Source organism: Ixodes scapularis, unplaced genomic scaffold (genome assembly GCF_016920785.2).
Source record: "Ixodes scapularis isolate PalLabHiFi unplaced genomic scaffold, ASM1692078v2 PGA_scaffold0__279_contigs__length_252992795, whole genome shotgun sequence".
Classification (NCBI taxonomy): domain Eukaryota; kingdom Metazoa; phylum Arthropoda; class Arachnida; order Ixodida; family Ixodidae; genus Ixodes; species Ixodes scapularis.
The window spans coordinates 209377753-210452752 of record NW_024609835.1 but is presented as its reverse complement, the minus strand read 5'-3'; the positions used below and the strand labels follow the sequence as shown (position 1 = coordinate 210452752).

General features: G+C 47.5%; 8 protein-coding genes, 1 non-coding gene and 1 pseudogene across 10 annotated transcripts; 6 read left to right on the top strand and 4 right to left on the bottom strand.

Moving 5' to 3' along the window:
* The first annotated feature begins 7773 nt into the window (after nt 1-7773).
* LOC8026611 lies at nt 7774-57734 on the top strand. Of its 2 annotated transcripts, XM_029981902.3 has the most exons (6): nt 7785-7881; nt 7969-8087; nt 12818-12923; nt 14925-14997; nt 47862-48010; nt 53224-57734. In XM_029981902.3, exons 1-6 carry the CDS (start codon nt 7798-7800, stop codon nt 53380-53382), a joined length of 690 nt encoding a protein of 229 aa, XP_029837762.2. In that variant the 5' UTR covers nt 7785-7797; the 3' UTR covers nt 53383-57734. The 2 variants fall into 2 exon arrangements, with proteins under 2 accessions (XP_029837761.2, XP_029837762.2); XM_029981901.3 differs by having other exon boundaries at nt 7774-8087.
* A 26900-nt stretch (nt 57735-84634) lies between these two features.
* On the bottom strand, nt 84635-98094 carry LOC8038589 (cAMP-responsive element-binding protein-like 2). Its single transcript, XM_002412729.3, has 3 exons — nt 97938-98094; nt 96423-96686; nt 84635-84808 (listed from the first exon to the last, which is right to left on the bottom strand). The coding sequence occupies exons 1-3, from the start codon at nt 97980-97982 to the stop codon at nt 84704-84706; spliced, it is 414 nt and encodes a 137-aa protein (XP_002412774.1). The 5' UTR covers nt 97983-98094; the 3' UTR covers nt 84635-84703.
* Nucleotides 98095-100274: 2180 nt separating this feature from the next.
* LOC8038579 (protein timeless homolog) lies at nt 100275-722283 on the top strand. The gene is made up of 34 exons (XM_040213064.2): nt 100275-100496; nt 100579-100732; nt 106363-106543; nt 116634-116776; nt 118449-118563; nt 119677-119741; nt 119821-119889; nt 125756-126020; nt 129910-130127; nt 132251-132354; nt 142987-143065; nt 146164-146309; nt 150908-151058; nt 157548-157738; nt 238016-238072; nt 329562-329670; nt 501663-501885; nt 506786-506925; nt 522863-522957; nt 546073-546199; nt 558303-558376; nt 574771-575004; nt 576980-577123; nt 660563-660712; nt 660974-661042; nt 662242-662357; nt 663479-663696; nt 674319-675027; nt 675688-675813; nt 676342-677269; nt 677455-677514; nt 677700-677775; nt 705444-706093; nt 721942-722283. Exons 1-34 carry the CDS (start codon nt 100391-100393, stop codon nt 722013-722015), a joined length of 6366 nt encoding a protein of 2121 aa, XP_040068998.1. The 5' UTR covers nt 100275-100390; the 3' UTR covers nt 722016-722283.
* On the bottom strand, nt 168225-173841 carry LOC8038587 (leucine-rich repeat-containing protein 15). The gene is made up of 2 exons (XM_029981903.4): nt 173011-173841; nt 168225-170820 (listed from the first exon to the last, which is right to left on the bottom strand). Exons 1-2 carry the CDS (start codon nt 173461-173463, stop codon nt 168622-168624), a joined length of 2652 nt encoding a protein of 883 aa, XP_029837763.2. The 5' UTR covers nt 173464-173841; the 3' UTR covers nt 168225-168621.
* Nucleotides 722284-735777: 13494 nt separating the features above from the next.
* Nucleotides 735778-738395, top strand: LOC120842042 (salivary glue protein Sgs-3-like; the record flags this gene model as incomplete). Its single annotated transcript, XM_042294004.1, has 3 exons — nt 735778-735834; nt 737463-737513; nt 738288-738395. Coding segments are annotated over 3 exons (216 nt in total), but the record flags the coding sequence as incomplete, so codon positions are not given.
* A 39574-nt stretch (nt 738396-777969) lies between these two features.
* Nucleotides 777970-778042, bottom strand: Trnat-ggu. Its single transcript has one exon. It is a non-coding gene; the product is annotated as a tRNA-Thr (tRNA).
* Nucleotides 778043-807222: 29180 nt separating this feature from the next.
* Nucleotides 807223-808683, bottom strand: LOC115329115. Its single transcript, XM_029990596.4, has one exon. It carries the CDS (start codon nt 808681-808683, stop codon nt 807223-807225), a length of 1461 nt encoding a protein of 486 aa, XP_029846456.2.
* Nucleotides 808684-930133: 121450 nt separating this feature from the next.
* Nucleotides 930134-934228, top strand: LOC120842041. The gene has a single exon (XM_040213062.1). The coding sequence runs from the start codon at nt 930134-930136 to the stop codon at nt 934226-934228; it is 4095 nt and encodes a 1364-aa protein (XP_040068996.1).
* A 112816-nt stretch (nt 934229-1047044) lies between these two features.
* On the top strand, nt 1047045-1051160 carry LOC115319651 (uncharacterized protein K02A2.6-like). Its single transcript, XM_040213050.2, has 2 exons — nt 1047045-1048516; nt 1050743-1051160. The coding sequence occupies exons 1-2, from the start codon at nt 1047077-1047079 to the stop codon at nt 1051082-1051084; spliced, it is 1782 nt and encodes a 593-aa protein (XP_040068984.1). The 5' UTR covers nt 1047045-1047076; the 3' UTR covers nt 1051085-1051160.
* Nucleotides 1051161-1071462: 20302 nt separating this feature from the next.
* Nucleotides 1071463-1075000, top strand: part of LOC8036282 — a 14554-nt pseudogene continuing 11016 nt past the window's right edge.

The window sequence follows — 1075000 nt, the reverse complement described above, 5'->3', positions numbered from 1 at the left end:
GTGACTGCTTTTTTCGGGGGACCGAGGGCCCTAGGGGCACTGAAGTAATTGAAAACCCAACGAAGTCACGAGAGGCACCCAGGGTTAAAAAGAGGAGAAAACGTAAGAACAGGTATAAAAAAACAGCACAATCAGACATTGGATATATTAACATGCAGGGTGCCAGAAATAGGTTAAAATGGGAAGAGGTAGAGGAGCAACTAAGAAAGGAGGATTTAATGGTGTATGGGTTTGTGGAAACACATCTCCGAGACATGGAGCAGCCACCTTGCAACCCTGACTATGTGTGGGAAGAATGCAACAGAATGGAGGGAACGAGGAAGGGAGGTGGAATTGGAGCATTTATTAAGAAGAATATGAACTTTCAAAGGATCAGAAAGGAGTGCGCCGAACATTTGTGGCTGAAAGGAAAAGTCGCTGGGGAATCAACAGTCCTTGGTGTTGTTTACTTATGGACAGGGACAGGTGCTAAAGAGTAAAACAGAAAAATGATTGATTGCATATCGAGAGACATTAGTGAACTAGGGGAAGGCTCCGAAAGAATTATTATGGGAGATATGAATGCCCATATTGAGGGTCTGGATGGGTATACGGACTCAACTGGAAGCATATTACTAGAACTGGTGGAAAAACATGACTTAGTTTTATGTAATACCAGTCAGAAGTGTGACGGGCACATAACTTGGGAAACTGGCAATCTGCATTCAACTATAGATTACGTACTCATGTCACACAAAATATATGGTAATTTACAAGTAATGAAAATAGATGAAGAAGGTTCCAAAAGTCTTGGTAGTGATCACAAACGTATTAAGCTGAATTTTGCCAGAGAAGTAAATGCTGAAACTAGACAACATAATTCAAAGCAAACTTTCTGCAGCGACAAAGAGTTGGAAATAGTTGTTGAAAGAATCGAGGCAGCAGTTTCAGGGCAACGGTATACAGATTGGACCTATGAGAGCCTAACTAGGCTTTTTGCTCTAGAACTAGACAAAGTTAAGAGTAAACGAAAGGGGAAGCAAGGACATAGACCAAAAAGCTGGTGGGACAAAGAAGTGAAGCAAGCGATACAAAAACGTCAGGAAGCCTCTAGAGAACACAGGTATTCCAAGCGTAGTGGGGAGTCCGAAACGGAAGTAAAAAGAAAATGGGACAATTTTATAACATGTCGCCGAGAGGCATCCAGTTTGATCAATGCGAAAATTCAGAGAAAGGGTGAGGAATGGATGAGTAATGTAAGTAAGAAAGATAGAAACGCTGCCAAGAAGTTTTGGGAGCACTTGAACTCACTCGGTGAAACAACGCAAGCTAGACAGAGGTTCATACTCTCGCATCAGGGAGGTCAATTAGAGGGAGATGATGCAATACAATATATAGGAGCAGTGATGGAGGAGAAATTTCGGGAACGGGTACATGTGGAAGATAGGAGAACCGAAGGAAGTAGCAGTCCAGTTTGTGACATCGCGGATTTTGGACAAAGAGAATGGGAAAAGGCGGAACGAAGAGTCCCTAGTGGCACGTCGACAGGCACAAATGGTATCCCTATCAAGCTGGTGAAGAATTTGGGTCCTAAATCTAAGGCAAAACTAAGGGAGGTAGTGAGTACCATGATAACAAAAGGAAATATTCCAGATGAATGGAGGCTTAGTAGGATTAGTATGATATATAAGGGAAAGGGAGATAAGTCTGATATTAGGAATTATCGTCCTATAACCGTGACACCGGTTATTTACAGGTTGGTAATGCAGATTATAAAGAACAGACTGGAGGAATGGGTAGATTGCGAGGGCATACTGGGCGAGTTACAGAACGGGTTTCGGAAACAAAGAAGGTTGGAGGACAATTTATTTTCTCTAACACAGTGTATAGAAATGGCGCAAAAAGAAAACAGACAGCTCTGGCTGGCATTTCTGGATATCAAGGGTGCCTATGACAATGTGAACCAAAGAAACCTGTGGGACATAATGGAGAACTTGAATCTAGATGAAGGACCAACAGCACTATTAAAGGGACACTCAAGCGGTTTTTGGAGAAGCTACTTTTTGGTGCGATGGTGTTAAAGGGACCATGAAATGATTTTAAAATCGAGTTTCATCCACCGCACGTCGTAAAAGGTGTGAAAAGAAACACAAAAACACAAAAATAGGGAGCCAAAAGAAAATTATTTGCTATAGAACTTTTAAAAGAAAACTGGACTCTTTTGCGCCTTCCTTCCTTCGCCTGTTCACTACGATGCATCCGCGGAAATGGAGCACGTCAGCCAAATCCAGGTCGCCTATTGGGTAAGAGCCTACCTCACCAGCACCGCGATCGTAAACAATAAATAGCCGGCGAATGTTTCCTAAAAGTTTTGTTAAATAATATTCAGATCCACATTTTGTAGCATAATTAGAGATGTGTGGCGAAAATTGCCAAATTTGATAATGCTGAGAGCCAGGCGCCATCTATCGTGTGGTAAACGAAGCAACTACTGCGCGTGCGCAGTAGGGCAGGGCCGATAGTTACTTGGGTGGCGGCCAGCGACGAACGTTTATTTTCTTTGTTTTCCTTTCTCTCAAAACTCTGACTGACTGAACGTTTATTTTTCTACGTGTTCTTCCCGCGCGTGCCGACTTCAAGCAGCAAGAAAACAGTACTTAAAACAGACCGCGACGAACAAGAACGCTGGATCCACCGACTCCGACGAAGCGTATAGGCCTAGCAGGCATTCCGACTCGGCGCTGCGTTGCTTCGTCGCAAGACCATCTGCCTACGATCGGCTGGCGTGCTAAATGGAATATGCCCGCGCGACCCTTGTGGACCCTTCCCGTATTATAGTTTGATCACTGACCTCAATTCTAGATTAAGAGGTGAGGTCAATCTCTTCCCCTTGTTTTCCGAGGCAGTGTTGACGAACACTCGTCGAAAAGGGACTCTCGTCGATTCTATCTTCTTGTTTTGTGTGATATAGAGCTGAAATAAACGCCACATGGATTACCTTCGTAACACGGTATGTACACTTTGTTATTGGTATGCCATTTTTATTCTGACAGACTGCACGTCACTGTCGAGCTATAACAGTTCGTGGGAGGTATACGTACAACCCCGGTCCAACCTTTCTTTGCTGAGTGTCGCGTCAGTATCGAGTTGCAATCGTAAAAGAACGGTCCCGAAGCGCTTACAAACAGCGCGAATACAAGACTTCCATCAAGCGCGCGCGTCCGCTCCGAGTGTAAACAGGTATTTACGTGGCTCTTGCTGACACTCGTAGTTCAAACGTATCTTTTTTAACGTCGGCTCGCTCCTGCATCTCCGAAGCCGCGAAAAACGCCATCTACGTCGCTTTGCAAACGACTGACACGGGCCGGCCCTTCTGCCAACAATGACGGGGTGGTTGACTTCTGGAGTCTTCACCGGAAGACTCGCTGCACTTCCCAACGGGCATACCGGCGTATGGGACTAGTCCCATGCTGTCGCTGTAGCGCAACATATCTCATTGAATTTCGCTCAGCTGCGATGCGGCGATGAGAGGCGCCGATTCAGGAAATACGTCGGTGACATCAGCGCAGTAAAACCTACCGGCGCACCCCAACTCGTTGCCGCTAACACTCCCATTCTCCTACTGCCGAGAGAACTTCCGGTTCCGGAAACGGCCTACGTCACGGCTTCTTTTGCGGTCAGTTGGAGAGAATGAAAAAGTCGATATTTCAAAAAATTTTTGTGTAGAAGTTAATAAACCGAGACGAAAACGGATGCCTGTTCGGCATTCAGTGAACAGTGACGGTTTAATGTAAAAGTTATCTGGAAAAAGTAAAAAGGTCATTTCATGGTCCCTTTAAGGAAGTGTCAGTGAATGAGTATCTTCAGTTTTAGAAGGCAGAAACGCCTATTAATCACGCAGGAATAAAATACGTGCGGACTCTTTTCTGTACTTGCGAGGACCAATGAAATTATCGTATGTTTGAAAATTTTGGCGGTCTTTTTAAAGTTTCGCTAAAAAAACAATTTTCAGTTCATTTAAATATGTTGTGCATGATAATTTCACAAGACGTAAAATATTTCTAGTTTAGAATACGCGATAGCGCAATTATCGTTTCACAAACAAGGGACTACGTTTTCTATTTGCCTTCCTCCGCGGGGGGTGAATTTCCCGTTCCCCAGGGATGCGCGGAAGCGCACGTATCTCCGCGCGTTGCAGGCCGGTCGTGCCGGTCGCGGGCCGGCCGGCTCCTTCTATCCGCAAACGTGGCGTCGGTGGTGATCGTCGGAATGGACGGCCAGGTGAAAGCTCATCGTTCCGCGTAAAAGCGCTATCCTTGACTGTGAATTTTCGTCGTGTTTCGCTATGATAACCCAGCACGTACTAGAAGGGAACATCCACCTACTCGTGCGGCGATGTCGTGGCGGCACTCTCAAGACAGCAGAAACGCCCGTGCCGTCGTGTTTGTTTACTTCGACTACAGTGGTGCTTTCTAAGCATTTGTGTCCTCGAACATCGCCCGGATTTCTGATTTGGCGCATTTCATGCGTGTGCTCAAGTTCAAGGTATTACTGGCGCGTACCGTATAAAGGATACGAATTATCACGCGTTTTCATCACCGGAGAAAAGTGATTAGTGTTAGCAATCCTGAACGCTCGCAACGTCTATCTGATCACGAAATCATATTTCTACGTTGCTATATCGCTGCTAAGATTACATTGTCTTTTATAATCGTAGAAAAGGCGTGTGGCGATATTTGTACTATTGCAATGTCGTGTATTAGAGTCGTGATCGCCCAAGACGGCGCTGCATCTTTTTATTTTATTTTTTTCATTCGCTGTACCCTGCAAGCCTATCAAGAAAAAATAATAAAGCTTTAGACTAGAAAACTGTCTGTCTGTATTCTGTTACGGCTTTGAGTAGCAGTGCGTCCCCTTTTTTAGAGGGGCCGCTGACACAGCTGACGGCGGCGTACAGAAGCGGTCGCCGTGCTGACGACCCGCTGCGCTTGTTGTAGTGGTTACAGGTGTGTGTACGCGCGGCGCAGTGCGGTCGTTCCGGTCGCAACGGACGCAGTCGTAGGTACGCGCTCGTTGCACATGTCTAAACCAGCCTTCCCCCCGTTCTCCCGAGGCGAAAGTCAACGTGGCGACATCGTTTGACATCACGTACCAGAGGTAACGCTGCGATGTCAAACGTTGGTTTGGTTACGACTTGCCCCAACCGCAAATCGAAGAACGCCCGAAAAGGTCTGCGTTTCGTCGTCCTCGGAACCCGAACATGACTCCGAAGCGCTGCTATCGTCCACATCGCGCGTCGGAGTGGCGTCATAGGAAATCATCCCCAGGTCGGCTGTCCGCCGAAGAACTTCAACCTCTAACGGCGTCAGGTCCTCGAGCGTAGAGAACTCCGCCATGATCGAAGCTCGAATGACAAAGAGGTTCGGCCGATGCGGCTACCTCGGGATCACTGCGCGACGGAACGTCGTCCAACGCCATTGGCCCGAGATCCTTTTGATAAGCGTGCGACGACCAATGAGAGTGGTTTCGTTTTCGGATGGATCCGAGGTTTGGCGGCCTTCAATTACATTTTTATTAAAGAAATAATCACCGTATGACTATACTTTTTGGTTTTTAGGGATACTTAAGGCGTCTAAATTCAGCTGTCATTATCAAAACACGAACTCAAAAAAAGGTAACAAGGTGATTATAACATTGGAAGGAAAGGCGACAGGGAAAATAGAGATAAGATGAGGCCTTATGCAGGGGTGCCCGTTATCGCCTTTGCTGTTTATGTTGTATCTGAGAGGATTGGAGGATAGACTAGAGAAGAGCGGGCTTGGATTCAACCTTTCTTACAGTAAGCTAGGCCAAAAAATTCAGCAATCCTTACCGGGATTGATGTATGCGGATGATATTCTACTAAGGGCTAACAACAGGACAGAGTTGCAGGAATTAATGAGCATCTGTGGTAGGGAAGGAGAGGAATTAGGTTTAGAATTCAGTAGCGAAAAATCAGCAGTCATGATTTTTAACGAGGATGAAGTTGAAAGGCTGAAGATACAGAATATTACAGTTGAGAGAGCTAGTAAATACAAGTATCTAGGAGTATGGATATGTGATGGTGCAGAATATCTCAGAGACCATGAAAAGTATATAATAGGTAAGTGCAACAGAAATGCAGCTGTAATGAAAAATAGAGCACTTTGGAATTACAACAGGTATGAGGTGGTGAGAGAGATTTGGAAAGGGGTCATGGTGCCTGGCTTGACTTTTGGAAACGCAGTGCTATGCATGAAATCCGAAGTGCATGCGAGACTAGAAATAAAACAGCGCGGAGTAGGTAGACTGGCTTTGGGGGCACATGGCAAAACGCCAAACCAGGGAGTACAAGGAGACATGGGATGGGCATCATTTGAGAGCAGGGAAGCGGTGAGCAAGGTAGAATTTGAGGATAGGTTGAGGCAAATGGACGGGGAGCAATGGGCACGAAAGGTTTTCAGCTATTTATACATGAGGAGTGTAGACACAAAGTGGAGACAGCGCACTAGGAAATTAAGAGGAAAGTTTTTGGGCTATAGCGAAGACACGGAAGAGCAAGTCTCAATTAAGAAGAAAGTTAAGGCCACAGAAAGAGATCGGTGGCTAGAGGGAATGCAGACAAAGACGGCTCTGGAAAGTTATAGATTAAGCAAAAGAGTTATTGCCAAAGAAAGCATTTATGACAATTCTAGGGGAAGCTCATTGCTGTTTGAGGCGGGGACGGGTGTTCTGCGAACCAGAACATACAAAGTGAAGTACCAGGAAATGGACCTTTTCCATATACCGACGGCACCAGGCGGTGGCTGCGCGAACTAAAAAATCGAGGAAGTGACCTGCGCTACCAATCAATAATGGGAGCTACGTTACCAGTTGCTTCGCTCTCTGAGCAGCGTCGCGTGCCCAATGCAACGAGGTAGGCCTAGCGCGACTTTAAAGAAGGAAATCCATAGCGTCCACCCAAACGTCGTGTTTTTCTTTCCGTCCACTTTCTTTTTTTGTGTAACACAATTATATATATGCTGCAATTACGTGTTCTACTCGTCGATTTACAGCCTCATTCCGAATTTCCTCGATTTTTTCGTGCCGACTTCCACCGCTTGGCATCGGGCGCTCGCGCGTGCGCAGAACGCTTCTCGGAAAAGGTCCATTGATACAGTGTGCACTGCTTGTGGAGAGGAGGACGAGACGGCTGAGCACTTGATACTCTACTGTAAAGGGCTTCACCCTATGCCTACCGAAGACAACATAGATTTAATAAAGTCATTGGCTTTTAGAGACAGCGAAGGGAGAGTGGATTTCAAGACTGTAGAGATTACCAAGCAAAGATTAAGTGAATGGTGGCAAAAATCGAGAGAAAACTAGGTATTTTCTTATTCACTGATGGCAAGGGGGTTTCATAGCCTCACTTTCTTTGCACTGCGGAGTGAATATAGATTTCACATTAAATATTCTAAGCTTAAATCGTAAAACAAAATGGCTAGGTGGCGTAAGCTACCGCCCAATCCAAAGGGCGCAGTCGTATTCATTCATCCATCCATCTCTTGCGCGATCCTCAGTAATCTAGCCTAAAGCATTTACATAGTTTACATATCATTTTTTTTTTAATTCGGCCCTGTTAGATCATTTACTCGATCGAATTTGTGCACTACCACATTTTGTAGACATTTTTCATAAATCTCATGACTTCTAATTTGCTGATGTCAAGCGCGACGAGCGCGACAGCGCGACCCAGCCGACGCTGGCTGCGATGATCCAATTTAGTCCAATCCCAATCCAATCCAAAGGTGGCGGGGAAAAATGGATGGCGGCAGCCGCGGCAAGAAGCGCAAGTTGCAAGAGATGGCTGAGCGGCAGGGGAACCTGCGTGCTTCGCCGGCCCAGGTCGAAGCTTTATTGGGCTTCATGGAGGAGCTTCCGGAGCTCGGGCGGCGAGGCAGTGTTCCCTTCAAAAACGCTCTCTTCTACCAGTTGGTCCGAGAGCTGAACGCCGCCGGCCCCGCCGTCAAGACGACGAAGCGATGGCAGCGCTTCTGGGCCAGCCTGGTTTCCACTGCCAAGCGGAAGGCCGCCGACTTCAGCAGTAGCGGGTGAGTGAGTTGCCTGACCTCATTCCGCGGTGTGGCTGGTGACTCCTCACTGCGTGACTAGAAGTACTGTAGTCTAGCTGGCCACATAGGCACATATGTGTACGGGCGGAAACGCCTTCTATGCGACCTGTACTTAAATGTACAAATAAATATCTATCTATCTATCTATCTATCTACACTCAGTAGCAGTTCTCCGGCGCCCGATCTGCAATGCATACCATAGTAACTGACAAGGTAAAAACGACAGGAAGGAGCTTCAGTTGTCCTGCCTTCAGCGCGAGTTTCCTACCTTCGACAACGCTTCAGCGTCTCGTGCGTCTCGAGCGCGCTCGCGCACCCAAAGCATGACGGAAGGCGAGGAGCGCGTGCCGGAGGCCGGGTGCTTGGAAGACACGCCCTGCTGTTTTCTTTCTGCTTACTTTTGTGGTTAGACGTCCAAACTCGAGGTTTGCCTCGTTCGGTGAACTTTCGGCCAAGTTCAATTTATTCTTGCGAAAATCTTCTCCACCTAAAAGACAGTTTGAATCATTAGTATATCTAATCATTAAACGACTGTTCTCACCCTTCTGGTGGTTACGATTAAGACTGGTGGCAACTGTTAACATTTGTTAGCTTTACTGACAGCTAGCTCCTGGTCAGCTCAGTTGGTAGAGCACTCTGCTAGTCTCCCTTGAGCAGAGAAGCGGTGCAGCTGATAGGGGCCACTATCTCTGTCGCTATGGCTTACTTCACCATGGAACACAACTAACAGAAAAGCCTCGATTTATCTTGAACCGAAGCCGGAGATCTTTTTTTGTCATGTTGACAATTGCTTTTACGTCATTAAAGGGGTAGGGAAACGAAATTTCAGCGCTCATTTTTTAGCTTTAATGTGTTGCATGTTGCACCCTAACCTCAAAAACACCAGTCTTCCATTGGAAAGCACAAGAAAACTAATTTTAAAGCTAAATAAACGATCTTTCAATGTGCACCTGGTGGATGCATGCAGAGCCTATTTGGGAGGTAGTTTAGCAATGTTGTGGAATCTGCTACGTAGTCGTGATGTAGCAGATTCCTTCGGAGGAGCGCTGCCCTTTGGAATTTCAACATTTTCCTTCTTAGCTTTCCTCCTAGCTCTACTCACAAATCGCGCATTGTATTATACGGTCCAAGAAGACGGAAAGGAAGGACTCCCCTCTTTTTCGGACCCTCGATCGTGCAACCGGACACAGCCATTCTGCCCCTGGAAGATTAGCCCGTCCCTCAAAACTCGGAACAAAAGTTGCTTTCCCCAACCGTTCAGCCCTAAGCTGACAGTGTTGTGGAAGCTATGTGCTCCTCAGGCCAGCCACACGCTGGTCACCCCACGGGCACTTCGAACGGCTCAGCTGTAACGCGTTGACGCTATTGACATCACCACAACGCTGACAACGCCACCAAGGGCAAAGCTCATAACCACGCCTGCCTTGCTACTCCACGAACGCGGGAAATCTTTTCTTTCTGTTTTTGTTTGCGCCGGATATCCCATGACGCATCGCGCTCTCCGTTTGCTTCTCTTCGAGCGCTTGCTCGAGTGCACCGCTTGGAACGAAAAATATAGCCAATCGTTCAAAATACAAACATGTGATTATCATTTACGGTTATTATCCTTCATGCTTGACTCATTTCCGAACGAAATTTGAATATTTAGATTTTTGTTTCCGTACCCCTTTAAGACAATTAAAGTTGGCCATCTTTGTCAACACCTAAATGTATACCCACGCTCATTATTCAGTTCATGGTGGAATTTGAGAAAGACGGCATGCTCCTTTTCTTGGACGTCATTGGAAGAAAATTCTCTACAAGCTGACCTTTTTAGTGGATAGAATAGCCATGCATACTGGAAGATACTTAACTTTGACTCTTATCACCCTAGAGCCCACAAGGTTTCAGTGGTCACTGTACTATTCAGATCTGCCATGTCTGTGCACTCGAAAGAGCAGTCCCTCCAAGCGGAGGTCCGCAAGATCAAAGCTAATCTTCAAAAACGATGGCTACACCGAACATTTCCTCAACATAATCTGAAAGTAGCTATGGTGTCCTCATCTGTCCATGATTCTAGCTTCTTCCAGCCGTCCCTGCTTGCACTACGTGAAGAATGTCAGCAAGACCATCGGATACATCAGTCACAATCTGGTGTCCACCATTTGTCATTGACTTCCACTTGGGCACAGGGGTTGCCCTGCTGCCGAAGTGGGGTAAACCGAAAGCTTCTCCCGATGCCTCCAGCGCCACAAATATGATGCAAAGAAAAACAATGTTCAAACAAATTCCCTTGCTGAACATGTAGCAAAATCGGGTCGCAGTGTGTCCTTTGACAGAAGCAAAATCCTGGTAACAGAGCAGTGTTGTCCGAAACGTCTGCACCTCTTCTTTGTTTCACCTTAAGTCCAGACTCAGCCAATGCTACAAGTGCTAGCATGTGGCCCTGAACAGTGCTTGCACTGCACAAGCGCGCATGCTTGGCAGGGACTCTGAAAGCCCGGAACTTGCTCTTGAAGCTTCTGCTACGGACATCCAAACAATTAATGAACAAATACCAACAGGTTGTCGGACACTCTTCGAAGTGTGTACGTCTCAGGACTTCGCCGTGTTGCAGAAAAACCCGCGTGCAACCACCACGACAAACCGAACCTACATAAACAGCGTTCACCTCCGTCCAACCCCCCACAGTCCTCCGTAACCAACACACCTGACTGGTCCAAAAACATAAATTGGCTGAGATTTGAACCTCTAACCAGAGCTTTAATAAAAAAAACTCGAGGTACACCTAAGCACTTCTTATGAGTTGTGAATGTGAAAGCATGCAAGCCGCTCACCCGCTTCCTTTTTTGTTTGCTGCGTACTTTTCGTCGCGGGTCAGCGCGTGTGCTCCCCTGGAAACGCTGACATTAGACGTAGCGGTGCGCTGATGGACATGCAGTGCCATGGGGTGAGCTGTCGTGGAAATTGACAAGCACAGCGGCCAATGGGAGCCCCATTGATGCGCATCCGCCAATCGCGGAATCTAGGTGCCGTTTTCGCGCTTCAAACTGGTGGCGTCGGCTCGCCCGATGGAACAGTTAAGGCTTTGGCATTAAAACAACATTTCAACATTTGGTTCTGAAATGTTGGAGATTTTGTTTTTATGGAAACTTTGGTTAGAGTTTTAAATCTCAGTCAGTCTATGCCTGACTTCTACCGAAAATGTTTACATTTAAGTCTTGAAGGTGGAGCTTTTTAGTGCCACCTGTTGCCTGGAAGGGTGCAATTTGTCCTTGATTTCAGGTGGAAATCAATTTATGCTCGCGTAAATCTTCTCCCACTTAACGACTTCTCCTAAATCCTCAAAAACCTTATATCTAAGTTTGACACAGTTTCAATTTCTGGAAAGTTGCCCAACTTCTAGACAAAAATCTCAAATATTTTTTAAGAATAATTTACACAGTAGTTTGTTATAAATTTTACAGATCTCAAAGGCAAACACACAAGCCTTTAATAGTATGGTTAGTTTGTTCATCCGATGCAATGCACCCGATAAACATTGCATCCCCTCTCCGCTAGGCGCCTTCAGCTTGTTTTCAATTTCTGCACATGCACGGAGTAGTCAAATTTCAGTTGAATAAATCGGTAATCGACACTTGTGAATTTCAACGTTGGTAGGTATCCTAAACACCCTTGGCAGTGGGGCATCTGTATTCACAGTCCGCAGGGGCAGACTTAGCATTTAGCTGCTTTAGGCAGCCTTTAATGGTGCCGCCTCCACCCACCCAACCCCTGCTCCCCATGCTCGGTGACCATTTTGGTGCGGGGTTAAGTAGCTAAGTTTGGAGTTAAAATTTTAAAAAGTAGCTAGATTTGGGAATAGAATTTCATAAATAACTAAATTCAAAACTGAAAAAGAAAAAGAAGACATTTACAACACTTTTTAACGCCGAATTAGAGCGCAGCTCTTGAGAAAGAGGGGGCAAGGGTACTGAGGGGAGGGTATACCCCTCTTTCCTCCTCCTCACCTCCTCATCCTCCCTGCTACCACCTCCCCTCCTCTTCCTCCTCCTTCCCCCTCCTCCTCCTTCAAGCTCCTCCTCTCATCCTCCTCCCCCTTGTCCTACACCTCCCCCTCCCCCTCCCCTCCTCCTCCCCCTGCACTCCCCCTCGTCCTTCTCCTTCTCCCCATGCAGTGCATCATGGGAAATGCCCCATAATACACCTCACGGGGCCCTCGTGACGTCACACGTGACGTCACAAGGGTCTCGTGCGGTGCATTATGGGACATTCCCCACAATGCACCGCGAGGTTACACTGACAGCTACGGCGACGCCGCTCAAGCCGGAAACGGGTGCCTAAAAGCTGCGCTCTAAAACAAGTATTTAATTTTGGGGCGGCCACAGATTGCCAGTTCCCAAAAATCTGCCGCCCTAGGCAGCTGCCTACACTGCCCATTTGTAAGTTCGCCCCTGGTGGTCGGACTGCCTTCCCCCGCAATGTTGATAAGTTGGGTATGTCCTGTCAACTGACAGGAAGTTGAAACTGTAGCCGCTAGGATGGCACCCCTTGGCTAAGGTTGGGTACTCGCAGAGCAGTGTAATGGTTGGGAAGCACTGTGCCACATTCACAGTGGAAAATAAGCATTGCAGATAAACCACTCGCATAGAGGACTAATTTACATTGGTGCAACCTAGCTATATTTGTGAATCCAATACAACTTGTGTGGCGGTGTAATTTGTCTCCAGTGGGACAGGCGGGAATGCCGTGCCTGGGGATGTGGGCCGCATTGTCAGCATTATTGGCCGTGACGCAGTGGAAGGCTGTGGGGCTCCCATGCTGCCGGGGCCACAGGTAAGGATGTAACCTTCTCCAGAGCCAAATGTGCAAAAACACAAAAAAGTTGGCACGCAAAACAAAAACCTATAGCTTTTGTTTTGCTGTGTTCATTAACATGTTTTGCCTCCCTCCTCTATCCCCCCTGCATGAATATGAGCATTTTGATGTTTGGTTCGCACGAAGTGCAGTGCAGTCTTGGCTCTTGGCCAAGTTATGGATATCCTGTTTTTGTCTATTTCTAGGTTTACTTTGATGAATGCCAATGTGTAGCTTGATAAGGAACATTAATTCAGATTCATACCTACCTTAGTATCTTGAGAGATGCCTCAGCCTTGAAAGTAACCTACCAGGGTTTTAGGCATAATTTTCTGTTCACAAAAGCAAAAAAATTGGGGGACGATCACATGGCGTGATACGTTGAGACAGTGGAAGCTTTTTTGTTTATTTTTGTATATGCTCACGCCGCAACGACAGAGGGGAATGCACCAACAGCTGCTGCTGTAATTGTATTCCTTTATGCTCATGCCGTCACCAAATTTTCCTACCAAATTTAACGGGAAAACTGAATTCGTGCATAGGTCATGTGACATCAATTTTTTTGCTAAATTGAGCAGGGAAACTTAATTCGTTTATGCTCATGCTGTCGCGAAACTTGGGGGGACGGGCTAGTAGCAGCTGCTGCTGTAAAAGATAGCCCACCTTTAGAAATTGCACTGCCGAGGTAACATCAGCAGTACTGGGGCACCCTTTTCCACCAATGTCGTTTTGCTGTATTTGCAGCATCTGTCGAGGCCTTCGTTGGCACCACCTGGATCTGCTTAAGAACAGTATTCAGCCAATGTTATTAGGCCTATTGGCAGAAGGCCTTTGCACTTAAAGCACATGAAAAGTACAGCATGTGTGGCATGGCTGTCGTGAGAACAAATGGCGACCATAGCAAAGCTGAAACATTTGCCTCTAGCCTCAGTCCAGCTTTATTGCAAAATGCAGCAACCTGATTCACAAAGCTAGTTTTGCGGCGGACAATACAAATGAAGCCCAAAAGATTAAGCACCGAGTTGGATGGCATCTGAAATTTTTGTTGCTCTTATATTAAATCTGTTGGGTTAGCGATGGGCGGTTCCGCGAAGACGTCCAAAACGTCAGTCGGTGATTCGAAACCAGCCTTCACTTTCTGACAGTGTGCATGATGAGCTGTGTGATGGGACCTGAAGAAACCGACTTTTTATAATCGACCAGGCTACATATTTTTTCAAAACATTTTTGGCTTCAGTTTGAAAGTTAAGTCACCCCCTATTTTTACCCACTTTGCTCCCGGTTTCAAGGGGTCTATATCTCGGGATATTATGGCTGATCTATTTGATTTAATGGAGAGAACGTTCCTGTTGTAACATGCTACTAATAGGTGCTACGTAGAACAGATAAGCATAAGCTAGCTGTCCGGTGTGAGGGTGACAACATGAATACCGAAGATTAGGAGACTGACTCGGAACCTGCCTCGGAACAGTGATGTCCATATCTATTATTCTGACTATTGATGTAGTGATCTGGAATATTCATCCTTGGTCATGGGACAAAGTGTGCATTGCATACAGCCTGCACATTGTGCTCGACTTGTGCTCCAGATGGAACACGTCTATCTACAGAACAACAACACAGGGTCGCACAACTCTCCCTGGTGTTGCCTTATTACTGCTGTGTTGAAAGTGGTGAATGTTGAGACTCAGCCTATGGTGGTAAAACTTAAATTACAAAACAAACCACAAAAGGAAATCAGCGTTATTGTGCTGGATGTGCTAGGAACCTGCGATTTATCCGAAAGATGTCCACGGGGGACGACTTTAGCCATTTTATGTAAAGTATGCGAAAGTTTCATATGACTACTACACATTCCTGTCTCACCTAAATAAAATGTACCTCATACCTGATTTTTTATTTATTACTCTCTCATTCTTTTACATTCTTTGATTGTCTCTTGACGGTGATTATTGACAGTGAACCTCGCGTCACTTTCAGGATGCACCGTCACCCGCCAAGGCAGCAAGGAGCACGTTGGTTTGTGAGGTGGCCGGAACAAGTAACACATCCGGTAAGTGTTTTGTCGGGAAGTATTAATTTACCAGGTACATTTCAGTTCCTACATGTCCTCCTAGAAGAGAAAGCCCCGAAAGGAGGCGAGGATACGACTTTAGGTAATCCATCCAAACTTGGCACGTTGGGTTTGATCTAGGGGCGAACTTACCATAGGCAGAGTTGTGCAGCTGTGCAGGGCTGCAGAATTTTGGGGAATTTGTGGCTGCCCCCAAATTAAATGACTCTTTTCAAATCTAGCTCCGAATTTAGCAACTTTTAAAATTCTAGCTCCAACACTACCTACTTTTTAAAGTATTTTAACCTTAAACTTAGTTACCTTTCCCCCCTCCACCCGTGTCCATGGGGAAAGGGGGGTGGGGGCAGCATTGTGAAAGGCTGCCTAGGCGGCAAGGCGCTAAGTCGGGCACAGGGTCTGACGTGGGTTATATCTAGGCTGTATACTTTTCGATTTTATTTAGATAACACCTATAAGCATCCGCTGGTGTCGAAAATAAAAAAATAGTTAAAGGGCAACTTCACTCAATTCCAAATATTGAGGCTTACATGTGATTCCCTTTTCCAAATCACTACTAAACAGCCCTACATCCTCGGATTGGAGAGATGAGGAATATTATTTGGTAATCCTAGTTTAAACATCAGCAGATACCGAAACTTTGGTTGTGATAGGCAACATTGGTCTTGTGTCGTCAAAGTCATGTTCACGTCACCTCGAACCACATGGTCCGAAAGGTCGCGTGATCCTCTACGCGACGGCGGGCGAACGCAGAGCAAAGAGCCAGTGTCGTCTGCTCCGCATTTTTGCCAATATAGTTTGCTACAACATCCAACAATGTATGCACCACTGCTGCCCTTGCTCGCGCTTCTTTAAAAAAAAAAAAAAAAAAAAGGTTTTCTGAAACGCACATTTTGGAGCCATTTGTAGAAACTGAGGAATGCTAAGCAACACAAGTATATGCACGAGCGTGCCACAGCCAATTTCCGAAGAAACAAATTAACTGTAGCAGAGTCAACAGCGTAGGGCATTCTCTTGTCCTCACAATAGCATTGCAGCAATAGAGCTTAGTTACAACAACCATCGCACAGTACACGAAGCTTTGCTGTGTAAGGTGACGTGTCAAATTATCGTTCCTCCTACACGTCACAATAATGTGTCGCCGAAAGTTTGGCGATAGCAGAGCTTCCGGCAGGAATGGACTATCCACGTTCGAGACTGCCGCTGGAAAGGTCTATATGGCCTAATTATATCTGCAGGAACACAGTTAGTGCAAACAGGCAATCATCAGTTTTCCCCTATTTCTTTTTTCAGAATTAAAAGGCTGTGAGAAAAAAACTACTGGTGTGGTGGAAAGTGATCTAGAAGGGCTGAAAACTGGGCTAGTTGACAAAGTATTAATTCTGGACAAGAAATGCACAAAAGACGAGGACAGAATAGAGGACAAAGACGACATTCAACTGCTTGTCTGTCAAGCTTGTTCTCTACTTTGTCCTCGTCTTTTGTGCACTTTTTAACCAGAACAGAATGGAAGGTGCTCATTTGGAGACACTAACCTAAGTGGTAAAATGTGATGCCGCTCAATGACATGTTTGAGTAAAATGCAGAAAAGAAAACTTTGTTGCATTTGTGCTAACGGTGCTTTGCAGTGTACATAGGTAGTAGCCGTAAAAAAAAAACCATTAATTCATCACTATTTTTTTAATAGAAATTTATTTCGACAGAGCCAGTGTGGGGCTGTGCAAACACTCAAATTTTTTAATAAGAGTTTCGGATTGTACGCCATTCGATGCTCTTTTCGGGATGAACTGCAATATTCACAAACTCCGCAAAGGTGCAGTTGCGACGGGTTAGTTAGCGCCGTTAGTGTGCCTCCCACCGAGCTCCGGGGCACTGCGGAGAAGCGATACCTGCAAACCTTGCATCGCCGCAACAGAGCCGCATGCTTGGAGAAATGCACGCCTTTAAAGCAGGATGGCGCGTGGGCATGCCTGGTGCATCTAGGAATATACTGGAACTTGGTGGAGTAGTGGGTATTGATAGACACTTGCAGTATGATTTTAAAAATATATCTATGGCTGTCGTGTCAGAATACCTGTAGGGTTTGACATTTTCCTGAAAAGGATATTTTGTTTTGTTTTGGTGAATGTTCACATACATATTAACTTTTACCTGCTTTTCTTTTTTTCTCTGCGACATGTGCGGTATTTTTATTCAAACCAAGACTGTTTATGGTTGTTTTCTTTTTTTGTACACACTGGGCAGATATTAAGAAAATGGTTGTGTTTAGCTTGGTGTTGCGATGGAGAGCGTGCAACTGCCATACAAAAGCGTGACAATCTGGAAACAATCTGATTTGGTTAAAATGTAAAAAAACATAAATTCATAAAAGAGATTTTTTAGGTTGTCACTGTAGTGTCTGCAGCTTTTTTAGGTTGTCACTGTAGTGTCTACAGCTTTAAAGTAATGAAGAAACATGCATGGGCAAGTACATACACAGCAGATTATGTCAGGCTCTACCCAGTGTAAACATAACTCTTAGAGGACATATGCAAAGGGAAAAACCTTTTATTTTTTTAACAGCTGGGTGGGAAAAGGATTTTATAAAATGAATTTACAACTAACAAAAGCATTTTTAAAGGTATATTTACGGTGCAAAACTAATTTGTAATTGGTGCGCTGCCGGTCACATGGTAGACCTGTGCGGCGCCGCGCTGCGCTGCCGCCGTCGCAAGTTATGCCAGAGCCAGTCAGCACCGCTGCTGAGGTCCCCGGAACCCCCATGCCGCCGCCGCACGCTGAGCATTGCCTACCGCCGGTTGGATGCGCTTCTCCATGCCACCGCTGTTGGAAGGGAACACTCCATCGTGGCGCCGCCATAAATTTCTGACCGGAGCGCAGGTTTATCATGTGGTGCTTGCACCTTTATGGGAGCTTCCTTCGGGCTCTAAAAGTTACTTATTTATCTTTATTTTTTTTTCACTTCAAGCGAAGATGAAAAAGTAACTCTAAGAGACCATAAAAAGCTTGTGAAAGAGTGCAAGCACCACGTGACCGTAGCAACCAGTCACGTGACCATCTTTTCCGCAGGTGCCAACTACAAATTCGTTTTGCTTCGTAAAGATAATCTAAAAATATTTTTCTTCGTTGTAAATTTCTTCTACGACATTCCTTTCCCATCAAGGCTGTTTAAAAAAAATTTAATTTTCCTTTTCTATATCTTTTAACGTAACAAGGAACCTTGAAATTCACAGGTCATCTAAAGTCGGTGACAGGATAAGAATGCAGTAGAAGCTCTGTTTCCAGCCTGTGCTCATTGCTTTCACCGACCTTTGTGTGCTTTTTTACCAAGGTATTATTAAAGCCACACAGCTTGCACTAGAGGCAGAGCATCTTTTACATTCTTGATCTGCCACCGACTATAGATCGCGTATATTTTATGTGATAGTAATACCTGCGTAGTTTTTTAAGTTCTCTATTGACCCTCCGACAATGGTCGCCATACATGTATAGCGGTGATGACACATTTGAAGTGTCTGCCTTAACACAAAAAGGCCCGCACTGTGTGAGGTGTTGCTATTTGTTGTCTTTTGCGAACTATAGAAGTCATATATTTTCCCCACAGTGTGTGAGAAAACAAAAGCGATAGCTGTAGGACAGTCGCGCAATGCGGGTGGAATGGTGCTGTCACGTACTCGAGAACGGAAGCGCGATGTGGTTAATTCTCAAAGTCGTCGTGTTTGGCATTGGCGATGCCACTGACGGCCGCCACCAGTACTCGGTGATCCGTAAAGCAAGTGGGTAAGCGAGGTGGAAGTTTCTAAAACCATCCAGCATTACATCTAGCAACTGGATACTGCCAAAGTGGAATTTCGCATAACACGAGGAATGTTTGAAAACAAGTTTTTCAAACAGATGACACAATGATTCTCTTTTTGTCGTGCAATTCTTGGTGGGACGCTGCGCTGCGCGGCCTACAGGGAATGTTGATTACCTTGGCCTCGTGCTGTTAAGGGTTGGGGGACAGACAGGCTGGAAATCGGGTTTGGGCTACTATATGGATGACAATGTTTTAATGCGACAAGATCAGACGATGGTGGCGTCCGAAGCTCTTTTGTCTCCGCCACGCGAGTCCGCAGCTCCCTTCTTATATAACAGTGTGTCACCAGCGGGATGCTGACGTGATTGGTGGTGGCTGTTTGTTGGCTTCGATGAAGACGAGGTCCAACAGCCGCGGTCACTGGCCCTGAGGCCTGTGTCACCGCAGCAGCAGCTTCTCTTGATGTTGGAGAAAGATGAAGACGAAGAACTCGTTGATGTTGGTTACTTCCGCCGATGTTCGAAAGTCTTGGTTTCGAGGCTTCGAGACGATCGTTGCCGAGTAATGGCATTGTGGGGTAGAAACATAACAGCGCCAAGAGCAGAGAGCGGGTTTTTTTGTAGCGGCAACAACAAGGGACAAGGTTAAAACCTCTGCAAAGCATCGCCTGTAAAGCTGTCGCTTTAGAACATTATATTCGCACAATGTTTCGCTTTGCTGGGCTATTTATATGTTTAAAATTAGACGCTCCGCTAGTGATGCAAAACTATAGATAAATTGACTATCGATACTATCGATAGTTTTTCCCAAAACTATCGATAGTGCCGCAGAGCTATCGATAGTACTATCGATAGTACTATCAATAGTTTTTCTATAGTACTATCAATAGTTTTTTTACTATCGATAGTCAAATTTCTGGCGACTATCGATACCATCGATAGTACTATCAATAGTTTTGAACCACTATGGTAAGTGCTTCGGCTAGTTGGTGTCCCATCTGAAAAAAATAATAAAGCGAGAAAAAGAGTGGAGGGAGCGACGCAAGCTACTAGTGTCGCAAAACTATCGATAGTAAACCGTCGACAGTACTATCGATAGGTTCACGATAGTCGGCTATCGATAGTACAATCGATAGTTTTTCGATAGTCGACTATCGAAAGTATCGATAGTTTTTCGATAGTCGAGTTTCGATAGCACTATCGATAGTTTTTTTACTGTCGATAGTCGAGTTTCTGGTGAAATTTGACTATCGCACATGATGCTCACTTCGCATACCAACCGTTCTGGCAGTTCCGCCAGTGGGAGCACTGGCTCTTCCGATTCAGACTTCCAATTTTTCTTTTAATTAAATGTTTTATTTATTTATTTATTTCCAGGACTACTAATTCCATTCGGGATTGTTGTGGGGTGGTACATTATACAGAAAGATATTTTTTTAATACTTATTTGAAGATAATGTTATGCAAGCCTATGTCAACAGGTGCGCTTCCAAGTTAATGAGAAAATGTTCTACACTAGTGGAATGTACAATGTTTCGCGGCAAGTGATTCCATTCGTTGATAGCTCGGGGAAAAAAAGAAATATTTGAAGCAATTATTGTGGGTTCGAAGTTCTTCGTAAAGTTTACCATGGTTATATTTTGTTAGCCGTTTACTAGTAGGAGGTTAGATATTTTTCTGTGGGAATATTGAAGGTGCTGTTAGCTAGTTCATATAGAATCTTGAGTCTTGCAATTTTCGCCCTTTTTTTACTGACAACAGTTCCAATTGCTTACATAGCTCGGAGGTGGAGTCATGCCAACTATATTTGTTACATATAAAGCTTGCAGCCAATCTTTGTATTCTTTCAACCTTGCTAACACCAGAGGTCGTGTATGGGAACCAGACGACGTTGGCATAGTCAAGCAAAGGGCGGACTAGTGTTTTGTAGGCTAATAATTTTGTCTCACTTGATCCCCTTTTTAAGGTTCTTTCTAGAAAATTGTTTGTTTAGCGCTTTTTGAGTTATAGTGTCAATGTGTAAGTCCCAACGGAGGTTACGGCTTATATGTAAGCCGAGGTGCTTGTACTCTGACTTTCTCCAGGGGTTTATTGTTTATGTGATAGGAAAACTATTTGGTTTGGTTTTTGTAAGTTATGGCAGGGGTGGAACGGCTGCGCCATTTGCGCCATTTTGCACCAGACGCATGTGTCTGCGCCATCCTGCGCCATGTTGCAGAAACCGCGCCATATTCAATACCTCGCGCCATTCTGCTCCAAATCACAAAACGTGCGCCAAACACCTTTTTATTTTTTGGGGGTTTCGGTTTTATTGACTCGATTGGCAACAATGACCACGTTTGGCCTGGTCGGCCTTGCAATCCTTTGTTCTGTTTATTCTCCCTGTGTATCCCGAGTCGGAAGCGCGCGAAAAAACTCGGATTCTAAGCGCTACACCACCTGCGACTGAATTGTGTTTTTTCAACCAAAAGCGGTCAGCAAGAAGCGGCTGAGGTGTGGTCGAGTTGTTAAGCGTCAGATTGCCTGAGGCTCTGCGGCCCGGTATCCGGACATCAGCCAGTTGAAAACAAATGAGCAAAATATTCCTTCTAGTACTTCATCGTTAGAAGTTAGAACCGCATTCTCGCAAGATAAATTGTGATTTGATAGAACTGTAACGCGGTCCAATCCGAAACCTTGCCGGCCAGCAGCTCTTACGCGAGTGGTAGATCTACTCGGCCTACATTAACCTTGCTCCTGCTTATCGCTTCAAATACGATAACTTCGTTAATTGTAGTCTGCTGCTTCGATATCGAGTTTCACAATAGGATAAACAAGAAATGTGTTGCCCTGTTCCTCCGTGCAACTGCACGTCCGTTGCTTACGCACGCCACGTGGTTCGCACATATAATTACTATGTCAAGCACGTGTGGGTTGTGCGATAAGCAGTGCTGGTTTGCATTTTGAGCAGCTGAAAGCCACTCAAAAAATATCAAGGACGCTATCTTCAGGAACATGGGGTATTTCCTTTTTGATTCTCATTAAGGCTAAAAAAGTTTCAAGTTTTCGCATCTGTTACACTGTTATCCCATCTACCTAGGTTTCTATCCACTCATGTTCATCTGTGCTGCTAAGCACGATTGAAATAGCTCCCATGCTTGTCTAATGGCAAATTCCACTGGGCGTTTTGGAGCGTGCCGGAATGGAGCTCACGATCCGAACGGGGTCGCGCCACCTACGGATCCCCAGTGGATCATGACCACTGCTCCGGGAATCCCCTTTCCCGTGCGCTGCGGTCGTTTCGAAGACGTTTTCGCTATCGCAGCTGTTCGACGCACGAGCGGGAGAAATGGCTCAGGAGCTTCTAGCAAAGATTGCCGGAATGCCCGTAGCGCGGCAAAACCTTCTCCTTCTTGGAAAACGAACCGGCTGTCGAGCCAAGGGGTAAGCAAGCGGCCATTATGAATTCTTCTGAGGTGAGGTGGGCGAGATGCCCCGCGAGAAAGGAAATCTAGTGTGTGCCCCGAGGGCTGGCTCGGCTGGCCTCCGGTTGAATCCGCCCAAAATCGTCGGAGCGACTTTTCTCAGATCCAGATCGAGATATGGAGCGGGAGCTAATCCTAAACGACCTGTGGAACACATTCATATCGATCCCTATCGCCCAGTAAAATAGGCTCGCTCCCGAAAAGTCTATCCCGGCTCGCTCCAAAACGACCTGTGGAATTCGCCCCAAGACACAAGCCGAAGTGCAGTGAAAACTGATCTGAGCTGCTCCTAGCCTGCTCCAGAACGTAGTTTTAGCTGCTCCCAACCTGCTCCAAAACAGCTGTTTCAGGTGCTCCCTAGGCTGCTTCCAAGTACATTTCATGAGTTCAACCCCTGTTATGGTCATAGATATAGTTTTATCTAAATTCAATAACACCTGTCAGTCGTGGCACCATTGTACAGTATGTTGAAGTGCATTGTTAAGGTTGATTTGATCCTGTTCGCTGTTGATTTGTGAGTAGACTATACAATCGTCAGCAAAGAGACGCATTTTTACATTAACGTTTTGAACTATGTCATTTGTGTAAGTCAGAAGGAGGAAAGGTGCCAGTACTGATCCCTGGGGCTCAGCAGATGAAACTTTTCCCTTTGGCGATGAATGAGTGTCGATTGTCAAAAACTGATAGTGATCAGGAAGGTAATTTTTTATTAAGTATTTTACATGCTCCCAGAATAGTTTCTAGCTTAAATAGTAATTTTGTTTGAGATACTCTATGAAATGCTTTCGATAGATCTATGAATATAATGTCAGCCTGACCCCTGTTGTTAATTACAGTAGAAAAGTCATGAATGCTTTCGGTTCGCTGAGTAAGTGTCGATAACGGGCGCCTGAAGCCGTGCTGGAATCGGGTTATTACCGTAAAATACCGGACAAGCGCCCACTCAAAATTTAGAGATAATCGCGAAAAAATGGGGGATGGGCGCTTGGCCGGTCATCAATTTTACATATCAATGTACTGTGCATATTTTCTCAGATCTTACAAATTTGTGAATGGGCGCTTAAAGTGGAATGGGTCGATGCCCGGTATTCTACGGTATATTATTGTGCTCGACGAAGGTTGAAATGTGTTTTAGGATAATGTGCTCGAGTATTTTGCAGCATGTTGAGGTGAGAAATATAGGCCTGTAATTAGTAAAGTCGTTTTTGTACCCAGATTTATATATGGAGATTACTTTAGCCAATTTCCAGTCCTTAGGAATTTCTCCTGTGTTGAGGGAGGGTCTAAAGATGAGTTTGAGATACTTTGCTATCTATTCCGCATACCTTTTTAAAAATTCATTGGGTATATTGGATATTGGCAGGACCAGCACCTGCAAGATACCTTGTTCAGTAACTAGTACATCGCCCAATGTGGCCAGAGCTGAACAAGAGACAAACAAAGGTATATTACCATTATCCATAGTAAATACAGAAAGAAAATACTCGTTAAACATGTTTGCTAGATTGGTTTTATCATTTGACAGTGAATATACAGGGTGAAACAAGGAGACACCAGGCTCTTTAAATCGACCAGAAAATTTGGTTTCTTAACCTATCGCGCTATGACTTTGTGCAGCATTGCCCACAGATGGTGCATTTTTTTTTGTAAAATTTGCAAAGAGCGAACTTACCTGAGGAAAAAGTAAAAAAAGGAAAAGGCTTAGCTCCTATGGAAACGCAGCGACGCCACCGGTCTGCAAACAACACGGCGCCGTTTCGCACGGGAGACAAGAGATGGCGCAAGCGGCTGCGGCGCCAACCGCCGCCAACGAACGAGCAGACGACGCCGAGAGCCGGCCCTTTAGCAGACAAGGAACTGCAGTTAGTTGCTGTTATTGCGCCTGTCTTTTTTGTTCCTGCGACTGTCGCCGCCTGCGGAACGCGCCGCTTTCGAGTCGAGAAGATTGTCTGCTAGAAAGGCCTGCTCTCGGCGCCGTATGCTCGTTCGTTGGCGGCGTTTGTGGCGCCATCTCTTGTCTCCCGTGCGAAACGGCGCCGTGTTGTTTGCAGACCAGTGGCGTCGCTGTGTTTCCATAGGAGCTAAGCCTTTTTCTTTCTTTACTTTTTCCTCAGGTAAGTTGGCTCTTCGCAAATTTTACCAAAAAAATGCACCATCTGTGGGCAACGCTGCACAAAGTCGTAGCGCGGTAGGTTAGGAAACCGAATTTTCCGGTCGATTTAAAGAGCCTGGCGTCTCCTTGTTTCACCCTGTAGGTGTGACTTAGTTTTAGGGTTAACGTGACTCCAGAATTTGGGAGGTGACGATTTAATAAACGACTGAAGTGTTACATTGAAAAATGTATGCTTAGCTGATCTAACTTTGAGGCCAAGTTCAGTATTCAGCTGTGCCAACTTAATTTCATTAAGAGGTGTTTTGGTTTTCTTTGCACTTTTGCGAAGCCTAATTATTTTACGTTTCACGGGAATTTCTCGCATTAACCAAGGGTTTTTCCTCACAATTATTTTCGTCTTAGTTGGGAAAAAATTTGAAATGCAGAACTGAGTGGCTACTTTAAATTCATTCCAAAGGGTATCCAGTAGTGCTAAGAGCATTTGGAAGTTATCAAAATGCATATCAAAGTAATAGAGAACGTCAAGATTGTCTTCTTTGCTATGGTCCAGTACTGTAGAAACCTGTGGCGTAGCAGAAACTAGTTTGTTTTAAAAGAGCACAAAACCATTTCATGGTCAAATATACCATCTAACACGTTGATGCTGTACTTGTGGCTCAGAAAATGATCACTAACAAAAACCAAATCAAGCACTGTTTGTGTCGAGCCTTGAATACAAGTGTTTTCGGTAACAATTTGAGTTAGGTTACAATGAAGACATACCGTAAAATACCGGGCAAGCGCCCACTCAAACTTTGGAGATAATCGCAAAAAAAATGGGGGTGGGCACTTGTCCAGTCTTCAATTTTACATATAAATGTACTGTGCGTATTTTCTCAGATCTCATAAATTTGGTAATGGGCTCTTAATGTGGAATGGGCGGATGCGCGGTATTCTACGGTAGTTCTGAAAGAATGTCCACACCGTGACATAAATTTTGGGGCTTAGAAAAGGACCAATCAACTAGGTGTAAATTAAAGTCGCCTGCTATTATGATCTTGTTACTCATGTTAAGATTCTTATGCATATAATCATACATATTACGAAAGAACTCTGGGGCTGTGTTTTGGGGCCCATAAGCAACAGCAGTGAAGCAGCAACTGTTCTCATAGCCGATTTTACACCATAAGCATTCAATTCCCTGGGAATCAGGCAGCAGTGTACATTAAGTCCCGTTTCGAACAAGAATTGCGACTCCGCTGCTACGTGATCCCCTAGCTTTGCGCAGGTTTTTGTAGTTGGGAGGCGTGATTTCGCTATCTTGTGTACTGTTTGGCAGCCACGTTTCGGTGATTATAACAATATCGGGTTTGGCATTCAGAATAGCAGTTTCGAGTTTATTAGTTTTATTCACGATACCCCTCGCGTTTAAGTTGAGTAGGCAAAATTCATAATCATAATTGATATGGCTAGGCTTTAGTCATGGACTTGAAGCCTGTGCAACACCAGCTATCAAAGTCTTATCGTTTTTTACATCGTCCCAAATATACACGTTTCCGTTTATTTTAACTTTGTCGTACATCAACGTAACCTTTCCACCGGCAAGCTTATTCAATTTCGAGCTTTCGAGCAGATTTTTTTCTGATTACCTGAACTCATTTTGAGTAGTCCTCACTGATAGATAATGGTTCATTTTTCAATTTATTATAGTTCCGTAGAATTTTCATCTTGTCTCTGAAGTCAAGTAGTTTGAGAATCACTGGACGAGTTTTACCTTCAATTGGTTTTACCAGGCGATGTATATGTTGAATTCCATTGGTTTTTATGGATAGTTTGTCCTCAAGGACCTCCTTTGTTACTCGCTTTTCGAGTCTGTGCTGCTGTCTTCATTTGGAAGCTCAGGAAGACAGAAAACAATTAGATTATTTCTTCGACTGCGATTTTCCAAGTCATCATATACACAAGTGATGCAATAGTAGATTCAAGTTGTTTTGTCTTAATTCTGGTTCACAGTGAACCTCAGACCTTCAAGGCTTTTGATTTGCAACTCTATGGTCTCTGGTCTGGATTTTGTTTCCGCTTGGCTCAGTTTGATTTCCTTGACGTCAGCGGAGATAATATCTAGTTTTTCCAGTATTGTTTCTAGTTCGATTGGTCGGGGATTGCTTCTAAGTCGCCGCACAACAAAAATAGGTTTTTCGGCATCATTCCCAGTTCATACAGTACACTCAAACAGCTCCGTGGGCACGGTAGCAGGAAGAGAAATATTGTTGCTGTGGAGGCAACAAGGATATTGTGTTCCTACCTGTGCAATAAACACGAGGTGGTTTACAAGCGTCATTTTGACGATGGCACCGTGCCCACGGAGAAGTGCAGGTTGCAGCCAGTCTTCTAATAGTGCCGAGCGGTGCTGGAGTAGCTGCTGCCACTGTCGATACTGGCCGCGGATAGTCCAAAGGTCTGTGGAAGCTCCACAGAAAAAAGCTGTCCCGATCCGTCGCACTTGGTTCTGCATTATCGGCTGGAACGGCGAAGCCGCCGCGATGATCAGCCACTGGATACTGCTCGGAGACGCCCATATCCTGGTGCAGCGGCAGAAGCAGCATCTGTGCAATAAACACGAAATGGTTTAGAAGCGTCATCTTGACGATGCCTCTGTGCCCACCTCTCATCAAGCTCTCATCAAGGGATGAGAGCTCACGCTCCGACAGAGAAGATCTGTGAAGTACCTCCGGCTGCTAATCTGAAGCCGCTGGAATGTTGCGGAAGTGGACGTGTTCAAATGTAACCGAATGGAAGAAAGGTGAACACTTTTCTTATTCAATATTTTTATTTGATGCTTCCAGGGTTGGGCAGTACAGTATTTCAGAAATACATTTCATATCTGTATTTCTGTATCGCAATGCATTTTTCCACCAGTATCTGTATTCCTATATCGAAATACATTTTGCATATTCTTTTGTATCGCGATACAATCAGGGTGAAATGTATTTCGTTACATTTCTTGAATAATACTCCCCCCCCCAAAAAAAAAACAGTCGGAACACGTTTTTTTTTTTCTTTTTTTACTTCTGAGGTTACCAGGGTCAAGGAGATGCTGGGGCATTGTTACTATGCTGACCTAGTTTCCTTCTGAATTTCCAGACTGTTTTTCTTTGCATTCTTGTCTTTATTATGAGAAGTGTTGCGTAGTCGAGGACCCGAACCAGGTGGTGTGCCAGGAGTGGAGTCGGAGCATCTTCTGCCGCAGGTCCTTAGGGATTTCTTGAGTCATTGTTTGCTGGCATCCAATGCCCGTGGCTGACCGTCTCCCTTGCCTTAGCGTATACACCCAACCGGCAAAGCTGAGTTACAGTCCCTTGCAGTACGAGCCTGGCGGTGGTTTTCTTGAAACAGTAGGACCACTCACGCAGTAAAGTTCAACACATATTCAAATGCATCTGTGGCTACACCCGTTATATAGCACGGCTCAAGGGTACGTCATCAGCTGACGCGAACGTTACCTGCTGTTCTGGTGATCCGACCCAGACTTCACACACCTGTGACTCGTCTTGAGCGCGCTGCTTTTTGGAGAGCTCGCACCTGTGCCGGCCATATCAGGTCGCAATTTACGCGGCCTCTGTTTGGATGATGCTAGGCCAAACTTAAGGACTGCAATCCATGCATCGGTGGCGGAGGGTCAACAGGAAGGACCTTCACTACAGGGATGCCACTGTATTGTGTTTTTAAACTGTAACAGAAGATAAGACGTGTTCCAGAATGCTTCAGGTGGTCGACTATTCTCGAAAATATTAAATAACACTGCCTGTATGATCTTCAACGAGGTAACCTACAGGCTACAACGAAAGTATGTATTGTCCTTTCATACAGCAGCATGGTAAAGACTCATGCTCAAGGCCACACCTACAGATCAAGAATACCAGTTCACTCCACTGTGATGTCATATGATCCATGTTGACAGGGGCGTCCTTATTGGACAGGGACGTGGTTACGTTTTGATGGGATTTAGGATGACATAGAATTTATTTAGAGGTCAAAGTCTTTTCGCATCCTTCGTCAGACAGACAGGATGTCAGGGAAGGGACCACGGTCAGTCCTTGATGAAACGTTTTTTTGAGCCCATTGAAGACCCCTCGTCGTCTGAAACCACTATCTTAAAGGCAAATACGAGTAAGTAATTTCGGGATCAAAAACTTCCGCTTCCAACTTCAAGCTTCATCTCATTTGGCATCTCAAGCAAATTCGAGAAATGTATTGCATATCAGTATTTCTGTATTTGTATTTCTGCCCTTCCTAAAATGCATTCCTGTATCTGTATTTCCAAATACTTATTGCCTCTATATAAAATGTATTTCAGATACGTATTGCGATACACTTTTACAGATATATTTCAGTATCAGTATTTTAGCCACTATTTTAATGTATCCCAGTATTTGTATTTCCAAATACATTTTTGAGTATTTCTGCCCAACCCTGGATGCTTCTAAACTTAAACAGTTGGCAATCACTGCACAAGCTCCTGCTTGATAATTTAAAAAAAAAAAAATTTCATTGATTTTTTTCTTTATACTATTTTCTTGATACTATTCCTTTGGAAACAAAACCCGACGTATGGGAATCATCCTTTGTGGAAAAAACGTTCACCCTTTCCACTCTCGTGAAGAAGGAAGACCAGCGGAGCTGTACTCGATACACTAACGCAACGCGCCCGATTTCCGCTTCTCGTCCGACTTGCCGCCATCGTGGATACGTCTCCAGAGAACCACAGTCGGTCGCACACGGCGCACGTGATGCCAAACGGGGTCTCCACGAACTCGCTCCGGAACCTCGCCGTCGCACCCAGGAACTGTTCAGCCGGTGTGGAGTGCAGTCGTCACCGGGCCTCGCACTTGCGCTTGGCCTCCGTGGCACGATTGTTGTCCGTGGCGTTGGCCCGCCGGCACCCTTTACATCACTGGTTCTGTTCTCGGCGGCGGCTTTCGAGGCGAGCAATGTGCTCTTTGGCAAGGGAATCTGAAGCGCTGGGCGCAGTGGAAGTCAAGGCGACAGCGTCTTTGCGGCGGTTGCAGACCCGTTCGCGCTGCTGCGTACATCACCGCTCCTTCCGCAGCCTGTTTCCTTTCCCCGAAAGGGCGTGCGGCGTACCCATTGTGAGTCGAAACCGAAACTGATAAGAGCGTAGGAAACAGCGCACAAAACAGACGAGGACAAAGAAACAAACACGACGAGCGCTGCGCTCGTTACGTGTGCTTCTTCTTCATTGTCACCTGTTTTTCGCGCTATTTCCTATGATGAATTCCCACCAACGGTGCCCAACTGTCACTTCTTCTATGATAGCTGTAGAGTTCCTGTATAGGCTCCCTACGGGAGCCAGGGTTGCGCGTCTGTATTCCACGTGCCGCCGTGCCTCTATTTGCCGAGATCCGATCACGTGAGGAGCCGGATCAAGTGCCGTGCAGGAAAGTAGACATTGCACGCGCCCCGGCGTACATTCCCCTGCTTTTGAGCGCACCACGCGCCTCGAACACGCGGCGCCGCTATTCGCCGAATTCAGTCACGTGACAAGCGGGATCAACATGCTGTGCAGGAAAGACTGCGCCACGGAGATGAATGCGAAACTAGGGAGCCTATACAGGAACTCTAGATTGCTGGAAAAGTTGCCGCCATCTACAAGCGATGGCGGAAACCATACTGGTTGTGTGCTTGCCGCCGTCGCCTATAGATGGCAGCAGCTGTCCAGGTAGGTTTGTGTCGACATACCAGACACGATCCTGGGGAACTTAGCCCTTAACAGCTCCGCTGTAAAAAGACATCACCGACATGCCACTACTGCAAGGATCCCCAACATGTCGATCTAGTTCACCTGTTATGGGGCTGCAAAGGCCTTGAGACAACAAGGAAGAAGTACCTAGAGGACGGGGTGACATCCTTGGAGGACTGGGTTCTCCCCCCAGGCCCTGCAGATAAACAATACCTAACTCTACACACGCTTCTGGATTATGTCCATGAAGCTGGTATAGAAGTACACATATAACTCCCTTCCCCCTATACCGCGAGTCTAGGCCGCAATGCCTTTGACTGATTCCTCTCCCCCTCTTTCTTAAAGCGGTTCAAATAAACATTTTGTACTACTACTCCTGTGGAGAAAACTTGACCGTCAAAGAGTCAAAGGGATGGTGCAACAATTTTCGTTCTTTGCATAAATTCCACTTGGAACAAATCCCTAACATGTATAGCCTATGAAACAAGCATTAGTTTTCCTCCTCATGCATTGATAACTAGAAAAATTTAAAAAAAAACAAGCAATGTTTTTTTCCTCAATTTGCAGTCAGAACTGGTGGCCACGTGATCTGAAGTCAATCCTATTTCCCAATGTTTATTACAGCCAAAGGGATGGTGCTGGAGTTGTCAAAGCACAGGACATGCGCCGAGTTCGTTACGGTTCGGCTATTTTCGTCATTGCAGTGATTGGACATGGGCCTCTACCCAAATGCTTGTCGAGCTATTGATTATCACGAGCCCAAATTGAGTTCTCACACAATGCTCGAGTTCAGTCTATGAGCCGCATTCAAATATTGTTGCTGGGGGACTATGCCAGCACTGCAGCCTTTAATCTGTGTTATCAAGTTTTGCAAAGAAGAGATTGAAAGAAAACGCTCACTTTTATTCTTGAAATTACACATCAACAAGGAGGTTTATTGGTCAATGTCGTTGCATGCGAATTTACGTGGGTCCCACTAGTGCCAGTAAGCTTGTGTATAGTGAAAAACATTCCAACAAAAAACATTTCAATAATGTTGCACTGCCCTTTTAATGTGTGCACGTTCTGTTCTGTTCATAACTCTCAGTTTCGAAAACACTTCAGCCACAGAATATTTCCCTTCTGTACAAGTGGCCATGCATTTACACTTGAAACTGGCAGTCTGCAGAGGTGAAAGGCCACAGTAGCTAAAGCTGGCCGATCAGACAGATGCAGGCATGGGCACGTTGCTGCTAAAATTCAACAGTGTTAAAGCTATACTTATTCAGGCGAAAAAAGTAACCCTGCTACAGTTAGTTACAAAATTGATGGTAACTTGTTACAGCTACTTCGCTAAAGTAACACCGTTACTTTGTCGTTACTTTACAAGACATATTAGAAAACATTAAAACGAAACCTTTCTTAAGGGGTACGTAAACGAAATGACGTGGCCGCAAGCTGTTTACATCTCGCTTCAAGATCGGCCGGTGAGAAGCGTAATGCGTATCGTGTTCGTGACATCAATAGTTCCTGCATCGCCAAGGATACTGTAGTTGCAAGCGTTGCCGCTTGCTGCCATCAACACTTTACAGTCTCGCCTAGTAGTAATATCTGAGGACTGTACGCCTTAGGGCCTATACACAAACTCAACTCTGTGACGTCATGGCGCGGTGATGGCTGTGGGCAGAATTCCCCATGCCAGACGTGTATTCCTGCGTTGTTTTGAAAGGAGCCAGACAAAAACCTGCCTTCTCATCAAAACGCCGCAACTGGGGCCGTACCAAAAGAGTCGAGAAAGGTTTGAAGGTCACTTTTCACGTGCTCGGTTCGTCTGAGAATCTGGATATGTGCCATGAAAAGGGAAAAGCAGACGCCGTCGGACACTGATTGCTTGGGCGGGAAGCACTTTTGGGTTGAATTCACGGATACTTGTGGTCATCAGATTTGTTGTTTTTTTTTGTTCCAACATGAATGCCAGAAAACCGTCAAGTTGTGCGCACCACCTGCAGGCTACGTTAAGTGCGTCTCCAAGTTCAAACGACCGCCTGATCGTTCGAACTGTTGTCTGCTCTTTCAAACGTTTCTGCTTGTCGTCTGCTCTCTTGGCCCGGTACTTGTGATAAGAAGTAAGTGCAGGCCTCAAAAGACTAAAGTTTGAAGGTTGGTAAGCAGGCTCGGTGTGAACAGTAGATACAAGGAAATGTTGATCATTGTTACCATTGATCATCACCGACTTGTTATGCCTAATTCACTTGGTCCGATTCTGCTTGCGATTTTCAGTATCGACGTCGACCATCTCAGCTACGGTTCATGCTTTTGCAGCCCGAGCGGCGTCGCGACTGAAAATTGCGAGTGAAATCTCATCATGCGATTCAGGCTTTAGCGTAGATACTGTGGCGTCCACGCGGAATGAATCGCCATATGTCACAATATTCACGCGAAGTTTTGCGGTGTAACGAGCCTCGGTAATTTCACTGACGCCGCTCAAGTAGTCAGACATCGCAAGGAAGACATCGTGAGGAAGAGAACAATTTGAATGCGAAAAATAGCAGGGGGACTCACCCCGACGCCGATTAACATCGCATTTCAATGGTTTGTTTTATAAGCGATGGCGAGCTTCTTGCCGACACCCCCATCGTGCATGCACGGTGCCGGTGGCGTCCACTAGGGGCGCTCCGGTTTGTTTGTAAACATGATTTGGTGTATGCACAGCTTGCCCGTAACGTCATTCGTGGCCATGCCAGTATTTTATGTGCCACAAGTGTTCCGTTCACCGTGGTAGTTTCACACCACAGCTCGAGAGAACCAGTAACTAGTGAGAACTGTCAGTACATTGTAATGGCGGCACCTGCAAACTATGTATACCATATTTACTCGAGCAATAGCCGCACTGTTTATGAAGAAAACCTGAGGGCTCGCTTTTCCACGGAGGATGCAGATTGCCACTCACCGCGATCGACAGCATGATTCGTGCTCTTTACAGGACAGAGATAACATCTTCATGCGAAGATACTATCTGTGAAGAGTGCACCTCTATGGAGAATCGTCTTCTCGAACTGGTTATTCGCTACCTCATTTATGCGCAATGCAATGATTGGCTGTATATGTGTTCTGTGGGAAAGTAGGCAGAAGGGCCATGTTCATAAATAGTGCGGCTATTACTCGAGTAAACACGGTATAAGGTATTCACTTGGTGCCATATTTGTGGGGTGGGCGGGGAGTGGTGGAGCGGTATGGTTTACCTGGCGGAGGTCCTTGCATCCTCAGACCAAGCTCCTACCTAACGTCCACAAAGAATGGCGATCTTGATGGTGTGGAGTGCACATTGCAGAAGAATTGTGGAAGTCATAAGACATTGTGTTGTTCACAGTGGTTCTTGCTATAAAAATTTTAAAGCGGTAGCTTTACAGGCAACACTTTGCAGAGATTTCGACCTCGTACGTCGTCGCTGCTATAAAAAACCTTTCTCCGCTCTTGGCGAGAATCCAGGCAAGTTGTGTTTTCCCGTCGGCCGCCCAGCATGGAGATGGGCCGGCATTTTGTCAGTAACGACGCGACGAAAGAATTCTTCCTTGTCGTCGGCTTGACAGACCTGTTTCCAAACATTACCCACGTTATGCGAAATCCTCCTTTCACTCTATCCAGTTGCTACGCATAATGTTGGATGATTTAGAAACTATTACCATGCTTACCCACTCACTTTATGGATCACCGAGCACTGGTGGCGGCCATCGGTGGCATCCACGGAGCCTATCACGACAGCTATGAGGTTTAACCACGTTGCACCTCTGTCCTCAACCATGTGACGGCACCATTCCACTGCATTGCGCAGCCATGCGATATACAGCTATCACTTTCGTTTCTTTACACATTGTGGGTGAAAAATATGACTTCCCTCGACGAACTTGTCTTCCAAGGAACTTCTGTGTTTCTATGTGGTACACCTCTCCCCTCCCCCCCCTTCTAGGTGGAGGAAGGAGGGGGGGGGGGGGGCCAAATAGAAACACAGTAGGTTCCTTGGAAGACTTGTTTGTTGAGGGAATGCTGACACGTTCACCCGAAGGCCAACAAAGTACAAGATGACGCCACTGCCTCTATTGGCGGGATCACTACTCGGAGTCCGCGATGCCACAATAGGCAGAATCACGGAAGGGGGAGGGTAACGAAAGGAAAGCGGGGCTCTGTCGAGCAGAGCCTCTTCCGGCGAGAGTCCCTGGCCGTTGTCTTGGGCCGGCTTACGTGACCTGCAGGAATGGACCTTCCCGTGTTGTCGGATGTGGGTTCTTCCTCGGGAGGGGCGGATGCGTCCATGTGGTCCCGGAGTGGGGTGCCAGTGGCAAGTAGCCTGAGAAAGACGAGTGATCAACATCTGGAAAGAATACGGGCTCAGCTCACGTCCTGGTCGCGCCCCGACATGGCGATGATTCTTGGCCTGCCTGAGGTAGGCCTAGATAGAGATACGGGGAACACATGGTTCTCGAAGCCTACTTCACAGGTTTTCGTCGAGAGCATCTAAGAAGCAAGGAGCATGACTGCTTCGTTCAAGGAACAAAGCAGTCATGCTTCGTTCCTCGAAGCATGACTTCGAGGAACGAAGCATGCTTCAAGGTTTAGAGAACACAAAACACGAACTGCTTTCTGTCAAAATGGTTCATTAGTCGAGGCTTCTGAGTGCAGGCTTGTTTTAGATCTAACAAGAACCTGTGAGGACTATTTCAGATTATGAAGAAGGTTCCTGAATAATCCTAAAATTTTGTCGGCAGTACTGATACAGTAATCCCTGGTTAGCTTGAACTCAACCATCTCAAAATGTCGGTTAAGTTGAAAGATTTCCACGTCATGGAATGAACTCCCATTGGCACAATAAATTTGTTCATCGCTTATCTCAAAAATTTTTCAGGACTCACCTCGGGTATCTCAAAATCTCCCCAACAAACAAAAAATAAAATAAAAAAAACAAAAAACAGGAAGGTCACAGCAAACAATGAACTGGGGGCCTAAAAATTGATAGAGGAAGAAACAATACAAAAAGAAATACATAAAAAAAGATGGATTATCGCACGTGCAACAACATGCAAAAAGGAAAAAAAATTCCCGTGTCACGAGCGCGGCCACGCACACAGAGTTGCACCCCCCCCCCCCCCCTCAGCATGTTTCTCAAGGACGTTTGTTGTCTTCCTTATTTTTTCTCCACCTGGTAGGGCTTGGCGGTCGGTGCCCCTCTTTCTCCTCCCCCTCAAAGTTATCTTGCACTCTTTTTTTAATATTTTTTTAAGGCTTTTTTTTTTTTTTTTGTTCTTTGTTTTGCTTTTAAGGCAATTGGTGCCATTGTTAGAAAGGTTTAATTCGCATGATCGGGGATCAGTGCAATGAAAATTCGGTACTCTGCTTATCTCGAAACTCCGCTTATCTAGAATTTTTTTCTAGTTTCTATGACTTCGAGTTAATGAGGGTTTGCTGTATTTCATGCATCGAATTATTCAAAAACTCGAATGCTCGGAATCCGAAAGTCGTATAGAATTATTCAAACAATCATTATTCGATTTGAATTCAAAACTCAAACATTCGCACAGCCACACTTAATTGATGTCAGTCAGTAATAGATCAAAATTACCGAGCTTAGCAGTGGACAAATCAAGGCTTGAGAAGAACCCTAACAAGTTCCACTCGATTTTTGTCTTGAGGCAACCACTTGATGTTCAGTTAGAAAATTGTTGGCCAAAACATCTATTTGCTTCAGGCTGAAATTTAACTAACCAGACTGGTGTCTTCTGTGAATGCACTGCCATTGTGGCACATTTGATTGTCTATTTCTGTCGTGGTCTGTCTAAGAATGTTAGAGACTGCCCACATAGTTCCTGCATAGTACAGCATTTATGGTCATGTCTCATTAATATGGACACTTTTATTTCCTCCTAAAATTTCCCATAATTATTTGAATCGTCCATAATAATAAATCACGGTCAAGATCATGAATCATAAACGAGCATGGGCACAAAAGACACTGTTTATTCTTAGAGACAACTGTTTCCTACTAACTGGTGAAGGAAGTGTCCTCCTTTTACTTTTATGTGCAAGGGTCGCACATGACCTAGAAATATTCTTTAGATTTGTCATTTGTAGCTGTGAAACATAGGGAGAGAAGGTCGGGGCACATGTTTGGTTGGAAAACTCAGAAAGAGTGAACCATTGTTCAGAGCCCAGGCTTTATTTCTTTCTCAAGAAGGACAACCAACCCCCGTAGGGGGCACCTGTGAAGGCAGGTGTTTGGAGAGTGGCGTCTCCACGGACCCCGAGCCCTGCAGGGGCGCCTGCACCTTAGGTGCTAGGTGCTTGGTGAGTAGTGTCACCACAGACCCCAGCCATGTGGGCCACCGTACCCGCACGCAGGGGGCACCTACTTTAGTAGGTGCTTGGTGAGTGGCGTCACTACGAACCCCGAGCCATGTGGGTTCACCCACCCACGTCTGGCTGTGCGTGGCGTACCCGTGTTTGGGGAAAAGTGGACCCTGGTAGTTGAGCTGAGCCCGGGGTATGTTTGGACCCTTCGGGGCCCCCCGGGCGAGGCAATACACCGCTTTGGCCCCTGCTTCTCGTAGACGGGTGTCCTGGCTTGGCCCGACCAGGATGATTCAGTCAGTCGCCACTTCTACTATCCCCTCCCTTTTTTCATCTTTGTCTTCTCCTTCTTTTCACTCTTCTCATTTCTCTTCTTTCCTTTTTCAACTCCTTTGGCGGCAAGGGCTAACCTTGGGTGGCGACGGACCCCTTGTCCAAAACGACACTTGGTTATAGTACCTGGGCAGTGCTAATAGTGTAACGGTTCCAGCAAAGCCCTTTTTGTTATGGTCCATTAACTATTCCCTTGTTGGGCTCCATGGTGGGCGGCACACCACAGGTTCTGAAGACTTTCCGCCTCTTATGGCTGCCTCCTCTTCTAAACCCAACACGGTGTGTCCCCCTAAAAGGGGTTGCTCCGTACTTACTTTTGAAAATGCACCAGAACCACCGAAGTATCCAAGATTTTTTGTCCTCCAAGCCCTAGATGAGGAAAAGCCACTGGCTAAACTCTCGCCTTTCCTAGTGTCAAAATGCCTTGATGCCATCATTGGCAAAGCTTTCAAGGCAAAAAAGCTTTCTGGTAACCTCCTTGTCGAGGTGTTTTTTTTTTTTTTTTTTTTTTTCTTTATTTGTGTCTGCGGATACATGTTCCGCAGAGGGGGTTTAAGGCTAAAGGCACAAAGTGCCTGACGAGGCCTTAACCCCCTCTTGGCATGCGGCGAGCAACAACATCCATATGCAATACACCATACAGATATAATACACCATACACATATAATACATAGTACATATATAATACATCATACATATTAAGTACAGATTCATTAAATTCATATCAGTTCAATAGCCAAATCTTCATACTGTCAGATATACAGTTTTTTTAGTTTAGACATACTAAAACAGATAAGTATTAGATATATATACGTGGTAGATCCAAAAGTCTAGATCACGACAGTTTTACACGAGTCTAAACGAGATATACATTGACAAACTGAAGTAGAAAAAAAAAAACAAAAAAAAACATGAAGCTACAAAAGAAAGAATTTCAAAATACAAATAACATTCTTATACAATAACTTGTATAGACTTGTGATAAGACCTATCAAAAAACGAAGTAACGAGAAAGGTAAGGTCATTGCTAACAAAATATGATTGCAGTTTTAAGAAAGACAAGCAGTACCTAACAAAATGTGAGAGCACTGCACAGTAAATTTGTTTTACAATCTCTTTTAAATTTTAATATTGATACATCAAAGTTTAGTTCGAGTAAATCACGATTCAAAATTGAAGCAGTCTGGAAGGCTAAAGTTTGTCGTCCATAATTTGTGCGTATTATAGGTACTTTACGTTTCGGTCGTCGAATATCGTACACTGGTGTTAGTTCACTTTCTAGCGCTAAGTAGGTTCTATTCCTGTGGATTAATTGAAGCAATTTAAAGTAATATATTTGATTTGCCCTAAGCATGTGATGTTTTAAAAACAAAGGTTCCGTACGTAGATTCCTGTAATCCCCCTTGTAGTCCTCGAGCATACGTAAAATTCTTTTTTGGAGGACCATTAATTTATTATAGTTTGAGGCTGTTGTTGTCCCCCAGACCAAAATTGCGTAGCTTAATTTTGAAAGAACCAATGAGTGATACATATTTTTAAGCAGCCAACATGGGATAAAATTTCTGATTTTATACAAATTGCCTATAATTCTGGACAGGTCAGCTTTTAACTTGTTTATATGAGTACTCCATGACAATTCCTCACTAAACCAAACACCAAGAAATTTTTGCTCGCGTACTTGCTCCAGTTCTAAACCTTCAAATTTGATACTTATACTATCGGCGTCCCGTTTATTTACTGGTTTAAAAATTACGTATTTTGTTTTGTTTGAGTTTAATTGCAGTCTATTTCCTTGAAGCCATTCTGACAGTTTTAAGAGGTATGAGTTTGCGGCTAGCTCAATACTTTGTTTTGTTTTTCCACTAAAGAATATATTAGAATCATCAGCATACATGATTACTTCCTGCGGTCCAGATATTTTTGTCAGATCATTTATATATATTAAAAATAATAAGGGGCCTAAGATTGATCCCTGGGGAACACCATGTTGTATATTTAAGTGGGAGGAGGATATCTTATTAATTGTAACATATTGATATCGATCGGTTAAATAACTTTTTACTAGTTTTTGTGCGATTCCACGTATACCGTACCTACCTAGTTTACGCAATAATATTTCGTGCTGCACAGTGTCAAATGCTTTTCTTAGGTCCAGGAAAAGCCCGAGAGTATATAATTTACTTTCAATATTCGCAATTATTTTGTCTTTGATATCTAGAAGAGCTTGCTCCGTAGATTTATGCTTTTGGAATCCATATTGTGAAGACGTTATAACTTTGTGCTTATTAAAAAAACATTCCAACCTATTCTTTATAGTAGTTTCGAAAATTTTTGAAAATATAGATAAAATAGAAATTGGTCTATAGTTGTTTATGTTGTTTACTCCCCCTCCTTTGTAGACAGGACGAATTCTGGCAATTTTAAGTTTGTTTGGAAAAATTCCGCTTTGTAACATTTTATTTGCTAAGTTAGACAGGACCGGAGTTATTATCGAGGCTACATATTTTATAGGTCGGGGCTTAATGTCATCTTCACCGGCCGCCGAATCATTTTTTAGATTTTTTATGATTTCATCAATTTCTGAAGTTGATACCGGGACCAACATTATAGAATCCATAAGGCTATCTATATTCACATTTTCGACAACACTGTTTATCTGTACTAGTGGGTACGCCCCTACATTTATAAAATGCTGATTCATCTTATCTGCGGCTTCTTTGCCGGTTACAATCTTATCTTGCAACAAAAATTCTTCTATAAGGCTGTCTTTTTGCTTTCTGTTTGACATGTCGTTTATTGTTTCCCATATCTTACGTTGGTCGTCATATATACACTCGAATTTGCTCTGATAGTACACACGTTTGGCTTTTTTTAACTCGGAGTTCAGCTTGTTTCTTTTCTTTTTGAATTCATGTAGCAGTTTTATATCACGAGTCTGAATGAATGCATGATACGTTTTGTTCTTATCACTTATTCGTTTATACATATCAGAAGTGACCCATGGCTTCCTCTGTTTTTTTTTCCTGGGGTTTGCTGTTTTAAGGGGAAACGCTTCATCATAACACTTTTTGAACTTATTAAAGAAAATAGAGTAGGCTAAATCAGCACTGCCCTCTGAACATGCGGCATTCCAGTCTGCTCTTTCTATGAGACTATAGAACTTCTCTAAAGATTCCGAGTTTATTTCCCTAAAAAGGTATGGCTCGTTTGTGTTGTTTTGTTTCCTTTTAGAAACGGAGCTTAAACAATAAATAGGCAGATGGTCACTAATATTCTCAGTGAAGACACCTGACGTAGTATCCTTTTCTTCTAAATTAGTTAGACAGATATCAAGCGTAGTCGCAGTTTCAGCAGTCACTCTAGTAGGTATCGTGATCAGATTTACACAAGCATATTGGGTTAAAAGGTCACTAAAGTCTCTCGCGTCTGAATCTTGAGAAGTTATGTTTATGTTAACGTCTCCAAGTATCATAAGTGAGGCACCGGTTGAACCCACATAACGTAGTAGTTCTTCTATGAATTCAAAAAAAGCTAACATGCTGCCCGAAGGTGGGCGGTACACTACGGCAATAACTGTGTTCTTGATTATAATTGTCATGCATTCTATGTTTATATCAAGTTTGCAGAAATCGTCAACAACTTCGTACGATATACTTTGTTTCGTGTAAATGGCCACACCTCCGCCTTTCCGTTTATCCCTGACAAGTCCGTCATACTTGTAATCTTGAATATTTGGGGCTGCGTCATTTGCTGATAGCCATGTTTCTGTGAACAAGAGAACATCGAATTTTACGCAAAGGGAAGAAACAAAGTCGTTAAGATTATCTTCCTTATTTTTTATGCTTCTCGCATTTAGATGCATCGCAGAAAAGTTTGGTTCAGAGCATTGGAATTCCTCGTTAAAAGATGAGCGATCGACATATTTGCATGTAGGCGAAGTATCAGCCATTAAAACTTCATGGTTACTATTTCAGATGACTGCTCAACTTTTTTCTTTTTTAGTTTGCGATTTTCGCAACATCATCAAGGCACACGATTCAAACTGCTTCATCATTTTGATTTTTGCGCGCAAAAATCTTTCCGCCGGCCGACCACACGAAACGCCATCCCACTCTGCGCTTTTGTGCGATGGCCGCTCCAAGTAATTTTTTGTTAAGACTCGTGAGGTGCTCGTTGACATATATGGGGCAGGCAGTACCCCCATAATCAAGCGACGAGGTGGTTAATTTATGCTTTTTGGCCTTTTCCAGGACCATGTTCCTCTTTGTGCGGTGGACAAAACGCACGATAATGTTTTTTGTGTCCTGCCTAAACGTTGGCACGCGATGGCAGACGTCGATGTCAGAGTCATTTACTGGTACATCAATAATACTGCAGATTCGTTTAACAACGTCAGTAGGGTCCCCCTCTAATGGTACTCCTTTGATTTCTATGTTATTAGATCTTTGATATTGCTCCAGTTCCTCGACCCTTGCGTTGAGTCTGCAGTTTTCTGCATCGAGTTCTTGGTTGCGCGCTGTTAGTTGCTGTATTTCTTTCCTCAGTTCTTTCATTTCATTTTTGATGTCCTTGACACCATCACATGTATCGTTACAGAATTTCACACTCTCCTTCAGTCCTCGCATATCTGCCCGGATTTCACGGCGGAACTCGTCTAGCGCCTTTACCAGGTCTTTTTGGTCGTCCTTTCCCATTTTAGGTTTCAGAAACCACGATCACTAAACACAAAAGGCACAAATAACAGTGGCAGCAGCTGCGGCAAAAATATCTGGCAAGGATTCACATGGAAAGATCTTGCAAACCTGTAAGATGGCGTAGCAGGGGTTAGGCACGTTGCTTCAATGCCGCGCTGCTGCCAAGTGACCGGATGGTGAAAGGTGTCGCTTCCAGCAAGGGTTGGTCCCCTGGTGTCAGACAGTGGTCCGCCAATCGCAGTTCCGTTGGCCCTTGTTGATAGCGGTGTGACACGGCACGGCTCGTTTCGCTGACTCAGTAGAGTAGGGTTTGATGATACGTATCCTGTAAGATGGCGTAGCAGGGGTTAGGCACGTTGCTTCAATGCCGCGCTGCTGCCAAGTGACCGGATGGTGAAAGGTGTCGCTTCCAGCAAGGCTTGGTCCCCTGGTGTCAGACAGTGGTCCGCCAATCGCAGTTCCGTTGGCCCTTGTTGATAGCGGTGTGACACGGCACGGCTCGTTTCGCTGACTCAGTAGAGTAGGGTTTGATGATACGTATCCTGTAAGATGGCGTAGCAGGGGTTAGGCACGTTGCTTCAATGCCGCGCTGCTGCCAAGTCAAGTTGAAACAGAAGTTCAAAGCAGAACGCTTCTAAAACAAACATGTCTAGGCGAACACCAGATAAAAGTCCACATCAGACACTGAATAGTGTGCGAGGTGTTATCTCTGAGGCTGATCTGATAGATTGCACTGAGGATGAAATTCTGGCTGGACTCCAGAAACAGGCAGTGGTGGCCATCAAGCGGATCACCATCCATAAAGACGGGCAGGAGCAGCCAACCAAGCATTTGATCCTGACCTTTGAACTGCATACGCTTCCTACTACCATTAAAGCTGGGTACCTACACTGTAAAGTCCGGCCTTTTATTCCCAATACACAAAAATGTTTCCGATGTCAGCGCTTCGGGCACGGCTCGCGAAACTGTCGGGGCCGTGAAAGTTTTGCAAAGTGTGGCAGCAATGACCGTGTTGCTGACATTTGTGAGAATACTCTCAAATGTGTCAATTGCCAAGGCAACCATGCTGCTTATGCCAGAACATGCCCACAATGGAAACAGGAAAAAGGAATCTTAACCCTTAAAGCACAAAAGAACATTACCTACCAGGAGGCAAAACAACAGTTCCTTTTTTGCAAAAGGAACGTTTGCCCAGGCGGTGCAAAGGGGACCAACACCGCGAACAGAATTGAAGGCCACCCAGGTCTCGCCTGAGGTCCTGGCAGTGGCTCTTCAGTCCCCAACCCCCCCCAGCGGCAGCAGCTTCCTCCGGTTTCTGGAAGGAGCGCACCGGCTGCTTCTCGACCATGGGACAGGCAAGGAGCCCCTCTGTCTGTCCCCACTGTGAGGTCTCCCCCAGGGAGGAGCGAGAGTCTCGCCCCAATTCACTGGAGAGGGCCTCGTCCAAGGAGCGGCATCGCGCCGCTCCTTTAACAGCTGAGGGGCGGGGACGGATGGAGTTGGGCGACGCTCAGCTAGGCACCTCCACTGCTGCTCCTTTGAGTGAGGGCGGTCGTGGCCAAGGAGTTTGGCCCCGTGCCTCGACATTGCCCAGACCAATACAACAAGCCTCGTCTCAAGAGATGGAGGCGAGGGACGAGGCCAGCGAGGCTTCCGCTCTTTCGTCCGACCAGGACGACATGGAGTGGGAGACAATTAAATCTAAGGAAAAAACAAAAAAGCCAGTGATTCCACCAAAGTAGTTTTTTTGTGGGAACTACATTCCTGGATTGGATTAATTGACTGTGTTCCGTGTACCTTCATCTACTTCTGATATTAATGCCTCCTCTTCTCCTTCAATGGAATTGTCGAGGCTTACTTGCAAATTATGATGATGTTACTGACCTGCTAGAGGAACACAGTCCTATCGCCTTCTGTTTGCAAGAGACTCACCTGAAGGAAAGTCACTCGAATATCCTGAAGCATTTCCAGCTGTTTCGCAAGGATCGTCAACATTTGAGCCATTCGTCTGGAGGTTCTGCTGTTATGCTACAACGCTCAGTCCCTTGCACTGAGGTTTTCTTAAACGCATCACTAGAGGCTGCTGCTGCTCGTATACTGATTGACCATTTAATAACCATTTGTTCTGTATACATACGTCCAAATTATCACCTAGAGTATAAAGAGCTTGAAGCTTTTTGTGATCAGCTACCTCCTCCTTTTGTGCTCGTAGGCGATTTTAATGCTCATAACCCTCTGTGGGGAAGTGCACGAAGGGATACACGAGGAACACTTATTGAATGTTTTCTGCTTTCAACAGGATTGTGTTTGCTCAACTCTAAAGAGGCTACACACTTTTCCACAGCAACATATACATTCACATCAGTCGACCTTTCACTTGTGCATCCGACATTACTTCCACTGTTGTCATGGAAAGTCATTCCTAATCCCTACGGCAGAGATCATTTTCCCATTACTATTTTAGATTTCCAGAATCATCCTGTCACACTTCCAACACGGTCACCTAAATGGAGGTTTGACAAAGCCAACTGGACACTTTTTAAGCAGTCATCTCTTTTAGCTATTACATCCCTTCATCAGCTTTCTGTCGATGAGGCAACAGGTCACGTCACAAAACACATACTAGAGGCTGCTATGCTTGCAATACCAATGACGTCCACTCACCTCCCCAAACGGCCTAATTTGTGGTGGAATCAGGACTGCAAAGAGGCCAAGAAGAAAGAGAATAAAGCATGGGTCATATTTAGGCGATATCCTACGCCAAGTAACCTTATTTCATTCAAGAAAATGAAAGCGCGTGCACGATTTGTCCGCATGCAGTCAAAGAGAAATTGTTGGGAGAGGTATGCATCTTCTGTAAACAGTCAGGCAACGCCAAAGGAGGTTTGGGATCGAGTTCATAAAATTAACGGCTCGTATCATGCTTTTTCTGTTCCTCTTTTGACAAAAAACGGAATATGCCCTGAAAGCCTCGAGGAACAGGCAGATATCCTTGGAGAGCATTTCGAGTTTGTTTCTAGCTCAAGAAACTACACACCTACATTTCTTAGACACAAAGCACAGATGGAAAAGAAAGCTGTGAACATTTCGGGTGGTTTTCAAGATCCCTACGATGTCCCATTTACATTGTGTGAACTTGAAATGGTTCTCCACTGTACTAAACAGACTGCACCTGGTCCATATTGGAATTCATTACATTATGCTCCAACATCTTCATCCTTCAACTCTTCAGCTTATCCTATGCCTTTTTAATAAAATCTGGTCTGAAAGCCATTTTCCGCTCGCTTGGAAGGTCGCCTTCGTGGTTCCCTTGCTGAAGCCAGGAAAGAATCCTTCATGTGCATCTAGCTACAGGCCTATAGCTTTGACAAGTTGTTTATCAAAGACTCTTGAAAGAGTGATTAACAGAAGGCTTGTGCATTTTCTTGAAAATAACATTCTAGACAGATACCAGTGCGGCTTTCGATCTTCCCGATCGACAGTAGATCACTTGGTTTGTTTCGAGACAGCCGTGAGAGAGGCGTTTGTGAACAAACAGCACTGTCTTTCCGTCTTTTTTGATCTGGAGAAGACGTATGATACTGCCTGGCGATTTGGAATACTGCAAGACCTAATCGACATTGGTATCCGTGGGCACATGCTCGGCGCAGTTAAAAGTTATCTAGAGTTTCGTTCATTTCGTGTAAAGCTGGGTACCACCTTCTCTCGAGATTTCTTGCAGGAGAATGGGATTCCCCAGGGTGGTGTACTTAGCATCACTCTTTTTATTATAAAAATGAACTCCATTGCCCGTGTAATACCTCATTCAGTTCAGTATTCTTTCTACGTTGATGACCTCCAGGTTTCAGTATCATCATCAATCTTTCAATCTGTGAGAGGAGGGTTCAAGTGGTAATCAATAATTTGACAAGCTGGGCTAACACAAATGGTTTTAAGTTTTCTACAGAAAATACTGTCTGTGTGTGCTTTTCTCGTCATCCAGGATTTTTTCAAGAACCCTCTTTAACCATCTATGGACTTCCTATCATGGTGAAAAGTGAGCACAAGTTTCTAGGTCTTCTTTTAGATTCAAAGTTAACGTTTGTTCCACGCATTAAGCAATTAAAGTCAAAATGCATCAAATCACTGAGCATTCTCAAAGTGTTGTCCCATCAATCTTGGGGTTCTGATCAACTCTGTCTCCTGCGCATTTATTGTGCAGTAATTCGCTCCCGACTCGATTATGGCAGTTTTGTTTATGGTTCAGCCAAAGCTTCAGCATTGAAGATGTTGGACCCCATTCATAATCAGGGGCTACGGCTAGCCACCGGTGCTTTCCGCACTTCTCCGATTGCCAGCCTCTATGTTGAGGCCAATGAATATTCTCTGGAGAAAAGACGTTTCGCTTTGGGGTTTATGTATTCACTCCTAGTAAGATCAGTCCCTCTCCATCCAGCTCTTGAATCTGTTGAAAAAATCAAGCTTGAGAGGACTTTTCAAAATAAGCCAAGTATCATCCTTCCTTTTGCACTGAGGCATGCTAAGGCAGCAGAGCACTATGACCTTGACCCAAAGCCCCCTGTGACAAAGCACATAAGCTCTGCAGCTCCGTGGGAATATTCGTTCATTCACTGTAACTTCGCTTTGACAAAACACAGAAAGAAAGATACTCTGGATGAAGTGCTGAGGCAAGAATTTTCTGAAATACAAAACCAGTTCCAACATCACTTCAGCATTTACACATATGGCACTAGAACAGATTCTTTTGTTGGTTGTGCAATGGTTGGACCATCTATTCGCCATGTAAAGAAACTTAGCCCTTCTGCCACAATTTTAACAGCAGAGTTGCAGGATTTGTTGCTTGCTGTGGAGTATACACTTAAGAAAAGGCTTCGTCGCTCTGTAGTGTACGCGGACTCTTTAAGTGCTTTAAAAGCCCTTGTTTCACTAAATTTAGTCAAAAATTCTTTGGTTGCTCAGCTGCAAGATAAGATAATATCAGCCACCAAAACTAGGTACGAAATTATTTTCTGCTGAGTGCCAAGTCACGTTGGCATCCCGGGTAACGAGGAGGCAGATCAGGCTGCTCGCTCTGCCGTCGCACACTTTGTAGACACAAGAGAAATCCCCCCAAAAGATTACTGTAAGAAGGTGAAACATTTGATAATGCAGAAATGGCAACGTGAATGGGACCGCGAAGTAAACAACAAGTTACATGCGGTGAAGCACTTACTGAAGGAATGGGAGAGTGCCCGGCACCGTGAACGATTCTACGAGGTGGTACTCTGTCGTCTAAGGATTGGCCGTACACGGCTCACACATGGGCACCTTTTGCGGAGTGAGGATGCCCCACAGTGCGAACATTGCCATTGCACTTTGACTATACTTCATATTCTAGTTGAATGCAATGCGTATGGCCTAGAACGCCGTAACCACTTTTCACAGCTTTACAAAGAGCATACTCCCCTACATCTGATGATTTTACTTGGCGATGAACCCCTCATACCACACTTTTGTGTTTCTGACTTTCTCAAAGCAATTGGCCTTGTACACCGACTGTGATTTTACTGTTTTGAACTCATGTCCATACCTTTTACACTTATACACAGGTCATGTTTATTGTTTTATCCTATCATCTGCTACTAAAGCTCTTTCTTCTCTTTAACCCTCTCCCAGCAATAGTTTATGTACTTGGCACATTATAGCCTTAGATGCTTTTGCGCCGCTAAAACCCAATCAATCAATCAATCAATCAAGGACAACCAACAACAGATGGTAGAGAAGCTTTTGGGTGTACTTCACGACCCAAGAGATTTACTAATCTTTTCCTTCTTTTTTAATGTTTTTGGACTCCTTTTAGACGGCTTGTGTCTTTCCCAGTTTGTTCCCAAAGTTGCCGTCCACAATCCGGACTGTGGGTTACTCTATTAACAAGGCAGAATTGTGCGGGGAAGGATCGGTTCCCAGAAATTTTCTCTTTGTAGTGGGGTATCCATATGGACGGGGTCCATATTGCCGCCCATGTGGCAGAGTTGCCAGCGCATGTGGCTCTCACGGGGAGGAACGGTGTCCAAACCCTGCTGGCCCATTTTTTGCATTTTACCAATTGCTGATATTCTGGAAAGTTGCAGTTTATTCTGGGCTGTAATCTTGTTTTTTTGTTTAAAACCTTCCTGAATGTGCCGTCTGTATAAAAACAGCAGTAACACACTGCTTCGAGTCAGTCAATCTCCCGTACCCGATGCAGGACACGCAGCACCATTTTCGTTTAGCGTTTACCTTTAGCATCCACGTGAGTTTACAATTCTGTTTGTGACAAGAAGGATACATGACTGTGCTCGTTCCTGCCAGCTGTGTGGGGTCCCTCGCCTTCTGCTAGTTTGTCTCACGGTTACCTTGCTTCTCAGTTCAGGGCCAGCCAGCCAGTCGCCCTTGGTGTCCCCCCGCAGCACCGGGTCTGCCGTGTGGGGTGCCTGACGAGATGGCAGAGCAGTATGTGAGGGACCAGCGGCGCCTGGTGGAGCTCTTGGAGACTGGGTTTGCTGCCTCGGAGCAGGTACTGGACTGAATTCTTTTGAAAGTGCCACATTGTTTTAAGAGCAGCATCAGCGTATCAGTTGCTACTTGTACTTCTCTCAAATACTTCACCGACAGTTTTTTAGTACCTTGGCAATTAAGGCCGAGAGAAGCCACACCCCAGTGTTTATGGTGTATCTGAGCCGAATGAACAGTACACACTGGCTTCCAAAAGAAAAGTGCTATAAATACACCAAAGCCTTTGAGACAAAGCAATTTCAGTGTTCAAATTCGGCACAGAGATAAGTAAGATTTACCATATTTGCACAATCCTAATCCACACTTTTTCTTTTTCTCGAGAAAATATGTTTTTAAAATTATACATGCATGTTGCAATTAAGCCTATAAACTGAAATTAAGAAGACAATAAAAGTAGAAAATACTGCAGAAGACGGTTAGTCTCATTGCCACGAACTTGGTGTGCTTCCGCTCACACAGTCGCACGTTTTTCCCATTTTGGCATTTGCCTTTCTGATATCCAACTCATTTGCACGTCGAATTTGTTCGTATGGATTCGTTACATCTGTACTCGTTTTCGCCTCAAAAACAAAAAGGAAATTTCACGCATTGTACATATGCCACACAAAGTAGTTCTCACGAGATTTGGTTGTCGGAGAAAAAAGCGATGCTTCTGGCGTTTGAAACGTGTACGTCTTGATAAGATAGCACATATTTAATCTAAAAGGCACCTACATACATTTTAATTCTCCACAAAAAGGGGGAGATCAGTAATGCTCCACAAGGAGCCGGAAACTTTTTACTACGAATCTTGAGGCGAAAATGAGTGTAGTTTAACTTTAGCCGCAGTTTCAGAATGGAGAAGCGGAAGAGCTATCACTATGAAACTTCATTTAAACAAAAATTATTGTAGGCTGGCAGAAAAAAAAGGCGATCAAGCCGTGTCCTTTCCCTCATGGCTACCAGAGCCGTGCATGCATGATGGGAGAAGACAAAGGGACCCAATTTTCACTCGTAAATCTACAATAAGTGCTTCAGCGGCTTTCAGTGGTTGGCATATTCCGTAGTTAAAGAGCTTGCTTGCGGATGAAGTGCAGTTCAAACCGGCGGATATTTCAGATGTGCACCGGAACACGTATGCATTCCCGCTTCTGGTCCCGATGTCACCGCTCCGTTTTTTCGTGTTGTGGCTCACGTATTTAGAGTTTAAATATCTCAACTTTTCTGGGTCAGTGTATCGTGATGTAGGTGCCCGTAATGAAAGACACAAACGAACGCTACCTCCGATGCCGGCAACAGCAAATGTCATTAAACATTAGTAAGTGTACTTTAGCTTCCTTTCATCGGCGCTCTAACCCACTAGCCTACAACTATTCTATCAATGAGACCATAATTCCATCAGAACTAAGTTATAAATACCTAGGTGTGCACTTCTCTAGTAACCTATCTTGGGCACTACATGTGAACCATGTCATCTCTGATCTAACTGATCATTTGGACAAAAAACGTCACCTCAAATTCGCACCATTAAACTTAAGACTTGCCGCCTATAAAGCACTGATTTGCCCAAAGTTAGAGTATGTTGCCGCTATATGGGACCCATTCCAAAATTACCTCAGTTATCAATTAGAAGCAATTCAAAATTGTGCAATCAGGTTCATGTTTTCTAACTATTCATATGAAATAAGTGTCACCGGCCTGAAGGAACGTGCTGAACTAGATAACCTATCACTGTGCCGAAAATATTTTACACAAACACTCTTTTTCAAATTCTATTATGATTTCCAGCCAAATTCACCGTACATCATGCCATCAGGGCCGGTTCTCGAAGCGATGGTAAACCCATTTTGGTAAACCACGGTGCCTAGGAAGGAAAAAGTGCCTAGGCACTGTAATAAATGGCTGGATATAGAACAACAATATTTATTTTTGAATGGGCAATAAGATGTGCCATCTATCGGTGAAACAAGCCAGTCATTTTGTTTATCCTCTTTCTCCGCTGGTTGTCATCGATCTAGTATGGTATTTTAAGTCAAAATATAGTACTGTTGTACTTGAAGACCAATTTATTTGCTTCCGATGGTACGAAGAAATTTTAGCAACTATGCTACAGTTTGCCGACGAATATTCGAAAATGTAAGAAACATTTCCTTCAATGTGTTTCGCCATGAACAACGCATAACTTTCCCTTGTTCCTCCCAGTCTGGCAACGCCGGTGCTGTAGTCTCGTTTTTGTTCTTTGCAAAACACGTTTCTGCGATTCCTGCTGATCTCAACTGTTTGCCCTCTCTTCCGTTTGCCCAACCGATCCACCGGTGACGAGAAGCTAAGCTTCTCGTCACCGTTGAATTGCTGGCCACCGGGGATATGTAGAAACCTCAATGCTGTCGGCATACTGTCGGCGCACCGTGAACAAAAAAAACAGTACAATGTCTCAGCTGTTCACCCGGAACGAAGACTTTATTGAGGATAACCCCCTTTCTCTGCAAAGTAATCACTGCTCACAAGTTGGCGTGCATAGTGTAACAAACTGAACGTGTTAGTATAAATATATACCAACATTCGTTCGCAAAACATTTTTTTACTCACCATAAAAACACTTGCAAGGCTTATGTACCATCATATGTCTTGGATCCCGGACTGCTGAAGAGTGATGCGTTCGCGGAATGTTGCTGTCGGTTAGTTTAGTAGTCCCTCTGAACTATCGCTTTGCTTGACGTGCTAATAGGTTGATGGCGCGTCATTAATATAACAGCCGGATCGAAATGAATGTTCAGCAGAACCAAGCAGAACTATTAGCCCTCATTAAGCGACGCCGCGGCCATTTTGCTTCTAGGTACTGCTCCTCCCTCGGCGCCCCTGCTCTCCCAGTCACGTGACCTAGAATTCCCCCTTCTAGGGACAATAGTTAACTTTAAACCACGGTTCGCGTTCAAGAAAACGGGCCCTGGTCGAACTCCTTATTGTACCGGTCATCCACTCAACGTGATGCACACCAAAACTAGAACAGTGACCTTCTTTTTCCTGCTTCACTTTTCCCACGCTCAGCGAAGAAAATGGAATCATCTTCCCCACAGCATCGTTTCCATGTCTTATCCTCTTCATTTCAGAGAAATTGAGCAAGGTCATTCTCACCGCTGCCTCATAGTTGAAAAAGAGAAGGGAAAGAAAACAAAAGTGCCTTTGCAATGTTTTGTTTTTGACTGATTTCAGTTTAACCATGTATACTTTCTCGTGTCATTTTATTCCTATTATTTTCGTTTTCTTTATTAATTTTACAAATACGAGTGTTAAAACCTTCTGTAATACCCTTCCTTAGGGGTCTTGAAGGTGAACTGAAATAAAGAAATAAATAAACGCCGGTGTCACCGTCGCCGAGCGCAGGGTGGGCCAGGTGTATTGCTGCTGGCTTCTCGTCTCCACGTTTGGTCGAGCGTGTAGACGAATTGCCCGTTGGGGAACGCAGGAAGGTTTATCGACGCCGCATTTTTGTCAAGTTGCGTCGCAAACTAGCGGTGGTGCGAGTTTTCCTTGTGGTGGTTTCTGTGGGGCAGCGTGAACATACTGTGCTCACAAATGCTTAAGCGATGCCACCACCGTGCTGCATCGCCGGACTCTGTCGACTCGTCTGAAGGCGTTGTTAAATGTAAGATGCTTACTAAATTGACACCTTTGAAGCAATATCTATTTATCCGTGAAACGTGGTGTATGTGCCTATTCTCTTAGTTTGCAATTGATCGCACGGTAAATCGGGTAAGCAACGACTGCCTCGTCCTACCATCGTTGCACATCGGGGCTACGTGGGACAAAGTTACAATCCTGCCTTGCTGTCGCCCTCTTCGTTTTGCCGACACAAAGTAGAGACTTTTTCGTCCCTCTTCTCTGTTTCGTGCGAAGTAGTGAAGGTACTTTTGCCGCCTCACAACGATGTCATTCTGCTCTATCGTCACCGAGCTTTGCGCCTGGCACCGATCGATGCTACTGATGTCGCCATGTCTTGGAGCAGACGATGCAATATTTTCTCCAGAGTGTAGGCACCTGTAGTGGCCGCATTACACCCGTGGCTGCGATGTACCTCCGCCAGCATCCGTTGTGCTACGCATCCTCTCTCTCCTTCATCCGTATTCTAAATACACTCATGTTTTATGGATGGCCGTCCATACTAAAACGTAAAATTTTGCTCCGTATACTTGCACCAAAACTCATATTTTTTACTCGTTCCGGCACATGTATTTCAAATACACGTCGGTTTGGACTGCGCTTTATATGAAGAAGCTGCAGCTCAATCCGTCTGCCTGCTTCCTCCGACGTTGTGAAGTCAAAGCCCACCAGCTGACTAAATGCTTCAAGATCCCCCAGAACAGATCTTCACTCGGGCGAAGGATGAACATCTGCCAAAAGCTCCCGGAAGCATGCGAAGAAAAGCTGGTGGTGTTCTGGCAATTCATGATAAAACTCTGCCGTTTGAACGACTATATTGTTGGATGGTAAGCAGTGTAAGCACTTTGGTGCCGTTTGCACCAGGGTGCTTGCTTTGTCACATTTTTCCGAAATGTGAGGAATTGGTGCCAACATTGCACCAAAAATTAATTTTGCTTTTACAATACAGTCATGTCCCGTTAATATGGATGCTTCTATAGCCCCCAAAATTCGTCCATAATGTGAGTTTTCCAGAATTACAAGACATAAGTGGATGTATTTACCCAGTTTGTCCCCGAAAAAGTTTTTTTGCAAAGCGGGGTTTATAATCATGATACATGACTGTACTCAAACTAGTAGATGAGGCCCTGCCACACTGCCGGATTATTACAGTAGGCTTGTGCGAATTTTCGAAAGTACTTGGAAAATCCACCACACTTCTGATTATTCACGATTTGTTTGAGCGGGTAGGTTAACTTCGCCGAGTGTTCTTCTCACCGTGCACTGGTGCACTATGAAGAAGCAACATCCATGAAATAGACATAGACATTGCCATTTTGCATCTCTTTTTATGGCAGTGCAGTTATGTGCTAAAACCAACTGCCCCTGCAAGTGGTACAGTACATATGCATCTGTAAAATACTTAAGAAAAAAAATGAAATCTGGGAAATGTGGATATGACAAAGCAGCCTTGCAATAAAAATTAGCATATATTTAAAAAGCAGCTGGTCCATTGGAGCTTGTTAAACGAAAAAGATTACTTTTGTCATAACATCATTGTTGCCATGTCATCTCATGGGGGTTTCATCCTTCCAGGTCATGGAAGGGCTGCACAGCGACCTGAGGCAGCAGACCATGGCCATCAGGGAGCTGTCCACGGGCCTACTTCAGATGCTGCGGGTTTTGGCCGCCTCCGCCACACAGCAGCACGGCTCGTCTGCACGATTCAGGCCCTCCACCCCACCTCCAGATTGAGTGACCCAGGCCGGTTTACATATGCAGCATTGACTGCTGTCAGCACTAACTCAACACTGAGTTAGTGCTGCATTTCCTGTGAGCAGGAAAAAGCCAGGTCTCGTGCATCAGAGTGCCGATACATCACTAATGTCATACAAGGTCACCGCTGCGCTTTCCATGTGAACAGGCCTTAAAGGCTCTTGTGGTTTTAAAGCGGCAGCCTTATAAGGCCAACCAACCTCCGGAACCACGTAAGCACGAAATGTGTAGGTCGGTGAGTCCTTAACTAACTGCTAATCGATCTTGAAAAGACAGCAATCACTGCCAGGTATTGAACCTTGGGTCAGCGGCGTGGAAGCTGAGTGCTCTGCTAAAAAGGAACAGGAGGAGGAAGAGCAGGTGGTGTGAGAAAGCCCACAGAGCGGAGAGGAGTAGAAAGGGCAAGAAACAAAGGAGCATATAGAGACGGTGTAGAAAGAGCGCACAGAACAAGGAGTGGGAAGGGCAGGAAAGCGCGCTTCCCCTTTCTTGGTGACCCAGAAAATTCAATGCAAAGGCTTTGTATGCGGGTGGTACTGAAGGGAAGTGCACGCAGCGTCACAAAGAGACAGTGGTGCAATGTAATCTTCTTCTATACAGATCCCCGCCCTAGGCACCGCCTTAACTAGGAGCATTGCCCTCCCCAGGCACTGAAAATACAAGGGTCATCCTGCCCTGGCACCACCCGAACTGAGAGCAACACCCACCCCCTAAAGCTACCGCCTTTGAACGCATTCGGCAAAATGACCAAACATGCAAACAATTTTTCCGAGCTACCCAAACTAACTACATTTCTGGAACCCCAGTTTTGCTCTTCTTGGTGCGCTATTTATGATATTTGAATTCAGAATTGGTATAGAGATAATGGCAAAGGAAAGTGATGCCAAAACCAGCATTCCAATTTCCTCGCGCTTTCCACTGGAGTGACGTCGCATCTTCTAAAGCTTGCAGGTCAAGAAAGCAGTCTGAAATACACAGTGTGTCACACAGTGTGTCACACAGTTTTTTTTTTGTTCTGCTTGAGCAATCTTCCAGAGCATTTGTTTCACAGCATCATACTTGTAACCTGTCAAAACGGGTTGTACTGCTTAAATTACATCTGCCGTGACATTTTCAGTGTTGCCAATAGAGACTTTCAGTTCGAGAAAAAAAACAAAAAAAAAAAACAATGAGAACCAAATTTGAGAATTCGATGACTTCGCAGAAAAATATAATTTGACCTATAATTAGGGTTACCAGTTCAGCTGTGTCAGTTGATGTGTTGAAACAATTTTGAGGCAAATCAGTGGCCATCGAAGTTTTGCCAGAGCTTCCTTGTGGCACTCCATAGATTTTTTGTTTAAATTTTAGCATAAAAATTAAAAAAAAAAAAAAAAAAACTTAGCTTTTTTTTTTAATTTTTATGCTTTGCTCTTTCCTTCTTGCTTCTTAATATCTTCATATTCAGAGTAGCTGTTGAAAAATCTGTAGGCAAATGCGGCGGAAATGTCGATATTCAAATTTCCTCACACTTTCCGGTGGCAACACATCAGTGCCAGGCAGGCTTGAAGGTCGAGCAGGCACTTTAAACGGTCTGTGAAATTCGGTTTCTTGGCGATTTGTGCTGTGACTTGCGGCAGGGGTGCAGCTAGGCAGTGGAAGCTTGGAGTAAAAATATTAACGAATGAACTTGTCTCATTAGAAAAAAATAAGAGAAGAACCTGTTTTGAGCAGTCTATGATTGCATCTGCAGACGGTGCCATAACAGTGCTTGCCAACTAGTAAGTGTTGCGGAAAGATGGCACTATCTGAGGTATGAGAGGATGTGGAACCTCGTTCGATCATCTCTGCACGAGAAATTAGGGGCTCTGAGTGAAATACCTCTCTTCGTATTTAGTTTCTTCAAAAGAAAGTTCCCTCACTTTTCAAATCGTACATTACGGAGATGCACGCCACATTGAGAGAGCTTAGTCAATTGGGGTGTGTGTATGTTTATACAGCCTGAACTTAGTCTGCCTCAACGGACGACTTGTCTCTCAAATTAGTCTGTGCAGTACAACCGCTAGCCTGGGGTCTTTAACGTGCATCACGCAGTAGTGATACACAACCGCACGCCGGTACGATGAGGGCGTAGTCAAAACTTTCGGAAGACTGTCTGCCAAGTTTAATGCCGAGGCATCATCGACACTTTCGACATCTGTCAACAGCATTGCACAGACGGTATGCATTGTCTGCAAGTGCTGCCATAAATTGCTCAAAACTAGGGGTGTGCAAATATTCAAAACCTTGAATACTTTGCGAATAATGCTTGGTATTCGATTCGATTTGCTTCACACTTTTGCTGTTAGAAGTATTCGAGTTCTTCGAATACTTCGAAAAATACAAATAACGCGGAACACGCTGATTAGTGTCAACCCGTTGTCGAGTTTCCTCTTTTGTTTTTGGACTGCGCAGTATGGTTTCGAGTATAGCAAACCCCAAAAAAACCGACCTAAGTTCCTTTTTCTTTTGTATGAAGCACTGGAAAGTCATCTGCACGCTGTAGCGTGATCTGTCCTTTGCTTGCCATGATATCTGGATTGCGGAGTTGGCGAAGTGGTCGTGGCGCAAACGATGCGATAGATATGATGAAGGACTACGATTTGCAATGGCACGGGCATCGTCGTGAGCACGAATGTGACGGACCACACTTACTACAGTCCTTCCTACAGTCAACAGTAGCCAATGTGCTATGGATTCGGATATGGATTTACGGCTGACCTCGGCTATCGGCAATATCTGGCTCGTCTTACGATCCGCTTGATTTTCCGTTTCCTCAGTTTGCCAGTTTTCCTTTTGTTATTTATTTCTACTCGTTTTCACTGGTAAAAGTGACAGACTGTCTTACTCCACCAAGTAAAAGCCATATTCTTAATTTATTGTTTCTTTGTGGCGCCCTCTCTCGGCAGAACTATTGCATACGGAAAGAGATTGCGCAAAGTATGTGTGGCTGCGCGGCGCAGTTGCACTATCTCCTACTCTATTGTGGCCTTTTGACCTGCCACTGCTTGTGTACTTCTGTTTACGTTCACATGGTAGCGTTCACACGCATAAAAAGAGATTGCACATAGTCAATGCAGCTGCGTGACGTGATCTTCGACTTAGTATTGTGGCCTGCCCACTTGCCAAATCTTGTGTACTTTTGTTTACGTTCACGTGGTTGCGTTCACCTGCGATGCGATCTCCGACTGCGTTGTGGTTTGCCGACCCGCCTCCATTGTGTACTTCCATTTACATTCTGTAACTTCACTCCTTCAATGGTGTTTTACTGACTGATCTTTTCTTTCATCCATTTTTTTTCAGTCACATGTGTGACATTTTTCTTATTGCAATAAAAGTAACCTTTTCATATATGTTTGTCGAAAAAAAAAATTCCAGTTGTGTTTTGATTGGGCATTCTTGTTTAATTCACATCAGACAGAAAACATTTGTTTTAAAAAATGTTCTCATTTGAAACTACTACATTCGAATCTCATTATTCGAACTCGAGGGGGACCGAAAATTTGTTTGAATTAAACAGAGTTTGAATTAAAGAAAGCTCATTAAATGAAGTGCTTATGTGCAGCGCTGTGTTTGGCGGCACATGTGCACTGGGCTAACACATTAGTGGCGAGTTCCTGGACATTTATTTACACCGATCGCCAACGGAAGTAATCCGTGATGCATGCCTATGCGTGGTTCCTCAGTCGTGAATCAACAAACATCGCTTGGAGCTTGGGGACTAGCTCTAACGCGGCATCAGCATTCTTTTGGCACGAGAAGTAGTGCGTGGTTGTGTCCAGCGCTGACGTTACGTCAGTTGCACTGGGGGGGGGGGTGCATTTCTTCGCTGACATCAGAATCTTCGCCACATAGGGCTGAAGGGTCTTCAGATGTGGCCTGTTGAAGCCACGTAGCCTGAATGATCTCGGTGTCAGTTATCCATGACGCTTGGAATCCAGATAACGTCAGTCGCACGCCCACCGAAAACATTCTGAAGCTCAGCAACGGACAAGTGCAAGGCAAGGAACGTAACTGTCGCGCTCCCACTGAAAACATGCCGAAGCGCAGCAACGCGCGAGTGCAAGGCAAGAAACGTAACTGTCCGTGCCCACCTAAAACAGGCCGAACTGCAACACAGTCGCCGTACGAAAGGCAACAGCCGCTGCCACCACCGCACTGCTCATCGCAGCATTCAAAGTCGCAGGTCACTATGTCATCGGTTGTCATGGTTACTTGGAGCTGAAGTCAAGAAGCGCTGCCGCATGAGTTAGCCCGCTCCTGAGAGCATGGTGGGCAGCACAGGATGTTAGAATTAACCGGCGGCGAACGCTTAAGCGTTTGAATTACCGGGCGTTTTCGCACATTGAAATACATATAGTGTGGACCGGACCATGGCATCAGTTTGAATAAACCGAAAGTTTGAATTAAGCGTGTTCGAATTAACGAGATTCGACTGTTTTCATATTTGAAAATATTCAATTCAATTTGTAAACTTTATTATTCAATTCGATTTGCTTCAAAAGATTTTGATATTCACACACCTCTACTCAAAACAAATTTTTGTTAATTTTTTTAATGAGGGTTATTTTTATTTGTTGCATTGGTATCTGCTCCAAGAATTTTCAAGTCCACTGAGAACACTTGTCAATCCGATACCTTCCGGATAAGTTGTCCCATGGTACAAGTGCAGTGTCCATTCACAAAATATGTGCATCTGCAAAAGCATGGCTTTTTGAACTCATGCCGCCGTTTTGTTTACACGTGATGTGGACTTTCCGTTGACCTTTCGCCGTCACTATCTCTGTACGAGATATGGAATGTAAATTCCAGATGTACTATATGTAAAAAAATGTGAAGATATTTTCTAAAATCAATGATTGTACAAATAAAGGTTTATTTTACATGCGAGGTCATTTTATTTGTGTTCTGCCACGCATGCTGTTGGTTTACGTGGAGTTCCTGTAAACCCTAAAATATTTGCACAAGGCGCCCTTCAATTATGAGGGGGCTGCACGGACTTTTTGGGCTGAAGCTAGTGCCGCATAATCCGGCGTCGGAGCTAAGGACATTGGAAACACATAAACAAAGTACCCTTTAATTTTGACATAGCCAACAGCACAGGTGCCTGGATCTGCACTCCCAACAATGTGAGAAAAGTGACAAGAAAACGTCCTCTTTATTCATACAGAAAGTAATACAGTCAAACACCTTCATAACGTACAGCTGTACATAACCCGGAAATTCACGTTCAACGAAGTGGAACTATGTGCTGGTTCATTTCCCATGAGTTCAGTGTGTTACATATGATCGCCACAACAAATTCCTGGTTTAACGAATGGAATGTACAGCCCCACAAGGGCATAAATTTCTGCTCTTACGAGTTTTTGAGGTAAAAAGTAACAGACTAGGTCCAGGCACGTAGCCAGGAGCTTGTTTAGGGGGGGGGGGGGGGGGCCACGCCCATGACAAAATCCTGTATGAGGGGGAGGGGGGAGAGGGTGTCCCAGCAAAATGGAAGATTTTGGGGGGGGGGGCCCGGGCTTCATGCCCCCCCCCCCCCCCCGGCTACGTGTTTCTTAGGTACAGACGCATCGACACACTTGAATGATGTGCATGGCGTGGTATGCAGCAAATCTGTGGGGCACTGGCAGTTGTTACATGTAATTAATTATTTAGAAAGCAAACAAAGTTTTAGAAGTATTTTTTAAAGAATTTTCTTTTAATGTGAAACCATTAACTGTCCCATTGAGCGAACCGGCGTTATCAGCATTTGAAGCCACGCCAAACAGCACGTAAATACCCTTGTCCCATGGAGCGAAGCATGTAGTCTGTAGCAGGGAATTGATGGATAAACTCCCATTGGGCGCGTTCAGTAGCGGCCCCGGAGTCAAGGAGTCACTGACTCCTTCCACTGGACGGCCAAAAGTCACTTCCGGTGCACGTAACTCCGGGGCTTCGGTGTCAAGCTCCGAAGCACCGAGTCCGGAGACGGTGCACGTAGAGTCAAAGGAGCTAAAATGACGTCATTTCCTAACTGGTGACGATTTCCGGCGCTAAAAGAGGAAAAAAACAAACAATATGGCGGGATAAGCTGCTTCGGTTCTGTCGCGGGTGCGCGGTTTGCTCGCTTTTGTTAATGAAAAGTGCTAAAGTTAAAGGAGCTGTGCAACAATTTCAGGGCTTTGCTTAAATAATTGTGGAAGTTGATGCCTGACACTTCTGCAGTGAACTACAGAAAACAGATTTTGCCTGGATACCCTAGTTTTTACTTAAAAAAATGAAAAAGATCCAGGTTTTTGCCGCCTCTCAACTCGTGCATCGTCTTCCGGGTCACGTGCACAGTGACGTCACTAGAGTAGGCGCGGAGTTTCGGAAAAGTTCTCTCTTTAGAGCCATCAGCGAGCAGCGAGAACTCATCCGCTCGCGACCGCGTGACCACCCGTCCTTGCCCGTCCGGCGCTGTCCCCCTCCTCCTCCGGCTTCTGGCGGCTGTTCACGGTTTTGTAAACCTAGGATAGATGGCGCCACTAAAACTCCGTATAATAAAAGTTTTGTCGATGATACCAGGGTTTTGACGCATTTATATATATGTTGGAACGACAAGATTTATAAAAAAAAGTTACCTTTTATCGAGCAGGTATTCGCACAACTTGCTATCTTTCTTACAACGACCCAAGTGACGTCACGCCGCTTGTTTCTCATGGCCGCCGCTCGTGGCTGCAGGTCGGGAAGTATTCCAAGTTTTGCCTCGCTATTACGCGGTGGAATCGCAACATTGCGATGAAAGGAGGTGTGTTTTCTGCCATTTGTGACACAGTGAACAATATCAAAAGCAGAAAATGCCAATTCTTTCAACGTTAAAATCGTTGCACAGCTCCTTTAAGACGAGTAACGCGTTCGAATATCTTTTTCAGGTAAGGCTCTTTCGGAAAATGCATTGGACCGTATTTTGTTTGGTTTGAATATGCTAATAAACAACGTAAACGTTCATTTGACGCCGTGTCTTGATCGCCATTGCACGGAAACTCGGTGATTATCGACGATAGTCCTGTCCGCGCTGAACGAGCAAGGCAGGGTATGAACGCGACTTCGGTAGCTGGTCGGACACTCACGCAGAGCATGCTCCCGATTGATGTTGTGTTTGCGTAGCTAAATCGGGGTGCACGTTGGCTGACGCTCGCTTCGGCCGGCAAAACCTTGATCGCTGAGCGTATACGTGTGTATACGAATACATTTTATAGGAAGTTCGTTACGAAGGGCAGAACAAACGTATGGCCGTATAAAGGTATCGCAACCGGCGGGGTAGATTCGCCGAGTTCTGTATTTTCTGTGTCTGACGACGTTTTTTGTCGGCTTTTATAACAGTGCCTTTGCACCGCCAAGCGAAGGGCTCGATGGGCTCGATCGCGTTGCATCGCTTCGAACAGCAGCGCTGATGTGTACAATCACCCGCTTTTTCTTCAACGACCTCGTCAAGACTTCTTCAATACCGGCGTCAAATAAAAGCGATCGTGCTCGCCATCGTCTGCTTCCAGTTTATTCGGAGACCGTCTGGCACAGGGGAGGAAGCGGAAGTTGCGTAGAAGCAGGTTTGGAGCCGCGGGGTTTTTTGCCGTTCAGTAGGCGCTCCGATGACTCCGACTCGAGGCACTCCATTCGGAGGCAAGGGAGGCGCTACTGAACTGGCTGGCGCACGGAATAGTTCCAAGGAACGCCACCCCACAGAGAAGCCCTCTCCATGGCATAGCAGCCCAGCCGGCGGTAAGAGGGAGAGGGTGGCAGGGTTCTGCAGAGCAGCTGGCCGCAGAGCCCGCCCAAGCAGCCTACACAGGTCATACGGCCAGGCTCAGCGCGGCGCACAGCTTGTAGGAGTATGCTGCGTATACCAGTGCTTTCGCATTCCTACATGTTAGTAGTCTTAAGCGTCTTTCAGTTCTTTATTTCAGTTTATTGCAAGCATAAAATAAATTGCAAAAAACTTGGTTGAAAAATACAAACAAAGGGGTTCGGTCTTAGTTTCGAATTTAAACAAAAAACGAGCAAAATTATAACAATAGTAACTCTTAAAATTGAGAAGATATCTTTAGAGCACAGCTCTATACTCCGTTTCAAACATCGCGTGCAACGCTGGGAAAGCTACTGAAGTAGTGCGCATGAAAAAACACAAAAAAATGTGTTACTCCGCGAGATTTCGTGGACGAGCGGTATAAGGCGCAGCTCTGGCGATGCCGACGTCTCGGTGGCGGTGGTTCGAATCCACTTAGGGCGCAAAGGTTTTTTTTTTTTTTTTAATTTTTTTTCCTCGACCTATTTTTTGTGCAAGATTGTGCGTATTGCGGAAGTGCATATTTCAATTCCTTTTTTTTTTGTCGATTTTTATTGATAAGAAGGTAGGCTAGGGGCTGGTGTTCCGCTTGAACTTGCGCCGGCCTCATCAAAACGGAAGAACGGTCGAGATCCAGGGCGTCTCTATTTAAAGCCGTTTATTTACATGGTAGCGTGAAAATCAGAGAGTACCTTGAGAGTGTGGTGGACGGTCCTTTATATCACGAATACTGTGATTAGGGGACCGCACTGCCATTGGTCAGACGGCTTGGCATTCCCTCACGTGATGTGACTTCATGGAAGTTTCCTTCAGAATCGGAATACTCGCCGGTGTATGGAAGAAGTCATCCAGACGGCAGTATCTCGGTGCTCTGGTGCCGGCGCCCCCATGAACCGGGAGTGATTCACAATAGACGCGTACACAACACACGGCACTCGAGATCAGGATCGAATGTTGTTTCCTTTTCGAGGAAAGCAGGGGCCTCGGAATACAGGCACGGGCATGTGCGTCGTTTACTTAGCCGACCAAGGTTAAGGTGCCTCAGGCAGACGGAGCCGACCAAGGTTACGGTCCCGCAGGCAGAAGAACCCAGACGCTTCGGAATGCAATCACGGGCACCGCCTGCTGTAAGGTCCCGCAAGCAGACGGAGCCGTAGGCACGATTCATCACCGACACAGTTCCTTCTTGAGGCTTGTTTCACTTTGAAGCCATAAGGCCGATTTCAACACCAGAAATAACAGGTGGCAGTTCACAACACTGTCCGCGTGCTCGGAACTTTCACGTTGCGAGGTCTTCGCTTCGGGGACGCCACCTTGCCAGACACTCCGGTGTCGTTACTGACCGTCTCCAGGACCTCACGGACCGACGTCTCCGGGAAACACGTTCTTGAACTCGCGTACACGTTGGCGATCACCTGTTTGCACTTTTGCGAGATCTTCACGCAACGAATCTTCGAAAATATCCGAGCAGGAAAAGAAAGCATTCCCGCGTAAGACGCCATCTTCTCGAAACCGGCGAGGCAGGGGCAGCCGCACAACCCGAAAACCCGAAGCGAGTGCGAGTGCCGCACGAACGAAAACGGAAAATAATTTGGAGTAGTTTACATTATCTTTTCCTTTTTATTGAAAAAGAATGGTGTTCCCTCGAAATCATAAAGCCACTATTAGTTACTAGCTACAAAGACGTACACTTTTCGACTTTTTTTTTTTTTCAGGGGCCGCACTATTTTGTGGAGCGAACGTAGTCGCGGTCGGCTGTGCAAACCGGCGCGCTAGCTTTGACTACGTTGCACGCTATGTTTGAAACGGAGTATAGGTGGTCTGTTTCCGGCTTGAGCGGCGTCGGCGTAACCGTGAGTTCACGTGACCCTGATGACATCACGTGACCCCCGTGAGGTCACGAGGGTCACATGACCTCACAGTTATGCTGATGGCAATGCCGCTGGGGGGGAGGAGTGGCAGACAGGATGAGGAGGAGGGGTATGCCCTCCCCCCAGTACCCTTCCCTCTTCCTCCTCAAGAGCTGTGCTCTAATTCGGTGTTACAGGGCATTGTAAAAGGCTTTCATTTGTTTGTCCATTTGGTTCGTCGTCTTCTGCGCCTCCACCCTGAGGCAGAGAGCACATTATTACGCAACTTAACAAACTATGCTACTGAACTCCAAAGCAGACGAGGCCAGTTGTAGTAACCGATGGAACAAAAACAGTAAGGTGCGTCCCTCAAACACCCAACCTCCAGCACACACTCCGTGCTTTCCGCCGTGCTTCAAATGCACACGCGTGCTGGGGGTACTTGTGATGCTCAAGCATACCAAAGGTAGGAATCTCGCGCCAGAGGTGGGACACCCAAAGCTCCTCCCTGCTGTTACAGACCAGTATCCGAAGTCCTAGTCCCCACCGATAAAAATCGAAAATAATAATCTCAGACACAAGCTCTTGTTAGTGCTTTTTTGACTGCTTTTTTTTATTTTTGCGATTGCAACTCGATGCTGGCGTGACACTCGGCAGACGACGGTTGGACCGGTGTCGCGTACCTTGCACAAGCTGCTCTAGCTCGACTGTCGACATACCGTCGTGTCGGAATAAAAAGGACATACTAATAACAAACTGTACGTCCCATGTGTTGCTAAGGTAATCAATCCATATTACGCTTATTTGAGCTCCATATCGCACAAAACAAAAGAGATAGAATCGATGAGAGTGCCCCTTTTCGATGAGAGCGTTTGCCACCACTGCCTCTGAAGACAAGGCGATGACAAGGGGAAGAGATTGACCTGTTAACAGAAAATTGAGGGCAGCGATCGAACTATTCATACGGGAAAGCTCCAAAAGGGTTGCGCGGGCATATCCCATTCAGCAAGCCATCCGGTTGTGGGTAGACGGTCTCGATTAGGGACCGTCGGAGCAATGCTACGTCGGAATGTCTCGTCAGCCCTAGTGTCAAGCAAGCCCTTAGTGGTCACTTGGTCGGCGGGATTGTTGCCGTAGTAGTTTTTTCCGGATATCTGTGGATCTATTGTTCATGCTCGTCGTGGTCGGTTTCGAGTACTTTTCTTTTTTCTTGTTGCTTGATGTAGGGGCCTGCGTGAAGAGCAAGCAAAAAAATAAATGTCCATTGGTCGTTGCGACGAGTAAATGAGCAACGCTGTCGGTCATTTTCCGGAAAAAGGCGTCCCCACCAAATGAGAGACTCTGTTGCCCGGTTTTCTTGTAAGCATTGCCGTCTTGGTGTTTAGTGCAAAGCAGACGCAACTGTCAACCGTCACAATTAAAATAAGACTTTCTCGACTTTAGATACAGTGTTTAGAAGCTCGGGTAACATTGTTTCATTCTCTCCCGAACTGTTTTGCCATTTCTGGAGGATGGAAAAGCATTTCCTGCGACTTCACGTAAAGCTCCAGATAACTGGCAACCATGATTTTTAGCATGAAGATGGCCAAATTGTCGTTACTGTGAAGCGTAGCTTACTTAATGGTTCCACCGTTGACGAACAGACTGTTACTGCAACGTTTGACGAACCGATCGTCGTCATGAGAATATGTTCAAACATGTTTCTAGATTGCGTAGCATATTTATTAATGGTGTTCGGGTACATAAAGTATTGCTGTATTCTTTGTCAAGAAGTAGCCACTTTTCAATTAAGTCTTCATATTCTACCTACCGTAATACCCGCAAAACAGCCCACCCTAAAAAACCAAGGCAAATCGGGTGAAAATAAGGAGTAAACTAACTTTCGGTGTGCGATGAAAAAAAGTTTATAAAAATGCTAGTTGTAGATGTTGTGACCTGGGAAACTTGTAATCGCAGGGAGGGGCAAAAAAAAACAACCAGACTACTGTCCTTCCAAGTCGGCAACGTTCGCGTATCTCCCGCTGTGGCTAAGTAACACTATTTCTGTTAAGGTCACCATTGGCCAGGGCCTTTGCAGTTACTAGAAGTGGGCTATCTTTCAATATTTGTGAAGAACTAGCAAATCAGGCCAAAAATAGGGCTGAGTTATCTTTCGAGGGTGGGGCGTGTCTGGGGATATTACGGTACATATTTTTCCCATTGCTCGGAGAGGGGCTAGATGCAAGCCGTGTAAAAGTCGGTGCTTCGACATCGAGGACCGCCTCATACGTACTATTTCGGCTAGTCGTCCACCAACTATAGCATCCTCCGAGTGATTTTTTTTTGGGGGGGCCAAACTGTTTACCGTAAAATCCCGAGCAAGTGCATACTCAAAATTTGGAGATAATCACATACAACTGTGGGATGAGCACCTCTTTCGGTCAGCAATATGTAAAGATATGTCCTTTGTAGGTGTTCCGAATGTTACAAAATTAAAGAGTGGACGCTTATCGTAGAATAGGCGGATTCTCTGTATTTTACGGTACAGTAGGCTGCCGATAATTCAAACTCCATTATTTTGTACTTCTGGTTAATTCAAACAAATTTCAAAATTTGGGCTTAATTTGAATGGCGTTTTCGTGTAATATACTTTTTGTTCTCGCGGCCCCGTTGAGTGCGCTTCTTTCCGAGCACCGATGCACTACAGAAAGGCAACACCCGCGGAGCTTGCTTCCATGGGTGTTGCTTTTCTGCTGTGCACTGGCGCGTGGTGAGAAGCGCACTCTATGGGGCTTAAGCAAGCACATAAGCGATGAAGACGGGCTATGAACATATGAGCTAAATTTCTATAGCAACTTGCGAGGATGCCGTGACGTTACGGCATGGCATAGGTCCACGCCACAGAGTCCGCGCGAGTTGCCATGAAAATTGCCGCACGGTGCACCTTTTCATCACTCGTGTGCCTCCTGCTTAATAGTCCACTTTATAACTTTTGACCTGCATGATGAGCAAACTTTGTTTTGACTTGTCATGTGCTGAGTCCATGATAAACAACATTTTTGAACAACTTGTGTCATACATTTCACAAATGTTTCATGTGTGGCATACCTGCTTATGATCAGTAGGCCCATGTAGAGGAAATCATAAAAAGAAATTGCTTTGTATGTGTAGCCATTCGCATGGAAAATCATAATTTTAGCTTGGATCATATCCAAATGCATTTATTATAATTCAAACAAAATTCGTGCCTTCCTGAAGTTTGAACTGAGAGTATCTGAACTTCATTTCAGGATCACTTGACAATGGATAATGATACGACCCACATGTGCCAGCTAGTCAGTCACGTGAAAGCTCTCTACAAGAGGAGTACCTTTTGACATGAAGCTGTCACGTGCATCGCTCCACTACTGCGATTGTCCATGCGGCCGTAACATTTGCCATGTGCTAAGTTGGTGGACTTGCCGACATGTTACGTGATTGGATTGCCATCCGGTCTCGTGCTCCATTGCCTCTAGCGAGGCAGTTCTGAAATCTGTTATCATCCATGTTTTTCGTCAGTAATTAGGTTGTCAGCTGGTCGGTCGTCGGTCCTGTAGCCGAAAGTGTAGGCTGTCCTCGTCTCATCCAGTGCAGCTGTGGCCATCGTGTTTGGGGGAGAGTAATTGGTGGCAGGGTATGCTGCGGGGCGGCCAAAACAATTTATGAAAACAAATCGTATTTATTTAACGCTCATCTGCTGTAACTGCCATTGTGACCCTTGCTTGTCTCCAGTGGCCATTTCAGCTTCTTGAAAGGCTGCGCCAGCAATTAGCCATACTGATATCAACAGTATATATGTAAATGATGCACGTGAATTTCAACTGACATTGTGTGTTCTGCAACAAGAAATTCATTTTCCACATTCTGCTTTGTCTGTTTGTCAATCACATTCACTATAATGTTCTGGGGTACCGCTGAAACTGACAAGCACGTGAAAATCAAAAATAAAGTGTAGCAGCTAGTGACATTAATTTTTGGCAACAGCAGAGTTTGTAGAACAGGTGGAGGAGCTGTTTGACAAGCTAGATCTTCTATATGTTTCCACAACGAAAATAAGACTTCATCTCATAGTCACGGGAGCACACTGACAGGGAAGCATGTACCATTATTACTCCAGCTGTTCCGTTCGAATTGCACAATGTTGTACTTGTAGTCTCCCAGTGTGAATTGCCAGTCGCTGCAACACCTTGAGAAGTACAGTCAAACCCGTTTATATCGAACTCGCAAAAAAAAAAAGTCTACCAGTTCGATATAGCGAGTAATTCGATATAAAGTTTAAATGAATTTGACTCTCAAAAACCCACTTTCTGCTGACATATTACACAATGAAATAATCTAGCATCTTCTGCTGCTTTTTCTTCATTGCATCCGCAATAACAATAGTTTTCTACGCTATCGACGGACTTCAAAATGCTGAGGCCGCTGCCTTCGATATTCGCGCAATTGGGCAGGAGATCGAACTATAGGGGGCGCTCTGACCCGTTTGTTTTCCCCACGCTCGGTGTTTACTCAACACAGGGCCTGTGCACATGCCGACAGGCCTTATGGGCATGTCCATGCCATCTTCTACAATAGAGCGCGGGGCACAATTTAATGTAAAAAAAATACTTACAATCGACGAAGCGACGTAAAGTGCCGGATCTATCCTCAGCGAATGCGAGCTTGACCCACTTCGGCTTTTGTGCGGAGCTGGGACCGTGCATGCTACATTGTTCATGCAGGCCGTAGGGGAAACAAAGGGGCCCCTCCTCCCCCTCACCGGAGAACACGAACTCCAGTCGAACGCTGACGCCGCGTTCGGTTATGTCGGCCGAGCGCTGAGTCATTGTATTTGTTGTCCCCATCCGTGTAGTTGTTAAGTTAACCGCTTGGGGCGTCACGGTCTGTCCTCCTCCCCAATAGCGCCGAACTACGCCGAGAGAACGGAGCACGTACTCCGTGCTCCGCCGTTTTGCTCTGCAAGTTGGCTTTCCCCTAAGGCAGGCGGCTGCGTTGGGGGGAAGCCAGCCAGCAGAGCAAGCTGTTTTTTTTTTTTTTTCTTCCGGGTGGCCGCGTCGACTGCCCGGCAGAAAAAAAATATTCTCCAGATCAGGAGCACTCCTCGCTCTCACCCTTCTCAAGAAAATGTACCCACAAAGTCCTTTGGAACCAGAGTTCACCCTCTGCCACACACCCGCTACGCTCTCGCATCTTTTGTGGGACTGCCCCTTTCACTCCACAGCCCGCTCTCGCGCTCTCTCAACCCTCTCTCCTCCCCCCTCGACTTTCACTGAGTGGCTTATCCCGGCCAAGGTCGGGAGGGGTCCCGATTTTGGCCGGGTTCTCGCAGCAGCAGGCGTTCCTTACGTATCTGGAAGACCCCGAGGCACCTCCACTTGGATCTAGACTACTGAAGCCCCATGAGTTCCTCATCGCTGCCACTCGTCGTTTCGTTCTTCCTGGAAGCTCCCAAGCCAACTAAAATATTCTTTTTTTTTTTTGGACCAAGCAGCAGGGCGCGTTTTTGGTGCCCACTCCTTTGGTCGTTAAATAAATATGTTTCAACTCGCACACTCAACTCTTTTGCGGACAATGGAGGGAGAGGAAGCACGGAGCACCCTCCGGAAAATAGATTTTTATTTTCTTCTAAACGGTCAACGCGGCTGCCCGAAAAAAAATAAAAAGCTCGAGGTACACCTATAAGCACTTCTTATGAGTTGTGGATGCGAACGCATGCAATCCGCTCGTCTCTTCCTTTTTTCGTCTGCTGCGTACTTTTGTCGCCGGTCAGAGCGCGTGCTTCCGGGTGCGCTGACCTTGGACGCTCGCGGCGGCGGTGATGGACACGCAGCGTTATGGGGCGAGCGGTCGTGGAAACTGACGAGCGCAGCGGCCAATGGGAGCCCCATCGACGCGCGCCAGCCAAAAACCGAAGGCGAAATTCATCAGCTTTACTTCGCTCCTTTAGGATCGGGGGAAACTAGGTGCCGTTTTCGCGCTTCAAACTGATGACGTCAGCTCGCTAGCAAGCTGGCTTTCCCCCAATGCAGCCACTGTCGTTGGGGGAAAGCCATCTTGCAGAGCAAAACGGTCGAATGTCTGTTTGCACACCGGCCAAGACAAATTCACGACTTTCCTCCTCGCTTCCTCCACTTTTCTTTGACGTCGGTGCTCGTCAGACGACGTCACACACCAACTGCCAATGGTGTGCCTGATGCCTGTCTATCTCCTGCGGCTCACGTAGTCCCCTACCTTGCTACCGCAGTCACCTCGGCAGGAAGGCCAAAGAGGTCCGGCTTCGAGTGGATTTGGGAGACTCCTGCGTCGAAACGCGCGTTTCGGCCGCCCCGGCTCAGCTTTCCTTGTCAAGGTCCACGTTCGTAGCTTGAAAAAAAAAAAAAGTACGCAACAGTCAGACTTTTAGTTGTATGTAGAAACACTGAGAACTTAAGAATATATAATTTATTTTATTAAACTCCAAACCAACCAGGTTTGACCTTGAACACGACGCGCGCTCGCCTGGCCAATTGCCCCTTCACACTTGAACCTTCCCTTTCCGGTTTTCGGGATTTCCAAAGTGGCAGAGGCCTTGAGCGATTAACCGACAGCCAACAGAGCGTGTGAGTGGCACTCCGGACCACGTGATGATCAGAGCAAGGCCGCCGTGGAGGTAGCGAGGGGTAGATTAGACGGGAGGCACTTCCACCCCCCCCCCCCTCCCCTCCCCCCCCCCCCCTCCCCAGGTAACATCAATTTTAATTACATACTCTGTCGCCAAAGTTGTACAAGCCCCTACCGGTACCTTGTGTTCGTTGATTTTCGACGTATGCTACCTGCAATAGTGTCACTCTATCCTCAGGCCCCTTTCAAAAAATCTGGCAACAGCGAAAATCCGCTGAACGAGTCCAACAACATTGGGCGGCCGGCGCCATTGAGAAGGACTCCGTTGCGGCCGGCATAGTTGTTTTGACTGTAGCGTTCTTGTTTCGTCGATCCCTTCGCTTCTGTATGGCTGCAGGTAGCGTCTTCCCGATCACGGGTTGGGTGAACGACCTTTCCCAGCTCCCAGCCGTTAAAGATGATGAGGTATATCGCTTCTTCAAGAGCCGATCGGACTCGGAACGACAATTCGACAGAAGTTACAACTTCCTCGTTGAGGGGTTCGTGGTCGCCGTATCTATAAAGGCCAACTACGCAAGAAAAATGTAATTACTAAGATCTTTGTAGTTACGACATCAAACATCTGTTAGTATGCATCAGAAAACGATAGGAGCCGATTATAATTTACGGGCTGTAGTTAGAAGTCGCCAGTACTCTCCGGATGTGCGACGGAACAGGGGCAGGGGTACCGCTTCGCTGTCGCTCGGACAGTCGCGCGATGAAGTACACCGCATAAAAGCGACGAGCGAGCGACCAAGGCGATGAGCGTCGTTTTCTAGAAATCCCAAACCAAGCGACGTGACAAGCGACAGTGAAACATTTTCGTCGCTCGTAGCTGACTTTCGTCGCTTGTGCCGTCGCTCAACTCGTCGCTCGTAAAATCGCGGTTTTTACTTGGAATTAAGACTTAAAATTTCAATGCGCAAATTAACCAGTAAAGGACGTATTCGACGCAAGTTCCTACTTGATACGTCGAGTCCCTTTTTCTTGAGGGGGATTTTAGAGTTGAAATGTAGAGCAGCAAATTTTGCAGTGAAGCAGAAGTTGCAAGCGCGCGCATGTTGCTTTGCATAAAGCGCGCGCTGCACAGATGTCTGCGCTACAGGCAGGTTAAAGCGTCAGGTCGTATGGCTTCATGCGTACCTAACATATAATTTACACGCGCAAGTTTGAAGCACCGCGAGCTCACGTGCATACCTGAAGCTAGGTGCTCGTGAAGCTGTCACGTCCACAAGCGATACCACGAGCAACATTATATTTGTATTTGACGCTTTAATTTCTTCAAACTAGCTGAAACTTGAAAACTCTACCTCCAAATGCAACAAAGTGAGATTAAAAACACTTGACTCAAACACCCAAGGAGCGTAGCGTGGGAACGGTTCGTGTTCCGTTTTTGCACTTCAGCTGCAGAGAAACGTTTGCGCGGCTACGCCGCCGTCAACCGATAACGAGTACATTTACGAATACGCAACTTAATGCCAGACTTCTCCAGATACCCACTCTGCTTACAGAGGGGTGCGCAGCAGTACGTTGGCATCGTGGGCAGGAATTGACTAGCGTCTACGGCCAACGCAGCGTATGGAGCGGCGTGCACTATCCTGCAGCATGGCGGCTGCCACTAGTTGCTGTTGCGTACGACAGGTGGCGCGTTTTTCTCTGATGGGTCTGAATCTGCTTTATTAAGCGCGAAACACATGTACGACGAAACCGTCCGATCCGACGTCCGACCGCGCAATACGACGGTCGGAGGCGAGGGTTTTCAACGCTCTCCGATGCTACGAAAACCCTCTCCACCCCAAGGTCATTCCGGCAGTCCGCACGTCGGATCGGACGGTTTCGTCGTACATGTGTTTCGCGCTTTAGCTTGTGTTGCAGAAAAGCCAGCATAGGCGTCGTCGTCATGGGACGGGAAACTCGCGATTGGTCGATAAGCTCATGACGTCACAGCCACATGACCTCAAGCGGGAATTTCGAACAACCCACAACGCTAGCGTGAAATGTGACGTCACGCGTGGAATGAAAGTGATTGAAACATGACATGTACAGTCTCGGCTCATTACAACAGATCTGGTTACAACAGACATTTGGATATAACATACCTATTTGTGAAGTTCGGTTGGTTTTCCTCTTTGTACCATCGACTCAACTTCATATCTGCATACAACATACTACTGTTTTACAACAGACCGAAATCTTGGGCAATATCAAGGTAGACTATAATGCGAATGAAAGATCGCCGCACGTCTGAAATGATCTCACCTTATAAATTAATTTGACTAAAAGAAAAATATGGAATTTTAGGCGGAGGCGGGATTCGAACCTAAATCCCTTTGGTTACGAGCCAGACACGCTACCGACTGAATCACGCAGACCCCTTTCAAAAGTGTGACAATTGATTGATTGATTGATTGATTTGGTGTTTATGGCGCAAAAGCTACTAAGGCCATAGAGCGCCAAAAACGGGACTATTGCTGGAAAGGGTTTGGAGAGAAAAAAGAGGCTTTAGTAGCCAGTGATCAGATAAAAGATGGTAATGGGGTACCAAAAGGTAAAAGGGTGATGGGCATGATTTGTAAATTAAGAAAGCTACAATCGGTGTAGAAGGCCGATACTATCTAAAAATTTGAAAACGAGCTGGGTGTAGTGGGACTTGTTCTTCATACAGTTGCGAAAAATACAAAAGCCGTTCTTCATGATAAGCAGGACATTCAACTAGAATATGAAGAATGCTTAAGGCATTGTCACACTGCTCACAAGTGAAGGCATCTTCCCCACGAAGGAGGTAGCCATGAGTCAGATGAGTGTGACCAATCCTGAGCCGGCAAAGTACAACCTCAAAAAAGCGTTCCTGGTGGCGTGCACTCTGCCATTCGCTCAAAAGAGGTTTGATCATGTGCAACTTGTTGCTGATTTCTTGGTCCCATTCAGCCTGCCATTTGCACTTAATGCGACGCCTGAGAAGGCCTTTGTAGTCTGCATAAGGAATGTTCTGGAGGTCAACGGTTCGCTTTACGCAAGTACTTGCTGCACGATCTGCGGCCTCATTTCCTGGAATGCCCACATGGCTGGGAATCCAGCAAAAAATAATTTCGTATCCTTGTCTTGAGGCAGCAACAACCTTATTTCGCAGTTCAAAAAGCAAGAAGTGCTTGAGGGGTGTTAATGAGGACAGTGCATGCAATGCACTGAGGGAGTCATGTATACGATGGAGCGAGAGAGTTTTTTTTATCAAGTATGAAGCCTATAGTAAGAAGCAGACCATAGAGCTCTGCAGTAAAAATAGAAGCAGAGGAGTTGATTCGCCTAACAAGTTGAACTGTTGGGCCAATCATGGAACACCCAGCAGCAGATTCCGTCTTTGTATCATCTGTGTAGAAGCTTACATATTCGGAATACTGACTTTGCAGTGCTAAGAATTCCTGAAGAAACACACCATTAGGAGTGTCACCTTTCTTGTATCGCGTGAGTGAAAGGTCACACTTAATGACAGGGTGCTCCCAAGGTGCTCCCGCAACAGCAGACTGTACTACTGGGGGCCTCCAATCGAGTCCCATGTTCTCACTGGCCCTTTTCAATCTCAAAGAGAAGGGAGGCACAATTGTGGCTTTGTTTTGAAACACCCTTTCAGAGCGCATGTCTTCCACGGCCATTCGCGCAGGGTGATCAGAGATGGACCTGACTCTCAGGGAATACATAAAGCCCAGTGAAAATCTTCTCAAGAGACAGCTCGTTGGCCTCTGCATACAGACTTGGCACAGGAGACGTGCGAAAGGCACCCGTCGCCAATCGCAACCCAAGATGATGAATAGGGTCGAGCATTTTTAGAATGGAAGGCCTAGCTAAACCGTAAACAATACTGCCATAGTCCAGTCGTGATCGCACTATCGAGCGATATATCCTCAAAAGGCACGTCCGGTCAGAACCCCAAGATCGGTGGGACAGGACTTTAAGAATATTAAGTGATTTGTGAGCTTTTAATCTTAGATTCTTAATATGGGCACCAAAGGTTAGTTTGCTGTCAAATGTAAGACCCAGAAACTTGTGCTCAGGCTTCACAGAAACTGTGGAATTGTTTAGTGTAAGAACAGGTTCTGGAAGTAGTCCGCGTTTCCGAGAAAAGCATACACAAACTGTTTTATCTGAGGAAAACTTAAACCCATTTTGATCGGCCCAGGTTGATAGCTTATTGATAGTTAGCTGAATTCGTCGCTCACACAGTGACAGATTGCAAGACGACACAGAGATCTGAAGGTCGTCTACGTAGAGTGAATATTGCACCGATGGGGGGATAGCCAATGCAAGGGAGTTAATTTTGACAATAAACAAAGTGACAGAAGAACGCCTCCCTGAGGAACACCATTTTCCTGGACAAACGCTTTAGATAAAGCTGTTCCTATATCTGAACACGAAAGGTGCGCCTGCTGAGGTAGCTCTCAATGGTACGAAGCATTCGACCACGGATACCCATATCATACAAGTCCCTCAGTGTACCAAAACGCCAGGCTGTATCGTAGGCTTTTTCGAGGTCAAAAAATACAGATAGGCAATGTTGTCTATGAACGAAGGCCTCACGCACGACTGTCTCCAGCCTTACTAAATGGTCAAGAGTGGACCGAGACGAACGATCGCCGCACTGGTTCACATCTAGATGTCTATTTAATTCAAGGAAATACATCAATCTTCTATTAATTATTCGTTCAAGAGTCTTTCCAAAACAGCTAGTCAAAGCGATAGGCCTATAACTAGCCGCACAGGATGGATCCTTACCGGGCTTGAGTATGGGTATGATTGTTGCCATTCTCCAGTCCAATGGAAAGTAGCCCTCAAACCAAATACGATTAAAAAGGTATAAAACAATATCAAGTGTGGAAGGATGGAGATGTTGAAGCATATAATAATGAATACCATCTGGACCAGGAGCCGATGACCTAGAGTTTTGGAGCACTATGTTCAGTTCGTGTAAAGTAAAGGGGGCATTATAAGCTTGACGAAAATAATCCCTGGAGAAGGGGACAAGAGGGACAAAGGACAAACACAAAAATGTTTGTGTTTGTCCTTTGTCCCTCTTGTTCCCCTTCTCCAGGGATTATTTTCGTCATTCTTGTCCAGCTCGCTTGCACCTTTGCATTTAATTGCATTATAATTATAAGCTTCGCGTTCACCACCGGATGTTTTCAGTACCATACTTTCAGCTTTCCTTTTATGTTGCAGAAAAGCAGGCGAGTAATGCTGCGAGCTGGAAATGAATTCAAAATGCTCGCCAAGGATGTTGCCCTGCTCTTCAAGATTGCTTGGGCATTTCCCATTTCTGGAAAGAAGTGGAATAGTGAAAGCATGATATGAGCCATTTACTTTATGAATCCTGTCCCATACTTCCTTGGAAGAAGTACTACTATTGATAGAGGACGCATATTTTTGCCAGCTCTCGCGTTTCGCTTTCCGACGAATGTACCTAGCACGAGCTTTCATTTTTCGGAAAGATATCAGGTTATCCCGAGTTGGATAACGTCTTAGAACACTCCAAGCTTTGTTTTGCTGTTTGCGACTCTCTTTACAGTCTTCATTCCACCATGGCTTCGGTCGTCTAGGGAGCTGTCCAGATGACCGAGGGATTTAGAGTGACGCCACCATAGCTGCAGTGAGGATATGGGATGTTAAAAGATGGCTCAGCTCATCAACCGAAAGCTGATCGAGGCGAGAACAGGCAAGGAGTGACGACTGCTTAAAAAGGCTCCAGTCTGCTTTTTCAAACTTCCAGCGTGGATGGCGCGTAGGTGAGGACTGCGGAGTGTCGTTACATTTTAAAATAATGGGGAAGTGGTCACTTCCATGGGGATTCTGATCAACAGTCCATGAAAAATCGGGTAGCAGATTGGCACTGCCAATAGAAAGATCGATGCATGTAGATAACAAGGATGAAGGACTAAAATATGTAGGATGGCCAGTATTAAAAATGCATAATGACTGTGAAAATAATATAGATTCCATTATCTTTCCACGTGTATCTGTATGATCACTTCCCCAGAGGGTACTATGTGCGTTAAAATCACCGAGTAAAAGAAAGGGCTCTGGAAGCTGGCTTAAAAGAGAGTCGAGATCTTGTCGCTTCAGAGAAAGAGAAGGTGGAAAATACACTGAACATACAGTTATGGCTTTATGCAACAAGAGACGAACAGCGATAGCTTCGAGTGGCGTTTGAAGCGGAACCTCTGCACATGGAATATGTTTTGGAAGTACCACCGCAACGCCGCCACAAGAAATGGACGTGCTAGGGCGGTCTTTACGAAACACACTGTAGCGTCTCAGAAAGTTAGTATGAGATGTATTCAAGTGTGTTTCCTGCAAGCATAAGGCAGATGCCTTATACTCTTCTAAAAGGAACTCAACATCTGTAAGGTTAGCGAATAAGCCTTGGCAGTTCCACTGAAGAATTACAGAGCCCATTTTAAAGGATAAAAGATTTCATAAATGAATTAAAGCAGTTCTACATTTGCTACACCCTAAGGAGGAACCACCGGCTTTTTTCCTTTTTGTTTTGATTTAGCGGTTTGCCATTCCATGTCCTCCTGATCCGAGGAGGGACCTGAAAGTCGGCAATGTCAACAGTTCCCACTGCATCCTGAACCTTGGATGCAGGTTTGCCAGTTCCGACGTGGTCGGAGACCTGAGCCACGAGTTTCCGGCCGCGGCCAGATCCCGCCGAAGAAGGCTTCGACGTACCAGGCCGGGACCCTCCCACATTCACGCTTTCAACATCTTTTGACGTTGATGGAGCAGCAGGTGGGCCCTGCTGCTCCCTAACAAGGCGGGCCGCCTCCGAGGAATTGGAACGACGGCCTCGCTCTCTATCTTGAGAAGAGCCACTGGCACGAGGCTGCCGGTCAGCCGGAGCTCGTGCCTGAATCGACTGGGGAGTCTGTGTGCTCCCAGCGTTACCTGGGGCACCCTGCTTCCCCGCAGATTGTTTCGGGGCCTGAAAGGGGCCTGCCAAGTCCTCAAGAGAGAACTGAGTGGGTGGCCCTGGATTCCGTACGCGGTGCAGGGCCCCTGCGCACCGCATCGGAGTAGGTACCCGTACGAAAATGTCAGATTCAGGCCGGAATGAAAAATGCCAGTTCCGTCTAGACCCAAAATTGGGGCACCAGTTTGTATCCAGCCTGGAACCGCGCAGTTCCAGCCCCAGTTTTAAACCCATGACCGTTGCACCACCGGAATTCCCGCTGCGCTCACCACTGGACTCTACAAAAGAATTTCGTGTTATGCCCTTAGCCGTTACAACCGAGAGAACGTCGCGATTTCAGACCCAGGCGGACTGGGTCTGAAATCGCGACGATCTCTCGCTTTTGTAACAGCTCAGGGCATCGCACGAAAGACTTTTGTAGAGTCCAGTGGTGAGCGCAGCGGTAATTATGGCGGCGCACACGGTCGTCCAGGCGTCGTCGCGTCGTCATTAAACAGTGCACGGAACACACACACAGCACGCACAAGCACAGTATCCAGTGTTGAGTGCGTCGGGAAGTTCCGGCGGGCAAGCGGTATCCGAGTTGCCCAAGTATTGTCACCAAGCACACCAGCGCATCCAGATGCCGAGCCAAAGTGCAATGGGTCGGCAGCTTCACACTATATAAAGATTCAAAGCCGTGGTCAGTGGGTATCCATCCAGGGCAACGATGGGCGCGTCAGTATCCGTGCGCCCGCAGCGCGAACGTCGCCGCCGGCCGGCAGTCCGACGGGAGCGGAGAAGAACCGAAACTGTCGAAGCGCTGCCGCTGACTGCAACAGACAATGAATGCAAGGCGCGCGTCGTCGCCAAACACGGTGCACGGAACACACACACAGCACGCACAAGCACAGTATACAATGTTGGAGTGCATCCATCCAGGGCAACGATGGGCGCGTCAGTATCCGTGCGCCCGCAGCGCGAACGTCGCCGCCAGTCGAGCACCGACCGACCGCGCGGCAAGCGCGAAGAACAAAACTAAACTGACTCGGAGACAAAGCCAGGCGCGCGCGCGGAGAACGCCCGCTCGCAGCGCCCGCGTAGGGGATGCAGCGGAGGTGGCGGAGGCGCCTGTCCCTAACACGTGACACGCGAGAGACCGCGAAAGTTCTCCGCCATCCCCCCCCCCCCCCCCCCCCCCCCCCCCCCGGGCACACACCCCTCCCTCCCCTCCTCCAGTCACGGTTTGCGCGCCCGCTGGCTGGGAGCCGCTAGCTGGGTGCGGACCCTACTGGAACAAGGGGAGCGGATCAGATTCACCGATCACCGTGCGATTCCAGTGCGTTGCGTCTCCCTGGATTCGACTGGTTAGACCCAGAATCGCGCTGATCGGAACTGTCCAGAAGTTTAGAACCCCGCGGACCCAAACTGGGACCGCTCCCATCTGACATTTTCGTACGGGTACCTTTGGAAATGAAAGAAAACCTTTGTTTTGCTTCAGGGTACGATAAGTTCTCTTTGGCTCGTAAGGCAAGTATTTCCTTTTCTTGTCGCCACAGCGGGCAGGACCGAGAGTAAGCAGGGTGAGGACCCCTGCAGTTAGCGCAGGCAACTGAACCTTCACAGATGTCGGCCACATGGTCGTGGCTCCCACACTTTGCACACGTCTCCCTCCCCCGACAGCTTCGCGATCCGTGACCAAAACGCTGGCAACGGAAGCATCGCTGTGGGTTCGGGACGTTAGGTCTGACACGGCAGTTCAGGTAGCCAGCTTTGACGAGTGCAGGAAGCGTGTGACGTTCAAACGTCAGGATAAGGTGCTTAGTTTTCACCTCTGCACCATCACGCCTCGTCATAATGCGTTTGACCGCCACTACTTGAGATGCCCGCAGGCCTTCCAAGATCTCGTCTTCACTGCTGGAAAGTAGATCATCTTCTGAAATCACTCCTCGAATGGTGTTGAGGGTTCTGTGTGTGCTCACTGTTACCTATATCACCTAGAGATGTCAATTTTAGAAGAGTAATGCTCTGGGACTTTTTTGCAACTTCAACAAGGAGGTCACCAGAATGCAGTTTCTTTGCTTTATAATCACAACCAATCTGACTGTCGAGAACCTTCGCTACCAGAAACGGTGATATCTTAGATAGAGGTTTGTCAGGGACCTCAGAGTGAATCACCATAAATCTTGAAAATGTTTCATCCTCCTTATCTTTTTCTTTGACTATGACTGTTCGTTCGGGACGATGCCTCTTAGCGGCACGTCCAGAACTGGGGGTTTTGGTTTGGGGGGTTGCCATAAGAGGCGAAGTTTGTTCGGAACCTGTGGTGTGCCGCCCACCACAGAGCCCTACATGGGAATAGATAACGCACCATAACAAAGAGGGCTTTGCTGGAAACGTTATGCTATTAGCACTGCCCAGGAACTATACCCAAGTGTGGTTCTGGACAAGGGGTCTGTCGCCACCCAAGGTTAGCCCTTGCCGCCAAAGAAGTTGAAAAAGGAAAGAAGAGAAATGAGAAGAGTAAAAAGGAGGGGAAGACAAGGGTGAAAGTAGAGAGGGGATAGTAGAAGTGGCGACTATTACCAGGACTCCCGTCTATGAGAAGCGGGGGCCGAAGTGGTGTATTGCCTCGCCCGGGGGGCCCCGAAGGGTCCAAACCTACCCCAGGCTCGACTCAACCACCAGGATGCCCTTTTCCCCAGACACGGGAAAGCCACGCACAGCCAGACGTGGGCGGGCGAACCCGCATGGCTCGGGGTCCGTGGAGACGCCACTCTCCAAACACCTGCTTTCACAGGTGCCCCCTGCGGGGAAAAGTGTGACAACTCTGCGCGCCTCGGGCAACAGTGTGCGCGCTCTCCATGGTGAAGAAATGTTTTTTCTTCGGCCCGCTGGCTCTGCGTGAAAAAGTGGCATGGCAAATGAAGTAACGCGGCTGTTTCCCACCGCCGGATGGGAAAATAACCTTGCTAGCTAGCTTGCTAGGTATGAAACCTGAAAACAAAGATGGTGAGATGACAAATCATGACAAATATAATTAAATCATGATGTGTCTGCAAGTCCCCACTAAACTTGCATAAAAAGATGCCCTCAAGGGGAACCTAGAGCACTATATAGCTCCTTCGGAGCAGAGTAGCGCAATCTAGAACGCCGCCTCTCGGCGACTAGCGGCGAACGCCCGGAGGTTCCAACTGTGGTCAGAAATGCATGGAGAACGTGAGAAAATCGTTGTTTCTTCAGTATTGTGGGGTTGTACGGAATGGCAATTGTTTTTGACATAATAATGGAAAATTTTAGAATAATTTGCGCTAAGTTTTGTGCCCCGCAAGGACGTGACTTTTTTTTAAAAATTGTCTGAGCGGCATCATGCAGCAGACGACACGGCGACGTCACACCATTCACGTGACCCGCTCCGGCCAACCCGAAAGGCCCATCTCCGCTGCGAGCAAAAATCGTCTGCTTCAAACGCCATTGCCTTGGAAATTGCCTTCTCAAAATTTGCACATGCATCCGATATTATTAAAACTTTGATAAATGGTTTAGTGCTTTACTACCTTCACGACAGACTAGTTTTGAAAAGTGTGAACTCGCCGTTCATTTTTTAATTAGCCGTGTTGTATCGATCTCCATGTATTCTCCCATAGGGCGGGCCGCCTCTTGGAACCCTGAGTACCACGTGACTCGCGCCGAGCCGCTCTGTCGGCCATCTTGTCGGCAAAACACGAGGTTCAAAGGATTGCGCTACTCTGCTCCGTAGGAGCTATATAGTGCTCTAGGGGAACCTAATGCGTTGCTGTCCCAATTCTGCATGGAAGCATAAAATAAAATGGTGTTAGTGGATGCCCCAGTAACATAAAAGATAAAAAAAAATACGCCTGCAATTAAGATAAAGCCTTTTTTTTTTTTTTGCGCGTTTATTGTTAAAGTGTGGAAAATGTTGCAGGACTGATACGGGAATTCGACTGCTCGGTTAGCCTCGCCAATGCAATCTGTCTACCGAGCAACACCAAATAAATGTGCGATGAAATAACAACGTAGTGTATAAAGCAACTGCATGCAAAATTGTGAGGCTGGCCGAAAGGCAACGGATCCGTTGGGTAAAACCGACGCTCGTTTATCCCCGTCAAACATATACCTGGCTAACAGCAATAGTGATGAAAACTATCTTCATTAAGCAAATGTTTGCGAATTCGTAAGGTTAGCCAAATGGTCGCACAGCGGACGGTCCAATAGGTACTCCCTTCCGTCCGAATTTGTCAGTGTATCCATACTGCGTGCAGACCGGGACACAGCACTGTGTTGGCATCTTCACTGATACTCTGGAGTGCGTAAGCTGTCCTTAAAGCAACACATGAAGCGCCTAAAGCGCAGTTGGCGCACAGCAAGGTTGCGCCGTGCTTTCCTTCACCATGTCACGCAGCTGCTGACCGCTTCGGTGTTATTCTTTTGCAAAAGGCCACAAGAGCTTATAGCCACTGTTGTCTAGTTTATGTAGTTGTCGTTTTAATGTCTACATTTTTCTACATGCTGCCCAAAGCCTCTTGCATGCTGTCTTCTGCATCAGTAGTGGTACACCCTACAATGGTGTTTTAAGAGTTCGCAATGTTGTTGTGAATACTTCGCAATTTAGGTAGCTACGTGAATTGTATGTCTACGGATTCTTCAGACTCTTGCCATTAAATACTATGCGACTGAGCTGGAATGCTTGAACGTTGGCTTCTTGACAAGTGTCAGATTGCTTGTGCTTTTCGATGTGCCCAATTGGACATAACTCTCAATAGAATTTTAGGTCATCGATTTCGGTATCCACTTACATGTCCCTTTGTACGCTGCATTTGTATCCCTTGTTGCGATTAGAACCTGCAGAGTAACAATAAACTCTTTACTATGTCATGAAGGCCTCGTGTTTGTGCTCGCAAACTAGGGTGAAAGCACGATAAGCGCCATTTTGAAATCGAAAACAATACAGACAAAAAGTGATTAGTGCCATAACCTAGATGGGATGGTGCTAAAACGGGGTAAAAAAATATAAATCGAAAAAACAAGTTTTTTTTAAGCTTATTTAAGAAGATATATAATTAGTATTGTTCAAATAATTTCAGCCTGGTCACTTCAATAGCTATCATCACCTAAGTGTGTATCATCTGTACATGCTAATTGCAGACTTTTAATTGCTGGAGAAGAAATAATTTGAAGACAGAAACCAATGCGGATGGGCATCGAGACGTTGGTTCGCTGTATTGTTGTTTGATGTCACCGCGGTACAGACTTAAAGCTTGCATGCGCTACACATTTGAGGGTGTCACGCAAGTCCTTGGAAAGCTTGGTTTCAGCACGCCCCAGGCAGCTCATAACAATAAAATGTTAGTGCTATCAAGAAGTTTACTCAACTCTAAGGGCGTTGTACTGAGTGGTATAGTTTCTTGACACCATCGAAACTGAAGCATATAAAGAAATAACTGTTCCGCAAAAAACACAGTAGCTTTCGTATGTCTACCGCTGATGAATAGGTACCAGATTTTATCTACTATTAGCATACAACAATTTGGACCAATATTTCAGCCACTAGATGGCACTGAATTTGTGAAGGGGTCAATCGCATTAAATGATATTGACAAAATGGCTCCACCACCAAGTTTTTCCATTACCACAGGCTTGTTCTGAAATGGGCAAACCATATTACAAACTGGCAGCAACCACGCGCCACTGGTAGATAAAGATAAATAAACGTCATGTGACACAAACAGATGAACAACCGCTGTTACAGCACCTGAAAATGGGAAAAAAGGATGCCAATGTTTTGTGCGTAGATACTAGAGAGCAACTCTCAAGCAAAAATTTATATCGCTTAGACTTTTGTGGCTATACAGAACCACCATATTCATCGAAGTGCAGGTCAGCGTTTTTTTCATGCGAAATTCGTTTAAAATTATGGATCAACCTACAATCGTCATTCAAGGGTGTCTAGTTACAATAGTGAAAACAATTACCGACCCGGTCAATGGCAAAGGTTCTGGTGCTAGTACGAAGTGGTGAAGTTTGACGCCAGTGTGTGCACAACAAGACTGCCACAGTTTGGAGTCGCGCGATTCTGGAAGTTTGGGCAATGACGTGACTAGTACGATCGACAAGTGCATTTTAACCATCTCGACTCGGTACCGTGCAACTATAGTGACTATCAATTCTCTTCTCTTCCACTTTAAAAAGGCGGGGTTGACCTGTGTTCTAATTTTTTATTTTCTAGGCAGGGTCAACCTATATTTATAATGAACTGGTGATGTCACTTGCATGCGCCGTTTTTGCGTTTTGTTTTATACAGATATTCGCTTACAGTCTCCTTTTTATTCATGAACACTGCCTATATCTGCACTTTTCCAGATAACTTCCATTCGAAGTGATTAAACACGTCAACATCGTCAGTTTTGTCGAGATCGCGTGCATGAACAGCCACTGTTGAAAACGCCAGCAGTGAAACGACACTGCAAGTCGTAGAGACCACTAGACCACGGTCCAATATACCACCCTCGCGTACGAACGCAACATAGCCGTACAAACCTCTATCGATAAAGATAAGGTCGAGTTCGTCGGTACTCCATAGTAATTTTTTTAAATTTTTTCTCTGCTGCTTTTATAAGTCAGACCAATCTGCAAACCTAAAAAGATTGTTAAAAAAAAAAAAAAGTACCCCCTATATTTTTTTGAGAGCAGCCATGCATATTGAAAAGGACTGAAAAAATGGCAAGCCAAACCACGTGCCAAAGTTACAAAGGAACGGAAACGTCACACGACGGGTTCAGACAAAAAGAAAAAAGCAAAGTTCTAGTGTTGACACCCGCTGTATGCAAAATAAAATACTGCCGTTTTTTGCACAAGTCTGGGAGAAAGTGCTTGGGAGAGGCACCCATAAGGGGAACCTGTTCACCCTTACTGGGGATGCACGCACTCGTACATACAAATGGTGTACGCCAGCGAGAGTAAGTATTGTGTAAGTGCACGTGTTGCAGGCGACGAAAATGAACGCCCCGGCGCTCTGGAAGAGCATTCGGTGTATGCACCGAACCCTACATACACAGACATGCTTTCAGCATTTGCATCTTTCCCACTGTGGTCCCTCGCCAAACCATCCAATAAAACATCGCTGCAATAACAAACAAAGTAATGAGTGGCTTTGCCGGTTTTGGCCTGCCTTGTAGACTCGAATGCAAGGCCCGTGCTTAGATCGGGCCCTTGATGAATGTAGCCGTGAAGCCCGAGCATGGCCCGCGACCGGCCTGTACTTGTGGAGACCTCTACTTTGTCCAACATACCACCGACCATGGCACATGGAGACTACATACACCGCCCGATGCTCCTAACGAGTCTCCAGACGCAGAAACCTGATCCTGCCCCAATGCGTCTTCCTTCCATGAGAAGGCAGGCCCTTTTGAAGGACTGGAGAGACCTTTGTGTCGACACCCAGAAGGCATTGTGCGTGTATGGCGAGGGTGCAGCACCCTTCTCTCATACCGCATCTAAGGACGACGAACGTATCACGGGTCACTTCATCGTTGCGTCGTCGTCTCTAAAGAGGAAATAGTCGGAACATGTGGACGAATGAACCATAATCGTCGCATGGGAATGAAAGCCAATAGACAAAATTTGGTGGAGCCGGGTTCAAACTCCGGCTCTTGTCACTGCCAGTGAGGTATGGTAACAAGGAAACCCAAAGTTTCAATCCAAATTGCGCCAATATACGGTTCATTCACCCGCACATTTGGACCAAGAATAAGTAATATACGCACAAAAAGAAAACACGGTCGACGAACGCGGTCGTAAGACTCTAATGGAAGTCTTGCGCAACTGCTAGTATTTTCATGTGCCACACATTTTAGCCACATCCCAGCTGGGAACGCTCTCGGCCCAAACCGGACTGTAGCAGACGGCGGCGCACCGGCTCGGAAATTCGAAAACGAGGAGTTGGAACATGGCCGGCCCAGTGGGCCCGCGTTGCAGTGGGCGCTCTTTATTTGCACGAGAACGGCGGCCTCACTCCGACTGGGGCGACGACGTGCCGGCCTTGTCTTCCTCCAGGATGCGCAGCACGGCCTCCGGAATGTGGCCCTCGTCAATCTCCTGGAAGTACTGCCGATACTGCAAGGAACAAGGAAAGGCCCGTCAACCACACTTTCGGCAACCAAACTCCCGACACGCGCCTCGCGGTGGGGACTGCCTGCTTCCGCTCGTCGCATTTGACCAATCAAAATGGTCGAATAGCTTCGCAAACTAGCGACGCAGTCTGTGCATGCCGAGACCGCTCTGGGTGACCTCGACTTAACTGTCTAGTTTGGGTTTCCCAGACGGTTAAGCTATGAACGCATTATGCTCATTGCATAGTTTGCTCTCTGTATGCTGTTTAATATTGCTCAATGATATAAGTGTAATAGAATGGATTACCCAATATAAACAACGATGGGTAACGGGCAGATTTTGGGTTTTCACAGCGAGATTGGGCATAAAGGCAAGAATCTCACAAGCTAAGCTGGACTGAAAATGTCCTTTAGCACCTGCTGTCCTTCTTTTAAAGTTGCTCTATTGACTTACAAAAAAAAAAAAAAAAAAAGTGAAAAAATAAAAATTAAAGGGACACATTTTTGTTTTTGTAAATTTTACCACAGAGTTCTTTTTTTTTTTTTTAATATTTACTTTGTTAGACCCATTTTAGGTGGGGGTAGCCCTGCTCTGGGCCCCGGCCCATCCAGTGCTTAGCTAGCTAAGCATCTCTTATTGGCTCTCATTGGAGGAGAGATGATTGACGTGTGAAATGTTTCTTGTAAAATTACTTCTGCGTGCTGTAATGGCATTCTTCTTGACAATACTTTTACGTTTGAGAAACAAAGAATCTGGTAGTCATTATTGTTTTCAAAAATATCCCGAGATTGCCTTATCCGCTTTAAACGATAACAAACATGGCTGTGGATGTTTGCAGCATGCTCCTGTTCAACTCATTTATTTTTATGAGTGCGAGCCGTGCGTTCACCGAGGTGTTTGAGGTCCGCTTAACCAACCTAGTTTGCAGCGAACACCTGTCGGAAGTGCAATTGGACGCGCTCTGTGGGTGCTTGTTTTCGTGGCGGGACTGGCCCAAGCCTAGCATCCCATGTCAACTATGTTGCTTAATCTGGCTTGATTTGGTCCTTTTGCCTTTGCTGCTCTGTGAATAATGCAACCGTCGTGATTGCAACAATGGTTTAATACCGAGAAGATACTTACACAGGTTCTTAACTACACAGGCAAAAATTAAATAAGAACAGAAAAGCTGGAAGGATTACATATGTGTTTTGTTGATTCTAGTCCTCCTGGTCTCTTTTTACCGCACATTGACAGACAGTGAGAGACACTTGTATTGAACCATGGATCGTGCATGATGGAATGCTAGAATGCTGCTTTCATGGTTGCGTCTTGTGAGCGTTGCGGAAGTTTTTAGACAGGGGCGAAATAGCAACGAACGAGGGTGAAAACGGACACCGATGTGCAGTTTTCATTTATGCCTTACAGGCATCACATGACTATAGATGGTAGTGAAATAGCAGGTGATGCGGCAGGCTGCTGTGCGTCTGCTCGCGTGGCTAGCGTCAGATGCCAGACTAAACACCTGATGTCGCGAAAGGGAGATGCTAGGCTCCCAAACATGTTAGGTTGAGCAGCCAAGCCAGTCCAGTAGTAATGGGTGGGGCTTAGAATGAGCTGTGACCTCCATCTAAATTGCGTCTAATGGCGTAAATATTGGACGAAAACCTTTTTCTTTTGTGGAAGAATTATAAAAAAAAAAAAATCCGATTTATGCAGTATTTATTTATTTATTTACCCTCAAGGTACAGAGTACATTTTAGAGGGGAGTGAGCAAACAATAAATAAACATAATTAATCAACCAAGGGTGCTGTTAATAAGTGATTGCTTAAAGAGTGAAATATCATTAATATCTGCAATAGAAGCGGGAAGGTGGTTCCAGTCAGTCGATGTGCGAGGTATGAACGAGGTGCTGAATTTGAAGGTGTTAAAATTAGGTATGCCTACCTTGTGAATATGGTCGAGACGGGATGAACGGTAAGAGGGCTCGAGCATTAGTTTCAAATGGAGAGATGGGATGTGATGATAAATTTTGTGAAACAGGCATAAACGAGCTGTTTTGCGCCGAGACGACAAACTGGGAAGTGACAAAGTTAATTTCATTGATGTTACACTGGCTGTACGATGATAGTTAGATAAGATGAAACGAACGGCTCGGTTTTGTGTAGCTTCTAATCTGCTGATAAGACCTTGGTGACCAGGGTCCCATATGGATGACGCATATTCTAATTTAGGACGGACTAAGGACTTGTATAAGATTAGTTTAAGAGAAGAAGGGGCTTGAAAAAAGTTTCGTTTTATGTAACCCAATGTGCGGTTAGCATTACTTACAACATATTCGACGTGTGTATTCCAGGTAAGGTCAGAGGTTATATGGACTCCAAGGTATTTATAACATGTAACAGACTCAAGGGATTTATTGTTAATGCTATAAGTAGGACATAAACTGTTAGAGCGGGATACTCTCATTGACTTACATTTATTAGTGTTAAGTTCCATTTGCCAAGAGTTGCACCAGAGAGCTATGACGTCAAGATCAGATTGCAAATGAATTACATCAGAATGGTCAGTTATATTGCGGAAAAGGACACAGTCATCAGCGAACAAGCAGATCGGCGAGGAAATATTAGTTACAAGATCATTAATATAAATTAGAAACAACAGGGGACCAATTACAGAACCTTGCGGTACACCGGAATCGACAGGCACCAAATGAGAATTATTATTATTTACGTTGACGAACTGGACCCGATGAGATAGAAAGGCGATAATCCAATCAAGCACATAAGGATCAATGTTTAGAGTGCGAAGCTTATGGATTAGTAGCTTATGGGATACTTTATCGAAGGCTTTTGAAAAATCTAAGAAAACACAGTCAGTGCTAGAGCCGTTATCAAGGAAGGAGTGGAGCTCATGAGTGAAAGACAATAATTGAGTATCGCATGAAAATGGCCTTCTGAAGCCATGTTGAGCGGACGAGAAGAAACTATTTGATTCAAGGAAAGACACTAAATGGGAGCAGATGATATGTTCGAGGACTTTACAAGGAACACTCGTTAGAGAGATGGGACGGTAGTTGAATGGGTCATGGCTGTCACCTGATTTATGCAACGGTACCACCTTCCCTGTCTTCCAATCATCAGGTATGGACCCTGACTCAAGTGATTGGGAGAATAGCTTAGAAAGAATGATGGCCGAATACATTTTAGTGCTTTTTAGAAATTTAGAGTTAATACCGTCAACACCTGCGGCTGATGAACACTTCAACACATCTATTACCTTAGATACTCCTATGACATCAATGAAGATAGGGTCCATTGGTAAAAAATTCCGAGAAGTTAGAGGAGGCACATAAGTATTACTAAGAGCTGAGAATGATCTAACAAAGACATCATTCAACACAGAAGCACACTGGGCAGGTTCCACAATTATCCCATCAGAAGAAGTAAGAGATATATTTTTGGTTACGCTATTGTGACAATATTCCAAAATCGTTTAGGGTTATTAAGAAGCATGGATGGAAGCGTATGGTTAAAGAAAATTTGTTTTGCATTTTTTACTGTTTTGGCATACTCGTCAGCAATATCGTGATAGGCCTGCCAACGCAATTCAGATGAAACGTGTTTAGCGGCACGGAACAATCTTCTCTTTTTGTTGGACAGTCTTTTCAGCTTTCTATTGTACCAGGGTGCGTCAGCATGGTGGCGAATATTAACAGATGGAATATAGTTTACAGTCAAAGAATCTACAATAGTTTTAAACAGACTCCAATTCGTCTCGAGAGAGCGATTCTGAAACCCTTCTAAATATTCATCAAGAAATTTACACAGCTTTTGGTTAATTGTAGTGAAATCTGCCGCCTTGTAATCTCGAATAGATTTGAATATTGGTAGTGATGGCCCTTTAGGTATGTTAAGAATAAAGTGAAGTACGTGATGGTCACTGATACAAAGCATGCATGATATTGAAGAAACAACGTCTGGGTGAGTGGCAAGGATCAGATCTAAAACGGATGACGATGTTGCTGTAACTCTGGTAGGAGCTTTGACAAGTTGAACCAAGTTATAATCAGAACATAATGTAACAAACTCCTTAGCATCAGTGCTAAAGGGGTATAAAGAAATGCCGTCATCAGACCATTTAATATTTGGATAATTAAAATCACCCATTAGGATTATGGGTGAACCTGGGAAAGTATGGTTGACATTTAAAGGGGTACTCCACCGTTTTTTTGAGCTACCTCAACTAACTATATTTTCTGACTCCCCGGCCTTTAGCCTTTCCGGTATGCTATTTAGCATCGCGAAATTCATAATAGGTATTGTGAAATCGGCAAATGAAAATGGTGCAAAAACCAATATTCAAATATTCGCGCACTTTTCAGTGCCGTGACGTCAGTGGCAGGCAGGCTTGCCAGTCGAGCAAGGAGTCTAAAAATAGAATATGCCAATCATTTGTTCCGTGCTGGAGCGCGGATACGGGAGCGAGCTTCCAAAGCACTCATTTGACACCAAGAAACTGCTTCAAATCCGTTGGGAACAACTCCTGTAGTCCAAAAAGTTAACCCCTGCCTTCCACTGATGTCACTTTGTTGTTGTTGCCAGTAGAGACTTTTTTTTTTTCAGTTTGAAAAACATGGTGAAGACCAAAACTGTAAATTCAATAACTTCGCGAAAAAACAATATTTTGACCTAATATTTGGGGTACTATTTTAGCAATGTTTGTTGGTTAGTTTAGCAAAATTTCAAGCAAATCGGAGACAATGAAAAAACCAGTGGAGTACCCCTTTAAGATAGTTGGTAGCCTAACATATTGAGGTATTTAGCGCACAAACTAGACAGGAAGAACAGGACAGAAAAGAGCACCACTCACAACTATGTTGCAAGTGGCGTTGAATATAAGATATATACGACATATTCGGGCGTCGTATATAAGATACCACTTTCATGTGGCAAGAGCTACACATGCAAACGGGCAAATGCCTCAGTGATTAACTCTAAAAGCATCATTACTCCTTGAAGGCTACAGTGGGTGGACATCTTCCAATCCACTCTAGGGAGTGCATGTGCAGACTGTTATTTGGCGAGACAAGCATCTTGGGGAGGAACGATGACAAAGTGATCCGTGAGGTGCTGGAGGCCTTCCACGTTCTCTGTGAGGTCAGGATGTATTAGTGTAGAATCCGTGACGCCGTCAAACAAGGAAAGCAAATTCCTTCAACAGACAATGAAGGCCCTACACGAGCCTGGATGAACGAGCCACTATCATACGGGGCTGGTGAAAGATGCCCGTGTCCACGGTGGATCATTGCATCTTCTTTTCCAGTCAGTAAACATAGCTGCAAAAGACGGCCTTTTCTGTCCTGTTCTTCCTCTTTCTACTTTGAGTGCTAAATACCTCAATATGTCTCGTCCCATTTATGCCATTAAAAAGAAATCTTTTTAAAAACTTTATTGGCGGCTTGCACGAACTGACTATAATCATCATCATTTGTGATGTCACAGATAAGACAGACTGGGACAGACCGCACAGGTCTTGGATCTCTCGGCTCATTAGCTTGCTTCATGCACTGTTTGGGGAACGTGCGGCAAAACCTGTTTCAGGCGTTGTGTTTATTTAGTAAGGTGATATTTGTAGTAGGACATTTTAACAAAGCTTGAAACCGTGGCACGCGTATTCGTACTGACAAACACTTTTGGTGCTGAGGTGTCGAAGCACTGGGGTGCTGAGGTGCTGCCAGTACAAAAAGCTGGATGATAAAAAAAGAATATCCAGTGCTTTACCCCACTACGACATTTACCATGACAAATAGGCTGCATTATTTATTATGATTCGGACAAAATAAAACTGAGAAAGGAATGTCTCATCAAATGTAAAATAGGAAAGCGAAATTCGAGGACCTCTCGCATGTGTAGTAAACGCTTCAGTGAAAGCGACTCTTGTGTATCCTATTGGTTCCAATGTGTTTTGTGAGTGCTGGTTTCCTTTTAGTTCCAAGTTGGTTCCTTGCTGATTTTTTTTTATTCCAGTAAACAAACACTTTTTTCAAAGTAACTAGCAGGAAGAAGCGTTGACTGGCTTCCGGAATCATTTCAATTAAATCCCTGCTTATTCAGCCGGTCGAAGCAAAACGTGCGAGACCCCCTCGCGATCAAAGTCTTAAATCAAGTCGGTAACACTTCAGCGTCCCAAAAAATGAGGTAAACAGCTGCTATGAATAAGTAACGTTTGTACGTTTAATTTTATGGACCCAAATACGCGCAATGCGTGATCCACTTCTCAGCAAGCAATTTTAAGCTGAGTAAAAATTAGATAGAACAAATTAATCAATCGACTGAATTTGCATGGACATGTCCAACAATTTAAGAATTTATAAAAATTTCTGCTTGCTTGTCAGCAACTGTCGAGTCACACTTGGATAGAAGTGTCGGTATCTGCAAGTTCAACGTAGTTAGAACAAGTGTGCGGCACTTTGCATCACAGCTGTGCAAGTGGGCACAGGTAAAACAGCAGATTATTTACCCTGGTGAATGCCAAACCTTTTTCTACAGCAGCCTCCACAGATCCGAAAAGAAACAAGAATCGGTCTTTTTCATCATGAAAACATCCATGGATTTCTTTAAGAACTGAAAATCTTGATGGAATCGCTGCAGACCCAGACGGCGGCCTTCTTTGAGGACGGAAGGTAGAAGCCGAGCTAGTTGGTGGTACATATTACAATGGTTAAACCAGCTGAACTACGAAAATAGGGAGAAAGGAGTAAAGACAAGCGATCGCTGGACTACCAACTATTTAATAATAATCCTTCGTTTTCCTCTCTTTGTCTACTGGCGTTGTGGCTACCTTCTCGGAACTTATTCCTTCATTTAATGTTGTTGCTCCTCTATTAATGTCTTCATTTTCTTCCTACTTGATCTTTCTGTGCCATCTCGGATACTGGTTTTCCGAAGGAATCTTTTTTCGTTTTCCTGTAGGGCAATAGATGGTGAACTAACGCAGTTTTCTTCTTTATCTTCTATGGCCAAGGCCTCAAGTATTTCGCGGGCGAGGTCTTTGTGGTGAGCTAAGATGGTTCCCGGTTCGAGCCTGGCCTCGCACGTGCATGCTCGACAATGAGCAGCTAAATGCCCCGGCCCTGTTAGGGCTCTTATGTTTGCTACATGCTCACGTGCTCGATTGTTCACGCACCTTCCCGTTTGTCCAATATACACACGCCCACATGACAGCGGTATGTTGTAAACTACTCCCCTTTCGCATTGGACATATGTATTCTTATGTTTGGTGTTGCAAGTGCCGGTGTTGTTTGCCTCCGCTAGATTAACCTTCCGGCACATGGCATACCCCTTGTTGAGTGCCGAGCACACTACTATGACGCCCTGCCTTGTGGCGATCTTTTTCAACCTATGGGTGACACCATGAATATACGGAACCACCGCGAAAAGTGATCTAGGAACCTTCTTTCGTGTGTTAGAGTCATTCTTTCGGCTGGATTTCTTGATGCTTTGGCAGAGTTTTTCACAGATGGAAGCTAAGAAGGGTCTCGGATATCCGGCCTCATGCCGTCTGGAGATTTGGGTCTCGAAGCTTCGTCCCATCCGATGTGAACATGTTTTTCTGAGGCTAGCTGTGAGATCTGTGAGAGCTGTGGTGGCGACCCCTTGCTTTACATTTTTCGAATGTTGGGAGTCAAAGGGAAGGAACCCTTTCCCCGATTGCGTTTCGTATCTCCAACAAACGTGTTCATTTTGGAAGTCTAAGGCCAAATCCAGAAACCTGATAGACTTATCAGCGGGAAGCTCGTATGTAAAGGTGAGGCCCATGCAATTTGTTTGAAAATCCCTAAGAGTGGTGTTAAGGCATCCGTCTGATGTTTCATCAACTTCGGTGGTACATGAAATAAGAAAGTCATCAACATACCGAAAAATAACTGCAACCCGTGGATTTTCCAAAGCTTGTTGTATAGCAACCCCACACGCGCCTAAAAAGACGTCGCACAAATATGGTGCCACTTTTGATTCGATACACATTCCACTCTTCTGGACAAAGTGCTGATCTTGGTAAGTCACTACCGTTGCGAAGAGGTAAACCCTTAAAACCTCCAAGAAGGTATCTACGCTAACACCTGCTCCATTTTGGAACTTTGCAAGGCCTTGATTTTCAATGGTATTTCTGAGGACGTGCAACAGCCTTGCTTAAGGGATGGAGTAGTACATGTCCTATACGTCCAAGGAAAACCCCGAGACTATACTATTTCCTTTTTCTTCAAGGTAAGTTATTACTTGTTCTGAGTTGGGAATCTGGAATGGATCCTCAATGTGTATTTTTGAGAGATGTTGTGCCAAAAACCTTGAAACACATGCTTGCCACGTTGTCCTCTCGGAGACTATGGCCCGAAAAGGAATACCCTCTTTGTGAGTTTTGGCGGAGAAAAACTCTGAAAGCTGGCCATTTGCCGCTCCTTTGATCTCGGTGCAAAGGCTCGCTTGATTTTGGTCGAACAGGTCAATGATGGTTCTTTGTGCTGATTTTGCCCGTTTATCGTCTACTTTCATGAAATTCTTATTGATTGCTTGTTGGGCCTTTTCTTCATATATGTTTGAATTCAGAACCACAAAACCTCCTCCTTTGTCAGATACGCAAAGTTTATGAATTCAGAACCACAAAACCTCCTCCTTTGTCAGAGACGCAAAGTTTAAGGTCTTTCCTTCGTAACTCTTGAATGGTAGATCTGAAGCTCACCTTTGCCTTGACCTGGTGTTTGAGGTTTTCAAAGGCTTGGATGCCCTCATCTATGATTTGAGGGCCTTTCTCTTGGGGGGCCCTGGCGGCTATCTTCCTTACGAGAGCAACGTTGTCCACCCTCTCGAGCTTGGGAGCTATGGCGAACTTAGGCCCTTTTTCCAGCACCTGTCTTGCTGTTGTGAAAATCTCTACATTGCCGATCACCTGGATCGGATGCTTCTTCTCAGGTTCTTTGGCTAGTCGATGTGCTGCCAAGAGGCGACGCCAAATCGGGAGGAAACTTTGAATCCATAGGTTCTCCGTCGTATACCTTGTCATTGCGATGTGGTTGGAAAAAAAGTTGTAGGTAGGACACTTAGCTCGCACAACATCGGCGAGGAGGCGGACTTGCCGCCATTTTTCGGACCTGAGGATCTTGGACACTCGTTGAGCGTGCCCCTGGGATGGCTTTACCGCTCCAAAGGATTGCACTTCAACCAGGAGGATCTTCTTTTGTATGCTCCGAGAGAGCAGTCTTGCTTGGCAGATGGAAGTTGCAATACAGAGGCATAGGGCTTCTGGTTTCAGAAGGTTGAAATTAAGAATAGGCGTGCTCAGATAACTAGAAAGATAACTAACAGGGGGTAGAAGCTGAGCTAGTTGGCGGTACATGTTACAACGGTTAAACCAGCTGAACCTTCTTGGAACTTATTCCTTCATTTAATGTTGTTGCTCCTCTATTAATGTCTTCATTTTCTTCCTACTTGATCTTTCTGTGCCATCTTGGATACTGGTTTTCCGAAGGAATCTTTTTTCGCTTTCCTGTAGGGCAATAGACGGTAAACTAATGCAGTTTTCTTCTTTATCTTCGACGAACGGAGTATCTTTTAAACTCCGTTCATCGGATCTTGACGCAAAAGAAAGAAAAGCAACCTTCTCAGTAAATTGCAAACACTACTAGTTTCTGGAATTCCAGCACGCGCTTCACGCCTTCCAATGCGCCTTGGCTGCATGCGTATGCGCGCTCAAAGTGCACGACGTCACCAAGCGTCGCTAAAGGCAGGAAGCTCGTGCAGGAGACTGGGCAACTGAAGCTCCTCCCCGCTGTCCTTGACTTGTCAGTGACTCTAGTGCTTAATGTCTCAACTGCCCATAACGTGAAAGAACATGCCCATCCTCGAATCGAGGTGGAAGGTGGTAGTCAAGTGGCTCGGGCGGCTATCTCACTGCTGAGCGTGGTTTGGGAACTATCTCGGTGGCAAGAAACACAACGTGAATTGACGATTTATTTTGTTGCAGTCATACGTTGTGTTGTCGCAAACGAGAGCAAATCGGGGGAAAATGAGGGGTGGACTAACTTTGGGGTTGCAACGTGGATAGCAAGTCGTCTGCTTCTTGCGCACGAGTTGCGGTGACATCAGCAAGACACCGAGCTCAGATTGGCTCTGATTAAAGGATAGTGGGTGGACTCAAAGCAAGCTGCCTTGAGGCCTACCCACTATCCTTCATTCAGAACCAATCAGAGCTCGGTATTCTGACGTCACCACGACCCCTGCAAAAGAAGCAGACAAACTGGTACTCAGCTCAGAGAAAAATTCAAATAATGCTAATTTTGTATTTTATAACCCGCCAAACTTGTTTTCACACTGAGGGGCGATGGAGAACATAGACCCTTCCCAGTCAGCAATGTTTGCCTATCTCCCACCGTAGCTAACTAACCCCATTTTGGCCAAAATCGCCATTAGCTAGGGCACTAACAACAGGATATCTTAGGTGATTTTGAAGAAATAAAATAAAACAAAAGAAGCAGATCATGTCAAAACTAGGGGAGGGTTATCTTTCGGAGAATGGGGCATATCTTTCGGGATATTACAGCCAGTCAGGAATCTCCAGCATGGTCCTTGATATTGGTAAAGTCAAAACACGCTCAACAATCGGACAGCCATCCGAGCACTGTACCCAAAACAGTTTGCAATCGCTTTTCAAACACTTTTCGAAATACTTCTCCCCAGTCCAATTGAAGCTTTTTTTTAATTTTAGAACCATTTGTGCGCATCACAATGGCTTCGTGCAAATTCAAGAGAACGGTGGCAACTGAGGCACAGGCCAGGTCCAGCAAGGATCAGCTAGTATAGTCCAGGGGCAGATCCAGAACTCCGTTCCAGAACTCTGTTTTGGGGGAGGGGGGGGGGGGGAATTTGTAAAGATACTATTCTTCCATTCTTGTGCACCGGGGGGGGGGGGGGGGGGGGGGTCCACCCATGTCAAATTGCCCTCCGAGAAGGGGAGAGGGGAGGAGAGCGACTGTTTGGGGGAAGGAAGGGGGGATTTGCTCCTGGTATAGTTCTCAGAGTGCAAGTCAGCACAGTAACCTCTTTGTGGGTAAAACCGTCCCGGTGCAGGGGCTTTTTGAAAACGGCACCCAAAAGCTTGTGCCATACGATCGACATGGAACCGGACAGAAATCAGGAGACGACAAGTCCACTGCTTTGAGACAAAGGAAAGACTGTTCACACTTGTCTGGGGCAGCTAGCTACTCTGAAGGGGGCGGGAGGGAGGGGGGATTTCCGCCCCTTCACTCGAACATTTGCATGTACAAGGTGCAAGTTCGTCTGCTTTTTGCGCACCTCGTGCGTTTGTTTCCCTCCAAATGCGTCCATGTGCCTTTGTTCCCCTCCCTCCCTCCCCTTCTCCCGACCTCAACGAAGGACGTCGCGCGCTCGGCAGCTTTGATTTGCGTTGGCCTCCTTGCGTTCGAATGCGCGAAAGACGCATTTTGGTAAACAATTGCTCGCCGTACAGATGTCTGGAAGGGAGCGGGGAGCGATTCCCCCCGATGCCATTGCACACTGGGTACGGACGAGAGAGGGGGAAGGCCTACGAGGACGCCGGCGGGCCCCGAGCGCGAACACTCACCACGTCGAGCTCCTGCCTGAGCACGAGCACGGCCTTCTCGCGGTCGGCGACCAGCTCCTCGAGGTACTGGTAGCGCAGCTTCTTGCGTGCCCGGCATTCGCGGGCGCTCTGGCGGCTCCGCTCCAGCTTGGCCTTCATGTCGCCCCGCTTGCGCGCCGACGCCGGGACTGCTGTCGCCCCAGGGGAAGTGCCGGACCCGACCGAGCCCACCGAGCTGCCGGAGCACCTGCGGCTCTTCCTCGCCCTGCTCCACGGCTCGTCCTCCTGCGACCGAGACGCACGGCGCTGCTCAACCGCTCAACTGCGCACTCGCGGCCGAGGTCGATGACGCAGTTGCCGCCGCCCGCGTTCGCTGCTGCCCACGGGACTGACCGCACGTGCGCGTGTCCGTCGCTGCTGACCGCTACGCCGGCGATCGGCTCTCCGTCGGACGGCCAAAGATCGGACGACGACACCCAGTAGCGACTCGGCTAGGCCAGCGCATCAACGCAGCCACGGGGTCGTTGCCGTGAACCGTCGTCGGAGAAGACTCGACGAGCGTCGGCGTCGCCTGCCAGCCCACACGCACGTCGCACGTTGCGCACGCACAGCCGCTCGGCGGGGGAGAGAAAAGCATCCTCCTTTCACGCCGGAGCGCGCGATGAAAGCAAAGAAAGGACGAAATCAATGCTTCGTCCCTAGCTGGCGGCTTTGCAGTCTACTGCATCGCTTACAGCAGCGACCAGTCGGCCTTCTCCAAGAACTGACGCATCGACCACCGTCGCCTGTCAGAGCGCTCCAGCGATCGGCACAGCCGAGGCATTTCATTCACTTCGTTTTCACAACAATTCACGACGACCTTGGATGTTTGTTTTGTTTTTGTGCGACTGCCTGGGGAACCAAGGTCCCTAGTGGCACCACTATCGCGCGACGTCTAGGGAATGTCGACGGGGAAAATTCTGCGCTTTCGGCGAAAAACAAACCAGACTTTAGAATGCCACTCATATAACCCGGTCGATTGTTTGGAATAAAAACACCGCAGATCACGTAAAAAGACCCCGTATGTGCACATACGCTGGCGTTGAGGCATAGCGTATCCGCGAAATCGGAGGGACTCTTTTTTTTTTTTTTGATTGTTGAGGAAATTATTTTATTATGGCAGTCTCGAGATACTTATTATAAATAAATAAAAAAAAAAATCTGTATTGAAATAAAATGAAGACACCGGTATTTTTATTAAAAGAAAATAATTAATCAGTCAGACTGATTATGCATGTTTCAATGGACTCTTTGGGATAACACAGCCCTGTGGCTGTTCGGAAAATACAACTGAACACAAAACACGCACGCATATATGTATAAATCGCGGAATAATAATAATAAAGCAGAGAAGCCTGGAGCCCAGCGTGTTTGTAACCTGCTTCCTCTCCGAGCACGCCGAGCTCTCACTGCATCGAAGCAGCCCCCATCTTGGACGAGCGAGGAAAGTAAATGCTCGCGAGCAGCACGCAAAATCGGACGCTCCAACAACCTTACCTTTTTCACATAGTTGAAATCGTACTCGTCAGTTTCCATCTGCATTATGTCGGTGACATTATCGCAGTTTTTCCTGCGCCCAGGATGTCTCACATAGTTACAAGTCAGCAGCGTGGATCTGTTTACCTCGTCAGATGATTTGTTGCGGAAGTCGGTCGCTACCGTATTGGCGAGGGGCGACCGTAGTTTCGTAAGACATTTGACAAATGTTGAGAATGATGTTATATTCTAAATTTATAAAATTTCAAGATACAAAAAATCGTTTCAATAAAATAAATGATTATATTTGTTACTGCCTATAAAGAATAAGATGTTTTCTGTTTACTCCACAGAATGCAAATATGACGTCAGAAAATCGACCGAATTCGACACATAGGCTGTGTTCCAAAATTTACTCGATCCGACTCCGGAGTAAAAGTTTCGTACCGTGGCGTTCCAAAACTTACTCGAGCTTACTCGATGACGTCAGAACTCGCGTTCCAGAAGCGGGTCGTTTACTCCGGAGTAATTACTCGCGCTACCCTCCTCGATCGGGGGGTAAAGTCGGATCAAATCGAGTAAATACGTCACGTGATCTGTTCGTCGTCTGCTTTCTGCGCCGACAGCCGTCAAAGCTCGCTTGCACCGTTGGTTTTGATGGCGGACGTTCGAAATTACAAAGAATTAGGTGCAGCATGTCTGGTTATTGCGATTTGCTGTTGTCAACGCAGGAATTGACTGCATTACATCCAGACCGTCCACCTTCCCCGGGAACGTGTACTTGTTATTATCTGAGTGCGAGCGTAAACAGGAGCTTCTCCGCATCCTCGTCCTCGGCGTTGGGGGAATGCCGCAATCTCACGTTCAAGGCCGAAAATGTTTGAACTCGGTATATGATAATGTAATATTTTTGTTTCCTCCAGAGTGTGTGTAATGAGAGGATAACGTTTGTAAAGCAGTGAAGGCTTCAAAAATTTCACTGTAATCACATTCGCGTCAAAGCGAACGTGAGTTTTATATCATTCTGGAGAAAACACCCTCGCGCTGTACCGCTACACCGTGTGGAATATATTTCTGCAAAACATAATCGGTGCAAATTACAATGCGTGGAATATATGCGTTTAGGGCACCGTGACTAGAATTGCAGCGATCGCGCTGATTAATAAAAACACATTTTTTTATGTCTAGCTGTAAGGAGTAAGTAATTTTGATCTCAATATACAACTCAAAACGAAGGTGAGTAAAAGGAGCTGGTGGATCCACCTCAAAATACACCGCGTCGTCATTAACATTACCGTTCTTCGGCTGCTTTCTCCATGAGCAAAAGGATCGTCTGCTATTTTCTGCCATCGCTGCTGTGCTTTCTTTTTGCCGTCGCCCAAGACGAAGCCAATCCGCGTACTATCCAGGTGATTATCCTGGCCGTTCCAAAATCGAGTCGCGGATCGTTTACTCGCGATGTCACGTGGTATTACCCGCTGACGTAGGAGGCAGGTTACTCGGGTAAGATTTGGAACATAGCCATAGAGATCATACATACTAACTCTAGAGAAAAAGGTCCGCCATTTTCCCATACATTCTGGCTGCCGCAAGCGGCGGATCATGCAGGCAGACCCTCGGGGTCCCAAACACGGTTACATCATCAGAGCAGTTTCGTGAACTTCAACAATTCACGAACTTACCGGTGAAAGATATTCACGTTCCTTTCGAAGCTTTCTTTTTGAAAAGCGCGCAGATGTACGGCCTCGCATTAACGCTAAACCATATGCGCTAAACTAAACCATATACCCGGCTTCGCCGGTGGGACGCGGCTGGGCGCGGTTGAGGAATACGAAACTGCGCAACCACCAGATTTCCGAGATTTCGACAGAAAAGAAGTTTATGCAGCGTAATGAGTTTATTGCTTTTTATAAGCGTTAGAATAGCTCATAATTTAGTTTACAACGTTAAATTATTACTGTTTATATTGCTGAGAGTTTTCACTCTTCGCGTTACCATGGCAAAGTTGCTTTCTTTCTCTCGTGTTCTGTCGCTCTCTTTTGCGTTCGTTCACTCGGGACCCAGGATGTCGGCGCACGGGATTTGCCACTCCTCCTCACCCACCTTTACCCCCCTGGCTGTGTTCCAAATCCTACCCAAATGGACCATCAGTTACTCCGGCGGGTCGTGTCACGTGACAACACAAACTGAAAGGCGCTGAACGCGGGTAAGTTTTGGAACGCCAAGGTACCAAACTGTTACCCAGGAGTAAAATCGACTAAATTTTGGAACACGGCCCCTGATTCGACACGTCCGTAGCGTCCGTAGCCTCAGGAACCGCATAGGAACGTGCCGCATTTCGACACTTCCGGCGCCTGGCGTTCGGCGTTTCCGGGTTTTCAGCTGTTTCCCGCCAAGTTTGTCCGTCACGTTGCAACTCGCTCGACGGTTCACGCGGCAACTTCGTGAGCATCGACGGTCCCTCGCAATTCAGCATGAGCAACTCGGTGTCGTCATTGATCCACTCGGACATCCAGGCGGCTTGCAGTACACTCGGCGGTTGGGACGAAGGGAAATACTTCAAAGAGCCGGAATGTATCGGTAAGTTCCCAAATGCCGTTAAGGTAGGATAACTCGCCCGAGCGCTTTGGTTACAAGTCACGACGCTGCGGGCAACTTGCAGAAAGCCTCAAGGACCTACTGAGGTACCTGAGGCGCGACGACGAATCTCACGAGATACGGCGGATCCTCGGCCGTATCCAGGTCCTCAAGACGGACCTGCTCCCGCTGTTGAAGTTCTACTCGGACGACTCCACGCTCTTCGACATCGTGCTCAGGTGAGGCGCGTTTTGCAAAGATGCTCCGGCTCTGCATTGGAGCCGAAACACCGTTAGTACCTCTAATTTGGGCTTTTCTCCGCTCGAAAGTTCTCCACAATTCTACAATTGTTTTTTTCGACCTTGACTGAGAACTCCTGTCACGTGTGGTGAAGCTGTCTGAGGCAAGTATGGGCTAATCAAGATAATAGAACCGATGCAACATAGTTTTTTTGACCTCCGATACACCGAAAATATGTTGCTTTAAAGAAAGTGCGAACACTTGCATGGCTTGCATTGAAATCACACTGGCTGCCATGGTTTTGTCGCTGAGGGCGTTCTTCTACAGCATACATTTCGCGTCCACAAATTTTTTCTCGTCGGCAAGAACAAGTAAAAGTATTCACTGGTGGCCGTAGCCATGGCCGAGTCTATGGCCGCCGAGCACTCGCTCACGGCGAGATTTCACGGTTCTTTTGCTACGTGCATTACACACCATCGAGATTGCAGATCTTGGCAACCTGTAAATGTGAGCTCGTTTTGAGCGTGCGCAGCGAACAGCACACTCAAATATGGCGTCCACCGAATACCTGCTGTAGGAACGGTCACCAGCTTACAGTGATGACATTGCAAGCATGCCATGTTTCAAGGGACACTGACAAGGTATTTATGCTTGTCAAGGTTTTTATTTGTACATGACATACGAGAGCCTAACTACCCAGAATACATTTTGCAGCTCGAAATTCGTTTTCTTGCTGCCCAGACACCGCCAATCAAAAACCGGCCGTTTTGAGTTGCGCTCACTCTCTTCTCCGTGGTCATGCGCCGTTTTCTAAAGTTTAGACGCAACCACCAAAGATAATTAAAGTCGTGGGCCATTGAAGGCACACACCCAATACTAGAAATGGACAGAAAATATGATACTCATTTTTTTTGTGGCTCCTAAAAAGCTGCAAATATGTTGAATAAGAAAGAAAAAAAAAGGTGCACAGCCACGTGACTTTCGGTATCTTTCTTCTCCTCTATATTTCTTCTTCCTCTCCAGTCCAGTTTCGGTTTTGAGCAGTTGCATTTTTTTACTTTATTAAAAATATACGTGACACTGTAGCAAAATGTTGCTTTGTCTTCTGACACCGTAATAAATTGACGAAAATAATCCCCGAAGAAGGGGAACAAGAGGGACAAACACAAATCTTCAAAAACAGCTAGGTGACTGGTGCGCGGCCGCCTGTAATGGAGAGGTCCCGGGTTCAATACCCGGACCAGGCGGATTTTTTCAGTTGTGCACCAGTCACCTTGCTGTTTTTGGAGATTTGTGTTTGTCCCTCTTGTTCCCCTTCTCCAGGAATTATTTTTCGTCATTCTTGTCCAGCTCACTTGCACCTTTGCATTTGATTGCATTATAATAATAAATCGCCTCGCAAAAAATTAAAAAAAAATTTGGGGGGGTGTCAGTGTCCCTTTAATGGTGAGATTTAAAACGGCCCCTGCTGCAGTGTCCGCCGCCACCTTCCTTGGCATCGATTCTCCGGTGTAGGCTTCACATTGTTTTTCTCAGAGAATACGCGACTCTGTGTCAAAGTATAGCTGGAAAATGTCTTGATATATTTTTTCGCAAAGTAATCCTTACATTTTTGGTGCGTCGGGGTCTTTTCAATTATGGCAGGAGGTACCTGGCACCCTAGTCCGTTTACTGCTACAGCCATTGACAATGTTTTTGAGAGGGCCAACGTCTGGCATGCACTCGTTGTCTTTTGACATGCTTTGGCTGCGCGTGCTCGCTTGAAGCCGCCGAGATGCTGTCGTGTCATCGAGGAAATGACGCTCGTACTGGGGGCCGGATGCCTAACGCTCTTCTCTATGGCTGTCACTCTGTCATTGATGTAGTGCTATAGCCCCAGGGCAGTGAACAGGAGGCGCCTCAATCGGCTGCTAGTTAGTGCGGCTGGTGGCCAGAAAGGGCAACTTTGGTAAGGCCAAGTCACCGAGCGATTGGACACGGGCTCTACGTCACAGTTTGGGGTGGCGCTCGGAGATTCGAGATCGGGTCAGATGATTGCGGCCCGGGCTGTCTCGGGTTGCTCAAATTCTCCTTAGGATGGCGCCACTCGTCCAACCAAATTTCATTGCCCGGTGGGTATTCGCACATGAGTGCAGGCAGGGTAGGGAAGGAAAGGATCAGGTTCGTTTACTGTTTGGCGTCTTGAATATGGGTTTGTAATAAAGGTGTTTGTGGCTTCAAAACTTCAACTAGGGGAAATAGTCGTGAAGGAGGCAGGTAGCCATGCTTTTTTGACAGCATGGCCATGATCGTTACGTGGGCATTTAAACTGGCGCACTCGAGTCACATTATTTTTGTCTCTCGATAATTTGACACTCTGTCGTTACGGTAAAGCTTTAGGGGCAACAAATTGTCTCGGGTAAGAATTGTTGGTGAATGCGACATAGTCACTCTCCGACTCCTTTCGGTGGAGACGGAATTCAAGCTCGAAATATTTAGACCAGTAATTTTTTTGCGTCAGAATACACTGGCTGCTCTCGCATACTGATGAGCACTGCCACCAGTCAGCCTTGGGACCATATCGTCTTAGCAAACTGTGGTTTTGCACTTGGTAGTCACTTCGCTGAACCCCCCAAAAAGTTTTTTCTTGAGTGCCTGGTATGACGCGTATGCTACAAAGTAATGGAACACCCCCCCCCCAGCCCTCCCCGAGAAGTTTTTCTTTAGTTCAATATTTATTCCGGGAGATGCATTCTGAATTCGGAGCAATTACAAAATTAAGTTTTGTCGATGCTTCGCCCTCATAAGTGAAATTTGTTTTGGAACCGCTTCGAACCCGAAATGTGTCTCGCGGCGTAAAATATATGTTGCGCTAAAAAAATGTTTCTTTATGAAAATTTATTTTGCGACGTACATTCCTAATTTGAGCACTTAAAATACAATTGTTTTTAGTGTCCCTTGAAGGGAATGACCCTGTTTCAGGCCCCAGTGGAACCCTTCTAGACTGGTTAATACCATTTCTGCCCAAGGTCCCAGGGTATCTAGCAACCTAAAATTTTCAGGTAGTTGTCAAGAAAATCTGCCGAAAGTTGGATAAGGCGGGGAAAATGACAGACGAGAAAGGCGTGGTGATGCACTGTGAAGCATGAGGATGTGGCATGCATTGAGGCATGCTGCGCTAGGTGGCACAGGCCACCCTGATTAACTAGATTAAATGTGAATAGCACATGTAACTCTATCTTCTGGCAAGCACAACACACGCACCTATTCATTTGCCATTGGTTCGTCAGACCCATTTTGATATCTTTAGGCCATTCATTCATGTGATGTGTGCTCGTTTTCGTGCTCGGTATTGTTTGGTTGTATTTTAGAAGCGGAAGTATGCGAAGGTGACGACGTCATCGCCGAAGAAGTGCTCCTGCGCTGGACCAATCAGGATTTCTTTCTAGATTCTCCTTTTGTGTAAGGCTCATAGACTGTGTTCAAAATAGTTGGGGAATTTTTGAAGAAGTAGTTTGACAGACAACCTGCTCCTGCCTGTATCATTGGGGCGAGAGAGCGCTCGCTTCGCCTTCCGACAACATGTTCCTCCTGACCCTTAGCCCCACAGTCAAGAAACAACCGTTTTTGCCGTCTCACCGTCATTTCGCTTCAACTGCGTCGGTTCTTGTGGGAGGCTGAACATAATCCCAAACAAAAGTGAAATGGTTGTGGGGTCTCTGCACTTACATCATATACATACCCCACATGCCGGCGGTTCCTCTATTTTTTTTTCATGCCATCACGGTTATGGTAGAGTCGCAATCCATATGGAGGTGAACACATCGTCACCGACGGCTCTGTACTGGCAGTGTCACAAAGCAGTGGTGCTTGTGCTTTCTGAACCAAATGTGGCGAGGCACGCAAACAGCCACAGCCGCCATTCCATAATGGTACGGAGCGGCCGACAATCGTGCTGTCACCTTCATATTGTCGCGGGTAAAAAGGAAAAGACGTATTTAGAACTGATAAAAAAACTTTTAATTAAGGCTGTTTTAGTCCGTGGGCACAAGCCCACGGACTAATACGGAAGGTATTGAGCATAATGCGTCGGCAACGGAGGGGGGTCTGTCAAAAAGCAGCGCGTTACCATTGCTTCTATACACGCAGTATGCTTGGGAATGTCCCTAACTAGAACGCTCAACAACAGCCGATATTGGGCTGGAACATTCCAGCAGAGTACAGATTAATAAGAGGGATTCGGGCCGAGCGGGGTTTGAACTCCACTCCTCTGCATGGCAACTGTGCATGTTGCCAACTCTGCCAAACAGGCGGCAATATAGAACGGGACTGTGCATAAACACTCTTCGCTAGACTGTCACTTAAAACTGTCTAAGGCGGACCTTTATTTGACGAGACGTCATTCGCCAAGATATAGACGTCACCTGTCGCTCGTGTGAAATGTGCGTTTGGGTTCTTCACTGCAGGTGTCACAGGTTTGGAAAATTAAAGAAAGATCCAAATGATCCCATGCAAACAAAATTTATAATTTTGTTAGGACCGCTGACCGGACGATAGGTCCACGCCCTGGTGGACGGACTCGCTGTGAGGGGCGAGGAACGAGACGGAGAGGTTGCGTTTAAATAATTAACAATTTACTTGACTCACGCTCAAAACTGCAACACCAAACGCAAAAAGTAACAAACACCAACCAACTCCTGCCCTTCTCGTGCGCGACGCTTTTACACACAATCAAATTCAAGGAAAAACACTGCTTTCTTTAGCGCGCAAGCGTGCTCACACATAAAAAAAATAAATTAATTGGCACACCAACGGTTAAAGGTGTTGTCCACACTGGACACTAGACACAAACAAACAAACAAAAAGAAAGGTATAACACAATAATAGCTATAAATGTTATACAATTCTAAGAGGGTGAGTGAAGCGAACCTGTGTCCGGGGAGGGGTGTGGGTGACGAGGGCTGGTTGCGGCGCTGGTCAAAACGGGGAAGTCTGTGTGTGCTTGGATGCTCCGTGCAATGCTCCTTGGCACCACGCTCATCCACGAGCACACACACAGTTGGGGGCCTGCAGAGCCGCTCGGAGGTCTTCCCGCGTTCCGCCTTCCACCGCACCCGCTGTCGCTCTCAACTTTCGCATCGTGTCCACCCACCGGTCCAGTCTCGGCAAACACTGCCTCGACTTGGCTCGAAACCAAGCCGAGGTCCTCACTTTCCCATTTCTTTTCTTGTCGAAACAACAACAACAAAAAAAGGAAGAAAGCGCCCGAGCTGGGGACAGAACATGATGCCGCACCCTCCTCGAGAGGGGACCTCTCCCGCGGTTCCCAATTATCGGGGGCCGCCAAACAGCACAAGCCGATGGCTCCTGCTCAAACCCGTGGGGCAAGGGCCAACCAACGACTGAATGCGCTTCCTCGCGAAAGCTCCAAAATAGAGAAAAATAGTCAAATTCTGTGACAGCAGGCCAAGCCACTCTTGCATTATCGACCGAGTTTGCTGGGCCTTCGTCGATCCCTCTGCCCCAGCTTATTATTGGTAGCAGCGGGGGCGTTGGCAAATTCTTCGTGCATCTTTGTTTTGAAGGGGGTTCTCGTTGACGCTGGCAGCACAACAGGCTTGCCGAAACTCTGTTGCTTTCTCTTTCTCAGGCTGCTGGTAGACCTGACCAACCCGGCCATCCTGCTCTATAAGGAGGAGGTTCCCATCGAGAAGTTCTCGAGGAACAACTACCTAGAGATCATATCCCACTTGCAGTCCTACAAGCTGGCCTTCACGGATTCCAAAGTGTGGATTGCCATCACAAAGAAGCTGGAAACTCTTCTGCACCGGGTAGGCACAGTTCCTATCTCTGTGATTTCAAAGTGCTTCCTTTGGGGTCCAGTTTTTAGAAAATCTAGTTTGCACCAAACATTTCCTTCAATGCAAAGGTCTTTCCGTAAGGGAAAAAAACACAGTCTATCTTAGGATGTCCACCATGCCTTAAATGTAAAAGGAGCTCCTTGGACAACCAGGAAGTTCCATTTAAAGGTATCAGCAGGTGACTTTATGAAACATAGTTTGTTTGTAAATATTCTATAAGCTTAACAAAATAGAATACTTAGTGACTTGGTATGTATTCATATTGAAAAAGTGCGACTGCATTTGTAAGCCGGTAGTGGAGAAGGCTGTCGTGTTTTGTTAACACGGGGGTCAACAAGCTCAAGAGATATTCGAGGCACACAGAATGAAAATGGAGGGACCAATTAGCGTGAGTCAGGCTTTCTTGACATTAGATAGTGAGGTTGAATTCATAGATTGGGAGATGATATGTTGGCTGTGTATAACTGATAGCACTGAGTTATTTGTTGTGCAGGCGCAATCCCAACATGGGTAGAGGGTCATGTATGTTTTTTTTCGGTTCCTTGAGTAATAAAAGCAGTCACTTCTCAGTCAGCATCAGTGATGGAAGTGCTCCACCGAATTGCACCATGAACAAAATTCTACATGTTGCGCCAAAATGCCGTTTTTGCTAAGAATTGTGCCAAACCTGCACCGAGATAAGCTTAAGCAGAGCAAAACAAAAATATTTTACTCTTGGTTGACTTTATTATTGAGAGAAGTAGAGAGGAAGAAAAATGTTACAGATATACATTTCATGGCGTCTCTACTCACCTACTCACAGTATAGTTTGTTTCATCTTACTTAGGTCAGAGCATATTTGAAGACTCTAAAACGTACAACTACGAACATGTAAACTGAATTAGTCTCATGGTGCATTTTCTTTACTCGACTGCTTTAGTCGTTGAAATATCACACGCAGGAAGATGGACGAATGCTTTGATTTCACGCTTTGACGCTGTTTGGTTGGTCCCATTGGCTCATAGCGTCGGCTGCGCTTTAAATTCAGCTCAAAAAACGTTTAGAGATTGCTCGTCAACCGTGCTGACTGGTTGATCCGCTGGCAAGTTGATCGCTGACATGGTCTAAATTTTCGGATGATGTTGGCTATGTGAGGAGCGAAAAGTAGCGAGAAAGCATTGCGAAATAGTAGGATGGCGGCTACTCTGATAAGACAGAACCATGGTCTTGTACTCCGGACAAGATCACTTTATTATCATGTGTGCCACATGGCATGCCTCACACCGTGCCTCACCAGCGCAGCATTGAACTTTACCGCTTTGCACCTGAGTGCTAGGAGTAAGGGCCGACATGGGTGAGCACCTGGATTAATGCGATAGGCTCGAAAAGTATGCTCAGAACTGTTTTAGGTCTACCTTTATTGGCCTTGGTTTCAAATAGATCTCTAAATTAAAAACAAAAAAAAAAAAACTACTACAAAATGCAAAAAAAAAAATATTTTGTGTCTTCTTTTTTGTTTTTAATAAATGAGGTAGTCAAGGTAGTCTCCGCTTAGCTGTCATTAACAAAAGCAGCAAACTTTGACTTTACTCTGGTTCTGAAGTGCTAATTTTAAAGCACAAGTGTAGGTTTTCCTATTATTTGGGGGGGGGGGGGGGGATTGTTTTTGCACTTTATAATACTAGAGTATTGAGTTGGATAGGTTTTTAAAACTTGGAGGTGGGAGGGGGGCACACTTTTATTGATAGACATAATTAGGTAAGCTCGTATGCTTATTTTTGCCGTTGTTTTACAGAAATTATACTACCGGATGTAAAAATGGGAGGAGAAAGGCTTTATCCCAACTGAAGTGTTACACTGCAATTCATTTTGCAACAATTTTTTGAGTACCCATTTTATGTGGGTACTCAAAAAGTTGTTCTGGTCAGAGTACCTTTTTAAATGGGCACTCTGACCACAACCTTATTTCTAAAAATAAGGTTCTCCATTTCTTTTGCACCCTATCTATTTTTATTATAGTATCAAAGAGAAACCTTCAGTCATTATCATAGCTGGACTTATTTAGCGATCCAGTCACTTTATCTCTGTGCAGTCAAGCTGTTTGAATAGGAATTTTATGGGCAAAATGCTTATTATTTTGGTAGTTTGGTTGGCAACCTTTCTTACGACCCCATTTACTCTTTTAAAAAAATAGCCAATAGTCAAAGCCATCCGTTTACCACCCTCCCCAGCGTTATGAATTATTTCAACTATTACCGGAGCTTAGGCTGGCAAAGAGCAAATTGTGGGCACGACTTTCTGAATGCTGCAATGTATGTCAAAGTATTTTGGCCTTTCAACTTCAATGTATATTCTCTTCTCAAATGGTGATTGTACGGATTAGCACACCCTTTTTTTTCGGCAGAGTTGTTTGTCTAGCTGCCCTTCGGCGTTGCCGAGAAATGCCTCGCCAGGGGAGTGGGGACAGCGTGGAGAGGGTGCGCTGGGAAAATGCGAAGGCACCCCTGTTAGAAGTGTCTCCCTTTTGGGACAGAAAGGAACCTTTTGAAGGGTGTGCGTAGGAGTTCCCAAGGGTCGGTTGCGGGCATTTCTAAATAAATGCAATTGAATTATTTCCTCAAGTCGTAGTCGTTGCCACCGCCTCGCCGTCAGTCACCAGCTGCAATCTACGAGAGGACATTTCGACTTCAGATGCCTCTTCCTATTCCCCACAACTTATTTTAGGAGTAGGGAGGCATCACGTGTTTGCATGCCTTCGAAGACTGTAGCAGCCTTCTGTTATTTGGTACCGTGAAATTACGATTAAACAGCTAGCCATAGTGAACAGATAAATGGAAAAAAGTATTGGATAAACAATTTTTAGAAATGCAACAAAAAAATTTTGTTTCAAGTGAGCGATGAACTTTGTGGGCATTCGTTATGAGAAGGCTGTATATGTACTTTCGAAAGTTTATTTATGTAAAAAATCGGCGGATGTTTTTCGGTGTTTATTTATTTCCAAAGTGCCGCTGCATTTCGATGAATCGTCTCGTGCAGACGCTTGAAACGGCTTTTATCGACGGAGAAAATCGCGAATAAAAACAAACAATCAATACCAGAAACGGTTAAATTTTCAACTACATCTGACGCACAATATTCTTTACACTTCATTTACTCTAAGGCACACATTCTAAGGCTCGCACCTATCATTCCCGCCCACTCCTTCCTGCTGACTGCGCAAAATTTTGAGAGCGCGTGCTCTACATTTGCACTAGACGTAGGAAGTCCCAAAATGTCCGAAGAGGCTTGGGACAGTACTGGCCAGTCTAGCGAATGCAGCTTCCGGACACCCTTCGACCCACACAATATGAAAGATGCTTCGAACCCTTCATCTAGGGTCCAGAGGAAGGCAATCTTCAACGGGGCCATCTACAAAAGGGCACAATGAGGACAAATTTTTGGGGACATAAACTCATGGTCAAAGTAATGAGCACTGACAGAAAAAACACATCTCGATTACTAAGGCCCCGCAGGGGGCACCTGTGAAAGCAGGTGTTTGGAGAGCGGCGTCTCCACGGACCCCGAGCCCCGCAGGGGGCGCCTGCGCCTTAGGTGCTAGGTGCTTGGTGAGTAGCGACACCACGGACCCCAGCCACATTGGCTACATTACAGACCCCGAGTAAAAAGTGGGTAAGACCCACCCATGCCTGGCTGTGCGTGGCGAGCCCGTGTCCAGGGAAAAGGGCATCCTGGTGGTTGAGCTGAGCCCGGGGTAGGTTTGGACCCTTCGGGGCCCCCCGGGCGAGGCAACACACCACTTTGGCCCCTGCTTCCTGTAGACGGGTGTCCTGGTAAGGCCCGGCCAGGATGATCCAGTCAGTCGCCTTTTCTCCTACTATCCCCTCTCTTCTTTTACTTATAAATCTCTCTCTTTTCTTCACTCCACCTTCCTTACGCCCTTTTCATCTCCTTTGGCGGCAAGGGCCAACCTTGTGTGGTAATGAATTACCTAAATTCTAACCACGCTTGGGTATAGCACCCGGGCAAGTGCTAATGGCTCAACGGTACCAGCAAAGCCCTATTTGTTATGGGCTGTTGACCATTCCCTTTGTTGGACTCGGTGGTGGGTGGCACACCATGGGTGCTGAATTTTTGTTTCCCATTCGTATGGGTTCCAAAGCAAAATCTTTTCTAGATCGGCCCTTGAAAAGGGGTCGGACCGAAGAAACATCAAAAAAAGCAAGCCCTACAATGCCAGTTATTACCTTTCCTAAGTTTCTGGTAATGCACTCGGAGAACGACAACCAACCACTCTCAAAGCTTTCACCTTTTTTTAGTTGCAAAGACCCTAGAGAACGTGATAGGAAAGGACTTCAAAGCGAAAAAACTTCCCTCTGGCGACCTCCTTGTAGAAGTCACTACTGCGAAGCAGGGTACGGCACTTCTGGCTCTCAACGAAGTAAGAGAATACAAAGTATCTGTGACCCCACACCGTTCACTCAACAGCACGCAGGGCGTCATCTCCGAAGATGACCTTCTCGAAATTCCCACCGACGAGATCGTTGAGGGACTTTCAGGTCAGGGTGTCGTTTCTGTGCGACGTATTACCCTCCGGCGTGATGGTGAAGAGCGACCCACAAAACATTTAGTATTAACCTTCGACTCGACTACGCTTCCTCAAACAGTCAAGGCCGGGTATTTAAACTGTAGGGTTCGGCCCTACATCCCAAATGCAAGGCGTTGCTTCCGTTGCCAACGCTTTGGACACGGAACAGCCTCTTGCAGGGGAAAGGCTACCTGTGCCAAGTGTGAAAGTACTGACCACCCCACCGATAACTGTGGCAACAACACTACTATTTGTGTCAACTGTCAGGGACCTCACCCGGCATACTCTTGCAGCTGTCCTGTGTGGAAAAGAGAGAAGGAAATTCTTTCCCTGAAAATCAAAGACAATATTTCGTACACAGAAGCAAGAAAACGACACTCATTTTTATCTCGAGGTTCGTTCGCCGAGGCCGTGCGCAGGGGACCTGCGCGGTCAACGGTGTCAGCAGGAACACAGACGTCGACGGACGACCTGTGTGTCCTCCCCAAGTCCCCCTCAACCTCACCTGAAGTGGTACAAGCCACTCCCCTCACTGACTGAAGGGAGGATCCTGGTCCGCCAGGGTCCACCCAAGCGCAGAAGTGTGGACCCCCTGCGCCCGCTAAAACCCAGCTGCCGTGAGGTCGGGGAATTCCCCCTCGTACCTCCGAAGGCGCCCGGAAACTCGGTGAGCCGTCGGTGTCGCAGGTTCGTAAGGATCAGCCTACGGCAACCCCCGGTGAACCAATGGATGAGAGTGGGTCGAAGTCCGACGAGGACAGACTCCACTCAAGTTCAGAGTCGCTACTTTCGGCCTCCGGTGGTACCACTGGCAGGCCGAAAGATACGGCTAAAAAGAAAAATTCTCCCCGCGTCAAAATAGATTTTAAGGTCTAGTGAAACATATACTTTTAAGATATATATATATATATATTTTTTCTTGTTTGTGAGATGGCAGAAACAGTTCTCCAGTGGAACTGCAAAGGCTTACTCCGGAACTATGACGACGTTTACTCTCTACTAGATCTTCATCACCCACTAGCGTTTTGCCTTCAGGAAACTCATTTGAACAATAATCATACTAACATCCTAACGCGCTTCCAGGTTTTTCGTAGGGACCGTCTTCATTCATCCCACACCTCTGGCGGTGTAGCTATAGTTGTTGCAAGGTCTACCCCTTGTGTCAAGGTACCACTTAATACCACATTAGAGGCTGTGGCAGTTCGCATCTTATCTGATCGACTGATAACTGTTTGTTCTGTGTATATTCCTCCAAGCTACACCTTATCTCGCAGAGAGCTAGAATCTCTTTATGACGAACTCCCCCAACCAGCTCTAATCCTAGGAGATTTCGATGCTCATAACCCTATGTGGGGCAGTGGACGACGTGACACACGTGGCTCGATGATTGAGTGTTTTCTTTCTTCTACTGCTTTATGCCTGTTAAACAAACTAGAGCCTACATATTTCAGTGCTCCAACTCGTTCGTTCACATCCATTGATCTGTCATTAAGTGACCCAACATTATTCCCCCTTTTTTCATGGGCTGTTGATCCCAACCCATATGGAAGCGACCATTTTCCCATAATTTTAAACCGCATCAATCCACCCGCTACACTATCCACACAAACACCCCGTTGGAAGTTTGAAGAGGCAAACTGGGGTACTTTTAGTGAGGCCACTCAGCTCGCTTGCACATCATTTGACAATCTGTCTGTCAATCAAATCACCAGTCTGCTTAGTAGTCATATTCTTCATGCTGCATTGATAGCTATCCCCATGACTTCGTCTCACCTACCCCGTCGTCCTAAACCATGGTGGAATGCCGACTGTGAAAAATCGAAAAGAAAGCAAAACAGAGCCTGGGGGATTTTCAGACGTTACCCAACGCAAACTAACCTAATCAAATTTAAACAAATGAAGGCCCGTGCGAGATACATACGCCGCCAGTCTAAACGTAAAAGTTTCCAAGGATATGCATCCTCAATTAACAGCACTGCATTAACAGCAAAGAAGTGTGGGACAAAATTCATAAAGTCAATGGGAACTACCGTGCTTTTTCAGTACCGCTTCTTTCTGCAAATGGACTTTGCCCCGAGAGCCTTGAACAGCAGGCAGATCTCCTTGGGGAACACTTTCAACGTGTTTCTAGTTCCGAGCACTCTTCAGCTGCTTTTCTGAAACACAAGACTCGGGCAGAGCGGCAGTCTGTTCGAACATCCGGTGGTGTTCGAGAAGCTTACAACTCGCACCTTACGCTGAGTGAGCTAGAACGGGTGCTGCATGAAGTTAAACCTACGGCTGCCGGACCGGATGGAATTCATTATTACATGCTTACACATCTCCACCCCTCTACACTTGACATAGTCCTGTATTTGTTTAATCGCATTTGGCACGAGAGCAAATTTCCGTCCTCATGGAGAGTGGCCACTGTTACCCCTTTGCTAAAGCCTGGAAAAGATGCATCATGCGCGACCAGTTATCGCCCAATAGCGCTAACAAGCTGTCTTAGTAAGACTCTGGAGAGAATACTTAACAAACGACTCATGTATTTTTTGGAAAAAGAAAATATCCTAGACAAATACCAGTGTGGGTTTCGTTTGTCACGGTCTACAATGGATCATTTAGTTCGTCTGGAGACTACTATTCGTGAGGCTTTTGTAAATAAGCAGCACTGCCTGTCTGTTTTCTTCGACTTGGAAAAGGCGTACGACACGGCATGGCGTCATGGCATCCTGCAAGACCTGTATTGTTTTGGCATTCGTGGTAGAATGCTAGCATTCATCAAGAGCTATCTGGGGATGCGAACCTTTCGTGTTAAATTGGGCACTACTTACTCTAGAGAGTTCTGCCAGGAAAATGGCGTTCCTCAGGGAGGCGTTTTGAGTGTGACCCTTTTTATAGTTAAATTGAACTCAATAGCTCGGGCCATTCCACCATCTGTACAGTATTCACTCTATGTTGACGACCTTCAGATATCCGTCTCATCCTGCAACCTTGCTTTGTGCGAACGTAGGGTTCAACTAGCAATTAACAATTTGCTCAAGTGGGCAGACCAGAACGGCTTCAGCTTTTCACCTGAAAAAACAGTGTCTGTTTGTTTTTCTCGCCTACGGGGAACTTCAGTGAAGCCCTCGTTGACCATGCGATCCGCTTCAATTCCAACGAAACCTAAACATAAATTCCTAGGGCTTATTTTTGACAATAAATTGACTTTTCTTTCGCATATCAGATATCTCAAAGTAAAATGCCAAAAAGCACTAGGGATCCTTAAGGTGCTTTCCCACACCTCCTGGGGCTCTGATCGCCTCTGCCTCCTCCGAATTTACAGATCGGTGATTCGCTCGCGCCTTGATTATGGTTGTAGTGTGTATGGATCGGCAAGGCCTTCAGCCCTACGAATGCTTGACCCTATTCATCACCAGGGACTGCGGCTGTCTACAGGTGCATTTCGCACGTCGCCTATCCCCAGCCTTTACGCAGAGTCAAATGAATGGTCTCTGGAGAAGCGAAGGTTTGCTTTAGGGTTTATGTATTCGCTTAGAATTCGTTCGGTTCCCTTGCACCCTTCCCGAGAAGCTGTTGAAGAAATGAGATATAAACATACTTTTGACAACAAGCCCACTGTAATACCACCTTTTAGTATGAGAAATGCATCCAAAGCAGATTCAATTGGTCTGAGTAGTACAATGCCCGTCACTCCTGTTCCACAAACTGTAGCTCCGTGGGACCACTGCCTCATTTCCTGTTACCTTTCACTAACAAAAATTAAAAAGGAAGAAACTCCATCAGAATACATAAAACAGAAATTTTTTGAGCTTCAGAGTAGATATTCTGGACACAACTCATACTACACGGATGGTACTAAGACAGAATCGTTCGTTGGATGTGCTATGGTCGGCCCCTCTGTTCGCTGTGTAAAACGGATTGCGTGTACAGCCACTATTTTAAGAGCAGAGTTATGCGGTCTCCGTCTTGCAGTTGATCATATTGTAAAAACAAAGAGCAAGCAGTCAGTCGTGTACACTGATTCACTGAGTTCTCTGCGCTCACTCTTATCATTAAAGACTTCGAAAAACCCAATAATCATGGAGTTACAGAATAAAATTGTTGATGCTTCAAAAAGGAATATTAAAATAATTTTATGTTGGGTTCCTAGCCATGTTGGTATACCCGGAAATGAAGAAGCGGACCTTGCTGCAAGTTCTGCTGGTGAGCAAGAAGTGGACCTGCATGACATTCCATACAAAGACTATAGCACACTTTTAAAGCATTGTATTAGAAGGAAGTGGCAACAAGAATGGGATGAAGAAGTTAATAACAAGCTCCATTCTGTAAAACCATTGATCAGTGAGTGGGAGAGTGCTCGACACCGTGAACGTTTCTATGAGGTTGTCTTGTGTCGACTGAGGATAGGTCATACACACCTTACTCATGGCCACCTCCTGCGCGGGGAAGAGGCCCCAGAGTGTGAGAACTGTTTTAGTCCTCTAACAGTTTTACACATTTTACTTGAATGCCCAGCGTATGACCAAGAACGTCGAAAACATTTTTCTCAATTATATAACGAGCATACGCCTTTACACCTTAGTATTCTACTTGGCAACGACCCACTTGTACCACACAGTTGTGTTTTTAACTTTTTGAGAGCTATCGATCTTTTACACCGGCTATAATTTTATATTCAACTTCATCTCCATCACTATTTACAAGTCATATACATAGTTTTAATCCACCACAGCTACTAAAGCTCTTTCTCCTCTGAAACCTCTGCAATAGTCTGTATCTGGCGCATCATAGCCTAAGATGCTTTTGCGCCATAAAGCCCTAATCAATCAATCAATCGATTACTAAGGGACCTTAGAAAACCTAAACGACTACCGTAAAGAAAAAATTTGAATGAGTTTGAGGAACAATTACACAAGACTTTTTCTATGAAAAAAACTGCCGCTTGTGCGAAAATATCCAAAAAACCGGTGTTTTCTGGTTTTAACCGCTTTTTCTTTTCGACACTGGTGGATGTTTATCGGTATTTTTCAGTGAAAACCGAAAAGTATACAGCCTAGTTACGAGCCATGTGACACAGCAACCGATACTGCAGGTAGCAGACGCTGCAGACTCTTGCTTCGTGGTGCGATAAACACGCAGGAACTCGCTACAAACTCAAAATGTGACTCATACAGATACCACAGATTGTGCGGTTGATGGGATTTTTGCTGCATGATGTTCAATGGGAAGCAGAGGGGGGCGGGTGATGTTTCGGAATATTCATCCTGTGGGTATCCAGCTCGAAAAACAAAATAAGGGGTTGACGACGACGCTCGTACAAGTTTTTACGATAGATTTTAGAAAAAGAGAAGTCTCAAGTTTTTTTGCAGTGCCTCATTGACATGTCGTGCGTGGGTGTTGCACCTGCATCACCGTGCCATGGGAGCGAAGGCAGTTTTGGCTTTGATTTGTGGATGGCGGTGAGTGAGACGGTGCTGCATTTCCTCACTTTCTCCGCCTGCACTTCAGAACTGGGAGACTCGGCAGGAAGAGGACAAGGACACGATTGAACGAATCCTGGTCCTCATCCGGAACATTGTCCACGTGCCTGCCAACCTGTCGGAGGAGAAGCGGACCGACGACGACGTCAGCATCCACGACCAGGTGTTGTGGTACGTGCACCTCTGCTCCCTGCCGCCCTCTGAGGTGTGGATTCTGTCCACTACATGATGCGACTTTCTCTTCATAATTGGTGAATCGTTAGACGAGAAAAAGGTGGATATGCCTAGTTGGTTTGGCTAAGTCGAAGTGCTACTGATCTGTAGAGGCTAGTCTCGAATTTGAGAGCAAAGGTGACACATATAACAACAAGCAGAGTACTTAGTACCATTTTCTTCGGACTATACAGTAGAACCTCGTTATTTTGAGGTCAGTCGGACGGCAAAAAATGTGCGAATTAAGTGAATTATAAAAAAAAGAAACAAAAGAAAACGACAAAAAAATTTGCGCAAAGCCTTGAATGTTGAAGGAAACATTTTATTCCAAACAAGTATTCAAAACGAAAGAGAGCATCACCCAAAGAAGGCACAATATGGGACTGCCGCATTCTGTAATTAGCAGCGCCGACCGTCATATTTCCAAGAAGGCTAACAAGGCGCAACATCTCAGAATCACTACCGTTACATTCCACAAAGCCGCGGACGACATTCAGTGCCTGTATAACTTTCCCTAGAGGGGGGCCCGAGGCAGCTCATTGTTGTCATCAACAGTGAGCTTTGGCGCCAAACAACCAGACCGTCTGAAAAAAAAAAAAAAAAAAAAAAAGAGTTAGAAGGCATCTAAGCAGTTTTTATGAGTTGTGAATGCAAAAGCATGAATGTCCAATGGAACACTGTGGAGTGATCCGCGGAGTTTTGTGGCGCGAGTAATGTCTAAGAGTTGTGGTAGGAGCACCGGCGACGGTGTGGATGCTAGAGGCGGCGCCATGTTGGTCAGCGGCGAGACGAGCAGACGCCTCTGAGCTCGCTAGCGTGTCCGTTTTAACCGGCGCGGAGCCCGTAGTGGCACGGGGTTGCAGCGGTTAGTTTTATCGGCGCGCTGGCGGCACGGACACGCAGCACCATCTGGCGGTGGTCGTTGAAACAGACGCGCGCAGCGGTCAATGGGACTCCTCATCACTGCGCGCCAGCCAATGGGATCAGAGAGACTAGGTGCCATGGGACAGTTAATGCTTTCACATTAAAAAGCAAAAGAGAACCTGCACTTTTCGGCTCGCAAGATGGACCACACACGATGCTACAAAAAAGCACTTTGAGAGTGTGTGCTCTCTCCGTGCCCGACCACATGCTACGTTTTCCGCGCTGCTCCATGCCGGATTGGTTGTGCTGGCTCGTGTCATTTGCTGCGGTCCATCCTAACGGCGTAGAGGAGCAGGCGCATATTTGCACACATTCAACTTTGCAGCAAAGGGCCCCTTGTTTTGCCATACGTTGGTGGTTTTTCTGATGTTAAACCCATGTTTTCTGTATTTACTGTAGGGTGTGGGGTTCTCCGACCCCCGGAAAACATACCCAAGAACCAAACGCTCAAAAAATGTCCTTGTACAAATACAAAAGAAAAAAAAAAAAAACACGAAAAAAGGTGCGTGGTTTTGAAGCACGAAGAAGCCTCGCAGACAGTGGCACCAGTGTGGTCTTTCGTCGCGAGAGATTGTGGAAGCCCGAGGCTGCACAACGTGGTTGGTTGCACCCAGACGCGGGTGTGCGAACGAGCCTTTAGACATTTCGAGCCAGTTGCGAAAACTGGACTCTCGAATGCCTTTCTGGTCTGTGGTCTATCTTCCAGGGCCATGCACTTGGCTCACCTCGAGGACCTGCTCCTTTACATCAGCAGCAGCGAAGACGAAACCGACTACTGTTTTCACTCCCTGGAGATCCTCTCTCTGATGCTCAGAGAACAGGTGAGAAAGGCTCTCATCTCTTTCTTTCTCTATCACATGGAGTGGCCATCGATTGCTACGACGGTCTCTGCACGTTGCCACGTGGGGCGTAAACACCCAACGCGAGGTTGGACTGGCTACTGTTTCGTTTGCCAGAGGTGGGAACGAGCTTTTTCCAATTCCTTTCGTGGTCGGATGGCACCTTGTGCTGACTTATGTTCCGGTCTTATGCGAGGACTTAGTACAGCGACCTTGCAAGTGGAAACAACCCAAGCACATCCCATTTCAGCTGCATTTGTGGGTTCTTGACTCATACCTTATAATATCCCAACAGTTAATCCCTCTTTATCTTGTGCCCAAGAATCGGTTGCTGAAAGGACACAGTTTTTACACTGTTCTTTTTAAGAGAAGAGTGAGCATGCTCCATTTTTTGTTTTTTGTACCATCTGTTTTTAAGTTACGGTTAAAGGGAATATTATGGTATGTGGGTGAGGTGATGTTATTTGAATTACTTCTCATTAGCTCTATCATTCTCTCATGCCTGTTTTCATTTCGTAAAAGTTAACGTGCATCACTCCGAGCTGAATGAAGTCTGTTTCAATGTGCAGTTATATTGCTCGAGGGGCTGCCCAGCAGCGTCTTCTTTTTCTACATTCTTGCAGTGTGAGTCGAGAAGAATCAGTCGCACACACTGTAAGGAGCAAACTGGGGGCTTTTAGCTTGTATGTTTATGCATCAGTACTACATGGCTCACACATCCTGAGATTTTGTTCGTCATCTGAAATAATATTTTATAGAAGGTGGATAATTTTGGGTCCTGAAGAGACCTTTGGGAGCATCTTGGAAAAAAAACTAGGCAGTTGGTGGAAAATTGGGGGATTCTTCGGAGAAATTCTGAGGGTACTACTGTAGAGAAATTTCGGTTGTACTTTGGGAAAATAAAGGGGCTACTTTTGGAGAAACCCCGGGATCCTATGAACCTAATTTGAAAGTGCATGTTTAAATGCATGCATGTGCACATGCACATTCTTCTTTTTGGAAGGAACCAGAAAACATTGTGAAATGATAGACTGCCCACTGGAGGGTTTTGCACTAGATTGCTTATGGGGTTTTCTCTTGCCCGGCTTCTTGCAGTCCCCACAAGTTTTAGCCAGCGCCGCGCAAGCCCGCAGCACCAGCGAGAAGGAGCAAGATGTGAAGTGGGTGTAGAAATTGGTTTCTATCTTTTTTGGCATAGGTTATCTCGCCTCTGTCTCACGTGATTTCTCTACTTTCCAGAGCCCTTCTCAGAGCTCGGGAATTGGAACTCAGCAGGAAGAAAGCACAGATGCAGTCAAAGCCAAGCAGGTAATTGCTTATAACCTCGCACAATCGTCTGCACTGCTTGTTATTGAAGCGCCTGCAAGAATGTCTTGTGCAATGTGTGCTGTAGGTAGTGATAACAAGGCTGGAAAAAAGCAAAAAATATTGGGGAAAGAAGCTTTTTCTTGTTTCTTTTCTTGACATATAAAGTGGAAGAAAAACAAAGAAAACTGAGACCCAATTTCTTTCACTTCCTAACAAGTAGGGGTGTGCGAATACCGAATAGTAGTTATCAAATCGAATACCGAATCGGGTTAAGAAAAAAAAAAGGTTGAATATCGAATCAAATATTCAATAGTGATTTTATTTGTAGAAATTTTTCAAAGTGGGCTGTGAATGAGATTATTATATGCGCAGAGTATGCACCTGGTGAAGAATATGCATCTCGTACAAAACAGAAGCTCAAATGTACAGAAGGTCTGGAGAAAAAAAAAAAAACAGATGTTGTGAGCGTTGGGCACTAAAGATCCAATTTCATGGCGCAAACATAATCTATCTATCCTAAGTGTCACAAAAAACCCAAAGTTACAGCCACGCCTGCCTTTTTTTCTCGTTAAAAGCACAACCTAACACCGCGACATGTTCTTTCTTTTTTTCTTTGTGTATCTCAGAAAAGGCGCATTTTGCGATATTTGGTCTCAATTTTAAGGGGGGACACTACCTGGGAATGTCAACTTTTGAACCGTTCACTCAATCGGCGTGATATTTGCTGGTGGTGTTTGTAGCCATATAGAAGGTGGGCATGCAATGTTTCAACCCTGTGAACCAATTTTATAAGGTACTGTACCCCCAAAACGAAGTAAAGCATAGCTTTGCATGGAATCTGCTCAATGGATCTATCATTGAGAAATGGTGTTGATAACCACATATCTTTCTTGTGAAATGCATACTGGAATGCCTGTTTCCAGTTACTGTGGAAAGAAATTTCAGAAATTATGCATTTTTCAAGCAAAACACAATTTATATAAAAAAAAAAAGTAAAGGAACATGAAAATGCAAAATCTAAGTTCCATAGTAACGGGCTCCATAAACTTTCGGCATATAAGCCGCCAATATTAAGTCTCAATAGTTTCATACTGAAACAATAGTTTTATCAAGGTGCGATTTGCTGCCAAAAAGCTGAACTGAGAAAAACGCGTTCAAAGTGCTCCACCCTTTACCTTTTCTTTAGCATCGGTGGACCGAAAATAATTTATTCAAAAATAACTATGCAGTGTAAACTATTGAAACTTTCTGGGAATACTCTCTAGATGTTGGCAGAGGTCGGCATTTTAGGTCGCCCTCACCCTCAAAGCCACACTGACCTAAGCCCCTCACTCTCCCTCACCCTCACAACCACACTCACCTTCAGCCCCTCACTCACCATCACTGAACCTCACGGCTCTCACGCCCCTCACGCACTCATGGCCCTCACACACTCACGGCCCTCACGCCACTCATGGCCTTCACGCACTCATGGCCCTCACGCCACTCACCGCCCCTCACTCACTCAAGGCCCTCACGCACTCACCACCCTCACGGCCCTCACCTACTCATAGCCCTCACGCACTAATGGCCCTCACGCCACTCAGGCCCGCTTCAGATGGAACAATTTCGCCCAGAAACTTGACGTCGCAACACCAGCAACACGGGCCGCCCGCTTTCAGACGCAGCAACTAGAGTCACTAAATAAGCTACGGTTTATTTTGTGACACTAGCAGCAACCATCTGCTGCAATTTGCCATCATCATCATGAAATTTTATTTTTCTTACAATATTTAGACACAATTACCGCTATAAACATGTTTTTAAGCTTTTAAATCTCGTTGACCATACTAAGGCATATTTCTCAAACAGTTTGTTCCCAAAATTGATCAATTTCAAACCAGAACCAAGTCATCGGCACGAGGTATCACTTGAAAATATCGCGTCTCTGATTGGATGCAGCCGCTTCAAATGTCTTCGAATTGCTCCGAGTTGCTCCCTTGTTTCGAGCTGGACCCGATGTCAGCAATTAGTGTCGATCTAGGGAAAGCTAGGGAACAACCCGCCAGCAACACCAAAATTACGGAGAAAGTTGCTCCATCTGAAGGGGGCCTCATGTCCCTTACACTCCTCACGCCCCTCATGCACTCATGCCACTCATCGCCTTCACGCCCCTCACGCACTCATGGCCCTCACACCCCTCACGCACTCACCGCCCTCATACCCCTCACGCACTCATGGCCCTCACGCCACTCACCGCCCTCACGCCCCTCACGCACTCATGGCCCTCACGCAGTCAAGCCCTCACGGCCATCACAGCCCTCACGGCCATCACTCACCCTCACACTCATGAATTTTCCTGGTTCGGAAATTCACTCACCCTCACCTCACCTGTGAAGATGAGGGTGAGTGAGGGCCCTCATGAGTGAGGTTTGCCGAGGTATGGATGTTGGCGGATGTAAACATGGTATTTTTCAAAACCAAAATTTTTTGCAGAAATTGTTTTTTATGGGTAGTGTGTCCCCCCTTAAGGAAGAAAAAGGGCACCCGGGATTTTATTTTATATAAATAAACAGGTGGCTGTTAAATCTGAGTAAACAGGCCTCAGCAATATAATCTGAAGTAAGAAACAAAACATGTGGTTAGGTGGCGTAAATCACCGTTGAACTGCTGCTATGCATCCATTTTTCCGTCCATCTATCCTGTTGTAGATAACCTAGATTTAAAAGACGGAGCAAGCGAAACTGAAACCACGGAGACTGCTCCTGCGCAGATTGGTCGTAAGTGCGCACGTGTTGTGTTGTCGCGTGGAAAGAAGGCGAGCAAACGGAAGAGCGTCGACGCCTGCCCGATCAACGCTTTCGTCTTTTCGTCACCTTCTTGCAGTTCGTAATTCAAGCGCGGCTATCGAACGGTTGGAAACCCTCTCAAATCTAGGCTGACTATTTTTTCATTCCGTTTCATTCCGAATCGGAATTTGTGGCTAGTTTCATTGGCGTGGTTAAGATGGTTTTTTTGCAGATCTTGCAGTCGTTGATTTCTGTGAGTGTGGCAAAGTGTGTTCTACATCGGTGCTTCAGTTTGAAACAAGGGGCTTTACTCGTGAAGAGAATTAGGTAGGCATGGTGTGGAATTCTGGCCTCTCAATAATTCCTCTCTAGAAGCGGTGCAAACAGGATGTTTCGGTTGTGATTCAATGGTAGCTTTGTCAACATCATGGCGCTAATATCGGGAGAAAAAAATGGCTCTTTTGCCAACTCTGTGCCGACTGTGCGTCTTTGGCCGAATACATTGAATGTTCAAGTGACCGAATACTACGGATTCGATTTGCGGGGAATCAAATTATTGGGGAACTTGCTATTCGATTCAAATTCGTATATTCAAGTATTTGCACACCCCTACCAATAAGCCCAGCCACAAGCTGGACTCGTGTTTCAGTCTCGAAGCTTGTTTTGTGCCTCCGCTGGCGGATGACAGTGATTTCCGATTCCTGTTTACTTTGCTATAACCGGTCTAGACAGTACCAAAAAAACTTCCCCGAAACTCTTGCTGTCGTTGATCTATGTCGGTATTTTTCAAAAGATTGCATTACTCTCGCTGAGAAAAGTTTTCATATGTTTCCAAATGTAAAATTTTTTTTTTTTAGATGTTTTCTTTTATATTGTTTATATATATATAGCTGTATGCCTGTCGGTTACCTGACCATCTCAAATATCTACATTTTGCTACACACTCAGTCTGAACATGACATTGGTGCTTTGTCACAATTCATTCACATGTTAATGATGAACTCCCAACTTTGTGACTTATGTTGGAGCTTTATGTGAAACTACCACACTGGTCCTTTTAGCGATAAAGGACCAGTGTGGCAATGAAAAGCGCAGGTACTTGGTTCATGGCAATGAAAAGCGCAGGTATATTTGAATCTTGGTTTTGACATCATTTTCATTTGCCGATTTCACAATAAGTACTTTGAATTTTGCGATACTAAATAGCATACCGGAAGGAGTAATAGATGGCTATTTTGATAATAGAGTTAGGTGGGGTTGTTAAAAAAAATCGCCGAAGTACTCCTTTAACAAAAAAAAAAAGGCACTAACTTTGGGTTTTTTGTGATGCTTAAGTTAGATAGATTAGTATGTTTGCGCCATAAAATTGGATCTCTAGTGCCCAATAACCATCAGCAGGTGTTTCTCTTTTTTTTTTCTCCAGACCCGCTGTACATTTGAGCTTTTGTTCCGCAAAGATACAGCAGTGTAAACTACTGAAAATTTCTGGGAATTGTCTCTAGATTGGTAGATGTAAATATGTAATTTTTTTAAATCAATGCTTTTTGCAGAATTTTTTTTTCCTGGGTAGTGTCCCCCCTTAAACATTGCAAAACCGCAGTCTCGACGTTCCACGGAAAGAAGCAAGTTTGCGGCGACCTTACTTCGGCAAAGACAAACTTTGGCCTTACACTCCGCAGTTACATTCTAGAATATGGGGCGTTCGCTTACCTCGCGATCCCTGAATGAGTTACTGCTTAAATTATCTTTCAGCTTTTTTTTCTTTTTTTTTTTGTTGGTACATTTTTTATGTAAGCAAGACAAACTTTTATTTAGTTATCTCCATTGTTCCTTTTTTTCATGGAAACACTACGACTTGCTCACAGAGGAAATGCGTAAACTAAGGGAAGTGTCTTTCTTGCCTTCTTTTTACTTTGTCATGGACGTCCTCCAACATTAAGTTCTGCAGAGTCAGCATTGGGGTATTTGAAGGGGTGGGTGATGACTCGGGATGTTATGGTAATCTTTTTGCAAAGATTCAGCCATTTTAGTATTTGATGCAATTGCTGGAACAGTAAAATGCCATATTTTATTCTTGAAATGTAAAAGGGCTAGCAAATAAGAGACTGAGATATTTAAAATAGAAAACCTCGAGCGAAAAAATAAGTTATAGTTTAGAAACAAAGGTATCGTCAACGTTCTCTTGGCGGTAAGATGCGTTCTAGAGGGTCGTTCAAACAAACTAATTACGATAGGAATCCAGTGTCGCTAGCAGATGCAGCATACAAAAAGAATAGTGACTCGGCTTTTTTGAGTTTGTTTATACTTTGTTGAGCCGAAAGCTGATGGTGCGGTGGGAGCTATATGTTGCCACCGCTTTCCCTTAATCGTCTGACTCCGCCGTCTGCGCGTCGGTACGGGCGGGAGCGTAATCCCGTGGGGAAAGATAGACGTACGGCTGGTCCGACGAGCACGTAGCTTCCCCCGCTATGTCGGCTTAGGATTGAAAAGTGTATACAGTGCTCTTCAAGTCCGAGGGTAGCGAAGGGGTAGCTTCAAGGAGGGGGCTGCGGGGAAGAAATAAAGTGCGGCTTCTGCATCTCTGATATTTTTGTAATCTTCTCCAATCCTTTCTGCTTATTGGTCGGCCTTTAAGGGCTGGCATGCCGGAGAAAAGTGTGGCGTGGCACCACGAGAAACTGTCGCATGCCACAGTCACACTGATGACGACTTACACGACGCCATCAGTGTGACTGGTCGTGGGACCTGACATCACGTGATGTTACGTGGGGTCGCAGGACATCACGGTGCCACATTGCGGTGTCGCATGACATTACCCGACGGTGTATTAAATAATGCCAAGGTGTCTCGCATTGTCACGGTCATGTGACGCCGCGACATGATGTCACATTACACATTGTATCATATGACACGATGTAGCGACATTACGTCGTATGAGACAGTGCAATGTCGTGCCATGTGACACCATGTGGTGGGCGATACATCGGCCGTCAAATTTTCTGTTAACTATGAGTCGAGGAAAACTCGTGAATAAACACCCGGTGCTCTCCTGACCATATGCGTAGGGTAGAGACAGGTTTATTTTTTCCGGATTGCAGGCACCCGCGCTTTGGCGGGACGTTCACGGTGAAGAACATGAAGTCGATCAGCGACAACGCCCTGATAGTGCGCGACCGGGTGCGGCTGTCCCAAGTGGACTTCGACCGGGACAAGAACTTCCGGGCCAAGCCCAAGAACAAGCGGCCCCCGTTGGAAGAGACCACATCCACCCGGAGGTCCACCCTCAACATCCGGCTCTTCCTCAAGGGCCTCTGCGTCGACTTCCTGAAGTGGTCGTACAACCCCATGATGCGCACCGTCAAGGTGGGGAACCCCGGCAAAAGTGTTGCGATCTTGTCCAATCAACTCGGAGACCAAATTGCCATAAACAAGTCTTTTACATCTAGCGCCGAAGTGCCACTTTGCTTGGAATTGTGCCACATCTGCAACAAGATTAACTTGAACGAAGCAAAAAAATATAAATTTTTTATTATTAGTTGATTCTAATATTCAGAAATGTAGAAAACAAATATGGTACAAAAAATTTGGAGGATTCTTAAGGTTAGCCTTTAAGAGTGGAACACAATAGCTAAACACATAAAATCCCGCTCATTCTTAAGCCGTGCAAGCATCTCTGAGTGGCTTAGTCAGTAGCGTGTCTGACTTGCAATCGAAGGGTCGTGGGTTCGAATCCAGCCTGAAATTCTTCAAACTTTCCTTTAAGGCAAAAGAGTTACATTATAAAGTGAAATCATTTGAGACATGCGGCACCCTTTAATTCGCATTACATCTTATGTTTTTTAATCACATTACCCTATCGACCGATCAGGATTTTCCTGTCAGAATGGCACCAATGCCGTCTCCACTGCAACACGAGCTCCTTAACGCCATCGCATTAATTTGCATTTTACAGCGTCTACCCTGCCCACCGTATAGTTTTGTTTAATTTTATGTCGGAGCACAGTCAAAGGCTCAAACACTTACTTTTAAGAAGGCACACTAAAATCGTGAGTCTAGAATTTGCTGCGCTTGGTTGGTTTAGCCGATGAAACTGCATGCCCAGGTATATGTTGAATGCCATGATGGCTTTTGACGCTGTTTGATTTGTTCTGTTGGCTCGTGGCATTGCCTGTGCTTTCACTTAAAGGAGCTGCGCAACAATTTTAGTGCTTTGCTTAAATTATTTGGGAGCTGGTGTTTTTACCTTTTTGAAGTAAAGAACAAAAAAAAAAGATTTGCCTGCATGTCCTAGTTTTTATATTAAAAATTGACAAAGATTGAGGTTTTCAGCACCTCTCAACTCCTCCTCCATCTTCCGAGTCACGTGAGCTGTGATGGGAAAGGCGCATGCACGGGGTTCCGGTGAAGCTCTCTCTCTAGAGCCATCAGTGAGCAGCGAGAACTCACCCTCTCGCGACCACGTGACCACGTGCTTGCACAGCGCGATCGACATGGCGAAAGGAAAGTGCCACATTACCCAACGTGCTCGTCCGGGTCCAGCCATCCCTGTTCGGCTCTGCCCCTGTCCCCGTCCGGCTTCTGGTGGCCGTTCGTGGTAGCAGTTAGAGCTGACAGTTTTCTTGACCTGGGATAGATGGTGCCACTACAACTCCGCAAAATAGAAGTTTTGTCGGTGATACCAGGTTTTTGACACATTTATATTTATGTCGGAAGGACAGGATTTATAGAAAAATTACCTTTTATCGAGCAGGTATTTGCCAAACTTGCAATCTTTTTACAAGTCTCTCTTTGACGTCACTTTGCACGGTTCTCATGGTCACCACTGGCACCTGCAGGTCGGGAGGTATTTTAATTTTTGCCTCCCGATTACGCGGCAGAAACGTAACATTTCGAAGCAAGGAGATGTGTTTTCTGTCCTTTGTGACAAGATGAACAGTGTCAAAAGTAGAGGACGCAAATCCTTTCAACGTTGAAAGCATTGCACAGCTCCTTTAAGATGAAACGAAGTGTAGATATTGCCCGTCATCGTCTGACTTTCCAGACAATGTCGGTAATCTCGGGAGCTAAGAGTCGTGAGAGAAATGTGCAATATAGTGGATTAGCGTCTACTTTAACAAGACAGAATCAAGGTGTTTTACTCCCAATGATATCACATGCCCGGGCTACTTTGTACCGTGGCACTTGCACCGCTTGCAGCGGCTGACTTGGGGGAGCGCATGGGTTAGCGTGAGTGGCTCGGAAATTATGCTGAGCACTACTATTACAGATATACCTTCTTTGGGCTTGACTGTAGTTCTTGTGCAGCGGTCAATCGAAAGGTCAGCAGACTTTGACTTAACTCTGGAGATAACCCCGTTGAAGCGCAATGCAAAATTTAAAGCACATATGTAGGTTTTCATATTATATGTGGGTGGTTGTTTTTGCAGTTTATGAAATTAGAATCTTGAGTTGCAAGTTCATAAACCTTGCCGCCCCCCCCCCCCCCCCCCCCCCCCCCCCCCCCCCTCAATCGAAAGGGAAACAAACTATTTTTGTTGATTGAGGTTTTGGTGGATATGCTGATAGTTGCATGAATTTGACAGGATATATATTTACAGGCTGATGTAACTACTGAGGGAGAAAGAGAGAGGCTTCATCTCAGTTGAAGTGTTCTGCTATGCTTCATGTTTTAATCATTTTTACATGCCCATTGTAAATTTAACCTACTCTGACCTAAGCCTCATTTCTAAAGAAGGCTCTATGTTCTTTTTGCATCCTATCTACTCTTACTACAAAAGGTAATTAGTAATATGCTTCAGTATCAAAAAGGAACCCTCATTCATATCAAATATGAACTCACTTATCGATGCAATCAGATTTTCACTTTGAAGTGACAGGAGTCAACTAAAACGTAAAAGGTTGTGACCACATATGCAACAAAGCTCTGCCCCAGCAGACGCTCTTCTCTTTGATGGGTTGCAAGGAACATTTTGGCCGTGTGTTCTTTGTTCGTTGTAGTGCATCTACCGTGTTTACTCGCATAATGAAAGCACTTTTTTTCCCGAAAAATTGACACATATTTGGGGGGTTGGGCGTTCATTACACGTTGTAAAATTTTTGCATTTACACACTTCGTGCAAATGTCATATTAGGTGTCAATATGACACGGCAAGGTACTGTGGCACATCTCCAGTGACCGAGGCACACCCACGGCTGGTCGGGGTTGCGTCACAATAACCATACTTTATAAATTGCAAACCTTTTTAGGGCGCTTTCAGGGTGCCTTTTACCGAAGGAAAAGCGCCCTACGAAGCTCACTCGGCACAAAAAGCAACACGACCATTCTTAGCCGATATATATTGCTACTATCCAGAAGGCACGCTCAGGTATAATCCGTGACTACGCGTATAAGAACTCGTACGAAGTCCAACCCTTGACCACCGAAGCCCGCTTGCATAAATCAAGTTTCCTTCACGGAGACAAGAACTCTGATCAAGTTTCGTTCATGGAGAGGCTACCAGACACTCTCAGCCTACAACAGAGCGTCCACCTCGCTGTGCCGTTCTGTTGCAGATTAAATAAACGCATTTACCAGGAGTATCTGAAATTAAGCCTAACCACTTTCACGATTTCACTGTCCGAAAGCGGACCATAGACAATGTCTTGTTTGTTGACATTAATGCATCTGATAGGCGAAGGATGTCCGGGGCTCGGCAATTCCTTGACCCAAGCTTCGTCAAGTGTGCGTGACACTCTGTTTCACGGTTGATCACTTCCGTAACTACCGCAACTACACACTTGCGGCCATTATGAGAGCAGCCTGGCTTAGGTTGACTTGGCTTGACTTGGCCTGACCGCTTGGCGGCAAGAGAAAGCTGGCTTGGTGGCTTACTAAATTGGACGCGATTCGAGACTCGCGGATCCGAAAATTGGAGGTGCGTTGATTGAGGGAGGGGAAAAATTGAGGGGTGCGTTTATTATGCGAGTAAATATGGTAGTAGTTGCTAGTGGATTCCCATAAGCTGTAGAAAGGACGGGGCCGCAATTGCCACGACTGGCAGACAATGCCAGAATACGGCACCCCGATGCCACGCTCCGCCGCACCCTCTGTGCGAGCAGTGGACAAACTTCCTCGCTGTGAGTGGGGGATGCAGTGGGTAGACACGAAGAGGGAAACCCTCGTGTCTGTCTGCTATGTCCTCCAGTCGAAGCTTGGTACAGCCGCATAAACGTAGATGCAGTAAACTTGACTCTTTTGAATATCCATGCCCAGAGCTTCCTGCAGCGCGAGCGTGCCCAATCGCACGACGAGAGCTACTACTTCTGGGCGATGCGCTTCTTCATGGAGTTCAACCGGTGCAACGGCTTCGAGGTGGGCCTGGTGAGCGAGACCATCGCCAAGGAGAGCTTCCACTACGTGCAGACGCAGCTCGAGCAGTACTACGAGATGATGGTGACAGACAAGCGCCTCATCCACGTCTGGGCCAAGAGGTGCGTCCAAATAAGAAATTCTTTACTTTTCTTCGTTTGGAGACGTGTCTTGCATCCAGGGGGCCAGTCCACAATCTAAGTTGAGCCTTAGCAAGACACGTGTTACAGTCGTGCCTCGTTGATGAAAACCTCCATTCCCCAAAAACATGTCCATAATGTGGGTCTATAATAGTGAGACAAAAAGGCATGTATTTACCCAATTTGTCCCCAGAAAAGTTTGTCTGTATAGCAGTGTATCTATATTAGAGAGACGTGACTACGATGAATCCTGGTAAAGAGAGTTGCAGAAAAGAATAGTCACTATCGTGTCCCAAGCACGAGCAGTCCAAGCTTCTAGATGCTTCTTTTTCTATTGTCACACCAGAGAAGCATGGCTCAAATAGCATTGTCATCGTAACCCTCCCAACGCTAAAAGAACTTGACTACCAACTTCCTTAGAAGTGGCAGGATCTACATTCACAAAGCAGGCTTAAACGTTATGTTCTCTCTTTGGACGAGCAAAACTTATTTTGCAACTCCCCGATTATTGAGAGAGCGGGCTGTTGCTATGGGGGTGGCGTCTTCGACAAGTTCAGCAGCCAGTTGGAGAGTTCAGCTTCTTTTAACAGATGTGCATTTCAACCACAATGGCATGCAGAGGCAGCGGCAATTGTTCTTGCTTCTGGCCACGCTTGTTTTTCTGACCGCACCCTTTCATTAGGGTTTCGTCGTTGCCGCCAAAAAACCCAATCGGCCCGAATGTCCAACTTTCCCGATGTCCAGATAATCAATCGTCTTGGTCAATGGCTTCAGAGCTGACAGGATTACCATCAATGCATAAGTACCCCATTAGACCCACATAAATGTCCTGCAAAAAGGCTAACATTTGACCGAATCGCCACATAGTCTTGCACACAGCTTATTACGCAGAAGATGTCACTAATTACAGCTACAATTATGCTTAAAGGCCGATGTACACTTCGCACCTTCCACTTTTGCCTGCCTCCTCCTTTCCACTCTCCTCTCCACTTTTTAGCTTGCCCCACCGACCTTGCAGTGTAGGAAAGGAGGCGCTACGAGGATTATCTTCCCTGTAGAAAACCGAGGTTGGTACGTCGGCCTAACTGAATAACGTAGTTCATGACAGTAATCAATTACCGCATCTTAAAAGCAATGCCAAAATTACTCGAAAGTAATCAGTTACATCTCGCATTACGTTTAATTTGGCGTTGTGATCCGATTGCAAAAGTATATTATGTAACATTAACAGAAACATGTGTTATGTAGGCAGAAAATGATAAAATCAAGCTTTATTACATTTTTGTTGATTTGCTGTTCTTAGTAATGAACTTTGTTCCAGAATTTTTTTATTTAACGATTGAAATTTAGATTTTTTGATTATATTCATATTTTACTGAAAATTTTAATAATTATAATTTATTTGTTTTTTTATTAACCTTACTTGAGAATTTCATTTTTTTTCTATGTTTAGCATCAAGGTAAGGTGGTGTAATTGATATTGAATTAGGAATTGCATTTTTTGTTGCTGACCCCCTCTAAAATTTGGGTTCTAATGGCACATCGGCAGCTAAGGCTGTAGCATTGTATTAAAAAGAAAAAAAAACACTTGGCATATATTTTTTCAATTTTGCGTTGTAGAATTGCAATGCAATAGTACATATTTTCTTGGTATATTTTTTTTTGCATCTGCCACCATACCGTGACCGATGGGTTGCTCTGGAGGGGTTCTCAAACTGGGTTCCGGGGAACACAGGGGTTCCACGAGCTGGCCTCATGGGTTCCGCGAACACCCAAATTGCAACCCCCCCCCCTCCCCCGCTGCAGGCTGCACGGCAGGACCATGCAAAGCGCCTTCATCTCACTTTGTATTGACATTGCGATTGATATGGTGGGGATATAAGGGAAGCAACACAAGCAAAATTGCCTACAATTGTGCATCTGTTGCTTCTCGGTCGGAAAATATGGAAGGGGGGGGGGGAGGGGTTTCGCGGCAGTTTTTGAGGCTTCCTGGGGTTCCATGAGGCCAAAAAGTTTGAGAACCCCTGCTCTGGACCATAAGAGAAGTAAAGCATTATCATTCTTATGCTGACATCCGGTAACAGATATTTCGTGCTGTTTTCCAGGCTTCACATTGCACTGAAAGCTTACCACGAGCTGCTCAGGACGCTCGCTGCCATGGACGGCTGTCCCGACGAGCAGGTCAAAGAAGCAGCCAGGGCCCTCAAAGGTCTGTCGTCCAACTGCAAGCCTGGTTCCTCGAGGAATTTTTTCGGATTCTAATTTTAACTTCAAGATAGTCGTGAGCGTCACAGCTGATAGATGGCGGCATCAGGTTGGCAAGACGTCAGAGCAGTAACCGGGTGTATCTCAAAACGTCCCATTCGCGTTTGAACCTTGCGCATTTCGTCCCATTCTCATTTGGTCCTTCTCGTTTGAACCTTCTCATAAGATCCGAATCGTGTTTTTCGCAAGTGGGCCCATTCTCATTTTGCCCGTTATTTGAAAACGTCCCATTCGCATTTTGGCCGTGCGCACTTCGTCCCATTCTGATTTGGTCCTTTTCGTTCGAACCTTCTCATAAAATCCGAATCAGGTTTTTCTCAAGTGGGCCCAGTCTCATTTTGCCCGTTATCTGAAAACGGACCATTCGCATTTGGACGTTGCGCATTTCGTCCTATTCTCACTTGGTCCGCCTCGGTGGAACATTCTCATTAAATCCGAATCGTTTTTTTTTTTTTCTTTTGCAAAGGGCTTATATTGCCTGTTCGCGCAACGACCGAATGGGACTAGCTCTACAGGGTTCTGCCGTCATTATGCCTTCCCGGCTTTGTACGTGAGTCTTACCTTGCTTGGGCACCCAACATACCATCAGATATAGAGTCGAAGTATAGCTACCCCCACCCCTTGGCTTGGTCGAATCCATTTTTCTGCATTCGAAGAAAGGCCGGGATACTATCTTTTATCAACGAAAATCTCTCGTAACTTCCCCCCCCCCCCCCACCCCACGCACACACACACACACACACTTCTCACCCCCCAAAAATACAAATACTACAAGATAACGTAATACGTTTGTACAATGATGCCTAGCTGCTTCCCTTTCTCGAAACGAACGCAAAGAAAAGAAAGAACGATGCACATCTAACTTGAAAACTCTGTTTGAACAGAAACAGCATATGCATGTTCAATATAGAAGTGGTTGCATTGTCACAAGTTGAGCCACCTCAAACAAGATGACATTTCGGAATGTGATCTGTCTGCGATAAGTAGTTGGTCAGTTGTTTTGTCAGACACTATCTTTTCTTGGGGTGTAGGACCGTTCGTCGAATGACAATTCATCGCACGACAGCTGGTAGCAGGGCTATTCGTCACATAGGGCAATTCGTCATAGGGTGGTTGGTCACTATGACAATTCGTGAAACATTTATTTTTGATAATTTTGTTATGGGTTTAGGTGAGTGCAATTACTAGTGACCCTTTTCCTTTCTTTTCTTATTTTTTCCCGCACCTATGAAATTAGTTTTTGTGCTTCCAAGGTTAACTAAGCTGTTTATCAACTTAGAACCAAACAGGAGACTAATCTTTCTAAACAGGATACTACACACAAGCTGAATAACAAAGCTACCGAACACCTTAAAATAGGTCAATGCTTATAATACCTTCGGCGACGCTTTTCGTTCGACAAAGCGCTATTTCAAAACTCGCGTTTTTCGACAAGTTGTCCTAGTGACGAATCGCCCTATGACGAATTGCCCTTTGCGACGAATGGCCCTGCGACGAGTTGCCCTATAGGGCTGTGCGGCTGAAGTTTCGCCGCGCGTACGCAGCGCCACTCCTCCCCCTGGCGAGGCGCGCCGATACTTGTTAGAAGTACGAGGAGCAGACGACGCGGGAGGCTGGTGCGCTTGTCGTGCTGACCTCGCGACTCGTAAAGTAATGTACCAAATGCAAAAGGTACCCAAATGTCACAGCATCATATGAAACAGATAGGTATCCGCCTCCCGAAAAGTTTTGTTTGGTTCCTGGGAGGTTATTTAAGAAAGATTGCCAGAAGCATGAATCGCCAGCTGTGCGGAGGACAGGTTTAATTATTGTTTCTCTATCTTGTCGCGTGATTCAGTAATGCAGCTACGCTTGCTTGTCACATTAATAGGGACTTTTTGTAGGTCACACGCGAGAGCATGCAGAGGTTTTGCGTTGCTTGGGGGCGGTACGAGCTGGCGCCTGTGGGGCCCGCAATCCGACACTGACGTTCTACGATAAGTCCCTAATGTAATAGCTACGATGGTTCCCCATGGCTGTCTACAAACAAAACTCAAATATGCAGTTACCATTTTTTTTTATCAAGGACTTTAAATTTGAGAACCAATCTCACTTTGCTTACCCGCCCATTTTGTTCCCCGATGTTAACAACAGAAAGAGGGTAAGCGGCAACAGACCTGGGGAAAAACTAGGCAGATAATCGTAGCCCCTATTGCGTACCGACTTGAACGCATAATTGAAAATAAATCGACGCCTGTATTCAATTTGTTTTTATATATTATTAAAATGATGTAGTTAGCCCACAACAGGTATAATTACTTTCCAAGGGCCTCTCAAAATTAGATTCTAGAACATCCCGGGGTCGACCAATTTGAGCGGGTTGGCAATGTTAGACGTTCCTAATGTAATAGCTAGGACGCTTCCCCATGGATGCCGACAAAATAAACCCGATTATGCAGTTACTATTTCTTAAACAAGTTTACATTTGAAAACCCAGCTCCCCTTGCTTACTAGCCAATTTTCCATTTTGGTAAATTAGTGGAGACTGGGTCGAGAAAACTTGAAACATCAACCGTGGACAGAAAGAAGTATCTCTCATACGCGGTTGATATTTTTAGTTTTTTCGCCCCAGTCTCGGGTAATTCATCCAAATTGTTAATATACACACCGGCTCGCCTGCGCTCTCACAGTAATTTTTATCAATTTTGTTCCCCGATGCTTACAACAGAAGGCGAGGAAGCAGCGAAAGACATGAGGGCCAATGAGGCAGATAATCATAGACCGTATTGAGCACAGACTTGAGCGCATAGTTGAAAAGTGATTTACACTGACGACCGTACTCTAGTTCTTTTTTTATATTATTAAAATGATGTAGTTAACCTCCAACAGGCATAATTACTTCCCAAGTAACTCTAAAAAATCAACCCCGGACATTCCTCGGTCCACCAATAAGAGTGTGTTGGCGATGTTAGATGTATAAATTGAAAGCAAAATAAAGAGGACGAGGACAGGGCACGTCACAAAGGCCAGTAACTATGCATTCATGACTGAAATTTAAAATTAAGTAATCTTTTCTTGCAGAGAGAGAGAGAGAGAAAGTGAAGAAATATTGACGATGCTCTCCTGGCACACAGACTCAAGATATATCAAGTTTAATTGTACCTACACAGCAAACAAAACAAATAGTGACGACAATTTTTTTATTTGTTGTGAACCGGAACAGTCTGCAAAATTATCATTCTGCGGTCACATAAAAATAAGTCAAAAAAGGGACGCTTTACGACGCAAATGCAAGTCGATTGGAGATCCCTCTCTTCATTAATAAAATTAAAAGTGGGTTACTGACGCACGTACATGAATTGCAATTCTACCGCTTTGACGGCAGCGACAGATGCGCGCAAACACAGCAAGGTGTCGCGGCGTATAGTAATATATATATATATATATATATTTTGTTGGACCCGTTCAAGATAAAAGCGGAGGCCTTATTGACGTACCGTTTCGTTTTTTTTATTAGAACTTGACCCAGTGTTGCGATTAGGCTGTGCGTGCCTCGTCATTAACTTCATCCGGATGAATTAGAACAGGCGCGGCATGCTTCCATCAGCCGGTAACTCCGAGAACTGACCTGAGTTCAAGCTGTGTATGAGACAGCGCAGCTGTGCGCGAAAAGACAATTTATACAATATTCCATCCTCATCTTTCTCCAAATAGCCCTGACTTTGAAGAGCTAGCGAAACCATAAAGAAAAAGAGCATTTATCTCGAGGCGGATGTTACAGTACGCTGTCTTGCACTTGCGGGACACACTTCGCAAACGACAAATATTCCTATGCCTGGATCATTTGCTCCACCCCGGAGACCTGACACACAGGCAACCTTTCTTTGCGGAGGTTCGCCTCCCTAAAAAATTATTAGTTTTTTAACGGACAGAAAGCTTCAGCGCGGTGCCCGCCATTGCAACTGGCAGCGCGATGGGACGAGCATACGGCTAAGTAGGGCGAATTTGGGCCACGGCGCGGAGCCACCGGTATCGCTCCAGCGCGCCCCCTGGCCCAGCCGAACGGTCCCATTACGAATTGTCTTTCGACGAACGGCCCGTGCCCCCTTTTCTCGACGACCACGACGCAAGGCTAAAATCATTGTCAGAGAGAGTAGGCCGGTAGCGTGGCACACATACAAAAGAAAATATTAGTGAGTTTATGAATATATATATTCCTCGAAAAAACCCAAATTTGGAGTAGAAAGACTCAAATGTGCTGGGTTGAAGCGAGATATTTATGAGAATGGCTGTTTTGAGAAGGGCGAAGTGAGAAGGGCGAAAAGAGAACGGGCTCAAATGAGGGGGGTTGAAATACGAAGGACGAAACGCGAAAGGGCCAAATGCGACAGGTCAAAGTGAGAAGGCCTTTTTGAGAATGGTTGTTTTGAGAAGGACCAAGTGAGAAGGGCGAAACGAGAACGGGCTCAAATGATAACCACCCGCAGTAACCCTTGTCGCGGGAGTCTTCTGGCCTGGGTACTTGACCCGACAAGATGTCGGAACTTGCGCTCTTTGCTTTATTAAGCCCTTTATATCGTTTGTGAACGCAACATGGTGGCAGCGGCGGGATACGGCAACGAAAAGAAGACGACTTGCAACGATGGCAACCGCTCTGGGTGCTCCGGCTAGGCTTTAACAAGTGTTTATGCCAAAGCGCGGGTTTAGAAATTGAATGGTCGGATTCCTAAACTTTACAACGCCGGCCCAAGGTGCTTCAAGCAAGGGCTTTTCCAACCGGCACGCAACTAAGGATGTTGACCTCTCAGCAACCAGCATCGTTAATCCTGTTCGTCATCGAGCTGCCTGAAAAGCTCTACTTTCAGCACCCACACTATTAGAAACATTGGTACACAACATGGGAGCACTACCGGATCATTTCAGGCATGAAAAAACAATATGGAGAGACCCAAGTCGATGCCTTGGCCTATGCCAGGGGTGGCCAAGCAGCGGCTTGCGAGCTGCATGCGGCTTTTCGCATGTCAAAGTGCGGCTCGCGGCTCCCTCCCCCCCATTCCCCCACTTCCCTCCCGGTCACTCGAGCACTTCCCCAAAAAAGGAAATGGAACGCTTTTCAAATTGAGAGAGAGGTTGCAGTTTGGTAGTCTTGTGCTGCTGCTACCTTACGTACAGTTCGACTGCTTATGACTCGGATAGATTGAAAATAGTTCGAGTTTCAATTAATGGTCTAAACAAATTCGCCCCCCACCCCCCCTCCCTGTGGCTCTTGGAAGTTTGGTGTTTTTTTTGCGGCTCTTAGGCCTGGTCAGCCTGGCCACCCCTGGTCTATGCCATGGGCCGTTAAGCGGAGGACGGGTTAGCCTCGCTGAAACTCGCAGACGTTAAGAAACAGGACTACGACGCCGTGATGCGAGCGTTTGCGAAACACTTCATGCTGTGCACGAACATGGTCTACGAAAGGACAAGGTTCAACAGCTGCAAGATGAGACCGTTCAAGCCTTTGTGACGTATATACGCAAGATGGTCGAAACTTGCGAGTACGGCGATTTGAAAGATCAACTAATCGGAGATTGACTCGTGGTGGGGCTGATCAATGTGAAGTTGAGTGACAAGTTTCAGCTCAACGCGGAACTAGCATTAGGGACTGTCACCTCCACGGCGCGCAATCTTGAGACGGTTAAGCAGCAGCTAAAGGAACTGTGGCCTCTTGCGCAGCCAAGCGCAACCGTTGACGAGGTCCACACCTCTTCGCGTCGAGCCAAAAGCAAAAAGAAGCAACCGTTTCGCAACAACCGATGAGACCGAGGAGTCTCCTGGTCATGCAAGTGGTGCAGCTCCACTGCGTGTCCACATTCTTGCGTGAACTGCCCAGCAACCGACAAGACATGCGACGCGTGTGGCAAGAAAGGACACTTTGTGTCAGTGTGCCTGTCTGCAAAGAACCAGACGCAAAGGGTACTCAACAGGCTACATTAGAGCTCTTCTTGGGGGAAATAAGACACCAGCCCAGACCTGAACCATGGAGGATTACAGCATCGGTCAACAGCAGCTATCCAATAGTCTTCAAGGTAGACACTGGAGCGTATGTGACGGCCATTCTTTCCTGTGCCTACAACAAAGCATTTACGGGGCCGCTAACCAGATTCACAAAAGCACCGCTGGGACCCGGTCAAGTCGAGGTTTTCGCTGTAAGGCAGTTCATGGCGACCTTGCAGTGGAAAGGAAGATCATGCCAGGAACAAGTGTTCGTGGTGGACTTCCTGCACGACACCCTTCTGGGGTGTCCTACGATCGAGAATCTGCAAGTCCTGGGCAGCCTGTTGGAGGGCACAGAATCAGCGGGCGAGGTCAACGACAAAACAAACATCTCGAGTGGCTACCGAAAGCTGACCTCGGGTCTCGGGATTCGAAGCACTGAGTACAAATGGACCTTTTTCGAGTAACGAGCGCCGTCTGGGGGGTTGTTTGCGAACTACAAACGAAGATTGTACTAAGATATTGAGGTGGGCTAGTTGGATATGCATGATGTAAAAATTAAATAGCGCAAAGGTTAGACAAAGGACAAAGGACAGAACATGTAGACAGGACAAGCGCTAGACAGGTAGCGCTTGTCCTGTCTACATGTTCTGTCCTTTGTCCTTTGTCTAACCTTTGCGCTATTTAATTTTTACATCATACAAACGAAGAGTAGCCCAACATGCCTCCGCCCGTCAAAACACATTGGTATTGTGCCGTTGTATCAGTTTTCAGTTCTTTTTATACCCCATACTACTAATACCAAAAAACGAAGTGTTAAAATAGTCTAAATAGGCGCGAAAATAGGATGTTGCTGTCGCCATTTTTGCAGGGCAACGTGCTGGTGCCCTGCGAAAATGGCGACAGCGGGAGTGTACGCATGCGCAGAAGCTTACTGAAAAAAGGTTCATTATCCCTGCTGCCTGACGCCAAGCCTTGTGCAGTAACGTACCCCAGGCGGGTATCTCTTCCTATGCTGCCAAGTGTCAAAGAAGAACTGGAGTGCATGAAGAGCCTCGACAAAGCAACAGAATGGTGCGCACCTATGGTCGTAGCCAAAAGTAAAGATGGACAACCACGCATCTGCGTCAACTGCGCCGGCCTGAGCAGCTGCTTCCTTGGGGAACAAGTCCCAATATCAACAGTCGACGAATGCCTGGGAAAGCTTGCTGGAGCAACGTGGCTTAGCCAGCTTGATCCCAGAGCGGGCTACTGGCAAGCTGCACTGGCAACAGTACACCACCTTTTTGACACCATTTGGTCGGGTTCGGTTTCTTCGACTGCTGTTCGAGGTTTCTAGGGCATCTGAATTCTTTCAGCATGAAATGCTGAGAGTGCTCGAGGGTCTTGAGGGCCAAGCCTCTTTTCAGTATGATATTATTGTGTTCGAAAGAATGAGGGAAGAATGCAACTCGCACTTGCACCAAGTACTGAAACGCCTGCAAGATGGCGGCGTAACCCTGAGGACAAGTGCATGGTCCGAAAGCAGCTGGTGAAGTTTCTCAGGCATGTTGTCTCGGCCAGTGGTGTTAGTGCAAACCCTGTGAAGATAACTGTACTCGCTCAACTGGTGCCGCCCAGTGATGTGTCCAAGGTCAGGTCGTTCCTGGGAATGGCAAACCATTTGGTCAAGTTTCTTCCAGGACTCTCACAACCCGCAAAGCCTCTCTGTGATTTGCTTCACCATGACGCTGACTGGTGCTGGGACAAGCCACAGCAAGAAAGATTAAACTCTGTCCAAGAAGCATTGACGACAACACCGGGACTTGCGCACTACGATCCTCAGGATCATCTCACAATCTCGGCAGATGCATCGTTGTAAGGCCTGGGGACAGTCTTTCTTTAGGAGACGTCTGGACGATGACTCTCTGTCGCCTATGCGTCACGGTTGCTCTCGGATATCAAACAACGGTATGCACAGACCGAAGAGGAGGCACTTGGAATCACGTGGGCATGCGAGCATTTCCGCTCGTATCTTCTCAGTGTGCAATTCCACATAGAGGCCGATCACAAATCGCTCGTACTACTGCTCTCTTCAAAACACCTGGACGAGCTTAGTCCACGTCTGCAGCGTCTGCGGATGAGGCTGCTAAAGTTTGATTGCACAATCTCCCACATTTCGGGGGAGGAGATACAGACGGCAGATGTACTCTGAAGGAAGCCACAAGCGGCACAGCGTTGCAACCTACTCAAAATCTCCACGTTCATATGTGGTGGACACGACCAGCGGCATCGCGCATTGCACCAGCTGTCATCTACAGCCTGGAGTAGTCAGCACAAGAAGTGGACGACAAACAAGACCTCCCAGTCGCCTCGACCTATAGAAGGAAGACAGCGAGACGACTTGATAGAAAGGGGAATGTCGTGAGGTCCGCAACTCATAGATGGTGCCACCAGGTCGATGAGACGTCGGAGCAGCAATTCTCACCGCTGGGTTCTTCTGGCCTGGGCACGACCCAACAAGATGTCGGAACTTGTAATCGTTGCCTTATTAAACCCTTTATATCACTCGTGAATGCGACAAAGATGGTCTTTGCCGATTGAGAAATCATGGTCGAAATTTGACTCGAAGTAGTGCTTGGATGTGAACAGGCATGCAAGTTATGCAAGTGAAATATTTATGAAGCCTCTTCTTGTGCACCCTGTGATTAACATAGCAATTAGAGGTGTGCGAATATCAAAATTTTGTCTGTGGATGGAATACAAATATTGAAGATTGATTGGGAAATAGATCAAATACTGCTAAAACAACTTAATTTTTTTGAAGACCTAGTTTTTATGAATTTCGCTATTAGAAAATATAGCGAAAAATACCGGTCACACGGATATATTACACTATGGGGACAAATACATAGAATACCATGCTGAATTGCAAAATTTTGTGCCTGCAAAGTATTCTCAAAGCACACAGATTGCAAAATTTGTGAAATATTGAGTTGCAAAAATCAAGTAGTTTACGATACTAGTATTTTATGTTTATTGTGAATTGGGCATGAATAATTTTATTATGAATTGTTGCTGAAACTTTTTTTAGCAAACATGCCTGTGAAAAGAAAGTGAAAAGACGGGTGAATGAAAGAGAAACTTGCGTTACACGGCAAGCATAGTGATTCCCGACTTGTTTATTTGAATATACTAGGTTGACTGCTTATTTTACGAGACTTCTATTTATTTTAGGGGCCGACCTATAATCGTAGCCAAAAATGGTTGACCTAAAATGGAGCAAAATGTGAGAGCCCATCTAACCGACTAAAACACTTTGCTATGTTAGCTGCTTCTTCGAGCATACCAGCGAAATGCAGCGACGCTTTACATGAAATGGTTGGCATGACGAGGTGAAACTTGATTCAAGAATTAGAATTTTGAAGGCATTCATAATTTTTGAACTTTTGAAAAATTCCCATATCGTGAAATACCGAGTGTGCCTGCTCAAAATGTGGAGATGATTGTGCAAACTGGAGGATGGTCAACAATATGAAAAGATATGTCCTTTGTGTATTTTCCAAATGTTATAAAATACAGGAGTGGGCACCTATTGTAGGATGAGGGGTGCTGAGTATTTTACGGTTTACTCTGTTTTTTCGTGTATATGTCGCAGCCCGCACGTAAACGTGGGTTTTTGCGAAAATTTGATATGTGTGACAGCTTTGTGCAAGTCACACTTACGACGAAGCCGCATTGGTAAGCATGCATATTGTAAGATACAAAGCATTTGCCCATTTTCCAATCAGCGCTTGCCCCTTAATTTTGTAACATTCAGAAAATACACAAAGGACACATCTTTGTGTATTTTATACATAACGTGTATTTTATACACAACATGTATTTTATACACAATGTGTCTACATATTGTGGACCTAAGGAGTACCCATCTCCCAGTTATACACTATTCTCTCCAAATATTTAGTGGGTGCTTGCTTGGGATTTTACGGTATGCTTCTCATGATTGTGATGAATGCGTGTGCGGGAGCCAGTTTCAAGATTCTCGTTGGCCAATCGAATAAAAATATAACCCTCGTGGCAGATTTGCACAGTTATGGTCCATACTTAAAGACAAAAATGCACGTAATTTGCGCCATTGTATAGAAAAACACCGAAAGAAAAAAAAAAGAATGACTTATACATTGGAAAATATGATACTTTCCGCAAATTGAATTGAAAAGCAAAAACTGCTTCCAAATTATTCTATGTTTTAAATATTCACACTCCCAAATAAAGGATGTTTCTCCCAATGCATGCAATATAAACCTGAAAAGAGGCCTTGCTTGTGTAAACAATTAAAAGGCAGCGAAATGTTTTGAATTAGTCGGTTAGTCGGTATGAACATTAATTATTTTTATATAAAATGTAGGCGTGATAACTGATCGTAGCTGCACCAAGTGACTGGCATCGTGACAGAACAGCATGTGGGAAAATATCCTGTGACAAAACAGAGTGCAACAATGCAGCACGTGACACAGCAACACAATCAACGCAGTGGGTTATCAGTTGCATCTCTTTACGGCAGTGTTGATGCTTGTAGTTCTTACAATGGGAATGGAAGCAGTAAAGGGAGCTATCTGGTGTCTGCTGTCTCTTTCAGGGACCCTGTTCTACCTTCCCGAGTACAGGGAAATTGTGCTTCACCTGCTCCTAAATTTCAACGACTCTGTCCAAACAAAGTAAGTGCATCTTTGCCGGCCTCTTTTCTAAATCCTTGGAATGGCTTGCCCAAGGAAACGTCCGACTGTTAAAGCACCTGTCTGTTGGGACCCAGAATGCCCGTTGGGGTAGCTCTGTCCCCTCTTGAGGTCTTCCTTTGGATTCCTCCAGTACCGCATTTGATTTCTATTGAGGCAGAATTCTCTTTTTGCAGCGCAATTTCCGTGCTTCTCTGCATTCTTATTAATTTGGTCTGAAACAGCGAGTAATTAGTGCGTTTACCTGCTGGAGAAATGTTTCTAAATATGACCAAATGGGCCAAACAATACAGAAAAAAATTGGGAAAGCATTAATACGGAATTTCTACGGTACTACTAAAAAGGTCACAGTTTACCAACGCCAAGCATCAACCCAAATCTTCAAACGTTTTGTGCGCCGCACAACGCGTGAAGAATATATGAGTAATTGTATTGTTTACATCGGTCAGACCGGCGCGCCACGACCTAGAGATGGCGTTGGACGGAAAAGATCAGGAAGAAGCCCGCTTCCATTGATCAATCTCCATTTTACTTGGCTGTTTATTTTTGCACTGCCCTCGAGCATCCACTGAGTAAGGGACGTATGTTAAGCACAACCTATCTTGACCGCTTCACTGCTGCTGCCCCATTTCCTCCCTCCACACATCCCGGGTGCGTCAGATTCGTGAAAAGACGCTTTTCGTTGCATCTAAGCATTCGGAATGATAGAAAGGTGCCAATGAAGAGAGCAAGCTCTCCGTGAAAACGGTCAGCTTTGCTCACGGTTTCCGCAGTAGTTTTGTTTTGCGACATCAGAAACTCTGACCAACTTGCTTGCATAATTACCGTTTTGTCAACTCTTGGTTCCTCTTACAAGTTGGTTATCCTAATTGCATCTCATTTTCTGGAAACAAGTTTGCTCGTGAGTGACAGGCCCAAGATTTGAAGGGTCACTTCATGGATTACCGTAAGATGCGTGTCCTCCCTCAGCAGTCACATCAGAACTTGGCCATTAATGTGCCTGGTTAGTGATCATTCCCGGAGTGGAGCCGTTCATCAAGAAGGCTATCATGGGGAAGAACAGATAACACTCTATCACTTGTCAAGCAGCAAGTATTTTTTTTTTTTTTTAATTTATGAACTCATCTTCTGGAGAGAAACTAATAAAGTGTAAGTTTTATAGTCGGTGGTTGCTGTTTGTTGGTTCCCCAGAAGTGCTATTTCGAAGATGAACCAAATAAAAATGCCTATCGTATTTATTTAAATATAAGTCAACTTTTTGTTGTTTTTTTTCGTAAATGTCAAAAATTTAGGGTCGACCTATAATCGTAATCAGAGAATTTCGACCTAGGTACATTCGTGAGCAAATTTCGCGACCTTACCGAGCGCATAGACCTATCGAGTCACTGAGTCGCTTCTTGTTGCAGAAAGCTTTAAGTATGCATGTCTTTGCGAGGCAAGGGGGAATGGGAAGGAGGAGGATGCAACGCACCTTGTCCCCTTTCCCGGTCGCTTTGTATTTGGTCTCCTGGCTTTGCCCGTCCCCACCTTCTTTTGTTTCTTGTTGTCGCCATTTTGCACCGATGTCAGTGAGGCCCAGTGAAATATTGTTGCGAATTTGTGAGGATGTCGACGAAGCTGACAAAGCTTCCGACGACAACGTCATGTCCGGAAGTTCTGACAATGACAAAATTTTTGGCGCTGTGCCGTGATTTAGCTGAGAGCACCGTAAAAAAAGGTTTCTTTCTTTTGCCCAAACTTTCTTCTGTTCTTTAAAAAAAAGAAAAAAGGCAAACCTATATTAACATTTTTTTTTTTTTTTTTCGGCGAGTTTAATATAAAGGCATCGACCTACATTCATGGTTGACTTATATTTGAGTAAATAGGGCAATAGTTCCTGCTTCTCCCAGTTTATTGTAAAATCCCTTACTAAGGATAGTAATTTTCTCATCGATATTCATAAACTATTTCTTTTTAACTTTGGTCTAATTTTTGCTTAGGGCATTTTTTGGGGCTATGTCATTTTGGGGTGACCTTCGACTGTAGCTGTCATACAGTATTAGCTCCAAAAGATGTCAAAACTTCAGAATGGTCTCTTGAAAATTTTACGTGCTTTTTTTATGATGCACATATTCAATAGTCCAATGCTTTCCAAATTCTGCTACCCTGCGACCCACCAAAATATAAAATATTGTGTCGTAAACCCTTCCCCCCAGCTTTTTGTGATGCTAAAAGCTTTTCTATTTTAGTGCATGAATACCGTAGTAATACACAAAACTGATACTGAAGTTTCATTTGGCAATGTGAATAAACTAAACCAAAAACCACTGCAAAAAAAAAGGATGCTAGGAGGAACGATTGTTTCTATAATAACTAATGTTTGATGTTTATTGAACCAACACTTGTTTGCAAGTTTTGTCATGGGACAGTTACCTAGTATTGCCAATGGCAAGTGTACCAATGCCACATCCAGTCAAAGAATTACCATTCAATGCAGGCGAGTTTTTACAAATATATGGTATGTTTCTTTCTATGCATTATTGATCTTTATTTTACATTTTGAAAAATTCACAATGCAGTGGAATTAAACTCTAAATTTTGGAGAATTTGAAATCTAACAAAAACGTCTTTCCACTCTTGTGAAGAAGGAAGACCAGCGGGGTTGTACTCGATACACTGTGTTCTTCTTCTTCGTCATCATCTGTTTTTCACGCTGTTTCCTACGATGAATTCCCACCAACGCGCCCAACTATTGATTCTTCTATTATAGGTGGAAAGGTTGCCGCCATCTACGAGCGACGGCGGAAACCGTACTGGTTGTGTGCTTGTCGCTTATAGATGGTGGTAGCTGTCCAGGTAGGTTTGTGTCGACATACCGGACACGATCCTGGGAAACCTAGCCCTTAACAGCTCCGCTGTTAAGGGCTAGGTTTAATCAACTCTCATAATCTCTGAATTCTTGGTAAGAAGTAAACTAAAAAAATTCCTTCTAAATTTTACGAAAAATTAGTTCCAAAAATACAAAGCCCTATTTATACTTAAAGTTGCTTTCACTTAGTGCCATCTGAATTCATCATTCTAAGAGTATTTTATACTTTCAGCTCCTACCTGAGGGACCTGGTTGCAATGGTGCACGTCTACGTCAAGATGCTGGAGCAGTTTACAAAGAAGCACAGCCACGTGGTCGTCAAGTCGAAGAAGAAGCCCCGCAGCAAGCCCAAGCCTAAAGCCAGACCACCGGCTGGAGGCAAGCCAGAGTTCGGGCTGACCCTTGCCTGTGCTCGATACTTCAAGCCCTCTCCCTACGTGGCTTGACCTGTTTCGCATCCGTTATGTCGAAGCATTGAAAAAAAGAACGAGATCCCGTTCCAAAGAATGGCGCACGAAGAACATTTATATTGAGACACGAGTATTTAGGAAACTTGGTGGCACCCGTCAATGGCAGGAGTGCAACTAGTCACAACATTTAATACACATAAAACAGTCCAAGTTAGGATTCTGTTCAACAAACTTAATGTATGCTTTCCTGAAACGCAATGTGTTGAAGGAAAGATGAGAAGACGCATACATCGTCCTTGCACGGTGGTAGCATGGAGAGTGGCATCAAGAAGAGGAAAAGAAAGGGACGCCGTTCGGGTCGAGGCATTGGTCATCGGGAAATGCGACTGGTTATGGCAAGTTCCGTGTTCTCGGATAAATCTGAAAAACTCTGAAAAGCACTCGCCGGTAAAATTTTCGCCATTTCAGATTTGTCCAAAAAGTTCTAGATTTCAATCACAATGTCAAAAAAAAGAAGAAAGAAAAATGGTGTTTTATGAATAAGATTTGCGAGAGCACAGGGTCAGTGGTCCTGAGAACTGGCCACTTCAGTTTCCATTAAAATCTATTGGCATTGGACTATTGGCAAAAGGGCACTGTTTATCTGGTCAATGTTTGTTCAGGGCACTCTGTCATTGAACTTCTGGGTCATGACAAAAACCACTGTCCCGGTTTTTAGTTTGGAGCATAATATTTCTGCTTCTTAGAAGGAGGAGGGTTCTGTATTTGTAACAGTGAAAGCTGCGAACCTTTTGATTTCATTGGAGGGGGCAGGGCAACTGGAGCTTCTATGCTTCACATCAACTACGTCCACCGGTGTTTAGTTATTTAAAGGTATTGATGTTAATTGAAGCAAAACTTTTTGCAAGATGTCTCACAAGGCAGTTAGTATTGTGAATGGCAAAGACGTCAATGCCAAGTGCAGCCGCGAAAATATCGTTCAATTCAGGCGACCTCTTAAAGGGATACTTCAATGAAATTTGAAATATTCCTGTCGTGTTCAAAAATAGGTTGAATATGATCCACAATATCCGTAAATGACAATCGCACGTTTGTATTTTGAGCCTGGTGACTGTATTTTTCATTATAAACGGCCCACTCTGGCAAGCGCTCGGAGAAGGCCCAGCGGAGACCACGTGACATCCAACGCAATCGTGACGTAGGTCGTCTCAAGACGAGCAAAGCTACGGCGAGGCTGACGTCGAGAGGATGGCCTAGTCGTTCCAGCCACCGAAGCGGCTGCTTTTGTACGAATTTTGAGTGACTGGTTAATCTTCTATAATCTTGTAGGGGGACAATAGCGACTTCTGCGACACACAAAAGGCATTCTCGGGAAGAGTGGAGTTCCTCCTGCCCCTCTTCTCTCGTCGTGGCCGGAGACGAGACAACCTCCGTCACTAGCTGTCAAGGTTCCTAGACGGGCATTAAAAGCGAGGCGTTAGCGACATCCACCAGGTGCTCTTTGCTAATCGTTTACCTAATTCGTTTTAAAATTCCTTTTCGTGACTTTTTTAACAAGGTATTGGTATGATCGATGTGATGCTGCTTTTCTGAACACATATAGACCAAAAAATGAGCGCCAAAATTTCGTTGTAGTATCCCTTTAAGATTTAAAGTTATGTTTGTAATCAGATATTTAAAAAAAAAATTTGTTTTTAGTGAAAAAGGTTGGGAACACAGTAAAATAAAACTCAGAATTCTGCAGAATCGAAAGTATAAATAAAAGATAACTGACATGAACCCTGAATTTTCGAAAACCCTCTGAATTTTACGAAAAGTAAACTCCAAGAACACTGAATTTTAGTTATGATCTGGTTGGCAAACAGTAATGACAAGAGTGGTGTCCAGGAGAGGCGTTTGGGGAAAAAGTGCTCTCTGGATGCTTTGCAGTATTCGCGACTCCAACTAACTATAGGTGGCGCCACTCATTTTCCAAGATGGCGGGTTTAGTGAGGGTCAGAGATGCCTGCCGCTGTTGAGCCTGTCTCGTGTGCTGGCTTCACTGAGCGACACAAATTATTTCTGGTAATACGAGGAAGTTAATGTTTTATGAGCGTAGGTCACCTCTTTAGCCTGAAAACAAGAACGGTGTTTAGCGTATTGATTACGGAAGGATGCGCGTTTTAATTCTGGAGCGAAACCGAAACTTACCTCTATTTTGGATTTAATTTCTCGACAGAGGTCTTAATTTCGGTTTCTTTCATGACTCAAGATGTGTCTCACATCGTAATTACTTACTTGGAAAAGTTGTTTGCGGAAACTTTATTTTGTGACATACTGTTCGATCCAGGCTGATATTCGTAGTTGTTGAAAAAATCAGTGCTGATATCTGTGCGTTCTCGCTGCCGTTTTCTCGCTCGGATAATTGTCATGGGAAATAATGACAATTATCCTAGCACAAGAATGAGAGAATAATTCCAATTTTTACAATATGTCCACGAAACGCATAAACTAATAAAGCTGCTCTCACTGCAACAACCCAAGACGAAATCCGAGTTAGACAGCTAAAGTGTGTGTGTGTGTGTTTTTATAGCACCGCGTGACGCGTAGGACTCCATATTACATCCAGCGTTTAACTGTTATCTTGATAAATATGTCAGAGTTTTTCATATGCTAAAAAGAAAACAGATTTATACCTTTCTGGAAAGACTATTATGGTTAAATTGAGTATTCTCGTGATCTTGGCGTTAATTAGAGGCATACATTGCCGCGATTTGTATTATAATAATAATATTAAAATTCACGTATATGAATAAGTAATTATTCACGCTCTAATATAATTTTTTTGCTTATGATCTAATTTTAAACACGCGAAGAAATATGACAATGAAAAATGTGCTAATTATCATCACTGGTTCCAATTGCTGCATTTTAATTACAAATAATATAAAAATAGTCTAACATCAATGAAATCATTCTAGCTCATGTGAGAAATCCATGTAAAATTACATTAATTGTGGGTAAAGTATATTGTGCTATCAAAGTCGCGACTTTTGACAATCGGCGAAACGTCCAAAGTCGCCGCCAATATACTTCCAGACCAAATGCCCAAAAGTTAAAAAAAAGCCTTTCTTTAATTATTAGTTTTTTTCATAACATTTATTTACTTTTGTATTTGCTCGCCGTCGTTTTTCCCATCTCAGTCTTTCCAGTTCGAAGGAACGCCTGCCTGCTTGCACGTCTTCTCACTGCAGCACGTTTCGTTGGCGTTGGAAGCCGGTGAAACAGTAGTGAATTTTAATATTGCGTATACGAGCGAACTCAAGCCCTGTGTGTTTGCGTTAGCTTTGCGCGTTCCACACTGCGCGTGCGCGGAGCCTGAAATTACGGTCTTGGATGGCGCATGGCGATGAGGCACACGAACAACGTGGGGCACGCAACTCTACGCGAACGCACACCACTTGCGTTTGCTTCTATGCGCAATACTAAATCTCTCCAGTAAGGTACAATCCCATACCGGCTGCAGCACTACGTTGGGACAGTGAAGAGTGTTGTTTGCATTCGGAAACGACATTTCGCGAGCCATGATCGTGAGCAGTTCCGCCATGCCCGCCGAGCAGGAGAATCGGGGGACCCTCACTAGAGCGCTTCCCGTTTCCGCCGCGGGAGGGCGAGCGTCGAGCTGGAGACGCGAATAGGGTCCTCGTTCGCATCTTCGAGAGGCACCTCGGAACTTCGTTAACACTTCGGCCCCTTTAAAAAATGACCGCATCTCCCTGTGGTGAATGATGTTGATTGAGGCGAAGCTCTGGTGGTGCTGATACGCTGAGCCAGAGCATGCCGAGCTTTTTGTTCGTTTTCATCCATGTCAGAAAGAGATTGTGTGGTATGGAACGTGTTTATATACGGATTTGAGCGTTTGACCACAGCATCCTCTCGTCTAGAAACGTTGAGCCAATGCATGCAAAGTTTAACGTGATTATATACGCATTTGACCGCAGTGCCCTCTCCTGTATAGACATTGAGCGGCTACATGCAACGTTTCATCTATGACATCCCCAGCTCTTGAGTTACTACCAGATCTCGCCCCCTATTCGTCCCGCAGTCGTGGCCGAGTGGTTAAAGCGATGGACTAGAAATCCATTGGGGTCTCCCCGCACAGGTTCGAATCCTGTCGACTGCGCAAACATATTTTTTTTTTTTTAAGAAGACAGATGGGATGGCAATTGATGTGAGCACGGATGCCGGACAAGGCTAGACCCTAAGGAGCTTCGCCCCTAAAATAAAATACATCACTCAGTCACTAAATGCCCCTGTCATTCCGACCCCTTCTTGAAATTTTGTCACCAGCAAGGCCTTTAATACTTTAACGAATTGAAGTTGTTATAATAACTCTTTTGTGGCTTGGCCTCTGCAATGTCGCATGCCAGTTTACAGTTAAACTGGGCAAGTTTAGAAATGGTAGTTGGAAACATTTTGCAGGATTTCTTTTATCCTGACCCGCACGGCAGTGTATTCAGCCGACGGGAAATGTTTCTCTGTTGAGTCACCCTTTTTGGTTTCCTCATCTTTGATTTTGCCGTCTAGGAGCCGCTGGTCAGGGAGGCCAAGAAGACCAAGAGAAGCTGTGGCTAGAAGTTGCCAGCGGGCTGTCCCTGGCACTGCGGGGAGAAGAGGAACTTCCAGGAGATGTTGTGCCTTACGACTCCACCCTGGACAACACCGAGGAAGAGAAGAAGTAGGTTTCTTTGAGGCACCATCTTTTAAAGTGCTAGCTTTGCCAGTGACACTTCGAAGGGATTTTGGTGTTGGTTTCCCATCTGCGCTGCGCCAAGTGTGGCGCAGTGTAGATGGAAAGACCCTTCTCTCCCCTCATAGCACGAGGACAGAGAAACCAAGCATTCCCATTGACCACACTGTGCGAAGAGGGAAAAGAGGAGAACCCCAAGCACCCACCAATAACGAGGTTGACAATGAGGAACTGTCTTTCCTGTTGTCTGCTAACAATAACTTCAAGACGGGCATTTTTAATGCGAAAGCATTAATTCTTTCATGGAGCGAGCTGACATCATCAGCTTTGAAACCGCGCCAAACGGCACCTTAAATCCTTTCTCCAAGTGAAGCCAGTTCCCAGCCACACGAACCGCGCGAAAAGCCTAGACAATGGCACCTAGTTTCCCTGATGCCGAAGGAGCGGAGTAAAGCTGATGGATTTCGGCTTCGGTCCCATTGGCTGGCGCGTCGACAAGGCTCCCATTGGTCGCTGTGCGTCTGTTTCAACAACCGCTCACCCCATGGCGCTGCTTGTCTGTCAGCGCGCCGCCAACACAAAGCATCCAAGGTCACTGTGGCGAGGAGAGGAGCCCTTTCCTCGCCGGCAGAGCGCGCTGCTCTGTCGTAGACGCAAATACGCTGCAGACGAAATAAGGGAGTGTAAGAATGATGTACATGCTTTTGCATTCACAAGTCCTAAGAAGTGCTTAGGCGTACCTCAAGCTTTTTTAAACATAACTCGCGTTATACAAAATCCCACTTTGGCAGTACCCAGTTGCTACGTGTAACATTGGAGTTTTAGAAACTTTCACCGCGTTCGACTTCGCTGAAACAACTCAACTGCTCAAACCGAACTCGAAACATGAAATATGTTCTGCGAAAACTCGTTGCCTTGGACCCGCGTCTCCTGTAGAGCCCCTCCCTTCACCGCTCAACAACACCGGGAAAACCTGCACCTTCGCTTGAGTCGTCACTGCCGCAGACTCTGCCTAATGGAGCCGCCGCGCCAAAGCTGTACTCCGTCCCAGGAGCAAGCGCAGACGGAACGGCCGGCTTCCGCGGCTCGCGGCCTGTGTTGCGCTTACACCGACCACCTACGAGAGGCCGCCCTTGCCGCGCGTACACTGCGATGTTGAGGTCCTGAGGTGTGCGAGCATGCTATAGCTATTGGCTTTTACTTCTTTGCACATTGCGGGCGAAAAAGACACCCTTCTTTGTTGGCACTTCTTCTGCTGAGAACTACTTGGATCACATTTTGAGGATCTGTGCTTTCTGCCATGCTACAGAAATTAAAGGTTTAGACTCTAGCTTGCAAATTGCAAGAAGTAACTTTCAACTTGAAGTGGTTTGATGGCAGTGCAGCCCTCCTGTAAATATCAGTCGGTCCCTAGTGTGCAGAAAGACTAAATTAGCCAATTTTTCGAGGTGAAATGCCATTTTTTTTCTTGGGGTCCTTTCACTATGTTTTGAGTTCCCCCTTTAAAGCAGTTGTCAAAATCTTGCTATTTTGGGGAATTACTAATTGCTTTAAGGGACATTTAAAGGGATGCTGAACCGAAATTAGCAGCTCGCAAAACAAGGCTGGCGTGGTAGGCGGGTCACTGCAAAAGCCAAAAACATCACTTGTACGGCGATATCTCTAAAAGATGGCCGTATTTTCGGAAAAGAAGTGCACGATAAAACATGGCCGATGAGTCTGACGAGACATGTGACGTCACGATTCTCATTCCCTCTCCTCTTTGCTTCGTCCCCTCGAGCAGGTGAACCGAAGCGAGGAGGAGAAAAGTGAGGCTGCTTCCCCTCATTTTCAGCTGTTCCAGAAGGATCCTGATGTCATAGCCCTTGCTTGACTGTGCCCTTCTTTTCCAAAACTATGGCCATCCATTTGAAATATCGATGTATGAGTGATGTTTGTGAGTTCGTAGCATACCGTTCAACGTTTCTGCTGCCTTATTTTGTGAAATCCAAATTTCGGTTCTGCATCCCTGTAAGAAGAAGCCGACATGGCATTTAGCAGCATCACAGTCTACCATCTTAGACATTCTGTCATTAATCCTGCAAACACTATAGGTACATAGATTCATAGATTAATTCGAGTGCCTCTTTGAGTAGTTGAGCAGCTGTGTACTGTTCTGTACAAGCATAAATGCAGCAGATACAGAGCAGTAAAATCGAGCAAGAATGTTTTTGTTAATAAACATGGCATTATAGGTCTGTTGCAAGTGTGTCACTGGGGAAGTGGCTCGCACATCGGGATAAAAAGTTCCATCATTTAGAGTTCCTCTCGGATTGTACACTAGGCCTCAGTTCCCTCAGCAACTCTGCGAAATCAAGAGAAGCAACTACAGTTTGGCGCAAGAGTTGTATTTCTCTTAGAATTCTTTCGTGCAGAGACAACAGACGTATCGTATTTACACGATTGTAAGTCGACCCCCCCATATTGCACATCAGCAAAAAAAAAAAGAAAAAAATCTTTAGATATGCATTTTACTGCGAACACATGGGAACGGCAGAGTATCCATTTCGAAAGCCGAGCCCCCAACACGTGATAGATGCCTTCTGGGGTGCTTTGGCTGCGCATGCACGCGCGAGGTGCATGAGATGCCCAGGCATCATCGAAACTAGGAAGTTCACGCTGGAGGCCGGACAGCAGAAGCTGCTCCCTGTCGTTCTCACTCCATCTGCAACTATAACTACGACTCGTCTGCACTGGTGATGTCAGTCCCGTCGTCATCACTGCTGCATTCTCAAAGCACGTCGTCGGTGTCGTCTAATGAAATCTCGCACTTCGCAAATGACAGCATCAACCGCATCTTCCATGCTTGCTCAGCGACCGCGTTGCACGTCACGGGTAGGGACCGATTGCACGCTTTTGCGGCGTACGTTGCGAGCCTGACCTCCAGCTCCGGAAGGCATCCCACCTATCCAGACTTTGGTCTGTTGGAACTTCCGTCCAACAACGCAGTTGTTTGTTGCTTCTGGGTGAAGAATGGCCATAAACGAGCACCGAAAACCCAAACTGCTCGAATCACGCGTATCAATTAAAAAAAAAAAAAAAAAAAAAAAAAAAAAAAAAAAAAAAAAAAAAAAAGTAGTCAGCGCAATCTTGCATGTAATCTAGCATGATCTTGACACTCGATCGAATGACGTGCGACCATGAATCGAGCGAAAAACTGCGAAAAGAAGCCGCGGGGTGTAAGCCGTGAGGCTGTTCCAGCGGCCTCCGGAGTGGCTTCTACAAGAAGTGCCACTATGAATGTAAGTCGACCTCCCCCCCCCCCCCCCTTCAGATTTTCAAAAATTGAAAAATGAGTCGATCTACTTTCGTGTAAATACGGTAGGTCCACCAAGAGAGAATCGAAGAATCATTGACTGTCTATCGTAAAAAATTTGTATAACGATGTGTAAAACGGTTTTAATTAAATTACTACGTGACATCACATAAGAACAGACACGAATTCTAGACGCAATCTTACAGGGCTATGGTAGTGCAGGCTTGGAAGACACGCAGAACAGTTGACATCTGCTAAATTACCCGAGCACCAAGGAACATGCAGCAAGTGTAGTTTCACGCGTTTCGCCTGCTGGCGTCTGCAACATTAACTGTTCTAAAGCAAATGCCTAAAACAAATGGCATCTTGCATGTGCGTTTGTCAACACTTTATTTTGGTTATTTACTTCTAATCTTTTATACAGGGAAGGTATGTCCGTGTACCGCGTGTACATACATTCCAGCATTCTCCTTGGTGCTTGGGTAATTTAGCACTACATCTATTAAATTTTCACGGTGGATGGAGATGGAGTTGATTCATAGTAAGGCACTAAATGATGTACTGCACTGCGCTCCCTTCACCCCTCTTGGATCCCCCCAAAATGCAAGTAGGCTTTCTAGAAACCTGCTTTATTCTTATTCCAAACAAATAAAAGAAAGAAGAAAATCGACTTGCAATTGAACCTTTCACCCCTGTTTGAGGAATGACCTGTGGGTACCTCAGGTTTTGGTGCTTGCTGAGGTTGCCTCAGTGCAAGTGAGCATTGAAATATGTAATTAATTTATAGAGTCGCACCTCTTAATACCGCAAAAAAAATACTTTGCGCTCTAAATTAAAACAATGAGCGCACCACAGAACCGAGCACAGCGAGCGCGAGTTGTTCATGCAGACTCTTGCTCTGGCTTGCTCGAGTGGATCTCGGGCAACTTTGAACACTGCCGGCAAATTAATGTATTCATTCGTTAGTTGTATATGCCCATGAATCCCAATTTACCTTTCTGTCTCCACAGATGTCCCTTTGTTTCTTTGACTCTCCACTTTTTGTCCATGATGGGACACGATGCCATCATGGTTCTTTGGTGTGTCTGGTCTGGAACGACTGCCAACTTTTTACAGTGGTGCTGTTAAGGGCTAGTTTACCCCGTCTTGTGTCCACGGACAAATAAATCTCGACACAAACCTCTGGACAGCTACTGGCATCTGTGAGCGACGGCGACGACCAGACAACCAGCTGCCGTTGCTCATAGATGGCGGCATATAGTGCAGCTTCGCTGCTCCTCCTTCTTCACCAGAGTGGAAAGGCTGGAAGGTTTTATCTGACAACTTTCCTCGAACCCCAGTTCAGCAGTCCCGCTGCAATGGCTAAATTGCTCATCTACATTGCCAACCAGTTTCCTAAGGACACACCGACCTCTTGCTGAATAAAACATTCAACCTCTGATTTGCTTTTTAATGCAGAATGCGTTGCATGCCTGGCTGCTATCAGTTTCCTGAGACACTCTCTCGTAACAAAGGTGCGTCACATGCACACCGCGTTGACGTTCGACTAGAGCTCGGGTCCTCGCCAGTTGGATGTGGAGCCGAGCCAACACCTATGCGGCAGTGATGTCGCATTTATGCCCGGACTGGCCCGCAGTAGATGACATAGAAATATGAACACAATGGCCATATTCCTCATACTCCCGCAAGGGTCTGGAGCAGGAGTCTCCAAACTTTTTGAGCTGGGGGCCGGATTGGGGATTTGTTGGCGTCGAGTTCTGCAAAATTAACAAGTAAATATAAATGTTGAAAAAATATATGAGTAATCCTAGATGAGCATTTAAATACAAAATTAAAAGTTAGAGCTGGTCCTGCTCCTTCACCATTTTGGTGAAGAAGGAGGACCAGCGAAGCTGTACTATAATGGGAATGAAGTAATGGCCGGCCACAAGTCAGGAAGGTAGAGTAGAAACACTGAACAGCAGAGTTTTGTGTCATCATTTGTTTGCTGACGGGCACGATGCTATGTAAACTGGCCTTTAACAGCTCCTTCTGTAAAATTAAAAAAAGTAGAATATGAGGTGGATGCATGCATCTACTTTAAAATAAAGTTCAATATTTAGCTAATAATGACATTAAGCAATAATTGGGACCCAGAAACCTCACCAGGCATAAATCAAAGTGCATAAGAGCTTTGGCATGCTCCAACAGGGCAGAAGACCAAAGAGAATCGTACAACTGATGCTAACAATGTGCATTAGATACGACACAGGACACTATGTACAATATACATGGGAATGCGAAAGACTTCTAACATGAATAGTTACACAGATTCAAAACAGGGGACTAAGAATGGTGATGCTGGTGATGACAAAGTGCAATGAATGTGACCAGAGGACACACCTTAGACGGGTAGTCTTATCTCGTTTTTTCTGGTATATCTTCACACACCCAAATGGTCTGCATTGCTTTGCCATTTTTTTATGCATTCTTATTATTGCGCCAATAGCAGCGAACCTGCTTTAAGCGGGCGGTGGGTTGGGATTCATTGGAAGAACTGCAGTCAGCTGCGAACCAGTTGGAAGAACTACGGGGGCCGGGTGTGGCTTGCAAGCAGGGGTTTGGAGACCCTTTGTCTAGAGTACAAATATGGGCACAGGTATGTGGGGTTAGTTCAGCAGAATTTGTTGTTTGCACAAGAGGTCTTATGTAGAGGGCCCTTTCCTAAACCATCTGCTCGCGCCTGTGACTTTGTCAGCACAGCAGAAGTTTGCGAGACGAGGTGCAGGAAGTGGGAAGCGAGCACATAGGTGGGGGAGGCGAGCAGGGAGAGGACAAGCACATGCTTTGGAGGAAACGGGAAGTTGCGAAGCACCGATAGGGTGCAACTGCGAGAGGCTCACACTTCTCGTTCCACTCCCGCCGGAGCACTAGCTTTGGCAGGGCTTTCTCTCGGAGACGCCTGCAGACGATGACCTTCGCGCCATCGAGGCGTAAAATGCTTACCGAGTTCTTCCGGGCAACGTTGCTACGAAGCAACGCGCGGTACATGCTATGTCACCACTGCCTTTGCCACGACTGTCCTGCAAGAAAGAGGCGAATTTTGCTGGGACGTCCGTCTTCTATTTTCTGCTTCACTTACAAAACGGTTCGGGGGGTCTGTTTGAACATCTGATTACCCATTGCACCCTCGTTTTCCCCAGGCTGGACGCCCTCTCCCGCATCCAGACGGCGCTCAAGGCTAACCTTCCGGCCAGGGCCGTCGCCCTGCTGCGTGCTTCCAGGGAGGTGTGGCCAGACCAGGACATGTTCGGTGCCGAGGACTCCGGCAACGTGCCTGAGGGAGGACCGGAGTTCCGAGCGCTGCGGGAGATCTTCTGCGCCGACATCCAGCGTGAGTGTTCTGCATGCCTCGGATCGGACCTTGCTTCTGCTGAGGTTCCGTGCCGTGCTTCGTCCGTGAAGCGTGTAGACCCTGTATTAGCCCGGTCGATCGTGGAAGCAATTGAGGACGGCGTCGGGGCATTCTTCGTGATTCGAAGGGGTGGTAGAGTACTAGAAGGAGGCATTTCAGAAAGGGGGGGCGGGGGGAGTAGCTTGCTCTAGTTAGAAGCGACAGAATTGTCCGTCCGTGACGAAGAGAAGGATGGTGAAAGAGGCACCTTTCCATGTGTGGCAGCAGAAATCGATAGAAAAATTAGTACAGTGTGGACTGTTACGAGTATATCTTGGGAGCCACAAAACGTTGCGAAAAGCCACACTCTGATCGGTACAATTATGTTTAAAACATTGACTTTGCAAGCCATTCCTCATGCCAGAAAGACTGCCTACTATAAAGAAGCACCTTATTGGGCGTTAACCTAAAAATAAAGCTCTAAGCCTACAGAAAACGCTCGCACGTGCAGCGAGAGCACGTGTCGGAAAGCAATGAGCATGCGCATGGCCGTCCCAGCAGACGAACTTGCCTGTCTTACAGCTAGACCTCGGAAATTATGGAGCCAGTCCAAAGGACGTGACGTTCAGTTACGGCGCGCCGAGAAGGATCGCCATAGACAGAGTGCTGTTCGGGTACGGGAGTGGGATCGGAAGCGGAAGTGGTAATGCCACGAAAATTCCGAGATCTGCGCCCTGGTGGATGCCTTTGCATTGCCGGGACTCGACCCAGGTAGCTTACCCGGAGTGAAGTCGGAGCGCCTTCAGCTGCGAGTATATACTGGTTTATTTATACGACTATATACAAGTAACTGTCGGCGTGACGTGATTTAAGCGAGTCGATCGAAAGTGCATGCGTCGGAGCAGTACTCTGCTCTTTTTGAAGGGTCCATCTTCTCCAGGTCCCTAATAGGGACTTCACGAGTCATTGGTGGCAGTCAGTGCCTGTTGCCCGAACCGTTGCTCTATCCCTCTCGTGCACAGCACACCCGGGCGGCAAAGCTGACTCACTGTCCGTCTTACACGAGCCTGGCTGCTGTCAACTTGAAATACTAGGACAACTCGCGCGGTGGAGCTCACCCTGTTTTTGGATGCGTCTGTGCCAGTAGTCTTCCACGGCTCGAGGGTACGTTGTTGGTCGGCAATAACGCGGCCTGCTGCGCTTGTGATCCGGCACCCAGGAGTGAGGCCAAGAACTTCGTATACCTCCGCTTCATCCGGAGCGCGCCGTTTCTTGCGGAGAGCTCGCACCTGTGCCGGCAATCCCAGGTCACAGTTTATGAGGGCGTATGTTTGGACGAGGTTAGGCACAACTTGCGGGATGCAATCCATGCATCGTTGACCCGGCGGGTTGACGGGAAAGACGGGCATGACAGGGATGTCGCCGTCGCCGCATTGTTGATCTCAGCAATGTGCAGAGACAACAGCGGTGCCACAATGATCGCAAGTTACATGAGCGCCGAGCTGCCGTCTATGCCACTCACATTATGCGACGGCGTAAGTGCAATCGGATTTTTGTTGCGGCAGACCTTGGTCGTCTTCCGTCTAGATCACTTTTTTTTTTTAACTTGCATTCCTGCTGGCCGTTTGCTGCACCAAGGATGCAGCTGCCTTTCTTACTTCAGATGGTATTTGGTGTCGGGTCATACTTGTTTTCCTGTGGGCATGGGCCTACGTTATCTGATGTTTGCGGCTTGTGTGCGATAAAAATATAGCCTCTTCAGTTTTCGTCCGCTTTATGCCTTTTAGCGTTTTCAATAAGGAGCCTGTTTTGGAAAATCCACTAGATCTGTTTAGTGTTTCTCTGACGTTAGATGAGTTAAAATATCCCTACACCTGGGGGGGAAGGGGGTTTTGTCAGTTGTCATATCAGTTCTAATGCTGCACGTCTTAAGGTCCTGACACATTAACCATCTGCCACCATCAATTTTTTTGCTCGATTCCTACTTACGGCACAAAAGCCGGAACAATGATACAGTTCCTTAATTTACGTTTTCTTTTATTTTGATTGTTAGTTGTCGAAGGTTTGTTCCTTTGGAATCTCGCATAAATGCAACAAACCCTGCGTTTGACGAGGCGCTTTCCCCACGCGCACCGCTGCAAAGAAAGGTGCACCCTCTACAGGAGATACCGTTAATTTTGGGATGCTGGCGTGTTTTAAATGCTAAAACATTTCTTTTAATAGCCCCCCCCTGCCTTACTCCCCCCTGCCTTACTCCCCGTCCTCCAGAAAAATGATATTTTGTAACACGAAACTTATGCGTATGCATGGGAAAGTGGAAAGTGGATAAATTGAGAGAAAAGAACTAAATTCCCGACGTCCCCAAGTAGAATCAAATGCATGATTCCACGCTTGCAAGCCTGACTCTCGGCCACTGCACCGAGAAGGAGACTAACGTAGCCACGGTTATTTAATGCCATTACATTTCTTTTCCCGTCCGGCACCACGAAACGTGTAAGTAGTGGGAGTGGGGGAGTGGGTAAGTATTTGGGATCTGATAAAGCGGACTGCGGACATGGAGCAAATGGCATTCCACACTGCTGTTTTTCACTTTTTAAAATTTAGCTTGAGGGATTTTATCAGTCAATGGGGCAGATAATTTTTGATCGGTCTATAGCTGAGGTCTCCAAACTTTGGCCCGCGGAAATCTTCCGACAGGCCCGCGGCTGGCCGAAGTCCTTCTAACGAGGTGCAAACCGCGGACCGTTTCCAGCAGGCCCGCTGCTACCGGCACAAAAAAAAAAGTGAGCGTAAAAAAATGCTACAAACGTGCAAACGAAGGTACCAAAAAGAATGAGATAAACAGCATCGTAATGCGGGTCCTTTTGACATACTATTCATCATCATCACTAGCATCACCATTGTTAAGCCTGAACTCTGCAGATCAAATTATGCAATGAATAACTGACAAACTTCGCTCGACGACACGTTAGCTTTGTGTTTGACATAGCAGCCACTGTGCTGATGCCACGTGCAGAACGAAAGCCGCCGGGCGAAATTCGTCGGTTTTTCGCAGCATAATCGCCCCAGGGGCCGGCCTTTAGTCCCCCGCTTCGTGTCTTTGTCACTATGTTAAAATTCCTTTGCTTTCTCGCGTGCATTGTGCTTAGTGTTCTCTGTCACAACTATTACATATTGGCAACCTTAGTTTTATCATTCTTATTTCTCTTTTGCACTGCGTGAATATGCCAAAGTTTCTCGGCGCTTCAGTTTCCCGGCGCTTCGAAAGCCCGGTGAGCTTTCTCGGTCACCGTGGTTATGTAATTTCAAAATTAGCTAAATCTTGAATTTCAAATTGAAATATACGTTTTCATCCACCTTACGTTTTAGAGCACAGCTCTTAGACGCCCATTTCCGGCTTGAGCGGCGTCGGCGTAACTGCACGGTGCATTATTGGTAAGTTTACCCGCTAAATTTAACGGAAAAATTTTCCCACTACATCTAGCGGAATTATTTCCCCACTAAATTTAGTGGAAAAATTTCCCCGCTGAAGCTAGCGAAAAAACTTCCCCGCTAAATCTAGCGAAAATAAATTTCCCTGCTAAATTTCGCAGAAAAATTTTCCCTGCTAAATCTAGTGGAAAAATTTCCCCGCTAAATCTAGCGTTCCCCGCTAAATTTAGCGGAAAAAATTTCCCCGCTAAGTTTAGCGGAAAAATTTCCCGCTAAATTTAGCGGAAAAATTTGCACGCTAAATTCAGCGGAAAAATTTTTCCGCTAAATCTAGCGAGGAAACTTTTCCGCAAAATTTTGTGGAAAAATTCCCCTGTTAAATCTAGCAAAAAAAAACTAGCGAAAAAATTTCCCGGCTAAATCAGGCGGGAAAAATTTCCCCGCTAAATTTAGAGGAAAATTTTCCCCTAAATGGGAGGCGAGGAAAACGGGCGTAGCCTCCTCTCCGTACCTTCCCCTCCTCCTCCTCAAGAGCTCCGCTCTAATTCGGCGTTACAGAGAGTTGTAAACGGCTTTAATTTTTTTTTAATACTTCTATATTCAGTTTTGCTTTTAAATACTCATCTTGGTATATTTATTTAGTTTTTACTTTTTTATAAATACTATTATTTTTTTTTCCGGCCCTTAGGGCTCTGACGGACCTCTGATCCGGTCCCTTAGCCAAAAAGACTTGTTCTCACATTTGTGTTTGGCGGTGATGCACTCAGTCGCGGCAAGTTGGACGCAGAATCCCGTGGCGCACGTTTGTGCAAAGTTAGTGTGCATGGTTCCATTGAAACCATGAAATGCAGTTGGCCGAAGTCAAAAGTTGATGGTTACTCAATATCGGCACTTGCGACTGCGCTGCGCCAATGGCGGCGCCATTGTGCGCCAATCCACTTTTGCTGCACCATCCTGCTCACAAGCGCACATATTGCGCCAAAACTAGCCAAACAAGTGTTTTTTGTCTTAAGGCTATATTGGAGTTTTCTTTTTTATTGGCCACAGTGGTTTACCGTGTTGCATTTGTTTAGGTAATTCTGAAAAAATAGGGACTTTTAGCAAACCGTTGCCGCGTACTGCACACTACCGGAGCCTTTGAAGCATGCACACACACAATTTACCTTTTCATTTTGGGTGGGCATCCTTTCAGGACCTTATGGTATATAAATGTACATAAGAGCTTGCTGGCATTTGTTCACCTATCATCTAATTTCTGGGGAAAGCAATACCTACTCTATAAAAAATAAACATTTGGCATAATATATATTTATTTTTGCGTGTTTGGGGTGCTTTTGCTGAGACTGCTTCCGCGTTCCTCATTCATGTAGTAAACGTAACATATAAAGGCGATAATTGGTTGCCTCAATCATCTGTAGAGTTTCTTGTAAATGATGTACGTGGCGAATACACCTGCTGGCACTCAAACAGCAAGCCGGCGGGAGGACGAGGAGAACAATGGGAATGTCCTGCTGAGCGAAGCAAATTCTAAACCGTTGTGCTAGAACGCATCCAAGCAATGCGGAGAGCAAGTCGTCTGCTTCTTGCACAGGAGATGCGATGACCTCAGAACGACGCCGAGCTCCAATTGGTTTTGATTGAAATGATAGCGGGTAGACCTCAATGCTAGATGCCTCGAGATATACCCACTTTTTTTTAGTCAGCCAATAAGAGCTTGGCGTTTTGACGTCACGCAACCCCTCTGCAAGAAGCAGACAAACTTGCACTTTGCATTGACTTAAGGAAAACCTTCAGTTTTTATGGTCTTACTTGCTAGTTTTGTCAGTCAATTTTTTTTTATTAAACTCCTAATCAAGCTTTCTTGTTTCTATTTAGTCAGTGATGCCTCTTTTAGTAAGGGTTAATTAAGTGTGTATGTATGAGCAGGAATGGTATAGCTGGTATTATGAAAATTTTCAATATTTTGCATTTGCACTTCTATCATATAGAGTAGATTTGTACTCTGTTGAGTATTGGAATACTTTTGATTTGTACTCTGTTCAGAGTATTTGATTACTTTTGTTTGCTAAACAGGGACTTGAAACGTTTTTATTTCCTAATGAGTCAGTATTGGACTTTATTTTATATCATACTATTGCAGCTTGAAATGGTATTTGTTTCTAACTTATGGAACGTGCGATTTACGTTGTTAAACAGAGAAAATGTCTTGTTTTCATGAGGCTTAACTTGTTTTTCTTTAGTTGCCCATGCCTGCTATTGTAAATCCATGAGAAGAACGAACCCGCTACCACCAGGACAGTTCTCAATGGCAGCCATTCAAATATATTTTGTGCTATGGGCTGGAATATATTTAAGGAAAGGTCATGTTTGGAAATGGTTGTGGAACGTCACATGGAGATGCTTTTTTATTTATATTTCCTTTTGTATTTCGAAAAACACATCTGTGCTTATAGCACCAAGCAGCTACAAGATTTGCTTATACTGCTACGAAACTCAATATCTGTTGCTCTTGAGCTGCTCCAAATCCCAACTTTTACTGCTCCAAAGCTGCTCCAAAGGGGCATCTTTGCTGCCCCAGACCTGCTGTAAAAGTCTGAAGCTTGCTTCCACCCCTGGATGTGATAAACACGAGAGAAATCAGTACAAACTCCTGTGTCATGGGAAAGGATACCGCAGCTTACAGACACAGCAGATTCGCATTTACTGGTGCAAAGGACCCGCAGAAATCCGCCGAGAACTCGCATCTCACGGGAACGAATGCCGCAAATCGCGGACGCAGCAGATGCAAGTTTTATGGTGCAATAAACACATAGGAATCCGCTACAAACTTGCCTGTCACGGGAACTGATATCGCGTGTGCAGATTTGCGGACAAAAAGGCAGGAATTCGCTACAAAGTCGTTTGTTACGGGAAGAAATACCGCAGATCGCGAACGCAGCAGAATTGTATTTCACGATGCAATATACACGCGGGACCCACTCGCGTGGAATGGAGATCGCACACGCAAATCGCGGAAAAAAACACGGGAATCTGCTAAAAGCTTTATGTCTTGGGAACGGATACCGCAGATTGCGGACGCAGCAGATTCGTATCTCACAGTGCAACATACACGTGGGAACAACTCGCGTGTTAAGGGAGCAGATGACGCGTGCGCGGATCGTGGACAAAAACGCGGGAACCCCCTGTAAACTCGCCTGTTAGACATGCCGGTAAAGCAAATTGCGTGGTTGATGCGATTCCCGTCGGACATTGCGTGACAACCGACGGAAATCGGGGGGTGGGCGGTGTTTCGGAATTTTTATGTTACAGATATTTAGCCAGAAAAACGGGATGGGCGATCTCTCGGGGGCGGGTGTTCTCACGGAACTTTGCGGTAGTAAAGTTCCGAGGTGAGAGAAATGAAATCGCATAATAGCCAACCCAAATTTCTGCATAAGACCGACCAAGTTGATTACGCCTGCCAGGTGGATATCTTTGTCATAAGTAAAGCTTTACTTCAGGCCATCAGTCAGTTGTTGACCCAGCCTGAGGGTAAAGTGGAGGCAACGCTTGCTTGACGTCCTGTCTTTCAAAACTTTGGGTGAAAGCATAAAAATCTGCCAAGGAGGCGTTGCTGCATTTTACGTCTCCATGAACTTCCGAGCAGTTGAAAGGAGGAACATACCCCACCATAACAGCGCTCTTTGGAACGTCCATAAAATATTTCCCCACCAATTCCACTCTGCTTGGCTAAAGGATCAGTTATCAGCGAGTGATTAGTTGGATATTTACGGATACTCCTATGAGACGAGTGATCACTTGGAATGTGTATAATAATGCATCAGAAGGACCTCCAATTTCGACAAAGTCTGCAAGTTTGTCAAACAAAATATTTGAAAGCAGTCTTGCTCGTTGCTATAGGGTGTCAGAGCAAGGGGAAGTGAAAGCTATTAGTAACAATAAAGTGGGCTTTTTTAATTCAGTTGAGTGGACCTGTGGCCTCTGTATATCAGCAGGGGAGAAATGTTATTGGTCGAGAAGCCTGCTAGGAAAACCGGACAGACGTCTCCCTTTAACTTCCCCCTTTCTCCCCAAAAGCTGGTTTTGGACTTCCTGTCCCCCCTTCCCGGTCCTCTTTCCCAGCTACGAACTTGGCGGTTCGCTGCCTGCAGAAATTAAAATGTGCGTGTTAAAAGTCGAAAGATGCGCTGTCTGTGTTCTGTCCTTCTATGTTTAATTATTTTGTAAGAATTTTCACCATACCAATGCACTTGCCTCAAAACAGTGTCTCAATAAGGCTGTGCAGATTTTTATTGCTTCAAAAGACAGCATTGATTGCCATTGCCAGCATTTATGCAGCAGAGACGTGTTTAAGGCTACCAAAGCGCACGAGACGCTGTTGCCTAATGCTGCAACATGGAAAAGGCAATGCTTAGCTGTGTGTGCAAGCAGACGCCGAAAGCGAAAGAAAGACGCCGAAAGGACTGGCGGCGTCATCTATTGCAGCATTTTGTAACTATTTACCGGTAGTATCGAAATGCTCTCCATTCATATGCACAAGCTTATGGGTTCATTTAGTTCGACGTGAGCGCGTTGGTGAAGTTAAATAAAAAACAGAAAGAATAAACATAGGGATGGACTGTCCATCCCTATGTTTATTCTTTCTTTTTTTTTTTTTTTTTTATGGGTTCAGTTTGGAATAAATCTGGAAAAGACCACAAAGTCTGGCCTTTGAGACGAGGCTTCCTTAAAACTTTCTTACCCCATTGATGATTGGTGGAACCTGCTTCTGCAGAAAAATGCTACTAAGGTGCCAACTGGGATGTGTAGAGCCCTGCATGGTCACGGCCTTATACCAAATACTTAGCTCAGCTCCAGGCTGGGCTCAGGGCAGTGGTGCGGCATGCTTTCTAAAGCGTTGAGTTACCACATTGATCCTTTAGGTTTGATGGAAATGAAAAAAACGAAGAATGCAAACTCTATTTAAAACAGAAAGTCTATAAAGAAGATGTCGTCTTTTACTCAGTAAGCCCAAAAGAGGATAAAAAGTGGTCCCTTTGCCATACTAGCATGGCAAAGGCATTGGTAATGCAGGATCTGATGTGTTAGTGCAGAGCAACCGTGTACTCGTGGAGAGACTGGATGGCGCAAAGCGGCTCTGTCGTGCAAGGTAAGCGCGTGAGCGCTCCTTGGATATGTTACTTGTGAATGCCATCCCTGGTTGCAGCGTAAATGCGATTTTACCGGAGCTTGTTGGAGTGTGGGACGCAGTAGATGGAGCGTGCGGAAAACAGAAGAATCGGATTGCGGCAGTGTCGAGCAAAGCTCTGGCAGCAGCTCGCGGCAAAAGAGAACCATACACTTGGAACTGCTTGAAGCCGTTGCAGAAAATGAGTCTGCTTTTTTCTTTTTCTGTCATTTTTTTTTTTCTCCAGGGAAGCTTAGGCTGCACTCATTTTGCGAAGCAGAGCGCCGCTGTATGTCTGAACACGGCATGTTTTACCCCCGCTATGGTGCCTGGAACGCGTCTCCGACTGGTCTGTTTACCGCGCCCAAAAAAGTGGTCCCTCGATTTTCGCCTGATGACGTCATAGAAGTGTCATGCTGACACCGGTCGCGACCCTGGTGGTGTTTCAGCAGCTGTGGTGGATATGGCAGATGCCTGTTCTGCTGCAGATCGCTCCCCACTGGGACAGTCCACGGAAGCTACGGCAGCCGAAAGTTGGGACGCCGTGACGACAGCGACACTCGCATTCGCTCGCGCTTTTCGCCAGCATTTCTACGGCCAACTGCCAGGATTGCGACAGTCAACAGCATGACACTCAGGCTTCTGTGACGTCATTTCTTGCCACTTGGGGACCACTTTTGATGTATGGGCAGCATGGGACGCTAAACACGCCAGTCGGAGACGCGTTCCAGGCACCATACTCCCGCTGGAGGTAACACGAAGGCACTCGAGGAAGAGGTTCGGCTGGCGCTGTTGTACAACCAGCGAATAGTCGAGTGCTGACTCGACTCCTCGCTCGTTTACTCGACTCCTCGCTTGTCGCTGGCACATGACCAGATGTGGTTAGGTGCCAGCCATATAACACATTCTGCGTTAAAGGAAAATCCAGAGCTGTAACACACAATTTTGTAACAAGCAAAATGTTGTTCCATTAACTTTCTTTATTCATCATATAAACCTTTATGCAGTCAGGGTGTGGATAGACAAGAACAGTGGTACGCTGCGATACTTACTGTAGTTTTACAAAAATATTCGTATTTGTGCTTTAATTCTTTTCTTCGTTTTTCTCTACACATTGCGTTCGAATGTGGATGACCAAGGCGACCTTTTCTTTCTGACTCGATGAGGCTTCATTTCTTGCAAAGAATATGGTACAATGAAGCCCAACTAGTCATATGTTCAATTCACAGCTGGCAGCATGGTACTGTTGAGAGTTTCAAAATTTTCATGAATAGCTCACTGAAATTGCTTTTGATTTTCTCTTTGTTATCCTTTTGTGACCCCGGAGCATTTATAGGCTATAAATAAATTGCATAAATCAGCTGTCTAATGGTAGCCCCATGTACTAAAAGTATCTCTAGCTCTGCTGCATTTAGTACACTAAGGCAATGGAAGTTTATGTTGCCCTCGGTAGGGGGTGTTTTAAAAGAGGAAGTGTTTTTGCTCCAAGTCATGTGTATCTGTATACATAGCATTGTAGTCGGTGGCACTGCCAGATTGTTTTAGGTACTTCAGTTCGAGAGTGATCTGTTTGCTTCCCTAAAATAATACAGTTATCCTATTACTGTGATCTGGAATGGCAGGCTAAGAAATGTTGATATTGGGAAAATATTATGACCCACAGGTGCTGTCTTTGCTGAAACTGAATGTGTCGGAAACAATTTTTTATCTCACTGCAGATTGTATTTTTGGGCTAACGTTATGTTTGTTGGACGTCACCATAGATATCGCTCACACATGAGGTTTTTCTTTCAAGATTTGCTAGATATTGACATTGTGAATACTCTTGCTGGTAATAATGTAAGGTCAAGAGGTGCTCCTGAGCCAATATCTGCTTCCCTCTGCTGGACTGCTGGATACTTTATGCAATTTATTTTATGCGTGCAACATCGTCCGGGTACCAGAATATTACTGCCTGGAAAAAGATAGAACATAAAAATCAAACACCCGTCAGAAATTCAACACCAATTTTCCGGACGTTGCACTTCCACATTAAAGGGAGATTGCTAGTGTTGTCTCGCAGCACTCTTCCTTCACATGCAACAACTTAGAAGCACAGTTTCAAAGCTTCACAGCCACACAAATGGCCGAATGGCAGGTTCTGTCCACACCCCTGAAATCGTCTTTGGCACGAAAATGGGCACTCCAACTCGACACAGTCACTGGAGTGGACACTAGTCGGTTCCACTGGTCCGCCGAACACTTTGTACAGCCAACACGTAACCATGCACTGTCCTGCCGTCGCCTAAATCGACGCGTGGCCGCTAGACCAGGCACCATCACTTAGGGAGCGAGGAATGAGCTCCTGCAGGTGCGGCTCAAGAGTAGCCTCACGAGGTCCATTCCTGTTCCGCTCCATGGCGTAGTAAAGTTTGTTTCGGATGCCCTGGTGGCCGCTAGTCCTTACGCCGAGGGTAGCCTCGGACACGGTCAGTATGCTCACTTCGTCGCGCTGCGGACGGTATGAGATGCTGCTGCTCCTCCGCATTCGAGAGTAGGGCTCACGCAGGCAGTGGTGCCGTGTCTGCAACACAAACACCGCTGCCAAGAAGGCAACCAGGACGAGGAATCCGCAGCCGACGACCACTGTTGACGTGATCGTTGCCTTGCTCAGGGTGACTGGACCCTGCTGTTGCTTCTCCGCAACGGCTGATGCAAAGAGCAGGTTCCTGGGAGCACCGAGGGGCATGGAAGATGCGTTCTCCGAAGTTGAATCTTGGGGCAGCAGGATCGTGGGCGAGGGTGGCTGCTGAGTGTGGTTCGCCTGCAATAATGTCGGCTCATCAGTCACTGCCGTTGAGTCAACTATTCCAGGCGTGCTATGCATTTCCGGCGCGCTCAGGTTTTGCCTGGAAGATAGGGTGATCGAGGTTGTGCTTGACATATTTAATATTGTTGGATTGTGCGTGAGGTGCTGCATGAGCGGTGTGCTTGCTGTGCTGATATCAGCACTTGCAGCACTTCCTTTGGTATGTGTGGTTCCTGAGGCCTCGGAGGCACTTGTTTCTGGCCTCGCACCCGTAATTTGCAGACTAGAGGGAACATGTTGTTCTGACGGGAGTGCCAAGGTCGTCGTGCTTCGATTTGTGTTTTCTGCCATCGTCAGCTCGAGTGCTGACGTTTCAGATGTGTCGTTTTGCGTAGCTGGTTCGTCAGTGAGCTGAATATTTTCGACTGCTGCCGTTGCCAGAGGTGTCGCTGTAGGTGCGATAGATCTTTCGGTAACGTTTGCAGGCTCTTGGGTACTGCTCTCCCGAAAGTCATCTTCTCCGAGCAGCATGATTGGTTTGAACTGAAGTGCAGGAGGTGATGCACAGCGGATGCTGTAGCTGCTGTAGAACTGGATGCTGGAGGTCTTGATCCACTGCGAGAACCATTGCACCTCGGGGCCACAGTCAAAGTTGTTTCCCCCCACCTTCAACACTCTTAACTTTGGAAAGAAGGACGGGAAATCGGGTCGTAGGCTGGAGAGTTTGTTGTGCATGAGATTGAGCTCCTGGATGTTTCTGAGACCATGTAGGGCCCTGGATGAGTTGATGACTTTTGCTACCAATTCAGCACTGTCATACATCTCAAGCTTAGTCAGATTCTTGAGGTCGTCGAAGACTGGTTCCTCAAAGTCTATACTTCGGGTTAGTCGGGACATCTGGAGTGTTTGCAATCTCTCGAGCCCCCGGAAGCACTGGGGCTCAAGCATCCTTATTGGATTTTGGGAAACATCAAGCAGCATGAGGCTGCTCAGGTTCCTGAGGGCTTCGCTGGAAAGAATCTCGATCTGGTTCGCTTGCAAGTCCAGTGTCTTGAGCTTGCTAAGGTCGCAGAAGGCGCAGTCTGCAATGGTCCTGATTTGGTTTCGTTGTAAGAACAACTGCTCCAGATTGGAGAGCCCTGGAAAGCTGTTAGGCGGCAGTTCCTCTATGGAGTTCTCCTCAATGTAGAGGGCAACCAGCATAGGCGGCAAGTTGAGCGGGATCCTTGTGAGCCGGTTCCCATTGAGCCACAGCCTCGCCAGATATTCCTGGCGCCCCAGCGCGTCATCTTCTACGTCCTCAATGGCGTTGTCGTCCAGTACGAGCAGCCCCAGGTGGGGGTAGCTGTCCAGGTCCCCCAAGTTGATACGGGTGATGTTATTCCGGCTCAGCCGGAGGTCGCGCACGTAGCGGGTGAGGCTCTGGGGCACTCGCTCCAGGCCGACGTGGGACGCGTCGATGTACTGGAGCCGGGAGCTGAAGAAGTCGAGGCGCGACAGGGACGTGAGCGGGTTGTTGCTGAGGATGAGGTGTGCCAGGTTAGCCAGGTACTGGAAGGCGCCCACCTCGAGGCTGGAGATGAGGTTGGAGTCCAGGTTGAGGTACTGAATGCGGTGCAGGCCCGTGAAGGTGTAGGTGCTCAACTGGGTGAGCAGGTTGCCCCGCAGGTTGAGCTGCTCCAGGTTTCCCAGGTCCTTTAGGGGGAAGGAGGGAGGCAGGGAAGGTTTCAGAGTGAGCCGCTCTTGGCGAGCAGACTTCATGCGCTAAACTAGTTTAAGTCAGTCAAATTAGTTGTGTGGATGTTTGGACATTGTAAGGCCTGTCTGGCTGAAAGGTTGTTTTTGCCACTCAGAGGCAGTTTTAATGCAGAGGATATGTGTACCTTATATTAATAGTCATTCCAGATGCCCAAATCTCCACAAGGCGATCTCGTGTGTTACAAACATTGTAAGGAATATGTTGTATATCAGTACACAGGGATGGTACCGCCGAATACTTGAGGTTTATTCTGGTCCGGCAATCAGCGACCACCTGGCTCTCGTGACACTAAAGAGAGTCTACACGCTCGTATCCCGTAGCCCGTGTGCCCCGATCGTCGTCTTTGTGCATTATGCGATCCAGACCGAAACCAGACAACACTTCTGCCCCTTAAAGGGGCGGTGCAACGATTTTTAGTGGCCAATTAACTGCGGAAATTAATCTGTGTCACTCATGGAACGAAGAACAGAAAGCCATATCATTTTGCTAGCGCTAGTTTTAATGTAAAAATGATGGAACAAATCGAAGGTCAAAGGGCCTCTCAACTCCACGTCGCCTTTCAAGTGACATTCTGGGGGATCACGTGGTTTCCCTTCCTTCCTCCGCGATTATCGACTTTTAAAGGATTAGCATCGTCGAAGGTCGCGACGAACGATCGACACAAAAGACTTTTCGCCACAGGGTGACGGTGAATGTAGCTGCGGAGAGGGACAGGTGTTTTTCACTTATGTGTATCCCCCAGAGTACGTCACACATCAGTTTCGTTAACATCCACAAGTGGCTGTGGATTGGCAAATATTTTATTTTCTTCATTGCAATTACGCGCTGGAATAGCAGTTTTTCGGGGCAAGGAAACGCGTTTTCAATCACTTGTGCTTAGATAAACAATATAAAAAATACAAATTGACAATTCTTTCAACACAAAAATCATTGCACGACCCCTTTGAAGGCCAACGTACAACCTCGGTTTTAGTGCTGGGAAGGTTATCCTCTTTTGCTCACCTCTCCTAAGCTGAGGGAAGCGAAATTGGGGCAAGGTAAAAAGTGGAGAGGATCTAGGAAAGAAGGAGGCGGGAAAAAGTGGAAAGCGCGAAGTGTTCGTCGGCTTTTAAGAAACTGCACTATTGGTGGTTCCCAATACTCTCGTTCTTCGCACAGTGTCTGAATCGCAGCGTGGTCAAAACAGACCTGTGTCCAGTGGAAATTAGCTCATCGAACAACGTTTTATCGACAGGTCGTTTCGCTGACTCTGTGATGTTTCATCTACGATTCGTTTCATCGAATGGCGCTCGTGTGGGTTTTTAGACGTTTGTCCACAGCTTAATTTGGCGCTAATCGTCCCGACCGCCGGTACGATAACCTAACTTGCCGAATCCTTGTCGGTTCCGACGAGGCTCGGTGTGAGCTCGATCCTGAGATTTAAGCTTCTAATCAGTACCCTCTGTGCAGAGCGGAACGAAGCAAGGGGTGAATGCGCATTGCACGGTCTGTTTGGAAGCTTAGCTTGCTAACCCCGTTTGTTTTAGAGCACGCAGATTTGTTTTTGCTGCGATGAAGCTACCTCAGCTGGTATACTTCCGAGCAAAATGAAGCGAGTAATCCAATGAAATCAACAGACGAAAAAGATTATTTTAGTGACGAAAGGTCACAAGGAGCTTGTTGTTGACAAGAAGTAGATTCGACGAAACATCTGACGCTGAAACCTTCTTCACGATAAGTTCAAGTTGTTGATAGTTGAAAAAAATAAACTAATGAATACATCTCCGGATGGGTTAATTTGAGAAAAGGCCAGAAAAATTAATAGCATACTCTGCTGTCTCGTTTACCTGGGATGAGGACAAGCATTATGTTTTGTTTTGTTTTTTTAAAAGAAAGGGATACAGTAGCTTTAAGCATCAGTGACATTTTCATATCACTGACGCTGTTGATTGCCTTTTCAGTTTAGCTACTTCGTGTCACAATTAATCTACCATAAATTAAAAGAAAAAAAGTCATTTGGGGCGGCACGGGCACGAGTATGTGACTTCATGAAGTGCCTTTCTGGCACGAATGTTCGTGAAAGCATTTGCGCTCTCGCGTGTGCGCCCTTTGTGCGGAACTTGTGAGATATAATGAACAACTCTTACCGCAAAGGCGCCGTCGACGTGCACCAGCCGGTTGGAGGACAGGTCGAGGTACTTGAGCTGCTGCAGTCCCCGGAAGCTGCCCGAAGTCAGGTTCTCGAGCAAGTTCTGGCTCAGGTCGAGCCTCTGCAGCAGCGCCAGGGTGCTCAGAGCGCCGTCCTCGACCCGCCTGGTCTGGCTCTGCTGTAACTTGAGCTCCCGGAGGGCCGCCACCCCCTCGAGGATGCGCGGCGCCAGCACGTCCACGGCGAAGTTGCGCAGCTCGAGGCGCTCGCTGGACCCGGGCAGGTCCTGGGGCACCCTCCACGTCCCGTCGCCCACGCAGCTCACGTACTGGCCCTCCGCGTCACAGAAGCAGGCGCTCGGGCAGTCGTTTCTCGTCGCGCCCCTCGACAGCTCCAGGGAGCAGAGCACCAGGACCAGCTGGGGCACGAGCAGTTCCGCCATCGGGACCATCGCAACAGACTGCTTCGTTGTTTTTGAGGCGGCTAGAAGGTCTTGCGAAAGGGACGGTGAGCGACTCGTGGTTTCTGGGCTCGAGTTGCGGGGTGCTTGGTCATGTTTTTCTTTTCACGCGAGGTCCTGGTCGCAGAGCGTGGCGTGGCACTTCGAGGGCTAGGTAGGAATTTGGTAGGGAATGGGTGTGCTCTGTATTCTACGGAGGAGGCTTCGACATGGCTTTGGGGTTGCGGCAACGGTTGCTCCCCTATCACGTTGTGCCTCGCATGGTGCGACGGAGGTCGCCTGAGGTGTGCCTACCCGTCGGGCGAAAAGTCCTGTCCTGGCGACGGCCTTGGTCTCTGGTACGCTCGTTATGCCGTTGATATTCCTACCCTGAAAAGTGAAGTACGAGGCAACGTTAACGACAAAGCAGGCTAGGAACCCGTGAGGGTAATTACGTACAAATAATGTACGACGTTGTGAAATATGACTACTCTGTTTTTGGAAGCACGAAACAAAAGTTTTCTGGGACAGCTAGACGTCAATGGAGCTACGTATTGGGGGTTTATAACCGCACCGCAGCTCGGAGCGCGTGGAGGGAAAACTGGTGCTGATAAACCCAGGGATCATGGGTTGAGTCAGCACCCCTGCCCGTTTTGATATGGATGAGCATCGTGGTGGCATGCTGTTTTGTATCACTACTGCATGGTGCACATTAACTCTTTCACGGTCGAGATTTTTTGTCTCAAAATATGTTTATTTAGGGAACATTTGTTCCCAAATATGTTTCCCAGTGATCAGGTAGTATAAAGAAAGGGTCAATGCACAGGTTTTTTTTCTTAGCCATCTTGCGAGCGCACTTGCAGTGCTTTCAGCTGTTCAGGCTTAGAATAATTGAATAGGAATATTTAAGGTGAAAAGCTGTCACATTTCTTCCTTTCGGTTTCATTTTGGCGCATCCGCTCTCCCAACGTTCCGGCCAATCCAGATTCTGAGTTTGAGGTAATTTATAAAACTTATTCATACGATGGTGACCTTTCATCCATTGAATTCAATTCTAACAAGCCTTAAAAGTCTTAACTGAAAGAGCCGGCACTCCAGTTGCCACTATCGCCAGAGCAGCCGATACGGGAAGCATACATCTCACGCGCATCACATGCTCATCATAGCCCCCTCAAAGCATGTGATGCGCGTGAGATGTATGCTTCCCGTATCGGCTGCTCTGGCGATAGTGGCAACTGCAGTGCCGGCTCTTTCAATTAAGACTTTTAAGGCTTGTTCGAATTGAAACACAATGCAAACATTACGTTCGCAGTTAGCCAAAGTCATAATAAATAGCAACACATTGTGCGGTGCACGCGGTTTTGTGATCAGACGGGCAGTTTCGCCTCCGTACATGTATGGCGGCGACCATCAAATGTGTAAAGACCACAGACTTGTGGTTGTACTGCACTGACTAAATTTCTCATCCACAGCTGAGACACCCAAGTGCTTAGTAAAACTAAAAACACACACACACACACACACACACACACACACACACACACACGCACGCACGCACACACGCACGCACGCACAGCACAGCTTTAAATAAAAAGCTACATATTTATTATTACAGGATCAAATGTCGCCACCAAGGGGTCGCTTGAGTGTCAGCATTATTGAGAATAATAAAGCGTGGAATTACCTGTAATAAATTAGTCCCTACGTTTTTAGAATTACAAGAAATTTGTGATTTCAACCTTCCAGTCATGATGAATACCGATGAGATCAATTATAGCGAGAGAGTTTACTTTGAATGTGAGTGACTTTGACAGATATATAGGGTACCGATTTTTCGGGGAATTTCTTGTGTATTTGAAAAACTTGTATTAGAAAACATGCAACGTTAACTTTAATACCACCAGTAGTGCGACGTGGAAAGCTCGGTGCTCTTCTCACATTGATCTACTGTGGAGATTTAATAGACTAACAATAAACTATAGTTGAAGAGGGCGGAGAAGACGGTCTCAAAACTCGGCTGCAATTTATGATAGATAATTCAATGTGAATAACTCCAAAACACAAATTCCGTAGTTAAAGCCGGGCAAAAGCCTTGTTCCAGCCTAAAAGCAACATTGACGTCGCCACTGGTATGAAGAAAGAACACTTGTCGCTTCATCAAATTGCAATATTTCTGCCTTGCTTTTTGAGCACACTATTTTGTGGCAAAGTGTTTGATGATTAAATTTCCTGGACGCCTCTGCGAGAGGTTCCTGGTGCAGATTATGGAATCGCAAGTCCACAAATCGCACTGTTCCTGCTAATCTTTCTTTTATTGTCGCTAACTTTCGAAGTATCTTATCTAAACAAGATGAACTTGAAAACATCACTTCCAGTAGCGAGCCTGACACCATTCTTGGCACCGAAACGTGGTTAACACCTGATATAACAATTGATGAACTCATCTTAAATCGATCAAATACTATTTTTTGGAAAGACGGAACCCTCGTGGGGGGTGTCGTTGTTGTTATCATTGCGGTCAAAAGAGCTATATCATGCTTCCAAATGGAATGTTTATCTGACCTCGAAGTGCTGTGGATTCGTGTCAAGTTTGATTACTGGAATGTCGTATTCAGTGTCTGTTACCGCCCGCCTCATGTCAGTCGAACTGAATTCAATATATCATTATATCATGTCATTGGATTTGTAACCGAAAATTTTCCCAATGATCACTGTTTCTTTGCTGGCGATTTTAACTATCCTGAAACAAACTGGTCTACATTACTGCCCCTTCCCAAGTATGCAAATTCTCGTCAGTGTACAGAGTTCCTTTCGATAATCAGTGTGTTTGAACTTCACCAGATGATAACCACAGCAACCCGTAATGATGCTATACTAGATTTATTTGTTACTACTAATCCAGAATGTGTAACGTCTATCAGTACTATGGAAAGTAAAAGTGACCATGCTCTGATTCATATTCAAACTTCACAAAAAGTTAACCGCTCCGCAAATATTCCTAAGCAAATATTTGTGTTTTCGCGTGCTAATATCGATGGAATGACGGCAGTCGTACTAAACTTCGAAAGATATTACATGTCATCTCATGACGAAAGAACCGCAAGTGAAAACTGGCTCCCTATTAAAAACATGTTCATAGAATTACTCCACACTTTTGTGCCCAAAACTGCTGTTCCATCTGACATCTCCTTGGTTTACCAACAGTCTAAAAGTTGTGTTAAACAGAAAGAGAAGACTATTCTTAAAAGCAAAAAGACTGGACGACTTCGCTGCCTTGGTCATCATGTCGCTACCATTCAAAGTTGTGTAAATCCGAAGTAAAAAAAGCAAACATTTTTTTCCCGTCGCCCTACCTAACATTCTTTCCACAGACCCCAAGGAGTTTTGGAAAATAGTTAATTCAAAAGAAACTACGACTAGCCCTTTGTTTGTAAACAATCAGAAGGGAAGCACTTAGTGATGACCAAACGGCCAATTCATTAAATTCATTCTTTTCCAGCGTCTTTACACATGAAATATTTCCACTGACATCTTACTGTCTATCTTATCAGAAATATGCTTGCCTCCACTCTTATTCATCCCGGAAGGAAATCCGCAAGGCAATTCGAAATCTGTCTTCTGATAGCGCCCCTGAAAACGATGGTATGTCGACCAAACTAGTAAAAATGACAGCACTCAGCATCAAAAATACTCAGCGCTCTTTTTCAACAAAGTCAAAATTCTGCTGATATACCAGCTGACTGGCGATTCACCCGAGTTCAACCCATTTTCAAGTCGGGCAACAAATCGAATCCATCAAACTACAGACCTACCTCACTCACCAGTGTGCCGTGTAAGCTCATGGAACACATTATTTATTCTAATATCTCATACCTGGATCATCAACACAACTTTTTTTCCCCCAACTAGCACGGTTTTAGAAAGCGCCACTCATGTACTAGTCAACTGTTTGAGTTTGTCACTGGATCTTCATTTTAATAGTCATTCCTCACTACAAACAGACGTTATATTTATAGACTTTGCCAAAGCACTCGATACTGTCCCCCACCAATGACTACTTGTAAAACTCTTACCTCCAGACAGTGTTGCACGGAACGGCGTTCCTGGAACGCGTTCCTTTTAAGAGGAACGAAGTAACGCCACCGTTCCATTTTGCATCGGTGGAACTGGAACGGGAACTCGTTACATTTTTACAGGAACAGAAAAAGGAACGGCGTTCCTTTTTTTTTTTGGTCCAGGTTTTTTTTAAAATTTCAATGAGGGAAGTTTTAAAAGTATAAAAACAGTATCTTTACCAAGAGCAGAATCTCGTTAGCTTCTTGGTTAATTATCTTAGGGTTTATTTTGTGTCGTCCTCGTTTAGTAACACTCGGGTGCAGAAAAGCTAGTGTATAATGCTTCTTTTTTTCAGTACCCAAGACTGCGGTACAAAAAAGCAAAACTTTTAGCAAAAGAAGATACACAAAAAATATGTTTCAAACTGGGCAAATTTCTTTGCTTCCACGATTCCTCATATACCTAGAAATATAGACAGACTATAGCTATCATTGAATTTTCACAGAGACCTAGAGTTACAACAAAATAATACTTTACCAGACATCGAACATACCTTTGAATCCCGAACATTGGTCACTTAAAAGATACACAAAAATTAACCTTTATTTGTTTTCCCCTAGTCTTCCACCTTCAAACTGCACGACTAATCCAACCTTCATGAAGAAGGAGTTGTAGTTTTCAAGACTGACCTTCTGAAGTCGTATCCCCTTCTTCCATTGATCGTTTTGCGGACATCAACATCGAGAAGCAACTGTTTTCAAGTTCGCACAAAAGATTTTGTTAGATCAAAACGCGTGAGGTTGTTGTAAAACGCTCGCGCAATATTGGGTAACAGTGTGTTTTGCTCGTTTGATTATGCCCACCACAAACATAAATACGGTTAAAAGCTAAGATTTTTAAAGGTGATTATATTAACAAATAAAACCCTGCTTTGCTTGCTTTCTTCTCCTGGTGCCTTTCCATCACGGCATTCAAATTCGTATGTTGCCATTTGATGGGATAGATTAAAAGACCACAACAAAAACTTTGTTCTATGTAACTAAATATAGTAATAAGCAAAATACAAATGTAATGTATATGTAACCATACGTTCCATTTTTTGAACAGTAACGGGAACGAGTTCCTTCTTCACATATGGAACTTGTAACGGGAACGCGTTCCAGAAATCAGAAGGAGCGAGGAACGAGCTTTTGTTCCTTTTTTTGAGGAACGTGTACAACACTGCCTCCAGATTAACCCTGTAGTAATAAAATGGATAGCTTCGTTTCTAACACAGTCAGTTTCGGTGAATGGTTCTTCATCTAACTCAGTCCTAGTATCTTCAGACATCCCTCAAGGTAGCGTTTTCAGCCCCCTTCTTTTTCTCATTTATATTAATGATCTTCCGTCTTCGATTACCTTAACTATCCGCCTATTTGCAGATGATTGTGTTATTTATAAAAACAATCTTAGACCCGATCGGACCATCACATCCTCCAAAATGACCGTGATGCTATATCTTCCTGGTGCTCAGAAGGGCAGATGACCGTTAACCCCGAGAAGTGTAAACAAATGACCTCTACTACGAATTCAAACGAATCGTACAGCCAATATACATTATTCATGCAGCAACTTGAATGTGTATGTTACGAATACTTAGGAGTACGCATCTCTGAAACTCTCTCATGGAAACAACACATAGACAACTTAGTCACCAACCCATTTAAATCTCTAGGTTTCTTAAGGCGCACCCTACACCTGTCCCCCAGTTCAACAAAACTGCTAGCATATAAAACAATTATTCTCCCAAAACTAGAGTATGCAAGTATCATATGGCATCCAAATCAAAATGATCTTTCTTTTAAATTAGAATCTGTCCAAAGTAAAGCAGCCCGGTTCATATCAAACGACTTTTCGCCTCAAACTAGCAGTGATGTGATTGCTGCTCCAATTGCGCCAAACTGCGCCAAGGGGCTAACCCTGCTACATCCTGCCACATTTTGCCAAAATAAGGGTAATCTGCGCCAAGCCTGCGCCAAAGGACCAATTTCGGTCGCCTTTGAAAACCGAAACTAAACTGAGTACCGTAATTGAGCACGTGCAATTGTGCAATTGAGCCCGACACTAAGTACCCTGCATTAATCGTCCACCGGTCTTGCATGGTTTTCCCACCGTCTCGCGTTCCGCACTCTCGTCTCGTAAATCTCGTCTTGCGCCTTTTCTTTTCTATGGTAGACGCGGTTGTGTGCGGATGCTGCGACACTAGCGTGCTAGGTACCAGCCATGCCGTCGTGCTGTGAAGCAAAACCACGTTTTTGCGCGGCGGGAGTTACTATGTGAGCTGAAGCATTCTCTCCTGAAAGCAACGGCCGTGGGAAAACTATATTTGTTCACTCCCTTCCAGTCACCATGGTCGCGCGACGTTGGGTGTTGCCGTCCCCACGAAGCTGCGGATGTGGCGCTTTCTGAACTGAAACTAAGTACCGCCGCATGTTCATCAACATTCCTGTTCTTGTTTAAATCATATACGTTACTACAAAAATCCCTCTTTAACTCAAAGACTGCCCTGTCGAAGTATTGATTACTTAGGTTTCTTTGGGTGGGCTTTCTTTCGAGAGGGACTCCGGTTGGTGAAAAATCTGCCGCGAAAGAAGGTTGATGAAAAGAAGTGAGCTAAAGCAAAGAAGGCAATGTCTGCACGCTCAACCCTCACAGCGCGCTTGTTTGTCTCGAGTTCAGTCGTTGCACAAAACGCTCCAAGAACTTTTTGACCCTGGCTCGCGATGTCTTGGATCGATAGTTCAGGTACTTTTTTCCTTTTATTTTTGTACGTTTAGCTTGTATCTTGTTTGTCGGCCTGGCGAGCACACGCCGACAGTTGGCGACGGAGCGGAGTGACATGGTTTCGGTTTCGATAGAACAGCCGTTGTCTCGGCTTACGCGACGAAGCACGCGCAACTACAAACCTGCCGAAGTTGGCCTCACGTGCATGCGAACATGATTGCATGACAGAAGCACCAGCCGGGACGCTTGTAATCTATTCTTTTTTTTTACGTTTGCTTACTTGGGACGAAAATCTGACACGTCGGGGACCAGTCAAACGGTGGCAAGAGTTTTTCGAATTTGCTCGGCAATGCTTACAGCACTTAACACTTGTGGGATGTCTCAGCAGCAAAAACACAAGCAGCGAGTTCCGTCACAACACGCCACATCAGAACACAACGCATCACAAAGTGCCCTTCGTATGTACAGCACAAAAAAACAAATATTTTTATTTTTCTAAAAATATTTGCTCCAAAAGCCACTTTTGCTGTTCCAAAACACTGTTTTGGCTGCTCCAAAAGCCACGCTTACTGCTCCAAAACACTGTATTGGTTGCTCCAAAGGCCACATTTGCTGTTCCAAAACACTGTTTTGGCTGCTCCGATAGGTGCTCCAAAATGGCTTAGGCCAATCACATCACTGCTAGTGTCTCAGCTTTAAAAACAAATTTGGGTCTCACTTCATTGTCTACCTGGGGCAATATTAACTGCATATGTTTCTTTCATGACTTATACCACAGTAACTCGTACTTTAAAAGCACCTATTGTCATTCCGCAGATTATATTTCTCCTCGAACCGATAATTCTTGTAAGGTACAGCAATACCAGTCACACACTAATTCCTTTCTGTTTTCACCCTTAATATTATTGATTACATAATGGAATAACTTGCCAGACGAGATGGTTACTAACACAAATTCCGTTAAATTTAAAGCAATGTGCGAGCGCCTATGATATGAATAGTACATGTACATGCTTATTTGTGATTTTCATAGTTCCTTTCTGTTTCCCCATATTGAAATTATTGTTTTCTACATAGTTACGTCCAGTTGAAAATTGCAATTGTGTACATACAATGTCACTTCCTTTTTGTAAACTGTGTTGGGCTGATTGCGATTATTTCGTTGTATCAATGACTGTTTGGAAAATTGTGTGATTATGTTGGTACAAATGCATGCATCACCTACCCCCCTCTTGTAATGCGTCCTCAAAGATGCCCTTGAGGTAAATAAATAAAAATAAAATAAAAGGGGAAGCTTTTTTTTTTTACCAATGTGTTTTTATGAGGTTAACGAACCGCATATTGTGCGTTGGGACACAAGCATAGTAGAAAACAAAGAAATGATGTCCATAACGCAATTTTAAAGTAAAAATTAACAATAAATATATTTTTCATCGTTTTATTTTAATTTTATTAGGATGTATCTACTGTCCCAGACGATGCCACCGCCGGTTCCGAAGCATGTCAGGACTCAGTCGAAGGCAGCTCACGGATTGGACGCGAGCACCGTGCAGTATAGCTCGGCTTCTGGGGTCGGCGGGTGTTCACGTTCGTGCCCAGTCACTGCATGGCGGAAAGCGCTAAGTTCTAAGAATTCCCGGAACGCAGCACTTTTTTTGTGCATCGCCATTAGGCGGGGAAAGCTAACTCTGCCAACCCTGAAACGGAAGCACCCGAAAACACGTGATTGGAGTTGCAGGTTCTTACTCGTGAAGATATAGTTGCACTGCACTGGTTGGTCCAAGGGTGATGGGGCGGTTAGCTTATGGCGTTTCTGCGGATCTCCTAGGATGATCCTCTTGGGGGTTACATGCGGCCTCTGTGCAGGCGGGCCCCTCTTGATGTCACCAGGCGACCTGCGAGGAAAAGTAAAAAGAGAGGTTTTGGCACTACAACGGGTTCGGCCGGCGTCCGAACGGCTCTGTTAAGACTCCAGAAGGGAAGAAGCACCAATCGGTAAATTTCAGAGACATGGTACGGGCGTACCTAGCTGGACTGCCGTCCGGTTCGAGTCCCCGCAATTTCCCTTTGAACATTTGAGACTAGCTGAGGACCACTGGTGCAAAAGCGGTACGGTGAAGGATCCGTGATGAACTCTCTCGATCCGCGTTCAAGCGACGAATGCACTAAATCAATATTGTAACCTATTTTGAGCTGCGCTAGTTCTCGTGCCAATGAAACTTTGTTGTGGTACAACTGCCGTGTAATCGACAAAGCTTGAACCCATGCGCAGAATGACGGCGAACTGCCGATGTCGGTTTTCACTTCTTTGGGGTCTGCTACCTTCGTGAACAACTTCCTTCTGGCATTCGTTATGGGGCTTTCCCCACTGGACCTACAGCCAACGAACACACATGTCCCAGACACCTTAGTAGCAACGTTTCTTACGCTTGAGCATCACCCGCTGGCGACAAATATGTTTGCGAAAAAACGCCAGTGCCGACTAAAGTATTCTGGTTGACCCTGAGCTGGTGCGGATTTTTCGACGGAGGTTACGTGTCGGTTGGCCCGCAAATTATCCGCGAAAGTGAGACCCAAGCCACATGGCGGAATTCCGTCTTTTGATTGCATGGTCCGGTACCGGACCAATCAAACGGGCGTACCTTCTAATGGATGCCAGTTAGGAGCGAAATCGAACGTCCTTGCACGCAGCAGTGCTGGAAGAGACGGACGGAACATACCGAACGAGCGCACGCGGTCCGAAGACGCTCACAATGTTGCATCTGCCGAAGTCAATCGTCTCCCGAAGCACAATCCACGCTGTTCTCCGGAGTTTTTTCCGCGGCGCGTTTCACCGCTAATTGTACCGTATTTTCGAGACTATAGTCCCCAGCCGGTGTATAATCAACAAAAACCAATTAAAATAAGAATTGGATGGTTTGTTTTTGGTGTATAGTCAGCAGGCGCCAATTTCGGCTGAGGGCGAGGGAAACACAGTGTCAGTATGACGTTGTTTAATTTTTCCGTTGAAACAGAAAACGAAAGTTTGGAACCAATGGCATTGTGTATAGATGCAGTCCTCACGGCATAAAATGCAAACATTTAAGAAAAAACAAGCCGTGTGTAATCCTCACGTCAAAAAAAAAAAAAAAAAAAAAAAAAAGTATAAAGTTTGCACAGCACAAAATATTATCTTTTAAACATGTATAGTCCGCTGACTATGCACCAGAAAATAGGGCAGTTCCGAAAAAAAAAAAAGTCTAATTAGCTAAGTGCTACTTTAAGCTGCCTTTTCTGATATCTGATCTGTTAGGAAACTATGAGCCGGTGCGTCGAGGGGAATGAGGGCGCCTTTCTTTTGTAATAGATTTTACTTCATTGTTTGACACTAATGAGATTTGGGCATCGTTTATCGCGCCCTCGGCACGAGATCGGTGTATCGCAGCAGGTAATTGAACATAATTAGGATTAGAGCTGTGAAATCAATCCATTAACCTTCCGATAACCGATTGACCGATTTAACCGATTAATCGGTCAAAGTTGTACCCTTCTGTCGGATCGTTATTTGCATCATGTTCATCAGGCCTGCGCGCACTGTGGTTTTATTATGATGGTCACGAGGGATCATTGAAATGTAACTAATTTTATCTTGATACAAATGATGGCTGTAGAACCTTATATTCAAGAAATATCAGTGTTTCACGGATAGTTCGTAGTTAATGTATTCAATAAACCCACTCTAAATTGGCCTCTTTATTTTCTGTTTAGCACCCCGCTGGAGAATAACCTTTATTTTATGATGTTGTTTTATTTCTCACGCTACTACTACCTTCGGTATGAGGAATCAGTGAAGCACCGCACTGTTGCTTCATGTACTGATCTACGTTTGATTTAAATTGAAATTTTCTAGGTAAATAAGACGCACCTTTTAATTACTGATTTAGTTCTTACCAGCTGGCAAGCTTACGTCAGTTCAAGGTATACGCATTTTTTCTGGCTTTTTCTCGGCCGTCTGTCATCCCGTAGTATTGCATGCAAAACAAACCAATGAAGGAAATGAAATGGCTTCGTTTAAACATTCCGTTCCTGCACCGTCAATGCTATACTAATCTCAGCACTTGTATTCCCCAAGTCCATACTCTTACATTTATAATTTCGCACTGTTTTAACAATTACATCAATCTTTAGATCAAACTGGTGAATATGTATATAATGGATAGGTCCCCGCTTCATCAGTTAAGGTTTCTTAACCCATGTGGTGCACAGCCCTACTTAGCAGTCGACCTTTCGGGTTCTTTTTCACGGGGGGGTGAAAAATACTTTCTGTAGACTTTGGTGAAGTCGGCTTGACGTATGAACCCGCGCAAGAAACAATTATGCCGATCTATACGAGAGCGTCCTCACCGCGTGCAGCTGCTTGGGAATAATAGACGCTCCACACTTTGGGAGCGGCTCTGCCCCTTACCTTTTACTTGGTATGTGCGGCTCGTGCCGGGGTGGCAATATTAGGGACTTTTAGCAAACAGTTACTGTGTTCCGCGTACCGCAGTACCGGAGCCTTTGAAGCATACTTTTAATTTTAAGCGCGCGCACCGTGGTCACGGTATCACCTGGGCGCTCGTTTAAAAGCATGCTTCAAAGGCTCCGGTAGTTGTACGGTATGCGGAACACGGTAGCGGTTTGCTATAAAAGTCCCAATATACGCAGAAAGTCGGACGGAATGTGCTACCGCTATCGAGGGACTTTAGCCGATAAATATAACAGTTAAGTTACGGTTACCGTTTCTTTTTTTTTTTTTTTAATATGTTTTGTTTATTGTTTTTTAGGATTTCGGTCGTCACCATCTCGGTTACCGGTTAGCCGCCCCTGAAAACCGTATTTTTCTCGGTTCGATATCTCTTTTAATAAACCAACTTCTTTTTGTCATTTCAGTTTGGTCCCACAGCACGTTCACGAAGGCGCCTTCTAAGCGATTAATACTGGAAATTGGGGCTGTATTATTGGGACCAGTTTCGTGCTCTGCCAGTTTTGCCTCTCAATACTCACGTCTTCCCTAAACAAACAACTCTAACAAAAACGTTTTTTTTTTTTTTTTATTTTTTTTAGCATTGTTACCAAAGTAATCCTAAACGCTGGTCTTTCCACCGGGGTCACAATGAACCTATTCTGATCGCGAGCAGACTGCGCGTGTCTCATGCCTAAAATAAATATTTTTAAACGTTTAACGTTCTGTTGGTTTCAAATAAAGTTTAGAATAACGTACATTCGCAGGGGATAATACTACGAAAAATTATTTAAATCTTATGATCTGGGAGTCAACCGTTTAAACCGAGTTTATTGAAATGAACTAATGTCACCTGGCCGACCGGGCAACCGCATTCGCTCAAATGAACTCCGTGATTCGACGGAACATCGTGGACGGGGGTTCGCTCCCTAAAGCGTCGTTCACTCAAGGGGCTGCCTCCCCACCAAAACGCCCGCAATTTCCACATGGTCGAGTATTGTCTCTCAATAAAATATATCGGCAATAATAAAGGCACATACCACGGGAGAGTTGAACAACCGAGAGCCAACTTAGCTTGGACTCGCCAGTCGCATTCACAACTGAAACGAACTTTGGCGCCCACCGACGTCCGGCTAACCGTTTTGTTAGCTCTCTGTTGTAGACATCAGGACGGCGTCAATGGCATCAACGGCATCCCTCCCAAGAGTCACATGTAGGGAGCAGTTTTTTGTTCTCGTTTCGTTGAAATCGTCGCTGCCACAGATCTCTGGCCGGCAGAGCCGTCTCCGTGAGCCTCAGCACGGCAAACTCTTACATCTATGGTTCTGTGTAAGCCAATAAGATTATCGAAGCGAAATAGGTGACGGCGCCCCGCGCGAGTTTCTGATCCCGGAGTGCGTTGTCACGTGCCTCGCTCCGGCTCTCTTATTGGTCCACCAGCCCTGTAGGATCCAGCGTTTTGCCAGGTTAAAGGCCCACGACCAGTTCGCGCTTTCCACTTTTCCTTCGCTTCCTCCCCCTTTCTACTCTGTTCACCGTTGCCTGTTTCCTCCTTCCCCATGGTGAGGAGGGTCTTCTGCCTTGCAGTATCTCGAGTCTGGTCGTCGGCCTTTAAGCTGGAACGAAGCGTAGCAAAGGAAGCATGCCGCCGGCGCCTCCGTCAGCGGCGCCGTCCCGCCGTCCGTGTTGTACCGTCCGGAACAGGGACTCGCCGCCAGCTCCGCGCGCCGACGCTTTCGTTTTCGTTCCCCCGCTCCTTTCGCGAAGAAAGTAAGCAAGGTGGAGGCGGTGTAGTAGTCGAGGGCTTTGTTTCCTTACAAAGCTGACTATTTATTTAGATATATACGAGGTTGCTTAAGATGAGGCCCAGTCCATGGAGCGCCGAGCCACAGCTGCTGTTGGCAGCTTGTCGTATTTGTTCCGTTCGCGTGTCGCGCCGCCGGTTTATCGTGGCTCCTGTCCCGCTCCGCGATGCACGAGAAACTATGCGGTCGGCGCCCCTATATGCAACAATGTGGAGTTTTTGTAGATCGTTTTCAGAGGCCCGCTACCGCCATGGGCGCGCGCTTCATAGCATGCATCGAAGTGGCAGCGCGAGCTCCCGCTTCAAATAGCGTGGCCTGAAAACACAATCTACTAGACCTCTCTATTGCCGGTCACTACAATGGTGCGCCGTCTGCAAATGGCGATGGCATTTCGGCATCATAGTTATTGTTCTGCTGTATTATTGTTGAAAACCGATATAATATATCGGTTACCGGTTAAGAGGTCACGGTTAACATTGAATTAAAATATCGGTTTCGTTCCGGTTCCGGTTACCGAAAATATTTCGATCCTAAGCGGTTTTTGGTTTGGGTTACGGTTACGGTTTCAGTCTCTGCCGCGAACCTCGGGACTGCAACTTCGAATCTGCCCCACTCCAAAAGCCCCTATGTCGCACATAGACCACTAAGTATGCTTCACAGTATCGACACTCCACTCCCCGACTGTTTCATGGGCGCCGCTATTTCGTTACCTAATGCTGACCGCGTGCAATTTGTTGCGATTAAAAAAACTGCGACTTCTGAAACTTTCGATACGGTGCGCTGAACCGTGGGCAATATAATCTTTCTCTGCCGTAGACTGTTTTAATGTTTCTGTGGGATGGAAAAAGCGCTTCCTGCAATTTCGGATCAAGAGCCTTCAGATAACTGGCAACAATGGTCTTAAGTCACAAGATGTCACAAGATGGCGCAAGCTACCACCCGTCAAAAAGGGCACAGCCGTTAGTATCCACCCATCCATCCATGGCTCAAGTTTCATTCCTCTGAAGCGTAGCTTGTTTAGCGGCGCAGGGTTGACATAGGAGCTTCCAGCGACTTGTCAAACCAGCTTTGCGGCTGGGCAGTCGTTTTCGAGCAAATTGGCCCGCGTTGGTCGGTGACGGAGGAAAAGAGTGCGACGAACGGCATACCATAGTCCCGAGGAAGAAAACAAAAATGAACGAGGAACCATAGTCAACCCCTCATTCGCCCGACTGACGGACGTGTGCCGCCCCTAGCTATGACGGGAGTTAAGTGGATGTCCGCCGTCCTTTTCGCGTTCCGTGCGCGGCACCACTTGATTACTTCGTAAAGCGATCGAAGGAAACAAGCAAAAAAAGAAAAGATAAAATAAGCGCGTATACATTGTCTCCTATCCACATCTGTCGGTCGCCCACAAAGGCGGAGAAATCGATAGACAGACACAAATACGATCGTCGGCTTTAAGCGTCGGTTGTCAGTCCGAAAGAACGGTGTACCGAGAGAAGTGTGTCTATGGCTTAACACCTTTATTCGGACGTTCCAAGACCAATGTAGATCGATATAAACACACCCATCAGCATATCACGTGACCTGCAAAGACTTAAAGGGCAACTCCACTCAATTTTGAAAATTTTGAGTTAGTGGATGATGTTACCTTGCAAAGCACTCATAAACGACTCTGCATACTCTTTTCCCCGAAAAGTAAATTAATTTCCGAGTAATCTTGAAAGAAGCAAAATCGCAAAACGAAACCGAAACTTCGGCAAGGATGGGCAACACTATCGTCAGCGTCTACGGTCGACGTCGAGAGCATGCACACACCACGTGGGATAGAAAGGGTCACGTGGCCTTCCGCACGGACAGGCGCTGCACACGCGTCGTCTGCATCGCATCGGCTGCACAGGACGGCTCCCGCTTCATTTCCGTTGTGAACCGTAACACACAACGAGGTAAGTTCTTGCCAAGGTATATTTTGTACGCAATTGTAGTAGATGCAAGCTGGGCCTGTAGCCGCCGTCATATCTTATTTTATGCGGGGAAGCCAATGCAATCACAAGCTTGTCAACGCTACGTTCTCGTGCACGCTGCACGCGCTTGCACGCTGGGAGAGCTGTATTTCTAACCTGAACGGGCCTGAGGAAGGACTGTTGCAACGAAGTCAGCATGTGTGGCTTTTGTTCGTTGTTCTAATAACTTGTGTGGTGCGACCGTTCGTTGTTCTAAATTCCGATTACGTAGTTCCAATAGCCCCCGTGTATATGAACCCATGCAACTCTCCGGTAGAAACGACTGAGTTGTTGCGTATGAGCGACTGCCAGTCTGTCAGGAGACAGTGAACGTACGCACCGTGCATCGTGTTAACATTGCCCCGCGAGAAAGATACATCTCGAAAGCCCGCGATCGCGTAGTGAAAACGTGTTTTGGTTGCATGAGCAATCGCTCAACACTTGTCTATGCCAAAGCAATGTGCTGGAGTAATATTTGATTGCATATGTTGCCGACGTAAAATCGCGTTAGCCACTCAATTTCCTGGCTGTCGAGATCTGAACATGATGGAGCCACCGCTGAGCAGTCTGCTGTCGGGGAAGCTGTGCCGCGTGCGAAGATCGACGGCACGGCGTCCGGCTTCAGCTTCGCGTACTTCGTCGAGAAGCCACAGTCAGCTAACACGCGCATATTTCGCTCGTAACATTCGGGCAAGAAGTGATCGGAACAGATCAATATCCTGGCAGTTGGCGACAAGGACTTCTCGGGGTCCCATAGGTACAGGGCGTCCGTCCAAAGTTTCCGCCGTTCAATGTCGCCAGGAAACCTGTGGAAGAGAGGACTCCTGGGCTGTTTAGCTGGTAGTTCGGGCAGCCAGCGACACAACAACGTGAGTCTCTGCCTTTGCGCTTTCTGCCAGCCATTGCAAAGGCACACCAGGAACAAATCTACGCGCCTCTTGCCTAAATAAAACACGAAGCAACGAAAGGTGAACACGGCACAACCAGCACAACAGCAAAGACGCAACCGGAGCCTCCGCGTTCGCTCGCAGATCACGTGGACACCGCCTCCGAGGTAGAGTAGGCGGAGTCACAACAGTTGGTAGAGTCAGAGGGCAGAGTGACCGCCGGAGGCGGCGAGCGTGGCGCCGCCTGTGGGATGTGTACCTCGAAACGAAAAAACGAAGAAAACACCTGCGCATGCTATAGACGTCACTGACGGTGGAAGCGGCGGAAGCAGATCGACGGAAGTGCAGTGTTGGCTGCGCCGCACGTTCCCGCTATAGTTAGCCGATATTGTTACTTTCGCGCTTTTACAACTTTTTTAGACGGAATTCAATTCCAATATTTGACGTGTAGCCTTTCTAGATTATACTGAATAGAATTACAATGTTTTTTCAGTAGAAAAAATTGAGCGGAGTTGCCCTTTAAGCGCAGACCGCATGGCGCGTTTTTCTACACGCGAAAACGCGACGCGCAATGAACGCTCGCGCGGAAGCTGACGCGGGGGCACCCGCATTGCAGACAAAGCCAAGCACCGCCGGCCGCGCGTTATCAGCGTTGCCAGATAAAGCATTCTCAACACGCGATGTGAATGTTGACGCAAATACTACAAAATGAGAATTAAATGAACAAATAAGTAAATAAAACGGGTTTGTGTGTCAAAAGGAACATCTTTTCAATTTTTATATGAAAAAATAAAAAGGCTTTTGAACACTTTGAAATGCGCTGAATACGAAACAGCGTACCGCGCAGGATCACGTGATAGTTCGACCGATCCTCATTGCGCGAGAGCCGCTTCGACGCCTCGGCGCGCGCGTCTTGTTCTGGGTCGGCTAGAAAGCAACGCTCCCGCGAAAACGCGCGGCCGCGCGCAGGAAATGACGTCAGTTTGACGCCGACGCGCCTGAATCGCGAGCAAAAACGCTCCATGCGGTCTGCGCTTTACAGGTAAAATAAATTTTGTTTTTCAAGGGGGGGGGGGGGGGGGGGGAGCCGAATTTTTATATATATATATATATATATATATAAGTTCACTTTTACATTGATAGATAAACAAGTTCCTTCTACAAAGAATGAAATATCGAATGCTTTCATCTTTAATTTTTGAGAAAATATTTGTCATTCTAAAGAAAGAAAAGTATTAGGATTATTTCTTAGCGAAACACACGATAACGATATCTCCAGTGCAACAACTTTGAAGGGATCATATCATATTGTTTGTACGGAAGTTATTGAACGTTAGAATTTCCTATTAAGAAAGCTGCTAATATATTCTGTCGAGCTTTAACAGCGGAGGATAAAACGACTGAGAATGTATACGCGGCCAGCGTCGCTGCATCGTTTCACGTGTCCTTTGTTTATTGGGACCCCGAACGTGCGAAGACGAACGACAAAAAGAAAAAAAAAAGAAAATAGTTTTGGCATAAAACGTCGTGTCTCGGACACAGATAATCGGGCCCAGAACTCTGCTCAAGCATTAGCTACAAGCGCCTTCGCGCCCATTTCCTCGCGCCCGTCACCCGGCGCCCATCAGTCTACGTCCAGTACTTTGTACGACGCAGAGATATTGGGCGCCAGGCATCAATGAAATTCCTGGCGCGCAACACCTGGCGCGCCAGGCTAGCGGTACTGCACTGGCTAAATTGCTCATCTACAGCTGAGACACCAGACGCCCGTTGAGGCTGACGAACTTTCGGCTGTTTGTAACGTATACGCTCGACATTTATTATTATTACCTGACGCGAAATACCTGGTGACGATACTGGGCGCGCTGACTTGCACGCACGTGCACGCGTTTTGTGAGGCTGCCTTGGAGTCGAGAACAAGCAGCGCGTGTACATTTGCTCGGGAGTCGACTGGACGGCGGCGCGCGGCTACTAACGGGGGCTGCCTCATCAGGACGCGGGGGCGGCCTTGTTTAATCAAGATGGACCCCGGCCGGCGCCTTGTCTGCCTCCGCAAATTTGCTGCCGCGGCGCTCAGGGCCGGTCTTTTCTTCCGCGGGAGCGCTTGGCGTGCACTCGCCCATATTGGGCTCCGAAAGACAATCTGCCTGTTTTTCTTTTTCTTTTTTTTTAGCGTACGGGTGGTTCTTACTCTATAACTTGATTACTCGGGATTGTTAAAGAGGAGGCCTATCTAAACTAAAAAAGAGAATACAGAAAAAAAAAAAAAAGGGTATGAGTCGCGCTCGCTCGTTGTTATCTAGGCTCAATTTGCTTAACTTGTTCACTCCCCCGTGTTCTCCCGTACTTACTCTTTATTTTCCATCGGCGTCTTCTTCCTTTTCTTTTCTTTAGCGATTCTTCCGTAAATTATAACGAGACCCGAGCTAGTTCATAAGAATGTACCATAGTGAAAAACCGCGATAAAAAAGACGGAGGAAAAAAAAATAAAGGGGGGTGGGGGAGGGAACGCACCTGGTGTATCTTGGATTTTTTTCTTCTTTGTCCTAGTTTCCCCGCGTGCTCTTTTTTTTTTTCTTTCTTTTCTAATTATTTCTAGAAGTTCGTTTACTCGAGAGTTCCTCGATATGCTCCCCCGAAGGGAAAGCAGAGTTGCGCATTTGTTTTCCCCGCGCCGCCACGCCGCTATTCGCCCAGATCCATCACGTGAGGAGCAAAGCATCCATGCCGTGCAAGAAAGCCACCTTTACGGTCGCCCCGCCGACGTTTGTCGCGCCCCGGCGTATGTTCCCCTGCTTTCGCCCTCCTTCTCCTCCTCTCCTTTTTTCCATGCGCGGCGGCGAGCGCGGCGCCGCTATTCGCCAAATTATGTCACGTGAGGAACAAAGCATCCAGTGCGTGCGGGAAAGCCGCCGCTACGGCCACTCGCCGAGGCTGAATGCGCAACTCTGCTACCGTAGGTAGCTATATACAGGAACTCTAGTTTACTCCATCCCGGCTAAGATAATCTGCAAAGTAGCTTAAAAGGCGGCTGACTGTTTGGAACGCTTGGTAGGATGTGTTTATGCTGCTGGGATCTTACCCGCGAATTCTCCTGATAAGGGATACTAGTGTGGCCTAAGTTTTATTTCTCCAGAGCGGGAATCTGCCAATAACGGCTATTATCCCGTTTTTCCCCCTTTTTTAAGGTGCATCGATCTGCGCGAATTTGTAGTGACTTTGGAGGCTTTCGCTGTACCCGATTGCACTTTGTTCCACAAACTGGCCACTGTCAGCTGCCGTCGTAGTTACCACTGCGTTTGGCGCGTAATATCCAGAAGGGTTTCTGTACCCTTTATATCGAGAGCACCTAGCCTCTAAACTTTCCGGCTCCTCCTTTAAAAATGTGTACTCAAAATTGCCTCGCACGCTTTACATGCCAGTGTGCCCAGCTCTCGCCGCTGAACCAGGGAGCCTTCATGTGCGCTTTGCTTGGGTGATGCCACCCTTTGTAATACCACTCGCCGACAAACCAGCAGCCATTTTGTTCCTCGGCGATAATCCGTGGGGCTTATAACCGTCCCGGAAACAAGCACCTTATCACAGAAGTTCGGAGCAGCGTTGTGGAACCCACGGAGGGAGGATTAGCATTTTCCCCCTCGGATGGGATTACCGATGGACACAAAGGCCACTTTCCGGCGCACGGGGAAATAATGAGAGAAACAAAATGGCGGTGGAAGAGGGTGTGGGAAAGGGAAATAGGCAGTTGGCATCACTCTATGCGCAGCGCACATGAAGGCACTCTACGCTGAACCGTTTTCGTGGCACGCTAGGCTGTTACGTTTTGTCAACAATAGTTAAGGTTTTTGTTTTTTTGGCAGATGGAAATAATTTACGGGCGTCACAAAGCCATTTTGTTGACAACTAAACGCTTTTGTCGTTTACAGTTGTAAATTGAATGTCCGCCTTGTGGCGCAACTGGCTGTATAAACTCTCGTGGACGTTTTCGAACACTATGGTCAACAAGGGACTCACATACAACGCGGCAGTCACGGACGGCGTTTACGCTTGTCGTGTTTTGTCTTTGTCACTTGTTCGAAGTCGCTTTTAGAAAACTCGGCAAAAAGTTACACACGAACACGCTCTCTTGACTCCGTCTGCCGGCCGAGCTCTTTCACGCACGGCTGCGCGCGCTCCTTGATGCCGGGCTCTAAAACGTTGCGCCAGAAACATCGCGCCTCCTGAACATTTCTTGCAAGGAACACCAAAAAAAAAATTTTCAAAGTGTTTTTTTTTTTTTTTGTGTAATTAACTCGTTCAGCAGTGGCAAGAAGAATCGGAAAGCTAAGAAAGTATATTTTTTTCTTCCGACACTGATGTGATTGCTGTGCCAATGGCGCCTAACTGCGCCAAGGCGCTAACCCTGCTACATCCTGCTACATTTTGCCGAAATATGGGTAATCTGCGCCGAACCTGCGCCAAAGGACCAATTTGGGTCGCCTTTCAAAACCGAAACTAAGCTGAGTACCGTAAATGAGCATGCGTGGGTTATTTGGCGCAAGCTGCCACCCGACGCGAAGTACCCTGTATCAATTCTCCATCCGGTCTTGCATGGTTTTCCCGCCGTCTCGCGTTCTCCTCGAGTCGGGAGTATCGTCTCGAGTTTTCTTTTTTTTTTTTTTTTTTTTTTAATATTTTCAACGATAGGCGTGGGTGTGTGCAGACGTGCGACGCTAGCATGCCGGGTACCAGCCATGCCATCATGCTGTGAAACGAAACCACATTTTTGCGCGGCGGGAGTTGCTTTGTGAGCACTCGCTCCTGAATTCAACAACCGTGGGAAAACTAGATTTGGTCCTTGCCTTCGAGTCACTGTGGTCGCGCGATGTCGGGTCTTGCCGTCCCCACATCGCTGCAGATATGGCGCTTTCTAAAATGAAGCTAAGTACCTCCGCATGTTCATCAAGTCCTTTTCTTGTCTTCATAAGACGTTACTAAAATATCACTCTTTAAAGACTGTTGTGTCGAAGTATTGATTACTTAGGTTTCTCTCGGTGGGTTTTCTTTCGAGAGGTACCCTGGTACGTGAAAAATCTGCCGCGAAAGAAAGTTGGTGAAGAGAAGTGAGCTAAAGCAAAGAAGGCGATGTCTGCACGCTGAACCCGCACAGCCCGCTTGTTTGTCTCGAGTTCAGTCGTTGCACAAAGCGGTCCAAGAACATTTTGACTGGCTCGCGATGTCTAGGATCGATGCGCTCAGGTTCTTTTTTCCTGTGTGTTTAGCTTGTGCTACCTTGTTTGCCGGCCTGGCAAGCACGCGCCGCTAGACTTTTTTTTTTTTTTTCTTTTTGATATATGCTCGACAGTTACGTTTGGCATACAATTTTGGGAATGAGTTGGCGACGGAGCGGAGTGGCATGGTTTTTTGGTTTCAATCAAATCGTCGTTGTCTCCGCTTGCGCGACGAAGCGCGCGTAACTGTAAGCCTACCAGAATTGCCCTCACGTGCATGCGAACATGATTGCATGACAGAGGTACCAGCCGGGACGCTTGCGATGCATTGCATTATGTTTGCTTACGTGTTACGAAAATCTGGCACGTCAGGAACCAGTAAAACGGTGACAAGCGGTTTTTCGGAACTGCTCGGCAATGCCTAGAGCACTGTACTGCAGTTGTGGGATGTCTCAGCAGTAAAAACACAAGCAGCGAGTTCCGTGGTCACATCAGAACACAACACAAAGTGCAATTTGTTTGTACAGCACTAAAAACAAATATTTTTATTTTCTTGAGAATATCTTCTCCAAAAGCCACTTTTGCTGCTCCGAAACACCTCTTGGTTGCTCCGAAAGCCATTTTTACCGCTCAAAAACACTGTTTTGGTGGCTCCAAAAGCCAAATTTGCTGCTCGAAAACACTCTTTTGGCTGCTCCGAAAGGTGCTCCAAAATGGCTGAGGCCAATCACATCACTGTTCCGATCTTTTCAAGAGGTGTGTTCTTGTTTGCCTCATTTTCTTCATAATTCGTCGGGCGGTTCTTAAGTGTGACTGCGGTTTAACGACGCTTGCGTATCCTGTGGCACTATCTTTAATATCCTTTCTCAATGTAAAAAAAAAGCAGAAAAAAGAGTGCGTATATGTTTGGGTTGGGCTTCCCCGCAAGCTCACCGTATGTGCGGTGCAGCATCCGAAGGGAGCAGGCGCGCCGCCCAATTCCTCCGACTCCAGCGGACTGCCCAAGCGGCGGGCTCGAGCTCGTAGCTTCCGCTGCGTCATCGCTCGCGCGGATGTACGAGCCTCCTGATGTGTTGGCTCGCGCTCGTAGATCCAGCGGGAGTAGCCTAGCGCTCAGAGACGGTACTCTCGTTGCTTGGCAAGCATTCCTCCATGGCCGTGTTGTAGGAGAGTGCACGTTTCAATACTCGGAAATAAACAGTGTGCACGCCGAAAATACAGGCAGGGACAAGAGGGAAGATGCGAACGACACAAGCGCTGAACGCACAACTAAACATTTACTGGAAAAAAAAAAGAGAAAAAACACTAACGAAGTAAACTGCTCGTGTCAAGATAAGCTCGTGTCAAGATAAGCAATTTCTTTTCTTTTTTTTTTTTTGTAGAAAAAGCCGATGCTTGGTTGACACGTGCATGTTTGCCCCTCTTTTGTTATTGCGTACGCTTCCAATAATTCTCTGGTGGTTTTATCTGTGCCCCCCTCGATGATGGCGATGTTGGTGAATTCGGACTGACGTTTAGAAGCGGCACAATACAGAGGCAAGTGACCCCCTCGCGGTCGACCGGAATGACCAGTCACGTTCACGGGCTCTGTCATTAATCCATCGGCCAGTTTGGCTGATGTGCACCGTTTGGCGGCTCTTCTACTCACGGGGGCTCTGCGTCGCTGCGTGAATGTACTGATGAAAACGGTGTCAGTCAGTTTCATAATGAGAGTGACGCAGGAGTCGATAGTTTTATGGAACTACTCAAGTTTTATTTGCAGTCCTTGTCTGTATTTTTGCTCGCCGTTTATTTCCGATTACCATGAACCAACCCGCCTACGTCACGACTCTGTTCCAGTATTATAGACCTTTCTACTCTTTAGGAATATGAACCGCTGTTTGGGCGTTTCAAGCGACCTCCGGTCACTTCGTCTTTGCTAGCCTGTCGAGCTTGCTTATGTTACCAGTGCTAGAATGCACACATGATATTCGGACAACAGAGTTGGAGAATCAGCGAGGGCCTTCGGCTGTACGACCTAACGTTTTAGAGGAGACAAGTTGGTTTATAGAAATACCCGAAAAATTAAAAAAAAAAAAAAAGATCTCGCGCTTTTTTTTTTTTTTTTTTTTGCGTTTATTTGGAGAATAAGCGGCGATTTTTTTGACTATACCCCAACTAACTGTCTTTTCGAAATCACCGGCGTTTACCTATTGCGGTGTGCTGTTTGTATCGCGAAATTTAGAATAGTTAGTGTAAAATCGGCGGGTGTAAATGGTGCTAAAACCAACACTCAAATATAGCGTCGCTTTTCAGTGCCATGACGTCAGTGGTAGGCAGGCTTGCAGGTCGAGTGGGCATTCTAAAAATGCACTATGCCGAGCATTGGTTTGGCGCCGCGGCGCGGGGGACCGGAGCGAGCTTCCAAAGCATTTATCTGACACCATGAATCTGTTTGTAATCGGTTGGGAACAAAATCTGCAGTCCAAAGGGTCAGCCCCTGCCTTCCGCTAACGTCGTTTTTTCATTGTTGCCGGTAGACTGAAAATGAAAAACACGGTGAGGACCAAAATTGTAAATTCAAAAACTTGGCGAAAACAATTATTTTGGCCCATTATTTGGGTTACTTTTTCAGCGATGTCTGTTGGTGTGTTTAGCCATAGCCTCCTGTATACTGACGAAGCCTGGCAGATAATCACGTAATGCGGCCGCCGGAAATGAACAAAATAGAGCGACAGACAATAGTCATGTAGCGGGCGCCCCGCTGCGGCGAGACGCCGAAACACACTTGTCCCGAACGTTGGAATGTCCGCTCGTGCTTCTCGCGTTCCTCCCGCTACCGCTTCTTTTCTCGTCGGGTTTGAAAGCCGCGTTTCGGGTCCTCGCCGCTGCAAAAGCTGTGCGCTGAATACGGGCCTCCCTGAGAAAGGCCTTGTGCTACCAGATCCTGGCGCTGCAAAACTGCGACCGGGCACTTTATGGCTCCATCATCGAACTGCCAGGCTTTGTGAGTATAGAGGAGGCTGTGCTTTAGCAAATTTTCAAGCAAATCGGGGTTTAGGAAGGAAACGTCGGAGTACCCCTTTAAATGTTTCATTGACGTGTCAGGCACCGTTGTTAAGGTTGGCTTTGCTCATTTTTTCTATGAACCGGAACTTTGCTGGGACTTCAAAGACTGAGGCACCGGCGCTGGTGGCGTTAGCAAAGAAAAAGGCCTCTAGCCTCGGCAAACTGTATCCGAGTTTGTCTTCAAATAATAAACTCGGTTTTATATTTTTATTTTGAAAAAATGCGATATGAATTTTAAGGTTATTAAACCGTGAGATTGCGTGCTTCCGCCCCTCGTGCCTCGTTTGCTAAATTCCCCCTGGGAAACCTGCGTCGATGTGTAGTTCTCGCATCAGTGATGTACACCAATTGAAGTTTAACCGCTAAATAGGGTAGCCGGGGAATTGAATTGGGTGTATGTAACGAACGAGATCTAACGCGGTCGCATTAAATCTCCTTTGGCAGCAGCCAGTCGTAGTCTTTTCTCGCGAAAATTCCGTCTCTACTTATTGGACATACGGGCCTTCACAAAGTTCGTTGTCACCAGTATATATAGATTCACCAATGAAACTCCGGTAAGAGTTTAGTTGTTTTTTTTTTCTACATAATCGCCACCCAAAATTCACGCACTTTTGCCAGCGTTGAACAACCTGCCAGAGGCCATTGTTATAAAACTCCTAGTTTTGGGTGTTAAGGAATCGCTCTACTTTAGCAATCACTTAGTCGTTATCCTTGAGATGCTTTCCACGCACTGGAGTCTTCGTGCGAGGGCAGAGGATAGGTGCGAGGTCGAGTGAAGATGAGGGGTTACACAAAATTTTGTAACGTAAAGGGTTCGCGTGTGACAGCGTCGCCTGTGCCGATTGAGCCGGGGCATTGTCATGAAGCAGACGTACGCCTTTCGTTAGCTTATTTCTGGGCTTTGCCTCGATAGCTTCTCGAAACTGTCAGAAGCTCACGAAAAAAGTTTCCCGTGATCGTTGGACCTTTGTGAGCGTAATCTGTTAAGAGAACACCACGGCAGTCCCAAAACAGCGCTCAGCCTGACCTTTCCCGACGACGACGCAGTCTTGACCTTCTTTGGCGCTGGTGAGTTCACATGCGACCACCGTTTGCTTTCTTAGTTTGTCTCTGGATCATAGTGGTGAACCCAAACACTCGTCCACAGTGAGAAGGGGGTCGAAAGAGTTATTAAGGTCGCTTTCGCACAGCTGCAGCATTTCCGCGGCTGCTTCCTTCCGGAGGTCTTTTTGCATGAGGGTCGGCAGCCGTGGAACACAGCGCGCGGAAAGCTTCGTCATATTCAGGTTGTTGCGAAGACCGTTGTGCACTGATCCTGTGCCGAAACTAGAGGGACGTGCTCTCGTGTTGATGCCCGTTTTGTTCCACCCTTCTTTAAAAGAATTTCGACACCCGTACTACGAACTTTTTTGAACGCCGAGTGGTCTGTTCGAGACGCACCTCTGACGCGGAACTATCGCTCAAGTCAAGATAACCGCTGTGGCGCGAATCAACCGCGTTGTTATAGACCAGACGAGGCCAAGATGACCCAGCCTAAGAGCCGCAAACATAACCACGAAAATACGAAGAGCCGCGAGGGAGGGGGGGGGGGGGTGAAACTTGTTGAGAAAAATAAACGAAACTTAAACTATTTCAATCTATCCGAGTCAAAAGCACTCCAACTGTACGTAAGGCAGCAGTAGGACAAGACTACCAAACCGCAATTTGCGGCTTACAAAGCGTTCCATTTTTCTTTTTGGAGAAGTGCTCGTGTGATCGGGAGAGGGGGGGGGGGGGGGGGGGGAGGGGGGAGCCGCGAGCCACACTTTAACACTCGAAGAGCCACATACGGCTCGCGAGCCGCAGTTTGGCCACCCCTGTTATAGACCATTCCAGTCAGCGCCTTCCGCACCCCGCCATCTTTGTCCACTGCGGGATATCAGGCGACCACATGCGTCCACAGCCAAGTGACTCAGCTCTTTCCCCCCGGTGATAAGCGCTGGAAGGGTGTGTGTTTACTGCAAGTTCCCCATGGAACACCCGCGTGGCGGCGTCGCCTTGAAGGGAACGGGGAGGAGCCAGGAGCGGGAAGACGGTTCCGAGTCCCGGCCACGGAGAGAAGTGGCTCCAGCCTGCCGTCCATTAAAGCCCGTGGCGAGGCGCGGCACGGTGCCCGGCCATCTATCACCGCCGTCGGATTATATTGCCTGGCGGGCGACGGTGGCACGCGTTGCCCCAAAGGGCCTTGTTTCCTTCTCGGTCGGACTCCGAGCCCCGCTCTTCCGGTCTCCGTTCATCCGGCGCCCCGTTATTAATTTCGCGGCGACGTAACAACAGAGCCCAGCTTCATTCCGCGCGGGTGCGCTAGGCTTCTTTTTAGTGTTCCTTTTCGCCGCCGGATGGCGCTGTATACGGTGTTTCCGCTCCTGCTCGGGCCGAGGCTACTGCATCCATCCGTCTTGGAGGCGTAATTAGCGGAGGTTAATTTTTACCGGCCACAATTTGGCCGCCGTTTTTCGTATCTGGGACGTCGGTGGCGCCGCCGTCGGCAGCGTCTGCGTGACGCGCGCGGACTTTAATTGACGCTTCGCGGTGCCTGAAGGCTCGTAGCTCATCCTCACGAGGGTGTTGGGTGATTGTCTGCGGTTCGGTTTCTTTTTGCCCCTTTGTATGTGCGTGTGCACATACAAAGGGGCAAAACTGTGTGTCTTTGTGTGTGTTGGTGCTTGGGGGGGGGGGATAACTTGAAAAATGTCGGTGGGCCATGGCTGGTTTGGGACGTCGCTACCGTCGGCTGTGCGTGGTCTGATAACGGGCCCCGTGGGACCTTGTGACGCTTCCTCGCGGCTGTTTTCATGGGTGTTCAGAAACCGCACTTCTTTGGTTTTGCGGTATTTGCTTTTGTGCTAGTGGTGTTTTATCCGTAAACACTTCCCTATTTTTCCTAAGTAAGCGTTTTTTTTTTTTCTCCACATAGACACTGTCTCGGACGAAAGGACGAAAAACAGAAAAGTTGTGTTTGACGATGCCTGATTTTTCAGTTGCTTTACTCGGAAGACAAGTCGCAGATACGTCGACGAAAAAGAGACGAAAATTTCGAATGCAGTAATTATGACGCCAGCGGAAACAAATTGGGGGCATACGTTTAGATACGGTTTAAAGCGTCCTATATAATTGGAACGAACCAAGCGCAGGAGTATCTTTGCAACAAAACACATTGAAGACAAGAGGGTGACATTTGCACTTCTGCTGGTGTAATAGAAAATACCTTTTGACTCTGTACGTTTGAAACGAGTGTAAGCCTGCTGTTACCGTTTGAAGTTTGTCTTTGTGAGGTTAAAGCGACGTAACGTTAAAGTAGTCCTGATTTTGCCGACCGCAAATGTCTTTTATTTCTTACAGCATCTGAGGAGGTACCGTACCACATCCAGGCATCACCGGTTTTAATGCGGAAGGGTATGACGGAAGGGCGCGAAAATTGCGTCACGATATTTGTGACACGGATTTCGGAAAATGTATACAAAAGGACAGGTCACTGAAAGCACGCAGCGATGCACCGAGAAGAGGGACGATATTCCGAATCTTATCCAACGGGAATCGACACACAGGTTTTTAAACATTTGAAGGGCTGGTTCACGCGCTCATTTCAAGGCCGAAATTAACGCTGCCGTCATCAACGCTAATTGAGCATTGCATTGTTTCTGTAAGCAAGAAAACATTGGGGGTGACAGGCATCAGATCGTCGAGACAGTGCTCATATACCGCCGAGTCGGCGCGTTTTCTATGACGTGGAGACCTAGCGCTGTGATGCGTGTGTGAACAGGCCTTTGAGACCGACGCTGTGCCACTTTGCCAAAGTTGTTTACTGAGCCAAGGTCGGGAAGCGTGTGGAAATCCGCGGCACCGTATCATGTGACCATATCACGTGATTTGACGTCACAAACGATTCCCAAGAACCGGTGCAAGTGGGGGAGGGAGTGAACCCGACATATTCTCTGCATACCGACTTCATCCGTGTAGGATCAAGATAAGCCCATTGGAGCATTTTATCGCTCTATCGACAACACGTCCTTATATCAGGAAGATTGATCCGGTATCGGCTCTATCAGCCGAGTATTCAATTACGTAAGTAACGGCCTATATTTATTTAAATTTAATCTCCCGTTCACTGGGGGGAGGGGGCGGTGATCCCTCGCAGAATGCTATCTCTACGGCGGCGTGTTTCGAAGGCCCGCAGCACGCGGCTCTTTTTTCCTCTTGGCGGCGTTATTTATTCTTGGGCCCGGCGATGCGCTGCACGCAGCCCGCGACTCTATGCCGTTATCGCGGAAGAACACGCTGCACACCGCCTGCAACAAACTTTTCTTTCCTCGCTTCTTTTGTTTTGTTGTCAATCGCTGGTGTCTGTTGTTGACGCACTTAGCGTTGGCTCCCTTTACTGCTATTTTGCACGCATGCACCGACTACTTTTTTTGAATATATTTTTGTATAAACCACGTGGCGTTTTCTGTTGACCTTCTCTCGCCGCGACGTCCTGTAGGTGTACCCCGTTTCACCTGACGATGGACCGCATGGGACGCCACGATCCACCGAAGCCAATGCAGTGCCATCACACTGCTCACTGGATTGGCTGGGAGGACTCGTAGCTTTCGTTGTGGTCCATTGTGAGGTGAAACGCAGTACAGACGCCGTTGCGTTTCTGCGGCTTTGATGCTCGTGGGTCGTCGCCGCGGGATATTCGGCGTCCCTCTCGAGTTTTAGCCGTTTTTGTTCTCCCATCGTTTATTATGTTGTCTGGTTTCGTTTTGTCGACTTAGCGCGCTTGCATTCGTGTTGGCCCTTTGTCGGGCGTACACGCGGCGGCCTCTTCTTTACGGAACGCTGCGTGTTCGTGGTTCAAGAACGCTTTTCTTTATTCGGGGAGCGCGTTCCGTCGACATGTCGTGGCCACCGCGTCGCTCTTATGTCGCCTTCTTTCTTGGCTCAGGGCCCGCGGCTTCTGCGTCTCGAATTTGTCGGTGTTAAAGACCGCGGTGGTCGCACGCGACGCTGACTTGACACCGCGCCTTAGACAAACCTGTTTTGCGTCTGCGATTTTGCGACGAGGGTCCGCCGAATAAGGAGATCGCAGGTGGTGCTAAAACAGCAGGCTACGCTTAGGTTCTGAGCACAAAGTAATACTCGGTAAAGTGCTCCGCAGGTGGAGCTTCCAGCTTGTGCCGCCGTATAGGCCAACAAACAAAAACTCGTCAACGGTTGCCCACACCAAATATAAGTAGCATTGCGCGTGCGCGGAAATGAGAGTGGCGTGACGTCCCCACATGCGAGCAGAGGTCGGCATTTTAGGTCGCCCTCACTCACCCTCACCCTCACAGCCACACTCACCTAAGCCCCTCACTCACCCTCACCCTCACAGCTGCACTCACCTTCAGCCCTTCACTTACCCTCACTGAACCTCACGGCCCTCACGCCCCTCACTCACTCATGGCCCTCACGCCCCTCACGCACTCACCGCCCTCACGGCCCTCACGCACTCATGGCCCTCACGCCCCTCACCGCCCTCACGGCTCTCACGCGCTCATACCCCTCACGCACTCATGGCCCTCACTCACTCACGGCCCTCACGCCCCTCACTCACTCACGGCCCTCACGCCCCTCACACACTCACGGCCCTCACGCACTCATGGCCCTCACGCCCCTCACGGCCCTCACGCACTCATACCCCTCACGCACTCATGGCCCTCACGCCCCTCACTCACTCATGGCCCTCACGCCCCTCATGCACTCACCACCCTGACGGCCTTGACGCACTCATGGCCCTCACGCCACTCAGGCCCGCTTCAGATGGGGCAATTTCGCCCAGAAACTTGACGTCGCAACAGCAGCAACACGGGCCGCCCGCATTCACACGCAGCAACCAATTGCTGCAATTTGCCGTCATCATCATAACATTTTATTTTTCTTGCACTATGTAGATGTGTTTTTATGCATTTAAATCTCGCTGAGAATACTAATGCATCTTTCTGAAACGGTTTATTTCCAAAAGCAATAAATTGCAAACCAGAACCAAGTCCTTTGTTTTCATCATCAGCGGCATGAGGTATCACGTGAAAATATCGCGCCCCTGATTGGATGCAGCCGCTTCAAATGTCTTTGAATTGCTCCCAGTTGCCCGCTTGTTTTGAGCCGGACCCGATCTCAGCAATTTGTGTCGATCTAGGGTATGTAGATCTAGGGAAAGCTAGAGAACAACTCACCAGCAACACCAAAATTGCTGAGGAAGTTGCTCCGTATGAAGGGGGCCTCACGCACTCACCGCCCTCGCGCCCGTCACTCACTCATGGCCCTCACGCCACTCACACACTCATTGCCCTTACGGCCCTCACGCCCCTAACGCACTCATGACCCTCACACCCCTCACGCACTCACCGCCCTCATGGCCCTCATACCCCTCACGCCACTCACCGCCCCCACGCCACTCACCGCCCTCACGCCACTCACCGCCCTCACGCCACTCACCGCCCTCACGCCACTCACCGCCCTCACGCCACTCACCGCCCTCACGCCACTCACCGCCCTCACGCCACTCACCGCCCTCACGCCACTCACCGCCCTCACCGCCCTCACGGCCCTCACCGCCCTCACGCCCCTCACGCACTCACGCCCCTCACGCACTCATGGCCCTCACACCACTCACGCCCCTCACGCACTCACCGCCCTCACGCCCCTCACGCCCCTCACGCACCCACGCACTCACGGTCCTCACGGCCCTCACTCACCCTCACACTCATGAATTTTCCTGATTCAGAAACTCACTCACCCTCACCTCACCTGTGAAGATGAGGGTGAGTGAGAGCCCTCATGAGTGAGGTTTGCCGAGCTATGCATGCGAGGCGCCGACCTCAGTGCCACCGCAACCGCTGACGTCATCGCCTCGCGTTGGTCTGTACACCGCTTGAATTCTTTCAACCCGTTCAAATGACGAGGTAGACTTTTAGCGAGCGGTTACCGTGCTTCGCGTACCGCACTACCGGAGCCTTTGAAGCACGCTTTTAAGCGCGCTGTCGGGTGGTACCGCGGCCGCGGTGCGCGCGCTCATGCTTCAAAGGCTCTGGTAGTGCCGAACACGGTAACGGTTTGCTAAACATTCCCAATTTTTTTAGCAAACCTTTACCGTGTTCCGCGCTAAAAGTCGCCAATGGGGACTTATAGCACGCCCGGGTGATACCGTAACCGCGGGGCGCGCTTAAAAGCATGCTTCAAGGGCTCCGGTGGTGCGGAGCACGGTAACGGTGTGCCAAAAGTCTCCGATGAATTTAACTCTCGGGAAGACGTAATTGAAGGATTTCTTTTTAGGCACGAAAAGTGGACGGTACATACGGTGGCGACTTAGTCGAAGCGTGAAGACGAAGAAAAGAAATAGCTCGGATGTAATTTTGGCAAGCGCTCGGGTATGCCATGCGAGCTTGCACAAGCCGTGACCGGTTTTAACGCAGCATGTTTTACAGGGCTGGTGACCCTGGGATGAGCCTAAAGCCGGATCTGTGCAGTCCGTTTTGGACCGTACGATCAATCTGAAAGGAGCATTGTATACGAGGAAGAAACACGGTAGTGTGTGCGGACTGTTTCCCTTACGGGGGATGAGCTGTGTTACCGCGGTTTAACGTCACAAAAGGGCACGTGCACGAAAAACCGCCACACGCGTCCGTTCGATTTGGCGCTTGAAACATCGCCCGCCAAATTTAGCCGTCGGCTCCCGAGCTCAAAAAAGCTAATATGCGTGATGTGGTTATAAAAACACCCGGCGCAGATGAGACCATGCTTCACATTCTCGGCCTCTCACCGCTGCCCGTAGTGCTAAGTAAAATTCTGTTTTGTTTTCGAAGCGACCTCGACAATCGATTTTAGCTCTAGGGATTTTCACGGTGTGGGGGTAAATGGATCCCCGCTTCGAAGGTGCCTGTTACGGCGCGGCATGAGTCGATCTTCGAGGGAAGAAGCGCCACTAAACAGGCTCGGTGTAAAGACACCTTGGCCACCCTGGTGCTCTACATTATTGTTGCCAGTCGTCCGAGGCTTTATCTGACAGGAAACGATTTCCGGTCCTTCGGAAACTTTGAAGTAGTCCACGGGACAACAAAACCATCTTGCTGGAGCTCGTCACATACCTTATCTCGAGCTCGGAAGAAATCGCCTTTTCGAATCGTTATACAACAATCGGGCAAGGGAGTGCCGATGCTGTAAGGTCTCTTAATGAACTTCGTTTTAAAGGAGCCATGAAACGATATTTTCACTTTCGCTAAATACTACTCAGAATCACTTTATAACTCTAATTACCAAGTAAACTTGCCTTAGTTTTCCCCGGCTACCCATCATTCGACCACCAAATTATTCAAATTCGGCCGACGTTACCCACCTACCCCTCACAACTCTACTCCTACCACGCCCCCCTCTCACCCACCCAACTTTCTCCCCCAATCCCCATACCTCCCCGAGAGCCAGTGACAAAGCGCCCAGTGCGTATACACTATTGGCTCTCTCCTTCCCCCCCAACCTCTATTACAACGCTTCTCCTCCTCCTGTATAGGCAATAGATGTCGCCAAACAAAATCTAGAAATATGAGCATTATCCTCTCAACTCGGAGCCAGAACAAGCAACCACGCGGCCAGGGGTGCTATGTTGCGCTTTTTGGACTCCCAGGAGACTAGGGAGAGGGAAGTGACGTCAACGACACAGCAAACGCAGATTGGATGTTGACAGAAGAAAACGAAATCAACACCCAATCTGCGTTTGCTGTGTCGTTGACGTCACTTCCCTCTTCCAAGTCTCCTGGGAGTGCAAAAAGCGCAACATAGCCCTCCTGGTGCCTATCCTATAGCCACGCGCTGGGGTTGGCAAAGTAGGAAACGCGCGCTGAGCCCCACGCGTTATTAGAGTTCGGCTGTTCTCTTCACCGCAGTGGTACTACACGAGCCACTACCCGAGTGTCCGCCGAGGCATTGATTGTTACGATCCGAAGTCAAGTGCTCACGCAATTCTCGTGTCCAATCTACGAGCCGCGGTCGACTGTTGTCAGGCGGGTGGTTTCGATCCCCCAATTACGTCATCAAACTTTGCGAAGGCAAGACTGAGAGAAATAGTTTCCTTTTACCATCGCAATTTAACAGCGACAAAGAAGATTCTGAATCAGTGGCGGTACGTGCGGGTATGCTTGGGCTAGATTAGGACCAGTACGCCTCTGCAAAAGTCATGAAGATTCCAACCCGATATCGTTTCATGACCCTTTTAAGGTAAGGCGCAGCCTACGAAAAGGCGTTGTGACTTTCGCTTTTGAGACTGCTTGATTGGTTCCATAACCTCGTAGAGTGGGCTGCGCCTGGATTTCACAAAATAAGGTAGCAGGAGTGTTCAACGGGGCACCACAAACCCCAAAACACCACTGATAAAGCGATATCTCGAACGGATGGCCGTATTATTATAAAGTAAGGATGCGACTGAGTGAGAACAGGGACGTCGCATTTCCTGCAGAAGAGTTAAGGAGGAGGGGAAACAGCCTTGCTTCCCTCCCTGTTCGCGTCCTCGCGGAATGAAAGCGAGAAGAGGGGGAAACCAGAATCGCGACGTCACGGGCCCTTTCGGCCTTGTTCAAGCGCGCTCTTCTTTCGCAAAAATACGGCCATCCTTTGGGATATCGCTTCACGAGTGATGTTGTTTTCTGAAATCAAAATTTCGGTTCTACATCCCTTTAAGCTGTAACGGAGTATAGAGAGGAGTAACGGATTATCAACCAACATACAAATAAAAGTTTTCTTTTTTTTTATTTTAGTTGGGTCTTTGGTTTATCGAGTCTCGAGTTCATGACTGGTGGTTCGGGGGCGCACACTTGCCCCCCGAACCACCATTCCGAACCACCTCCGAACCTTGTGCGAGTGCGGGGTAAGTGGGTCCTTTATCACCGCTTCAGACGGTCATTACGGCCAGTGGGGGACTTTGATCGATCTAGATTGCCCGCGCGTGTGCGCGCCTATTTCTTCCGCGGGGGAGGGTGAGGAGAGAGGAGAGATGAAAGGGAAGGCGCGCGAACATTGCGGGTGAACCTTCTGAGAGCTCCTACAAAGTTGCGACGCGTATATGAGCAAGTTTGTTTCTTGAACGCTTTTCTTGGGTCCGCAGAGGGAGACCCCTATGGTTGTTTTTCGCGACTAGAGTTCTTAGCCTGGGACTGTACTTGCTTGTTGTTTTATTTGTCTTTTTTTTTTTTTATTGCTTCGGTTGTAGGTTTTTATGCTTCGGTGCGAGCCGTTGACCCTTGTCGCCCAAAGGTAGAGCCCGCGGTCCGGGAGCGTATTAATTGTTATATCGAAGTAATTTTAATCGTTTTTGCGCAACGATGTGACTAGGCGAATTAGACTTTTGTGCGGGGAATTTATGAATAGAATGCATTAGTGAAGAGCGTGAAGACAATGCGTAATAATCGTTTTCTTTTTAGAGCGCAGCTCTTAGGGGCCCGTTTCCGGCTTGAGCGGCGTCGCCGTCGGCGTCGCCGTCGCCGTCGCCGTCGGCGTCGGCGTAACCGCGCGGTGCATTATGGGTAAATTTCCCCGCCAAATCTAGCGGAAAAATTTCCCCGCTAGATTTAGCGGAAAAATTTCTCCGCTAAACCTAGCGTAAAAATTTTCCCCGCTAGATTTAGCGGAAAAAATTCCCCGCTAAATCTAGCGGAAATATTTCCCCGCTAAATCTAGCGGAAAAATTTCTCCGCTAAATTTAGCGGAAAAATTTTCCCGCTAAATCTAGCGGAAAAAATTTCCCCGCTAAATCTAGCGGAAAAAATTTCCCCGCTAAATCTAGCGGAAAAATTTCCCCGTCAAATCTAGCGGAAACAATTTTCCCGCTAAATCTAGCGGAAAACTTTCCCCGCTAAATCTAGCGGAAAAAATTTCCCCGCTAAATCTAGCGGAAAAAATTTCCCCGCTAAATCTAGCGGAAAAATTTCCCCGTCGAATGTAGCGGAAAAAATTTTCCCGCTAAATCTAGCGGAAAACTTTCCCCGCTAAATCCTAGCGGAAAAAAATTTCCCCGCTAAATGTAGCGGAAAAAATTTCCCCGCTAAATCTAGCGGAAAACTTTCCCCGCTAAATCTAGCGGAAAAAATTTTCCCGCTAAATCTAGCGGAAAAATTTCCCCGCTAGATTTAGCGGAAAAAAATTCCCCGCTAAATCTAGCGGAAAAAATTTCCCCGCTAAATCTAGCGGAAAACTTTCCCCGCTAAATCTAGCGGAAAACATTTCCCCGCTACATCTAGCGGAAAAATTTTGGTCACGTGACCCGGGGGGTCACGTGACCTGGGGAGTCACGTGACCCCCTCCCGAGGTCACGTGACCTCTGAGGGGGCACGTGTTTGCCCCCACGTGACCCCACCAAGGTCACGTGCCCTCGGGGGGGGTCACGTGACCCCCCCCCCCCCGAGAACACGTGGCCCTCAGTACCCTCCCCTCCTCCTCCTCAAGAGCTGCGCTCCAATTCGGCGTTACAGGGAGTGGTAAACGACTTTCACTTTTTTTTTGTGTTGTTGGAGACTGCTTTTAAGTTCTTATTTATCTTGTTCCTTAATCACCTTAGTAAAACATATAAAATAGCGCAACAGAAAGACAAGGACAAGAAGTATACAGGACAGGCGCTATTCCAAGAAGTATACAGGAATAGCGCCTGTCCTGTATACTTCTTGTCCTTGTCTTTCTGTTGCGCTATTTTATATGTTTTACTAAGATGAACCAACTAGCCCAACAACGTGTCCTTAATCACGTTTATTCCGCCCGCCTATAGTTAGCCTACAAGAGAGAGGGAGATATTGTCTCCTCCTTTTTTTTATTTCTGGCTTTAGTCCCCTGGTTCCTCTATTAGGTTTGCTCATGTGGCCTTTTCACACAAACTGTTTCCACATCGGGTGAGGGAAGACAGTAGAAACATTAACACAATTCCACAGTCCACGCATCTGTATAGTCTCGTCGACGTCTTAATGCTCGAGGAGTTCGCTCGATGCAGTGGAGCCGTCGTGACTGTTCTAGCGTAATTTCAAATTCAACTTCATTTGAATTCATTTATTTTCTATCTCTACATGAAAATGGAGCCCGAGGCCGAAGAAAAAGGGCTGATCGAGCAGCTTGACATGGCCCACGGCACCCCTCTGACGAAGCAGTGGCAGCCGCGAAACGTCAGTGTCGTGAGCCCATACACATTAAAGGGACTAGTACATACAAAGTATGCCATGATGATGTACCAAGAACATCGACACCGAAACAAACAAACCATACACAAAAATCATTCATTGATTAGACATTCGACGATAATAAGTGGAGCGAAATATTTACACCGAAATTCTACGAACAAGCCATAACTGGTACGTCATAATAGACCCTTTCCGGAATTCAGTGCCATCTGGTGACTCAAATGGCAACTTAACTTTTATCGTACTAAAAAAATTGGGTTGTGTGTATGTTTATACAGCCTAGAACTTGGTCTGCCTCACAGGGGCGACGAGTCTCCCAGCTGTAGATGAGAAATTTAGCCAGTGCGGTACAACCGCTAGCCTGGGGTCTTTAACGTGCATCACGCAGTAGTGGTACACGACCGCACGCCGGTACGATGCTCATCCAGATCGAAACGGGCAGGGGTGGGGCTCGAACCCAGGATCCCTGGGTTCTGCAGCGCGAGCTTTCGCTCCACGTGCTCCGAGCTGGTGTGCGCTAGACCACTCGGCCACCGATCCCCCTATCGTACTAATGGCGGCAATGAACCTGTGCTCTGCAGCATTTTATGGGACACCGTCACTTTCGCAAGTCAAGAATAAACGAGAATGCGCGCTTCACTTAACAGTTCTTTTTCAATCTCTTTCAGTGTCGATGGCGAAAAAGATGCCACCGGTCAGAACGAAGCGCCAGCCCACGAGCCCACATAGACGCTTTGATAAAATTTAATCATCAAGGCGCTTTGAAGCCGAGGGGGTGCTCTAACAGATTGGCTGAGGTCGAGTTAGAAATGAACGCTTAAGCAGCTCTTGCATTCCAATTCCTGCTTCACGTCGCGCTAACGTCTAGGATGTATAAGCATCGAATCACCTTTTAGGAGTATCTTCAACTTCTTCATTCATCAGTAAACAGAAGGCCGACATTAGTGTAGCACATCTGTTATTTTTCAGATGATGATAGTGATCAAAGTGGCCAGACTGAATTTCGGAGAGAGTCTATAAGTGCATTTTAATCGATATATATATAAAAAAAAGAAGAGAATGTGATTACATTTTACTTATTTTAAAGAAGGTAAATCGTAACCTAACTGACCCACAACATATTTGCAACTTTTCCTTCTCCTCTCGAACGAACATCTCCCATCTTTTGGTCGGGAACTGGGGACCCTGTGACAGATTGCATGAGTATATCTATAAAAGGCGGACACATAGTGGCACCTATGCTTATGGTCTCGAGAACGATGACACTCAGCGACGCTCTGCGCGATGAATTCCACGAAGCTCGTGTTTGGCTCTTTCGTACGCTCGCCCACGCGGTATCTCAATCTTTTCGCCGAGGAAGAAACGCGCGCTCTCCCGCGCGTGGGGGAATCCGACAACGCCCGGAGCGAGCACACCGCGAGTCCCGGGAAATTGCGAAGATTGCGGGCCTAATTGCGGCTCATACTGCAGCTCATTTTGTGTCGGTCGCCGGAGGATCCGCCAAACTATTTCCTCTCGCTCGCGCGCTTGCGCAACGAAGCCGCGAGGCCGCCTTTGCCTTGCCGCGTATTCGGGACTCCAGTCTCGTATACCGGCCCTTTCCTCGGTTTCGCTTTTCGTGTACGCCAGACCGCGCCAGTCAGTGTTCGCTGCACACTTGGCGTCTTTTACGCCTGATGGCGTCGCTTCCTCCGGAGTTAATTGAGAACAACGGTTCCTCCCCATGCGCGCTCTCCGTGCGAGACGTTTTTTGGACGCTGTTGAGAGCCGACGAGGGTGACGCCTCGTACTATCTTTTTCACGTTAGGTTTACGAGCGTAGCAGAAGCTGCAAAAAAGAGCTCCGGGCTTACGAGCGTTCTCGTGCATTGTAGATAGGCAAATGCGTATCGTCGCTGCCTAACAAGAAAAAAAAAAAAAAAAAGAAAAGAAAAAAGTTGTTTAGCGGATAACCGGTGCTGCCAGCAAGCACCATCGAATGAAGCGAACTCACTGTCCACGATATTCCTGTGACTTATTTCATCAGAAACACAGTTACAACTGCAAAAAGAGATTTTCTCATCATAGCCTCCTCTATACGGAGAAAGCCTGGCACATCGACGACGGAGCCATAGGGCGCGCGGCCGCAGGAAAAAGGAGAGGAGGAGCGCGCCGAACGGTGACCAATATGGTAGCGCAGGGCAGAAAGGGCAGACCTAGACAGCGAGCGCTTGGGTCATGAGCGGCCGCTCCCCGAACCACGCTTGTTTTTGTGTTTTCGTCACCGTCGTTTTCGAACTCCGGGAGAAACGGGCGCGGCGATTCGAAAGGGCGCAGGGAGAACCGGGAAAGGGTGGACGTGAGTTTCTCCTCTCCACGATAGCGACAAGAAAAGAGAGAGAAAAAGAAAAGATTGTTTCTGCGTTTGGCCGCTCGCTCTTTTGTGGCGCTAGCAGCAAAGGTTCTCTCCGCTCCCGTTTCTCCACCCCTCCTTTCCCATTTACGGCGGCCGTCTTTTCACGCGACGCGCCAGGCTTTCTCCGTATTGGGCAGGAGATCGAACTATAGGGGGCGCTCTGACCCTTTTGTTTTCCCCACGCTCGGTGTTTACTCAACACAAGGCCTGTACACATGCCAACAGGCCTTATCGGCATGGCTATGTCATCTTCTACAATAGAGCGCGGGGCACAGTTTAATGTAAAAAATACTAACAATCGACGAAGCGACGTTAAGTGCCGGATCTATCTTCTGAGAATGCGAGCTTGACCCACTTCGGCTTTTGTGCTAAGCTGGGATCGTGCATGCTGCATTGTTCATGCAGGCCGTCGTGGAAACAAAAGAGCCCCTCCTCCCCCTCGCCGGAGAACACGAACTCCAGTCGAACGCTGACGCCGCGTTCGGTTATGTCGGCCGAACGCTGCGTCATCGTGTTTGTTGTCCCCATCCGTGTAGTTGATAAGTTAACCGCTTGGGGCGTAACGGTCTGTCCTCCTCCCCAATAGAGGAGGCTATGTCTGAATCTGTTTAAAAAAAAAACAAAAAACAAAAAAAAAAACACGGAAGCAAGGAAGTTGTTTCGTAGCCGGCTATGAGCTGGAGGGTCCGGATAACTTGGAACCCCCAAAATCAAACGTGGACATCGCGCGTGTGTTTATGCCTTTAGAGAAAAAAAAAAGGGGGGGGGGGGGGGGGGTAGCCGAAGCAAGCGGCTCGTATCTCGCTGAATAGCGCTGATTTGTCCAGTGCGGCACGACTGTTAACCTGGTGGCCTTCAACGTGCATGGCCCACACATCTCGTGTTCAGTCGCTGAGAAAACGCTGGCCGAACGCTTATAGAGTCACGCTAGAAGAGGGAGTGTTTTCCCAGCGCTTGCTCGCCCGTGATCTTCTCGCCGTCCAGCTTCGCCCCGCGCGCCGTTGAACATTCGCCCAAGTCGGAGGAGCGGCCTGTAATGCGGGGCGTGCCGGGACTAATGAAATCAAAACAAGGCTGACAAAGCGACCGCGCCATCGCCCGAGACGGCAGCGTGGTCGGAGGCGCCGCGGGCTCCGATTGTTAATGCGCGCGCACGGTTGGGGCCTCCGTCCTGCGTATGCAGTCGCACGGCCGCGCACGCCGGGCCGACCGGGGAGCCATTAGTTAGACCTGTCCACAGTGTTGTCATTGCTCGGAGGGTCGTTTGTTGGTTATTTAGTTTTCTTTTAAGTTTTTTATTTAGCTTTAGTTAGGGGTATGTCGTCGAAGGGCCGTCCACGTGCTGGCGCTGCCAGTGTGTATAATTAAGTCCTCTTGGATTCCATTTCGGGTTATTCGTTGTACGTTCGGGGTGGCGAGCGGGGCGCACACTCTGTTGTAAATGTACGAGGCGATGACAGAGATAACGGTTAGGCTCTAAGCACTCGACTTCGTCACCTTTTTTTTTTTTTAGAAGAGACAGTTTTAGGCGTTGTTGAAACACTGGGCGGAGTTGTTCTTCGGAGACCAGGTTGTGAGTTCGAAAAGCGTATACGTTTTAACGGCCTAAGATGTAGCACAAGCGCATACGAACATCTTCAATTGCCAGATAAAATAAACAAGGACCGAGGTTAATGCAAGGATGCGGGCGAGCTGTTTAAGAACTGGCATGTTTTAACCCTGGAGAGTGGGGAAACAAGGACAGGACAACAGGTATCTCTAGAAAGAGAGGAGGTTCGTGTTGGTCCCGTCCTCCTGTTTCCCCGCTCTCCAGGGTTAAAAGAGAAATGTCAACAATTACTAACGTTACGCGACCAACCCACTCTTTTGTTTTATTTGGGGTGGTTTCTACCTTGAATTTGAAAGAAATATTTTTTTTCCTTATCTCATGTGCAGTTAAAAAGGTTTACGTCTCAGTTATTTGTTTATTAAGTGTCCTCGGTTATGGTTATTACTGCCGCATATTGAATTAACGCAGAGTAAAACGAGCAAGCAAGCAAGCAACAAAAAACGAACTAACAAACAAAACACTCAATACCGTCATTGGTGAAACATAGAGTATTTCTACATTTCACCACAGTATACCCGTAACAGTCGAACAACACGGCCAATATGGGTTAATGTTCGTAATAAACCACGCCCAAAAAAAGAAAAAAAGAAATTGTTTATATTTAATTTTTCATTTCTTTATTTGATTTGGCGCCGTTGACATCATCGTTTTTTTTGTATTTTTTTACTAGTCATTGTATTTAGTGACATTGAGGAATGACTTTGTACACTCAAGGGAACGTGGTCGTGGTATAAATGTGTCGCGCTTGAAATCATGTGACGTCTGACCAGTCTTGTACACGTTACTAAAAAAAAGTAATCGATTACAATTACTATTACTCTTGGCTAAAAGTATTCGATTAGATTGCTTGATTACTCGACGGCAAAAGTAATTGGACATTACTTAAAGAAGTAATCGTTACTTTTCCGATTACTTTATTATGTGAAGACACATTTTTAGCGCTCATAACAATGAACTACTTCCAACCTATATTTCACATTTGCACAAGTATTGAAGAAGAAAAACTGGCTCCCTCTTCGTGGTGGTTGCACCTTCACAATGCGGACACAAGCATAGAATTCGTTTGAAGACGTTTAATGATTTGGGCGTTCGCCAGTGTGTGTGTGTGAGGGGGGGGGGGGGGGGGGGGCGGAGGGGGTTCTAGATCTTGTTAAGCTTGAGCAAGGGTTGTCGCTCAAAGTTTGCGTCGCTCATTTTATTATTCACATGTGGATGAGCTCGCATGTTATACAAAAGAGCAGCAGCTCCAGGATTTGAAACGGATCATGTGTAGTATCCATTAGCGGAAGAGATCGCCCCGACCAGAGCCTTTTATACTAAGGCTCTGGCCCCGATCACTTCTCAACTCGAAACATTGCCTGTCACAAAGACCACGTAGGGGAAGTGGGGAAATATTTCAACTGCCTTTGTTATATTTTGCATCCGCTTTAGGCATTCTTCGGTTCTGGTTCTCCTATGGGCTGCGAGTAGGTACCGAAAGCAGGATTTTTTTTACTTTTTTTATTTCTGTGTGTGTGTGCGTGAGGGGGCTAGTTTGAACGAAGGACTCACAAAGCTACATTCTGCTTCCTCAAACTTCGCCCTGAATGACCTTTGTCACGCACTGTGGCTTTCCTGGGGCTTCCCACTCCGTCCCAGCTCGAAAAAAAAACAAAACGGACATTTCACAGAAACTGTACATAGAAAAAGATTGACTTCGTTTCCTACAGCTCCGCAAGAACCTTTCTTCTGTCCGTTCGAAAAAAAAAGCAAATTTTATTTTTGTCATTTCATAAGAAAAAGGCGTGTGCCGGGGGGGGGGGGGGGGGGGGTGTCCCGTGGACAAATTGTAATGGTTACAAGTAATTTTATTACTTCAAAAAGTAATCAGATTACTCTTCTGATTACTGTCTAATAAAAGTAATAAACTGATTACAAAATTACTCCAAAAAGTAATCGATTACAAGTAATTTGATTACTTGTAATGCGTACGGTACAAGTCTGCACGCTGACCTTTCGATGGGCGCGGCGCCATCGGAATACGACAAAGCTCGTGTCTCTCTATACGTCCCTAACGGTGACCCGTTATTTATTTATTTATATATTTATTGTACATACCCTTAAGCGTCGAAGTACTGTAGAGGGGAGGGGCAAAGCAAACAAAAATAAAACTGAAAAAAAAACAACTTTGGCAAGAAATTTAAATATCAAAAATACACTGCGATTGGCAAAAGCAGTAAGCAATATCTGTTACGAACAAAATAAACAAAATAAAATGACTCATGTTGACTCGTCAAACAGAAATGTAAACAAAGATTGGCGAAAAGGAAAATAATCGGGTATAGTTGCGATATCTGCTGGAAGGTGGTTCGAAGGTGGTTCCCGGCGTTTGATGTATGCGGGATAAATAAATAAAACAAAAGCGTTTGTTTGGCAATGTGTTAATGCAACTTTATTCAGATAGTCCAGACGGGAAGAGTAATAGTTAGGCAATGTAAAGAAATGGTCTTGCAGCGACTGATGATGATACACTTTATGAAACAGGCAAAGTCGAAAAAACTTTCTGCGCAATGCCAAACAGGGTAACAACGAACTGGACTTCATCGATGATATGCTGGCTGTTCAATTATAATTAGACAGAATGAAACGAACGGCGTTATTTTGAACTAGTTTGAGAGCTTTATGTAGAAAGGCGTGGTTAGGACCCCAAATTGAGGCTGCGTATTCCAATTTTGACCGTACAAGAGTTTTATAAAGAAGTTTTAAGTTAACTGGGGCCGTTCTAAGGTTTCGTCGTAGGTATCCTAACATGCGGTTAGCGTTGGCGATTATTATATCGATATGAGGTTTCCAGGTTAATGTCGACGATATAGTAACACCCAGATAACGGTATGAGTTTACAGATTCAAGCTGGATGTCGGTTAGTGTATATGCTGACGGGCGTGCGCCTTGCCGGGAAACGCGCGTTAGTTTGCATTTCTTAGGGTTTATTTAGTTCCATACGCCATTTTTTGCACCAAAGAGCAATGTTATTTAAATCAGATTGCAAAATGCTTTCATCATCATCATCATAAACTTCCCGATAAATTACACAGTCATCTGCGTATAAATGCCTGGAGGAAGAAACACAACTTGGTGACTCATTAATGAATATTAGAAAAAGAAGCGGGCCTAAAACCGAACCTTGGGGCACGCCCGATACCACATCAGTCGGGGATGAATTAATGCCATTTAGACTTACATATTGTGAGCGGTTGGTAAGAAGGCATTCCAGCCAGGTAAATAAATTGGGATCTAGGTTTAATGAAGAAAGTTTGAGCAATCGTAACTTATGATTAACCTTGTCGAATGCTTTAGAAAAGTTTAGACAAATAGGTGAAATGAAGCAGCTGCGTTTCACAAGAAAATGAGCGGAATTACGAACGTTGTATATAAAACCGTCAGTTGTGAGTTAGCGCCTGTCCTGTCCACTTCTTCGTTTGTCCTCGTCCTTGCGCTATTTGTAATTTAATTATGAAAATGAGCGACGGAAACCATGTTGGGCAGGGGCGAAAAATGAATTTGATTCTAGGTAATTAAAGATATGAGAGTACAGTATGTGCTCCATTATTTTACAAGGAAGGCTCGTTAGTGAAATGGGTCGATAATTTAATTTTACGTTTCTTATATTTACCTTATCTCCCTATTGAAATTGTACCACTCCACTTTCGCCGGCATAAGATTCCCGAGATTCATTTCCGCGACATTGTATAGACGTATTTGCAGTGGCCCGCACGCGGTTTTCTGGAGTGCCGGATTCGCGCCCGACCGTGTTTCGCCTAAACCCGATACAAACTCCGCTGTCTGTATTTGCACACCGACGGAATGCCGGAGAGGAAGGGAGGAGGCGTCGGGGGATCAAACCTTCGAGCTTAGTGTAGTTTCTTGGAGCTTCTCCTATTGTATCGATGCGGCCGGGGCTGTCTCGAAACGAATTACACGAGGTTCCCAAAAAAGCGGCGCGCGGGGGGTGCGGGCGTTGTCTCCCCGCGTGTACATAAACACACACGGCGAACGTGTGGGGTGGATTTTGCCGGGATCATCGCTGGCGTCTGCTTAATCCGCCGGCACCGTGCAGCGCGCGCAGGGAATCGAGAGCGAGGTGTGTCGATGAGGGTTGTGCAACGTTCGCGTTTCGCCGCCTTATCTGGGATTAGTCGACGTCCCTCCGCGGCTTCGTCGGCGGGCGGTAATTAACGGCGCTGAGAAACGGGGCTACGCGCCACCTTTGTTTCGGAAACTTTCTGCCGCCGCCGCTGCCGCTGCCGTGAGCCTCTTCTCGCGCGAGTGTCCTCTCCCCGCGCGGACGCAGCTTTGGACCGTCGCTTCTTATTTGCATGCAAATGAAACGCTCTGCGAGTCGCGTTTTCCTCTGAGAGCGAATATTCCTGCCTTTCCTCTAAGCTCCTAGATTTTTTTTTTTTTTTTTTTAATTTTCCGCTTTTTTTTTTTTTTTTTTTCTTAATTGCTCTTTTTTGGCACATTTACGACAGCTTGTTTGTGGAACGCTGGAGTTTGGGGACAGGGGGGGGGGGGGGGGGGGGGGGGGCTGCGTTTGACACGTGTCGGCTTTCGAATGGCGTGATGAAGCTGAGTCGGCCCGTTCTCGTTGGGATACGAAGCGCGAGAGGGGGGAATAATGTCGGAGCACCGCATCTCACTGCGGGTATAGTCTTCAAAAACAGAGCTCTGCTTCGTTTTCTTTTTTTGGCAGCTGCGCGTCCGGCGTCGTTATTGAAAGCATTTTGCGGAGTGAGTCTTTTTTTTGTCCGTATTTTATTTCGCGATGTTTGGACGTTTGAGGATCATTAGTCATGGGGGGAAGGGGGGGTAAGGATTGCAAACTGGAAGGAGGAGGCCTCTGATACGTCTATCATACGTCGTCTTACTCTTAACACTGTAGACGACTGCGTCATACGTCGTCTTACCCTTAATACTGTAGACGACAAAATGCTGTATGAGGGGGAGGAAGAGAGGAGGTCCCGCGCCCCTGGCGGCGTGCCTGAGCGTAGCTTATTTAGTGGCACTAAATAAGCTACGCTCAGTGAAACGAAGTACAGCTGTCGTCCTCGTGCGTGCGCGCTGTTCAATACAATATGTCCGCGCTTGCAGTTTTCTTCGGCCGTTTTTCGCGCCGAATAAATTAACTGCTCACCGCAGAAATTGAGGCTCCGTTCTATGAAGCAGCCGTGGTATGGCAATCCAGGGGTTCAGCGTAGACTACTTTATTTAAATTCAAGGTTAGAATGGATTTTCAGAAGTTTTAGGGAGCAAAGTATTTAACTCCTTGGTTGGCAGCAGACGCTGTTTCCCAGTTTCCAGGCTTCGTTGCACACTTAATGCACATTCAAAATGTCATTAAAAAATTAAAAAAAAAAAAAAAAAAGAATGAAGGTGGCAGGGGTGGAACGGCTGCGCCATTTGCGCCATTTTGCGCCAGACGCATTTGTCTGCGCCATCCTGCGCCATGTTGCAGAAACTGCGCCATAGCCAATACCTCGCGCCATTTTGCATGCGCTAAATTGCAAAACGTGCCCCCCAAAAATTATATTTTTTTTTTGTCTTGGTTTCGGTTTTTATCGACTCAATTGGCAACAATGAGCGCGTTTAGCTTGGTCGGCCTTGTAATCCTTTGTTCTGTTTATTCTCCCTGTGTATCCCGAGTCGAAAGCGCGTGAAAAAAATCGGATTCTAAGCGCTACACCACCTGCGACTGGATTGTTATTCTTCAACCATAAGCAGTTAAAGGGAAGCTACGGAGCTTCTTGGAAAAAATGAGTTAGAAGTGAATTCTAGTGTATTTTTACCCCGTGAACCCGAATACCCAAACCATTTGCTGCGTAAGTATTGTTAAACGCGAGAAAAACGCGAAAAACAGTCGCTGTCCGTGACGTCATCGACGGCTCTTTTGGCTGCCCAAGGCTAGGGAGGCGGGGCTTCAGTCCTATTTCGAAATTGCTCGTATGGCTCTCCGGCTCGTCGCATTGAAATACAATTTTGATATCTGTTAATCTAAAGTCCAAATGAACGCAATTCAAGCGTTTTTTCTCAAATGTAGAAGTGCCCCATCTTCCCTTTAAGCAAGTCGGCCGAGGTGAGGTCGAGTCGTTGAGCGTCAGATTGCCAGATGCTCTGCGGCCCGGAATCCGAACGTCAGCTAGTTGAAAACAAATGAGCAAAATATTCCTTTTAGTACTTCATCGTTGTTGGAACCGCATTCTCTCAAGATCAATTGTGATTTAATAGAACTGAAACGCGGTCCGATCCGAAACCTTGCCGGCCAGCAGCCCTCACGCGAGCGGTATAGATCTGCTCGGCGTACTTTAACCTTGCTCCTGCTCATCGCTTCAAATACGATAACTCCGTTAACCGTAGTCTGCTGCTTCGATATTGAGCTGCACAATATGATAAACTCGAAATTTGTTTCCCAGTTCCTCCGCGCAACTGCAACTCCGTCGCTTGCGCACGTCACGTGGTTCGCACATATAATTACTATGTCGAGCACGTGTGAGCTGTGCGATAAGCAGTGCTGGTTTGCATTTTGAGCAGCTGAAAGCCACTCAGAAAATATCAAGGACGCTATCTTCAGAAACATATGGTACTTGCTTTTCGGTTCTCATTAAGGCTCACAAAGTTTTAAGTTTTCGCATCTATTACACTGTTATCGCATATACCCAAGTCCCTAACCACTCATGTTCATCCATGCTGCTAAGCACAGTTGAAATTGCTCCCGTGCTTGTCTAAGACACAAGCTGAAGTGCAATGAAAACTGATCTGAGCTGCTCCTGGCCTGCTCCAAAACGTTTTAGCTGCTCCCAACCTTCTCCAAAACAGCGGTTTCAGCTGCTCCCGTGGCAGCTCCCATGTACATTTCATGAGTTCCACCCCTGAGGTGGACACATGGTGCGAAAACAAGAAATCTTCGCGGCACCTGTTGCGACCCACATCCGACATGCTCATTGCCTTGTCAGGTGGCTTTCAGGTGCACGAGCAAAATGCTTGTTTTCGAATTCAAAATACGGGAAACTAAGTTCCTAACTTCTCTTTGGTCAGATTTTATTTACCATAAAGGTACTATTCTCTGGACGCCATATTTAAGCGCGAGGTTTAGTGCGCCTGCTCAGAACGAGCTCACATAAATAGGTTGCCAAGACCGGCTATCTTGATGGCGTGGAATGCACGTCCCAAAAAGAACAGTGGGAGCTCGCCGTCAGCACGCGCTCAGCAGTCGCGCACACGGCTATGGCCGCCTTGTACACTCCCTTTAGAGAGTATTCACTGTGACTACTCCCCGTAGGGAGCGTTCACTGTCGGCCATAGCTGTAAGCGCGGCTGGTTCGCGCGTGCTGACGGCAAGCTTCCACAGTCAACACCACCAAGATTGCCAGTCTTGGCAACGTATTCATGTGTGCTCGTTCTGAGCCTGCGCCCTAAACCCTGCCCTCAAGTGCGGCGTCCAGTGAATAGGCGCTTTAAATACGCGCCAGATTGAGCCGCCATGGCCGACCTTCACTTTTCTGACCGAGGTGCCGAGCCACTGAAGCTGGCGTTGACAAGCCTCCACAAAGGCCTGTTGGGGAAAAGGACACGGTAGCACCTGAGGTGGCCACAACCTGTCCTGCTGTGGCAGAGATGAAGGGAAGCGAACGACGGAATAAGAGGGAGCAAAAAGTGAAGGTTGGTTATGGCGTCACCCATGCACGGCTGCCCGAAAGCGCCTATACCCCGAGTAGGAAACGGAAAACAAGAGTTATGCTTTCTCGCGTTTTTGCTTTGGCGCGTTGCATAAACACTTCCGTCTTGCTTTGGTCGGGCTCTCCGGTCGTGAGACGAGAAATCAGCTTATCTACTTTGTTCTTTACTCACAGGCGAATGTTACGTTTTCATATATAAATACGGGAGGCTAAGCTAGACGCCGCGCGTGTAGATCGCCATTTTCCACCGAGCAGACGTACGGCTAGCAGCTCGCGAAACGGACGGATATTTCGGAGAGATGCGTCCTCGAGTCGAGGAGAAGCGGAGTTTTGAGACCGGAAACGCAATACGGGAGACAGCGCTCGGCGTCCAGGTTGTCTATGACGGGCTTAGGACGAAAATCCTTTCCGATTGGCCGAATGCCATAGCCGCCATCGCCGACCCTCCACGTCCGTTTGTGCGTGCGTGCGCTAATGTGTGGCAACCTTCGAGACTTCCTTTTTTTTTTTTTTTCTGCTCTGTACAGCTTTTGATCGTCCGAACGTCAAGAAAGTTACTTCCGGGTTGTGTACGCCACGAACAACGTATGTCTTCCTTAGGCTCTGATGAACCTGTCGCTATTTTTCGTCGTCGAACCCCCCCCCCCCCCCCCCCCCCCGGCTCAAAAAAAAAAAAAAAAAAAAAAAAAAAAAAAATAAACGGGGAAGTAGATATGTAATGTAGACGGAAAGGATTCTTTTCATTTTTATTTTAGATTTCTTTTTCCGCACTGTATATCGTGGCAGTTGTCTCAGTGAAAGAAACATGGCCATAAAGGGGAATGCGCCACGCTGCAGCCGCTGCGAACTCTGGCCCTCCAAAGCCGTATTTTATTGGCCTCGGATCCCTGTTGCGTTTTTCTTTCTTTTCCGAACGTGTGTGTGTGTATTTTTGGTACGACGTTCCGAAACGGCGGTCGGAGCGATTTCCTGGAGTCGTGGCCGCCTCGCACTGTGAGGGATGGCTGCACTTTTCGTTTCTTCGGGCTTCTTCGGGCGTCGTTTGGAGCCCTCGTGGCGCGCGATGCCGTTTCGGAGCTCTAGCGAGGGCTTGTTGTCGCCAATTTCGAAAGACGACCTCGGTCCGCGACAATTTTTCTTTTTAATTTTTTTTTTTTTTTACTTTTTAATGGTTTCCTTATTTTGGGTGTCTTTTTTATTATTTTTATTTTTATTTTTTGTGGACTTTTGGCGTCCAACTTTGCAGGGTTTCTTTCTTTCTTGGTGGGCGCGTGGTTCCGTTCAAATCCTATTTCGTCGCCCGTTCGCGTCGAATCTCGGGAAGTCGTTTTTGCCTCTGGGTCGGTCGTTCGGTATTCCGGCCGTGTATGCCCACACCGCCCGTGGTTTATAGTTCTCGCGGAAGCGGCGCTCCGAGAGAAAACAAAAATGACAACCCTGGCGTCAGAAACTGCGAGCCTGTGATAAAATCCGAACTTCTTATTTCAGTGCGAGTTTTTTTCATTTTCGTTTTCCCACGGGGCACGTCGAGTGCAGCAACAGTATATCTCATATAAAGATTACAGCGACTTTTTTTTTTTTTTTTTTTTTTTTCTTTTTAGGCTGAAGACGTTTTTCTAGCGCTCTTATGATTTCCCGATGGTTATCCCCGTGCGTTGTTTTATATAATTTGTACGATTTATATAATTTCTGTTCATATATCTTTGAGTCAGACTGAAGCTAGTTTGAATTATCTTTGCATTTTAAGGAATTGCGCTCGCGGCACCTTCGTTCTTTCACGTCCTTAAATGTTGTTTCCACGTCTCCTCTGTGCAAGGGCGAGCTGGTATTGGCGACGCGAGCGATCGATGGCGTCGCTGTGGTCGGCCTGCCACGATTGGCCGAATGCTGACGATGACGTCAGCAAAGGATTTCTCATCGACGGAAATAAGAGGAATCTAAGAACCTTAATTTTGGCGGTGTTTGCAGCGTTCGAGGGAGAGCAATGATTTCGACCTTCCACCATGCTTCTTACTAACACCATCGAACTTGTTGTTCGCGAGGTGATGACGTCACGAGAGGGAACCGCAGGAGGGCTCCACCAAAACATCTCGCCGCCAATTGCTTTGTTCGCTGGTCTCGCAGTTAAGGTGCCATTTGCAGCGTTTGTGCGCCCGGTACGCTTTGCTCGGCTTTGAAGAAGATGGAGACGCCCGTGCTGGACGGCGCATGTCGTACGTCGGCTCCGTGGCATAAGTGCTTCGTCGCCTCGTCGAATTGGAGCCATCGTTACGTCGTGACATCCTATCGCGTCCTGAGTTGTCATTCAGCGCAGGCTGCTATAGCTTCGAGTATCCGAATTAGACTCGAAGGTGGACCCCAGTGCTGGGCACTGGCTGTAACCTCGGTGGTGCTCTCGGTGGCCGAGGTTTCGCGCAGCCGAGGCCGCTCACTCCCTGCCTCGGTCGTCATTCTGAATAAGGCAAAACCGGGGACCTATGTTGCACGTTTTGGACTCCCACGGCGACTATGGAGAAGGAAGTGACGTCAACAACGCAGCAAATGCAGATTGGATGTTGATTTTGTTTTCTTCTGTCAACATCCAAGTGCGTTTGCTGTGTCGTTGACGTCACTTCCTTCTCCATAGTCGCCGTCGGAGCTAAAACGTGCAACATAGGGCCCCTGGCCTTGCCATGCATGTTCTTAGGAATTGGCGATAGAGTCCCGTCAAGTGTTAAACGTAACAGAGAGCGAGATTCCGGCGAACCGGGGACGAATGTCAACCGACAGTGCTCGCTCTGCGCGTGGCGTCAGGACAGGGATTGTTGCGCAAACCGCGAGGTGAACGTACCGCCGGGTGAAATTCGCCAGTCGTTCGCTGTTTAATCGCCCGACTGGGTCCAGCGTTTTATGGCCCCGGGGAAGCGAGCGAACAGGAAACGCCTCCGTCGGCTCTTATGGTGAATTCCGCTCGCATATCTCGAGTGCTCCAAAAGCGCTCCATTTGGAGCGCGCATATTCCGCTCGCGGATCTGGCTCATGTTGGTCATCTTCCGCTCGTAGATCTCTGGCAGCGCCCGCTCCACGGACGCCCCAAACTCCGCCGAACTTGCTCTGCGGGATTTCACGGATCTCTCCGGAAGCTGACAGAGCGGCCCACGTGACTTCCGTCTAAATCGGCGGTGCGCATGCGCGGCGAGGTTGGAGAGATCGGCGGGCCGGTCGGGTCGTGGAGTTGGATCTGTTCGGGTGCGTCGGTTGTTTACTCTGGATTGTGACGGCTCGAACGCTTCTACCTCGCGTAGATCAGGGATAAAAAGCCGGGAATGTGGAGCGTGGCAAATCGTAAGCGCTGTCGTCTGTGATCGTGAGAGGAAGAACGAGAAAAAGAACGACAAAAAAGCCGGATGCAGACGCAAGGTTAGGCCTATTCATTCTGCAGCCAGTGATTGTTTACCTTTTTACACTGCATTCCGTCGGCGTTTTCCCGTGAAATAAAGCAAGAAGTGGTTAGGCAACGACCGCGCAAGTGATGGTTTGTTACCTCTGTGTTTATTAAAGTCGTACTACTAATCTGAACTCCACGCTGGCAATCGCTGTGCGTGCCCCGCCGCTTCGAGGCGGCCGAAAGGTATGTGACGGTGCCGAACGCGGACGTCTTCGTTATTTGTGACATGGGCGCTGCGGTATGTATAATTTCGCCCGGCCTGTGTCGCGTGTTATTTCTGCAGCTAAGCAGTGACAGTCGTCACTGGTCGTTGGAAAGACCAGCCGGCTGAGGCGTTGGTGGGCTGGTCAAGTTCAAGCAGCGGCCATTTTGTACGGCGGAGGGAGAAGGGGTGGGGAGGGGTGTGGGGGTGGTCGCTCCAAAATCCCCTCGTCGATTCGGAGCGGGTCCCACGGAGCGGAATTTTGCCTCCCTCGCGGATTTTGGAAAGTGCTCCAGATCTACGAGTGGAATTCACCATTAGTCAACGCGGCGGGTAACCAAAAAAGGGCCCGTTTGTATGGGCCATGATGCCGCTGAACGATTGGACATGGCGTCAGAATCTTACAGCTCCCTCGGACGTTCGAGTTGGGGACCAATGATCTTGGCAGAGTTGCGGGGAATCCGCATTAAGATGCTGCTACGTGTCGAACCAAAGACCCACGTGCTTGATTTGAGCCACCGTAACCCAAGTTCTGCTGCCCCAGCGCAGCGGTTGAGATGACTAATGACGAATTTATGCGAAAGCTTAACCTTGAAGACGAATGCACTAGCTGTGGCGTTTACAATGTCAAGGACTAGAGCGATGAAGTGAAGCGAAGGTGTTAAGGTGAGCAAACAGTGAAGGTCATATATGGCGGCGCCCACGCACAGAAACAATAACCTCGTTGCCGGAGTGCTCGAGCAAACAAGACAGTTGATGAGATAGTTCTACCCTCTGGGCGCCTTTCTGGCCTTGGATACTGCTGCACGCTACTTGCGGGGCGGAACATTGCGACCCGATAAAAGTCCGGGGAAGGAAGTCTAGGAATTCGGGGAGGTAATTAAGGCAGCCCCTTCCTCCCGCTCGCTGTCGGGAGCCTCGCAGCAGCGACCCGAAGAGTGGCGGCCGATGAAGCCGCCGGCGTTACCCCCCTCGACGTGACGACACCCGATCGGGTCACTCCCACGGCCTGCCGCGTATTGCCGCCGAAGCACCGTCATTTATCGGTCTCGGTGAAGAGCGGGACAGCCCCCTCCCATCCGCAGTTGAGTCACCATGGCGACGCTGTTCTTCGTCCCCGGCGTCGGCGGGAGCTAATAACTGTCGTTCGCTAACAACGGGCGTCCCGTCGCCGTCGTCGCGGTTCTCTTCAAAATTGCCGGTTGCGGACTCTTGTTTGCCTCCCGATCTCCCTCCGGGCCGCCGCGCGAGGAGATGGGGGACTCTTGGGCAACGAACCGACTCTCCCCGGAGTGTCGGTCCTCTGCGGCTCTTGCGGGCTGCTGCGTGTGCGTGTGTCTGTGCGTCACGCCCACTGACAGCTCCTCGATTCCCGATTCCCAGAGATGGGGGTGGGTGGTGCGGTGGTGATGCGGTCTCCCTCCCGGCTCCCCCACCCTTTGGACCATCGCGTAATTAAAGGAAGTCAAGTTTCGGAGGAGGAGTGTCAAGGGGAGAGAACATTGTCCTTCTTTTCCTTTTTTTTTTTCCTTTGTCTTTTCGACGGCGCGTTGCTGGCATTCACTCCTCGGAAAGTGTGGCCTTGCTGCTGCCGTTCCTTTCGTGTCATGATCCGGGACTATTTGTCCTCTGCATCGTCGTTTCGGATATCTGGGAAGGCAGTCTCCCTTATTGCGATAGAATCAGCCGATGGATTGGGGGATTGGAATCTGGCGTTAGACGGCTGATGCTCTCGCGTCTCTTTTTTGTTTACTTCTTTGTGCTTTGTTCACGTTCTGTCTGGAGATATTGCGTCGCTGGGCCGGATTGGTCGCGGAGGATTTCGGTCTGTGTTCGTACTCCGAGCAGGCTCTGAGAAGGGAGCGAAAGGGTTCGGTACACATAGAATTGACCTTTTTCAGAGATCGCTGGGCGCATGCGCCGACCCTGAGAGAGAGGGAGGAAATGGAAAGGCGCCATTTTTGGTGGCTCTCTCGTCCGCTTGGTCGCACAGACAGTGCTGGTTCGGCTTGACTCCTCCGCTATTCTCGCGGCTTGGCTTCATAGTCGTCGCGCCTCACCACCGCGCAGCTGTAGGTTGCACAAATAAAAGCAAAAATGGTTCAAATGGAAGCCTTTATGGAGTTTCAGCAGCCTTTGCGGGTGGTGCACAAAAAGACTCGATGTCAAACACCCCGCCATTTTGCCCTGGTTTCAAAAGCCTAGGACGCAATTCGCCCGTGCCAGCCGGCTGGATCATCAATGTGACGGCGCTACATTCTGATTTTAACTAAAATACAGTAAATCGGAACATGATGGTAAGCCGGAAAGTGGTAGGAAAACGAAAACGCAAAAGGAGACTGAAAATGAACAGGCAACGTCTCTTGAGACGATGCCTATTCTTTTTTTGCGTTTTCCTTTTCCTACACCAGTCTCAGGTTTAATGCTTAAAAATGAGCTTATTGGTGAATAGATACGAATACATGAAAGGATAAAAGATCAAGGACACAGGACTTCTTAAAAGAAGTCCTGTTTCCGTCCCTTTCCTCAATGCATATTCGTATATCAAGTTTACCACCATGTTCAACTTACACCAGCTCGCCTACACTCTCGATTATTTTCCCGTTAATAGTAAATGTGCACGCGAGGTTGTGCGACGTAATCACGCCATACATGGTAGTCAACTAAAGAATAACACAATAAAGCTTTCCGTCCTTCAGGCGTGCGCTATAGACATTCGCGTCTTGCCATGTGAAAAGAGAAGAAAAAACAGATAAAAATATCAGTCGCTGGCAAAACATTTAAAGCGTGCGAAACGAATTTAAGCTTCACGGAGACAGAACCCTGATGGAATGCCTTGGCAACCAACCGTGAACTCCTTTGTTTGCTGGGCTCACTTTGTCGAAGGTTCGTAAACGTGCTGAACTTACAGAGAGATTTTTTCTAACGTACCTTTCCTTACTTTTTGTTGGTGCAGGCAAGCCTTCGCGATATCAAGACCGCCCAGATTTCAAACCGCCCTAGTTTGTTTACAAATTCCCGAATACGGTGATGCTCGTGCGTTCGCGCGGTACACAGGACGGCTAAGTGACGGACGCAATAAGCTCGAATAACTTAAGCGATCAAGGGGAGAAAAATCAGCTGTTTGTAGTGGCCGGGCGTTATAAACGGGGCTCACGAGCTCCGTACAGGGTAGATGGTTGGGTCGGTATCGAAACTCGTCACCAATGCTTTCCTTACATAACACTCTCCGACTCTGCCTTGAAGGCGGACCCCTCTTTTAGTAGTCAATTGCAAGACGCGATACCGAAGTGACGATTAAGTGGCTCCGAGTCGATGGTAGAAACTGACGCAGCGTCGGATGTCTATGCACCCTTGAAGGTATAAAAACGAACGAGGTCCTCTGTATCGTAGACAGTAGCTTTTGTTAATCCTCCAGGTCGTCCTCAGCCATATTGAAGAAAATATGCACGCCAAACGAAGACAGAAAGACGCGTTCAGAATGGGGAAAGACGGAACAACGCCACCAGAGAAGATACGTAAACACATGGACCGGGAGGCACGCCGGGCCTGGCGCGGACGACGGAGAGACGGTGCCAGAGCCACCAAAAGTGTTTCGAGCGATTCCCGCGAGGGCGCGCCACGATCGTGGCCGAACTATGAAAAAGGTCAATTGAGAATCTTATTCCCCGAGGAATTTTTTTTTTTTTTAGAATTGTTTTATTACGTTTTCTGGCTCTGACAGTCGCAACATTCACCCAGGCAATCAGTAACTCTGACGCCTGTCGTGAAGAGATTACTTTAGCATCTCGTGAAACTTTTGTGGGACGCTGAAGTGAGGTTTGAGAGTGATTCCCATAAAATGTTAATTGACGTAGCCCGTAACGGGACCCAGGTAATCGAGACACACGATCCAACTTTTTGCATTGTTAATTCTTTTTTCTTATGCGCGTGACAAAGCAAGGACTAGCTATCATGAATAACCGCTACAAATTCTGCGCGCGCGTGCACGCTACCGTCTCGTCTGGCATGTTGGAGGAACGCAACGTAAGCGATTGATGGCTTTGAGGACCGTATTGGCTAGGTAATTTACAACGATATGCAGTAACTGCATATTGCGATGCAAAAATCGTACACTGACTCGTGCTAGAGCCTATTGTTCGTAGAGACCATACGTCTCCGGGTAGGCTGTTGGCTCCCGTGCTCCTGCAGCAGGCTCTCAATAGAATCGAGGGATGATATTTTGTCGTTCATGCTGATATAATCGCTGACAGTGCGAGAACGGGCTGGGCGTGTCTTTCGAGCGTCCGGCCTCCAGCACGCGTGCCTTCCGCCGTGCTTTGACTGCGTTTGCCCGCTCGAGGGGCACAGGACGCCGACGCCCTGTCGAAGGTCGAAAGCTCGTGCAGAAGGCGGGACAAGTGAAGCTTCTCCCTGGCGTTCTCACACCTTGTCAGTGACTACTATGGTTCATCAGGTGGACGCCTTTCCTCTGCTCCCTTAAAGGGACAATGAAGGCAATTTCGGATATATTTTTGGCGATTGAACTGGGTTCCGGGCATGTCTCAGGCCACGTTGCCCAAATTTCAGCCGAAACCGGCGCTTGTGTGCCGCGCAAATCAATTAAACAGTCGCGGTGATAATCGTACCGGGATTGACTGGGGCGACGCCCCGGGAGTTGCGGGAGAAGCCAGGAGAAGCGGAGCTCACGTGACCGATGCCGGGCCAAGAAGTGCGACGTCACAAGAGACGCGTCAACGATTGGTCGAAAGGAGAAACGTGCCCCCGGTCACGTTTTGGTTCGCAATATTTAAGAATACTACATTTGAAAACGAGCGTGTTGGTTAATAGATACAAAACTTGAAAGTATAAAACAGAGAGGACGAGGACGGGAACAGGACATCTTTCATGTGAAAGATGTCCTGTTCCCGTCCTCGTCCTCTCTGTCCTATACTTTCAAGTTTTGTATTAAGAATACTGTTCTTATTTCCACTTGAATAACCATGAAAAGTATAAATCGGACCGGAAATGATTACTCAACCGTAAATGAAGCAGCATAATTGTTTTTTTCTTCGCTGCGCTCGACGCAAAACAGGCAACGAGCAACTATGGGCAAACAAAATAAAATAAAAAAAGAACACGGTACTCGAAGGATTCTGCAAAATGGTAGCTGTAGGTGGCTGTTCTAACGGTCGACTGAAGACTAGTATTCGTTCGGGCGACGCTAGCTTTCACGTGTCGGTTGCTGTTCGTGTTCTTTGACGACGAACAGAGGACGTCCGCAGAGGAACCGGATCCCGGAACGGCCGGATCGGTGCCGCTTTCCCCTCGGCCTCTCCCCCGCGTCCGTCCTTCGGCATGCGGGCCGCTCGTTGCCGGCTGGTCGGTCTCCGTCGGGTGATGGCAGTGGCCGCCACACACGTACTCCCCTTCCGTTTGTGTTGGGTCACTGAACGGAAGCTCGAACTCGCTCGCGAGAGCGGCATTGCCGTCCATGTTGACAGATTGGACGAAATGACCGCGCCACCGCGCTGCTATAACCCACCGCGGTAACGCAGTCTCGATCTCCTAAATACTACCGATAGCGACTATTCACACTTGGTTGTCCCTCCCTACGTCACCTCTGTTTTCGGAGGCCCAGAAACGAGAATGGAGATTGTTCAGTTTCGGTTTCTTTACTTCTTTCGTAGGCACAAAAATACGCGTCACAAATGTCTACAAAAAATTGGGCAGCATGTTGTGTTCCCAAGAAGCATAAAAACACCATTTAAAAAAATTAAATAGAATTGTATTCATTGTCCCTTTTAAAGGGGAACTCCGCCGATTTTTTTGGTAGACTTCGTTTGACTGGAAATTCGCAGACCGCAGCAATAACCCTTTATCAACTGATAACCAGAATATTTAAAACGAAATAATTTTTTTTCCGTGAAGTTATTGAATTTTGAAGTTACGCCGGCCTCGAGGGTTCCAGGAGGCGATTCGCTTCTGGCAACAATGAAACATCCCTACTTTTCCCTACTCGTGTACGTCACGGATGTGCAGGCGGACGAGTGACTCGGACAGCCGCGAAGTGGCTTTCCGGACGCCAGTGATCGAGATACTTTTTTCGCAGCTTCAAGGTTGAAAGTTCCTTTGCAATGGTTAGCAATCTGCTCCGCGATAAATTGTAAAAACAGTGCAAAAAAAAGCTTTTTTTTTTTTTTTTTTTTTTTTTTTTACTCGTTTTTGTGGGAGAAAACAAAAAAGCGTTCCCCGGCAGCAATGGAGGCCAGCCACGTCAAGGTGCTTTTGCGCGAGCTGTGTGCCGAGAGAACTAGATAGTGTCGCGTGAAACATTTTCACTTTTGCTCGGAATACTTTATAGCCGTGTGCTGCGAGTTGAGTATCCTTCAGCAGCTGGGACAGCTTCAAGAGCGGCAAGCGCAAACTCGAGCCGGCTGTGACCATTTACGACGCCCGTCCCAAGAAGAGCGGCAATAATATCGAGAAATATAGTACACAATCTAGCACTGTAGTGGACATTTTGCACAGTCACATTTGTTGTCCATAATTAATTCAATGTTTTTTTTTTGTTACAAAACACTATTTGTTTCGGACGTCGAATCTAGCTCGGGCTACTTTCAGGGTTCCACTCACGCGGCCGATATGTTGAAGACGAAAAGTAAAACGTCTAAACAAAGTTCAAGTCTGAATTTAGACATGCCATTCAACATATTGCTATTCCTGTCTGCTATTAAAGAGGTTTATGGAGCAGGTGTTCAGCTCCATTAATATACGATATAGAGCCTTGCCTGGTTTGTCAAATGGTTGGCGTACAATAATCTCTGCAGAAGAAGTGATAAAAACGTCTTTAATTTATTCTATTGCGGAGAAACTTTATATAGGACTGAAAAGTTTTTTTTTTTTTTTTTTTTAAACCACGAAAGATTGATGTTTTTGAGGGGAGGCATGTAACCTTACAGCTGATGGAAACTGCTAAACCAGCTTAAAAAAACACGTTATATAGAATTACCCCCTTGCCATGTGCTCTCGTGATGGGTATTTGAACGCGTTGCATTCTACTCCAAAAGTAAAAAAAAAAAAAAAAAAAAAAGGTGTACATTTTTTTAGTAACTTTTGTTAACTTAATTTGAATTAAAAGATTTATGGTGTCTTTCTGTAGCTCACGCACTATTGTATCTTCAAGCAAATATTTTTTATTCGGAGATGAACAGTGTATTTGTGCATTTTATACACATTCCATTGCAAATTGATGTTTGGCTTGGTGATTGCAAAGTTCTCTTAATCGTCATTTTAACACGATCTTCATGACCAGTAACCTGCCATCTGATGTCTACACGAATGCAGTTCATTCCATTCTATACATTTCACTGTTTACGAGAATCACAGTCTACGTGTCTTAGGTCCCAGCCCAGCACGCACATGTTCATCGCTTTGGAAGGCGAGCAATGTGCGCGCCACACGCACGAACGCTAGAAACGGCATCGACCAGAAGCGCTTTTCAGAAATGGTCTACAGATCTTTTGCTAAATTACTTAAGCAGCGAGGAGCATATTCATGCCACAAGAGTAGTTACACGTGCTGACGCCTGCAACAGTAACTTTTCAAAAAGAAAATCTAAAACAAATGACACGTTCCTTCAGGTCATACGAGCGTGTGGGGCAACTGTACCTACATTCCGAGCATTTTCCGCGGTGCTTTGGCAATTCGTAAAAAATATGTATTGCGTGACTCTTCGGCGTTTCTTCGCCAGCCATCTTCTAATAAAAAGAGAACGGATTTACTAGCGATATCACGAAACTAGGGAGCCGCGGCTTGAGTGTAGCGAGTTGCAAAAACGGTTTTATGAAAATTCCAATTGCTCCCGTTTTTACTTTTACTTTCTTATTGTTATGCACGTAGGCGAAGGCCATACTTAGTGCAAATATATATAATTATCAACTTCAAACAGCACGAACGGCCACGTTCTTTTGCTGTTAGACGCGAGAAAGGCGGGCGCGAGCGTATAGCCGATTGCCGGCCGCGCGCCTCGCTGCACGCAAGTGAAATCACGCTTGGGCGGCGGGGAAAACTGGGGAAAATCTAAGGAGAGCGATGTTTCGGTTTCGGCTGCAAACTATCACTTTTTTTTTTTTTTTTTTTTTAATTAACTAGAGTGAATCTGGGGTAACGAGATAGCATTTCGGAATCGGGAATCCATCCGCATTGAGATTATGCCTATTGATTAGGTAGCTCGAAAAGTCGGCGGAGTTCCCCTTTAAGCCGGGGTCACGCTGCCTAGAGACCAGTGCTTCGCAGGCTCTCGTAAAAAAAGAAACTGCGCCTAAAACAATTATTTTTTTTGTTTGTTTTTTACAGCACTCTTGACATCGGTGTTGTTCTTGGAATTTTGTTGCTATGCATTTCTGGCGGACTTCTTTGCACTACGATATGTGCGAAGGTTTCTAAAAAAACGGTGTTTCGCGAAAAACGCAGACCTCCTACTGTGTCACGGCGTCAGCATAAACAAACATGGCGGTGTGCATGGAACAGAGCAGAGACTGATCTATACATCCTATACAAAAGAGTCTGTAAACTGATTCGAACGGGAGTCACCGCGAGATCCGTGATTCGAATGCCGCATGGCAAGGAGGTCAAGGACAAACTTTGGCCCACGGAATTCGTCAAACATGTCTTTTAACGCAACGCACTGCGGCCCTTCGCCGAGCTCCTATTGAATGACGTCGAGCTCCTATTGGCTTTGATCGAAAGGATTGTGGGTAGACCTTAACGCGCCTCGAATTCTACCCACTATTTTCTTTTTTTCAATCGGCCAATAAGCACTCGGCGTTCTGACGTCATCGCAACCCCTGCGCAAAAAGCAGACGAACTCTCTCTCCGCGTAGCCCTCACAGCATAGAGGGTACGTATGCCCCGTAACGTCAGGTCACGTGGCATCAATTTTCCCGCTAAACTTAGCTAGAAACTGAATTCATGCATAGGTCTCGTGACATTTTATTTCCTCTAAATTTAGCGGGGAGTGCACGGACGGACGGACGAACAAAATCTTGGGATTGGGGAGTAGCGGTAAAAAGCATTTCATACTTTAAAATGAGAAATGAGGATGGCAGGCCTGCTGGAGACCGAATACACGCATGATCCCCGTGAACTGCGGCCGATGCATTTGATGTATGATGCACGCACAAAACTCCCGCTCACCCAGACTGTCTGTACACTTAGCGTTCGGGCACGCGGTTTGACAAGGCGTTCGATTTTCGTGCACACGAATACCGCGTTCTTGGGCATCTTTATCTCTTGCGGGTAAACGTGCGCGAGAAGGCGGTATTTTCTGCACCCAAGCGTCGAACGACTCGTCGAAAGGCCGGCAGGAACGCCAGACGCGCGCCGTCCGTGTGGTCAGCGGCGGTTCTGCGCGATGCCAGGTCGGGTTCGGCGCTCATTTGCCCCTGGCGGTGGTGTGTTTGTACGTCGCCTTAGTGTCGGCGTCGGCAGCGCCTCGTTCGTACACGAGTCACGCAACCCGTCGTATTGGGGCGGGACACGGACCGACGCGCACGACCAAATCCCTTTTCGCCAGAAGGTGTCCTCTTCTTGTTCGGGATGGCCCGTCGCCGCGTAACGACCGTGTTTGTCTCCCTGTGCACCCCCGCTGTTCCTTCGAGCCTCGGGAGGCCCTCATCGACATTCCAGGTTGACGACGGCCGAAGGGATCACGTCCCTTTTCGGGAGGGAGGCGTTTTTCAGGGGGTAACTTCCATCGCGGACCAATCGGCGGGCTCGCTTTCCTTTTCCTCGCACTCGCTGCCTTCTTGCGTTCTTTTGGCGTGATCGGGAAAGTTCGTTTGGGGGGGAGTGTGGCCAGGGTGCCTGCACTCCGACGAGGGTCGGTTGCCGCGCGAGACAATTGGGTTTATCTAATCAGCCGGGAATGCCGAGCGTGATTTGATCGACTCGCTCTCTTCGCGCCTTTTGTTTCTGCTGGTGAGAGAGAGTTGTTTGGACGGGGACCGTTGGCGCAAGATTGAAGCGACAATTTGCGCCGCGGTGGTCAGGCGCATCGTCCCCGTCCCTTTCGACTTTTTGTTTCGTCGGTTTGTTCCTTTTTGCTTTCTCGCTCGGTGGATGGAGGGACGCGTTTCGCACTTCGTTGACGTCTCATTTGCGCCGCCTACGAATGCGTTTCCTTCGCCGCCGTATTTTTTTATTCTCGTTTATTTGATTGTCTTGCCCGCGTTGTCTATATTTCTACTTCGTTCGCCCCCTACGCTGGCAGTGCGACGTAGGCCGCGCGTTTGTGTTGGACTCATCGTACCTTTCGCCGCCCGATCACGCTCGCGCCGACGCGCAGAGAGCGAGGTCGGAGAATTGAAGACCGTGCGGACTCGTGCGCTACTCTTCACGAGTAATCGAGCCATCGATTACTTCTTGGAGTAATTTGGTAATCGTTTGATTACATTTATTAGGAAGCAATCGCCTCAGTAATCGGACTATTTTTCGAAGTACTATAATAGCTCGTAACCTTTACTTTTTTCCTCTCCCGTTTCTAATATTTGTTCGCGCGCGTTTCCCACCGAGGAATCTTCGTACCAAATCTCGTACAGCAGGAGGAGTCGTTACCGAGATTGGTGGATTAAGAAGGTAAATAGTTTATAATTAGGTGGTTCTAACCCAATATTGGACGGTATACGAACGACCCGTTTTCGAACCGGCAGAACACTCGGTCGTTTTAAAAATCTCAAGTAATCGAAAAAATAATTCGGTCGTTTTTTTTTTTTTTTTTACAGCGGAGCTGTTAGGCGCTAGTTTCCCCAGAATCCTGTCGGTCAGCAAACAAATGATAACACAGAACTCTGGACAGCTACCGCCATCTATGAGCGACAGTGGCAAGCAGACAACCGGCTTGTCGGTTGTCTGGTTGCCGCCGTCGCTTATACATGGCGGCAACCGTTCGAGCCTTTCAACCCTGTCTTGCCGACTTGCGGCCGGCCACTACTTCATTCCCACCATAGTACAGCTTCGCTGGTCTTCTTTCTTCACCAAAGTGGAAAGGCTGAAATGTTTTTTTTTTTCTCGTAAGCGGTACATATACGTGGACCGGATTATGCTTCGTTTCCAAGTCGCGTATACTCTGGAATAACACAAATGATGTCTTACCAGGATGTTGGACGGGGACCCGATGTAATGTAGTTTCGAAGTTGATGACGGGGCTTCCTGTAAAACAGAAGAATGTTTGTGTCAGTGTTTTATTTTGTTCGTGGGAGCTGATGAGTCGGAAGGTTCTGTTAGGCTCCGACGTCGAGCGTAGCAAGCGCGGCGCAGCGCAGCGCACGCAACTACTGGTTGGTCGCAGATATCGATTTCTTGCTCGCCGAGCCGCAATGAAAGGCTCGTGTTCTGCGCTACGCTACGTTCGCTGCGCTCAAAGTCGGAGTGAAACGGAGCCTTTAGCCTATTTTGAGATTGTATATGCTCGCCAGCTTTTAAAGTTTAGCTTTGAATGAAAATTTTGTCAGTCCATGACACATTTGGAGAAGACATTTCGAAAACGATGGGTTCGGGTTTCGATATTGTAATACAAAGTCAAAACCAAACACTGTTTTTTTTTTTTATTGTTTTTGTGAATTTCGGCATAACTTTGCGAAAATATTTTAATCGTTGTCGGATGTCGTCTAGTAGAAGTGACCCGGGTAGGGGTGCATATTCTACTCTGCCGCATCGCCACAAAGGCTCTAATCGAAACAAGAGGAGCACGTGCGGTCGACATTGTTAGGCTTAAAGTATGGGCATTTCCTTTCCCCCACTGTTCCACGTTGAGGTTCCGCTTCTTTTCGGGTGTTTTCACTTGCGGCGACAATCGGCCGCTCGGTCGTCAGTGATTCACGAGTTTCGCCCCGTTCGTCCTAATTTCAGCCATTCTGAGCGTCGTCCAGAGAAACGCTTGCTTGTTTCGAGTTTGTTCAATTACGTTGTCCCTTAATTCTACCATCGACGAACTTGTAAAAAGGAATATTCACAGATAATGGGCATGAAATGGTCAGATAGCGCAACTGTTCATTATACGACGCATTTTAAGAGAATCCTGGATATTGCAAACTTTTCCGATGTTGTGAACTGCTTGTTGCGAATTTTTTTTAGAGCGCAGCTCTTAGGCGCTCGTTTCCGGGTTGAACGCGCGTCGGCGTGACCGCGCGTTGCACTATGGGACGTTTCCCCGCTAAAGATAGCGGTGAAATTTTCGCGCTAAATTTAGCAGGGAAATCTTTCCGCTAAATTTAGCTGGACAGTTTAACCACTAAATTTAGCGGAGAATTATACCCGCTATATTAAGTGGGGAAATTGACGTCACGTGACCTCAACACCAATTTAGTTTCCCCGTTAAATTTAGCGGGGAAACTGAATTGGAGGGGGGCAGAGGAGGGGGCAGTGGGGGAGGAAAAAGAGGAGGGGCATATTCTTCCCTCCGTATCCTCCCCTTTTCCTTCTGAAGAGCTGAGCTCTAGTTTTGCATTACAGAGATTTCTAAACGCCTTTCATTTCTTTTTGTTGCATTTTTTCTGCCCTTAATTTTATATCACTACGATTAATTTATGTGCTGACAAACTTGGGATATCTTACATTGGGTAGGGACTTATAAAGCTTCAGGGTGCAACTTTTTTTTCCCTGTCTCCTTTTCTACGTTTGTAAAGCCAATGAAAGTTCGTTGAACTAAACGTCCTTACATGTCTTTTTTGTTTTGTTTTACTACTATGGAAGCGTAAACTCGAAAAAAAAAAATGTTCTTCGATCATTTTTCAGACACTGCACCTCCTCCGGCTGCGGCTGCCGAAGATGTCTCCGCGCCTCCGGACGAAGGTGAGCACTTCCGATTTGTCATTCGTCATCTAACGTTGGAAGGGAATGTTTGTCGTTTCTTCACCCAGGGGCATGTTCTGTATATATGGACGGAAGTGGGCACGGCGACCGAGGTTCATGATGCGTGTATATATTTAATTGATTTTGGAAGCAGCTCTTTCCCCTGGGATTGTGACACCTAAGTGCACAGTCGAAAATTCTCTATAGTTACTATCAAGGTGAAAATGGCTGGGAGGAGCTTCAGTTCTCCCGGCTCCAGCACGAGCTTATACCTGCCTTTGACAGCGCTTCAAAGCCTGGCAGATCGCCACGAGAAGCGGACACCGAAAGGGAAAAGGTGGAGCAGCAAACAACGAATGAGAGGAGAGCCACGTGACTGGCGTCCCGCTGCGGCGCGACGCCGAAACACACTTCTCCCGAGCGAACAAATGTGTTTCGGGTCCTCACCGCTGCCAAAGCTGCGCGCTTGCTACAGGCTCCCCGAGAAATGCTCTGTGCTACCAGATCCTTGCGCTCAAAATCTGCGACCGGGCACTCTATTGCTCCGTCGTCGAACTGCCGGGCTTTTTGAGTATACAGGAGGCGATGCCAAAGCACGACGATGGACAGCGAGCGCATGCTGCACTCTAAGAAAAAAGGGAGGAGAAAGGTAGCAAAAGCGACTGTTCCTCCTTGTTGCGGACAAGTTGCCCAGAGAAGGGAGGAACGGCAGTTCAGATGAAAGGAGGAGCGCGAGTTCCTCCTTGTTCAGTTGGCGCAGGGGTAGAACATCGCGCTACTGACCAAGTGGTCAACGGTTCGATCCCCAGGAAAGTGGTTTTTTGTGTTTTTTTTTTGTTTTTTTTTTGTAAAGTTTTTTTTTTATTTTTGTTTACCAAAACACACATAAACAAACCCAGACCGATGAAAGGAAAATTAAAGTCCTTATTATTCTCCGAGACGTTTTCCTCCTCCAGGCAGACCGGAGAAAGCTTTCGCCCTCCCGACCCATCTTCTTTCGGTTTCGTTTTTCGAGCACATCGCGCACGTTGTTTAATAAATTAATGTTGAGTTGATTGAGCTTCAGCGGCAGCGAAGGCCGCCTGTAATTCCGTCTTCTAGTCCAAACGTGCAGAACATTTCGGTTGCATTGACGTTTTTACCACTAATTTTATCAAATGAGCTAACGAAGCCGCTAGAAACAGCGAAGTTCCGGAGCAGTGCCAGCAGTGCTACATACACTGGGTAAGACGGCCGTCTCCAATTTGCGGGACACACGCGGAACTACAGCAGCGAAACCGGCGAAACCACGAGGAACTGTGTCGACGTTTTCGACGTTATGGAAATCGCGGGAACTGCGTCCAAGGAAGGCAGGTTTTCCTGCCGGCTGCCTGGGTGCCTTCCGTGCCGAGTGCCAACCGGCGTTCAACGTGATTCTTCTGCGTGTCAGCAACATCGTCAACGTGGTTCTGTATTTCTTCGTGTCAGCGACATCGTGATGGCAGTGTTGTGGGTTGTGAACAGAAGACTGGAATTATCGCCGATGTGACCGTGTGTTCGCGTATCAGTGGTGTAACAAGATGAGATGACGTAAACTGTCGGGCATTGATGCCGCTGGTCGGGCCGTTATCGGAGGGGCCGGGGTGTCGCAGGATGACATTCCGCTTTACATTAAAGAGTTTAAAACCACTTGAGGGATTAGGTGCAGTCGATCGACGTGTGGATAGTCATGTATGAACGCTGGTCTGAACGGTAAGCTCCTATCGTAGAGTGGCCAATGTGACTGTCGGTCCCCGAGAGCGATTGCGCTCTGGGGAAAAGACAACACTACGAAAGTATGACGGAAAGTACGTATATTTATAATGGAAGTTTAGCATAAAAAAAAAAGACAGGCAAAATCGAAAAAAAAAAACGCTATCCTTTATTTTACTGTTTAAATATATTACGGTTCCTGTAGAAACTGCCCTCTAAGTGGCGCTGGTGGCGCGCTGGGATGAGCGCTAGAAGTTTTCGAGCTCGCAACGGCGCAGCTCCGTACACTTAACAGTTGTCGGAAGTCGCGGCTTTGACTGCATTCAAGTTGATCGAAAAGCGATTTCTGTGCCCGTGAAGCATCACTTCCAGCTGAGTGGATATCCGCTCTACCGAGATTAATTCAAGACGGCAATTGCAGCTTTGCGCGAACAGCACAAATAGAAAAACGAACACTACAATATAAATACTGGCTACGAAGGGCCATGCGGGAAAACAAACTCATGGCTTGGAACCACATTGGAGCGGCTCGATTTATTGGCTTTCAAATAATTATGGCATGATTGAGCGTCTTCTTTTTAATAAGAGATTCATCCCCTGAGCCATTAAGAATAGCCTCAGATGTATGACATTGCTGGAAAAAAATGAACATGTTCGGAATATTTTTTTTTTGCTTAGGGAGTCACCGAAAAATTCCGCACGTTCAAAACGACCACTATAAAAGACGGAAACGCAGGGCTCGCTAGTAGTGATCGGGGTAGCGTGCTGTTGTATTGATGTTTGTATGTGCTATGCCTGTGTATGCGTTCAATATATGTTGACCTGATGTTTGTAGTGTGCGCAACGTGTCTACATGTGTTAGAGATTCCGAAGAAAAGGAAACGCAATTGTGGCGTAAGAAAATAAAAATATTTTTTTGTAAAACATGAATTGGGCGGTACCTAGCGCCACCTAGCCTAGCTACGTGCGATTACTCTGCTTGACCCTGCCATCTGGTGGCAAGCGATTTAACATCCTTTTACGCTACGCGGCTACGCCATAATTTCGTGTTACCGTGCTGAGCTAAGCCAAGAGGTTGCTTCGGATTTGCTTTTTATTTGAGAGCGGCTTTTGGTTTTGCGGGCGAATGATTTTCACTCCTCCGTGATGTGCGGCTGACGCTACGGTTGACGAAGGAATTGTGGCTCGAGGAATAGCAAAGGTAGGACATAAAGTGCGCGAACTGAGTGCCGGTTGTCTCCGTTGAACATCGCAGTGCTGACGATGAGAAGACTGAGTGACTGCATGCTTTCAAAACGTAAGTTTCTTTACCTGCAGGGGTAAAGAAACTTCGGAAATAAATACAGTTCGCGGAAAGCTCGTGTTACGTTTTTATTTCCTGCTCCTCTCGCTTCGTGCAATAGACTTAGTGTTCTCGTTAAGCCTTACCGAGCTCGATTTGCTCGATTCGTGGCCGCCATAATGAGATGCAGTCGACGGAGGAACTTTTCCTCCCCTGCTTAAGGGACGAAAGTTTCTCCCTTTCTGAAGGAACATATGTGTCAAGAGCGTTCCTCCCTTTAGGGAGGACTATACTGACCCCTTTTTTCTAAGAGTGTGGAGGTCGGGTCTTTCGGAAGAGCCCCCTTGCCGGTCGCACCTGGACAGTCCGTTTTTTGACCTTTTGAATTGGCCGTAATATCCGTGGCAATAATTTGATTTCAATCGGACAGGTTAGTCGATAGGGCGGCGGAGGCAAAATTGCGCGAAACTTGAGTGCCATCGTGGACAAAGGGGTGGAAGGGGGGATCGGTGGCCGAGTGTGCTAGCGCATACCAGCTCGGAGCACTTGAAGCGAAAGCGCGCGCCGCTGAACCCAGGGATCCTGGTTTGAATCCCCACCCCTGCCCGTTTCGATCTGGATGAGTGTCGTACCGGTGTGCGTGCGGTCGTGCACATGTATCGGTACTGCGTGATGCGTGTTAAAGACCCTTAGGCTTGCGGGGGTGCAGCACTGGCTAGACAAAGCGACAGCGCTGTTTGGTTTGGCGCTATCTAGCCACTGAAGCAAGAAGCATTTGGTGTGCCTGAAAATGGCGGCTGCATTGTTCGAACGGGGGTTATTACTCTGGTGGCGCCCCTTAGCTATAGTGTCTTAAGCAAGAAATATTGGGTAGGCGAGAAAGCCGTGATCGCTTAACATGCTAGTACTTCGCAAACCAAGACCCTCCCGGGCCAGTCGGAACGTGACTACGTCTCATCGGAGTGCGCTTTTACTGCGAAGAAGTATCAGGCTTTTCGTTGCGTCATGCTCCAATATGTGTGCGTTGCGCTCGCGTGTACGTAGCGTGTATCGAAGCCGTCGGCACACAATGTGGGGCTTATCGTTCACCCTTTGCCAAGTTACAACGAGACAGTATATAACCGTGAGATCTCGCTCTGCTGGTGCCGCCTGGCCGTTGCCGCGTCCCTATGCAGGCAGAGAGAAGCGATGTGGGCGAGCCCTTTCTTCCTGACTTGCACATGGCCACGAATGATGAATAGCGGAAGTATTCGCGGGTGGCCATAACTTTGTCCATGGGTGCTGAGCACGTGTGGTCAGGCTCAGCGAGCCTTCACGATGCTTCTGCAACGTTTATTCTAAACCTTCATGATCGGCGGCCTTCCAGTCTGGGCCAACGCGCCGTTTATACTTCGTTTCAGCTGCAGTGCACACGCAGGTGACGCTACGTGCTGATGGAACCTAAAGTCCCCAGATAAGAGCCTCGTACAAGTAGTAACATTCTTTAAAGCGCCGACTGCGTGACGGTGCAGGTTTTACGAAGCGACTGGCGGCGCACAGCAGAGGTTTGAACTGGATGCCTGCATTTTGTTCCAGCGGAATGTGCTTTGTCATTTGTGTTGGATGTTTTTCATTGTAAACGAGGTATCGAGGGACTTTTATGGAACCATTGAAGCCGCGTTAAAAGCGCATCACTGGGCCTTTTCTGTTTACGATTCATTCAGCGATGATAGAACACGCGCAGAAACAGGACGAACACCATGATGATGCGTTTTTGGCGCTGTGAGGTGAAAGTATAGAGCTACTAAATGAGCTACGCTAAGGGTATCAGCACTCCGTTCCTCGGTCTGCTAGTGGACACCACCATTTTGCTGCCAGAGCAGACGCATGCTGTCAATCGTCACGATTAACAAAATGCGACTTCGTCGGCTTTAGACAGGCGGTGGGTAGCAAGCTCGGCTGATATCGTCTTGCTCTGTCGCGAACTGTTGTAACATTTCTGGGGGAAACGTTTCCCGCGATTTCAGATAAAGCTTCAGAAAAACTGGCAACCGTGGTTTTGAGCGCCGAGATGGATGAAGTGTCGTCACTCTGAAGCGTAGAGACTATTTAGTGGCTCTAGGTGAAACGAAGTATAAGGAGTATTCACTGGGCGCCATATTTGTGGTTGCTGTCTAGAGCGCATGCTCAGAACGAGCCCACATTAATAGGTTGCTAAGACCGGCACTCTTGATGGTGTGGAATGCACGTTGCAAATGAACCGGGGAAGCTCGCCATCAGCACGCGCTCAGCAGTCGTGCACACAGCTATGGCCGCCAGTGAATACTTCCTATAGAGAAATAAGCCCGCGTTTGCCCACATGCAAGTGTGGCGCGTGCGCAGGAACTGTAGAGTCGCGTAAGGTGAAGCGCATGCGCTGTACCGGCAGCAGCCCCACCGCAGAGGCATAAAGTCAGAGCCGCGTGTTGGTCTATATATGGTCTGTAAACCTTTCGGAGCATGCGCTAGCCTGTGGACACAGCAATCAATTTTGGCGTCCGATGTACACGGGCTTTGTTGGCGGCGTACGGCTAGATCACGTGTCCGCTTGTTTGACTGCAAGTTGAATGAGGCAACGCTGGTCGCTTTGTTTTAATGTATGCTAGTGTTTACTGGAGCTGGGGTGCTCATGCCGCGAAGGAAATAAAAAACAAAAATGACAAATGCCGCATTTGAGTTTTTTTTTTTTTTTTTTTGTTCTAGAGAATCCCTGACGGGATAATACACGGAGCGCGGAGAGTGTTCCGTATGAACACACTGCTCGTTCTATTAATGAACATCATCATTCCGAATAGTATCCAAACGGTATCAGAGAATCTTCTCGTGGCAGACTCCAAGCTATCCAATTTCTTGCTGCTTCGCGGGGAAGCATGCTAAGGGGGCACGGATTGAGGTAGGCGTGTCTCGTGCCGCCATAAACATTTTACTTTCATACTCTAATGCTTCGTTGTTGTTGTGTTATTTGTTTTGCGTACACACCACTGCTCTGATTTTTATATAACCGCTAGGCGGACGCATATCGCGAGTCGTTCATAAACGCCAGAACTTTATTTTTACTTCTCGGAACGGAATTGCATCGTGCTCACAAGATGCGGAGCCAGATGTCGTCTCCCTTTGACGTCACACTTCGGAACTCGATTGCATATATACGAAATTGGCTCGCGAAAAGCGACGTTTGTTGTCTGCGTCGAAAGAAAAAGTCGCAATAAACAGAAAAACAATACAAAACCAATGAGCTGGAGCAGTATATGGCCGAAGGAAGAAACACTTCTCCGGCACATCAATCGCGCTCACGCTAGCGGAATTGCCCGATTCAAAAATAAAACTGTCTGGCGTTATTATTATTGTTTGTTTTTGTTCGTTTTCGAGAGATAAGTGTGCGCGAACGACGATGCGGACCTCAGCTGCGAGCGCAGGCTTCGACGTAACGCAATTTCGAGTCCCTTATCTCCGACTCCTCCTTTTGACGGAATCCCCGAGGGAGGAAGCCCACGCCGCCGCCGATATTGCACGAGGGGCACCGGAGCCCTATTAGACTCGGTACGGGGCCCCTGGGAAACGAGCGATGCCTCGCCTCGGGATGAACGCTTTGTTCTCGGCGCCCTCCGGGACGGAAATCTTGGCGGCTGTTTGCCTGCGTGCGCGCAGTTTAACTCCGGACATCGCCGGTTTCGCCGTCCTTCGCAGTGACGCGATCCGCTTCTCAGTGCGTGATTTGGACGGCGGCGCCCGGCTAAGCAACACATGGGGGATTAAGGATTCCAACGAACCGTTCACTTTCTTTTTGAACACCGCGCTTCTTGTGCCCGTTTTCGCGCAGTAACCAACGATGCAGGCGGCACGCTTCGGTTATATACCTATATACTTCAGTTATGCATACTCTTATGCACCCAACGAATGCGATATATTTGGTTCTGAACGGCAGAGACAACCACCAAGGGTGGTTGTATCTGCCGTTTAGAACTGCCGTTTAGTTTACGTTTACATGCACATCTTGTTTCTTTCTTTCTTCTTTGTTTTTTTTGTTTGTTTTTTTGTTTTTTAATGCGCTAGCATTAGTGTCCTGGTACATGCGTTGACCCTGCACTGGTTTGGAGCGCACGTATAATAACGTTCGCAACGTCGCCACTAGATGGTGCCACAGCCCCACTGCCTGTGGCGCCATCTAGTGTCATGTCAAACGAAGCACCTCTTGTTGAGCAGGAGCGTGCGACGAAGGTGACAGAGAACGAAGCGGCGCTGACACTATACAAGCGTCTGCTGCCCTCTATGAAGGAGGAGGTGCTTCAGTGCAAGGCTGGGGCGCAGGAACGCGTGGACATGCTACAGAAAGCCATTGAGGAGCCCAAAGATGACCTGGAGCAGTGCAAAGCAAGGCAACGTTCGGACGGCTGCACAAAGCTCAAGGCGCAGCTGGACGATGCCGTAAAGGATCTCACCATTCATCTGGAGATGTCAAACAACCAGAAGTGCGGTTTCGAGAGAAGGCAAAGAAGCTGAAGCAAAGAGCACAGGACAACATCGAGGAGTGCAAGATGCAGGACAAGAGAGGATTGAAGGAGTTGAAGAGGCAGTTCCAGACGGAAAGAAGACGGGCAGACAAGCTTCAGGAGAGACTTCACGAAGTTCTCCACGGCACGAGTCTCGGGAGATCTGACGAGCTGTTTCGGCCCATTAACTACGAGGAGCGCCAGTGCGGTGACTCCCGGAGCAACAATACTCCAATTTCTTTTTTTTTCTGGGGGGGGGGGGGGGGGGGGGGAGGAGGAGGAAGAAGGGGGGGGGGGGGGCGTGTCTGTTTTGCAGACGCTCGTTGCATAGAGCAAGCGCCGCATAAATACATACACATACATACATACTGTGGAAGCTGGCTAGGAAACGCCTTCTGCAGGCGCCGACAGGTGGCGGCGGGGTGCAAATTTCGAGAGGCTTGGCGATAGCACGCGTAGCGACGGAAGCCACATCGGATTGGCTGGTTACAGGGAGCGACGCCGTAACGTCGTTCATAGCAACCGGAGATCGCCGGCGACGTCCGCTTTCGTCAATTACGGCTCCTCGTTGTGGGGTGAGGGCGGGTGTATCACTGGGGCGGGTGTCTGCACACTATGACAGCGCATGCTCAGTGATTGCGCGTCAGCTCTTTTTCGACGTATTCGTTGGTCACGGGTCGCTGCCGGATAACGGCGTAGTACTCGAGTCCAGTCCGCACTCGGTCCTAGTGTGGTGGCGTGAACATTCGAGCGCCTCGTGCGCTAGCTTTCACAGCCAAAGTCGATCCGGCAGAGGGCAGCGAGCACGTACTGGAAGCGGAGCATCTGCTTCATGTGGCACCGGCGGTATATAGGGTGCACTGAAATGACGCACGAACTGAATTATGAATTGCTTTCATGTCGACGGAAAAGAGCTGGGGTTGCAATTTTTATTTCTTTTTTATAAAAATAGAGCTGGTATTAAGAGCGGAACACATTTCAAACAGTAACATTATGTTTCTAGGCGCAGTGATCGTGGATTTAAAACTGCGGGAGTACCACGCCAAACCGAAATAATACGCAAATCTGTCAAAACCATTATAAGGTGGAATCGGCTGTCAGAAGAACAAGAGTGTTGTACAAATGATGGCTTTGTTTTTAAATTTTTTTCTGCACTTCCGAACAATGCGGAATAACAGTTAAATAAATAAAAAAATAAAAAGGTGTGAAAATCGGTCATTCCTCCTAGCGGCCAGATATATCCCATGCTTGGCTTCATCTGTCAACATCATCGTGGCATCATATATATATATATATATATATATATATATATATATATATATATAACGGGCATGGTGGCGGGAGGCCGAAGGCGTGGGTATAAAACTGAGAAGAAAAAAACCCTTAGTGAAAAACAGCAACAACGGACGATTTAATCTTCGACGTTTCGGCCGGAGTCCGGCCTTCGTCTTCCTGACGAAGGCCGGACTCCGGCCGAAACGTCGAAGATTAAATCGTCCGTTGTTGCTGTTTTTCACTAAGGGTTTTTTTCTTCTCAGTTTTATATATATATATATATATATATATATATATATATTTACACAGACACACACACACACACACACGTTGACGGCCAACAGTGCCGCAACCGCCTCCAGGTAATATGTTCGAAAATTGCGTTGTAAATAAAAAGGGAGCGGCCAAGAAATATAGCGAGAACATAGGGGCCTGTGTTCCAACGTACGGCTGAACTTGTACGGATTGTAGTAGAACGAATGCCCAGTCGGCTTATTGCTGCTCTTTTTTTTGCCGCGGGGTGGAAAGTGGCGCTGCTGCCTGCCTACAGATTCCGCTCCACTGTGTTGACCCGAATCGCGGAACCGTTGTCATCCGTCACGGCTCGCTTTCGAGCCCATCATACCCGGAGGTAAATCGTAGGAGAACGGCGTGTTTCGATTCTCCTCGACTGGACGTGTCTCGCTCGTCTTTTCATTCGGCGCCGTGTCCAGCAAGACCGAAGCGCAAACTTGTGTCGGCTGACGCATAGATCGTCGTGTCCGTCGCTTCTTACGGCGACACGGCCGGACCCGGCGCAAGTGCCCCGAAATGGGCACCGAAAGCGGGGGCATTCTCGACCCACGACGCGCACGCGGACATACTTCTTCTCCGAGCGGGGTTGGGAGCGAGGGTAGAATCAGAGCGTAGGGATGGCACATCAAAAGGCACGTGACACCAACGCACCGTAAAAGGAAAGTGTCACTCTGCTCACGGATGCGCGTTTTTGCTTGGAAGAAAAGAAGTTGTCCCGTGCCTTTCCTTCTTCTTTTTTGTCTTTACTCTGGCGCGTCGTCTTGCGCTCTCTGGGCCGTGTTTTATTTCTCGTCCGAGCACTCCTTCTTTCGCTGTCGCGTTGTTTGCGCAGCGCTGCTTTGATTTTCGCGTGCGTCGGGTTTCTTGCAGCCCCTGCGTCTGCGGCCTATAAGACGCACGCGCGAGAAAGACGGGCCTTTTCGACGCTGCTCGAGGACTGAAACGCACGAGACGGACATTTGTAGTTATTTGCCATTTCGTTGGATGGCACGGACAAAACGTGAACGTGCGTCGACGCACAAGCCCCATCACGGGTTCCGCGGTACGACTGTGTTAGATATCTGTTGACTGTCAAATTATAGCTGACATCATTAAGAAAAAAAAAAGATATCTCTCTCTCTCTCTCTCTATATATATATATATATATATATTTGTTTTTGTTTTTTTCGTCTGCACGAGGTCCATGGGCAGCAAAGCTGAACACTTTTATCGAACATCTTGGTAATTGCGAGAATGAATTTATTTCCATCTGAATTGTAGCGCAAACATTGGCGACCAGTGGCCGCCGAGAAAAACCCGCTTGGTCAGGGATTCCATCCCGGACTTCTCCAAAACTAGCCAAGCGCTCTAGCAACTCGGCTAACCAGGAGCTGGTAGTCAGTAGAGTAAACGAATCATGTTAACAGTTGCCACCAGTCTTGATCATACTACCTCAAGGGTGAGATCAGACGTTAATGTAATGATTTTAGGGCATGTCCCCAGTCGCCTTAAGGGCGCGGGTTCGGCTGCATTTAAAATTGAAGTCAATTTATGCTTGCATATATCTTCTCCACCTTGGGGAAGTTTCTCCTGAAACCATTACATCTGTCTTTGTAATTCAGTTGTAAAACTACACGCACGCGACATAAACTCTTTTTTTCCTGTTCGAACATCTGTAGCTTGACGGTTGATATCATGCCATATGGCGCAAGTAATAATAGTAGTAATTATAATAAAAGTGATGTGATTCCAGTATGGCCGGGAACAAATAACACCGTACGAAAGAACCTTTAGTCGGCACGGCATGCGTTAATGGGCTCTAAATGACTGCCACATAACCTCGCCAAGGCATGTGTGCTCTGTGTACCTGCTGACGTGCCTTACCAGCTGTGCATTCGTCAGCTCCTCTAGCTCCTCGCTCTTCTCTGCGAGGCTTCGTCAAAATCCTGTCAGTTTTTGCATTCTCCTCCCTTGTCTTAGTTAAGGAATCGACGAGGAGAGCTGCGTTGCGTTCTGTGTTACTGCCGGTGAAACAGGAACATCGTCGTATGCCTTGCGCCATGCCAGGACTAACTGCGGAACGCAGATTTCGCAATATCAGAGAATTAACTGAATTAGTAGCACACCCGATACAAACCATACACAAGCCTTTACGATATTTATAAAGGAATGCAGAGCACTACTTCTTGGCAGCGATAGCAAATTTCAATAAAATGCGAACCACATTGTATTTGTCGTGCCCTGATATTCGAAATGACGAATGAATATTTTTGTTCTTGGTTCGGCTAGGGGTTTTGCGTTATCTGTTTACCTGCATATATTGTCATTCCTGTATCTTGGGTACCTTGTATTGTTTTCTTCTCTTGTTTGTTAAATATTGCTACGTTTTCGGGAAGATGCCGATTACTTTGTTCGAATTTGTAACTTTCAGCTGAATGCTTTTTTTTTCTGTCCGTTTGTGTAGTTATGTGAACTGTAAGGAACCAGCGCCTAATCAAATATCAGTTTTTTTTTGGCCTCTTTGTTGGAATTTGTGGTAACGAATGAATGAATGATTTCTTTTTTATTTCATACGGAAAATGTTTGAGGAGTTAGGTCAAAAGAAGACGAAATTGTCTTCTGACTGAACCATATCATCTAATAACTATTCTTAAAAACAAAAATCGCTTACCAACACGTTATTTTGGATATCAGGGCACCACCAATACAACGTGGTTCGCATTTTATTGAAATTTGATAGCGCTGTCTACAAGTGGTGCTCTGCATTCTTTTATGAATACCGTAAAGGATTGTGTGTGGTTTATATCGGGTGTGCTATTAATGCAGTTAATTCTTTGATATTGCGAAATCTGCGTTTCGTAATTAGTCATGTCAGTCATAATCTGAAGAATGCGCGTGGACCCAACAAGCTAAGGTGCTAACTGCAGATCATGAGGCATTAATCATATATTGCTAACGGTTTTTTTTTTTAGATGTTTGGAACGAGAGGTAGTTTGAGCCAATCCAGCTATGATAGAGTGCCTGTTTAATACGTCCGCAACGATATGTGCAAGTTGTTGCAGATCATACTTTGCGCTAACTCTGCCTTTTACGTAGTGACTTCACCTTAAATGGTAGTTCCCTGGCGTTTTAGGATAGTTGTTTAAAGAACTGATTGATTCTGTCTAATAGCTTTAAACAACGATGATTGATAACTTAAGCATTATGATTTGTTCTGCAGTTAATATTTTGTACTCTGAGAGCTGCTACCTTTGAAGGTTTTCAATAAATCGAACACCCTTCTTTCGTAAGATAAATATCTTGTTTGTATTAGTTCCCATTGTTGTCCCCATATCATTATAGAATACTGTCAAGCAGAAACGCGGTAAAGGCTCACGACAATGGCGTTGCGGTGACATGGGTCAGGAAAAATGAAAACAGAATTAATACTGTTGCGATAATGAAAACGAACGTGAAAGAAATGTAAATCAGTAGCAAGCACCTGTCCCGTTTAGTGGTTTTCCTTTTATACTCTGTCTGCCAGCGACGCTCGGAGATAACTGCATCCAGTGAAGACGACGCGAAATACTCATCTGGCTATAGCTTTATTGGGTGTATCAATAACGGTATAGCGCCCGTAGCTTAATCTCAAACTCGACTACATTTCCATAGCAAGTTAGCTTGCTAGTTAACTCGCTGTAAAAATGTAGTCGAGTTTCTGTACTCATGGCTAAGTACAGCATTTAATTGGGCTTCTTCGGCGGCCTAGTTAAACTTCCAATCTGGCGGGCTGGCGTACAGAGACCTTCGTTCTCGAAACAAACTGCCGTGCATCTCGTGCAACTACTTCCCAACTAGTCGCGAGTGCCGAATCCGCCCCAAGCATCCGCAGCCGCTCGTTTTGTTGCGGAACCTTTGATCCCGCAAAGCCCGGGTTCCGGAGTTCCTCGGCGAGCCAGCGATTAATTGGCCTTTTCCGCGCATTCGTCATTAGGGCACCGGCGGTTTCGGGAGCGATGCGCGCCACACAAGGCTGTCCGCGATGAAAGCCCGGCGTTCTGAGTGTTGTCAGTCTCGATGATGCGGTGTGACGCTGCCGGCTTGGATGATGTGAAGGCTGCTTCACATGTGAGTGTGACAGAGTGCGTTGTGAAATCTCCCGTAACCGTATACAGAGAGCCTGTATTACAGAGCGTACTCTGACTGCTCGATCGGGGTGCACGTGGTTTGTGGGACGCGCTTGCAACACGGCTGCGAGGCGATGGCGGAAGCGTCGGTCGTCTGCAAACGCCTCCGCCTTTCCTACGGCTCTCCTCCTCGTCACGCGAAAACGCAGCGCATGCGCATTTGCGACCGATCGCCGCAGGAGATGTCCGCCATTACATTGCAAACTCTCCCCGATGCGGCTTTAGATTCCACGGCGAAAGCTGCATGGGGGCGACTGGCAACACAGTTCTTTCGCAATTATTCGGCGGAAAGTGAGCTTATGCCGTGGCTCTTCTATAGTATACGGCCGTTTGGCGCATGCGCAGACATGCATGGTGCGTCTGGGGGCTCCCGGATGCGTGTCGCGGGTCATTCTCGGGCCGTAATTAATTGCGGCCCGGAAATTGTGCGGGCCCGCGAGCTTCCTTCCCTTTCTCTCTCGTCAGCGTGTTCCCGCTCCCGTTTTCCCGACTGGGACAAACGTACGGGGCCGGCTCTTGTCGACACCTTGTCGGGCTCATGCAGCCGCTGGTTGTACGGAGGGTACCAGGAAGACTAGCGGGGCGTGCTGGATAACGGGCGACGAGGCGAAAGGCACGATCAGGAGGGCAAGGAGGGTTGCGAGTCAACCCTCCTGTCGTGTTTTCTTCGACGTATACGTCCTCTTTAAAAACCGATTTTTATTCGACATTAGAAAATTAACACCGGCGAACACCGATTTCGTGGGGGAAATTCCGCCCCCTTCTCTCCTCCCGGCGAATGCTAAGAAAAATCAACCCCGAAATCGCGGAGCCCAGGCGATAATTAAACAATACTCGCCATCGCACCCGTTCCGAAAAAAAGCGAACGAATACAAAGCAAATTGTTTAGGCAGCGTGCGCAGTGGGTCCGCCATAATAGGGAGTTTTCGTAGACCGCGTTGCCCCCTCCGCTAAGCGTTCCGCAACGAAGAAGTTGCTACTGCGCCTGCGCGCCGATAGCCTTGACTGTGGAGTTCCCGCTATCGTAGCGGGTTGCGGAGGGCCTTGCGGGACGGCGGAAACGATCTACGAAAACTCCCTAATGTGGCGAGACCGGTCCGCAATAAAACTTTTATCCAGTATGTGTTCGAATGCTTGTTTGGGCATTGTAACTGGCACCACGCAAACCTTGGTATTAAGCCTAATGACTGCTATTCGGCTTCGCAGCACTTGGTTTCTTCGAGCCTTTCCCTCTCCTCACTGGACTTAAAAAAAAAAAAAGTTTTATTAGCCGATTTCCACGGAGATCTGTAACGTTTAGTTTGTAGCGGCCAGTTGTAGCGACAAACAGACACGAAATAGCGTTACACCGATAAGGAAGCATATAAAAAGACTTCGGTCCCCCGGCAGGATTTGAAGTCACCATCTCGAGATCGTGGGCCAAGTGATTTGCTGACTGACCTACGCAGGGCCAGTGCTCGGATCACACAAAAGCCAAGTCTTTGGGAGCAGGGGAGCGGTCGCGCGCTTCACGGCATTGCCTGTCACGCTGCGCCATCTCACGGCGTGTGTCAGAAATGAGAGCATCATCGGTAGGGCGATGCCGTTCAAACGCCCTTCTCTTCTTCCCTGGAAGGCCTACCACACATGCTGTGCTCGCCAGTCTTTGTCAGCATAATCGACCCTGTATAATTGTATAAAAAAATCATATTCAGGGGGAAAAAAATGCGCGTCCAATGGTCTAAATGGCTGGCGATTCAGCGGGTGTTCATTTAAGCGTAGGCGATTGTGGTCGCGCCCGTTTCGTACGCGGACTTCGCCTTACGTATTGCGTCTGCGTATATGTGTCTTATCCGTACCAATTTTAGCGGCAAACGTCCTTTTGCTAGGTTTTCAGCATTTGGTGAAGTCTGGATAAGAGCGTGACCGCGAAGCTCGACACCTATGGCTTTTGAGTGAGAAAAAAAAAAAAAAAAAAAGGTCGTGCTAGACGGGAATTGAGCCCAGACCATTCATATTATTAAACGAGTGACTTCCAGCATGTCACGACACATCGCCGTGAGATGAGGTGCTATTTGGCAGGAAAGCCCTGCTGGAATTCATCTTTGCGTTCGGTAGATAGCAACTTGATACCCTGTCATACGCTTTTGAAACCCGGGCTAGCGCCGATGTCTCCATTCCAGGAATATCTATCTAGTTGATATGCCACCCGTTAAGCCGTCCGCTAATCGAACGTGTGCATCGTGATATTATTAATCTACGTGGCCAGGTATCACTTCAAAATGATTTTAATGGTGTTCAAACCTGGTGAGATTTGTGGCAAATCTCATTAAACATTAGTAAGTGTACATACATTCCTTTCCTCGGCGCTCTAACTCACTAACCTACAACTATACTATCATTGAGAGCATCATTCCATCAGCACTAAGTTATAAATACCTAGGTGTGCACTTCTCTAGGAACCTATCTTGGGCACAACATGTTACCTATGTCATCTCGGAGTATAACTGATCACTCGGACAACTAAAACGTGGACAACTAAAACATGCCCTGAAATTCGCGCCATTGAACTTAAGACTTGCCGCCTATAAAGCACTAATCCGCCCAAAGCTAGGGTATGTTGCCGCTATATGGGACCTATTCCAAATTACGTCAGTCATCGATTAGACGCAATTCAAAATTGTGCAGTCAGGTTCATTTTTTTTCTAGCTATTCGTATGAAATAAGTGTCACCAGTCTAAAGGAATGTGCTCAACTAGATAACCTAGTACTTCGCCGAAAATATTTTACACTAACCCTCTTTCACAAATTCTATTACGATTTCCAGCCAAATTCACCGTACATGCCATCTGCACGAACTCCTTATCGTACCGGTCATCCACTCAACGTGATGCACACCAAAACTAAATCAGTGACCTCGTCTGCTTCATTTTTATCACGCGCGGCGAAAAAATGGAATGACGACAGCATCTGTTCCATATCTTATCATCTTCATTTCAAAGAGAAATTGAGCGAAGTCAGGCTCACCCCTGCCTCATAGCCGAAAAAAAAAAAAAGGAAGGGAAAGAAAGCAAAAGTGCCTTCACAATGTTTTGATATCGATTGATTTCAGCTTAACCATGTATACTTCCTCGTTGCATTTTATTCCTATTCTTGTTTTCTTTGCACATTTCACATACGAGTGTGTTAAAACCTTCTGTAATACCCTCCCTGAGCGGGATCTTGAAGGTAAATTGAAATAAATAAATATGAAGAGCGCCGATAGCGTAAACGCCACACGTTTAATGTGCGACACAATTTCCCAGCAATTCGCTATGCATGTTTTCTTATTTCATAAGATTTTCACGATGGCAGACTTCTGTCTAATTTTTTTTTACCCCTCCAACTTAAAAAAAAAGAAAGAAAAAAAGTTAGTCGGTTTGACTTTTTTTTTTATAGTGCTTCAGCGATTTTGGGTTTGAGAAAGAAAAAAGAAACAGCAGGGGAAAAACGCAGTGTACTTTGTGTGTGTGTGTGTGCGTCTGAGACAGAGGGGGGGGGGGGGGAGCTAGGATATTCTTCACGGGTGACCCAGCCTGCTCGAAATTTGTCTGCGCCGTAGCACGAGGCGGGCGACGAAGAAATTCATAACCGGGTAAAGATGTGGGCCGTCAGCGGAAAATAATAGGGATCCGTGAGTTCGGCCCGGAGCAGAGACAAAAGCCAGGGCCCGCGCTCGGGAGGACGACGGAGGAATATCTTCCGCCGTCGCCGAGCCCATTATCCAGGCGGCATTCCTCGGAGCCACGTACGCTGCGAGCTTCTCCGGTCCCGTCGTCTTTGTCGTATAGTCTCGCGCGCGCGTCGGCCTTAATTTTAAGCCGGGGGAAAGCGGGACCAATATAGTTTCGTGAAAACGGGTTTTCTTCGCTTGGCGACGTTCTCCAACTGCGGCTATCCAGCGACTGCCTCCTCTCTCTGCCCGTGTTCCGCAAGAATATGCGGTAGCTCTCATTCGCCAGCTGTTTTGTGGCCTCTCTCTGGGAAACTTCAATCTATACTCGCTGCCGCATAAAAAAAAAAAAAAAAAGAAGAAAAAAAGAAAAGTTGCGGATTTTTTGAACGTTGCTTGGCGTAGTTCCTACAAGATTTCCTTGTCGGAGGAGGAATTGATTCTTTTGGCGTTTGAAATGTGTGCTTAAATATGAAATAGCAAATAACTAACGTAAAATACACCTACAATATATATATATATATATGTGAATTTTTACGGAGTTTCGGCTGCGCGTGCGACGAAGCCTTATCACAGGCACAGGCTCGACACGGATCATTTTGTAGGTTCTTCTCCTGTCACCGAATATAGGGGCATTCACTGGACGCCATATTTGAAGACGGTGCTTAAATCGCATGCTCACAACGAGCTCACGTGAATAGGCTGCCAAGACTGGCAATCTTGATGGGGTGGAGTGATCGTTGCAAGTGGACTGTGGAGGCTTCCCATCAGCACGCGCTCAGCACTTGCGCACCTTTCCGTAAAAAAAGGCTCCTGGCCGCCTCCATTTTCAGTGTTTCTGCGTATGGCGCGTTACTTTCTCGCTTTGCTTGTGCTTGTAAATATTCGAATGGTGTATGCACCTTTCCATAAGAGCGTATGAGGGCTCGTTCATTGGTGTCTGTGTGTTATGCACGCGCACTTTCTGGCTGGCCGCCATGGACCTTTCTGGAAACGCCAGTGCCATCAGTGAGCGCTCCGGGGCATTATGGGAACTGTGACCTTGTCGCGCCCTTTGCGCAAGTCTAGCCTAGTCGAGCTTTTGCATGCTAGGTGGCGCACGCACCGCCCGAACTGCAGCACCATTCTTGATCCATTCATGCATCTAGGCGAGCTAACGGTTTTCCAACGTTGTTTGGACGAGTTGCGTTATTATTATTTTTTATATATTGACGAAGGGAAGTAAAATGAACCAATTAGCTCGACTGATTCGCGTGGCAAAATAAGAAACCATTTTGGATGCGTGAGTGGCACCTCGGTGTTTTAGCGCGTGGCCCACGCGCAACGACCCATTAAAAAAAAAAAAAAGCAAAAGAACGATGGCCCATCCAGAAAAGGGCAGTGGACAGACGTTCTGGTTGAGGGTTTGTCTGCTTATGTGGGCAACGCGGTGCAGCACAGGGCGTTGCAAAGATTGCCGTCTACCGTGCGCAGGAACCCAGCGCGAACGTAGGCAACGTGATTCGCGCTAGCGGTACGGCGGTAGCAGCAGACAACGGAGCAGCGACCCTTACTGTTTCCATAATGCCTCGCGCGCGCCGCTTGAGGGCGCGCGCTACTTTCCGCAAAGGTCCATTGCGAGCGAGCGCTAGATGGACTGATTTAGCACGTGTGGGCTGTGACCTGTGCTGGCTTCACGCGGTGAGTGCATAATTAACAGGGTGTCTAGTGACCGGGAATTGTCAGGGAAATTTTAAATACCGGGAAAATCAGGGGGTTGTCAGGACTATTGTCAAAAGACGAGCTCAGTCAGGAAAAATGAACCGGAAACGCCGTTGAGTGCCCTGAGCAAAGACTTCAGGGACTTGGGGGCATAATTTGGGAATAATTTCTGCTTAGAGCGGAGCGCGGGCTCTGCTCACCCGATTTAGCGTGCGCTACCCGATGCAAAGGGAACAGCCGACAAATGCAGTTCAAGCGGAAGATTGGATTGAGAGCGGGACACTCACACTAGGCTAGATCCAGTTAGAGCTACTAGATTTAGTAAAACATTGGAAAGCCGCAAACCCCAATCCATTCGAAGCCTTAAAGGGCAACTCCGCTCCATTCCGAAAAATGTAGGCTTACATGTGATTGAAATTCACAAAGCACTACTAAACAACTCTACGTCTTCGGATTCGCGAAATGTGGAATATTATTTGTGTAATCCTAATTTAAACATCAGCTGATACCGAAACCGAAGCTTTGGTTGCGTCAGGCAACATTGGTCTCGGGTCATCAGAGTCATGGCCACGTCACGTCGAACCACGTGGTCTTGTGACGTTCGGGAGGGAGCGAGGGACAGGACACGCGACGCGGGCAGGTCGCTTCGCATGGCGTGGACGGCGATGTCCCAGGGGAGAGGGGGAAGGGGAGAAGACGAAAGAGGAGAAGGGGAGCGGAGAAACAGACCGATGCGCGCGCAGGGCAGCGCAAACTAGCGCATCCGCGTTACGGTGATCACGTGGACGCCCGGTCAGCCAACACCGGGAGGAGAGACTCATGACGTCATCGTTCAATTTCGCTCTGAGAAGTAAAAACAAACAAAACGTGAGAATGACGTAGTCATGCCTCTGACGTAGTGGCTCAACGTTTGCCGCCCAAACTCCGTCGCATTGACTGCGCTGACGATTGCGCCTCACGTCGCACGCTAGAGTTGGCAGATTTCGGCCACTTGACTCGCTTGGAGGTTTGCTGGCCAGTTTATTAAATATATAGACGGAATTAGATCGTAATATTTTACATGGGCTCTTCCTATATGATACTGAAGAGGGCTTCATAGTTTTCTAAATATCAAAAATGAAGCGGAGTTGCCGTTTAAGCCAAAAATGTGTACCTGGCGGTCGTGTGGCCAGCTGTTATTTGGTTATTGACGTGTGTGGTTGAGCTTCGTCTTTTCATCGTGTTTAGGGAGCTTTTCACTGACGATGTCGGCGGCAAAGAAGTGCTCGTTTAATCCGGACTGGACGAACCCGCAAAATTTCGGAATATGCAAGTTGAATTAAGCCTTATGCAAAATGATGTCACAGTGCTCAATGCTCGATGCCTTGTGTTTTAATGGTCTTATATATTTTGCCTCTACAGTTGTCAGGGATTTTCACCTGAAATTGTCATGGAAAATCTGGAAACGTCAGGGAATTTCAAAATAATAATTTGCTAGACACCCTGGAACGTCGTCCCCGGAAGTTTATTTTTTTCTGTGTTGTGTTTTTCTCCTCGTGGGTTGACCGACAGGTCCACAGTATTTCAAATAAATAAATAAAATAAAATTGTAAACCGTGGAAACGTGCACAGTCCAACCGGCCCATTTTCTCCGACGACGGAGTTTTGACGTCAGGGCCGAGCCAGTCGAAGGTCGAGCGAGGGGGTCACCCGACACCGCCGATGACGTCGCTTCCGCCTGTTTTCCTCCTGCTTGCCTCGTTCTCCTACTCTCGGCAGGGGGCGGAGTGAGGATGGAATTGTAGTTTCCGATTACGTGGCTCGTACTGTAGTTACTGGCAGCTTAAGGCGAGTCTTATCGTGTTTCTGCTTCGTGATTGGTGCTTCAGCATTCTTATGGGCTAACCCTGCATTCTGATTGGCCGCGAAGCGATAATGTGATTGTCGAAACTGGCCTCTCATAAGCTGCTATAAAACAACGACACACACGCGCATTATTTCGAAGTGCCTGCGTCCCTAATTCCAGAAACTTTTTTTTTTTTTTTCGAATTCACACACCGTTTTGGTTTCCCTTTAACAATTTATCGAAGAAAAACGAAAGCTGTAAATAGCGGTGCACCAACCCACGCGACAAGCATCGCACAGCTCATGGGTGACGCGGGCTCGTGTTGCCTGGATAAGCGATTTGCGTACGAGCACTTTTTAATCGTTTTGCGGAGCGTTTCCGCTTGCTTTGCCGCGAGCCCAGAGTGTGGTTTGGGGTGCAGTTTGACAGCGCCACGTTTTGGGAGGCTCTCGAAAGTCCCCTGGACCGTGGTTCGGCGGACGTCGAGGCGCGGCCCTATTTCCCGCCGGTCAATATTTGGCCCGCTTGTCCGGCGCTGAGCGGAATCCCGGGACGGGCAAACAGGGCCGAGGCAGGCCGACAGCCGTACGGAGCGCTGTGCACACACGCCCTGTCGACGGCATGCGGACGGCTGACGGAGCGTCCACTCGAGTGTGGGCCTGGACAATGGCGCCGAGACGGGAAGGGAGCTTTCACTTTGCTCGTCTGCACTTAAGGAACCTGCGTGATAATAGAAGTCTGGCTCCTCGCGCAAGGTTATTAATCGTCCTCTTTATGTGGAGAATTAAGCTATTTGTAGGTGCATTTTAGATGATATATATGTTTTCTTATCAAGGCGTACACGTTTCAGACGTCATCCACCAAATCTTGAAAGAACTACTTCTCACGACGTACAAACAACGCGCAAAACTTTTTTTTTTTTTTTCTTTTAATGTGACAACGAGTGCGGAGATGTCGCAAGCTTCCGTCGAATATCAGGTACCAAGCTGGAGCTAGAGGTTCACTTTTGACGCGTGCAGTTGCAGCTGAACGCATCGGAGTTGTTCTTTTGGCTGCCTTCGCTTTTCGCATGCTCCTGTTTGTACGCCGCTTGCACGTGACGCCATGGTACCGTGCTGGTGGTCGTTGTTATTTTGTTTTTGTGGGAAGAGTTCGGTGGATGGACGCGCTCGGCGGCAAAGCTACCACAAAGTACTCCGATTCCCGACCCCGTCGTTTGGTTTCCTTTCGACTGCAAGGCGTTTGGTGCGCCTCGTCCACGGTCGACCGCCACAGAAGGTATCCCGAGACTCCGATGAATAGATAAATAAAAATGGGGAAACAGTAGGGATCCTACGGTGCCGGAGAAGAAGTGGCAAAGCGACATCTGTCGTCGCGTTTCCACCTTTCCTCGTTCGCCATCCATAGTTGCTTATCATGGGCTAACTGCAATGGCTGTGCAAGCGCGAGCGCCTAGCCTCTACTGGAGCCATAGCCTCATATGCTGACAAAGCCGGGCAGATCGCCACGATAAGCAGCGATATGCCGCTTCTCGTGGCAGAGAAAAACCATATCACATGAGCGAATGACGTTTTAGCGCGACATTTGAGCAAATCGACGTTTCAGCGAATAACACGGGCGCGTGTGCGCTTACGCCGCTTCGCGGCGACAGTCTGCGGCGCTTCATTACAAAAATGTTAACCCACTTGGCCCACCCGTAAATGCCGTTTGGCGGCGGTCGACTGTTCGCTAAAGCGTTATTCGGTGAAACGTGGGCGTTCTCTAAAACTTCGTTCGATCAAGTGAGCGCCTCCCGAGTCCCGACTGACGCTCCGCTGCGGCGAGACGCCGAAACACGCTTTTGCCGAGCGAACAAGTGTGTTTCGGGTTCTCGCTGCTGCAAAAGCTGTACGCTGACGTCCATGTTCCCCGAGAAATGGCTGTTCGATGTTCTGTGCTACCAAATCCTCGCGCTCCAAGTCTGCGACCAAGCACTCTATGGCTCCGTCGTTGAACTGCCGGTCTTTGTGAGTATAGAGGAGGCTATGCCGGAGTACTCGCTGCACGAGCGTTCGTGCAGCCGTCTAGTCATCATCCAAAGCAACTAGCTCGCGCTTTTAATAGCGAGTTTTAGTAGACCGTTTTCCCCACTCCGCTACCCGGAACTCTACAGCCAAGGTCATCGGCACGCGGGCGCAGTGGCGGTTTCTTCGTAGCGGAGGGCCAGCGGAGGGGGAATCACTGTGTACTAAAACTCCCTAATAGGAAGTTTTAGTAGACCAGGTTTCCCCCTCCGCTAAGCCCCTCCGTTACCCGGAACTGTACAGCCAAGGCCGTCGGCACGCCGCGCTGTAGCGGTTTCTTCGTTGCGGAGGTTTTAGCGGAGGGGGAAACACGGTCTACTAAAACTCCTGATATACGTGGGTAACAATAGTCCATGCTAAGGTGAGACGAAGCTTAGTTTTCTTTTCACGTATACTCCGCCGTGTAATCATTTTACAGCTCACTATCCGCAGCTTGTCGCGATATGGAAACGGGGGACATACTGAAGGAGCCCGCGGGAGGTTCTTTGGCTCGCTCATAACCGGCCGTACACCGGGCCAAAGGCGGGCACGCTCGCGTCTCGAGGGACTCTTTCATATTTAAGCGTGCGTGCTCGAGTACCCTCGACGACGCTGTGCGCGAGGTGTGCCGACGGCGCGGCTGCCTCCATTCGTCTTCGTTACGTCGCAGAGTCGTCGCTTCGTGCCCCCCTCCCCGCGAACGCGCTCCTGCCGCTCAGGTCTCCGACTCTCCGGAAGTTCTATTTTATGCCTGTTGCAGCGCTCTTCCCTCCGTTTCCTACCCTCCAATAGACGGCAACAGGAGCTACGAGCCGTCCCAACCAGTCCAGCGCCCTGAACCCATGACGTCACTACGCGCGTCGCTGCGTTCCCCTCAGAAGGGTCACGTGACACTCGCGCGACCCTCGATTGGTCGGGTTGGCTAATAGCGTCCCCTGTGGTCCATCGTGAAGTGGAACGGAGTGCAAGCGACGGACACGCTCTCGTGGTTATGGCGGCCGGGTCGAGCGGAGATTGCTGCTCTGCGCGCGGGGTTATCTTTGCTGGCTCTGATTTAAAGATTTTTCTCCCTTTCCTGTTTTTTTTTTATTGGGATTAGCGAGGGTGAGGGTAGTGGTCGAGTCTCCCGTTTTGGGGAGGTGAGTCAATCCGCCGACTCCCTCGGGGGAAAAGGGGGGGGGGGGGGGGGGAGCAAGTGAATGACGTTGCGGTCGTTTTAGAGAGACACTCTGAAGCGGTTTCTTCTTCTACGGCGCCGCTCCGCCGTATATATTATTGAGGCATCAGGACTCGCTGGGGCGCGCCGCGCGAGATTTAATGGAAGTCGAGCTGGGATGACGATGATTTACGGCGCGGCACGAGCGAATTCTCCTGGCAGTCGTGACGGCGTTGCTCTTCCCCCAGTCAGTTCGCCGACTTTTAATTGATTGCGCGGATCTGGCGAGATCCCGCTCGCTTTGCTGGGCGCCTTCGCGCTCGGCGGCGACACCGTCCAAGTTCCTCGGTGTTCGTGCATTGCTGTCTGTCGGTTGGCTGGTGGTACGGGACGAGCGTCCGAAACACGTTTACGCGTCTTTAGAATGCTCGCAGGAAACCTACTCGTGAATTCCCAAACACGGCTGGATCGTATTTGGTAAAAGGTCAGAACTAGAGACGTTGCGAACCTGTCGACGTCCGTGTTCGATCAGGTTCGACTTTTTCGAACTTTTTACACGGGGTTCTACAAAGGTTCGATTAGACATGTGCACGTTAACCCTAGGAAGTAACGAAATGCGTTACTCGTTGCTGATTCTCAAGAGGAACGCGTTACTTTACCTCCAACGTAACGAGTTGATTTTCTCCTTACTTTGACGACCAAATACACAACTGCTTTTGCTTTGTGCTTTACTTCTTTTCAGTATTCGTTGCACTTAGGTAGTAGCTGGCTCTCCAAGTTTTCATCGGTTATGTTTCCCTGCCCCCTCGAGAATGCACCTCCGGCGGCGACGCTGAACAGTCGTTCTGCCGACCCGCTCGAAGGAACCGCAGTGTTGTGCTTCAGGAACGGCTGGTGAATCTGAGATTCCCCTCTCTCTTTTGTTTTGTCTGCTTTGAAAAGTTTAAAATTGGACAATGGCTTGTGAGTTCCCGTGTTGGCAACCTCCTGGTTTATATTCGGTCCGTACGCGCTTCTAGAAGGTTCAACCAACGAACCTTAATGCGTTCACTGGGTAAAGGACCTTCTCAGCTCTAGAGTTCGGCTGACGTGCTCAGCGATAAATGTTGCGGTACTGTCATACTGTTTAGTTATTTTTCGGGTTGCCCATCTGCCTTTGCCGCAATAGACACATAATTCAGGTTGGACCTAAAACATGGCTGTTTAAACGGTAAAAGTAACGAAATACCGTCACTTGTTACTTGGCTTTAAAAGTGAATAAGTAGTTTACTCGTCCCTTTTCTAAAAAAGTCACTGAATACGTTACTCGTTAGCGAGAGATGTAATTAGGGACAAGTAAGTCGTTACTAGTAACGCGTTTTACGTACATATCTGGGTCCGACTGAAGTTTTGACCTTTAAGCGCATGCGCGGATATTGAGAACGAGCAGACGCCACCTGGCGGAGGAGTCTTCACCCCAATAACCCGAGTAAAAACACAAACAAAGAACTCATGGGGTCCTCGCGGAACATTACTAATTTACCTCCATTATGCTGAGAAGTGAGGTACAGGTAGGTGCATTTTAAATGAGATATAGAGCCGCGCGCTTTCGAACCCGAGTCGGCAGCGTGTTTGGTTCACTCGCAGGTGGCTCGAGTTCTATTCCCGGCGCTGTCTAGAGACGTTTTCTGTTTCCTGTCGTTCTCAGTCGCGTGGGTTCCGTGTCTGGTATGCGGGACGAAAAGAATAAGAAGACGTTTCAACCTGCAATAGCGAGAAAATACAGCTGAGGCAAAACAAGTATATGTAACAATGACGCGTTTTTTTTTTTTTTTTTTTTTTTGTAAACACCTTACTGCGGCGGGGAGATATCAAAAGGGTGTTTTACTCCATACTAGAAGTAAGGACATTCACGATGGCTGTGCCCTTGTGGCTAAAATGTATATAACGTTTTTTTTTTTTTTTTTTTTTTTTATGAAAGTGGAAGATTGGAGAAGGTTGGAGAACCGTCTAGCGCCTATTCATGTTCAGAATGTATAGTTCTAGAAGGATTGACGTAGAATATTCTAGGCTTCTGGAGAAATATATATAAAAAAGAACACCTGAAAACAACTTTTTTTTTTTTTGCAGTCTAATAAAACATGCTTGTCAAAAAAAAAAATGAAGCAATAATAACGGCGCCAGATTTATTAAATTTTGCGCGCAAAGTGCATGACGTCACGGAATGATCATACAGTCTCTCCACCTATGGGCCAGCCGATCCCCCTCTCCTCCACGCGCCCGAAATGCCGAGAAAACAAGCGGAAAGGAGGTGGCTACCGGTGAAATCGCGTCTTGCGCCGTCAATATTGCTCTAAATTTGTTTTTTCGCTTAAAATTATTTTTGTTTACACGCGTGACCTAACCAGACTGATTAAGAAAACATTTTCTTTTCAGGGGCCCTTTAAAAGGAGCTCCGCCGCGCAGCATAAGTCGCTCTTGCGACTTGTGCTGACGCCTGCGACCCTAGCTCTTTATTTTTTTTTTAGGGGGGGGGGGGGGGGAGGGAAATAAGTTGGCCGAATAAATGTCTAGTTTCTCATTTCCATCGCCTCATCATTTCTCATTTGTGACGAGATGTAATTTATCTTATCAAGACGTACACGTTTCAAATGAACGCGACAGGCTGTTACTTGTCGTTGCGTTTTCAGTCGTTTGCGCGAATTTCCGATGTTCGTTTCGAGAAGCGCGGTGTGCGTGTTTTCAGTGCAGGAATGCATTCTCACGGAGCTAATTCGGGTTTCTTGACCGTCCTGGAGGAAGGGGCAGGCTGACGTCGGCGTCCTCATCGTTCCTCAAAAAAAAAGGCGATTGTGCAAAGTAGTTCTGTCTGACGGTTAGGAAGACCTCGTTACCAATCAAAGCATGTTTTCTTTTTGTTAAATTAGAAGCCACGGATGCTGCAAAAGCGTTCCCAAAGGAGATGCTGGAAAAGCATCCCGCTGCGAAGCATCTATCCAGATACGTCATGCTTGAAACGCGTCTAAAGACGGTGTTTTATGACCAATGCGTCAGTACCGCCGTAGAAGGAAGAAACGCGCCCTAGAAAGTCTCCGGCACCTCCTTTGTACGATGCATTGGCGGTGTGATCGCGGCTGTATACGCGGCTGCTCTCCGTTTGTTGTTAGTTCGCTTTTATCGCGACCACAGCGAGGAGTCGTCTAGCAGATGGTTTCGATAACTCCGACGACTATAGACCAACTAACTCTTTGACGTCACGTCACAGCGGTGGCGCTGCTGTCGGCACTGCGCATGCACGGACGCTTCACTTCACCCAGGTCTGGTTTCTGCGCATTGGCAATGCGGTCACCCGGTGTTGAAAAACGTGGGCTTGTTCGTAATGAACGTTTCGGTGTATGTTCTCGATATTTTACCTCGTTGTATCGTTATCGGGCGCCGTTATCGGAGCTCATAAACGATCTGCTCAAGCTCCCTGTATCGCGGGGCCCGGGCCGCGAGCGAGGCCGAGGGGACTCCGCGCGTCCCTGCGGCGGTCTGGCCGACGTCGCTCGGTGCGGAAGCGACTCGGGAATTGCTTTATGAGAACAAATTGATCGCGCGCTGCTTCCCCGCTCCTCTCTGCGCGCCGACGCTGCGTGGGAGGATGCTGCAGCGGCGGCGGCGGCTTTATCGAGGTTTCGGGGGTCGCGAGCCTAGATGGAAGAGAGGGAGCAACTGCAACCTCGGAGGGTGTTTGCAATTTAATGGCGGATGCCCGTCGCGCAGCTTGGTCCTTCGTGCCTGCCTGCGTTTCCTCGTGGCTCTATATTTGGTTTCACATCACGTCCGGACGCAGCCGCGAGCTCATGGGACCAATGAAACGACGGGTTGTTCGTCACGTTTCTGTACGTGTTCCGTCATCGCTCAACCAATCATGTACGGGGAAGGCATAGTGACGTGCGTTTTTAACGGTATGATTGGTTTGCTAACGCGTTGACTGCGTCCCGACGGAAGGTGAAAGGAAGTAGAGCAGGCGGTGTGACGCCATGCTCGAAGGCGCTCGCACACTGTTAACGGTTTCTGCTCCTCTTCGAATTCAATCCCCAGTTCCCCGCTGGGGCGTGTCAAATGCTTTTCGTCGGTTTGGCACGTAAAATTCCGCGCAGGGGTTGCGATGATGCCGGAACGACAAACTCTTATAAACAGATCGGAAAAAAAAGGGTGCATTCTGAGGCATCTAAGCATTGAGGTCTCCCCACTATGGTTTCAAGCAAAGCCAATCAGAGCTCGACGTCGTCCTGACGTCACCACAACTCGTGCGCAAGAAGCGGACGACTCGGTCTCCGCACCGGAGACGCGTCCCAGAAACCGCGTGACCCCCGATCGAGCGCATGGGAACACTCGTATCCGAGCACGCTGCTGAGGGGAAGATGCGCCGCGGGTGGCGGCCGCTCGAGATCGAACGACACGACGTTGCCCGGGCCCGGCTATGCGGGGCGTCGCGGGCGGCGGGGGCCATGTGGTCGGTGTCGCCTCGACACTCCGCTGGGTTCTGGCGAACGTTCACCCAGGGGGCCGGGAGGTTTCTGCAGGCGGCGGGCAGCCCTGGGCGTGCGCCGGTGGGTGACCCGTTTCGCGGCGGCCTGGTTCACCCGCGTACTGTGCGTGTGTTCCGTGCTGGGTAGACCGCAGTTCCGCTTTATCTAGCATGTTTTGATCCGACGCGATCGGCCGCTTAATTGGTTATCAGAGGGGGTTTTGGACGCGGGACAGTCCTGGTCGGAGAAACTGGGCAAAGTACGAGGGGGGACCCAAGAGAAACCGAACTAAATTTTTTTGCACTTATTTATTCCCATTTTAAGTACAAACGTTCAATCTCCTTCAAAGTACTGTCCACTTGCGCCTAATACACCTGTCTAATCTTTTAATCCATGTGTCGAAACATTGTTTAAATTCATCTTTTGTGATGCTTGACAGCGCCTCCGTCGTTTTTTTCTTCACCTCAGCAACGTCAGCAAAACGCTTTCCTTTCATCTCTCTTTTCATTCTAGGAAACAAATAAAAGTCGCACGGGGCAAGGTCGGGTGAGTATGGGGGGTGAGGAACAAGGGTCATACCATTTTTGGTCAAGAATTGTCGTACAGACAAGGCAGTGTGAGCCGGGGCATTGTCATGATGGAAAAACAAGTCACCCGACTTCCACAAATCGGGCCGCTTCCGCCGCACACTGTTGCGCGATCTTTTCAAAACCTCCAAGTAGAAAGCCTGGTTAACTGTCTCACCCTGCGGAACAAACTCTGAATGGACGACTCCTTTCACATCGAAAAAAACTAATCAGCATTGTTTTGATGTTTGATTTCACCTGACGAGGAGAGGAAGAAGAAGCGACAAAGTTAGAGCAGGGGGGCTATGTTGCGCTTTTTGGACTCCCAGGAGACTAGGGAGAGGGAAGTGACGTCAACGACACAGCAAACGCAGATTGGGTGTTGATTTCGTTTTCTTCTGTCAACATCCAATCTGCGTTTGCTCTAGTCGTTGACGTCACTTCCCTCTTCCAAGTCTCCTGGGAGTCCAAAAAGCGCAACATAGCACCCCAGTGCTCCGTATGAGCTCCGTCTCAATTCATCCCGGCTGACTAATAATCCTCGCTATCCATCCCTTCCAACGTTACCAAAAGTTGGGCAAGTGTTTCAGCGCAGTGTGAATTTTCTATTTCATCTGTGTGGGGATTTTTTCGCTTTACGAGACGTGTGTTAGACCACGCCGGTGGAGCTAGGCCTAACACTGGGCGAGGCCGCTCGAAAGGCGAAGACCCAAGCTCCACGACATGGAAGTGACTGTCGAGGGCACTGAAATTACTCCGGAGACGCTCCGAGAACCTGGTTGGCTTCCGGCGCACCGGAAGCACAGGCACAAGAGCCCCGACGCCGAAACTACACCCGCCACGCGGCAACAGTCAACGCCGAGCAGCAAGTTCAGACCCCGAAAGTTACCACCGCTACCTCAACTACCTGCGGAAGACTACAAAGTTGTCATTCGTCTCCAAGGAGGATTCAACGCCAAATCATGGAGCGCTGCACAGATTTCCGACAGCATCCAACATTGCGCCCAGCTTCGAAATGGGGCGGACAAAGATATCATCCGCACCATGCCTGAACAAAATATCGTTATTGCCAGTACGCCTGAGGAAGATAACGCGGTCGCCTACTGCAGCCTTAAGGAAGTTAAGATCGGTGCCAGAACGTACTCCTCGACTACTTACGTTACGGCGCCGGACAACTCGGCAAAAGGGGTCATCCACAACATCCCCTCGTACGATAGCCCGGCGGACATTGAACGAAGCCTAGAACGAAATACGCCCAGGGTACTACAAGCGCGACGTCTCGGAGAGACGGCATCGGTGCTCATCGTCTTCGAAGGAAAATCGGTGCCCTACTACGTAAACTACCGTAACACAACATACAGGTGCTTGCTGTATAGAAGAAAGATTGAAGTCTGTGAAAACTGCTACAAGGTTGGACACAGGAAGGATATCTGCCCCACACCAGACGACAAACGCTGCTCAAAATGCGGAACCCTCGCCCCAGAGGGAAGCCACGAATGTACGCTGCGCTGCGCAATATGCGGTGGGGAGCATATGTCTGGTTCGAAAGCGTGCCAACACCGCTTCCACGCCCCACAGAGGGCCGCACGCAGGCAACAAACTGCAAACGAAGAAGCTACAGCACCCACTTCAAGACCTAGCATCGGAAGGCAAAGCCGCTCCAAGGACCGGCGCTCTGCCGCTGAATCAGCATACGCAAGTCAAGGGACCTCTCGCAGTCGCAGTGCGCGAAGACGTAGTCAGAGTGCGCGTGGCTGCAGTCGCAGTGCCGGCGGTGGGCGAGGACTGATCGGGCAGAAAACTGATCGAGGTGACAGTAACTCCGCCGGCGGCGAGGAAAACCAGAGACCCTCCGGAGGCTCAACAACCACTAAGGTGACCTGGGCATCGGTAACTGATCCCTCTACTGACCAACGAGCTAATAGAGATAATGAAAATCAAATGCTACGCGCAGAAATCATGCAGCTCCGACAAATGTTACAGCGACAAAATGCTCTAATCGAGCAACTTCAACGCGAACGTCAACCATTGGCATCCCCAAATCCTGTACAAGTTAACGCACCGGCAGATACAGAACAGATGGACGTTCCGAGGTCAGCCCCTAAACGCAAAGTGGTAGAGACAGCCGAAGGGCCACATGAAAACCCGAACACTACTGCTCCACACACAGAACTTGCACCTGCTGTGAAACCACAGGACATAGCGAGACTGGAAACTATGATACAAAACATAATGACAGCCATCCAGACTCAGCATCGAGAAAATACTGTCCGGCATCAAGAAACGACAGCGCAGTTGCAAACGCTTACCGGTAACACTCTCGACCTAAAAAAGAACATGAAGAAACTTGAAACGCGTCTCACGCCACTAGAAGGGACTGTGCAGCAGATGCAGCAGCAATGCCGTCCGTCTCGTTTCGAGTCGCCCTCCCGAAGTACAACACCACAAGGCATGGACCCCATGAGGCTATCGGAACCTATGTACTCCATTAGAGGTATATCCCACCAAGATGATCAACGATAAATATACGGTCTGGCAGTGGAATTGCCGAAGCTACCAACGGAAAAGAGGAAACCTGCAACAACACTTAATCTCCCAACAAACTCCACCCGCCATCATCTGCCTACAGGAAACTGGGGGGACACCTAAACTCGCCAGTTACAAAACGTACCAGGGCGCAATGCCAGATAGTTGTACGGCCACCCTCGTACACCGGAACTCTATTGCTCTTCGACATGACATCGCACAATCAGAAATCGATCACGTCTTACTAGAAATTGTCCCACGCAGACCAGCGGAGCCGAGCCTATTTGTGCTTAATATATACAGTAGCCCCAAGTTCAAACAGCATCGGTTTCACTCACTCTTCCATGATACGCTACTCCGGGCTAAGCAGAACCCCTTGCTAATTGTGGGAGATTTTAACGCCGCCCATGCTGCCTGGGGGTATCGCACTGAAACACCCAAAGGAAGGCATCTATGGATAGCGATACAACAGGAAGGGCTTACCCTCCTAACGGATCCACAACACCCCACGAGAATAGGTAACAGTATTAGTGCTGACACATGTCCAGACCTCACTCTTGTTAAAAACATGGCAAATTGCGAGTAGTTTAACACTCAGGCGTGTCTCGGCAGCGACCATTATATATTAAGCACGACAATCCCAACCTCGGGATACAAACATAAGAAAAGAGGCGTGCGGATCACGGAATGGGATCGCTTGCGTAAAATCCGACAGGAAATAGCGCCCACCACCATCGATAATATCGAGGAATGGACGCAGCAACTGCAGGACGACGTTGAAACGTATACACAGGATATCCCAGAGGAAGCGGGTATTACGGAAATTGACAATCGACTGCTACATATGTGGCAGGCAAGACAGAGCCTCCACAACCGATGGCTACTACAAAAGCATAACCGAACGCTCAAACTTAGAATAGCGAGACTAGATCAAGATATTGCGGAGTACGCGACAAACCTCACCCATCCACAATGGCATCAAATATGCGACAACATGCAGGGTAGCTTGGGAATGGCCAAGACCTGGCACCTTCTCAAACACCTGCTTGACCAAGAAAATACGAAGGCAGAACATCGCCGCAACATGAGCCGTCTCATACATCACCATCGCGGTGACATGGACGCATTCCTACAAGAACTGCAAACCCGGTACATAGGGAACCAGATACCCACCACCGTCCCCGATTACTGTGGATCACCTAATGAAGAACTCGACTCCCCGATACTAGAATACGAGGTAAGAGCCGCCCTTCAGAAGCTCAAAACCACCTCGGCACCGGGAGCCGATGGAGTGCGAAACAAGACTCTACGGAACCTCGACGACAACTCGATAGAGGCGTTAACCCAATACTTTAACCAGTGTTGGGAGGAAGGCACTCTTCCTGAGCAATGGAAGCATGGCACAGTGGTGTTCATACCCAAGCCAGGGAAACCTCTGCAACTTGAAAATCTAAGGCCCATATCCCTCACATCGTGCATCGGAAAGTTATTTGAACATATCATACTCGCTCGCCTGCACGCCTATGTCGATGATCAAGACCTCCTCCCACACACCATGATAGGATTCAGGCCGGGGTTATCCACTCAAGACGTCCTCCTTCAAATACATCATCAAGCAATTTGCACGCTCAACCAACAGAACTACCGAGCAGTAGTGGGCCTAGACATTAAAAAAGCCTTCGACAACGTGTCCCATATGGCTATCATGGAAAATCTTGAATATCTCCAAGTCGGACCGAAGACCTATAATTACGTGAAGGCGTTTCTGACAGGTCGTACAGCCACACTAAGGGTCGGAGACACCACCTCTCAGACGATATTCATGGGTGGCCGAGGCACCCCACAGGGGGCAGTCCTCTCCCCCTTCCTGTTTAACGTTGCTCTCTGTCGATTGCCAGAGCAGTTAAATCAAATACCCGGGCTCAAACACAGTCTCTACGCCGATGACGTCACACTTTGGGCGGAGGCAGGCACGGCTGGAAGTCTCGAAGGTATATTGCAAGAAGGCATTGACGCTGTACAAAAGTACGCAGGCATCCGAGACATGGCCTGCTCCACAGAGAAGTCGGAGTACATGGTGCTCAGACCAGTACGGAGAGGCAAAGCGACGCGTGAAGAACCTTGCAGACTGAAGCTGACTCTACAAGGCACAGAAATAAATGAGGTCGACACCATTCGCATTTTGGGTATGTTGTTCCAGGACAACGGTCATAACAGCGAAATGATCCGCAAACTGGATAGTGTCACACATCAAACATCCCGCCTCATCAAGCGAATATCAAACAAGCATCACGGAATGAAGGAAAATGATTTAATTCGGCTCGTACAAACTTTTGTGCTTAGTCGCATCAACTACGTCGCCCCATACATGAAACCCTACGCAGTGGAACGCAACAAATTAAACACGATCATCCGAGGAGCGTACAAGACGGCCTTAGGGCTCCCTATTGGCACATCCACTGACAAACTACGAGCGCTCGGAGTTCATAACACCGTGGAAGAACTCATTGAAGGACACCTTCACTCTCAATATACTCGCCTCACCACCACGGCGACGGGCCGACATATTCTTGCCGCGCTAGGCATTCAACACGAGGGAACGACGCAGCCCAAAATGAACCTCCCAAGGGAAGTCCGGAAGCACCTTCTGGTCTCCCCACTGCCGAAAAACATGCACCCGGAATACCACGATGCACGTCGCCGAGACCGCTGCAAGCATCTTCACGAACGATACCGTCAGGATCTCGGTGCAGTTTATACGGACGCGGCCGACCATGCCACGAATCCAGCAATGACGATGGTCGTCACGAACTCCCAGGGGGTACTTCTCAGCGGTGGATCCATCGCCACCACCAGTACTGAAGATGCGGAAGAGACAGCCATAGCCCTAGCCCTCACGCTACCTAACGCTACCACCATCATTTCGGACTCCAAGCGCGCAGTTCAAAATTACGCCCGGGGCCGCATATCGAGGTTCGCGGCCAGGATCCTCCGAGACATCGTCCCTACTGACACGGTCAGCATTGTCTGGGCACCCGCCCACTCCTCTCTCCCAGGCAACGACTTTGCCCACAACACCGCCCGAGAACTTGCCTACCGGGCACCGGGAGATAGGGAAAGTGGTTTGACCCTCCACAAGGATGTACTGACCACGTATCAGGAAATTACGCAGGCATACCGTCTCGCTCGCAAACGATACCCCGCCGGCCACAAATCCTTAAGCAAGGCCCAGGAACATACCTGGCGCCGATTGCAGACAAACACATATCCTCATCCCACAATATATTCGCACATTTATCCCGATAGGTACACGGGCATATGCAAATTCTGTCCTCAGCCAGCCAACCTCACCCACATGATGTGGGGGTGCTCCAACCTCCCGAAGAGATATGGAAACGTCGAAACTATGGAGCAGTGGGACGCACTGATGTGTAGCTCAGATCCGGTCGTTCAAGCGGCGGCCTGTGAATGGGCTGCGGAGGCCGCCGGGGCCCAAGGGCTCCCGGTCGCCTGATCCCATCATTTTTCCCTTCTGAATGTACGAATAAAGTTTTCAACAACAACAACACCTGACGAGCTTTCTTGGGGCGAGGCGAACCTGAAGTCTTCCACTGGCTTGATTGTTGCTTTGATTCAGAATCATAACCATAGCACGAAGTTTCGTCACCTGTAATAACTTTTGAAAAAAAGTTTGGGTCACTTCGGGACTCTTCTTTCAAAGCACAGCATGCTTCCACGCGACCTTGCTTTTGTTCAGCAGTCAGCAGTCGTGGCACGAATTTGGCAGCCACCCTTTTCATTCCCATATCTTCTGTCAGAATTCGCTGCAATGAACTCCAACTCACTCCCGACAGCTCCACATTTTCGTCAATGGTCCGTCGTCGATCTTCGTTGATGATTGCACGAATTTTTTCAACGTTTTCATGTGCTCGTGCCGTGGAAGGACGACCGGAACGAGGTTTGTCATGAATTGACATGTCGCCATTCTTGAAACGGGAAAGCCACTCAAACACTTAAGTTTTCCCCATGGAATCGTCCTTGTACGTCGTTTTTAACAGTTCAATAGTTTCTGTTCCACTTTTTCCGAGCAAAAAACAGAGTTTAACCGCCGCACGCTGTTCACAGAAATCAGACATTGCAAAAACGACGCCCACACGAAACACTTGTCACTATAAACCCAGCCGCAACTAGTCCTAACCTTCTTCGAGGACGGAATTAGGCCTAATGACTCAGCAACGTTCGCTCTATCAACTCCTGGCGGCAAAACGCGGTACTGCAAAAGCTCTGCTTAAAAAAGAATTAGTTCGGTTTCTTTTGGGTCCCCCCTCGTATATTACGCGGCCGCGGAAGTCGCGCGTATAGCTCGGTCGTTGTGCGCTGGCTTGACCACCCATCGAGACAAGGTCCAAGTATACTTCGCGAAAATACTCCGGAAGCCGAGAGACGTCGAAACTAAAATAAGAATACAAATCTCACGTCACATGCAAAAAAAAAAAAAAAATTGTTTTATATGCGAGAGGCATCATCGGTATACGTGCACGCAGCAAATGCGATGGTTCTTCGTAATACGAGTCTATTTTATGTGGAAAATACGCGCATAAGTTTCGGGGAGATCGAGGGCCACGGTTTTTGTTGCAAGTTGACGCATCCCTGCGGACGAACCGGTATTCCAACAGGTTTCGTGGACCCCGTCTCCCCGCCTTTGTCAACGTCCCGCTGCGGGTCATTCTAGGCGCAAGTTGGCACGAATAACCGCTTAATTCCGTTTGTGTTTTATGTCGTGGCCTCGTCTTGTCTGACTACAGCCTTCTTACCGGAGACGGCTGAGAAGTCGCTCGAAGCCAGGATGAACCGTGGCGTTGATTGTGCCGCCTATAGGCTGCCCAGTATGCCGGGTCACGTTGCTCGTATGCCACACAAGCGACAGTCTGCAAACAGTCTGAGGGGTGACTCCTCGTATGGCGGTCCGGTGATCATATTGGCCATGCAAGCACTGTCCGCAGCTAGTTATTTGTGGGACTGCGGCTCCAGGCAGTTGCAGATTGAGAGTGTCGCGGACGCAGCCGGGACAGCGTGGGCGTATGTATATTGGGCGCGCAGCCTTTCCGACGCGTGGGTGCGGCATTTGCCGCAGTTGATGGCGGTTCGACGAAATTCGGTTGCCCACAACGCGATTGAGTTGGAGCCCACTTGAGCGGTCGCCGCTGGTTGCCTGGTATATGAGAAATCGCAGTCGCTAACCGCGAGGGAATGCTGCGTATGTGTCCGACGATAAACGAATTCCTGATATATCGTCCCCGCGGGTATCTGGTGGTGTTGCACGTGGATTGGGAGATGAAGGATGACTTCCGGGATAGGTCCTAGGCAGCGCAATTCCTCGGGCCAGCATTTGGTCGTTGTCCGAGTATTTAGGAGTCCCGAAAGCTCGAAGAAGTTAAGGTAGAACCTCTTTTGTCGCAACCCTGTCGTTTTTTGCCCAAATCGCAAAAAAAAAAAAAAAAAAAACTGCCAGAGGTAGGTTTTGCTGCCTTACTTCGTAACCTGGCAACCGTGAGGAGCCCCAGCAGAGTGGTCAAGGCCTACGAGAGCTTCTGCATTACGCGCGCTTTGCCTTCCGTCATCTTTTGCTGCGCGCTGGGGGCGGAGCTTCTCCCGTAGATCTTACATTGGAACAGACTATAGTGGAACGCGATTGTAGGAAGGCATTTCAATTTCGATTGAAACGCGGAGGAGCCGCAGCTGGGCCCTGCAGAGCCTCGGAGGTCGTTGCCTGGCTGCTCCGCTCTCGGGTGTGCCCCCGTGCTCCGGGCGGCTCCGGCGTCGGACGATAGGTTGCCGGGAAGGGACGGAGCCGCCCGCGTGGGGGCTGGAGTGGCTGATCAATCAAGCCCGACTTTATCGCTCAGGGACTGCTCCTTATAAACAGGGACCGACGTCCGCTCGCGCACGCACGCACATACACACGGACTCGTGTAGCGTAGCCTTCGTTGATGAGATGAGAAAGAAAACAAACGAAAGAGGAGGAAGAAGAAATTAGGAGAGACCGGGACGAAAATTCGGTTCGTCTCATCAATCATCCGATAGACTCGGGGTCGCCCCGAAAGAACCAACTCCTCGAGTGTGCGGAGAGGAGGTTCTCCTTTTTTCTTCTTTCTCGAGATTTCTCTTTCTTTCGGCCTTGCAGAAAAGTTGGGTGCTGCGCTTGGCTCCTTCTTGGGCGCATCGTCTGGTGGCGCGAGTGGCTTTTGTACGAGAAGAAAGCGCCCCTTGAGGGGTGCGGCAGGCTTCCCTTTTCGGCCCCGGTCTCGACTCCTCCTGGGTGCGCGAACATGTCCGATCCGCGGAGTCCGTCTCGACGGGCATCGGGGCGGGGTAACAAAGAAAGGCCGGCTCTGCCCTGCCCCGGCTGCTGCTTCCGGTATCCGTCCCGCATTCCGGCCGCCAAGGCGTCCTGCACTCCGATGGAGCGCGGCTGGCGGTCACTGGGCGCCGCGGAGGGGCCGTGGCGGGGGTGCGGACGTGTGACGGCTTTGTCGGGCGGCGACCGGGACCCGTGTTGCGGGGTCCCGAGAAATTACTCGCGTGGTCGGTATGCGGTTGCGTGGGCCGTATTGTTTTATCCTCGGGTCGACGTTCGGTAGGCTGTGCGAGCGTTTGAGCGAGCATGCGGGAGTATGGGCTTAGTGTGGACAGAGCGGCTGTCGACATTTCTTTGATGGGGTACTCGAATGCCAAGGGTCGCGCTGCGACTTTAGCTACACGCGCTGCGCGTGCTGGCGTCTGCGGTTATTCCGAAGCGAAAACCTAGAACTAAATAGTATCGTACATTCGTCAACGCCTCATTTTGGTCATTTACTTCCAATCTTTTACGCGGATCAGGTGAGCGCGTGCAGTGCGTGTACTAACGTTTCCAGCATTCTCTTTGGTGCTCGGATAATATGGCGAGAGATCCATCAATGACGAGCGGTACTATTTTATCCGACCGCGCGAGCACTTAACAAAAAACAAAAAAAAAAAACTACTGGAACACACACATACACACGCACACACACACACACGCACACACACACACACTTTATTTATTTTTTAAATATTTTTTGCAACCGTAAGACTTATTTTTTTTTTTTTTTCAGTTGGTTATTTGCGGGACAACTCGGGCACATGACATGCTTGACACAGCTATGCGGGCTCGCGTGTGCGTGTTTCAGGACGTTGTGTTAATCGTTCTACAGTTTACGAAAAAGTAGCTACAGCGTGCTATAAAAACCCTCCAGCCGCGCCGACCTGGGCTCACTTCGGTAAGAGAAGAAAGCGCGCGCCTAATGAACACCGCCTACAGTCGGTGACAGCTAAATGGTAAAGTGGAAGCTCCTCTTTCCACTTAAGAAAACCGAACGCTGGCGAGGACCAATTAACCTCCTCTCCAGCCTTTGCTACGTAAAAGTGTAAAAATGTTAGATTTTCACGCACATCGTTCTTTTTTTTTTTCTTGGCACGAAAAACGTTTAGCAGTGTTATAAGCGACCATTACTCACGAATAGTACGTACATTTTATCTAGGAAATAGCGGACACGATTTCGCCTAGTGAAATACAAGGTCTGTTCGATTCGCCTGAACTGGCTGAACTAGTTCAGCAGTGCAGGAACTGGCGCATTCGATTCAACCGGACGTTGCACGGCCGCTGCACTGGCGCGTTCGATTCATCCCAGTTCTGAACGAGTTCAGACCCAGTTCCTCAAAATCGTGCACCGGCTCCGGAGTCAGTTCAGCGTCCGTGCAGAAGCAGACGACAAGAGCAGACGGCGATAGCAGACGACACTCCTCTGTCTCTGCTCGCGGTGCCATTTTTCGCAGCTCTTCCTCAAATGTCTGCGATGTTTAACAATCACGCCGATACGGAGGTTGCGTTTTCCCTCATTTATGATAATAACGTACCCGCGGTGGACGCAAAATGGAGATCATAACCGAGGGTATGAATTTGCTTGATTATGATATTCTGAAAGCGTTTTAGGCGCCTGCTCGCGTAGGTTTGGCTCCCTGTGGTAAGTGTTCAAATATTGGCTCGCGTAAATTGTTTCTTCTTGATGCTACGTAGAGATCCACAGTGTTGATATTCTTTCTTAAAGACACGGGAAAGGTATTGCACTCTTGATAGTCCCCGCCTTCAGTTGCTCTTGGATGCATACTGACGACTCCGATACATTGCCGGGGTCTAGAATTTAGTACATTGGCCCTCGCATGCCCCCTAGCTGAGCATAATACTGCATGCATTTTCCGCTGGTATCTGTGGACGCCCACTAATGGGCCTGAGAAAAACGCCGAGAATCGGCATTGGCTTGGTATAGTTCCACGCAGGTCTTTCTTGAGAATCAGAATAAACGCTTCAGCTTGACGCCAAAATTGCGGCCGATAACTGTCTTGGCCAAAACGCTATAGTCAGGCCTTCGTCTTCGCGGTGACCACTACCGACCGCACGCTGCCGCCAGTGACTCCCGACGCGAAATCATCCTGATGCCGCGAACCTATCGTCGAAATGCGAAAATCGAGAGACTTGGAATGAATCTACTATTGCTAAATGAATGTGAAGGACACGAACGCCTACGGAAACGACAGGAACCGAACGGCCATTAAAAACGCATTCAGAAACATTTCGTGCAGAAAACGTTTTTAGTACACTCGAATAAAGAAATTTCACAATATAGATTCGGTTATTATACTTCAAAAATAAGGAAACATGAATGGTCTCATCAAACCGCGACTAATTAAATGTAGCATACAACGTGGCGTGGAGAAACAAGAGCCAACAGATGCAGACGACACCCTGCGCTTCCGCTCGGAACGCCGATCACAGCGCCAGTCCTAGCGCGGCGGCTGCACTGGTTTTGCGCCGCCGCTGCACGACTCCTGCACTCGTCTGAACTCGGACAGAACTAGTTCAGAACTTTCTGGCCGAATCGAACAGACCTACAGTGTCAGTGTCGCCTCACAGATGGCTCCAGCGTGTTCTGTCGTCATAAGAGATAGCACCAACTCGGTCGTAAGCAAACGCCAGTCTGTGCTCGGTTCGTGCCACTGGCTTTCAGTGGTTCATTTGGTCTCGAGTCGAGCGACCCAATGATCTGCTAAGGAAGTTTGCGAACCGCGGTGATATTAGCGGCATTATTGAGACGAAACTCTACGGTCTCTGCGGCCTCGGTGTCCATCGGAGTGAAGAGAATGAGCTGGTGGCTCCTTTGCTGGAGCATTCCCCGCCTCTAATGCATGCAGAGCGTGCAGCGGTTGCACGTGCAGCAGGGTCGTCTACCGAAAACCGCGAAACTGGATTTATCAGTAATTTGGAAGAACGTCGCGGTATAAAGTCGGGCAATTTCTACCCAGATCAGCCCCGTTCAGCGAAATTGGGCTTTCTTTTCTCCGAGTGAAAGCAAAAGACGCGCCTGATGCGCGTCACGCATTGCGAGTCACTCGGATGGCGTTCCGGTGAGAACCTGTGCTCAGAAACTAGAGCCTCGGGGAAACGTGCATGTTTAACCCGAGTCACCGTTTCTTGAAACGCGAGCACCTCACGTTTCCCCTGGTCGTCGGCACTTTCACCGAAAGGCTTCACGCATACTTGAATCCACCGACGGATGAAGAAACGGTCAGGATGATCACATCCTTCTCTCACTATCACGTCCATCTGAACGTTTTCACCACAATACTGCCCCATCGTGGACTGCCCGTACACGCAAAATAACCGGCTTACAGAAAGAGAGCTCTCGCTTTCAGTAGGGACTAGAAGTAGATTCGCGTGTTTGTCAGGAGTCCGATGGATCGTCATCTTTATTAGCGACGCCACCCGCGGCCACAATCTATTTTGTGCTCTTTCAAAATTAGTGGAGAGGAAGTTTAGCTCTTTCGTAATGTTTATGGGGAACGTATGTAAGTCGGCAAATATTGACTCGCTGTGTATCCGTCTATGTCGTTTGAAGGATTACGGGGCTTTGGGAACATCCATCGAAAGTTTACATTCAACAGCGGCGACGTATGTGGCGAAATTGCTGTGGCGAAATTGGTAGGATCTCAGTTTTTTTGCCGCCGACACACCAGATTGGCGTGCCCACGTCGCTTCGGCCCGGGGCCCTTTCGCAACGAGCGCTTGGGTGACTTTTGACATTCGCGCTCTTGCGCAAAGGGGCTTATTGCCGCCGGCGTTTTGTCGTCCAGAATAAATCATCTGTCTTTTTTTCGAGGCGGCGCCTTCGGCACGCCGTCGCATTTCGAAAGTGCGTCAACTTTTCCTTCCCCTTTCTGTTTGGAGGCGGCGCTGACGGTTCGCGTGCCGATATCTGTCCAACTCGCTCGGCATTGGGCCGAGATTTCGGTCGTTTAAAGTCTGCTCCAACTCTTGCGGCCTCTCGCGTTCCGTTGGCAGAGTGGCACCCGCCGGAATTCGCGTCGAATTTCCAGGAAAAGGGCCGTCAGAATTGAAGGGCACAAATGACGCCATTCGGTGTTGATGCTTTCGCAAACCCGAAATCCGCGGCGTCGGGAGAAAAGGTTAGGACGTCGTTGAGGCTGCCGGCCGATTCGGCGAGCGATTGAGATTGCTGCCTCAAGATGTTTCCTCTTCGACGACGCGGGCGCGATCAATTTTGAGTTGCTTATCGATTTGAACTATTATTTTTCTCAATATTAAACAAACGAAAAAAAAAAAAAAAAAAGGAAGGTTGTGTTCGTAAATGTATGTTGAGTGTTTTCGAACTGCCTTTCGGGGTAAGATTGCTTCTCATCTTTTTTTATGCATTGCATTGAATTGTTTTTGGAATGTTATTGTTCGAAACGAAGAAAAGGTGCTTTACGAACCTAAAGAAAACAAAATAGAAGCCGCCGGGCGGAGGCTGCCAACGTTCTCGGTGCCAATAACCGTCAAGTTAAGAACGGCTGCTGGGAGGAGCTTCGGTTGTCTCGGCTGCTCCAGCGCGAGCTCCCTACTTCCTATCCCGGCCGGTCTGGATATGCGCTCGCAGTGCGACATCAGAGCATGTAAGGTTGCAATGCAGCACTGCCACAAAGTTGGTTGAAACCGCCACAGGGGCGGCCGGGAGCTGGGCTATGCAGTGAAAGTCCCGTACGTTCTGTGGCTATGCATAGCCGCAGAACGTACGTACGTGCGTTTTGTGACTATGCAGTGAAAGGCGTGTGCTTCGGAGCCGTGGATTCATCTTGCTCGATCTGTTCGCACCCCTGTTCAAAACATTTCTCTTTCGGTTTCTGGTTTTCGGCGCTGATGCGGACTGCTTTAAGACAGGTTCACTTTCGGGCATTCTTCGGTCCTAGCATTCATTCGTAGACACATCGAACGCTCTAGGGACTGTCTTTTGTTATCTAGCCTCTCGACATAATCCCCCGGGTTGAAACGCCCGCTGCACACAACTGTAGATAAAGATTTATCGTTCGGAACGGGGTTCTCCCTCGGTATCTTCTTCTTCTTGCACGCGGTGCTTAGCAATGCATCGTTGGGTTGCTAGCTGGTGAAAAGACACTTCAGACGTGTTCCCCGATGTCGACTTTCAATTCGGGACGCAGCAATAATCCATCGAGACACGCGAAACAAACCCGTTTGAGTAGCAGGGTTCAACAGCGAGAATAGACAAGTCGCAACATCTCCACGCAAAAAAGAAAAAAAAAAAAAAGGTACGGGTGTTTTTTCTCCGACGGAACGTGCTGTATGAAAATGAAGCGCGCGGATTTAGTCCGGCTGTGAGCAGACAACTCCGCTTCAGCGTCTCGTGCACGCCGAGTCATACCTCTATCCTCACAAAGCCTGGCAGTTCGACGACGGAGCCATAGAGTGCCCGGTCGCAGATTTGGAGCGCGAGGATCGGGTAGCACAGAGCATCAAAGAGCCATTTCTCAGGGAACCTGGACGTCAGCGCACAAGTTTTGCAGCGGCGAGGACCCGAAGCACACCTGTTCGCTCGGCAGAAGTGTGTTTCGGCGCCTCGCCGCAGCGGGACGCCAGTCACGTGGCTCTCCCCTCAACCGTTGTCTGCCGCTTCACCTTTTCCATCTCGGCGTCCGCTTCTCGCGGCGATCTGCCAGGCTTTGTTAGTATATAGGACGCTGTGGTCGTGCCGTCCTTACACGGACATGTCCATACACGGACATGTCCATACACTCCGTTAGCAACCTCGTCAGCGCTTTTGCGTCGTCAACTTTTCCCGGAAAAAAAAGAGGCGTTTCTTTGCTTGCATTGATGTCGAAGAATGTTGCTGGGTCGCCCGAAAAGTCGGCGAGCAGCCTGTTGTTTACATGCGCGAACTGCAGTCAGTGGCCCTCAGCTTGGGATTCGCTCCTCATTTTGTCTTCTTCACTCTCGTACCTGGACGAACGTCGTGGGCGACGACGCAGAAGGTTGGCTCTCGTCTCGGATGTCTCAGCGGTGTGCTCACAGCTGCGCGCTAACGAGGGCCTTACCGAAGGAGGCGATTTCGGCGGAAGGCGCTCTCCTCGGCGACGCGTCGCGGTCCTAACGAGGAGCCCTCGTTAGCGGCGTCTGCTCGGACCTCCGCCGACGCGGACAAGAAGATGCAACTGCAGACGATCGTGGGGGAGCGACTGGCCGAGCGCAGACGACGAGTTGATCATTCGGCGTCGGGTTGTTCGTTCGGGCGGGCCTGGTAGGTGACGAGGCCGGAATACTGGGGATGTTCCGCGTCATTTGCCGGAGGCCTGTGCTGGTCACAGATTGAACACGAGTGCCGCGTTAGTGTTCGGCAGGCGCTCGTGTTCATTCGGTGAGGGTATGTGTTCCAGCCGACATTTGTGACACGCGCTGACCTCTGTCTGCTAGCTGACGTAGAAAGTTCCGTTAGGCGGCCTTAGGAGGTGTTGGGGCCAGACTTGTGCCCATTACTCGAAAAAACAAAAATGGGCTATACAACTCTAGAGCGCACGACACAAGAGCGCCGACATTAGACCGCCGACAGTATAGAGCGCCACGACATTAGCGCGCGCGTCTAGAGACAACACCACCTATACTTCGTTTCAGCTTCCGTCCGAGCGCAGCCAAAGGCTGAGGGACGGTTCGCAACTTCGAGAAGAGCATTCCTACGCACCACAAAGTAGTTCACAAAAGTAATTTCTTTTAAAATAACTGCTTTGTGCGTAAAAACTGCACAATGTTCCAGATGTGTACTGCTGAGAATGATTTGCAACTAAAGGAATCCAATCTTTGAAGTTTATATTTCTATTAATATACGTAAATGCATGTGGTTTGGTGAAAACATGTATATCCGCTGGCAACACGGCTGCAGCGCTCGGTTTTTCTGTGTGATTTCGTTCCCGTAATCGCCGAATCATGTGCTTCCCTGCTTTCCTCGCCGAGTCGCTTCAAAACGTCCTTTCGCAAAGGCACCTTTGGGCGTCAGGCGCGAGAAGTCGTGATGAATGTCTACTTTCAAATTCGGCAGGAGACTCCGGCCGCGTCGTACCGACGCGTTGTAAACAAGCAAAACGTCCGGGCTACTGCAATTCAGATACGCGGCAAAATCAGGGAACCCCTTTACCTGCCGATCACAGTGAACGCCGAGAAGCTGGTGAAGAGGACTGCGCCTCGAGCCCTGGTATATCCAGCGACTATGGCTGTAACTGGGTTGTGTCGCCCTCGACAACCACCTCCACGGCTCACTGTTGGCCAAGTGGAGATCCGCAGGGTCTCCTCAAGTGTCATCCTGGGTGTAGAGTTTGATGGGCGCCTGTCATTCTCTCCTCACGTCCAACGCACTCTCGCCAAGTCTCGCCGTATGCTGGGCTTCATTACCCGCACCACGCTCAGCATGCCTCCAAACGCATTCCGTAGCCTCTACACAGCCCTCGTTCTCCCCATACTCGAGTACTGTTCGGAAATCTGGTTCCCCCATTCGGTACGCCTACAGTCGTGCCTCGCCAGTGTCCAGCGACGTGCAGCATACACACTTTATAGCCGCAGCACTCCTAGAGCCCGCCGCCTGCCCTATCGTCAGATTAGGACTGCTGTTCTTCTTCACCATGCGTCCTGGCAACCGCTTGCCTCCCGGATGCATGACGCTTCCGTGCGCCTCCTTTGCAGACTTCTCAGCCCTGGCCACCAGCTGCTTATTGATGCGCCCCGCCTCTGTCACCGCACCGGCCGCCTGCAGCCACCGCATACGCGGACTGAGCGTCACAAGTCTTCATGGCTACCACGTGCTGCTGCTTTGTGGCAACAGTTACCGCCGGACCTCACGCGCCTTTTCCCCCCTGAAGACGACAATATCTTGTCCCTGGTAAAGGCTGCCCAGCGCCTGCACTAGCCTTCAACTTGAACTCTATAACCTTGCGCATGTGTGCGCAGTTCCTGGGTCCCCAGGTTGGGTTGCAAGCCTCCCCGACATGGGCAGCTATGCCTTTTTGCACCCCCAGCATGCCTGGGATACCCTATCCTATCAATGCGAATAAAGTATTATTATTATTATTATTATTATTATAAACATCAACGGCCGGGTCATCGGGGACCTTGCAACGTGTACTTACAACTCGAAACTACGCCGAACAGGTGGAAAGCTCGGACACAGATGCCAGCGGCCAGCCTATGTACTGACATCCCCTGTGACTCAGTTTCAGAACGTGAAAGGGCACTTTTTAAACCTGTAGCAGACGATATCGTTGATACACCCGAAGCAGACGAAATACTCGGCGAGCGCGGGCGGCGCGGCTGACCGGCGCCGCAGCGGAGTGATACAAAAGTGCAGGCGAGATCGCGTGACCTATTGCCGGCATGTGATTGGCTCCGGCCGCACGTAGCTTTGGCTGCGCTCGGACGGAAGCTGAAACGAAGTATAGACAGAAGGCTTCCGCATGGTTTCCTCTTCCTCTATGAAACGTCATCACAGTCGGATCGCGCTCGGTCGGCTATGGGACCCGAGCCCGCCCTTCGACGCGCTGATTGGCCACGAGCCGCAGCCGAACACTGACGCAGCACTCGTGCCCAATCTCTCGCCTCGATCGATCTGACTATGATGACGCGTGTGGAGGCCTTCTGTCTAGGTGGTGTTGCTAGAGAGCGCAGCGACATTAGCTTGCGTGTCCTTAGAGCGCGGGTCACGAGGGCGCACAGCCAGTCCAGCGCGAGTGGCCCGACCGGACCGACCGCTTGTTCGGGCATCGCGTGTTTTATGTAAAATTGGCAGGGATTTATGCCGCGGAATTCAGCAATGACATTGCGAAATTAGCCGACGAAATTTTTGCGTGTGACAAACCAAGAAGTGTTGGAGAAAGCTGACAAAAGATATATATATATATATATATATATATATATATATATATAATAGAATGTAGCGTGCGTTTTGCAGGAAAAAAACATAGCAGCTGACCTAGCTTCAATAGTTCTTTGATTTTGTACATCACAGATTTGCAGGGGAGGTTTTCCTGTATCCGTCAAAAGACTGAAAGATCTGCGTCCGATAAAATATCGCTAAGCAGTCCTTCGATGAGTTTTTTTACTGATACTTTTTAGCGGTGAGCTTTCTTCATTACGGACATTGACGTCAGAACACCATTTAAACGTATGCGAAGGACATCTAAATAGCCATCGAAAAGATCGGAGCCCAAATGCCTCTCAAAAATAGACCGAACATAGAAAAAAAAAAAAAAAAACTATATATAGTATATTCGAGAGGCGCACCGCAGCACTGTGAACAAATCGTATGCTCCATTCGCTGCTCCACTCAACTGCAAAGTTTCCCGGTACCTATATATATGCCCGAGCCCACTCCCCTGCCCCCTTTTCTCTCCGATGTCAGTAAACAATTGGTTAGAAAGAGTCGTACCCGTTTTATTTTTATTATTTTCATTAAAGGCATAATCAATCTATCCAAAATCACCAATGCTTCAATCCGATGAGTCGCACAATTTTGTTCTGTCACAGATTTTGCGGTGTTCGCTCAACTTGTGTGCGCTCTCGTGCCGTGCGCTCTAAAGGCGCTCTCACGAAAAAATGTAATGGATCACAAATTACCGAGTCTTCAATGTAATGGCTTACCGTTACAAATTACTTTCGCTTAAGAGTAACGGATTACTTTACTCGTTACGCTACAAATTACTTTCGCGTTACTTTCCCGTATACTTAACAATAAAACAATAGAAAAAAGCTGATGTTTCAAAAAAATGTTCCGCAACACTACTTTCCATTTTTCATACTTGTGAAAATAAAATATTGTACTTAAGAGAAAGAATGTAGGTGCACTCCGTTTTACCTGCAAGCATACCCGCCATCCCGCTAGCTTACAGCGTCAGGAAATAATTGCCGGAATTCTCCAGATAAAGTTTGCGGTGCGCATGCTCAGTTGCAACGTCGTTGTCTTCCTGATCTTTGTTTATCGTATATTTGTATATGCCTTGCCCGTTTTCTAGCGATTCTAGCGACCGGTCATACAAAAAATCGTGTTTTCTTTTCGGTGATTCTTCTCTTTACGATGTTTTTTTTTTTTTTTTGTTTTTAAACTTGCTATTTTTATGCTGCTGAATTGTCCGCTCATATTGCTCTAGTTTCTGTATTATGTTAATATTTTTAAAAAAGTAACGAGCAATTAAAGTAATTATTTACCAATATTTAGTAACGAAATCACCGTTCAAATTACCGCCGTAAAACTGTGACGTAGCAATTCCAAAATTACTTAAAAAAGTAACATCGCGGCTCAACTGAACGAACCGGTCGCTACATTGGAGATCCGGCTTGTGGGGGTTGGTTGTTTCGATTATTCGGCATAAGGGGGGGGGGGGGGGGGGGGGGGGTTCATAGGTCATTCTGCTCGATGTGGCTGGCCTCGTTAGCTGGAGTTGGGGAAATGGGGATTACGGATTAGCTTCAAGTTTTGTTTGCCGATGGAACGCGTCAATAGAACCGAGAGACGATACGAGACCTGAGTGGACAGCGATTGTTTCACAGGAATGTGACAAGCTATTCCTCTAACGCGCAATTACGTTTAGATTCTTGGTCTGTTGCGGCGTTGTTATTACATCGCCTGTTCCCTGCTGAAAGGGTTCCTTCTGTGTCGTTTGGTAATTTATCCAATGGGAAACTCGCGGAAGCTGTACTCGTTGTTTTTGCTTGTTAAAGCTACAACTCGATGAATTGGCCTAGGTTTTCTTTTGTTTTTGTATTTGCATTTGAGTACAGGCCAGCTTCGAAAATTTCTTTTGTTTTCTTTGTAGTTTCAGTCTCATTAGAAGTTCGCACGCCGCGTGTAAGGGAGAGTGATCTTCTCACCCTGGCCAGCATTCGCCACGGGCCAGGACAGAGCGCTCTAAGCTACGTCTCTTGGCTCTTTCTACATCGATAGTTGGGTATTTTCGATCGTAAATAACTGATATAGAGATTTCAGTTCGATTTTGACCCCTTCGATTACCAAGAAACGCAACGACAACTTCAAGCCGCTCGGCTCCTCGTGGTAGGTGCGGCGCTTTCTTCAGTGAGCGACTCGAAGGATGGGAATCTTGGTGCATCCGATTCGGTGTCGACTACTCCTCAACAAGCGGAAAATACGGATACGAAAACGCGCATATTGGAACCGCGACAAATATCACGTGACTCCGTCCTTCGGAAACTTGTTTTCCGTTTGGATTTCAGTGGCAGAACGTGAGCGCAGAAAGTAACCTTGCTGTGAACGAGGGGAAGTCGGCGTACGTCGAGCGCATAATTTCGTATGCTTCTAATTCTGTCAAAAAAAAAAAAAAAAAAAAGAGAAAAACGTTTTTTAAAGTTTTTTTGTCCATGAAAAACCGGACAAAACCGAAATTCAGTTTATTCAAGTATTAAAAAGCTGTTAGGCTAATTTTCGCAAAGAACGTTGAGACGGAAATTAAGGTCTGTGTCGAAACTAAAAATAGCCATGACAGACACCTTTCCATTTGATTTTGTTGAGAAAGCACGTGGTGTATTGATAATCGTTCTCTACTAAAAGCCAAATTATAAAGAAAAAAACAAAACAAAACGCCCACTATTTGGTTTGCATAAATGCACTACATGTCACGGAAAGCTGAAGATTATTGAGAATGTGGTGCTAGCGCTCGTGATAAAGTGCGTAAGTTGGTGAACATTACGTTATCTGTATCGAAAGCTAAACCAGAGGCGCGAACGCACGACACTTTTTGGACAGACGCTGTATATCGGTCGCGCGAGTGCCCCGCCAGGACTCCTCTGGCGCTTCGGCGTCGTTCTGTCAACAAATTCTTGCATCGAAGTACGCTGGTTGATAGGACTACCAATTTCTCTTCGAGAGTTTGCGCTCTCATTTTCCGGCGGTGGTCGTTCTGGTCGCACAACTTGAACGGAATGCCTTCTTCTTGATTGATACATAATTCCACATTCCGATCGTGTCGATTTGGCCGATTCTGCATCAGGTCGAATGTCCGGAGGTCACTTTGAACATCTTGCGATGTGTGGCCTCGAACGGGTCACGTTTGGAAATTCGTACTGGGCGCAACAAAATCTGCGTACTGCTGGTCCTTTATCATTGTTAAGCACATCGAAGTTCACCGATATATTTGATCAGAGTCTCACCATGGCAGCGGAAGGTTGACGCAGATCCAAGCGAACGCCGCTCTCGAGTTCCGAGAACTTAACCGAGAACTTAGAACTTGGCGCAAACCTAAAGCGATCTACAGGTCGATTGGATTGAAATCTTTTGGGCTTAGCTTTTGGATCGGGTCTTTTCAGCTGACAGTTGCCATATGAGTAGCGACGAATCTGATAAATTGACTAAACTTCGTATTAACGCTAAAACAAATAATATAATATAAGAACATCACAAAATTCGCAAAAAAAAATCTCTTATTGCCCTTTGCTGCTATATTTTATATCATCGCTGGATTATCCCTGCTCAGACAATTTTTTTTCAATTTTGTGATAAACATGCGCTCTCGAATCAAGTACTTTCCACGCACACGCACACGCATGCACACGCAAGTACACACACAAACAAACACACACGTGTGTGTGTGTGTGTGTGTGAACTTGTAAAATAAACATATGATGGCATATAAAATCGTTTAAGAACGTATGCACGCCTTACTGTATTCTGAAAGTTCTGAAGCGTTTATTCGTCAAAACTTGAAGGATTCTTTCCCTTCTCCATAGCCGAATTAGCACAGCATGTCGGCGTTCATCGGCCAGTATTAGGAGCCAGTATCAGGAATTTGACGTCGGAGCCCGGCCACTGGCGGCCAGGCGACGCCGTCCAGTTCCCGGTAATGATCGACCTAGGCCCAGTGTTGGCCGACATGCTGTGCTAGCTGGGAGGTTATGTGTGCCATAGAAACTGGTATTTCCTTTGGACTCTGCGCATATATGTATTGCGACTAAAAAAGGAAAACACGAGGGAGGCGGTTTTCGAGAGCTTTGATTTTGAAACCCTCTCAGATAGCGAGGGAGAAGGAGAAACCCGCTTTTGCTTTTACCGGCCCGCATCGCCGTACGAAATCCTGGAAAGACCAGATAGCGGGCAGAGCGACGCTTACCCGCTAGAAAGTGCCTGCCAAATATATCCTACCCGGCCCGGTGCGGTTCTGCGAAACAAACAAACCACGAGGACAGGTAAACAAACGGGAATGGACGCGAAAACGTGGGGCGCGACGCTCAAACGAGAGACTGCGCGAGTTTGTGCCCCAGTTTTCGAAAAATATTCCGGCACACTCTCCGTTCTCATTTTTTTTTTTTTGCTTTTGTTTTGTCGTTTGTAGTTTAGGCACTGTTTGTTTCTTTTCTTTTCTTTTTTATCGGCCGTCAGTTGTGTGGTTTCACGACCCGGGCTGATGCGTTCCCTTCTTGTTAGCGCACCGCCTTCTCGTTGTCTCGCGCGAGTGGCACTCAAAGGCTGCTGCGGGAGTTCTTTTTCTTTTACTTGTTGTTGATTCGCGGGTATCGAAATGTAAAGTTTCGGGCGAAAAAAAACAATAAAAAAAACGTCAGGGGTCTTAGATTTCGGACGAGAGGCACTTGGGAAAAAAGAACACAATGCTGGAACGCCGGCATATCCGAGCAAAATTGAAGTGTGCGGAACGCGCGCGCGTACGATTCGCTGCGTTTTTTGAATCCTTCAGGCCGTGGGACGAGGTAAGCCACAACGCACTGAACCGTTTTAAGGAGCCTAGGTTTCTTTTAAGGCGCACACAGGTAAAACTAGGGTCGGTGGATGCGCTGTATGTTTACGAAAAGTATAAGAAAGCAGAATCTCGGTGCCGGAAAGAAATAAACCGAGCGAACACGAAATACAATGTGGCAATCGGGTATCTTCGTGATAACGGGGCAGGTTCCTTTCCGCAAAAGAAGATACGAGTCTAAGGTGAAATCGATGCCCATTTGGCTCCCCTCGCTTGCCGGTCTGACGAAGTGGAGGAGCAAAAAAGAGCGCATCGGAAATGGGTTCTGGGGAATTTTCGTGCCGCCACTCGGACGAGACCCAGCGGTGTTTTCTTCGCCCAACGCGACGGGGGCCATTTGTTTCCGGGGATCGCGCGTTTCGGCGGCCCCCTCCGTGGTCGGCCGCTCTCGCCGCATCGAGGCTCCTGTTCCGTGCAACTCGGCGCCTTTTCCTCTCGGATCGGAGGGCGTCTGTGCGTGGCGGACTGGCGCGCTATGATTAGGGGCATTGGCATTGCAAATGAATTTGCGGACGGCGGATGCGCGCGGGCGGCAGCGCTGATGGATGTTCCAATTAGGAGAACCATTTGCACCCTCTGGTCGGTGTTCAGATTTGTCTTCCGCCTTAGGTGCCTGGCTTCGGTAGCATCAGGTCGCCCCTCACCCCCCCCCCCTCCCTCCCTTCCCCTCTTCCCCTCCATGCAGACACAGGTTCTTTGGTTTTCGTTTTTCTCCTGTTCGACATTTCAGTGTGTGTGTTTGGTTTGTTTGTTGCACACACCTTTTGGCGTGCGTGAACGTTTGCTTTTCCGCACGCCAAAATCTATCCTAATTGTTTGATTTTGTTCTTGCTATCCGTGCTTTTCAAGGGCCGGTTTTGCCGATTGCTTTATAGCACGAAGGGGAGGGCATTTAATGGGCCCGGCTCTGCAGTATTGTACGCTCGGTGCGTGGTGTGTTTTGAAGGCCTTTGAACGGGAGGTAGCCGAGCGACGCGGCGAATCATTTGAATCTTTTGGCGCATGCGCTGGTTGACTGAGATTATGTCATTCTTGCAAACAGCGGTCTCGAATGTCGTTAAATGTGACAAAATGACGTAGCAGGGCCCGGTGACCCAGTAACCAACTCACAAGATACAGCGCACGCGGAACGAAACGGGACTGCGCCGTCGTGAAACGTGAGAGTCGGCTTTCCCTCATCGATACCCTGTCCGTGGCAAAGACAGCTTCACAGGGGACGTGCGCCTCGGGACGGGGATAATGCCGAAAAGCGGGTCCTTGGAGCGACGTCTGGATTCGGGGTGGGTAGAACCAACTTGCTCATAAGCGCTGGGCTGCCAAGTGGAAAGAACGCACCAGGCAGAGCCGCCTATCGATGCAAGATATCCGCCGAGGCAACGGACGTTCCAGCGAAGAAACTGAATTGGTGTGTAAAACTGTGTTCCCTCAGAATGCAACCCTGCGCGTTCAGTTTCCCCGCTAAATTTAGCGGCAAAACTGACGTTACATGACCTCATCACCAACTCAGTTTCCCCGCTAAGCTCAGCGGCGAATTGATTTGGTGTTGAGGTCATGTGGCGTGATTTTTCCCGGCAAAGTTCACGGGGAAACCGACTTTGTGCATAAGTCACGTGACAAAATCATGTTTCATGATTCGGCCCTGCCCCAAATTCAGCGGGGTTTTTCCAATTGGTGTTGTGGTCACGTGACGTCAATTTTTTCCCTAAATCTATCGGGGAAGCTGATTTTGTTCATAAGTGACGTGACACGAAGTCATGTGACGTCATTTTCCGCGCTAAATTTAGCGGGGAAGCTAAATTGGTGTTGAGGTCACGTGGCGTCAATTTTTCTGCTAAATTTTGCGGAGGAACTGTGACGTTATGGGGCGTCGCGGCCCACGACTCGCGAAGTGCGGACCAACTAGCCAAAAATGTTTCAGGTTGAAACAAACGCCGCGCGCGTTGCAATATGGGGCTCTTACCGTACCCTCCTCGTCCTCCCTGGCCTACCCTTAAAAAAAAGAAGCAATATATATGTATTACAAAAACCGTGAAAGCTATATTTGAGTGTTCTATTAACTTGTACGTAATAATCCCACCCCGTCTGTAATGCCTTCGAATTCTGAGTGTACCAATAAATGAAATGAAATTAAAAAAAAATGCGGTTTGTGTAGGTGGGTTATACGGCCAGGCGGATATTATGCCGGTAGCTAATCTTTGCGATAAGTTGGCTAATCAATTAAAATTCGTTAATTAACTTTTTAGTTACTGAAAATAGACACGTGGCTTCGAATAGAAACTTGCTGAGCATCATCGAAAACTACTAAATCAAGTCTTTTTAGAAGGGTACAACGCCGCGGCAGCATTTTACGGCGTTCTGTAAAAGCGTGTCATTTGGACGCGTTTCTAAATTTCGGTTTCTTATCGGAGCGCATCACCGCGCCCGCTGTCCTGCTCCCCAGTGGCTGAGACGCGCAACACACGTGCGCCCCACTTCCCTCCATTCTACGAGGGAGGCGAGGAGGTGGCTTCGCGCCGCGACCACGAGGGAGCAGGACCGCGGGCGCAAAGATGCGCTCTGGTAAGAAACCGAAATCTAGAAACGCGCCCAAATGGAGCGTTTTTACAGAACGCCGTAAAATGCTGCCCCGGGGTTATATCCCTCTAGAATGAGTTTTTTAGTGTTTTTCGATGAGTGCTCAGCAAGTTTCTAATTGGAACTACATGTCTATTTTTACTAATTAAAAAGTTAAATAACGTTTTTTAGTTAATTAGCCGGCTTATCGCAAAGATTATCTACCCACATGATGTCCGCCTGACTGCATAACCCACCCGCAAAAACCGCATTAGTGTAGCTTTCACTTTTTTTTTAAACAAATGCGTAAGAACAAAAAAACAAAACAAAAAAAGGTATATAATTTTTCAAATTCTTTACCACTGTATATCACAGAGTCAACATACTTCAAGAGCTGCGCATTAATTTCGCTTTACACAGAAGCGTGAACGTGTGCAATTTTTGTTTTGTCTTGACCCTTAATGGTGCGATATCTAAGTCACGGAGCAGAAATATGCGATAATCATCAGGTTTGTTTGTGGCTGCACCGAACGTTTATGGCACGGGCTGTAAAAACATAAAATGGATTTAAAAGAAAAGTCTCGCTGGACTAGTGCATACTCCATCGCGACAGATGTGCACAGCGTTGAGGCAAGGATGGCAGCGAGCACAGCGCTTAAAAGTGTGTTCCTTTTTTTTTAGGCGGTATTTGCGGACGCAATATCTTAGCTATTCGCTCTTCCCTTTGTACCTTCGATATTGCTGTGCGGATCGCGGCCTCACCGTCACTACAATAGCTCGGGTTCGATATAACAAAGTCCACTCGCGTAGCGCGCTCCAAAACTAAACGAGATCATTTTTTTTTTTCTTCGTCTAGACGCGAAGTAAAAGAAGAGATGAAGCGGACTGGATCGGGAAAGATATGGAGAAAGTTTTTTGTGCCCTTCATATCTGAGCGTGCGTGTACGTGCATGTAGGTGCGGGCCGACAAAGTCCGCGCCGTCCGTCTTGCTTAGGAAGAACGGAGAACTCCGCCGTGGGCGCCTTCCATCTCTGTCGCTCCGATGCGGCCTGCTATCGTTCAGTTTTCGTCTCGTCGAAGACGGATGCTTGTTGGCTCTCTTTGGCTCCGACGGATTCGTGAGAAGAAACCTCCGAAAACATTTCTTCCGTCTTCGATTTTTTTTTTTTCTCCCTTCTTCTATATCATCCAGTTCTTTTCCTTCGGTTCCTGCGCGTATGAGCACCGCGTCCATACCCCCGCGTTCGTTTCCTCGACAATGGATCCTAATGTAGCGTGACTCTTCGCTTACGAGTTCCATTATAAAGTCGTTGCGATGTCAGCCCGGCCCTTTGCGCTTTTGGTTTCCGCTCGTTTTATCGAAGGAGCTAGGTTTCTTCTAAAGTAAAAATAAAAACCAAAGGGGACATTTATTGTAAAAGAAAGAGCAAAAAAAAAAAAAAAAAATCACACATTTTTTAGCTTCTTGAAAAAAAAAAAAAAGATATTCGTATACCGAGGACAACGCTGGACACAGCCCGGCAAGCCCAGATGTTGATTGCGATAGCGACACCCGCAGTCTTTGGCGAAGGGCCGAAGCAAGCTTTAAATATAAAGGACCTATCTTCCTCAACTTGGTGTGCTGCTTGCTTTGGGCTACATGGTCATCCCCGCATCTGTCCGGCGGCGGGCGATCCGACGTTTTCCAAAATATGATGCGTGTTCCCCCCTCCCCGCAGTCCCCTCCCTCCCCCCTCGAAGGAGACATCTGCCGTGGCAACAGGGGGGACTGCGTCACAGAACGACCCAGGAGGATTGCGATGGAATTGGGAGCTCGGGGCCATTGCACGTGGATTGACGCCGGCTGTTGCGGGGAAGGCTGGGACGACTCGGCACGTCGGTCGTCGTGGGCTCGGCGACGGTGCTTCGGTCTCCGATTGTCGTTAGGGTGCATCGGGGAGAAAGCCAACAAGATGGTCGGCGTTTCTGGAGACGAGGCACTTTTCTGGAATGTGTCGCTTAAAAAATTTTGACGCGTCGTCGTCGTCGTCCAAAAGGGACGGAGGAGTAGTCGTGACATCCCTATCGTCTCCTTGCTGTTTGGCAGTCCGAGTCGGGTGCCGACGGGGGATCACGTTTGTGAAACAAACGAAAACAAAAATAGAGTCGTTTGTGAGACGACGCAGTGGCAGCGCGGTAAACGTATATTTGAAGCTATTTCGTGCGTGAGGCTTTTAGGGATCCACGTATACCTGTGGTTCCGGTTAAACTTTTTCCTGTTCTCCTGTTTTTGTTTACGGGTTTGCAATTTCGGACATTTTTGACCCTGCTTTAGTCGCTCATTGCGATGGACAATGCGCATTTCACACGGAGCCGCCTCTAACAGTGCTAGCCATACAATGACCGGGTCTTTCCTGGAAATCAGAACGGTGGTGCGAACAGAGACAATATTTGTTTCTTTTGTTGTTTCTTCTCCCTGTTTCCTCGCTTTCGGGATTTTGACGACATTGTAGTGTCGTTGTGGCGGGCCTGAAGTGCGTGTACATCCTTCCATTCCGCCATCCCGTGAAAAGAGACAAGTTCGCTGCGTTTCTGCGCAATCCTTGTGTCTGATGGCACCGAGCAGCGGAATGAGCACGGGCATTAGAAGGGAGAGACGTCTGAAGCCGCAATAGAGGATGGCGCTCCGTCGGAATGGTGGCGATTCCGGCGTCGAAACCTTATCCTCGAAAACCAAGTTTAAAGAAAGAAAAAAAGAAAAAAAAGCCTCATCTAGGAAGTCATTGGGAATAGTCATCAGATCGCGTTGCAGTTAGGGGCGCTTCTAGCGCGGCCGCGATTTTTCTCCGTCTCTTCGTTGTGGTTTCGGCTGAAGCAAAGAAACGTGACTTTGAAACCGCAGTGTTTTTATTTTTTTTTTTAATTTTGAACGAGAAAAGTAAAAATGTTGAATCGTGGCCCCTCGTTTTTTTTTTTGTTTTGTTTTTTTTTTTCAAGTTTTTTTATGTTTATTTTGAGTTCACATTTCGCTTGCCAGCTCAGGGCTGTGCGAGTATCCTGAAACTGTAGTTTGGGGAACTAATGTTTTAGGAAGTAATCAAGTTACCCGAGTCGCCCCCATTAGTTTTTTTTATATTTTTTGTTTTATGTTTGAGAAGGAAACTTTTTTCCCCCCTGTTTTCGGAGAAATATAAACACCTAAAGAATAATTTGTTCGAGTTTCCTATACGCCTAAAAAGGAAAGGAAAAATGAAAAGAAGCGAACCGTTTATTTTTAATTGAAGGAAGATCCAGGTTCAGCCCCTATTTAAAGTTGAAATTATCGAGTTAAAGGGTCTGGCGCAGCGGCGAGTACTACTCTACTCTAATATTTCGCCGGCGCTTTAATTCTAATGACGGCGCGTGTGCTACGACAGGGCAGGGATCGTCGACATAAACACGGACGAAAAGGCTTCTAAAAGGAAAACCGATAATGTTTTTTTGATATCTTTAAAACCGAAAAAGAAAAAGTAATAGCAAAAGAGAAAAAAAAAAAAGAAGGGGGGGGGGGCGCAGAAATCAGTCGGCACATATCCGGGCACTCATTTCCTAATTGGAAATGTCGAACGCAAGCCGTGATCATTTGGGCCGAGATCCAGGGTTTTAATTCCGGCAGCGACGGCGGTCCCTCCAACTTTTATGACCTCGGCCGCGGCGATGGCTGCCGCCCGAGCGAAGCACGAGGCCGCCAATTTCGCTCGGCTGCGTCGGACTCGGGGCTGAGGGCAGAAGGGGCACGCCGACGGGCCTCGGCCGGGGCTCGAACGATTACGCCGAACCTCTCTGTCGTCCCATCCGCGCGCCGCGTGTTCCCCGCTGGATTGTAGAGCGATCTACAGCGTTGGCTGCGCGTGTGCGTTTTGAATGCACGCGCTCTCACATGCTCCCTTTAGTTCCCGGAATTTGGTGGCTATTTTTTTTTTTTTTTTTTTGCTTCGATGCTGCGTGTGATGTTGTACATCTTCGTACCGCCATCAGACGCAAATGCAGTGCTTGGAGCCATCGAAAAATAAATTTACTGACTTGAAACAAGCAAGAAGAGCAACATCATTGCGAGAGATCTGGGGAAATAAGCATGAGTGATAAGTTTAATGCATGCACAGTGCCAAAAGCGCGCTTATTGGCCGAGGAACGTTTTCTGTACTACGATGGTCCATAGCTATCTTGGTGCGACTGGTTTTATTTCGAAGCTTCAAAGCTTTGAAAGGGTCCAAGATGGCGACCACCATGGCAACCGACAGCGATGAGCCAATCACCTTCAAAGGTCGTCTGTAAGTCGGTGTTTGTTTCTGTGCGCGGCTAGCAGGCGGGAGGGCATTGGCGCCGCTTTCCCCGATCCAGTGGCTTAAATCTCAGCCTGCGCGGTAGCTCGCTTCCTCGAAATATGAAACGGACGCGTCCACAGCTCACTGACTCGGCATTTTTCTTCCGGATGATGAGCCCGGTAAACGTAAATACTTCCTTTTACTTTATTAGTCCAGACGCAGCCGACGCTACGAGGGGAGAGGACGAATCAGGCAGCGTCAAACGTGATGAACGCCATCATGGCGTTCATCACGTTTCTGTACACCCGTGAGCGATATGAAGGTAAATAGCCCTCTTGTTTTTGACGCTCCTGCAACTTTTGGAACAAGCTCTGTTCCAGAAGAGGGCTAGAACGCAAAGTTTAGACCCCCAAGCCACGTACCGTTTGAGACGCTGGGAGTTACTATAGCTTTAGGGAGCCGTAAAACAGGCAAGATACCAGGTAAGGTGCTCACCTTCGTATTGCCGGTGGGTGTACGTGTTCTACCGCCGCTGATGTAATCTTAAACAAAAGAAGGCCCAGCGACTTGCGCTTTTGACGCTGCTTCATTTGTACCATTAACTCATAGTGTCGGTTGCGTCTGCAGCTAAGATGAAATCAAGTATGTGCCCCAATTGATTGATGATTGCACTCATTCCACATACCTTCAAAATGCTGTCAGTTTTTTTCCCAACGTAAAAAGTCCTACTTTAGAAAATCTTAAATGCACGCCCTTTTTCCCAGTGTCAAAAAACGCTGTCTCAAGAAAAAAAAATTACCGTAAATTTATAAATAAAAAGTAACGCGAGAGTAGCTTGCGTTACTTCTTGTCGGTAACGCGTTCCTTTTATTCTCAGATAACGTAGGTCGGTAACGCGTTCCTGTATTTTGCAGGTAACGATGTAATGTATTCCGTCACGTTTTTTTTCGATGACGCCTACGATACTGCTGTTTGGTGAAAGGCAGTATGGGATTTCAAAATAGCGTACACAAAAGCTTTTGCGTACGCAAACAAAAGGCCGTCGCCACTGCGCAGGCGGCGACTCCAAACCGCGTTTTGTATTACCGCGTGTCGACTACCCTTTGTTTGCGTACGCAAAGCAAACCTGACCTCAGACATCGTTCGAAACAGCTTCTGAACCGGACAACGAAACCGGAAGTGCCCCAAATAGTGGTCATCGAACTCGCTACTACCGGCATTCTTTTCTTGATATATATATATATTTTTTACCTTGTCGTTGCGTTTGCAGCGGGTTTAAGTCGCAAGGGCGCACATCGGCCCCTCACCTCTCCTCTGGGAAAGCGGAAGCATTAAGCTGAAGTCGGCCTTATTTTTATTCCCTCCTTATATTTTTTTTTTTCTTCTGTATTTTCTCGTCCGATAACGAAGCTCTTCCTCCCGTGGCTCCTAGGTCTTTATTTTTTATTTTTTTTTATTTCTGAAACGAATCTCCTTTTCTTTTTGTGGGGTTTGAGGGGGGGGGGGGGGACGTGTTTACGGCGCCTATGGACCTGGAATTAGTCGAACCGTTCTGCCTTCTTCTGCCCTCGTTTTTTTCCCGTCCCTGGAGACGCTGCTTTAGCCTTCCCGAGGAGCTTCCCTTGATTGCCCCCCTTGTACGACCGAATATGCAATTTGTCCCTTATCGCGCGCCCGCCTCCCCTTCCTGTGTCCCTCTCTCTCTCTGCCTCACAAAAGGCCCCAGATGTCCCCTTTCATTTCGTTGGCTGGAGTGTTCCCAATCTCTTAAAACGCCCGTCTTGTCATCTATGTGCGCTCGAGCGCCTTTGTGCCATTTTATTTTATATGCGAGTGTGTGCTTGCAAGGGGGGGGGGGGGGGGGGGTACGGATGGGTCGATAAAAACAAAGTTTACGGTATTCGATAAATCAGGAGCCTGATTCCACTGCAGTAAAGGACTATACGCACGACACTGTCGCGGCTGTTCTACTTTTCAGCGTAGCTTTCCTTACCCGGCCACTATCTCTGATGAGTCTGTTCGTCTGGAATGCATAAGGGATGACCCTGGTTTTAAACGTAACGCAACGGATGTTACAATAACCTAGTTAGCCAATGAAACCTAGTTAACACCTCTCTTTTTTTTTTTTTTCTCTGGCAGACTATTTGCTGAAGTTTACGCACTTTCACGGGAGATCATCCCCCCCCCCCCCCCCCCCCCCCCCCCCCCTGAATGTTGCCCATATATTAGCCCCGAGAGCGAACACAAGCGTCGCTGCGGTCGCCGCGCCCTGATTGGGTGAGGTGTGCCGTGACGTCAGGGGGATGACTGCGCTCCGCGATCCCGCTTTCGGCTCTCTACCCAGCACCGGTTTCCTGGTTTGGCGTTGTGTGCCGCAAGCTCTTCGAGGAGCTGGACTTCGTTTACCCGGTGTACAAGACGTTGAGTTAGGCCGATATTGACGTGCCTCCGTACATTTTATATGCCTGCTTGTCCCTTTTACCTTTAAAATTGGGTTACAAATCCCGAAAGCTATCGGCGGAGGCTATTCCGCCGATGAACCTCCCCGTCCGTCCACACGACACGAGGCAATTTTGCGAGGGATCGGTGAAGCGGTGGCGCAAGTTTTTCAGACGCTGGAATTCTGTTCCTTGCATGTTCATGATTTAGGACTACATTACATCCCGCTTTCAAGGAATTTATAGTGGCATTTATATCATGGGCCTTTGGGTGGTCGGCAAATTAGCTCGCGACCTCGACTCTGCGCTGCCACTCTGCATGCGCTGGTTCGCAGATGTTTTAAGGGCCCTGTGTCTGATTATCTTTGAAGTGCTCGTAGATCAGGGTTGTTTTACATAAATGTAGCTTCTTCGTGAATTTATTATATAGTTTATACACGTGTGCAGGCAGATTTCTTAGAAGATGCACAATTGCTGGAAATTAGTTTGTATGGTAGCAGCAAAAACGACCGAGTTGCCCCCAGTTGCCTGTAGGATGTGTATTGAACTGCCCAAAATATGCACAGCAGTAGCGCCGTAATTTGGAACGTTTGTACTCTTTCCTGACATTTTTATTCCAGCCTTGGGTATTCGAATAATACACCGTTTAGTCTGAATTGTCATTTCCAATTAAAAGAGATACTGCTGCGGGTCTCCAAAAGCTTCCTCGGCCTCCAAACTCCCTACAGCTGAACTCTCTGACAACAGAGGAAAACAGGAGTAAAAGCAAGCATTCGAACGTCTGTCCAGTGGGAGATGCAGCACTAGTAGCACAAAATGTGGAACCTGTGAAGGGCTACAGTCTGCGTGAGAAAAGCTTCTGGTACTTTAGGTTCAGGACAATTCGATTTAAGTAAAATCTCAATTTTAGGGCTCAAGGGACTAATAACGAGCTAGACACCTTCGCTTACGTTTGTTATACATTACTTGAGGGTTGGTATAAACAAGTCCACAGATACCACCCGTCTAGTCCGGTGAAATACTATCCGAATGTAGCGAAGGTCAAATGCGAGCAATGTATATAATAAATGTTCCTTGTTTTTTTAATTTGCCACTGCACTTGGGCTGTTTTAATTGTGATTCTGATCCCAAGGCCCAGACTGTATTTAGCATGTTGCTCGAGCAGCATGCAGCTTTTGTGCTTCGGCGATCTTGTTTAAAAACAGCGATACAAAAAAAAAGTATACGTAATCTGCCAATTCATTCAGACCATCAGCAGTATTTATTATGCGAGATGTAAATCTATAGTGATGCTCCTGCAATTGTGGCCATATTTCTTTATTTTCAAATACCAGCTGCGATTCATGCGTTGCCTGCCCTGTTAATCATGCTTAAAATGTTAGTTGAAGATTCGCCTATAGCTACAGGTCATACATCAATAAAGGCACATATAAAAATTTACACTTCCTACGAAAAACACGCCAAAAAAAAAATTAAATAAAAAGGAGCGTGCCGACAGCTAGCGTCGTCACGGCCTCCACAGAGCGAGCAGGGCGAATCGGGGAAAAATCCTCTCCTCGCCTTGACGTCACCCCGTTTTGCCGTAAGGAGGCGCCACGCGAACTTCTCGGGGCTAATAGAGCTGCTGGAACGCACAAGAGGCTTGTACCGATTACATTCGACGTCGTTAGTTTTTACCGTTGCCGTGTGTGAGTGTGTACACATTTCTTGCGGGGGATCTCTAGACACGCGTACTCGCACGTCCATTTTTTTTGCCGCGTTATTGTTTTAGTTTATGCACATCCGTACCGTCACTGGGCGCCGTAAGAAGTAGCGATTCGGCAATCGTCACTCTTGCATAAACGTTTTTTTTTTTTTTTTTTAGTCACGCGGGTTTAGTCTTTGGTATGCGGGACGAAGAAAGAAACAAACGTTTTAAACTGGAATACGCGAAAAAATACATAGGTGAGGTCAGACCTGTACACGTTACTGAAAAATAGCAAGGAATTACATTTACAATTACTCAAGGCTAAATTGTCATTTATTACAATTACAATTACCCTCCCATAAAAGTAAGTGACCGTTACCCCAAAACGTAATCCGTTACTTTCGCGGCGTTACTTTTAACATTACTGTCCTCAAGTAAGAAACAAAGGGAAGATGGTTATTCAAGTTCTTATAGTTGCAGCGTGTTCTATTTAATGACCTTGAGCATTTTGAGCAACAGCTGGCTCTCAAAAGTCTCGTCAGACCTTTTGCGTTATTACTTACTCTTACTATGTCGACTGCTACGCTGAACACCATTTGATCTGAGGCACTGGATGGGAGTGCCATATTGTTCCTCACGAATGCTTCAGGGTCTGCACTGAGCTTTTTCAGCGAAGCAAGTGAAGTACTATTTACCTCAAATGTAGGGCAAAGCTTTGTCGTTGCATCGTTGCCTGTTATTCGAGAGATTTAGTAGATCCTTCCGATACCTCCGATACCCGTGATAACGGTACCCGATAACGATATGAATCATATGATGCATGCGCAAAGACGGCGGCGAAGTATCGGATATCGTTATCGGAGTCATCCGACCGATCTACTAAAATTGTCCATTGTCTAATTCGAGAAGCTGTGGAAGTCCTCAATAGCAAAACATAGTTGTAACTGTTAAGTGATAATTAAATAATAAATAAGGTTTGGCTCGCTATTCTTCTTCCTTTGGTTCTCTACAGTTCGAGCCTCACTTGAGACGTTGGTGAATAAAAAAAAGTTTACAGTATATAAATATAAGTAATAAACGAAAAAGAAGGACACTCATAACAACTAATTAGAACGTCGGTTAAAACAAGGAAATGTAAACGCACGTTTGCCGTGTGTGCCTTTCTTGGTGCCGTTCAAAAATGCACGGAGCACGAACCGACTGCAGTTTACTCCGGTGTTCTCTAGATGTACGTCCGCTGATACCACGGGCAGCGAAGCTGCGCCAAATACTGGGGCCATAGCGCGGCCAAATAGGCCGCGCTATGGCCTCACTCACGAATTTCACTCTCCCAAACAGGAAGAAGAATGCAAGAGTCAAGACTATTAACATTTTCTAAGTGCTCGCAAAAAGCTGACTCACAAAACGGGTAGGGTAGACAAAGTGTTGTCTCGAGTTGTGACATTATGAAAATGGTCGTAGTCACTATAGACCATTTCATTCAGCGCTCTCTGGGCGGTACCATTTTGTTCGACCGCAGCGCCCTCTCCACACATCCGGGAAGTTCAGCGGGTTCGGCGGGGTAAAACGAGAGAGAGGGCACGCGCCCGACTCCGCTAGCAGACGACAAACCGGGAGGTTGCCGTTCTCCATCTTTGGGCTGTATCGGCGGGCTCTACCGAACATCGAACTCTCGCTCGTGGCTGCCGTTGTGAAGTGGTTCGCGTTCTTAGAATAGTTGTGGCTAATCCAAAATCAGCCTATAGCTCTCTGTTGTTCTATTTTGCTAACTGATCAACTAGCATCTTTTTTCCGTTACTTAAATAGCAGTTGAGTCAGCCGGCAGTACTACCCTCAACTACTGCGTGTATTGCGGCAGGAGAGCGCGTTTTATTTATTATTTCAGACTTCCACTCATGGTAGCTAAAGGCCTACACCATTAGGAACTTTGTATAGTTAAAAAGGTACAGCAACCGGATTTACTTTTTGCTAAAGAAACCGGCCAGTCTGACAGTTTTCCCTTTTTTTTTATTTGCACGCAGGTAACTGCGCAATTTGACCCTGTGAGTCTTTTTATCTAGCATAATATTACACGAGAACTGGCATACCAAAATCTGCGCATCTGCGCTTGAAAGTTCCAAAATGAGCCCACTCGTCGGAGCGGACGACATCCGGGGTGAGAGGGGGAGTGCATTTTTTTCTCTTTTACCCTCTCTGCTATAACCCTAATGGAACGGTCTATATCCGAGAAGGACATTGTTAATTCTTTTCAGTGCATTTACCATCTCGAGCTTCTCGAAGAGGCGCGCAATCACTTGGCGTCCTCCTCTCCCCGTCTTCGATTGCAAAGAAAAAAACAGACTAAAAAAAAGCGGGAATAACGTGCCCCCCCCCCCCTTTTTTTTTTCTTTTGTAGAAATCTTTATTTGGATTTTTTGACATTGTTGTTAGGGTGTAAAAAAAATAGATTCAGGGGCTTAGTTTTGCAAAAAAAGGCTTTGCGGAACTGAAGAGTGCCAAGCCTCCCTTGGCGCTGGTCAATTCGCTCGACTTTACAAAAACAGGGGTGGAACGGCTGCGCCATCCTGCGCCATTTTGCGGAAACTGCGCCACTGCCAATAGCTTGCGCCATTATGCGCCAAATCGCACAACGTGCGCCCAAAAAAATTTTATTTTGTCTTGGTTTCGGTTTCTATCGACTCGACTGGCAACAATGAGCACGTTTAGCTTGGTCGGCCCTGCAATCCTTTGTTCTGTTTATTCTCCCTATGTATCTCGAGTCGGAAGCGCGCCTAAAAACTCGGGGATCGGATTCCAAGCGCTACACCACCTGCATGCGACTGGATTGTTATTCTTCAACCATCAGTGATTAAGCAAGCCGGCCGAGGTGAGGTCGAGTCGTTAAGCGTCAGATTGCCTGAGGCTCTGCGGCCCGGGATCCAGAAGTCAACCAGTGGAAAAAAAATGAGCAAAAGATTCCGTTTACTACTTAATCGTTATAAGTTGGAACCGCATTCCCGCCAGATAAATTGTGATTTGATAGAACTGGAAACGCTGTCCGATCCGAAATTTTGCCGTCCAGCAGCTCTCACGCGAGCGGTAGATCTGCTCGGCGTACTTTAACCTTGCTCTTGTTAATCGCTTTGAATACGATAACTCCTTTAATCGTAGTCTGCTGCTTCGATATTGAGTTGCACAATAGGATAAACTCGAAATTTGTTGCCCTGTTCCTCCACGCAGCGGCACGTCCGTTGCTTACGCACGTCACATGGTTCGCACATATAATTACTATGTCGAGCACGTGTGGGTTGCGCGATAAGCGGTGCTGGTTTGCATCTTGAGCAGCTGAAAGCCACTCAGAAAATATCAAGTACATTATCTTCAGAAACGTATGGTACTTGCGTTTTGGCTCTCATTAAAGGAGCGATGCAACAATTTTTGTACTTTGCGCAAATACCGCTTAAAACGGATCCCTAACGTTAATGACCTATGAAACACGCGTTCGTTTTTCACCCCACGCAATAGAAGTTCCAGAAAAAAAATTTCAGAAAAACGAGCAGCGTTCACCTCCTCAACTCGCAGCCAGAACAAGCGGCCACGTGATCTGGAGCCGATTGTATGCCGCCAGTGTTGATCATAGCCACGCGCTGGGGTTGGCAAAGCGCAGTACACGCGCCGAGTTCCGGACATTGTTATGGCCCGGCTGTTGTCGTCGTTGCATCGATTGGACACGGGTCACAACCCGAATGCTTCTCGAGCTAGCAATTGTCACGAGCCCAAGTCGAGTGCCCACGCAATGCTCGGGTCCAATCTATGAACCGAATTCAAATATCGTCACTTGGGTTTACTGCGATCCCCGAGTTACGTCATCAAATTTTGCAAAGGAGAGATTGAATGCAAATGATCGCTTTTGTCCTTGAAATTACACCACAACAAAGGAGTTTTTTGGCCAATGACGTTGCGTGTGAGTATCCTTGAGTCCCAGGTGTGCCAGTAAGCTCGTGTAAAGCGAAAAACATTCCAATTGAATATCGTTGCACCGCTCCTTTAAGGCTCACAAAGTTCCAAGTTTTCGCATCTGTTACACTGTTATGTGTTATCCCATCTACCTAGGTTCCTAACCTCTCATGTTCATCTGTGCTGCTAAGCACTATTGAAATTGCTCCCGTGCTCGTCTAAGACACAAGCTGAAGTGCAATGAAAACTGATCTGAGCTGCTCCTAGCCTGCTCCAGAATGTAGTTTTAGCTGCTCCCAACCTGCTCCAAAACAGCGGTTTCAGCTGCTCCCGTGACTGCTCCCAAATACATTTGATGAGTTCCACCCCTGAAAAATGAAAAAAAAAACAACAACTTTATTTAGAAAAGGGGGTGGGGGTTGGTTCTGACAAAAAAAGAAAAGAAATTAACGTAACGGATTACAAGGAATCCGTTACGTCAAAAATGTAAGGGAATTACCTTAAAATTACTCTATAAAATGTGTAAATATTCCGTTACTAAATTACTGATAAATGTAAGGGATTACAAGTAATTTCGTTACTTGTAACGGATTACGTACAAGTCTGGGTGAGGTGAACCAAGAATGTGTGAGAATCACACATTTTTCGTAAACGCCTTAAGGGGTATCCAAACAGGACACCACAGAACGCACGGCTCCGACAAATCGTGAAAATTGAAGCGGGCGCGTCCGCTTCAATTTTTACGATTTGTCGGAGTCTTGCGTTTTGTTTTGTAGTGTCCTCTTTGGACATTCCTTTACAGCGGCGTAGAGTGACCGAAACGATATTTTAACGCATGCCAGAAGTGACGACATTCAAGATGGCTGCGGCCTTGTGGAAAAAGTGCATAGACCCTTTCCTTTTTTTCTACTCCTGTGCGAGCTTTTAGGAGCCTGTAGTATTGTGAAATAAATAATTAAATAAATAAGACGCCGCTGACAAGCGAGTTCACGTTTGCCCACACACGGTGTGCGCAGAAACCGGAAAAGGCGTTCCAAGGGAACCGTCGTGCGCATGCGCGGAGACGACATCGGCGTCACCGCAGGTGCGTGACGTGAGGACCGCGCGTTGATGGATAGTCAGCCTGACAGGATGACAAGGAACAGGGCGTGTTTCTGGAGCGGCCGGCCTCCAGCACGCGATTCGCGCCTTCCGCCGTGCTTTGACTGCGCGTGCGCGCTCGACCTGCACGAGGCGTCGGAGCGCTGTGGACGGTGGGAACCTCGCGCCGGAGGCGGGAGAACCGAAGCCCATCCCTGCCGTTGTTACCTTGTCTGTGTCTGTAGACCAACACGCGCCTTGCCCTGTGTGTTGGTCTATAGACGTCGCGCCGATGCTGGGCGCGGAGCGTACGTGTCATCGTCGCACCAATCTGGCGTCTTCGCACGCGCAGTACCTATGCTTTGCGTGGGCGAACGCGGTACCTAATGGCAAACGGAAATTCGGTCTGTAGACGTTGATGGGTACGCCCTCTGGGCGCCGCCCTCTCGCTGCTGGTGTGGGTAGATCGTCTGATTGTCGAGGCCCGACTGGCAAACGTCTATAGTTGGACGTATTTCCGTGGTTAGTCGCCCGAGGCTGTACTCTGAACGCTTGGCGACAAATTCCGCGAGGAATTCGGTGGACCGTGGTTCTCCAGCGCCGCGCGTCACCTGGGCGATGGCCAATCAAAGCGCTCACACCTCGTCGCCTTTTTCGCCGAATGTTCAGATTTAGAGCCCCGTGGTGTCGCAGGCACCTTGTGCTTGCTTTCGGGACGTCGTTGAAATGCTTTCACTCGGAACGTTTAGGTAAATGTTTGCCGCAGGTCGACTGCCTGCAAACTTGTCGGCGCCGGTTTATACCTCCGTGTGCAGCGTCTCGGAATGAATGGGCCGGATTCCCTATTTACTCGCGTCCCTGTTTCTTTTATTCTTTCTTTTTCTTTTTTCTCGGGTTGTTTGTCTCGGTTAGACTGCGTTTACATTGGCACTGCTTCGGTGTACTGCCGGCCGGAGTGGCGGAGCTTTTTTTTTTCTCTTTTAAGCTCCGATTTTTGTCTTTCGTTCTTTTCTGCTTGCTCGCCTTGTTCGCCTGAGGTTTTGCGTTGGAAAGAAACGTTTGCCGCCCTTTCCTCCAACGGCGCCGTTTTCTCGCAAACGAGCTCAAGTCTCCCTCGGGGCTTCATGCATGCGCAAACTTCCTTTAAAAAAAAAAAAAAAAAGTGTATTTTAGTTTCGTTGGTTCGTCACCTTCCTGGCGCAAGAACAGACGCATGCGACCTCTCGGCAGGTGTCCTCTTTCCTCTTGAAGGAAGCACAGTCGAAGGCGTTTTTCCCCTTTCGCTCTTTGCTTGCTGCATTTTACACCATTTCTCTTTTTTTTTTTTTTTTTTTTCCTTTTCCCCGTCATCGTTGAAAGCTGTCGCCGTTTTTCTTTTTCGCTTTTTTTTTCGTGCTTAGTTGCGTGAAGCGTGACGCGAAGGACTACTTTATATCGCGAGTTTTAGATGTAAAATGCGTCGGTGCGCCTGCAGTATATATACTACATCCCTCAGTCGCTTTTTCTAAAAAAAAAAAAAAAAAAAAAGACTTGTGTGAGGAGAAGATGGCGGCTTGGGCCTTTGCACCCGCGATAGTGCCGGGCCGCGAAGACAGGCAGGAAGAACGTCGAGTAATGGATCACTTCATGAATTGACAATGTTTAAGAACTTGGCTGCGCCTCAAAAGAGCAACAGCTCCAGCCTGCGTCCCCGCGCAAGTAATTGTATAGATGGGAAGCGACGTCATGAACCGCTTACTCTTTCTTTCTTTTTTCTTTTTCTTTTTTTAAATTTTCGTACAACATTTTTTAAGTCAGCGAAAGTTCCCCCAAGACCGGAAGAAAGTCCGTGACATTTCTTTTTCGGCATTGCTTACCATTTTTTTCTCACCTTCTCCTTACATTCTTTCAACAAGCTTTTTTTTTTTTTTTTCTTTTTCTGCGTGTGTTTTTTGAAGTCTTGCGCCACGTCGAAGTAGGTGTTTTTAAGACTAGCCGTCTCGCTTCCTGATGTTATTGGAGTCAACGAGTAAATAAATATATAAATGAATAAATAGTTTACGTGATGGGGGCTCGTATCTGTTCCGGCAACATTTTTCATCCTGGCCATCGGACCGTGGCACTGACGTTTGGCGTTTGTACATCTAGTCTGTTGTTGTTAACAGGATTAGAAAAAAAAAAGAAAAGAAATGCGTTTAGACTGCCGAGTTTTGCAATAACCGGCGTAATCGCGTGCGTCTGTAGAGGGACACACATGAGCGTTTACATTTACTTAGAGTGCGCGAGCTTTTTCTTGAACGTACTTTGTAGTTAGGACGTTCCATTCCTTTCATCCACACAGTTGAAACCCAGAAGGAAACAAAAACTCGTGTCTTATTACCGTATTTTTAAACAAAAGGTGACGCAAATAATTATGTGCAGACGTTTCATTTCTTATAAACGTTAAAGCAAAAAATTAATTAACTTTTTTTTTGTTCCTAGAGTAAAAAAAAAAAAAATAATCAGAACGAAAATAAAATAGTTGTTACTTGTTTATACAGCGGAAGTTTCGTCTGCCAGAACATGGCAACATTGTTACCCACTGTAGATGAGCAATTTAACAAGTGCACGCCTGGGGTTTTTAACGTGCACCCCTCAGTAGTGATACACGACCGCATGCCGGGACAATGCTCGTCCACGTCGAAACGGGCAGGGTTGGGGATTGTACCCGGGATCCCTGGGTTTTGCTCCGTGAGCTCTCGCTCCATGTGCTCTGCTGCTACGATACTTTCTTAGATAACGCCCCCTATCTCCCGCATTAGTAAGTGCTTCGCTGGCACTGGCCATGGGTGGCGATGCGGTGGATGCCTTCATCTTTAGTTGTCTTAAGGCGAACCCCCATCAGCTCAGTGGCAGTCAATGATCGTTAGCGGCTCAATCACAATGAGCGCCGCCGTGTAACTCCGGCCGATCGCGATTGAGTCAACTGTCGTTGGATTAATGAAAGTTAAGAGCGCTAGTGTAACTAGTGTCAGCGGTGTGACCCCGGCTTTAAGGTCGATGCAGGCATTATATGGTCGCTTCTTGCGGGCGGGCTTGTGCCCCCCTGGGCGGCAGAGACAAATCCACAAGTTTCAAAGTCTCCAAAAATAAAATAAAAAAGTAAATTTTCTAGAGTACAGGCGCGCTAAAAACGTCTATACTTGGTTTCGGCTTAGGTCTAGACGCAACTGACGCTGTCCCGAGCACATGTCTAGGAGGCGCCGCAGACTGGCGATAGTCAGCGCCTCCACCGGCAAAGACGTGCAACGTTGGGCAGTCGCCGGCTGCTTCTTCTGCCCTCTTTCTCGTTGCTAACTTCCAAATGCGGCGCTGACTTGCTTGACTGCCTACGACTGCTCATGTTATGAGTATGAAAACGTAGTGACTTTGGATTGTGTCTGACCTAACTGAGCTGTTCCTTTGGTATTGTCGACATAAGGCTCCGGGAATATCGTGAATAATCAATTAAATGTACCCCGACGCAGAATGCACGCGCGCAACACGGTCTCGGTTTGACATCCATTTCACCGTTTCAGGGTGCTACTCACTGAGATATATATTCACTAGATCGTGTCTCCCCTTGCTTTGTTTTACTTTTATATATATACAGAATGTTTTATTTGGAGGCAACTCGGGAAATGTGTTTGAGGTAAGATTAATTTTAGTCACATTATTTTACTGTTCCTGAATGTATGCAAGAAGCATGTTTTATCTTCATTTACTGTCTTTATATTCATAATAAAAATTATATTAAGGCTGTAAAAGCACTAGTCGAGCTCAACTCGATGGCTTCATATTTCTCGAATTTGCCAATATTGCCACGCGTGTCGCTGAGTGAGCGCGTACGTGGCCGAATGGCGAGCAGAATGTTTGTTTCATTTATTCTTTATACTTGGTGTTCTGGCAAATTCGAGAACTTTCTTGTCTGATCGAGTTGCGAATGTTCTACGTGCCGAACGTTCTAAGCCGAATGTTCCAGAAACCCACGCGACTTCAAAAGGGGCTCCGCGTTACAAGCCGGAGTCAGTCTCGCTCCAGCGTTTGATCCTGCTGTTTCGCCGCCATCGACGGTTGCGACGCTAGTCTTTTTTTTCTATCTTGTTTATGGGCACAAGTTCGCTGCATTGTACGTTTTTTTTGCTTCAGTTTTCGTTGCCCCATCACTTGTCATTCGTGACAATGTCTCGCTTTTCTTAATATCTTACGAATATAAATTTCGTGATCTAGGATAAACTGGTCAGTATTTTCTATTTGTGAATGATTATTTGCATGAATGACCTTTTTGGGATTTTTTTCTATTCGGCGAGCTTAAGTTACCGCAATATATGGCTGCTTTAAAAAGCGTATACACTGGCATGTCCCAACAGAAGTAGAAGCTACTTAAAATGTATTGACTACCAAGTTTGCACATCGCTACGTGACCAGAAAATTAAAGACAACGTTACGAGAAAATCAACATGGTGCCTTAACGGAACCTAAGACTGCATATCAGGAGCTTGTCGTCCGTTTAAAAAAATGCGTTTCGAATTATTCAAAATTAAAAAAAGAAACTTTAATGAATAAATTTTACTTAATTAGCCGAGTGGTCGTTACGATTAGCCCCTTATACCAAGTTCCCCTGGCCATATAAGTCACCTACACAGACCGCATAAATGTAGCTTTTGGAACTTTTTTTTTCTTTAATTAGTGTTACTTTTAGAGAAAAAGTGAAAGCTGTTTACAACTCCCTGTAACGCCGAATTGGAGCGCAGCTCTTGAGGAGGAGGAGGGAAGGGTACTGAGGGGAGGGTAGACCCCTCTTTCTTCTCCTCCTCCTCCCCTCATTCTTTAATATGTTCCGGGGGGGTCACCTGACCTCGGGAGGGGGTGACGTGACCTCGGGGGGGGGGGGGGGGTCACGTGACCTCGGTGAGGGGGCCACGTGACCTGGGGGGCACGTGATCTCGGGGGGTCACGTGACCTCGGGGGTCACGAGACATTGGGGGTCACGTGACCTTGGGAGGGATCATGTGACCTTGAGGGTCACGAGACCTGGGGGTCACGTGACCTGGGAGGTCACGTGACCTTGGGGTGACCTTGGGAGGGGTCACGTGACCTCGGGGGTCTAGTGACCTCGGGGGTCACGTGACCTTGGGGGACACGTGTCCTGGGGGTCACGTGACCTTGGGGTGACCTTGGTTACGGCGACGCCGACGCCGCTCAAGCCGGAAACGGGCGCCTAATAGCTGCGCTTTAAAAAAAAATGTTTAGATGTTTACTTGAACCACGTATTTTACGCACCTTAGATAAATATGCATACTATACTGTCGCAATGTTTGGGCTTCAAATTAGACTAAGTAAAGCAATTCGAATTGCTAAAAAAATTGACAGTCAGCATCGTTCAAACAACAAATAGGAACTGTGCAAATCTGCGAATAACACTCTGGAACTCTTCACCAAATAACATCATCGACCGCCACAATATATCCGAGCCAGAAACGCTATTTTAATATCTCAAATAAATTAAATTAAAAAAAAAAATTGCCCGTTATACTCCCTTCTTCCGCCGGCCGCACGCCAGAACGGCTGGTATGTTCTCTCAAGTCTTGTTCACATAGCTGCATTTGACTGCGTTAAGACTGCATCCATCGAGCTGTTGCTATGGCGACCCTTATGGCGAGTCAATAGGCAGGCGCTGTGCTGCACGACGCAGCTCTATAAACAAGACTTCACTTAAAACACAGCCACAAATGCGGTTCTGACTGAGCGCTACAACAAAACATCAATCGCTGAAACAGTATTAGTTAAGTGATCACCAGAGCTCAGGAAATAGATAAGATAGGTACAAAATGCAGCAGTATATCTCCAAACATCACGGGTACCACATCCCCCCATTATGTACAGAAAGCAAGGACCTCGCGCTTGTAGCCTTCGCTGTTTTACAGGTTAAGATGAGACACAATAATAGTTTTAATCGCAAACTGTAAGACCAAAAAGAAAAAAAAAGATAAAACAATGTTTAATCGTTTGTTTGTGCTGTTGCGCTCTCTGCAACGCAAGTACGGCATCCTCAACGGCGCAATCGACGAAACGGACTTCCCATCGTTGCGGAGGTTGCGCACCAGATGGCGCGACCGGTCAGGGCAAACTCCATTGCGCACGGGTCAAGCTTTGACCCAAGCAATGGGTCAAAGCTTGGCGTCACGGTTCATGATTGGTTCGGCGATGACGTGATCACGTACAGAAACAAGACGAACATCATGACGGTGCGCTTTTGACGCTCCCTGATTGGTCCCATCAGCTCGTAGCGTCGTCTGCGACTGGGACCTATAACGTGAAACGAAGTACAGCAAACTTTTTTTCCCGTCAAGTATATCCTTTTCATCGCATCACTTGGGCGAAAAACGCTGATTCACTGGGCTACGGACCCAACACGTAGTCCCATATTCCGCGGAAGGGAGCTGTACTGGGCGTGTTCAGGACACGTTCCACGCAGCACACTAGACAGATGACCGCTCTCAGAAAGTATTGGAATGTTCTTCGTGTGCAGCTCGTTTCCGAAGCACGCGCACGGAAGCCGCGTGCCGTGATGCGTACGGACCGACACTCTGCCTGCGGCCGAACGTTATAGTAGTATCTGGTTCCGATAGCTCCCGTGGCTGCTCTTTCCGGGCCGGCTTTATCGGAGGCTAGCCGGGCGTACCCCACGAGCGGATCTCCGGCCGGGCGCCGCGGTGCTTCCCCCGTTTGCGGGTGCCTCCTCCCCCACCATCCGTCCGGCCGTTCGGACTGCGGACGGGAACCCGGCCGCATCCCCTGCTGGCCTGCTCGTTTATTAGCGGCCATCGCCGAGTCGACCCAAACTTGATTATCGGCTCGGCCGTTCCCGCCACAGACATCATCTGCTCGCTCCCCAGTCGTCCGCGCCGACGGGGTGATGCGAGGCTTCTTGGATTACGAGGCCGCAGTGCTTGTTGTTTGACGTCATTCGCTGGGGGCCAGCGTGGTGAGCACATTGGACGCGAGTGCTGGGTCGACGTTGGGCTCGCGTTCAGTCAGTGTGTAGAAGGACGCTTGGCGTCGGGCCATCCTACGTGATCACCTCACATGGGTGTAGAGGAGGCCGGGCTTTGATTATTCTAGACCTGGCGTAGACAGTTGAGTACTACGGCTATAGTGGCTATCTAAGGGCTGTTCGGCGATGCCTGGCGCTGTTCCACGCTGGCTGGCTTTTTCGCGCACTGCGGTCAACGATTGCGAAAAAGCAAGCGGGTGTTTTTGTATCTGAACGAGGCGTGGGATATCTGCACCTCCGTCACCTTCGATTACTTCCTTCTTTTTGTTTCTCTCGCAGCCTGTCAGGTCGTACTCTAATAGGTATAACCGACACGGTTGTGTTTTAGGATCATAATGTTGCCTAGCTACGCTTAACAGAGGCACCCAAGAACCGGGGGCGAAAAAAGGCATCGTTTTGTGTTGTCACGTTCAGGACGTTCGCTTAATGATGAGGCGGGGCGCTAAAGAAAGACCGTAAAAGATTCGTCCCTAAATGTCCCCAGGAACTGTGGAATCAGTTAATCACGTCTTTGCTTATTCACCGACAGTCATCTGCTACACGCGCGCATTTGTGCCGCATTCCTTGTTGCGATTAGAGGAGTATATTGGATAATTTGGGTAAGAAAGCACTTCAAAAAGCTGCTGCAAAGTATGGCTATAAATAATATACTCGCAATTTACGAATAATGTAGAGAAGTTACTCTTTCTAGCGGCACATGCTTTTCAGGCATGATATCAAAGGGAAAATCGGTTAGCTGGCCTAGTATGCTATTCCCAACCGAACGTGTGCTATAGCGTTTCGCACGATACAAGCCGCTGGACACGAACTGCTAGTGACCGTAATAGAGGTGTAACTCTGCTCCCTTCAGAGGACCATCGATTCGTGGACGAGCTCCTCAGGAGCACATTAAATAGCTGCTAGAGCTTCGTAGTGCCCTGGCGTCAGCCCTGACTGGAAAGAAGCCCACGTTGTGCCGAATGGGCACTACTACTCCGACTTCGGAAGCCCTGGGCGTAGGCAACGACTGTCACATAAATAGGGTTCCGTGTTTTCACCCAGCTTTTAGGCGAGTGCGCGTCAACAGCGGCGCGTCATGGGAAGCGTGCAAGAAGACTCCTTCTTACGCAAGAGGGAAAGTGGACGTAAGCAGCGATCGGAGTGAAAGAGCACGGAATTTATCGGATAAATTCCAATTGACCAAAGTTTTCCGGCGGGTGTTCTTCGAGTTTTTCGAATTTATCCGAAAACACGGAGCCTTCCGTTCTGGGATAGCCGAGCTAAGCCACCGCAATTTTTTCTTTGTTCATTCTATATTTTAGATTTATTTATTATATTTGTTTGTCCTTTTAGATGGCGAAAGCTATGGTGTTCTTTGCTTTTAAAAAAAGTATGAGTGCTTTTTTTTATTGACAACGATGGGAATAAAGTCAATAATTCTGGTTTATGCGCAATTCCACATATCCACGAAAAAGAGCAAATCATCTCCCGCTTATTATACTCTAGTCTTCCGTCAACAGGCTAGGCATAGCGTACGGGCAAGTCATTGCATCATCCACGCATCGCTACAGACGCCCGGTTTGTATAACCAAAACATGCGATTGTGCATAATGTAATCGGCAATTACCGTCATGCACAAGACGTCTCGTCATGAAGTTGCGCACGAAGTGAACAAAGAGGAGCAGAAAAAGTGCACTCCCGGCCTGCCTGAGGGGGTTACAGGGAGGAAAGTGGATGCACTCATTAGTGCCTAGTTTCACGTTTCCTCTCCTGCTATGCATGGCGTGTTCCTCTCAAGGCCCTTTTCTTCCCCTCTATTGAGTGGCGAAATCTAAGATGTGCGCGGCCCGCGCACATCTTAGTTTTGCCAGTTTTGCCAGACTGTTCTGCCAGTTTTCGCAAGAACGCAGGCCCCATCGATCTCCGTCAATCAACTAACCCAAAGGATGAACGTAACGGGGGCTGGCGTGCGTGTCTTCCCGGCCGCATATAGTATGTCCGAACGCTGAAGTAACTTTGTTTGGTACTCGAATAATTTACAGTTCGTGTCGGCGAGAAAGATAGTAGGAGTACTTCCTGGTTTTGGTTTTCCTTATCCGTCTTTCTTTCCGAAAGACGTCAGCTGTCAATGAAGGTGTACTGTTGGTTGTCACGATGGGATGTACGGACAATGCCGATATGGATAGGTGGAAAAGTTGCCCGTAATTAAAGAAAAATAATAATAGCGGAGGCCAACAGAGTTTGATGGATTTTAAGGACTGCAGTAAAGTGATTATAATGCGATTAAATGCAAAGGTGCAAGCGAGCTGGACAAGAGTGACGAAAATAATCTCCGGAGGATGGGAGCAAGAGGGACAAAGGACAAACAAGTCTCCAAACACAGCTTGGTTAGTGGTCCGGGTATATCGAACCCACGACCTCTCCGTTTCCAGTGGAGCGCTCTACCAACTGAGCTAACCAGGGGTTAGACGTCAGTAAAGCAAACGGGTTTTATCAGCTGCCGCCAGTCTTACACCAACAAGGGTAAAATGCTTGCACTTTACGGTTATGATTATAATGCAATTAAATGCTAGTAGAAGAACGCGTTCGCTTTCTTTTATACTCTTTAGGAGATACTCTTGGGATGAATATTTATTTTTTCGTTCACTGTGCGGGATATCAGTAAGGAGTGAGCAGGAGCAAACTACCTCGATTGTGCAGAAAGTCGCTGGGTCTCAGAAAGTAAATTTTATCGCATGGATATTTAGACAATGGGGCATCACACTTACAGGGGTAGAACGGCGGCGCCATTTGCGCCATTTTTCGCCAGACGCATTTGTCTGCGCCGTCCTGCGCCATGTTGCAGAAACTGCGCCACAGCCAATACCTCGCGCCATTATGCACCAAATCGCAAAGCATGCGCCAAAACAAATTGCATTTTGTCTTGGTTTCGGTTTTTATCGACTCGATTGGCAACAATGAGCGCGTTTAGCTAGGTTGTCCTTGCAATCCTTTTTTTTTATTCTTCCCGTGTATTCCGAGTCAAAAGCGGGCGAAAAAACTCGGGGGTCGGATTCCAAACGGTGCACCACCTGCGACTAGATTGTTATTCTTCAACCATAAGCGGTTAAGCAAGTCGGCCGACGTGAGGTCGAGTCGTTAATCGTCAGGTTGCCTGAGGCTGTGCGGCCCAGGATCCGGACGCCAGTCAGTTGAAAACAAATGAGCAAAACATTCCTTTTAGTACTTCATCGTTAGAAGTTGGAACCGCATTCCCGCAAGATAAATCGTGAATCGATAGAACAGAAACGCGGTCCCATCCCAAAGCTTTGCCAGCCAGCAGCTTTCAGGCGAGCGGTAGATCTGCTCGGCGTATTTTAACCTTGCTCCCGCTTATCGTTTGAATACGATAACTCCTTTAATCGTAGTCTGCTGCTTCGATATGGAGTTGCACAATAGGATAAACTCGAAATTTGTTTCCCTGTTCGTCCACGCAAGCGCACGTCCGTTGCTTACGCACGTTACGTGGTTCGCACATATAATTACTATGTCGAGCACGTGCGGGTTGCGCGATAAGCGGTGCTGGTTTCCATTTTGAGCAACTGAAAGCCACTCAGAAAATGTCAGGGACACTCTCTTCAGAAACATATGGTACTTTCTTTTTGGTTCTCATTAAGGCTCACAAAGTTTCAAGTTTTCGCATCTGTTACACTGTTATCGCATCTACCTAAGGTCCCTAACCACTCATGTTCATCTGTGCTGCTAAGCACAATTGAAATTGCCCCCGTGCTTGTCTAAGACACAAGCTGAAGTGCAATGAAAACTGATCTGGGCTGCTCCTAGCCGGCTCGAGAATGTAGTTTTAGCTGCTCCCAATCTGCTGCAAAACAGCTGTTTCAGTGGCTCCCGTGGCTGCTCCCAAGTTCATTTCATGAGTTCCACTCCTGACTTGACGTCAACTATTTTGTGCTACGTTGTGATGGCTACTCTTAAAAAAAAATCTAGTAGTATTTATTAGGTAAAAGGCGGTAACCGCTTGTCACATATCTTACTAGGTACGTAGTAACTGTAGTAGGTAGTAACGGTCAAGCAGAAAGTCAGCGAGTCAGGTGATTCCCGGTGGGGAAAAAGGCGTGTGGTTATACCACTTACTACCGGATGGCAAGCGCAACAAAAATCAAAACGAAATGAGTAATCCAGGTGGCGCTTGTCACCACCCAACTAAAACGAAAAAAAAAGAAAAAAAGATTGAGCATAGTTTAGTTTAGCGCTTCCACATTTGCAACTATATACACGTCTTGCACACAAACATATTCAGCGCACAATTGATCTACACAGATCACATACAAATACGACGAACACACGTGACTTGTTTCCTCTAATCCCTCTAATCGCTAACTTCATTGACTGCCCATAAGTCTTTTATACTGACCATTTCAGTGCGCAAACTTGTCGTCGTGTATCACCACGTCAGTAAATAATGTTGTAAGTATAGTGCTCTTTGTGCACCAATATCTTTGCTCAAGAAAGTTATCAAACGATTCAAGGCCCCGCCCCTATTTCGTAGTAGAAAACAAAGGCAAACGCGGAAACAATTTGCGATAGTCGATAAAACAGCCTTCCCCAACGGCTCTCAGCATTCATGTATTTGCTTCCCCGCATAGCCAGCAGCGAACAACTTTCTTGGCGCTTACTCTAATCGAGAATTAAAAAGGAATGCGGTCGCTGTCGGCGAGAGATTGCTTCCTTTTCACCCGCGGCAAACGAAGGTTGTAATTGACGGAGAGTACGACGGCAGTTGCATTCCTTTCGCGTTGCGCGATAAAAATGCATGCAAAATTAATAATGCATGCAACTCGCATCTTAATTTGTGTGTAGTCCAATTTCTGGAGAAGATATGAGCAAATTCAAAAAGACTCGTAGAAGTCCAAAACAGTTTTTCTCACTAGTCCTAATGCTATACACACTATTTACGACGCACATCAACGGTCGTGACAGTGCACTGTCACGACCGAAGACGGCTTATTCAGAATCATTCAACCACCGAGCGCACACGGCTCGCGAAGAAAGACGTTCTCTGTGTCAAGTAGGAGCGAAGCAGTAAGGCTTCTTTGACGGCGAAAGCCATGTTACTGAACCGGCCAAACAATCGCCGTCGAGTGGCGGATCCTCGGAGGGGTCCACGTCCACATTCGTCTAGTCGAGCGCACAAACGTTAACCATCCACACCAACACGGGAACACGAGAACAGCACACGACACACTGCGAAAATGGCAGGTCAAACGCAGAAATTAGCGTCACGCAAGCAAACTTCGACTGGACCCAACCTGCTTGTCGTACAACTTTGCCAAGCTTTCCTTGCGAGAAAGTAACATATATATTAAAGAATACAAGAATGACGAACAACGAACTTTTCTTTGTCTTTGGAAATGTTTTTAGCACGTGCTACGTGGCCATTTTCATCCCAGTTAAGACCAAAATGAAAATATAAACGCTTCCAAAAGAATGCAAACGCGAAGGGAAGTCAGAAGCCGCATGCCCATCGCACAATAATGGCTGCCGCCTGCCAGCGCGCGCGGGAGCGCTGACTTCCACGACGTTCTGGAACGGAGGTTGCGATCATTATAATGTCAGCTCCAACCACTGTTATTAGATTAGCTCAGCTACGGAACCGCTCACACACGCTGCTTGCACAAGCAGTTCCCCCCTCACTCACCACGACTCGCCTGCCGCCGCTCGACGCGCCGGACGGCTGCGATTTATAACTCAGTGCATTCTATGGAATACGCACATTTCTAAGCTCAGCGTTTTTTATGGATGGCGTCCCACCATATTCTATGGAACACACAGTTATGAAACGAAAATCTAATGGCGCTTCAAACGATGGAAGGCGTACTGAAGTGAGTGAGGGGTATACACCCTTCCGCGCGAGTTCCACAACTGAGGTGATCTAGTAACGTTCGCTCCAACTACAGGGGCTTAAAGGGGGTAGTGTAACGAACGAAACCGGAGAAGCGGCACAGCGTTGGAAGACGGCCGCGAGTGGTGCTGGCGCTTGCAGCACCGTCGTTCCGGCTATGGCTCCGGCTTGGCCGCTTGGTCAGCTTGGCTCCGGCCAGCTCCGGCCGATACGCAGCTGTCGACTACATTGTCGTCTGCTAGTTTTACATTTTTTATTCATATTCAAACACCAATCATGTCGTTGGAAGTTCGCTGGAAACAAATAATGGTTTTTGAGGTATTTATATTGGTTATGAAGCCTGTTAGGGTGCCTCTATCTGCCGACTGATTGAGGCACTCAACGGAGCTTCGGATCGAAGCGCCAGCTACATCGTCTTCCGAGGAGCGGCCGTTCCCGATGCATGGTGGAGGCTACGCGATAACCAGACTACCCCCTTTAAGCCACTGTACTCCAACCCTCAAATTTGATGCTGCGATTGTTTGTGGATACCTCGCCCTGCGTTCCGAAACGGTAAGTGCGTCGCTAGCGCCGGCCATTGGCGATGCTGCAGACGCCGCCATCTTTAAAAAGGCAGTGACGGTCAGAAAAGGGTAGTAACGGCTGCAGTTACTAACTTTTTACTAGCTTTAAAAGAAATATTGTAGCGTTCTCAAGAGACGCCGAGGTAGCTACGCGTTGGCGGGCGTGATATCCGCAGCGTTGAAGCACTGCCGATGCTACGCTAGCCTTGACAGCGTAACGCAAGCTAGTTCTCAACTATCATCTAGTTCAACAGGGCATCTTATGTCTGTACAGCAGCTCCAAAATTCACTCCGGTCAATTGATCTCAATTGGTATCGTGGGGTCTTCGACGTGTATCGTGATTGCAGGAAGGCACGCCGGTACAATGTCTGTCTGCAACAAGTCTGCGACCGGAGTTCTTTCTACGGAGCCTTGAATTGGGTAGTTGTTCGGGAATTCGAGTCGAGGAGAGTCGAATGTTTAGAAATATCGGAAACTGGATTCATTTGATGTCGTTCGCCATTTTGAAGGCGTTCGGAAGACCAAACGCTCCACCTCTTTAGACAAAGATGACCCGGCACGAACTCTCGCACTACTGGAGCTAATGCGGGCTTCTGGCTTTCCCTCCCTTGCATCGCGAGGGGAAAGGGAGTTTCCAAAGGAGAGTGGATTCATTGGAAATCCAGGTACCGTTCAGGTTGCGTGCTGTCCCTACACAAACGACACGATGGGGTGTACTTGAAGTTGAGACAGGCCGCCCGACCCCTGAATCCGCTCGCTGGAAGCAGTCTTAGCTAAGACTGAAAGAAAGCACTGCCTAAGCTAGCGCATTAATGGAGTGGCACTTTAAGTTGCATCTCAAGCACTCGGCGCCATCAGGCTTGCAGGATTCTTCTTAATTTTTTTTATTTACGTTTTTAATGTTGTAGTGCAATACCGGAGAGGGGGGGGGGGGGGGGGGGAATTCGGCATGCCATTTTTTCCCCAGCTGGACTGGACAGGAGGGAGTTTTTCCTGCTGGACGAGGAAAGATTGCAAATGTGGAAGCGGGTTCGCTTCACGGACGTAGTCCACGAATCTACGATAGTTGCTGGGCTTCTTGTCAGGAGAGCCTGGAGGCGTCAATGCATTCTTTCTTCGTTGATACACCGCGTGAAATGTGTTTTCTGCCGATATCTCGTGGTGCCGAGCATCCCCAGAGGTGCTTTTGGATAGCAGCTTCAGGGTCTTAGCCAAGAGGCTTCTAGCAACCTGGCCCGATCCGAGGCTTGGTTGGTTCGATTGGATTGGATCGGCCGAAGCGTCACGAGGCGACTGCATTGATGAGCGCTTCGATGGCGCTTTTTCCCCCGAGGATAAGTCCGAGGATGGCCGTGCCTCGTGAGCCATTCGGGGCATCGATCTTGGACGGCTGGATCGGCATCCCTCGTCGGCGCTTCCGGTGCCTCTTGTTTCCGCTTCTTCGTTCTGGCCGCCACTTCCGGCCGCCGCTCTCTCGAACGCCGTGCGACTCTTTGGACTCGAATACCGCAGCCCGTGGAAGTCGGCGCTAGATCGATCCGAGGCGCCGCCGCCGCTCGAAGCTCGCCTCTGTCGTCGAGCTCGGGGCGCCCCGGGGGGCTGTCCCCCGCCTCCCTTCTCCGGCCGCGCTCTGTGCTTGGAGCCTGCACTTGCGAGCTTTGTTTGGCCGCTTCTCCCGGATTTACCTTTTTCTCTTTTCCCTCGGTTCCTCTTAGTTTCCCCGTCCCTTTTCATTTTGCCGTCTTCCTTCCTTTTTTTTCTTTCTTTTTGCTTGTCAAGGAGAGTGCGAGGAGTTTTACACGGCACGGTCTTCAAATTCACGTTGCAGATAGTGTTCCTTCGTATCACACACGTAGATTTTTTCTTGGGGAGGGGGTTCGGGAGGGGGGAAATAACGCTTTGCGAGGGCACACTCCTCACAATGCTGAAGTGTGCCTTTGATGTCGCCCTCCACCGGGCAACCTCGGTAATAATAATAATAATAATAATAATAATAATAATAATAATAAGAAGAATTTTATTCAGATCACAAACATGTGGCATATGCAGGCCCGCGAAAGCACTGGTGTGCTTGTATGCGGGACCTCGTCCAGCGGGCTGCTCACACTGAAGTCCCCTTATTGTGTGCATTACTAACACAAAAAGAACAAAAAAAAAACGTGCGCAGTGCGCGAGTTAAGCGTCGCGTGCAACCACCATTGTTGCTCGGCACAGAAGAAATATATCCAAATTTGCCGTTAACGATGGATACTCTTGATAGGGTCATACAAGAAATCCTTATACAAATATGACAAAAAAGAAAAACGCGATTTCACGTAAACATTTTTTTTTCGGCGTGACACGAGGGATTGTTTTCGGCGAGAAATGTGCGTGACGTCAGTAACCAGCGGGACTCTCCCTTTCCAACTAAAGCATTCACATGTACAATCAGCACGAAATGAAACCCGAACGCCGGAACGCGAGGCCGCTGATACAGGCTGCTCCACCTGGAGGGCCCCTGAGGACTAATGGAAATGCACCGGGGTTCGAGAGTGCGGGTCCTACTAAGATGAGCTCGACCATCGCGCGGCGCGTCTGGGAGTTCCGCGCTTCGCCGGTGGCGCGCTGTAAGCGCCGTCACATTCGATACAAAAAGCACTGTCACTCGCTTTGTGTATCGGATTCCCAGCGATGTCTCTTCAGCGCTGTCATTCATTATCACTTTGCGTATCGCAAGGGCGAAATTAAAGTTAAAACATTTCGTGCACAGAAGACCCGTAGTGCTCGATGACGTGTCACCGGAAACAACGTGCCACGCGCGGTTTCTGAGAAATAGTGAAACGTCATAAACGCGAAATAATTTTCGTTTATTCGCACATCCATATTCTTTATGAAAAAAGAAAAAAAAAATGCTGCAACAGATCGACGCGGATGCCTCGGTTTTATGAGCAATCCGCAATTTTTCGTGCGAGGTTATCAGTCGATTCTTAAAAAAATCGAGAAATTGCTCGCTGAGGTTTTCTTCGGTAACCACCGATATGCCAGGCGTATAAATTCCGGAGTGGAATAAATTCATTACCCTGTCTGAGCAAGGCCTATCGCAAACAGCTATAGCCAGGTTAAGCGGCCGCCCGGTGTCGACCGGGCGACAGTGCGGCGACAGAAGAGCACCCCGAGTGACGAGGGTTACAGCGCGCCACCGGCGAAACGCGAAAGTCCCAGACGCCCAGCGTGAGGGTTGAGGATATCTTAGTGGGACTCGCACCCTCGCACCCAGGTGCATTTTCATTAGTTCTCAGGGGCCCTCCAGGTGGAGCAGCCTCTATCGATGGCCACGCGTTCCGGCGTTCGGGTTTCATTCCGTGCTGATTGTACATTCTTCTAGCCTACGCTCGTTCGCGATGAGGGCAGGCTAGCGAGTGATAGAACAACGGACTTAGCGGCCGTCAAATTGTGAAGCGAGCATTGTTTTATTCTCAAAATCGCGAGCATGGCTTACCCCAGCATGGTTCGAAACGAAACACAATACCAAACGTGGGATAAAAACAATTCCTTGTTTTTTGGTGTATTCAAAAGCTCTCTAGATGCGTGTAGCATTCATAGATCCTCTGGGACAACGTTTCGTTACCTGATGTCGCGTTACTTTACGTCACATGACCACGGTAGGTCATTGTCATGTGTCATCAGGAAAGCTCGTAGTCACGCGGCCTAACATCACGTGGTGTCACGTAATGTGACGCCGTGACGTCACTGTCACGTGACGCCATCACGTAATGTCAGTGGCACGTGACGTCATGCTATCAGGCTACGACGATTGCGGTGCTGACGTCACAGCGAACCTTTTTGTAATGCTGACCACCGTAACGTCATCGGCGTGACGTCATCGTCGAGGTTACTATACCTGACGCGGACGGGAACGCGCTAAGGGCTCACCCTTTATAAAGTCGACGCTTTTGAAGTAAGGTTCCGCGTCGAGGTCACGAAATCGCTATTTGGGTTTACGGAAGCACGATTCCCTGCGCGGATAGACACCTTACATTATGCCCATTCTCTCGGCGGCTTTGCTTCTGTGTCCTGAAATGTAATCCCACTCGTTGCGTCGAGATGGGGTGAACTCGCGTCGAAGAGGACCATCCCCGAACCGCGCGAGACAAGACCTAGCGTCGTTATAGGAGCGAACGCTGCTGTTCCGAGAAATCGGGGATAACACCGGAGGGGAGGACGTTGTCGCCAGGGGGGGTTTTAAGCGGTCTCCGCGTGGGGTTAACCCCAGGGCTGTATGCCTCGCCGCAGCGGGAGAGCCGTGGTGCCAGAGTCTGGGATACATAATGTGAATTAATGAGAAGGGCCACGAGCAGGTTTTACCTCGTTTCACGTTCCGTCTTTTGTTACCGCGCTTAACGTCGACGCGCTTAGCTCCTGCTCCGAACAGTGGTCTACGCCCGGGAGCTTCTTCCTCTTTCTTTTTTTATGGGGTTTTTCGGGGGCGGTCTTTACGCGGTAACGAGCTTTTAACGATGCACCTTTTTTGTTCCTCAGGTGGACGGCCGCCTTTATTTATTCGCTCGCCCTGTTCCGGACCCTCCAGTTTCATCTATCATTTCGCTTTTATTCGTCTAGTTCTTCTCTTTCTGCTGCTTGCTCTATTCTTTTTTTTTCTCTCGTTCTTTTGTTTTTTTGGTGGCTCTTGAGTGTTTTGCGAGTGAAGCGCGCTGTCTGCCGTTGGCGTGCTTTTTGGGAGTCCGCCTTTTGCGTCTCGCAGCAAACACGACGCGCGCTGCTCGTGACAGCTCGCTTTGTCAAACCCGTCAGTGTTTCCTCGTTTTATTCGCGTCTCCCCTCTACAGTTACGGGTTTGTATGGTTGTTCCGAACATTCGCATGAAAAAATTTCCCGCATCCATTCGGCGTCGTCCTTTCTTTTTTTTTTTTTTAGGTTTGGACGGGGGTTTGGTTTTAACGTCGGCACGCTTCGCGGAGCGTGACATTTCTATGCCGCGGGGATTTTGTGGAACTGTGATCGCGTGCACGACACTTACGGCTTCTCCCCAGACCAGTGGCCGTATTGGAACCGCGAGGGAACGTCAACATCATCCGAAAATTTCACTGTACTAATGAAAAATGTGGGGGAGGAGTACGCGAGCGGACTCCGGATCGCCGAGCTCTGGTAGGAATGATTGCTCGGCGCTCTCTTAGGAATTTACCGTAGAACTAGAATGCGTAAGACCAAATCCTCCTCTAAACTCACAAGGCCTGGCAGTTGGACGACGGAGCCACGGAGGACCGGGTCGCAGATTTGGAGCGCGAGGATCTGGTAGCACAGAGCATCGAAGAGCTATTTATCGGGGAACCTGGACGTCAGCGCACAGCTTTTGCAGCGGCGAGGACCCGAAACACACTTGTTCGCTCGGAAGAAGGGTGTTTCGGCGTCTAGCCACAGCGGGGCGCCAGCGGCGTGGCTTTCCTCTCATCCGTTGTCTGCCGCTCCTTTTTTTCCATTTCGGTGGCCGCTTCTCGTGGCGATCTGCCAGGCTTTGTCAGTATATAGGAGGCTATAGTAACACCCCCCCCCCCCCCCCTCCCCCACTCCCGGAAGCAAACAAGGCGCGGCAGAGCAGTGCCGGCGGAAACGGCCCATAACAACAATGTAACATTCTGCTCGAATTACCTATACATTCGGGAGAGGCGGCAGGATCGAGGACAGTCTAGCTGACGCAGGAGGCCCGCTTTTTTCCCAGCTCCTCCCGCGCGCGCGTCGGGCCCTTTGTTGTCGGCCAGTGGTTACTGCGGTCACGCTAATGAGTTTTGCTAATTAGCGGCACGGCCCCTCGGCACGCTGGCGGCCGCCATGTTGTCTGCGGGGTCCTGCGTACGTGCGCGTTGAACGCGTCTCTGCGTCGAGGTGCCTGAGCAAAAACCGAAAGTATTCCGGGCGCCGCGAGCGGGTGTCGGGCGCGGGTTCCCCCTCGATTTGCGCGCTTTTGGAACCGGGCGCGTGGTTGCCCTTTCTCTCCTCGTTATTTCTCAGTTTGGGAGTGAACATAATTAAGCGAATGCTCTTGCTTCGATTACGGCTCGTGAGGGAGATTGAGTCTCTTTGTGTTCTCGAAATTGATTTCATTATTCGCGAAAAGTGATGCCGAAACGGCCGAGAAAAGGAGGTGGGGAGTCGTAATTTCGTCTTTTTTTTTTTTTATTGCTTATGCGTCTTTTTTTTTTTCCGGGTTACGGTGCGGCGTGATTAATCGGTGTATTTCCGAAGAAACGCAAAACGGGAATTTTATGAGCACGTAGAGCGCACTTGCCGACGCAGGGCGTCGGCAAATTTTCGGTTGTGCCGCCCCTTTTTGTACGACTTCTCACTATGTGTTCGCGAATATTGATTTTAATATTTTTTTCTGAGTGTTTTTTTTCTTCTTTTCTTTCGAGGTGCGCGAGTAGGGAAATTTTAACTCAATTTGAATTCGAATTGAATAGTGCCGAATAACGGCCAAAAGTGGAATATCGAATCGAATACGAATAGCCAACCGTTTCTCCCAGTATTAACTTAACTAAAAAGTAGTTAATATTGCAAATACTAAAAAAAAAAAAAAAAAAGAAGAAAAGCGGCATGGGTTAGGAAAAAAAAAAATGCAATTGTCTTTCAATATATTGATCAAACCGTCATATGCAGAATAGTGTTCTACGGGGATCGCACCGGACGGGAACCTCCGTCTCAGCCTTTCAGGAACGAAACGCCGTGTTCAGCGTCGCTGCGTCTCCGTTATACCGTTTCCTTTCCTTTTTTCTTTTTTCCCTGGTTCTTTTCAAAGTTTACTCTACTGGCGAATTCCCCTCGCTTTAATGTTCTTCTTCTTTTTTTTTGTTGGGGGGGAGGAAGGGGTGTAGTCGGCCCATTCTCTTTGACCGTATGTCGTCGTAGCGTTGTTCTCTTTCCAAAGGCTAAACAGGAATGTCATTTCGCTTTAAAACGCTTAGTTTCGTGTTAATTCCCCTACTGGGCTCGTAGAACGAAGAGAAGATTCCACGAATGAACGCAGAGTTAATGATCAGATTGAAACGATAAACTTAAGACGTAGCGGACGGACGTGTCCACCCATTTACGCGCGGATGGGCAGCGGGCCCGATGAATGGACGGATATGACAAGTCCGTTGGAACCGGGTCACGCCTTGCGTCACTTAAACCTGGCACGTCGGTCGACGCCCCAGGGAGCGATGGGTTAGGGGAAGAGAGCGACTAAATTATCGCTGTTATTTGCAGTTAGGTAATAATTTGTCATATTATGGACTCAGCCATCGAGAACAAGGCTTATGGTGCACAGAACGGGCTGCAGGTTGCTGAAAACCTTTAAATTCCAAAGGGCGACGTGCTTGCTTTTCGGAGTTTCGTCGAGCGCCTCGAAGAAGCTTCCGGCTTCACTTCTCCGTTCGAGAAACACAGGCAGGAAACTACTTTCCGTCGTAATGGTTCGTTAGTCAAAGCTGCTGAATGCATGTTTGATTTAGATCCATTACAGCCTTGTAAGGACTATTTCACCATGTCAACAGCGTTCTTAAAGGAACCTGTATTTTTTGCGAACATTATACTAATATTTCAGAAACCAGAATATTCGAAAACTCGAATACTGGGAATCCGAAAATCAAATCGGGTTATTCGGATTAGATTCGAAGTCGAAACTCGAATATTCACACGCCCCCAGCTTTCTTGTTTGTTTTGTTCACCGATAAAGTATAGCTGTTGCTACTATGTTACTGAAGAGCGCTTGAATGCTGTAGCTCGTTCTTACCGCTTGGGGTCGGGGCTCTCGTCCGGGTTGTTCACGGCAGCGCCTGCACCTGCAACAGAAGGGGAGCGCTCATTTGTTCTGCTTCTTCGTTCTCTTAAAACAAAACTCAAATTAAAAACAAATTAATTGAGCTACCAATGTATGCACGTATCAGAGGGATATATTCCCGAGGCCTTTCTTTCATTTCACACAAAGGGTTCAACTGGCGAACCAGCCCGGAGAGCCATGACCCCGATGGCCAAGTGACATTTGATATGATGGCATAATACCTGGATATGCATGGAGGGATGTGCCACGAAACGCTTTTCAAAAGCACTTTTTGGTGACTATTATCACTCTCCTAGCGTCTATGGGGGAGCGCTCTGATCGAGAGTGTGCCTCATAAGTTCTTAAGTACCTGTAAAAATGTAATAATAAGTCATTGGCATTGTTGAAACCGTCCTAATTGTCATAGAGCTGTTCTAATCATAGCACGGGTCGCGGGTGATTTTGGCCCTAAGGCAGGGCCCATAACCTAGTGCGTAGAAGAAGGGCGAACCTGCGTTTCACGTAGCATATTTCATTATCTGGGCGTGCTTGTATTAAACCGCTAATGTTACCCCCCCCCCCCCCCCCCTTTGTTTTGATTGTACGGGGTCACTGGAGAATGAATAGAAAATACACTTCGTTCGTTCAGTCCCAAAAATAGACAGCTAATACGAAGAACAGAATGGCGTAAAATCGATTGTAACGAGCTTTAAAGTATGGAATTACACTGCTTTGTTTGCATCATAACACCCAAACTGTTTTCGCCGACCTCTACAGGCGGACGTTGACGCGGCTTTAAGGTCTAAAGTGATACTTTTTTGTTTTGTTTGAAATCTGTTTTAGCTTGTCGAGCCATAAATGGCCCTGTCTGCTCTCGGTAACACCTGCGGGCGACAGCCAATTACAAGATCGCAGGACGTCGGCTAAATCCTTGTTCGTCGCACGCCTCGGAAAATCAATTCTCGTCATCAGGATTGACTTGAGAAAAACGAAATAATGGTAAAACCATTAAACAGTGCTATTTCGAAGATCCTGCTTGTTTTGTCAGACGTGTCACCATTTTTGTCTTCGCTGTTTTAAAACGAGTTTCGTAACGACAACGAGCCGATGGACTCTGGGTTCAAACACCAACCCCGCCTGTTTCGATTTGGACGAGCATCGTACCGGTGTGCGTACGTGTATCCCTACTGCGAGCTGTAAACCTGTGAAAACTGTACAGAGAGGACGTGCGGGTTGGTGTTATGGGCATACCTACTGCATGGGCGCCAGCCTTTCCGTAACACCTGCACACCCTGCACGTCCCTACCCACCCAAAGTTCAATAAAATATCAAATATCAAACGACCCCGAGCTAGCAGTTGTACTGCGCAGGCTAAATTTTCTTATCTACACACCAGACGTCCATTAAGGCTGACTGACTTTCGGCTGTATAAAATTACATACAACACACCCATTGTTATTATTTTCGTAACGAGTTCGGCGTTGGTGAACGTGGACACGCGCATGTCTAAAAGCCTAGTTCTGGTTGGAGCATGATTAGTGGGTCGTCCTAAACTGCCGTTCTCTCCAGTGCATCCGTCCAACACGTTCGCATCCGAGAGCCAGACGCCGTCGTTCCGCGTTCTAGCGTGTTCGACGAGTGCAGTGGAAACAAATGCAGCTGTGCGGAATGCAAGTCCGTCAGCTTGTGGCACAGGGGTTCCGATAATGTGGGGACGCTTTCTTTTTCGTAACACCGGTTTCTGTCGCACTATTGACCATTTGTCGGCTTCCTGACCTTTCGCGGAGTAAACAAATTACGGCGTTCAAAAGCAAGAAAAAAACAACAAAAACAACTTATGATTAAAGCGATTGTTGTCGGGTCGTGGGTCGCTGCGGTGTGAAACGACCGGCCCGTCGATTGCGGCGCATGTCGAGTGGCGACTAGACGATGAAGCGGAGTGTGTTATCGGTCGATCGAGTTGCCTGCATTGCTCGTAGGTCGCGCGAAGGACCCGATGACAGAATTATGTGCGGTCACGCCTCAAAGACGTTCGAGGCATGTTTGCATCATCCATGCTCGCAACACGCCCGCGGGCGGTAGAGCATTTTAGGAAACAGTATTTGCGCATCCGATACGGTGCGATGGGCCCTCCGGTACGAACTGCGCATGCGCCGTAGCAGAAGACTCGCACATGCGCAGTTCGTACCGTAGTGCCCATCGCACGGTATCGGATGTGCAAACACGGTTCCCTAAAACTCCCTAGTGTCTGCGCACGGTACTGTATGATGCAAGCACGTACCAAGATTTTTTTTTTTTTATAGGGGGGGGGGGGCACCCATGACAAATCGCTGTATGAGAGGGAGGGAGGAGAGGAGGCCCCAGCAAAATGGACGATCTTGGGGGGGGGGGGGGGGGGGGGGAAGGGGTCGGGCCCCATGCCCCCCCCCCCCTTTCCCCCTTGCTACGTGCCTGGTATGATGTCTTAACAGCGGGACCGCGGCCTTTCAATCGTTGCAACTAAACTCTGTTTCATACTTAGCGTGCAACGCTGTCAAAGCTACTGGCGCGAGCATGGGGCTTGATCTCGTTGATCATTTGCGCGCGTTCTCGCGCAAACAAAACCATAGATGAAGCCACGCGCTCGCGTCAGTAGCTTTGACAGCGTTGCACGCTAAGTATGAAACAGAGATTAGGGTACAAGTTGCGCCACCTGAACCCTCCCCCCTCGTTCGTGCGGAGTTCGTGGCGGTGTTGCGGGGTCGTGTGCTCGACCTCGGGCCCCTTGGGTGGTGTATTCTGTAACGGTTTTAATCTTTCTCTCTGTCTTTCGTGGCCTTTTACAGAGAACGCGAGCGAGGACCGTGGAGACGAGGAAAGGGAGGATGATGATGAGGAGGAAGAAGAGAGGGCCCCCATGGAGCAGGAATTCAACTTCCAGGATTTCATCTCACGGTAGGACGTCGAGCTTCGGCTTTTCTTAGTATTTCGGGCGATTTTACGACGGCGTCCGGAGTTCCGGGTGCGACGTCCCAGCGACGTAGCTGCTATTCTCGAAAGATGCGAGTTCGATTCATGCGGAAACGGTATCCTCCGCGTCAGAGCGTCAAACGCTGCCGTTTCCTGGCCGTCTGTGGTTCCCTTTTGTGCATCTAAGTCCTCCGGTATTATGACGAAGCTGGCGCCGGAGGCAGAGCTTCTATATTTTTATCCTCTTATTCACTTTTTTTTTTAATAGTGACGTTTTTCGTTTTTTTTTATTTTTTTTTCTATACACTTCTGGAACACAGCGCTTGTTTTGGTACGAGCGAGAAATACGTTTTTCTCGAGCGTTGGTGGCGGCCGGGCACAGGCCACCTTCTAAGAGGTAAGGCCGCATTGCCGAATTTTCCGGGTCATGGAAAGAAGGCCGACGCGGGACAGAGATTGGACACGAATGCAGCGTCAGCATTTTACTCTGTCTCGTATCCAATCAGGAAGAAGACGTGTGTCAGCCGAACTCTGACGTAACAGTCGTGTCCAATCGGCGCCCCGCGTTGGCCTTCTTTGAATGACGTCCACGATTGAGCAGTACGGCCTTGCCATCTTGGAGGTGTCGGCACGGCCCCCCGCCGCGCCTTACTTCAACGTGAAGAAAGCCTTTTCGCGTAAGTCGGCGCATCAGGGGGGAAGCTGTCCGCGGATTTGTCCGCACGGCAGTTTCCGAATGTCGTTTTGTCTCTCTGTCTTGGTGCGTTCGGGACGCGCACTCCGTGTGCTGGAGCCGATCGTGGAGCCCCGCGCAGTACGTGTTGGGCGGGAACGCCGATATTGAATTCTTCTGGGTAGAAGCGATCGGCGCTTCTTTGGGAATGCTCTCCGGAATTTAGATATCGAATTCTGAGTCGGAGGGACAGAAAAGGAAGGCCGGCGGATGAAGACGGCACGCCACAAGTCGAGAGCACTTTCTCGTACGAACCGGGCGGAAATGTCACTCGTTCTTGTGTCCTCCATTTGTTTTTCTTCAGGTTTGTTGTGTTTTGTTTTTGTTGTTTTTCTTGAAGAAATAGCGTAGAAACTTCTGCCACGCGCCTGACACAAAGAGTGACACTCGTGCTTTAGTATAGGGTTGTTTTGTTTTGGCATGCACGCCGCATGAAAATGAAAGTTTGAAGCGCTCTCGAAGGAAATTGAAAGATTTTTTCTTTTCTTTTTGCCATGCCCCAGTTTGGGGTTTAGGTATTGTCGATGTCGGTGAATTGGTTCAAGTAGACGATGCTCGATAAACGCTCCAGTTTCTCGAGAGGCACATGCGGCCTGCGTCCCGATCCAAAATGGAAACTGTGCCGACGTAACCCAGTTCCCGCTGTGGCTCCTGAAGCGTCCTTAAGAGCGATGAAAACCTTTTTTATCTTCCCGGCAATTCGTCGGGATTGTGCTGGTTTGGTAGAGAAGCTGTTGTATTTTACGTTTTATAAAATGACATTTTCTGATGTTATGACGACACTCACATTAGTTCCCTTTGCGGTCCCAATCTTTCAGCAAAAAAAGGATGACTTGAGGCCCCTAAATTTGGCATAGCTTGCGCCTCGGCGACACTAGTGTGCGAGTTCGGAGCCATGACAGTAGCTTCAGCAGTACGCTCTTTCTTTGGGCGACGCAGTTCAAGGTCCCAAGTGCAAGTCCAGGTGAAAGTTCACCAGCTCGCCCGCCTTTTCTCTCTCTCTTCTGTTGTGATCCTTTCCTCTTCTTGTCCGACTGTGACCCTCGCCGCTCTCAATGCCCCAGGACTGAGCGACTACCCTGTACCCCCTCAGTCAACTCCACCGACTACGTGCGTGCTCACGCCTGTTTGCTTCTGCAAGGGCGGAGCGGTTAAGCGCTCTGTCGTATAGCCGTGAAGAGACAGGCGCCACTCACCGCACTCGAAAGTTCCTTCAGACCTGTACGCCAAGTGAGAACTTATAATCATTTAGTCTGTTTGTTTCGCTGAAAGGTTAATGTTTCGGGCGCGGTACTATATTGCGTATTGTGTATAATAGGCCGTGTTTCAGCAAAGAACGGAGTACAGTTATCTCTAGTTTGATTCATTAAAGTCTTACCGCGCTGTACCGCTTGTTACTGCACGTTATTCCCGTCGTTTCGTTGCGCTTAAACGGTCGCTTGTACTTTCGTCTGGACATGGTCGAACATCGGCGTATGCCGCGTCTTCTTTTTTACGCCATCTTTAAGTTACAAACCCTTCGAGAGCTTTCAAGGAAGGCCGCGATGGATTACGAACATAGTCGGGTGTTTTCGGGCGGACACTTATCGGACCGCAATGACCGAGCAGTATTCGGCTCCCAGGATTTGAGCGACGGTGAGCGCTTTTTTTTTTTCGAGGATGGATGTCAGCGTAAAAGGACTCTGGGGGAGTTTCTGAGCGAGTCGTTTGCGGCCAACGGGGCGAAGTGCCAGCGGTTGGAGATTACATTTGGGATTCGGAGTATCTGGGGGACGCTTTGGAAGCACTCCGAATGGATTGGACGCAAGAGCACCGGCAGGGTGGCCCTCAGAGATATCGCGAATTTAAAATCAGAGCGAGCCTTTCATCTCTGAAGTTCTCTCTTTCTGCATTGCCCCCCCCCCCCCCCCCCCCCTTTCCTCCTCTTCTTCTTCGGCAATCGTTCGCTGCCATCCTTTTTTTTTTTTTTCTTTTTTTGGGTGGAAGGGCGGCAATGAGCATGGGCATTAAATGGGGATCTTGCCTTTCTGAGACGAAAAGGAGGGTCCAGATGCGTCAAAGTCCGGCTCCGGTCGCTTTATCTACCCACCGGGATAAGCGGCCTGACTAGTTAAAACCGGCATGTGTGTTCCCTCACGCGCTGTCGTGTTTACGACCTCACGTGCACCTATGCCTCACGAGTCCGGTTTTCCTTCGACGGAGAGGCGCTGCTGCTGCGTTCGCTCCTAAGCTGCCAAAGCGGTGGGATGCACCCGCTCGCCTGACCAATGAGCAGCCTCCCTACTCGTCACCTGACTCGCCTCTCTGCGACCGGGTTAGCGGTCGTAGCGTGATCACGTGGCTCGAGATCGACGTGTGATTGGTCCGACCAGCACGTCGCTCGCACCCGCCCTTTCGGCTTAGCGCCGGACGCAAGTTCCAGGGAGAGCAGGGGTCGTCTCGTTCCGGGCCGCTCGCTCTTGAATAAGTGAAGGGCGGCCGCAGGCTGGGCAGCGGCGGCCGCGAGTCCAACGGGTTTGGCAGCGCCCTGGAAGACGCCGGGCTCCTGGATAATAAACTGGGGCCGCCGGCGACGCTTCGCGAAGCGGCCAGCCTGCGCCATGAATTCGGGATCAGCCGACGGCGCACGACGCGGGACTCGAGCCGCGGGCCTCCTTTGTCGGTTCGGGCCGGCGGGATGGGTTCTAAAATGGCGCCCGAGGAGCAGACGCGAACGCGGAGGACCCCAAACGGATGGGCGAGTTCTTCGGGACGCGAGGGGAGAGGGAACGGCTTTTGCCAGAAGGCGCGGGACGTCTAATAAATATTTACTGCGGAAGGGAGCGATGTTGGCCGCGCTGCACTATGCGTCACGAGTCTCCCTCCCTTGCTTTTTTCTTTCTTGGTTGCCTTATCTCTTTTGTAGTTTGTTTGTTTGCGTGTGTGCTTGGAAAGAGAGGGGGGGGGGGGGGGGAGGAGTGAGTGTGTTGGTCGGATACCTTGTTTGTGGCCGAAAGCAAGACGTATGGGATACGGGAAGGGCGCGTTAGGAATGCCGAGTCCCCGGCGTGCTTGCTTGCCTGCATATTCGGTAGGCCGCGCGGATGCCCGCCTTGCCAAGCTGTCCCTGAGCCTTTTGTCGTGCGCTTTATCCTCCTCTTTTATTGTCGCGCGGTTAAGATTTTCTTGGTTTTGTCGCGTTCCGCTTACCTCTGGCTTTTTTTTGCACTTACTGTGTAAAGGTGCCATGTCTTTTGGGACTCGATATTCCGAAAAGTTGGCGAAGTGCACATTTCGGGAATATTTCTGGAGCAACAAAGTTTGCGATTCGTAGTGATGTGCCACGAATTGGTTATCACGTAATACAATCGGGTAATCAATATTTCGCGATATTCGTCGAGTCGCGAAGTTCGATCAAATTAGCGCTCACTTAAATTAAATTGCCGATATGAAAGAGGTGATAGATGGAAGGCTGGAAGAAATGCGGATGTATTCCCCGAAATCACGGAAAAGAGCTGGGTAGATCGTGATTTTATATATTTGGTGCATAGAAAGCCAATTATTTCAGGGAACCTATGACGAGATAAATTTATTTATTTAGACACACCTGCGCATTGTCCGGACCTGCCTCGTAAAACATAGCTTATGCGAATGAGAAATAAACAAAACGAATGCGATCGTCATCCCTGTCCACCATTACGCTGGGTCCGCTCCTGCTTAAAGTGAAATGTGTCCTGTCACCTATCTCTACATGTTATATGAATGCTTCTGAATATGGCATATGGCATTGCTATATGGCGTCTATTCTCGACGCAAGTGAGCTAGTTTGTGTGCTCTAGCATTGCGTGACGTCTGCAAAACTCTGGCGAAGCATCTGGGGCTGCATTTTACGTACAGTGGCCTCCAGTGGCGCGGTTACTGTCGCATGGCCTTGGGTTTTCTTAGCCTCTAACAGCTCCGGGCACTTCCTCAGCTCTCGCTCCCACCGTTATATCGATGTTTGGACTGGTGTTCTTCGGAGTCCGAATGTATGGTGTATATCGAACTCAACCCAGCAAAGAGAAAAAGAAAACGAGAAAAAAAAAAAAAAAAGTAACGAAAAAGGAAATAAATGGTTCGGGATTGAGAACTTGAGGGCATTTTGCTCGGGAGGTGTCAGAATTGTCGCCTCTGCTCCAGGCACAAAGATTGGGTAAGATTTTTCAAGTTTCTTGCCGACTTGCCGACTTGAGAAGCGGGCAATGGAATAATTTATATTTGAACGGGGATCTATACACGCCAAGTTGATGAGATGACGGAGACGAAATAAGAGCACTCCAGTGGGCGAAAGTTTGTCTTTTTTTTTTTTTTTCGTTTATTACGCAACACGATCCCTTTCATAAATCTAGTGTAGCGGCAAAATGACAATTGCTCCAAACTCTCCCCGGGCAAGTGCTTCCTTGTTTTGACAAGGCTTCGGCAACTGGCGCTCCTCGAGCACGTGCGCGCAGCAACAAGGCACGTAGAGCCTGCTGGAAGCGGGTCGTTCGATCGAGACGCTCTGCCCTTCTCACACTGTTTCTGGCTATTCCTGACACGATGCCTTACATTGATTCGTCACGTATCACCAAGCCAAGCATTGACGGGTTTCGTGGGGAATCGATCGAAGTGGTTAAAGGTCACATACCTAACGCGTGGTTAATAGAAAAAGACCTAAGATCTCTCCTGCTACGTGATTAGTACGCCGCATCATGCAGGTTTAAGCGACGGGCTTTTCCGATTATGTCTTCGTTGCGGGAAGAGGCTGCGAAGAAAAGAAAAGCGACAAAAATGACGAAGCCGGAATAAAACACGAATACTTCGAATCTGTCGAAGCTGGACGTTCGATGTTTTGTCGTTCGGGTACGTTTTCCACCTTCGCAGCTTACGCGCCTGCTCTACATGCCCTGGTTCAAGAACGCCAGCCCAACGTGGTCGCGCCCTAAGGAAGGCGAGGGGCCGGGATACGATATTCGGTTTGCTGCGACGGAAGTGCTGTGCCGTTTGCCACGAACGAAAGTCTGCTACGTCTTGCGCCGAAGTACCACTTTTTGCTAAGAATGGCGCTACACCTGCGCCAAAATGGGCTTAAGGGAAAGAAAAAAAAAAGATATATTTTATTATTGCCCGTCCTAATTATTCGGAGAAGGGGGAGGAAAGCAAAATGGTACAAATTCGCATTTCACGACGTCCTTAATTAGCATATTGTTAGTTTCATCTTAGGAGAGAGCACAGTCGAAGACTGGAACACATAGAACCACTAAAGGCATACTAAAAGCGCGGAACCGCGCGGAAGCGCCTCTCCCCGACGCGCGGGCGTCGAGCTTCCCCGCTTTGCACCGGAGTGCTAGGAGCAGCGGCTGACACGGGGGAGCGACTGCAGGGTTAGACCGATGGGCACGGATGTGATGCTCAGGATTATTGCGGGTCGACCTTCTTGGCTCTTAATGGTCTCGACTAATAGTAATGATTAAACAAAGAACAGAAAATACACTGCGTTAAAAACGAAGAAAAGAAAAAGGAACATAAATCTTTACAGAAATTGGAACCCTTCCTCTGCATTTCGGGAAAACTAGGTAAATGAAAGTATTTACCGCACGTAATTTGCAGATGCAGTTTTGTTGGGATCATATTCTCGTTTTCACTAATGTAGATACCCACGTGAGGTTCGTTTTGCGAAAAATAGTGGGGCGGCATTTTCGCGTGTGCTCCGATCTCCGTTCTATTCTGGGGTCATGTTTCGAGATAAGCGACCCCCTGTTTCGGCTTGAGATCGACCGGGCTGCTGTCGCAAGTGGTGTCCGTTTTTGTGTTCCGTCGTATCGCTTGCGCGGTATTCTCTTTATGGCAGAGCTATCGCGTTTCTGTGCGTGTGTCTTTGTTTCGATGTGTTTTGTTTTAGAGTTTCGTAAACGCAGAGCGGGAGCTGGTTTTCTAAGCATTCGAGTTCACTGCCCCAAAGCCAAGTATGGGACTACGTGCCATACTCGTGACAGTCGTAATTCCCTCCGTCAGTGCCGGTGTATATCCAAATGAAGAAACATCAATAAAAAGGGGCGGAAACAAGCATTTGGTATGTAGTACAGCGAACTCTGGTGGTGACAGTACTTTCACCCTATGATCGGTCTTTCACATCAACCGGTTCTTTTTCATTTTTTTTTTTTCATTTTTCTTTATGTGGCTTGTCGAAGCCTTTTTGGATGCAGCCCTCGCCGCGTATATTCACGTCGGCGCAGCCGCGGACTCCGGGAAGCCGGCTTTTATCGTCGGGTTTGGCGGTCGTTAGCGGCGTTCCCCTCCCGCACTCCCTGACTGATTACGGCCATCCAGTGCGGCAGACCCCCGACGCCGACGGAAATGCACCGTGCTCTCCGGGCTGGCCGCAGGATTAGGGCCGCAGCCAGGCCACCAGACGGTCACTAGAGGCCTGCGCCAGTCTCTCGAGGGGAAGAGGTTTTTGCAAGTTAGCGAGCAGCCACGCTTCAAAGGCTAGTCTGGCGTCGGTGGGTGGAAAACAGTTTGTTGGCCCGCCAGTCTGGGAACCGTGGGCAGGCAAGCTGCATATACGAGTCGAGAATGGCACCAGAAGCTCCTCCTCCACACCCTTATGGCTGCCGACCGCTGCTCCGCCGCGATGTGCTAATAGTTCGCACCGAGGCACACGTTCGCGCCGACTTTACTCGTCGTGGCTACTGCCGTTCCCGTGGTTCATCCGCGGAACCTCTTCGACGCCGCGACGTTCTGGTGCTCGTGTGTAACTTGCATTCGACTCTTGGGAAGGAAACCCAACCGTCGCGCCTCTAGTGGATACATTGAGAACTACACCGATAGAGACGCCGACAACAATGGATGATTTGTTCGTGTTTTGACGCAACGCTCGGCTTACATAGCCGAACGTTACGTCCGTATTCGGCTGAAGCTCGTGTTCAATCGGTAAACCCGATTTTTTTTTTTTACGTCTTTTGATTGAGCCCGGGAAAAGAAAAAAATGCCCGAATCGTGGCCGATCGTTGCCCCGCCCGCAATCGAAAAAGACGAAGTAAAGAATCCAGTGCACGTGCCTTGTGTTGGTAAACGCGGAACTCTGGGGTAAACAAGCTGGACATAGCGTCCCGTGTAGTTCGATCTCCTCGCCCGTAGACCGTTGGAATAATTGCCTTCTGCGTGCTGGCCATCTTAGTTCTATCGCAGCCGACGCTACGATGGCCTGAAACGAGTGACGGCCGCAAATGACGCTGCCCGTTGTCTTCGTGTTTTTGCTGTCACCGGGTACACCGATCGCTCAACGACTTTTAGCCTCAAAGTCCTATAATGTGTCAGTCATTACAGGGAACGGTGAGGGAATCGGTGCGTCACGTAACGTCGATTTCCCCGCTAAATTTGGAGGGGAACTGGATTGGTGTCTAGGTTGTAAGAACGTGAATTTTCCCGCTAACTTTAGCGCTTAAAGGCGGGCACTCAAAATTTTCTTCAGCGTGGCAGAAAATTCCCTCTCTTTTCTTTTTTTCCTCCTCCCCTTTCCTCCTCCATTTTCCTCCTCGCTTTTTACGGCCTTCTCGCACGAGTGCTAATGGGCTTACCGGCCCCCCGACAAAATCTCTGTCACCCTTCAAGGTTCTCTGCTTCAAACCCAAACATCGGGGATTAGTTCGGCAGGCTCGATATGAGCTCGGAAGGGTTCGGGCTGGCTCGCTTTTCTCCTTTTTTTTCTTCTTTTTTTTCTGCAGCTTTAAAACATGCTCAGACACTTCCGCATGCGGCCACATACGCTACAATACCGCATATTTATCTCGAGTGAACGGAACATGAACATCACAGCAGAAGAAAAAAAAAAAGGTGGGTATTTTTATACCCAGGGAGTTGAAAATTGGTCGTTCTAACAACGGCACGCTGAAGAGTGATTGTATCAGTATTTTGTGTTTTTTTTTGTTCAAAATAATAATCGCGAGTAAATAAATACAAGTCAAAAATATTGCAGTAAGAGGGCGAAGTATGTAAAATTAGTAACACGATTCGCGTCCAAATTTGTTTTTTAGGACGCCGTGAACTACTTCACGTGCGTTACATCTCTCTAAGAATGAATGATTGGGTGTTTTTGATGACTACAGATAAGGCACAAACCGCAATTGCGTAACTTTGACATTTTTTTTTTGAAAAATGTCTAGTTGTTAAAAAAATCACCCTCTATAAACACGATTGTAAGGCAGGTTTTTACGGCCGGCGACATCATTACGGCACGTAAGGAGACGTTGACCATGGATTATCCACAGCCACTTTTTTTTTCCGTACGAGAATGAGCAAACATTTGACACCAAATAAAATAGATTTAGCATTCACCAAATTCGGCGTGTTTACTTGTTTCAAATCGATATTTGATTTTATTACACTTATTTTGTACCCGCCACACGTCTACTTCATTCCCTATTGAGTTACAAGTGATAACCTACATTGTTTTTCGTCGTGTAAGGTTATTAACAATTTATTATTAACAAATTATTAACGATCGGAGCTATACAATTACGCGAGGCGCATTTGAAGATATTCAAAATTGTTCTGAATACACAAACAACTTCTCAAGCTTCTTGCTGTTCCGGGTCTTTCCTACACGCAGTACCAATAATAAAGCCAAAACCTTATAGAGGAGACCATCTCTGTCGACTCAACGCGCAAACACGATGTGAAGCGTGTAGTGCGTACGTTGGAAAAGAGATACCGGCGAGCGAACGATAGCGTCGAATGTCCAGGCATCAAAATGTCCGTGCACCGAAATATCCGTGCAACGAAAAGTCCCACACCGAAAAGTCTTTGCAGCAAAAAGTCCGTACACTGAAATGTCTGTGCACCAAAACGTCCGCACCGAAATTCTCTACAGCAAAACGCTCTACACCGAAAAGTGCTAGATCCACCACGGATGGAATCCTCCGTCATATATATGGAGCGCCATCCCTGAGACACCGAAAAACGCCGCTCGTACTTCTCGTTGTCGCCATGAATTCGCCTAAACAACGAAAGATGCCAAACTATATATTTATATTAAAATTGATACTTCAATGACTACTTATTTGAACAGAAGAAGTTATTTGTGCTCTCACAACAGCGAGAATCGTCCTCCAAGCTAATGCTGAAAAAAGTCAATCCAACTGGTTGGGAAGAGCAAGTTCCAAGTTCGCTCAAAAGTCAAAACCAGCTCCTCGGTTGGTTCAGCCCCTTGTCGCAGGTGTGCCGGCTGGCTTCTGGATAATCTTTTCAAATCTTTCAAGCTTTCATTTTCCCCACCCCAAACTTGCCCCAAAAAAATCAGGCAGCCGGCAAAAAAACAAAAACAAAAAAATCGAAAATGGCAAGGAGGAAGCGAGAGGCGATTTCCTCCTTTCCCAGTGGCGAGAAGGAAAGTGGGGGTCAAGTTCCTTCTCTCTGCTTGCTGGCCGGCCTTTAACTGAATCGGTGTATCGGTCGCGTAACGTCAAGTTCCTGTGCTACATTTAGCGGGGACGCGAATTTTCCCGCTAAATTTAGAGCGGAAACTGAGTTGACGCTTAGGTCACGTGCCGTCAGTTTCCCCAAGGTGTACAGGTCACGTGATGCCGATTTCCTTCACTAAATTTAGCCGGGAAACTGAATCACGAATGACGAAAATAATCCCTGGAGAGGGGGAACAAGGGGGACAAAGAACAAACACAGGGTGCATAGGTCGCGTACCATAAAATTTTCCGATTTCGCGGAGCTCGAACTCGATTGGTCCTTACGTCCCGTGACGTCGGGTCAGGACGTAAATTTTCCCTCTGAATTTAGACGAGGAACTGATTTCGTGTATGTAGGCGTCGCGGTATCGATTTCCCCGCAGCGGAAAAAGGCATCGACGGGTGGACAAACAAAATTTTGGGATTCGAAAAAAAAAGAAGGGGGGGGGGGGGATGTTCAGAAGCATTTTGTCCTTGAATAGCGCAAGATGGCGGCGCAATGTCTGAGTGTCATGGGCTTAATCGGCGATAGCGCAGGCACAAAAAAAGAATACGAGCCCCGTGACGCTGCGCTTTTTGCGTTGCTTGATTTGCTACATCGGATGATGGCGTCGACTGCGGCTGGAAACAAACTGAAGCGGAGTATGCTCGTCTACGCGTTCTGAGGGGAAGGCGAGGGGAAGCGGCCTCCGTTTGGGGAAGGGCCCTCGCCGACGAAGCGCGGACAGCAGCGTTGTAAACATGTGTCCGTTTCACAGCCGGGGATTAGGGCCTGTCAGGCGCGCACGCTTCCATAAAGCTGCCGCCATCGAAGCGGGCCGGCGTCTTACGGCGCCGGCGGATGGTCGATGGGGCCCTTTCCGCTGGCGGAATTAGGCCGCTGCTAAGACGCGCTCCACGCGTCGGTTCCGGGCTGTTAACGGCCGCTGTGGCAGCTGCGAGCACTCGCGCCCTAACATCCCACCGGGCGCGGGATGTAGTTCGGGATACACTTTGCGGACTTACGAACCATGTCGACCACGTGTTGTTTACTCTACTTTCGGACGTTCGTGTCAGCGGGTCTCCCGCGGTAAGTGCTGGGCACCCGGGCTTGGTCGGGTCGGATAGCCTTCGATGGTGCTTCACTCGCCGAGTTCCGCGGCTTTGAAACGTCTCGGTTGCTTTTGCGGGGCGGGCTTAGCGACGGGGGGATATCGCTGTGTGCGGTGCAGTGTGGCACTTGTCGCTTCAGATTAAAGTTGTTCGCTGAAGTTAATAGGTTGTTTAAAAAAAGAAAACTTGGGGCTCGCTTAAAGGGGCACTGACACATCAAAATCATATTTTTTTTTATTATCCGAAACGGTCGAAAACGATGCCGGGACATTACCCTCAAAATTTGAAATTTGGGAATTCAGTATTCGTGAAGTAAAAAAACAATTTCCAAATGCCGAATTCGAAGTTCCCGCGCGATCGGCGCCGGTGCCTTGACGTCAAAAATTGAGGAGACCTGAGAGTCCACTTTCCTGTCACCACTCCCTGCTGTTGCCATGGCGACCCAAAGCGAGGAGGATAGGAGCGAGCGCCGGCTAGCGCCGGCGTTGCGGCGGACCGGTTTTGAGCGGTGTCGCCTGTTTTCCGTTGGAGGATACAAATCCAGGAGACGGCACCACAACGAACTCCCGATTTTTGGTATTTCAAAAAGAAGGGCCGTAGTGCGTTCGCAATTGCGTTAAAAAACATGTTTTAGGATTGCCGTCATTAAATGTTATAAAGATGCCGCCTACAAAGCTTCTAAATTTCCTGATTTTTTACGTCACCGATCAAAAGAAGCGAGGAGGCGAGAGGCGGGAAAATCAAACACCAAAAATAAAAAGGCGCGCGTGCGCGCAAGAAAATTTTTTTTCGCGATGCAGTTTTTTTTTTGCGTGTCTATGGCTGCAACTTGCATCGTTTTAGACAATAAAAATAAATACGACCTTTGGGGTGTCAGTGCCCCTTTAAGCTTCGCCTTTAAGGGTGGAAGGTGAAAGCGTTTGCCGTTCGCGGAGCCATTCTCGTATAAACGCGTGCTCTTTGCGAAGCCCTGCAAGCGTGTGTGCGTGGTCTTGTCGGTGGCGTCACGTGTCACGTGACGTCACGCGTGACTGTGACGTCATGACCGTACCGACCCGCTAAATTTTGCGGGAAAATTTTCCCCTAAATTCGGTGGTAAACTTTTTCGTTAGATTTGACGCGAATCATTTCCGCTAAATTTGGCGGGTACATTTTTCCGCAGAATTTATCGGATAAATCTCAATGCAGCACGCGCGGCCACGTGTGGCGTTACATGTGACACACGTCGACGCCGACGTCGGATTTTCTGCGACACGCCCTCAACTCTATTGCGTTAAAAGCTAGAAGCTTATGATATGAGTGTCATGTGCTCCGTCATACACATTGCCACTGTTTTTTCGTCAGATAGGGCGTTTTGTTTTCGGACCTTATAGCCGGTTAGACATGAGTGGAACTATTGAATGGGTTAAAACAGCGCAAAAAAGACGGAGGACCAGTAAAAGGAAACACACAGACACAGCGCTGACTTACAACTGAAATATTTACTGCTGCGCCATTCAGCAAGTAAACTATTGAAATTAGGAATTAAGGAGGGAGGGGCGTCTCGTTTACAGTTGACAGGCAGTGTTTCTTGGGTCTGCATTGTTTCAGGTAACCACGGGGTGCGTTCGTAGTAATTTGTTTCGGCGCCGACGAGTTGATAACCTGATCCCTCGCCGACTTGATGCGTATCGACCGTGGCGAGAGTCTTTGAGAAGCTCCCTAAAGGTTTGTTTAGGCTTGTCGGTGGATTAACATTTCTGGGTTAAAACAACGCGACACGAACCAACCTCCCTGTATACTGTCTTGTGTTTACTTCGTCCGCGTCCCGTTGCGCTGTTTTACCCCAAAATAATCGAGAGTGCCACGCGCGTGTTCTTAAACGCCGAGCGCTCTTTCGTAAGAACGAGACAATGCAAACGAAACATTCGCACTGTGTACGTTACTCTTCGACCGCATGGTTGCGATACATTGGTCGTACGTGATGTTGTGGTGCCATGCTGGTGGTAATCTCTAGTCGTCCGTGCCGAGAAGAGTGAATCTGATGCATGCAGAATGTACGCCGCAGGAGGTGCGCGCTCAACGGGAAGGCTGCCCCGATGGCAGCTGGTATGTGTCGTCGGAGCGAGTCTATAAATCATGGTCACGTCTGCGTAACACGCTTAGTGTAAATCCTGGGTCCTCAAAGCCCGTTTTCTTCTAAACCCGGAAGCTAATTGGTATCGAAAGGCGGCGTCCTCTAAAGCAGCGTGGACATCGATCCCGAAACCTTATCCGTTCCGCCCGGTTACCGCGGGGCGTGCCAAGTGCGCGGTCGTCCGCGCAGCCGCTTCCCCCCGCCCCTCTCGGGCGAGGTCGGCTTGGGCCCGGGCGAAGGTGACCGCGCCATCCGTCTTTCACGCGCTACGGTGCCCTGCCTCTCGAAGAGCTGAGGGGGTCCAGGTCTTGTGGAACGCGAGGGCCCGGCGTTTGTCGGAAACCGTCGACCATTCGCCCTTGCGGGCTCCTCCGCTCCCAAGGCGTCTCTTGCGAGCACACTGCAAAGTGCGTGCAACTCACTGTGCGGACACTTGCGCGTCTAGGGTAGTTACGTCTGCTGTGGTTTGCGAGTGACATCCAAGTTTTTGAAACATCAGGAACATCGGCAGGTGTGCTATTAAAGCAAGAATGAAATGGCGAACAGCGAGCGTGCGGCCTTCGATACATGTTGCGCTATCTAGAGGCAGCCGTGGAAATGGATAAAACTACGCTATTATGCGGCATTATGCGTGAAATCACAGACCCAGTCGAATTTAGAGACCTGGCAGAATGAAGGAGTGAAGGGAGACATGGGCTGGATATCTTTCGAAGCTAGAAGGGGCGCGATTAGTAAGTTGAAATTTGAACAAAGGCTAGACAAGGTGAAGGATACACGATGGGCGAGAAGGGTATATAAACATTTATACATAAAAATGTGAACACTTAAGCGGACAAAGCGAACCCGAAAACTGAAATTCAAATACCAGCAGTCAAGTGCTGGGCACTGCTTTTTTGGGATAAAAAGTAAAAGAAGACTTTGCTTGTTTTACTTCCTTTTTATTCGGCCGTGTTTAAGCGCAATTTATCCCCAACTTTCTTGGACATCCACGCCCTGGGCGCTTCCACTAATAGGAGAATTTGAACTGAACATCGACAAACATCGCAATATTTTCCGGGAATGTTTAAGATGACGGTCTTAAGGTATTAATAAGCGTTAATTAAAGGTTTTGGATGCGTACAGTTTTTATTCCACAGCGCTGCAAAGCTTTTTTTTCTTTATTTCCCGAATATATCATAAAACGCGAGCCAATTAGAAGTTTGATATTTCCTCGAAAACCTTTTATTCCACAGAATGTCCTAGCATATATCCTCCTCTATACTAACAAAGCCTGGCAGTTCGATGACGGAGCCATAGAGTTTCCGGTCGCAGATTTGGAGCGCGAGGATCTGGTAGCACAGAGCGATTCTCGAGGAACCTGGGCGTGAGCGCACAGCTTTTGCAGCGGCGAGAACCCGAAACACGGTTTTCAAACCCGACGAGAAAAGAGGCGTTAGCGTGAGGAACGCAAGGAGCACGAGCGGACATTCCATCGCTCGGAAGAAGTGTGTTTCGGCGTCTCGCCGCAGCGGGGCGCCCGTTACATGACTGTTGCCTGCCACTCTACCTTCTCATTTTCGGCGGCCGCGTCTCGTGGTGATCTGCCAGGATCTGTCAGTAAAAAGGAGGCTATGGTCCTAGAAAGTTGGCCGCGTGCACACTGGCGTCACCACGTTTCAACTCGCGCGCGAAAAAGCGGCACCACGCCTTTTCAGATTCCCTCTCCGGCAACGCGACTCATTTCGCTGCGCGTGCTGCGGAAACGCCGCGCGAAGTGCGCCCCGACTTTATCGCCGGGGAAGGAACTCCGCGCGAGTTATCGTTTTATGGGGATTGCTTTTTTTTTTTTTTATTAATATTTTTTAATGCGTATACACGGGCCAAGGGTCATCAGTTTGATTCGAGGCGTCGACGACGCTGCGCCGGCGGCGATATCGACGGGAAACACCCCTTGGGTACATTCCTCTCAATTCAGCGCCCGGAATCGGAACGGAGGCCGAGGGAGTCGTTCTCGGTTATGGAGGGTCATTTGGGACGGCCCTTCCACGCGCCGAGTGCGCGGCGCTGATTGCGCAGGCGTTAATTTCTTGTCTCGTAGATCGAATGCGGGGCAGACGGGAAGTGTCTTCACTTTTACGGCCTTTATTTTTTCTACTTCATTTTTTTTTTGGGGGGGGGGGGGGAAAGGGGGGGGGGGGTTTAGGCTTGATGGCTGCGTCGCAACGAAGGGAATAAAAAAAAAACGGAAGTTAAAGCCATGATATTCCTTTTTTAAGATTCCTTAATGTAAAAGTTTAAAAAGCTGCGCCCCCCCCCCCCCCTCCCCCCCACACACACGGACACTTTTTTTTTGCGTGCTTGGAATACTTAAGAATGGATGGAATTGCTGGAGGTATTGTGCGGGGTATTTGGTGTCTGGGGTGTGATGCCTTAGATAAGAGGCGGCGGGTGCCTCTATTTCTGGAGTCGATGCGTCTTTGGGGAAGCTATTGGCCTCGAGAAGCTTTGGAGACGACGCCTGGGGAAGGTTTACGGAGGCCCTCTGAATGAGGGTAGTTGAGCATCTATTCGTTAAGAGGAAGAAGACATTTCCACGTGAAACTTTCACAAAGATCCGGATGAGATCGCTGAATGGCCCTGAGGTGACTTGGGTCGGTAGTTATGGTTCCCCTATGTCTTCGAAGCATGTTCGTAACGCGGAGTTGGTCTACCTCGGAGAAAAAGAAGGTACGCAAAAAGACTGACAACTCGGCATCTTTATAGTTAGAATTCTGGCGCCCACGAAACGTCACGCGGTCGCCGTGGTGCCTATTTTATTATTCGGAGGCAACGAACCTCTAGGTATTTGTGTGTGTGCTCTGCGAAATTCTGTTGTTCAGGAGGCGTTGACGCCTCGTGAAAGCTTAGGCCATTGAATTCTCTTCGTCCGATTCTCGGGAAAGTAATTGAATGCGACATTGCTATTAAGTTTGCTGGCGTCTCCGGTGCACGCGCAATAGGAGCATATGTTAAGCGTTATTATTCAGCTCAGCCCTCGTGTAAAGTATCTAAACGGCCGCGCTGTATTATTCTAGAAAATGGACGACTTATTCGTGTTTTTGTTTTCGCCGCCTCCGTTTGAGATTTGAGACATCCCGCTTTTTGTTTATGTGGTGCGCGGTCTGCGCCCCTTTTGCGCGTGCTTTCGCGGCTTTATGGGCAGCTCTAAGTGCCGACTCTGTAGCTTTTGCCTACAGAATCGGCGCTCGGGCACAGCCTCGGGGATTCCGAAATCCCGGCGATCAGGCAGAAGGACACGAAAAGAGAGGCCCGCCGCGTTTTGTCTTGTCAGCGACTGTCCAGAGCATTTCGTTCATCGCCTTCTGCGTGCTGTCATTTTTGTCTGCCGGGCCGTGGATCGCGTTCTGGGCATGCGCAGCGGCCCTCCATTGCAGAACATTAGCGTCCGTAGCCCAGTGACTCGGCGCTTTTCACCTGGGTGATAAGTGATGGAAAGGTGTGTGGAACTGAGTCCCAGCGCGAGAAGACGATAAGGAGTACGCGTAATTTCCATTAAGGTTCCGCAGGTGGAGGCGCTAGAAGGAGGTAATCTTCTATTAGGTGGACTGAAACATAATTTGCATTGGCCGAAAAATTACTGGAACGGACGACCCGATTATAGTCATTCAGTTACTTATTCAATTGCTAAATCGGTGAAGGTTCGGGTGCTGGATTTACGCATTCACCACTTGTTAGTACGGCAAAGCTACCCCGGGTTTTCCTTTTCCACAATATATTCCACCGGTGTCGATCTTGTTTTCGTTCGAAGTGAAAGTCTCACGAAGTCGGGCGTGTGAGGTTCGGATCATCTTCGCTGTTTCTAGACTGCGGCTGTGGTACTGGAGTCGGACGCGGATAGAATGAACACGGCAGGGTTTCGAATGCCCCACCTCCAGCCCGCACTTGTTGCCTCTACCGTGCTTCATTGCATTGTACCGTGCCCACTGCTCATGACCGAGTCCCACTGGAGCGACAAACAGAGACGCCCGACACCGACGAGGCTTAAACACGCGCAGAGTACGCGCGAAGGTGCCCTTGGCAGGCTTGCCGTCTCTCGCTGCTCGTGAAGTCAGCCCGTGGGACTACGGTCCTGCCAGGGATACCTTCTTTGCCTGCATGCTGAACCCCTTCGAGGCTCGTCGGTGTCGGCCGTTTTTGTTTGTCGCTCTAGTGGGACTCGGGCGTAATGCATCGTACAAAAACTGTTCGCAGACGCGTTTGTGGAAGCAGGCGTGTGTATGAAACAAAGATGCCTGACGCGTGCGCGCAGATAATTCTGTTGTCAAGTCTGCAGGAACATTCAGCTTTAGACACGCATCTGCCCCGCACCCTGAATACGAGGCCTATATATTTCGGAATGCATCAACTGGACAGTCGGGAAGCTCGGTAACGAACTGGGGCGAAAGAGCTGTAAACTCGCGTGATAGCGTTCATTGCTACGGCGCGCGCTGCGGAGGGGGAACCTGGATACAAACGACGCAGTGTCTGGAATGGTGTACAAATCGGCCGCGCTCCGATAGGTGCACGCCTAACAAATGTAGGGGTGCCAGCGCGCGAACGAGGGATCATTCGTCACGCGTTCCTAGAGGGCGGGCGCGTGTGTGGAACCGCGCTATCCGTGTGCACAGTCGGCTCGGGGTCGCTTGGGTTGCGATTAATCGAGAACTAATGGTGGGATTCTGCCTACGTGACTGCTCACAGCCGAGCGCGATCGGCGTTTCTTGCGCGTGGCGCCAGTGTCGGAGGACGCGCGCCTGTGTGGACTTTCTCTGGAGATACGGTTAAGTTGCTTCCTTGGTTTGTTTGTTTGTTCGTCGTTCTCGTGCAGTGAGGATTATAGTTGAGGAGGAGTGCGACGACGGATGGCGAATTAGGAAATACACGTGGAGAAACAGGCGCAGGTTGGTTGTATGAGTTGCTCTAGAAAAAAAAAGTTAACTGTAATCGAAACACTAAAAAGTAAACAAACAGTACACCTAAATTGAAAAGAAAGGCCTTGCGCGTGTTTGGAAAGGTAGGTAGTAAACGACAGGCTAAGAACGCAACAAAGAGGAAAAAAGGGCACAACAATTCGAGTGAACGGTCTAAGCGAGACTCGCGTGTTTTCCTAAATGGTACTTGCTGTCAAATTAAAATTAGTCTTTGACAAGCAAAAGGCAAGGATGCAGAATGGGCGTCTAATTAGCGAGTTATTCTCTCTGTATTACGGGGGGGGGGGGGGGGGCAAATGTAAACGATTCCAGTTCATTTATACGGTTCCAGTTCATTGAAGACCGCCTTCTGCAGGGTTGGCTTTCCCTCAGTAGGAGTATCCGTGCGGAGAAACCGCTTTACAGCCCTTCGCCTGCTCTTTTAGCCTAGCAAATCGCATCAAGTGCCCAAAATGGGAAGCGCCTCTGTAGTCCTATTCCGTTTAACCTTACGATGGAACCTGGAGGATGTTACGAGACATCCCAGCCAATCCAAAGTCACGTACGCATTGCGTGACCGGGCGGCTAGCGCGTCGGTGCGCCCCTTTCCTAAGGTTAGGTGACACTCGCACGGCATATGGATTGGCCCCGGTGGCTTGTAGCCTCCTCCACGTTCCATCCTAAAGTCAAATGGAGTGTGCTGACGCGATCGTTCTAGTTTTCACTTCACATTATTAATATTATTATTAATATTATTATTATTATTATTATTATTATTTCTTTTCATGGATGGAGCTTGAAACGTTTTGCTGAAAACTCGGGAATACGCAGTTGGAGAAGCGATGTGAGCGAAGTCAGAACTAGGAGGACGTGCTTGTAGCTTTGGCCCTTTTGGTGTACCTGACGTAAATAGGCGCTATACTCCGTTTCCCTTTAAGTGTGAGTGCAGCAGAAGCTAAAGACCGATCTCCGGGTTCTCAGCGGACCTTGCAAGCACGCGCGCTCGTGCAGTGCAAGCGCTGTTCGGGGCCACATGCTCATGCTCGTAGCATCGGCTGCGTCCGGAGTTGAGCTAGAACGAAGCATATAGTGCAGCGCAAGTAGTTTATTTGTTTTTGTTCTTTTAGCTTCGTGTGTATCGGAGTACAGACCCTCCTGATTTCTAATTTCTCTTTAGAAAAAAAGAATCTATTACGTCTCGAAATTTCGATAATGTTGATGTGCATTCCATCTTTTGCAGGGCTACACCTTTTCAGTATCGAGGAGTGTGTGCACGCAAGTGCTATCGTCTGTACTTTGTTTTAACATGAAGTAAAGAAACAGGCTACAAGCGCGAGCGGATAACTCTATCCGGTGCTTTCGCTGCACAGGCGTTTGTGGTGCCGAGAATCGACCCAAGTCTTGTTTGTCGACTTTTAGCGCACTCGAAAAACTGTCATTCAAGCATTCACACACCCAAAGAACACTCCTTTCACACAGCGCTCACTAACAACTTTGTATTTCGTCTTTTACTTCGGCTTCTACTTCTTTAGATTTTTGATGATTTGTAAATAGAAAAAGACGACATAAGAGTAAAAATTCCTGTCTAACGCTTCGGCTAATTCGCGGCTAAATAATTAATCTCTTTTTGTGATAATGTTATCGACGGCGTACTAACACATTTGTCCTCTAGTCGTATGATATTGTTGGCTTCGATGATTTCCCTTGTTAATTGGTTAACACGTTTGCCCAACACGGGGCTGTTGTTGAAGTGCGCGACACACCCACAATCCCGACAGTGTATCCCCAAGTGGCCAGAGTTAGCGTTTACAATGTTGTTGGAGTGTTCTCGAAGGCGGTCATTTAAACATCGCCCAGTTTGTCCAACGTATTGTCTTCCACAGGAAAGGGGGAATGAATAAACAACCCCCTCGACGCAAGGCACAAAGTTGGTCCTATGCTTCTTGGAGCAGCAGATTGCGGGATTTGAGGGTGTGGTGACGTTCTTGCAAAGGCTGGACAGTTTGGTGGGTGCTGAAAACACGATGTCAACATTGACTCTGTTCGCTGTTTTCTTGAGGCCGTGGGAAAATTGTGGATGTAAGGGACGATGACTGGTCTTCTTGTCCTGTCTCTGTGTGTTTGTTCGACACAGTTCTTTTGCTTCATTTCTTTCAGTCTTGCAATTTGCCCGTAGAAACTCTTTTGTATGGAATGCGAGCACGGCTTTGCGATTGAGCTCTTAAGGCATGACCGCACTATGCCTCTTTTCACGAGTTCACGAGACCCAAGTCAGGCAGCTCGCGCTTGTAGCCTTCGCGGTTAGTCCATGCTAAGGTGAAACGGAGAATGGCGAACGCGTTCGCGTGGCTTGCGCACACTTCCGAATCGCACCGCTGACGCGTGCGAGCGCTTGCTGTCTTCCTCAGCTATGTTCAGCACTTTTCCATCTGCAGCCTCAAACACGACGCTGGCACGAACGTCGAGTGGAATTCCTGATCCTGGTGTCAGCACCGTTAATCTGCCGAACAGAAATCTAGTGAGCAGAAACGCCCCTCAGCGAAATATCTCACTGATGAACGCCTTCGCAACTGCAAACGTGGCAATGACTTTTCCATTTTTATTTTTAATTTACAGAGGGGAATTTGGCTACGGTCGCGCGACAACGGTCGTACTCCATGGTTCGTCAGAAAAGAGAAGCTTCCAAATTTCCTGGTCAGAGTTAGTATCCCTTGACTATATACTGCGTTTCACTGTAAGTGGGAGCGTATGACTCCAGCTGAAAGAAGGAGCTTACGATTGTTGGGCGTCCGTGGCGAGGGAGGTCTTCCATGCGCTGCAAGCATCGTTCGGGTTAACAGGCTCGGTGCATCTCGTTTCCGCTTGGCTCGCGCACAAAGCGAAAGAAACCGTAGTTTCGCTGGGCGATGACGGAACGGACCCTGGAGACTCGATACGGTGTCTGAGGCGATCAGCGTTGGACCCGAGACGCGCATATATGTATACACGGCTCGCATCAAAAAGGCCCCGCGTCTCGATCGATAGTTGTTCGCGTTCGACGTCTCGGCCAGACGCGCAAGCCCGCCGAACACCGGAGGGGCCGGGCGTGGCGCACGGCCGTACTCCTCGTGCGGATATACATTCGTCGCGGCCCCGGGGAGAGCCCGTTGAAGCGACGTCGGCGCCGGCGTGATTGTTACGATCGCGCAGTGCTCCATCTCCATCGCCGCGAGTAGCTTTATCGAGAAGTTCCCCTCGCCCATGGCGGAAGCAGCGACCACAATGGTCGGGGTATATCGCTGGCAATTGCCGGTAACTGAGACGGAGTTCGCGCTGGGAGGGGGGGGGGGGGGGGGGGGGGGCGTGTTTCCGTTTAGCGTCGGTTGGTTTCTTGTCGGTTTGCTTTTTTTGAACACCATGTTTTAGGGTTATGGTCAATGGTAAGACGACAAGGATAGGGCTTCTCTTTCGAATGCTTCCAACACGCGCTCAGTTAAAGAGAAAGCTAGAGAGAGAGAGAGAGAGAGAGAGGGAGAGAGAGGGAGAGAGAGAGAGGGAGAGGGAGAGGGAGAGAGAGAGAGAGAGAGAGAGAGAGAGACCTCTTCTGGAACAGAGCTTGTTCCAGAACTTGCAGGAGCGTCAGAAACAAGAGGGCTGTTCACCTTCATATCGCTCACGGGTGTACGTACGGATGGACGTGCGTATTGTTTCTGCGCTTTGGGACGGTGTGGAGTGAGGTTGGATTCGATACCCGTTTCCCGTCTAAATGGAATCGCGGACACGCCAGGCTCTGGAGCGCGTGGCTGTGTATTACTATTCACGGCAGCTGTCCCAGCACCAACTTGGTTAGTGGCGGCGGGAGAGGGGGTGGCGAGAGCATCGGCGGTGTCGGGGAGGTCTTTCTGGAAAAAGGGCCCCGCGCAAAATGACTCGTCTCCAATTTACTTTCTCCTTCGATCGTTTTATTCTTGAATTTCGCGAAGACAAAAAGAGGCTGCCTTGGGACGGAGAAAAGATTTCGTCGCTACGTTTCGCCCGCTTCATTGTTCCCGGGAGATAGACGAAAAAAAGAAAAGAAAAAAAAAAGATGAAGGCGGGAAACGACAGGACTGAGAAGCGAAATCGATATTTGAACACGGGAAATCGCGCGCGACTCCAGGGAAGGCCCCGTTTTGCACCGCGACTACGGAGTGAGCTGAAATTTGCGGCATTGTTTGTTTCGAACTAGGAAAAAGAGCCCAAGTTGCGCCGTATTTATATAGACGCAGATAACAAAAAAGCGAAACGAACAAACAAAGGAAAACATCGCGAGTGAAGCCTTACGGAAGAGGCGAAACCCAAAACCAGGATCCCGCGCTGCTCGTGAGTCTCGGCGTCGCTGGCATAATGTCGAGACGCCACCTCGGTGAGGGAGGCGAAGCAACGAGACAAAGAACGCCGAACGTGAAAATAAACGACAGAAATAGACCAAGAAAAGCGTATGCAAATTTCCGGGATGCTCGAAACGGGTGTGCGCTCCTTTTCTGCCCGACGAAGCGTACACGATGCCTGCCTCTGGCGGTGTCTCCCATCTCCCCGAAACTGCGATGGTTTTGCACGCAGCTGCGGCGCTGCGGTGGGATCGTGCTTTGTCGGCGGCGCGTTGCGGAGGGGTCGTCGCCTGCAGCGGCTGGCTGCAGAGTGCTCGCACGGATGCTCGGGCATATATGCGCAGTGCACGATGTCGAGTGGGTACTGTGTGCTCGCTGGCGTTGTGCGCGCACATATCCCTCGCGCCAGAGGCGGTGAAGCCGGCGCCAGGGCTGGATGCTTCGGAGAGGCGAAGCCGGCGGTTGTGTCTGGACGGTTTTTGCCAGCCATTTCTTCCCGATCAGGGGCTGTCCAAAAAGGACACAGCAGACGCCGTTTTTTTTTTTTTTTTCTTCTAAATTCACGACATTTCCCTCACTCCGTTCCGCCTTCGTACGTCTTTCTTGTGGAAGCTTTACCCATTTGGACAGAGGCGTTCTCATCACGTGGGCGCGAACGGTCCCTCACACGCTCGGCTGGCTGTCGTCGAGGCCTCCGCCGTTGTTATCGGTCCCCTGTTTCCCGAAAACAAGGAAGGGAAAGAGGCGACAGCGAGGAGGCAAGCCGCCCTGTTTGCGTGGTTCATGTCCAAGCTGAGAACGGACACGCGCGCGCCTCAGATTCACGGTGTATGCCGTGAATTTCGATAACTCGAAAACTGCTGTGTCCGGTTTGAACAGCCTTTTGGTAGGCGCGATGACGGTGGGTAGTTTCTTAACATCAGTTTGTATCGATGATTATTATTTTTTTAACTTTCAAGTAGGAATAAGCGAAGAGCTCTTCGAATCGAATAGAGGGACGCCATTCCTAGCTGCAATACTGCAAAGAGAGCCGCTTTATCAGGACATTGAAGGAAGCAGCGCTATTCGATTCTTCGAAACCATATCGAAAATATCGTGTTTTTTTTTTTCAACGTAGACGTTCCGTAAAGCCGGAGTAAGCATGCTTAGATATGAAATTAAATTTGCTATGTAGAATGGGCGAACAAGTAATTGGGCGTCGGTTTTTTTGCCGTCTTTCTATTTAATTACGGGGCATTGGCCTAATATTTTTCTTCTTCTTTCTTTCTACCGCGGTCAATGCCTTGGGGGAAAACTTCGACCGACTCTCGAAAGCTATATGATGCCAACTCCGGTGCTCCATCGTGCTTGCTTCGGTAATGCCGAGGCGTTCGAAGAAAGCGACCGCTCCTCCATCACGGGGCAGCTTCACTCCGCGCCTCGAAGATTTTCACGCACACCGCTGCGTGGCGGTAGGATGGACTGCGTTCGACATCGTGGCAGCTTGTAACCGCGTTTTGAAGTTGGTCGATAACCCGACTTGCAGGAAAGCGGCGACTGCTCATTCTTTTAGCTAGAGGCTGCCACGGGGGACTCTTCGTGACTAGCCATTGACTGCTCGAGAAGCGAATGCCGTGGCTTATTCAGTATCTTGAATCTTCGTCATTGGTTCGTTCTGTGCATCAATCTGATTGGCTCTCAGACTGGTAATTAATTACGTGCCCAGCCACGCCGTGCGCTTGTTAAGGTGTCATTTATGGAACGGTTATATGTTATATTGACCGGCATTTTCTGGGTTCCGTGGTACGTTCCACCTTCTTTCGCATGTATGGATATCACTTATCTGCTTTTAGTTCCGTCCAATCGTGTTCTAGTTTGTCGATGCGATGTAAATATATATTTACGCCTTCATTCGTGTCATGCTTACGTTATGTGGGAAATACGCGGAGAAGGGAAAGCTGCTTCAGAATTGCTTTTTTTTTCTAACGCGATATAACCAGAGGTCGGCATTTTAGGTCACCCTCACTCACCCTTACCCTCACAGCCACACTCACCCAAGCCCCTCACTCACCCTCACCCTCACAGCTACACTCACCTTCAACCCCTCACTCACCCTCACCCTCACAGTCACACTCACCTTCAGCCCTTCATTCACCCTCACTGAACCTCACGCCCCTCACCGCCCTCACGGCCCTCACGCCCCTCACTCACTCATGGCCCTCACGCCACTCATGGCCCTCACGCCACTCACCGCCCTCACGCCACTCACCGCCCTCACGCCACTCACCGCCCTCACGCCACTCACCGCCCTCACGCCACTCACCGCCACTCACCGCCCTCACCGCCCTCACGGCCCTCACCGCCCTCACCGCCCTCACCGCCCTCACGGCCCTCACGCACTCATAGCCCTCACCGTCCTCACGGCCCCCACGGCACTCACGGCCCTCACGCACTCATAGCCCTCACGCCACTCACGGCCCTCACCGCCCTCACGGCCCTCACCGCCCTCACGGCCCTCACCGCCCTCACCGCCCTCATGGCCCTCACCGCCCTCACGGCCGTCACCGCCCTCACCGCCCTCACGCCACTCACCGCTTTCACGCCACTCACGCACTCATGGCCCTCACGCCACTCAGGCCAGGTTCAGATGGGGCAATTTCGCCCAGAAACTTTACGTCGCAACACCAGCAACACGCGCCGCCCGCGATCACACGCAGCAACCAATTGCTGCAATTTGCCATCGTCATCATAAAATTTTATTTTTCTTGCACTATTTAGACACAATTACGCGTTATAAACGTGTTTTTATGCATTTAAATCTCGTTAAGAATACTAATGCACCTTTCTGAAACAGTTTATTTCCAAAAAACGATCGATTTCAAACGAGAACCAAGTCTTTCGGTGTCATCAATACCGGCACGAGGTATCACGTAAAAATTTTGCGTCCGTGATTAGATGCAGCCGCTTCAAACGTATTGGAATTGCTCCGAGTTGCTTGCTTATTTCGAGCCGGACCCGATCTCAGCAATTCGTGTCGATCTAGGGAAAGCTTGAGAACAACCCGCCATTAACACCAAAATTTCTGAGAAAGATGCTCGATGTGAAGGGGGCCTCACGCACTCACCGCCCTCACGGCCCTCACACCACCTCATGCACTCACTGCCCTCACGGCCCTCACGCCTCTCATGCCACTCACTGCCCTCACGCACTCATGGCCCTCACACCCCTCACGCACTCACCGCCCTCACACCACTCACGCACTCATGGCCCTCACGCCACTCACCGCCCTCACGCCCCTCTCGCACTCATGGCCCTCATACCTCTTACCGCCCTCACCGCCCTCGTGGCCCTCATGTCCCTCACCGCCCTCACCGCCCTCACCGCCCTCACGGCCCTCACGGCCCTCACAGCCCTCACGGCCCTCACAGCCCTCACAGCCCTCACGGCCCTCACGGCCCTCACTCACCCTCACACTCGTGAATTTTCCTGGTTCAGAAACTCACCCACCCTCACCTCACCTGTGAAGATGAGGGTGAGTGAGGGTGAGTGAGGGCCCTCATGAGTGAGGTTTGCCGAGGTATGGATATAACATCTTAGTAACGGTTATAATTACTAATTAGTCCGAAACCCCTTCCGAGATTCCTTTCCCGGTTGTAAATGTGCGTTAATATGGTAGTACGAGCTAAAGTGACTGGATCCTGAAAAAGTAGCGCCATTGCCTTCCCTGCCTGCTAGCCTGACACAAACGAATACTAACATACAAACGACCAAAACCTTGCAAGGTGATTGGCTGATCGGTGTTCGTCGCCGTGGTACTCGTCGTTTTGGCCCCTTCGTATCTTCGAAGCTTCAAAAGGACCGTTCCAACCCAGTCGCTCCAAGATCGCCATGGAGCATCATCGTATTAAAGGCGTTCCTCGCCAATATAAGCGCCTTCGGAACTTTGTATGCAGTCAACTTATCAATCTTGCCCATCTCCACGGACCTCTTAAAAATGTTATGAATCCCAAAGCATTAATATAATTGTAATATTTTTATATAGGTCAAAGCGGACGCGCTTCAGAAATAAAGCAGTAAGAAAATAGCAACGCAGTGCTTTGTCCCGGAAGCCGTCGTGAAGCCGGCGGGGTTCCCTGCGCCTGCGCAGTGCATGGTAGAGTGTGATGTCACCGCCGGAGCGCCGTGTGACAAAGGAAGACGTGGCGCGCTGCCTGTAAAAATGCGCTGCGTGTAGGAGTGCTTTCGCATTCCTACACGCAGCGCATTCGACACACACTTAAAGCTGCTTACGTGTAGGAATACTTTCGCATACCTACACGTAAGCAGTTTTAAGTGTCTCTGCCGAGTTTTTCTTCATCTTGCGTATTTCAAGACAGGGAAATTATTCTTCAGTGCCGCCAAGCACCGACGCCGCATGGGGCGGTGGTACGGAGATGTACGCTTTTTAATGCGAAAGCATTAACTGGGGTCCCATGGAACGAAGCCGGCGTTGTCTGTAGCAGCGAAACGGCACCTTAATTCCCATTGGCTGCGATTCGTCATCGTTGCTTAGGTGCCGATCTGCTGGTGGCGCAGCGGGGGGGGGGGGGGGGGGGGGGGGAGGGGGGGAGGGGGGGAGGGGGGGGAGGGGGGAGGGGGGGAGGGGAGGGGGGAGGAGACGCGGGTATGCGCTGGCGTTCGGCCTAATGTTACGCTTTGAGGTCTAACTTCGTCGACCAGTATATACCCGCAGCTGGGGCGATGTTGATGACGAGAGGACACGTGATTTCAGCACGCAACAAAATGTTTAGCTGGGCTTGTTGGTTCATGACTGGAAATGAGCGCCAAAGGAACGGGGACAGGTGAAGAAGTAGACGACGACACGGCCCCATGTTATCATCTACTTCTTCACCTGTCCCCGTTCCTTTCGCACTCATTTTCAGCACGCCCCGCGCCGAACTTCGGCGCAGCAGTCACCAGCGAGCCGGGGCGGTCTGCGCCGCGCACCGCTGAACTCCCTGCCGGCGCTGCGGCCGCTTCTCCTTGTCTCGGCGCTGAGAATGCTTTCACATTCACAACTCATAAGAAGTGCTTAGGTGCCCTCGGAATTTTCTTTTTTGCCACTGTGTGGATACCAAAATCGCGGCATACAAGAAACGTCTGTATAAAGCTACCCGTCACCAGCGAATTTCGGTCGGTTCACCAAGAATGAAGAGGTCAAGGAGAAATAGCTCATTTTATAAACAAAAATGGCGACAATACTGGAAGCTTGGCGCTATTTTCCCAGAATCCAGTTACGTTAATACGAGCGAGGCGTCGTGCTTAGTACAAAAAGCTTTCACAGCTTGCGAAAGTAGTCCCCGAGAGCATACCTTCATTAAGAACACTAATGTAGCAGCGTAATGCTTTATCGGATAAAATGTAAATTGCTACGCTGCCCGCCTTCCAGTGTGCCCCAGGAAGCAACAGGAAGTGCACAAAACGACTCTCGTGTTTGTACGCTCGCCAATGCACGAAAATTCTTTGATGTTGCGTACCGCAGCAACGGAGCCCGCTCTCGTAACATACCTTTTTTCTTTGCTCTCTTTTTATTGGAAACTCCAGGGTGTAGTTTTCAACGGGGCTCCGACTGCTGGTTGAGTCCGTGCCGCTCCCGCCGTGGGCTTTGAGAAGCGGAGCACGCTGTTCCCACGTGTAACGGAACCCAAGCCAACATCGGGATGTCGGTGGCATTGGGGCAGCCCAAAGCAGGGATGTCGCCAATTTTCATCGAACCAGGCGTTTGACGTCGAACTTTGGGTTCCGACTGGTTGGGCAAACTTTCGAACTTTCGTGAAAATCGACGTAGTTCGACCAACTTTTACAAAAAAAAAAAAAAAAAAAAAAAAAAAAATTGTTTGTTTTAAACTTTCCAAAAAATAAAAGCAGATAGAGAATGTTTAGTTGATTCAGTTAGTTTGTTATAGTTGTGAGGTCTTGGGGTCGGGCGTACCCACCTTGGCGTACGATGCAATCCAGAACACTCAAGCTGACCGGAGGCACCGGGCGAGCACCGGAGGAATGGCTCGAGCCGCGGGTCCCTTGCTAGTGGCCAGGCTTGGTCATTAGGGCAAAGATGCGGGCTGGCGGTGTTAGCGGTGAACCCGCGCTCACACAATAGACCCGATAAATATTTCGCTCCCGTTTCCGCCAGGTAGCGTAGGCTTGTTTTCAGTTTCCGCGCATGCGCACAATAATCAAAAAAATTATCCAACTTAAAAAAAAAAAAAAAGAAAAAAAAGTTGAGCGTGTGTGCTTTGGGAGTTTGGGACATCTGTCACAACCCTGCTTTTGTTTCTTCTAGAACGGTGGCTACCCTCCCCTAAGCGCTGAACAAGTCTCTCTCTCTCTCTCTTTTCTCTCCCTACCTCTGCTAGTCTTTAAATACCGAAGCCTAAGTAAACGAGGCGCTCGCCCAGATCCGAAAGACACAACAGAAAAGAAAAAAAAAAATGACGCAGCGGATTTGGGTTTGGCGGGCAGAAATCAAAGAGGGACGTCGAGGCACGGCGCCGAATTCCGACGGACGTGACTGGACTGCGTCCAAGGGGCTCCCCTCTAACTTGGACCGCAAATGCCGCTACGAGCCACCTCAACGTATCCAAGACTGTGAACTTGTAGCGTGGCTGCGCCCCTTCCAGAGGGTCCCGTTACAATCACACGCTATGTGATTGGCTGGAATGGCCGGTAGCGTCCTCTGCGCTTTATCGTACAACGTGGAACGGAATGTAGCTGCCGTCTGCTGGGGCCCTAAGCTCCCATTCTGATTTTTGGCCGATGCGACGCCGCCGTGTCCTGCCGTCTCGCGGGTGTGTGGTGTGCGCTGGTAGGGAGGGTGCCCTTACCGCCTCATGTGCGCTGTACAGCGTTGCACACGTAGGTCTCGGATTTATTGGCGTTTATCTTTAGCAATTTAATAGCCTCCTATCTTGGGTGAACGTTACGCGCGCGCGACAAGCGCCGTGTCTGTCAACACGCTGGAGGGAAACTGGATAAGGGATTTGTTTGGCTCTCGCGTGAAGAGGAGCACAGCGGGCTGAAAGGCAGAAACGCTTGCAGACGGCCAACGTCACTAGAACAGCGCAGTTGAGACACTGCCATAGAGCCTGCTCCGAAAACGTGGCACCGATCCGTACTCGAGAACTGAGCTAAAGTTTATCGCAACGCCGCCATTTCTCCGGTAGCGGCCACTCGGAGAAATGCTCGTGATTTTTATTTTGGCTTTAATCGGCCATTTTGGCGCCGAAACATATACGGTGCAAAGATTTTCAGGGATGCCAACCCCGTCTCCCAAGCGGGACGCGCCCAGGTCTGGACGCTCTACCGGAAACCACCGGTTGGACGTGGTGCTATAAAAAACATTTTTCATTGTGCCGCAAAGCCTTGTAAACTAAAGATTTGAGAAAACATCACGCGCCTGTTATTCTGTAGTAATCTCCAATAAAAGTTGATACAAAACTATTTTTTTTATCGTTTGTATTTACATAAAAACACGCTTTCTAAAAGCTCATGGTGACGAGATTAAAGAGAAAAAAAAAAAAAAAGATTGATCCGCCATGTTTGCACCTCGATCCTGGGAGTTTCGGTACTCTGGGAACATTCAGTAACTCTAGCGGTAGCCATCTAAAGCAACTTTCATGTTTCAACTCGTCGCTAAAGGGTGGCGATGTTGTCGCATTTAGCTCGGTCTGGGTGTTTCAGGGGTGAGTTTCCCAACTGAGTGTTCTGTAGTAACGTTGCAGACGACCAACGCTTTGGTCCCCTGTTGGCAGCTGGTATTGCAAGCGTGGCCCATGAACCACGTGAGCTCGATCAGCTGTTGGAAACACTCTATAACCTAGGGACACTACAGAGTTGCCGATGCCGTGGCACGAAGCGGCTCTCGGCAGCTGCCGTTCTATGTGTTGGTGCGTTTTGCGCTCGCTTTTCCTTGTCTCCTTGTCCGAGCTGTCGGCACGAAACGTTGGACTGTTTCCAGCCAACCGTAGTGATAAGGAGAGTATAGAACTTGAAAACCTTTATTTTCTTACGAAGAAAGAGCATCCTGCAACTGCATTACACTATAGAAGGCACGCTGGATATGCTCGCTGCCAGCCCCGTTTACAGACGGCTCATTTTTGCACTCGGGCGGAGTCGTTTGAGCGGAGTTTTGACGCGAGCCGTTCACTCACAATGGACTCGCCGTTCCCTTGTTCTTTCGAATCGAATCTCCTTCGCTGCGTCCGTATAGGTGCGTCTTTTCTGACGGGATGCGTTCGCCGGCACGGAAGTAATTCGACGCCGTCGGCGGCGCACAATGGGGATCTGGAGAAAGACGGGTTGCTTAGGGCAGGCGGCGGCTGTCTGTCTGCCAGGCGCCCGAGTTGTCGGCCCGGGGGAGCGAGACCCTATTCGGTGCCGGATGCGGAATACGAAGGGACGTGGCGCGTCTTCGTTGACGAGATATGCGGAAGAAGGGACAGCGTCCGTCTTGTTTCTCATCGTGGCGCGTCTCTTGAGGACGGCTGCGACGAAAGCCGGCGTCTACGACGAACGATGGGGCGGGGCTTGGAAAAGAGTGCGGGCGTATACAGGGCTCGCACCTACGTCACCAGGTGACGTCGAACACCCGCCACCACCCTGCTGGTGGTTATATCGACTTCAGTTTGTAGTGAGAGGCTTAGTTAACTGCGCCCGGTTTGGCTGTAGCAATTGCTATGCGCACCCCTGGACAGACGAGCCGTCAAGGAAGAGGGTGTATAAAAGTGGCAGAGAAGGGATGGGACCGCAATTAGGGAGGTTAAAACGTACGCAATTCGTAGCGGCGAATGGCGTCACTTTTCTAACCTTTTTGAAGTTCGTGCGAGCCTTTTTTTTTTTTTTTTTTCTGGCTCTGCCCGTTTGTGGTGTGGCTGCCATTTCCTTGCCTTTCGCTATATCGAGCCGTTTCCACACTTCGAGCGCGCGGGCGATGCTCCCCCGCGAGCCCGGCCTGGACGGGCGGCGATCGGTCAGCAGCTTTTGAGTGCACGCTTGCCGAGATGACGCTACATAGACTTGTGCCGTTCACGAGGTAACCAGTCCTTCGCGAAATCGTGGCAACTTCGCTATCTGGAAGAACTTACAATCGCGGCTCCGAGAGCCGCTCATCATAATAAATGAGGGATTCCAGTTTGTTATACGTTTGGACCGCGTAATGCGGTTGGTTTTGCCGAACCGGCAGCCCTTCGCGTCAAAACCTTCCGTAGCGCGATCGCACCGACGCCGAAAAAATCGGCAGGTACCGGCTGAGCGTCATCGTCGTATGCTCCGCACGTTGGGTCGAGTTCGTATTAAAAAAGAAAAGAGCACGGGTACTTTTCTTGAAAATACTTGGCATGTCAGCTTATCACTGAGTCGTTAGCGGCCTCTTACGCCTTGGGAGGGGCATTTTTAGCGGCTCAAAAGTGCGCCTACGAAAAGTCCGAAATCGATATCCCATCGTGTGAGTTCGTCGCCGTGCCACGAAATTCGCCTCGACGACCTGGGAAGGAGAACCAGGACGCCCTCGACTCGAATAGCTTCTCGAGAATGCTAGGGGATTGGGACCGGACTGGACTCGCCTTCGGCAGTAGGACACCAAAATGATGTCACTCGACGGCACGAAAATCGCATCCTCTTCCGTCGAAGTGGTGCACCATGTGACCCGTAGTACTCCGTGCACTAGCTATCACGAGGGGAAGCATATGGCTGCGGAGTTGCTTTTTCGGGGATTTTGCGGAAGTCTCGGGGAACCAAGTTTTCATTGGCGGAATTTCCTGGGCGAGCGGCTGGAGACTTTGCCAAGACGTAACGCTTCTTTTGACTTTGCCCGATGCGGTAGTGAGGAATTACAGACAAAACGCGATTCCTGACTTTCGTCGTCAAGTTTGTTTTTAATTTACCTGATGCTGTAGTTAGGAATTGCAGCGAAAGTCAACGGAAAAAAAAAAAGGAGGTTTGTTTTTGTTCCTTTGCGTAATCTATTTCTAGTTTGTAATTAAGATACTTTTTAGATTTTTCGAAAAAAAAATCATCGTACTTTTATAACTCGGTTTGGTAATCTAACACGAATTAAATTCGACGAGAGTGCTCGCACAGTGTATGTCTTCGACGTCTAATTCTAGTGTTTTCTGTGTACATATATTTTTGTTTATTCGTTCAAAATGGCCGGTTTACACCGCCCCGTTTTCTTACGTTACACTACGCGAGCTTACATCTCCTTTCGCCACAAGTCGCCGGGAGCTCTTTGTTTCCCATTAAGCGTGCCTAACACTTCAAGGAAATAGCCTGGGACGTGACATCCGAGACAAAAAGGTTTCGGTGGCTTATACGTAACGGAAGAAAACGCTGCCTCGTGAACGAGCCTTAATTCCGTCATGCTTATTCGGTATTTTCATAATTCTATTTCCCTTCTCCCGTGGGAACCAATAATTGCTCAGTGTCGAATTAAAGTTTCGCTTCACTCACTGTAGGGATGGTTAGATATAACCGCTCTGGCGCCTAACTTCCTGAGATGCCGATAGTTATTGACACCTTATACACAACGATAAATACAGTTTTCTGGAAGATCCCTCCGCCGAGACATTTGTTGACGTTTTTCGGTTCACTTCAAATAATGTGTTTCGAGGCTCCTTAGTCGTTTTCTCATCGCATCTCATTTTCTTTCGTTTGTTTTTGCATGTTTTTGTGGAATCGTCATCCCCCAGCGGAAGGAGGACGAAAGGAAAATGGCCTTTTTTTTTTTCATTTTTCTCGACCTTTTCTCGGGCATTTCGGGCTCTCTCGCATCTATCCACAGCCCGTCTCTATCCCCCCTCGTTTTACCGTTATTATTTTGAATTCTGCGCCCTTTTTTTTTTTTTCTGTCGTCCTTTTGGTTCCATTCCTCAGCGTCACTGTCCCTTATATTTATGGTATTTTGTTCCCTCGCCCGTCTGCCCCGTTCAGTTCGACGCAGCTATCGGCCGCGGCAGCTGGACGGCCCGGCCTGCATTTATAACTCCTTCCCGGCCTCTTTGTCGCTCTGGGACGCCATCATTCTCTCGTTGGCGCCTTCAAACTCGCTTTTTAATGCGACCAAAGTTTTTTTTTGTTTGTTTGTTTATACGCGTTTTTGTTGAATTTGGCGCTACGTGAGCGAGACCCCCGTGTGCTTATGTGTGCCTGACACAGACGTCCAGCTTCTCCTTCGCGGTTCGCTGCCTAGCGTCCCGGAGGTCTAAGGCGAACCGCAGTCTGTTGCAGGTTTAGAATAGCGAGACACACACACCCCTCTCCCACAAAGGTCGCTGCTCGCCGTGATTGGAGGTTTCCTCCTCTTCCTTGGCCTTCTCCCCAGCGTTCGCTCCGCTAAATTTGGAAGAGAGGAGGGCTTTCTGGTAAGAGCGTGTCCCGCTCTTCTTAGCCTTCAACGGACGATAGGGCGGTTTCACGACGCCCCTTTCCCCTTCCGCGTTGTGCCGTGTTGATGACAGGCGTTGTGCACTCTCCCTATGAGTTTGCGACGTGTAGATGTTTAGTTTTGGCGTCGGGTTTGGGTGTTGGTCAGTGGTTTTGTCGATGGCAGAACTCAGTCAGTACTACCGCATGATGGCAAGCATACTCCGACATGTTTAATTGTGGAGTTACCCCGGCGGCTCCGGCAGCCTCGATCGCCGGCTCGTCTTCAAGACCGATAGGTAAAAGAGTACCCGACAATGCTTCTTTTTGTCCCCGACTATACTACGGCAGACGCAGGCGATCACGCCAGAAACGAACTCCGCTGAGCTGGATAGCACTGCCTCCGAGCACGGAAAAACATACGGCTAAAGTTAACCAACATGGCGTCCGACGTGGTTTTTAGCCGAAAGTACGTCGCATCAAACCGCCCTATAAAGTTAATGTCGATGTCCTGCAGTCGCTCCTCGTCTCTTTTCACTCCTTTAAATAAACTGGTCACGATTGAGCCGACGCTTCGTTTCCGTGCAGTCTCTTCTTTGGAACGTCCCGTTGTGCGAGTCTAGCCGCACTGCCGTAATTCTTATCGGAATTGTTTTTTTTTTGTTTTTTTTGCCCATTATCGTTTCGTTTTAGGCGCGCGCGCTGCGAGGCCCGACGAGGATCTTCCGCGGTCGGTTTCGCGTAGTACAATGGACTCTCGCTTTGCCCATATCCGGGCGATTCGTGTTCATTGGAGCGGGCCGCGTTTGCCGGCGAAGTTGTCGATTTACTATTGTCTCTAAATCTGCGCGGGCAGATTTGCGGGCCAAAGTTGCTGCCCGATGGCGTAACTCGCTGTGCTAAAAAAGTCATCAAATAAGCATTTTTTTAAGAGTTTAAGAAGAGGTTGGACGACAGCTTCTTTTTCAACGGAACTTGTTACTGGGTACACCGACGCTGCGATTGCGCACTCCGACATCTTTTTTTTTTCGCAAGTTCGGTTGTAAATTGCGGCAAAGACGTGCGTTTTAGAAGGGCAACATTTCTGGGATGAATGAAAAGTGAATACATACTGCTTGCGCAAAGAGCAAAAACACCCCAAGAGGGGGTCAGTGTCGTGACCGCCTACCGAATTTCGCCTATCCTATCAAATAGCAACACGAAGAACTTTACGCGAGCCGCTTTAGTTTTTGGCGAACCGGAGTGTCGACAGTTGGAAATTGCTACCGTTCGTTGATAGGACTTGAACCTTAAAACGGATTATGGGGAGGATGTTTCCAACCTTCGCGCCCCTAACGAATTCACGAATAAAACAATGGGAACAACAACTTGAATTATGCGTTATTGTGCCTCCTGCCCAATGTGTGTCCCGCGTTCGGTCCATGACGGTCAATCTCCTCGCCAATTGCCGAAGCGGTTCGAACGCGCGGTCCTCGCAAACACCGATTGATAAAGACGCTCTTGTCGTGACGCGCGCGGCCGCTGCATCGAGAATTACGAATGGGGTATGCGTTCCCACACGTCCGACGTGGCCGAATTAAAAGAACCGCGCAAGAAGCGAGAGAGACTGGGGCGTGGAAAGCGAGCCATGACGGGAGGGAATCGGAGAGCGGCTTAAACCCCGGTCGGACATGCGGAAGGAACCTAAAAGGATCCGTGCGTGCGTGCAGGACGGGGACGACGATAAAGTCGGCGGCGCGGGACTGGACGCGAGGGGAGGTGCGGGGCTCCTTGCCCATAAAAGATGTACGAGCCGGTGGGGGATACCCCGCAATGTCTTCCGCGCCTGCTGCGTTTTCCCGTCACGTCCGCGCGGCGCTTAGCGCAGCGGGGAAAAAAACACGGGAGTCCGCTCGCCTCTTCCTCCCCTTCTTCTACTTGCTTACATCGGCCCACGCGCGTAGGTGTATATACTGTATCACGATGTCTCCCTTCTCGCTCTCTTTCTCTCTAATGGACAACGAGAGGGAGAGAGAGATTTGGGCTCTTTGCTGGGGAGCCTTTGTCGCCGGCCACTGCGGTTGTTTACACTCGATGCGATCGGCGCAGCTTCAAATCTTCGGCCCTGGTTTTAGATCCTCGCGGCATTTTTCGCTTTTACGAGAGAGCCGCGGGGCTGGGCGCATCGAGCTTCGCTCTTTGTTCGACTTTGCCGCAGGTGACGCTCTCGGGATGCCTCGCCGTTAGCCGACCGCGCGAACGGGCCTTGTTGCGTCGCTCCGGCTGTTCTTTCGCAAAAAGCTTTATAAACGATTTCTTTTTTTGTGAAAGCGCGTTTGTGTTTGTGTCAGTCTTCCGCGCTGCGTGGCGTAGTTTTGTATGTTTTTCGGGGGTGGACTCTTCGATCGTTCTATCCGCGGTTTAATTTAGCGGTTCAGACTCAACGAGGGAAGATTGAGTTACTGTTACATGGTTCTCAACGTGTAGCGCTACGCGTGTTTTTTTTTTTTGTTTTTTTTTGTCTACTGTCGTGAACTTTGATGGAAACCTTACTGTTATGGTTGTCGATGTGAGAATTCTCAAGTACTTAAAACACTTTATTTCCGTCTACAGTGCGTCGCGACCTAGAAGCTGCGGTAGAAGCTCCCCATCCCGCGCGAGCTTCCTTAAAGAGCTCCGACGTATTCGATGTTCCCACAATCTAAAGGTGCACTCGTACCAGGTTTTGCGTTGGGCTTACATTGCACTGCACGCGAAGCAAATGGATCAAAAGTTGTCTTAGGAGCCCACCGCGGTACCTTTCTCGGGAATACATCGAAGTCGAGTAAGTTTTCAAAAAGTATACGCTGACTGACACCGGATGGTCGAGGAAGCGCTGTTCCACGGTAAGTCGTAATTAGAGAGTTTTAAAGAACCGTTTTTTCACATCTCATACGGTACGCGTCATCGGTATCGCAGGCGAATAGCGCAGTGATATGGTGCGCCGTGACAAAAGGCAATGGCATACCTGACACGGGATGTCATTATCTTTTGCCCCTTCGCACCTTTCAGCAGTCCACTTTCTGTCCTCGAGCACGTCGTCATGTTATGCCTTTGCAACAAAAAAAAAAAAAAAAAAAAAAAAAAAAAAAACGCGAAACACAGGAAGATACAAAATTTTTATTTTTCTCGCTGCTGTCTATTTGTGCCGTTATAGGCTCGTGTAAAGTGCGTACACTTCCAGCCTGCTATAATTCCACGGTCCGGAAGGACAAAGGGAGACAGAGGCGGAGTCCAGCAGACGGAGAAAGAACGGGGCGGGAGGCGACGGCACTACAGCCCAGACGTCCGCGGTCGCCGATGTCGGGGATTAGAGGAAGCGGAAGGGCCGTGCTCTGGACCGGACGCCCGGCGGCGGCGGCACCTTCCCGCTCCTGCTCGTCCGAACCGTTTCTGTCTCCGTCCGCCCGGGCGCTCCTCATCCACCTTCCGGAATTCGCCCGCATGTTCCGTTCCTCGGACATTCCTTCGGCTCTTTCGTTTTCCCCCTCGAGTGTAGATGTGCTTTTCTTTGTTCTTTTTTTTTTTAAGAATTTCCCTTTCTTCGTTTTATTTCATCTCATAATGATTTCTACATCTGGTTTGGGTAGCTTCGTTTTCCCACACTTGTTTTACGCGCTGCTCGGCTCTCAAAACCTCCCAACCGTGCGCCGCATTAAAAGAAAAAAGAAAAAAGAAAAAAAAAAAAAGAGAAACGTGAGCAAGATGAGATTCAGAACAGAAAGGGCGATTTATCTCGCGTTTCAGAAAACTCCCTTTTTCTCTTTTTTCTTCTCTTTTTTTTTTTTCTGTCTCCCTCTCTCTTTTTTTGTTCTCCTTTTGCTTTGCTCGGTGTTTTAACTTTTGTCCACAGATAGCGTTAGTGCCTATTTTTGTTCCTTTGTATTTTGTTTTCGCGATATACTCGTTGGAGTGTTTTGCCATTTCATTTCTCTTCTACACGATTCACGTCTTTTTTTTTAGTTTTATCTTTCTTTTTTTTTTTTTGTTCTGTTGTCTCGTGCACGCTTCCCATCGCAGCCTTGAACGGGAAGTTCGAGGGACGACCGCCTTTGTCTCAATCACGTTTCGTTCGACCTGTGGGTTTTATTCTAGACCGGCCCCCGTGTTGTCCCTCAGCCTTTACGTGTATTCTGGTTTTTCAGTATCTTTTTTTGTCCCATCTCCTTTCGTCCTTAGACGTGACTTAAGCTCAGGAAGTAAGCGGGAGGCCTTGCCTCGTGATCTCTTGACATCCAAAGGAGCCGAATCAAATTAAGATCGCGTCTAGACCATCGGTGTTGTCGGCTTTGACCGTAGGGGACTTTTCGAGGGTTTGGTGCCCCGAAGGAACGAGAAGCGATAAGCCAACCTCCGCTCGGCGTGCGCTTTCTTCGCGCAGAAAGAAAAGCTCCAGGCTAAGAAGCGGGGAAGGTACACGAAGGAGTAGGTTAAAAAAAAAATCACTTTGTTCGGTCCTGGAGGACTTATTAGCATGTGAATGCGGTCTGGTAAGGAAAGACGGAAATACCATTTCCGCAGATTTCTTTTTAAACTGAGAGATATTTCTCCAGATAGCAGAAAGTGTTTGCGCGAGCGGAATTGGTTCCCAAGACGTGTAAATTTTTTTTGTTTTTGTTTTTTTTGTTTGTTTTTGTTTTGAGCTTGGTGCGGCACTCCGTGCCCTAGGGGCGGTTTAGGTTCGTTCGAGCAGCAGCGAATGTCTTTGTAGGAAATTGTACATTCGTAGTTTCCTTCCTTTCTAATTTTATTTTTTTCTGTCGTTCGGTTTTGGTGCGAACCCAGGAGGAGTGCGATCACGGCGTGGAGTCATGCCGTGCTGCGTGGTCGTACGTATGAATATGATGAGGTCGCTCGTTGCGCGCGCGCTTCGCCTCGGGGCTACTAGTGGCTTGCCGACGACAGTCACTGAGACAGATGTTACAGGACCTCCCAGCATTGCGATAGTGTTGTTTCGATATTCGGAAAGGATGCCCGTGTATTTGCGACGGTGGCATACAACCCGCCCGAATGGAGCGCTGTTCTCTTCAACGTGCTCTTTTTATGGTTTGGAAAAGGGGCTATTTCGAATTAGAGCTTTGACTAGCACGTTTTTTTGCGGTCTAAACTCTCGGGTTTGTGCTTGATTCTGTTTCTTTTATAAATAGGACGGAAGCAAAGTTAAGGGGCAATGGTAGTGCCGACCGCCGTTACGGGGAACGACGTTGGGACCGTGCAACTCTCTTTGGCCCGTTTGTGCGAGACTAGGTTCAGAGGTTCGACTTTGACGATGTAAAAACGTGTAGGCTGCGAGCGAGTGTCACTTTCTCCTACGTAGCGATCTGTTTAGCAGGCAGCACCGCGGTCTTATCGACGCCCTCTTTATGAGAGTCGTGTAGCTGCGGCTTACTACGGCAAATCTGGCCGTTTCATCGAGCTCTTGGTTGCACGTCAGAAGATCCCCGGGAGGTCGACATGACTCCTCGGTGCTCCTCCGGTGGTGCGTGCCAGCTGCCTTTCCGTTGCTGGGACACATACTACTCCCACATTTTTTCATGAGACTCGCGCGTTTTCGCTCTTTTGATTTTCGTTCGGGTTGTTGCAGTCATTTGTGGATTCCGGACGTGTTGAATGTAAGCTCAAACTAAATATCCTGTCCTGGTACGGCGTTCGTGAAACCAGCGTGGATTAACGCCTCTCGAGCGCACGTCATTACGATGTGTTTCGGATCTTATCTGACCGCTGCCTTTCGCCGCATCGATAATATAAAAAAAAAAGCGTTGCGTTTGATAACCTGTTTTACCAGCCTGCGTTATTGGTATCACACTAAAACAAGCTGCTCCCGAAACGCTGAAGAATTCACACGCTCGGGAAGTTTTTTTGTTTTTTTTTTCATTGTGCCGCAGCCAGAAAGGGGCTTCTGAACGTGTTAAATCGCACTCAGGCTTTTAATACATCGTGCAAAACACACTCGCCGCAGTCAGGATGGCATAGTTAGCCGTGGACACAGCTCAGTGATGTTTGAAGGAGGCTTGCTAGCTTTAACATTGGTACGTTTCCAGCACGTGTGCAGACACTTTTTCGACGTGGCCATTGTGACGGCAGTCGTACCAGTCAGAAGCACGCCTCAGACAGTATTTGCGGGCTGCCTTTCGTATGACGCAGTGAGACAGCGGCTCGCGTGACGGAGGAATTTAAAACCACCGAAACATTAATGTAACGATCCCGACTGCTTGCAAAGCGCACAAGGGACCCACCAGATATCGGTGTTTTAAACGAAAACGGCGGACAACGCAAAAAAAAAAAAAAAAAAAAAAAAAAAAAAAAAAAAAAAAAAAAAAACGCATTTTGGTATGAGTACAACGCGCACCGACCGTGTGAACGCTCCAACTGATGCCTCGCTTCGTCGAAGTGACGCGCGTCTCATTTTGTAGGCGGGCTTCCCCGAAATGCTGTCCGGGTCTACGCGACAACTTTGACACGGACATCACCGCTCGTCGATAGCTTCGCGCGTACATATTGATGCGCGCTTCGCGCGTAATTTGTGGACCGCACGCGAATCCTCGCTAACCTAAGGCGCGCGCCCCGTCCTCTCGGTGGAGTCCTCGCTGCTTGCGGTTTTCCGAAGTCGCCGAAACTGAAATGGTGCGTGACGACGCACTCTGGGTCCGCTCGACCTGGTTCCGGATCGGCTTTGAGGCGGCAGCGCTACAACGGGCTACTCCTCTCCGAGGAGCCCGAGGGAGCGGCGCCACTCTTTGGGCCGTCCCCTCGGGCGTTAAATTGCCTCTGTTCCGTCGGTGGTACGAGACCCTCCTCTAACAACTCCTCCTTCTCCACGAGGCCCGTACACCCTTCGAGCGATCTTTGCAGAGCCACCCTTGCACCGTTGTTGTTGTTCTTACAGTTATCTTCTTTGGCGACGTTACGGCCAAACCGCGTTGCAATGTCCTTTGTTGCTTCGTCGAACGTCGTTGTTTTTTGTCTGCGTGTCTCGTCATCTCCCTCGTTGTAGGGTGTGCGTGTTCCAACTTTTTTTTTTCGTCGGTTTCTTTTTCGTGCTGAGTTCCCCGTTGTTGTACTCTTTTGTTGTCTTCGTTGCCGCCTTCTCTTACCCGGCGTGTTCGATAAGACCGTTTATTTTGCCGCGCCTGTTCCCGGTTAATGTGTTTATCTCGGGGGATCCAGGCCGCCCGCAGCTGCCTCTGCTTCGATTTATCGGGGCAGAAGGGGGAACGCACGGGAAGGTTTCGGGGCAAGCTGCGCGATTTTTGCCTAATGGCGCCTCGTTTAGGTTCCCGAATCTGAGCCTCCGCGTTTCCTCGTCCTGCGTCGGCTTCCGCTCCGGCTGGGCGTCTGTTTGGGCGGCGGCGTAATTTGCGTTTTGCGCTCGCAAATGTTTAGGAGGAGAAGCTCCGATCGGTCGAAGCGGATTCCGCCGCGAAAAATTTATGGCGCGGTGCGCGGGGCGCTCTTTTTTCGTGCCGCGGCTTTCCCGTACCGTAAGCTTTTTTTCTTTGTCTTGATTTGCTCCTGGGTTTTCCAAGTGTGCGATGCTTGTGGGCCCTTCACTCGCGCGCTTGTTGTCTTTAGCGTTATTTTTGGGCCGAAGAAAAATCACGAGTGGTTGTTAGCTTAAAGGCCGACGACACATTTCGCTATTTCCGCGGTTCTTTCCTTTTGACCCACACTCGTCTCTGTACAACCGGTGTCCGGCGTGTGCCACTTTTGATGACGTTAGAAATACTGCACTACGGCCTTGTTCTGTCAGGATGGCGTTGGTACCGCGCCGTCTTTGGTCCCCCACTTTCCCTGCTTCTTCCTTGAGGGAGATTGCGTTCGTGCTTTCGTTCTTCAGAGAAAACGGCAATGAAAACCCTCACAAATAAAGAAAAAAAGAGAAAAAACGGGGGGGGGGGGGGGGGGGGGCTTGTAAGCAAAAATACGACAGAAACTATATCGGCTGGTAGACTGTATTGGACTACGAGAACTGGAGTATTCTGCATGGCATGACCGATGTCCACTTTACTGTAGGGGGTACCGTAACATTTGATGGAAATGGATGTGCTGGTATGGCAGCCCGAGCGTGGCGTCGACGATTGAAATGTTGACGATGCTGATCCACAAAAGCAATGGCGTCGTTTAGGAGATCTGTGAGGGAACCATTGTCAGGATTGCTAAGGAGGAACCTGCGTTTTTGCGACAAAAACGTAAAAAATAGAAAAAAAAAATCTATTTGTACAATGTTAAAAGGCATTATCCCTCATGACATGTTCCGAGGGCGCTTTTGGATCGAAAGGGTGTGCAGATGGCGTCGTCTCTAGCCCAGGTGAGGCCCTAGTTCCGTGATTTCTTTCCTTCCCCTTAAAATTTGACAGCCACGGTATCAACCATTAGCGGGACGTCCTTATTTGGGTCACTAGCTTGGGCGATGTGCGTTGGAGCACGTCAGCACACTATGCCTGAGCAAAATGACGAGGGACCACCGATGGCATGTCCGTGTTAACGGTTTTCCGCAGTGTACTCTTTTATATATAGTGTTTACAAAAAAAAAAAAAAATCTATATCTACTCAGTAAAACATACGGCTGCACTGGTCTGGCAACCTCTTTAGGTGGTGCATTTAGGTGCACGGAGAGCCATTTCCGTTCCTTGTTAAAGCAAATTGGTGACGCAGGCAGAAATCGCATCGCTCCGCGTGCTGAAGTCACTGGAATTCTGGGCCGACGTTTCAACTAGGGAACGTTTGAAGACTGATCCCGCAATCTTACAAAGGGTTTCCCGAATATTACTTCCGCGCACGCCTCACATTATTCATAAGATACGGCATCTCAACTTAGACCTTACATTTGCCTCAACTCGTATTTCAGGACACTCAGTTTCGCCGTTTCGTGCATAACTGTTTCAATCGCGCAAATGCCTCGCTTTTTTAAACGGTATCCAGCCGATTCAAGGCGGAGAGCGTTGTTGCCTATATCTTGCTATAAAGCTCTACGTGTCACGTCACAACTTTTTATATTACAAGGTGAGAAATGTCTCTTGGACGCGTTGTACGCAAGAACGCTGTTTCTGGCCAGTTCGCTAAAACCAACGTCTTAGCTGAAGACCGAAAGGAAGCAAGTTTTCGAAGCCTGGGGCGCTTTAGGGCTCGAGGCTCGACTTCACTTGTCACTCCACGCTTGCGCTAGCACTGGTAGTGCTTTCTGCAGATTTGTACTTGTACCTAGTTATTTTTTTTTTTTCAGAGAAGGATAGGAGTAACGTAATGGGGAACGTGTACAATGCAAGTACCCAAGCCAGTTCTCAGCCCAGCTCGTGCCTGGAGTTTGCGCGAGGAGAAAACGCTAGGCAGACAGTAAAAAGAGGTGCACAAGGTATGTCAGTATAGCCACGTGTCCTCGAATGACCGCGCTAAAAAGCGAAGAATTATTAGCGACGACAAATATCTAAAGCAGCTGCTGCTCCACAGATCAACAGATCCAGAATGAGGCGAAGCGAACGCGTTACCTTCAATCTGAGGTAACGCATTCTTTGTGAATCGTGGTAGCGAGGAACGTAGTTAGTTACTTTTTGAATGAGTAACGGTATTTGGTTATTCTATTTCTGTAACACGCGCACATCTGGCTGTCTGGGTTACAAGTTTAGCTGAGGCCGGATTCACACTGCTCATACACTTCATGCAAAAGACAGTTTGCAGACAGGAGTCACCGGAATGTCCCTGGTTCGAATGCCGCGTGCCAAGTTTCTCCTTGATTTCATTGACTCGCGGCATTCAAAGCACGAATATCGCGGCGACTCGTATTCGAATTTATACGCATACTGTCTTTTGCATCGGGTTCAATTTTGAGCAAGCCAACCCTGTTCGTGGGAACATGTTTACACGACAGTTCCCAAACGGCAGCTCATAGTGGAGTACACTACGGCTAGGTGGCGTTCAAGTTCGTCTGCTCCTTTGCGCCCCACGTGTGTTTGTCTACCCGCCAAACGCACCCAGGTGTCTTCGTTCTCCCCGTACCTCCACCAGTAACAGCCCGCACTTGGCTGCCTCGTCATACCCTGGGCGTTTCTTATGTTGCCCTTTGATTGACGCGCTCCTCCGTGCATTCTGATGCTCCAAGGACGCAGTTTCGAACACTTGCTCGCCCACCCGTCAAAGAATAGTGCTTCACGTGGCGCCTCCCCAAGAAATCTGATCGTACTTTGAATTTAAATAGGTCTCCATTATAATATGCAATCGCTGTGTTTTAGTACTGATCCTTCGATATCTCTGAGAGGACGCCGCCGATCCGCCGTATTCTCATCACGGCCTTGTTTCGCCATCATCTCTTTTGCAAGAGTTTCACGGACGACGACGACGGGCGCTGATATCCTCGAACTTTGCTATTGCCTTTTTTTTTTCGTTCGCAAGCCTCAATTTTTTTTTTGATTTTTTTTTTGTGTGTTTTGTTGCATTTTGGTTTCGGTTGGCTCCTTCGAAAAGCTTGTCAAAAAGTTGATTGAACTTTTTTTTTTTCTTTCAGAGATTTAGTTTTGCCGAGTACATCCGCGCCAGCTGTGCGCACTTCACATTTGTGTGTTCATTTTTTTCTCCTTTTTGACGTCGGAGTGTGGCATATTTCTGTCGCAAACTCGGTGTAATACGACGACTACTTTTTCGTTGCAAATTCAACTGTACTTGGATGTTTTCCTTTTGTCTTTTTTTTTTAAACACAGGTTCTGTGACTGATATGATTCCTTTATCGCCGTTTTGGCGGCGAAAAGAGGAAACAAAAAAAATTTCGCGCCGAGTATGCTGAACTTGGTCGCTGCGTGTCTAAGCTTCTTTTTTGTTTCGCGACTAACAAATGCCTCCTCCACATTTTGGTTCTATCCGTCATGGATTCTTCATTTGTCGTTTTCGGTTTTGTTTTGCTTCTTTATTCCCTTTCTGCGTTCCCTCCTGACTTCGAAAGCGTTCCTTTCCGACATTTGAGTCGTTTCTGGTACACTTGTTATAATGGCTTAGATTCAATACTTACTTTTAACCCGCTGAAAACCTTTCACAATGTTCCGTTTCACGATTGCCTCTTTTTTGCTTTTGTTTTTTCAGATCTCTTTGAATTCTCGAGTTTTTCCTCGTGCCGTACGTTAGTCGTATTTCGTCTAGAGCATATCTTTATCGAACGTACATTCCTGCTGTCGCTTTACCGCACAAAAGCATGCAGCTGCCTTTTTTTTTTACTTCGGTTTGTGTTTTATGTCAGATCGTACTAGTTTTTGCTTGTCTGATATTTTCTGCATCGTGTGTGACGAAAATGGTGTTTTTGCTTTTGTACTGTTCTGTGTCTTTTAGTGTTGTCGAAAGGGAGGATATTTTGTGTCATCCGGTGCATTTGTCTTTTGTTCCTAGTGCATACAATTGAGTTTAAATATATCTGCTGATGGCCAGGTTTCGTGGGCTCTAATTTCGGATATTTTAGCGTCCCGAGAAATTTTAATTACCTTTTATGTTATTAATTTTTATTTCTTATCATGCCATAAAAGCAGGAACAATAAAAGAAAACAATATTTCATGTACGTTTTATGTTGCGAAGGTATTGTTTTGGGGATGTCAGTGATGTGATTGCTGCGCCAATTGCGCCAAACTGCGCCAAGGGGCTAACCCTGCTACATCCTGCTACATTTTGCCAAAATGAGCGTAAACTGCGCCAAGCCTACGCCAAAAACCCAATTTCGGTCGCCTTTCAATACCGAAACTAAACTTAGAACCGTAATTGAGCATGCGTGAGCTATAGCAAGCGGCCGCCCGACACAAAGTACCCGGCATCAATTGTCCATCCCGTCTTCCATGGTTTCCCCGGCGTCCCGCGTTTCGCGCTTTCGTCGTCTTACGGGTCTCGTCTCGCGTCTTTTTTAAAAATATTTTGAACGATAGACGCGGGTGTGTGCGGTGGCTCCGACGCTAGCGTGCCGGGTACCAGCCACGCGGTCATGCTGTGAAAGGAGACCACGTTCTTGCGCGGCGGGAGTTAGTTTGTGAGCTGAAGCACTCACTCATGAAAGCAACGGCGTGGGGAAACTATATTTGGTCCCTGCCTTCCAGTCACCATGGTCGCGCGACGTCGGGTGTTGCTGTCCCAACGTCGCTGCAGATATGGCGCTTTCTAAAATGAAACTACCGCCGCCGCATGTTCATCAACATTCCTGTTCTTGTTTAAATCATGCGTTACTACTAAAATCCCTCCTTAACTCTGACTGCTGTGTCGAACTATTGATTACCTAGGTTTCTCTCGGTGGGCTTTATTTCGAGAGGGACGCCGATACATGGAAACTCTACCGCGAAAGAAAGTTGATGAAGAGAAGTGAGCTCAAGCAAAGAAGGCAATGTCTGCACGCTGAGCCCGCCCAGCGCGCTCGTTTATCTCGAGTTCAGTCGTTGCACAAAGCGCTCCAAGAACTTTTTAACCTTAGCTTGCATTGTCTTGCGACGATGCGCTGAGGGTCTCTTTTTTCTTTTTTTGCGTGTGCGTGTGTGTGTGTGTGTGTTTGTACCTTGTTCGCCGGCCTGGCAAGCCCGCGCCGTTGGACTGTTTTTTGTCGTATGCTCGACAGTTACATTTTGCATGCAATTTTGGGAATCAGTTGGCGACGGCGCGGAGTGTCATGATTTCGGTTTCGATCCAACAGCCGTCGTCTCAGCTCGCGCAACGAAGCACACGCAATTGCAAGACTGCCGAAGTTTCTCTTAAGGCCGGTTCAGACACTTGCGTTTGAGTGCGGTTGACTGCGTTGCGTCGAGAACCGAAAGCGAGTCACCGACACATCTGTGCTTCGTATGAAGCGTGGAATCCAATTCAAGGAATCATCTTGGCGCGCGATATAAGCAGCAGGGATGTCCTGGTTTCTCGCTGCCGCAACGCAGTCAAACGCAGTCAAACGCAACTGTCTGAACCAGGCTTCACTGTGCATGCGAACATGATTGAATGACAGAGGCACCAGTCGGGACGCTTGCTATCCTTTGTTGTGCTTTTGCTTACCTTTGACGAAAATCTGGCATGTCGGGAACCAGTAAAACGCTGGCAAGCAGTTTTTCGGAATTGCTCGGCATCGCCTACAGCACTCTACACTTATGGGATGTCTCAGCAGTAAAAACACCAGCAGCAGGTTCCGTCACAACACGTCACATCAGAACGCAACACAGCGCAAAGTGCCCTTCGTTTGTACAGCACTTATAATGAATATTTTTAATTTTCTAAGAATATATGCTCCAAAAGCACTTTTGCTGCTCCGAAACACTGTTTTGGTTGCTCCAAAGGCCACTTTTGCTGCTCCAAAACACTGTTTTGGCTGCTCCAAAAGCCACTTTTGCTGCTCCAAAACACTGTTTTGGCTGCTCCGAAAGGTGCTCCAAAATGGCTTAGGCGAATCACATCACTGGGATGTTCATTCCTTCAGAAACCGCTATAGACAAGACGACCGTTCAGTTTTGCGAGTGGCTTTCCCTGCGAGCACCGCAGCTAAGAAGGGTGCACCCTTTACAGGAGACGTCGGTGGATTTCGGATGCTGCGTGCGCGTGTAATTTTCGTTTTTACAGCGGTAGCTGGTAGTATCTCTCTCGGGCGAAACCCTAGCGGGATCCGTAGACAAAAAACTGCGTCATCACGGGGAGGGAGCGACAACTCCATCAGAATTTCCCTTTACGCATCGCCGTCTCCCCCTCGCGTTGCCCTCGTTCGTTCGATGGCGTCGTTGGCGCTAAAAACGTTTTCGATGGCGACGGCGTTGTTTTCGCGTAACCACGTAATCTACGGCATACTCCCTCTCTCTCTCTCTCGCCTCCCCCCCCCCCTCTCACCCCCAAACGCAGACACAGACAGATTTGACTGGGCCGTTTAAAATTTGCCTTCTGTGCAAGGAGCGTCAATGAGAAGTTGACCGCGCCGAGCAGAGTAGACGGAAGGCCGTAGCGACACAAGATAAGTATAAAAGCCCCCATGACTCCGACTCTTACGCGCGAGGGGCAGCGCGTAAGCGCCTTTCAGACGTCCCTTAAAGCTCATCTCCGACAACTGTGGTGTTACTGGCAAAGCTCATAAAGTAAAAATTCGCAGTTACAGACCTTTTGACGACGCAACAGCCTCCGCTGTGAATCGCAGCACACTTTGTCTGATCGTTTGCGATTTCTTTTTACCTGGAGAATAGGGATAAGAGGCCACACCCGGTGCCCAATCATTCGCCGGTTTCAGTATTTAGACGACGAGAGTTCTAAATGTGATAGTGCTCAGCTGTGTGCTGCCAGCAAGACCTCCCGTGTAATACACTGCACAGGGAGCTCATTCCACGTAGTCTAGACAATGGCGTGGAGTGATTGGTCAAGTCAGAACAGAAAAAGAAAGAGATATTTGGCTGCTTTTTGCGTTATGGCGTTACTAGAACCATTGTCTCCTTCCGAATGAAGCGCGCTCTTCGGGATGAAGGACCGTGCTTGTGTTCACCCTCCGCGCACTTCCCTACTCCCTTATCTACTCGCCCAATCTTCGGAGTTAGGGATACACTCTACCACCGGCCCCGCCCCGCGTTCGACGGCATAACAAGCTTCCGGCACAGCCATGTAGTATCCTCTCCAAGGCGTGGCCATCCCTCTATCGGTCGCTCGGATTCCCGAACACGGGGTGATCTGTCTCGGAAAGCTATTCTAAACTTTTATTTTTTATTTTTATGATTTTGGTGCTTTACTCTGGATGGATGGATGGTGTTCCCTTCATCTCTAGGACCCGTTTCCGCCGCTATCCGGTAGACTCTGGTTCCAGTGTGCGTACGTCACTGAGACTGTAATGCTGGGATGCGGTTACCTTTTTTTTTATTTGTTCTTTTGAAACGTTGTCTTGAGCGAATATAGTTCTCGGTATTACAAAGACGACACGGGAATGACTTAACGAAGGCCTGTCATCAATCACGCGAGTGACGCTGATAAACTGTTCCGGGCCGCCGACTCTCTGAATACGTTGCGCGCGTGTACTTTCTTACTCCGACGCAATAGTTGTTCACCTAATGTACGATGGCTTTTGTTAGCGTTTTTTTCGCAACTGGTACTGGGCCATCCTTCCTAGATATGTATTATGCGCCTTTACCGATATTGGTACAAATACATCGAGGCTACCGCCGCTGCTTTATTCATAGGCCTCTGTTTATGCGAACAGAACGCAGAGCGTTTGCCAATCTACCGTTGAGTTTGTAGCTCCGGACAAATGAATGCGCGCACGAAGGGAGGACACGAAGAAGAAGTTGAGAGCGCAACATATCTTGACCATCGTAACCTCCTTAATAAAGACACCCTTTTACTAAGGCAGTTAGGATTATCCAGCTATGGCGGGCTCTGTGCGTGTTTTCTGTCGTTTCTTGACAATATATCTGTTCTTCTTCTTCTTCACCATCTTCCTCCTTTGTCCTCTCGTGCTCGTCTTACATTTGCGATGGTGTAGCGATTCCTGGCGGCAGCAAAGCGGACTCTTGACTGTATGGAGATATACCGCGGTAATGCGGTATATTTTATCGCGCGACCGGATGGGGCCGGCAAAGACGGCGGGAACTGAAGAGACCCCGGACCGCCAATGGCAGCGGCCGCTTCGGCCCAGGACGTCGGCAGTGTGCGCTGTGGATGGCCGCCCCTAGATATGTCTCAATAATTCTGCTTCACCCAGGGGGCCGACTCGCGCTCCCGTAACGATCGAGCTTCCCGAGTGCCGATAAGCGAGTGCCCGCTCGCATTTGGGAAGCGAAGACAGATTCTTTCGCGAAGGAAGGAGAGGGGCAGCGAACGAAACCCTTTGATGCCGCCGCTCGGAGGAGCAGCGACCCTGGTATGACCAGATTTCATGCGGGTTTTGTCGTCGACATGTTGAGCGTGGATGTGGGCGCCGGAAGATGGCCCGCTTGATCGTAGCGCCGCCGAGGCGTGCCAGTAGCGGTGCGCCCAAGCGTCTCTTTTTCGTAGAGAGTAAAGTACGTTGCTGGGCTAGTCAGTAAATCATTTAGGTACAAAATGAATTAGTTCGGAAGAGACATTGACAGAAGTGTGGGGAGGATAGCGTCTGTCATGTTTACTCCCTTGCTTTCGCCCGTTTTGCGCTATTTAATTTTGTAGCTACGGAAAGGAATTAGCCAATTTCACGGAATATAGACCGCGGTTGATGCATGTTTAAGAGTTGAAATTTTACCCGGACTATCTAGATGTGCGGAATGTACGAGGATTTGTTTTATAGAATGTTCACTATGATAAGACACGAATGATTTTATTAAGAACAAAGTATATTAATGGCCGTTTATGTACGTTAGATAGAAGCTTTTGTCATCTAATACAGCAAACGTATGCCAAAGTGCGCCCTGTATATGTTTTTTTTTTACGTTTGGATTAGGCTTTACGTACGGACTATGCACGACGTGCGGACTTTTCGCGACTCCAGCAAAAGGGACCGGATGGCACCTAGCGGGAAAACACTGAACTGGCCGGAACAGGTCCCTTCGCGATTTCTGCTCGTCTCTTCTGGCTTCCGTGATTGCATGTTGTCGGTGGTTGGCGCGATGGAACAGTTTTCCCGGTGACTCTGTCGTAATTTTAGTATCAGCTTGTGACCCAGGTTCCTGTGAACGCTACCTACGTAACCGCGTGAACCTGACATTCTTTGTTTATCAATGTTCTTCAGCACCGTAGAAGGACAGTACGCAGTCCTTTCATCGCTTTCTCGGAAAAAGTCAAGCGTCGGGAACTTCACTTACGCCAACACATCGCCGCATGTTCGCAAGGTGGGGGTTAAAAATCTTGGCCAAGCATTTTGAGTTCAATGCTTACTAGCTGATGCCACAGCGTTCTCCGTTGAGCTGGCACATGACACGGCACGACCTGTATTAGACCGCATATTTGCCCGATAGTGGCGTTCTCTGTTGGTTTACCCTGTGCGTGTATCTCTGAACGGAAAGTGACACGACCGTTTGGGCGAGTGTTTTCCCGAAACATTCCGAGCTGCACTACTAGATCTGGCCTTTCCGCGCGCTTGTGGTCTCGGTGTTTTCTGTCACTTTGTCACAAAGTTCACAGACAGGGGACCTGCACTCGGCAGTGCAGATTTAGTCCGCAACGGATGCAAAGAAGCGTGGTGGCCTGTTCGGGCTTACATGGTCCGCGTTAGACATTATCGCCTGTTTAGTACCGTCGAATACTGGCGAAAGGCATCCTGGACGGTGTGTGGCACAGAAAAACAGACCGAACGACGAATTGAACTCCATGTTTTGTAACTTTCAGCGAGAAATTATCGAGCGTGGCACTACCTTATTTTAACCTTTTCGTCTGGAAACAATGAGAAAAGAGCGACGTTGCGACGACGCCGTCGCTCGCCTTCGCGACCCGTATACCTCCTTGGACGCCACGACAGTGGCTTAGGCCGGTCGGGGTGTCTTCCGCTTCCTTAATTGCTTCCTGACCGGAAGTCTCGCGGATGGCCGCACCGCCCTGGAGGGCTGCAGCGGGGCGCGCGAGGGGTGAAGTCTGGCCAATCTCCGCTGTCAGCCGCGGCGCCCTCCGTGCCAGGGTCGTGGCTCCCTTCTTCCCGCGTGTTCCCTGATCGGGGTTGCTGGGGCTTTGGGGATCGGCGGACTTTCGGCGGAGCTGAGGGTGGGCTGCTGCGTTGCGCGGTGCCAGGGGTGCGGGACGCCGCCTTTGCGGGCTCTCCACACGCGATGGTCATTGATCTGTCTGGCTGCTGTCTGCTCGCGTCCTGCTCGCTCTCGTGCGATGCAGCCGCTGTTGTTGGAGGCAATCTGGAGCTGCCCGAAAGGGACTTCGCGCAATATTGTTGTCGAAACAGAAGTTTGTGGTGGCGACAAATGAAGTCCCTAGTACGTATTTGAAGAAAGATGGCGACGTCTGTTTGAACGTCGCCATTTTTACCGTGAAAAAGAAACCACGGTTGCTGGTTACAGGGACCTTAATGGAGCTGTTTCGGTCTATAGCCGCAGAGTACGGCCAGGCACAGTTTGTGCGTCTATTTATTTTTTGCAACACGATATGTAATTACTAATCAGCCACCTTTTGTTTTTGTTGCGTATTTGAGATTGAGTGTCGCAATGTTTCTTCGACAGTTAGAAAAAGTTTCGAGTATTTTTTTTTTTTTTTTGTGTTTCGTGAAACTATTTGGATGTTTTTGGCTTTCTTCCCCTTCTCTGGGGATGCAGTTTCAACAGTCGAATCTTGTGGAAATTGTCTTTGGTTAGTTCATCGAAGCTACGCTCTAAATAGTTTCTTCATACTGATTCGGTTGCAAGTTAAACACGGACAAAGCAAGGGTGGTTCACCTTCCTTTGTCCGTGTCTAGTTTGCCCTTTGTGTAGGTCCTCTCAATTCTTCGCCACGGGCAAATGCTTGGTACAAGACGAATTGAGACAGTGCCTTCAGTTAGCGTTTTTGTGGTTTTCTTAAAATTGCTTTTCCGCCGTTTTCCTTCGGCCTTCGCGAGGCTGCATATCGCGAAGCGTCGTTCACGCCCCGTTCACGCGTCGATCCTTCTTTGGAGCCACTCGGAGTAGCGCCGCAACAAAGCGCCGACCATTCGCGTTGTACACGGAGTCGAGCGACACGGCTCCTTCCTTCGAGGCGCTCGAGGCGCCAAGGACCGCTTCTTGATGCGAGCCTCAATTCAGCCTCGGAGCGTGGCCGTCTCGCTATTGTGGCTTCGGTCACCGAACGAGAGCCTCCGAAAGGATTTTGAAAACATCTCGATTAATCACGGTCCTCCGTATATGCTTTGTCCCGCGAGCGACTAGATAGGCGCCGTTTCTGTAATCGCATTTCCGTATCTCGAAATCCTCCTACGCGCCTAATGAACCGGAGCTCTCAATCAGTCAGCGGAAAGATTTGCGCAGTCTTTCACGGGGGAAAGGTCATTTCTGAAAGGGATGACCGCCGAGTCATAAACGTGCTTTCTAATCAACAAACGAAAGAAGCGAGACGCGTGCATGAGTTGATTTAGCGGAGTTTGACCGATGTGCGTCCTTCGAAACTACTTCTCTGGTCAGAAAGGGAGCTACCCGCTCATTGAATTAGTCGACCTCCTCTCTTTCGTTATAAGGCCCCGATCTCGGCGCGTTTCTACGACCGGAAGAGTGATCACATCGCTCTCCCAGATAGGGAGAGTGATCGCAGGGAGATCGTGATCACTCATGAGCGGTCGAACGATTACGTATATTCCACCGCCCTGTGAGATTGGCGGTGGACTGTCGGTTGGGAGGCTAGCCAGAGTTCGCCTCACGCTGCGAGTGCGAGGTAACGCTGGATGGCAGCGAGTGGAATCCACGCGTTCTCGTACCGCGCGAATTCGGAAAATGGTCCATTAAACATCTTTCGGCGGCATACCGAGTTGTTCTCGCGTTTTTGTCCCTTTGCACACGCTCTTGTCAGTGTGGTAGGGACACCTCGTGTTGTGATGTTCCGGCGATGTAGGAAGGCGATAAAACGTGGCAATGGGATCCATTTCTGCTTCTTAAATACGCACTCGGGGACCTGGGTGCGAGCGAGCGGTTGGAGTGAGCCGAAGCGGTCGTCGCATTGTCGTATGAAGAATTTTCGTCTTCGTACGACACGGCCGACACTGCATGTGATTCAAAATGTACGAAACTCCTATCTTGCCATCTCGTATGGGGTCGCCAGCATTCGAATATAGAGCGTAACTGTATCCTACGAAAAAAAAAAAAGTCATTTATCTACTCAATAAATCGGAACTTATATAAATTAAATAAGGACTATTCAATTTCTTATGGGATGTGTTTTAATGTTTATTGCACACATTCAGGTGTTTTTTTTTTTCACCAATGTCGTTAGCATGTTTCAAGGATACCTTAGTGCTTGTGACCATTTTAACACACAAATAGCGTCACCTTAAAGTTTGTGTTTATGACTCGTCTGCTTCATATCATTCGAAATAATGCTACCTTCTATTCCGGAAATTTCCTAGCCTCTCGTTTATGTCTCATGGAAACCGTTGCACAAGCCGACATAAATGACCACCGGGGACACAAATGATAACGGGCTCGATACCCTCGTACCCATACTTCGTGCGCAACGCTGTCAAAGCTGCTGGCGGGAGCGTATGGTCCGATGTTACGGTACGTTTGCACTGTCTCGTGCAGACAAGACTCCGGATGAAGCCACAGGCTCGCACCAGCAGCCCTTTCGCAGCGTGTCCGCTGCGAAAGGCTGCTGGTGCGAACATGTCCGGCAACACTCGGAGACTCACTGAAGGGCGATTTACACACTCGCCTGAGTTCGACCGAGTGGTGCGAGGGTTGCTATGGCAACGGCTGCCTCGACTCTAACAAAACCGTTTTTTTGCCAAAAAAAATTGGGTTGTGTGTGTGTTTATACAGCCTAGAACTTGGTCTGCCTCACAGGGGCGACGAGTCTCCCAGCTGTAGATGAGAAATTTAGCCAGTGCGGTACAGCCGCTAGCCTGGGGTCTTTAACGTGCATCACGCAGTAGTGATACACGACCGCACGCCGGTACGATGCTCATCCAGATCGAAACGGGCAGGGGTGGGGCTCGAACCCAGGATCCCTGGGTTCTGTAGCGCGAGCTTTCGCTCCACGTGCTCCGAGCTGGTGTGCGCTAGACCACTCGGCCACTGATCCCCCCCCGGTTTTTTGCCCCTTGGAGCCGATGCAGCTGTTGCCATAGCAACCCTCGCACCCGGTCGTTCTCAACGCGAGTGTGTGCACCTCCCTTTTGAGTCGCAGGAAATACTTATGTGGGTCTTGGTATCGCGATCTAAATTATCTTCAAGCCGGAATTCACCAAAACATAAGCGAAACATCGAAGCTTGTTGCGCTTTTTTTTGTAAGATTTAGAATAATTTAACAAATATATTTTTGATATCCTAAGAATTTGCGGTGAAACGAACCTCGAAAACATCGCGGCGTTATTAAAAAAAAAAAAAAAAAAAGTTTTTATTTAGTTTATTCGCGATCGTTGGGTTCACCTCACGTTTGACTGGTTCCGGTCTCCGCGTGCTCTTCTGAGAAATTCATATACGCATCTTTGTTCTAAGCGCGAGCGTTCTCGGTACATGAAAAAAGGAAGAAGCAATTCTGCGTCGTAACGATTCCCGGAGGGAACCGACACGAAAGCGGGACGGCGATATGCGGCGCGTGGCTCCATTTGTCTTGTCCGCGCTCCGGGGGAATGCGGCGCCATTTTCTCGACTGAGTCTCCCTCGTCGCTTTGCGCGGGCGGGCAGGAATGTGCCTCGCGCTCTAACCGGCCGCCTTTCCTACCGCAAACCTAAACAACGGCGGCTTCTCTCTCTCTTTTGACGTTCAGACTTTTACTGGGATACGACGCTTGGCATCAAGTAACGTCTCTGTGAGCTAAAAAAAAAAAAAATTCTCTTCATTTTTATTTTTTTTTTATTTGTGACGGTTGTTTCTGTTATGGACAGAAATGCGCCGATTAAGACGTCTCCTCGGTGATTCTATTCCTTAAATGCCCGTTTTTTTATGCGTCGTCTTTTGTGCCGCGTATGCAGGAACTCATCTTTTTTTACGTCGCTTTGACGTTGTTCCAACATTTGACGCGCAAGTTGCGCGCATTTGGCACGCGCCTGTATCACGTGAAGTTCGAGACGGGCGGAAGTTATAAGAGCTTCGAAGGAAACGACGCGAGCGTGTCTTTCTTCCAGGCATCCTTTTGACGATTAAAAATTTAGATTATCGTGTGAAAATTTCGGATGAACGGCCTAGCTTCGGGATCCTTCCCGAAACAAAACGTTAGCAAAACTTACAAAAACGTTCGCCACTGTTTGACTTAAAAAAAAAAAAGAATGAAAGCCGCTTACAACTTCCTGTAACGCCGAATTAGAGCGCAGCTCTAATTCGGCGTTACGTGAGTAGGAGAGGGGGCTATGTTCCTCCTCTCCTAGTCGCCCGCAATTTAGGAGAAAATTTTCCGCTAAATTTAGCTGAAAAAATTGCCAGCTAAATTTAACGGGGAAATTTTTCCGCTAGATTTAGCGTGGAATTTTTTCCGCTTAATTGCGCGGAGAAAATTCCTGGCTAAATTTGGCGGGGAACTTTTTCCGTTCGATCTAGCAGTGAATTGTTTCCGCTAAATTTAGCGGGGAAAATTTCCGCTGACTTTAGCGCGGAAAATGTTATGCTAAATTTAGCGGGGAATTTATTGCGCTAAATTTAGCCGGTAAATTTTTCCGCTCAACTTAGCCGGGAAAGTTTTCCGCTAAATTTAGCGGGGCATTTTACCCGCTAAATTTAGCGGGTATTATTTTCCGCTACATTTAGCGGGGACAATTTTCCGCTAAATTTAGCGGGGACAATTTTCCGCTTGATGTAGCGGGGCAAATTTTCCGCTAGATTTAGCGGGGTCAGCGGGGAAAATTTTCTGCTAAATTTAGCGGGGGACGCCGACGCCGCTCAAGTCAGAAACGGGCGCCTAGGAGCTGCGCTCTAAAAAAAGGTGTTGCGTAAAATCGTACAAATAACGGGAGCTCTCGAGATAACTTTGTACAGTGCATAATGCTAAGTCTCCCAAAAAGATTTTTACAACTGGCGACTAATTGCTTGGAAATAGAAAGAGGTACCAAAGTGCGGTTTGGAGTAGTATGTGAAGGAATACCTTAAGTTTTGTTGTACCGAGTTGAGAAAGTTGAATGTTTGCTCCATCAATAGCACGCAGTAGAACAACTCGATCCTCCACTTCCGCCCAAGTCCGGCGATCACAGAGCTTATGCGAGCACGAAAATCCTGCAAGTGGCTTAAAGGCCGACGTACAACCTTTCTGCAAGGGAGGTTATCATCGTTGCGCTGCCCCTTTCATAAGCTGCAAGAAAGTTCGGGGTAAGGTGAAAAGTGGGTACAAGAAAGAAGGAAGCGAAGAAAAGTGGAAAGCCCTATGTGGATGTCGACCTTTAAACAAAACTTTAGGCGTTCCCTTACCTACTACTGCAAACCGCTCCTTTCCATCGGTGGTCCTTTCCAAAATATTAGTAATCAAAGTTGCGAAGATATGTTTGGTACACCCTGTATGATCGAGCGAATCTCATCAGAAGCCCACATATTCCAAGTACCCGCGCAACATGCGGACTGTATATCCGGCAGTGCTCGGTCATCTATCGTGCTGAGCCGCCTACCTTTCTTTTTCTCACTTTTGAAAAGAATTCGCGTTCCCGTTACCGGAACAAAACTAAAAAAGTCGCAGGATCTTTCATGTTATCCCTAAGACTGACACATGATTTACTCGCGGAGTCACCCCTCTTGATGTGCTGAATCATCCTTCTCCGAGTGATCACGTAAACGTTTTGGTGCCTCTCGTGTAGCCGGCGTATTTTCGCTCAACGACTTTGAAGGTCGACTGAACGACGAGACGTCGGCTTCGCCTTGGTAAATCGGGCAGCCGTAGATACGCGACACAGTGCTATGCCGCCACGACAAACAAAGCGACCCTCTGTGCTCTTCTCGCTTTTAGCCTTCGAATGGCGACCACGTCCAGTTGCTTTCCAACCATGCAGGGGATGCTAGAAATGCGCTCTTTTCACGCAAGCGCAGCATTTGTTTCTTTTCTGCAGGCTGTCAATTGTGCCGCACGCATGCTTAGACCGAAGGATGTTCGTCCGTCTCAAGGTCGCTGCCCATCTGCATAAGAAATATCGCCGATGCAGTACGACTGACGTCGTTGAGGTTAATGCTACGTCTATTTCCTTTTTACCGTTCTGGTAATGTTTCGGAAGGGCCTATGTTGTGGTGGCGCTGCTATTGGCAGAGCGCATGTGCACACGCTCCACTCCAGGCGAATCTGGTTCCTGCCCCCACCTCGTGCAGAAACTGCGCCTTCGCCCAGTCCTCGTGAGGGCTTGTTTGGAAACAGCGCGTTGGCCTCTATACTCTCAAAAATAGACGCCTCTTACACACGGCTTGTTTTCGTTGTTGTTTTTTGTATCGGCTTTCCTTTTTTTCTTAGATGTCAACATCGTGTGTTACCTTTACGGGACCGGCCTGCAAAACTGTCGACTGTGCCTCCTGGCCCGCGGGAAAAAAGGGTTGCGTGCTGCGAAGAGCGCGTCTTCCGAGCGTGGTTTCTTTGCAAGGAAAATAAACGGCGACTCCCGGCCCCTGGCCTCTTTCCAGGACCGATTTAGAGGCCCCGTTGAAGCGGCTGTGCGCTCGCTTCGCCCGCCGCTGCACTGCACGAGCCTCGTGTTCGTTTCAGCGTTAGTGTCACGACGAATCTCCGCATGACATAGACATTTCCGCACACACAAACACACATTCCATTATCTCGTTAATGCTTCGTGTTGAGACGCTGCTGACACAAGCAGTTTAACACCCTCTTTTTTTACTTTTTTGGCCGGTAATTGTTTTAGGTTAGTAGGCTAGGGCACTTGGTTCTTGGGATTTTCTTGGCTGCCGTGTTCTCATGCCCTGTGCCTGCGTTTATTTTGGTAGACGGTTTTTTTCTTCTTCTAACGTTTCGCCTAGTCAAGATTGTCGTTGCGGCTTGGCTGTAGAGCGAGCGTTTAGAGGGTCGCACTCTGCTACCTGGCGCAGCTTGTTGCGGATTTTTGCGACTATCTTCGGAGCTTGGGAAAGTCGTTAGAACGCTCGTGACTCTGGGTATTCAGGTCCCGATATGGCGGTCCGCACAATGAACGCCGGAACCGGGGTCCACCCTTTGGTCAAGTTGTTTTAATTTGTTTTTCTTCAACCTCATCGTGTTTCAGCATGCACGCGGCTACTCTCGCGTGGTTACTAACGCGGCAACGCGTAAAGCGCACAGTGAAGTTGCGCGTGCTGACTGAAAGGCTACGCGAATGATCGCCTCTGATTCAAGGACAGTGGGTAGACCTCAAGCCAGCTTGCTTAGAGCTCTTTCCACTATCCTGCAATCAAAACCAATCAGAACTGGGCGTCGTTTTGACGTCACCGCAACCCCCGGGCAAGAAGCGGACGATTTGCTCTCCGTGTTGTATCTCCGCAAGTAGAACGCGCTGGTTTGGAACCACAAACTGGTTCGCCGCTCGACGCAGCGGCATTTGTCTCAGTGTGGACTTTTGGGAAACCGTTACCGTGTTCCGTGTACCGCAATACCGGAGCCTTCGAAGCGAGCTTTTAAGCGCGCACTCCGCGGTCACGGTGTCACCTTGGCGCGCGCTTAAAAGCAAGCTTCAAAGGCTCCGGTAGGGCGGTAAGCGGAACACGTTAGCGGTTTCCTAAAGGTGCCCAATGCCTTTTGAAAATGCCCCTGTGGTGGGAGTATTATATTCGTGTCTTACCGTCATTTGAATGTGGGTTGTGCAGGCGCAAGGTTTGAAACCTCTTCGCTTTTGACTCAGAGTTCGGCAACCATAGATTGCTTTCTGACAATGTTTGCTTTTCACCGGGAACCCAAACCATTTCTTCTATTTTTTTTAATGCCAAAGATATAATTGTTTTATGGAGCGAACCTGCGTTACGGCTCTTGAAGCCTCGCAAAACGGCACCAAATTCCCCTGTCCCATGAAGCGAAGCCTGTCGGCTTTAGCAACGATTTGATGGATAGGCTCCTATTGCCTAGCGTGCGTCATAGCCTCAAGGAACGAGGCTCCCTTTGGCTGGCGCGCGTCATAGTTTCAAGAAACGCCACACCGTGGCGCTGCGGGCCCCGCGTGGGTAAAAGGAACGCGGTGGCGCGCGCTCGGCCGCTTCTGCTCGTCTTGACGTCGACGAACGGGGCGGCGCCTCAAGCATCTACATCGTCGGCGGCCGCAACCTCGGCAGTAGCGAAACCTGCCCGTCCACGCAAGTACAACTCGGACGAATTAAGGGGGAGGGATAACGCAGCACAACGAGCGAGGGGGCAGGCAGCGAAATCCAGTATCGTTGCCAAGTCTCCGAATACACGGCGGGCGGAAGCGGCGCAACGCGCTAGGGAACAGAATAACGACATTTGAAAGCGTATGGCGCAAGCGGATCGCGATTCAAAGCGTCTCAGGCGGCAAGAGAACGAAGCCCTTAGACATTTATGATTTTGGCATTCACAACTCATAAGACGTGCTTATAGGTGTCGTCGGACTTTTTTTTCATGCGAAAAGGATTAATATATAACTTGCTTTATTAACACAATCACGATTTCACGCACGATTTCACGCATGATATCTCCCCATTGTGTCGTTTTTCCTCGGTTATGGTTGTTCTGGTGTTTCTAAGTGATACTTACATTAAGAATGGGGAAAAATGGAGAAAATTACTTGCGCGCTGCAAAGCACACGATGACGGTGATGATAATTGAATTCCGTCCCCGCGTCGTTGCAGTCTTTTGTCTGCCTCTTTTTTTATTTTCTCTTTTCAAAGCGATTTCTGTCAAGCGCTTTCGTTTAGAGGATTCTCGTTCCGGGTTCGAGTTTCCAACACGGCGCGCGTCCTTCGTTCCTATCCGTCTTTCACCGGCGTCCGTGACTGGAACGAAGACCCTCCATTGCGCGATGAAGTTCCTCGTTTGAAAACGGGCGCGCAAATACGAGAACGGCAGAGGGTCTCTTTCGGGAAGCCTCCTCCAGCATGACCGAAGTGCGGTAGCGCTATTCAGCAAAGGAAGTTCGCGCTGCCGCTCCCATCCCGGCAGTGACCATTGCAGTCTCTGACAGAATGAGAACGGTTGGGAGGAGTTTCCGTTGTTTAGCATCCGGCGAGCGCTTCCCTCCTTCGACGACGTTTCGGAGTTTCCTAGGCCTCGAGCGTGCACGCGCAACCACATCACGGTGAAATGCAGCGAGTGCGTACGGAAGTCCTGGCGTTCCGAGGACACGCCCAGCCGTTTTCACCCTGTCGGTGGCTGCCGTAGTCTCGGGTGACCTTTCCCATCCCCAGCCCGTGAATTCAGTGACCGGACGAGCGAGGCTACGGAGAGTGGCAGCGCGCGGGGACAGTCCGCGACACGCGTCTTCCTCGTTTCGAGGAAAGGGTGAATGCAACCCCGAGTCTCGAGGAACAAGACCAAGAGCCACAGTTACCATCCCGTCTCGTCATCTCCCGAAACGATCGCGGGATCCCCGTTGACTTTGAGGTCGGGGAAATCGGTTACTGCTAAAAGTTTCCGCTTCGCTCGCTCACATGACTGCTTCGTTGTTGTTTGCGCAAAAATTATACTCAGTAAGCCACTTTTTTTTTTCTTTTTCGTGTTATCTATCGATTGTATTTGGTGGGCGTACCGCGCCCCGTCACGTGAACGTATCGTGTTGTAAGTAACGCTGGTCGGGAGCACAGATGACGTGCAGCACACGGCCAGCGCGTGTGGCGTGCTCGGGCTAAGACCCGTGCCGTGCTCCGCTGTAGCCCCGTCGCGGTAGTCCGGCGTGCTCGGGCCTAATACCCCTAATGCGTGCACGAGTTCCGGAAGGCTTGTTGCTGTTTGCCGTACTTCCCGCGCTCGCGTGTATGACGTCCGTGTTGTTTTCCGTCCTCCTGTTGTTTTTTTTTTCTTTTTTTCTCTCTTTTTGTTGGAGCTGTGGTTCATCGCGGCAGCAGTACGATCGATCCTTGTTAGTGGGAGGCCTTCGTTAATGCTCTACCTCTTTCTTCCGGCTTCTTCGTTTGTTCTCTTTTCTGCCTGTTTGTAGCCGCGCACGTGGACAGGAAGAGCACCTCATAATGCATTTATACGCGGTATTGATCGCTCTCTCCATATTTAGGACCTCTTTGTTTCGCTTTTTCTATTTCGGGTACCTGTGTTGTTTTCCTCCTGCCGGCGTACTCTTTGTCTCCTCCGATGGCGTATTCTCTCTCTCTGCTGTCGTGCTGCCTGACGGGTCGGGTCGTCCTTTACAAATGTGCCGGTTATCGTCAGTCGTCGTCGTCGTCGGCGGAACGCTTATTGATATGTAGGCGCGTCGAGGGATCGCACACCGTGCTGTCTTCTTCTTTTCGCAGCTCGACGCTTGGCTCCGATGAGCGATGACCCGTTTTCTCTTGCTTGCGACGATACGCGCGTATTTATGCGCGCGTACGTAACGCATTTGTCCGTGCGCTAGAAAGAGAGTCAGGAAGCTGTAGGATCACTCGCCAAGAAAGAAAACGTGCGTTCGGGGTTTGGGTTTGCGTGTTGATTGATGTTTGTCTTTGTATTGTGAGTTCTTCGACTCTTCTTCGTACCGACTTTTTTATGTCATTATCTTGTAAGTTGTTTATTAACATACACTCTACGTTTCAGTGGGATTTTTTAATTCAATTATCTAACACTGTAATGCTCTTTGGAGGGGGGAGAATACGTCTCCTTGCCAATTGGTCTTGTAACGGAAATCTGAATAGGAACTACGACGTACGTAGAAATCAAACCTGCCACCACCCACCAATATACAAAAAAAAAAAAAAAATATATATATTTTATTTTGTATTATTATAAGTAGGGAAGAGACATCAAGTTGTTTCTGGGGACGTGTATATTTATAAAATAAGAAAACGATGTTTGAATAAGTAAATAAAATTAAAATAAAAACATAAACACACGGTGAGTGCATGATTGAGTTCCTTATTTTCTGTGTGTTGTTTTTTCCACTCCTGTGTAGACCGACAGGTTTAGAGTATTTCAAATAAATAAATAAATTCTGACAGGATGCTTATATAAAATTCTCGTCTTTTATTTTTGTTTTTTGCCTCATCTTTATTGAAAATGTTTGCCATAACAGTGAGTGCTATTATGGTCCATTAGCTGCGCTACAACGTGCATTTCGAAATGGACAAAGAAGCTCCTCGGGGTGACATCTGAGAAAACTCTCCGAGCATGATTTAGCCAAGTGTATGGTTGCATCCACTGACCATTTGTTATGGAGTTCCGCGCACCATTGGGCATAGTGAATTCACGCGAATCGGTGCTAGTTTACAAATGCCGGAAGATTCTCGTTAACCACATCAACCCATCTTCGAGCAGCCGCATGAAGTTTACGTAAGCAAATAGTACACTAACTCTGAAAAAACAAAACAAAGAAACAGCAACAACAAATATAAATAAAAAGCACCAACAAATGACTGTAATTGTGGCGTCGGAGGACGCTGCCGCTAATTGATATTGTAGAGTAATTGGTTTGCCTGTGGTAATAACACAGACACCCGCACAATAAAAATATACGCCGTCAGCAAACAACAAAAAAAGTGTGTTTTGTTGGTTTAAGTGAATTGAACGATATCGGCGTTTTGGCAAATGTACGAAAACGTTAAAAAGGAACTGCTACATAAAATCGATTGTAATTATTTCCTTTTACTTTTTTTTCTACGACATGACTCGACGTTGTGACCTAATTGAGTTTCTATTGGATTTGCACTCTACTCGGCAGCTTCAAACAAATATGGGAACAACGCGCAGAACACCCGGTTCCGGCGGAATACTTAGATGTAAAAGTACCGACTGACAACTCAACATTCATTCGAAAAGGAGAACAAACCAAGCACGCGCACCGCAAACAAAACTAACACAAACAGCGTGAACAAACAATAAGGAAAACCTACTTTAATTGTAATTCAGCGTTTCCCTTTTGTGTTTCCTTTTTTTCGAGGTGGTTGGTTGGGCTATTCGTTTTCCTTGAACATGTTAAGCGGTGAGACGGTGCTTGTTCCGTCTATTTCTTCCGCCTTGCGTCTTTCTCGCGTTGTTGTCATAGTTACTCAGTCAAGCAACAACGCGTCCGCATCGCCACCTCAATTCATAGCTCTCGGCAGCGTTTCGAATCGAGAAATATTTTGGTTTTATCGAGGCTCTCCGCAACACTCCAAAGGTCTTACGGGCATGAACTGCGTTGCGTTACAGGTTATTTTTTTTTTTATCTAAGAGATGTATCGTCCACACTCACGGTGACACGACTCAAATCCTAACTCAAAATACCTTTAAGAACTGGTGTCTGAAAATAGCAAGACTCCTTCAAAATATCGATTGCACCATCGCGGGCATTAAAACTGTTTAAATGCGTAGACTGAAAAGAAGAAAAAAAGAAAAGAAATGTACGGGTTGTTTATAAAGGGTTCTGTGGCTGCGACTGTTGACGTTGAGGCACGACAAGCTACAGCAACAAAGAATGAGGAGAAGACAAGAACGATTAGGAGGGCCCTTTTCAAATCGCGAAATCAACTTGCTCTTCGAGAATCTGCATGTATTGAACTGACGAGCGCGAGGGCGGTTATTTACGACGCGTATCAGTTTCTTCTGAAGGCGTTTCATAGCAAAGTATAAAACTTGTTTCAGAGAGTTTCACGCGACGTAGTGTCGAAAGCTAGTTTTCAAAACCACGATACAAGCGTAAGAGGGACCGGCATGCATCGTGAAGGCTTTTGCCCGAAGTCCCGAGTTTCTAAGGAAACAGACGCAAACCTGACAGAAGTAACTGTTTCACTGAGTAGTTGACTGTAGTCACGCAGGATCTTGACCTCAGCTACTTCTGTGTACATGGTGACCAATCGTTGGCACCGTCGCAGCTCTTTGGATTCCTACCCCTGCCCCTTTCGTTCTGGATGAGCATCCTACCGGAGTGCTGTCGCATATCACTACTGTGCCATGCTCTTTAAAGACCCCAGGCCAGCAGTGGCAGTGCACTGTAAAAAAGTTTTTTTATCTGCAGCACAAGCTAGTTTTGCCCTCAAAGGCAGGTCAACTTTACGCTCTCTAAACGCGAACGTCAAGTAATTTTTTTTCTTTGATCCCGCATTTTATTTATTTATTTTTTCTGGTGCGGCGAGTTATTTTAAACGTGTCTCTGTTTTTTTTTCTTTTTAACCGGTCGTTAAGGTAAAAAAAAAGAAAAGAAATGTAATGGCTGACTTACCTTAGCGTCCGAGCATCCTTTGTCACACCCCCGAGGAATCCGAAAAAACAGTTCGCCGCGTCCGGACCCTCAAAAGTCCGGCGCCCGTGGCACGGACGAAGTCCTCGGTCTGATCGACTCTCTCCTCGGTGCGGACTCCGCTCACGAGACGGACAAAAGAGGGGCACTCTCCCGTTCTGTCCCGACCGACGACGAGGTCACTCAGCGTACACCAGCCGTAGCCGAAAAAGCGACGGAGCCGGAGCGAGGTCAAACACGGGCCGCAGGGTTCGAACACCGAGTCCGCCTGGAGCCGGAGCCCGGAGCGATGTGGGCTTTTATCCGTGGCCGGGAAGCGCCGGAGCGCCTGCGCCGCCGCCGCCGCCGCGCTGGCGGTGGCGCTTTCGTGGCGCAGCCGCTGCTCTGTTTCGCAGTTCGGCGTTTAGCAGGAGTTGGGCTTTCGGCGTTTTGGAGACTGCCACGCGCTTGCTCCTGTCGAGTGAACAGCGTAGAGCGTCCAAACAGGGGAGAGATCCGGCAAGGTGCCAGGCGCATGTACTTGGCCTTCTCTTTCGAAAGTTCATTGCGGAAAAGGCTGCGTGTAAGCGAGCTTTCGGTTGCACGTCAAACAAGCGCGTGCTCGGAGACCAGGTTGTTCCGTTTCACGATGAATCGGTTATTGAACCAGAGGTAAAGGCGCGCGCGGATTGGCTCACCTGTTTGCGCCACCCGCGCTTTAACCTCATGCTCCGCCGTCAATTTCAAACACTTCGACGATATATGTATTTTCTGGAAAGCAGTGCAAGTCCTAATTTAGACACCAACACGCTCAACCATCCACTGTTAGAAGCCCGTAGTTAGTTAAAAAAAAAAAAAAAAAAATAAAAAAGTTTCTTTTTTTTAACGTTCCGTACGTTATAGGACTTTGTAGAAATGACCGATATAAAACTGCGACGCAATAACGCCACCCGGAAGCGATGTCGTCCGCTAAATCTGGCGGGCGATATTTCGTCCCTAGTATTTTTTGCGGACGGTGATCTGGTGTCGTTGCCACGTCACGTCCTCCGATTTTCTTCGAGAACGAATTTGCGCTCCATGTCCCTCTGCAAAGCGTCCGACTCCCTTTGCGCTGGTTTCGGTGCCCCACACACGAGCAATGACATTAAAACCCTTTCCCGCTTTGGCATAAAAGAAAGAAGAAAAAGTGGTTGCAAGAAAAAATAAAATGCGTTCGAAGTAGGGCGACAAGTTCGTTTTCTCATTGTAACTAAAAAAAAAAAAAATATCGGCCCTTATTTTAGAACGGTGGTGCCACGCCTGTCTTTGTTCGAACGAAGCGGCGTAAAGTCCCGTTTGCTGCCGAACATCCCACGTACTCGAAATGACACACTACCCAATATGGGAACAAGGGAAGGAGTACGAAACTCGAAGGAAAAACGAGGCTCTTCCTTCCAGTCGCCGTGCGGGGCCCGCTTGTACGTAGTTGGACTTGTACGTAGACTTGTACGTAGTTCAACTACTCTCCTCACGTTACTCTAGTTTAACAACTTTTCTGAGTAGTTTAGTAACTTTCAGTTACAATTTTATTTCCGTGATTAGTAGTTTGGTTCAATAACTTTTTCCGAGTTACTTCTACTCAATTTACAAATTACTTTCGAAATTTAGTGGTGGGTTTGCCTATCAACCAACATTCTAGCACAAAAAGAGATGTTGGACGATCAGCTGGCATTTGGAAGGAGGGGCAAGCATGTGGCGTAGGCAAGAAGCGGGAGGGGAGGGGGAGAAAGTGGTTTGGAGAGTCCGAAACCCCACAAAACGAGAAACGCTCGTGCCGTAGTGTTTGCTTACCTCGACTACACTGGTCTTTTTTTTTTTTTTAGTTTTTGTGTCGCCGAATATCACCCGGATTTCTTATTTTGCGCGCTCCAGGCATGTGCTCAAGTTCGAGATTACCGGTGCGTACTGTATTTAAAGGCGTATATGAAGGACGCGAATTTTTACGCGTTTTCATCACCAGAGCAAGTGATTTTTGTTAGCATTCCTGAATGCTCGCAAGGTCTACGCGATCACGAAATCATATCTCTAGGTTGTTATATATCGTTGCTAAAATTACATCGTCTTCTGTAATCATTCAAAAAGCGTTTTTAGATTTGTACTTTTGGTAAAGTCGCGTGTTAAAGTCGTGATCGTCGAAGACTGCGTTCTGCATCTTTTAGAGCGCAGCTCCTAGGCGCCCGTTTCCGGCGCCGTCGACTTAACCGCCCGCGTTGCATCATGGGAATAATGCAAGCGGGCTTAACCGCGCGTTGCACTATGGGAAAATTTCCCCGCTAAATTTCGCGGAAAAATTTCCCCGCTTAATTTAGCGGAAAAATTTTCCCGCCAAATTTAACGGTAAAGTTTCCCCGCTAAATTTAGCAAAGAAATTTGCGCTAAATTTAGCGGAAAATTTAGCGAAAATTTTACGCTAAAAGGGAAGGGAGCAGGAGAGGATAAGGGGAGGGTAGGCCCCTCCTCCCCCTCCGTACCCTCCCCTCTTCCTCCTCAGGAGCTGCGCTCTTATTCGACATTAGAAAGAATTCTAAACGTTTTTATTTTTTCCCTTCATTTAGCTTTGTGTGCTTTTCCAGGAAAAAAAAATAAGTAATAAAAAAAAAGTTGGAGGCTATAGAAATCCGTCTGTCCATTTTCTGTTACGCCAGTGAGTGGCAGCGTGTCCCCATCTTCTGAGAGGCACCGCAAAAACAGCTGACGGCGGCGAAGAAGTGGCCGCCGTGATGGCGACCTGCTGCGTTTGTTGCAGTGGTTGCAGGAGTGTGAACGTGCGGCGCAGAGCAGTCTTTTCAGTCACTCCGGTAACAACGGACGCGGTCCTAAGTAACGCGCTCGTTGCAGATGTCTGAACCAGCCTTTACTTAGATAGCGATGCTGTAGTGGAGAATTTTTACGTCACCCACTGAGGACCAGCCCGGGGCACGTGTTGAACGCGACTTCCACGCCAGCGTTCGGCTTGAACTGGCGTTCAGTTAGTCATAACCAACGTTACTACCTTAGTTGTGGAACTCCCGCGGAAGGGTGTACCCTAATCCCTCACTTGAGTTCTCCTCCCGTCGTTTGAAGCGCCATCTAGATTTACGTTTAAAAAAAGCTGTCCGTTAAAGAGAGTAGAGCTGGAACGCCATCTAGACGCTGTGCTTCGAAACGTACGCATTCCGTAGAATACAGTGCAGTTGCCATGGCAGCCGTGCGGAGCGTCGTACCGACGGGAGGCGAGCCGTTGTGAGAGAGAGGGAGGGGGGGGGGGGGGGTTACAGCTCCTGCAAGTAGCGTCTACGAGCAGTTCCGCAACTGAGCTAACTATGTTGCCATTTGATTGGTGTGCCCCTCTTTACGTTTCGGTGCTCCAAAGACGCATTTTGGAACAATGACTCGCCGTATACTCTCCGACAGATTGAGAAATGCGGGGTTTGGTCAGTACCGGACATTTTGTTGTGGCACCGTAGCCGTTCAGATTGCCACATCATAGTTAGTTTTACGTTAAAGGGACCATGAAATGATTTTCCAGCATTTCCCAAATGAAAACCCCAATTGTTTCCTATATGTTCATGAACTCCTGAGCAGGAATCCGCTTTCGTTTTATTGCCTCCAATGTTGCAACAACAGAGAAAAAAAAAAAAGAAGGAAAAAAAAGGATGATGAAAACTCTCTTCTGCTTTCCTCCTCGACTCGACCGGACTCGGCCACCAACATGGGAAATCTCGTGGCCGTGACAGAAACCAGTCCGTGAACTCGGCGTGGTTCGGAGTACGTAGATCTTTAATTACAAAAACGCAGGCGCCTTTTCCCCCAATGCTTCTCGGGGGATGGTGCTTGTGGAGTGAAATGTCGACGCTACCGCCATTTGAACGGACTTAATGCCGACGCCAGGATAACCGCCTTCGTCGACTGCTACGAACTCGATCGCTATATGAAGTCCACAGAACTGGCGTCATTGGCTAAAGGAGACGTCCCGCTCCGCTCGTTCGCAAAGTGGCGTACAGGGAAACAAATCGGCGCGGCTTTTTTTTTTTGTGGCCTCGGGGAGGCATGAGCGAGCCGACGTCCAAGTTGTTCGTGCTGTCGAAGACGCTGTCGCCGTAGCAACAGCCCGCTTTCGGGAAGATCGGAAGCTCGCTGGACACCGGACCTGTTTTCTCGCCCAAGAACGTCGCTTTCCGAACGCTTTCACGAACACCGATTTTCACCACTGCTTACGATGTGCGTAACATACAAACTTCTTAGCTAAGTTGTTGTAGCTTCAATGCCCGGCAGATCGTTCTGGAGCACCGGGACGATCTCCGCGTCTACGCGCACGTTGCCCTCGCCACGGCTGGCTCGTGGGGCTCTCCGGCACGCGCCATCGCGTCGACTCACTACAATCATGGGGGACGGCGGCTCCCGCCGCGTGTCCGTCGTCGCTGTTGTCCGGGCGACCGACGGCGGGCCTAGTGGCCCGGAAGGGCTCCCCCGGACCGCCGCGGCGGCCGCCGTTCGGGAGGGATGACCGCATCCTTACGACCCCCGGCCCCGCGACGGGCTCCGCGGGTGCTTGGCAGAAGGCGTTCGGCGCGGTCCAGTGCAAATCGGGTCTTCTTTCGTTTCCGCTTTTAGCCAACGACGTCGGCGGACCCGGAATATCTCGAGGAGGTCATCCTTGCGCTGTCGTTATTGCGCCATCGTTTTATTTTTCCTCTTTTTTTTTTTTTTTTCTTGGAACGGTTTAGTTTTTTTTCGTCTCGTTAATATTTTTTTTTTTTTTTTTGTTTTTGTTTTTCTGTGGGGAACTATATGGCTGCTCACCCGAAAACGGTCATCCCGATTTGGTGGTCGTTTCGTTCATATTTTCTTCCAACAGGATCGTCCTTTTTTTTTTTTCTTTTTCTAATTACACTGTTATTCTCGGCCATAAAGATGGACACCTGTTCTCTGTCTCGGCGACCAAGCTATGGTGTGTGGCGGATCGGAGCTTGGTGTATTTTCTTGTATTTGGGCCGCCATGTTCGGTTTCCTGCCTCCTGCTGCTTCAATTATTCTCTTTTCTAACCTTGATGCGTCTCTTTTTTTTTTTTCACTGGTCGTGAATTGTGCGTTAAATGACTTGGACAATTCCTCGAATGAGTCGATAGGTGTCCTCACAAAGTCAGTGTAAGTTGCTTAATAATATAGAGTGTCGACTTTGGAGCGCCTCGTACAACTGCCGTCACGTGATTTGAAGCGCCCCGAAACGTGGCCTCAGACTCCCAGTCACAGGCAGCGGAGACCCCTCTCGCCGCTTTTGTACCTTAAAGCTACACATGTCTGGTAAAGTGTCCGTTGTAGCTTTTGTTAAGAAGAACATTCGATATTTTGTTGTTCAAACTAATGACGACACGAAATTGAAATTTCGCTTGTTTGGGCAAGCGAATTTTCAATATCAATTTAAAAAAAAAATCCGAAGTCACTAGCGAAAGGGTTAATATTGTGTACATTCATGAATACAGTTTGGTCCGCGGAAGAGACATTGACACTTTTTTTTCCTGCGTATTGATATGATCTCTACATGTTTCACTTAAGTATCTATCTCCTGTGGATGGAGAACTAAAAATTGTTAACAATTTTTAGTTCTCGGCCGATGTAAAAGGAATCTCTTTGCTCAAACTGACACGCGTGGCGGATTCGCTGTGCGTTTACCACTTTTTTGACGTACGGATTCTACGTACCTCGACCGCATCTGATCACGTTTAACGGTAACTAAGTGCTCGCCATGCGGCGAAATTCGTAAGCACTTTTCAGGGTTAAGCGCGGGTTTCCCCGAAAGCTTGGAAGTTAAAACGAGTCTGGAAACAGTATGGCGCCTAAATTTACGAAAGACCTTGTGGGATGTCAGGCTTCTCCTTATAAACAATAGGAGGACGGACTGAAACTTGGTTGCAGTTTCTCTCATGCCCGTATCTACACGCGCGTAGCTCATCCCCTGCCCGAGAATCTTTGCGGAAGGCATGCACATTGCTGAGCTGTTCTCTCGGTGTAAACAGTTTAGCGCACGGATTATGGGACTGAGAAGCTTGAACCGTGTATACCTCTATTTTAAATCAGTCGACGTGTTGCGCTTGATACTCTAAGGTACGATTCTCTTATTCGGGCGCTGACTTGAGCGAGATTTGCATGATGCGAGTTTTAGAGAAAGAACAAAGAAATTACTCCTCTCTGGCTGCTACCAAGGGAGGCGTGATGCGATAGCCGTTTGTATCATTTGCACATCTCGAGACGTCCGTCGGGTTTTCTCATTGTTTCTGGGGAAGGCACCGTTTCTGCACCAAGGCTCGCTACCTTGAATTGGTGCGTAATTCTACAGCAATGCATACTTGCCCGCTAAAATTTGCGGGGAAACTGAATTGGTGAAGAGTACATGGCAAATCAGCTTTTACCCCTAAATGTAGCGTGCAAATTTAATTTGTGTGCAATTTTATGCCAATTCGGGATTGCACGCTATGTTCAGCTGTCGAACCGCGACGTACAGACGCACAAGATTCCACAGCTTATACTTGCCCTGAAAATGATATTGCATAAAAAAAAGTGTATGTAGTTTTTTTTCAGAAGTTCAACGCTCCCGTGCCACGTGCATTAGCGCGCTTAGTGTTACTCGTAAAAAACGCCACTGAGGTTCAGAGGTTCGACGGGTAAAAAGTAATTTGCCGTGCAATATTGAATCTGACCCTTCGGCACGGTGCCACGCTCTGAGATTTCTGAGGCTCGAAACGTTAATCACACCCAGCACAATATGCAGTTGTTTTGGTGCGCGTAATAAAAAAAATAAAAAAAAAAATAAAAAAAAAAACGAAATTTTTGAGACATGCAGGTCACCAGTGTTGAGAATGGTAGGCCCAACTTTTCCGATAAATGTCACCCGGAATTAAATACCTTCCTTTTTTTATTCGTCAATAGTCGTTCTCTTCTGTGCATCCTAAAAGTCCCACCATCTCTTGGCGAGTCTGGAACGGTGCTCTTGTATCATTCGCCAATTCGTTTGGGTCCATGAATGTTCCGGAATGCATAAAGTGTTTTTTTTTTTTTGTTTTATTTTTTTTTACGCCAGTGTATGGGATAGTGGGAGCCGAACCGGGCTCTTGACCCCCTGTTGACACTGTCTCCAAGGAGGACTTTCCCCTTAAAAAGCGTCGTTAGTAACGGTGGTGGGTTCAGGAGGCCTTTAATAAACCGCTGGAGATCCAAATTTCTCTAATAAGGGTTATGTCTGGAAGGAAGGATTTATAGTGTACGAAGAAAATTCCATTACACATTGGTGGTAACGCATTTCATAAAAAAAAAAAAGAATCCCCAGGGAACACATTTTTTAAATCTATAAAAGTGACATGAAAAAACAAAGAAGAAAAAAAGAAGACGGGAACTTAAGAGGATAAGCGTGCCCCACCCTCAATGCCCTCCCTGTCGGCTGGTCGATTCCATCAACTCTCTTTTTATCGGGTTGTCATTATCCTCGCATAGCCTTTCTTTGTTCCCTGCCTGCTTCTGCGTCGAGCGGACCTCATTCCCGTCCGAATTTACTACCGTTGAATATGTACGACCAAAAGAAGCCTCTGAGGATTATTCGTGATTGTCTGTTGCGCAAGAAGAGCCGGCCCATCCGCTGCCTCGCTCCCTCCTCCGCCTCCCGTTCCCCATCCCCCATCTCGGTTTTGCTTCGAGCTCCAGAATTCCTTTAAACCCACCGTCCTTCTGGTAGATTTCTTAACGCTTGTCCCGCTGTCCCCTTTTTGTGTGTGTGTTTTTTGTTTGTGTTTTGTTTTTATTCGGGAAACGCTTTCGGGAAGAAACTTCCCTCGTGGAACAACAAATTTTAATTTCCGCATCTTCTAGATTAAAATTATTTTTATCGTTTCCTGCTGCACCGCCACAACTTAGTTGCCCATGGTGGATTCATTAGACTGGCTGGACGCAGCGGCAATCTCGAAGCAGTCTCGTGAGCTAACCGGCTGTCTCGTCGCTCTTTGTTTTTCTATTGCACCCCCCCCCCCCTCCCCCTTTTTTTTCCTTACGTGCGGAGACTCGGGTCCTAGCCGTAAAAAAAGACGATGAACCGTAGCGAAGAAAATTGGAAACGTGAGACGATATAAATAAACGAAACAGTGACGTGAGGTACGTCGCTATCGATGGACCTAGCCTCCGCTGCGCAGCACCGAGCAGCAGGAGGGAGCAACGGAGGGGAGGAACGCGCGCTCGCTTCCTCATTTCCCTTTTTCTCTTTTAGGAGCTGTGTGGGTCCCTTCCGCACGATCTTCCCCTGTTTTACAACCTGTTCCTCCCTTTCCCCTCTTCCTCGCCTTCCGCTTCATTCCTTCCCTCCTCCCATGTTGATCTTTACGACGTCCTTCCCTCTCTTTCGCTCGTCCCGTCTTCCTGTTTTCCCGAACGGGAACGAGGGAAGTGTTCCCATTGGCGAATCCCTGATTGGAAAAGTAATTAAGCTTAATTTGTGCTCCTTCTCTCTCTTCTTCCTCCTCTCTTCTCTTGCTCTCGTTGACCGTGTTTCGCGCCCGGAGTCAAGCTTCTTCAATTAGACCATTGCTCGGACCGTGGCCGACGCCGAGAGAGACTCTTCCTTGTATCGCTGACGTCATTAATGATGGTTCTCTTTGGGCTCAGAGTAGAAAGGGGGTGTCACGCGCCGCGGCGGCCACTTGGGACTCGGTTTCAGACGCACAGGAAGTGCTCCTCGGTTTTTATTTATTCTTATGTTTTTTCTTCGTTTTATTTTTGAGGGAAATTTCCGGTGAGGAGAGAGGTGCCCGAATCTCGAGACAAGATGGATGCCTCGATGGAGGGCGTCTTTTGTTTCGGTGTAGTCTGTCTGCACGCGTTTGCTCTGGTTTTTATGGGTTCGGTGTCGTATTCTAACGAATGCGCTTCGGGGAGGTTGATTTTGCTGTCTCTGGAAGTCCGCCGGGTGTCAAGAATGCCAAAGCTGACAGTCCTGACAGGGTAGTTTTTCTGCGTCTGCGTTCGTGTTTCACGATTTTCTTTTCTTTTTTTTTTTTTCGTCCGCGCCGCGTTTGTCGTGTTTTATATGTGGCTTTAAGAGGGAGAACATGAGTCGTCTTGGTAACGGGCGACAGCCGTGCCATTCTCTGAGTAAAAAAAGAAAAAATGGCAAAAAGCAAGAAAAAATAAATATAACACGTGATTCACGGGAGGAATGTAGAAAGTCGGTGACCGAGAAAGATGCAGGTTTTGCTCTTCTTAATGCCAACTTTTCAACCGTTTTTGATAGAAAATAAAGCATTCCCTCTGAACCACATTTGGACCCTTGATTGTATGTAATAGGCGGGCATTTAATAGGTTATATTTGTTCAAGCATGTAGTGCTTAGGCAACCTGATAATCCTCGAAATGTTTTCGTCCTCGGTGTGCTTTTCCGCCAAATTTAGCGGGGAAATTGAGACCACGTGAATGTTATTGAACCACGCCACATCAGGTCCTAACACCGTGTTCGCATGTCACGTGACCAGGTTGCGCGACGTCAAGTACACCGGACGTCATCTCCCATGACGACACAGCACCACCTGACGTCAGGTCACTGGAAAATTATTTTGCTGTTAAATTTAGCGGCGAAATTTTTAAACGTTGTGAGCTTGTTCATACCCCGAAAAGGTTATTTAATGTCTTATTAACAAAATAAACCATTGCTTGTTAACTACTACATTCCGTACATTATAAGCTTTTAAAGATAAAAATCGCTGCCTATTTTCAGTACCAAGAGACCGATCTCACCAAGCGTTCGGCGCATGCGTGACGCCACAATACCTTTAGTTCGCAGGCGACAGGCAACAGCGCGCGAGACGGCTCGTGCCACCTCATGCCCTGTATGCGCAGAGCTCCAGCCAGATTGTCGCACGCGCAGAAAGGGCAAAGTTCCCTCGATGCATTGCGGTAGCGGCGGCGCAACCAAATTGGCTGGTGAGGTCGGTCTATTTCTCGCTGTCTCCTCATTCGCTCACATAATATATGGCTTCTTTGGTTTATCGGCCTCGTAACGCTGCAGGAGCTATTTTATTTTCTGCTGACGCTGCTTCCCAAGGGTTTATTATTATTCTAATTTTGTTGCGTCTACACGTACACTGAGGCAGGGATATTTGGCTATACCTATTTCTGATAGCTTTGCGACGATCACTTGGTACTCTCATAAAGGGCGGAACGAATCAGACTGGCGAGATAGGTCTATTCTTAGAACGCAGTCTTCGTGTGTTGGCTTCCCCACTATGGGACTAAGGTGCAGGAGAAGCATCCTTTACAGGTGAGGATGTTTCGGTGTCAATGAGAAGTTTGTAACGGATACAAAATCCCCCCCCCCCCCTCCCCCCCACCTCCCTCCCTTCGTAAGAGAGTAAGTGTGAGAGAGAAAGAGAGTGGGTGAGTTAGTGAGTGAATAGTAGTGAATACGTGTGTGTGTGAAAGTGAGAGAGCGAGTTAGAAAAAGCTTCAGTTTAACCTTTGTTTTCGTGGTTGAATGCCTTGCGCTGTTTTGACTAATGGCGAATTCGGATGGTGAATCGCCGGCGAGCCCTTGCCGGCAACACCTGCAATCAAAAACGCGCCAGCGGCGCACCATGTGACCGTCTCTACCCGAAGACAAACCTCCGGCAACTGGCGTTTTGTTTGCCTGGGTCGGGCGTGAGCTTTTTTAATAACTTCTTCCTCGATTATTCAATGGTACAATGAGCTCACTGTATGCGTCAACAACATACATGCAGACTCTGTAAGATGTCACAAGTGGCTTCACAATAGTTTTCGGAATATTGTCATTACCGTAGTCCGCGCAGCTTACAGGATATTGCAATATAAAATGTATGGGAGGGCTGATTAACAAACCAGTGTTTTCTTACCAGCGCAAGCGTCAAATTTCAATATAATTTATTTGGGTTTCCGAACAACTGTTGCCATTTCGCAAGCCTCCCAGGAGGCTTGCCAGCGTCGCGTTTTATATTCTACCTTCTCGTTATTATATTTTTATCTTTTTTTTTTTTAATCCTCAGGCTTTATAGCACACCCACCGCATTTGAAATTGTTATACGGGTTAAAGTGCCAAGCTGCATCACTATCACTTCACAATTTTGTTTTTTACGCTGATGTAATAACACGCCCTGTCCCCGAGCGAACGGACCTTGCTCAAGCTGAACATAATTCTTAAAAAACATTTCCGGTCAATTTTTTTTTTATTTTTTTTTATTTGGGATTACAACTGTTTTCACCTAAGACAGTGTCCCTGAATTACAATGTATACTTTTTTTTTCTCTTGATATTGTGTACAGTTTTATAAATATCACGGCTCAAAGTTTGAACTCTCTGCTAGAGGGATGGCAACACTGATCATCTGCGATACGGCCGCGACGTGACGTAAGGGGGTGCTGCGCCAAAGTTGCTTGACTAAAAGCTAACCCGCTTGCCACTCGCTAAAGAGCAGATGGTATCATCTTTACAGTCGGTTTTAGTGGAGTACGCGGCTTCACTTTGACGTAATATTTCGGCTGCGATCATATTTTGATATCCCGCGTAACGCAAATTAAATATGTAGATATCATTCTCTTTCTGCGATGCCCTACGAAATGGACTCAGTGAATACATCAGACAAGCTAGAAATTGCACCGGATGCCAAGGGACTCGCTCTCGCTTCAAGCGTACCGAGAAATCTACCCTTTGCGATCTGTTCTGTCCGATATTCACCGACATTTGCCAGCAAGAAAAGCTCATACTTCACAGCGTGGACATCCGCATTGTGCTGCGACAAAATACCGAAGATTGCAGACTCTTGGCTGCTTCGACGATTCAACAAAAGCACATTGTTCAGCTTTCTCGCATCGTTCTGTACATTCGTCGAGTTCAAGTTGCCCCGACGGTGCTTGTCGGAATCGAAAGGCGACTGCAATCTGCTCCCACATCATACCTGTTGCGTGGAGATCAAAACCAGGACTTGTTTCTCCCGGTGTGTCACATATCGTTCTCGACGACCAATATCCTCATCGGGTTCCATCTAAGCTCGTCGTCGCGTTCGTAAAGAGTGAATCGTTTCAGGGAAGTCGGGAACATGAGCCCTTCAATATCGAACACTTCAACCTGAAAGTGGCCGTACTGGACGGCGGTGGGTTTTAGCAGACGCAAATTTCGATTTTAATCTGGATCTTTAAGGCCTATATGAGCTTCCTGCGTCGACTCCATCGAAAAGACGTTCCGTTCTCTAAAGGCGCCTCCTCAAAAGACTTTTTTTTCTCTGCTGCACTTTGACTCGCGCCAGGGAAGAGCAGAGTTTATGTCCGATCTTCACAGCGACTGTGAGACTCACCGTGACTTTAAAGCAAGACTTACGTAAGGCAGTGACGATCCTACCCATGACAGAAACACCACTCGTTTTGGAAATTGACAAGGAGAGACGGGTCAGGATCGCTAATTGAAGAAATGTAAGCACACGAATTTTATTTGATGTTTGCAGGGAACCAATCTACGCGTCGCTGGTTTCGCGGTACTTTTTCCTGCGACAAGATTGGCCAGGACAGACCAACCCAGGGCCTTTATGTGCTTAAGACGGCACCGAGATCATCTTCCGGCGAACACTGGGTTCTTTTTTTTTTCGTATCTCCACAGGACAACTCGACTAGTTATTTTGACAGTTTTGGCATGACTCCAATACACGAAGAGTTTTACGACTTCATCGGAAATGTTTCCAGCTTCTTCCTCAACAGTAAGAGAGTTCAAGGGTTCAGGTCCAAGACGTGTGGACTTTACTGTCTATACGTCGGCGCTTTCTTGTGTTGCGGTGTACCTCTCCGCGAATGCACCAACACGTTCTCGCCAAGCGATCATCGACACAACGATCGTTTGATATCTGTACTTGTCCAGAAACTATTTCCATCTCCTAAGTTAGGGATATCCTGCTGCGGCGTTTTGTGATTTTTTTTTTTTCAGTTAAGTAAAGGAAACACAAAAAAGTAAAGAGTGAGTAGTTTTATGGCATGCATTCATATCCACTGAAAACGCTCTACATAAAAAAAAAAAAACGCACACAGAGGAATATACACTTTCAATATTATAAATACTAATACACTGACGCAGTCACATTTTAGCGTGGGCAACGTTTTAAAGAGTGATTAAAGAGGCATCAATATACGCTTTCAAAATATTTAATATACAGTGTCGCAGTTTCAGTTTTATCGAGTACGAAGGGTGGGGGTGGCATTTCCAAGATTTTAAAGCCATCAATGGACACTCTCGAAGTAAATACACTGCCGCAATGACACTTTAACCGGACATATCCGGTTGTTTCGGAGGACGACATTTCTCTTAGTCTGAAATGTCCCTAAGGAAGCGTTCAAAGTCCGTTATCTTCGGTAAAACGCTTGTTGTCGAAGGGGTTCAATCCAATCCGACCGTCTGGTGAACGAAACGTCCAACTGTGATGCTACATTGTTGAATGGCGACGGGAGCGAAACCCGACCCACGTTCCTGATACTGCTCTAGGCGGGTATTCTTCTCCAAGCAGGCAAGCTGCAGGGCGCTGGGAATGTTCCCCTTGGCCCACATCGTCTGAACGAATGAGTAAAAGTAATGCACGCTAAAGTCAAATTCCCTTCCTGAGTTGAGTCGTTTCAATTCTGCGGTTAATCGTGAGAAAAACAAAACAGAAAACGCAGCGCCATTTCGTAATCTCTAAACACGCTGGACATTGCACCTGAGTGATGACGGAACAGAGTAGAGACGTCGTAAGTCTCGTCGTCGCACTCATGCCTTTGCATATCACAGCGCACCGTAAAGTATCGAAAAGCGCAGAGGCCCTCGCGAAGTGGAATGTAATTTTGGTAGGGAACATTATGTACTAGAGCCAGATGAACTTGTAATGCCTCTACGTTGAGATAGTGTTGCCTCTCGCGTACGTCGCACAGATGACAGGTTACCATTTCCGAGAAGAACACCTAAATGTCCGACTTCGAGAAGACAATGACAGGTGACTGCCCTTGGCTCTTGCTTTTCTGCAGAACTAATCCCGTCATGCGACGTATACTTTCAAGCTCCTTCACTGAGTTCTGAAAAGTGTTTACGTAAAAACACCTTGACAATGTCGTCTGCCAGCTTGAGAGATACGAAGACGGGCGGCCCTTAATGTGTATCGAAACGTCCCATGTCTGACACAGGCAGCTTGACATCGGTCCGCATGAGATCCATCTTAAAGTTGGACGACGATCGCAGGGATTAAGCTTGTCCAGGAGGTTTTCCATCATTGGGTTGGTGGCGGCAGTGGGCTCCTGTAACAAAAAGGTATGTAAAGAAAAAAAAAAAAAAAAAAACGTGTTTTAAATTTTTTTGTTGTTTTTTCCTCACCTCACCTCACGCGCTGGAAAGACGGCGGACGTCCGTCAGTTTTACAGCAATCTGTTTACGAAACGATGACAACGAGACGTGTCTAAACGTGACAACCTCCACATTGGAGAATTTGACACCATGCATCGGATTAGGTTTTTGTTGCTTCCGCTCTTCGCTTTAAAGTAATCTGTTTACGAGCTGACGAACAGTTGCGCGTGTTAGGCGGGAATTTGACAGCAGCGGTGCAGTCGCTTGGGCGTTCATCGCTATGTTAAGCCAACGCAAGCAAGCTGTCTGATTTTGTAAGGAAAGCCGTAAATGTACCAGGCGTGCAAAAAAACGGGTAGATACACTGCCTTTCCCATTTGCAAAATGCACGCCATGAGGCTCGTTCTCGATAAATTCCAATTCAAGACGCCTGTGTCCGTCAAGATTATTGGTTCCTCGAAATCGGACAAGAGTACGTATATTTGTAACTTGCTGCAATATAGACGGGAAATGTTCGATAAAAGGTTGGGCGACATTTTCCACTTGTACGTTCACGAGCAACCGCTTTTAAAGATCACACGGTCGTTGTGTTCGCTGAGGACATTCCTCAAAATTTTGATCCCGAAACAAACTCGCTGATTATTTTCGATGACTTTCTTTCGAATAGGAGAACACTGGAGGTCATATGCGAGTATTTCGTAGGCACTGCTCACGACTATAACGCCTCTGTCATTATCATTACTCAAAACATGTTTCACCAAGATTCATACTCTCAAATAATCAGCTTAAATTCGACAATTCTAATGATATTCCGGTCGCTGAGGATTGTCCATCAACTGCAAGTGCTATCTCGACAGCTCTTTGGAGGGAAGATATGGCATGTCCTTCCGCGTATACATACGGACGCGTGTAAAACATCATTCTGTTACATCGGGATCGAACTGTCGCAAAATTGTCCCGATATTTTCAACGTGAGAAGAAGGATATGGCCGGGCGAGGGACCACAAGTCGTCTTCGACACATCCTCATGAATCGTTTGAAGGGACATGCATGGTTTTTGCACTCCTTGTCCCAATCTAAATCGTCTAAACAAAGAAAGGTCCTCCTTCGTGACGTCAAAAAGGGATATCTAAACACCGTTTGCGAAATTTGCCTAAACCTTCGCACGGGAAACGTTCTTCTCGCACCAATTATAAATGGGAAGGCAAAGAGGTTTGGTACCCCTCATAAGATCACTGGGAAACCGAAAGAAAGGTCCTGTGATTATAAGAAGGGTATTGATACATCAAAGAAGCTTTTTACCTTTGATTCTTCCGGTTCTCCTGGGTCTGTTATTTACGCTCCGAGGAAGAGCCATTGCCAAAGCCATCGAAGTGTAAAAATGAAAAAAAAAAAAAAAAAAAAAAAAGCATTATCTTGTACCTTACAAAGAAGCGCGTATTCCGGACATTTTAAGACAAGACTGAAAACTAAATAACGTAAAACTGAAAACAAAATCATTCCGGTGTTTTATAAGAGTTTACGTCCGTACAATGCGGATATTATCAACTTCACGCATCACAAATCGTTTCCCTTAACGAGAGAACAGACGTCGCAGACGAACGATGTTGCGGAAGATCGCGACATGGACGCAGCCATCGATTATTTGAGCAAAACATATAGGTGTAAAGGTCGATCGTTTCTAAATTTGTTGAAACCGCTGATTGCATGGGACCCTCACACGTTAGAGATTATAAATGACGAGAAACCTTTCTAAGAGTCAAATATCATTGATATACTTTCTTACCTAATTTCGCGAGCGAAACATGCCAGTTCCCGTTCATTTCGAGCGTGTCGCGGCTCTATTGGTCAGACAAAATCTGCCAACGAGCATCGTAAGCTACGATCTCTTTAAAGGAAGAATGGTCAAAGCTTAATCGACCGCTTGACGAGGATCGTCCTCTCCGACCATTTCACCGAAGCGTTCACCGGAGCAGCAGGTATCACCACCATCGTCGCTCTCGCCGTCGACCTTCGCTGTTGCTGCTCCAGGTGCCGCTGCTGATCCTGCTTCACGGGTATCCAAACGTCTGGGCGAGAAGGCATAGAAGGTGTTTTAGACGAAGATTACTTCAACGACGAGCTCATTTTTTCCAGATTCGCCCGAGTTTAAAGGACGAAGGTTCAGGGGCTCTTGGAGAGCATTTCGTCGGTAATGGCCTACACCCCCTGTCGAAAGAGTGTTATTCATGGAAAAAGGATTGAGGAGTCTAACATAATACATCTACTACGCTACGAGCTCTAGAATAGAAAACCTCCTGCGTGAGAGGTGCAGTTTCTGCCGTAATTAATAACTTCCTGGGCCTGTCAGTCTTTCGAGCTTACTCTTACCGGCAGAAGACGAGATACCGTCGCCAGAAAAGGTAAGCAAAACAGTCTACTACAGAGCAGCCCATCCCGTATCCTTCAATGGAGTCGGCAGACTTGCCGGTCATACGGTACGAAGAACACGGAAGCGTTTTTAGAATGATCCGACGCTTACACCTTGTTGAGGGAAAACCAAACGCCCTCGTCTATACCGCAAAACGTTGTCCCGGGTACTTCAAAACGTGTGTCTCAAAGCTTTAAAAAAAAATAAAAAAATAAAAAAAAGCCAAATGTTTGGGCTAGTCGGTATGTAACTAGCCCAAACATGCCAACTAGCCCATATGCATTTTTGTGTTTTTTCCGATATGCATATTTTCCCTTGATTTTATTGGTTTGCCATGTATGTATTTAATATTGGCCGCTAACATATATAAATCTTTAGCTGAGAGCAGACTTGTACACGTTACTGAAAAAAAGTAACTGATTACAATTACAATTACTACAGTCAAAAAAGTAACCGATTACCGTTACTGATTACTGCCTCCCAGAAGTAATTGAACAATTACTGCAAAGTAATTGATTACTTTTCAAGTTACTTTCACGTTACTTCTTATTGCGATGACAGAAATACACAAATACACAGTAAAATATTGCGTACACAATTTTGTTTGGTTATTGTTCCCTTTTTTGTTTTCAGACCCGGACCTTGTCGTGTAGCTGACGCGTCGACCTAAGGAACAAAGCCCACTAAAAAGTCAATAGCGAGTTCCCGCTTCCCGTCGACTTTATCAGCAATCTGCAACGAGATCCGCAACTCCCCAGCCAAGGCTGGTGGCGCGCTTGTAGAAGAGCGTGGCGTAAAAGAAAAAAGGATTTGCCGACTAATCCTAGTTTTATTTTTTTTAGATGTTAAAATAATGTCAATCATTTTTGCTCCATGGCTGAGTGACTATGCTGATTTTTGTGAGAAAAAAGAATTGTGGGATGAAAAATGTAATTGGTAATTGTGTAATTGATTTTGTAATTGATTACAGAAAAAAAGTAATTGAATTACTCCGAGCGTTACAGCTTGACAAATGTAATTGAAGCGTTACAAAATTACACTTAACTGTAATTGATTACAAGTAATCAGTTACTTGTAACGCGTTACGTACAAGTGTGGCTGAGAGTCAGCGCTGTGGCCTGTCGGTTCCCTTTTACTTTGTCCTCGTCTTTGCGCCGTTTTGTTTGTAATTGAGGAAAAAGATAAATTTCGCTTTTGATCAATACGTTCTCCCGATCTCTCTTCATCGTTCCGATTGCTCGAAAGACGGAAGAAGGGGTCGTGCGAGCGCTTAAAATCGTATTTCGCAGGACGAAGAAAAGTAGGTTTTTATGCACGGACCACGGCCGTGAATTTTGCACGAAAGCGGTCGGGTCATATCTGAATGAGAAGGGTGTTAAATCGTATTCTGTGTTTTCAGAGCAAAATGCTTCCATCGTTAAACGGGTACAAAGAACAATTATGAGGTTGATCTATAAAACTAAATACTTTGAGCATGCAAGAACGAGGCGATTAATAGAGGTCCTTCTCAAAATTGTAAAATCCTACAACTCCAGATACCACAGGACGCTTGGTGCTCGACCCATCGACGTTATCGAGGAGAATCAGACAGAGTGCTTTCTCCATCGTTTCTCTCCTCCGTCGGGACCACACGAGAAACCAAAATTTCGGATCCGGGACCGTATGCGCATGTTCAAACAACGACTTATTTTTATGAAAAAAAAAGTACAAAACCGTCCTTCACAGATAAGGTATTTATCGCCGACAGAAACCGACTAGGTATTCCCATGACATATTACCTCGTCGGCATGGTGAGAAAACAGCTCGTTCTCGTTTCCATCTACGAAGCTTAGTAGCAGCGTGTTCCCATCCCCGAAAACAAGGCCAGAACCATTGAGAAAATTTTGAGAAAACGACGTGCCGCCGATCTCCAGTACCTTGTGAATTGAAGAGGCTACGCGTCTTTCCACAACAGTTTTGTTTGGGCAGGTGATTTTGAAAAATAAACAAAATTAAAAAGAAAAAAGGTATGCGATCGTATTCTTCACACTTCATTGGGTCTTTTCAATAAACTCTGCAGATTTGTATGACACACACACAGATGCGTAGCGTGTCTTATTAGACGACCTTTTTTCAAAAAGGCCAAGAGGCGCAAAGCTGCCTCGTGATCTAAATTTATCCCGTGCATCGAGGCTTTTCCTCCGACCAATCGTCTAATTTGATACATATTGAATGGACACCGACGGAGATACATATCACTTATATTGCGAGTGCCTTCGCAGTGTAGGCCATGCTTCCGCAAGACATGGACGTGTGCCTCGTTAAGACATTGTTTTAGGTTGCGAGTCTGCTTTTTGTCAAAGTTTACGCCGATTTTCTCGGGATAATACAGTTTCATCCAAGCACGTATTGCCAAAACACACTCTGAACATTGACGAACTTTGATGTCTTCCGTCAAGCTCGTCTCAAGTGGGCTGTTGCCGTACGGGTTTGGTTGAGACGTGGCAAGTCCGACGACAATAATGTAGATGATTGGAAGGGAAGCTTGACGGGAGCTATTTGATACCTGGCTATCGTTCGCGTCACTTCCATAACTAATGCGGGGTTATCATTACGGAGAAAATATGTAGAGAGAGAAATTACTCGCGCTGATTCGTGTCGCGGCGCTACACACATAACCCGATTAGTCGCGCTACTTGCCACATCCTGTGGGAATATCACCAAATATTCGAAAATGCATGTAGCGCCATCCAGCGGCGTGCCCCCCACACTTTCCCACGGGTACATCTCATACGCCATCTTGTAGAAATATCAGAAACTATAATCTGTACTTGACATAGCGTCATAGAGCGGCGGGTCCCCGCACTTGCCACGATTGCATACGATGTCTAAGCATGACAGAGGCTGTTGCATCCGTGTTGGGGTGGTACCGGGTCGACTACTCAACGAAACGTCGCTGGTTCGCCGCTAGCCGAGGGACAAGAGTGAAAAGTATTTTCGGAGAAATATTCAAATTCCCAGATGTCCAGATGACATGACGTCACAGACATTGGCGACTAGCAATGAGTCCATTCGTTGGCCGATGATCGATGATCGGCCGATGATGAATTTATTGATGGATTATCAATTATCGATTACTTAATATAAAAAAAGGCTCCGATCCAGGCTTTATGATGGCTGGACGACGAAGCTGTGCTATCACCTGCAACGATCGCCCACTGCACTATAGACCCTTTTCATGGCAAACGCCACCAGGCGGCGCCCTAGTCTTTGACGTCCCAGGGATTTTCCGGTTTATAAAAAGACTGTACAAAAGCCACCTTAACACAGCTTCTTGGTTTAACCAGAAATTCTCCAGGTAAACGCCTAAAGAACGAAGGAGTTCGAGATCTCTTAAGATGTTTCGAGTATTCTTGTAAACTAACTTGCGTCCTGCAAAATGTAATATAATAATACTGCACACCCGAAGGCACTCTTTAAATCTCCAACTTGGTTGTCCGTGCAGCATTTCGGCTTTCTAGCATTGGTGACATAAGCAAACTGAACAGGCTTGCAAAGACGTGCGACCGGAAGTATCTTGGGATGGAAGCGGCAGTTCACGTTTGTAAACTGCAAAAGTGTCGATGCCATATAATTGACGAGAGAAAAGTGAATGCACGGTACCAAAACTTTGTTTTATACACTGAAGACTTCCTACGCTGCCGTTGCCGCGGCAGCTTTTGCAACTGCAATCCTTACCGGGAAACGCATGCAGGAAGCGCTACTTTCTTTGCATTGTTAGCGTGGCTAGTGACGTCACTCCACACTTCGTGCTTTGACGTTGGCGCAGCAGCTGATGCATCCGCAGTCTTTACCGAGAAACGCATGCGGGGAGTGCTACGTGCTTATCATCTCTCACGTGGTTATGACACTTCTTTTGTGGTATTCTTATTGAAACAAGTGTCAAAACCACATGACAAGAGATAAGGCGCGCGAACGGTGATATGGCGCGCGCATTGGGTTTCTGTGGAGTACTGTTCTGTCGGTGAATACGAAAAATCCCGACCAACGAGGCATATATAGCTTCGCTGAAATTTTTTTTTCAGATATCAGGAAGACGGGTTTTTGATATCTGAATAGGTTAGGATAGGATAAGCTAGCGAGGTCACTGCTACGTTACACCTATCAACGCGCAACCAGTTGGATATGTGAATAGATAAGATCGATATCGGAATAATATCGATAACAGAACCGAGACACCCGAATAGGTCGGATATCGGAAACATATCGATATCAGAAACATCTGTTCTTACCGGAAACACAAGTTTTCGTATTGGTTGGTTATTGGGCTGGTCGTGTACACTTTTTACTACTACAAGCAGCCGCCAGCCTTTGTCCACGCGAACGCTCTCGTCGAATATACGGCAACATATTTAGCCGGGAAAGGACCACCCGAATTAGCCATAACAAGGACCGGGCATTTATACCAAATATTAGGTTCCGGTGTAAAAGTACATCATGACGCTCCGTACTGATCTTTTTATTTTTTTTTCCTCTTGATTGTGAATTTTACTGGCTATTTCACCCGCTAATACTTTTAGGAGGCTGTCCAACGATTCGTTTCGATTTAGGCAATCGTGCTGCTCGAATAGAAGCGAAATTACCCGAGATGGGAATGCCCGCGTATATTTCCCGAAATTAGTTTGCACGATAAGAGTGCCGAACAAAACGTGTTAAATATTTATAATGCATTTCGTAACTCGCCATCAGAGTAAAGCCCGACTCACGTGGTGCTCGACGTCGCAGCTGTGAATTCACAGACAAAAATCGCACCATGTGAATCGGGCTTAACCCTGCCTCGCCCGACGAGAGCGTTTCTCTTAAAGACTCCGATTTCGATTCGCAAACGCGTCGTACATATCCTGCAACCCACATATCCTATACGTCCCATCCAATTTTTGCCGTGGATGAAAGGTATCCACGAAGAAAAAGCCCTTCTCGTACTCTCAGAAATATCTGAGCTTAGGAATAAATTACGCGTATGTCGACCATATCTCTTTGCTCGATGCGCAAATACCTTTGCGTTTCCAATCAGGCTCTTACAAGCAATTTCAGCCTTCCTGCCGCCGGTGATAAAGAACGAATTATTCGAAATTTTACTCCGGAGCCGCGCAAGCACGGTGTAACGATTCCCCGCGGAAAAAGCGTACATCTCATTAAGACCCTGCCAAATATTTGGTCCCACTGCAGGGATTACTCCGTTTGCTTTTCTCTCGTTTTCGAGTGTCCTTCGTAATTTTGGTAGCCGGCCGATATATGATATGGACTTGCTCTTGCAGTAGGCGAATAAACAATGTTCCCGATCGCTTTTATTTCTCTTTTTTTTTTCTTTTTGTGCTCCCTTTTTTGCACAAAGAGCCCCAGGATTTGGTATCCGGTGTGCTGCCGTAATTTTTGTCGTTTCTAATTTGTGCACCCCCTTTTTAAATTACTGTAATGAATTCACGGTATTCGTTCGTTCTTTTGTTCTAATTATGTGTTTCAAAATTAGTGTCTGGATGGCCTTTAACCAGACACCCACACCCTTTCGTCCTAGATATGGTATTAGGTTCAACTATCGGACAATAATTGAGATTACCGGTTTGGAAGCATGCGCCCGCGAATAAGCCCGGGTTCTTTACTTGAAATGATTGCGCGATGAAACCCTTATAATTTCGAGACCCTCGTTACAGGGCATGCAGTGACGGTATGCCCACTTCTGGCGTCTTCTACTCCTTTTCATTCGTCACCCACATTAATAATTTATGGCAAATTTCCAGTCAATTGTTTTGCATAAGTTAAACGTTCTACAGGATATCTTAAATAGCGGCCAGGCTTCTTAAATCGACCGAAAAAATCAGTTTCTTAACCTATTGGTCCAAGATTTCGTGCAGCGTTGCCCTCGGGTGGTTCATTTTTTCTATAAAAGTTGCAAAAATCGAACTTGCCTGAGGCAAAAGAAAAAGAAAAGAAAAAAAGAAACGCTTAACTTCTAAGGAAACGCAGCGAATCTACCGGGTTTCAAACAATAGAGCGCCATTTGGCACGATACAAAAGATGGCGCAAGCGGTCGCGACGCCAATCGCCGCCAACGAAGGAGCACACGGCGCCAAGAGCCGGCGTTAAACAGCAGACAACATTTTCAACTCAAAAGAGGCGCGAGTTTTTTCCATGTCATTTGCCGGTGCATGATTTTATCATCGTCACTAATAAAGCACATTGAACGGACACATAATTGATTAAAAAATAGTTTGTCGGGTTATTTTGACTGTTTGTTTCGGGGTACTCATGTCGTCTGCATTGCAGTTTCTTGCTACCGCACCTGTTTTTTTGTTTTTGTTTTGTTTTTCTTTTTTGGTTTTGCGACTGTTCCCGCCTGCGGAACGCGTGCCGCTTTTAAGTCGAAGAGTTCGTCTGCTAATGACGCCGGCTCTCGCCGCCGTATGTTCGTTCGTTGGCGGTAGTTGGCGTCGCGATCGCTTGCGCCATCTCTTGTTTCCCGTGCCAAGCGGCGCGCTATTGTTTGAAGACCGCTGGCTTCGCTGCATTTCCTTAGGAGATGAGGCTTTTTCTTTTTTTTACTTTTTCCTCGGGGAAGTTCGCTCTTTGCAAATCTTATAGAAACAATCCACCACTTGTGGGCAACGCTGCTCAAAATCGTAGCGCGATAGGTTAACAACCCGATTTTTGCGGTATATTTAAAGAGCCCGGCCGCTATTTGAGACACCCGGTATCCCTCGTTTCACCGGAAGTCCAGGCGCAGCCGACGCTACGGGCTCATAGGACCAATTAGACAGCGTCAAAAACGCACCATAGTGGTGTTCTTCATGTTTCTACACGTGTTCTAGCATCGCTGAACCAATCATAAACAGAGAAGGTCCACTGACTTGCGCTTTTGACGCTGCGGATTGGTCCCATTAGCTCGTAGCGTAAGTTGCGAAGTGTAGCATCATAAACGTTTAGCGATACTCTGAATTTCCAGACGCCTACGTTCACGGCGCTTTTCATCGAATAGTTTAACGCGTGGCATGTATACACATGATAGTACACTTGATATTTTTTTTATAGGATGACGCGACACTACCGTTAATCGGGCTGATGAATTTGTAGATATTTCAGAGCCTTCCATACTCGCGAGTTCCCCTCCCTCAGTGCGCACAGGTGGTAGAGCTCCTCCACGCCTACCTCACTCTTCATCGCCGACCCCTCTGGTCACATGACTTCCCCGTTAGCCAATCAGCGTCGAGCACCTCACTGCTCTCCCACCTATCAACCAATCAGCGCCGAGCCTCGCGGCCACGCTTTTATCTGGGCTTCACGAAAAGTTGAATACCTATCCGAAGAACGTTTCACGTTAATGGATCTCAGTGTCATCTGTACTGCAAGTAAAATTTATATTTGGAGCCGCTTATTTGTCGGGCTCGTTGATCTGGAGCGTGTTCGGGCTTTTGTTTTTCCGACCTTGGCGACTGCAACCTGTTTTTGTTTTTTTCTGTAATTGCACGCTTGTGTATGTCCTTAGGTGTGCAATAGTTTAATGAAGATTTCCACGGAGCCGTGCCGTCAAGAGCGTTCATTTTCTCAATTAACCCCGCCCCCCCCCCCCCCCCCCCGCGCTCACCCCCCGCCCTCCGCAAAAAAAAAAAAAAAAAAAGTTATCGTGATTTAGTTGCCGTGCTTGCCTCATTCCAGTGATGCTACCGAGCGAACGTATGAACGGAGATGAGGAAGGACGACCTCGTCGTTCTCACTTTTTCCCCAGCAGCTGAACTTGGATAATGTCTCTGTCCATGCCATCTGCCTGGTGAATGCTACAAATGCACGCGTTTCTAGCCTCATTTCAAACGTCCGCTGTCGCCATTTTACGCCGTGCAGTTACAGACGCGGAAAAGCCTGTGAACGCCGCGGAGCACGCATGTAAATTGTAATTTCGCTCCGGTCTCTTTTGACTGGGACGCGCGTTAGCCGTTGTGCGCTGCTCGTCTAATTACTACCGCTTAATGCGAGTTTCCTATCCGGAAGCAACCAGCGCTCTGAAAGTCAGGCTCGCGGGTTAACAGCACTACCGCTGCATTGCAGTCGTTGTGCGCTGCCCATATTGCCCGTCTATAATGAAGACATTATTGGTCGTTAAGTGGCAGTATTGCTTCGTTCGCGACGTATTTATACGAACCATTCGACTCGAGTGCAACCATGACGAACTATTTTCGTTTCTCGGGAACCATGAATGACTTCAAAAGTGTTACACAGCTTGAAGAAGAGACTTTCACGAGTTAATGTGGATGAGAAATATGGAGAAAAGATCTGTTTAGACGGCAACATCTAATTGCTTCTACAAAGAAAACTTGTTCGAGCGATAGTTAAGCCTACGCGTCAGCTTCAAATGATCAAATCGGGTCCATTTCTTTTCCGTATGCCTCTTAGGATATTGGGCTCGTCCCACGCTTAAAAAGATCAATTAAAAAAGCCGTTTGTTTTTTCAGCTATCGTTATCACTGCCTCGTGCTTAATCGAAGATGTACTCATTATCGCACTTTTTTTTCTTCCTTCCTAAACAGCGTCGTCGGCGCTCTCCGGAACGTGTCTACGTTTATTAATCCCCCGCAGATTGCGGGCCTCTGAGCTTTCGCGCAGCGCTGTTCGGTGTTGAGAAATTTGAGCGAGAGTACGCGAGACAAGCAAAACCCTGGGATCTTTTTTTTCGGGCAGCATTATTTCTAGCGGGAACGCGATTTCGAAATGATGGTGAAATCGCTTTCCTTTGTTGGCGCGCTTATTTCTCTATGTCGTACCATGTTTGCGAAAGGTGTAATCTTTCGTCCTTCCCAATGAGCTCTCGATCCCTAATGAGAATGTAATAATCATCCGGCAATCTGAATTGGGCCTCTGCTTTTTGTGAGCCACTGAAACAAAATTAAAAGAATGGTTGAATGAAGAGTTCCTTTCTTTCTACTCTAACCGGGTAATACCCGCCCCCCCCCCCCCCCCCCCCCCCCCGTGACGTTGTGAAATTAACAAGTATTCTCGCATAACTAAATGAGCATGAAGTGAGACACACTCTTTGAGCGCATACTGTAAACGACTTATTTTTCGCAGGCTCAATATTTCGCGATTTAGGTCAAAGCTCAAGTTTTGGAATAATTCGCGGGTTCTAATTTTTGCGACGTGATGGGATCTCAATATAGATTCCAATGTGTTTACATTTTACGGGAAAATTTCGCGGGACCCATTTTTTTGCGAATTGTAGGCGATTCGCGAAATTCGCGAAAACTGGGTCTTCGCGAAAATGAAGTCGTTTACAGTATTTATTCTGGTGACCGCACACCTGCACTGCTCTTCTGATCGTCGAACGCACGTCGTTCTCCTGCCGGCGCTGTCGCTTCACTTCTTCAGCCGCTGCAGATATTCTCCCTCGGCAGGAATGAAGTTCGTTGAAAAAAAGGAAAGGGGAAAATATTAAAACATAGATACTAATATTTACGTTTGTCAAGTAAGGCTTTGTCACTGAACGCAAATAAACCTATATGTACAAAATATTTAAACTGTACCAGAAGTGAGTTTTTAATGCCAATGCACGTGCAAGCTGCATTTTTCCGAACACGATGAGAGCCGACTTGCTAATTTCCTTTCATTGACGACGGGATTCGAATTGTCAGTGTAAGCTGATAGCAGCCGACTTCTTCAGATATTTTCGTGGCGGACGCCCATGTCAGTGACAAAGTGCTTCAGCTTCGTGTCGTTAGTCTTGAATAAGCCCTGGTAAAGCTGTTGAAGTGAATTTCTTTTTTTTTTTTGTCGCTCTATACTTACAAATAGATGAGTGCACGTCTGAACTTCGTGACCTATAAAAGAAAGTCGATTATTGATCTCTCACGGGGAGCTTGGGCGAAGCCGCCTGAAATGTTCCCTGAGGCGGTAAGTCTAGTTTGTGCAATCCTGGGTCAACGTGGCTGAAGTCCGGTGACGTATTATGAAGAAACTCGCCTGGCAGACGTACTGCAGCGCCATAAGCCAGCTCAGCTGCAGAGACCCCGATGTCCACTTTGAGCGTGGAACGAAATCTTAAAGGATCAACGGGTAGTGACTGAGTCCAGGAAATGGAGTTATCAGTACGGAGTCATGCTTTTAGTTGTCGGTGAAATCGTTCGACCATTCCATTTGCAGCAGGCCGGTCTGCCGTTGCGCCATACGTGCTTGATGTCCAGAGGTCGTATAAGATCCGCGAAGGGGTACGACGCAAACTGCCGACCGTGATTCGTAGTAACTACACTCTTAGCGGGGTAACCTTTAGCAGAGGGTACGTTTTTGCAAATTTGTACCTTTGAATATAGGAGTTACAATGTAACCGCAAAAACTGTACCCTCTATGCAGTGGTCACGTGGAAGCTCCTGCATAAAGGTTACGGTAGCGTCTGACATACACGCGTCTTTTTTCTTTTTTTGTAAGGTTTTAAAATGTGGGCGACCGTTGCGTCGGGGAGTTTTTTTTTCTTTAGAGTTGTTTTTAGAAAAGGTGGTAATACCTACGTGGATGCAGTCTTCACCGTATTTTCGTTTGGTCGGCGGAAATTATATGAGATGATAAACTTCGCATTATGTTCACTAATTAATCAAAATTTGATAACTAACCTTTTAATTAATGGCTTAACTGGTCATGTTGCAATTGAAGTCATAACGTGAGTAATAGTTACTGCCTAACCCAATCGAGGCGATTCGTGACAAGACAACGATCTTTGAGATATTCATGGTTAAAATTTTGCCTTCGGTCAATTCAAGGGCGCAAGCTGAATATAATCAGCAGGAAAGTGACGCAGTTACCTCTGTCCCTCCGTCACTATCACTGAAGTTTGACAACGGCGCGTCCTCCAAAGGCACGCCGTCGAGATAGTTACGAGCAACCGATAAAACTGCGTCACCCTTCTAGGCACCATAATCAGGCGCGCCTTTCTGCGAGCGGTTTTGAATCAAGCAAAGAAAGCAAACTTTGAAACGACAAATATGTCAAAGGTTGTAATTTATTTTTGTGAAGTGTCTAAATTGGGTCAGGCTTTAATAATTGGTCCCGTTATCACTGCAATTGCGGCATGGCCAATTGAGCCATTAATTCAAAAGTCAATCAACATATTTTGATTAATTAGTCAACAAAATGGGACGTCTACCCCCTCATCTAGTGTCCGCCGAGCCCCGCAAAAATGCGGCAAAGACTGCATCCACGTAGCAATACCTCCTTTTCTTAAAAACACCGTAAAGAATAAAAAATACGCTCTTTATATAGTATCTACTTATGTATACTTTTTAGCAAGTCATTTTCGCCAATTTAACCGCTCCTTGAATATAGCTTTTAGCAACAAAATTAAACACGAAGCACATCCCTCGCCCTAAGATCGGCCCTCATTTAAAGTTGACTATAGACAATAGTATTATATTTGTGACGATTGTCATTTTTACGCTCACATAGCCTCGCTGATTGGCGAATATGAACATCCCGCATAAAGATATGCGCTTGGGCAGCTTAAATAATGCAACAAATGTTGAGAACTCCTCCCTTTATTGTCAAAGCCTTAAAGTAATTACAATCAAAAATTAAAACGCCCTGTCCACGACGATGCTCCAAAAAAGAATGAGCTTTTTTTTGCAATGTAATGTTCGACAAAGCTCACCCAGGTCTTCATTGTCCCAGCTTAAGCAGCAACGCTTTCAGCTTTCCGTTCATTAACACTCGGGGTTCAGTATCCTTGGGCAAAAGCAGTTTTTGGAGCAGTATCAACGGCTGCGGAAGTGCGATCCCGAAGGCTTTCACTGAGTGGAACACGTTCTCCTGGTTTTCGGCCGTAAATCACAGTCTTCTCAGCTGTTGCGTATATGTGATGGACCGACGAAGTGGCCTGCCTGGCACCTCTGCCTGCAACATGAACAGACAAAAGAAATTAACTCACCAAGCTTGTGGAATTTTTCATATCATCGGTGTGCTGATCGTTTATCAATACCGGTCTGACAATATGTGGATTTTGTTCCTCGACTTACATAAATCATATACATCAGAAGTATCAAACTTTTAGCGGAAATCTCACACAAGACAATGCACAAAATTAATATTGAAACCTTTCGTACCTGGTTGGTCAAGAGGTACTTCGCTCCAGCTTGCTTCAGGTGTCGCTCAATGTGAGAAGGTACAGCGTTTTCCGTGCATGTCCGAAAAGGTGTCGACTGCATGGATCCCGACGTCCACGAGAGCAGACACTTGCCTTTGCAACCTCAACTCGGACTCAGAACCAAGCTGGATATAAAGAACATTCGGTATAGAAACTCGAACCGAAGCTGCGATGCAGATTCAATCCTGCGTCGAGTATAACATCTTTCTCACTAGCCAAACGTGAAGCATACCTTGTGAAGATTTGTCGTTCTAGAGTAATTGAGATGTAACAGCAGCGACGACGAGTTCCAATCCAAAACCATGCACGACAGCCGCGCGCGCGGCCACAACCGCGATACCTCCAAAAGCGAAGTGTCGGCGGTGAGGGCAGTGATGGCGCCAAGGAGTCTGGTCACGTGAGGTTACGTCTCCATAGTTTCGGAATTCGTTTAACTAAAAAGGTTGGATTCACTCCTCCTCTTATTATGCCTCCTCTCTCACTCGTGTCGGCCCCTCCCTTCCTCTTTCTCTTTCTAAGTTCTCTTTTTGGGAGGAAAAAAAAGTAAACAATCCTTTCGATCGTGTAAAGGTTACCCGTTCTTGTTCAACGTTACATTTGAGAGGTTACAACACAAGAGTCGCAGCGTAACCACTAAACCTGATCCTAGACAAAAAAAGAATCGCCGTTCTAACCTCTAAGGCAACGGAAAATGTATGAAACCTTTAAAAACGACTTCGTAACTCCTAAAATAGAAGTTTCATCCGTCTATAGGTAGCCATAGAGGGTACGCCGTTAAGAGTGTACCTATGGCACTCCAAAACGATCAATCCACTTTTTGACGAAAACTTGAGCATCTATCGCAGCTGTCATGTCGGAGATGGGAATCGCCTCTGGCCACCGTGTGAAACGATCCGCACAAGAGATGTGAAACCATTTGATTAAGGTAGCGGGCCAACTAAATTCGAGTGAACAGAATCGAAGAGCTCTGAGACAAATGGATATTTTGCAGACGGCATTACAGTGTGACGATGGACCTCTGATTTTCGTCAGGCTGTACGTGCTCTTGTCCAAGTCCGGATACCTGTGTTCATCCTTGGTCAGACAAAACGTGTGGTTACAAGTCTTTGTGGAGCTCGTATTCCGGGATGTCACAGTCAGTGTGGGACATCGAAGATTTTCCTGCTGAATGCCGGTCGAATGTATGGTCGTGGTGGTCGTGCTGAATAATCGCAAAGAAGTACGATATCTGAGTGGAAAAGGAAGCTCCTTTGTGATGCAGAGATGTCTTCTGTGTCGAATTTGAGATCCAGAGATGTTGTAGATGTTCGCTTAATGAGCTCTTATTTTATTTTATTGTACGGATAGTCGGTGGGAGGTTGCATAATTATGTCTAGTACTTCACCAGCCTCACTTGGTTGTAGTGTGCTCACATCATAATGGAATTTTTACTTTTGTCGTGATATGGCGCGCGTTGCAAAAAGAGGTTCGATGTAAGCGAACCAGAGGCCTGGATATCTGCTGGACAAAAGGGCGGCGTTTTGACTGCCACGGTAGAAATGGGTGTACTCGGCACACCGGTAGTTTGCATGGTCGCTTGTCCGGGTCACCACTTGAAGTGAGAAACTCTATAAGCACACATTTATTCTCGTGACTGCACCAGCTGCACTGCTCTTCTGATCAGCGGACGCGCGTCGTTCTCTACTCACGCCAGCTGTGCCGCTTCACTTCTTTGGCTGCTACTTCTTCAGCTGCTGCAAGCACTTATGCGGTTTCCCAGGTCGTCCTTTGAGGTTGCAAATTGGTTCTGCGCACGTTAAGAATCCTGGAAATTTAAAAAAAAAGTGAAAGCCGCTTACAACTCCCTGTAACGCCGAATTAGAGCGCAGCTCTTGAGGAGGAGGAGGGAAGGGTACTGGGGGGGGGGGGGTGAAGTGAACCTGGGGGGTCACGTGACCTTGGGGGATCACGTGACCTTGAGGGGTCACGTGACGATGCCGATGATGTCATTAGTGACGTCCCTGATGACGTCATCAGTGACGATGACGATGCGGACTCCGATGACGTCATCAGCGATGACGATGACGATGCGGATGCCGGTGAGGTCATCAGTGACGTCACTGATGACGTCATCAGTGATGATGACGATGCGGATGCCGGTGACGTCATCTGGGAGGTCACGTGACTTCGGGGGGTCACGTGACTTCGGGGGGTCACGTGACCTTGGGGTGTGTCACGTGACCTCAGGGGTCACGTGACCTCTGGGGAGGGGTCACGTGACCTTGGGGTGACCTTGGGGGTCACGTGACCTTTGGATGACCTTGGGGGTCGCGTGACCTTGGGGTGACCTTGGGGGTCGTGTGACCTTGGACTGACCTTGGTTACGCCGACGGCGACGGCGACGCCGCTCAAGCCGGGAACGGGCCCCTAAGAGCTGCGCTCTAAAACTACGATTGTGCATGGCCTTTTCCTCTATAGACTATTTTCCTCTAGACAAACTCGGAACAAAATGTCGCGGCACCCTCATCTTTCCTGGGTACATCTCAGAAATGGGGCGTGTCGCCATGTTTGGTCGCGCTCCTAAAAAAACAACTCAACTGAATTAAAAGAAAAAAAAAATCGGGATTATGGTTGGTTATCTACAGCGCGACGTAGTAACGATGGACTCTACGTCGTCTGTTTCCCTCAAATAGTGAATTATTAATGGAGTTGTCTCTATTTAAAGATAATAATAAATGGAAACCGAAACTTTGCCTGCGGCGGGCAAAAACGGTTTCTCGTTGTCGTCATGACCACGGGAAACTGCTCGTGAAACAACATATTGTGGTATTTAGCGCACAAAGTAGGGAGAAGAGCAGGACAGAAAAGGCGCTCTTTTCTATCCTGTTCTTCTCCTCTCTGCTTTGTGCGCTAAATACCCCAATATTGTGAAGATAGGAATACGGGGATATTTAAAGGGGGATGTTTAAATGCAGCGGATATCATCGGTGATCGAATGCCCGCAGTCTACAGTACGAGCGCGAGCCAGCGCCCTTCAGCGCCCTTGTCGTCGTCCTTTCTCCGGCTTCCTAACATTATGTTAGACTATATCAACTAGCCCCAATGTCAACTACCGCTAGCCCTACAGCGGGTAAGCATCAAATTACAGCTCTTGTTCATAAAAAAAGTACAATATATATATACATCGTTGTTTCATCTTCGGGGTTTATCGGCACGTGGGGCACGGTCATTTTCAGCACATCGCCGCTTCTGTTCAGCCGTCTCCTGTTGCGTCCGCTCCTTCCTCGTGCGAGGAATTGTGAAGAGTGCGGCACAGCCAGTGAGCGCCTCGTCGGGGGCCTCTCACAGAGCCAGCTTCGAGGACGCGATAATCCAGTAATCGTACAGTTCAACGATGTGCAATACCCATTCGGCTAGACAGTTTGTGCGGCGTTGCTAAGCGCACGTAGGCTGTGGGCACTTTATTTTTGGAGCGAGCACGGAACAAACATTTACTTCCTTCCTCATCGCGAGCAACTTGGCCCTGTCCAAAACGAATCCTGTATAGACGCTTTCAGGCAGCTGTGCATGGGCGCCGCCATAACCGACCTTTAGTTTTTGTTTCCTCTTATTCCGTTCGCTCTACTTCATCATTACCACAGCGGGACAGGTCATTGCCATTTTAGATTCTACCGTGTCCTTGTCTCCAGCATAGGCCCTTGTACAGACTCGTCAACGCCCGCTTCAGTGGCTCGGCATGGCGGTAAGACAAAAGAAATCGGCTATGGCGGCTCAATTTGGCGCGCGCTGAAAACGTCTATAGCAGCCTGCAATGGCATAGCCGAATGGGTTTCTTCATATTCTTGGAGACTGTACATTAAGTATGATGACGATGCAGACTCTACGGAAATAGCTTTCGTAGTCAAGCATGCATCGGTTCGGTCGTTTTCTTATTGCACCCGAGGTTAAGGGGCGCACGACCGCAACTAGAGCTACGGAATGTAGACAACGTACCGCTTTTCACAGCATCCGCTTCTGCTGGAGGATCGAGCCAGTCGAATTCTCCGGTTGGCTGATTGGAACTGTTCTGAATTACAGGAGAAAAATACAAAAAAAAAAGAACTTGCGTAAAACTTGGTTTAATTTAGCGTCCCAGCCAACCTATTTATGGCTTCACAGCTAGGCTTTAAATCATTGTTCTGGCAACTCTCGACTGCCACAGGGCCAGGGCGGGTCGTGTCGTATCTGTTACCAATGGTACTTAAATAGGAGGTGCTTTGTGACCGCGACGCTTCAGGCTCAGTGCGCTTCTTTCCAGAACCGCGCGGGTGGCTTCGAAGCAAAGGGCCGCGTGAGAGAAAGGACAATTCATTTGCTGCGAATATTAGCGCCTAATTTTCTTGCGGCCCAAGTATCGAGGTTCGTGCTTTTGTTCTGTCGCCGCGACGGTGAAAGATCAATTCTTACTTCATTCGCGTGGGCTTATTGTGTGCCAATTGCTCTCGTCGTCATTTTAAGCCTGCCCTCAGCCATTGTTCTTTGGAGTCGGGAACTTTCGTTGTCGCGGTAGGCGTTCGGTCGGAAAGCGCGATTTATGAAACAATGGTGCGATTGCACGAGTTCATTTCTGCCCGCCATGAAACTTCGGGTTTCAATAGAACTAGGACCGTTTTCTTTGTGCCGTCCCGGCAATCATCGTCGCCCAAGGTCCGATTGTTGTCGATACCGTATGCACCACACACTCCCTATAAATCAGAGCACGGGGCACAAGCCTAGGACGTTTCGTGGGTGCTTGCTTCCAGTTCATAACGCTTCATTATTTCGGGCCCTTAGACGTACTGCATGAGGCCTAAGGTATTTTTTTTTGTTCTGGGAAGCTTCGCCTGCTTTGTTTCTCGTCCATGGATCAATATGAGACGCTCATATATTCCGCGGGATTTTCTAACAGCCTACGCATTTTCGTTAGGGATGTCTTTGTCGAGGGACATTCAATAACGTCGCCCGTCGCTTGCACACGACGGCTTCGCGCCGTGCCGGTGGTTATCTCTATCAGGTCTTGCCGAGGAGAGCGAATCGATATCTGCCGAACGTACACTGCAGAACGTACGCGCTCAGGGGCGAGTTCACAAGAACGGTGACACTTGATGGGAAATCAACGCAAGCCGTGCAGTAGTGCAGTTGTACGAGATTTAATTTTTTCGATGAATTGTAGTTCGTACACTTTCTTAGTGTAGGCTTGCCCGTACTGAGGTTTTTCGGGAAACTACGCTACCGCGTGTTATTTCAGTCATTAACTGTTCTAGGCCTATTCGAGATGAATACCGTAAAGTTGGAACGCTTTATTTATAATTCGCTTTTGTTGTGGCTTACCAGGTGGTTTACCGTCAGCCTCTTGTATCGGAAAGTGCGAATTGTGCTTGCATTGTAATGTTTCTTGTGGCTGACTCTTTGAAGGGCTGATGTCCGTGTTAATTATACTTAATGTTTTTTTCGGGCGTTTCATAACAGTGCGTCGCTCTATGGTTTCGTCCGTCGCAAAGGACGTTCGGGGAGCGTCCATACCTCCGAGCTTCGTGAAACCATTGCAGCGCTCATATTACTCGAGGGAAGAAGTGTGGCCTCGCACTGGCATATCAGGCCCCAGAGCAGTTGTTTGCAGTCCTATCCAAAACATTTGGGGGGACATTTCAAGAGCCGATTCCTTGACGCAGTAGTTATAAAGAAAGGCGGGTTTCGAGAGGTTCATACCTATTTAATTCTGCTTGTTTTAAACGGAATCGAAATCGGTTCTTTGAAAAAACAAAAAGGAGTTATTGATATTTTCTGGCTTATTTTTATCCTGGAAATCTGAAAATCACGTTCGTTTTTATGAAGACGCAACGAAACGCGAGAAAACTCGAAAAGCCTGCGACCAGTCGCTACGTCAAGAAATGACGTTTAGGCCGTTAAGCGCGTGTCGCTTCAGTGGTCAACGCGTGCAATTGCAAGCTTGCCAGGTATTAGCGGCGAGATAACTTGGTGGCGCCCTCCTGTGGTTCCCTCTCGTGACGTCATTATCTTGCGAACAACCAGTTCGATGGTGTTTTAATGAGAGTGGTGGAAGCTTGAACTTATTGCTCTCTCTCAAAGCAACGCTGCAAACACCGCCAAAGTTAAGGCTCTTGCATTAGTCTCATTTCCGTCGATGAGGCATTAGTCTCATTTCCGTCGATGATCGTGGCAGGCCGACCACAGCGACGCCATCCATCGCTCGCGTCGCCAATAGTCCCCCTGCACTAACAGCAGTCGTGATGTTTTTATTTTTTACCTTTTTGAAAAAGGCAATAGTGCGCGTGCATAGCTTTGATGGGCGCTGAAGATGTGCGAGAGCGGATATTCTGAAAATTCCTTTTATGACGTAACACCCCGGGAATTAGGGACTTCAGCGGTACGAATGATTATCTGCAGCCTCCGTGCACCAAATTGGAAAAAAAAAAAATGATCTCGATATTCGTGACCATGGATGCAAAATGAAGACGGTGTATTTGTTTGTCGTTTTGGTGAAAAATGTTCACTTACAATTACGTTCAAAAGCAAAAAAAAAAAAAAGGAAAAATAGGGTGCAGCGTGCATACTCCTTGTGTAACCTTCAGCAACGGTTACTTGCCTTCCGAGTCCGTAAAGCACGGCAAAAAGGCACCCCTCCCCCTCTCGCGCACACACGCACACCAACACACGCACACACAAATCTTAGCCGTTTTTTTTTATTTGGTTTCAACTAGAACGGAGAGACTTCAACGGGACTTCAATGTAAACTAGAAACTTTCAATGCAAACGTGACCTCTCACACCCCTGCAAGGGCTGTGGGAGGCCACGCTTACATTTTGCTGTTCTAGCGTCTTGTACAATGAGCTCACAAATACCAGCTCGTCTAGAGAAGTGAACTTTATAACATCCCAATGTCCCCGCAAAAAAAAAAAAAAAAAAAAAAAAAAAAAAAAAAGTTAAGGGAACGACGCTAGAAAACCAGACTTCTTTGAGTTTTCTACCTCCTTTTGATATGATATTTTTCTTACTGGATCCGATTAGCATTTTTCTTCAATTTCTGGCGGCTGGCAGCTTGGGTCACGAGGCTACAGTTCTCTTAGCCCGTAGCTTAAGCCGGCCCCATAAGTGGTGCTGTCCGGACCTTGTGTCTATTGTGCAGGGTCAAGCAAAACAGTCGGATTATAATTTTTTTCCTTTTTTTTTCTTTTTCAAAATACACGTTTTCTTTTCGACGAGGGGATTGTCGATATTAAAAGTAGCGAGTACACGTCTCGTACTATAGTGTATATATTGGGCAGCATCCAAATATTGTTCGTAGTTACATCGTTCAGTCTCGTCGGCCCGAGCTTGCTCTCGTTTCGTCGTCATCCAACCATACCCCGGCTTAACCTGGCCGGGCAGCTCCGCTCAGTTGAAGATAAGATGACACCGACAGTGTTCAAAACAGACCGTCTCGCGTCCGTTGTACGGCTAAGCCATCTTCTCCAAACACTCCTCTAATTTTAATTATCGCTCCGCTGGTTTCCCGTTTCCTTTTTCTTCTTTACTCGCTCCTACAACGTGTCTTTTTTCTCTCTCTCGCTGTTTGTTCTCAATTTTAATGCAGCACGAGTGCTTTTGGCTCTGGTTCCTTGAACGCGGCAGAAAGGCACACGTCGTCGGCCGAGTTAATTAAAAGCGCGTCCTTGGAACGCACGCGAAGTTCTCGGAGCGTGAGGCCCTCTCCGCGAATGGCCGCGGCCTCGCCTGTTTGAGTTTGCCCTCTTCGGGAGCGAGAAATTTGGTTCGTAACATAGAGCACACATCTCCACGTTCCTTATTACGCATTGGAGTTTTTGACGTTGTTTCAGCGGCCGTGGAGCTTTAGCGCGCTGGCCAGCTTTGAAGCGGGTGCTCTGAGCGCCATCGGGCGTGCGGGAACGAATTGCACAAGCTCCTCGTAACTGCCTACGCAAAGTGAACTTGCCAACGCAAAAAGGAAAGCAGCCTTCGTCGCTAATATGGGAGGAAACTAATTTCTAGGTTTTTGACGTGCCCGTTCACGAGAGTCTTGCGCATTGGCTCGTGTATAAGAGTTGAAGAAAGAGGATGAAATTGAGCGCGGCCAGGAAAATCTTTAATGTGTTCTTTCGCCATGTCGTGACATCAATGTTCGAGACAGTCGCATGCCTGGGTTCTCAAAGCACGTGCTCTACTCCTGGCGTTCTGAGTGTTAGCCGATTTCTGTGTGCGCGCCGATTGGCCAGGAATGTGAACCCCCAATGTTCGTCCACCGAAGGGCCTATTGTGTTCGAGCGCCGCCCTACCGGTGACTGGATTCTCGCGTCAAGTCCGCGAGCCGCAATCGGCTGTGTCGCTCCCGCGGCACCGTTCACTCTTAGAAAAAGGGGTGTATTCATACACCCTTGGTCCCATACAAGACACTTCAAAACTTCACAATTTTTTTAGACCACCTGAGACTGGGTGGAAGGAACACGACGACGTCTCAAACACAGCTGACCACTTTATTCAGTTCTCCCTCCTTTTATACATCCTCAACCCAAAAACGTCGCCAATAGCGCACGCATGTTGGAAGACCTTTATAATATTTTATTTTTATTGTTTAACGTGTCGTTTCATTTTTTTTTTGTTGTTTTGTGTGTGTGTGTGATCGAGTTTTTGTTTTACGTGGAGCAGTTTTACGTAAGTGCATGGGGTCCCCGCGCGGTCGCTCGTCTTTCAGTGAGCTTGAAGCAGCGCAGAAGCTTCGGATTTGCGTGGACTTCCCAATCCGCGGTCGATAATTTCTTTTTCATATATATATATATATATATTATGGCATATAAATGTATATATATAAAGGAGGAGGCAACGCCTTAATTGAGACGTTGCCTCCTCTTTTACTACCTTCTGTTGTGTTCTCTTTTCTGAACCAGTCTCAGGTTTACAATCATGTTCTACTTACACCAGCTCGCCTGCACTCTGACTATTTAAAAAAAAAGAAAGTTGCTGGGGGAGTGAGTAGGTTCGTAAACTCCAATTCCACGATCGGCCAATGTTTCTAGTCGGATTAATTGTGCTTTCATCGATGCAAATATTGGGCGTGATGTCGGGCTGTTAACTATACGATAGTGCTAGTTCAAGAAGTCCGCGACTTCGAGCATCCTTCGCGATTTTCACGGACATAATAGAACTTGTCTCTCGCAACCGACAAGCTTGAGAGGGCGCCACCGAAACATCTAGTCACCAAGAGAGATCGAAATTTGAAGTACGCAATGGGAATTTCATTTTTCTGATTCTGCTCTGCTCGAATTGTGTTTTCCCGGACAGCCTCGAAGCCATTTCGGAGCATCATTGACTTAAAGTGCAAAGGTCTTCCAACCAGTGAGGTCACGTCTTGGACCATGTCCCCGAGAGCGACACGCTGGAGTCGGCCAGGAGCGACGAGCGAGGTTTTAGAGTCACCCTTGTCTGTCGGTCCCTCTTTCTTTTCGTTTACGTTTCAGTCGAGCCAGTTGACTCTAGGATATTTTGCTTTTTTTATTTCTTTCTTCCTCTTTGAGTGTGTTGTTTCGCTTGCCCGAGCCTGTACAGTCCGGTCACGGCCCATTTGACCTGTCCCACCGTCCTCACTCATTTTAATGCGGCAGCTTTCCTCGCACTTTCAAATCTCCTTCCACCGCGTTGACATGCCCCAGAGTTCCTGCCATGGGTCCGCTATCCCGCAGCGAGAGCAGCGCGTCTCAAAAACGACAAACAAAGCCCCAGGCGCACACGGGCGTTCACTCAAAGACAGGCACAAAGGCGAACAACACAAACACGGTCGAACGAAACAAGTCCCGACCGGAGGTAGTACTAGGGCCCCTACACGACGGATGCGCGCGTGCTTTGCCCCCGGTAAGGCGAGCGAACGGCCCAGGTTGGTCCCTCGCGATTTCCGAACTGTTTGTCCAATTCGGCGCGCACATCGGCGAAACTTGGTTTCGGGCCGCTGTTGCGTCGTTGCCCCGTGTGTACTTTCCCGGTGTTGTGTTTTGGTTCGCTTCTTGGGCGACGGGCTGTGCCAGGCGTGACGTGGTACGTCGCGTTCTCTCCCCCCCCCCCCCCCCCCCCCCCCCCCCCCCCCCTTTCTTTCTTGCTGGCGCGGGCGTAACACGGGGGAGCGAGGCGACTCCCGGGGGAACTGTTGCGTCGGCGGCTGCGTTCCCCTGCCCGCTCGGCCGGCTAACTTGGCCGTTACCGCTTGGGGTCTCCCTGGGTCACTGCCGTCGCCTTTTTTCTGTTTTTATTTTATGGGGGAGGTCAAGTAACATGGTTTTATTGGGCTGCTCTCGTGCCAAAACTGACGCCGGGGCCTTTGCGGCTCGAATTTGGCATGGCCACGTCGTGCGGACTCTCTGAACTTGAAACTCGCAGCAGTGGCCTTGTTGGCATTTAATGCACTCGTCGGATGATTCTGCATAAGCGGAGCTGCTGCGGCGGACCCAACTGCGCTCGTCTGCCTAGGCGATGTGGCACTGGAAGCGGTGTTGGAGATGAATGCGAGTTTTTTCGCCCTCAGTGGTAATGGTTTATCGTGACCCGCGCTACATGGCGGTGTCCGTGTGTTGCCCCGAATGCCAGGCGATCGGTGGTGTGTGTGATTGTCGTCGTCGTCGTGACCGAGTGGGTTTCCCTGGCAACGGCGTTTTAGAGAGTAGCGCGTCGCCGATGGAAAAGACCGCGGGTCCTTTGACGTCATCGCGCTGCAATGCGACGCGGCGCTGATAGTGGCGGCGCGCGCTTCACGTGACCGGCGAGGAATTGGGCCACGCATCCGACGGCTTCCGAGTAAAGTGTTCTGCAAGGTTATAGGAGGTGAATAGCGCATATATCAATGAGCGGCATGCAGCAACAGACGATACATGCCAAGCCGATGTATGGACACGATCTGAGCGAAAGGGGCCCGCTAACGAAGGCGAGCTGAGTGAGTGAAGGAACTGAGTTTAACCAGCGATGGAAGCGCTGCACCATTCGCGCCGAACTGCGCTAACAACGCAACCTTTCTAACGTGTCACGCCAAAATACAATTTGTTCCCATGAATTGCGCCAGTCGTGCGCCATGTGATGCTCTTGGGCGAAGTACGAAAAGGGCAATGAGGGTAGCGCCGCAGTTGTAACAGAAAATGAAAATGGTTCCCCTTCGGCTCAATCGGCAAGTAAGCAGACCGACAATTTGAGCCAGTAGTGCCTGTGGATTTCGAGGACGTTTTGGAAAGACTCGGGCCGCGCAGCTCGTGTCCATCTTTGCTGCTTTGCACCGGCGTGCTAGGAGCATTTGCCGTTGGGGGGAGAATTTGGGTTATTTTCGATCTGCTCGGAAATTCGCTCACTGATAACATAGGTCGGCCGCTAGTTAGAAAAAGAAACCGAGAACACATTTATGCCGATATTCTAATATGTATAATGGTGACAGGTCACTGAACTCTTACTCAACTTGGCTCCAGTGTTGTTAGTTCTGCTGCGTATGCTCGATGTTGGTTTCAAAGCACGTATCTAAATTCTCAAACCTTTAAAAAAGCTTCTTTTTTTTTTTTTGCGGAATTTACATAAATTAGATGAACGTATTTTTATCAGTCGACATTTTTGTTAATATGCTGGTTTTTGCTGAAACTTTACTGGAATGATGTCGGAGGGAGGCGGCAGACGCTCCGTATTACTGGAAACTTTGCACTATGATGCACGTGAAACATATTATTAGGATTATTTGTCCGAGGAGCTGACCATTCATTTTTCTCAACTATTTTGTTTTCCTTTTCCTTAGTACATATTACAGACAGAACCAATCTTGACCTGAGCAAATTTATCTCTAGAAATTTTGTTCTTTTGTCTGTCACTATCTTTATGTATTTTTATTACGAAAAGAAGTAAGCAATATCTTTTAATATTAAAATATGTGCCTTCAGTCATAATCGAAGATGACCTTTCCGTAAACTTTAATATTTCATTTTCACCTATATTGCTGGCATATACGTTGGCACCTGGTTCGGAAGCATGAGCGGCTTCTCGAAACCAACATTTTGCCCGCCACAAGACCCGCTACAAAAGGTCAAACACCGCTTCCATCGTCCAGGACGCCCTTGAGCGAACCGAGGTGGCGCGGCTTCTCTGGGCCATCAAAATAGACCGATCTCACCAAGCGTTCGGGGCATGCGTGTCGCCGCCATAACTTTAGTTCGCAGGAGGCAGGCAGCAATGCACAAGAAGGCTCGTGCCGCCTCATGCTCCACACGCGCAGAGCTCCAGCGAGGTTGTCACACGTGCAGCAAGATTAAAGTTCCCTGGATGCATTGCGGCAGCGGTGGCGTAGTCAAACTGGCTGGTGAGATCGGTCTGTTGGTTCGTGCCTCAAACTCGGGGGTTTGAGACACGAACCTTGCACGGTGCGACTATTTGATGCGTCGGAAAACACATCTACAGCCGCCGCTTCATTTTGCAGGATGCGACAACGGATGTTTTTGTCGCCAACGTGGATTTAGTTTTCCACTTGGCCGCTAAAGACGCGGCGGCTGGATCTCCTTTCCAATAGTATTCTAATTTTCACTGAACACAGCGTAGCTTTTTTATGTTCGCTAAATGCCACAGGGAGCGCCAAAGAGGGAGAGAGCGGAAGGCGAGCACGAACCACGCGTTGGGGTCTCTGCGGAACTTCAACGCGCGTGCGTGGCTCCCTCGTACCGCCTCCATCAGCGAATGTCGGCACTCCCCTAGGTACCGACTCCTCGGGGGCTTGTCTTAGGGGATCCCCATCGAACCCCTGCAGCATAATCAAGCAGCGCTCATGGTTGTCGGAACGTTTCTTTCTCTTTTCGGGTCACATCAAGGTATTCCCTACGGATGCTGTGTTTTCGTTGTGCCTGTGTTTCGTGGGTGCCGATTCTCTGGACGCCCGTTTCTTTGGTCGAAAAGAAACTGGACGGCCCCATGTTGGCCTCGCGTTGTGTCGAGTCTTTTGCAGGACAACTCCCCCTCTGGAGTTCAGATCTGACTAGAACGAACCGTGACGCCAGACTACCAATGGGACAACGAAAAGGCGGGCAAGACTGGCTTTCCATTTCTACTTTGCCCGTTCTTAGGAGGGGGAATGACTGTTAGCTGAAGGTTAAGGTTCGGTCGCATTACAAAGTAATGACTTTGTCTTATACTGGAAGCTATCCGATTCCGTGCTTTTAATAGATTTTTTTTTTTCGGGCACTTTTGTTTGTTAGTTTTATTACTTATGCAGGGGACGCATGAGGGACGAAAGGTGGCCCCGCGCGGCAATTTCTACTCCAGCTTCCGCGGACGCTGTGAGCTGGACCTATGCCATGCTGCCACGTTACAGCGTTTTTGCAAGTTGCTATGGAAACTGCCGCGCGGCACACATTTTTATCGATCATGTGTTCCTTGCTGTACGCTGCTTTCGAGTTCGGATTGAGGGCTTAGATTGCGCGCGTCGTCCCATCCGCATATTGCTCCAGTTTGGGAGGACTGACTTTGGGAGGGAGTAAAAGACTTTGGGAACTGTCAACCTCCTCGCCGTGAGTGCGTTTCATCGTTTGAATTCCGGTGTAGTCCGGTTTTGAAGTGGAACTGTTGCGTACGTTACAGGCTTGTTTTTCATCGTAGTTCCACCTTGCTTACGTCCCGTCGTGTTGTTTTTCAGCTAGAAAACTGGCTTTCGCAAGTTTTTTTTTTTTTTTTTTCTTAAGAAATGAAAGAGATTTTTAAGTAAAACACGTGTTGGTTTTGCATTAGTTCCGAACCATATCGCTGTAGCCAGCATACCCCCCGCTTGAAGACGGTGGTCGTTTTCCTCTAAGGTATCATGACGCGTCTGTCTCCAATATTTTCGCGCTTAATATGTCGGGCCCACTGCTGTTCGCTTCGATATGCATCGGAATCGTATCGACATGCGGTCGTGCATTCCTATTGCAGTGATGTGATTGCTGCGCCGTTTCGCCAAAATCCTCCAAAATCCGCCCTGCCACGCACATGCTACATTTGGACAAAACGCGATGAATTTGCGCCAACGTTGCGCCGAATCGTAATTCTACTTTATTATTACTGAAATATTATAGGGAATTGTATTAGACCGTTTTTCTCCTCCGCTGCGATACCTGTGAAGAAAACACCGCAGCAGAAGAAAACACCGCGCTATCCGGGTGTTTAGCGGGTTGCGAAGGCGGTCTACTACGATTCCCCAGAATGATTGCCGAGGACCCGCTACACGGCCGGATCGCTCCGGAAGGCTTGTCCAAATTTTGAGAACTTTCGTTTATCGCCTTAAATAACGCACTGCTATCGACTTGGATCTCTGTATCAAACACTGACAGTAATCGTAAGTCGCGCAGTATTCTCATGTTGGCGGTCTGTTCTGCTGGGTTAGGTGGCTTCGTTGAGAGCGCTTCTCAACGGGCACTGGTGCAGTGCATTGAAGCGAAAACCGCGGAGTAAGCATCGTGATTCTCTTGTATCTTGCGTTACAAGGTTAAAAAAAAAATAAATTCACACACAACCGTCAAATATATCTTTTTAAAAAAGAAGGTATTGGTAAGTGCTAATATAAAAACTCTCGCCAAATGGAATGTTGGGCTTGTTGGATATACATCGAAAGAAGCATGTGCGCCTCAAAGAGAGGGACAGAGAACGAGACGACACAGAGCTCGGTGTCGTCTTGTTCGTTGTCCCTGTCCTTGAGGCGATTCTTCTTCTTTGGTAACAACTCTACCTTGTAGTAAAAAAAAAAAAAAAAAAAAATCGGAATTAAACTGCGGCTAGTACATATGCTACGAAGCCTAAGCTACGATATTCTGATTTTTTTTTTTTTTTTTCAGTTCAAAATTTGGCGAGGTAACTTTTGTATTGCAGGCAGGTTTATGTGAACTTCTCTATCAGCTTACTTCTTTTTTATGTCAATTTATGTTTATGTCAATAGGTTCCATCTGTACGACGGCACAGGAAACGGAGTAAACTAAAGCTCGCTTAGCTAGAACAGTGGATGGAAACTTGGGAATAACCTTAATGAGTTCGACTCGATGGCTTTATGACTTTATCGTTCAATTGCCGACATTTTTTTTATCATGAAATCCTACATATAAATTATCATTGAAATCAAATGACAAAAACTCTGTTTTTATCTGAATTAATAATTAGTCTTATTCCAACCTTTAGGACTTGAATGAAGCATCAACTTGGCTGCTAATAATATTCCGTTTTAACGTGATTTCCGTGGACTATACTATTGATTTTGCGCTCTGCACGCAATATGACCATTCGCAGCAGTTCGTATACTGTCCATCATGCAGCATATTGTTCTCGTGCCTGCTTCTGCACGCGTTTTGTTTCACGGAGTCAAACCTGCAGTGTCATTGATGCTAAGAAGTGGAAAGGCTGAGAAGAAACTGTATTTTGATGGGCAGGGTAGATTAATCACCGCATAATATTTGCAGTGGTAGGAATGCAAATAAAGTGTAAACTAATGCTCCAAGAGTCTGTTCGCCCTACTTTCCTCTCTATTTTGTGGAAACATTGAAGGCGCCTTTTCGTAACATGGAAATTGTTGCAACAGCTGTCCCCGTAATTACTTTCAACTCTAGCCAGAGTGATTTGAACGCAAGGTTTCAAGCACTGATGTTTCGATGTAACCACGTGATTTGGACATGGAAACTATAGCCGGTGATAGGTGAAGAGGTGTCAAGAAGCTCCTCTTAGATCTTTCTACTTCAGCAGAGCGAACGCTGGAGAGGACGCAACCTCATTCCTGCCTTTCCCTTTGCTGAAGTGAAAAGAGGTGGGAGGAACTTTCCCTGGGCTCTTTAACCCGTCACCGACTGTGGATAGGACTACTTTAGATTCGACCGGCCGTGTCTCTGGAGGGCCTACAGTTGCCACTATCGGGATTCATAAAAGCAGATGGCCGAAACGGCCTCTTTGACGTAATAAAAAAAAAAAAAAAAGTGCTTTTTCTTGTTCGTTGGAGGTTCAAAACTTTCCGCAATATCCGAAATTTCCCACGATTTAGCAACACCGGTTTCAGGGGTCGTTACGGGCCGGCTGCAACGATCTACAAAAAGACCCTGTGGTAACAAAGCAAATGGCGGGCGGCATTAGCGTCTCGCGTCGCGGAGGTGGAAACGAATTGTGCGCTCGACTTCCCGTGATCGCTGTTTCCCGCTTGTCCGGGCGTGCCGTTTGTCTTACGGGCGGGCTTTTTCCGGCAGCGTCGCTGTGTCACCACGTGACAAGAGGGCGGGGAACACTGACCGTGCGACTGCCGCTTCACATTCTGCCGGTGACAAATGCCCCTTCGTCGCTTTGGACGGAGGGAGAGCGAGGTGTCGCGGCTCCGCATCTGCCCTCGTTCTAACGAACAACTGTCGGGGGTCGATTGTCACGCGCGCTCTCGTAAAAGACAGCCACTGCGGTCCCTTTTACTTTGTAACCGGAGCAACATGGAGCGGTACACGCACGAACACTGGGGCGCTCTGGGCACCTGCTCCATCATCGGATGGTCCCCGTTCTGGTGGACCAAGTCCGGTTCTAAGGGGTCTCCTATTCCCGTCTGTGGAAATACATTAAGGACCACTCTCACCGCTTCCACCTTATAGACATTCATTACACACTGGAAAGGCTACGGTCGCGAGTTAAGAGCTTGAAATTACGTCCAGTCTGCATTGGAATCTTGCGCAGTGTAAGTAGTTCACTAACTCGTGTTGATGCGTTTGAACACCGCGAGCTCTGTAATTTCCTTGGCGGATTTAGAGCGATCCAGAAGCGCTCCATGCTCGCACCTTTAGTTAGTTTAAGAGACAATAACAATTTTGAAGTATTTTTTTTTTAGAAGAGGGTGATATTTGACACGGTAGGGACTTAACAATTAGCTCAGTTTTACTTCTTTTTTCATACAATTCTACATAAAATAAGTCGACGAAGGCGAAGCTGTTTTGACGCCTGAAAGCTTTCCTAAAAAGGAGGTGACGTGGACTATCAACTCTCGGTTCTGGTAAAATTCAGGTGACAGGCAGAAGTACGGCCCTGCTCGAGGGGGTTTGGCGTAAAAGCGACGTAGTTCTGGTCTCACGCGGGGCCGTTTACCGACGTTCTCGTTCCGGCGCATTCGCGCGCAGCACTTCAGTAGTACAGCAGAGGCGCCAAAAGGTGTCGTTGGGTGAAAGTCTGGAGGAATGTGCAGAAAAGGTCGCGCTGCGCTGGACGAGGCTTGACAGAAGCTTCCTGACACAAATCCGGACAAGTAGCGGAATCTGCAGTGCGTCAGCCGGGAACAGTTGCTGCTGGTTCCTTCAGGTGTGAAACCGAGAATCGCGCGTCAGAACGAGCAGAAGAGGATATTATGCTACTTCTGTATCGCTCATAAAACAAGAATGGATAGTGTTGCCAGGCTACGCTTTTCAACTCAATTCCCGCGCAGAATGCCAGAGTGAAAGGCGCTCGACTTTTCAGTCTATTTCGTTTTGTTTCGTTTTGTTTTGTTTCGTTTCATTGTTGTGCAGTATTTCGGTTGTCGGTTTCACGGTTTCTGCTCTTTAGTATGTTCGTTGCACTGGCCTTGTCCCATATTGTACGTTTCAGTCATTGTTTAGAAGCCCGTCCTACAACGCCCTCCTTGAGAAGGCAGTAGTATCTGTAAATAAATAAATAAATAAAATAAATAAAAATGTGTTTGTGCCAGTGATATGCTACTTTATATCTATTGCAGTAAATCTGACTGGCAAAAATTAACGATTAAATTTGTTACAAAAAAAAAATACATTTTTAGCAATGTACTATTAAAACGGGAGCGAGTGGACTCCGTTTACCTGGACCAATCGTCTGTCGAGCATAGGTTGATGTTAGGATTTACGTCGCTCAAAAGCTTACATTTTCGCAGTCTCGCGTGTCGTTGCCGACGATCCCAGCGTGATTATTGCTGGTTCTGATAAATTTGTTTGTACGGCACGCAAGCGCAATTTTGGGCTGAAGCTTCTTCAACATGGCCTTTAATACACGCAACATCGAGTATGTCAGCCGTTAAAGTGAACTTTCAAATCGTCTTTATTGCCCCTTTAGATCCGAGGGCACAAACGAAAAGCACTCTGAACCCTTTCCAAATCAACCCAAGAATTTCTAGTAAACTAATCCTAAACTAACGCTGCGTTTTTTTCTTTTGAATATCTCTACAGCAGTATCTCTACAGCCCGCCTGACACACATTTAAACGCTACCAAGACCATGAGGTGCACTCCATCGAAGAATTCGCGATCCATTTGAACCACCTGGTTGCAGCTCTACAGTAAGCAATCGAAGTTCTCTGCCGCGCAGCATTGTGCACACCCTTCGGCTGGGATTCGAATGCACCAGCTCTAGGACTCGTTTGCGAGCACTCGGGTTCACCGACTCGGTTTCAGTCGCAAATCGACGGGGCTGCTCTTTGCGAGTTGGGCAGATGAGAATGTTCTGGGACCGCGTTTGCACGCAACAAAACCGGAGGATGGGCTTCCTTTTCGGAAATTACGCGTTAGCGATTAATCGATCAGAGCCGACGCTTGCCTGTGCATCCTTTGCCGGGGCCCTGATGAGGGACGAGGCACACCGTGAATGGGCGAGGTCAGGCACGTCAGGGCCCTTGATTTATTTTGCTCGACATCCGGAAACTGATAGCCTCGCGGGGATCATGTGCCAGGCGCTTTCGTCGGTGGCTTCGCCTGCACGCTCTGTGCGCTTCAAACGTTGAGATCAAGCTGGACTCGATATATATATATATATATATTACCTTACGCGTATATGTTTGTGCGTTTTGCGCCACTTTTGTTTGCTTTTCTACATTTTATTGTGAATCGCGAAAGGCTGATGCTTAAAGACCTGTTGCTAAATTACCCAAGCATTAAGGAGAATGCTGGGAGTGCAGGTTTACGTACCAAGCATTTGAAGTAAATAACCAAAATTAGGCGTTGTCAAACGCGCGTGTAGGATACCATTTAGTTTTGGTTTTTGTTTTAGAACACTTACTGCTGCAGACGCCGGCACGTGCGACCCGTAGACCGACGTTCCCGGCATCCTCTTTGATGCTCGGGTAAGTCAGCAATGCGGAGCGCAAGTCCGTCTGCTTCTTGCATGGGGGTTGCTACAATGTCAGAACGCCGAGCTCTTATTGGCTTATCGGAAAACAAAATGGTGGGTACACCTCGAGGCATCTAGGATTCAGGTCTACCCACTACCATTTCAGTCAAAGCCAGTCAGAAGTCAGCGTCGTTCTGACGTCACCGCAACCTTTGCGCGAGAAGCAGACGACTTGCTCTCCGGCCGTTAAAAAGCATCTGTGAAGGCTTCCTATTTCCCCTTTCCCTCAGTGATATTGCGGTGGCCACCACTACTTGACTCAGCATGTTCTTTTTCGGCATTCCGGGATGCGCCACTTCCCTGCGCCTCGCCCCCGCGCCCTTTGAACACCTGCGCGTGGCGCTGCTGTCACTCAATGGGCTTTTTTCGCAGGGGCTCGGCGCAGATTGGACTGCGCTTTGGACGAGGCTAAAATGCTATTGAGGCGTTCCGAGTTGAGGCTGAGCAATGGCTAGTACCTGCCGATCCAAGGGAGGCGACATACCCCCAGTGAGAAAGACTCGGAGGACTGGAGCTGGCAGCTACTGGCTGCCTGTCCAAGTGTGCAGTGGAAACGGACGCGACCTGGCGGCCCAGATGGGAAAGAGGGGTTGGAATTTCAATATAGGGACGCGAATCCGGTGCCACTTTGACTCAGCCCGTTTATTTATCGAGTGGCAGTGTGAGCTTCAACGCACCTTGCCTCTGCGATATTATCTACCGTTCTCATCGTGGTAGTTACTACAGGCCTGTTTCTCTGCGCCCGTTTCTCTGAGCTGTTGCCTCCACGAGACACGACCACCAATGAGGCGTCTTCGCTAGGGTCCGCGAGACGCGACCATTTGATGCCGACGTGAAGCAGCGTCCTAGCGTCGCATCACGCACGATCCATGTGCGTTAACTAGCGTCTGTCAGCGTCTCTCGCACAACGAAAACCTGACCTAAAAATAGTGTATTTTTTACGTCAGGTGCGTCGCTTAAGACGTGAGAACTACAGTTCTATAGGCTTCCTGCGATGGTCAGAGAGCGCTGCGAACAGAGACTCGTTAGGACTTGTTGGCAGGTTTTACAAACTTGTGCTTCTCAAACGGTCACACACGTAGACGCGTGCCTGCTCTGGTGTTGAGCGGGAGGTCATGATGAAAGTTTACGAGGAAACAACAAAAATTCGAACGTTGTCGAAGCAAAGGCCAACGTTGTGCGCCGAGAGAGTGAAGGAGAGGAGACGAGAGCGCGCGCGGACGACAGAGCGCCGAACTGTGTTTGGAACGATTAGTGGGTAGACCTAAAGCTAGCAGCCTTTGTCTTCACTGCACTCGCGGAACGCCTTCGAATGCGGAACGCCGGCGTCCGGCATTTGGCTCTCGCATTCCAATACGCTCGACAAGCCCGGTGGAGACAAAGGCTGTTAACTTTAGGTCTCCCCTCTAATTGTTCCAATCAGAGCTCGGCGCTCTGTCGTCCGCGCGAGCTCTCGTCTCCTCGGCGCATTAGATTAGCTCAGTTAGGGAACTGCCGAATGACGCTGCTTGCGCTAGCAATACCCCCCCCCCCCCCCCCCCGCCCCCACACACACAAATATCTCACCACGGCTGCTATGGTAATTGCAGTGTATTCTATAAGCAAGGAGGTTAATCTAGGGACTACGCACGTTTCGAAGCAGAGCGTCTGTATGGCGATCCACCGTACTCTACGAAGCACACAGTTTGGAAACAGAAGTCTAGATGCCGCGGGAAGGGGTCACCCCCCTCCGCGGGAGTTCCTCAACTGAGGTCATCTAGTAACGTTGGCACTGGTTGAACCTAAGACGCTAAAAACGTGAGCCAAAAAACGCCGTTTTAAGCGCGTAAAAAAAAAAATATCTAGATAAAGGCGTCGAGACGTTAGATGTTTGGGCGTCACCACCTAGAGGTAAGAGACGCGTGCTCTAGCGGTGGTATTATGAATCTGGCACTTTTGATTCTCTTGCGGCGTTGAATCTAACCGATCTTGGACGTCGAAAGGTGTTGCTCCGTAAGCACTGCGCAGAAAGAAAAAGGTCGACAAAGGTGTCATAAGTAGTGCAGGGACTCAGTCAGGGGAGCTTGAACCCTCCAAAATGAAGGCTTTACAGTTCGTTCAACTCTTCAGCGTGGGAGGCCTATAGTTGAATTTTGCATCTCGGGGTAAGGCTGCGTCGTATAGCTCCTGCTGGTCGTCGCTGGAACTTTTCGGTTCATCTCACCTGTATGTCTTCACAAGGAGCTCACTGTCGGGAGTTCTTCGGTGGTATTGCTTACGAGGATTCCCGTCCTTCCCCGGTAATTACGCCTCATAATTCTAAACGGCCTCTTTCTTTTATTTTTTTTTTATTTTTAGGGTGACTCGATTTTTAATTACGGACATAATTTGTCACCGGTTGAAGACGAGTGTCCGCTGTGTCGCTACAAAGTCCGGCATCTCCGCGTCCGATATGGATTTTCTCGCTCAAAGTAAACTTTTTGTTGGCGCGATTTGAGTATAAAAACCATCAAATAACGCTTTAGTCCGTTCTTGAATTATTCATTAAAACTCTGAATTTGAATGGATTGAATGCGATATCTTATCGCTCTCTCTCTCTCTCTCCTTCTCTCTTTGCTTTTCTCTACTTTATTATTGGACTTTGATTTAAGCCCTGTGCATTTATACCTTGGCCAGTGTTTTGTCACTGGTTGTTACCCGTGTTTTGCATTCTCGTGTCGTCCGATCGTTTTGGGCTCTTTTATTTCGCATCTGCTCCCGTCTGCCCCAGTAGCTTTCTGCCGTTTCTAGCTCCTTTTATTTCTTTTTTTTTTTGTTCAGTTTAGGGCGCAAACTTAAAATCACTCTTCTCTGTATCCGCGCAATCACCCTTTCGTCTCAAAACGAAAGAGAGAGAGAGAGAAAAAAAAAATACAAGAATTACGCACTCCAGATTATTATTTTTCTTTTGTCATTTAACTTTTCTTCGTCTCACCTTTAAAAAAAAAAAAAGTATTGCATCGGACGCTACGAGCCAGCGGATTCAATCCCGAGTTTGGAGGTAGTCACATGATACTCCCGGGTGGGCGGAGCGATGCCTGGAGCGTCAAGTTGCGTCGTACGCGCTACTCCGAGAATTGGCTGTGCAGCCTCCGCTGCGCTGCGTCTCGAGGGTACAACGGAGCACAGACGGCGTTGATTACTTCTCGGCCGTTCCGGTAGGGGGCTAAAGTTCGCGCGGAGGTAATCTCGCGAAAACCCGGCTGAATCCGCGTAAGTAGGCGCAGTCCGTCTCCAAAACTCCCGGGAAGTTTTCGCTGCTCCACACGCGCATGCCGGAGAATCCGATAAACCCCTGTCTGTTCTTTCTTTTTTCTTTTTTTTTTTAAGACGCGCGGATATCTTTGTTCCATTCGACGCGCCGCAGCGGCAAACACTGCGCCCGCCGCGCTTGGTCGCTGAGAAGAACAAATGAACGCGGCGTTCTTCGGTTTCTTCTTGGAGTGTAGGTGCTCATTACTCATGACTCGTTTTAGGGTGGCGTTCTTGCGCGGCAATTTGCAGCAGCGCGCACTCTATTCTGTTGACGAAGGCTGAGCATGCCGCGTAGACTTTCCCATATACGCCGCTCGAGGCTGAATGGCCATTGATTGGTTGATTGATTGGTCTTTGAGTCGTCCCAGCTGCTTCCTGCCTGCCTTCCATGATACTTCGGGGTCTCGTGAGCCTCGATCGTGGACGCGCGGACGGGGCACGGTGGAAAGCAACTATAGCGCGTGCTCGAGGCCGGGCATCCCAGACGCCCCGTCGTTCTCTTAGCACGACGGTGAGTATGGATGGGAAATCCGTTGTGCCGCATTTTATACGTCACCTAATTCGGGTCGGTGCGGGGCACACATCGAAGAAGAGTGCTACGTCAGCTTTCGTCCGAAACTCGCGTTTCACTCGGTCAGAATACGCGCTCCCGCCGAGCGCTGACACAGTGTTCGTGTCTGATACGTGACCTGCGGTTGTAATAGGAAATATGTCACCCGCGGGGTTTGTAATAGGAAGACTGGAGCGTCTCTGTATGGACGACAGAACATACCGCTCGACTCCAACCCTAGAAAGAAAGTGATCGTCCGTAGGGAAAAACTATCGCACCCGCAGCTTTTCCATCATTCGGGCGAAGAGACGCGTATTCTTTCGTCTGCGGAACACTTCGAATGGTCCTTTGCTTTTTGAAAGTGGACCGTTGCGCTGGTTGGGGTGAAGAACCTGGCCGAGCGTGGAACAGATGTCTATGAAAACCGCTGCGCGTCGCGACGGTGAGCGGCGTAACCGTAGCAACCGTCGCTTTCGCTGGGACGTGGCGGCGCGCCATTCGGCCGCATCATAGCGTTGGCGTCCGTTGTTACGGTTACGCGGGGGTGGGTGGGGGGGGGGGGGGGTGGCAGGACGCGATGCGACACGATATTTCCTTATATGCATTCCACTTTACTGTCTTACCTTGGCGTCTGAAGGCTGGCAATGGGGTATCCACACGGAGGAGAAATCCGCTCCTTTCCTCCGCGGAGCGCGTATCACGTGAGACATACGTCATCCCTTTTTGACGCCTCGCGGCGCCCTTATCCCGTTCTCCTCGAGGCGCGGAGGCCTCGTGCTGTCAGCACGAACGCTCTGCAGGTGCACGCGGCGGAGCCGGGGACGGAGTTTCCCGGGTTGTTGAGGTCACGACATCCGTCCGCGGAGTTCTCCTCCGTGTGGATACCCACACGAAGGAGAAATCTGCCACTTACCTCCGCGGAGCGCGTATCACGTGAGACATACGTCATCCCTTTTTGACGCCTCGCGGCGCCGTTCTCCCATTCTCCTCTGTTGCGGAGGCGCGGAGGCCTCGTGCTGTCAGCACGAACGCTCTGCAGGTGCACGCGGCGGAGCCGGGGACGGAGTTTCCCGGGTTGTTCAGGTCACGACATCCGTCCGCGGAGTTCTCCTCCGCGTGGATACCCACACGAAGGAGAAATCTGCCACTTACCTCCGCAGAGCGCGGATCACGTGAGACATACGTCATCCCTTTTTGACGCCTCGCGGCGCCGTTCTCCCATTCTCCTCTGTGGCGGAGGCGCGGAGGCCTCGTGCTGTCAGCACGAACGCTCTGACGGTGCACGCGGCGTAGCCGGGGACGGAGTTTCCCGGGTTGTTGAGGTCACGACATCCGTCCGCGGAGTTCTCCTCCGTGTGGATACCCACACGAAGGAGAAATCTGCCACTTACCTCCGCGGAGCGCGTATCACGTGAGACATACGTCATCCCTTTTTGACGCCTCGCGGCGCCGTTCTCCCATTCTCCTCTGTTGCGGAGGCGCGGAGGCCTCGTGCTGTCAGCACGAACGCTCTGCAGGTGCACGCGGCGTAGCCGGGGACGGAGTTTCCCGGGTTGTTCAGGTCACGACATCCGTCCGCGGAGTTCTCCTCCGCGTGGATACCCACACGAAGGAGAAATCTGCCACTTACCTCCGCAGAGCGCGGATCACGTGAGACATACGTCATCCCTTTTTGACGCCTCGCGGCGCCGTTCTCCCATTCTCCTCTGTGGCGGAGGCGCGGAGGCCTCGTGCTGTCAGCACGAACGCTCTGCAGGTGCACGCGGCGTAGCCGGGGACGGAGTTTCCCGGGTTGTTGAGGTCACGACATCCGTCCGCGGAGTTCTCCTCCGTGTGGATACCCACACGAAGGAGAAATCTGCCACTTACCTCCGCGGAGCGCGTATCACGTGAGACATACGTCATCCCTTTTTGACGCCTCGCTGCGCCGTTCTCCCATTCTCCTCTGTGGCGGAGGCGCGGAGGCCTCGTGCTGTCAGCACGAACGCTCTGACGGTGCACGCGGCGGAGCCGGGGACGGAGTTTCCCGGGTTGTTGAGGTCACGACATCCGTCCGCGGAGTTCTCCTCCGTGTGGATACCCACACGAAGGAGAAATCTGCCACTTACCTCCGCAGAGCGCGGATCACGTGAGACATACGTCATCCCTTTTTGACGCCTCGCGGCGCCGTTCTCCCATTCTCCTCTGTGGCGGAGGCGCGGAGGCCTCGTGCTGTCAGCACGAACGCTCTGACGGTGCACGCGGCGTAGCCGGGGACGGAGTTTCCCGGGTTGTTGAGGTCACGACATCCGTCCGCGGAGTTCTCCTCCGTGTGGATACCCACACGAAGGAGAAATCTGCCACTTACCTCCGCGGAGCGCGTATCACGTGAGACATACGTCATCCCTTTTTGACGCCTCGCGGCGCCGTTCTCCCATTCTCCTCTGTTGCGGAGGCGCGGAGGCCTCGTGCTGTCAGCACGAACGCTCTGCAGGTGCACGCGGCGTAGCCGGGGACGGAGTTTCCCGGGTTGTTCAGGTCACGACATCCGTCCGCGGAGTTCTCCTCCGCGTGGATACCCACACGAAGGAGAAATCTGCCACTTACCTCCGCAGAGCGCGGATCACGTGAGACATACGTCATCCCTTTTTGACGCCTCGCGGCGCCGTTCTCCCATTCTCCTCTGTGGCGGAGGCGCGGAGGCCTCGTGCTGTCAGCACGAACGCTCTGCAGGTGCACGCGGCGTAGCCGGGGACGGAGTTTCCCGGGTTGTTGAGGTCACGACATCCGTCCGCGGAGTTCTCCTCCGTGTGGATACCCACACGAAGGAGAAATCTGCCACTTACCTCCGCGGAGCGCGTATCACGTGAGACATACGTCATCCCTTTTTGACGCCTCGCTGCGCCGTTCTCCCATTCTCCTCTGTGGCGGAGGCGCGGAGGCCTCGTGCTGTCAGCACGAACGCTCTGACGGTGCACGCGGCGGAGCCGGGGACGGAGTTTCCCGGGTTGTTGAGGTCACGACATCCGTCCGCGGAGTTCTCCTCCGTGTGGATACCCACACGAAGGAGAAATCTGCCACTTACCTCCGCGGAGCGCGGATCACGTGAGACATACGTCATCCCTTTTTGACGCCTCGCTGCGCCGTTCTCCCATTCTCCTCTGTGGCGGAGGCGCGGAGGCCTCGTGCTGTCAGCACGAACGCTCTGCAGGTGCACGCGGCGGAGCCGGGGACGGAGTTTCCCGGGTTGTTGAGGTCACGACATCCGTCCGCGGAGTTCTCCTCCGTGTGGATACCCACACGAAGGAGAAATCTGCCACTTACCTCCGCGGAGCGCGTATCACGTGAGACATACGTCATCCCTTTTTGACGCCTCGCGGCGCCGTTCTCCCATTCTCCTCTGTGGCGGAGGCGCGGAGGCCTCGTGCTGTCAGCACGAACGCTCTGCAGGTGCACGCGGCGGAGCCGGGGACGGAGTTTCCCGGGTTGTTGAGGTCACGACATCCGTCCGCAGAGTTCTCCTCCGTGTGGATACCCACACGAAGGAGAAATCTGCCACTTACCTCCGCGGAGCGCGTATCACGTGAGACATACGTCATCCCTTTTTGACGCCTCGCGGCGCCGTTCTCCCATTCTCCTCTGTTGCGGAGGCGCGGAGGCCTCGTGCTGTCAGCACGAACGCTCTGCAGGTGCACGCGGCGGAGCCGGGGACGGAGTTTCCCGGGTTGTTGAGGTCACGACATCCGTCCGCGGAGTTCTCCTCCGTGTGGATACCCACACGAAGGAGAAATCTGCCACTTACCTCCGCGGAGCGCGGATCACGTGAGACATACGTCATCCCTTTTTGACGCCTCGCTGCGCCGTTCTCCCATTCTCCTCTGTGGCGGAGGCGCGGAGGCCTCGTGCTGTCAGCACGAACGCTCTGCAGGTGCACGCGGCGGAGCCGGGGACGGAGTTTCCCGGGTTGTTGAGGTCACGACATCCGTCCGCGGAGTTCTCCTCCGTGTGGATACCCACACGAAGGAGAAATCTGCCACTTACCTCCGCGGAGCGCGGATCACGTGAGACATACGTCATCCCTTTTTGACGCCTCGCGGCGCCGTTCTCCCATTCTCCTCTGTGGCGGAGGCGCGGAGGCCTCGTGCTGTCAGCACGAACGCTCTGCAGGTGCACGCGGCGTAGCCGGGGACGGAGTTTCCCGGGTTGTTGAGGTCACGACATTCGTCCGCGGAGTTCTCCTCCGTGTGGATACCCACACGAAGGAGAAATCTGCCACTTACCTCCGCGGAGCGCGTATCACGTGAGACATACGTCATCCCTTTTTGACGCCTCGCTGCGCCGTTCTCCCATTCTCCTCTGTGGCGGAGGCGCGGAGGCCTCGTGCTGTCAGCTCGAACGCTCTGCAGGTGCACGCGGCGGAGCCGGGGACGGAGTTTCCCGGGTTGTTGAGGTCACGACATCCGTCCGCGGAGTTCTCCTCCGTGTGGATACCCACACGAAGGAGAAATCTGCCACTTACCTCCGCGGAGCGCGGATCACGTGAGACATACGTCATCCCTTTTTGACGCCTCGCTGCGCCGTTCTCCCATTCTCCTCTGGCGGAGGCGCGGAGGCCTCGTGCTGTCAGCACGAACGCTCTGCAGGTGCACGCGGCGGAGCCGGGGACGGAGTTTCCCGGGTTGTTGAGGTCACGACATCCGTCCGCGGAGTTCTCCTCCGTGTGGATACCCACACGAAGGAGAAATCTGCCACTTACCTCCGCGGAGCGCGGATCACGTGAGACATACGTCATCCCTTCTTGACGCCTCGCGGCGCCGTTCTCCCATTCTCCTCTGTGGCGGAGGCGCGGAGGCCTCGTGCTGTCAGCACGAACGCTCTGCAGGTGCACGCGGCGTAGCCGGGGACGGAGTTTCCCGGGTTGTTGAGGTCACGACATCCGTCCGCGGAGTTCTCCTCCGTGTGGATACCCACACGAAGGAGAAATCTGCCACTTACCTCCGCGGAGCGCGTATCACGTGAGACATACGTCATCCCTTTTTGACGCCTCGCTGCGCCGTTCTCCCATTCTCCTCTGTGGCGGAGGCGCGGAGGCCTCGTGCTGTCAGCTCGAACGCTCTGCAGGTGCACGCGGCGGAGCCGGGGACGGAGTTTCCCGGGTTGTTGAGGTCACGACATCCGTCCGCGGAGTTCTCCTCCGTGTGGATACCCACACGAAGGAGAAACCTGCCACTTACCTCCGCGGAGCGCGGATCACGTGAGACATACGTCATCCCTTTTTGACGCCTCGCTGCGCCGTTCTCCCATTCTCCTCTGTGGCGGAGGCGCGGAGGCCTCGTGCTGTCAGCACGAACGCTCTGCAGGTGCACGCGGCGGAGCCGGGGACGGAGTTTCCCGGGTTGTTGAGGTCACGACATCCGTCCGCGGAGTTCTCCTCCGTGTGGATACCCACACGAAGGAGAAATCTGCCACTTACCTCCGCGGAGCGCGTATCACGTGAGACATACGTCATCCCTTTTTGACGCCTCGCGGCGCCGTTCTCCCATTCTCCTCTGTTGCGGAGGCGCGGAGGCCTCGTGCTGTCAGCACGAACGCTCTGCAGGTGCACGCGGCGGAGCCGGGGACGGAGTTTCCCGGGTTGTTGAGGTCACGACATCCGTCCGCGGAGTTCTCCTCCGTGTGGATACCCACACGAAGGAGAAATCTGCCACTTACCTCCGCGGAGCGCGTATCACGTGAGACATACGTCATCCCTTTTTGACGCCTCGCTGCGCCGTTCTCCCATTCTCCTCTGTGGCGGAGGCGCGGAGGCCTCGTGCTGTCAGCACGAACGCTCTGCAGGTGCACGCGGCGGAGCCGGGGACGGAGTTTCCCGGGTTGTTGAGGTCACGACATCCGTCCGCGGAGTTCTCCTCCGTGTGGATACCCACACGAAGGAGAAATCTGCCACTTACCTCCGCGGAGCGCGGATCACGTGAGACATACGTCATCCCTTTTTGACGCCTCGCTGCGCCGTTCTCCCATTCTCCTCTGTGGCGGAGGCGCGGAGGCCTCGTGCTGTCAGCACGAACGCTCTGCAGGTGCACGCGGCGGAGCCGGGGACGGAGTTTCCCGGGTTGTTGAGGTCACGACATCCGTCCGCGGAGTTCTCCTCCGTGTGGATACCCACACGAAGGAGAAATCTGCCACTTACCTCCGCGGAGCGCGGATCACGTGAGACATACGTCATCCCTTTTTGACGCCTCGCGGCGCCGTTCTCCCATTCTCCTCTGTGGCGGAGGCGCGGAGGCCTCGTGCTGTCAGCACGAACGCTCTGCAGGTGCACGCGGCGTAGCCGGGGACGGAGTTTCCCGGGTTGTTGAGGTCACGACATCCGTCCGCGGAGTTCTCCTCCGTGTGGATACCCACACGAAGGAGAAATCTGCCACTTACCTCCGCGGAGCGCGTATCACGTGAGACATACGTCATCCCTTTTTGACGCCTTGCTGCGCCGTTCTCCCATTCTCCTCTGTGGCGGAGGCGCGGAGGCCTCGTGCTGTCAGCACGAACGCTCTGCAGGTGCACGCGGCGGAGCCGGGGACGGAGTTTCCCGGGTTGTTGAGGTCACGACATCCGTCCGCGGAGTTCTCCGTGTGGATACCCACACGAAGGAGAAATCTGCCACTTACCTCCGCGGAGCGCGTATCACGTGAGACATACGTCATCCCTTTTTGACGCCTCGCGGCGCCGTTCTCCCATTCTCCTCTGTTGCGGAGGCGCGGAGGCCTCGTGCTGTCAGCACGAACGCTCTGCAGGTGCACGCGGCGGAGCCGGGGACGGAGTTTCCCGGGTTGTTGAGGTCACGACATCCGTCCGCGGAGTTCTCCTCCGTGTGGATACCCACACGAAGGAGAAATCTGCCACTTACCTCCGCGGAGCGCGTATCACGTGAGACATACGTCATCCCTTTTTGACGCCTCGCTGCGCCGTTCTCCCATTCTCCTCTGTGGCGGAGGCGCGGAGGCCTCGTGCTGTCAGCACGAACGCTCTGCAGGTGCACGCGGCGGAGCCGGGGACGGAGTTTCCCGGGTTGTTGAGGTCACGACATCCGTCCGCGGAGTTCTCCTCCGTGTGGATACCCACACGAAGGAGAAATCTGCCACTTACCTCCGCGGAGCGCGGATCACGTGAGACATACGTCATCCCTTTTTGACGCCTCGCGGCGCCGTTCTCCCATTCTCCTCTGTGGCGGAGGCGCGGAGGCCTCGTGCTGTCAGCACGAACGCTCTGCAGGTGCACGCGGCGTAGCCGGGGACGGAGTTTCCCGGGTTGTTGAGGTCACGACATCCGTCCGCGGAGTTCTCCTCCGTGTGGATACCCACACGAAGGAGAAATCTGCCACTTACCTCCGCGGAGCGCGTATCACGTGAGACATACGTCATCCCTTTTTGACGCCTCGCTGCGCCGTTCTCCCATTCTCCTCTGTGGCGGAGGCGCGGAGGCCTCGTGCTGTCAGCTCGAACGCTCTGCAGGTGCACGCGGCGGAGCCGGGGACGGAGTTTCCCGGGTTGTTGAGGTCACGACATCCGTCCGCGGAGTTCTCCTCCGTGTGGATACCCACACGAAGGAGAAATCTGCCACTTACCTCCGCGGAGCGCGGATCACGTGAGACATACGTCATCCCTTTTTGACGCCTCGCTGCGCCGTTCTCCCATTCTCCTCTGTGGCGGAGGCGCGGAGGCCTCGTGCTGTCAGCACGAACGCTCTGCAGGTGCACGCGGCGTAGCCGGGGACGGAGTTTCCCGGGTTGTTGAGGTCACGACATCCGTCCGCGGAGTTCTCCTCCGTGTGGATACCCACACGAAGGAGAAATCTGCCACTTACCTCCGCGGAGCGCGTATCACGTGAGACATACGTCATCCCTTTTTGACGCCTCGCTGCGCCGTTCTCCCATTCTCCTCTGTGGCGGAGGCGCGGAGGCCTCGTGCTGTCAGCACGAACGCTCTGCAGGTGCACGCGGCGGAGCCGGGGACGGAGTTTCCCGGGTTGTTGAGGTCACGACATCCGTCCGCGGAGTTCTCCTCCGTGTGGATACCCACACGAAGGAGAAATCTGCCACTTACCTCCGCGGAGCGCGGATCACGTGAGACATACGTCATCCCTTTTTGACGCCTCGCGGCGCCGTTCTCCCATTCTCCTCTGTGGCGGAGGCGCGGAGGCCTCGTGCTGTCAGCACGAACGCTCTGCAGGTGCACGCGGCGTAGCCGGGGACGGAGTTTCCCGGGTTGTTGAGGTCACGACATCCGTCCGCGGAGTTCTCCTCCGTGTGGATACCCACACGAAGGAGAAATCTGCCACTTACCTCCGCGGAGCGCGTATCACGTGAGACATACGTCATCCCTTTTTGACGCCTTGCTGCGCCGTTCTCCCATTCTCCTCTGTGGCGGAGGCGCGGAGGCCTCGTGCTGTCAGCACGAACGCTCTGCAGGTGCACGCGGCGGAGCCGGGGACGGAGTTTCCCGGGTTGTTGAGGTCACGACATCCGTCCGCGGAGTTCTCCGTGTGGATACCCACACGAAGGAGAAATCTGCCACTTACCTCCGCGGAGCGCGTATCACGTGAGACATACGTCATCCCTTTTTGACGCCTCGCGGCGCCGTTCTCCCATTCTCCTCTGTTGCGGAGGCGCGGAGGCCTCGTGCTGTCAGCACGAACGCTCTGCAGGTGCACGCGGCGGAGCCGGGGACGGAGTTTCCCGGGTTGTTGAGGTCACGACATCCGTCCGCGGAGTTCTCCTCCGTGTGGATACCCACACGAAGGAGAAATCTGCCACTTACCTCCGCGGAGCGCGTATCACGTGAGACATACGTCATCCCTTTTTGACGCCTCGCTGCGCCGTTCTCCCATTCTCCTCTGTGGCGGAGGCGCGGAGGCCTCGTGCTGTCAGCACGAACGCTCTGCAGGTGCACGCGGCGGAGCCGGGGACGGAGTTTCCCGGGTTGTTGAGGTCACGACATCCGTCCGCGGAGTTCTCCTCCGTGTGGATACCCACACGAAGGAGAAATCTGCCACTTACCTCCGCGGAGCGCGGATCACGTGAGACATACGTCATCCCTTTTTGACGCCTCGCGGCGCCGTTCTCCCATTCTCCTCTGTGGCGGAGGCGCGGAGGCCTCGTGCTGTCAGCACGAACGCTCTGCAGGTGCACGCGGCGTAGCCGGGGACGGAGTTTCCCGGGTTGTTGAGGTCACGACATCCGTCCGCGGAGTTCTCCTCCGTGTGGATACCCACACGAAGGAGAAATCTGCCACTTACCTCCGCGGAGCGCGTATCACGTGAGACATACGTCATCCCTTTTTGACGCCTCGCTGCGCCGTTCTCCCATTCTCCTCTGTGGCGGAGGCGCGGAGGCCTCGTGCTGTCAGCTCGAACGCTCTGCAGGTGCACGCGGCGGAGCCGGGGACGGAGTTTCCCGGGTTGTTGAGGTCACGACATCCGTCCGCGGAGTTCTCCTCCGTGTGGATACCCACACGAAGGAGAAATCTGCCACTTACCTCCGCGGAGCGCGGATCACGTGAGACATACGTCATCCCTTTTTGACGCCTCGCTGCGCCGTTCTCCCATTCTCCTCTGTGGCGGAGGCGCGGAGGCCTCGTGCTGTCAGCACGAACGCTCTGCAGGTGCACGCGGCGGAGCCGGGGACGGAGTTTCCCGGGTTGTTGAGGTCACGACATCCGTCCGCGGAGTTCTCCTCCGTGTGGATACCCACACGAAGGAGAAATCTGCCACTTACCTCCGCGGAGCGCGGATCACGTGAGACATACGTCATCCCTTTTTGACGCCTCGCGGCGCCGTTCTCCCATTCTCCTCTGTGGCGGAGGCGCGGAGGCCTCGTGCTGTCAGCACGAACGCTCTGCAGGTGCACGCGGCGTAGCCGGGGACGGAGTTTCCCGGGTTGTTGAGGTCACGACATCCGTCCGCGGAGTTCTCCTCCGTGTGGATACCCACACGAAGGAGAAATCTGCCACTTACCTCCGCGGAGCGCGTATCACGTGAGACATACGTCATCCCTTTTTGACGCCTCGCTGCGCCGTTCTCCCATTCTCCTCTGTGGCGGAGGCGCGGAGGCCTCGTGCTGTCAGCACGAACGCTCTGCAGGTGCACGCGGCGGAGCCGGGGACGGAGTTTCCCGGGTTGTTGAGGTCACGACATCCGTCCGCGGAGTTCTCCTCCGTGTGGATACCCACACGAAGGAGAAATCTGCCACTTACCTCCGCGGAGCGCGGATCACGTGAGACATACGTCATCCCTTTTTGACGCCTCGCGGCGCCGTTCTCCCATTCTCCTCTGTGGCGGAGGCCTCGTGCTGTCAGCACGAACGCTCTGCAGGTGCACACGGCGGAGCCGGGGACAGAGTTTCCCGGGATGTTGACGTCATGACATCCGTCCGCGGAGTTCTCCTTCGTGTGGATAAGACCGCTGTTTTATTGAAGGGGTATCCACACGAAGGAGAACTCCGCGGACGGATGTCCTGACGTCAACATCCCGGGAAACTCCGCCCCCGGCTCCGCCGCGTGCACTTGCGGAGCTTTCGTGCTGTCAGCACAAAGCCTCCGCGCCTCCGCCACGGAGGAGAACGCGCCGCGAGGCGTCAAAAAGGGATGACGTATGTCTCACGTGATGCGCGATCCGCGGAGGAACGTGGCGGATTTCTCCTTCGTGTGGATCCCTCTTTAAAGTCCTGTTCACACATGCAGCGGAGCGCTACAAGCATATATCGTTGACCTCGCGCTAAGCACGTGCTGACGTGATGGTTCATCAGCTTTGTAACGCACCGTCAAAACTGTTGCTCATGGCAGACGATAAGTAGCTGACGACACGTGAGCAGCGCTACATCAGCGCTTCGCTGCATGTGAGAACCGGCCTTGACTGTAAAATTGAACCGTGGATGTTGCGCTCCGAGTTTTTGAACCGAACGGAAGTCTGTAACGGTCGAGCTCCAACTTGTATAACGACACCGAGAGCCTCGAACTTTCCGTATTCGAACCTCGACGAGTATCCATACAGTTCGAAATTTTCTTAATCGAACGTTCGCTGCTTTACGACATCACTATACTATCTAGTGCGCGAAGCGGCGTGCGTCTCTGAGCGAGGGCCGAACCCGAACCTCGGCCAATCTTCCGTAGCCGTGCGATGTTGACGACAGTCGTACTCGTGGGTCATTATAGGGCACGATCGTGCACATTTGCTCTCAAAGTTTAGGCGTCACGGACGCAACAAAGGGGCGTTATCGACTGCTGACGGCAGGAAATCGCTAATCCCCCGTATAATATCCCGAAGCATCGAGTCCTTAGCGCGGAAAATTACTCTCCCCGGAAGCTCATTCGACGAGAAAGGAAGAGATAAAAAGTTCACCAAGGAAGGAAAAAAGAAACGGAGGAAAGCACAGACTGTTTTGTGTCGCGCAGTGTTCTCTTTGTGGCTTCTTTTCAGTTTTGTCTCTTTAAATCTCAATATACCCTGGAAGTTGGCTCCGGTGATACTTTTTGGAAAGCTGAAACGACCTCTCCTTTCTGAGATCTTGTCCGCTTCGTTCGCGTTTTGACGGCGCTGGACGTGATTACGGCCTCGTTTTCTCTCTTCATTTTTTCTTCCTCTTTGCGTCGGAGGTTTTGTTAGTTCCATTTTCTGGGGCCACGTAGAGAGATATTATTGCTCTACGGCCTTTAAGTGTTCGTTCTTCTTTGGCCGTTCTTTATTCCGACGGGAGGCTTCCGGCAACATTTGCGCAGTGCGCTCTTGGTTACTTAGCCGCGTCCCAACTTTCCAATTTGAGACGCGAGAGTTGGCGCCATTTTTGAGCCGCCGCCTTTATGATTGCCGGCGCTCTATTCCTTCCTTCTTTCCTTTTTCCCCGGCGTCTGGGCGTTTTTTTTTTATTATTCTCGCAGTCGCTAACGGCGTCGCACTACACTATCACCCGAAACCCGGTACGTGCGACTGATTTCTTTTCTTCGCCCTCTCGGTGGCTTATTCTTTGTTGCTTAGCAAAAGAAATGCACAGTCTGCGAAAGTTTCGCGCGGCCAAGTTTTGTCTCGCTTCCCCGCGCAAACGCTCGCAACCGCCATAAAAAAAAAAAAAAAAAATTAAAAAAAGCTTAGATTGAACAATTTTGGGGAAAAGTAATGGGCTGGGCATCCTCTTGCGCGCGTTCGCAGTTTCTGGTCTCGTTTGGTTGCTGCTGCTGCTGTTTGCATGGCGGCGTCTCTCAGGAAACGCGTCGCGCGTTTTCAAATCCGGTGGTCCTCGGCGATCGGGAGGGGAGCCTCGACCGAAATTTTCGAGCACGCTGTTCGCTGTAAACTCTCCCAAGAAAAAAACAAACAAACAAACAATGGAGTCAGTGTGCGGGCTCTTTGGAAACGACGCTGTTTATATAATTCGCGTCATTTTTTGGCATGCAGTTCAGACTGCACCGCTTGTACGCGAGCCTAGTAAAGGAATCTAAGCAAGCACAGTGTCTTTCTTATCTTCGACTTCAGGCGCTCTGGCGCGACGTCGAGATAGCTGTAAATATCTTTGTCAGTGCGCCATATTACACCTGGTGTCGACACGACTTCGGAGAGAGCGAACGATATACGGCCCGTTCCCGCCAGTCGAAGAAAGAGGGCGTGACAGCCCTCCGCCGGTACACTATACCTGACGACACTGAACAGGTGCTTCGCCTTGACACGCTGATTGGCTCATTGGTGCCACAACTTCGCCTTCTGGCAAATAATGGTGATACGAAGTATGGTTAATCACGTTGTGGAATCGAAACGGCGAGCAACAGTCTCGTGGCTCCTCGTGCTCACTTCAGCGTGTAGGAATTTGAGGTGGCCTGGTTATATATCTACCCTGGAGTGACAAGACGCGAAGAATGGGCGTCGTTCGATTACGTCGTCTGTGCGAGATCGAGCCGTGTCAAGCGCAGTGACGAGCTCCACGCTTTGCAAGCGCTCATGTAAAGCAAGTAGGGGGTACGGATCTCCTACTTACGCAATTTTTAACCCCACGTTTTTGTACGTTTGTGGTCACACGCTTTATTGCTACGAGTCTTTCTAAACGTCCTTTAGAGAATCGTACGCGTCGTCTACCCGGGCTTCTTTATGTAGGAAACGAAAGGATAAACAAGTGGCTCCGGTTTTTCTCATTCATTCGCCACGCGAGGAGTAATAATCTAAACACGCCGCCAACGCGCACACTCAAAAATATTAGTGGCGCTTGGTGAGGCGCTGGGAGCGCTGCGCCGTTCGGGCCGAAGCGCTCACCCTGCTGCATCCGGCTACGATTTGCATAAATATAATGAATTTGCGCCGACGTAGCGCTCAAACTTAATAGCACTTTATGGGTAGTTTAAATATAATAACTCGGGCTCCGCTACATGACGGAATCGTTACTGTAGGCTCTTGCGAATCTCGAAAACTGTCCATTATCGCCTCAGATAAGGTACTATTTGATTGGTTTTCGGCCTCCAACACTAACCGCGATCGGAAGCTTTCCGATACTTCCCATGTTCGTGGTCTGTTCTGACGTGTTAGTTAGTTGGCTCTGTTGAAAACGCTCCTCACAGCGCACTGGCGCATTGCATTTGCAGCGCACTGTGCGCGCCTCGCTTCGCCGCAGCGCATCCTTGTGCTATAGAGAAAGCACTCTTCCAGAGCAGGACGTTATACACGGAGACTTCTGGTATATTTAAAATAACGAAAAAAGAAAATAAAATGTACAACTGTATTTTGTAATTTGTTTTAGACTTTTTGCTTTAGAACAATTACTACTGCAGACGCCCGCACGTGCAGCGCGTGTAACTACACTCGTAGCGTTCACCTTGGTGCTTGGGATATTCAGAAAAAGGTCTTAGGACGCTGTCTCCTTTTGTCGGCTATCAATACCCGGCCGATTGAGTCAAGGCAATCCACTCTCCGAGGACGGTGCCATGCCGATAATTATCGCCTTCATTTAGGCTTAGGAATGGCCGCAGTCAAAAGACTATCTAAAAAATGCGGCGAGGTCATTGCTCATGCTTTGCGACTGAAGTGAGGTAAGGCAAAGCGAAAGCCTCCTGTACCATTCATTGCTGAGTAACGCGCCCAATATTGCAGCTACAACGACGTATTAGTTCCAAAGCGAGCGGCGCTCACTCACCGGGGCACTGCCATCTTTCCCCGCTTCCTTACCGAGCCAGTCACGTGATTTCAAAATCCCTCATATCGGGAGTATTCAATGGCGGCCCTATCCGTGTGCGCTGCTGCTTAGCTTGCGCTGACGGCGAGCTTCCGCAGTCCTTTCGGAGCTTGCATTTAGCACCATCAAGGTTGCCGGTCTTAGCAGGCTATTAATGTGAGCTCTTTCTGAACATGCGCTCTAAACATCGCCCTCACATATGGCGCCCAGTGAATACCTCCTATAGGTGCTACGGCTACCTTTAGCCGCGGTTATTGCTTAAAGGGCAACTCCGCTCAATATCGAAAAATTTAGGCTCACATGTGATTCAAATTCACAAAGCACTACTAAAGAACTCTACGTCTTCGGATTCGCGAAATGTGGAATATTATTTGTGTAATCCTAATTTAAACATCAGCTGATACCGAAACCTAAACTTCGGTTGCGTCAGGCAACATTGGTCTCGGGTCGTCAGAGTCATGGCCACGTCACGTCGAACCACGAGGTCTTCTGACGTTCGGGAGGGAGCGAGAGACAGGACACGCGACGCGGGCAGGTCGCTTCGTATGGCGTGGACGGCGATGGCCCAGGGGAGAGGAGGAAGGGGAGAAGACGAAAGAGGAGAAGGGGAGCGGAGAAACAGACCGATAAGCGCGCAGGGCAGCGCAAACTAGCGCATCCGCGTTACGGTGATCACGTGAACGCCCGGTCAGCCAACACCGGGAGGAGAGACTCATGACGTCATCGTTCAATATCGCTCTGAGAAGTAAAAACAAACAAAACGCGAGAATGACGTAGTCATGCCTCTGACGTAGTGGCTCAACGTTTGCCGCCCAAACTCCGTCGCATTGACTGCGCTGACGATTGCGCCTCACGTCGCACGCTAGAGTTGGCAGATTTCGCCGACTTGGCTCACGTGAAGGTTTGCTGGCCAGTTTATTAAATATATAGACGGAATTAGATCGTAATATTTGACACGGGGTCTTCCTATATGATACTGAAGAGGGCTACATAGTTTTCTAAATATCAAAAATGAAGCGGAGTTGCCCTTTAACCGCGTTTCGAGCAAACGGGCCCAGAGAGTTTTCTCAGCACCAGTCAAAAAGCTCGGAGCCCGAAGCAAATGTGAACAACCCCAGACAGTTGCATAAACAAGAGAGAACAGTTTCCGAACGAAGCTCGCAAGAACAGCTAAAACAATACAAAGCACATCCGAAGTCGGACAAGTTATGCAATCAGTCAAGCCATCTCCGAAGTAAAGATCCCAAAAGCAGACCTGCTCGAGACAAAACATCTACGACGCGGAGCACTATTACCAAGTGTAAGGTTACAGCGTTCACATTTGCCCCCATCGGGGCAACTTCTGCAAAAATCGTGAGCCCTGCCGGAGTAGCGAGCGAACCCTCGGAGAACGTACACACATAAAGTAAAGTTAAGCTAAACACGCGCGCGTGAGCACAACTTGGCGACACTATTTTCAGTATCTTTATACCGTACAGACAGGCATCCCTGTAGCCTCCTGCCCGAGCTACGAGTCTTTTCGCCTCCGCAACCCCCCGCCGTACTTTTACGCGACCACTCGGATATCCATAGCTGTATACATTGGAATCCGGCTCCACCTCGAGAAAAACAATGGAGAAAGAGATAAAGAAAAATGAAAGGACCATCTGAGCACGTCTTCCGCGCCTCTTGAACGCAGTCATGGCATAGACCCACGGAGAAACCTCATCCCGCCTGCACGTCCCAGGGCCATCAAAAGGCGGCTCGGGAGGAGACACGGCCGCTTGTAAACACGATGGGCGCACTGCGGAAGACGGGCCCTTACGCGTCGTCATGAATCTCCCCGCTGGGTGCGTAAACGGCTCCATTTACGTCCCCCCGAATGGCGCGACGCCCCCTCCCGCTCCCCCTTTTGATGGTTGTATACACCGTGTACGTAACGGAGACAGCTCGCCGTCTTAGAGCCGCCCTCGTCGTGATGCGTCGCCAAGAAGCGTCTGGCATCTCACGTCCGCGTGACTCGACTCGACCGCGCGCGGGGTTCCTCGGAATGCGGTGGAATATTGCGTAGCTGAACATAGACGACTCGAGCTAAAAGTCCTTCGCTAAAACGGGATTTTTTTTTTCTTTGTTGCGGGCTTGGTTAGGGCAACGCAGTCACGCGGAGAACGCGTCGTTGGCGTGGTAATCTTCGACATTCGTGTGTGTTTTCGACTGCAACCTGCACAGCGGCCGTCGCAAACCTGCTTCTTCCAATTGCGTCTTTTTTTCATCCATAGATGTCGTCGGTTTAAGTACGAAAATCAAATTATTTGACTGTTTCCATACGAAGCAAGGGTTTTCTATTGCTGTGTTCTTTAAACCGGAGACAAAAAAAACACAAAAAAAAACACATTGTGCTCTCAATTCCTGCGGGCAACACTGCGCGTCTTGCATCCTGGGACCCGATTAGGGAGTGGTGGTTTGGGAGAAGGTTAACTGGTCTGCAGAAGATGCAGGGGGCCAAAATTACAAATGCGTTCTCGACGCAGCTCCTGCGTATGAGACAGTCAGTGTCGTCAGATTTGTTTTTGTCGTAATGCAAGTGCAACAATTTAAAGGTTATCTCGCTCTAATCACTCGATAGTTGGATATCCTGAGGTTATCACCACCTAAGGCTAAGACCTCGAGGAGTCTGCGCTTAGGTGGAACGTTTCGTATACCCAACGATGATGTAGGGGGCAATCACGCGAGAGGCTGGAAGCTCGTTACGCGGTGACAAATTCAAAACACACCTACTGAGGAACTGCCATAGCTTCGAAGCTTTAAACTCGCCAAGACCGCTTTGGTGCCCATATCATGCACCAACGCGTACGGCCACAAACCTCAGCTTCCTGTCCATGGCAGCCATCATGACTGGAGTAGGTACCCTGTAACGGCACATACTACAACGTCAGAAATATCGCAATTACGTGACATTTTAAATGTTAAAAGCAGTATTTAGACTTGCATTCAGCACCTTGCAGTTATAGTAGAGACTTCCAGAGTTGGTAGGGACCTCAATCTGCAAGTGTTTCCCGTCAACTGCGCCCATGCAGTAGGGGAAATTCCATCCTGTTTGGAAACCCTCGGTGATTTACTCCGAGTCTTTGCTGCTTTGCTGAGAGCTAAAAACACGACACAAAGTTCAGGCATGGTTTTTAGTTATTTCTTTGGGGGAAGTTCATGTAGTCTTCCTTGATGTAAATAAATGCGTACATGCTCATATTTTCAAAGATATTGTGATACTTTAAACTTTTTTCATTTCCTCGCGGGCTACTGGTAGCAACCCCATCCGCCTGAGCTAATCATTCATCAGTGGTCCTCCATTATCTTAAGTGACAGTTTCTTATGTGCTTTCTTTTCGATAAGCCATTTTTGGGGGGAAGCTTTTTCGGTTTGTACTAAGTGACTTGTGCATTCAAACCAAAGGCTAATTTTGCAGTAATCACCCTTGGTTATTGAGCTTGTTGGCTTGGCCCAGCTTGTTTGTCTGCTTATTTGTCTTTCCTCGGCGAGATGTGTAATGGATCCTCAATACGTGACTTTTCGCGAGCGTGCGGGGCTTCGGGCCCAGCTTGTTCACGCTTCGCGAGAGCGAGAACTGAACTTTGCTCGTGCCTGCCCGGGAAGGAGGCACCGCTCGTGCTTGCGTCGGAAGAAACCGCTCAAACCAGAACGACCGGAGGCACGCCACGTAACTCACGCCAAAGAGACCTCTCCACGTAATGAGAAGTTAATAGAGTATAATAAACGTTATTTTCTTTTCTCAAATTAACGTCGCATTACTAATTAAGGAAACGTCAGCTCCCGGCCACCGCTGACAAGCTATTAGTGTCGAGGCGCCTTGCTATGGTTCCTATCCTTCACGGGAGGGCCCAGCTTTGCCCCGATGATTTTGACCGTGGCTAGTTATAAACAGTCGCTTGGTAATTTTACAGGCAAAAACCGACCTGTGAAGTACATCTCCGACAAAAAGTTTAGAGTGCTACGTGCAGGCGTCGATTTTCACGGTCTATTTTAGGTCGAGCCTGGTGATTTGGGACACCCTATACATTTCGCTTTATGTGGACTCATATCGGCGCTGTTTCAAGAAGGGACTCAATTTACGCCAGAGTCGTGGCGAGCCGTGCCCGTGGCGGGATGGCCACTCAGACATATCTATCCGATGAGCTTCGCGTCCACAAGCGCGTTGAGTTTTTCGAACGTGCTACGTATCATCCGGTAATATCTCCGGAATAAATCTGGGTCTTTGCGCAACATAATGAGTGTCTGCAGGAAAACACATCTCGAAAAACGTTCTGGTAAAGAACCACTTGAACGTGAATTATTTGAAAGCGACTAGCCACCGAGTAAAACTCCGATTCTGCGCCTGTTTTGCCAGCATGGCCTGACCCACCATCGTCGCGGACTTCCACTTAACAAGAAGCAGCTTTTTCTTCGGTAGAAATAGGTTTGTTTCTTTTTCTTGCTGGGAGCGCGACATTTCGCCTGTGCGCTCCATCGCTGGACCGAATTCGATGTGGAAAATCGCACCACGGGAATCAGGCTTTAGCGAAATTTCGCTGCAGGTCCCGGGTTGTGTTTAGTGTAAGCCTTGGCGTGGCTTCGCAGTATTACCTGAAATCGTGGTGTCGCGTGCTGCCGCGTTACACCGGGAATAACGTCTTCGCTAAGTTATATATATATGCTGCCACTTTTTCGCAGCGTCGTGCGACGCGTGACGCCAGATGACGTTGTTGTGGGTCAGTGCAGCCCAGAGCCGTATATTGGGTCTGGTGCAGCCGAGCCTGCAGCGCCTCGGCTCTCTTCGAATTGCACTTGCAAGACGCTGCAGAACACCGGGATATTTCTATCAGCACATATCCTTATCTTGGACGGCCAACCTTGCACTTTGTTTAGGCTTTTCATGCGGTATTCCGTATCGTGGGTATCGAGTTTTGCGTGCAAGTTGTGTTTCTGTTGTCTTTCTGGAGTTTACCTAAGCATGCTTATTTAGATGCGGTGTTTATATTGTGAGGAATCGCAGGTGACTTGGCAGGAATAACTTAGAAGACTGAAGGCTTAATGTGACGATGATATGCGTAACCAAAACATAATAATGTGCGTTGCTTGCGACGACACTCCTTTTGTGTGCATTCTGTGTGTTTTTGAAGTTTATAAATCAGTACAGAATAACTCTCGAGAATTCACTGGAACCTTCCAGGGACGCAACGAAATGTAAGATGAACAGCAGGGCTAGCGAGATTTGAATCCCAGTCTTTCGCGTGAGATCCGCGTCCGCTGGTAACTCGACCATGCACGCGGCAATATGGCGTCGATAAAAATGCTACATTACTGCGATCCGTATTTATCGAGCTTCGAAAAGAATGTGCGTTTTTTTTTAATTCAAGCAGCAACTACACGAACCCTGTTTCGCGCTCTTTGACGACCTAAAAAATAGGTTGCTCTTTGGCGCGTCTATTTCCGCGCGCCTCATTGCAGGAAACTGCCGCGCATCTTTTGAAATATTTGCCATTTCAGGGAAGCACGCGTTATTTCTTAATGTGCGTTTGCAGCACCTTTACCGCCCCTCCCGCCGCTGCATTCCTCGCTACGGCATTTTCCGGGTAAAGAAAATGGGCGTCTACGTTTGTTTTCAGGCAGTCGTTAGAGTCGCCGTCTACTGCCAACAACAACAACGACCGTTTGCTGCCGCAGCTTTGGGCCGGTACCCAGCTTAGAGTTACGACCTCGGGAGTGTTGACTCGGGGGCTGCGATCCGAACCACGGGGCGTCCGCCCTTTCGGGGGAGGGGGGGAAAAAGGTTATTTGCGAGGTTCTACCCCCTCGGTGCCCCGAGGACATGTCTCGGGTGGACGTGAAATTTATGGCGTCGCCGGGGCTTCGATCTGTTTTAAGGGGCGCGCCGCTGAGGCGCTCGCGGCGCAAAGAGGGCGTATTTCGACACCCCCGGCGCCGGCGAGTAAGATGAAAAAGGGAGTAAGCAGCAGGGAGCAAGCCCTAAATCAAACGTGGGTGAGGGGGATATTGCGGGCTGCCTGTGTGACGGAGGAGAAGGGACTCGTTCGGTGGAGAGTGTGTGTTGGCGATGTAGAAGAGGAAATAGAGGCAATCGTGGGTGTGGGCTCATAATTCTGTGGAGCCTCGGCGTTCTTTGACGCGAATGGGGACGCTTGTTGATTGGGGGCTTTGAATGGAAGCGGGTTTAAAACGCTTTTTCGCCGTGTCCCCGTTCGGTTGAAGGTCCCGGTTGTCGGCTTGTCAGAAGAGGATACCGCGCGCGAGGCAACTCTTTTTTTTTTTTCTGTGCCGGTGAATTTGCGCGGGCTCTGCTGGGTTCGTCTGGCGTTTGGTGATGTTGTAGAAAACGTTAGGAGGGTGGTGTCACGCCTGGTTTGAAGCGAGCTATTCGAATGAGGAGTCCACTTCCGTATGGTACATTTTGGAACGGCTGCATGCTTTCGAGTTTGACGCGACATAGGAAACCTTCCCGAAGCTCAGCGCTTTTACGTGTTCGATCTCGATTCATTTGCGCGTGCGCGCTCTCGCGGGCCCACATGCGCGGGTAAGCAAGTCCGACGTTCCCAAATGTACGGCGTCTCGTCTCTTTCTCTGCACCTCTTTGTCGTTCGTGTTTTTTGTCTTGTTTTGTTTGTTGTTGGCTAATGAATGTGTTGGCGCTCATAGCGTGTGGGGTTTTCTAGGGTGCCTCAACATCCTTTGATTTAGGGTGTCGCCATTCTTTGTAGTACCATGGCCTCCTCTATACTGACAAAGCCTGGCAGATCGCCACTAGACGCAGCCGCCGAAAGTGAAAAGGTAGAGCGACAGACTAGAGTGATATAACTGGCGCCCCCCTGCGCCGAGACTCCGAGACACACTTCTCCCGAACGGTGGAATGTCCGCTCGTGCTCCTCGGGGAATGCCGCTTCCTTTCTCGTCGGGTTTGAAACCCAGGTTTCGGGTCCTCGCCGCTGCACAGGCTGTGCTCTAAATGCCAGGCTCCCCGAGAAATGCTCTGTGCTACCCGATCCTGGCGCTCCAACTCTGCGACCGGGCACTCAATGGCTCCGTCGTCGAATCGCCTGCCTTTGCGAGTATAGAGGAGGCTATGGTGGTACCCAATGACGACTGCACGCACTCTCTGGATTAAAGGAACAGCCGATAACAAAAATTCGTCGCGGCACTGTCAGTGCCAAGGGCTCGTGCCGGGAGACAGGCATTCACGCGCTCCAGAACAAAATCAGGAAACGAAATTGATCACAACAAAATGGTCGTATATGTGTCATCACCCTCTAAAGCGCACATGAAGGCACCCTAGGGTTTCCCACAATCTCCACCAACCGCCTCCAAATGGAATCGACATCGCACACGAACTCTGTTCATTGTTCATCAACCCTCACGTTCTTGGGTCCTGCGCGGGATCGGGTCAGCGGTAGTTGGGCAAGGGTCCGGCGTCGCCGGGGATGGTCCCTTTTTGCCATCATCGCCGGTTGGCTCGCAGCGGCCACGGCCAGCGGTGGGCAGCGCCGGCGCCCACAGAAACGACCCAGTCCCACGTTTCCGAAATTCCCGTATTCCCGCGTCCCTATGTCCTTTATGGCCCAGAGTCCCCTTGAGAGAGCGGCAGCTTCGGTCGCTCGTTCTTGTTGCCACCTCGGATGAATGAATGGAGGGATAGATATGGCGAAACTCTCTTAATCGGGCGACGGCTCGCTCCACCTAGCCAAAGCTTCCTTTGTTTGCAGCGCCCACTGGCCGCGTGACCCTTCCTTTTACGCGACACAAGCTTTGCAGGCAGCCTCGTTCATTTCCTTTTTGTCCGGGACTGATTCTGAAGGCGACGTTACTTGAGGGAACGATGTAAGGTCACTCGCAAAGCCTACATTCTTTTCTTGGTAAATTTAGCGGGGATGTTTATCCAGTCACGTGGTGTTAATGTGTCACGTGACACCGGTGAACCATTATTCTGCTTTCACACGAGTGTGACGAAAACGTTTGAGCAGCTCTTTTTCAACATTTTTGTCCACGTCTCCTATCTCCCAGATAAACCTGGGAGCACCGCCTCTGCGCCTAATCTCTTTGGGCACCTTCCTGGAATTTTACGCGGGGATGCAGGTGGATCAGAAGAGCCGGCCTACGCGCCAAGCCGAGTTCGGGCTCTGTTCAAATCGCGGCCTCCTTTGCCGCTCGCTGTCGACTCCCCCGCCACCTCCTGTTCCGGGATGCGGGCGAGGCTCCGAAGCCAAGTTTCGACAGGCTGGCGGCTCTGGGCCCACTTAATTAGCCGGGGAAAACTTTGACGGCCGATCGCGCTCTCGTGTGTTTGGAGGGCGGTGTTGGAGAGAGTGGATCCTGGGTCTTTGATGAGTGCAGTGGAGCCGAGGCAAAGGTTGGGGCACTTGCCATCCTCTCTGAGACTCGCTGCAGCGCTCCGTTGGCGGGCTTTGCCGCGTGTTAACGCTACGACTGGAGGAATGCGATCCGGTGCTTCGAGGTTGTCGCTAGTTTGGCGTAAGGTACTTTCGTAGCACTCGTGCTTCGGGTTTCTTGCGAGGTACCGACAGTCACTTTTGCGAGACCGGGCGAGACTGTGTCGACGGCGACGTACCGGAAAAACGACGAGGCGTCTTTGACAGCTTAGTTCTTGCAGTGGTGCGGCGCGTTCTCCTTTTAATGGCTGCGAAAAACTTACTCTGCTTTGACGCAACAGTCGAAAAAAAGTGGGTCAAGGGGCCTTTAGATGGTCTTTGTTTTTGTGGCACATCGATAGTTTAGCATCATGTTGCCATAAAAATACCTTATTTTAAATTTCGAGCTAGAAACATGCGGTTCGTGTAAGGCTCGTCAAAATATTAGGTGCTGGAGAAAATGGGTCATCTGCGTTAAGTTCTTTTTTTTTTTTCTTACTATTACAGGGGTAGCTGTTTGTGCCAATTTTGGGTGAAAGGCGGCGATGTTCGTACGCAGAAACCCCCGCGATCGTAGGGAGCTGTCCTCTTTGAACTCGTTCCTGGCACCGCCACCTCGCCCTCGCTTTGCACAGAACACCACAATGGCGACGCTTACGAGAAGATCCGGGAATGAAGTGCCGCTACTCTACGTCCATTTAGCTAAGTTTTTCACCCCTAAAAAAAACTTGTTTTCTTTTCTTTTTTTCACTGAACTGTTTTTTTTTTCTATGCATGTTTTGATTTTATGAAGCGCCGACAGGCATTCGGAACAGGGGTCACCTAATGTGACTGGGTCCTAATAAAGTAGCGCCATTGCGTTTCCTGCCTTCTAGCCGGAGACAATCAAATACCGTTATACAGGCGAGCATACCTCGCAAAGTGATTAGCTGATCTGTCTCAGTTGCCATGGCGAGCGCCATTTCGGTCCATTCAAATCTTCGAAAGTGTCGTTCTGAGTCAGTCGCGCCAAGATCACTATGAAGCTTAACTGTTCTGAAACCGTTCCCCGCCAATTCAAGCGTCTTTGGCACTGTGCCTGCTATCATAATCTCATACATGGTTATCTCCCGAGATCTGGTACAATGATATTGCTATTTCGGCCTACTTCAAAACGGGAAATTTATATCCAAGCACCAACATTGCGTCTGGTGGTGGTACGAAGATATACGCTTGTTTCGCCGGTGTGTCGTTAGCAAAATCTCGTTATACAACAGGCATATTTATAAAGCTACTTCTCACCTCTACATTTGGATCGGCTCACCAAGGATGGAGAGGTGCAACTGCTCATGTCGTGAACCGAAACAGGCGCTATTTTCCTACGAAACGAGCGCCTGCAGTGCTTGGAACGAACACTTTCCCGTTCTGAGAGCTGGTACGACTCGCTCTACTCGGCTGGAGGTTGACCAGTGGTTACCCTCGGCCGAAAAACGTGGGATTCTCGAAAGTTCTGGAGGGTTGTATATAAATGTGTACGCTCTACCAGACCATTGAAAGGAATTATCTTCCACGCGTCGGTCGGACAACTGGGGATTCATCCAGACCCGTTGGAAATCTTTAATGTAGCGATCGGAAGCTCAGTTTGCACTGCGTCTTTACTGGAATAAAACCCCATCGGATTGGGCGCACCTACGCCTGAATTCGACTCTAGCGGCAGGGGATCCTGACACCGGCATTTCGTCACGGGGTCCCTTTGGTCGCTTGCTTGTTGCAAAAAGTAAGTGCAATCTTTGCTTTATGTTTTTTTTCTCTCTCTCTTTTTGCTTTTGTTGCGATCGATCTACGTCGGATCGTATATCTCGGTTCACGAAGATGACATATTAGTCTGCGGTCTTTCTCGTGGGACGGTTTGCGAAAGGCCATCCGTTGTGATCCAGCGGCTCGCTGGAAAGGCGTCTGAAGGTGTCGCAGCAGCGGCGGTGTCGGGTGACGTCCGTTGAAGCCACTTTTCTTCGCAGGCCACGAAGGGCCTGATGCATGTACCCGGTGAAGGCGCCCGGAGTCGGCTTCAGTGCGTGCACCCCAGGGACCGGTCTGCCTCCCGCGGTCAATTTTAAGGTCACCTTGGAATGAACTATGCGTGGGTGCAACACGAGCGCTCAAATAAACAACATTCGGTCGGCGGAGTCGTTTGTCTGAGTAAAAATTTAGATATATTTTTCACTTTTCTTTTTTGTTTTTCTTTGTATTTTTGTGAGGTGATTGGCGAAATTGAAAATCTACAGGAGAGGAGTACGAGGGTTTATTGAAAACTAAAGCGGGAAGGGGGATATCGAAACAAGAGGTTAGTCTCCCAAAGCCCGGTCAGTTTTCTCGTTCCAAAAACAGAGGCATCGGAGGCTATCTTAAGAGACTAACTTCCCGCGACTTATGCACAACAAATTTTAATTTTCTGGACTGGCTAGTCTCGAACTTCGAATTCGGGGAATCGTCCTCGGAGATGACCATCCACGGAGCCGGTGATAATCGTCATAGGCGTAACCTCCACTGGTGGCAATAATGCAAACTTTTCTGCCAAAGAAAATGAAATACGTTTAGAAAGCTTTCTAATGCGACGTTAGAGCGGGGCTCTTGGGTTATTTTCATTTTGCTATATACAGGGCTAAACAATTTGAGAAAGAAATATATATATATATATATATATGGGTGTTTTCATCTCAAATCGTGCAGGCAAAAAAGGTCGAATTTTTGATTTCGATGAAAAAAATATATGTTATGGCGCCGTTTCTAAAAACGCAGTCGCCACAACTCGCAAGTTCGTCGGATTTTTTGTTCTCGACTTGTGAATTTTTAAAGAGGCCGCGGCGAAAAGCAGTGTTTTTCACACCCGTCGTGGGTCGGATGTTTCACTTGATCTCTCGCCGTGGATTTTCAGTCCACATTATACTATCTTTTTTCAAGCACTCTGTGTACACATTTAAAAGGCTCCAATACCATAAAATAATTTTAGACGTTTTGCTTTTTTTCTGTAAAAATGTCAAAAACGCCCCCTCGGTCAATTGTTGACGAACTTTGACAATTAATTACTGGCGATCTACTTGGGTTACATCGATAATCTTTATGTCCACGGAGAGCCCAAAACACGTTCTTTGTATGTATTATAAAATAACTCGGCTGTATAAAATATTCTTTGCGGTACTTTTACGTTCAAAAAGTATCATTTTTGAAAATGATTTTCTCAAAAAACCCATTTTTTATTTTTTTTTTTATTTTTTGTTAAAATGTAGATGTGATAGTTTTCTACGCGAAAATCAAGTCGAGAAAGTGTATATTTTGTTTGTATGTTCTATATTTAAGCATCAATATCGTACAAAAACGTGTTTTTACGGCTTGAAATGGACTTCCGAATTGCGCGTCTTCACAGGCTTGGAAATAGTTTTTTTCTTTTTTTCAACGTTCCCACATAAAAATGAAATACAGTATTTTCACCCTGTTATATTTATTGAATATTTAAATTTTATTACAGGCGGCAAGCTACGTCGGAGGAGTTCCAAAAAGAGAAAGCAACACTTCTTAACAGACCAGCAGGTGTCGTAAATGTTTAACGTGTAGGAGTCGGCAGACGTCGTATTGATTCGGGGCCCTCATTGGCCTGCATGAACGTCCCGCCCTTTCGGAGCCAGCAGATGACCACGACCTTTCACGCTCGTTGTGTTATATAGGACTGCCCGTGACAGTAAAGCGAGCAGCGCACCCTGTGTCACGGGGAGCGAAATAGTGCGATTGTGTCGTTGACGCGGAGAACAGGGACAGCCACCCAGGAGGAGTCAGTCAGAGTATTGCACAAGGGAAAGCAAAGGAATCTTTGGCTGAAAGGATGAGGACACCATGGCCTTACAGTATCGACGGTCAACAACTGTTCTGCCAGCGAAAACAACGCCGCATGCGCGCTAAAACCGGCGGCGCGGGACAGAAATCCCGCAGACGCACACACGAAGATGGGCCGGTTTCGTTAGGGATGTGGGGAAATTTGAAACCAGCCATCCGTGCATGTGTGAAACGATACCGCCTGTTTGCCCTAGCTTCGAGCGCCCTACCCTTACCTTGAAACGGCCGTCCTCTCTCTCTCTCTCCGGGGAGATCCGATAGCACCGAAGTGTTATCTATTAAACTTGAGGAAGAAAACGAGAAGGGACTGTTTAAGTTTAATTATCCCCACCAACCCGCTCGTTCTGTCCTAATAAAAGGTTATCTCTTTTGGAAACAGCAAAAGCCCGGAGACTGACATTAAAACGAGCGTGTTGGTAAATATACTTGTGTTTGTATTCTGCCCGGAGACTAGTTGGGTCGAAGTCAGCCTCCTTGTCAACTATAACCGTTTGTGAAGAGTGGGCTTCTCCCGAGATGAAAAGTTAGCGCCGGCTGACGTGTTCTTTTGAAAAAGGGAAGGGGAAAGAGAAAGTTTGAGTAACTGCAGAAACTACCTCGAAAGCTCCTCTTCCGATATGAAGCTTGAGGCATAGTCTCGGTTACCTTCTCGCGCATCGCTGCTCGAATCTATTCTTCACTTTCTTTCGCACAGCCACTGTTCCGCACAGCTGTCGTGGATGTGCGTAATAAAAGGAGGAACAGATTCGAGCATCATCTGGACGCCGTCATCCCGCCAGACTTCAGTGTCGTGGGACCGACTCGTGTGTGTTTCTTCGCCCCGCTGAACTTTGTTTCTCGGATGCGGTTTTTTCTGAACGTTTTTTTTTTTTCCAATGTTTTCTTATTAAATGTTTGTTAGCACTGTTCAGTTGTTGGGTTTATTTCGTCATGGCGTAGCGGCCTGGCGGTGATGTAGAGAGCGTGTTCGCACGCATTTGGTTGCGTCCCGTTTAGGGAATGCCCGGAGGAGTTGGTTTTTGTTCTTGCCATGTGCGGCTGAGTTTTCCCGTCTTTATTAAATTATTGATTTTTTGTTTGTTTTACCTTTACGTGCCGTCGACTTCGTTGTCTGACTCTCCACCAGGGGTGGACCTATCGCCTTGCCACCGCTCGAACCTAAATACTTCATTTTTTTTAACGCAATTTTCATTAAGATCGGATTTGGGCAATTTAATTCCTATTTATTTATTTTTATTTCCTACCCCTCTCCATGACACACTTTCTGTGTGTTTCGGACCGTTTCTGTGTCACCACTTTTGTGTATTACGGTAGTGAAAGGACATTCCCTGGTGACCTATGCGATGTGCGGTGAACAAACCCCAGTGTTTGGTTTCGGTTTATAAATCGAAACAATAGAACGTCTGTGCCTTTTGCTTATTGAAAGCCTACTAAGCCTGCTGATTTGGTTAGATATGTATCTCGTGGTTCCCGCTCTTATCAAAGCATACATAAATATTCAATACCACAAAATCCGTTTATAATTGATTACAAAATGCAGAAGAAAATTCAAGAAAACTTTTTCACAATTCATTGAGACGCATGGATCGCTATGTCTGACTTAGGCCTTGCAAAACAAAGACGTCTTTTTCCGATATTGAGGCCTAAATATAAAACATACAAACAAAATATACACTTTCTAGGCTTAATTTTCGTGTAGACAACTATCATATCTACATTTGAACAAAAAATAAGAAAAAATAAAAAAATGTGTTTTTTGAGAAAATCAATTTCAAAAATGGTACTTTTTGGTTTTTGCATAAATTAATGTAAACGATATTTTATACAGCCGAGTCATTTTATAATAAATATAAAGAGCGTGGCTTGGGCTCTCCGTGGATATAAAAAATATTATTGTAACCCAAGTAGATCGCGAGTAATTAATTGTCAAAGTTCGTCAACAATTGACCGAGGAGGCGTTTTTGACATTTTTACAGAAAAAAAGCAAAACGCCTAAAATTGTTTCATTGTATTGGAGCCTTTTAAATGCGTCCACAGAATGCTTGAAAAAAGATAGTATAATGTGGACTGAAAATTCATGGCGGGAGATCAAGCGAAACATCCGACCCACGACGGGTGTGAAAAACACTGCTCTTCGCCGCGGCCTCTTTAAAAATTCATAAGTCGAGAACAAAAAATCCGACGAACCTGCGGTTTGTGGCGACTGCGGTTTTAGAAACGGCGCCATAACATATATTTTTTTCATCGAAATCAAAAATTCGACCCTTTTTGCCTGCACGATTTGAGATGAAACCAGCCATATATATATACATATATATATATCTGTACAAATATAGATCACCCTCTTCATATACTGGTTCTGGACCCTCCTCCTCTTCGGTGTCCTCTTCCTACTTGGGACCCTCCTCCTCCGTATCCTCTCCTCCGTAACCACCCCTTGTCCTCCTCGGTACCCTCAACTCCTCCTCCTCTATACCATCCCCACCTCCCACAGCTCCCCCGCTAAAGTTTGCCGGAAAATTGACGCCACGTGGTCTCAGCACCAGTTCAATTTCCCCGCTGAATTTAACGGGGAAAATGACGTCACATCACTTCGTGTCACGTCACCTATGAACCAATTCTGTTTCTCCGCTAGATTTGGCGGTAAAACTCACGTCGTGTGTGCTCAAGCCCATTTAAATTCCCCGCTATATTTAGCGGGGAAATTGAGTTGGTGCGTAGGTCTGTGACGACCCATTATGCAGCACTGCGCATTCAGTCGCCCGGCTAAATTTAGCGGTAAAACTGTCGTCAAATGACCCCAACTTCAATTCAGTTTCCTCGCTAAATTTAGCGGGGAAACTGTGGCGTCCCATAATGCATTCGCGCGCGGTTACGCCGACCGCGACGCCGACGCCGCTGAACGCGGAAACGGGCGCCTAGAAGCTGCGCCCTTAAACAATAATCTCTCGTGTTTGTTCCTTGTATCGAAGGTGGCCCCATCCTATAAGCTGAATTCAACACAACGAGCGTCCTTTTCTTTTCATCTGTATTGACTGAATACAGACGCCTGCTAAATTTGATGTAGCCACTTTATGCGTTCCTTCTCGTTGTTTTTCGTGTTCTCTGTGTCAGAAGTACTATGCCTAGTTTCACTTTACGATAAAGCGTTCAAGACGCTGCTCGCCATCCCAGCCAATGCAGTGTTGTCTGACTGTCACGTGACCTTATGGAGCGATGCAAAGACGGATGTGCTCTTAATCACGTGATATGTTCTCGGTGCTGGATTGGTTGCGGCGTCGCAGCCACTCGTAAAGTGGCGACTTGCGCGACCAAAATATGCGTCTCTTTGGTCAGTTTTCCGTTAGAGTACCTCATGTTGCTATGCTGGCGGCCCTCCTAGTGTCTGCCGTCGGCTAGCGGATCCGCCGTTTTTCCTCTCACTCCATGCAGCTGTTTATGGTATTTGTTTACGCGGGTGTTGAGCATTGCCACTCCTGAGATGTCGCGGAGTAACTTTAAAAATACGCAACGTCACGCGTTCCGTCAAGTAGGCGTTTGTTTTTGGCGCCGGTCAGCAAGCAAAATGGTGACCGCGTTCAGAAGGAAGTGACACTTTCCCTTTCAAAGTATGTCGCCACTATATATTGGCGACGTGAGCGATCGAAAGCGCCGCTGTGATCGGCCCACCACAATTGGCCGCATGCTGACTATGACGTCAGCAAAGGATGTCTCATCGACGGAAATAATGGGAATGTTAGAACTTCAATTTTGACGGTGTGGGCATGTGTTACTTTGAAGGCGCTATGATTCGAGGCTTTCACCATGCTCATTACAGACACCATTGAACTTGTTCTTCGCAAGGTAATGACGTCACGAAAGGTAAACAAACGAGGGCGCCACCGAAACATCTGGCCACTAATAGCGAGGTGCAGCCACTGTGAAAAACATCGAGGTACTCTACTTTGCATGATTGCGCAAACGCTCGTTATGATCTCTTTAGTGGTATTCATTCTGCGTTTATCCATTGAAATAACAGCAACGCCTGACTGTCAACTTTGGTGATGTTGTTCGAAGAATGAAATCACTCCAAGCTTCGACCACGCGTTCTGGGCACACCATCGAACTTGTCGTTTTACAAACCGATGATAACCATGCGTCACGGCGATGCAGATTATGGTCGTGACGTAGGGGAGCGGGACCATAAAGTCCCACGTTTTTTTTCACGCGCTTCGCCCGCGCCAGCGTCGATGCGCGTCAAAGGAAGTCACTCTCAATAATGAGGCGCTCGTGCCGACGCCGAGATCTCGTCTGAACAGATATCGGCACGGAGCGCCGTGCCATCGACGCGAGGTGACGCTGACTCGGGCAAAGCGCGGGATAACGTCTGAAACATCTCGGCACTGATTGGCAGTCGGCGTTGTCACTCACTGTCCCTACAGCCAGACCATGGCCTCGGCCCTTCCGCGAAATTCGAACGGGTTATACCGCTTGCTTTCGTTGCACAAGTTGCTCTTTCCTCCAGCTCTGCCACCACACGCGGCTCTTTCGATCAGGCTGTCCATCTCGGTGTTGCCATCTGGCGATAGTGGTGGGTTGAGAGAGAAAGAGAGAGCGCGGGGTCCCAGTTGGTGGGAAGAAGGGGGCTTGAGCGACGGATTATCGCCCCTTCGCGTACCGCCTGAACTCCCGCCGCCTATCGAGAGGGAATCCCCGGACGCTAGGGCTGTGACGCTGGAGCGTGTTGATCCCCGCTCCAAGTTCACTCATGCGGGCGCTTTCGACCCTCCAACCGCGCCCAGCGCTGCCTTTCTCACATATTTTTTTATTCTTTTTTATTTTGTTGTTGTCGTTAGCTCTTTTGGTTGGGTTGACCCGTCTGGCGGCTCGCTGGCGAGAGGCAAGCTTCTTCCATCGACGGATAATGGCGCTTTATTCCTGCTCGAGAGGGCGTCTGTGGCGTGTTATCTTCCCTGCACTGTATCCTTCTTGCCCGCCCAAGGCAAGACATCGCCCGTCTGGCCCCGGCAGGGTGTCAAGGATGATGATATCTCGGGAAAGGCGACTGACTTCACGCCTGGTACGATCCAGTCTGAACAGTCTATCGTTTTGGCGCAGTGCAGTGGGAAAGTCACGAGAGGCTTCAAATGTCGCGGAGTTATCTGCGTTTATTCTGCTCTTACCGTGGAGTGTTTTGCGCGAGTATATAAAGTAGTAATAGCGGGAGACAAAATGAGAAAACATCAACGTTCTAAAAGGCTGACTGCGGCTGTTGGCTTTGGGGACGCTCTTCTTGGTCTTTTTGTTTTCTCCGCGTAGGCCTAAGATGGCTTGCGTTGGAGCCGAACTTCCAAAGTGTGAATACGTGTTTAGAGAAATTATTCGTACGCGCTCCATGGCTCAGGATGTAGAGCGTCAAGAACGGTGGGGGAAGTTTGCTTGGCCTTTTCGCGTATGCCTTCCCATGTCGGATCGCGATGCATGCCGACGAATTATTTACTGAAATTTGGAGACTCCACCGCGTCTACATTTTTCCAGCATTTTACACGCGGATAAAAGCGAAATTCTGTTTACTGGGGAAAAAAAAAAAATTCTCATTAACTTGAGCCATTTTTTTTTGTTTTTTTCATTGGAGGTTTTTTGTTTTTAGTATGAACGCTTGTTTTTACTACACGAGCGTAGATTCGAATCCGACAGTTTCTTGGATGAAACGCCTCCGCTTGCTGGTTTTTATCTTTGGATGAGTTCGTAAATATCTATGGGAGTTGTTGTGCTTCAAATGTTTAGTATTTTTTGTTCTTCGTTTCGCAATTTGCAAAATGTTATTAAATATCCTTTTTTTTTGCATTTAGTTTGTGGTGTTACATGCATTCGCCTTTTTCATATTTTGATAGAACGAACTCATATAGTATCTGCCAGCAATTGAGGAATCTAGCAAGTTATCTCTGTCTGTGTTGTACCTAGCATTGCGTGAATTTTAGACTTTTTTATACCTGCAGCGTGAAGCGCATGCTTGTGTAACTTGTGCCTGTGAATCTTGCGCATGATTTCTATTTTTATGCGACTTTGTGTTTTGTCGGAGTAAACGAAAAATCGTTTTTGTTATTCAGTTTTATGAAGTCTGCTTTCAAAGTCTGTCTCGTGTCTGCGCTGAAGAGGGGTAATTTGGCCAGCGCGGTACGCCCGCTATCCTGGGCACTTCAATGTGTATCATCCAGCAGTGGTTACACGACCACACGCCGGCAACATTCATGCCAACAAACTGGCTAGACTCTTAGCAGGATCCCCCCACACTCTTCAAAAGTTGCGGTCTATATTCCTCTATTAAGGGACCGCGGTCTTGTGACCCATGTTCCTCCGGAAAGGGAGGAAATCTCGCCCCTGAATGCAGGGCGCAAAGTTCCTCCCTCGTCTGAATCTCATTGTGGCGACCCCGAATTTATAACAATCCAGCTCAATAAGGCTTGACGAGGAAACTGCAGCTATTGTCGCTCTTTACACGGAATGCTGCCGGGATTCAACCGAAAATAGTTGGCATGGTTTTCCAACAGGCAATTTCCTGGGGCTAATGGCTGTCCCTCATTTCCTGCGAGCAGCTGTCGCAAAAAAGAGCAGTCAGCTGCATCGCGCCCATCTAAACGAGTCACTGCTTTTGGGGCTAGAGGAAGAGCAAATCGAAACATTACACGAGCTTTTTACGAACTCTACCTTTTGCCGAAGACAGCTTCCCGCGCAGAAAAGGAAACTTGCGTTTCGAACGCGGTCACTCGGTCTTATGTTAAACGGAGACAGCCGATACCCAGTTACTTCGCGCACTTTGCGCCAGTGGCGTCACTAGAGTCAGCGGCACCATGGGGCGGTGGCCCGCGGCGACACTCGCCCCCCCCCCCCCCCCCCCTCGTTTTGACAGCCCCGGAGCGCTGCACCCGAGGCGGTCCGAACCCGCACCCCCCTTGTGACGCCACTGCATTACGCTTACCTTTGCTATTTCTCGAGCCGCAATGCCTTCGTTAGCATCGCGCGTCACGGGGGAGGGGTAAACTTTTCGCGAAACCAAAAGCCGCTCTCAAAGAGCTATTTCGAAACAGCTTACTTGGCTCGTTGTCACCCGGTAACAAGAAAAAAAGTATCACGAACCCGCTCAACTGCGGTTGCTAGCAGCCATTTGTTCGCTTCCCCTCAAAGCACGTCGTGGAATGTTGCGGTGGACGCCCGTTTTTCTATGGTACTATTTGTTTTTGTTTTCGCGCTGTTTGTACCTGCGCGGCAACGATGGACGTCTTGAGTTAATCACTGTAAACGAGGTATTCACTCAGCCGAAGGTGCTTCTCTTCACGGGCAGAGAAATTTCATTCCGGCCAACTTGAAAGCGACCAAAAACGCGATCTGCGGCACGTGCTGTGTACGGCTAGCTACGCCCTGGCGAGTTTGAAAACGAGCTTCTCGGCCACAAGCCGACTGTCGACTTAAAGCTATCCGGCCATAAAACAAATGAAATTGTCCTACACCAGATCAGTCTTTCTGTTTGATTTCTTTTAATGCTAATGTACCAAACTGTAAATATACGTACATTCCGTCATATTTCGAGCCTGTTTAGCCCCTCCCACAGTGTGCAGTAGCTCTCGAAGAAGGGACAATAGGACATTGGGGACGATAGTGATGTCGGCCCGTACGATAAACAGCCCTTAATGATTTCGCCACGTGCATTCCGCACCATGGAGATTGACGGTCGTAGCAGCCTATTAACGTGAGCTCGTTCCGAGCATGCCTTTGTAAGCATCTCCCTCAAATATGGCGTCGAGTAAATACCCTCTGCTCGCAAACGGCGGCGCGTCACCGTCAGCCACAACAGACCAATAGTCGCGTGCGCGTCTAGATGTGGGATGCACCATGAGCCAAATATGGCGACGTGTCGCCGGCGTTCAAGAGGTGCACCTGCGGCACAATCAAACGATGGCGGTACGTGGATAAGTCAAGATATCCAGCGCTTCACGAGCGGAGTGTGTCGTGCGGCGCCTACTTTCACCGCTCATGTGTTCTATGCTTAATTAGATCATGTGAATGACATCATTACGATAAAAACGTCCGAGAGGAGCTTTCGGAAATCGGAGGCATGCGGTTTAGAGAAGCTCGTTTTAGCGAACGCCGTTTTACCGACTCCCGTTTATCGAATTCCTTTATAGAGAAACCCAGTTTATAGAAAATGGCGATGAGCCTCCTTTTAGAGAATTCGGCCGCCGCGACGCGGCGTGTGCGGATAAGTCTGGTGAGTTAACATTTTTGTAATGAGCCGCCGCAGACTGCCGCCGTGAGGTGGCGGTAGCGCAGCGAGGGGCTTGGGTTAACACGCGCACCAGCACGTGCGAAGTAGAAAACCCTTTTTTAAATAGCGTCCCCTTTTCGATAAACTGCATTTCTCTAAACTGAGGCTCTGCCTTCTCTAAACTGTGCTTCGATAAATCGTGCCCGTTCTCTAAAACGTGCTTCGACGAAATGGCATTCTATAAAACGTGGTAAACCCTTCGGAAATCTCGTTCCGACCGCGATGTGGCTGTCATTTCGAGTGTCACGCGGGTGTGTATTTACTGCGTGAGCACGCTTATACCCTGTGCTTGTTGGTGCTTATTCGTAAATTTTATTTTATATTACAAAAAAAAAAAATCGTTGGCTTCTAAAACAAATTAAAAGTAATCTCTCTCGTGCTTCTGTTCACAACCTAAAATTAACATTCACAGCTTCTTTTTCTGCAAATTGAGCATCTTATAAATGACAAATCTAATGCTGACCGAAAAATACGCGAGTTTGCTATCAGGATGTTTTTTTGTTTTTTTTTTTAACTTGCACATTTTTTAGAAATGTCAATAAAAAAGAAAAACCCGTAAAAGCTATAATAGTGCGGTCTATGTAGGTGCGTTTTTCGGGCAGTGGGACATATTATAGGGGGAATCATCTTTCCGTGGGAGGGGGCCGGTCAGGATAGTGACGACCGATGATGGTGTTCGCCCGATGGAAGTCCCCCGGAAAGTCGAATAAGAAAAAAATAAAAAATAAAACTAAAAGTTGTTTGATTTTGCTGGACACATTACGACGTTGGTTGGTTTATAGTGGCCAGTGTGGGCCACGTTTATTTCAAAACAAAACGTCAACAAGTCAACAGTAAGTTACAATACAAAACTTCAAAAATTAAACCCCATACTTTAGTCCCCAGTCCCAAGAGCCGAATCCCCCTGACCTCAAGAGACGAATCCCCCGAGAATCCTCTCGGCAGCCCTTTTGTAGACTCGTAGGGACCTCCTTTCCCTCCAGAGACGGACCAATCACTTCACATTTGCCCATTGTCACGTGGTACACTCTTACCCAGTGATCAGCGAGCTGGCAACGTGATCCGCTTCCGACACGTCAACGGTCAAAACCAAATTTTTTGTAGAGTCACTACATGCTTTCCTCGCCGCCTGGCTGGCGCCACACAGTTAAGTTATTACGTCGATAAAAGGCGAAGTTTGTACACTAAGCGGCGAAATACACCGGACACAAGCACACCCGCTTAAACGCCACAAGTGCGGACAGAAGTACCTCTGCCAAAGACGCGGGTGTTCCGGCGCCCCAAATTGAAACCCAATCCGTTTGTTAACGACCGGGGTCCGACTCATCTCCACCGAGCCCCGCGCCTCCTCGAGGCCCCCCGCGCGTGGGGGCGGAAGACGACTCGCCGTTCATCCTCTCCCGCGAGCGTACCCCCTGCCGCGGGTCTGCGAGCAAACGCCCCGAAAATGCCGATACAAACATAAGCAGACGAAAAAAAAAAAAAACAATGGCGACGCAACTATAGAAAGATAAGCTTTTCTAAAACAAATCTTACATATTACAAAACAAAAAAAAATCTTGTGGTTGCGATAAGCCGGATAATTAACTAAATTTGTAAATTAACGTTTTAGTTAGTGATAATAAACGTGGTTCCAATTAGAAACTTGTTCAGTGTCATCGAAAACCATAACATCAGTCATTTCTAGGAACACTGAGCGCGTGGAAAACGCCGGCAATGCTCTAAATCTACCGCTCGTGCAACGCGCGTAAGGCTGGCAGTACGAAAATGCGGACAATAAGATACGAAAAATCTGCGCGGGACCGTTTTCGCATTTTCGGGCACCCGCTTCATTGATTCGCGAAGGAGCTCAGGTGGCCGCCCGTTCATGATTAAAAATGTCGGAAAATCTCCACATTTTCTTATCCAGGTGTCTTTAAGGTCTGAGACTAGCCCGTCGTCCCAACCTCTCGGGCAGAGACCGAGCGTTCGGCGACGCGGAGTTTACTTTTGTCGTCAAAAAAAGCGCGATCCCCCCTTGACAAACAGTTTGTATGTTTGTCAAACTGTTCTTGGCAAACAGTTTGTATGTTTCGATGAAGCGGCACAACTGTCGAAGTGATGCGGCAACTATTGAGCCGCCTTGACCGGGGTGCGTCGCCACTGGAGCCCCTTTTGGGCGAAAGCGGCTCGGTCTCCTGTACGAGTGGAAAGGACGTCTGGCAACAATGTGAAGCGCCGTCTCACTGATCTCAATGACAATTGCTGGGTCGCGCATCCCTGCTTGTTCGCCGCAGCGCGAGTGCGGCCACCGGACGGCCATCTGCAGCATGGTAAATTTTTTCGTTTTGCTTGCGTTTTGCTGTGGTTTTTCAGCGTGCTGTAGACACGTTTTCTACTCGTTCGTCGTCATTCGCCGAAGAAGTTCTTGAAGACTCTGTGTAGCGTTGAGACTTGCCGTTGTGAACACGTGGAAAATTTTACGAAAGCGCAGTGTCGCGGGAAAAAGGTACAACTCGTCGAAAGCAGGTTTCGATGGTCCGGCGGCGTGTTCAAAGCTTCCTTGGCACGCCTAAGTAAGGTGTCTCTGTGCCTTCGCACGCTTGGATACCGACCAAGAATCGACGCCGTTTGAATGTGTTTTGCGAGTGCAATGTGCGTGAAGCCGTATGTGCCTCTGGATCAGCGTCTTACTTTACTCTGACGACGGTATACTTGCGGAACTCGCGGTCCAGAAATGAGCTTTATCCAGCGTCCAGTAGCGACGGAAGAGGGGGGAAGGTACGTCTTTTTTTGTCCTTAGACGATTCACAGAATACTGCCCAAAACAGCTCCTCATCACTGATCAGTGCTGGCTCATTATCAACCTACTTAATTGCACTCGACGTTTGAGCGAGGCTCGCCTAATTGTGATTGGTCAACAGATTGCACACGACCATATGGGCCGCGCTTCAAAGATTTTCATTCGCGACGTCTTGTATTTTTGCCTTCGAAAACCCTCCTTGCTCCATAGCTTCGCTTTATTCGTGCTCCCGTGTGATTCATTAGAGTAGACTTGCAACATAGCCGTGGTTAATAGTACATAAGAACACGTATATAGTCCCCCCCTTTATTGATACCAACTCACCGGAACAGCTGGACGATCCAGAACTCCGTGGCCGATATATATATATATATATATATCAGTGTGTCGAACCGAAAAAAATACGGGTTCGGTTACGGTTCAGGTTCAGGTAAATTAATTTTTTTCCGATTCAGTTCCGGTTCAGTTCCTGTTCGATTAATTCGATCCGCGAACCGGAACCGGTTCGGGGCGCTGAACCGGTTCCCGAACCGGTTCGGAAATTATAAATGACAAATTGCAACATCAAAATAAATTACAAATAAAACATCTGAAATCAGCATATACGAAACCGGATACATCGTATTGTAAGGCTCAGGGATTTCTACCAGGAATGGTTTCTTTATGTGCACTCAAAGGTTACCTCACCGACGTTTACGCATTCGGACTTCATCTAATTGGGTCCGACGCAGTAGCTGTAAAATCCGCGATCTCCTTACAAACCCACTTACAAGTAGAACTCGCTAACTATCCCGCCACCTCGGCGTGTAAGCAATTGAAGGAACAGTGGGGAGAAAATACAGCTTTCTTTATTTGAACTAGCCTTCGGTAACTCAAATTAGACCCTTAAAGAAGTTTTCATTAAACAAGATACGGAATATGAAAAACACTTCACCGAACGCAACGCCAGAAGGACGTAATAGGATAAATATTAAAATAGAAGAGTTCGCTGTCTCACAAATATGTTAGCTTCTAAGTGCCTATACGAAACCGGATGCATTATTATCAAACTCCAGAGCCTTTTCTTTTCTCATTCCGATGGAAGCAAGCTTCAAGAACTCGCGCGTTCTAGAAACGTGTTATGAAATGAGCACACATCAGCATTTAGGATTTACGAGATTGTAGGAAAATGAAATCCCGTGACGTGATTTTTTTTTTTTTTGCACAGCTTTCCAATTCTTTTTTTTCCGTGCAAGCCGCGACCAGCGCAATACTGGTTCCTATGTCAAGATTCATGGATGCAGCGTTTATATTCCTAAGACTGAGTGGAGAAGAAAAATATGTAAGCGAGGTCTGTGTCAGTTGACGGCACTTAAAAAAACAAATGGCACTGATAGCGCATTCATTGTCAACAGCGCGTGGCCGAACCGTTTCGACATGAGCCGGTAACCGTTATTTTTTTTCCGCTTCAGTTCCGGTTCGGGTTCATCGCGATAACAATATAACGGTTCGGGTTCAGTTCCGGAAAAAATACCGGTTTGGTTCCGGTTTTCGGTTCGGTTCCGGTCCGACAACCTGATGTGTGTGTGTAATAATGGCCTAAGCCTAAGGGCATCTATGCGCGACACAAGTTCAGAACTTTGGTGCGGCGTCAATTCCTGATCGGTATCCAAGCGTGCGAAGGCACAAATATGCCGCACTCGGCGTGCCAAGGAAGCTTGGATCACGCCGCGAGACCGGCGACACTTGCTTTCGACGAGTTGTACCTTTAGATACGTAAGGCTTCACGGAGTTCACGCACATTGCACTCGCAAAACACATCCCCACGGTGTCGATTCTTGGTCGCTATCCAAGCGTGCGAAGGCACAGAGCTACGGCACTTCGGCGTGCCAAGGAAGCTTTGAACACGCCGCCAGACCGGCGAAACTTGCTTTCGACGAGTTATGCCTTTTTCCTGTGGCACTGCGCTTTCGTAAAAACTTCCACGTGTTCTCAACGGCAAGTATCACGCCTCACCCAAGATCTGTAAGAACGTCTTCGGCGAATGACGACGAACGAGTAGAAAACGTGTCTATAGCACGCTGGAAAACCGCAGCGAAACGCTAGCTAACAAAAAAATATACAATGAAAGATGGCCGTCCGGTAGCCGCACTCGCGGAGCGGGGATGCGCGTTCCAGCAATTGTCATTGAGATCAGTTGCCGCCTCTTTCCGCGCCATTAGCGCGGGGTTACGTGTCGGTCCAAAATTTACTCAGCGTCCGGACGTCAAACACACTCGCGACGTCGTTCTGGGGTCGGTGCCTGTACTCCCTCTATTTCTGTGTGCGCTTACGGGCCGCGGTGCGTCTCCCGCGCTCAACTCGTGTTCACCTAATATATATATATATATATGGGTGGTTTCATCTCAAATCGTGCAGGCAAAAAGGGTCGAATTTTTAATTTCGATGAAAAAAATATATGTTATGGCGCCGTTTTTAAAAACGCAGTCGCCGCAGACCGCAAGTTCGTCGGATTTTTTGTTCGCGACTTAGGAATTTTTAAAGAGGCCGCGGCGAAAAGCAGTGTTTTTCACACCCGTCGTGGGTCGGATGTTTCGCTTGATCTCCCGCCGTGGATTTTCAGTCCACATTATATTATCTTTTTTAAAGCACTCTGTGGACACATTTAAAAGGCTCCAATACCATAAAATAATTTTAGGCGTTTAGCTTTTTTTCTGTAAAAATGTCAAAAACGCCCCCTCGGTCAATTGTTGACGAACTTTGACAATTAATTACTGGCGATCTACTTAGGTTACATCAATACTTTTTATGTCCACGGAGAGCCCAAAACACGTTCTTTATATGTATTATAAAATGACTTGGCTGTATAAAATATTCTTTGCGGTACGTTTACGTTAATGTTATGTGAAAACCAAAAAGTACCACTTTTGAAATTGATTTTCTCAAAAAACCCATTTTTTATTTTTTTTATTTTTTGTTAAAATGTAGATGTGATAGTTTTCTACGCGAAAATCAGGTCTAGAAAGTGTATATTTTGTTTGTATGTTTTATATTTAGGTCTCAATATCGGAAAAAAACGTCTTTGTTTTGCAAGACCCAAGTCAGACATTCCGACCCATGCGTCTCTATGAATTGTGAAAAAGTTTTCTTGAATTTTCTTCTGCATTTTGTAATCAATTATAAACGAATTTTGTGGTATTGAATATTTATGTATGTTTTGATAAGAACGGGAACCACGAGATACATATCCAAATCAGCAGGCCTAGTAGACTTTGAGTAACCAAAAGGCACAGACGTTGTATTGTTTCGATTTATAAACCTTTCACAGTAAACTAGCACGACTAGCTATTAGCTGTCATATTACTAAGACAAAAAAAGTCACCACATCGTCGATATATTATATACAATTCTTTACGAAACCAAACACTGGGGCTTGTTCACCGCACATCGCACAGGTCACCAGGGAATGTCCTTTCACTTCCGTAATACACAAAAGTGGTGACACAGAAACGGTCCGAAACACACAGAGAGTGTGTCATGGGGAGGGGTAGGAAATAAAAATAAATAAATAGGAATTAAATTGCCCAACTGCGATCTTAACGAAAATTGCGTTAAAAAAATAAAGTATTTAGGTTGGAGTGGTGGCAAGACGATAGGTCCACGCCTGGTGGAGAGTCAGACAAAGAAGTCGACGGCACGTAAAGGTAAAACAAAAAAAAAATCAATAATTTAATAAAGACGGGAAAACTCAGCCGCACATGGCAAGAAGATAAACCAACTCCTCCGGGCATTCCCTAAATGGGACGCAACCAAATGCGTGCGAACACGCTCTCTACATCACCGCCTAGGCCGCTACGCCATGACGAAATAAACCCAACAACTGAACAGTGCTAACAAACAGTTAGTAAGAAAACATTAAAAAAAAAAAAACGTTCAAAAACGCACCCGAGAAACTAAGTTCAGCGGGGCGAAGAAACACACACGAGTCGGTCCCACGACACTGAAGTCTGGCAGGATGACGGCGTCCAGATGATGCTCGAATCTGTATTTCCCTCTGTTACGCACATCCACGACGGCTGTGAGGAACAGTGGCTGTGCGAAAGAAAGTGAAGAATAGATTCGAGCAGGCGATGCGCGAGAAGGTAACCGAGACTATGCCTGAAGCTTCATATCGGGAGAGGAGCTTTCGAGGTAGTTTCTGCAGTTACTCAAACTTTCTCTTTCCCCATCCCTTTTTCAGAAGAGCACGTCAGCCGGCGCTGACTTTTCACCTCGGGAGAAGCCCACTCTTCACAAACGGTTATAGTTGACAAGGAGGCTGACTTCGACCCAACTAGTCTCCGGGCAAAATACAAACACAAGTATATTTACCAACACGCTCGTTTTAATGTCAGTCTCCGGGCTTTGCTGTTTCCAAAAGAGATAGCCCTTTATAAGGACAGAATGAGCGGGTTGGTGGGGATAATTAAACTTAAACAGCCCCTTCTCGTTTTCTTCCTCAAGTTTAATAGATAACCCTTCGGTGCTATCGGATCGTCCCGGAGAGAGAGAGACAGCACAGCCGTTTCAAGGTAAGGATAGGGCGCTCGAAGCTGGGCCAAACAGGCGGTATCGTTTCACGCATGCACGGATGGCTGGTTTCAAATTTCCCCACATCCCTAACGAAACCGCCCATCTTCGTGGGTGCGTCTGTGGGATTTCTGTCCCGCGCCGCCGGTTTTAGCGCGCACGCGGCGTTGTTTTGGCTGGCAGAACAGTTGTTGACCGTCGACATTGTAAGGCCATGGTGTCCTCATCCTTTCAGGCAACGATTCCTTTGCTTTCCCTTGTGCAATACTCTGACTGACTCCTCCCGGGGTGGCTGTCACTGTTCGCCGCGTCAACGACACAATCGTACCATTTCACTCCTTGTGACACAGGGTGCGCTGCTCGCTTTACTGTCACGGGCCGTCCCATCTAACACAACGAGCGCGAAAGGTCGTGGTCATCTGCTGGCTCCGAAAGGGCGGGACGTTCATGCAGGCCAATGAGGGCCCCGAGTCAATACGACGTCTGCCGACTCCTACACGTTAAAAATTTACGACACCTGCTGGTCTGTTAAGAAGTGTTGCTTTCTCTTTTTGGAACTCCTCCCAATGTAGCTTGCCGCCTATAATAAAATTTAAATAATCAATAAATATAAGAGGGTGGAAATACTGTATTTCATTTTTATGTGAGAACGTTGAAAAAAATAAAAAAAACTATTTCCAAGCTTGTGAAGACGCGCAATTCGTAAGTCCATTTCGTGCCGTAAAAACATGTTTTTGTACGATATTGATGCTTAAATATAAAACATACAAACAAAATATACACTTTCTAGACTTGATTTTCGCGTAGAAAACTATCACATCTACATTTTAACAAAAAATAAAAAAAATAAAAAATGGGTTTTTTGAGAAAATCAATTTCAAAAATGGTACTTTTTGGTTTTCACATAACATTAACGTAAACGTACCGCAAAGAATATTTTATACAGCCAAGTTATTTTATAATACATATAAAGAACGTGTTTTGGGCTCTCCGTGGACATAAAAAGTATTGATGTAACCCAAGTAGATCGCCAGTAATTAATTGTCAAAGTTCGTCAACAATTGACCAAGGGGGCGTTTTTGACATTTTTACAGAAAAAAAGCAAAACGCCTAAAATTATTTTATGGTATTGGAGCCTTTTAAATGTGTCCACAGAGTGCTTTAAAAAAGATAATATAATGTGGACTGAAAATCCACGGCGGGAGATCAAGCGAAACATCCGACCCACGACGGGTGTGAAAAACACTGCTTTTCGCCGCGGCCTCTTTAAAAATTCCTAAGTCGCGAACAAAAAATCCGACGAACTTGCGGTCTGCGGCGACTGCGTTTTTAAAAACGGCGCCATAACATATATTTTTTTCATCGAAATTAAAAATTCGACCCTTTTTGCCTGCACGATTTGAGATGAAACCACCCATATATATATATATATATATATATATATATATATATATATATATATATATATATATATATATATATATATATATATATATATAAAGACGTTTTGCGCATTGGTTATACGCCGCGCGAAGTAGTTCTTACTGTATTTGGTTGTCAGAGGACGAAGTGATGCTTTTGGCATTTGTAACGTGTACGTCCCAAAAAAAAAAAAAAGTCACAAAAAAAAGTTTATTGCAAAAATAAATTACGCATTGCCGAACGGTCATTCTCCGCTTAAAGGTAGAGCTTGAGGTCACAACCAGATCCCAAAGTTTCAGCCCAGACGAACTCCTTATTCAAAAGTTATAAGTGATTTTCGGAAAATGTCAACGGGGCAATGGCGGTCGACGGAGTTTTCGAATACATGGGACTCTATGGCACCAGAAACCGAAAACGGGCAAAAATGGGCTCATTTCCCATTGAAATATGTGGGGTTCTTTACGGAGGTCGCTCGACTAATAATCGCCGCCCGATCGGTATGCGCTCCGCCTTCACCCAGGGAGTGACATAACACAACGAGAAGACAGCGAATGGGTTTACTGTACCTCCCGGTTGCCCGTCGTCGAGAGCCGGCAGTCCGGGCACGCCGACCCTTGTTGTCGCCCGTCGTTCAGAGCTCGCAGTCGAAGTCCGTGTCCAGGCCTGCGGATCGTCCTTCCCACGCCAGCGCTGCGTAGGCTAGCTGTCGAGAGCTATCACAGCCCGAGTCTCGCTGCGGAACCACCCCGGGATCGTCGTGGCCTAGGCCAGATGGCCAGGGCTCGCCGTTTCCACCGGTCCGGACTTCGAACTTCGCTGGTGGACCCCTGCGGGGTTCGCCGTGGGACAGGCCAGGCAGCCCGACCCCGCCGTTCTTGCCCACCTCCAGCCTCGCTCAGCACACACTGTCTCGCGCCAGCTCGTGTCTTCTCCGTCGACCACCTGTCACGTGTCCTCTGCCTCGTCTTTCAACCTAGGCTCCCACAAATTTTCAGAAAATGACTTTTGATTAAAGGGGCGGGGCCATGAAACTAATTTTGTTCTGGGATTAATGATTTTAAATTGGGACTTTACTAATCGCATATCGTTTAGTTGGTTAAAAGAAAGAGGGTAGAAAGTCAAAAGCCAGCTTTTCGTAACGAACATTTGTAAACATAGCGGACTATTTGGTACCTTCTTTCCTTCGAAAGCTCTCCGCCTTTTCACTATGGTATACATCCGCGGTTCCCAAAGTGCCTCCACGGTGCCAACCTGACGTCAGCAGAGCCCAGCTCACGCATTGGACACGAAAACTGCGTCACCCGGACGTATCCGCTCGTCAACAATCAATCCGTCGGTGATTATTTGGATTCGCGTTCGTGACCAATGAGTGCCCTGACGGGACGTATCGTCACTGGGGAATGACAAATTCTATGGTGTGCATAAAAAGCACGGTGGAAGCTAGGAGTCATCGCTCCGGTGCCGAAGAATGTCACGACGGCGTGATTTCACAATTCGCACTTGAGTGGAGGATTAAAGCTAAGGCGGAAGAAGTAGGAAAATCGTTTCATGGACCCCTTTAAGGTATCGGATTGGGCTGAAATTTTGGCCTCTGGTCGTGACCTCTAGCTTCGAGCGGAGAATGGGCGTTCGGCGATGCCTAGTATGTTTGCGCGGAACAAAAAGAAAACAAAAAAGAACTGTAATTTTTTTTTGCGTGGCACCCTGTACGTGTAATTTAAAATTAACCACGTATGCCTTAATCCTCCAAATAAACAAAGAAATAAGTGTTGCTCCGCAAAAAACCTGACTTTTTTTCTTTTTTAACTGCGATTGGTGGAGGTGAAATGAGTGTAGTCCCTGCCAATAAAGCCGCGAGAGGTCGGTATTTGGTTCTCTCGGGTTGCTCATTGCGATGGTCACACTCTTCGCGTATCTTAATCAAATTCCGGAGGAAAATTGTTCGATTAAAATCACCTAAATGTGAGCGCCCCCTTTTCCCTCCGGTGTTTTCCAGGCGGTTGAATGCCATAAACTCCTCGCGTAGCTGCATGCACTCCCCTTCGCGCTTACGCCCTCCACGGTGGAAGGTGGAACTGCATTTCACAGGATCGAGGGTTTGGCGGTGTTTGCGAGGTCAAATATGCGTACTACTATGAGAAATGTTTGTTTATAACATTCACAAACGCTTCTCGAGCCAAGGAAGAGAAGAATGATGTGCGAAAGAAATTGAAAATATACGGGACCGCCAAGTGTTCCACTGCTTCCCGATAGGTGGCGCCAGTGTGCCCTCTCGCCGTAAGAGATTTTAAGAGGTTTCAAGGCACTCGGTTCTAAGAAGGCGCAAGTGTGTGAACGGGTCTCTAGCTGTGATTTTCTAATGTATAACCACTTCACGCCCATCCCTAATGTGATAATTAAATTGAAAATTACACCGCACCGCTAACTTGCTCGGATTTTTCAATGGGGCAAGAAGCAAGAACACTCTCTTTGCCATGTCGCCCAATTTTCTCGGAATTGATCAAGTGCAACATTTTATGAAAAGAAACAAAAAGGCTTAAGAAGACGTTTTCTGCTTGCCTGAAAATTTTCATAACAGCATTCCAAGCCAATCCTCGTGTTTTAATCTATTTTTTGGACTCCTAGAAACCCAAGCTCATATCTGTATCTTTTGAAGTTTCTCCTACTGCGCAAGAGTTCGTGCAGTCGAGGTGCGTCTCAGAGCTCGCGCTTGCTGCGTAGTGGTGAAATTAAGGCAAAACAATATTGAGTTCAAAGAAAAGAGAATATAGGAAAATACATGTTCACGTTATAAGTGCAGAGCTACGTTTGAAGCGTAAATAAATTACGGCGTGACTTATGACGCGTATATCGCTCGAGACTTGGGAATCGGGGTTTGCACGCGCTTGATGCTTGGGGGCCGCGTCCCATGCGAGTCGCGGGCCGCATGTGACCCGCAGACCGTGTGTTCGAGATCCCTGACCTCAGGAATACGGCCCCCGTTCGCCTCTATCACGCACGCGTCAGCTCTTTGATGAGCACTAAACTCACGAGGCACTTCTATGAGCCTGACCGTTCTTCCTCGACCTGCGCCTGGTCGCCCCGGTTTCAGACATTGCCCCGCTATCGCGGACGGGAAGTGCCGCTTTTAATAACCCATTTCCGACTTCCGTTGCGCACTTCCGTCGACGGGCGCCGAATTGGGGCGGCCCGCCGCCACCGACTCCGGGTTGGACGTGTTGCCCGCCGGTCGTCATGGGCACGGGCCTTTCTTCCCCGACCTGCTTTCTGACACGCAGTGTCACGCGCCAGGGCGGTGCAAGGTTTCTCTCGAAATACTGCCCATAACAAATCTGTGCTGTTGATTGCCTACTCAGACTGGGCATTCTATCGTTTTCCTTTCTCCCCACGTCCGATACTCCGTATGGCACTCAATAGAGAGTTTTAGCAGGTCGTTTTTTCGCCCCGATAACTATACCTCCTCTCCCCTCCGACGGCCTTGGGCATGCATCGTATCGTTATCGGGTGTCGTTATCGAAGCGAAAAAACGATCTCCTGAAACTCTATTGACTGCCATACGAAGTATCGGACGTGGGGAGAAAGGAAAATCGGGGCGAAAAAATGGTCTGCTAAAACTCTCTAATACCACAAGCAAGGGAGCTCGAGGTCGTTCTTTCGAAGCGTTCTTTCGCAGAACGAGCGCTCGCACTAGAAATGCATGTCTCAAAGCCAGGAGCGCGGTCTACCTCATAGCCGCAGGTGGAGGATGGCAATGCACAAGGCGAATGCTGCGCTCTGAACTTTGCTGAAGTTCATTTGTTCCTGTCACCGAAATGATTTTGCGCGAACCCCAACTCGAGTGTACCCTGAAGGCCGAACTCTATGAAACGAATTATGCGACGAATAACTCCAACGTCGCCCGACGGCAGCTTCGCTTTGCGCGCTACGTAGCAGCCACTGCGCTGATTCCACGAGCAGAGCAAAAGCCGCCGGGCTAAATTCGTCAATTTTTCGCAGCATATTCGTCCCATTAAGTTCAGCTTTAAGTCATTGTACCGATAGTAAACGCCCATTCACTTGAGAGCGTTTGATTCCTTGCGTGGAGTTACGATACGGCAGCAGCGAGTCACCGAGACATCCATGCCTCATGTGTCGCGTGTGAAGCTATAGACGGCTTGCGTTGCTTCCCACGCTTCATGCGATGCACCCGCTCACTTGCGGTCGTGAGCCGAGGTAAGCTCTTGTAACGTAATGCAACGTAAGTGAACCGTGCTGCGTGAACGGGCTCGAGTGAAGAGCGCGCCCTGTGCTCGTACCCAATCCACGAGCCGCATTCGACGATCCTCACCTGAAGCCCCTTCATGTTTTAAAAGGAGCGCAACGGGCGTCGATGCACGAGCAACGTGCAGCCCTTGGGAAGGTCATAGCGGCACCGCGTAGCACTGATACTGTAGCACTGAGATAGATTTCAGACGCCATGTTCCTCCCAGATGTGGCGCGGCACGTGTCTCGAGCATTTCCACAACAATGAATGGCGCTATTTTTTCCAGGATAGAGGGGCTTTATTTTTACCGATGGGTTATTCCCGTGACTACGTGAACGTCCAGACGCCCACGACTACGTCAGAAAACGTTGTCAAGGACTGCTAAAAGCTTTAAATATAACTTTAAAAGGCTACTTCGGTCGAAAACGAAACCAAAATAAAGGACTGGTATCGTTTTAGTGGCACGACGTAAGATCGCAGCCGAAATATCACGCCAAAGTGAAGCAGCGTACTCCTCTAAAACCGATTTTGAAGATGCGACCAGCTTCTCTTTAGACGCTGGCAAGCGAGTTTGTTATTTTGTCAAGCAACACTGGGCGACGTGTACCGCAGCATCAGCGTGGCGTCACATCGTGGCTGTACCGCTGATATCAGTGTTGTCGTCCCTCTCCTCCGGATAGTTTCAATTTTGCCGTAGATGCCCGAAACCAAGCTCTGAACCGCGATATTCATAAAACTGCACGCAATATCGAGAAAAAAAACCTCGTTATTCATGAACACTAACTGAGCTCAAAACATTCGTAATCCCCAATTCGAAAATGTTGACCGGAGGTGCCCTTTACCGTCTGTAAGGCCCCCGCCGTGTCACTTGTTCATAACGCTCGCTATGACACTTGCTGCCATGCTCGTTCGTTACGATATATATCTCAAAAACTTGGGATAAAACACATTTCGGGTTCAAAGAACAATTAATGTTCGCTTCCATCCTTGAAATAACGCTTCGTCACCTTTGAAATAACATTCTTGAAATAACACCAAAATCAATAGTTCCGATTTCAATAAATTATTTTCTTTTCTTTTTCCTTTCCCGTTTTCTTTTTCTTTTAGTGAATTGTATTGGTTGTTGCTTGCAACGAGTACGCCAGTCTTAACGATCATGCCTCACGCGCGTCGACTGAAGGGAAAAGTGAAGCAGACGCCCGGAGCTTGTCGTTTTCTCTGTATATAGACGGCGATCCTCATTGGTTGAACGCTAGTCGCAGACGAAGGTGGACGTAGCACCCTCGGGTCCATTGGGTGCCCGGCACTATAGCCTCCCGTAGCTGACGTAGAAAATCCAGCACTATATACCGTTTTGTTGTCGAAGACGCTTGGTACAACGTGTGGGCTCGCTCTCGCGGCTTCCGCCGGGTCCTCACAAAACGCGAACCAAGAGGCAAGTAGAAACCGGGCCTTCCATACCGCGCCAACGCCTGTTCGCCATTGATCGCTCGCGTCCTCTGAGCACCTATTAGTCACGAGCGCGGACGTCAGCGTTCGGCGAGGACTCGGATCCAATCATGTGCTTCGTGTGCGAGCAATGGCGAGAGCAAACGTTGCCTAATGGACTATTGAAAAGAAAGCGTTAATGCCAACAAATGTACAAAAAAAAAGTGTTCTAGTTGGACGGCCAACGTATGACTCTTAACATTGAATATATTAGAAAACAATGAAGTGTGTTCTTACCTTTCAAATTTTTAAGGTAGCTAAGGTTAGGTTTTCGCCAAAATCTACGTCAAATAGCCCTTGTCAAATAGTCAAATAGCGCGTACTTTAAAACGTAAAACATAACTCCTCAAAAAAAAAAAAAAAAATATATATATATATATGCGTGGGTTTGTATTGTGTAGTTATCGGAAATATGTTTTTAATGACACCTTGTTTGAAATTTTAATTCAACAAATACCCTGTCTTTTGTTTTGCTAATAATGGTGTGGTTCTACTTTCTTTCTGTTCCGAATTTCGTCGCGCGTTGCTTGGCGCCGCACGAGTCCTGGCCTTTATACGCTGTCTGTCTGCGATCCGCAGCTGTTCACGACACCCAGTTGAGGGCTCGCACGACTTGTGGCCGACACGTATCCAGCGTTTCTTTTCTACTTTTTGTTTTTCCTTTTTATCGAGAGCAGTATCCTCTTACGGGAGGGATTTAGACGGGCGTTACGGCCTTTCCCTAACAAGGCACGCTTGATCCATTGCGTAAGGCACTCCCACGAGCGCCGCTCTTCCCGCTAGCACGTCTGTCGCCCTGTCGTTGTTGAGCTTTTCTTTTGCTTCGTTTTTTTTTTCTGCGCTTATTTGATGCCCAAGTTTAGCTAGTGTCGCCTTACTTTTGACACGTAGTTCTCTTTTTGTGGTCGTACGACACACGTTTACGTTTTTGTTTATACCGGAAACGCTCTATTCAACTTAGTGTGTCCCGGATTAGGGCCGATGTAAGAGGGGGGTTGTCAAGTGAATCGCGAGCCGGCGTAATTTCGTACTGGCTTCCCCTCTTCTTTTTTTTTTTTTTTTTTTTGTGGACGCTTAGTTTTTTGCTTGTCGCTTCCTTCATAGCTATGCCTACGAATTCATATGTGCTCATTAGTGCTCTGGAGGGAAAAAGTCGCCTAGCTTCGCTTCGACCACCCAGAAAAAGACTGCAAACGAGCAGGTTGATCGTAAAGTTCAGGGAAGTCTATCAAATATACTTGATACGTCTTTTGTTTTTTTGTTTTGTTTTTTTAGTAGAGCGTCATATTTTGGGTGTAAGACTGGAAGTCAACGACAACATTCTTGAACGAATGCTCAGTCTCTCTCTTTTGAAACCGAATACAATTTTCCCAAATATTATAGTTGTTGAGACGACAACCGCCAAGAAGCTTTCGCGCATCTTTGAAGGCTGTCACCCCGAACGAAGCCGATGCCTACGGAGGCGCGACTCCACACCGGACCCAAACATGCAGCTTCGATGACAACGAGACGAACGACGCTGAAACTGACGACACCGCTTGGATAACGCCCGATATGAAACGACGCCACACGTCCGAAAGCTTGGTTTTGAGTCGCTCTATCATCATAAACGCACTTCATCACAGTCTCTCATCGTTAAAGCTCAAGATTCAACCTAACTCATCGCACAAAATTACACATCTAGTTTTATCCTAAAAGCCTGCACATCGTCGCACCTCCTGGCGTTGCGGAAATTCGACCAAACTACGGGTTGAATCGTCTTGCCATTGTGACGCGAGACACCGGCTTTAAAAGAGCCATCATCGCACTAACGAGCTTAGCGAGAATCAAGGTAAAGTTCTATGAACCTCACTTACGAGCTTCCGCTGTTGGTGTCGTCACCCTCAACGTATCGGCTCAAGAAGCGAACGTACTCCGTGCAGACTTTCGGCGTCACAGCTTCGCACGCGAAAAGGCGCCGCAGGCTGCTCAACGCGTCTCAGTGTCGAAGGCCAGCACCACCGCTTGAGGCTCTACGCGCGTTTTTTAAAGCGCCCCGTATAGTTCCCGCACGGAGGAGTACACTTTTGTTCACCTCAGGAACCGAAGTGGAACAGTCCGGTTCCTTGCGAAGCATTACAAATTTCCGCCTTTATGGGGTGAAGCGAGACAAAGGAGGTGTCATCAAAAAGTTCCGGGACTGATTTTGTAGCCTCAAAGGAGAGGACAGCACAATGGTGAGCGCGCAGCAGCCGAAGGAAGGGGCCTCCGTGTTTCGTTGTACCAAAGGGCGTCTGCAAGGCAGAGCGGGAACGAACTCCGATTCTGCGTCGAACTCGGCAAATAAAAAACAGCCAGATATTTGAAAGGATTCAGCAGGCTCGTGTCAAAAATCGGTGAAACTTGCGAACTGCTTTAAGTGGCACTCGACCTCTCCTCGACTTCATTGATGTTCTGCCGTTCTTGAGGCGCGAGTGCAGCTCAAAACATCTCGCGCACCTCACTGGTTTTCGACATAAGCCTTCTAAATAATTTCAGAGGTCTCCGTTTTAGCTTTGCCGAGTTTATGGTAAAACTTCGCTCTCGCTTCTGTTTGGTGTCTATGGAGAGATCACCATTATGCTCGTGCATGTGGTCAAACTAACTCGTGTAGCGCAGCTCGAACTATTCGCAAAGCGACGCCCTTTGGTATACCGAAACACGAAGGTCCCTTGCTTCGAATGCTGCGCGCGCATCACTGTGCTGCCCTTTCTTTTTAGGCTACAGAATCGGTCCCGAAACTTTTTGATCACACCTGGTATGTAGGTGCACTTTATATTAGCTATGTTATTCTATCAAGGCGTACGCTTTTCAAACGCCAAAGGCATCGTTTCTTTAAGCAACAACCAAATATTGCCATCACTATATTGCACAACATATAAACAATGCGCAAAACTTTTTTTTTTATGGTACATTGATTATTGAGTGGCGCCTGGCACGAGTCTCGAGCATTTCCGCAACAAGGAATGGCGCCACTTTCCCCGGATAGTGGGGCTTTAGTAAATTAAGCCCGACAGTGCCACAAGTGGCCGTCTCCAGAAGATATGTATATATATACATATAGCTTGTATATGTAATTTCGCAAATACTGCGAAGCCCCTTCTTGTTCAGAACCGGAACTGCTTGGGGCTATTGGCACACTGGCGCCACCACGTTTCAACTCACGCGAGAAAGAGCAAATAGCAGCGGTATTAAGGTTCCAGACACATTATAACTGGCCATTTTGTTTCGTTTTGCCGGTCGACTGTGTCCTTCCTGTCTTCACTAACGTTGTACCAGAGTAACGTCGCAGCGGAGTTCTTTGACTAGCGACAGATATAAAACAAACTCGTCACGAAATTGTTCTATTCTTTCCGTTGCTAGTCAATGTTACCAATATGCTCTTCAGATAATGTGATCAGATTTTTTATATATATATATATATATATATATATATATCTTTATTTGTGGGCTTGCAGATTACGTGCTATGGGCCTTCGGCCTCTCTCCAAAGTCGAAATGAAATGAAATGAAAATCATATCCTTAAAAGAAAACGATGACGTCTTTGGGGCTCTTGGAAAACGGTTTGCCAAGGTTTCACTTTTTCCTAGCCATTGAGTGCGTTTCTAAAGAATCATCCGTTCTCGGACGAAGAAAAACCGATCCGACTTCTTCGGAATAGACGAAAATCGCGGCTCACCTGACTCTTCTATTCGTTTCCTTTAGACTCGCCTTCGTCGCCGCTGCGAATTGCAGTGGCTGGCGCACATTCTAAAGCCATATCCTGCCAAAGAAAGACCCACGCGATTCCTTGCTGTTCTTTCGTTTTCGTGAGTTCGTTCCTCTAGAAAAATTCTTAGCGCGGGGAAAAGAAGAAAAAGAAATTCTTAGCGCGCCTTACAAAGGGCCGTTTCTTTTCGGGGGCCATCGTGCCGTGAACGGCGAACCTTTTTCCGCGCACCGTCCCGGGTGCCTCGCCGCCAACTCGCGCCAACTCCCGGCTGCAGCTTCAAAGGACAGTTTATCAGGCGCGTTTGGTGAAGAAACCTCTCCCGCCTGTTTGCCGTTGGCGGGACTCGCGACAGCGGAAGAGCAATTTTTCTTGCCGCCGTTCTGCCGCATGTGCCGCCGGCCAAGCCCCACGCGCTGCACACGCGCGCGTCGTCGTGTGTGAAGACGCGCGCTCGGCCGGTAATGTATGTGCACCAGAAGCGGCCGCCTTGTCGCCCGAGAACCGGATGTTGTGCCTGTCGACATGACGCTCTTCCGCGCGTACGGGGCTCGCTGCCGAGCGCGAGAGTTTTCGGCTCGTGTTGCGTGTTCTTTTCGATTTTGCAATACAAAATTGAGCTGGCTGTTGTTGTTTTTTGTCTTGTTTTTGTTGTTATTCAGGACGGCTGTCCAAACTGCGTGCCGTATAATAAATATTCGGCTGCGCCGAGATTTTACGGCGGGCTGACCCCCGGGAAGAGTCTAGATACGCCGTGTCTGTGGCACGTTGAACTCGTTTTATTTTAGGAGAAAGACGAATGGTTGCGCCGAAGTGCAACTTGCCAAGGGTGTACGAAACTTTTTGGGGGGCGCTGTCACTCGCAAGTTGAACTTTTTGGTACTTCGCAATGGCTTGTTAAGGGTGAGCTCCATGCAGTGAGTATATGAAAAACCGACGAACGTTCGCTTATTTGCGTGGGGCGTGGCAGCCACTGTTTTCTCGCCGTGCGCGTACCGACGTCGCCGTAAAAGATTCGTCGCATTTTTCGTTCCATGGGGCCTTCGAGGCTTTGACATGTCAGCGGAAAATTAACCTACAAACGCACGGACATAAGAAACTATATAAAATAGTTCCAGACCATTTTTTTGGAGAGGAAGGGGGGGGGGGGGGGGGGGAATCGAACGATTCGAGTGCTTTTGCAGCGACGAAATCGCAAATAGGCTTCTAACGTGACCTCATCTTCAGTGCGCGCGCGATAAATACGCTGGGTTCTTGAAAATGGCGTAAACCGATTTTTGTGTGTTCCGATTTTCGGCCTTTTTAGTATTTTCTGGTTGTTTTTCGCAGCCGCGTTGGATCCTTTGGGCGAGTATCTTTGTGGCCATCACCGTTGACGTCAGAATCGGGTGGCTCGTGTTGTCCCGGCGTCGCGCGACACGCGCGGCATACAGACGCGTTGCGCAATGTTCCCGCCGCAGCTCAAAGAAACGTAGAACCAGGTGCGGAGCTACAGGACGGAGAGTTTTAGAATAGGTGACTCCAATGTTTTAAGATCCCCCAAGCTCCTCTGGCAGTCGCGCTGCGCATGCGCAGTGCGACGCCCCAGGCGCGGGGAAGCCGAAGCGTTGGAGCCCTGTATTGTAAAACTCTGGGATGTCTAGGGTTAGACGCCGCCCCGGCGTGTTTCGGTCAGGATGAACATCGTACCTGCGTGCGGTCCTGTACTAATTTCCTTGTACTGATAGTTTGCCTTTGGAACACCTTGTTTTTAATGGATATTTAGGAAACGAGTTCTGCATCAAACTGGGAGGCTTGTATTTACTATATACGGTTCGTCTTTCATCCATCTACGCCTGTCGCCATCTTCGATTGTACTTACATTCATCTGCATTTTTGACCATGGTTTATCCGAAACGTCGGACCATTTTGTGCCAGGAATCCACCAACAATGCACTGGACACTACACGCATGGTTTTAATAACAGGTTTGATACGTTCGTGCGTGTAAAAGGCACGTGTGTATCGAGGAATATATTGGGGCGCCTTAATTTTAGTCTGGACGCTGGACGCAATGTTTAAAGGCAGCGCATGCTGCGCAAAGAGACCATCAATCTTGGGGGTGTGGAAGTCACGCTGAAAAAGGAACTGTAGAAGCTCCCCGTCAATACGCGATCACCAGCTGCGCACTCAGATATGGCTGGCGGTGAAGCTCCCTACAGGGCGTCACACTTCTGTAAGGCTATGCTGAATCAGGCGTGTTATTGACATTCTCTTTGTGTGAGAGCATCCCATGGCCGGTACTGATTCGTGCGTGCGGCTTTTCGCGCAGCTTCGCCAAGCCGAAAGTCATCATGGTCTACTGCAAGCTGCTGTCCCACTACCGGACCAACCCAGCGGAGAGCAACCGGCACGTCGTGCGCATGCTTCACCGGCTCAGCTGGGACCTGAAGATGTCTCCGCTCCTGTACCAGGCCAGCGTCTTCAAGTCCTTCCAGGCCATCCTGCGGGACTACCGCTCCCTGGCTGCCACCAGCATAAGCGAAGACCTCAGGGTTAGTACCGAGGCGACGCCGCTTGCTCCAATAGACACTTTTAATGTATATATCGTTCGTATAACTCCGCTGACTATACCCGATAGCGGTACGATAGATGCGCAAAGGGGCCTCTGTGGTATCGGGCATCGTTATCGGAGTTATCAGAAAGATCGATTAAAGCTCTCTATGAAATCATTTTTGTAGATCCTGTAACTCTAATAACCATCGGAGTTCTCGGAGTTCTTTTGACACCTTTAATAGCCTGGATTTTTTTTTTATCTAAGTAGGTTTGTCTTTAATTTAGTCTATTCTGTAACTAGGGCTCTTCCGGTTTACTGCATGGGAGAGCGAAGTCGGAGGCAACGGTGCCCCTTTGTGGTTATGTCTTTTCTGACTAGAATGTCCAAGAACTTCCTGTCAGGCTAAATATTTACAGGGGGACGAAGAAAGGAAAATCGTGGGTTCTTAAAAGGGCACTAAAGTCATTTTTGAAAAAGGTCGTTTTTGATCTTATATTGTTTAAAAGGTGTTAGTTTCCGCATATACCAAGTCCTATATTACAAAACCGCCTATTCATCTCAGGGCAGTAGAAAAACATGTGCACTCTTTTTTCTCGCGGACTACATTGTGTGGACCAATGAAAGCCTTACAATACGCGCAGATTCCGAATGATTTTAAATGATTTTATTATAAGTCGTTTCGAAGAGAGCCTGATAGGTACACATCCGGATAAGACTACTCTTTTTCTCCGCGGGTGGAGCCATCGATTGCAACTCGCCAACAAGCGCCCTTCGTCGACCACTTCACTTTAAAAAAAAATCTTCCCAAAAGGGGCTTGTCACGATCTTTGGACACGCTTTTAACGAGGAAATAAGCTACGCACGATTGTAATTTCGGGTTTATTAGCATGCTGAGAGCGTCTAGATTGAGTTCTCAGCACAAAAGAACGATCTCAGAATTGACATCAGTGCCCCTAATAGCCCGCAATTTCAAGACGGATAAGTCTCTGGGAATTAGCGAGTGATAATCGTTGGGAATCGGGTCGCATGTTTATTCCTGGGCATGATCTCATCGAGAAACCTGTCTTCTTATTTTGTCCCGGCCAATTAACCACGACATCTCGATAGAAAGCCTTTTGCGCGCCCCTCGGCAGTGAAGTCACTTTACTCGTCAAAGTGTTCCTCTCTTTGCTCTACGAATAGCACTGCCAGGAGCTATTTAATAAGCTACGTTTCATACTCGCCACACTTCAGACATTGTTGCTTCGAATGAATGTTTTTAACCGTCACCACCAGGTTCCGCTCACGTGCCCGGCGTAAAATTCGAGATTTGCTTTCAGTCGTTCTTCTCGATAAAACGGTTCACAACGGGGCAGAGCGATACAGCGACTATCTCCTATAACACCACATCTACCGTTCAAACTACAACAGTCGCAAACGGCGCCGCACGGCTATGGCATCATGATGGCTGCGCCCAGGAGCCGCTGTCACGAAAAAAAATAAAAATAAAACACGCGTGCCCAAATGGGCCATTGACCGTCGTGCGGGCGTTGGACAATAGGGAAGGAGCTTTAGTAGATCATTCCGATAGCGATACGACGCATACGCAAAGGCGTCTGCGGAGCGTCGGGTATCGTTATCGGACGTATCGGAACGATCTTCCCAAGGTCCGCATTGGTGAGTTTACGTAGACCGTGTTTCCTTATCCGCCATGCTCTACGCACGGAAGACGCCGCTAGCCTTTGTTTCTGCATAGTTCCGGACACCGTAGTGTTGGCGACTCCAGCGACATCGACGCCGCGTAACTCAAGAGAGGAGGTCGTTTCGACTCTGCCGTCTGCTACCGCTGCTCGGTTCTCGTGGGCAGCATAGAAACAAGCATCGTTTCCAGTAACTCTTTCTATGTTCCGCCATGGCATTCCTACGCACTTACTAGAAGGTTTCTGCCGTCGAAAAATCGCTTTGCTTTCATACGTAACACCGATTTTTCGCTATACAGTGCAAGATGTATGGTGGTCCGCGTGCTGAACGAAGAAAACGACCTCCTTTCGTCCCCGGTTTTGCCTGTCCAGCGCGCCCCCTATAGTTTGCTGGAGTCGCGAATAGGGCTGCCGAGAGCATTGCAAGACAGCGATGACGATCTACGAAAACTTCCCGATAGGAAGTCTTCGTAGATCGTTTTCCTCCGTTCCGCAACCCCGTTCCGCAAACGGACCTCGTACCTTTCCGCAAACGGTACGAGGTCCGGAACTATGCAGACAAGGCTAGCGGCGCGCATGCCCTGAAGCAGCGTCTTCTCTGCGGAGCGCGTTGCCGGTCGGGAGAAGCGATCGGGGGAAAAGTTCCTCGCCATTGAAAGGTCAGCCAAGGTCGTCGGCGTCTTTTTCCCGTCCGTCTCAGAAAAACGTCCGGAGGAAGTGGCAGTTGCGGCTTGCCGTTCAGTCGTTTCCCGTTTGACGTTTCGGTTGTGCCGGTCGATACCGGGCGTCCCAGGCGTCGTGTACAGCTGCAACAGAAAAAGAGTAGCACAAGTGACCGAAGACCGGAGCGGTAAAATCGCGACACGCGGCGCTATTGTTCCCGAGCGCGCCGTTAGCGAGAGTGACAGTCACGTTGTATATCTCAACCTGGGGGTGGCCGGCAGAAAATTGAGGGATAAGATAGGATTTAAAATGCGGGCTTTAAGACGGGCTGCTTTCTGCCGGCCGCCCCCGCGTTGGGGCATGGAACGTGACTGTCACTCTCGCTATCGGCGCGCTCGGGAACAATAGCGCCACGTGTCGCGATTTTGCCGCTCTGGTCATCGGTCACTTGTGCTACTCTTTTTCCGTTGCAGCTGTACCTACGCACTCTTGTTGGTCGTCGCCCCCTCGCCACTCGCAGCCGATAGAATCGTGTTATCAGTCGAGTTCCGCTCAGGGAGAACGACAATGTCCCAAAATAAAATACATGTTTCCTTCTTCTTTTCTTTGTCTTTGCATAAATAAGTTACTCATAGCCGAACCCTCATTGGAGAGTTTTCGTAAACCGCGTCCCCCCCCCCTCCTCCCCTCGCTCCGCTAAGCCCTCCGCAACGAAGTGACTACTGCGCCTGAGCGCCGATAGCCTTGACTGCAGAGTTCCGGGTATCGTAGCGGGTTGCGAAGGGCGTTGCGGGACGGCGAAAGCGATCTACGAAAACTCCCTATTCTCCACCCAAATGTAGCGCGTGCGCGGTCCGAACCAGATATAACAATTCTATAACTAGCGTTATCCAGACATGCAAAAGGTACAAGAAACGCAGTTAGGTTACTGAGTATGGCGTAAAAAGTGATTCGAGCAGAGTAAACATACTCAATTCTAATATACTTGAGTAAATGACTAACGACTGTAAAAAAAAGTATTGAATTACTTACGAAGTAACTCGTTTTGTGTTTTTTTTTATGATAACAATAAAGGACACAAGTTTCTTCTTTGGACGAAATTCAGTTAGCCTAACAGACAGTCTGAAGATTCTGTTCTTGCATTTCTTTCCGTTTTGGTCTCTTTTTTTAATTTTTGTTAGCTGACTTGCGAAGTGATTTTTATTTTTAAGCGTAACTGCGGACGTCTGCCTATTCTCTTTTGAGATTTTTTCTCTGTCCGAGCTTGGTATTGCAAACATTCTATATATATATACACAACGGGCATGGTGGCGGGAGGCCGAAGGCGTTGGTATATAACTGAGAAGAAAAAAACCTTAGTGAAAACAGCAACAACGGACGATTTAATCTTCGACGTTTCGACGAAACCTCGAAGATTCAATCGTCCGTTGGTGCTTTTTTCCCTAAGGGTTCTTTTCTTCTTAGTTATATATATATATATATATATATATATATATATATATATATATATATATATATAGAGAGAGAGAGAGAGAGAGAGAGAGAGAGAGAGAGAGATCAGCGTGGGTTGATTTGCACGTTCTGAGTTCTGCGAGGCAAGGTCAATCCAAATCGGTCGTCTGCGCCTCTAAGCTGTACACTGGGCGAGAAAGTCAGCGACATGTCTGACCGCCGCGATTGGCCTGCGCCAGGGTCAGAAGGCTCGCCGATATTCTTGCCGAGTGTCTCTTAGGGCCCTTGGCGCTCCCGCGCGCCTAACACCTTGTTTCCTCCGGCAGGACCAACCGGGATATGGAGTAGTGGTGCAAAACTATCGATACTGCTATCGATAGTATCGATAGTCGCCAGAAATCTGACAATCGATGACTATCGAAAAACTATCGATAGTACTATCCATAGTCTGTCAAAACTATCGATAGTACTATCCTTGGTCTAATATCGAAAAACTATGGAAAGACTATCGATAATACTATCGATAATAGACTATCGATAGTTTTGCGACACTATCGATAGTTTTTCCAAAACTACCAATAGTCAGTTTATCGATAGTTTTGCATCCCTAATAGGGGAGTCCAAAACATGGCCGTTGTCTGTGCTTGGTCAGCAGCGCGACGCTGACCAATCCCAGATGGTGGCAAAGGAGTCCGGCACTATATTGACAAATTAATAACAAAGACGGACAAGCAGACACAGGGTGTTAAATTTACGCATCTTGGATAAATTATTGACAATTTGTTAGCATATATGGTGTTTTCCGTAGTTCATATAAATTAGGACGGAAACAACGAAAATAGGGCTGTCTCCGGGAGGGCTTGAAACACGTGTTTTTGCATTGAGAGATTCGTCCGTTGGTTCCATAACCGCCGTTTGTCGTACGAGGTTTTGTTCAACACACACACACACACACATCTTTGGCTCGTATGAAGTTCGGAAAGACTGCGTATAGGTCGATCTGGCTTGATGTTGTTGTTGTGCGAATCGTATATTCCAGTAATTAACTCACGCGTGAAAAGATTGCTCTTGACGCGGTGTCGGCCCGTGCGCTTTCTGTTGCAGGAGCTTGCGCGGCTGGCCACCTTCGTGGTGCGCGACTTCGTCGAGACCGCCCGCGACAACAAGCTGGCTTTCGTGGAACTGCTCTTCTGGAAGAGCACCAAGGACGCCTACGAAATCAAGCACGGATACGGATCCTCCGCGTAAGAGAAACTGTTCTCTCCCTCTGTTACACACACTCGCAGAGGCAGACAGACAGACAGTAGTAAGGTGGTAAACTGCGCGAGTTGGTAAACGTTGAACATGATGAAAAATCGCGCACAGAGAGGCATAGACGGAACAGGAAGGAACACAACACACAGACAGGCACGTACTCACAACTCCGATGTAATATAGGCGGAACAGACAGGCAGAACCGGTGCTTTGCCTCGACGCCTTCGACATAACAAAGCCCAAGTGCTGGATCCCCCGCTTCTTCACCTTCCCAAAGCCAGCGAGGGGCGGAGACGCGAGATCTGCCTCAGTCAGCGCTCGGCTGGCTGTTCTCACCGATGGGACCCGCAGCCTTGTCATCTCGTACCTGTCGGATGCCCTCCTTCGCGTTTGGTTGCACTTGCCACGGCCTTGGGGCCTATGCACCTGCGCTTACTTGTTTGTGCGTATGTGCGAGGGAAGGGTGAGTAGGCACTATTTTGGCGTTTGTATTCGGCAGAGAAGATACCCAGAGCACAGAAGTCGAGAAGCTAGAGCTACAACGGCTGTCTAAGAAAGGTTATCATGTGCAGACATTACCACAGCGAATCGCTCGCACGCTCCAACTCTCTATAGCTCGGTTCCAGTGAGTACGACCGTGCAACTACCGTACGTTAGGATAGTTAAGCGTTTGTCTAACCAAAAACTTCATTGCACGGCACCTATAGTGTATAGCAGCCCTGCCGAGGGACAGCCCCAGTTTCCGGTGGAAAGCCGTTTTGACTGGGTACTTATAGAAGAATAGATACAGTTGGCATGAAAAGTGCGGGAGAGGGCGTCCTAGAGGAAGGCTGAACCGGTTGCTTGCGAAAGAAATTGACGAGGAAAGGGAGAGTAGGGCAGGGACACGGAGAGGTGAAAGAAAGAACATATGAATGAAGTTGTGAATTCACCGAGGTCTCAGGCGGCGGTCGACTCCGCGATCCTCGATGAAGGCTGAAGACCTGTGGCTGGCGCTGAATCGCTCATCGAGGGCGAGTTGAACTAAATGTCTGGGGGAATGTGTCAGCTGACCCTTTGTTTCAATTAAGTCGGGAAAATGGTCACTGAGGATTACCCCTCTTATTTTGTATTATTGAAGCTTCCATTCGAATTTAAATGAAGGTACAGCATGTGTGGGTAGGTTTCTGTTTTGCGACTGGTAGACTTGCTCACGACGAGCTTTCTCCCAGCGTTCTAGTAGACCGTGCCCATAACTCCGATAAGGATAGCCGATACTCCGCCGGCGCGTTTGCGGATGCATCGTGTAGTGATCGGAACTATCGGAACGATATTCCAAAACTGCGTGCGTGGACGCATGTCTTCGCTGCCGGTGTATGGGCTACGGCCGGTTGGAGCTCTCTGACCGCCGCTGTCAACGGGTCTACAGCGTGAGCGCGCGCCGGCCACCGCGGCGACGGGGGACGCCTTTGTCACCGAGACAGCTACTTTGAAATCTCATTTTGGAGCTCGGCGGCGGCTGACTGGTGCGTCGGCCCTAATGCATTGTCCCCCCAGCCTCTTTCGCCTTCGACGGGACCCCAAAGCAGCCGTCACTCTTCATCCCTCGGCGTCCTTTGTGGCTGCACCGGCTCCTTCTCCTTTCTTTTTCTTCCGTTTTGTCGCTCTCATTTCCATTTAAATGGAAATCTGTATTAAATAAGCTCCGTTCATCCTCCCTCCCCGCCGTCTACTTTTTGGGGCACCGTCTTAGCAACCTCCTCGCACCCTTTCCCCTTATATATATATATATATTTTAATGGGACCGGGGGAGCGGACGAAGGAAGCGCGCACCGTTTTCATTCCGCCGAAAATCTTCTTTGTGCGCGTTATTAGGAAGAGTGGGAGGCAGCGCAACCGAACTGTTCCATCCAAAGGGAAGAGAAATCGTTAGACTGAGATGTATAATGGAAAGGCAGAAGTTGCAGAAATGGAAAACCGGAGCGGGCGGAGGGAAAAGAAGAACTACGTCTTTCGCCCTTTAGGCACTGCTCTAATATTAACGTTTCGAGAGCCTCCAGCTTAGGGAGGAAAAAGGAGGTTGGGGTGTCCCGTGCGAGTCTGCATTATTTGTTTCTCGGTCCATCGCTTCGCTCGGCGCGTTTTTAAGGTAACTTTGATTTGGTCTTCGGAGAGGAGCGCGAAAATCGTTCCGAAATACTTTTCGATCGCTTTTTCTGGGCGTTTCTCCTCCTTATCTTGGGTCTCCCACTCGTGCTAATGGAATGTTATTATTTATTATTATCGCTATTATTGTTTCGTCATTCCTTACGCCGGGGGCCCAAAGACAAAAACTTTGCGGTTCTCTTCTCTCGTCGTCGTCCTCTTAAAATTAAAATAATAAAACGCAAAAAAAAAGGAATAATTGAACTGGAAGGGCAAAAAAATCTCGATCTTGCATTTAAAAAGATTGGTTCCCTTTTTTGCTTTATTTCTTTCTTTTTTTCCCTTTTTGGAAAAGAGGATCCGAGAAAACGACGGCAAACAGAGATGAAGGCGCTAGAGAACGCACCGACAGCTGAGTCTGACCGGAATTTGCCTGCGTGGGGACATTTGTATTCCGTTTCACTTCGCGATGGACCACATCGGGCGTCACGGGCCATCGGAGCCAACGCCGATGCCGGCTGAGAGTCAGGTGCTCGTTCCGAGGGGCGTTCAGCGACACGCGGAGCTCGGGATCACGTGACATGCTCAGCGCTGGATTGGCCAGGATATGGCTCGTAGCGTTCGCCGTAATCCATCATAAAAAAGAAGGAAGAGGTGAGGGGGAAAGGAAGGGTTGAGGCAAAGAACTGGGAGCGCGAAAATAGGAGATTCGCTTTTGCGAGATTGCGGTTAGGGGACGCCCCCGGCTCGTTTATCTCGGCTCGGGGCTGAGCCGAGGCCCGCCCGGCAGCAGCCGATGCGACGCGCGTCATTTGCCTAAATGGCCCGAGCCCATTTCGAGGCCGGCTTTCCGGCGTCGTCCTTCGCGTCGTGGCATCACGCGGAAGGCTCGTGGCGGTGCAGAACCAGAAGGCTCTTCACGGAAAGCCTCTATTAATCGGCGCCGATTCGTAGTCTCCGCATCGTTGTAGGCAGTACTCACTGGCCTTCGGTTTTTGGTTGCTCCGCCGGAAGCGAAGGCTGGTGCACGCATTTGCCTTTTGAGTGTGCTCGAGTCCAAATTGCGTTCCCTGGTAACGGTTTACGACGAGAACACACACTGGCAATATCTATCGGGTACCACTGGAACTCTTCCAACCTGCGAATACCTCTTGATGCGCTAAAGCAGTGGTTCTCAAATGGGGGGTCCGCGGTCCTTTTAGGGACCGCGAAGGCGTTCTAGGGGTCCGCGAAGGCGTTCTAGGGGTCCGCGAGGTCCTGCCTCATCAGTCTAGCTCGGCAAGAAAGTAGTCTTTTTGCAGGTTGAGAAGAAATGTTTCAGTTTCCGGGCGAGTTTTCTCGTGTGTGTGTCAATAAGAGAGGTCTACTTCACATTAGCCCTTAGTTATGTTAGTTTATTAAATCATTGTTATATTTAACCTTTCCTCTCCTCTCACCACGAACGGGGTCCTCCATCATCTCCGCCGATCCACAAGGGGCCCGCGAAACGTCGATGGTTGAGAACCACTGCGCTAAAGGGATGCTGAACTGGAATTCGGATTTCACAAAATAAGCTTGCAGAAGTGTTGAACACGGCGCCATAAACCACGAAACATCCCTCATATAGCCATATCTCGAGCGGATGGCCGTATTTCTGGAAAATAAAGGAGCAAACGAGGGAGAATGTTGACGTCATCTTACGAAACCTTTTTCCGCAGGGTAGGGAAGTGCTCCCCAACGACCTTCGCTCCCTCCCCTCTCGCACTCCTTCCTCCTCCTCCCCTGAAAAGGGCGGCTCCGGAAGCTAGTCTCCGTGGAAAGGAGAAGGGGTTTCCTCCTTTCTGGGTGGCAAGGAGGAAACCTCTTCTCCCGCGGAAAATGGTTTTGTAGGTCGGCCTTTAAGAGTTGAGAAGGAGCGGAAATGGCGTCGCTCCCTTTCCTCTCCGCGCCCTCGCGGAGTCAAAGCGAAAAGAGGAGGAAATGAGCATTGCGAGGTCACGCGTCTTTTCAGCCTTATGCGAGCGCGCTCTTCTTTTACAAAAATACGACCATACGTTGAGATACCGCTTTATGAGTGACGTTTTGGGATGTGTAGCTTCCCGCCTATCGATTCCGCGTTTTTTTCTGAAATTCTATTTTCGGTTCAGCATTCCTTTAACATTAGTGTCCTGGTACATGCTCTTACCTTGGACGTGGTTGCAGCACAGTTCGCAACGTTGCCACGGAATGGCGCCACAGTCCCAGCCACCGACTATCGCCGGCGACTTCCCCCTTCGCCGATTTCGGAGCCACGCAGTGGGGGGCGGCGGGTGTATAATTGAGGCACGTGTCAACCCCCCCCCCCCTCCTCCGCAGTGACAGTCTGCGGATGGCTCGTTACAATATACTAAATAACCCACCTTTGCGACCCGTTCGCCCTCCTCGCGGCACTCCGCCAGCGGCCCAAGTAACTCCCTAGTCCCGCTGTCCCCTACTGCACCTCGGTGACAAGGTGGTACGTCACGCGGCCGGCGTGCAGATGCACGCTTTGGACGCCCTGCAAGCTCCTGCCATCGGCTTTGGAGACCCGTGGACGCACACTAGGGTGCGGTGCCGTTCTTCGGCCTTCCACGCCCTTCTTGACTCGTGTCACCGGGCCGTAGGCGCACAGTGTCGTCGCCCCTGGTTGCACATGTATGGAGAACAACGAAATGGCTCCGATGTTTTCTGTGCATCATGCGCACGTCGTTCATGCGCACGCTTAATAACATGATTTGCCTGTACAGGAGAGAAGAGGGGTTTCCGAATTTTCACTCCGCGGAAAAGTGCCGAGCGGCTGCATTCACCATGCTTTGTTGTATATAACCGCTGTGCGAAATGCTAACGAATTTTTGAGAATCAGCGTGACAGCTGAAGCAATTTCAGCTTTTTTCTATATATACATGTATATATCTTTTCCCCCCTCAAGTTTGGACTAATTGACAACATTATAAGTAACTATTTATCATTGTGCGTAGATTCAATGTCGAAAGCATTGCAAAACCTTCACTCTAGTTCCAAGTTTATCTACTAGGTGGCGTCAGTTTTCCAATGCGTAACCTGGTGCATTGGAAATCACCGCACCCGAACACACTCAAGCGCAATTGTGCGAATCAACCGATATCAACCTAAGTAATTCAGGCAGGATAGTTTACTTTTTTACTAAGAGATGCATCCCCTGAGCGGTTCAAAATACTCTGAGAGGTATGACATTGCTGAAAAAAAATCAACATGCTGGGAATCTTTTTTATTGCTTAGGCGGTTACCGAGAAATTTCGTACCTTCAACAAGCCGAGTATAAAAGGTGGAACCGCTGAGCTCAGAAGTAGTGGTGGGGTTCGTGGGCTGTCGTATTGATGAATGTATGCCCCGTGTAGGTGGGTGCGCTCAATGTATATATTCAGCTATGTTCAGTGTATAATATGTTCAGTGTATAATAAAGATGCCCAAGGGCCCGAAGCGCAGTGGTAGCGTGAGCAAATAAACATATTTTTGTAGCACATCCTTTGGGCGGTACCTAGCGCCAACTAGCCTAGCTAGTTACAATTACTCTCTTTGACCCTGCCATCTGGTGACAAGCGATTTAACCTTCTTTCACGCTTCGTAAAAATTTCTGGTTCCTGTGCAACAGTGAGCGAATAGGCTGCTTCGAATTTGCTCTTTTGAGAGCGGCTATTCGTTTCCCGAATGGTTTACCATTCCTCCCTGTTGTGCGGTTGACGATGGAATTGTGGCTCGAGGGGTAGCAAAGGTAAGACGTAAAGTGCGCGAAGTAACTGGGTAAGGTTGTCTCCGTTGGACATTGCAGTGCTGACGACGAGGAGACTGAGTAACTGCTTTCTAAACGGAAGTCTCTTCACGTCCGGCGAGAAGCTGCGTTCGGAAATAAATAGTTCGCGGAAAGCTCGTGGTACGCCTTGATTCGCTTCTCCTCTCGCTCCGTACAATAGACTCAGCGTTCTCGTTAAGCCTTATTGATCTCGATTTGCTCGACTCGGGGTCGCCATACTGAGATGCAGGCGACGGTGGAAGTTTGCCCCCCTGTTTTTAGGACAAAAGTTTTTCCCTTTCTGAAGGAACAAAGGCTGCAAGAGCGTTCCCCCCTTTATGCAGGACTGTATAAACCCTTCTTTCTGAAAGTGCAGTGCTTGTCAAGAAAGACGGGTGTGTAGACGCTGCCGAATCGGCGTTTCTCGGGGTTATTCCAACCCGCGTGCGTTGTCATAACTATTGCGGCTGTCCGCCATTTTGGGTGGCGCTTACTTGACGGTATTCTAGCAGTCGGGTAACACTGGGTTTTGCCGGCAGCCCACCCTTTAACTTCCAGCAGGACGTAAGGGGCCTTTTTCCAGTAAAGTTTTGCGCATGCGTACACCCTCTCCTCTAGCCATGCTTCCCGTTGTCGCCATTTTCGGAGGGCTGCGTCAAGCACGACCAACATATTTAGCCCCTACGTTTTCGCGTATTTCCTCTTTTTTTGACGACTGTTTTTGGAGCATCGGTAATAACGGGCATAAGAAGTAATGAAAACCGAAACAACGGCGCCACGCCAGTGCGTTGTGACGGGTGCTGACCTGTTCGCCTGCCCTTTATTTGTAGTTCGCAGACAACTCCCCAGACGGCGCTCGTTGCTCGAGAAAGGTCTAATCTATTCTGTTCAGCTTAGTGAAGAGAACAGCGCACGAAAAGACAAGGACGGAGAGAAGGAATGTGCACAACAACACTATGTCATCATACCACCTCTCCCAACTTGGAACACTTCTGCATTCTGTTCGGCATTTGGCTGCAGTGTGAACACTGGTGTGGTCGCTGGTTAAAGCGTTTTAGGCCACCAAAAACACTTCCTAATTTGACGATAGGTTGCGCGGAACACTTGCGGAAAAGACACTTTGTTAGAAGGAAAACGTGTGAAAAAATATGCCGTCTGCGTCGCTGCGCGAGTGCGTACGTGATGAATGAATGGTTACCGTGCTTGGCTGTCGCGCGGAGGTTCTGGGTTGGATTCTAGGAAGCGAAATGTTCCTTTATTTATATTTTCTACTTGGCGTTCTCGCAAATTCGGGACCTTTCTCGTCTGATCGAGTTGCGAATATTATTCGCGCCGAACGCTCTAGACCGAATGTTCCAGAAACCCACACGGCTACGAAAAGGTGCTCCGCGTTGCAAGCCAGGGTCAGTCTCGCCCCAGCGTTCGATCCTGCTGTTAGGCCGCAATCGACGCCCGCGACACTATTGTTTTCTTCTGTTTCCTTTTTGTTTCGGGCACAAGTTCGCTTCATTAAACGTTTAGTTTTTTTTTCAGTTATCGTCGCCTCTTCAATTGTCATTCGTGACAATAGAAAGAATTTGTAAATTTCCCGACGACGTGTCGCTTAGTATTCTTGCTGTTCTCTTAGTTGCACCTTAATTTAGTTTTTCATTCTATAGTTACATCCCGTTTGCGTGTGCGACACGTTTTACTGGGGCTTTGTGTTGTCGGTTTATTTTTCTCTCTGATCTCCACTTTTGGAGCGGTAACTAAAACCGAGAGCTCTAAAAGATTTAAAAGGACGCAGATTATTTTATGCGCCACGCAGTTCCCTATTCACAATTCGATCAAAAATTCATGTGCCTTCTTTCTTCTGCCCGGATACCGGGCTACTTTTTCGCCGGGAGCGTTTCTTCCTCTTGCTGCCGCAAAAAGTTGCCGTTTGTCACTGGATCAGAAGGCGTGTCAACCGTGCGTTGGGGCAGAGATTTGTGTCAGTTCTGATACTAATCTCGTTTTTTCCAGACTCTTTCACTCCTTTCCTGCGCACTCTGGCTAATCCTCAAGTCCTTTTTTTAATGAAGAGGCGGAAAGCTCACATCGAAATTGCAGGTTTTTCTTGAGACTTCGTGAAACATATAGATAAGTGCGAGCTACACAAAATCACCTAATCAAAGAACGTTTTATGTGGCTTTTGGAGCTTTTCTTTAGCTGGTTACTAATCTGGGATGACATTAAGACGTTTTGCAGGTGTCTTGCAATGCGTTCTAACCAGTCATTTTGTTTTCTTTTCTTTCGGGGAGGGAGGGAGGGAGGGAGGAAGGAAGGAAGGAAGGAAGGAAGGAAGGAAGGAAGGAAGGAAGGAAGGAAGGAAGGAAGGAAGGAAGGAAGGAAGGAAGGAAGGAAGGAAGGAAGGAAGAAAGGAAGAGAGAGAGAAAGAGAGAGAGAGGAAGAGAGAGAGAGAAAGAGAGAGAAAAAGAGAGAAAGAAAGAGAGAGAAAGAAAGGAAGAGAGACAGGGAGAAAGAGAGAGAGAGACAGAGAGAGAGAAAGAAAGAGAGAGAGAAAGAAAGAGAGAAAGAAACAGGGAGAAAGAGAGAGAAAGAGAGAGGAAGAAAGACAGAGAGAGAAAGACAGAGAGAGAGAAAGAAAGAGAAAGAAAAAGAGAGAGAGAGAAAGAGAGAGAAGGAAAGAAACAGGGAGAAAGAAAGAGAGAGACAGAGAGGAAGAAAGACAGAGAGAGAGAGAAAAAGAGAGAGAAAGAAAGAGAGAGAGAAAGAAAGAAACAGGGAGAAAGAAAGAGAGAGACAGAGGAAGAAAGACAGAGAGAGAAAGACAGAGAGAGAGAAAAAGAGAGAGAGAAAGAAAGAAACAGGCAGAAAGAAAGAGAGACAGAGAGAGGAAGAAAGACAGAGACAGAAAGACAGAGAGAGAGAAAGAGAGAGAGAGAAAAAGAGAGAAAGAGAGAGAGAAAAATAGAGAGAAAGAAAGAAACAGGGAGAAAGAAAGAGAGAGACGGAGAGAGGAAGAAAGACAGAGAGAGAGAAAGAGAAAGAGAGAAAGCAAAAGAGAAAGAAAGCAAAAGAGAGAGAAAGAAAGAAAAAGAGAGAGAAAGAAAGAAAAAGAGAGAGGAAGACAGAGAGAGAGAGCGAGAAAGAGAGAGAGAAAGACAGAGAGAGAAAAAGAGAGAAAGGAAAAAGAGAGAAAGGAAAAAGAGAAAGGAGAGAGAAAGAGAAAGAAGGAGAGAGAAAGAGAAAGAAGGAGAGAGAACAAGAGAGAAAGAAAGAGAGACAGGGAGAAAGAGAGATAGAAAAAAGAGAGAGAGAAAGAAAGAAACAGGAAGAAAGAAAGAGAGAGACAGAGAGAGGAAGAAAGACAGAGAGAGAGAAAGAGAGAGAAAGAAATAGAGAGAGAAAGAGAGAGAGAAAAAAGAGAGAGAAAGAAAGAAACAGGGAGAAAGAAAGAGAGAGACAGAGAGAGGAAGAAAGACAGAGAGAGAGAAAGACAGAGAGAGAGAAAAAGAAAGAGAGAGAAAGAGAGAGAGAAAGAAAGAGAGAGAGAAAAAGAAAGAGAGAAAGACAGAGAGAGAGAAAAACAGAAAGAGAGAAAGACAGAGAGAGAGAAAGAGAGAAAGACAGAAAGAGAGAGAGAAAGAGAGAGAGAAAGAGAGAGAGAAAGACAGAGAGAGAGAAAGAAAGAGAGAAAGCAAAAGAGAGAGGAAGAAAAAAAAGAGAGAGAAAGAAAGAAAAAGAGAGAGAAAGAAAGAAAGAAAAAGAGAGAGAAAGGAAGAAAAAGAGAGAGGAAGACAGAGAGAGAGAGCGAGAAAGAGAGAGAAAGAGAGAGAAAGACAGAGAGAGAAAGAGAGAGAGAAAGGAGAAAGAGAAAGGAGAGAGAAAGAGAAAGAAGGAGAGAGAAAGAGAAAGAAGGAGAGAGAACAAGAGAGAAAGAAAGAGAGACAGGGAGAAAGAAAGAGAGAGAGAAAAAAGAGAGAGAGAAAGAAAGAAACAGGGAGAAAGAAAGAGAGAGACAGAGAGAGGAAGAAAGACAGAGAGACAGAAAGACAGAGAGAGAAAGAAAGAGAGAGAGAGAGAAAGAGAGAGAGAGAGAAAAAGAGAGAGAGAGAAAGAGAGAGAGAAAAACGAGAGAGAAAGAAAGAAACAGGGAGAAAGAAAGAGAGAGGAAGAAACAGAGAGAGAAAGACAGAGAGAGAGAAAGAAAGAAAAAGAGAGAGAGAGAAAGAAAGAGAGAGACAGAGAGAAAGAGAGAGAAAGAAAGAGAGAGAGAGAAAAAGAGAGAACGACAGAGAGAGAGAAAAACAGAAAGAGAGAAAGGCAGAGAGAGAGAAAGAAAGAAAGAGAAAGACAGAAAGAGAGAGAAAGAAAGAGAGAAAGACAGAGAGAGAGAGAAAGAAAGAGAGAAAGCAAAAGAGAGAGAAAGAAAGCAAAAGAGAGAGAAAGAAAGAAAAAGAGAGAGAAAGAAAGAAAAAGAGAGAGAAAGAAAGAAAAAGAGAGAGGAAGACAGAGAGAGAGAGAGCGAGAAAGAAAGAGAGAGAGAAAGACAGAGAGAGAGAAAGAGAGAGAGAAAGGAGAGAGAAAGAAGGAGAGAGAAAGAGAAAGAAGGAGAGAACAAGAGAGAAAGAAAGAGAGACAGGGAGAAAGAGAGAAAGAAAGAGAGAAAGAAAGAAACAGGGAGAAAGAAAGAGAGAGACAGAGAGAGGAAGACAAAGACAGAGAGAGAGAAAGAGAGAGAGAGAGAGACAGAGAGAAAAAGAGAGAGAGACAGAGAGAGAAAAAAGAGAGAGAGAAAGAAAGAAACAGAGAGAGGAAGAAGGACAGAGAGAGAAAGAGAGAGAGAGACAGAGAAAGAGAGAGAGAAAGAAAGAGAGAGAGAAAAAAAGAAAGAAAGAGAAAGACAGAGAGAGAGAAAAACAGAAAGAGAGAAAGACAGAGAGAGAGAGAGAAAGAGAAAGAGAAAGACAGAAAGAGAGAGAGAAAGAAAGACAGAGAGAGAGAGAAAGAGAGAAAGCAAAAGAGAGAAAGAAAGCAAAATAGAGAGAGAGAAAAAAAAAGAGAGAGAAAGAAAGAAAGAAAAAGAGAGAGAAAGAAAGAAAAAGAGGGAGGAAGACAGAGAGAGAGAGAGCGAGAAAGAAAGAGAGAGAGAGAGAGAGAGAAAGGAGAGAGAAAGAGAAAGAAGGAGAGAGAGAGAAAGGAGAGAGAACAAGAGAGAAAGAAAGAGAGACAGGGAGAAAGAGAGAGAGAGAAAGAAAGAAACAGGGAGAAAGAAAGAGAGAGACAGAGAGAGGAAGAAAGACAGAGAGAAAGAAAGAGAGAGAGAAAAAAGAGAGAGAGAAAAAAGAGAGAGAGAAAGAAACAGTGAGAAAGAAAGAGACAGAGAGAGGAAGAAAGACAGAGAGAGAGAAAGACAGAGAGAAAGAAAGAAAGAGAGAGAAAAAGAGAGAGAGAGAAAGAAAGAGAGAGAGACAGAGAGAAAGAGAGAGAGAAAGAAAGAGAGAGAGAAAAAGAGAGAAAGACAGAGAGAGAGAGAAAAAGAAAGAGAGAAAGACAAAGAGAGAGAAAGAAAGAGAGAAAGACAGAGAGAGAGAAAGCAAAAGAGAGAAAGAAAGAAAAAGAGAGAGAAAGAAAGAAAAAGAGAGAGAAAGAAAGAAAAAGAGAGAGAGCGAGAAAGAAAGAGAGTGAGAAAGACAGAGAGAGAGAGAAAGGAGAAAGAGAAAGAAGGAGAGAGAAAGAGAAAGAAGGAGAGAGAACAAGAGAGAAAGAAAGATAGAGAGAAAGAGAGACAGGTAGAAAGAGAGAAAGAAAGAGAAAGAGAAAAAAGAGAGAGAAAGAAAGAAACAGGGAGAAAGAAAAAGAGGTACAGAGAGAGGAAGAAAGGCAGAGAGAGAGAAAGAGAGAGAGAGAAAAAGAGAGAGAGAAAGAGAGAGACAGAGAGAAAGAGAGAGAGAGAGAAAAAGAAAGAAAGAGAGAAAGACAGAATGAGAGAGAGAAAGACAGAGAGAGAGAGAAAGAAAGAGAGAAACCAAAAGAGAGAGAAAGAAAGCAAAAGAGAGAGGAAGAAAAAGAGAGAGAAAGAAAGAAAGAAAAAGAGAGAGAAAGAAAGAAAAAGAGAGAGGAAGACAGAGAGAGAGAAAGGAGAGAGAAAGAGAAAGCAGGAGAGAGAACAAGAGAGAAAGAAAGAAAGACAGGAAGAGAGAGAGAAAATAAGAGAGAGAGAGAGAGAGACAGGGAGAAAGCGAGAGAGAAAGAGAGACAGAGAGAAAAAGAAGGAGAGAGAGAGAGAAAGAAGGAGAAAGAGAGAGAAAGAAAGAAGGAAACAGAGAAAGACAGAGAGAGAAAGAAAGACAGAGAGAGAAAGACAGAGAGAAAGAAAGAGAGAGAGACAGAAAGAGAAAGAAAGAGAGAGAGAAAAAGAAAGAAAGAGAGAGAAAGAAAGACAGAGAGAGAAGGAAAGACGGAGAGAGAGAGAAAGAAAGAGAGATAGAGAAAGAGAGAGCGGGACAGAGAAAGAGAGACAGAGAGAAAGAAAGAGAGAGAGAGAAAGAGAGACAGACAGAGAGAAAGAGAGAGAGAGAAAGAAAGAGAGAAAGAAAGAAAGACAGAAGGAAAAAAAAGACAGAAAGAAAGAAAGAAATACAGAAAGGAAGAAAAGGAAAGACAGAAAGAGAGAAAGACAGACAGACAGAAAGAAAGACAGACAGAAAGAAAGAGAGAGAGGAAGAGAGAGAATGAAGGAGAGAGAGAAAGAGAGAGAGAAAGAAAGGAAGAGAGAGGAAGGAGGGAGGAGAAGGAAGGAAGGAGGAAGGAAGGAAGGAAGGAGGGAGGAAGGAAGGGAGGAAGAAAGAGAGGGAGGGAGGAGGGAGGAAGGAAGGGATGGAGGAAGGAAGGGAGGGAGGGGGAAGGAGGGAGGGAAGAAAGGGAGGGAGGGAGGGAAGAAAGGAAGGGAGGAAGGGAGAGAGGAAAAGGAAGGAAGAGAGGAGGAGGGAGGAAGAGAGAGAGTGGAGGAAGAGAGAGAAGGAGAAGGAAGGGAGAGAGAGGAGGAGGAGGAAGGAAGAGAGAGCAGGAGGAAGGAAAGAAGAGAGAGAGAGGAGGAGGGGACGTCAGGACGCCGAGCTCTGGTTGGAAGGATTAGTGGGTAGGTGCAACGCTAGCTGCGTTTGTCTGTACTCTTCGAATGCCTTTGAACGCGAACGCGGAACGCTCAGGGGTGGAACGGCTGCGCCATTTGCGCCATTTTGCGCCAGACGCATGTATCTGCGCCGTCCTGCGCCATGTTGCAGAAACTGCGCCACAGCCAATACCTCGCGCCATTATGCGCCAAATCGCAAAACGTGCGCCAAAAAACTTTTTATTTGATCTTAGTTTTGGTTTCTATCGACTCGATTGGCAACAATGAGGGCGTTTAGCCTGGTCGGCCTTGTAATCCTTTGTTTTGTTTATTCTCCCTGTCTATCCCCAGTCGGAAGCGCGCGAAAAAAACTCGGATTCTAAGCGCTACACCACCTGCGACTGGATTGTTATTCTTCAACCATAAGCGGTAGGGCAAGTCGGCCGAGGTAAGGTCGAGTCGTTAAGCATCAGATTGCATGAGGCTCTGCGGCCCGGAATCCGGACGTCATCCAGTCGAAAGCAAATGAGCAAAAGATTCCTTTTAGTACTTCATCCTTAGGAGTTGGAACCACATTCTCGCAAGATAAATCGTGATTCGATAGAACTGAAACGCGGTCCGATCCGAAACCTTGCCGGCCAGCAGCTCTACTTATCTGCTCGGCGTACTTTAACCTTGCTCCTGCTTCTCGCTTCAAATACGATAACTTCGTTAATCGTAGCCTGCTGCTTCGATATCGAGTTGCACAATAGGATAAACTCGAAATTTGTTGCCCTGCTCCTCCGTGCAACTACACGTCCGTTGTTTACGCTCGTCACGTGGTTCGCACATATAATTACTATGTCAATCACGTGCGGGTTGTGCGATAAGTAGTGCTGGTTTGCATTTTGAGCAGCCGAAAGCCAATAAGAAAATATTAAGGACGCTATCTTCAGAAACATCAGGTACTAGCTTTTTGATTCTCATTAAGGCTCGCAAAGTTTCAAGTTTTCGCATCTATTACACTGTTATCCCATCTACCTGGGTCCCTAACCACTGATGTTCATCTCTGCTCCTAAGCACAATTGAAATTGCTCCCGTGCTTGTCTAAGACACAAGCTGAAGTGCAATGCAAACTGATCTGAGCTGTTCCTAGCCTGCTCCAGAATGTAGTTTTAGCTGCTCCCAACCTGCTCCAAAACAGCTGTTTCAGCTGCTCCCGTGGCTGCTCCCAAGTACATTTCATGAGTTCCACCCCTGAACGCTTGACGCCGGCGTTTGGCAATCTAACGCGTTCCAATTATGAACAGAGACAAAGGCAGTTGGCTTTCCGTCTACCCACAAACAATCTGACGTCCCCTCTCGTCTCCTCCTCTCCCACAGTGTCTTGGCGCATAAGTCACGGACAAGTTGAGAACGGCAGGGACGAGTGTGAGCATAGCCTCTTTTATACTCACAAAGCCTGGCAGTTCGACGACGGAGCCATAAAGTGCAGATTTGAAGCGCGAGGATCTGGTAGCAGAGAGCATCAAAGAGCCATTTCTCGGGGAACCTGTCAGCGCACAGCTTTTTGCAAGCGGCGAGGACCCGAAACACAGTTGTTCGCTCGGGAGAAGTGTGTTTCGGCGTCTCGCCGCAGCGGGGCGCCAGTGACGTGGTTCTCCTGTCATCCGTTGTCCGCCGCTCCACCTGTTCCATTTCGGCGATCTGCCAGGCTTTCTCAGTATATAGGAGGCTATGGTGTGAGTTGTGCCTCCTCCAGCGCGCGCTCGCTAACTTTGATGACGCTTCAGCGTCTAGTCACCTTCGAGCATGCATGTCGCGCAGCCGAAGCACGGCCGAAAGCAACGAGCCCGTGCCGGGCCGGGCGTTCGAAAGGGGCTATAAATTATAGTAACTTTTCGGTGACTATAATGTATAGAAAATTTTTTTCCCTCCAGTTCGGGATTTTGTTGTCCACTTTTTAGGAATAATTAAAGCAAATAATCGTCGTTCGTAACTTTGACGAACGCACACGCGCTGCAAGTCTTAAGCTTATTGCGTTGAGACGCTCTTTTCAGTTCCCACCTGGGGTTCGGGCTAAAGGCACCGGTTGCTTTTAGCTCGTTGCTCCTACTCTTCACAATTCCCGTTTGGCTGTTGCAACGACATTCTTTTGGGTCTTGCGTGAAAAGCCGAACGAATATCGAAATCCTAATATTTTTAAACGTTGAATGTAGATTTTGTCTAAAAACTTTGGAAAACATGTGAATGCAATCTTGCACAAAAAAAAAAAAAAAAAGCTGCGCGGTTATAACAGTGTTAAAGAATGGGAAATCTTACTCTCAATTCGGATCATTTTTTCGATTTTAAATTAGCCAGTGTATTCGGCGAGTTGGCGGAGAGTTCTGCGTTCACATTATTGTGACAGTACTTCATCTTGCGCTTTCCTGCCGCGTGTTGTCTGCTTTCATAGCCTCCTTTATACTGACAAAGCCTGGCACATTGCCACAAGACGCTGCCGCCGAAAGTTAAGAAGTAGAGAAGTAGACAACGGGTGAGAGGAGAGGTATGTAACGGGTGCCTCGCTGCAGCGAAACGCCGAAACACACTTCGCCCGGGCGATGGAATGTCCGCTCGTGCTCCTCGCGTTCCTCCCGCTACCGCTTCTTTTCTCGCCGGGTTTGAAAACCGTGTTTCGGGTCCTTGCCACTGCAAAAGCTGTGCGCTGAATACCGGGTTCCCCGAGAAATGCTCTTTGCTACCAGATGCTCGCGGTCCAAACCTACGACCGGTCACTCTATAGGGCTCCGTCGTCGAACTGCCAGGATTTGGGAGTATAGAGGACGCTATGGTGCTTTCTATTATAACGCTAGACTTGCGTTGTTAATGAATATTGTCCAACTTGTGTTTCGAATGTTTTGCGTTGATTTTCTGTGCTGGGTAAGTTGAGTGAATGGCCTTTTGTCTTTCGTTTCAGAAAATCGGCGCACTCGGGCAAAGTGACGTGGACAGAGGAACAGGAATACGAGCTCAAGGCTCTCTACGACCGCTACAAGGACGAAGTCACACCCGGTAAGAACTGCCGGCCGTTTCTTTCCAAGTTACATCGGGATAACGAGGCACCCGATATTCAAATGAGACGCGTGTCACGTTGCGTACGCAGGGATCACGCGCGCAAAACTTGGGTCATCTCGGGAAAAGTTGATTGAGAAGGGGCAAAGTCACATCTCACAGCCCAGCTCAGAAGTTCGCTGATATCATTCTCGTTTCGTCATCGACCGAATGCCGTGACGTCAGGCGTTCACGATCGCGTGACGCTGTTTGACTTGATTCTATTTGTCGCTGTGGGGAGTGTCGAGAGATAGAACTTGTTCTGAGTGCGCATACTGGAACAGGGCATTACTAGCTCATGTTCTACATCTGTCATGATAACTAGTCACAATTCGGTAATGACATTATTACGTTGTTTAGTGATTAATCATCTCTATACGAGGTTAGCCAGAAATGTTACCTTTTCGCTGTCTCCTCGTCTGGTTTTATTCTGAAAACCTCTCGGCGTGTAAAATACATACTTTTTTTTTTATCTAACTTTGTTCTCGTAGCCAGGATGTTTACTTGACTTTCGTTTTGACCTGCGAAAGCGACGGGTGAAAGCTTGTTGTCGCATCAGCAGCACAATTTCCTTTCGATATGAGACAGGCGCAGGCTCTTCGTGCCGTCTGCCGGTGGATCTTCGCACGCGTTGGGAGTGGCTGGCAAAGCGTGTGTTCATGAGGAGCAGACAGTATCGTTTGCGTGCGCCAATGACGGCGTACCGCCATTTTTGCTTAACATTCTTAAAAATGCCTAGCCGAATTGCAGCCTATGCCACGATAATATCCATGGGCGGCTTCTTGCTGCCCGGAAGTGCTTTTAAGGGGCCTGTGCGGCAATGTTCTCACATCCACTAACCGTGTCCAGACAGAATCCCTCTTATAAATTATAATATACGGAACGCGGGTGTTTTTATATGCGATCACGTTCAGCCGCTGATATCGCAGTCGGAGCAGCGGCCGCGTGAAAGGCTTTATATACGGCCACGTGCTCTCTGATGCCCGTTGTTCACTGGGCACTTAAAGTGTAAGCACAAACGAGCGATGCAGTCACGTAAACACAGCGGGAACGAAATGGTCTGTCGCCTTTGTGGCACGGGGGAAGTCGGCAGCCTGCAGCCGTTCCCGAGCCTCGTGCCTTCGGAATGCCCACGCATTCTCTGCGGCAGTCTTCTGCCGGCCATACATATGACTGATGTGGCCCTAGATAGATAGATAGTTTTATTAAGTGCCCGCCAACAGCCAAGTGGCCTGGGTGGCAGTGCACTGTCCAATGAGTGAATGCATAAGATAAATGCATGTTTTTCAAGTAATAAAATCAAACAAAAATGTCATCGTCTAAAAACAAGGCATTATAGGTTTGTCGCAGTCGCGTCATCGGACAGATTGACCGCACCTTAGGATAAAAGGATTGGCAGCTGGATGACTGCACAGATGAGGGCACACGGAATCTCAAGGCCATCAACAAGTCTGAACAGTCGATGGGACCATGCACACCTTGATGTAAAAAGTTCATACCTTTGGCAATTCTTTTATCGTGCAAAGTTAAAAGATTAAGGTCCACCAAAAGATAGTTGTAACCGTAAGAGCGGCGCCGGTCAATGTGTTTATTATATAAAATTCGTATAAATATACGCTGAACATTTTCAATTAAATTGCTGTGTGACATCGCAGTAGAGTTCCATATTACGGACGCGAACTCAAGACGCGATCTAACAAGTGCACAGTACAAGGTTAACAGACACAGAAGAAAACGAAACTTTTTTATTAACCGCGCAGTGACGCCAAGGTAGCGGGGACCGTGACTAACAATACGAGAAACGTAAGAACGAAAATCTAATCTCCAGTTTTCAATCACACCAAGGTCACGTGCGTGCAACACCCGCTGCTCCTGTGCTTCAAAAAGGGTGTAGTCATGCATTAAGCTCTCTCTCTCTTGCTAGTAAGGGACATACCTAGTGACTTTTTGGGGTTCACTAGAAGTCTATTTGTCAAGCACCATTGTTCAAGAGAGCGGATATCATATTGGAGATATATACGCGTATGCAATCACAAATATTTGCAACCTTGCGGTACAGTTTAAGTCGTCAGCGAAGATGATCACCTTTGCATTTTTAATCCAGGCATGGGCTCCCCTTTTTGCTGGCTCGTTACAAACAGTGATATCTGTCTCTTTTTTTTATTCGTTGTTTTATTGTTATTGGATGTCTTCGGCGCGCTAATGAATATGGATCGTAGATGACAGTATCGATGTAGTAAAAACAATAATAAGATGTCTCGAATATATATATTCTAAGCTTAGAAACGTTCATAGCTTGATGCGAAGTAACTGGGCACATGCTATGTGCATGTCGTGTGACGTCGGGTGACCTCATGTGACATCACGGTGTTACGTGCCGCCTTGACATTACATGACACGTGAACTAGAGATTAATCCCGTGACTTCAAAATGTCACATAACGTCACAGTTTCAAGTGGTCCGCGTGATGGTCGAGCGCACGTTGTTATTCACGTACATAGGTGTGGACACCGCGCGCATCGCAGCTGTTAGCTAAAGCCCTCTCTTCGCCTTGGTTGCAACCGGTGCCACCAGATGGCTCCTCGATAGGCGGCTAATGACAGCCTGTCGTGAGCCCGGTTCCCCACGCTTTTCTATGGGATACACGCTTGTTTTGAAAGTCGTTTTCTGCATGCGCCGAGATATGCAGAACTTGCTACTTGTGCTAATACTTTGGAGTTTTTGGGACTGTCGCAAGGTGACTGACTTTTGAAAAGGGTTTTTCGCAGTAGCTATACCGCAGGAGGCGTTCCAGGGTTCATATGTTTTCAACATGCCTTAATAGAAATACTCCGAAATATTTGTTTTCTGGGACATCCAGCACCCTGTTGTTATTTACAACAATAAATCAGAAATTATGATAGATCCAAGATATGAAAGTTTTACGTCAGTTACACTGATGCTTCACTTTTTAGGAGGCTAACTCGCGTAATCTTTATTTATTTATTATTATTTATTTTTTTTTAGAGAAGAAAGTTTCCGGGAAACCGGTATGAAAACTGTCAACACGTTTCTCGCGAGAACCGGACTATCTTTAGTCTGGAATGACCTTTCCTGTGGCAAGGGCAACTATGGCATTGATTCCGTATAATTTGTTTGCCGTACAAGCCCGACAGTTCATATTGGGGCATTGGTTTTCTGAATACGCACGAGATGATTTTATGTTGCGTCTAAGAAAGGGTTCTTGCGAACATTGTGCATCACATGATCCCTCTCAGCCTGGCTCAGGTGACTACCGAGCGCCGACTGGCGGGACTGTGTCCCCCTTTCATCATGGTGGCGGCCTTCCATCCACAGAACTGGACGTTTCTAGAACAGGGAGAAGAATCTTACGATTAATTTGCGACTTCAGCCCGTAAAGGAAGCCGCCAAGCTTTCCCACAAAACGGAGATCGGTGCTTCGACGCGTCTCTACTTCGGTGGCGATTTTTTCGACTCCAGATTTCATCGTTTCTCGAAAGCAAAATTTCTCTCGTGTAGCCTCAACGGCCGTGCCGTAACCGGCTCGAGACGATATCCGTTCGATGGCAGCCGGGGTAAACGCCACTTAGAATAATCAAAGCCTGCGAACCTCCCCGTGACGTCATCGCTCTCGTGTGGCCCCAAGAACTGCTCCGGATCCCGACGCCTCCTTCGTCTCATTGACTTGACACGATGTCAAAAGCTGACGCTGTTCTCGTATCAGCTGCGCTCGATCTCGCTGTGGTGACGTCAAAATGCTATTGCACGCCACGCGTGCTTCTTTAGGCGGTGTTGGGTAAAGCCTCCAGTCACGGCTCCTGCCTATACGCCTGTGCCCTAACGTTCTTTGTGCAGGCTAAGCCGCGCGGGTAAGTATGCAGCGGAACCCGATCTCTGATTCGGCCGACGTTTGAGAGCAGCCCCCGCCGGCGACGGATTCGTCTTTCACCCGTTGGTGCCGTCCGGATGCACTCCCGAATGCGCATCTCTCGGCGGGGATCTCGGCGCGTCGGCGCCGCCGGCATCATTTGTCCCCGCACCCTGTCGCTTCTGCTTCCCCCGGCGGTCGTCCTCGGGCCCGCGTTCGCGAGGCTGCCACGGGTATCGTAGTCTAAAAGGCGTGCCTTCGGGCCGCCTGCCGAGCTGGCCCGTCTGTTTGGAACGAGTCCAATTCGTTTGTCTCGTTCGGCATACGCTAGACGCTTCCTCCAGTTTCTGCAAACCCACCCCGCAATCCTTTTTTTTTTCTTGGGGAGTGGGGGGGGGGGGGGGGGAGGGGGAAGTGAGGGGGGGTTGGGGGGGGGGGGAGCGTTTATAAGTTTTGCCTGTGCGTTTTGCTGGAGGACTTAGATCTCGGACGAACGTTACGTCTGGATTCCCGTTTTGGCGCCGTGTTGTCGCTTTTGAGCGAGTGGTGGATATCGGTGTTCCAAGATTGATCAAAGTGTGCACGCGGGGATCTTTTCGCGAAACTGAGTCTCTTTTGTCCGGAGTTTGTCTACTTCTCAGCCAGGCTCTGCGCTGAGAGCACCGTTGCAAAGTTTCTAAGCGGTTCCCGGCTACGTGTGATTTCAAGGAGGCTCGTTGCGAATCGGCTGAGGTTATAGACGTATACCGGGTGTTCCAAATAACGGCCAGGCTCTTTAAAGGGCAACTCCGCTCAATTCCGAAAAAACTTAGGCTTACATGTGATTAAAATTCACAAAGCACTACTAAACAACTCTACATCTTCGGATTCGCGAAATGTGGAATATTATTTGTGTAATCCTAATTTAAACATCGACTGATACCGAAACCGAAACTTCGGTTGCGTCAGGCAACATTGGTCTCGGGTCGTCAGAGTCATGGCCACGTCACGTCGAACCACGTGGTCTTGTGACGTTCGGGAGGGAGCGAGGGACAGGACAGGCGACGCCGGCAGGTCGCTTCGCATGGCGTGGACCAGACTTGTACACGTTACTGAAATATAGTAAGGAATTACATTTACAATTACTCAAGGCTAAATTGTAATTTATTACAATTACAATTACTCTCCCATAAAAGTAACTGGCCGTTACCCCAAAAAGTAATCCGTTACTTTCGTGGCGTTACTTTCTACATTATTGTCCTCAAGTAAGAAACAAAGGGAAGAGGGTTATTCAAGCTCTTATTGTTGCAACGTGTTCCATTTAATGACTTTGATTATTTTGAGGAACAGCTGACTCTCGAAAGTCTCGTCAGACATTTTGCGTCATTTCTTACTTAATATGTCGACTGCTACGCTGAACATTCTCTGAACTGAGGCACCGGATGAAAGTACCGTATTGTTCCTCACGAATGCTTCATTCTCTGCACTGAGCTTCTTCAGCGAAGCAAGGGAAGTACTATTTACCTTGAAGATAGAACAAAGCTTCGTCGTTGCAGTCGTTGCCTGATGTATGAGAGTTGTGTAGTAGATGGTTCCCATACCTCCAATGCCCCCGATAACGATGTTATGCATGCGCAAAGGCGGCGGCGGGGTATCGTTATCGGAGTCATCGGACCGATCTACTAAAATTCTTCATTGTCTAAATCGCGAAGCTGTGGAAGTCATCATACATCAACCAAACCAGAATAAGAATTGATTTATGTCCATCTTACTGTACCAACATATATTGCCAGACAATAGCAAAACATAGTTGTAACACTAAGGGAATATTAAATAATAAATAATGTTTTGCTCGATATTCTTCTTCCTTTGGTTCTGAACAGGTCGCGCCTCGGTTGAGACGTTGGTGAATAAAAAAAAAAGTTTCCAGTATATAAATATGAGTAATAAAAAAAGGACACTGATGGGAAAAAATTAATTAGAACGTCGGTTAAGACAAGGAAATGTAAACGCACGTTTGCCATGTGTACCTTTCTTGGTGCCGTTCAAAAACGCACGGAGCACGAATCGACTGCAGTTTACTCCGGTGTTCTCCAGATAGACCTCCGCTGATGCCACGCGCAGCGAAGGGCAGAGTACTAAGTAAGCCGCGCTATGGCCCCACTCACGAATTTCACTCTCCCCTCAAGCCCAGAATATCAAGTCCACGTCAGCCACCATTATGTTTTATTTGTGAAAATATCTGCTTGAGATAAGATGCGTCCTGCTGGGGCAAAACAGGAAGAAGAAAGGAAGACTATTATTATTTTCCAAGTGCTCGCAAAAAGCTGACTCACAAAAAGGGTGACTGGGATGGAGATACCCTGGCTGGTATTCGCAAATAAAGTGGGCCAACCCTAGAAGTTGGACTACAAAGAAGTAAGTAGCTTTTAAAACAGTGTCCAATAATGTGAAAGATGCAGAAAAAATACATCCTATTTCCTAAGAGAAGGTGATAAGTGTGCAGCAACGAACGAGGATGCTTATGGCAATAACACCTTCACATAGAATCAGATCTCTTTTTGTAGATTTTAGGTTAGACGGAGCGTTGTCAAAAAAATGTAACGGATTACAAGTAATCCGTTATGTAAAAAATGTAAGGGAATTACTTTAAAATTACTCCAGAAAATAAATAATTATTCCGTTACTAAATTACTGATAAATGTAAAGAATTACAAGTAATTTCGTTACTTATAACGGATTACGTACAAGTCTGGCGTGGACGATGATGGCCCGGGGGAGAGGGGGAAGGGGAGAAGACGAAAGAGGAGAAGGGGAGCGGAGAAACAGACCGATAAGCGCGCAGGGCAGCGCAAACTAGCGCATCCACGTTACGGTAATCACGTGAACGCCCGGTCAGCCAACACCGGGAGGAGAAACTCATGACGTCATCGTTCAATTTCGCTCTGAGAAGTAAAAACAAACAAAACGTGAGAATGACGTAGTCATGCCTCTGACGTAGTGGCTCAACGTTTGCCGCCCAAACTCCGTCGCATTGACTGCGCTGACGATTGCGCCTCATGTCACACGCTAGAGTTGGCAGATTTCGCCGACTTGGCTCACTTGAAGGTTTGCTGACCAGTTTATTAAATATGTAAACGGAATTAGATCGTAATATTTGACACGGGGTCTTCCTATATGATACTGAAGAGGGCTACATAGTTTTCTAAATATCAAAAATGAAGCGGAGTTGCCCTTTAAATCGACCGCAAAATTCGGTTTCGTAATCTATCGCGCTACGATTTTGTGCAGCGTTGCCCACAGGTGGTGCTTTTTTTTTTGTCAAATTTGCAAAGAGCTAGTTTACCTGAGGCGCCGTGTGCTCGTTCGTTGGCGGCAGTTGGCGTTGCGACCGCTTGTGACATCTCTTGTTTCCCGTGCGGAACGGCGCCTTATTGTTTAAAGAACGGTGGCTTCGCTGCGTTTCCATAGGAGCTAAGGCTTTTTCTTTCTTTACTTTTTCCTCAGGTAAGTTCGCTCTTTGCAATTTTTACAAAACAAATGCACCATCTCTAGGCAACCCTCCACAAAATCGTAGCGCGATAGGTTAAGAAAGCGAATTTTGCGGCCATTTTAAAGAGCCTGACTGCTACTTGGGACGCCCGGTAGTTCTACCAGGATAGACGTTCTCGAACATCCGACACGGCGGGTACTCGCATGCGCGAAATGGACAACGAGCTGACGGCTCCTGGACGAGGAGGGATGAAATATTGATATCTCATTAAAAGTTGGTATGTTTGCTTTTATATTGTGTAACCATCAGTAATTCTCGCAAATGTTAGAAAGACTACTGTAAGCTTATTTTACAAAAAAGAAGAAAAAATACTAATAATGGAAATGTTAGTGTAGAAGTCGGGCCGCAGCTGTTTCTGAAGTCGAGCTTCGTTTAATTTCGCCCGCCGAAAAAAGTTTGCGTCATTCCTGATTTAAAGCATGCACACAATAAAGAATTATGTTTTTCTATCTTATTATTTTTGGAGCAAACGGAAAGAATATGGCAGGAGGGTCGAGTTGAAAGGACAATGAGTTAGACCCCGAGGCAGTGCTAAGTAAAACAAAAAAAAACTTCAAAACATGTACAAAAGACAAAAATCCTTTAGATTGGGAGTGTACACCGCTCGAGGTACTCCTTCAGGTCCACTTGAATCGCTGCCGACTTCTCGTCGAGGCTCTTTACGGAACTCGAAAAGTGAAGTTGGTCCGTCCATTAGAGGAATGTCAACCCGAGGTTTTGCCTCGGGATAGCGCTCCCTCGGAGACGGGCTCCGATTTGTGACAAAGAAAGGGGAGCAGCCGTGACACGAATTGAGCCCGAGAACGCCGAATCTCTGAACGAGCATTGTTGTAGTGGCCTCGTTACACGGGCCCTCTTAATCGCAGTTTGGCAGAAAATTCGTCACTATTCTCTTTCCGGAAACAGTGAAAGCTGCTCAGTGCCCGCCTTCCATGTAAACGGGTTTCCTCATCCGCTTGCTCAACGGGAGAACAGGTTTCACACTCTGCAACGGAGCTCTCTCTTTCTACACAATCTAGAATCAACGCGAGAAATTTCACGCTACGTTGTCGAGGCTACAGCGCCTGTAGCTTTCGTGTCTTGCTCCAACACTCTCAGAACCTTTAATACTAGGGAGTTTTCGTAGACGGCGCCGCCCCCTACGCTAAGCGGTTTGCAACGAAGAAGTTGCTACTGCGCCTGCGTGCCGATAACCTTGACTGTGGAGTTCCCGCTATCGTTGCGGGTTGCGGAGGGCCTTGCGGGACGGCGAAAACGATCTACGAAAACTCCCTAATATACAGAGCTGGCAGTAATGTAATTACTGTAATGAAATTACAGTAATTTAATTACTTGTCCCAGTAATTAGTAATGTAATTCATTACTTTTTGTAGCAGGTAATTTAGTAATGTAATGAATTACTCCAGCGACGGTAATTGTAATTAAATTACTTAATTACTTTTTCGCACCAGGCACATTTTTTGTGTCCACAATACACAAGAGCGCTTTTCTTTTTATTTTAGTTTTTCTTTTTCCTCTACACCTTTCCAAAAAACGCTCTTTGGCCGCCGCTATGTTGCTGATGCTAATGCGGCTGGTGCGACTCTCGCGCCCGCTATCAGCTAGACATTTTCTGCCGCTCTCTTGAACTGTAAAAACCCGCTCAGCGCGATTCTCTACCTATGTTTTGCGGTTTTGCATTCGACGTTTTCTGGCCCCTCTTAAAAGTGTCCGCTTACTTTTCCTGATGCATGCTGCGTACCCTCTCTGTGTTATCTTCCACTGTGAGAAATAGGGCTGGTAAGTTTCTGCCATTCGAGCTTTTCTGCTCGACATTCTCGGGAAACGAAGGAGGGGAAGTAGGTCGAACTAAGGCCCCTGGTGGAACGGCCCTCGACGCGATTTTGCGAACAATGACAATAGTTCTCCCCCCTCCCAGAGATAATCCGCGTAGGGTCCTCAGTCATCTCCAAAAATAGTTGTCCGGGTTGGGGTGGGAAACGGATCAGTCGCGTGCGTTCCTCTGTCTATCGGTAAACATGGTATTTGTGAGCGTGAAAAATGCATGCCTTTCGGCTATCTTCTGTTGTTAATTAATTTCGACAGCTAAACGCTTTGTCGTTTGACACGCGGCTAATCGAACGGCGCCGTAAAAACCTGCCGTAGAAAACAAACAAAAAAAAAACAACAACTAACATTCCAGTCGCATTCGTTCTGTTACGCGCGTACCCAACAAAAATAGTTTACTGCTTTTTTTTTTCAAATGTAGTACAATGCTTCCCAATGTCCTCGGGAAAATACATGCACCATGAAACACAAAATGCACTGGGAAAACACGAGAATTCAGCCGCCAGCAGTGTTTGAAACTGCGCCTACACAGGCTGTGCCTGTGTAGGCGCAGCCTGTAAAAGTATACGAAAGTAATGCGAAAGTAATGTCATTACTTTTAAAAGTAATTTGTAATGGTAATTAATTACTTTCTGGCTGTGGTAATTTGTAATGTAATTTAATTACATTTCAGAAATTTTGATCATAGTAATTAGTAATGTAATTTAATTACAAAATATGAGTAATTTGGCCAACTCTGCTAATATAGAATGAGACGCAAGACGAGACGACTTTCTCACGCAGTGTAGTGCGGTGCCGCGGCTCCGTGGAAGCTGCTCTAGCTTTGACAATGTGGCGCAAGAAATGTTTGACGCCGAGATAGAAACTGTGTCAGCGGAGTGGCACCTGAAGTGTCGGGCGCTCGCGCGCCCCTGGGTCGGCAGGCTTTCTTTTAGGCGGTCTTAGCTAGGACGCTATTTTCAGTAGGGATGCTCCGAACTTCTTTCGAACCGAAGTTTCGATGATAGAATCAAGCAATCCGAAAGGTTCGAAAAATTTCCATTTTTTGAAGTTGTTAAACTAAGAAGTTCGTCGCTTTTCGAAGTTCTGAACTTTGCGCGTTCGGAAATGCAATGTTTCTTGAACCTTCGAACTTATTACGCCAAAAAATTCTATCCTTTTCGAGCTTTGGAACTTGTTACTGTGCAAAATTCGATGCTTGTCGAACTTTCGAACTTGATAGACCAAAGAAGTCGATGATTTTCGAACTTTCGACCTTCTTGCACTAAAAGGTCGAAGTTTTTCGAACTTCCTACGCTAAGGATTTCGATAATTTTCGAACTTTCAAACTTATTTATCCAGAGAAATTGAAAAGTTTCGAACTTTCGAATTCTGAAAAGTCAGACGTTCGACGAACTTTGAACCTCTAGGGCAGTGGTTCGCAAATGGGGGTCCGCGGACCCTTTGGGGTCCTCGAAGGCATCTTAAGGGTCCGCGAAGCCCTGCCTCCCAACGATAAGGGTTCTGTTGTTTTTTTGGTTTCTTTTTCGTTTCTTTTTTTAAGATTGAGAGTAAAAGTTTAAATTTTGGGGTGAGTTTTCTCGTGTATATGTCAATAAGAGATGTCTACTTAGTTATATCCATTTACTAAATCCCTATCATAATCAACTAATAACTTTTTCTTCCCCTCACCACGAATGGGGTCCCCCATCGTCTCCACCAATGTACAAGGCGTCCGCCAAACATCAGTGGTTGAGAACCACTGCTCTAGGGTAAAAGTTTGAAGTTCGTCGAACTTCGAATGACCGGTGGACGGTTTCATTTGAATTCAAGCAGTGAGGTACATTCGTAATTTTTTTTCTCAGATATTTACATGCGGTGCCACGTTCCTTGCGAAAGGCAATGCCGCTTATTTCAAAGTTCTGGCATGCTTAGTTTTAAAGAAATAAATTCCCGAAGGAGCGAGTAAGGACGACGGGTTTTCAACGATTGTCGTTCGTGCCATATTTGAAGCGCGCTATTCGCGACTCCAGCAAAGCGAACGGCACCTGGCGGGAAAACACTGAACTGGCTGGAACAGGTCCCTTCGCGATTTCTGCTCGTCTCTTCTGGCTTCCGTGATTGCAAGTTGTCGGTGGTTTGCGCGACAGAACAGTTCTACCGGTGACTTTGTTGTAACAGTAGTATAGGAAGTATTCACTGGCGGCCGTAGCTGTGTGCGCGACTGCTGAGCGCGTGCTGAGGGCGAGCTTCCAGGGTTCTTTTGCAACGTGCATTCCACACCGTCAAATTGGCCGGTCTTAGCAGCCTGTAGTGGACCGCGTTCACGCTTGCGTGGGTGTGCGACGCGAAGAGCATGGACAAAGAGACGACATCTTTGGGCCAGTACAAAAATATATTAAAGCGTTAAACTCTAGAAAATGAGAAAATTCAAAAAAATTAATTATCGAAAAATCTAACACTTAAAGAATAATTAAAGAGGAGTACTTCACATAATCCGTGAAGCGGGTCTGAGTTCTAATCATGGTTGACATGCCGAAGTCTTGATGCCAGGTAGATTGGCGCATTGGGGCTGGGTAGTGGACGACGGGGTGGCTTGAAGAGTGTGGCCTGAAGTAGCGACAGGGCAGCCTCGGAGACCCGCTGACCAGGCCCGTGTTAGTGGACGACGAACTAAAGCCGTGCCGACCACGCCTATCGTTGCGGGTCGGTTTTTTCGTCCACCAGATCCTGCTCGCTTGTCCTGTTCGGTCACCTCCAGGCTTCCTTCTACTTCTTCTTTTTCCACCACCCGCCACTCGCGCCAAATTTTCTCCGTGCACAAAAACACACAGTCAACCAGCCACATCAGCATTCCTTTTTGTCGTCGTCCTCTTTTTTCTTCTACATTAAAATCCGAAATCACCACACAGCCTATTAATGGGAGCTCGTTCTGAGCATGCGCTCTAGACAGCACCCACAAATATGGCGCCCAGTGAATACTCCTTATAGTCCTGTGACCCAAGTTGCTCTGCACGCGACCTATAACCGCGTGAGCCCCACTCGATCCCCCCTGTTGGTGCGGCCTGCCGATGTTTTTCCAAAAACGAAAGAGCGCGCGTGAGAGGAGAACTCCCATTTTCCGTGGAGGCGCTGCACATCGGTGAGCGACAGAGCCGTTTATTGAGAGAGTTTGGCCATACATTGGTTTGAATAGGCGAGCATCTCGGGGCCAACCACAGGCCTCGAAACAGCCCCTAGCGGTGGTCGCGAGCTCTAGATTTGTGACACGACTAATTTAAGCCGTTTTAGAGTCGCTAGAGTGATAAGGTTTAACTTTCATTGACTGAACACTTTGTGCATGTGAGGTGCTAGTCATGGCAATATTCAAGTGTAGAAAAAACGAACGTGCGCTCCAAACCTGGGCCGACTTGCTAGAAACAGCGTATCAGCTGAGACGGGGAAAGAAAGCACTGCCAAAGCCAGTGCACGAGCCGAGCGGGACTCCGCGTCTCAAGACGCCCGCGCGCCCCACCCTTTGCGCTGTTTTCTTTCAGCCAGTCTCAGGACGCTGTTCTAGCAAGCCCGCCCCAGAGCGAACAAACATCAGCAGTGCAGACAAAGGCAGGGGCACGAGCGCGTGGCTTTGGAAAGTGCCTCCTATGCACGAGTTCTCGTACGAACAAAGGCGTTTTGCTGAGCTAGGCTCACGCACCTGTACCTTTCTCTTCACTGCCGACATTTGTGAGATGAAGTAGAGAAGCCGAGATTGAACGCGTCTATTTCACGCTTTAAATGTCGTTTGCAATATTGTGACGTCGCGGTCTCCTGATTGGTTGACGCTGTGTCACAAATTTAGTTTACACTCTAAGCGTGAGGGGAATATTCGGCGCTGGCGGCAGCCGTTGCTCCGCCTATTGGCCAAACTCTCCCAATACACGGCTCTGGTGAGCGGTCTTGTGAGCTGAAAGTACTCTGTTTCACCTTATGTTGTACCGCAGGAAAGGCTGTAAGCTCGAGCTCCTTGCTCTGGGGCAGATCTCGGCGGCACAAGCTCTCGTGCAGTGAGGGCAGCTGTCAACGCTATGAGCTCGCGCTTCCAGCCTTCGCTGCGGTACAACATAAGGTGAAACGGACTATAGAGAAGGCGCCCAACGAGCTCTTGCTCCGCTACCCAGATAAAATATCTGCCTGTCATTGGCTTCGCCGATACCGAGGCGCTGCCGCTGTTGCAGGAGGCAGCAAAATTCGCTTTTCCCCCACCTATGCACCGCTGTGCTCGACGAAAATATCGTATAGTGTCACTCTGTGCTCGCGTGTGTGGTTTCTGTTGGCATTTTGGAAGCTGCCGGAAATGTAAACACGCGTTTTAGTTTTTAGTGCCAGACGGCGATGAAATGTGCCAACTCCACTCGTGAAACAGGAAATCCTGCAGTTGATGAAGTACAATGAAGTCTCTTCCGAACTTGAGTTCGCACCGCTGACTTACATGGCTGGCTACTTGGCCTTCGTTTGCGAACAAAAGGTGACCATTTTTATTTGTAGAAATTGTCGTAATTTCAAAGTAATTAACTGAAACATTCAACCTAGCAAAGCAATCAGAATTTCTCCGTGAAAGCAAGGAAGGCTAATGTGTAGAACCCACTAAAGTTTGCAGGTGACGTGTCTTGAATGCAAGCGCAACTTAAGGGAAATGCATCACCTGACGGAGCATATCAGTCCATGTTTAGCCTTGACCCAGGAGGACTCAGCTATCCATGACCTGAAGCTGTCTGGCTGTGCAAGCTCGTCTGCACCTTTGTCGAGAGGGCTCTACAGTCGGCAGAGATTCGTGGTTGTGGAAGGATTTGCAAGGTTCTCTCGAGCGCTGTGCTTCCACACCTTATGGACTGCCCGCTGATGCGGTGTGTTAACTGCCGAGACCCCTACCACAGCGAAGAGCTCTGCGAGTTCTTTCTCAGAAAACTCCTCATATCATTTTTGGCAAACTGGGCTGGTGACCTAAACAGCCCACTAGAGAATATGTTTTTTGTGAACAATGAAGTTTATATTGCTGAAGTTATGCTCGCGGAAACTGATTTTATATTGTCCTTCACAGATGAATAAATGGCACAGCTGGCGCGTGCTCGAGCGTCGGTTAAAACCGGAAATCATACGGTCTAGCTATATCCAACTATAACTCCTATATTACAGTGGTAATAGAAACGGGCAACAGTTACGGGAACAAGAAAAGGACAATTCGCTCATACTGTCAGCAGAATGCAGCTTTAACGCGGAGCCTGCAGCTGAGTGAGCTTTTCGCAGAAAGAATCATGTGCTTTTATTCTACACAGATTTGTCACATCATTCATGCAATCTGGCACTCGTTTCAATTGAGACTTGCTGCTTCACGAAAAAAAAAATCTAAATAGCCACACCGGGCCGGGCCGGGCGTACTGCTCCTCTCTCACTATATTTCGTCTTACCTTAGCATGGACTAACCGCGAACGCTGTGCTAGCGCGAGCGGCTAGCTTTTACTGCCTTGACTGGAGCACTCGCTGCACGAGCGCTCTTGCAGCCGCCGAGGCTTCCTTCGAAGCAACTATCTCGCACTTCTAGCACGCGCGACTAACAAGTACATACTAACGTGAAACGAAGTATAGACCTTTCCAATGTTTACAAATCCACAGCTCAGCGTGCGATCTCCACAGCTCAGCACGCGCGTGTGCGTCGGTTCGGAAAGCGAGCAAATCACGCGCGATACGCACGAACACTGAAAATGAAACCGGCCAGCAGCCCTTTTCTGGAAAGTTCCTCGATATGCTGCCCCGAAAGGAACTCTCTCTCTCACCGATAACGAGCGCCACGGCTGGCGCTGCGGGGTAAAGTAGAACTATCGCTCTCACCGGCGGAGTGAGGCATACGGCAGGCCGCTCCCAAGGGGAGTCCTAATCGAGTGGCCGTGGCCATACATTCCGCGTTTATCAACGTTCATCAGCACCGTGGAAGGACAGTGGGCAGTCCTTTCTTTGAAGAACGTCAAGCCTCTGGAAGCTCGCTTACCCGTACACATCGCCGCAGGTTCGAAGCGTGGAAGATAAAACGCGGGGGAACCGATTTTGAGTCCAATGCTTACTTGCTGGTGCCCCAGCATTGTGCGTTGTGCTGGCACATGGCGCGGCACGACCTGGATTCGACCGCCATATTTCCCCGATAGTGGAGTCCCCTATAGGTCGCTGGAGTCGTAAATAGCCGAAGCTATTTATGGTAGACATGTTAATCTTTCTAAGAAGGATCTATGTCTAGCCTAGGTAGGCGTCGTCTTGAGACATGATTATTGTTATTCAAGGTGAGGTTCAAAGAAATGTCCAAACATGTACCTACGGGCAATTATGCCCTTAGATTTGGTAATCTTTTTCGTCTACATTGTTTGAGGGATCACATTTAAACTAACAACACAGACAGTACATATCATTGTCATCTGGAGAATACAAAATAATTCATTTATTCTTTTCACGTTGAGGAATAAATTAACTGATAGGGGAAGATTTCTAATATTGTTCAAGTTCAGCACGTCATCAAAAAAAACAACATATCATTAATTTTTTTTTGTTTTAGATTTTTGTGACGGGTTTTTTTTCTTTTTTTTTTTTTAGCTTGTACACATTTTGTTCGGAGAAACCCGTTTCAAAGTTCTCAGCCTTTGAAAATGCAAGAATACAACACTTCCGGTGGGTTCTTGATCGTTTTTTCTTTCTCCAGCTTTTTATCCCCCCATTTATTGTTATGTTTTTTTTTTTTTTTTTTTTTTTGTCAATGGCACAGTTATTCAGGTCGAAAATACATAGGTTTGAACTTCGGAACCACTAAGCATGTGATGAGTAGGGCCTTCTGACAACGAATTTCTAACAATTACCATCTCCGCGATCTCTTATGCAGTGAAGAGCGACAGTAGCTATACATTTGCATAAATAATTTCAGATTAAAATAAGCTCGACCACGCTCTCTTTCCTCGTATTGTTTTCTCTACGATTCCGAAATATCTGGGGGGGAAGGGGAGGGGAAGGGGAAGGGAGGGGAGGGGAGGGGAGGAGAGGAAGAGGAAAAGCGCTCGAGTCCCCCCCCCCCCCCCCCCCCGCCCTTGTTTTTTTCCCCGACGCCACTGGTATGGTAGAACGCTCCTCGAACTCGAGTTGTGTCGACTTCTGTGCTTTTTACTCGGCGTTTCCTCCTTCCCGGGAAATAAACCTCCAGAACAATTGCAAACTAAACTTATACTATGCGAGCGTCACTCGGGCGGCGTTCGATCGGATTACTACCAGTGTACCAGCGTGCAAGGCAGTAGGGAGGTAGTTTGCCAGATCGCTTCAAGGTCTTTCTGAGCCTCAACCTCCTACCCGCCCCTGGCCCTTTCGAACTGGATGAGCATCGTAAAACGGTCCGTTCGTGTGATTTCTACTGCGTGATGCACGTTAAAACCCCCCCCCCCCCCCCCCTCTCCCCGGGCTGGCGGTCACAATTACTGATCTATGGTCACACGTCACTCTGCACTGTCAAATATTCCAGTACATCCGGGACACTCGTCATCTCATTTGATTGCCTGACCAACGTCGCGCAGTCTAAATATCACATCCGAATTTTTCTAAACCCGATTTCGTAAAAGCCAGTGAGGCATGAAAACGTTATTTGAAACTGAAACTGTGGAGGAACATCAAAACCGGACTTCAAATTTTGAAAACTTGGAGTTGTCAGAAATTGAAATTCTTCGAAGGTTTTTTTTTTTTCGAATTTATTCCTAAAAGAGAATCGAAACCTTCGAACTTTATGTAGAAATAAAATCGAAATCCCCGAATTTTTCGATATCTGTCAGTAAAAATCCAAGCGTTCGAATTTTTCGATTTTAGATACGAAGAAATTCGAAGTCTTCGATTTTTCGAATTTCAAATTTAAGAAAATTCGAAATCTTCGATTTTCAGACTTTAGATCCCAAGAAATTAGGAATTTTCTTATCTCTCGAATTTGAAGTTAGGAAAGTTCGAAATCTTCGAATTTCTCGAACCTCAAGTAAAGGAATATTCAAAATATTGGAACCTGAACTTTTTTGGAAACCGTGAAACCTTGGAACTTTTCGATTCGAAGCTCCACGGTGTTCGAAAGATGCGAATGTCTTTAATTCGAACCTCGGTAGCTACGAAAATATCGAAATCTTTCAAAAGCGAACCTCAGGTCGGTTCGAAAATATCGAAACCTTTCGAATTCGAACCTAGGGTGGTTCGCGGCATCCCTAGTTTCTAATGTGCCTGACCTGGCCTTGTCAAAGCGTACAGTCCGTCCAAAAGGAGAGAGAGATATCGACAGGTTTCCTTTTTGTCGAATCAGCGAATGCCGAGGGTAGACTTGCCCATAGAAAACGACAACACTTGGACTTCAAGCTGTCGGCCGCGATGTTGTTGCGTAAGCATATTCTTGGATTGCGTCTCAATCTTTGTTTACTGTGTAGGGCGAGACGCTACACATAGCGGCCTATCAATGTTTCTAATAGAGTAAAACGATTGCCAGCGATTTTTATCTTCGAAGTCTCGTAATGCCAGGAACGCAGGTGTGAGGAGCCGTAGTTCAAATTTCAACCTAGATTCGGCTTTATTTCTTGTATTTGTATTTAAGATATGAACTTGGGAGAGAATTGAATCGAAGACGGTTGCTGTTTACAAGCCGAGTTTGAAGGAAAGCTCACGGAGTTTATATTCTGCATTTATAAGATACGTTGCCGAACAAAACTCTTATTTTGCTAGATTTTTTGTTTTTGCCTTTTTTTTTTTCAGCAGGAACTTTGGAAATGCCGCGCTCAGGTTCGTCGATATTGCCCCTTTTCTTTTCATTCTGTCTGGCGAAACTTATTTGCGCTCGTTATTATGCAAACACACTGAATTCGGCGAACGAAAAATGGATTGTTTCCGTTTGATTTTTCAATTTCCGCATCAATTTTTTTGTCGCATCCGTCAATGTTTTTTTTTTTTTAATTTTTAACTTTTTTGTGATAATTTTTTTTTATTATGATTATCCTTTGTTTATCTATTTCTGATGCCCGTATACCTCGTTTCTCCGTACGATGGACCAGGTCGGGCGCTTGGAGTCATCCCAGCCTATCCAGCCCCGTGAGCGTGTGACGTGACCACCCAGCCCTCGCGTCGCGGCGCCCTTCCTGATGTCACCACGTGACCCTTACGTAGCATTTTATTGGCTCTGATCGATCGTCCGCCGTGGTTCTTAGTTAGGCGAAACGAGGTGTAGAACGAGCGATCTGGCGCGTGTCTATTTTTTTTTTTTTTTTCGCGGCATTTTTGGTCGCAGTTGTCCCTGTCCGACGATGTTCGCTCATGCAGATCCGATGACTCTCCCGAAACTTCGCGTGAGCAACACTTTGGCCTGGCTGCACAGTTTCAACGACAACTTGTGTATGCGGTGTGCGGAATAAATCCACGAAAGAGAGGAAGATAAGAAGGAAAACAGTTAGCTAAATTTGAAATCAACTTTTCCTGTCACTTCTTTTTCTTTTTAAGAAACACTTTGGTTCTATGATACCCCTAAAAAAGGAGGAGCGGTGAAAAAAAGAAACTACGGCGACATCCGCTTGTTGCTTGTGTCCTTCAGGCCCGGGCTTCGTCGATTTTGCTTTTAATTTAAGGTTACAATCGATCGATTGGGGCTTTACCGGTTTGATAACGAGACTTTTCTGCGTTGGCCTCCATGCTAAGTGAAACGTGTTCCGAAAGGTTGAATTACTTCATTGGCGCTGCATAATGGATTGGGGTCTTTGACAGGGTCCTCAGGATCGTTCAGGGGGCTTCTCAACTTCTTGTCTGTAATTTTTTGCTTTAATTACCGAAATGCAATCTCAGGGGGGGGGGGGGGGGGGGGGGGTGTTTGGGTCGGGTAGGGTCGGTGATGGTGTGTGTGCTTGCACACGGCAGCTCGGAGCACGCCGAGCAAGAGCTCGCGCTGCAGAACCCAGGAATTCAGAATTTCTCGTCCCTGCCTGTTTCGATCTGGATGAGCATCGTACCAGCGTGCGGTCGTACATCACTAACTATAGTGCATGATGCACGTTTGAGACCCCCAGGCTGGCAGTCGTTCTGCACAGGCTATATTTGTCATCTAAAGGGTCATTCCAGTGTCGCCATACCTCTATGGCAGACCGGGCTTACTCTGTCTAAACACGACTGTATTTTTGTTTTTGTTTGTAGCTTCATTATTTGCAGTTTTGCGTTGAACGTGGCCGCTCTCTGCCACCCGTCTGGCAATCTACCACAGAGACGAGCAAACTTCTTGGTCAGTGACGTGTTCGGCTACGGACGGTTCTTTCTCTACCTTTCAACCTTTCTGTGCGCCGTTGTCAAGGTTAGCGTAGTTTTCAAAGCGCTACTCACTCAAGCGGGTGGCCTGAAACCCGCACATATTTGCAAAAACAAGCTTTCACCAGAAGCCCGCTCCCCACGTTGGTTCGTGTGTTCCCTCCCCCTTTTTTTTTTTCTTCTTCTTCTTTTTATAAAGCCTTATATGCTTTTTAACGGTTGCCTCCAATCCCTCATTGTTGCCCGTCTGCCCGTCCGTCGGTCCGTCCCTTTGCCCGCTAAAACTAGCGGAACTAAATGAATGTTTAGGTCACGTGGTCTGTACGCCAATGAAGTGTTTCGCCAAGCTCGGAGGTAAAGTTGAAGCTACTATGCCCTACGTCAGGTGACCTATAAACCAATTCAGTTTTCCCGTCAAAAATAGCGGGGAAATTGACGCCACGCGACCGACGCACCCAGTTTCCCAGCTCAACGTATCAGGAAAGTCGATGAAGATGAGGGTTCTCTTTCACTCCCTGAAACGACGGTTTAATGTCTTGTAAATAATTTCGCATTATAGGACTTTGAGAGATGAAGGCCGCTGCCAATTTTCTTGTTAATGTTATTGCCCGAAGTCGGAAAAGTGCTGGCATGCAATGATGTATCACTCTTGAATCCGAGAAAATAGGATTCAACGAATTTTGCATTGGTTGACGAAGCCTCTTTGATAGGTTGCGGCACCAACGCGGTGAACACTGCCACCTGATCGAGTGTTCTTCCTGCGTGATGAGGCTTCTTTCTTTCTTTTTTTACATACGTTATTTACCGCTTATATATATATATATATATATATATATATATATATATATATATATATATATAGATATATGTGTGTGCAGATGAATGAACCGTACTTAATCCAATGAATCAAAGAATCAAAGTTTTCAGGAACCCGCCGAAAGCCAAAAAACGGCGGAGCCAGGATTTGAACTCTGGGCCTCCCAGTGTCCGGTCGGGTGTGCTAACCACTACACCACTCCACGTTGGCTTTCTGGCGTTTCCTACCTGTCTTATTAATGCACAAGAAGCGAAATGTATCCAATCGGAGGTGTTCTGGAAACACACGCCGCCGCGTGGCGTGTGTTTCCAGAACACACGCCACACGAACACACGTGAATATATATATATATATATATATATATATATATATATATATACATATATATATATATATATATATAGAGAGAGAGAGAGAGAGAGAGAGAGAGAGAAAGATTCGCAATTTACGAATTTTCAGCAAAAAATAGATATAAAACTTTTCGCGCGATGTTCTGATTGATTTGCACTACTTGTGCGTGCAAGAACTTCTAAAACGTACGCATGCGTTGTGCATTTTTAATATTTTTTTCGACTTTATAATCACTATCTCGCAAACATGTGCACTGCTCACAGGCACGGGCGCGAGCAGTTTAGAAAATGCCTCTTATACGCGAGTTTTCGTATAGAAACAAAATGCGCGTGGCTGAGCTACGAGCCTGGCCCTTGCATTTCTTAGCGCGGCAGATGTTTATGAGATGGAGCTTGACTATTTTTACCGAGTTGTTTTGTCTCAATTCGCGACTCTAGCGACCTATGTGGGTTGCCACCCTCTGGCAAATATGGCGATCGAAAACTGCTAGGCGGTTCGTGCCACGTGCCAGCTCAACTCACAGCGCCCGACTAATTCGCACGCAAGCAATGAACCCAAAATAGTTCGCCCCGATACTTATCTACTGCGTTCCAAACCTTGCGGTAACCTGTTGGCGTAAGAGAGCTTCCAGAGGCTTGATCTTAGGGAAAGCGATGAAAAAACTTGTTCTTTTACCGCGCTGCATGAGCCTTGACAAACGCGTAATGTCCGGTTGAAGCGGTTGCATGGGTTGCGTTCCGTGCGATCCGTGCAACACGCGGATACGACAGTAAGGACGGAGTCACCGTGACCACTGTTTTCGCTACGGAACGTGAGACGCAACGCAATTCGTACTAATTCCTTAGTCCATTACGGGCCATTGTTTTTTCGTTGGCCCTGTCATTGCTGCCGTTTTCGTTGCTTTGGACGCAATCGACGCAATTTTCTCCCGCTTTAGTACGGCGGCTATCGGTCCAGTCTCCCACATCAGGCAATCACGGGAGCCACGACGGTGGAGCGGATTGTTTCATTTCAATCACGAAAGCGCCTGTTCCGGCCGGTTCAGTGTTTTCCCGCTAGGTGCCGTCCGGCTTGTTGGAGTCGCGAAAACACTCAATAGCAAGTAACATTGCCTCCTATCTGGGGCTTGAAGGCGCGTGAGGAGCTTTGGCAGGTTTACATTGCACTTGCTTGTCCACACCAGAAGAAACAAAACAGCGTGGCCAGATGTACCGTAATGTAATCGCGGAACTCTTTTTTTTTTTTACATTTTCTAAGAGTCGATTTTTTTCGGAAAATCTCGGGAGACCTTGCAGCGAGGAGAATTGGGCTGTTAAGATGTAGGCTCGTGCTGACTCGAACGCTTCATATATTCTGGAGGTGGCACGATTCATTAACTCTTATTAATTAAAACTCAGAACGCTAAATAAAAAAAAAAGACGAACAGGAAAGGAGTGATTATAATGCAATGAAGTGCAAAGGTGCAAGCGAGCTGGACAAGAATGACGAAAATAATCCATAGAGAAGGGGGACAAAGGACAAACACAATTTGTGTTTGTCCTTAATTCCCCTTGTTCACCTTCTCCAGAGATTATTTTCATAATTCTTGCCCAGCTCGCTTGCACCTTTGCATGTAATTGCCTTATAGTCATAATAACCTTCAAGTGCAAGCCGTTCACCAATGTTGATGTTAGACTGATGGCGGCTGATGAAACCCGTTTGCTCTACTGACGTCTAACTCCTGGTTAGCTCAGTTGATAGAGCGCTCCTCTGGAAATGAAGAGGTTCCTGGTTCGATACTAGGGCCAGGCGTAATTTTACGGTCGCGCGCCAGTCGCCTAGCTGCGTTTGGAGATTCGTGTTTGTCCTTTGTCCCCCTTGTTCCCTTACTCCAGGTATTATTTTCGTCACGAAAGGAGGTTATTACTTATTACATACCCTGTTTTACTTACCTTCTTTCTAATCGGTGTTATGAAATCACAAATTGTGTAACGGACGCCAACTTCGTCTTGGGTTCCTGGATAACCTCACGTGCCGTACATCGGAACGTCACAATACGTCAAGCAGACGGTGGGGGCGCCACCTTTTTCCGGAAAGGTCTATACTCGCGCTATCTTCAGCAGGCTTTATTGCGGGCGCTGGTTGCCTTCCGTCGTGCCCGGCTGCGCGTACATGCTCGAAGCTCACGAGATGCCGAAGCACATGCGCATGACTCGAGGCTCACGCGACGTCAAAGTGTCACGTGATATTGCAGTCCTTCGTGATGGTTTTCTCGTAGCTGAAGCGTAGCGTAGACGCAGAATGGGCTTACAAACCCATTCTGCGTTTATAAATTCGAATGATGGATTGCCTGCCGCACGGGAGTGTACACCACAGGCCCATTGATCGTGTTTGCCCTCGTGTGTTGTGCAGATAAGGACACGGTGGACCTGATCCTGGAGCACATGATGGACGCCTCCAAGACGCGGCGCATGGTCGTGCGCCAACTCAAGAACCTCGGCCTCATTCCGAACACCGCCAAGTTCAGGAAGGGAGCCAGGTGGGTCGCCTTCTACTCCATCCGGCTGACCGGATGTACTGCCAATTCAGCCGGTTCACTGAACCCGCGGTGCGCTGATCATCACAGAGCGGCCGGACTTTGAACCTAAGCTGAAGTTAACAATGAAATCATAGTGTTAGATGTGGCTAAATCCCCACCCTTCAGATTATATTGCACGCGCTTGGTTTCAGCTCCACGCGCTAAAACTGTTAGGGCAGACGACGCAGAAAATCGAGCAGCGTCCATCTCCCGCACTCGGGGCCGGAACGGGCGCACCAATGTTCTTCTGTTTAGGAGGATGCCGCTCTTTGATTACACAGTTTCAGTGTTTGCAAAACCGGAGCCCAGCATGCGATCTCCGCACGAGAAGTGCTTTCGCTCAGGGTTGGGCAGTATCGCGATACAAATGTATCGCGATAGTATTTCAGAAATACATTTCGCATCTGTATTACTGTATCGCGATACATTTTTTCCCCAGTATCTGTATTCCTGTATTAAAATACTATTTGAATGTTCCTTTGTATCGCGATACAACCAGAGTGAAATGTATTTTGTTACATTTCTTAAGAAATACTCCCCCTCCCCAACTCCCCCTTTTTTTTTTACTTCTGAGAAAACTAGGGTCAATGAAATGCCGGGGCATTGTTACCATGCTGACCAAGGTTCCTTCCGATGCTCCAAACTATTTTTCTATCCGTCCTCTTCTCTCTTCTGAGAATTGTTGCGTAGTCGGGGACTCGAACCAGGTGGCGTGCCTGGAGTGGACTGAGAGCATCTTGTGCCGCAGGTCCTTAGGAAGGGGTTCCTTGACTCCTTGTTTGCTAGCATCCAATGCCCACTGCTAACCGTATCTCTTGCCTTAGCGTGCACAGTACACCAAGTCGGCAAAGCTGAGTCACAGCCCGTTGCAGCACGAGCCTGGCGGTGGTTGACTGGAAATAGAAGGATGACTCACGCAGTGAAGTTGAACACATATTGGAATGCGTCTGCGGCTGCGCCTGTAATGTTGCGCGGCTCAAGAGTACGTCATCAGCCGACGTGAAAGTGACCCGCTGCTCTGGTGATACTAAACCCAGGAAGGAGGTCAGACGTGGCCTGGCTGTGCCGACCGAGAATTCGTACACCTGCGACTCGTCTCGAACGCACTGTTTCTCGGAGAGCTTGCACTAGGGTGCCTCAATGTCCTTCTGTTTAGGGTGATGCCACCCTTTGTAGTACCCGATGCCGACAGCACGCGCTCAAGGGCAAAATACAAAGAAATCGACGAAAACAAAATGTCGCCATAGCACAGTCAGCGCCACAAGCGCATGCAGGGACACGCTCTTTCACGCGCTTCTCAACAAAAAATAAAAATAAACGTGTGTGACAAAATGGCGAGATGCCACCACCCTAAGCAAAGCGCGCATGAAGGCACCCTAGCTTGCACCTCTGCCGGCAATATCAGTTCGCAATCCACGAGGTTTCTTTTTGGAGTATGCAAGGACAATCTTGAGGACTGCAATCCATGCGTCGGTGGCGGGGAGTCGGCAGGAAGGACCTTCACAACAGGGACCTCACCGTTTTTTTTTTAAACCGTAACAGAAGATAAGACATGTGTTCCTGGATGCTTCAGGTGGTCCACTATTCTCGAAAATTCCAAATGACACTGCCTGCACGATTTTTAACCACGTAACCTACAACGAAAGTACGTATTGCCCTTTCATACAGCAGCGTGGTAAAGTTTCATGTTTAACGCCACAGCTACAAATAAAGAATACCAGTTCATTCCACCGTCACGTCATGTGAGAAATGTTGACAGGGGCGTCCTTATTGGACAGGGGCGTGGTGACGTTTTGATGGGATTTAGGATGACATAGAATTTATGTAGAGGTCGAAGTCTTTTCGCATCCCTCGTCAGACAGACAGGATGTCTGAGAAGAGACCGCGATCAGTCCTTCATGGAACTTTTTTTTTTTCTTTTTGAGCCCATTGATGACTCTTTATCGTCCGAAATCACTACCTTTAAGGCAAAGTGCAAAGCCTACGGGAAAGTAATTTCAGGATCAAAATCTTCCACTTCCAACTTCAAGCTTCATATCATTTGGCGTCTCAAGCAAATTTGAAAACTGTATTGCAGTATCAGGATTTCTAAATTTGTATTTCTGCCCTCCATAAAATGTATTCCTGTATTTGTATTTCCAAATACTTTTTTCCTCTATTTAAAATGCATTTCCGATAGTCTCGCGATACACTTTTACATTATTATTTCAGCATCAGTATTTTAGTTACTATTGCAATGTATCGCAGTATTTGTATTTCTAAATACATTTTGAGTATTTCTGCCCAACCCTGCTTGCGGCCACCTCCTCCAGAATGACTCGCCCAACTGAGGGTTTATGCACGCAGTTGCGTTTCAGAGCGTGCGAGTGCGTTTGACTGCGTTGTGACTCCGAGTAGTAGCCAGGGCATCCGTGCTTTGTATTCTGCGCGACAGGCATCTGCTCGAATTAGTTGCTACGTTCCGTGCGAAAGCACGTATGACACAAATGCTTTAAAACGCAGCTGTGCGAATAGGCCCCAAAGAAGCCATCGCTCACGCTCGTCAGATGTCCCGCCATCGTCTTCACTCCGTGCAAACAGCACGTCTCGAAGAACGCACTTGTGCTTGTGTTCCTCGCTGCAACAACACCAACTTTTTTTTTCTTTTTTTGGTTTTTCCGTGCTCTCAACCTTCATTTCAGGCTGCGTCCATCCAGCGGCGAGACTTAATGATAGCGGGCTAATGGCGTCCCGTCTGAGCGCACGCCTCTCGCACGGGGTCCTATAAGCCCGCAACGGCGGAGCCCGTCCGCTGCCCTCTTGCACCCAAACCCGATCAATCAGCGGTCGCCGACGACGTGTCTCCCGGCCCCCGTCGGTACACGACAGAAGCGAATGCGAGTCAGCCAGCGCTACTAAATGTCCAGAAATCGCGTCTTCTGCCCGGCGTTGCCCGATGCCTCCCCCGGCCTTACGGCCTCGCCCGTCGTCGGAGAGCGGTGGGCCCCGCTTTTAATGGCCGAGTTAACGGCCCAAATCCCGGTGGCCGCTTGTCCAAGAGTCGTGTTCGCGCCGGCGTTTCTCCTCCGGTCGAGGCTTTTGGGGGGCACCGGGTAGAGATGGACGAGCGCAGGAGAGTCGGTGACGGCGCAGCGGGTTCGAACTCCGCGCGATTCCGTTGGCCTTCCCTCCCGCCCGGCCGCGAAAGAAATGGGCCCCATTCATTAATTGTCTCTCGGATGTGGTGCCGAGAGGAAGGAGAGCGACATTGGGTCATCACTCCTCGGAAACGGCACGGTTTTCCGATTGGCATTCTGCCATTCTGCCCGCTTTTTTCGGTCATTTTTTTTTTTTTTTTTTTTTTTGGGGGGGGGGGGGGGGGGGGGTTGTTTAGCCTCGGCGCCTCGGGAAATAAGTGAGTGGGGTGTGACGGTTGTTCGGGTGGGTCACCCTTGCCGTTTTCTTGGCGAGAGCGGGGGGCGGGCTCCGGTTAAAACGTCCATTTTTGGTTTTTCTACTTCTAACGGGAAAATCGGTAGGGTCTATTTTTGTCTTTCAGGGACAATGAATGCTTTTTGGTTGCTTTGTTTGCTTCTAAAAATGCCCTTTTTCGATTTCTAGAAAGCGCGATATTTCACTTTTGTTTCGGTAATTTTTTTCTGGATAAGATTTTTTTTACAAAGCACCGTACGTGAAAAATTTGTACGCGAAAAAGAAATAGAAACATGTGCCGAGGACTGCCTAACGACGCGCAAGGGAGCAGGCACGTCGTTGGAAACTTTATATAAGGTCATCATCAACGTTTAGGCACCATTGTCTAGATTAGAACCGCATCGTCTTTCTCACATACCTCGCTGTTTGAGGCCTCATGCTCACCATTCCTCCTCATCGCAGGGGTGGAACGGCTGCGCCATTTGCGCCGTTTTGAGCCATTCTGCGCCATGCTGCAGAAACTACGCCACAGCCAATACCTCGCGCCATTATGCGCCAGATCGCAAAACGTGCGCCAAAAACTTTTTATTTCGTCTTGGTTTCGGTTTTATTGACTCGATTGGCTACAATGAGCGCGTTTAGCCTGGTCGGCCTTGCAATCCCTTGTTATGTTTATTCTCCCTGTGCATCCCGAGTCGGAAGCGCGCGAAAAAACTCGGATTCTAAGCGCTACACCACCTGCGACTGGATTGTTATTCTTCAACCACAAGCGGTTAAGCAAGTCGGCTGAGGTGCCTGAGGCTCTGCGGCCCGGGATCCGGGATCCGGACGTCAGCCAGTTGAAAACAAATGACCAAAATATTCCTTTTGGTACTTCATCGTTAGAAGTTAGAACCGCATTCTCGCGAGATAAATCGTGACTTGATAGAACTGCAATGCGGTCCGATTCGAAACCTTACCGGCCAGCAGCTCTTAAGCGAGTGGTAGATCTACTCGGCCTACATTAACCTTGCTCCTGCTTATCGCTTCAAATACGATAACTTCGTTAATCGTAGTCTGCTGCTTCGATATCGAGTTGCACAATAGGATAAACTCGAAATTCGTTGCACTGTTCCTCCTTGCAACTGCACGTCGGTTGCTCACGCACGTCACGTGGTTCGCACAAATAATGCTATGTCGAGCACGCGTGTGAGTTGTGCGATAAGCAGTGCTGGTGTGCATTTTGAGCGGCTGAGAGCCACTCAGAAAATATCAAGGACGCTATCTTCAGAAACATAGGGTACTTGCTTTTTGATTCTCATTAAGGCTCACAAAGTTTCAAGTTTTCGCATCTGTTACACTGTTATCCCATCTACCTAGGTCCCTAACAACCCATGTTCATCCATGCTGCTAAGCTCAATTGAAATTGCTCCCGTGCTTGTCTAAGACACAAGCTGAAGTGCAATGAAAACTGATCTGAGCTGCTCCTAGCCTGCTCCAGAACGTAGTTTTAGCTGCTCCCAATCTGCAGCAAAACAGCAGTTTCAGCTGCTCCCAAGTACATTTCACGAGTTCCACCCCTGTACATCGGTGCCCTGTTCCGCGTAGATAAATTCCAAACACACTGTCCCTTAAAGTACGAGATTTCAAAGGGAACCTATCGCGCCTTGAACGGCATGGTCTGCGCGCCACCCTATAGGGAGTATACACTGGCGCCATAGCTGTGTGCGCAAATGCTGAGCGCGTGCTGATGGCGAGCTTCCACAGTTTGTTTGAAACGTGCATTCCGCACCATCAAGAGTGCCGGTCTTAGCAGCATATTGACTTGAGCTCGTTCTGAGCATGCGCTCTAAACAGCACCCACAAATATGGCATCCAGTGAATACTCCTTATTAATAGGGTGGTTCAGAAAAAAAAAGAAACTCTTTCCGGGAACCAACTGCCAGCCACGGCGGACGTCGAGAATGTATTAAACATACCAATTAGCTAGTAATTAACTGGCATTTACTAATCAACGGTTTAATTTGTGGAAATAAACATATGGTTCCTGTGATAATTGTGCTATACATCATCCAAAACCGATACTCATATTAAAGGCGCATTTCAGGGCGTTCCAAAAAAAGAAAAAAAAAAAGAAAGAAAGAAAACGCTAAATTCGAACACGTTTCTATAGGTTTCGGTTTCCCATCGGAGCGTATCTTTGCGCTCAAGTCCCTGGATAGGTACTTGACGCCAGCGGTCCTGCTTCCCATTGTGGTCGAGGCGCCCAACATACTGGCCTCCATCGTGCGAGGAGGCGAGGCAGTGGCTTCGCGCAGCTGGCAGCGGGGAGCAGGACCGCTGGCGCCAAGATGGGCTCCGAGAGAAAACCGACACCTAGAAACGCGTCCGAATCGAGCGTTTCTACTGAACGCCGCCCCTGGCCTTATATATTCCTGAAAAATATTTGATTTAGTGGTTTTCGATGAGATGCCTAGGAAGTTTTCTTTTTTTTTTCTTTTTTTGACAGCATGTTTAGTCTTTTATTAGAATGTTGATTAGTTCATTTTAGTTGTTTAGCTCCTTAATTAGTTTGTTTTCGTGTGGTCTCTGATGTCCGCCGCGGCTGCCAATTTGTTCCCGGTAAGACTCCTTTTTTTTTTCTACTCCATCATTTTCTTTTTAGGAATTTTGGAAGCCTTCGTTGAAAGTTGAAACACCCATTATAACGTAATGAAGGCGGGCAGTCGGGGAGCTTTTTTTCATAACGTTTCATCCAACGAAGTCTCTCCGCTCCTTCTCGAAATCCCTTCCCGATGCGGGGAATTCACTTCAGGGTCGCCTTACCGAATAAAGCTAAGCTGGGCGCTGTAATCCACCACTCTGGTCTGTTTCTCTTTTTATTTTTAATGAATAGTAGTCGTCCTTAAAGAGCTTATAGCTTTCAAGTAATGCGCTTGAGTCCGCCGGTCTTCTTTTTATTTTTTATATATATATATATACTTATTTTGTCTGTACGAGAAAGCAACGACCGTACGGTCGTTGCCTTCTCGGCGAGTCCGAAATTTACAGCCCGTTCCTAGCCTTCTTGCTTTACACGTGGACACTCGTGACGAAGACGAACAGTCTTCACGTCGACGTACATCGTCTCGGGAACTTGGGCGGCGTCGCAGTTTGGAATTCTTTCCCCTCTTCCACCCCGGGCCTCGCATTGTTGTCCGCTAACAAATCGCGAGAACTCTGGCCAACGACGCGACGACGACGACGCACCTTATTTTTCCCCCCGGCGCAGCCCCCGGGTGGGGTCCGAGCCTCGGGTTCGGGCGGGCTCGGTCAGTGCTCGAGTTGTGAGGGGGGGTTCTGCATGTCTCCGCTGTCCGAGTCTCGCAGTTCTCGACACGACGTCCGCTACACAAAGCCGGGGGGTTGGCCGCTCTTTTGTCTGGAACGGAGATCGTGGTCCCCGGGTGCTTTGTTGCGCGTTGACGGATGTTCCGTCCTACTGTCGGCGCGCTCGGACAAATAGACAGATTAATGCACGCGCGCTCATCGGCCAACGTTGTGGTGCCCAAGCTATATATATAGAGAGAGAGAGATAGATAGATATATATATCCCCCTTTTGTCTTCAAATGAGGTATAAAAAAGAAGAAAAAAAAAAGGCAGCGCGTCATTTTTCATTCTTTCGCGTTGAGCCGGGTAGGCTTTTTGACTCCGGAGGTACACGGGCTGGGTCTCCGAAAATGAGAAAATAGTGTTTTGTTACGATTTATTTTCTACGCTGGCAGATTTGTCTTCGGCGCTTCTACTTTGTTTGGCGTGGTTTGTGTCCCTCCTCTGCGAATTCGCACGAATCTACTCGAAGGCAGAGCGGGCGGGCGTTGTTTCCATTCGGTCGCGTGGTGGCTCTTCAGCTCTCTTTTTGCTAGATGCATCTGCCTCGTACGCTTTATTATGTTGTCGACCCTCCAGGCTAGACTTAAGCCATCCGTCTTTTCTGTGAATGTATATTATACAAAGCAACTGACTTTCTTGCCATATATATATATATATATATATATGTGTGTGTGTGTGTGTGTGTGTGTGTGTGTGTGTGTGTGTGTGTGTGCGTGTGCGTGTGCGTGTGCGTGTGCGTGTGTGTGTGTGTGTGTGTGTGTGTGTGTGTGTGTGTGTGTGTTTTCATGGTTGCATTTTACCTTTTGTTGTGAATAATAGTTTAGTCGAAGTAGCAGTAGCGGGCTATGATTCCGCAGAGCTGGCGTGGCTTCGAAATATACTAAGCACAACTACCCAAGCAGATCTTCCTGTTGTCGGGAGCGATTCTGTGCACTTGCGAAACCCCTAAAGTTAGGTATGAATTCCGTACCGATTAGTTCGGCGGTTGCTGAAACCTAACTTCTTTTCAGCAGGGGTTAAGGAAGAAGTGAACTTCATAAACACGGTTCTTGTCGCATAAATTATTTTGAAGTAATAACAACATATATAGGGTGTCTGAAGTCACCAGACTCGACCTGAAATGGACCGCAAAAATAGACGCCTGCACGAAACAATCGAAACTTATCACCGAAGGTGTATTTGACAGGTCGGTTCTTTCTTGTAAAATTACGAAGATTAGCTCCCTTACTGTAAAAAAATAGGGCCAAGAAGCTAGCAGATTTGATTAAAAACAAAAGCCGTGAAACCTCCACTTAGGCGGTTTGTGCGATTGAGTTCAACGCCCAGGGGACATTATGTGGGTGGCTAACCTTTGCGATAAGTCGGCTAATTATTTAAAATTTACTAATTAACTTTTTAAGTAATGAAATCGACATATGGTTCCAATTAGAAACTTGCTGAGCGTCGTCCAAAACCCTAAATCAGTAATTCTTAGACATACTTTTGTTCGCGTGAGGATCGCAGTAGTGCGCTGAAATCACCACTCGTGGAGCAGGTACAAAGCGGGGGCTAGATAAGAGGCGGAAAAATAGCGCGGGCGCCTTACCGAAACCGCTCGCCTTGTACCTGCTCCAGGAGTGGTAACTTTAGTGCACTATACTACGCTTCTCACGCGCTGAACGTTTTTTTCTGAAAATGGCTCATTTAAGGGTTTTAGATGACGCTCAGCAAGTTTCTAATTGGAACCATATGTCTATTCTGACTAATTAAAAAGTTAATTAGTGAATTTTAATTAATTAGCCGTCTTATCGCAAAGATTCACCACCCACATAATGTCCCCCTGGGCGTGTAACTCACTCGTACACCCTGTATATATTACCAGTGTTCAATAGGGCCACGAGTCGACATCGCGCGCGACCACCGCGCAAGGGCATGACGTTCGAACCCCACCGGCCTAGGTCTTCATTTTATATTTTCGTAACTCTTCTAGAACGTTCTGGTGGGATCTTGTAACGCATCGCTTGTTCCTGTGCGTTCTTCGCCATGGCTCTCCAAATGTTTTGGATAAGGGGACGGATTTGGAGGCACTCGCAGTTTCGAGTGTCGGAATGAAAATTAAAATATGTAATTAAAAAGAAAAGCAAAGTAATTAAATAGTTATCGTTATTTCTGCCATCTTCGTGTGCGCGTATTACGCGAGTCGCAGCGCCGTGTTTTTTTTTTTTTTTTTACATGGGTTGCTGAAAGCGAGCTGCGGGCAGTGCGTCATGGAAGGACTGCGGCCAGCCGCGGGCCGGGGTTTGGAGGCCCCTGTTCTAGACTATACACTCTTTCTAAAAGAAGCCGAGACTGGCTTCTTTTTCTTTCTTTTTCTTTAAGTTTGTAGGCAAACGTTCGCCTCGTTAAATGGTTATGAGCAGTTCCATATTCATCCACTTTTTATACTTGTGAGAATTTAATATACGCCACTGCTTGAGGCCCAAGACTGTTTTCGGCCCGTGCTAAATAAAAGCCATCGAAAAAAAACACACAAAAAAGAATAATTTCTTTGGTTTAACGTCGTATAATCCCCGTCGGAGGAGTAAACGTATTACATACCGTGTATGAAAAAAAAAAAAAAAAAACAGATTGGAATTAGTAGGCGCTGCGGATCAAAGTGATTTCCGCAAATTGCATTTTTTCATGCATATGTTTTTTTGTTGTTGTTTTTTTCCGGCGGCAAATGACATTGCCTAATTATTTTTTATTTATTTTTATGCGGAATAGTTCGTATTTGTGAACACAACTAAAGTTTTATTGAGATGCCTGCTATCAGTCCCACGCTATTGCAGTCTTCGGGAATATTACAGTTGTTTTTTCTAGTTGGCGGATATTCCAAATATCGCAAAAGCGGTTTATTGGACCCAATACACCTAATAATAAGTAGTTAATGTGCCTAACGATGTAATTAGTATATATTGCTGTTGTTTATAGATTTTCAGTCAATACGTAGTTCTCGGCAAAATTCAGATCGGATTTCAGCCGAACAACTGAATTTCGCTGGAAACAGCCGAGAGTTGCGGCAAGAGGGGAATGTTCCGCGATCTTGGCGATAATTGCTCACGTGAAATTGCTGGGGGTTTACATCGTAAGGCAGCGAATGGCATCGCAACCTAACATTAAAAAAACACTAACACCTCCAATTTGTTTTTTTTTTTTTTTTGTTAGAACGTTGTACAAATGATATTTTGCCACAGCGTCAAGGATATTTTTAATAAAGTAAAAGAACGCAGTGATGTGATTGCTGCGCCAATTGCGCCAAACTGCGCCAAGAGGTGAACCCTGCTACATCCTGCTAAATTTTGCCAAAATATGGGTAATCTGCGCCAAGCCTGCGCCGAAGGAGCAATTTCGGTCGCCTTTCAAAACCGAAACTAAACTGAGAACCGTAATTGCGCATGCGTCAGCTAGGTGGCATAAGCGGCCGCCCTACACAAAGTACCCTGCATCAATGTCTGGTCTTGCATATTTTTTCCCGCCGTCTTAACCTCCTTGCCGCCGTCTCTGGTTTCGTGCCCTCATGCCCAACGTTGCTCCTGCCCTCGTCCCTCGTCGTCTGGAAAATCTCGTCTCGCGTCTTTTTTTAATTTTTTTGAACGATAGACGCGGGCGCGTGCGGGTGCCGCGACGCTAGTGTGCCGGGTGCCAGCCGTGCCGTCATGCTGTGAAACAAAACCATGTTTTTGGGCGACGAGAGTTACTTTGTGAGCTGAAGCGCTGGCGCGACCACAGTCACCGTGGTCGCGCGACGTCGAGTGCTGCCGTCCCCACGTCGCTGCAGATATGGCGCTTTCTAAACTTGTTCTTCGACATTCCTAGCCTTCTTTAAATCATACTCTACTACAAAAAGCCCTCTAACTCAAAGACTGCTTGTCGAAATACTGATTACCTAGGTTCCTTTCGGTGGACTTCCTTTCAAGAGGGAGCCCGGTACGTGAAAAATTTGCCGCGAAAGAAAGTTGGTGAAGAGAAGTGAGCTAAAGCAAAGAAGGCAATGTCTGCACGTTGAACCCGCACAGCGCGCTTATTTGCCTCGAGTTTGGTCGTTGCACAAAAGCGCTCCAAAAACGTTTTGACCCTGGCTCGCGATGTCATGCATCGATGCACTTAGGTTCTTTTTTTCTGTGTGTTTAGCTTGTACATCGCCTGCCGCCCTGGCAAGCACAGGCCGCTCGACTGCTTTTTTTTTTTTTTTTGTATGCTGGACAGTTACATTTTGCACTTTATTTTGGGAACCAGTTGGCGACGGAGGAGAGTGGCATTGTTTCGGTTTCGATTGAACAGCCATTGTCTCCGCTCGCACTACGAAGCTTGTGCCACTTCAAGCCTGCTGAAGTTGCCCTCACGTGCATGTGAACATGACTGCATGGCAAAGGCGCCAGCCAGGACGCTTGCCATTCATTGTTTTGCGTTTGCTTACTTTGGACGAAAATCTGGCACGTCGGGAACCAGTTAAACGGTGACAAGCGTTCTTTTCGGAATGGCTCGACAACGCCTATAACACTGTATACTTGTGGGATGTCTCAGCAGTAAAACACAAACAGCGAGTTCTGTCACAATATGTCACAAAGTTGCCTTCGTTTGTCCAACAATTAAAACAAATACTTAATTTTTCTAAGAATATCTGCTCCAAAAGCCACTTTTGCTGCTCCGAAACACTGTTTGGGCTGCTCCAAAAGCCTCCTTTGCTGCCCCAAAACACTGTTCTGACTGCTCCAAAGGCCACTTTTGCTGCTCCAAAACACTGTTTTGGCTGCTCCAAAAGGTGCTCCAAAATGGCTTAGGCCAATCACATCACTGAGAACGCAACTGCTCGAAACCGAAACTGGATTGAGGAGGAAGATGAAGTATAGAGGACGAGAGACAGCTGGTAGAAGTCACGTGACTGTGCAACTTTTCTTTTTTCTTCAATGAACGCATTTGCGGCTTTTTAGAAGCCCCAAAAATGGGTATCATATTTCTTTTTATTTTTCGTATTGAATGTGTGCTCGATGATCCACGACTGATTATATTTGGTGGCTGTCTAAACCATAGAACACAGCACGTGACCACGGAGAAGAGAGTGAGCGCGACTCAAACCGGCCAGTTCTCGATCGGCGGTTCTCGGGCGGAAAGAAACCGAATTTCGATCCGCATATTCCCTTTGAGGCAAATTTCTGTTTGCGTGTTTTCTAATGGTGTCTAGTATATACCGGGCAGTTACAGCGTGCCGACACCGCAATTAGCCTTTATGCGGAAATATGGCTTTGGTCGTGAAGTCTGTTTTGTCTCTTTCTCCTCAAGGGCCCACTGTCCGTGGAGGGCGGAAGAGATCGAGGAGCTTCGGGACCTCTTCACTCAGTACAGGGAGGCCACAGGTGAGGCACCTTCTGCTTCGACGGTTTTTCTTGGAGTCTTATCGACGACTGAGCTCCCGTTAGGGGGATCTTTGGTGGCGTGTGTTAGCGCACCGCAGCTCAAAGCAGGTGGAGCGCAAGCTCGCGCTGCGGAACCCGCGGATCCTGGCCTCAATCGCAAGCCTGGTCCGTTTCGACCATGATGAGCATCGTACCTGCGTATGTTCGTTTCACTACGTGGTGCATGCTAAAGAGCTTAATTACCGTCGTACCTCATCGGCTTCCCGTTCACAACGTGAACCATTCTCTGTATATCTGGGAGGCAGACGACCTCAGGCTGTCGGCACACGCAACGTCTAATCTTGCAACCATTCGCACCACCCAGAGCAACAAACCAGGTTGATGCGTTTTAAAAGGTGTCTGTAGTCTATCACCGAACGAGCAGAGAGCTCGGCCTCAGCTTGTGCACGAAACACAGTATGGCGAAGGTTGCGACGCGATTGACCAGGTAAAGTCCTATTGGCGTGCACGCGCCCGAGTAGCCTATGCCGCAAAGCGTCTACGTTTGCCAGACAGTGCAGCTGAGGAAAAACGAAACAAACAAAAAATGTTTCCTTTTCCATGGCACCGGGGCGCACGCCCTTTCTGCTGGGTGCGTCTGCGCTCACCTTCCGGACGCTGGCTTGAACACCGCGGCACAGATCTTCCGCTTCAACGCGTTCATAAAACTGTCCTTCCCGCCGTTGAGGCATGAAACAAGGCTCAATAACCAAGCAGTGTCTAGACTCTAAAGGCTTGTTCACACGATGCATCTTTTCAATGCGCCTCAGTTTAGCGAAACCGAGATTTCGCGAAATCGGCCTGTTGGACGCGCAAAACCTGTGACTTTTTGACTCACGAGAATTTCACCAAACCTTGTCATCCGCAGCCGGAATGCCGAACGTTTCGCATCAAAATGATACGAAGTACGCACAGTGTGAAGAGACTGTTTTATTCATACCGCTCAATGAACTTCGTCAGATTCGGCTCACTTGGTTTACTAGTCGTGCCAAACTCGGGAAAGACCGCGAACCTCAAAAAACAGGCGGATGATCTCGAAACATTTCGGACATTTTTGCACCGCTAATAATGAAATTATCCTCAGCCATCATGTCTATATGCGGTGCTTGCACCTGTCGCAACCGTGAATCTGCACCGTGCAACCAACCCGTACTGCTAAAGCGCCGTTCACACACCTGCAACCGAGTAGGACCAAGACTCATTGCCCGACGCCCGTACGCACCGCTTCTTCGCTTGTTGCTCGCCATGTTTCCTTTTTTTTTTTCTTTTTTTTTTTTTCGGCTTTGGCTCGGATGCGGAATCGGCCAAAAATCAAACTCCTTCAAAAGCTCGCTTCTCCTCGAAGGTCAGACGTCATAGCGAAGTCGAGCGGCCATTGGCAGCGTCCGCGTTCCTTCTTCGGGTGATTGACAGGCCTCGGTGAGGTTTCAGCGAAAAACGGCTCCCAAAGCGAGGAACACGCGCCATTTTTTTCTAAGAGGCGTGCCACTTTTTCCGTCGTGTTCAGACGGGGAATTTGTTTGCCGAAACCTAGTTTCGCGACACAAGATTCGCCAACAAGATGTGTCGTGTGAATAGACCTTAAGGACCACGCGTAGCGCAAGATCCGAGCTCTACATGACCTAGGGCGACAGAAACCCGCATCGCCCGCATCGGCACCCAGTGCATTTGGGCTGTTGATGCCATAGAGTTATTATATATACGCTAGAGGTTCAAGTTACGCTAGTGTGCTGACGCAAATTGAAGCAGACAGCAAGCAGTCGAAAATTGACTTCCGGTAATGCATTTCTATGGGAAAAAGTGAGTGCATTTTCTCTCGGCGCTCGATCATAAGAGCAAATGTCCCAAATAATTCGTACGTACTAGGTAGCTTGGAACATTTCTCAGTCCGACCGACGAAATAACTGGCCAGTTACGGCGGTTTTCTTTCAAATCCATCGCATTAAAAACGGTGCTTTAATGGCTCCGTACGTGAAGTTATGTGCATTGTCGGCAACTGTCGGACACTGTTAGCGCGAACACGACGTCGGCGCTTTTCAGCATGAGGGATATACGTGCCAAACGAACGAAGTACATTTGGAAATTAAGGGGGACGGCGAGAACTACGCAGTAACAGTGGATCAGTAACTACCCGTGCATGTACGATAAAAATAAATTGAAGGCCACGTAATCTATTCTGATTTTAAATAAGTAATATAACGCTTTATTCTTTCTGCTCTGAGCGAAGCTAGCTGCTTGTTCTCCGTTCAAAATATCACCCGCACGCTCGAGATCTTTGAGAACAAGTGCCCGATAAAAGCTGCCCGGCAGAGAAAACAGTACAAAGAGACACCTTTCATAGCCCACGGACTTTATTCTCTACGTTTTGAATGTTTTAATCTGCTAATGCACGACGGGGTCATTTTCATATAGTGTCAGGACTAGCATATTATCAGTATATAAGCGTCACCGGAATGCTGGCGAGCCTTGAACACACTCTATATTCCTTTCGATTGTAATTTTGCTTTGAATCGTCAATTGTGTTTACACCAGGGTGTTGGAACGAAATGTTTTTCGTTCCGTTTTCATTTTCGTTCCATACAAAAAAGTTCCGTTCCGTTTCCGCTCCGGAACGAAAAAATAATGCTCCGTAACGGTTCGTAACGGTTTCTTTCTATTAAAAAAAAAAAAAAAAAAAAAGAAAAGATCGCAACAAAAATTAAAAGGAACGTAACGTTTATTTTTACACAAAAATAGATAATTCAGGCGCTCTAGAGGAATCCGCGGAAACGACATTGCTTCTGAGATCATGTTCATTGCCTTGAGCATGAGATCATGATCAAGGCACAGAGCATGATCTCAGAAGCAGCACGCCATCAAGTGTGCTCGGTGAAAGGCAAGACCTCTGGTCCGATAAAATAAATTTCAGTGCCGAGAAGGCCCTGAAGGCCCATAGGGATGAAGAAGTACACTTTTGCAACAGAGTCTCAGACTGCCATATCCGTAGAAAAACAAAAGATGGACTTCTACAACGCCGGGTCACAAACTTCCCTCGCTTGCCGTGATCTGTTGTCTGTCTGTGTCGTCCGAAGAAAGCATGGAGGGAGAGGGCGCAAGCAGAGCCGTATATGTAGAGAGTTTGGCCATTCGTTGGGAGGTATAGGAGTCAAATGAGGAGGCGCCATTGGCTGAAAGCTGGCTGGGCGTGTTCCAGGGCGTCTTCAGAAATTCGAATGTGACCAACCAGAAGCCGGAAATAATACCCTGGCGGTGGTCGCGAGAAACAAAGCTGATAACTGCATTGGAGTAACTCTCGATGACTGAAAATATGGTACACGTGATGTTTCAATCACGCTCATCCAAAATGATGTGGAGGAGTGCGACTAGCGGAACGATCGACATAATCCGTACGCCAAGCGCCGAGGGCCGGGAATCCACCGTCCGAGCGGTCACACTCTGTCCGAGCAAACCAGAGTTGAGTGGCGCATTCGTTTCTTACATCTTTCTGCATGATCATGATCAAAACAACACGTGCACCCTATTTTCAAGCATAAAGAGTTACTACACTTCACTCTGACGCGCTTATTAAAACCATATACGAACATAGACCTTTGATCAGAACTGTTTCTCGCTACCACCACTAGGGGATTCTTTTCGGCTTCTGGTTGGTCAAGAGAGCATGCCAAGCCCTCTTTCCGAGTCTGCCGCACGCCCTGGCTCTGCCCGCACCTCCCATTGACCAAACTCTCTACATATACGGCTCTGGGCGCAAGAGCCAAGGAGAGCATTGCGAGCGTGTGGAGGCGTCGCGCCACCGCGCTCTCATTGGTGGGAAGCAATGGCGCCTTGCGTCATGTTTTTTGTTTCTCGTTGTATGTTTGTCTTTGTTTTTGCTATGCTTGTTCGCCCGGAGTTAAGACGTGGGGGCGATGGCTTGCTTGTCTTCTCTTTAATTATGGCACAAACTAACGGCTGTCTCTTCGCTGCGCGAAACGAATTACTGAAATACCTGATATTTTCCCTTGAACCGAAAACCGATAAGAAAATTTTTCGGTTTCACTCCGGAACAAAATAATAAATAACGTTTCGATTACGTTTCCGTTCCGCCCAAAAATATCGTTTTTTTTCGTTTTTCGTTTTTGGTTTTCGTTTTGTTCCGATACCCTGGTTTACACAACTGCCGCGGAACACAGGTTTGGGACTGAAATGTAGCGAAGTTAAACCGTTCACTTATGAAGAAAAATGCGCTAACTAAAGCAATTACACTTTACAGTGTTCATCAAGGTACATACTATTCGGTACGACCCGAAGAACCAAGGTGTTCCGTGTTATTTTCTGGCGAAGAGACAAAATGCACGCGCGTTTTTCCATAGGAGTGCACATGAGCACCGCAAAAGTAAACTGGTTGCTGTCTGCTTCAATTTGCGTCACGGAAGTTGCATAGACACTAGCGCCGGTTGGACCTCTAGCGTACATTATAATAATTCTATGGTTGATGCTCGAGCCTTTCATTCGCGGTTTGTTGCCAGCTGATCCTGCTGCTCGACGGTGGTGAAGCGGCGAGAGTGACCTCTCAGCTAAATGTGAATCCTCGTTCATCCAGTTATCCGCTGTCAAAGTGTGGAAGATGTCCAACGTGTAGTGAGGGCGGGAACTACGAGCGCTTTGCCTTGCTTCTATAACTGAAACCAGAGCAGCGAGATGCGTACTCCCATATGACGGAAGCAATAAGCTTCAACAGGTCGAGTACGTCACCGGGGATGTAGGCGAGGTGGTGCACACTGTTTAAACGCTTGCAGTATCCACGAGTGCTACCGGAAAAATGACGTCAACAGAGAAGGAGCTCGCGATTCAGCATAATGCAGTGCCACGGGCCCGTGAATTTTCAAAGTTCGGGGTAATGGCGGTATAAAAAAAAAACGCACCAGCGCCACTTTAGTGATCACGAATTACACCGGTCACAAACTCCCAAGCTCCACCGCTCCACTCGACACCGACACGACATACGACAACAATCTGCATCAAAACGCCCCAAAAGTGAAGGCGTCTGCTCCCGTACACACTAAACATTTTCACGCCCCTATTGGTGTAAATGGCATGGGTCACAACTCACCCCCTTATTGGTGTACAAAAACGCCCTAGAAAAATGGTGTTATTTCCCACACCCTCAAAAACCGGTGTAATCCCTTACACCCTACACAGAAAGGAGTGATTCTGCTCTACACCTATTTATTAGGGTGTGATGGCAGCAGTACACCCTACCAAAAACGTGTACTGCAGCTAGAAGAGCATGGTGGGTAAACCCCGGGACTAGTGACAAAAAAATTGGGAAAACACAATACTGCCTCAAAATGTCTTGAGACGTGTTGTGTTGTCCCGATTTTTTGTCCTAGTCTTGGGTTTTTTTCACCATGATCCTTCACCAGCTCGCCTGCGCAGTAACTCTCACTTCATTCAGCTACAAGAAGTTATACTAAATGTGTAACACAGCACTTCATCAAAAAGTATTTACGGAGAAATGATTGCTAACAAATTGAAACATGTGGAACACTTTATTTCTTTATTTTTTGAATCCAGAAAAAACGTACATGGACCTCATCTTCTTCTTTCGCGAATTCGCGAGAAACCCATGTCAAACCTCAAATGCTGGCATTTGTGACCTAGTGTTAAGTTTTTGTGACAAAGCTACAAAATTCTTAGAGGATTAAAATAAATGCACTCAAACTTTAAATAAGGCTTTCCTTCGCCTAAACCTACTTTAAAGCTTTCTAGCTCTGCTGACGTAGGCAAAACTCGACAGGCTGGCAGAGACGGAACGACCGGGAGTTGATTGAGGCGTAAGCAGCAGTTCATGCTTGTAAACAGTAAAATGGTCTATTGAGACGGAAACAGGACTACTACCAGAAGCATGCTTGCAGAGTACTTACAAATAAAACACCGATCTCATGTAATCCGTGATAGTTGCATAATCCGGTTCGGGCACCACAGAAAACGCAAACACAACGTCCAGGATGATGGCGGTTGCTCACATTCAACGGAACTCTCGCCGTCGCCGATGAGCAGCTCTCTGTCGTGATAGATGCACAATCCGACTAGGGCAGCACAAAACTACGCAAACACAATGTCGAGGATGAAGGCGGTCGATCACAATCAGCGGAAGTCTCACGAGCGCCGACGAGCAGTTAGTTCTTTGTCGAAACGCGTCCAACAAACACAGCACAATAATTCTATGGACTCCGACGAAATTCACAAATATTACCAAAAAATTAGTATGAACGTATTCCGGCCGTTCAAGACGAAAAACCACGGCTGCGACTGCAACGCACGAAAAACAGAAGAACACTGACGCCTGACGGAAGCTTTTTAGAAACCGGACCTACGTGGCCCCTACACTCACCGTAATTTGGAATACGGCAAAGACTTCGGCCCCAGTGAGCCCATCAGCGCGTCGGAGCGAGTCACGTGACATATTATAGTCCAAGCGTCCCTGTCCCACGGAGAACGGTCACGTGTTACACACCACCCCTCTGATTTGCTAGAAGCGGCCTTCGCACTCGCTCACAGCCACACGAAGACACAAAAGAAGGTGTGGAGGCTTATCAGAAGACGAGGTCAAAGAGGGGTGGACAAAGCAGCTAATCTCCCTCTGCGGCTTTGTATAAGCCACCTGGGCTGCCCAAGGAGGGTCGCAAAATGGGACACGTCAGGACTTGCTTCACGCAGTAGCGTGCGTGCTCTGATGCCGACCGCGAAATCACGAAATAAATAACGCAAAACAAATTCGAACGCATGAAACAAGAGATGCAATTTCACCCGTACGAAAAAAGAAAAAAAAAAGGAAAAAAAAGCGTCGGGAGGCTAGATATTTTGGTGTCAACTAAGGATCCCGTACTATAGCCGGGGTGTCATAAATTCGGCACTTTCGATTGTCTTGCGGAATTGTTTCGTTAGAACTACACACAAAAATAAAATCTCAGTGAAGGTGCTATAAGTAGTGCGAGGGCCAGTCAGGTGAGTTTGTAATACACGAAATGAGGGCGCCACGGCCCATAAATTGTTCAGTGGTTCAGCGCAGGAGGTCTTTCTCTGGTTAAAAGTAAGCACATTCCGTTTTGCTTCATCTTGTTTTTCTTTTCTTTTTTAACGTCGGATTTTAGGCGGTTAAGAAATAGACATACCTCGCCGGCATAGGCCATTCATGCGGGAATCTTGACGCTCAACCAAAAACGGCATCGCTTACGGTATGTCAGGATGGCGTCGCCGCGACCCATCCTTTTTTTCACAGATATTGGCTGGACCAAAATGGTAACGGCGCAATTTTTCATATTTGATCCTATATCGGCGCAATGCTGTGTGCTGTTTGGGTTGTATATTGACACGTCTTCGTTCATCTTTTGCGAGTGGAGATGTTTTGTTTTTAAGTCGAAGTTGAACTGATGAAACTGACGCACACGCGACACGTAATTTTCGGCTCCTCTCGGACGAAGAGTTCGATCGGAGTTGCAAAAACTATACTCCATCACTTCCTAACCATACGCGACTTCGTGTAGCGATTAATTATACTGGATGTTTATACCGCCGTACATCAGCAACCGTTTCAGCAAAGCAATAAGCATTAACGGATATGAAATCATGGGTGTATTAGACTGGCATCACCATAACGCCCCTTTCACACCGTGTTAATACAGGGCGTATAATTCGCCCATACACCCTTTTTACACGATTTCAGACGCCATCGCAATAAGCGAGGTCGTAAAAAGGGTGTGGAAGGGATGAAAAACATCAGCACACCCTTTTTACACCCACCGATATTCAAATATCGTGTAAATGAAGTGTAAGAAGGGTGTTTTTCCTAACTTACACCCTTTTTACACGATTATGGGTGTTATAATGTTTAGTGTGTACTACAACTAGCGGAAGTGAAGTGTTGGGCGGATGTCCTTCACAAGAATGTATTAAAAATGCTTTGCGCAAGGATAATTTCCATTGATTGTTGAACACATAATAAGATCCCAATAATTTGTTTTTCTATCTGATTCAAGCTAGGCGGACTGCTCATAACACTGATCGACCATAAAAATAACAAAATATTTGAACTTTTTCGTGGCCTGTTTAAGATTTACTGTTAATAGATCGTTATTTTTCGCAACGGACTAGCATTATAGATTTTACATCCATACTTTTTAAATGCAAACAGTTTTTACATATGGCTATCCACTGCGCCGTGTTTTGTGTCTTCTATAAAGCTGGAACGGTCAGCGAACAAAGAGCCCAACCGCACATGTCAAGCTCATGTACGCCGCGGGGAGAAAAGGACGTCGAGTAGAAAGTGTCGGGCCCAGGGTCGTTATTGTGTTTGTGTATATGTCGGTGTCAGTACTGTGTAATGCGTGCTACCGTGTTGTTTGCGATGTAGGTTGCAGTGTACTCCTGATCGTTCTCAGCGTATAAACAGACTCCTGTTTTTTTTTTGTCTTTTTTCGCAGGTTGCTAAAAATCTTGTTAGATGGCGCAAGTTACCGCCCGATTCCAAATAGTTTGCTCGAGTTATTTATCCATGTAAGTTTGGCATTCGTTTTTCTGTCTGGCGGTTCCGTCGTAGTTACTGACGCCACCGACCGCCGACGACGCACGTATACGTACCTTTGTACGTAGCTACGTCCGCCGCTTGAAGACTGTTTACTGTGTATAAAAGATATCAAACGAGAACAAACGCGTCCTGTGTGCTTTCAATTCGGCTGAAAGGCGCGCGCCTCGCTGGGCACGTCTCTCGCTGGGCACGTCTCTCGCCTGTTCTCGGCTGCTGGCCGCCATGTTTCGTAACGAACACGCTCAACCGTGTTTCGCGGAAGGCAGACACGGTGTAGCGTGTTAAGTTTACACGGCACCTCGTGTGTACACGAATAACACACATGGCTGCGTGTAAAACGAACAGGTTTTGACATGTCCGCTATGGGACAACGGTTTGCACGTCTGGGCGTGTTATTTTTGCTAACAGTGCACGCCGTCCACGTCGACAACCACCACCGACGCAATGTTTGCAAATAGAAGGAGCCGGCCCTCGACCGGCATGCAACGCGCGCGACCAGTTTTCCTCGACCTGTGATTGGTCTGTCGTTGCGGTTGTTTCGGTTGTTTCCAACGCACCGGAAAAAGTTGGGCTCACTCCCACTCCTTACGACGTGAACGACACATGCATGCGATTCTCCGTCGCTATGGCAACTGACGGTTGCAGACCCTTGCAACGGTCGTTTCGGTTGTTCCAGTCATTGCGGTCGCTACGGACGCATGTGTGTGAACGGGCCTTTAGTCTCAAAGATTTTATAGGCACGGCCCGTTTCACGTTCTTCGTAGACGTTATCCTAACTTTCTTGTTCTATTGGGCAGGAGATCGAACTATAGGGGGCGCTTTGTCGAGGTTGTTGTCCCCACAGCCCGGTGTTTACTAACACAGCATAACAAAGAAATTGAACCTCGTCATGCACGGCTTGGACACGAGCGCTTCGCTCTGACCAATGCTGGCCTTCGAATCGTCATCTTCGATGTCGCTGATCAAAAACAAACAAGAACATTCGGTTTGTTGCCCACAGCTGAAGCGTGCTGCTAGAGGCGTGACTGTTCGATCTCCTCCCCCATAAGGCAGCCAAAAGTTTGTAGTGAGTCATTTATTGGGCGGTGCCAAGACGTTTGTTTTTCGTTGTTGTGTTCCCCAGTTCAATAAGACCGAAAGCAGAATATGGGAAAATGGTCACTAAGGTCGTATAATATACCGCCAGCTGTAATGTGACCACTATCATCTAGATTTGCAATGGAGACGTCAAGAGATGTAGCAGTGTCTGTAGTCACTCTGGTTGGCAGTGTTATCACATTTTTACAGGCATACTGATGGATGATGTCGCGTAATTCTCTCGCATGACGGTCACCCGAAAGCGTGTCTATGTTCACATCTCCGAAACTAGTCAATGACACAGATAACGACCCGAGGATGCATAGTGCGATCTCAAGAAATTGCATGAATTCAAACATATTGCCGGAGGGTGGTCTGTACAAGGCAGCAACTAGAGTATCAGATGTTCTAATGAATAAGCTTCGATATTTTCATCCATTCTTGTTAGGTCTTTCATAACTTGAGACTGTAGGTGATTGTTGAGATAAATGGCTATGCCACCGCCCCTTTCCTTCTTCATTACTCAGATGTTTGCATTTATAACCCTGCAGATACGGTGGCGTGTCTTCTTTAGATAACCAGGTTTCAGTGGGTACTATGGCTTCGAATTTCACACTCAATGAGTGTAAAAATATTTTTAGGTCACCTACCTTACTTTTTATGCTTATTGTATTTAAATGTATAGATTTAAACTGTCTTCCACCTTTTCCATATTTTTTTATTAAATGCCTGACAATCGTAATAGGTACAATCAGGTTGAGTGTTCTCCTTCAGAATGGCTTTGCGTGTAGCCCGTAGGTGTAGTCATCATAGTTAATTTTGTCAACGTCAGCCAGGTTAGAAATCTTTTGAACATTTGCTTACTCATCATTTCTCACAAAGATTTTCTCACCCGAGGACCACACAAACTTCCAGCCAACCGTTTTTTATTGGCTACAGCGGCACCCAAAAATTTTTTGTTTGAACTCGTCAGATGTTCGTTCACGTAAACTGTTCCCACGATAGTCAAGATTTTCAGTTTTCATTCCCCGCTTTTTGGCTTTCCGAAGAATTTTATCTCGTTTCGTGCGTTACACGAACCGAACAATGATGTTGTTTTCAGGGGGCTTGAAGGTGGGGACGCGGTGACATGCGTCAATATCCGAGTCGGATCGGCTCGTTCAGGAGACTCACAATTCTTTGAACAACGTCGCATGCGTCACCTTCCTCTGGTACTCCCTTTATTTCAAGGTTCTGACATCTTTGATATTGCTCAACTTCTTCAATTTTTTTTTTTGGCCTTTGGTTTTTGATGTTTAGTTCTTCGTTTTTTTTTCGTTAGTTTCTTAACATCTTTTCGGAGTCCTTTCATCTGATTTCTGGTTTCGTTGACTCCGTCAGAAGTGTCGTTATAAAACTTCTCAGTGTCTTTTAGAGTTCTGAGTTCAGCCCTCAGTTCGCGTCTTAGATCTTCAATGGCTTTCGCTATATCTTTCGTTTCCTTACTCATTATATATCAGGAATTGAGGAAGCAACACCCTACGACACGACACTCCATCACTCTCACAAACACAGTTTCAATATACTAAAAGTTATTGCTGTGTTCGGCAGCAGTGCACGGACGCTTTGCTGAGTTTATACAAGAACTACGTGGTTCTCACCTGCAGAAATACAGATGATTAGGTGTTGCTTCGGTCCGCACTGCTGCCGAATTGAGGTCTGGATTGTTGGGCAGGTTTCTTTTGTAGAATTCAACCGTCAGTGGCGCGCTAGCTGGTCTTGTCCCGTCCAGGCACGTAGTGTTGTCGGCGTTGAATGATCACGGGCGATGTTATGCTGCAACATTCAATGTGCTGCATGTTGCAGCATAACCTCAAAGATACTAGTCTCTCGTTTAAAGGCACAAGAAAACTAATTTTAAAGCTAATTAAACTATCTTTCGATGTGCACCTGGTGGATGCATGAGGAGCCCATTTGGGGGGTAATCTAGCAAAGTTGGGGAACTTGCTACGTAGTCACGACGTAGCAAGTTCCATCGCAGCAGCGCCGCTCTTTGGAATTCAACGTTTTCCTTCATAGCTTTCCTCAACTCGCAAATCGCGAATTGTACCAAACCCTCGTTCGTGTACCCGGACACAGCCATTCTCCCCCTAGAAGATTAGCCTGTTGCTCAAAATTTGGACAAAGCTTGTTTTTCCCACCCCGTTCACCCGTCAGCTGACTGCTGTGGAAGCCACGTGCTCCTTGGGCCAGCCACACGCTCGTCACCCCACGGGTACTTCGAACGGCTCGCTTGGAACGGGTTGACGCTATTGACACCCAGTGTTGCAACCTCCGCGGTCGTTTCTTCCACGAATTTTATAAAAAAAGATTCCCTATGGTAAGTTACAGGTCAAAAAGGTAGCGGCAAATGCCCCTAAAAGGGATTCATATATCCCTCCGCCACCTCCTCATCCAATAGCGTCCCATCGTTTCCGTGAGTCGCGGCCAACACGGGAGGAGGGTCTTGCCTTCCTGTAAATATTTGCATTATCTGTCGACGTTGACTTAGCGTTGAGGAAACCACGAGAGTGAGATTAGAGTTTTCCCCCTCCGATTCCAGTGAAGTCTTCTTTCGACTGCGGAGAGATTTGAAACGGGTGCATCACGCTTGTGGGAGGAGCTTCTCCTATATTCTTGGACTTATAACCGACAGATCTCCCTAGATTTTCTGAAAATGTATAAATTTGCATCGATATTGAAATGATCGTTATGGACTAGCTTAACCATAGATTCCTGTAGCTGGGTGGCCATTTAAAGGTTAAATTCGCGTCGTTGAAACCTTTTTACATAATTACACTTTATCACTTTGGCCTTGTGGGGCCCCACAAAATCGCCTTTACCACTTATCTCTGGCCTCGACAATACACAGAGAAGCCTTTTTCCCGCTGCAATCGGCAGGAACGATGAGGAAATAGTAAAGGAAGGTGTCTCTAAAGCCCTCTGAAACCCATTAAAAAAGCAATCCCTAGGTTTGGACACATTCCCCTTTGCCCCTAAACGATAAAGAAAATCCCTAAATCTAGAGAAAAATCCCTAGGGCTGGCAGCACTGTTGACAACGCCACCAACGGCAAAGTTGATAACCACGTCAGCCTTGCTGTGTCACAAATGCGGGAAATCTTTTTTTCTTTTTTTGTTTGCGCCGTATATTAAATGACGCATCGCGCCCTCCGTTCGCTTATCTTCGAGCGCTTGCTCGAGTGCACCGTTTGGAACGAAAAAAATAGCCAATCATTCAAAATAAAAACGGGCGATTTTCATTAACGGTTATTATCCGTCGTGCTTGACTCATTTCCGAACGAAATTTGAATATTTCAATTTTTGTTTCCGTACTCCTTTAAGAACAACTAAAGGCCTGTTCACACATACAGCGGAGCGCTAAGTTAGCGCTACGTGAGCGCTCCAAGGAGCGCTCATGTGGCGCTTCAAGCGTAACTTCGTTCTAATATAGTGGGTGGTTAGCGCTCCAGTAGCGCCTTGTTAGCGCTCCAGTAGCGCCTTGTTACCGCTCCAGTAGCGCCTTGTTAGCGCTTCAGTAGCGCCGCGTTAGCGCGACATTGGGGAATTGTAGTAGACCGTTTCGGCATCCCGCTAAGCACCAGGATAGCGCTCCGTAATCCGCCGCAAGACCTTGAACTATGCAGAGAAGGCTGGCGGCGCGCATGCGCAGCTGCGGCGTTTTCTTCGGGGATACCGTAGCAGAGGAGAAAAACGGTCTACTACAATTCCCTAGTAGCGCTTCTTGTACCGCGGTGCTGCGGATTAGCAGGTGCACTGCGGTTTCGGTTCCTGTGGTTGGGTGTGCATCAGCAGCACCATGGCGAATATGTCGGATGCTGAAATAGAAATGCGACAAATGCTCTTACATACGCGATTAGTGCTTATCTGTGTGGCCGGCTTAACTCCCAGAAGAGCCTTCTGGGTGCGCGAAATCTTTCGCCACCGAGATACCGACGGGTACTCGGCGAACCTTGTTCCTAGGCTGAGGGACCGAGACACAGAGCTCTTTCGAAGGCGATTATTTTTACCTCCGTGTCCTTGAAACCAGCGTCACACATATCGAATGAAAGCTATGAGTTCGTACCCAATCAATTAGTCGCTCAGAGTCCATGACTCTGGGTCGCCTGCCCGACCAGCCCGACCCTCTGCTTACAGGGCGGCTCTTCTTCCTCTTCTTTCAATGCCTAAGGAAAAACAACAACCGAGGAATCGCCGTGCACGCGCTATTCCGCAGCAGCAAGCACGGCACAGCTAACACAGCGCTACATCACGCGCCAGGAAGCGCCACATGAGCGCTCCTTGGAGCGCTCACGTAGCGATAACTTAGCGCTCCGCTGAATGTGTCTCCCGTAGAGAAGCATGGGGAAACCGGGCCCGCGACTGGCTGACCCTATATCCTCTCATCGAAGTTGGCACCGCTTGCAATCAAGGTGAAGAAAGGACTTTATCCGGCAGCTGCGACATGCGCGTTGTACACATCCATATACAGGGTGTTTCATTTTAAGCTTCATATATTTATTTAAAAAGAAATCCATGAAAGCTTCACTGATGCAGTTTGTGCAGCTGAGGTAGACGTCCAGGAAGACATGTATAGGACGCTAATCCTAACAATCAGTCGGGTAATTATCTCACATGTGTCAATTAACGTTTTCATTGTTGAAAAATAACATACGGCTTTTATAGAAACTTGCTGAGCGTCATCGAAAACCAGTAAATCAGTCAATATCATCAAACCTTGAAGCACGGTGGAGAGCTAAAGTTACCACCCATGCAGCGGGGAAAAGGCTACCTGTGCGCTAACGCGACCGCGCTGTTTTTCCGTCTCTTCTCATCCGCGTTCTCTCCCCAGCCTTGTGCGTGTTGCACGCGGGACAACTTTGGGGCAGAACTTGCTTCTCACACGCTCAGTATTTCCCGAAATGACTGATTTAGTTGTTTTCCTGGAAGCTCAGCAAGTTTTTAATTAGAATCATATGGCTATTTTCAGTGATTCAATATTTAATGAACAAGGTTTAGTCAATTATTCGGCTTAGTATGACGATTAGCCCCCTATATTTGTCGCCCTGGCCGTATATTTCGCCCGCACAAACCACATTAGTGTAGCTTTCACGGCTTTTCTAATATACATCATAAGTTTAAAAAGAGAGGCTTTGTGTGTCTTAAGGCCTCACCACACTAGCGGCAACGGCGCCGCCGGTCGCCGTCCCAATGCGAGGATGGCCAGATTGGCCTCAGTTTTGCAGACGTTATAGTCACGTGACAGCGCACCCTCTCGCGTTCTCAAGGTCACCCTCCGCAGGATTTCTTTCTCTTTCATCGCCTGCTCTTCGTTAGATTCTTCCGTTTCGGCTCACATCTTTCGCATATACACGTTTGCAAGTCCGGTCTCAGGGCGCCGCCATCTTCCTCAGTGGGGTGCGCTCTTGGGCGCGGCCATAATCTGATTACGACGCCTTAGCAAGGCTTCGTAATCGGGTTATGGCTCGACCAAGCGCACCCCAGCCAAACAAGATGGCAGCGCCCTGAAGCCGGACTTGCAAACGTGTATATCAGCATCGAAACTGCACTCGCTGCCTACATGGTAGGTGTCCATGTTGGCCTGGATCATCCTGGCCTACTCGTTGATCTTGCGACGTCGCCGCTCTGAAGGGAAGGAGGCGCAGGTTTTGGATTCGGCCGAGTTGGTGCTGCCGAGGGGCAGGTCAGTGCTTTGCAGTCCCGGCTACATGCCAGAGATGAAGTCTACTTTTGAGAGGGTCACGAAATTAACACGACATCCGTCACAACAGATGTGACATGCGACAAGTGCCACGAAGAAACTCCCCCGTAATTCTGAATTCTTCTCCTGTAGTTTCCCAGCAGTTGTCCTTAGCGTCCTTATCTAGGTACTCTGGTTTCGTCTTGCCATATAAAAAGGGAAACAGTCGCTCAGTTTCGAGGAACCGCTCCGTTGGGAAAGGCATTGGGGGAAAACCAGACGAAACGAAACAACGGTACGCTCCTTTGCAACGTGAAAGGCGCGCGGAGAAGCGGCTCGCGCGTTGCCATGGGATTGCAACGTCACTTTCTACGGCACCTCCGATTGGGTCTTCTCTTCTGCGGCGAGAAACGACGAGCCCTCAACCGCGCACGGGCAGGTTTCCATGACGTCGCCGAGCGGCAAGCCGCTGAGGGCGAAAACTGGTTTCGGCCGCCGCCGCTCGGGCCTTAGCTGAACGAACTAAGGAATGAGCAGTCCAAAGGCGACGTCGGGACTCCTCTGTGGGGTGATTCCTAGGGATGTCGCAAACTTTTCTCGAAGCTCTGGTTTGACGAAGTTCTTAACAGTTTTGCTCGACTTCAGTTCAACACAAAAATCTCAGAAGTTGTGAAAAATATAGTTCCAGTAATGGTTTCTTATAATTTTTAGTATGTTATGACCAATGTATTTCTCAATATTAAAGCCAACATGTAACATCTAATGATGCAGTGAGCTCTTAATGAATAGAAACAATGCGTACCCGGTAAATATTGCACCCTTCCTCCACCAGGCGCCATCGGCTCGTTTTCACTTTCCGTACTAGCGCGTAACAGTCGAGCTTCGGTCGAACTTGGGCTTAAAAAGTTCGAAAAGAGTCGAACTTGGTCGATCTCTAGCCTCGACAGTTTCGCGACGTCCCCAGTCAGAGCAATGTCTGTCCGTGGTGCAGACACCCTGCGTCTGATCATGGACCGGATGAGCCACAAGCGGCCCAAGCACAGTGTCGTGGACAAGCTGATCGAGCTGCAGCTTGTGCCGAACCGCAAGGCACTCCGCAAGAAGACGTCCGGAAGGAGAGGCACTGCAACCTCGTCTCGCAAGGGAACGGGAGGTCCGCGCCTGATGGGACTGGACTCCGAGCTGGACACCACGGAGTCGTCGTCGGACGACGACGCCGGCCGCGGTGAGTGACCCTTAGCGCGAACCCTCCGGTGTCGGGACTACGCGAAAGGACGAGTAGCGTGCCGGAGGCGTTTATAACTGGAGACGCGCGTCAGGCTGCACAATGCCCTGTATCAGCGGTCACCTTTTCTGCACGCGCGCGCACACTCGAAGAATGAGTAATAAAGCAGGCGAGCTGCTCAAAGGGAGGCATACTAAAACCCGACACTTATGACACGTCTCAAATGGCGTGTCAAACATGTTCCAAACTTTTTTCTTTTTTTGGGGGGGGAAGGGGGTTCTTTGTTTACACAAACTCCTCTCATCCTCTCTCGGTGCGCTCCCTGCTTCTCGGTTCACAGGTGCCGTCACACCTCACCTCGCATATCTCGAACTAACCTCCTCGCTACCTATGCCCATCCTCCCATGGAGGGAGGGGCACAGTGTCCTTGTCTAAATTTGCGTACTCATTCACGGGGATGCTTTGGAGTCTTTCCGTTCATTCTGTTGCTGTTGAGGGGTGTCCAAACAGGACACTACAAAACGCACGATTTGTCGGAGTCGTGCGTTTTGTAGTGTCCTGTTTGGACACCCCCTTAGCCGCCGTTCGCTTCCTAAAACTCGCACTGTCGCGCAGTTGGCGCTTCAAAGAATGACGTTACTTGTAAGTAGCACAAAGTGCACCGCTTATTGAGGAACTTTATGTCCGAGAGGCACACTCCGCGACCTGCTGAAAGTCGATGAAGTATATATAGGCACTTTCTATAAACCACCGCTTGACGCTCAGCTGGAACAGGGGTGCGCTGAGGACCATCTTCGAGCTTAGCTGGGAGAAACAGGAACAACGCGGAAATTCGGCCCTTGTATGGAACAAAGCGTGACAGAGTTTGAGGAAGGTTAACAACAGGTTGAGGGCCGCGGTCTGCATGGACGCCGGCGCCATCGGCCAATTTCAAGTCCCTGGTCAGCTGGAACGCTGTCTCGGCCTTGGCCCATGCCATGGCTGCCACCAGCGACCGGACACAACCTTGTCGGTTGAATCATACTATTTGTTAGCCGCCATGATTGTTGTCGGGATGAGGAGGGACTAATTGGGACTAGACGTCATCGAGTTACATTCCTCCGAGCCGGGGTGGTGACAGTTATAGGTGAACTCAACCTCGTCATGAGCTTGATACAATCACAAGCGCTGCCTCCACTTCGGCGGATCTCACTGACCGAGCTGCTGCCTCTGCCGGCGCTCGGTTTGGACGAAGCCCTGTGGAGCTGACGGTGTTCCCAATGAGCTGGGACCTTGCACGGGGCGTAACACCTCCTGGTCCGTACACAAGGAGCGTGTGTCCTCCGTGCACAGCTCAATCGCGATGTGGTCCTGGGGGTGTTTGGCGGGTGCGTAACCGCGGTCTTGTGACACTGGCGACTAGTGGTTCCAGCTGAACCGGGGAGCAAACCCGACGAAAACGCGGGGCTGCATGAATGTGTGATGTACCACGTGTTCTCCTCGTAGGGTTGGGTGCGTCGTCGTGGTGCTAGTTCCTAATGAACGTTGCTAAAGTTGAAGCTTGGGCTATAGACCGACCCGCTGTTTCCAAACAAGCCCGCGTTTGCCCACACCAGGTGTGGGCACTGCGCGTGCGCTGAAACCGAATTCATGGGGAGTGACGCGTCAGCTCATGCGCAGTGCCGTCGACAGCGCCATCGCAGCTGCGAGACGTCAGGGCCGCGTGCCACGCGGCCCTAACGTTGGTATGACGTATTTGAGAATTAAAACGATGCAAAGGACGAGAAACCAGTTGAAGAAAGACACATATGCAGTGCTGACTCACAGTCCGCTCTGTGTCTTTCTTCATCTGGTCCCTCGTCCTTTGCGCTGTTTGAATTCTCAAACTATTTCCTAACCTTACCTCCGAAGGGTAGGCTTGCCGGTGATCTTAGCCTCGCCGGGAGGAAGGCTGGCGTGGCCGTGCCCATATGTCGGCCTGGTGGCGTCGCTTCAGGTGCGCCGTCCAATGAGACGCCCGGACAAGAAGGCACCACGACCTCGGGTATGTCTCGCAAGGGCCCGGGAGGTCAGCGCCTGGTGGGACTCGACTCCGAGCTGGACACCACGAACTCGTCGTCGGACGGCGACGCCGGCCGCGGTGAGTGACCCCTCACCAGAACCCTTCGGTACCAGGGCTGCGTGTATGCATGTTCACGCTTTATAGCAAACCATAAAGTACTCGTTACTGTCTACCGCCTTTAAAAGCGCGCAAGATGTTGATATAGTGATATATTCCGTGCGGTTCTAGCATACACACTTAAAATTTTAACACCCTTTTTGGTGTAAATGGCTTGTCCTATGGGGAGCACCCTTATTCGTGTAACAGAACACCCTAGGAAAGGGGTGTAATTCTTAGCACCTTAAGAAAGGGGTGTGATTTTCGGACACCCTAAAAGAGGGGTGTGATACTCTCACACCCTAGAATAAAGGCGTGATTTTTCTAACACCCTTAGTCATGGGTGTGCTCTCTAACACCCTGAAAAGGGGTGTGATTAATGTCTAAAACCCTAAAAGGGGTGTTACTTTCTACCCCCCCTCCCTCCTCCCCCCCCCCCCCCCCGGTAATGTCCACCTCCCTCCTCCCCCCTCCCCCCCCCCCCCCCCGGTAATGTCGCAAGGAGGGGAGAACCCTGCTTGCGACATTTATTCTTTCTAGCACTGGTGACGTAAGCAAAACTCGACAGGCTTGGAAAGACGGAACGACCGGAAGTTACGTGGGACGCAAGCGGCAGTTCATGTTTTTAAGCATGCTTGCAAAGTACTTACAAATAAGAGAGCGATCTCATGTAATCCGTGATAGATGTATAATCCGATTCGGGCAGCACAGACCAATTCGCAAACACAATGCCGGGGATGAAGGCGGTCGCTCACATTCAACGGAAGCCTCGCGGTCACCGATGAGCAGCTCTCAGTCGTGATAGGTGCACAATCCGATTCGGGCAGCACGAAACACCGCAAACACAATGTCGAGGATGAAGGCGGTCGATCACATTCAACGGAAGTCTCGCGTCCGCCGATGAGCAGCTCTTTGTCGAAACTCGTTCAACAAACACAGCACAATAATTCCATAGACCCCGACCAAATAAATAGCCAATAGATGAAAAAGTTTGCATAGATGTATTCTGGCCGTTCACGACGAAAAACCACGGTCGCGAAATGGAACTCGTCAGGACCTGCTTGCACGGAAAAGAAAACACTGACGGACGCTTTTTGGAAACCGGATTTACGTGGTCCTTACAACTCACCATAAACTGGCAAACGGCGAAGGCTATGACTCCAGTAAGCCATCAGCGCGTCAGAGCGAGTCGAGTGACATATGTTCGTCCAAGCGTCCTTGTCCTACGGAGAGCGGTCACGTGTTTCGCTCCACACCTCTGATTCGCTAGAAGCGGCCTTCGCACTCGCTCACAGCCACACGGACACAAAAGAAAGTGGGGAGGCTTATCAGAAGAAGAGGTCAAAGGGGGTGGACAAAGTTGCTAATCTCCCTCTGTTGCCTCCTGGGCTGCACAGGGAGGGTCGCCTTGTATGTGGGACCTTGAAGTTGCTGTTGTTCGAGTGGCGGTTCCCTTTCGAAAAGTGTGGAGCCGGGGATTGGCTTATGCTTTCTGGGTAGAACTCGTTGATCGTCGTCTTGTTTTTGTTTATGCGTTTGAATTCCTTCTTTCTCTTTCCTTTTTTTCTTTATGTGTTTGGAAGTGTATTTATTGGTTCAGTCAGGTGAGTTTGTGCTACCCCAAAAAAAAGGCGCCACTGTTTGTTCCAAGCTTCAGCGCAGTTAAAAAGAAAATGAATAAAAAGATTAAGCAAAGCGGAATTTGCTCGCTTTTTGCCCGGGAAAGACTTCTCGGGCTAAAAGCAAGCAGATTTCGTTTTGGCTAATCTTTTTTATTTTATTTTTAACGTCGTATTTTAGGCGGCAAAGAAATAGAAATACCTCTCCGGCATAGCCGATTCACGCAGGATACTCTCAACACTCAAGTAAAAACGGCGTCGCGTACTTTATGTCAGGATATCGTTGGCGCGACTTCTCCCATTCGTTAGATATTGGCTAAACCAAAATGGTGTGCGCACAATCTTTTCGAATAGATCCAGTATCGGCGACATACGGTGTGTTGCCTGGGCTGTATATTTACACGTCTTCGGTCACCTTTTGCGAGGGGAGGCGATTTTTTAAATCGAAGTTGAACTGATAAAACTGATGCACGCGCGACACGTAATTTTCGGCTCCTCTCGGACGAAGAGTTCGATCGGAGTTGCAAAAAACATTCTCTAGCACTTCCTAATCATACGCGCCTTTGTGTGGCGATTAATTATGTTCGATGTTGGTACCGCCGTACATCAGCAACCGTTTCATCAAAGCAATAAACATGAACGGTTATAAAATCATGGGTGTAATCGACAGTATCAACATTACGCCCGTCTCACACCGTGTGGATGAAAAGTGTGTGGACGTCCGTTAAAAACCACTTGACCGGGGACGGAAATATAGAGCACTGCTCATCGTCATTTGCGCCGGGTTGTCGGGCAAAAACCGGTAGGAATAAATGGCCTCTCCTCTGGCGTGGAGAAAAACGTCGTCGATGACAATGATATTGACCGAACAGAGCGGAAAGCGGATTTGTGTAAGATTAATGTGACGCGCATTCTTGCACGTTCTCGTTGATCTCCTGAAGTTTTGACGGGACGCGGACCGATGCATCGCTACATAATTCCAAGCAATTTGAGCTACGTCCTGGTATTGCACAACGTATAAAATCCATTGCTTAAAGCACATATTAGATAAAAATTTGAGCTTGCTAATGCAGGCGACATTTTTTTTCCGACTCATTTCATAGCTAGCTCCTCGATTTGGGGCACATGCTGCTATACCGCGATGACGATCAATCGATGTCACGATGTCCTTACCGGCTCCTCTCGTAGATAAGGGTTTCTTCGACGTGATTAACTCCGACTCCTTGAAACCACACAAGTCCATCACACCCTTTCTACACGTTATGAACGGGGGGTGTTGCGACGAGTGCCTACACCCTTGTAACACGATTTCCTGAGCATATTTCAAATTGTGGGTGTGATAGGGGTGCACGAGGGGTGTATGTAGGGTGTAAGCCTTCTTGTACACCCCTGTTACACCCACCAATACTTAAAATTGTGTAAAAAGGGTGTAGGAAGGGTGTTGGTTAAAAAAAACACCCTTTTAACACGATTTTGGGTGTTAAAATATTTACTGTGTAGCCAGCAGGGTTCCGGGTGAAATAGTGAGCGAGATAAAACGGGCCTGGAGAAAGAAAGCGACACTGAGTACTCGATGGAGACTGCTCCATCGAGCGTGCTCGAGTCGCGTACTGCTATTCTGTAAGCGTTATTTTACTACCGTGTGACGCAGCCGGCTTTAATGTTCGAGCAGGGGCCGTTCCGTACTCCCAGCGCCACGTACTCTCCGAGAGAAATCACACTCTGTGATTCCTTTCTGAGATTCATTGCTCCTCCAGTTTGCAATCGCACTCCCACTGTGTCGTCTATTAGGCGGAAAGCAGACAACGCAACAGCGCTTGCCGATCTTAAAGCAAGCTGTGGCCACGATAGTATACGCTTGCATTAGCGCCAGCACTCGTGGGTGCATAAGTTGGATATCGATATTGCGTGTGTGTGACAGGGTAGAACTACACTCAATCTCAGAAACTGCAACGTGTGTTATCAAAGATGAGCGCATAACCCTTCCACATGATTCATTTTTGGTATCCTTCGCGCAATAAGAGTATCTGTGCCCTAACCGCTCTGTTTGGAATCCTTAAAATTCTTACGTGTTCTAATGCCCGAGAGCGACAAACATAAACAAAACGACAGCGACAAACGTCAAATACATGCAGCATGCTCGCGATGGTACCTTTTGCAGGCGTTTAGTCCGCTGCTCGTGAAGTAAGCACGATTGATTACAAGCCTGCCAAAGATACCCTCCGGTGCATGATGCTCGTGTTCGAGCATAGCCCCCTTTATTCCACGAAGCCTATCAAATATGGAAAGATTCTGCTTTGAGGTTTGCCGCTGTCGTTTGTTTCTGTTTTTCACTCGAGTGGGACTCAGGCATAAGGATGTTGTAGTAGATCGTTTCGACAACTTGAAGTACGATACCCGGTACCTTGCCGGCACCTAAGCGCGTGCGTCGTATCATTTTCGTAGTTCTCGCAACAACGTACTAAAACTTGGTAAGCAACAGTACTGCTCTGCGAGCGTCTCGTTTCTCCACGAACTAGCAAGCCATCATCGTTCAGGTCGGTAACCTCTTCGTCTTCATAATAAACCACTTTTCTCTCTCTCTCTCTCTCTCTCTCTTTTTTTTTTTTTGTAGTCTGATATTATTTTTACAGGAAACTGGCCCCCGTTCCTTCCTCTATGCCCGTGTACAAAATACATCGTGGCGGTCACCGAACCCAGAGCCCTTTATACAGATAGTTTGGCGTATGGGCGGATTCCTCTCGTGCGGACTTCGCGGTGGCACAATATGGAGGTTACTGTTTTTGGCCACTCTATTCTGCGTGCGCTGATTCGAATTCGGGGTTAGAGGTTGTTTTATGCGCACAGTGATGTGATTGCTGCGCCAATTGCGCCAAACTGCGCCAAGGGGCTAACTCTGCTACATCCTGCTACATTTCGCCAAAATATGGCTAATCTGCGCCAAGCCTGCGCCAAAAGGCCAATTTTGGTCGCCTTTCAAAAACGAAACTAAGCTGAGAACCGTAATTGAGCATGCGTGAGCTAGGTGGCCCAAGACGCCGTCCGACACAAAGTACCCTGCATCAATCGTCTATTCGGTCTTGCATGGTTTTTTCCGCCGTTCGCGTTTCGCGCTCTCGTCTTCTCGGGAATCTCGTCTCGCGTCTTTTTTTCTTTTTTTTCTTTTTTTTTAATTTTTTAGCGATAAACGCGGGCGTTTGCGAACGCTCCGACGTTAGTTAGTGTGCCGGGTTCCAGACATGCCGGCATGCTGCGAAACAATACCACGTTTTTGCGCGGCGAGAGTTACTTCGTGAGCTGAAGCGCTCGCGCGACCGCAGTCGCCGTGGTCGCGCGACGTCGTGTGTTGCCGTCCCCACGTCGCTGCAGATGTGGCGCTTTCTAAACTGAAACGCATCGACATTCCTGCTCTTGTTTAAATCATACGCTGCTATAAAAATCCCTCTTTAACTCAATGACTGCTTGACGAAGTTTTGATTACCTAGGTTTCTCTCGGTGGACTTTCTTCCGAGAGGGACCCCGGTACGTGGAAAATCTGCCGCGAAAGAAAGTTGATGACGAGAAGTGAGCAAAAGCAAAGAAGGCAATGGTCTGCACGCTGAACCCGCACACCGCGCTTGTTTGTCTCGAGTTGAGTCGTTGCACAAAGCGCTCCAAGAGCTTTTTGACTCTGATTCGCAGTGTCTTGCATCGATACGCTCAGGTTCTTTTTTTCTGTGTGTTTAGCCTGTACCTCGCCTGTCGGCCTGGCAAGCACATGCCGCTGTACTGTTTATTGTCGTATGCTGGACAGTTACATTTTGCATATTATTTGGGAACCAGTTGGCGACGGAGCGGAGTGGCATGGTTTCGGTTTCGGTCGAACTAGAGTGCCTTCATATACACACGCGCGCTTTTGCTTGAGTGGTGACATCTCAGCCATTTTTCCGCCCAATCGTTTTTTTTGTGCATTTTGAAGTGCGCGCAATCCGGTGTCACTCAGCTCGAGCGCGTAGCTTTCGCTAATGCATAGACGCCATTTTACCGCCCAAGTCACGCACCGAGTGCGCGAGAGCGTCACGCGCTGGCACTTTCAGGGCAACAATGGATGTCTTCACCCTGAGACAGACAGACATGAAGGCACCCTAGGTCGAACAGCCGTTGTCTCCGTTCGCGCGACGAAGCACGTGTAACTGCAAGCCTGCCGAAGTTGCCCTCACGTGCATGTGAACATGATTCCACGAGAGGCACCACCCGGGACGCTTGCAATCCATTGTTTTACGTTTGCTGACTTTTTATAAAAATCTGCCACGTCGGGAACCAGTAAAACGATAGCAAGTTCTTTTTTTTTTTCTTTAATTGCTTGGCAACGCCTACAGCACTGTATACTTGTGGGATGTCTCAGCAGCAAAAACACAAGCAGCGAATTCCGCCCCAACACGTCACACGCATTACAACACAACACAGAGTGCCCTTCGTTTGTCCAGCACTTAAAACAACTATTTATTTTTCTAACAGTATATGCTCCAAAAGTCACTTTTTCTGCTCCGAAACACTGTTTTCGCTGCTCCAAAAGTCACTTTTGCTGCTCCAAAAGTCACTTTTGCTGCTCCAAAACACTGTCTTGGCTGCTCCAAAGGTCACATTTGCTGCTCCAAAACACTGTTTTGGCTGCTCCAAAAGGTGCTCCAAAATGGCTTAGGCCAATCACATCACTGTGCGCACAATTTCTCGTACGCGTGCATTCTGTTACGCCTCTATATTATCACCTTATCCCAGCACCGGTAATTTTTTATTGATCTGCAAAAACGGATCTTACAAATAAGCTTTTTCTTCATTTCGTTTTTCGAAGAAAATTAAGCTTTCTCAAACAGGAAGGGTTCTGACAATCGAGCTCACGGGTTCGCAGATCACCTCCTAGATGACGCTCGTAGCGGCAGTGAATTTCGTCGGTGGTTGGACGTAGTACTGAAAGTATTGAAAATTCACTTTTGATAAAAGAGGCATTTACTCTTTATTGTTTACTGATCGAAAACCCGCAGCGCCTGTATAGACCTTTTTCGACAAGGACACCGCCATATTGAAATATGGTCACTTCCAGTATGGGCGAAAACAGTGTTTTGCTGTCGCCACGCCAATAGAATAATGCACCAAGATGAGATCCCGTGACCGCCACCCATTCTCGTTTTGTCTCGCCTCTACTACTTTTACAATTGGCTTTTTTTTTTTTTGTGCCCATTTTGAATATGTTTTGAGATGACTGGGGACGAGAGTCAGCGACAAAGGTCTTTCGGCAATTTCGCCAAGGGGGGGGGGGGGGGGGGGGGCGAGGGGGAGGGGGAGGGGGGCACGAAGCTTTATGAAAAGATATACGCAGCCTCGCAGTACACCACGTCTGTCGGTAGTGAGCTCCATTCCAAAATGATCCGCGCAAAGAAAAAAAAATGTTTAAGGATATTTGTCCTGGAGGAATACGGCTAAACCTCACAACAATGGTCTGATCGAGAGGAACGGTGGTGTGGTGATTGCAGAAACGATGAAGCGTTAGGTTCCTCCTCGGCTACGATAAATTGAATACAACAGTTCAAGGCAGAGATTTCTCTAGACGCCGGTCACTTACAAGTTATTCAGGTCGGTTCCTTCTTCATTTCCGTTGTGCCGAGCAGCAACAGATTGCACGAACCTGGTAAACCGGATCCTTCGGAGGGCAAGCATGCTCTAACATGGGGCTAACATAGGCTTGATAATGAAAGAAGAATGAATGGAAGGTCATGCAATTTTAGAAGATTGCAGCAGATCTGTAAGTTTGAGCAGTTGATTGTGTGTACAGCTGCAACGGAAAAAGAGTAGCACAAGTGACCGACGACCGGAGCGGCAAAATCGCGACACGCGGCGCTTTTGTTCCGGAGCGCGGCGATAGCGAGAGTTCCAGTCACGGTCCATGTCTTAACGCGGGGGTAACCGGCAGAAAGCAGCCCATCCTAAAACCCGAATTTTGAAAGCTATCTTATCCCTCAATGTTCCGCCGGGCACCCCCGCGCTGAGATATGGAACGTGACGGGCACTCTCGCTATCGGCGCGCTCGGGAACAATAGCGCCGCGTGTTGCGATTTGGCCGCTCCGCTCATCGGTCACTTGTGCTACTCTTTTTCCGTTGCAACTGTACATCTCCAAGGACGTTTACTTTGACGAGAAACACTTTAATTACGCTGGCGGTTCATCGCATTCTTGGCGTGCCTTATTAGGAGTGATTGCAAAATGTGATGCCCAAGAGGGGTTCCCGTCTTCTGGATGTTTAAGCAACGCGTAAAAGAGCGCGCAAAAACCACTAGGACAGGAGAACACAGGACGTACGCTGTCCTCTGTACTACTTTCCCGCCCTTTCGGGCGTTGTTTCACATGCTGCTTACACATGGACCAACTCGCCCACATGGCCCCTCTTAATTCCAGGCGTGCTTTGTTAGACTGTCGGCGTGTTCTATAGTAAAGAATGCCATCCAGGTATTGAGGGCTCTGAGCGAACCAAGCTGCCGCCCCCGCCTCGCACAGGCGGTGTTGGAGTCGAATGCGCCACGCGCTGCCGGCCCCATCCCCGTTTGCGACAGCACCCGGCCTCTGGTTGGGCGCTCCGGTTGGGCTGCATCTTCGCCCCTCCGCTGACAGCGTTGGAGGAGCAGGGAGCAACAAGTGCCCCCGCCCCTCCTTGTTTACCCTGGACGCTTCAGTCTGTGCCTACGGCGATCGAACCTAATTAACGCTGCCCTTCAACTTGCCCTTTCTTTCAAACTTGTACGAAAACGCGCCTTTCTTTTTTCTAATTATTTTTTTGGTTCGGTTTGCCTGTTTGGTATTTCGGGTATCTAAGTCGTCACAGAGCTTCATTAACTCCCGTTTAATGTATTTTTGTTTTAATTTTAGTTTGCGCGGACGTATGTACCCTTCGGCGAACAGAAAGTTTGTCCTGTTCCAAGGGCGATGGAGAAGACGCCCGACGCATGCGCGTTCGCTCGTCTCTCTCGTAAGTGGGAAGCTGCGGTGGTTCATCGCTCGGATCCTAGCGCGGATTAGGGAGGCTCCAACATCGCCTCCCTCCTCTTCCTCTCCTCCCACATCTCCCCGTCTGCCGGAGTGGATCCTTCCCAGCGCCCTCCCCTGGGGATTCACGCCCGGGTCCCGGGAAATATGGAAGGGCGCCTTGATGAGCCTCTCCCATTGATGGATTGCTCCTTTCTCTTTTATTTCACTCGGCTGCCTTTGTTTGCCACCCTCGCTTTAGACTTTGCAGGCGTTTCTTCTTTTTTTATGTGTATTTTAGGTTTTTTGTGTCCTAGAGCACCTATATCAAATTTGCTTTAAGGCTTCTCCTTTCTTTTTTCTTTTTTCTGTTTTGGGCTATGAGAGAAGGGAGGATTGGAAAAAGTGATACCTCACCTCGTCTCTCCTACTTTAATTTGGGGCGTCTCGCACCCTTGTTCGAAATCATTTCGATGGCCCGGCTTTTCTTTTTTGTCGATTTTTTTTTTTGCCAATTCGTAACTTACGTACGCCGTTTTTATTAGTAAAGTTCTGTTTGCACTGGCTCTCCTTTTTAACGTCACTTTTGTCTAGTCCTCTGATGCGTCCGAGTCAACACCGACACTTTTTTTTTATATATATATATATATTCTTGATTGCTCGCTCGCTTATTTTGTCGTGGCGCCTTGCGTGAAACACTGTTGGCGTCAGCTCGGTCCTTAGTCGAGTCATCGGAGCAGATGAACGCAGCGTCCCTCCAGGCTTTTGGAGTTGTAGCTGTCGTCGCCCCCGCAATTTAAGTCGAATTCGAAACTTCTCACCCACCCCTTTTCATTTACCATCAGTTGGAACTTTCACGCACCGCCCTGCTGAAACTCGCATTTCCAAGTCAGTTCGAAACTATTACGACTTGCCACTGTTGGGGAGACGAGCACTCGTCGTCATTCACCAGCTAATCTGTGTGAAGCCACGTCCATTGCTCATTTAATTTGAGAAATACGTTGAATGCACTCTCACACAAGCAGTCGCTAAGGAGAAGCCTGATGGGCATCTCGGATCCCGTGGCGTCTACAGAGGCTTGGACGAAGACATCTATTTACAGAATGTATACTACCGAGAAAATATTATTTAAAAAAAAAAAAAAAACAATAATTACAGCGACATGTCCTGCCTGCCTCTCTTTTTGTGTCCCAGCTCGTTTTTTTTCTTTTTTTTTTCTTTTTTTTCTTTTTTCTAATTTTAAGAATGAACAACCAGCTAGCCCTACTGCCGTCTTAACTCAAATCTTCGGTTTTTACTCTTTTTTTTTTTAATGAGAAATTATGCAGATGAACAGTGAATAGGATCATGTAAATTATATTCATCCATGTTTTATTTATTTAATTTATTTATGAATACCGTTTACCCAGAATCGAGTCGTTACCGGCGTGACGGTAACAAAAGCATACAAAATACCAATGTATGACGAAATATACTCTTCAATTAGACACAAAAAGTATAACAGTCACGGCGCAGCAATAACAACACAAGGCAAAAAACAGCAATATGCAGACTGCTTAGGAAAACGTTAACGTAAACTTGAATTACAAGAACAAGCCGAAAACTTCAATTGTTGGCACAATAGCAATACATGAAATCATACCAAAAAAATACTAATAATCTAACAAACAAGGCATCAGCACCGACTCAACGCTATGATCCAAATAACAGATCGGCATACACACATGTTAAAACGCCGTCGCCAGGTTGAGCAAATTATTCATAAAACCATCGACGCTATCACAATCCACCACGCTCTGTGGCAGGTTGTTCCTGCGTAGAATTGTTCTAGGAATGAACGAGTACTCGAAAGTGTCATTGTTCTTCCTTTCTACCATTAGTTGTGCCCTGTGGCCTTTCTGGAGTGTTTATAGATTGGCGATGGGATAGAAACTTTGTATTCAGAAAACGAACGTTGCGACTGATAATTGTAAGGGACATTTGCAACGTGCCGACACATTACTGTAGGAGCAATAAAATGTGGTTTCAGTTCGTTTTCATAGTCGCTGCCGAAACCAGGTGCCAGTACTTTGATCGAAGCTTTTTGTTCTCACGCCAGGAATGCCATTTAGTGCCGGAGTGCATTCCATTCATAACATCGGACTGGGGGGAGGTGGGGGGGGGGGGGGGGGAAAGAAGGAGAAGGAGAAGCAAAAGAAGAAGAGCAGGAAGGGAGGGTGAAGAAAAAACGATAAGCGTGCGTGCATTATATATTTTTTTTCTTTTTCGCCAGTCACTTTTAATACGGATTGCACTTGTTTCATTCTGTTTCATTATTCTGTGGCCAAGAAACCATGCTTTTTGTTTGTACACATTATTTTTAAGCGCCTTCAGTGCTGTATGAATCGGCCAACGAGTGGCTCTAAATTGCCCTGAGCTTGCCGTGGGCTCGTCTCTGTTTCATTCGCGTTTTTTTTTTTTTTTTTCTTTTCCTCTTTACTTTCAGTTCTATGGCACGTGAGTTAATGTTTCCTCAAGAAAAGAAAGAGAAAACTATCTTCGCATGAAACTAAATTAACGGTGAACTTTCCAGGTCGTCTAACACTTTTCTCGTTTCATTTGCTTCGTATCGCGTGCACTCTTTTCGGTATAAAAGAAAATTATGTGTATATGTATATATATATAATTTTCTTTTTTCTCGTTCGCATTGACTTTATTGAGTCGTGGGGTGCTCGAAGTATTAAGCCCTTGGCGTCAACGGCGGTTTCCTGGCGGGGCGGGCAGCAATCGGGGGTCCTTGGTTCGCCCCCTCCGGCAGTGACATGTTCGGCGAGGGCGGCGCCTTAATGTCGTCGCCTTCCCTCCCTTCACCCTTATGCGGTAAAAGCTGCGTGGTTACCGGACTCTGCCTCTCTTTCATCATCCTTCATCACGCTCTCTGCGCCTGGCTATGGACGAGTGCCTGGCCACGTGGCGAAAGTGGCATGTACGTCTGGTCCGAGGAACGCGTAGCTTTCGGCGTGCTCTCAGCTTTGGGGGGGAGGGGAGGTGTACGCGTCTCTACCGCTCCCGTTCGGGGCGCTCGTGTCAGCCGCGTCGCCGTGCCGCCGCTCCTTCGAGTGTTCGGCAAACTGAGTGTCCGCGTTTTTATACCCGGGTGTTAGACCGATACGAGACGCGCTCCTTTTTTCAGGGTTCCGTCGTTTTCTAGCCTTGTTTTAATTCTCTCGTACTTCTCCGAGTAAAGCGAGCGTTAAACTCGAGTTGAGAAATCGTCATAAGTCGTCCTGAACTCCCTTCACCCCGCAATGTGTATCTACATTTTATTTTGTTTTGTCGACTCTGTTGATTTGATTTCGGTATCGGTTGCTCCCTGTGGTCTTCAACTTTAGTGCTCGTTGGAGGCTTCGCCGTTGGCTTGCACTCGGGCGAACAATGTTGGTTTTTCTGTGCGTCGCCGATACGTAGACTCCTTCACCGAGTATATGTGCGTGTGACAAAAGCGAAAAAAAAAAAATCATAAACGGCGACAAGATTTGAGTTTTCTTCTCTAACCAGCGCTTTAGCACATCGGTCAGAAAGCCCTTTCACTAGTAACCTTTCATGTTCTCGCATCCACGTGTACACCGATACCTGTACACCAGATTTCATTTTGAAGTGAACAGAGCAGCCTGGTCGGCGGCGGTGAGGATACTCATGCATGGTACGAACAAAAAGAACAAAGGGGCGGCGCGTGAAAAAGGTGCATATTTCTTCCTTTGTCGTCTTTGCGTTTATTTCGTAGCACCTTTCAGATTTTCGCTGAAACATCGCTCGTTATCCCGTTGCCTTCCCGAAACCCACTTCTATACAGTCGTTCCTCGGATGCTCAGAGGCGCCATGGTTCGAAGCTTCCGCTTTCTTTCGCTCCTGATGTAAGTGTGGAGGCGCGTCGCATTTCCCTTGGCCGAAATTCGGCTCGTTGCAGGGTCATCCCGAGACCAGCAGCTTAAACTTCCGCGCGTGGCGGAGTGAAACTAAATGACCGGCGCAGTCATCATCGTCACCCTAATGGGACTCAGAAGACGACACCGTTTTCGGGAGACGCTTTGGTCGGAGCCCGTTTCGCGAATGCGTATACTTGCTCATACGCGTTCCTTTACGCGCACCTGACAGTGGCCCAGGAATGGCACACCTGCCTGACCAATCAGCCATCGCGGTTGTGTCATGTGACTAAGTTGTACGCTGGCGCTTGCCCCACGGAGGGTGCGATCACCTGGTGCAAGCCCCGCCGTGACCAAACTAAAAAAAGAGTACATGCGGCCTCCTTTTTTTTTTCTTTTTTGTTATGTGTATGTTGTGTGGCGACAAGGTTGCGTTCACGGACGCGCACCGAGTAATAGTACGCCTTTTCTTCGTGCGCTGTCGGGTCGTCTTGAAGGGGCGAAATGGAGCCCGCGTTATGCGGTATGAGGTTACCGCTCGTCCGCTGCCATTTCTTGAGGGGCTGTCTTTGCACCGGAGTCCATTAAAGAGCGTTTGCGCCGAGCTGCACTCGTTCTTGGGGCCCGTAATCCCGAGCATAGCTCGGACGGACGACGGAGCGGCGTGGGGTACGTCTGGCCTCCTAATTACTTCCGCGATCCGCTTCACCTTGCGATGGAACACGTAGGACGCTACGAATCGTCCAAGCCAACCCAATTCCACGTCACGTGATCACCTTCCGAAGGGGCGCAGCGGGGCGCGCATGGTCGGGTGACAGGTTGGCGGCCTCCGATTGGCCGCCTTAGTCGGTAGCGTCCGTTCCGGTCCATCTTATAAAGGGAGACGGCGTGTACCGAGAACGGGTGCTGGTGAGTTTTTAATGCGGTCGAGGTAAGTCGGGCCGGGCTTTGGCTCTGCGAATATGCCGTGGTCGCTGTGCGCGGGCGCGCAAGGAATGTGCCTGTGCACGTTGCGCGGCCGGCTTGGGTGGAAGTTGTGTAGGGATCTGCGGAAGTTTGGATTCCTAATTTGGGTTTGACTTTCGCGTGCGAATTCACTGTACGCGAAACCGAGGCTTTTCGGCTTTCGCGTACGAACCCGCGCTGTGCGCGGTAGTGAGGATTAAGTTAGGTTGACCTCATGTACGAGTAGACGCGTGGTTGAACCTGCGCCACTCGCGGGATTGAGGTAGTTTGCGCTTAACCATCTTCCCTTTACATCCTCGTTGGATCGGCTGGCTTAACCGCTTCGATTTAACGAGGTGTGCAGCTGTTCCTCCGAAGACGCGAGTTCCTCGACCAGCGAACGGGAAGGCGTTACATTTACTTCGTAAAGAGTAGATGGAATTAACATAAATGTAGTTCGTTCGATAAGCGTGGGGAAGCCTCATGGTTCCTTTATTTTCGTCATTACCGTTCGTAGCATAATTGAAAAGAGAGCGACGCCAGAATCACCGTGACAAGCTACACCACGCAGCGAACGATCCAAGAAATACTCTGGAGAAGCGACGGTTAATTTTCGTCAAACTCTGCGGAATCTCGGATATCTTATCGGGTTGCGGAAAGTGTTGCGGGACGACGGAAACCATCTAGGGAACTTTTTTTTATAGATTTTTTCGATAACTCCGATACGATACTCCGGTGACGCCTTTGCGCGTGTATCGTGTCGGTCGGATGTTGTTATCACAAGTATCGGAACGACCTAATAAATCACGAGTAAAGAAGAGGGGCGCCCGTAGGTCTCCACCTTCCACTGGTTCGTCACGGGCATTTTGAACGAGCTCTATACTGAGTTAGCCGGCAACCGCCATATGTAGCACAGCGAGCGTGGTTGTCCTGCTGACACTTGTTGCTGCTTTGCACAGTGGATGCAAATGTTCCCCATGCAGCCTTAAGACAGGAAATAAGATATGAGAGCAGGATAACAAAGGTCCACGTGCATGGCGATAGGTGTACAAAAAGCCGTTTACAAATCCCTGTAACGCCGAATTGGAGCGCAGCTCTTGAGGAGTAGGGGAGGGTACTGAGGGGGGTCAAGTCACCTGCGGGTAGTCACGTGACCCCGGGGGTTCACGTGATCTCGGGGGAGGGGGTCACGTGATCTCGGGGGGGGAAGGGGGTCCTGTGACCCCCCCCCCCCCCCCCGGTTACGCCGACGCCGACGCCGACGCCGGTCAGGCTGAAAACGGGCCCCTAAGAGCTGCGCTCTAAAAAGGGTCTATATATTTCTCCATTAAAGTGATCATGAAATGAATTGTCAACTTCTTCCTCCTTAGCTTTCCTCCTCAACCCCAAAGCGAAATGAGAAATCACGCGGTCGTGAAGTGCTTGGGCACCGGCACGATGTCTCCGAGCTTCCAGCGTCCTTCTTAATTAAGCACACCATGGAACTCGTCATTCGCCAGCGATGATGAGTGCCGTCACGGCACTCACTGGCCATGAACGCGAATCAATATCTTTCTTCGACGGATTGATTGTTGGTGAGCGCACATGTCCGTCTGATGCAGTGCACGTACTCATTATGTGAGCTGGCTAGGCTTACGTGCTTTGGGGTCGGCTGACATGCTTTGGGTGCCGCGAATGTATCCTAGTTTAAAGGTGCAGAGCTTTCAAAGGGAATGAGGCGCTAAATATTGCGCTATGCGTACAGCCCTTTTACAAAGAAGGGCTGTAGGTGCCATATCTTCGGTTCCCTCTCTCCATCCCGCTGCATCATTATGTAAGGCCCTAAACGTAAAAACAATTCAGAAAATATATGCGTTCAAACTTTTAACAACGTATCGTGGGGCTGTTCAGGAAAACAACGTTCATTACATTCACTTAGCTAACCTAAAACGTCGCAACATCCTGCGCGACCTTAGGCACAATCAGCCCTGGGTAATCCGTTCATTGCGCACAAATTACCCTGATCAGACGCTTAATTTCAATTTGTCCACCATACTAAACACTATGTACAGAAATAGTATAAATTTAAAGGCACTCTCACATAAAGGGTTATTAAATTTGATTTGTTCTCTATGACTTTTTGAATAGTGCCGTTGTTTTTATCCCGTGTGCTTTCTTTGTGTATTTGCTGACCGCTCTCAGGCTTTATTGTCGGGTATTGCTTGTTTTTTTGCCAACAGTGTCGATTACACCAACATTTGTGTAAAATCTGTCTACATTTATGTAATATTTAGTTTTTGAGTTTTTATTTACCTTCTTGCTGTCCCGAACTGCACTTGGGCTGGGACCTTTGTCAAATTGCTACCCAGCAGCTTTTTCTCCTAAGTCCCCCGTTGTCATGTAAGGAGATGTGACAACAAACAAAACATGATTTCATTTTATTTGAAATTCTCGTACCGAAAAACTGGCTTTTGATTTCTCCCCTCTTTCTTTTGACCCACTAATCAATGTGCGCCTAGTAAAGTCCCAGTCTAGAATGATATACCTCATCCGAAATTCGTTTCGTGGCCCCTTTAACTTCAGCTTCGCTCGTGCGGCGGACACGTGTTGCTGGCGCCACGATTGCGAAAACATGTTCTTCGAGAACCGGGACCGCGATATGGGGTTTTCCTGGAAGGTGATTGACGGGAAATCATCCGCCGATTCCGGAGGTGGGGTCATGTTCCACTGAGGATCCGGAGGCAGAGGGACTCCGTTCGTTCCAATTGCGTCCTTCGTCTGGGATCTGGTCTAAAGTGATCCCAACACGCTCGAAAACGGCGAGTGGAATTCACTGTTAGTTTTCCATAGTCTGTCGAAGGGCATGCGCCCAACACGTCGCTCCTTTCCCCCTCTTTTTGCACGTTTTATCTCTCACGCTTTTAGTTTTGTGCCCACTTTCACGTGCCGCGAGCACCCGAACCTCGAGTTCTTAATTTTGAAGCCGATCATTCAGGAGCATAGGGATAGAGATTTTCACACGGCAGTACCACCATCGCTGGAAGTTGCGAATTTCTCGAGACACAATCCCTTTGTCAACACCGCACGTCACGGCGGAGTGGGAATACATTCGCCAAACAAGAAGCCGCTCTCGGAAGAGCTCATTCGAAGCAGCCTACATGATTGTTGTCGCGCGGTAAGCAGAATATAAGTATCGCAAAGCGTGAAAAAAATTTTAATTTCTCAGCAAGATGGCAGGGTCAAGCAGAGTAATTGCAAGTAGCTAGGCTAGATGGCGCTATACTCAGTTCACCCTTCGAAGCCCCTCGATGTGTTTGCGTTTGTCTGGCAAGAGCGCCAAATGCTCCAGTGCACCAAGCCCCTGTCTCGAGCAATCCTTGTAAGCAAGCGGCAACGCAGCACTGAAATGAGCGGCCACTTTGAAGCGAATGGCGGCGGAGCACCCGCTTCTGGAAGGTGTTTTTCGCGTTTCCACAACAACAATGGGCGGTACTTGTAAGCGTGAATTATATCAAAAGACTTTATTCATCCTTAGACTTCCTTCGTAGTCTCCCCCTATAGGGGAGGCTATCTAAGAACCCTTTAGGCCTACGGGAGGTTGTAAACAGGCAATTATAAGCCTACGGGAGCTTATATACCGGGACTCGATGTGATGTTATGATATGATTTATTTATTTTAGCTCAGGAGAGCTAAAATATCTCACACCCTACACACACTTTCAGAATTACGCGTACCTCAAGCATCAGCTGATGATATACAACGAATACATACACACATAGCACATACCAGCATCAATACGAAGGCATACTACCCCGATAGCTAATTCTCAAAACTGCACTTCCACCTTTTTTATACGCGTCGTTTTGAAGGCAAATATCTTCCTCGATGGTCACCTAAGCAATACAAAATGTTCCCAGTACGTTGATTTCTTCTCAGCAATCTCATTCCTCAGAAGGTATTTGCAACGGCCCGAGGGATGAATTTCTTGGTAAAAATTAAACATTCGTGCCGTAATTATTTCCAGCAGCCGATAAAATAGGGAGTGTCAGTAGACAGTTTTCGCAGCCCGCTAGGCACCCGCATACTGCTCCATAATCCGCCACAAGACATTGAACTATGCAGACAAGGCTGGCGGCGCGCATGCGCAGCTGCGGCGTTTTCTTAACGGATACCTTAGCGGATGAGAAAAACGATCTACTAAAACTCCCTAAGAACCCGCTCAACTGCGTTTTCAAAATTCCGTTCACCCCTAAGCTGAAACTGCGGTGGAAGCAACGTCCTCGTTTGACCATTCATATGCCTCTCCTCTGCCACGTGATCACACTCCCGCCCATACCCGCGGCGTAGTGAGCCGAAAGCTCAGTTGAAAGGGGAGGCGACTGATTGGTCCGGCCTGCACGTAGCTCCCAGCGCAGTCTCAGTCGGAGTGTAGCAGCCATGTGTTCGCTTCCCCGCCAAGCTCGTTGTAGAATGGAGTGATGGGCGCCATATTTTTCCGTCATAGTTTTTGTCTTTGCGTTGTTCGTGAGCGGCAGCTAAGGTCGTGTTGACTTAGTCTCTACAGGAGGTATTCACTCAGCTGGAGGCGGTAGTTCACGGGCAGAGAAATCGTATTTCGGCCAACATGTATGCGGTCAAGGCCGCGATTCGCGGCAGGTGTTGTGTACAGTTAGCTGCTCCGTGGCGAGTTAGAAAACGAGCTCTTCCCTTACAGAAATGTCATATCTGGGCTTATATTAAAAAATACAGATATGGATATATAAGGAATTGGGCAGATATGGCCAGATATGCACAATCAGGCCATATCTGGATGGATATAGCCATATCTGCCCAATTCCTTATATACCCATATCTGCCCAATTCCTTATATATCCATATCTGCCCAATTCCTTATATACCATATATAGACTGCTTTATATGATCCAGTGTTTGGGTCTGGTAGATAGGGTACCCACCCCATATAAAGCAATTTTCATGTGATGCTCCTTCTGGCATCACATGAAAATTATTGCCATGGGACAGTTACCATACTTTCCAGGTCCAGACATGGGAACATATAACGCATTTCTATGAGTATCCACAAAATATACATCGTACTGCTATCCCACACTGCCCCAAACGTGTGTTCACGTAGATATATCTACAGAATAGTCCACTGACCAATCTTTATTGGCCTGGTTCGGAATTTGTCATTCAACAAATATGTATGCTACAAAGATAGAATGTAGGCGATCGCTAGTTAGAAAACATTGTAACATATCATTCGACGTCGGAAAGTCACAGTCCTTTGGCGGGATTGGTTGTCGAGAGAGCAGACCGAGAGTATGGTTTGCAAAAGAAGTTTTATACAAGAAAGTGCGAAAACTCCAAACGAGCACTTCCCTGTTCAAAAAAAAATGATAAGGAACAAAACTAATATCACACGGACAACCATAAAAATAAACTAAAAATGTATCAGCACACAGACACCTATTAAAATAAAACAAACGGAAGGCAACAATTAAGCTGTAAACCATACGGAAGTTCCAAAGTCGTTGATTCTTACTCGCAGAGTCACAGTCTTGATTCAACTCTCCGGTCGAGCACAGCAGTTTTGACAAGGGCTTGCTTGCTAGCCTCGTCGTTGAAGTCCTTCCTTGCACCGTGTGATGTTCAAAGCCCCCAGTCGCTCCTCGCTGGCCTTGTTTTTCCGTTCGGTCGTCAAATATTCCCGTGTGATTAACACATCACACACGCACACAGACACCGTTGTTCGCCGCGGAAGCTATACAAGATGAAAAGGTCGTTACTGCTCCTTGAACACGACGAGGTCACCACTGTTTTCCGGACTAGGAAATGACGAGGGCATCATATTTTTAACTAAAATCTCATAAAAATAAAAAAATGAACACATAAGAAACAAAAACAAAAGGACTAAATCATGAAAAAAAAATGAAATAATGAACACAGAAGTAAAAAGAGTAAAAACACGAAGGACTTACACAGACAGCTACATTTGTTCAGTTAACAACGACGTTTAATTCTGAGAAAAAATATTCTTGCTGCGCTAAAGATGTGGTGTGTAAACTAGGCCACCTTGAGCAAAGCAGGAATATTTGTGATCATAATCAAATGTCATTGCGAACTCAGAAAGTGTGGCTGCCTGCGTAAGTCCTTCGTATTACTATTTTTCTGAATTCCGTGTTCATTATTGTGGCTGTTTGGGACCAGGCGGAACTTCGTGGTGCTTTTTCCATTCTGACCTTACTTCCGACAGCTTCGTACCCATAGAAAAACTCACTAGCTTCTCTACATAATCCCACTCCTTCTGAAAAAAGAAAAAAAAATTGTGTGTATGTTTATACAGTCAGAAGTTAGCTTGCCTCAGTGGGCGTCTGCTGTCTCAGCTGTAGAGTAATTTAGCCAGCGCGGTACAACCGCTAGCCTGGGGTCTTTAACGCGCACCACGCAGTAGTGATACACAACCGCACGCCGGTACGATGTTCATCCAGATCGAAACGGGCAGGGGCGGGGATCCACTCCTTCTCCTTGCTTCCTTGAGGCACTGACAAATAAAAATCAAAGGTTGGTCAATTATGTTAATGCAATATACTTCAAAGACGTAGCATGAGTGCTGGCAAGATAAATGCTGCCTTCAATGTAGATAAGCTTGTAAATTTACATGCTAAATAACAAGTAACTTAAAAGCTGAAATATATTTAGATGCAACTACAAAAAAAAAACAAGACTAGCTCTGCAAATATAGCGCTATCTAGTACACCATAATTGAGCAGAATCGGATTACAGCGTCCCCCTTATAAAGACTGGAGCAAGACAAGTATAGACTCTGCCGTGCCACTACAACAGAAACATTGGTATTGTGATCTCGTGGAGATCAGAGTTCGGAAAAAAAGCGTTTCTGGCGCTGTGAAATTCGTTACACGTGCGTTGGATCATACGAAACACGTGTACAGCAAATGATCTTTAGAGCTCGACATTTCGCGAGGAATAAATGCTAGCGTCAAAAATTATTTCGCAGGCACAAATTTTTGCGATCGGAAGTGGTATGCTCTGCATTAATCACCATGGGGTAAATTCATCGCGGCACCAATTTTTGGCAATTTTTTTTCTGGGTACGAACTGCGAAAATGAGGGCGTCTGCAGACGACTGGGGCGGCGAAAGCTACGAACTTGCTCGATCAATTAATCGCTGTTTTTGTCGGGTCCAGCTCTCAGCACGCAAGTACGGAGAGTGGCGTCGGCGATGGAGGGGCACCGCGCTCTTCCAGACATTCTAGCTTATTAGTAAACAATACGGCGGAGGGAGGAAATCAACCCCCACCCTCCTCTTCCGCCTTTGCCGCCCCCCACCTTTCGATCCGTCTCCCAAAGAGTTCCGCCGCAACTGATCGACCTTAAGCGAGTAGACGGCCTCTGCATCGGGGAAAAAAGGAAAACAGCCTCGCATAACACCATTCGCGCACAATTAGTAATAGTGGTAAAAGCAAGCGATCTGCAGACAATAACAAGCCTTTTGAACGCAGGAAATAATCTAGCCCCAAACGAACAAAACACGAACTTACTTCGATCCCGTTCCATGATCTTGGCTGTTGAGCAGATTTGACGTAGTTCCACGTCCCACAGTCGCTTCCGTCTTTGTCGGACACGTTTGAAACTAAGGCAAACTCCACGCATCACCACTAATCGGGTAATTGGACCGTTAGCCAGCCGTCAACACAGGCATTCAAACACACAGGGCCGGCAAAACGTGCGAAACATAGGCCGTTGCTTCGATAAGATTGGATTCGTATCTTCAATACGTTTGAAATAAAACGATCAGCAAACCGCATTATAAAACTCATTAAATACACACCAATAATAAATTATTGCGCACATCAATTTCGCTGCAATATTATGAATAAGTCCTGAACATGTTGCAAAATAATAAATACGAAACTAAGCCTGCAATGATGAAAACCGTGAACAACAATTTAGACGACATTTAACCTTCTAAAAAGAGAGCGAAGCTAACCACCGGAAAGAGTTGAGCACGTTGGTTACACATATTTAGGAGACACCAGCTGAACAACCCAAGCACACAAATGTAAGAAGGGCGAGAGAGACGCATTCAACCGCTGGACTACCAACTGAAATTTAATGAAACACTTCATCTTCATCGACAGGCTAGGATCAATCATACCTAGCTTGCTTCACTTCTTCCTCTTTTTCCTCATTATTAAACTAAGGCATCCTCCTCGTCTGTCTACTTGTGGGCGGTACTTCCCCTCGCAAGAACGTTCTCTCTTCTCTGGTTAAGGTCACAGAGGGTGAACTAACACACATGTCCCCTTTTTCTTGTATGTTTAAAGCTTCTAAAACCTCGCGTGCAAACCGGTTTCGATGGGGCCTATGACGGTAACTTTGTCTAGGTTCGCCTTGCACTTGCAGTCGCGGCAATGTAGGGCTAAGTGACCTGCTGCCGTCAAGGTCTTCAAGCTATTGGCATGTTCCCGAGTCCCATCATTTATACACCGCCCGGTCTGGCCGATGTAACAGCGGCCGCATGTCAGGGGTATATGGTATATAACCTCCTTGTCGCACTGGGCATAAACCGTCCTGTGATTGGTGCCACAAACCTTGCTGTTGCTGGTTTGCCCTTGATTAACCCTGCCCTCCCACGTCTGAGCTTCGGACCGACCGTACAAGAACTGAGAGGCAAAGATCTTAAACTTTGCCTTTCCGATAAAGAAGGAGGATATGTGGTTCTTGACTCAGGGGCTTTTGGAGAGAAAGCTCTTCAAGCCATGGACAATAATTTCGTTCCGGTGGATGTCAATAGAACTAAAGTAACAAAAAGAGCCATTCTCACGATACTAGAGAAAAATCATCAAGGGGGTTTGTGCTCCAAGATCAAGGCAGCCAAGATTGACCAGTTAACGGTGTTCTTCTCCGTCAAAACGCACAAAGAGGGAAGTCCGTTCCGGGCAATTATTTCGGAGAGGAACACGTGGCAAGCTTGCGTGTCCAAATTTCTCACCGAAAAGATCAACCTTGTTTTGATGCAAGACCCTTTCCGGATTTCCAATTCTGAAAATGTGATTTCTTTTCTTAAAGAAAAAGGGAACATCATCGTTTCTGGGTTTTCCGTGGACGTTCAAGATATGTACTACTCCATCCCGCATGCACGTCTACTACAAGTTCTTCGGTCAAACATAAAAGATCAAGGCCTCACGTCATTCCAGAATGCGGCAGGGATGCAAGTAGATACCTTCTTAGAACTTTTGGGCTATTACCTATCAGCCACGGTGGTAGCCTACCAAGATCGCCACTACGTGCAGAGAAGCGGCGTATGCATAGGATCCAAAGTGGCCCCACATCTCTGTGAAGTTTTTCTCGGAGCGTGCGGGCGTGCCATCCAAGAAAGTATTAAAGATCCAAGAATCGCGGCGATATTTAGGTATGTCGATGATTTCCTCATTTTATGCACTACAGAAGTTGACGATCATATCGACGGGTGCCTCAACAACATCCTGAGGAGTTTTCAGCACTCATGTATGGGGCTCACTTTCACGCATGAGCTTCCAGAGAGGAAAATCATCAAGTTTCTGGATTTGGTCTTGGAGTTCAGAGCAGAACATGTTTGCTGGAGATACCAAGCCCGTTCAGGCCAAGGGTTTCTCCCCTTCTCGTCGCAGCATTCAAAAACTGTTAAGCAGGCGGTAGCTTTCACAGCCCTGTTTTCTAGCCTGAAGAAATCCTGTGAGCATCAGCTCTCCCGAAGCTTTGAGTTGCAAATATCCAGACTCGAAGACGCGGGCTACCCGCGAAATGTAATTGCCTCCGTGTGCGAAAGAATTTGCCGCACCATCAAGACGACTTGCGGACGCAACGACCCTTCCCCACAGCAAAAGAAGAAAAGTAGACCGTTTGTGGTTGTTTCATATATTCATGGGATTACGCATAGGTTAAAAAAGATGGCCAATCGACATGAGGTACAAGTGCTGTGTTCGGCGCTTAATAAGGCCTATTCGTTGTGCCGCAGGGTTAATCAAGGGCAAACCAGCAACAGCAAGGTTTGTGGCACCAATCACAGGACGCTTTATGCCCAGTGCGACAAGGAGGTTATATACCATATACCCCTGAGTCCTGACATGCGGCCGCTGTTACATCGGCCAGACCGGGCGGTGTATAAATGATAGGACTCGGGAACATGCCAATAGCTTGAAGACCTTGACGGCAGCAGGTCACTTAGCCCTACATTGCCGCGACTGCAAGTGCAAGGCGAACCTAGACAAAGTTACCGTCATGGGGCACCATCGAAACCGGTTTGCACGCGAGGTTTTAGAAGCTTTAAACATACAAGAGAAAGGGGACATGTGTGTTAGTTCACCCTCTGTGACCTTAAAGGGGTATTCACACGAGGGAGCAATCCCGGGGATTTCTCACCGGCACGCGCGCATCACGAGATAAAAACGCGAGGCTTTTGCACATCGCAAGGCCTGACGTTTTCGTCGTGGGATGCGCGTGCCGGGGAGAAATCCCCGGGATTTCTCCCTCGTGTGAATACCCCTTAACCAGAGAAGAGAGAACGTTCTTGCGAGGGGAAGTACGGCCCACTAGTAGACAGACGAGGAGGATCCTTAGTTTAATAATGAGGAAAAAGAGGAAGAAGTGAAGCAAGCTAGGTATGATTGATCCTAGCCTGTCGATGAAGATGAAGTGTTTCATTAAATTTCAGTTGGTAGTCCAGCGGTTGAATGCGTCTCTCTCGTCCTTCTTACATTTGTGTGCTTGGGTTGTTCAGCTGGTGTCTCCTAAAAAAGAGAGCGAAGGTCATCCGTGCGGCGGTAGCGTAGTGTGTTAACGCTCTGGTTTGCTGAGCTTGTGGTCGTTGGTTCAAATCGCCTTAAGCGGTGTTTGTTTTCTTACACTTTTTTTTTTATTTTGAATGTTCTTTTTTTACCTTTTTGAATTCGTTTTTATTCCTTTAAATATTTTTTCTCACTTCTTTTGCATTCGTTTTTATTTCTTAATTTTTTATCAGCTTTTCGTTTTATTTTGTTTTATATTGTTTTATTTTGTTTTATTTCGTTTTATTTTGTTTTATTTTGCCTTATTTTGTATAATTTCGTATTATTTTAAATACTTTTTCTCACCTCTTTGTATTAGTTTTTATTTTAAATATTTTTCTCATCTTTTTGTATTACTTTTTATTATTTTAAATATTTTTCTCTCACCTTTTTGAATTCGTTTTTATTATTTTAAAAGTTTTCTCACTTCGTGTATTAGTTTTTATTATTTTAAATATTTTCTATGTTGATGCTGTCGTCGGCACCGTTCTTTAAGGTAACAATCACGCAGAAGGTGAAAATAAAAAGTGCGAGCCCACATTTGAATTGATGCAATTCAGAAACCCTGGTCCTCTTTGTTGCCGGGATGATTCGCTCCCTCCGTGCTAATAGGCGGGTCAGTGTAGTAGGCAAATAGCGCAAGTCCTTTCAACGAAGAAATAAAATTAATAAGAATGGGTACATTTAGAGCAAAATGGGAAAATGTAAGTGGTAAAACTGCCACAGTGATGACGCCAAAGTTTGTCATGGAAGCGGTCATCTTCACCCACTATTGAAACAAAAATACCGACATTTTAAGGCAGTAATTTAGTTGAGCTCATAGCTCATAAGCACATCTCTTAATTTTCTGACTTGCGGAAAGTAGTATTTAATTTTGTCCTGGTAGATCAGCGCTATCCCTCGCGTGCCGCCAGGTCTTACTTATACAGGTTGCGCTCCGCAGTTTTACTTATTGTATAGGCCTAAACACTTTTTTATTCCTGAAATTCAAGTACAGCGCGGATAATTAAACTAGCTTTCAGAAATGCTATCGTTCGGCATTGTGGCATTTATTTTTCGTAGTGTCATTCACAAACCCAGCAGTGTGTACACCCACAACGCATTGGTGTTTCTCGCTTTTTAGAGTAAAGAAAAAAAGTTTTTATATTCGCGTTCCTCTGGTACGGTACGTCGTATAACATAAGCTATTATAGAGACAGATATCGTTTGGCTATGTGAACATTTAAAATATTTCTCTTAGATGGTCGTAACTACCACAGAAAACAGTCGATTCCTGCCTGAAATAGCATATTTTCACACTAAATTAAAATCACCAATAAAATGATCTCTCAAAAGATTTATGTACCTCTCGTAGCGTCATAAGCAATAAACACATCTCTTACTTTTCTAGTTTCTGCAAAGTAATGTTTATTATTGTTTTTTAGCTCAAAGCGCGTGCTCAATCACGCCACGTCTTTTTTCTTTTTTCATTCGAGGCTCCGCTATACTGTTTTTATTTTTTTATCAGAGCCAAACACGTGCGTATAACGCCAGACCTTAAGTATAGTACATCAAATTAAACTAACTTCCTGAAAAAAGTATCGTTCGGCGTTGTAAAATTTAATTTTTGTGGCGTAAGGGGTCAGATTCTCAAATCCTGGACTGGAAATATTCCTCACGGCATTGTTTTTTTGTTGTTTTTTTCGCGTTTTCGCGATAAAACACGTCAGCCTTTTCAAATACGCCAGCGTCTGCAGTCATTTACGAAAGATTGATCAACGCAAACATTTCCACTCGCTACATATGAATCGCCGCAGTTCGTCAGAATCTCAATGACGTGACTGCATAGTTTTCTAAAAAAGGCAAAAAAAATATAGAACGATGCCGGTTAGTAAACGGAAGTTCCCGGGGCTCGCCAGCCTGCGAACAGCAAAGCGCCGATGCCGGCCAGTCACTGAACTTCCATGTAAATACTGCCCATCAAAAACAGCAAAATACCGATGCCGGCCAGTTACTGGAACCTCCATGGAAAGACTACTCAGCAAAGACAGCAAACACCCGATGCCGGCCAGTTCTACGGCTGGACTGGCCAGTGAGCAAGACGAAACCCCGACGCCGGCCGGGGCCGGTAGCTCCCCGGTGCCCATTGCCGGGTGCTGCCATCCTGTTACCATAGGCGGGCCGGCGTAGTCCCGATACCGGCCGACGCGGAGTGCTACCTGCATCTACATGTTGACTGGCACCATATAGTGCCATATACAGGAGTATCAGGCATCCTATACTCTTATATATGGCAGCCATTGGCACCATATATGGCTTTATCTGGCAATATATGTCGTCATATATGGTGTCACCTTACCATATCTGCCCTGATTTCAGCCCTTGTATGGCAATATATGACCGTATATGTCTGCTTATATGCCCATATACGGCCCTATATCAAATATATCTGGGTGATATATGACATTTCTGTAAGGGTTCGGCCACGAGCCGACTGTCGCCTAAAAACCGTTTCGTTATAACAGGGCGGAAATGTTTTGCACCAGATCGTTTTTTGTTTGATTTCGTGAAATGCTAATATACCAAACTGTAAATACACGTACATTCCTCCATATTCCGAGCCTGTTCAGCCCTTCCCATAGAGGGCAGTAGCTCTCGAGGAAGGGACAACAGGACATTGAAGACAATAGTGACGTTGGGTCATACCAGGGATGGGCAAAATACATGCAAATATGTATCTAAATACAAATACAAAATACTTCGTCAAAAACGTATTTAATTACAAATATAATTACATTTCCAAAAAAGCATTTAAGTACAAGATACAAATACAACCAAATGTATTTGGCCTCCTTCAAATACTTTTCCAAATACATTCCTCAAAATTTGCGTCAGTGACTTCAGGGCACGTGCAACAGGTTTCTGGGTATCTGATTTTAAGTTTGCATCGCACACTCGGGAGTTAGTGTGCGAGGCTCTAGTAACGTAATAGAAATATAATCACATAATATGTAATCAGCTTGGACGTAATAGGTGAAAAAAGTACGGAGCTTCAAGCAGCTTTTTTTTTCGATTACATTTTGGTATGGACCAACAAAGAACTGAGTCGACCAAAACGCGCAGCACTAGCTAGAGAATTTTTTATTGTTGCAACTGGTACCAGTTACGAAAATCTGGACGACTCTCGCATTTAGGATGTTCCAGGCAAGAATATGGATGGAAATCAGGCTGGAAAGCATCACAAGTTGTCACAGGCACTTATTTAACCAGGCTTCCTGTGAACGTCGATTTCGTCACTATTCGTGCCTTAGACTAGCACCGCAATTAAAAAGTCACTAAACGCTTGTGCTTGATTGGGAGACATTGCAATCGGTGCAGAACGTAGTTTTCTTCCTGCTCTGAACAGTGACAATAGACTTGAGGGATATATTTTTGCCCACAAAATTGTATTTAATTACAATTGTATTTGAAATACCCACGTTTTAGTATTTTAACACACACGTCAAATACATTACCCAATTTGTAATTCAATACAAATGCAAAATACACAAAGTATTTGAAATACGTATTTTAAATACTTGTATTTGAAATACTGCTTATCCCTGGGCCATACGATAGGACCTATGGTTCAGACCAGCTACGCTTTCTCGCTGGTGCCTTTGATGATAGCCGTGACTTATAAGATGGGATATGGTTCACATGATCGCGCTTCATGTGGGGCTCATGAATCACATTGTCGCAGCCACGTCCCTTGTGTTACGAACAATTTTAAAGGTTCATATTAAGCACTCTAATTTGCTGAATAACAGAGTCGAAAACGGGATACTGAAATCTTCACTCTTCGTGAAGAGCACTACACCAGAAGCATACTAATTTTGTACTTTTATAACACAAGAGGTATACTTATACTGTTTCTTAGTACGCCGCATTGTACTTTTAATTTCCATTGTAGATTTTCAGTGCGCTTTTATCGTATTTCTTTCTTAAGGGTGAGGTGCCCACGTTGACAATATTGGGCAACTAGGTTGTACTTAGCGAAAGTATGTTTTAATATGATTGAGGCATATACTTTGAAAGGTTTTTAAGGCGCCTAATATTAATGCCCATTAGTATATACTTCCAGGGTGTCGATTGCGAAGGGCATAGATTGCAGCAGTAGAGTGTAAAAGAAACCTATAAGTTATATCATGTCGTTCAACACCTAAGACTGTGGTGCAGAAAGGAAAACTTTTCGTGGAAGAGACAAACACAGAAGGAACGAGCATTCTGGTTTATTTCTCATGCATCCTACATGTATGAGAATCGCGCGGCTACCTGTCATCTCGCAGATCATGGAAAAGTTTGTCTTAAAAATAATGACCTCCTTTTGCGACAAGTATTTATTAATTGGCAGCAGTCAGTACGGCTTTAGACAACAAAAAAGCACGACACTGTTACTCGAAGATATAACGGACTTTATGAACGACAACATAGACAAGAACCAATTAGTACTCGCACTGTTCTTAGATTTGACGAAAGCCTTCGATACAATTGACCACACAATATTGCTAGATAAGCTGGAAAGAATTGGTTTCCGAGGGCCGTTTCTCAACTTGTTTCGAAGCTACTTTTCCAACAGAACTCAAAATGTCAGAATTGGGGACGATACAAGTGATGCCTTGTACCTCAACTACGGCGTACCCCAAGGCTCGGTGTTGGGCCCCATGCTTTTTAATGTGTATGTTAATGACCTCGCCTTGCTGCCCTTAAAGTCCAACATTTATCAGTACGCTGATGATACGGCTTTAGTCTTGGCAGATGAAAATTACTTCACTGCGGTCTCAACTCTGCAGGCGGATATAAAACAAATGAGCTGGTTTTCAAAAAATTGTATTTTTGTGAACAGAGAAAAAACACATTTGATGTGCTTTAGAACTCGTCAAAAACGCGTTAATCTTACAGAGCCTCTTTACTTGCATTCAACGATATGCAGACAGTGTTGTTGTTTACCACTACCCTACGTTACGGAAACGAAGTACTTGGGTATATACTTTGATGAGTACTTAACATGGAATCTACATGTCGATTACTTACTTAGGCATTTGCGGATAATTCCATCGTACCTTTATAAATTACGAAGTTGTGCGGATATTAACTTAAGACGAATGATTTACCAGATGCTTGGGGAATATAAACTAAGGTATGGGATAACAGTTTACGCATTCTGCTCAAACTACAAAGTACAAAAAATAGATAACCTAATTAAAAGGATGATAAAAAAATATTACGTACGGAACACACCTTGAGGATCGAACCTTTGAAGAGCAGCTGACCAACCTGGACCTGTTGGCTATTGATAACCTACGCAAGTTCGAAGTCATCACAAAATATTATTTCTCGTGTAATTTCAGAGTACAGTCCATCAAACAAAAAAGTCTTAGGCACACAGAACCGTTTGACATTCCAAGGATATACACCAATTATGGGAAAAAATGCGGAAACATTACGTTCCTAAATATTTCAACGATCTTCCAAATAATTTATTAGATCTCTCGTCCTTAACAGAGGTGAAAAAAGAATTAAGGAAATGGTTCAACGTCGTGCAAAAGTGAAAATGAGTGTTAATGTTTTTTATTTTTTTTTTTACATTTACGTTTGAATGTTTACATATAAGTGGTCTCCTTGTGTTCCCTTTGTGTTCGAGATATTTTCGTACTATAGCAAACATATCATGGATCGAGACGAGAGGGAAAAATGCATTTTTGTTGTCGCTTTTTGCTCTGTTAACAAACCCATTGTGTTCTCCTAGGTGTACCCAACTTTCTGCGAAGTGCAATGTAAAATATATGGTTGTATAGGGCAAACAGCATAAACAGTTTTTTTTTTTTTTTTTTTTTTTTTTTTTTTAGCTTTGACCGTATTTGGAAAGCGTGTGACATGTTTTATTTAATCTGTCCTTTTATTTCGCGGTAAGGTGCAATGTTTACATAAAACTAAGTTTGTAACATGTGGTGTCAAAATTGAGATGTGTTTATTTTACGCTTGTTTCTTTTTCTCTGTTTTCTTTTTCTGTTTGATTTCCCCGCAGGGGGCACCTGTGAAAGCAGGTGTTTGGAGAGTGGCGTCTCCACGGACCCCGAGCCATGCGGGTTCGCCCGCCCACGTATGGCTGTGCGTGGCTTTCCCGTGTCCGGGGAAAAGGGCATCCTGGTGGTTGAGCCGAGCCCGGGGTAGGTTTGGACCCTTCGGGGCCCCCCGGATGAGGCAATACACCACTTCGGCCCCTGCTTCTCGTAGACGGGAGTCCTGGTAAGGCCCGGCCAGGATGATTCAGTCTAGTCGCCACTTCTACTATCCCCTCTCTGCTTTCACCCTTGTCTTCTCCTCCTTTTCACTCTTCTCATTTCTCTTCTTTCCTTTTCAACTCCTTTGGCGGCAAGGGCTAACCTTGGGTGGCGACAGACACCTTGTCCAGAACCACTCTTGGTTATAGAGACTGGGCAGCACTAATAGCGTAACGTCTTCAGCCAAGCCATTCTTGTTATGGAGCGTTACCTATTCCCTTGTTGGGCTCGGTGGTGGGCGGTGCACCACAGTTTCCGAAAACCCTCCCCCTTCATATGGGTTCTCAAGCTAAAAAACCTTTTGATCGGGCCCCGAAAAGGGTCCGCACCGAAGCACTGCAGATAGAAAAACCAACATACACATTTTCAAAGTTCCCCAAGTTTCTTGTCATGCACTCTGAGGATGAAAAACCGCTTGGCAAGTTGTCCCCTTTCCTCATTTCAAAAGTTCTTGAAGGAGTGATTGGGAAGAATTACAATGCAAAAAAGATGGCATCTGGTGATCTCCTAGTGGAGATACACAGTAAGCAGCAAAGTGATTCACTATTAGCACTAAACTGTGTGACTGATTACAAAGTCACTGTCACACCTCATAGAACACTTAACACAATTCAAGGAGTGATCTCAGAAGACGACCTGCTCGAATGTACAGAAACCGAAGTAGTTGAGGGCCTTTCCACACAGGGGGTAATCGCTGCTCGGCGTATTACCCTTCGCCGCGATGGTGTTGAACGCAAGACGAAACACATCATCCTTACATTTGAGTCAACTACACTTCCTGAAGTTGTGAAGGCAGGATATCTCCAGTGCCGCGTCCGCCCCTATGTGCCAAACCCTCAGCGGTGTTTTAAATGCCAACGGTTTGGCCATGGGTCACGGAACTGTCGAGGAAGTGACACTTGTGCCAAGTGTTCTAGCAAGGAGCACGTTGCTGATGTGTGCGAGAATGAGCCCCACTGTGCTAACTGTAGCGGTAAGCACCCAGCATACTCCCGATCCTGCCCATTATGGAAACAGGAAAAAGAAATCCTCACCTTGAAGGTTACCGAAAATATTTCATACGCTGATGCAAAGAAGCGTTTCGCCTTTGTATCCAAAGGCTCTTATGCCGAGGCCGTACGCAGGGGACCGGTACGGCCAATGGTTTCGACGGGAACTCAGACGTCTACGGACAGTCTGCGCCTCCCGTCGAGGTCTCCGTCCTCGGGAGCGGTGCCAGTGACACCGCTTTCGAACCGTAAGGTGGATGCTGCCTCTTCTGCATCCACCTCAGGGCAGGGGCTGACCCCCCCTGCTCCACCTGGCCCTTTGGCCCCTAAGGGCCGAGGCCTACCCCCTCGCTCCTCTGCTCCCCAGAGGAAGCCCGGTGAGACGTCGAAGCAGTTGGCCCCTAAGGGTCAACCGACGACACCACCGGAAGAGCCCATGGAAGAGTGTGGGCTCAGATCCGACGACGAGGCTATCCTCTCGGGATCGGAGTCCTCCCTCGCTGCTCCCACTACCTCTAGTGGGAAGCAGAATGACTGCGCAAAAAAGAAAAATGCTCCGCGCATAAAAATCGATTTTAAACCTTAGTAAACCATTTTTTACCCATTCTTGCAGTTTATAAGTTAAAGTTTATTTTAATTTTAGCACTGCTATGAGTAAACAATTAGGTATCATGCAGTGGAACTGTCGCGGCCTTCTTTGTAATATTGATGACGTTAATTTTTTTCTCGATGAGCTTCGTCCTGTGGCACTCTGTTTGCAGGAAACCCATCTGACCGACAAACACACACAGGTCTTACGCCGGCACCAGGTTTTTAGGAAGGATCGCCTTTCTCCTAGCCCTTCTGGTGGTGTCGCAGTTGTAGTGCAGAGCGGGGTTGTGTGTGCTCAGGTTCCTCTACAAACACCACTCGAGGCAGTAGCAGTTCGCGTTCTCCTTGACCGACTCGTCACCCTGGTCTCTCTCTACCTGCCACCCAACGTTCCACTGCAGCTCCACGAGCTACAAGGACTCATAGATCAGCTGCCTAAGCCTTTTTTAATTCTAGGTGATTTTAACGCCCACCACCCACTGTGGGGTAGTGTTCGTCAGGATTCTCGTGGTGGAGTTTTAGAACGACTTTTATTATCCTCCGGGCTCTGTCTTCTGAATAAAAAGGAGCCAACGTTTTTTAGTGCTGCTCATAACACCTTTACTTCAATAGACCTTTCCATATCATCACCAGCTTTACTTCCATGCTTTTCATGGAAGGTTTTAGATAATCCATTTGGCAGCGATCATTTCCCCATAATTTTAGAAAGTTCAATACCCCTTCCTTCGCTTTCGACCCGCCTTCCAAAGTGGAAATTAGAGAAGGCTGACTGGGCTCTTTTTGGTTTAAATGCCGTACTGGATCCATCGCTTTTTCGCAGTATGTCCCCCGAGGAGGCGACGGTGTTTGTCACTGAATGTCTAATTAATGCTGCTGCATCTTCTATTCCGCAAACATCCGGCGTCCTACCCCGGAGATGCAAACCCTGGTGGAATGAGGACTGCAGAGTCACTCGCAGGAAACAGAACAAGGCATGGGGTATATTTCGCCGTTATCCCACTGCTTTGAACCTGATTGAATTTAAAAAATGTAGGGCCAAGGCACGTTGGACACGGAAACAGGCAAAGAGGACATCATGGGAAAAATATATATCTTCTCTAAATAGCTTTGTCCCAGCTAAAGAAGTTTGGGATCGCCTGCGGAAAGTTCGAGGAGATTACCAATCTTTCCGAACTCCTCTGTTTTCTTCCCCCTCTGTATCGCTGAAAGATCAAGCAAATGTTCTTGGGGAGCATGTCCATCTTATTAGTAGCTCCTCTAATTTTAGCGAAAAATTCAAGAAGTTCCAGTCGACTGTTGAAAAGCAGCCCATCTCGATGTCGGAGGGTGGTTCATTTTTTTACAATAGACCATTCACAATGTGTGAACTCAAAGTCGCTCTTGGTGCAAAGAAGCAGTCTGCACCAGGGCCAGACAGACTCCACTATGAAATGTTGAGGAAACTGTCCCCTGAATCTATGAACGGTTTGTTAACCTTCTTTAATCAACTATGGCAAGCTGCTGCCTTTCCTCGTTGCTGGAAACATGCCCACATAATCCCTTTTTTGAAACCTGGGAAAGACCCTTCCATTCCTACGAGCTATCGTCCCATCGCACTCACAAGTTGCTTAGGGAAGACCTATGAGCGGCTTGTGAATCGTCGTCTTGTCCATTTCTTAGAGACTGAGAATTTTTTTGATCTAAACCAGTGCGGCTTTCGGGAGGGACGAGCGACCACCGATCATTTGGTTCGCCTAGAGACCGCTATACGTGAGGCATTTGTACACCGGCAGCATTGTGTCTCGGTGTTTTTCGATTTACACAAAGCATATGATACCACATGGAGGTATGGAATACTTCGCGACTTGTACAACTGTGGTGTACGGGGCCGCATGCTTCAGTGCATACAGAGCTTTCTCAGCGAAAGAACCTTTCAAGTCCGATTGGGCTCCACACTTTCAGATGTTTTTTCTCAAGAAAATGGTGTTCCTCAAGGAGGAGTGTTGAGCGTTACCCTCTTTGCTGTAAAGATTAACAGTCTAGCTAAGGTTATGCCATCATCAGTAACTTACTCTCTATATGTGGATGATGTGCAAATCTCTGTGTCTTCCTGTAACCTCTCCAGTTGTGAACGACAATTGCAGCTTACAATCAATAGAATGTGTAAGTGGGCAGAAGAAAACGGCTTCAAATTTTCTCCTGAAAAAACAGTCTGTGTTCCTTTTTCATTACGCCGGGGATTGTCTCTTGATCCTTCCTTGCATCTTAATAGCATTGAGATATCAGTCCAACAAGAACACAAATTTTTGGGTGTTATTTTTGACAAGAAACTTACCTTTGTACCCCATCTGAAGAATTTGAAACGGAAATGCTTGATGTCATCAAGCATCCTAAAAGTGCTATCGCATATGTCGTGGGGTGCTGATAGGCGCTGTCTTCTACGACTGTATAACTCCTTAGTTCGATCCCGCCTCGACTATGGTGCAGTAGTATATGGGTCAGCGCGGCCATCCGCTCTTAAGATGCTTGACCCAGTACACCACCTTGGACTACGACTTTCTACAGGTGCATTTCGCACATCTCCCGTGAAGAGTTTGTATGCTGATACGCATCAAATGTCCCTTGAGAAACGGAGGCAGTACCTCAGCGTCTCTTATGCTTACAAAGTATTTTCAAATCCAAAGCATCCCTCCTACAGTGCCCTTCATGCTTGCAGAAGTTCACAACTTTTCGAAAACAAGCCGAGCATTGTTAGACCATTAGGCCTCCGTTTGCAAAGTACTTGTCAATCCCTTAATATCCCCCTCCATGAGATTCCCTTGCTTAAAAACACTCATAGGGTTGCTCCATGGGATGTTCTGCCGATTTTCTGTGACTGGTCACTTGCAAAATACAGTAAGAGGGTCATTTCACCACAAATCCTCCGGCAGGAGTTCCTCTCCTTGCAACAAAAATATGCAGACTACCTGGAGTTTTATACAGATGGGTCCAAATCGTCGTCTTTTGTAGGGTGTGCTTTCTATTCCGCCTCCTACAGCAAAGCCACACAAGTTGACTCTAGGGCAAGCATTTTCACTGCAGAGCTTTATGCTATTTTACTAGCGGTCGAACATATACTCGACAATAGTATAATGAAAGCTGTAATTTTTGTCGACTCGCAGAGTGCCTTATTGGCTGTGTCCTCCCTGATGCCCACAAAGAACCGCCTTGCACAACATCTACATGGTAAGATCAATAGCGCCCTGCGACGCGGTCGGGACATTAAGTTCTGCTGGGTGCCAAGCCACGTTGGGATTTTGGGCAATGAAGAGGCGAATAAATTGGCCGTGTCTGCCCAAGGCTCGTCTATAACATTCAATTGCTTACCTTACCAAGACTTGAAACCACTTCTGAGGAAATCTATTTTTCTCAAATGGCAGCTTGAATGGGATACAGAGAGCAACAACAAACTTCACATTATCAAGCCCGTTCTGGGCGTTTGGGAGAGCTCTTACAACAGGGAACGTCGTGTGGAGGTTCTTCTATGCCGTCTAAGAATAGGTCACTCCCGTGTGACACATCAGTATCTGCTTCATGGTGAGGATGTTGCACTATGTGAACATTGTGGAGAGCTTCTGACCGTGTTGCACATTTTGTGGCATTGTTCGTCCCATCAACCACTCCGTCAATCATGTTTTCTCGAACTTTTTAGGGATCATCTCCCATTTCATCCCTCTTTTTTGCTTGGTGATAAACCTTTAGTTCCATTCAGCCGTGTCTTAGACTTTTTAAAACAAACTGGATATTTATACCATTTGTAAATATGTAGCCTCAAAGTAAACTTTTGTTATAATATGTTCTAAATACATTAAGTTTGGCGCATTATGGCCCTCGTTGCTGCTGCGCCAATAAACTCCTAATCATCATCATCATCATTTTTCTGTTTGATTTCTTTTTCTTTTATGGACTGCCTGCTCTCACACACAAGCACGCAAGTGCTTTCGTGAGGCAGTAATTAATGTACGTGAATTACTTGTGCTAATAAAGCTATTATTATTATTATTATTATTATTATGTACCCGCACAGCCACTCTCACCCACCTTCTACGCATATATCTCCTTTGTCAAAATTATTTTTCAGTAAAAAGAACATACGCATGAGTAGCTACCACCAGCTCGCCTGCGCACTCAGTCTTTTTAGTATATAAGTTATACGTCGCACTGTTGCGAAATGGGGCACCTCCATTCCATTCCAATTCCATTCCGGGGAATTAGAGTTTTCGATAAATCCATTCCTTTCAACTATTAGGAATGGGGACCAGTGTTGCGGAATGGGCACCCCTATTCTATTCCAATTCCATTCCGGGGAATTAGAGTTTTCGATAATTCCATTCCTTCAACTCCTAGGAATGGGGGCACGAAGCCCATTCCCACTCCTGGAATGGCCGAGTCGCTCCATTCCATTCCTCCAATTCCTAAACGCTAAAAGTGTAATTTGACAGCTGCATTACGTTACAGGGTTGGGCAGGAATATTCAGAAATGTATTTAGAAATACAAATACTGGGATAGATGAAAATAGTTGCTAAGATACTGATACTCAAGTCTCAAATATATCTATAAAAATGTATCGTGATACGTATCGGAAATACATCTCAAAAAGAGGCAAAGAGTCTTTGGAAATACAAATACAAGAATACATTTTAGGGAGGGCAGAAATACAAATACTGATAATACAATACATTTTTCAAATTTCTTTGAGACGCCAACTGAAATGAGGCTTTAAGTTTGAAGTGGAAGTTTCTTTATTTTTTTTTTCGTCCCGAAATTACTTTTCCGCAGGCTTGGCACTTCGCCTTGAAGGTAGTGGTTCCGGACGAAGAGTCCTAAATGGGTTTAAAAAACGTTCCATCGAGGATTGACCGCGGTCCCTTCCCTGGCATCCTGTCTGACTGACCCAGTGATGCGAAAAGACTTCAACCTCTAAAATAAATTCCATCAAGACATCACCACTTCCCTGTCCAATAAGGGCGCCCCTGTCAGCACTGATCACATGACGTCACGTTGGGATGAACTAGTATTCTTGAATCTGTAGTGGTTGCCTTGAACATGAAACTTTACCCACGCTGCTGTATCAAAGGACAATACATACTTTCGTTGTAGCTGATCTCGTTGAAGACTATGCAGGCAGTTGCATTTGGAATTTTCGAGAAAAGTGGACCACCTGAAGCATCCTGAAGCACATGTATTATCTTCTGTTACGGTTGAAAGATCGATATGGTGGCATTCCTGTTGTGACTGTCCTTCCTGCCGACTCTCCGCCTCCAACGCATTAATGGCAGTCTTCAAGTTTCGCCTAGCATCATTCAAACAGAGACCTCGTGGATTGCGACCTGAGATGGCCGGCACAGGTGCGAGCTCTCCGAGAAACAGCGTGCTCGAGACGAGTCGAAAGTGTACGAAGTCTGGGTCCGCACAGCGAGGCCACGTCTGGCCTCCTCCCTGGGTATCGGATCACCGGAGCAGCAGATCACGTTCACGTTGGCTGATGACCTACCAGCCGTGCAATATTACAGGCGCAGACGCATTCAGATATGTGTTGAACTTCACTGGTGAAAGGCGCCACCGCCGCCTCCCCCCTCTGTTCTTTGCTTTGACACTTGTTTTTTGTATTGCATTTTTTTCTTTTGCGCATAAGTCTGCTAGGGCCTTACGCGGGTTCGCAGTTTCCTGCTCATTTTATTTCTGAACAACCGACTCCCTGACTGGCTCGGTATAGCTGAACGTCAAAAATAAATAAATAACTAAATAAATAAATAAATAAAATATAAAGAACCTGACCCATTCCATTCCGGGCAAAAGGCATCCAATTCCATTCCCATTCCATTCCCCTGAACGTTGCCGCCATTCCATTCCCATTCCATTCCGGGGTCGCGAAAATGCGGAATGATTCCGGAATCATTCCAACTCCGGAGTGGCAACTCCGCAACACTGGTCGGACACTAGGCTCCTGGAATGGCTGAATCGTTCCATTCCTTTCCTCTAACTCCTAAACGTTAAAAGTGTCACTTGACAGCTGCATTGCAGGGTTGGGCAGAAATATTCAAAAATGTATTTGGAAATACAAATACTGGGATAGATGAAAATAGTTGCTAAGATACTGATACTAAGTCTCAAATATATCTGCAAAAATGTATCGCAATACGTATCGGAAATGCATTTTAAGAAGAGGCAAAGTCTTTGGAAATACAAATACAAAAATACATTTTAGGGAGGGCGGAAATACAAATACTGATAATGCAATACATTGTTTCAAATTTCTTTGAGACGCCAACTGAGATGAGGTTTTAGGTTTGAAGTGGAAGTTTTTTTGTTTTTTTTGGTCCCGAAATTATTTTCCTGCAGGCTTGGCACTTCGCCTTGAAGGTAGTGGTTCCGGACGAAGAGTCCTCAATGGGTTAAAAAAAAAACGTTCCAAAGGATTGACCGTGGTCCCTTCCCTGGAATCCTGTCTGACTGACCAGTGATGCGAATAGACTTCGACCTCTAAATAAATTCCATCAAAACACCACTTCCCTGTTCAATAAGGGCGCCCCTGTCAGCACTGATCACATGACGCCACGGTGGGATGAACTAGTATTCTTGAATCTGTAGGCGTTTCCTTGAACATGAAACTTTACCCACGCTGCTGAATGAAAGGACAATACGTAGTTTTGTTGTAGGTGACCTCGTTGAAGACCATGCAGGCAGTTGCATTTGGAATTTTCGAGAAAAGTGGACCACCTGAATTCTTAAGCACATGTCTTATCTTTTGTTACGGTTGAAAAATCGATACGGTGGCATCCCTGTTGTGACGGTCCTTCCTGCCGACTCTCCGCCTCCAACGCATGAATAGCAGTCTTCATGTTTCGCCTGGCATCGGTCAAACAGGGACCTCGTGGATTGCAACCTGAGATGGCCGGCACAGGTGCGAGCTCTCCGAGAAACAGCGCGCTCGAGACGAGTCGCAACTCGCAGGTGTACGAAGTCGGGTCCGCACAGCGAGGCCACGTCAGGCCTCCTTCCCGGGTATTGGATCACCAGAGCAGCGGGTCACGTTCACGTCGGCTGATGACGTACCCTTGAGCCGTGCAGTATTACAGGCGCAGACGCATTCGAATATGTGTTGAACTTCACTGGTGAAAGATGCCACCGCCCCCCCCCCCTCCCTCCCTTCCCCCCCCCCCCCCCCCTCTGTTCTTGGCTTTGACGCTTGTTTTTTGTATTGCATTTTTTTTTTTCGTATAAGTCTGTTAGGGCCTTACGCGGGTTCGCAGTTTCCCGCTCATTTTATTTCTGAACAACCGACTCCCTGACTGGCTCGGTATAGTTGAACGTAAAAAACAATAATAAATAAATAACATACAAAGAACCTGGCCCATTCCCATTCCATTCCGGGCAAAAGGCATCTAATTCCATTCCCATTCCACTCCCCTGAACGTTGCCGCCATTCCATTCCCATTCCATTCCGGGGTCGCGAAAATGCGGAATGATTCCGGAGTCATTCCAACTTCGGAGTGGGAACTCCGCAACGCTGATACGTCGCACTCAATGCAGTACTCTGTGTTTAGCTCCTAGAAGTGTACTATTGCGAACAGTATGAGCGGAAACGCCAGAGGGCGTGGCCTTCGATACATGCTACGTTTCCACGAGGCGGACAAGACTGTCGATTGGGAAGGGAGATGCGAGAGTGTATACGCTCACTCCGATACTCCCATGTTTACACCCTCGCCGCTCCTTCCCCCCTGTCAGCCCCGAGGTAGCGCGGCACGTATTGGAGGCCTCGCGCTCTGGCCTTCCTGCTCCTTGCACTATTCAGGATAGCTCCAGTTTCGTTTGCCAGAAGGCCTTCGCGTACCGAGCCCTGCGTGTATAGCGTCCTGTTGGACTAGTTTGGCCCCTCATTGTACTATTAAGTCCCCACTCGACCGCCTCACGTTGGTTTTAATACATTCTTGAGCTCCATCCACCCCCCCCCCCCTTTCCCCCCCATACGTATAAGGACAGAGACTGCGGTCTACATACGGCATTTCCCACTACACTGAGCGGGATAGTTTACCGAGTCTGTTTTCTATGTACGACCGAATTTACGGGTACCACCAAACTACATCGCTTTATTTATCGATTATTTCAAATATGCGCAAACGCTGCTTTCACCCACTCACTCACTCCTTTTAACTCGCTCGCGCGCACAGACAAACCTTTTTTTTCGTAAATTTCCGGCGGTTCCCTCGGTGTTTCGGCCCCCTCAGAAATCAGCACCGACCCAGTTGCCGGCGCGCCCGCGTCGCTAATCGCGCAGCCGGCCGTCGACAGTCGGACCCGTCACCGCTGCCCCGTCCACCCGCTTAATCGCGAGCGAGCACTCGAACAGTCCGCCGCGTGCCACCGCCGAGGCCCACCGAGGCAGCCCTGTCCACTTTGCACCCGGGCCGGACTCCGGCTGCCCGAGCGTGCAACTCACTTGTCAACGAGAACCCTCCCCTCGCTCGCCTTTCATTACCGACGCGGGCTGACGCCTCTAATTCCCGGGAGCCTCGTTGGGAGGACGCCCTTTGAGCGCCGCGCTCCGGACCGCCGTTCCCCCGACCTCCCCTCTTCCCTAGGCCGACAGTGGGCTGGGAACCACGGGAAACTCGCTGGGCCAGTCAACCGGCAGACCTCCCTCCACGTGACGGCGCTCTCCTCTCGCGCTTCACCTATGCATCTAGCCGGACTCATGCGTTCCCTCTCGTTGTTTTTCGTTGTTGTTTTCTTTGTGTACAAGTGCTTGCTCGTCTCCGTGTTTCCGACGTATACTCCGTTTCGCCTTCAATGAGAGGCTGCAATGCACGCTGTGAAGCGTTCTAGCCAACCCAGCGCTGCGAACGCGTCACGTGCAGTGTCGTGTCACGTGACTCTGCGCTCCGTACCTCGCGCTACTTCCCTCCGGACTGGCTCGTAAAACTGTGCGCGGCGGTTGTGTGTGTGTGTAGTTCAGAGGTTACTTTCATGTGGCGCCAACTCCGCATTCCATTGGCCTCGCGATTCCTCGGCTTCCGCTGCGCAGTCAGTTGAGCGGCGAGCAGAGCGTGCACCGATACCCCCGCGGGATCGAGCCGAAAATGCCTTCGCTCCCTCTTCGCCCCGGCGTTTTTCTCGCTCCGCGAGCGGGGGTGCATTTTAATGACGAATCCGGGCCCCGTGTCCGCGTGCTTGGGCGCGCACTGGCGCCCCCGACTCATTGGCGTCTCGCGCGCGCGGGGCTGTTTCGGATCGGTCGGTTGGAGCCGCGGGGACTCGGCAAAGTGGGATCGGAAGCTCGGTCTTGGTCGCGGGGTTCGGGTCCACTGCGTCCCTCCCCTGCCACGCTGTTGCGCCGTCGCTTGTCGAATCACTCGGTCACGCGTCGCCGCCGCTTGCCGGGCTGAACGCTTGGTCGTGCCGCGAGTCGAGTTTGTTCCGGGACTTGGGGGAACTTTGGCTTTTTCTTCTGTTCGGGTCTCGTCTCGACGGTTAGCCCGGTTTCAACTTTGTCTGATCTGAATACAGTGAGTGTTTGCCTGACCTTAATCTCCTGGTGGATTTACTGACGTTTGCCTGATCTGAGTACAGTGGATGTTTTGCGCGACCTTACTCTTCTGGTTGATTCACTGACGACTGCGGCAGGGAGGACTCGTCGTGGCCGTACATTTACCCGTACATATATAGGTGGGCCTTCGAGTCTCGAATGCTTCGGGCGTTATTTGGCGCAGCAACTCTCAAATCAACTTTTAAGCTCGGTCTTCTGCTGTGAGTGCCTTCTTCGATTCCTGAACGACCGAAAATAGGGAACTATTTTATGCGCGATGAGCGTATGCTTCTGTGACCCATTTGATAAAGCCATTAAACCAGCAACTAATTGCTCTATAGTGCTTGATAGCTGCATCACTTCATGGATCCCATCAAAGTCCTTGTCGAATTCTTAGAGTGCATGGAGCTCAGCGCGTGTCCTGTGTTTTGTCAAGCCCATGTGCTATCATGGACCTTGGCGGCGTAAACTCGGCAGCACATCACGTGCCATTTGTTGTTGTCGCGAGGTAAGGGGATGAATGCTGCCGAGAATTCCTGATAGCAGAGCCTTAGCTCTTGATGTTCTGTTTCCCCTAAGCGGTCAAAGCTGGGCGACACGAGTCCTGCAGCAGCCCTCGTCTCGGAACTCGTGTTCGATCCGTAGAATAGACCGATCCCACCAAGCGTTCCACGCATGCGTGACGCCGCCATAACTAGTTCGTAGGAGGCAGACGCCAGTTCACGTGACAGCTCGTGCTGCCTCGTGGTCTGCTCGCGCAAACCTCCTGCAGGGTTGTCGCGCGTGCAGAAAGACTCTCCCACGATGCATATCGGCAGCGGTGGCGTACTCAAACTCGCTGGTGAGATCGGTCTATTCGAGATCCCGTTGAACGCTGACCATCTCTTTTTTGCTCTCTGTTGGTTCGCGTGAAACCTGCTTGGTTTCGTCAGGGGGCGTCGAGTAATTTCGAGAAGTGAAGCCGCCGATTAACTGGATGCTGATTGGCTGAGCTAGGTGATCACGCCACACCCCTCAGCTCGTCGCTGATTGGCTAGTTCAGGCATGACGTCACGCGCGAGGCCACGCTTATTGGCTGGTGATTGCGGAATCACTCACGCGCCACCGCTCGTCCGCCAGACGGGGCTTGGATGTCGCCGGAGGAACATCTGTGACTATGGAGGGTTCTGGAAGAGCGCCAGGGGTTTAAAACCCGGGTTAGCGCCGGTATCTTCATTCCAGGGATCGCTATCGAGCGTACATGCTGTACGTTAAGTCAGTCGCTAAACCAACCGATGAAGAGGGCCGAGAGCTTTGGTCAATCCCAGAGGAATCGAACTGAAACCGCACATTTCTCGTGCAACAGAATAGACCGATCTCACCAAGCTTTCCACGCATGCGTGACGCCGCCATAACTGTAGTTCGTAGGAGGCAGACCCCAGTTCACGAGACAGCTCATGCCGCCTCGTGCTCTGCTCGCGCAGACCTCCAGCAGGGTTGTCGCGCGTGCAGAAAGACTACAGCTCCCACGATGCATGTCGGTAGCGGTGGCGGACTCAAACTAGCTGGTGAGATCGGCCTATTGTCCAGCAATTCGCTATGCATTTTTCTGCGACTGCCATTGTGCGAAGAGACGAAGGTTATGAACGCCACGGATCTATTTAAGCGGTATTCACTTAAAGTACGAAACTCTTAACGCTTCGCCTTTAATGAAATATATAAGTGGGGATCTAGGAACGCTCCATCAGGAGCCGTCCTTTTTTGTTTACCGCGGTTCTTCGGGTGAAACTGACAGTATGAGAGCGACGATGAGGTCTTCCAGTCGTACGGCCTCCGGCACTAGCTTCGATAAAGTCTCGGCGTCGCGTGAGCTTCCGTACTCCGTGCATCCGTAAGCTGCCTTTGCGGTGCATGCCCCGTTGGACCAGTCACACGTCGATCTTTCGCCACGTTACCACGTTCCCGCCCATACCCAAAGAGTGGGTTCAGGGGACCACACGGAGGCGGCTGATTGGTCCGGCGAGCTGCGTAGTTCCCAGCGCACTGTCAGCTTAGCGAGAATAGCGTACACGCACATGGCCAAGGCAGGGCTTTCTGTCGTTTTCAGCCACGTGGGCTCCGTATCTGATTGACGGGACGGAAAAATAAGAAAACATTTCAACCTGGGATATGCGAGAACATATAGGTGAGGCAAAACAAGAATGTATGACAATCACGCTTTTTTGTTTTTTTTTGTTTTAACACTTAAGCTTCCAGCGGCGTGGAGAGATCAAAACGGCGTTTCACCGCATACCAGAAGTGACGACATTTAAGATTGCTGCTCCTTTGTGGAGAAGGTATATAAGGGCAAACAGGCGCACATGCTGGAGGCTGGCCATCCACGCCCTAGGCTTCTTTGTCCTTTCAGCGATCGCTGCGTCAATCGACGTTCGAGCCCTTCACGTGAGGTAAGTGCAGCGCCATAGTAGAGTGTTCTAGAGGGTGTAGTGGCAAGAGCGGCGCCCGCTTACAATGAAGCGCGTGAAGACGGTCGACGTAGATACCGTGAGTGGCGCTGGAGTTCTGTGCCCTAGGAGAATTAATGGCACGTGTGCGATGAACGAAGAAGACAACGAGGGTGACGCGGTACGCTCCTCCAAAATGTAGCACCGTAGAACTTCTTTCGCAGCTATTTAGCCTGCAGCCCAAGTGATAGCGTTGCTGAACGATGTGTCAGTACTGGGGGGGGGGGGGGGGGGGGGGGGAGTCCATATTAATTAAATAATCTCCCTCAAAACACGGGAATATTTCAAGTAGAGGATAGCACACACTCTAGAGGCATTAGTCCAAAGGCAGAACTACAATTTACTATATTTCGTTTCACCTTATGTTGTACTGCAGCGAAAGCTCGAAGCGCGAGCTCATAGCGTTGGCAGCTGCTCTTAATTCACCAGAGCGTGTGCCGCCGAGATGTGCCCCAGAGCAAGGAGCTCGCGCTTGTAGCCTTTCCTGCGGTACATCATAAGGTGAAACAGAGTATACAGAACAACATAGCAGTTGTTTCGCACCGCGAAAAGCTCCAGTCAAACCACAGTAGTAAGTGCCGAACAGCGCTGATGATGGGCTGACGGGCGCGCGCTCCTAGGGCACAGAACAGCAGCGCCATGGTGTCGTCTACGCGCAAAATCTTCACAATGCGGCTGCCCCTCTTGCCACTACAACCCCCTCTAGAACACTGTAGTTATAGCGTCTCGTACACGACGCTCGGTCAAACAGGGCCCACTCCTCCGACCCTCGGGCGAGTGCCTCGCTTACACCGACGCTCGAACGGGGGGTGTCGGAATCCGTCGGATTCCGAGAGGCAGTCGGCGTCGCCGCGCGTGTCGCTCGCTGCGCCGGAAAATCGGCACCGTTAGCGAGTTTTAATTAATCGAAATTAGCGCGTTCCATTTGGATCGAGCAAGTGCACTCGGCCGGGAGGGATCGGGAACGGCTGACTTGTCTCTGCCGCCTCTTCCTCTCTCTAGTACTCTTCGCCCTTTCTTTCTTTATCTTTTGTACGCGCAGATATTCTAACTGCGTCCTGTTTTTTTTGTTTTTTTTTTGTCCTCGTTATTCTGTCGATGCGCGTGCTTACGTGGGTGTGAATATATATTTTGGGTGAAGGGAAGGGTGATAAATGAGCATTGCGCAAAACTGTTGGGCGAACTTGCTCACGCGTGACATGCCTCGCTGGCCAATGTATGAAGCTTCGCGTGCATTCTTTTCCCTCTTTTCTCCTTGTACGTTTGTGGGTGCAAAGCTGCTGCCGTGAATGCTTTCGTGGTTCTACGGTGGAATCGATGCCGCAGTTATTAAGCGGCAGACGCGTCTGCGGAGAGGATTCTTGAGCCGTAGTGCCACCCCTTGTGCGTAAAACGCGGCACGGCGTTCGCTGGACACGACGGTAAACTTATCTGCGGAGACTCCTCCGGCCTGTTGGAAGCAGGCCTGCTTCATACATACATGTAAGCTTCGCAAACGTCTGCGGAGAGTCGTTGCGTGGTCAGTAGGAACCTCGTTCAAGGAACAAACGCGAATCACACATTGTCCGCAGTCCGTCTCTTGTGCGGTTGGCAGAGAGACCGCCTCTCGTTCGACTGACGGAGTAACACGCAGGACCGGAGCTTCCCTTTGCGGTATCTGTGGCGCGAATTGCGGCCGAAGCTTACCCCTTCTCAGCCGTGAGCACAAATCTTGCCTTTTGACTCACGGGCTAGAAGCGGCTGCAATTCTGACCAGTATCGAACCGAATTTTTTTTATCGGTTTGGGTTCAGGTTCGCGGCTTTCGGTTCAGTTCTGCTTCACCTCCGGGGAGCGAAAATAACGGTTGAAACCGGTTCGAACCGCTTTGGACCGCTAAATTGAGAATGTGTTGCCCTCGTTGTTTTGGAAATGGGCACACTTTCCACAATGAAACGAGTAACTCTATGGCTTGTTATCATTGGTACAATACACTTTTATTATCAGGTGTCAAAAATAAGAAATTTCGCTATTTCATTTGGACGAAACAATAAAAGAAAAGCTAGATTAACGTACAAAGCGTCGTATTTATACGACCCAAAATCTGTTCTCTTAAACAGGCTCACCACCATCGAACAGGCTCGCCACGCAGTTCGATGAACTGCGTGGCGAGCCTAGCTTGAAGCGATGAGCCGTGAATGGATCGTCGTCCCCATTGTGAATCCTACAAACAAATTCTACAAAGTGAATCTTAAAAACAAATGCATTTTTACGGCAATCTGCAACCCCGTATGCAATTTATCATTGCCTACAGGCTTTTACAATTATTCTGATGGTTTGCTGCGCCGCGTAGATGCAAGAGAAAGGCACTTGATAAAATTGAAACTAAAACAAAGGATAGAAGAAAATCAATGTACATGAATGGCGCAGAATAACAACTGTGTAAATCCTTTCTTATCTTTCTCCCTCCACACCATATTTTGACAAACAAATTGGTCGTTAGTTGTTTGTACAGCAGGCGGACGTGCCAGAACATGGTGACATTGTTACCCACTGTAGATGATCAATTTAGCCAGTGCAGTACAACCGCTAGCCTGGGGTCTTTAACGTGCACCACGCAGTAGTGATCCAGGACCGCACGCCAGTAAGATGCTCATCTAGATCGAAACGGGCAGGGATGGGGCTCGAACCCACGATCCTGGGTTCTACAGCGCGAGCTTTCGCTTCACATGCACCCTATTTTGTAAAAAAAAAAAAAAAATAAAGAAATAAAATAAAATAAACATATTGTGGCTGTGTGGCGGTGTGAGGGAGAAAGTTGAGAAAGAAATTATACAGTTGCTAGTCTGCGCCATTCCTGTATGTTATTTTTCGTCTATTCCCTGTTTTAGTTTAAATCTTTATCAAGTGCGTTTTTCTTGCATCTACGCAGCGCAGCAAACCATCACAATGTCTAATCAACTAGCCCACATCCAAACAATATTTGTATAATCAGCATCCGTGCTGTTACCGATTCTTATTTGTCATTTACGATTTAAATCAAGGAATTGGGTTTTGTGAATGTTGATACAGTTTAAAACTTGGTCTGCCTCAACGGGCGACGAGTCTCTCAGCTGTGAGAAATTTAGCCACTGCAGTACGACCGCTAGCCTGGGGTCTTTAACGTGCACTACGCAGTAGTGATCCACGACTGCACGCCTGTACGATGCTCATCCAGATCGAAACGGGCAGGGGTGGGGATTGAACCCAGAATGCTGGGTGCTGCAACGGAGCTTTTGCTCGACGTGCTCCGAGCTGGTGTGCGCTAGCCCAACCGGCCAGCGATCCCCCGATTTAAATAACATTAAACCCTTTACTGCAAAGCGTAGGGACCAATCGGAGCAACGCTGGGGACCTCGCCGCCGCCGGGGAGGTCGGAAATGTAAGAGGAGGAGTGGGAAACTCGCCGGGGCGGAGCCTAAAGAAGCTCGTCCCCTCCCCCGTGACGTCGCACCAAAGAGATTCCCGCCGAACTCGAGCTTAGGCCCCTAGGTCAACTATACTCGGCGACATCTCTTCATGGCAATGCAGTAGAGGTTGAAGGCACGCGTTCCCTCTCCCATTTTGAGCGCTGTATAAAGCTGTGCGCGGACTCTCCTCCTCCGCACTGCATTGCCAAGAAAAGTTGTTGCCGAGCATAGTAAGTGCTTTTGGGAGAATAGAATTAGATTGCGTCTCAGGCGGAAGGGAAACGTTTCACGTGACGACTCCTTGTAAGAACGAGCTGCCATTGCCCGACTTAACAAACTGACACGGACTACAACCTCTCAATCAGGAAGACGAAAATAAATCAACCTTTTAGTAAGTACCTTCACCGTTGAATGAACAGTGAAACTGGTGAGTCGACTGTCTTTCTGAGTCACATCTAAAGAAGCTAAGTTCATCATGCTTAACACTTATGTCGTGTGCGCCAGCAAAACCACTGTTGGTCGTTGCGGTGTAAACAGGAAGACCTGAGTTTTGGTACATATAGAACCAACTCTGCTCTTTGACGTCACATCACTGCGGTGGCGCAGCTGTCGGCACTGCGCATGCGCCGCGCCTCGCTTCTCCCAGATCTGGTTCCTGCATACATGCTGTGTGGGCAAACGATGGCTTGTTTTGTAAACACTGTGTTGGTGTGTACGCTAAATAAAATGAGCACGAATTACTGCCTCAATGTATCCAAAAGTAATCTCAAAGTAATTTCAAGGTGATTTTATTACTTTTGTGAAGTAATTGTAATGCAATGTCATTACCTTTAGTCTGTGGGAATTTGCAATGTAATTCAATTACATATTTGCAGTTTTCAGGAAAGTAATTAGTAATGTAATTTAATTACTTTTTCTAAGTAATTTTGCGATCTCTGGCTGTGACATTACGCAATGCAAGGCATCATGCTTGCATTGCATAATGCCACAGAGCAGACTGAATTTTGGGGCTTAAACGGATGTTCCGCCTCATCAGTCGCTGAGCTGACTTCGTAGATTCCAGAGATCGGCTCTTCAAGTGTTTTGCGGATAAGTAGACACGCAGGCATTTCTAGAGTGTACGCTTCGTTTTACCGCGTTTTTAATATTAATTCTAGGTGTAGACAGAACGTATACCCTGGCCTGAACCTTATTTAAAAAAAAAAAAAAGAAATTAGTTGTCTGTTTTATCTAGCGATGTAATCACTCGTTAATTTTCGAGGGATGAGCAAACAGGTGTTGGCATCTGCTCCAAACGCCACAGTAGCTGCTCCAAACAAATGTTTTGCCTGCTACAAAACCTGCTACAAGCACGTGCAGTCAAATGCTGCTTCCGTCACTCCACAAGTTGCACGATGCCCGAAGTGGTTGTTCAGGAATGCCTTGGATTATTTGCCACGGCAGCGGATGGATGCCGTGGCTGTGGTGTTGTTTATTTAGCGCATTCTTAAATTCTATCCAGGCATGGGGTGACGCTGAAGTTTCAGATACGCAGCCGGCAGACTTCATTGTCTTTTCTTTGTCTCGTCTTTTGTTTCGCGGGCATTTTACGGATTTACGAAGTTTTTGTCCGTTAATTCGCGTCTCACCGACCAGGCTGGCCCCGCAGCTGTCGCTTAAATATTTACCCGTCCGGCGAACGCGCTTTGACGCCCAAACAAATCCAAAGTCAGTTAAAAAGAAGTTGAACCCCGTTGTGAGCGCTCTGTTTACCCGCTTTTAATGCCGCCGTTTAGCGCGCTGAATTAGCGGCATTCAAAATATTTCGCGTTGGTTGCACAAGCTTTAATGGTTGAACAAGCTGTTTCCGTACCCCTTTAGCCGCCCTCTGGCGGAAGAAAGGTGGCGGGCGACGACGTTTTTCTGGGGCCTTTGTTAACCTTTTCTCAGGGGAGTTTGTGTGCGTGCGTTTGTTTGCCTTTTTTTTTGCATTTATTGTTTTGTAAGATACTTCTTGTTTTATTTTTGGCACTCGGGCGCTTGGGATGCACGTGCCGACGTGTCTGGTGGTGTTTGTTTTCTATGCGCTATTCTTTGGGCTGCTTGCGCAGCCGCGAACTAGCGGGAGGTCCAACTGTTGAATGGATGCTGGCCGAAGTTTCGTGTTTCATTCTTTCTTTCCTCGTTTTGAACCTGGCTAAGGCGTCAAAAGTCACTTTTCCGACTCAAATTTTAACGAGACTTTGATCGTAAAATGATGCTGTCGGCTCTGGTTTTTCCTTTCTTTTTAACTAGATTTTTATATTGGCTAGTTTTAGTGTTTGGAATGAACACTTCACTTTTATAAAACTTGGGTCATGAAGTGGTTTCTATCTTCACTCCGCTGTTTTCATCAAGAGAGCGCGTCACAAAGAAAGTTGGGCTCAGAGTGCGGAAAAGAAAATCAGGACAAAAAGGGAAAGTAAAACGATTCGGCATAGACGCTTAAGACTGCTTACGCGTATGAATGCGAAAGCATTCGTACACGCAGCGCATTCTTACGCGCAGCGCATTCCTACAAGCAGCGCGCCACGTCTTCCTTTCCCACACGGCGCTCCGGGGGTGACATCACGCTCTCCCACACTCTCAAGAAAAAAGGGTGTATCGTTACACCCTTTGTCCCATATAATACACCCCAAAAGTTCATTTCGACGTACTGAGCCCTATGGTCGAACAGACGGCCCCAAATTTTACTAGGGGCTTGATAACGGCGCGATATAACTTATTCAATAGCTGAAGTACGTATCAAAGACCACATAAAGAAAACTGCGAGTTTTTACAGTAGGGCCAAGAAAACCCAGATTATTTTTTTTTTTCGTGTTCAGTAAAACGTACATTAGCTATTTTAATAAGTTGTACCACACGGCTATCAAGCCCCTCGTAAAAGTTCGGGCCGTCTGTTCGACTGTAGGGCGCTGTACGTCGAATTTAAGTTTTGGGTCGTATTACCCCCTTACCCCCCACAGCGGCCTTGTGCCATCCTCCCTCCCAAAGGATCAATAAATAAATAAATATGGGACAAAGGGTGTACCGATACACCCTTTTAAACCCTTTTCCTTAGGAGTGCAGTGCGCAGGCGCGGCGAACCCTGCCGGCTCCACGACCGCTTCCGTGAGGAAGCATCTGCGTTGCTGCGCTTTCCTTCGTATTTTAATCGTAATTTAGGTGCCGTTACGCTCAGCGAATGGGAATTTAGGTACCGTTTTCCGCGGCTACAGACAACGATAACGCCGTTTTTACTCCGTGGGACAGTTCAATGCTTTCGCGTTAAAACGCTTCCCCCAATAGCGGCCTCGGAACCGAACGTGTCACGCGGGAGAAACGAGTCTTTTAGTTCCCCGGCCTCCCTGTCCCAGTCCCTTTAAAAAGCCCCTAAAAAAAGTGTTATTTTGATGCTTTTTTTTTGGACATGCATGTTAAAAATTAATATGACGCGTATTTTTTTTTTTAGTAACAATGGTGACGAGAGAGGTGATTTAGTCGGTTGTCACCTCCTTTCCACTTGTTTTCTCACTCGACCTTAGGGCGCGTGGAGGAGAGGTGGATCGGCTTGTCCATCACGTTGAGGCGGAGAGACTGTATGACCATCTCGTTGAGGTGGGAAGAGTGTATGACCATTCCGTGACGTCATGGACTTTACGCGCAAAATTTAAAATAAATCTCGCGCCGTCACTATGCTCTAAAAAAATATTTTTGTTGGCGTAAAATTAATTTCTTGACACACGTGTCCCAACCAAGCTGTTTCAAACAAAAAAAACTTTTTTTTTTTTTCTTTTTGGGGCATTTCAGGATGGTTTGTTGACGGAAAACCGTTTTGAAAGAAACTGTGCATCAAAGGCTTCCGTTTCGGTATTTGCGACTCCAAAAAAGGCGACGCCACGCCTGTGAATGTGAGCGGTGAAAAGTGACGCGGCTTGGCGGCGGAAATATGAATAAGATCTACGTGGACTGAATTTGCAGCGTTGGAGTCTTGAACAAGGCGGTGCAACAATATTTGTAATTTGCTTAAATACCACTTCGTAATAATCCCTGGCGTTTAGAACCTATGAAACACACGTTAGTTCGTTTGTTGTTGTTGTTTTTCCTGCAATGATAATCGAGAAGAAGAAGAAAAAAATGCGCGCCGTTTTCCCCTTTAACTTGCAGCCAAAACAAGCCGCAAGTGTTTTGGAGATGATTATATGCTCGGGCCCAATCCATGAGCCGCATTCTAATATCACTGGGGGACCATGCCAAAACTGCGACCGCCTAACTACGTCATCACGTTTTGCGAGGTTAAGATGGAAAGAAAACGGTCGGTTTAGTTTTTAAATTACACCACAAAAAAAGATGTTTCTTGTTGAGTGGCGTTGCGTGCGAGTATACTTAAGTCCAGCTGTAGTGCCAGTGAATGAGCTCGTGTAAAGTGAAAACGTTCCAACTGAATATCGTTGCGCCGCCCCTTTAAAGGTCATGTTCAATGCTGGTTTGTGTGGGGCGTGATGTACTCACTTTCCGAATCAACGAACTCGGGTCTGCTCGGCTGTGATCCTATTGGCCCCGAGAATATGGAGTTTCGCCACCTGGTGGCCCCTTGCCGTGACGTAGGTTCACGTAACCGCTTCTTCGCTTCGTTGGTGGGAACATGTCCACTCTTCGAATCCCGTGAAAAGCCCACCGCAAAACCGGCGGCTGCGGAAAAAAACTCACTAAAAAAAAAAAAAAACTCGCCATTTTTTTTTTAGTGCGAAATTTTTGGATGTCGTCCCATACATCAATTCATCACGTTGGCCTCCACGGCAAAGTATCCGAGCGGTTTGGCGGCCATGAAGCTGTCGTAGGATTTCATCGTAACTTACACACAACTTCTGATCAGTTTCGTTTGGCGTACTCCCACCTGTTTTTAGGTTCTGTCCTACGCAGGTTTTGCCTGATAGTAAAAACAAATACACTTCGCGAACAGTTTCTGCGGCTAGGGGCTAAAGCACACAATCAAAGCAAACACAGAGAAAATACCTGGCCTCTTTACGTAAGACTGGTCATCGAGCGATCGCAGCGCTCCAATCGGTCCCGCTCGGGGCTAATAAACACTAGAGTGCGTCTATGATCATATGAACATCGGCGAATCATGTCTGACCACTCTTAATCGTTAGTAAGAGGAAACATATCTCCTTAACAATTAAAAAGTTTTATTTATATTTTTTTGAATTTTCAGTAGGAGTTTTACTTGCTTGTTGTTTTTTCCGAGACTTTTGCACTTACGCAAAATGGGAATTGGTCAAGGTTCTGAATGGTAAGGTCATCTGTTTTTTTTTTTTTTTTATCAATTCAGAATGTTGTAAATTTCCCAACTCCCTAGTGTTTTTTTTTTTTTTTTTTGCCAATCACGTGTAGCAGGCGGGAGGGCCTTAACATGTTAAGAAAAAAAGCGCTAAAGTCATTAAGGATATTCACTCATTATCATTTAGTTTCCTCATTCTCATTGTAATGTCCAGGATAATAACTGAGCGGAAAGAGACGCGGCACTTTCGTCGTGGGAATGCCACTTTCGTAAGTCGCGACGGCGTATGAAGTGGAGCTTTTGTCTCTGCCTTTTTTAGTTTTCCTTTGCGAGTGCCGTTGGGGCACCATTCTTGCCTCGCACCATCTCCCTAATGCAAGGTGTCAGCACACGATTCCGCTCTTCCGCTTAGATAAAAGGGGGGCATCAGTAAAGCGGTTGGCACGCTTTTTCTTTTCACAACGTTGCGGGTGCGACATTGCACGAGCATCACCATCATGATCAGCATCCTTATTACCATGGCGCCCTGAGCGCGTCTTCGATTCGTGCGTCTAGCGTCCCATGCCGTCCATACATCAAACGTAGGTCCCAAAGTGGTAACGAAGGACGTCACAGAAACCCAAATGTCACGCTGTTGTATGACGCGATCCTGGCGGTTGGTCGTGGAAATGCCAATGAGAAGCTGCAGAGTAGCATGAGCGAACGCCAGTGTCGCTGTCGTCGCAACGTCCCAACCTCTGACTGCCCAAGCTTCTGTGGTCTGCCAGTCTGCCACACTGGAGGGCGACCCCGCGGTAGAACAGGCGTCTGCCACATACGCCACAGCCGTTGGGATGCCGCCAGGATCGCGACTGGCGACAGCATAACACTTCTATGACGTCATCGGGCGGAAATCGAGGGACCACTTCTTTTGGACGCGGTAAACAGACCGGTCGGAGACGCGCGTTCGAGGCACCATATATTGCACTCCGTGCCAAGGCGGTCTCACTGTCGCGTCCAGTCAGTCATTAGATTACTTTTTGAATTACTGTCTAATAAATGTACTCAAATAATTACCAAGTTACTCCAAGGATTCATCGCTTACGAGTAATTTGATTACTTGTACACCCGCGATCCAAAGCCTCGTCGCTTCTTTTGAACATTGCGCTGACAACGATTGACCATGGTCGTCCCTCCCGCCCACATTTCTCGCATTCTTGTTTGAAGGCTCTATCCGCGGGACGCCTTAGCGGGGAACGAGACCCCCGCCCGGCTCACCGTCCCCAATTAGCAGTTTGTGTCGAGGTACAGTCGCTGCCTTTCTGCGGTGAGCCGGCGCCGACTAATCCACCCTGTCGTGCGACATTTTTCATTGTTCTCCCCGTCTCTCGGCTTTCGGCGTAATCCTTCTATTGTGGTGGCACCGGAAGCACTTCCAGTACGCCATTTCTCTCTGCGTCGTTCATTGGCGCCTTCCTTGGTGCCTTTTTTTTATTTCGTTTTTACGCGACGCATTTTAATGATATGTTAAAGCGCTTTCGTGATCGGGGCATCTAGCCTCGATTTTGACGTCACGCTGACGGCGTCACTGTTTTCATGTGACTCATCACTATTTTAAAGGGTTCACGCAGAGCCGTGTATTGGGAGAGTTTGGCCAGTGGATGGTGGCGACGAAGGCGCCGGAGAAGAGGAAAGGGAGGAGAGCGCCGAAGGAGCGAAAGAGAAAGAAGGGAGCAAAAAGGAGACGATGTCGTTTTGACGAAACGCTGTCGGTGCTGCGCCGCGGGCTGATTGCTTCACTCGCGAAGGGGTCATTACGGCGGCGAGATCATAGACTGGCCAACTTCTCCCCATATACGGCTCTGGGTTCACGGCCTCGTCATCGTGTGAACGCCGTGAGGACATCGCGGTGTTCTCGTGAGGTCGTGAGCGTCATAACGTCACTAGATCAGCTCAGTTATGGAACTGCCAATAGGCCTTTTCCGTGTGCTCCCGTTCCCAGCCACCTATTAAGCGTATCCGGTACGGGTGACGAAAAAAGTAAAAGCGTTTCAACCTGTAAGTAATAAAAGAAGACAAGGGAGGCAAGACGATAATGCGTGACGGTTACGCTTATATCCTAAATGCGTTCCATTGGCGTGGCGACGGCAGAGCAGTGTTTTCGTCCGTACTGGAAGTTACGGCAATTCAAGATGGCGGCGCCCTTGTGGAAAAAATTTATAGACGCTGCTTGCACCAGCAGTACCCTCCCCCCCCCCCCCCCCCCCCCCCTTCTTTCCCCCCGGGTAGTCTCCCGTCATTCGACGCGCCACCGTTTCGGGGGGACGGTTGCCATGGTAACTGCAGTGTATTATATGACATGCGTATGTTCCGAAGCACAAGGTCTATATATGGCGCTTCATCCTACTCTAAGGAACACTGTTTTGAAACAAAAATCTAGATGGCGCTTCAATCGACAGTAGACAGAGTGAAAGGGATGCGGGGGCAAGGGGGGTTCCTTTTTCCGCGTGAGTTCCACAGTTGAGGCAATTTCAGTGAAGTGGTTACTGCGTCATTTACGCCAAACTGTGCCAAAGTGGTTACCCTCCTACACTCTGCTACATTTGACAAAAATATGAGGAATTCGCGCCAACATTGCGCCAGAACTGTTCACTTAAATAATACTGAAAATATAACAGCTGCAGGCCTCACTACCAGGCCGGAGCGTTGGAGTAGGCTCGTGCGGGTTTTCAGGACTTTCGATAATCGCCTCAAATAACGTACTATTGGATTTGATCTCGCACCAAGCACTGACAGTACTCGGAAGTTTTGCAATAAGTCTCGCGGTGTGTTCTGGCGGGTTCGTTAGCTTAGTTGAGTGCGCTTCTCACCGCATACTGGTGTACTGTAGTGAAGCGACAATCGCGAACTACGCGTCGCGATGTTGTGTGTCTTGCTTCTCCGCAGCGCACCCGCGTGCTAAAGGGCAAGGCACCGTAGTTTCCTGACTATATAGTCCGCACTCCGTGGATAGTCGGCACCCCGTGCATAGTCCGCACTTAGTGCCTATAGTCCGAACATAAAAAGTATCATACACAGCACAGCTTGACAAATGCCTAGTGTATTAGCTTACAAATAAGCTTGTACCATGCTTAAATCAACATGAATAAAGTCCGTCACTCGTACAATCCTTCATGACTTGTCACAATGAACGATCTCGAAAAAAAAAAATCATTGTATAGCCCGCATCTGTAGATAGCCCGCATCGGGTAAAATTTCAAGTTTGAGACATGTTTAGTCCGCGGACTATAGTCCGGAAAATACGGTACTCCTCCCGAGCGGATGGTGCAAAGATGTATATGTGAGCAGTGAGAGAGTGCAGGCGAGCTGGTAATTAATCGAAATCTTGTATACCCTGAGATGGGGAACGATACAAAAACGGACGAACACAAAAAAATCTCAAAATCGTTGTGTTCGTCCGTTTTTTTATCGTTCCCCATGTCTTTACAAGATGTATATGTGCACTCTTTTGTAGTTTTTTTTGTTTTGTTTTTTTGTCTGAATTAAGATTTGCCGTTTTGTTACAACCCCCCTAGAACTTGAAGGACACATAAATCTAGGCGCTCAAAATGTTGGTGTTTTAACATTTGTTTAGTGAGATTTCGTGCCTCAAATAATCATTCATGGCAGTTTGCGCTGTTCGTCATGAGTCGTCTTCTTGTTACCGTGTCTGACGCTTCCACGCGCAACTAAACAGCTCGTGTTTCTTCTTTTAATATTTGCCCTCTCTCCTCCTCACATTCGCAGTGAGTTAAATGAAAATGAAGTGTGCGATTATGCTCCCAAAACTCTTTTTGCTTCTCCAAAATTAACTTTTGGCGCTCCAATAGCTGCTCTAAGATTACTGCGACCAATCACATCACTGCAATCTAATAACGTTGGAGCGTGACGATCGTCACGTGACATCCTGACGTGACGTGAAGATGAAAAGCCCGTAATATAAAGACGTCACAGGACATCGTTATATCACGTGATCCCATTACGTGACGTGACGTCGTGTTACACTGTGACGTGCTTGATCCCATTGCGGGACCTGACAACGTGACTTCATCGCCTAGTAGTAATATCCGCGGACTGTACGCCGAATGGCCTATGGACCTTTTTCGTTTAATCTCGGCCCCAGCCACCTTGCAGGCATATCGTATTGGCGACGAAAAAATAATAAAACATTTCAGCAAATAGTAAAAAAATACGGGGGAGGCAACGTGAGGATGGGTGACGGTTACGCTTATATCCTAAACGTAGTCTATTGGCTTGGCGACGAAAGAGCAATGTTTTCGCGCATACTGGAAGTGACGATTTTTCAGGATGGCGGTGCCCTTGCGAGAAAGACCTATTCGCGACTCCAGCAAAACGGACGCCACCAAGCGGGAAAACCGGGAACCAGCCGGAACAGGTCGTTTAGCGCCCCTCCGCGTCTCTGCTGGCTTTCGCGGACAAGTGTTGTCGGCGCGGTGGTGAACAATGTAATTTTACAAAGGTCCGAAAATTTCTTACGTTTGCCTCAGTGTTCATTAGTGTGGTGAAGCCTCAGTAGATTGTTTCCTTCCATCACGTTGTTTGAAAGCCCGTTTACTCCGCAACACACGGTCGCGTGTTTTCGATTTCTTGGATGGCGAGGAGTCACAGAAAAACGTTTTGATTTCTTGTCTGTCTCGAATCACATTCAAAGTGACGACTACTTGGTAACTGATACGTGGTTTCTTTATAAGAATGTAGAGCAGTGGACTGAGGACGACAGACGAGGCATTTTACTGGAGGGAACACCAATGTTGCAGTCAAGTGACGGGGAAGGTTCGATAGCTGCTTTTCTTGAGTTTGGTTGTGTTCGATTAGCTTTAAGTTTGAGCCACCCACGCCGGTCGGTGCGTTGGCTGATCATCTTGGCTGCTTTTCGCCGAAAAAGCCTCTGAACCACACCGAAGGAGTTGGGCAGATTTTGCAATATCTTGATTCCGGAAAACCTGCTCGCTGCATACGATTAATGAGGGAAATTGTCTGCTCTAAAAAGGTGGGGGACGCGTCTCGCAAAGTTAGAAGCTGTCAGGGCATTATGATCTACCGCACCTTCAATTTATATTATACCCCCGTCGAAGCCAGCAGCAATATACGCCTACATTGCTCAGGTCGACCGGCCACAAAAAATACTAAGTTTCTCCATTCAGAATTCGAAGTCAAGTTCAATGCAGAGAGGTTCTGCGTGAATCTCTGATGAAGACTCTCTTCAATTTGTCCGCATTCGTCTCCGTGCTACCGGCTAGAATCATTTGGCTGAGTTTAAGTAGTGTTTTTCTGTCTGTCAAATATACTCTTATTCTGCAGTTCACTTAATAGCTACTCAACTAAGCTCATATTTCAACCCGAAAAATATACTAATATTGCTTTAGTGGGACATAGTACATAATATAATACATAACCCGCTCGTCAAAATGACCTCCATTGCTACTAAAACCTGAATTGAAATACGAGTATATCAGCTGCTTAGTGGGGCGCCAGCTGGTTAACATGCTCCTTGGCTCAAGAAGCGCTTGCTTAATTTTCGTAATTTTCCTAAAGCCTGTGTTGTTGACCGAGGAGACGACTGGAGCTGTTTCTTAAACGCGGATATACGCACAAAAGCTCGATTTCGCGGATAGATAAGTCGCATGGTCGAGGCATGCGAGTTAGCTGAAAAGTTACTGTCTGTGAAACAATTCTATAGTCATCGCCGCTTTCCTTGGCTGATCAAAACTGATTAGAGGCAATTACCGTCTCCCCGGAGCCTATAGTTTCGGTTTTAAACGAAATTTCCGAAACGAAAGCTTGACATGAAAAGAACAAAAAACACCGTGGAAACAAAAATATGCTGTGCAAGTTTATGTGCACCGGCTACACTTAGCATTCGTAGTTCAAATACCCATAAAATTGGGCATTAAACAAAAGAAAATCTGTTAAATTGAATGCGCCTCTCGTTCAGGTGGTCCGGCCAAGCCGACGCGACCTTGACTCATCCGCCATGTTTGTTTGGCGGTGGCACCCCCTATAGGTCGCTGGAGTCGCGAATACGTAGCTTGCCCTTAGCGTCAGTCGCAGCCATGCCGGTATTTTATGTGCCATGACCATTCGGCTTGCCGTGTTAATTTCAAACCGCAGAAGTAGTAGCACGAGGGAACCAGTAAGTGGAAATAACCATCAGCACCTATAGCTATGGTGGCACCTGCAAGCTATGTGTGAGCATAGCCTCCACTATACTCAGTATAGGGAAGGCTACGGTATAAGGTAGGTCACTTGGGGCCATATGTCAGCGCACTTTTCACAGCGCATCTCGGGAATCGCGGAAAAAAGCTCACCGGACAGAAGCTCACCGAACAAAAGCTCACCGGGCAAAAGCTCACCCATTTTTTCACTGACCCGGACAAAAGCTTACCAAGAGAAAATTTAATGTTGGTCTTAACACGAGTGCGGACAACTTAGGTGTGTCGGCAAAGGGAAGGATTCACTCCCGGTGCCGCTGCAGAAGCATAATGGAAGGGGCCGTTGACGTACGTGCAAGCAAAGTAGCCCAGCAGGTCGTCAATGTTACCGGTAGACTTTTCCCTGGTATAGGTTAGTCCTTCGGGCACAAGCTATGGGGGAAGGAACGCCTGCCTATCCAAAATCCCGCACAGCTTTTTAAATTGGTGATCTGTCTTGTACTTCTCCAGAACGCCCAACTCCCGTTAATTCAAATTAACTGAAAAAACCCTGAGCGTTTTTGTACAGTCTTGCTTCAGTTTTTCTTTCACATCACCCTGAGATAAGTCTTGATTTCAAATACATCTACGACGCTGAATGACGGAAAGAATTTGCTTTTCCTTGCCATTCACTTAAACAATTACCGAACCCCAAGAAAACCAATGCATTTGTAATGAAGAGGCATTGTGCCTCACGTTTATGTGCGCGTTTAGAGTGACATAAGCACAATGAAAAAGCGAGATCACCGAAGGGTGACTTCGCTTCTTCGGTCACTCTTCGGGGTCAAAAACTTCGGTTCATGAAGTTTCAAAGGCGTGGCACAAGGGTGCTCCGGCATACATTCAGTCAAGCAAGCTTGATCTTATCAGCTCCGCTCAGTTACAGTGACCTAAATTTTGGTCCCAAATCGTCACTTCTCTGCCTGTTATGACTTTTCTGTCCACACCTTTTCATGGGGTGGGATGCCAGTTCTCCTGAAAATGTTGCAATGCCCATCGCGTCCGCACTTTATCCCAGCCCGTGTTTCGCCCGGGTAGCAGAAAAAAAGAAGAGGTGAGCATTTGTCCGGGTCTGTGAATAAACGGGTGAGCTTTTGTCCGGTGAGCTTTTGTATGGTGAGCTTCTGTCCGGTGAGCTTTTGTCCGGTTACCCATCCCGGAGGGGTGTTCGCAGAGGTACTTACCGCTTCCTCCAATCAGGCTGCTACCTAACGTTTGCAAACAACGTGGATCTTGATGCTGTGGAAAGCACGTGAAGCTTTACCATATATAAAACGTAGTAGTCGAATAAGCGCTCGCCCCAAAGTCACATTCAAGCCTAGGGATCTCCACGAGCGGGCCATACTGCCGCAAACTCGCGCTGCTTCTTAGGAACTCGTGATGTGGTGGTATTCCAACGAACCTTCACGGACTGCTAACAGACGTAGTTTTGAGATTTATTCGTTTTAAAATTAGTTCGTTGATTCTGACAGCTCAGGAACACTAGTCTAGGCTAGTGTTTCTGGGCTGCCGGCACAACATAGACCACATCTAAGCAAAGATATAAGTGCAAACATTTCGTTTCCGTACCGCTTTAAGATATACCAAAAACAGAGGCACCCTTTTGTTGTTTCTTTTTTTTATTTTTATTTTTTCCAATTTATGTGAACTTTGCGTTTCGCGCCATTGTTCCTGACGGCGTTCGCGCTGCGCTTCTTGCTGGGTGGTTTGTGTCGGCACCATCACCACCACCACCGGCCGCCGCCACCGCCTTTCGAACCATTGTCTTCGCACACACTGCAGCTTTGTGTCGTCTCTCTGTGAACTGAATCGATAACCCCCGGACCCGCTAAAACCTATAGTTTGCCACCCACCCCTCTTTTGTTTTGTGTGTGTGTGTATATTAATATATATATATATATATATATATATATATATATTTTTTTTTTTTTTTTACGGTTCGGCGTTTGGCAAGAGGCAGTGAACAGCGGTGGCGGCAGCATGAAGAGAAGCGGCGAAAGGCACAAAGAATCGTGCGCGGGTGTTGGGAGAAGGAGTCCGGCGGGCGCAAACTTTGCGCTGGTCGAGCGGACCCCGGCCGTTGTTGCGGCAGAGCGGCTTCCAATCTTGGCCCCCCGAGGACCGGTCGATTCGGCGATAACAAGTTTGGGGGCTAGTCGTGATGCCCCATTAAGGAATCAATAGACGCCATCGAGCGCCCGGCCCACGAACAGCGTTGCCCAACGGGACAGATAACAACAAAACAGTCGGAGAAGAAGAAAAAAAACGAGTGGAACAATTACTACGTCGAAGTTGGTTCTTCTCCCGAATGGGTGAAATTAGAACTAGATAAACAACAACCGTAACCGAAAGAAAAAAAAAAAAAGATGGAGAGCATGTTTGATTATTTTTGTTACTGCGAAACTTTCTGCTCGTCTACTCGGAGAGAGCGGTGATAAGAATGCTTTCGATTGCGGGACTGCCGTTTAGATTGTCGAATTTCTTTCTCGTCTTTTTCATTCCTTCTATATCTTGCGTAGTTTCGAGAGCCGTTCCTCCTCCTCGTCGTCATGAAAGGATGTGTCTTGCGCAGTGTTGCGGAATGGGCACCCCCATTCCATTCCAATTCCAATCCGGCGAATTAGAGTGTTCGATAATTCCATTCCTTTCAACTCTTAAGAATGGGTACACTGGGCCCATTCCAACTCCTGGAATGACTGAATCGTTCCATTCCATTCCTCTAATTCCTAATCGTTAAAAGTGTCACTTGACAGCTGCAGTACGTTGCAGGTTTGGGTAGAAATATTTAAAAAATGCATCTGGAAATACAAATACTGGGATAGATGAAAATAGTCGCTACGATACTGATGCTCAAGTCTCAAATATATCTGTAAAAATGTATCGCAATACGTATCGGAAATACGTTTTAAAAAGAGGCAAAAAGTCTTTGGAAATTCAACTACAAGAATACATTTTAGGGAGGGTAAAAATGTAAATACTGATAAAGCAATACATTTTCCAAATTTTTTGAGACGACAACTGAGATGAGGCTTTAAGTTTCAAGCGGAAGTTTTTTTATTTGGTCCCGAAATTACTTTCCCGCAGGCTTGGCACTTCGCCTTGAAGGTAGTGGTTCCGGACGAAGAGTCCTCAATGGGTTTAAAAAACGTTCCATCAAGGATTGATCGCAATCCTTCCCTGATATCCTGTCTGACTGACCAGTGATGCGAAAAGACTGCGACCTCTAAATAAATTCCATCAAAACATCACCACTTCCCTATCCAATAAGGCCGCCCCTGTCAGCACTGATCACATGACCTCACGGTGGGATGAACTATTACTCTTGAATCTGTAGGTGTTGCCTTGAACCTGGAACTTTACCCACGCTGCTTTATGAAAGGACAATACATACTTTTGTTGTAGGTGACCTCGTTGAAGACGATGCATTTGGAATTTTCGAGAAAAGTGGATCACCTGAAGCTTTCTGAAGCACATGTCTTATCTTCTGTTACGGTTGAAAAATGATACGGTGGCATCCCTGTTGTGACGGTCCTTTCTGCCGACTCTCCGCCTCCAGCCTCCAACACATGAATGGCAGTCTTCAAGTTTCGCCTAGCATCATTCAAACAGAGACCTCGTGATTGCGAACTGAGATGGCCGGCACAGATGCCAGCTCTCCGAGAAACAGCGCGCTCGAGACGAGTCGCAGGTGTACGAAGTCTGGGACAAAGTCTGGGTCCGCACAGCGAGGCCACGTCTGGCCTCCTTCCTGGGTATCGGATCACTAGAGTAGCGGGTCACGTTCACGTCGGCTGATGTCGGCTGATGACGTACCTTTGAGCCGTGCAATATTAGAGGCGCAGACGCATTCGGATTTGTGTTCAACTTCACTGGTGTAAAACGCCACCGCCGCCCCCCCCCCCCCCTTCCCCCCTCTGTTCTTTGCTTTGATGCTTGTTTTTTGTATTGCATTTTTTTTTTAGTATAAGTCTGTTAGGGCCTTACGCGGGTTCGCAGTTTCCCGCTCATTTAATTTCTGAACAACCGACTCCCTGACTGGCTCGGTATAACTAAACGTAAAAAAAAAAAAAAAAAAATATATATATATATATATATATATATATATATATATATATATATATATATATATATATATATATATATAAAGAACTTCGCCCATTCCATTCCAGGCAAAATCCATCTAATTCCATTCACATTCCATTCCCCTGAACGTTGCCGCCATTCCATTTCCATTCCATTCCGGGGTCGCGAAAATGTGGAATGATTCCGGAATCATTCCAACTCCGGAGTGGCAACTCCGCAACACTGGTCTTGCGAGTCGTCTTGATGTTCTCCGAGAGCGGCGTAATCGTCTACACGCCTTTGATGTTGAACGGAGCCGGAGCCGCACAGTGTGCCTATCGGTTAGAGTCCAGCGTCCCTGTTTCTCCTTCATGTAAAACGGGGGGAAGGGGGGGGGGGGGGGGGCGAGGGTGTTCCAGTAGTTAGAAAAGAGAGAGAGAGAGAGAGAAATGGTCCCCCGCGACGACTACTCCGCCGTGTTCTGTACCCCACATCCAACTGGCGTGCAAACTCGGTTTAAAATCGCATCATTGTGGAAATTTAAAGCTCAAATGCGCGGATTTTGATATGCAAGTTATTGTGTAATGTTATACCGGATAAAAAGACTAACCGGGTCTAGTTGCGCTGTTACCTGCCGTGCAAGTAAAAAAAGAAACGTGAAAACTATCTCAGGCTGGCTGGTCTGTCCTCTTCGGCGAAAAGTAAATCCGGTTGCAGTAGCTTTTTTTTTTTTTTTTTTTTTTTTTTACAATATAAAGTTTGTACTGGAGTCTGGAATAAATAAATACAAACATGCTCTTCTGACGCAATCGACGCAGTGGTTGAGTTAGTACTGCCGGCTGACCCCAGGCGGCAGCTGGTGTGAACAAAGAAAACAAAAACAGGTGCTACAGGCTCATTTGGGAGTAGCTATAAATATTCTAGAAACGCGAACCATTTCACAGTAGCAGCCGCGAGTGAGAGTTTGATATTTGGTACAGCCCGCTGGTACAGCCCGCTGGTACAGCCCGTATCTAGTACAGCCCAAAGATGGAGAACGGCTACTTCCCGGTTTGTCGTCCGCTAGCGGAAACCGGCGCGTTCCCTCTTCCTCATTTTACATCGCCGAACCTGCTGAAGTTCCCGGATGTGTGGAGAGGGCGCTGCGGTCGAACAAAATGGCGCCGCCCTGAGAGCACTTACCAACGTTACTAGAACCACACAGTTGGGAAACTGCCATAGAGACTGCTCTGAAAAAGTGGCCCCAATCTGTCCACCAGAACCGAGCTTATGGCGAACACAACGCCGCCATTTCTCCCGCAGCGGCCTCTCGAGAAACTGCACCTTACTACTATTTTGGCTTTCATCGGCCATTTTGGCGCCGAAACAGACACAACAGAAGAGGTTACTGGGGTGCCACCCCGTCTCCCCAGCGGACGCGCCGCGAATTTTTACCGAAGTTAAAATGCACCTAGGTCGGGACGCGCTACCTGAAAGGACCGCTGAGGCATGGTTGTATAAAAACAATATTAATTGTGCAACAAAACCTTGCAAACTAAACATTTTAAAAACATCACGCGCCCTTCATTTTGTACTAAACTCCAATAAATTTGATACAAAAAGAGTCTTTTCCGTTTGTTTTTACGCAAAAACAGTCTTTCTAAAAGTTCAAGGTGACCACAGTACAGACAAATGATACAGAGTGGCGCTGTTGTAGTATTTAGCTCGGTCTCGGTGGACGCCAGCGGCGCAAGTTTCGACGGCGAGTTTCACAACTGAGTGTTCTAGTAACGTTGGCACTTACTGAAATGAACAAGCCAGGCCTCTTTCGAGCGGGGGAACTCCGGGCTGCGTAGTTATCAACGTGGGATGCGAAAGAACATTTCTCCGATACAAAGGCTGCGCGCGGTGGGACGCGGCAGAGAACATCGCGGCCACAAGCTAGCTCATGGTTTCACGTGGCCGCCCAATATGGGGTTCCTCGAGGATGTAATTTTGGAACAGTTGACCCGCGTTGCTTAGCTCGCTGAGTCCTTGCCCGTCCTCCAGCGTCTTCTCTTTTTTGGGCCACTAACTCTGTCTACGACAGGCGATGAACGTCTCTCTTTGTTCTCTCTTTTTCCCTGCATCTTCCCCCTTCTTAAAAGGACATTGACGAGTGACGCAACGTGTCGCGAATGCTTACCCACGCTTTCATTGACAGCTCTTTCATTCCCTTAAGCAGGTATCGAATGCAACTCACCGCGAGATCTGCGCTTCGAATGCCGCACGGCAACGAGTTCAAGGAGAAACTTGGCACGCGGCATTCGAACCATGGGTTCGAATGCCGGTCACTGATGTCGACCAGACTGTCTTTTGCGTGGTGTATAAGCAGTGTGATCCCGGCTTTATCCCTTCTCTGTTCACGTGTCGTGTAGCCTATCTGCCGTTCAAGCTCGAATGCTTAGGAAATTCAGTTCGGCAACTTTAGGGAGTTACTTGAAAGGTATCATCTTGAAACCTCAAATTTGCGTATAGAAATATTTTAAAGAGATTTAATTAAAATTTGTAGGGTGCAAGGTCATTCTATTTTTTGCCTCTAAAACTAGTTATGTAACTGTTCCAAACACAACATTGTTTTTTTTTTTTTTTTTTTTTTTTTTGTGTGTGTTTGATTTGTTTGTCGTTATTGTTACCTCACAGATTGTCTAAAAGTTTCCGACTTACTATGCTTGTCAATATGGCTTACTTCAGACCCCGTTCTTTCCCCTACAAACTCGTTCGAGACGTTTACTTAAAGTATCGACAGAAAAGCAGGAAGAATCGGTAAGTTTGTCGTAGTAAATTGCATTGTTTTTGTACAGTTTTCTGTGTATCGTTGTTGAGTGAAATGGGAGACTTTTCAGTGGCTTCGTCTCGTTGGCGGTCGGCGGGGATAGCGCTGATAACGCTCGATTGCAAGCGTGTTCGTGCCAGCTGACGAATCGATTTAAGTCTGGAGGGTGGGGCGTCCGTATTTCGAAGCGGGTGTCAGGCCGACTTAAGCTTTTTTTATTATCAGTCTACATTTATATCTTATTTTAAGCAGTATCGAGTCAGTTTTTTTCCCCTTTTATTCATACTTGGGGTTTGTCGAGTGCTTGAAATCGATAATAAAGCAAAGAAGAAAAACGTAAAACGAAACAAAGCCGCGGTAATTAATTACATATCAAAAACCACGTTCGGTGCAGGGACAAAACTAAAATAAAACGATATTTTAAGAAATCTTCGTATTTCACATTCACGTTGACTGTCCACGTTCCCTGCATAAGTATATCGTAATCTGGGTGTAACGACCTGTGCCATAATGACTTCCTGCCGGCATTTATTCTTTTTTTTTTTTTATTTCTTTCCCTCACTGGCCGCTGGCCGCAAGCCCATGGCCATCTGCTGAAAAAAATGTCGTTAGGTTATTTTTGGTGTTAATCTGCCGCAGCTATTGTTAGCAGAAAAAAGCGCCAGCTGCCCCTGATCTTGTAATCCTTTTGCGCTATTCTGTTCATTTCTTCTTTTTTTTTTTTTTTTCATAAGCAGTTGGGGTTAGGAGCGTTATAAACTGCTCGAAATTTTTGTCCTAAGTGCAGTTTCACGTGACGCTACTCCTGGATCAAACTCCTGCAAAAATCTAAGCCATCGCCTTTTTTATTTTTATCCGTAAACTATTCCTTATTTTTATTTTTATTTTTTACCTTACGTAGGTACCTCTGCGTCGTAGACAGCTGCGCCAGCCGCAATTTTACGCCACCGAAAGGACCATCGGCTGATACTCCGTAAGAAAATAGCGGCCTCTAAAAAACCCGGAAACGAAAAAAACAACACAAAAAAAAAATAGGGCACTTGGGTCCTTAAAATATTATTACTCGAAAAAAAAAAATTTTCTTTTTTTTAGAGCAGTATTGACTGCGCGAGGTGCGATTTAGTCGGCATTCACCTCCTTTCCACTTGTTGTCTCTCTCGTCATTTCGGGCACGTGGAGAAGTGAATCGGCTTTGCCTTCACGACCAAGATGGTCATTCCGGAACGACCCGTGAGGTCTTGGACTTTGTTTCGCTTTATTCTTTGCTTCCCAGCGTTTTCTAATGTACAGCAATGGACCTTTTGGCGAATATGTGCTGCCACCTATGGGGCGATGGACGAACCTGAGGCGCACTGGGTTAGAGAGTATTTGTAGAGAAAACAACGTCCACGTTAGGCTTCTTGTGTGCTACCGGTTCGTTTTCTTTTTGCTGCTCTTAGTTTTCTTTCGCTGCCCTTCGAAGCATTTTGAGTCGCGATGTCTCGGGATGAGAACATCCCGTTCGCGTTTGACGCGGACCACTGTCAGCTCATTGCCGAACCTGTGGATGCGATGCCGAGCTCACTGAAAGAGGGCGAGAGAGAAAAGGGGAAAGGGCTACTGGCGCTTTCCCCCTTTCTGATTGTGTAGAAAGAGTAAAAGTCCCGGATGAGAGGCTTGGCCGGTGTTGGGTGTCTGCTGTGCCCCAACTTCGTTCGCGCTTTCTTTTCTGTTTTGAACTCGCAAACTTAATTAGAGTAACGGGCTTCGATGGCAACAGTTCCCCGGTCATCGGGACACCATTGCTCGGTCATAGGGTGCACGAATAACGACAGAAAGCGTCGAATACTGTCCGAGGACCTATGTAGCTTGCAATGAATCCGGCAAGGCGAGAGCGGCTGCAATGTCTTTAAGCTCCATCGCTTTCCACATGACCCCGGTCTTGGCGGCAGTGGGTTGCGTTCGTAAACCGAAAAAACATTTCCTCAACACCACCTTCTCGACTGTGCTCGGAACAGCTTGTGAATGGAGCGCGCACCCAACGTTGTACCGCCGATGAACATGGAGTACGCTCGCAAGGTGCGTGCCAGTTTTCTCGTGATAATTGCTGTTCCAGCTTGTAAAATTTCGTAACTGAATTTATCTTAATATGGATAATTTGGAGTTGTGACTGACTCGATTTCATCATTTCCAACACTTAGTTGAAGGCTTATTTCCGCCGCCGGGTGAGGCTATATTGTTGAAAAGGTAATTCTATCGGTTTTCCTGAATAGCGATCCCCTGCGCTCCTTGGAGTGCCGCTGGTGGGTTTTTTGGGTAGTTTTCGTTGATTGGGCGCTTTGAAGTGCTGGATAGTCGCTCCAGGGTACGACTCGTGTGTTGCGATCTGCGTCTTCGAGCCCAGTGTGTACGTTTCTTTGTTCTAGTCATGGCATCCGCCAGTGCGGCAACGGGGGGAACAGCGGCAGCGAACATGTCAGTGATAGAAATTGGAGGTTAGTACTCAAAATATTGCATCAAATAGTAAAATAATTCGTGGCTGCTTTGACGCTTTCTGCGGTTCGATATAAGCACATCTAGAACGTCTTCGTCGTTCATCCACAATGAAATGTGAGAACACGGACACGCAAAATAAAAGCAGCGCAGCAAAACGATGTGTAGCAGCTCCGGGTGTTTACAAAAGTTAATGGAGGTTCCCGTTTCGTGTATCGCTTGTTCATTACTAAAAACGGCTGCGTTGAAATGGGCCTATTGCAAACAAAAATTTATGAATGGTTCATCATTTCCAGTCACGCGGAAAGCGGTGGAGCTTCAAAACATTGCAGCCGCACGTGCCTTGCTGAATTCCATGCAAGCTACGAGGTCCTTGGGCGGTATTCGACGCTTTCTGTCGTTATTCGTGCACCCTATGACCGAGCAATGGTGTCCCGATGACCGGGGGACTGTTGCCATCGAAGCCCGTGGCTCTAATTAAGTTTATGAGTCTAAAACAGAAAAGAAAGCGCGAAAGAAGTTGGGGCACAGCAGCCACCCAACACCGGCGAAGCCTCTCATCCGGGACTTTTACTCTTTCTACACAATCAGAAAGGGGGAAAGCGCCGGTAGCCCGGCCTTTCCCCTTTTCCCTCTCGCTCTCAAAATGGCGCTACCCACGATACAACGGTCTATAGGAAGAAGAACTCCTTCGCGCGTGAAGTGCTGGGGGCCTTGGCCATCGAAGAAAAAGGAGAAGATTGCGGTCTGCCACACCCCGTTGAATACTAGACTAAAAGGTTTTTATAAGTGTTTATTCTGCCTTTAGACGAAGAAAACGAAAGAAAAAAAAGGGCCTAGGCCGGGAAGAAGACAAAGTAAAATTCAGTTGATAGTCAGCGTTGTCTTTGTCCAGTTTTTTCCTTCGTGTCCTTGTTTTTTCGTGTTCAGCTGACCTGATTGCCCACGAAAGGTTCTCACCTTGGGTTGATGATCTGGGCCGGTTTGCTCATCTTGCGGCTGCGGACGCGGCCGCGGCCAGGGGGGATTTTTACGTCACGTGACCAGCTCCATGGGGACAAGGAAGTACCTAGCGTCCCTGCCTAATGGCGGAGAGATCTGCATCGCTTCAAGCACAAAAGCCTAATTTCGCTCGCAGAAACTGATTGGAGGGACTTTCAACTGGAATCTAATTGACCGCGCCTTTATACTGTAGGAGCGGCAGGTAAAGTTAGGGCCAGGGAGGGCAAATAGGAGCCAAAATAAAGAAAAAACCACACGAGATAAAAGCGGTAGCAGTGTTTTTATATACCTCCGCTGGCGCCGCGCCTCGCGCCTTCTGCTGTGGTCGAGAGGTTAAAGCGCCGGTACTTGTCGTCGCGGCGTGAAAGTTCCGAGTTCAAATCGCGCTAAAAACATTTTTTTTTTTTGTGTGTATTTTGCGCGTGGCTTACTTTTTAGCTGTGATACTTTTTTGGAAATCATCCACTTGCACTACTGCGCCTTACACGCTTTTACTGTTAGTCCCACCTTTTCAATCGAAACACCGGGAAGAAGAAAAAAAAGATCAACGCAAGTTAACGCGCTAATACAATCATTTCGTAATGTTCATTGAAAGGAAACCAAGCTAACAGCATCAGTATGGCTCTCACACAAGCGGAGCCGAAACAAGCATCCTTTCCCCAGCATTTACAATTTTATCTGTTTTTAAATAACGCTCTTGCTACGATTCGTTTCAATGACAAGAGACGCCTATTTAGGACTAATAAAAACTGCAGTTGTAGCAGTTAAAAAAAATCCAAAAAACAAGCAAAAAAAAGACTAGCAGCTGTGGATACATTGATTGAGCGAAATCCTACAGGCAAGGCAGCAGGTCAAACGTCTGAGAAAGTAGTAAAACCAAAATAAAAGAGATCATACTTTTACTTGCATGGAATGAGATAAAAAGTATATTTATACTCTTTACATTTTGTTGTGGCAATCGTTTTGTAATATTAACACATTACTTGTTGAATTTTAGTTAGAATAGCAGACGATCACGACCAAATGCAAAAATAAATCAGGCGTCGACCATCGCAAACCCTCTCTCTCATGCAAACACCTAAAATGACTTTGGATCAAGAAATGGAATTAAACACCTAAAATGACTTTGGATCAAGAAATGGAATTAATAATTAATTCCATTTCTTGATCCAAAGTCATTTTAGGTGTTTGCATGAGAGAGAGGGTTTGCGATGGTCGACGCCTGATTCATTTTTGCATATGGTCATGATCGTCTGCTATTCTAACTAAAATTCAGCAAGTAATGTGTTAATATTACAAAACGATTGTCACAACAAAATGTACTTTTATCTCATTCCATGCAAGTAAAAGTATCTCTTTTATTTTTGTTTTACTACTTTCTCAGACGTTTGACCTGCTGCCTTGCCTGTAGGATTTCGCTCAATCAATGTATCCACAGCTGCTAGTCTTTTTTTTTTTTTTTTTGCTTGTTTTTGGATTTCTTTTAATTGCTACAACTGCAGTTTTTATTAGTCCTAAATAGGCGTCTCTTGTCATTGAAACGAATCGTAGCAAAAGCGTTATTTAAAAACAGATAAAATTGTAAATGCTGGGGAAAGGATGCTTGTTTCGGCTCCGCTTGTGTGAAAGCCATACTGATGCTGTTAGCTTGGTTTCCTTTTAATGAACATTATGAAATGATTGTATTAGCGCGTTAACTTGCGTTGATCTTTTTTTTCTTCTTCCCGGTGTTTCGATTGAACAGGTGGGACTAACATTAAAAGCGTGTAAGGCGAAGTAGTGCAAGTGGATGATTTCCAAAAAAGTATCACAGTTAAAAAGTAAAACACGCGCAAAATACAAAAAAAAGAAAAAAGATGTCCCTAGCGCGATTTGAACTCGGAACTTTCACGCCGCGACGACAAGTACCGGCGCTTTAACCTCTCGACCACAGCAAAAGGCGCGAGGCGCGGCGCCGGCGGAGGTATATAAAAACACTGCTACCGCTTTTATCTCGTGTGGTTTTTTCTTTATTTTGGCTCCTATTTGCCCCCCCTGGCCGTAACTTTACCTGCCGCTCCTACAGTATTCGCGTCTCCAGCTCGACGCTCGCCCTCCCGCGGCGGAAACGGGAAGCGCTCTAGTGAGGGTCCCCCGACTCTCCTGCTCAGCGGGCATGGCGGAACTGCTCGCGATCATGGCTCGCGAAATGTCGTTTCCGAATGTAAACAAGACCCTTCACTGTCCCAACGTAGTGCTGCAGCCGGTATGGGATTGTACCTTACTGGAGAGTTTTAGTATTGCGCATAGAAGCAAACGCAAGCGGTATGCCTTTGCGTTAGAGTTCCGTGCCCCACGTTGTGCCTGCACCCCATCGTCATGCGCCATCCAAGACCGCAGTTTCGGGCTCCGCGCACGCGCAGTGTAGAACACGTAAAACTTACGCAAACACACAGGGCTTGAGTTCGCTCGTATACGCAATATTAAAACTCACAACTGTTTCACCGGCTTCCAACGCCAACGAAACGTGCTGCAGTGACCAGACGTGCAAGCAGGTAGGCGTTCCTTCGAACTGGAAAGGTTGAGATTGGCAAAACAACGGCGAGCAAATACAAAAGTAAATAAATGTTATGAAAAAACTAATAATTAAAAAAAAAAGTTTTTTTTTCATTTTTTTATTTTTATTTTTTTTGGGGAACATTTGCTTTGGAAGGTTATTGGCGGCGACTTTGGGCGTTTCGCCGGTTGTCAAAAGTCGTGACTTTGAGCACAATATACTTCATTCACAATTAATGTAATTTTACATGGATTTCACACATTCGCTAAAATGTTTTCATTGATTTTAGACTATTTTTTTATTGGTAATTAAAATGCAGCAACTGAAACCAGTGATGATAGTTAGCACAGTTTTTATTGTCATATTTCTTCGCGCGTTTAAAATTAGATAATAAGCAACAAATTATATTAGAACTTGAAGAATTACTTATTCAAATATGTGACTTTTAATATTATTATTATTAATACAAATCGCGGCAAAGTATGCCTCCAATTAACGCCAAGATCGCGAGAATACGCTATTTAACAATAATAGTCTTTCCAGAAAGGTATAATTCTGTTTTCTTTTTAGCATGTGAAAAACTCTGACATAGTTATCAAGATAGACAAACAGTCAAACAATGGATGTAATATGAAGTCCTACGTACACGTCACGCGGTGCTATAAACACACACACACACACTTCAGCTGTCTGACTCGGATTCCGTCTTTGGGTTGTTGCAGTGAGAGCAGCGTTTATTAGTTTATACGTTTCGTGGGCATATTATAAAAATTAGAATTATTTTCTTATTCTTGTGCTGGAATAATTGTCATTATTTCCCATGACAATTATCTGAGCGAGAGAAAGGCTGCGAGAACGCACAGAGAGCAGCACTCATTTTTCCGCAACTACAAATATCACCCTGGATCGAAGAATATGTCACAAAATAAAGTTTCCGCGAACAACTTTTCTAAGTAAATAATTGCGATGTGAGACACATCTTGAGTCATGAAATAATTCGAAATTAAGGCCTATATCGAGAAATTAAATCCAAAATAGAGGTAAGTTTCGGTTTCGCTCCAGAATTAAAACGCCCATCCTTCCGTAAATAATACGCTAAACACCGTTCTTGTTTTCAGGTTAAAGGGGTAACCTGCGCTCATAAAACATTAGCTTCCTCGTATTACCAGAAATAATTTATGTCGCTCAGTGAAGCCAGCATACTAGACGGGCTCAACAGCGGCACGCATCTCTGACCCTCACTAAACCCGCCATCTTGGAAAATGAGTGGCGCCACCTATAGTTAGTTGGAGTCGCGGATAAAGGGGCGGTCAATTAGACTCCAGCTGAAAGTCCCTGCAATCAGTTTCTGCGAGCGAAATTAGGCTTTTGTGCTTGAAGCGATGCGGATCTCTCCGCCATTAGGCAGGGACGCTAGGTACTTCCTTGTCCCCATGGAGCTGGTCACGTGACGTAATAATCCCCCCTGGCCGCGGCCGCGTCCGCAGCCGCAAGATGAGCAAACCGGCCCTGGAGGACCAGCGTTGAAACCGACCGAGGGCTGACGGCCGTAAAACAGTGTAAGGACATAGCCAACCGGCAACGGCCAGGCGGCGCCTGCAGCGTGAGAGCGCACGGTCATACCCTGTCTCGTTGTAACTTGGCAAAGGGTAAACGATAAGCCCCACATTGCGTGCCGAAGGCTTCGAAATGCGCGGCGTACAAGAGCGCAACGCACACATATTGGAGCATGACGCAGCGAAAAGCCTGATACTTTTCCGGAGTTGAGGCGCGCTCCGATGATAGGCAGTCACGTTCCGATTGGCCCGCCAGGGCCGTAGCTTCCGCTCTACTGGCACGTTACGCGATCACGGCTTCCTGGGATACCCAGTATTTCTTGCTTCAGACACTAGACTAAGCGGCGCCACCAGTGTAAAAGCTCACGTTTGAACAATGCAGCCGCCACTCCCAGGGGTACCCAATATTTCTTGTTTCAGTCACTAGATGGCGCCAAACCAAACAGCATTGCAGGTTGCCTATAGTCCGGGTGTGCCTTGTCTAACGCCGGCTCCCTGCAATCGAAGAGATGTGATCATCGCCGCACTTCGCATACCTGTAATAAAATGGGCGCTACATAGTCTGGACAGCTGACTCGGCTTCCAGTTCTTCGAGGGGTCGCTTAGGGATGAAGCTTAGCACACGGGAAGCGAAAAAAGCTAGTTCCACAACCCGGGCGATAATAGTTCCGACAGCCGAAGGCTACAGAGTTCACCGACATGATTGCGGTACACGTCGTAATCTAGAACGGGCGTCGTCAGTACGATGACTCGTGTTCACCTTGTTCGCAACATCAAATGGTCTCCAAGGCGCGCAAAGGCGAAAAAGCAAGATGGCGGATTGTTTAGAGCTAGATACTCTCGAACCCAGGCGCATCAGATACTCCGCGCATGCGCACCGCGTATTTCTACAATAGGTCCATTCCGCTACTATACTCCGCGACAACTTTTCTTGGCAATGCAGTGGAAGGTACAGGCCCGCTTCCCCTCTCCCATTTTGGGTGTGCGCGGGCTCTCCTCCTCTCCCATCGCGACAACTTTTCTTGGCAATGCAGTGGAAGGTATAGGCCCGCTTCCCCTCTCCCATTTTGGGTGTGCGCGGGCTCTCCTCCTCTCCCCGATCCCGCGCACACCCAAAATGGGAGAGGGGAAGCGGGCCTGTACCTTCCACTGCATTGCCAAGAAAAGTTGTCGCGGAGTATAGACGCTTTCAGGCAGCTGTGCATGGGCGCCGCCATAACCGACCTTCAGTTTTTGTTTCCTCTTATTCCGTTCGATCCACTTCATCATTACCACAGCAGGACAGGTAATTGCCATTTCAGGTTCTACCGTGTCCTTCTCACCAGCATAGGCCCTTGTGGAGACTCGTCAACGCCCGCTTCAGTCGCTCGACATCTCGGTAAGACAAGAGAGGGTCGGCTATGGCGGCTGAATTTGGCGCGCGCTGAAAGCGTCTATAGGCTGTAAGCACAAGCTCTTTGTTGAAGGTACACAGTGCTTTCATACAACACACGCGCGCTTTTGCTTGAGTATCATCTCAGCCATTTTTCCGCCCAATCGTATTTTTATGGATCTTGAAGGCGCGCGCAATCTGGTGTCACTCAGCTCGAGCGCGTAGCTTTGGCTAATGCATAGACGCCATTTTACCGCCCAAGTCACGCACCGAGTGCGCGAAAGCGTACGCGCTGGCACATTCAGGGCAACAATGGATGTCTTCACCCTCAGACAGACAGCCATCTGGGCACCCTAGTTGAAGGATGCATCTCGGCTGCCCGAAGTCGCGATCAGCAGGAGCAACTGCCAAAGATGAAGCTACGATCTCGGGATTCTCGCCTTCAAAAAGAATCACCATTAGAAGACAAGTAAATGTTCAGAATGATGTGATAAAAATCGCCAGGAAAGCAAGAAATTTCAAATTAACTGATTGTTGTTTTTAGACACATGTTGAGCTTGGTTAATTCCCAAGAGAATTGTTGAACGGGATCGACAATGTACGTGCTCTCTCGTTAATTCTATTAAATTGCCAGCACGGTGGCGGGGCGGTGTCATTTTAATTATAGTTATCACATCGTGACAGGTCTCTTCCCTTTAAAATCGCCCCCTCCCTCCCCTCTCCAGTCTTACGTTGGCCCTCGACCTTTCCGGTGGGGGCTATTTGACCCCCACACTCAAATGACTTTGAGACCACTGATCTATACGAAAGCCCCTAATGCGGAAACTAGGATATGCGACTCTACAAGCTTTATCGCGTTTTTTGGCACGTCACCGAGTGGTTGATTTCAAATTTTCCTGAAAAGGTTTTAAAAAAGTTGCCGATTACAATTTCCGGTGCCCCCTTGCTGTCGTAAAAATCTCTAAAAAAAAACCCGGGTCTAAGGTGAAAGGTTTCTTTGAGTTGTATTTCACTCGAGCCAATACCAGCGTCCGAGCGCAGCGGATGCTACGAGCCATCGAAGCCAATCCAAGGCCGGGTGTGGATCACGTGACCTTGGAGAGGGGGCACAGCGACGCGCGGAGAGCGCATCACGGACTACGTACACAGAGCCGGATTGGCAGGGATAGCTCGTAGCGTCCGCTGCGTTCGGACGTATGGTGAAACGAAGTATAGAACTCGAGGCCGGCGCATGACGTCATCCTTAGTGGGTCCCCGGCCGTTCCCGCAAGCGGCGAACGCAGCGAAGCTGGGCGAGAGTCGCCGCAAGGCGGCAGAAGCGTCTTCGGCGTCGCTGCGTGTTGCCCCCGCCCTCGTTTAAAAAGCTCCGAAACGCGCTAGTGTAGAGTTCCTGTATAGGCTCCCTACGGGAGCCAGAGTTGCGCATTTGTTTTCCCCGCGCCGCCACGCCGCTATTCGCCGAGATCCATCACGTGAGGAGCAAAGCATCCGTTGGCGTGCAAGAAAGCCACCTTTACGGTCGCTCCGCCGACGTTTCTCTTGCCCCGGCGTATGTTTCCCTGCTTTCCGCCTCCTTTTCCTCCTCTCCTGTTTTCCATGCGCGGCGGCGAGCGCGGCGCCGCTATTCGCCAAATTTAGTCACGTGAGGAGCAAAGCATCCAGCTCGTGCGGGAAAGCCGGCGCTACGGCCACGCGCCGAGGCTGAATGCGCAACTCTGCTCCCGTAGGGAGCCTATACAGGAACTCTACGCTAGTGGCCACGTTAGCGCCACCTAGCCGGCACACTGCGGAACTACGCTCGGTAGGAAAGGCGCAATTCGAAGCTGTATCACCTGCGTTCGCCTGTGTACTGCCCTGTGACGTCACGCAAAGAGTGACCCTGCATTCCATTCATGCCGGGCCGTAGCGTCCTTTTCATCAGGAAAGGGGGAGGGGGGGCTATAAACATTTTTTGGGGACGGTTGCGGCAGAATGAAGCGTAAAGTGTCGCGATCTTTTCAGCTCACGCGCCGAATAATACTGGCGTCTGGCGTCTTGGGACGAGATTGATGTTCGCTCCCCTTTGTCGTCGCCCAAACTGTGAGGCGCGACCAGAAGACACCAGCGCAACCTCGGACGCCGTCGCCGTCCGGCGGGCGCCGTCCAACGATCGCTCAACGTTCGCGCGTCAAAGGAGGCTCCCGCCCTCGGAACCTTCTTTGCTTTCTTAGCTTTTTCTTTTTCTTTCGAAGGCGTCTTTCCGAGCCATGTTTGCCATTCTCTCCGGTGACCCAGATACGTATCGGACGGCAGCCGGCGTGCCGTGTTTGCGTCCGAGCTTAGGTCTTTCCGGCGACCTTGCGCCTCCGGGGACCGTCGCTCACCCGGCAGAGGCCCCCGTGACGTTTCGGAGCTCCCCGTTTTTGAGCTGTGGCAATCCGCTTATAGAACAGCAGCCGCACGGTTCCATTAATCAAGCGACGCAGCGACGTTGCGTGCTTGTGTCTTCGGGCGCGGATGTTGAAAAATGGAGCGGGGTCCCATGTCGCGAGTCCTTACGAAAGCCCCGCGTGTCCTACGCCGCGTGCGTCTCAAATCCCTCGGCCGTGTTGTGGGTTTAGACAGTAGCCTAACCCATTCGAAGAATAATGGCGGTTGGGGTGGAACAAGCGCGAACTCTGCGAGGGCGTTGTCCGATTACCTCGACGCATGACTATAAGATGCGCCTTGTACAGTGTTGGCCGTGCTTTTTCGCGCCTAAATCAGCTGGAAACAGCAGACATGCGGTACTGGGGATGAATGTTCGGGTAGCCAAAACGCTGCTTTTATATTGCTTGAGGACAAGATTCGGGGTTGTCGTCTTAGTGGAAACGGGCCTATAGACCGACACGCGGGCTTGACGTCACGGCGCTGCGGCGGCGCTGTGATCGCGCCGGAGCCGAGGGATGTGGGCAAAAGGGCGCACGTTTCGCATGGCCGTCGTAATATTTGAGCATGCCGCGAAGCTGTGTTGCCGTTAATCTCGCCGAAATGTACAAGAAAAGTAGCGGCGTGAACTTCTACAAGTTCCCGGCAGACTCTGAAAGGCATAGAAGGTGGATAATATCCCTGGACCGAAAAGAATGGTCGCCTCGCGCGTTTGTGCGGCAAGCACTTTCTTGGAGGCAAGTGCGGCTTCCATTTCAATCTCCGTCCCGAGGCTTGCTTGTGTACAGGGAAAGCGTCCTCTGATCGAGACCACCCGGATTTTGTTCCCACGGGTAGCACGCGCTACGCCCGTGCTACCCAGCAGAAGGGGATCGGCGACAGAACGGCACTGTTGTAGGCGTTACCCAAAACAAGTAACGAAATACGTTACTCGTTACTTGCAAAGAAAAGGAACGCGTTACTGAGCTACGTTGCCTAAAAATAAAAGGAACGCGTTACCGCTACCGATAAAAAGTAACGCACGTTACTTCTGCGTTACTTTTTAAATTAGGATTTAACACGTTTTACGGTTTTGACGATACAGGTATGCATACGCTCGTATGTTCATGCAGAAACAGAACATAATTACTTTATCTTTTTTTACGGTTTCACCTAAATACTAACGAGAAAAAAACGCAAAGAAAAACATGGCTTGCCGCCTAAAAACACGGAAAAACTTGAAGTGTAATTGTAGTAACGAGTAACGTAACTACGTTACTTGAAATAGTAACGTAAGTACGTTACCCGGTACTGTGTCGAAAAGTGACGAGTAGGTTACTATGTTACTGAAAAAAGTATCACCTTCCTGGTAACGCCGTTACTTGTAACATGTTACTGCCAAGACTGCAGAACGGACAGAGCGTTACTGCTTGTCATGCCTTGTTGTCATGAGAGTAGGAAAAATAGCATACCTTGACTTGAAAACGCTGTGTGTATTTATTTCATTTATAAATACACTTCCGCAGACCCGCAGTCTGCCGATCTCGGCGGCACTGCGGAAACCGACTCGAAGTAATCGTAGGCCTCGAGAGACCTGTACGCCTGCTCAGTGTCGGCCGTAAACTGACTTGGCGAAAAAACTAAATAAACGACGACGTGAGCCGCCGACTTCGGTGGCAGCAACTTCACGTCGGAAGTCCAGCAGGTCTTGTTTATACGGCCGTACGGATCCTCGTAGGCAACGCCGTCCACGCACTGTTTGTTTCGATACCGCCGCCTTTCAGGCTCGGGTAGCGAGCTCAAATAGTCGGGCATAGCATACGACATGCGTAGCCAGGAAATACGACTCACAAATAAAGCTAGAAGCGTCCCTACAACGTCGACAACGAGCGCACGCCACACAACACAATGGCGAAAACACGGAAGGCAAGGTCGCTTTTGCCCACATAGCTACAGCGCATGCGCGGCCTTCTGGCCTTGTTGGTAAACAGAGCCGCTCCGCGTGTCGGTTTATAATGGGCTCGGGAGACAAGCTGCCGACATTAATTTTCGGCGTGACGAATGCAGCTTTTTTGGCGATTCAGATATATTCAACAATACAAACGCGCACTTTTGCGGCCAGTTCGGGGCTCTCAACAAGCTTTATGGGGCAAACTCAGAAAAAAGTCGTAGTACTTACTAATTAAACGTTACTAACTGTTTGTCACGACATTCACTAAGTTCTTGGTAACTCCAGTTAGTAATGGTCAAGTTAGTTATGGGCACAACTCAAGAAGCTAGTAAAAGTTACTAACGAACCTAGTATATTTCACTACATTTAACTAGTAGCAGTTACTAACCAACCTAGAATATTTCGATACCTTTAGCTAGTAACCTACACATTAAGAAAAAATGAAGTAGTACTTTCTCCCCAATTCCAGAAATCTCCAATATGTTACTCCACAAAAGAACTCAATTTCTCCAAACCTCGTACGCTAATGACGTCAGTGTTCGCGTGTAGCGCTTCGACACTTGGGCCCACGTAGTGGGATTGATGTAGCCTCCACCATATGGCGCTCAAACCGTCAAAATGAAGTCTCAGTATTAAAACTTGGGTTTGGGGAGTCGGTTCATACAGAATGAAAGGTTAAAACCGCGAACAAAACGGGGACCGGGAAAATACAAGCAGGCGCCTGTCCTCTCGCGTATCTTCCTCGTCCCCGTTTTTCCCGCGCCTTTTAACTTTTTATTCAAAAACCTCAGAACTGGGCCGTTTGTATTTGTTTCGTCATTCGAGTTCTAAATTCAGAGACATGTGGGAATACACGGTGCAACGCACTGACATATACGAATAGAAGAACACACAGAAAACAGCAACGCAACAGCCAAACCAGAGACGCACACTCTACGAATGCCAAGTTTTCCCGATCGCTATAGACGTTTTCTGTTACCTGTCGTTTAAGTCACGTGTCTGGGATGGTGGACGAAAAATTAATAAAACATTTTAGCTCGGGATATGCGAGGAAATAAAAGTGAGGCAAAAAGAATGCGTAAAACCACGCATTTTTTTGTAAACGCCTTCCAGCGGCGTGGAGAGATCAAAACGATCTTTTAACGCATACCAGAAGCGACGGCATTCAAGATGGCTGCGCCTTTGTGGAAAAGGTGCATATACAGCTGTTTGACTAGGGCGCCGCTATCTTGAACGTCGTCACTTACGGTATGGGCGAAAACATATTGTTCTGCCGTTTCCGCGCCAATAAAAGGCATTTAGGATAAAAGCGTAACCGCCGCCATTCTCGTATTTACCTCACCAGCATTTTTTTAGTATGTGCAGATTGAGATGTTTTATGCTTTTTCGTCGCCCATACCGGATATATCTACCAGGTGGCTGGGGAGGAGAGTAGTCAGAAACGGTGTATATGGCAGGGGTTTTATTTTTTAATTCGATGTGGCCGGTTACTTCCACATATGTCGCATAAGCACGTAGAGGCTGACCAAATATCACTCTCCGTGCCTTCGGAAAAGCAACAGTAGAATAATTTAGTAAAATCTATGAGTTAATTTTTATAGACCGATCTCACTAAGCTTTCGGCGCATGCGTGACGCCGCCATAACTTTAGTTTAGAGCAGGCAGACGGCCGTGCATGCGAGGGCTCGTGCCGTTTCGTGCTCCACACGCGCAGAGCTCCAGGGAAGTTGTCGCACGCGCAGAAAGACTAAAGTGCCCTCGATGCATTGCGGCAGCGGTGGCGTAGTCAAACTGCCCGGTGAGATCGGTCTATTGCGCATTTTATGAATCATGTTAGAAAAGTAGTATCGGCGGTGATTCCTCTTGGAGGCTAAGCCAAGTATTCGATTTTAGTTAATTATTAAATTACCGCGACGATTATACTCCCATCTTTTGGAAATTTCATATCAGGGCTGTAATGCTGACTCAGCTACTCATAAATCATAAATGCCAGAAATTATAAGAAATAACCGTATATATTACTGTTTGCACTTACGTTTCATTTGTTTAATTAATTTATGCCACTCCTTTTGGCTGCTCTTCGTTTATTTGCCAAAAAAATTACAATAATTACGCGGTGTAGCTTGAAAGCTGGTAATCATTCGGCGCTAACAAGGATATTCCGATCATGATTTATTACCGGCGAGATGTCTTGGTGGCGCCCTCCCATGGTTCCCTCTCGTGACGTCATTACCTTGCGAACAACCAGTTCGATGGTGTTTGTAATTAGCATGGTGGAAGCTCGAAATCATTGCGCTCTCAAAGCAAAACTGCCAACACCGTTAAAATTGAAGTTCTTACATTACTCTGATTTCCATGGATGAGAAATCGTTTGCTGACGTCATAGTAAGCATTCGGCCAATCGTGGAAGGCCGACCACAGCGACGCCATCGACCGCGCACGTCGCCAGTAGAAAAAGAAAAAAAAAAGTACAGTATTTCAGACATCAGCGATGGTTACTACCTTTCCAGCTAGTAACATCTGCGGTTATTGCCTATCGCTCGTTTGAGGTAATAAATAACTAGTAAAAAGGTAGGGACTGCTGGTTACTAACTTTTTAAAAGTTAGTTACTAGTTTGTTTGTCGGTGTAGAAGGACGAAGGCATGAGCACATTTTGAAGCAGGAGGCAGGAAGCGTATAATGATACGAGTATTTGTTAGGAAATAATATTGATGGTTTAATTCTAGAGGCAAGCAGTGAACTGCTTAGAAAACGTTAGTTCACAGGCCGTTTCGAATTCTTTAAGAACAAAATAAAATAAAGCAATTATATTCGAACGAAAAAAGAAATAGAGTGGAATCTGTCACAGCTAGATGATTATTTAACGCTTCTGAAATTGAATTGGTAACCATACTTGGGATCAACTTTCTGGGACGTTGCAGGTAAACCGACAGCCGAAGCGCACCGTTTCACTGCACAGACGGATATAATTCCATGAAAAATAAATTTGTGGGTGTAACTTGTCCAATCAAAACATATAAGAAGTTTCTTTTGTAGCTTCAATTTCACAAGGTTACCATAATATTAGTCTGAATATACCAAACTTATAGCGTTTCTTTTTTAGCTCCTTCAGGTTTTTTTGGTTTAAGTTCGCTACACGTTTTGTAGTTCCTTACAAAACAGACACGGCGTTTTTCTCGTGTGCGTTCGTCGGTATGGTCACATATGGTGTCTTCGGGCACCTTCCGTAAGCGTGCCTCCTTTTTCGCTTCGTAGGAATTTTGCGAACTTTGCAACCAAAAGTTCTCAAAACGAACCACGCAGGGGGTGGACAACGTGTTCGCACAATTGCATGAGACAGAGGGAAACGGGACTCTCCACTGCTTTCGTATACCGGTTGGTTAGCGAGATTGCCGGCGTAAACTGGCAAAAATGGGGATTGAGCCTCCACGGGTTCGACAGCGCGAGCTTTCGCTATGCATGTTCCGAGTAGTGGTGTGCCAGGGCCAACGGTAACTGAACGCGATCCAAATGCGGTTTGACTTTGTGTCGTTGCGTGTGCGTGCTCCTGTTAACGTATATCGCGCCCGCGCTTTGATTTTTGAGCACCAGGAGAGTTTATGTGTCAATGACCTAAAAACTGCAGCGCCGATTAAATTCATTACATTTAATCGCCGCCGCATATCCGCATCGATCGCGAGACAACTAGAGTTTGACGAGATCGATCACGGTGTCAATTACCTCGTAAGCCGATCCGAGTACTAAGTCAAGGCGTTGGTTTGTGTGTAGAAACGGGTGAAACGTTGGAAGCGACACACGGATATGCCTGCATACTCGGCGATTGCGGTTCGCCGCCCCTAACCGCTTTCCTAATACAAGGGAAGGAACTGTAGCAAATGCGTGTCCGTCACGCCAAAACCCAAACCGAAAACGAAACCAAAAGAGTCCGGAACGTGACGTCACATCGTCAGCGTGTCAGGCGCCGTAAATTAGCATGCCGGGTGACGTCATGGTGTTTAGTTAAGTGCGTACATTTCTCCGCCAGATTCGTCTGGAAAATACATGCACTAAATTGTCTGGTCTGTGGATAGCACAGTCCGCAGCGCCTCGGCTGCCATCGCAGTTTGTTTGGAGGACTTTGCTAGAAACCGGGATTTCCCTTTTCTGAGAGTCTTAACCGTTCTGTTGTTGACCGCAGGGGACTCGGGAGGGGTGGTTGCGCGACCTGCCCAGAACGGTCGTGCGGGGAGACCGGGGCCGTCCAGAACCTCTCGCGGGGATCCCATGGTGGACGTGGCCGCCACGTCCGAGCGTGTCAAGACTGCCCTGGCCAAGTTGGTGGACGGAGGTACGGCACCGGCAAAATAGCTGTTCGCCTTATTTGTGACGCAGTTGGAAACGGGCCTTAGCTCAGACAGTAGTTGGTTTCTTACGTCGTGAATAGGGGCAGCTCACCCCCCCCCTCCCCCCCCCCCCCCCCTCTCCGAAACAAAATCCTGGCTACGTGCCTGGTTGAGTGTCGGCTTCGGGAACACCTGAAAAACGCCTTCTTGCCGCGTTATTAACGAACAGTCCCTTCACAGAATGTCCAAACACCTCTTCCCTGCAGGTTTTCAAGAAAGCCTGGAATGGCTGTTGTCTTCCTTGGAGGACGCTGTTGAGGACTGGGATTCTGAAGGTAAATGACGTCTTGCGGCCTTTTATCTTTCGTGTAGGTTTCAAATAACCATTCTAAGCTCGATTCTTCTGAGCTACATGTTTGTCAGGAACTGTTCTGGTTCCAGTCTCAATAACGAATGTACAGATCCGCCATGGTAGCAAGTCGTCACGTGGCGGGCAACGATCTCGTAGTGATATCTTTCTGAACACGTTAACTATTTAACTTCTTTTCTAGTGAATAATTATTTTTCGGAAGTATGACGTACGGGATTAAGGTGTGACTTGCTTTCCAGTGAAAGTGGAATCAGACACTGGACGGCGAATGCCATGCCACAAGAAAGCAAATGAATAAATCTAATACAAGGGGCACCTAATCGATTAACCTACCAATATATCGAATAATGCTTTAATGATGATTAACGGTTTTAATCGGTTAATTTTTGACTAACAAGAAAGCATGTAAAAATTCTACGCTTTCACCTTGCAGATCTGGACGAGTATACCTGTATGAAGGTCAACTCGAGGTGAAATTTTGACCTAAAGTAAACTGGAGGCGCGGGATTTGTAACTCCGAACGAGTGTAGGTTATGTACATGACCCGGCCACTTCAACGCCGTGCGAGTGTCCGTTTAGCGCAGCAGCGACTGCTGTGAGCGTTAGAGGGAGTTCGCTATTGCCGGAGAGGTATCAGGGAACCTCTTTGGTTCTGCTGGTAAAGTAATATAATTTGTGGGCGTGAGTGTCTCTTCACTGTTCTGAACTACATTTGACGGTTGATTTAAAATCAGATATAGCACATTCGCAATTTCCGACATATTCAACAGAGGCAAAACAATTTAATTTTTACTCTTTTAAACTATTGTGCATGGTAATAAACGAAACAGATTAATCGCGTTTAGATGTTAATTCGACGCCCAGCCGTACCCAAAACGAAAACTAAGAGGAAACCATACTACACTGTGCTCGGTAAAGAGAACATGAATAAGCTCCACCGTACAACGCCGTTGCTATATGCAAACTGTGCTACAGAGTGGGCAGGGTGGCCATTCGCGCAGTCGAATCGCATGGTACTTAATGCGAATGATGAAGTCGGTGGCGTCGTTTAACATGAACGTTGCGTGGGCGTATGTTTTGAGCGTGTGATAAGCCGTTCGTATAGTACGTGCCTCTTACGCGTTCCGCGCCCATGTCCCGCTTCCCGTTCTCTTGGCCCTTTAGACGCGACGTCGACGCCACTGGTGCCCCTGGCGGAAGCGCACCACTCTTCGATGGAGGACGGAGAGTTCTGCAGCCTGCTACGCTCTATCGGAGTGACACCGCCCGTCGACGAGCAGGTGCGTAGCCTCCCCACGCCGCAGTCGAAGTCTGCCTGGTTGAAGCTCTTACCTACGAATGGACACTGCATGCAATCGTTTCCCGTGCCGAGTATCCCAACGCAGATGGCAGTGAAAATGACTACCGCTTCAGAGTAACATCGTTTCAGTCACCTTGCTTAAAATCATTCCTGGCCAGTTTTCTGAAGCCAACTACAGAGATAAGTCGATTAAGTGTCAGCTCCCAAGATCCCTGAAATATTTTGTGCCACTCTGTATTTGCTTGCATTGAACTACTGGTTACGATTTATTAGAAAATGGCTGTATATACCAATCATTTGTTTTGTTATATTAATAAAGTGTAGCTTTCGCTATTGCTGTAGGAGAGGAGGGGAGCTTTGTCAAGCAGTTTTTGTGCTGCTTTTTGCCTTCTTCCCTGTCTTCTTGTACCAAGGGAAACAAGTTAACGTAAAACTTGCCTAAAATCGCAGAAAGCGCGCTTTTGTAAAGTTCGTTACGTCGCATTTTTGAATCATAGCTATCCCCCCTCCCATCCACCAGACATTATGGAGTAACGATATTCTAAACACAGCACATTTTATAAACAAGAACTTCTCTTTAGACTCCTCATAGAGCTCCTTTACTAAAGGTTCAGGATACGACTTTCGTTGACTCCATAGCTGCGATTGGAAAATAGCAATTGAGCAAAAGTATTAAACAAAAAATGTTGCGAGGTATTACTGACATTGAACGAGCGGCGTTGCATTACGAGAGGCGACCGGTGGCATGAGGATTTTGTTGTTTGTTGCCCCAAAATGTGCAACCGACTGGCAGGGGGTGGGCTCGCACAGAGCATCGCCGCGCCAACTGGGTCATTCTAGAGACCCATTTGCTGTCCGAGGTATCGGTTTTTCGCGTGCACAGCGACGAAGTATATAGACGCTCGGGTTGTACAGGCTTTGTCTTTTATAGCTGGTATTGGCTGCCACGTCGCTTCTCCTGCGTTCCCAAGGCATTGTACTTGCGGCTCCGAGTGTCGCTGCGCCCTTATCCTTATGCTTTGTCTGAAGAACATTCTCAACAAGCCACTGTGTCGCGCGGACGCTGTGAAACGGCTCTCGGGCCGGTGCCTGGATGCGCAGGAGGTGTACTGGCGCATCCCCGCCCACATGACGGACACGATGCTCCAGTCCCGTATCGAGCTGATTCGGAAGGCCCTCCAAGGCGACTTCGCCGCTTCGCTGCTCGTGCCGTCGCCCCCCCAGCCCGCGGAGCAGACGTCCGCCAAGAGGAACACCAAGCGGATGGAGGCCATGCACGAGCTCCTGGCCAGGAAGGCCCTCAACCAGAACCACGAGGGGTGAGTTCCGTGATAACCCTGCGTTTCTTGTCCTCACGGATCGCCATCGCGGGTACGCCGCGCCGTGGTTGGAAAACGTTTGTTTCCGTCGTCGCTTTGCGATTGCCGCAAATCACTCCTTCGAATAGACCTTTCACTAAATTGCCCAAGCACCGAGGAGAATGCTCGGAACTATATGAATACGCGCACGCTTTCCCTGTAGAAAAGATTCGAAGTCACATAATCAAACTAAGGCGTCGAGGAACGCACGTGCGAAGTTCCATTTGTTTTAGATTTTTGCTTTTGAACAATTACTGCAGCAGACGCCAGCGCGCATATCTACGTTCCCGGAATTTTCTTGGAGACTAGAAATTCGACAAAAGATATATTTCCAACTCCAACAAAAGTGCACTTAATTTTTTTTTTTTTTTTTAACATTCCGGAGGCCAGGCCTCGGCACTTTTTGCTGCACGCTTGGATAGACGTTAGCTCCTCGCTTCTCTCATTCTGTTCTTTGCCGTTGGGTGGCGCCGCCTCCATCAAACTTGCAAATACACTTTTTTTTTTTATTATTATTTCAGCGTGGCTTTTTGCTTTCGAATTCAGCCTATTGATGCGCCGGGACCGAACCTTTTTTTTTTTTTTTTCGGTTCGTGTGGTTCCCCGGCGTTGTGAGAAATCCCACTTGTTGTTTCAGTGTTGTGTCGGCCTATTGCGAAAGAAAGCTCGTGAGGAGGAGCAGGGAAGGGTATACCTCTCCTCCTCACCTCCTCATCCTCCCTGATACTCCTCCCCCTCCTCTTCCTCGACCCCCTCCTCCCTTCCTCCTGCCCCTCCTCCTCCCCTCATCCCTCAAGCCACTTCCCTCCTCCCCTCCCGTCCTCTCCTTCTCCTCATTCCTCCTCCTTCCCCTCCCTCCTCATCCCTCCCCCTCCTCTCATCCTCGTCCTCCTCTCCCTCCTCTTCCCCGCGCGGTGCATTATGGGACATATCCATAATGCACCGCGCGGCTACGGCGACGGCGACGCCGCTCAAGCCGGAAACAGGCGCCTAAGAGTTGCGCTCTAAAAAAATTAGAACAACTCCTCGTATGAGTGAAGTTTAACATAGAAATATGCTAAAAGTTGTAAATTGTGTGCAAGTCGTCACTAAAGGTACATTAATTCTTGCACCGCCCTACGCCTTCCTGTTTACTCATTTGACACCACGTATCGTTTTTACTAAACAGTCTCCCCCCAGATATGTCGGACTGTTAAAGAAAGCCATACGGGGAAAGAGGGCGTGGTCGAGCTTATTTAATCTGAAATTATTTATGCATGTGTAAAGCTACTATCGCTTTACACATGCATAAAAGATCGCTAGATGGTCATTGTTAGAAACCCGTTGTCAGGAGGCACTACTCGTCACATGCTTAGTGGCTCGAAAGTTCGAAGCTATGTCTTTTTGGCCTAAATAACTGTGCCAATGGTCAAAATAAATAAACATTACAATAAATGTGGGGATGAAAAGCTGCAGAAAAAAGAAAAGCTATCAAGAAGCCGCCGGAAGTGTTGTATTCTTGCATATTCAGAGGCCCAGAACTTCGAAATAAGTTTTTTCTACGAAAATGCGTATAAGCTGAAAGAAACACGTCCCAAAGACGTAAAATGAGAATATGAAAAAAGTTAAAAATGGATTTTTTTATGACGTGCTGAACTTTAAAATATTCTTCCCCCATGAGTTAATTTTAATTTATTCCTCAACGTGAAAAAACAATAAATGCATTATTTTGTATTCAACAGATGGCAATGGTATGTACTGTCTGTGGTGTTAATTTAAATGCGATACCTCAAACAATTTAGACAAAACAAATTACCAAGTTTAGGGCATAATCGCTCGTAGATACATGTTTTGACATTTCTTTGAAACTCGTCTTGAACAACAATAATCATATCTTAAGACGACACTTACTTAGGCTATACATAGATCATTCTTAAAAAAGTTTAACATCTCTACCATAAATAGCTTCGTCTATAGCGCGCTTCAAATATGGCACAAGCGACAATTGTCAAAAACTCCTCGTCCTTCCTTGTTCCTTCGGGAATTGTCTTTTCAAAACTATGCGTGCCGGACCATTAAAATAAACGGCATTGTCTTTCGCAAGGAATGCGGCACCGCAAGTAAAAATGCGAAAAAAAACAAAAAAAAAAACGAATGTACCTCACTGCTTGAAATCAAATGAAACCGCCCGCCGGTCTTTTGAAGTTCGACGAGCTTCGAACTTTTACCCTAGGAAGGTCGAAGTTCGTTGAACTTTTGACCTCTCAGGATTCGAAAGTTCGAGAAATATCGATTTTCTTAACGTAGAAAGTTCGAAAAGCTTCGAACTTTTTAGTGCAAAATGTTCGAAAGGTCGAAAACCATCGAAGTGTTTAGTCTATCATGGTCGAAAGTTCGACCAGCATCGAATTTTGCAGCGTAATAAGTTCGAACGTTCCAAAATGATCGACTTTTTTAGCGTATTAAGTTCGAAGGTTCGAAAAAATTACATTCCTGAACGTGCAAAGGTCGATATTTCGAAAATCGTCGCACTTCTTAGTTTAACGTTTCGAAAATTCGACTTCCGTCGAATTTCTCCCTTTGGAAAGATCAAAATTTGAAATCTTTCGAACCTCTCGACCGCTTGATTCGATCATCGAACCTTCGGTTCGAAAAAAGTTCGCGGCATCCCTAGAGACTTCGTTGTACTGTCCGTTTTTTTTTATTTTTCCTTCGTCTCAGGGTTATTATGGATCCCTAGTTCTAGCATCTCGTATACAAGGGGCTTTTTGCTCACTATTGCTGAGACCTGCGCTCACCCGTTGATGTAAGCATGCATAAATAAGAGAGAGAGAGAGAGAGAAAGAGTTTTAGATTAGGGTCCCAAACACTTTCGGTCTTTCGAGCAGCTTGGTGCGTCGCAGTACGCGTGGGCACAACTTCGTCATATACGGATTGCGACGGCCCAAGCTGCTCGGGGCACCCAAAGCGTCGCTTTTTAACTCTTTTTTTTTTTTTTTTTTCGGAAAACGCAGTCCGCTGATTAAATTTTGTAAACACATCCCCTGGCTGCTTTCGGTTCATCGGTGTTGTTTAACAGCAAGAAAAACGGTGGCGGGGAACTGCGAGTTTAGTTTGTTAAGAGTTTAATAAAGTTTCTACATATTTGCGATTGCATATAGCTTCCTTTACGGCAGATACCTGGCTTATCTGCACATGGCTATCGAACCTGGGATACACATTCAGTGCTGTCCTTCCGTCATTGGCAGTGTTGGATTGACAAGGACGCTGAGATTTGGTACTAGTTGATCGATGATCGTAGCTTCGCTCGAATTCAAGCAATGAACTATTTTCCTAATTAATTTAGTTTTGTCCATTCGTTATTGTCATTCGATTCACCCAGAGGGCTTTCGGCGAAGTTGTCGGGGTTGTTTGAGTATTCAGCAGATCCAACATCGGGTGGCAGAGGTGCATTCGACTGGCTCGCAGCTGCTTGCAGGAGTCACAGCATCCATGTATATCTTGCCCAGAAGGTGCCTTCGTCCCACTATTCTCCCTAAACTTAAGCGCTTGGCTGGCTGATTTTGTGTGGTGCGTATTTTCGGCACCGATTTGAAGTCCAGGGGGCGCGGCCAGTGAAGTCACAGACGTCCAGATTTCATTGGTGTTCTTTGATGTAAACAAGTTTTATTTTGGATGCCGCCGACTGTATTTTGAAACTTCAGTCGGTCAGCGAGTGCGTGCGCGTGGTCGGGTGCTCGGCGGCTCGGTGTACCCGTTAGTGTGTGTCGACGTGCCGCCTGTGCTCGTCGCGCAGCCAGAAACAGTGTTTACCAATTTCGTTCGCCGGATGCCGTCGGTCACTCCTGTTGCAAAAGAAGATTGGTAGTGACTACAGTACCGTCCGACGGCACTTTTGCAGAGCGTTCAAGTGCCGTCCGACGGTACTCCACCGACCCGAAAGTCTCCTGTAACACGAATTGTCAAAACGAGGTTTTCGAAGTTGTAGCGTAGCTTAGCGGTTAAGATGTCTGCCTGATAGGCAAGCGGTCGTATGTTCCATCCGCTGTGGAGGCTTACTTTTCTTTTTTTTTTTTTTTTCGAACATTTTGTTTTGTTGGGGTTTTGTTTGCGCGAGGGCGCGTGGAAATGGTCAACGAGATCAAGCTCCATGTTCGCGCCAGAAGCTTTTACAGTGTTGCACACTAAGTATAAAACAGAGTATATGCAAGGGTGATAATCCGTCGTATTACACACAAGTACAGTTCCAAAGAAATGCGTACAAAATTACTCCGGCTGGGCTCTGTCGCCTCCCGTACACGTAATCTTCATTTGCAACAGGAGTGACGGACGGCACCGGGCGAAGTTTTAAAATGGAGAACGCTTATAGTTTGATAGAGGAGGTCGTGGTTTGATGATCCTGAGAACGCGACGAGTGCATGCGACAACCTCGACAACACGCACCAGCACGGGCACCGCCGACCACCCGGCCACACACAAGCCAAGCGACCGACACTTCAAAATGCAGTCAGCGGCATCCAAAGAAAACGTGTTGTTCACGTCAAAATAACTAAGACCTCAAAATAAAAGCTGTTATTTTGACGTCCGTGACGTCATTGGCCCATACCTCGGCAAACCTCACTCATGAGGGCCCTCACTCACCCTCATCCTCACAGGTGAGGTGAGGGTGAGTGAGTTTCTGAACCAGGAAAATTCATGAGTGTGAGGGTGAGTGAGGGCCGTGAGGGCTGTGAGGGTGAGTGAGGGCCGTGAGGGCTGTGAGGGCTGTGAGGGCCGTGAGGGCGGTGAGTGGCGTGAGGGCTACGAGTGCGCGAGGGCCGTGAGGGCGGTGAGGGCGGTGAGGGCGGTGAGGGCCGTGAGGGCGGTGAGGGCAGTGAGGGCGGTGAGGGCCGTGAGGGCTGTGAGGGCGGTGAGGGCCGTGAGGGCCGTGAGGGCCGTGAGGGCGGTGAGGGCCGTGAGGGCCGTGAGGGCCGTGAGGGCGGTGAGTGGCGTGAGGGCTATGAGTGCGCGAGGGCCGTGAGGGCGGTGAGGGCGGTGAGGGTGGTGAGGGCGGTGAGGGCGGTGAGGGCCGTGAGGGCGGTGAGGGCCATGAGGGCGGTGAGTGCGTGAGGCCCCCTTCAGATCGAGCATCTTTCTCAGCAATTTTGGTGTTAATGGCGGGTTGTTCTCCAGCTTTCCCTAGATCGACACGAAATGCTGAGACCGGGAGCGGCTCGAAATAAGCAAGCAACTCGGAGCAATTCGAATACGTTTGAAGCGGCTGCATCCAATCAGGGACGCAAAATTTTGACGTGATACCTCGTGCCGGTGATTATGACACCGAAAGACTTGGTTCTGGTTTGAAATCGATCGTTTTTTGGAAATAACCTGTTTCGGAAAGGTGCATTAGCATTCTTAACGAGGTTTAAATGCATAAAAACACATTTATAACTCGTAATTTGGTCTAAATAGTGCAAGAAAAATAAAATTTTATGATGACGGTGGCAAATTGCAGCAATTGGTTGCTGCGTGCGATCGCGGGCGGCCCGTGTTGCTGGTGTTGCGACGTAAAGTTTCTGGGCGAAATCGCCCCATCTGAAGCTGGCCTGAGGGGCGTGAGGGTCATGAGGGGCGTGAGGGGTACGTGTGAGGGCCGCAAAGGCGGTGAGTGGCGTGAGGGCGGTGAGTGGCGTGAGGGCGGTGAGTGGCGTGAGGGCGGTGAGTGGCGTGCATACCTCGGCATTCTCACTCATGAGTGCGATCACTCACGATCACTCACGCTCACCATCAGATTTGAGGTGATCGTGAGTGAGGCCGCGAGTCTCGAAAAATTGTGAGTGTGAGTGTGAGTGTGATCGTGGGTTACGTGAACTTATGAGGGTGAGTGTGAGTGTGAGTCCTGAGAACTGATGAGCGTGAGTCTGATCGCGAGTGTAATCGCGAGTTCTGAGAACTAATGAGCGTGAGTGCGAGTGTGAAACCTGCGAATTCATGAGCATGAGTTTGATCGTGAGTGTGATTGTGAGTTCTTAAAACTCTTTGAGTGTGAGTGTGAGTGTGAGCCCTGCGAACTCATGAACGTGAGTTTGACCGTGAGTGTGATTGTTAGTTCTTAAAACTCTTGAGTGTGAGTGTGAGCTTGAGCGCTAAGTGAAGTACTCATGAGTGTGAGTTTGGGGTCTCTTGAGTGTGATTGTGAGTTTCGAGGCTCATGAGCATGAGCCTGAATCAAGACGTGAGTCTTTGGGTGGATATGAGTCCGGTGATCGCATTAGTCCGCGCGATGGCGTGAGCCTGAGGACCATGGCCATCATGAGTCGCGGTGAGCGCTGGTATATTCTTAGCTGGGTTGGTCACGTGACGTGAGCTCCTGGGCCGTCTTAGTGGGCGAGGAGACTCTCGCTTCGCAACTACTGCGTGGGGTTCGGGCCTTCAGGGTTGGTTTGGGTGTTGCTCGCCTGCTCCTTCGCCATGTGAACGCGCCGGTTCCTGTGGAGGGCGGAGGGCGGAGGAAGGGGGGAGGGGGTGCTTCTTCTTGCAGGCTCCTCCTTGCCAGCGCCCTCCGCAATGTCTCAACCAGCTGTAGAGGGCAGAGGGGGTATGAGGAAGGGGGGGGGGGGGGGGGGGGATCGCTTTCGTCTCTCCTCGGCGTTCGCTCTTCGCTTCACGGCAGACTGCGAGACGCCAACGGACTGACGGCGCCTCGAGGCGGCGCGGTAACGTCGGAGTTGGGGAAGCGCTCCAAACGGCTAGCGCTCCTCTCTCTGTGGCATAGAAAGGTTCGTGTGTATTTCGGTTCCTGTTGTCAAGTTGGTGTCAGTGGGCACAGAATTTTATGATTGCGTCAACTATAACGTTCGCACAGCTGCAATAAAATTAAATGACTCGCATGATCCCCATCAGCACCCCAAATTTTATTTCTCCGCGCACCTCAACGTACCATTCGAAATGAGTCATCACTCAGGAAGTGCGACAAAGGCGGTGTCATGATCGATCGAAGCTTCGAGTGAGGTCTTTCACATTGTGCGATATCATGCTTTTAAGTGTTGTTTGGGGCAAGGTGGCGCAAGTGCATGACAGCCAGCAGGCAATGGCCAGGCGGCGCCACGAGAGTGCTGCATTCGGCGCCACAAGCGGAGGGGTTTCTCTAATGGGTCGGCCAGTGGCTAGTCTGCCCGTCGGGCCGTGGCGAGCGGCGGCGAACCCGATTTTAGCAGTCCCCGTGTGCACGTGCGCGCCATGTCCCTTTTTATTTTATGCGGTTTTTTAAGATCATCGGGAGCCTTGATAGGTCCAAGTGTTGAGAGCATAATCTGGAGCTGTCATTTGGACACCTGTTTGAACTGTCTTCGTGCGCTTGCGGCGTCGCTCTAAAATAATCGCCGCCCGATCGGTCTGTGATTCGCTCGTCTCCCAGGAAGTGACACAACGCAACGAGAAGGCAGCGAATGGGTTTACTGTACTTCCCGGTTGCCCGTCTTCGAGAGCCGGCAGTCCGGACCCACCGACCCTAGTTGTCGCCCGTCGTTCATAGCTGGCTGTCGGAGTCCGTGTCCACGCCTGCGGATCGTCCTTCCCACGCACTGCGTACGCTAGCTGTTCCGGGCTATCACAGCCAGAGTTTCGCTGCAGAACCACTCCTGGACCGTCATGGACTAGGCCGATAAGGCCAGGCTCGCCGTTTCCGCCGGTCCTGATCTGAAGCTCGCTGCTGGAATGCTCAGGGGACCGACATGGGCCGGACCAGCCAGAACGGCTCTATCATTCCTGTTCGGCCCCAGCCTCGTGCAGCACGCTCTTCGATCCTCTTTCCTTGCCGGCTGGCCCCCGCTCGCACCTCGCTCGACCGTCCTCTTCTTCTCCCGGCGCCCCCACGACACTAGAATAAAATGTGGGTAATTAGAACCAAACTCTCCGTGCTAGAGAACAGTGCACAAGTCTGGCGACAGGCAAAAAAGTGTGCGTGTGAGAAGGATATTTACGCTTCGCATGCGCTTTTTCTGAAAAAAAAAAAAATATATATTGCATCCTGTTTTCTGCACGTCGTCACATTTGTTACCAGACTCAGCATTAAATTTGGTAGCCGAAACAAACAAAAATATGTTCTACGAAAATCCACTATTTAAAATCTTGCATGCTTAAAAGGTTTTGGTTGCGACCGCGCGTGCCGAACGGCGCGCGCGGTCGCAACCAAATGCACGCCTACAACTACGAGTGCCGGAACAGGTCGAAGGGCATCTCGCTTGAAGACCTGATCGCCTGATTCCCGACGTCAAAGCGAAGCAACAATCGGCCCAATTTTTCCTACTGTATTTCTCTAAATGGTTGTCTCAGAGACTCGTAAAAAAACTAGTATAAATACGTTATTTTGCAAAAGGAGTCTGTCAAACCACTTTCCAAGAGTGCACATCTATTTTCGTTCACTTCAACAATTAATGTAAAATTCACTTACTTGATGCATCGCACTCCAGTAATCCACTTTGTCACCGTGTCGCTTCCCAAGGTTTTAAAGAGAAGCGGTAAAGTCTGACGCTTGGGTCACCTGCACGATCGTGGCAGTCTTTCACGCAGCAGTAGCGGCGTTTATTTTTGGGGGAAACTCTAGGCTTAGGGGAGTTGTCACAGGAACCCTGAAAGGTCATAGAGACGTGAAGTTGAGACTTAATTTTATGAAAAAACAGTTCCAAAAAGGCTCACGCCGATCCAAAATGCCACGTTCAATCGTGGTTTCTAAATGCGCCCGCCCACAGTCCTCGCGACCCAGGGACCCAGGCCGTCCTCAGTCCTGGACTATCTAATTTGTTTTATTTTTCAGTCGCTATATGGCGCAACGTGTCGTGCCAACTTCCAAGCTGCATTGCTGGTTTCCTATGGGCACACTTAGCAAACTGTGGAAGCTACGACCCAGTGGGCCAATTAGAGCGTCGCATAGAGACAGGTGGCATCTAGAATGGACGCCTGTGAGACGCTGCCATGTGTCTTACTCCAATAAATCTGCTGGCTCATCGGGATTTTGCAGATCACACAGCAGATATCACCGTGGTACATGCAACTCGAACGGCCGATGAGACTATTGCTATTACAATAGATCTTTCCACAAGAGCCAAAAGGAGGCTTGTAGGGGTGAACAAGCACATCGAAATGAGATTGGCGCTTCCGGGGCTTGTTTACATTATGCATAAAAAACAGGACGATCGGCGACCAGCTGATCGCAATATAACACCAAGGATACCGATGTTTCCATACATAGAACGCAGGATAAAGACCTCAGTCGTCCCTCGTATGCTGTAGCTGTCATACTTTCCATCCAACCGCTTTTTAGCACTATTAACTAGAACAACCGAAGGGTTCGCAACACCATTTAATGCGAGGCCTGAAAGGTTACTTCATCTAAGCAACGTCAACAAAAATGTTTGTAGCCGCAGACCGTTAAGTTTAGTTTTAGATAAAGTACGCGTCATAGCACATCAACATTGTTGATGTGCACCTTTCTTTGGACCCAAGTACATTCGGTTCAACTTGATGACAGCTGCACCAGCGTGAGAGCTCACATCGAACACTTGCACACATATCTTGGCTATGGCAAGATTGCTTGCCTTCGACTGGCTTGTACACTTCATTTGTAGCATCACGGTAGGTCTTGGTTGAAGCGATGATCGTCTCGCACACGTAAACAAACAGAGTTTGTTTAATTTATACGCTACCGATCTACGGGCGTCGCAAATCTATCCCCCTCTTTTCCGCCATGTTGGATCGATCGGAGCGCCCCCTATATTCGCTCAAACTCCTTATGCTCCGACTCTATAACAATGCGAATACCTCGTTCATTGGACTTTTAAAGACTACCGAAACAGACAGATTAACCTCTACGTCACTGTTATATATATATATCGACATGTTAGTGGCGCCCTCTTAGTGGCGGTTTGCCCTCGTGAATAAAAGTCAGGCCTAGCTGTGTGGGACACACACATGTTGGCGGCCCGTCTGAATCCATGGGTCTGGGTCTGATTCAATCGATAACAATCAATATATAACATGGTGTCAGAAGTTAAAATTTCGCAACTCGGCAACTCCCCGAAACAACTACAGTAAAGCAACGACTGTATCACCATGGCGTTTCCCCTGATCCAACCGCCCAAGCCGTTTGAACCAGGCAGCAACCCCGCCGAAACGTGGTCGGAATGGAAGACGGCATATGAACTCTATGAGGCAGCCTGCGAGTATACAGACAAGCTCCCAGCAACCAGGCGAGCGCTCCTGCTACACGTCATCGGCCCAGCAGCACGGAAAATTGTCGACACATTCGTCTTTCCAGCTCCGGCAACTGGTGAGCCTCTAACAGACACAGTGGCCGCTATCTTTGCGAAGTTCGATGAGAAGTATCTGCCGTACAAAAACGTGACGCAGGCGGCAGCTATTTTCAACTCAATGTGCCAAAAAGAAAATCAGCCGATTGACGACTTCATCGCTGAGCTACAAGGCCAATCGAGGAAATGCGATTTTGGCGACCAGCACGACCGCCTCCTAGGCGACAGGATAATCATTGGCATTCGCGACACAGCTCTGCGAGAGCGGCTGTTTCGGGAAAGGAACCTTACTCTCGAAAAGATCATCATGACGTGCAGAGCGGCTGAAATTTCAAAACAGCACGTATCTTCGCTGTTGACGACTTCCGATAGACAAGAGACGACGGTCGACAACTTGAACTGCGGAAAACAGCGACAGGAAAACAGACAACAACCGAGAAAACAGCCCCAATATCAACAAAGAAGCAACCATCCACAACATAGAGAAGGCAAGCACCAGAAAAGCTGTAGTAGGTGTGGAACCACTCACCTGCCCCGACAGTGCCCCGCCTACGGATCCACTTGCTACGCCTGTGGCAAGTTTGGACATTTTGCAAAGCTATGCCGACAGAAACAGCGAGTGGCACCGCGACACGTCCGAACTCTAGACGTGGAGGAAGAAGTGACTGTTCAAGATTTTGGTCTGGGCAGCCTGACTATAAACGACATCGCAGAAGATTCACTCTCCGACTGGCTTGAGACTGTCGACGTCAGCGGCAACCCAGTGAATTTCAAGCTGGACACGGGTTCCGATGTCAACATACTTCCAGAGCAGCTTGTGTTGAAATGGGAACCCCATCCAGCTATCAAGAAGACTCAAGCAAAGGTTACAACGTATCTGGGTGAGCAGCTTGATATACAAAATGAGTGCCAGTTCCTTTACACTGTGAAGAATGCCCAGTCCAACGTCAAGTTCTTGCTTGTGAAAGGAAATCTCAAGCCCATACTTGGAGCAGCTGCGTGCACAGCCTTAAACCTTTTGCATCGAGTGAGGCACATCGAAGTGGCAAATAAAGCCTCTCATCCTGCTCCGGACTTTGAACAAATACTTCAAGAATTTCCAGAAGTATTCAAGGGCATCGGCAAACTCCCAGGAGAATACAGCATTCGCCTGAAACCGGATGTAAAGCCTACGGTGTCTGCCCCTCGCCGGGTGCCAAGTGCACTCGAAGAAACTGTGAAGGCCGAGCTCACAAGAATGCAGGACAATGGCATTATCAAGGCCGTGACAGAACCAACTGACTGGGTTCACCCCATTGTCATCATTACAAAGAAGGATGGAAATGTGCGGATCTGTCTGGATCCAAGAAACCTAAATGCAGCAGTTAAGAGGCAGCACTACCGCATTCCAGTTCCAGAAGAACTCTTTGCGCGGCTATCTGGGTGCACTGTGTTTTCAGTGCTTGATGCCAAAAGTGCATTTTGGCAGCTGGCTCTTGATGAAGAGAGCTCGTACCTGTGCACATTTGCCACACCTTGGGGTCGGTACAGGTTCCTCAGAGTTCCGTTTGGACTCAGCACAGCTCCAGAGCTCTTTCAGCAAGCCATTGACAGAATCTTCGAGCGCCAAACCATTGTGATGCCGTACTTTGACGACATCTTGGTAGCCTCTAGAACGCAGAGTGACCATGCAACCCATCTGCGAAAGGTGCTTGAAATAGCACGCAACAACAATCTGAAGCTAAACAAGGACAAGCTCAAGCTGGGACTGTCTACAGTAACCTACCTTGGTCACCAGCTTACCCAAGAAGGCATTGCTCCTGACCCTGAAAAGGTAAAGGCAATCCAGGCCTTACAACCACCAAATGACAAGGCAGAGCTCCTGCGATTTCTCGGAATGGCAACATACCTTATGAAGTTTATTCCAAACTTCTCAACAAAGACGCAACCTCTGCGTGAGCTCCTGAAGTCCGACGTGGCATGGCACTGGACTCGCGAGATGTCCAATGCATTCAACGAGATCAAAGACAACCTGACCACTGCTCCAGTGTTGCATTATTTTAATGCTTCGCGACCAATTGTGATCTCAACTGATGCCAGCTCGTATGGAATCGGCAGCATCCTTCTGCAGGACGGACATCCAGTGGCATACGCATCAGCAGCACTAACGCCGGCACAGCAGCGCTACGCGCAAATAGAAAAGGAACTGTTGGCCATAGTGTTTGCGTGTGAGCAGTTCTACTACTACATCTGTGGTCGAAGCGTCGTGGTGGAGACTGATCACAAGCCCCTCATCGGCTTGCACCAAAAGGAATTCTACAAAATCTCCCCCAGACTCCAACGCTTGCTCCTTCGTATCCAGCGTTTCACGGTGAAGCTAGTCCATGTGCCTGGAAAACACTTGACAGTTGCTGACACACTGTCTCGTGCACCTAATCCAGCGCAGACCATCAAGACAGTAGACGAGGAACATGGTGTCCTGGTCTGCACATCGGTTCAAGCATCCACAGCAAAGCTGGCTGAAATCCAAGCTAGCACGGCAGCAGATGAGGTCTTGAAGCGTGTAACGACCTACATCGAACACGGTTGGCCAAATAAAATCTCAAAGGTCCACCCGTCAGTCAGACCCTTCTACTCAAAAAGAAGTGAGCTCTACATAACCGATGGCTTCGTCTGCTATGGCGAACGACTAGTAGTGCCAGAAGCATGCAAGAAGGATGTGCTCTCAAGACTTCACATGACCCATCGCGGCATTGTCGCATGCAAAAACCTGGCTTCCCAAAGCGTCTTCTGGCCTAGGATAAACCAGGACATCGAGGAGCTGATCAGCAGCTGTGAAGTTTGTCAACGCCACCAAAGAGCAAATCAAAGAGAACCACTTCTTGACCGAGACTTGCCAATACGCCCATGGGAGAAAGTAGCCATGGATTTCTTCTACCACGGTGGCACCACTTATTTGCTTGTGGTAGATTATTACTCGAAGTTTGTGGAAGTCAAGAAAATGTCGACTACAACGGCATCTGCTCTTATATCAGTGCTCAAGGAGCTGTATGCGTGCCACGGCATACCAAGTGAAGTTGTCAGTGACCAAGGCCCCCCATTTGATTCTGTGGAGTATAGAAGCTTCAACAAGGAGTGGGATATCGTCCACAACCCATCGTCACCACTCTTTCCGAGGTCCAATGGACAAGCAGAAAGGACAATACAAACCATCATGGCCACAATGACTAAGGCTCTCTCCGAAGGAAAGGACTTGGCACTAGTGTTGATGACCTACAGAGCAACGCCAAGTAACGGCCTTCCATCTCCGGCAGAAATGTTGATGGGAAGAAGAATAAGGACTTTATTACCAGCCTGTCCAAGCAGCTTGCTGCCACACTATCCACACAAGTCATTCTCCAAGCAGCTTCAAGCAAGGCAGCGTGCACAGCATAAACATGCGGATCAACATGCGAAAGAGATGCCTCCTTTTCAGAAGAACCAGCCAGTTTGGTTTTGGCATGGAAAAAGTTGGAGAAAAGCAGTTGTGACACAGGTGGGTCCAGCTCCACGAAGATACCAGGTGACATCGCCAGATGGCCAGAGCTACGCACGTAACCGCCATCACCTTCGTGTGAGAATCGACTCCAGAGAGTCCAAGCCCAACTGGAAAGCTGACCCGAGGAAACCCCGACTGACGGCTGAGGACTACTATCCTCTAGACTCCCCGCCCACTGCCAGCACCTCCCTTCGTCAGTCCAATGCAACAAACTCGCCACCACAAGCTCAACCCCGCCAGACTCGCTCAGGAAGACCTGTGAAGATTCCGTCAAGGTTCTTGTACTAAACCCAGTCGGACATTTTATTTTTGTGCATTTGTTACTTGTGTGGTGGCATGTTATATATATATATCGACATGTTAGTGGCGCCCTCTTAGTGGCGGTTTGCCCTCGTGAATAAAAGTCAGGCCTAGCTGTGTGGGACACACACATGTTGGCGGCCCGTCTGAATCCATGGGTCTGGGTCTGATTCAATCGATAACAATCAATATATAACAGTCACTACCTATTTCGGAACACTTGCAAAACGTCAGTTTTGGAATTTCGCGTGCATTACTGGGCACAAAATAAGCCTCACATGACGCTACAAAAAATGAGCGGTATACTAAGCCACCACTGCGTCGAGAAAAACTCCTTTTAGAAAAAGTTTGGAATGTTTCAGCATCTCGCGAGCGTCAGTTGTGCACGCGGCCAAAAGCACGACAGAAAGCAACAATTACGTCCAACCGTCTGGCTGCCGAGCGCCGAGCCTCAGCTCGCCCCCCCCCCCCCCCCCTATTAGCGATGTGCGCGGCCAAAAGCGTCGCTGTTGTCAGCTTTCCACGATTGGCCAAACCATGGGCATATGAGCATTGTCAGATTGTCAACTTTGACGGTGTTAGTTTCGGATTGCGATGGCTCCTAGCTTCTACTGTGCTTTTTAAACACACCATCGAACTCGTCGTCGCACCCCATGGTAAGTAGCCAGAATAACAACTGGTGACGTCCCGGCGAGGCAAATCCCAGTGTGACGTCACGGAGGGAAACCAAAAGAGGGCGCCACCGAAACATCTCGGCGCTAATAGGGCACGCTCCTTTCGTAAACAAATATCCGCTAGGCAGGCCGAGCACGCGGCCAAACGGCCATACGTGTGCAAAAGGCCGACGCCGCGCCGCACGCACCACTCCAGCAACGTAAGCGACGTAAGCGCACAGCCAACACCACGCACAGCACACTGCACTGCATGCGTGCAAAGAGTGAGGAGCATTTGCGCTTGCGCCACCTGCGCCCTGTCCGAAGCGGACACCGTAGTGCGCTGTGAACACGCGAAGAACGCATGACGTCAAGGAGCCAACGCCGCGTCGATGAAAGAGAGAGAAAGAAAATGTCGTTAGACGTACGAGTAAAACAAAACGAACAAAAAAAGTGTCGACGAAATGTAGTAATATTGTGGCTGAGTAATAAGCTCTGTCGAGCATCGAATGTCGAAGAAACGATCTTCGGATGACACATCGATGAAACAAATGTCGAAGAAACGATCTGCCGATGAAACATCGCAGTGTCGATGAAACAATCTGTCTATGAAACCTTGTTCGACGAACTGATTGCCCATTATAAAACTGCGCGTCAAGAATGACGCGGCTTGCCACATGAAAAGTGGCGCGCCCTACATGATCGAGAGCGCGACAAAGAACCACATGGGGACGGCCGCAAACCCCCAAACCACTCCAAACCGAACCAAGCAAAGTCATGCCAAAGTGAAACCAATCCAAACGAAATCAATTCAAGGACGGCTGCATGTATCAAGATAATGAATGCTGACAGTATTTTATAAAGGCCGAGATGACTGAAAAACAATGCCAGCCGACGATTCTCCTTAAATCGCAGCCTACTCCGGCAAGCACGGTTGATCAACAAAATCAGAAGCAACTCAAGTGAGAAGAAAACTCGGCCACCGCGGCCTCTGTTCATAGAATAGCATACGACTGACAGACACCACTGTCAGCAGGGATTATGGTGAGATTTCAAACCGTCGTCACGTGCAACCACCCTACCTAATATAGTTTTGTTGAAAGGGGCGGTGCAACGATTTTCGAACTTCGGTCAAAGATTTCTGGAAGTTGCCCCCTGACACTTCTGAAGTAAAGAACAGAAAACCGATTTCGCCTGCGTGTCCTAGTTTTTGCGTAAAAAAAAGACAAAGATTGGTATTTCGGGCACCCCTCAACTCACTCCCAGTCTTCAGGGTCACACCTGGTCGCACTCCCAGTGACGTCATTCGGAATGCCGTGTAGCTTCCCGTGTGCTATCTCGGAGGACGCTTCCCCTCTCTCTCTCTGCGTTCATTAGCGGGCGCTATGCTGCAGCTTAGAGCCGAGCGAGGTCACGTAATCTTTCCGCCGTAGTTCCTTCGGCTGCCACTTGGGGCTGCAGGTGGGGGGAAAAGCTCGATTTTTGCTTTGCGATTATGCAGCGGAATCGCGACATTTTTAATGAAGGAAATGTTTTCTCTATCCTCCGGGACACGATAAACAACGTAAAAATGACAAGATGCAAATTCTTTTAATCGTAAAATCGTTGCACCGCCCCTTTAACCCGAGACTGGGGTATTTCGGAAAAGGGACGAGAAGAAAAGAGGCCACAGGGAGGCGACGTCTCAATTTTGAGACGTCGCCTCCTTGTGGCCTCTTTTCTTCTCGTCCCTTTTCCGAAATACCCCAGTCTCGGGTTAAACAAAACTATGGTTAACTTCCACCAGCTCGCCTGCACCCTTACAATTTTTTCACTACCTAATATAACCGTTCTCCACCCCCCCCCCCCCACACACACACACAAAAAAAAAACTGGGTCGATGCCCATATGTTTACTATATATATACATTCTGCATAAACTTCCGTAGAAGTACCTGGGGGTGACACAAAAAAAGAAACGGAGGTGATATATGTAGTAATTGTTTATCTGTGTACAAATGAGCGAGGTATGCACAGCGAGGCGATGTTCTAATCACTGCGACATTGTCTGTGTAACCTGTCGGAAGGCGCGTTTCTGTTTTCCCGCCGCCCCTGTCAGCAGGCGAAAGTTAAACGCACCCACTTTAGTCAGCTTGCATTTAGTTTCTTTCGTAATTCATCCAGGTTTGCGAAATTTGGTAGAAATGTGCGAAGCATAAACATTAACATAGTACATTTCTTTCAAATTGGATTAGTGGCTCAGAAGTTTCCCCGCCACACGACTCACGCGAAGACAAACCAAAGGCTTGAGAGAAACAAAAGAAAAGCACAAAGAAAGCAACCGGCAAGCGTGATGACCTGTGAGTGTGAGGACGTGTGAGTGTGATGAGCTTGAAGACCTGTGTGAGGACCGTGAGGACCTGTGTGAGTGTGAGGACCGCGAGGACCTGCGAGTGTGAGGACCGTGAGGAGCTGTGAGTGTGAGGACCTGTGAGTGTGATGAGCATGATGACCTGTAACAGTGAGGACCGCGAGGAGCTGAGAGTGTGAGTGCCGTGAGGACCGTGATGACCTGTGAGTATGAGGACTGTGAGGATCTGTGAGTGTGATGACCTGTGAGTGTGAGGACCGTGAGGAACTGTGAGTGTGATGACCTGTGAGTCTGATGATTCCTGATGACCTGTGAGCGTGATGACCGTGATGATCTGTGAGCGTGACGACCGTGATGATGACGGCGAGTGAGTTTTGGTTTTGCGTTGAGCCGTGAGGGTGAGTCCGGGTGATGATCCTATTTTGAATAAATCGTGATCGTGAGTGGGCGTGAGTTCTGATTGAGGAAAAAATAGTGATCGTGAGTTTGAGTGAGGACAGCTTAAAATGCCGACCTATGGTGGCGTGAGGGCGGTGAGTGGCATGAGGGAGGTGAGTGGCGTGAGGGCCGTGAGGGCGGTGAGTGGCGTGAGGGCTATGAGTGCGTGAGGGCCGTGAGCGCCGTGAGGGCTGTGAGGGCCGTGAGTGGCGTGAGGGCGGTGAGTGGCGTGAGGGTGGTGAGTGGCGTGAGGGCCGTGAGGGCGGTGAGGGGCGTGAGGGCCGTGAGGGCGGTGAGTGCGTGAGGGCCGTGAGGTTCAGTGAGGGTGAGTGAAGGGCTGAATGTGAGTGTGAGGGTGAGGGTGAGTGAGGGGCTGAAGGTGAGTGTAGCTGTGAGGGTGAGGGTGAGTGAGGGGCTTAGGTGAGTGTGGCTGTGAGGGTGAGGGTGAGTGAGGGCGACCTAAAATGCCGACCTCTGCATTGGCCACGCAACCTGGACTTCAAATTGGTGCCGAAAATATGTAGCCGAATTTGCGGGGCTGTCGGTCCATGCCTTGTCAGTTGCACGGCCGTAAATTACCCGAGTCTCATCCATGGTCATCGATTTTCCGGTTCTTGGATCTCTGCTTCGAGATCGCTCTCTGGTTCCGTGGTCTCCGCATTGTTGTCTCGACTCGAGAATGTCCCTTCTCGATTAGAAAGAGTGGCGGTTCCTCGGCAATCTCTTCAAGCCCAAATACCTCGGCGGCAGACGATAGAGAGTAGACTCGGAGCACTGCGCCTGCATATCCTCTTCTCCGAGGGCAGCGGCTATCCCCATAAGCGTTGGCATCTCGACGGAAGAAGTTGTGCCTGCACGTTCTCACTGCCGTCAGCGTGAACGCGTCGTAATTAACCACCCTCCTTCGTTTACCACAACCGTTAGGGCGCTTCTTCGGTGGTGTTTTGGTAACTTCGTTACCAAGGAAACACTTACGCCTGTCGCGCTGGCAGTGAGTGGCTAGAAGAGAAAGCTGAGGCGCTAGTTTCGCTCTCCAGCCTCCTCGAGTGAATCAAATATTCGCAGCTCCTGGCGGTCAGATGACTAAGCCCTCAAAGTACGGTCTAAATCACGCGCTGTAAATCGCCGATAGTTTTAGAAATTATAGAAAATAGTGAGGATTAAAAAGGAATTCCAGCGATGCTATTAAAAAATAATAGCAGAGGGGATGCACAATGTTTGCAACATTTCTGTAATCAACGAGAATAATGAGGACGAAAATGCGCTTGTGTAACAGTAATATTGGCGTTTTATATTTCACTATAGCGCACAATGGAGGTGCCGCACTTCCTTCGTCAGCACGCGTTGTGGAGGGGCCTATTCGGGAGCACAATGGAGATGAGCTGAGCTGGTTACGCGTCGTCCGCCAGCAGGTCGCCTTAGCGACGGGATAATTTCGATGACGTCGAGCGGAGTGCTCGGAGCTTAGCTGCACGAAATTAGACGCCCCTCCCGCCGCCTTTCGGCGATGTTCCGCGTTTAGAGTCGCGTTCTGGCGTCGTCCGGTTTCACCGCGTTCTCGTTCGGGCGCTGCGGCTTTCGGAGCCTCGATCGTGATGGCAATTGGAGCGAGGGTTTTGAATCGGTAGTTTCAGGAAAACCGCATCACTATAGGGCGAGACAGTGCTCCAAAATCCCTCACTATATGGCGGACTGGTGTTCCCAAATGCGTCGCTATTAGCCGTTCAAGTGTTCCAAAATGCGTCACATACGTCGAGGAAGTGTTTTGAAATTGGTGCGAAGGTTTGGAATTAGTGTTTTTTGAGCAACCGCATCACTATACGGCTAGCAAATGTTACGAAGTTAGAGCAAAAATTTCGAATAAGTGGTTTCAGTTAGACCGCGTCACTATATACACCGAGGAAGTGTCCCAAAATAGAGCCCTTTCGAAAATCACGTGCCAATTATTACGAGGTGCACAATGACGAAGTGATTCCGGGGAATGTGCAAGTCATTCCATAAGATAGCGAACGTCGCAGCGCGGCCAAAGCTAGGAGCTGACGAGCCGATCAGACATCGACGAATATGCAACGTCACTGCGCTCCTCAACCTTTCTCTGTGGGTGTCTTCTTGCCTTCTGATCCAAGTAAACGCATATAAGTGTTCCGAGACGTTGCGGTCTTAGTCCGCCATTGTGCAGAGGTTCCATCCAGAGCTGCCAATAGAGGACAGTCTTTTGAAATGCGTCAATCGGTAGTAAAAGCTTGGAATAAGATTTTTTTTTTTATGGAAACCGCTTTACTATACCGCTAGAACGTGTTCTAAAGCCCGTCACTATTGAGCAAGCTTTCCAAAATGCATCACAATATATGGCGAGCAAGATTTCCAAGCGCGTCACTACGCGGTGAGAAAGTGTTCCAAACTTGGAACGAGGCTCTCGAGTCGCTGGTTTCAGAGAGACCGCGTCACTTTACGGCGAGCAAGAGCTACAGAATCCGTCCTTGGCGCGTCGGAACGCAAGAAGGAGCACGCCAATCCGAGGGACAACGCGGAGAACACGCGGAAAATGCGCGATAAAGATCGGCAGCCTTGAGAGCGCCGTCATTGCCTCTGGTCGGGGGAAACCGAAACCACGTCTGCGCATTTTGCGGGCTACTAGAAACAGACGATGAGCGCGCAAGGAGCGCACGAACTTCCACGCCGTGTAGTGGTATGGTGGGACAAGAAGCGCGTGTTTTTGGGAAGCCCGCGGCGCGCAGCACGCGCTCGTGTCCCCTTTTGATTTGGCGTGCGATAGCCTCGTCTATACTAAAAAAACCTGGCAGATCGCAACGAGAAGCGGAAATGGAAAAGGTGGAGCGGCAGACAACGGGTGAGAGGATAGAGCCACGTGACTGGCGTCCCGCTGCGGCGAGACGCCGAAACACACTTCTCTCGAGCGGAACAAGTGTATTTCGGATCCTCGCCGCTGCAAAAGCCGTGCGCTGGCGTCCAGGTTCCCCGAGAAATGGCTCTTTGATGCTCTGTGCTACCATATCCTCGCGCTCCAAATCTGCGTCCGGGCACTCTATGGCTCTTTCGTCGAAGTGCCAGGCTTTGTGAGTATAGAGGAGGCTATGGGCGCGCACAGTGGGGGCTCGCTAGAGGCTCGAGTGATGGTAGGAAGCTGGCGCTGGAGGTGACACAAGAGGAGGACCTCCTTGCTATTCTTGTCCTGTCAGTGGCAGTAAATTGATTTTCCTAAAAAGCGATTGGTTTGGAATCGTCTTCAAAACAGAACAAGTTGAGGCTCGAAAACACTATCAGTATGCTTTTGGAGCAGCTATAGTCTAACCCGTTACCTTGTTTTGGTAACAACGTAAATGTTAGGGCGTTCACGGGCACACCCACGAACAAGCTTGCCCTTCCATTTCCCAGCGTGCCGGGTCACATTTTTTATGTACCGCCCGACCGTCCCAGTTTTGCAAAACGGACACTTGTGAAGCGACGTAGCGTCGAAGAGTTTAGGGGGATGTCTCTGTCGTTCAGCGACAGTTGGGCCGGTAGAGTGACGGGCAATCGAGGGTCTTTGACGTGTGTCACGCTGCAAGCATTTGTGGTATGCGCTGTCGCTTCGTGTATAACTGCATACTTACAAACTGCTTCCCCTGCTGTCCTGGGGCACCTGAGAGCCGTGACGTTTGTGTCGTGTGCGCACTTTGACGGACCAAACACTGCGCAGTGGCAATCGGAATCGTGTTACGCCTGAACCTCCGACACCTAAAAAGGACCGCCTGAATGTTAGGCGCTTCAAGCTGATGCGGCAGTTGGATGTTCCCCCGGGAGAATAAAATCAACAGACGGGGCAGACGCATAAGGGGCGGTTGTGCGTGCCTTCCACTATGGCCTCTTCGCCGATCTTTTGTCGAGTCGCGCATATTCTTTGTCGCCTCATTGACGGGCACCGCTATCACGACGCGTTGCTGCCGCCATTGCGACACGCTGCTCTCTTCGTTGTTTTGTTTTTTTACATGCGGCTATTTTAATGCGTCTTTTTTTTTTTTTTTTTCTTTTCATGACCGTTGTTTCGAGCGACGTTCCGGTACGTGAACGAGAGATCATAACGGATGCGTCCCCGGAGGCGTTAAGCGGTCCCCAGTCGCGCCGGTGATGGATGGACGAGAAACTTTTCCCCACACCTTGCACCGAGACGAGCTGGCCGCGTAAATTTCTTTCGTGGTGTCCAGGGCAGCCGCCGCGCCATTCGATAACTGCGCGAGTGTCGTACAGGCGGGCGTGTGGGTCTGCCGTCTCGGCACATCCGCGGCGCCGCAGAGCCGAGCCTCGTGGACCATTGTGGGCGGTACGAACGCCGTGGGCGGATCCGGCGTCGTGATGGCATCACGTGATACCTCGCGGTCGCGCGTATAGCAACACTGTGAGCAAGTCAGGTGATAGGATTCATGTCCCTTCCACGGGCCGGAAGCCCGTGTACCATTCACCGCGTTCCACGGTACGCTGAAACGAAAAATATACGACGTGACCCCCCCGGCCAGTCGTTTTTGCATCTTCTTCCTCTTTTCAGTTTACTATTTCGATGTCGTTTTCTTCGTTGTCATTCGGTGTCATTTGCTCTGTGTGTGTATATGTTTTTTTTTATTATTTCTTTTACTTTTAGCTGCGTTTCGGTGTTGGTCTATGTTTTGTCGCGGTTCTAAGTGTTCTTTTATTTGTCTATGCTGGCCAAAAGTTTTTGGCGGAAGGGGTTCTGTCAGGCGCTTCGTTGCCGCTAACAAATGACGCGAGTCTGGTGAAAGCGAGTGCTCCTTTTTTTTTTTCTTTATCATGCGGGGACGCGGTTCACTCACTTCGGGGACGTCCGTGACTAATGGCACTTACGCGTGTTTCCCCACCAGAAAAAGGGAACGAAATGCGACTGTGGAAGACACAGTTGAGTTGAATAGTTAAACGAATTCCTAAGTTAAATTGTCAGCGCCTCGCAGCATTGTATACTGTCGTACGCTCGGTGCACTTGTACTGTCATGTGCTCGCTGTTGTCTTAGCGAAGGTGAAGGATTGCATTTCACGCGCGGCTAGAACTAAACGCAACATCTCGATGAAGTCGTTTCCGGCGTACAATACATATGTAGCGTATTTCTCCGTTCTGTTTATTCGGGTCGTGTGTCGTCGCATCGTTCATATCGCTACCACATCATTACGTGGAGCGACCGTAACTTCTGTTGTGACATATTTAATCCCATTACTCCATCAATGTAATGGTAGATGTCGTAGGGTTAATATGTGTATACGCCTATTAACATAATGACGCCGATTGACGTACTATCGGGGAAAAATGAAATGCGAACAGAGGAGCGCGTGGCTCGCGGTACAGGCTGCGCCGCCTGGAAGTGAGCCTAGGAGCGAGGGTGCGTGGCCTACTCCGACGTGTTCACGCCCCTCCCTCTGCGCTCCTCAAGCTTCAGCAGTTCGCCTCTTAGTGCGCTGAAAGCTATCACCGCTATCTTTGCTGGCTCAGCGTGTGCGGTGCAAAGAAGCTCGCCGCACTCGCCGAGCACGCAAAGATAGTGGTGACAGCTTTCAGCGCAGTGAGAAGCGCACTGCCGAAGCTGGGGGAGCGCCAATCGAGGGGCGTGAACACATCGAAGTAGGCCACGCACCCTCGCCCCTAGGCTCAATTCCAGGCGGCGCAGCCTGTACCGCGAGCCACGCGCTCCTCTGTTCGCATTTCATTTTTCCCCGATAGTACATTATTCGTTCATTACGCGATAAACGTTCCATGGCGTATTTATGACTCGGTCAGCGAGCAACTATCAAGTGCAGACGTGGGAATGATTTCCTTCGTGTATTTACTGAAGAAGTCCACGCGGTTAGCACGAACAAGCGATCGCCGATATCGGCGTATCGACGCAGCGAAGAACATTTATGTGTAAGCCTTATACGCCAGGGAAAGTACAACGTAGGACGGGAAGTAGGACATTCCGGCCGGGCATGGTTTCGTCTGAAGAATCGCTGGGCGAGGACTATCCCGAGCTTCTTATTATTGTTTCGCAGCCAATGTTATTGCTCCTGATAGCCGATAAGGGCCCCCGGAAGAACGCGCCAACGAGGAAATAACGGAACCTTTCTCATTGGATTCGGCGTAGAGAGTGGTTCTAGTTAGGCTTAAGCATTTAGAGTGTCCCCTCCTGACTTGGAGTAAAACGAAGAACCGATCCAAGCAAGGACAAGTATGTCCATCTAGCTATCTCACATTGAGACCTGACAATTCAATACACAATTCGGCTCCTAAATCCGGCGTGAGTGATTTTATTAGAGACCTTTAGCAAACCGCTGCCCCGTTCTGAGTACCGCACTACTTCGCCTTTGAAGCATGCTTTTAATCGCGCCCCGGGTGATACCGTGGCCGCGGGGCACGCACTTAAAAGCATGCTTCAAAGGCTCGGGTAGTGGGGTATGCTCGGAACGCGGCAGCGTCGAGATCAACATTAACCACCGCGGAAAAGACGGTATTTCTTTTCTTTTTCTTTTCTTTTTTTCTGGGGCTTGGTGTGTACGTTGGAATGCGTGGCGACTGCCGTTCACTCAATGCACAATCTGAGCAAAAAAATGTTTTATTTCTTATTTCGAACCGGGTACTGAACTCTGCCTCACAAAAATGCAATAAATGATTGTCCGTGGGACCGTATACAGACCTTAAAACAATCCCCCAAAAAACATTGTGTTCACCATAAGAAAAATCCAAGGAGAAATGAAAAAGTTTACTCAAAGTTATTAATGGACAATTGTTATAATAATTCAATGACACAGAAACAAATGCAACACTTAATATAATGTTAACACCCAGCACATGTCTCAACGCCGCGAATACAAAACACTTCGTACAGTATACTCAAATGGCTGTTTTCTCAAACTGAAAAAACTGGGAGCAAAATAAAAACAAGAACACACGAAAGAAAGCATTACACGACGTCCTTTATGAGTTAGGCGCTAGACAGATGCACGACGAAACGCCCAACGCGCCGTTTGTCGGGCGTTTGGTCGGGCTCGTGTTTCGCACCTGGCGGGGCGGCGACAATCGCAGCGGTTTCCATAATGATCCATGGTGCACCCTAAAGAAACACTAAAGTGAAAAAAAAAAATTTTAAGTGATTTTTTTTTTTTTTTTTGCAGATTTTCTATTTACAAAATTTGTTTGGAGCAATATTTACTCTGTTAGACGCAATTTAGTTTCAGGTCACGGCACGCTCTAAGTCCCGCCCACAGATCAGTGCCCCGCACCCATTACTACTGGATTGACTTGGCTGCTCGGCCGAACACGCTAAGAGTCTCTCCCTTCTGCAACATCTGGTGCGTGTACTCTGGACACCGGTTGCTAGTCGGGCGAGCAGACGCGCGGCAGCCAATGGCCCCCTCCGCTAAAGGCGCATTCACACTGAGGAAAAAACGCGCGTTGCAGTCGACGTCGACGCCGGCGTCGTAAAATATGAAGCAGTCACACAGGGTCACCCGACGGCGGCGTCTTCTCGGGGAATCTCGCGTGCGTCGAGAGAACAAGGAATTTTTTTATTCGTCTGCTTCGCACGATCGTTGTTGCATTGCCTTCGCGATTGCATATCCGGTGGGAGACAGCCGTCTTCACTGAATGAACAACGGCGATGATTACATATAAGTCTACACTCCGGTTAAATACAGCATTGGCGAAATGCAGGGACTCGAGTGGGCAGCTTCAGAAGGTGCTCTTTTGCCGCGTTTTTGTGCAAACAAAGCACGGTGCTACGCCGGCGCGTCCCAGAGCCTTCGCGTCCGTACCTTTAACACTGCACGCAGCCTGTGCGACAGTGTTTTCGATGGAGAACTGTTGTATACTGTGGTGGTGGGTGCACACAAAGAATACACAACACATTGGGAGTGATCGCTCCCGCACAGTCGGAGATCGGAACCGTCGGAACACACAGTGAACTTTAGTGGCAGCTTTCGCGCAAAGGATGAGGACTAGTTTCACGGCGTCGTACATGCACATAAAACACTGCTCACTATCAGATGTTCAAATCGGCATGCTTCTTTCCACGCTAAAATGCTTCCAGCCACGTTTGGCGAGTGCGCGAATCCCCCGACCTTTCTGCCTTTATTGTGGGTCGAAAATAAAAACAGCGGAAACATGTCCTGATCGGAAAAGGGCAACACGTCACGTCCGGACGCTCGCTGATTGGCTCAAGCGCGCGCGTCGAGGGAAAAATTCGGTTCCGAGGTGTCGTCTCCCTGCGTCGTCCTCCTCGGCGCGCGTTTTTTTTTTTTCTTCTTTTTTTTTTTTTAGTACAAAAATAAGCAAACAATTTACCCCACGACGCGCGTCTTTCCGCTGTGTGAAATGGATACTGAACCGAAATTTGGATTTCGCAAAGTAAGACTGCAGAAGTGTTGGACAGGACAGTACGAACTCCAAAACATCCCTCGTACATCGATATCTCAAACGGATGGCCGTACTTTTGGAAAAGAAGGGCGCGATCAAGCGAATTCTTTGATGTACTTTTCCTCCGGGAGAATTTGAGAATGAGGAGAAGCGGCCTCGCTTCTCTCCTCCTCGCTTCGGTTCACCAGCTTGACGGGACGAAGCGAGGAGGAGAGAGAAAGGGAATCGTGACGTGCTTTGTCTCGTCGGCCTCGTCGGCCGGGTTCAATCGCGCACTCCTTTTCCAAAAAATACGGCGATCCGTTAGATATATGATATATCGCCGTATGAATAATATTTCTTGGTTTTGCAGTTTCCCGTCTATCCGCCCGGCCTTGTTTGGTGAGCTCGAAATTTCGGTTCAGTATCCCATTAAGCCCTCCGCAACGAAGAAGCCGCTACTGCACCTGCGCGCCAATGGCCTTGACTGTAGAGTTCCGGGTATCGCAGAGCCTTTTATAAAGGCTCTGGGGTATCGTAGTGGGCTGCGGAGAGCGTTGCGGGACTGCGGAAACGATCTACGAAAACTCCCTCTTGTCTGCTATTCCACCACTCTCTCTCTCTATCCTCGTCTGCAGTGTCCGTGAGACGCGGACACGGAAGCTGCGCGTCGGCGTCCTTTTTCGCATAAGAACTTCGGCAACGCTCAGAAGACGCTACCATGCAAGCGGCGTTCTAGCGTTCCATCATGGACGAGCCACAGTCCAATACATACGTCTGTCCGTGTCTATCGATGTGCAGTAATAAGCGGCCGAGAGGACTAAAAAAAAATAAACAAAAAACATGGTGTCCTTCTAACTTAACTATTCTTGCTAATCATTTTTTTTTTTTTTTTTTTTATGGCATTGACGTAAACATAATCGCCTTCGGAGGCCAGGTGCACTGCGAATCTTGAGCTACTCTCTTTTCGAAGCGAAATGACGGGAACATAGAAGAACTGACGCCCGATTACCTCCAGCCGAGTGGCTTGCAAATTCTTACCTGCGAGGTATCTTCCCGGTATTAAACCATGGTTGCAATCACCACGGTTTCACGATTCACTGAGCGGCGGGGCCGCTTTTACGGGAGCCAACATCTTCATTCAGCACCAAAGCGCTTAAGGGGAAAAATCGAGCTAGATCAAGCAGCATAGAGTACGTGAGACGCTAGGTGACAGTCCCACTACGAACCCAATCCCCCACCCGCACAGCGCCTCCGAAGCGTGGGACGCTCGGCTTAGGCTACGCCCGGTTCAAACAGACCCGGACTGCACACCCGGGCGCCGGAACCCGTAGTGACGTCAGCGCTCCCTTCGTACGGGCGGTGACGTAAATACGGCTTCCGGCACCCGGATTGAAGAGTTGAAATTTTTTCAACTTTCTCCTGCCCGGGTCGTGACGTAGGTTTCCGTATTTTCTCCGCGGCCAATCAGCGCGGCGCGCGTCCCTTTTCCGCCCTCCTTGCCACCGGCGTTCACGTTGTTCCGCGTGCGAATGCCTCAGTCGCTCCGTGCTTGCTTGCAAGAGAAGCTCCGGCGATGAACTTCCCGCCCGTCTCCGACGTGAGGAAAGCAGCTCAGGCTGCAAAGTAGAGTGCCGCTGCGTTTGACGTACCCGAGAAAGCCTATGGACTAGTTAGCTAGTTCAGCGGTACCCCTGGCTCTACGACAGGTTTGGTAGCGACCACAAGGACCGCGACAAGTGAAAGAACTCGATACTGCTTTTAATAATTTATTGACACGGTTTCGGAGACACGGGAGGTGGTTGCAACCCGATGAAACGGCATCTTCAATGCAAATATCAGTAGCGTTTAGAAAGGCCGTTTGTAGAGGCAGGCAGTGGTTGGCTTGCTGGCTGCAAAGAGACCGGAAGGGCAGTGGGATGTTATTAATAAACAAATGTGCTAAGCTTCCAGCTTTGAGGGCATGCTTGGTCACTACAATTGTAATGAAGCAACTCATTTGTTCTTTTTTTTTTTTATATACACAATGTTTTAACAGCCTCGGGCACTCTGCGACCGACAAAATCTCCTCCCCCCGAAACAAAATCCTGGCTACGTGCCTGGCTGCAACCATTGTGCGTGCGAGCTACATCTGACACTTAAAATGTTAAAAAGGTCAACGACACTGGTACGCGCTGTAGACCAGTTTTTAGGCAGTACTGTACGACCGCTAGCCTAGGGTCTTTAACACCCGTCACGCAGTAGTGAAACACGAAGGTCTGCTGGTACGATGCTCATCCAGATCGAAACGGGCAGGGGTGGGGATTCAACCCAAGATCCCTGGGTTCTGCAGCGCGAGCTTTCGTGCAGAAAGCTTGTAAGCACACATCCTAGCTAGCACAAAGGACAAGGAAGCACAACGGGCTTCCCTCATACATGCACTCAAAGGAGCACAACACCGTGACCAGATTTAGTGGACCGAAAGAGCGTGTCGTACGAGCTGCACATGTGCATGCCATTGCTATTTTTTTATAGCACAGACGCAGTAAAATTTGACAAGCATGTGACTGTTACGAAAGCTGCTCTCGTGATCCTGCCGCGTTAAAAATGATATAAACGTGCTTTCACTGCGGGAGCGCACGCTCCAGGTGAGTATTCCTGCGAGCGACGCGCGAGCCCATGTGGAACGCCACTTGATATATAACGTGAAAATAATCCAAAATAAAAAGCAGCACACCCTGCCTTGCTCGTGACCTTCGGAAGCACTCAAAGAATTCCCGGCCGTCGGGGTCTTCGAACATCTGTCTCACAACACTGTAGGACTGTAGTCTCACAATGGTGGCATACTCGCCGAGCATTTTTCGAGGCTTCAAAAGCTCGCGGACGGCCTTTCGCTTCTTCTTTTTCTTCACGCTCCGTAGGTACTGCTCACACGCAAGCGCGAAAGTAGTCAGCCGACGCCAGGTGATAGTTCTTGCATTTGTGACGCACCTCACTACACAAGGGTTCATAAGTGAGGCAATTCGAGCTTCGTAGCCGGGATCCTGCCGAGACGACGCCATCACGAAACAAAGCGAGTGCCGCGGTGCCGCCGGTGCCGCTCTAGACGGAGCGTGTCGCGCGCCCGGGCTGCCCGGGCGACGACCCGGCTTGACGACAGCCGCTGATTGGTTGCCTGGGGAGCCGCCGTGACGTCAGCTACCGTATGCGGAGACCCGTGTCGCGCGCCGTTCAAACCAAACCGTGACGTCAGCTCCCGTAAACGGGAGCCGGAAGTGATTACGTCAGTACGGGTTCCGGCTCCCGGGTTCCGTATTCCGAGTCTGTTTGAACCGCCCTTTAGGCGAGTCCCGCTACGATCCCAAGCACCCGGACAACGCTTCCGGACGCGCGTACTTCCAACAGTTGTTTGCTGCAAACTAGATCTGTTGAAAAGATATTTCTGAAAAAAAAAAAAAAATAGCGGTGGCTTAGCTCGGCTATGCCAGGATATAGACCATTCCATTTAGCGCTCTCTGGGCGGCACCATTTTGTGCGACCGCAGCGCCCTCTCCACACATCCGGGAAGTTCAGCGGGTTCGGCGGGGTAAAACGAGAGAGAGGGCACGCGCGCGACTCCGCTAGCAGACGACAAACCGGGAGGTTGCCGTTCTCCATCTTTGGGCTGTATCGGCGGGCTCTAACGAACATCGAACTCTCGCTCGTGGCTGCCGTTGTGAAGTGGTTCGCGTTCTTAGAATAGTTGTGGCTACTCCAAAATCAGCCTATAGCTCTCTGTTGTTCTATTTTGCTAAATGATCAACTAGCATATCTTTTTTCCGTTACTTAAATAGCAGTTGAGTCAGCCGGCAGTACTACCCTCAACTACTGTTTGTATTGTGGCAGGAGAGCACGTTTTATTTATAATTTCAGACTTCCACTCACGGTCGCTAAAGGCCTACACCAGTACGAACTTGTGTATAGTAAAAAAGGTACAGCCACCGGATTTACTTTTCGCCAAAGAGACCGGCCAATCAGACAGTTTTCCCAATCATTTTTTTTTATTTGCACGCAGGTAACAGCGCAATTGGACCCCGTGAGTCTTTTTATCTAGCATAATATTACACGACAACTGGCATATCAAAATCTGCACATCTGCGCTTGAAAGTTCCAAAATGACGCGATATTAAACAGAGTTTGCACGCCAGCCGGACGCTACCTACAGCCCACTCGGCGGGGCGGACGTCATCCGGGGTGAGAGGGGGAGCGCATTTTTTTCTCTTTTACCCTCTCTGCTATGACCCTAATGGAACGGTCTATAGACCTTTTCCACAAGGGCGCCGCCATCTTGAATTGACGTCACTTCCAGTATGGGCGAAAACGTAACTTTGCCGTTGCCACGCCAATAGAAGACATTTAGGATATAAGCCTAACCGTCACACATTCTCGTTTTGGCTCGCCTCTATTTTTTTTACTAGTTACAGGTTGAAACGTTTTACTTTTTTTTCGTCGCCCATACTGGAAGTGACGACAATTCAAGATGGTGGCGCCCTTGTGGAAAAGGTCTATACGTAGCGTGAGCTTATGCGCACGAAATGAGAGGCGCTATCAAGCGGTTCCGGTGCAGCGTCAGACTTGGCTACTGCGCAGCAATGTAGCTTGGAATGTAGATTGGCCTGTTTTTACAAACAAAGCAACTGCGAACAATGATTTTTTTTCTTCAAGTTTTTTAACGTATGTGCTTTATCTTACCCCGTACGTAACTAGAAAAAAAAAAATTTTTTTTTTATTGTCCAGCAGCCAAACGGATCATGGCTTTGCTACGCTGAGTTATATCTTGCCTAAATTTTCGAATTCTCCCTTGTGTCATCTTTTGAACCATGTGTCGCTTGCTCCTCTCGGTAACAATTTTTTTTTTAAGCTCACTATCGTTTCGGCTGTATGTTTACCAATCTCTTTATTTACGTAAAAGTGAAATTTCGGTAGCGCGTATTGTGTAAATGTGGAATCATGTTGCAGAGTACTCTATGTTTGTGTTTCACTGCTGGCTCGTATAGGGCGGTGAAGCTCGTCAAGCAATGTAAACTGCTTTTTTCTCGCAACCCTCGTTTGTCCTTTCAAACTGGACAAAGGTTCATTGATTGATTGACTCGGAGGTGGTTCGTGGCTACTTTTCAGTGGGTCTGACACCGACGATCTTTTGTTGACAGTTAGAACTCACGTTTTCCGATTCAAATAAGCCTCTCAAATGTAGTAGGTACCGGCGCGTTTGTTTGTTTGCGACGTCTGGCAAAAGAATATCGATTCCAGTCTGCTGTTCAAACTGTAGCTGCTTGCGAACAGTCCAAGACGGAGCTCCTTTCAGGCGCTGATTGAAGCCCCCCTGCAGTCGGCGCGCGTGCCCCGCCGTCCCTCTGTTCTTTCGCTCTTTGTACCTGCGCATGTTGGTTTCCGGATAGTCTTTTTCGAGTGCGCTTATATCGACCTCATCGATCGGGTTCCGTCATGTCCGAAAAGCGCGGTGTATATATTGGTATTCGAGAACGGACACGGCGGTGACTTTTGCTCCGGTTATTTTTGACCGTCTGCTTCTTTGTTTTCCAAGTTGTCTGCTGTCTTTGCCTGAATGATGGCGCTTGTCTGGCGTGACCCCGTCGCTCGACTGCGGAGTAACAGCTCGGCCTCGTATTTGCTCGGCCAGTCAATTGAAAGTTCGCAACCTCCCCCGTCTCCCCTCCGATGCACTCGTATAACACACTCCCTTTTTGGCAGTCCCTTGCTTATCTAGAAATCTCTCGTTGTGCGATCCGTGTTTTCTTGTACTTTTTAAGCGTAAGAGCATATTGACGACTAGGTGCCCGGAAACTCCACGACGATCGAAATCGATTTTGTCTGGTACAGCTACAGTTCCCAACATACGATCCGCGGAGATAGTGTGTTCGCGTTACGGTTACCTAAACGTTGTGATCTTACAGTGAACATCACGCGTAACTGTACCTGTACCAGACGAAATGAACGTCGCCGGGGTGTTTCTAGCTTTTATCTATAGACAGTTGCGAGCATGGTGAACATAGCTTTGGCAAGCTTGAAACTGCACGAGCTGGTCCTCACGAGCAGAGACATGGCGGTGGCTAGTCACTGGACGCCATATTTGAAGGCGATGTTTAGAGCGCGTGCTCAGAATGAGGTTACATTAATAGGCTACCAAGACCGGCAGTCTTGATAGTGCTGAATGCACATTGCAAAAAGAACTGCGAAGCTCGCCTCAACACGCGCTCAGCAGCCGCGCAAACAGCTGTGGCCTCCAGTGAATGCACCCTATACTCCATTTCAGAAACATCGGCAGTGCAGACAGAGGTATTGGCACTCGCTTTTTTACAATACAAAAACATTGCGATGAGCTAGGCTCACGCGTCAGTGGTTTTGTCTTTACTACAGACATGTCTGAGATGGAGTATAGTCATGCGTTCTCCGTCCGTGATACATTCTATTACGCAACAGCACTTTAACGGAATCTCTACTGATGTCGGTACCGAACGTAGGCTAAATATCTTCCGTTCGGCGCTATTTGTATGAGTACAACACGAGAAAGTGCCTTTTTGTGTTTGTTTCCGAGGTCTGTAAAACCCTGAGTGTACGAGACGGTACCAACATGCGAGGAAAGATGGTAAGGCATCCTCACTATCTGGTATCGAAAAAAAAAAAGAAAAAAACTAGACGGCAGTTGTCACGCAAGTCGCCGTGGATAGCTTACTTTGTTCTGCACTCAGATTCGTATCCGTTTGTCTAGCCTTTTATATGTAATCCGGATGAAGCGTTTCACGTCCGAAACTCCTAAAGATGTTAAAGGTATTGTTTTTGTTTGTTTATTTTCATATAGTATAGACGTGAACGAGCGGTCTTGACGAGGTTCTCGTGTAAACCATTAGTTCAGCGATGCGTTAAAGAAACGAACCCCGAGAACTTTTCGCAGATGCAAGGCTGAGTTTACAGATCGACTTCCTTTTTGTTCTTTAATTTCGGGGTGCATCGATTGAAGATGGCAGATCACCACTGCTTCATCAGTTTGAAGGCATCAGCCGTGCAGTATCGCACCGAGTGGCGTCACCTTTACGAGCAGCAACCGTTGCACGAAGAGAAATGACATTCATTTATCGTTAAGTTATAAGTGCAAATATTTTACCTCCATTTGCGAATCGCTTTTTCAGTAGAAGATATTTAAATCGCGACTTGCCTATTTTCAGTTTATGTGAGACGACTAGATGGCTAGTCTTTCCGATACGGAAGACATAAGTTGTTTGGGTTAGGGATCATTTCACAATGTTAATATAAAATATAAGATATACCAACGTAATTGCAATGAGACTACAAGTACTAGGATGATGTTCGCTCTATTGAATATATCTGTTCGCTTGCTTAATGGTAATTGCTTTATTCACATTCACAAATTTGTGACGTGTGTAAACTGTGATACTGCAACTAGAACACACAAAAACAACACTTTATGCGCTATCGCTTTACCACATACACTTTTGGAAACTTTATGTAATAAACATGTTGACGAATAGAACTGTCTGTCGACGATTGGTGTAAATAGGGCGAATGTGTCTGCCTTCCTAGATAATATATATATATATATATATATATATATATATATATATATATATATATATATATATATATATATATATATATATATATATCAGGGTGTCGAACCGGAACCGAACCGGTATTTTTTCCGGAACTGAACCTGAACCCGAACCGTTATATTGTTATCGCGATGAACCGAAAAAAAAAATAACGGTTACCGGCTCATGTCAAAACGGTTCGGCCACGCGCTGTTGACAATGAATGTACTATCAATGCCATTTGTTTTTTAAGTGCCGTCAACTGACACACACCTCGCTTACATATTTTTCTTCTCCACTCAGTCTTAGGAATATAAACGCGGCATCCATGAATCTTGACAAACGCTGCATCCATGAATCTTGACATAGGAACCAGTATTGCGCTGGTCGCGGCTTGCATGGAAAAAACAAAATTAGAAGGCTGTGCAAAAAAAAAAAAAAAAAAAAATATCGCGTCACGGGAGTCATTTTCCTACAATCTCGTAAATCCTAAATGCTGCTGTGTGCTCATTTCATAACACGTTTCTAGAACGCGCGAGTTCTTGAAGCTTGCTTCCATCGGAATGAGAAAAGAAAAGGCTGTGGAGTTTGATAATAATGCATCCGGTTTCGTATAGGCACTTAGAAGCTAACATATTTGTGAGACAGCGAACTCTTCTAGTTTAATATTTATCCTATTACGTCCTTCTGGCGTTGCGTTCGGTGAAGTGTTTTTCATATTCCGTATCTTGTTTAATGAAAAAAGGCTAGTTCGAATAAAGAAAGCTGTATTTTCTCCCCACTGTTCCTTCAATTGCTTACACGCCGAGGTGGCGGGATAGTTAACGAGTTCTACTTGTAAGTGGGTTTGTAAGGAGGTCGCGGATTTTACAGCTACTGCGTCGGACCCAATTAGATGAAGTCCGAATGCGTAAACGTCGGTGAGGTAACCTTTGAGTGCACATAAAGAAACCATTCCTGGTAGAAATCCCTGAGCCTTACACTACGATGTATCCCGTTTCGTATGTGCTGATTTCAGATGTTTTATTTGTAATTTATTTTGATGTTGCAATTTGTCACTTATAATTTCCGAACCGGTTCGCGAACCGGTTCAGCGTCCCGAACCGGTTCGCGGATCGGATTAATGGAACCGGAACTGAACCGGAACAAAATAAATTTACCTGAACCGTAACCGAACCCGTATTTTTTTCGGTTCGACACACTGATATATATATATTAGATTTGAGAGTGCTTTTCTATGTCTATCCATCTGCTTTGGTTTTACAGTGGGCAGCACATGTTCGAAGCAAGTAAATGTCTATATATATATATTTCCCTCTTTAGCTATAACGCGACTCCTTTAAGCCCGTGGTATTACTTGTTTCGAAAATGAGAAGAACTGAGAAATTGCCGAGCTTTCGTTCAAGCTTCTGAAGAACGCGTACAACTGTGTGGTCACGCGCAAGCCAGAATGCCATTCCTCGACGTCGCGAGAGCTAGCGCCGCTATTTTCTCTATTTTTTGTACCTGCAACGAATTCGTACTAGGCGCTGTGCTGTAAAAGCGCACTTAGCGCTTCCCATTTTGGCTCGCTCTCTCCTTCTCCTCCTCCTACTCCCAGCAGCCGCTGGTAGCAAGGCCGTGGTACAGAATTCACCTAGAAGAGGCCAACGGGTGGCAAAGAAAGGTCTAGTGCTGCGTCGGCGTTCTGTTTGGACTCGTGTTCCCTCTGATTGGTCACGAGTGCCGGCCGAATGTTGGCGCAACGCTCGTGTCCCATGCCCGCTGGCCTCTCGTGGGTGACGTCAAAAATTCGCCACTTCGTCGGCTATCTATGAGGTGTTAATCCTTCGTCGAAACTATTCGCTCGCGACTCCAGCGAGCTATAGGGGACGCCACTATGGGGCAGATATGGCGCCCTAAAACAGGTCGTGCGGTGCCACCTCCCACCGTGTGCACAGCCAGACGCACTCATGGCGATTTACGTCACCTTCGATTCACGAAATCGAGGGTGCTTGATTTAGCCGAGCGTGATCTCCTATCACCGCCGTTAGAGCGTCAATGTTGGAGCTTCTGATACTGCCACGAGGTTACCCTTAGCAAAAAGAGGCCGTACTTCAAACGTAGTTGAAATATATTTAGTACGAATATTCATTTTGTATTTATTCTGTATTATTTTGGCCGCATTCGAAATACGCGCGTAATGTATTCAAAATACATTATAAATATGAATCAAAAAATATTTTAGATATACCAAAAACATTATCCCTTCACACTCAAGATGCCATTTGTGCATTAAAAACCGGTTACACAATTTTTTTTTTATTTTCGATTTTGTCAGCAAATAGTGTTTCTGTGGTATTTGAAGGCACTACTAGATACATCTCACAAAGGTACATTAGAAACGAACACAAACACAAACACCATGACGCACTGAACAGCCCATTCACAGTCCCGTTGACTACTGTAGAGCCTTATATAGCCTACATATTGAAGGTAATCATTTTTTCGGTGACCACCTCTGCGCTTATTAAGGTTCCAAGTATTCGATCTTCTCCTCGGGAGTCTGTCAAAGGGGAAACAGTGTTTTGATGTTCGTGGACGATATCTCTTAGTAAAAGGCATTGGTACAACTAATAACAATTCGGCGCAGTCCTTAAAACAATATCAACACAAACGGCTCATAAAATACATGTTATTGCTTCTCTGCGTAGCACCACTCAGGACGAAGCGAATCAAGGCAGTATCTTCACATTAAAATACTGTAAACTACTTTATTTTCGTGAGGACCTAATTCTCGCAAAGTTCGCGAATCGCCTACAATTCCAAAAAATAGGTCCCGTGAACAATTCCGGCAAAATGCAAAAATATTAAAATCTATATTGCGATCCCAGCGCGTCGCGAAAATTAGAATTTGCGAATTATTCCAAAACTCCAACTTTGACCTAAATCGCGAAATATTGAGCCCGCGAAAAATAAATATCTTATAGTAGTTGTTTTGCATTTCCATTTTAGTAGTTGACTATTTAATATGGTAGTTAATATCACTATATTAAAGTCACTATTCACATCACGTACAATGGTGAGTATACACGTTCAGTGAACTAACATTGTGCTAACAAAACCACTCCAAACGTATCTGGTCACAGCACCTGCTGAAGCTTTCCAGCATCAGCAAATATTGTAGTTGTAGTCCCCGAACCCCGTTTGTGATTGGTGTGCAAGGAACTGATCAGATGTTTCCTTGATAGAAAAAAGGAAACAATAACATAAACTGTGCTGATTTATCAGTGCGATGCTCCGTAATTCAGTTGACAAACTAATCAAATGTTGTATTTAGGAGCTTCAGTGTACTCCATATCTACTTGAAGTGAACCTCTAGAAGGGGAGCTTTCCAATATTTCGGTAGTTTAAGTCAAACTACCAAAGTATTGAAGTCAAAAGGTACTTCGAGTATAACACAACAGTATTTACGATTTTCAGGTATTTTCAGAGTATTCTGCACGTATTTTTGATTGCTTCATTTTTTTAGGGTTGGAGTATATTTTGCATGAATTAAATAAATATTTCGAGAAATATACGTGAAAGGTATTTTGTGCCTATTAATTTAGTATTTACATATTTCAAAACGCATGAAGGGAACTTCAAATGTAGTTTAAGTAAAGGTATTTTAAAATGATTTTTAGAAGTATATTTTAGTACAAGTAAAAAAAAAAGTTTATATTTTCGGTCTATTTTTCGTGTACTTAAAATTATGAACTCTATTTCAAATACACTCAAATTAGAATGTGGTATATTTCAAACGTATTAGTTTTCGCTAAGGGTACTCTGACTTTTGTAAAGGGTCTATTGTTGGCCCCGATGTTCGTCCTCCACGTTTCGGTCCTGCCGCGTTTTGTTAGCGTGAGCGAGCTTTCAGGGGCTTGACTTCGTTGGAGAAAGGGATGAGAGGGCCGCTTCCGCGGTGATGATGAACGTTTATGAACGCAGAATGTCTGGTTCATGCGGATGCGTAGGTTGCGTGCAGAGCAACCTGGGAACAAGCTGATACTACAGTTACACTGTTCCATCGCGCAAACCGCCAACATGTCATCGCAGAAGCCAAAGAAATTTCGAAAAGACCTGCTCCGGCAGTTCAGTGTTTTCCCGCCAGGTGCCGTTCGTTTTGCTAGAATCGCAAATACAGCAGGGTTTTCTTTTTCTTTTTTTAAATTATGGTCTAGATTTTTTTAATTTGCTTTTTTTAGGGGTTATATTGTGGGGACGACGCTGAAGGAGGCGAAGGGGGTCAGTTACTTCGCTAATTATTTAAAATTTTGACCAGCTTTAATTTTTTCTTTTCGGTTTTTTAGGCACGATGTTGTTGGAGCGTCGACACTCGACCTCTAAGCCGTGACGGCAAATTTTGACTAAGAAGTTCGTACTGGCCCCTACGGGACGAGCAGCGTCATCCTTGTCCACGGCTGCAAAATTCAAACCGAAACTGAACCGGCGAATATATATATATATGTAATGGGATTGAGTGAAGATTGACCAGTGCAGCCGTAGTAATATTGAGAACGAAGAGGGGAGAAGGTGATTATTGAATTTATTGCATTAAAGTTAGGGAAAGGGAAAGAGAGCTGGCGAAAAATTGGGTCAGGAGCGGGGATTGAACCCGCAACCTTCGCCTGACCGGGGCGACGCCTTAACCGATTAGACCATCCTGGCCACTGGTTTCGGCGGACTCAATTTCTGACCAGCCCTCTGTGTACTGTTTAGTTTCGAATTCGCTTAACTGGGTAGACGACAACCGTTGCTGATTTAAGGCCCGCGCTATTTCCGACATGCGGCAGTGACGTGGCACGTCATCTCAGCTTGCAAATGTCAGAAAGGGCCCGTCTTCCAGGATATCTAGGGAACCACTCCTCCCCATAGGGACAGGCTGCACCGTATATATAATGGGATTGAGTGAAGATTGACAAGTGCAGCCGTAGTAATATTGAGGACGAAGAGGGGAGAAGGTGATTATTGAATTTATTGCATTAAAGTTAGGGAAAGGGAAAGGGAAAAAGAGCTGGCGAAAAATTGGGCCAGGAGCGGGGATTGAACCCGTAACCTTCGCCTGACCGGGGCGACGCCTTAACCGATTAGACCATCCTGGCCACTGGTTTCGGCGGACTCAATTTCTGACCAGCTCTCTGTGTACTGTTTAGTTTCGAATTCGCTTAACTGGGTAGACAACCGTTGCTGATTTAAGGCCCGCGCTATTTCCGACATGCGGCAGTGACGTGGCACGTCATCTCAGCTTGCAAATGTCAGAAAGGGCCCGTCTTCCAGGATATCTAGGGAACCACTCCTCCCCATAGGGACAGGCTGCACCGTATATATAATGGGATTGAGTGAAGATGGACAAGTGCAGCCGTAGTAATATTGAGAACGAAGAGGGGAGAAGGTGATTATTGAATTTATTGCATTAAAGTTAGGGAAAGGGAAAGGGAAAAAGAGCTGGCGAAAAATTGGGCCAGGAGCGGGGATTGAACCCGCAACCTTCGCCTGACCGGGGCGACGCCTTAACCGATTAGACCATCCTGGCCACTGGTTTCGGCGGACTCAATTTCTGACCAGCTCTCTGTGTACTGTTTAGTTTCGAATTCGCTTAACTGGGTAGACAACCGTTGCTGATTTAAGGCCCGCGCTATTTCCGACATGCGGCAGTGACGTGGCACGTCATCTCAGCTTGCAAATGTCAGAAAGGGCCCGTCTTCCAGGATATCTAGGGAACCACTCCTCCCCATAGGGACAGGCTGCACCGTATATATAATGGGATTGAGTGAAGATTGACAAGTGCAGCCGTAGTAATATTGAGAACGAAGAGGGGAGAAGGGGATTATTGAATTTATTGCATTAAAGTTGGGGAAAGGGAAAAAGAGCTGGCGAAAAATTGGGCCAGGAGCGGGGATTGAACCCGCAACCTTCGCCTGACCGGGGCGACGCCTTAACCGATTAGACCATCCTGGCCACTGGTTTCGGCGGACTCAATTTCTGACCAGCTCTCTGTGTACTGTTTAGTTTCGAATTCGCTTAACTGGGTAGACGACGACCGTTGCTGATTTAAGGCCCGCGCTATTTCCGACATGCGGCAGTGACGTGGCACGTCATCTCAGCTTGCAAATGTCAGAAAGGGCCCGTCTTCCAGGATATCTAGGGAACCACTCCTCCCCATAGGGACAGGCTGCACCGTATATATAATGGGATTGAGTGAAGATTGACAAGTGCAGCCGTAGTAATATTGAGAACGAAGAGGGGAGAAGGTGATTATTGAATTTATTGCATTAAAGTTAATGCATTAAAGTTCATGCAATAAATTCAATAATCACCTTCTCCCCTCTTCGTTCTCAATATATATATATATATATATATATATATATATATATAGCCGGTCGAAACTTCTTGAGCAGCCAATTAGCTGCGCCTGTGATGTCGGTAGGCGGCAATGGATGTCGCCAGGCAGTCAATGGTCGAGGAGTCTTTGGTCCGTGATGTTGTGCGGCTTCCATTCATCTCTCGTTGGACATCGCAGTCGTCGCCGCCTTCTCTTAGACGCCAAAGGGAGGAGGGGGGGGGGGGGGGGACCAAGATACGTTATTTACGGACAGGCTGTCTAAAAGACGGCTCTCACATTCTCATTTATGAGTATGCTGCCTACACGGTGGTGCACCACTCGCGGCAAAGCTGGGGTCCCTTGGGGCACCGTTTTGCGCCCGAGTGTAACATGCACGACGAGTGCACGCTCCGTGAGAACCACATTGTCTTTTCCTGTTCATTTTGTCGCTCGTCCGCCAAAGTTGAGCACGACGCTGACGGAGCGGTGGAAGCTGCGTGCTCGCTGGACCACTGATACGTCAAATGTTTCGCCGCGTGACTACGCTGCCGCCCACGCCCAGCGAGCGGGGTCGGATGATGAAAGAGCGTCGGGTCCGGCGAGAGCGGGCCGCGGGCGGGCCCAAGAGACAGCGGGCCGGTCTCCTAAATATCGGCCCGTGCAGACCTCTATATGCCGCACTCCGGCTGGCTTTTGCCCGTCTTTCTTGCCTGGGAGAGGCTTCCCTCCGCGTGCGTTCTTGGCTTACGGCGTGTCCATCGCGTAGTTGTGGGCTGGCACTGGCGCGCTGTGTTGGCTCTCCTCAAAGCCTCCGCGGTTGTCGTCGGTAGCCATAAAAGTAGTTCGACTACAGTAACTTGAGTAAAGTAGTCGTATTACGTACAAGTCTGAGTGAAAGGACTTATTCTGTAACTTACATATACTGTAGTTAGGAGGGACGCCGGAGAGTCTAGCCTCAAACTCAGTGACTGGCTTGAAAACGGTTTGTTGCCCTTGGGGTTGAGCGTTTTTTTGGAAAGGTGTAATGTAGCGCCGTTTTTTTATTTTTGTTTGTTTTTTTTCACCATTTGGTGGCGGGTATGTCGACGGGTCATTTCTTGTTTCCGTACTTTCTAAACTGCATTTGTTTCTTTTCTGATCTAAAATACTGAACAAAAACTACTTCCATAAATAATTGAAGCGGTTCGCGCCACCTGTATCTTGTATTTCGACTAAAAAAAAAAAAAAACTTAGCGCCTCTAACCAGTAGTGAGGCCAGGACCAAAAACGTCACGATGTCGTCACATATCGCGCGCTTACGGCAGCGCGGGCCACCCCCGTAGGAGGAGGAGGTGGTTTCCGCGTCGTCCAGTTAAAATATGATGCACTGATATTCAGTTACTCTCTCCTTGCCCGCTGGCTTGCCCGAACCCCAAGAGATGTGGAAACCGCAAAAAAGGGGGACGCTTAAATAGGATTGCAGGGCCGCTCTAAGGCTTAGGAATCAAAAAAGAAGTGTTAAAAATAACGGCACCCGATTAAGCTTTTCGAGGATTTCGTTTTCCCTTTTTGTGTATAATGGACATCTGAACAAAACGGAAGTGTAGTCTAATGAAGGACCCGCTCTATACTTAGAAATAATTATTTATGATGGCGGTGGTTGCTGCCCCGTGTATATGTTAAGGAATCATTAAATATGATCGTACAATCCTCGGAAGTACTTTTGACTATTGAAGCGTGGACGGCGCCCGTTCCAACGGGAGCTCGAACAGAATGAGCTGCAATGTGCTCAAATGTTGTGTTTCTCCTTTTCTTACAGTCTAGTCTTTGACCGATATCGGGGATTAACCGGGGATCGAAATGAGCAATTGATTCTACATGTTACTTTCTTTTTCTTTGGTCCGTTGCAGTTCGAGCAAGTCGGCTCGGCGCCGAGAACAGCCGTCCCCGAAGAGCTCCGGGGACGAGGAATCGTCGGGGACCTCTTCGGACGAAGACGTGGTCGTGGTCTTATCGCCTCCTCCGAGCCTCACCGAGGCATCCGCCACTGCAATACGAGAAGGCAACGTCAAGCGCAAAAGAACTGCGCTTCCCGAAGACAGCGACAGCGAGCTGGACTCATCGGGCCACGTCATTGCGAGGAAGAAGGCGAAGGATGGTACAGCGTCCATTTCACCGAGGTCGCCGTCGATGTCCAAGACCACCAAAGGTCGCCGCGTCGTGCTGAGAGACAGCGACGACGATGAGGACGATGACGTCGTGAGTCTACCGGATCCATTCGCCGCGACCGAGGACTTCCATGACCCTGCTCCAAGACAGGAGGTTGAAGGTCGGCGTCAACCAAAGAGGCTCGTGGTCCTCGATGACAGCGACGACGACGATCGAGACAACGATATGGGAGACGGAACCGAGCGTGCGGACGACCATGCGGTGACCGTGATCGACGATGACAGTGTGGCGGAGTCGGGGGCGAACCCGGACGTTGTCTCGTCGGCGACCGGCGTCGTGCCACTGGACGACAGCGACGACGATGAGGTCATCGTGGCTGGAAAGGACTCCGGTAAGCACTCAGGGAAACGTTTCTGGTGTAGGGTACTTTATTCGGAAATAACCGAAGCTATTCTTATATTTATTTGGAAAGAATCGAAACGCCAAGGAACGAAACGTTGTCCCTCGATGATTTGATTAGTTACAGTTATGTTATATAAACTAGCCTTATTGTACCAAAGCACCAAAATGACGACGGCCGTACAGGGAATAGTGGCGCTGTGGCCAACTGCTCGAGATCAATTGGGCTTGTGGCAAGCATTCTGGTGAGCGTGATTGACATTACCGGCCCAAACATGGAGCAGATTTTTGTATATACTCTCGTTTATTACTCTGAGACTTTTCGTTCGACGTGTATTTACATCCTGCTTTGCTATAAGAACGTACGCCACACTGTCTGACTGTATAGGCAAGCAACCACCGCTTTACCTTTCGGTAAGGTGGTGACTCTTGTGTCTTCCATAAGAGTGCAAGAACGTCTGTAATGTTTTTGAAAAAAGGACACACAAACAAAAGTTATCTTTAGTTGTGTTCTCGCAATAACGGGATGCTTGTAATTTACACATTGAACTTCCTTGTCACTGAACCTTGTATTTTTGTGTTGACTGCAACAAGAATAAAACAGTTGGGGGCGAATGAAAGGGGGGAGGGGTACCTCCGACGACCCCGCTTCTCTGGAAACGTGTCGCAAAAAATTTGAAAAAGATTGGTTGACGCCGCGCGTACTTGAGATCGTAATTAATTCGTCTTTCCGTAACCGGCGCCAATCGCAGGGCGGCGGCGGTGATTTCGAGGAAGGAAAAATGCTCTGCTCGGTCGAAGTGCAATCTCTCGCTGCCGTTTCGGGGCGACGCGCTGCTCCCAAAAGAATTCGGGAAACTTGCAAGCCGCACTTCCAATGCGGCCGCGGACAGCTAGAGAACGCGTAGCGCGCGCGCGCGAGCGAACCCTCCGTCCCATCCGATCGGGAACCGATTTTGTCGTAGCACAAACATGTGCACGTCAGAGGTTGCTGCTTTTTTTATTTTGTTTTTATTATTTCTTTTCGCATCATCTCCCATCGTATTTGCACTTCTCGCGAAATTCCACCGCTGTGAATAGTTACAACTTTATATCGACGTCCGACGCTGGTTCTGCGTTACTCTGGCCCGTGCTTTAGCGCCACACTTTCGAAGTTGTGGACAGATTGGAATGCGACTTTCGGCAGCGGCCGGGGGGCAGCGCTCAAATGTCACGCCGCGGGCGCCGAGGACGCGTACTCGGTCTCAACCTCACGATGGAGCACGGGGGGACGCTACGAGCCATCGTAGCCAATCCTGTGTCGTGCGCACGTCACGTGACCCTCGGGAGGTGCGCATGCAGCGACGTGCTTGGCGCTTTTAACCGCGCGCGATATTTTCCCGAGGCTCTATTGGCTGGGGCGGCACGTAGCATCCACTGCGCTGCGTCGTGTCGGATGAACGGAGGAGAGCTGCAGTTTGCGCTTCCCGTTTCGATTTCGAACGAGATGCGGGGCGCGAATAGCTTCTTGCAATTCGATTGGACTGCTGTCGGTTAGGATCCCCAGTTGGAAAGTTGTTCCTTCTGGCAAACAGGCAGCCGACTGGTAATCGATATCGATAGAAATCTGCTCTGCGGGCTTCGGAAGAATGCGCAACGGGACTTCTTTCTTTATTTGTTCCTTTTTTTTTTTTAATGTGATTTTGTCTTACTGTATATTTTGTTTTATGAGTGAGAACGTTTGGGGACCGTAGTCACGGTTCGATGTGCAAAAGCGCGCGTCGTATCCGACGCGTTTCCGGCCTCGAAAAGGCCCGGGGTCATCTTGGTGCCCTTTGACTCGAAATAGGGAGACATTTTGATTGAAAAAGAAAAGGTGGCGGAAGCATGGCGAAGAGCTCTTGTAAGAAAATAACAAAGGATGTATTTAAAATAATTGAAAAACCTCCTAAAAGAAAACTTAAGGATTTGACAATATTTTTGTTCTTTGAATCTGAGTGTTCGAGGAAAACGAACGTGATGTTCGTTTTCCTCGAACATGTAACTAAACGCGAGGAAACAAGAAAAACCTCCGATTAGTCGTTATGTCATACGCAGATATTTAGGCCGCCAAGCGTGTGTCGCTTGTGTGGGCAGCGTCGCACCGTTGGATATGCCGAACGGTGTTACGGCTTCGCAGGCATTCGGACAAATGATTCGCGGCAGCAGATTTCTGCACTTGAAAAAGGGCGTTGGCAACTGACAACAGCTTAGCAGATAGATTACGAAGGCATGCCATAGGCGCATTCAAGCCGCCACCATGGGCCGTCGGCGTTTGTCAAGGGATCGTGCCGCAGCGCGTAGTTGTAATGCGCCGCAGCGTTGCATATGCCTCACTTTTTTCGCAAACATTCGGACAAATGTTTCGCGGCGACAAAGCGGCGCGCTGTGTCTTGATCAAGTAAGCGGAACTCGAAGGCATACGCTACAGTGCGAGTCAACGGAGCGAGCGCGGGCGGCCAAATCACAGCGCACTCGGCTCTCGCGTCGCGATTGTGGATTCAGAGCTCTGCCTACCCCTATGACATGTGCGCGAATGTTCATAAACGGCTCCTCTCGACCGCACGCGGGTCAAATGAACCAAAATGAACAGCTAACAGCGCGATGGGAATCGGTAGCAACGGTGTAGCGCTCACCCGGGGAACGATGCGCGAAGCGGTGTGTTGTCCGTCGGCACTCCTGTCGACAAAAGCAAAATAAAGACACAAGTACTATGTATATATATACAAGAAATATTGAGCGCAGAAAATAGAAACACTTAGAAGCAATAAAATATACACTGGAATAGGTAAAAATCGGTAATAGAATCGAAAAACAGAGGATTAAGAGGAGACAAGCGACAAGGCAATGCGATCTCAAGGCAGAGCGGCCAGGCGAGGGACAGTCTCTCCCACAATTCCTCGCGCGCGGGCCGGGGCGCATGGGGGATTTTGCAAGAGAGCTCTCTTGCAAAATCCCCCATAAAATGGCGCCGGCCAGGAAGCCCAACTTGGAAGGGTGTATACACCGTTCCAAGTTGGGCTTCCTAGCCGGCGCCATTTTAACGAGTGTAGCGCCGCCTACCCTCATCCGGGCATTTGGGAGAATCTGAACCCGCCCGAATGACCGACCGCCATTACTGGACTGTTACCCTGCTCACCGAGTCACACCGATTGCAGCTGCTTCTGCGGCACGGCTGCCGTATTCGGCGTCCTCGACTCATCGTCTTCGTCCACGGAGGATAGCACTGTCCTAATTTGTATGTCAGGCATGGGGAAAAATGCATCCTGCATTCGTGGCATCTTTTTGCGGGTAATTTTTAGCGCGGTTCTGGGGCAGTCTTCGCTCCCAAACCGAACTCGGCGTTTCGATCGCTAGCGAAATTGGGGATCGCTAGCGAAATTGGGGATCGCTAGGGAAATTGAGGATTGAACGAAGCCAGGGGATGGCACGAATTACGGCATGTGAATTTGCGCTAAACTCGAGTTGTCGCAGTTTGGGGGCGCCGGGAACATTTGAACTAATTGCGCAGTTGGCGGCTCAGACCTGCGCTGCCACGTACGTCTGCTTTAATTGAAATAGTAGAAACCCAGTGATGTGATTGCTGCGCCAATTGCGCCAAACTGCGCCAAGGGGCTAACCCTGCTACATCCTGCTACATTTCGCCAAAATATGGGTAATCTGCGCCAAGCCTGCGCCAAAGGAGCAATTTAGGTCGCCTTTCAAAACCGAAACTAAACCGAGTATTGTAATTGAGAGCGTGTGTTGTGTGGCACAAGCCGCCGCCTGACACAAAGTACCGTGCATCAATTGTCCACTCGGTCTTGCATGATTTTTCCGGCGTCTCGCGTTTCGCGCTCTCGTCTTGTGGGTCTCGTGTCTCCTCTCTTTTTTATATATTTTCAGCGATAGACGCAGATGTGTGCAGACACTCCGACGCTAGCGTGTCGGGTACCAGCCATGCCGTCGTGCTGTGAAACGAAACCATGCTTTTGCACGGCAGGAGTTACTTTGTTAGCTGAAGCAACGGCCGTGGGAAAACTATATTTAGTCACTGCCTTTCAGTCACCGTGGTTGCGCGACGTCGAATGTTGCCTTCCCCACATCACTGCAGATATGGTACTTTCTAAACTGTAACGTAAGGACCGCCGCATGTTCATCAGCATTCCTGTTCTTGTTTAAATTATACGTTATTACAAAAATCCATCTTTAATTCAAAGACTGCTCTGTCAAAGTATTGATTATCTAGATTCCTCTCGGTGGGCCTTCTTTCAAGAGGGGCCTCGGTACGTGAAAAATCTGCCGTGAAAGAAAGTTGGTGAAGGGAAGTGAGCTCAAGCAAAGAAGGCAATGTCTGCACGCTGAACCCGCATAGCGCGCTTGTGTTTGTCTCGAGTTCAGTCGTTGCACAAAGCGCTCCAAGAACGTTTTGAGGCTGGCTCGCAATGTCTTGCATCGATGTACTCAGGTTCTTTATTTTTTTGTGTGTTTAGCTTGTACCTTGTTTGCCGGCCTGGCACGCGCCACTGGACTGGTTTTGTCGCATGCTCGAAAGTTACATTTTGTGTACAATTTTGGGGATAGGTTAGGGACGTAACTGAGTAGCATGGTTTCGGTTTCGATCGGACAGCTGTTGTCTGCGCTCGCGCGACGAAGTATGCTCAGCAGCAAGCCTGCCGAAGTTTGCCTCACATGCATGCGAACATGATTGCGTGACTGAGGCACCAGCTGGGACGCTTGCGATTCATTGTTTTACGTTTGCTTACTTTTTACAAAAATCTGGCACGTCGGGAACCAGTAAAACGGTGGCAAGCGGTTTTTCGAAATTGCTTTGCAATGCCTACAGCTCTGTACACTTGTGGGATGTCTGAGCAGTAAAAACAGAAGCAGCGAGTTCCATCACAACACGTAACATCAGAACACAACACAACACAAAGTGCCTTTCGTTTCTACAGCACTAAAAACAAACATATTTATTTTCCTAAGAATATCTGCTCCAAAAGCCGCTTTTGCTGCTCCCAAACACTGTTTTGGTTGCTCCGGAACGTGCGCCAAAATGGCTTAGGCCAATCACATCACTGGAAACCTCAGATTTAAATATGAATCGATATATAAATACCGAGTACAGATAGCTAGTGCGACGGAACCGTTTCTTTTTTTTTTTTAATTTGGAATCCACTGTCACAATACTTGCACATTGATTTGCATCTCTGTAATCGCCTCGCGAGAGAATTATTTGTGCGCAAACTGTGTCGCGGCGTGTACTATTAAATCAGTAGACCACGAGTCACGCAACTGTTTTCTTTTTTCAATGTCTAAGCCGCCCTCCGCTAACCTTTCGGTCGTTGCCCAGGCGAAGGAACGGCACGGGGTTCTCCGCAGCTCGCCGGCCGTCCAAGAAATGGTCGGAGCACACACGACTGCTCTTCGATGGCAAGGAGTCTTTCATGTTTGAACTTGCCAGCCACCGGTGTCGTAGGTCCAGAGCAGCGGGGAACCGGTGCGGCGTAAACATGCCGCACCCATATTCATCCTGTTTGGCACCGTGGGTCTCGCACACTAAGCCGGCGTTTATTTTACGTTTTTTTTTTTTTTTGTTATTTGTACAACCAATTGCAGCACAGTGCTGCCCGGTCGATTCTTTTCTTGCATAGGCCATGTCACACGCGAAAACACGCTATAATATGAAAGCGGCGCATAACATTGTCGAAACAACTTACCTCCGTACACTGCGCACGTGCTTTCTAACAGTCCACTCCGTGAAGCAGACGAGCTTTCGAGGGAAAGGGTAAGCGGAGCGTTGGCGCACCGCTCTGGTTCGAGAGTGTGTTTCTCTCTCTGCATCGACCTACTTGGAACGGTGTATTGGGCTGGTTGCTGGATTTACACGCGGCTTCTATCGGGTGTCTCAAATAGCGGCCAGACTCTTTAACTCGTCCGCGAAAATTCGGTTTCTTAACCGATCGCGCTACAATTTTGTGCAGCTTTGCTCACAGGTGGTGCATTTTTTCTATGAAAGTTGCGAAGAGCAAAGTTACCTGAGGAAAAAGTAAAGAAAGAGAAAGGCTTAACTTCTAAGGAAACCCAGCGAAGCCACCGGTTAGGGCGCACTATTGTTTGAAGACCGGTGACTTCACTGCGTTTCCATAGGTGTTAACCCTTTTTCTTTCCTTACTTTTTCCTCTGATAAGTTCGCTCTTCGCAAATTTTACAAATAAAATGCACCATCCGTGGGCAACGCTGCACAAAATCGTAGCGTTCAACCGAATTTTGCGGTCCATTTAAAGAGCCTGGCCGCTATTTGGGATACCCGGTATCTGGCATGTTAGGTGCTGGAGGCACGTGTGAAGAGCCTCTTGCGTAGTACATCTAATCACCTTCACGATAACGCAGTGGTCTCTGGTGTTTCTGCGTTGCTTTTTTTTTTTTAGTTAAACTGAAACTCTCTTTTGGTGCCAATAACTTGGAATCACTGGGCAACTATTTAATTTTCGGCTCGCGAGATACTCCGGTCGAGGTTGCTTTTGTAACCTATGGCCCGCTTCGGACGCGGCAGTTGTTCTGAATGTCTTACTGTCGCAACACCAGCATCGCGCTGAATTCGCGCGTTTTGTCGTCATCGTTGTTAAGAGTGTAATGACCTCGCACTACGTTGACACGATGCTACGTGTTAATCGCACGGTGTTTATATCGCCGTGTCCGCGACCGAATTAGCAGCGCACGCGGCTGCCGCGCGAAGGTACGGGACTCAAACTCCGCCGGCGCAGAATTTTGTTTCGCCTTTGTTCTTCTGGAAAGTTCGAGTTCCTTCCCGGCAGTGATCCCGTATTCTGATGTTGAACCTTCGTGAGGATAGGGTGTGCATCAAAGCAGCCTTGGCCTGCGGCTTCGTTTCATTCACCCTTCCGTCGTCGTCGCAGGATCTATAGTGCTTTCTTGTTTTCTTTTTATCTTGAGGCACAAGTCCGCCTTATTGAACGTTTATTTGTACCATTTTCAGTCCGTGACAATATCTTTAGATGGCTTTGAGAATACTCACTTACATTCCTCGAAGCATTTCTCCGCAAAAACAAGTCATTGCAAATTCAGAATTCAATTAAACTCTGCGCTCGGTTATCATCATCTCCACCATGGGCGGATCACGTGAAAATATCGCGTCCCCGATTGGCTGCCGCCGCTTCTGTCTCTCGTAGTTCGAGTTGCTCGCTCGTGGCCGCGTCTGAAGCGGGCCTTTGCAGAAAACAACACGACTGTGGCAGGCTGACGCGTTAATTCATTACCCAGCAATGAACGTGGCTGCTCGAATCTTCGTGGGTATCCCGACCCTGAACATTATATTATGACAAAAGAGGAAATGCTATCCGCGGCCGTAACTCCTGCAAATGTTGCCAGGTGAGGAAATTCTCCACCAGATCTTGGAAGTCGAGTGAAAAATTTACGCCTTTTATTGTCCTGGTTAGTGAACCACTACACCGGAAAAAAATCTAGCGAAATCTGGGGCAAACTGACCGCTATTGCAAGTTCTTTGTAATTTATTAAAATGTACATGTTTTGACAGCAAGGAATATATATATATATAACTTTTTTTCACTGCCAACTTTTGTAAGAATTATATCTCGCACTGCATAAATTATGTGCTAACCTTTTTTTTTTTTTGTATGTGTGTGTGTGTGTGGGGGGGGGGGGGGGGGGAGGGGGATTTTGCAACGAGAATTCTGTTATTCTTTCTACGCTGGTCAGTTTCGTCTCAAGGTCCGTTCACACTCTTGCAACCGAGTACGACCGAGAGAGACCAAACCGGTTTTTAAGCCTCTTGCGATCTCTTAGGACCAGCTCCGCTCAGCGCATCCGGTCCCAAGAAGTCTTTCTCGGTCGTACTCGGTTGCAAGAGTGTGAACGGACCTTCATTGTAACTTCGTGTCATTAAACACTGTACATATGTGCCTGTAGCCGATTGTATTTATGTACGCTATTTTTATATAGTTTATTGATACATGTGCCTAATGTCTTTCAATTACTTTTAATGGAATCTTTGGAATTTCGGTGAGAGTTTGGTTTCGCGAGTACCTTCCGACCTGGCAACGCTAGCCGCAGCATAAATACGCAAGCGCTCGCTATTTTTCTTTCAAGCGCACTATTGCTCAAACTTTCTTTACAGTCTTACAAATGTAGCCATACGTATTTCGCGGGAACTAGCTTCACGTAGTCATTCACCGCGGCGATCTCTTTGCTTACTTTGTCGTCAATCACGGTCCCTGAATCATTAAATAATTTGTGTTCGCTGGGAAGGCCACCCTTAATGCGGAGAGAAATAGCGAAAAATAAAGGAGAAATACGTTTTGCTATCCGGTAGCCGCTATTATTCTTGTGCCCTGTTACGTTCGCTCCGTTTTTCCGCAGCACACCCACTTACGTCTTTTTTTGTTTTCGAAACGCGTGGGGAATTTCGGTTTCCTGCTGTCGCTTGAGGTGGTGTTGATGTGGTTGCGTGTGCCCGTTTCCAACGTCCTTAATGAAGAATCTCCCCAACCATGTACGCCTTCTTATTGAAACTACGTTGTGGAGAGATGTCGATTCGTGGGAACAGCGGCAAATGTCGGCAAAGTAGTTTCCTCCCCAGCTGCAGGTCAATGACTTCCAGTATTCTTTCTGTGGGATAGCTCCAGTTGCCTTTTTCATTACACGGACGCTCGCGTAATCCCGATTTTATATATATATATATAAACGAATATGTGCAGATGAATGAACCATACTGAACCCAATGAATCAAAGAATTGAAGTTTTCAGCAACCCGCCGAAAGCCAAAAAAAAGTGAAAGCCGTTTACAACTCCCTGTAACGCCGAATTAGAGCGCAGCTCTTGAGGAGGAGGAGGGAAGTGTACTGGGGGGGTTAAGTGACCTTGGGTGGGGGTCACGTGACCTAGGGGGTCACGTGACGATGCCGATGACGTCATCAGTAACGATGACGATGCGGATACCGATGACGTCATCAGTGATGATGACGATGCGGATGCCGGTGACGTCATCAGTGATGATGACGGTGCGGATGCCGGTGACGTCATCAGCGATGATGACGATGACGATGCGGATGCCGGTGACATCATCAGTGATTATGACGATGCGGATGCCGGTGACGTCGTCGGTGACGTCACTGATGACGCCATCAGTGATGATGACAATGACGATGCGGACCGGTGACGTCATCAGTGACGATGACGATGCGAATGCCGGTGACGTCATCAGTGACGTCACTGATGACGTCATCAGTGATGATGACAATGTCGATGCGGATGCCGGTGACGTCATCAGTGATGATGACGATGCGGATGCCGGTGACGTCATCAGTGACGTCACTGATGACGTCATCAGTGATGATGACGATGCGGGTGCCGGTGACGTCATCAGTGACGTCACTGATGACGTCATCGGGGGTCACGTGACCCCGGGGGTCACGTGACTTGGGGAGCCACGTGACTTTGGGTGTCATGTGACCTTGGGGGTCACGTGACCCTGGGGGAGGGGTCACGTGACCTTGGGAAGTCACGTGACCTTGTGGTGACCTTGGGAAGACCTTGGGGGTCAAGTGACCTTGGGATGACCTTGGTTACGCCGACGGCGACGCCGCTCAAGCCGGGAACGGGACCCTAAGAGCTGCGCTCTAAAAAAAATATATATATATATATATATATATATGTCTCTCAGGCCGAACCGTCAACCAACTTTATGAACATTGTGTTAAAAACTCCACCAACCGTCTCAAGTGCGTTTTCTTGCGTATATATATATATAGATGCAAGGTGACGGTAGAAAACAAACCAGGAGGATTTTATTCGACGTTTCGACCTGAGGCAGGTCTTCGTCTTCCTGACGAAGACCTGCCTCAGGTCGAAACGTCGAATAAAATCCTGACGAAGACCTGCCTCAGGTCGAAACGTCGAATAAAATCCTGACGAAGACCTGCCTCAGGTCGAAACGTCGAATAAAATCCTCCTGGTTTGTTTTCTACCGTCACCTTGACGAAGACCTGCCTCAGGTCGAAACGTCGAATAAAATCCTCCTGGTTTGTTTTCTACCGTCACCTTGACGAAGACCTGCCTCAGGTCGAAACGTCGAATAAAATCCTCCTGGTTTGTTTTCTACCGTCACATTGCATCTGTTATCTACGCCATCGGCCTCCAAGCCAATATGCCTATACATAAATATATATATATATATATATATATATATATATATATATATATATATATTTATATATATATATATAATTTATTGTCACCTCCCAATGCTGCCTCCCCTCCGGCTCAGTGGCATGCGATGGAAGCAGTACTATCTCTCTCTCTCTCTCTCTCTCTCTTTCTATATATATATATATATATATATATATATATATATAATATCATTTATTGTCACCTCCCAATGCTGCCTCCCCTCCGCCTCAGTGGCATGCGATGGAAGCAGTACTATCTGCAGATTCGAGGGGACACTGATGCTAGGGGATTTTGAAAGAAAAAGGGCGACGATATGAACATGCCAACACTGCGTCCCACTAAGACATAAAATTGAGGCTGTTGCACTATTGCGCACGGTATACTACTATATCCTGACCTGGCACGTCGTTTTCCTTTGTTATTGTTTTAGTGTGTGGGTGTATAGAGTTGGGGTTTGGGGGTCTGTTTCGAGAAAGGCAACGAAAGCTCGCGCTGCAGAACCCAGGCACCTTGGGTGCGACGTCCAGCCCTGCCCGTTTCGATCTGGACGAGCGTCGTAGTGGTCGTGTATCACTTTCGCCCAGGCCATCGTCCCTGGGAGGTCCAAAACGTCAGACAAGACTTTCAGGCTGTCCTTCCTCCACCTTGAAGGTAGTTTTAGAACGCACTCTTGGAGATAGGGGGTGTATATGGTACACCTTTTGTCCCGTATGTAAGACCCAAAACCTACATTTGAACGTGCAGTCCACTGACGTCGAGCTGGCGATGCCAACTTTTACGAGCGGCTTGATAGCTGTTGGATATAACGTACTAAATAACAAACGTGTGTATCAAAGACTAGGAAAAAAATAACGCTGACGTTTGCAACGGGGCCAAAAAAAAAAAGCCTTGTCTTACTGTAGCCTTTAATGCATGCGCACAATAGCTATTTTAATAAGTTGTATCGGTCGACTATCAAGCCGCTCTTGAAAGTTGGCAACGTCGGTTCGACGTCTTTGGACTGAACGTCCAATTCTTGTTTAGTGGTGTTACATATGGGACAAGGGGTGTACCCCTATGCACCCCCTTTTTCTTAAGGCCCGTTCACACTCTTGCAACTGAGTACGGCCGAGAGAGACGAGATCTGTTAAAACTTCATAAAATTTCTTAGGACGACGGAACACACTGGCATTCTGGCGCCATCTATGCGGTGACCCTGGAACTGCATTTCTCAAGAGCGAAGGCTTTGCGAGCTTTCCGATTCGGGTCCATCCGAGGTCCATCCGAGGTCCATCCGAGGTCCATCCGAGGTCCATCCGAATCGGAAAGCTTTGCGAGCTTTCCGATTCGGGTCCATCCGAGGTCCATCCGAGAGGACCTCGGATGGACCCTCGCTATGCAGTGGGTCCCATCTCATGTCGGGATTCCCGGTAATGAGAGAGCGGACACTCTGGCAGCCAAAGCCCATGACGACCAAGACCCAATCTTTCTGCTCGATCGTTTCAACGAGGCACATCGACTGATCCGTAGCTGCCTACAGAAGTCGCATCCTCATCCAGGAGTGGCGACGAACAAGCCGCCTCCAAGCATTCCCCGCAACCTGCAGCGAGCCGACGCTTCACTCCTGCACAGACTTCGAGCTGGATGTCCATATACGGCTAAGCGGCTTCACAGGATGGGCCGTAAGGAGGACCCCAGCTGCCCAGAGTGCGGTGACCCAGAAGATGCCGAACACGCCCTTCTGTGGTGCCCCGCCCATGCGGAGCCAAGAAGAGTTCTTTTTCAGTTTTATGCCTCTGAAGGACTCTCAAGAAACAGCATGGAGGAACTTTTGAACCCTGAAGGATTACGAGGGGTAACAGCAAGAGCCTTCCGAGCACTTCTTCGTTTTCTTCGGGAAAGCGGCCTTGCAGATAGACTTTGATTTCTGCTCGGAGGTGACCATTGTCGACACTCTTAGAGCACCTCACTGGCCAAACGAAAGAGGCCCCACAGAGCAAATTTGCGACAGGTTCGTGGCGCCCTTCGCCCAGTGGCGCACGCTTCAAGCACGGTGCCGCAAACTAAAGCGAGCGCCACCGGGAAATGTGCGTCGTTTGTTTGTCGCGGGTTCACTTCAAGGAGAGTGAACCCGTGAGCGAAACGTTAGGGCTACATTTTACATTAACCTCTTTTTTTTTGTATATTTCTCTCCTCCTCTTTCCTCTTTTTGTCCCTTTCCCAGATCCACCAGGTAGCGACTCGCCCCATGAACGGAGGCCCACACATCTCCTGGTGCCCCTTTCTTCTCGTCACCCCAGAAATAAACAAACATAAACAAACGAGCTTTCCGAGGTCAGATGTGCGTTATACCTATAAGAAAGGTTCGTTTATAACGTTGACAAAAGTTTTTCTAGCCAAGAAAGAAAGGATAATGCGCGAGAGAAATAGAAAATATGCGGACCGCCAAGTTTGCACTGCTTGGGTAGCAGTGCAAACTTGGCGGTCCGCATATTTTCTATTTGGCGCCAGTGTCGTCCTCTCGTTGTCAGAGGTTTTAAGGTACCCAGTTTTAAGAGGTCGCAAGAGTGTGAACGGGCCTTCATAGAGGAGGGGGCCCAGACGCTTTGGGTGCCCCGAGCAGCTGGGGACACCGCGCTCCTCGAGTGCGGTGTAACGCCTCAAGCTATGTGGGAGACCCGAGCGTCGGAAGTCCCCTGCTCTAAAACTCCCTAACCGCTCATTCACACTGGAAGCGGATCCGCGTTCGCGAAGCAATTGCGAACGCGGTTGTATTAGCGGCGAGATGTTTTGGTGGCGCCCTCCTATGGTTCCCCCTTGTGACGTCATTACCTTGCCAACAACAAGTTCGATGGTGTTTGTAAATAACATGGTGGAAGCTTGAAATCATTGCGCTCTCAAAGGAACACTGCCAAAACCGTCAAAATTAAACTTCTTTCAGTCCTCTTATGTCGTCAATGATAAATCCCCTTTCCGACGTCATAGTCAGCGTTCGGCCAGTCGTGGAAGGCCGACCACAGCGACGTTTTCGGTCGCGCACGTCGCCAATAAAGGTCCAAATCAATTGCACGCGCACTTGATGTCACCGAGTGCGCGTGCAATTGTGCTGAATCTTTATACAACCGCGTTCGCAACCGCTTTCCGAACGCGGATCTGCTTCCAGTGGGAATGAGCGGTAATGCTTCGGCGTGTCACGAGCTTCGAGTGTGCACGCGCAACAAATCTACGCCTAAGGCTCTGTTCTACTACGACATCGAGCGTAGGAAACGCAGCGTGGCACAGCAGACGCCGACACTGATTGGTCGCTGATGTTGATTTCCTGCTTACAACCAAAGAAAGGTCCATGTGTAGGCCTATGCTATTTTTTGCTGCGCTCAACGTCGGTGTGTAACGGAGCCACTACCGGGGAGTAGCGGTTCAGCCACCCTGGGACCTCTTTTGGGGTAGAGAGTGGGAGAGGTGCCACGACACTGAATTTTGAATACGGACTTTAATTGGTCCAACTGGGGATAATGGGTGTGCTCGCCCCCCCCCCCCCCCCCTCCCCCCTGAGTATAGAGGAGACTATGATACGAGGAAGGCGAGCGCGTCCGGCGCGCAGACTTACATTCCCAGCTTTCTCCTTGATGCTTGGGTAATTTAATGATAGGTCTATTTACGTCTGCATGCATCCCACGTATGACCTATTTCTCGTATTGTACTCTCGTAGGCACGGTACTATGCAATGGCACCTCGAAATCGCACCGTGAGGTCACTCTTTTGAGCGGCCTTAGTCTGCCTTTCTTTATTCGGAACTGGAACATCCTTGTTTTCAGTCTTTAAATGCCGATTTCATTGGTCATTTCTAGATCTCACTGTTGACCATGCAGCGCGATGCTGAACGACAGAGACCCGCCGTTCTGTAACAACGAAAAAACATGCTACAACAACAGACGCGTAAAAAACATATTTGTGCCAATTAAAGACACGATGAAAGATTTTTTTTTTCGTCGACCTTTTACACATGTCGCCACATGTAGAAAAAAAAATGTTAGCCCATTTCGTCCCAGTTTGGTAGGGCAGGGAGCAAATCTAAATTAAAACCACACGCGAACGCGCCTGGCTGTACTTGGGCGTGGCACTCCAAGAATTAATGACGACGTTACGGAAGGGACTGCATCGCACTTCTAAGCATCTTTTAGAGGAGGTCCAGTTTCGGAATCGGGTGACAAAACTGAAAACTGATTGAGGAATAGCTCAAAACCCGTTGCCTCTTCGCTAACGATTTAAATTGGTCTAGCCTGTAATAGTAATTGGCATCAATACTGTAGTTGCATCGTCATCTACCGAACGATCGATAAGAAAGTTAATTAACAATATTTTGTCAAAATGGCGTACTGATCGGCATGATTACCTCCCGTCTAATGCCCGCCAGACCCAAGAAGCTCATAGGACATCCGCATGGCAATATACCCTCTTTTAATATTCAGATTTTATTAATTTTTTTTTACCTGCATCTATATTATGTGACGCGTCAACTAAAGTATCTTCCGCCACGCTTTGCCACCTCGAGGGACTTCTTCTTACAGGCGTTTGACTTCAGACCTTTTTCTCTATCATATTTATTTTACGTTATCCCCGCACGGTGCTGCCTGACGCTCCAAGTCATCTGATTTCGTAGTAAAAGACTTTATAAAGCATTTACGGTCTGCCGTTGGACGCAGTCGTCCGAGTATTACATTAGAATCCATTCCCGTTTTGCGAAAGCTCCCCTGGGATTATGGTTGCGAAAGCCCCTAGCCGTCTCAGCATGATCCCTTTGCGAAACAATTTCGCGCTGTAATATAAAGAAATGTTATTCGAAGAAGTGTTTGTTCTTATTGAATTCATTAATAACGCCATATTTACAATCTATCATTCATGGATCATGGAGTTTGATAGCGATATATTGATTATCGTTTTGCCTTCACATCGCTTGCGTGACCGGCTTTTAATAAGTTTCTGTTTCGATTTAAAGTGACTATTTGAGTCTCTTCGTACTTAACCTATACTTTACATCTCTCCAAATAAACTATAAAGATATAGTGAGTTTCAATGTTTCTCACTCTATACAAGCTTACTGACTCTAGTGTGGTACAAGTGTACTTGCAGGCCATTGACCAAGTAGCTTCTTTGTAGAGGAGTTTGATTTTTTTTTTTTTTTTCAGTCTCATCTTCACGAAACTTGATGACAATATTTAAGCGCGGCTCATAAAATGGACCTGAGCACTGCGTGATCACTCGAGTGGGGCTCGTTGCTGTCCATGCATTGACAAGCATTTGGGTGTCCAGTCACTCCGCTGGGGGGAATAGCCGAACCATATCTGGAACTCGAGGCATGCCCCGTGCTTTGCCGGCCGCAACGTGTGTCTATCATGAACATTGGCGGCCTATAACTGTGACCAGATCACACGGCCTCTTTTTCTGGTTTCTAATTGAGGGGAAAACGCTGCTCATTTTTGTTTTTTCTCCCCGATTTTTGGGCCGCTGCTATTACGTCCAGAAAAACAGAAAAGCGTGTTTAATAAGTGGAGGGCAAGTATTAAAAAAAATTGTTGGGCCTCCCCTTGAACGCAGTATACGATTAATGAGCAACTCAGCCTGAACGTGACATTTCCGGCTCACCTTTGGTTTCAGGTGCCGCCGGGGAAAACCGGACCGCATCGAGTATCAAGAGGGCTGTCATCGTCAGCAGCGACGACGAAGACTGACGAACCGAGCCGTGGCTTCAACTGCTCCGACTGCTGCTCCGTCTTCAAAGAGTGGCCTCCCAGGCGCGGGCTGTGAGCGCCACGTGGCGCCCCTGAACTCCGAGAAAATACCTCCTTTTTGTGTGATTTTATGCTTGCATTCGTGTGTTTTAAGCTGGACTTGTTAGCGAGTTTGATGACTTTTTAATGGATCCAATATAAAAACATTCCTTGTCTGGATTATGACTTTGTATCTACGGGTGCACGGGAATAAAGCCATTCCCTCTTTCTCTTGTGATTTTAGACGCTATGGCGCAAGTGTGCAAATAGCCCGTAAACACTTGCGGTTCTGATCTAGAGGATGGGTTTTGAAGTACTGGCGAAATCAAGTCCACGCGCTGTCGAGAAATGGTCACTTATAGCACTGTCAGACGTAATTCATCCTTACGTTTATAGAATGGTGTGTAAACAGTTGGGAAATATACGCGGAGCTGTAGTTTCCTATAGATGGCGCCACTCAGTTGGTGGCCAAACAAAAAACAGGCGAATGAGGGCCCATTGGCATGGAGCTTTAGCTTACGTTTTCTCGCGTTGCGTTATGATGCGACCGCGAGTCGCCGTGGTTTGCATGAGTCGTGGCAACTAATTCAAGGACTCACTGCCGTCTAAGAAAAAATCACTACCCTGGGTAGTCAAAGTACCGTTTTGTGGCTTTGACTACCCCTAAAAGCGAGTGACTAGCCTTTGGGCAAAGTGTTGACCGGAACGACCACTTTTGTGCAGGTTACGACAGGGGGGGGGGGGGGGGGGGGGGGTCACTTTCGAATCTGATATTTACGTGCAGGCAGTCGTAAAGGATATTAGTAACTGAGACAACCACAAAATGACCATAAAATATGTTCTTTAGCTTTCCTGATCCTTCAAGATCCGCCAAAATCACATCTGTTGTGCGATTGACTCCGTAAGTGACTACGTCAAAACATGGCGTCTGGGTTGAAACAAGCCGTTGCTAGGAACGTTGCTATGGACTATGAGCTATGAGCATTGAGACGCCAGATGAGGCTACATGCTTACAAATAAGAAAATATTTTATAAGCAACCTAACTTAATCTTAATATCTAAATTTGAGGATGTTCTTGTCGTCTCAGTGTCGTATTGCTACAATCAAAGCCATTTCTGAAGTATTACACTCCGCTTTGCTTTGGTAGCAGACGGCACGATAGATTTGCTAGCCTCTGTTGCAGCGGGCGTCTTCATCGAATTGCGTCCGTAAATGGTCGACAAAAACAAATGCTTTGCCATGCGGTGGCTCACTACGGTCGGGAGCACCCGGGGCGGTGGCCCGCAGCCACTCCCCCCCCCCGGCTCGTCGCCTGCCGCGACACCATCGCCCCCGCTCGTCGTCGGCCGCCGCCCCCCCCCCCCCCCCCCCCCCGCATCCCCCTTGTGATGTGACGCCACTGTCGCCATGGCCGTAGAGGCCTCCGCAGTGTGCGTTTTTGTTTTCTGTGAAGAACTCAGCTTAGTTCAGAGGGGTGAAAATGCCGTAAAATTAAAGCACGTCATGCAGCTCAGTTAGGACGGCGACCTGAAGTGCATTACCTGCATAGTGCAGGCCAGCATGAGAAGCAAATAGTACGCCGTCGAGGTAAGTCGTTTATTATTATTATAATTATTATTATTATTATTGAGGTTGTCAGGGTATTACAGAACTGCATGTCTATCGCGATTTCGCAGCAACCATCGCACCGATGGTTACAACTATAGGTACGAATCCCCCTCCCATAGCGCGAGTTCGCAAAGAAAATTTGGGATCTCAACCGATCGCCTAAAGTGCTTTTCTCACGGGTGCAATGCGATATTTTAGCCGGCGATCATCTCGATCGACGCCCGGACTTTCGATAAACCATAATTTGCATCGCAGCCCACTATGAATTCTTGTGTCTGAAACTCATTACATTTAAAACATACGCAATATCAGAATATCGTCTTTATTCACACGATTCAAACGACGGCGCCGACTTGGCCGGCCGGCGTATCGCAGACGGCATACTTGCATTCGTCGTCTGCTGCAGGCATCTTGAGGACCGGAAGTTGCTGTCGTAAATATTTCAGAAACAAGCGATTACCGGCACACTTCTGTCGAAACATATATGACATTTAAGCTTTCTATATCTGTGATTTTTAGAAGTTTAAATCCTACTCCGGATCTTTGAGCGGTCGGGTTTTCGTAGCGAAACCTAGCCACATGTGTTTGTCCATAACAACGACCCTAGCAACGGTTTGTTTGGACCCATGACGTCACACTTACGGAGTCCATTCGCGTAAATTGGTGGAATAAAAACTTTGTCAGCGCGAGCAGCAACACTGGTTGTCAACAATCGACGCTTGGCTTGACGTGAGTATTTGCAGAATTGTGGTAAAGATATTCTTTTTGCCGTATTTTATTTTGCAACTTATTTTTTAAAAAAAATCACTAGTCGTATGATTATAATGCAATTAAATGCAAAGGTGCAAGCGAGCTGGACAGTAATTATGAAAATAATCCCAGGAGAAGGGGAACAAGAGGGACAAAGGACAAACACAAATCTCCAAACACAGCTAGGTGACTGGTGCGCGACAGAAAAAATCCGCCTGTAATGGAGAGGTCCTGGGTTCGATACCCAGACCAGGCGGATTTTTTCGGTCGCGCACCAGTCACCTAGCTGTGTTTGGAGATTTGTGTTTGTTCTTTGTTCACCTTGTTCGCCTTCTCCAGGGATTATTTTCATCACTAGTCGTATATCTGATTGTGTTAAACAATTGAACACTGGGACCGAGGATCGGCCGGGTAAACATGCTCAGAGGTATGTGACTGTGTCGCCCGTACTGTTTTCATCGATCTCGGACTGGTTGAATTTCTGAGCTGCACCCGTCATTGTTGTGATCTCCCGGCTGTATGTACGTAGCCCGCCAACTTTCCAATTCAGTAGCGGGTTCCAGTTCAGTGGCACTGTAGTAATGGGCTTTTACTAGATTGTTGCGTCGTCACGGGCGCTATTTGTGCTGTTATAAGCGCCAGCTGGAGCCCGAACTCTTGTTTCTTTCGCCGTTCGTGTTCTTCAGTTTTGATGTTCTTCTCTATGAATCATTAAATCTAAACCTAAAAGCCGATCACCTCTTCCTCGTCTCGTCAGGGCACCCCATAACCGGGCCGCTGTACCGGCTGCTCCTAGAAGACAGCGAACGGGCGTACGCACTTGAGAATCGTATTTCCAGTGGTGGAAGTGCTGCGCCAAATTGCGCCAAGGACGCAATCCTGCTACATGTAGCGCCAAATCGACATTTTACCGAAGAATTGCGCCATGCCTGCGCCGAGATGAGGTGTAGCAATAAAAAATAAAAATCGAAGTCTTATCAGAGCGCGTGGCGGTTCCGCGGTATTTTCCGCGCCACAACTGTGACGCAAACCGAAACTGCGAGGGCGCATTATCATCATCATCATTGAAAGGAACAACGTTAGCAACATCTGAGACCAAAGCCGCAGAGGCTAAGCGAAGTACCATTCCACTAAGCAGCCTATTAAAAAAAAAAAAAAAAAAGGCCCAGCTTGTGGACGTTTTTATTGTTAGCCCGCCCTGTTCCCGTGCGCTAGCTACCAGCGAAGTCAAAGCTAGCGCGAGCCCAATGCTCTGTGTATTCCTGACTCGCGCATGGGCTCGTGCAGTGTGGGCACCGTTACTGGCTCCATGCGCGCGCTTGTAGCTTCGGCTGCGCTCGCACCGAAGCTGAAATGAAGTATAGTTGAGTTGCACCGAACTCTGGATGTAGTGCTGGTAAAGCCTCACCGTCCTTTTCGGAGCACAAAGCACTGCGCGACTGCGATGTCTGCTCCGCGGGTTTCGCTTCTCTGCAGCGCGTCGGTGCATGCCAAGGAGCGCACTCAACGGGTTGACTCGCCGTGATCCGATCGTGACTTTGCCAGCACATCGAAAATTTTTGAAGCGAACATCAGATACCGCAATATTTGAAGCGGCTGCCCGAAAGACAACTCTAATCTGTACTAAAAAATTCCACAACAGTGAGGGTCGTTAGATGCTGCTGCAGGTTCCTTAAAAGAAGTGCAGGCTGATAAAACTAAATATCCTGTACCATCAGAACTCAGTGTGACATATTTAATTGTATTTTTTTATCTGACGAGCAGATAAACTTTATTTAAAAAAAAAATGTTTTTTTGTGTATGTTTATTTTGTTGAATTTTATATATCCTGTCTTAAAAAGGCGAAAGGTGCTGTGTTCTAATAATAGGGATGGGCTTTATATAGCAATGCAGCATTATTTCATTTTCAAGTAATATGCCAACATATGCCGGACCCTGCTCCAAAACGGCCACTACCTGCTCCAAAACAACATTTTGCCTGCTACAAGGCCTGCTCCAAAGGGTCAAATGGCACTTCCACCACTGTATTTTAGCGAAAAGCAGTCCAGCTCGCTAGGCATTACATGTATTGCTCCAGTGTTGCTTGCCAGTCGCCATATTTCTTTTTGGGGGTGGTCACCGTGACTACCTGTTGATTCCGTGCCGTGTGACTACGCATGGGGTCGTTAGTATAACTAAAGGCGATATGTGTGACGGCTTCTGACTACCCCAAATGGTAGTCCTACGACTACCCTTTTGTTGAGAGTGTAAACACTCTACATACGAAGCACGCGTGTCACTAGGGAGTTGTAGTAGATCGTTTTACTCATCCGCTACGGTATCCGTAAAAAAAAACGCCGCAGCTGCGCATGCGCGCCGCCAGCCTTGTCTGCATAGTTCAAGGTCTTGTGGCGGATTACGGAATGCTATCCGGGTGCTTAGCGGGCTGCGCAAATTCCCTACTGACTCGAAGTCGTAGAGTAGCATAAAGGCAGGTTCACACGTTTGTGTTTGTGCGTGTTTGACTGCGTCGCAACATATTCTTGTTGCGTATGACGAAAGACCCCCTGGCGTTATCAATCAGATGATGATGATGGTGCTATATGTAGCTATCCCCTTTGGAGGAAGGGTCGTGTACTAATCGTGTTCAAGCCGATGGGCTCCTTTGTGTAGCCATCCACATTATTATCTTTTTTTTCCCCACCAATTTGGCAGCCCCTCACTAATCAGGCACTGACGCACTAGGACCATCTATTAGTTATCTCCGGAACATTTCCGATCTGCGAGTATTGCGAGATGCAATCTACGCACTACCTATAAGAAATAACTAGTCGCTCGTGACATTGTAAAACAATTTTCGAGCCCATGGGGAAGAAGGATCAATGAAATTGCGAAAGATTCGCAGATCGGAGGTGTTCCAGATCTATGCGGAGCGAAAGTTCGTCTCTAACGGGCCATTTTTATTTTTATTTTCACGGCCGTAGAAAGAAGAGAAAGCACGAAACTCGCCTATGTGGCCAGCGAATCTTGCTGCCGTCGGGTGCTTGCAAAAATAAACATGACCTTCTCTCTTCTTTTAGAAATCATTTGAATGGACTTGCTTGGTGGCCTGATCTCGACAGCGCTTATATTGTGGCAGTATGTGAGCGGCCCAGAACGGCACCGGGCAAATTGGTGTGTGAAGTCCACGTCCGTCATGCTGAGAGAAGAGCTGCCCCTTTACCCGTGTTGTTGTTACCCGTGTTACAGCTAATAATTCACAACGGTCATTTACTTGACAAGCCTGACGGTCGTCTGGATTTTTTTTTTTTTCAGGCATAGTAAAGTGCTTAGAGACCGGTTCCCAAGAAGACCATTAGTTAAACAAATTTGCTGCGCTGCTTATGGAAGTGATGTTTAAACGTCACCATGGCCCAATGCTAAAGTTTTAATGAGACGAGCTGCGCCGACTGTGGAGCCTAAAGAAATCCGTGTGGCCGGATTTGTTTAATTCCCCTGTCAGACGGCGTTCTCAATGTCCTTTACACTAAGCTCCGTTATAAAATCAGCCAGTCAACTCGCGATGTTGAGTGCGCACGTGCCCTATGGCCTGCGCTGGTTCGCCCATTTTAGAAAGGAGCTTGCCCTTAAGACCTTTAAAATGGCTGTCTGGCGGGCATGAACCCTTTCCAAAAACAGTCCGCTCTATCGAATACATTAAATATTCCAGAAGCCGCGACTAAATTTCGTAACTTAGCTAATCATTTTACCACCTTTGTAAGCCCCTTACCGTTTTAGATGAGCCTAGCTTGTCCACCTAGAGCCGCCCCCAAATCGTTTAGGTCGACCCAGGCTCGTTCAGAGCTTAGTTTCCGGCGCTGCTCAGAAGATAACAACACGTGTTTTTATTAAGGGTTTTAAGGATGGCGACCGATTGCGGAGACACGTGCGGCCCGGGCCGCACGTGCAATAAAAAGAACTGTTTAAAATCAAAAACTGAAAAAAAAGTTAAGGTGTTAGTATTGGCGATTTCATATGTACAGTGATGTGATTGCTGCGCCAATTGCGCCAAACTGCGCCAAGGGGCTAACCCTGCTACATCCTGCTACATTTCGCCGAAATATGGGTAATCTGCGCCAAGCCTGCGCCAAAGGAGCAATTTCGGTCGCCTTCCAAGACCGAAACTAAACTAAGTACCGTAATTAAGCATGCGTGAGCTATGGGGCGCAAGCGACCGCCCGACAGAAAGTATGCTGCATCAATCGTCCATCCGGTCTCGCATGGCTTTTCCCGCCGTTCCTCATTTCGCGCTCTCGTGGGTCTCGTCTCGCATCCTCTTGAAAATATTTTAACGATAGATGCAAGCGTATATGGACGCCCCGACGCTAGCCTGCCGGGTACCAGCCATGCCGTCATGTTGTAAAACGAAACCACGTTTTCGCGCATTGGGAGTTACTTGTGATCTGAAGCACTCGCTTCTGAAAGAAACGGCCGTGGCAAAACTATTTTTGGTCCCTGCCTACCAGTCACCGTGGTTATGACGTCGGGTGTTCCCGTCCACACATTGCTGCAGATATGGCGCTTTCTAAAATGAAACGTAAGGACCGCTGCAGGGTAATCAGCAATCCTGTCCTTGTTTAAATTAGACGTTACTACAAAAATCCCTCTAGCTCAAACTCTCTTGTGTCGAAGTACTGTTTACCTAGGTTTCTCTAGGTGGGATTTCTTTGGAGAGGGACCCCGGTACGTGAAAAGTCTGTCGCAAAAGAAAGTTTGAGACAAGTTAGCTAAAGCAAAAAAATGGCAATGTCTGCACGCTGAATCCGCACAGCGCGCTTGTTTATCTTGAGTTCAGTTGTTGCACAAAGCGCTCCAAGAACTTTTTGACCCTGACTCGCGATGTCTTGCATTGATGCGCTCAGGTTTTTTTTTTCTTTGATTAGCTTTATTGTCCTTGTTTTGTTTGCGCTTTTTAACTTTTTAAATTAGCTTGTGCCTCGCATACTGGCCTGGCAAGCACGCGCCGCTGGACTGTTTTTCTTTTTTTTGATGCTGGATTGTTACATTTTGCATACAATTTTGGGGATGGCGACGGAGCGGAGTGGCAGAGTTTCGGTTTCGATCGAACAGCCGTCTCCGCTCGCATAACGAAGCGCCTGCAACTGCAAGCTGCCGAAGTTGCCCTCACGTGCATGCGAACATGATTGCACGACAGAGGTACCAGCCGGGACGCTTGCAATCCATTGCTTTACATTTGCTCGCTTCTGACAAAAATCTGGCATGTCGGGAACCAGTAAAACGGTGGGAGACGTTTTGGTATTGCTCGGCAACGCCTACAGCACTGTGCACTTGTGGGATGTCTCAACGTCTCTTTGGAGACATTGAAAGTGGACATTCATTACTTGCCGAAAGCTAAGCGAGGCTTGCAGCAGCCTTGCAGAAAGTTTCAACAAGCAAAAGAAAAAGCACCCACCAGTCGTACTGCACCTTTTTCATGTGTACAGTTTCGTATTATATTGCAGTAGTTACGTGTTTCATCAGTTGGATACTGCTTCAATTTATTATATTATATAACTAATGAAGTTTATGCTTTCATATTTACTGCTAAGCTGGTCATTTTCAAATAAATTTAATATATAGCAGGTACATATATATATGTCATTTAACTGAAGCGTTGCAAAATATTTTGTGTCATTGGCATTTCAGTTAACAACTTGAAAGACTCCCAGGTCGTCTAACTTGACCATTATTTGGTTATTGTGTCGAGCAAAGTGCCCTTCCTTTGTCCAGCACTTAAAACAAATATTTTGTTTTTATAAAAAAATCTGCTCCAAAAACCACTTTTTGCTGCTCCGAAACACTGTTTTGGCTGCTCCAAAAGCCACTTTTGCTGCTCCAAAACACTGTTTTGGCTGCTCCAAATGCCACTTTTGCTGCTCCAAAACACTGTTTTGGCTGCTCCAAAAGGTGCTCCAAAACGGCTTAGGCCAATCACATCACTGTATGTATCGAAGTATCTGTATCCTAAATCAATTACGGTTCTGTATCTTGTATTGGTATCAGAAATACAATTTTGGAGGTATTCGGTATTGGTATCGAAAGTACTTTTTTGAAGTATTATGCCCAACTCTGACGAGCAGTGTAGCAGCAAGCGTGCCTGTCAGATCTCTATGCTCTCGTCGGTAGGGGGGGCTCATATTCGGTGCCTTGGGGAGGCCCGCAAATGTCGAGACTTAAGATGCTAATAGTCCTAACCATCGACGAACTATTCGGCATTTCAAACGAGGTATAGAATTTTTCCGACTTTAGCAATCACCATGGTATATGAAGCGTTGGCAGTAGTGACGCTCTTGCTGGGCTGAAGACATTCGCAAGATTTTTGGATAGCCCTCACCACTAACCTCGCTGAATGTGGGCCTATCATTGATTCACCTTCAGATAGCTCGATGAATGCTTCAATATTAAATTATGTTTTAACCTTTTATTCGATTGGGTCTTGAGTTGGTAAAAGTCGCGCGACTAAAAATAAAGTAAAAATAATGGTCGTTTTTCCTTGCGTCATTATCCATTTTAATGCTCAGGCTTCCACACTAATCCACTTTAACATTTCTCGTTAATTGCATGCTTATAATGTAAAAACACGCATTTAAAAAGATAGTACAGCCCTTCTGTTTCACGTGAAGACGGGGATCAGCGAAGCTGTTATTTTTACGACGTCTAAGACAATGCCTAGAGGACGAAGTCTGGGACGACCTCAAGGACCACTTCTAGGACGACCTCGAGGACGACTTCTAGGACAACCTCGAGGACGACTTCTAGGGCAACCTCGAGGACGACTTCTAGGGCAACCTCGAGGACGACTTCTAGGACAACATCGAGGACGACTTCTAAGGCAACCTCGAGGACGACTTCTAAGGCAACCTCGAGGACTTCTGGGACAACCTCGAGGACGACTTCTAGGATAACCTCGAGGACGACTTCTAAGGCAACCTCGAGGGCGACTTCTAGGACAACCTCGAGGTCGACTTCTAGAACAACCTCGAGGACGACTTCTAGGGCAACCTCGAGGACGACTTCTAAGGCAACCTCGAGGACGACTTCTAAGGCAACCTCGAGGACTTCTGGGACAACCTCGAGGACGACTTCTAGGACAACCTCGAGGACGACTTCTAGGGCAACCTCGAGAACGACTTCTAGGACAACCTCGAGGTCGACTTCTAAGGCAACCTCGAGGACGACTTCTAAGGCAACCTCGAGGACTTCTGGGACAACCTCGAGGCCGATTTCTAGGACAACCTCGAGGACGACTTCTAGGACAACCTCGAGGACGACTTCTAGGGTAACCTCGAGGACGACTTCTAAGCCAACCTCGAGGACTTCTGGGACAACCTCGAGGACGACTTCTAGGACAACCTCGAGGACGACTTCTAGGGCAACCTCGAGGATGACTTCTAGGACAACCTCGAGGTCGACTTCTAAGGCAACCTCGAGGACGACTTCTAAGGCAACCTCGAGGACGACTTCTAGGACAACCTCGAGGACGACTTCTAAGGCAACCTCGAGGACTTCTGGGACAACCTCGAGGACGACTTCTAGGACAACCTCGAGGACGACTTCTAAGGCAACCTCGAGGACAACTTCTAAGGCAACCTCGAGGACGACTTCTAAGGCAACCTCGAGGACTTCTGGGACAACCTCGAGGACGACTTCTAGGACAACCTCGAGGACGACTTCTAAGGCAACCTCGAGGACGACTTCTAGGACAACCTCGAGATCGACTTCTAGAACAACCTCGAGGACGACTTCTAGGGCAACCTCGAGGACGACTTCTAAGGCAACCTCGAGGACGACTTCTAAGGCAACCTCGAGGACGACTTCTAAGGCAACCTCGAGGACTTCTGGGACAACCTCGAGGACGACTTCTAGGACAACCTCGAGGACGACTTCTAAGGCAACCTCGAGGACGACTTCTAGGACAACCTCGAGGACGACTTTTAGGACAACCTTGAGGACAACTTCTAGGACAACCTCGAGGACGACTTCTAAGGCAACCTCGAGGACGACTTCTAAGGCAACCTCGAGGACTTCTGGGACAACCTCGAGGACGACTTCTAGGACAACCTCGAGGACGACTTCTAAGGCAACCTCGAGGACAACTTCTAAGGCAACCTCGAGGACTTCTGGGACAACCTCGAGGACGACTTCTAGGACAACCTCGAGGACGACTTTAAGGCAACCTCGAGGACGACTTCTAGGACAACCTCGAGGTCGACTTCTAGGACAACCTCGAGGACGACTTCTAGGACAACCTCGAGGACGACTTCTGGGACAACCTCGAGGACGACTTCTAGGGCAACCCCGAGGACGACTCCTAGGACGACCTCGAGGATGACTTTTAGGACAATTTCGAGGACGACTTCTAGGACAACCTCGAGGACAACTTCTAGGGCAACCTCGAGGTCGACTTCTAGAACAACCTCGAGGACGACTTCTAGGGCAACCTCGAGCACGACTTCTGGGGAACCTCGAGGACGACTTCTAGGACAACCTCGATGACGATTTCTAAAACAACCTCGAGGACTTCTAGGACAATTTCGAGGACGACTTCTAGGGCAACCTCGAGGACAACTTCTAAGACAACCTCGAGGACAACTTCTAGGACAACCCCGAGGACGACTTCTAGGACGACCTCGAGGATGACTTTTAGGACAATTTGGAGGACGACTTCTAGGACAACCTCGAGGACGACTTCTAGGACAACTTAGAAGACGACTTCTAGGACAACCTCAAGGACGACTTCTAGGACAACCCCGAGGACGACTACTAGGACGACCTCGAGGACAACTTCTAAGGCAACCTCGAGGACGACTTCTAGGACAACCTCGAGGACGACTTCTAGGACAACCCCGAGGACGACTTCTAGGACAACCTCGAGGACGACTTCTAAGGCAACCTCGAGGACGACTTCTAGGACTACCTCGAGGACGACTTCTAAGGCACCCTCGAGGACGACTTCTGGGGAACCTCGAGGACGACTTCTAGTACAACCTCGATGACGATTTCTAAAACAACCTCGAGGACGACTTCTAGGACAATTTCGAGGACGACTTCTAGGGCAACCTCGAGGACAACTTCTAGTACAACCTCGAGGACAACTTCTAGGACAACCCCGAGGACGACTTCTAGGACGACCTCGAGGATGACTTTTAGGACAATTTCGAGGACGACTTCTAAGACAACCTCGAGGACAACTTCTAGGACAACCTCGAGGTCGACTTCTAGAACAACCTCGAGGACAACTTCTAGGGCAACCTCGAGCACGACTTCTGGGGAACCTCGAGGACGACTTCTAAGGCAACCTCGAGGACGACTTCTAAGGCAACCTCGAGGACTTCTGGGACAACCTCGAGGACGACTTCTAGGACAACCTCGAGGACGACTTCTAGGGCAACCTCGAGAACGACTTCTAGGACAACCTCGAGGTCGACTTCTAAGGCAACCTCGAGGACGACTTCTAAGGCAACCTCGAGGACTTCTGGGACAACCTCGAGGCCGATTTCTAGGACAACCTCGAGGACGACTTCTAGGACAACCTCGAGGACGACTTCTAGGGTAACCTCGAGGACGACTTCTAAGCCAACCTCGAGGACTTCTGGGACAACCTCGAGGACGACTTCTAGGACAACCTCGAGGACGACTTCTAGGGCAACCTCGAGGATGACTTCTAGGACAACCTCGAGGTCGACTTCTAAGGCAACCTCGAGGACGACTTCTAAGGCAACCTCGAGGACGACTTCTAGGACAACCTCGAGGACGACTTCTAAGGCAACCTCGAGGACTTCTGGGACAACCTCGAGGACGACTTCTAGGACAACCTCGAGGACGACTTCTAAGGCAACCTCGAGGACAACTTCTAAGGCAACCTCGAGGACGACTTCTAAGGCAACCTCGAGGACTTCTGGGACAACCTCGAGGACGACTTCTAGGACAACCTCGAGGACGACTTCTAAGGCAACCTCGAGGACGACTTCTAGGACAACCTCGAGATCGACTTCTAGAACAACCTCGAGGACGACTTCTAGGGCAACCTCGAGGACGACTTCTAAGGCAACCTCGAGGACGACTTCTAAGGCAACCTCGAGGACGACTTCTAAGGCAACCTCGAGGACTTCTGGGACAACCTCGAGGACGACTTCTAGGACAACCTCGAGGACGACTTCTAAGGCAACCTCGAGGACGACTTCTAGGACAACCTCGAGGACGACTTTTAGGACAACCTTGAGGACAACTTCTAGGACAACCTCGAGGACGACTTCTAAGGCAACCTCGAGGACGACTTCTAAGGCAACCTCGAGGACTTCTGGGACAACCTCGAGGACAACTTCTAGGACAACCTCGAGGACGACTTCTAAGGCAACCTCGAGGACAACTTGTAAGGCAACCTCGAGGACTTCTGGGACAACCTCGAGGACGACTTCTAGGACAACCTCGAGGACGACTTTAAGGCAACCTCGAGGACGACTTCTAGGACAACCTCGAGGTCGACTTCTAGGACAACCTCGAGGACGACTTCTAGGACAACCTCGAGGACGACTTCTGGGACAACCTCGAGGACGACTTCTAGGGCAACCCCGAGGACGACTCCTAGGACGACCTCGAGGATGACTTTTAGGACAATTTCGAGGACGACTTCTAGGACAACCTCGAGGACAACTTCTAGGGCAACCTCGAGGTCGACTTCTAGAACAACCTCGAGGACGACTTCTAGGGCAACCTCGAGCACGACTTCTGGGGAACCTCGAGGACGACTTCTAGGACAACCTCGATGACGATTTCTAAAACAACCTCGAGGACTTCTAGGACAATTTCGAGGACGACTTCTAGGGCAACCTCGAGGACAACTTCTAAGACAACCTCGAGGACAACTTCTAGGACAACCCCGAGGACGACTTCTAGGACGACCTCGAGGATGACTTTTAGGACAATTTCGAGGACGACTTCTAGGACAACCTCGAGGACGACTTCTAGGACAACTTAGAAGACGACTTCTAGGACAACCTCAAGGACGACTTCTAGGACAACCCCGAGGACGACTACTAGGACGACCTCGAGGACAACTTCTAAGGCAACCTCGAGGACGACTTCTAGGACAACCTCGAGGACGACTTCTAGGACAACCCCGAGGACGACTTCTAGGACAACCTCGAGGACGACTTCTAAGGCAACCTCGAGGACGACTTCTAGGACTACCTCGAGGACGACTTCTAAGGCACCCTCGAGGACGACTTCTGGGGAACCTCGAGGACGACTTCTAGTACAACCTCGATGACGATTTCTAAAACAACCTCGAGGACGACTTCTAGGACAATTTCGAGGACGACTTCTAGGGCAACCTCGAGGACAACTTCTAGTACAACCTCGAGGACAACTTCTAGGACAACCCCGAGGACGACTTCTAGGACGACCTCGAGGATGACTTTTAGGACAATTTCGAGGACGACTTCTAAGACAACCTCGAGGACAACTTCTAGGACAACCTCGAGGTCGACTTCTAGAACAACCTCGAGGACAACTTCTAGGGCAACCTCGAGCACGACTTCTGGGGAACCTCGAGGATGACTTCTAGGACAACCTCGAAGACGATTTCTAGGACAACCTCGAGGATGACTTTTAGGACAATTTCGAGGACGACTTCTAGGGCAACCTTGAGGACAACTTCTTAGACAGCCTTGAGGACAATTTCTAGGACAACCCCGAGGACGACTTCTAGGACGACCTCGAGGATGACTTTTAGGACAATTTCAAGGACGACGTCTAGGACAACCTCGAGGACGACTTCTAGGACAACCTCGAGGACGACTTCTAGGACAACCTCGAGGACGACTTCTAGGACAACCCCGAGGACGACTTCTAGGACGACCTCGAGGACGACTTCTAAGGCAACCTCGAGGACGACTTCTAGGACAACCCCGAGGACGACTTCTAAGGCAACCTCGATGACGACTTCTAGGACAACCTCGAGGACGACTTCTAGGACAACCCCGAGGACGATTTCTAGGACAACCTCGAGGACGACTTCTAAGGCAACCTCGAGGACGACTTCTAGGACAACCTTGAGGACGACTTCTAGGACAACCCCGAGGACGACTTCTAAGGCAACCTCGAGGACGACTTCTAGAACAACCTCGAGGACGACTTTTAGGGCAACCTCGAGGACGACTTCTAGGACAACCCCGAGGACGACTTTTAGGACGACCTCGAGGACGACTTCTAGGACAACCTCGGGGACGACTTCTAAGGCAACCTCGAGGACTTCTGGGACAACCCCGAGGACGACTTATAGGACAACCTCGAGGACGACTTCTAAGGCAACCTCGAGGACAACTTCTGGGACAACCCCGAGGACGACTTATAGGACAACCTCGAGGACGACTTCTAAGGCAACCTCGAGGACGACTTCTAGGACAACCTCGACGACGACTTCTAGGACAACCTCGAGGATGACTTCTAGGACAACCTCGAGGACGACTTCTAGGGCAACCTCGAGGACGACTTCTAGGACAACCCCGAGGACGACTTCTGGGACAACCTCGAGGACTTCTGGGACAAGCTCGAGGACGACTTCTAGAACAACATCGAGGACGACTTCTAGGACCACCTCGAGGACGACTTCTAGGACAACCTCGAGAACGACTTCTAGGACAACCTCGAGGACGACTTCTAGGACAACCTCGAGGACGACTTCTAGGACAACCTCGAGGACAACTTCTAAGGCAACCTCGAGGACGACTTCTAAGGCACCCTCGAGGACGACTAGGACAACCTCGAGGACGACTTCTAAGGCAACCTCGAGGACGACTTCTAAGGCAACCTCGAGGACGACTTCTAAGGCACCCTCGAGGACGACTTCTAGGACAACCTCAAGGACGACTTCTAGGACAACCTCGAGGACGACTTCTAGGACAACCTCGAGGACGACTTCTAGGACAACCTCGAGAACGACTTCTAAGGCAACCTCGAGGACGACTTCTAAGGCACCCTCGAGGACGACTTCTAGGACAACCTTGAGGACGCCTTTTAGGAAAACCTCGAGGACGACTTCTAGGACAACCTCGAGAACGACTTCTAGGACAACCTCTAGGACTACTTCTAGGACAACCTCGAGGACGACTTCCAGGACAACCTCGAGGACGACTTCTAGGACAACCCCGAGGACGACTTCTAGGACAACCTCGAGGACGACTTCTAGGACAACCTCGAGGACGACTTCTAAGGCACCCTCGAGGACGAATTCTAAGGCACCCTCGAGGACGATTTCTAGGACAACCCCGAGGACGACTTCTAGGACAATCCCGAGGACGACTTCTAGGACAACCTCGAGGACGACTTCTAGGACAACCTCGAGGACGACTTCTAGGACAACCTCGAGCACGACTTCTAGGACAACCTCGAGGACGACTTCTAGGACAACCCCGAGGACGACTTCTAGGACAACCTCGAGGACGACTTCTAGGACAACCTCGAGGACGACTTCTAAGGCAACCTCGAGGACGACTTCTAAGGCAACCTCGAGGACAACTTCTTGGACAACCTCGAGGACGACTTCTAGGACAACCTCGAGGAAGACTTCTAGGACAACCTCGAGGACGACTTCTAGGACAACCTCGAGGACGACTTCTAGGACAACCTCGAGGACGACTTCTAAAACAACCCCGAGGACGACTTCTAAAACAACCCCGAGGACGACTTCTAGGACAACCTCGAGGACGACTTCTAAGGCACCCTCGAGGACGACTTCTAGGACAACCTCGAGGACGACTTCTAGGACAACCTCGAGGACAACTTCTAGGACAACCTCGAGAACGACTTCTAGGACAACCTCGAGGACGACTTCTAGGACAACCCCGAGGACGACTTCTAGAACAACATCGAGGACGACTTCTAGGACAACCTCGAGGACGACTTCTAGGACAACCTTGAGGACGACTTCTAGGACGACCTCGAGGACGACTTCTAGGAGAACCTCGAGGACAACTTCTAGGACAACCTCGAGGACGACTTCTAGGACAACCTCGAGGACGACTTCTAGGACAACCTTGAGGACGACTTCTAGGACAACCTCGAGGACGACTTCTAGGACAACCTCGAGGACGACTTCTAGGACAACCTTTAGGACGACTTCTAGGACAACCTCGAGGACGACTTCTAAGGCAACCTCGAGGACGACTTCTAGGACAACCTCGCGGACGACTTCTAGGACAACCTCGAGGACGACTTCTAGGACAACCTCGAGGACGACTTCTAAGGCAACCTCGAGGATGACTTCTAAGACAACCTCGAGGACGACTTCTAGGACAACCTCGAGAATGACTTCTAGAACAACCTCGAGGACGACTTCTAGGACGACCCCGAGGACGACGTCTAGGACAACCTCGAGGACGACTTCTAGGACAACCTCGAGGACGACTTCTAGGTCAACCTCGAGGACGACTTCTAGGACAACCTCGAGGACGACTTCTAAGGCAACCTCGAGGACGACTTCTAGGACAACCTCGAGGACGACTTCTAGGACAACCTCGAGGACGACTTCTAGGACAACCTCGAGGACGACTTCTAGGACAACCTCGAGGACGACTTCTAAGGCAACCTCGAGGACGACTTCGAGGACGAGAAATCGGCGGTCGTATTTTCGCACTCATCAGAGCCTTGCCAGAAGCCCACAGGCATCCAAGAAGCTGAACACAGTCTTTCGGAGACGTGTGCACGTAGATGGTGGACCCTTGGGGAACAGCATATCCACGAGGGTGGGTGAAACACCGAGGTTCTTCAGTGAAGCTAGAAGGACGGTTCTTTCTGTATTGTAGTGTCCACATTCAAAAAATATGTGCGTCAGCGTTCCTGGTTGATCGCAGTGCTCGCAGAAGGGGCTGGTTGTTTTTTTGATGCGGTGCAGGTTCACTTGCGTGTACGCGCAGTGTGCTCGTAAGCGGTGGAGAAGGGAAGCGAACTTCCGTGTTAGGCCACGCGTACAAGCTGGAGGAGGAGGTTCATCAGACGCCACACTGGAAACGGGATGCTTGTGTTGTATCCAAGTCTTAATAGCCAATCTCGGGTCAGAGTGGCTGGGGAGGTTCAACGTCGCAGTGGGCAGTTTTAGAGCGGTTGAGGCAAGATGGTCAGCCATCTCATTTCCGGGTAAGCCAATGTGCGAAGGTATCCACTGTACTCGCAGATTGGAGCCATGGGAGACAAGTAGGTGACCCAGCCTAATTATTTCACGAACCAAATCTGGATTGGCGCCTTTGCTGCTGAGGATATTATGGACCGCACACCGAGAGTCTGTTGCCAAAAGCCAGTTATTTGGTGGTTTCGTCGTGATGTGAAGAAGAGCCGCGTGGATTCCACTCAGCTCAGCTGTAGTCGACGACACGGCATGGTCGAACCGTCCTGACCATGAGCAGGGTTCCGATGGGATGTGGTAAGCTGCAGATGCGACATCATGAATGAAGTCGACAGAGCCATCAGTATAAATGGCCGTAAACGAGGAATGTCGAGACGTCATCACATCCTCTGTCAGGGCTCGACTAACCACACAGGGGTGTCGTGATTTTCCATGGAAACCCGGGATGTCCTCGTAGATGGTGAACGGGTGCTTGCTCCACGGGGAGTCAACTGGAGGAGAATGGACGAAGGGTATGAAGCCGAGAGCCTCAACTAGAGAGGTGCAGTGACCGCCATATTGTGAAAGATGACGCTGTTGCATGTCAGTGAACAGCGAGACACCACTGGTCGACTCAGCAAGCCGACCGAGATGTTTAAAAGCACGGTTCACAGCGTGTAAAGCTACCGGCATCTCTCGGCCCTTAATCCACGTTGCATCGATTCGGGAGTACGAGGGAAGACCAAGAGCCATTCTTATTCCGGCTCGGTGGCATCGTTCCAGCTGATCCCATAGAGATCGCGTAGGCGGCAAATATGACGCCGCATAAAGAATGCGGGAAAGGTTAAGCGCCCGGTGCACGCATAGTAGGGCTTTAGGGGCCGATCCCCACTCAAGTCCACGAAGTCGACGAATAAGAGATGTCGTCATCGCCGTCTGACGTACAAGATTCGTTACGTGCCGACGCCAACATAATCGGGAATCAAGATCGACTCCCAAGTATCGATAGCTACGCGCGCGCGGTACTCGAGTCCCACATAAAGTAAGCCGCGGAAATCCATGACGAAAGGGACGGCTGGAACAAGCGAGCACCGCTGTTTTTTGCGCTGAGACGGAAAGTCCGAGGTCTTCTAGCATGTTTGCAACACGCGCGAGGGATATTTGCATGAAGGGACGTAGAATGCGTCGATCAGAGTGGGAAGCCCACGAACAGATGTCATCTGCATAGATGATAATACCACTAGGGTGTGGTAATTTATGCATGCATAAAGGTATTGTTGTCATTACGATGTTAAAAAGCACTGGACTAAGGCAACTACCTTGAGGTAACCCACGCAACAGTGGATGCACGGCTCCCGTAGTCTTGCCCAAGCAAACACTAATTGTCCTGTTGCTCAGAAACTCTAGAACCGAGTCAAAAGCTCGTTCAACATCAAGAAACACTGCCAAAGCAGTGTCTCCTCGTGAACGAGCGTCTTCCAGCGCTGATGTAAGGCTCGCAATACAGTCAGCAGTGCAGCGTCCACTTCTGAATCCCGCTATTTCAGGTGGCAGTGCTTCAATGTCGTCAAGGTACCACTGGAGACGCGTAAGCACCAAGCGTTCTAGAAGTTTCCCAGCACACGAGGTCAAAGATATTGGGCGGTACGAGGACAATTCCGACGAAGGCTTGCCTCGTTTTAAAATAGGGGTTACTACAGCATGCTTCCATTCTTGCGGAAGAATACCAGTAGTCCATGCCAAATTTAAGCGCTCGAGCAAGACGACGCGTGACTTGTCACTCAGGTTACGCAATGCTTGGTAAGTAATGCCATCAGACCCAGGAGCACTGTGGCGTTTGCATTTCCTAAGAGCCGCATCCAGTTCCGACATATTGAAAGGATGATCCATACTCTCCGGACTCCGTGCAGGACCAGTCAGTGATCGAGGATATGAAGATCCAGAAGGGCGTTGGGGTACAATGAAGCGCACCGCAAAATCATCGGCAAGTCGTGATAATTCAATGCCAGTTTTAAGACTGAGGGCGATGAACACATCTCGAGGTGTTGGAGAGCAGCCCATACCTCTCAGTACTTTGTAGATCTTTGGCTTAGGTGTACATGGAGTTAATGAAGAAGCAAACTGACGAAATTGTCGACGGCGAAGTACGCGAGTATGACGGAGTAAAGCTGACGTAACACGACGACAGTCTATCCAATGGGAGACCTTGCCAGATCGGCGCGCACGACGCTGAGTGCGGCGGCGAACAGCACGTAAGCGTACGAACTTCAAATCGGGGGACGGCTGAGATATCCTTAAAGATATTTTATATGTGGATTGAACGAGACATGCGGGAATATCTTTTAATATATCCTCTGACGGCTCAAGAAAGCGAAAATTTGCGCGAAATACGTCCCAGTTGGTTACACTGTATTGACGACGTGGGAGGCGGGTCACTTCGGGTATATTCGTCAAAATTGGAAGATGATCGCTTCCACGTGTGTCCGCATCCAACGACCAGTACACGTCTAGATTGGGGGAAGCGAGAGTAAGGTCCAGCACGCTAGGTTCTCCGCGATGACCAAAAAATGTAGGAGAGCCGTCATTCAGAATAATCAAATCTGTTGATTCAATCTCATCTGCGAGAGTCGTGCCCCGAGGCGTCGTGCGTTTACTACCCCAGAGAGGATGGTGTGCGTTAAAATCTCCGCATATAAGGAGATGACCAGGAAATTGAAGACATAGGCTACTAATGCACTTCGCATCAAAGCGACCAGTAGGACATATATATACAGACACAATGGTCATCTTAAAGGAGCGAAATATGACCGTGCATGCTGCAAATTCAGCTGTTTCTGTACACAGATGGGACACATCTCCTGCAGCTTGCTGCACACTAGAGTGAACAAAGAGTGATGCCCGTGACGAGCTGTTAGGCGTGGCCGCCGCGCTAGGGTAATAGACATAGGGCTGAATTCGAGAGCCATGTCTGAGGCGGCATTCCGAAATTGCGAGTATAGGCACCGGCTGAGATGAAAGGTAATACTGCAACTCTGCTAATTTAGAAGTGATGCTGCGGGCGTTCCATTGTAAGATAGATGGGCAGGGAGCCTTAGAAATAAAAATGAGGAGAGTAAAAACTTTCATTGCAGAAAACTTTTGACCAGGGGCTCTATAAGTGTGATAAAATTCAGGAGCTGGTTTGCCCATGGATACTGTAGAAGCGGGAGAAACTGTCGCGCTATGACCAGCATTTGGCGCACGAAGCTACCTAACGAGGAAGTGAGGGTGCTTGGATTTTGGAGGGACGGTATCGCCTTCTGTCCAACACTAAGAGGAGCTTGAGTGGTCGGGAGTACAGGTCCGGCCTAAACTGGTGGTGACGACGGTGGGGGCTCGTTTTGCAGCGCTGCTTTGTAGCTTTGTCGCATGTTGCTCTCGCCAGAGGAGACAAGGACAGCTGCTTCCCTAGGCGGAGGCTCTGTGTCCATTGGCTTCGGGGCTTCGGCGACAAGCGAGGATGGCGGGTCTTGTTTGTCTGCAATAGGTTGTTCTGCCTGGCGTCGTCGGGAATGACGTCGTCTCCGTTGAAATTTTTCAGTTAGAATAGCCATCTCTGTTGCAGCTTCGGCTCGTGGAGCCGCCTGCTCGGCCGTACGTTTGTCAACTTGGGCTCGTGCTTATGCGAAGGACACATTGTTCTCGCAGCGATAGCGACACACGGAGCGCTCAGCTTGCCAGAATGGGCACTGTTGGGATGTTGTTTCATGTGGTTTCTTGCAGTTGACGCAAAGAGTGCTCGAGCCTTTGCATTCCGTAGTTGCGTGAGCTTCTGCGCATCGGAGGCAAGTTAGCGCCAGCTTACATACAGCCGCAACATGGCCAAACAAACCGCATCGGTGGCATTGGATGGGGTTGTTAACATACAAGTCGACGCCATGTCGAACCAGGCCGACGTAGACGTGCTCCGGAAGTGTGGGAGAAGCAAACTCAACAGGAATAGTAATGGACTTGCCGATGCGATGGACGTTGCGGATGCCTACTGTTGAGCGCAAAACTCCGAGTATCGCGGAGTCAGAAAGGGTGCTGTCAATGTCGCGGACAATTCCAACGCTGGAGGCCTTTCCACGAGGCTCGAAAGCACGCACTTTCATACCGCAAAGCGCGGTCTGCCCAAGAAGAGTACGTGTCGTCTGTCCATTCCGCGTGTCAATCGCTAGGAGATTCTTCCGCCTGTTAGAGCGCACCTCAATAACACACGAAGGCACGAGCGTCTCCAGAGTGGACGTGAGGCGAACCGAAGTGATGGAGTCAATTCTTACATCTCTATCCACAGGAGTGAAAAGAACTACGAGACCGACAGTGGGCTCGGTTTGGGTGATGATAGTCTGCTCGCTAGAACCAGAGCCTTGACTTGGGCAGCGTCTCTTCGTTCCGCGGACGACATCCTGGAACGGACCTTGATTGTCGTCGGCAATTTAGCCCGAAACGCTGGCGATTTCTTCGTCGTAAGGCGGGAGCGGTTCCGCCATGGCGGCGACTAAGGACGTTGAAATTTCCATGCCTTGCCGGCTGGAGTGCCCCGCAACGGGCCAGCCAGAACCTTGCAAGCCAGCAAGAACTGCTTATGATGAAGTCAGAGAAAAAAAATACTCACTGGCGATGGGCAACGTAGTATCAGTAAGCAGAGAAAATAGGAGCGAATGGAATGCACGTCCGCTATGTGACTTTCTCTTCTTCTTCCCTCCTAAGACGTGGGATAGTCCGCCACCCGTGTCTCGTTATCGGGCAACTCGGCTGAGGAGCCGCCAAGGTGCACACAGAGTGAAGGGCTATGGGTAAAGTACCCAGCACCTCCACCAGAACATACGATGACAGCTGAGCATGGCCTGAAACTTTCCAGAATAGTAAATATTGATACAACATAGGACTGGAGAAAGCACCCGTGACAATATAACAAAACTGACAGAAGGGAGACTACCCTGACCACTAAAGAAGCTGCACTGCTTTAGTTGCATTCTGTCCGAATAAATTCTCTCCCTCGGGGTTTGGCGACTGCCGTGGGCGAACTGAACTGAAATGGATGTGGGACCACTTTTCTGGTAGTGAGCCGCTGCAGACCGTTATCGCAAAGCGGCGTGAACGGGTGGACTGGGTAGGTAACACGCAATGAAATGTCCATACGGCTTGCAATTCGCGTAACGAGTGTTGATGAAACTTTTGTGTCGACGAAGCGTGCGACAGACCAGCGGAATCAATATCAAATGCAACACCTGTGTTCCGTGAAAGTGCACGTTTACGCCTTAACAATTTAGGAAGCAGCACAGCATCACCTAAAGCATGGCACAGGAACTACCAGCTTGAAGGCAGCTCTTCGGTGCGCCGCACAACCAAAGTGAGCCTTCGGTCATTTGAACGAAGCGGCACCACGATTGCCCACTGCGAAGCACGACTCACGCAATTTCCGTCGCTAAACTGTGTGTCCAAATATATTGCACACGGTTCACCGCAGACCTCGAAGATTCCGATAGTCAACCAGAGCACAGAAACGTCGCCTTAAATTTTATCCTAGCGGTATCCGAATCAATCCGAGGTTCGAGCAACGTAGGGCAGATTCTTCCGTGGCAGTATCCCCGTCGGCCACCAGCGAAATGCACACCGTTCCTCCGTGTTTTCACTTTATACCTACGCCAGACACCACGCTGAACTCTAAAGTCGCTTTCGACTGGCCTCATATGACGGCTTCCGCGTCTGAAATTAACTCGCTCAGACGAACGACAACCAACAAAGAATCCGACAAGCTCCGGTCAAGCTGGGGCCAGCCGCTGCATGGGCGCTGCCATCTTTCCTGTGACGTCACTTATTTGGTTTGGTCATGCGACGAGTAGTCAAATTTGCGTACAATGGTAGCTGACTTATGGGGGCATCTTTCGAGTGCAGACCGGAACCCCGGTTTATCGCTCTAAGCCCCTCTGCCTCGTTGGTACGAAGCGAACTTCTGCGAGAGGAAATCTTCCGGCTTTGGTTTACTACCTGTTTAATTGTAAATTAAACTCCTGTCGAAAAGTCACCCTGCTTCCGAGACACATACTCCCGATGTCTTGGTCGGCGCCTCGCTGCTGCGGAGCCCGACAACGAGGACGACCCTGGGTTTGCTACAGCGCGAATTCTCTCCGGAATGCCGCGTGAAACTCTGCCCAATTTGTGAAATTCCCAGCGAAACGGATCCAGAGTTTCGCGCTGCCTTCGAGGACCGCTGGCACAACGTGGGAGAGCCGATCTTCATGCTTGATGTCGCTCAGGAGACAGAAGGAATCCATGTGCTCGACAAACTCTTCAGGGGACTGAATCTCACCGAAGCCAGTCAACCAGTCCCACCTGTTCCCCGCTCTTACCTTCGTCAGCGCGGAACAGTCGTCAGAGCATGCGAGCTCGACCCACTTCGGCTCTTGTGCTGGGCATGTGCACCGTGCATGCTGCATCGTGCATGCACGCCGGAGTGTTAACAAAAAAGCCTTGCCTCCCCTTCGGGCGACCGGAGAACAGGAACTCCAGCCGAACGCTGACGCGGCGTTCGGTCACATCAGCCGAACTCTGAGTCATTGTTATTTGTTGTCCCTACCCGTGTAGTTCTTTAGTTAGTCGCTTTTGGCGGCACAGTCTGATGTCCTCCCCAATGCCGTTTAAACGAAGCTCGGAGCCAATCACGTGGTTGCAAAAAAATCTATTGGCAAAATCCTTTTTTTTTTTTTTTTTTTTTTTTGAGGAAGCGCGCAAGGGTTGCTGGCGGTCCGCCAAGGCCTAATTTCTCAATAAAAAATCAGCGCCCCGAGCATGTCCAGAGCTTGACTGGCCTTGCGAACCGGGCGGGCTGCGACGAGAGGGGAACCGGCTTTTCGTAGCGCGGCTAATATGGAGCTTGTCAAGTGAGCCGATCTAGTAAAGTTGGCATATGGGGAGATCGGTGGCCGATTGTCTGTTAGCGCACACCAGCTCGGAGCACTTAAAGTGAAAGCTTGCAGTGCAGAACCCATGGGGATCCCATGGGTTCAATCCCCACCGCTCCTCGTTTCGATATGCATGAGACTCGTATCGGCGTACGGTTCTGTGTCACTACTGCGTGACTCCGGGCTAACAGTACCACTGTACTGGCTAAATTTCTCATCTACTACTGACACACCAGACGCCTACTGAGTCTGACTGACATCCGGCTGTCTAACCGGATGTCAGTCAGACCTGATGGCAGGTATTTACCTGCCATCAGCGATCTCTGTTTATTTCACTTTCACCTAAACGCTCCTGTATCTGCCTTTACAAAAGCGAAGAATAACTCTTTTCTTGATAATGGCAGAGCTGATTTTGAGGCTATAAACAACGATTTGGCGCTATTCCTTGACTTTTTCCTATCCAATTTTTTTGAACGCTCTGTGGAGGTTAATTGAACAATGTTCAAAAATAAAGTCAATTCCCTTATCAATTCTTACGTCCCACGTCGCTTTCTTACTAATAGCTTCACGTCCCCATGGTTTAATAGTGCCTTGAAAAGACTTTCAAATAAAAAGAAACGCCTGTTCCGCACTGCTAAGCGTGCAAACACTGGTTTATCAAAACGCAGAAAATTTATACAGAAATGCAATTAAGGACGCTAAACAAACTTTCTTCAGCCAAACCTTGCCCCGTATGTTATCAACTAGTGTCAAAATGATTTGGAGCGTTATTAATGGCAAGAAAGACAAGGTTATTTTACTTTATGACTGATGGCATTGCTATGTCTAACGATGACTCTGCAAAGGTCCTCAATGAGGTGTTTGTACAGTCGTTTTCTAGGAATGTAAGCTGTTTCCTTGTTACTTACCCTAATTTTGATTTCTTTCCCATGGACCCGCTTGTGTTTGATTTTGATGGGATTGTTAAGCTGATTGACAACCTCATATTGTCTTCATCATGTGGTATTGATAATATTAACACTAAGTTTCTAAAGAATACTAAAATGTACAGTGCAATTTTTCTTACTAAGATTTTTGAGCAATCAATTCCTACTGGTGTCCTTCCTGAAGATTGGAAAACTGGCAAGGTGGTTCCACTTCATAAATCAGGCGACAAACACTGCGCCGACAATTATAGACCCATTTCCATAACCAGTACTCCTTGTAACATGTTAGAGCATATAATTTATTCACATCTTGTTAAGTAGCTCGAATCCAATTCTTTTTTTCTCGTCCTCACAGCATGGCTTTCGTAAATTTCTTTCTTGTGAAACACAACTTCTGGTCTTTACTATCGATTTATTTTCATTACTCGATGATGGATCCCAGGTTGACTGTATTTTTCTTGATTTCTGCAAAGCATTTGAGAAAGTTTCTCACCAACTACTATTCTTCAAGCTTAGCAAACTCAACCTTGACCCTTAGATACTAACTTGGATTGAGTGTTTTCTTACTAATGATTCTCAGTTTGTTCATGTAAATAACTCTAATTCTTCAGTGTCTTCTGTTACTTCTGGCGTCCCTCAAGGCTTTGTTCTAGGTCCTTTGTTATTCCTCATATACAGCAATGACTTGCCGTTGTGTGTCTCATCATCGCTTAGTTTGTTCGCGGATGACTGCGTTATTTATCGTAAGATTACTAATGATTCTGACTCTCTCCTTCTTCAAAACGACTTAAATGCTGTTCTTGATTGGTGCAAGTTGTGGTCCATGACACTTAACATTAAAAAATGTAAAACAGTGAAAGTATCTCGCCGTAACACTTCGCCTTTTATCTATCATCTGGATAACGTTTCTTTAGAATGTGTAACTTCATATAAATACCTCCGTGTGCATATAACTTCTAACCTCTCTTGGCATATTCACATTAACCAGATCATTGCTAATGCCAATTCTATGTTAGGCTACCTAAAACGTAACTTTTCTCTAGCGCCAGTTTCTCTCAAACTAATATTATTCAAATCTTTGGTTCGCTCAAAATTAGAGTATGCAGCTTCAATCTGGAATCGTGGTCAGACGACGCTCACTTCTCATCTCGAGTCAGTTCAGAACCGCGGCGCTCGTTTCATACTTAATAATTATCACCGGACAGCTAGTGTATCATTCATGAAATCTCTTCTCTCCTTGCCACTGCTTTCTTTGCGCAGTAAGTGTTCTCGTCTATGTCTTTTCTATAAAACATACATTTCTAACCCCATTCTTAAAGAGAAGCTCTTCCTCGTTCCACCTTAGGTTTCTTCACGCATTGATCATCAGTACAAAGTCGGTGTTCCTCATTCTCGAACCTCAGCCTATCACGATTCTTTCATTCCTAGGACATCATCAGAGTGGAACCACCTTCCGGCGTCATTAGTATTATTACCCTCGTTAGATGTGTTTAAAAGTGCTGTTACTAATTATTTTTGCGGAAGTGACCCGTGACCTATCATGTCTTCTATTACTGTTTTTTTTTTTCACTCACTCCCCTCTGTAACGCCCCCAGGGCCTTGAGTGTATGTAAATAAATAAATATATAAATAAATAAATAAACGTTCACATGATTATCTCTTTAGTCTAAACCATAGATCGCGTCCGTAAAAAGCTCGCCGGAGCCATATGCAAGGTTCATGGGTATGGCACGTGCTCTGCTCGCTCTCGGAAGCCACCAATACTCACGTCATCGGTTGTTGAGGCTGCGTTTTGGGTTCTGAATTGATAAACATCTGAAATAATGTATAATTTGCTTCTGTTAAAAAAAATAAGAAAATTTTGTGTATCGAATGTGTTGTTTTCAACAAATTTCCTTTATAATGAGGTTTCCGTGTTTCGGGATAAATCCGAAGACCTCCGAAAAACTCTCGCCGGTAAATTTTTTTGTCGATTTTGATTTACCAGATAAACTCCGAATTTCTATGAACCAATCCCTAAAAAAGATGGTATTTTACAGTAAAGTTTGAAGAGCCCGCAGGTTCAATAATTAAAAAATATATCAGACCACTCTTTTTTTTATGTACATCGAGAACAATTGACAAAGAAATCTCACCGCTTATCTCTTCAAAAGTCACTGTTCCGGTTTCCACTTTGGGTCATGCTATTTGGTCTTCTTAGAGGAAGGAGGTGTTGTGTTTTTATAACAGTGACATCTGTGAACCATAGAGTTTTCATAGAAAGGGGATGAGGGAGGCAGTTAAGGCTTATATATTACAACCTTTACCACACGTGCAGCCACAGGGTACCTTGATGGATAAAATGGGATGAATACGAGTTTCGCAGCGACTACCTTCGGGAGTTTATGTATTTTAAAGTTTCGACGTTTATCGATGCAACACTTGTTTGTAATTCTTGTCGTGGGACAAAATAGCTTTAAACATCAGATAGGTTTGGCGCCAACGCCAAACCCATATGAAGAAATTATAATGGATACAAGCCCGTTTTTTCGAATCTAGCACACGTTTACATCCGGATAAATTTTCTAATAAAAACACTGCAAAATTAAGCTCCCGATGTCAGAGAATTCTATATCAAAGAAAGGGAAACTCTGATCATCTCCGAATATTCTGCAAAAGAATAAACTCCGAAAAACACCCTCTGAATTTAGCGGAAAATAAACTTTGTAAGCACACAATGCTACTCATAATTGATCCTTTTTATTCATAACCTGAAAAACACATAATAATTGTTCCCTCCATCCAATTGCAGTTGTAGAAACCTAGAGCGAAAAGCGACCATGCTTACCTACCCTTTCAACTCACAGCCAGAGTGGGCGACCGTAGTATTATTAAAGAGATCGTGCAACGATATCAGGTTGGTGGAATGTATCTTATTGTACACGAGCATAGTGGCGCATATGATTCTAGAATAGATATACGCGATGTTTACAAACTAGCAGACGGCCACCTCGGTGGCTCGGAGGCAAAGCTGTCCGGCCTACGGATCCCCATGTGGCGGGTTTGAATCTCGGCCGAGGTGCCAGAAATATGATGGAGGCATATTGCGGAGAAGTCACCATGTAACCGAGCTTTCGGTTGCACGCCGAAAGATTCCCTGGTGGTTAAAATTAATTCTGAGCCCTCTGCTGGGGCGTTTCAGATCCCCTTTGTTTGTTTGGTACGTAAAACCCCCCAAATTTGACTTTTCAAACCTTTGACCACACCTGGTGAGCACGGCGCGTGTTCAAGAACTGCAGTCGGTGACAGGTTAACAACCCAATAGACCCTTTCCGGAATTCAGTCTGGCCATGTTGATCACTATCATCATCATCTGAAAACTGAATATGTGCTATACTAATGGCGGCCTTCTGTTTACTGATGAAGGAAGAAGTTGAAGATGCTCCTAGGCAGATGATTAGAGGCCTATACATTCCTGGCGTTAGCGCGACGCGAATCAGGAATTGGATGCAAGCGCTGCGTAAGCGTTCATTTCTAACTCGGTCCCAGTCAATCTGTTTGTAGCACTCACTCGGCCTCAAAACCCCTTGATGTATAGAACTCTACCAAGGCGTCTATGTGGGTTGGCGCCTCGTTCCGACTGGCTGCTTATGTTTCGCCATTGACATTAAAAGAGACTGAAAATAATTGTAGTGAAGTGCACATTTTCGTTTACCGTTGACTTTTAAGTGATGGTGCCCCATTAAATACTGCAGACCACAGGTTCATTGCCGCCATTAGTATAGTAAAAGATTAACCGCCATTCGAGTCACCAGATGGCACTGAATTCCGGAAAGGGTCTATTGATTCTCGAGCTCGAGCGTTTTTACTTTGTTAACACTTCGCCTTATGCGCAGCCAAAGGTCGGCGGAACATAACGTGTGCGTGCTCCAGAAAGGTGCTGCGAGCAGACGATGTACTCTGTTATCGGCTTCCTGCACCTCTTGGCAGATCGCGCCACTTGTTACATTCATAGAAAACTCGATTGTTCGAGAACACATTCGCCGTTGAATTTTGCCAAGTTTGTCGTTCACATCTCTTGCATGGAAAGAACTACGACTTCAAATTTCACCAGATAAAACTGACCATCTCAATTCACACTCGGTCAAATGTTAGAACTTTCCATGCTCAAGCGTCCATTTTACAGTGCTCCTTGGTAGTCACTCCATCGCTACGACAAGTGTAATTATAAGAATTTGTCCAAGTCATATTTTCTTTGCAATCGTGTTGTTTTGTAAAATTGATAACAAATACCGACTAATCTTTCAGTCGGAATACCCCTCAAGCCTGCCTTTTGTATGCTGCCTATACATAAATCAACAGACAGTCTGCAATCAGATTCGAGCGCGAGCCACCGCGAGACCCGCGCTTGGAACGCCGCATGGCAATGACCTCAAGGGTAATTTGGCACGTGGCATTCGAACCACGGGGACTCTTGTTTGCGGACTTTATTTTGTATTATATATGATCAATGTGACCCCAGCTTAAAACTCTGAGTATAGAGCAAGCACATAAGGAACGAACAGGGGAAAAAGTGCGAACACAGTAAAATACAGTTTCAGTTGACTGTACGCAAAGAAATTACGGGTCAGGAGTGCGCTTGCGCAGAACGCAATACAGTGATGTCTCTTCAATATGAGCACCTCCGTTCCCGTAAAAAATACTCCATAATGTGCGTTTTCCATTATAACGAGACAAAAATGTATGTATTTTCCCACTTTGTCTCGAAAGTGGTGTCCACATAGCGGGGTGTTCATATTACCAGGGTCCATATTAACGAGACACGACTCTAAAAGGGCTAGTGTTTTTTTGTTTTTGTTTTGCGAGAAGCTCTCGAGAGATTTTGGGCCCAAGAGAAGCACCACTTTCAAGAGGGGGTTAGCTGAACTGGCACAGCATCGTTCACTCGCGAAGCTCAGTGTATACGTGAAATTACTTGGCGCTCAGCTCGGCAATTCTTTCCGGGACCAACCGCAGTCCAATGAGATCGCCGTGGAGCTTAAGGAGTGCATAGTGAAAATGTTCACCGCTGGCAATGTGGTTCAATGCTGCGATCTGCTGCACGCTAAGCCTTTTTGCGTAGTTAATCGCCGACCGACGAAAAACTGTCGAAAAAATCGCCGAAGTTGTCGCCGTGCATTGGGCATAGTATATCATGAATTTCTGGCGATAATAGCCTTGATAAAAGGTACCGTCTCCACGAGAAAATTGACGGAAACTCTGTGATCCAATTCTGGCTACGCACTCGTACTCGTAGCCTCCGTACCCCGCAGAAAAGCGCGCTTGATCAGGCAGCTGCGGTTCGGCATATTTAGAAATAAAATTATTGGAAACGTTTTCGTTTTCAACATTCCTTTTGAAGTGCGTGGTAGTGCTGTAAGTAGGCGAAATTCTACGGCTCTGGCAAGTTGAATCAAGAAGCTCATGCGAGATGTTCACTCGGCAACGTTCACGAACGCACAACTAAAATCGGTCCGAGCAGGTAGCTTTCAGCGTACGCTACACTATTGCGTATCACGTACAGAAGAGCCAGCAACGCTATACTAAAACTGTCTGATACCTCCCACAACATGTATGACGACTGTGCGTGCCTTTTTGCGTTATCTTCTCTAAAGGTACAAACCGGCTACAAGATGTCTGACCTCGTGGTGGGTAAACTGCCTGTCGTCATCTTCCTAAGACTGCCTCCCCTTCTTTCCCCTTCCATCAATATCCACGCCTCCCGCTCCCCCTATTCTTAGCTGGTGGCGGACTTCCCTGACCGAGAAAAACGCCACGGGGGCCTCGAGTCACGAAGCGATTCTTAAATTACGGGCCTTCCTACTAATGGGTGCTCGGACATGGCGAGGCCCCGACTGCGCTCTGGACGACTGACGCCGGCGCTGCCTGCCTGCTCCGCCAATTAGCATTCAATTTCCGAAAAGAACGATAAGAACCCGGCGGAGCCGGCTTCGCTAATGACTCGGCAACTGCGAGTCCGCCCCAGTTTGTGTCACCATTTTGTTCGATGCCTGCGGCGGCACCCAGGGCGCGCTAATGGGAAGACCTGAACGCGCCTTTTCTCGACGAAGGCGAGAAGTGCCGTGACGTGGTCCGGTACTCGTCCGACCGCTTCCTCGACCCTAAGATGGAACACTAAAGACCGCGGCGAAACTTCGCTATGCCTTTTTTTAATAATTATTTTGAGGTAGAGAAAGGATGTCGAAGAGATCAGTCAGGAGGTAATTTTCAGACTGTTTTCTCTCGGCCGGGGAGAGAGATATCGCCACGGATTACAAATTACGACACGACAAATGACTAAGAAAACTTAAGCATAATGGTGTCAACTTGTGTCTGAACAAAAGACGCAAAATTAAACAAAGGCACTAAAGACTGCTTACGGGTAGGAATGCGAAAGCATTCCTACACGGAGCGCATTCCTACAAGCAGCGCGCCACGTCTTCCTTTTTCGCACGGCGCTCCGGAGGCGACATCACGCTCCTCCACTGCGTAGGCGCCGCAAACCCCGCCGGCTCCACAACTTTCGTGACGATGCATGTGCGTTTGCTGGGCTTCTTGGCCAATGAGAATTCAGGTGGCGTTTCGCTCAGCCAATGGGAATTATGGTGGCGTTTTTTTGCTGCTACAGACAACGCCAGCTGCGCTCCACGGGACAGATAATGCTTTCGCATTAAAATTGAGTAGCTGAGCAGACTTACTAGATAACAGACGTGGACTAAAAAATGGACAGACAACCGTGCAAAGGAGCGGAAATTTATTTGCGATATGCTAACGAGCGCGACTTTGCTGTATCTTTTTAATTCGGGCAAAGAACCGGAAACCGCTTCCGTTGAATCGAGAAATGGGTTAGGATATGAACTTTTACAGCGGCTCAGCGAAAGCTGACGGACCGTAATGATTAGATAATGTACCTTTTTTTTTTTTTACTTTTAACTGAAGTATTTTGATTCGTTTTCGTACTAAGCAAAATTGTACCATCAAAGGTGTAAAAATACCTATATTTCGAGCTTTTCTCGCATCCTCTGCAACGATTCATTTAGCCTCCCCTTAGCCCTTTCAAAGTTGCTGAGCTGCTTTTCTTTTTTTCCTCCTTGTGACTACGGCCACCGTTTAAGTTCGCACACAAAATCCCTGTATGTCTGTGCACACACCGGCGCAAAGCCTGTAAGATCTAATTGAAAACGAAATGCTTCTGCCATATATTGGACGTGTGGGTCGGCCTGGCCAAGTTGCTATCCATCGTCTGGCTCTCGACACCAATAGTCGATTTGCACTTTTCCCAAGCGCCCCGGCCCGCGCGGAGGAATTGTGGGCGAGACTGTCCCTCGCCTGGCCGCTCTGCCTTTAGATCGCATTGCCTTGTCGCTTGCCTCCTCTTAATCCTCTGTTTTTCGATTCCATTACCTATTTTATTTATTCCAGTGTATTTCTTTATTGCTGTCTTTCAACGATACTTCATTTCTCGATATTACGATTATCTTTAGTTGTTACTTAATTATACAGCTTTTAATAGACTACAGTCTCTGATATTGAAAATAAATATTTCTCAAGTTATAACGTCTCATCGTCCACGATATTTTACTTGAGCGTTCGGCTGGATGTAATAAACTAAGAAAGTAAGCAACCAACTGTACAGATAATCTATATTTTAAAATAAAAAATAAAGTTTAAAAAAAGTATTTTTTATGGCGCTATAAAAACAGAATCACGTCAACTAATCAAAATAACGAGACATTAAATTATGAAGCATCCTTCGATATTACAGTTTCCAGAACTTTCATTTTGATATATTACACGTTACGAATGTTATAAGACCTCAAGCTTTTCCCATTCAGTTACGGCAAATTGTAGTTGTTTAATATAAAATAGAGATGGCGACACGTGTTCAAGAACAGCTTAATGCGCATTTTCCGCCGTGTGCCGCTTGGAACGCCACGTGAAAGACAGAAAAAGCGCCAGATGTCAGGGTGTCAGATGCCTGGATGCCCGCAGTGAGTGAGCCAGAGATGTCAGAACAACAAGGGCGAGGCTGCGGGTGCACCACAGCTACTTTTGCGCGCGTTCTACTATGCGTCGGTACACATGCCCGACACGATCCAAATTAAATGGGCACCATGAAACGCATTCTGTCATTTCAGATTCCGCCACGTATGCGAAAATATTTTAATGTTTCAATAACTTGCGAAAATAATTTTCGCAATCAAACTATGCTTTTCGGTATGGTTTGACTATATTTTGTTTCAAAAACCACATGCATTCGTGGCTCTTAAGTGACAATGATATTAAAACAAAAACATTAAATCGTCTCAGTGTCTCTGAGCCAACGCGCTGGCGCATGAATTCATATTTTTCGAGTTTAAATATCGGCCGAGGTGGCCGCAATCCGACGGAGGCCGATCTGAGATTTCGGTTGCATGCACGTGAAAAGATCACCAGTTAATCAAAATAAACCCTCATTTTTTTATTTTTTTTTATTGGGGCGTGTTAAGTAATTTTTGCTGGTTTGGCTTACGAAACTTTAAGATATGAATATTTGCTTTGCTTTAGTTTAGTTCGGAGCGCAGCCAACGCTACCGGCTGATGAAGCCACTGAAGCAGCGCCAAGAGCGCAAAATCAAGCACTTCGTTTTCTTTCTGTGTCTGTGCGGTCGGGCTAAACTAGAGCCACTAAGTAAGCTACGCTTTACACACATCTTGGTGCTTAAAATGATGGTTGTCAGTTATCTGAAGCTTTATCTGAAATCACAGGAAACGCGTTTTCGTCCTCCACAAATGTATAAACAGTTCGCGACAAAGCAAAGCAATATCACGTGAGCTTCCTGACACCGAAACTAATGCTGAAGAAGTCGAATTTTTCAATCATGACGATCGGCAGTTGCGTTTGATTTGTTACTTACCACCAAGATGGCGGCGCCCACAAAAATACCGGGAGAGAAGTGCCGATACTCTAAGCGTAGCTCATTTGGTTTAGCTCACAGGCTAAACCAAGTGCGGTGGGGGATCGTTGGCCGAGTGTGTTGTCGCACCGCAGATCAGAGCACGTGAAGAAATGCTCGAGCGCAAGCTCCGTTCAAAGCACGGAGCTTACGCTGCAGAACCTGTAGGGACTAACCGCCGAATTCGGAAACCTCACTCACACTACACTCGTACTGAAGGGCCCCTCCACTGCCTCGAGGAAGGCGCGAGGGCCGGCGCTGGCCAATCGCGACGGCAGATCCGTCCTCGCGATTGGCCAGCGCCGGCCCTCGCGCCTTCCTCGAGGCAGTGGAGGGGCCCTTCAGTTTGAGCGTAGTTTGAGTGAGGTTTCTGAATTCGGCGGTAAATACCCTCGATGTGTTTGCGCTGGTTTTTCAAGTAACCTCAAATGGTGCCAGTGCACGAGGCCCGTCTCTCGAGCGGCCCTTAGAGGTAAGTGGCGGCGCAGCACTAAAATGACTGGCCCTTGAAAGCGAATGGCAGCGGAGCACCCGCTCGTGGCACGTGTCTTGCGCGTTTCCACAACTATGGTTGGCGGTACTTGTAATAAACGGCTTTATCAAGGGGCTTTAGCGGGGACCCTGGGTTCAGTCGCCCATCTGCATCCTGCCGTCGTGCGATCGTGTACCACATATACTGCGTAATACACGCAAAAGACTCTGAGCTAACAGTTGTACTGCACTTTTTATTTATTTATTTATTTAGTATACCCTCAGGGCCAAAGGCATTAGAGAGGGGAGTGGTTACAATCAAGAAGAAATTAAACAAACAGAGTACAGCAAAAATGGTAATACAAATAAACAAAAAATGGCATATAATCATACAATGTTAGCTAAGGCGTTCTTGAAGTGATGGGAGTCTTTGATAGTGGCTATTGAAGCAGGAAGGCGATTCCACTCGTCAGATGTGCGTGGCAGAAACGACTGAAAGAAAGCGTTAGTTCTGGCTGATGGAATTCCAACCTTATTAGCATGATCAAACCGAGATGAGATGTACTGAGGAGGTAAAATAAGTTCGTCGTGCAGATGTGAATGGTAAAACAATTTATGAAAGAGACTGAGACGAAAAGCTTTACGGCGAGATGCGAGAGATGGCAGGCTGAGGCTAGACTTCATTGAACTTATGCTCGCGGTTCGGTTATAGTTAGAAAGTGTAAAACGAACAGAATTATTTTGGACCATTTCGAGTGAGTTTATTAGGTTTTCTTGGCTGGGATCCCAAACTGACGCGGCGTATTCCAATTTAGAGCGAATTAGTGTGGTGTAAAGCAGTAGTTTTAATGACGAAGATGCTCGGGCAAAGTTACGTCGAAGGTATCCCAACATCCGGTTAGCATTATTAATCACGTATGTGGTATGGGCGGTCCAAGTCAGATCATGTGAAATATAAATGCCAAGATACTTGTATGAGGATACAGGGTCAAGGGGTATGTTATTAAGGCAGTATTTTGGCAATTGGCAAGGTTTTCTAGACACATGCATTAGTTTACACTTGTTAATATTTAATTCCATGCGCCATGCTTCGCACCAGACAGAGATAGCGTTAAGGTCAGATTGAAGGCAGATTATGTCATTATCGCAAGTTATTTCACGAAAACGTACGCAGTCATCAGCAAACAAGTGAATGTGGGAGGAAACAGTTGACGCGAGATCATTAATGTAAATAAGAAAAAGAAGAGGACCAAGCACCGAGCCTTGCGGTACACCAGAGAGAACACTGCGCGGCTCGGATGTTAGATTGTTAGCTGAAACAAATTGTGAACGGTTAATAAGAAAGAATTCAAGCCACGTGAGAAGTTTGTGATCAAGGTTTAGTTGACGCAGTTTATAGAGCAGCAGCTTATGACAGACCTTATCGAATGCTTTGGAAAAATCTAAAAATATGCAATCTGCTGATGATGAGTGGTCGAGGATGATATTCATTTTATGCATGAAGGACACCAGTTGTGTTTCACAGGAGTAAGTTTTTCGAAAACCATTTGCGCGAATGTAAAAAATGAATTCGATTCGAGAAACTTAGCAAGATTGGAAAACAGAATATGTTCAAGAATTTTACAGGGGATACTGGTGAGTGATATGGGTCGGTAGTTGAGTGCAGAGGTCTTGTTACCTGATTTGTGGAGTGGAATCACCTTCCCGACTTTCCATTCCGCGGGTAGAAAGCCATTGTCGAGTGACTGCTGAAAGATCTTTGTTAGTATGATAGAGGAATAAACACTTGTGCTTTTTAAGAATTTTGGATTAAGGGGAGACCTGGGGCTTGAGCAAAAGTTGCTCAAGCGTTCTGGGTATAAAGAAATAACTTTCAGGCTACATGTAACTTGGTGGACTGACTTCAAATAAGCAGTTATTTTTCTTCTAGACAAAGTAGGTCATGTTTTAGAGCCTTTCTCCAGTTGTGCAATTGTGAGAAGGCTAGGAAAGTACATGTAGCAGAGAAATGTCTGACACATATATGTGTATGTTCCTGAATGTTCAAGGAGTGCAACAAGGGAGGTTTTACATTTTTATCTTTATTCTATCCAAAGTTATGGAAGTTTGAAGCCATGACTCAATAAGTGCTCATTCTTTATATTTTTGTTTTCTCAAATTTACAATATATTTTGGTACATAGAATCACAACGTTATATCCTTATTGCACTCCTTGCACAGCCAGCACCCAGTCAAAACAAAAATGATGAGAATCCATTGAGTAAGAGAAAAGTTACGCCTTGCACAAAACTTGCATGTAACGAAAACCTTTATCTGAGGAAAACACAAAAAACAAACGACCATAGACACATCAATGAATATAATGAAAAACACGCCCAGGAAACATGCAGGCAGCTCAGAATGCTCCCGGGGAGTAATCTCCGTGAGGCTTGCCTCGTTGCCTTCTTTTTGCTGCCGCTTGGAAAGCTGCCGATGCTGCACGCTTCCTTGCTGCCCTCACACTGCGGTGACAGTCCTTCTCCACTGCCCGCTGACCGCCCTTGCAGCTTTGGTCAAGTTGCAACTCTTGTAGGATGCTCGAGGTAGCTTGCTGCTTTCCGACATTGAAGCGCATGATGGCATCCGCGACTGCCGTCTCCACAGCAAACAGTGATGCATGCTTGTGTTTCGGCGTTAGGCTCCAGATGACGGAGTGCAGTGCTTCATTAGCATTCTGAGTTTTGCCTCTTCGGCATCTCCGCAGGAGCTTTTTGTCAGCAAGACGCTGATACACTGGAAGTAGTGCGTCGCTGACGTTGTCTGGTAGCTTGTACCTGTGCTTTGGTGGGGGCTCGTCCTTTGCAGTGGCGGCATTGTGCTTGCACCATGAATCCACACCACTCGGGCACAGACTGTGGTTTTTCTTCTCGTCAGTTGAAGTGATGTGGTGGTAGGTGGCCATCACTGCTGAGTGCATTCGGTCTACGTTGCCAGCATGCGACTTGAGCGCCCAGCCGTAATAGCTGGTCAACTTGCTGATAAGATCCCCAGTGAGTCGTCCTTTGCCACTGATGCGCCCTCCGTCGTCCTGCTTGTGCTTTTGCACGAGATTGCGGAGTGCGGTTCCCATGCGCTTTTGCACATGGTTTGTGCAGTCCTCTTTCTCTACTTCAATATAACCATACACCTTGGCTTCCTCGATGGCATGGTAGGATCTGCTGTCGCCGTCGCAAAGCATTGTCGTATACCTTAGGCCGTGGAGGGAGAGCGAGCGCTGAAAAAGAATCAGTGCCGCCTCAACCTCCATCTGACCTGCCTTGCATGTCGTGTTTTTCTGGCACAAGTGCCGAGCCTTCCATTCATCATACTCTGGGTTCCCTGGTTGTGGCCCACACTCGCAGCCAAGACAGAAATTCGACAACACAACGTAGTCAAGAACATAGCCCGAGAACAGCTCAATCACTGTGGCCACCCCTATGCGGGATGAGTGTCCTCTTGTGTGCCATGTCCCATCGAAAGAGATGGCAATGTTCCCCGGATTTCCAAAGTTCAGTTCTGCATACACTTCCTTCACTGCAGTTGCACACTTGGTCAGAGTCTTCTTGCAGGCCTCTTTAGCTGCTGGGTGTAGCTTTGTCTTCAGGTAGTGTTGGAAGGTCTTATTATGGAGACCTCTGTGCGATATTCCCAGATCAGCGAAAATGTCGTTTAGTGCCGTTTGACCGTTTCCACTGCCCTGCATAGCACGCGCCGCGAGGAGGTTGATCGCGAAGGGGTTGCAGTTCGCTTCGCCCCCGACTCGTCGCGAGCTCCATTCGGACCCAATATCGCCGCAGTTGCCGCAGTGCATTTTCAGTTTCACAGCTAGCCCGAAGTCATGCGTCTCCCTTTCAATGCTCACTGATCCGCGGCACACCCGGCACGCAGTAAGTTCCAGTAAACTGTTCACTGCGTCAAGATCGACGATCGTGTATGTCAGGGGTGATGAACTTGGAGCAGCATCACATTCAGTCGCGAGCATCTTCATCTTGCGATCTGTAGCAGAAGTCGACGAAAGTTCGGCGGTTTTTTTTTCTGCTTGCCGCTGGAGAAGTTCGCGATCCTTACTTGTAAGGAACGTCGAGTCGATCCTCGTGCGTCTGCCTCCGCTGTCCGGAACGGGGGAGACGGGCGGTTCCGAAACCGCTGACGCGGCAGCCGTCTCGCTCGCCGGCTCACGTTCTGTCGTCGGCAGGCTTTCCGTCATTGCGAGGGGATCTTCGATCGTCACCGTTGATTGCGACAACCCTTCCTGCCGACGCGTCGCACATTTCTTGCGCTTTTTTCCGAACTTATGGACGGTTCGAAATTTTCGACGCGGGCTTGGTCTAGGGTTAGGCATAGCGACGATAGCGCGAAGCGACGGCTCTGACAAGATGGCGCGGCCCAGTTTTGGACCGGAAGTCACCGGAAGTAGTCGTGCTCCAACCAGAAGCGGCCATTTCGTCACGTGTCGGCTAAGGACCAATAGCGTAGCTTTATTCGTTTTTGCGTTTTGCTTTGTATATTTTTTACTGCGCGGCGTAGGCCGCTCGTGTTTGGCGGGAAAGCAAGCCAAAAAGACGCTCTTTGAAACGAAACCAAGATGGCGGTGCTCTGCCGATTGGTTTCGAAATGACGGACGGTGCAATGTCGAGGAGTTTGGAGCATTTTTGGCGAGCGGGCCCCGCCTGTTCAGCTAATAAATGACCGTTTTTATATAAACGGACACATTTTTTGGTCGTCAAGTTTGGTCAATATATGCAAGAGAGTATAAAGAATTCAAAAATAATAAAAATGAAAAATCGTTTTTTTGCAAATATTTTGGGCCCCAAGACCCGTGTCCCCCCTTAACTAGATCGCAACCAGGGGCAAAAGAAGGCTTTAATGATCTAAGTAGGTGTTCTACCCCAGCTGGCTCAATCAATATGGGAAACATTACTGCGTAATCGTACGAATGAACGAAGGGTAGAGAGGGATCCGCAGATTCTGAAAAGTTGCGTATAAAACAATTATTAAGAGTGGACGCGCACAGGTTAGATGGGATTACATTATCAGTATCGTCGATGAGGATTATTTTATTATCATCTTTCGGGTTTATAACGCGCCAGAACTTTTTAGTGTCGGTTGTTAGCATTAAAGGTAACGTTTGCTGTTGAAATTCTTCCTTGGCTTTTTTTACAGCTGAGACACATTCGTCGGCAGCCTGTTTGTAAGGTATCCAGCGGTCATCATTTGAAGATCGCTTGGCTGATTCAAAAATACGTTTTTTTTTTGTTTGACAAACGCTTGATGTGAAGATTGTACCATGCATGGTGCGTTACGATTATGACGAACAGTATAAGTAGGGATGTATTTATTGGTTAGCTCGTTAACTTTCGCCAAATATAGATTCCAGTTAGCTTGTACGCTACGAAGATTGAAATCCTCCAAAAATATCTCAAGGAAAGCTGATAGTTCATTATTGATAGCTTCAAAATTAGCTTTTTTATAGTTTCGAAAAGTTTTCGACTTTTTAGGAGCTAAAGGCCTCGACAGGTTAACGTGAAATGAAAGGAGGGCATGGTCGCTTAAACCAGGCAAATAAGTAATGTCCGAAATGAAATCAGATCTAGAGGACAATACGAGGTCAAGGGTGTTAGCTGCCGACTGGGTGATTCTCGTAGGCTGCTTGACAACTTGTGTAAATGAAAAAACAGAGCAAAAGTCTAAAAACTCCTTCGCTAGAGAGGAGACAGGGTGCATCAGGGGTGGTTCACTGTTCCATGTTATGTTCGGGATGTTAAAATCGCCAAGCAAAAATAAAGGCAACGTGGGAAAGCGCGATGAAACAATGTTTGTTGCGTCGTGAAGCTCATTCACAAATGTGGAGGAATAAGTGGGGGGACGATAACAAGCACCAACAATTAATTTTTGATGAGTTAGCTCAATGAGAGCCCACACAATTCCAAGGTTACTGGAAATATGAATGCATTGCGATGGGAAGTATTTGGAAATGGCCAGAAGGACGCCACCGCCCTGACGAAAGGTGCGGTCGCAACGATAAATGGAAAAATTATTAGCGCTCGAAAAAATTTCACAATCCCGAACATACGAGTGCAGCCACGTCTCGGTTAAAACTATTACGTCAGCATTGCAGGTGTCTATGGCAGAGGTTAAGGAATCGTGCTTGTTAACAATGCTGCGAACGTTAGAAAAAAGAAATGATACAGACGCCAAGTTTTGTCCACTGCCCCTCGCGTTTCCCTACGTGGTGGCACGTGCCGCGGTGCTTGGATGACGGTTCACTTGTGCCAGTAGTGGCGCATGCTCGATTACGCTATCACTCAGCAGGGGGTAGACGTAATGCTTGTTGTTGATGATAACTTTGTTGTAACGCAGCTGGAAGGTGGGTGCGCCCGGTTGGTTTTTCGCAAACGCGATTAGCTTCTTACGCGCGTGTCGCGTGGCGGGCGAGAAGTCTTCACTGACCGTTACGTTTGTTGCTTTCAATTTTGTACGCGCGGAAAGTATATTCCCCTTTATTTTATAACTTGAAAATTTGACTATGATAGGACGGCATTTACTCGGCGAGTGGGTACCGAGACGATGAGCCCGTTCGATTACATTGTCAGGTAGGACGTCAAATAGGCATGTTAAAACGCTTTTTATCTTCGCCTCGGACTGTTCCCATGACTCATGAGAATCAGGAATACCCCAAAAAAGCAGGTTGTCTCGCCGTGATTGGTCCTCCAGCTCATCGAGGCGTGATTGCAAAAGGTTCTGCTGAGTGGTCATGGTCTCCACTGAACCATGGAAGCTGGACATATTTTGGCAAAAATCGTCAAAGGCGTTAGTTTTTTCTTCAACGGCATCTAGTCGTTTCTGAATGCAGCCAATTTTGGTTTCAATATTTTTTTGGCCAGCCTTAATTGACTTTACGTCCGCAACCAGCTCAGCTTGACTCTTTGCAGATTGCACTGACCGCGCGTGAAGGTCTTTCAGAAGGTGAAAAAGAACAGCCATTTGTTCTGAGGGCTCATCAGGCAACGAATCTAACTCAAGCAAAGCCTCAGAACGGGTGACGGGTCCCGGGTTCATCTCTACGTCCCCAGAGCACAGTAACAATAACATCATTGAGTAACATTCGCCAAGAGTTTCACACATGACCCGCGGGCACGGGAGCAGAAATAAAAAAACGGTTGTCGTTTTTTTTAGCGAAGAGTGGAAAGCATTTACAAACCTGCGAAATGCAAAAGCAGGGCATATGAGCCATGCTGTCGTTGTTGCTGCTTCCGTGCCCACTGAAGAAACGGTCGGTCTTCTGACAGTTTAAATTGGCTGCAGGAATTGATGTCGCTGTCGTTGATGCCGTCGCAGTGAAAAGGGGCTGATCCAGACGCGGCAAGTCTGAAAACGCACCGCTGACGGAGCACTGGTATCCACCACAATCTGGTGATTGCAGAAAAAGCGCCGGGTAGCTTGCTGACGCGTTCGTGCAGGGCGATGACCACAGCAAGAGGAGCGCCAGGAATGCCTGCGAAATGCAAAAGCAGGGCATGTGAGCCCCCTACTGAAAAAAACCATTTGAAATTCAAACGGGTGGCAAACTGGTCGCCCGTTTGAATCAAACCTGTCGATCCGTTTGGATCAAACGTGATTATGGGATACGGGTACCCGTTTGGAAACGGTACCCGTTCGAAACGGTACCCGTTTGATACAGGTGCCTGTTTGATACGGGTGCCGTATGGTACGAGTACCCGTTCGACATGGCACGTGACCACACGTTTGAACGTGCCCTTCGAAATGGCAAATTATGCGCTAGCCCTAAATGGGTATCGTCTGGGAGGTTGGTTATCTTAAACATATTTAAGACGAAACCCATAAACGTATTTATAACATGGAGAAAACACGTAGAACAAATGCACTCGCGTAGGTGCTTGTAAGTGGACAGGAAAACCGACACAAAAGATTGTTTTCAATTCTCCTCGAAGTTTATTACCTCTTCTGTAGACAAGTACAAACGTGCAAGCGATCTGTGAACACTATGCAGGTAGACTTTCGGGGAAATTATTCTCCTGGCTGCCGCGCGAATAGGCGCTGCATAATTCTTTAGATAATTTAGAAGAGTACGCGTAGAAGAACGGTCAATCGTTGCCAACACGTAGGTTGCAGTGCACTTACCATAACAATAGCGGACTTGAAAGAGGTAATCCGTGATATTTGTCGACACGGTCAAAGCAGGACAACCACACAAACACAAACGAGAGGGAACGGCTCCTTGGAAGTTTCAACACGATGTGGCGCACAAGCTGTCATTTGCCGAACCCAACCAAACCGCGAGAATTTGCGACTTCTTTGAAGAATCGCTCGTTGCCGACATACACGTGGGTCTTTTCGAACACTGATAGCTTTGGTGCACATCCAATACGTTGTCGAGAGGCGTTCCAATAAGACCGCAGGGTTAGGCGACAGATTGAAGCAGGTAGGACGAGCGAACTTCGAGCAGCAACTGACAACAAGCAGACAAAGAAAAAAACGGCTGCAAGGCGCGCCCTTCCGGATCTCGATGCTTATCAGTGTGTAGCTCGCGCGCTGCTGTGGGTCACGTGACAGGGGTGACAAGAGAGGAGGGAGGGGGCGAGGTCAAGGCGCTGGGACCACCGGGACAGCCCCTCTCCCTCTCCCCAGGCATTCCAGGGAGATGCGTTTTTGTAGTCCCGAAGAACAAACGCGTGCGCGCGCGCGCGCTCGAACTTTGGAAATGGCGGCGGGGCTGCCAGAAGCTCGGCTTGCGCCCGAGCGAAGAAAGAACTCAGCGCAAGCTCGTAGTTTGAGTGCTGCAACGGCGGGCGTGCTCTCGCAATGCTCGATGTTCTTGCAGCCGCGTGTACGCGTGCTACCTTCGCTGCGTCTTGAATTAAAGTGAAACGGAGTCTAGACGTACATTCTTTCACGCGGTCGCGTCTTCTGCGAGAGAGATTCGAGCTGAATAAGTAAATTGAGGCAACAAAGATGGACAAAGTTTTAAAGTTCTGTCAAAAATATCGGCTCACCAACGTCGCGCGTTTACGTAAGACAACAACAAAAAAAAAGGTGTTAGTTTTAGTTGCAGTATAATCGAAAATCAGCGCAATTGAAATATAAATATAATTACTTTCATTACGCGGACGATCTGAAATCGATGAACCGGCGCTCCCAGCCTTCCGGAAAACATTGGCTGCCACGGCTGAAACGCTAGGCGTGCCCACGCCGCCGATCTGTACGTTCAATATCAAACGGGCTCCGGAGAGCCGTTTGATTAAACCGGTGCAGTTTGCAACATGGTCGCCGGTTTGAGCAAACGTGCGACAACTTTGCCCAAACGAGTCGCCCATTTGCCCAGACGAGCGACCCGTTTGCCAAATAGGTGACCGTTATGGCTCATACGGGGGACCCCTTTGAGCCATACGGGCGACCCCTTTGACAAACTGGTGACCAGTATGGTTAAACGGTTACCGGTATGGACCCGTTTATTTTCATATGGGCGCCAAATGGTTTTTTTCAGTAGGGCCATGCTGTCGTTGTTGCTGCTTCCGTGCCCACTGAAGAAACGGTCGGTCTTCTGACAGTTTAAATTGGCTGCAGGAATTGATGTCGCTGTCGTTGATGCCGTCGCAGTGAAAAGGGGCTGATCCAGACGTGGCAAGTCCGAAAACGCACCGCTGACGGAGCACTGGTATCCACCACAATCTGGTGATTACAGAAAAAGCGCCGGGTAGCATGCTGACGCGTTCGTGCAGGGCGATGACCACAGCAAGAGGAGCGCCAGGAATGCCTGCGAAATGCAAAAGGCTCTTTTTTTATAACCTTCAATGGGTAACAATGTCGCCCTACGCAACTGCTGCCCTCTAATAAACTAATGACTAATTTTGAAGGCGCCGTCTCATTGCATTTTTAATGTGTGTTAGCGTGTTCGCGTTCCTTTTTTCTTTATTCTTTTTGTCTACATCTTTGATTATGAGGCTTTTACTTATGATCAAACAGACTATAGTTGTCGGACCTCTAAAAAATATTATATAACTAAGAAAATGGCACGTGAACGCAAAAGGCGAGAATAGAAAACACACATAGGCGCACCTAATGACAATAATTTAAATAATAGAGTTGAGTATAATTGTGTTTTCAAAAGTTTGAGCGCACCAAAAGCCATAAAAGTGAGCTCAATGCTTTTGATGGTGCGCTTGTTTACTAGAAGTGTAGTTCAGGCAGTATGCTCGCATTTGTACGTTCAGCTTCGCTCGCGCGATAAAACCAAATACTTTACTGATAATCTGTTTAGTGAAACAAAGCTTACCTTCTGTATATGTGCAATGCCCTCAGTTTTCGCGTGATTACACGATTGTTTATCATTATTGTTTTTGTTTCTCACAAAATGCCCTTTTGAGTGCTACATGCATTAGAGACCAAGCTAACCATGGAGCATTCTATTTCGCGGATTGTAAAAAAAGCCTATGGAACTTGCCACGTGTGCCACAATCAATACAAAATATTACAAGCTTCACAATGACCGCTTGCTTGAGTAAACATTGTTGTTTGTCAAGAACAATTGTAAGAGTATGAAATCACGTGGGGAAAACTCGTTCTAAGCACGCGACCGTTGTCATCCAGTGAATACTCATAATCGGCGCCGAGATGATCGGTAGCTGTCAGCAGGGGTGCTATTCTGGTCGCAAACGGGTACCTTTCGAGTTGTGACGTATCGAGAAAGAAGGGGCGGAGCCTCAAACTAGAATGATTCTTGTTTGAGGCTCCACCCCAACGTTCGGGTTCACGCACGCGGTCAGCTAGAATCTGACGATGCCCTACGTCGCGGTGACGTGTCCATCCAGTTGGGGCGAAGAAATCCCTGCATTTCCCTCTGTTCTTTTTGTTATCTTCTTCCTTTCCTCCGGGACTTAGAACAAGCGAATAACGGAGAAAAGGCTACCTTCCGGGAAATGGAAGGAAACAGAGAAAAATAATATTATCCTTTTATAAAATACGAAAGATTATTTCAATAATTATGACGTAAAGTAAATTTAGCTAAGATATCTCAGCTTTTTTTCTCGAAGTCTTTCGCTACGGTCTTTGAAAACAAGCATGGCGAAAACCGCGGTAACGACCTTGTAGTGTTTGTGTCTCGCTTTCGTGGTTGCTTTTCCTGTTTCTGCACGACACGGATGGCATTACGAGAAGAAAATATTATGTGAAGGTACGCTGCGACACCGACCATTCTTTGTGAAGCCGCCGTGAACATAAGCTGCAAATGAAATTTCCTGTTCGCCTGTGAAGGAGACTCCAAATGGGTACAGAACTGACGACGACTCTGTGGTAATATATGACAAGTCATGAGATCGACGCAGAGTGCACCGGTTGTGAACATGCTGTAGATGATGCAGGAAAGTTTCTTCGTGCAGTTTTAATATTGCTTTGCTCGCTTTGCTCACCGCAGTGATTCCCTTACAAAAATTTTATATCTAGCCAGATCTGAAGATTTCAGATATGGCCATATCAAAAATTGGCCACATATAACCTGATATAGTATATCTGCCAGATATAGTATATCTGCCAGATATAGCCTCACAATGCCAGATATAGCCTGAAATTCAGGTATGGAAATTCCAGATCTGGCCAGGCAGTTCAAAAGGACACAAGCCTGAAATCAGCACTCAATATCTCTTTAATGTCTACAATTCTCTCAAGTGCCCCGGTTTGCATTGGAGAAGTTATGGAAACGGTGATCCTTTAGCACCCTAGTGATCGCTCATTTTGTCCAATTCCATGGTTACACAGTTTCGAGTGTAATTCGTAGTTACCCTGAACAAGCGTCCCAAAGGGTTCAAGTACCTGTCATATCACTTTTAAATTTTCTCGTCAATGGCAGCGTTTATGATGCTGTGCATTCTGTCCAACCTTCAACCAAGCTGAGCCGCCGAAATCTCTTACCATATTATCACTCTCGTGATTGTTGTTTTACCAAGAATTACTTAAAAGCCGAGAAATCACAACCAAAACTGGGATTTAGCTCGGATACAGCGGAGCTGTTTATGACATTTTTTGCGTTTCTAACTTAATATCAGCGTCTTAGAAGCTGTATGAGAATGATAATAATGTAAGATATATGTCTGCAGCTCATCCAGGATGAAGGTTGGACGGAGTGCACAGTATACTAACATTGGTGGGACATTTTAAAATTCGTATGGCAGGTATTTGGGTTCTGTACGGCACGTGTTCAAGGTGACTCCGAATCACAGTCAAATCTGTGTAACCATAGAATCGCCCGAAATTTTCGATCACTAGGCAGCCGAAGAAACACCGTCTCCATGATTCCCGGAGTGGAGGCCGAGGCGCTTGGGGGATTTAGCAAATTGTCTATTCGGGCGTAATTTCAACACTTTGAAATAATTAAGCATCGTTGAAATCCTCCTGAAAACTAGCACAAATAATCTCAAACTTAAGCTTGTCAAAGTTGAAGTTTGGGATCATTTGTGCTAATATTTAGCTCGCGAACAATGAGTCATTCAGAGTTTGCTAACAAAGAATTTTTTTTACTTTTTTAACTTTTGAATATATTGAAAACCGGCCGGCCAGATAAGTCTTTATATACGCCAGATATGTCTGTATGTAGGCCATATCAGGCTGTATATATGCCAAATAAGTCTGTATATACGCCAGATAAGTCTGTATATATGCCAAATAAGTCTGTATATACGCCAGATAAGTCTGTATATACGCCAGATATGGCTGTATATAGGCCGTATATAATCATATAATGTTTGATATGGCCAGATATGGCCCAGATATAAGATTTCCATACGGGTTACGACGGTAGTCCCCATAAGCCATGCTCTTCTCTTTCGGCGCTGAAGAAATGGACGCGACCGCATAATCTCGGGCAGTCTTTTTTACTTATTTTTATATTTGCAGAAAAGCTCGTGCAAAAAAAAAAAAAAAGGAAGAAAAAAGAAAGAAAACGGCTTCCACGTTTTTACACGTCCCTACATAGGTACCTCGCTATCCCATTGGCTTCATTGCGCGTGACGATTCAACGCTCTTTGCCATGGAAACGTTCGTGAAACTAGAAAGCCTCTGTTTGCCGCTAACAGTCATTTTTCGAGTTCGGGTTGTGACGACAAAATGACGTAAGAACAAGAATGCACGGGACTATTTGCATTGTTTTAACTCGACAACCGTACCCTTGGCGTGATAAACTCGAAAGAACATGGCCGCGATGCTCGTCGGATCGACCGCGGCTGGGGTTTGACATGCGATCGGTCACTCGGTCAACGCGCACACGAATGCTTTCGTGCTGTTGGTAATATCACCCATTCGGCGGCAGGACCGGGTCGAAGAGCACAGTGAGCTGGCGTTTAACGTCTCCAATATAACACTTGGCGAGATGCAAGTTGGCTTCTATTTATGCCGGTGTTATGAAGCCTGAAAGTGGTGGTGGTGCTGTGGCTCGTACGGTAGCCTTGCTGAGATTATGAAGACAGTAATATACCTTCATTCAGCATTGCCGTGCATCAAGATTCAAAACCTCCCTTTTACACAAAGGAAACCACGTTTCCGCGAGCACGGAGGAAGCAGCCAACGCTCTGAGAAAGAATTGTGCCGCCTCCACGACCGCCAGCGATCGCCCCAACGGCAAGAAAACAAACCACAAGCTCATTGAGGTTTGTGTAGTGCTGACTACTGATTCATCGGACGACAAAGGTGAATGATGTAAAACGCAACGTAAGTTTGCCAGCGTTTGGCAAAACTAATGCGTTTCGTTGAAAATTTTAATTTGTGGAATTTGTTAACGCCTTGAACGTTTGACGGGGACTGCATTGTGAACGCAGGCTTCACACAAGTGTTTTCTACAGTGTATGCTTTGCCTGCACGCATATAAAGACAGAAACACTGCCTATATGGTGCAGAAAATAAAGAAAATTTCGCTTATCTTGATAATGTTGACTATCAATTGAGTGCTGTTGATAGTAGTGGCGTAGCCAGGAACTTTTAAGGGGGTGATGGTGGAGGGGGTTTGAGGTGGCTGGGTTGTTTATGACTTGGGGAGCGGGGGGGGGGGGGTGTTGTCGAAATTTGTGTGTATATTCTAGGGCCCGCCGGATTTGGGGAGGGGGGGAAGATAAGCCCCCCCCCCCCCCCTGGCTTTGCCACTGGATGATACCATAAGGGGAGCATCCTACATTCACAGGCTGCCATAAGCATGTGCAGAGCCACTGAACTCGTATTACAATGGCAAGATAGTTGCTGACATTTTTCACGTTACGTAGCGGCTCTTTCTTTAGTACATATGCTCGCTTTTCCTTCACGCATCTACTCTGCTTCAACAGCGCGTATTTGCTCTGCATTACAGGCAAATTTCTAAAAAAATCCAGCTCACACTACTCTATAATTTCAACGAGTTAGTGTCACTTTTGAAACGACAATCTCTTTAATTTCTATGATAACCTTTACATTAAACACACGGGTGTTGAATGGAGGACAATTGTATCTTTATTATTTTTCTTGGTCATGGAGATGACGACCATCCACAAGATTGCACTGGGTAAATTTCTCGCTTTCAGTGGGTAACAATGTTATCATGCTTCGTCAGACTAAACTCCTGGTGTTTAAACAACTAACGATTCATTTTAGGACGCACTGTTCGTAGTTCATTGCATGGCATCGAAAAGTGTTTCTTAGGACTGTCCGATGACTGACATGCAATTGCAGAAGCTTGGCGTGAAAAGGTAAAATATCTAGTTGATACAATAAAACGCCATCAGCAACCCATTCAGATTTTATTGCGTGATTGACAGTAGCTACAAACCGCAACAAATGGTCAACTGAAGACCTAGGTACTAAGCGTGCACTAACTTCGAAGCGGTAGAAACCCTGAAATTTTAACGTAAACTTACCACCAAGTTGTTAATGACAGAGTGGTGTTTGCGGAAAAGTGTTGGAGTCCTCAGAACGGTGACGATCTCCTTCAGACCGATGATGATGGTGACGAAGGTTCTGTTAGATTCTAAGTTCCGTCAACGCACCCCATGACGTCGAGTGCTTGTCGTGGTGGAGACAAAAGCCTTCTTTCGCACATGCCTCAGCTGCCTCGGTCCGGGGTTTCGTCGACCCAGCCGTCTCTTCCCAGCCGGTTGACAGCGACACTCGCGACGGCCGTCACGGCTCTGATCACCATCCACTGGGCATTAGCTATGTGATCATCGGTGGCAACCGCGCTCTTGTAGTTCCCCGCTGCGAAAAATCTCAGTGCGATTCAATGAGTCTGCTGCTGCTCGACGATCATCATCTCTCATCGTCGCCGTCTCTCGTCGCGCAGCTGGTCACACTGCGATCACACGGTGCTTTTCGACAAGCGGTATTGTCGTCAGAAACAGTCGTCGTGCATCGCGAAGGCTACCGGGTGCTCGCGGAAAACCCGTCATTGTACGGATTAGTCGAGCCATCGTTGAGCAACAATCATCGCCGCCATTTTCTACGTTTTAGAATCCTACCCAAAGCTTGTTCCCCTTCGTGCAATAGAAACAGAAGTTAAAAGCACGAGCACATCACCCCAAACGATGCTTGCACGAATGTTGGTTTGCACTGCGCAAGCGCGCCTGCTCGACAGGGACGTTGAAAGCCCGGAGCACGTTCTTGTAGCTCCTACGCCCGCACTAGCTCGCACTCATAGTGAAACAGAGAGTAGGGTGTGTCGAGTAATACCGCAGTTAATCTAGTTACGCGACTTCCGCTATGTGCTACGTAAGTCGGACGTGGTCATACGTCACTTTGTCGTCACGGTCCGAGCTCGAAGAGTGACAGTTACGGCAAACAGTTGCTTTCGTGTTTCGCGAACGTTTCCATGGGAACCGCGTGGAATTATCACGCGGGCTGTGGCCAATAGGAGCGCGCGGTTCGTAGGGGGGAGGAGTTTTCGAGAAACACGAACGTGACCGTTTGTGACCAGAAAAAAATTGGGTTGTGTGTATGTTTATACAGCCTAGAACTTGGTCTGCCTCACAGGGACGACGAGTCTCCCAGCTGTAGATGAGCAATTTAGCCAGTGCGGTACAGCCGCTAGCCTGGGGTCTTTAACGTGCATCACGCAGTAGTGATACACGACCGCACGCCGGTACAATGCTCATCCAGATCGAAACGGGCAGGGGTGGGGCTCGAACCCAGGATCCCTGGGTTCTGCAGCGCGAGCTTTCGCTCCACGTGCTCCGAGCTGGTGTGCGCTAGGCCACTCGGCCACCGATCCCCTTGTGACCAGAATAGCACCCCAGGTCGAGTTTTTATATCAACCCAGAGTTAGAATGTTTCCTTCTTATTGTTGTAAGCAATCAGGAGACAACTTACACCAAATCTGATGGTAATAATGTACTATGAGCATCAGACATAACGGTCTGAGCTGTATATGTATACAAGCTTTAGCTTTTGATGCACTCTTAACTTTTGATACGCTCAACGTTAGTGTAAAATGTAGGGCTGTTTAATTATTAATCAGCGTACCACGTGCGTGCTCACACTATATTTTACACAACGTCAAACTCTACCCGTTTGCAACTTTTCCATTTATGCACACCACTACTTGCGCGCATAAATCACCAAATTGAGGCTGGTACAGGATGTCACAAAAAATGTACAGGTTTTCTTTTTATCACAAAGATAAGCTACGCATTGCCTAAAGCTCATTCTGCACCCAAAGGTAGCGTTAGGTCACAACCAGGTGCCAAAGTTTCATCCCGAACGGACACCTTATTTAAAAGTTATAAGTGATTTTATGAAAATTTCAATGGGAAAATGGAGCCCATTTTTTCCCGTTTTCGCTTTCCGGTGCCCATAAAGGCCCATGTATTCGAAAATTCCCTCCGCCGCTATTTTCCGCTGAATTTTTCAAAAAATCGCTTATAACTTTTGAATAAGGTATCGGATCGAGCTGAAACTTTGACATCTGGTTGTGATCTCTAGCGCTACCTTTGGGTGTCGAATGAGCGTTCGGCGATGCCTAGTTTATTCTTGCGGTAAAAAAAAAAAAAAAAAGAAACTGTAATTTTTTTTTGTGACACCCTGTGCATTGCTTTAACTATGTGCAAAAGCTATCCACAGACCAAGAATCTCTGCCTGCCCAGCCAATGCATTTATTACTGGATTCGTATTAAAATTAATTCTTATAATTTATTGCTGTGAATTAATTTTTAACCTGGGCATTTTTTTTTAAATTATGATTCCCGCACCAGTCCTACTTTGGGTTTACCAAACTGAGCATCTAAACTTGAGTTTCAATTTTTGTATTCTCCAGTCTCGTGGTTTTTGGTCAAAATAGACACCCAGCTACCTAAATGAGACACATGACCGCCCCCCAAAAATAGCTCATTTGTATTGAACTTTTTAGGTAGTTATTTCCTCAAACTAGAACTTTGGATACCCAAGCCTATCACGTCATCACGTTTTCCTGGATATCCACAAAGAGCCAAACACATGCACGGAAAAAGGACCGGCCCGTCATATTGCCGCCCGCAGAGCCGAGAAAGCAACGCTCGGCCACGGACTTCTAGAAGACTGGCGTTCATTCTTGCACCAGACGTAACTTTCGCCCTGCTTTCTGGTTCTCGAAAGTGCCAGTTCATCCCCGCCCCGAGCGCTCGACGCTCGAACCTTCGTTGCCAAACTTTCGTGATAGTGACGCGCTGTAGATAAGCAGCTGCCCGCGACCTTGTTGAGTCAGTCTCGCTCTCGCTCTCGCTGACGAATCGCCGCCTGCTTTTCTGCTGCCTCGACGCTCTTTGTTTACTTTTTTTTGTTTGGAACAAGTTCGCCGATTAAACCTTTAATTTTCAGTTCACTGCTCGTCCTCTCGTCACCTTCATTCGTGACACTATAAATCTGATCACATTGAAATATGTGTAATTGACCTCTCAAATTTCCGATAACGGCGCACAGGCAATTTTATATTTTTCAACGCGTTTGTGGTTTTGTTGTGCATGTGTCTCGTCCTGAGCCATTTGGCTCAGGACGATTTTTGCGTTTTGTTTTGCCCACATTTGCTGGAGAGATGAGCTCGGAGCGTAGGCAACTGGCCCCCTTGCTCGAGAACTGGCGCAGCCGTGCGCGTTCCAAAGAAAGCTCGTGCAGAGAAAACAAGCAAGGGACCAGGGATGTCAATTTCAGGATATAGAAAAATACCCCACTGTATCGAAGCGCCACCACACACGATTTCACACATTGATGTAGAGGTCTGGAAAGAGATCCCACCGCCTTCTGTTGGCTCGGAATCACACTAACCAAGGGTGGGGTCGCACCTTAAGGTCTTCCCCCCATCGTGTCCTTTAAGAAGTGAAGCAGCTCAGAGTAGGTCTAGGTTACGTCGTCGTCATGTTTCTCAGCGGCAGCGCCACTTTTCTGAGCAAGTTCCTGCAGGTTCGGCAGCCGCCGGAAGTTGTACAGGAGCGATTTCCAGCGTTTCTGTGCGGCGCTGACTGAACAAATGAAACACTATAAGCGGTCACTACGAGGATGAGAAAGGTATGGTTCCACCAACGTCACCTGCATTCTTCACATTGGGCCGCAATTTCCTCCACAACGTTCATTTGATATTCCGGTGTTGTTGGTCCTTGTGTCGCGCTTGCCAGAGAGTGGGGCGCTCACTGACGCTTCTAATTATGGTGCAACCCACCGTGCATGCCGTTTTGGTCCTTTTTGGACGGCCTATATACCTTTTTAGGGGCGAAGCTCCTTAGGGGCTAGCCATGTCCGTATGTCCGTTCGATGTCCGGCATCGCGTGCTCGTGCTCACCAGCACGTGAGCACGTGCTCCCGTGCATGTGTAGGACAAAAAAAAAACAAAAGAAAAAAAAAAACGCATCTCCACGTGGTGAATGAAGTTGACTGGGGCGAAGCTCTGGTGGTGCTTGTCTGCGTAGACGGTGGGCCGCAACATGCCGAGCCTTTCGTTCGTTTTCATCCATGTCAGAAAGAGAATGTGTGGTATGGAACGTGGTTATATACGTATTTGAGCATTTGACCGCTGCGTGACATGGATGAAAACGAACGAAAGGCTCGGCATGCTGCGGCTCAGCGTCTACGCAGACAAGCACCACCAGAGCTTCGCCCCAATCAACATCCTTCACCACGTGGAGATGCGTTTTTTTTATGCATTGTACAATCGTAAAGTTAATGTTAAATTTAAAAAAAAAGATTTTTCAACCATACTTAGATGTCTTGATATTACGATTAGTTTTGGTTGTTGGTTTATTATTCAGCTTTTAATAGACCACAGTATCTAATAATTAAAACAAATATTTCTCGAGTTATAACGTCCCACCCGTAACGATAATTTACGTGAACGTTCGGTTGGATATATTGAATTAAAAAAGTAAGCAACGAACTCTACAAATAATGTATATTTTAAAAAGAAAAATAAAGTTAAAAAAGATAATATCTGACCGTGTTATTAAAGCAAAAGATCGTCAACTAATCAAAATTATGAGACATTAAATAACATAGCCTCCTTCGATGTTACATTTTCCAGAACATTCTTATTGATACATCAATCGCCAAGAATGTTATTAGACCTCAAACTTTTCCCATTCAGTTTCGGCATTTCGCAATTTCTTATTATAAAATAGAGATGGCGACACGCTTTCACGTATAGCTTGATGTGCGTTTGCCGTCGAGTGCCGCTTGGAACGCCACTTGAAAGTTAGAAAAAGCGCCAGAAATTAGGGTGTCAAATGCCTGGATGGCCGCTGAGCGAGCCAGAGATGCCGGAACAACAAGCGCGAGGCTGCGGCTGCACAACAGCTGCTTTTTCGCGCGTTCTACTGTGCGTCACTACACACACCTGACGGGATCCAAATAAAAAAATGGGTTGTGTGGTATGTTTATACAGCCTAGAACTTGGTCTGCCTCACAGGGGCGACGAGTCTCCCAGCTGTAGATGAGCAATTTAGCCAGTGCAGTACAACTGCTGGCCTGGGGTCTTTAACGTGCACCACGCAGTAGTGATACACGACCACACGCCGGTACGATGCTCATCCAGATCGAAACGGGCAAGGGTGGGGCTCGAACCCAGGATCCCTGGGTTCTGCAGCGCGAGCTTTCGCTCCACCTGCTCCGAGCTGGTGTGCGCTAGCCCACTCGGCCACCAACCCCAACCCCCCCCCCCCCCCCCCCCCCCCCCCCTGATCGAAATGAAATTGGCCCCATGAAAGGCGCGCTGCAGAACCCAGGGATACTGGATTCGAGCCCCACCCCTGCCCGTTTCCATCTGGATGAGCATCGTACCGGCGTGCGGTCGTGTATCACTACTGCGTCGTGCACGTTAAAGACCCCAGGCTAGCGGTTGTACTGCACTGGCTAAATTGCTCATCTACAGCGAGTGACTCGTTGCAACTTTAAATGGCTGACCAACTAGACGCTGTATAAATATCCCCACAACCCAATTTTCGGCCCCATAAAAAGGATTTTGCCAGTTAGGATTCCACCAGATATGGAAAAACCATTGAATGTTTTTTGTGAAATGCAGAAGTCATTTTCGCACTCGGAATCGTTCGACTGTATCTTGATTCGCAAGCGATTCGGTTTCTTTTAAGTGGCAGTGACATTAAAAGATAATACAAAACATTAAAACGTCCCAATAGCTCAGAGCCAGTGCGCTTGCATATATGAGTCCCTTTTTGTCGGGTTCAAACACCGGCCGAGGTGCCCGCAATCTCACGTAGGACAATCTGAAATTTCGGTTGCATGTAAAAAGATCTCCAGTTTATCAAAATTAACTCGCAATTTTCTTTTTTTCTTTTTTGACTGGGGCGTTTTAATAGCTTTTCGTTGGTTTGATTTGTAAAACGTTAATATCTGAATATTTCCTTTGCTTTACCTTAGTCCAGAGCGTAACCAACGCTACGGGATGATGAAGATAAAATCCTTTGATTAACGCTTTTGGTAAGTAGCAACAGCCATTAATGTGCCGATGCGCTCTCCCATTGGTCCGTGCCCGCGTTTCGTTTCCGGTTAGGAAGAACATAATTATAATGCAATTAAATGCAAAGGTGCAAGTGAGCTGGACAAGAATGATGAAAATAATCCCTGGAGAAGGGGAACAGGAGGGACAAAGGGAAAACATAAATCTCCAAACACAGCTAGGTTACTGGTGCGCGACCGAAAAAATCCGCCTGGTCCGGGTATCGAACCCGGGACCTCTCCATTACCGGTGGAGCGCTCTACCAACTGAGCTAACCAGGGGTTAGACGTCAGTAGAGCAAACGGGCAGCTGATAAAACCCGCTTGCTCTACTGACGTCTAACCCCTGGTTAGCTCAGTTGGTAGAGCGCTTCACCTGTAATGGAGAGGTCCCGGGTTCGATACCCGGACCAGGCGGATTTTTTCAGACACGCACCAGTCACCTAGCTTTGTTTCGAGATTTATGTTTGTCCTTTGTCCCTCTTGTTCCCCTTCTCCTGGGATTATTTTCATCATCAGGAAGAACATGACGGATTTGACTCGACCTCACTCTCGTGTGATGGTTGGGTATCTTTTGGGTTCGAAAACCGTGTCGAGCGTTGTTCATCTGGATTGCCACGTGACATGATCCGTTCGAGTAACTCGGAAGATTTCGAACACGCGAGTTAGGAAGAACATGGCGGACCGGCGCTCTTGCAGACGGCCTGAGTGAGTGGAGGAGGGCGGGGAGGAGATCTTGTCCTTACCTCGCAGATTTCATCTAGGTGACGTTAGATGCAGCTAAAGTCACTGGATTCTGGGAAAGTAGCGCTATGGACATTCCTGCCTGCTAGCCAAGGAGCTTATAGTGGGCAGGAGGTGGCGTCTTTATTCTCTATACATTGGGTGAAGTGTAACGGAAGTACGCGTGGCCGCGAAATGTCCCCTCGGCCTCAGCTATTGAGGTTATCTTTTTCTTGCGTTTTTCTTCTTTTATTTAGTTCACCATATTTTACCACACTCTCGGGTAGTTTTCATCGTGATTTATAAACTTATTTAACAGACGCCGCTACGGGCCAAACATCCGCGTTGCAATGGCATTGCCGTGGCAATGCGGTTGTTGTCCCATATTTTTATGGCGGCGTCCACTGAATCGGTGTCGAACGGGTGAGGCGGCGTGTACGGGTGGCTCAAGGGGGGTAATATTTTGTCATGAGTCATTCGGCAGACTGTCGCCGCGAAACGGCGTGAACGGGGGCTGGGGGAAGGGGGTGGAGGGGTTACCGCGCGCTCTTGTGATGCAAACGCCGCCCGGCGTTGCAGCGCAAAAGTTGACGAAGGGATACGTCGCCGGCGATCTTCTGTTGATAGGTGTCGCGCAACGGCGTCGCTTTCCATAACCAGCCACTCCAGCTCGGCATCCGAAATATGCACCCCGCCGCCATTTGTCGGCGCTTGCGGAAGGTGTTTCCTTGCCAGTTTCCACAGCCAGTGCGGCTGTGGTGCCCTCCCGTGCTGACGCTGCGAACTTTATATAGGTGTGCTCTAAACCACTTCAAGGTCAGCGCATGTACAATTGCACTAATGCGAACCAGAGGTCGGCATTTTAGGTCGCCCTCACTCACCCTCACCCTCACAGCCACACTCACCTAAGCCCCTTACTCACCCTCACCCTCAGAGCTACACTCACCTTCAGCCCCTCACTCACCCTCATCCTCAAAGTCACACTCACCTTTGCCCTTCTCTCAACCTCACTGAACCTCACCGCCCTCACGCCCCTCACATACTCATGGCCCTCACGAACTTCAAGCACTCACCGCCCTCACAGCCCTCACGCGCTCATGGCCCTCACGCCACTCACCGCCCTCACACCCCCCACGCACTCATAGCCCTTACGCCACTCACCGTGCTCACGCCACTCACCGCCCTCACGCCCCTCACGCCACCCATCGCCCTAACGCCCCTCACCGCCCTCACAGCGCTCACGTACTCGTAGCCCTTACGCCACCCACCGCCCTCACGCCACTCACCGCCCTCACGCCCGTCACGCACTCACCGCCCTCACGCACTCATACCCCTCTCGCCCCTCACGCGCTCATGGCCCTCACGCCACTCAAGCCAGCTTCGAATGGGGCGATTTCGCCCAGAAACTTGACGTCGCAACACCAGCAACACGGGCCGCCCGCGATCACACGCAGCAACCAATTGCTGCAATTTGCCATCAGCATCATGAAATTTTATTTTTCTTGCACTATTGAAACACAATTACGCGTTATAAACGTGTTTTTATGCATTTAAATCTCGTTGAGAATACTAATGTACTTTTCTGAAACAGTTTATTTCCAAAAACGATTGATTTCAAACCAGAACCAAGTCTTTCGGTGTCATCATCTCCGGCACGAGGTATCACGTGAAAATGTTGCGTCCCTAGCTGATTGGATGGAGCCGCGTTAAACGTCTTCGTATTGCTCCGAATTGCTTGATTATCTCGAGCCGGACCCATCTCATCAATTCGTGTTGATCTAGGGAAAGCTAGAGAACAACCCGCTATCAACACCAAAATTGCTGAGAAAGATGCTCCGTCTGAAGGGGGCCTCACGCACTCACCGCCCTCACGCCCCTCACGCACTCATGGCCTTCACACCCCCCATGCACTCACCGCCCTCACGCCCTCATGGCCCTCACGCCCCTCACGCACTCATGGCCCTCACACCCCCTATGCACTCACCGCCCTCACGGCCCTCACGCCCCTCACGCCCCTCACGCCTCTCTTGCCACTCACTGCCCTCACGCACTCATGGCCCTCACACCCCTCACGCACTTACCGCCCTCACACCCCTCACGCATTCATGGCCCTCACGCCACTCACCGCCCTCACGTCCCTCACGCACTCATGGCCCTCATACACCTCACCGCCCTCACGGCCCTCACGCACTCATGGCCCTCATCGCCCTCACAGCCCTCACGGCCCTCACACCCTCACACTCATGAATTTTCCTGGTTCAGAAACTCACTCACCCTCACCTCACCTATGAAGATGAGGGTGAGTAAGGGTGAGTGAGGGCCCTCATGAGTGAGGTTTGCCGAGGTATGATGCTAACACATTAAAAGGGGCCGAAATCGCTGCTGCCGCTACGATTATTCTCGAAGAAATGCGTCAGCATTTCGCTCAGCTGTTATATAGAATAAATCATGGTGAAAAGCAGCCTCTCAGCACTTTTCTCTGAGGTGGATATTCCCGAAAACCTTCTCCCTGGTGGAAGCAGATCAGTTGTATGAATCTGTGCAGGAAGGACGTGCGCGCCATGCGCGTGAAAAAACAGAGCCGTTTCGATGTGCGTGTTTATTCACCTCGAAAGTGCGTTTAATCGTGCGGCGGATAGATCATGCACATCAGCGGCCTGTGCAACGTCAAGTATACCCATCACAGTCAGTCTCTGGACAAGAACGTTGGCAACCTCGGTCGGAGCCAGCACACCTTCCCCAGATCGGCGCGCACGTTCCGCGTACCGTTGTCTTCGTAGGGCCAATCTCCGCTCCCGAAAGTCGGCGGTTCTCCTGGGCCTTAAGTTGAAGTGCATGTTGTGCATAGAGGAACAGCGGCGGGTTCAGAGGGAAGGTTCGGATGTCCTGACCCCCCCCCCCCCCCCTTCCTTAAATTCTGCATGTACGAAAATTTAGGGCGTTGAAACGAAAGGGAGAGTTCTTAAACGTATAAAACGCTGACAAACACCTGAGTCTCCCCCCCCCCCCCCCCCCCCTCTGAAAACACCTGCGTCCGCTTCTGTACAGACGCGGCGACACAGTGCGCTTACGGCCCGGTGACATGGCAAGAGGACTTCGCGTCAGGAAAGGCGTGGCAGGCGTCGCAAGTCGAAAAACGGAACAGCGGCCCGTGTGTGTCCAGTCCACAGGTCTCCAATGGCAGGGGCAGGGGCTTCTTAGAGCATCCGAAGCGCGCACCCGCACCCCATCCGCCATCAGCCGGCGCTTGCAGAAGGTGTTTCCTCGCCAGTTTCCACAGCCAGTGCGGCTGTGGCGCCATTCCGTGGTGACGTGGCGAAATTTGGTTAGTCCAAACCAGTCCAAGGTCAGCGCATGCGCTAGGGCACTAATGCTAAGGTCTTAAAAGAAAGCAGACGGAAGGTTAGGCGCGTTCTTTTTTGCGTGGTGAGTTGAAGTTGTCGAGCTCTTGTCAACTTTGTTTTTATACAATGCGCGGATGCGGTGTTTTCTCGCGAAGTGAGCTAGTGAATAACTAGGTACAGGTCCCGTCAAAGTAAAACGGAGCGCCGGAGCGGCGACCGAACTGCATCGCCGCGCTATCTAGCAGCGCCGGCTGCAACTGATAGGTGCCGTCTGCGCATGCGCGCGTGCCGTTCGCGGTGTCCTCCGTCTCTCTTGTTTGATCTTCGCATTATCGGCGCCTCGAGCTGCCAAACGCTGTTCCGATAAACACCGCTAGGTGTTCGGCTCGGGCTCATACGGGGAGATAACACTGAAGGCAAGTGGGGGAGAGAGGCGAGTGTTGTCGATGAGCACCGCTCCATGTGCTATCAGGCGTCGATTTTAGGAAGAGCGTTGCGCCGCTCGAACCACCGATAACGCGTGGGTGGGAAAAAGAAAATGGAGGCCCCAGCGGAAGGCACGTTCGCATGCGCAGATGTAGCCCATCAGTTCCAGCCGGCGCTGCTAGATAGCGCGGCGATGCAGTTCGGTCGCCGATCCGGCGCTCCGTTTTACTTTGACGGCACCTGTACATACCTTGCAGGCGATGTTTCGTTTTGCTTCTTTTTGCATACTAAGACGTCGCCAGCGATATGGGGCCATCGGGACCACCAACTAGGAACACCGATGGCCACGTCTGTGCTCCGCCGTTCCGAAGCGGTGGTCTGAATGCATAGAACCTCCCCCTCTATACTTTGTTTCAGCTTAAGTCTAGACGCAACCGACGCTTCGAGTTAATGGCACCAATCAAACTGGGTCAAAAACGCAAATCACTAGGCCTTCCATATACATGATTGGTCCAGCGATGAGTAGCACGTACAGAAGCATGACGAACAGAATGATGGTCCGCTTTTGAAGCTCTCTGATTGGTCCCGTCAACACGTAGCGTTGGTAAGTCTGGACTTAAGCTGAAACGAAGCATAGATGAAATTAAGTCTATGGTCGGCGCTCAGAGAGGCGGTCTTCCGTCGCAGAGTCGCGAACTGTATAGCCGATTCAGAACGCAGTGCAATATCCATCCGTCTGTCGGCGTTTGAAGAGGGGCAAGGCCACTTAAAGGAGCGATGCAACAATTTTTGTACTTTGCGCAAATACCGTTTAAAACGGATCTCTAACGTTGATGACCTATGAAACAACACGCGTTCGTTTTTCACCCCACGAAATAGAAGTCCCAGAAAAAAATTAAAGAAAATCGAGCAGCGTTCACCCCCTAAACTCGCAGCCAGAACAAGCGGCCACGTGATCTGGAGTCGATTATATGCCGCCAGTGTTGATCATAGCCACGCGCTGGGGTTGGCAAAGCGCAGGACACGCGCTGAGTTCCAGCCATTGTTATGGCTCGGCTGTTGTCGTCGTTGCAGCGATTGGACACGGGTCACTACCCGAATGCTTCTCGAGCTAGCAATTATCACGAGCCCAAGTCGAGTGCCCACGCAATGCTCGGGTCCAATCTATGAAGCGCATTAAAATATCGTCACTTGGGTGTACTGCGATCCCCACGTTACGTCATCAAATTTTGCAAAGGATAGGGAGAGAGAGAGAAATACTTTATTTTAAAACAACTCTTAGTCCGAGTCGTCGCTATCTAAGGAGCCTGGCTGGACCCCGGTGCTGTGTCCGGTTGACAGGACCCCCTTATGTGTTTGATGTGGGCCACCAGCAATGGCCACAGGGTCGGGCGGAGTTCCTGGGGTGGAACGGTCCAGCTCTCCCAGGAATATGGGATGGAAGGTGGGATGTGAGATCGGGTAAGAATATGGGGGGAAGAGAGGGCTCTAGGACATTCCCAGTAAGTGTGAAAGGCGTTGGGGTAACCGCCGCATACTTGACACGCCGGTTTGCCCGACCTGTTTTCAATGTGGTGCTGTATGGCGTCATTGGGTAGCGTAAGTGTTTGTGCCTGACGGATCAGGGCTGCGTCCTCTCTAGTGTGTGTGTGGGATGGTGAAGGAAGAAGAAGCCTGTTAGCTTTGGCTTCTTTGAGACCGGGAGAGATTGAATGAAAATGATCGCTTTTGTCCTTGAAATTACACCGCAGCAAAGGAGTTTCTTGGCCAGTGGCGTTGCGTGTGAGTATCCTTGAGTCCCAGGTGTGCCACTAAGCTCGTGTCAACTGAAAAACATTCCAATTGAATATCGTTGCACAGCACTTTTAACCGCCTTAACACTAAGATATATTTCGTATTCCTCCTACCATCGTCCAATAATCGATCGCGTGTGCCTATCGATGAGTTTCGTCTCCGAAGATTAAATTTAACTAACGTTTAGATCCCCACTTGTTTCAATGGCCTGTGCGACTTGGAATTGAAAACGATTGTGTCACGTCTTGACATTTGTTTCGTTCAGTTTATTGTGTTTCGTCACGGCCGGACTGGAAGCGAGCGCTCTCTTTCTCTTCTTACGGCCTTTGCAATCGCCCGGGAGTCAATGGAATTTTTCCTTTGTATGTAATTCACTTACTTGACGCCAGGGCCGCAACCACCTCCCCCCACCAAACCCCACTCGGAGAGTCCCTTCGAGCTGCTTTGCGCTGGTGTTGGAGCTTCGTGGGTTGCTGTTTTGGCAATGGTTTATTGAACTTCGCTTCGATTTAAGTCACTCTACCGACACGCAGTGTCGTCAGCAAACTGCTTTCCCCTGTGACAAGAAAATTAGCTGGATAGGTGCACAAGCCCTCGAGGAAGCACTTTAGGCCGTAATATGCACTGTGCGAAAATTGTATAGACTACTACACCCTCGTCTAGAGCAGCTGACCGACTTCATGTGCGGCCTATGAAACGATGATTCAGACCACGGCCATAGATAGATTGGGCCTGCTTACATTTCACGAGAGTGTACGAATTATTTATCATCTAAAATTCCTCCACGTAGAAGGGGTCCGTCTTCTCCTGTTCTTGAGTTGCAACGGAAGTCCTAGAGGTAAAGACGAGTATAGTTTTTCCGCAATTGCATTCGCTGCCTCTACTTACTACTTTTTACTCCCGAATCTCTCGGAGATGTGCGTCGAATATTCGCTGTTTTTGACTCATCAAAAGCGCATTAGATATACTCTGTTTCACCTTATGATGTACAGGAGAAAAGGCTACAAGCGCGAGCTCCCTGCTCTAGGGCACATCTCGGCGGCACAAGCCCTCGTGCGTTAAGAGCAGCTGTCAACGCTATGAGCTAGCGTTTCTAGCCTTGTCTGCGGTACAACATAAGGTGAAACAGAGTATAGTGGCTGAGGGTCTAAACGTAATGATCAGGTGTCAAAGGCTATAAAAATCTCGGCCGCAAGTTGCCACAAAGCTGAGATACACTGTCAGACGTGCTCTGTGCAAACGACAAAGAGTAGCCCAGGGCTGAGGTGACAGCGCCCCCGGCGAATTGGGGCCGGAGGTGGCGATTGCCCCAATTGCAAAGACCGTAAGAAGAGAAAGAGAGCGCACGATTCCAGTCCGGCCGTGGGTCCGTTCAGTAGTATAAGTTTACCTCATGTTTAAATACTGATGATGTTCAATTCATTAGGTGACTACAAATAAATGTGTTTAATTTTATACTTGTGTGAATCTATAAATTAATTCCCTTACATCAAAATAAACCTGTTACAATAGATAAAATTTTATTTCCCAAGACCTGGCACGTAGATGTTAAAACGTTTAAAACTTGCGGCCGTGTCGTATTCACAGCCTTCGCCTTTTTTTTTTTATTGCTTTAAAGGTGCCCTGAGGAGGTTTCTGAGATCGACTAAATAAAACGATAACTCACTCTGCTGTGTCTAAATATCCTAGAAATCCATAAATCACGACGATACGCGACAGATTTCCCGGTTAAAATAAATGAAAGAAGTTTACAAACGAAAGACAATAAACGAACGACGTTTGCGAAATAACTGTGTAGCTCTTGAGGAGGAGGAGGAGGGCAAGGTACGGAGGAGGAGGAGCGGAGGTACTGCATACCCTCTCCTCCTCCTCCGTATCCTCTACTCTTCTTTCGTGTTCTCCTCCGCATCTTCCCTCCATCTCCCCTCCTCCTCTTCCGTACCCAGGAGGAGGGGAGGACATGGAGGGGGAAGGGCGGGTATGGAAGAGGAGGAGGAGGGGAGGATACAGACCCTCCCCGCCTAATCCGTACTCTACTCTCATCCTCCGTATTCTCCTCTCCTTCGTACCCTCCCCTCGTCCTCTTCCGTACCCTCCGGTATCTTCCCTGCCCCTCTCCATCCCTCCTCCATACCCCTCCCCCTTCGTAGCCTCCTCCTCCGTACCCTCCCTCCTCCTCCATACCATCCCCTCCTCCTCTATACCCTCTCCTCCTCCTCCGTGCCCTCCCTTCTTCCTCCTCTGCACCCTCCCCTCCTCTTCTTCCCTGCCTTCCCCTCCTCTTTCGTCCCCACGGCCCCTCTTCCTCTGTACCATCTCCTGCTCCTCCGGTTACGCCGACGGCGACGGCGATACCGCAAAGCACGGGAACGAGCACTTAAAGCGCGATCCAAACCAACGGGGTTTAGGGGCTAGCCATGTCCTTATGTCCGTCCGCCGTCGGGTGCACGTGCTCCTGTTCGTGAGCTCACGCGCTCACGTGCTCACGAGTACGTGAGCACGTGCTCACGTACTCGTGTAGCGCAAAAAAAACACAAAAAAAAACCCCCAACAAAACAGCCGCATCTCCACGTGGTGAATGATGTTGATTAGGGCGAGACTCTGGTGGTGAAAGAGACTCTGGTGGTGAACGAACGAAAGGCGAGACTCTGGTGGTGAACGAACGAAAGGCTCCGCAACATGCAGAGCCTTTCGTTCGTTTTCATCCATACGCATTTGAGCATTTGACCGCAGCGTGACATGGATGAAAACGAACGAAAGGCTCGGCATTCTGCGGCTCAGCGTCTACGCAGACAAGCACCACCAGAGCCTCGCCCCAATCAACATCATTCACCACGTGGAGATGCGGTTTTTGTGCGCGCTTTGTCCGTGCGTCTCCCGGAAATTACGTACTTCGCGACGCCGCGCTGATTCCTTGCTCCTACCGGACGCGCATAAGAAAGTTGGAGGATTTCCATTTTTTCTGAAGGCGCACGAAAACGCGCTGTGACGTGGCAGGGCGCTCCTCTCCCGGCAAGTCGGTGGAGGGTGACTAGTTCCGGCTCCGCGTTTCTTCGCCGTCTGGCGCACATGCACTCCGCTCACCCGAACTAGCACCGTCCTAACGCAGCGAAGCCACCGGTCTTCAAACACTAAGACTCCCTATTGTCTGAAGACCGGTGGCTTCGCTGCATTTCCATAGGAGTAAAGCCTTTTTCTTTCTATCCTCTTTCTTCAGGGAAGTTTGCTCTTTGCAAATTTTACAAAACAAAGGCACCACCTGTGGGCAACGCCGCACAAAAACGTAGCACGGTAGATTAAGAAACCGAATTTTTTCGGTCGATTTAAAGAACCTGGCCGCTATTTGGGGACACCCAGTATTCCCCTATTTGAAATTATGCCGAGGAGAACACAACGCATTCACCACGCGAAACCATTTTGGTACAGAACAGACCATTGCAAACACTTTTTTTTTGTCACATGCAAAGATCTTTAAAATAACCTCCCTGGATGTATAGTCAACTGTATTGATGTGAATTCGTTTACAAAGGTCTTTGTAAACTCTTAGTGTGCATAAATTACTATCCTCTCTGTCTAATATGTACCACTCCTACCTTGGCCTCACGGCTGGCAGTATGAATAAGTAAATAAATAAATAAATATGATGTTTTAAAACCAGCACCGCGGTCAGCCAGAAGCAAGCGAAGGATCCTCGCATGTCCGACTGGTGAATCCACGGAGTGATATCTCGAATGCGCGCGTCTGGTTGCCCATACAGCCCGGACTACGATTCAACCCAGCGAGCGCGCCCTCGAGAGCTGACGACCGGACGCATAACTCCCGCGGAAGAAACAAAACAATGCAGAAAAACACGGGGCCCTGCTTTTAAGACGATTATTACTGTATTATGTTCCCTCCTCACAAGAAAATTCACATTTTTCGACGACCCTTATTTTCTTATATCATCTAAAAAGGCGTACACATTTTGCAATAACAGCGTTAGCAATCTCAACTAAATGTCGCGTTTTCATTGGTTGCATGTCGTCCTGGCTGCCGGCACAATGCTCCTCCCATCACCGGAGGTAGATACGATCTTCGATGGATTTTTAATAGGGAAATCAGCCGCGCATCGTTATGATTCATAAATTTCTAGGATGATTAGATCCCGCAGAGTGAGTTATCGCAATATCTAAGCGATGTCGAAAACCTCCTGAGGTCACCTTTAGGGGAATTCTTGAATGTCGCGAGAGGTTTCCTTGTACTGAGAAGGAGATCTATCGAATTGTCTTATTTTAAGGAGAAATATATTCGTTCTTTTTAGATCAGCATTCCTCTTACCGCAGCTCTCGACTTGGAGTGCAATCTGGAAAATGTCCCTGTGGAATCCTACATTTATTTTTCACCACATTGGTGAAGTTGACCATTCGCAGTCGTTATTTGTTGTTGTTTATCGTTAGGTGACAAACGACGAGGAGGCTGAGCCTGGCTACCTTGGTTGTCATTGGATTAAAAAAAAGTAGTTCGTAAGCGTTAAGTACATAATTTGTTTTCTTTTGTTCGCCGAGCGATGTGTTCGAAGTTAGATGTGAAGGAAACGATTTTCTGTCCCATTTTAATATCCCCTTTGTGATAGCTCAGGAAGGTGGTTTTCTGTGAAGTGACTTCTAAGGAACAAGCTTCAACTTCATCATTTTGCGCGTTCCGAACACGAAGCAGGATCGTTTGAGCGTAGAGGTAGACGGAATTTGAATGAACACTGTTGTGCTGTTCCGAATGTCATATTCATCCTTCATCGTAATTTTTGTTATGGATTGAGTCCGCCTCGGCTGATGACAGGACGATGGGGAAAGATCACGAGCCAAATTGAGTTAGACCAGCATCCACTCGTGTCGAGACCTGAGACAGCGAGGCTCCCGATACAAAGGGACGTTTCTCAGAGAAAGAAAATTCGAAAGCGGTATTCCGCTGAATGATTTATCTCTCCGTCCCTGGCGTTATTTCGATTGCCGAACAAAGCAAATATTGGAAGGTCCGTGTGCCCGCGTGCGCTCGCCGTAGAGAACTCCCGGCTTCGATTTGGAATTCATAAATTAAGTTGGCTCTCGCTGTCGGAAGGTGTTATTGAATTAAACATTTCCCAAGCCCGGGGACATTTCAAAGGGACAGAATACAGCGAGGCACAGGGCTCTCTGTTTCTCTATTCGCAACGATCGCGTTTTGTTCCCGGTCTCCAAAGTTTGTTTAAATTTCTCTCTTTTATATATACACCGTTTTTTAGTCGATTTTTTAAATTTATTCAAGGAGTATCAGAGTACAAAGCCATCCTGGTTTTCTTCCTACAGTTGTGCTAGCTGGATGTCGTGCTACTTAAAATTTCTTCGGAGGCTTTCAAACGTTCGCATTCAGTTTTTTTTTTTTTCTTTTTCCTTCTCTTTTTTGTGTGGTTTTGCTGGTCTTCGGCGGAGTTTGCTGAGTGCACATTTCTGCGTCCACCTTATTCGCGTGTCTTCTTTACAGCTTACGTTCCGATTACATCTTGATTCACTTTTCAATATTTCCGGGCAAACCCACGAGCCTAGTTAATGCCATACAGCGATTGTACGGCGCTCCTGGCTGAATACGCTGACTTCATAGTTTTTTTGTTGTTTTTTTTTTTGCCTTTTTATTGCAGTTCGACTTCATTTTCAAAAGCTGGGATATTTAAAATGAATTCCGCTCCCGCGTAGTGCAGAAATCGATAGATGGACTTGAAGATATGGCGGAGAAAGAGAAAAAAAGAAAAAGAAAAAGAGAAGCTAAAGCTAAATAGATAAGACAACTGGGACTCGCGAAGCTGCAAGCACAGCATCCTTTGCTGGATGGAGAACTCAGATTGGAACATGTTACCAAAAAAAAAAATGATAGACGTCTATAACTTTTTGTAATGCCGAATTAGAGCGAAGCTCTCGAGGAGGGTGAGGGGAGGGTACGGACTTCTAAACGAAAGATTGAAGAAACTCAAACCGACATCTCCCCGATGATCCAAAAAGAGAGTTACAGGCGTTTGGCGTGTTATACCCATTGCACTGAAGCTTCACTTACCGTAATATCCCTAGTGATAGTCAACCTAAAATAGAAAGCAAATCGAGTGAAAACAAGGGGTAACCTAACTTTCGGTGTGCGATCAAAAAAAAGAAAAGATTTAAAAATGCCAGTGCTAGATTTCGTGACTTTCGAAACTTGAAATTCCAGGGAGGGGGATGAGCTAAAGGCGACTGTTCTTCCCAGTCACCAATGTTCGCTTATCTTCGCCGTGGCTAAGTAACACCATTTCTGTCGAGGTCACTATTGGCCAAGGCAGTGCCATCATTATAAGTGGGCTATTTTTCTGGGGTTTTAAAGAAATAGCAAATCGTGCCAAAATAGGGGTGGGTTATCTTTTGGGGGGTGGGGCATCTCTCGGCTTCTTACGGCTGTCGATTGTTGGTGCTGCCGCGAACGACTTGCTTTGGGTGACTTTGGGGTTGAGATGCTTTGCTCCGGCTTCCGCGCAGAAGCTTTCGGTCCTCTCCCTCGTAAAATCACTTAAGTTGCCCCGAGCAACCGTTTGGGCCAATGGATTCCTAGTCCGCAGGTTTGAAATCCGATCCAGACGCTTCGCTGAGGCGCCGTCCATAACCTTTGTTTTATCTCAATCTAGGTTCTAAATTTTCTTATGTAAACGGCTCGTTCGCTTTATACCGGGCTGTGCGCCACGCCGAAGCACGACAGGCTGTTTCGTGCTTGCTGAAGAAACTGCGAACAGGTTGATCTAAAAACTTTCAGCATTTCCACTCTGGTAAAGAAGGAAGACCAGCGAAGCTGTACTATGGTGGGAATGAACTAATCGCCGGCCGCAAGTCAGCATGGCAGAGTGGAAAAGCTGGAGAGTTTGCCGCCATCTATAAGCGACGGCAGTAACCAGACAACCGACAAGCCGGTTATCTGGTTGCCGCCGTCGCTCTTAGATGGCGGTAGCTGTCCAAAGTTTAGTGCCATCATTTGTTGGCTGACGGACACGATACGGGGGAAAGTAGCCCTTAACAGCTCCGCTATAAAAAAAAAGAAAAAAAAGAAAAAGAAGATGTTGCACAGATCACAAGAAGTACATGCAGCACGTCATTCTCCATATGGCAACATACCACGGGATGAACGACGCGATGCCGGCGCACAACAGACCAACGTTGCGACGGACGTGGTGCCGCTACTTCGCAACTGTCGGTCGTGGTACCGGCCAAGCGATCTTCAAGCGTAGAACATCGAGCGGAAGGGATAGAAGTGGGACATAACCGCACGACAAGCGCTGCACACAAGTTCGTCGTCGTCGTCTGCATCACACGCCAGAGACGCAGAGAAAAAATAAAACAAAACGCCGTCGGGCGTAGCCATGTGACTTCAGGCAACTCTAGGGTGCCTCAATGTCCTTCTGTTTAGGGTGATGCCACCCTTTGTAGTACCCGATGCCGACAGCACGCGCTCACGGGGAAAATACAAAGAAATCAACAAAAACAAAATGTCGCCATAATACAGTCAACGCCACAAACGCGTGCAAGGCCACGCTCTTTCACGCGCTTCTGAAGAAAAAATAAAAATAAACGTGTGAGACAAAATGGCGAGATGCCACCACCCTAAGCAAAGTGCACATAAAGGCACCCTAGGCAACTCTGTCCTCCTCTACATTTCTCCATCATCCTCGGTACATATCGTCCACATCTCGCGGCCATGAGCTTCCGTGCTAATGTCTCGGTTTCGTCTTCGAGCAGTTCAGTTTTTGGTGGCTCTGTACGTGACTATGCAGCAAAGTATAGGGAGTATTCACTGGCGGCCATAGCTGTGTGCGCGAATGCTGAGCGCGTGCTGACGGCGAGCTTCCACAGTTCTTTTTCAGCGTGCATTCAACACCACCAAGAGTGCCGGTCTTAGCAGCCTACTGATGTGAGCTCGTTCTGAGCATGCGCCCTAAACAGCACCCACAAATATGGCGTCCAGTGAATACTGCCTATTGGGGGATCGGTGGCCGAGTGGTCTAGCGCACACCAGCTCGGAGCACGTGGGGCGAAAGGTCGCGCTGCAGAACCCAGAGATCCTGGGTTCAATCTCCACCCCTGCCCGTTTCGATCTGGATGAGCATCGTACCGTCGTGCGGTCGTGTATCACTACTGCTTGGTGCACGTTAAAAACCCCAGGCTAGCAGTCGTACTGCACAGGTTAATTTGCTTATCTGCAGTGGGTAACAATGTCGCCATGTTCTGGCAGACTAAACTCCTGCTGTATAAACAACAAACGACTAATTTGTTTTGTTTGCAGAAAAGTATTGACTGGTAGTCTTCTGACACCATTATAACTCGCCAAAAAAAAAAAATGTGCGGGGTGTCACTGCCCCTTTAAAAGGCCCCTGAAAAAAAAGTTTTTTTTTAACAGTCTGGTTGGGACACGCGTATCAATAAATTAGTTTTACGCGGAAACAAAATTTGTTTAAAGCAATAATGATGGAGAGAGATTTATTTGCAATTCTACGCGCAAAGTCCATGACGTCACTGAATAGTCATTCACTTTTGCGACATTAAGGAGATGGTCATACGCTCTCTCCACCTCAACGTGATGGCCTTCACGTTGAGGCTTGGCCATCACGCCTCAACGTGAAGACGCCCGGATCATTACGTACTGTAAAAAGGGTACGGACGCATGGAAGTCACAATACCGTCTACATCAAGTGAATCGAACATGTTTTCAGGGGAGCGTTGAAGACTTTGCGGCATTACCTCACACCGTTGGTGCCTAGCAGTGGTGAACGCCGGCGTGCGGCGAAGTGGGCGGCTGGTGGGAAAGCCGGAGAGACTCGTCTTAAAAAAAAAAAAAAATATTTTTCCAGCAACAACAAAATGTACATTTTATAATATTTTTAAATGTTGAACAGATGCGGTTGATTTAACTTTTGACTATTTTGGAAGTTTCGGGCACCGCTGCCCACATTGCTTTTTTCTGGCTCTCAATATGGCCGTTTCTGCGTAAACTGGACATTTTCTCTTTTAATTAAAGCGCAACAAAACAACGCTTTCAATATTGAATACGAGCAATTCAATTACTAATTTTAAGTGAGAAGTGAAAGACGTTTACAATTCTCTCTAATGCCGAATTGGAACACAGCTCTTAAAGGGATACTACAACGAAATTTTGGCGCTCATTTTTTGGTTTATATGTGTTCAAAAGAGCAGTATCACATGGAACATACCAATATCTAGTTAAAAAAGTCTCGAAAAGGAATATTAAAACGAATTAAACGATTAGCAAAGAGCACCTGGTGGATGTCGCTAACGCCTCGTTTGTAATGGTCGTCTAGGAACCTTGACAGCTAGTGACGGAGGTTGTCTCTTCCCTGGCCACGGCGAGAGAAGGGGGGAAGGAGGAACTCCCCTCTTCCCGAGAATGCCTTTTGTGTGTCGCAGAAGTCGCTATTGTCCCCCTAGAAGATTATAGAAGATTAACCCGTCACTCAAAATTCGTACAAAAGGAGCCGCTTCGGTGGCTGGAACGACTAGGCCATCCTCTCGACGTCAGCCTCGCCGTAGCTTTGCTCGTCTTGAGACGACCTACGTCACGATTGCGTTGCATGTCACGTGCTCTAAGCTGGGCCTTCTCCGAGCGCTTGCCAGAGTGGGCCGTTTATAATGAAAAATACAGCCACCAAACTCAATATACAAACGTGCTATTGTCATTTACGGATATTGTGGATCATATTCAACCTATTTTTGAACACGGCGGGAATATTTCAAATTTCGTTGAAGTATCCCTTTAAGGAAGTGTAGAGGAAGGTACGGAGGGAAGGGTATGCCCCTCCTCCTCTCCTGCACGCCTCCCATTTAACGCCAAATTTTCGCTAAATTTCCCGATAAATTTAGCGGCGATATTTTTCCGGTAAATTTGTTGGTGAAACTTTTCTGCTAAATGTAGCGGGGAAATTTTTCCATAATGAAACGCGCGGTTACGCCGACGCCGACCGCGACGCCGACGCCGCTGAAGCCGGAAACGGGCGCCTAAGGGCTGAACTCTAAAAAGGAAAATAGGTATTGTAGCTAACACCCGACCCCAAGTTGACTAAAATGAATAAAGAAACCTTATAAGATTTGTTCTTTCGAAGCTCCGATTTGGACCCAAAATGGTGTCTTTCAATGTTTCTTTTTAGTGCAAGATAGGGCATAATATTAAGTAATTAGGCGGCTTCGTGCATGTTTGTGGTACAGAACCATTTTTTTGCAATGTTTTTCTCGACAACATACGTTTTGTGCAAAGTCCAGAAATTTAACGCATAATATCAGCGAAATATAATGTTCTTTTGCAAACAAATTAGTTTTGCTAGAGTTTAGAAGCTTCTTGTAGTGGTCGCTATTTGTCCAGCTAGTGGCGCCCTCTTAGTGTAGAGGGGCGTGCGTGTTCTTTAGAAGAAGTAAAGGGGAGTTCTTCACGAGCAGCCGTCTGTGTCGGATGTCTTTTACTGAGCTCTGCCTCACAGGGTTTGAGAGGTAGGCTCTGAATCTTACATGGTGTCAGAAGTGGGATATGGCAAGCTCTGATAGCACAACCGATTCCACACCCTGGAGAGGCATCGCTTTACGCCAGCCTGACAGCTTCGACTTTTCGAACGCGGAACTGTGGCCCTCCTGGCTCTCGCAGTATGAAGACTACGCCTTTGCATCGGGTCTTTCCTCGGCACCTCAAGATGTTCAGGTACGTCTGCTACTCTACTGCATGGGATCGGAGGCCCGACGCTTGCTGCAGTCCTTTTCGCTGTCCGCCGAGGCGCCATACAACGCCGTGGTACGGTGTTTCACCGAGCACTTCGTCCACCCCGTCAACGAAGTATACGAATCGTCGCGTTTCCATCGGCGGGTCCAACAAGCGGAGGAAACCGTAGATGCGTTCTACGCGGAGCTGATGCGTCTAGTAAAGCGCTGTAACTATGGCACCCCGGAGGTCGAGGAACGTCTTGTCAGGGATCGTTTTGTCGTCGGTCTTCGGGACTCTCAGCTGTCTGACCGTCTTGGACGTAACCCAAAGCTCACGCTCAAAGACGCGTGGGTACAAGCGCGCCAAGCCGAAGACGCCGACAAAGAAAAGGCAACCAAGGCAAGCACGGGTCAATCTGAAACTCCAGGAGGTCAAGGTGTCAATCTTGACGCGACCAAGCTCGCAGGTCGTCTCAAGCGGCGCGGCACTAAGCCTAACGCCACCAACGCTGCTCACGACCAGTCGTCTAGCGTCTCTACGGGCAGGCCCGGTTCTTGTTTATTCTGCGGACGTTCACCTCATCCTCGTGAGGACTGTCCCGCACGCAAATCGAAGCGTAACTTTTGCCGTAAGCAAGGCCACTTCGCGGAGGTCTTTCTCTCCCGCATGAAAAAGCAAGCCAAAGTAGGCACTCTACAGCTTTCTGTAGTCGACGCCGGAGAGAAGGCTAAGTACATTGACGTCACCGTGAACAACTATACAGCGTCCTTCAAAGTGGACTCGGTAGCCGAGGTGACGGCTGTTCCAGATGATTTCCCTCGGATTCCCAAACGTTTGTCAAAAGTGAAAAACGCCATTCATGGACCGGGCAACCACCCGCTTAAAGTGCTGGGTTCTTTCTCATTGACGCTGTGGTGGAACGGCAGATCTTCCAAGCAGCAGGTGTATGTCATCCAGTCTCTCGGTACTCCTTTGCTGGGCTTCTCTTCCATACAGGACCTTCAGGTCATCAAGTTCCTCGATTCTGCAGCCAAGCCTGCCGTCAACCCAGGCTTCACTGAGCTCTTCACAGGTCTGGGTACGCTACCCGACGAGTACACGATCCGGCTAGAATCCAAAGCCACTCCTTTCTCTTTGAGTGTACCTCGTCGTATACCCATTCCTTTACGAGAGGTCGTGAGGACGGAACTGGAGAAGCTCGAGCGACAGGGCGTCATTCGTCGGGTTGAAGGCCCCACCCCATGGTGTGCAGGAATAGTCGTCGTTCCGAAGGCTTCTGGTGGTCACCGTCTCTGCGTTGACCTTACGAAGCTCAACAAGGTCGTCCTTCGAGAACGGCATATGCTCCCTACGGTGGACCAAGTTCTCGGACTTCTGGGAGAAGCGACTGTTTACTCCAAGTTGGACGCAAATTCCGGATTTCACCAGGTGAAACTTGCCAAGGAAAGTCAGGAGTACACCACTTTCATTACTCCCTTTGGCCGCTTCTGCTTCTGTCGTCTGCCTTTTGAACTTACGTCGGTACCAGAGTACTTTCAGAAGCAGATGGCGCGCATACTGGAAGGACAGGTCGGGTGCGTCAACATGATTGACGACATTCTTGTCTTTGGACGGACGCGCGAAGAACATGACGTGCGGCTCAACCAGGTACTTTCCCGACTATCGAAGGCTGGCATCACTCTCAACAAAGACAAGTGCGTGTTCGGAGTGTCCGAAGTCAGCTTCCTTGGAGTCGTCGTATCAGCAGAAGGTGTGAAGCCGGATCCTAGCAAGATTCATGCTGTCCAGGTGATGGAAAGGCCTCAGGATGTTGCAGGGGTCCGAAGGCTACTTGGCATGGTAAACCATGTTGCGCGTTTCGTGCCGCACATCTCCGAAGTCACCGCTCCTCTCCGAGCACTTTTGTCAAAGAGCAACGTATGGGCCTGGGGTCCTGAGCAGGCGGCTGCATTCCTACGGGTGAAGAACCTCTTGAGTTCAGACTGCTGTCTCGCCAAGTACAACCCAGTGTACCCCACAACAGTTTCGGCAGATGCCAGCTCCTTCGGTATCGGTGCCGTACTCCTTCAAGACCAACCTTCGGGAGAAAGGAGGGCGGTGGCCTTCGCATCTAGGGCCATGACCCCGACGGAGATGCGCTATAGCCAAACAGAGAAGGAGGCTCTGGCAACGGTGTGGGCTGTACGACGTTTTGACGAGTTCGTACGCGGTTTGCAGCTCAGTGTGGAGACCGACCATATGCCCCTGGTATCTCTCTTCAGCAAGATGGAGTTAGACATGTTGCCTCCTCGCATCCAACCCCTTCGTTTAAAGCTGATGCAGTACCAATTTCGCATGCTGTATGTGCCGGGAAAACTACTGGCAACAGCGGACACACTCTCCAGAGCTCCCCAGAGAATGGGGTCTGAAGACAAGGGCAAGGACTCCCTTGACACATTTGCGATTGCAGCACTGGAAGACACGTCTGTTGACCTTCCACTCCTCACCGAGCAAGTCCAAGCTGCGCAACAGTCTGACGGAGAGTGCTGTGCACTCAAACGCTATTGCGAGGTTGGATGGCCGACGAAGCACAAGCTGCCCGTCAATTTGTCCAAGTATTGGTCTGTCCGAGGCGAGCTGTCGCTGTGCAAAGGAATTCTCCTCAAGGGCCCGAGGCTCCTTATACCGGCCGACTTAAGACAGGCAATACTGAGGCTCATACATGAAGGTCACCAAGGAGTTGTCAAGTGCAAGGCTCGTGCTCGTGACTCTGTCTGGTGGCCAGGCATCAATGCACAGATCACTTCCCTGGTGAGCGGCTGTGAGCAATGTGCCAAGACAAGAGTGAAGCCGGCAGAACCTTTCATATCGTCCAGCTTTCCTACTCGCCCATGGGACGTCGTCGGTGCCGACCTGTTTCATTGGAAGAAGCAGGACTTCATCGTTATTGTGGACTATCACTCGAGGTACCCGGAAGTCTTGACGTTAAGCGGCACCTCGAGTGGAGCTACGATTGCGGCAATGAAGTCAGTTTTCGCTCGGCATGGTATCCCGCGATCTGTAAGAACGGATAACGGCCCGCAGTTTGCATCGGGGGATTTTGCGAAGTTTGCAAAACATTACGGCTTCCAGCACCAAACAAGTAGCCCCAGATTCCCGCAATCTAACGGCGAAGCGGAGCGAGCTGTCCGCACCATCAAGGAACTCTTAACCAAAGCTGAGGATCCATACTTGGCACTGTTGAGCTACAGAGACACCCCCGGTGTTTCTGGAGACAACCCCGCAGAACTTCTGTTCGGGCGTCGGTTGAGGACACGGCTTCCTAGGACTCAAGATGAAAGTCTTCCGCGGCCACCATCGCCCGCTCGCGTGGCAAGGAGGAATGAGTTGTATAAGCGGAAACAAGCTCAGGCCTTCAACCAGCGGCACGCTGCCCGCGAGCTGCCTCCTCTTCGTCCTGGAGAAAGAGTGTGGGTACAGTCGGAACAGTGTCCGGCCACGGTGCTCAGCCCAGGACAGCGTCCCCGCAGCTATCTGGTGGAAGCTGACCACAGCGGAGCGGTCCTTCAGCGCAACCGCAGGGGACTGGTTCCTTTTGCAACCCCAAAGCCGCCGGTTGAACCACCCGCAGCTGACGGTGTGCCGCCAAGCCCAATAGCGGCTCAGCAGAACATTAGTAGTGACCCAAGAGGGCCGCCTGTGTCGACAAGTCCCTATCGGACTCGCAGCGGACGAGCCGTGACCCGTCCCAGGCGTTTAGACTTGTAACGGCGGACAGTTTGAAAACGTTGCAGTTGATGGGGCTATTGTGAACAATAAGTGGGTGCGTTTCGCCGCAAGAACTATTCAGCGAGAACGCAGCCTCCAAGAAGGGGAGATGTAGTGGTCGCTATTTGTCCAGCTAGTGGCGCCCTCTTAGTGTAGAGGGGCGTGCGTGTTCTTTAGAAGAAGTAAAGGGGAGTTCTTCACGAGCAGCCGTCGGTGTCGGATGTCTTTTACTGAGCTCCGCCTCACAGGGTTTGAGAGGTAGGCTCTGAATCCAACACTTCTTATCCAGATTAATTTTTTGTTGCATATCTCAGCCATGAAAGAAAATCCCGGCGTCTTCTTTGGCATGGAATGGCACGGCTGGTGATGTGGGTGATGACATTGTCCAATAATATGACGAGAGGGCACACCTTAGACTAAGCAGTTTCTCTCTCTTCTTTTTTTGTTGTATTTCATGTACGCGTTGGTACGCGTTCCAAATTTGAATACCAGCAATTCAATTACAAAATTTAAGTGAAAAATGAAAGACGTTTACAATTCTCTGTAATGCCGAATTGGAACGCAGCTCTTGAGGAAGTGTAGGGAAGCGTACGGACGGAAGGATATGCCCCTCCCCCACCGTACCCTCCGTATTCTCCCCTCCTCCTCTCCTGCACGCCTCCCACTTCTTTACAACCGTGCTTACTTTTGCGCCGGTAGCTGCGAGCCCGCTGGTGTCGGGCCGAGGGCCGTGCTTCATCGAAAGAACCCCGGCCAGCCGCTTTCCGGTCGGAACGCGGGCCGGATTCGGCCCGCGCCCCAGGATTTGAAGACCCCTGGGTTACATCATGGGGACCGGAGCGTTCGGTCTTAGTTCCCGTAGGTCTGGTGGTCAACTTGTCAATAGGAATAGTGTTTTGGGGGAAGTTGTAGATGGAGGCGTTGGTGTCCGTGTTCTGAATGTCCCGTAGAATATTTTGTGTTTATGAGCCCTCCCCTCTCCCCCTCCTCTCTTTTAGGGTCAAGAGGTAGACCCGCGGAGCAATGACCTTTCATGAGAAAGGAAATGCTTCTCGATTGGTGTGTGAACCTGGGGTCGAACGAGAGCCTAGCGTTGTCAAATAGGGCGACGATACCTCCGTTGACGGCTCCGCGCCGAGTACAGGACGAGGTTCCGAGTGTATGTGTGGCGGCAATCTGAAAAAGTGGGCACGATGAAAGGGGGGCCGTCCATAGTGAATCAACCCATCTGCCGGAACTCCTCCAGCTTGGTCGGATTGCACAAGGAGATTCACCAACCATCGACACGCCAGGTAAGACTTTTCGCAATTGCCCGTTCTTTTTTCTTCTAATTACCTTTTGAATTTTGTTTGCCGTAGTAGCTTTACTACTCATTTAATGAGTATTCGCTAACCTACATTTTATAACAATGATTTTTAAGGGTTTAACCCGATTACTCGTCATCCTTTAATCGATTAATTAATCGATTAATCGGTCTCGTTCATTTCCATACATAATTATACTGCCTAAAAATAAAAATTTCATCTTGATTTTTTCTGAATATGTGGTAAACGACGCAATAATATTGATTATGAATCAACCTTCATGCTTAGTTAAGAACAGTGCAAAGACACTCACACTCACAGATTACTACTTCAGCTCCATGAGACAAAAATGTTCGTTTATATACTCCGCGATGGGCGGGTTCCTCTGATTGTTCATAGTAGCCTCGGCTGCGCTAAACGGACACTCGCACGGCGTTGAAATCGCTGGGGCATGTGAAAACCTTCTGCACTTGCATGAAGTTACACATTTCCTCCTTACAGTTTACCTTAAGTTAATATTTCACCTAAAGTTTTCACTTCATAAATGTGTGCTCGTCCATGTCTGCTTGGTGAAAGGATTTAATTTTTATTTAATTTTGGTTTGTCAAAATTTTATAGATTAAACGGTTCAACAAATTAATCGCGATTAAGGCATTAATCGATTAATCGGTAGGTTAATCGATCCATTGACCAGCCCAAGTTATATCCACCCGAAAACAATATGTCACATTTGGTTTTCTGCTCATATAAGACGCGGAACTTCTCTTGTACGGTACTATATTTTGCTTCAGCTTAAGTACAGACGCAGCCGATGCTACAAACTAAAGTAACCAACCAAGCAGCTTCAAAAACCGAGATCACTGAGCCTTTTTTTTTATTTATGACTAGCTGACCGATGATAGAACACGTAGAGGAAAAGTGACGTACACCATGATTGTACGCTTTTAACGCTCTCTTATTTGTCATATCAGCTCGTAGCGTCGGCTGCGTCTAAACTTCAGGTGAAGCGGAGTAAAAAAAGCACGAAAACGGATGAGCCGGGTGTCTTGCCACGCCAGGCACCTTAAAAGTCAGAAACAACTTAAGGAACGCACGCCTCTTCCTTCGTGATTTGGTCTAAGGTGTTCTTTTCGGCTAGTGCAAAATCTGATTGGCTGCTCTGGACTAGCCCACGTCTTGTGATGGTTATATCGTCTGCAGATAGGCCTGGCACACTTCCTCCTCCATGTGCAAGGAGAATCCGCGGACCGCGGTTCTGCAAGTCGCACATGCGCTCGGACGAGCCAAGAGGGCAGTGGTACACTCTCAACAAAAGAGTAGTCGTAGGGTACTATATTTGGGGTAGTCAAAAAGCCGTCACAGATATCGCTACCCCCCCCCCCCCCCCTTAGTAATACTAACGACCCCATGCGTAGTCACGCGGCACGAAATCAACAGGTAGTCACGATGAGCACCCCCAAAAGCAACATGGCGGCTGGCAAGCCGCAGCGGAGCAATACGAGTAAGGCCTAGCGAGCTGGACTGCTTTTTGCTAAAATACGATTCTCAAGTGCGCATGCCCGTTCGCTGCCTTCCGTGCGCACTAAAACACTCCAAACCGCCCCTCAAAGCACCGGCACCGCGCACCTATTACGAGTAGGGGCGGCGATGTGAGGGGGGGCATTCGAGGAGGTTTGTCCGCGACTGCTTTCGCGCGGCCGGCTGCATTTACTTCGCGGCCAGAAAACATTCAAAGAAGGAATTGTATAGCGACAAATGAAATGATGTCTTTATTGAACAGAGAATTTGCTTGCTGTGCTTGCCGCAATTGATCCGGCGTTTTCGGTTGACAGCGGCGAGGCGAGGCATCACCGATTCAAGCGGCGTCGGTTTCGATCGTTCAACGCTCCTGCTCACCTGTTAGCATTCGTTATCCACTTTCAAGTCCCTGGTAATCCCCATTGCTTCTGTGCACGCACTATTCACCGCACGGAACACCCATTTAACTAGCTATGGGACTGATCCACTGATCCCACTGGGACGAGAGGCCGAGAACCGAACCCTTTGTGGTTGCTCTGTGGAGCTATGGAGTACCTCCATGCTTTTCACTCAAATAAGAAGACACATAAACGCGCGACTTCTTGAATTGGGCGGCGACACGCGCCACCTAACGGACAGCGCTCAAGCTAAAAAAAAAGAAACCACCAATCTTTGTTCTGAGCGCCTCGCCTGACATGCGCGTACTGCATATTCCATACCACACTTCACACATACGTCACATACAGACACCGTACAATATTATACATGAACGCGGTCACTGACAGCACAAGGTACAACATGAGATATTGACACTCTAGATTCCTATAAACACGACTAGTCGACACCACCAGCTTATATACTGCTGTATTTTCTGTGACCGATTAGGATGGTGACCACTGTCATATTTTTCATAAATACGAAAAGACTGTGCAAGATATATTCGTATATGGGTGATTTCAGATAAGATTGACCAAAGGGTGGCTGGTCGACATTTTTAAATCAACTGATTTTTTTATATGACATTGTCTAGTGTCTGGTATAAACGAATCCACACTTAGTTTTGAGCAGAAAAAAAATTTGGAGACAAGAAAAATTGTAAGGCAGGGAGAGGTGGACAGTTGCAATAACGCGCACTAATGGAGGGGGCAAGTTTGAAAGTGAATAATTAAAACAATAAAATTAGGAGAATTTTAAAACTTTTTACAAACAAACTATGGGTACAACTTGCTTGTAATATAAAGTAATAATATTTATTAAAAATTTATTTAGTTTTCTAAAAATTGCCAAACATGCCTGCTCGAACGACAAATGGCAAACTTTGGAAATCTGTATCTCATGAAATAATTTAATCATTATTACATAACTTGCAGACATTATTTTACTAATATATGGCTATTATTGAAAAAATAAATAAGGTATCTGAGTGACACAATAGCTACAATATATTTAGGCAAACATGGGAAAAAAATCAAACAAAGAAAAATTCCAATGCGAATAAAAAAAAAACACCACCTTAGATTTTTTTTAAATTTGGGTACCCTGTTATACTCTATTTCGGCATTCATTTCTATTAAAAACATGTTGCATCATTGCACTGTGAAAGAAGAAACTACTCCCCAAAGTAGGGTCCTTTTCAAAGCCTACACTTAGCAGTGTCCTATACAAGAAGTGACTCTAAGTTCCAGTTTCATGAAACTTGCACAAATCTTTTATATACATTTATTCAGATGAGGTCATTGATAAAAAGAGCGATCGGTCACACAGTAAAAGGGAGGAGAAACTATATACAGCATTTTGCATAAGCGTACAAAGTGGTATCATATTAGAGACTAATGATTTGAGAAAAGATGATGCAGTGTGAAGTTGTACCTTCCGGTATATTTTAATCTAGAGTAAAATAAATAACTTTACTTCCACACACAAAAACAAAGATATAATAGTAAGATATTTAGGTTGGCTGTGTATTTACGATTACAAACAATTTCAGGTGACGGATGCCATAGTGCCTAACTGGAGCAGCTTCGATGCTCTCGGTGTATGAATGAATCGTGGCAAGCCGATATATTTTATCCTGCTCGAGGATAACATTTTGGGATTTTTTTTTATAGTGATCAGATAAAAATTATTAGTAACCACCAACAAAAACAGTAGGTTAAATACCCCGTGAAGAAAAATGTGATAAATAAGATGTCCCTCCATTCAAAATGAGCAGTCCTTGGGAAATCAAATTCGGCACTTTACGCTAAGGTTTTCCTCGCTGTACCCATTTATTAAAGTTGCTTCCTAGCAGATCCGACTGTCCGTGCTACATATACGTCACAGGTCCCTTCTGTTGATGACTTGCTGAGCCGCCACGCGTGCCAAGACTGAATGCCAGGGAAGGCGCGCACCGTCAGCCACTCTTCTTTTTTTTGTTCACGATACCGAACAACCTCATTTTCGTCCAGATATACAAGATGCACGCCTTTCAGTTTCTTTGATAGAACGCTCACCATTGTCCTGGCCGTCTGAATTGCGCTTACTGAACGTTCTCTCAGGTTGTTCAGCGTGGCCTGGTGCTTCACGAGTCCGCCAACTCCGTCACATGCATTTTTCCCATGTCCAGATGCAGAAAATAACCACTGGGCTTGTGGGCAATCGTCCTTTGCAAATTGGTGAAGCTGGTAGCGATTCTTGAAATGACTGGCGGCGCCGTCACTTACGTACGTCACGTACGAGTATACCGCAACGTTGTCTTCAACCCACTCCTTCACTTTTTCTAGAGCCAAGCAAGCGTGAGCGGCGTCGTGACACAGGTCCTCACTGATGATGGCAAAGCTGTTTGTAGATTTTCTTGTCGTCACTACACATGTAAATATCGAAACTTGTTTTTTTTTTTCCAGTGATATGCTTGCACTTCGACAGGAAGCACGATGGTCCAGTTTTCAGCAAAGTCAAAATGAAAGTCAATGCTCCCGCGTTGCATGCACTGTTTTTCATCGTAGATCGCTTTACCTTGCGTTTGCCGGATATGGTTGTGAAGTAACCAACTTCCAACCGTCACTTGGATGACTTTTAGGAAAGTCTCAGGTTCCAAAGTTTTTTTCACAAGGTCGCCGGACTCCCATGTTGCAAGCACAATCTCTTCATCCTCCGGGATATCAAGTTCCTGGAGTGTAAGAAACTGGCCTTTTGGGCAGTGATCACAGTCTCCTTGAAGGCACAGTTCTGTTGCTGGGTCGCACAGAAATGCCGAGTTCATTTCACCAGTGTTGAATGTTGAGCCTGTAACGTTCTCTAGAGCGGCAATACAAAGATAATAATTGGCGCAGCGCACACAAACGCACACTTCCTGGTGTGGAATACATTGGACCCATCTAGGGCGCAACGAATAAAATTTCGTTAGCCCAACGCCGGAATCGGGATGCTTGTCTTTGTATATACGGAAGGCCTCTCGTATTGAGCGTGTCATGAAGCGCTTTGGCACGAACGTTTTCTCTCCGTTGAGCATGACAGAGATGACGTCCTTCTGGTTGGGACTTTGGCGCGAACATTGTAGCTCGTCTTTCGTGAAGTACTCTAGGGCAGCAGACAGGTTCTCAGGGCTCACCTTGCACCTCGTGTAAGGATCCGGCTCATACCACACGCCATGCTTTTCCTTGAGTTTTCGGGATTTACTGATGAGGTACATTGAGGCCTGTGGAATCATCTTTTGAACCTCATTCTTCGTCAGTGTTGACGGCAGGAGTGTAAGCAGTTGACAACGTTCCCGGAGAGAGGTGGCGGTTTCAAAGGCCTGCCGAAAGTTGTCCACCCACTCAGTGCATGTGGAGCATGTTGGTTCGGACGACCCCAATGGTGCGTCCCTGTCGTACGCAATACGTAGCCTTGAGCGTATATTCTTGACAGCAACCTGCTCCAGTTCTGTGTGCTTTCTCTTGACATAGGCAGGCCTGTCCCGACTTCTTACGACGCTTGGTTGTCTCAGCGGCGACACATCTGTAGGTAGTATGCTGCGATTTAGATCTTCAATTGCTTCTTCAGCTGGCACAAATATGTCAGGGCACTGCTCTGAGCTTCGCATCGAGATCTCCTTAGTGATGTGCATGAAGCAATGGTAGCACAGGTAGTCCGTCGCACTCACTTTGCTGGAACAGTCAGGCGGAAGAATTTGCTTCAACGAGTTTAGGTCCAACTCGCCAACACTTCGAAAATTCCGCTGCTTTGGTATAGTCTTTTTGTGTTTGCAAAAGTAATCTGCACAAAACACTCGTTCGGAGCTCCAGGACGTCTTCATTATGTATACATAAATAATAGAAATTAAACCTCAACTGATGGCATATAATTGCCAAGTGAAAGAACTACTGGGTGCACAAGTGACAAGTCCGAGGCTGAGGAGCTCACTCACTGCAAACGTACATGTGAAAAGAGAGGTCACAACTGAGGCTGTCGGCAAAGCTTGATCCACGTCAAAGAAAGAAAGAGGGAAAGTCTCCAGACAAAAAATTGTGGTCAGCGGCCTTCGAAAAATACTTTCCGGAATCGCACTGTCGTCCCTCCACGCCCTGATATGAAAGCACCCGAGCTTCTACCACGTGGTTCATGACACAGCCTGAGCCATGTCGGCGACCGGTTCGCGAGGGGTTGGCGGTGGGGTTAAGCGCGATCCAAACCAACGCTTCTTTTTGCGCCTCTAGGTCGTGCGGCTGCGGATGTGACGCATTTTGTGGCGTTTTTGCTGTTTCCGGGCGCGCTTTCTGAGTCAGAACCGTGCGCTTTGGTTTGGACGGGCGAAACTTCGGGCGAGCGCGCACGCGCGCACGCAGGCGCGAGCGCACAAGCAAGGTGCAACTGCGACAGACTGGCCGGCCAGACGGCGAGAGAAAGAGAGAGAGAGAGAGATCGCGTTGTCATATTGGAAGAGAATAAAAGGGGGGGGGGGGGGAGGAGAGGGCAGCCAGACGGCGAGAAACGCGGAGCCGGAACTAGCTTGCCCTCCACCGATTGGCCGGGACACAGGAGCGCCCTGCACGTCACCGCGCGTTTTTGTGCGCGTTGAGAAAGAAGTTGAAATCAACCAACTTTCTTGTGCGCGCCCGGAAGGAGCGAAGAAGTGGCGCGACGTCACGAAAATACGTCACATCCGCAGCCGCACGACCTACAGGCGCAAAAAGAAGCGTTGGTTTGGATCGCGCTTTACGTTGATGGTCATTCGGATTAGCCCTTGGCGTACTGAGCTACCGCCTGCAGTGCCTTATTGCCGGCTGGTGTCAACAACGAGAACACACACACCCTGTCTACACCAAAACTACAAGCGTTCACCGCACACGCGTCGCCGCCGCTTTTAAGCTTTTGTGAAATTGCTTTCTTTTGCCGCGGAGAACCGCCTTATCTTAACTTCGCGCCTGAAATCCTTCCAGGCGGGCGTACACAATATCAAGCGTTTCGAGAAATGCCCGTGGAGTAGAACTATGGGAAAATTCGGAGCCCACGATGTCGATATCGTCGCCGTTGTGTTAGTACGCCGTCGCGTACTGCAGTCCCCCGTTGGGGGAGGGGGGGAGGGGCGGTCTTACTACGATAACATGGCGACAGCGTTTACACTCTATGTATTTACGCGAGGCTCGAGAGAGAGAGAGAGATAAATTCTTTATTATGGAGATGTTGGTATTCTTTAAATGACACCGGCTACTCCATAACGAGAAAGAGAGAGAAAATATATATGAATAAAAGGAAGAACATAAAAGGAAAAGAATAAAGATAAAACACATAAAGTAAAACCGTAAAAAAAACATACAAGCAAATCTAATTACAATTGCGAATAAGACGACCGTTTGGGAGTCGTGCACCGATTTGCTAAATTACATACATAGTCATTCCCGTTGAAATTGATGCACGTTCGCACTTAATAATCATACACGATTCTAGTGTCCTTTAGAAAGTCATGAATGATATTCATTGCTCTGTCTTGTTTTTTACGCGTCGGCCAGGGCCCCAACAACTTGGTCAGAGACAGGGGTCTATCATCTAATATTTGAAGGCGAATCTCCATCCGGCGCCTTTCATGTTGAAAGCGTTCACAGTCAAGGAGGATATGTTGTACATCCTGATATGGTTCTCCACAGTCACATCTTGGCGAATCTCGGCGTTTAATTCGAAACAAAAAGCTGTTAGTAAAGGCCACTTCAAGTCTGAGTCGATGGATTAATGCGTCGTATTTTCTTTTCATCCCGGTGTGCGGTGGAAGCTCAAAGTCCGGGTCGATATATGGTAGGAGAGTCTCTGCTGAAGTGTCCTTTAGCCAGCACTGCCGACAACGTAGATGGCGTAAGTGACGAAGGATGAATTTTGCATCTCCAGGGGTAAAGGATGTCGCTTCCATTGCGTCACCATCGTGAGCTTGAGCTGCCAGGTGATCAGCCTCTTCATTTCCGGCGATTTGGCAGTGGCTCGGTATCCATTGTAGCCTGACGTTATGTGCGTGGAGTCGAGCTTGTGCTAACGTGAGTTGCACCCGATATATAATGGTCGCCTGGGAAGTACGAAGGTGCATGCCTTGTAATAACTCTAGGGATGCTCTTGAGTCTGTTAGAATAACCCAGTTTGATGGTGTACCGAATGCTTCAATGAATGATGATGCTGAAAGTATTGCATGTAATTCCGCTGACGTCGAGCATGTATGATGGGACAATCGAAAACATTTAAATCTGTCTAACATCGGGATTGAGTAAGCAGATGTTGACCCCTTGTTAGATGTTGACCCGTCTGTGTAAATATGAATGTTGTCTTTGTAGCGTGCCTCTAAATGGGAGAGGAACATTGTCTTCGCCACTAGGGGGGCCACCGAAGATTTTGATCCAAGACCAGGAATTTCGGTCTGTATCTCCAGTGGCGGAATTGTCCACGGAGGGTTGATTAGACTTGGAAGCCAATGCGCATGATGGGGTGCTGCGACGGGTAGTGCGACGAGAAGTCGGTGAAAGCTAGACTCCGTCCGTCGAAGTATCTTTTGGCACAAGGGTCGGGCATGTGAGTGCGAAGCCAGTCGAAGATAATGGCGGCATGTTTCTTGTTCCCGGAGAACAGGTACTGGAGGTTCCTTGGCCTCAGCAATGACGAGGTCACTAGATGTTGCGCGGGGAAGTCCAAGGCATACGCGCAAACTTCGCGCAATCATGTATGTCAAGCGTTTTTCGAGTGTTGGTGAGAGGCCATGTAAAACAGGAATGGAGTATGCGATAGTCTGGTGAGTCTGGCGTACTAGAGCTGTATGCAATAGCAGTAGTCCATCAGTCGAGCCTCCCCATCTGGCACCGGCCACATGTCTAAGAACGTTAATGACTCTGTTAATTTTTTCCTCAAGCATGTTAATATGTCTTGACCATGTGAGGGAGAAGTCCAGCGTAACTCCAAGAAAACGATGCCACTTCACCTTTTCAATCTGTTGTCCTTGAAGTGTCAATTTAAAATTCTTAAGGTGCTTTCTAGTGAATGGGAGAAATGCAGATTTTTTAACTGAAATGTCCATGCCGCTTTCACGAAGATAACTGTATGTGTCATTAAGGCCATACTGCAATTGTTCTTGTAGTTTGGTCTCAGAAGACCCAGATACCCATATACAAATATCATCAGCGTAGATGGACACATTCAGTGGTGAAGGAAGTTTACTGGGCAGTTCTGCCATGACTACATTAAATAAAGTGGGGCTTAACACGCTGCCTTGTGGCACACCATGATGGAGTTCATGTTGTTTGCTATTTCCCTCACTCGTGCTTACAAATATCTTCCTATGCATGAGAAAGTTGCGTATACAGCGGATCATACGGCCTCGTATCTTAAGCCGTAGAAGTCCACGGAGAACATGTTCGTGACTAACGGTGTCAAAAGCGCGATGCACGTCTAGAAATACAGCGATCGTCATATTTCCGGATGCCCGTTCATGTTCAATAGTTGTTACAAGATCTAAGACTGAGTCTATAGTGCATCGTCGAGGTCGAAATCCGGTTAATTGTTCCGGTAATACATCGGTTGTTTCCATCCACCATTGTAGACGTGATTGTATCATTTTTTCGAAGATTTTTCCTACACAGCTTGTCAGACTGACTGGGCGAAATGATCCCAGTTCTTTCGGTGTTTTTCCCGACTTCAGTATTGGAATTATCTTCGCTAGTTTCCATGAAGCTGGGAAGGTTTCTCTGTTCCACACGTCATTGTAAATATCAAGTAGGCTGCGCAGTGTTCCCGGCCCAAGATTTGTAAGTGCTTCATAACGAATGTGATCATGCCCAGGGGCTGTATGCTTACGAATCGTTCGTAACGCCTCATTAAGTTCATGAATGGTGAAATTATAGTCGAGTTGCCAGTGTTGGGAATGAATTTCGTGAGCAACGTCTTTCAGTGCAGCTTCACGAGAGGCACAATATTCTGGCGATGACATTGCCAAACCTGGTTGAGATAGAGAAACACAAAACTCATCAGCCACTATCACTTCGGATGTTCCTCGTGAAAGTGCCAGTGCCCGAAATGGACGTTGTTGCGTAACAGGGGACCTAAGCGAACGCAATATGTTCCATACCATCTCAACTTGGGTGAAAGGAGAAAATCTGGCACAAAGCTTTTTCCAATGACGCTTAGCCAGCTTTTGTAGCTGTCGGCGCATTTGAGTATGGAGGTGTTGAGCCTCACGATAGTCTTCAATTCTCCCAGATCTCCGATATCTTCTTTCAGCTTTGCGTCTTATAGCCCGCAGTCTTTCATATTCGCCATTCACACAACCACGGTCTTTTGGAACGGGCACCTTACGTGTAGCCTTTTCAAAATTTCTGCTAATGATGTTTTCAAAGTCTTCGAGAGACTGAATTTCTTCCACCTCTTTGCTATTTAATAAGCGGAACATTTTCCAGTTGGTAAAGTGTACCCGGTGCGGAACACGATTACCAACAATCCGGGGATGGTGTATCAGTATGGGAAAATGATCACTGCCACGCGTGTCCAAGTCTGTGCGCCAGTCAAACTCATGTGAATGATCGGAGGAGCACAAGGTCAGGTCAAGGCAACTTGAATAGTTTACACCTTTCAAGTATGTTGGAGAGCCGTCATTCAGAATGCACATATCATACTGGTCTACCAGGCTTTCTATAAGGCTTCCTTGAGGATCGCAGTGGGATCCGCCCCATAGGGTATGATGGGCGTTAAAATCTCCGCAAACAACGTAGGGACGTTCAAGTCTTGTGAATAATGCCTCGAATTCTGTTCTTGTCACAGTCTTCTGCGGTTCTATATATACGCCTGCTACAGTAAGTGAGGTCGTGCCATAACTGACTTTGCAGACGACATACTCCAATGTACTTGAATCTGAAGTAAATAACAGAATCGAGCCAAATTCTTTACGCACCCCGACTAAGCATCGACTTGTTCCATTTGGCCTCTTTGATTGGTACATAACATAGTTAGGAAGTCGAAATTGATTATTTACACGCGCCTCTGATATTACCAGAATGGGAAAAGAGTATTGTGCAACAAATTGTCGAAAGTCCCCTAATTTTCCTTGCAAGCTGTTGGCATTCCACTGGAGGATAGATGTGCGCTTATAGACCTCAGCCATGGAGGTATCCACTCACCAATGGGCATGTTGTCCTGATGAGTGGTTCCATGGCCAGTATTGCCCTAACTTCCGGAAGGTCGCTAGAACCGGGCAGCGTTCTGATTATTGCTCTAAGCGCAGCAAAAAGCATGGGAACAATAACTTGTCCAAGGTCGTTTTGTTGTTCCTGAGGTATTCTACCTGAAATTGCAGCAGCTGGTGGGTTGCGTTCATTGTTCTTTCCTCTACGAGGTGCTGCTACCGGCGGCCGTGTCGTAGGATCCGAGGTATTTCTTGACAGAGGAATGTCTTGCTGTAACATTGCTTTTGATCTGCTCCTATCTTCTTTTGGTGCCCCTTGTACGACGTCAGAGTACGTTATCTTCGTTGATTTCTTTAGATTTGCAGATGGTGGTGGCCTTGAAAAACGTACAATGTCTGGGTTCGGGTTCGGTTTCTTTGCTCGGTAATCTCTACCGTTCACGAGTTCCTTCTTGTGTATGTTTGTCGCGGACTTCTTGCATGGGCATCCAGCAAACGTTGAGGGATGTGGACCTTCACAGTTGGCACACTTTGGGTCTTGCAAAGATGTACACGCCTTGTGATTGTGTGGCCCAGCGCACACTTTACAACGTTGTGGACCACGACAGAATTTTGAAATGTGCCCATATCTTTGACAGTGAAAGCATTGGATGGGTGGGCCAAAGTATTCCTCTATAGGGTGAGATGTGAAACCCATTAAAATGCGCTGTGGCATTGGGCGATCCGGACGGAAACGAAGAATGACACTCTCAGTCTTGTGTTCTTCGACTTTGCCGTCATCCTGTCGTCTGTAAGCAATCTGGCGCTGAACATAGAGGACGCCGAAATCTTTTAAATATTCGAGTAGCTCACCGTCCGAGTATTCAAGAGGGACTCCTTTGATTTTCCCGAGGTTCCGTGAGTACGACTCGGGGACACTCGTGGTCACCTCGATGGTACAAAGCGATGTAACAGCAAGAAGCCTGTTTGCCGCTAGGAGAGATTCCACGCTAACAGCAAGGCTGCCATCCTTGTTGATGCGGTGCTAGAGTAGTTTCTCTTTGGCGATGCCAATCACTTCGATGGCAACAACATTGGGATTGATGCGCCAGAAAGATTTTTCGCTGTTGACTGTTTTGAAGACTACTGGTATCCCTGCAGGGCGGTTTTTCTTGTATCGGACTTCAGTGAAAGGGTTCTCGTAATCGTCCAGGTCGACGTCTTGCGTGTGATCATGACTGCCTCCCTCCGATGGGGCGACTGTGCCGTGAACGGTGTAGGTAGAGGTTCGGTCGTCGTCGGATAGTGGATCTTTATCAAAGTCCGGGCATCGTCGCTTGGTTGGGATTTTCATAGTACTGGTAGCCATGACAACTGGTGACATGGCTATGGCGTTCTGAGTTGGCTGCTGAGCACTTGCATGTGATGGTCCGGGTGTCCCGCCCTCGGAGATCCCTGGCGCCAGCGATGGAGCTTGTTCAGACATCCCTGAGGTCTTCGGCCCGGGGCTACTGGTGAAGTACCACCCTGGGCCGGGACCGGGAACTTGCTGCTTGGTGCCGGAAATTAAATTTCACGGCGTAACACCCGTAAAATAAAAACAGATGACGTTTTCGAGGGAGCAGATGCAAAAGGCTTCCAATCTCTCTCCGAGGCTCGAGTATTTGGGGATAATGCTGCCGGTTGGTGTGCCCCTTTGTGCCTGATATTATCGCCCGTGACGCCAGCGAGTGAGATGGCGACAGGCATGACTGCTCAGTAAACAGGCGTCGGCGGCCATGTTTTGCTGGTTGAAGTGAACCCCCTTGTCCTTGACAGCGAGCGGGGAAGTGCGAAAAAAAGATTGTATCGGCCGTTTTGCCAGAACTAGCGACGAGTGTCGTCTGCGGTTTCCGGCAACTATTTTGCCATAATCGTGAGCTTAGCGAGGAAATGATTTTTGCTAGCCACAGAACACTACCACGCAGAAAGGGAATGCTTGAACATGTTTTTGTTCTGGATATATATCAGGGATATATATGAGAGAGAGAGAGAGAGAGAGATGAAGGTAGAGCGGAAGAGGGAGTAGCATATAGTGTCGCAGGAGAATAAAGTAAACAAAGTTCCTAGTGGCCGATGGCTGCATGATCTTTTCTCGGATCACTAGTCCGTAATATGATACCTCTTTGTACACAGTAGTTTCTCCTTAATTTAAGTGTGTGAACGATTTCTTTAGTTATCATTGGCCTCATCTGAATAAAAATATATAAAAGATGTGTGTTGGTTTCATGAAACTGGAACTCAGAGTCAGTTCTTGTATAAAACACTGCTAAGTGTAGGCTTTGAAAAAGGACCCTACTTTGGGGAGTTGTATCTTCTTTCTCAATAAAATGATGCAACATGTTTTTAATGGAAATGAATGCCGAAATAGAGTATAACAGGTTACCTAAATTTTAAAAAAATCGAGGGTGGTGTTTTTTTTTATTCGCATCGGAATTTTTCTTTGTTTGATTTTTGTTCCATGTTTGACTAAACATATCCTAACTAATTTATCACACAGATACCTTAGTTATTTTTTAAATATTAGCTCTATATTAGTAGAATAATATCTGCAAATTATATCATAATGATTAAATTATTTCATGAGATACAGACCTCCAAATTTTGCCATTTGTCGTTCGAGCAGGCATGTTTGTCAATTTTTAGAAAAATAAATAAAATTTAAATAAATATGATTACTTTATATTACAAGCACGCTATACCCATAGTTTGCGCCTAAAACGTATTAGAGTTCTCCTAATGTTATCGCTTTAGTTATTCACTCTCAAACGGGCCCCCTCCATCAGTGCGCGTTAATGCAACTGTCCACCACCTCATGCATTACGATTTTTCCTGTCCCCAAGTATTTTTTCTAGTCAAAACTAAGTTTGGATTCGTTCATACCAGACACTAGACAATAACATATAAAAACATCAGTTGATTTGAAAATGTCGACTAGCCATCCTTTGGTCGATCTTATCTGAAATCACCCATATATTATTTTCCTCTACTGCCCTTAGGAAAGCGCTCGTATCTCTTATGTAATCCATTGAAAAAGTGAACTGCAGCTTATAAATAAAATTGAATAGTCCTTACACGCCACGTTTTGATCAGTTTTGTTTTCTCGCCTGCCTACACTTCAAGCATACAGAAGCCTGTTTAATTAATTGTATTAATTATCGAAAGAAATTTCAGCTATCATAACTTTCTGAACACGCTGATGAATTTTCTTTTCTCTTTTTACATATCCGAATGACTTCAGCGGCGGTTGAGTAAATGTTGAGTACACTGAGCGCGCGCAGGTGATTTTAGTGAAGCCCGTCAGCCACTGTACCGCCGGTCCTCCCCGAAGCGTTGTTTCAGTTTTCTTCTTTTCGCTACAATTGTTTCTGCTCAAGCGCGTGTCTTTCAAATATGCGTTCTATGCGCTCGCGCTCGCGCCAAGAGGACAGTGCAGAATTGCCGTTTTCGGGCCCATGCCTTCACCTACAGCGAACGCGAAATACGTATGCTAAATTATCTGAAGCCTGGTTCAGACTAGGGTGCCTTCATGTGCGCTTTGCTTAGGGTGGTGGCATCTCGCCATTTTGTCCCACACGTTTATTTTTAGTTTTTGTTCAGAAGCTCGTGAAAGAGCGTGCCTCAGCACGCGTTCGTGGCGCCGACTGTGCTATGGCGACATTTTGTTTCGTCGATTTCTTTGTATTTTCGTTGTGAGCGCGTGCTGTCGGCATCGGGTACTACAAAGGGTGGCATCACCCTAAACAGAAGGACATTGAGGCACCCTAGTTCAGACAATTGCGTTTGACTGCGTTGCGGCAGCGAGAAACCGGGACATCCCTGCTGCTTCTATCGCGTGCCAAGACGATTCATTGAATTGTATTCCACGCTTCATACGAAGCACAGATGTGCCGGTGAGTCGCTTTCGGTTCTCGACGCAACGCTGTCAAACGCATTCAAGCTCAAGTGTCTGAACCGGCCTCAAGCATCAAAGAACGCCGAGAATATAGTTCTCTGCGCTGCACCTGCTAACTTCTCCAGCAGTACTTTTTCTAAAAAAAAAAAATCTAAATTAAATAGCACGTGTACGTTTGCCAACGCCTTATTTTTGGAAATTTACTTGGAATCTTTTATATAGGTAAAAGGAACGCGTGCGGAAAGGTCTGAAATCCTAGTCCCCTTCAAAGTACTCCACCTTGGATGACACACACTTGTTTGAAGCATTTTTTATCGAGTATGCTCGATGAAATGTGCCAAATGAGCCAGTGAAGGCGAACCATATATCCCAAGACAGAGAAATACTCAAATACACAGGCATGATCCCAGATATCTGTGTACGTTCGTCCTGTCCGGCCTCAGTCGTGGTGTTCAATGCTTAATAATTCACTGCACTTGAAAGCAAAAAAAAAAAAAAAAATGGGTATGACAGGCGTGCAAGTTCGGCGGAACCGCGGAGGCCATTTGCAACTGATCTGCACGCAGAACTGACCGATCACACCTTTAATGAGAGCACGCTCTTTACTGAACCGCACAATAAAAGATGATAAGAGTATCTCGTCCGGCGAACATTCTAGTGAACTCTCGCCAGTGCGTGGCTTCCTGTGCTTTTCTAGAGATTTGGTTAAATTCCTCGAGCACGACGCCAGCTGCCAACTGTTTACTAGCAGTGCATGGTAAAACCCGCGACGGAACCAAAAAGGACAACCGCGATACTTTTTGTCTGCCTCGGGTTTTAGTAGGGGCCTACCAAGGTTGTTTGTGCTCTTTGGCATGTTTGTTTTCTGCCAGTTTAGGCGACCTGAGCCACAGGCCTGTTTCGACCGGTTCAAATTTGAATAAATGGCAACCAACGCACAAAGAAAACAAGTTTCAAGTACTTTTTGAGATTTTTGAAGTGACTTTTACTATTGAACGGCGGCATGTACTTGAATGTTCAATTCAAGAGTTTATAAGACGTGACTACCCCATGCTTGTCACTTGCCAACAGGGTGGTAACGCTCAATGGCTCGAGCCCAGTGGGTAGTTAAGTAAGCCTGTGGGGTAGTTACAGCCGTCAAAACGCATGATTACTATGGGGGGTGCTCACTTTTTCTTAGAGTGTATGGTGGGTTAGGAAGGAAGATGTGACGATCGCGCGGGAAAGAGCGGTCCCGCGATTCACGCGTATATACCAGCGCAGCATAATCTGCCTACTGGAAGCAGCGCTACCTTGCGCTCTAGAGATAAATGACTCTGACGAAAATTGGAACATTGGGCATTTTTTCCCACTCTCTATAGAGCTATTGGTCAGCAGTAAATGGGAGGAATACGACCCCTTCAACATCTTGAGTACCCGAGATTTAGGGGGAAAAAAAAAACGTGGACAGTCTCTACGAGTATGTTGTCCGCTTATCTCTTCTAAGTCTCGCGTGTTCAAGACGTCGAAAATTCGCCGGCTCTTCTGTACGTTTTTTTTTTATTTTTATCGTACGAATGCTCATATTTCTTTTATAGTTTCGCGTTCTCCATTTTACCTCGAATTTTATTTTCAGAATATTAAGTGGTCTTTCACGTGTGGCACAGCTGTCAGCTTACCGATGGTACCATGATCGTAGCAACAGATTACTCGTGACTCATGAGGCATGAAGCGTGGCACATCTCAGCCACCGAGAGAAGCGAGCCGTCGCGGCACTTACCCTGCTTGTACACCATAGTAGTGAGTGATTGGGTTCGGGGCACAACATCCGAAAGCTGATCACTCCAGGTATATCATGAGCACGCAGTGTAATTACGGCCTGTTTCTTTTTAATATATATAATTTATTTTTTAGTGTGACAGTACCACGACGCTAGTGTTTCAAAATGAGTGTATCAGTCTATCTTGTTATAAATATTTAAACATATAGTCATTGACAGGACGAAAACAAGAGGGCGCTACTCCAGTTGTCCTGCATTCAGTTTGAGCTTCCTTCTTTCGTTAACCCTTGAAGAGACACTGCAATAAGAAATAAAAAAAAAAACATATTCTAAAGGGACACGCATAATTAAAAAAAATGACCAAAACAAATATTTTTTTTTTTTTGCAATACTTACGTCGTTAGACGCCATATAGGGCGCAGATTGTGGAGGTAGCAGGCCGCTAAGCCCCGCCCTGTGCTTACAAGGTACTTCCATATCTCATTGGCTGAAGAGATGATTGACGGGTGAAAGGTTGGTTGCAAATTTGTATTTCCGTGCCGCGGTAATCATTTTTAGTCGACTTTTTTTATGTTTGACAGCACACAAGTTATATGGTCATTATGGTTTTCAAAATTATCCCGGTTTCCTTTAGGCTTCGGTTTCAAACGACAACAAACATGGCATTTGGCGTCTGAGGGGTGCTGAACGAGCATAGCTCCTTGAGCTCGTCAGTTTGTATGAGTGTGGGTCGTTTTGAGGTTACTGAGGTGTTTAGGGGAAGATCTCATCAACCGATGTAGTTTGCAGCAAGCAACCGTCGCAAGAACGTTCCTTCGGAAGCGTTGTGCGGATGCTTGTTTTCGTAGCCTGACTGGCCTAAACTTAGCTTCCCACATTCGCTATTTCGATGGATCGACTTTTTAGTTTTGCGCGTGTTGACACTGAATAAAGAAGCTGGTTCCTGAAAAAGAGGCCCCGCTGCTCTGTCAAGTCGGGAACCGTCGTGATAGCGATCACGGAATTAATACCGAGACGACAACTACACACGTAAGATTTTGCGAGCCATTTAGTTGGAGGTAATCGGGTGTTCGGCTCGTATCAAGTCAGTCCAGATATGTTTCTTCATTTCGCTTCGAATGGCAAGTAACTCTCAAGCTTTGCAGTGCACCTGGCCTGCCAAAGCAAACAATATTAGGTCATGCTTTAATTATGCCGCATGATGCTCTCCCACCTTGCTTGCGGATGCCATACGAAAAAATAAGAAGAACCTAAAACCTGACTAGAAAGTACTTTTTTTTATCTCTCTCGATCGCTGTTAGTCGCACATCGCAAGACACTCATAGATGCTTGTATTGGGACGTCGATGGCGCATGATGAAACACAAGAACGCCGCTTTCATGGTAAAGTCTTTCGAGCGTTGTAAAAGGTATTAAATGCGGGCGTTATAGCAGACGGAGAAAGGCGAAAAAGGACGCCGACGGGCAGCGTTCATGTCGCGTCCTTCTGGTATGGCAGACGATGATAGACGGTGGTGAAATAGCAGACGGTGCCGGAGGCTGCCTAGCGTCTGCTCGCAAAACTAGCAGGTGTTGTCAAATGCTAGACTAGACGCGCCGAATATCGGGAAAGGTGGACACCAGGCATGTTAGCGTGTTCACACGAGCAGCCAAGCAAATCCAGTAGTAATGGGCAAGACAACTGATATGTGGGTGGTGCCTAGGGCGGGCCGTGACCTCCACCTAAATTGCGCCTGACGGCGTATATATTGTTCAATTTATTGTTCTCGTAAAAAAATTACGAAAACAAACACATGTTGCATTTATGGTCTTTAAACTTTTTTTATTATTATCGCAGTGCCATTTTAGGGAACCTTTACGCTTCGAGCGTACACGTTAAGTCAAAGCCCACCGGGAGGCAAAGAGCGCGCTCCGCAGGCCGTATATTCTTAAAAGACGTCCCGATTTCCTCATCCCATTACGGACAACACACGTCAATAAGTAGTTGAAACTGGGCCTTTAAAAAACACGTTTAATAACACTACACATTTTTCTAGCGTAAACGTTGACCTTGCTACCAACAGTGACAATTTGTGGAAGGCTAAAACGCGGTGAAAATATCACGATGATCGCCTTTTGAACATTTTTCCTTAAAGTTTAGGACGATGTAAATTTATACATGCCATTTCAATTATATCACGCGGTATTTATACAAAAACGATATTACTTAGGAAATCGATCTCCTGCGACGATCCCTACCCCTTAATTTCTCGATTTTTTTACTTTTGCATCACATTTTTTTCTTGTATATTTTATAGTTCTAAGTCTTTCTACAGCTGCTAAGAAGCTGCGCCTGCGTTTCGTAGGTCATCTCTGGTGCATCAGGCGTGTGTCTTTGAAATCATAATTAGGGATGTCGCGAACCACCCTAGGTTTGATTTCGAAAGGTTTCGATATTTGCGAAGCGAACTGAGGTTCGATTTCGAAAAATTTCGATATTTTCGTACCGACCGAGGTTCGATTTCGAAAATTTCGCAACTTTTGACCACAGCGGAGTTTCGAATTCGAAAATTTCGAAGCTTTCACGGTTTCTAAAATTTCGAATTCGAATATTTCGAATGTTTTTTTACTTCAGGTTCGATAAAATCGAAGATTTCGAAATTCTTTGTAAAAAAAATTCGAAAACTTCGAACGCTTCGAATTTTTTAGACATGAAGTTCGAACAATTCGAAGATTTCGAATTTCTTTTTGCATAAAGTTCAAAAAGGTCGAAGGTTTCGATTCCCTTTAACGCTAAACTAAAAAAAAAAAAAAAAAAAAAAAAACTTTGAAGATGTTGAATTTCTTTCTAATCCAAGTTTTCAAAGTTCGAAGTCCGATTTTCAAGTTTTTCCACAGTTTCAGTTTCAAATAACGTTTTCACGACTCACTTGTTTTCACAAAATCAAGTTTAGAAAAGTTGGGGTGTGATATCTAGATTCTGCGAAGTTGGTCAGGCAATTAAATGAGACGACGAGTGTCCCGGACGTGCTAGAATATTTGCCAGTGCAGAATTGTGACCGCCAGCCCCGGGGGGGGGGGGTCTTTAACCTGCATCACGCAGTAGTGATTGCACGAACACACTGTTTTACGAGACTCATCCAGTTCGAAACGGCCAGGGGCGAGCAGGAGGTTGAGGCTAAGAAAAACCTTGAAGCGACCTGGCAAACTAGCTCGCCACTCCTTGCACGCTGGTAGTAATCCGATCCGGTGAAGTTTGTAATTGTCCTTTAGGTTTATTTTCTGGGACGGAGGAATCGCCTCGCAAAAAGCACAAAAGCCGACACAACTCGAGGTCGAGGAGCGTTCTACCATACAGGTGGCGTCGGAAGAGGAAAAACGGGGGAAAAGAGGGTAGCCGGGGGGGGGGGGGGGGGGGGGGGGGGGCGGGGAGACTTCAGCCTCCTTCTCCCCCTTGCAGGTATTTCGGACTGTTAAAGAAAACAATACGGGGAAAGAGGGCGTGGTCGAGCTTATTTTAATCTGAAATTATTTATGCATATGTGTAGCTACTGTCGCTCTTCACTGCATAAAAGGTTGCGTAGATGGTTATTGTTAGAAACTCGTTGTCAAAAGGCACTGCTCGTCACATGCTTAGTGGTTCGGAAGTTCAAAGCTGTCTTTTCAACCTAAACACCTGTGCCAATAGTAAAAAAAAAAAAAAAAAAAAAATAAATAAATGCGGGAATAAAAAGCAGGAGAAAAAAAAAAAAAACTATTAGAATTCGTCGGAAGTGTTCTATTCTTGCATATTCAGAGGTTCAGAACTTCGAAACAAGTTTCTTTTACCAAAATGTGTACAGGCTAAAAGAAACACGTCCCAGAAACGTGAAGCGAAAAAAAGAAAAAAAAGTTTTCTTTTAATGACGTGCTGAACTTGAACACTATTAGAAATCTTCTCCCATGAGTTAATTTATTCCTTAACGTGAAAAAACAATAAATATATTATTTTGTATTCTGCAGATGGCAACGATATGTACTGTCTGTGGTGTTAATTTAAATGCGATACCTCAAACAACTTAGACGAAAATAAATATCAAGTTTAGGTCATAATTGCATGCAGATACATGTTTGGACATTTCTTCGAAACTCACGTTGAATAACAATAATCACATTTTAAGACGGCACTTACCTAGGCTATACATAGATCATTCTTAAAAAAAGTATAACATATCTACCATAAATAGCTCCGGCTGCAGCGTGCTTCAAATCTGGCACAAACGACAATCGTCAAAAACCCGTCGTCCTTCCTCGCCCCTTCGGGGATTTATTTCTTTAAACCTAAGCATGCCAGAACATTGAAATAAACGACATTGTCTTTCGTAAGGAACGCAGTACCGCGTGTAAAAGTTCGAGAAAAAAAATTACGAATGTACCCCACTACTTGAAATCAAATGAAACCGTTCGCCGGTCTTTCGAAGTTCGACGAACGTCGAACTTTTACCCTAAAAGTTCGAAGCTCGTCGAACTTCTGACTTTTCAGAAATCGAAAGTTCGAAACTTTTCGAATTCTCTTGATAAGTAAGTTCGAAAGTTCGAAATTCATCGATTTTTTGGTCAGTCAAGTTCGAAAGTTCGACAAGCATCGAACCTTGCAGCGCAATAAGTTCGAAAGTTCGAAAAATATCGAATTTTTTAGCGTAATAAGTTCGACGGTTCGAAAAGCGTCGAACTTCTTAGCTTAACAAGTTCGAAAATTCGACCTCCGTCGAATTTTACGATATAGACAATTCGAAAAATCGAAATCTTTCGAACCTTTCGAACCGCTTCATTCGATCATCGAAACTTCGATTCGAAAAAAGTTCGCGGCATCCCTAATCATAATTGTTACTTAAGCTCTTCCAAGTATTTATTAGCAATGTGTATCTTACACATTGATACACCAGGCCAAAAGTTCGTCAGTGCCTGAACATATGACGTGTTTAAGCGTGAAACTCATAAAAACAGTTCGCAGACGCCATGTAACAGAGATTCACAATGCACTTCATGAAAAGAAGTTTTGGAATTCTTTGCAACATGGCAATTTGTAACATGTCCTTTCTTACGCGGGCAACTGGAATGTTTCGTCAGCCCGAACATCTTGTGTAGGAGTATGGGCCGCTGGTTTCCGCTTGCGTTTCTCTTTATGCAAATCCTTGATGCTTCTTTTCGGTGCCGATGGCTGTCCTCTGGAACATTCGTCACGTCCTGGCTTCATCATCCTGAAACAATCCAAAAACGAATAAGTTACATTAGTGAGAGTAATCGCCGACATCAAAATTAGACTCACATCTCCAGAGTGTATGCAACATTGGTCTTGAAGTTGGAGAGTTTTATGATGTTCTTTTGGGGCAAGGATGACTTGCGGCAGTCCAGTTTGTAGAGAAACTACGGATTGATAACAGCGAGGTCAATAAGGTAAAAAAATATTTGCAAGTACCACTTCCTTGACTTTAACTGAGTCCTTGTGTGGGTTGCCATTTGGTGGACCAAATCCGCTGCGGCGAGGAATTTGTTATAATTTGCAATACAGGCAGGTGTTGGAACATCGATGTACTACCTCAGCTTCTTGTCTCACTTGCGGTGAGTGTCAGTGATACTAGAGGAAATGTAAGTGCTAAGAAACGCGACTGAATGATTGTTATGCCATTTGACGACATAGAGCTCAACATTCTCGCTTACAGCCGTCTTGACTTTGCAGGATCCTCGTCCTTGAGTCTGAAGGGTTTGGTCGTCACTCAAGGCACATCCAGCCAAGCGATTCTGATGGACGGTTCCCAGTGACCAGATATGTCGCTTGGAAAGTTCAACAAACAAAGGGATGCCCGTGAACCGGTTGACACAGTACAGTTTGTAGATTTTACCAGAGGGAATAACTGCCGCTAACCAGAAGACAATATTCCCACCTCCTCATTTATCGGGTTGTTAATCTGCTGGGCCAGTTTTCCCGGTGTACATCTTGAAGTTGGGAACAACTCCTGTAGAATCAGAAAGTAGGAACACTTTAAACCTATATCTTGGGTGCTTATTCCGAACATAACTCTTTCGGCGTTTGTTTCCTTTGTAACGTACGATCTGCTCATCCACATAGACCATTCATTCAGACATCGGGATCGAGACGAACGTTTGGTGTATCTGCCCAAATAAAGACGGATATTGAAAAGGCAGTTTTCGTCACCGTCACCACTTGTGGCTTGCTTGGTATTGTCATTGAAGTGCAGGTACTACCTGATTTTCTCGAACCTGTTTCTTGACATACTGTCTGCAATCTGTAAGACCTTTATTTCTGTTGACGAGTACTTCTAACTCGCGGAAAGACAGAGCGTTGACATGCACAGTCAAATGGAAATAAAACCTTGTAATTCCTCTCTTGTCAGTTGGAGTGGTTGTTATAGGTCTCTTTTGTAAAGCGTACAGGCTGGACTTTTCCAGAATTTTGTCGAGAATGTCGTAATCGAAAAAAACCTGTAAAATTCTATTTTGAAGAATTTGTTTTGTTTAGAGCAGTTCCTTGCTGTTCTACCAAAACATGATAGTTGCAAACAGCATCGCTATATGGTGGCACCACCATTTCACATGCGGCTTTTGCGTTCGCAACGAGCTCTTTCGTCCTTCCGATCTCGTATGGTTGTAGGAGTAGGTGTATGAAGCACTTATTCACCAGTGTTTTGTTCATCCTCCTCATCTTTGAATGCCAAGTTTTCGGATAAATGTACTACACCCTAATCAGCCCTCGTCTTAGCTCCGTTTCGTTGAGGAACCCACTCATCGTCGGAATCACCCTTTGCGGTATCTTCATCACTCCCCTGCGAAATGCAAGCGATCCCATCCGTTGGGACGTGTTCACTCAAACTGAAGAGAGTTATGGAATCCATTCCTGAATGAAACCAGAAAAAAAGCAAGTGTAAAAGTGCTATACAGATTCCATAGTTTTTCTTACTCATGTTGCACGTTTTGACCCCTAGACACGTGACCTTATAGTTTACGTCTGACTTTTAACGAAGTACCGCTCACAAATAATTGTTTATTGGTCTTTAATAACAGTACCGATGAGATAAGTTACGTTTCGTTTGTTGTAAGTCCAACATGTGGTTTTACAACAAAACCTCGGGCAGCATTGCAATGCCTCCGCTTGATGCCGTCAGCCGTGGTGCTGTACTTTGGGTTTTTATCGGAGCTACGCACTGATCTCTGGGGCTAACAGGAGTGAACAAATAGTGTATCACATTTTTTACAGCCATCGCAACACAAATCTCGGCTCAGTTTTGCAAAAAAGCCTCAGGCTTTGGATCGGTCACCTGTGATTATTTGGTACGGTCATGTGCCTGTTGGTGAAAAAGGACAGATATTCTTCAGCGCCTACAATTTTGACGAGCCTTAAACCAAAAGCGCGTTTTTAGCTCACATTTCGGACAAAGTTTCTTATACTACAACGTAGTGCTAAACTTCCGATGTGCCCTTAAATACATTACAAAGCTCCTGAAACAGGTGTAAACGTTTATCCACGTGCTTCGCGAGTTGTGTAGTCACGTCGGCGAATAAAACGGCCGTTTGTCTACTGTATACTGAGAGTGTCACAAAAAGAGTATATGTTCATAAAGATTTTTGGTGCCAGTTATGCAAGAGATTATTTTTTTTCAAACCTGGACAAATACAACCCAAGTGAGCCATAACGAATATCTATCTAAGCTGACGGTTCTACTGCAAACAATCTAACCACGCAACTTTTTCTGTAGTATATCTCTTCTTGACGACGCGAGCAACAACGTAATATTTATGCAAACATTTCCGAAATAATCTGGAGAAGAGCATATGCGGTTCTTTACTTAAATAACAAGGTCTAGCTCGGTAAAATATAAGAGAAAATGTTAACGTAAATCAACAGCGATTAAAGTAAGAGCATAAAATATACAAATGATCTGGTAAACCTATATTATCTTTAAAACCCCAGATGCTCTTAACAAGAATAGTTTTGCTAAAAACGAATTAGGAAATGATTTGAAAGACCGTTTTCCTACGACGGACGTCATGTTGAAATATGAGGCACCTCAGTTGTGTGTAAAAAAATATTTAAGCATGACTACAATAAAAAATTATAGCCAAGAAAAAAAGTAGAACTAATACCACGAACCCCTTCACTTCTAGAGCCTTTAAGTCGACAAAACAAGTGATTTACTCTTTTTCTCCAACTCACCTACTTTAGAATTTAACATGGCGGAGGTCACGAAAAAACTGTCTATTTATCACAAATATTTAAACCAGCGCACACAGGCTAAAACACGTACAAGAAAAAAAAAGAAAAAAAAACTCGCGCAAAAATTTGGAACATCAGATAATCGATACAAGCTAATATTCGAAAAAGAGCTGTCTTAGTGCGCGTAGCTCGGAATCTTAGATTTATTAAATATACATATGCGACTTATGTGCAACACACACCGGTGCGTGTGTTTTTTTTTTTCTTTTACATGTTGGCGTAAATTTCTTTGCTAAATTTTGAATTGTGAGGAATTTCTAATATGCTTTTTCGCACATGCGTTCCGGCCTTAAGAGAGGCAAGAAAGTAATCGTGCTTCACATATTTTGCTTTTATATGTATAGATCCCACAATTGTTGTCTTGCTTTTTTTCGTTAGTTCAAGTAGAGCGTTTGACCGTTGTGTAGGCTCACTCATAATTTACAGCCCCTCGCTTTCCGTCTTAATTACAAATTCCTTTGCACTCTCCGTGAGAAGAGGAATTCTGAAGGACAGTTTCTGACACGGTTCTTTAGGCGTAATTAAATGTACTTGTAGTTCCAAAAAAAAAATATTTACTTTTATTTCGTTGTGTATTTTGTTTTTCCTTTTTGCCTCAAACCCGGAAGTCTGAAGAACTAATTCGTTTGTGCCGTCGACAAACTTCTCATCCAGATTAATTGAATGAAGCTTGGTAATGCATTCTTGATTGAAAAAAGAACAGAACTTCGGTAGGACGGTCTGCTTGATGGCGGGCTTTTCGGCAGCTTGGAGGCGGGAGAAGATTTAGCAGCACAATAGGAATTTGGAAGCACTGAAAACAGAACAAGGACGTCAAAAGAGCTTACTCCAGCGTCGATATGAAAAATGTCTTAAGTTTATTATTAGCCTAAGAAAAATTTGTGTTACTTAAGATATGCACACCGGCGAACGAATATCTTTTTTTTTGCATGCACTGCGCATTTTTAAAATGCTGCACCTATCTAATAGTTTTATTAACTGAATAGAAAACAAAAATAATCCACGAATCATTGTAAGTTTATTGAATAGGTATATATAAGTATAGTGCACAAAGTGTTCCACTTCGGCATGTTCGCTAGCAGGCTGTTCAATAGTGGCGTGTTAAAGGGAAATTGAATGGAATCTTTATTTTCTCCAGCGGTGTAGGAGAAAAAAAAATCATCGTAGCGGCTCAAAAATATATCTACCACAGCGCAGATGGCAGGATTGGGCACCGCAAGTTTATACCACATAAATATAACACATAAGCAATCAATTACAACAACAAACATGTCATACCACAAAAATACATCCCAGGAAGTACAATATGCACTAATATTGCGAGCCTTGAGAAATAAAAAAAAAACAACAACAAAAAACACTACAACGCAAACGTGGAAACGATCTAAGAGTGAAAGCACGAAGGACAATAAGCATGCTTAGAAATTTTAAAAATGAAAACAAAAAAGGTGGTGTTTTCACTCAGGCCTGTTTCTTGGTACACAAGGAACGATGATGTATCAAAGGACATGCCCTTATAATGAACTTTCGAGATCAAATATGTATCTGTAAATTTTATACGCTTAGTGATGTCTCATTTTGCTAGTCTTAAAACGTGACAAACGGGTCACTCAAAATGACCTAATGCAGGGGTCTCCAAACGTTTTGGTCAAGGGGTACGAGTGGGGAGCTGTCAATGTCTGGAGGGACAAAAAATGAATACGTATATATAAATAAGGAAAAACTTGATGAATATTCCTATGTATAGATAAGCATTTAAATAAAATTGAATGTTAGAACAAGCGTTAAATAAGAAAATTATAAAGTAGAACAATAGTCTACTTTATTTATAAATTAAATATTTAGCTAATTATGAAATTACACAATAATTGGAACCCAGAACACTCACTAGCCATAAATCAAAGTACGTAGAAACGTTGGTATGTTCCAACAGGGCAGACGACTAATAAGAATGATAGAGCTAATGCCGACAATATGCAATATATGCGATCTGCAGAAGTACACCAAGCACAGCATACACGGGAACACATGGATTTTAACATACATCATTACACAGAAATAAAACACGCAACTAAGAATGGTTATGCTCGTGTCGAGAATGTCCAATGAATATTATATTAATAATATTTATTTATGTTCTTCGCGCCCCAGAACACTTCGCACTTTTGGTGTGATAGTACGAGATATAAAATTTAAGAGATACAATTTCATAGATGACAGAAAATGAAAAAGTCAAGCTCATCACGGGAAAGTGATAAATAAACCGCACAAAACGATCACACTAAGAAAAGTTCACGCTTCTTAGAAAATTAAAGACAAAAAAAAAATTCAGGAAAGAATTTTCTCGGACATAAAGTTCGACGAAAAAGAAAAAAGTTTATATCATCAAAGGTTAAACTTGGGGTTCACAAGCTAGTTTACGCTTGAAAGAGTTCATTTTATCAAAAATGTCCACCGAAGAACTCTAAATCGTTAAACGAGAGTTGCATGCTAATTAATGGTAACATTTCCTTTTCTCGAAGGAAAGGATAAAATAGATTAGTGTTTACAAATAAGCGAGCAGGTGTATGAAAATGTACAGAGCTTCTTAGGTCAGCATCGATGTGGCCATCAATTACTTTGTGTAGGAAGAATATATCACAATGAGTCGGCGAGTGGATAGATTTTGCAAACGGAGACTTTTGGGTACGTAGTCGTAGTCATAATAACATCTTCTGTTGAAATACATATCATATAGATTACGAATGAGACGTTTTTGTACAGTCTCAATTCGCGATAAATCCAAGGCCGTCAACCAGTTCCATGCTACACTACCGAAGACAAGTTTTGTTCGCATAACGAAGGAAAATAGACATAAATGCAAATATATCTCCTCAAGTCAAATGACATATGACAAAGTCATATAGCGAGTGGACTCATTTTACAATATGTAGCTTTTTCTCGTTTTCTTTTTTTTTGTATCTCTGTTTACGCGGTAGGCCCGCGTCGCGGCGCCGCGCTTTAACGCGTGTGCTTATTTTGAAGCCTGTTGCGGCGGGACCGCTGGAAGTGAGCCACGGGCCGGATTCCCTTAGAACAACCGCGGCCAGTCATGGGCCGGTCAGAAGACCTCCACGTGCCGGGTTTGGCCCGTGGGCCGGAGTTCGGAGACTCGTGATCTAATATATCTTACTTATCCGTCAACACCAGCGTCGATTCAGCTTTGGCAAGGTAGATTCATGCCTTTTTATTTTAATTCGAAAGGATTAACTGCCCCATAGAGCGAGCCGACGTCATCAGATTCGAGGCCGCACCAAACGGCTTCTTCCCCTGTCCCAATGTCGTCTGTAGCAGAAATCTGATAGATAGGCTCCCATTGGCTGGCGCGCGTCATCCAGGAACGAACCTCCCATTGGATCTCGCGTGCCGTAGTTTAGACAAAACGCCACCAGAGAAGCCCTCTTCATAGCGGCGCAGTGCACGCAGCGACCCGGCCGCAGGTAAGAGGTGCGGCGATGCGGGCCTGGCCTCAACGCCCGCTCAGGCACACTTCGGAGAGGCTGCACGGCCGAGCTCAGCGCGGCGCGGCCACTTCAGGAGAGCACGGGCTCGGCGGTCGACCGCTACCTCGGCAGTTGGGAAACTTTGCCGTCCACGCCACTATACGCCGCAGAGTAATTAAGGGAGCGGAAAAACGACCACTCATGCTTTCGTATTCACAATTCATAAGACTGTTTAGGTGTCCTCCGACTTTTTTATACGTCGTCTATCTAACTTGGCGTAATTTCCGATCGTGCCTATGAACAAAATATACGTATGTCTAGATTTCGATATACATATCCTCATGGTTAGTTACCTCATTATTTTCATTTTAGCTATAACTTATATTCATTTTGGATAAACAGGACAACCTTACTATTTCTTTAACTAAACAAAGTTAGTGGCACGTAGTCATTCTTGATTATTTTCGGGAGCAACCAATCAAAAACTTCCAGAGTGCCTGTTGGTATTGTACTATCGGATTATAATAGCACCGCTTAAGTAACTAAGCAGTGAACGGTCGCTCCCAGCTAAATTACATATTGTATTGTAAGCTACAATACGCGAACGCGAATAAAAAATAATTGAGTTTGCAATTAAAAGGCGAAAAAGTAAAGCCGGCAGGTTACGAAGTTCAGCTATTTTTCTTTCAGTTGCCGGAACAGAACAAATATTCACCTCAGCACGACCATGAGAAAGTCACTAACCATTTAGATATATCGAGCCAGTAATTACCAGAGAGCTTTTTCACTTTTAAGGGTTTTGTTAAAGGGCTAAAAGGCTTCAATGCTAGCTCGGAGTGCTACAGACCTTTCCAGCGGCAGTCTCGAACGAAGTGATTTACAGCGCGCGCCCCTAGTTTTGAGAGGGTACGTCAGTGTTGCCCGACTGCGCTGGGGTGTGGGTTTTCTAGTCAGTGAGTTGTGGCAGCCAGCGTAGGCGCACTTTCGGACGCTGGTGGAGGCTAAATTGCGGCGTTCTATTTTTTTATTTTGTGTTCGATGGCGAATAGAATTTGTCGAGATTTTTAAGCATGCATGTTTCGGAGCAAATACAAAGAAATCAAAGCTGTTTTGGTGACTACGTGCGGGACAAAACAAAGGCAACTGGAATATTTGTTTCATTTTACATTGATATTTTTACGGCACCATACACTCAGCCGTGTCAATCTACAAAGGTCTTAACCGTCGAAGACATTTGACCACACAGGATACGCGAACTGCATGGATATTCCCCACCCACAACATGAAATTCAATGAGTCTCATTAATCGAACAACATATATTGTACGTACTCCACGATGCCGCGTTATCCAAACAGGATTTGAGAAAGGTCTCAAATAACACAGCATATCTAACTTACAGTGTTGACGATAATCACTTCGCGACATTCGAACGGAATCCGGTGTGTGTTGGGGTACATGTAGAAAAGAGCAGCTTTTTTTTGCACAGCTTCAAAGAAAATGAACGAGCGTGTCTATTCCGCCCCCGAACCCCGGACCCGACCCTGTCAGCTATTTTTCGCGAAGACCCGGAAGATATCCGGGAAGGCTTTTTGGAGATTATTTGAACGGAAATAATCCTCCAAGAACGTCGAACTGCGCGGGTGCTTGATCTTCGCTCTCTTCGTTCGTTTCCTGTGAAGCCCGAGTAGGCTACGAGCTCTGGTATTCCCTGGCTCCCACAGTGGAATATAACACAAGAGGGGTAAGCATACTAAACAGGCAAATAAAGTAAAAACTTAAATGAAGAGCCGGCGAACTCCGAAGGCACAATGCAGGTAATGAGTCACGCTGACCGGGTTTCCACAGCTCAGGCGAGTGGCAGAAATTTCTGGCTGATAGGGGTCTCTCGATTTCCAAAATGGCGGCGGCCAGAGAGCTCTTTTTGCAAAGGTCTTTTCGCGTCTCCAGCTAGACGCTCGCCCTCCCTCGGCTGAAATGAGAAGCGCTCTAGTGAGGGTCCCCCGATTCTCCTGCTCAGCGGGCATAGCGGAACTGCTCGCGATCATGGCTCGCGAAATGTCGTTTCCGAATGCAAACAACACTCTTCACTGTCCCAATGTAGTGCTGCAGCCGGTAGGGGATTGTACCTTACTGGAGAATTTTAGTATTGCGTATAGAAGCAAACGCAAGCGGTGTGCGGTTGCGTTAGAGTTGCGTGCCCCACGTTGTGCATGCGCTTCATCGCCATGCGCCATTCAAGACCGCAATTTCGGGCTCCGCGCACGCGCAGTGTGGAACGCGCAAAGCTAACGTAAACACACAGGGCTTGAGTTCACTCGAATACGCAATATTAAAACTCACTACTGTTTCACCGGCTTGCAACGCCAACGAAACGTGCTGCAGTGAGCAGACGTGCAAGCAGGTAGGTGTTCCTTCGAACTGGAAAGGCTGAGATTGGCAAAACGACGGCGAGTAAATTCAAAAGTAAATAAATGTTATGAAAAAACAAGTAATTAAAAAAAAGTTTTTTTTTTAACTTTTGGGCATTTGGCCTGGAAGTATATTGGCGGCGACTTTGGACGTTTCGCCGATTGTCAAAAGTCGAGACTTTGATAGCACAATATACTTTACCCACAATTAATGTAATTTTACATGGATTTCTCACATTAGCTAGAATGTTTTCATTGATTTTAGACTATTTTTATTCTATTCGTAATTAAAATGCAGCAATTGGAACCAGATTTAGCACAGTTTTCATTGTCATAATTCTTCGCGCGTTTAAAATTAGATCATAAGCAACAAATTATATTAGAGCTTGAATAATTACCTATTAAAATATGTGAATTTTAATATTATTATTATAATACAAATCGCGGCAATGTGTGCCTCTTATTAACGCCAATATCACGAGAATACTCTATTGAACCAAAATAGTTTTTCCAGAAAGGTATATTTCTGTTTTCTTTTGAGCATATGAAAAAATCTGACATAGTTATCAAGATAGACAAACAGTTAAACGCTGGATGTAATACGAAGTCCTACGCGTCACGCGGTGCTATAAAAACACCCACACCCACACACACTTCAGCTGTCTGACTCGGATTTGGTCTTGGGTTGTTGCAGTGAGAGCAGCTGTTTATTAGTTTATGCGTTTCGAGGACATATTGTAAAAATTGGAATTATTCTCTTATCCTTGTGCTGGGATAATTGTCATTATTTCTCATGACAATTATCCGAGCGAGAAAAAGGCCGCGAGAACGCACAGATATCAGCACTGATTTTTTCAACAACGACGAATATCAGCCTGGATCGAACAGTATGCCACAAAAAAAAGTTTCCACGAACAACCTTTTTAAGTAAATAATTACAAAGTGAGGCACATCTTGAGTCATGAAAGAATCCGAAATTAAGACATCTGTCGAGAAATTAAATCCAAAATAGAGGTAAGTTTCGGTTTCGCTCCAGAATTAAAACGCGCATCCTTCCGTAAATAATACGCTAACCACCGTTCTTGTTTTCAGGTTAAAGAGGTGACCTACACTCATAAAACATTAGCTTCCTCGTATTACCAGAAATAATTTATGTCACTCAGTGAAGCCAGCACACTAGACAGGCTGAACAGCAGCACGCATCTCTGACCCTCACTAAACCCGCCATCTTAGAAAATGAGTGGCGCCACCTATAGTTAGTTGGAGTCGCGAATACACGAACTCGACTCTGTGACGTCACGGCGCGGTGATGGCGCTTCGGGCGCACTTCCGTTCTAGGGCAGAGGGCAGAAGTCCCCATGCCAGACGTTATTCCTGCGTTGTTTTGAAAAGAACCAGACAAAAACCTGCCTTCTCGTCAAAACGCCGCGACTGGGGCCGTACCAAAAGTGTCGAGAAAGGTTTGAAGGTCAGTTTTCGCGCGCTCGGTTCGTCCGAGAATCTGGATATGCGCCGCAAAAAGGGAAAAGCAGACGCCGTTGGACAACGATTGCTTGGGCGGGAAGCACTTTGGGTTGAATTCACGGATACTTGTGGTCATCAGATTCATTTGTTTTGTTCCAACATGAACGCCAGTAAACCGTCAAGTTGTGGATTACGTTCAGTGCGTCTTCAGTTTAAACGGCCGCCTGATCGTTCGAACTGTCGTCTGCTCTTTCGAATGTTTCTTGCTTGTCGTCTGCTCTCTTAGACGACGCCGGCCCGTAGACCAAATGTTGGCCCGGTGCTTGCGATAAGAAGTAAGTGCAGGCCTTAAAAGACTAAAGTTGGAGGGTTTGTAAGCAGGCTCGATGTAAACAGTAGATAGCAGGAGATGTTGATCATTGTTACCAGTGACCATTACCGACTTGTTATGCCTAATTCACTTGGTCCTATTCTGCTTGCGATTTTCAGTATCGACGTCGACCACCTCAGCTACGGCTCACGCTTCTGCAGCCCGAGCGGCGTCACGACTGAAAATTGCGGGCGAAATCTCATCATGCGAATCAGGCTTTAGCGTACATACTGCGGCGTCCACGCGGTATGAATCGCCACATGTCACATCATTCACGCGAAGTTATGCGGTGTAACGAGCTTCGGAATAAAATGGTGATCGCTTGCTTGCGCTAACAGTGTTCGCGCGATGCACGCACTACAATCCTGCCAACCCCTCGCTTATGATGATTCTGTCGCTGCCCGTCATCATGCCGAAGGTTCGTCAGCGTGATGATAGTTAAGATTATGGGTGTCCCTTTGGCGAAACTGAAAATCAGCACTTCTGGTCAGACATTTGCCGGCCGTGTTTATGTCTTCGGCGGCCAAGCTGAAAATCAGCACCTCTGGCCGAACACTTGCCGGCAGTGTTTATGTCCACGGCGGCCAAGCTGAAAATCAGCACTGCTGGCCAAACACTTGCCAACCGCGTTTATGTCTCCGGCGGCCAAGCTGAAAATGAGCCATTCTGGCAAAACACTTGCCGGCCGTGTTTATGTCCCCGGCGGCCAAACTGAAAATCAGCACTTCTGTCCAAAAACTTGCCAACCGCGTTTATGTCTCCGACGGCCAAGCTGAAAATCAGCACTTCTGGCCAGGCGCTTGCCGGCAGTGTTTATGTCTGCGGCGGCCAAGCTAAAAACAGCTAGTTTGTGGCCGGACTCTTGCCCGTCTTGTTTATGTCTCTTTTGGCCAAGAACTTAAAGTGGCCAAGCTGTCCAGACACTGGCCATCCGTCGGCCGATCGAAAGTCACTTTTTGGTGCTGCTTGGGTAAGCTTCATTCACTCGGAAGTCCGCGTCTTGGCCTACGCGGATGATATTGCCTTGTTTTGTTCAAATCAAGAAAGAATTGTCGAAGCGGTTAACATAATCAATAGGTTCTGTAATGTCGATGGGAGCGCTGTAAACTGGGACCACTGTCTTGGTGTTTGCACGGGGAGTGGTTTTCCACGTCGAGCGTGTTCGCGAATATAAAATGGGTATGGGGCACTCTAGTAAAGTATTTAGGTGTGCCCCTGGTGTACTACCACGATAGTAAGCCTTACTGGAGCAGACAGGTATTGGAGCTCTGTGACACAAAGGGAAAGTGGAGGGGGAATGGTTTTTCTATTATTGCGCGTGCCACAGTGATATTTCTTTCTTGTGAGCAAGCTGGGGTAAGTGTTTCAAGTGTTACATTGTTCTCGAGTGAATGTACAAAAATGCATCGCGTTTTTGCAGCATTTATTTGGCGCTCCTCTTGGAGCGAAATTAGTGGAATTAATCTTTTTCGTCGTGTCCGCGAGGGCGAACTAGGCTTGTCGTGCCTGCTTCTGTGTCAGGTAGTAAATCGTCTTATATTTTTTCGCGATACAAGCGATTCGTTTTTGCGAACCGGACGTCAAGTAACGCTAGGTCGGGCCCTGCCAGAGTTTATAGTTTCTTCGCCAAGCGAGCCAGGAGGCATTCATGGGTATTTTGAGAGTTAGCGGCGTCATGCCGATTTTTAGCAGCCCATTTTTCTGGGGAATATTTGGTTTAAGTGACACGCAAATGCTTGGATAAAGATGCTTGTAATGTTGTTTTCCTGCCCTTATGTACCGAGTTTTGTTCTCCTCAGGCACAGGCCTGGACGTCTGAGAAAGATTGAAAACATTGCAAGTGCCTCCTGGTGTCAAGCCTTTTTTCTTTAAACTACACACCGGTACTCTGCTAGTAAATACCATGATGGAGGAGAAGGGTCTGTTTGTTCCCGGGGGGGTCCACTGTTTCATTCGTAAAAAGCCGAATACAGTTGAACATGTGTTCCTGGAGTGCTGGGATGGCGTCATTTTCTGTGACGTCTTTCAACGCGCTCTGAAAAAGAGTTATTGCTAGATCCATCCACACAGGATCAGGTACCTGTCTATAGAAAACGAGGGCGGTGTACCGTACAATCCTGTAATGTTATTAGGTTTGCATGGCATCTGGAGATCTCGGATGGGCGTGCGCCTTCTGAAAGAGAGGCGCGGGAGGCACAGGGGTGTTTTCGAGAAAGTATTATTTCATTTGTTGAAGTTTACAAAGTGAAGCAATGTGTCCCTGAGTGGCTGTCGCATATTGAACGGCTCTTGACGACGGAAACGTTTAAACCCCATGATGCTAGCCAAAAGCTGGCTGGCATTTTTATACCTTTCCTTGTATTAGTGTGTCGTGTCTGTTCTTGTGCCTCTGTACGGCAATGAAGGAAAAAAAGAGAGCGTGGGGCTGAATGGTTACCTCGCTTGGCTATCACGCGGAGGCCCCGGCTCCGATGCCTTGAAGCGGACGGGCCTTTTTGTTATTTCTGAAATGTAGCGTTCTGGTGAATATAATAACATTAATGTTTACTTTAGGCCGAATGTTCTACGCGTCGAACCTTCTAAGTCGATTATTACAGAAGCCCACGCGTGTACATTAGAGACTTCGCGTGGCGAGCCAAAGTCAGTCTCGCCCCAGCGTTCAATCCTGCTGTTATGCCGCCTTCGACACCCGCGACGCTGTTGTTATCCTCCGTTTTCTTTTTGTTTTGGGGACAAGTTCGCCCCCCTTGAACGTTGCAGTTTCCTCAGTTATTTTTGTTTTGTTTGTTTCATCACCTTGTCTTTTGTAACAATATGGACATAGACCACACACAATGAATAAAACACTGATGGTGGTATCACTACATGCAAAAGGCTGTTAATGTTAACCACAAACAAGATAACATTCAAAACGCCTCCTTGTGGGACACCATTTTTTTTATCAAAATATCCTAGAGTATAGATCCCAAGCGGACCTGAAAGGTACGGTCCTTCAAGAAGTCCCTTATGCAACGCAGCATGCGACCACGAGCACCGCACATATACGGGTCCCGAAGTATTCCGTAACGCCATGCCGTATACTAAGTCTTCTGTAAATCGAAAATACATAAGTACAATGCTGCTGGTTCACAAAAGCCTCACGCACGAAAGTCCCCTGCCGGGCAAAATAATCTCAGGTTGATAAACCTCTCCTAAATCTAGACTGGTTTGTATCGAAAATATTATTTTGCTTAGAACGTAAGCAAGCCTTCTGTTTATGAGCCTTTCGTAGGTTTTTTCTACGCAATTAGCCAGTAGAATAGGCCAGAAACTTGCTGGTAAAGACTAGTTCTGCCAGGCTTCAAGATGGGAATCATATGTTCTCGCTTTCAGCGCTGTGGAAAACTTGAAGCTTCTTACAAATAATTATTAAAAGGCAACAAATCTGCCAACGATTGAGCCAAGAATTGCGTTAGCAGTTTATATTGAATCGCATTTGAACCCGTTGTTAAGTGCTTCCTTATTGCATGGGCCATCTTAAGTTCATACATTGTGAACGGCCCATTGTAACCAGTATCACTTCCATAGGAATTAATTGGCTGCTTTTCCGCCAAGAACCTCAGATTTTAAAATTTGGCAGTATAACATGAGGAACTAAAGACGTCTCGAGAATGACTATCAAGAATTTCAGCCGGTTTTTTAGTCACGGTGTGTTGAAAAGAACACTGGAACGTTAAATCAGTGCTAGGTAACCCGCATTTTCCTAACGCAATCCCATATTTATTTGGCAGGAACGAAACTGTTAGGGAAGACACATATTTAATCATGAGGTTTTCTTGGCTCGTTTTTGTGTCAAATGGGCTTCTGCTTTGCACTGTTTAAATATGATTTTGTTCTGAACAATCGGGTGCCACCAAAACGTTCCCCAAGTCTTATTCTGAGCTTTCAGTGTGGTCTTACAAGGCTTGATTTTTTTTGGAATATTACCTGAAGTTCAGGGAACTGACAAAACAGCAGTATTCATTTTTTTTTAAAATCCGTAGTAAACACATAGCTAAAAATGAGTGGGATTGACCACTGCCTCAGGGAAAAATAGAACCGAGCCGGCTTTATCTATCTCCAACCTGAGAACTCAAGTACGAAAAGAAGGAAGTGATACTGCACTTTCTAAAACGACAGGGAAATGGTCACTACACAGAGGAATTTCTAAAACCTTCCAAAAAGCAAGGAAGTAAAGTAGGTGATGATATGGAGAGATCAATGTAAGTAATAGTATTATAAGGTGCAACATAAAAGTTGGTTGTCTTTTGTTTAAAAGGCAACCGACAGACGACAGTAAAGAACGTTTCTTGACTCCGCCATGTTTGTCATGACTAGCACTGCCCCACATGGGGTAGTGTGCATTCAAATCTTATCAGATTAAAAACAAGGTTATGGGAGTTGGTCCACAAGTCCTTGCAGGTCATGTAAATGCGGTGGAATTTTCAATGGAAGGTGAAGTGGAAGAATTGTTATTAGGCGATCAAGGTGAACACGAACCGCCACTGCCTCTAAGGGGTTCGCGATAAGAACAGGAGCAGAGGCAATACCACTTTGTACAACCCCAGAAATTCCACCGGATGTGCTGTTGCAAGACGCACGGCCCTTTATAAAAACTTGATGTCGTCGTAATACCTGTGTATAAATTTTACTAAAAGGAGTCTCCTGTAAACAGAATGCAACAGGTCGGAGCTCATCCAAAAAAAAAAATATTAATATTAGGAAAAAGACTGAGGGAGTTTCCACTGCGTAATACCTATATTTTTAACCATTCAAAACAAAATAAAATAACTTATAAAGTGTAATAAAATGTACGTTCTTTTGGTCTTAAAATATATTTTCACACGCAACGCACTGTGTTTTTTAGGGTCTCATTTTGCCTCTGAGTAGAGTCACTGGAGGCAGATGAAGGGGACCCTGATCTTGAAAGGAAAGCCTCCTCATCAGATATCAACCCACCCTCGTTCATTGGCTCGTCTGCAGCCGCCGACAGTTGGCCCTCGCACGTCGACTGCCTCGACACTTCCAAGACGCTGCGAGGAGGAGAGGTGCGGGCAAGTAAGCCTCGCCTTTAGAGATCAAAACAGCCGATGGAACAGGGGATCTCGTGTCCTGTTCTGGGGTGGATGCGGGCGAGGCAACATCCACCTTGCGGTTTGGAGGCGTTGCCACTGGCACCGCTCCCGAGGGTTTGGAGGGAACCATGACGAGAGACGAAAGTCTTCAAGAGACGTCAGCGTTGACATCGAAACCATTGGCCGTCCTGGTTCCCTGCGCACGGCCTGGGCATAAGAGATCTTTGATACAAAGGCAAAACGCCTTTAAGCCTCAGTGTAAGTCATGTTCTCGGCAACTTTCAACGCAAGGAATTTTTTTTGTCTTTCTACAAAGTACAATATCGGTAATATGCTGGATGGTGGCCACTACAGTTTGCACATGGGGCTCATTATCGCACACGTCTACGACGTGCCTCTTGCAGGAGCACTTAACACAAGTATGCCTTCCCCGACAATTCTGTGACTCGTGGCCGAAACGCTGGCACTTAAAACACCGTTGAGGGTTTGGCACATAAGGTCGGACCCGGCACTGAAGGCAAGCTGACTTTAGTTTGTAGCAGAGTGGTCGAATCAAAAGTCAAAATATTGTGTTTTGTCATCCGCTCCACACCGTCATGGTGGATAGTGATCCATCGTGCAGATATAAGTTCTTGAGTAGAAAGGCCATTAACTATCTCTGGCTCAGATGAGTCAAGCCAGTCACCATTGGAAAAGACCCTTTGAACACACACCAGATTCCGGTGAGGACCGACGCTTACTTTGTATTCGGAGACGAGGTTGAGTTTTAGAAGGGCATTACTTCGGCTGCTTTGTGTTGACCTCGACAAGGATATGATCACATTCCATTTTCTTTGCACTGTAATTGGAGCCAATTACAGCTTCAACAACATGGGAGATCAAAAATGAGGAAAGATTGCCAAGTTGAGTGGCAAAGTTGCACAGCGACAGGGCACCCTGCAAGATGTTGCTTAACTCACTTCTGTTGTTCACGCAGCTGTTGCAGTTTCTCGGTGCTCCCGCCGCCTCCAGCCAGTTTAACGGTACCGATTAGAGCAGCAAAGGTTCTTCGTCATGTTACTTCTTACGGACTGCCACGTGGACGTTTTCATCGCTCGGGGAAGCACCACCCACCAATGAGCCAGACCAACCACGCATCGAGACGTCATTCTTCGTCCCAACACCATCGTCATCAACGGCAGGCTCGGAGGGGATAACCAGTTGCCCGTCATCAAATCCCCTCAGTGGGCACAACGGCAGGGCACCCTGCAAGATGTCGTTGAACCCACTTCTGCTGTTCACGCAGGTTAGTAAAAAAAAATGTATTGGTTTTTCGAAGTGAATATAGATGTCTTGTTCTGCTGCTTTGGCCAAGCAGTGTGTTTTGATTTCTGTCTTGACTGTAAAAAATTGTTGCTAATGCTAGCGGGGGACATTGAATCTAACCCGGGTCCACTGACGGAAGATCAGCAACAGCTTATCTTGCCAAGTCCAGCTATTTTGCCTCCACTGCAGATCAGTCAAATGGCGATTTTTAACGAACTAAAAACACCTCGAAGCTACCAGAAGTCGGTGGACGAAAAGCTAATAGCATTAGCAACCAGGCTCACATTGGTAGGGGCTAACTTGGACTCTGTTCCGCAACGGCGGAATGATGTAAATTGTATCTTTACTTCTACAGCTGAATTGGCTTTTCAGGTTAAAAGCTTGGCTTCGCAGTGAGAAAATCTTGAAGGTCAGTCAAGGAGGTCGAATCTGATTTTTTATGGAATGCCTCACAGTTCTGGAGATACTTTGACTGCCTCTGAAGCTAATGTCATTTCGCTTTCCCAGGAGACTCTTGGTATGAAGTTTGATGCCTCGTTTTTGGGGCGTTCCCATAGGCTGGGAGCGTTCTGACCTAATAGAAACAAGCCTATTATCGCGAAATTTACATCATTCAAACTAAAACAAGACGTTTTGTTCCGCGCGTCCAAATTAAACAGTACCGCCTACTTGCTCAGCGAAGAGTTTTTGTTGAAGACCAGAAATGAACGCAAAAAAACTTTTGAAATATGCTAGAACCCCAAACGCCAAATATCAACTTCGGTATAAGGAAACCTGCAATGCTGTTTGGTTTGGCGCCATCTAGCGACTGAAGCAAGAAATATTGGTTACTCCTGGGAGTGGCGGCTGCATTGTTCAAACGTGAGCTTTTACTCTGGTGGCGCCGCTTAGCCTAGTGTCTGAAGCAAAAATACTGGGTATCCCAGGGGCTCTGAACTCGTCAAACACAAAGTTGAGGCCGAAGTTGACGGAGCACACTGATTGGCCTATCACGAAGATGACTTGGCGCTTTTTTCGCCGAAGTCCAATCGGCGCGCTCAGAAAGCTTTGGGCTCCAACTTTGTGTTGGACAAGTTTAGGGCCCCTGGAAGCCGTGATCGCGTAATGTGCCAGTAGAGCGGAAGCTACGGCCCTGGCGGGCCAATCGGAACCTGACTGCGTATCACCGGAGCGCGCCTCAACATCGAAAAAGTATCAGGCTTTTCGCTGCGTCATGCTCTAATATGTGTGCACTGCGCTCGTATACGTCGCGCATTTAGAAGCCTTCGGCACGCAATGTGGGGCTTATCGTTCACCCTTTGCCAAGTTACAACGATACAGGGTGTAACTTTGCGCTCTCACCCTCCTGGCAATGCCTGGCCGTTGCCGGCTGGCTGTACATAGGTGACCAAATGTGTTAGTTCGATCCAATCACACTTTCTGTGAAAAGTAGTCACACTTAACGTTTAAAGAAATCTAGACTGAACAATGCAGCTATAAATGATATAGTGGTTTTGAACGTCGATTGTAGAAGCATTAGCAACAAAATCGACGACTTTGCCGCTCTCATCTTGGTCGCTAATCTACGCATGGTCATTGGAACAGAATCTTGGCTTCAGGAGTCTATCTCCGATCAGGGTCCCTAAACTCGTCAAACACAAAGTTGGAGGCGAAGTTGACCGAGCGCATCGATTGGCCTATCACGGCGATGACTTCGCAGTTTTTTCGCCGACGTCCAATGGGCCCCCTCCGCGAACTTTTTTTTTTGAACTTTGTGTTTGACGAGTTTAGGGTCCCTGGAAGTTTTCCCGCCGCACTTCGCTGTTTATCATAAGGATCGGAACGGCAACGGAGGGGATGTGTTTCGGCTGATTCATGAAAGATTAAAAGGTTCTTCGGTAGAAATCAACGGCTTATCATGCGAATCCGTTTGGTGTCGAGTCTCCCTTGCTAACGGTGATAATCCTACTGTGGGTTCATTCTACAGATCGCCATCAAGGAACATAAACTCTATTTTTTCTTTGTATAACGCTTCATCTGTGGTAAAAGCAGGTTTTTTAGATGCGGAGCATTTCTTGCTCGGGTCTATGTCCCGCGGCGTCGTAGTCCGCACTCACAGTACGCATGCGCAACTCTCCTCCTTCCTTCTCTCCAACAGCTGCGCGTTACTCTCTCCTCTCTCTCTCTCTCTCTCTACCAGCTGCGTGCACTTCGCGTGCGTTCGCTTCTACTCACACCGCGCGCGCATGCGCAACTGTCCTCCTCTAGTCTCCTCTCCTTCAAGTGTGAATATAAGCAGCAGTAGCGCGCTGCGCGCGTTCAGGGGAGGAAGTAGCCGAATGGGCTAACCCGTCTCAGCTCAGAGCGTGGAGCGAAAGCTTCCGCAGGGGAACCTCCTGGGTTCGATCCCCGCCGCCCCCGCCCGTTTCGATCTGGATGAGTTTCGTACCGGCACGCGTTCGTGTGATCACTACTGCGTGATGCACGTTAAAAACCCCAGGTTAGCGGTTGTACTGCACTGGCTAAATTTCTCATCTACAGCTAAGAGACCGATTACCCGTTGAGGCGCATCTCCATCAAGGCTGTATAAACATAAAGAGCAAACCAATTCTGCGCGCGTGCAGTTCATCGCTGTTGACTCCACTTCACTCCGTTCTTCCATTGAAGTGTGATGGAACGATGCTCCGCATCACCCCATGATTCCCCTTGGGAAGATGGTGTAATTTTTTTTTTATATTGGTGGGGATTTTCAGTGGACAAACTTAAGCGTCCATTTCCAACTATACTGGTATATACTCAGCATTTGTTAATCTTGACAATCACTATGACCTTAGTCAGTTTGTTACAGAGCCTACAAGGATCAGTTCTAGCCGTTCAAGTGTCCTCGACCTTGTGTTCTGCAACCGTGCTTTGGCGGTCTCCGCTCTTGCCGGTTGCCCGAGAATTAGTGACCATAAGGCTGTTGTTGCAAATTTGTCTTGTTCATTTGATCACAGTGCTTCCTTACGTCCTAAGAAAGTGTACTTTTTCGACAGAAATGATTATGCTGGTTTGTCTAGTAAACTTGAAGAATTTGACTCGGAGTTTGAGGACATGAGCGTGACAGGTTACATTAACTTACTGTGGAACATATTTAGGAACAGAATAAAGACTACGGTTGATATCTTCGTTCTATCGAAAATTATCACCTCGAAGCGGCGTGAGAATAAACCATGGATGAACTCCGCGTACGAAAACTTAATAATAAAAATAAACGTGCACTAACTCCATACCGAGCTCGTAATGGCTCTGCATCATACAATAAACTAAAGGAGATAGGTGTCGCCCTTACACGTGCAATCACTTCGTCCAGGGCAAACTACATTTCAACACTAAATGTGAAACTCAGGCAAAACCCAAAGGAATTCTAGAAGTTTATTCGCTCTAATAAAAAATATATCGTTGGAACTTCCTCTCTGTTGGTCGAAGGTCGCCTTTTAGAGGATGCCTCTTTAAAGGCCGCCAGTTTCAATGATTACTTCAAGTCTGTTTTCTCGGATATCGTGACGGGGAATTATTGCGATTCCAAATAAGTACCTTTTTCTACTGATTATATGTCTGAAATTCATTTTGATACACATGATATTTTCAACCTTCTAAAGAAAATTAGACAAGGTTCAGCACCTGGCCCCAATGGAATTCCCAACGCTGTCCTGAAGCCTTGTACTGAAGTTATTTCGAGCTACTCGGTAATTTTGTTCATGGTATCGTTGAAATGTGGCTGCTTGCCTCTGGACTGGAGATCTGCAACTGTCGTCCCCGTCCACAAGTCTGGCCCAAAATACCTGGTAGAAAACTACAGGCCCATCTCACTGACAAGTGTGTGCTGCGAAACTAGGGAGCACATTATTTAAACTAACCTCATGAAACACCTTAGTCTTATCAATTTGTTTAGCCCGTCTCAACATGGTTTTCGTACAGGATTTTCTTGTAACACGCAGTTGCTTGAGTTCTATCACGACATTTCACAATCGTTTGTGATTTTGAAATGTCGACAAGTTGACTGTATCTTTCTGGACTTCAAAAAGGCCTTCGACATGGGTCTTTACATTCTTCTTATGAACACGGTTCACAAACTAAGCATACATTTGGAAATTTTAATTGGATTGGTGATTACCTTAATACAAGGAAACAGTCCATGTAAACTATCGGTTTACAGTATCCCTATACAGAAATAACATCCGGAGTTCCACAGCGGTCGGTAGTTGGCCATCTCCTTTTTTTAATTGTATTAATGATATAGTAGAAGGTGTCTCTCCATATATTCGATTATATGCAGACGATTGCATTTTGTACAGTGATGTGACCTGTGATACTCAAGCATTCGCTCTCCAAAGAGATGTAGATAAAATTGATGACTGGTCTATCAAATGGCGCATGCCTCTAACGTACCTAATATATTAGCGTTAGATTCACTAGAAATACTAAATTTATCCCTTCATCCTACAGTATCGGTGGTGTTTCACTTGAACTGGCATCGGAGGCAAAATATTTGGGGAGTTATTTATTCGTGCGATTTAAAGGGATACTACTACGAAATTTCGTCGCTCATTTTTTGGTCTATATGTGTTCAAAGGAGCAGTATCACATCGAACATACCAATATCTTGTTAAAAAAGTCTCGAAAAGGAATTTTAAAACGAATTAAAAGATTAGCAAAGAGCACCTGGTGGATGTCGCTAACGCCTCGTTTGTAAGGCTCGTCTAGGAACCTTGACAGCTAGTGACGGAGGTTGTCTCGCCTCCGGCCATGACGAAAGAAGTGGGGAAGGAGGAACTCCCCTCTTCCCGAGGAAGATGGGAGCAGAAGTCGCTATTGTCCCCCTACAAGATTATAGAAGATTAACCCGTCACTCAAAAATCGTACAAAAGCAGCCGCTTCGGTGTCTGGAACGACTAGGCCATCATTTCGACGTCAGCCTCGCCATAGCTTTGCTCGTCCTGAGACGACCTACGTCACAATTGCGCTGAATGCCACGTGGTCTCCGCTGGGCTTTCCCCGAGCACTTGCCAGAGTGGGCCGTTTATAACAAAAAATACAGTCACCAGGCTCAAAATACAAACGTGCGATTGTCTTTTACGGATATTGTGGATTGTATTCAACCGATTTTTGAACACGACGGGAATATTTCAAATTTCGTTGAAGTATCCCTTTAAGATGGAATAAACATGTTGACTATATTACAGCGAAAGCAAGCCGGTCACTGGGTTTTATTAAACGTAATTTTAGGATGGCTCCCCCATCTTTCAAGAAGACATTATATTTTTCTCATGTTTGGTCTGTCCTCGACTACGCCAGTGAGCTATGGGATCCGTTCAGTCAGAACCTTATAGATTAAATCAAAAAGGTGCAGAATCGTGCTGCGAGATTTGTTACGGTAATTATGATTTTAGAGGTAGACTAACTGAACTTAAATCGTCTCTAAATTGGATGCCTCTGAGTCAATAACGGAAATTGTTCCGTCTGAAAATGTTACATAAATCAATTTTTACAACAATAGCGCGAATAGCAGGTCCACGTATATTTTTGAGCCTGCCTATTTATCAGAAAGGAGAGATAACTCAAGAAAAATTAGTCTAATCCACAGCAGAACTGATGTCTTCAAATACTCGTTTTTCCCGCGGTCCATTGAGGATTGGAATAACCTGCCAAGTGACATTGTTTAAACGCCATTGTCAGATCTGTCTTTTTTTTCAAAACATTCAATGCTTCCTCTAACTACCGTTGTGCATTACTTCTTGAATAATTGTGTTTCACCTTGTGTTTGTAGTGTACACATTTTATGTATGTGCTTCTCCCTACTATAATGCCTCTTCAGGCGGTGTAGGTATGCAAATAAACAAATAAATAAAAGTGGCTAACGGTTATCGCGCTTGCCTTCCACGCAAAAAGTCAAGGTTGGAATCCAGCCGCGGGTACACATTTTGTTGACCGTGTGATGGGATGTTCTGGTAAATTCGAGAACCGTGTTGGCTGATTCGAGGTTAGAAATTTCTATGGGCGAACCTTCTACGGTTGATTATTCCCGAAGACCACGCGTGTACGAAAGGCATTCCGCGTGGTAAGCCGCAGTCAGTTTCGCCGTAGTGCTCGATCCTGTTGTTTCGCCGATATTGACGCCCGCGATGCTGTATTGTTATCGTCTGTTTCCTTTTTTGTTTTGAGCACAAGTTTGTCCCATTAAACGTTCAGTTTCTACAATTATTCGGCGCCTCATCATCCATTCCTGACATTTCGGTGGAGGTGTGGGTTACCACCTTCCGTGCCATAAACGTGCCCCTCAGAAGGTCTCTCGGGCTCGATCATTCCCAAATCCCGGAAGGCGTATCCCCGTTCACGAACCTGAACCCTGGACCAGCCGCCGTACCCAAGGCCTACCTTCCGGAATTCGTCCCTCTACCGTCGAAGCCAACGAGGACTACGGCCACCATATGCACCAGGTTGCAGCAAGAGGGAGCATCACCGACTTCCATCGTCTTCCTGCAGGCCCCGCCACGGACGCCGGCGACTTTATGGCGACCTTTACGAAGATGTTGACGACTGGATAAGCCAGTACGAGCACGTCGCCCGGTTCAACAGATGGGGGCCTGAGCAGAGCCTAAGGAACGTGTACTTCGCTCTGAAAGGTTCCGCAGCACCTGGTTTGGAAACCGCGAAGCCTCGATTTCATCGTGGGAAGACTTCCAGGCCGAGTTTCGACGCACCTTTGCCAGCCAGCAGCGACGTTAGCGGGCCGAGGAACTTCTCGAAGCAGGAAGGGAAGGGACATAAGAAAGCGTCAGAAGTTTCGTCGAAGACGTTCTCCGCCTCATGAACCGCGCCGAACCAAGCGCCCCAAAAGAAAAAAAAAGCTGCAGGTCCTGATGCGGGGCGTGCAAGAAAACATCTTCGGGGGCCTTGTGCGGAACCCGCCTACCACCGTCGAAACCTTCGTCACGGAGGCTGCAAACATCGAGCGCACCCTCTAAGCGCGCACTTCCCACTTCCAGCGATATCCAGGCGGTGCTACATCCACCCTATTTTGCGGCGAAATTGTCCCTCTTACTCCAGACATCCGCAAAATTATCCGGGACATAATCCGGGAGGAACTAAGGAAGTTGCTACCAGCCGTTAGTCGTCTAGCGACCCTCTCCATCACCGAGGTTGTGCGCGAGGAAATTTAACCGGCGGTCCAGCCTGAAGTTTCCAACAACACGGCGTCACCGGAGGTGCCGACGTTGAGCTACGTCGACATGGTCCGACGACTGCCGCAAGCTAACTGCCAAACCACGGCGCCACCCGACGAGATACTGCGATACTGCAGTATCCTCGACGCCCGGAAAGAGATGTCCAGCACGCCCTCCCGGAACGACCCTCACCAAGGAAAACCGACGTGTGGAGGACGGCCGATCGGGGCCCGTCGTGCTACCACTGCGGGGAAGCCGTCCATATCTACCGCCGCTGCCCCTACCGGTGATTAGGGCTGCGTGGCTTCCACCCGAACGACCTACGTCCACACTACGGTGAGCAACCGGGGGAGGTCGAAGAATTCTTCCAGTGACCTCAGTCTCCCCCGCCTGCAGCTCGCCGCGTATCTTGGTCGCCATCACCGCGACATCCAGCTTCGCCGATGCACCTACCCCGACGAGAAAACCTGTCGCCCCTCGCTCCTCGCCGGGGAATCTAGGCGCGGCAACCCCTGGAAATGGAGTCGCCGAAGATGACCGACGCCAAGACCCTCCACGAACTTCGGACAGCACCCACTCACGCGCCAACACAGACCGAAACGATGCTCCTCCAACGGTAAAGAATAACCTAAACGTCGTTACCGACGGCCACGACACGTCGGCTGTCGTTCACCCAGGAGCTGGCTACTCCGTCCTAAGTAGGAGGCTCTCCGAATTGACGGCGCCGTGAGATGGTCCACAGATGCAGATCATCGGGGGACATCTTATCACGCCAGTCGGAAGATGCACTGCTCACGTCAAAATTCACGGCAAGACTTGTCCGATAAAGTTGGTCGTTCTGCGGGACTGTGCGAGGCATTATACTCGGCATGGACGTCTTGTGCGAATACGGCGCCGTCATCGACCTGGAAACCAAAGCGTTGAGGCTGCGGAAAAATGTCGTAATGCCCGAGGATAAAAAAACTACGGCAGCCGCGTCAGCTCGAGTGCGTGCCCTCTTCGACCACGTGAACTTGCCATTACGCTCGAGTGTTTGTGCGCCAGTCGAGACCCAAGAAGGCATCTGCGGAGAAGCTCTGCTGGGTGGTAGCGTCCAACTGCTCCTAGGGAGAAGGATCGGCGTCGCGAGAGGCATTGGGAAGCTCCAAGACGCTCACACGGTTGCACTCTTAATGAACTTCCGACAGGAGGCTCAGCATCTTACGAAAGGCACCGCCGTGTGCCACGCCGAGGAACTTCAGGACCCATCCGTAATTGCCGGAATATCAGACGACCTATTTCGTGGCCACAAAAAACAACGCCACCTTCGCAGTTCGACATCGATCCAACACTGCCTACCCCACAACAACTTCAACTCAGTGACCTTCTCGCTGAGTTCAATGAGTGCTTCTCCACGTCATCAGAGGTATGCCAAACTACGGTTTCGAAACATCGAATTGTTGCTGATGACGACGCGCTTCCTGTTCATCCGTCGCCGTACCGTGTCTTTGTTGAGGAGAAAGAAGTCATCCAGAAGCAGGTTCAAGAAATGCTGGACCACGACGTCATCCAGCCCTCAACAGTCCATGGGCTTCACCGGTAGTACTGGTGAAAAAGAAGGACGGGACTGTTCGGGTCTGCGTGGACTATCGTCGACTGAACGCCGTAACATAAAAGGACGTCTAACCGCTACCACGCATCGACGACACTCTGGACCGACTGCGCCACTTCCGATACTTTTCATCGATAAACCTGAATTGTGGGTACTAGCAGTTCGAGGTCGACGAACGGCATCGTGAGAAGACTGCCTTCGTCACGCCGGACGGACTGTACGAAGTTTTGTGATGCCGTTCGGGTTGTGCACAGGACCGGTGACCATCCAGCGCGTGATGGACATCATCCTTTCCGGTTTGAAATGGCAAAGCTGTCTCGTCTAACTCGACGACGTCGTAGTATTCGCGAGCGACTTCGACGAGCACCTGACACGTCTGCGAGCCGTGGTACAGGCTATTCAGAATGCTGGACTAGCACTAACGCCACCAAAAAGTCGGTTAGCTTACGGCAAGCTCAAATTCCCGGGCAATGCTGTGAGTGATCAAGACGAAGGTCCTGACCCTGAAACAAAAATCCGGTATCGCCGAATTTCTGAAGCCATCGGGCAAGAAAGCCGTACGAAGATTTCTTGGGCTATGCGCTTACTACAGACGTTTTGTTTGCGATTTTGCTAAACTTGCTGCATCTTTCACGTATCTGACGAAGGACAACGTGAACTTCCAGTGGGGGGAGGAGCAAGATCAAGCATTCAACGAACTGAGGGAAAGACTCCAGTCGTCTCCTATCCTCGGACACTTCGATCCATCAGCGGGAACGGAAGTTCAAACGGACGCCAGCAACGCCGGTCTGGGCACGGTTTCGTCCAAAGACAAGAGGGAGCAGAGAGGGTGACCGCTTACGTAACCTGGGCACTGTCCAAGTCAGAGCAGAATTACTCAACGACCGACAAGGAATGTCTTGCTGTCGTCTGGGCGTTAATCACGTTCCGCCCGTACCTGTACGGAATCCCGTTCCGCGCTGTCATGGACCACCAGGCTCTCTGTTGGCTCTCCAACCTCAAGGACCCGTCAAGACGCCTCACTCGCTAAAGTCTTCGACGGCAAGAATTCGACGTAACCACTGTAATAAGTCTGGCCGCAATCATAACGACGCCCACTGTTTGTCTAGGGCCCCAGTTGAATCTCTTCCCGACAGCACGGACGACGACGATGGCGCCCGTTTTCTCGGCGCAGTTACAGATACCGACACAGGAGCACTTCAACGAGACGACCCGGAACTTTGCGCCGTGATCAACCACCTCGAAGGTCAAGGAAGTTAGGTTCCGCGAGTTTTAGCCCGAAACTTGTCAAGCTTCGTTCTATGGCGAGGCGTGCTCTTCAAGAACAACTTTGGTAGGAGCAACCTTGCCTGGCTGCTGGTTGTTCCTTCCAGCCTGTGAGTAGAAATCTTTCAAGCATGCCACGATGACCCAACGGTTGGACACCTTGGCTACAGCAGGACGCTCGCCCGGAGTCGTGACAAGTACTACAAGCCGAAACTCCCGAAAACCGTTCATCTGTACGCACGGTCGTGCCATGAGTGCCAACGACGTAAGAAGCCTCCGACGAAGCCAGCAGGACTCCTGCAGCTGATATCTGCTCGACTACACCCTTCCAGCGGTTCGGAATAGATTTACTTGGGCCGCTCCCAACATCGGCACAAGGAAACCGGAGGATTTTCGTCGTGACCGATTATCTTACATGATACGCCAAGGCAAAAGCCCTTACATCGGGAACCGCGGTGGCAGTCGCCAAGTTTTTCGTCGAGTCCACCCTCCTTCGACACGGCGTGCCTAAAGTGCAGATCACAGATCGAGGGTCATCTTTCATGCTACAGCTGACTCAAGAGGTTCTTCGGCTCATTCACAACAGACATCGACAAGCCACCGCTTATCACCCGGAGACCGACGGGCTGACGGAGCGGATCAACAAGAAGATCAAAGACATGATCTCCATGTACGTCGACAGGGAGTACAATACGTGGGACGTGGTGCTGCCGTGCGTTACGTTTGCGTACAACACAGCGTTTCGAAAAACCACGGTAGTGACGCCATTTCAATTGGTACACGGCCGGGCGGTTACCACGATGCTCGACGCCATGCTGCGTCACGTGCTGGCCGACGATGGGAACGACGACACTCAACTGATCTTGCAACGCGCGGGAGAAGATCGTGAACTGGCAAGAATCGAGATTCAAGACCAACAGTGAGTAGAAGCACGCCGGTATAACCTTCGTCGCCGGGAGGTCCACTTTAAACCCGGAGACCGGGTATGAGTGGGACACCGGTACGGCGCCGTGGTCTCAGCGGCAAGCTTCTGAAACGCTATTTCGGACCCTAAAAGATTGTAAGGACCCGTGCACGGTACGCATAGAAGACAAGAAGGACAAGCGCGTGCCGCGGGACAAGAACGAGCTTGAGAGACGGAACGACCGGCGTGACATAATAAGCTCCCTGTGATCGCAGCTACCGTTCATGGACTCCGCACTTCTAATGTAAACATTGTAAAATATTGTAGAGTATTAAAGAGTCAAGTACCGCGTACCTACAATTGGTGACCCGGACGTGATTGCCCAAGATGGCCTTCCAATCGACATATTTAGTTGCGCCACCAGTCACAACGTCTCCGCCAACCGTCACCGCTACGGTTACCTCTGCTGCCGTCCCAATTACAAGTTGCCTTCCTATCTCTGGGTACCCTAATCTACCAGAGATCGCGGCAGCAACACTGAAGCTTCCTGATTTCTGGATGACGGACAGGGAGCTCTGGTTCCTGCACATCGAAGCTACCTTTCGGCGGAAAAGAGTAACATCCCAGAGTACCATGTTTGACTATGTAGTCGCGGCACTCCCACAAGCGGCAACAGCACTAGTACGTGACATCCTGCGTACACCCCCCGCCGACCTTCTCTATGACCGACTGAAAACGGAGCTCATCCGGCGAACGACCGCATCAGAGCAGCAGAGACTGCAGCAGCTGCTAACATCAGAAGAGCTTGGGGCAGAAAGCCATCTGAACTCCTACGAATGCACCAACTACTAGGAGACAAGGCACAAAACCTAGATCGTTCCATCTTCCGAGAGCTATTCCTACAACGACTTCCTCAAGATGTCCGAATGGTCCTGACTACTGCAGACTCCTGCTCACTTGAATCTCTAGCTCGCATGACTGACAAGATGATGGAAGTTGAATCACCTGGAATTTCTGCCGTATATCCGAACTCTTCTCAGACTCGACCACAACCCAGACCGCAGAGTGAAGACGACCGTGTTTCTTAACTTTGCTTAAAAGTTGATCAACTCGCCGACGAGCTAGCAGGCTTGCGTTCAGCACAGCAGCAAACTCTTCGAGGACGAAGCCCGCAACGCGGTTTCACATGACTCAGTCGCCCACGCTCCTCCTCAGCACCGAGGACATGCTGGTGCCACACCAAGCTTGGCATGCAAGCACAAAAGTGTCACCCTCCATGCTCATTCGCGGAAAACGAGTCAGTCACCCGCCCGCGGCGGCAAGCGTGGTAAACTCGGAGACAAGCCGCCTCTTCTTTGTTACGGATCGCGCCACAAAAGTCCGGTTCCTCGTCTATACAGGCGCAGAAGTTTGCGTGGTCCCACCGACACCAGAAGATCACCGACGACGTGGTGATTTTCCCTCACTCCAAGCAGTGAACGGATCAGCGATAAAGACGTACGGGGAAGACCTCTGACACTTGACTTCGGCTTGCGTAGGCTGTTTCGTTGGGTTTTTCTTGTGGCCGATGTCCACCATTCTATTATCGGAGCTGACTTTCTACGTCGTTTTGGGATTGTCGTCGACTTAAGTCACAATCGACTCCTGGACTCTGAAACTCACATCAGTGTTCAAGGCATCGCATCTAACGTCGACTCACGTAGCCCCGTGTTACTACGACCTAATCACACAACGACGTGGTTTAAGATACTGCACGAGTTTCCATCTCTCACAAGCACTTGCAGTGCACACAACCCAGTAAAACACACCATAACACACTGCATAAAGACTACTGGTCCTCCTGTTTTCGCCCGTCCTCGCCGTCTCGCACCGGAACGCTTGAAAATAGCAAAACAGGAATTTGACCACATGCTCGAACTTGGATTTATCCAGCCGTCTTCAAGCACGTGGTCGTCAACTCTACACGTGGTTCAAAAAAAATCTGGTGATTGGAGACCTTCTGGGGATTACTGTGCTTTAAACAATATTACAGTACCCGATAGATACCCTATCCCACACATACAAGACTTCACCTCCGCTCTTCATGGAGCTACAGTGTTTTCAAAGATTGATTTGGTTAGAGCCTATCATCAGATCCCAATATAACCAGCGGACATTCCCAAGACGGCCATCGTCACGCCTTTCGGGATGTTCGAATACCTCCGCATGCCATTTGGTCTCCGGAATGCGGCACAAACTTTCCAACGCTTCATGGATCAAGTTCTACACGGATTGACATTTTGTTTTGCATATCTCGATGATAGACTTGTCTTCAGTGCCACTCATCAAGAACATGAACAGCACCTCAAACAGCTGTTCACCCGTCTCGGCCAGTTCGGCATCATCCTCAACGTACAAAAGTGCGAGTTTGGCGTCACCGAGCTCGACTTCTTAGGACACCGTGTCTCCCCTCAAGGTATTCTTCCGCTACCTAATCGGGTGCAGGCTACCTTGAATTCCCCCACACCTACAACACTGAAGCAGTTGCGGGAATTTCTCGGATTTGTTAATTTCTACCGACGCTTTCTCCCTCACTGTGCTGATGTTTTACTTCCTCTCAACCGTTTGCTGGCTAGTGGAAAGACAAAGTCGACGAAAATAACATGGACCGACGATGCGACAGAAGCTTTCACACGCATCAAGAACGAAATCGCCAATGTTACTCTCCTGACACACCCTAAGCTCGACTCCCCTATGACTCTCATGGTGAACGCTTCAGACTTCGCTACTGGAGCAGTACTCCAACAGTTTGTGAGCAGACATTGGCGACCAGTCGCATTCTTTTCACAACAGCTCTCCCCGTCTGAGAAAAAGTATAGCACCTTTGGGCGGGAACTTTTGGCGGTTTATTTAGCAATCAAACATGTCCGCCATATTCTTGAGGGTCGAAGATTCTTTGTTCTAACGGACCACAAGCCGCTGACATACGCGTTAATTAACGTAAAACAACTCAGCACACACTCCCAGAGAAGTTCGACACATGGCCTTTATCCTAGAACTCACCAGTGACATTCGTTTCATCAATGGAAAAGACAATACCGTGGCGGACGCACTTTCGCGGATCCAAACTCGTGTAAACGCTACCGACAGACCGATTATTGATTTTTCTAAGCTTTCTGCTGCCAAACAAGATGACGAAGAACTTAGAACACTACGGTCGGGATCTTCATCTCTCCTCCTACAAGATGTAGTAAGCGGAACTACATCAATTGTCTGCGATGTTTCCACTGGTTCTCCTCGTCCTTACATACCTCCTAGACTACGAAGAGACGTTTTTGATGCATTGCATTCCTTATCCCATCCGGGAATACGCGCTACGCAGTAACTCCTCACTTCAAGGTTTATCTGGCCGGGCTAAAGAATGTCTCTCTTGCCAAAAAGTCAAGATACAACGCCATATTGTGACACCATTAGGAACTTTCCATCCACCTACCGCCCGTTTCGAGAAAGTTCACTTGGACATAGTGGGTCCCCTACCGCTATGCCACGGTCAGCGGTACCTTTTAACCTGCATAGATCGTTTTACTCGATGGCCAGAGGCCATACCAATCGAAAACCTCTCTGCAGAAACAGTCTCGCATGCATTTGTACACATGTGGATCAGCCGGTTGGGGGTACCAGCAACGGTGACGACAGATCGAGGACGACAATTTCAGTCAGTTCTCTTCAGAAAGTTGTCTCAGCTTCTGGGCGTCACTCACATCAGTACCACTGCCTATCATCCTACATCCAACGGATTAGTCGAGAGATTTCATCGCCAGCTCAAATCATCTCTAAAGGCTAGTGGGTCGGCTTCAGGATGAACTGAAGTTTTGCCTCTTGTTCTACTGGGCATTAGAGCCGCTTTCAAAGCCGATATCGGATGTAGCGCTGCTGAGCTGGTATAAGGCATGCCTCTTCGACTGCCAGGCGAGGTCATTCACCCTTCCGAACAGCTCGAAATACCGGACATTATGGATTACGCATCTCGCCTTCGTACAACAATGCAACAACTGAGACCTTCGGTAGACCGCAAGCAAGCCACCGCTAAAGTGTTTATAAGCCCAGACCTCCATACCTATTCGCACGTCCTCGTACGACATGACGCGGTGCGAAAACCGTTGACGGCCCCTTCAAGATACTCCGACGACATCCTAAGTACTTCACACTGCAAATTAACAATCGAGAAGAAAATGTCTAAATGGCTCGTCTCAAACCCGCTTATCTCGATACCAGCGCGGCCGATAAACAATGCGCACCACAACCAGTCATCACGTCAACGAGCAGACCAAAAACCGTCCGATTTTCAAACACTCCCGCCGCCCAACCCGCACACCATCTCGAAGCTTGTCCGGACTACGCTTCTCTTCTAGGGGGGGAGCTAGCGTAGGGACCCTTGCACGGTACGCATAGAAGACAAGAAGGACAAGCGCGTGCCGCGGGACAAGAACGAGCTCGAGAGACGGAACGACCGGCGTGACATAATAAGCTCCCTGTGATCGCAGCTACCGTTCATGGACTCCGCACATCTAATGTAAACATTGTAAAATATTGTAGATAGAGTATTAAAGAGTCAAGTACCGCGTACCTACAAGATCATCCGACGCCTTGGCGATCTGAACTACGAAGTTCTTCCCGACGGAACGCTCCCATCTGCAACACGCCAGCCACGAACCGAGGTGGTGCACGTCGTCCGGCTCAAGCCGTATTACGAACGATAGAACTTTGGACTCTCATCAAAGAGGGAACTGTGAATTGTGGCTCGCAACTGTGCCATTGTTTTGTTGCTGATTTACTGCTGTTGTTTTTGTTTTGTGCCGCATCGGGACGATGCACTTTTTTTAAAGCGGGGAATAATGCCTTTTGCGCTGCAGAACAAGCAGGCAGCGCGCTCCCGCTTGCATTCCACGGAAAAAAGTCGTTTCGATTCCTGCCGCGGGTGCACATTTTTGTTGAGTGTATAATGTGATGCACTGTTAAATTCCAGAACCGTGTTGCTGATTCAAGAATAGGAAGTTCTATGCACGAACCTTCTACGTCGATTGTTCGAGAAGCCCAGGCGTGTTCAAAAGGTGTCCCGCGTGGAAAGCCGCAGTCTAGTGTCACCCCAGCGCTCAGTCCTGCTGTTTCGCCGGTATCGACGCCCGCGTCGCTCTATTGTTATCTTCCGTTTTCTTCTTGTTTTAAGCACAAGTTCTCCCAATTAAACGTTCAGTTTCCACAGTTATTCGCCGCCTCATCCTTTGTCATTTGTAACAACATAATATTGCCTCGCGCCTCGCCGAGCGAGCGCGTGCATGGCCGAATGGTTACTGTGCTTGGCTGTCGCGCAAAGTATACAGGTTAGATTCGAGTGCGCGGAATGTTCTTGTATTTATGCTTTCAGCTTGGCGTTCTCGTAAGTTCCAGCACCTTCTTTCTGATCGAATGACGAATGTTGTTCGCGCTGTTGGGACCGAGCGGTTGACCCTGTTTGGCGGTGCGACGACTCATGCCAGGTACGGAGCGGGACTGGTGCAGGAGACTGGAAGCCGATCCCCGGTAAAAAAATGTACAGTATGTACAGATTTAATCACATCCTCTGTACAGGTTATTCGGATGATCGTCAGCAGCTTTCCTCGAGGACGCGTTTCAGAACAACAGCACGCGCTGGCGCGCGCTCTCACAGAAGATCGTTTTCCTTTTTGTCGACTTTCCTCCACCAGGCAGCTCGCGGTTGCAGGTGCGTCCTTTGCTCGGGAAGGTCAATACTACGTGAAAGCACTGCACGAGCTCCATACGAACGACCATAATAATGTCCTGGCACAGTCGAATGGGATGAGGTGCTCAAGTGCAGTTTCTTGGGTCTTTGGGCAACAGGCGACATTGCGTTGGGGGGAGACCGACCGGCACCCTTGTGCGCCATTCATAACAGCGCCCAACGTTCTAGGCCGAATGTTCCAGAAACCCACGCGTCTACAAAAGGTTCTCCGTGTGGCAAGCCAGAGGAAGTCTCGCGCCACCGTTCGATCCCGCTGTTAGGCGAACTTCGACGCCCGCGACTCCCTATTGTTATCTTCTATTGGATTCTTTGTTTTGGCCACGAGTGCGCCCCCTTAAATGCTTCAGTTTTTCAGTTATTCTTTCTTATGTCACCTCGTCATTCGTGGCAATATATATATATATATATATATATATATATATATATCTAGAGAGAGACAGAGAGAGAGAAAGACAGAGAGAGGAATTAATTATTTATTTTAATATTAGTTGTCTAAGGAGGAGGACACGGGGCTACGCAGGAGGAGGAGGGGAGGGTAAGGAGTAGGAGAAGGGGAGGTTGTAGAGGAGGAGGAGGGGAGAGTACTGAGGACCCTTCACTCCTCATCATACCCTCCTTCTCCTCCTCCTCCTCCTCGTCCTCGTCCTCCCCTCGTCCTCCTCCGGTTACGCCACGGCGACGGCGACGACGACGGCGACGCCAAGACGTCGCAAAACACGGGAACGAGCTCCTCAAAGCTGCACTCTAAAACGTAAGCTGTTTATCACATGCGCGTAAGTGTATGGCGTTCCCCAAGAATCCACCTCTTTCGGCTGAAGTGGCGCCAGAAAAAAGGATAGAGTTAGAAGCTTCTTTGTACTAAATTGGGGGCGAAAAAAAAAAAGCCACAATGAGCACAAACGCGACGTCTTCGGAGCTGAATCTGTGTCACCCTATAGTAGAGCCAACAGGATCCAGCATTGTTACTTCAAGGAATATTTTCACTCACTCGTGACACTCCCACGTTTAAAAAAGCCCCAATCCGAGGATCTGGAAAGGATAGACGATGAGTAGTTCGGTGATCATTAAGCTTCATGTGCTATATTGAAGCGGATTTTGTACTTATATTTATTTATATATTTAGCTTTATCTGGATAACATTTTTCTTTTCAGACGTGAGCGATGTAGGTTTTACTGAGCTTCTTATTGTTTGAGGTCATAACGACAAAAAGATCCAAAAGTAATCGAAAAGTACCCGAAAACGTAACGGTGTCTTTTTGAAGTAATGTCGAGTTACTTTTTTTTTTCAAGCAATTAAGTAATCCGAATACTTTTAGACCAAGAGAAATAGTTGTTTTAATCGATTCCTTTTTTGAGTAACGTGTACAAAAATGTTTAGAGGTAAGTTAAAGTTTGTAAGAACATAACTAAGATATTAAAATTACAAAAAAAGGATATCGATACTATACGTATACAAAATAAAAAAAACTTAAACATTTTCAATACGATCTAAAGATTCTAGGTATCCTAGCAAGACAGGGAGTACACAAAACGGGAAGATAACCCAAACTTGCAGAACGACGAAAAAAACATTCAAAATATCGGAGGATGTATATGCTCTTCAATTATCTGCTGCAATTACATAACGAAGAGCCAGAGGATAAGTGGAGTGTTCACAGAACAACTGAATGATTAAAATCGTCCCACGCTGTACGTTGTGACTTTTATGGCCCCTCTTGCACCAACCGCTGTCAGATATCAGATACTTTTGCTAATCCTCCCACGTCAGCATTTCTGTCTCCACGGGGTTTTGGTGGGCACTTTTCGTTGCAGCTGCATAACCATTTTCGCAAGGGGAGGTAGCGGCGAATAGGTGCTACCATGCTGAAAATCGACCAGATGCGCGAAACTGTGGGGCTTTGACGACAAACCTCGTGCGAGATTTTGTGGTAGTACCTTAGCTTTACGTTTACGTCACCAACTGATGCGGTACATTTCTACAACGACGTCCAAGAAAACAAAACCCATTCGGGGTAAAGTACTTTGATACTTCTTTTTACAAGTAACGACAAGCAATACGAATGACAAAGGACATTCCGCTGGAACAAAATGGCGTCCTAGAGTTCAGTTTTTTGCTGTGCGCAACTATAGGCAACCTGCAATGCGGTTTGGTTTGGCGCCATCTGGCGACTAAAGCAAGAAATATTGAGTACCCCTTGGAGTGGCGGCTGCATTGTTCACACGTGAGCTTTCTCTCTGGTGGCGCCGCTTAGTCTAGTGTCTGAAGCAAGAAATACTGGGTATCCCAGGAAGCCGTGATCGCGTAACGTGCCAGTAGAGCGGAAGCTACGGCCCTGACGGGCCAATCGGAACGTGACTGCCTATCACCGGAGCACGCCTCAACTCCGGAGAGGTATCAGGCTTTTCGCTGTGTCATGCTCCAATATGTGCGCGTTGCGCTCGTATGCGTCGCGCATTTCGAAGCCTTCGGCACGCAATGTGGGGCTTATCGTTCACCCTTTGCCAAGTTACAACGAGGCAAGGTATAACCGTGCGCTCTCACCCTGCTGGCGCCGCCTGGCCATTGCCGGCTAGCTATTCGCTTCATCAAACCTGCACCGTCAGGCAGACGGCGTTTCAAAGAATGTCGCTACTTGTAGGAAGCTCTTATCTAGGAACTTTAACTTGGGGCCTTTTTTCGTTGCAGATTACGGGACAATAAAATCCCTCGCATTTTCCAATCATCCCCCGAACGCATAAACATCTGCACTGGTTGCAAGCGGGACAGATCGCACAGCTCACAGGCATCGTGAGTGCGCCGATGTCCCGCAATACTGAACTCGCAGTGTCATATCCACGTTTGTCGTATTTGCTTTCAAATGACATTATTGTCTTTTCAACGGCGCTGGTCATCGCGAACGAAGCACCGACTGCGTCGCAACAACCGTCATTGGCGTGGTTGGACTTCAAGGCCGCTTTAAACGTTCCCCCACTTAGCTACGCTTCCGTTGGCGCCGCCCTTTTTTTAAATTAAACTTGTGCTTGCTTCGGTAGCTTCAAACGCAAAACTCACGCTTTTCAGGATTGTCTATCGCAAATCGGATTGGACTAACGCAGAAAGCGGTGCTGTTCCGAGCGACAGCCTTTCGAAGGTGGTCGCTATTTGCGTAAACTGGCGATTTCTCTAGCCACCGCGAGTCAGTCAGACACCTTTTTCACCTGACTTCTTGTCCGATTTATTTTACTCAATAAGTAGGATGTTTTTAAACAATAAAACAACAAAAAAAGAATATGAAAACACGATGTTCAAAATTAGTTTAACAATATAGTCGGTGACAGGCTGAGAATGAAGTGCGCACTCCACCTCCATCTCGATTTTTCTGCTTCGGGTAACGCTTCGTCGCACGCGCAGCCGAAGCCCGGTGAAAGGCCACAAGCGTGTGCTGGAGGCGAAGCTTGCACTCGAATCTTAGCCTGTCACAGTCTATAAGTAAGCATGCTATAGGAGGCATTCACTGGACGCCATATTTGAGGTCAGTGTTTAGAGCGCATGCTCAGAACGAGCTCACATTAATAGCGTGGTAGGGCCGGCAACCTTGATGGTGTTAAATGCACGCTCCAAAAGGACTGCGGAAGCTCGCCGTCGGCACGCGCTCAGCAGCAGCGCACACGGATATGGCCGCCAGTGAATAATCCCTATATTGCCTAGGAAATTTTGAAATGGGGGGGGGGGGCGGGGGGGTGAGAATAACTTTCGAGGGGGAAGAGGATGTATACAAAAGCTGAAGTAACGACGCCTAACAAGTAATGGCAAAGCAGTACGCTACTTTTGAGTTAGAGTAACGCTTTAGCTTTGGTTTCAGTAAAGGGCTAAACACTGCTATTTTAAGAGCGTGACACGTTGCTTCACTAGTTACTTCCTGAGGAACCGTATAAGCACACACCGGCATAAAAACAGTTTAAAGCTTCTATTACACCGTTTCTTTTTTGTAACCTTTTATTTAATAACATTGACTTTCGCTATAGCGGCGCCGGCTACAAATTTGAACTTGAATGATTGGAGTTCATTTTCTTTAAAGTTGATAGTTGTCACACTTTTTACAATGAAAGCTATATTTAGCATGATAATAGAGAGCCGACGTATAGGAGTATAGTATATAAGATTTCGCAGTTGAAAACTGCGTAAAATGTCAATTTATCGTGGAATGATGTGTCCACTTTTGTTCTGTGTATGTGTTGTTCTTGTTGAAGTTCTATTACAATCAATAACTGTCCGCTGCTTTAATTTACAAGATAAGATCGCACAACGCAAACAGAGCTCACTTTTCTCGAACTTGGGCAGGGAAAGGTCCTAGCACCTTCTCCAGCGACAGGTGGCGGTCGTCAAGTAATATGAGTCGTAGATTGATTTCTTTTTGACATTTTTTGCATCTCGAGCATTCTAGTGGAAGAATGGTTTCATCTTCGACCGACTGTCCACACGCACACGCTGGAGTATCCGCACGATGGACACGGTGTAAAAAGCTAGCGGTGTGAGCGACATCGAGGTAAAAGTATGTGCAGTAGTGGTTGTATGCTGCGTGCGAGAGAAATAGGTATTCAGAATTTTTTTCTGGGAGTAGACTTCGTAGACAATGGAGCGTTTAGGTTGTTCGTCCAGCCACGTACGACTACTCTTTTTGTGTACTATCATCCTTTGCTTGCTCTTTGTCTTGCTCTGTCTCCTCTTTGTCCTATTTTTTTTTTTTGCGCTTTATTTTTTGAACGTGAGCCAACTGGCCCAAATTTCTACTAATTGCAATCCTTAATATTTCCCGAATTTCTCCACGGGAATAGGAAGGACGTTGATATTTCCGATCCAGGGGTGCTTTTCTGGCGAGGCAGTGTGGCCTCTTCCTTGCCCGTGAGGCCACAGTGTCCTGGAACCAACTAAAGTGCAATGTCGTGGTCCGCTTGCCTTGCCGCCGCCGTTTTCACCAGAACTTTGTAAATGTATCCACGGTTGTTGCTTTTACATTTTATTGATTGTATGGAAGTTAGAGCCACTTGAGAGTTCACATTAAAGAGTTTTAGGAGGTCGTGTTTTCGCCCGATAACGGCACCTGATAACGTTACGATGCATGCTCAAGGCCGCCAGAGGCTAGGGGATGTATCGTTATCGGGGCGAAAAACGATCTGCTAAATCTCTCTATTAAACTGCAGATGACCCATTTCTTTAACGAGCTTGGATTTCAAATAAATTTTAATGCTGTCAGCATAGCGTAGGACTACGCGGTTGTGAAGGATCGTCGATGACTGTTTAAGTTCGTATAACAAATACCGAAGCTGATCCTTGATTATCGGTAGAAGGGAGGCTGGGGCACTGATTGCATGAGGGGAGGAGAAACAGTTGTGCTGCCGCCACATCGCTCACTGAGCTTTTCTCCTTCATTCCATTTTACTGTCGTCTGTAATTTAGGCTTCGTCAACGTTCAAGGTGCAGGTGAGTCTAGCGTTTCCCACTGAGTGTAACTTGGTACACTCTCAGATAAAAAGGGTATATTCTTACACCCCTTGTCCCATATACGACTCCCCACAACACCAGACTAGCGTTTCCCACTAAGTGTAACTTGGTACACATTGAGATAAAAAGGGTATATTCTTACACCCTTTGTTCCATATAACACACCCCAAAACATCAGTTCGACTTACATCGCGCTGACGTCGAACCGACGGTACAAACTTTCACGAGCGTCTTGATTGGCGAGTGTTACAACTAATTAAAATAGCTAATGTACGTGTTACTGAATACAAAAAAAAAAAAAAAAGCAATCGGGATTTTCTTGGCCATACTGCAAAACCTCAGTTTTTTTTTTCTGTAGTCTTTGATACTTAATTTAGTTGTTTAATGAGGTAGAAATCACCGTTCTCAAGCTCCTCGTAAAGGTTGGGGCCGTCTGTTTGACGTCAGTGTGGTGTACGTCGAACTGCAGTTTTTGTGTGTCGTATATGGGACAAGGGGCGTAAGAATACACCCTTTTTTTTAAAGTGTAGGTGGTGTTGATGTCATAAAATAACGCTATGTATGCCTGTTCTGCTCATAAAAGTATGAAAAAGAGTGTGAACGATAAGTTGTCTCTTTAAAAAAAAAAAAAAATGTCTGCAGGCTTCTTGTATTCGAAGAACCAAGACCGCCAGCTTCCATGCCTCTGCAAATGCAAGCCAGGCAAACTCTTAGACTCAGCCAACAATAAATGTAAACGAGTTTCGGAGGCGCGTGAGGGGCCATGAAGCACTTTTTGTTCGATCACGGTCATGGGCGTATTCTATGTGAGGTTTCGGTCATTAACTAAACCCTCAAATCGGTGGGTCTTGACAACTCCAAGTCGCTCTCTATTTACAGAATGTCCGAAACCTATAGTCATTTTGGGGTGAAAAGGCGAACTACAGTGTCGATAAAAAGTGATTACGCCCGAATGCATATGTGGTCTCTGTAGATGGAATATCTAGGTCTGGCGGAAACAGACGAGACAATTGATTCATAACCGCGTTGAAGGGAGTGGCGCTCAATACGCGCCCTTAAGGAACCCATAACAAAGATTATGTTCCTGGCTTTTGCCATCATTCGTGTCAAGAAAAAAATGAAAGACGTTTACAATTCTTTGTAATGCCGAGCTGGAGCTCAGCTCTTGAGGAGGAGGAGGGGAGGGTTTGAATCGGAGGGTATGCCCGTCCTCCTCCTCCGTACCCTCTCCTACTCCCCTGCTCCTCCTCCACTTTCCCTCCCCCTGCTCCCTTCTCCTTCCCTCCTTCCTTTTTCCTTCTCCCCTCCTCCTCCCTCGTGAAGGCCTCGTGAAGTGAAGGTTTCACAGTGAGGGTCGTGACCTTCACTGCGAAATTCGTGACCTTCATCATGACCTTCACGAGTGACCTTCGTGACGTAACTCGTGAGCCTCGTAACGTCACATGTGACGTCACGTGTGACGTCACTATGGAATACGTCCCAGAATGTAACGCGTGGTAACGCCGACGGCGACGGCGACGGCAACGGAGATGGCGGGGTGACGCCGCTCAAGCCAGAAACGGGCGCTTAAAGGCCGACCTACAAAATCATTTTCCGCGGGAGAAGAGGTTTCCTCCTCGCCACCCAGAAAGGAGGGAACCCCTTCTCCTTTCCACGGAGACTAGCTTCCGGACCCGCCCTTTTCAGGGGAGGAGGAGGAAGGAGTGCGAGAGGGGAGGGAGCGAAGGCCGTTGGGGAGCACTTTCCTACCCTGCGGAAAATGGTTTCGTAAGTCGGCCTTTAAGTGCTGCGCTCTAAAATCGTGCATTTCTTGAGAAAATCTTCTATACAACGCAGGAAGCGCCCGCCAGCACCGAGTTGAAGGAGTCCATGCAAAAAGTGGTTATGATTAAAGGTATCAAAACCCCCTATAATGTCGAGAAATACGGCTACGGTAATATCACCACGAATTATTTCGTGTTCTACATTCATTTCTAGATTCAGTGTGCAATCCGTTGTGCATCAACGTCTTTGAAGACCTGCAAAATGCGCTGAAAGCGTGTTGTTTTTTGAACCCATCGTTGTAATCGCTCGTTGATTCATTTATTTATATGTTCACCAATACAGGTTTTTGGACTCACCGGGCGGATTGATTTTAGTGACATGGGCGATTTTCCTGGTTTCAGGAGAGGGACAACTTTCGTTAGTTTCCAGTCGTATGGAAGACATTCTTGTTGTAATTCGTTATTAAAATATTCGTTGAAGACGAAGGGTTTCCTTTTATCTAAAGCTTGTTACAAAATCTGGACCGGAAGCTGTTTCTTTTGTCCGAGAATTGTTTGCAAGGATGTTTCCAGTTCGGGCATTGTGAATGTAAGATCGAACTCCAAGTATGTTACCCAAAATTGTGCATCTATTACTTGATGCATTGCGTTGCATGATGTTGTGAATTCTACAGTGAAAGTCGCTACGATGACTACAGAAATACCCCAATTAACGCCAAAGCCCGGAATGAGCGAAACTTGGTGACAGTGGTTCTAAGTGCTCGAAATATGTTCCAAACTTTTAGTATTTATGTGACAGGCGAAAAAAAAGTTGAGTTACTGTGCGAGCGTCTTGTTTTTTTAGTTTTCAATGCCGGAGTGCATCTGTTCGCTGAGCATGTGAGTAGTGGTCAGTTTGCTTAGTTTTCATAAATGGCGGACAAGAAATAAAAAAAAAAAGTTGTGGTGTGTTTTAGTTATTTTTATTGATATCTATTGAAGCAGAGAACATGTTTCATAAGATAGAACAATGCATTTGAAACTTGCGTTGATGGGATGCCGATTTTCTTTCCTCGAGGAATCAGAGCAATTTCATCCACCAATATGGCGACAAAAATCTCCTTAGAATATCTTCAACAAGGGCCAGATGAAGATTGATGAAGGAAAACGTCTCAAAAGCCTCTTGAACCATAGCTTTCCAAACAAGTTATATTGTTCTGGAGTACTGTGTGTAAGCACTAACAACTCTATAAAAACAAGAATGGGTGAATTCTGCAAACAATAATATTGATATACGATACGCCAGGGCGCCTTCTTGAACTGACACGGAAGTTATGCAGAGCGTTATGCTGGTATGGAAAATCGATCCAGCTCTCTTAACTGATCGCTCTTTGGGTTTAAATAGACCAAAAAAAAGTCACGTCTATTTATGTCACTGAAGTCGCTAAAACAAATACTAATTTTGGCTACCCCTATAGTAAATATTGATCCTCATTCAATCTTCTAAACCGAAAAAAAACACTAAATCGATTTTGAATGGGGTACTTTTATTAAAATGGAATGATGGAGGTGTTCCTTTCTTTTTCACTCCAACTCGAAGGTTTGTAAATGGTCAAGTTCACCCTTCAAATACATAGCGATGTCATCAATCATGACAAAAGCCAGCTGTGGCAAGCAGCACGCTGTCTCTATAATATGTGCCACAGCACTTCAACCCCCCCCCCCCCCAAAAAAAAAAAAGACTCAAGTAAAATATAACTAATTTTGTTTCACACTTTTTTTTTTGTGTGTGATTGGAAAAAAAACTTTTTATCAATCTAGTTCGATCACAGGTAATAAAGTTCACTCGGGGCCGCTTTAAATTAAATTTAAGGTAAAAAAAAACAAAACAAAAAAACCTCTATTTTTGTTTTTTTTTGTTTTTTGTGATCCATAATATACGTATAAATCCTGACCAAGCTCATGTTTCCTCAATATCCACGCGGTCGCGTGTACATTGCGCATACTTCCTGTGGGCAATGGCTCGTGCAAGTCAAAATATATTCTGAGCTTCGTCCTCGAACTTATCATTTTCATAGCACTGCACTTAACCTTAAGGGTGGAGAACGTAATATAAAAAAACAAAACATGCGGGCCTAAATTTCAGGGTCCTGGAAACCTCCAAATATTTTTATGCAGACACATATCATTTTTCTCTTCTGACTTTTAATACAAACACCGTCATGACCCACGGGAGGGCGGCCCCCCCTCTCCTTCCCCTCCCTCCCCCCCCCCTTCCTTCTTAAAAAGAAGGGGGGGGGGGCATGGAGTAGAATGAAAATGTAAACCGACGAGGAGCGCGGCCCCTCTCGTTTCTGCACGAAGCGCGTCAATCCAATATTCGAAGCCCCGACATCGTAAAGTACTCCGTTTCTTCCCTTCCGGAGTGTTTCGAGCGAGTCGCAGGTGCGGCAACAGCAGCCTAACGTCGACGCCGTCGAACAGTTTCAACAGCCAAGTCACAAGTTGTGCCGCTGCAAGAGTATACAGTAACGCCACGGCGACGAAAGGCTCGGCGGCAATCGAGAGGAATCAGACATGGCTGAAGCGAACGAGCGACTATGGCGCTCGAAAAAAAAGAAAAGAGACGACGCGAGAATATAGAAGAGTGCGAAATCGAATCTGCAAGTCTTGGCGCCTCCGTAAATTGTATCAACGGCGAGGCTTCCTAAGAGATCCGCGCGGCGGTGTACGCGGCCCCTCGCACTTGGAGGGAATACGCGTCAGCAGCTCTTGGGTTGGTCGCCGCGGTGAATCCACGTGTCATAGTGAGGCGCTTCTTCGAGGCAAAATATTCCGATGTTCCTATTTCGGTGCCTGAATGCGTTTTCTTTTTGATCCGTTCGTCCCTGCGGGGGGAATGTCGGCGCAAGCTTAAGAATAAACAGCAAGGCTGTCGAGCGCAAGAAGTTACGTTCGCGAAAGCACCCCGAGTTCTGTAGTGTCGGCACGGAGAGCTCCGAAACTCGAACACGTACTCGCACCAAACTCAGACGTTGTTTAAGGGCCACTCTACGGCTAAAGCGCCGCGCGTTCTGATTCTCTTCAGTTGCCGATGTTGTCCGGCACCGGAAAAGCTGCGGTCACCGGACGCTGCCGAGCGGAGGAGTTTCCGGACACAAAGGGGTCAAAGTAAGGAATAGCATTCCTTCGATCGAATATTCTATTTCATAACTCGAGGTTCGGGCACACAGAAACTTATAAGGAAGGGTGAGGGAGGGGGGGGGGGGGGGGGTTGGTGGTCAGGTTTTAAGTCCCGAAGGAAAAAAAAAAAACGCTAGTGTGACCGAGCTCACTGATTTTGCCTTCTGTTTTTTTTTTAATTTTTCATCCAGCTGAATCTGGAGAGCTCCGCAGACAGAATTGGCAAAGTGGGAGACCACAATTCAGACACAGGGGCACGTGGCCATCACACTGAAACATAGGGAGCATTTGTTGAACTTGTCTTCGGTACGACTTGCTTTTGTCTTCTAAAGCATAATGAGTGTTGTAATTAAGTTTACAAAAAAAAAATACAGTTTTTACAGAACACTAGAACATGTGCTTGCAAAGTGGAAAAACTAAACAGTGTTTTGGACAGCCGAGAACATCGTGCAATTAATGCTTTTTGTAAGGGGTTTCGAATAATCGAGTTTCGCTTCCCGTTCCAATAGTGATTGCCCGAACAATTGAATTCATTTTCTGAATTCTTAATATTCTACCTTTCTAATAAGTTTGAGATATCGTATACTGCTGAAACAAAATGCTGGTTTCTTTAAGAACGCAGTCCGTACTGTGATATAACCGGCGCATGTTTCGGTTGGGTCTATATCAAGCCTGCATTGACAAGTTCCGAATCTGAATAATCTCTTTGACTGAATAATCACTCGAGCTTCTTTAATGCGCTCGACGAAAACCGGCAACTTTTGCGCGTCACCATTTGGAATTGAGTTATCTTCAGTCATCTACCGCTAGCTTCTTTATCTATAAGTAGGGTTCCGCCGTTTTCGGTTTCTATTTTTTCAGAATTCGTCGTACTTTTTTCGGTGTTTATATTAAAATTAAATTTTCGTATTTTTTCGGCGTATATTTATGCCCACAAAAGTTTATTGGCTTTTTTTCGGTGATTATAAAATAAACATCAACGGACACCGGATCAGATGATCCTTGTAGGTCTGATATTTGTGATGACACAAGGATTAACAGCACAGATACTTTGAAAAAGATATGAACACATTATTTGCCAAATGTGTGTAACTGTAAAAGAAACAAGAAAAAAAAACACACAGGAGTACAAACGAGTCAGATATGAAGCCTATGCCAAAAAACGTGGAACTTCACCTTCTGTGCATCCGGATTACGAGATCTTATTATAGTACGGACACAAATGTACTTTCCCAGGTTCTCCTCGTTGATCCGCACTCTTTCTTTTAATATGACCCTGAGCTTCGAGAATGCCCTCTCAACATTAACACTGGACACTGGCAGGCTGAGGAGATGAAGCGCTGCCTCGGCCAAAATCGACCAATGAACCGATTGAGACCGCCAAAAGAGACACAGTGTGACGTTTAGAAGCTCAACACAACATGCAGAGCTTGCGTGAGGTCAGTCTTCCTTACAACGAGTTTGAAAACACGCTCGTACATGGCGAAGTCATGGGGCATTTCGAACTTGACGTTCCGATCGATAATTCGCACATTACACTAAAACGTCGGGACGGCACCCGTGTATCCCATACATTCAGACACGTTTCGATAGACACTGTCGTTCCACTTTTTCTCCACGGCTCTGCGGAACGACTGGAAGGTCTAAGTGACCTTTTCCGGTTAAAAGTGAATTTTAGAAAATGAATTCGGCGTGCTTTTATTGGTTTAAATCGAAAATGTCGAACCTAAAAACTGACCGTTTTCGGTTAAAACCGAATTTCTGAAAATGGATTCGGCGTACTTTTATCGGTTTTTGTCGGCTAAAACCGAGAACTCCGAACCCTATAGACTATAAGCCCGTTGCTGCGTCCGTAATGCGACAATTAATTACTGAATCAGGAATGACAACCTTAAGAGAATCCGCCTTGCGCTCGAGCTTTTCGCTTTCCACGATGCCGAGGGGATTCATGTAGATGCGTGTGCGAGACGTCGTTTCAGTTTAAACGGCTCGGTCGACTCCGTGAATTAATGCAGCACTTTGTGGAGGCTGTGCATTCACGATATCCACACGTGAATGAGAAAACAGATTCATCAGCTGCATCTCAAGTTTGTCGCTAACAATTGTGGTCATCAACTCTGCTTTTATTTGTGCTAATCGCCCCTCGGTCGGAAAGACTGAAAAAAGAAAAAATCAGCTGCAGGCGCTTTTATTTTTATGTTTAGACTACCGCGTTTTCTTCATGTCTGCACTTTGCAAATAAATTGTTCGGATACGGTGTTCAATTCAAGATGCGAATTTCGGGTTACTTTCGTCACTATTCGATTCGAATTTTATTCGAGCTGAAATGTCACTCTTCGTCCACCCCTAGTTTCTTGTCCCAACAGTTGAACTAGAGATGTAACTGTACCGACGCTGACAAATGGGCGAGGCACTAAAGTCGCCGCTATTTAAAACCGCACATTTTCCCATCTTGAGCCCCGGTCAATGCTATGCAAGTGCGCCTTTTCGTCTTTCTGAATAGATGTGCGTTTCACACACGCATCGTTTCGGTCACCAAGGTGGAGATGGGGCGATCCCACAGCAAAATATTCGTGTCCCGGACAATGTTTATTTTTATATAGCGTTTTTTATACACTGCTTTCACGTGACATCTCACTTGGTGAGTAGCCAATAATGAAAATAAAAATGGGTTTCGGGTATTCATTGATAGAACGTCAAAAAGAAAACACATCAGGGGCATACTCTTGTCGCCGGTAGTGAACTATCATCTCAAAACAAGAATGACCATCCTTAAACCTGCGTAGCTTGAAGCATATCTGGTATATAAACATGTATTTTACACTCAGCTTTCAAACAGATGTTGCAACTGAACTGATAACCCGAAACCCCACGGAATTGTCTGAAACGTTCAGCAGCGAATTTGGAATGGACTCTCCAATTTTCTCGAAGACAGAAGCCGGCAGCATAACGCTACGGCAGCCTCACCTTACTTCCTCGGCTCCCGTAGCCAATAAACGCCTCGGTCGAAGCGCATAAAATTGATTTACAGGGTAATAACAAGGGCTCGGCGCGCTGGTAGACACTACGACGAGTGAAGCCCGTTATAGTCGCACCCACGCGTGCACGCACGCACGCACGCACGCACGCACGCACGCACGCACGCACGAACGCACGCACGCACGCACGCACGCACGGTCACAACACATACACACACGCACACACACAGACACACAGACAGACAGACACACACACTCAAACACTCTATAGCGTAGACGGTGCTGAGGAACGTTTGCGTACCTTTTCGGGAAACTACAGGCACGACGCCGTACCCTGAGCCATGTATCGAGTATGTTTAACCGTTATTTTTGATGTTTTCCAAGATAAGGTTTATCTTCCTCGCATCTCATGACATTCTTTAATAACCTGCTGGAAGTGATGCTGGATGAGCAAAACAAGTTATGGGAGTTTGGTTATCCCATGTTAGGGACCTTTTAGTTAAGGGCTATGAGCCTTAGAGGAAGAAAATGCGGCAAACGTGACGCTTCGGCCATGGTCATATTAAATGGTGTTGTGTGTACATCTAGAGAGCGGGAAGTTGACGCCATGGTGGAATGAACGAGCGTGTGGTCCATATAATTCTGTTTTGTTTTGCTCTTTTGCTCGCGGGAGAAATGGCTGCAGGCTCCCTGCCGAAGGCTCATGTAGACTTTTTTTGTTAGCCGTGCAAGTTTCTCGTGTCCCTTCTCTCTTTGTATCATTCTTGTCCTTCTATTTCCGCAAATGAAATTCGAATGAGTGATCGACAGCGTGTGCTTGGCCAACGACGCTTCGTGGTCCCGCCTTCGCTTGAAACTTATCTATTTCTAGCTTTGGAGTCCGCTTGCAGAAATAAAGAGACAGGCACTAAAAATGAGAGTGCAATGGAACGCACCTTTCTGTATCAGGAGTGGCATGGGATGTTATTTTTGAGCAACATCATGCTGAATAATAAATGATTAAAAAAAGCTTGGCAGCGAACCTTAATCTAAATGCCCATAATGTATGATATAGTTTACTTTAGGAACGATTATCTAAATTTGTTTACAAGACATTAATGAGGCGGAGCAACAATGTTAATCGTTTTTCATTTCACACGAGCTTACCGGCACTAGTGGTACCAAAGTATAAACACAAGCAACGCCACTGACCAAGAATCCGCTTTGTTGGGGTGTAAACCAAATGATGAAAGCGAGAGTCGTCTTTCAATCATTCCTGCGCAAAACCCCACGTCGTGGCTTGGAGGTCGTTGTGATTTCATGGTCTCCCAGTGAAGATATTTAAATGCGGCTCGTAATTAGCACCCGAGCACAGCCTGAGCAATCTGTTTGGGCTTGTGACAATCAGTAACTCGACAAACATTCGCGTAGTGGCCCGTGTCTAATCGCTGCAATGGCGGCACTAGCCGAACCGTAACAATGTCTGGAATTCAGAATGTGTCCTGTGCTTTTCCAACCTCAACGTACAGTTATGGTAAAAATTGGTAGCCTGTAATCGGCTCCACATCACGTTACCACTTGCTCTGGCTGCGAGTGAAAGAGTATACGCCGCTCGTTTTTTTTATTTTTTTTTTTGCCACCAATATTGCGTAGGAAGAAAAAACTAGCATGTGTCTCATATGTTATAAGCATCCGTAACTATTTCTAAGCGGTTTTTGCGCAAACTTCAGACATCGTTGCATTATTTTAAAGAACTCGTTTCGAGAAAGTGAAGATCATGTTATTCATTCATTACCATCACCCTCCCCTGTAACATCACCCTGCACTCCAGAGAGCCTCGGGATCTGTACTGTACTAGAAAACTGTAACGTACCAAAACGTTTACAACATCGTTGGGTGTAAAGATTTAGCGTGGTAGAGAGCACCCAAGCGGGACAATTTTTCCGTTTCTGGAGCAGCCTGTAGGGAGTCCCACGCCTCACTCCCCTATTGGAAAACCCCAATATAAACAGCGTATTATGGATATTGGTAAACAATATCTTTTTATTGTATTGCAATACAATATAGACAGTGTATTGGAAAACATTACATTTATTGTATTGTATTACAATAAGGATTTGTTATAGGATTCCAATATACATAATACGCTGAAAATATTGGAATCCAATACAGTTTAAACCCTTATTGGATCCCCATATGTCGTATGGGGATCCAATAAGGGTTTACGATTCCAATATACTCAGCGTATTATGGATATTGGAATCCAATATATTATATCGGCTACCAATAAAACTATATACGAGTTGGAATATCACGTTTAGCGCAACATTTCTCTGCAACGAATTAAAAAAATGTTGCTGTTGTCAAATTGTGAATAAAGAAGCAAAACACTGGACTTATCCATACCAAATATATTTAACATATTCCTGAACTGGAGGATCTGGCATTTACTGCAAAGGAAAGTTAATTGTTTAGGACCCGCATTCAAAAACTTGATGTTTGAAAACAGAATGTGAAATCCTCACCTTAATGAAAACAGCACCTGCTAGCTGTAGCCATATAGAAACTGCAAAATAAAAATTTGTGATTAGTTTGCGACAAGCAGCAATCCTTCACCAAGCCGGATAGATTCAAAATTATGTCTGCGTTTGATTGTGGAAAAATAAGCTTCAATGCCACTGCCACAGGTCCTTCTGAGCTCGGTCAATTAAATATACGTATCCGCTCGTCTGGCTTCACTATTCCTGCTTCGCACCTAACTAGAGTATCTGGAATGCTCACCTTTGAGGAAAAACGAACTGGTGCTTGCTTGCTTGTAGGCCGTGGAAACTGAAAGAGAGATTTGCGGTTAGTTGCGTCCAAGTAGCAGTTACTTTGAGTAGCCACGTAAAGTACACTAAGTCTGAAAGATTCAAAATTACATGCGCGGGACATAGATATCCTCTTGCGACGTAACTGGGCACGTGTCAATGTCGCCCGCTTGTATCACAGAAAAATAAGCTTCAATGCAGCAGCTCCCAGTCGTTCTGAGCTCCGTCAATTAAAAATGCTGTACCGGTCGTATGGCTTCAGTATTCCTGCTTCGGGAATCTGGAATTCTCACCTTTAAAGAAAAGCAAACTGGGACCTGCTGGCTCTTAGGCTGGGGAAACTGCCAGAAAGATTTGCGATTAGCTGCGTCCAAGCATCAATTTCTTTGACCAGCCACCTACAGCAAACTAAGCCGGATAAATTCAAAATTACATGTGCGTGACATAATATGCCTCTTGTGACAAAACTGGGCACACGTTTTGTCGCCTACAGCAACACTGAAGCCAGACAGACAAGCGGTACGGCACCTTTAATTGACGGAGCTCAGAACGAGTAGGGACGCTTTCACTGAAGCTTGTTTTGCTGCAATACACACGTGTATTGCAGCAAAAAAGCTTCAGTGAAAGCGTCCCCAGTCGTTCTGTCAATTAAATATGCCGTACCGCTTGTCTGGCTTCAGTATTGCTGCTTCAGAGCAATCTAGAAAATCTAGAATCCTCACCTTTGAACGAGAACGAACTGGCGCCGGCTGGCTTGTGGGCCATGGAAACTGCAAGAGAGATTTGCGATTAGTTACGTCCAAGTACCCTATTGAAAATTCTCATTTGTATGAGAAATTTCTGTGTCCAATAAACACATATGAATCATACAAGATATATAAGATCATATAAGAACCGTATAAGAACCATATAAGAGCTATATAAGAACTACATAAGATATATGAGAACATACAAGCAACATATAAGAAACTAGTGGGAAGTTTCTTATAAGTTTCTTATGGGGTTCTCATATATCTTATATAATTCTTATATAGCTCTCATATAATTCTTATATGGTTCTTATATGTTCTTATATATCTTGTATGATTCATATGTGTTTATTGGACACAAGAAATTTCTCATACAGATGATTTTTTTTACTAGGGTAACATTTTTTTGGGTAGCCACCTACAGCACACTCAAAATTACATGCACGGGACACAGATGCCTCATGCGACGGAACTCCCTTCGTCCTTGTTTTCTGTTAATTCTGCTCACCTTCACCACTCGCCTCCAATTTCTGCGCTACTTCTTTAATCTCGATTCCCTGGTTCCCAAAGGCCATGCCATGGCTTGCGCCAGTCACGGATCTGTCAGCTCTGCGACTGGCGCTATTGTGGCAAAGACGCCAGAGAAACTGGCGCTTGATGTCCTCATTCAATATTTTGAGCGCGGCTCAAAACAGGTGGATGGGTGTCTGGTATGCCCTTTGCTTATTTGCGGATCGTTCCGAATCAGAGGGTAGGCGCTTCTGCGACCTGGGCGCATGCTCGGTATTTTACAATAGTTGAAACCAAACTCTGCAGGAATCTTGAAACATAACAAACATAATGTGCACGCCAAAAGGCATAGCAAATGAAACACCCACCATCTATCTATTTTCGTTTCTTGTCCGCAAGAAGCTGTCGTATATGTAGCCTCCCTTGCTTAAGCCGCTCCTCCCTAGTGTCCCGGCTGGGTATCGTCCTGATGAATCGTCGGTGGAGACCTGAGGGGCGGTCAACATCAGATTAGACCTTTTTGAGACAGAACCATGTACTTGCTGAGAGAAAGTACACCCAAACGAATCTCAGGCATGTCATTTATAGTGCGTTTTAAATTGAGACGCATGATGTAAAATGAGACGTCAATACTGACGCACCCCTTTTGCAAACCCAAAATTTTGAAGGCCTTGTCCCCCTCGCTAGGGGGACAAGGCCTTCAAAATTTTGGATGAAATTTTTACCTTAACATCCCGACTTAATGCCCATCCCTGAATATTCGACCACCACACTTTTAGAAAAAAAATTTTTTTTTTAGAAAACTTCGAGTCATCTACCACCCCTACAAACGCTTGAACCAAGCATACTCGTACCGTGGCTTGTTTGCTCCGTGCCGCCCCCGAGTTAATTCGGGCTGACAATGTTTTTTTTTTTTTTTCAAATGGAACCCACATTCTTAGTTTTGGTTTGTCTTGTAGAAGCAGGTGGATACTTTTATAAAGCTTCCTCCCTATGCGCTTCCGAGTCAACATTTTTGCAATGGCCAACCCCCGGGCTTTGATTTTGCGCTCCTTGATGAATGCTGAAACTCATATAGGCGGGCAATAGCTCGCCTTGAAATTACTTGCTTTTGGTGGCCGAGAACAAACTCGTGTTCCTGATTGGCAGCCACTTGCTGCCAGGAATTGCTGCACATATCCTAAAGATTAGTCTAACACAGATGCTTTGGCCGGACAGAGACACAAAAGCCTGAAACAAGACCACTATACAGACAGGAAATAGAGTGTCTGTGAGGAATGAAACAAACAACTCAGATAGGCATCAATCACTCACCTTGAAAACACTTGCCATGCGCGGCAAAAGAACAAACTTCTGGCCTTAATTGGCTGGTGCTTGCCACCAAGACCTGCATGTATAAGAAAGAACCCGGTCTTAGTCAAACTTCGGTGTTTTTGCAGAAGAGAGACAACAAAATACTAATGCAAGACCACTACACATAGGTTATGGCATTCAAGAGGAATGAAATACAAAACTCATATAGGCGGGCAATAGCTCACCTTGAAAATACTTGCTCTCGGTGGCCGAGAACAAACTCGTGTTCCTGATTGGAAGCCATTTGCTGCGAAGAACACCTGTAGAGATCCTAAAGAACCCAGTCTTAGTGTAACACAGATGCTTTGGCCGGACAGATTACAAAAGTCTGGTACAAACCACAAAAAGCAGGAAATAGTGTCTCCGAGAGATGAAAAAAGACCCAAGTGGAGAGGCTCGTTCTGTTTCACGTTAGTCAAATAGTGTAGCTCATTTTCCTAAAACGATGCATATTTGCTAAAAGAAGTATCTATACTTTGCCCCATTTAGCAGAGTTTACTGCCAAGGGTACCTGCACACCAGAATAAGTCAGAATTAGTCAGTTTTTTTTTCTTCTTTTGATGAGCGACAACAGAATCCTAAACAGGTGATGAAACAAAATATGAACCCAGCAAGACAGGCTAGTTTGCCTTGATGCAAGCACAGTGCCTCGGCCAACCAAATGAGGTTCTATTCTTTATCACTTGTCATATTTGGTGGGAATAGTAAAGTAAATGAAAATAAGGCAATCTCTCTTGCAGCCGACAGCTGCAAACAAAATTCATATACCTCGATGAACGACCTGGAAATAAAATTGGGTGGTGGCCCAGTGGTTTAAGGTGTCAAATTTCAAACTTACAGACTGTAGTTTTGGTTTAGGTCCTCCTGGTGTATATTTTTATCCTTATAACTATATTTACATTTTTTTGTATTTTTGAGGCACCAGTACTTAATTTATACGCTAATTCACCTTTAGAAGCGTTTTAATTACATTCCATGCCTTTCTAGTGCTCGTAATTGATTCTTGGTGAAAGAGGTTTTAAATTTTTCTTTTCTTGCTGTCGCTGCTGCTTGCTTTCTCACCTTTCGAATGTTGACAACTCGACACAAAAGTAATGAAAAATGTGTTTAAAATATCATGAAGATCAGCATTTCCAAACTGTACCCCTGCTTCATGCCCCGACCATGCCACCATACCATAGCTGAGTGCAGTGACAAATGGTCCCAGGTTTGTCACCCGACCGTATATGGGCTTACGGTGTGGCGCGACTCATGCAGCACCTATGCTTCGCGATGGAGCCAGTGAGCGAGGTGTGACACACTAGAGCTGTGCAAGCCACAGCTTTACAGCCTGCAAAGCGTGGGAACATCCCTCTCCCTTTGCAGAGCTGGCATTAGCTCACCGAGAAGCTATTGCAAGCACTAGAAAGCCACAGAGTGTGAATAAAAGCACTTCTGAAAATGAATTAGTGTGTAAATTATGCATCTATATGTTAAAACTTAAAAAAAGTATATATGTATATATATATATCTATTTAAATACTAAAAAAGGCAAAAAAGAAAAAAAAAATGTTTCCACGTGGGCTTGCACCCAGAGCTCCACGGCCCTTGAATTCAGTTCCCTAAAGCCCCCTTCAGACGGAACAATTTCGCCCAGCAACTTCATGTCGCAACACCAGCAACACGGGCCGCCCGCGTTCACATGCAGCAACCGAATTGCTAGGACTTGCCATCATCATGAAATTTTTTTTGTTACAGTATTTAGACGCACAGTTATATCCTAAAAACATGTTTTTTATATCTTTAAATTGCGCTGAGAATACTAACTCATCTTTTTGAAACAGTTTATTTTCAAAAATGATCCATTTCAAACCAGAACTAAGTCTTCAGTTCTCATCATCACGACCACAGGGGTGTCACGTGAAAATATTGCATTCCTGATTGGCTGCTGCCGCTTCAAACATCTCCGAGTAGTAAGAGTTGCTCATCCGCTTCGAGCCGGACCCGATCTCAGCAATTCGTGTCGATCTAGGGAAAACTAGGGAACAACCCGCCAGCAGCCCCAAAATTGCTGGAAAGGTTGCCCCGTCTGAAGCGATCCTATACTCTGTTTCATACATAGAGTGCAACGCAGTCAAAGCTAGCGCACCGGTTTGCATTGCTGACCGTGCCTATGTTCGCCCCATAAGATAGTGCGTCCCCTGCAAACAAATTTTAAAAAGTCGGAAAATGTGCCTCCTCGGGGCTAGTAACTGATAGTGGCGTTATGATTTCAACGGAGCACAAATGTTTTTTTTTTAAGAAAAAGGAAAAGAGAATGTAAACCACCTTAAATTGTTTTCGTGTTCATCCGTGTGGCAGCCGCTGTGGGTTTTCGGGTTGTGTGGCGCTGGCTGGTTTTGAGAAGATGGCGTCTTACGCAGCAAGCTCAAGTACCTCTCCTGCTCGGATGTTTTCGAAGATTCCTTGTGCGAAAATCTTGAAAGAGTGCAAACAGATGATCGCCAATGTGTACGGGAGCATAAGAACACATTCCCCGGAGAATTCGGTCGTGAAGTCCTGGAGACGGCCAGTAACGACACTGGAGTGTGCCCTGTACTGTCGCGAAGTGCAAGGCGCAGTGCCTATATGGCAAGGTGGCGTCCCCGAAGCAAAGACCTCGCAGCGTGAAAGTTTCGAGCACGGGGACCGTCAAGCATGACGAGTTCACACAGAACGCCATTCGCCTGAAGGTGCATCGCAGGTGCTCCGAGAGGGAGATTCCTACCCTTGACAGCTATTTCAAAATAAACTGTACAGGCCACAACTATTGTCGATGAACGTCTTATTATAAATTTTGGGACAAGGCCGCTATCAGGGCGATTCCTCATTCCACGCTGCACGAAAGAAAAATATAACTCGGTGCTGGAGGCAAATAACACTTGCAAAGCGGCGGACCAGATGGTAGAAATCTGGCCTCTCGGCCACTTATTAATAAAAATCAAGGAGGAGGAACTGAAATATGCACTTCGTCAATGCGCACAATCTTGCACGAAAAGTATGTCTAAAAAAAGAAAAAAAAACACCAAAAAACTTTGCGCGTAAAATGGGTTCGAACCACGGCCACCGAGACGTCAATATCGCCAGAGCAGCGCCTTCTACCTCTCGTCCACGAAACGCGCGGAGTAGAACTTTTTCTATTTTTTTATGCGCACTACTTTAGTACCTTTGACAGCGTTGCACGCCAAGTATGAAACAGAGTATAAGACACCCTATTGTCTGGTACAGAGACCATTTATGAACGCTTGGATGTTTAAACGATGTACTACACATTTTACAAAAAGAAAAAGAAACATTGGCTGTTTAAACGTTGTACTACCCTTTTTTCAATAGAAAAAAGCAACAATAAAAAAAAATACATTTCACAAGAAAAAGTTAAGGAAAGGGAATGTACCATTATGCTCAGTGAAGTTTGGTGACAAGACTCGGGACTCGAGCAGGAATGCAGTTATCCTTGGTGTGACCCCATGAGACCGTCTTGCTGCCCTTGCTGGGGTTTATCTAACTGAAGTACCTGTACGAAAAGTAGAACACATGTGCATAACACTCATTATTCACAAGAAAATTTGTCAATGTCCAAAATGACCCATGAAGAAAATTATGCGAGGAATTTTCAGGTTGCGTTGGCCGAGTCACCTCTCCTGGCCAATGTTTCATAGCAACTTTAATTGTAGTGAAGAGTTATAGGGTATATTACGAACAAAGTGCAATTTGGTTTTGTAGAAAACTATAACACACAAAACAACACTTGAATACAGTATGTTGAGGTTGTGGGCACCCTGGCGGCTCCCATGCCAAGTTGCCCGACTGCGAGGCTCAAGCCGAACTTTTCCCGCGTGGCGGCGACGTCACGCCAGCCACGCGCACATCGGATGCGCCGCCTTGATAAGGCAGATCAGAGGCGGCGCACGGAGAGTCGCTGCCTGGACTCAGGCGCCGCTGGTAACCATGTTAATCGTCTCGTCCATGTCCCATTAAATGTAGTTTCTTGTTGTTGAAACCATTGGCTCCGTGTTATTCCTCCGGGTCGGGTATGCAGCAAGGCAAACCGACCACAATGGCGCCCAACCGTGGTATGCTACCCACTCGCAGGAATTTCACGGGGCTTGGTTTCTTCTTTCGGTAAGCCTTTTTCATATTCCCCGTGTTATTCCTCCGACCTCTAAACAAACTCCAGGGTTTCATGGCGCCTCCTTCAGATACCTGATGTTGAACAGGAAATATGTGGACCAAGGAGTGAGCAAACAGCGACTTCAGATTTGTCTCTAACACCAGCGACATGTCGACAAGGAGTGCAACGTGTAGAAGGTCGTCTAGAAGTGTGCCAAGATGAAAAAGCAAGATGTAACGATATCAGAATAAGATCACACCAACGAGGCACCATTGTGGTGAGACAATCTACGATGTAGAGACAGTAATCGGGAGTCAACCGACGTACGGCCGCGATTTACTTTGCGGCGACTAAAATAAAACATGGCAAAAAAAAATTGAAAATTAGAAAACGCGTTGTTCTTTTTTTTTTTTTACATTATTCGTTGAGCGCAGCCGGTAGCAGAGCAGTTGGGCGGCGTCACGAAAATCTGACAGACTCGCTAGCTTTTCTCAACTTCGTACGGCGCCAGTCGGCACCACAGATGAATGGTCGGCACTCTTAGTCTACGAGGGAAAAAAAAAGTACGAGCTAGGAGCCCAGCGTCGATCGCGACTTTCGTAAAGAGAAGCTCCGGTAAAGGGGTGTCCAAACAGGAGACTACAAAACCCGCGACTCCGGCAAATCGTGCCGCGCTCTGCCGCGATCCGCTTCCGGCCGTCGGAGGGAAATTTCCCTCCGCCAATTCTTCCCGGGGGGAAACTTCCCTCCGTCAAATCTCCCCCTCGCTTCCTCCACGGCGGCCTTGCTCTGCTTATCACGTGGGTCTGGAGAGCCACTCACACGCTCTGTTGGCTGTCGGTCAATTGCTCAAGGCCTCCGCTCACAATACGGAACCGCATCAAACGCCATCACGACGAAAGTGAATCTCGACAAAGAAAGCAGATCCGAGGCGGGCGAAACGCACCCTTCGACGCAGGAATGTCCCAAATCCATCCAAAGCCGGACCTCCGGCGGTCCGGCTTTGGACCTACGGCGGTACGCGAGGGCGTTGGCGAGGTGAGCCAGACGCAGGTGGCGTGTGACGTCAATCTGAAGAGGAGAGCAGTCGTGATCGTAAAAATTTTCACGACTCTTGCGAACATTTTCACGACTCCGACAGACCTTAAATATAGAAGCGTTCGCTTCAATTTTCACGATTTTTAGAGTCGCGGGTTTTGTAGTGTCCTGTTTGGACACCCCTTGACACTTCGGCGACTCGTGAGCGTTAAACAACGCCTCTTCGAACGAGCCCACAAATCCAACACGTCGAACGGTTTGCGCCGGTAAGCACGCTGGGAGCCAGAGCGCTGGACGTTGAATATCCGAAAGAGACGAGGCGCTGGTTTCTACGTTTATTTCGCACATGAGATAACAAGATAGCGAAGCTAGCCGAGTGTAAACACTGACTGACGTTACATCAGAGTACACGCAGTCGAAATGACGTCTGCAACAGAGCACAGCCAGACGCTTTCAGCAGGGGACGCATGCGTTCAAAAAAGCTGCGATTTCAAAACATCATGTCTCCCTTCTGTCCTTCAGTGTTCACTTTGATCTGTGTATACCAAAGCACTCAATGCTGCAAGTAATAAAGTCGTCTATACGTACCTTTCGAAGCGATTGAAAGTGCGTTGCTTTCACTTGGAGCCCACAAGCAAAGTGCGCGACGAACTTGACGAGCTGTCATCCGTCGGTCCCGCCGTCGCCGCCGTCTCGCCGGGTTGGCGCGGTCGCGGTCGCTGCGCAATGGCGCAATCTCGGCGGCTTGGCTAGGCTTGGCTGGGCCGGCGGGCTCGGCCACTCGGCGGCTGGCTCAGCTGCTCGTCTGCGGCAGGGGGGTAAAGGTGGGTGAGGAGGAGTGGCTAATCCCGCGCGCCGACATCCTGGGTCCCGAATGAAAGATCGCGAAAGAGAGCGACAGAACACGAGAGAAAGAAACCAATGTTGCCAGCTGAAGGACGACAGTCGCAATGGTAATCGCGAAGACTGAAAACTCTCAGCAATATAAACAGTGATGATTTAACGTTTCAAACTAAATTCTGAGCTATTCTAAGGTTTATAAAAAGCAGCATACTCATTACGCTGCATTAACTTCCCTTCTGTTAAAATCTCGATAATGTGGTAGTTGCCCGGTTTCGTATTTCCGGGCGCGGCCAACCACGCCCGGAAATACGAAACTAAACCAGATAACCGGAGCCGGTTCTCTGGTTTAGTTTAGTGTTGACGGGAGGCCGTAAATCTGCGTACTATGCAAAAAGAAAGCTTCCAAAGGAGCGCGAATATCTTTCCACCGTAAGTTCGTGGATTGTTGAAGTTCATGACACTGCTCTGATGATATATTTGTGAAATCGAAGGCAGTTGGTAACCATGTGGGACCCAGAGGGTCTGCCTGCATGCTCCGCCGCTTGTGGCAGCCAGAATGCATGGGAAAATGGCGGACTTTTTCCTCTAGAGTTAGTATGTATGATCTCTATGTCTGGCGGAGTTCGAACGGTTCGGAGTTCGAACGGTTCGAACTGCCTCCGAAGGTCGAGCGCTGGAGCTTTCGCGCTCGCGTGTTGACGATGGAAACTTTTCTCATAAAACGAGTCTGTAACGTATCGTTTGATGGCGCAAGTGCACGTATTTTTCCCGTCGTTTTTTACAGTGTGTGAATCTTGCGAAACAGGCGACGAAGAGTGGTGGGTGAAATGTGCTCGTGTGTGGTTGTGGATTTTGTGTACGACGTAGGATTACCCAGAAAGGTGGGTCAATATCGATAAATGTGCGGGTAAGAAGCACGTGACCTGTCAAGCCCATTAATCCTCATTATTTTATCGTGCGAACTGACATTGTCACGTATCGCGTTCGATTTGGGTTCCAACATCCCTAACTTTTGTTGCATTAAAACTGCAATAAACATTTGTTTGAAAACGATCACTCCAATGAGCACGTCGTTATTGGGCTCTCTCATTGAAAGGTAAGTCCCGGGTGTCCCAGCTAGTTATTCTGAATGGTTTGGTGGATGTCTAGGCATTTCAAGCGCTCGAGGCTGTGTGTACTGTGTGCCGTACGTACACTTGCGCTTTCGATCAATGTGAATGTGTTTGCAACGCGGAACGTTTGTGTTCTGTGTGTATCCACCACCAATATCGTTCTCTCTCGTATTGCCGTATGGTAACTCCTGCTGTTCTACGATATAATTCACGCGATGTCGTATATGTGGGCGTACCGATATCCACATGTTGCTTCACGGGCGATCAATACTGTGTTACGTATCCTCTTAGTCCGCGGTATATGCCGACGTAATTCATGTTGGTAACTTGGAATTCGTTCTGAGATTTATCCACGCGATATTGTATTCTCCTTTGGGCCCGTGATCGACGACCGATATTTATATATCGTGTGGCCGCACAGTATTTCCATGTCGGTCACCAATGTGCACGCGGTGTCGTATTCCATTTCAATAACCGTAAGTTCTGTCGGGATATTGTGCTTCGATATCGTGTTGTATACCAATAACCGCAAGTTATATTGGGATATTGTGCTCCAATATCCTGTTGTATACCAATAACCGCATACTATATCGGGATATTGTGCTCCGATATGAATTCCCATCGTGCGTATTGGGTTAATCGGATAACAATAAGTTTTTATTGGTTTCCATCAACTTCATTGGAATACAATATTTCCAATAAGCCGAGTTCATACTGGCCTTTTTCAATAGGGTCAGCTGGCAGTGGCTGGGAAGGGCGACCAGAGCAGCCGCTGGGGTTGTTTACGTGGTGGCAACTGATTGTCACGGCGCTTATTTCGGCGATTTAACTTGATAGGTTGCATGCTTGGGCGAGTTGGCGAACCGTATTCCACGGTGACAGCGCAGTGAAACAATCACACACCTGATACTCAGAGAGACAAGCACACGCGCTGAAGAGGTGAAGATGTAAAAGGGACGGTGTGTCGTGTGCTGTTCTCGCCGTTCAGTATGGTGCCTCCGTGCTTTTGTGTCGGGGTTTGTACAACGTCCATGTGCTCGGTCGTGGAAGTCTGTATGTGAACGGCTCTTTTTACTTCCGTCAAAAAATGAACGCCCTTGCTTCACCGTTTTTATTTTAGAGGTAGATGGGTTGGAAACAAATTTGTGTACCTTTTTAGATTACTGCGTGCCGTTTGTTTCAAATAGAGAACAAGTAGATGCAATATATTTTTATTTGTCAAGAGCCTTCAACAAAGTGAATCACATGTTTTTTTTTGTGCAAATTGCATCTGTGTGATGTCTGTCCAGAATTGTGTAACTGGTTTAAGAGTTATCGGTATTTTCGATCAAATAGGGTTCGTGTCGCTGACAGTTATTCTAAAGAGTTTTTCTCAATATCAGTCGTACCCAGGGAACAATATAGAGTCCTCTCCTTTTTTCACTTTTATAAATAATATAGTGTTATGTGTAAAGAACGTCGAACTGCTTTCATTTGCTGACAAAATCAAGTTTCTGAACAGTGTTTATTGCCCTTAAGTTTGTGATTTGATGCAACATAATGTGACTAATATAGCACAGTGGTATAAACAAAATCAGTTATTCCTTAATTTTTTAGAACCAAAAGTGATATCTTTGTGCAGACGCAGTGCCATCATTAATAACACTTATCATCTTGAGAGAAAACTGAATGAAGGAGTTTCAATTGTGAGGGATCTCGGTGTGATCATTGACTGCAAATTAACTTTTAAAAGTCATGTCTTTTTTGTCGTCGGCTCTGCAATGAATGTTTTAGGACTTACATCGCGTTTGACCAAGCGTTTTAAAGAGCCCCAATGTTTAATACATCTTTTTTATTCCTTAGTGGTTTTCAAGTTTGAGTTTGTTTCTGTGATTTGAAATTAAATATCTCTAACTCAGGTTTGATCAAAGAACGTGTGCAAAAACAAGTTGTTCGAAATATTTATGATAGATGGATTGGACGACGCGTGTACTATGGCTATCAATGCTTACTAAGTAGACTTTTGCTGAAGGTTTTATCCCAAAGAAGAACTGTCCGTGACTTGGTATTTCTGCATAAAATCATTAATGGTGCCATTGATCTTCATGGCTTATTAGTAAAATCAATTTTTATGTTCCTTTCCGCGCTACGAGACAGTTCACCTGTTTTGATATTCGTTTACTATATCGTGTGTCACCTATTTCTTGTTTACAGACATTATACAACAGCATTGTGCCACCTCAAGTTAACATCACCACACCCCTGTCCACATAACGCTCTAAGTCACGTCGAACGTTTGGTCACCTCATAACGCATCAGTGAATGTGCATATTTATTTTTAATGAGTATGATTATAGTTTAAGATTTTCTATTGTACGAGTTGGTGTACCTAAGACAAGGCCGCTTGGCCGCTTCAGGGCACCCGAAAAATAAAAAAAATAAAAATATAATTTTATCGTATTATTTGCTCTACTCCAAGAATCTTCGTAGGCCTGACAAGACGGACGCACTTTCACGGGGTGCCAGCCGAAGCTTGGAACTCGATGACAAACCAAAGGTAGAGTTAATTAGAATTCGGGACGACCTCGTGTATGAGCTGTGTATAACCATATTCTAGCCGTATCTCGCCGGCAGCCGTTCCGTCTCGAAACAACAAATGCAAAATGTAGAATCGGTGTACGATGAAAACAAAGTTCAAGCCTGGAATGTTTCTTCGGAGTGCGTTACGATTTCGAACCAATAAACTGTGTAATTTAGAGATCATCCGCGCTCCCTTTGATGTTATACTTGCATGTATCAACCTGGAAGGTTGCTGGCGAGTGCATCAAATCCGTCGAAGCCGGCCGACGGATAGTTGACCGACGCGACATTTTGTTTTTATATATATTTGAATGGGAAAGGCCTTTACTTTCCCATGGAGCGAAGCCGGCGTTGTCTGTAACCGCCTGTAGCAGCGAAGCGGCACCTGAATTTCCATTGGCCAACAACACAGCAACGCAGATGCTCCGTCAGTCAAGCCGGTGGGGCGCTCAATGTAAAAGTGGACGCGCCTCAGAAGTAAAACACAAAGAAAAGAACAGCAACGCAGGTGCATCGTCACGGAAGCCGTGGAGTCGGCGGGATTCGCCGCGTCTGCACGGTGGGGGGACCTTGATGTCACCGCCGGAGCGCCATGTGAAGAAGCAAGACGTGGCGCGCTGCTTGCGGCGCAGCAGTCACCAGCAAGCCAGGGCAGTCTGCGCTGCGCACTGCCGCACTCCCTGCCGGCACTGCGGCTGCTTCTGCTCCTTAGGCGCCGAGAATTCTTTGGCATTCGCACCCTATAAGAAGTGCTTAGGTTTCCTTAGATTATTTTATATATTTAAGGATTAAAGCAAGCAAAGCAAAGTGTTGTGTGTATGTTCATACAGACGTAAGTTGGTGTGCCTTAGTGGGCAACTGGTGTCTCAGCTGTAGATGAGCAATTTAGCCAGTGCGGTACAACCGCTAGCCTGGGGTCTTTAACGTGCACCACGTAGTAGTGATACACAACCGCACGCCGGCACGATGCTCATCCAGATCTAAGCGGGCAGAAGCGGAGATTGAACCCGATATCCCTGAGTTCTCGGAGCACGTGGAGCTTTTTCCACGTGCTCCGAGCTGGTGTGCGCTAGCCCACTCTACCAGTATAGCCTAAAACTTACGGTATAGCGAAAAGTGCTATTTGTAGAATAAGCCTATGCACTGAAATATTATGCCTACCAATACTTGTTCGAACTAATATGCGAAAAAGCACCGGTGTCGGCTTTGCGCTAACGGTGTCATGGACTGTACCCTATTTCTAGGCTCTGCTCATGAACTCCTGGTTGTCTTTTTTTCTTTTTTCAGCGAGGTGAAGATTTGAGCACTAGTACTCACAGAGCGCGCTCAACTAGAAGCCCGCAAGGCGGTTCCCTGCGAAGTCCTGGGGCCTGGAGTGCTTTTCGATGAGGACCGTCAGACCTTAGACTCCGTGCTCTCCTGCAATAGTCTGGATGGGACAGCGCGCTGGACCACGCGTCCTTTCGGCAGTCGGTATGCAACGTGGCGTGTCTCGTAAGGCCTTGCGGACCGCTTTTCCTGGTCCGCGTGGGAGACATATATAGTTCGGCATGGCACACGTGAGCCGAGACGTCATCAGGGAGGCGATGGCGCACGACCGCTTACATGAGTAAGTATTCGGAGGTCAAAAGATTCGATATTGTAGTTGCGGCTCAAAAACCGTAACTAAGGTTGAAGTGCGGTCGCAATTCGGGTGAAGGTAAAACCGCGGTCATCGGTTGCTCTGTAGCGGCTGCTTCATGAAGTGGTGGTCATGCCAGAGCGTGCGCTCAGACCGTTGTGCTGAATTTTTAACGACACTTAAAGCGGCCAACGCGAGTCACCAATTGAACCGAAGGTTACGCCAGCGTTCGGCCGACACTCGTCTTCTATTAGCGAGGACAAGAGTGTCAGCCGAACTCTGTCGCATTTACGATTCGCGACACACGTTTGCCATTTTAGGTTACGTAGAATAGGAAGCCCTCTAGCCCCTTTATTTAAAGAGGTGCCCGCCAAGCGAGGCAGGGTAAGAGATATGGCACACAAGCCGCCATGGATCCCACCGCATGACGCTGCCAGTGCGGGGCGGTCCAAGGTCTCTTGTTCCCATTCGTGCAGGTAGCGACTGTACCTGTCCATTTTCAGAAATATGAAAGGCGTTACTAGAGAAACTTCAGCTAGGTTATGCGCCGCAGCCAAAGTCTCAGACCGTTCTCCAGAACTAATTTGAGATGGACGCGGCAGGAAAACCAAACCCAAGTTCACTTTCTGATGCTGAATGGGTTCGCATATTGATGAAAACGACTACAATGGATTTAAATGGTGTTATTTAACCAAAATAAAAAAATAAGACTCTCTCATATGTTAAAAAAGGCGTTTTTCGACGCCTCGAGGACCAACATCCCAGCTTACTTTTTTAATATTCTAACTCTTGTTACTCACACAATAAAATACCTGATGAAACCAAACCCTAGTTTCCCCTTCTTCGTTATTTGGTGTTTGGAGATTGGAGGTCTCGTAAGCAGTGACCTGCCAGTTTGGGTAGCCTACTAATAGTGAAAGTAAATGATACGCAGGAGAGCTGGTGAATTAGCTCCATAATAGAAAACAGTGACGGAAAAAAATAAAATAAAGCACAAATATGATCACCGTCCAATTTGACACAGTGCGTTTACTTCCTATATTTCATTTTTTCCCACTCTTGGGTTCTTTCGTTATGGAGCCTTTCAACGCCCTTTTAGTTTACATTGTCCCCAGACACATGGTTCATGCAAACGATATGAGGGAAAAAAAAAGCAAGACGTTCGACATGATTATGGAGAGTGCTCGTGGAACTATTTCTGCATTAAATCTCGATATGAGGAAAAAGAAAAGAACAAAACAGATCGATGAATATCTTAGAGCGCACTGCTTTTTCTCATTGTCTCTAATTAATTTAGCCTATAATATTAATAGCCGTCACTGCTGTACTTTCAACATCACTCATCCCACCATCATTAAAAAAGAAATTGAGATATTTTACTTAATTCCCCTTCTGAATTTGACAGTTCTTCTACCGTGTAATGGCCTTCTAATCCGATACAGATGCAGCAAAAACGGCATCCATGTACCGGTGCTTTTGTTTATCAAGACGTCGAGCGACGCAATCGCTTGGCGAAACGTTCAGAGTGAACCCAGTGTTGTTTTTCATTCTTATAAAGAATACAACCACCATCCACAGCTTTCACGTAGCCCTCTTTCAGTATCCGAAATATTGAATATTAATAAGTGTAACATGTTTCTGCGCCAAAACTACATTAAAAAAATAATCAAGACTATTACGTCCCACCTGAAAGATATTTTTACAAAACAAAATGTTTGTCATAAAGCTTGCGTGAATCGAAAAAAAGCCCTTAATAAAAAGCCTATTTCTTTTTATGGACAGTTTTTAAGGAGTAGGCGCAACCAAATCGATGACAATTGGTTCCAGTTTTCATCCGTGAATTCGGAACGGACTCTCCAATTTCCTCGAAGAAAGGCGCCTGCAGCGCAGGACCCCTGCAGCGTTACCTTCCTTCCTCTGCTCCCGTAGCCGATAAACGTCTCCGAGGAAGCGCATAAAAGTGATTTACAGGGTTATAACCGGGGCTCGGCGCGCGAGCTGGTTCCGACGGCGACGAGCGGAGCCCGTTAAGGTCGCACATACACACATGCACACGCGCGCACACACACCCACATACACACACTTATAGGCCCTGGCGTACACGGTGCTCAAGAAATTTTACGAAGCTCCCAGGGAAAGTGCGGATACGAGGCAGTACCACCTCGGGTACCCCTAAACTTTGTGGAACTACTAAAAAAAATAATGTTAGTTTTTTTCTTTTTGCTGTTTCTTTTTTTTTTTTTTGCAGCGCTTGTTAATATCAACCGAGTTTTATTATTGATATCGTCATTTTTTTAGTGCACTCAAAAGAAGTCAACTTTTGTTTGTAGCCTACGCCATGAATGAAACGATATGTGCATAATTTGTTTCGCTTGGCTGAAAATCTGGCAGTAAATTGGTGGTAGGTGATGGTAAAATAAATATTCCATCTAGTGGCATTATCATTTTTTTGCTAGTCTTGACATCGCCTCGGGAATGCCCGAGGCGATGCCAAGCGCTCTTTTAAAGCTATCCCGAAGGCTGCCGGTCAACTCCCCCCAACCTTACCCATGCCAAAGAAAGAAGTACTACTGTTGCTCCGACTGAGTAAGAGCTGATTTTTTAGCCATTGTTTGCTGCTTGCGCACTTAATTGACTGGCAACGAGGAAGCGATCTCGAGTTCGAATGCTAAGCATTTTACGCAAGCATGCCGAAAAACACGTATGACGAAAGTAGACTCACACGAAACGAGGTTTAAACACACTTTGTTTTTTTTTTTTTTATTGCGGCGTAGTTTTAAGAGTGAAATTGAACTATTTTACTGAGTTTCTTCTCTGCAAAGATTTCTGGCATAGTCAGAAGGATGATCCCTGGGTTACGATAGTTAAAATTCAGGTCATGAAATAAAAAAGGCTTGAGGTACATCTAAGCATTTCTTGTGAGTTGATAATGCGAAAGCATGCAAGCCGCTCGTCCGCTCCCGTTGTCGTCTGCTACGTACTAGCGCGCGCGCGCTTCGGGGTCTCGGAGGCCATGGCGCAGCGGCCAATGAGAGCCCTGTCGACGCGCGCCAGCCAATGGAACCGAAGGCACCGGAAACCAGGAGCCGTTTTCGCGCTTCAAACTGATGAAGTCAGCTCGCTCCATGAGAGAGCTAATGCTTTCGCCTCAAAATGAGTATGGCGTGAGCACTCTATGTGGGCTCGTGTACGATGAAGGAATTGAGGGCTTTCGGGTTGTGGCTCGTGTCCTGTGATAGTTGTCGAGGGACTGGAATAGTCCAATTCTAACGATATCCGGAGCACAGCCCGTTCCTTGTAAATGGTCGACCAGACTAGGTGGCTCTGCACGTATACGCTGCCTCAGGCTGGCAGTTGAAGACGTGAACGTTGATCATTTTATTGTTCTGTTTTGTTCAGTGAGCACTGGATATAGATAAATACAGGATGTGTGATTCAGGTACGAAGAATTGGCATGCTCGGTCCTGCACTGCTTGATATATTTTTCTTTATTAGCATAATATGTTTAAGTGATGCCTAATTTAGACCATTCGGAACATTTATTATTGTTACTATTGCATTTTCTTTGATCAGTTTAAATATATCTCAAGGGCAAGCTTCGTCAATTTAAACATGGCTTCTAACGTCCCATGTTTTACCATCCCGATTCAATATAGCGGGCAAATTATTGATTTGCATTATTTCCCATTCGTTCACAAAATAAAAAAATATATATATTTTGGCGGTTAATTGTTTCCGGAGGTTCCTTCCTTAGGAATCCTACATAAATGCGATGGCCCTTACCTCTCGCCAGACACTGCCCCTGCTCGCACCGCTGCTAACACGGGTGCACCCTCTACAGGAGGCAACACTGCGTGTTAGGCGGATATTCTTGTAATTGAAGAGTAGGAACAAGATGCCCATGGCGGAACACTCGATCGTGTCAGTATAAACAATAAACAAACCGCCAGCGCAGGCGCGTCAGTAACGTGAAAGAAAGAGGGAGAGAGAAAGGGAAGGCGGCTGCGTAGGTACCAAGATATTGCTTAGTTTGTGGAATGCCGTCTTATACCCCTGTCAGACGGGCTAGTTTAGTGTCACTACAAGCGAGTGCACTTCAGTCCGTCGAAACACACTCCAAGTGTGTTGGTGCTACACGGGAAAACTTAGTGTCACTCCAAAATGATGGCAATGACGATGGGTAAGTACTGGGCACGCAAAATATTACAGTGCATAAGCATTTTTTCATAAATAACTTTGTCGTCTCATTAGAAACACGTTACCACGCATTGTTGTGCTAAGTCACGAGCTTTAATCCAAATTTAAATCCAACTTGATCATTACGATCAGTTATTACAAGCCAGTGATACACGTCCGCACGCCGGTACAATGCTCATCTATACTTTGTTTCACCTTATAATGTACCGCAGGAAAGGCTACAAGCGCGAGCTCCTTCATCAGGGCACATCTCGGCGGCACAAGCTCTCGTGCGTCAAGAGTAGCTCCCAACGCTATGAGCTCGCGCTTCTAGCCTTGTCTGCGGTACATCATAAGGTGGAACGGAGTATAGATCGAAACGAGCAGAAGTAGGGATTGAACCCAAGATTCCTGGGTTCTGCAGCGCGAGCTGTCACTTCGCGTGCTCCGAGCTGGTGTGCGCGAGCCCACTTGGCCACTCGCCACAACGAAACATCATGGAGTGTGTGGAGGACGAGCTGGAGGGCGATATCCGCGATATTGGACAGTGGAAGCGCGTGATTGGGGCACTTTTCTCCGTGAGAGCCCAACGCCTTTCAGATGAGAGGCAGGTGGACCTTGATGCCGAAGCACAGGCAAGAATTTCAAGTGACATCGATCTGCAGCTACCGGCCAATGCCTTCACCATAGCCGCTCTCATAACCGGCAACCTACCCGTGATCAGTCGAGAACGGTGGGCTTTCCAGAGGAACGAACGGTAGTTCGAAGACACCTTGCACCATTTGGGCGAGTTCCATTTCAAGCAAGCCTTTCGCGTCTCTCCTGCCACCTTCAGATTCCTGGTGGAGTCTTGGAGGTGCCTCCTGGCCGTCGCTGGCCGTCGCGCAGGGGCCAAGGCTGGAAACTAGATTAGCCGCTTGTTCTTCTACAATGCACTACTTTCCTGCCAACAGAAAACAAGTGCGGATCTAATATTACTCCTATCAAAATAATACTAATTTTACGCAGCGTTGATTTCTTCTATTATTTTTACTCCTTGAACACTGCTATCGAGATTACACACTCGGTCTACAGGAGCGAGCGTAGTGTGCTCCCCGAACTCACTTCATTGGAAGTGTGTTCTTCGGGCAGGGCTGGGGATTGAGCTCAGGATCACTGGGTTCTCCAGCGCGAGCTTTCTCTCCACGTACTCCGATCTCCTGGGCGCTAGCCCACTCGGCCACCAATACCACTTAATAAAGACATGTTAAAAAAATTAGACGTTTACGCTCTGTAATGCCGGAGTGGAGCGCAGCTCTCGAGGGGGAGGGAGGAAGGGTACGAGGGGGAGGATATGCCTGCTGCTCCCCCTCCGTAGCCTCCCATCCTCCTCTCCTATTCCCATCCTACTTAGCGTAAAAATTTGGCTAAATTTCCCGCTAAATTTAGCCGGGAAATTTTCCTGCTGAATTGACGTGCGACGTCACATGACACGCCATCTGAAATTTTAAATGTGACGTCAAACGGGTAAACTTTTCCCTCTAAATTTAGCGGAAAAATTTTCCGCCAAACTTAGCAAAAACTTTTACCGCAAAATTTAGCGGGAGAATTTTACCCTCGTGACGTCATACGTGACGTCATTTTGGGAAACCGCCCTTAATGCAACGCGCAGTTACGCCGACGCCGCTTAACTCAGGGACGGGTGCCTAGGAGCTGTGCTCTAAAACAACGTTACATCAATGAACGATTTTTACGTCAGTTGGATGATTCTGATCGATTATCACAAGCCGATATAAAGAACGAAACATATCCAACTTTGGCGTTCCGCTTCGTTCCACGGAAGTTTACGAGGAGGCCCTGACACTGCCTAATCAGATCATAATTATCGTGTTGTCTCGAATAATTGCATGCGAAACAGAAGTAGACTCTATCAGTTTCTGCTAACCAAGATAGCCATGAATAACTGACTTTGTCGTCGTCTTTTATCAATTGACCGCTGCGCTGATCTTGATTCAGATAAGCCTAAACTCCAAGTCCACCCCACTACTTTTTTTTTGCCATGCCACTCTTCTACATGTCGTCTCTTTCACGAATTTCTTTTTCTTTATAAAAAAAAACAAAAAAAACTTACGCCACCCCTTTTGGTTTCTGTGTTGTTATGTTTTGCTGTTGAAACACTCCTATTTATCCCACGCACTCGATCGAGCGAAGTGAGTTCGTCAAACTCACTCGAAGCCAAGTGTGTTCCTCAGAAAGGAGCCGTGTGGCACACTACAGAAATGACACCAAGGGTGAAGTGCACTACCCTTGTAGTGACACTAAACTAACCCGTCTGACAGGGGTATTAGTCCGCTGTCGCATGTGACAGCTGTGAAGAGACACCGATGGAAGAGGGTAGGGCGGCAGGAGGGGAGCAGAACTACGTTATCTGTGGTGTGCGAGCATAACTTTCAACGTGACGCTTACGCATGGTGCGAGCCGAAATATACGTTCAATCTTTAAACTAAAGTGCGTTTCTTAGCCTATGAACGTCGAATGTTACATTTAAATAGCGTTCTTTGAAAAAGTTAGAAAATAGTTTCGAGACTTATTTCCGACTGATGGGTCGTTGTGTTTGATGTTCCAGCCAGTCGCGTAACCCCTGCAACAACAACAAAAAAATTATTGTTTTAGCTCTCAAACTAATTGAAAAAAACTTTTGTTTTCCTTGTATGGCGCATTGGATTTGTCTCGTGACATCGTCATTCAAAAGTTAGAGGACACGACTGAAATTATATAAACGCAGTACCGGTATCAAAACGACGACAAAGTTGTTCTTTTTATCATTTACTGAACGAATTTTACGAAAATTTTAAACGCTTATAATCATCCCGGCAGAGCGTGTCCAATCACTACGCTCGGGATATACAAACACAATGGTCGCCTTTTCTGCAAGAAGGGGGAACTGGGCAAAAAAGATGACAAAATACGGCAGTGCGAAAAAGCGGTTATTGGCAAATCGAGACGACGTTCTCTCAACACGCATCCCGAAGAATGTCATAGTTGCATTAATCCTAGCGCGGAAAACTACACATCAGCAACATTACAAACACTTTTCAATGCGATTCGCCAAAACCTGCAAACAACTTGCTGCGCCCCCCCCCCCCCCCCCCCTTTCTCTTTCTCGCAAACCTTTCCACTTGCCATAAACCACCACGACACGCAGGTTCCATTGAAAAGCAACGACTTTCGCAAGAAAGAAGTAGCTGAAGCAGGGACACAAAGAGGACCAAGCAGAGTAGGCCGCTCTCGGATCCAAGAGCAACCATCTGTAAGAGGCAGCAAACATCGGCGGTAGATCTCCGCGAACGCCCGAAGTGCTCCAGGCAGGGCCTCTGCTGCCCTCGCTTGCTCGCCTCTTCGCTCGGTCGGGCTGGCGCCGAGATTACACGGAGCACTGCGTTCGCAGTTGGCGACGGCTACCCGACCCAGGGCCCGCGAACAAAGGAGGTACGGAGTTTCGACTCTTCCACCTCAGCGAGCTTTGAATGCCGACCTCGCCCCGTCGCGGGCTTTCAGACCCGATTCACCCTCCCGAACAACGGAGCCCGTGGTGCTTTGGATTGCCGCGTCTTTGGTCGGCTTAGCGAGGACCCGAATTAGACACCAACCTGCGGGTCATTGTACGCGACGCTTCATTGTTCCGTTTCGTTCAAACTGAATCCTGATACACATGCTGCGATTATGCTTGTGATTTCGCAGTTGTGCGACGTCACTCGTGCGGCAAAAAATCTGCATGGTGGAGGCTGCGGGGGTCAACGCTGTAGCTTAGAAATCGCAAGAAAAATCGCACCATCTGAATCAGGCTTAAGGTGGCTCGCCAGGAATTCGCATTTTCTCGAAAAGTTCGATCTCTAGAAACGGGCACACACAGCACGAAGGAAGAAATGCGAAAGGACACACATAAAGTATACCTCTTCCTTTCTCTAATTCCCTCGCCCCTTTATTGTTTAAATTGCTGTAAAACTAGCAGAACAAATCGACATTTGCACATATTAATATTAAACTTTTTCCGAATGTGTACTGGGGCGACAGAGTTTACCAGATAAAGTTCAACATTTCAATGCACCTTCTGTGGACGTTCGAGCTTTCTATTTGAAGGCGCCAATATTTTTCCGGCTCGTTCCACAGGGTAGGATCCAATGCGGGCACCCAATACAACGATCGATCTCTAGATGATCACATGTTGTGTCCTTTAGCCTGTCAGTCCTGTAGAGCACATAATTTTTAAGTCTTAACTTTTCACATGCAATGGAAGAGAACATACCTAAGTTTTTTTGTCTGAGCCACTAACTCCTAGCGGGGTCCTGATCTGGCAGCGGTGTAAGAGCAATGTTTTAAACGTACAGCGAGCGCGCCATGTGTGATTGATGAGATTCCGGTGAAACAAAACACACTATCTCACTTCGGCTGGATTGTTTTATGACTTTTTTCAGCTTAAATACACTGTTCTAATATTATGGTGACAACTAGAGACCTGGAAGCCTGCGGGCAAGGAAAACCATGCAATGCCGCGTGTCTTAATATCACTATGCCTGCAACTACCAATAATGTTAAAAAGATGGCTCAAGAAATTACAAATATTTTGTTTTCTACATACCTTTTATCAGCCTTACTGCGAGAATAGATTATGTTCCTAGAACTACGGTCTACCCCCCACTGCCATTTATTTCGTTCATCTTTGAATTTAAAGGCCTCTTCACCATCGAAGACAGCACTGCCACTAAGGGCCGGTTGCACCAACGTCGCTTAGCGCAAAGCGGAGCTTAGCCGGGAACTTAAGCTTAGTTTCGGTTTCGTTCGGTTGCACCAAACTCGCTTATCGCTAAACCTAGCACTAAACTACGCTTAACTTAAGCGCCCAACATTGGGCGCTTTGCTTCGGGTTGTTTCTTAATCCTGGATTAAAAACATGGCGGCTGGTTTGTCACGGTCGACGCGGTGGACGAAATTGGTTGTGCAAAGTGTTTTAGGCTACATCAGCGTGAAAGTCTCGACAAAATGACTTTCGATTGTGACTAGGATGCAAAATATTGTCGCGTGAAGTGTTGATCGACCCCTGTTTTCAAGTTGGCTCTCCACTTTCAGGGCGTGTTAGCCCTAATCGAGAAACGTACGGAGCTGTGGGGTTCACGTCTGTATTCCCGTTGGCTCTTCTGTCAACGAGCTTATTCGTATGTACTTACTAATTTTCGCATAGCTGTAACGTATTGTTATTTACCACCTTGTTTATCTACACTTGCAGCGCGTATCCTTCAATCTGATCAGCGCGTTGAATAGTGGCAGTACATGATCTCGGCGATCAGCTGATTGTCGACACCTCTGCCGTTTGCATTAGATTGCGGCGCTTTTAAGTAATAAAACAGCGAAACTTCAATTTCTTTCGTTTTCTGAGTTTTGAGACAATCTTCAGTGAATTTTCCTTATCTCGCGAGTAGAATCTTGGCTTCAGAAAACTGTACCGTTCCATAACTGTAACTTTTTTGGTGATCACATTTTTTTTATATACTTTGCTTTATATCTTTCATTCGTTTCCCGAGAACGAGATACTGTTGTTTCCGAGTTGTGCTCGGTGATGGTGTTTTCCCTTTACTTTTGTCGTTTGTTGTCACTGTGACGATGGTTGAGACTATATACCGGAACACGTTTTCAATAAAATTCAGTTGAAAGTTGCGCCTTAATTGTTGTGTCCTCCGTAACTTTTTTGGTGATCGCGATTTTTTAGGAATATTTTGCTTTATATCTTTCATTCGTGGCGACGACAAATCGTAACGACTACTATGTTAGATTCGTTCATTGCTGTATCGGGGCAGGCTGGGGCAGTTGATGCGAAGAGACGACCGTTCTTATCGGCGCAATGTGATGTACTAGTGGGAGTTTTTTTTTTTTTTTTTCTGAACTCGACAGTGTGAAACTGAAGTCCGTTTGAGGCTGCAGCGGATGTTCAACGACGGTACAGTGCAGTTCTGTCACCTTGCTGATAGCAACGAGTACCGTCGATGCAAGGTCTCGTGACCTGTCCTCTCGACGACTTCTATTCGACGATTTCCGGGCATTTTCGCAGCTGCCGTGGGGAGTTCGTCACTGTTTTGAACTTCATCGGTCTCAGGCTTGACTTGGTTTTAGTAGTCATCTTACCTGCCTACTTATATCCATGATGTTTTGTCTTCAGCGATGTAGTGAGTAGAGTGTCCTTCTCGCGTTCGGTGAGTTTTGGGGCCCCCGATGGCTCCTTCGCCTCAAAATGTCAGCACGAAAACTACTACCACTGTCAAAATATCCTGTTATCAACCGATATTAAACACACAATCACAGATGTAAAGAGCATCCGTGTTTATTTGAAGCTTTGACTTCTGTTATTGAAAGTTAAACGAAAAAATGATTGAATTTGGAGACCTTTAATTTGTTACTCACCGAAGAAATACAGCGAAAAGCAGACGCCGACGACAACTACTACGGCAGTTTTTTTTTTTTTTTTTTACATTACGTGATTCCTTTCCGCCAATCGTATTCGTCGCTCTGAGCGTTCCCTAGTTTGCTCTGTTTGTCCCTAGATTTCCTACGCAAATCCAGCGTTTAGCTAGGGGCGCGTCTGTAAAGCCGGCTTAACGTTGGTGCAACCGGAATTTAAACCGGTGCTTACCTAAGCTCGGTTTAGGGCGCTAAGCCGGCTTAGGAAAGTGCCGCTTTGGGTTAAGGTAAGCGGCGTTGGTGCAACCGGCCCTAAGTGCTGTTGATCGAAGCTGGAAATAGCGATGGCCTTGCGTATTTTTAGCCTACACTCTTACCCCGAGCGTAAACGATGAGGAAGCCAGGATAACCTTGCCTAGTGACTCTCGCACTAGCCCTTTCCCGAACATTCTATGTCGAATATTCGAGATGACGAGCATTGTATATAAAGAGCCGAGCGCTCTATTGGCGATTGAACCTTTATTTCTAGTTTATATTTGTCGAACCCTTGTCCACCCGGGACATTTCTGGTGGAGGCGCATAGTACGCCTCGTTGTCCCGCTTTTGTTCCCCGCTCCTTGGGCGGGTTGCGTTCTGTTGGAACTCACGAAGACCCAGCTGCCGGCAGGGGCATCGCCGGTTCTCGTGGACGGCTTCCCCGCAGATTTGATACAGCGGGCGCTGGTCGGCCGTCCTCCAGACCACTTTTGAGAAGTAATCCGCTACAAGTAACGAATTACTTGTAATCCGTTACTTTTTTAAATAATTTTGTAATTTCCACGTTACATTTTTTTCGGAAGTAATTTGTAATACAATTTAGTTACAAAATATTGGTAACGAATTACTTTAATTACTCGTTACTTTTTTTTTAAATATGAGCATAATGCAGTAACTGGAGCAATACGAGCAGAACATTCAGCAGCATAAAGAGAGCAAGTTCAACAAAAAAAAAAAAAAAAAAAAAAACTTCGGGAAGGGGGAGCAACCGAAAAGAAAACAAGATTTTTTCTATGACCGGTCACTAGAACTGATAGAAAAACAGACAAGGCATATACAAGTACACGAAAGACAAAGATAAAGTAAGACAACGCCGAGTAGGCTCTCCGTCGCCTTCCATCAAGTTTTTCTTCTTCTCCTGCGCAGGAGGAAGCTCTTCCTGTTTATTTGTTTTTGACCTTTACACCGTTTAACTCTTTCCAACTTCTTCGACATCTTCCGCCACCTGAACAGACATCAAACGCGGGTCCATACCCCTGCGATTCGCGGTTTCACAACTCGCGTAACATATGATGTAGCCTCGCGCGAGGGGGTCGAATTCGTTTTGTCTTTTGATGTGCGTTATTGTATTTTCAGCCGTGCTTTCGAGGCACGGCTGAAAAGCGCCCGGCGCGAGGTTAAGATCATCGTCTTCGGGGGTACAGACGATACTTCTATTGGTTTACTTGTCTGGGCATGAGGGTCGAGTTCGCTCCTCACGTTACAGTCAACTATCAACATGAAGGGGGTGGGGGGGGGGGGGGGGTTAGGCTACCGAAGAAGCGCCTACAGAGAGAGATAGACAAACGTAAAAGTGGTGTGAGCCTCTATTGTTTTGTGAGACCGATAGCCACCGCTCCTCTCACTCTCTATGCCCTCCCCTCCCCTGGCTTCCACGCATATTGGTGGGAAAGTGAGAACCGTTGGACGATCGATAATTCGTAACCGCCATTTTTTTTTTGACTGGCCGAGTTTTCGGTCATAGAGTGTCCGTCGTCTCCATTATCATCTTTTAATGAGATGTTAAAAACTCAGGGCATTAAGGAGAACGGAAACCTAAAGTTTTAGTGCATACTTTGCTTGCAAAAAATACACATTGTAATCAGCAAGAACAACAAACCCTAATCTACAGAAACACACCAGGGTAAGCTGGGACACTTGCATTCTGCATTGGCTATACATTGTAACGTTAGAACCAAGTTTTTCTTTTCTTGTGAATAACAGGCGAAACACCCGAGCCGAAAGGTAGCTTTCGTATAGACCAACACGCGGCCGTGACGTCACGCAGCTGCGGTGGCGCTGTCGACGGCACTGCGCATGCGCAGACGATTCACTTCACGTGAATTCGGTTTCGGCGCACGCGCATTGCCCACACCTGGTGTGGGCAAACGAGGGCTTGTTTTGTAAACAGCGTGTCAGTCTATATCGCTTTATTAGATCCGAATCTCGTAGCGGAGTTAGACGCTGCCACTGAGCACGCGCACCGCTAGCTTTGTCTGCACGATTACAGGGATGATTTTCGGAGGCCGTAAGCTAGCGGGATGGCGGGTGTGGTTGCAGCTTCGGTGCCTTGTAAGCTTACAAGTTAACGGAGTGAACCTACACTCTTTCTCTGAAATATTATATTTTAATTTTACAAGGACTACCAAGATATGGGCGCATGAGAAATAAAAAATAGTGTTGCAGAAGATATTTAAGAAGTATCAAAATTGTTTCTAATGTTTTTAGGATAAGTGTACAGAAAAAGTAACGTGAAAGTAAGTTGTAACGTAACGAGTAAAGTAATCCGTTACGTTTCAGCGAAAGTAATTTGTAACGGTAATCCATTACATGTTTCAAGCAACGAGCACAAGTCTGCTCTAGACATTTGTCTAAATTGGCGAAGGTTGCTCTGGGTGGACGTACTGGGCGTTGGAGGTTCCCGCCGCAGTGGCGCCGTACACGGGCGAACAAGGGCGGCGGTCGTCGGGCAATTGCGGCGTAGCTCAGTGTCGGTTCCTTGGGGTCCGGAACATCGACGGGAGCCTGCTGCTGGAAGGCTCGATGTAATTCTTCTCGGATGACCTCGGCGATTGAGAGCGAGGCCGGCCGTTCTGCAGCAGGAAGCAGCTTTTGGAGCTCCTCCCGGACGACGTCGCGGATAATATCGCGGATGCTCGGGATCCGGGTGCCGACATCGCAGATGGACGACGAAGGGCCGGCGATGACATTTTCGTCGGCCAAATGATCATGAACAACACGGCAGCACTTTAACGAGACGATCTTAAGATGCGTACACTCATTAAGCATCTGCAGGGACGAAGGAGTGCAGTTTCATGTGTCTTCGCACGAGCCCTGATGACCTTCGCTGTTCGAGAAAGTGTGCTATCCAGAAGAAACGTTCCACGACAGCAACTCCACGTGACTGCTGGTTATCCCTGAAGGTCTTCGACCGGAAGCCTTCCAAACGTGCCATGACGATCCGAAGGCGGGTCACCTAGGCTGCAGCAGAACACTTGCACGGATACGTGAAACATTCTACTGGTTTAAGCTCCCGAAGTCTATCCACCTCTACGTTCGATGGTGCCGCGAAGGCCAACGACACAAGAAACCATCGAAGCAGGAGGCAGGATTCCTGCAGCCGATCACTCCCCAACTACGCCGTTCCAGCAGAACGGAACTGGCATGCTTTGACCGTTCGCATTATAGACGCAAGGAAACCGGTGGATCATCGTCGCGACCGATTACCTCACAAGCTATGCCGATACCAAAGCCCTTCCATCGGGCACTGCAGTAGAAGTAGCCAAGTTTTTCGTTCAGTCCATCGTCCCCGAATTACTAATTACAGACCAAGGGTCGTCGTTTTTGGCAGAGCTAACTCAAGAGATCCTTCTTCTCAGCCACACCACCCATTGTCGAACAGCGGCTTACCATCCTCAGACGAGTGGGATGACGGAACGGCTAAACAACACCATCGCCAACATGATCGCGATGTACGTCGACATGGAGCACAAGACGTGGGACGAGGTCTTACCTTACGTCGCGTTTGCCTACAACACAACAGCTCAATAAATTACTGCAGTTGCACATTTTCAGCTGGTACATGGTCGGGAAGTAACGACCATTCTAGACGTGATGCTGCCCCATGTGCACACCGATGATTGGAGCGACGACGCCCAAATGGTGGCTCAGCGTCCTAACAAAAAATCTTATATGTATAAAACAATTTCGTCGAATAGACGCATATGAGCAAATAAGAGCCTATAAGAGCATTCAAGAATCGTATAAGAAAACATAAGAAAAATCTACGATTATATAAGAAGTTATAAGAAAGCTATAAGGTGTTTCTTATAACTTCTTATATAATCATATATTGTTTTATATGTTCTCATATGGTTCTTGTAGGCTCTTATAAGATATTATTTGACCATATGCGTTTATTGGACAAAGAAATTTCTTATACGTACAATATTTTTTGCTAGGGAGGGCCAAAGAAGTCCGCTAGCTCGCCAGACTCCGGATTCAAGACCATCAACATGTCGGCACTGCTACCTTCGTCGTCGGGACGTTCACTTCCAACCCAGAAACAGAGTGTGGGTGTGGACACCCACTAGTCGGCGCGGCCTCAGCGAAAAACGGGCGAAACGGGACTTCGAACCGTGCAAGCTACTTCGTCGCCTCGGGTAGCTCAACTACGAAGTGGAGCCCGACGGAATGCAAACATCATCACGAGGTCGAAAACTACCCGAGGGGGTTCACGTCGTTGGACTCAAGCCATTCTACGCTCGGTAGCACCGGGGACATTTCACTCTGCGGGGGACATATTCAGCTTACCATTATTTTGTTTCGTTTTCTGTTGCATCGGGGCAATGTGCTTTTGAAGGGGGGAGTAATGCTACGTGCATGATCGAGAAGATACACTCCTCCGTTCATCTAGAACATTGGCGTACACTCTTAACACGAGCATAAACGATAAGCAGGCTAGAATGACCTTCTCTAGTCTGTCTGCCCTTAGCGTTTTCCTGACATTCTAGGTCAAATATTCTAAATGACCTGCATAGTATAGATAAAAAAGCCGAGCGCCTATTGCAGATTAAGCCTTAATTTTCAGTTCACATTTGTCGAACCCTTTTCCATCTTGGAGACTATTGACTTGGTTAATCTTTTTATTTAAGGGCCTCTTCAAACATACTCAACAAAACAGCCTCTAAGTACTCTTGATCGAGGCTGAAAAAAGCTATGACCGTGTTGATGGAGCGCTCACTCGGCGCTTTATTAGCGATAGGTCCACTGATAGAGCGCAGCATCACTGCTAAGTTACGTTCAAGTCAGCGCTGCAACAGAGCAGCTACTAACGTTACCTTAGCTATACGATGTATATTTAAGAAAGAGTACTACGCAGACTCTAACCAATTTCTTCAATGTGCCCAACGTTTCGAAGCCAGCTCGGCTCCTTGTTCACGGGTGACTGTATATGGGCCCAAAGGTAGCAACCTGTCGTCGTTTTCTTCTCTTCTCTCTTAGCATTGTTTTCATCCTTTGTTTCTGTGTGTGGCGCACTTTAGCCCGTGTATATAGCTGCTTGAAAGTGTTCCGGTGGATCGGTTTAGATTGTTGCTTGTAGTTTGTATGTGCCAAGATTCTATTAAGAGCCGCTTTCTCCAGCTTCTTTCTGTGTCGAGGATGGAGCTGCTGTCAAAGTCAATGACGTGGCCGGTACAAGCAACAATTCTGAACCGATCCACCGTAACGCTTCCAAGCAGCTATATACACGGGCCAAAGTGCGCCACACACAGAAACAAAAGAAGAAAACAAAGCTAAGAGAGAAGAGAAGAAAACGACGACAGGTTGCTACCTTTGGGCCCATATACAATCACCCGTGAACAAGGAGCCAAGCTGGCTTTGAAACGTCGGGCACATTGAAGAAATTGGTTAGAGTCTACGTAGTACTTTTTCTTATAACTTACCTAACCAGGCGGAGTTCCGCCAAAACGTTTACACTTAAGATGTATATTTATACAGACCTTAAAGGAGCATTGCAACAATTTTTGCACTTTCAGTAAATGCCGTTTAGAAATATTTTCCAACATTCATAACTTACTAAACTCCCACTAGATATTTCTGTGCATGCAGTGGCACTCCCGCAAAATATGACTGAAAATAGAGCAGCGTTGACCAGAGACCTCGTGATTTGGTGTCGTCGGTATGCCGCCAGTATTCATCACAGCCATAGGCTGATCTGGCGATAGTGGGCGCGTTCAGTAGCGCCTCTCTTGCCTCCGAACGGAGTGACTCGAGTCGGAGTCATCGGAGCGCCTACTGAACGGGAAAAAAACCCGAGGCTCCAATCCTGCTTCTACGCAATTTTCGCTCCCTCCCCTGTGCCAGACGGTCTCCGAATAAACTGGAAGCAGACGATGGGGAGCACGATCGCTTTCATTTGACGCCGTATTGAAGAAGTCTTGACAAGGTCTACACATCAGCGCTGCTGTTCGAAGCGATGCACCGCGATCGAGCCCCTCGCTTGGTGGTGCAAAGGCAGCTACTGTCATGAAAACCGAGAGAAAACGTCGTCAGCACACGCAGAATATAGAGCTCGGCGAATCTACGCCGCCGGTTGCGATACTCTTATACGGTCGTATGTTTGTTCTGCTATTCGTAATGAACTTCCTATAAAATGTATTCGTATACACACGGGAAGTTCGGCCGCGCTCGACGATCAAGGTTTTGTCGGCTAAAACGAGCCTCAGCCAACGTGCATCCCGATTTCGCTACGCAAACAAAACATTATGGAGTTTTCGTAGATCGTTTTCGCCGTCCCGCAAGGTCCTCCGCAACCCGCTAGGATAGCGGAAACTCCACAGTCAAGGCTATCGGCGCGCAGGCGCAGTAGCAGCTTCTTCGTTGCGGAACGCTTAGCGGAGGGGGCAGCGCGGTCTACGAAAACTCCCTATTAATCGGGAACATGCTCTGCGTGAGTGTCCAACCGGCTTCCAAAGGCGCGATCGTACCCCGCCTTGCTCTGTTGAGCGCGGACAGGACTATCGTCAACATTACCGAGTTTTCGTGCAACGGCGATCAAGACACGGCGTCAAATGAACGTTTGCGTTGTTTATTAGCACATTTAATCCAAAAAATACGGTACAATACATTTTCCGAAAGAGGCGTACCTGAAAAAGGAATTCGAACGCGTTATTCGTCTTACCTTGAGCACTTTTCATTAACAAAAGCGAGCAAACCGCACAGCCGCGATAGAACCAAAGCAAATTATACCACCATTTTTTTTCTCCTTCTAGTGCTGAAAATCGTCACCTGTCAGGAAATGACGTCATCTTTAGCTCCTTTGACTCTACGTGCAGCGTTTCCGGACTCGGTCCTTCGGAGCTTGACTCCTAAGCCCCGGTGTTACGTGCACCGGAAGTGACTTTTGGCCGTCCAGTGGAAGGAGTCAGTGACCTCTTGACTCCGGAGCCGCTACTGAACGCGCCCAATGCCAACCCCCAGCACTTTGGTCCCAGCACAGGAAGCATGATAAGCTCCAGACGCTCTTATGCATCGTTTTACAGAGACTGACTAAATTTAGCTCCGCTTCACAGTATCCTCAATTATGCCATCATGTAGCTTAACATTATTGCTTCAGGTTATAACAACCAAAAAAGCGCAAAAATTAGACCAAGGACGATTGAGAGGAACGTACAGTGCTAATCACACTTGTCTATAACGCGCGAGAGTGCGGCTTTCTCCAGAGAGCGTTAGACTAGTGGCATTCGCGGAAACTAAGCTAGTCACGTGGCGCAACATGGAACGGCCCGCTCGAGGGGTGTCGTCCTGCCCACTCTATCAGCTAAGACAACACCGCTTCACTCATTCCGATTATCCTTGTTCGGACGTCTTTCGGCACCCGTGGTGTCATTGTTGGCGATCAGTGCTTTTGTCCTGTAAGATTATCTCGATACTATGCGCACTCGTGTTGAATCCAGTCAATTGATATACTTTTGTTTTTTGCATAGTAGCAAGCCTCATACCAGCTTGACAAGCGCTAAAAGTAAAGTTCTTTATTATATCTTTTTTTTTGTTTTTCGATGACGACATCGTTGATACGCCTTTATGCTTTAGTTTGTTTATTGTTCGAGCAATGATGTTTGTAAAAAGCGTGCGAGCAGCCTTCCGCGTTCGCCGCCAGCTGATAGAGTGGGCAGGACACCCCTCGAGCGGGCCATTCCATGTTGTGCCACGTGACTAGCTTAGTTTCCGCGGATGCCACCAGTCTAGCGCTCCCCGGAGAAAGCCGCACGCTCGCGCGTTATAGACAAGTGTGATTAGCACTGTACATAGAAAGCGCAGACTTACAACTGAATTTATATTAGCAAGAAACATGAAACCATCGACTCACCAAAACACAAAAAGACCGCCAATCTTATCAACGGGATTACAATCTTGCTTCGTAACGACACATGTAAGCAATCCCGCTGCCAAACAAGGCAGTAGACGGTGAACTGACACACATATCCTCCTCGCACAGTGACATGACAAAAGCCTCCGCAATCTCCCTCGTTTTTTGGTTGGTGTGCTGCGTCACAATGGGGGTGTGAGTAAAGAGTGGCGCAGACCCGCACCTGGCACAGTGTACCGCCAAGTGACCGGAGGGAGGAGATATCGTGGCTAGGTTATGCTCCCTTAATTTATCATTAATGCATAGGCCTGACTGCCCGATATATACTTCTCCACACGACAACGGGATCTTATATACTACACCGACTTCACAGTTCACATATTGTTTCTTTTTATGTTTTTTTTGCACCCCCTACCCCCATCTTCCCCCGGTTGGTCCTGCCACACAACTTTTCCATCTTCCTACTTCCTAGGAGCGGAAAACAACACTGTGACCTGGTGTTTGCTAGCCACTTTTTTTAATTCCGTGGCTGACCTTGTGAACATAGTGAAGCACTGCCAGTCTAACGCTGTGTCTAACCCTCTCTGGGCCTGCAGCACTCATCCGGAGTCTCTTAAAGGAGGGTCTCCACCACTCCCACAAGAAGCGAAGGCGGATAAGCTCCTGTTCCAGTCTCTTTACCTGTATCCCGAAACTTTCCATCCTTCTGTGTGGGCATGACTTTGACAACGCGGCACGGAAACACGACAAGGCAATTCCCCTTCTAACAACCTTATGGTGGCGGGACTCAAATGGGAGCAAGCTTTTCTTTGACCGGGGTGCGTAGTGTCAGCAGACGTGCGATGACTGTAACGAAAGTCTTCCATCCAAAAACTGCGAGGTCCCTTCCGTGGGATTCTCTTCAGTCAATTTCAATCCCACCGACGAAGCCACGAATGCTTCCGAAAAATTCGCTACCCCCCCCCCCCCCCCCCCCCCCCCTTTGCGCATCATCTTGTGTGTAGACTTCGTTTCAGCTGTGGTCCGAGCGCGGCCGATGTTGCGAGCCGAAGGGCCAATCAAAGAGCGCAAAAAGTGCAGCGTCATGGCGTGCTCTCTGCTCTTGATAGGACTAGCCGGCGGAGGAGCGCGCACAGACACACGGCGAATAGCAGCTGGTCCTATCAACTGCAGAGAGCACGCCATGACGTTTCGCTTTTTGCGCTGTTTGATTGGCTCTTCTGCTCATAACATCGGCCGCGCTCGGACCGAAGCTGAAACAAAGTATAGAACACTATGAGGTAATCGTCAATATATCTGAAGATCTTTTCGACGTCGCTTTCAAGGTTCTGTTGAATCTTTGCTTCACACCTTCAGAGGTATAAATCACTCAGGACAGGTGCGACTCTAGACCCGATGCAGATCCCACTTTTCTGAAAAAGAGTCCTTTCTTTAAAATTCCACATAGGTGGCCGTCAAATAAAAATCTAGTAGCTCTAAACAATTTTCCTCGTTGATTCTGCAATCAGTTGGGAAGCCAATGATCCCACGGTTCTCAATGCTTTCACGGACAGCAACAAGAAGTTCATGGTGAGGGATCGAGTAGAAGAGGTCTTCCACATCGAACGAAACCGTCTCGCAGGTCTCCGGGTTCGTTTCGTTCAAAAATTGCAAAACACCCTCCGAGCTCTCAACGCGATACGGGTCCCTTAGGAGGAGCTGCGACAGGTGACGTTTTAAGAAAAAGGTCAGCTAGGCTTGCCAGGACTCCCCCTGCGTGACAGTTACCCTAAATGAAGGAGAGTCCGTGTGTTGTTTTCACCGCGAAGAACACCTCCAGGTGGAGCCCCTTAGCCCTCTGTACCGAGGCCTTTAATTTATCGAGTCCCAAAGATTCACACTTCTTAATGGCTCTTTCTTTACATTTGTTAAGAGACAAATTCCCACTGACTTCATTAAAGTTATTCTGTATCGCTTCGTTGCCGTTCTCCAAAAACACTTCCCCTGGCACCACCACAAAGCCTCCTACTTTGTCCGCTACGAGTAGCTTAAGCCGATGTTCTAGGAAGTAGGAGACAACTTTACCCAGATTTGGTCTTCCGACGGGTCTTATCGCTACGGTCGCGGGAAGGCAATCAACTCATCCAAAATGCATCTCCCTCTATGTTCTTCTGCTACTCTGTCCCCCACATTCCTGACAAGAGTTAGTATTTCCTGAGGTCTGACGGCCACTTCACACGCAAACTTGGAACCTTTTTTCAGTACTCCCAGCACATCGATTAGTACGTCGGCGTCACCCAACAGTGGAACCTGTCCTGCCTCCCTAATGAAGGTCTTCTCTGGACAGGTCAGGTGCAGTCTGAGAGTATGTCATAGGAAGTACGCGTTCTGCGCTGCCTGACGACAGCACCCCCACAGCTTCATTTTCGCGTCTCTTTCGTTCTTGACCACCGAGTAGCACCATACCATTCGGCACTCATGGAGCAGTCGGGCCTGTCTCCAGGCCTCAGAAGGTACAATCTTTGTAATCCGCTTTGCGTGTCCCACCTATGGTGGTAGCTGGAAAAGGGCGAGGACTTCCGGAGGGTAGCATCCTGTCCTGATGGCGTAGGCGCATTGTCACGCCTTGACTTCTGCCACAGCAATGGCGTTGATGGATAAGATGTCTTCGTGGTAACACGGCGAACATAGAAAAGGGCCCCATGTAGGAGGAAGTATCTGAATAATAGTATATAATCTGTATATCTGTATATAACTTGGGCGAGTTGGTGATGCACTACAACCAAAAAAAAAAAAAACGCCAAAATTAGACGAAGAACGAGTGACAGGAATGTACACGAAAAGCGCTGACTTGCAACTGAATTTTTATTAGAAAGAAATTGAAACCCCTCGAACCACCAGAACACGAAAACACCGCCAATCTTATGAATGTGATTACAATCTTGCTTCGTAACGATACGTGTAAGCAATCTCGCTGCCAAACAAGCCAATGAACGGCGAACTGACACACATACCCTCCTCGCACTGTGACATGACGCACAGTGACATGGCCTTTTTTTACAAACGTCACCTGTCGTAGCTCCCCCTGAGGGACCCGTTTCGCGTTAAAAGCTTGGAGAGTGTGGCGCAATTTTTTAAGGAAACGAACCCGGAGACCTGTAAAGCGGTTTCGTTCAATTTGGAAGACACCTTCTAGTCTATCCCTCACCATGAACTCCTCGTTGCTGTCCGTGAAATCATTGAAAACCGTGGGATCATTGGCTTCTAAAATGATTGCAGAATCAACGAGGACATTTTTCGAGAGCTACAGGAGTTTTATTTGACGGCCACCTATGTGGTCTTTAAAGAGAGGTCTATTCTTTAGAAAAGTGGCATTTGCATCGGGCCTAGCTCTCAAGGTGCGACAGAAAAATTCAACAGGAACCGGAAGGCGATGTCGTAGATATCTGCAGATATGTTAACGATTACTTGATGCTCTTTTAGACCCTGGAAGATCACAAAGTGTGGGGGTGGCAGCGAATATTTCGGAGGCATTCGAGGCTTCGCCGGCGGGATTGATATTTCCTCAAGAGAATTCCATGGAAGGGACCTTGCAGTTTTTGTATGTAAGACTTTCGTTGCAGCCTTCGCACGTCTGGTGGTAGTACGCTCCCCGGTCAAAGAAAAGCCTGCTCCCATTTGGGTCTCACCACTCTAAATTTGTTGAAAGGGAAATTGCCTAGTCGTGCTTCTGCGCCGCGTTGTCAAAGTAATGTATACACAAAATAATGGACAGTTTTGTGTCACAGGTACAGAGACTGGAACAGGAGAGGGGGGGGGGGTTGTGTTTTTTTACACATAAAATAAAATAGGCATTACCGAATGCTCATGTCTCCCCACCTCCAAATGACCAAAGTTTCAAAACTAACGGTTAGCTAAATAAAAAGTTACGTGATTCTTAGAAAATTTCAAAGGCAAAATAGAGTCCGTCCTTTCTAAGTGGCGCCATGCAACTTTATGTATTCGAGGGGTCGGCTGGAAAGAGGAAGCAAATCGTGACTTTTCAAAACCAAACCAAAATAAATCAAATTTATTTTATAACAGCAGATTAATTTGATTTAAATCATTGTAGCTAAAAATAGTGCCTTTTTATTACTACATATATTTTCAATCAATCTGCAGATCGATTAAAAAATTATGCCGATAAATGATAACAATGCAGAAATAAGAAGTATTGTGAATTTAAAGCGCAGTTAAATAACTAAATTTTATCGATGTAACTCCAGTTATACTAGAAAAAACACAGCTTGAGTATTTGTGTTAGTTAGCTTCTTCAGAGCTTTGATCTGCTTGCTATAACACATCACAATTTCTAGTTTTTGTTTCCTTCTTTCACCTTCCGATTTGCTTGCAATAAGACGTCACGTAACCTACGAAAGAAGTGGGAGATGGGAAGGATGCTCAATGGGAGGGGGATCCGATTTCGTCTTGTTCAGCCTGCTTAAATCCTTCTTACTTGATGAATTTCTGACTTCAGTACAAAATAATTGTACATAAAATAATAGACAAACAGTAAATACATTCATTTCTGAATTATCTTTGCGGGAAGTCTTTTTTTATTTGAATTATTATAGCACAGCTGCTGTGATATAAATCACGACTTAAATCACGATTTAAATCATAATATAAACTCTCTATATTTTATTCTCTACCTTTGGCCTTTCCCGATAAACCTTTTAGACAATCACTTATAAATTTTGAATAATATCACGGTTTCTGGTTAGGAAAATAAAAGTACGATGCGTATTTCTTTTTCAACTTTGCGATGAGAAAACATTGTAATTTTTAGGGGGGACACCCTGTACCATTAAGAGTTTCTCCGAAAAATTATAAAATGTTGAGCTCATCGATTGATCGATTAACCTTCCATTGAATGGAAGCATGCTTTAATCGCGAACAAATTGGCTAACTGGTTCATCGATAAATCTTGAAACAAACTAAACCATCATGGAAATTGAAAGAATAAATATATTTTTAAAGATATTTTTACCTTTGTGTGTGTGTTTTCTTGTTTGTTTGTTTGTTTGTTTTAGTGCGCAGAAACTACCCTGTTCGTCAGCATAAACTCATGGATAAGAACAACATCATTTGTAAAATTACAGCAGGCTAGCTCCATAATGAAGAACTTGTCCAAGTTACGAAAAGCCCTTCAGCTTTGCGTCCGCGACACGCAGGAGCACGGCGCCCAGCTAGTCTAGCGCAAAGAGGGCGCTCCTCAAGGACAGCAGGGTGCAAGAAGGTGGCGATTCCTGAAAATAAACGAAGCCCCGTAGGTTCACTTTGACGAACCGGCCTGCGCACGCAGTCGGTGTTATGTGCTCTTTCCCTAGCTCCTCTAGCATAGTCGGCGCCACTCGGAGGCGCTCAGAGCGACGATTGAAAACACATTTTTCATAGTTCGTCGTCGTCCACCAACGTTGTCAGTCCTTTCAAAGCAGCCGACTTTCACAACACCTGGAAGGGTGCGTCGTGCCGTTCATTGACGACGGGCCACGGTTTCGACTGGCTAGCGGGAAAACATTCTGGGTGTGCGTATCATTCCTAAGCCGACGTAAAAAACGCCACACTGCAGTGGTGATTGCAGAACTTCCTCAATTCTAAAAAAAAGTCGGTTGTTAAAAAAAAAAAAAAAAAAATTACGGGTGGACGCTTAACCTTCGCCCTTAAGAGTAGAACGCGAGAGCTAAACATATAATCTCCCCCTTGTTCCCAACTCGCGCAAGCGTGTCTGCGTCGCCAAGTCACTTTTCGTGTCTGTCTCGAAACCGAACAATTGTGCGTTAGAATCCCGCTAATAATTCTTCAGTTTATTTTTTCTTTAAGGCAAATGAATTACTTTATAAGTGAAATCATTTAAGACATGGGGCGAACCTTAATTCTGATTAGATATCATGTTTTATTTACTTTTATTCCACGCGTGATGTCACGTTTCACGTGACTGTTGGAAGTTGTTTCAAATATTCGCGCGAGGTCAAGTGGATGTGACGTCATGAGTCTATCAACCAATCAGGATTTTCCCGACCCACCGACGCCGACTCCAGCTTTTCTGCGGACACCAGTTCTTTAACGCTCTCGAGTTAAAATGACGCATGTCTCGGTTCAGCGTCTATGCGCACCTGTATAGTGCAGCAAGGATGATTGTTAAGAAGCAAGAAACTCGACTGCTCATTGTTACATCTAAGAATACCAGGAAACTCTTTCTGCTGTGATTTCGCCGGAGTAATAAGCTGTGAGTATATTTCGAACGTGCACAACTACACATATTTATTTCTAACTTAAAAAGGCACATTACGGCAATAATTATCACGAAAAACAGGAATAGTAAAATAGAAATGCGTTTTTTGTCCTTTTGCCGTTAATGCGTATATACCTTTTCCACATAGGCGCAACCGTCTCGAATGTCGTCATTCTTGTTATGGATAAAACATCTTTTTGATCTCTTCACGCCGTTGGAAAGTGTTTACGAAAAATTCGTGATAATCACACATTCTTGTTTTTCCTCAACTATATTTTCTCACATATCCCAAATTGATATGTTTTGCTACTTTTTCGTCCCCCATACCAGGCACAGAAGCCACGTGACTAACGGCAGGAAACAGAAAACGTCTATAAAATGAACGCGACCCACTGTTTGAACGACTAATCGAATAAAGGGTGCCTATTAATCTGGATAAAACGCTTAAATGGACACTGACACCCCTAAATTACCCTTTTTTTATTTCTTGCCCGGCGATTTCATATGGTTGTTCGAAGACTACCCAATCAATAATTTGCAACAGCGTCACGTATATTTTTATTGCAGAAAAAAATGGGAGCCATTCCACTGTGTGAAGGTCAATGACCAGCGAAGCTGTTTAGCACACGACACAGACGTGGCACAGAATTTGAACAAAAGTACGAACACATTTATTGTCTTAATCGTTGGTGATCGTGACGAAAGGTACGCACACACACCCGCCACCCGCCGACTTCAAGGAGAATGCAGGAAATGGTGTTCCACTCGCAGCACTCGCACGCCTTCCCCGTACAAAAGATTCGCAGTCAATAATCAAAATAAAGCGCCGACGAACGCATGTGCAAGATGCCATTTGGTTTAGGCATTTGCTTTAGAACAGTTACTGCTGCAGACACCGGCACTTGCGGCGCCTAGGTGCGGTGCGGCGCGTGGGTGCGCTGCGAGCGTAGAGCTTTTGTAGAGCCGTAAACACTGATCTCTATTTTAGTCGGCTGGATCGCAGATAGGGAGCCCGTTGGTGTCGCCACCGGCGGCCATTGCTTGACACTAGGCAATACACGCAAGTCTATGGGAGAAACGCACAAAAGTAAGCATATTGAAGCAGGTACGCTGTGCTCGGAGGCGAGTATTTTATGGTGCGCTGCGATCCTTATGTCGGGTGGTTGGAGATCGAATCGGTATTTGTCAAACGTCCGGTCGCCGAACAAAAAAATCAAACGTACCAGAGCACCTACGGCTGAACTGGCAAGGTTGCTCTCGTTGTGGAGTAAACAAAAGAAATTGCCGTCAATAAGACCTTCCTTAGGGAAGCCCAGAAGTGGATGAATGACAATGAAGTTCCATCTCGACAGCGGCTTTTCGGGAGTGAACGAATTCCGCGTAGCAAAGCCTTCGTGCTTGTCGTCTGCTAAACCCAACTCAACGAAACCGCCACCGACTCCGCAGTAACTTTAGGTAACTCTCGCCTCATTGAGCTGCACTACAGCGGAGTACTCTCGACAACAAAATATTTGTTCATAAGAACAGCGTGGACTGTCAGTTTTATTGTTTGTACGCAAGCTATTTGACGGGCTTATCGAAAAGCATCCAAAAAGTTTCAGTGCCGATAACAGCTTAAAAACAAAGGAAAACATCACTTTTTTTCGTTCTTCCCATTGAGTCCCATGCATTAGCTGGTGTCAATCAATGGCCGCCGGTGGCGACACTCGACCCCAGCTGCCGAGGCCACGGTGCGCGATCCAGCCTACTACAATAGAGATCAGTGGCCGTAAATGTAGAGAGTTTTGCCATTTATTGGGAAGTATAGAAGACAAATGAGGAGGCGCCATTGGCCGAAAGCGGACTGGACGTGTTCCCGGGCGTCTTCACTAGAGCCACTCTATATGGCAACGTAGCTGCCAGAGTAGCGCCACTCTTTTCCGTGTGCCGCCTCTCACCGCGATTAGTCACACTTGGTACCATAGCAACGAGCCGAGCTGGAGCCGTGCCCATAGCAACCGAGTGACTACTAGTCACGTGACCTCGCAAGAGCCGTGATGTCAACGGTATAATGGCAGCACCCAGAGCTGGTGGATGCGAGTTTGTTCGATGCGCGGTAGTCGTAATGTGCCGCTGCTTGCCAACGATTTCGTACTTCTTCATGCTCTCTGACGCAGGTATAACGTGAAGATCTGAAAGAATGAGGCTTTATACCCTTTCTGTGCAAGATCACTCTGGATATTAGCACCTGTGCTACAGCATCAGTCATATCGCCGTAGCGGTGCTCGGATTCCTGTATGTGTACGAGGATCGATAAGTCTTTTAGCATGCAATTTTCGCATACTCTTGGCTTTGTTTCAACCTTGGAGTGTCCGAGAATCGATGCGAAATGTATGCGTCCCATGCTGGATCTTGGGGAAGTTGTTTCAGCCCCAGGTAACCGCATAATCACAGACACTTTTAGCGAGGAAGCTCCTGCGATCTTTAACCTTTTGTACAAATCTACGATTTTACGAATTGGCAGTTCTGAAGATTTTGATATAACGTGCTTTCTTTGCAATAGCATAAATTTGATCACAGTTTTTTTTTCTTTTTTCAAGTGACAAGCTGGCGTTCGCTTAAATGACGTATATGAAATGACCTGCTATATAACCGTTCATCAACAGATACTATTAAACTTAGATGCTCAGAGGTGTGTTCGTCTTTGTAATTAACAAGTTACAGACAATTATATTTACGAGTGTAATATTTACTTTCTGTAGCTGGGCCCGTTTTGTGCTCATTAATATCAGTTTGCTATGATGTTATTATCATGCGTGTATGGTTCTAAATATCCTTTTTGCAATGCCTACAAAGGCCAAATTCACGTCAGCCGACCCCAACTCACGCATTAGACACGAGAACTGCGTCACTCGGACCTATGCGCTGGTCAACAATCAATTTGTAGACGAATATTTGAATTGGCGTTCGGGGCCGATGAGTGCTCTCACGGAACTTATCACCACCTGCGAATGCGAAGTTCCTTCTGTGCTTAAATAGCACGGTGCAATCTTGGGGTCATCGCACCGGTGCCCTAGCATGTCGCTACCGCGCGATTTAACAGTTCGCTTTTGAATCGAGGATTACAGATATGGAAGAAGTTAAAAAATCATTTGATGGCTCCTTTAACACGGATATGTGTGCTACACCAGATAAAAATATTGACTTTTGCATGCCGGTAAACTTCCGGACGACCACTTGGCCTGTTGGTAAGAACACCTCATATCCGGCGTCCGTCTGTTTTGATGGCGTTAACAATCCTCTGGAGACCACCATGCTGTGCTTCTTGGTTTAACCCTATCGGCTCTTAATCACCCAAACGAGGGTAAGATCGTCGTTGATGTCGCTCCTGGCCAGTCGGTGAAAGAATATAATCTTGAATGAATGATTCGGTCTTAAAGTATGATGCTAAGGAAGGTCAATAAGAGGAAGAAGATGTTTTTAGGCTGCCATCTTATAACCACTACTGTTTAAATCGTGTTTCTAATCGTGGCGGAGGTGTATGTTTGTTGATTGAAGGAAGCGTCAAAACCGAATTATTATCTACTTTTTGTACTATGACAAAGGATTATGAAGTGTTATCTTTGGTGGCAGAAAATATGCTTATATCTGTGGTTTACCGTCCACCGGATGGCAATATTAATACTTTTCTTGCATATTTTGAGGGGCTTTTGGGATGCGGTAGTGATAATAACTTGAAGGTAATCATTGGAGGAGATTTAAATATTAATATGCTACTTGATACTACGCTTAGAACTGAATTTGAAATATTACTTACAACGTATGAATATGCTAACATAATAACTCTACCAACAAGAATTACAGTGCACACGGAAACTCTTATTGAGCTTTTTATTACAAACATTGATCACGTATGTCTGAAAGCTGGTATACTTACCACCCATATAAGCGATCACCTACCTATATTCCTATGCGTAAATGATAGTCTTTCTCACAAAAAAAATGCTGAGTCATTTAGGCACTTTGAGCATATCACCCCTTATAATCTGGACATGTTTCGTAATGATATTGAAAATGTTGACTGGAACAATGTTTTTGCTGCAACAGACCCTGATGTAGCTTACGACACGTTCCTAGAGAGTTTTAAACGCCTCTATATAAAAAAGTTTCCTTACAAAAAAACGAAAAAATCACGTAGAATTCGGAAACCATGGATTACCCCAAGTCTCTTATCGAAAATTAATGAAAAAAACAAGTTATTCCAAAGATTTAACAAATCAAGAAATCAAGATGATTTGACAAAGTTTAAAGCTTATCGCAACCAGTTAACGAAGGAACTAAGAACCGCTAGGGAACGGTAGTATCACAATAGTTTTAGATCTTCAGCTGGACGTATTGATGTTATTTGGAAAAAAGTAAACTCAATTAGAAAAAAATAATCAGAACCATGACAACATAGATAGATTGCATATTAACGGCGAAGAAGTTAAAGATACTGCTTTAGCTAATGTATTTAATGATTAGTTTGTAAATCTAGTTTCTCTAGCTCACGACAATAAGGCTTGCGAGTATATTAAATATAGAAACTTAAATTCAATATTCTTAGATCCCGTTAGCGATTCCGGGGTCTTTAATGTATTTATGAACTTAAATAATACATGCAGTAGAGATGCAGATGATATTCAAATTAGACCCGTAAAATAAGTATTAGACTTAGTCGTGCATTGTTTAACTCATATATTTAACTTGTGTTTATCTGCAGGTATATTTCCAAAACGTATGCAGATTGCCAAAGTTTCTGTACTGCATAAGAAAGGTGATAAGAATGACATTAATAACTATAGACCTGTTTCAATACTTCCCGTGTTTTCAAAAGGGCTTGAAAAACTTATTCATGTAAGATTGTCAAATTTTTTCGAAAAGTATGAACTCATTACAAGGTCGCAGTATGGATTCCAAAAACATTGTTCTACGGAACTTGCCTTACTTGAAGAAAAAGAATTTATCTTACGCAACTTAGAGGACAAGAAACTTGGTTTAGGGGTTTATATTGATTTTACTAAGCTTTCGATTATTTAAACCACGAATTGTTATTACACAAACTCGAATTTTATGGTGTTCGGGGGCAAGCCTTGCATCTACTACGGTCCTATCTCGAAAATCGGATACAATATGTGTGTTGCGGTAACTTTTGTTCTAATATAAAACAAATTTCCTCAGGGGTACCACAGGGAAGTATTTTAGGTTCATTTCTTTTTAATGTCTATGTAAATGATATAGTGAATATTGACCAGTCTATTAAAATTGTAATGTATGCAGACGATACAACACTTCTCTATGCTTCTGATAATGCAGAAGAGCTCGTGTCAAAAATTAATTTAGTATTAGATAAAATATCATCATGAACCAAGAGGAACGCTCTAAAAATAAATACTAGCAAAACTAAAGCTGTTATATTTCGGACAAAACACTAAGTTATTCCATCAATATGTAGGATAACCTTAAACTCAGTAGACATCGAATTGGTAGAGAATTTTAAAACACTTGGTGTAGTATTTTCTCATAATATGACCTGGGACCATCATATTGCGTATCTAAATAAAAAGCTATCTAAGGTTGTAGGGCTGATATGCAGGCACCGGTATATACTTCCGACATCGATTAAACTCTTGTTATATAAATCGTTATTTTATTCTCATTTGAATTACTGTTCTTTAGTCTGGAGCACAACTACAATAACAAACTTGGAGAAAGTACACTTAATTCAAAAAAGAATAATAAGAACTATTGCAAACACAAGTGCAAGGAAAAGGCACTCAGCCTCTTCTAGAAGATTTCGCAAATACCCTATACTCAGCATTCGATCACAATCTTGTTACCTCCGCACTATTCTTAGATGTGTCCAAAGCTTTCGACACAGTGAGCCATACGATACTGTTGAAGAAACTGTACAGCATAGGTTTTCGTGGTTCATTTTTTCCCCTTCTTAAAAACTATCTTTCTCATCGCTCTCAACTGGTGTGTGCATCTGGCTTTCAGAGTTCTCGAACTGAACTAAAAGCCGGAGTACCACAGGGGTCTATTCTATCACCTCTTTTGTTTAACATCTTTGTCAATGACATCGCCACCATGGTACCGGGATGTAAGCTATATCAATACGCGGACGACACTGTAATTATGACCCAACACATCAACTATGCCAATTCCATCAGCCAGTTACAATCTCAAGCAATAGTAATTATGGACTGGTTCAAAAAAAACCTTCTTGATATTAATGTTAAAAAGACAAAACTAGTATGCTTCTATAATCCACACAAAACAGTCACTCTCAACATTCCATTAGTTCTGCACTCTTCTTTCTGCCATCAATGCAACTGCATTCCGGTTGAGTATACAGATAGCGTGAAGTATCTAGGCATATATTTTGATAGTGGTCTGAAATGGAATGTTCATTTTACATACATCTGTAAAAAACTGAGAAGCATTAGTTGCCTATTATATAATACAAAACATTTTTTTCCTGTATCTGTTCGAAGAATGATTGCCCATTCGCTTGCATATAGCGTCCTTCGCTACTCGATCACCGTTTTCGGCCATTCTTCTGACTATTGGAAAACCAAGGTGGACTGCATCCTGAAAGCTATCCTGAAAAGTATCTCTTATAAACTTAAAATACCTGACAACGCTAATCTTTTCGAATATTTGCAACTACCCAACTTCCAAACCCTTTATGTTCATTCAGTGGTATTGCGGCACTTTTGGAATTCTGATTTCAAAATCTTAAGCCCACCCACACGTGATCTTCGACATACTCACCCTTTTCACATACCTTTTTCCCGCACTCGTTATGGCGAAAGTACGCGTGCGTTTTATGTGCCTAATATTTTTTCTCACTTACCACCTGAACTTCTAAACCAAACATCCCTGAGCAAAGTTAAAAAGATGCTTAGAGGTATTTCGTTTTAATAGCGAACTATTGGTTTCGTTTTAGTAGCGAACTATCGCAGACTCATTTTGCTAAGTAATGTGTGCCAATATTAAGCGCCTGCCTTTCTGGAACATTAATGAATATTCTGCTGTTTGTAGGACATTTTAACAGAAGACCTTCCGTGATTTTTTTTTGTGCATATTTTCCAGTTTTGTGGTATTTCATTTTGCTTTGACATTGCTATTGATTTCCGTTTTAGTCTGTACATAATATCTTTTCGCGTAAAATCTTCAAATTATAACTGGAGTGACTAACTTCATGGAATTATGTTTACATTTTTTGTCTGTTTTATATTATTGTATTTTGAGTAACTACCCATGCTACATATCGTTTTTTTTTTATTGGAGGATGGCGTCGCACAAGCCACGTGTTGGCTTTGATGCATCCGCAATACCAAACTTTTCTATGATGGTAGCAATAAACAATTATTATTATTATTATTATTTGTCGCATACAGAAAACTTATTCAAAATTTATAATATACTTAGTATCAAAAATATGTATAGCTATAGACTATCCAAAAGCCTTAAAAAAGAATTGCAACATAACACCTCTTCCTTGGTAGCATTGTCAAATTTACAAAAACATGTTTTAACGTATCAAACTCGTAACCCCGATTATTGGCAAATACCAACGTGTCGATTGAATGTTGGCAAAGAAATGTTAGCCTACCGAGTCCCAAGACTTCTCAATTCACTAGTTTTATACAATATTGATATAGATAAATTGAGTTTAAATGAATTACGTTCTGTCATGTATACCTTTGATGTAGTCTACTGATATTTGGTTTTGTATATCTTCGATGTTGTATCTCTATGTTCTCGGTAAGTTGTTAATAATTCCCTTCATGTCCATGTATTTGTATTTATTATGTAAACGTAGATTTTGTATATTGATATGCTTTAAAGATTAACTAGGTAATTGATATCCGTTAAATGTGCCTATTCTTTGATTGAATGCCTTTGTATTTTATTTTGTTCCCTCTGACTGCTGCTGAATGTAACTGGGGCCGAGAGCTTGTCAAGCCGTCTATCGCGGCTTTTATTCTCGGCCCCATCATTACCTGTAATGGGAAATGAAAAATAAAGCTTATTATTATTATTATTATAAACATGCATTCGCTTACTAAGGGGGCAGTCGAGCAGCAGTCATGTCTCAAGGCAATCGTCCTGTCGTGGCCGATCGGATTTTGTTCTATAGGAGCAAAGTCCGAAAGTACAAGCACGGTACGTACGTCCCACGAAGCGGCCGTCATCGCGGGCGCGCGGAAAACCACTCGCCCTGTCCGTGCACCCACGATAACTAGTAGCTCTCGCCGCCCGACAGTGCTCGGGCTGGAAATCGTCTCACTTCTCAGAAGAAACAGGCACCGTTCCTTCAGAGGCCCGTGCCGTACCGCCATGCCAAGCGTCTTTTACCACTTTTCAAGGAACGAATGGAGATATCGACTAGAAAAACGTTGCTGCCCGGCGTCGCTAGCGGCACGGTTACCATGGCAGCTTCCCATGCCCAAAATGGAGATGTACTGCAAACATCGAGAAAGCCCCTTGATATGTCGATGTTTTTGGAGACATCGGTCTCGCGTCCACGTGGCTCGCAACAAACAGCAAAACTTTAATCCACTCATTGTCTTTTCTTTTTTCTTAACTCTTTTGCATTTGACTTTTAAGACATACGCGGCCAGCGTGTTTGTTTGATAAGACCTTAAAAATATCCAGTTCGTACGTGGCGCAGGAATAAGCTATATTACTGTGTTCTTCAAATACCGAGCAACACGGCTAGTGCACTGCTGGAAGTGACTCCATGCACACCGGCAACAACACATCCTTTGACAAAGTGCAACCTCTGCGATGCAGTACGAGGAACCGTATAGACCATGTCACGAAACCAGTCTTAAAACGTTTAAGTTCACGCTTGCTTTACGAATCTCGATATTTCTTACCATATTCAATTCAATTTTTGGCTGGTTCGCCTGCCCTTTTCCACCCTTCGCATACTCATTCTCGTGTTTCCTCTTCAGATGGCGAATAAAGTTCGATGATATACGCCGTCTGCACCGATTGTAGTTTCGTTGCACAACTTTCAGTGTGCAGCTTATTTATTTTCTTCGCGACTAATGTAGAAATATGTCTTCTACGATGCCATGACTTGATCTGTATTTATCTTGTCTTCTCGTCCGAATTGTGATGTTCCTCTTCGCGCTGATTGAGTAGCGGGTTCAGGCAGGAGACGGTACCAACCGATTCATTCTTCTACCTCGGTGTCGGTTGTTCGCGTTGTGGCGACGGGTAGAGCAGTAAGCGTTGACAAAGCTCTTCACATCAAGATACAATCAACGGGGTAATACCGCACCGTTCGAATTGACAATCCCCGTGTTTCTTCAACAACACCGTCCAACTGACTTCTCACCGCCTCAAATAGGTCCAGGACAAGGAGCACGAATGCAGACCGGACAGCCGAGACGTGCGGAAGCCAAAACCTCAGTGGCAGCTAGTACCCATCTCTCCTTCTTAGTTGCCCTCACAGCAAAGGTCGCGCCTCGTCTGGCGCGGGACGATCTTTCTGCAGGTCTAGTCAGTTCGGTCACACCAAGAGTGGTAACGATAGGCTACTTCACCTTACGATGGACCGCAACAGACAGCACGAGAGCCATCGAAACCAATCCACTGCCTTCTGAGTGCCGCGTGACCCTGCAGTCCCGCTCACGGTGCTGGATTGCCTAGGCTGACTCGTAGCGTCCGCAGCAGTCCATCGCAAGGTGAAACAAAGTATGCAGAGTCTAAAGTCAAAGGAAATGAGCGGGCATCCGCTAGCTTGCTTGTAACCCCAACCCACTAAAACATATAACACAGAAAACAAGCATCGGAAAAGAGACCAAGTAATAGGCCGACTTACACTACAAATGCAGTATAAAAAAACAAGCCTCGGAGCAAAGCGCAAGAGGAGAAGAGGGAAATGAATCTCGCTTTGTTTTAATGCCGAAGCAAACCCACATTTCCCACTTCAAAGGAGTGCGCACGAATGAACGTGGAAGGCAGCAGGGTTGGCTGCCTGCTAAACAAAGCTCCTCGAACTATAAGAAAACAATACCTGATCATCTTTCGGCGGTGCCCGAGTCAACGAGTTATCAGAGCTCTGCGAGTTATGCTCCGCTCCCAGATCTCAGTCTGTGCGCACGCATGCATTCTACAAACCGTCGCAACAACAAAAAAAAGCGTGACAAAAGGACGACGAGGAGTTGTGCATGACGGTTTCTTTCTTTGCCGCTCCCTTTTCTTTTGCTTGGTGCTTGGTTTCTTGTTTCGCTCTCGTGTAACGCCATTGAAGCCCGACGCCTGCGCGACCGTGAAAGGCGCGACGTTACCTCCCTTTCCCCCTTCGCTCTTTGCTTTGACGTTTGTTTTTTCTATTGCATTTTTTTGCGTATAAGTCTGTTAGGGCTCCACGCGGGCTAGCAGTTTCCCGCTCATTTTATTTCTGAGCAACTCACTCGCTGACTGGCTCGGTTTAACTGACTGTAAACAGTAAAAAAAAGAAAAGAAAAGAAAGACGAACCGTGCCCATTCCATTCCCATTCCATTCCGGGCAAAAGGCACCTAATTCCATTCCCATTCCATTCCGGGGTCGTGAAAATGCGGAATGATTCCGGGAATCATTCCAATTCCGGAGTGGCAACTCCGCAACACTGATAAATACACGTTCCATTCCCCCTTCCTCCGCTCCCCTTCCCGAATTCCGGTAAGCTGTAATAATTTAAAAGTTTTTTTCTAAATTTTCTTAAAAAAAAGATAAACTAAAAAAAGAAACCCATTTTTCGACTAGATGCCCTAGCGACGAATAGCCCTACGACGAATTGTCCTACTACGAATTGCCCTGTTACGAATCGTCTCTCGACGAACGGCCCGTAGTCCACTATGATGAAATTGTTGGTGTGTGTCTAAACCAGGGGTGGCCCGGCCTAAGAGCCGCAAGCAAAACCACGGAACTTCCATGAGCCGCTGGGGGGGGGGGGGGGGAGCAAACGTTTGTCTAGAGCAATAAACGAAACTCGAACTACTTTTAACCTACCCGAGTCAAAAGCAGTTCGTCTGTACGTAAGGAGCAGTAGACCAAGACCACCACAACCACAACCTGTCTTTCAATTTAAAACGCGTTCCCTTTTCTCTTTTTGGGGATGTGCTGGTGTGACCGGGAGGTTGGCCGGGGGAGGGGAGAGAAGGGGGTAGGAGAGGGAGCCGCAGCTTGGCCACCCCTGGTCTAAACCATAGGAAACCGCACGTTACCACGGAGAAGAAAGTGAGCGCGACTCAAACCAACCAGTTTTCTATGGGCGGTTTCCGGACGGAAAGAAAACGAATTTCGAGCCGCAAATTATGTTCTGGGTAGTTGGGCTCTCTTATGTCAGGTACAAATAAAAATAACCTTGGCGAGCATAAATACCCTGTCACTGTCCTTTTAATCGATACCGGTGTTGCGGAATGGGCACCCCCCATTCCATTCCGATTCCATTCCGGAGAATTAGAGTTTTCGATAATTCCATTCCTTTCAACTCCTAGGAATGGGGACATCGGGGCCATTTCCACTCTTGGAATGGCTGAATCGTTCCATTCCATTCCTCGAATTCCTAAAGGTTAAAAGTGTCACTTGACAGCTGCGTAACGTTGCAGGGTTGGGCAGAAATATTCAAAAATGTATTTGGAAATACAAATACTGAGATAGATGAAAATATTTGCTAGGATACTGATACTCAAGTCTCAAATATATCTGGAAAAATGTATCGCGATACGTAACGGAAATACATTTTTAAAAAAGGCAAAATGTTTTTGAAAATACAAATACAAGAATATCTTTTAGGGAAGGCAGAAATATAAATCTGATAATGCGATACATTTTCAAATTTTTTTGAGATGCCAACTGAGATGAGGTTTTAAGTTTGAAGTGGAAGCTTTTTTGTTTTGTTTTTTGTCCCGAAATTACTTTGCCGCAGGCTTGGCACTTCGCCTTGAAGGTAGTGGTTCCGGACGAAGAGTCCTCGATGGGTTTAAAGAACGTTCCATCAAGGATTGACCGTGGTCCCTTCCCTGGCACCCTGTCCGACTGACCAGTGATGCGAAAAGACTTCAACCTCTAAATAAATTCCACGAAAACATCACCACTTCCCTGTCCAATAATCACATGACGTCACGGTGGGATAGTATTCTTGAATCTGTAGGTGTTGCCTTGAACATGAAACTTTACCCACGCTGCTGTATGAAAGGACAATACCATGGGCGTAGCCAGCGGAGGGGGGGGGGGGGGGGGGGGGCAAGGGGGGGCGCTTGCCCCCCCAGTTTTCAGAGTCGGAGGGCAAGGCATGTGATTTGCCCTCCCCCCCCCCCCCCCCCCCTGAAACAGCCGCCACTGGGCAAACACTGGCTGGCGGCGTCCAGGGGACACCAAGGGCATCGCCCCCGGCCTTTGGGGGGAGGGTATGATTTGCCCCCCCCCCCCCTCCACTCAAAAACAAGTTGGTACGCTACTGGACAATACATACTTTCGTTGTAGGTGACCTCGTTGAAGACCATGCATGCAGTTGCATTTTAAATTTTCGAGAAGTGTTGATCACCTGAAGCATCCTGAAGCACATGTCTTATCTTCTGTTACGGTTGAAAAATCAATACGGTGGCATCCCTGTTGTGACGGTCCTTCCTGCCGACTCTCCGCCTCCAACGCATGAATGGCAGTCTTCAAGTTTGGCCTAGAATCACTCAAACAGAGACTTCGTGGATTGCGACTTGAGATGGCCGGCACAGGTGCGAGCTCTCCAAGAAACAGCGTGCTCGACACGAGTCGCAGGTGTACGAAGTCTGGGTCCACACAGCGAGGCCACGTCTGGCCTCCTTCCTGGGTATCGGATCACCAAAGCAGCGGGTCACGTTCACGTCGGCTGATGACGTACCCTTGAGCCGTGCAATATTACAGGCGCAGACGCATTCGGATATGTGCTAAACTTCATAGTGAAAGGCGCCACCGCCGCTCCCCCCCCACCTCCCCCCTTTGTTCTTTGCTTTGACGCTTGTTTTTTGTATTGCATTTTTTTTCGCGTACAAGTCTGTTAGGGCCTTTCGCGGGTTCGCAGTTTACCGCTCATTTTATTTTTTAACAACCGAATCCCTGACTGGCTCAGTATAGCTAAACGTAAAAAATATATATATATATAATGAGCCTGGCCCATTCCATTCCCATTCCGGCCCAAAAGCATCTAATTCCATTCCCATTCCATTCCCCTGAACGTTGCCGCCATTCCATTCCCATTCCATTCCGGGGTCGCGAAAATGCGGAATGATTCCGGAATCATGCCAACTCCGGAGTGGCAACTCCGCAACACTGGTCAATACACAAGCCCATTTATATATTATCACGCATAAAAAATACGTGTTGAACCAAAAAAAATAAATAAAAAAAACCTTGTCTCGCCTTATCCACGGCACAAGGGGCGTATTGTGAGGGCCCTAGCGCTTCGGATAAAAGACCCTTTCTAAAAGTCTGTCAAGCAACGTCGTTGGCGGTCGCCATCGCTTGGGCATGAGGCACCTGATTGATGCCGAGTTCTCGCCGAATGTTGACGCAGCACTGGTTTCCGATGCTAGCTGAGCCGAGTTCGTGCCGAACCCACAAGTGCCAAAAAATAATGGCGGCCAGGCAGTGGACCGCACTTTTAAAAACCGTCTATTGAGTACTTAGTCAGTCCTGCGTAATTGAACGATTTGATGAAAACAGGCAAACTTAAGGCTGGCTCACACTGCCCTATTTCCTTACGTTAAGTTACGTTACGTATAACTCACCGAAACATTAGTGTCGTGAATGTTGCCTGTCATTCTTTCTCCTTGAACTGGTAACCTCGCTTAATATGAAGCAGAGATGTCCCGGTGACTTCAACGAAATATTTCGTAACGTAACTTAACGTAAGAAAATGGAGCAATGTGAGTGAGCCTTTAGTCTATAGAGGAAAAGAGGCCTCAAGAATCCTATCACTCCGTGGCGCTCACGGCTGGTCCTGACTTTTGCGAAATATTCTGCGTCATTGCCGGGAACACTAGGTTTCACTCACCCGAAACAAACCATAGTTACAGAGAAAATAATTCGACGAGCAAGCCGTCTGCTTCTTATACACAAGTTGCAATGACGTCAGAACGACGCCAAGCTTTTATTGACTGGTTGAAAAAAGAAAAAAAAGAAAAAAAAAGAAAAACAGAGTGTCAGACCTCAAGGCCCGTAGCCGATAGATCCGCCCACTATCCTTTCAATCCAAGCAGAGCTCGGCGTCATTATGCCACCGCAACTCCTGCGCAAAGTAGCAGACGCCTTGCTCTCCGCATTGCTTTTTGCCAGATGTCATATCTCCAACTTTAATGTTTTCAAGCCTCGCACTGCAAAGTTTTCAAAACTTTTTTTTTCTTTTAGTTGGCGCCAATTTATGTTTGTTTTTATAGCTGTTGCCGGTTTGTTAAAAGCTTAATAAAATAATATAAAAAATAAAATCTGCGATTGCGCGCTGTCCAGCCGCCGCTGCTCAATTCCAAAAATGTCAAGAGTGTGGGACAAGTGGTAGGATACTGCTGCATTTGCTGTCGTCGAATATTAGAGGAGTGGCTGCAAGATGGAGAAGTGTACACTAAAGCTTTTTCTGTTTTTGGTTTTCTGCGCGACGGTTCCCACAGCGTAGCGGTCGGAATGTCGTGATATTTGGGGGGAAAAGAACAAACAACACGCGTCGAGCAAAGCAAGCTTCATCGCTAGCGCTGACAAAATTGTCGTCTTTTGGTTTCCGACAAGAGGGCCAAGAATAAAAGAAAAGCTAGGATTGTGCGAGAAATGGGAAAAAAATAAGGCCACTCGTATGTATAAATGAAGGACGACTGATATTTGGACGTCCGCGTTGGACGGGGAAATATGGGATCCCCATTGTCGTGTAATAAGGAAATCCCGCCGACGTTTGTTGACATGCCCTGGCAGAGTCGCACGCCGCACAAAGCCGCGAACGCCTCAGGGACGGCGATGTTCGCGCGCGCGGAGACGTGCCACCAGACTTCGACGTCGAATCCCCGCAAGCCCCGGGGCTGAAGACGACAGAAGAATAATAGAGTTTGAGGAGCCGCTCAAATGGGAAGCCAGTGATGCACGCGGCAAACTGGGGCACGCAACAAAATTATTCTGCGCAGAAGTTGTATAAAGGGAAAAAATATTTCTGTATGTGTTCGCATTTTTTTTTATTGAATGTTATATATAGCCTAGGATTTCGTGTTTTCAGAGTTTACTTTTCTTGCCGAATTCGAAAGATGTTTTTCCGAATTTATTGTTTGCCGAAAATTTGAAGTTTATTGGAGTTTATTTTTCTTTCATTCCAAAATTTACTATATTCGGAGCTTAATTAGGCGCAGTTTCGTTATTAAAAAAATATATCGGACTGTAGAGGTGTCATCTCGATTCAACTGAAGTGTCCATTCGCCTGAAGCCCCAGTTCGACTTAAAGATTCGATTCGGCTGGATGCTCCGATTCGGGTGAATAGCCAGTTCAGCTGAATGTTTCAATTCGGCTCGACGTTCTCAATTCGGCTTAATTTTCGGCTCAGCTTAGGCACCTAAATCTGGCTACGGTTGACTTGAGTAGTCCTCATTTGCCTTGGCAGATTAAAGTGTCAAATCAATACATTTCTGCAAGCTAGTCGAACTGCCCGTGTTCATTTACAATTTGTGTATGTGTTGTTTCCGCTTCAGCTGCTTTGCACACACCAAGTCCATGTTTTAAAGTGAAATGGTTTGTTACGTTGCCTAGGAGAGTGATTCATGAACGTCCGAGCTTCGCTTCTTTCAGTGTTGACCACCATCCGCATCAAAGAGAGGCAGTCCCAGCAGTTCTATTTGTCCAACAACTGACGTGGAGAAAACAGATGCAACCATCGGTCACGTGACAAAGCAGAATAGTAAGTTCTTATTTTGGTTGGTTATTTTTAATGAGGCCAAGAGGCACATCATTGCACAAACGTCACAATAAAAGAGGGGAGGGATCATAACCACAAAGAGTATGCTATTTCTCACTTAATGTTATTTCGAAATGCAAACTTACTTCTTTTATCGATCTATGGGTGTATTGTTAGGTGAACAGCGGAATTGGTTGCCTTCTTTTACAAGCACAAGTCTCGGCTGAAGGCAAAGCTTTTTTTCAAACTTGGTGACATGCAGCAAGAGCTGGTTCTCATAGTGCACCCCAGACTTTATTCAACAGCGTACTGGCTAAATCAGACTTGCTTCGGGCGCTTGTTCGAAATATAAAACAAAAAATTGTTCCGTGCTTCGCAGAACAGGTCTGTAAGATTGGGTAAACGATGCTAATGACTCTTAGATGCCATGTCACACCTACCGGGATAGCGTACCGGGATATTCGATTTCTTCAAATTCCCAACGAGCTAGTCAGTTGGGTTGAGACAATGTTGAGACAAGAGCCATTCAAGCTGCCATACAACTGCACAGAGACAAAAACAAAGCCTGCTTATTGAGCAAAGTTTGCCAATAGTATTTTCAACGTATGTTTATGTCATGCAGCAGTAGAAAACAAATGCGTCATCTTTCATTTATCTGGCATTGAAGCTCCTTGAGTTAAAGTTAACCTTGATAGGCCATGTTCTTCAGCAGTTTCAGCCAGATTTTTAGAGATGAGAACTAAATAAGAGATTTAACAGAACATTTAATTTATAGTGCCATGTGGCTATATTTAACAGAGCGCGGGTGTCGCTTCTCTGTCGTGCATCCATGCACATAACGCTGCGAGCCAACTTGCCAGGACGAACTAATACCGATACAAATTATTGCAGACACTCCAAATATTGTCAGCTCTAGATATGAAACTTGAGTAGCCTGTGTAAAGTAGAAGGTGAGCGCGCTGGTTTCGCTAACGACTTCCAGAAATAAAAATCTCATGGACAGGGCCGGCCTTAGAGCAGCAAGCGCCGTGGGCAAACTGCAGCCGTGCTCCCCCCCCCCCCCCACACACACACACACTATTTTCGCACCCAACATCATGTTGTTAGCAAAAATGCCACAGTGACCCAGCGCGAATGGTCGCGAAAACCACATCCTAAAAACGAACGACGTTGGCGAGCATTGACAGTTTTGTCGGCACCGTGTTCGAAGGTTCAAGAATCATTTATTTCTTAGATTAACCAAACTTCAGATGCGGGTCTCCCATGGCTAGCTAACGTCTGATGGACAGAGAAAATAGAAGCACAAGTTAACCATGTCAAATACCCTAGAGGGCAACCTTCCGAGCCTTCAACATCGCAAATTTGGCTACGTCTTGCGACGTATCCAGGCTAGACGCTATCCTGTTTTCAATGGACAAAATTGCCAATGACAATATCCTGTCATCTGCCATGGTTGATCTTAGGTATGTCTTAATAAGCCTTAATTTTGAGAAACTCCTCTCAGCGGTGGCCACTGACACTGGCAAAGTGAGGAGGATGCTCAATGACACCCACGTAAAGGGAATTTGTCACATAGATGGTTGTTCAGAATGAACTGGAGGACGTCCTGGCGAGCACTGCTTTCAGTGGGCAGCAAGCTGCATAGTTAGATGAGCTCTTCGCAGAGATCTGTAACGTCGATGCCTGCACTTTCTAGGTGTCTCAGACTCTCAGTGCATGGTGAAGGTCTTGGCAAAGTTTAAGAAGTTCTGCTTCGTCGGGAAATCCGGTAAGGCCGTAAAGGAACCCCCAGAAGCTCCCGTGCTGCTCCATTTGCATGAAGCGTTCTTCAATCGACATCTTACGGTGTCAGTCATCTCGTAGAAGAACTCTCGCTTGAATTTTGTCTCGACATCATCAACCTCGTCTTGGCACTCTTAAAAGAATGGGCGCTTTTTCCGCCGCAGTCGAGGGGCCGGTTTCATCACACTGTCAACACCCATGCTCTCGGCAAGACCGTTCGCAGTTGCCAGTTGCAGTTCCGTACCCGACATCGCGATAATTGTCGATTGTAACGAACGACCTTCGCGGCCGGACCTGGACGCGGATCGCCACCCCTTTTGTAACATTCCCGAGGACGCGCCTTTCGCTGACAATCTCAAGCTGGGATTATTTTCCCCGCTGCCCTGGTACCGTCGACAAAAGAGCAAGACAAGCCGTCGTCGATACCGGCTCAAGTTGGGTGCTGAAACGGAAATGCGTTCTCTTTGAGGCGTCCAAGCAGGAACCAACGGCCACGGTGATCCCTGCTAAGCCGAAAGAAGGAGATAAGCCGTGAACGGGAACTGCCCGGATATCGGCGTCCAAGGTCTTCTCCGTCCCGACTAGGGAGTGGGACGGTATCCACCGGGCGTTCGTGCTCTCTTAGAGCCAACAAAAGGATTAACCGGTGTGTCCGTTTGGGCGTGCTCATAGGCGGTGCCCGGACGTTTGGGAATGAGCTTCTCGGTGTCACCTCGACCTAGATTCCAGGAGCAAGGCCAAATCTCAAGCGTCACTGAAGAAAGGCTGCCACTATACAAGCCTGGAGGAACCGGAAGAGCACTTATCCTCTGTGTGTGCGTGTGCGTGCGAGTGGGCGGTGCCTGACCAGTTGGGGAACGTCGTCCTGGCCTAGGGACGTAGGGAAGGGGGACATTATAAAAAGAGCGGTTTTACGCTCCCTCTTCGTGTTCTCACGTTGTTCTCATGCCGAACGGCAGACTGTACATAGTATGTAAATAAACAGTTTGAGAAGAGACACCCTGGCTCGCTACCAACTCTGCCCGATGTCCTGGGCGACACATGGCTCCAGCGGAGATCGACTACCTGGACAAGCCCCGAGTCTTTACAACTGGATGGCGGACGGTGGGATCGACAGCTACGACCATTGAGCGGCAGCAACAACGGATCTCATGGGCCGTGAGCCGAGTCTGGTGAGTGACGGCATCTTTTCTCTGTCGCCAGGCCTGTAAGATCGAGGTGTATTTTGCAGGGGCGTAAGTAACTACCGAAAAGGCAATTTTAAGGTTGTTGTGTGTCGGTAGTGCAGAGTTTTGCCACCCAGATAGGTCGCAGACATGGATCTGCAGCGTTTGCTAAAGTGTCAGTTGCTCGACTTGTGTGAGGACCTCGGGGTAGACGCGAACACATCGATGAAAAAACCGGAGCTTGTTAAGGCTATCCAGGACGAAAAACTTGACAACGAGGAAATCGAAGAGATGTGGGAAAAAATCAAAACAAAAAAGGAGACGAAGCAAAATTCAAGGAATTAGAACTAGAAAAACTTCGTCTCGAGGTGGAGCTAAGGAAAGCGAGCGGAGGACGGGAATCGGAGGTAGAGGGCACCCGAAGTCTCTATGGCATGACGAAGCTTATTCAGGCTTTCAAGGTGGGACAGGAAATGGGCCTCTACCTGGTAAACTTCGAGAGAGCTTGCGAGAGGGCCCGTTTTAATCGGGTATCTTGGGCCAGAAGGTTGCTGAGTGTTCTGCCATGCGAGGCAGCCGGGGTAATCGCGAGGTTATCCGCGGACGACTCGGACGACTACGACCGCGTGAAGAGCTGCCTGCTCAAGAAGTATCGGCTGTCGGCAGAAGCGTTCAGACAGAAGTTCAGGGGCGTGACCAAAAAGTCGGAAGCCAGTTATGCGGAGTTCGCATACGAACTTCGGTCGTACCTTGTCGAATGGATGAAGGTCGCCGAGTCGTATGACGACAAAGAGAAAATGCTGGAGACGGTCGCGCTCGAACAGTTCTATAAGACTCTTCCTGAAAGCATGCGAACCTGGATTCAAGATAAGTCAGGAGTAGACTCTGTTTATCGAGCCGCAGACCTTGCGGATGAGTACAGTTCCCGTAGAGGCGGAAAAGAGGGAATGAGGAGAACCTTTGAGAAGGAAAGCGGAGATGAGCGGAAAAAAGGGGGCTGGAAAAGAACAGAGTCACGAAAGGAGGAAGACAAGGAGGAGAATATCTCCACGACCTCCCGGGGCAACGGGCCAGACAGTCAGCAAAAGAAGAAACCCTTTGAGGCCAGGAGGCCAATAAGGTGCTTCAATTGCCATGAAACTGGGCACATTGCCGCGGGATGTCAAAAACCAAAGGTGGTTTTCGCCTTAGCGAGTAAGTGCGAGGAGAATGAGGAGCTCCTGAGTCCGTATCTTTTCGACATGACAGTGAACGGAAAGTCGTGCCGCGTGTTGCGCGACAGTGGGGCTACCATTGACCTAATTCACCCGTCGTACGTTACTGAGACCCATTACAATGGGAAATGTAGCTGGATCAAGTCGGTGCTGGACGAGGGGAGCGTGTGTCTCCCTGTGGCCGATGTTCTGATTTCTGGACCATTCGGAGAGGTGCGTACTGAGGCGGCTGTTTCAGACAAACTGCCGCCACAGTACCCCTACCTATTTTCGAACCGAACAGACAGGATTTTGAAAGAACAGGGCAAGAGCCTCGGGGAGGGACTCGTTCAAGCGCTCACGAGGGCTAAAGCTCGCGAGATTTCCACGCGGCTCAGTTATGACGAGGCTAGCCCAGGAAAACCGAAGGATCCGCCGACGGGGGTCTCGGAGCAAACCAGTTCCGGGGAAGCAGAGAAAGACCGGGGGAGTGAGGAAAACGTCGCGGTCGAAAAAAAAACTCGCCAAGAGCAGCTAACCGAACTGGACGAGTTAATATTGCCCCCGACGTCGGGAAACTTTGAGAAACTCGTGTCCGTAACGAAGGAAGTTCTGATCAAGGAGCAAAAAGCTGATCCTAGTCTAGATAAGGTGTGGGAAACCTCCAAGGAGGGCGTGGCCAGGAAAAACGTTTCATTTCCTGTCCGTGATGGTGTGCTGTACCGACACTACCGAGATCGGTCGGGTCGCACGTTCGATCAGCTGGTAGTGCCGGAGAAATATCGAGCGGATGTGTTGCGCCTGTGCCACGGAGCGGGATGGTCCGGTCACTTGGGCAACAAAAAGACGAAAGATCGGCTCCTCACGGAATTCTACTGGCCGGGATGCTTCCGAGATGCCGAGTCTCAGGTGCGGGCGTGCGATGTCTGTCAGAGAGTGGGAAAACCCAATGAAAAATGCAAGGCGCCCCTGAGACTTGTGCCGATAATCTCGGAGCCATTCAGGCGGGTGGTCATTGATGTGGTGGGTCCTCTTCCGGCTACTAAGGGGGGGTACCGCTATGCTCTAACGGTCATGTGCGCGGCTACCAAGTTCCCCGAAGCGGTCCCCATGAAGGAACAGAGTTCAGTGGAGGTGGTGAACGCACTTCTGTCAATTTTTGCGAGGGTAGGCTTCCCCCAAGAGGTCCAGAGCGACCAAGGGAGCGTTTTCACAAGCGCTTTGACTACTGGTTTCCTCGAGAGGTGCGGTATAAAGGTTATACACAGTTCAGTATATCACCCGCAGTCAAACAGTGTCGAGAGGTGTCACTCAGTTATGAAGCGGGTTCTGAGGGCCCTAACTTATGAGAGTGGGAACGAATGGGACGCCTGCCTGCCGGCAATGTTGTTCGCGCTGCGCTCCGTGACTCACGAGGCAACCGGCTTCAGCCCGGCCGAACTAGTGTATGGACGGTGTTTGCGGACTCCCCTGCGGCTGCTCCGCGAAACTTGGGAGACCAAGGGATCCGATCCGAGTGTGGTAGAGTACATTCTTGATCTGCTAGAGCGATTCCGAAGCACGAGTGAGATAGCGGAGGTTAATATGCGCGAGGCCCAGATCAGAGCGAAACGGTATTACGACCGAAACGCCCGTGTCCGGGAGTACCGGGCGGGCGATCAAGTCCTCTTGCTTCGTCCCTCACGCCAAAATAAGCTACAGGTGCAGTGGGAGGGACCATTCAAGGTGACTCAAAAGCTGTCGGATACTAACTACGCAATCGAAACCAGAGGCAAGAGAAAGGAAATCAGAATCTATCACTGCAATCTGATGAAGGGTTACGTGAGCGAAACGGAAGTGGTGAACTTGACACTAAACGCCCCAGAGGAAGTTCAGACTGATGTTCCGCTACTTTGGGAGGCTGGAGCGCCGGTCGGAGTAAATGAAGTCATGGCTCAGGCGGTTCGTTCGGAGGATCTTTCGGTCTCACAGCGGGCTGAATTGAGAGATCTTCTGGAAAAGTACGAGAACTTGTTCTCAATGTCTCCCGGACGAACCTCCCTTGCCACGCATGACATTGAGCTAACATCAAACGTCGCGGTACGATCCCGTCCCTATCGCATGTCACCAAGGCAGCAGGCTATCTTAAAAGACGAGGTGGAGCGCATGCTGCACTTAGGGGTAATCGTTCCGTGTGAAAGTGATTACTCTTCCCCTATGATCATCGTAGAGGCTGCGGGAAGGGATCCCCGACCATGCATTGACTATGGCAAACTCAATGCAATCACCAGAGACCAGGCTTACCCGATTCCCAACGTGGAGGAAAGAGTTGAGACGGTTAGTGGGGCTAGATACGTTTCGACTTTAGACCTAGTGCGCGGATACTGGCAGGTCCCGATGACGGAAAGAGCTAGCCATTACGCAGCCTTCGTGACCCCAACGGGCACATTCCGCCCGTTGGTTTTGAGCTTCGGCCTTAAAAACGCTCCGTTCTGTTTCTCGCGAATGATGGACAGAATTTTGCGTGGGGCGGAAAGCTACGCGCTACCGTATCTAGACGACATCGCCATTTTTTCGACAACTTGGGCAGATCACATGAACCACCTTTCTGACGTATTTGAAAGGTTGAGGAGCGCGGGTCTAACCGCGAAACCAAGTAAGTGTCAGCTGGCGAGAGGCGAGGTTAGATACCTCGGCCATATCGTGGGTCAGGGGCTAAGAAGGCCCGACGAACTCAAGGTTGAGGCTGTAAGAGACTTCCCGCGACCTGAGAAAAAAACTGGCATAAGGGCTTTTTTGGGGCTGACGGGGTATTACCAACGCTATATCCCTCAGTACTCAGAAAAGGCTAGCCCCCTAACCGATGCGCTGCGGAAGACCGAACCCGATAAGATTCGATGGGACGAAAAAAAAGAACAGGCCTTCCAGGGCTTGAAAAATTCCCTCTGCTGTTCCCCCATACTTCGGGCCCCGGATTATAGACGCTCGTTTATAGTGCAGTGCGATGCCAGTAATCGCGGCTTGGGGGTGATTTTATGTCAGGAGGATGATGCGGGAGAGGAGCACCCCGTGCTGTACGCAAGCCGGAAACTCAGCAGCCGAGAGGAGGCTTACAGTGCGTCGGAAAAGGAATGCGCCGGCTTAATTTGGGCAACTCAAAAGCTCTCTTGTTACCTTTACGGAGCTCCGTTCGTTTTCGTCACAGACCACTGTCCTTTGACATGGCTAACTCAAATGTCGACAAAAAATGCCCGACTTCTGCGGTGGAGTTTGGCTTTACAAGAATTAACCTTCACGGTTAAGTACAAGAGGGGGGCGGCTAACTCCAACGTAGACGGACTTAGCAGGTCGTTTTGAGATTGTTTGTTCTGGATGTTGCCTTGCGAGTTGGGCCAAATTTTAAGAAGTTTCATTGCGTTTTCTTTTACTTTTTGTAATCTTCACACATGTCAGCGATTTCGCTTTGTGCAATGTTGCCCTTTGTGCAATGTTGTCCGGGCTTTTCTTGGTGGTGTCAATGGCAGAAAAAGTGATAGGTTTATTGCCGCAGAAAAAAGGCCTGGCGGTTGGGGAGAGGGTGCTGCCGCTCGCTGGATTTGGTTGTAGCGGTTTGTGTCTCTCTTGATGTGTTGGCTACTCACGACGATTTCGAAGCTGATCTCTCCAGGAAAGCGGCTGATACTCCTCCCCTTCCGAGATCTGCCTTTGCGTGGAGGAGCTGTAACGAACGACCTTCGCGGCCGGACCTGGACGCGGATCGCCACCCGTTTTGTAACATTCCCGAGGACGCGCCTTTCGCTGACAATCTCAAGCTGGGATTATTTTCCCCGCTGCCCTGGTACCGTCGACAAAAGAGCAAGACAAGCCGTCGTCGATACCGGCTCAAGTTGGGTGCTGAAACGGAAATGCGTTCTCTTTGAGGCGTCCAAGCAGGAACCAACGGCCACGGTGATCCCTGCTAAGCCGAAAGAAGGAGATAGGCCGTGAACGGGAACTGCCCGGATATCGGCGTCCAAGGTCTTCTCTGTCCCGACTAGGGAGTGGGACGGTATCCTCCGGGCGTTCGTGCTCTCTTAGAGCCAACAAAAGGATTAACCGGTGTGTCCGTTTGGGCGTGCTCATAGGCGGTGCCCGGACGTTTGGGAATGAGCTTCTCGGTGTCACCTCGACCTAGATTCCAGGAGCAAGGCCAAATCTCAAGCGTCACTGAAGAAAGGCTGCCACTATACAAGCCTGGAGGAACCGGAAGAGCACTTATCCTCTGTGTGTGCGTGTGCGTGCGAGTGGGCGGTGCCTGACCAGTTGGGGAACGTCGTCCTGGCCTAGGGACGTAGGGAAGGGGGACATTATAAAAAGAGCGGTTTTACGCTCCCTCTTCGTGTTCTCACGTTGTTCTCATGCCGAACGGCAGACTGTACATAGTATGTAAATAAACAGTTTGAGAAGAGACACCCTGGCTCGCTACCAACTCTGCCCGATGTCCTGGGCGACGCATGGCTCCAGCGGAGATCGACTACCTGGACAAGCCCCGAGTCTTTACACGATGTAATCGCTGCATGCTTTCGTCAGCTGGGTGGTTGCTACGATGTCCTTCGTTTTGCATTGCATGTTCTTGCTTACAACATTAACTTGAAAAAAGAATGTCGTGCCACACAACAATGTAAACGAGTAACTTAAGGTCCGCGAGCTGCCCTGCAAGAGTTCGAGCTTCAGGTCGGACACCAGGGTTTGCCTGCTTTGATTCGGCCATTCTTGCCCAACATTATAAATTTAGTTGTTTTTTGCGGTTTTCGGGATTCTCGCGGCGGGTTTCTGAATTTTGAGTTGGCAACACTGATCGGCATTGCGAATCCGGAGTCGTCGCTGGTCGATGAAACACACACAAAAAAGAAAGAGCTGCGGATCCAAAGTTCTTTACAGATATTATTTTCAGTGGGGTTGAAGCCTCTAGGCACAGATACTCACCGGATGCCGAGGGGGCATTGGTTCGTTTAGCTTACTGCTAGAGACTCCACAGCGAGCGTTGCCCGAAGCGCAGCTCGAATGTCGGGAGGAATCGGGTTCATTTTACCCCCGGTCAGACCTTTCGAGCGAAGGCATTCTTCGGCTCAGAATAACTTGGTAAAGGGCGAAGCCTTCGTTTTCTGCGAGCCAATCAGAGACTCTGAGCGAAGCACGTGATAGCTAAGAGCAAGAATCCGTTCCAATAGTATTTTGCCCCGTGACTCGCTCCGACACACTGATTTGCTCGCCGATGAGTTTGGCGCCACCGTTTGGTGAGTTGCGCTAAGAGTGCGGCATGCTGGCTCCATCGCTTTTCGCGAGTCAGGTTTTGCTCCGCTCGCAATTTGAGAGCTGTGCGGAGGTGATCGCTTGCCTAGTCGTTCATGAATCATTCCATGGCGCTTTGAATCTCACGGAGGAGAGGTTCTCTATAGTAAAACATCCGCAGGTGGCTGCGAGTTGATGGACGCCAGTTATAACAAGAACTTAGTCGTTGGTTTTGCGGTCGAAATGCCAAACGGCGAGCGCCACCAACTTTTTCTACATGTAAGGGGGGGGGGGGGGGCGCCCTTCGCGATGCGGTTGTTTTTTGTTTTTAATTTTATCCCCTCGAGGTTTGAGCCCTGCAAGACCCGGCGGCCCTTTCGGCGCCCCCCTATGAATGCCGCCCTGTGCGACTGCACAGGTCGCCCACCCCAAAGGCCGGCCCTGCTCATGGACAAACATATTTCGACTTTCAACACCATAAAGTATTCTCCTAGTGATCCATCCCCTAGTACTCTAACTGTGCTAACCACTTCCTCGGTTTTTCCTGCCGCCCCGACCTCGCTTCCTCTCCCTTTCGCTTCCTCACCCTATCTCACCCTCTCTTCATGGTCATCTGAGCTAGTCGCCAACGTCTAATAAATGCTATATGGTGTGAAAATTCAGAAGATGCCCATCCTTGTGCTTATTCTTTCCGTAGGGTTGTGTATTACTAAAATATCGCAAGTTTTTAAAATTAAACTAAGCATAGTACAACAATCTAATAGTAAAGAGGGCCGTAGCTAGTAGTTTAGTATTGAGGAAGCGAAATTAACTTACTTTCTACACAATACTGCCAAAATTTCCTCAGCTTCTGACGAAATGTAAAAAGATGTTGCACAGTAAGCGCTTTGTAACAGATGGTACAGGAACTGCATCACTGCCATTGGATGACATATATTTTATTTAGACTAGAAGTTACCTTCTCCAGGCCTATGAGCTTGTAGGAAGCGACACCCATCCTCACTGGCATGCCAGTTGTCCAGGTCTGGAAGGTCTTCATAAAGCAGACGCAGCTGTCTCCTCTAGGCATGATGTCCTGCGAGGTTTTGTAACACAATTAGGCGAAGTAAAAAAAAAAAAAAAAATTCAAGTGAAACAGGATATAAACAACACAACATTCATGCCATTAACAGATTAATAGCGAAAATTACATTCTTCACTTGATAGAGCGTTGACGATTGAGCGTTATGGCCCAGATTTTCCTCTCACATTCACTGCACGACACTGCTATATTCGGCCCATGGCTAAATTGAGAGTAAAATGGAACTACAAGCTCCAAAAATCTAATCTTGCGTCTCCTTTTCATCGACCGACCTCGTTCTCTGCGCAGATATATGTGTAAAGGGTGTGATAACACGGTCCAAGAAAATGGTTGACTGGTCCAGAGAGGGTAGGTCTCACTGCCTGGTTGGCTTACGGACATAGCAAGAAAACTACATCGGTGCTTTACTGCAGTTCATAATGCAGATTAATGTGGACAATCAAACTACCCATGTGAGCTGATGCAGGGCACGAACATGCACTGGTAGCTGCGAACATTAAAAGATGATAGAGCAAAAAAAAAGGATTAATAAGTTGAGCTTGAAGGGGACCTGCACTCAATGCCTGCTTTGGCCTAGCACGCTGGAAGTAATGGTGTAGGTGGGCAGTGCTGGATTAAGGCATTTGGGGGCCCTGGGCTGAGGCTGTTATGAGGCCTCTACCTATGATAATGGTGGTGGTGATGATGGTGGTGGTGGAGGTAACGATGACGACGGGAATATATATATTTTTGAACTTTTTAAATCCAGATATGTTTCATCGTATGATTATTGTCAAGCCTTGTTTAGATCCGTAGATTCAATGGAATTTAAGTTTTTTTTTGCTGGCATTGAGGCGGATGCGATTGTTTAGAAGCTACTTCGCAAATAATCAACCCCTCTAGCAATTTACAATACAGTAATTTTGAGGTACAAAAATTAAATCAAATAAACATTGCGGAAAATATTAGGATTTGTCGTTCACATCCAGTAACTTAACCACAAAAACAACGACAAAACAAAAAACAAAAGAACAACACTAAATTGCTTCAGTTTAAAATGTTTACTCCGTTCATGAATTTGTTTGACTATAATTACAGCTGGATTCACAAAGTACCATGCCCGGGCCAGTTTATACAAATTGGTCACGATGTCGACTTGTAGCACAGGCGACCCTCTTGCTAACATGGAGAGTGACATCATTAATCACACATGAATTGAGTTATGCAGCAGCCGAAAAGGTAGCTGCGAAATTCTTATTCAATTTCGCTTCCCCTAACTGGCATGCCTCGCAAATCGACAACTGCCACGGAAATCTAGAGCCCTTATTCTTGTAATTGTTACAGATTATTGGAAGTGTTTTAACTTCTAACTAGCCCTCTGTTGATTAACTATTGGTGTGAACAGTGAAGGAAGTGACATAGGCAAGAAAGCAATTTCGTTGGTTGAACCAGTCTTTATTGGGATCAACCTACTTCGTAAACGCTCTTCTGAGCCCTCGTTTCGCAAACAAACACAAACTTCCATATTTAAAGCATAGGAGAAACTGCGTGCGATTTTAAGACAACGACCGCTGTCGTTCGGGCCCATTGGCATTTAAAGAATTTATCATGAGAATCGATAAAATGTTTTCTTTTTGTATCTCCACGCTGTTTTTTTAATGTGGAAAACGCTTCGGATCAGATTTAGTACTAATCTTGTTCTTTCTAAATGCAATAATTTAGACCTCGGCGGCCATTTGGTTCTGTGACTCAACGTTAAAAAATAAGAGGTTATACCTCAGAGGTTGGTGAAAAAATCGCACTATTTGTATCAGTCGCTGGAAGGAAGAGTGTTCAGTTGCTCTGGCAGACCAGATATCGACTCTAGAGCACTTCCTTGCAGTCAATACCCTTCGAAAACTGTTAAGGGGCGTCTTAAGAGCCGGCTAGAGATGGTGTCCGGAAGATTTGCCGGCACCTTTTCGCTTGTTCTAAGCTTATCGTTCTGGAATAAACTCCATATGGAGTTTCGCGAAAAGGTTAAAAACAACACGTGTGAACCATCTGCGTTGCTTGCTTAAAGGGGCACTGACACCCCAAAGGTCGTATTTATTTTTATTGTCTAAAACGATGCAAGTTGCAGTCATACACTCGCAAAAAAAACCGCATCGCGAAAAAAAATTTTCCCGCGCGCGCGCGCGCGCCTTTTTATTTTTGGCGTTTGATTTTCCCGCCTCTCGCCTCCTCGCTTCTTTTGATCGGTGACGTCAAAAATCAGGGAATTTAGAAGCTTTGTAGGCGACAACTCTATAACATTTAATAACGGCAATCGTAAAACATGTTTTTTAACGCAATTGCGAACGCACTACGGCCCTTCTTTTTGAAATACCAAAAATCGGGAGTTCGTTGTGGTGCCGTCTCCTGGATTTGTATCCTCCAACGGAAAACAGGCGACACCGCTCAAAACCGGTCCGCCGGAACGCCGCCGCCCGCTCCTTTCCTCCTCGCTTTGGGTCGCCATGGCAACAGCACGGAGTGGTGAAAGAAAGTCGACTCTCAGGTCTCCGCGATTTTTGACGTCAAGGCACCGGCGCCGATCGCGCGGGAACTTCGAATTCGGCATTTGGAAATTGTTTTTTTACTTCACAAATACTGAATTCCCAAATTTCAAATTTTGAGGGTAATGTCCCGGCATCGTTTTCAATCGTTTCGGATAATAAAAAAAAAACTATGATTTTGATGTGTCAGTGCCCCTTTAAAGCTCGGTTAACTTCCCGCCCACAATTGAATATCACTACCTACTAAGGCGAGCTACATATTTTCCTAGCTTCCAGTGCCCGTGTGTACTGTCACAACTACCACAGACATTTTATTCCACAAACCCCTAAGGAATCCCAATCCTATAGCGCAAGCCTATATTGCAACAGCCTGTGCGGTGTCTGTCACGATCCTTCTAGAACGTAGACGAAGGGGGCCGAAACACCCGCCGAGAAGAGACGACACGCAGCCTGGTTGTGAGGGTGAACGATGAATGACCGGGGCGGCGTACGCTCCATGGCGTTTATTGGCGCGGTGACCAATGTTGCCGCCGAGCCTGACGGCCGCAGACGGGCGGGCTGGAGGGGGCGCTACCTACTGGTCACATCCCTCGCCCCAGTTCTTTTTTTTTTTTTAAACAAAATAAAAGAATAAACAATGCACACGTCCGACACTGACTCGGTGTCTGGTCGTGTCAAGTCCTGGACCGTTGACGGCGAAGGTTACCCCGGCGAGTAGCGGTCAGGTGGCCTTTGCTGCCGTGTACCCCGCCTGGGCACTGGAGTCGACGGGCCAGGTGTGGCAACGCCGGGCGCTGCTTGAATCGGTCAGGCTCCACCCAGTGGAGCTGCAGGGACCGGATTTGGGTGTGGCACCGGTCCAACTGGTGCCACAGGACTGGAGACGCTTGTCGCCTCCGTGGTGGGTGGCGCTCCACTGGCCGCGACTGGTGCTGTCGTTGATCCCCCTGCGGGCTGGTCCTCCCAAGCGACGGCCGAGGGTGGAAGCCTCGCAGCCTTACTGGCAGTGCCTCCACCCACTTCGAGAAGGCATCCACTACCACCAGGAAGTAGTGGCTCTGGAAGGGTTCCGCATAATCCACGTGCAAGCGGGACCACGGCCTCTGTGGGAACGGCCAGGGGGTGATCTCCACGTGGAGCGAGGCTCGCTGGTTCTCCTGGCAGACTTGGCAGCCTTGCACCTGGTGCACGATGTCCTGGTCCAAGCCATGCCACCAAACGTGCGACCGTGCCACCATTTTGGTCTTTTAAATGCCAGGATGCCCCGCATGCAGCAACTGCAAGACCCTGGCCCGGAGACTCTGTGGAATCACCACCCTGGAACCTCACAGCAGGCAGCCCTAGCTGCTCCAAGCTCAGCTCGGCGGTCTTGTGGCTGTACGCCTGGTGACGCAGCTCCTCCCCTCGGGCAACCGCCTTGACCACCTGAGACAGGGCCGGGTCCCGGCTGGTCTCCTGCGCCACCGCAGTCCTGGTGAGCACCCCCGGGTAGGCCCGCTCCAGCAGGAACACGTCAGCTGGCTCTGGAACGGCAGCAGGCACCTCCGGCAGGGGCAGGCGGCTCAGGGCGTCGGCAGGTCCGAGGTCCTTCTCAGGGCGGTAGACCAGCTTGTAGCTGTAAGCCACCAGCGTCAAGGCCCAGCGTACCACACGAGGCGATGCTTGCACTGGGACTGCCTTGTCAGGCCCCAGCAGACCCAGCAGTGGCTTGTGGTCCGTGACCGCCTTGAATTTCCGGCCCCACAGGTACTGGTGGAAGCGCTCGACCCTGAACATGAGGGCGAAGCCTTCCTTGTCGAGCTGGCTGTAGCGTTGCTCTGCCGCATGGAGACGACGAGAAGCAAACGCAACAGGGAGTTCCTGACCATCCTGACACCGGTGCGACGGGACGGCTCCGACCCCATACGGCGAGGCATCCACGGTGAGGACCACAGGCTTGGCCGGATCGAAGTGCACCAGCACTGCAGCCTTGATGACCAACTCTTTGCAGTGCTGGAAGGCCAAGTCCTGCTCCCTCTTCCAGGCCCAATGCTGACCGTCACGAAGCAGGCGATGCAGCGGCTCCATGTGCGTCGACAGGTTGGGCAGGAACCTCCTGTAGAAGTTGATAAGGCCGAGGTAGCTCTGAAGCTCCTTCTTGCTCTTGGGCTTCGGCGCCTTGAGCACGGCCTCAATCTTGCGGGGTGCCGGGGCCAGGCCAGCCTCGGAGATGATGTGTCCCAGGTACTCCACACTGGGGGTCAGGAACAGGCACTTGTCCAGCCTCAGCTTGAGAACGGCGTCCTGTAATCGTGTCAGGACTTTGCGCAGGTTCTGCAGGTGGTCCCCGTCGTCGGTACCGGTAACAAGGATGTCGTCCAAGTACACCGCCACGTGCCTCATGCCCCCGAAGAGGTTGTCCATGTCCCTCTGGAAGATGGCTGGGGCTGAGGCTACGCCGAACGGTAGGCGCGTGTACTGGAAGAGTCCCATGGTAGTCGAAATGGTGACATACTTCCAGGCGGCATCCTGGAGCGCCAGCTTCTGATAGGCATCTCGAAGGTCGAGCTTGGAGAACTTCTGTCTCCCGGACAGAGCCGACCAGAGATCTTCTATCCGAGGCAGCGGGTACCTCTCGACGGTAGCGACGGGGTTGATGATGATCTTGAAGTCCCCGCAGATCCTGACGCGGCCGTCTCGCTTGAGGACTCGGACAATTGGTGCGGCCCACTCGGAGGTCTTGACGGGCACCAGGATCCCCTCTCGCTGAAGCCGTTGCAGCTCCTGGGTGACCCCATCCTTCAGGGCGAACGGCAGTGGACGCGGCTTGAAGAACCGAGGCCGGGCTCCCTCGGGTACGTGGATGCCGACCGTCGTGCCGGCGAAGGTGCCCACCCCCGGCTGGAACAAGGACTGGAAGTAGGTCAGGAGGCTCGGGACGTCCTTCACCACGTGCAGCGCAGCTTCTTGGTACTCCGGCAGCCGAACACCCAGTGCATGTATCCAGTTCCGGCCCAGCAGCGTCGGCGACGACCCCATGGTTAAATAAAAAGGAAGGATTGCATCCCTGTCGCCAAAACGAACGCTGACTTGAACCAGACCCTGGACCTGGGAAAGCTGCCCGGAGTAGCTGCGCAGCATGATGTCCGACGCCTCGATAGACACGTAAGGTCAGGTCCGCTTGAACAGCTTCCCGGGCATGACCGACACGCTGGCCCCTGTGTTCAGCTTCATGGTGATGTGGTGGCCGCAGATTTCAACTGACACCAAGTAAGGTGGCACAGACGATGAAAGTCTATTGGTGTGCCACACGTCGAAAATCTGCGGTTCCTTGGCCACGACGTGGACCCTGGCTGAGGAGGTGCCCGGATCTGGTGCCGCTCGTCCCCGCCGCGTTCTCTTGCGACGGCCACCCTGGCCGCGGGCTTGGCTGGAACCCGGGCTTGAACCAGGCTGCTGCTGCTGCTGCTGCTGGCCGCCGCTCGTCCTCCCCCCTCGGCAGACACGTGCGAGGTGCCCAGTTCTCCCGCATGTGAAACATTGTGCTTGGACGAACTGGCACTGTGATGGGGAGTGGGCAGCACCGCAGCGGCTGCAGGCACCGCTCCTTGCCGCCATCTTGTTCACCGCCGGTTCCGCTGCTTCCGTCGACGGTGAGCCGGCCGCACGCGCAATCTCGCTGGCGTCCTTAGCTGCGGCTTCCATCGCCTGCGCTGCCTTCACCGCGTCGTCCAGCGAGGGGTCAGGGAGCTCCAGGAGTCGCGTCAGCATGGCGGGGTTGTTGATGCCGCAGACGAACCGGTCCCGGAGTAGCGAGTCCAACTGGTCGAAGAAGGCGCAGGTGTTCGCTAACCCTCGCAGCGCAGCGACGAACTGCCCGAGGGTCTCCCCGTCCCGGCGGCTGCGGCTGTTGAAGCGAAACCGCTCCATCAGCGTGGACGGCGCCGGGCTGATGTGCGAGCGCAGCGTGGCGAGCAGCTCACCCAGCGTTTTAAAGTGCGGCGTGGCCGGCTTGAGGAGGTCGGGCAGGAAACTGAAGACGCGGGTCCCGCAGCTGGTCAAGAATATGTCCCGCTGTTTCGCCTCGGGCGTGTCGTTCGCCCCGAAAACACGTGGACTTGTTCTTCGTAGACTGGCCAGGCGGACCCATCTTCCTCGAACGGCACGAGCCGAGAAGAGACGACACGCAGCCTGGTTGTGAGGGTGAACGATGACTGACCGGGGCGGCGTACGCTCCACGGCGTTTATTGGCGCGGTGACCAATGTTGCCCGCCGAGCCTGGCGGCCGCAGACGGGCGGGCTGGAGCGAGCGCTACCTACTGGTCACAGTGTCAAATCTCGAATCAACTGACTTACCCGCACTCATCAATGACCACCCGGTTTCAGCCAGCCTAATTGAGTTTCAGCACATTCATACAAATGAACAACTTAAGGATCATTGTGGTGACACTGGATCAAACCTGAAGAAATACGTCGGACATCTGGTCAACCAGTCATCTGCTTGGGTGCTTATCATCCTCTATATCTCCCCCTCATCGTGTTTTCCATAAATGGGCACACTACTGCCCCGATGTTGTGCAATTACTGTTAGTTACCAGTAGCATTAGATACTGCTTTGGCCACATATCCTTTTTACGTCATTCAGCCACTATCGCCAAATTATTAAGGCAGTGTACTTGTCAATACTAAGCACTCGTGATGCTACATTTTTTGCTTTAATCAATATTAAAGTAAACGACGAAAAAAACAATGAGGTTTTCTGAGGAAGGGAACATGAGACGACAAATACAAAAAGGCACGTCAGGGGTAACGCAGTCCTTTTTAATGATTGTTGTCTCTTCCCGTCCGAGATCGATATAGATATTTAGAGAGTCACCTGGATCCTCTGTGCAATGAACATATGGGTGCCCACACCATACACCGTGCAATATGTCCCCCATATGGAACTACTAAATGTTTTGTCTTAAATCTATGCAAACCACAGTTCCAATAAAGATGAGGACATATTTTCATTGCTCGAGTAACCAACTGGGGCAAGCTTTCCTTCCTCTCTCTCTTTTAACGATAAACGTATTACAGGAAACGATATACATGCCCTCGTTTGAGTGGAGAGAGAAAGGGCTCCACCAGCGCCTAACTGAGTGCTGCTGGCTACTTTAGTGATCACGGGAGCCCGGCACGCGCGGAGACGAAGCAAGGAGTCCAGGCTGTTTCGTCATGAATCACTGGGCAGGCAATACTCAACACAGAAGGTTAACAGGCAAGCTACTGACAGGCTGCAAACGACAGCTTTTTTCTTTGCCAGTGCAGCTGGCTGGTGTGCTAGATGGCAAGCTGTCACTCCAGCGCCCAGATAAAGAAGAAGCTCCTCGAGATTAAAAAAGGACAGAGTAACATTGTGCAAAAAGCAATTTACCTGTCCGTCTGGGGCGAAAATAAAAAAAAATTAATTTGATTTTGATTTGGAAAAAAATTTGTATTCGTGTCTATGCCCCGCTGTCACGAGAATTTAGTGTATATCACAGGTGGACCTAATCGAAGCTCGCGGGCCCGACCCCGTACACGAGCCTATACCCATATATCGATGCGTAGTTTCGAAACGGGCTTTGCTGACGGCGAAAGTTTTTAAAGCTACGTTCCCGCCGCTTTTAAAAAGCTCCCTTCTCGAGCAAAGTGTTCGATAAGGCGCCTTCTCCTGTCGAGTCACGCCTTTATGTTCCTTTGAATGTAGTTAACTTTACCGAGAAACTTGGAGCTGCCAAGCCGCCGCCTCTGCCTCAACTCAGCCATTTTTTTCCAGGGTAGCTAGACTCGTGGAGCAAAACATTCTTTGATTTTTGACGTAGCGGGGGGGTGACCAAAAGAACGCCGCAAAGTTTACTCCTCAATGCGCGCGCTCAACTTCGCAACTTTTGACGAAAAATCTTCCGCGAACCCTAGGTGGTGCACGAGAGCACGAGACAGCGCGGGGAGTCGAGCGTTCACGCCGCTCGTTGTACGTTGTCTTTGAGCTCTCTAATGCCGACAATCCCGTCATGCCTCGCCCAGGCAAGGAACGAGAGCAGACGACGAGAGTTCGTCTGCTACGATGCGGCATTCGCACAGCGGAACTGAAAGAAAAAGTTGGTTTTCTGATCGAAATCGCGTTCCACGGGCCACAAACTCAAACGTGAGCTTGAATTGTAAGCGTCTGATATTTCACGAAGGGAGGAATCGACGGCCCTTGTTTTATTTGCCAAATTTGAGTCATTTTGTAGCCTTACAGACGCTGAAACCTACCAGTGTGTAATGAAAGGCCAAGGACAACCACAGAGGCCGCGAGATCTAGCATCATTTGTGTATTTGTGAAAAGTGGAACATTTTTCGACAAAGCTCCCGCAGCAGAAACCTGTGACGCATTCACTCAGCGTCCGGGAACGCTAAACACGGAGACTTTGACCGAGACTCAAGCAAAGTGATATTTGAACGGCAGCTATCTTGCCCCGTCATATTTTGTTTTAAGAAAGCTCTCGTTCTCAATGCCCTCACCAGGTAAATAAAAAAAGTCTTACGAAACGTATTGCTAGATGTCCCAAAGAATTAGATTTAAGCCGTATCCTTTGAGTGGTTTACTCATCACACTATGCTTAAAACGAAGCAAGCTCTTGCGCTTACAGTGCCATCAATTTTCTCAAGTGTATGCTGTTTTCTAGTCAGCAGGTTTCGGAAATTTACGCCGTCTGTAGATATCTCTGACAGCCGTGTTGCTTAAGTGAGAGTCATCGCAAATGTAAGTTCCACGTTGCAGCAACCAGCGTTTATATAGATAAACGATGGCAGCGACTGGGCACTCTCGCATTCCCACCCACCACGTCGAACAAAAAGGCGCTAGTTTCGGTTTGAGGTCGGTACTTGTCTACAACATCTATGGCGACAGCTTCAGTCTGCAGTCGGTGCATTCGGCAAGTTCGTTCGGGGCCTGGCCTCCGTGCAGCACTCCGCGGGTGTAATGCATTAGAACTCTCACAGTGCAAGACTGGATCGGGAATCGGAAGCCCGTCTCTGGCCTCACCGGTGGCCATTGCTTGACGACAGGCAACACGCCGCGTCCTGTCTAGTTCTCCCTTCGTTTTCGTCCTTGTTGCTTTGGCCTATTACACCATGAGGCAATACACCCAAGTCTAAGAGAGAAACACGCAGAAATTGGAAGCTTGTACGCGGTGCTCGAGGGCGAGCATTTTATGACGTGCTGCGATGATTATGTCGGGTTCTTGGAGATCAAATAGACATTCGTCAAGCGTTTGAACATCGATTAAAAAAAATTGGCCGGAGCACGATTGACTTTACCGACGTCGCTTGCTTCGGTTGCTAAATAGATGGAACGTTCGGCGACTGAACGGCACGCTCCGAGTTTCAGTTTGTCACAGAATCCCTCACAGCAGTTCGAAGAAAAAACTTTCACCATGAAGTACTATCTAAAAGCGGCTAAAACGATGCGAATGTCCCCAGTAAAGGCCTTCTAACTTATCGTCTGCTGAGCTTTGATGACTCCGATATCACGGATGACTCCACAATAACTCTCGGTGGCCCTTGTCTCATTCAACATATCACAGTTAACGCCCAACATAGTCGCCCTCGACTCTCAACCACACTACATTTAGTTAAACATTTAGTTATTCTAACGCGTTTAATATTCTTGCCAACAATATTAACTGTTATTTGCGGAAACACGATAGACGTTTTATGGTAGAGAACAACCTACCAACGTAATAAAATTTAGTTTTTCCGTTTCTCCTATAGCATGCATAAGATCGTGTCAAGCAATGACTGCCGGTGGTGCCGCTCGACCCCAGCAATATAGGCCTCTATCCGCGATCTAGCCTCCTAAGGGCCGGTTGCACCAACGTCGCTTATCTTAACCCAAAGCGGCGCTTTCCTAAGCCGGCTTAGCGCCCTAAACCGAGCTTAGGTAAGCACGGGTTTAAATTCCGGTTGCACCAACGTTAAGCCGGCTTTACAGACGCGCCCCTAGCTAAACGCTGGATTTGCGTAGGGAATCTAGGGACAAACAGAGCAAACTAGGGAACGCTCAGAGCGACGAATACGATAGGCGGAGAGGAATCACGTGATGTAAACAAAACAACAACAACAAAAAAAAAAAGAAAAACTGCCGTAGTAGTCGTCGTCGGCGTCTGCTTTTCGCTGCATTTCTTCGGTGAGTAACAAATTAAAGGTCTCCAAATTCAATCATTTTTTCGTTTAACTTTCAATAACAGAAGTCAAAGCTTCAAATAAACACGAATGCTCTTTACATCTGTGATTGTGTGTTTAATATCGGTTGATAACAGGATATTTTGACAGTGGTAGTAGTTTTCGTGCTCACATTTTGAGGCGAAGGAGCCATCGGGGGCCCCAAAACTCACCGAACGCGAGAAGGACACTCTACTCACTACATCGCTGAAGACAAAACATCATGGATATAAGTAGGCAGGTAAGATGACTACTAAAACCAAGTCAAGCCTGAGACCGATGAAGTTCAAAACAGTGACGAACTCGCCACGGCAGCTGCGAAAATGCCCGGAAATCGTCGAATAGAAGTCGTCGAGAGGTCAGGTCACGAGACCTTGCATCGACGGTACTCGTTGCTATCAGCAAGGTGACAGAACTGCACTGTACCGTCGTTGAACATCCGCTGCAGCCTCAAACGGACTTCAGTTTCACACTGTCGAGTTCAGAACAAAAAAAACTCCCACTAGTACATCACATCGCGCCGATAAGAACGGTCGTCTCTTCGCATCACCTGCCCCAGCCTGCCCCGATACAGCAATGAACGAATCTAACATAGTAGTCGTTACGATTTGTCGTCGCCACGAATGAAAGATATGAAGCAAAATATTCCTAAAAAATCGCGATCACCAAAAAAAGTTACGGAGGACAGAACAAGGCGCAACTTTCAACTGAATTTTATTGAAAACGTGTTCCGGTATATAGTCTCAACCATCGTCACAATGACAACAAACGACAAAAGTAAAGGGAAAACACCATCACAGAGCACAATTCGGAAACAACAGCATCCCGTTCTCGGCAAACGAATGAAAGATATAAAGCAAAGTATATAAAAAAAATGCGATCACCAAAAAAGTTACAGTTATGGAACGATACAGTTTTCTGAAGCCAAGATTCTACTCGCGAGATTAGGAAAATTCACTGAAGATTGTCTCAAAACTCAGAAAACGAAAGAAATTAAATTTTCGTTGTTTTATTACTTAAAAGCGCCGCAATCTAATCCGAACGGCAGAGGTGTTGACAATCAGCTGATCGCCGAGATCATGTACTGCCACTATTCAACGCGCTGATCAGATTGAAGGATACGCGCTGCAAGTGTAAATAAACAAGGTGGTAAATAACAATACGTTACAGCTATGCGAAAATTAGTAAGTATGTACATACGAATAAGCTCGTTGACAGAAGAACCAACGGAAATACAGACGTGAGCCCCACAGCTCCGTACGTTTCTCGGTTAGGGCTAACACGCCCTGAAAGTGGAGTGCCAACTTGAAAACAGGGGTCGGTCAACACTTCACGCGACAATATGTTGCATCTTTGTCACAATCGAAAGTCATTTTGTCGAAACTTTCACGCTTATGTAGCCTAAAACACTTTGCACAACCAATTTCGTCCACCGCGTCGACCGTGACAAACCAGCCGCCATGTTTTTAATCCAGGATTAAGAAACAACCAGAAGCAAAGCGCCCAATGTTGGGCGCTTAAGTTAAGCGTAGTTTAGTGCTAGGTTTAGCGATAAGCGAGTTTGGTGCAACCGAACGAAACCGAAACTAAGCTTAAGTTCCCGGCTAAGCTCCGCTTTGCGCTAAGCGACGTTGGTGCAACCGGCCCTAAGAAAAGTTGCATCGGTACACTCATACCTGCCGGATTTCGGGACGAGGCGCAAAACCGTACAGCCGGCTAATATTGAAGCCGGTTTTCGGCCGAAATTGCCTCGACACTCGCCAAGAAGCAACGTACTGTTTCGGCGACTCGTTTGTGTAATTTATTTGTTCAGTCATATTATCGGCTCCCGGGCCACTGTGTACACCCCAAAAAAGAAATGTACTGTGGTAATTACACCTTGACGAGAAGCAGGCACGTAGCCAGAATTTTGTTCAAGGGGGGGGGGGGGGGGGGCGCCCATGACAAAGTGCTGTTTGAGGGGGAGGGAGGAGAGGAGGCCCCAGCAAAATGGAATATTTCGGGCGGAGGGGAGGGGGGGGGAGGCAGGGCATTATGGCCCCCCCTTCCCCACCCCCCCCCTGGCTACGTGAGAAGGGGTATTGTAGTTTTACATCTTTATAAAGAGGTGTAGTGCATTATCACACGTTTTAAGAAACGGGTTTATAAAATCACACATTTTTAAAGGTGTGAGGTGTGCCTTTCTTTTATAAGGTCCATCGCTACACTTATTAGGGTGTTAGCTATGGGACACCCCACTTACATGTATAAAGGTGTGAAAATGTTTAATGTGTATATACCTCTAACGGAGGAAAATCTCTTTCATGTGATTACATCGCGTGCCGATGAAACGATCTGTCGATGACACGTCGTTCGATGAACTGAATTGAACGCCAATGAGTGACGACTGCCAGTAGAATTTCGGGGAAATAATTCCGCCGGCTGCCGGGAGACTCGACCCTACCCAAGAATTACCCCGGTCCTTGTTTATTTCTCAACATTCTGATTTGTATACCAGCTTATTAGTACCTTTTTTGGATATTACAGAAAAAAAAAAAGAAAAACGATGGCAGCCGCAAAAACTCTGACAGCCCGGCTCACAGTCATGTGGGCGAGTGACAGGTGCTCGTCAGTCGCCACCATGCCTTCAAAGCTACCAGTTCCCAAGAACCGAGCGCGCAGAAAACTTGTTGTTCCACGGTCCGAGGCGGCGAACGAAGCTCGTCGCAGAGTCAACGCACAACGGCTTTCGATAGCCGGTATACTGTCGCCGAACATCGTCGTCGGGGAGTTGAAAGGCGTCCCCGATGGTCTCAGTAGCGACTCCGACGGTGGCAGAAGATAAGCGCGGCCGCAGCGTACGGCACCGCCATGTTGACAAAGTTTAACTTCGCCTCGATCCGAAGCGAAGATCTCGAGCTCAAACCACCGCTCTCGCAAAGTTCGGAAATGTCACTTTGACGTCAGCGACAACTTTGACAAACAAGGTTTCTTTTTAGATACGGAGCATCTCTTGCTCGGGTCTATGTCCCGCGGCGTCGTAGTCCGCACTCACACTACGCATGCGCAACTCTCCTCCTTCCCTCTCTCCAACAGCTGCGCGTTACTCTCTCCGCTCTCTCTCTCTACCAGCTGCGTGCACTTCGCGTGCGTTCGCTTCTACTCACACCGCGCGCGCATGCGCAACTCTCCTCCTCTAGTCTCGTCTCCTTCAAGTGTGAATATAAGCAGCGGTAGCGCGCTGCGCGCGTTCAAGCGGAGAAAGTGGCCGAGTGGACTAAAGCGCGATCCAAACCAACGCTTCTTTTTGCGCCTGTAGGTCGTGCGGCTGCGGATGTGACGCATTTCGTGGCGTTTTTGCTGTTTCCGGGTGCGCTTTTTGAGTCAGAACCGTGCGCTTCGGTTTGGACGGGCGAAACTTCGGGCGAGCGCGCACGCGCGCACGCAGGCACGAGCGCACAAGCAAAGCGCAACTGCGACAGACTGGCCGTCCAGACGGCGAGAGAAAGAGAGAGAGAGAGATCGCGTTGTCATGTTGGAAGAGAATAAAAGGGGGGGGGGGGGGGGGGAGGAGAGGGCAGCCAGACGGCGAGAAACGCGGAGCCGGAACTAGCTTGCCCTCCACCGATTGGCCGGGACACAGGAGCGCCCTACTACGTCACCGCGCGTTTTTGTGCGCGTTGAGAAAGAAGTTGAAATCAACCAACTTTTTTATGCGCGCCCGGAAGAAGCGAAGAAGCGGCGCGACATCATGAAAATACGTCACATCCGCAGCCGCACGACCTACAGGCGCAAAAAGAAGCGTTGGTTTGGATCGCGCTTAACGCGTCTCAGCTCGGAGCGTAGAGCGAAAGCTTGCGCTGGGAACCTCCTGGATTCGAGTCCCCGCCGCCCCCGCCCGTTTCGATCTGGATGAGTTTCGTACCGGCACGCGTTCGTGTGATCACTACTGCGTGATGCACGTTAAGAATCCCTGGTTAGCGATTGTACTGCACTGGCTAAATTTCTCAGCTACAGCTAAGAGACCGATTACCCCTTGAGGCGCATCTCCATCAAGGCTGTATAAACATAAAGAGCAAACCAATTTCTGCGCGCGTTCAGTTCACTGCTGTTGACTCCACTTCACTCCGTTCTTCCGATGAAGTGCGATGGAACGATGCTCCTTCAAGTGTGAATATCAGCAGCGGTAGCGCGCTGCGCGCGTTCAAGCGGAGAAAGTGGCCGAGTGGGCTAACGCGTCTCAGCTCGGAGCGTGGAGCGAAAGCTTGCGCTGGGAACCTCCTGGGTTCGAGTCCCCGCCGCCCCCGCCCGTTTCGATCTGGATGAGTTTCGTACCGGCACGCGTCCGTGTGATCACTACTGCGTGATGCACGTTAAGAATGCCAGGTTAGCGGTTGTACTGCACTGGCTAAATATCTCATCTACAGCTAAGAGACCGATTACCCGTTGAGGCGCATCTCTATCAAGGCTGTATAAACATAAAGAGCAAACCAATTTTTGCGCGCGTTCAGTTCACCGCTGTTGACTCCTGTTCACTTCGTTCTTCCGATGAAGTGCGATGGAACGATGCTCCGCATCACCCCATGGTTCCCCTCGGGAAGATGGTGTAATGTTTTTACTCAAACTTCGGAGGGATTTTGAGCGTCAGCAGGTCGCCCAGGGATAATCTGCAAAGCAATACTTTTAGCTTGGCGTAGGGATGTAGGGACAAATGGGCGCTACGTCATCGGCGAAGCCGTTCAATCAGCGGGCTCCTTGCGCATCTCACGCGCCGCACACGCGCCTCGATGAACTTAGCTACATTCTGCCTCTCTCAAAGAAATGAGCGTTCGAATGATTGACACCTCGCTCGGCGCGAGGTCAGCGTCGCGAGAGTCCAATTAGCGCGTTCCGCAAACTTCGGGCACAAAGTTGTGCTTGACGAGTTTAGCGACCCAGAACACTGTTAAACTGCGAACACCGCCATGTTTGTTTTTGTTCTAAAACGCAGTTCAATGTGGATAATCAAAACATACTTCTGAAAACCTGAAACTGGACGGCGGCTAGCGCCACCTAGCTAGAATGGTTAGCAAACAAACTGTTGCTGATTATGCGTCATTCTGTCAGAATGAATATCGCGCGGAAGAAAATATGAAATACTTTTTTTATGCCCGAGAGGGTGAGGTATTTCTTAAAATTAATTGTCGTCGAGAAACATATTTTCAGTTTTTTAAGAGAAACCTTAATTTTTAAGCATTTTCTGGTAGACTTACGTTTTTGTTTACGAAACGCTAGCGACCTCGGTGTAATGGTCCTTTAGATATTAGTTTCCGATTGATACTGAAACATAATGGGCATATAGATGTTAGTTCCGGTTTCGCGAATAACGCGAAATATGTCATACTCGCAAAAGCCTCAAGACAAGGGAAATGAAACGGACAAAAGAACAACGAAATTAAAGGCTCAGGCAAGCTGGTGAACCAACATAACAGTAGAAAACCTACTCGATGTTGTCCTTGTCCCCTTCTGTTCCTTATCTCTAGGTTTTTTTGCAACTATATACAACAACGTCTCAAATTTAAAATGTTGTTTTTTTTCTGTTTTTTTTTTGTGTTCGCAAGTTTGATTATTTATTACCCATTGACTGTGCCATAGCCCTCATTTCGAAATGTGTTTTGTGGTGTAAACACTGCGTTCATTTTTTTTTTGCGCCCGCGGCTCTAGTTTATTTTGAGACGTTTTCTGTACTATTAAAGTAAAAAAAAAAAATTATTTTTTTATTTCTTTATGTTATTTTTTTTAATTTGCACATTGTGAAGCAACCGACTTGACGTTTTATACGACTTGTTTTGCAAACTGGCCTTCGCTACGCAAAGTATACAATTTAATGCGTCTGCGTAACTAATCTCCAGAATGCTATTTTTTGTTGAATTGGCCTAGCATTTATTTAGCTTACATTTGTCCTAGTAATGCATGTTGTAAGAGCTTGTACCTTAATGGTATACACTGGTTTCTCTTTTTCATTGCTCGCCTGCCAACAGTAATTGAATGAAATCGTGCAGGCAAACATCGAAGACCGACAAGTCTATCTTGTCGTCTTCTACGCGCGTGTAGCCAATATAGAGATAAAATTTTGTTCCCACGATATGCTAACAAAAATTTATTCTGCAAATTCTTACCGCGCGTCGTGTTCCCATGGATTGTTTTCGGAGCACGGCTGGCACCATAGACTGGCATGGCGAAGGGTGTGCGGCGACTTGAGTCGGCAGTACACCTATCGCGCAAGCACAGAAGTCCTCGTCTTCATCGCAGTCTCGCACACTCGCTGTCGCAATTAGGGATGTCACGAACCGGTAAAAGTTCGAGTTCCACCAAATTCAACTTTTTTTTTTAACTTTCGTGGAAAGTGCAAAAAAAGTTCGACTGAGGTTTGACTGCTATGCGCATGCGCGACAGGCAAGCTCAGCTGGCGTTGTATAGGTTGGTGATAACTAAAGAACGAGACAAGTACTGAGTACTGATTGGTTATTTCGGTCAAAACAGTAAGACGTTATTAACTTTTCGGTGGTTAGAATTAGTTTCGGTTAATTTTAACAAATCTTAAAAATAAAAACAATATATTGCGTAAAAAAAATGTTCGCCAAACCTAGACATGCTTGCATCGAAGACCGGCCACATTGTCCGCAAAGTAGAACCTTGTCAAACCTCTCTAAAAGTTCGAAAGCGTCGAACCACGCGAACATTGTGAGTTCGACCTAAATATCCGAGTTCGAGACATCCCTAGTCACGATCACAGCGGTCACAGTTAGAGATGTCGCGAACTTTTGCCGAACCGGATTTCTAGGTCGAACTTTCGGGGTTCGACTGGATCAATGAATCTTCGAACTTTGAACTAGAATTGACTGGTTCGACTTTGTGGGGAGTGTGGCCAGGCCTTGATACTGCCGCGCGCGCAGCTGGCCAAGTTGGCAGCGCGCGCGTGTCCTAACGGGTATTGGGTTTTGTGCCTGACTCCCGTGCAAAAAGCCAGGGTTCGATTCCTGGGAGTGGCGCGTCTTTTATTTATTATTGGAATTTAGTTTTCTGGTAAATTCGAGAATCCTCTTGCTTGCTCGCGGCCCAAAGGTTCTACGCACCGAAGGTTCTAGGCCGAATGTTCTGGAAACCCACGCAGCTACAGAACGCGCTCCGCGTGGCGAGCCGAAGTCAGTCTCGCACCAGCGCTCGATCCTGCGGTTTCGCCGACATCGACGCCCGAGGCGCTCGCGGTTTTATTCTTTTCCCTTTTTGTTTTGGCCATAAGTTCGCGGCACTAATCGTTTAGCTTATTCAGTTATCATCGCTCATCAATCGTCATTCGTGACATTTTTGGTGGAGGTGCGGCGTATTGCATTCTATGCCCGTTGAACGTACACCTCCGAAGACATCCCGGCCAGGCGACGAGCTCAGCCCCGGAACGCTACCCTTCGCCGAAAACGCCGAAGCCCGAAGGAGCCGTCGGATCAGAGGTCAGTCCCCCGAATTGGGTCTCTTGCCCGAGAACCGGAGGAAGATGATACCAACAATGACCTTTCCACCCGTCGATGTTCTACCCGTCGCTGGCCGTACGCCCGCATCCTTCCATGGCGAGCCCTATGAAGATGTCGTGGACTGGCTACAACAGTACGAGCGAGTGGCTCAGCACAACGGATGCACGGACGAACAGCCCCTTCAGAGTCTTCACTTCGCGCTCGAAGGAACGGCCCGGCACTGGCTTGAAAATCGCGAGATTTCGTTGACCTCATGGACCGCCAGCAAGGATGTGCTGAGAGGGACGTTCAACAACCAATATTAACGGGAGAGGGCCCAGGACCTTCTTCAAATGAGGACCCAGGGCGCAAACGAGACAATCACCAGTTTCGTCGAGGATGTCCTGCACCTGGTCGCTCGCGCCAACCCCCAAGCCACCGACGAAAAGAAGCTACGGATCTTGATGCGATGTGATAGTGATGATATCTTCGGAGGCCTCGTCCGCAACCCGCCGACCACCGTCGAAGCCTTCGTCACGCAGGCAACCAACATCGAGCGCGCTTGCCACCACCAGCGACACCCCGGCGTCGCTGCCCTCTCGCCTCTCAGCTGCAAATGCCCGGATTTCTGTCAGGTTATCCGCGACGTCGTTCAGGAGAAGATTAGGAAGGTGCTGTCCAGTGCCGATCGCCCTGACTCGCTCTCCATGACCGAAGAAGTGAAAAAGGAAGTGCAGCGAGCCTACCAGCCGGAGTCTCCCGTCGACCTGGCACCACCGGAACAACCGACGGTGAGCTACGCCGCCATGGCCCCACGACTGTCACCAGCTGCTCGTCAACCTCCTACGCGCCAACGACGGGACGCACCAGCACAGCCGTACCCCCGACGTGTGGACGATCGACCTCAGTACGTCCGGCGAGAACAACCGGCGCCCAGGAAGACCGACGTGTGGCGAGCGGCCGATCGACGCCCGCTCTGCTACCACTGCGGTGAAGCCGACCACATTTACCGGCGTAGCCCCTACCGGCAAAAGGGGCTGCGCGGCTTCCACCCGAACGACCCACGCCCACGCTATGATGAACGACCACAAGAGATAGAAGAGTACCTTCGACGACCTCAGTCTCCCCCGCCTGCACCTCGCCGCGGGTCCCGGTCGCCGTCACCACGACGTCCAGCTTCGCCGATGCACCGACTCCGTCATGAGAGCCTGTCGCCCTTGTCCCGCAGGGAAAAGTAAACGCGGCAACTCCCGGAGGTGAAGTTGCCGTCGACGGATGACATAAAGACCCTCCACGAACGCCGGAGCGCTCCCACTCTTCAGACGCAACGCCTCGCAACGACGCTCTCCCAACGGTGCCCCAAAACTTAAACGTTGTTATCGACAGCCACGACGTATAGGCCCTCGCTGACACCGGAGCAGACTACTCATTCTTGAGTGGGAGGCTCTCTAGCCGCCTGCGAAAAGTGATAACGCCGTGGGAAGGCCCTCAAATACGAACCACTGGTGGGCACCTCATCACACCAGTCGGGAGATACACTGCTCGCGTCGAGATCCACGATGAGACGTGCCCTGTCAAGTTCGTCGTTCTGCAAGACTGTTCGAAGGATGTTATCCTCGGAATAGACTTTCTTTGCGAGTATGGCGCCGTCATCGACCTCGAGGCAAACCAGTTGACGCTGCGAAAGCCTGTTTTGTCGCCGGTGGAGACTAGCACGGCGTCAACCGCGATCTGAGTTACGGCCAACCATGTGAACCTGCCGCCGCGGTCGAGTGTTTCTGTAGTCATAACCGACGCAGCCGTGCACGGTGAAGCTCTTCTTGAAGGCAGCGTCCAACTGCTCCTTAAAAAAGAAATTGGCCTCGCACGAGGCGTTACGCATCTCCAAGGAAGACCTACAACTGTTCACGTAACAAGCGTTCGAGAGGAGCCACAGCAGCTAACGATGGGTACCACCGTGGGCCACGTTGAGGAGTCTCAGGCGCCAGCCGTGGTCACCGCAATCGCTGAGGGAACGTCGCCGTCTCAGCAGAAGGGCACGTCGCCGCCGCAGCTCGACATCGACCCCGAGCTTCCGGCTCCTAAGCGCCGGCACCTGGTCGATATCGCCGAATACAGTGACTGTTTTGCCACGTCGTCAATGGTTCGCGAAACACCAATGGCGAAACATCGAATTATTACCGACGACGACGCGCTCCCTTTCCACCAGTGGCCGTACAGAGTCTCCTCAAAGGAAAGGAAGGTGATTCAAGATCAAGTCCAGGAAATGCTCAACGACGACATGATTCAACCCTCAAGAAGTCCATGGGCGTCCCCAGTCGTCCTTGTAAAGAAGGACGGAACCCTGAGGTTCTGCGTAGACTATCGTCGACTGAACGCTGTGACTAACAAGGACGTTTATCCGCTCCCCCGCATCGACGATACGCTAGACCGACTGCGCCACTCCAGATATTTTTTGTCGATGGACCTGAAGAGTGGCTACTGGCAGATTGAAGTCGACGAACGCGACCTCGAAAAAACTGCATTCGCCACTCCCGACGGACTGTACGAGTTCAAAGTGATGCCGTTCGGACTTTGTGCAGCACCAGCCCCCTTCCAGCGTGTCATGGATACTGTGCTGGCAGGTCTGAAATGGCAGAGCTGCCTCGGCTATCTGGACGATGTCGTGGTATTCTCGCGAGATTTTGACGAACACCTGAGACGACTTCGAGCCGTGCTTGAAACCACCAAGACTGCCGGCCTGTCCCTCCAGCCAACAAAGTGTCGGTTCGCCTATGGGGAACTAAAGTTCCTTGGTGACGTAGTGAACAATAAAGGTGTTCTCCCTGACCCCGAGACGACCCTCACAGTAGCTGCATTTACTCCGTCGTCTGACAAGAAGCTCGTGAGAAGATTTCTCGGACTCTGTGAATACTATAGGCGCTTTGTCCGAGACTTCGCCAAGCTGTCCGCACCGCTGACGCACCTTGCGAAGGACGCCGTAAAGTTCGAGTGAAAAGAAGAGCACTAGCGGTCATTCGACGAGCTCAAAAGAAGACTCTCGACGCCCCCGGCTCTTGGCAATTTCGACCAGTCTCCTGAAACAGAAATCCACACTGATGTCAGTAACACCGGAGTGGGTGCCGTACTACTCCAAGTGCAGGACGGGGCAGAGCGAGTCATTGCATACGCAAGTCAGACGCTGTCTAACGCGAAGAGCAACTATTCAACGACTGAAAATGAGTGCCTCGCTGTCGTCTGGGCAATAACAAATTTTCGCCCATATTTGCATGGAAGTCGTTTTCGCGTAGTCACCGACCACTACTCGCTCTGCTGGCTCACGAATCTGAAGGACCCCTCCGGACGCCTCGCCCGGTGGAGCCTACGACTGCAGTAGTTGGACATGAAAGTGGTGTACAAGTCCGGCCGGAAGCACAATCACGCCGACTGCCTGTCAAGGGCCCCTGTCAAGGCCGGTCCTGCCTGCACCAAAGACGACGACTATGAGTGTTTCTTCGGCGCGCTGAATGTCAGTGATATGGCAACACTCCAATGAGACTACCCTGAGCTGCGAGCACTCATCGAGTACTTAGAGGGACAAGGAAGCGCCGTCCCCCGCGGTTTTCTACGAACGCTACCAACCTTCTCCATCCGACAAGGTGTGCTCTACATGGAAAACTTCAGTGACAACAACACGACGTGGCTGTTGGTGATCCCTTCCAGTCTTCGCGAGGAAATATTTCAAGCCTGCCACGATGACCGGATGGCGGGACACCTTTGCTACAGCAGGACTCTTGCCAGGATACGCGAAAAGCATTACTGGCCCAAGCTTGCGAGGACCGCCCATCACTGCACGCGATATTGCCACGAGTGTCAACGACGGAAGAAACCACTGACGAGACCGGCGGGACTTCTTGAGCCTATTGCGCCGCCATCTGCCCCATTCCAGCAAATCGGAATGGATTTACTTAAACCATTCCCACCATCGACAAAAAAAGAAGAAAAACGATGGATAATCGTCGAACCGATTATCTCACACGGTACACCGAGACTGAAGCGCTTCCAGCAGGTACGGCTGTTGAAGTCGCCTAGTTTTTCGAGTCCATTGTCCTCCGTCACGGCGCCCCGAAGTCCTCATTACAGACCTTGGATCATCGTTCATGGCCCAGCCGATGCAGGAGCTCCCCCGTTTCAGCCACACCAACCACCGGCGAACCACAGCGTACCACTCTCAGACTAATGGGCTGACGGAACGCCTAAACAAGACCATCGCCGACATGATCTCTATGTACGTCGACGTGGAGCACAAGGGACGAGGTGTTACCGTACGCCACACCCACCTACAACACCGCCGTACATGAGACCACCGGGGTTACACGCTTTCAACTGGTGTATGGTCACGAAGTAACGACAATGCTGGACGCGATGTTACCCCATGAACCGTCTGTCGACGGAAGCGACGACGCCCAGGGGGTTACCCAACTGGCAGAAAAAGTCCGTCAGCTCGCCAGATTCCGGATTCAAGCCCATCAACAGGTCGACACTGGCCGCTACAACCTTCATCGTCGGGACGTCCACTTCCAGACCTGAGACAGGGTGTGGGTCTGGACACCGGTGCGCCACCTTGGTCTCAGTGAGAAACTCCTAAAACGGTACTTCGGACCCTTCAAGGTACTCCGTCGACTTCGAGATCTGAACTACGAGGTGATGCCCGACGGAACAAGAACGTCATCATGCCGCCCACCACGACCTGAAGTCGTCCACGTCGTGCGCCTGAAGCCGTAATACGCTCGATAGGACTGTGGACCTTATGTGTTCCAAATGACTCTTTAGTTTACCTTCCTTTTTATTTGTTTTGTTTTGTGTTGCACCGGGGCGATGCACTTTTTAAAGGGGGGAGTAATGCCGCACGAGTAGCTGGCCAAGTAGGCATTGCGCACGTGGCCTAGTGGGTATTGTGCCTGCCTCCCATCCGAAAAGCCAGAGATCGATTCCTGGCGCCTTTTATTTATTAATGAAACTTAGTTTTCTGCTATATTCGAGAATCCTCTGCCTTGTTCGTGGCACGAATGTTCTACGCGCCGAACGATCTAGGCGGAATGTTCCGGAAACCCACACGGCTACAAAGGGCGCTCCACGTGCAAGCCAAAGTCAGTCTCGCCCCAGCGCTCGATCCTGCGGTTTCGCCGACATCGACGCCCACGACACTCTGCTGTTTTCTTCTGTTCCCTTTTTGGTTTGGGCACAAGTACGCCCCATTAAATGTTTAGTTTCTTCAGTTATCATCGCCTTATCGATTGTCATTCGTGACATTAAAAGCATGTCTACGTTTGTAATTTTTTTTTGTATGCGAAGGGCTTTTTTTATGAACACTTGCAATTAAGATAAACTAATTCTAAACACTGAAGGAGTTAATAACTTTTTTTTTGGTACTGTAATGACCAAAATAACCAATTAGGGCTACACTTAATTCATCTCTTAGCCACCACCATCTAATCCGAAGTCAACTGACCTGCCTGTTGCGCATGCGCAAAGCCGCCAAACCTGAGCCAAACCTTTGTCGAACTTTTCACAAGAAGTTCGAAAACGTCGGACCTGGTCGAACTCAAACGTCGACCAGTCCGCGACATCCTAGTCAAAGTTAAGTATGAGTTACTGGAGTTGCTATGACGATCCGTTTTCAACTGGCAATGGTCTGAAAGCTTTACTTTGAAGTAAGCTTGCGGAATTTTGGAGCACAGCTAGGGATGTTGCGAACAGATGGAGGTCAAGTTTAACCAAGATAGCTAGGTTTGTCATTTAAGAAAAGGTACATGGAAGTGACGTAATGGAAAGGAGGAACGTATCCTAGCAACACTCACGTGGCGGCTCTGTCTACATTGACACCGCTACGTCATCGAAACTTGACACCTGTCACCTGACACCACTTTGAGCGACGTCCGGAGCCAACCCCCGACGAGCGGAAGGAGCTACGCATTCTCTGAGGCGTTCCTATGCGCGGGATACGGGATAGGATTTACTACGACGCGGGGAGCAGCTTCCGCGTTTACTGAAGGAATGGCAACCAATCCTGTGCGTCGCTGGCAATCCCATCTGTCCTAGTACCGGTAAAAGTATTGAAAAACAACAAAAACCCGTTGGGCTTTGTTAAAACAAACCGCTTTTTGTGTCCTTTTGCAATACATTTCAGAGTTAATTGGGGAGAAGGTTGTTTCAGTATTACAAGGAAGGCGGGATGCGCGCTTCGCGCCTTCTTTAAAGCAACATGTCGGAGCAAGCCAGAATTGCGGGTTTGATGGCTGCGCATAACGAGCTTCCGTTACCGGCGTTTTGTGGTCCCGGCGCGTAATGAAGGTTCCGCACCTTCATTACGCAAGCAGACTACCTGGACAAAGACGCCTGCTTGCTCTGTTGAACCGAAGAAACATCCGGCTGATATGACTTACCCTGAGACAGGGAAGAAACAAGATTAGGTAAAAGGGACGCGGTCGACGCACAGCGTATCCAAAAAAACAGCTGTGTGTTCGGAGACGTGCCTCTCTTTTCCTTCCCTGTCTCAGGTCAAGGTATGTTCACTTTTCACGAGCTCGCCTGCGCGCTCACCTTTTTCTGAGACCTACATTGTAGTCATAAATTGGAACAGCAACTACTTTCATCGTGTCTGGAATATCTCAGTAGCAAACTTCGCCACGTCTTTTTTGTATATACTGCAATCGACTTAATTTTCGCGAATCGCCTACAATTCGCAAAAAAATAGGTCCCCCGAACAATTCCGGAAAGATGTCAACACATGGAATGTATATTGAGATCCCCCCGCGTCGCGAAAATTAGAACCCGCGAATTATTCCAAAATTCCAGCTTTAACCTAAATCGCGAAATATTCAGCCCGCGAAAAATAGGTCACTTACAGTATATTATTGTCTAGCTGCATTAAAATTGTGTCTCGCATACGGCAGGCTTTCGTATATGTTAGTATATATGTTACGAAATACAACCTGGAGGTAGTGTGCTGCAAAACGTGTTCAAAAAGAGATCAATGTTTGACATAATATGTCATTTAAGAATCTCCAAGTGTTTACGTTGTGATATGTTAGTGTGTTCATTTTTACATTCGAGAATAAAATATTGCAAACCTGTTTTCATATCATTTTACGTTTTCAATTTCAGGTTTTGTACTTTTATAAATAACGTCCTTTCAGAAATAAACTAGCTGTGCAACATAACATAAACCCGGATACTCTGAGTAAAAATAACGCATACACCGAAAGGTGGCAAACACAGCTGAAATTTTTATTTTCCAAAAAATGCTTAAATAGGCACCATGATAAAGCGTTAGGGGGAGAGAGAAACCTGGAATGTCTTGAGAGATTCTGACACAAATCTCAATACTAACATCAAGAAGCACACCTGAGTGAAGTAGTCATAACACAGAAGGTAATAACGGGATGTTTAAAACCACAAGGGATATCAAACAATACCCAAAATGGCAATATCTTTGGTTTATTCGACACTAAGAAATAGGTCTTTATAGGTCTACAGATGGTCTAAAGTATTTCTCGGCTCTTTGCAGGGGAAAGCCAGGTGACCTTTGTCGGTCTGGCAACCCACAAGTCTTCTCTGTCATTATCCCACGCATTTCATGCCTTCGGCTATAATCATGGAAAGGTCATCGGTATCATCGCCATGCACTCAATACATATCAAAGGGCATTACCGTCCGTCTCTAAACACAGCGCATGAAATACCTGTGAACAGGTCCATCATGTTCCGCGACTTTACACTGGAATTTAAAGATATAAACATATGTTGGGACTATGAATTAAGGTCGTGCAAAGCATTTCTTTTGTTTGCATCTGAACATTCCCAAAGTATAAAGCGGAGTGTTTCCTACATTGCTCTTGTATCGGCCTTAAAGAAGTATTGCCACCAAAATAATGCGCAACGTTTTGAAAAGCTATTTTCCTGCCTACGTGATTCTGGCTATCTGATTGGTTTCCTGGTATGCGCATCTAAAAAAATCTGCACGAAACTGTAACGCGAATCACCTGACAGAGATATGGAAGAGAAAAGACAAGAACTAAGCAGAAAATTGTAGTATTCTGCATTCATGGCATAACCCAAAAATTAAAAGGAAGTAGCTGCGAGGTAGGGCATTAAGGTTGTGTGCTCTGCTCCAAACTCGGCGTATTTTATGAAGAAAGGTATAAAACGCAGGTGAGCTGGTGAATGACATCCATAGTAACCCTGAGACGTAGGAACAAAAAAAAAAAAAAAAACGGAGAGAACAATGAAGTTTTAGGGGCGAAGCTACTTAGGGTCTAGCCTTTCCGTCCGCCGTCCGTGCTCACATCGATCTTGCTCAGGCTCGTGCCCGTGAGCTCACGTGCTCGTGTAAAGCAAAAAAAAAAAGAAAACAAACAAACAAAAAAATGACGAAAAAAAATGTCTGCGCAGTCGACAGGATTCCAACCTGTCCGGAGAGATTCCAATGGATTTCTAGTCCAACGCCTTAACCACTCGGCCACGACTGCGGGACTAGGGGGGGGCTCCGAGTTGTGGTAGTAACTCAAGAGCTGGGGATGTCATGGATGAAACGTTGCATGCAGCCGCTCAAAGTCTATACAGGAGATGGCGCTGCGGTCAAATGCGTATATAATCATGTTAAACTTTGCATGCATTGGCTCAACGTTTATAGACGACAGGGCGCTGCGGTCAGATTCTCAAATGCGTACATAACTACGTACCATATCACACATTCTCTTTCTGACATGGATGAAAACGAACGAAAGGATCGACATGCTGCGGCTCAACGTCTACGCAGACAAGCACCACCAGAGCTTCGCTCCAATCAACATCATTTACCCCGTGGATATGTGTAACACAGCTTAAATTTTTTTGAACAACCATCGCCTTATATACATGTCCCTGACCTCTTTCACAATTCAAACGGTCTCCTCGCCCACCACACAATGTACCCTAACAAGACAAAGTAAGTTGAAACTTCAACCAGAAGAAAATGTGTGACATTTCTTACAAGACACAATGTGTTATATAAGGGTTGTTTATTACATTCCCCTATCACGTGGCAAATGTTACATCGGTCAAACTGGCAGGTGCGTAAATGATAGGACAATAGAACATGCAAAATCTGTCAAGGAAACTACCGCAGGTCATTGCCTTACCTGTAAATGCAGTATTGTGTTCAGCAGCATCACCATTCTTGCAAGAAACAAAAGCCTGTATGCACGAGAAATGCGAAAACATTTAAAACAATGGCCATCGAAAGAAACAAAGTAGCATGTGTCAGTGTCCCTTCCATTAAACTCGACAAAAAAAGCAATAGCGTTCGGAATGTATTACGTCCCGCTGAAATGCGGGTCGTTTCAAACAAAATTCTATCTACAGCTCTCAGAATACAGAACAAAAAGAAGCAGATACCTGAGACACACGAAGAGGAAGCAGTATTATACCATAGTTGGTAGTGTAGCGATATGTTTTTCTTTTTTTCTCAAGTTCAAGCTGGCCCTAGACGTGGTGGCTGTGCGATGAACTGTGCAAGGTGTTGGAGCTGAAGAGACTGCATAGATAATGGACGGCCATGACTGCGGAGCAGCGAGCGAACTGTGCACGTGACGGCTTTCACGGGGAGGGCTTCACTGACGGCAAGGGAACAGATGGGTCCCTGGTGGTCTGGACCGCAGACGTGGTGGTGAGCGGCTCCCGGTCGCCGGTGGCGTCTGTGCTGGTCATCACCGTGGCAAAAGCAGTAGGGGCTCCCCGACCGTGTCCTTTGGGGCGAGACCACCGTCGTAGCGACAGACTCTTTGATGCCGCGGTGTCCCTCATGGGTAGGACTGCTATCCTGGCGTGTGTGGCGCTGCGCAGGGGCACGGCTGCAGCTTGTCTCGAACCGGGCGACAAGGCGTTGCCTCAAAGCCCTGTCCGAAAGGCCAACCGGAAGGTTGGCAGGAGCCAGCCTCTCGCCATCAGACGCTGACACCCCCAGCTCGGCTCAGACTCCAACTGTCACTTTTCAGGGTCGGACCCTGACTCCGGTTTTGGATCACTCAATACAAGGCAGGCGTTGTCCAGCACTGCGTGTGCCGTTATAATGGTGGTGGTGGTTATTGATGGATGGTAATGCAAAGTACGGTGCCTTTGCAGACATGGGAATTTGTTTTTCAACAGCCCACTGCAGCGCTTCACAACGAACCTGACCGATGAATGTGCCTTACTAGACCGGCAGCAAGCAATGGAGGTCACGTGGATCCCAGGGACAGGGTGGTGAACCAAGACTCCAAGCCATAATCGTCGTCGCCTGCACCTTTAGAGGACGGAATCTATTATAATCTGGTCTTTTTAAAATTGACGGCAAGAAAGCAGCAAAAAGAGCTGATTGCAACTTTATGTTTTCCTGCTGCTATGCTCCTTTGGATAGTATTTACAATGACGTGCCAGAGATATAGACACAGGGTTTGCACAGTTGTTAATATTTGGTACAGCACATTTTTTGTGCTACTGTGTATTTTAAGTGGTACCACTGCATGCAAGAGGAATAAATCGAGCACGCTCACCAAGGAGGAGTCTGTCGTCGTCTACCAGTCGCCCTTGCTGGATGTTGCCGCAGAGCCAAGAGAAGCATTACACAAAGGAGTTGTGCACCGACCCAGGGCACCGTGGCTCCATGCATCTTACTCGACATTCGGCGTCACGCATTGGGAAGTGTGAGAGAGATACCGACATGAATTTACCTGAATGTTCAATTCATGGTTCACAAAGCAGCCTCAATTCCAGAACCTTCCAAGTTATTTTGACACTATGAACATGATTGCGACACACCTTCATGGACGCAAGATATGATTACAAGGAACCACTTCCTTCAAACAAAAGCAAAGTGTCGAGCGGAAGGATGCACGCTTTAAAAGTCACGACATACAACCTTAAGCACACGCTCGTGCAGTCGGAGCACACGGGCGGATTCAGAGGGGGTGGTCCGGATGTCCTGACCCCCCTCTTGAATTCTGCATGCGTAAAAATATAGGGCGCGGAAACGGGGAGGGAGGGGGGGGGGGGGAGTCCTACCCATACGATATGCTGACCGAAAACCTGACCCCCCCTCTAAGAATACCTGCGTCCGCCCCAGGTGGAGCACACAAGCCCGTACCTTACATTTATAAAATGGCATATTTACACCGTACCGGCGTTACGCTGTACTCTTTTGACACACATGGAACTGATTTTGAGTGCGTAATACGAGCGTACTTACCGCAATCACGTTGAGGGCGTAGAAATGCTTGCGGCACAGTGCACCGCCTTTGCGGCGGTGGGATCGTTCTTGGACGGGCCGACGATGGCGATCATCGTTTCGTTCACGCAACCGATGACACCGAATATCCTACTGAGCGGCCTGAGGCCCGTTTCTACGTCGTACCTCTCGATCGGCATCTCGGGGAAGCAGAGCCAGCCGCGCCGGACTTCGACACGACGCACGGTAGCGACGGACGCGACGCAGACAGAGACGCCAACTGTCTTCAGTCCCGCGCTACGTGCTCGTCGCTCGCCTCAACACTTTGGAAGCACTCCGTGTCGCAGAAACGAAGAGTACAACACTTGAAGCTCCACAGCCGTGATCGTCCACGAGCTTCGTTTCGCAGTCTCTTTCCCCACCCATCTTCGGATATTTCCATATTCAAATAAAAGTTTGCATCATCATCATTATCTTCACCTCCTGTTCCTCGCGCCAACGTTGTCTCGCGCTGCCGGCGCTGCGTCGCACGCTTGCAATCCTCCGGGAGCTCGAATGCTGCGCGGTGCTGCCGGTAAGTCTTCCCGGCGAAAATAATAACTAAATTAGTTGAGAAGTGAAATAATAGCCCGACGACGACGCGGTTTGGAAAATATGAGCAACGAAAGACACCCACTCAGAAGCAAGTACCTTTTGAAACGTACTCAGGACAAAACGAAAGGTCAAAATGTTGTCACGTGCGGTAGCCGACTCCGCCCACATTTTTCTAGGGAAATTACGTCCCTCTTGCTTCAAAACAATCAGACGTGAAGACGTCACTTCCATGTAGTTTTAAAAGGAACATGTACAATGTCGAACCTAGCTATCTAAGTATCGACTTTTTCGACTTCTTTACGAAAAGGTAGACAAAGGTTCGACTGAGGTTCGACTACTATGCGCATGCGCAACAGGCTGGCCAGTTGACTTTGGATTGAATGGTGGTGGCTAGGGGATGAAGTCAAAGCAGCGCTGATTGGTTATTTAGGTTAATACAGTACAATTAAAAGAAGGTATTGCCTTCTTTAGTGATTAGAATTCGTTTATGTTGATCGTAACTGTTCATCAAATGAAATTTCCTTAAAGATATTCTCCAAACCTAGGCATGCTTTATCAAAGTCTATCCTTACGGTCCACAAAGTCGAACCAGTCTGGTTAAAAGTTCGAGTTTCGTAGAACCAGTTGAACCTCTAAAGTTCTATGTAAAAATCAAGTTCGACAAAGGTTTGCGGTATCCCTTAGCATAGCCACGAGTGGTGGCCATGGGCGAATTCAAAAATAGATTAAACAGGTGGCGTGTCAAGCACTGACGCGGCCGTTGGTGGCGCTGCTGCCGCGGCACAGCGGAGCTCATTCTTTAAAGAAACACACGGCTCGTACGCTACAGTGTTAAGGCTGGTTTACACAGTTGTGTTCGATTGCATTCGGTTTCGTTCAAGTGCAACCGCGCGCCTTTCAAAAATAGGCTTGTCTTTTCACGGCGCAACTGTTGCCATAGCAACCTCTGGTTGCTATGGCAACAGTTGCCATAGCAACCTCTGGTTGCTATGGCAACATACGGCGCAAGTGGTTTCAGTTGCAGCCAAACGCAAATGTGGGAACCTGTTCTTATAAGCGACCATATCTCAAAGATGGGAAATACTAATACAGTGCAAACAGTCCAAAACTTTCTTTCTACATTGGGAATAAAACCAACCTTCTAGCATACTAATATATTTCTTTTCCAAACCTGCAGTGCACAGTGCACAACATGCAAGGGTCTTCTGTCGAGCGATGTGGCAACTCGTAAAAACGTTCAGCACCACGGGGGCTTTGTTGTTTGGTTCTAAAACAATCATGTATGCATACATATAACCTGATGGATGCGTCTACCGTTACATGCATTGTGTTCAACTTTTGCGTAACGAAAACACCGACCTCATGGCTGTTGAATGCCATAATTACCGTGCCTATTTTGAGAAATCTATACAAAATGACACACTCGTTTTGCGGTAACAATATTGTTTATTCTTTTCTTGGGACAGCCCTTTTATCCGTTCAAACCCAAGCGCCGCGCCACCAATTCAAGAAACTCGTCGATCTTGAATGCAAACTGCTCCTGTCTGGTCAGGAACGGGGGTGCCACGGGAACTACAAGAAATTCCTGAAAATTGCCGGTGATTTTTCGCTTGAGGCGTTCGATCGCTTCATTGTTGATGGTGTAGGTCCGACGGCGCTTGTTCGGGAGCTCACCATTCTCCAGCTGCCCGATGTGCACCTAAAATGGAGGTAGAATACGAAGCGATCAACCAAGTGCCGTCACGACGTGTTACGTCTGAACACTTTTGGTCATTTCTTCTGAAGCATCCAATTTTTTTTTATTATTATGATGAACTTACCGACGGTGGAATATATTGTCGTATCATAGTGTGAGCATTGTGTCCTACTCTTTGCTAGCAAACTATAGCTTACCTAGATGTGATGGTGAATAAAGTCGCAGATACACGACCATGAGCTTGACAATAGGCATTCGTGAGTGCGTTTTAAAACTAGAGCCTGAGAGAGCTTTGCCACAGCTCTGCATGACTGGTCGTTCTCAAGTCATCGCCGTCGTCGTAGTAATTCCAGAGCTCCAGCTGGCTTGAGGAAAACAGCCACTGTTTCTCTGGGTACAAAACGAAGTCCTGAATGGACCTGTTCATCCTCGCATCGCCCATGTACGGCCTTGAGTGCTTGAGGTGAGACTTTCAATGTGGAAGTATCCGGTCAGGTGGTGGAATGGAGAGTCCAACCGCCTTACGGACCCATTCCTTGAGTTTGGGGCTTGTAAGATCTCTGTTCAGAATCTGAGCAGAATAATACAAAGCAGAGAAGCGAAACATGCGTAACAAGATAGGCACTGAATCCAGCGCTCAGAAACGTTAGAAAACAAAAACATAAAGAGCAACGAAAATATGCCGCTCAATATTCCGTCGAGTCCTCACCTGCAATCTCAATTCCTCGATCTTTCTGGTGAGGCACTGTACAAAGTGAAAAAGGCAGCCTTTGGTAGTTACACCAGGGAACACCTGTTGGGGGCGGCTTGCAATGGCTGCCGCCTCAAAGGCGAAGTACACGACTTGTTGTGCTCTAGATGATACGAATCAACTTGTCGGGGAAACATGGTGTAAAGTTGGGCGAGTAGGTTGATGGTCATATTTATGGGTTGAACAGCGCAAAAAACGAAGGACCAGTAAAAGGAAACGTACAGACACAGCGCTGACTTACAACTGAATTTTTATTTCTGCGCACTTCAGCAAGTAAATATGAAACCCGATAAACATACAAGCAATCGACCCAATGACACGCCATCTTCCCATCAAGCCGACACGTGGCTTCACGTATTTACCCGCCTTTCTAATGAACTTTATCTCATCACTAACCAGGGCAAATGACGGCAAATGACGGCGTCATGATTGGCAAACAAAAAAGAAAAAAAAGCTTCGTCAATTTTCCGAGCATACTTAGTTCTATGTCGGACTAAAATCTTAAGTTCATTAAACATTGGAGAGCATGCACATCTGTGAGCATGACCGCTAAGTTAGCTAAGGCTGAAATCTTAAGTTCATTAAACATTGCAGAGCATGCACATCTGTGAGCATGTCCGCTAAGTTGACAGACGGGGAGGAGCGTAAGAACAGAGAATGTGCCCTCGCCCGGTCATTAACAGGTCTCCCCGTCTGCCCAATGCGCACGTTTCCACAGGAGAACGGAATTAGATACACCACCCCACAATCCCAGGCGATAAAGCGGTTCCGGTGCTTAACTTGACATTGTGTACCCGCGCGGCCACCTCGATTCACGGCTGCACACAGCCGGGGCGGCTGTGTGCAGCCGCCCCGGCTGTTTTCGGACACACCCTACAAGTCGGCAGACACACTTGATAGCTGGGTTAGCACACAGCCAAAGTCTCTTAATGTTTTCAAGACTGAATTATTGGTCACCCACGTTTAGTATTGCTGCCAGATAAAGAGTAGTTGCTTCCTCTCTTGATTTCGGTTAACTGTGTCTAACGAACTGATATGAGATACCAGATATGTGGATAGCACAAAAACCAGCCAGCGAAGAAAAACAAAATGGAAATGCTGGCGCTCTGGAAGGTGGCAGCGCACGAGCTTTAGCTCTTGTAGAGCCTCCTTCACGATTCACGGCTGCACACAGCCGGGGCGGCTGTGTGCAGCCGTGAATCGTGAAGGAGGCTCTACAAGAGCTAAAGCTCGTGCGCTGCCACCTTCCAGAGCGCCAGCATTTCCATTTTGTATTGATTGATTGATATTGATTTTGCGGAAAACTGGAGCGTCGTTCTTCCGCGAGCGGTACAATGCTTTGATTAGAAAAACAAAATTGCGTCTTCCTTCACCTGCGTCGCTACAAAGAGCGCGAAATCTACAGATTCGGAGTTGTCAGCGACGGCATTGTGCACAACACAGCACACACACTGTTCACTCTGGTGAAAGTTGAAGAGTGGCTCGAAGAAAACATTACGATATTTACAAAATTTGTCCACATCTCCGACGGGGAGGCTAGTCATTTCAAAAATAGGCTTCAAATGTACGAGAGCCGCAAAGACAACAGGTGACCGAATTAATTTTTTAAACTACGGGGCACGGCAAAAGGGCGTGTGATGGCATGGGCAGAGTCCTCCAGCACCAAGCCTCCTTACACAATCTCAGGTCGTCAGAACTGGGAAGCATTGGAAGTGCTGGTGATTTGTCTCGTTCAATGGCCCCGAAAGTGCCTGATGTCGTACTCCTCAAAAGTGAAGCAGTGAGGAAGAAGGGTCCCCCTTCCAAACGTCGCGGTTTCTGTATAACTTATACGTGTTGAATTAAACTTTCCAAGTTTGTTTGACCCTCGGTGGCTTCTACTTTTATAAAAATACGCCTACAGCCTACTTAGCCCCAAGATATATATATATATATATATACATTTAGTCTCGTGAAACACATTCAATCTTATCACTTGTCGATGAAGACTCAAAATATAGATGGTGTGATAAAAACGTTAAAAAAGCGGATCCTCAAAAGTTATTTTAACCTAACTTAAAAAAAAAAAAAACGTTTCCTTTTATCACTATAAACGTTACTGCGAGCTTATAATACTAAATATTATATGTATTGTTATACATTTCCCCCGTTTATCTGTATGATTTGTTATTGCCTCAACTAAAAGGAAGTCAAGACGTTTAAAACGAGAGTCGGAAGTATGCGTGGAAATGCGATTGCATAAAAGAGGCAAAAGTTTGTACTCGGCTCGCTATGCTTCCGAAAACACTTTATCTCGTCGCTTCATCACCTGACATGGAGGTTTGTAAAACTACATTTTTTTTATTTTGTAAATAAAAAAGATGTCTTATTAAGTTTATTTAAAGGAACGTTGTGAATCATAAGCATTTATACGTCAACTGGACATACGCCTAAACGTTCTTCTTTTCTTTATAACATGCCACTCATGCCTCATTTTGGCTAAATGGTACACGATGTATATCATAAATACTGTGGTAACGTCACTAGGATGTATATATAATAATGACGGCAAATATTTGTCAACGGCCCATATATTTTCATCTTTGAATGGAGGCAAAAATGTGTCTTCTTTACAAACGCACTGCTTAGCATGACGGAACCATATATGTTAAAGAAATTGTATTGCATATATTAGATCACATAGAAGGCTTTTCATAAAAGGAATTGAAAAAAAAATATTATAAATTCGTTTCCTTTTTGAATGATGTTGAATTTTGTATTTTTAGCATTTCTTTTTCAAGATTACGGTGTTGTTTCTGAACTATACGCTATACCCAAATTAACAGTATTATTATTTATGAGTTGGAATGTACACGAGCTTTCATTGATATGTTTCTTATGCCTTAAATGATTGTACATCGAAAGCTAGCTCGATTCAAACTTGGCCTATTATTGTCCAAGGTGCAAGATTCGGAAATTTTTATTTCATAAAATAAATTAAAAAAAAAAACATTTAGATATCTATACCCTTTTTATATGGACTCCTAAAGCAGTAAAAAAAGTCATCAATGTTATAAAAAAGAGAATCTGAAGGTTTGGAGACTCCAAAATATGGCACTTGTGGAAACTGCAAAATCGGCAAAACGGATCTTCTGCCTTTCAGAGCCCAGAACTCAAATTAAAAAAAAAATTCCGTAGTTCTGATTCCCAGGTTTGTTTTAGTCGCCCATTTTCCACCAACATATATTTTTAAGGACCCATCATTTTTTTCTTGCACGATTTGAGATGAAATCACACAAGTACTTTTTGTTTACACATAATATTTGGAATGAAACCAAATCAACCCGGCAAAAAAAAAGTGCCTAAAATTAGTACAATTATTGTTAGTCGTTTTCAGCCCAAACAATTAAATCCGTAGCGCTTTAGTTTGGCGTTCGTTCTCGGATTGTTTTTTGGCGTTCGTGTGCCGCGTTGACCGCGTGTTGCCGCAGATTAAGGCCCTCAACCCTACCGAGAACTGAGATGAACGTGGGACAGCATGCTCTGCAAGCAGCTGCTTCATTTAGATCTGAGCTGAAGCGACTTGGAAGACTTGTTTGTAAGCTACAGCAAGCTCGTCGCAGCTAGACGTTGCCATGTCAACGGTTACTGCATCTCTCTAAGCTTACGAACGGCCGTAATTAGAAGACGCAGATAAAGATGACTCGAGCTCGCCGATGAGTTTGCGTTAGTTCAGCGAAATGAAGCGAAAGCCGGGTGCATCATTCACTGCTGATGAATTGGGCTATACACCGACGTGCGGGATTGACGTCACTGTGTTGCCCTGGCGCGGCGATCGCGTCGGATCAACTAGACGGGCCAGGTGTGGGCAAAACAGCGGGCGCTTTGCATGTGCGACGCAGCACTTCGGCATGCCGCACAAAGCTGCCTGGCTGTTGGTTGCGCCGAAAGGTACTGCAAGAGTAGCGCAATAAGCTTCCATAAGTTCCCGGTGGACGCTGATAGACGTCGAAACTGGGTAACCTGTGTAGATCACAAAAGAATACTCGCCTCACGCGGACGACCGCTTGGCTTCATTGAAGGTAACTGCGCAGCTTCCACTGCAAACTTTTTTCCCAGCACTGAGGCGCTCCTATGCGTACGGAAACCGTCATTTGATCCAAACCACCAGGACTGCATGCGTTCCTACGGTGTTTGCACAAAGGTTGTCGCCCAAGAATTCCTCGGTTCCTGCCTACAACCAGGCATCATGGGGTGCAGCAGCTGCACGCTGCGACGGCATCACCTTGGCTCGGACGACGTACAACGCGGCGCCTTTAAGTGTTCAGAGCTTGCAGTCTCGTACTGAGCCTTGGGCGTAAAAAAGTGCAGCTGCATTTCCGACACGAACGACTCCCGATATATTCGCACGCATAGCGCTCAACAAGCTCTTAGCAGACTCGAAGTAGCTGTGGGCCTCGTGAGACTCGTACGCTAGCATCATGTCAGCCGTAAATTAGCTCGACGAAAAGACCACACTGTTAGCAAAAATAACACGCCCAGACGTGTAAACCGTTGTCCCATAGCGGACACGTCGAAACGTGTTCGTTTTACACGAGGCCATCTGTGTTTTTCGTCTACACATGAGGTGCTGTGTAAATTTAACACGCTACACCGTGTCTGCCTTCCGCAAAACCGTTTCGAGCGTGTTCCTTATAAAACATGGCGGCCAGCGGCCGAGAACAGGCGAGATTCGGCCTTTCAGCCGAATTGAAAGCACACAGGGCGCGTTAGTTCTCGTTCGATGTCTTTTATACACAGTAAAGTCTTCAAGCGGCGGACGTAGCTACTTGCAAAGGTACGTACGTGCGTTGTCGGCGGTCGGCGGCGTCGGCAGCCTCAACAAACCGCTAGACAAAAAAAAAAAAAAAAAGAAAAACGAATGCCGAGCTCACATGGATAAATAAATTGAGCAAACTATTTAGAATCGGGCGGTAACTTGCACCACCTATCGAGATTTCTAGCAGCCTGTTTTTAAAAAAAAGTCGAGTCTGTTAACACTGCGAACGACCACGACTACACAGCAACCCTACATACAACGCAGGCAACACAGCACACAGCTACACAGCACCGACATGTACACAAACACAACATCCGACACTACGCCCGACACTTCCTACTCGATACCCATTTCTTTCCGCGGCGCATATAAGCTTGACATGTGCGGGTGAGCTCTTTGGTCGCTGACCATTACAGATTTATAGAAGAATACACAAAACACGGCGCAATGGACAGCCGTCTGTTAGAACTGTTTGCATTTAAAAAGTATGGAGGCAAAATCTATAATGTTAGTCCGTTGCAATAAATAACGATATGTTAACAATAAATCTTAAACCGGTCATGAAAAAGTTCAAATGTTTGTTATTTTCTTGCTTGACCAGTGTTATGAGCAGTCCGACTACCTTGAATCAGATAGGAAAACAAATTATTGGGATTTTGTCATTGCGTATACAATAATAAATGAAAATGATCCTTGCGTAAAGCATTTTTTACATATTTTTGTGAAGGACATCCGGACATCCGCCCAACACTTCACTTCCGCTAGTTGCAGCAGTTGCAGTACGGGAGCAGACTCCTTCACTTTTAGGGCGTTTTGATGCAGTTTGTTGTCGTATGCCGTGTCGGTGTCGAGAAGAGCGGTGGGGCTTGGGAGTTTGTGACCGGTGTTATTCGTGAACACTGGTGTGGGGCGCTGATGCGTCTTTTTTTTATACTGCCACCACCCCGAACTTTGAAGATACACGGGCCCGTAGCAGTGCATTATGCTGAATCGCGAGCTCCTTCTCTGTTGACGTCGCTTTCCTGGTACCACTCGTGGATACTGCAAGCGTTTAAACAGTGTGCACCGTGTCGCCTACATCCCCGGTGACGTACTCGACCTGTTGAAACTTATTGCTTCCGTCATTTTAGAGTACGCAAGGCAGTTATCTCGTTGGTCTGGTTTCGGTTATAAAAGCAAGGCAAAACGCTCGTAGTTCCCGCCCTCAGTACACGTTGGACATCTTCCACACTTTGACACCGGATAACTGAATGAACGAGGATTTACATTCACTTCCGAGGTTACTCTCGCCGCTTCCTCACCATTGAGCAGCAGGATGAACTGGCGACAAGCCGCGGATGAAAGGCTTGAGCGTCAACAGCCCAAGCGCACTCGGTGCCGATGCGGGCGACGCGGGTTTCTGTCAACCGGGAGGCCAGCACAAACCGTGACCATTCCAGCTCTTTGTCATAACACGGTGTTGCCGAGAGCAGGGTAAAATACAGCTACACGGATCACCGAAGCAAACGACTGCTATCTTAAATCTTGGCTTGTGATTGCGCCTTTGTAGAAGATCATCTTATTCGTTTTGCTGGAGAGAGCAAACGACGGGCATAACAAAATCGCTTGCATTTTCCGCATGTCTCACAAAAGCATTTACCCTGTCACCTTGCGAGAAGCGCGAAACACGGAGTCCGCACCGTCCTAAGCTTCCCGTTTTTTACCTGCTTTAAAGCAGTTTGTACCCGCTAGTAGATATGCCTACTGAAACTGAAACAGGGCAGTGCCAGAGAGAAAGAGACAAAGTTGAGAAAGCTTGCTCGCTCTCCAATTTCTCAACTCTGAAGTGATTGTACCATAATGAATGCACCAACGCGTCTTCCAAAATAAAGAAAGAGCACTACGTTCACAACATAAAAAATGGTCTCAGTACATGCATCTGTGGGCAGGTAGGAAACCTTGCCCTAATTTATTCACGCCGCATGATTGGCGCAACAAACTCGTTGCAGGACCGAATCATCTACTCGAGCGGTGTGCGTCGCTACGCAAACGCAGTCCAACACGAAGCATAAAAAACGGCAGGGGGGATCGGTGGCCGAGTGGGCTGAAGCACACACCCAGCTCGACGCGCGTGGAGCGAAAGCTCGCGCTGCAGAACCCAGGGATCCTGGGTTCGAGCCCCACCCCTGCCCGTTTCGATCTGGATGAGCATCGTACCGGCGTGCGGTCGTGTATCCCTACTGGGTGGTGCACGTTAAAGACCCCAGGCTAGCGGTTGTACTGCACTGGCTAAATTGCTCATCTACAGCGTGTCACTCGTCGCAGCTTTAATGGCTGACCAACTACACGCTGTATAAATATCCCCACAACCCAATTATTATTATTAAAAAACGGCAGATTTAAGACAACAATCTGGAATCCATTATCCAATTAAAACAACGTAATTTTGTTGAAAACGCCCGCTGCTTCTTACTCACGGTATTTGTCGGGATACTTCCACAGTTTGAAACGGAACGAAGGAAGATTTACTTTTAAAAACGCTCGCTGCGTCCTCCCGGGCCAGCTGGACCGGATCAGCTGACGACGACGGGACTGTACCCGTTGAACCTCCACCACGCAACAAACAATTTGTGCTCCGTGTTAAAAGCGTGGTTTAAACAGACCCGGAATACTAAGCAGCGCACCACACACGACGAATGTTTCAGCTCTTTTTCGCATCGCCGGGTTGCACCAAACAGAACGAGATCGCCGAAGTCAACGCCGCGCTGTCGTGAACCTTGGCTTGTGGTTGCGAACTCGTGGCCCCTGTGACTCCCTTCGCTTTCAAAGCACGCACGACGATTACGAATGCTACTTTCCGTCTTCCAGGAACATCACAGGGGCACTTCTCCGGTCACGTCTTCACTATGTGCTCGCAAACTCCGAAGCTCTATGCGAAGCTTCTCGCTTCCCGTCAAACCAAAACAGTAGCGGCGCCATGCGTACTTGCCAGATTTTCTCCGGTCAAACAAAAACAACGAAAGCCAACCGGCGCTTGCTTCCAGCGTACATTGGCGTTGCGCTTGTGCCGTGGCCAGATCGCTTGCAGTTGAAGGTTGAACCAAAAACGAAACCAACTGCAATGTCACGTGTTCACATCTAAAACACGCTTTTTATATCCATTTTAACTGTTTGGAACGAATAATTAGACTCATGACTTTATTTGTGGTGTCTAAGAAACTGTTATCAGGACCCCTAAACTAAATACAAACATGGGCGACATGAGGGAAGCCGCATTGCCATCGACCAGAAGATGGCGGCAAGCACGGTAAGCGCCTGTTTCGCCAAGGTCCTGCGACATGGCGCAATTGCTTTTGGTGCATATCTGTCTCCGAGACATGTTTCTTTCTGCGGCACTTGTCTCGACGGTCCTTTCTAAGTGTGTCCCCAAGCATTCCGGTGCTTCGATAGCCGGCACTGATGCGGTCGTCGCCGGGGGCGATGCGTGTTATCGAGGTCGGCTACACGGTTATGCGTGTATGACCGAACCAAAACACGTTTTTTACAACCTCGCATGATTTCTGAACGAATTATCCGTTACTCATCGTGTAAATTTATGGTAATTTGCGTAAATAGCGTGTTTTTCACCTCAAATATTCGCAAAATACACGGGACTTGCTAACAGTGCAGGTAAATGACAACCTGCGCCATCGAGGTTGGCGGCAGCAACATGACCAGCTTGGCGTCGGAGCGCCAGCGCTCCTTGCTCACGGCGTTGAGTTACCCGTGACAACGCCGTCAACGTAGATTCTGGCTGTATCGCTACTGCTCGGGCTCTGCTAGCGAACGCCAATAGTCGGACATAAAAAAGAACATAATACGACACAAAAAAGAAGAAAAGAAAAAATTAGAAACGCCGCAGCAGCTTCGGTTCGCTAACGTACTGCACGCGTCGCAAAAGGGAAAATCCGGCGGGAGCGGTTGCTCTTGCCCACACACCTCTTGCGCATGCGCGGATATCCTGCCGTGTGTTAAAAAAAGCGCGTTGCGAGTCGGTGTAAACTTGGTTTCAGCTTAAAGGCCGACGTACAACCTGGGCTTTCTGCAGGGAAGATAATCCTCTTAGCGCTCCCCTCTCTTAAGCTGCGAGGGGGAGCCAGGTTGGAGCAAGGTAAAACGTGCAGAGGATATGGGAATGGAGGTGGTAGAAAAGTGGAAAGCGCGGAGTGTAAGTTGGCCCTAAAGTCCAGACGCAGCCGACGCGGCGAGGTAATGGGACCAATGAAACAGCTTTAAAAGCGCACGTCATTTGACCTTTTTTGTTTATGATTTGACCAGCGATGACAGAACACATACAGAGACATGACAAAAACCATGATGGTGCACTCCTGACGCTGTCGGATTGGTCTCATCAGCTCGTAGCGTCGGCTGCATTTGGACTTAGAAGCCGGCCACCAAGCAGAAAGGGGGAATGTATTCCGATTCCGCGTTGCCATTCCCGGGAGAGGGGGACCCTTCTTTCTGCGAGGCATTGTGGAGAGATGAGGAGAAGGGGGTGCGAGAGGGAATGGAGAGAAGGAAATTGAGAACCCGTTTTCTTCACGGCAGAAAACCGTTCTGTAGCTTGATGGAAAATACACCAAAGAAACCAGGACAAAAAAGAGAGGCGCACACGACACTGCGTAACTTGCAACTGAATTTCAATAGAACACACCCATATTAGATTAAAACCGCACATGCGCACAGAGGATACATTTAGATTTACGAGAAATCAGAAACCAGACGTCACTGCTGGGTGTCTGAAGCTTGAATGGCAAAGGCTTGGTCTTTATCAAAATGGATGATAGAGGGAACCAACTAGCACAACTCACAGTCTTAATGCCATTCTCTAGGTCGGCCTTCAAGGTGAAACGAAGCACAATACTGAAGCAACCTCAAGAAAGTAGTCCACCACGCTATTTCTCGAATTTTGCTTTAGGTTAGGGGGTGACCGCCAACTCAAAATCCAAAACGGAGTTTGTGTTCGGCGCATGCGCAATGGGGATCTCCATTTTGTTTGGGCTCTTCATTCTAAAACTCTACAATTATATATTCGAGACGGTATGTCAAAGGAGCAGTTTTGACATAACAAATGGTAGCGACGTGAAGAGCTCAAAAATAGTGAAACAAAAAATACAAATATTTCACGCGTATTCACCAGAACTTGGCGTCCGCGAGTCGACGTGGTAGCGAACACTTTTATATTTTGTTTCACCTTATGGCGGACCACAAAGGACGCTACGGGCCAGCGGAGCCAATTCTTAGCTCGGAGGGTGTCACGTGCCCTTCCGGTTGGGCGGTGGGACGCCGGTAGCGCGAAATCACGTGACAAGCGGGGAGCTAGTAATTGGTGCCGGTAGCCCGTAGCGTCCATCGTGGAACCTCGGAGGTGAAACAAATATATAGGACTATGCGAACAGGCTTCAGATCTATTCTTCGTGTGTCTGCCTCTGTGTCATGTGTGCGTGTTTTCCTTTTCTTGTTGCTAAGCGATCATACTCACAAAAAGAGTAAGCACGCATAAACTTCAATATAAAACACAAAGTGGACGGCTTTCGGCGTGTTTGCTTCGCGGCGGCAAAACCTGGAGGCGCCAAGAGGCAAATACGCGACGAGGGCGACCGACATTGCGGCGTCGGTCGCCGGTACGCCAATGCCCAGAACAGCCCAGATCCTTGGACGCGGCTTGAAGAATGTTGTTTTGTGTGTGCGTTTTTCAAAAGCAGTATATCAGCCTTTTTTTTCCTTTTTTTTTTTGTATGAATTATATTTAGACCTTTGCTTCACTGTCTTTCGTCTCTTGAACTCAGTCATTCGAGAAAGGCGTACGGGCGTAGTTCTAAAGTGCGGTGCGTGCGACGTCACAGTGTCACTGTGCGTGACGGCTGACTGTCTTCAAATACTCTGCTTTGGTGCTGCTTCAGATCGCATTGCATGACCGCCTATTTTGAGTGGAACGGTGGGCGAGATAAAAAGCCAAGATCAGAAAACAAAATTAAGCGTATATATTTTTGTTTTGCTGTCCTCGTTTTCGCAGCATGGTTTCTGATGACTTTTATTTTATTTCTTTAATACGAAAAACGTCGTGTTAAACACACTTTCGTAACAACTGGGAGCTGTGGACTTTATTTTTAAGAACAGGTTTGAACCGTTGAACCGGTTTCTGAGCCTTTATTTAGATTTCGATCCTGAACCGGAACCGAACCGTAACAAAATGAAAATTACTGAACCAGAACCCAAGCTGAACCGGAATAATGACCGATTCAGTTCCCTAGATCTATTCCGTATTTCTTTTACTATATGCACAGCTGATGTATTGTCCGCAGGGACACGTTCCGGCTGACAAAAAAACAAATTCCCTTTGGCATTCCGCACCCCGTTCATTATCCGCCCCGTGTGCATACTCCAGACGTAAAACGTTTTTATACGGAGCACACGTTGAGCATAGCCTACTTTACTCTCTCAAGAATAAGCATGTATCGCACATAAATGAACCTTAACATAATCGGTCATTCATAAAACCCGTCACGTCTCGGCGTAATGAACGATCTAGAAAAAAATTGCCCACTCCTGTATATAGTTAGCAACTCGTAAAATTTCAACTTTTAAACATGTATGGTCCGCGGGCTGCATATATACCACATGGTGGTATATATACGGCGCTCACGTGGAGTTCCCATGGTCGAATAATAGGCTTGTGACTCTGCTGCTTGTTTTGACAGTCGGGAATCTCGTGTCGCGCTTCTGCTTCCCTTCTGTTGTCTTTTGTTGGGTCTGCTTCTCACCTTTGACAGCTTTCCCACACGGGTGACACTGGCCAGCATAGCCTGAGAGAGCCACGGGGGCGCACAAACCTCCCGCCAAGGTAAGGTAAGGGAATTCACTGGGGAACCCTAGAAATTTACTTTTAATTGCAATCAATTTCGAATCGTAAGCTTTCGTTTCCAATGTATTCTGTGCATTTTATTTATATCAGGCCAGTCTACATTCTGAAAAGGTCTGGTCGTAAAAGATTTCTTTCGGGTTCTTTGGCATGTTCATATTTTGTATCCTAAAAAGTTATATTGGGTCCTTCATGAAAAGTTATAAAAGGCTATTTTAAACTCTTCTATTTTTTATTATTTTTTTTATTGTGAAAGAAGTTCGTAATCGCCCAATGGCCTTTCTAGTGCGCCAGTCGGTTATAGTGTTTGAGGCAAAAACCGTTTTTCACGAGCTGAAAGGGTTCTCGAGGCGTAGAAAGGACATTTCAAGAACATATTTTTTTGGAGTGTAGGCCTGCGTCACACTGAGTGTTCTTCACGGCATCTGAAGTCAGCCGTATTTACATGACCTCAGTCGAAATAATCTGTCATCTATGCGGCGCCACAAAGCTGGCTTTTTGACAATATTTATGCTGTTGTTGTTATCTTTATTTTGTTAAAATTACAGGTCGTGAAATTTATGTTTATTTACAGCTTATGGTATGTACACCGCCTCGATGAAAACACACTGAATGCAGGGCTACCCGATTGAGAACCGGAAACATTTCATACGTAATTCGTCCAAAAAACATGCCACACCTTGTATAATTTAAATATAGCGCATGTAAGCTTATGTATCATCCGATATGTTATCACATATTCATTCGACATTTTCGTACTTTTGTTTTTCACTGCGGTTTTTGAAGCATAATGGACGGAAGAGAGACATGGCAAACCCCGAGCAACAAAGAGAACACTGAGAAAAGAAAGGCGGACATCAATGCTCAATGCGAGAACCCTTCCTAGTTTACGACCTTTCTTGGACCTTATCTCTTCCTTTGTGCTGTTTTTGTTTGTTATTTTGGTGATATTTAATTGGAAAATAGAATACAATATTGTTTCGCAGGCTGAAAAAAACTCGCAGTTGAGTGTGAAAAAATCCATACAAAAACTTCTGGGTCCTAATGAAGTTGCGCACCACTGATTCTCCGGCCGAAATATTTCCGACACTTTTTGACCCACAGTTGATACTCCAGTAAGAAAGACGCACAAAAGACTAATGCGCCAGACTCCATGACTTCAACTGATGAAAAACGCTTCGGAAAACTTATCGCAGTTAATCAACGTCCCAAGGATGAACCCCACTCCATCAACAAATGGCAACACTTTGGAGCGCAGAAAGCGACGGCACCGAAAGAGGCGCTAAAGATAGCCATGCATCAACGTCAACGGGAAGATGAGTGGTGCTGGAAAGCCCCGGCAATTGGCCCGAAAAGTGGCGCCAGAAAACCTTCTTCTCGGCTATTCGGAAGTGCAGAGCGTTAAGGCAGCACATCGGGAAACTTCGCTTTCGCTATCGTTAGAGCACAGCGCTGCTTTGGAGTTTATGTTACCAAAAAGAAAGTCAAATTATTCACACGAGTGCTTATACAGCGGAAAGTGTTTCCTCGTGCACACGATCATAGAGCTATCTTCAGCGAAGGGACATCTATGGTCGTCGACGGACCACCTGGTGATACCCCGCGCGTTGCGTGTTTTTGGCCACCCAATAATGAGGAGGCCTGATTCGCCGATTGAAAAGGGACCTTTGTTATACGAATAAAACTGACGCAGTAGAAAAGATAAGAGAGCGCGGGGACGAAAAAGCGCCGAGCTCTAGTTGGAATGTTTAGGGGATAGACGCAAAAATAGTTGTCTTAATCTCTACTGACTGTTCAAACGTGTTCGAACAGTCCGTTCACGACGTGGGGAGCTCATCGATTGAAGTAACATCGATATCTCAAACGGATGACCGTATTTGTGGAAAAGAAGGGCGCGATCAAGCGAGGACTTCGACGTTACGATCCTCCTGGAACAGTTGAGAATGAGGGGAAGCAGCCTCGCTTTTCCCCTCCTCGTTTCGGCTCACCAGCTCCATTGAATGAAGCGAGGAGGAAAGGGATTGAAAATCGTGACGTCACATGTCTCGTCGGCCTCGTTAGCCCTGTTCAGTCGCGCATTTCTTTTCCAAAAATACGGTCATCCGTTAGAGATATCGCTGTAGGAGTGGTGTCTTTGGGTTTTGCAGCGTCCTGCTTATCGCTCCGGCCCTGTTTTGTGAACTCGAAATTTTGGTTCGGCATCCTTTTAAACTGGTGGCAGCTGTGTAAACAAGTTTGCTCTGCTGACATCTATCTTCTGTTTAGCTATATTGATAGAACGCTTCACTGGAAATAGAGAGGTGCCAGGTTTGATACCAGACGCTTCACTGGAAATGAAGAGGTGCCAGGTTTGATACCAGGACCAGGCGATTTTTTCAGTCGCCCACCAGTCACCTAACCGTATTTGGAGGTTTGTTTTTGATCTTTGTCCCCCTTGCTCCCCTTCTCGAGGTATTATTATCGTTATTCTTTTCCAGCTCGCTTGCACCTTTGCATTAATTGCGTTGTAATCATAAGCTTAAACGTAGGCCGTTCATCCTTGTTGGTGTTAGACTGGTGGCAGCCGTTAAAACTCGTCTGCTCTACTGATGCGGATTTTTTTTAAAGTCGTGCATCTTATCACCCAGTTTTGTTTAGAGATTTGTGTTTGTCCTCGGTCCTCCTTGTTCCACGTCTTTAGAAAGTAGTATCGTTATTGTTATACCGTCAACTTTAAAGGCGTTTTGGGAAACGATGACTCCCAGTTTCCACCGTGCTTTCTACACACACATCATAGAACTTGTTGTTCGCCACTGATAATCCTGACCGTGATGTAACAGGTGAGAACCGTAAAAAGACGCTTCCAAAACCTTTCGTCTTTAATGCACGCACTATAGGCGGGGGGAGGGCAATTTCGCGATTGTTGTACATGGCGCGACACTGTAATCACAAAACATACGATCGCCTGTTTTATATATATATACAGGGTGTTTGTTTTTATTCATACACATTTGTTTAAAAAATACCGTGAAAGCTACACTAATGCGGTTTGTGCAGGTGGGTTATACGGTCAGGTGGACATTATGTGGGCGGCTAATCTTTACGATAAGTCGGCTAATTAATTAAAGTTCGTTAATTAACTTTTTAATTACTGAATATAGACATATGGTTTCAGTTAGAAACTTCCTGAGCATCATCGAAAACCCCTAAATCAACTATTTTTAGCAAGATATAACGCCGGGGCAGCATTTTACGGCGTTATGTAAAAACGCTCAATTTGGACGCGTTTCTAGATTTTGGTTTCTTATCGGAGCGCATCTACGCGCCCGCGATCCTGCGCCCCGGTGGTCGCGGCGGGAAGCCACCTCCTCGCCTCCCTCGTAGAATGGAGGGAAGTACGGCGCACGTGTGTTTCGCGTCTCAGCCACTGGGGAGCAGGACCGCGGGCGCGGTGATGCGCTCCGATAAGAAACCGAAATCTAAAAATGCGTCCAAATGGAACGCTTTTACAGAACGCCGTAAAATGCTTCCCCGGCGTTATATCCTTCCAAAAATATTTGATTTAGTGGTTTTCGACGATGCTTTACAAGTTTCTAATTGAAACCGTATGTCTATTTCCACTAGTACAAAAGATAATTAACGAATTTGAATTAATTAGCCGACTTATCGCAAAGATTAGCCCCCACATAATGTCCGCCTGGCCGTATAACCCAGCTGCACAAACCGCATTAGCGTAGCTTTAACGGCATTTTTTTAACAAATGTGTAAGAATAAAAAAAAAAAAAAAACACCCTGTATGGTCGTTTAAATTTTTATAGCATCTGATGGAGCCGATGATGCAGCATCAAAAGTGCATCGACAGTGTACTCGTCCTCAATGCGCGTTTGCTATCCCTGTCTAATGTCAGTTAATGTCCCATGATCCCGTGTTTCTTTTCTTTTTGTGCGTGGTTCATTTATTCGGCGATAACAATTCAATACGGCGAGCTCCGCCACGATGCCCTTTCAGCGCTGCTCGGTGGACTCTATGCGCTGCGCAAGTTCGTCTTCTTCTTTTGCAGGGGTTGTGGTTACGTCGCAACGCCAAGCTCTGACTGGTTCTGAACGAAGGATGGTGGGTAGACCTCGAGGCAGCTCTCTTTAAGCCACCATCCTTCAATCATAGCCAATCAAAGTTCGGCGTCTTTCTGACGTTACGGCAACCCCTGTGCAAGAAGCAGACGACTTGCTCTCCCCATTCAATCGTAGCGTCTGCTGCGGCGGGACGTACTGTCAAACGAAGTGAAGTGCGGTAGAAAGCGTTCATTTAAGGATTGAACTTAGGCGCTGAGCGTTTGCTTTCGTGAAAGAACGCAGAAAGGCGCTGATGTCGTCTTAACACTAATATTCTTGCGCAATGGACGGCTTCCCCCCTGGGATGGATGTTGAACGCCGAGTACACGGTACGTAATAGGCGAATGCACGCCGCAAGGACGCCCATTCGTATCTAAATGGCGGGGCATCGACTTCAACTCATGGTCTGACCGGCAGCAACAAACACTTTTGTTCCATGCGTAACATTTCTGCGAAGCGTTAAAAGAAAACATACATTTCTATGCTTAAAACGATAATTACATGACCAAAACAAAAGATCCCCTCCTCCTTAGGTAACTATTTCCTACTGCGCCGCCGCTTAACTTGTTCGCTAATTTGTTTGTGACTATAACATAAAAATAAGATCTACCGCCGCTTTCCATACTCTACTTTACCAAAGTTTGTAAACTGGACGAATAGCATTGCGTCATAATTTTTTATGCTGTATAAACGTATATAAAATTTGTCAAGTCTATCGTCATGCACTAACATCTGCGCTTAAAACTGTGTGAAGTATATTTTTTTATTTTGTGTGCTATTTGCTATCTGCTATCTTTGCTATCTCAATGATGGGTATTGCCACAAAAGAAATACACTTTTAGAGGAGGGAAAGTGCATGGAATCTCTAAACCAGCGCAAGTGCAGCGCAGACTTCTCGACGGGCTTGCTGATATGAAGGCTCTTCAACTCTGGGGGATGTCCACAGAAGCTTTTTGTTCTGTTAAACATTTTGCTAGAATCAAGCCACTTCCTTGTAATATGCTTGGTGAAAAATCGAGCACTAGTTTTCATATGTCTGATGAATGTGAACGCATTGTGGTTCCGAAAGCTCAGTTTTAAAGGCGATAACTCAATTAAAAAAAAAAAGAGGAAAACCTGGAGGACGAGGACACACTATTCATTGGTTTCAAAACGAGCGGTTGTCTATCTTCGTTACATAAACGACGACAGGTTAAGAGTAAATTGGAAGGTCCTCAGACCTTTTTCCATTTGAGCAAAGCGAACACTGGAGAGAAGGCGACCTCCTCTCCAGTGCTCGCTCTGCTAAAGTAGAAAGAGGTGGGAGGAGCTTCCACTTTCCACTTCACTGTCACCAACTGTAAATTGGTTCTGCTTTCAATCAATGCAATACAACAACCTTATTCAATTATGACCTTCCTCCAAATCTGGAGGAGTTTCGATGGTATTTCTAATGCGTCAGTGCATCGTAAATTCAATATAGTGGAATCGTTTCAATTACTTGAGAAAAACAGTGAGGAAATGTGAGCCGTGGAAGTTTAGGAAAATAATTATATCTTACGGGGGCTACCGAACATATTCAGCGTGACCTTTACGCACTTAACGCGAGCATACCAAGTCAATTGTGACAGAAAATGCCATAATAATTGTTCTATAGTTCGTAGTCCTAGGTATTAGCGCGATCCAAGTAACCCGTTACTTCACCATTGCTAACGTTCAAATGCTAACGTTCAATTGTAGAATGTTGATTTCTAAACGTAACCAATAACTGTATTATGTTACTTTTTTCGGAGTAACGATCAAAGTACCGATTTTCTTTTCGTGATTATACTTTGCTAGTATTTTATTCTATTTTATATATTACAGGGTGAAACAAGGAGACGCCGGGTTCTTTAAATCGACCGGAAAATTCGGTTTTTTAACCTATCGCGCTACGACTTTGTGCAGCGTTGCCCACAGATGGTGCACTTTTTTTTTGTAAAATTTGCAAAGAGCGAACTTACCTGACGAAAAAGTAAAGAAAGAAAAAGGCTTAGCTCCTATGGAAATGCAGCGACGCCACCGGTCTTCAAACAACACGGCGCCATTTCGCATGGGACACAAGAGATGGCGCAACTATGGTGCCTCGATTGCGTCTTCGACTGGTGTGTTTAGCGCCCTATACCGCCCATACATCAAAAGTGGTCCCAATGTGGCAACAAATGACGCGAGTGTCATGCTGTTGCCTGTCGCGATCCTGGCGGTTGATCGTAGAAATGCTGGCGAAAAGCACGAGCGGACGGGAGTGTCGCTGTCGTCACGGCGTCGCTTTAGGCGTCCCAACTTCCGGCTGTCCTAGCTTCCGTGAACTGTCGCAATGGAAAGCGACCTGCAGCAGAACAGGCGTCTGCCATATTTACCACAACTGTTGGGACGCCGCCAGGGTCGTGACCGGCGACAGCATGACACTTTTATGACGTCATCAGGCGGAAATCGAGGGACCACGTTTTTGGCCGCGGTAAACACACCAGTCGGAGACGCGTTCCAGGCACCATAGCGCAACGAACGCCGCCAACGAACGAGCATACGGCGCCGAGAGCCAGCGTCTTTAGCAGACAATCTTTTCGACTCAAAAGCGGAGCGCGTTCCGCGGGCGGCGACAGTCGCAGAAACAAAAACAGGCGCGGTAACAACAAGGAACGTCTGCTGAATACGCCGGCTCTCGGCGTCGTCTGCTCGTTCGTTGGCGGCAGTTGGCGTCGCGACCGCTTGCGCCATCTCTTGTCTCCCGTGCGAAACGGCGCCGTGTGGTTTGAAGACAGGTGGCGTCGCTGCGTTTCCATAGGAGCTAAGCCTTTTTCTTTCTTTACTTTTTTCCTCAGGTAAGTTCGCTCTTTGCAAATTTTACAAAAAAAAAGTGCCGATAAGTCGGCTAATTGCTTGCAAAGTGCGATAAGTCGGCTAATTGCTTGCAAATTTTACAAAAAAAAAAAAAAAAAATCCACCATCTGTGGGCAACGCTGCACAATGTCGTAGCGCGATAGGTTAAGAAACCGAATTTTTCGGTCGATTTAAAGAGCCTGGCGTCTCCTTGTTCCACCCTGAATCTTATTTTATAGCATTTTATTTTATTTAGTATTTTAAGGCTATGATATCAATAAACAAGGAGTCCGACGTTTCAAATGTCAAGTTCGCTTTGCGGCAAGTTGTAAATACGTACTTTCTACGCATCTTGTCGATACGCTGTGCAAACCGTATGGTCTGCAATGCGCAAAAAGCCAAGGTTTAAACCTGTGTAGGGCGCGGACATTTGGCCGGAAAATACGTTACTCGTACGACACTCCACTGAGCAAGAAGTTTATTTTTCGTTGTGTAGCTTCAAGAATAGAAACGTAGTATATATATCAGTCTCTTTTTGGCAAAACATCGTGAATGTGGTGGAGTGGACCACCTCGGAGTGCAAGGGGATGGTTGAAAGGTGATAGGTAGAAGAGTACTGACAAAATAAGGTACCGAAGTGTATGTGAACGAGGAAGAGGTGATCAGAGTGGCATTACCTCGCATCTAGGGCCAGCGCCAACCCTGCGTCTCGCTAAAAAACAAACAAAGAAAACAAACAATGCATTTGGGGTTTTTAGGGAGCATTGAAATGTGTTGCACCCTCCAAGAAATTTATCGGCAGTAAATGGCGTATAATAATAATAAACTTTATTCAGACTCAGTAGTCTTGGCTGGTGGGGCAAAAGGCTGTCTAACGCCGCCAGACGAGGCTCCACCAGCCGTGTGCATCGTTCAGCAGCAGAAAAAAATAAATACTAAAAAAACATTTCAACAGTATTCAGACAATGATCAGACAAAACCTTAAATGTTATCGCTAGTAGTAATATAAATACACGTAACACTCGGGTACCATCCAAATCAAAAGTAATAATACATTCACATGAACACACGTCATACCGTCTACGTCACAACCTTACAATCAGCAATAGTAGAAAAAGCATTAGCCGAAATTCAACAAGACGTAAGCTTTCACACTTTTTTTAAAGATATAAGACGATACAGCATGTTTAACTATTTCTTCAATTTCTGAATACTTATTTACAAAACCAGGAACATGATGTACAAAGCTTTGTAAACCGTAACTAAATCGAGATTTCGGTGTCATATGATTTTGATCTCTGAGATTATAAGGTATGCTTTTACGTTGGTAAAGCTCGCAGAAGGCCGCCGGGTCACTACTAATCTGCTTATATATTAGTGCCGCAAGTTTAACATTGAAAAGCTGATCAATAGGCAGTATACAATACTTCTAAAAATTAGGGGCTGCATGTTCTTCGGATGATACGCTTTCAATGGTGCGTACAGCTTTTTTCTTTTGAATGGTAATGATTTTGTCAAGGTTTGTTTTTGTGGTTGAACCCCATACTAGAAGACAGTAATTAAGATGTGAGTTTATAAGGCTGTAATAAAGTTGGCACATAAGCCAGCTGGGAAGAAGAAACTTGACTCTATTCAGAATGCCAACTGAACTAGATATTTTAGAGCGCACATGGTTTACATGGCGTGTCCAATTTAATATTTCGTCAAACCAAACCCCCAAGAACTTGTGCGAACGTACTTGCGCTATTTAGGAGTTTAGAAATTTTATAGTAACAGTGCTGGTCATCTCCTTATTTCTGGGCTTGAAGATGATGTTTTTTTACCTATGTTCAGTTATATTTCATTTAATTGTAGCCATAATGATAATTGGTGCAGCCAAGCGTTCGCCATATTTTCAAGTTTTTTTAGGGTTTTGGCGGTGAAAAAAACGTTAGTGCCATCCATATATATAATAATATTGGGAGTGGCCGGTATAATGGTTAGGTCACTTATGTATAAGATAAAAAGTACTGGCCCTAAAATTGGCCCTTGTGGAACATCGAAATATATTTGCTTCAGCTCTGATTGAAAACCATTAACGATTAGATAAATATTTATTAGTCAAATCTAGAGAGGTGCCTCTTATACCGTATAATAGTAGGTTTTCAAGAAAAACATCGTGTTTGATAGAATCAAATGCCTTTCGTAAATCCAAGAAAATTCCAATTGTATACAACTTGTTTTGAAAAGCATCAATTAATTAATTTTTTTTATGTTTAATGAGGCCATTTCGGTAGATTTGCGTTTTGAAACCCATACTGCTGTTTTGCAATTAAGTTATCTTCTAGATGAAAAATTAGTTTGCTATTTATGACTTGTTCTAAGATTTTTGAGAAAAGCGGTACTACCGATATCCGCCTATAATTGTTCATATCATGCCTTGGCCCACCTTTATCTAAAACACAAACTCTAGCGATTTTCATCCAATCAGGAAAAATTCCTGTAGATAAAGAAATATTGCAAATGTATGCCAGAGGAGCTTTTTTAACGTACGAGATTACCTTAATTGGTGCTGCTTTAAGATTATCTTGACCAGCTAATGTGTTATTCTTTAATGCTAGTAATAAGGTAGTAACCTGTTCTTCACTAATTGGTGCAAGAAAAATTCAGTTTGATACCACGTTCGAAATGTAAGAACCAATAGTCTCATTCACAAGCGGAAAAAAAGAAGACCCGCCGCAGCGTAAAAAGTGGGGATTAAATTGGTTTGATAAAGATACAACGGCGTATGTGGCACCATCACTAGTGATTTCAATGGGGTTTCTACTAGTTTGTCGCGATATAAGGCTTGCCACTTCTTTCCACATTTTCTTGGGATCGTTAGAGATAGCTGAAAATTTGTTTTGAAGGTAATGAAATTTGAATTTCATAATATCTGAGGCTAATTTATTTCTAAATTGCTTGTACACAGCCAATATTTTCCATCTCTCAGTTTGATGAATTTATGGTACATACGGTTACGAACATTAATTCTTTTAAAATGATCCGGTGTTATCCAAGGTCTTTTTGATCTCTAGTGCTTCCAAACTCTGGTCAATGGAAATACTAGATCATAGCAGTATTTAACTTATTCAAATATAAATCGTTAGCGGTAATAGGATCACCTTCATTGCAAACCTCATCCCAGGTCAAATAACACACCATACCATAAAAACAGTTGATGCTACTCGTATAAATATATATCTTTAAAACTGGAGCATCTAGAATGGGACCATTTGTCTTTCCACTTCTTGCAGATGGTAGAAAAAAAATAGTTGTAGGTGGTCTCTTAGATCACATGTCAAAGCACCAGCAGTTATATCGTCAGGCGGATAACTGGTAATACATCCCTACCGAAACATCCGGTATAACTTTTCGCTATCCGGATTATGGAACCGGAAATTTATCTGGAATCTATCTGGAATCTATCTGGAATTTAGGTTTTCAGAAATAATTCCTTTGTCTGCAATCTGGATTTCGGGTTCCCAGTAACAAATTTCCGGTTCCATAATCCGGATAGTGAAAAGTTATACCGGATTTTTCGGTAGGGATATGTCAATTAATATTTGCGACTCTGACGTAACTCGTGTTGGTGAATCAATTACATTTTTGCATTCGTGTGTATGAATAACATCAAGAAATGTCTTACGTTGGGGACAGTAAATCTATTTTAAAATCACAAGTCAATGTAACTGGTAAATTTAACGGTTTGACATTTTCGAAAAATTGTCAATATAAGCCACAAATTATATACCGATCCAGGGGGTGGATGGTAAATAAGAGATACAATGAATCCGGCACACTTCACGACAATAGATTCACAGCATTCATTAACACTGTTATATTCAGAAGGACTTCATACGAAATACCATCGCGAAAGTAAAGAAAAACGCCTCCGCCTCTTCGATTAACACGTTACATCCCCTCACACGTATTACCTGCAAAGGGAATAACATCACTACTATCTGTATACCACGTCTCTGTGAAAGCCAGCACATCAAACTTATGGTAGAATTTAGAATAATGTCGACGTCATTATACTTATTTTTCAAACTTCTAGTGTTTAAATGAAAAAAAAAAAAGAAACAATGTTTTTTATTCTGAAAGTAAGGCTGTTGCGAGTAAGCCTATTGAACGAATTCCGGTCCTGATAGTCCATTTTACTTGGCGTACTGTTCATTGGAAGAAAAAATAAAACACGATTGCCCAGCGATAGTAAAAAGCCACTCACACTCTCCTTTTCAGATCCTGTATGGATTCAATCTTAACTGCGCTCGACCTGCTTTTTTAGCATGAACATTCTGCCATCTTTCTGCCACGTGTACTGATAGTGTTTTTCCTCGGCATTTGCTCTCATCATTCACAGAAGATTTTTTGGGGGGACACTTAGGTTATCAAAAACAGGCACATCAGATCGGTTAACTGGTAGACGCCTTTTCCTCTCCAGCCGTTTATCACGTGACTCACGATACAAAGCGAACCAGTACGGCTGGAATTCCGCCGTCTTTTGAAGGGAGCCGGTGAAAACCATAGATGTCACTCTAAGTCAGTTCCCTCTGTTTAAGCTTGGTAATCTCGGTGGATTGTTGCTTCATATGTTTCAGTAGTTCGTCATAAGTATCTGACAAATGCAGTACCGATGCTTCAATGTTGTCTTCAGTTTCCTTAACCGTCATTAGGTTGTCAACTTTTTCCTTTACTGACATCAGGCTGTTAATAATTTCTTTCATTGCCAACAGTTCATACACTTTTTTGCTTATGCAAACTAGTGCCTTTCCAGTATCGGGTTCATTATCACGCTTGGTTTCTGCATTGAGTTTTCCACCCCCTGTTTTGAAGTGGAACAAGTCTGACAATTCCACATCTTTTGGCGCTGTATATACTGATCATGAACCAACTAGCCCAAATTTCTACTTTGCTGCAGTTCATTTCTTTTACAACGGGCTCTTCATTATGTTCCCCCACCCACCATCAATCAGTGTACTCCTTAATCAACCTCATCGCCATTACGTGCTGCCGCTCAAGGATTTATGCCTATGCCATTCGGCACGGATGCTACCCAGATGACGTCAACGCTCTCTTCCATGGTGCACAGCCTTCCACCAGTCACGCCAAAAGAATCTGTTGAATTCTTCGATCCGAAGCATGGAAGCAGGTAGAAAGGTACAGACAGTGCCTTTGGGTCTGTTGCTACCAAAGGGGTGCAGCACGAGAACCGCCTGAGAGAGCCTACAGGGATCACCTAAGGACTGCCGATCAATATACGGAATTCTTCTGGCAGCAGACGAGGCTGACGCTTCCGAAGAAGCAAAAACGAGGGGAACCACGGCAACAACAAGTTGCTACACTCGGGGATGTTGTACTTCCCCCCAACATCAAGTCAGCACTGGACAAGGGACCCAAGTTCAGCCAGGAGCCCAAGCTGCGACCTGTTGCCAAACTGGCTCTCTTGAGAGGTATAGCGGAGAAAACAAGCCCTGAAGACAAAGAAAAGGTGCGTGGCGGACGGTGTTGATGTGCTCTTGCGTACTTCGGGACAAGCTGTGAGGTGCAAGAAAACGTCGCACATCGTAAACTACTTTAAAGACCAAGACTTAAAACTGCTTACGTCAGAGAAGGAGGGTGGCTTTGTAGTGGCGCCGCGGGACTTGTACCATGAGAAGGCTCAGCAGGCTGTTCTCAAGAACTTCAAGAAAGTGAGTCCGGGACCTTTGACCAAACTCAAGACGCGCGCTAAGGAACTTTGCAGTGAAATGAACCTTCCTGGACTTCTGAAAAGAGTGCAATCTAGCAAGGGCCTCCATTTAGACATTTTCTTTTCTGCCAAGACGCATAAGATGGGTATTCCTTTTAGAGCGATTGTTACAGAGAGGGAATCTTGGCAATCCCAGCTCTCCAGCTTTCTCGCCAAACACCTGTCGTGCTTGGAACTACACGACCCTTTCTTGGTTAGAAATTCGGAAACGATTATTGATTTTTTGAAGGGAGACACTAATGGGATGCGTAGTGCTTTTTCTTTGGATGTGGAAGACCTTTTTTGTTCTATCCCGCACGACCATCTCTTTTCGGGGGTTAGAAAATGCATAGAACGGAACGGTGAGGTGTCATTTGCCAATTCAAGTGGCATCAGTGCGGAGAGTTTTTTGGAACTGTTGTCGTTTTATCTGTCGCACACGTATGTTTCCTTTCAAGGTGATATGTACGTCCAAAAGAAGGGCATCTGTATCGGGTCGTGTGTCGCGCCGGTGCTATCCGATATTTTTTTAAGCCAATGTGACAACACCATTGCCGAGAAGCTGGGGCACGACAACAGCATAAAGATTTATAGGTACGTTGATGATTACCTTGTGTTCAGCGAATTGGCAGAGCGATCGCTGGATGGCGTTGTAACCCAGATGCCCGATGTGTTTTCCTCGTGTTCTGGACGTCTGAGGTTTACGCACGAGAAGCCGGTAGAAGGGACACTGCAGTTCCTTGACTTAAAACTACGCTTTCTGGAGAGTCACATATGCTGGGCGTACGAGCCAAGATCTAAGAAATGCATCCTGCCGTACGAGTCTCCCATTCAAAATTAGTAAAAAGGGGCATTGCTAGCACGTGTTTGGAGATGGCCCTAAAACGATCTTGTGAACATTCTGTGCAAGACAGCTTTAATCTACAGATTTCATGCCTGCAGAAGGCAGGTTTCCCACAAGGATGCCTGACTGAGGTTGCGGAAGGATTGTTAAAAAAATTCAAAGGGGCAACTTATCGGGCAAGAGAGAAGCCAAAAACGAGAGCGGTAATTATTCCGTGCTTGCATGCCATGTCCCATAATTTAAAGAAAGTTTCACAGCGGTTTAGAGTACCCGTAGTATTTTCAGCTCCGGAAAAGATGGCACGCTTGTGCCGTAGAATCAATAATCCCCAGACAGACATGGAGCAGTGCGGCACAGAACACAAAACCAAATATGCTGAGTGTGCCGTCGGAGTGGTTTACGAAATTCCGCTGACTTGCGGCTCCGTGTACATCGGCCAGACTGGCAGATGTGTCAATGATCGTGCACGGGAACATGCGTCAGCTATGAGAGCAAGCCCGTCTGCCAATCTGGTTGTTCATTGCAGTCGCTGCCCGTGCTCACCAGTTTTGCATGATGTGAAGGTTCTGGCGAAATACAAAGATAAAATATGCCGAGAAGTGCACGAGGCGTTTGAGATTAGAGCAAAGGGAGATGAATGCGTTCACGAGCCTTCCCTTGCCCTCTCAGGGAAAGAGTTTGATTTTATCAAGAGGTCTTCTGGATTGATGGGATGAATAGGCATTTTTAACGGCCTATATATTATGTGTTTTTTCCTAAATAAACTTTAGTTGCGAGTGCGCCTCGTCCTGTTTACTCTCGTCTTTGTCCTGTCGTTTTTTGGCGCTGTATATACTGATCATGAGCCAACTAGCCCAAATTTCTACTTTGCTTTTTTTACACTTCGTACGCCCCTTGATCTACATCGGAATACGAATCGAAAGGATAGCCAATGCCACACACCGAGCGTTTTGAAAAGAATCCTTCCGACGACAGCAACTCATTACACCACACACACACATGTCACGCATTGCAATTAAAGGCATGAATAACTTCACACAGCAGCAGCAGTAGCGGAAAAGAGAGAGAGTTTGCTATAAAAGAATAGAGTTTTGGTACTAACCTGCGGGATTTGAAGATATGTCAGGTACGGAGCGATGTAATCGCCGCCACTACTGTTGAACGAGTGTCCAGAGTGCACATCAAGCATCCTTCTTGTAGTTGTGGTTCCTTGATGACGTGTCTCCAGCCAGGCGAGCGAGCCAAACGCAGAAGAAAGACCACGGTGTGATGATATCAGTGTTCACGGGCAGCGGAATGAAGACAATTCGTGGCCTCGAACTGCACGATTTGAAGATATGTTAGGTACGGTGCGATGTAATCGCCGCCACTGCTGCTGAACGAGTGTACAGAATGCGCATCAAGTCCTTCTTGTAGTCGTGGTTCCTAAATGACGTGTCTCCAGGCCAGGTGACTGAGCCAATCGCAGAAGAAAGACCATGGTGTGATGATGTCAGTGTTCACGGGCAGTGGAATGAAGACGATTCGTGGCCTCGGACTGCACGGTTTGAAGATATGTTAGGTACGGAGTGATGGAATCGCCGCCACTGCTGCTGAACGAGTGTACACAACGCGCACCAAGCATCGTTCTTGTAGTCGTGGTTCCTTGATGACATGTTTCTAGGCCAGGCGAGTGAGCCAATCGCAGAAAAAAGACCACGTTGTGATGATGTCAGTGTTCACGCGCAGCAGAATGAAGACGATTCGTGGCCTCGAACTGCTGGATTTGAAGATGTCTTATCTACGGAGCGATGTAATCGCCGCCACTGCTGCTGAACGAGTGCACAGAATGCGCATCAAGCATCGTTCTTGTAGTCGTGGTTCCTTAATGACGTGTCTCCTGGCCAGGTGAGTGAGCCAATCGCAAAAAAAAGACCACGGTGAGATGATGGCAGCGTTCACCGGCAACGGAATGAAGACAATCCGTGGCCCCGAACTGCAGGATTTGAAGATATCTTATCTACGGAGCGATATAATCGCCGCCGCTGCTGCTGAACGAGTGTACAGAATGCGCATCAAGCAACGTTCTTGTAGTCGTGGTTCCTTAATGACGTGTCACCAGGCCAGGCGAGTGAGCCAATCGCAAAAGAAAGACCACGGTGTGATGATGTCAGCGTTCACGGGCAACGAAGTGGAGACAATCCGTGGCCTTGAACTGCCGGATTTGAAGATATCTTTTGTACGGAGCGATGTAATCGCCCCACTGCTGTGTGAGCGAGTGTACAGAATGCGCATCAATTGCATCGTTCTTGCAGTCGTGGTTCCTTAATGACGTGTCTCCAGGCCAGGCGGGTGAGCCAATCGCAAAAGAAAGACCACGGTGTGATGATGTCAGCATTCACGGGTAACGGAATGAAGACAATCCCTGGCCTCGAACTGCAGGGTTTAAAGATATATTATGTACGGAGCGATGTAATCGCCGCCACTGCTGCTGATCGAGTGTACAGAATGCGCATCAAGCATCGTTCTTGTAGTCGTGGTTCCTTAATGACGTGTCTCCAGGAAAGGCGAGTGAGTGAATCGGAAAAGAAAGTCCATGGTGTGATGATGTCAGCGTTCACGGGCAAACGGAATGGAGACAATCCGTGGCCTCGAGCTGCAGGATTTCAAAATATCTTATGTACGGAGCGATGTAATCGCCGCCACTGCTGCTGTACGAGTGTACAGAATGCGTATCAAGCATCGTTCTTTTAGTCGTGGTTCCTTAATGACGTGTCTCCAGCCCAGGCGAGTGAGCCAATCGCAAAAGAAAGACCACGGTGTGATGATGTCAGCGTTCACATGCAGCGGAATGAGACAATCCTTGGCCTCGAACTGCCGGATTTAAAGATATCTTAAGTATGCAGCGATGTAATTGCCGCCACTGCTGCTGAACGAGCGTACAGAATGCGCATCAAGCAACGTTCTTGTTGTTGTGGTTCCTTAATGACGTGTCTCCAGGCCAGGCGAGTGAGCCAATCGCAAAAGAAAGACCACGGTGTTATTTTGTCAGCGTTCACCGGCAACGGAATGAAGACAATCTGTGGCCTCGAACGGCAGGATTTGAGGATATCTTATGTACGGAGCGATGTAATCGCCGCCACTGCTGCAGAGCGAGTGTACAGAATGCGCATCAAGCAACGTTCTTGTAGTCGTGGTTCCTTAATGACGTGTCTCCAGGCCAGGCAAGTGAGCCAATCGCAAAAGAAAGACCACGGTGTTATTTTGTCAGCGTTCACCGGCAACGGAATGAAGACAATCCGTGGCCTCGAACGGCAGGATTTGAAGATATCTTATGTACGGAGCGATGTAATCGCCGCCACCGCTGCTGACCGAGTGTACAGAATGCGCATCAAGCAACGTTCTTGTAGTCGTGGTTCCTTAATGACGTGTCTCCAGGCCAGGCAAGTGAGCCAATCGCAAAAGAAAGACCACGGAGTGATTATGTCAGCGTTCACCGGCAACGGAATGAAGACAATCCATGGCCTCGAACTACAAGATTTGAAGGTATCGTATGTACGGAGCGATGTAATCGCCGCCACTGCTGCTGAACGAGTGTACAGAATGCGCATCAAGCAACGTTCTTGTAGTCGTGGTTCTTTAATGATATGTCTCCATGCCAGGCGAGTGAGCCAATCGCAAACGAAAGACCACGGTGTGATTATGTCAGCGTTCACCGGCAACGGAATGAGGACAATCCATTGCCTCGATAGGCAGGATTTGAAGATATCTTATGTACGGAGCGATGTAATCGGGGCTACTGCTGCTCAACGAGTGTACAGATTGCGCATCAATTGCATCGTTCTTGTAGTCGTGGTTCCTTATTGACGTGTTTCCATGCCAGGCGAGTGAGCGAATCGCAAAAGAAAGACCACGGTGTGATGATGTCAGCGTTCACGGGCAGCGTAATGAAGACAATCCGTGGCCTCAAACTGCAGGAGTTAAAGATATCTTAAGTACGGAGCGATGTAATTGCCGCCACTGCTGCTGAACGAGTGTACAGAATGCGAATCAAGCATCGTTCTTGTAGTTGTGTTTCCTTAATGACGTGTCTCCAGGCCAGGCGAGTGAGCCAATCGCAAAAGAAAGACCACGGTGAGATCATGTCAGCGTTCTCCGGCAAAGGAATGAAGGCAATCCGTGGCCTCGAACGGCAGGATTTCAAGATATCTTATGTACGGAGCGATGTAATCGCCGCCACTGCTGCTGAACGAGAGTACAAAATGGGCATCAAGCAACGTTCTAGTAGTCGTGGTTCCTTAATGACCTGTCTCCAGGCCAGGCGAGTGAGCCAATCGAAAAAGAAAGGCCACGGTGTGATTATGTCAGCGTTCACCGGCAACGGAACGAAGACAATCCGTGGCCTCGAACTGCAGGATTTAAAGATATCTTATGTACGGAGCGATGTAATCGCCGCCACTGCTGCTGAACGAGTGTACAGAATGCGCATCAAGCAACGTTCTTGTAGTCTTGGTTTCTTACTGACGTGTCTCCAGGCCAGGCGAGTGAGCCAATCGGAAAAGAAAGACCACGGTGTGATGGTGTCAGCGTTCATGGGCGACGGAATGAAGACAATCCGTGGCCTCGAACTGCCGGATTTGAAGATATCTATGTACGGAGCGATGTAATCGCCCCCACTGCTGCTGAACGGGTGTTGTGAATGCACATCAAGCATCCTTTTTGTAGTCGTGGTTCCTTGATAACGTGTCTCCAGACCAGGCGAGTGAGCCAATTGCTCATTCGCCTGGTCTGCGATTAATCGCAAAAGAAAGACCACGGTGTGATGATGTCAGCGTTCACCGGCAGCGTTCACCGGACTCGCTTTTTTCTAAAAATGTGCATATATGACACAAAACGAGGGAGACGAGCATATTTGCATTCGCCGCAAACTACACCCTCCCCGCTTAAAGTAATATTTTTTTCTCGATCTTACAATAGCAACTCCAGGGAGTTCTTGTTAAATATAAGCCAAATGTATCTCGATATTTGTATTTTCACCTCAAAATGCATGCACATCAGTATTTGTATTTCAGAATATCTTTTCTTTTCTTTTTGTATCTCTGCCAAGCCCTGCAGTGATAATTATTGGCGGCGGATAACACCCAGATGATACCGCGGCTGCTTGTTCTGGCTGAGTTTTAGGGATGAAGGCTATACCTTTTATAACCGGTTTTTCGTTTTAAATCCTTTGCGCCGGGTAAAAAGTAACGCGCATTTTGCAGGTTCTAAACGTCAAGAATAGCTCTTCACAAGGCCTTATTTATTTTGTAAAGTTTGTTTCCCGCACGATTAAAAATAAATGCGTAAGAAACCAGAAATACGTGAAGAACTATTGTTGTGCTTAAGTTTCTTCAAACAAAAAATGTAACTGGCCAACAGTGAAGTGTGGTGAAATGCTTTTATTTTACTTCCCACAGCGTCACATTCAAAGGAGTAAGTGTTACGGTGATAACTGCTAAATATATATATCACAAAAAACAGAAGAGAGGGGGGGTGGGGTTATTCTTATAAATAAAATTACAACTGCGATATCAACGAAAAATATTTTGCAATAACAACGATGCTATATGTGCCCACTGGCGGCAGGTGCTAGGCTCACGCCCGGTACAAATTAAGAAGAGGTGACGACACAGGAAGGTAAAATAAAAAAAATTCATTGAACACTGAAAAGTCGTGCATGGTAACAAAAGGAAAACTCCACGAACAAAACACGTGTACGTGGTCTACTAAAAAAAAAAAAAAAAAAGACTTCCGCGAAAAGTCGGGCAGGTTGGCCAGAAAGAAGCGAAAGACAGCTCAAGCCAAGAAACAGCGAAACAAATACTCCGCTCGCGGCACAAATGCATCCGGGAAAAAGCGTTCGCCGGCGCAAAACAAAAAAAAAATAAAAAATATATATATATAAAACAAGAACTTGCTATTGTTGAACGACAAGGTCATTTAACGTGCAATGGCCCATAAATCTGGGGTCCGATGGGCGAGGCAGCCCCAACACTGTCGGAGTGTTGACTTGGTGCTCGGCGGACAAGCGGACACACGCTCGCACTCCCAAAAAAAGTAAAATACGCCCGGAGGCAAACATGCCGCAACGAGCAACTCGAAAACGCGGGTAACACGCCGAAAGGCAAACTCCACCAGCCTGTCCTAAAAATGCAAGAGATTGCAAACTCACGGGGTAAGACTACGAGGGACAAGACCAGCAGTGCATCGGCCAGCCCTGGGTGCCGCTGGCCTTCTTCCCGCCAAAACCGATGCTTTCGAAGGTATGTTTAGCCCCAAAACTTTGCACCGTAATCTGCATACATTTGATACTCTGAAGAGCCCCGACGGCCGTTCCAGACAAGCCTAAGTTGAACTCTACTCTCCCTCAAAACTCTAATTCGCGGCCACTGCCTCCGAGCTAACAACCCCGCAGCCAAGGGCGAATTGCGCTTCCTTTGTTCTACGTGTCACAAGCTATTAGAAGTATGGCGCCTGGAGCGCGGCTCCGTCTGGTGTGTTTAGCGTGTTACGCTGCCAATACATCAAAAGTGGTCCCGTATTCGCTGCAAATGACATCACAGAAACCGAACTGTCACGCTGTCGGATGTCGCTATCCTTGCGGGTGGTCGTAGAAATGCTCGCGAAAAGCACGAGCGAACACAAGTGGCGCTGTCGTCACGGCGTCCCAAATTCTGGCTCCCGAAGCCTCCGTTGACGGTCACACTGAAGGGTGACCTACAACAGAATAGGCGTTTGCCACATCGAGCCCCGCTGCTGGGACACCAACAGGATCGCGAGCGGCGACATCGTGACATTTCTGTGACGTCACCAGGCGGAAACCGAGGGACATCCTTTTTTGGTCGCGGTAAACACACCATTCGGAGACGCGTTCTAGCACCGAACTAGAATTAAAACATTAATAAGAAACGCTCTCAACGAGCGACCTCGAATAAGTCAAGTTGATAAAGACTTCCAGGGAAGGAGCCGGCAAACGTCATTATGCTCGTGAACAGTACCCGTGAGATCACCTGCCAAAAAGGAAGACCAACAGAGGTAGACGCTAAGGAATTCCATCTGATGATTCAGTAAGAAAGAAAACCATGAGCGGAAGCACGAAACTAACCAAGCATCGTAAATAAATAAATCGAAATCAAATTAGGCGACAATGCTCCTTTCCCTGTCTTCCTTTTCCTGCTTCTTTTTCGAAGAACAAAAGGTGATAGCATTTATTATACCTAGTATCATTGTAACGACAAAGCAGTCTTTGAGAAGTCCCACCCCATTACGAACTGGCTCGCGCGCTAACATCTTCTTGTCTTTCAACTCCGTGTGCAGTCTCGAAGCTAACACAAGAGGCCAAACAATCTGAACAAAAAAAAAATTCAGTTTTAAACAGCACCTTGTTTACAAAAAAGTCCTCATTTATCCACTGTTACGAATTCCAGTAAAATATTTATTATTTATGTAGCATTCTTAACGTCCTGGGTCCGCGCGTCTTTTTTTTTTTCTTTTTTTATTGAATTACTAGATATGATTTGTTCCAGCCTGGTCAGTTAAGGCCTGTTCACACACTTGTGTTTGACTGCGCGTCTACGACTGACTGAGACAAGACTGTTTCAAGCCTCTCGTGACGGTTTACGAACAGCCGCGCTGCTGCGGCGCAGGTCGTAAGCCGTCACAAAAGGCTTAAGACGTGGCCTTGTTTTAGTCGATCCTAGTCAAGCGCAAAGGTGTGAACGAGCCTTTAGTGTTCCTCCACTTCAGGGATTATCCTTAAAATCTGGACTAAGTTGTCTGTCGCCAGTAAAAGGACGTCCGTGGTGCGTTTCTGTGTTATGGCTTTATAAACACGACTCAGTCGGGGTCGGTTAAGGCCCGTTCACACTCTTGCGACCTCTAAAAACTTGGTGGCTCTTACAACAGGACGACACTCATACAACAAGAGGGCACACTGGTGCCATCTATTGGGTAGAAGTGTAAACTTGGCGGTCCGGCACGTTTTCTATTTTTCTCGCGCATTATCCTTTCTTTCTTGGCTCGAAAAACTTTTGTCAACGTTATAAACGAGCCTTTCTGATAGGTATTACGCACATTTGACCTCGAAAATCCCACAAAACCTTCGCTCTTGTGAAACACACTTTCAGGGTCACCGCATAGATGGAGCCAGAATGCCAGTGTGTTCCCTCGTCCTAAGAAATTTTAAGACGTTTTAACAGAGCTCGTCTCTCTCGGACGAGACTCGGTTGCAAGAGTGTGAACGGGCCTTTAAAGTGCATCTTTTTTTTTTCTTTTGCACCTTGGTCTCGTAGTCGCTTGGTCCACGCAGGCAATGTCTCTCCATGACCTCACCCTTGGTTGAGAAGCCTGTTAGGCCTGAGGCTCTGGCACCGGATTAGTATTTTGAGAAAACGCATAGTTAATCCCAGGTTTGTCAGGAGGAGAGGTTGGAGGAACTCAGAGTTTCAAACGCAAACGGCTTATGGTGTAGTTTTTTTTTTGGGGGGGGGAGGGGGGTGGGGCGAGGGTGGGGAAAGCCGTAGCCCAGATATGCGGTTGTTTACGGAAGCGAGAGATTAAGCCCCCGAAGCTGACTGTCCCAGCCGTGATCGCCCCCTTCACTGTCCCAGCCGTGACGTGATCTCCCCTTCACGTGAGTTGTTTCGGTTTTTTCCCATTTTTTAGGCTGTTTTTAGGAGTGGTCTGGTATAACCTGTTTTTGTGAGTATGTGCGTTTGCCGTGTGTCGTGTTGCGTGGTGTCGCGTTGGCCGGCCGAGCAACGAGTAGACGGCTTCGGACAGTGCTCCTGCTGTGTCACCCATCGAGTCCCCAACTCCGGACGACAGCCTTTCGACGTTCATCTGGACTTCGCATCCAAAAGCTAGAACTTTCCCGTTTGGGTCACTTGGGGTTTGTCTGTGTTTCGGCCGACTGTGTTCTGAGGACGTGGTCCGAGGAATTTTTTTTCTTAGAAGGGTAATGTACCCAGTTGTTTTTGTTTGTTTGTGTTTCATTCATCGCTTCCCTCCGTTGGTGCTAGTTAAACCCCTTGAGTTTTCAGTTTCCGTGCCAGTGTTTAGTAGAGCCATTGCTGGCCTTTTTCTTTAATCTATTCTCTCCGTTGCCTTTGCAGACGTTAGTAACGTCCCGTTGCGGAGTGTTGGTTAGGATTCCTGTAGCCACGCGCGGCTTTTTATACCAGTATTCTATTTTTGCTGGTTTGTCTCTAGACCTATGTGTGGTTGTCTCGAGACCTCATCTTGCACCTGGCTTGGGCCAATCACTTGTCAGCGGAAGAACCTATCTTTTTTGCGTGTTTTAATTATTTTATTTTTTTATTCGAATAATGTTTCTATTGGTTCCAACGTCCCTCCACTCTGCGATGCCCCCAACAAATGTGCGCACGGAGTGTGCGAAAGTACCAGCATCGCGTGACGTGAATAGTCTTCTTCCAAAACCGACGCCCCCCATCGCGGCAAGATACCACGCAGTGCACTCTGGGAACTAGTTGGCCACTCAGTTTCGGTTTCGACTGAGCAGCTTCACCTCATGCTATCACGCCGCGACCGAACGCGCTGCTTGCGTTTTTGATTATCTCCCTTTTTACGAATGTACAATACACTCATTCTCGAGCGATACAAAACGAAGACCGTGGCAATTTCCTTGGTTCCCGAAACACCGGATATTGTGCGTGCGTATGCAAACGTAGTAAGACGTGGCTTAGTGGCCTTACCCCACGAGTGCATCTTTGAGCTCAATGTCAGTAATCCCGTCTAGTACCAGTGAACTACAACTGAAATTTGGTCACCTTGAGCCCTACAAGTATTTTGTTTGCCAAACGTCCGCTTCTTGCCACTTCATTGGGCGAAAAGCAAGTCGCATCCTCACAGGAGTATCAAACTTGAACCCAGCGTTGGCGCATGAACTAAATTCGACCTCACTACTGCACGAAAGTTACTATGATGTCTTCCTCGTGTCATCGCATATCTCAAACTCAAATTTTATGCTGATAGAAGATTGATTAAGTTTTCGCAAACGCTGAGATCGGCTAGCTACGACGGAGGCCCTAACAAGCGTCCCCAACTCCTCGGTAAACCTTTTTGGACGAGCTTTTACTGAGGCCCAAGATCTGTGCCTGAACGGTGTGTGTGCTTGAAATTATCTCGGCATACATAGTCAGGAAGAAAGCAAGCGCATAACAAATATTGTGGCCATTAGCAACAGCCAAATGCGCTTTGAATAGTTTCGTTCGTTTGGCGCACCGCATATTGGTTCATGCCCGTCCGACACACTTCCGGCGAACCGCGCAACATACTTCCCACAAGTGCTCGACTTTGGCTTTCTTAAAACGGTTTGTGTGTGTGCATGGTGCCTATATGATTGCAGGATAACTTTATGAGCATACGCGATGCTGATCATTAGTGGAATGCAAGCGGGTGGGGACTTCACTTCGTGCAGTGCTGCGGGGCACTTCAGATAAGAGTTGAGAAGTGTGTTCAAATGGAGCTTTTCAATGGCGCTTCCGATTTTTACCTCGCGGAGTCAGGTGTGTTAAGAAAAATACTGAATGCAGAAAGTTGTATATCGTCTATGGACGCACGAAACCAACAAACTTCTTGATCAATAACATTAATGTAAAGGCGCGAGCTCGATGTATGCATACTTATTGGTTGCTACAGCTTGCTGATTTGCACACAAGCAAGATCCCCGAGCTTCGCAGCGTCGAGATTCCCAGCACTAGCTCGTCCACATACCTCAAAACGCTAACAGAAAGGCTCAAGTACAAAAATACAACAAGCGTGCATTAAGGCAAGCTATACGTCTCGTGCTTGTACTAAAGCTTTGAGGTCTGGTCATTTAGGTTAGTTTAGAGACCCCAAATGACGCTCTCGGGACAAGAAAACATGGATAACGGCTGTGTATAATCTCCTGTCGACGTGTATATCGAAACCGAAACCATGCCACTTTCCTCCCTGGCACAACTAGTTCCCAGAGTGCAACGCGCGCCGTGTTGCATGCAGGTATTTATGGAAGTAGTCTATGAACCTTTTCCGAGAAGCGTTCTGCGCACGCGCGAGCGCCCGATGCCAAGCGGCGGAAGTCGGAACGAAAAATCGAGGAAATTCGGAAGGAGGCTGTATATCAGCGAGTAGAACACGTAACTGCAGCATATATATAATTCTGTTACACAAAAAAAGAAAGTCGACGGAACGGAAAACACAACGTTTGGGTGGACGCCACGGATTCCCCTCTTTAAAGTCGCGTTGGGCACGCGCAGCTGTTTAGAAAGCGAAGAAACTGGTAGTGTAGCCCCTATTATCGATTGGTAGCGCAGGTAGGTCACTTCCTCGATTTTTCGTTCGTGCAGCCACCGCCTGGTGCCGTCGGTATGTGGAAAAGGTCCATCGTCTGCGCGTGAATAGCTGACCGGCGTTTGACAGCCGCCGCAAAGCACTATGGGTATTATTCATATAAGGTTCCTAGCTATCAGCAGACGCATCACCACGGCAATTATGGAGCGTGTGCGAGTGTCGAACCCGATTAATTCGAGCCACTTACGAATTTCTGACCATCTGAAGTTACGTTTACGAATATGCTAAGTAGGAATCGGTACGCAGAAGCATCGAGAACGGTTACGAAAGCGCGGAGCGAGTGCGGCCAGCGGCAAGCTGCACTGGAGCCGCACTTTCCAGATCATCGCGTAAAAAGCTCAGGCTAGGTTAGCTATTTTGTTTTCCTTTTGAGCCAGCGTTCTTCGTCGGGTTTTGTTTATTTTTTATTTATTTATTTATTTATTTATTTTACAATACTGCAGGCCAGTTCTCTGGCCCAAGCAGGAGGGGCAAAAAATGCAACGTATGGGTGCACATGAAAAAATGACAAAAACAATAATACAAAAGAAGACAAGACCACTGCTGCGGAATGCGTTATCGAATTAGGTACCGTTCTAATTCCTGAATGAAATTGGCTGACTGAATAATGGTTTCTGGTAGCAAGTTCCAGTCCGAAATAGTGCGTGGAAAAAAACTGTGCTTAAAGGCATTTGTTTTTGCGAAGATGGGCTGTAGTGCGTGATCCCTAGTGTGTCGTTTTTTTCTTGAAGTTAGTTGATTGAGATATGGGAGTGTATTTAGGCTTACTCTGGATGTCAGGATGTTGTAAAGAAATAAAATACGAGTCATTTTCCGACGTGTATTGAGAGGTTGTATTTGGTTATCCCTCATAAGTTCCGTGGGCGAGTCCAATCTATTGTATTTACTGAATATAAACCTAACTGCCTTTCTTTGTACAAGTTCAAGCTGGTAGATATGGTTATGTTAGATCACATCACCGACTGAACAAGTTGCGAATGTAAGCCGTGAGACGAGGCCAGCTGAAATCCCAGATCGGTGCTTTGGCCTACTTTTCTCATTTTGTTAAAACACCTAAGACTGGGTGGGGAAATCTCGAAACAACCAAACTTTGAAGAGACAGGGAATGAAGTCACGCAGACGAAGCCTCAAACTCACTTAGGGCCGGTTGCACCAACGTCGCTTATCTTAACCCAAAGCGGCGCTTTCCTAAGCCGGCTTAGCGCCCTAAACCGAGCTTAGGTAAGCACGGGTTTAAATTCCGGTTGCACCAAGGTTAAGCCGGCTTTACAGACGCGCCCCTAGCTAAACGCTGGATTTGCGTAGGGAATCTAGGGACAAACAGAGCAAACTATAGGGAACGCTCAGAGCGACGAATACGATTGGCGGAGAGGAATCACGTGATGTAAACAAAAAAAAAAAAAAAAGAAAAACTGCCGTTGTAGTTGTCGTCGGCGTCTGCTTTTGGCTGTATTTCTTCGGTGAGTAACAAATTACAGGTCTCCAAATTCAATCATTTTTTCGTTTAACTTGCAATAACAGAAGTCAAAGCTTCAAATAAACACGAATGCTCTTTACATCTGTGATTGTGTGTTTAATATCGGTTGATAACAGGATATTTTGACACTGGTAGTAGTTTTCGTGCTCACATTTTGAGGCGAAGGAGCCATCGGGGGCCCCAAAACTCATCGAACGCGAGAAGGACACTCTACTCACTACATCGCTGAAGACAAAACATAATGGATATAAGTAGGCGGGTAAGATGACTACTAAAACCAAGTCAAGCCCGAGACCGATGAAGTTCAAAACAGTGACGAACTCGCCACGGCAGCTGCGAAAATGCCCGGAAATCGTCGAATAGAAGTCGTCGAGAGGTCAGGTCACGAGACCTTGCATCGACGGTACTCGTTGCTATCAGCAAGGTGACAGAACTGCACTATACCGTCGTTCAACATCCCCTGCAGCCTCAAACGGACTTCAGTTTCACACTGTCGAGTTCAGAAAAAAAAAAAAAAAAAAAAAAACTCCCACTAGTACATCACATCGCGCCGATAAGAACGGTCGTCTCTTCGCATCACCTGCCCCAGCCTGCCCCGATACAGCAATGACCGAATCTAACATAGTAGTCGTTACGATTTGTCGTCGCCACGAATGAAAGATATAAAGCAAAATATTCCTAAAAAATCGCGATCACCAAAAAAGTTACGGAGGACACAACAAGGCGCACAACTTTCAACTGAATTTTATTGAAGACGTGTTCCGGTATATAGTCTCAACCATCGTCACAATGACAACAAACGACCAAAGTAAAGGGAAAACACCATCACAGAGCACAACTCGGAAACAACAGTATCTCGTTCTCGGGAAACGAATGAAAGATATAAAGCAAAGTATATATAAAAAAAATGCGATCACCAAAAAAAGTTACAGTTATGGAACGATACAGTTTTCTGAAGCCAAGATTCTACTCGCGAGATAAGGAAAATTCACTGAAGATTGTCTCAAAACTCAGAAAACGAAAGAAATTGAATTTTCGCTGTTTTATTACTTAAAAGCGCCGCAATGTAATGCAAACGGCAGAGGTGTCGACAATCAGCTGATCGCCGAGATCATGTACTGCCACTATTCAACGCGCTGATCAGATTGAAGGATACGCGCTGCAAGTGTAAATAAACAAGGTGGTAAATAACAATACGTTACAGCTATGCGAAAATTAGTAAGTACATACGAATAAGCTCGTTGACAGAAGAACCAACGGGAATACAGACCTGAGCCCCAGGGGTGCTATGTTGCGCTTTTTGGACTCCCAGGAGACTAGGAAGAGGGAAGTGACGTCAACGACACAGGAAACGCAGATTGGATGTTGACAGAAGAATACGAAATCAACACCCAATCTGCGTTCGCTGTGTCGTTGACGTCACTTCCCTCTCCCTAGTCTCCTGGGAGTGCAAAAAGCGCAACATAGCCCCCCAGAGCTCCGTACGTTTCTCGGTTAGGGCTAACACGCCCTGAAAGTGGAGAGCCAACTTGAAAACAGGGGTCGATAAACACTTCACGCGACAATATTTTGCATCCTTGTCACAATCGAAAGTCATTTTGTCGAGACTTTCACGCTGATGTAGCCTAAAACACTTTGCACAACCAATTTCGTCCACTGCGTCGACCGTGACAAACCAGCCGCCATGTTTTTAATCCAGGATTAAGAAACAACCAGAAGCAAAGCGCCCAATGTTGGGCGCTTAAGTTAAGCGTAGTTTAGTGCTAGGTTTAGCGATAAGCGAGTTTGGTGCAACCGAACGAAACCGAAACTAAGCTTAAGTTCCCGGTTAAGCTCCGCTTTGCGCTAAGCGACGTTGGTGCAACCGGCCCTTAATAGGTTTTATCGCGCGACTGAAACGCCACATCCGTACAAAAGTTCGTTTCGACGACATGTGATTCGACGAAAACCCTTGCTTTTAAACACTCACATTTTTTTTTTTTAACTTTGACTAAGTTGTCTCTTATGCCACCATGACCCTCCCTCTGCACGTTGTTTTAGTGGTGTCGAGTAAGAAAGCGTGCATAAACGAGCACCGTATTTGTTATAGGCTACGGAAGGTCGTACTACCGCTTTATTATCAGTCAATATGTAGGTGCTGCTTGCTGGCCTTTGTTTATTTATATTATAGAAAGCTGGCCTGTCCTGTTTATTTATATTATAGCAAGTCACCCGTCCACGCAGCGTCGCGGCAACAGTCCGCGGCGGCTCATTAAAGAAAAAAATTAATCCGAGCTGTCAATATAACCATTAAGCGGTCAGTCGATGACACTGTTTGTCGACGAAACGCCGTGCGATGAACTGATTGCCTGCGAGATCGCATCACGTGCTCTCGCCGGTGCCTTGCTTGACAACTATGCTCATCCCTTCGCGGATTAATAGAGACCTCCTTCAGGATGCCCCGAGACTGTTAGAGAGCTTTATTTGCCGCGGCCCCTAACTGAAGAAAGAGAGAACACGTTGTATTGGCCTGTAACAAAACTGGCCGCTCATAAACAGTCACCGACGATTGGCTGTCACAGGTCCCCTCGCTCCGTCACTCGCTTAGTAGTGACGGCCCATCGCTCCTTCCGTGCTTTGTTCCACGGGAATTGGAACATCTTATGCCCTTTATGGCTTGCATAAGAACGTGCACCGCGGAGCAGTGAATTATTTTCACCGCGAAAACAGCATGGCTACTACATCAAGCAGAGCTCTCGATGCAGCTGGACGAACCACGACCGGCACCCAACGAGCCGGAAGCGTGAAATCACGTGACGCCTCGCTCGGATGGCGAAACTTCCGGTTCAAACGCAGGTCACCTATTGCACCGACAGCAGCGCCACCGCCGCAGCGCTACGATATAGAGCCGCCTGCTTGTATACAAATGCGTCCCTAACCATACTAATCTATTAGCCACGTGTAAATGTCTCGCGCGGACACAGATACGCACATTCACACGCACGCATGAACACAGAACGTCACAAACGTAAGCACAGAAAACGCTTGCGCACGCACCTCATACATGGATAGACACAAGCACGCGCACAGGCACAAATACGTGCCTCCGAGTCGACCATGTTCGTCCGCACCCATCCTGCGCTCTTCGTATAAATTATGCGCAACCTGTCCGTAACGAAACAGGGAAGAACAAATAAAAGGGAAGTTTACACCTCTGTGCCCAAGCGAAGGGCGTCCTGGGAGAGCCGTTTCCACCGAGAACGGACTTGAATATTCAGTGTTACGGAGCTGTCCTGGGAAGTATCCTCCTCTTTTTTCGTCCTAAACAGAGTCAGCCACTTTAGAGCCCGTTAAGGCGTGAGACTTTGGAAATTCAAGCGCGAAACTTTCAGTGAACGCTCTCATTAGCCGGAAAGATATCACGTAGTATCGAATTCATGAATAAACAAAGTATGTGAGCGAAATCCGAGCACCGTCTTCTTATAAGTTTGTTTACTGTCACCTCCATCATCCTCGTTGTTCCCGCGTTTTCTTATTAAGAAACACGCGCATTCAGTGCTTTCACTTAACTCCACTCCATACTGCACCCAAAATTAAGGCAAGTAACTGTAGGTATAACACATCCCCAAGACTGCAGGCGAGAGAAAAACGACATAAAGAAAGACAAAAACATGTATCATATTTTGCTTACCTGCAGTCTCGGGGTTGCGTTATGCCTATCTTCAGCAGCTTGTTTGCGCCGCGAATTTATGTCCGAGAATTTGTGTTGCGAGTTTATTTCGACATCAGGGTATTTGTCAGCGACCGCGGGTGTCTGGTATCTCCGCTGCACATGAGAAATTAAGCCAGTGCTTTGCGACTGCTAGATTGAGTTTTTAACGTGCATTATGCAGTTGTGATACGCGGCCGCTAGCCGTTAGGCAATGCTAATATAATTAAGAAACACATGCAAGCATTTCATGAAGATCGTTATTCTTTTAAGTCTAAGATTATACACGTCAGTAGAAGTATCAGCTATTATACAAAAAATAGCTTGAAGTACTACATTTTTTATTCCCTGGGTTAATTGACTTCATCCTGATTTATATGGTGTGTTTTTGCAGCTGAAAAGTAGAGCAGAGCAGCCTTTACCACGCTTTCTTCGCCTCACGTGCGACATCGCAAAAGCCAAATCACAAGTAAAGTCGCACCATGTGAATCGCGTATTACGCTCAGACTGAAAGCTCCCACGTGGTTGTTTCCCCGCTTAGCACAGGGTCAATCGCAGCAACGGAAAGTAGAAGGACGTAGTGTGCAAAGCAGAAGCTGGAGAGGTGTTCTGAAATGAGCATCTGCATGCCTCAACATAACCAGAACAGCGGAGGTAGAAGATGATCTGACTGCCTCGTTGGCCTAGCGATACGAATATTCGCGACTTCATAGAACTATAGGGAACGCACACGTCTGGCAAAATGGCGGACGAAAGGAGGTCGGTTTCGTCGCACAGCACGCGGACCACCATAAATTCCTTGCACTGCAGGGTAAAGTCAGTGCTACATGTAAAAGCAAAGCAATTTTAGGACCTTAGACGCCTTTTAGTCAGTGCGTAGAAATTACGCGGCGGAAGCATAAAAATAATTATTGTAAGCGATGTTTGTTTCTATGCTGCCTACGAAAACCAAGCAGCGATAGCAGACGACAGAGCTGAAATGACCTCCACTATTGAACTTGCCGCGGCGCGCCGTCGATTTCGTTGGACTCGCCAATAGCGCAAGTATTCAGAGTTAAAAAAAAAAACTTTTCGTAGGTCGTACGCATGCGATTTTCGTTGCTAGCAGGAGCACATGGCCTCACTCTGAATACGGACAGAGTACACACCGGTAGAGTCCGCAATCCGGAGCTTACGAACCCGGATAAGTCTCTATTGTCAGATAAAGTCACTGTGGTGCATACTAACGGGTTCGAATTAAAGGCGAACAGTTTGGCGCGTGGTCGTCGACGCATGCTGCGCTTCCCGGAGACATTTGGAAACTGATAAAACTGCGGGGTGGAGAGTAGGGGGCTGCGAGGCTAGGTCCGACTCAGACGTATTTGATCATCGAACAGTACACCCAAGTTTCGAAGCTGCGCCGGTGGTAGGCTGGGAGTCCAGTCATATTAATGACGTTCCTCAAAACGTAACATCTAGTATTCGTTTATACGCGGATGATTGCGTTATCTACCGGCAAGTTTGCAACGACGATCATTCCTACTTACTCCAGACTGACCTTGAAACAGTGGCGGCGTGGTGTAACAGGTGGGGAATGTGCCTAAACATTAATAAATGCAATTATATTCGGTTTACCAAAAAACGCAACCCTTTTCTATCAAGGTACAATCTAAACGGCACTGACCTTAAAGAGGTTACGGAGGTAAAGTATTTAGGGGTCTATTTTAGCAGCACTCTTTCCTGGGCCAAACACGTGGACACAGTAACACTTAAGGCGAACCGTGTCCTAAACTTTATAAAAAGGAATTTTAAAATGGCTCCTGAAGATATAAAAGCTTTGCTATACACTACTAACGTTAGGCCTATCTTAGAGTACGCGTGTTCAGTGTGGGACCCTCATTTCCTCAACTTGTCCTCAAAAATTGAACGCGTACAAAATAGCTTCGCGCTTCGTTACAAATACCTACGCCTTTCGGTCAAGCGTCACCAAACTTAAAGAGCAACTTAACTGGCACTTGCTGGCTTCACGACGAAAGTGCTTGCGATTAAAACGTTTTAGAAGTATTTTCCTACAGAACACACGCATTAACAAGGATAAGTATCTTCATAGTCCTGATTACATTTCCTCAAGGGTAGATCATTCGCTTAAAATACAAGAAATTAGATGTAGAACAGAACTGTTTAAACATTCCTTTTTTCCAAAGAGCATTCATGAGTGGAATGCCCTTCCTGAACTTGTGGTGACAGAAACCTCAGATGCCAGCTTTTCTTCTCTCCTATTGGACCTATAAAACTCCCTCAGTGTTCAATATCCTGTATTGTGTTTATTAGTTATACTTGTATCGTGTTTTCTGTTAGTAATGTGCTTGCTGATTGTATTCCTTTTTTCTTGCAACAGATCTTTGATGTTTTTTGCATTGTGTATTGGTGCTTTCAAGGACTATGTTTTACTTGCGTTTAACAAGTGTGATGCAACCATCTTTTATGTATTTTAACCCCCCTACTGTAATGCCCTCTGGGCGATGTAGGTACTGTATAAATAAATAAATAAATAAATACCCTTAGCGAAAAGTCGTTCAAAATCAGTATACTAAAAGTGCACCGAAGTATACCAAAAGTACACTTCCAGGGTGGTCTTCGTACTGAATGTATACTATAAGTGTACTTAAAGTATACTTCCAGTAAAAATTGTGGTGGACTGAAAGTATACTTGTTCGTACAAAACAAGTACATGTAGTAGAATCGTAATGCCCGCGGTAAAAAGTAGTTCAATATCAGTATACGGGAAGTGCACTTAAGTATACGAAATGTCCACTTTCAGTGCTTGCAGTCGGCGTACTCAAATTATAGTAACGGGTATATATATATATATATATATACCCAGGTACCACGCCAGAGGAATGCCAAACTTGGGCAAAGGTCTGGCAAACATAAGGGCCCAAATTTGGCGCAGTTAGGTTTTTGCATCATGGCACTTCTCAGTGCCAAAGTACGGTGCCTAACCATAGCCTTAGTTGGGCGATCCTAGGGCATGCCGAAGATTAGTTCTTCTCTGGTACGCCAGAGGAGTGCCAAAGTTGGTGCCATACTTGAGCCATAACTGCGATAGTAAATCCTAATCTGGGAATTCGGGGCATGCCAAGATTTGGCGTTTCTCCGGTTCGCCAGGGGAGCGCCAAAATTGGTGCCATACTTCAGCCATAAGTGGGAAAGGAATGTCTAATTTCGGTATTTGGGACGTGCAAAATTTTGGCTTTTCTCTGGTCCGCCTCAGGTGAGGCAAAGTAGTGTCGTACTTGAGCCATAACTGCCAGAGCAACGCCCAGTTTGGGTATTTCGGACATGCCAAAGTTTGGCGTTGCTCTGGTCCCAGAGGAGCGCCAAAGTTGGTGCCATACTTGAGCCATAACTGCCATAGTAAATCCTAATGTGGGAATTCAGGGTATGCCAAGGTTTGGCGTTTCTCTGGTCCGCCAGAGAAACGCCAAAGTTGGTGCCACAATTCAGCCATAACTGCCAAAGCAACGCCTAATTTAGGTATTTCGGACACGCCAAAGTTCGGCGTTTCTCTGGTGCGCCACAGGAGTGCCGAAGTAGTGCCATACTTGAGCCATAACTACCAAAGCAACGCCTAATTTTGGTGTTTCGGCCACGCTGAGTTTGGCTTTGTTCTGGTCCGCCACAGATGCGCCAAAGTAGGTGCCAGACTTGGGCCATAACTGCCAATGCAACGCCGAATTTGGGTATTTCGGACATGCCAAGTTTGGCATTTCTCTGGTGCGCCACAGTTCTGCCAAAGTAAGTGCCAGACTTCAGCCATAACTGCCGCAGTAAATCTTAATTTGGCGATTCGGGGCATGCCGAAGTTTGGCTCTTCTCTGGCTACCCACTGGAGTGCCAAATTAGTACCAAAAGTGGCAAAGAAAGCCGAGAGGCCTGCCCAAGTTTCGAACATCTCTGGTGTGTCACAGAAGTGCTCTTTCACGCGTCCCAGAAGGTAATTAAATTAAATAAGCCTTGGAAACACGATGGTAAGATGTCATCACCTCCGTTCCCAAGCAGCACGGCAATACTTTGCAGTATCGTGCCAGTGCCGGCCGAAAGTCGGTTCCAATATCGCTCAAATGTCCAGTTTTGCACCACCGTTTGATATCCGGCAGGTATTGCCGTACAGCTGTTTTGCCCCGGCCTAGCGTTCGCGCATTATTGTGCGAATACTCTACGATGCGTCTGCTCCGTATTGGCCGAACGTCGTGCAAGTATATGTATGTTGCATATCATTTGTTGCATATCCAATCACATATTCAAACAAACAATTTTTTTAGATCGCTCCAAGAAGTTTATTAAACCACTATCATTACACACAGTGTATTCTCGACATATTTACAAAGGTCACACTTCTCTGCAAAACGAAAAGCAAATTATAAAATAGAATTAGCACTGTCCTCATGCCAAGCAAAACTCATCACGCAAAAATCCGCGGAGATTGAGAGGAAAGCAGGACTACTATCAGAAGCATGCTTGCAGTGTACTTACTAATAAAAGAGCGATACAATGTAATCCTTGCTAGATGCATAATCCATCTCAAGCACCCCACAAACACACTCGAGAAAGAAGGTTGCGCACATTCAATTGACGTCTCGTCGTCGGCGAAGAGCAGTTTTTGTCGAAGCGTGTCCAACAAACACATCACAAGAATTCCACAAACTCCGGTGAAAAAAAACTGGCTGTCACCGAAAAATTGGCATGGACGTATTCCAACCGTTTACGACGAAAAAATACGGCCGCGTCTGCAACGCACGAAAGCAACAGAACACTAAAGAGCACAGTTCAAAAACAAGACCTACGTCGCTCGCCTATTTCTATAACTAGGCAAACGGCGGAAACAACAGCCCCCGAGATCCCATCAGCGTGACAGAGAAAGTCACGTGACAAATTTTCGTCCAAACGTTTTTGTCCTATGCGTCCTACGTAGAGAGGTCACGCCGTGTCATGCGTTTCGCTCCACCCTTCTGATTTGCTTAAAGGGGCACTGACACCCCAAAGGTCGTATTTATTTTTATTGTCTAAAACGATGCAAGTTGCAGTCATAAACACAAAAAAAAAACCGCATCGGGAAAAAAAATTTTCCCGCGCGCGCGCGCGCCTTTTTATTTTTGGCATTTGATTTTCCCGCCTCTCGCCTCCTCGCTTCTTTTGATCGGTGACGTCAAGAATCATGAAATTTAGAAGCTTTGTAGGCGACATCTCTATAACATTTAATAACGGCAATCCTAAAACATGTTTTTTAACGCAATTGCGAACGCACTACGGCCCTTCTTTTTGAAATACCAAAAATCGGGAGTTCGATGTGGTGCCGTCTCCTGGATTTGTATCCTCCAACGGAAAACAGGCGACACCGCTCAAAACCGGTCCGCCGCAACGCCTGCGCTCGCTCCTTTCCTCCTCGCTTTGGGTCGCCATGGCAACAGCAGGGAGTGGTGAAAGAAAGTCGACTCTCAGGTCTCCGCAATTTTTGACGTCAAGGCACCGGCGCCGATCGCTCGGGAACTTCGAATTCGGCATTTGGAAATTGTTTCTTTACTTCACAAATACTGAATTCCCAAATTTCAAATTTTGAGGGTAATGTCCCGGCATCGTTTTCAATCTCTTCGGATAATAAAAAAAAATATGATTTTGATGTGTCAGTGCCCCTTTAAAGGGACAATGAAGGCAATTTCGGAGATCTTTTTGGCGATTGAACTGGGTTCCAAGTACGTCTCAGGCCACGTTGCCCAAATTTCAGCCGAAACCGGTGCCGCGCAAATCAATTAAACAGTCGCGGTAATAATCGTACCGGGATCGACTGGGGCGACGCCCCAAGAGTTGCGGGAGAAGCCAGCAGAAGCGGAGCTCACGTGACCGATGCGGGGCCAAGGAGCGCAACGTCACAAGAGACGCGTCAGCGATTGGTCGAAACGAGAAACGCCCTCGGTCACGTTTTAGTTCGCGATTTTTAGAAATACTGTTCTAATTACCGCTTGAATGACCATCAAAAGTTTAAATCGGATCGGAAATGATTACTAAACCGTAAATAAAGCAGCATCATTGTTTTTTTTCCTTTGCTACGCTGGACGCGAAACCGGCAACGAGCAACTATGGGCCAACAAAATAAAATTAAAAAAAAACACGGTACTCGAAAGAGTTTGCAAAATGGTAGCTGTAGATGGCTGTTCTAACGGTCGACTGAAGACCAGTATTCGTTCGGGCGACGCTAGTTTTCACGTGTGGGTTGCTGTTCGTGTTCTTTGACGACAAAAAGAGGACGTCCGCGGAGGAACCGGATCCCGGAACGGCGGGATCGCTGCCGCTTTCCCTTCGGCCTCTCCCCCGCGTCCGTCCTTCGGCATGCGGGCCGCTCGTTGCCGGCTGGGCGGTCTCCGTCGGGTGATGGCAGTGGCCGCCACACACGTACTCCCGTTCCGTTGGTGTTCGGTCACTGAACGGAAGCTCGAACTCGCTCGCGAGAGCGGCATTCGTCCATGTTGACAGAGTCGGCGCAACGACCGCGCCACCGCGCGCTGTAACCCACCGCGGTAACCAGAGTCTCGATCTCCTAAATACTACCGATACCGAATATTCACACTTGACGTCACTCCCTACGACACCTCCGTTTTCGTAGGCCCAGAAACGAGACTGGAGATGGTTCAGTTTCGGTTTCTTTACTTCTTTCGTCGGCACATAAATACGCGTCATAAATGTCTACAAAAAATTGGGCGGCGCGCTATGTTCGCAAGAAGCATTAAAACACCATTTAAAAAAGTTAAATAAAATCGTCTTCATTGTCCATTTAAAGTGGCTGTCGCGCTCGCTGACAGCCACACGAAGACACAAAGGCAGGTGGGGAGGATTTGCAAAAGGCAAGGTCGAAGGGGAATCAACAACGCATAAAAGGAAAGGCCGCTTCTGCCGGTGACCTTGTCACCTTTTCTAGTCTGTGGCTACGTTTACATGGGCTACGTTTACATGGATGCGACTGCAGCGCATCGGATCCAGTTAACGAATCGAATCGGTCCATGTAAACAAGTCGGATCGGATCGGATCGGATCCGATCCGATCCGCTGGGACGGGGTGGTTTGAGATGGTCAATCCGAATCGAGACTCTTCATGTATAGACCGTTTTATCGCGGGTAGCGCCATTTTGAGAGCGAGAGAGAAAAGGGGAAAGGGCTACCAGCGCTTTCCCCCTTTCTGATTGTGTAGAAAGAGTGAAAGTCCCGGATGAGAGGCTTGGCCGGTGTTGGGTGTCTGCAACGCCCCAACTTCGTTCGCGCTTTCTTCTTTGTTTCAAACTCCCAAACTTAATTAGAGCCATGGTCTTCAATGGCGACAGTCACCCGGTCATCGGGGCACCATTGCTGGGTGATAAGGTGCACGAATAACGACAGAAAGCGTCGAATACTGTCCGAGGACCTATAATAGCTTGCATGGAATCCGGCAAGGCAAGTGAGGTTGTAATGTTTTTTTAAGCTCCATCGCTTTCCGCATGACTGGAAATGGTGAACCATTTATCAATTTTTCCTTGCAATGAGCCTATTTCAACGTAGCCATTTTTAGTAATCAACAAGCGATACACGAAACGGGAACCTCAATTAACTTTTGTAAACACCCGGAGCTGCTACTGATCGTTTTGCTGCGCTGCTTTTATCTACGTGTCCGTGTTCTTATATTTCCTTGTGGATGAACGACGAGGACGTTCTAGATGTACCTATATGAAACCGCAGTAAGTCTCAAAGCAGCCACGAATAATTTTACTATTTGATGCAATAGTTTGAGTACTAACCTCCAATTTCTATCGCTGGCACGTTCGCTGCCGCTGTTCCCCCGTCGCCGCACTGACGGATGCCATGACTCGAACAAAGAAACTTGCACACTGGGCTCGAAAACGCAGATCGTAACACACGAGACGTACCCTGCAGCAACTGTCCGGCGTTTCAAATCACCCAATCAAAGAAAAAAACAAACCAGCGCCACTCCAATGAGCTCTTTTGCCGGCTCTCCGGTATCACGCAGGAGATCGCGATTCAAGAAAACCGATAGAACTACCATTTCAAAAATTTCCAGCCTCACCCGGCGGCGGAAACGAGCCTTCAACTAAGTGTTGTAGATGATAAAATCGAGTCATTCACCACTGAAAATTATCAATATTAAGATATATTCAGATACAAAATTTCACAAGCTCAAACAGCAGTTATCACGAGACAACTCGCACGCACCTTGCGAGCGTACCCCATGTTCATCGGCGGTACAGCGTTCGGTGCGCGTTCCATTCACAAAATGTTCCGAGCACAGTCGAGAGGTTGGCGTTGAGGAAACGCCTTTTTGGGTTTACGGACGCAATCCACTGCCGCCTGAAACCGGGGTCATATGGAAAGCGATGGAGCTTTCTACATGATCCCGACATTGCATTGCAAGACATTGCAGCCGCTCTCGCCTTGCTGGATTCCTCGCAAGCTACATAATTCCTCGGACAGTATTCGACGCTTTCTGTTTTTATTCGTGCACCCTATGACCGAGCAATGGTGTCCCGATGACCGGGGGACTGTTGCCATCGAAGCCCGTGATTGTAATTAAGTTTGCGAGTTTAAAACAAAAAATAAAGCGCGAACGAAGTTGGGGCACAGCAGACACCCAACACCGGCCAAGCCTCTCATCCGGGACTTTCACTCTTTCTACACAATCAGAAAGGAGGAAACCGCCGGTAGCCCTTTCCCCTTTTCTCTCTCGCCCTCTTTCAGTAAAACGGTCTATACGCTAGCGGATCGAATCGAGTGCTCGAGCGAGGGATTAAGGGAGCTTTGCTTCGCCTGCCGCTAGGCAAACCGGTCACCTCGAAAACAATCTGAAGGTCACGAGGTTTGCGTTGTGATCCTTCGACACGAGCTGCTGCTGCTGGCCGATCCGAATCCATGTAAACTTAGTGGTTGAAGTGGATCCGATTCTCTAACTGGATCCGATGCGCTGCAGTCGCATCCATGTAAACGTAGCCTGTCAGCATTCGGCTTCTATTGTGGGCCTCAGAAAGATAATCTCCTTTCTTGAGAGAGATATGGAAAGGGTGCTTATTTTTGCGGGCTTGTCGCCATTCGATAGGCCTCAATTATTTTTCTCCCGACTCGCTCGCAGTGGCCTCCCACGGCTGTCGTGCCGGCGAAATTAGGAGCGCAGCCGCGACATCTTCTCCCGTGAATGACGGTCGTGTGCTTGGAGTCTGAAGCAGCTCTTTCGGCGTCCTTTTGATGTTCTCGAAGTTGGTCGTTGAGCCATCGCCCCGTTTGCTCGATGTACCTGGCCCCGCAGGACAGGGGGATCGCGTACACTTCCTTCGCTTCCTCTCCTTCCCCCAAGATGTCTCTTTCCGGTACTACCACGGAGCGGGCGGGCTTTGAGTTTGAAGCCGAAAATAAATGTTGTTAAAGTTGAAAGATTGCCCTGTCTGTATCGTCCCTTTTGTGCCTCCACTTTCTAAATGTTTAAAAAGTACCAACACGCTAAAATAGTACAAGTTCCGGGATTTCATTTTCATCCCCCAGTGTGATGCGGGAGCGGCGCCACGGAGCCCCGGTCGTTTCCGCTCTTTGTTATCGCTAGGATTTGACAGTGCTCAATCACAATGCAAGACACGCACAGAGCCACGCTTGCTTTTGCAATGCGCCGCCTAATAATGATATCTTTTGTGGAGACGTGCGCACATCAGTCTCGCGCAGTGCTAGCTCAATGGCAACACTTTCTGTAAAGGCGGATTCACACCGGGGATGTAAGCAGTCGCGTGATCCGACTAAATCGCATCGCAAAAAGACAAAAAAAAAAGTAATTCGATGGTCAATCTGGCGTACGCGATGAGCGAGTCCAACTCCTTCGTGGGCGAGTCGCTTCTCAAAAACTCTCGCTCCGAACGCCGTTGATTGGCTCAGCCTCTCCGCGACTAGATCGCATCGCAAAAAGTCGGGTCAGCAAGCGACTGCTCAAATCCCGTCGCTTTTTGCCCGCGATGGTCGCTCTTGCGATGAAAGTTATCGCGCGACTAGATCGCATCGCCGGTGTGAACGCGCTTTAATGTCCAACCAGACTCACGGCGCGTCCCGATATTGGCGTGTGTACCTACGCCCGAGTATATCATGCACAATATGCGTTTGCAAAGCCTGGTCCAGCCGCGTCAAAACAGTCAGCCAACCTTCGGACTGGAGAAATCAAGAGACACCCAAAATAAGAAAAAGTCGCCAGCCGAATAAAACTTGATTTCTATTTAATTAAGATGAAGACCACCCGCGTACATCAAATACCTTATCAGCCGAACTCTAAGGCAGTAAGCCTGGTTCTGGCACTTGTTTGGCAACTTTGACCTGTGGCTGCCAAATGACAACCGAACTACCGGGAAGCGAAGCCTAACTTTGGCACATGTTTGGCGACTTTGGCCCGTAGCTGCCAGATGACAGCTGAACTATCGGGAAGCGAAGCCTAACTTTCGCACATGTTTGGCGACTTTGGCCCGTAGCTGCCAGATGACAGCTGAACTATCGGGAAGCGAAGCCTAACTTTCGCACATGTTTCGCGACTTTGGCCCGTAGCTGCCAGATCACAGCTGAACTATCGGGAAGCGAAGCCTAACTTTCGCACATGTTTGGCGACTTTGGCCCGTAGCTGCCAGATGACAACCGAACTACCGGGAAGCGAAGCCTAACTTTGGCACATGTTTGGCGACTTTGGCCCGTAGCTGCCAGATGACAGCTGAACTATCGGGAAGCGAAGCCTAACTTTGGCACTTGCTTGGCGACTTTGGCCCGTAGCTGCCAGATGACAGCTGAACTATCGGGAAGCGAAGCCTAACTTTCGCACATGTTTGGCGACTTTGGCCCGTAGCTGCCAGATGACAACCGAACTACCGGGAAGCGAAGCCTAACTTTGGCACATGTTTGGCGACTTTGGCCCGTAGCTGCCAGATGACAGCTGAACTATCGGGAAGCGAAGCCTAACTTTCGCACATGTTTGGCGACTTTGGCCCGTAGCTGCCAGATGACAGCTGAACTATCGGGAAGCGAAGCCTAACTTTCGCACATGTTTGGCGACTTTGGCCCGTAGCTGCCAGATGACAGCTGAACTATCGGGAAGCGAAGACTAACTTTCGCACATGTTTGGCGACTTTGGCCCGTAGCTGCCAGATGACAACCGAACTACCGGGAAGCGAAGCCTAACTTTGGCACATGTTTGGCGACTTTGGCCCGTAGCTGCCAGATGACAGCTGAACTATCGGGAAGCGAAGCCTAACTTTGGCACTTGCTTGGCGACTTCGGCCCGTAGCTGCCAGATGACAGCTGAACTATCGGGAAGCGAAGCCTAACTTTCGCACATGTTTGGCGACTTTGGCCCGTAGCTGCCAGATGACAGCTGAACTATCGGGAAGCGAAGCCTAACTTTGGCACTTGCTTGGCGACTTTGGCCTGTAGCTGCCAGATGACAGCTGAACTATCGGGAAGCGAAGCCTAACTTTCGCACATGTTTGGCGACTTTGGCCCGTAGCTGCCAGATGACAGCTGAACTATCGGGAAGCGAAGCCTAACTTTCGCACATGTTTGGCGACTTTGGCCCGTAGCTGCCAGATGACAGCTGAACTATCGGAAAGCGAAGCCTAACTTTGGCACATGTTTGGCGACTTTGGTACCCGTAGCTGCCAGATGACAGCTGAACTATCGGGAAGCGAAGCCTAACTTTCGCACATGTTTGGCGACTTTGGCCCGTAGCTGCCAGATGACAGCTGAACTATCGGAAAGCGAAGCCTAACTTTGGCACTTGCTTGGCGACTTTGGCCCGTAGCTGCCAGATGACAGCTGAACTATCGGGAAGCGAAGCCTAACTTTCGCACATGTTTGGCGACTTTGGCCCGTAGCTGCCAGATGACAGCTGAACTATCGGGAAGCGAAGCCTAACTTTGGCACTTGCTTGGCGACTTTGGCCCGTAGCTGCCAGATGACAGCTGAACTATCGGGAAGCGAAGCCTAACTTTCGCACATGTTTGGCGACTTTGGCCCCTAGCTGCCAGATGACAGCTGAGCTATCGGGAAGCGAAGCCTAACTTTCGCACATGTTTGGCGACTTTGGCCCGTAGCTGCCAGATGACAGCTGAACTATCGGAAAGCGAAGCCTAACTTTGGCACATGTTTGGCGACTTTGGCCCGTAGCTGCCAGATGACAGCTGAACTATCGGGAAGCGAAGCCTAACTTTCGCACATGTTTGGCGACTTTGGCCCGTAGCTGCCAGATGACAGCTGAATACCGGGAAGCGAAGCCTAACTTTGGCACATGTTTGGCGACTTTGGCCCGTAGCTGCCAGATGACAGCTGAACTATCGGGAAGCGAAGCCTAACTTTCGCACATGTTTGGCGACTTTGGCCCGTAGCTGCCAGACGACAGCTGAACTATCGGGAAGCGCAGCCTAACTTTCGCACATGTTTGGCGACTTTGGCCCGTAGCTGCCAGATGACAGCTGAACTATCGGGAAGCGAAGCCTAACTTTCGCACATGTTTGGCGACTTTGGCCCGTAGCTGCCAGATGACAACCGAACTACCGGGAAGCGAAGCCTAACTTTGGCACATGTTTGGCGACTTTGGCCCGTAGCTGCCAGATGACAGCTGAACTATCGGGAAGCGAAGCCTAACTTTGGCACTTGCTTGGCGACTTTGGCCCGTAGCTGCCAGATGCCAGCTGAACTATCCGGAAGCGAAGCCTAACTTTCGCACATGTTTGGCGACTTTGGCCTGTAGCTGCCAGATGACAGCTGAACTATCGGGAAGCGAAGCCTAACTTTGGCACATGTTTGGCGACTTTGGCCCGTAGCTGCCAGATGACAGCTGAACTATCGGGAAGCGAAGCCTAACTTTCGCACATGTTTGGCGACTTTGGCCCGTAGCTGCCAGATGACAACCGAACTACCGGGAAGCGAAGCCTAACTTTGGCACATGTTTGGCGACTTTGGCCCGTAGCTGCCAGATGACAGCTGAACTATCGGGAAGCGAAGCCTAACTTTCGCACATGTTTGGCGACTTTGGCCCGTAGCTGCCAGATGACAGCTGAACTATCGGGAAGCGAAGCCTCACTTTCGCACATGTTTTGCGACTTTGGCCCGTAGCTGCCAGATGACAGCTGAACTATCGGAAAGCGAAGCCTAACTTTGGCACATGTTTGGCGACTTTGGCCCGTAGCTGCCAGATGACAGCTGAACTATCGGGAAGCGAAGCCTAACTTTCGCACATGTTTGGCGACTTTGGCCCGTAGCTGCCAGATGACAGCTGAACTATCGGGAAGCGAAGCCTAACTTTCACACATGTTTGGCGACTTTGGCCCGTAGCTGAAAGATGACAGCTGAACTATCGGGAAGCGAAGCCTAACTTTCGCACATGTTTGGCGACTTTGGCCCGTAGCTGCCAGATGACAGCTGAACTATCGGGAAGCGAAGCCTAACTTTCGCACATGTTTGGCGACTTTGGCCCTTAGCTGCCAGATGACAGCTGAACTATCGGAAAGCGAAGCCTAACTTTGGCACATGTTTGGCGACTTTGGCCCGTAGCTGCCAGATGACAGCTGAACTATCGGGAAGCGAAGCCTAACTTTCGCACATGTCTGGCGACTTTGGCCCGTAGCTGCCAGATGACAGCTGAACTATCGGGAAGCGAAGCCTAACTTTCGCACATGTTTGGCAACTTTGGCCCGTAGCTGCCAGATGACAGCTGAACTATCGGAAAGCGAAGCCTAACTTTGGCACATGTTTGGCGACTTTGGCCCGTAGCTGCCAGATGACAGCTGAACTATCGGGAAGCGAAGCCTAACTTTCGCACATGTTTGGCGACTTTGGCCCGTAGCTGCCAGATGACAGCTGAACTATCGCGAAGCGAAGCCTAACTTTCGCACATGTTTGGCGACTTTGGCCCGTAGCTGCCAGATGACAGCTGAACTATCGGGACGCGAAGCCTAACTTTCGCACATGTTTGGCGACTTTGGCCCGTAGCTGCCAGATGACAGCTGAACTATCGGAAAGCGAAGCCTAACTTTGGCACATGTTTGGCGACTTTGGCCCGTAGCTGCCAGATGACAGCTGAACTATCGGGAAGCGAAGCCTAACTTTCGCACATGTTTGGCGACTTTGGCCCGTAGCTGCCAGATGACAGCTGAACTATCGGGAAGCGAAGCCTAACTTTCGCACATGTTTGGCGACTTTGGCCCGTAGCTGCCAGATGACAGCTGAACTATCGGGAAGCGAAGCCTAACTTTCGCACATGTTTGGCGACTTTGGCCCGTAGCTGCCAGATGACAGCTGAGCTATCGAGAAGCGAAGCCTAACTTTCGCACATGTTTGGCGACTTTGGCCCGTAGCTGCCAGATGACAGCTGAACTATCGGGAAGCGAAGCCTAACTTTGGCACATGTTTGGCGACTTTGGCCCGTAGCTGCCAGATGACAGCTGAACTATCGGGAAGCGAAGCCTAACTTTCGCTCATGTTTGGCGACTTTGGCCCGTAGCTGCCAGATGACAGCTGAACTATCGGGAAGCGAAGCCTAACTTTCGCACATGTTTGGCGACTTTGGCCCGTAGCTGCCAGATGACAGCTGAACTATCGGAAAGCGAAGCCTAACTTTGGCACATGTTTGGCGACTTTGGCCCGTAGCTGCCAGATGACAGCTGAACTATCGGGAAGCGAAGCCTAACTTTCGCACATGTTTGGCGACTTTGGCCCGTTGCTGCCAGATGACAGCGTAACTATCGGGAAGCGAAGCCTAACTTTGGCACATGTTTGGCGACTTCGGCCCGTAGCTGCCAGATGACAGCTGAACTATCGGGAAGCGAAGCCTAACTTTCGCACATGTTTGGCGACTTTGGCCCGTAGCTGCCAGATGACAGCTGAACTATCGGGAAGCGAAGCCTAACTTTCACACATGTTTGGCGACTTTGGCCCGTAGCTGCCAGATGACAGCTGAACTATCGGAAAGCGAAGCCTAACTTTGGCACATGTTTGGCGACTTTGGCCCGTAGCTGCCAGATGACAGCTGAACTATCGGAAAGCGAAGCCTAACTTTGGCACATGTTTGGCGACTTTGGCCCGTAGCTGCCAGATGACAGCTAAACTATCGGGAAGCGAAGCCTAACTTTCGCACATGTTTGGCGACTTTGGCCCGTAGCTGCCAGATGACAGCTGAACTATCGGGAAGCGAAGCCTAACTTTCGCACATGTTTGGCGACTTTGGCCCGTAGCTGCCAGATGACAGCTGAACTATCGGGAAGCGAAGCCTAACTTTCGCACATGTTTGGCGACTTTGGCCCGTAGCTGCCAGATGACAGCTGAACTATCGGGAAGCGAAGCCTAACTTTCGCACATGTTTGGCGACTTTGGCCCGTAGCTGCCAGATGACAGCTGAACTATCGGGAAGCGAAGCCTAACTTTCGCACATGTTTGGCGACTTTGGCCCGTAGCTGCCAGATGACAGCTGAACTATCGGGAAGCGAAGCCTAACTTTCGCACATGTTTGGCGACTTTGGCCCGTAGCTGCCAGATGACAGCTGAACTATCGGGAAGCGAAGCCTAACTTTCGCACATGTTTGGCGACTTTGGCCCGTAGCTGCCAGATGACAGCTGAACTATCGGAAAGCGAAGCCTAACTTTGGCACATGTTTGGCGACTTTGGCCTGTAGCTGCCAGATGACAGCTGAACTATCGGGAAGCGAAGCCTAACTTTCGCACATGTTTGGCGACTTTGGCCCGTAGCTGCCAGATGACAGCTGAACTATCGGGAAGCGAAGCCTAACTTTGGCACATGTTTGGCGACTTTGGCCCGCAGCTGCCAGATGACAGCTGAACTATCGGGAAGCGAAGCCTAACTTTCGCACATGTTTGGCGAGTTTGGCCCGTAGCTGCCAGATGACAGCTGAACTATCGGGAAGCGAAGCCTAACTTTCGCACATGTTTGGCGACTTTGGCCCGTAGCTGCCAGATGACAGCTGAACTATCGGGAAGCGAAGCCTAACTTTCGCACATGTTTGGCGACTTTGGCCCGTAGCTGCCAGATGACAGCTGAACTATCGGGAAGCGAAGCCTAACTTTCGCACATGTTTGGCGACTTTGGCCCGTAGCTGCCAGATGACAGCTGAACTATCGGAAAGCGAAGCCTAACTTTGGCACATGTTTGGCGACTTTGGCCCGTAGCTGACAGATGACAGCTGAACTATCGGAAAGCGAAGCCTAACTTTGGCACATGTTTGGTGACTTTGGCCCGTAGCTGCCAGATGACAGCTGAACTATCGGGAAGCGAAGCCTAACTTTCGCACATGTTTGGCGACTTTGGCCCGTAGCTGCCAGATGACAGCTGAACTATCGGGAAGCGAAGCCTAACTTTCGCACATGTTTGGCGACTTTGGCCCGTAGCTGCCAGATGACAGCTGAACTATCGGGAAGCGAAGCCTAACTTTCGCACATGTTTGGCGACTTTGGCCCGTAGCTGCCAGATGACAGCTGAACTATCGGGAAGCGAAGCCTAACTTTCGCACATGTTTGGCGACTTTGGCCCGTAGCTGCCAGATGACAGCTGAACTATCGGGAAGCGAAGCCTAACTTTCGCACATGTTTGGCGACTTTGGCCCGTAGCTGCCAGATGACAGCTGAACTATCGGGAAGCGAAGCCTAACTTTCGCACATGTTTGGCGACTTTGGCCCGTAGCTGCCAGATGACAGCTGAACTATCGGAAAGCGAAGCCTAACTTTGGCACATGTTTGGCGACTTTGGCCTGTAGCTGCCAGATGACAGCTGAACTATCGGGAAGCGAAGCCTAACTTTCGCACATGTTTGGCGACTTTGGCCCGTAGCTGCCAGATGACAGCTGAACTATCGGGAAGCGAAGCCTAACTTTGGCACATGTTTGGCGACTTTGGCCCGCAGCTGCCAGATGACAGCTGAACTATCGGGAAGCGAAGCCTAACTTTCGCACATGTTTGGCGAGTTTGGCCCGTAGCTGCCAGATGACAGCTGAACTATCGGGAAGCGAAGCCTAACTTTCGCACATGTTTGGCGACTTTGGCCCGTAGCTGCCAGATGACAGCTGAACTATCGGGAAGCGAAGCCTAACTTTCGCACATGTTTGGCGACTTTGGCCCGTAGCTGCCAGATGACAGCTGAACTATCGGAAAGCGAAGCCTAACTTTGGCACATGTTTGGCGACTTTGGCCCGTAGCTGACAGATGACAGCTGAACTATCGGAAAGCGAAGCCTAACTTTGGCACATGTTTGGTGACTTTGGCCCGTAGCTGCCAGATGACAGCTGAACTATCGGGAAGCGAAGCCTAACTTTCGCACATGTTTGGCGACTTTGGCCCGTAGCTGCCAGATGACAGCTGAACTATCGGGAAGCGAAGCCTAACTTTCGCACATGTTTGGCGACTTTGGCCCGTAGCTGCCAGATGACAGCTGAACTATCGGGAAGCGAAGCCTAACTTTCGCACATGTTTGGCGACTTTGGCCCGTAGCTGCCAGATGACAGCTGAACTATCGGGAAGCGAAGCCTAACTTTCGCACATGTTTGGCGACTTTGGCCCGTAGCTGCCAGATGACAGCTGAACTATCGGGAAGCGAAGCCTAACTTTCGCACATGTTTGGCGACTTTGGCCCGTAGCTGCCAGATGACAGCTGAACTATCGGGAAGCGAAGCCTAACTTTCGCACATGTTTGGCGACTTTGGCCCGTAGCTGCCAGATGACAGCTGAACTATCGGAAAGCGAAGCCTAACTTTGGCACATGTTTGGCGACTTTGGCCTGTAGCTGCCAGATGACAGCTGAACTATCGGGAAGCGAAGCCTAACTTTCGCACATGTTTGGCGACTTTGGCCCGTAGCTGCCAGATGACAGCCGAACTAGAAGAGTTCTAGAAAAGTGGGGTCAGGGGCAAAATATTACGTCAAAAGGACGCTGCGATCCCCACTAAAACTGTTGCCAAAAAATGCAATCGCCAGCTTCTCAGCTGGCTGACAGCGGGTGAGCTGTTGCCTGTTGGTGAATTAATAAGCTCATTTTCAGACTGCTATTCCTTTCCCTGTTTTCTTCGCGATTACTGCTTCTGTTCGCGTTTCCTAGTTTTCTCTTATATTTTAGCGGCTGTGGTGAATCTCTAGAAGAGCTTCTTTAATAAATTTGTGTAAGGTATTTTGTGCGTTTAACAATACAATCGAAGTTGAAGGGGTGAATCGATCCAGGTGAAATGGAGGTTTGGGGCGAGTTGGTGAATAATGATGTGATAACGTGACGAATGTTATTGTCCCTGTTTTTGTTTATATTATTCTATGTACTTTTTGTGAAGAAGTAGGAGAAGAATATAACCTAATTACAGTTCAGCGGTCTTATGTTTCTCTATTTTTGTCTCCCCATCCTTTTGTGTTTTCTACAATGTCGTTCGCTGGATAGATTTTAAAATGCCGTAGACTCAAGGTGTCAAATTCTAGCTCTTCTCATATTACTTAGGGGGGCTAAATACAAACCGGATTTTGGGTTGCTGGCTGCTTCTGATTTCTTCTCAAACAACGAGAAATCATAGAAAGATGCCGCGCCGTTGCTGTTGCTGCTTTGCCGTTCGATCGTGGGACGCTGCAAACTTGATTTCTTAATTCACGTTCAGGTAACATGAGGCTTTCAATGTCCTTGTCCAGAAGCAAAGAAGTAAGTAGGGCGATGCAGCCACAACAGCCAGGCAGCCCGTACTCCACCAACAATGAGCCTACAACAAACTTATTGTTCTGAAGTGAGCGTGATAGAACTCCCCTTTCGGTCGTTAAATTTCGGAATGCTGAATAATGATTCTTACAGGTACTACATACATGCGTATAGAGCAAAACAGTAAATTAGAAGTCACTTGCCCTCCGACTAAAAGATGCTTCTGCAACAACGCGCGCCTAATGTTTTGTGGTATAAATGTTTTGTCACTTGACCCACGCCCGTCGCCATGACAACCAAAAACTAGCGTTTCCGTCTCTCTCGAGCCGGTAGTTTCGGTTTCGCTGTATGCCCCCGAAGTACAACTTTGAAATCGGATACCTGCAAAAGCATATATGGCTCACACTGACTTCGCGTAAGCAGCCATTGTGGTGGGCCTGCAACTAAGCACTCACTTTCAGCAGCGCACATCTGGCACCACTGAATTGGTCTTCCTTGTTTGAACAAGTAGCTGGGACCAAAAATGAGTGCATTCGCAGTGCGAATACGTCAGGTGCATGCCATGTTTACGGAACACCGAAAAAAGTTATGCCTCCAAAATCAGGAATGCTGACTTAGCTAAGAACTGCCTTAGCCGACAAAAATTTAAAGAAAATAAAGCGGAGTTACCCTTTGAACATCAGTGGAAGAAGCTTAGCTTGTTTCGTACTCCCTATTTGTATTCTCCTCCTCAATATTTCAAACAGACACGCAAGTCCTAACGTTAAAAAAAAAAAAAGCTTTCTAAATCTGGAAGCCATGTCTATTTATATTCGAGCCTTCTTAAATATATTTTATTTTATAGTATTGTATTCATTCTTTAATCTATGGCAAGCTTTTTCCACATCTTCCAATGTAAATAAAGCAAGGCAGCATTAAAATCTTCTGCCGCCATCTGCAGAAGCCCATCGAAGTAAGAAGATGATAATCCTCGTCCTCGGAGTCTTTAAAAAGAGAAGCAGAACCAGATGTTCTTCCAGCCGCGTACCCATCGTATTTTCTCTCCATTTTAATATTTTGTTAACGTCCTTTCTGATCTCCCGTTTTCTTTTCGGTTTAGTTTTTGTCCCATCTTCTCCGTCTCTTTTAATGGTCCATCCATTGAACTGATACCAAAATGATGTCGATCCAACCTGCAGTGCTGCAGGTGTCACAATCAAACCCGCTAACGATTTCCAAACAAATTCACCCTCCGCTTTCAAAAGCCTGTTTAACAAAATAAAGAGTTTCAAAACGCTAAACACGAGATAGGTCACTCGAAACCAAGCTGAACGCAAATAATCACCCGATTTTGGTTTCTTTATTTACGCGTGAAGTTCGACGTGACGTGGTGGCTGTCGGGAACATTTTTTAGAGGCGTTTTTTGGTGGCCGCGTGGACGCGAAATGGAAACACAGCGTCAAAAAGTGGCTTTTATGGATTCGTTCGGTAAGCAAGATGAGGCTGAAACGATTCCGAAAATTTCCCTGGATTTTTCTTGATATTTGTTTTCAGAGAGGCGGCTAACATTGGCAACCTCTTTTGTTACCTGGTGTTTTTTGTTTGTTCTAGAACTTTTGAATGAAAATATTTACGTTTATGTCCTACAACTCAGTACTGCGACGATGCACCTATTTATTTGACATAAATATGTGAGGGTTCTTGATATATTATTAAACAAGATAGGAAAATAATGTGGAGTACAAGCTCCGAGAGCGTTGTTAAAGCTTTCAGTCGGTACGCGCTCAGCATTAAAGGTGCCCTGAGGAGGTTTCTGAGATCGGTTAAATATGATGATAATTCAATCTGCTCTCTCTAAGCATCCTAGAAATCCCTAAATCGTGATGATACGAGGCCGATTTCACTAGTAAAAAAGCAATCAACGATCGCAACTCACCGATTTCATCTCCGGCAATGGGAGGAGCATATTCCGAAACCAGGACCATTGTCAGTCAATAGCACGAGAAGGATCCTCACGCCTCCGACCGGTGGAACCGCGGATATCTCGAATGCGCGCACCTTGTCGCGCATACAACGCGGACTACGCTTCAACCCAGCGAACGCGTACTCGAGCGCTCGAGAGCTAACGACCAGACACATCACTCCCGAGTGGAAGAAAGAAAAAAAGCAACAGAGTTAGCTGTTTTTGAGAGGATTTGTGCAACGTTATGTTGTCTCTCCGCGAAGAATTAGTATGTTTCGACTACGCTTACTGGCTTTTACTGGCTTCTATCATCCGCAAAAAAGTATATTGGGGTTTTAGGTATGTTAATATAACCTGATGCTAGTCTGCTTCAAAGGGCGACATGTCTCTCCGCTCTAGATGAGCAATTTAGTCAGTGCTGTACAACCGCTAGCCTGGTTATTTTAACGTGAAACACGGAGTAGCTATACAAGACCGCACGTTTGAAAATGATCGAGTAAAAGGTCACTATTTTAGCACGTTTAAGCGCAAAAGCTACACGCGCGAGTGGATAGCATTGACGGTGGCCCAGGTGCTCGAGCGCTCGTGCAGCTGAGCCGCCGTTCAATTCGAGGAGCTCGCACTCGTAACCTTTGCGCTTATTCGCGTTAAGCGTGTTTCACATGCAGCGATTTTGGCCCCAAGGCGGCGCGATTTCTGCCGTCGCGGCGCTCGTGCCGCAGAATTGCTGGTGCTGGCCAGAGCGCCGCGACGGCAGAAATCGCGCCGCTCTAGGGCCAAAACCGCTGCATGTGAACTAGGCTTTAAGATGACAAGAAGTATAAATTCGCAATGCATAATAGGAAGTTTTGAGTATATCGTGTTTTCAGGCAACGCTAACTGTAGCGGAAGCTCGCGCTGCCGCGTCGAAGCATGGTTCGAAGCGCGCGCCCGGAGTGATAGGGGGCCTCTGAAAACGATCTGAAACTCACTATTAAATGCTTGCACTACGAGGTTCAAATAGAGGTTGCAATACAAGAGGGAACGCGTTCGTATGCGCGCCGTCTTATCAATCACGGCTGTTTGAACACTGCTTGGGAGATCAATAGCGGCCTTTACAATGTCCACCTAAGTTTTAGAGAACATCTCCGCTGCAGCTAGCACGATAGTTTCGTCAGAGGGAAACATTTTGGTACAAGTGTACGTCGTTGCCATGTACGCGTACAAACGCTGAAAGCGCTGATACCCACGTGAAATTAAAATTTTGCTGGGTTCCGGGGCAGACTTTGTTCTTTGAATTTAGTCTTAAAACCACTGAAACGTCATAACCCCGGTAGTCAGATCATTTACACAGCACATCTTGGCACCGAGATGTTAAAGGGGTACTTACTGCATCAGGATACGATATAATCGACAGGTTGCGGACGTTTCGCCGTCAGTGACGGACGCGTCGATGCGTTGACCCAAGCCAAAACCATACGGTCCGCCGCTTCGCCCGCCCCTGGCTAACTAGTTCCCTACATGCAACGTTCGCGCAGTGTTGCCAGCGTAGCATCCAGCGATTTTCGGACGAAGTCTATTGATCACGCCCCTCACCAATGACCACGTGCATAGAGCGAAGTCCGGCGATGGAGGCGGTTGACTTGTCCGACGAGTGCGTTGCTATCACCGCACTATCAGCTTAGGGGTGAACGGAATATAGTTCGAAACGGCTAAAAGCAAGCAAAGCAAGATCACATTGGGAAGTTATGTCAGGGAAAAGCAAACGCGCAGATATATCCGCTGGGTCATTGGGGAAGGACAGAGTTCAGGTGGCGCCCACCATCCCTTTCCTTCTCTTGGGGCGTTGCTCCGCAAGACATCCGGCACCCTTGCGTAACAAACCGCGATAATTCGAGCTCCTCTGGTGTTATGAAACAATACTCCCCGAGAAGAATGTCCGGGAATCCGACGACCAGTGCTCTTGAGGTAAAACGATTCGACTGCGTCCAAGTCAGGAGAAAGAAGTTTTCGGCATTTCCTGAACACTGTGCAAAATGAATTCTGGAAATATGAATCACGTTCGCCAAGTCCACCTAAGGGACAGCTTAGCACATCTCAGAACAATCCTTACGACTTCACGTGAAACGAGCTACTATGGCTCAGCCAGCCGAGTTGGACCACTTCTCTAAAATCAGAAGGTCGGAATCACATCAACCAATAACCGATCAACTTCACCGTTGAACAAACAGCGGAAACCGCTGAGCTGTTTGTTTTAGTCATATCTTAGAAAGTAGCACATCAGATTTAAACGTTTCCGTCGTCATGGACACGATTAATGCCTGAAGCATTGGAAAATAACATCGAAGAAATTTCATTCTTTTTTTTCAAAAGTGATTCCAACGTAATCAATTACATGTTGTCCGGAGTAATTTGTATAGTAATTTAATACATTCGCGTATCTCTTAGAAAAATAATGAGTAATCAAATTTGACTACTTTAAAGAAAGAAAATTTTGGCATCCCTACCCCCTTTGGTAGGTTTCTCGTACAAAACCTTCCTCGATCTTCCCCCGAAAAAGGTCCGCACTGAAGTTCAAGACGCACTCAAGACGTCATCTACCCATACTAGGCTTTCAAAGTTCTTAGTCCTTCACTGTGAAAGTGAACAACAGCTCTCGAAATTATCTCCTGTCCTTGTTGGAAAAGCACTCTAAAGTATTGTTGGTAAGTAATCCAAAAGCACAAAAAATTCCATCTGGAAACCTACTTAGATAAATCAAATGGACCCATCAGAGAGCTGCACTCATTGCTTTAATGTATCAGACCATAAAGCCAGTCACACCTCATCGCACCTTGAACTCTATCAAAGGAGGTATCTCCAAGGATGAACTTCTTGAAACATCAGACAAATAGTTGAGGGCCTTTCTGACAAAGGAGTTATTGCTGAAGCGCATCTCCTTGGGTTGTGACGGCGATGGACGTAAAACTAAGCACAAATGTTTAACTTTTCAATCCATCACTCTTACCAAGGCGAAGAAGGCTGCGTACCTGCACTGCAGGGTTCGGTCGTATCTGCCTAACCGTCGGAGGTATTTCAATTGCCATATATGCTTAGGTACCGGTCACAGAACTGCCATAAGAGAGCCACTTATGGCATGTGTGGTAAAAAATGACCATTCTGCAGACTTGCGCCAATGAAGCCCATTGAGTGAACTGCCATGATCTGCACCAAACATATTTCCAATCTTGCCAGACATGGAAAGACGAGGAAGAGGTCCCTACCTAGGGAAGGTCAAAGAAATCCTCTCTTACCGGAACCGCGCCGTCACTTCGCGTTCTTGCGCAAGGGTTGCTATACGCAAGTGGTTACCACTGCAACCAATAAAGGTTCCAGTGCAACCCACATGTATTTTCTAGACTATAAAAGAAACTGTAGTCTCCTACGTCCAGCTGAAAATTCAGCTTCCAGGGCGCGCAATCTCGGCTTGTCGGTCCACAAACCCCCAGACAGTGTGCGAACACTCCCGCTTCTGCGGGACAACAGCCTCTGCCTTCTCATGAATATTGTACACAGGCTATTTCGCAATCTCAAGATGGGCCGCCGGCTCCGCAGTCTCCTTCCAGCGAGACGGTTCGACACTCTCGCCCACACTCTCTGGAGGAGGCCTCGTTATCGAAGGAGAGGTATGGCTCCCCTTTCGCACCTGCAGCGATTAAGGGGCTGTCCACACCATACCGATTACACTAATTAAACTTCCGACATCACCTGTCAATAGCATCCCTCTGCAAGAATTTTGAAGCCATAAAACGACTGATCAAAGTTTGTTTATATCTGTTCTGCTTAGAATTTTTGCTCTTTGGAAAGTTAAGGCTTGTCGACCATAATTTGTTTTTAAGATGGCAGTTATCGGTTTGGACCTCGAAACCTCGATGGAATCAATGTAATTATTGTTGTGGAGTGAAGTCTGTTTATATGCATTCATTGCAGGAGTTTGAAATAATAAATCTTACCTGATTTCAGCATATTATATTTGAAAAAAGGTGACCGTGTTATTAGATATCTTTTGTCCCTCTATAATTTTCGCGTATTCGCGTATCACAGGCCCTCTGTAAAATGCACCCAAAATTATATGTTCTGTCACTTGTTCCAGTAGCGTGCCTCTAAATATTATCATTATAGTGCCGTCATCTCGCTGATTTGTTGGTTTAAGTATTGGATACTCAGTTTTACTTTAGTTTTAAACCAAACGATTTATTTCTAACCATTTAGCAAGTTTTAAAGGTATTCAATTACTAATTTTTCCATATTCCTTTTTGTCTCAACAAGAAAAAGACGTCTGTGTTGTCGGCGTACATTATCATCTCAGGGCACCCTGGTGTTTCCGGTACATCATTTATGCACAGAAGGAAGAGGATCGGCCTTAAATTTGAAACTTGGTGAACCCCATGCACTATTTTTATTTTGCTAGACGACGTATTTAAGCTTAGTACCCATTAGTGAGATATGTTTTAATGTTAATGCTACTGCCCTTACTGCATAGTTTTCAAGTCTTTCCAGTAAACCATAGTGTTCTAAAGTTTCTAAGACATTTTTTTTTATCAAAAAACAAATCAAGTGGGACTAATTTGTTTTCAATGTTTTCAATTATTTTATCTTTTATTTCATTGAGTGCCACCTCCCCAGACTTGTTTTCCTGGAATCCATATTGAGCCTGATATATGGTGTGAAATATTTTAGAAGAATCATATAACTTATTATTGACAACACGCTAAAAAAATCTTTGAAACATGGGTACAACCGATATTGGCCTATAATTATAAATTATAGTTTCTCCTCCGACACAAGAATTATTTTTTCTATTTTTAGTTCGTCGGGAAAATAGCTGAACTCCAGCATCTTATTTATTATATGGGATAATACGGGACTTAAAGGGGTACTGGCGCTCAAAAAGTCGTATTTTTGGTTGCTGTCTAAAACGATGCAAGTTGTTGTCATAGGCACTCAAAAAATATCACAACGTGAAAAAAAAAAAAAAGACATATTCAGGGCGTGCGCGCGTGCCTTTTTATTTGTGACGTCAAAAATTACAATATTTAGAAACCTTTTAAGCGACATTTCTAATATTTAATAACCGCATTCGTAAAACATGTATTCTAACACAATTGCGAATGCACTACGGCCCTTCTTCTTGAAATACCGGAAATCAGAGTCCGCAGTCATGTTGCCTCCTGGCTTTTTATCCTCCCTCGGAACATATGGCGGCGAGGCGGCGCTTGGCAGGTGTAGCACTCAGGATAATCAAAGAATCGGACCAAGTTCTCTTTTTTTAGGTACCCGACGACCTCTCAGAGGGTTTGGTGTCTGTCTAACGTAGATTCCGTTGTGACTCCACCCGGATAGCCTTTCACGCAGAACCGGCACTACGTGGCTTTTCACGTCAATTACAAAGATGCACGGCGCCTTCTCTTCGACCTCACACCGTTTAAAAAAATTGAGGTCGCTGAAAGGGCCCTAAAAGAGCTTGAAACTCGAAAGTGAAGCGTCGTCTGCTCACAGCGATATGCGGCTGGCAGGGAGAAGATTGTTTGATCGCGGGACGCCGGCGAACACGGCACATCGAGTCGGGATGGTTTAAAGGCGTGAGAAAAACTCGAGTTGCAGGACGATTACATTTTTGACGTCACTGCACTGAAGCGGATTGCGCGGAAATTTTGAATTTCGCTTTGAGAAATTGTTTTCTTCTACTTCACAAATCTTGAGTTCCCAAGTTCCGAATATTGAGGACAACGTCCGGGCATCGTTTTAAATCATTTCGGATAATAAAGAAAAAAATATGATTTTGACCTGACAGTGCCCCTTCATTATGCAGGTGGTATATTTAACAGGTAAAGCTTTTGTTTCATCTTCACCAGCGGTTTCGTTGCTTTTTAAACCATTAATCATTTTATCAATTTTATGAGGAATCGTTAAAATGAGCATGATAGACACATTTTTTATTCCTTGATTTATTAGAGTCATCTATGATCGTACTTGTTTTCATGCTCGTGCCAATGCTAATAAAACGTCGATTCATTACGCCTACGTGTCCTTTCCCTGCCAAACTTACACTATCGATGATCAGTTTCTTCAGAGTATTGCGCGTTTGCTTTCCGTTCGTTAAATCATTCACGTTCTCCCATACGTTTCTATGATCATTCTTAATATGCATAAATGTATTTTGATAATACTCACACTGCTTTCGTTTTAGGTCAGAATTCAACTTGTTTATATTTTTTTTTTTAACGCAACCTACAGAGATTACAAAGCTGTATGAAGGCATGATACTTGTGGAGTTTTTTTTATTTTCTTTTCAAGAGATGAATAGTCACCCAAGGTTTTCACATCTTTTTTGTTTTTTTTTGCTTTGCTTTAGTTTTACAAGAAAGAAAAGCTGCATCATAGCAGCGTTTCAATTTAATCAGGAGGCTTTTATAGGCATGCATCATATCATGTTCTTTATGAAAGTCTTCCCAATTTCCTTGCTGTATCAGGCAGCCAAAATCCTTACGTTTCTTAGGATATTTTGCGGGGCCAAAACGTTTTATTGTTCCGTTTACATTTTTAATTGAAACGAACCCAAAGCAGAAGATTGGAAACTGGTGACTTATGTCCTTCAGGATGGCACGAGCTGTAATAAGGTTACTATCTATATGTGTAAGGCATATGTCAAAGGATGTTGCAGCATCTGATGTCACCCTGATAGGCATAGTTATTATATTACTGCAGGCATGCTGGCGAATGACGTTTCGGAATTCTTTCGCGAGGAGATCATCCGAAACACTATCTACACTTATACAACCGAGAATTATAAAAGATTTATATCCAAGAACGCAAAATACATTTTAAAGAAATGACAACCTTAAGCACTTATTTTTTTTTTTTGACAGCGGTGTGTACGCGGCAGCAACTACAGTGTTTCATATCTTTACATATGAGTTTTCAACATTTTTCTTTATTTATTGTAGCTAGATCATCTATAATATGATACTGTACGTTATCTTTCAAACAAAGAGCAACGCCTCCGCTCCTTTTTGTTTCCTCTGGACCCAGTTTCACAATTATAGCCTTGTAGGTATAGCGGTATGTCCTCTATTGTGAGCCAAATTTCTGCTAGTAGAATAGCAGTAAATTCGATATTCAAAGAGTGTAAACGTATTTCGAGATTGTACACTTTGTCTTGAACGCTTCTCGTGCTTAAATGATTTGGATAAAACTGCCTTTCATTTATATATATCTATATATATATATATATATATATATAATGACTGGCACTCATAATATGAGCAACCTGTCTGAATATCTTCGGCCATTATCATCAGGTGTGCCCTTTAGGGCTTATTCACTGTGATTAGTTTGTTATTCTTTCGACATCAGACATGCAAGCGATTCTGATGACTGTCGCCTGATCGTGTTTCCGCATGAAAACCCTCCCACCGGAGGCTTTTCCATTCTTAGCTCTTTTTTAGGCTATCGCAGAACCCAGTAGTTCTTTTTTTTTTTTTTTTGTTTGAATAAGTTAGATGTTCCTTAACGTATGCAGGGCTGCTGTGACCCCCGTAGTCAAGGTCCTTGCCCGTGAATCTATGGTTCTTGCTTTACTGCAAGGTGTGAGCTCGTTTTGTGCGCTGCCCAAATCGGACAATTATATTTCTGTCTGATGTCCTCAAGGTAGGCACAAGATAACACACGTAAATATCAGTGTCTAATATCGGCTCGTCTATAAGGTTTCCAATTCTTGTGACAACCCTCCTCGGCCCGCCTTTTATTTACAGGTTATTAGTCCGCATCTGCTGCTCGAGTTCTTCGATCTTGTCCCTTAGCCTGTGATTTCAGAGGTTAATTCTTTATTTCGTTTAAACAGTTCTAGCACTTTCCTTCGCATTTCTTTTACCACTTTTTTTTTAAAATTTCGTTTAGTGCATCACTGTTTTCAGTGCAGTATTTTACTCTGTCTTTTATAGCTCAATGCTCAGCCCTAATCTCGCGTCTTAAATCATTAATTTGCTTGCCACTTTGCCAAATCACGAATTTATTAATTTGCTGGACAGTTTCATTAGTCATGTCTAGGATTGAGGAAGCGAGAGCAACGCCAGACGACACAGTACTTCGAGACATTCAAGGAGAGCACTTTTAAAAAAGAGCTGTGTTCAGCAGTAAGGCGCAAGCAATGATCGCGCTTTTTAGAGCGCAGCTCTTAGGCGCCCGTTTCCGGCTTGAGCGGTAACGGGCACCTCGGGAGGACCTCGGGTTCCTTCGGGAGGTCCTGAATTCCTTCGGGAGTTGCATGCAACCTGGGTTGCATGCAACTTGCGTGCAACGAGTTGTATGCAACCTGTTGCATGCAATTCAGGTTACATGCAACCTCGTGACGTCACCGGCATCCGCATCGTCATCGTCATCATCACTGATGACGTCATTGGCATCCGCATCGTCGTCGTCATCATCACTGATGACGTCATCGGATCGTCATCGTCAAGGTCACGTGAGCCCCCAAGATCACGCGACCCCCCCCCCCCCCTTCAGTACCCTTCCCTCCTCCTCCTCAAGAGCTGCGCTCTAATTCGGCGTTACAGGGAGTTGCAAACGGCTCTTAGTTTTTGTTGTTGCTTTTAAAGAAAGAATGCGTAAATTTTACCTGCGGAAACAAAACATTAGAAATGATCCTCGATGCGAGCCACTGCCGAAATGAAGTTCAGGCCGGTATGCTCGCTTCATTTTATGGTCAGTTCCGCCTATGGTGTCACCATGGTGTTTGTTGGCTGCGTCTCGAGGCAGTTTCAGGGTTGGATGATGACGAGGTAATGTTTGTAGCAGTGGTTCCTCTCGTGGCCAGGGAACTTCGAAAGCAGTTGGTTAGAAGTCATTCTCGATGGGCATCCCTGCCGAACTGAGGCCTTCTCCTTTAAAACACGGACTTTATTACCTTGCTTCAGCTTGCTTCATGACTCAACCATTGTAGAAACTTAGAAAAATCTCAGCACAGCGAGAATTAATAACGGGCCCTTCATGCAGCTCCGGTTCCGTATTGACACTTTCCAATTTTTTTTGCAGCACTATTTCGATGTGGCAGAAGTAACGTGCAATTTTACTACGACTTTAATGGAACGATAAAACGGTGCTCCGGACACTTGACGCCAAGAAACAGCGTATAGTTAGTTATTCAGTGATATCACCGCTAATATTTTCTTTAATAGCGTTAAAAGGGATAATATTACCGGCCGCTGAAGGTTCTAAGTGAGCTGCTGCAGAGGTGTCACTGTCGCCCTCTTAGTTCGTGGCGAACAGGATGAAAAGTGGGGCAGCGTGAAGACAAATGAGCAACAATAATCTTCAATTAGAACCCGGCACCGGTGATGAGAAGTCAAGGCCAGAGGTAATCCCTCGCGAGGATATTAGGATAGGGAAGCATAATTAACGTCCAAGCGTGCCCCGTCGGAACAAAGTGGCCCTGAAACTTGGAAGAGTATGCCTTGATTAGCCTAATCAAAACTCGCTAACGCCACAGCAGACGCCAAATTTCCCCCAGGAAGCGTTCAGTCTGCACCAAATCTCGTTATTATGAGCCAATTACCAAAAACCCTAAACGAATTCTCTTTCAAACCCAATCGCGCGCTCTGCCGTCAAAGCGCTCTATGTTCGTTGCAACGATTGCTATCTCTCTCTCTCTCTCTTACCCGCTTTCTTTTTTTGTGTGTTCGTTTTCGTAGTACATCCACACTCAGCCACCGTGAACTAAACAACTTTGCATTAAAACGCCTCCCCCCCAGTCCATGCTGGCAGACCGGAAGTCAGCGCGACAGGACAGAAGAGTACACAGTTGCTCGAAGATAATCACTTGTAGCAGCTTCCGAAGAACCAAAAAGGAGAAAGGGCGAGAGAGGGGAAGATGGAGATCTGCTCGTTCGGCCTGGCGGAACAACTTGGGGGCGCACCGTCGCGAGGGCTTGATCGATGAACTGCGGACCAGAGGACGGCAGAAGAGCATTTCAGGCTTAGCCGCTCCAGCCGAGTTAAGGCAGTCAGGCGAGATCTGAATGCATAATTTGGTCCGGGGCGTTGGCTCAAAAGAAATTTTTCAGCCGAAAGTCGGGGAATAGTAGACACGGGGTAGGTAATTTGCATCCCCTGCTCTGATATCTTTTTCATTTTTTTTTCGGTGAGACGTGTAGAAGATTGAAAAAATGCGTTTAAGTTAAATTATACGCGCAGTATAGGCTTCCGCCACGGATGCACATCCGCTGTGAGGCAAAGATCGGTGCGATTAAAGGACTTTGTACGCCGGTCGACCCAACAGCAGCAACGTAGAAACATTGCATGATAAATGAATGGTGTCAGGGATAAAAAGTAAAGATTACCTAAGAATATCGGGCGGTTTGTAACCTGGACATGACAAATTATTTGTGTCAGTCAACGGTGATATTTAATACACTTCGGAAGAAATTTGAGTTCCCTCAAAACAATTACGAAAACGTGAATCTTTTTTTTTCCACTTTCGGCTGCAAAATTACTTGGTCCTCAACTTTCTGATTTTGAAAAGGCCAGTTACAATACACAAACATAAATCACTTTTTTGTTTTGCTATGAAGGTGGCGTTTTCTCTTTTCTTAATTGAAACGTAGAGTTTTCCGAACTACTTCAACCATCCACAAACTAATGAGCTCCATAAGTGTGTGTTCAGAAAACGCAAACACTAAGGTTGCCCACTCACACGGGAAACTCAACTATAATTTGAAACCTTTATTAACTGACGCTACAGATAAAGTTTGCATTGAGGCGTGGCAAGCACATTCTGTTCCACATTCTCAACACGACTTAAATATAATCAAACAAAGCACGAACAAAAAACGTCGCGCACCATCTGAAACGTTGATGGGACGTACGTGGCCCCCAGTTTAATTAACAAAAACCGAGGAGAATGTATTTCAGGGGACTACAACGCAGTTGGATATATAGATTTTATGCTTTTTCTAAGAGCCGGTCAGAGGCGGAGATACAAACGTTGTGCTTTGTGAAATGATTTTGTCTATACGAACTCTCGTAAAAACAAATCATTTTTTAAAACTGTCCTTGAGTCCTCTTGCATAGAAAGACGCAAGTGCAGACGTTTTGAGAAGAAGTAAAGTTACAATGGCCATCTCTCTGTTTTATGCTGGGAAAATAACCAGGCGCAGAAGTCTCAACATTGTCTTACTACAAACAAATTTTGTAAATATAACTTACCCAATAGTTACCAACTTTTCGGTATTCCCGAAGCAAAATGTTTGTAATTTTTTGCGTGAGCTAAGATGAATTTCTACGGTAGGGGTCATTTCCTTTAATGAACACTGTCGCCACTATCCATCCAAAATGGCTGCCTACGTCGCGTTAATGCTCGAGAAGAAGTTTGCGGCAACAACGTGTGTTCCGGACCCGTCGTACATTGTATGCGATCGCCAATCACAACGTCAAGGGGTGCTACCCGTTGCCAAGAACTCCCGTGCAGAGGCTCCTCGATGCGCTCGCAGCGGTGCTTCGCCGCCCAACTCGGTCGCACTGCCTTCGTGTGGACATTCAACTGCTCTTGGCGCTTTGCTTCTATCACTACCGGCAGCTTTAATCGGTGGTTGGCGACACGGCGAACCTGGACCAAACGCGTGCCTCCAGGATTATCAACGGGGTGAGCAGTGCGGTGTGCCAACTCGACAAAAACAGAATTTAGTTTCCAGCGACGCCGGAGGCAGCACTGCTGACTGCACTCGACTTTCGCAAATGTCGCGCATTCTCTGTTTAGTGACACCAATGCTCATCAAGAACCACAACAGCGCGGTTACTCGGCCTGACCCTGGTATTTAAATTACCGGACTGACATAACACCTATAGACAGACACGCGGGCTTGACGTCACGGAGCTGCGGCGGCGCTGCGATCGTACCGGAGCCGGGTAGTGTGGGCAAAAGTGCGCACGTTTCGCATGGGGTTCATAGCATTGCAGCATGCCGCGAAGCTGGGTTGCCGTTAATTGCACCGAAATGTACAAGAAAAGCAGCGGAGTGAGTTTCCACAAGTTACCGGCAGACTCTGAAAGGCATAGAAGGTGGATAATACCCGTGGATCGAAAATTATGGTCGCCTCGCGCGAACGACCATTTGTGCGGCAAACACTTCCTTGAAGCCAAGTGCGGCTTCCATTTTAATCTCCTTCCCGAGGCTTGCGCACATGCAGGGAAACCGTTGTCTGATCGAGACCACCCGGATTTAGTTCCCATGGTGTTCGCGCACAAAGCACAGGCCAAGCGCTCGTTGGAGGCTCGCTACGCCCGTGCTACCCAGCGGAAGGGGATCGGCGACAGAACGGCAGTGTTGTAGGCGTTCCAAAAGAAAAGTAGCAAAATACGTTACTCGTTACTTGCAAATAAAAGGAACGCGTTACTGAGCTACGTTACCTAAAAATAAAAAGAAGGTGTTACCGCACCCGATAAAACGTAACGCACGTTACTTTTTCAATTGTGATTTAACACGTTTTACGGTTTTGACGATACAGGTATGCATAAGCTCATATATCAAGAAACGTTATGTTCATGCAGAAACTGAACATAATTACTTCATCTCTTTTTACGGTTTCACCTAAATACTCACGAGAAAAAAACGCAAAGAAAAACATAGCTTGACGCCTAAAAACACGGAAAAACTTGAAGTGAAATTTCTTTAAGACTTGGAAAGTAGTAACGAGAAACGTAACTACGTTACTTGAAATAGTAACGTAAGTACGTTACCCGTTACTGTGTCCAAAAAGTAACGATGAGGTTAATACGTTAATGAAAAACTAAGGCGTTCCTGGTAACGCCGTTACTTCTAACGCGTTACCACCAAAACTGCAGAACGGACAAAGCGTTACTGCTTGTCATACCTTACTCCTTGTCATTCGTTGTGCTTATGGGGGTAGGAAAAATATCGTACCTTGACTTCGAGACGCTGTGCGTATTTATTTAATTAATAAATACAATTCCACAGACGCACAGTCTGCCGATCCCGCCGGCAGTGCGGAAACCGACTCGAAGTAATCGTAGTCCTCGAGACACTTGTACGCCTGCACCATGTCGGCCGTGAACTGGCTTGGCGAAAAAAAAAAAACAAAAAAAAAACAAATAAACGACGACGTGAGCCGTCGACTTCGGTGGCAGCAACTTTACGTCGAACGTACAGCAGGCCTTGTTTACAGCGTACGGATCCTCTTCTTCAACGCTGTCCACGCACAGTTTGTTTGGATAGCGCTGCCGCTCAGGCTCGGGTCGCGAGCTCAAATAGTCGGGCATAGCATACGACATGCGTTGTCAGGAAATACGACTCACAAATAAAGCTAGAAGCATCCCTACAACGTCAACGACGAGCGCACGCCACACAACGCAATGACGAAAACACAGAGAGCCGGGGCGCTTTTGCCCACATAGCTACCGCGCATGCGCGGCCTTCCGGCCGTGTTGGTAAACAGAGCCGCTCCGTGTGTCGATCTATAGAGAACCGCTTTCCATGCGCGACGCTAAATTGTGCAACTGCTGCTATGTGACTGTTCTTCGGGCTAACATATAGTTGACAGTTCTAAAATGATGTACGCAAGGCGAATGAATAGGCCGGTCGCTGCGACATTTATTGAGTAATAAATTGCTCTTGAAATGACCGCTCGTGTGCAGGCTAACCGATGGAGCATTGTCCAGTACGCGAAGTAGCAAAATAAACTTGCATGTGGCACCCTCCCCTCTCGTTGCTTTGTCGTATTTAAATCAGTGTGTTGAACCAAACCCGAACCCGAACCGAAAACTGGATCAAAACCGTTATTTTTGACCGAACCGCCAATAGAAAAATGTCCTATGGTAGGCTATAGAAATTTTTTTGTATGGTCGGCTTTAGCTACTTGGCCTATTTAGTTGAAGAAGTTTTTATGGCTGTCTTTAGCACTTTTTATGGCCATCTTTATGAGCCTCTTTAGCTTTTTCTATGGCTCTATCACTGTCCAGCCATAGCGCTATTTAGCTTTCTAATGGCTGGTTAGACACTTCTATATGGCTTACCCTACGGCCGACATGCTATCGCAGTCTATAGCTGCTCCTTTGCCCATCTATAGCTTATTACGTGTCCTGCTAAAGAAAGGTGAGTGGGTCGCCCTATGGCTCTCCATAGCCGGCATGCTATGGCTGCCTATGTCTTTTTGGGGTCTTTAGCCATTTATATGGTCAGTTAAAGAAGGCTGTATGGGTTTTCCTGTGGCTCTCTTGACCCAGCACACTCTGAAATAATTTTTTTTCTGTTCCCCCTGACTTTTGAACGTTGCATGGTAGATACACATACATCCCTGAACACGCAAAACACAATCAGAACACCCCACACGAACAGCAACCACGCAGCGACACCAAACCCCCACCTCACCCTCTAGCAGACATGTACAAATTACTCGAAAAAGGTAGAAAATTAAGTTACTGAGTATCGACGCCAAAAGTAATTGGGGTAGAGTAGAAATTACGCATTTGTAATAGTAACTGAGTAAACATCTAACTACTGTAAAAAAGTAACGAGTTACGTTGAAGATACTTTCGAAGTCACTCTTTTATATTTTTGTGGTTGCAAAATGAACAGCAGTTTTGATCCGTGAAAAATCCGGCGAGCCTAAAATAAATGCCGTCATTTTATTGTAGCAGCGTGGCGCTGCAAGTCACGGCGCACCACGGCGCATCGGCTGTGCGCACCCCGGTCACGGATGTCACGTGACAAGCGCCTATAAGTATAGCACGGTCAATAAAGAAGCCCTCTTTGCCCGTTGGAATGTCGTCTGCTCAAGTTATCACATTGGCGACGAGAATGACAACGCACCCGCGCTGCCCAGCGGAAGCGTCGCAGACGGCAGCAGACGAGCACCATACGAGCGGGGCCAACTGAACGGACAGCGACAGCCAAAGCAGCGCAGTCATCGCATCTCAAGCGGGCGACGGACGGAGCGGACACGACGGACGGAAGCCAGCAACCGATAAGTACACCGTCGGTTTGCCGAAATATGGCACCTCTTGGAAAGCTTGACGAATACGACGAAAAACAACAGAATTTTGACTCGTATTTAGAGCGTTTCGAGCACTTCGTTAGCGCAAACGACATCAAACCAGAAAAGAAGCTAGCGGTGTTCTTGACCGTTATAGGACCTCGAGCTTACGAAGTTCTGAAAAGCTTGGTCGTACCGGCAGTACCGGGAGATAAGTCGTTCGAAGAAGTGAAAGTTTTGCTGAAAAACCACTATAGCCCGAAGAGCTCGGTCATAGCGGAAAGGTGCAAATTCAACAGACGTGTACAAGAGGAACAGGAGAGCGTTGAAGATTTCATTGTAGCGCTAAAGCATTTGGCAAGGAAGTGTGACTTTGGCCAGTTTCTGCAAGATGCTCTGAGGGACAGGCTTGTGGCGGGAATACGGCGCGAAGAAACGCAACGTGCGCTATTCGCCGAAGAAAGCTTAACCTTCGAAAGGGCATGCAAGATCTCATTGGATCAAGAGCAGGCGGCACGACAGACAGCGTTACTACACGCCGGAAGCAAAGACGCGTCGTTGAACGAGATAAGAGCGAACCAGAAAGATAACGTCAATAAGCGTGACGTTCGAAAACACAAGCAAAGCAAGAAGTCTTGCGAAAGATGTGGAAGGGCGCATGCGGCAAGCAAATGTTGGTACAAGAATGCTACGTGTCACAAGTGTGGCAAGTTAGGCCATTTGCAAAAAGTGTGCTCGAACGAGAAAAAGGGACCCAAGAACGCGAATGCAGTGGACTGCTCGGAGGACGATTCAGAACTGGACGTCTATCACTGCCTTAACACGGTGCGTTCGGGTTATGAAGTGAAAGTCAATGTTGAAGGGGCGGACGTTTTCATGCAAATTGATACAGGAGCGGCTGTAACAATTGTTCCTGAAAGTGTTGCGAAAACCGTGTTCCCTCATGTCAAGTGTGAGCCATCTCGGGTAAACCTAAAAACGTACACGGGTGAACGAATCCCGGTAAAAGGGCAATGTGACGTTTCCGTCACATACGAAAACCAGACTTTGAAACTGCCCGTTATCGTCGTCGATAACCAAGGCAAGAAATTGCCGTTGCTCATGGGGCGGAACTGGCTTGAGAGGCTCAGACTTGATTGGAAAAGCGTCATGTCACTGGAGCATGTAACTGATTCACACCGAATAGAAGCGCTGCGTAACAAGTTCCCGACAGTATTTTCTAATCAGTCTAGTGTCACGAACAACTATCAAGCGAAGATAGTTCTAAAACAAGATTGTACGCCGGTTTTTTGCAAGGCGAGACCGGTGCCTTACGCGTTACGCGATAAGGTTGGAGAAGAGCTGGACAGGCTAGAGAAGAGCGGGGTTTTACGCCGCGTAAGTCACAGTGAGTGGGCGACTCCGGTAGTTGTAATTCACAAGAAAGATGGATCACTCAGGTTGTGCGGGGATTACAAGGTAACGATCAACCCTGTACTAAAAACCGACCATTACCCACTGCCGCGACCTGAAGATCTGTACACTGCCATCGCAGGTGGCAAAGTGTTTTGCGTGCTGGATCTTTCTGCTGCGTATCAGCAGGTACCGCTGGCTGCCGAGTCCAAACCACTTTTGACTATAAACACGCACATGGGGTTGTTTCAGTTCCAACGCCTACCGTTTGGTGTGGCCAGTGCGCCAGCCATTTTTCAGTCCTTCATGGACGAGGTGCTTAAAGGCATACCTCATGTGGGATGCTACATTGATGACGTCATCGTGTCTGGAAAGGACACCCAGGACTGTCAAAAGACGCTGGAATGCGTCTTGCGTCGACTTCGTGACTACAATGTCACTTTGAAAACGGACAAGTGCCGTTTTTTCCAAAGCTCGGTGACCTACCTGGGTCACACGGTGAGTGCCGATGGCATTTACCCGACACAAGCAATGACAAAGGCTATCACAGAAGCGCCCGAGCCCACCTGCGTAACGGAACTGAAGGCGTATTTGGGGATGCTAAACTTTTACGCTAAGTTTCTCAAGAATGTTTCGTGCGTAGCTGAACCGCTTTATCGGTTGTTGAAAAAAGGTGAAAAGTGGTCGTGGACTCGGAAGTGCAGCGAGGCCTTTGCTGCTACGAAGCAGTTGCTCGTAAACAGCCAGGTTCTTACGTTCTACGACGTAGACAAGCCAATTGCATTGCTGTGTGATGCTTCATCGTACGGGATTGGTGCTGTCATTTTTCATGTAACACCAGAAGGGGAAGAGCGCCCAGTGGCGTTCGCGTCGCGAACGCTCACGTCAGCGGAAAAGAACTATGCGCAGTGCGAGCGAGAAGCGCTAGCTCTGATGTTTGGTCTGAAAAAGTTCCATCGCTACCTGTATGGTAGGGAGTTCACTCTCTATACAGACCATCAGCCACTGCTTGGGATACTGGGGCACGATAAGCCTGTACCTACGCTAGCGGCAGCTCGAATGCAAAGATGGGCAATGATTCTTGCAGCCTATAGGTACAAACTCAAGTACCGTAAAGGAAAAGATGTCGAGGTGGCTGATGCTCTGTCTAGACTCCCACGACCGATGACAACAGCTGACGACCCTGCTGAGTGTCTTTTGTTGTTTGACAGTACTCCCTTGACCGCGGAAGATGTAGCTAGAGCTACAAAACGTGACTTGACCTTGTCTCGCGTAGCTAACTACGTTCTGAATGGATGGCCTGCCCAAAGTAGCGAAGAGCTAAAACCGTACCATGTACGACGTGACGAGTTGTCATTTGAGCAAGGCTGCGTCACCTGGGGCTCAAGGGTGATTGTACCTGAAAAGCTGCAGTCACCGGTTTTGGCACTGTTGCATGAGGACCATCCAGGTGCTAGCCGCATGAAAATGCTTGCCAGAAGTTTTGTATGGTGGCCAGGGCTAGACCTAGAAATCGAGAGCTACGTACGACAGTGTCGCGTATGTCAGTCTGTTCAGAACGCTGCTCCACCTGTACCGTTACAGCCATGGAGCTATCCAACTAAGCCGTGGCAACGAGTACACGTGGATTTTGCTGCTAAAGAAGGCCATGTCTTCCTAGTACTGGTGGATGCTTTCTCGAAATGGATCGAAGTGTGGTCCATGTCTTCCACCACTACTGGTAAAACACTCGACAAATTGCGAAGTGTATTTGCGGCTTATGGGCTACCAGAGGTACTGGTGAGTGATAACGGACCTCAGTTTGTTTCAGATGAGTTCTCTGAGTTTATGAGGGTGAATGGCATCAAGCACGTTAAGACGCCACCCTATCATGCTGCCTCCAACGGCGCAGCAGAGCGTCTCGTGCAGACCACAAAAAAAACTCTGCTGAAGCAATTGTTAGACGAGAAACAGAGTGGCAAGAAACACTCTTTGCTCGAGCGTTTGGATAGCTTTTTACTGAGCTATCGAAACACCCCAAACAGTACCACTGGTCGCACTCCAGTCGAGCTGTTTTTGAAGCGACAGCCACGAGTGAAACTTTCTTTGCTTAAACCCGATTTTGTAAAAGCCATGCAAAACAAACAGCAGCACCTGAAGGAACAGAGTGATGCGTCGCGAGGTGCTAACCGGTCTTTTGTTGTGGGTGATACTGTGTTGGTCAAAACGGTGCGAGGCGAGCTAGTGTCATGGGAAGAAGGTGTGGTGACTCAAGTCGTCAGTCCTGTGACATATTTAGTGAAAGTGGCGCAGGTTGTGCGGTTCACACACGCCGACCACATCCGAGACCGCCTTGCAAGCCCGACGTCCCTTGCTGCACCGCCTACGCCGGAGGAGCCTACGCTCCCAGATGTTCCGGTGCCTCGAGAAACCCAGCCGATGGTGCCACAAGTTGCTTCTGCTGCTATGCCAGCGGACTCTCAAGCCGGCAGTCAACAAGCTACACGGACGCGTCAGCAGCCGCTTCCACCACCGAGTTCCACAAGTGCGCCAGTGACGACACCGGAGCCTTGTACTGAGGCACCGACTTCCAGAAGAAGTACGCGAGTGCGGCGTCCACCGGACAGGTACAAACCGGAGGACTTCCGAAGCTGATGTGAGGGGGAAGGAATGTAGCAGCGTGGCGCTGCAAGTCACGGCGCACCACGGCGCATCGGCTGTGCGCACCCCGGTCACGGATGTCACGTGACAAGCGCCTATAAGTATAGCACGGTCAATAAAGAAGCCCTCTTTGCCCGTTGGAATGTCGTCTGCTCAAGTTATCACATTTATGACTTGCGTTTTCACCAAAATGGGTTATTCGCTCGCAGAAGCAACTAACTTTCAAAGTTCTTATTGGAGAGTGTTCTCCTTTCCCCCCTAAAGACGTCCCCAGCCAAGTTAAAAAGACGTTCCACCGACGCGCTGGATGGAATGGCAGCGTTGAATATCAGAAACAGGCTCTGCAGGGTCGGGTACTTCAGGACGTCCTTCACATCTTATCTTCCGACTGCAAGTAGAACATGACATCCTGGGCTTCTGAATCCCGCCTGCCGTGGCCACCCTCGTCGAAGCTGAAGAAATCTTCAGGCTCTCCTGTTGCTGGCGAGTCTGAAGTTACGTGGTGTTCCCGCCGTGGCAGGCAAGAGACCTCAGTCTTCAGCAACTGGATCACCCTGTCATGGTCAGCTTCTGGTACCCACTGTAGGCTAAAGCGGAGGATGACGACAGCGCTTATCACCAGAGCGGTGTCGTCCATCGCACTCCTGCGTCCCTGTAATGAGGGTAAAAATATTTGAAATACTTGTTGGGCCAAAATAATGAAAATCACATAATTTCTAGCGCCACAAACTATCACACTATCACCAGTTTACCTTGTTTCAAAGCCGTCGGTAATTGCGCTCTTTAACGGCCTACAATACTCGAGGCCAGATAGCGCCGCTAGTTTGCGTCTCGTTGCAGTTTGTGTGGGCAGCAGGTACCCAAGCTACATCTTGTCATCCGCTTGAAGTATGTCCAGCGCGTTGGCAAGCGGCTTCGTCACCTAGTCAGAACGACATATCACATTCGTTACAGTACAGTTCGAAGAGTACTGACAATAAACTTACCTCGCAGTACTCGCTTTGAAATATGCTTCTATCGGGCGCCGAAGGATCGAGAGTTTCGGGCGCAGGCACAGCTCCTCCAGTTTTTGCGGCTTCTCTTACAATATCCCTTGCAGGCATCATATCGCGTCGTACCGAGAATTCCAACGTGCGGCGTTGGGGACAACAAGATACCTGCATTATACAATTGGGTCAGCAGTGTTAAATAAGAAAAACACTCATTCGAATATACAGGGTGCATTTTTAGGCGGCTCAGATTTTTATTATAAAGCCATAAGAGATACACTAATGTTGTCTGTGCAGGTGGGTTATACTGCGTGTTTGACATATTGCGGGGGGGGGGGGGGGGCTATGGAAAATAAACATAATCAGAAACTTGCTGAGCGTTATGAAAAACTCAATTGGTCAACCGAAGAAAGTATGAAAATTTAAAAAAAAGTCTCTTCAGCTGCTACAAATCTATAGCACGGCAGGAGACGATAGGGCGTTCTTCCCAGCTGCTCGACTTGAGAAAATAAAAGTATCTCCAATTGCCGCAAGCCAGCACCTCGGCATAAGACGACAGCGCGTTCTTCCAAGGTGCTGGACTTGAGAAAATTAAAGAAAATGTCTCTTCAGCAGCCACAAGCCAACACCACGGTATGAGACGAGAAGGCGTTCTTCCGAGCTGCTCGACTTGAGAAAAAAAAATGTCTCTTCATTCCCCGCTAAAGTCAGCGGGAAATTGAATTAGTGTTTGTATCAGTCGGGGCGTAGCAAGTCAACAAAAAAGTTTATTCAGGGAGCGGTTAGTAACATAGGCCAACGCGGCCAGTACAGATAATAGGCACGTGGTTATGTAATAGGGTAGGAAAGATAACAGTCCGGCTGACAAGCAACATGGGCGTGACTTGCATGTTACATTTTCCAATGTCTACATAGGAATTAACACTTCCAATTATAGATGCGCCGAAGTTGTGATCGTACTGCAGCCGCTCTGGTTTTCGGGTTTGCCGTGTGGATCACTCTGGGGCTGGTGGTGGTAGATGATAGTCAGCAGGTGACGTCGTTGGTCTTGTGGCAGGAGAGTGTCGTGCCGCAGCTACTCCGTGGGAAGAACCGTCGCTATGCGAGTTATACTCTTCGGCAGTCTCTTTACTAAAGCGCTTAGCTGTTGCAAGAATATGTTGTCTGCTGCGTAAAACAACTCGGTTTCCCTCGGTCACAACCCGATATGATCTTGGTGCACTGAAAGCAAAACACGAGCTCACTGAGTCTACACTTTATCTCTCACCCTCACGACCTCTCCTTTTCCGAGTTCGGGCAGACTCCTCCCTCGAGGGGCACGTTGCTCTGGCTTAGAAACAAAACTGCGTGGTTGCTGGTTGAAGTCAGGAAGTCGGTTGCGTAACCTTCTGCCCTGAAGCAGATCCCCCTGCGATCGACCATCTTCTAGTGGGGTGGATCGGTAGCTAAGCAGCCCAAGCCAGAATTCCTAGTAAACCTGTTGTCTTCTTCATGATGCGCTTGACAATCTGTACCCCATTGTCGGCGAGTCCATTCGATCAGGGAAACTCTGCGCTCGATGTCACACGTTTGAAGTCAAACCTGGAGGCGAAAACAGCGAAGTCATGAGATGAAAACTGCGGACCGTTGTCACTGTAAACTTCCATCGTGACTCGGTATCTTGAGAAGATAGCGCTCAACTTTGAAGTAACGGCGCGTGCCGTGGTGTCTCCTAGTTTTTCCACTTCGGGAAAGTTAGAAAGTGCATTAAAAACACGCAGGTACGACCTTACCCCATGTTTAAATAGGTTGATCTGCACTCTATCATGGGTGATCTATAGTTGGCCTTGTTATAAGAAGCTCACTCGGTTGTTTGTACGCGTACTTTCGGCACACGGCACAGCGTTGCAGCAAAGTCTTAATGTCCCACTTAAGCCCAGGCCAGAAAATCAGGCGGTGGGTTCTTGCTTTACACTTGTTAAGGCCCAAATCTCCTTCATGGTTTCGTTGCAGTATTTCCGGCATCAGATCTTGGGATCACCACTCTATTCACCTTCAATACAAATCCTTGAACAAGTGATAACTCGGAAACTAGTGGTTTCAGTTGACCTTCCACATCACCACTACCGTTCATGTAGCGTGCAACTGACTGTAAATCCGGGTCGTTCACGGTCGCTTCACTCATGCGGTTCAAGGTATTACCGCTTTCCAAGTCTGAGACCACATCAGAGCGTGGACTTCGACATCTTCGGTGGAGCCGGCAGTGTCTTCAGTCTTGACTGGTGATGACCTTGACAGCATATCGGAGAGGAGCAGCAGTCTTTCTATTACGAATTGATGTGAAAAATCGTGCATACGTAAACACAGAAAAAAAACGCTGAAGTCGTTTCGGCATGTCGCCAATCGCATTTGAAGCAATCCGTATCAGTGGTCGGTGGTCGGTTTCCATTAGTATCTTACGCCCATACATGAAGTGCGGAAATTTCTCGCAGCCAAATGTAATGCCCATCGCTTAATTTTCAATCTGCGAATATCTTTGTTCTGAACCCGCCATTACCCGCGATGCGTAGGCCACAGGCCGCCAACTGTCGCTGTGGCGCTGTAGGCGTGCGGCTCACAACCCATTTTTTGATATGTCAGAAGAAATATTCTTTCGTTGGGCTGAATCAAAGATAGCCAGCAAAGGTACGCTAGTAAGCATTACGCAAATTTCCTTCCATTCCTTGGCGTGGTTGTCTGTATAACCAAAGGCTGCGTCTCTTTTAATGAGAGCGCCCAAAAGTTCGGTTTTGGCCGCTAAATTTGTCAAGTACTTTCCAAGGTAGTTACCTACTCCAAGCATCCTATACACGGCCCCCTTGTTTGGGGGGCACGGCGTTTCACCTAGAGACGTGACTAGTGCAGAGCTTGGCCTTATTCCTTCTTGGCTGATGACGTCGCCCAAGTAGTCAATCTTCGTTAGCCCAAACTTGCACTTGTCAGCGTTGAATGTCAAACCCGCCCACCTGTCAAACTACACTGCGTTTCGGAGGCGCGCATCGTGTTCTTCTTGCGTTGCTCCCCAGATCAAAATATCGTCAATGTATACACGTACTCCGGGGGCCGAGTAAAAAATGTTTTTTTTTTTTTTATTTTTAAAATCTCAGGCGCTGATGTGTTCCCAAAGGAAAGCCCCAAAAAACGCTAACGGCCGAAAATCGTGCCGAACGTGCAAATAAACGAAGTGGCCTCATCTAGAGGCATTTGGTGGAACCCATAGTTGGCGTCGAGGCGGGAAAAAATACCTGGCACCTGCTAGTTCATACTTTAATGTCCTCGTGCTTAGGCATCTGGTACTGTTCGCGCTTCGGACAGTGTTTAATGCGTCTTGAGTCTATGCAAAACGCGTAGTTTCCCGTCCATTTTCCGTACAAGGACGAGTGTACTCACCCAGTCCGTTGGCTCGTTGACCTTTTGGATGATGCCTCTCCGTTCCATGCGTTCCAGCTCCTCTCGAAGGGGCTTTCGAGTGTCAGGGCCACTCGTCGTGCCGGCTGGACCACCGGTGTCGTGTCCTCTCACTGGACCCGTCTAGTACCGGCGTGTCACGCAGCCCGTGCCTTTAAACAACGAGTGAAACGCATCAGTGCACCTGGTGTTCAAAGAATCTACTGTGCCCGACACAAGTCCGAGGGCCTCGCTTGCGAGTAGTTCCAGCATTGCCTGGTTGCCTATCTTGACAACAAAGAAGTCAATGTCGCCCGAATGACTGTTCGTATATACTCGCGGGGTAACTACTCCGATGTGCTTAATGATGTATCCGCCGTAGGCTCAAAGGACAGAGCTACTTGGCTTCAAGCTTTCCTTGTTCCTGCACCTACGGTAGACCGAGTAGGGCAGCAAGCTAGCCTGCGAGCCCGTGTCCACCTCCAAGAAAACAGTCTGGTCGGCCACCTTTGACTGGATGGTCCAATCTGCCTGGCTGCTGACGCTACAAATCTTCACGTCCAGAATGTCAAAGTTGTCGTGGTCATCAAGATTTTCTCCGACGTGATGGTCTTTCTTGCAGCAGGCCGCAAAGTGACAAGTGCCTCCGCACCTGAAACAAGACTTTCCAAGTGCTGGACACCTCCCACGCTCATGCTGGCGATTACAGTTGCCACACTTGTGCCTCTATGCACCTTTCAAAAAAAAAAAAAAAAAAACGCTCCTAGGCCGCTGCTATGTTGCTGATGCTGATGCGGCTGGTGCGACTCTCGTGCCCTCTATCAGCTAGAAATTTTCTGCCACTCTCTTGGACTGTGAAGACCAGCTCAGCGCGGTTCCCTACCTACGTTTTTGCGGTTTTGCATCCGACGTTTTCTCACCCCTCTTGAAAGTTTCCGCTTAATATCTTTTTTATGCGTGCCGCGTGCCCTTTCTGTGTTGTCTTCCATTGTGAGAAATAAGGCTGGTAAGTGCCTGCCATTCAAGTTTCTCTGCTTTGCATTCACGGGAAGCGAAGGAGGTGAAGGACGTCGAACGACCCTTGACGCGATTTGGCGAACACTGTTCTCCCCCCTCTTACAGATAATCCGTGTAGAATCCTCAGTCGTCTCCAAAAAATAGCTGTCCGGGTTGGGGTGGGAAAGGGGTCAGTCGCGTTCGTTCCTTTGCATTGGTGCGGTTGTGAAAAAAGGAAGCTCTCCCCAAAACATGCCCCAAAACGAAGTCATCTTGGATTCCGTCCGATCGTCAAGATGTGACTGTCGTCGACTGTGACTGTGTTATTTGACATCTTTCTCAAATAAATTCTTTCCGGATAACGCTGCATCGTGTGGTACGTACAATATATTGTTCGAATGCTAACACTTCCTCAATTGCATGTTGGTGTCCTGTCCGTCGGTAAACACGTTATTTGTGAGCGTGAAAAATGCATGCCTTTCGGCCCTCTACGGTTGCAATTTATGTTTGTCAGTTAATGCGCTTTGTCGTTTCACATTCGGCGAATCCCGCGGCGCCGTCAAAACGTATCCTAATAAAAAACACACGAATAACTAGAACTGTACATTCCAGTCGCATTCGTTCTGTCGCGCGCGTACCCAACAAAAATAGATTTCAGCAATATTTTTTTGCTTTTTTTTTTAATTGTGGTACAATGCTCTCTCAATGTCCTCGGGAAAATACATGTACCATGAAACACAAAATATAGCGGGAAAAGACAAGAATTTCGCCACCAGCAGCGTTTGAAACTGCGCCTACGCAGGCTGCGCCTATTGAAATCACAGTCCACTCGGTTAGGGTTAGGAGGGACGCCGGTGAGAGTCTAGCCTTAAATTCAGTGACTCGGCTCGAAAACGGTTTGTTGCCCCTGGGGTCGAGTGTTTTTTTGAAAGGTGTATTTTACGAGCGCCACTTGTTTTTCCCCTTTTGCCCAGACCTCGCTCTGCAGAGCCGATACTCCCGCTGCTTTGCAGATCTGTTCGGCCTTGAGTAGCGTTAGGTTTTATTCTGTAGTAAGGTGGTTAGTTGGGCGAGTTGGAAATGATTGAACAGGGTTAACATTGAGCTTGTCTCTTCTCTCTTCTCTCTCCGCTGTTCATTTCTATTTGTGCGCAATTTTAAACATGTTAGGTTTTATTCCTTAAGCGTCTTCTCCCGCAACTTCCGATTACTTGTTCCGAACACAATCTGATCCCGGATTGTCGAATCGGTTAACTCCTCAAAGTAGCAGCAGCGTGCTTGTTTCCGCACGTCACGGAGGAAATGTTCGAAAGGCTCTGCCTCCCCTCGCCTTCTTGTACGGAAGATGTACCTTTCATAAACCTCGTTCTGCTGTTTGCGACAGTATTCCTCGAACTTGTTTCCAACCCTTGTATAGTTAATTTTTTTTTGTATTGGTTTGAATGTGAACGTCAATTTTCCAGCCAAATTTAGCTAAAAACTGAATTGGCCCATAGGTCTTGACGTCATATTTTTCGCTATAATTACTGGGGAACGGGCATTTTTCTGTAGGTCCCGTGATGTGGTGCAACACATAAACTTTCCCTCCAAATTTAGTGGGAACCTGAGTAGGTACATAGATCGTAATGTCAATTTTTCCGCTAAATTTAGCGGGATAAGTGAATTTGAGTGTGGTCACACACGCACCAACATTCAGCGGCTCCCGCGAGAACATTTTTCCGCTCGATTGGATCGGCTCCTGAGAGCATCGGATTACCAAACCCGATTCAAGTGAACCCTCGGCGGTGGAACTTGCCGAACGCTTGCATCAGTTCCGCGCAATATCCAGGTTGCATAAGATTGGATAATAACCTCGTGGCTCACCATCGCACCGCGCATACTGCTCTCTCGTCTGGTTGCCCTATTGTCTCTCGATTTCACCAGTTCACGCCGAGTAGCAGTCACTTCATTGAGCAACGTTTCATCTACAGATCGTTTTAACGACACGCGATGTTTCATCGACAGACTGTTTCGTCGTCAGATCATTTCATCGACAGCTCAGGTTAGCTTTGTTTCAGTGGTAAGCAGGGTTGTAAAGTACCTAGGTACAAGTAACTGTAAATCGGTATCTAGGTACTTTTGTTGTACCTGAGGTACAAACCTAGGTACTTTCAGTCCTCAGTATCTGTATCTGTATCTTAGGTACATTTTCCAGTAACTTGTAACTAAGTGAAGTTACTTTTTACAGGTACTTATCTATTCACTTCGTCAAAATCGTAGAAAATGCAATATAACATATAACTGAAAATAAATTATAATTACAGTCCTAAAGCAATTTAACATCGCGTAGTGTTTCCACTCAATAAATTGAACTCAAAGTTTGCACATTACAAAACTGAAAATGTTTGTGAAGAAAAAAAAAAAACTGGGAGGACGATTAACCTTCGCCTTTAAGAGTTTAACGCGATAGGGTTATCGGGCCCCGTTCGCATGGCCTTCTCAATCGTTTCTCATGCTCTTGAGTCACACAACGACCTAGTTCTTATGATACAACACTCCTGGCGCGATCGAGGAGCTTTTGCCAGTGCTTTGATGCCATTTTACCCCGCAAGGTTAATTTATATGTCTGCTCGGCACGCGCTAACAACACTCAATGCGATAATGCCTTTTCCCTGACACAGACAGACATCGAGGCACTCTAATGACGGCAGGATCGCAGTGCCATTCCCAAGCCCTCCCTTGCTTAGTCGGTATCATGTCTGGCTCGCAACCGAAGGGTCGTGGGTGCGATCCTGCGTAAGTTCTTCAAATTTTTGTTTCGTTTATTAAGTGGGATCATTTGAAACATGCGGCGACCATTAATTCGTATGTCTTTAACCACCTTCATTCCACGCGTGACGTCACGTTTCACATGAGCGTTGTGGGTTGTTTGAAATTCCCGCGCGAAGCCATGTGGCTGTGACGTCACGACCCTATCGACCATTCAGGAATTTCCCGTCACGCCACCGACGCCACCGACATCTGACGGATTTTCTGTGACACGAGCTCCTAAACGCGCTCGCGTTACAATATTTTCTTTCTTCCTAAAAACGAAAGAAAAAAACGTGAAAGGTTGAAGACTTTCGCGCGTCGTTGCGTTGCGAAGGTTATGGGCGTGTGCACTCGATTCTTCGTTTCTCCATGCGGCCGGCGTCTTCGGGGCCCACCGATGGCCTCGATGCCAGTGCTGGCGCTGAAGGGCAAGCCACGTCAACCAGCGAGTTTTGAGCGGGACGTCGTAAACAGTGGAAGCTGTGTCCTCGGTGAGCGCATTGGAGCGTGAGAGTAAGGCACGTGAGGACTCAACTCTGATGTGGACATCTGAGCAGCGCCGTCACGTGCCTCGCTCCAGTGACCTTACTGGCTCCCCGGGCCCTTCTGTTCTGCCATTTGCCAACTTCTGTTCTTCCACTTGCCAACTTCTACCGATTTGGATGCTCCTCCGGTAGCTGTTTCTCGCCGATTGTAGAGTGCACCAAACTTGCTCCGACAAGAAGTCTGGACTGTTTCAAGCACATGCCGCTGCTGAAAAGCGTGTTCTTATAATTCAACACAGGGCTTCGAAGCAGTGGGGCTACGGAGCGCGTTTTTAGCATAGAAGAAAGAATTGCTACCAAACTGCGACCGAAGATGTCAGATGAACATTTCGAAGAAGTCCTGATTCTGAGGTCAAATCGAGCACTCAAGTGAGAAAGACAAAGTCTTCGAATGCTCTGGTGAGAGCGTTTTGCCCTATTTCTCCTATTGACACCAATAAAGCACGTTTATCAAACTTGTTTTTGTGTACATCCCGGTATACAAAGGACTTAATTCCAATAATAATGTGACAAATTTGAGCAAAATACTTGACGTGAAAATAAAAAGTACCTTTGAAGTAACTGTACCTGTAGCTAGGTACATTTTTAAGCGAGTAGCTAGATACGCACCTAGGTACATTTTCGTATGAGTAACTGTAACTGTATCTTAGGTACATTTTTTAAGTAACTTTTACAACCCTGGTGGTAAGCCGCATGAGACTGTCGCCGCGAAGCGGCGTTACGGTTCGTACAGGGGGTTAAAATATTTGTAATGAGCCACCGCAGACTGTCGCCGGGAAGCGGCGTAAACACAGGGCGGTTGGGTAGGTTAACGCGGACCCCAGTGATACACGCGTGACGAAATGTCCCTACAACGTGCTATTCGCATAACGAATGTCGATGAATCTATCGTGCCGACGAAACCTGTGTCCATGAAAAGTTGTCCACGAAGCATAATTTCACACAACGAGTTTCGACGACATAATAGGGACCCGTTCAAGCCACACCCGAAGTAACTTCACGCACAAGGGGAATAAGAGAATACGGCGTAAGATCACAAAAGAGACAGCACAGAGAGACTTTACAACAGAACAGCACCAGACTACGAAGACTGCTCCTCGTCTGCGGCCCTCGACTGCTCCTCGTCTGCGAAACGACGTTCGGCGACTTGTTGTCCGACAGTCAGGCAACAACCTGTCACACCGAGAGAGCATTTTGGGAGGCTGCCTCCTCTCCTGTCAACTAGCCTGCACTGGTCACGTGACGCCTTGGACGCCCGCGCGCTGGTCACGCTTAATCTCGCCGTGCTTGTGACTTCAGGCTCCGCCATCGTTATTTACGTTGCTGTCGGGTGCCCTTTCGTACCGCCGGCTGCTCGACCGCTGCGCGATGGCTTATCAGCGAGCGCAGGTGACAGCAATCGCTGCCTCTGCTGCTGTGGCGTTTCTCTGTGCCATCGACTCCGACGATGAGGCGCCGCTGCGCAAGAAGCCACGTTCAAAATGGACAAGTAAATGGCTGCAGAGGTAGCGCCAGCAAGGTGCTTATGAGAACCTCATGCGAGAGTTAGCTTTAGAAGATACGGAAGCATACGATGGATCCTAATGGACACCGGATCCTTTGAAGAGCTTTGATAGAAAAGGAGGCCACAAATTTTCGACTGTGTGTCCCGGCCGGAGAGCGACGGGCACTCACCTTGCGGTACCTTGCCACGCGTAAGTTTTGGCCATTCATATACATCTGTTCAGATGCTACATGCCCGCCACAGTGTGCCACACTTTACACGCGAGCTTAGCAGAAACACGAAAACGTTCGCTCTCTGGTGGTGAATGCCGAGTATTCAAATTAGGACTGCCGATCCCCAGCTGGCAGTTTAGAACCTCGGGCGAGCTGCCCACGATACGATCGAGGCTTATTGCGGAGAAGGCACCATGTAATCAAGACATCGGTTGCACGTCAAAAACTTCCCCCGGTGGCCCCGATTATTCCTCAGTCGCTCTCTGGGGCGTGCCAGATGCCCGTCGTTGGTTTGGCAGGTAAAGCCCCAGATTTACCTTTTACGCGTCGCCATGTGCATTCCTGCAGTGCGACCATCGTTCAAGACGAAATGCCTGGGCTTGTAGCGTCGGTTGCGCTCGCACGTAGCTTAAACAGTACTCTCTGACAGGACACGATGCGCGGGACGCGGGATGTGTGTTTCGGATGCACCATCTTTAGCATGTTGTCTTTCCTTGCCTCTCCAGACTTCTCGAAGCTGATGAAATGCCGAAGCGCGAAGGAACAAAGCTCGTGCTAAAAGCGTGCAACAAATGTTTGCATGTCTTGTGAAGCTGTAGAATGAAAACTGTTGTTTGAAGTGGTGTATTTAGTAAATTGTCTATCGCCGCCTTTCTCTAATTGTCGGAGGTGTAGTCCGATAAGTAGGAACTATGCTTCATCTTGCCCTATAATGTACTAATAGCCAAAGCTACGGGTCGTCAGGACCACTTATTAGCCAATTAAATTCCACGTAGCGTATTGCTGAGATACGCAAATGGAACCAATACACCAAATGGTTTTTAACTGGTTCGTGATTTGTTCTGGTGGCCCATAGCTTCGGCTTCTAGCATGCCATGGGGTGAAATGAAGCATAGTCGCACAATGTGGCCGCCGGAACGTGATCTACGATAGACTTGATTGAACGTTCGCTCACATCTACATGGCTAAGGCTATTCTAAAGATGCAAACTTTTGATAGGTTTGAAATACACACTTTCAAAGCCGACATACAGGGGAATCCTCCTGTACCTTGGTTGGTGCGAAGGTCGTTGATTTCACCTGAGCAGCTTCCAGTTTTTTTTAGTCCAAAGAAATGAAGGCCGTCACATTTATAGACGTATACCGTTAATCTGTTCATAATATCTTCTGTATATTTTCAGAGGACAGCCAGATGTCGCTACAATTCCAGTTTTACAGGGCGCATAACAGCATCTCGACGATTGTGGCAGAGGTCTGCCCGGCAATTTACAGCGCCGCGAAGGACGACTTCTTGAACCTATGCAAAACTTTAACAGATCATGCTCGACACTTCTATCTAAAAGTGATTTTATTAAAAATTGCATTTTATCATTTTTAGTACTGTAGATATCTTCAGTGTGCGAGTTAAGCTTATATTAATGTGAAGCATTCAAAGATTGATCTGTGTGGAAATATGGTTAAGCTCAGCACAACGCTCACATGCGCATGCTAATATCAAGCCATGGTGTGCTAATTTGTACATGCCCACTCTGCACCCAATGCATTGTGGACTTGAGCACCTGCACTGCACTAAATGCTGTCCTATAGACAACTCATGTTTACAAACAAACAGGAGCGCCGCGCATGCGCGATGGAGGGTGGGCAAGAAGCTTGCCGTCGCCCATACGCAAACCATTGAAATGTGATGATGTCGGCGTCGGTGTGAGTCCTTGTACTGTTTTTCGCGTTGGAATTATTGATTCTACATCCCCCTAACAATGTCTGACTACTTGAGAGACTTCGGCATAATTAATGAAGCTCGATACCCTGCAAAACTTCGCGTGAATGTGACGTGCGGCGATTCATTTCACGTGGACGCCGCAGAATGGGCGCTAAAGCCTGACTTCCCCCACGATGAGATTCCGCTCTCTATTCTCAAACGCAACGTCGCGCGGCCTGCAAAAGCGTGGACCGTAGCTGAGATGGTGGACGTCGATACTGAAAATTGGAAGTAGATTCGGGCATTACAAGTCAGTGATGGCCAATGTTAACAATGATCAACATCTCGTTGTATCTACTGTTTACACTGAGCCTACACTATAAAAAATTACCGTCAAATTTACGGCGCTATACGCTAATAAAAACTGCAAGAACGCCGTGAAGAGGAATTACCTGAAATGCACCGTAAACAAGCAAAAAAGAACGAGAGGAAAACGCAAAACTTCATGGAGCAAGAAAACAGAAAGAAAAGACGCGGATCGCTAATTGGTCACCACGCTTGACCTTCGGAAGCTGCGGGAACCCAGAGAGCCTCCTCTCGCCCCTTCACCTCCTTTCTTTGTCCGCGCCAACGCAGAACGTAACTGCCTTAACAGCTAAAAAAAAAAAAAAAGATTTAAGAGCAAACAGTAGAGCAACAATGCGACGAGCTAGAAGCGTCGACAAAAGAAAGCAACGTTGGTTGGGACAACGCGGGAAGAAGTGGAAGAAGCGAACGATCGGTTCATTTTCCCGCCTTCCCGCCCGTCACCGCGCTATTTTGTCCTCGTTCGTTCGTGGCATTCCCGGATTTTTGTGCACCTGAAAATTTGGAGCGGAAGGCAACTGGATACTCGAGACAGGTATTTCATTATCAATCTGCTGCTTGCTTGGCAAGGATAGTGTAACAATGGCATAAATACAACACCCTAAAAGATGTTTACTTGCAGAATTCGTAGTTTCTGTTCAAGCACGCTTGCTGGTTGCGCAATTCGATGAGCACGTTTTCAGCTCTCGAATTCTTCCGTGTGTGGACGAAGGATGTTGTCGTTAGTTTGTTTCGTATGATGCTCTCAGGTGTCATATTTTGAGAAGACATAGGCATTTGAACGCCTAAGGGTAAGTACGGTTTGCTTCGAGGAGTTTGGAAAGCTTTCAGCGCACTTTGCCAGCATGCTTAGAGGAGTGCCACACAAGGGAGGCTTTGCTAAAACATCTAAAAGGCCACATCACCGACGGTATTTTGGTTTCGTGTTCGTGCTCCAACTGTTAAAAGTTGTGAAATCATAGTTCACAGCACATTTGAACTGGGCGTATTTACGAGTGACGGGTTTCTTGGGCGACGGCGCATCGCCTGCAAACCCGCTTCAGGTTGAGGACTCTTCGACTCAGTCGACTAGTGCGGATTCTAATAGAGACGGCTCTGTTAACGTGATGCAATCCCCTGATGATAACTACGACGTGTTAATGTCTCTGTCTGCAGAAGAAAAAAAGAACAACCGTAAAACATGGCCTTTTTTTTTTTTTTGTGGCTGAAGTTTAGCGGAAAGCTTCTTATGCCGGTATGAACACTTCAAAAAACCATTTATGAATTTCAACGTCAGCATTTCTTGTACAAACAATACATGTTCGGCAAACTAGCTGAAATCCTTCAAAACGTGCTTGGTTCAGTCGAGGTTCATAAAATCATTGAGTTCATAACATCATTATACAATGATGTTACGAACCTGAAATCTACGACCTTTCTTCCAGAACACATGAAATCTGCATACTTGAGAAAGCACTTTCCTTGTGTGGAAACGGTGAGTATGTACTGTACATAGGACGTAGTTGTGGTCAAAAGGACCGGTTTGCTCCGCATGTCCCCGTTAAAGAGGCACTAAATTACCCCCTAGAAAACAAATCTATGGGCCAGGTATTTACCGAGCCTCGCAGCGAGTCCCACTTACCCGGTGTTTTGGATGAATTTTGTGATGGTGCCTGTCAGTAAGGCCAGTCTGTAACTGACATGATCCAAGATGCACCACCCATCTCCCCATGCATTCTAGTTCATGGTGAGCATTCACTGACCACTTTCCGAACCCCACGTAATCAATATTGCCTATTATTTTATAATGATTTTAAACTACAATTATAGTTCTGCAATTTCCTACATTTTATATCTGCCTTCACGCCCTTTGTTTTATGCTTTCTTTTCTAGGGAAAAGCATCTACTCAGCCAGCATGTACTCGATCTCAATTGATGGAATAACTGTGATGGACAAAATTCACATGTTCGACCACGCACTGGCTGTACTGTTCAGCGCGTACTACGTTTTCAACATTGCGTACACAGAAGAGACTTGCATCACCTTGGAGTTTATTCAAAGGTATTGAGCTCATTTGTGCTTCTTGGCATCATTCGCTGCGTTTTTTTGTTTGTTCCTTTGTATACTTCATCTGATCTAACATATATTTCAGCAATGGCTCCAGACTGAGCTCCTTGTTTTAGAATGTCCATTGCTTGCATAAAAGCTTGTGCAGCGAGAGCTCTTATCAATGCTAGAGGCATGCTATGGTGAGATATTGTAGAATGAAAAGCAAGTCTGATTATTTTATTTCGTGTTCCCTGTCCTTCGCTTACTCAAATATATTTTTTTAGTGTGCGAATACATGCTACCAAACGATATTTTAATGAGTGGTACTTTTCGTTTAAAAAATTCAAATATAATTTTCTCTTCATAGCATTGTCTCTGTTATAACTTAGGATGAGCTATATACTCTGAGAAATGACTGTACCTGCCTCACGACGCCACTGGCGACTATACTCCGTTTCACCTTCAGTCCGAGCGCAGTGGACGCCACGAGCCATCCCAGCCGATCCAGCGCCGGGAGAAAGTCGCGTGACCTGCCGGTGGGGCGGGGCGACACAGGGAGCTCAAGGTCGCATGACACTCCCTCAACGCCGCATAGGCTGGGATGGCTCCTAGCGTCCGCTGTGCTCGGACGGAAGGTGAAACGGAGTATAGACGCTTTCAGCGAGTCAGTTACTCGAGCTGCCACCAGTCGGCGCGCCCTTCGCGCGCTTTCCGGGCCGCCATAGCCGACCTTCAGTTTCTCGCCGTTGCTCCGCGTTGTGTGCTGCGCAGGCGACTACCAGAGCTTCGTTTTCATGTTCATTTACGTTCCGCATTAAAATCTTGTATTTTCTTTAGGTTTTTTTGACATTTAAAACTTTCATTTAATCATTTGATATTTATATTTCGACATAGCTCTTGTATTTTCTTATTTATGGAATGGAATCGGGCAGCGAAGGGTCGACGATACAAGATTATGAGGCTTCAATGACCATGCAAGTTCATCCCATTCTTGCGTTTTGGTCGCTAATAAAGGGCAGTCAACACTTCTGCGAAATATGTAAAGTGCAACTGACGCAGTAAGGCTATCACAGTCGTGCTTCTCGCTGCATGAGCGCGCTCGCTTCCGTAAAGCCGACCCGCTTGTAAGCGATTTAGCGTGCGACGAGACGAGCGACAGAGATTTCTCACTGTCTCCCGTCGCATTGCTCGGTTTTGGGATTTCTAGAAAACGTCGCTCACCGTCTTGGTCGCTTGCTCCGTCGCTTCCAGGTTTGCCTCATCGCGCGACTGACTGAGCGACAGCGAAGCGGGTCGCCGTCGCTTATCTGGTCGCTCGCCAAATCACTTACATGCGGTTTATACTCCATTTCCATACACACAGCATTGAACCATTGGCGCCTCGATAACCGCATGCAAGCGATTCGGCGAGCAACGAGACACGCGACGGTGACCTGCTTCGCTGTCGCTCGGGCAGTCGCGCGACGAGGCAAACCGCATGGAAGCGACGGGAGCAAGCGACCAAGACGGTGAGTGACGTTTCCTAGAAACTAAAAAAACCGAGCGATGCAAAAGGCGACAGTGAGAAATCTTCGTCGCTGACTCTCGTCGTTGTCGCAGTCGCTCGCCTCGTCGCACGCTAAATCGCTTACATGCGGGTCGGCTTTACGGAAACGAGCGCGCACATGCAGCGGGAAGCACGACTGCAATAGCATTACTGCGTTAGTTGAAATTTGCATATGTCGCAATGGTGTTGACTGCCCTTTATTAGCGAGAAAAACGTTAGAATGGGATGAACTTACATCGTCTTTGATGCCATAATCTAGTATCGTCGATCCATTCACTGTCCGATTCCATTTCATAAATAAGAAAATACAAGAGCTATATTGAAATATAGATATCAAATGATTAAATGAAAGCCCGAAATATCGAAAAGGCCCAAAAGAAAACACACGATTTCAACGCGGAAGGTAAAAGAACGCGAAAACAAAGCTCCGGTAGTGGCCGGTGCAGCACACAACGCGGAGGAACGGCGAGAAACTGAAGGGCGGCTATGGCGGCAGGGTCACGTGACGGCAAGATGGCGGCGCCCATGAAATGTTGCCTGAAAGGGTCTATAGTCTTCATTCAAAAAGACTTAAAATGTTTATTCAAAATAACAAGGCTTTTATTTCCACTTTAATTTTTACAGAACAAAAATATAAATCAGTTCCAAGGGCTGCTGTTGCAGCTTTGGATCCAGTAGAGATATATATTCTGAACTTAAACATTTTCAATATCCCGAAGATGTAAAGGTCTTGTTAAAAGTGGCTCGGTTGAATATTGTTGTCACATAATAATAGCAGTGTGTATATTCCAAGTTGCTTAACATAAAGACAACTAATTTGAGAGTAATTTATTAGCGCAGAACGAGGAAAAAAAAGCATTGATCTATTATACAGTATTGAATGCGGTTCCCTATATAGCAACCTTCGTGACAATTGTAAAATGTTATAATGTGTTGCTTTATAAACGGCTATAGTTGAGAACTGGCAGATATTCCCTTTCGTTCTTTATTTGCATTTTACAAGTCAACAAATTATGTAATTCGGTGAATGACCGTTCGGTCCTTAGCCTGGTATGAGTTTGGTAAATAAGTGTCTATGTGAATTTAGAAGTTCATATGTGTGGGTCTATATGTCCCTGGACGCTATTTTTAGCTGCATTGAAATGGAAAAGAGTTTTGATACCACCGCAGTTCGCATCAAAACTGTAAAGATATACCAGGTATTTGATTAAGTGCCAGGCTACTTAGTCATATTCAAAAGATCAGTGTTTCAAAAGCTTTAGACACTGGCCAATTTAGGTATTTATTATTTCATTATTTTTTAACGCGTATTTTAAGCTGAGATTGTAAAAAAAAACTACTTCGTATATCTGTTCTTATAGATGTCGCTGGGATCAACCCTGATCGAGGAACCCGAATAAAAAACATACGGAAACAAAAAGGTTCTTGAGTTAATTGACATGTCGGAATATAAATGGAAATGCAAATAGATATAACACCTTTTTACTTTTCTTTGACAGCACGGTCACGAATATTAATGCATGGGGTGCTGGAAGAGCAGGCGACCTCGCCGCAGACAAAATTTTCTGTGCATAACTGCTTATTCACTTTAAATATGCGCGATTAAAGTCATTTGAACAGTGCAACACAACAGCCCCAAAATACTCAGCCGACCTTTCTTTTACGTTGTATGTTTTACTCTGTTCAAATGACTATAATGGTGTGGTCCAGTACCATAGTTTTCAACACTTTACGGTCGCATAAAAATGGACCGTAAAATTTACGGTCAAATACCAGGCAGCTGATGCTGCCAAAATTGTGCAGTAAAAATAACGGTGCACTGTAAATCTGGTTTACGAGAAATTTAAACGGTGACCGTAGAAATCTACGGTCGCCGTTTAAATTGCACCGTAAAAATAACGGCGCGCTGTAAATCTTTTTACCGTAAATTTGAAGGCCGACCGTAGATTTCTACGGTCCCCGTTTAAATTTATCGTAAACCAGATTTACAGTGCACCGTTATTTTTACTGTACAAGTTTGGCAGCATCAGCTGCCTGGTATTTGACCGTAAATTTTACGGTCCATTTTTTACAGTGTACTTGACCCAACGAACCTTCAAACTTAAAAGTGTTTCGAGGCCTGCACTTACCTCTTATCGCAATAGACCTTTTGAAAAAATCCCAAATGCCCGTGCGCGCCGCGTGACGAATAATGGGAGTCCTCGGTACGCCCATCCTCTCGCTACCACGTGACCACGTGGCATACGCGAGCAGGCGCAGGTTAACACGGCAACAGCTTTTTTCTCATCCCTCTCCTTTGCACCGGCTCTGTCGTCTGCTGCACCAACGCTTTGTCGAACCTGGTCGAAAACTGCCATGGTTGCGCTGCAAAAGAAGTAGACTCGGTGACACTTCAATACGTGAAGGCAAGTTACGACGAATAACGTATTCAAACAAGTCCACCTGTCGTGATGCCTTTATGCTGCCACAGATACGTTACGCTGCCAACGACGTACGACTCGGCGGATGGCGGCAACGGCTGCTGGCGGTAACAGCCGGGACGCGCGCAGTTGCGGAAGCGCAGCGAGAAAGCGCGTGATCTGTACCGAGGGTTCCCGAAATTCCCTGCCGTCCTGGCGCTGTTCAATTCGCAAAGGGTCTATTATCGGGTCAGCGTTTGGTTCACGGGCAGCTGTCTTTTGAACGAGCAGACGACAAAAAGCAGACAAGTTTGAAAGAGCAGACGGCAGTTTGAATCACCGCATCCTGCGTCAACAGACCATTGGAATGTCACGTTGTCGGCTTCTGTGTGAGTTCGCATACTATTTTTGGAGTTGGAATTGTCGATTTTATGTACTCATGCCACATTAGCACATTATACCACATTAGTCGCCTGAGCGAAATTATGAAGTCTCATTACGCCGTTAAATTTTGCGTAAATAATTTGATGTGCGGGGATTCATTCACGTGAACGCCGCAGAATGGACGCTAAAACCATGATGAGATTCTTCTATAGCTATTTTCGGTCGCGACGTCACTCTTGCTGCAAAGTGTAGATGGTAGCGGCAATGATCGACATCGATAATGAAAATCGGAATCGGGAACAGACAGATTGAATCAGGCGTAACAAGTCCGTGATGGCCACTGGTACCAATGATCAACATTTTGTATCTACTGTTTACACCGCACCTATTTAAAAGTCTTTTGAAGCCTGCGATTACTTCTTATCGCAATCACCGGGTCAAAGTTTGGTTTACGGGCCACTTTTGTTGGAACGAGCAGACGACAAAAAGCAGACAAGTTTGAAAGAGCAGACGGCAGTGCGAACGATGAGGGGATCGTTTGAATTTCAAGACGCACTGAACCCGCGGTTGGTCCGGACAATTTGGCGGTTTTCCCTTGTTCATGTTGGAACAAAGCAAATACATATGGCGACCATATGTGTCTGTGAATTCGACCCAAACTGTTACTCCCACGAGCAATCGTAGTTCGACAGCCTCTGGTTTGCCCTTTTCACGGCTTCTATCCACGTTCTCGGACGAACGGAGGAGGCGGAAATGCATGAAAACTGATCTTCAAACCTTTCCACATTCTTTTGGTACAGCCTTTGTCGCGAATTTCTGACGAGAAGGCAGATTTTTTGTCTGGTTTCTTCCAATAGAAAGCAGGAATGCATGTCTCGCACGGTGACTTTTGACCACCGCCCCAAACCGAGTGCGCCCAACGTAGCACCACCGCGGCGTGACGTAACAGAGTTGAGTTCGTGTATAAAGCAAGCCTTAGTCCAAAGTTACCACCAGTCTGACGAGCAGAAAACATGCGTAACCAGTGGTACTTGCAATTGTTGAGCTGAAATCTGAGGTGGAGCTATATTCAAACTATGTTCGAGGCGAGAAATAATTCTTTTTTGACTTCATCCCATTCCCTTTCAATTATACTATAATAGAATGCTGCACCCAATTAGAATGAAAGCTCCTGTAGTGGCTAACCTCTTTCACTTAAAAACACGAAGCTGTACTGTTTTTCTTTTGATTTTTTTTTTATGGTGGTTGATTTTGAGTTGCAGGCTCCATAAAACTGCATTTCAAGCCGCCGGTTGCTTACCCCTGGTGTATACATTCAAGCTCTTTTACAAGTAAACTTTACTTGAGAGTGTGCTTTGTGTTGTTTCTTCTCATCTTTCCTTGTCTATTTTCAGTGATTTTGCCTGGCTGAAGAGCATTCTGTATCTGCTTCTTTGTAATGAACGCATGGCTCTGAAGTACAATTTGCAATGAAATGGCTAATGAAACACACGAGCAGCTGTAATAAACATGAACACAAATTACCTATTATTTCAGGCACCCAGCAGCCCTGCTGAGTGGAAGGCTGTCACAAAGGGGTACCTGGACCTCTGGCAATTCCCTAACTGCGTGGGGGCATTGGATAGAAAGCACATCGCCCTTGTGCCACCTCATCAATCTGGCGCACTGTTCCGCAACTACAAAGGCTTTTTCAGCATCGTGCTTATGACATTGGTAGATGCGGAGCTGAACTTCATCTTTGTGGATGTTGGCCGCAACGGCCGAATGAATAACAGTGGCATCTGGGGTGCCTGCAGACTCAAAGAGGCGCTGGAGAGGCAGCCGCCCATGCTTCCCCAGGCAGAGCTGCTTCCGCGGTCGAGAGAGGTGGCGCCCTACGTCATCCTAGGAGATGAGGGCTTTGGCCTTAAACCCTATCTGGTGAGGCCATACCCCGTGTCTGATTCGACCACAGACAAGCGGCTCTTCAACTACGGGTAATAACAATCTTTAGGTTGAATCCATCAACAAAATGAGGCCTAGGCTTGCACTATGTATGCCTCTGGAGTATGAAGCTACAATCAAGTCCTGAATAGTCAAGCATTATTTCCAATACATTTGTTGTTTTGTGTAGTATTTTTGTTGCTGTCAGGCCTAAATAATGTTAAAGGGCCTCTGACACGCCAAAAAAAAAATGTTAATGCTAGACGTTGAAATGACATGTCAGGACATTACAAAAAAAATGTTTCATTATAGAGGTGCGTAGTTTTTTTTTTTATAAAAATAGAAAAACGAGGCCCAATTCGAATTTCCCGCCAGTGCACTGCGACGTAACAATGTACCACAAGGTGTCAGGGCGGTCAGAAGGGAGGCATCGGCGTAAGTCACGTGAGTTGTATCCCTCCTCGTGCTTACCGCGAGCGTGTGTGATATTTTTTTTAATATTTTTGTTGTTCCCCGCACCTCCACGAGCGATCCAAGCAGACAAGGTGTCCTTTATCTGCTTTCCGTCGCTTAATGTTGCTGTAAAAGTAAAAGAAGAGGAGTCATTGAATTCACGTGATCAACTACGATGCCTAGAAGGTGCTGTGTGAGATACTGTCCCGGTATTTCAGCAACTGAAGAAGAGATCACATTGCATGCATTTCCGAGGGACGGCAGGCATCTTCAGCCTGGAGAGTATACGATGATTCGACGACCTCGGTGTCCGAACCTTCAGCAATGCAATTGGGCGTGTCATACGCAAGCAATCCTAATTTCTGCAAGCGTTCTAAAATATTTTTTTTCAAGACTTGATAGCTTCTTTTGCGCCCAGTCTAGCTCTATATCATCGTACTGATCGCATGCACTCGTACACTGGCTTGCACTCGCAACGCTTTCATCATTGACCTTACTGACTCTTCGTCCTCAACTTTTACAGCACGCAAATTAATGAACGGTGCAGCGATAAAGATCTAGTGGAACTGAAACTTCGTTTTCTACAATCGCTCGTACAAAAAGCAGAAAAAAAGTCTTAGGCACGGTCAGCGGAGAGCACGAGGAGCGAAACTCACGTGACTTCCTGCGAACCCACTTTTAGTGACATAGGTCGATGCCTCCCTTCTGACCGCCCCGACACCTTGCGGTACACTGTTACGTCACAGTGCACTGGTGGGAACTTTGAATTCGGCCTCCTACTTCTATTTTTATAAAAAAACTACGCACCCTTATAGTGAAACAATTTTCTTGTAATGTCCTGACATGCCATTTTAACGCCTAGCATGAATTTTTTTTTTTTTTTTGCGTGTCAGAGCAATACCACCTAGAACACAAGGCCTGCGCGTTTCCTCCTCTAAACGTCATCACTAGTAGATCCCCTCAGCGCCCCCTAGCTAGCCCGGATGAGCAACGTCGCCTGCTACATCGTCTGCTCCATCGCCTGCTTCAGTGGTTTGTGTAACAGATAATGAAACAGATGCTCACGCCGAGTGTCTCTTGCAAATAGCATACGATAAAGTTAGACGTTCACGTGGAGCGTCAAATGCATGAGCGAAATTGCCTTACTGCTGCGCGAAGGGCGCGAAGGGATGAAAAGCCCTTCGTTGGACATCTTCACGTTGGAAAGCCCTTCGCTGGACGCTGGACGCTGACACTGGACGCCATTTTTGAGGGCGCTGTTTATACCTCGGGTAGCTGCTTCGAAGCGTTCTACCGCAGAACGAGCGCGCGCGCTAGAAATGCGCGTCTCAAAGACAGGAGCGCATGCTAGCTCGCGCTCCTGGCCGAGGGAGCGTTCGCGTGCACGTCGCAAATGCACTGGAAGCTCGCTATCAGCTCGCGCTCAGCAGTCACGCACACAGCTGCGGCCGCAAGTGAATGCGACGTAGTTGCGACGCGGCTCCTACTCTCGTCAAGCTTCGGGGTGTTTGCCGCTTGGGGCGGGTCGGGGATCTACTAACGAAACGTCATGCGCAGGCCTTGTCTTCTAGGTGGTATTGGTCAGAGGCCCTTTAAGCACACAGTTCTGCATCCACTTAAAGCCTTACTTGGATTGCTCTAGAAGCATTCAGTGTTTGCAAGCATAAAGGCCTGTTCACACATGCAGCAGAGCGCTAAAGCACAGCGCTTAGCTCGCGCTAAGCGCGTGCTGACGGGAGCGTTCACCTGCTTTGTATCGCACCGTCAAAGCTGTTGCTCATGGCAGACGATAAGTAGCTGACGGCACGTGAGGAGTGCTACATCAGCGCTTCGCTGCATGTGAGAACCGGCCTTAAGCAAACAAACAAAGTATGCAGATTCATTGGTTGACGAAGGCTTGAACAGGGTCAGACAACAACATAAAAAGATGGCATGATATCCCTATTGGAAAACCCCAATATGAACAGCGTATTATGGACATTTATTAAACAACATCTTTTTATTGTATTACAATACAATATAGACAGTGTATTGGAAAACATTACATTTATTGTATTGTATTACAATAAGGGTTTGTTATGGGATTCCAAAATCCATAATACGCTGAAAATATTGGAATCCAATACCGTATAAACCCTTATTGGATCCCCATGTGTCGTATGGGAATCCAATAAGGGTTTACGATTCCAATATACTCAGCGTATTATGGATATTGGAATCCAATATATTATATCCGCTACCAATAAAACTATATACGAGTTGGAATATCACGTTCAGCGCAACATTTCTCTTCAACGCAGTCTCTTCTTGTGTGAATTTCTGAGTGATAAATTAAAAAAAAATGTTGCTGTTGTCAAATTGTGAATAAAGAAGCAAAACACCGGACTTATCCATACCAAATATATTTAACATATTCCTGAACTGGAGGATCTGGCATTTACTGCAAAAGAAAGGTAATTGTTTAGGACTCTAATTCAAAAACTTGATGTTTGAAAACAGAATGTGAAATCCTCACCTTAATGATAACAGCACCTGCTAGCTGTAGCCATATAGCAACTGCAAAATAAAAATTTGTGATTAGTTTGCGACAAGTAGTAATCCTTCACCAAGCCGGATAGATTCAAAATTTATCTGCGTTTGATTGTGGAAAAATAAGCTTCAATGCCACTGC

What these genes read in the sequence shown, in the direction of transcription:
- LOC8026611 (XM_029981901.3), top strand. Translation starts at nt 7,798, where the DNA reads ATGGATGGCGGCAGCCGCGGCAAGAAGCGCAAGTTGCAAGAGATGGCT. An exon ending in CCATGCTGCCGGGGCCACAG is followed by an intron (nt 12,924 to 14,924) that starts GTAAGGATGTAA and finishes CGTCACTTTCAG; the next exon opens with GATGCACCGTCACCCGCCAA. An exon ending in CGGAACAAGTAACACATCCG is followed by an intron (nt 14,998 to 47,861) that starts GTAAGTGTTTTG and finishes CTTGCTTCTCAG; the next exon opens with TTCAGGGCCAGCCAGCCAGT.
- LOC8038589 (XM_002412729.3), bottom strand. Translation starts at nt 97,982, where the DNA reads ATGCAGATGGAAACTGACGAGTACGATTTCAACTATGTGAAAAAG. An exon ending in ATTTCAACTATGTGAAAAAG is followed by an intron (nt 96,687 to 97,937) that starts GTAAGGTTGTTG and finishes TCTCGGTCGCAG; the next exon opens with GAGGACGAGCCGTGGAGCAG. An exon ending in TCAGGCAGGAGCTCGACGTG is followed by an intron (nt 84,809 to 96,422) that starts GTGAGTGTTCGC and finishes TGTTCCTTGCAG; the next exon opens with TATCGGCAGTACTTCCAGGA.
- LOC8038579 (XM_040213064.2), top strand. Translation starts at nt 100,391, where the DNA reads ATGAGCAACTCGGTGTCGTCATTGATCCACTCGGACATCCAGGCGGCT. An exon ending in ATCCACGTCTGGGCCAAGAG is followed by an intron (nt 130,128 to 132,250) that starts GTGCGTCCAAAT and finishes GCTGTTTTCCAG; the next exon opens with GCTTCACATTGCACTGAAAG. An exon ending in TTGCTCCTGACCCTGAAAAG is followed by an intron (nt 675,814 to 676,341) that starts GTAAAGGCAATC and finishes CTTCGTATCCAG; the next exon opens with CGTTTCACGGTGAAGCTAGT.
- LOC8038587 (XM_029981903.4), bottom strand. Translation starts at nt 173,463, where the DNA reads ATGGTCCCGATGGCGGAACTGCTCGTGCCCCAGCTGGTCCTGGTGCTC. An exon ending in ACGTCGACGGCGCCTTTGCG is followed by an intron (nt 170,821 to 173,010) that starts GTAAGAGTTGTT and finishes TTCCCCCTAAAG; the next exon opens with GACCTGGGAAACCTGGAGCA.
- LOC115329115 (XM_029990596.4), bottom strand. Translation starts at nt 808,683, where the DNA reads ATGCTTGAGGAAAAAATTAACAGAGTCATTAACGTTCTTAGACATGTG.
- LOC120842041 (XM_040213062.1), top strand. Translation starts at nt 930,134, where the DNA reads ATGACGAAGCTTATTCAGGCTTTCAAGGTGGGACAGGAAATGGGCCTC.
- LOC115319651 (XM_040213050.2), top strand. Translation starts at nt 1,047,077, where the DNA reads ATGGCACCTCTTGGAAAGCTTGACGAATACGACGAAAAACAACAGAAT. An exon ending in GGTTGTGCGGGGATTACAAG is followed by an intron (nt 1,048,517 to 1,050,742) that starts GTAACGATCAAC and finishes AAAGTGGCGCAG; the next exon opens with GTTGTGCGGTTCACACACGC.